A 905,659-nucleotide genomic window follows, 5' to 3' on the forward strand; every position below is an offset into this window, starting at 1 on the left:
ACTAGGTCCAGATGAGGCACAGGTGAGGACCAGAGTTACCAGGTACACGTGATTCCCCGGCGGGGATCAGAGGCAACAGGTCCATGTGAGGACAGCTTGGGGACAATGGTCAACAGGTCTACTTTAGGCCCAGGTGTGGAACACAGTAAGCAGGTCCAGGTGAGTCCCCGGTGGTGACAAGGGTCACCACGTCCAGGTGAGGCCCAGGTGGGGAACAGGATCACCAGATACCGTGGAGGCCCTTGAAAGAGCCAGAGTCAACATTTCGAGGTCAGGCGCAGGTGGCAACCAGGGTCAGCAGGTCCAAGTCAGGCCAAAGTGGGGTTCACAGTCACTAGGGCACGGTGAGACCCAGAGGGGGACCACAGTCACCTGGTCCAAGTGAGGTCCAGTTGTGGAACACAGTCACCGCGTCCCAATTTTGCCCAGTTGAGTGCCATGATCAACAGGGCCAGGTGAGGCCCAGGTGGGGACCGGAGACCACAAATCCAGGTGAATCCCAGGTGGCGACCACAGTCACCAGATCCAGGTTAGTCTCTGGTGCAGACCAGAATCACCAGGTCCAGGTGAGGTACAGGTGGCAACCACACACACCAGGTCCCGGTGAGGCCCTGGTGGGGACCAGAGTCATGAGGTACATGAGAAGCTAGAAACACTACAGCCACCAGGTCCACATGATGTCCATGTGGGAACGAGAATCACCAGTTACAGGTGAGGACCACGTGGGGATCCGACTCACCATGTCCAGGTGAGACCCTGTTGGGAACCAGTGTCACCATGTCCAGCTGTGGTCCAGGTGAAGACCAGAGTTAATAGGTCCGGCTGGGTCACTGTTAGTGAACAGTGTAACGATATCCTGATGCTACCCAGGTGGGTACCAGAGACACCAGGGCCTGGTGAGGCCCAGGTGGGACCAGAGACATGAGGTCCAGTGAGGTCCCGATGGGAACCACAGTCACAAGGTCAGGTGAGGCCATGCTTAGGATCAGAGTCACCAGTTACAGGTGAGGCCCAGGTGAAGCCAGAGTTACCGGGTAGAGAAGTGGCCACAGTCAGGACCAGAGTTACCAGCATCAGGTCAGTCCCAGTGGGGAATAGATTAAGCATGTCCCGATGATGCCCAGGTAGAACCAGAGTCACCAGTTCAAGATGAGGCGCAGGTGGGGAGCATGTTCACTAGGTCCTGGTGAGGCTCAGTTGAGGACCAGAGTCACCAGGTCAAGTGGAGGCCTAGAGTGGTACCAGATTCACCTGGTCTAAGTGACATCCAGATGGGGACCAGAGTCACCATGTCAGGGTGAGGCCCAGAGGGGATCCAGAGTCATCATGTCCAGGTGAGGCTCAGGTGTGTAACAGAGTATCCAGGTCATAATGGTCCACAGGTAAGGACCAGAGTCACCAGATATGGATGAGGCCCAGTTATGATCAGAGTCACCAGTTCCAGCTGAGGCCAAGAAGGAGTCCACAGCAATCAGGTCCAGGAGGGGAACAAAGTCACCAGGACTGGGTGAGGCCCAGATGGGGTCCAGATTCACCAGGTCTAGGTGAGGCCCAGGTGGTGACCAGAGTTCTTGGGTCTATGAGAGGACCAGGTAAGGACCAGATTCACCAGGTCCAAGAGGCCCACGTGGGGACCTGGTTCAACAGGTATGGGTGAGGCCCAGGTGGCAACCACACTCACCTGGTCCAGGTGAGGCCAGCCTGAAGGCCTTGCAGAGGAACCGTGTCCCGATGATGCCCAGGTAGGGACCAGAGTTACCAGGTCCTGGTGAGGCCAACCTGCAGGCCATGCAGTGGAACCATATCCCGATGATGTCCAGGGAGGGCCCAGAGTCACGAGGTCGTGGTGAGTCCAACCTGCATGCCATGCTGTGGAACCATATCCCTATGATGCCAGGTAGAGACCAGAATTACCAGGTCCAGGTGAGGCCAACCTGCAGTTCATGCAGTGGAACCATGTCCCGATGATGCCCAGGTGAGGAACAGAGTCACCAGGTCCGGGGGACGCGCAGAAAATATCAGAGTCACCATTTTCAGGTGAGGCCAAAAAGAGTCCACAGCAATCAGGTCCAGGTGGGGAACAAAGTCACCAGGAATGGGTGAGGCCCAGATGGGGACCGGATTCACCAGGTCCAGGTGAGGCCCAGTTGGGGACCAGAGTCCCCGGTTCTTGGAGAGGACCAGGTAAGGATCAGATTCACCAGGTCCAAGAGGCCCAGGTGGTTACGTGGGTCACCAGGTATGGGTGAGGCCCAGGTGGCAACCCCACTCACCAAGTCCAGCTGAGGCCAACCTGCAGGCCAGAGTCACCAGATCCATTTGAGGACCTAGTGGGGACCGGAATCTCCAGGTAAATATGAGTCTACAAGAACACCACAGTCACCAGTGCCAGTGTCGTTCATGTGGGAACCAGAGTCACCAGTCCAGGTGAGATCCAGCTGGGGACCACAGTTACCAGGTCCAGATTGAGGCCTAGGTGGGGGAACCAGAGTCATCAGGACCAGTTGAGGCCAAAGTGTGGAGCCAAGTTATCATGTCCAGGTGAGGACCAGGTGGGGAACAGAGAAACCATGTCCCATTGATGCCAGGTGGGAAAAGAGTCACAAGGTCCATACGAGGCCTAAGTGAGGAGTAGATTCACCAGGTCCTTTTGATGACCAGTTGAGGACCACTGTCCCCAGCTCCGGGTGAGTCCCAGAGGGGGACAAGAGTAACCCGGTTCTGGTGATATATAGGTGGGGACCAGAGACACCACGTCATGGTGAGGCCCAGAGGGGGACGAGAATCACTAGGACCAGGTGAGGCCCCGATGTGGAAATGAGAAACCAGGTGAATGATGCCCATATGAGGACCTGAGTCACCAGGTCCAGGTGATGTCCCTGTGGGAACCAGTCACCTCGTCCTGGTAAGGCCCAGGTGGGACCACAGTCACCAGGCCCAGGTGAGGCCAAGGTACATAAGAGAGTATCATGATCCCAATGATGCCCAACTAAGGACCAGAGTCAACAGGTCCAGATGAGGCGCAGGTGGGAAGCATTTTCACTATGTTCCGGAGAGGCCAAGTTGAGGACCAGAGTCACCAGGTCTAGTTGAGGCCTAGAGGGGTTCCAGATTCACCTGGTCTAGGTGACATCCAGATGGGGACCAGAGTCACCATGTCAGGGTGAGGCCCAGAGGGGATCCAGAGTCATCATGTGCAGGTGAGGCTCAGGCGTGGAACAGAGTATCCAGGTCATAATGGTCCACAGGTGAAGACCAGAGTCACCAGATCTGGGTGACGTGCAGATAGGATCAGAGACACCAGTTCCAGGTAAGGCCAAGAAAGAGTCCACAGCAATCAGGTCCAGGTGGGGAACAAAGTCACCAGGACTGGGTGAGGCCCAGATGGAGACCAGAATCACTCACCAGGTCCAGGTGAGGCCCAGGTGGTGACCGGAGTCCCCGGGTCTAGTAGAGGACCAGGTAAGGACCAGATTGACCAGGTCCAAGAGGCACACGTGGGGACCTGAGTCACCAGGTATGGGTGTGTCCCAGGTGGTAACCCCACTCACCAGGTCCAGGTGAGGCCAACCTGCAAGCCAGAGTCACCAGATCCAGGTGAGGCCCTAGTGGGACCGGAGCCACCAGGTAAATGTGAGTCTACAAGAACACCACAGTCACCAGGTCCAGGTGTGGTTCATGTGGGAACAAGAGTCACCAGGTCCAAGAGACCCAGGTGGGGACCACAGTCACCAGGTCCAGATTGAGGCCTAGGTGGGGGGACCAGATTCATCAGGACCAGTTGAGGCCAAAGTGTGGAGCAAAGTTATCATATCCAGGTGAGGCCCAGTTGGGGAACAGAGTAACCATGTCCCATTGATGTCAGGTGGGAAAAGAGTCACAGGTCCAGACGAGGTCTAAGTGAAGAGTAGATTCACCAGGTCCTGTTGAGGCCCAGTTTAGTACCAGTGTCCCCAGCTCTGGGTGAGTCCCAGAGGGGAACCAGAGTCACCCGGTTCTGGTGATATCCAGGTGGGGACCAGAGTCACCACGTCAGGGTGACGCGCAGAGGGGGACGAGAATCACTAGGTCCAGGTGAGGCCCCTTTGTGGACCTGAGAAAGCAGGACACATGATGCCCATATGAGGACCTGAGTCACCAGGTCCAGGTGAGGTCCCTGTGGGAACCAGTCACCTCGACCAGGTGAGGCCAGGTGGGACCACAGTCACCAGGTTCAGGTGAGGCCCAGGTATATAAGAGTGTATCCAGTTCCCAATAATAACAAGGTAAGGACAGAGTAAACAGGTCCAGGAGAGGCCCAAATCTGGATCAGAGTCATTTTGTTCCAGGTGAGGCCAGAATGAGACCACGTGGGGATCCGACTCACTGGATCCACGTGGGGAACCAGGTCCAGGAGAGCCCCATATGTGAACCAGAGCCACCAGATCCAGGTGAGGTCCAGGTGGGACCACTGTCACAAGGTACAGGGGAGGCGCAGATGGCAACAGGATTCACCAAGCCCAGGTGAGGCCCAGGTGGCGACCAGTCACCACATCCATGTGCGGACCAGCTAAGGACTAGATTCACCAGGGCCAAGTGAAGCCCAAGGGGTCACCAGAGTCACCAGGTAAGGGTGAGGCCCAGAGTGGAACCAGAGTAACAGGTTTAGTTTGAGGCCCAGAATGGGACCAGACGTCACTGGTCAAAGTGAGGTCCAGGTGTGGAATAGAGTATCCAGTTCCCAATGATGCCTGGGTGAGGACCAGAGTCCCTAGGGCCATACAGGCCCAGATGGGGAACCGAATCACCAGGTCCTGGTGAGACATAGAATAAGACCACATTCAGCAGTATCAGATGAGCCCCTTGTGGGAACCAGAGCCACTCTATCCAGCTGAGTCCCAGGTCCATGTGAGGCCCACGTGAGGACAAGATTCATCAGTTTGAATAGAGGCATAGCTGGGGATAAGAGTCACCAGGTCTGGGTGCGGCCTAGTTGGGGCAAGATTCAGCAGTTCTGAGTTAGGTCAAAGTGGCGAAGAGACACCAGGTCCAGGTGAGGCCAAACTGAGGACCAGAGTCACCAGATCCAGGTGAGGTCCATGTTGGAAAGAGAGTCACCAGGTCCAGGAGAGGTCCAGGTGGGGATCAGAGTCCCCAGATACAAGTGAAGTCCAGGTGGGGACCAGAGTCACCAGATCCAGGTGAAGCCCAGGTGGGGACCAGAGTCACTAGGTGCAGATGAGGCCCAGGGAGGACCAGAGTTACCAGGTACACGTGAGGTGCCGGTAAGTATCAGAGGCAACAGGTCCATGTGAGGCAGGCTTGGGGACCATGGTCAAGAGTTCTACTTGAGGCCCAGTGTGGAACACTGTAACCAGGTCCAAGTGAATCCCCGGTGGTGACAAGAGTCACCAGGTCCAGGTGAGGCCCAGGTGGGGACCAGGATCACCAGCTACAGGGGAGGCCCTTTAAAGAACCAGTGTCAACCGTTCGAGGTTAGGCGCAGGTGGTAACCAGGGTCAGCACGTCCAAGTCAGGCCAAAGTGGGGTTCACAGTCACTAGAGCACGGTGAGACCCAGAGGGGGACCAGAGTAACCTGGTCCAGGTGAGGTCCAGGTGTGGAACACAGTCACCGGGTCCCAATTTTGCCCAGTTGTTGACCATAGTCAAAAGGGCCAGGTGAGGCCCAGATGGGAATCGGAGTCCCCAAATCCAGGTGAAGCCCAGATTGGGACCATAGTCACCAGATCCAGGGCAGTCTCAGTTGCAGACCAGAATCACCAGGTCCAGGTGAGGTGCAGGTGGCAACCACATTCACCAGGTCCCGGTGAGGCCCTGGTGGGGACCAGAGTCACGAGGGACATGAGAATCTAGAAACACTGCAGCCACCAGGTCCACATGATGTCCATGTGGGAACGAGAATCACCAGTTAGAGATGAGGACCCTGTGGGGATCCGACTCACCATGTCCAGGTGAGACCCAGGTGGGAACCAGTGTCACCATGTCCAGGTGTGGCCCAGGTGAAGACCAGAGTTAATAGGTCCGGCTGGGTCACTGTTAGTGAACAGTGTAACCATATCCTGATGCTACCAAGGTGGGTACGAGAGACACCAAGTCCTGGTGAGGCCCAGGTGAGACCAGAGACATGAGGACCAGGTGAGGTCCCATGGGCACCACAGATATAAGGTGAGGTGAGTCCATGCTTAGGATCAGATTCAACAGTTACAGGTGAGGCCCAGGTGGAGCCAGAGTCACCTGGTACAGAAGAGCCAAAAGTCAGGACCAGAGTTACCAGGATCAGGTAAGTCCCAGTGGGGAATAGAGTAACCATGACCCGATGATGCCCAGGTAGAACCAGAGTCACCAGGTCCAGATGAGGCGCAGGTGGGGAGCATATTCCCTAGGTCCCGGTGAGGCCCAGTTGAGGACCAGTGTCAGCAGCTCCATTTGAGGCCCAGAGGGGTACCAGAATCACCTGGTCAAGGTGACATCCCGATGGGGACCAGAGTCAACAGGTCAAGGTGAGGCCCAGAGAGGTTCCAGAGTCAACATGTGCAGGTGAGGCTCAGGTGTGGAACAGAGTCACCAGGTACCAATGATGCCCAGGTGAGGACCAGAGTCACCATGACTGGGTGACGCGCAGATAGGATCAGAGTCACCAGTTCCAGGTGAGGCCAAGAAACAGTCCAAAGCAATCAGGTACAAGTGGGGAACAAAGTCACATGGACTGGGTGAGGCCCAGATGGGGACCAGATCCACCAGGTCCAGGTGAGCCCAGGTGGTGACCAGAGTCCCCGGATCTGGGAGAGGAACAGGAAAGGACCAGATTCACCAGGTCCAAGAGTATCACGTGGGGATCTGAGTCACCAGGTATGGGTGAGACCCAGGTGGCAACCCCACTCACCAGGTCCAGGTGAGGCCAACCTGCAGGCCATGCAAAGGAACCATGTCCCGATGATGCCCAGATAGGGACCAGAGTCACCAGGTCCAGATGAGGCGCGGGTGGGGAGCATGTTCACTAGGTCCCGGTGAGGCCCAGTTGAGGACCAGAGTCACCAGGTCAAGTTGAGGCCTAGAGGGTTATCAGTTTCACCTGGTCTAGGTGACATCCAGATGGGGACCAGTGACACCATGTCAAGCTGAGGCCCAGAGGGGATCCAGAGTCATCATATCCAGGTGAGGCCCAGGTTGGAACAGAGTATCCATGTCATAATGGACCACAGGTGAGTACCAGAGTCACCAGTTCTGGGTGAGGCCCAGTTAGGATCAGAGTCTCCAGTACCAGGTGAGGCCAAGAAGGAGTCCACAGCAATCAGGCCCAGATGGGGAACAAAGTCATCAGGACTGGGTGAGGCCCTGATTGGGACCAGATTCACCAGGTCCAGGTGATTCCCAGGTGGTGACCAGACTTACCAGTTCCAGGTGAGGACCAGGTAAGGGTCAGATTCACCAGTTCCAAGTGATGCGCACGTGGGGACCTGTGTCACCAGGTATGGGTGAGGCACTGGTGAAAACCCCACTAACCAGGTCCAGGTGAGGCCAACTTGCAGGCCATGCAGAAGAACCATGTCCCGATGATGCCCATGTAGATAATAGACTTACCAGGTCCAGGTGAGGCCAACCTGCAGGCCATGCAGAGGAACCATGTCCCGTTGATGCCCAGGTAGGGACCAGAGTCACCAGGTCCACATGAGGCCCAGATGGAGCATATTCACTAGGTCTAGGTGAGGACCAGTTGAGGACCAGAGTCACCAGATCTGGTTGAGGCCTAGAGGGGTACCAGAATCACCTGGTCCAGGTGACATCGAGATGGGGACCAGAATCACCAGGACAGGGTGAGGCCCAGAGAGGTTCCAGAGTCATCATGTCCACGTGAGGCTCAGGTGTGGAACAAAGTCACCAGGTACCAATGATGCCCAGGTGAGGACCAGAGTCACCAGGTCTGGGTGACGGGCAGATAGGATCAGAGTCACCAGTTCCAGGTGAGGCCAAGAAAGAGTCCACAGCAATCAGGTGCAGGAGGGGAACAAAGTCAGCAGGACTGGGTGAGGCCCAGATGGGGACCAGAATCACCAGGTCCAGGTGAGGCCCAGTTGGGGACCAGAGTACCCGGTTCTGGGAGAGGAAAAGGTAAGGACCAGATTAACAGGTCCAAGAGGCCCACGTGGGGACCTGAGTCACCAGGTTTGTGTGAGGCCCAGATGGCAACCCCACTCACCAGGTCCAAGTGAGGCGAACCTGCAGGCCAGAGTCACCAGATCCAGGTGAGGCCTTAGTGGGGACCGGAGTCACCAGATCCAAGTGAGGTCCATGTTGTAAAGAGAGTCACCAGGTCCAGGAGAGGTCCAGGTGTGGACCAGAGTCACCAGATCCAGGCGAAGCCCAGTTGGGGACCAGAGTCACTAGGTCCAGTTGAGGCCCAGGTGAGGACCAGAGTTACCAGGTACACGTGAGGCACCGGTGGGGATCAGAGGCAACAGGTCCATGTGAGGCCGGCTTGGGGACCATGGTCAACAGGTCTACTTGAGGCCCAGGAGTGGAACATAGTAAGCAGGTCCAGGTGAGTCCTCCGTGGTGACAAGTGTCACCACGTCCAGGTGAGGCCTTGGTGGGGACCAGGATCACCAGGTACAGGGGAGGACCTTCAAAGAACCAGAGTCAACAGTTCGAGGTCAGGCGCAGGTGGCAACCAGGGTCAGCAGGTCCAAGTCAGGCCAAAGTGGGGTTCACAGTCATTAGGGAACGGTGAGACCCAGAGGGGGACCAGAGTCATGTGGTCCAGGTGAGGCCCAGTTGTGGAACACAGTCACCGGGTCCCAATTTTGCCCAGGTTAGGACCATGGACAACAGGGCCAGGTGAAGCCCAGATGGGGACCGGAGTCCCCAAATCCAGGTGAAGCCCAGGTGGGGACCACAGTCACCAGATCCAGGTTAGTCTCTGGTGCAGACCAGAATCACCAGGTCCAGGTGAGGCACACGTGGCAACCACACTCACCAGTTCCCGGTGATTCCCTGGTGGGGACCAGAGTCACGAGGTACATGAGAAGATAGAAACACTGCAGCTACCAGGTCCACATGATGTCCATGTGGGAACGAGAATCACCAGTTACAGGTGAGGACCAGGTGGGGATCCGACTCACCATTTCCAGGAGAGACCCAGGTGGGAACCAGTGTCAGCATGTCCAGGTGTGGCCCAGGTGAATACCAGAGTTAATAGGTCCAGGTGGGTCACTGTTAGTGAACAGTGTAAACATATCCTAAAGCTACCGAGGTGGGTACCAGAGACACCAGGTCCTGGTGAGGCCCAGGTGGGACCAGAGACATGAGGTCCGGGTGAGGTCCAGATGGGAACCACAGTCACCAGGTCAGGTGAGGCCATGCTTAGGATCAGAGTCACCAGTTACAGGTGAGGCCCAGGTGGAGCCAGAGTCACCTGGTAGTGAAGAGGCCAAAGTCAGGACCAGAGTTACCAGGTTCAGGTCAGTCCCAGTGAGGAATAGAGTAACCTTGTCCCGATGATGCCCAGGTAGAACCAGAGTCACCAAGTCCAGATGAGGCGCAGGTGGGGAGCATGTTCACTAGGTCCTGTTGAGGCCCAGTTGAGGACCAGAATCACCAGGTCAAGTTGAGGCCTAGAGGGATACCAGATTCACCTGGTCTAGGTGACATCCGGATGGGGACCAGAGTCATCATGTCAGCGTGAGGCCCTGAGGGGATCCAGAGTCATCATGTCCAGGTGAGGCTCAGGTGTGGAACAGAGTATCCAGGTCATAATGGTCCATAGGAGAGGACCAGAGTCACCAGATCTGGGTGAGGCCCACTTAGGATCAGAGTCACCAGTTCCAGGTGAGGCCAAGAAGGAGTCCACAGCAATCAGGTCCAGGTGGGGTGACAAAGTCACCAGGATTGGATGAGGACCAGATGGGGAACAAATTAACCTGGTTCAGGTGATTCCCAGGTGGTGACCCGAGTAAGGAGTTTCGGGTGAGGACCAGGTAAGGACCAGATTCACCAGGTCCAAGTGAGGCCCACGTGTGGACCTGTCTCACCAGGCATGGGTGAGGCCAAGGTGCAACGCCACTCACCAGGTCCAGGTGAGTCCAACCTGCAGGCCATGCAGAGGAACCATGTCCCGATGATGCCCAGGTAGGAACTAGAGTTACCGGGTCCAGGTGAGTCCAACCTGCAGGCCATGTGTGGAACCATGTCCCGATGATGCCCAGGTAGGGACCAGCGTTACCAAGTCCAGGTGAGGCCAACCTGCACGTCATGCAGGAAAACCATGTCCCGATGATGCCTAGGTAGTGACCAGAGTCACCAGGTGCAATTAAGGCCCAGATGGAGCATATTAACTAGGTCCAAGTGAGGCCCAGTTGAGAACCAGAGTCACCAGATCTGGTTGAGGTCTAGAGGGGTACCAGAATCACCTGGTCCAAGTGACATCCAGATGGGGACCAGAATAACCAGGTCAGGGTGAGGCCCAGAGTGGTTCCAGAGTCATCATGTCCAGGTGAGGCTCAGGTGTGGAACAGATTCACCAGGTACCAATGATGCCCAGGTGAGGACCAGAGTCACCAGGTCTGGGTGACGCGCAGATAGAATCAGAGTCACCAGTTCCAGGTGAGGCCAAGAAAGAGTCCACAGGAATCAGGTCCAGGTGGGGAACAAAGTCACCAGGACTGGGTGAGGCCTAGAAAGGGACCAGATTCACAGGTCCAGATGAGGCCCAGTTGGGGACCAGAGTCCCCGGGTATGGGATTGGACAATTAACGACCAGATTAACAGGTCCAAGGGGCACACGTGGGGAGCTGAGTCACCAGGTATGGGTTGGCAACCCCACTCACCAAGTCCAGGTGAGGACAACCTTCAGGCCAGAGTCACCAGATACACGTGAGGCCCTAGTGGAGACAGGAGTCTCCAGGTAAATGTGCGGCTACAAAAATACCACAGTCACCAGGTCCAGGTGTGGTTCATGTGGGAACGAGAGACACCAGGTCCAGGTGAGAACCATGTGTGGACCACAGTCACCAGGTCCAGATTGAGGCCTAGGTGGGGGGACCAGAGTCATAAGGACCAGTTGAGGCCAAAGTGTGGAGCAAAGTTATCATGTCCAGGTGAGGCCCAGGTGGGGAACAGAGTAACCATGTCCCATTGATGCCAGGTGTGAAAAGAGTCACAAGGTCCCGGTGAGGCGCGGGTGGCAACAGGATTCACCAAGTCCATGTGAAGCCCAGGTGGGGACCACAGTCACCAGATCCAGGGTAGTCTCAGGTGCAGACCAGAATCACCAGGTCCAGGTGTGGTGCAGGTGGCAACCAAACTCACCAGGTCCCGGTGAGGCACTGGTGGGAACCCGAGTCACGAGGTACATGAGAAGCTAGAAACACATGGGATCCTTGGGTGGCGCAGCGGTTTGGCGCCTGCCTTTGGCCCAGGGCGCGATCCTGGAGACCCGGGATCGAATCCCACGTCGGGCTCCCGGTGCATGGAGCCTGCTTCTCCCTCTGCCTGTGTCTCTGCCTCTCTCTCTCTGTGTGACTATCATAAATCAATAAAAATTAAAAAAAAAGATTCTAGAAACACTGGGGCCAACAGGTCCACATGATCTCCATGTGGAAACGAGAATCACCAGTTACAGGTGAGGACCACGTGGGGATCCGACTCACCATGTCCAGGTGAGACCCAGGTGGGAAACAGAGTCACCATGACCAGGTGTGGCCCAAGTGAAGACCAGAGTTAATAGGTCCGGCTGGGTCACTGTTAGTGAACAGTGTAACCATATCCTGATGCTACCCAGGTGGGTAGCAGAGACACCAGGTCCTGGTGAGGCCCAAGTGGGACCAGAGACATGAGGTCCAGGTGAGGTCCCGATGGGAACCACAGTCACCAGGTCAGGTGAGGCCATGCTTAGGATCAGAGTCACCAGTTACAGGTGAGGCCCAGGTGGAGCCAGAGTCACCTGGTACAGAAGAGGCCAAAGTCAGGACCAGAGTTACCAGGATCAGGTAAGTCCCAGTGTTGAATAGAGTAACCATGTCGCGATGATGCCCAGGTAGAAACAGAGTCACCAGGTACAGATGAGGCGCAGGTGGGGAGCATGTTCAGTAGGTCCCGGAGAGTCCCAGTTGAGGACCAGAGTCACCAGGTCAAGTTGAGGCCTAGAGGGGTACCAGATTCACCTGGTCTAGGTGACATCCAGATGGGGAGCAGAGTCACCATGTCAGGCTGAGGCCCAGAGGCGATTAAGAGTCATCATGTCCAGGTGAGGCTCAGTTGTGGAACAGAGTATCCAGGTCATAAAGGTCCACAGGTGAGGACCAGAGTCACCAGATCTCGGTGAGGCCCAGTTAGGATCAGAGTCACCAGTTCCAGGTGAGGCCAAGAAGGAGTCCACAGCAATCAGGTCCAGGTGGGGAACAAAGTCACCAGGACTGGATGAGGCCCAGATGGGGATCAGGTTCACCAGGTCCAGGTGATTCCCAGGTGGTGATCAGAGTTACGAGTTCCGGGTGAGGACCAGGTAAGGACCAGATTCACCAGGTCCAAGTGAGGCCCACGTGTGGACCTGTCTCACCAGGTATGGGTGAGGCCCAGGTGACAACCCCACTCACCAGTTCCAGGTGAGGAAATCCTGAACGCCATGCAGAGGAACCATGTCCCGATGATGCCCATGTAGGGACTAGAGTTACCAGGTCCAGGTGAGGTCAACCCGCAGGCTATGCAGTGGAACCATGTTCCGATGATGCCCAGGTAGGGATCGACACTCACCGGGTCCAAATGAGGCCCAGCTGGAGCATATTCACTAGGTCCAGGTGAGGCCCAGTTGAGGACCAGAGTCACCAGATCTGGTTGAGGCCTAGAAGGGTACCAGAATCACCTGTTCCAGGTGACATCCAGATGGGGACCAGAGTCACCAGGTCAGTGTGAGGCCCAGAGAGGTTCCAGAGTCATCATATCCAGGTGAGGCTCAGGTGTGGAGCAGAGTCACCAGCTACCAATGATGCTCAGGTCAGGACCAGAGTCACCAGGTCTGGGTGACGCGCAGATAGGATCAGAGTCACCAGTTCCAGGTGAGTCCAAGAAAGAGTCCACAGCAATCAGGTCCAGGTGGGGAACAAAGTCACCAGGACTGGGTGAGGCCCAGTTGGAACCAGATTCACCAGGTCCAGGTGAGGCCCAGGTGGTGACCAGAGTCCCCGGGTCTGGGAGAGGACCATTTTAGTACCAGATTCACCAGGTCCAAGAGGCCCACTTGGGGACCTGAGTCACCAGGTACGGGTGAGGCCCAGGTGGCAACCTCACTAACCAGGTCCAGGTGAGGCCAACCTGCAAGCCAGAGTCACCAGATCCAGGTGAGGCCCTAGTGGGACCGGAGCCACCAGGTAAATGTGAGTCTACAAGAACACCACAGTCACCAGGTCCAGGTGTGTTTCATGTGGGAACAAGTGTCACAAGGTACAGGTAAGACCCTGGTGGGGACCACAGTCACCAGGTCCAGATTGAGGTCTAGGTGGGGGGACCAGAGTCATCAGGACGAGTTGAGGCCAAAGTGTGGAGCAAAGTTATCATGTCCAAGCGAGGCCTAGGTGGGGAACAGAGTAACCATGTCCCATTGATGCCAGGTGGGAAAAGAGTCACAACGTCCAGACGAGGCCTAAGTGAGGAGTAGATACGCCAGGTCCTGTTGAGGCCCAGTTGAGGACTAGTGTCCCCAGCTCCGGGTGAGTCCCAGAGGTGGACCAGAGTCACCCGGTTCTGGTGATATCCAGGTGGGGACCAGAGTCACCACGTCAGGGTGAGGCCCAGAGGGGGAGGAGAATCACTAGGTCCAGGTGAGGCCCCGATGTAGAACTGAGAAACCAGGTCCCATGATGCCCATATGAGGACCTGAGTCACCAGGTCCAGGTGAGTTCCCTTGGAAGCCAGTCACCTCGTCCAGGTGAGGACTAGGTGGGACCACAGTCACCAGATCTTTAGAGACCTAGGTATATAAGAGAGTATCCAGGTCCCACTGATGCCCAGGTAAGGACCAGAGTCAACAGGTCCAGGAGAGGTCCAAATATGTATCAGAGTCATTGTGTTCCAGGTGAGGCCAGATGGAGACCACAGGAACCTGGTCCAGGAGAGACCCATATGGGAACCAGAGCCACCAGAGTCAGGTGAGGTCTAGGTGGGACCACAGTCACAAGGTCCAGGTGAGGCTCAGGTGGCAACAGGATTCACCAAGTCCAGGTGAGGCACAGGTGGCGACCAGTCACCAGATCCAGGTGAAGACCAGCTAAGGACCAGATTTACCAGGCCCAAGTGAAGCCCAGGGGGTGATCAGAGTCACCAGGTAAGGGTGAGGCCTAGAGGGGGAACCAGAGTAACCAGTTTAGTTTGAGGCCCAGAATGGGACCAGAGGTCCGTGGTCAAAGTGAGGCCCAATTGTGGAATAGAGTATCCAGGTCCGAATGATGCCTGGGTCAGGACCAGAGTCACTAGGGCCATGCAGGCGAAGATGGGGAACAGAATCACTAGGTCCTGGTGAGGCATAGAAAAGACCACAGTCACCAGTATGAGGTGAGCCCTTTGTGGGAACCAGAGCCACTCTATCCAGCTGAGTCCCAGGTCCATGTGAAGCCCACGAGAGGACCAGATTCACCAGGTCGAATTGAGGCATAGCTGGTGACAAGAGTCACCAGGTCTGGGTGCGGCCTAGGTGGGGCAAGATTCAGCAGTTCTGAGTTAGGTCAAAGTGGGGACGAGAGACAAGATGTCCAGGTGAGGCCAAACTGAGTACCAGAGTCACCAGATCCAGGTGAGGTCCAGGTTGGAAAGAGAGTCACCAGGTCCAGGAGAGGTCCAGGTGGGAAGCAGAGTCACTAGATCCAGGTGAAGTCCAGGTGGGGACCAGAGTCACCAGATCGAGGTGAAGCCCAGGTGGGGACCAGAGTCACTAGGTGCAGATGAGGCCCAGGTGAGGACCAGAGTTACCAGGTACACGTGAGGATCCGGTGGGGATCAGAGGCAACAGGTCCATGTGAGGCCGGCTTGGGGACCATGATCAACAGGTCCACTTGAGACCCAGGTGTGGAACACAGTAAGCAGGTCCAGGTGAGTCTCCCGTGGTTACAAGGGTCACCACGTCCAGGTGAGGCCCAGGTGGGACCAGGATCACCAGGTACAGGGGAGGCCCTTGAAAGAACCAGAGTCAAGAGTTCGAGTTCAGGCGCAGGTGGCAACCAGGGTCAGCAGGTCCAAGTCAAGCCAAAGTGGAATTCACAGTCACTAGGGCACGGTGAGACCCAGAGGGGGACCAGAGTCAGCTGGTCCAGGTGAGGTCCAGTTGTGGAACACAGTCACCAGGTCCCAATTTTGCACATTTGAGGACCATGGTCAACAGGGCCAGGTGAGGCCCATATGGGGACCGGAGTCCCGAAATCCAGGTGAAGCCCAGGTGGGGACCACAGTCACCAGATCCAGGGTAGTCTCAGGTGCAGACCAGAATCACCAGGTCCAGGTGTGGTGCAGGTGGCAACCAAACTCACCAGGTCCCGGTGAGGCACTGGTGGGGACCCGAGTCACGAGGTACATGAGAAGCTAGAAACACATGGGATCCCTGGGTGGCGCAGCGGTTTGGCGCCTGCCTTTGGCCCAGGGCGCGATCCTGGAGACCCGGGATCGAATCCCACGTCGGGCTCCCGGTGCATGGAGCCTGCGTCTCCCTCTGCCTGTGTCTCTGCCTCTCTCTCTCTCTGTGACTATCATAAATCAATAAAAATTAAAAAAAAAAGATGCTAGAAACACTGCGGCCAACAGGTCCACATGATCTCCAAGTGGGAACGAGAATCACCAGTTACAGGTGAGGACCAGGTGGGGATCTGACTCACCATGTCCAGGTGAGACCCACGTGGGAAATAGTGTCACCATGTCCAGGTGTGGCCAGGGTGAAGACCAGAGTTAATAGGTCCGGCTGGGTCACTGTCAGTGAACAGTGTAACCATATCCTGATGCTACCCAGGTGGGTGGCAGAGACACCAGGTCCTGGTGAGGCCCAAGTGGGACCAGAGACATGAGGTCCAGGTGAGGTCCCGATGGGAACCACAGTCACCAGGTCAGGTGAGGCCATGCTTAGGATCAGAGTCACCAGTTACAGGTGAGGCCCAGGTGGAGCCAGAGTCACGTGGTACAGAAGAGGCCAAAGTCAGGACCAGAGTTACCAGGATCAGGTCACTCCAAGTGGGAATAGATTAACCATGTCCAGATGATGCCAAGGTAGAACCAGAGTCACCAGGCCCAGATGTGGCGCAGGTGGGGAGCATGTTCACTAGGTCCCATTGAGGCCCAGTTGAGGACCAGAGTCACCAGGTCTAGGTGAGGTCTAGAGGGGTACCAGATTCACCTGGTCTGGTGACATCCAGATGGGGACCAGAGTCCCCATGTCAGGCTGAGGCCCAGAGGGGATCCAGAGTCAACATATCCAGGTGAGGCTCAGGTGTGGAACAAAGTATCCAGGTCATAATGGTCCACAGGTGAGGACCAGAGTCACCAGATCTGGGTGAGGCCCAGTTAGCATCAGAGTCAGCAGTTCCAGGTTAGCCAAGAAGGAGTCCACAGCAATCAGGTCCAGGTGGGGAAGAAAGTCAACAGGACTGGGTGAGGCCCAGATGGGGACCAGATTCACCAGGTCCAGGTGATTCCCATGTGGTGACCAGAGTTACGAGTTCCGGGTGACCACCAGGTAAGGACCAGATTCACCAGGTCCAAGTGAGGCCCACGTGGGGACCTGTGTCACTAGGCAAGGGTGAAGCCCAGGTGACAAACCCACTCACCAGTTCCAGGTGAGGCCAACCTGCAGGCCATGCAGAGGAACCAGGTCCCAAAGATGCTCAGGTAGGGACGAGAGTTACCAGGTCCAGGTGAGGCCAACCTACAGGCCATGCAGTGGAACCATGTACCGATGATTCCCAGGTAGGGACCAGAGTTACCAGGTCCAGGTGAGGCCAACCTGCAGGTCATGCAGTGGAACCATGTCCCGATGATGCCCAGGTAGGGACCAGAGTCACCAGGTCCAAATGAGGCCCAGATGGAGCATATTCACTAGGTCCAGGTGAGGCCCATTTGAGGACCAGAGTCACCAGACCTGGTTGAGGCCCAGAGGGGTACCATAAACCCCTGGTCCAGGTGACATCCATATGGGGACCAGAGTCACCAGGTCAGGTTGATAGCCAGAGAGGTTCCAGAGTTATCATGTCCAGGGGAGCCTCAGGTATGGAACAGAGTCACCAGGACCAATGATGCCCAGGTGAGGACCAGAGTTACCAGGTACACGAGAGGCCCCGGTGGGGATCAGAGGCAACAGGTCTATGTGAGGCCGGCTTGGGGACCATGGTCAACAGGTCTACTTGAGGCTCAGGTGTGGAACAGAGTAACCAGGTCTAGGTGAGTAACCGGTGGTGACAAAAGTTACCACGTCCAGGTGAGGCCCAGGTGGGGACCAGGATCACCAGGTCCAGGGGAGGCCCTTGAAAGTACCAGAGTCAACAGTACGACGTCAGTCGCAGGTGGGAACCAGGGTCAGCAGGTCCACGTCAGTCCAAAGTGGGGTTCACAGTCACTAGGGCACGGTGAGACCCAGAGGGGGACCAGAGTCGCCTGGTCCAGGTGAGGTCCAGGTGTGGAACACAGTCACCAGGTCCCAATTTTGCCCAGTTGAGTACCATGGTCAACAGGGCCAGGTGACGCCCAGATGGGGATCGGAGTCCCCAAATCCAGGTGAAGCCCAGGTGGAGACCACAGTCACCAGATCCAGGGTTGTCTCAGGTGCAGACCAGAATCACCAGGTCCAGGTGAGGTGCAGGTGGCAACCACACTCACCAGGTCCCGGTGAGGCCCTGGTGGGGACCAGAGTCACGAGGTACATGAGAAGCTAGAAAACTGCAGCCACCAGGTCCACATGATGTCCATGTGGGAACGACAATCACCAGTTACAGGTGAGGACCAGGTGGAGCCAGAGTCACCTGGTACAGAAGACGCCAAAGTCAGGACCAGAGTTACCAGGATCAGGGCAGTCCCAGTGGGGAATAGAGTAACGATGACCCAATGCTTCCCAGGTAGAACCAGAGTCGCCAGTTCCAGATGAGGCGGAGGTGGGGAGCATATTCACTAGGTCCCGGTGAGGCCCAGTTGAGGACCAGAGTCACCCGGTCAAGTTGAGGCCTAGAGGGATACCAGATTCACCTGGTCTTGGTGATATCCAGATGGGGCCCCTGTCACCATGTCAGGCTGAGGCCCAGAGGGGATCCAGAGTCATCATGTCCAGGTGAGGCTCAGGTGTGGATCAGAGTATCCAGGTCATAATGGTCCACAGGTGAGGACCAGAGTCACCAGATCTGGGTGAGGCCCAGTAAGGATCAGAGTCAGCAGTTCCAGGTGAGGCCAAGTAGGAGTCCACAGCAAACAGGTCCAGGCGGGGAGCAAAGTCACCAGGACTGGGTGAGGCCCAGATGGGGAACAGATTCACGAGGTCCAGGTGATTCCCAGGTTGTGAAAAGAGTTACCAGTTCCGGGTGAGGACCAGGATAGGACCAGATTCACCAGGTCCAAGTGAGGCCCACATGGGGCCTTTGTCACCAGGTATGAGTGAGGCCCAGGTGGCAACCCCACTCACCAGGTCCAGGTGAGGCCAACCTGCAGGCCATGCAGAGGAAATATGTCCCGATGATGCCCAGGTAGGGACTAGAGTTACCAGGTCCAGGTGAGGCCAACCTGCAGGCCATGCAGTGGAACCATATCCCGATGATACCCAGGGAGTGACCAGAGTCACTAGGTCGAAATGAGGCCAAGATGTAGCATATTCACTAGTTACAGGTGAGGCCCTGTTGAGTGCCAGAGTTACCAGATCTGGTAGAGGCACAGTAGGGTACCAGAATCACTTGGTCCAGGTGACATCCAGATGGGGACCAGAGTCACCAGATCCAGGTGACGACCAGGTGGGGACCAGACTCACTAGGTCCAGATGAGGCCCAGGTGAGGACCAGAGTTACCAGGTACACGTGAGGCTCCGGTGTGGATCAGAGGCAACAGGTCCATGTGAGGCCGGCTTGATTACCATGCTCAACAGGTCTACTTGAAGCCCAGGTGTGGAACACAGTAACCAGGTCCAGGTGAGTCCCCGGTGGTGACAAGAGTCACCACGTCCAGGTGAGGCCCAGGTGGGGACCAGTTTCACCAGGTCCAGGGGAGGCTCTTGAAAGAACCAGAGTCAACATTTCGAGGTCAGGCGCAGGTGGAAACCAGGGTCAGCAGGTCCAAGTCAGGCCAAAGTTGGGTTCACAGTCACTAGAGCACGGTGAGACCCAGAGGGGACCAGAGTCACATGGTCCAGATGAGGTCCAGTTGGGGAACACAGTCACCGGGTCCCAATTTTGCCCAGTTGAGGACCATGGTCAACAGATCCAGGTGAGGCCCATATGGGGACCAGAGTCCCCAAATCCAGGTGAAGCCCAGGTAGGGACCACAGTCACCAGATCCAGTGTAGTCTCAGGTGCAGACCAGAATCACCAGGTCCAGGTGAGGTGCAGGTGGCAACCACACTCACCAGGTCCCAGTGAGGCCCTGGTGGGGACCAGAGTCACGAGGTACATGAGAAGCTAGAAACACTGCAGCCACCAGGTCCACATGATGTCCATGTGGGAACGAGAATCACCAGTTACAGGTGAGGACCAGGTGGGGATCCGACTCACCATGTCCAGGTGACACCCAGGTGGGAACCAGTGTCACCATGTCCAGGTGTGGCCCAGGTGAAGACCAGAGTTAATAGGTCCGGCTGGGTCAATGTTAGTGAACAGTGTAACCATATCCTGAAGCTACCCAGGTGGGTACAAGAGATACAAGGTCCTGGTGAGACCCAGGGTGGGACCAGACACATGAGGTCCAGGTGAGGTCCCGATGGGAACCACAGAGACCAGGTCAGGTGAGGCCATGCTTATGATCAGAGTCACCAGGTACAGGTGAGGCCCAGATGGAGGCAGAGTCACCTGGTACAGAAGAGGCCAAAGTCAGGACCAGAGTTACCAAGATCAGGTCAGGCCCAGTGGGGAATAGAGTAACCATGTCCCGATGATGCCCAGGTAGAATCAGAGTGACCAGGTCCAGATGAGGCGCAGGTGGGGAGTATGTTCACTAGGTCCCGGTGAGGCCCAGTTGAGGACCAGAGTCACCAGGTCTAGTTGAGGTCTAGAGCGGTCCCAGATTAACCTTGACTAGGTGATATCCAGTTGGGGACCAGAGTCACCATGTCAGGCTGAGGCCCAGAGGGGATCCAGAGTCATCATGTCCAGGTGAGGCTCAGGTGTGGAACAGAGTATCCAGATCATAATGTTCCAAGGTGAGGACCAGAGTCACCAGATCTGTGTGAGGCCCAGTTAGGATCAGAGTCACCAGTTCCAGGTGAGGCCAAGAAGGAGTCCACAGCAATCAGGTCCAGGTGGGGAACAAAGTCACCAGGACTGGGTTAGGCCCAGATGGGGAGCAGATTCACCAGGCCCAGGTGATTCCCAGGTGGTGACCAGATTTACCAGTTCCTGGGAGGACCAGGTAAGGACCAGATTCACCAGGTCCAATTCAGGCCCAAGTGGGGACCTGTGTCACCAGGTATGGATGAGGCACAATTGGCAACCCCACTCACCAGATCCAGGAGAGGCCATCCATCGCGCCATGCAGTGGAACCATGTCCCGATGGTGCCCAGGGGGGGACCAGAGTCACCAGGTCCAAATGAGGCCCAGATGGAGCATATTCACTAGGTCCAGGTGAGGCCCAGTTGAGGACCAGAGTCACCAGATCTGGTTGAGGCCAGAGGGGTACTAATCACCTGGTCAAGGTGACATCCAGATGGGGACCAGAGTCACCAGGTCAGGGTGAGGCCCAGAGAGGTTCCAGAGTCATCATGTCCAGGTGAGGCTCAGGTGTGGAACAGAGTCACCAGGTACCAATGATGCCCAGATGAGGACCAGAGTCACCAGATCTGGGTGACGCGCAGATAGGATCAGAGTCACCAGTTCCAGGTGAGGCAAAGAAAGAGTCCACAACAATCGGGTCAAGGTGGGGAACAAATTAACCAGGACTGGGTGAGGCCCAGATGCGGACCAGATTCACCTTGTCTTGGTGAGGTCCAGGTGATGACCAGAGTCCCCACGTTGGGAGAGGACCAGGTAAGACCAGATTCACCAGATCTGGGTGACGCGCAGATAGGATTAGAGTCACCAGTTCCAGGTGAGGCCAAGAAAGAGTCCATAGCAATCAGGTCCAGGTGGGGAACAAGTTCACCAGGACTGGGTGAGGCCCAGATGGGGACCTGATTCACCAGGTCCAGGTGAGGCCCAGGTGGTGACCAGCGTCCCCGGTTCTGGGAGAGGAGCAGGTAAGGACCAGATTCACCAGGTCCAAGAGGCCCCCGTGGGGACCTCTGTCACTTGGTATGGGTGAGGCCAAGGTGGCACCCCACTCACCAAGTCCAGGTAAGGCAAACCTGCAGGCCAGGGTCAACAGATCCATGTGAGGCCCTTGGGGACCGGAGTCACCAGGTAAAAGTGAGTCTACAAGAACAAAACTGTCACCAGGTCCAGGTGTGGTTCATGTGGGAACGAGAGTCACCAGGTCCAGGTGAGACCCAGGTGGGGACCATAGTCACCAGGTCCAGATTGAGGCCTAGGTGGGGGGACCAGAGTCATCAGGACCCGTTGAGGCCAAAGTGTGGAGCAAAGTTATCATGTCCAGGTGAGGCCCAGGAAGGGAAGAGAGTAACAATGTCCCATTGATGCCAGGTTGAAAAGAGTCACTAGGTCCAGACGAGGCCTAAGTGAAGAGTGGATTCACCAGGTGTTGTTGAGGCCCAGTTGAGGACCAGTGTTCCCAGCTCCGGGTGAGTCCCAGAGGGTGACCAGAGTCACCGGTTCTGGTGATATCCAGTTGGGGACCAGAGTCACCACGTCAGGGTGAGGCCCAGAGGGGGACTAGAATCACGAGGTCCAGATGAGGCCCAGATGTAGAACTGAGAAACCAGATCCCATGTTGCCCATATGAGGACCTGAGTCACCAGGTCTAGGTGAGGTCCCTGTGGGAACCAGTCACCTCGTCCAGGTGAGGCCCAGGTGGGACCACAGTCACCAGGTCCAGGTGAGGCACAGGTATATAAGAGAGTATCCAGGTCCCAATGATGCCCAGGTAAGGACCAGAGTCAACAGGTCCAGGAGAGGCCCAAATATGGTTCAGAGTCATTGTGTTCCAGGTGAAGCCAGATGGAGACCACAGTAACCAGGTCCAGGAGAGCCACATATGGGAACCAGAGCCACCATATACAGGTGAGGTCCAGATGGGACCACTGTCACAAGGTCCAAGTGAGGCGCAGGTGGCAACAGGATTCACCAACTCCAGGAGAGGCCCAGGTGGCGACCAGTTACCAGATCCAGGTGAGGACGAGCTAAGGACCAGATTCACCAGGCCCAAGTGAAGCCCAAGGGGTGATCAGAGTCACCAGGTAAGCGTGAGGCCCAGAGGGGGAACCAGAGTAAGCAGTTTAGTTTGAGGCCCAGAGTGGGACCCGAGGTCCCTGGTCAAGTGAGACCCAGGTGTGGTATAGACTATCCAGGTCCCAATGATGCCTGGGTGAGGACCAGAGTCACTAGGGCCATGCAGGCCCAGATGGGGAACAGAATCACTAGGTCCTGGTGAGGCACAGAATAAGACCACAGTCAGCAGTTTCAGGTGAACCCCTTGTGGGAACCAGAGCCACTCTATCCAGCTGACTCCCAGGTCCATGTGAGGCCCACATGAGGACCAGATTCATCAGATCGTATTGAGGCATAGCTGGGTCAAGAGTCACCAGGTCTGGGTGCGGCCTAGGTGGGGCAAGATTCAGCAGTTCTGAGTTAGGTCAAAGTGGGACGAGAGACACCAGGTCCAGGTGAGGCCAAACTGAGGACCAGAGTCACCAGATCCAGGTGAGGTCCATGTTGGAAAGAGAGTCACCAGTTCCAGGAGAGGTCCATTTGGGGACCAGAGTCACCAGATCCAGGTGAAGTCCAGGTGGGGACCATTGTCACCATATCCAGGTGAAGCCCAGGTGGGGACCAGAGTCTCTAGGTCCAGTGAAGCCCAGGGGAGGACAAGAGTTACCAGGTACACGTGAGGCACCGGTGGGGATCAGAGGCAACAGGTCCATGTGAGGCCGGCTTCGGGACCATGGACAACAGGTCTACTTGAGGCCCAGTTGTGAAACACAGTAACCAGGTCCAGGTGAGTCCCCGTTGGTGACAAGAGTCACCACGTCCAGGTGAGGCCCAGGTGTGGAACAGGATCACCTGGTACAGGGGAGGCCCTTGAAAGAACCAGAGTCAATAGTTCGAGGTCACGCGCAGGTGGCAACCTGTGTCAGCAGGTCCAAGTCCGGCCAAAGTGGGGTTCACAGTCACTAGGGCACGGTGAGACCCAGAGGGGGAACAGAGTCACGTGGTCCAGGTGAGGTCCAGTGTTGGAACACAGCCACCGGGTCCCAATTTTGCCCAGTTGAGGACCATGTTCAACAGGGCCAGGTGATGCCCAGATGGAGACCTGAGTCCCCAAATCCAGGTGAACCCCAGTGGGATCCACAGTCACCAGATCCAGGGTAGTCTCAGGTGCAGACCAGAATCGCCAGGTCCAGGTGAGGTGCAGTTGGCAACCACACTCACCAGGTGGTGAGGCCCTGGTGGGGACCAGAGTCACGAGGTACATGAGAAGCTAGAAACACTGCAGCCACCAGGTCCACATGATGTCCATGTGGGAACGAGAATCACCAGTTACAGGTGAGGATCAGGTGGGGATCCGACTCACCATGTCCAGGTGAGACCCAGGTGGGAACCAGTGTCACCATGTCCAGGTGAAGACCAGAGTTAATAGGTCTGGCTGAGACACTGTTAGTGAAGAGTGTAACCATATCCTGATGCTACCCAGGTGGGTACCAGAGACACCAGGTCCTGGTGAGGCCCAGGTGGGACCAGAGACATGAGTTCCAGGTGAGGTCCCATGAGAACCACAGTCACCAGAGCAGGTGAGGCCATGCTTATGATCAGAGTCACCAGTTACAGGTGAGGCCCAGGTGGAGCCAGTGTCACCTGGTACAGAAGAGGCCATAGTCAGGACCAGAGTTACCAGGATCAGGTCAGTCCCAGTGGGGAATACAGTAACCATGTCCCGGTGATGCCCAGGTAGAACCAGAGTCACCAGGTCTAGATGAGGCGCAGGTGGGGAGCATGTTCACTAGGTCCCGGTGAGGCCCAGTTGAGGACCAGAGTCACCAGGTCAAGTTGAGGCCTAGAGGGGTACCAGATATACCTGGTCTAGGTGACATTTAGATGGGGACCAGAGTCACCAGGTCAGGCTGAGGCCCAGAGGGGATCCAGAGTCATCATGTCCAGGTGAGGCTCAGGTGTCGAACAGAGTATCCAGGTCATAATGGTCCACAGGTGAGGACCAGAGTCACCAGATCTGGGTGAGGCCCAGTGAGGAGCAGAGTCACCAGTTCCAGGTGAGGCCAAGAAGGAGTCCACAGCAATCAGGTCCAGGTGGGGAACAAAGTCACCAGGACTGGGTGAGGCCCTGATTGGGACCAGATTCACCAGGTCCAGGTGATTCCCATGTGGTGACCAGAGTTACAAGTTCCGGGTGAGGACCAGGTAAGTACCAGATTCACCAGGTCAAATGACGCACACGTGGGGACCTGTGTCACCAGGTCTGGGTGAGGCCCAGGTGGCATCCCCACTCACCAGGTCCAGGTGAGGCCAACCTGCAGGCCAGAGTCACCAGATCCAGGTGAGGCCCTAGTGGAGACCAGAGTCACCAGGTAAATGTGAGTCTACAAGACCACCACACTCACCAGGTCCAGGTGTTGTTCCTGTGGGAACGAGAGTCACCAGGTCCAGGTGAGACCCCGGTGGGGACCACAGTCATCAGGTCCAGATTGAGGCCTAGGTGGGGGGACCAGTGTCATCAGGACCAGTTGAGGCCAAAGTGTGGAGCAAAGATATCATGTCCAGGTGAGGCCCAGGTGGGGAACAGAATAAACATGTCCCATTCATGCCAGGTGGGAAAAGAGTCACAAGGTCCAGACGAGACCTAAGTGAGGAGTAGATTCACCAGGTCCTGTTGAGTCCCAGTTGAGGACAAGTGTCCGAGCTCCGGGTGACTCCCAGAGGTGGACCAGAGTCACCCGGTTCTGGTGATATCCAGGTGGGACCAGAGTCACCACGTCAGGGTGAGGCCCAGAGGGGGAGGTGAATCACTAGGTCCGGGTGAGGCCCCGATGTGGAACTGAGAAACCAGGTCCCATGATGCCCATATGAGGACCTGTGTCACCACGTCCAGGTGAGGTCCCTGTGGGAACCAGTCACCTCGTCCAGGTGAGGCCCAAGTGGGACCACAGTCACCATGTGAGGTGAGGGCCAGGTATATAAGAGAGGATCCAGGTCCCAATGATGCCCAGGTAAGGACCAGAGTCAACAGGTCCAGGAGAGGCCCAAATATGGATCAGAGTCATTGTGTTCCAGGTGAGGCCAGATGGAGACCACAGGAACCGGGTCCAGGAGAGCCCCAAATGGGAACCAGAGCCACCAGATCCAGGTGAGGTCCAGGTGGGACCACAGTCACAAGGTCCAGGTGAGGCGCAGGTGGCAACAGGATTCAGCAAGTCCAGGTGAGGCCCAGGTGTCGACAAGTCACCACATCAAGGTGCGGACCAGCTAAGGACCACATTCATCAGGCCCAAGTGAAGCCCATGGTGTGACAAGAGTCACCAGGTAAGGGTGAGGGCCAGAGGGGGAACCAGAGTAACCAGTTTAGTTTGAGGCCCAGAATAGGACCAGAGGTCCCTGGTCAAAGTGAGGCCCAGGTGTGGAATAGAGTATCCAGGTCCCAATGATGCCTGGGTGAGGACCAGACTCACTAGGGCCATGCAGGCCCAGATGGGGAACAGAATCCCTATGTCTGGTGAGGTATAGAATAAGACCCCAGTCACCAGTATCAGGTGAGCCCCTTCTTGGACCCAGAGCCACTCTATCCAGCTGAGTCCCAGGTCCATGTGAGGCCCACGTGAGGACCAGATTCATCAGGTCGAATTGAGGCATAGCTGGGGACAAGAGTCACCAGGTCTGGGTGCGGCCTAGGTGGGGCAAGATTCAGCAGTTCTGAGTTAGGTCAAAGTGGGGACGAGAGACACCATATCCAGGTGAGGCCAAATTGAGGACCAGAATCACCAGTTCCAGGTGAGGTCCATGTTAGAAAGAGAGTCACCAGGTCCAGGAGAGGTCCAGGTGGGGGCCAGAGTCACCAGATCCAGGTGAAGTCCAGGTGGGGACCAGAGTCAATAGATCCAGGTGAAGCCCAGGTGGGGATCAGAGTCACTAGGTCCAGATGAGGCCCAGGTGTGTACCAGAGTTTCCAGGTACACGTGAGGTCCCGGCGGGGATCAGAGGAAACAAGTCCATGTGAGGCCAGCTTGGGGACCATGGTCAACAGGTCTACATGAGGCCCCGGTGTGGAACACAGTAACCAGGTCCAGGTGAGTCCCCGGTGGTGACAAGAGTCACCACGTCCAGGTGAGTCCCAAGTGGGGACCTGGATCACCAGGTACAGTGGAGGCCCTTGAAAGAACCAGAGTCAACAGTTCGAGGTCAGGCGCAGGTGGCAACCAGGGTCAGCAGGTCCAAGCCAGGCCAAAGTGGGGTTCACAGTCACTTGGGCATGTTGAGACCCAGAGGGAGACCAGAGTCACCTGGTCCAGGTGAGGTCCAGTTGTGAAACACAGTCCCTGGGTCCCAATTTTGCCCAGTTGAGGACCATGTTCAACAGGGCCAGGTGAGGCCCAGATGGGGACTGCAGTCCCCAAATCCAGGTGAAGCCAAGGTGTGGACCACAGTCATCAGCTCCAGCTTTGTCTCAGGTACAGACCAGAATCATCAGGTCCAGGTGAGGTGCAGGTAGCAACCACACTCACCAGTTCCCGGTGAGGCCCTGGTGGGGACCAGAGTAACGAGGTACATGAGAAGCTAGAAACACTGCAGCCACCAGGTCCACATGATGTCCATGTGGGAACGAGAATCACCAGTTACAGGTGAGGCCCAGGTGGGGATCCGACTCACCATGTCCAGGTGAGACCCTGGTGGGAACCAGTGTCACTATGTCCAGGAGTGCCCCAGGTGAAGACCAGAGTTGATAGGTCCGGCTGGGTCACTGTTAGTGTACAGTGTAACCCTATCCTGATGCTACCCAGGTGGGTACCAGAGACACCAGGTCCTGGTGAGGCCCAGGTGAGACCAGAGACATGAGGTCCAGGTGAGGTCCCGATGGGAACCACAGTCACCAGGTCAGGTGAGTCAATGCTTAGGATCAGAGTCACCAGTTACAGGTGTGACCCAGGTGGAGCCAGAGTCACTTGGTACAGAAGAGGCCAAAGTCCGGACCAGAGTTACCAGGATCAGGTCAGTCTGAGTGGGGCATAGAGTAACCATGTCCCGATGATGCCCAGAAGAACCAGAGTCACCAGGTCCAGATGTGGCACAGGTGGGGAGCATGATCACAAGGTCCCAGTGAGGCCCAGTTGAGGACCAGAGTCACCAGATCTGGTTGAGGCCTAGAGGGGTACCAGAAACACCTGGTCCAGGTGACATCCAGATGGGGACCAGAGTCACCATGTCAGGATGAGGCCCAGAATGGTTCCAGAGTCATCATGTCCAGGTGAGGCTCAGGTGTGGAACAGAGTCACCAGGTACCAATGATGCCCAGGTGAGGACCAGAGTCACCAGAACTGGGTGTGGCCCTGTTAGGATCAGAGTCACCAGTTCCAGGTGAGGCCAAGAAGGAGTCCACAGCAATCAGGTCCAGGTGGGGAACAAATTCACCAAGACTGGGTGAGGCCCAGATGGGGACCAGATTCACCAGGTCCAGGTGATTCCCAGGTGGTGACCAGAGTTACCAGTTCCGGGTAAGGACCAGGTAAGGACCAGATTCACCAGACCCAAGTGAGGCCCACGTGGGGACCTGTGTCACCAGGTATGGGTCAGGCCCATGTGGCAACCCCACTCACCTGGTCCAGGTGAGGCCAACCTGCAGTCCATGCAGAGGAACGGTGTCCCGATGATGCCCAGGTAGGGACCAGAATTACCAAGTCCAGGTGAGGTCAACCTGCAGGCCATGCAGTGGAACCATGTCCCGATGATGCCCAGGTAGAGACCAGAGTCACCAGTATCAGGTGAGCCCCTTGTGGGAACTAGAGCCACTCTATCCAGCTGAGTCCCAGATCCATGTGAGACCCACGTGAGGCCCAGATTCATCAGGTCGAATTGAAGCATAGCTGGGGACAAGAGTCACCAGGTCTGGGTGCGGCCTAGGTGGGGCAAGATTCAGCAGTTCTGAGTTAGATCAAAGTGGTGACAAGAGTCAACAGGTCCAGGTTAGGCCAAACTGAGGGCCAGAGTCACCAGGTCCAGGTGAGGTCAAGGTGGGGACCAGAGTCACTAGGTCCAGATGAGGCCCAGATGAGGACCAGAGTTACCAGGTACACGTGAGGCCCCGGTGGGGATCAGAGGCAACAGGTCCATGTGAGGCCGGCTTGGGGACCATGGTCAACTGTCTCCTTGAGGCCCAGGTGTGGAACACAATAAGCAGGTCCAGGTGAGTCCCCGGTGGTGACAAGAGTCACCACGTCCAGGTGAGGCCCAGGTGGGGACCAGGATCACCAGGTACAGGGGAGGCCCTTGAAAGAACCAGAGTCAAAAGTTCGAGGTCAGGCGCAGGTGGCAACCAGGGTCAGCAGATCCAAGTCAGGCCAAAGTGGGGTTCACAGTCACTAGGGCATGGTGAGACCCAGAGTGGGACCAGAGTCACCTCTTCCAGGTGAGGTCCAGGTGTGGAACATGGTCACCGGGTCCCAATTTTGCCCAGTTGAGGACCATGGTCAACAGGGCCAGGTGAGGCCCAGATGGGGACCGGAGTCCCCAAATCCAAGTGAAGACCAGGTGGGGACTGCAGTCACCAGATCCAGGGTAGTCTCAGGTGCAGAGCAGAATCACCAGTTCCAGGTGAGGTGCAGGTGGCAACCATACAGACCATGTCCCGGTGAGGCCCTGGTGGGGACCAGAGTCACGAGGTACATGAGAAGCTAGAAACACTGCAGCCACCAGGTCCACATGACGTCCATGTGGGAACGAGAATCACCAGTTACAGGTGAGGACCCGGTGGGGATACGACTCACCATGTCCAGGTAAAACCCAGGTAGGAACCAGTGTCATCATGTCCAGGTGTGGCCCAGATGAAGACCAGAGTTAATAGGTCCGGCTGGGTCACTGTTAGTGAACAGTGTAACCATATCCTGATGCTACCCAGGTGGGTACCAGAGACACCAGGTCCTGGTGAGGCCCAAGTGGGACCAGAGACATGAGGTCCATGTGAGGTCCCGATGGGAACCACAGTCACCAGGTCAGGTGAGGCCATGCTTAGGATCAGAGTCACCAGTTACAGGTGAGGCCCAGGTGGAGCCAGAGTCACCTGGTACAGAAGAGGCCAAAGTCAGGACCAGAGTTACCAGGATCAGGTCAGTCCCAGTGGGGAATAGAGTAACCATATCCCGATGATTCCCAGGTAGAACCAGAGTCACCAGGTCCAAGTGAGGCCCACTTGGGGACCTGTGTCACCAGGTATGGGTGAGGCCCATGTGGCCACCCCACTCATCAGGTCCAGGTGAGGCCAACCTGAAGGCCATGCAGAGGAACTGTGTCCAGATGATGCCCAGGTAGGGACCAGAGTTACCAGGTCCAGTTGAGGCCAACATGCAGGCCATGCATTGGAACCATGTCCTGATGATGCCCAGGTAGGGACCAGAGTCACCAGGTCCAAATGAGGCCCAGTTGGAGCATATTCACTAGGTCCAGGTGAGGCCCAGTTGAGGACCATGGTCACCAGATCTGATTGAGTCCTAGAGGGGTACCAGAATCACCTGGTCCAGGTGACATCCAGATGGAGACCCGAGTCACGAGGTCAGGGTGAGTCACAGAGTGTTTCCAGAGTCATAATGTCCAGGTGAGCCTCAGGTGTGGAACAGAGTAACCAGGTACCAATAATGCCCAGGTGAGGACCAGAGTCACCAGATCTGGGTGACGCACAGATAGAATCAGAGTCACCAGTTCCAGGTGAGGCCAAGAAAGAGTCCACAGCAATCAGGTCCAGGTGGGGAACAAAGTCACCAGGACTGGGTGAGGCCCAGTTGGGGACCAGATTCACCATATCCAGGTGAGACCCAGGTGGTCACCAGAGACCCGGGTCTGTGAGAGGACCAGGTAAAGACCAGATTCACCAGGTCCAAGAGGCGCACGTGGGGACCTGAGTCACCAGGTATGGGTGAGGCCCAGGTGGCAACCGCACTCACCAGGTCCAGGTGAGGCCAACCTGCAGGCCAGAGTCACCAGTTCCAGGTGAGGCCATGAAGGAGTCCACAGCAATCAGATCCAGGTGGGGAACAAAGTCACCAGTACCGGGTGAGGACCAGGTAAGGACCAGATTCACCAGGTCCACGTGAGGCCCACGTGGGGACCGGTGTCACCATGCATGGGTGAGGCCCAGGTGACAACCCCACTCACCAGGTCCAGGTGAGGCCACCTGCAGGCCATGCAGAGGAACATTGTTTCGATGATGCCCATTTAGGGACTAGAGTATCAGGTCCAGGAGAGGCCAACCTGCAGGCCATGCAGAGGAACCATGTCCCGATGATGACCTGGTAGGGACCAGAGTTACCAGGTCCAAGTGAGACTCAGGTGGGGACCACAGTCAACAGGTCCAGGTGAGGTCCATGTTGGAAAGAGAGTCACCAGGTCCAGGAGAGGTCCAGGTGGGGACCAGAGTCACCAGATCCAGGTGAAGTCCAGGTGGGGACCAGAGTCACCAGATCCAGGTGAAGCCCAGGTGGGGACCAGAGTCACTAGGTCGAGATGAGGCCCAGGTGAGGACCAGAGTTACCAGGTACACATGAGGCCCCGGTGGGGATCAGAGGCAACAGGTCCATGTGAGGCCGGCTTGGGGACCATGGTCAACAGGTCTACTTGAGGTCCAGGTGTGGAACACAGTAAGCAGGTTCAGGTGAGTCCACGGTGGTGACAAGAGTCACCACGTCCAGGTGAGGCCCAGGTGGGGACCAGGGTCACCAGGTTCAGGGGAGTCCCTTGAAAGAACCAGAGTCAACAGTACGAGGTCAGGCGCAGGTGGCAACCAGGGTCCGCAGGTCCAAGTCAGGCCAAAGTGGGGTTCACAGTCACTAGGGCACGTGAGAGCCAGAAGGGGACCAGAGTCACCTGGTCTAGGTTAGGTCCAGTTGTGGAACACAGTCACCGGGTCCCAATTTTGCCCATTTGAGGACCATGGTCAACAGGGCCAAGTGAGGCCCAGATGGGGACCACAGTCACCAGATCCAGGGTAGTCTCAGGTGCAGACCAGAATCACCAGGTCCAGGTGAGGTGCAGGTGGCAACCACACTCACTAGGTCCCGGTGAGGGCGTGGTGGGACCAGAGTCACGAGGTACATGAGAAGCTAGAAACACTGCAGCTACCAGGTCCACATGATGTCCATGTGGGAACGAGAATCACCAGTTACAGGTGAGGACCCGGTGGGGAATCCGACTCACCATGTCCAGGTGAGACCCATGTGGGCACCAGTGTCACCATGTCCAGGTGTGGCCCAGGTGAAGACCAGAGTTAATAGGTCCAGCTGGGTCACTGTCAGTGAACAGTGTAACCATATCCTGATGCTACCCAGGTGGGTACCAGAGACACCAGGTCCTGGTGAGGCCCAGGGGGGACCAGAGACATGAGGTCCAGGTGAGGTCCCAATAGGAACCACAGTCACCAGGTCAGGTGAGGCCTTGCTTAGCATCAGAGTCACCAGTTACAGGTGAGGCCCAGGTGGAGCCAGAGTCATCTGGTACAGAAGAGGCCATAGTCAGGACCAGAGTTACCAGGATCAGGTCAGTCCCAGTGGGGAATAGAATAACCATGTCCCGATGATCCCAGGTAGAACCAGAGTGACCAGATCCAGATGAGACGCAGGTGGGGAGCATGTTCACTAGGTCCCGATGAGGCCCAGTTGAGGACCAGAGTCACCAGGTCTAGTTGAGTCCTAGAGGGGTACCAGATTCACCTGGTCTAGGTGACATCCAGATGGGGACCAGACTCACCATGTCAGGGTGAGGCCCAGAGGGGATCCAGAGTCATCATGTCCGGGTGAGGCTCAGGTGTGGAACAGACTATCCAGGTCATAATGGTCCACAGCTGAGGACCAGAGTCACCAGATCTGGGTGAGGCCCAGTTAGGATCAGAGTCACCAGTTCCAGGTGAGGCCAAGAAGGAGTCCACAGCAATCATGTCCAGGTGGGGAACAAAGTCACCAGGATTGGATGAGGCCCAGATGGGGACCAGATTCACCAGGTCCAGGTGATTCCCAGGTGGTGACCAGAGTTACCAGTTCCGGGTGAGGACCATGTAAGGACCAGATTCACCAGGTCCAAGTGAGGCCCACGTGGGGACCTGTGTCACCAGGTATGGTTGAGGCCCAGGTGGCAACCCCACTCACCAGGTCCAGGTGAGGCCAACCTGCAGGCCATGCAGAGGAACCATGTCCCGATGATGCCCATGTAGGGACCAGAGTTACCAGGTGTACCAGGTGCAGGTGAGGCCAACATGCAGGCCAGAGTCACCAGATCCAGGTGAGGCCCTAGTGGGGACCGGAGTCACCAGGTAAATATGAGTCTACAAGAACACCACAGTCACCAGGTCCTGGTGTGGTTCATGTGGGAACGAGAATCACCAGGTCCAGGTGAGACCCAGGTGGGGACCACAGTCACCAGGTCCAGATTGAGGCCTAGGTGGGGGGACCAGAGTCATCAGGACCAGTTGAGGCCAAAGTGTGGAGCAAAGATATCATGTCCAGGTGAGGCCCTGGTGGGGAACAGAGTAACCATGTCCCATTGATGCCAGGTGGGAAAAGAGTCACAACGTCCAGACGAGGCCTAAGTGAGGAGTAGATTCACCAGGTCCTGTTGAGGCCCAGTTGAGGACCAGTGTTCCCAGCTCCGGGTGAGTCCCAGAGGGGGACAAGAGTCACCCGGTTCTGGTGATATCCAGGTGGGGACCAGAGTCACCACGTCAGGGTGAGGCTCAGAGGGGGACGAGAATCACTAGGTCCAGGTGAGGCTCCGATGTGGAACTGAGAAACCAGGTCCCATGATGCCCATATGAGGACCTGAGTCACCAGGTCCAGGTGAGATCCCTGTGGGAACCAGTCAGCTCGTCCCGGTGAGGCCCAGGTGGGACCACAGTCACCAGGTCCAGGTGAGGCCCAGGTATATAAGAGAGTATCCATGTCCCAATGATGCCCAGGGAAGGACCAGAGTCAAGAGGTCCAGGAGAGGCCCAAATATGGATCAGAGTCATTGTGTTCCAGTGAGGCCAGATGGAGACCACAGGAATCAGGTCCAGGGGAGCCCCATATGGGAACCAGAGCCACCAGATGCAGGTGAGGTCCAGGTGGAACCACAGTCACAAGGTCCAGGTGAGGCGCAGGTGGCAACAGGATTCACCAAGTCCAGGTGAGGCCCAGGTGGCGACCAGTCACCAGATCCAGGTGCGGACCAGCTAAGGACCAGATTCACCAGGCCCAAGTGAAGCCCAAGGGGTGACCAGAGTCACCAGGTAAGGGTGAGGCCCAGAGGGGGAACCAGAGTAACCAGTTTAGTTTGAGGCCCAAAATGGGACCAGTGGTCCCTGGTCAAAGTGAGGCCCAGGTGTGAAATAGAGTATCCAGGTCCCAATGATGCCTGGGTGAGGACCAGAGTCACTAGGGTCATGCAGGCCCAGATGGGGAACAGAATCACTAGGTCCTGGTGATGCATAGAATAAGACCAGAGTCACCAGTATCAGGTGAGCCCCTTGTGGGAAGCAGAGCCACTCTATCCAGCTGAGTCCCAGGTCCATGTGAGGCCCACGTGGGGACCAGATTCATCAGGTCGAATTGAGGCATAGCTGGGGACAAGAGTCACCAGGTCTGGGTGCGGCCTAGGTGGGGCAAGATTCAGCAGTTCTGAGTTAGGTCAAAGTGGGGACGAGAGACACCATATCCAGGTGAGGCCAAATTGAGGACCAGAGTCACCAGATCCAGGTGAGGTCCATGTTAGAAAGAGAGTCACCAGGTCCAGGAGAGGTCCAGGTGGGGGCCAGAGTCACCAGATCCAGGTGAAGTCCAGGTGGGGACCAGAGTCAATAGATCCAGGTGAAGCCCAGGTGGGGATCAGAGTCACTAGGTCCAGATGAGGCCCAGGTGTGTACCAGAGTTTCCAGGTACACGTGAGGTCCCGGCGGGGATCAGAGGATACAAGTCCATGTGAGGCCAGCTTGGGGACCATGGTCAACAGGTCTACATGAGGCCCCGGTGTGGAACACAGTAACCAGGTCCAGGTGAGTCACCACGTCCAGGTGAGTCCCAAGTGGGGACCTGGATCACCAGGTACAGTGGAGGCCCTTGAAAGAACCAGAGTCAACAGTTCGAGGTCAGGCGCAGGTGGCAACCAGGGTCAGCAGGTCCAAGTCAGGCCAAAGTGGGGTTCACAGTCACTTGGGCATGTTGAGACCCAGAGGGGGACCAGAGTCACCTGGTCCAGGTGAGGTCCAGTTGTGGAACACTGTCCCTGGGTCCCAATTTTGCCCAGTTGAGGACCATGTTCAACAGGGCCAGGTGAGGCCCAGATGGGGACTGCAGTCCCCAAATCCAGTTGAAGCCAAGGTGTGGACCACAGTCATCAGCTCCAGGTTTGTCTCAGGTACAGACCAGAATCATCAGGTCCAGGTGAGGTGCAGGTAGCAACCACACTCACCAGTTCCCGGTGAGGCCCTGGTGGGGACCAGAGTAACGAGGTACATGAGAAGCTAGAAACACTGCAGCCACCAGGTCCACATGATGTCCATGTGGGAACGAGAATCACCAGTTACAGGTGAGGCCCAGGTGGGGATCCGACTCACCATGTCCAGGTGAGACCCTGGTGGGAACCAGTGTCACTATATCCAGGAGTGCCCCAGGTGAAGACCAGAGTTGATAGGTCCGGCTGGGTCACTGTTAGTGTACAGTGTAACCCTATCCTGATGCTACCCAGGTGGGTACCAGAGACACCAGGTCCTGGTGAGGCCCAGGTGAGACCAGAGACATGAGGTCCAGGTGAGGTCCCGATGGGAACCACAGTCACCAGGTCAGGTGAGTCAATGCTTAGGATCAGAGTCACCAGTTACAGGTGTGACCCAGGTGGAGCCAGAGTCACTTGGTACAGAAGAGGCCAAAGTCCGGACCAGAGTTACCAGGATCAGGTCAGTCTGAGTGGGGCATAGAGTAACCATGTCCCGATGATGCCCAGAAGAACCAGAGTCACCAGGTCCAGATGTGGCACAGGTGGGGAGCATGATCACTAGGTCCCAGTGAGGCCCAGTTGAGGACCAGAGTCACCAGATCTGGTTGAGGCCTAGAGGGGTACCAGAAACACCTGGTCCAGGTGACATCCAGATGGGGACCAGAGTCATCATGTCAGGGTGAGGCCCAGAATGGTTCCAGAGTCATCATGTCCAGGTGAGGCTCAGGTGTGGAACAGAGTCACCAGGTACCAATGATGCCCAGGTGAGGACCAGAGTCACCAGAACTGGGTGTGGCCCTGTTAGGATCAGAGTCACCAGTTCCAGGTGAGGCCAAGAAGGAGTCCACAGCAATCAGGTCCAGGTGGGGAACAAATTCACCAGGACTGGGTGAGGCCCAGATGGGGACCAGATTCACCAGGTCCAGGTGATTCCCAGGTGGTGACCAGAGTTACCAGTTCCGGGTGAGGACCAGGTAAGGACCAGATTCACCAGACCCAAGTAAGGCCCACGTGGGGACCTGTGTCACCAGGTATGGGTCAGTCCCATGTGGCAACCCCACTCACCTGGTCCAGGTGAGGCCAACCTGCAGTCCATGCAGAGGAACGGTGTCCCGATGATGCCCAGGTAGGGACCAGAATTACCAAGTCCAGGTGAGGTCAACCTGCAGGCCATGCAGTGGAACCATGTCCCGATGATGCCCAGGTAGAGACCAGAGTCACCAGTATCAGGTGAGCCCCTTGTGGGAACTAGAGCCACTCTATCCAGCTGAGTCCCAGATCCATGTGAGGCCCACGTGAGGACCAGATTCATCAGGTCGAATTGAGGCATAGCTGGGGACAAGAATCACCAGGTCTGGGTGCGGCCTAGGTGGGGCAAGATTCAGCAGTTCTGAGTTAGGTCAAAGTGGGGACGAGAGACACCAGATCCAGGTGAGGCCCACGTGGGGCCTGTGTCACCAGGTATCGGTGATACCAGGTGGCAACCGCACTCACCAGGTCCAGGTGAGGCCAATCTGCAGGCCATGCAGAGTAACCGTGTCCCGATGATGCCCAGGTGGGACCAGAGTTACCAGGTCCAGGTGAAGCCAACCTGCATGCCATGCAGTGGAACCATGTCCCGATGATGCCGAGGTAGGGACTAGAGTCACCAGGTCCAAATGAGGCCCAGATGGAGCATATTCACTAGGTCCAGGTGAGGTCCAGTTGAGGACCAGAGTCACCAGATCTGGTTGAGGCCTAGAGGGGTACCAGAATCACCTGGTCCAGGTGACATCTAGATGGGGACCAGAGTCACCAGGTAAGGGTGAGGCCCAGTGTGGTTCCAAGTCATCATGTCCAGGTGAGGCTCTTTTTTTTTATGATAGTCACAGAGAGAGAGAGAGAGGCAGAGACACAGGCAGAGGGAGAAACAGGCTCCATGCACCGGGACCTCGATGTGGGATTCGATCCCGGGTCTCCAGGATCGCGCCCTGGGCCAAAGGCAGGCGCTAAACCGCTGCGCCACCCAGGGATCCCTCAATTTGATTCTTTTTTATTCGAATCTATTCGATTCTTTTTCATTCGATTTGATTCTATTCGATTTTTTTCGATTTGATTCTATTAGTTCCTTTTCGATTCAATTCGATTCGATTCTTTTTGATTCAATTCAATTCATTTCTTTTTGATTCGATTCGATTCTTTTCGATTCGATTTTTTTTGATTCGAATCGAGTACATTCTTTTCATTTTGATTTGTTTAATTTCGATTCGATTCTTTTCGATTCGAATGTTTTCGAACCAATTCGATTCTTTTTTATTCGATTCGATTCTCTTCGTGTCGATTTGATTCTTTTCGATTCGATTCTTTTCTATTTGAATCGATTCTTTTCATTTCGATTCGATTTGATTCAATTCGATTCTTTTCGATCAATTCAATTTGATTGTTTTCGATTTGATTCGATTCGATTCTTTTCTATTCTATTTAGTTCGATTATTTTCCATTCGATGATACAATTGGATTCTTTTCGATTCGATTCGATATGATTCGATTCTTTTTGATTAGATACAATTCGACTCTTTTCGATTCGATTTGATTCTTTTCGATTCGATTCGACTCGATTTAATTCTTTTTGATTCGATTCGATTAGAATTTAATCGACTGATTCAATTTGATTCTTTTCTTTTCGGTTTGATTCTTTTCTATTCGATTTTTTTCTATTCAGTTCGATTCTTTCAATTCAATTCGATTCGATTCTTTTCGTTTCAAATTGATTCGTTTCAATTCGAGTCTTTTCAATTCGATTCTTTTCGATTCGATTCGATTTTTTTAATTCGATTCGCGTCTTTTCTATTCGATTCGATTCTTTTCATTTCAATTCGATTATTTTCGATTCGATTCTTTTTGATTCGATTCATTTCGATTCGATTCGATTCTTTTCAAATCATTTGATTCTTTTCCATTTGATCTGATTTGTTTCATTTCAATTCTTTTCGATTCAATTCGATTGTTTTCGATTCCATTAAATTTGATTCGATTCTTTTCGATTTGATTCCATTCAGTTCGATTCTTTTCGATTCGATTGGATTCTTTTCGATTTGATTCAATTCTTTCGATTCGATTTGATTTGATTCTTTTCAGTTCGATTCAATACGATTCTTTTCATTTCGATTCTAATCGATTCTCTGATTCAATTCGTTTCGATTCTTTTCGATTCTATTCGTTTTTTTCGATTCTATTCTATTCGATTCATTTTGTATCATTTCGATTTGATTCTGTTCGAGTGGTTTCTATTAGATTCTTTTCGATTTGATTCAATTCTATTCGAGTCTTTTCGATTCGAGTCTTTTCGACTCGATTCAATTCAATACGATTCTTTTAGATTCGATTCGATTCGATTGTTTTCATTTCGATTCGACTTTTTTGATTCGATTCTTTTCGATTCGATTCTTTTCAATTCGATTGATTCGATTCTTTTCAATTCTATGCTATTCAAAGCGATTCTTTTGTATTTGGTTCGATTCGATTGTTTTCTTTTCGATTCGGTTCAATTTGTTTCTTTTTGATTCGATTCGATTCTTTTCGATTCAATTCATTTCTATTAGATTCGATTCTTTTCGATTCGATTCTTTTAGATTCTTTTCAATTCGATTCGATTCGGTTCTTTTTGATTCGAATCTATTCTATTCTTTTTGATTTAAATCTTTTCGATTCTTTTGATTCGATTCGATTCGAATCTTTTTATTTCAAATCCATTCGTTTCGATTCGATTCTTTTCGATTCGATTCTTTTCGATTCGATTGTCTTCGATTCAATTTGATTCGATTCTTTTCGATTTGATTCCAATCGATTCTTTTCGATTTGATTCGATTCGACTTTTTTTTGTTTCAATTTGATTCTTTTCGATTCGATTATTTTTGATTCGATTTGATTTGAGTCTTTTCGATTTGATTCGATTCAATTATTTTCGATTGATTCGATTCTTTTTTCTCATTTCGATTCGATTCTTTTCGATTCGATTTGATTCTTTTTTATTCTATTCTATTCTATTCTTTTCTATTCTATTCGAAATGATTCGTTTTGATTCGATTCTTATCGATTCGATTCGATTTTATTCGATTTGATTTTATTTGATTCTTTTCGATTGGTTTCGATTCGATTCTTTTCGATTTGATTCAATTCGATTCTTTTCGATTTGATTCAATTCGATTATTTTCATTTAGATTCGATTCTTATCGATTCGATTTTTTTTATTCAAGTCAATTCAATTCGATTTTTTCATTTAGATTCGATTTGATTCGATTCTTTTTGATTCGATTCGATTCTTTTCATTTAGATTCGATTCTTTTCAATTCGATTCTTTTCGATTCGATTCGATTGTTTTCGTTTGAACTCGATTCTTTTCGATTCGATGCTTTTCAATTCGATTCGACTCGATTCTTTTTGTTTCGATTCGATTCTCTTGGATTCGTTTCGATTCTTTTCATTTCAATTCGATTCTTTTTGATTCGATTCGATTGTTTTCGATTCAATTCAATTCCTTTCTTTTCTATTTTATTCTATTCGATTCTTTTCGATTCGATTCCATACAATTTGATTCTTTCCGATTCAATTCCATAAGATTCGATTCTTTTCGATTTGATACGATTCGATTCTTTTAGATTCGATTCGATTGTTTTCGATTTGAATGTTTTTGATTTGATTCGATTAGAATTTGTTCGACTGATTCGATCGATTCTTTTCATTTCTGTTAGATTCTTTTCTATTCGATACTTTTCAATTTGATTAGATTCTTTTCATTCAATTCTATTCGATTCATTCGATTCTTTTCGTTTCAAATCGACTCGAATTGATTCGACTCGATTTTTTTCGATTTGATTTGATTCTTTTCGATTCGATTCGATTCTTTTCATTTCGATTAGAATCTTTTCGAATTGATACGATTCGATGCTTTTCATTTCGATTCGATTCTTTTCGATTTGATTCTTTTCCATTCGATCTGATTGGATTTGTTTTGATTCTCTTCGATTTGACTCTTTTTTATTCAATTCGATTCGATTCGATTCTTTTCCATTCCATTAAATTTGATTCGATTCTTTTCAATTCGATTCGATTCTGTTTGATTCAATTCCATTCAAGTCGACTCTTTTCTATTCGATTCAATTCGATTGTTTTCGATTCGATTTGATTCAATTCTTTTCGATTCGATTTGATGCTTTTCATTTTGTTTCGATACGACTTTTTCATTTCGATTAGAATCGATTCTAGTTGATTCGATTCATTTCGATTCTTTTCGATTCTATTCGATTCTATTCGATTATTTCGATTCAATTCAATTCGATTCTTTTCGATTCTATTTGATTCGATTGTTTTCGTTTCAATTCGATTCTTTTCAATTCTATTCTATTCGATTCGATTCTTTTCGATTCGATACTTTTCTATTTGATTCATTACGATTCTTTCAATTCGATTCTTTTTGATTCGAATCATTCGATTCTTTTTGATTCGATTTGATTCTATTCGATTTTTTTCGATTAGATTTGATTTGTTTCTTTTCGATTCGATTCGATCCTTTTGGATTTGATTCTTTTCGATTCGGTTCGATTCCATTCGATTCTTTGTTTCGATTCAATTCTTTTGATTCGATTCTTTTCGATTCGAATCGATTAGATTCTTTTCATTTCGATTCAATTCATTTCGATTCGATTCTTATCGATTTTTTCGGTTCGATTCGATTCTTTTCGTGTCGATTCAATTCTTTTCGATGATTCTTTTCGGTTCGAATCGATTCGAATCTTTTCATTTCAATTCGATTCATTTCAATTCGATTCTTTTTGATTGGATTCAATTCGATTCTTTTCGTGTCGATTCAATTCTTTTCGATGATTCTTTTCGGTTCGAATCGATTCGAATCTTTTCATTTCAATTCGATTCATTTCAATTCGATTCTTTTTGATTGGATTCAATTCGATTCTTTTCGAGTCGATTCAATTCGATTGTTTTCGATTTGATTCGATTCGATTCTTTTCTATTCTATTCAATTTGATTCTTTTGCATTCGATTCGATACGATTGGATTCTTTTCGAGTCGATTCGATACGATTGGATTCTTTTCGATTTGATTCTAATCTTTTCGATTTGATTCGATTCTTTTCCATTGGGTCTGATTTGATTCATTTCGATTCTTTTCGATTCGATTCTTTTGGATTCAATATGGTTTGATTCGATTCTTTTCGATTCCATTAAATTTGATTCGGTTCTTTTCATTTCTATTAGATTCTTTTCTATTCGATTCCATTCAATTCGATTCTTTTCGATTCGATTTAATTGCTTTCAATTCGATTCAATTCTTTCGATTCGATTCGATTTGATTATTTTCGATTCGATTCGATACGATTCTTTTCATTTCGACTCGAATCGATTCTCTTCATTTGATTCGCTTAGATTCTTTTCGATTGTATTCAATTCTTTTCGATTCGATGCGATTCAATTCTTTTCAATTCGATTCTTTTCCATTCGACCTGTTTGGATTCGTTTCGATTCTTTTCAATTCGTTTCTTTTCAATTCAATTTGATTCAATTCAAACCTTTCGATTCCATTACTTTTGATTCGATTTTTTTTTATTCGATTATATTCTTTTTGGTTCGATTGCATTCAATTCATTCTTTTCGATTCGATTCGATTGTTTTCGATTTGATTTGAATCAATTATTTTCGATTCGATTCAATTTGATTCTTTTCGTTTCGATTTAATACGATTTTTCATTTCAATTCATTTTGAATCGATTCGTTTTGATTCTTTTCAATTCTATTCGATTCTATATGATTTTTTCGATTCGATTCAATTCGATTATTTTCGATTCGATTCGATCAGATTCTTTTCGATTTGAATCTATTCGATTCTTTTTAAATCGATTCGATTCTAATCGATTTTTAAAATTCGATTCTTTTCGAATCGATTCGATTTGATTCGTTTCTTTTCGTTTTGATTCTTTTTGATTCAGTTTGATTCTATTCGATTCGATTCTTTTCGATTCGATTTGATTCTTTTCAATTCGATTCAATTCTTTTCCATTCAATTCGATTGGATTCATTTCGATTCTTTTCTATTCTATTCTTTTCGATTCAATTCGATTCTTTTCGAATTGATTCCATTCAATTCGATTCTTTTCAATTCGATTCAATTTGATTCTTTTCGATTCGATTCAATTTGATTCTTTTCAATTCTATTTAATTTGATTCTTTTCGATTCGATTCAACTCGATTCTTTTTATTTGATTCGATTCTTTTAGATTCTTTTCATTTCGATTCGTTCTTTTCAATTCGATTCGATTCGACTCAATTCGAATTTTTTTATTCGATTCTTTTCTGTTCAATTTGATTCTTTTCGATTCAATTCGATACGATTATATTTTTTCGATTCAATTCGTTACGATTCGATTCTTTTCGATTCGATTCAATTGGATTCTTTTTGATTCTATTCGATTCTTTTTGTTTCGGTTTGATTCTATAGATACGATTCTATTCTTTTCATTCATTTAGATTTGATTCGATTCTTTTAGTTTCGATTCTTTTCGGTTCGATTCGATTCTTTTTGTTTCAATTCAATTCTATTCGATTCGATTCTTTTAGATTCGATCCAATTCTATTCTTTTCAATTCTATTCGATTCGATTCACTTCTTTTCGATTCGATGCCATTCTTTTCGATTCATTTCGATTCTATTCTTTATGATCATTTCGATTCGATTAGATTCGATTCCTTTGTTTTGATTCGATTCTTTTTGATTCTATTCTATTCGATTCAACTCGATTCGAATCTTTTCGTTTTGATTCGATTCTTTTTCATTCCATTATTTTCGATTTGATTCAATTCAATTATTTTCGATTCGATTCATTTCGATTCTTTTTTATTCTATTTGATTTGATTCTTTTTTATTCAATTCGAAACGATTTTATTCTTTTCGATTCGATTCGATTCTTTTTGTTTAGAGTTGATTTTTTTCAATTCGATTCTTTTTGATTCGATTCGATTCAATAAAATTCTTTTTGACTGATTCGATTCGATTCTTTTAATTTCGTATCGATTCTTTTCGATTCGATTCTTTTGTTTCGTTTCGATTCTTTTCGTTCTGATTCTTTTTGATTCGATTCAATTTAATTCTTTTGATTTCGATTCGATTTTTTCGTTTCGATTCTTTTAGATTCTATTCAATCCGATTCTTTTCAATTCGATTCGACTCGATTTGATTCTTTTTGATTCAATTCGATTAGAATTTATTCGACTGATTCGATTCGATTCTTTTCGTTTCGGTTTGATTCTTTTCTATTCGATACTTTTCGATTCGATTCGATTCTTTTCTTTTAATTCGATTTGATTAATTCGATTCTTTTCATTTCAAATCGATTCATTTTAATTAGATTCTTTTCGATTTGATGTGATTCTCTTCGATTCGATTCGATTTGATTCTTTTCAATTCGATTCGATTCTTTTCAATTCGATTCAATTCGATTCTTACCGTTTCAATTGGATTCTTTTCAATTCTTTTCGATTCGATTTTATTCGATTCTTTTCATTTAATTCGATTCTATTAATTCGCTTCTTTTTGTTTCACATCGATTCATTTTGATTAGATTCTTTTCTATTTGATTTGATTCTCTTCGATTCGATTCGATTCTTTTCGATTCGATTCAATTCTTTCCATTCGATTCAATTCAATTCTTATCGTTTCAATTCGATTCTTTTCGATTCAATTCTTTTTGATTCGATTTAATTCGATTCTTTTCATTTCGATTTGATGATTCGATTCTTTTCGATTCGATTCGATTCTTTTCCATTCGATCTTATTGAATTTGTTTCGATTCTTTTCGATTTGATTCTTTTCGATTCCATTCGATTCGATTCTTTTGGATTTGATTAGATTCTTTTCGATTCGATTCCATTCAATCGATTCTTTTTGATTCGATTGTTTTCTATTCGATTCAATTCTTTTGATTTGATTCGATTTGATTCTTTTCGATTCGATTCGATACGATTCTTTTCATTTTGTTTCGAATCGATTCCTTACGATTCTTTTCATTTTGTTTTGAATCGATTCTCTTTGATTCGATTCATTTCTATTCTTTTGATTCTATTTGATTCTATTCGATTTTTTTCTATTCTATTCGATTTCATTCTTTTCGATTCTATTTGATTTGATTCTTTTCCATTCGTTTCAATTCGATTCTTTTCGATTCTATTCAATTCAATTATTTTCTATTTGATTCATTTCGATTCTTTTTTATTCTCTTTGATTTGATTCTTTTCAATTCGATTCGATTCTTTTTGTTTAGATTCAATTCTTTTCAATTCGATTCTTTTCGATTCGATTCGATTCTTTTCAATTCAATCGATTCGATTCTTTTCTATTCTATTCTATTCAAATCGATTCTTTTCTATTTGATTCGATTTGATTGTTTTTGATTCGATTTGTTACGATTCTTTTCAATGCGATTCGATTTGATTCTTTTCGATTCGAATGTATTCGATTCTTTTCCATTCAATTCGATTCTTTTCAATTCAATTCGATTCTTTTCCATTCAATCTGATTTGATTTGTTTCGATTCTTTTTGATTCAATTCTTTTCGATTCCATTAAATTTGATTCGATTCTATTTGATTCGATTAGATTCTTTCAATTCGATTCCATTCAAATTCGAATCTTTTTGAATTGATTTAATTGTTTTCGATTCGATTAAATTCTTTCGATTCGATTCGATTTGATTTTTTTCTATTCGATTTGATACGATTCTTTTCCTTTCGATTCTCTTCGATTCTCTTCGATTCGATTCATTTTGATTCTTTTCAGTTCTATTCGATTCTATTAGATTTTTTTCGATTCTATTCAATTCGATTCTTTTCTATTCTATTCAATTCGATTCTTTTTGATTCAATTCGTTTCTTTTCGATTCGATTCAATTGGATCCTTCTTGTTCCGATTTGATTCATTCGATTCTTTTCGATTTGATTCGATTCTTTTTGATTAGATTCGATTCGATTGATTTCGATTCGATTCGATTCGATATTGATTCAATTCGATTCGGTCTGACTCTATTCGTTTTGATTTGATTCTTTTCGTTTTGATTCGATTAGAATCTTTTTGATTCCATTCGTTTCGATTCCATTCTTTTTTATTCAATTCGATTCTATTCGTTTTTTTCGATTCGATTCGATTCGATTCGATTTGATTCTTTTTGATTCGATTCAATTCTATTTGTTCCCATTCTTTTGTTTCGATTCGATTCTTTTCTATTTTATTTTATTTGATTCTTCTTTTCGATTCAATTCATTCCTATTCGATACTTTTCGATTTGATTTGATTCGATTCAATTCTTTACGATTTGATTCGAATTGATTTGATTCTTTTTGATTCGATTCGATTAGAATTTATGCGACTGATTCGATCGAGTGTTTTCATTTATGTTCGAATCTTTTCTATTCGATTTTTTCGATTCGAATCGATTCTTTTCATTCTATTTGATTCGATTATTCGATTCTTTTAGTTTCAAATAGATTCATTTCGATTCAATTCTTTTCGATTTGATACGATTCTTTTCGATTTGATTCAATTTTTTTATTCAATTCTTTTCGATTCGATTCGATTCTTTTCATTCAATTCGATTCAATTCGATTCTTTTCATTTCAATTCGATTCGTTTCAATTCGATTCTTTCGATTCGATTCGATTCTTTTCGATACGATCGATTTCAATTCAATTTGATACGATTTTTTTCATTTCGATTCGAATCGATTCTCTTTGATTCGATTCGTTTTGATTCTTTTTGAATCTATTCAATTCTCTTCGATTTTTTCTATTCGATTCGTTTCGATTCATTTCTGTTCTATTTGATTTGATTCTTTTCGATTCATTTCAATTCGTTTCTTTTCGATTCCATTAAATTTGATTCGATTCTTTTCGGTTCGATTAGATTCTTTTCGATTCCATTCGATCGGTTTCGATTCTTTTCGATTCCATTAAATTTGATTTGATCTTTTTGATTCGAATAGAATCTTTCGATTCGATTCCATTCAATTCGATTCTTTTTGATTCGATTGGATTCAATTTTTTTCGATTGGATTCATTTCTTTGGATTCGATTTGATTTGATTCTTTTCGATTCGGTACGATTCTTTTCATTTCGATTCGAATTGATTCTCTTCAATTCGTTTCGATTCTTTTGATTCTATTCGATTCTATTTGATTTTTTTATTTGATTCGATTCTTTTTGATTTGATACTTTTCCATTCATTTCGATTCGATTCTCTTCGATTCGTTTCGATTCGATTCTTTTTGATTTGATTCGATTCGATTCTTTTGTTTCGATTTAATTCTTTACGATTCGATTTTTTTCGTGACATTCGATTCGATTCTTCGAATCTAATTGAATATAATTGAAAAGAATCAAATCGAAAAGAATCGAATCCAATTGAAAAAAATCAAATCGAATCGAATCGAATCGAATATAATCGAATTGAATCGAGTGGAATAGAAAAGAATCAATTTGAATTGAATCGAAAAGAATCGAATCGAATCGAATTGAAAAGAATCGAATCTAATTGAATTGAAATGAATCGAATCTAATCTATTCGAAAAGAATTGAATCGAAGAGAATCGAAAGAATCGAATCGAATCAAAATAATTGAATCTAATTGAATCATAAAGAATCGAATTGAATTGAAAAGAATCGAATCAAACTGAATAAGAAAGAATCGAATTGAATCAAAAAGATCGAATCGAATAGAATTGAATAGAATCGAATCTAATTGAAACAAAAATATCAAATCAAATCGAATCGAAAGAAACGAATCGAATTGAATCAAAAAGAATCGAATCGAAAAGAATGGAATTGAATCGAAACGAATCGAATCGAATCGAATAGAATGGAATCACATCAAAAAGAATCTTTTTGAATCGAATAGATTCGAATCGAAAAGAATCAAATCAAATCAAAAAGAATCGAATCGAATTGAATCGAAAAGAATCGAATCTAATCGATCGAAAGAATCGAATCTAATCGAATCGAAAAGAACCGAATCGAAATGAAAATAATTGAATCTAATCGAATAAAATCGAAAGAATCGAATTGAATTGAATCAAAAAGAATCAAATCGAATCGAAAAGAATCGAATCAAATCGAATAGAATAAAAAAGAATCGAATCGAAAAAAATAGAATCCAATCGAATAAAAAAAATCGAATCCAAATGAATCGAGTCGAAAGGAGTGAAATCAAAAAGAATCGAATCTTTTCGAAAAAAACGAATCGAATTGAATCGAATCGAATCAAAATAATCGAATCGAATCGAATTGAAAAGCAAAAAAGAATCGAATCGAATTGAAAAGAATCTAATCGAAAAGAATCAAATCAATCAAAAAGAATCGAATCGAATTGAATCAAAAAGAATTGAATCTAATCAATCAAAAGAATCGAGTCTAATCTAATAAAAAAGAAGCGAATCGAAAAAATCGAAAAGAATCGAATCGAATCGAAATGAAAATAATCGAATCGAGTCGAATCAAATCGAAAGAATCGAATTGAATTGAATCAAAAAATCAAATCGAAATGAAAAGAATCGAAACGAATCGAATAGAATCAAAAGGAATCGAATCGAATTGAATGGATTCAAATCGAAAAAAATCGAATTGAATCGAAAAATTCGAATCGAATCGAATCAAATAGTAAAGAATCCAATCGATACGAATCGAATCGAATTGAAAAGAATCATATCGAAAAAAACAAAACGAATCGCATCGAATCAAAAGAATCGAAACGAATGTAAGCCAAAAGGATCGAATGAATCGAATCCAATCAAAAAGAATCGAATCGAATCAAATCGAATTGAAAAAATCGAATCGAAACAATTCAAAAAGAAAGGAATCGAATCGAAAAGAATGAGTCGAAAAGAATCAAATCGAATTGAATAGAAAAGTATTGAATCGAATCGAATGGAATCGAAAAGAATAAAATTGAATCGAATCGAAAAAAATCGAATCAAATCACACCGAATCAAAAGAATTGAATCGAATGCAAGTGAAAAGAATCGAATCCAATCGAATCAAATCGAATCGAATCAGAGTCGATTCAAATCTAATCGAATTGATTCGAAAAAAATGGAATTCGAATCGAAAGAAAATAATCGATAAGAAATGAATCAAAAACTATCGAATCGAAATGAAAATAATCGAATCGAAACGAATTGAAAAAATCGAATCGAATCAAATCAAAATAATCGAATCAAAAAGAATCGAAACGAATCAAAAGGAAAAAATCGAATCCAATTGAAACGAAAATAATCAAATCAAATCGAATCGAAAAAAATCGAATCGAATTGAATCAAAAAGAATCAAATCGAAACAAAAAGAATCGAATCGAATAGAATTGAAAAGAATCGAATTGAATCGAATGGTATCGAATCGAACAGAATCGAATTGAATTGAATAGAATCGATTCGAAAAGAATCGAATCGAAAATATCATATCGAATCGAATAAAATAGAAAGAATCTAATCGATTCGAATCGAATCATATCAAAAAGAATCGAATCGAGAAAAATCGAATCTAATCTCATCGAATCAAAAGAATTGAATCGAATGGAAGCGAAAAGAATTAAATCTTATCGAATTGAAAAAAATTGATTCGAATCGAATTGAAAAGAATCGAATCAAATCGAATCGGAAAGAATCGAATCTAATCGAATATGAAAGAATCGAATCGAATCGAAAAGAATCGAATCAAAAAGAATCGAAAAGAATCGAATCAAATCGAAACGAAAAAATCGAGTCGAATCTAATCGAAAAAAATCGAATCGAATTGAATCAAAAAGAATCGAATTGAATCGAATCGAATCGAAAAGAATCGAATCGATTCGAAAAGAATCAAATTGACTCAAATCGATTCGAAAAGAAAGGAATTCAAATCGAAAAGGAAAGTATACAAAAGAAATGGATAAAAACTATCGAATCGAAACGAATCGAAACGAAAATAGTCAAATCGAAACGAATCTAAAAAATCGAATCGAATCGAATTGAATCGGAAAGAATCGAATCAAAAAGGATCAAATCAAATCAAATCAAAATGAAAAGAATCGAATCGAAACGAAAATAATCAAATCAAATTGAATCGAAAAGAATCGAATCGAATTGAATTGAAAAGAATCAAAAAGCACCAAATCTAAGCAAATCGAAAAGACTCGAATCAAAGAGAATCGAAAAGTATTGAATCGAAATGAAAGGCAAATAATCGATTCGAATCGTATTGAAATAGTCGAATCGAATTGAATAAAAAATTATCAAATCGAAAACAATCGAATCGAAATGAATAGAATCAAACCGAATCAAATCAAATCGAAAAGAATCGAATCCAGTCGCATCAAAAAGAACCGAATTGAATCGAATCGAATCGAAAATAATCAAATTGAAAAGAATCAAATAAAATCGAACTACATCGAAAAGAATTGAATCGAATCGAATCTAAAAGAATCGACTCGAATTGAAAAGAATTATATCGAATCAAATCGAAAAGAATCAAATCGAATTGAATCGAATCGAATCGAAAAGAATCAAATCAATTCTAATCGATAGAATAGAATCAAATCGATTCGAAACGAACTGAATCGAAAAGAATCAAATCGAAAAGAATCTAATCAAATCAAATTGAAAAGAAGCGAATTGAATTGAAGAGAATCGAATCGAATCGAAAAGAATCATATCGATTCAAATCGAATCGAAAGAATCGAATCGAATGGAATAGAAAAGAAGCGAATTGAAATGAAAAGAATCGAATCGAAGCGAAAAGAATCGAATCGAATTGAAAGAATCGAATCGAATCGAATCAAATTGAATCGAAAAGAAGCAAAAGGAATCGAATCGAATCAAATAGAAAAGAATCAAATAGAAAAGAATCAAATCGAAACGAATAGAATCAAAATGTATCGATCAAATAGAAAAGAATTGAATCAAATAGAATTGAAATGAATCGAATCGAATTGAATCGAAAAGAATCGAATCGAATCGAATTGAAAAGAATCGAATCGAATCGAAGAGTGATAATGAAACGAAAAGAATCGAATCGAAATGAAAGAATCACATCGAATCGAAAAGTATCGATTCAAATCAAAAGAATCGAATCAAAAAGAATCGAATCGAAACGAAAGAATCAAATCGAATCGAAAAGAATCGAATCGAATCATATCAAAAAGAATCAAATAAAAAAACGAATAGAATCTAATCGAATCAAAATGAATCGAATCGAATCAAAAAGAATCGAATTGAATCGAATAAAAAAGAATCGTATTGAGGGATCCCTGGGTGGCGCAGTGGTTTAGCGCCTGCCTTTGGCCCAGGGCGCGATCCTGGAGACCCGGGATCGAATCCCACATCAGGGTCCCAGTACATGGAGCCTGCTTCTCCCTCTGCCTATGTCTCTGCCTCTCTCTCTCTCTCTGTGACTATCATAAATAAATAAAAAAATTAAAAACAAAGAATCGTATTGAATCGAATCGAAAAGAATTGAATTGAATCGAATAGAAAAGAATCGAATGGAATGGATTCCTAAAAATTGTGTTTGAATCGAATCGAATAGAAAAGAATCGAATGGAATGGATTCCTAAAAATTGTGTTTGAATCGAATAGAATTGAAAAGAATCGAATGGAATCGAATCCAAAAGAGTCGAATCGAATCAAATAGAATCGAATCGAAACAAAAGAATCGAATCGAATCAAAAAGAAATGAATCGAATCGAAAACAATTGAATCGAAAAAAATCGAATCGAATTGAATATAAAAGAATCGAATCGAATCGAATCGAAAAAATCAAATCAGATTTAATGGAATTGGAAAGAATCGAATCCAATCAAACTGAATAGAAAAAATCGAGTCGAAATGAATCGAAACGAATCGAAATCAGATCGAATGGAAAAGAATCAAATCAAAAAATATCGAATAGAATCGAAAAGAATCAAATGGAATCGAATAGAAAAGGATCAATTCGAATCGAAATGAAAGAATCGTATCGAATCAAATCGAAAAGAATCGAATCGAATCGAATGGAAAAGAATCGAATAGAATAAAATCGAATAGAATTGAAATGAATGGAATGGAATAAAAAATAATTGAATCGAATGGAATCGAAAAGAATCTATTCAAATCGACATGAAAAGAATCGTATCAAATCGAATCGAATCGAAAAGAATCGAATCAAATCGAACCGAATCGAATCGAATCGAATTGAAAAGAATCGAATCAAATTTAATGGAATCGAAAGAATCAAATCGAATCGAATCGATAAGAATCGAAAAAACCGAATCAGATCGAATTAAAAAATCGATTTGAATCGAAACGAATCGAATCGAAAAGAATGGAATTGAAAAGAATCAAATCGAAAAGAATCGAATAGAAACGAAAAGAATCGAATCGAATTGAATGAAAAGAATTGAATCGAATCGAAAAGAATCGAATCGAAAAGAATCGAATCGAAAAGAATAGAACCGAAATGAAAAGAATCGAATCGAATCGGTCGAATATATACTAATCGAATCGAATCAAAAAGAATGAAATCGATTCGAATCGGATCAAAAATAATCGAATCGAATTGAAAAGAATCGAATTGAATCGATCGAAAACAATCGAATTGTATCGAATTGAATTGAAAAGAATCTAATAGTATCGAATCAAATCAAAAAAATCGAATTGAATAGAATAGAAAAGAATCGAATCGAATTGAATCAAAAAGAATCGAATCCAAACAAATCGAAAAGAATCGAATCAAATAGAATCAAATAGAAGTGAATCGAATCGAATTTAAAAGAATCGAATTGAATCGAATCGAAAATAATCGAATAGAATGGAATAGAATCGAAATGAATCAAAACGAAAAAAATCTAATAGAATGGAATAGATTTGAAATGAATCAAAACTAATCGAATTGAAAAGAATCGATTCGAGTCGACATGAAAAGAATCGTATCGAATCGAAACGAAAAGAATCAAATCGAATCGAATAGAAAAGAATCGAATCGAACCGAAATGAATCGAAAAGAATCGAATCGAATAGAAAAGAATCGAATCAAATTTAATGGAATCAAAAAGAATCGAATCGAATCGAATACACTTGAATCCAATAGAATCGAAAAGAATTGAAAAAATCGAATCAGATCGAATGGAAAAGAATCGATTCAAATCGAAAAGAAATGAATCAAATCGAATCGAATCGAAACGAATTGAATCCAATCGAAAAGAATCGAATAGAAAAGAATCAAATAGAAAAGAATTGAATCGAAACGAAAAGAATCGAATCGAATTGAATGAAAAGAATCGAATCGAATCAAAAAGAATCGAATCGTAAATAATCAAACCGAAACAAAAAGAATCAAATTGAATTATATATAATCGAACCAAAAAGAATCAAATCGAAAATATCGAATCGAATCGAAAAGGATCTAATCGAATCAAATCGAATCGAAAAGAATTGAATCGAATCGAAAAGAATCGAATTGAATCGAATCAAAAATAATAGAATTGTATCTAATTGAATTGAAAAGAATCTAATCGTATCGAATCAATTGAAAAAAATCAAATTGAATAGAATAGAAAAGAATCGAATCGAATTGAATCAAAAAGAATCGAATCCAATCAAATAAAAAGAATCGAATCAAAACGAAAAGAATCGAATCGAAAAGAATCAAAAAGAGTCGAAAAGAATCGAATCGAATCGAATCGAAAAGAATCAAATAGAAATGAAAAGAATCGAATCGAATCAAAAATAATCGAGTCGAAAAGAATCGAATCGAAACCAAAAGAATCGAATCGAAAAGAATCGAATCGTATCAGAAAGAATCGAATAGAAAAAAACGAATCGAATCGAATCAAAAAGAATCGAATTGAATCGGGGATCCCTGGGTGGCGCAGCGGTTTGGCGCCTGCCTTTGGCCCAGGGCGCGATCCTGGAGACCCGGGATCGAATCCCACATCGGGCTCCCGGTGCATGGAGCCTGCTTCTCCCTCTGCCTGTGTCGCTGCCTCTCTCTCTCTCTCTCTGTGACTATCATGAATAAATAAATAAAATCTTTAAAAAAAAAGAATCGAATTGAATCGAATCGAAAAGAATCGAATCGATTCGAATAGAAAAGAATCGTATCAAATTGAATAAAAAAGAATCGAATCTAATCGAATAGAATCGAATCGAAAAGAATCTAATTGAATCAAAGAGAATTGAAAAGAGTAGAATTCAATCGAATCTAAAAGAATCGAATTGAATCGAATCAAAAGAATCGAATCGAAAAGAATCGAATCGTATCGAAAAGAATCGAATCGAATCGAAAAGAATCGTATTGAATTGAATCGAAAAAATTGAATAGAATCCAATAGAATAAAAAAATATCTAATCGAACCGAATCGAAAAGAATCGATTCGAATCAAAATAAAAAGAATCCTATTGAATAGAATCGAAAATAATCAAATCGAAAAGAATCGAATCGAATTGAAAAGAATCCAATTGAATAGAATCGAATTGAAAAGAATGGAATCGAATTGAAAAGAATCGAAAGGATTGAATTGAGAAGAATCAAAAAAGAATCGAATCTAATCAAATTGAAAAGAATAGAATCTAATCAAATCACAAAGAATCGAATCGAAGAGAATCGAAAAGAATCAAAAAGAATCAAAATAAAAAAACGAATTAAATCAAATCAATAAGAATCAAATCGAATTGAATCAAATAGAATCAAATTGAATAGAAAAGAATCGAATTGAATCGAAAAGAATCGAATCGAATAGAATGGAAACAAATCGAAAAGAATCAAATTGAATTGAATAAAATCGAACCAAAAAGAATCGAATCGAAAATATCGAATCGAATTGAAAAGGATCGAATCGAATCAAATTGAATCGAAAAGAATCGAATCGACTCGAATCAATTAGGAAAGAAAGGAATAGGTATCGAATAGAAACGAAACAAAAACTATCGTATTGAAACAAAAATAATAAAATCAAATCGAAAAGAATTGAATGAAATGGAATCAAATAGAAATAATCTAATCGATTCGAATCAAATCGAATCGAGAAGAATCGAATCAAAAAAAATCAAATGTAATCGCATCGAATCGAAATAATCGAATCGAATGGAAGTGAAAAGAATCGAATAGAATCAAATCAAATCAAATTAAATCGATCGAAAAGAATCGAATCGAAGAGAATCGAAAAGTATTAAATTGAAATGAAAAGAAAATAATCGAATCAAATCAAATTGAATTGAAAATAATTGAATCGAATTGAATCAAAAATTATCAAATCGAAAACAATCGAATAGAAAAGAATAGAATCAAACCGAATCGAATCTAATCGAAAATAATCGAATCGAATCTCATCGAAATGAACTGAATCGAATCCAACCGAATCGAAAAGAATCGAATCGAATCGAATCAAATCGAAAAGAATGAAATCGATTCTAATCTATAGAAAAGATTTGAATCAATTCGAATCAAACTGAATCGAAAAGAAACTAATCGAATCAAATCGAAAAGAAGCGAATTGAAATGAAAAGAATCGAATCGATTCGAATCGAATCGAATCGAAAGAATCGAATAGAATTGAATCGAATCGAATTGAAAAGAATCAAAAAGAATCAAATCTAATCAAATAGAAAAGAATCAAATGGAAAAGAATCGAATCGAAACGAATAGAATCAAACTGAATCGAATCAAATAGAAAAGAATAGAAACAAATCGAATCAGATCGAATGGAAAAGAATCAAATCGAATCAAAAATAATAGAATCGAATAGAATGGAATTGAATCGAAAAGAATCGAAACGAAAAGAATCGAAACGAAAAGAATCGAATCTAAAAGAAACGAATCGAATAGAAAAGAATCAAATCAAATCGAATCGAAAAGAATCGAATTGAAAAAATCGATTAGAATCGAATCGATTCGAAAAGAATCAAATCGAATCGAATTGGAAAGAATCGTAACGGATCGAAAAAAATCGAATCGAATAGAAAAGAATCGATTCGAATAGTGTAGAATTGAAAAGAATCGAATCGATCGAACTGAAAAGAATCAAATCAAATGAAAAGAATTGAATCGAAATGAAAACAATCGAATCGAATATAAAAGAATCGAATTGAAACGAATCGAAAAGAATCGAATTGAATCGAACCGAAAAAAATAGAATAGAATCGAAAAGAATCGAATAGAAAAGAATCAAATTGAATCGAATCGAAAAGAATCGAAACGAAAAGAATCTAAATGAAACGAAAAGAATCAAATCGAATGTAATGAAAGAATCGAGTCGAAAAGAATCGAATCGAAACAAAAGAATCGAATCGAATCAAATTGAAAAGAATCAAATCAAAACGAATCGAAAAGAATCGAATCGAAACGAATCGAAAAGAATCAAATCAAATAGAATCGAAAAGAATCCAATCGAATCGAATCGAAAAAAATCGAATAGAATTGAATAGAATAGGGTAGCCCTGGTGGCGCAGCGGTTTAGCGCCGCCTGCGGCTCAGGGCGTGATCCTGGAATCCCTGGATCGAGTCCCACTTTGGGCTCCCTGCATGGAGCCTGCTCCTCCCTCTGCCTGTGTCTCTGCCTCTCTCTCTCTAGCTGTGTCTCTATGAATAAATAAAATCTTAAAAAAAAAGAATCGAATAGAATAAAAAAATCGAAACGAATCGAATCGAAGAGAATCGATTCGAATTGAAATGAAAAGAATTTTATCGAATCGAATCGAAAAGAATCAAATCGAATCGAAAGAATTGAATCGAATCGAAAACAATCGAATCGAATCGAATCAAAAAGAATCGAATTGAATGGAATCGAATTGAAAAGAATCTAATCGAATCGAAAAGAATCGAATCAAATTTAATGGAATCGAAAAGAATTGATCGAATCGAAAAGAATCGAATCAGATCGAATGGAAAAGAATCGAATTGAATGGAAAAGAATCGAATTGAATTGAATAGAAAAGAATCGAATCGTATCGAATCGAAAAGAATCGAACCAAATCGAAATGGATCGAATCGAATCCAATCGAAACGAAAAGAATCGAATCGAATAGAACCGAAAAGAATCAAATTGAAACAAATCGATTTGAAATGAAAAGAATCGAATCGAATCGAAACGAATTGAATGAAAAGAATCAAATCGAAAAAATCGAATAGAAAAGAATCGAACAGAAACGAAAAGACTCAAAAAAAAAGAAACGAAAAGAATCGAATCAAATCAGTCGAATAAATTCTAATCTAATCGAATCAAAAAGAATCAAATTGAGTCGAATTGAATCGAAAAGATTCGAATCGAAACAACAAGAATCGAATTGTATCAAATCGAAAAGAATCGAATCGTATCGAATCGAATCGAAACGAATCCAATCGTATCGAATCGAATCGAATAGAAAAGAAACGAATCGAAAAGAATCGAATTGAAACAAAAAGAATCGAATCGAATCGAAAAGAATCGAATCAATTCTAAAAGAATCGAAATGAATCGAACCGAAAAGAATCTAAATGAAATGAATCAAATCGAAATGAAAAGAATCAAATCGAATCGAATAAAAAGAATCAAATAGAAAAGAATCGAATTGAATCAAATCAAATCGAAAAGAATCAATTTGAATCGAATTGAAAAGAATTGAATCTAAACAAAAGAATCGAATCGAATTGAATTGAAAAGAATCAAATTGATTCAAATTGAATCGAAAAGAATCAAAGAAAATAGAATCGAAAAGAATCGAAATGATTCGAAATGAAAAGAATCGAATTGAATCAAAATGAAAAGAATCAAATCGAAAAGAATCGAATTGAAATGAAAAGAATCGAAATGAAAGTAACGAAAAAAATCGAATCAAAAAGAATCGAATCGAATCAAATCAAATCGAAAAGAATCAATTCAAAACGAATTGAAAAGAATCGAATTGAAACAAAACAATCGAATCAAATCGAAAAGAATCAAATCGAATCGAATCAAATCGAAAAGAATCGATTCAAAAAATCGAATAGAACCAAATCGAAGAAAAAAGAATCGAATCGAATCGAAAAGAATCGAATCGAATCGAAAAGAATCGAATCAAAACGAATCGATTTGAAACGAAAAGAATCGAATTAATCAAATCGAATTGAATGAAAAGAATCGAATTGAATCGAAATGTATCGAATAGAAAAGAATCGAACATAAACGAAAACACTCGATCGAATCAGTCGAATAAATTCTAATCGAATCGAATCAAAAAGAATCAAAAAGATTTGAATTGAATTGAAAAGATTCGAATTGTATCGAATCTAAAAGAATCAAATCAAATCGAATCAAATAGAAAAGAATCAAATCGAAAAAATCGAATAGAATCGAATCAAAGCGAAAAGAATCGAAATGTATTGAATCGAATCGAAAAGAATCTAATCGTATCAAATCAAATAGAAAAGAATCAAATTGAATAGAATAGAAAAGAATCAAATCAAATTGAATCGAAAAGAATCAAATTGAAAGAATCGAATTGAATTGAAAAGAATTGTATTGAAAAGAGACAAATCTAAACAAAAATAATCGAATTGAATCGAATCGAAAAGAATCGAATCGAATCGAACTGAAAAGAATTGAATCGAATCTAATCGAAAAAATCTAATAGAATCGAATAGAATGGAAAAGAATCCAATCGATTCGAATCAAAATGTAAAGAATCGTATCGAATTGAATCGAAAAGAATGGAATTGAATCAAAAAGAAACGAATTGAAAGAAATGCATCTAAACAAAAAGAATCGAATTGAATCGAATCGAAAAGAATCAAATCAAATAGAATAAAAAAGAATCGAATCGAATCGAAAAATATCGAAATGAATTGAATTGAAAAAACCGAATAGAATAAAAAAGAATCGATTCAAATCGAAATGAAAAGAATCGTATCGAATCTAAGCAAAAAGAATCAAATTGAATGGAATCGAAAAGAATCGAATTGAATCGAAAAGAATCGAATTGCATGGAATCTAATCGAAAAGAATCGATTCGAATCGAAAAGAATCGAATCAAATTTAATGGAATCGAAAGAATTGAATTGAATCCAATCGAAAAAATTTGAATCGAAAAGAATTGAAACGAATCGAATCAGGTCGAATGGAAAAGAATCGAATCGGATCGAAAAGAATCGAGTTGAATCGAATCGAAAGAATCGAATTGAATCGAAAAGAATCGAATCAAAAAGAGTGGAATCGAAATGAAAAGAATGAATCGAATCGAGAAGAATCGAATCGAATCGAAAAGAATCGTAACGAATCGAATTGAATTGAATTGAATCGAATAGAAAAGAATTGAATCGAATAAAATTGATAAGAATTGAATCAAATCGAATCGAATTGAAAAGAATCGAATCAAATCGAATTGAAAAGAATCGAATCGAATCGAAAAGAATCGAATTGAAACGAAAAGAATCGAATCAAATCGAATTAAAAAAATCGAATCGAATCGTATTGAAAAGAATTAAGTCAAATAGAATTGAAAAGAATCGAATCGAATAAAATCAAATCGAAATGAATGAAATTGAATTGAATCGAAAAAATCGAATAGAATCGAATAGAATAAAAAAGAATCGAATCGAATCGAATCGAAAAGAATCGATTTGAATCAAAATGAAAAGAATCATATTGAATCAAATAGAAAAGAATCGAAAAGAATCTAATCGAATAGAGTCGAAAAGAATCAAATGAAATAGAATTGAAAAGAATCGAATCGAATTAAATCGAATCGAAAAGAATGGAATTGAATCAAATCGAAAAAATCGAATAGAATCGAAAAGAAGCGAATTGAATCGAATCGTAAAGAATCAATTCGAATCGAAATGAAAAGAATCATATTGAATCAAATCGAAAAGAATCGAAAAAATCGAATTGAATCGAAAAGAATCGAAGCGAATCGAAAAGAATCGAATAGAAACGAAAAGAATCGAATCGAATTGAAAAGAATCGAATCGAAATGAAAGAATCGAAAAAAAATAAAAAAAAAGAAATGAAAGAATCGAATCGAATCGAATCGAAAAGAATAGAATAGAATCGATTCGAATCGAAAAGAATTGAATCGAAGAAAATCGAATAGAATAGAATCGAATCAAAAAGAATCGAATCGAATCAAATAGAGAGGAATCAAATCAATTCGAATTGAAAGTGTTAAATCGAATCGAAAGAATCTAATCGAATCGAATCAAAAAGAATCAAATCGAATCGAATCGAAAAGAATCGAATTGAATCGAAAGAATTGAAAAGAATCGAATTGAATAGAACCAAAAAGAATCGAATCGAATCGAAAAAAATCGAATCGATTTGAATCAAATCGAATAAAAAAGAATCAAATCGAATAAAATCGAAAAGAATCGAATCGATTCAAAAAGAATCGCATTGAATAAAATCGAAAAGAATCGAATCGAATCTAAAGAATCGATTCAAATCGAAATGAACTGAATCGTATTGAATCGAATAAAAAGGAACCAAATCGAATTGAAGAGAAAAGAATCGAAGAGAAAAGAAATGGATAAAAAAGAATCGAATTGAATGGAATCAAATGGAAAAGAAATGAATCGATTCGAATCAAATCGAATCAAAAAGAAATCAAACCGAATCGAAAAGATTCGACTAATATAATCAGATCGAATGGAAATGAATCGAATTGAATTAAAAACAATCAAACCGAATCGAACTGAATCGAAAAGAATCAAATAGAATCAAATCGAATCGAATAGAAAAGAATCAAATTGAAAAGAATCGAATAGAAAGGAATAAAATCAAACCGAAACGAATCGAATCGAAAAGAATCAAATCGAATCGAAAAGAATCAAAATAAGATCGAATTAAATCGAAAAGATTCGAATCAAATCGAATCGAAAAGAATCAAAATGAATCGAATCGAAAGGATTTGAATCGAATCGAATCGAAAAGAATCGAATCGAATAGAAAAGAATCGAATCGAATCGGAAAGAATCAAATCGAATTGAAAAGATTCGAATCAAATTTAATGGAAATGAAAAGATTCCAATCAAATCGAAAAGAATCGTATCGAATTGAAAAGAATCGAATTGAAACAAAAAGAATCAATTGCATCGAATTGAAAAGAATCGAATCGAATAGAATCGAAAAGACTTGAATCAAATCGAAAAGAATCGAATCGAATCGAATCAAGGGAATCAAAAAGAATCGAATTGAAATGATAAGATTCGAATCGAATCGAATTGAATCGAATTGAAAAAATCGAATCGATAGGAATCGTACCGAAATGAAAAGAATAGAATAGAATCGAAAAGAATCGAATTGAATCGAATCGAATCGAATTGTATCGAAAAGAATCGAATCTAAACAAAAATAATCAAATTGAATCGTATCGAAAAGAATCGAATCGAATCGAACTGAAAACAATTGAATCAAATCAATAAGAATCGAACTGAATCGAATCGAAAAAATCAAATAGAATCGAATAGAATGGAAAAGAATCGAATCGCATCGAATCAATAAAAATCGATTTGAATCAAAATGAAAAGAATCGTATCGAATTGAAAGGAAGCGAATCTAAACGAAAAGAATCGAACTGAATCTAATCGAAAAGAATCAAATCAAATAGAATAAAAAAGAATCGAATCAAATCGAACCGAAAAATATCGAATTGAATCGAATCGAAAAAAATGAAGAGAATCGAAAAGACTCGAAACGAATCGAATTGAAAAGAATCGATTCGAATCGAAATGAAAAGAATCGTATCGAATCAAACAGAAAAGAATCAAATCAAATCGAACAGAAAAGGATCGTATCGAATCAAATTGAAATGAATCAAAACGAATCGAAAAGATTCGAATTGTATGGAATTGAATCTAAAAGAATCGAATCGAATCGAATCGAAAATAATCAAATGAAATTTAATGGAATCCAAAGAATCGAATCGAAAAAAATCAAATCGAAAAGAATCGAAACAAATCGAATCAAGTCGAATGTAAAACAATCGAATCGAAAAGAATTGAGTTGAATCGTATCGAAAAGAATCCAATTGAATTGAAAAGAATCGAATCAAAAAGAATGGAATCGAAATGAAAAGAATGAATGGAGTCGAAAAGAACCATAATGAATCGAATCGAATGGAATTGAATTGAATATAAAAGAATCGAGTCGAATAAAATCGATGAGTCGAATCAAATCGAATAGAATTGAAGAATCGAATCGAATAAAATCGAATCGAAAAGAATGGAATTTAATTGAATAGAAAAAAATCAAATAAAATCGAATAGAATCGAAAAGAAGCGAATCGAATCGAAAAGAATCGATTCGAATAGAAATGAAAAGAATCATATTGAATCAAATTGAAAAGAATCAAATTGTATGGAAAAGAATCAAATCGAATAGAAAAGAATCAAATAGAAACGAAAAGAATCAAATCTAAAAGAATAGAAAAGAATCGAATCAAAACGAAAGAATCGAATCGAATTGAAAAGAATAGAGTAGAATCAATTTGAATCGAAAAGAACTGAATCGAAGAAAATCAAATAGAATCGAATCAAAACGAATCGAATCGAATCAAAAAGAATCGAATCGATTCGAATTGAAAAGAGTTAAATCGAATCGAAAAGAATCAAAAAGAATCAAATCGAATCGAACTGAAAAGAATCAAATTGAATCGAATAGAAAGAATTGAAAACAATCGAATTGAATTGAATCAAAAAGAATCGAATCAAAAAGAATCGAATGGAAACGAAAGAATTGAATTGAATCAAAAACAATTGAATCAAATTTAATGGAATCCAAAGAATCGAATTGAATCGAATCAAAAAAAATCGAATCGAAAAGAATTCAAACGAATCGAATCAGGTCGAATGGAAAAGAATCGAATCTAATCGAAAAGAATCAAGGTGAATCGAATCGAAAAGAATCGAATTGAATCGAAAAGAATCGAATCAAAAAGAATGGAATCGAAATGAAAATAATGAATCGAATCGAAAAGAATCGAAACGAATTGAAAAGAATCATAACGAATCGAATCGAATTGATACGAAAAGAATCGAATCCAAAACAATCGAATCGAAACAAAATAATTGAATCGTATCGAATCGAATCGAAAGGAATCGAATTGAATCGAATCGAAAAGATTGATTCGAAACGAAAAGAATCGAATCGAATCGAATCAAAAAAATTGAATCGAATCGAAAAGGATCGAATTGAATGGAATCCAATCAAAAAGAATCTAATCGAATCGAAAAGAATCCAATCAAACTTAATGGAATCGAAAAGAATCGAATCGAATCGAATTTAATCGAAAAGAATCGAATCGAAAAGAATCGAAACAAATTGAATCAGATCGAATGGAAAAGAATCGAATATAACCGAAAAGATTCGAATCGAATCGAAAAGAAATGAATCGGATTGAAAAGAATCGAATCGAAAAGAATCAAATCGAAAAAAATCGAATCGAAATTAAAAGAATCGAATCGAATCAAAGCAAAAAGAATCGAATCGAATCAAAAAGAATCGAATTGAATCGAATAGAGAAGAATCTAATGGTAAGGATTCGAATCGAAAAGAATCCAATTGTATCGAATCAAAAAGAATCGAATTGAATAGAATACAAAATAAAGGAATCGAATTGAATCGAAAAGAATCTAATCGAAAAGAATCGAATCGAAACGAAGAGAATCAAATCGGATCGAATCAAAAAGAGTCGAATCGAAATGAAAAGAATCGAATTGAATCGAAAAGAATTGAATAGAATCGAAAAGAATTGAATAGAAATGAATCAATCGAAATGAAAAGAATTGAATCGAATCGAATCGAAAACAATCGAATCAAAAAAATCGAATTGAAACGAAAGAATCGAATCGTATTGAATCAAATCAAAAAAATCTAATTGAATAGAATCGAAAAGAATCGATTTGAAAAGAAAAGAATCTAATCGAATTGATAGAAAATTGAATCAAATCGAAATCAATCAAATCAAATCGAATCGAAAAGAATCGAATTGAATGGAAATGAATCGAAAAGAATCTAATTGAGTCGAAAAGAATCAAATCAAATTTAATGGAATCGAAAAGAACCGAATAGAATCAAATTGAACCAAAAAGAATCGAATCAAAAAGAATCGAAACGAAACGAATCGAAAATCATTGAATCGAATCGAATCGAAAAGAATCGAATGGTATCAAATCGAAAAGAATCGAATCGATATGAAAAGAATTGAATCGAATTGAATCGAAAAGAATCGAATCGAAAAGAATCAAATTGAAACGAAAAGAATCGAATCGAATAGAAAAGAATCAAATCGAAATGAATCGATTTGAAACGAAAAGAATAGAATCGAATTGAATGAAATATTCGAATCGAATCGAAAAGAACTGAATCGAATGAAATCCAAAAGAATCAAATTGAAATGAATAGAATCAAACCAAATCGAATTGAATCGAAGAGTCGATTCGAATCAAATCGGAACGAAAAGAATTGAATCGAATCGAATAGAATCGAATCAAAAACAAGCGAATTGAATAGAATAGAAAAGAATAGAATCGAATCGAAAAGAATCCAATTGACTCGAAAGGAATCGAATCGAAAAGAATCAAATCGAAACGAAAAAAAGCGAATCGAATCAATCAAAAAGAATAGAATCGAATCAAATAGAAAAGACTCGAATCGAATGGAAAAGAATAGAATCAAAAATAATCGAATTGAAGCAAAAAGAAATGAATTGAATTGAATCAAATGGAATTGAATCAAAAAGAATTGAATCGAAGAAAATCGAATCGAATCGAACTGAATTGAAGAGAATCGAATCGAATCGAAAAGAATCATATTGAATCGAATCGAATCGAAAAGAATCGAATCGAATCGATTCAAATTGAATCGAAAATAATCAAATCAAATAGAATAAAAAAGAATCGAAAAAAAAGAATCGAAATAAATCGAATCGAAAAGAATCGAACTGAATCGAAATGAAAAGAATCGAATCGAAAAGAATCGAATTGAAACGAAAAGAATCGAATCTAATGTAACGAAAAAAATCGAAACGAAAAGAATCGAATCAAAACAAAAGAATCGAATTGAATCGAATCAAATTGAAAAGAATCAATTCGAAAGAAACTGAAAAGAATTGAAGCGAAACAAACTGAAAAGAATCAAATAAAATCGAATCGAATCGAAAAGATTCGAATTGAATCAAATCGAATGGAAAAGAAATAAAATAGATTAGAAAAGAATCGAATTGCATCGAAAAGAATCGAATTGAATCGAATGGAAAAAAATCGAATAGAACCGAATAGAATCGAAAAGAATCGAAACAAATCAAATCGAAGAGAATCGATTCAAATAGAAATGAAAAAATCGTATCGAATCGAAACGAAAAGAATCAAATTGAATCAAATCGAAAAGAATTGAATCAAATCGAATCGAAAACAACTGATTCGAATCGAATTGAAAAGAATCGAATTGAATCGAATCGAATCGAATCGAACAGAATATAATCGAATCGAAAAGAATCGAATCAAATTTAATGGAATCGAAAAGGATCGAATCGAATCAAATTGAATAAAAAAGTCCAATCGAAGAGAATCGAAACGAATCCAATCAGATCGAATTTAAAAGAATCAAATCGAAAAGAATCGAATGGTATCGAATCGAAATGAAAAGAATTGAATTGAATAGAATCAAAAAGATTCGAATAGAAAAGTATCGTATTAAGCGATAAGAATCAATTTGAATCAAAAAGAATCGTATCGAATCGAAAAGAATCGAATTGATTCGAAAATAATCAAATTGAATCGAATCTAAAAGAATCAAATCGTATGCAATCGAATAGATAAGAATCGATCGTATGGAATCGAATCGAAAAGAATCGAATTGAATAAAATAGAAAAGAAAGGAATCGAATTGAATCGAAAAGAATCGAATCGAATCAAAAAGAACAGAATCGAAATGAAAAGAATCGAAGAGAATCGAATCGAATCAAAAAGAATCGAGTCGAATCGAATCGAAAAGCATCAAATCGAAAAAAATCGAATTCAAATGAAAACGAATCGAATCGAATCGAAAAGAATCAAATTGAACGAATCGAATAGAAAAGAATCGAATCTAAACGAAAAGAATCAAATCGAATGGAATTGAAAAGAATCGAATCGATTCGAAACGAATCGAAAAGAAACAAATCAAATAGAATTGTAAAGAATCGAAATAAATCGAAAAGAATCAAATCAGATCGAATCGAAAAGAATCAAATCAAAAAGAATCGAATCGAAACCAAAGAATCGAATCGAATCGAAGCAAAAAGAATAGTATTGAATCGAATCGAATTGATAAGAATCGAATCGAATAGAATCGAATCGAATTAAAAAGAATCAAATCGAATCTAAACGAAAATAATCAAATTGAATCGAATCGCATCGATAAGAAAAGAATCGAAAAAATTGCATAGAATTGAGTCAAATCCAAAAGAATTGAATTGAATTGAAAGAAATCGAATTGAATCGAATCGAATAAAAAATCGAATCGAATCTAAACGAGAATAATCGAATTGAATCGACTCGAATCGATAAAAATCGAATCGAAAAGAATCGAATCCAAATGAAAATATTCGAATTGAATCGAATCAAAAGGCTCGAATTGAGTCAAATCGAAAAGAATCGAATCCAATCGAAAAGAATCGAATTGAATCGAATCAAAAAAATCGAATCTAATCGAAAAGAATCGAATTGAATCGAATCGAAAATAAATGAATCGAATTGAAAAGAACCGAATAGAAAATAATTGAATCGAATCAAATTGAAAAGAATCGAAAAGTATCAAATCGAATTGAAAAGAATTGAATCAAATCAAAAAGAATCGTATCAAATCGAATCAAAAAGAATCGAATTGAATCAAATTGAAAAGAATCGAATCGAAAAGAATCATATAGAATCAATAGAATCGAATCAAAAATAATTGAATCAAATTGAAAAAATTGAATCGAATTGAGTCGAAAAGAAATGAATCAATAAGAATCGAATCGAATCTAAAAGAATTGAACCGAATCAAATAGAAAAGAATCGAATCAAATAGAAAAGATTTGAATTGAATCGAATAAAAAATAATCGAATTGAAACGAATCAAAACGAATCCAAAGGATAGAATTGAAAAGAATCCAATCGAAAAGAATTGAAACGAATAGAATCAAGTAGAATCTCAAAGAATCGAATATAATCAAATCGAAAAGAATCGAATCGAATTGAAAAGAATCGATTTGAATTGAATCGAACCGAATGAAATCGAATCCCATTGAAAAGAATTGAATCAAATCGAAAGAATCAAATTGAATCAAAGAATCGAATCGAATCAAATCGAAAAGAATCGAATCGAATCGAAGGGGTCGATTGAAAAGAATTGAATTGATTCGTAAAAAACGAATCGAATCGAATTGAATCGAATTGAAAAGAATCGAAAAATTGAATCGAATTGAAAGGAATCGAAAAGAATCTAGAAGAATCGAATCGAATCGAATTGAAAAGAATCAAATTGAATCGAATCGAATTGAAAAGAATCAAATTGAATCGAATCGAATTGAAAAGAATCGAATCGAATCGAAAAGAATCGAATCGAGTTGAAAAAATCGAATCGAATCGAATCGAAAAGAATCGAATCGAAACAAATCGAAAGAATCGAATCTATTCTAAAAGAATCAAATCGAAAAGAATCGAATCAAAATGAATCGAAAAGAATCGAATCGAATCAAAAAGAATCGAATACAAAAGAATCGAATCGACGAATCGAAAAGAATCTAATCGCAAGGATTCGAATCAAATAGAATAGAATCGAAAATAATCGAAGCGAATAGAATCAAAACGAATCGAATTGAAAATAATCAAATCGAATCAAATCGAAAATAATCGAATTGAATCGAATCGAATTGAAAATAATCAAATCAAATTGAATCAAAACATATCAGCCGAAAATAATCGAATGAAATCGAATCAAAATTAATCTAATCGAATTGAATCGAAACGAATTGAATCGAAACGAATCCAATCGAAAATAATTGAATCAGGGATCCCTGGGTGGCGCAGTGGTTTAGCGCCTGCCTTTGGCCCAGGGCGCGATCCTGGAGACCCGGGATCGAATCCCACATCAGGCTCCCGGTGCATGGAGCCTGCTTCTCCCTCTGCCTGTGTCTCTGCCTTTCTCTCTCTCTCTCTGTGACTATCATAAATAAATAAAAAATTAAAAAAAAAAAAAAAGAAAATAATTGAATCAAAATGAATCGAATCGAAAATAAATGAATCGAATCAAATCAAAAATAATCGAATCGAAGTGAATTGAATCGAAAATAATCAAATCGAATCGAATCAAAAATAATCGAATCGAATCGAATTGAAGCGAATCAAATCGAAAATAATCGAATCGAAGTGAATTGAATCGAAAATAAAGGAATCGGGAATTCCTGGGTGGCGCAGCGGTTTAGCGCCTGCCTTTGGCCCAGGGCGCAATCCTACAGACCTGGCATCGAATCCCACGTCAGGCTCCCGGTGCATGGAGCCTGCATCTCCTTCTGACGGTTCTCTGCCTCTCTCTCTCTCTGAATGATATCATAAATTAAAAAAAGAAAAGAAAAGAAAGGAATCGAATCAAAATGAACCGAATCGAATCGAACCTAATCGAAACGAATCGAATCGAAAATATTTGAATTGAATTGAATCGAATCAAAACTAATCGAATCGTATAGAATCGAAATGAATTGAATAGAAAATAATCAAATCGAAATGAATAGAACCAAAAATAATTGATTGAATCGAATCAAAACGGATCGAATCGAAACGAATGGAATCGAAAATAATCGAATCGAATCAAAAATAATCGAATCGAAACGAATCGAAACAAATAGAATGAAAAATAATCGAATCGAAACAAATAGACTCGAAAATAATAGAATCAAATTGAATCGAATCAAACTAATCGAATTGTATTGAATCGAAACGAATCGAATCGAAAATAATCGAATCAAAACGAAAAGACTTGAAAATAATTGAATTGAATCGAAACGAATCGAATCGAAAATAATTGAAATGAAACGAATCGAATCTAAAAAAATTGAATCAAATCAAATCGATAGAAATTAATTGAATCGAATTGAATCGAAAAGAATCGAATCAAAATTAAATAAAAAAGAATTGAAAAGAATCGAATCGATTCGAAAAGAATCAAATCGAATCGAAAAAGATCGAATCGAATCGAAAAGAATCAAATCGAATCGAAAAAGATCGAATCGAATCGAATCAAAAAGAATTGATTCGAAATGAATTGAATCAAATTGAAACGAAAAGAATCTAAACGAATCAAATAAAGAAGAATCGAATCGAAAAAAATCGAATCGAATCGAATTGAATTAAAAAGAATCGAATCAAAAAGAATCGAATCGAATCGAATCAAAAATAATCGAATCGAATAGAATCGAAATGAATCGAATCGAAATGAATCGAATCGAAATGAATCGACTCAAAAATAATTGAATCGAATCAAAAAGAATAGAATCGAAAAGAATAGAATCAAAACTAATCGAATCAAAAATAATTAAATCGAATTGAATCGAATTGAGTCGAAAATAATTGAATGAAAATGAATCGAATAGAAAAAAATCGAATCGAATAGAATCGAATCATAAATAATCAAATCTAATTGAAATGAATCAAATCGTAAATAATTGAATCGAAACGAATCGACTCGAAAATAATTGAATGGAAAGAAAACGAATTGAATCGAAAATAATTGAATCGAAATGAATCGAATCGAAAATAATTGAATCGAATAGAATCGAATTAAATAGAAATTAATCAAATCGAACTGAATCGAAATGAATTGAATTGAAAATAATCGAATCGAAATGAATCGAATCGAAAATCATCGAATTGAATCGAACCGAAACGAATCGAATCGAAAATAATAAAATCGAAACGAATCAAATCGAAATGAATCGAATCGAAAATAATAGAATCGAAACTAATTGAATCGAAAAAATATAATCAAATCGAATCAAATCGAATCGAAAAGAATCGAATCAAATTGAATAAAAAAGATTCGAAAAGAATCAAATCGAATAGAATTGAAAAGAAACGAATCAAAAACTTTCGAATTGAAATGAAAAATATCAAATTGAATCGAATCCAAGAAATCGAATCGAATTGAATCGAAAAGAATAGAATCAATTGAAAAAGATCAAATCGAATCGATCGAGTCAAAAAGAATCGAATAGATTCAAAAGAATCTAATTAAGTCGAATCGAATAGAATCAAAACATATCAAATAAAGAAGAATCGAATCGAATTAAAAAGAATCTAATCAAAATGAATCGAAAAGAATCGAATCCAAAGGAATCGAATCGAATCGAAAATAGTCGAATCGAAAAGAATTTAATCAAATAGATTTGAATTGAATCGAATCGAATGAAAAGAATCGAATCGAATTGAAAATAATCCATTTGAATCTAATCGAATTGAATTGAATATAATCGAATCGAATCGATCGAATCGAATTGAATCGAATGAAAAAATTGAATCGAATTGAAACGAATCGAATCGAAATTAATCAAATCGAATCGAATTGAAATTAATCGAATCGAATTGAATCTAATCGAAACGAATCGAATAAAAAATATTTGAATCGAATCAAATCGAATAAAAAATAATCGAATCGAAATGAATCGAATAGAAAATAATCAATAGAATCGAATAGAAAATAATCAGTTTGAATCGATTCAAAACGAATAGAATCGAAAATAATCAAATCGAATCAAATAGAAAATAATCGAATCGAATCGAAATGAATCGAATCGAAGATTATCGAATTGATTCAAAACTAATCAAATCAAAAATAATTGAATTGAAAGAAATCGAATCGAAAATAATTGAATCGAATCGATTCGAATAGAAATTATTCGAATCGAATTGAATCGAAACGAATCGAAACAAAAATAATCGAATAGATTCAAAAAGAAAGAAATTCGAATCGAAAAGACTCGAATCGATAAGAATCAAATCGAATCGAATCGAAAAAATCGAATCGAATCACACCGAATCAAAAGAATCGAATCGAATTGAATTGAATAGAAACAAAAATAATCGAATCGAATCGAATTGAAACGAAATGAATCGAAAAAAATCGAATCAAAATGAATCGAATCGAATCGAAATTAATCGAATCGAATTGAATCTAATTGAAACGAATCGAGTTGAAAATAATCGAATCAATTCGAATCGAATCGAATAAAAAATAATCGAATCGAATCGAATCGAACGAAATCAAATCGAATATAATCGAATCGAAATTAATCGAATCGAAATGAATCGAATCAAATCGAAAAAAATCGAATCGAACAAATCGAATCGAAGATAATCTAATCGAATCGAAAATGAATCGAATCGAATCGAATCGAAACTAATCGAATCGAAATGAATTGAAATGAATCAAATCGAAAATAATCGAACCGAATCAAATCAAATCGAATAGAAATTAAACGAATCGAATCGAAATGAAACGAATCGATTAGAATCGAATTGAAAATAATCAAAACGAAATGAATTGAATAGAAAATAATCGAATCGAATCGAAATGAATCAAATTGAAAATATTCGAATCGAAATTATTCGAATTGAATCGAATCTAATCGAAGCGAATCGAATCGAAAATAATCGAATCGAATCGAATCGAAAATAATTGAAGCAATTCGAATTGAATCGAAAATAATCGAAACGAATCGAATTGAAACGAATAGAATAGAAAATAATCGAATCGATATGAATCGAATCGAAACGAATCGAATCGAAACGAATCGAATCGAAAATATTCGAATCGAAAATAATCGAATCGAATCAAATCCAAAAGAATCGAATTGAATTGAATCGAAGAGAAAAGAATCAAATTGAATCAAATCGAAAAGAATCGAATCCAGACGAAAAAATCGAATCGAGTTGAAAATATCGAATCAAATCAAATCGAAGTGTCAAATCGAATCGGAAAGAATCGAATCGGAAAGAATCGAGTCGAAAAGAATCAAATTGAAAAGAATCGTTCGAATCAAAAAGGATCAAATAGAGGAGAACCGAATCAACGAATCGAAAAGAATCGAATCGAAAGTAATCGAATCAAATGAATTGAATCGAAAATAATCAAATCGAATAGAATCGAATCGAATCGAAAATAATCGAATCGATATGAATCGAATCGAATAAATCGAATCGAAATGAATCGAATCGAAAATATTCGAATCGAAAATAATCGAATCAAATCAAATCCAAAGAATCGAATTGAATTGAGTCGAAGAGAAAAGAATCGAATTGAATCAAATCAAAAAGAATCGAATCGAGATGAAAAACTCGAATCGAGTTGAAAATATCGAATCGAATCGAAGTGTCAAATCGAATCGAAAAGAATCGAATTGAAAAGAATCGAATCAGAAAGAATCGAGTCGAAAAGAATCAAATCAAAAAGAATCGTTTGAATCAAAAAGAATCAAAAAGAAAAGAACCGAATCAACGAATCGAAAAGAATAGAATCGAAAAGAATCGAATCGAAAGTAATCGAATCGAATGAATTGAATCAAAAATAATCAAATCGAATCGAATCGAAATGAATCGAATTGAAAATAGTCGAATCGAAACTAATTGAATCGAAAATAATCGAATCGATTCGAATTGAATCGAAATGAATCGAATCGAATCGAAACAATTTGAAATGAATCAAATCAAAAATAATCCAATCGAAACAGATCGAATCGAAAATAATTGAATCGAATTGAATCGAAATTAATCGAATTGAATCGAATCTAATAGAAAATAATCGAATCGAAAATATTCGAATAGAATTGAATCGAATCAAAAATAATCGAATTGAATCGAATTGAAACAAATAAAATCGAAAAGAATTGAATCAAAACAAATCTAATAGAAAATAATCGACTCGAATCAAATAGAAAATAATCGATTCGAATCTATTCGAAACGAAGAGAATCGAAATAAACGAATCGATTCGAATCGAATCGAATCAAATTGAAAATAATTGAATCGAATCAAGTCGAAACGATTCGAATCGAATATAATTGAATCGAATCGAATCGAAAAGAATCGAATCGAATCGAATCAAAAAGAATCGAATCGAAAAGAATCGAATCGAAACGAAAAGAATCGAATTGAAAAGAATTGAAAGGAATAGATTCGAATCGAAAAGAATCAAATTGATAAGAATCGAATCGAATCGAAAAGAATCAAATGGAAAAGGATCGAATCGACGAATCGAAAAGAATAGAATCGAATGGAATCGAATCAAAAACAATAGAATCGAATCGAAACTAATCAAATCCAAATGAATCGAATCGAAAAGACTCGATCGAAAAGTATTGAATCGAATTGGATCAAATCGAATCGAAAATATTTGAATCAAATCGAATTGAATTGAATAGAATCGAAAAGAATAGAATCGAATTGAAAATAATTGAATCGAATCAAAAAGAATCAAATCAAATCAAATCGAAAAGAAGCGAATAAAATTGAATCGAAAAGAATTGAATTGAATCAAGTAGAATGGAATCGAAAAGAATCGTATCGAATTGAAAAAATCGTATCGAATTGAATCGAAAAGAATTGAATCGATAAGAATCGAATTGAATCGAAAAGAATCGAACCAAATCAAATAGAAAAGAATCGAATCGAAAAGATTCGAATCAAATCGAATCGAATAAAAAATAATCGAATCGAAACAAATCGAATCGAATCGAAAGAATCAAATCGAAAAGAATCCACTCAAAAAGAATTGAAACGAATAGAATCAAGTTGAATCGAAAAGAATCAAATGTAATTGAATCGAAAAGAATCGAATCGAATCGAAACAAAAAGAATCGAATAGTATTGATCAAAAAGAATCAAATCAAATCGAAAACAATTGATTTGAATCGAATCTAATTGTAATGAGTCGAACTGAAAGGAATCGAATCCAATCGAAAAGAATCGAATCGAATCAAATCAATTCTAATCGAAAAGAATCGAATCGAATCCAATCAAAAAGAATCGAATCGAATAGAAAAGAATCAATTCAATCGAATCGAAAAGAATTGAAACAAATCGAATCAAAGGAATTGAATCGAATCAAAAAATCCAATTGAATCTAATCGAAAAGAATCGAATCGAATCGAAAAGAATCGAATTGAAATGAATCTAATCGAATAGATTCAAATCGAATCGAATTGAATCGAAAAGAATCGAATCAAATCGAATCGAAAAGAATCGAATTGAATCAAATCGAATGGAATCAAATAGATTTGATTTAAATCGAATGAAAAGAATCGAATTGAATCGTAAAGAATTCAATCGAATCGAAAAGAATCAAATTGAATTGAGAAGAATCGAATTGAAAAATATCGAATCGAATCGAAAAGAAATGAATCGAAAAGGATTGAACTGAATTGAAAAGAAAGGAATCGAAAAGTATCGAATGGAATCGAAACAAAAACAATTGAATCCAATCGAAAAGAATCGAATCGAAAGGAATCGAATTGAATCGAATCTAAACAAATCGAATCCAAATGAATCGAATCGAAGAGTCTATCAGAAAGTCGAATCGATTCGAAAAAATGAATCGAATAGAATTGAATCGAATTCAAAATAATTGAATCGAATTGAATGGAAATGAAAAGAATCGAATTGAATAGAAAAGAATCGAATCGAAACAAATCAAATCGAAAAAAATCGAATCAAATTGAATCGAAGAGAATCGAATCGAATCGAAAGGACTCGAATCGATACAAATCGAAAAGAATCGAATCGAATGGAATCAAAAAGATTCGAATCGAAAATATCGAATTTAATCGAATCGATTCTAAAAAAAGGAATTCGAATCGAAAAGATTTGAATCAAATCAAATCGAAACAAAAGGAATCGAATCAAATAGAATCGAAAAGAATTGAATCGAATACAGAAGGATGAAAATGAATCGAATCAAAAAGAATTGAATCAAATCGAATGGAAAAGAATCGAATCAAAATAATCGAATCGAAAAGAATTGAATCGAAAAGTTTCGAATCGAATCGAATTGAATCGAAAAGAATCTAATCGAATCGGAAAGAATCGAATCGAATCGGAAAAAATAAAATTGAATCAAATCAAATAGAAAAGAATCGAATCGAATTGAAAAGAATCCAATCATATCGAATTGAATTGAAAATAATAGAATCGAAACGAATCGAATCAAATGGAAAGAATCGAATTGAAAAGAATGCAAACGAAAGGAATCGAATTGAATCAATGAGAATCAAAACGAAGAGAATCTAGTATCGAAAAGAATCGAATGTAATGGAATCGAAAAAAATCGAATAGAAGACAATCGAAAAGAATCGAATGGAATTGAAATGAAAAGAATTGAATGGAATTGAATAAAAAAGTATCGAATCGAAAAAAATCGAATCGAATTGAATCAAATTGAAATGAATAGAACTGAATGGAATAGAATCCAATCGAAAAGAATCGAATCTAATCAAATCGAAAATAATCGAATCGAAAAGAATTGAATCGAATGGTTTCGAATCAAATCGAATTGAATCGAAAAGAATTGAATCGAATCGAATCAAATCGAATCAAAAAGAATCGAATTGAAAAGAATCGAATCGAATCAAAAAGAATCGAATTGAAAAGAATCGAATCGAAAACAATTGAATCGAATAGTTTTGAATCGATTCGAAACAAATACAAAAGAATCGAATTGAATCGTATCAAATCGAATTAAAAGAATCGAATTGATAGAATCAAAAAGAATCAAATCTATTTGAATCGAATCGAAAGGTATCGAATCAAATCGAATCGAAAAGATTCGAATGGAATCAACAAGAAACGAATTGAAAAGAATCGAATCTAATCGAAAAGAATCAAATATAATTGAATCGAAAAGAATCGAATCGAATCGAACAAAATCGATTTGAATCGAATCAAATTGAAATGAATCGAACCGAATGGAATCGAATCCAAACGAAAAGAATCGAATCGAATCGAAAAGAATCGAATCGATTCGAATCAAAAGTATTGAATTGAACCAATTCGAAACGAATCTAATTGAATCAAAAAAATCGAATTGAATTGAAAAGAATAGAATCGAATCGAAAAGAATCAAATTGAACCGGGATCCCTGAGTGGCACAGCAGTTTGGCGCCTGCCTTTGGCCTGGGGCGCGATACTGGAGACCCGGGATGGAATCCCACATCAGGCTCCCGGTGCATGGAGCCTGCTTCCCCCTCTGCCTGTGTCTCTGCCTCTCTCTCTCTCTGTGAATATCATAAATAAATAAAAATTTAAAAAAAGAATCGAATCGCACCAAATCGAAAAGAACTGAATCAAATCAAATCAAAAAGAATCGAATTGAAAAGAATCGAATCGAATAGATTTAAATCGAATAGAATCATATCGAATCGAATCAAATTGAATTGAATCGAATCGAATCGAAAAAATCGAATAAAATCGAAAAGAATCGAATAAAAAAGAATCGAATCGAATTGAATCAAATTGAATTGAAAAAAACCGAATTAAATCGAAAAGAATCGATTCGAATAGAAAAGATCGAATCGAATCGAAAAGAATCGAATTGAATTGAAAAAAGTCGAATCGAATCAAATCTAAAAGAATAGAATAGAATCGAAAAGATTCAAATCCAAAATAATCGAACTGAACAGTCGAATCGGAAAGAAACAAATCGATTCGAGTCAGGTGAGGCTCAGGTGTGGAACAAGTAACCAGGTCCCAATAATGCGAGGTGAGGACCAGAGTCACCAGATCTGGGTGAGGCCCAGATAGAATCAGAGACACCAGTCCAGGTGAGGCCAAGAAGGAGTCCACAGCAATCAGGTCCAGGTGGGGAAAAAGGTCACCAGGACTGGGTGAGGCCCAGATGGGGACCAGATTCACCAGGTCCAGGTGAGGCCCAGGTAGTAACCAGAGTCACCAGGTCCGGGTGAGGACCAGGTAAGGACCAGATACACCAGGTCCAAGTGAGGCATATGTGGGGACCTGAGTCACCAGGTATGGGTGAGACCCAGGTGGCAACCCCACTCACCAGGTCCAGGTGAGGCCAACCTGCAGGCCTGAGTCACCAGATCCAGGTGAGGCCCTAGTGGGGACCGGAGTCACCAGGTAAATGTGAGGCTAGAAGTACACCACAGTCACCAGGTCCAGATTGAGGCCTAGGTGGGGGGCCCAGAGTCATCAGGGCCAGGTGAGGCGAAAGTGTAGAGCAAAGTTATCAGGGCCAGGTGAGTCCCAGGTGGGGAACAGAGTAACCATGTCCCATTGATGCCCAAGTGGGACCAGAGTCACAAGGTCCAGACGAGGCCTAAGTGAGGAGTAGATTCACCAGGTCCTGTTGAGGCCCAGTTGAGGACCAGAGGCCCCAGCTCCAGATGAGGCCCAGAGGGGGACCAGAGTGACCCGGTCCAGGTGATATCCAGGTGGGGACGAGAGTCACCACGTCAGGGTGAGGCTCAGAGGGGGATGAGAGTCACTAGGTCCAGGTGAGGCCCCAATGTGGAACTGAGTAACCAGGTCCCATGATGCCCATGTGAGGACCAGATTCACCAGGTCCAGGTAAGGCCCCTGTGGGAAGCAGTGACCTCCTCCAGGTGAGGCCCAGGTGGGACCACAGTCACCAGTCAGGGTGAGGTCCAGAGGGTGACCCGAGTCACCAGGTCCAGGTGAGGCCCAGGTAGAGAAGAGAGTAACCAGGTCCCAATGATCCCCAGCTAAGGACCAGAGTCACCATGTCCACGTGAGGTCCAAATATGGATCAGAGTCGTTTTGTTCCAGGTGAGGCCAGAAGGAGACCATAGGAACCAGGTCCAGGAGAGCCCCATATGGGAACCAGGCCACCAGATCCAGATGAGGGCCAGGTGGGGACCACAGTCACAAAGTCCAGGTGAGGCCCAGGTGGCAACAAGATTCACCAAGTCCAGGTGAGACCCAGGTGGTGACCAGAGTCACCAAGTCCAGATGAGGACCAGGTAAGGACCAGATTCACCAGGTCCAAGTGAAGCCCAGGGGGGGACCAGAGTCACCAGGTAAGGGGGAGGCTCAGAGGGGGAACCAGAGTAACCAGTTTAGTTTGAGGCCCAGAGTGGGACCAGAGGTGCCGGGTGAAAGTGAGGCCCAGGTGTGGAATATCATATCCAGGTCCCAATGATGCCTAGGTGAGGACCAGAGTCACTAGGGCCATGCAAGGCCCAGATGGGGATCAGAATCACCAGGTCCTGGTGAGGCATAGAAGGACACCAGTGTCACCAGTATCAGGTTAGCCCCATGTGGGAACCAGGGCCACTATATCCAGCTGAGTCCCAGGTCCATGGGAAGCCCAGGTGAGGATCAGATTAATCAGGTCGAATTGAGGCTTAACTGGGGACAAGTGTCACCAGGTCTGGGTGAGGCCTAGGTGGGGACAAGATTCACCAGGTCTGAGTTAGGTCAAAGTGGGGATGAGAGTCACCAGGTTGAGGTGAGGCCAAACTGAGGACCAGAGCCACCAGATCCAGGTGAGGTCCATGTTGGAAAGAGAGTCACAAGGTCCAGGAGAGGTCCAGGTGGGGACCAGAGTCACCAGATCCAGGTGTAGCCCAGGTGGGTCCAGAGTCACTAGGTCCAGATGAGGCCCAGGTTAGGATAAGAGTTACCAGGTACACTTGTCCCAGGTGGGGACCAGAGGCAACAGGTCCATGTGAGGCCGGCTGAAGACCATGGTCAACATGTCTACGTGAGGCCCAGGTGTGGAACACAGTCACCACGTCCAGGTGAGGCCCAGGTGGTGACCCAGATCACCAGGTACAGGGGAGGCCCTTGAAAAAACCACAGTCAACAGTTCGAGTTGAGGCGCAGGTGGCAACCAGAGTCAGAAGGTCCAAGTCAGGCCATAGGGGGGTTGACAGTCTCCAGGTCATGGTGAGACCCAGAGGGGGACCAGAGTCACCTGGTACAGGTGAGTTCCAGTTGTGGAACACAGTAACCGGGTCCCAATTATGCCCATTTGCGGACCATCGTCAACAGGGCCAGGTGAGGCCCAGATGGAGATCAGAGTCACCAGGTCCAAGTGAGGCCCAGGTGGGGACCACAGTCACTAGATCCAGGGTAGTCTCAGGTGCAGACCAGAGTCACCAGGTCCAGGTGAGGTGCAGGTGGCAACTACACTCACCAGGTCCCGGTGAGGCCCTGATGGGTACCAGAGACAAAAGGTACATGAGAGGTTAGAAACACTGCAGCCACCAGGTCCACATGAGGTCCATGTGGGAACGAGAATCACCATTTACAGGTGAGGCCCAGGTGGGTATCCGACTGACCAGGTCTAGGTGAGACCCAGGTGGGAACCAGTGTCACCATGTCCAGGAGTGGCCCAGGTGAAGACCAGAGTTAACAGGTCCAGGTGAGTCCCTGTTAGGGAACAGTGTAACCATGTCCTGATGCTACCCAGGTGGGTACCAGAGACACCTGGTCCAGGTGAGACCCAGGTGGGGACCAGAGACATGAGGTCCAGGTGAGGTCCCGGTGGGAACCACAGTCACCAGGTCAGGTGAGGCCATGCTTAGGATCCGAGTCACCAGTTCCAGGTGAGGCCCAGGTGGGGCCAGAGTCACCTGGTACAGAAGAGGCCAAAGTCAGGACCAGACTTACCAGGTCTAGGTGAGTCCCAGTGGGGAATAGAGTAACCATGTCCCGATGATGCCCAGGTAGGGACCAGAGTCACCAGGTCCAGATGAAGCCCAGGTGGGGAGTATATTCACTAGGTCCAGGTGAGGTCCAGTTGAGGACCAGAGTCTCCAGGTCTGGCTGAGACCTAGAGGGGTACCAGTCTCACCTGGTCCAGGTGACATTCAGATGGGGATGAGAGTCACCAGCTCAGGGTGAGACCCAGATGGGTTCCAGAGGCATCATGTCCAGGTGAGGCTCAGGTGTGGAACAGAGTATCCAGGTCATAATGATGCCCATGTGAGGACCAGATTCACCAAATCTGGGTGAGGCCCAGATAGGATCAGAGGCACAATTTCCAGGTGAAGCCAAGAAGTAGTCCACAGCAATCAGGTCCAGGTGGGGAACAAAGTCACCAGGACTGGGTGAGGCCCAGATGGGGACCAGATTCAGCAGGTCCAGGTGAGGACCAGGTGGTGACCAGAGTCACCAATTCCAGGTGAGGACCAGGTAAGGACCAGATTCACCAGGTCCAAGTGAGGCCCACGTGGGGACCTGAGTTACTGAGTTACCTGGTATGGGTGAGCGATTCCTTTTGATTCGACTCGATTCTATTCGATTGGATTCGATTCTTTTTACTTGGATTCGATTCAATTCTTTTGATTCGGTGTGATTCGATTTGATTTTTTTGATTCGATTCGATTCAATTTTATTCTTTTCAATTCACTTCGATTCGATTCAATACTTTTCTATTCAATTCGATTTGATTCTTTTCGATTCATTCTTTCGATTCGATTCCTTTCTTTTCGAATTGTTTCGATTCGATTTTTTTCAATTCGATTTGATTCGATTCAATTCTTTTTGATTGGATTCGATTCATTCGATCCTTTTGGCTTACATTCGTTTCGATTCTGTTGATTCAATGCGATTCGTTTTGTTTTTTTCGATATGATTCTTTTCGATTCGATTCGATTCGTATCGATTGGATTCTTTACTATTTGATTCGATTCGATTCGAATTTTTCGATTCGATTCGATTTTTTTTCGATTTGAATTCTTTTTGATTCAATTCCATTCAATTCGATTCGATTCCTTTTGATTCTATTCGATTCGATTATTTTCATTTCGATTTGATTTTTTGATTCAATTCAATTCGATTCTTTCGATTTGATTCGACTCGATTCGATTATTTTCATTTCGATTCGATTCGATTCTTTTCGATTTTTTCGATTCGATTCTTTTTTATTAGATTCGATTCGATTCTTTTGATTGATTAGATTCAATTCTTTTCGATCAATTCGATTCGATTCTTTTCGATTCGATTTGATTCTTTTCGATTATATTCTTTTCGATTCGATTCGATTCTTTTTTTGATTTTCAATTCGATTCGATTATTTTTGATTCGATTCGAATCAATTCGATTCGTTTTTTTCGAAAAGATTCGATTCTTTTCGATTTCACTCCTTTCGACTCGATTCATTTGGATTCGATTTTTTTATTCGATTGGATTCTATTCTTTTCGATTCGATTAGATTCGATTCTTTTTTATTCTATTCGATTTGATTCGATTCTTTTCGATTCGATTTGATTCTTTTTGATTCAATTCGATTCGATTCTTTCGATTTGATTCGATTAGATTCAATTATTTTCATTTCGATTCGGTTCTTTTCGATTCGATTAGATTCGATTCTTTCGATCGATTAGATTCGATTCTTTTCGATTCGATTCGATTCTTTTTTTTTAATTTTTATTTATTTATGATAGTCACACACAGAGAGAGAGAGAGGCAGAGACACAGGCAGAGGGAGAAGCAGGCTCCATGCACCGGGAGCCCGATGTGGGATTCGATCCCGGGTCTCCAGGATCGCGCCCTGGGCCAAAGGCAGGCGCTAAACCGCAGCGCCACCCAGGGATCCCTATTTTTTATTCGATTTGATTCTTTTCGATTCGAATCTATTCGATTCAAAAAGATTCTTTTTGATGTGATTCCATTCTATTCGATTCGATTCTTTTTTATTCGATTCGATTCATTTCAATTCCATTCTTTTCGATTCGATTCTTTTTGATTCAATTTGATTCGTTTCTTTCGATTCGATTCGATTTGATATTTTCGTTTCAATTAGATTCAATTCTGTTTGATTCTATTCGATTCGATCTTTTTGATTCAATTCGATTCTTTCTTATTCAGTTTGATTCGATTCTTTTCAATTCAATTCGATTCTTTATGATTCAATTAGATTCAATTATTTTGATTCGATTCGATTCTTTCGATTCTCTTCGATTCAATTCTTTTCGAATAGATTAGATTTGATTCATTTCAATTCAATTAGATTCGATTCTTTTCAATTCGATTCGATTCGATTCGATTCTTTTCGATTCAATTCAAATCGATTCTTTTCTATTCCACTCGATTCAATTCGATTATATTCGATTCGATTCGATTCGATTTGATTTTTTCAATTGGATTCGATTCTTTTCGATTCGATTCTTTTCAATTATATTTAATTAGATTCGAAGAATCGAATCGAATGTCACGAAAAAAATCGAATCGTAAAGAATTAAATCGAAACAAAAGAATCGAATCAAATCAAATCAAAAAGAATCGAATCAAAATGAATCGAAGAGAATCGAATCGAAATGAATGGAAAAGTATCAAATCGAAAAGAATCGAATCAAATAAAAAAATCAAATAGAATCGAATAGAATCAAAAGAATCGAAACGAATTGAAGAGAATCAATTTGAATCGAAATGAAAAGAATCGTACTGAATCGAAAAGAATCAAATCAAATCGAATCAAAAGAATTGAATCCAATCGAAAAAAATTGAATCCAATCGAATAAAAAAGAATCGAATTGAATGGAATCGAATCGAAAGATTCTATTCGAATCAAAAAGATCGAATCAAATTTAATGGAATCGAAAAGAATCAAAACCGATCGAATGGAATCGAAAAGAATCTAATCGAATCGAAAAGAATCGAATCAAATTTAATGGAATCGAAAAGAAACGAATCGAAATGAATCGAAAAGAATCAAATCAAATAGAACAGAAATGAATCGAAACGAATCGAATAGAAAAAATCGAAGAGAATTGAATAGATTCAAAAAGAATCAAAACGAATCGAATCAAAGAGAATCGATTCGAATCGAAATGAAAAAAATCGTATCAAATTGAATAGAAATCGAGCGTATCGAAAAGAATCGAATCAAATCGAAAGAATCGAATTGAAACGAATCGAATTGAAACGAAAAGAATCGAATTGAATGAAAAGAATCGAATCGAATCGAAAAGAATCGAATAAAAAAATTGAATCAAATCGAAAAGAATCGTATCAAATCGAAAAGAATTGAATCGAAACGAATCGATTTGAAACTAAAAGAATCGAATTAATCGAATCAAATAGAATGAAAAGAATCGATTCGAATCGAAAAAATCGAATAGAAAAGATTCGAACATAAATGAAAACACTCGATCGAATCAGTCGCATAAATTCTAATCAAATCGAATCAAAAATAATCAAATCAATTCGAATCAAATCGTAAAGAATTGAATCGAATCAAATCAAATCGAAAAGTATCGAATAGAAATGAATTGAATCGAAAAGAAGAATCAAATAAAATCAAATAGAAAAGAATCGAATCGAAACAAAAGAATGGGAACAAATAGAATCGAATTGAAAAGAATCAAATCGAATTGAATCGAATCGAAAAGAATCGAATCGAAAAAAAACGAATAGAATCGAATTGAATAAAAAAATGGAATCGAAACGAAAGGAATCAAAAAGATTCGAAACGAATCAGAACGAAAAGAATCAAATCAAAACGAATAGAGTCAGACCGAATCGAATTGAATCAATATCGAATCGAATCGAATCGAAATCAATCGAATCGAATCGAATCAAAAAGAATCGAATCAAATCGAAAAGAATTGAATCGAATCAAATCGGAACGAGAAGGATCCAATTGAATCGAATCGAAAAGAAACGAATTGAATCAAAAAGAATCGAATCGAATAGAATAGAAAAGAATCGAATTGAATCGAATCGAAAAAATCGAATAGAATCGAATAGAACTGAAAAGAATCGAAATGAATCGAATTGAAGAGTATCAAAGAGAATCGAAATGAAAAGAATCGTATCAAATCGAATAGAAAAAAATCAAATCGAATCGAATCGAAAGAATTTAATTGAATCGAAAACAATTAAATCAATTCGAAAAGATTCGAATTTGAATGGAATCGAATTGAAAGAATCTAATCGAATCAAATAGAATCGAATCAAATTTAATGGAATCGAAAAGAATTGAATCGAAAAGAATCGAAACAAATCAAATCAGATTGAATGGAAAAGAATCGAATTGAATTGAAAAGAATCGAATTGAATGGAAAAGAATCGAATACATTCGAATCGAAAAGAATCGAATCGAATCGCATTGAAAAGAATCGTAACAAATCGAATCAAAAAGAATCAAATCGAATCAAATAGAAAAGAATCGATTCGAATAGATTAGAATAGAAAAGAATCGAATCGATTGAATTGAAAAGAATCGAATCGAATCGAAAAGAATCGAATTGAAAAGAATTGAATCTAAACAAAAAGAATCGAATCGAATTGAAAAGACTCAAATCAAAGAGAATCAAAAAGAATCGAAATGAATCAAATAGAAAATAATTGAATAGAATTGAAAAGAATCGAATTGAAACTAATGGAAAAGAATCAAATCAAATAGAATTGAAAAGAATGAAATCGAATAGAATCGAAAAAATCGAATAGAATCGAATAGAATCAAAAGAATCGAAATGAATCGAATCAAAGAGAATCGATTAGAAACAAAATGAAAAGAATCGTAGAGAATCGTTTCGAAACAAAATGAAAAGAATCGTATCGAATCGAATCGAAAAGAATCAAATCGAATCAAATCAAAAGAATTGAATCGAATAGAAAACAATCGAATACAATCGAATCAAAAAGAATCAATTGAATGAAATCGAATCGAAAAGAATCTAATCGAATCCAAAAGAATCGAATCGAATGGAATCGAAAATAATCGAATTGAAAAGAATCGAAACAAATTCAATAAGATCGAATGGAAAAGAATCGAATCGAATCGAAAAGAATCGAATCATATCAAATCGAAATGAAAAGAATCGAATTAAATCGAATCAAAAAGAATTGAATCGAAAAGAATCGAATTGAAACGATAAGAATTGAATTGAATCGAATGGAAAGAATCGAATGGAATCGAAAAGAATCAAATCGAATCGAATCGAAGAGAATCAAATCAAATCGAAAAGAATCTAATCAAAACGAATCGATTTGAAACAAAAAGAAGCGAATTAATAGAATCGAATTAAATGAAAAGAATCGAATAAAATCGAATCGAAAAGAATCGAAAAGAATCGAATTGAAACGGTAAGAATCGAATTGAATCGAATTGAAAAGAATCGAATCGAATTGAAAAGAATCAAATCGAATCGAATCGAAGAGAATCACATCAAATCGAAAAGAATCTAATTAAAATGAATCGATTTGAAATGAAAAGAATCTAATTAATCAAATCGAATTAAATGAAAAGAATCGAATCGAATCGAAAAGTATCGAATAGAAAAGAACCGAAACGAAAAGAATCGAATCAAATCAGTCGAATAAATTCTAATCGAATTGAATCAAAAAGAATCAAATCGAGTCGAATCGAATTGAAAAGAATCAAATCGATTTGAAAAGAATCGAATTGAATCGAATCGAAAAGAATCGAAACGAAAAAAATCGAATCGAAATCAAAAGAATTAAATTGAATCGAATCAAAAAGAATCAAAACGAAAAGAATCGAAACGAAACAAAAGAATCGAATCGAAAAGAATCGATATGAAATTAAAAGAATCGAATCGAATCAGTCAAAAAGAATTTTATTGAATCGAATAGAATCAAAAAGAATCGAAATGAATCGAATCGAAAATAATTGAATTGAATCAAATCGAAAAGAATCGAATCAATACGAAAAGATTCGAATCGCGTTGAATCGAATAGAATAGAATCAAAAAGAATCGAATCAAAACAAAGGAATCGAATTTAATCGAATCCAAACGATCATAAAGAATAGAATCGAAATGAATCGAAAAGAATGGCATCGAATTGAATCGAAGAGAATCGAATCGAAGAGAAGGAATCGAATACAATAGAATTGTAAAGAATAGAATCGGATCGAATTGAAAAGAATCGAATCGAATAGAATCAAATTGAAACAAAAAGAATCGAATTGAATCGAAAAGAATCGATAGGAATCGAACCGAAAAGAATCAAATCGATTCGAATCGAAACGAATTGATTTGAAACTAAAAGAATCTAATCAAATCTAAATGAATGAAAAGAATAGAATCGTATCTATAGAATCGAACCGAAACAAAAAGAATCGAATAGAATCGAAAGAATCCAATCGAATCGAATTGAAAAGAATCGAATTGAAAGATTCGAATCGAATCAAATCAAAAAGAAACGAATCGAAAACTATCGAATCAAATCGATAAAAATTGAATTGAATCGAATCGCATCGAAAAAAATGCAATCGAATCGAATCAAAAAGAATCTAATCGAATCAAATCGAAAAGAATCGAATCAAATAGTTTGGAAAAGAAAGTAATTCAAATCGAAAAGACTCGAATCGTAAGATTCGAATTGAATCGAATCAAAAAGAAACGAGTCATAAACTATCTAATCGAAACGAAAAAAATTGAATCGAATCGAATCGAAAAGAATCAAATCGAATCGAAAAGGATCAAATTGAACCGTATCAAATAGAAAAGAATCAAATCAAATTGAATAGAATCTAATCGAATTGCATCAAAAAGAATAAAAAAATCTAATACAAAAGAATCGAATTGAATCGAAAATATTGAATCGAATGGAAAAGAATATAATCGAATCCAAAAGAATTGAGTGGAAAAGAATCGAATCGAATTGAATTGAAAGGAATCAAATCAAATCGAAAATAATCAAATCGAAAAGAATCGAATCGAACTGATTCGAAAAAAATCGAATTGAAAAGATTCGAATCTAAAGGAATCGAAAAGAATAGAAAACTATCGATTCGAATCGAAAAGAATCGACTCGAATCGAATTGAAACAAAAATCAAATTGAACCTTAAAGAATCAAATCGAATAAAAAAGAATCTAATCGAATCGAAAAAATTGAATCGAATCGAATCTAAAAGAATTGAATCGAAAAAATCGATTCGAATGGAATCAAAAAGAATCGAATCGAATCAAATCGATTCGAAAAGAAAGGAATTCGAATCAAAAAGAATCAAATAGATTCGAATCGAATCGAATCGAAAAAATTCTAAACGAATCTAATCAGATCGAATGGAAAAGAATCGAATCGAAAAGATTTGAATCGAAACAAAACGAATCGAAAATAATCGAAGAGATCGAATGAAAAAGAATCAAATCAATTTGAAATGAAAGGAGTAGAATCGAATCGAAGCGAAGTGAAAAGATTCTAATCGAATCGAAAAGAATCAAAACGAATCGAATTGAATCCAAAAGAATTAAATCGAATTGAACAGTATCAAATCGAATCCAAAGAATCGAATCAAATCGAAAAGAATCGAATCGAAAAGAATCAAACCAAAATGAAAAGAATCCGATTGTATCGAATCAAATCGTAAAAAACCAAATCGAATCAAATCGAAAAGAATCAAATTGAATCGAATCGAAAAGAATCGAATGGTATTGAATTGAATCGAAAAGAATCATATCTAATTGAATTGAAAAGAATCAAATCAAATCAAACCAAAAAAACCTAATCTAATCTAATCGAAAAGAATCAAATTGTATTGAATCGAATCAAAAAGAATCGAATCGAATAGCATCGAAAAGAATCGAATCGAAAAGAATCGAATCAAATAGAAAAGTATTGAATCGAATTGAATGGAATCGAAAAGAATCGAATCGAATCGAGTCGAATTGAATCAAAAAGAATTGAATTGAATCGAATTGAATCGAAAAGAATCGAATAGATTCGAAACGAATCAAAAAAATTCGAAACGAATCTAATCTTATCGAATGGAAAATAATCTAATCGAATCGAAAAGAATTGAATCGAATCGAACCGAATCAAAAATAATCAAATAGATCGAATCAAAATCGATCGATTTGAAATGAATGGAGTAGAATCTAATCGAAGCGAAGCAAAAAGATTTGAATCGAATTGAAAAGAATCGAAAGGAATCGAATTGAATCCAAAAGAATTAAATCGAATTGAACAGTATCGAATCCAAAGAATCGAATTGAATCAAATCGAATCGAATCGAATCGAAAAGAATCGAATCGAAACAAAAAGAATCCAATTGTATCGAATCAAATAGTAAACAATCAAATCGAATCAAATCGAAAAGAATCGAATCGAAAAGAATCGAATGGTATCGAATTGAATCGAAATGAATCGAATCATATCTAATTGAATTGAAAAGAATCAAATCGAATAGAACCGAAAAGAATCTAATCAAATCGAAAAGAATCGAATCGTATCGAATCGAATCGAAAAGAATCGAATCGAATAGCATCGAAAAGAATCGAAATGAATAGAAAAGAATTGAATCGAATCGAAAAAAATCAAATTGAATAGCATCGAAACGAATCGAAACGAAAAGAATCAAATCTAAAAGAATCGAATCGTATTGAATCGAAAAGAATCAAATTGAATCGAATCGAAAAGAATAGAATTGTATTGAAAAGAATCGAATCGAAAAGAATCGATTCAAATTGAATCGAAAAGAATCGAATCGAATCGAATTGAAAAGAATCGAATCGAATTGATTGAATCGAATTGAATCAAATCGCATTGAATCGAATCGCATTGAATCAAAAATAATTGAATCGAATTGAATAAAAAATAATCGAAACGAATCGAGAATAATTGGAATTGAATTGAATCGATAATCGAATCGAATCAAATCGAGTCGAATCGAAAATAATTGAATCAAATCAAACCTATTCAAAAAAAATTGAATCAAATTGCATTTTATCAAAAGTAATTGAATCGAATCATATTGAATCGATTCGAATCGAAAATTATTGAACCAAATCAAATCGATTCGAAAAAATTGAATCAAATTGCATCGAATCAAAAGTAATCAAATCAAATCAAATTGAATCGATTCGAATTGAAAAGAATTGAATCAAATTGAATCGAATCGAAAAGAATCAAATCGAATCGAATCAAAAAGAATCGAATCTAAACGAAAAGAATCGAATCGAATCGAATAGAAAAGAATCAAATCGAATCGAAAAGAATTGAATCGAAAAGAATCGAATCGAATCAAATAGATTGAAAAGATCGAATCAAAAAAATCAAAGAGAATCGAAACGAATCAAAAGGAATCAAATCGAATAGAATTGAAAAGAATCGTATCGAATCAAATCTAAAAGCATCGAATCGAATCGAATCAAAAAGAATCGAATCGAATTGATTCGCATCGAAAATAATCGAATCGAATCATATCTAATCGAAAAGAATCGAATCGAATGGAATTGAATCGAATCGAATTGAATCAAAAAGAATCGAATCGAATCTAATTGAATGGAAAAGAATCGAATAGATTCTAAATGAAACGAATCGAAAAAAATCAAAATGAATCGAATCAGATCGAGTGGAAAAGAATCGAATCAAATTGAAAAGAATCGAATCGAATCGAACTGATCCAAAAGAATCAAATAGATCGAATCAAAAAGAATCTAATTGATTTGAAATGAATCGAGTAGAATCGAATCAAAGCGAAAAGAATCTAATCGAATCGAAAAGGATCGAATCGAATCGATCAAAAAGATCGAATTGAAAAGAATCGAATTGAATCGAATCAATTCAAAAAGAATCGAATAGAATCGTATCGAATCAAAAAGAATCGAATCGAATTGAAAAGAATAGAATCGTAATTAATTGAATCAAAAAGAATCTAATCGAATTGAATCGAAAAGAATCGAATCAAAACGAATTGAATCGAAATGAAAAGGATCGTATCGAATCGAATTGAATCGAAAAGAATCCAATTGAACATAATCGAATCAGATTGAAAAGAATCGAATCGAAATGAAAAAAAAGGAATCGAATCGAATAGAAAAGAATCGAACGGTATCATTGAATCGAAAACTATCGAATCATATCGAATTGAATTGAAAAGAATCAAATCGAATAGAACCGAAAAGAATCGAATCGAATCGAATCGAAAAGAATCGAATCATATCGAATCGAATCAAAAAGAATCGAATTGAATACATCGAAAAGATTTGAAACGAATCGAAAAGAATCTAATCGAATTGAATAGAAAAGTATCGAATCGAATCGAATCGAAAAGAATCGAATCGAATCGAAAAGAATTGAATTGAATAGCATAGAAAAGAATCGAATCAAAATGAAAAGAATCGAATCGAATCGAAAGGAATCGAATCATATCGAATGGAATCGAAAAGAATCGAATCATATCGAATTGAATCGAAAAGAATCGAATCGAACACAATCGAAAAGAATCGTATCGAATCGAATAGAATTGAATCGAAAAGAATCGATTCCAATCGAATTGAATCGAAAAGAATCGAATCGAACAGTATCGAATCAAATTGAAAAGAATCGAATCAAATAAAATCGAAAAGAATCTAATTGAAACGAAAATAATTGAATCAAATCGAATCGAATTGAAATTAAAAGAATCAAATTGAAAATAATCGAATCGAATTGAAAAGAATCGAATCGAAAAGAATCGAGTTGAGTTGAATCAAATCGAAAAGAATCGAATCGAATCGTATCGAATCGAAAAGAATCGAATGAAATCGAAAAGAATCGAATCGAATGGAATCAAATCGAATGGAAATGAATCGAAAAGAATCAATCGAATCGAATTGAATCGAAAAGAATCGAATAGATTCTAATCGAAACGAATCGAAAAAAATCGAAACGAATCGAATCATAACGAATGGAAAAGAATCGAATCGAAAAGAATGGAATCGAACTGAATTGAAAAGAATCGAATCGAACAGAATCGAAATGAATCGAATCAAAATGTAACAAATCGAATCCAAATGATCGAATCAAATTAAATCGAAAAGAATCGAATAGAAAAGAATCGAATCGAAATGAAAAGAATCGAATAGAATCAAATTGAAAAGAATCAAATCGAATAGAATAGAATCGAACAGAATTGAATCGAACAAAAAGAATCTTATCGAATCGATTCAAAGTGAATCGAATCGAATCGAATGGAGAAGAATCGAATCGAAAAGAATTGAATCGAAGAGAATCTAATCAAAACGAAAAGAATCAAATCGAATCGAAAAGAATTGAATTGAAACGAAAAGAGTCGAATTGAATCGAATCGAAAAGAATCGAATAGAAAAAATCAAATCGAAGGGAATTGAATTGAAAAGAATAGAATCGAAAAATTCGAATTGAATCGAATCGAATCAAATCCATTGAAAAGATCGAATCAAAAACATCAAAGAGAATGGAAACGAATTGAAACGAATCAAATCAAATCGAATGGAAAAGAATCGTATCAAATCAAATCTAAAAGAATCGAATCTAATCGAATCAAAAAGAATGGAATCTAATTGATTCACATCGAAAAGAATCGATCGAATCGTATTGAATCGAAAAGAATCGAAAAAAATAGAATCGAATGGAACCGAATCGAATCGAATTTAATCGAAAAGAATCGAATCGAATTGAATCGAAAAGAATTGAATCGAACAGAATCGAATCGAATTGAAAAGAATTGAATCAAATCGAAAAGAATCGAATCGAATCGAATTCGAAAGAATCGAATTGAATTGAAATGAGAAGAATCGAATTGCATCGAATCAAAAATAATTGAATCGAATTGAATAAAAAATAATTGAATTGAATAGAATAGAAAATAATTGGAATTGAATTGAATCGATAATTGAATCTAATTGAATCAAAACGAGTCGAATCGAAAATAATTGAATCGAATCAAATAGATTCAAAAACAATCGAATCGAAAAGAATCGAATTGAATCAAAAAGAACCAAACCAAATCGAAAAGAATTGAATCAAAAAGAATCGAAATGAATCGAATCAAGTAGAATCGAATTGAAGCTAGGGGAAAAGAATTGAATCGAATCAAAAATTATCTAAACGAATCCAATTGGAGCCAAAAGAATTGAATCAAATCGAATCGAAAAGAATCTAATTGAAATGTAACAAATCGAATCCAAATGATCGAATCGAATCAAATCGAAAAGAATTGAATCGAAGAGAATATAATCGAAATGAAAAGAATCGAATCGAATCGAATCAAAAAGAATCGAATCGAAACAACAAGAGTCAGGGATCCCTGGGTGGCGCAGCAGTTTGGCGCCTGCCTTTGGCCCAGGGCGTGATCCTGGAGACCCGGGATCGAGTCCCACATCGGGCTCCCGGTGCATGGAGCCTGCTTCTCCCTCTGCCTGTGTCTCTGCGCCTCTCTCTCTCTCTCTCTCTCTCTGTGACTATCATAAAAAAAAAAGAAACGACAAGAGTCGAATCGAATCGAATTGAAAAGAAACAAATTGAAAAGAATTGAATAGAATTGAAAAGAATCAAATCGAATCAAAAAGAATCGAATCAAAGAGAATCTACTCGAAACAAAAAGAATCGAATCGAATAGAATCAAAAAGAATCGAATCGGAACGACAAGAGTCGAATCGAATAGAATCAAACTGAAAAGAATAAAATCGAATTGAAAAGAATCTAATCGAAAAAATCGAATCAAAAAGAATCGAATTGAATTGAATCGAATCGAAAAGAATCGAATCGAATCGAAAAGAATCGAATCGAATGGAATCGAATCGAATTGAATCGAAAAGAATCGAATAGATTCGAATCGAAACGAATCGAAAAAAATCAAAACGAATCGAATCATATCGAATCGAAAAGAATCGAATCGAATCGAAAAGAATCGAATTGAACTGAATCGAAAAGAATCGAACAGAACCGAAAAGAATCGAATCGAAAAGAATCGTATCAAATCGAATTGAATTGAATCAAAAAGAATCGAATCGATTCCAATCAAATAGAATCGAAAGAATCGAATCCAACAGTATTGAATCTAATTGAAATGAATCGAATCAAATAAAATAGAAAAGAATAAAATCGAAACAAAAAGAATCGAATCGAATTGAATTGAAAAGAATCGAATTGAATCGAATCGAAAAGCAATGAATCGAAAAGAATCGAATCGAAACGGAAAGAATCAAATCGAATCTAAAAGATCGAATTGAAAAGAATCGAATTGAATCGAATTGAATCAAAAAGAATTGAATCATATCGAATCGAAAAGAATCAAATCGAATCGAATTGAAAAGAATAGAATTGTATTGAAAAGAATTGAATCGAATCAAAAAGAATCAAATCGAATAGAAAAGAATTGAATCGAATGCAATCAAATCGAAAAGCATCTAATCGAATCGAATTGAAAATAATCAAATCAAATTGATTGAATCGAAAAGAATCGAATCGAATCGAATCGCATCGAATCGAAAATAATTGAATCGAATTGAATAAAAATAATCAAATCGAATCGAATCGAGAATAATTGGAATTAAACGGAATTGATAATTGAATCGAATCAAGTCGAGTCGAATCGAAAATAATGGATCAAATTGCATCAAATCAAAAGTAATCGAATCGAATCGTATTGAATCGATTCGAATTGAAAAGAATTTAATCGAATTGAATCGAATTGAAAAGAATCACATCAAAAAAAAAATAAAAAAAAATAAAAAAAAAGAAAAGAATCACATCGAATCGAATCAAAAAGAATCGAATCCAAAGAATCGAATTGTAGAGAATCTAATCGAAACGAAAAGATTCAAATCGAAAAGAATTGAAGGGAAAAGAATCAAATCGAATTGAAAAGAATTGAATCGAATCAAATTTATTGAAAAGATCGAATCAAAAAATCAAAGAGAATCGAAATGAATCAAAACGAATTGAATCGAATCAAATTGAAAAGAATCATATTGGATCAAATCTAAAAGAATCGAATCGAATCAAAAAGAATCGAATCGAACTGATTCGAATCGAAAAGAATTGAATCGAATTGAATCAAATTGAAAAGAATCGAATCGAATGGAATTGAATCGAATCGAATTGAATCAAAAAGAATCAAATTGAATCGAATTGAATCAAAATGAATCGAATAGATTTGAATTGAAACGAATCGAAAAATATCAAAACAAATCGAATCAGATCGAGTGGAAAAGAAGTGAATCATATCAAAAAGAATCGAATCGAATCAAACTGAATCGAAAAGAATCGAATAGATCAAATCAAAAAGAATCAAATCGATTCGAAATGAATCGAGTAGAATTGAATCGAAGTGAATAGAATCGAATTGAAAAGAATCGAATCAGGGATCCCTGGGTGGCGCAGCGGTTTGGCGCCTGCCTTTGGCCCAGGGCGCGATCCTGGAGACCCAAGATCGAATCCCACGTCGGGCTCCCGGTGCATGGAGCCTGCTTCTCCCTCTGCCTGTGTCTCTGCCTCTCTCTCTCTCTCTCTCTCTCTGTGACTATCATAAATAAATAAAATAAAATAAAATAAAATGAAAAGAATCGAATCGAATCGATCGAAAAGATCGAATTGAAAAGAATCGAATTGAATCGAATCAAATCGAAAACAATCGAATTGAATTGTATAGAATCAAAAACAATCAAATCGAATCAAATTGAAAAGAATAGAATCGTATTTAATTGAATCGAAAAGAATCGAATCTAATTGAAAAGAATCGAATCAGCACGAATCGAATCAAATCGAAAAGATTCGTATCGAATCAAATTGAATGGAAAAGAATCCAATCGAACATAATCGAATCGAATTGAAAAGAACTGAATCGAAAAGAATCGAATCGAAACGAAAAGAAAGGAATCGAATTGAATCGAAAAGAATCGAATGGTATCATTGAATCGAAAAGAATCGAATCATATTGAATTGAATTGAAAAGAATCACATCGAATAGAACTGAAAAGAATCGAATCGAATCGAAAAGAATCGAATCGTATCGAATCAAATCGAAAAGAATCGAATCGAATACATCGAAAAGAATCGAATCGAATCGAAAAGAATCGAAACGAATTGAAAAGAATTGAATCGAATTGAAAAGATTCGAATCGAATTGAATCGAATGTAATCGAATTGAAAATAATCAATTCGCATCGAATCGAATCGGAAATAATCGAATTGAATTGAAAAGATTCGAATCGAATCGAAAATAATCTAAACTAATCCAATCGAATCAAAACGAAAATAATCGAACCGAATCGAACCGAATTGAATCTAAAATAATCGAATCGAATCGAACCGAATTGAATAAAAAATAATCGAATCGAATCGAACCGAATTGATTCGAAAGTAATCGAATCGAATCGAATCGAAAATAATCGAATCGAATCGAAAATATTTGAATCGAATCGAATCGAAAATAATCGAACCGAAACAAATCAAATTGAATCGAAAATAATCGATTTGAATCGAACCGAATTGAATCGAAAATAATCGAATCGAATCGAATTGAATCAAAAATAATTGAATTGAAACAAAAATAATCAAATCGAATGCAATCAAATCGAATCAAAAATAATCAAATTAATTTGAATTGAATCGAAAATAATTGCATCGAATCGAATTGAAACAAAAATAATCGATTCGCTTCGAATCAAATCGAAAATAATCCAATCGAATTGAATCGAAAATAATCGAATCGAATCGAAAATAATCAAATAGAATCGAAAATAATCGGATCGAAAAGAATCGAATTGATTCGAATTGAAAATAACCGAATCAAATCGAAAAGAACCGAATCGAATCAAATCGAATCAAAAATAATCGAATCGAAGCAAATCGAATTGAAAATAATCGATTCTCATCGAATCGATTCGAATAGAAAATAATCGAATTGAACCGAAATGAATCGAATCAAATAAAAAATAATCGAATCGGTTTGAATAAAAAATAATCGAATCTCATGCAATCAAATCGAATCGAAAATACTCGAATAGAATCAAATTGAATCAAAAATAATCGAATCGAATCGATAAGAATCGAATTAAATCGAATCGAAAAGAATCGAATCAAACCATCGAATTGAGTCGAATCAAAAAAAATTGAATCGAATCGAAAAGAATCAAATTGAATCGAATCGAATCGAAAAGAATCGATCAAATCGAAAAGAATCGAATCGAATTGAAAAGAATCGAATTGAATCGAATCGAATTGAATTGAATTGAATCGAATTGAATCGAAAACAATCGAATCGAATCGAAAAGAATCGAATCGAATCGAACAGAATAGAATTGATTCGAAAAGATTCTAATCTAATTGAATCAAATCGAAAAGAATCGAATCAAATCGAAAAAAATCTAATAGAATCGAAAAGAATCGAATTGAAACGAAAGATTTGAATCGAATTGAATCGAATCGAAAGGAATCGAATTGAATGAAAAAAATCAAATTGAATCGAAAAGAATAGAATCGAATCGAAGAGAATCGATTCGAAAAGAATAGAATCGAATCGTATTGAAAAGAATCGAATCAAATTGAATGGAAAAGAATTTAATTGAATAGAAAAAAATCGCGTCGAATTGAAAAGAATCGAATCATAAAGAATCGAATTGAATCGCATCGAAAAGATTTGAATCGAATCGAACTGAAAAGAATCGAATTGAAACGAATTGAATCAAAAAGACTCGAATCGAATCGAAAAGAAGTGAATCAAATCAAATTGAATCAAATAGAAAAGAATCTATCTAATCGAAAAGAATCGAATCGATAAGAAACGAATTGAAAGAATTGAATCGAATCGAATCGAAAAATAATTGAATCAAATCGAATCGAATCGAAAAGAATCGAATCGAATCAAATCCCTAACCCTAACCCCTAACCCCTAAGCCCTAACACTAAACCTATCCTAACCCTAACCCTTAACCCTAACCCTAACCCTAACCCCTAACACTAACTCTAACCCTACCCCGAACACTAACCCTAAACTTAACCCGTACCCTAACCAAACCCATACCCTAACCCTAACAGGTACACTAACACTAACCTGTACCACAACGCTAACCCATAACCTAACCCTTACCCTAAACCGTACCCTAACCCTAAGCCTGTAACCTAACCCGTACACTAACCCATCCCCTAACCCTAACCCTAACAGGTACTCTAACACTAACCCGTACCCTAACCCGTAACCTAACCCGTATCCTAACCCTAACCCTAACACGTACCTAACCATAACCCTAACCCTAACCCCTAACCCTAACCCTAAACCTAACACCTAACCCTAACCCTAACCCCTAACCCTAACTCTAGACCAAAACCTAACCTAACCCTAACCCCTAACCCTAACCTTAACCCCTACCCCTAACCTGAACCCCAAACCACTAACACTAAACCTAACCCTAACCCTTAACCCAAAACCTTAACTCTAACCCTAACCCTAACCCTAACCCTAATCTTAACACTAAATCAAACGCAAACCTAAACCCTAACCCTAACCTTAACCCCTAACCTTAACCCTAACACTAACACTAACCCTAACACCTAACCCCTAACCCTAGCCCTACCCCCTAACCGCTAACCCCTAACCCTACCCCTAAACCTAACCATTAACCCTAACCCTACCCCTAACCCCTAACCTCTAACCCTAACCCTCTCCCTAACCCTTAAACCTAACCCTTAACCCTAACCCTAAACCTAACCCTAACCCCTAACCCTAACCCTAACCCTGCACCCTAACCTTAACCCTAACATTAACCCTAACCCCTAACTCTAAACCTAACCCTAAACCTAATCTGAAACGTAACCCATAAACTAACACGTACCCTAACCCTAACACTCACCCATAACCTAAACCTAACCCTAACCTGTACCCTAACTCTAACCCGTACCCTGAACCTAACGCTAACCCTAAACCATACCCTAACCGTACCCTAACCCTAACCCTATCCCGTACAGTAACCCTACCCCTAACCCTTACACTAACCCTAACCTGTACCCTAACCCTAAACCATGCCCTATCCCTAACCCGTATCCTAACCCTAAACCATACCCTAAACCCAACTCTAACCCGTACACTAACCCAAACCCGTATCCTAACCCTAACCCGTACCCTAACCCTAACACGTAACCTAAATCTAACCCTGACCCTAACCCAAACAATACCCTAACCCTAATCCTAACCCGTGCCCTAACCCTTACGCTAACCCCAACCTTAATGCTAACCCATACACTAACCCTAAATGGTACCCTAACTCTAACCCTAACCCGTACCCTAATCCTAACCCTAAAACTAACCCTAACCTGTACCCTAACCCTATACCATACCCTACCTTAACCCGAACCATAAACCGTACCCTAACACTAAAACTACCCCTAAACCTAACCCTAACTCTAATCATAACCCTAACCCTATCTCTAAACCTAACCCTAACTCTAACCTAACCGTAACCCTAACCCTAACCGTATCCCTAAAACGTAAACTAACCCTAACCCTAACACTAAGCCTAACCCATAAACTAAACCTAACCCTGACCCTAACCCTAAACAGAACCCTAACCCTAACACTAACGTGTACCTTAACCCAAACCCTAACCCTAAACCTAACCCTAAGCCATACCCTAACCCTAACCCAAACCCTAACCCTAACCCCTAACCCCTAACCCTAACCCTAACCCCTAACCCCTAACACGAACCTGAACCCCTACCCCTACCCCTAACCCTAACCCTTAACCCTAACCCTTAACCCTAACCCTAATCCTAACCCTAACCCTAACCGAAACCCTAACCCTAACTCCTAACCCTAACCCTAACACTAACCCTAACCCACCCTAACCCTAAACCATACCCTACCCTAACCCTAACCATAACCCGTACCTTCACACTAAAACTGGCCTAACCTAACCCTAACACTAATCATAACCCTAACGCTATCTCTAACCTAACCCTAACCCTAACCTAAACCTAAACCTCACCCTAACCCTATCCCTAACACGTAAACTAACCCTAACCCTAACACTAACCCGTAAACTAAACCTAACCCTAACCCTAACCCTAACCCGTAAACTAAACCTAACCCTAACCCTAACCCTAAACAGTACCCTAACCCTAACCCTAATGTGTACCTTAACCCTAACCTTAACCCTAAACCTAACCCTAAGCCGTACCCTAACCCTAACCCTAACCAAAACCCATACCCTAACTCTAACTCTCCCGGACCCTAATCCTAACCGTACCCTAATCCTAACCCTAATCCGTACCCTAACCAGTACCATGACCCTAAACCTAACCCAAACCCTAACACTAACCCGTACACTAACCCGTAACCGTACCCGTACCCTAAACCATAAACAAACCCATACCCTACCCCTAACCCTAACCTGAACCCGTACCCTAAGCCTAACCCTATCCCCAACCCTAACCCTAACCCGTTCCCTAACCCTAACCCTAAACGTATCCCATACCCTAACCTGAACCCTAACCCTAACCCTAACCCATAACCTAACCCTAACCCTATCCCTATCCCATAACCTAAACCTAACACTATACCTAACCCTAAACAGTACCCTAACCCTAGCCCTAACCCTAAACCCTAACCCTACCCCTAACCCTAACACTAACCGAAACCTAACCCTAACACTAACCCTAACCGTAACCTACCCTAACCCTAACCCGTACCCTAACCCGTACCCTAACCCAAACCCTAACACTAACCCTAAACCTAACCCTATCCTGTACCCTAACCCTAACCCTAAACCTAACCCTAACTCGTACCCTAAACCTAACCCAAACCCTAACCGTTACCAGTACCCTAACCCATACCTTAACCCGTACCGTAATCCATACCATAGCTCTAAACCGTACCCTAACCCTAATCTGTACCCCAAACCTAAGCCTAAACCGAACCCTAATTATAACCCTAACACTAACCCTAACCCGTAGCCTAACCCTAACCAGAAGCCTAAACATAACCCGAACTCTAACTCTAACCCTAACCCGTACTCTAACCCTAACCGTAACCCTAACCTGTAACCTAACCCTAACCCTAACCCTAACCCTAAGGCTAAACAGTACCCTAAACCTAACCCTATCCCATACACTAACCCTAAACCTAACCCTAAACCTAACCTTAACCCGTACCCTAATCCTAACACGTACCCTAACGCTTACCCTAACCCTCACCCGTACCCTAACCCAAACTCTAACCAGTACCCTAACCCTAACCTTACCCCAACCCTAAACCTAACGAAACCCAGTCCCTAATCCTAACCCTAACCCTAACCTAATCCTAACCTTAACCTTTACCCTATCCCTAACCCTAACCCATAACCTAACCCTAACCATAACCCTAAACAGTACCCTAAATTTAACCCTAACCCGTACCCTAACCCTAACCCTAACCATAAACCTAAACCGAACCCTAACCCGTACCCTAACACTAACACTAACACTAACCCATACCCTAATCCGTAACCTAACCCGTAACCTAACCTGTAACCAAACCCTAACCCTAACTCTAATCCTAACCCATAGCCTACCCCTTACCCTGAAACGACACCTAACCCGAACCTGAACCCTAACCCTAACCATAACCATAAAACTAACCCTAAGCTTAAACAGGACCCTAACCCTAACCCTAACCCGTAACCTAACTCAAACTTTACAGCATTGGAAGTCAGGTCGTTCCATGAATAAAGCTCTACTGCACCTTGAGACACAACCTTGAAGCCTACAGCTTGCCCCTTGCGTCCCATGAGCTTCTGACAAACATGTCTAGTGAGGACGTTCGGAACTCCATCGGCAGGCAGTGTGGAACTGGGAAGGACCGCGTGTCAGCTCACCTCGCAGAAGGAAGTTCCCCAGAGAGACAGCTTTCAACTAGGTACTCAGGTTTGGAAGTTAGTATGTAGCTCCCTTCTGAGGGAGGAATTACTCAGAAGTCGTTGGATTGGGCTGGGAGACACTTGCCTCTCACAAAACTTGTGTCCCGTATCGAACGACGTCCTTTCGAAGTGAAAGGTACAGGCGGTCAGCATGTGGGAGGAACAAGCCATAAGCTCATCCAAAGGAGTGTGCATCACTTGGAGGCAGGTGTCCGGTAGTCGCGAAATTGACAATGCAGACTCTTGGTTCTCACTCCGCTACTGTCCCGCATAGAACGGAATGCTGTGGAAGCGATCCGTACAGGCCGTCAGATTGTGGGAGGTACAGGCCATAAGCTCAACTCTGAGAAGCCTGTATGCTTTGCAGGCAGATGTCTGCTAGCCACTCTTTTATGGGAGTTAGAACCAGCTACACTTCAATTGAATAAGGCTGTTGGAAATCGCTGTATTGAACTCAGTTACATGTGACTACAAGCCTGAAACGTCTAAATGCTATTCACAACCTCTTCCAGCACCTAACATAAGGATGTTAGGACCTATGTCTACAGGCAGTCAGGTTACGCGAGGGTCCTGCCCTCACCTCAACTCTCACAAGGAAGCATGTCTAGAAGCCAGCTTTCAACTAGCTGCATTCTTCTGGCCCTGAGAACGCAGCAGTATTCTAACTCAGGAGGTTCCAAGTATACCACTCTACTTCACCTGGAGACACCTTCCAGGCCTGCATTATTCCACTTGCGTCTCACAAGCTTCTGACAAGCGTCTCTGGTGAAGACGTTGGAAAGACATTCTGCAGGCAGTGTGGAACTGTGAGGGACTGCGTGTGAGCCCAACTCTCGGATGTAAGTTGCCGTTGGATGCAGGGTTCAATTAGCTAGTATGGAACTTAGTATGTAGCACCAGTCTAAGACAGGAATTACTAGGAAATCGCAGGATTGAGCTTGGAGGCACTACTCTTGTGGGCCTCACCTGGACGAGGTGACTGGTTCTCACCTGGGAATCACTTGGACCTGATAACTTGACTCCACACTTTGGCCTCACCTGGCCCTGATGACACTGAGCCACACCTAGGCCTCAATCTGGACCTGGAGACTGTGGTCCCCACCTGGGGATCACTAGGACCTGGTGACTCTTGTTCCCACATGAACCACACCTGGAAGTGGTGACTGTGGTGTCCTTCTAGCCTCACATTTACCTGGTGACTCCGATCACCACCAGGGCCTCCCCTGGATCTGGTGACTCTGTTCTGCAGGTTGGCCTCACCTGGACCAGGTGAGGGTGGTTGCCACCTGGGCCTTACACATACGTGGTGGCTCAGGTCCCCACGTGGGCCTCACATGGACCTGGTGAATCTGGTCCTTACCTGGTCCTCGCATGGACCTAGCGATTCTGGTCACCACCTGGGCCTCACCTGGTCCTGGTGAATCTGGTCCCCATCTGGGCCTCACCCAGTCCTGGTTACTTTGTTCCCCACCTGGACCTGATTGCTGTGGACTCCTTCTTGGCCTCACCTGGAACTGTTGACTCTGATCCTATCTGGGCCTCACCCAGATCTGGTGACTCTGGTCCTCACTTGGCATCATCGGGACATGGTTCCTCTGCATGGCCTGCAGGTTGGCCTCACCTGTACCTGGTAACTCTTGTCCTCACTTTGGCCTCTTCTGTACCAGTTGACTCTGGCCCCACCTGGGCCTCACCTGGAACGGGAGACTCTGATCCACAGCAGCATGCCTTGAAATCACCTTTCCACTAGCTGCATTCGTATAGCCGTGAGAATGTAGCTACATTGTAAGTCAGGAGGTTCCATGTATACCGCTCTACTGCACCTAGAGACACAAGCATTGAAGTCTGCAGCTAGCTCCTTTTGTCCTATGAGCTTCTGACCAACACGTCTAGTGAGGATGTTCGAAATTTCATCTAAAGGACATGAGGAACTGTAGGGACTGGGGGTGAGCTCAAGTCTCAGAAGAAAGTACCCTTTGGACACTGTGTTCCACTAGCTTCTCATGTATGGAACTTACTATGTAGCACCAATCGTAGAGAGCAGTTCCTCACATATCTCTGGATTGGGCTTGAGACACTAGTCGTGTGGGCCGACACCTTACAATAACCTCTCACAACCCTTCTGTCACGATTCAAGCCTAGGCCTGATAGGAGTGAAGTGTACCTGCAGTCAGCATGTGGAAGGTACAGGGCATAAGTTCAACTCTCAGACGTGTGTATGCTTTACAGGCAGATGTCTGCTAGACACTTATTGATGGGAGCTAGAATCGAGGTACACTCTAATTAAATAAGGACATTGGCAATCGCTGCATCGAACTCAGATACACGTGAGTTCAGGCCTGTCGCTTCCACATGCTTTTCACAAAACCTCTTCCAGCATCTAACATAAAGATGCTAGGACCTAAGTCTACAGGCAGTCAGGATGCGGGACGGTCCTGTCCTGACCTCAGCTCTTACAAGGAAGCATGCCTAGAAGTCAGCTTTCAACGAGCTGCGTTCTTATGGCACTGAGAATGTAGCAGTATTCTAATTCAGGAGGTCCAAGATTACCACTCTATTGCACCTGGAGACACCTTCCAGACCTGCATTATTCCACTTGCGTCTCACAAGCTTCTGACAAACGTCTCTGGTGAAGATGTTCAAAACTCAGTCTGCAGGCAGTGTGGAACTGTGAGGGACTGGGTGTGAGCTCAACTCTCAGAAGAGAGATGCTTTTGGACTCGGGGTTCAGCTAGCTTCTCACGTATGGAACTTAGTATGTAGCACCTGTCTAAGACAGGAATTACTAGGAAATCACTGGATTGAGCATGGAGGCACTAGTCTTGTGTGCCGGGACTTTCCACTTACCTCTCACAACACTTCAGTCACGCATCAGGCCTAGGCCTGTTAGCAGCGAAGTGTACCTGCAGGCAGGATGTGGGAAGAACAGGCCATAAGCTCAACTCTCAAAAGTGTGTACGCCTGAGAGGCAGATGTCTGCTACCCACTCGTACATGGGAGTCAGAAACTAGTTACACTCTTTGAAGAAGGCTGTTTGAAATCACTGTATTCAACTCAGATAATCATGAGTAGAAGCCTGACACTTCCACATGCATTTTGCCGCCCTCTCCCAGCACCTAACATAAGGATATTAGCAGTTACGTCTACGGGCAGGCAGGATGTGGGAGGGTCCTGCCATGAGCTCAGCTCTCAGAAGGAAGCATGCCTTGAAGCCAGCTTTCTACTAGCTTCTTCTGATGACTGTGAGAACGTAGCAGCATTGTAAGGGGGGATGTTCCATGAATACCGCTCCACTGCACCTGGAGACACAACCATTGAAGCCTGGAGCTGGCCCTTGCGTCCCATGAGCTTCTGACAAACATGTCTAGTGAGGATGTTCGTAACTGCATCTGCAGGCAGTGTGAACTGGGAAGGACCGCGTGTCAGCTCATCTCGCAAAAGAAATTCGCCAGAGAGATAGCTTTCAGCTAGGTACTCAGGTTTGTAGCTCCCATCTGAGGGAGGAATTCCTAGAAAGTCGCTGGATAGAAGTAAGGGACACTTGCCTCTCGCAAAACTTGCGTCCCGTATCGAACGAAATCGTTTGGAAGTGAAGCATACAGGCAGTCAGTATGTGGGAGGTACAAGCCAAAAGCTCAATCCAAAGGAGTGTGCATACCTTGGAGGCAGCTGTCCGATAGGTGCGAAATTGACAATGGAGAGACTCGGTTTTCACTCCGCTACTGTCCCGCATAAAACGAAATGCGGTGGAAGAGGAATGTACAGTCAGGATGGGGGAGGTACAGGCCACAAGCTCAACTCTCAGAAGTGTGTATGCTTTACAGGCCGATGTCTGCTAGACACTTATCAAGGCGAGGTATACCCGAGCTACACTCTAATTGAACAAGGACGTTGGCAATCGCTCTATTGAATTCAGATACACGTGAGTACAGTCCTGACACTTCCACTTGCATTTCTCCAAACTCTCCCAGCACCTAACATAAGGATGTTAGCAGCTACAACTACGGGCAGGCAGGATGCGGGAGGGTCCTGCCCTGAGCTCAGCTTTCAAAAGGAGGCATGCCTCGAAGCCAGCTATCTACTAACTACGTTCTGATGGCCAAGAGAACGTGGAAGCATTGTAATTCAGGATGTTCCATGAATACCGCTTTACTGCACCCGGACACACAACCTTGAAGCCTGCAGTTTGCCCCTTGCGTCCCATAAGCTTCTGAAAAACATGTCTAGTGAGGATGTTCGTAACTGTATCTGCAGGCAGTGTGGTAATGGGATGGACCATGTTTCAGCTCATCTCCGAGAGGGAAGTTCCCCTGAGAGAGCGCTTTCAGCTACGTACTCAGGTTTGGAAGTTAGTATGTAGCTCCCATCAGAGGGAGGAATTCCTCAGAAGTTGCTGGATTGAACTCAGACACATTTGCCGCTCGCAAATCTTCCTTCCCGTATCGAAAGAAATCCTTTGGAAGCAAAGCATACAGGCAATCAGCATGTGGGAGGTTCAAGTCCAAAGCTCAATCCAAAGGAGAGTGCATGCCTTTGAGGCAGCTGTCCGCTAGTCGCGAAATTGACATGGCAGACACTTGGTTCTCACTCCGCTACTCTCCCGCATACAACGAAATGCTGTGGAAGCAGAACATACAGGCAGTCAAGATGGGGGAGGAACACGCCATAAGCTCACCTCTCAGAAGTGTGTATGTTTTGTAGGCCGATGTCTGCTAGATACTTATCGAGGCGAGGTATACCCGAGCTACACTCTAATTGAACAAGGACGTTGGCAATCGCTGTGTTGAACTCAGATACACGTGAGTACAGTCCTGACACTTCCACTCGCATTTCCCAACCTCTCCCAGCACCTAACATAAGGATGTTAGCAGCTATGACTTGGGGCACGCAGGATGCGGGAGGGTCCTGCCCTGAGCTCAGCTTTCAAAAGGAGGCATGCCTCGAAGCCAGCTTTCTCTTAACTGCGTTCTGATGGCCATGAGAACGTGGCAGCATTGTTATTCAGGATGTTCCATGAATACCGCTTTAATGCACCCGGACACACAACCTTGAAGCCTGCAGCTTGCCCCTTGTGTCCCATGAGCTTCTGACAAACATGTCTAGAGAGGATGTTCGTAACTCTATCTGCAGGCAGTGTGGAACTGGGAAGGACCATGTTTCAGCTCATCTCTGAGAGGGAAGTTCCCCAGGTTAGAGCTTTCAGCAAGGTACTCAGGTTTGGAAGTTAGTATGTAGCTCCCATCTGAGGAAGGAATTCCTCAGAAGTTGCTGGATTGAACTAAGACACATTTGCCTCTCAAAAAACTTAATCCCATATCGAACGAAATCCTTTGGAAGCAAAGTGTACAGGCGGTAAGCTTGTGGGAGGTTCAAGTCCTACACTCAATCCAAAGGAGTGTGCATGCCTTGGAGGCAGCTGTCCGCTAGGCACGAAATTGACAAGGCACACTTGGTTCTCACTCCGCTACTCTCACGTAATCAATGAAATGCTGTGGAAGCGGAACGTACAGGGAGTCAGGATGGGGGAGGGTCAGGCCATAAGCTCACCTCTCAGAAGTGTGTATGCTTTGCAGGCCGATGTCTGCTAGACACTTATCGAGGCGAGGTATACCCGAGCTACACTCTAATTAAACAAGGACGTTGGCAATCGCTGTATTGAACTCAGATACACGTGAGTATAGTCCTAACACTTCCACTTGCATTTCTCCATCCTCTCCCAGCACCTCACGTAAGGATGTTAGCAGCTATGACTATGGGCAGGCAGGATGCGGGAGGGTCCTGCCCTGAGCTCAGCTCTCACAAGAGACCATGCCTAGAAGCCAGCTTTCAACTAGCTGCGTTCTAATGGCCGTGAGACCATAGCAGTCTTCTAACTCAGGAGGTTCGAAGAATACCACTCCACTGCACCGGGAGGCACCTTGCAGGCCTGCATTATTCCACTTGCATCTCACAAGCTTCTGACAAATGTCTCTGGTGAAGATGTTCAAAACTCATTCTACAGGCAATGTGGAAATGTGAGAGATTGGGTGTGAGCTCAACTCTCAGAAGAGTGATGCTTTTGGACTCGGTGTTCAGCTAGCTCTCACGTATGGAACTTAGTCTGTAGCACCTAAGACAGGAATTACTAGGAAATCGCTGGATTAAGCTTGGAGGCACTAGTCTTGTGTGCCGGGACTTTCCATTTACCTCTCACAACACTTCAGTCACGCATCGAGCCTAGGCCTGTTAGCAGCGAAGTGTACCTGGAGGAGGATGTGGGAAGTACAGGCCATAAGCTCAACTTTCAAGAGTGTGTATGCCTGGGAGGCAGATGTCTGCTACCCACTCGTAAATGGGAGTTAGAAACTAGCTACACTCTTTGAAGAAGGCGATTTGAAATCGGTATATTCAACTCAGATAATCGTGAGTACTGGCCTGACACTTCCACATGCAAATCGAATCGAAAGAAAAAGAATCCCATCGAATAGAATCGAAGAGAACGATTCGGAAACTATCGTATCGAAACGAAAAAAATTGAATTGAATCCAATCGAATCGACAAGGTTCAAATCGCATCGAATTGAAAAGAATCGAATCGAATCGAATTGAAATAAATTGAAACAAATCAAATAAAAAAGAATCAAATAGAAAAAAATCGAATAAAAAAATGAATCGAATCGTATCGAAAAGAATCTAATCGAATCGAAAGGAATCGAATCGAAAAGAATTGAATCGAAAAGTTTCGAATCGAATCAAATTGAATCAAAAAGAATCTAATCGAACCGAAAAGATTTGAATGAAATAAAAAGGAAACGAATTAAAAAGAATCAAATCAAATCAAATCAAAAAGAATCAAATCTATTCAATTCGAAAACAATCGAATCTAAATGAATCGAGTCGAAAGGAGTGGAATTGAAAAGAATCGAACCGTTTAGAAAAAAACGAATCGAATTGAATCGAATCAAATAGAAAATAATCGAATCGAATTGAAAAGAATAGGAAAGAACCGAATCGAATCAAATCGAAAAGAATCATATCGAATCATAAAAATTCGAATCGAATTAAATCGAAAAGAATCAAATCGAATCGAAAAGAATCGAATCGAATCGAAAAGAATCAAATCCAAAATAATCGAATCAAAGAGTCGAATCGAATAAAATCAAATCGATTCAAAAAAACCAAATCGAAGAGACTCGAAAAGAATCGAGTTGAATTGAATCAAAAAGAATCGAATCGAATCAAAAAGAATCGAATCGAAAAGAATCGATTCAAATCAATTTGAAAAGAAAGACATTCGAATAGAAAAGACTCGAATCGAAAAGAATCGAATTGAATCGAACCTAAAAGAATTGAATTGAAAAAAATCGATTCGAATGGAATCAAAAACAATAGAATCTAATCAAATCGATTCAAAAAGAAAGCAATTCGAATCGAACAAACTCGAATCGAAAAGAATCGAATCGAATAGAAAAAAATCGAATCAAATCGCACCGAATCAAAAGAATCAAATCGAATGGAATTGAAAAGTATCGAATAGAAGAGAATCGATTTGAAAAGAATCGAATCAAATCAAATTGATAGAAAAGAATAGAATCGAATTGAATCGAAAAGAATCGAATCGAATCGAATCGGAAAGAATCGAATCGAATCAAAAAGAATCAAATCGAATCGAATCGAAAAGAACTGAATCGCATCAAATCGAAAAGAATCGAATTGAAAAGAATCGAATAGAATAGATTCAAATTGAATTGAATCGAATCGTAATAACTGAATTGAATCGAAAAGGATGAATCGAATCAAATCGAAAAGAATCGAATCGAATCGAAATCAAATCGAATCAAATTGAAAAGTACCGAATCTAATAGATTCGAATCGAATCAAATAAAAAAGAATCGAATCGAATCGAAAAGAATTGAATTGAATCAATTCGAATCAAAAAGAATCAAAAGGAATCAAATCGAAAAGAATTGAATCAAATCCAATAAAAAGTATCGAAACAAATCGAATGAAAAAGAATCTAATCAAATCACAAAAATCGAATTGAACTGAAAAGAAAAGAATCGAATCGAATCGAAAAGAACCGAATCGAATCAAATCGAAAAAAATCGAATTGAAAGGAATCTAATCAAATAGATTCATATCGAATCGAATCGAAAAGAATTGAATCGAATCTAAAAGAATCAAATCGAATCGAATCAAAAAGTATCAAATTGAATTGAAAAAAAGAATCGAATCTAATCTAAAAGAATCGAATCGAATCGAAACAAATTGAAAAGATCGTATGGAATCGAATAGAAAAGAATCAAATCAAATAGAATCAAATCCATTCGAAAAGAAAGGAATTCGAAATGAAAAGACTCGAATCGAAAAGAATCGAATCGACGCAATTCGAAAAAAATCGAATCGAATCGCATGGAATAAAAGAATCAAATCGAATGGAAGTGTAAAGAATCGAAAATAATCGAATCGAATCGAAAAGAATTCAATCGAATCGAAATGAAAGATTCAAATCGAATCAAATCGAAAAGAAACAAATTGAAAACTATCGAATCAAATCGAAAAAAATTGAATCGAATCGAATCGCATTGAAAAATATCCAATGGAATCGAATTGAAAAGAATTGAATCGAATCAAATCGAAAAGAATCGAATCGAATCGTTTGGAAATGAAAGGAATTCAAATCGAAAAGACTCGAATCGTAAGATTCGAATCGAATTGAATCAAAAAGAAACGAATCAAAAACTATCAAATCGAAACAAAAAAAATTGAATCGAATCGAATCGAAAAGAATCAAATCAAATCGAAAAGGATCAAATTGAATCGTATCGAATAGAAAAGAATCAAATCAAATTGAAAAGAATCGAATCGAATTGAATCGAAAAGAATCGAAAAAATCTAATAGAAAAGAATCGAATCGAATCAAAAATATCGAATCGAATGGAAAAGAATCGAATCGAATCGAAGAGAATTGAGTGGAAAAGAATCGAATCGAATTGAATCGAAAGGAATCGAATCGAATCGAAAAGAATCGATCGAAAAGAATCGAATCGAATAAAAAAATCGAATCGAAAAGAATCGAATGGAATCGAAAAGAATAGAAAACTATCGATTCGAATCAAAAAGAATCAACTCGAATCGAATCGAAAAGAATCGAATCGAATCAAAAAGAACCAAATCGAATCAAATCGAAAAGAATCGAATTGAAAAGAATCTAATCAAATAGATTCAAATCGAATTGAATGGAATCGAATAGAATCGAATCAAATCGAAAAGAATCGAATCGAATTGAAAAAAATTGAATTGAATCCAATCTAAAAGAATTGAATCGAAAAAATCGATTCTAATGGAATCAAAAAGAATCGGATCGAATCAAATCGATTCAAAAAGAAAGGAATTCAAATCGAATTGAATTGAAAAGAATCGAATAGATTCGAATCGAATCGAATCGAAAAAATTCGAAATGAATCTAATCAGATTGAATGGAAAAGAATCGAATCGAATCAAAAAGAATTGAATCGAATCGAACCGAATCGAAAATAATCGAATAGATCAAATCAAAAAGAATTGATCGATTTGAAATGAATAGAGTAGAATCGAATCAAAGCGAAGTGAAAAGATTCGAATCGAATTGAAAAGAATCGAAATGAATCGAATTGAATCCAAAAGATTGAATCGAATCGAATCCAAAGAATCGAATCAAATTGAAAAGAATCAAATCGAAAAGAATCGAATCGAAACGAAAAGAATCCAATTGTATCGAATCAAATCGTAAAGAATCAAATCGAATTGAATCGAAAAGAATCAAATTGAATCGAATCGAAAAGAATCGAATAGTATCGAATTGAATCGAAAAGAATCGAATCATATCTAATTGAATTGAAAAGATTCAAATAGAATAAAACCGAAAAGAATTGAATCGTATTGAATCGAATCAAAAAGAATCGAATCGAATAGCATCAAAAAGAATCGAATCGAATCGAAAAGTATTGAATCGAACTGAATCGAAAAGAATCGAATAGATTCGAATCGAATCAAATTGAAAAAATTCAAAACGAATCTAATCAGATCAAATGGAAAAGAATCGAATCGAATCGAAAAGAATTGAATCGAATCGAACCAAATCAAAAATAATCGAATAGATCGAATCAAAAAGAATCGATCGATTTGAAATGAATAGAGTAGAATCTAATCGAACGAAGCGAAAAGATTTTAATCGAATTGAAAAGAATCAAATAAAATAAAATCGAAAAGAATCTAATTGAAACGAAAAGAATCGAATCAAATGGAATCTAATTGAAAAGAATTGAATCGAATCGAAACAAAAAGAATCAAATCGAAGAGAATAGAATCGAATAGAAAAGAATCAAATCGAAAAAATCAAATAAAAAAGAAGAGAGTTGAGTTGAATCGAATTGAAAAGAATCGAGTAGAATCGTATCGAATAGAAAAGAATCGAATTGAATAGAAAAGAATTGAATCGAATGGAATAGAATAGAAAGGAATCAAAAAGAATCAATTGAATCGAATTGAATCGAAAAGAATCAAATAGATTCGAATCAAAACGAATTGAAAAAATCGAAACGAATCGAATCGTATCGAATGGAAAAGAATCGAACCGAATGGAAAAGAATCGAATCGAACTGAATCGAAAAGAATTGAATCGAACAGATCCAAAAAGAATCGAATCGAATTGAATAGAAAAAAGTCATATCGAATCGAATCGAATTGAATCAGAAAGAATCGAATCGATTCCAATTGAATTGAATCGAGAAGAATCGAATCGAATAGTATCGAATCTAATTGAAATGAATCGAATCAAATAAAATAGAAAAGAATCAAATCGAAACAAAAAGAATCGAATCAAATAAAATTGAAAAGAATCGAATCAAATAAAATCGAAAAGAATCGAATCGAAACAAAAAGAATCGAATCGAAAAGATCGAATTGAAAAGAATCGAATCGAATCAAAAAGAATCGAATTGAAAAGTATCGAATCGAAACGAAAAGAATCAAATCAAATCGGAAAGATTGAATCGAATTGAATCAAAAAGAATTGAATCGAATCGAAAAGAATCGAATCTAATCAAATTGAATCGACAAGAATCGAATCGAATTGAAAAGAATAGAATAGTATAGAATCTAATTGAAAAGAACCGAATCGTATTGAATTGAATCAAAAAGAATCGAATCGAATTGAATCGAAAAAAATCGAATCGAATTGAAACGAAAAGAATCGAAACGAATCAAATCCTAAAGAATGGAATCGAAAAGAATCGCATCGAAACGAAAGGAATTGAATCAAATCGAATCGAAAAGAATCAAATCGAATAAATAAGAATCGAATCAAATCGAATCAAAATGAATCGAAATGAATGAAATTGATTCGAAAAGAATTGAATCGATTCGAATTGAAAAGATTCAAATCGAATTGAATTGAAACGAAAAGAATCGAACCGAATCGAAAAGAATCAAATAGAATCGAATCAAAAAGAATCAAAAAGAATCGAATCGAGTAGAATCGAATCGAAGGTAGGCGAAAAGAATCGAATAGAATCAAAAATTATCTAAACGAATCCAATTGAATCCAAAAGAATCGAACCGAATCGAATGGAAAAGAATTGAATCGAATCGAATAGAATAGAATCGAACAGAAATGATTCGAACGAAAAGAATCTTATCGAATCGAATCAAAAAGAATCGAATTGAATCGAATCGAAAAGAATCAAATCGAATCGAATCGAAAAGAATCGAATCAAAGAGAATCTAATCGAAACGAAAAGAATCAAATCCAATCGAATCGAAAAGAATCAAATCGAATCGAAAAGATCGAATTGAAAAGAATCGAATTGAATCGAGTCGAATCGAAAACAATCGACTCGAATCATATTGAATCGAAAAGAATAAAATCGAATTGAAAAGAATAGAATTGGGATCCCTGGGTGGCGCAGTGGTTTGGCACCTGCCTTTGGCCCAGGGTGCGATCCTGGAGACCCGGGATCGAATCCCACGTTGGGCTCCCGGTGCATGGAGCCTGCTTCTCCCTCTGCCTATGTCTCTCTCTCTCTCTCTCTGTGACTATCATAAATAAATAAAAATTAAAAAAAAAGAAAAAAGAAAAGAATAGAATTGTATTGAAAAGAATCGAATCAAATCGAAAAAATCGAATTGAATCGAATGCAATCAAATCAAAAAGAATCGAATCAAATTGAAAAGAATCAAATCGAATTTATTGAATCGAAAAGAATCGAATCGAATCGAATCGCATCGAATCGAAAATAATTGAATCGAATTGAATAAAAAATAATCGAATTGAATCGAATCAAAAATAGTTGGAATTGAATTGAATCGATAATCGAATCGAATCAAATCAAGTCGAATAGAAAATAATCGAATCGAATCAAATCGATTCGAAAAAATCGAATCACATTACATCGAATCAAAAATAATCGAATCGAATCATATTGAATTGATTCGAATTGAAAAGAATCTAATCGAATTGAATTGAAGTGAAAAGAATCGAATAAAATCGAAAAGAATAAAAAAGAATCGAATAGAAATGAAAAGAATCGAATTGAATCGAAAAGATCGAATTGAATCAAATCGAAAAGAATCGAATTGAATCGAATCGAATCGAAAAGGGTCAAATTGAATCGACTCAAAAGGAATCAAATCGAATCAAAAATTATCGAAAAGAATCCAATTGAATACAAAAGAATTGAATCGAATCGAATTGAATAGAAAAGAATCTAATGGTACATTATCGAATCGAATCCAAAAGAATGGAATCGAGTCAAATCATAAAGACTTGAATCGAATAGAATCAAATCAAAAAGAATCGAATCGAATGAAAAGAATCTTATCGAATCGAATCGAAAAGAAAAGAATCGAAAAGAATCGAATCGAAGAGAATATAATCGAAACGAAAAGAATCGAATCGAATCGAATCAAAAAGAATCGAATCGAAACAAGATTCGAATCGAATAAAATTGAAAAGAATCGAATTGAATTGAAAAGAATCGAATCAAAAAAATCGAATCAAAAAGAATCGAATCGAATCGTATAGAATCGAAAAGAATCTAATCGAATTGAATCAAAAAGAATCGAATCGAATCGAATGGAATCGAATCAAATCGAATTGAATCAAAAAGAATCAATCGAATCCAATTGAATCGAAAAGAATCGATAGATTCGAATCGACACAAATCGAAAAAATCGAAACGAATCGAATCATATCGAATGGAAAATATCAAATCGAACTGAAAAGAATCGAATCGAACTGAATCAAAAAGAATCATATTGAATCGAATTGAATCGAAAAGAATCGAATTGATTCCAATCGAATTGAATCGAAAAGAATCGAATCGAAGAGTATCGAATCTAATTGAAATGAATCGAATCAAATAATATCGAAAAGAATCGAAACAAAAAAATCGAATTGAATCGAATTGGAAAGAATCGAATCGAATCGAAAAGAATTGAATCGAAAAGTATAGAATCGAAGCGAAAAGAATCAAATCGAATCGGAAGGATCGAATCGAATCGAATCAAAAAGAATCGAATCGAATCGAATCGAAAAGAATCGAATCTAATCAAATCGAATCGAAAATAATCGAATCGAATCGAAAAGAATAGAATTGTATAGAATCTAATTGAAAAGAACCGAATCCTTTTGAATTGAATAAAAAAGAATCGAATCAAATTGAATCGAAAAGAATCGAATCGAATCAAAAAGAATGGAATTGAATCGAAAAGAATCGAAACGAATCGATTCAAAAAGAATCGAATAGAATGAAATCGAATCGAAAAGATTTGAATCGATTCGAAATGAAAAGAATCAAATCGAATTGAATTGAAACGAAAAGAATTGAATCGAATTGCATCGAATCGAAAATAATTGAATCGAATTGAATAAAAATAATCGAATCGAATCGAATCGAAAATCATTGGAATTGAATCGAATCGATAATCGAATCAAATCAAATCAAGTCGAGTCGAATCGAAAATAATCGAATCGAATCAAATAGATTCAAAAACAATCGAATCAAATCGAATCAAATTAAAAATAATCGAATCAAATCATATCGAATCAAATCGAAAAGAATCGAATTGAAAAGAATCGGACCGAATCAAAAAGAATCGAATTGAATCGAATCAAAAAGAATCGAAACGTATCGAATCAAGTAGAATCAATTCGAAGCTAGGTGAAAAGAATCGAATCGAATCAAAAATTATCTAAACGAATCCAATAGAATCCAAAAGAATTTAATCGAATCGAATCGAAAAGAATCGAATTGAAATGTAACAAATCGAATCCAAATGATCGAATCGAATCAAATCAAAAAGAATCGAATCGAAACGAAAAGAATCGAATAGAATCGAATTGAAAACAATCGAGTCGAATCGAATAGAATAGAATCGAACAGAAAAGAATCAAAAGAAAAGAATCTTATCAAATCGAGTAGAAAAGATTCGAATCGAATCGAAAAGAATCAAATCGAATCGAATCAAAAAGAATTGAATCGAAGAGAATCTAATCGAAACGAAAAGAAACAAATCGAATCGGATTGAAAAGAATCAAAATGAAAAGAAACGAATTGAATTGAATTGAAAAGAATCGAATTGAATCGAATCAAAAAGCATCGAATTGAAAAGAATCAAATCGAAGCGAAAAGAATCGAATTGAATCGGAAAGATCGAATTGAATCGAATCGAATCAAATTGACTCGACAGGAATCGAATCGAATAAAAAATTATCGGAAATAATCCAACTGAATCCAAAAGAATTGGATCGAATCGAAATGGATAGAAAAGAATCGAATGGAACATTATCGAATCGAATCCAAAAGAATCGAATCGAGTCAAATCATAAAGACTCGAATCGAATAGAATCGAATCGAAAAGAATCGAATCGAAGAGAATCTAATCGAAACAAAAAGAATCGAATCGAATCAAATCAAAAAGAATCGAATTGAAAAGACAAGAGTCGAATCGAATCGAATCGAAAAGAATCAAATTGAAAAGAATCCAATCGAATTGAAAAGAATCGAATCGAATTGAATCGAATCGAATCGAAAATAATCGAATCGAATCGAATTAAAAAGAATAGAAAAAAATCGAATCGAATCGAAAAGAATCGAATCGAATCGAAACGAAAAGAATCAAATCGAATCGAAAAGAATCGAGTCGAATTGAATCGAAAAGAATCGAATCGCATTGAAAAGGATCGAATCGAAAAGAATTGAATCGAATCGAAAAGAATAGAATCGAAGAGTCGAATCGAAAAGAATCGAATCGATTTGAAAAAAAACCGAATTGATTCGAATCGAATCGACTCAAAAAGAATCAAATCGAATCGAATCAAATCGAAAAGAATCGAATCAAATTGATTCAAAAAGAAAGAAATTCGAATCGAAGAGACTCGAATCAAAAAGAATCAAATCGAATCGAATCAAAAAGAATCAAATTGAATCGAATTGAATCGAAGAGAATTTAATCATAATGAAAAGAATCAAATCGAATGGAATTGAAAAGAATCGAATCAAATCAAATCAAATCAAAAAGAATTGAATCAAATCGATTTGAAAAGAAACTCGAATTGAAGAGACTCGAATCGAATCAAATCAAAAAGAATTGAATCTAAGAGTTTCGAATCGATTCGAATTGAATTGAAAAGAATCTAATCGAATCGAAAAGATTCGAATAGAATCGAAAAGAAACGAATCAAAAAGAATCGAATCGAATCGAATCAAAAAGAATAGAATCTAATCGAATCGAAAAGAATTGAATCCAAATAAATCGAGTTGAAAGGAGTGGAATCGAAAAGAATCGAATCGATTAGAAAAAATGAATCGAATTGAATCGAATCTAATCGAATATAATCAAATCGAATCGAATTGAAAAGAATAGAAAAGAATCGAATCAAATTGAATCGAAAAGAATCAAATCGAACCGAAAAGAATCAAATCGAATCGAAAAGAATCGAATCGAATTGAATTGTAATGAAAAGAATCGAATCGAATCGAAAAGAATCGAATTGAATCGAAAAGCACTGAATTGAATGCAATCAAATCAAAAAGAATCGAATCGAATTGAAAAGAATCAAATCGAATTGATTGAATCGAAAAGAATCGAATGGAATCGAATCACATCAAATCGAAAATAATTGAATTGAAGTGAATAAAAAATAATCGAATCGAATCAAATCAAATCGAGAATAATTGGAATTGAACTGAATCGATAATCTAATCGAATCAAATCGAGTCGAATCAAAAATAATCGAATCAAATCAAATCGATTCGAAAAAAATCAAATCAAATTGCATCGAATCAAAAGTAATCGAATCGAATCATATTGAATCGATTCGAATCGAATCGAATCAAAAAGAATCAAATCGAATCGAAAAGAATCGAATCAAAAAGAATCAAATCGAAAAAAAAGAAAAGAATCAAATCAAATCGAAAAGAATTGAATCGAAAAGAATCGAATCGAATCAAATCGATTGAAAAGATCGAATCAAAAAAATCAAGGAGAATCGAAATGAATCAAAACGAATCGAATCTAATCGAATTGAAAAGAATTGCATCAAATCAAATCTAAAAGAATCGAATCGAATCAAATCAAATCAAAAAGAATCGAATCGAATAGATTCGCATCGAAAAGAATCGAATCGAATCGTATCGAATCGAAAAGAATCGAATCGAATGGAATTGAATTGAATTGAATCAAAAAGAATCAAATCGAATCGAATTGAATCGAAAAGAATTGAATAGATTTGAATTGAAATGAATCGAAAAAAATCAAAACGAATCCAATCAGATCAAGTGGAAAAGAAGTGAATCAAATCAAAAAGAATTGAATCAAATCGAACTGAATCGAAAAGAATCGAATAGTTCGAATCAAAAAGAATCGAATCGATTCGAAATGAATCGAGTAGAATCGAATCGAACCAAAAAGAATCGAATTGAAAAGAATCGATTCAGGGATCCCTGGGTGGCGCAGCGGTTTGGTGCCTGCCTTTGGCCCAGGGCGCGATCCTGGAGACCCGGGATCGAATCCCACATCGGGCTTCTGGTGCATGGAGCCTGCTTCTTCCTCTGCCTGTATCTCTGCCTCTCTCTCTCTCTCTGTGACTATCATTAAAAAATAAATAAATAAATAAATAAATAAATAAATAAAAATAAATAAATAAAAAATAAAAAAAGAAAAGAATCGATTCGAATCGAAATGTAAAGAATCAAATCGAATCGAAAAGAATCGAATCGAAACAAGAATCAAATTGAATCGATCGAAAAGATCGAATTGAAAAGAATCGAATTGAATCGAATCAAATAGAAAAGAATCGAATCAAATCATATCGAACAAAAAGAATCAAATCGAATCGAATTGAAAAGAATAGAATCGTATTTAATTGAATCGAAAAGAACGGAATCTAATTGAATCGAAAAAAATCTAATCAAATCAAAACTAATTGAATGGAATCGAAAAGAATCGAATCGAATTGAATCGAAAAAAATCCAATTGAACATAATCCAATTGAATTGAAAAGAATCGAATCGAAAAGAATCAAATCGAAACGAAAAGGAATGGAATCGAATCGAAAAGAATTGAATGGTATCACTGAATCGAAAAGAATCGAATCATATCGAATTGAATTGAAAAGAATCAAATCTAATAGAACCGAAAAGAATCAAATCGAATCGTATCGAATCGAATCGAAAAGAATCGAATTGAATACACTGAAAAGAATCGAAACGAATCGAAAAGAATCGAATCGAATCGAAAAGTATTGAATCAAATCGAATCGAAAAGAATCGAATCGAATCAAAAAGAATCGAATTGAGTAGCATCGAAATGAATCGAATTGAATAGCATCGAAACGAATCGAATCAAAATGAAAAGAATCGAATCGAATCAAATTGAAAAGAATCGAATCCTATCGAATGGAATCGAAAAGAATCGAATCATATCGAATTGAATCGAAAAGAATCTAATCGAATAGAACCGAAAAGAATCGATTCGAATACAATTGCAAACAATCATATCGAATCGAATTGAATTGAATTGAAAAGAATCGAATCGAATGTTATATACTCGAATCAAAAAGAATCGAGTCGATTCGAATCGAAAATATCAAACCGAATCGAAAAGAATCGAATCGAAAAAAATTGATTCAAATCGAAAATAATCGAATTGAATCAAAACGATTCAAATCGATACGAAATGAATCGAATTGAAAATAATAGAATCGAATCAAACCGAATCGAAATGAAAATAATCAAATTGAATCGAATTGAAAATAATCGAATCAAATGAAATCGAAAATAATTCAATCGAATCTAATCGAAAATAATCAATTCACATTGAATCAAATCGAAAATAATCGAATTGAATTGAATTGAAAATAATGAAATCGAATCAAAAATAATCGAATTGAAAGTGATCTTATCGAATCCAAAATAATCGAATCGAATCGAATCAAATCAAAAATAATTGAACTGAATAAATCGAATTGAATTGAAAATAATCGAATCGAATCGAATCGAATTGAATAAAAAATAATCGAATCGAATCAAATCGAAAATAATTGAATTGAATCAAAAAGAATCGATCAAATCAAAAATAATCGGATCGAATCAAAAATAATCGAATTGAATCCAATCAAATCAAATCAAAAATAATCGAATTGAATCGAAAATAATCGAATCAAATCGAAATTAATCAAATCGAATCAAATCGAATCGAATTGAAAATAATCAAATCGAATTGAAAATAATCGCATCGAATCGAATTGAATCGAAATCGATTCGCATCGAATCGAATCGAAAATAATCCAATCGAATTGAATCGAAAATAATGCAATCGAATCTAAAATAATCCAATCGAATCGAAAATAATCCAATTGAAAAGAATAGAATCGATTCGAATCGAAAATAATCAAATCGAATCGAATCGAATCGAAAATAATCGATTCACATCTAATCGAATCGAATCGAAAATAATTGAATCGAACTGAATCGAAAATAATCGAATCGAATTGAAAATAATTGAATCGAATCAAAAATAATCGATTCGCATCAAATCGAATCGAATTGAAAATAATCGAATCAAAATGAATCGAAAACAATCGAATCGAATCGAAAATAATCGAATCGAATCAAAAAGAATCGAATCGGAAAGAATCGAATTGATTTGAATTGAAAATAATCGAATCGAACCGAAATGAATCAAATCAAATAAAAAATAATTGAATCGAATTGAATCAAAAATAATCGAATCTGGGATCCCTGGGTGGCTCAGCGGTTTAGCACCTGCCTTTGGCCCAGGGCGCGATCCTGGAGACCCGGGATCGAATCCCACGTCAGGCTTCTGGTGCATGGAGCCTGCTTCTCCCTCCTCCTGTGTCTCTGCCTCTTTCTCTCTCTCTATGTCTATCATGAATAAATAAATAAATCTTTAAAAAAAATAATCGAATCTAATGCAATCGAATTGAATCGAAAATATTCGAATAGAATCAAATTAAATCGAAAATAATCGAATCGAATCGAAACAAAAAGAATCGAATCAAATCGAATCGAAAATAATCGAATCAAACCATCGAATTGAGTTGAATCAAAAATAATCGAATCGAATCGAAAAGAAATAGAATCAAATCGAATCGAATTGAAAAGAATCGATCAAATCGAAAATTGAATCGAATCGATAAGAATCGAATCGAAAAGTATCAAATTGAATTGAATCAAATCGAATCCAACAGAATTGAATCGAATCGAATTGAAAAGAATCGAATAGAATCGAAAAGAATCAAATCGAATCGAAAAGAATCGAATCGAAAAGAATAGAATTGATTTGAAAAGATTCGAATCGAATTGAATCAAATCGAAAAGAATTGAATCTAATTGAAAAAAATCGAATCGAATTGAAAAGAATCGAATCGAAACGAAAGATTTGAATCGAATTGAATCAAATCGAATCGAAAAAATCGAATCGAATCGAAAAGAATAGAATGGAATCGAATCAAAGGGAATCGAATCGAAGGGAATAGAATCGAATCGTATCGAAAAGAATCAAATCAAATCGAATGGAAAAGAATTGAATCGAATCGAAAAAAATGGAGTCAAATTGAAAAGAATCGAATCGAATTGTAAAGAATCAAATTGAATTGCATCGAAAAGATTTGAATCGAATCGAACTGAAAAGAATCGAATCGAAACGAATCGAATCAAAAAGACTCGAATCAAATCGAATCGAAAAGAATCGAATCAAATCAAATTTAATTGAATAGAAAAGAATCTATCGAATTGAAAAGAATCGAATCGATAAGAAACGAATTGAAAGAATTGAATCGAATCGATTTGAATCGAAAAGAATTGAATCGAATTGAATCGAATCAAATCGCTAACCCTAACCCCTAACCCCTAAACCCTAACACTAAACCTATCCTAACCCTAACCCTTAACCCTAACCCTAACCCTAACCGAAACCCTAACCCTAACCCTTACCCAAACACTAAGCCTAAACTTAACCCATACCCTAACCCTAAGAGGTACCCTAACACTAACCTGTACCCCAACCCTAAACTGTACCCTAACCCTAACACTATCCTGTACAGTAACCTAACCCTAACCCTTACACTAACCGTAACCCATACCCTAACTCTAACCCGTACCCATACCCTAACCCGTACCCTAACCCTAAACCATACCCTAACCCTAAGCCGTACCCTAACCCTAACCCATACCCTAAACCTAACCCTAATCTAACCCATACCCGTACTCTAACCCTAACCCTATCCTGTACCCTAAACCTAACCCGTACCCTAACCCTAACCCGTACCCTAACCCTAAAACTAACCCTAACCCGTACCCTAACCTGTACCCTAACCCTAACCCGTACCCTAACCCTAAACCGTACCCGAACCCTAACACATAACCTAAATCTAACCCTGACCCTAACCCAAACAATACCGTAACACTAATCCTAACCCGAGCCCTAACCCTTACGCTAACCCCAACCCTAACACTAACCCGTACACTAACCCTAAATGGTACCCTAACACTAACCCTAACCAGTACCCTAATCCTAACCCTACAACTAACCCGAACCCGTACCCTAACCCTATACCGTACCCTACACTAACCCTAACCATAACCCGTACCCTAACACTAAAACTACCCCTAAACCTAACCCTAACTCTAATCATAACCCTAACCCTATCTCTAAACCTAACCCTAACCCGAACCTAACCATAACTCTCACCCTAACCGTATCCTAACACGTAAACTAACCCTAACCCTAACCCTAGCCCATAAACTAAACCTAACCCTAACCCTAACCCTAAACAGTACCCTAACCCTAACGTGTACCTTAACACTAACCCTAACCCTAAACCTAACCCTAGGGCGTACCCTAACCCTAACCCTAACCCAAACCCTAAACCTAAATCCTAACCCTAACCGTAACCCTAACCCTAACCCCTAACCCTAACACTAACCACTAACCCTAACCTGAACCCGAACCCCTAACCCCTAACCCTAACATTAATCCTTAACCCTAACCCTTAAACCTAACCCTAACCCTAGCCCTAACCCAAACCCTAACTCCTAACCCTAACACTACCCCTAACCCGTACCCTAACCCAAAACCGTACCCTACCCTAACCCTAACCATAACCAGTACCCTCACACTAAAACTACCCCTAACCTAACCCTAACACTAATCACAACCCTAACCCTATCTCTAAATCTAACCCTAACCCTAACCTAACCCTAAACCTCACCATAACCCTATCCCTAACACGTAAACTAACTCTAACCCTAACCCTAATCCGTAAACTAAACCTAACCCTATCCCTAAATAGTACCCTAACCCTAACCCTAACGAGTACCTTAACCCTAACACTAACCCTAAACCTAACCCTAAGCCATACCCTAACCCTAACCCAAACCCATACCCTAACTCTAACTCTCCTGTACCCTAGCCCTAACCCATACCCTAACCCTAATCCGTACCCTAAGCCATACCATAACCCTAAACCTAACCCGTACCCTAACCCTAACCCTAACCCCAACCCTAACCTGAACCCTAACTCTAACCCATACCCTAACCCTAAACTGTAACCTAACCTGTACCCTAACCTGTACCCAAACCCTAATCCTATCCCGTTCCCTAACCCGAACTCTAACACTAACCCTAAACCTAACCCTATCCTGTACCCTAACCCAAACCCTAAACCTAACCCTAACCCGTACCCTAAACCTACTCCAAACCCTAACCGTTACCAGTACCCTAACACATACCTTAACCCGTACCGTAATCCATACCATATCTCTAAACCATACCCTAACCCTAACCCTAACCCGTACCCTAACCCTAATCTGTACCCTAAACCTAAGCCTAAACCGAACCCTAATCATAACCCTAACACTAACCCTAACCCGTAGCCTAACCCTAAACCGAACCCTAAACATAACCCAAACTCTAACTCTAACCCTAACCCGTACTCTAACCCTAACCGTAACGCTAACCTGTAACCTAACCCTAACCCTAACCCTAAGGCTAAACAGTACCCTAAACCTAAACCTATCCCATACCCTAACCCTAAACCTAACCCTAAACCTAACTCTAAACCTAACCTTAACCCGTACCCTAATCCTAACCCGTACCCTAACGCTTACCCTAACCCTCACCCGTACCCTAACCCAAACTCTAAACCGTACCCTAACCCTAACCTTACCCCAACCCTAAACCTAACGAAACCCAATCCCTAATCCTAACCATAAGCCTAACCCTAACCTAATCCTAAACTTAACCCTTACCCTATCCCTAACCCTAACCCGTAACCTAACCCTAACCCTAACCCTAAACAGTACCCTAACTTTAACCCTAACCCGTACCCTAACCCTAACTAACACTAACCCGTACCCTAAACTGTAACCTAACCCGTAACCTAACCCTAACCTTAACCCTAATCCTAAACCGTAGCCTACCCCTAACGCTGAAAAAACCCCTAACCCTAACCTGAACCCTAACCCTAACCCTAACCCTAAGCTTAAACAGGACCCTAACCCTAACCCGTAACCTAACCCAAACTTTACAGCATTGGAAGTCAGGTCGTTCCATGAATAAAGCTCTACTGCACCTGGAGACACAACCGTTGAAGCCTGCAGCTTGCCCCTTGCGTCCCATGAGCTTCTGACAAACCTGTCTAGTGAGGATGTTCGTAACTGTATCTGCAGGCAGCGTGGAACTGGGAAGGACCGCGTGTCAGCTCACCTCGCAGAAGGAAGTTCCCCAGAGAGACAGCTTTCAACTAGGTACTCAGGTTTGGAAGTTAGTATGTAGCTCCCTTCTGAGGGAGGAATTACTCAGAAGTCATTGGATTGGGCTGGGAGACACTTGCCTCTCACAAAACTTGTGTCCCATATGGAACGACGTCCTTTTGAAGTGAAAGGTACAGGCGGTCAGCATGTGGGAGGAACAAGCCATAAGCTCATCCAAAGGAGTGTGCATCACTTGGAGGCAGGTGTCCGGTAGTCGCGAAATTGACAATGCAGACTCTTGGTTCTCACTCCGCTACTGTCCCGCATAGAACGGAATGCTGTGGAAGCGATCCGTACAGGCCGTCAGATTGTGGGAGGTACAGCCCATAAGCTCAACTCTGAGAAGCGTGTATGCTTTGCAGGCAGATGTCTGCTAGCCACTCTTTTATGGGAGTTAGAACCCAGCTACACTTCAATTGAACAAGGCTGTTGGAAATCGCTGTATTGAACTCAGTTACACGTGACTACAAGCCTGAAACGTCTACATGCTTTTCACAACCTCTTCCAGCACCTAACATGGTTAGGACCTATGTCTACAGGCAGTCAGGTTGCGGGAGGGTTCGATTATTTTCGATTCGACTCGATTTGATTTGATTCCATTCGATTATTGATTCAATTCCAATTATTTTCGATTCGATTCAATTATTTTTTATTCAATTCGATTCAATTATTTTCTATTCGATGCAATTCGATTCGATTCTTCTCGTTTCAATTCAATTCGATTCTTTCGAATTCGATTCGATTTGATTCTTTTCGTTTCGAATCGATTCTTTTCAATTTGATTTAATTCTTTTCAATTCGATTTGATAATGTTCGATTCAATTGTTTTTAATTCAATTCGATTCGATTCTTTTCGATTCAATTCGATTCCATTCGATTCGATTCTTTTTTTTAAATTTTTTTAAATTTTTATTTATTTATGATAGTCACAGAGAGAGAGAGAGGCAGAGACACAGGCAGAGGGAGAAGCAGGCTCCATGCACCGGGAGCCTGACGTGGGATTCGATCCCGGGTCTCCAGGATCGCGCCCTGGGCCAAAGGCAGGCGCTAAACCACTGCGCCACCCAGGGATCCCGATTCGATTCTTTTTGATTCGATTCCATTCTTTTCGATTCAATACGATTCAATCGATTCTTTTGATGCGAATCAATTCAATTCCATTCTTTTTGATTTGATTCGATTCAATTCTTTTAGATTTGATTTGATACGATTTTTTTCCATTAGATTCGATTTGTTTCGATTCATATCGATTCTCTTTGATGTTTTTTGATTCGATCTTTTCAATCTATTTGAATCGATTCGATTCATTTCGATTCGATTCGATTCAAATTTTTCAATTGTATTCTTTTCAATTCGATTCTTTTCGATTCAATTTGATTCTTTTCGTTTCGATTAGATTCTCTTCGATTCGATTCTTTTTGATTCGATTCGATTTGATTCTTCTCCATTCGATTCGATTCGATTGACTTCGAATCGATTCGATAAGATTCTTTTCGTTCGATTCAATTCTGTTCGATTCTATTCGATTCGATTCTTTTCAATTCGATTCTATTTGATTCTTTCGTTACGATTCGATTCTTTTCGATTTGATTCGATTCGATCATTTGGATTCATTTTGTTACATTTCGATTCGATTCTTTTCGATTCGATTCTTTTCGATTCAATTCGATTCCATTCGATTCGATTCTTTTTTTTAAATTTTTTTAAATTTTTATTTATTTATGATAGTCACAGAGAGAGAGAGAGAGAGGCAGAGACACAGGCAGAGGGAGAAGCAGGCTCCATGCACCGGGAGCCTGACGTGGGATTCGATCCCGGGTCTCCAGGATCGCGCCCTGGGCCAAAGGCAGGCGCTAAACCACTGCGCCACCCAGGGATCCCGATTCGATTCTTTTTGATTCGATTCCATTCTTTTCGATTCAATACGATTCAATCGATTCTTTTGATGCGAATCAATTCAATTCCATTCTTTTTGATTTGATTCGATTCAATTCTTTTAGATTTGATTTGATACGATTTTTTTCCATTAGATTCGATTTGTTTCGATTCATATCGATTCTCTTTGATGTTTTTTGATTCGATCTTTTCAATCTATTTGAATCGATTCGATTCATTTCGATTCGATTCGATTCAAATTTTTCAATTGTATTCTTTTCAATTCGATTCTTTTCGATTCAATTTGATTCTTTTCGTTTCGATTAGATTCTCTTCGATTCGATTCTTTTTGATTCAATTCTTTTTGATTCGATTCGATTTGATTCTTCTCCATTCGATTCGATTCGATTGACTTCGAATCGATTCGATAAGATTCTTTTCGTTCGATTCAATTCTGTTCGATTCTATTCGATTCGATTCTTTTCAATTCGATTCTATTTGATTCTTTCGTTACGATTCGATTCTTTTCGATTTGATTCGATTCGATCATTTGGATTCATTTTGTTACATTTCGATTCGATTCTTTTTGATTCGATTCTTTTCGATTCAGTTCAATTCGATTCTTTTCGATTTGATTCGATTCTTTTCCATTCGATATGATTCGATTCGTTTCAATTTTTTTCGATTCGTTTCGATTCGAATCTATTCGATTCTTTTTGATTCAATTCGATTCGATTGATTCTTTTTGATTCAATTCGATTCGATTCCATTCGATTCGATTCTTTTCGATTCAATTTGATTTTTTTCGATTCGATATGATTCATTCAATTCTTTTCTATTCAATTCAACTCAACTCGATTCTTTTCGATTCGATTTTTCGATTCGATTCTTTTCATTTCAATTCAATTCTTTCCGATTTGATTCTTTTCGTTTCAATTAGATTCGATTCTTTTCAATTCGATTCGATTCGATTCTTTTCGTTTCAATTAGATTCTTTTCGATTTTATTTGATTCGATTCTTTTCAATTCGATTCGGTACTGTTCGATTCGATTCTTTTCGATTCAATTCGATTGGAATCGAGTCTTTTCTATTCAATTCTACTCGATTCGATACAATTCTTTTCTATTGTATTCGATTCGATTCTTTTCGGTTCTATTCGATTTGATTCTTTTCGATTCAACTCGATATGATTAGGTTCTTTTCGATTCCATTTGATACGATTTGATTCTTTTCGATTCGATTCAATTCGATTCTTTTCATTTTGATTCGATTCGTTTCGATGCTATTCAATTCGATTCTTTTTGATTCGATTTGATTCGTTTCCATGCTATTCAATTCGATTCTTTTCGATTCGATTCGATTCTTTTCGATTCAATTCGATACTTTTCGATTTGATTCGATTCGATTCTTTTCGATTCGTTTTGAATCTTTTCGATGTATTCGATTCGATTCTTTTCGATTCGATTTGATACAATTCGATTCTTTTTGATTCAATTTGATTCGATTCTTTTTGGTTCTATTCAATTTGATTCTTTTCAGTCAGTTCGATATGATTCGATTCTTTTCGATTCAATGATACCATTCGATTCTTATTGATTCGATTCCTTTTCGTTTCGATTCTTTTCAATTCAATTCGATTATGTTCGAATGGATCCTTTTCGATTCAATTCGTTTCGATACGATTCTTTTTTATTCGATTTGATTCGTTTTGATTCGATTCGATTCTTTTTGATTCAATTCAATTCGATTATTTTCGATTCAATTAAATACGATTCTATTCTTTTCAATTTGATTTTATTCTTTTTGATTCAATACGATTCAATTCGATTCTTTTCGATTTGATTCGATTCAATTCGATTCTTTTCAATTCGATCTTTTCGATCGATTCGATTCGATTCTTTTCGTTTAGATTCGATTCTTTTCAATTCGATTCGATTCTACTCGATTCATTTCAAATCGATTCGATTCTTTTTGATTCGATCTATTCGATTTTTTTCGATTCAGTTCGATTCGATTCAATGCTTTTCGATTTGATTCAATTCTTTTCCACTCGATCTGATTCGATTCGTTTTGATTTTTTAGATTCATTTCAATTAGAATCTATTCAATTCTTTTCGATTCGATTCTTTTTTATTCAATTCGATTCGATTCAATTCCATTCGATTTGATTCTTATTGCTTCGATTCGATTCTTTTCAATTCGATACGATTCGATTCGATTCTTTTCGATGTGAATCAATTCGATTCGATTCTTTTTGATTCGAATCGATTTCCTTTTAGATTTGATTCAATACGATTCTTTTCAATTCGATTCGATTCGATTCATTTTGATTCGTTTTGATTCTCTTTGAATTTTTGATTCGATCTTTTCAATTGATTTGATTCGATTGGATTCCTTTCGATTCAATTCTTTTCGATTCGATTTGATTCTTTTCTATTCGATTCTTTTCTATTTGATTTGATTCTTTTCGATTTGATTCGATTCTTTTTGTTTAGATTCGATTCTTTTCGATTCGATTCGAATCTTTTTGTTTCGATTAGATTCTCTACAATTCGATTCTTTGGATTCGATTCTTTTTTATTCGATTCGATTTGATTCTTTTTGATTCGATTCTTTTCAATTCGAATCGATTCAATACGATTCGATTTGATTACTTTTGATTCGATGCAATTTGATTCGATTTTTTCGAATCAATTTGATTCGATTCGATTATTTTCGATTCGACTCGATTTGATTCAATTCGATTATCGATTCCATTCAATTCCAATTATTCTCGATTCGATTCGATTTGTTTTGATTATTTTTTATTCAATTCAATTCAATTATTTTCGATTCGATGAGATTCGATTCGATTCTTTTCGATTCAATCAATACAATTTGATTCTTTTCTATTCGATTCGATTCTTTTCGATTTTATTGCATTCGATTCAATTCTTTTCTATTCGATTTGATTCTTTTTGATTCGATTCGATTCTTTTCAATACAATTCAATTCTTTTCGATTCGATTCGATTTGATTCTTTTAGATTTGATACGATTCGATTCTTTTCGATTCTATTCGATTCAATTCGATTCTTTTCAATTCGATCTTTTCGATTTGATTCGATTCTTTCCATTTCGATTCGACTCTTTTCGATTCGTTGCTTTTCGATTCGATTCAATTCGATTCTTTTCAATTCAATTCAATTCGATTCCTTTCGTTTCAATTTGATTCTTTTCTATTTTATTTGATTCGATTCATTTCAATTAGATTCGATACTGTTCGATTCGATTCTTTACGATTCAATTCAATTCGAATCGATTCAATTCTTTTCGATCCAATTCGATTCTATTCGATACGATTCTTTTCGATTCGATTCTTTTTGGTTCTGTTCGATTCGATTCTTTTCGATTCAGTTCGATTCAATTCTTTTTGATTCGATTAGATTCTTTTCGATTCGATATGACTCGATTCCTTTTGATTATTTTCGATTCGTTTCTATTCGAATCTATTCGATTCTTTTCTATTCAATTCGATTCCATTGATTCTTTTCGATTCGATTCGATTCCATTCGATTCGATTCTTTTAGATTCGATTTGATTCTTTCTGATTCGATTCGATTCTTTTAGATTTGATTTGATGCAATTCTTTTCAATTTGATTCAATTCGACTCGTTTTGATTTGTTTCGATTCTCTTTGATTTTTTTGATTCGATCTTTTCAATCGATTTGATTCGATTCGATTCTTTTCGGTTCAATTCTTTTCGATTTGATTTGATTCTTTTCTTTTTTTCGATTTGATTCTTTTTGATTCGATTCTTTTCGATTCGATTTGATTCTTTTTGATTCGATTCGATTCGAATCGATTCAATATGATTCGATTCGATTACTTTTGATTCGATGCAATTTGATTTGATTTTTTTCGAATCGATTTGATTTGATTCGATTATTTTTGATTCGACTCGATTTGATTCGATTAGATTATCGATTCAGTTCAATTCCAATTATTCTCGATTTGATTTGATTCGATTCGATTATTTTTTATTCACTTCAATTCAATTATTTTCGATTTGATGTGATTCGATTCCATTCGATTCTTTTCGATTCAATCAATTCGATTTGATTCTTTTCAATTCGATTCGATTCTTTTTGATTTGATTGCATTCAATTCAGTGCTTTTCGATTCAATTCGATTCTTTTCGATTCGATTCGATTCTTTTCATTACAATTCAATTCGATTCGATTCTTTTCGATTCGATTTGATTCTTTTCGGTTCGATTTGATTCTTTTCGATTCAATTTGATTCGATTCTTTTCTATTCTTTTCAATTCGATTCGATTTGATTATATTCGATTAGATTCGATTCAATTCGATTCATTTTTTCTAATCGATTCGATTCTTTTCGATTCCACTCCTTTCAACTCGATTTATTTGGATTCAATTCTTTTCGATTCGATTAGATTCTATTCTTTTTGATTCGATTCGATTCGATTCTTTTTGATTCGTTTCTTTTCGATTCTATTCGAATCTTTTCGATTCGATTAGATTCTTTTCAATTCAATTCGAATCGATTCGAAACTCTTAGATTCAATTCTTTTTGATTTGATTCGATTCGATTCTTTTCGATTCGAGTCTCTTCAATTCGAGTTTCTTTTCAAATCGATTTGATTCAATTCTTTTTGATTTGATTTGATTTGATTCGATTCTTTTCAATTCCATTCGATTTGATTCTTTTCGTTATGATTAAATTCTCTTCGATTCAATTCGATTCAATTTGATTCTTTTTGATTCGATTCGATTTGATTCTTTTTGATTCGAGTCTCTTCGATTCGAATTTCTTTCTTTTTGAATCAATTTGATTCGATTCTTTTCGATTTGATTCGATTCGATTTGATTCTTTTTGAGTCGATTCGATTCGAATCAATTCGGTTTTTTTCAAATCGATTCGATTCTTTTCGATTCGACTCTTCGATTCTATTCTTTTCGATTCGATTCAATTCTTTTCGATTCGATCCTTTTCAATGCGATTCGATTCTTTTCGATTCAATTCGACTCGATTCTTTTCGATTCGATTTGATTCTTTTCGTTTCGATTCGATTCGATTCTTTTCGATTCGATTCGATTTTTTTCTATTCTTTTTAATTCGATTCGATTCGATTATTTTCGATTCGATTCGATTCAATTCGATTCGATTCTTTTCAATTCGATTGGATTCTTTTCAATTTGATTCTTTTCGATTCGATTCGATTCGACTCTTGTCTTTTCAATTCGATTCTTTTTGATTTGATTCGATTCGATTCTTTTTGTTTCGATTAGATTCTCTTCGATTCGATTCTTTTCGATTCGATTCTATTCGATTCGAGTCTTTATGATTTGACTCGATTCGATTCTTTTGGATTCGATTCGATAATGTTCCATTCGATTCTTTTCTATCCATTTCGATTCGATCCAATTCTTTTGGATTCAGTTGGATTATTTCCGATAATTTTTTATTCGATTCGATTCCTGTCGAGTCAATTCGATTCGATTCGATTCAATTCGATCTTTCCGATTCAATTCGATTCTTTTCGCTTCGATTTGATTCTTTTCAATTCGATGCTTTTTGATTCGATTCAATTCGATTCTTTTCAATTCAATTCGTTTCTTTTCATTTTGATTCTTTTCAATCCGATTCGATTTGTTTCTTTTCGTTTCGATTAGATTCTCTTCGATTCAATTCTTTTTGATTCGATTCGATTTGATTCTTTTCGATTCGATTCGAATCTTTTCTACTCGATTTGATAAGATTCTTTTCTTTTGATTCTTTTCTGTTCGATTCTATTCTATTCGATTCGACTCGATTGTTTTCAATTCGATTCTATTCGATTCTTTTCGTTTCGATTCGATTCTTTTTGATTTGATTCGATTCGATCATTTGGATTCGATTTGTTACATTTCAATTCGATTCTTTTCGATTCGATTCGATTAAATTCTTTTGGATTCTATTGGATTCGTTTAGATAATTTTTGATTCGATTCGATTCTTTTCACCTAGCTTCGAATTGATTCTACTTGATTCGATACGTTTCGATTCTTTTTGATTCGATTCAATTCGATTCTTTTTGATTCGGTCCGATTCTTTTCAATTCGATTCTTTTCGATTTGATTCGATATGATTTGATTCGATTATTTTTAATTTGATTCGATTTGATTCGATTGTTTTTGAATCTATTTGATTCGATTCGATTATTTTCGATTCGACTCGACTTGATTTGATTTGATTCGATTATCGATTCGATTCAATTCCAATGATTTTCGATTCGATTCGATTCGATTATTTTTATTCAATTCGATTCAATTATTTTCGATTCGATGCAATTCGATTCAATTCTTTTCGTTTCAATTCAATTCGATTTGATTCTTTTCATTTCGAATCGATTCAAATCTTTTCGATTCGATTTCATTCTATTCGATTCTTTTTGAATCGATTCGTTTCGATTCTTTTCGATTCAATTCCATTCTTTTTGATTCGATTCGATTCTTTTCGATTCAATTTGATTCGATTCTTTTTTATTCAATTCAAAAGGATTCGGTTCTTTTCAATTAGATTCTATACAATTCTATTCTTTTCGATTCGATTCGATTATTTTCGATTCGATTTGATTAGATTCGATTCTTTTCGATTCGATTCGATTCGATTCTTTTTGATTCGATTCGATTCGATCCTTCCGATTCGATTTGATTCTTTTCGCTTCGATTCTATACTTTTCGATTCAATTCTTTTCGATTCGATTCGATTCTTTCCAATTCGATTCAATTCGATTTTTTTGTTTCGATTCTTTTCGATATTATTTGATTCGATTCATTTCAATTAGATTCGATACTCTTCGATTCGATTCTTTTCGATTCAATTCGATTGGAATCAATTCGATTCTTTTCGATTCAATTCGATTCAATATGATTCTTTTTGATTCAGTTCGATTCGATTCTTTTCAGTTCGATTTGATATTTTCCATTCGATATGATTCGATTCGTTTCGATTTTTTCGATTTGTGTCGATTCGAATCTATCGATTCTTTTCGATTCAATTGGATTCGATTGATTCTTTTTGATTCAATTCGATTTGATTCGATTCCATTCGATTCGATTCGATTCTTTTTGATTCAATTCGATTAGATTCTTTTCGATTCTATACGATTCGATTCGATTCTTTTTGATTCGATTTTTTTGATTCGATTCTTTTCAATTCAATTCGATTCTTTTCAATTTTATTCGATTCGAATCTTGTTTCGATTCGATTCTTTTTGATTCGATTCGATTCGATTCTTTTCGTTTCGATTATATTCTCTTCGATTCGATTCTTTTCGATTCTTTTCTTTTCGATTCGATTCGATAAGATTCTTTTCATTCGATTCGATTCTTTTTGATTTGATTCTATTCGATTCAAGTCTTTATGATTTGACTCGATTCCATTCTTTTGGATTCGATTCGATAATGTACCATTAGATTCTTTTCTATTCAATTCGATTCGATTCAATTCTTTTGTATTCAATTGGATTCTTTTCGATAATTTTTGATTCGATTTGATTCCTTTTGAGTCGATTCAATTTGACCCTTTTCGATTCGATTCGATTCAATTCGATTCTTTTCGATTTGATTCAATTCGATCTTTTCAATTCAATTCGATTCTTTTCATTTCTATTCGATTCTTTTTTATTCTTTTCGATTTTATTCGATTCTTTTCACTTCAATTCAATTCGATTAGATTCTTTTCAATTCGAATCAATTCAATATGATTCGATTCGATTATTTTTGATTCGATGTAATGTGATTCGATTTTTTCGAATCGATTTGATTCGATTCGATTATTTTCTATTCGACTTGATTTGATTCGATTCGATTATCGATTCAATTCAATTCCAACTATTTTTGATTCGATTCAATTCGATTATTTTTTATTCAATTCGATTCAATTATTTTCGATTCGATGCGATTCGATTCGATTCGATTCTTTTCGATTCAATAAATTCGATTTGATTCTTTTCAATTTGATTCGATTCTTTTTGATTTGATTGCATTCGATTCAATTCGATTTTTTCGATTTGATTCGATTCTTTTCAATACAATTCTATTCTTTTCTTTTTTCTTTTTTTTTAATTTTTATTTATTTATGATAGTCACAGAGAGAGAGAGAGAGAGACATAGGCAGAGGGAGAAGCAGGCTCCATGCACCGGGAGCCCAACGTGGGATTCGATCCCGGGTCTCCAGGATCGCACCCTGGGCCAAAGGCAGGTGCCAAACCACTGCGCCACCCAGGGATCCCAATTCTATTCTTTTCAATTCGATTTTATTCTTTTCGATTCAATATGATTCGAGTCGATTGTTTTCGATTCGACTCGATTCAATTCGATTCTTTTCAATTCGATCTTTTCGATTCGATTTGATTCTTTTCGATTCGATTGGATTTGATTCTTTTCGTTTCGATTAGATTCTCTTTGATTCGATTCTTTTCGATTCGATTCGATTTGATTCTTTTCGATTCGATTCAATTCGATTCTTTTTGATTCGATTCGATAAGATTCTTTTCGTTCGAATCATTTCTGTTCGATTCTATTCTATTCGATTCGATTCAATTCTTTTCCATTCGATTCGGTTCGATTCTTTTGGATTCAATTGGATTCGTTTAGATAATTTTTGATTCTATTCGATTCTTTTCGCCTACCTTCGATTCGATTCTACTCGATTCGATTCTTTTTGATTCTTTTTGATTCGATTCTATTTGATTCTTTTCGATTCGGTTCGATTCTTTTCGTTTCAATTCAATTCGATTTGAATCTTTTCAATTCGAATCGATTCAATTCTTTTCGAATCAATTTCATTCATTTCGATTCATTTTGATTCGATTTGATTCGATTCTTATTTATTCGATTTGATTCTTTTCGATTCGATTTGATTCAATTCCTTTCGTTTCGATGCGATTCTTTTCGATTCCATTCTTTAGGATTTGATTCGTTTCGATTCTTTTCGTTTCAATTCGATTCGATTTTTTTCGATTCAATTCGATTCGATTCTTTTTGATTCAATTCAATACGATTCGGTTCTTTTCAATTAGATTCTATACTATTCTATTCTTTTCAATTCGATTCGATTCTTGTCGATTCAATTTGATTAGATTCGATTCTTTTCGATTCGATTCAATTCTTTTTGATTCAATTCGATTCAATCTTTCCGATTTGATTTGATTCTTTTCGTTTCGATTCGATACTTTTCAATTCGATTCTTTTTGATTCGATTCGATTCTTTTCAATTCGATCTTTTCGATTCGATTCTTTTTGTTTCGATTCGATTCTTTTCGATTTTATTTGATTCGATTCTTTTCAATTTTATTTGATTCGATTCTTTTTGTTTCGATTTGATTCTTTTCTATTTTATTTGATTCGATTCATTTCAATTAGATTCGATACTATTCGATTCGATTCTTCTCGATTCAATTCAATTGGAATCGATTCGATTCTTTCTGATTCAATTCGATTCGATTCGATATGACTTTTTTCTATTCAATTCGATTCGATTCTTTTTGGATCTGTTCGATTCAATTCTTTTCGATTCAGTTCGATTCGATTCTTTTCCATTCGGTTCGATTCTTTTCCATTCGATACGATTCGATTCGTTTCGATTTTTTCAATTCGTTTTGATTCGAATCTATTTGATTCTTTTCGATTCAATTCGATTCAATTGATTCTTTTTGATTCCTTTCTATTCTATTCCATTCGATTCAATTCTTTTCTATTCAATTCGATTCTTTTCTATTCGATACGATTCTACTCGATTCTTTTCAATTCGATTCAACTCAACTCTCTTCTTTTTTATTTGATTTTTTCGATTTGATTCTTTTCTATTCGATTCTATTCTCTTCGATTTGATTCTTTTTGTTTCGATTCGATTCAATTCTTTTCAATTAGATTCCATTTGATTCGATTCTTTTCGTTTCAATTAGATTCTTTTCGATTTTATTTTATTTGATTCTTTTCAATTCGATTAAAATCTTTTCGCTTCGTTCGATTAGATTCTACTCTATTCATTTCAAATCGATCGATTCTTTTTGATTCGATCTATTCGATTATTTTTGATTTGGTTCGATTCGATTCAATTCTTTTCGATTCGATTCGATTCTTTTCCATTTGATCTGATTAGATTCGTTTTGAATTTTTTCAATTTGATTCGATTCGAATCTATTCGATTCTTTTCGATTCAGTTCGATTCAATACTTTTCGATTCGATTCGATTCTTTTTGATGCTATTCGATTCGATTCTTTTTGATTCGATTCAATACGATTCAATTCTTTTCGGTTTTATTCTATTTGAATCTTTTCAATTCAATTAGATATGATTCGATTCTTTTCGATTCAATTCGATACTATTCGATTCTTTTCGATTCGATTCAATTTGATTCTTTTCGATTCAATTCGATTTGATTCTTTACGATTTGATTCGATACAATTGGATTCTTTTCGTTTCGATTCGATTCTTTTCGATTTGATTCTTTTCAATTTGATTCGATTCTTTGGATTCGATTCGATTCAATCTTTTGGATTCAATTCGATTCATTTCGATTCTTTTCAATTCGATTCGAATCTTTTCACTTCGCTTTGATTCGATTCTACTCTATTCATTTCAAATCGATCAATTCTTTTTGATTTGATCTATTCGATTATTTTCGATTCGGTTCGATTCGATTCAATTCTTTTTGATTCGATTCGATTCTTTTCCATTCAATCTGATTAGATTCATTTCGATTTTTTTCGATTCGATTCGATTCGAATCTATTCGATTCTTTTCAATTCAATTCGATTTGAATTCCTTTCTTTTTGAATCGATTTGATTCGATCCGATTCTTTTTGATTCCATTAGAATCGATTTTTTCGATTCAATTCTTTTAGATTGGATTCAATTCAATTTTTTTCAATTCGATTCGATTCTTTTCGATTTGATTCGATTCTATTCGATTCCATTCAATTCGATTTGAATCTATTTGATTAGATTCTTTTCAATTCGATTCTTTTCGATTTGATTCGATTTGGTTCTTTTTGATTCGATTCGATTCTTTTCGATTCGATTCGAGTTGATTCTTTTTGATTCGAATCGATAGTTTTCTATTCTTTTCGATTCCATTCGATTCTTTTCGATTCGATTTTTTTATTCGATTCGATTCTTTTCGATCGATTCTTTTCGATTCGATTCGATTCCTTTCGATTCAATTCGATTCGATTCTTTTCCACTCAATTCTCTTCGATTCGATTCGATTCTTTTCCATTCGATTCGATATTTTTGATTCGATTCGATTCTTTTCTATTAGATTTTTTCGATTCTTTTCGATTCAATTCGATTCGATTCTTTTCAATTTGATTTGATTCTTTTCTATTCGATACGATTCAATTTGATCCTTTTCTATTTGATTTGATTCTTTTCGATTCGATTCGATTCAATTTTTTTTGTTTCGATTTGATAGTTTTTGATTCGTTTCTTTTTGATTCAATTCGATTCGAATCTTACGATTCGAGTCTTTTCGATTTGAATTCCTTTCATTTCCAAACGATTCGATTCGATTCTTTTCGATTTGATTCGATTCAATTCTTTTCAATTCGATTCCATTGGATATTTTTCAATGCGATTCGATTCGATTCAATTTTTTTCGATTTGATTCGATAGTTTTCAATTTGTTTCTTTTCGATTTGATTCGATTTGAATCTTTCATTTCGATTCGATTGAATTCTTTTCGATTCGATTCGATTATTTTCGATTCTTTACACTTCCATTCGATTTGATTCTTTTATTCCATGCGATTCGATTCGATTTTTTTCGAATTGCGTCGATTCGATTCTTTTCGATTCGAGTCTTTTCATTTCGAATTCCTTTCTTTTCGAATGGATTTGATTCTATTTGATTTGATTCTTTTCTATTCGATTCCATACGATCTTTTCAATTTGTTTCGATTCGATTCGATTCTTTTAGATTAGATTCGATTCTTTTTTTCAATTCAATTTGATACTTTTTGATTCGATTCGATTTGATTCTTTTAGATTCGATTCAATTCTTTTCGATTCGATTCGATATGAATCTATTTGATTAGATTCCTTTCAATTCGATTTTTTTCGATTTGATTCGATTCGGTTCTTTTCGATTCGATTCGATTCTTTTCTTTTCAGTTCAATTCGATTTTTGTGATTTGATTAGATTCTTTTTCATTCGATTTGTTTCGATACTTTTTATTGGATTTGATTCAATTCTTTTCGATTTGATTCCTTTTGATTCTTTTTGATTCGAATTGATTCAATTCAATTCTTTTCGATTCGATTCGATTCTTTTTTATTTGATTCGATTAGAATCTATTAGATTCGGTACTTTTCAATTTGATTCGATTTGATTTCGATTCGATTCGATTCTTTTCGATTTGATTCGATTCATCCTTTTCGATTCAATTCAGTTATTACGATTCGATTCAATTCAATTTGAATCTATTCTATTCGATTCTTTTCAATTCGATTCTTTTCGATTTGATGCGATTCAGTTCTTTTCGATTCGATTCGATTTGATTCTTTTTGATTCGATTCGATTCTTTCCGATTCGATTCGATTCGATTCTTTTCGATTCAATTCGATTCTATTCTTTTCTATCAATTTGATTTGATTCGATTCTTTTCAAATCGATTCTCTTCTATTCGATACTTTTCAATTCCATTCGATTTGATTCTTTTGATTCGGTGCGATTTGATTCGATTTTTTTCTATTCGATTCGATTCTTTTCGATTCGAGTTTGTTCGATTCGAATTGCTTTCTTTTTGAATCGATTTGATTAGATTCTATTGTTTTTGATTCCATTCGAATCGATTTTTTTCAATTCAATTCTTTTAGGTTCGATTCAATTCGATTCTTTTCGATTCGAGTCTTTTCTATTCGAATGTCTTTCTTTTCAAATTGATTTGAATCGATTCTTTTCGATTCGATTCTTTTTGATTCGATTCGATTCTTTTTGATTCAATTCAACTCGATTCTTTTCGAGTCTCTTCGATTTGGTTTTTTTGAATCGATTTGATTTTATTCGATTCGACTCTTTGATTCGATTATTTTGGATTTGATTCTTTTCGATTCGATTCGATTCTTTTCGATTCGATTTGATTCTTTTCGATTTAATTCGATTCGAATTTTTATGATTCGATATGATTCTTTTCGATTTGATTCGATTCGGTTCTTTCCTATTCTTTTCAATTCGATTCGATTATTTTCTATTTGATTCGATTCAATTCGATTCGTTTTTTTCTAAACGGTTCGATTCTTTTCAATTCCACTCCTTTCGACTCGATTCATTTAGATTCGATTGTTTTCGAATTGAATAGATTTGATTCTTTTTGATTTGATTTGATTTGATTCTTTTTAATTCGTTTCCTTTTTATTTCATTCAAATCTTTTCGGTTCGATTAGATTCTTTTTGATTCAATTTGATTCGATTCGAAACTTTTCGATTCAATTCTTTTCGATTCGATTCCTTTCGATTCGATTAGATTCTTTTCGATACGATTCGATTCATTTTTTTATTCGATTTTTTTCTATTTGATTCTTTTTTATTTGATTTGTTTCAATTTATTTCAATTCGATTCGATTCGATTCTTTTCAATTCGATGCGATTTGAACCTTGTCGATTCGATTGGATTCAATTCAATTTTTTTCGTTTCGATACGATAGTTTCCGAATCGTTCTCTTCGATTCTATTCGATGGGATTCTTTTTCTTTCGATTCGATTTGCATGTGGAAGTGTCAGGCCAGTACTCACGATTATCTGAGTTGAATATACCGATTTCAAATCGCCTTCTTCAAAGAGTGTAGCTAGTTTCTAACTCCCATTTACGAGTGGGTAGCAGACATCTGCCTCCCAGGCATACACACTCTTGAAAGTTGAGCTTATGGCCTGTACTTCCCACATCCTCCTCCAGGTACACTTCGCTGCTAACAGGCCTAGGCTCGATGCGTGACTGAAGTGTTGTGAGAGGTAAATGGAAAGTCCCGGCACACAAGACTAGTGCCTCCAAGCTTAATCCAGCGATTTCCTAGTAATTCCTGTCTTAGGTGCTACAGACTAAGTTCCATACGTGAGAGCTAGCTGAACACCGAGTCCAAAAGCATCACTCTTCTGAGAGTTGAGCTCACACCCAATCTCTCACATTTCCACATTGCCTGTAGAATGAGTTTTGAACATCTTCACCAGAGACATTTGTCAGAAGCTTGTGAGATGCAAGTGGAATAATGCAGGCCTGCAAGGTGCCTCCCGGTGCAGTGGAGTGGTATTCTTCGAACCTCCTGAGTTAGAAGACTGCTATGGTCTCACGGCCATTAGAACGCAGCTAGTTGAAAGCTGGCTTCTAGGCATGGTCTCTTGTGAGAGCTGAGCTCAGGGCAGGACCCTCCCGCATCCTGCCTGCCCATAGTCATAGCTGCTAACATCCTTACGTGAGGTGCTGGGAGAGGATGGAGAAATGCAAGTGGAAGTGTTAGGACTATACTCACGTGTATCTGAGTTCAATACAGCGATTGCCAACGTCCTTGTTTAATTAGAGTGTAGCTCGGGTATACCTCGCCTCGATAAGTGTCTAGCAGACATCGGCCTGCAAAGCATACACACTTCTGAGAGGTGAGCTTATGGCCTGACCCTCCCCCATCCTGACTCCCTGTACGTTCCGCTTCCACAGCATTTCATTGATTACGTGAGAGTAGCGGAGTGAGAACCAAGTGTGCCTTGTCAATTTCGTGCCTAGCGGACAGCTGCCTCCAAGGCATGCACACTCCTTTGGATTGAGTGTAGGACTTGAACCTCCCACAAGCTTACCGCCTGTACACTTTGCTTCCAAAGGATTTCGTTCGATATGGGATTAAGTTTTTTGAGAGGCAAATGTGTCTTAGTTCAATCCAGCAACTTCTGAGGAATTCCTTCCTCAGATGGGAGCTACATACTAACTTCCAAACCTGAGTACCTTGCTGAAAGCTCTAACCTGGGGAACTTCCCTCTCAGAGATGAGCTGAAACATGGTCCTTCCCAGTTCCACACTGCCTGCAGATAGAGTTACGAACATCCTCTCTAGACATGTTTGTCAGAAGCTCATGGGACACAAGGGGCAAGCTGCAGGCTTCAAGGTTGTGTGTCCGGGTGCATTAAAGCGGTATTCATGGAACATCCTGAATAACAATGCTGCCACGTTCTCATGGCCATCAGAACGCAGTTAAGAGAAAGCTGGCTTCGAGGCATGCCTCCTTTTGAAAGCTGAGCTCAGGGCAGGACCCTCCCGCATCCTGCGTGCCCCAAGTCATAGCTGCTAACATCCTTATGTTAGGTGCTGGGAGAGGTTGGGAAATGCGAGTGGAAGTGTCAGGACTGTACTCACGTGTATCTGAGTTCAACACAGCGATTGCCAACGTCCTTGTTCAATTAGAGTGTAGCTCGGGTATACCTCGCCTCGATAAGTATCTAGCAGACATCGGCCTACAAAACATACACACTTCTGAGAGGTGAGCTTATGGCGTGTTCCTCCCCCATCTTGACTGCCTGTATGTTCTGCTTCCACAGCATTTCGTTGTATGCGGGAGAGTAGCGGAGTGAGAACCAAGTGTCTGCCATGTCAATTTCGCGACTAGCGGACAGCTGCCTCAAAGGCATGCACTCTCCTTTGGATTGAGCTTTGGACTTGAACCTCCCACATGCTGATTGCCTGTATGCTTTGCTTCCAAAGGATTTCTTTCGATACGGGAAGGAAGATTTGCGAGCGGCAAATGTGTCTGAGTTCAATCCAGCAACTTCTGAGGAATTCCTCCCTCTGATGGGAGCTACATACTAACTTCCAAACCTGAGTACGTAGCTGAAAGCGCTCTCTCAGGGGAACTTCCCTCTCGGAGATGAGCTGAAACATGGTCCATCCCATTACCACACTGCCTGCAGATACAGTTACGAACATCCTCACTAGACATGTTTTTCAGAAGCTTATGGGACGCAAGGGGCAAACTGCAGGCTTCAAGGTTGTGTGTCCGGGTGCAGTAAAGCGGTATTCATGGAACATCCTGAATTACAATGCTTCCACGTTCTCTTGGCCATCAGAACGTAGTTAGTAGATAGCTGGCTTCGAGGCATGCCTCCTTTTGAAAGCTGAGCTCAGGGCAGGACCCTCCCGCATCCTGCCTGCCCGTAGTTGTAGCTGCTAACATCCTTATGTTAGGTGCTGGGAGAGTTTGGAGAAATGCAAGTGGAAGTGTCAGGACTGTACTCACGTGTATCTGAATTCAATAGAGCGATTGCCAACGTCCTTGTTCAATTAGAGTGTAGCTCGGGTATACCTCGCCTTGATAAGTGTCTAGCAGACATCGGCCTGTAAAGCATACACACTTCTGAGAGTTGAGCTTGTGGCCTGTACCTCCCCCATCCTGACTGTACATTCCTCTTCCACCGCATTTCGTTTTATGCGGGACAGTAGCGGAGTGAAAACCGAGTCTCTCCATTGTCAATTTCGCACCTATCGGACAGCTGCCTCCAAGGTATGCACACTCCTTTGGATTGAGCTTTTGGCTTGTACCTCCCACATACTGACTGCCTGTATGCTTCACTTCCAAACGATTTCGTTCGATACGGGACGCAAGTTTTGCGAGAGGCAAGTGTCCCTTACTTCTATCCAGCGACTTTCTAGGAATTCCTCCCTCAGATGGGAGCTACAAACCTGAGTACCTAGCTGAAAGCTATCTCTCTGGCGAATTTCTTTTGCGAGATGAGCTGACACGCGGTCCTTCCCAGTTCACACTGCCTGCAGATGCAGTTACGAACATCCTCACTAGACATGTTTGTCAGAAGCTCATGGGACGCAAGGGCCAGCTCCAGGCTTCAATGGTTGTGTCTCCAGGTGCAGTGGAGCGGTATTCATGGAACATCCCCCCTTACAATGCTGCTACGTTCTCACAGTCATCAGAAGAAGCTAGTAGAAAGCTGGCTTCAAGGCATGCTTCCTTCTGAGAGCTGAGCTCATGGCAGGACCCTCCCACATCCTGCCTGCCCGTAGACGTAACTGCTAATATCCTTATGTTAGGTGCTGGGAGAGGGCGGCAAAATGCATGTGGAAGTGTCAGGCTTCTACTCATGATTATCTGAGTTGAATACAGTGATTTCAAACAGCCTTCTTCAAAGAGTGTAACTAGTTTCTGACTCCCATGTACGAGTGGGTAGCAGACATCTGCCTCTCAGGCGTACACACTTTTGAGAGTTGAGCTTATGGCCTGTTCTTCCCACATCCTGCCTGCAGGTACACTTCGCTGCTAACAGGCCTAGGCCTGATGCGTGACTGAAGTGTTGTGAGAGGTAAGTGGAAAGTCCCGGCACACAAGACTAGTGCCTCCACGCTCAATCCAGTGATTTCCTAGTAATTCCTGTCTTAGACAGGTGCTACATACTAAGTTCCATACGTGAGAAGCTAGCTGAACCCCGAGTCCAAAAGCATCTCTCTTCTGAGAGTTGAGCTCACACCCAGTCCCTCACAGTTCCACACTGCCTGCAGACTGAGTTTTGAACATCTTCACCAGAGACGTTTGTCAGAAGCTTGTGAGACGCAAGTGGAATAATGCAGGTCTGGAAGGTGTCTCCAGGTGCAATAGAGTGGTAATCTTGGACCTCCTGAATTAGAATACTGCTACATTCTCAGTGCCATAAGAACGCAGCTCGTTGAAAGCTGACTTCTAGGCATGCTTCCTTGTAAGAGCTGAGGTCAGGACAGGACCGTCCCGCATCCTGACTGCCTGTAGACTTAGGTCCTAGCATCTTTATGTTAGATGCTGGAAGAGGTTTTGTGAAAAGCATGTGGAAGCGACAGGCCTGAACTCACGTGTATCTGAGTTCGATGCAGCGATTGCCAATGTCCTTATTTAATTAGAGTGTACCTCGATTCTAGCTCCCATCAATAAGTGTCTAGCAGACATCTGCCTGTAAAGCATACACACGTCTGAGAGTTGAACTTATGCCCTGTACCTTCCACATGCTGACTGCAGGTACACTTCACTCCTATCAGGCCTAGGCTTGAATCGTGACAGAAGGGTTGTGAGAGGTTATTGTAAGGTGTCGGCCCACACGACTAGTGTCTCAAGCCCAATCCAGAGATATGTGAGGAACTGCTCTCTACGATTGGTGCTACATAGTAAGTTCCATACATGAGAAGCTAGTGGAACACAGTGTCCAAAGGGTACTTTCTTCTGAGACTTGAGCTCACCCCCAGTCCCTACAGTTCCTCATGTCCTTTAGATGAAATTTCGAACATCCTCACTAGACGTGTTGGTCAGAAGCTCATAGGACAAAAGGAGCTAGCTGCAGACTTCAATGCTTGTGTCTCTAGGTGCAGTAGAGCGGTATACATGGAACCTCCTGACTTACAATGTAGCTACATTCTCACGGCTATACGAATGCAGCTAGTGGAAAGGTGATTTCAAGGCATGCTGCTGTGGATCAGAGTCTCCCGTTCCAGGTGAGGCCCAGGTGGGGCCAGAGTCAACTGGTACAGAAGAGGCCAAAGTGAGGACAAGAGTTACCAGGTACAGGTGAGGCCAACCTGCAGGCCATGCAGAGGAACCATGTCCCGATGATGCCAAGTGAGGACCAGAGTCACCAGATCTGGGTGAGGCCCAGATAGGATCAGAGTCAACAGTTCCAGGTGAGGCCAAGAAGGAGTCCACAGCAATCAGGTCCAGGTGGGGAACAAAGTAACCAGGACTGGGTGAGGCCCAGATGGGGACCAGATTCACCAGGACCAGGTGAGGCCCAGGTGGTGACCAGAATCGCTAGGTCCATGCGAGGACCAGGTAAGGACCAGATTCACCAGGTCCATGTGAGGCCCACGTGGGGACCTGAGCCACCACGTATGTGTAAGGCCCAGGTGGCAACCACCCTCACCTGGTCCAGGTGAGGCCAACCTGCAGAACAGAGTCACCAGATCCAGGGGAGGCCCTGGTGGTGATCGGAGTCACCAGGTAAATGTGAGGCTAGAAGGACACCACAGTCACCACTTCCAGGTGTGGTTCATGTGGGAACAAGAGTCACCAGGTCCTAGTGATCCCCAGGTGGGGACCACAGTCTCCAGGTCCAGATTGAGGCCTAGGTGTGGCTCAGTGTCATCAGGGCCAGGTGAGGCCAAAGTGTGGAGTCAAGTTATCAGGTCCAAGTGATTCCCAGGTGAGAACCAGTCACCTCGTCCAGGTGAGGCCCACAAGAGTAGTGCCTCCAAGCTCAATCCTGCGATTTCCTAGTAATTCCTGTCTTAGACTGGTGCTACATACTAAGTTCCATACTAGCTAATTGAACCCTGCATCCAACGGCAACTTACATCCGAGAGTTGGGCTCACACGCAGTCCCTCACAGTTCCACACTGCCTGCAGAATGTCTTTCCAACGTCTTCACCAGAGACGCTTGTCAGAAGCTTGTGAGACGCAAGTGGAATAATGCAGGCCTGGAAGGTGTCTCCAGGTGAAGTAGAGTGGTATACTTGGAACCTCCTGAGTTAGAATACTGCTGCGTTCTCAGGGCCAGAAGAATGCAGCTAGTTGAAAGCTGGCTTCTAGACATGCTTCCTTGTGAGAGTTGAGGTGAGGGCAGGACCCTCGCGTAACCTGACTGCCTGTAGACATAGGTCCTAACATCCTTATGTTAGGTGCTGGAAGAGGTTGTGAATAGCATTTAGACGTTTCAGGCTTGTAGTCACATGTAACTGAGTTCAATACAGCGATTTCCAACAGCCTTATTCAATTGAAGTGTAGCTGGTTCTAACTCCCATAAAAGAGTGGCTAGCAGACATCTGCCTGCAAAGCATACAGGCTTCTCAGAGTTGAGCTTATGGCCTGTACCTCCCACAATCTGACGGCCTGTACGGATCGCTTCCACAGCATTCCGTTCTATGCGGGACAGTAGCGGAGTGAGAACCAAGAGTCTGCATTGTCAATTTCGCGACTACCGGACACCTGCCTCCAAGTGATGCACACTCCTTTGGATGAGCTTATGGCTTGTTCCTCCCACATGCTGACCGCCTGTACCTTTCACTTCGAAAGGACGTCGTTCGATACGGGACACAAGTTTTGTGAGAGGCAAGTGTCTCCCAGCCCAATCCAACGACTTCTGAGTAATTCCTCCCTCAGAAGGGAGCTACATACTAACTTCCAAACCTGAGTACCTAGTTGAAAGCTGTCTCTCTGGGGAACTTCCTTCTGCGAGGTGAGCTGACACGCGGTCCTTCCCAGTTCCACACTGCCTGCCGATGGAGTTCCGAACGTCCTCACTAGACATGTTTGTCAGAAGCTCATGGGACGCAAGGGGCAAGCTGTAGGCTTCAAGGTTGTGTCTCAAGGTGCAGTAGAGCTTTATTCATGGAACGACCTGACTTCCAATGCTGTAAAGTTTGAGTTAGGTTACGGGTTAGGGTTAGGGTTAGGGTCCTGTTTAAGCTTAGGGTTAGTTTTATGGTTATGGTTAGGGTTAGGGTTCAGGTTCGGGTTAGGTGTCGTTTCAGGGTAAGGGGTAGGCTATGGGTTAGGATTAGAGTTAGGGTTAGGGTTTGGTTACAGGTTAGGTTACGGGTTAGGTTACGGATTAGGGTATGGGTTAGTGTTAGTGTTAGTGTTAGGGTACGGGTTAGGGTTCGGTTTAGGTTTATGGTTAGGGTTAGGGTTAGGGTACGGGTTAGGGTTAAATTTAGGGTACTGTTTAGGGTTATGGTTAGGGTTAGGTTATGGGTTAGGGTTAGGGATAGGGTAAAGGTTAAGGTTAGGATTAGGTTAGGGTTAGGGTTAGGATTAGGGACTGGGTTTCGTTAGGTTTAGGGTTGGGGTAAGGTTAGGGTTAGGGTACTGGTTAGAGTTTGGGTTAGGGTACGGGTGAGGGTTAGGGTAAGCGTTAGGGTACGTGTTAGGATTAGGGTACGGGTTAAGGTTAGGTTTAGGGTTAGGTTTAGGGTTAGTGTATGGGATAGGGTTAGGTTTAGGGTACTGTTTAGCCTTAGGGTTAGGGTTAGGGTTAGGGTTAGGTTACAGGTTAGGGTTACGGTTAGGGTTAGAGTACGGGTTAGGGTTAGAGTTAGAGTTCGGGTTATGTTTAGGCTTCTGGTTAGGGTTAGGCTACGGGTTAGGGTTAGTGTTAGGGTTATAATTAGGGTTCGGTTTAGGCTTAGGTTTGGGGTACAGATTAGGGTTAGGGTACGGTTTAGAGCTATGGTATGGATTACGGTACGGGTTAAGGTATGGGTTAGGGTACTGGTAACGGTTAGGGTTTGGGTTAGGTTTAGGGTACGAGTTAGGGTTAGGTTTAGGGTTAGGGTTAGGGTACAGGATAGGGTTAGGTTTAGGGTTAGTGTTAGGGTTTGGGTTAGGGTACGGGTTAGGGTACGGGTTAGGGTTAGGGTAGGTTACGGTTAGGGTTAGTGTTAGGGTTAGGTTTCGGTTAGTGTTAGGGTTAGGGGTAGGGTTAGGGTTTAGGGTTAGGGCTAGGGTTAGGGTACTGTTTAGGGTTAGGTATAGTGTTAGGTTTAGGTTATGGGATAGGGATAGGGTTAGGGTTAGGTTATGGGTTAGGGTTAGGGTTAGGGTTCAGGTTAGGGTATGGGATACGTTTAGGGTTAGGGTTAGGGAACGGGTTAGGGTTAGGGTTGGGGATAGGGTTAGGCTTAGGGTACGGGTTCAGGTTAGGGTTAGGGGTAGGGTATGGGTTTGTTTATGGTTTAGGGTACGGGTACGGTTACGGGTTAGTGTACGGGTTAGTGTTAGGGTTTGGGTTAGGTTTAGGGTCATGGTACTGGTTAGGGTACGGATTAGGGTTAGGATTAGGGTACGGTTAGGATTAGGGTCCGGGAGAGTTAGAGTTAGGGTATGGGTTTTGGTTAGGGTTAGGGTTAGGGTACGGCTTAGGGTTAGGTTTAGGGTTAAGGTTAGGGTTAAGGTACACATTAGGGTTAGGGTTAGGGTACTGTTTAGGGTTAGGGTTAGGGTTAGGTTTAGTTTACGGGTTAGGGTTAGGGTTAGGGTTAGGTTTAGTTTACGGGTTAGTGTTAGGGTTAGGGTTAGTTTACGTGTTAGGGATAGGGTTAGGGTGAGGTTTAGGTTTAGGTTAGGGTTAGGGTTAGGTTAGAGATAGCGTTAGGGTTATGATTAGTGTTAGGGTTAGGTTAGGCCAGTTTTAGTGTGAAGGTACGGGTTATGGTTAGGGTTAGGGTAGGGTATGGTTTAGGGTTAGGGTGGGTTAGGGTTAGTGTTAGGGTTAGGGTTAGGAGTTAGGGTTAGGGTTTCGGTTAGGGTTAGGGTTAGGATTAGGGTTAGGGTTAAGGGTTAGGGTTAAGGGTTAGGGTTAGGGGTAGGGGTAGGGGTTCAGGTTCGTGTTAGGGGTTAGGGGTTAGGGTTAGGGTTAGGGGTTAGGGGTTAGGGTTAGGGTTTGGGTTAGGGTTAGGGTATGGCTTAGGGTTAGGTTTAGGGTTAGGGTTTGGGTTAAGGTACACGTTAGTGTTAGGGTTAGGGTTCTGTTTAGGGTTAGGGTCAGGGTTAGGTTTAGTTTATGGGTTAGGCTTAGTGTTAGGGTTAGGGTTAGTTTACGTTTTAGGGATACGGTTAGGGTTAGGGTTACGGTTAGGTTAGAGTTAGGGTTAGGTTTAGAGATAGGGTTAGGGTTATGATTAGAGTTAGGGTTAGGTTTAGGGGTAGTTTTAGTGTTAGGGTACGGTTTATGGTTCGGGTTAAGGTAGGGTATGGTATAGGGTTAGGGTACAGGTTAGGGTTAGTTTTAGGGTTAGGATTAGGGTACGGGTTAGGGTTAGAGTTAGGGTACCATTTAGGGTTAGTGTATGGGTTAGCATTAAGGTTGGGGTTAGCGTAAGGGTTAGGGCACGGGTTAGGATTAGGGTTAGGGTATTGTTTGGGTTAGGGTCAGGGTTAGATTTAGGTTACGTGTTAGGGTTAGGGTACGGGTTAGGGTTAGGATACGGGTTTGGGTTAGTGTACGGGTTAGAGTTGGGTTTAGGGTATGGTTTAGGGTTAGGATACGGGTTAGGGATAGGGCATGGTTTAGGGTTAGGGTACAGGTTAGGGTTAGTGTAAGGGTTAGGGGTAGGGTTACTGTACGGGATAGGGTTAGGGTTAGGGTACGGTTAGGGTATGGTTTAGGGTTAGCGTTAGGTTCAGGGTACGGGTTAGAGTTAGGGTACAGGTTAGGGTTAGGTTTAGGTTATGGGTGAGTGTTAGGGTTAGGGTACGTGTTAGTTTATGGGTTACGTTTCAGATTAGGTTTAGGGTTAGGTTTAGAGTTAGGGGTTAGGGTTAATGTTAGGGTTAAGGTTAGGGTGCAGGGTTAGGGTTAGGGTTAGGGGTTAGGGTTAGGTTTAGGGTTAGGGTTAAGGGTTAGGTTTAAGGGTTAGGGAGAGGGTTAGGGTTAGAGGTTAGGGGTTAGGGGTAGGGTTAGGGTTAATGGTTAGGTTTAGGGGTAGGGTTAGGGGTTAGCGGTTAGGGGGTAGGGCTAGGGTTAGGGGTTAGGTGTTAGGGTTAGTGTTAGTGTTAGGGTTAAGGTTAGGGGTTAAGGTTAGGGTTAGGGTTTAGGTTTGCGTTTGATTTAGTGTTAAGATTAGGGTTAGGGTTAGGGTTAGGGTTAGAGTTAAGGTTTTGGGTTAAGGGTTAGGGTTAGGTTTAGTGTTAGTGGTTTGGGGTTCAGGTTAGGGGTAGGGGTTAAGGTTAGGGTTAGGGGTTAGGGTTAGGTTAGGTTTTGGTCTAGAGTTAGGGTTAGGGGTTAGGGTTAGGGTTAGGTGTTAGGTTTAGGGTTAGGGTTAGGGGTTAGGGTTAGGGTTATGGTTAGGTACGTGTTAGGGTTAGGGTTAGGATACGGGTTAGGTTACGGGTTAGGGTACGGGTTAGTGTTAGAGTACCTGTTAGGGTTAGGGTTAGGGGATGGGTTAGTGTACGGGTTAGGTTACAGGCTTAGGGTTAGGGTACGGTTTAGGGTAAGGGTTAGGTTATGGGTTAGCGTTGTGGTACAGGTTAGTGTTAGTGTACCTGTTAGGGTTAGGGTATGGGTTTGGTTAGGGTACGGGTTAAGTTTAGGGTTAGTGTTCGGGGTAGGGTTAGAGTTAGTGTTAGGGGTTAGGGTTAGGGTTAGGGTTAAGGGTTAGGGTTAGGATAGGTTTAGTGTTAGGGCTTAGGGGTTAGGGGTTAGGGTTAGGGATTTGATTCGATTCGATTCTTTTCGATTCGATTCGATTTGATTCAATTATTTTTCGATTCGATTCGATTCAATTCTTTCAATTCGTTTCTTATCGATTCGATTCTTTTCGATTAGATAGATTCTTTTCTATTTGATTCAATTTGATTTGATTCACTTCTTTTCGATTCGATTCGAGTCTTTTTGATTCAATTCGTTTCAATTCGATTCTTTTCAGTTCGATTCGATTCAAATCTTTTCGATGCGATTCAATTCGATTCTTTATGATTCGATTCTTTTCAATTCGACGCGATTTTTTTCTATTCAATTAAATTCTTTTCCATTCAATTTGATTCGATTCTTTTCAATACGATTCGATTCTATTCTTTTCGATTCGATTCTCTTCGATTCGATTCTATTCTTTTCGATTCAATTTGATTTTTTTCATTCAATTCGATTCCTTTCGATTCGATTCAATTCGATTCAAATCTTTCGTTTCAATTCGATTCTTTTCGATTCTATTAGATTTTTTTCGATTTGATTCGATTCTTTTCGATTTGATTCAATTAGATTAGAATCTTTTCGAATCAATTCTATTCTGTTCGATTCGATTCGATTCTTTTCGATTCGATTCGATTGTTTTCGATTCAATTCGATTCAATTCAATTCAATTCGATTCGATTCAATTCGATTCTTTTCAATTCGATTCGATTCTTTTCGATTTGATCGATTCTTTTCGATTCGATTCGATTCAATTTGATTCTTTTCGATTCGATTCAATTTTTTTTGATTCGACTCAATTCGATGGTTTGATTCGATTCTTTTCGATTCGATTTAATTCGATTCTTATCGATTCGATTCGATTATTTTTGATTCAATTTGATTCTATTCGAGTATTTTCGATTCGATTTGATTGCATGAGATTCGATTATTTTTTATTCAAACCGATTCGATTATTTTTTATTTGATTCGATTCATTTCGGTTCAATTCGATTATTTTCTATTCGAATCGATTCGATGAGAATCGATTATTTTCAATTCGATTTGCTTCGATTCGATTATTTTTGATTCGATTTGATTCGATTCGGTTCTTTTCGATTTGATTCGGTTATTTTCAATTCGAATCAATTCGATTCTTTTCGATCCGATTATTTTCGATTCTATTTGATTATTTTCGATTCGATTCGATTATTTTCGATTCAATTCGATTGGATTATTTTCGATTTGATTCGAAGCGAATCGATTATTTTTGTTTCAATTCGATTCGATGCAATTATTTTCGATTCAATTCAAATTAATTTGATTATTTTTGATTCGATTTGATTGCATTCGATTTGATTATTTTTGTTTCAATTCAATTATTTTTGATTCAATTCGATTCGATTCGATTATTTTCGATTCAATTCGGTTCGATTCAAATCGATTATTTTCGATTCAATTTGATTTGTTTCGGTTCGATTATTTTCGATTCGATTCGATTCAAATATTTTCGATTCGATTCGATTATTTTCGATTCGATTCGATTCGATTACTTTCGAATCAATTCGGTTCGATTCGATTCGATTATTTTTTATTCAATTCGGTTCGATTCGATTCGATTATTTTAGATTCAATTCGGTTCGATTCGGTTCGATTATTTTCGTTTTGATTCGATTGGATTAGTTTAGATTATTTTCGATTCGATTCGAATCTTTTCAATTCAATTCGATTATTTCCGATTCGATTCGATGCGAATTGATTATTTTCAATTCGATTACATTCGATTCAATTCGATTCGAATCTTTTCAATTCGATTCAATTCTTTTCAATTCGTTTCGATTCTTTTCGATTCGATTCGATTCTTTTCGATGTATTCGATTCGATTCTTTTCGATTTGATTCGATACGATTCGATTCTTTTCGATTCGATTCGATTCTTTTCAGTTCTATTCGATGTGATTCTTTTCAATTCAATTCAATATGATTCGATTCTTTTCGATTCAATGATACCATTCGATTCTTTTCGATTCAATTCGATTCCTTTCTTTTCGTTTCGATTCGATTCTTTTCGATTCAGTTCTTTTCAATTCGATTCGATTATGTTCGATTGGATTCTTTTCCATTCAATTTGATTCGATACGAATCTTTTCGATTTGATTCGATTCGTGCTGATTCGATTCTTTTCAATTAGATTCGATTCTTTTCGATTCAATTAAATACGATTCTATTCTTTTCAATTTGATTCGATTTGATTGTTTTTGATTCTATACAATTCAATTCGATTGTTTTCGATTTGATTCGATTCAATTCGATTCTTTTCAATTCGATCTTTTCGATCGATTCGATTCGATTCTTTTCATTTTATTTTATTTTATTTTATTTATTTATGATAGTCACAGAGAGAGAGAGAGAGAGAGAGAGAGGCAGAGACACAGGCAGAGGGAGAAGCAGGCTCCATGCACCGGGAGCCCGACGTGGGATTCGATCTTGGGTCTCCAGGATCGCGCCCTGGGCCAAAGGCAGGCGCCAAACCGCTGCGCCACCCAGGGATCCCTGATTCGATTCTTTTCAATTCGATTCTATTCACTTCGATTCAATTCTACTCGATTCATTTCGAATCGATTTGATTCTTTTTGATTTGATCTATTCGATTCTTTTCGATTCAGTTTGATTCGATTCGATTCTTTTTGATATGATTCACTTCTTTTCCACTCGATCTGATTCGATTTGTTTTGATATTTTTCGATTCGTTTCAATTCAAATCTATTCGATTCATTTTGATTCAATTCGATTCAATTTGATTCTTTTTGATTCAATTCGATTCGATTCAATTCCATTCGATTCGATTCTTTTCAATTTGATTCAATTCGATTCAATTCTTTTCGATTCGAATCAGTTCGATTCGATTCTTTTTGATTCGATTCGATTCTTTTAGATTTGATCCAATATGATTCTTTTCAATTTGATTCGATTCAATTCGTTTTGATTCATTTCGATTCTCTTTGATTTTTTGATTCGATCTTTTCAATAAATTTGATTCGATTCAATTCTTTTCAATTCGATTTGATTCTTTTCCCTTCAATTCTTTTCGATTTGAATCTTTTCGTTTCGATTAGATTCTCTACAATTCGATTCTTTGGATTCGATTCTTTTTGATTCGATTCGATGTGATTCTTTTCTTTTTTTTTATTTTTTTTTATTTTTTTTTTGATGTGATTCTTTTCAATTCGATTCAATTCGATTAAATTCTTTTCAATTCGAATCGATTCAATACGATTCGATTCGATTACTTTTGATTTGATGCAATTTGATCCATTATTTTCGATTCGACTCGACTTGATTCGATTCAATTATCAATTCCGTTTAATTCCAATTATTCTCGATTCGATTCGATTTGATTATTTTTATTCAATTCGATTCAATTATTTTCGATTCGATGCGATTCGATTCGATTCGATTCTTTTCGATTCAATCAATTTGATTTGATTATTTTCAATTCGATTCGATTAGATGCTTTTCGATTTGATTGCATTCGATTCAATTCTTTTCTATTCGATTTGATTCTTTTTGATTCGATTCAATTCTTTTCAATACAATTCTATTCTTTTCAATTCGATTCGATTTGATTCTTTTCGATTCGATATGATTCAATTCTTTTTGATTCAATTCGATTCAATTCGATTCTTTTCAATTCGATCTTTTAGATTCGATTTGATTCTTTCCGTTTCGATTCGATTCTTTTCGATTCATTGCTTTTCGATTCGATTCAATTCGATTCTTTTCAATTCAATTCGATTCGATTCTTTTTGTTTCGATTTTATTCTTTTCTATTTTATTTGATTCGATTCATTTCAATTAGATTCAATACTGTTGGATTCGATTCTTTCGATTCTATTTGATTGGAATCGATTCGATTCTTTTTGATTCAATTCAATTCGATTTGATACGATTCTTTTCGATTCGATTCTTTTCGGTTCTGTTCGATTCTTTTCGATTCAGTTCAATTCGATTCTTTTCGATTCGATTCGATTCTTTTCGATTCGATATGATTCGATTCGTTTTGATTTTTTTCGATTCGTTTCGATTCGAATCTATTCGATTCTTTTCGATTCAATTCGATTCGATTCCATTCGATTCGATTCTTTTCGATTCGATTCGATTCTTTTCGATTCGATTCAATTCAATTCGATTCTTTTTGATTCGATTTTTTCGATTAGATTCTTTTCAATTCGATTTTATTCTTTTCAGTTTGATTCTATTCGATTCGACTCTTGTCGTTCCGATTCGATTCTTTTTGATTCTATTCGATTCGATTCTTTTTGTTTCGAGTAGATTCTCTTTGATTCGATTCTTTTTGATTCGATTTGATTCTTTTCAATTCTATTCAATTCTTTTCAATTTGTTTCTTTTCAATTCGATTCGATTCGACTCTTGTCGTTTCTTTTTTTTTATGATAGTCACAGAGAGAGAGAGAGAGAGAGGCGCAGAGACACAGGCAGAGGGAGAAGCAGGCTCCATGCACCGGGAGCCCGATGTGGGACTCGATCCCGGGTCTCCAGGATCACGCCCTGGGCCAAAGGCAGGTGCCAAACTGCTGCGCCACCCAGGGATCCCTGACTCTTGTTGTTTCGATTCGATTCTTTTTGATTCGATTCGATTCGATTCTTTTCATTTCGATTATATTCTCTTCGATTCAATTCTTTTCGATTTGATTCGATTCGATCATTTGGATTCGATTTGTTACATTTCAATTAGATTCTTTTCGATTCGATTTGATTCAATTCTTTTGGCTCCAATTGGATTCGTTTAGATAATTTTTGATTCGATTCAATTCTTTTCCCCTAGCTTCAATTCGATTCTACTTGATTCGATTCATTTCGATTCTTTTTGATTCAATTCTTTTCGATTTGGTTTGGTTCTTTTTGATTCAATTCGATTCTTTTCGATTCGATTGTTTTTGAATCTATTTGATTCGATTCAATTATTTTCGATTCGACTCGTTTTGATTCAATTAGATTCAATTATCGATTCAATTCAATTCCAATTATTTTCTATTCTATTCAATTCAATTATTTTTTATTCAATTCGATTCAATTATTTTTGATTCGATGCAATTCGATTCTTCTCATTTCAATTCAATTCGATTCTTTCGAATTCGATTCGATTCGATTCTTTTCGATTTGATTCAATTCTTTTCAATTCGATTCGATTCTGTTCGATTCAATTCTTTTCGATTCAATTCGATTCGATTCTTTTCGATTAAATTCGATTCGATTCGGTTCCATTCGATTCTATTTTTTTCGATTCTTTTCGATTCAATACGATTCGATCGATTCTTTTCGATGTGAATCAATTAGATTCCATTCTTTTTGATTCGATTAGATTCGATTCTTTTAGATTTGATTTGATACGATTCTTTTCCATTCGATTTGATTTGATTCGTTTCAATTCGTTTCCATTCTCTTTGATGTTTTTTGATTCGATCTTTTCAATGGATTTGATTCGATTCGATTCAATTCGAATTTTTCGATTCTATTCTTTTCAATTCAATTCCCTTCGATTTGATTCGATTTGATTTTTTCTATTCGATTCTTTTCGATTCGATTCAATTCGACTCTTTTCGTTTCAATTCAATTCTTTTCGATTCGATTTGATTCTTTTCGTTTTGATTAGATTCTCTTCGATTCAATTCTTTTCGATTCGATTCTTCTCCATTCGATTCGATTCACTTTGAATCGATTCGATAAGATTCTTTTTGTTCGATTCAATTCTGTTCGATTCTATTCTATTCGATTTGATTCTTTTCAATTTGATTCTATTCGATTCTTTTCATTTCGATTCGATTCTTTTCTATTCGATTCTTTTCGATTTAATTTGATTCGATCATTTGGATTCGATTTGTTACATTTTGATTCGATTCATTTCGATTCTGTTCGATTCGATTCTTTTCAATTCAGTTCGATTCCATTCTTTTCGATTCGATTCTTTTCCATTCGTTATGATTCGATTCGTTTCGATTTTTTTCGATTCGTTTCGATTAGAATCTATTCGATTCTTTTCGATTCAATTCGATTCGATTGATTCTTTTCGATTCATTTCCATTTGATTTGATTCCATTCGATTCGATTCTTTTCGATTTCATTCGATTCTTTTCGATTCGATACGATTCGATTCGATTCTTTTCGATTTGATTCAACTCAACTCGATTCTTTTCGATTCGATTCTTTTCAATTCGATTCGATTATTTTCAATTTGATTCTTTTAATTTCAATTCGATTCGATTTGATTCAATTATTTTCGTTTCAATTAGATTCTTTTCGATTTTATTTGATTCGATTCTTTTCAATTTGATTCGATACTGTTCGATTCGATTCTTTTCGATTCAATTCGATTGGAATCGATTCTTTTCGATTCAATTCTATTCGATTCGATACGATTCTTTTCGATTGTGTTCGATTCGATTCTTTTCGATTCAATTCGATATGATTCGATTCTTTTCGATTCCATTCGATATGATTCGATTCCTTTCGATTCGATTCGATTCTTTTCATTTTGATTCGATTCTTTTCTATGCTATTCAATTCAATTCTTTTCGATTCGATTCGATTCTTTTCGATTCGATTCGATTCGATACTTTTCTATTCAATTCGATTAGATTCTTTTCGATTCGTTTCAAATCTTTTCGATGTATTCAATTCGATTCTTTTTGATTCGATTCGATATGATTCGATTCTTTTCGATTCGATTCGATTCGATTCTTTTCGGTTCTATTCGATTTGATTCTTTTCAATTCAATTCGATATGATTCGATAGTTTTCGATTCAATGATACCGTTCGATTCTTTTCTATTCGATTCGATTCCTTTTTTTTCATTTCGATTCGATTCTTTTCAATCTGATTCGATTATGTTCAATTGGATTCTTTTCAATTCAATTCGATTCGATACGATCCTTTTCATTTCGATTCAATTCGTTTTGATTCGATTCTTTTTGATTCAATTCGATTAGATTCTTTTTGATTCAATTAATTACGATTCTATTCTTTTCAATTCGATTCGATTCTTTTTGATTCGATACGATTCTATTCGATTCTTTTCGAATTGATTCGATTCAATTCGATTCTTTTCAATTCGATCTTTTTGATCGATTCGATTCGATCCTTTTCGATTCGATTAGATTCTTTTCGCTTTGATTCGATTCTACTCGATTCATTTCAAATCAATTAGATTCTTTTTGATTCGATCTATTTGATTCTTTTGGATCAGTTCGATTCGATTCGATTCTTTTCAATTTGATTCGATTCTTTTCCACTCGATCTGATTCGATTCATTTTGATTTTTTTCGATTCGTTTCATTTAGAATCTATTCGATTCTTTTCCATTCAATTAGATTCGATTCGATTCTTTTTGATTCAATTCGATTCAATTCAATTCCATTCGATTCGATTCTTTTCGATTAGATATGATTCGATTCGATTATTTTCGATGCGAATCAATTCGATTCGATTCTTTTTGATTCGATTCGATTCGATTCTTTTAGATTTGATTCGATACGATTCTTTTCAATTCTATTCGATTTGATTCCTTTTGATTCGTTTCGATTCTCTTTGATTTTTTTGATTCGATCTTTTCAATCTATTTGATTCGATTCGATTCTTTTCGATTCAATTCTTTTCGATTCGATTTGATTCTTTTCTATTCGATTCGATTCGATTCTTTTCGTTTAGATTCGATTCTTTTTGATTCGATTCGATTTGATTCTTTTCGATTCGATTCAATTTGATTCAATTCTTTTCAATTCGAATCGATTCAATTTGATTTGATTTGATTACTTTTGATTCGATGCAATTTGATTCAATTTTTTCGAATCGATTTGATTTGGTTCAATAATTTTCGATTCGAATCGATTCAATATGATTCGATTCAATTACTTTTGATAAAATGCAATTTGATTCAATTTTTTTTGAATAGGTTTGATTTGATTCAATTATTTTCGATTCGACTCGATTTGATTCGATTCGATTATCGATTCAATTCAATTCCAATTATTCTCGATTCGTTTCGATTATTTTTTATTCAATTCGATTCAATTATTTTTGATTCAATGCGATTCGATTCAATGCGATTTGATTCAATTCGATTCAATCAATTCGATTCGATTCTTTTCAATTCGATTCGATTCGATTCTTTTCGATTCAATTTGAATCGATTCTTTTCGATTCGATTCTTTTCAATACAATTCTATTCTTTTCGATTCGATTCAATTTGATTCTTTTCGATTCAATACGATTCGATTCTTTTAGATTTGATTCTTTTCGTTTCGATTCGTTTCGATGCTATTCAATTTGATTTTTTTCGATTCGATTCAATTCTTTTCTATTCATTTCGATTCTTTTCGATGCTATTCGATTCGATTCTTTTCGATTCGATTCGATACGATTCGATTCTTTTCGATTTGATTAGATTCTTTTCGGTTCTATTCGATTTGATTCTTTTCAATTCAATTAGATATGATTCGATTCATTTCGATTCAATTCGATACCATTCGATTCTTTTCAATTCGATTCTTTTCGATTTGATTCGATTTGATTGTTTACTATTTGATTCGATACAATTGGATTCTTTTTGTTTCAATTCGATTCTTTTCGATTCGATTCGATTCGATTTGATTCAATTCGATTCTTTGGATTCGATACTGTTCAATTCGATTTAATTCTTTTGGATTCAATTCGATTCCTTTCGATTCTTTTCAATTCGATTCAAATCTTTTTGCTTCGCTTCGATTAGATTCTACTCCATTCATTTCAAATCGATCGATTTTGATTCGATCTATTTGATTATTTTTGATTCGGTTCGATTCGATTCAATTCTTTTCGATTCGATTAGATTATTTTCCATTCGATAAGATTAGATTCGTTTCGAATTTTTTTGATTCGTTTCGAATCTATTCGATTCTTTTCGATTCAATTCGATTCAATTCAATTCTTTTTGATTCAATTCGACTCGATTCGATTCGATTCTTTTCGATTCCATTCAATTCGATTCAATACTTTTCTATTTGATTCGATTCTTTTCGATTCGATTCTTTTCGATGCTATTCGATTCGATTCTTTTTGATTCGATTCAATACAATTTGATTCTTTTCGATTAGATTAGATTAGGTTTTTTCGGTTTGATTTGATTTGATTCTTTTCAATTCAATTAGATATGATTCTTTTCGATTCAATTCAATACCATTCGATTCTTTTCGATTCGATTCAATTTGATTCTTTTCGATTTGATTCGATTTGGTTTTTTACGATTTGATTCGATACAATCGGATTCTTTTCATTTTGGTTTGATTCTTTTCGATTCGATTCTTTTCGATTTGATTCGATTCTTTGGATTCGATTTGATACTGTTCAATTCGATTTAATTCTTTTGGATTCAATTCGATTCGTTTTGATTCTTTTCGATTCGATTAGAATCTTTTCACTTCGCTTCGATTCGATTCTACTCCTTTCATTTCAAATTGATTTGATTCTTTTTCATTCGATCTCTTCGATTATTTTCGATTCGTTTTGTTTCGATTCAAATCTTTTCGATTCGATTCTTTTCCATTCGATCTGATTAGATTCGTTTAGAATTTTTTCGATTCGATTCGATTCGAATCTATTTGATTCTTTTTGATTCGAATTCCTTTCTTTTCGAATCGATTTGATTCGATTCGATTCTTTTTGATTCCATTCGAATCGATTTTTTCGATTCAATTCTTTTAGATTCGATTCGATTCAATTTTTTCGATTCGATTAGATTCTTTTTTATTCGATTTGATTCTTTAAGGTTCAATTTGATTTTTGTTTCAATTCGATTCGAGTCGATTCTTTTCGATTCGAATCGATAGTTTTCTATTCTTTTCGATTCCTTTAGATTCGAATCTTTTCAATTCGATTTTTTTCGAATCAGTTCGATTCGATTCTTTTCGATTTGATTATTTTCGATTTGATTTGATTCCTTTCAATTCAATTCGATTCGATTCTTTTCCACTCAATTCTTTTGGATTCGATTATATTCTTTTCCATTCGATTCAATATTTTCGATTCAATTCGATTCTTTTGTATTAGATTTTTTTATTCTTTTTGATGCAATTCGATTAGATTCTATTCAATTTGATTTGATTCTTTTCTATTTGATACGGTTCAATTTGATCCTTTTCGATTCGATTTGATTCTTTTCGATTCGATTCGATTCAATTTTTTTCGTTTCGATTAGATAGTTTATGACTCGTTTCTTTTTGATTCGATTCAATTCGAATCTTACGATTCGAGTCTTTTCGATTTGAATTACTTTCTTTTCCAAACTATTTGATTCGATTCTTTTCGATTTGATTCGATTAGATTCTTTTTGATTCGATTCGATTGCATTTTTTTCGATGCGATTCGATTCAATTCAATTTTTATCGATTTGATTCGATAGTTTTCGATTCGTTTCTTTTTGATTTGATTCGATTCGAATCTTTCAATTCGATTCTTTTCAATTCGATTCGATTGGATTCTTTCGATTCTATTCGATTCTTTTTGTTTCGGTTCGATTCTATAGATACGATTCTATTCTTTTCATTCATTTAGATTTGATTAGATTCTTTTAGTTTCAAATCAATTCGTTTCGATTCGAATCGATTTGATTCTTTTCGGTTCGATTCCTATCGATTCTTTTCGATTCAATTCGATTCTTTTTGTTTCAATTTGATTCTATTCGATTCGATTCTTTTCAATTCGATCCGATTCTATTCTTTACAATTCTATTGTATTCGATTCCTTCTCTTCGATTCGATTCTCTTCGATTCAATTCGATGCCATTCTTTTCGATTCATTTCGATTCTATTCTTTATGATCGTTTGGATTCGATTAAATTCGATTCCTTTGTTTTGATTCGATTCTTTTTGATTCTATTCTATTCGATTCAACGCGATTCGAATCTTTTCGTATTGATTCGATTCTTTTCGATTTGATTCAATTCAATTATTTTCGATTCGATTCATTTCGATTCTTTTTGATTCTATTCGATTCAATAAAATTCTTTTTGACTGATTCGATTCGATTCTTTTAATTTCATATCGATTCTTTTCGATTCGATTCTTTTGTTTCGTTTCGATTCTTTTCGTTTTGATTCTTTTTGATTCGATTCAATTTAATTCTTTTGATTTCGATTCGATTTTTTTCGTTTCGATTCTTTTCGATTCGATTCAATTCGATTCTTTTCAAATCGATTTGATTCTTTTCAATTCGATTCGACTCGATTTGATTCTTTTTGATTCAATTCGATTAGAATTTATTCGACTGATTTGATTCGATTCTTTTCGTTTCGGTTCTTTTCTATTCGATACTTTTCGATTCGATTCGATTCTTTTCATTTAATTCGATTTGATTAATTAGATTCTTTTCATTTCAAATCGATTCATTTTAATTAGATTCTTTTCGATTTGATGTGATTCTCTTCGATTCGATTCGATTTGATTCTTTTCAATTCGATTCGATTCTTTTCAATTCGATTCAATTCGATTCTTACCGTTTCAATTCGATTCTTTTCGATTCTTTTCGATTCGATTTTATTCGATTCTTTTCATTTAATTCGATTCTATTAATTCGCTTCTTTTTGTTTCAAATCGATTCGTTTTGATTAGATTCTTTTCGATTTGATTTGATTCTCTTCGATTCGATTCGATTTGATTCTTTTCGATTCCATTCGATTCTTTCCATTCGATTCAATTCAATTCTTATCGTTTCAATTCGATTCTTTTCGATTCAATTCTTTTTGATTCGATTTAATTCGATTCTTTTCATTTCGATTTGATATGATTCGATTCTTTTCGATTCGATTCGATTCTTTTCCATTCGATCTTATTGAATTTGTTTCGATTCTTTTCAATTCGATTATTTTCGATTCCATTCGATTCGATTCTTTTGGATTCGATTAGATTCTTTTCGATTCGATTTCATTCAATTGATTCTTTTTGATTCGATTGTATTCGATTGTTTTCTATTCGATTCAATTCTTTTGATTTGATTCGATTTGATTCTTTTCGATTCGATTCGATACGATTCTTTTCATTTTGTTTCGAATCGATTCTCTACGATTCTTTTCATTTTGTTTCTAATCGATTCTCTTTGATTCGATTCATTTCGATTCTTTTGATTCTATTCGATTCTATTCGATTTTTTCGATTCTATTCGATTTCATTCTTTTCAATTCTATTTGATTTGATTCTTTTCCATTAGTTTCAATTCGATTCTTTTCAATTCTATTCAATTATTTTCTATTTGATTCATTTCGATTCTTTTTGATTCTCTTTGATTTGAGTCTTTTCAATTCGATTCGATTCTTTTTGTTTAGATTCAATTCTTTTCAATTCGATTCTTTTCGATTCGATTCGATTCTTTTCAATTCAATCGATTCGATTCTTTTCTATTCTAATCTATTCGAATCGATTCTTTTCTATTTGATTCGATTTGATTCTTTTTGATTCGATTTGTTACGATTCTTTTCAATGCGATTCGATTCGATTCTTTTCGATTCGAATGTATTCGATTCTTTTCCATTCAATTCGATTCTTTTCAATTCAATTCGATTCTTTTCCATTCAATCTGATTTGATTTGTTTCGATTCTTTTCGATTCAATTCTTTTCGATTCCATTAAATTTGATTCGATTCTATTTGATTCGATTAGATTCTTTCAATTCGATTCCATTCAAATTCGAATCTTTTCGAATTGATTTAATTGTTTTCGATTCAATTAAATTCTTTCGATTCGATTCGATTTGATTTTTTTCTATTCGATTTGATACGATTCTTTTCATTTCGATTCTCTTTGATACTCTTCAATTCGATTCATTTCGATTCTTTTCAGTTCTATTCGATTCTATTCGATTTTTTCGATTCGATTCAATTCGATTCTTTTCTATTCTATTCGATTCGATTCTTTTTGATTCAATTCGTTTCTTTTCGATTCGATTCAATTGGATCCTTCTCGTTCCGATTTGATTCGATTCAATTCTTTTCGATTTGATTCGATTCTTTTTGATTCGATTCGATTCGATTGATTTCGATTCGATTCGATTCGATATTGATTCAATTCGATTCGGTCTGACTCTATTCGTTTTGATTTGATTCTTTTCGTTCTGATTCGTTTCGAATCTTTTTGATTCCTTTCGTTTCGATTCCATTTTTTTATTCAATTCGATTCTATTCGTTTTTTTTCGATTCGATTCTTTTCGATTCGATTCAATTCGATTTGATTCTTTTCAATTCGATTCTATTTGTTCCCATTCTTTTGTTTCGATTCGATTCTTTTCTATTTGATTTTATTTGATTCTTCTTTTCGATTCAATTCATTTCTATTCGATACTTTTCGATTTGATTTGATTCGATTCAATTCTTTACGATTTGATTCGAATTGATTTGATTATTTTTGATTCGATTTGATTAGAATTTATGCGACTGATTCGATCGAGTGTTTTCATTTATGTTCGAATCTTTTCTATTCGATTTTTTCGATTCGAATCGATTCTTTTCATTCTATTTGATTCGATTAATTCGATTCTTTTAGTTTCAAATCGATTCGTTTCGATTCAATTCTTTTCGATTTGATACGATTCTTTTCGATTTGATTCAATTTTTTTATTCGATTCTTTTCGATTCGATTCGATTCTTTTCATTCAATTCGATTCTTTTCGTTTCAATTCGATTCGTTTCAATTCGATTCTTTCGATTTGATTCGATTCTTTTCGATACGCTCGATTTCTATTCAATTTGATACGATTTTTTTCATTTCGATTCGAATCGATTCTCTTTGATTCGATTCGTTTTGATTCTTTTTGAATCTATTCAATTCTCTTCGATTTTTTCTATTCGATTCGTTTCGATTCATTTCTGTTCTATTTGATTTGATTCTTTTCGATTCATTTCGATTCGTTTCTTTTCGATTCCATTAAATTTGATTCGATTCTTTTCGATTCGATTAGATTCTTTTCGATTCCATTCGATCGGTTTTGATTCTTTTCGATTCCATTAAATTTGATTCGATCTTTTTGATTCGAATAGAATCTTTCGATTCGATTCCATTCAATTCGATTCTTTTTTATTCGATTGGATTCAATTTTTTTCGATTGGATTCAATTCTTTTGATTCGATTTGATTTGATTCTTTTCGATTCGGTACGATTCTTTTCATTTCGATTCAAATTGATTCTCTTCAATTCGTTTCGATTCTTTTGATTCTATTCGATTCTATTTGATTTTTTTATTTGATTCGATTCTTTTCGATTTGATACTTTTCCATTCATTTCGATTCGATTCTCTTCGATTCATTTTGATTCGATTCTTTTTGATTTGATTTGATTCGATTCTTTTGTTTCGATTTAATTCTTTACGATTCGATTTTTTCGTGACATTCGATTCGATTCTTCGAATCTAATTGAATATAATTGAAAAGAATCGAATCGAAAAGAATCGAATCCAATTGAAAAAAATCAAATCGAATCGAATCGAATCGAATATAATCAAATTGAATCGAGTGGAATAGAAAAGAATCGATTTGAATTGAATCGAAAAGAATCGAATCGAATCGAATCGAATTGAAAAGAATCGAATCTAATTGAATTGAAATGAATCGAATCTAATCTATTCGAAAAGAATTGAATCGAAGAGAATCGAAAGAATCGAATCGAATCAAAATAATTGAATCTAATTGAATCATAAAGAATCGAATTGAATTGAAAAGAATCGAATCAAACTGAATAAGAAAGAATCGAATTGAATCAAAAAGATCGAATCGAATAGAATCAAACAGAATTGAATCTAATTGAAACGAAAATATCAAATCGAATCGAATCGAAAGAAACGAATCAAATTGAATCAAAAAGAATCGAATCGAAAAGAATGGAATTGAATCGAAATGAATCGAATCGAATAAAAAAGAATCGAATCGAATAGAATGGAATCACATCAAAAAGAATCTTTTTGAATCGAATAGATTCGAATCGAAAAGAATCAAATCGAATAAAAAATAGGGATCCCTGGGTGGCACTGCGGTTTAGCGCCTGCCTTTGGCCCAGGGCGCGATCCTGGAGACCCGGGATCGAATCCCACATCGGGCTCCCGGTGCATGGAGCCTGCTTCTCCCTCTGCCTGTGTCTCTGCCTCTCTCTCTCTCTCTGTGTGACTATCATAAATAAATAAAAATTAAAAAAAAGAATCGAATCGAATCGAAAAGAATCGAATCTAATCGATCGAAAGAATCGAATCTAATCGAATCGAAAAGAACCGAATCGAAATGAAAATAATTGAATCTAATCGAATCAAATCGAAAGAATCGAATCGAATTGAATCAAAAAGAATCAAATCGAATCGAAAAGAATCGAATCAAATCGAATAGAATAAAAAAGAATCGAATCTAATCGAATCGAAAAGAATAGAATCCAATCGAATAAAAAAATCGAATCCAAATGAATCGAGTCGAAAGGAGTGAAATCGAAAAGAATCGAATCTTTTCGAAAAAAACGAATCGAATTGATTCGAATCGAATCAAAAATAATCGAATCAAATTGAAAATCAAAAAAAGAATCGAATCGAATCGAAAAGAATATAATCGAAAAGAATCAAATCGAATCGAAAAGAATCGAATCGAATTGATCGAAAAGAATTGAATCTAATCAATCAAAAGAATCGAATCGAATCTAATAAAAAAGAATCGAATCGAAAAAATCGAAAAGAATCGAATCGAATCGAAATGAAAATAATCGAATCGAGTCGAATCAAATCGAAAGAATCGAATTGAATTGAATCAAAAAATCAAATCGAAATGAAAATAATCGAATCGAATAGAATCAAAAGGAATCGAATCGAATTGAATGGAATTGAATCGAAAAGAATTCAAATCGAAAAAAAATCGAATCGAATCGAAAAATTCGAATCGAATCGAATCAAATAGTAAAGAATCCAATCGATACGAATCGAATCGAATCGAAAAGAATCATATCGAAAAAAACAAAACGAATCGCATCGAATCAAAAGAATCGAAACGAATGTAAGCCAAAAGGATCGAATGAATCGAATCCAATCAAAAAGAATTGAATCGAATCAAATCGAATTGAAAAAAATCGAATCGAAACAATTCGAAAAGAAAGGAATCGAATCGAAAGAATGAATCGAAAAGAATCAAATCGAATTGAATAGAAAAGTATTGAATCGAATCGAAGTGAATTGAAAAGAATAAAATTGAATCGAATCGAATCAAAAAAATCAAATCGAATCACACCGAATCAAAAGAATTGAATCGAATTCAAGTAAAAAGAATCGAATCCAATCGAATAGAATCGAATCGAATCAAAAGGAATCGATTCAAATCTAATCGAATCGATTCGAAAAGAATGGAATTCGAATCGAAAGAAAATAATCGATAAGAAATGAATCAAAAACTATCGAAGCGAAATGAAAATAATCGAATCGAAACGAATTGAAAAAATCGAATCGAATCAAATCAAAATAGTCGAATCAAAAAGAATCGAAACGAATCAAATCAAAAGGAAAAAAATCGAATCCAATTGAAATGAAAATAATCAAATCAAATCGAATCGAAAAAAATCGAATCGAATTGAATCAAAAAGAATCAAATCGAAACAAAAAGAATTGAATCGAATAGAAGTGAATAGAATCGAAAAGAATCGAATTGAATCAATTGGTATCAAATCGAACAGAATCGAATTGAATTGAATAGAATCGATTCGAAAAGAATCGGATCGAAAATATTGTATCAAATCGAATAAAATAGAAAGGATCTAATCGATTCGAATCGAATCATATCGAAAAGAATCGAATCGAGAAATATCGAATCTAATCTCATCGAATCAAAAGAATTGAATCGAATGGAAGCAAAAAGAATTAAATCTAATCAAATTGAAAAAAATTGATTCGAATCGAATTGAAAAGAATCGAATCAAATCGAATCGGAAAGAATCGAATCTAATCAAATATGAAAGAATCGAATCGAATCGAAAAGAATCAAATCAAAGAAAATCGAAAAGAATCGAATCGAATCAAAACGAAAAAATCGAGTCAAATCGAATCGAAAAAAATCGAATTGAATTGAATCAAAAAGAATCGAATTGAATCGAATCGAATCGAAAAGAATCGAATCGATTCGAAAAGAATCAAATTGACTCAAATCGATTCGAAAAGAAAGGAATTCAAATCGAAAAGGAAAGTATACAAAAGAAATGGATAAAATCTATCAAATCGAAACGAAAATAATCGAATCGAAACAAATCGAAAAAATCGAATCGAATCAAAAAGGATCGAATTGATTCAAATCAAAAGGAAAAGAATCGAAACAAAAAAATCGAATCAATAAGAATCGAAACAAATCAAATAAAAAAGAATTGAATTGAATCAAATCAAATGGAATGGAAAAGAATCGAATCCAAATGAATCTAATCAAAAAGAGTCAAATCGAATCGAAAAGAATCGAATTGAATCGAATCAAATACAAAAGAATCTAATCGATTCGAATCGAATCGGAAGTTTTGAATCAAAAAAATCAAATCTAATCACATCGAATCAAAAGAATGAAATCGAAGGTAAGCGAAAAGAATCGAATGAATCGAATCAAATCTAATCTAATCTAAAAGAATCGAATCGAATCGAATCAAATCGATTCAAAAAGAATTGGAAAGAATCAAATCTGGTTCCACACCAGGCCTCACGTAGACCTGTTGACCATGGTCCTCAGCCAGCCTCACATGCACCTGTTGCATCTGGTTCCCCCTGAGCCTCGCGTTTACCTGGTATCTCTGGTCCACACCTGGGCTCCACCTGGATCTGGTGACTCTGGTCCCCACCTGGAACTCTCCTGGACCTGCTGACTCTCTTTCCAACATGGACCTCCCCTGGATCTGGTGACTCTGGTCCTCAGTTTGGCCTCACTGGACCTGGTGACTCTCGTCCCGACTTTGACCTAACTCCTCAGACCTGGTGAATCTTGTCCCCACCTAGGCCTCACCCAGACGTGTTGACTCTTGTCCCCAGCTATGCCTCAATTCGACTGATGAATCTGGTCCTCATGTGGGCCTCTCATGGACCTGGGACTCAGCTGGATAGAGTGGCTCTGGTTCGCACAAGAGGTTCACCTGATACTGGTGACTGTGGTCTTATCCTATGCCTCACCAGGACCTAGTGATTCTGTTCCCCATCTGGGCCTGCATGGCCCTAGTGACTCTGGTCCCCACCTAGGCATCATTGCGACCTGGATACTCTATTCCACACCTGGGCCTCACTTTCACTGGAGACCTCTGGTCCCACTCTGTGCCCCAATAGAAACTGGTTACTCTGGTTAGCCCTCTGGGCCTCACCCTTACCTGGTGACTCTGGTCCCCCCCTGGGCTTCACTTGGACCTGGTGAATCTGGTCCTTACCTGGTCCTCATCTGGATTTGGTGACTCTGGTCACCACCTGGGTCTCACCTGGACTTGGTGAATCTTGTTGCCACCTGGGCCTCACCTGGAACTTGTGACTGTGGTCCCACGTGGACCTCACCTGGTTCTGGTGGCTCTGGTTCCCATATGGGGCTCTCCTGGACCCGGTTCCTGTGGTCTCCTTCTGGCCTCACCTGGAACCAAAAGACTATGATCCATATTTGGGCCTCACCTGGACCTGGTGACTCTGGTCCTTACCTGGGAATCATTGGTTTCTGGTACTGGTTACTGGTTACTATCTTCTATACCTGGACCTCACCTGGACCTGGTGACTCTGGTCACCCTCCGAACCTCACCCTGTCTTGGTGACTGTGGTCCCACCTGGTCCTCACCTGGATGAGGTGACTGGTTCCCACAGGGACCTCACCTGGACCTGGTGAATCTGGTCCTCACATGGGCATCATGAAACCTGGTTACTCAGTTCCACTTCGGGGCCTCACCTGGACCTAGTAACTCTCATCCCCCTCTGGGCCTCACCCTGACATGGTGACTCTGGTCCCCACCTGGATATAACCTGCACCGGGTGACTCTGGTCCCCCTTTGGGCCTCACCCGGACCTGGGGACTCTGGTCCTCAACTGGGTCTCAACAGGACCTGGTAAATATAATCCTCACTTAGGCCTCGTCTGGACCAAGTGACTCTGCTCCTACCTGGGCAAAATTGGACATGGTATTCTGTTTCCCACCTGGGACTCACCTGGACCTGATAACTTTGATCTTAACTTTGGCCTCACATGGCCCTGATGACTCTGGGCCCCCCACCTAGGCCTCAATCTGGACCTGGTGACTGTGGTCCCCACCTGGGTCTCATCTGGACATGGTGACTCTTGTTACCACATGAGCCACACCTGGACCTGGGGCCTGTGGTGTCCTTCTAGCCTCACATTTACCTGGTGACTCCGGTCCCCACCAGGGCCTCACCTGGATCTGGTGATTCTGGCCTGCAAGTTGGCCTCACCTGGACCTGGTGAGTGGGGTTGCCACCTGGGTCTCACCCATACCAGGTAACTCAGGTCCCCACGTGGGCCTCACTTGGACCTGGTGAATCTGGTCCTTACCTGGTCCTCACCTGGAATTGGTGACTCTGGTCACCACCTGGTCCTCACCTGGACCTGCTGAATCTGGTCCCCATCTGGGCCTCACCCAGTCCTGGTGACTTTGTTCCCCACCTGGACCTGATTGCTGTGGACTACTTCTTGGCTTCACCTGGAAATTGTGCCTCTGATCCTATCTGGGCCTCACCCAGATTTGGTGAATCTGGTCCTCACATGGGCATCATTATGACCTGGATACTCTGTTCCACACCTGAGCCTCACCTGGACATGATGCCTCTGGAACCCATCTGGGTCTCACCCTGAGCTGGTGACTCTCATCCCCATCTGAATGTCACCTGGACCAGGTGAGACTGGTACCCCTCTAGGTCTCAGCCAGACCTGGAGACTCTGGTCCTCAACTGGACCTCACCTGGACCTAGTGAATATACTCCCCACCTGGGCTTCATCTGGACCTGGTGACTCTGGTCCCTACCTGGGCATCATCGGGACATGGTTACTCTATTCCCCACTGGGACTCACCTAGACCTGGTAAGTCTGGTCCTGACTTTGGCCTCTTCTGTACCAGGTGACTCTGGCCCCACCTGGGCCTCACCTGGAACTGGTGACTCTGATCCTAAGCATGGCCTCACCTGACCTGGTGACTGTGGTTCCCACCGGGACCTCACCTGGACCTCATGTCTCTGGTCCCCACCTGGGTCTCACCTGGACCAGGTGTCTCTGGTACCCACCTGGGTAGCATCAGGACATGGTTACACTGTTCCCTAACAGGGACTCACCTGGACCTGTTAACTCTGGTCTTCACCTGGGCCACTCCTGGACATGGTGACACTGGTTCCCACCTGGGTCTCACCTAGACCTGGTCAGTCGGATACCCACCTGGGCCTCACCTGTAAATGGTGATTCTCGTTCCCACATGGACCTCATGTGGACCTGGTGGCTGCAGTGTTTCTAACCTCTCATGTACCTTTTGTCTCTGGTACCCATCAGGGCCTCACCGGGACCTGGTGAGTGTAGTTGCCACCTGCACCTCACCTGGACCTGGTGACTCTGGTCTGCACCTGAGACTACCCTGGATCTAGTGACTGTGGTCCCCACCTGGGCCTCACTTGGACCTGGTGACTCTGATCTCCATCTGGGCCTCACCTGGCCCTGTTGACGATGGTCCGCAAATGGGCATAATTGGGACCCGGTTACTGTGTTCCACAACTGGAACTCACCTGTACCAGGTGACTCTGGTCCCCCTCTGGGTCTCACCATGACCTGGAGACTGTCAACCCCCCTATGGCCTGACTTGGACCTTCTGACTCTGGTTGCCACCTGCGCCTCAACTCGAACTGTTGACTGTGGTTTTTTCAAGGGCCTCCCCTGTACCTGGTGATCTGGGTCACCACCTGGGCCTCACCTGGACGTGGTGACTGTGTTCCACACCTGGGCCTCACGTAGACATGTTGACCATGGTCTTCAGCCGGCCTCACATGGACCTGTTGCCTCTGGTCCCCACCTGGGACAAGTGTACCTGGTAACTCTTATCCTAACCTGGGCCTCATCTGGACCTAGTGACTCTGGACCCACCTGGGCTACACCTGGATCTGGTGACTCTGGTCCCCACCTGGACCTCTCCTGGACCTTGTGACTCTCTTTCCAACATGGACCTCACCTGGATCTGGTGGCTCTGGTCCTCAGTTTGGCCTCACCTCAACCTGGTGACTCTCATCCCCACTTTGACCTAACTCAGACCTGGTGAATCTTGTCCCCACCTAGGCCTCACCCAGACCTGGTGACTCTTATCCTCAGTTGTGCCTCAATTCGACCTGATGTATCTAGTCCTCACGTGGGCCTCACATGGACCTGGGACTCAGCTGGATAGAGTGGCTCTGGTTCCGACATGGGGCCCACCTGATACTGGTGACTGTGGTCTCCTTCTATGCCTCACCAGGACCTGGTGATTCTGATCCTCATCTGGGAATTGCATGGCCCTAGTGACTCTGGTCCTCACCTAGGCATCATTGGGACCTGGATACTCTATTTGACACCTGGGCCTCACTTTGATCGGGGACCTCTGGTCCCACTCTGGGTCTCAAACTAAACTGGTTACTCTGGTTCCCTTTCTAGAACTCACCCTTACCTGGTGACTCTGGTCCCCCCCTGGGCTTCACTTGGACCTGGTGAATCTGGTTATTACCGGGTCCTCACCTGTACCTGGTGACTCTGCTCACCACCTGGGACTCACCTGGACTTGGTGAATCTTGTTGCCACCTGGGCCTCACCTGGATCTTTTGACTGTGGTCCCCATCTGGACCTCACCTGGATCTTGTGGCTCTGGTTCCCATATGGGGCTCTCCTGGACCTGGTTCCTGTGGTCTCCTTCTGGCCTCACCTGGAACAACACGACTCTGATCCATATTTGGGTCTCGCCTCTACCTGGTGACTCTGGTCCTTACATGGGCATCACTGGGACCTGGTTACTCTCTTCTATACCGGGGCCTCACCTGGACCTGGTGACTCTGGTCACCCTCTGAACCTCACCCTGACCTGGTGACTGTGGTCCCACCTGGGCCTCACCTGGATGAGGTGACTGGTTCCCACAGAAACCTCACCTGGACCTGGTGAATCTGGTCCTCACATGGGCATCATGGGACCTGGTTACTCAGTTCCACATCGGGGCCTCACCTGGACCTAGTGATTCTCGTCCCCCTCTGGGCCTCACCCTGACGTGGTGACTCTGGTCCCCACCTGGATATCACCTGGACTGGGTGACTCTTGTCCTCCTCTGGGCCTCACCCGGAGCTGGGGACTCTGGTCCTCAACTGGGCCTCAACAGGATCTGGTGAATCTACTCCTCACTTAGGCCTCATCTGGACCTTGTGACTCCGGTCCCAACTCAAAAACAATGGGATATGGTTACTCTGTTCCCCACCTGGGACTCACCTGGACCTGATAACTTTGCTCTACACTTTGGCCGCACCTGGCCCTGATGACTCTGGGCCACCCACCTAGGCCTCAATCTGGACCTTGTGACTGTGGTCCCCACCTGGGTCTCACTTGGACCTGGTGACTCTCGTTCCCACATGAACCACACCTGGACCTGGTGACTGTGGTGTCCTTCTAGCCTCACATTTACCTGGTGACTCAGGTCCCCACCAGGGCCTCACCTAGATCTGGTGACTATGGCCTGCATGTTGGCCGCACCTGGACCTGGTGAGTGGAGTTGCCACCTGGGCCTCACCCATACCTGGTGACTCAGGTCCCCACATGGGACTCACTTGGACCTGGTAATTCTGGTCCTTACCTGGTCCTCACCCGACCTGGTGACTCTGGTCACCACCTGGGCCTCACCTGGACCTGCTGAATCTGGTCCCCATCTGGGCCTCACCCAGTCCTGTGACTTTGTTCCCCACCTGGACCTGATTGCTGTAGACTCCTTCCTGGCCTCACCTGGAACTGGTGACTCTGATTTTATCTGCGCCTCACCCAGATCTGGCGACTCTGGTCCTCACCTGGGCACCATTGCGACCTCGTTACTCTGTTCCACACCTGAGTCTCACCTGGACATGATGACTCTGCAACCCCTCTGGGCCTCACCCTGACCTGGTGACTCTGGTCCCCATTTGGATGTCACCTGGACCAGGTGATTCTGGTACCCCTCTAGGTCTCAACCAGACCTGGTGACTCTGGTCCTCAACTGCGCCTCACCTGGACTTAGTGAATATGCTCCCCACCTGGGCCTCATTTGGACCTGGTGACTCTGGTCCCTACCTGAGCATCATCAGGACATGGTTACTCTATTCCCCACTGGGACTCACCTGGAACTGTTAACTCTGGTCCTCACTTTGGCCTCTTCTCTACCAGGTGACTCTGGCCTCACCTGGGCCCCACCTGGAACTGGTGACTCTGATCCTCAGCATGGCCTCACCTGACCTGGTGACTGTGGTTCCCACCGGGACCTCAACTGGACTTCATGTCTCTGGTCCCCACCTGGGCCTCACCTGAACCTGGTTTCTCTGGTACCCACCTGGGTAGCATCAGGACAGGGTTACACTGTTCCTTAACAGGGACCCATCTGGACCTGTTACCTCTGGTCTTCACCTGGGCCACAGCTGGATGGTGACACTGGTTCCCACCTGGGTCTCACATGTACCTGGTGAGACTGATCCCCACCTGAGCCTCACCTGTAACTGTTGACCCTCGTTCCCACATGGACCTCATGTGGACCTGGTGGCTGCAGTGTTTCTAGCTTTTCATGTACCTGGTAACTCTTGTCTCATCCAGGGCCTCACCAGGACCTGGTGAGTGTGGTTGACACCTGCAACTCACGTGGACCTGGTGATTCTGGTCTGCACCTGAGACTACCCTGGATCTGGTGACTGTGGTCCCCACCTGGGCCTCACTTGGACCTGGTGACTCTGATCCCCATCTGGGCCTCACCTGGCCCTGTTGACCATGGTTCTCAACTGGGCATAATTGGGACCCGGTTACTGTGTTCGAAAACTGGACCTCACCTGGACCAGGTGACTCTGGTCCCCCTCTGGATCTCATCCTGACCTGGTAACTGTGAACCCCACTATGTTCTGACTTGGACCTGCTGACTCTGGTTGCCACCTGTGACTCACCTTGAACAGTTGACTCTAGTTCTTTCAAGTGCCTCCCCTGTACCTGGTGATCCTGGTCACCCCTGGGCATCACTTGAACCTGGTGAATCTGATCCCCATCTGGGACACACTTGGCCCTATGGACCATGATTCTCAATTGGGCATAATTGAGACCCGGTTACTGTGTTCCACAACTGGACCTCACCTGTGCCAAGTGACTCTGGTCTCCCTCTGGGTCTCACCCTGTCATGGTGACTGTGAACTCCGCTTTGGCCTGACTTGGACCTGCTGACTCTGGTTGCCACCTGCACCTCACCTTGAACTGTTGACTCTGGTTCTTTCAAGAGCCTCCCCTGTACCTGGTGATCCTGGTCCCCACCCGGGCCTCACCTGGACGTGGTGACTGTTGTCACCAACTGGGACTCACCTGGACCTGGTTACTGTGTTCCACACCTGGGCCTCACGTAGACCTGTTGACCATGTTCCACAGCCAGTCTCACATGGACCTGTTGCCTCTGATCCCCACCTGGGCCTCACGTGTACCTGGTAGTTCTGGTCCTCACCAGGCCCTCATCTGGATCTGGTGACTCTGGTCCCCACCTGGACCTCTCCTGGACCTGGTGACTCTCTTTCCAACATGGACCTCACCTGGATCTGGTGACTCGGGTCCTCAGTTTGGCCTCACCTGGACCTGGTGACTCTCGTCCCCACTGTGACCTAACTCGGACCTGGTGACTCTCGTCCCCATTGTGACCTAACTCAGACCTGGTAAATCTTGTCCCCACCTAGGCCTCACCCAGACCTGGTGACCCTTGTCCCCAGCTATGACTCAATTCGACCTGATGAATCTGGTCCTCACTTGGGCCTCACATGGACCTGGGACTCAGCTGGATAGAGTGGCTCTGGTTCCCACATGGGGCCCACCTGATACTGGTGACTGTGGTCTTCTTCTATGCCTCACCAGGACCGGGTGATTCTGATCCCCATCTGGGCCCTGCATGGGCCTAGTGACTCTGGTCCTCACCTAGGTATTATTGGGACCTGGATACTCTATTCCACACCTGGGCCTCACTTTGATCGGGGACCTCTGGTCCAACTCTGGGCCTCAAACTTAACTGGTTACTCGGCTTCCCCCTCTGGGCCTCACCCTTTCTTGGTGACTCTGGTCTCCCCCTGGGCTTCACTTTTATCTGGTGAATCTGGTCCTTACCTGGACCTCACCTGGACCTGGTGACTCTGGTCACCACCTGGGTCTCACCTGGACTTGGTGAATCTTGTTGCCACCTGGGCATCACCTGGACCTTGTGACTGTTGTCCCCACCTGGATCTCACCTAGATCTGGTGGTTCTGGTTCACATATGGGGCTCTCCTGGACCTCGTTCCTGTGGTCTCCTTTGGCCTCACCTGGAACAACACGACCCTGATCCATATTTGGGCCTCACCTGGACCTGGTGATTCTGGTCCTTACCTGGGCATCATTGGGACCTGGTTACTCTCTTCTATACCTGGGCCTCCCCTGGACCTGGTGTCTCTGGTCACCCTCTGAACCTCACCCTGACCTGGTGACTGTGGTCCCACCTGGGCCTCACCTGGAAGAGGTGACTGGTTCCCACAGGGAACTCACCTGGACCTGGTGAATCTGCTGCTCACATGGGCATCATGGGACCTGGTTACTCAGTTCCACATCGGGGCCTTATCTGGACCTAGGGACTCTCGTCCCCCTCTTGGCCTCACCCTGACGTGGTACTCTGGTCCCCACCTGGATATCACCTGGACCGGGTGACTCTGGTCCTCCTCTGGGCCTCACCCGGAGCTGGGGACTCTGATCCTCAACTGGGCCTCAACAGGACCTGGTGAATCTACTCCTCACTCAGGCCTCGTCTGGAGCTTGTGACTCTGTTCCCACCTGGGCATCAATGGGACATGGTTACTCTGTTCCCCACCAGGGATTCACCTGGACCCAATAACTTTGCTCCACACTTTGGCCTCACCTAGCACTGATGACTCTGGGCCCCCCACTTAGTCCTCAATCTGGACCTGGTGACTGTGGTCCCCACCTGGGGCTCACCTGGACCTGGTGACTCTCGTTCCCACATGAGCCACACCTGGACCTGGTGACTGTGGTGTCCTTCTAGCCTCACATTTACCAGGTGACTCCAGTCCCCACCAGGGCCTCACCTGGATCTGGTGAGTCTGGCCTGCAGGTTGGCCTCACCTGGACCTGGTGAGTGGGGTTGCCACCTGGGCCTCACCCATACCTGGTGACTCAGGTCCCCACATGGGCCTCTTGGACCTGGTGAATCTGGTCCTTACCTGGTCCTCACCCGGACCTGGTGACTCTGGTCACCACCCGGGCCTCACCTGGACCTGGTGAATGTGGTCCCCAACTGGGCCTCAACCTGTCCTGGTGACTTTGTTCCCCACCTGGACCTGATTGCTGTGGCCTCCTTCTTGGCCTCACCTGGAACTGGTGACTCTGACCCTATCTGGGCCTCACCCAGATCTGGTGACTCTGGTCCTCACCTCGGCATCATTGGTACCCAGTTACTCTGTTCCACACCTGAGCCTCACCTGGACATGATGACTCTGGAATCCCTCTGGGCCTCACCCTGACCTGGTGACTCTGGTCCCCATCTGGATGTCACCTGGACCAGGTAATTCTAGTACCTCTCTGGGCCTCAACCAGACCTGGTGACTCTGGTCCTCAACTGGGCCTCACCTGGACCTAGTGAATATGCTCCCCACCTGGGCCTCATCTGGACCTGGTGACTCTGGTCCCTACCTGGGCATCATCAGGACATGGTTCCTCTATTCCCTACTGGGCCTCAATTGGAACGGGTGACTCTGATCCTCAGCAGCATGCCTCAAATGCACCTTTCCACTAGCTGCGTTCTTATGGCCGTGAGAATGTAGCTACATTGTAAGTCAGGAGGTTCAATGTATTCCACTCTACTGCACCTAGAGACACAAGTATTGAAGCCTGCAGCTAGCTCCTTTTGTCCTATGAGCTTCTGACCAACACGTCTAGTGATGATGTTCGAAATTTCATCTGAAGGCCGTGTGGAACTGTGAGGGACTGGGGGTGAGCTCAAGTCTCAGAAGAAAGTACCCTTTGGACACTTCGTTCCACTAGCTTCCCATGTATGGAACTTAGTGTGTAGCACCAATCCTAGAGAGCAGTTCCTCACATATCTCTGGATTGGGCTTGGAGACACTAGTCGTGTGGGCCGGCACCTTCCACTAACCTCTCACAACCCTTCAGTCACGATTCAAGCCTAGGCCTGATAGGAGTGAAGTGTACCTGCAGTCAGCATGTGGGAGGTACAGGGAATAAGTTCAAGTCTCAGAAGTGTGTATGCTTTACGGGCAGATGTATGCTAGACAGTTATTGATGGGAGCTAGAACTGAGGTATACTCTAATTGAACAAGGACATTGGCAATCGCTGTATTGAACTCAGATACACGTGAGTACAGGCCTGTCACTTCCACATGCTTTTTACACAACCTCTTCCAGCACCTAACATAAAGGTGCTAGGACCTAAGTCTACAGGCAGTCAAGATGTGGGACGGTCCTGCCCTGACCTCAGCTCTTACAAGGAAGCATGCCTAGAAGTCAGCTTTCAACTAGCTGCGTTCTTATGGCAGTGAGAATGTAGCAGTATTCTAATTCAGGAGGTTCCAAGACTACCACTCTACTGCACCTGGAGATACCTTCCAGGTCTGCATTGTTCCACTTGCGTCTCATAACCTTCTGACAAAAGTCTATGGTGAAGATGTTTGATACTCATTCTGCAGGCTGTATCAGACCGTGAGGGACTGAGTGCGAGCTCAACTCTCAAAACTAAGTTGCTTTTGGAAAAGGCGTTCAGCTAGCTTCTCACCTATGGAACTTAGTATGTAGCACCAGTCTAAAACAGGAATTACTAGGAAATCGCTGGATTGACCTTGGTGGCACTAGTCTTGTGTGACGGGACATTCCACTTACCTCTCACCACACTTCCGTCACGCATCGAGTCTAGGCCTTTTAGAAGCGAAGTGTACCTGAAGGCAGGATGTTGAGGTACAGATCATAAGCTCAACTCTCAGTAGTGTGTATGCCTGGGAGGCAGATTTCTGCTAACCGCTCGTACATGGGAGTTAGAACATAACTACACTCTGATTGAAGAAGTCCGTTGGATATCGCTGTATTCAACTCAGATACACGTGAGTTCAAGCCCGACGCTTCCACATGCTTTTCTCACAACCTCTCCTAGCACCTAACACAAGGATGTTAGCAGCTACGTCTACAGTCAGGCAGGATGCGGGAGGGTCCTGCCCTGAGACAGCTCTCAAAAGGAAGCATGCCTCAAAGCCAGCTTTCTACTAGCTGCGTTGTTATGGCCTTCAGAACGTAGCACCACTGTAAGTCAGGACGGTCCATGTATACCGCGCTACTGCACCTGGAGAGACAAGCATTGAAGCCAGCAGCTAGCTCCTTGTGTCCTATGAGCTTCTGACAAACATGTCTAGTGAGGATGTTCGAAATTCCATCTGAAGGCTGAGTGGAACTGTGAGGGACTGGATGTGAGCTCAAGTCTCAGAGGCAAGTACCCTTTGGACACCGTGTTCAACTAGCTTCTCATGTATGGAACTTAGTATGTAGCACCAATCTAAGAGAGCAGTTCCTCACATATCTCTGGATTGGGCATGGAGACACTAGTCGTGTGGGCCGGCACCTTCCACTAACCTCTGACAAACTTCTGTCACGCATCGAGCCTAAGCCTGACAGGAGCGAAGTGTATCTGCAGTCAGCATGTGCGAGGTACAAGGCATAAATTCAAGTCTCAGAAGTGTGTATGCTTTGCAGGCCGATGTTTGCTAGACATCGAGGGGAGGTATACACAAGCTACACTCTAATTAAACAAGGACGTTGGCAATCGCTGTATTGAACTCAGATTCACATAAGTACTGCCCTGAAACTTCCACTTGCATTTCTCCAACCTCTCCCAACACCTAAAATAAGGATGTTAGCAGCTACGACTACAGGCAGGCAGGATGTGGGATGGTCCTTCCCTGAGCTCAGCTTTCAAAAGGAGCATGACTTGAAGCCAGCTTTCTCTTAACTGCATTCTGATGGCCATGAGAACATGGCAGCATTGTAATTCAGGATGTTCCATGAATACCGCTTTACTGCACCTGGAGACACAACCTTGAAGTCTGAAGCTTGCCCTTTGCATCCCATGAGCTTCTGACAAACATGTCTAGTGAGGATGTTTGTAACTGTATCTGCAGGCAGTGTGGAACTGGGAAGGACCACGTTTCAGCTCATCTCCGAGAAGGAAGTTCCCCAGAGAGAGAGCTTTCAGCTAGGTACTCAGTTTTGGAAGTTAGTATGTAGCTCCCATCTGAGGGAGGAATTCCTCAGAAGTTGCTGGATTGAACTAAGACACATTTGCCTCTCGCAAAACTTGCTTCCCGTATCGAACGAAGTTCTTTGTAAGTGAAGCGTACAGGCGGTCAGCATGTGGGCTTTACAAGCCATAAGGTCAACCAAAGGAGTGTGCATGCCTTGGAGGCAGCTGTCCGCTAGGCGTGAAATTGAACAGGCAGACACTTGATTCTCACTCCGCGATTCTCCCGCATACAACGAAATGCTGTGGAAGCAGAACGTACAGGCAGTCAGGATGGGGGAGGTACAGGCCATAAGCTCAACTTGCAGAAGTGTGTATGCTTTGCAGGCCGATGTCTGCTAGACACTTATCGAGGCGAGGTATACCCGAGCTACACTCTAATTGAACATAGACGTTGGCAATCGCTGTATTGAACTGAGATACACGTGAGTACAGTCCTGACACTTCCACTCGCATTTCTCCAATCTCTTCCAGCACTTCACCTAAGGATGTTAGCAACTATGAGGCTGGGCAGGCAGGATGCGGGAGGGTCCTGCCCTGAGCTCACCTCTCACAAGAGAGCTTGCCTAGAAGTCAGCTTTCAACTCGCTGCATTCTAATGGCCGTGAGACCATAGCAGTTTTCTAACTCAGGAGGTTCGAAGAATACCACTCTACTGCACCTGGAGACACCTTCCAGGCCTGCATTATTCCACTTGCGTGTCACAAGCTTCTGACAAACGTCTCTGGTGAAGATGACCTAACCCTCGCCCTAACCCTAAACCTAGCCCTAACTTTAACTCTAACCGCTAACACTAACCCCTAACCCTAAATCACACCCTAACCCCTAACCCTAACTACAAACCTAGCCGAACCCTAACTCTAACCATAACCCAAACCCCAACTCCTAACCTCCTGCCATAATCCCTAAAGTCTAAACCCTAACCCTAACTCTAACTCCTGTCCCTAACCCAAACCCCCATCCTAACTCCTAACCACTGACCCTTACCCTTATCCCTCACCCTAACCTCTAATCTGTAACCATAAGCATAATCACTAACCCCTAACATCTAACCTAAGCCTAACCACCAACCACCTCCCCTCCCCTGACCCTACCATTCATTCTACCCATTCACTTACCCTATGGTTCTGAGGAGTCCCTTCTGACATGGACGTGGCCCCCAACGGCGCCTCCAGAGTCCTCCAGGGGGTCCTGAGGAAGCCGGGCTCCTGTGAATGCGGACGTGGCCCCACGTGTTCCAGAGTCATAGTCAGTGGGTCCTGAGTACTCCGGGTATCCTCTCAACGTGGAGTATGTCTCCTCTGGAAGGAGGAGGAACATCCTTCTGGATGCCTCACATCCTCTGGAAGCCTCACAGCAGGTTCTCAGGAGGCCAGGGGTTCCTGTCAGCCTGGACATGGCCCCATGTCCCCTGAAAACTCACCGCGGTACTGAGGAGGCTGTGGGTTCCTGTCAGCCTAGACGCAGCCTCATGTGTCCCGAAGACAAAGTGCAGGTCCTGAGGAGAACGCGGGTCCTCTCAGTCTTGACGTGGCCCCACATTTTCCTCAGCCTCACCATAAGACCTGAGGAGGCCGGGGGCTCTTGTCAGAATGGACGTGGCCCCAAATCATCCGAATCATTCACAGTGTGTCCTGAGGAGGCCGGAGAATTCTGTCAGTGTGGATTCGGCATCCACATTTTTCTTAGGCTTCACCACAGGTTCTGACAAGGCTGGGGTCTTCTGTCCGCATGGACGCATCCCCATATTTCCCGAAGTCTACACCGGGGGTCCTGAGGACATCAGCGTCTGGTTGTGTGGACATGGCCCCACGTCCTCCCAAAGCAACACCGCAGGTTCTGAGGTGGCCGAGGCTCCTGTCACTGTGGATGCTGCCCCCAGCTTCCAGAAGACTCAACTTATGTCCTGAGGGGCCAGTTAGCTCCTGCCAGAGTGGACGCGGTGCACCATCTTTCAGAAGCTTCCCCACATGTTCTGAGGCGGCCCAGGGGCTCCTGTGAGCGTGGATGGGGGTCCACAACTCCCTGAAGCCTCACCGCAGGTCCTGAAGCGGCCCAAGGGCTCCTGTCAGGGTGGATGTGGGCCCACATCTTCCTGAAGCTTCACCGTGTGTCCTGAGGAGACCGGGGCTCCTGTCAGCGTGAACGCTGTGCAATATCCCCCTGAAGACTCCCCGCACATTCTGAGGAGGCTGTGGCTCATCAGCATGGACATGTCCCCACGTCTTCCTCAGGCCTCCCCAGCACAGGCTGGCTCATGTTAGTGCAGGCAGACGAGGCCTACTGCACATGCGTGCCCCTTGGGCGGTGCCTGGGCTTGGGCGCCCCCTGCGGGATCCTCAGGCACTACAGGAGGCTGTGAAGGAGGCACGTGCCCATCCCGGGGCCCACCTCTGCCTCCTTCCAGGCTCCATCTGTGGCCTGTTAGATTCGGAAATGTCTGACTGAAAAGGAGCCCAACACACAGCTTCCCCAAAAATACTTAAGGAGAAAGAATTGGAGCCCAAAGGACGCAAAATGAAATGTGGACCAGACTTTTACCACATCCTGTAAAACTCACTCAACCCTCTTCCACTGTGGGCGGGACCGTGGGCTGGTGCAGACACCATGGAAACAGTGTGGAGGCTCCTCCGGAAGTTACAAATAGAGCCGACCTGCAACCCGCATGTGTAAAGCCTGGAGCTCACTCCGAAGATACAGATGCAGTGAGATGTGGGACAACTGCACCACAATGTCCACAGCAGCCAGGTCCACAGTAGCCACAATATGGGAGGACCCTCGGTGCCCTCTGGCAGATGATGGATAAAGAGGATGTGAGATAGATGATGGCCATAGAGAGCGGAATGGTACTCACCTATCAAAGAGCAGGAAATCTTTCCATTTGCAATGACGTGGATAGAAGTAGAGGGATCATCTTAAGTGAAATAGGTCATTCGGAAAAGAGAATGACCGTGAGGTGTCATTCATAGGTGGAATTAAAGAAGCAAAGCAGATGAACATCTGTGAAGGGAAGGAAAAACAAATAAGATGAAAACAGATGCAGGAAATACAGACTCTTAATTGTAGGAAACAAACTGAGTGTTGCTGCAAGGGAGGGGACAAGGGAGAGGATAACAGGGGACTGGCATGAAGGAGGGCACGTGGTGTCACGAGCACTGCAGTTTTCTCCAACTGGTGAATCTCTGAATTCTTCCTCTGAAAGTATAATACACTATACGTTAATTAATTGGGTTTAAATTAAATTAAGTTAAAAAATCAGTTGTATCAGAGCACGTTTCCTTCTGGACTCTCGGTTCTGCTCCTTCAGCTTATGCTGGGACCAACCCTCGTGGGTCTGGTTTGTTTAAGTAGGCATCAGGCCTCGTCCATGGACCAGCCCAGGGCTAGAAATAACGACCCCGAGATCAGGACCAGAGGTGAGGTCAGGAGTCGGATGCTTAACCGACGGAGCCAGGAGGGTCCCGAGGACAACACTGCTTTATCCTGTGTCTCTGTGACATCGTTTGAAATAGGAAAGTGCTGCGTCCCACTCTGTCCTGCTTCTCCAATACTGATTTCCTCTCCGGGGTCATTTGTGGGGGCGGATGGAAGTTATGGGGTTTTTTTCCTATTTATAGGATCTGCCACCATGATTTGACAGGAATGACATTGAAATAGTGGCTTCAGGAACTGCGGACATTTTCACAAGATGAGGCTCCCAAACCACGAGCCCAAGATGGCCTCTCAGAGCCTGGTATGGCTCAGTGCACAAGTCTTGTGCTCCTTTGGTTCAGTCTCATTATTTATTCTCTGTGATGCTCCTGAGAAGGGAGTCACATCCGTCATTTCCTTCCTGAGTGCTCATTGTCAGGACACAGCAAGCCCCACAATAGAATAAAAACTGAGCCCAGGCCAAGGGCAGGAAGCCCCTATTAGAACAGATCTCAATGCCCTTGAAGGCCCCATATCAAAATGTAAACAGAACTTGAGGAATTGCTCCAGCCCTTCGGGAGTTCCCTGAGACCAGCCCTTAAAACTAAGCTAAAACCCACCTCGGGGTCCAAGTCCCTGCTCCACTGTGTCGGGTATACATGGACACAAGCTCGAGCTTGTAAATAAACCCTCGTGTGTTTGCATCAGTGTCAGCTTCTCGGTGGTTTCTCGGATTCACAATCTTGGGCACAACAGTCTGAGATACAAAAACAAAACCAAAAGAAGCTCGGACGCAGGTAGAGTGAACGTAGGGTTCTGAGAGAAGCGGCGGAGACCCGGGGACTTGGGAGCTCTTCTGTGGAGGTCCCAGCAGACTGGGGGGCAGGATGCTCAGCCCCAGAGCCAGAGGACCTAGAGACCCCACCCATATCCCGCCCATCAGGGCCTGGTCTCAGGGAGCAGCACAGCGCCACCTGCTGGAGCCCAGAGGCGCTGACGCCCACCCCGCCTCTGACCCCCACAGGTGCAAATCCCAGGCAGATGTGCACCTGACAATCAGCGCCAAGGCCCATGCCCAGACCCCACAGAGACCATTTGATGCCACCAAGTTGTCAGACCAGAGAGGCTGCAGAGCTTCAGCTCTGCCTCGAAAGTAGAGTCTAGATTCCTTTGTAGTTTGTGCTCTTTTTTCATTTATTTTCTTTGATTCTATTTTATTAATTGCCTTATTTTAACTTTTATGTATGTACCTTATATATTTCTTATTTTTACTTTCATGGTACTTTAATTGTGTTTCTTATTTTGGGATTTAGAATCTTTTAATGAGCAGGCCAAAATAATCTGGGTTTTTTTTTGGTGTGGAGGGCAGTTGTTATTGTTTGTCTTGGTTTTTCTTTTTCTTCCTTCTTTCTTTTCTGGAATAAATAATGAGATGGAGAAATTCTCCTCCATAAAATAACATGAGGTAGTACTCACAGGCAGGAAGTTCATCAATACACATATATGATGTCTAACTACAGTTTAAAACAATGATTATAAAGATAGCAGCTGGGCTGGAAAAAGAGCACAGAAGAAAACTAGAGAATCCCTTACTGTAGAAATAAAATAACTAAAATCTAGTCAGGCCAACGTTAAAAATGCTATAACTGAGATGCAGTCCCAAGTAGAAGCCTTAAAAACAAGAAACGTTATGGACCATAGAGGCAGATTTTGGGAACTCAGCCACTTATTAAAACAATAACATTCATATAATAGGAGACTCAGAAGATGAAGAGAGAGAAAAGGTGGGCCTTGCTCAGCCATTAGAAACGACAAATACCCACCATTTGCTTCAAGGTGGATGGAACTGGAAGGTATTATACTGAGTGACGTAAGTCAATCGGAGAAGGACAAACATTGTATGTTCTCATTCATTTGGGGAATATAGATAATAGTGAAAGGGAATATAAGGGAAGGGAGAAGAAATGAGTGGGAAATATCAGAAAGGGAGACAGAACATAAAGACTCCTAACTCTGGGAAAAGAACTAGGGGTGATTGAAGGGGAAGTGGGCGGTGGGTGGGTGTGAATGGGTGACGGGCACTGAGGGGGGCACTTGACGGGATGAGCACTGGGTGTTATTCTGTATGCTGGCAAATAGAACACTAAGAAAAAGTCAATTTATTATTTAAAAAAAAGAAAGAAACAAAGAGTGGCACCTGGGTTGCTCAGTCAGTTAAGCTTCTGTCTTAGGCTTGGATCATGATCCAGGTCCCAAGGTAGGCTCCCTGTTCAGCTGGGAACCTACTTCTCTCTCTCCCTCTGTCCCACTCGCTCATGCTTTTTCTCTCCTCACTCTCTCAAATAAATAAATAACATCTTTGAAAAAAAAATCAAACAAACCTAGAGGGAAGAGAAATCTCCCATGTAGAAGAATTTCAAACAATTTGTGCAGACATTCCACCGTCAAGTTCATGAGCATAGCTTCCCACTCTTATGTGTGCAATACACATAGTAACTTCCTTCTACAAAATATATTATGAAAAGCTTAAAATAATAATGATAAAATAATAATAATAATAATAATAATAATAAATAATCAGTTTACTACGGAGAAAGCTGACAAACCCTACTTCAGCAAGATGACCAGAACGATGCCAAGACTGATAAATCATGTAGATAGTATCTATTCTTTGTATGATATAATGAAAATGGCAGTATATCTCTGTATATAATCTACAGAAATATTTCAATCATGATATAAACAACAGACATGTCTCAACTGAGGGAAATTTTACAAAATAATCTACTTCTCAAAGTGTTCCAGTTCAACAAATCAAGGAAAGGCTGAAAGACTGTCACAATCCAGAGGAGCCTAAGAAAATAAGAGGACAAATAGAATGTCATATGAGGGGTGGTAACTTAGCAAAAACTAAGGAAATCTGAATAAAGTATGGTCTTTGGTGAATGCGAATATTTTAATATTGATTCATTAGCTAATATTTGTACCATACTAATATAAGATATCAATAATTGGAGAAATTGAGTGCAAGTGCATGTGAATGCTCTGTACTATCTTCTCAATTTTCCTATAAATCTTTGTTTTTTTCCTAATAAATAAGATTTATTTTGAAAATTGACTAAAATGAATCAGGCTCCAAGTGTGAAGACATTTTAAGAATCGTTGAATTAATTTTGCCTTATTCTTTTTTTTTTTTTAATTTTGCCTTATTCTTAAAGAGTTCCTTCCATGGGAACAAAGTAAGAATTTTAGATCATAAGGAAAGAAAAAACACTTAGGAACAGGTATAATGCCTCCTCAACCTGAAAAGCAGGAACGGATAATAAATAGCAAAAATCAGATAAAAATAATTCTAGTATAATAGACACCATATTGCAAGTGCGTTTAAAATTAGCAATGTATAACATTTATTTCCCTGACATTTGTCTTCCAGAGAGTTCACAGTGTTTCAGTGTCAGTTGAAAAAGGGGAAGAATCTCAGGGAAGAATCCTTCACATAATAATAGGACCATTGGTAATAATGTCTCTCAGTTCTTTCCAAATCCATAAAGATGCATTTCCTGATGAGTGACTGAGCTGTGAAGAAAGAGAAGACATTCCCTCATCCCTCTGATTTACTTGTGTCAGAATATTTTAAGCATAGTACTACAGATAGTAGTAAATTATCCTTATTAACAGGAAATACGTCTCAGATTGGAATCTGAGCAATCAGAAGTGCAGAGAAAAAACACTTTGACTTGCTCTTCATCTTATAAAGACAAAGGACAGCTTTTCTATGTACAAAGTCAGTTGTCAAGATAGCCTCAGGGAGTAAGAGTCTGCAGCATCGAATCCCGCTGCAGAACTGGGACGCCCAGGAGCCAGGTCTTCCTGATACCAAATCCCAGGGCCTGTCCCCCAACACACGCTGCCAGTTGAGGTCATTTGCAATTGCTCTCTTAGGAGCTCCTGGGAAGGGGGTAGGAGCTAGCTAGGATGGGAATGGATGCAAGGAGGCCGAGAAAATGAAGGCCTTTCCACTTTAAGTTCAGCGTTCGAAAACGTCAAGCCATCCCAGGACTCTGTGAAGAAGAGCTGAAATTTACATTACTTCAGTTGCAGGAAAAAAACAAAAGTTTACAGCTTATTGCCCTGGAAAGCCCCACAATAGAATAAGAACTGAGCCCACGCCAAGAGCTGGAAGCACCTATTAGAATGAGAACAGAGCTCAATGCCCTTGAAAGCCCCATATCAAAATGTAAACAGAACTTGAGGAATTGTTCCAGCCCTTCTGGAGGTCTGTGAGACAAGCCCTTAAAACTAAGCTAAAACCGGGATCCCTGGGTGGCGCAGCGGTTTGGCGCCTGCCTTTGGCCCAGGGCGTGATCCTGGAGACCTGGGATCGAATCCCACGTCGGGCTCCCGGTGCATGGAGACTGCTTCTCCCTCTGCCTGTGTCTCTGCCTCTCTCTCTCTCTGTGACTATCATAAATAAATAAAAATTAAAAAAAAAAAACTAAGCTAAAACCCAACTCGGGGTCCAGGTCCCTGCTCTGCTGTGTTGGATTCGGGTGTACTTGAACACAAGCTCGAGTTTGGAAATCAACCCTCATTTGTTTGCATTGGTGTCAACTACGTAGTGGTTTCTCAGATTCGCAATCTTGGGCACAACATCCCATGTCCCCTCCCACCTGAGCTGAACCCCTATGCCCTCCAACCCAGGCTGTCCCTCAGTCACCTCCCCGCCCACTACAGCTGGGCACAGGCCCTCACGCAGTTCCACGGGCACGGTGGGCACCCTGCCATCCCCAGCCTCCCAGAGGAAGGAAGGAGGTTTCTGCAGGACACACTCCCATGGTTGCCCCAGGGCTCCCTGACCAGCAAAGCAGCTCGTGACAGGTCAGGGTCTGTATCACTGATGCCTGCTCCTCCTCCCCGGTTTTCCCACAGGAAATGAAGGAGGAGGCCTTGGTCTCCTCCTAGGACATCACGCAGGTAGACCTGGACGTCAACAGGACATTCAGCAGTCACATCATGTTTTTGTACTACTACAGGGTAGGGTGAGGCTGAGGGGCCAGGGGGGATCGGCTCCGGGGGAGGACCAGGGGCTTCTGGGTCGGGAACACAGGGCTTCCAGGCCGGGAGAAGAACAGCACCAGCAACACACAGCTGCATGGTAAGGTGCTGGGGATGTACCCCGTGCCCCCTCCCCCGGGTTCTCAGGGATGAGGAGGCCACTAGGATGGGGCCTCCAGGGGTTGCCATGTGAGCTGAACCCCAAAGGTGTGAGGGACGGCCCTCTGAAAAGCAGGGGGCGGGGTTGCGGGCCATGGGGGGCAGTAAGGGGACCTGGGGGCTGGGTGTATGGCTGTGACTGGAGGAGGACACACATCGATCCGATGAGGGTAGGACGGGTCAGGGTGACACCCCCTCTCGGTGCTTTATATATTTCTAAATTCTATGCATTTAATTTGAGACAATTTGCAATTTGTAAACATACATAGTATGATGACCCGAGATATTGCCCCCAGTCCAGCCAGGGCCCTGCACTGACCACACGGGGACCCAGGAGCAGGTGTCACAGCAAACCCCAGACTGGGGTCGCCTTTATCTGTAGACGTCTCCCCGTGCATCTTAGAGAAAGGGTTTGCCATGTGTCTGCCAGCCCCACACCCCATCCCCCCATTTCCCAGAAACACATCATCCCCCTACATCATCATCCCCCATGGCCTTGCCCCTACACCATCCCCCTCACACACACAAAGCCCCACACAATCCCCACCCACACTATACCTCAACACTATCCCCCCTACACCAGCCCCCAACTCCACCACCATCATACGCATGCCCCCACACCATCCACCCGCACACCATCGGCCCTGAGCAAAGACCTGGTGCAGCTGCCCCCTGTGGGACATGCTCAGCCTCCCCGGGGTTCTTTGGATACCCTGCTCCCATCAGAAGCCTGGGTGTCCCATAAAGTACCCAGGGGTTGCAGGGAGGAGGGAAGACAGGGAGCCCCCGACACGGTGTGTGCAGGTGAGTGGTGCAGAGGACCCACTGTGCCCTGCCTCCGCCCACTGTCCCTCCTGGAGCGTGGCACACCCTGCACAGGACACCAGCCTCTAACCTAGAGGGACCTGGGCTGACTGGGCACCAGGCTCTGGGGAGCTGGGTTGATTTGAGCCCCCAACAGGCCCAACACAAAGACTAATGGGATCCAGCCCCCCCATGGCCGTCGCCAGCCCTGGATTCTGGCCCCGGGCTGAGCGAGCCTTCTCACAGTTGAATGTGGCCTCCTGGGCACTGGGTGAGCCCCACAGATACAGGTCGCTGAACTAGGGCAGACTGGGGGATCCCGGTACCCCCCAGGGTGGGGAGAGCAGTGGTAGGCCGGTGGGCCCCACCCATACCCACACCAGGAGGCAGACTCCTATAGGTGTTGGGGCCCCAGGGGTCCCAAGGCCAGGGTCCAGCTGCCCTGCAGGGACCCAGCACAGGAGCCCATGAGCTGCAGTTCCAGGTCAGCTCTGCTGTCCTCAGAACCGTCACTCAGGCTGAAGCCTCAGGACACACGCCCCCAACCAGAGTCCACACATGCTTCCAGGTGGGGGACTCCAGCACTCACCCCCCCACCCCGTGTGATCCTTGCCCTCCCCTAAAGACTAAAAGGTCTCCTTCCCTAGGGGAAGGCGCGCACCTTCTGCTCTGAGCCCATTTGCTGTACAAATTCAATAAAGTGTTGTGGTGTGAAAATGCACAGCCAGCCTGTTTCTGTGTCTCCCAGAACTCTGAGTATAGGGCGTGGAGAGACCCCCAGAGAGGAGGAGGGTGTACCACCGGGGCCCCAACCAGCTCATGCAGGGGCGCCGCTAGGCACACACAGCTGACGTCCCACGTGCCATCCAGGGGTGGCCGGACGCCAGGGTCAGGCCTCACAGACTTTACTGGGACTCAGCCTGTGCCCTGTGCGCCAGAATGGGCGGGACAGAGTGACAGCCAGGGAGCCTCAGGTCACCAGGGTCTGTGCAAAGTGACCTGAGAGGTCACTGCTCCCTCTGTCCAGGAGGCCGGGCCTGGCCGGGTTCCGGGGAACTTCCTCCCCTCCCCGCATCTCCGTGCCTGGGTGCCTTGGGCACAGAGGGCCTGCGGGGCGGTCAGCGTGGCCGTGGAAGTGATATCAGGACAGCAGGCCCTTGTGCTGTGCCAAGATTGCGAATCCGAGAAACCACCAAGGAGCTGACACCGATGAAACTCCTGAGGGTCTCTTTACAAGCTGGAGCTTGGGTCCAAGTGCACCAGACACATTGGAGCAGGGACTTGGACCCTGAGACTAAGAGGCGAGGCAGCTCGTGGACCAGTGGACCATGGGATATGCAGAAAGTTGCACAGTCATGTCGGTCCACATGTAGTTGGCCGACTGAATTACACCTTACCCTATAGTATCCACTTGAGCTGGTCTATTACTTTGGTCAGAATTGGTGCATGATTTTGGCGGGGACAAAGCAGGGTTACATTGTTATGAGCCGATTTCCAATTAGGGTGTGCCCAGTGGCCTGACTAGGGTGGGGCAGCGCCTTAAGCCATAAGTAGGCCATTTGGGGGTCATAGGGGAGGTGGCGGAGGTAGCACAACATGGAATGAGCCCTGCTCTGTTTGTCCAGGGGTAAGGGATTTTTGTTAACTTTCCTGGGTCCCACACTTACAGCTCATGCACCTGGGCCACCCTCACCAGGTGGACCCAGCATGCACACCTTGTGGTGCTGGATCTCTCATACCAACGTGTGGAGGGCACCCTCCTTGCCCGAGTGAGTAGGGGGTGGGTGAGCATGGGGCTCGGCCTGAAGGCCAGTCAGGACAGGGGACCGACAACCCCAGCCCCATCCGCACCCTGACTCCCACATACAGGCAGCCACATGGCTCCCCGCCATGGGCAGCCAGCTCCTCAGGAGCTCCCCCCAAGGGTGGCCCGAATGTCTGGCTCCCTGCTGGAGAGGCATTGGGGAGAAGAGAAGCAGCAAGCGCTTGGCAGGACCCACTGCCGGACATGGGAATGTGGCCGAGCCGGACCTTCCAGCTCAGCTGACCCTCCAGCGGAAAGACACTGCATGAGCGAGCCCCGGGGTGGACAGGAGAGCCCAGCTAGCCACCCAGTGCCAGCACCAGAAATGAGGTTTTGCCAACCATTTCGGGGTTTTGGGTTACCCAGCCATAGGATCCAATAGCTGCACGTGATAGCTGCATGTCATAGAGACACACTCATCCCAAAACCAACAAAAGTCGGAATGCCCCCAATGTTGTCAAACAGCAGCCAGATGGTTACATACAAGTCGCTGTGATCCCCAATAGGATACATGGAAGACGCTATAAACCATGACTGCAGACGTGCTGGAGGCACGGAGATGTGCCTGCTGGGTTCCAACAAGGAGCACAGAGGGGAAGGAAGCATCCTACGGACAGGGGGCACCTCCTAGGAAAGGACACCAGGTCCCTGTGAAGGCTACAGAGGGTGAAATCTCTCCTCTTCTCTTTGTGCTTCTGGTTTTCCTCCTACATGCCATTGTCCTCAATCATATTAGAAAGAAGTTATTTTATGTTTTTAATTTTCTTTTTATTGGAGTCCAATTTGTATGAATTCTTTCTTCAGCAAGGGTGTCATTCAGGAGAGAAGGAGAGAGAAAGATTTTCCTAGACAGGCAACATAAAAAGGAGTTCATGACCACTTAACCAGTCCAGTAAGGAATTTTAAGAGGGACTCTTCTAGTGGGGGAAAAAAGAGACGAAAAGAAACAAAGACTAGAAAGAACCAGAGAACATCACCAGAAACACCAACTCTTCCGGAAACACAAAGGCACAAAGTTCATATCTTTGAATAATCACTCTGAATGCTGATAGACTAAATGCTCCAATCAAAAGATATAGGGTATCAGAGTGGCTTAAAAAACAGGATCCGGGATGCCTCGGTGGCTCAGGGGTTGAGCCTCTACCTTTGACTCAGGGTGTGATCCTGGAGTCAGGGATCGAGTCACATATTCTGCTCCTGGTGGGGAGCCTGCTTCTCTCTCTGCCTAATTTTCTGCCTGCCTCTCTCTCTCTCTGTCTCTCTCTCTCTCTCATAAATAAAATCATTATTTAAAAAACAAGATCCATCTGTATGCTGCCTACAAGATGCTCACATTAGACTTATAGACACCAGGAGATTGAAAGTCAGGGGATGGAAAGTCATCTATCACGCTAGTGGATATCAAAAGAAAGCTGGAGGACCCATACTTATATCAGACAAAGGAGATTTGAAACCTAACCCTGGGGGACACCTGTTGACTCAGTGGTTGAGCATCTGCCTTTGGCTCAGGGGTGATCCTGGGATCCCAGTACCGAGTCTCACATCGGCCTCCCTTTGTGGAGCCTGCCTTTCCCTATGCCTATGTTTTGCCTCTGCTTCTCTGTGTATCTTTCATGAATAAATAAATAAAATATTTAATTTTTTTTTATTTTTTTAATTTTTTTTTATGATAGTCACACAGAGAGAGAGAGAGAGAGAGGCAGAGACACAGGCAGAGGAAGAAGCAGGCTCCATGCACCGGGAGCCCGATGTGGGATTCGATCCCGGGTCTCCAGGATCGCGCCCTGGGCCAAAGGAAGGCACCAAACCGCTGCACCACCCAGGGATCCCTAAATAAAATATTTAAATTTCAAAAAAGAAAGAACAAATAGTATAAGAGGGATGAAGAAGGGCATTATTTCATAATTCAAAAGACTCTCTATCAAGATCAAACAACTAAATATTTATGCTGCCAACATGGGAGTACCTAAATATAGAAACCAATTAACAGCAAACGTACAGGAACTCACTGATAATAATACAGTGACAGGGGATTTTAACACCCACTTATGGCAATGGACCGATCGTCTATACAGAAAATCAACAGGGGAACAATAGCCTTGACACACTGGACCACAGAGACTCAACAGATATAGTCTGAACATTTCATCCTAAAGCAGAATACACATTCCTTCCTTTTATTATTATTTATGATAGTCACAGAGAGAGAGGGGGGGGCAGAGACATTGGCAGAAGGAGAAGCAGGCTCCATTCACCGGGAGGCCGATGGGGGATTCGATCCCGGGTCTCCAGGATCACAACATGGGCCAAAGGCAGGCGCTAAACTGCTGCGCCACCCAGGGATCCCTACACATTCCTTTCAACTGCACATGGGACATTCTCCAGAACAGATCATATCATGGCCCACAAATCAGCCCTGAACAGGTACAACAGGTACAAGAAGGCTGATATCACACCCTGTACATTTTTGGACCACAACGCTATTAAACTTGAAGTCGACAGTAAGAAAAAAAATTGGACAGACCAAAAATACGTGGAGATTATGAACATCCTACTAGAGAATGAATGGAGCAACCAAGAAATTAAATAGGAAATTTAAAACAAATGAAAATGAAAACATGTTTCTCAAAACATCTGGGATGTAGCAAAGGCAGTCCTAAGAGGGAAGTACATAGCAATACAGGCCTACCTCAAGAAACAAGAAGTCTCCAATACACAACCTAACCCTACACCTAAAGGAGCTGGAAAAGGAATAGCAAACATAGCCTGAAGCCTACAGAAGAAGGGAAAAAATAAAGATGAGAGAAGAAATAAACAATGCAGAAACAACAAAACAGAATGGAATAATGAAACTAAGAGCTGGTTCTTCAAAATAATTAATAAAATAGACAAAGCCCCAGCCAGCCTTATCAACGAGAAAAGAGAAAAGACCTATATAAATAAAGTCACAAATGAGAGAAGAGAGATCACAATCAACACCAGAAAAATAAGACAATTATAAGGGAATACTATGAAATATGCTAACAAACTGGGAGACCAGGAAGAATTGGAGAGATCCCTAGAAATGTGCAAACAATCAAAACAGAAATAGGAAGAAATGGAAATGTGAACAGACCCATAACTAGCAAAGGAATTGAATCAGCAAGGCACTCGGGTGCCTTTGGCTCAGGTCACAATCCCAGGATCCTGGGGCATCAAGTCCCACATCAGGCTGTCCACATGGAGCCCCATTTTCCTTCTGCCTATACCTCTGCCTCTCTGCATCTCCCATGAATACATAAATAAAATGTTTAAAAAAGAAAAAGATATAAAGATGAGAAAGGACCCAAATAAAATCACAAATGAGAAAAGAGAAATAACAACCAACACTAGAAATACAAACTTTTATAAGAGAACATTATGAAAAATTATATGCCAGCAACCTAGAACCTGGAAGAAATAGATCAATTCCTAGAAATATATAACATAGCAAAAATGAAAAAGGAAGAAATAAGAAACTTGAACACACAGATAACCAGCAGAGAAATTGAATCAGCAATCAAGAATCTCCCAACAGGAGACGCTTATATCAATAGAATAGAATGGAAAGCCGAAACAAGATACAAACCTGTAACTCTATGATCCATTAATCGACAACAAGGCAGGAAGGAATATCCAATGGCACAAAGACAGTCTCTTCAACAAACCCTAACCCTGACCCCAGGATAAGAACAAATGGTGTTGGGAAAACCAGGCAGCCAAATGCAGAAGGAAACTGGACAACTTTCTTACACCATATATATAAAAAATAAATTAAAAATGGGTGAAAGACCTAAATGTGAGACCTGAAACCATACAAAGAAGAAAAGATAGGCAGCAACATCTTTGACATTGGCCATTGGATCTTCTTTCCAAATATGCATCTGAGGCGAGTGAAACAAAAGCAAAAATCCTATTGAGAGTTCATCAAATTGAAAAGCTTCTGCAAAGTGAAGGAAACAAGCAACACTAAAATGCAACATAAAAAATGAGAGGAGATATTTGTAAGCAACACATCCAATAAAGAGTTAGTATGCAAAATACATAAACCAAATATAAATCTCAGCATCCTAAACACAGATTATCCAACTGCAGATGGGCAGAAGACATGAATGGACTTTGTCTCTGTCAAGACATCCAGATGGCCACCAGACACATGGACAGACACTCAGCGTCACCCATCATCAGGGAAATGCAAACCAAAACCACAATGAGATGTCACCTGACAGCCGACAGAATGGCTAAAATTAACAACACAAGAAACAACAGGTGTCGGTGAGGCTATGGAGAAGGGGGAGCCCCCTTACACTCCTCGTGGTCATGTGAACAGTGCAGCTACTGTGGAAAACAGTGTGGAGGGTCCTCAAGAAGTTAAAAGTACAAGTACCCTATGATTCCAAAATTGCACAGCTAGGTATTTATCCCGAGGATATAAAAGTAGTCTCTTAGATTCAAAGAGGGACACGCAGCCTAGAGTTTGTAGCGGCGTTATCAACAATAGGCAAACTGTGGATATAACCCAGATGTCCATCGACAGATGAATGGGCAGAGACGATGTGGTAAATATACACACTGCGACATCACTCGGTCATCACAAGGGATGAAATGAAGCCATTTACAATGACGTGGGAGAATTGTAAAGGACTTATGCTCAATGAACTCAGAGAAAGACAGATACCAAATACCATACAATTGCATTCACATGTGAATTTTAAGAAACCAAACAAACTGGCAAGGGGATCGATGGGGTGGGATGAGAGAAGCAAACCAAGAAACTCACTCTTAACCACAGAGAATAAAATAATAGATACCAGAGGAAGGTGGGGGGGATGGGGAATCAGGCGATGGGGATAGTGGAAGGCACCTGTGACCAGTACCAGGCGTTGCATCCAAGGGTTGAATCAGTATGTGGCAAACCTGAAAATATATCATACTGTGTTTACAAACAGGAATTCAATAAAAGTTTAAAATAATAAATGTTAGTATCTAAGAAACATGTGCACACAAGAGATAAAATCAGAAAGGCAACTGAAAATCCAAATAAAGAGTATTTAGAGCCACAAATCCCCTCCTTAGCTCAGCTCAGGAGAAGCCTGCCATGTCTTTTCTGACCCCAGCAGAAGCCTGTATTTTGATTCTCTGGGGAGGCCACTGACTTGGTGGAGTCAGGCTATCTTTGAACCCAAAACCTAAATAGAGTGCATAAAACTAAACTGCCCAAGATACTAGGAGTCCCAGTGCACGCACAGGCCAAGACCCAAACTCTAACCATACACAGACATATCCGTAACCCTCCACTTAAGCCTAATGTTAACCTAACCCTTAAACAAGACCTATCACTAATCAAAAACCAAACACAAACCCCAAGACCGAAACACATTCACTGAACCTACCTGCCAAGCCTCACCCTAACTCCTAAACTTATTCTTAGGTTTCCTTAACCCTAACCCCTACCTTAAATCTAACCCTAACCCTAAACTCTAACCCTAACCTTAACTTAATGTATTCAAATCCTCTTCTTAACCTTATCCTGTACCCTAATCGTAACCCTCTAATACTAACCCTATCTCATACCCCAAACTATACCCTAACCCGTACCCTAAAACTAACCCCTAACCCACTGCCTAACCCTATCTCTTCCCCTTTTCCAAAACCGTACACTGACCCTACCCTGACCCTGACCTGACCATTACCCCTAACCAAACACTAACCCTAATCCTAACCCCTATCCTAACCCTCCCGCTCACCCTAACTCTAAACCTAGCCCTAACTTTAACCCTAAACCCTAACCCTAACAACTAACCCTAACTCATGTCCTAACACCTAACCCTAACTGCAAACCTAATCACAACCCTAACCATAACCCTAACCCCAACTCCTAACATCCTGCCCTAATCCCTAAGCCTAAACCCTAATCCTAACTCTAAATCCTGTCCCTAACACTAACCCTAACCCCTTTCATTAATCCCTAACCCCATCCAACTCCTAACCACTCACCCTTACCCTTATCCCTCAAGCTATCCTCTAATCCGTAACCATAAGCATAATCACTAAACCCTAACATCTAACCTAACTTAACCACCAACTGCCTCCCCTCCCCTGACCCTACCATTCATTCTACCAATTCACTTACCCTGTGGTTCTGAGGAGTCCCTTCTGATGTGGACATGGCCCCCAATGGCGCCTCCAGAGTCCTCCAGGGGGTCCTGCGGAAGCCAGGATCCTGTGAGTGTGGACGTGGCCCCACGTGTTCCTGAGTCATAGTCAGCAGGTCCTGAGGATGCCGGGTCTCCTGTCACTGTGGACTATGCCTCACATCCTCTGGAAGCCTCACAGCAGGTCCTCAGGAGGCCGAGGGCTCCTGTAAGCCTGGACATGGCCCCATAGCCCCCAGAAAACTCACCGCGGGTCCTGAGGGGGCTGTGGGCTCCTGTCAACATAAACACAGCCCCATATATCCCGAAGCCAAAGGGCAGGTCCTCAGGAGGCCAGAGACTCCTGTCAGTGTGGATTCGGCACCCACATCTTTCTTACGCCTCACCACAGACCCTGACAAGGCTGGGGTCTTCTGTCTGCATGGAAGCATCCCCATATTTCCCGAAGTCTACACCGGGGGTTCTGAAGACGTCAGCGTTGTGGTGTGGGCGTGGCCCCATGTCCTCCCATAACGTCACTGCGGGTTCTGAGGAGGCCAGGGCTCCTGACACCGTGGATGCGGCCCCCACCTTCCAGAAGCCTCAACTTATGTCCTGAGCGGCCCGGGAGCTCCTGCCAGAGTGGACGTGGCACCACAGCTTCCTGAAGCCTCCCTGCAGGTCCTGAAGCGGCCCAGGTGTTCCTGCAGGGTGGATGCGGGCCCACATCTTCCTGAAGCCTCACCGTGGTTCCTGAGGAGACCGGGGCTCATCAGCGTGGATGCGTCCCCATGTCCTCCTCAGGCCTCCCCAGCATATGTGGGCTCCTGTTAGTGCAGGTGGACGAGGCCTACTGAGCCTTCCCGGCCCTTAAGCAAGGCCTGGGCTTGGGCGCCTCCTGCAGGATGCTCAGGCACTGCAGGAGGCCATGCAAGAGGCAGCGTCCCCGTACACAGGGCCACACCTGCCTCCTTCCAGGCTACAGCTGAGGCCTATGAGCTTCGGAAACGACTCACTGAAACGGAGCCCAATACCCGGCTTCCCCAGAAATACTTAAGGACAATGATTAGAGCCCACAGGACACAAAAGGAAATGTGTACCAGACTTTAACCACGTCCTGCAAAACTCACTCAACCCTCTTCCTCTGTGGGCGGGACCGCAGGCTGGTGCAGCCACCCTGGAAACAGTGTGGAGGCTCCTCAGGAAGTTACAAATAGTGCCGCCTTGTGACCAGCAGGTGCACGGCCTGAGCTCACCCCGAAGATACAGATGCATGAGACTCGGGGACACCTGCACCCCAATGTCCACAGCAGCCGGGTCCACAGTAGCCACACTGTGGGAGGAGCCTTGGTGCCCTCAGGCAGATGATGGATAAAGAAGATGGAAGATAGATGATGGTCATAGATGATAGATAGTTAGATGATAGGAATGGTACTCAGCTATCAAAGAGAAGAAAATATTGCCATTTGCAATGACGTGGATAGAACTAGAGGGATCATGTTAAGTGAAAAAAGTCAGTCAGGAAAGAAAATTACTGTATCGTTGCATTCATAGGTGAAATTAAAGAAGCAAAGCAGATGGGCATCTGTGAAGGGAAGGAAAAACAAATAAGATGAAAACAGACATGGAGGAAAAAGACTCAATCACAGGAAACAAACTGAGGGTTGCTGGAGGAGAGGGGAGTGGAGGGACAGGGTAACTGGTAGACGGGCATTAAGGAGGGCACGTGATGTCATGAGCCCTGGTGTTATCTCCAACTGGTGAATCCCTGAATTCTACCTCTGAAAGTATAGTACACTATACTCTTAATGAATTGGGTTTAAATTAAATTAAGTTTAAAAAATCAGTTGACGGTATCGGAGTGCATTTTCTTCCAGGCTCTCTATTCTGCACCTTCAGCTTATGCCAGAACCACACCCCTGTGGGTTTGGTTTGTTTAGGCTCCATGCCTCGTCCACAGTTCAGCACGGGGCTAGAATTCATGACCCCGAGATCAAGACCAAGGGTGAAGTCAGGAATCGGATGCTTAACCAACGGAGCCAGCCGGGGCCCGAGAACCACACTGCTTTATCCTGTGTCTCTGTGACATTGTTTGAAATAGGAAAGTGGAGGGAGGGACAAGATGGCGGAAGAGGAGGGTCCCCAAATCACCTGTCCCCACCAAATTACCTAGATAATATTCATCATCCTGAAAATCTCTCTCTTTAAAAAGAGAGACCAGCTGGAATGCTACAGTGAGAAGAGTTCACAATTCTATCAAGGTAGGAAGAGGGGGAAAAAGAAATAAAGAAACAAAAGGCATCCAAGGGGGAGGGGCCCCACGAGGTGCCAGGCTAAGGCCGAGGCGAGTGCCCCCAGGACAGGAAAGCTCTGTCCCGGAGAAGCAGGAGCTTCACCAATCTTCCTGGGTGGAAAGGCACCCGCAGGGAGTTGGAGCAGGATGCCAGGATGGTGGGGATGCACTCAGGCTCCCGGGAACACTAACAGACACCTGCGCACCCAGGAGACTGCACCATACCCCGCGGCCGAGCTCCCTAAAAGACTGCAGGGCCCACGGCTGGACTCAGAGTAGCTCGGAGGGGCTCAGGCGGCGGCTCCGCATGGAGGGGGCTGTGAGGCCAGGAGCAGCTCGGAGGGGGCTCTGGCAGAAGAAGAGGATCCCTGTGGAGAGGGCTGTGGGGCTCTGGGACCAGCTCAGAGGGGCTCGGGTGGCGGCGCCGCGGAGGCGGCTGTGTGGCCGGGAGGGGGAATCCAACAGTGCAGGCACTGGAGCACAGGTTGCCAGGACACAGCCCAGGATCTGGCCTCCCCCTGGGACAGGCAGACCCCTGGATGGCCCACGACAGCTAGGACACTTCTGCCCAGAGCTGAGCAGATCAGCGTCCCCGCCTTGGCACCTCCAGGCCCTGAAGAGGGAGAGCTCCATAGTTAATGTGGGAGCTGAATCCAGGGCTCCAGACTGCCGGCGTCACTGGGAAGGTAACTCCTGGGGCCTCACGGGTTAAACAACCGCCACTGAGCCTTGCACCAGGCAGAGGGCAGAGCAGCTCCCCCAAGAGCTAACACCTGAAAATAAGCACAACAGGCCCCTCCCCCAGAAGACGAGCTAGACGGACAAGTTCCAGGGGAAGTCAACGGACGTAAAGTATACAGAATCAGAAGATATTCCCCCGTGGTTTTTCTTTTCTTTTCTTTTTTCTTTTCTTTTCTCTTCTCTTCTTTTCTTTTCTTTTCTTCTTTCTTTTTTATTTGTTTGCATCCCCCACCCTTTATTCCTTTCTTTCTCTTTCTCTTTTTCTTTTTTCTTTTTTTTCTTCCTTTTCTCTTTTTCTCTTTTCTTTCTTTCTTTCTCTCTCTTTTTCTCCTTTTCCCAATACAATTTTTTTTGGCCACTCTGCACTGAGCAAAATGACTAGAAGGAAAACCTCACCTCAAAAGAAAGAAACAGTCCTCTCTCCTAAGAGTTACAAAATACGGATTACAATTCAATGTCAGAAAGCCAATTCAGAAGCACTTATACAGCTACTGGTGGCTCTAGAAAAAAGCATAAAGGACTCAAGAGACTTCATGACTGCAGAATTTAGATCCAATCAGGCAGAAATTAAAAATCAATTGAATGAGATGCAATCCAAACTAGAAGTCTTAACGACGAGGGTTAAGGAGGTGGAAGAACGAGTGAGTGACATAGAAGACAAGTTGATGGCAAAGAGGGAAACTCAGCAAAAAGAGACAGACAATTAAAAGACCAGGAAGACAGATTAAGGGAAATAAACGACAGCCTGAGGAAGAAAAACCTACTTGTAATTGGGGTTCCCGAGGGCGCCGAAAGGGCCAGAGGGCCAGAATATGTCTTTGAACAAATCCTAGCTGAAAACATTCCTAATCTGGGAAGGGAAACAGGCATTCAGATCCAGGAAATAGAGAGATCCTCCCCCCCTAAAATCAATAAAAACCGTCCAACACCTCGACATTTAATAGTAAAGCTTGCAAATTCCAAAGATAAAGAGAAGATCCTTAAAGCAGCAAGAGACAAGAAATCTCTGACCTTTATGGGGAGGAGCATAAGGTAACAGCAGACCACTCCACAGAGAACTGGCAGTCCAGAAAGGGCTGGCAGGATATATTCAGGGTCCTCAATGAGAAGAACATGCAACCAAGAATACTTTATCCAGCAAGGCTCTCATTCAGAATGGAAGGAGAGATAAAGAGCTTCCAAGACAGGCAGCAACTGAAAGAATATGTGACCTCCAAACCAGCTCTGCAGGGAATTTTAAGGGGGACTCTTAAAATTCCCCTTTTAGAAGAAGTTCAGTGGAACAATCCACAAAACAAGGACTGAAGAGATATCATGATGACACTAAACTCATATCTGTTGATTAGTAACTCTGAATGTGAACGGGCTTAATGACCCCACCAAAAGGCGAAGGGTTTCAGACTCAATAAAAAAACAGGACCCATCTATTTGCTGTATACAAGAGACTCATTTTAGACAGAAGGACACCTACGGCCTGAAAATAAAAGGTTGGAGAACCATTTACCATTTAAATGGTCCTCAAAAGAAAGCAGGGGTAGCCATCCTTATATCAGATAAACTAAAATTTACCCCGAAGACTGTAGTGAGAGATGAAGAGTGACACTACATCATACTTAAAGGATCTATCCAACAAGAGGACATAACAATCCTCTACATATATGCCCCGAATGTGGGAGCTCCCAAATATTTAAATCAATTAATAACCAAAGTGAAGAAATACTTAGATAATAATACACTTATACTTGGTGACTTCAGTCTAGCCTTTTCTATACTCGATAGGTCTTCTAAGCACAACATCTCCATAGAAATGAGAGCTTTAAATGATACACTGGACCAGATGGATTTCACAGATATCTATAGAACTTTACATCCAAACTCAACTGAATACACATTCTTCTCAAATGCACATGGAACTTTCTCCAGAATAGACCACATACTGGGTCACAAATCGGGTCTGAACCGATACCAAAAAATTGGGATTGTCCCCTGCATATTCTCAGACCATAATGCCTTAAAATTAGAACTAAATCACAACAAGAAGTTTGGAAGGACCTCAAACACGTAGAGGTGAAGGACCATCCTGCTAAAAGATGAAAGTGTCAACCAGGAAATTAAGGAAGAATTAAAAAGATTTATGGAAACTAATGAGAATGAACATACAACCGTTCAAAATCTTTGGGACGCAGCAAAAGCAGTTCTAAGGGGGAAATACATCGAAATACAAGCATCCATTCAAAAACTGGAAAGAACTCAAATACAAAAGCTAACCTTACACATAAAGGAGCTAGAGAAAAAACAGCAAATAGATCCTACACCCAGCAGAAGAAGGGAGTTAATAAAGATTCGAGCAGAACTCAACAAAATCGAGAACAGAACTGTGGAACAGATCAACAGAACCAGGAGTTGGTTCTTTGAAAGAATTAGTAAGATAGATAAACCATTAGCCAGCCTTATTAAAAAGAAGAGAGAGAAGACTCAAATTAATAAAATCATGAATGAGAAAGGAGAGATCACTACCAACACCAAGGAAATACAAACGATTCTAAAAACATATTATGAACAGCTATACGCCAATAAATTAGGCAATCTAGAAGAAATGGACGCATTCCTGGAAAGCCACAAACTACCAAAACTGGAACAGGAAGAAATAGAAAACCTTAACAGGCCAATAACCAGGGAGGAAATTGAAGCAGTCATCAAAAACCTCCCAAGACACAAGAGTCCAGGGCCAGATGGCTTCCCAGGGGAATTTTATCAAACGTTTAAAGAAGAAACCATACCTATTCTCCTAAAGCTGTTTGGAAAGATAGAAAGAGATGGAGTACTTCCAAATTCATTCTATGAGGCCAGCATCACCTTAATTCCAAAACCAGACAAAGACCCCACCAAAAAGGAGAATTACAGACCAATATCCCTGATGAACATGGATGCAAAAATTCTCAACAAGATATTGGCCAATAGGATCCAATAGTACATTAAGAAAATTATTCAAACTCAAAATGGATGAAAGATCTAAATGTGAGACAAGATTCCATCAAAATCCTAGAGGAGAACACAGGCAACACCCTTTTTGAACTCGGCCACAGTAACTTCTTGCAAGATACATCCACGAAGGCAAAAGAAACAAAAGCAAAAATGAACAATTGGGACTTCATCAAGATAAGAAGCTTTTGCACAGCAAAGGATACAGTCAACAAAACTAAAAGACAACCTACAGAATGGGAGAAGATATTTGCAAATGACATATCAGATAAAGGGCTAGTTTCCAAGATCTATAAAGAACTTATTAAACTCAACACCAAAGAAACAAACAATCCAATCATGAAATGGGCAAAAGACATGAAGAGAAATCTCACAGAGGAAGACATAGACATGGCCAACATGCATATGAGAAAATGCTCTGCATCACTTGCCATCAGGGAAATACAAATCAAAACCACAATGAGATACTACCTTACACCGATGAGAATGGGGCAAATTAACAAGGCAGGAAACAACAAATGTTGGAGGGGATGCGGAGAAAAGGGAACCCTCTTACACTGTTGGTGGGTATGTGAACTGGTGCAGCCACTCTGGAAAACTGTGTGGAGGTTCCTCAAAGAGTTAAAAATAGACCTGCCCTACGACCCAGCAATTGCACTGTTGGGGATTTACCCCAAAGATACAGATGCAGTGAAACACCGGGACACCTGCACCCCGATGTTTCTAGCAGCAATGGCCACGATAGCCAAACTGGAAGGAGCCTCGGTGTCCATCGAAAGATAAATGGATAAAGAAGATGTGGTTTATGTATACAATGGAATATTACTCAGCTATTAGAAATGACAAATACCCACCATCTGCTTCAACATGGATGGAACTGGAGGGTATTATGCTGAGTGAAGTTATCAGTCGGAGAAGGACAAACATTATATGTTCTCATTCATTTGGGGAATATAAATAATAGTGAAAGGGAATATAAGGGAAGGGAGAAGAAATTGTGGGAAATATCAGAAAGGGAGACAGAACGTAAAGACTGCTAACTCTGGAAAACGAACTAGGGGTGGTAGAAGGGGAGGAAGGCGGGGGGTGGGAGTGAATGGGTGACGGGCACTGGGGGTTATTATGTATGTTAGTAAATTGAACACCAATAAAAAATAAATTAAAAAAAATAAAAAAATAAAGATGAAAGGGTCATGGAAATTAAGGAAAAATTAAAAAGATTCATGGAAACTAATGAGCATGAAGATACAACCGTTCAAAATCTTTGGAATGCAGCAAAAGCAAGCCTCAGAGGGAAAAACATCGCAATACAAGCATCCATTCAAAAACTGGAAAGAACTAAACACAAAAGCTAACCTTACTCATAAAGGAGCTAGAGAAACACAGCAGATAGATCCTACACCCAACAGAAGAAGAGAGTTAATTAAAATTTGAGCAGAAATCAAGGAAATCGAGACCTGAAGAAATGTGGAACAGATCAACAGAACCAGGAGTTGGTTCTTTGAAAGAATTAATAAGATACCTAAAGCATTAGCCAGTCTTATTAAAAAGAAGAGAGAGAAGACTCAAATTAATAAAATCATGAATGAGAAAGGAGAGATCACTCCCAACACCAAGGAAATACAAGGAAATACAAACGATTTTAAAAACATATTATGAACAGCTATACGCCAATAAATTAGGCAATCTAGAAGAAATGAACGCTTTCCTGGAAAGTCAGAAACTACCAAAACTGGAACAGGAAGAAATAGAAAACCTGAACAGACCAATAACCAGGGAGGAAATTGAATCAGTCCTCCAAAACCTCCCAAGACAGAAAAGTCCAGGGCCATATGGCTTCCCAGGGGAATTCTATCAAACTTTTAAAGAAGAAACCATACCTATCCTACTAAAGCTGTTTGGAAAGATAGAAAGAGATGGAGTACTTCCAAATTCATTCTATGAAGCCAGAATCACCTTAATTCCAAAACCAGACAAAGACCCCACCAAAAAGGAGAATTACAGACCAATATCCCTGATGAACATGAATGCAAAAATTCTCAACAAGATCCTAGCCAATAGGATCCAATAATACATTAAGAAAATTATTCACCATGACAAAGTAGGATTTATCCCCGGGACACAAGTCTGCTTCAACACTCGTAAAACAATCGATGTGATTCATCATATCAGCAAGAGAAAAACCAAGAACCATATGATCCTCTCATTAGATGCAGAGAAAGCATTTGACAAAATACAGCATCCATTCCTGATCAAAACACTTCAGAGCGTAGGGATAGAGGGAACGTTCCTCGACATCTTAAAAGCCATCTATGAAAAGCCCACAGCAAGTATCATTCTCAATGTGGAAGCACTGGGAGCATTTCCCCTAAGATCAGGAACAAGACAGGGATGTCCACTCTCACCACTGCTATTGAACATAGTACTGGAAGTCCTAGCCTCAGCAATCAGACAACAAAAAGAAATAAAGGCATTCAAATTGGCAAAGAAGAAGTCAAACTCTCCCGCTTCACCGATGACATGATACTCTACCTAGAAAACCCAAAACCCTCCCCCACAAGATTGCTACAACTCATACAGCAATTTGGTAGCGTGGCAGGATACAAAATCAATGCCCAGAAATCAATGGCCTTTCTATACACTAACAATGAGGCTGAAGAAAGAGAAATTGAGGAGGCAATCTCATTTACAATTGCACACAAAAGCATATGATACCTAGGAATAAACCTAACCAAGAAGCTAAAGGATCTCAACCATAAACACTATAGAATGCTTCTGAAACTAACTGAGGAAGACACAAAGAGATGGAAAAATATTCCATGCTCATGGATTGGCAGAATTAATATTGTGAAAAAGTCAATGTTAAGGGCAATATACACGTTTAATGCAATCCCTATCAAAATACCATGGACTTTCTTCAGAGAGTTAGAACAAACTATTTTAATATTTGTTTGGAATCAGGAAAGACCCCGAATAGCCAGAGGAATTTTAAAAAAGAAAACCATATCTGGGGGCATCACAATGCCAGATTTCAGGTTGTACCACAAAGCTGTGGTCATCAAGACAGTGTGGTACTGGCACAAAAACAGACTCATAGATCAATGGAACAGAATAGAGACCCAGAAGTGGACCCTGAACTTCATGGTCAACTGATATTCAATAAAGTAGGAAAGACTATCCATTGGAAGAAAGACAGTCTCTACAATATATCGTGCAGGGAAAATGGACATCCACAGTCAGAAGAATGAAACTAGACCACTCTCTTTCACCATACACAAAGATAAACTCAAAATGGATGAAAGATCTAAATGTGATACAAGAGTCCATCAAAATCCTAGAGGAGAACACAGGCAACACCCTTTTTGAACTTGGCCAAAGTAACTTCTTGCAAGATAAATCTATGAAGGCAAAAGAAACAGAAGCAAAAATGAACTATTGGGACTTCATCAAGATAAGAAGCTTTTGCATAGCAAAGGATACAGTCAACAGAACTAAAAGACAACCTAAAGAATGGAGAAGATATATGCAAAAGACGTATCAGATAAAGGGCTAGTTTCCAAGATCTATAAAGAACGTTTTAAAGTCAAACCCAAGGAAACAATCCAATCATGAAATGGGCAAAAGACATGAATAGAAATCTCACAGAGGAAGACATTGACATGGCCAACATGCACATGAAAAAATGCTCTGCATCACTTGCCATCAGGAAAATACAAATCAAAACCACAATGAGATACCACCTCACACCAGTGAGCATGGGGAAAATTAACAAGGCAGGAAACCACAAATGTTGGAGAGGATGCGGAGAAAAGGGTAGACTCTTACACTGTTGGTGGGAATGTGATCTGGTGCAGCCACTCTGGAAAACTGAGTGGAGGTTCCTCAAAGAGATAAAAATTGACTTGCCCGACGACCCAGCAATTGCACCTTTGGGTATTTACCCCAAAGACTCAGATGCAAGGAAATGCCAGGACTCCGGCACCCTGGTGTTTATAGCAGAATGTCCACAATAGCTAAACTATGGAAGGAGTCTTGGTGTCCATTGAAAGATGAATGTGTAAAGAAGACAAGGTTTATGTATAAAATGGAATATTGTTTAGGCATTAGAAACGACAAATACCCACCATGTGCTTCAACATGGATGAAACTGGAGGGTATTATGCTGAGTAAAGTAAGTCAATCGGAGAAGTACAAACAGTGTATGTTCTCATTCATTTGGAGAATATAAATAATAGTGAAAGGGAATATAAGGGAATGGAGAAGAAACGTGTGGGAAATATCAGAAAGGGAGACAGAACATAAATACTCCTAACTCTGAGAAAGGAACTAGGGATGCTTTAAGGGGAGGAGGGTGGGGGGTGCGGGTGAATGGGTGAATGGCACTGAGTGGGGCCCTTGCCGGGATGAGCACTGAGTGTTATTCTGTTTGTTGGTTAATTGAACACCATAAAAAATAAATTTATTTTTAAATAAAGTTCAAACAACTAAAAATTTATGCTGCCAACGTGGGAGTACCTAAATATAGAAACCAATTAACAACAAACGTACAAGAACTCACTGATAATAATACAATGACAGGGGATTTTAACACCCACTTATGGCAATGGACCGATCATCTACACATAAAATCAACAAGGGAAAAATAGCCTTGACACACTGGACCACAGGGACTCAAGAGATATAGTCTGAACATTTCAACCTAAAGCAGAATACACATTCCTTTCAGGTGTACATGGGACATTCTCCAGAACAGATCATATCATGACCCACAAATCAGCCCTCAACAGGTACCACAGGTACAAGAAGGTTGAAGTCACACCATGTACATTTTTGGACCAGGACGCTATGAAACTCAAAGTTGACAGTAAGAAAAAATTTGGACAGACCAAAAATACGTGGAGATTATGAACATCCTACTAGAGAATGAATGGAGCAACCTGGAAATTAAAGAGGAAATTTAAAACAAATGAAAATGAAAACATGTTTCTCCAAACCTCTGGGATGTAGCAAAGGCAGTCCAAAGAGGGAAGTACATAGCAATACAGGCCTACCTCAAGAAAGAAGAAGTCTCCAATACACAGCCTAACCCTACATCTTAAGGAGCTGGAAAAGGAATAGCAAACAAAGCCTAAAGCCAATAGAAGAGGGGGAAAATAAAGATGAGAGGAGAAATAAACAATACAGAAACAACAAAGCAGTAGAATAGAATAACGAAACAAAAAGATGGTTCTTCAAAATAATTAAGAAAATGGATCAAGCCCTAGCCAGCCTTATCAATGAGAAAAGAGAAAAGACCTAAATAAATAAAATCACAAATGAGAGAATAGAGATCACAATGAACACCAGAAAAATAAGACAATTATAAGGGAATAGTATGAAAGATTATATGCTAACATACTGGGAGACCTGGAAGAAATGGACAAATCCCCAGAAATGTGCAAATGAGCAACTGAAATAGAAAGAAATAGAAAATGTGAACAGACCCATAACTAGCAAAGGAATTGAATCAGCAGGGCACCTGGGTGCCTCAGTGGTTGAGCATGTGCTTTGGCTCAGGTCATGATCCCGGGGTCCTGGGGAATCAAGTCCCACATCAGGCTCCCCGCATGGAGCTTCAACTTCCCTGTGTCTATACCTCTGCCTCTCTGTGTCTCTCATGAATCCATAAATAAATCTTTAAAAAATGCAAAAAGATAAAAAGATGAGAAAGGACCCAAATACAATCACAAATGAGAAAACAGATATAACAACCAACACTAGAGAAATACAAACGATTATAAGAGAACGTTATGAAAAATTATATGCCAGCAACCTAGAACCTGGAAGAAATAGATCAATTCCTAGAAATATATAACATAGCAAAAATGAAAAAGGAAGAAATGAGAAACTTGAACAGACAGATAACCAGAAAAGAAATTGAATCAGTAATCAAGAATCTCCCAACAGGAGACGCTTAAATCAATAGAACAGAATGGAAAGCCGAAACAAGATACGAACCTGTAACTCTATGATCCATTAATCGACAATGAGGCAGGAAGGAATATCCAAAGCACAAAGACAGTCTCTTCAACAAACCCTAACCCTGAGCCCAGGATAAGAACAAATGTTGTTGGGAAAACCAGGCAGCCACATGCAAAAGAATGAAACTGGACCACTTTCTTACACCATATATATATAAAATAAATTCAAAATGGATGAAAGACCTAAATGTGAGACCTGAAACCATACAAAGAAGAAAAGATAGGCAGCAACATCTTTGACATTTGCCACTGGATCTTCTTTCTAGATATGCCTCTGAGGTGAGGGAAACAAAAGCAAAAATACTATTGGGACTTCATCAAATTGAAAAGCTTCCGCAAAGTGAAGGAAACAACCAAACCTAAAAGGCAACATACAAAATGAAAGGAGATATTTGTAAACAACACATCCAATAAAGATTTAGTATCCAAAATACATAAAGGAAAAATAAATCTCAGCATCCTAAACACAAATTATCCAACTGCAGATGGGCAGAAGACATGAATGGACTTTGTCTCTGACAACACATCCAGATGGCCATGGGACACACGGAAAGACACTAAGTGTCACCCATCAGCAGGGAAATGCAAACCAAAACCACAATGAGATGTCACCTGACAGCCATCATAATGGCTAATATTAAGAACAGAAGAAACAACAGGTGTCATTGAGGCTATGGAGAAGAGGGAGGCCCCTTACACTCCTGGTGGGCAGGCGAACAGGTGCAGCCACTGTGGAAAACACTGTGGAGGGTCCTCGAGAAGTTGAAAATAGGGGATCCCTGGGTGGCTCAGCGGTTTGGCACCTGCCTTTGGCCCATGTCGTGATCCTGGAGACCCGGGATCGAATCCCACGTCAGACTCACAGTGCATGGAGCCTGCTTCTCCCTCTGCCTGTGTCTCTGCCTCTCTCTCTGTGACTATCATAAATAAATTTAAAAAAAGGAAGTTAAAAATAGAGCGACACTACGATTCCAAAATTGCACAGCTAGGTATTTACCCCAAGGATACAGAAGTTGTTTAGTAGATTCGAAGAGGGACACGCAGCCCAGTGTTTGTAGCAGCATTATCAACAAGAGCCAAACTGTGGATACAGATCAGATGTCCATCGACAGATGAATGGGCAGAGACGATGTGGTAAATATACACACTGCGACATCACTCGGTCATCACAAGAGATGAAATGAAGCCATTTACAATGACGTGGGAGAAGTGGAAAGGACTTATGCTAAACGAACTCAGTCAGAGGAAGACATATACCAACTACCATACAATTGCATTCACATGTGAATTTTAAGAAACCAAACAAACTGGCAAAGGGGCAGAGGGGGGGATGAGAGAAGCAAATAAAAAAAACATATTATTAACTCCAGAGAATAAACTAATAAATACCAGAGGAAGGTGGGGGGGGTGGAGAATCAGGCGATGGGGATAGTGGAGAGCACCTGTGACCAGTACCAGGCATTGTATCAAGGGTTGAATCAGTATGTGGTAAACCTGAAACTATATCATACTGTGTTTACAAAGAGGAATTCAAGTAAAACTTTAAAATAATAATTGATAGTATTGATGAAACATGTGCGCACAAGAGATAAAATCAGAAAGGCAAATGAAAATCCAAATAATGAGTCTTTAGAGTCACAAATCCCCTCCTTAGCTCAGCTCGGGAGAAGCCTGCCAAGTCTTTTCTGACCCCAGCAGAAGCCTGTATTTTGATTCTCTGGGGAGGCCACTGACTTGGTGGAGTCAGGCTATCTTTGAACCCAAAACCTAAATAGAGTGCATAAAACTAAACTGCCCAAGATACTAGGAGTCCCAGTGCACGCACAGGCCAAGACCCAAACTCTAACCATACACAGACATAAGCCTAACCCTCCACTTAAGCCTAATGTTAACCTAACCCTTAAACAAGTACTATCACTAATCAAAAACCAAACACAAACCCCAAGACCAAAACACATTCACTGAACCTTCCTGCCATCCCTCACCCTAACTCCTAAACCTATTCTAAACCCTTAACCCTGACCCTTACCTTAAATCTAACCCTAACCCTAACCTCTAAACCTAAACTTAACTTAATGTACTCAAATCCTATTCCAGACCTTAACCTGTACCCTAACCCTAACCCTCTAATACTAATCCTATCTCATACCCCAAACTGTACCCTAATCCGTACCCTAAAACTAACCCCTAACCCACTCCCTAAATGTATCTCTTACCCTCTTCCAAAACCGTACCCTGACCATGACATGTCCCTAACCCTAACCCCTAACCAAACAATAACCCTAACTCTAGTCCTAACCCCTATCCTAACCCTAACCCTCGCCCTAATTCTAAACCTAGCCCTAACTATAACCCTAACCCTCACCCTAAACCCTAACCCTAACTCACACCCTAACCCCTAACCCTAACTGCAAACCTAAGCCCAACCCTAACTCTAACCATAACCCTAATCCCAACTCCTAACCTCCTGCCCTAATCCCTAGAGCCTAAACCCTAACCCTAACACTAAATCCTGTCCCTTACCCTAACCCCCATCCTAACTCTTAACTACTGACCATTACACTTATGCCTCACCTAATCTCTAATCCGTAACCATAAGCATAATCACTAACACCTAACATATAACCTAAGGCTAACCACCAACTGCCTCCCCTCCCTTAACCTTACCATTCATTCTACCCTTTCACTTACCACGTGGTTCTGAGGAGTCCCTTCTGATGTAGACGTGGCCCCCAACGGCTCCTCCAGAGTCCTCCAGGGGGTCCAAGCAAGCCGGGCTCCTGTGAGTGTGGACATGGCCCAACATGTTCCTGAGTCATAGTCAGCGGGTCCTGAGGACGCCAGGTCTCCTGTCACTATGGACTATTTCTCATATCCTCTGGAAGCCTCACAGCAGGTCCTCAGGAAGCTGGGGGCTCCTGTCAGCATGGACATGGCCCCACGTCCCCCAGAAAACTCACCATGGGTCCTGAGGGGGCTGTGGGCTCCTGTCAGCATAGACGCAGCCCCATATGTCCTGAAGCCAAAGTGCTGGTCCTGAGGAGGACGGGGTTCCTGTCAGGGTTGACGTGGCCCCTCATTTTCCTCAAGCCTCACCATAAGACCTGAGGAGGCTGGGGGCTCCTGTCAGCATGGATGTGGCCCATAACCTTCCCAAACCTTAACAGTGTGTTCTGAGGAGGCTGGAGACACCTGTCAGTGTGGATGCGGCACCCACAGTTTTCTTAGGCCTCACCACAGGCCCTGACAAGGCTGGGGTCTTCTGTCCGCATGGACGCATCCCCATATTTCCCCAAGTCTACACCGGGGGTCCTGAGGAAGTCAGGGTCTTGTTGTGTCCATGTGGCCCCAAGTCCTCCCGAAGCGTCACCGAGGGTTCTGAGGAGGCTGGGGCTCCTGTAACCATGAATGCTCCCCCCAGCTTCCAGAAGCCTGAACTTATGTCCTGAGGGGCCTGGGAGCTCCTGCCAGAGTGGACGTGGCACCACATCTTCCTGAAGCCTCCCCGTGGGTCCTGAGGCTGCTCAGGGGTTCCTGTCAGCGTGGATGCAGGCCCACAATTTCCTGAAACCTCCCCGCGGGTCCTGAGGTGGCTCAGGGCTCCTGTCAGTGTGGATGTGGACCCACATCTTCCTGAAGACTCCCCGCGGGTCCTGAGGAGACCGGGGCTCCTGTCAGCATGAACGCGACCCAATTTCCCCCTGAAGACTTCCCGCGGGTCCTGTGGAGGCTTCAGCTCATCTCGTAGATGTGTCCCCACGTCCCCCTCAGGCCTCCCCAGCACAGGCTGGCACCTGTTAGTGCAGGCAGAGGAGGCCTACTGCACAAGCGCGCACCATGGGAGGGGCCTGGGCGCGAGCGCCCCCTGCGGGACACTCAGGCGCTGCAGGAGGCTGTGCAGGAGGCAGCGGGTGCTCCATGGGCCCCACCTGCCTCCTTTCAGGCTCCACCTGGGGCCTGGTAGCTTCGGAAACATCTCACTGAAAAGGAGCCCAACACCCGGCTTCCCCAGAAATACTTAAGGACAAGGAATTGGAGCCCACAGGATGCGAAATGAAATGTGGACCAGACTTTTACCACGTCCTTCAAAACTCACTCAACCCTCTTCCACTGTGGGCGGGACCGCGGGTTGGTGCAGCCGCCCTGGAAACAGTGTGGAGGCCCCTCAGGAAGTTACAAATAGAACCGCCCTGCGACAAGCAGGTGAACGGCCTGGAGCTTACTCCGAAGATACAGATGCAGTGAGACGTGGGACAACTGCACCCCAATGTCCACAGCAGCCGGGTCCACAGTAGCCACACTGTGGGAGGAGCCTCCGTGCCCTGTGGCAGATGATGGATAAAGAGGATGGGAGGTAGATGATGGTCATAGAGAGAGGAATGGTACTCAGCTATCAAAGAGAAGGAAATCTTGCCATTTGCAATGATGTGGATAGAACTAAAGGGATCATGTTAAGTGAAGTAAGTCACTCGGGGAAGAGAATGACCATGTGGTGTCATTCATAGGTGGAATTCAAGAAGCAAAGCAGATGAACTACTGTGAAGGGAAGGAAAAACAAATAAGATCAAAACATATGCAGGAAATACAGACTCTTAACGATAGGAAATGAACTGAGGGTCGCTGGAGGGGTGGGGCATAACAGGGGAAATAGGAAAGTGCTGCGTCTCACTCTGTCCTGCTTCTCAAATACTGATTTGCTGTCCGGGGTTATTTGTTGAGGAGGATGGATGTTATGGTTTTTTTTTTCCTATTTCTAAGTTCTGCCACCATGATTTTGACAGAAATGACATTGAAACTGAGGGTGGCTTCAGTAACTGCGGACATTTTCACAAGATGAGGCTCCCTCCCCACGAGCTCAGGACGGCCTCCCAGAGCCTGGTATGGCTCAGTGCACAAGTCTTGTGCTCTTTTGGTTCAGTCTCATTATTTCTCCTTGATGCTCCTGAGAAGGCCTTCACGTCCTTCCTTTCCTTCCCGAGTGCTCATTGTCGGGACACAGCAAGGCTACACTGCTCTGTAGGGTCAGTTTGTGTCCCGTGACTTTACTGAACTCACTCCTTAGTTCTAAAGGTTTTGGGGGAGGCTCTGGGGTTTCCTGTTTCTAGTTCCGCATCTTCAGCATATAGGGACAGTGTGACGTCCCCCTTCCAGGTGTGGAACCTTTGCTGTTTACAGCTTAATGTCCTAGAAAGCCCCACAATTGAATCAAAACTGAGCCCAGGCCAAGGGCAGGAAGCCCCTATTAGAATGAGAACAGAGCTCAATGCCCTTGAAGGCCCCATATCAAAATGTAAACAGAACTTGAGGAATTGCTCCAGCCCTTCTCGAGGTCCCTGAGACCAACCCTTAAAACTAAGCTAAAACCCACCTCAGGGTCCAAGTCCCTGCTCCACTCTGTCGGGTATACATGGACACAAGCTCGAGGTGGTAAATAAACCCTCGTGTGTTTGCATCAGTGTCGGCTTCTCGGAGGTTTCTCGGATTCGCAATCTTGGGCACAACATTCTGAGATAAAAAAAGAAAACCAAAAGAAGCTCGGACGCAGGTAGAGTGAACGCAGGATTCTGAGAGAAGTGACGGAGACCTGGGGGTTTGGGGGCTCTTCCGTGGAGGCCCCTGCAGATTGGGGGGCAGGATGCTCAGCCCCAGAGCCAGAGGACCCAGAGACCCCACCCATATCCCACCCATCTGGGCCGGGTCTGAGGGAGCAGCACAGCGCCACCTGCTGGAGGCCAGACGCGCTGACGCCCAACCCGCCTCTGACCCCGCAGATGCATCTCCCAGGCAGATGTGCACCTGACAATCAGCGCCATGGCCAATCCCCAGACCCCGCACAGACCACTCGCTGCCACCAAGGTGTCGGACCACAGAGGCTGCAGAGCTTCAGCTCTGCTTGGAAAGTAGCTCTAGCTTCCTTTGTACTTTGTGCTTTATTTTCATTTATTTTCTTTGATTCTATTTTATAAATTGCCTTATTTTAATTTTTATGTATGTACCTTATATATTTCTCATTTTTAGTTTCATGGTACTTATATTTGTTTCTTATTTTGGGATTTAGAATCTTTTAACAACCAGGCAAAAATAATCTGGTGGTTTTTTTGGGAGGGCAGTTGTTATTGTTTTTCTTGGTTTTTCTTTTTCTTCCTTCTTTCTTTTCTGGAAAAAAAATAATGAGATGGAGAAATTCACCTCCATAAAATAACATGAGGTAGTACTCACAGCCAGGAAGTCCATCAATATAAATATATGATGTCTAACTACAGTTTAAAACAATGATTATTAAAGGGGCCAGTGGCCCATGGGATACACAGAAAGTTGCACAGTCGTGTCAGTCCACACACAGGTGGCCGATTGAATTACACCTTACCCTATAGGATCCACTTGACCTGGCCTATTACTTTGGTAAGAATCGGTGTGCAGTTTTGGCGGGCACAAAGCAGGGTTACATTGTTATGAGCTGATTTCCAATTAGGGTGTGCCCAGCGGCTTGACTGGGTTGGGGCAGCGCCTTAAGACATAAGCAGGTTATGTGGGGGTCATAGGGGAGGTGGCGGGTGTAGCACAAAATGGAATCAGTCCTGCTCTGCTTGTCCAGGGGTAAGGGATTTTTGTTAAATTTCCTGGGTCCCACACTTGCAGCTCATGCACCTGGGCCACCCTCACCAGGTGGACTCAGTGTGCACACCTTGTGGTGCTAGATCTCTCACACCAGCATGTAGATGGCACCCTCCTCGCCCTAGTGAGTAGGGGCTGGGTGAGCATGGGGCTCGGCATGAAGGCCAGGCAGCACAGGGGACCGAGGAACCCCAGCCCCATCACCACCCCTACTCCCACACACAGGCTGCCCCATGGCTCCCCGTAATGGGCACCTGGCACCTCTGGAGATCCCCCCAGGGTGGCGCCGAGGTCCGGCTCCCTGCTGGAGAGGCATCGGGGAGAAGAGAAGCAGCTGGCGCTCAGCGTGAACCACTGCCAGACATGGGAATGTGGCTGAGCCAGACCTTCCAACTCACCTGACCTTCCAGTGGAAAGTCACTGCACGAGCCAGCCCCAGGTCGGCCAGGAGAGTCCAGCTAGCTGCCCAGCGCCAGCACCAGAAATGATGTTCTGCCAACCATTTCGGTGTTTGGGTGACCCAGCCAGAGGATCCAATAGATGCACGTGATAGCTGCATGTGATAGACACACACACACCCCAAAACCAACAAAAGTCGGAATCCCCCAATGTTGTCAAACAGCAGTCGAATGGTTACATACACGACGCTATGGTCCCCAGTAGGATACATGGAAGATGCTATAAATCACGACTGCAGAGGTGCTGGAGGCACGGAGATGTGCCTGCTGGGTTCCAACAAGGAGAGCAGGGGGAAGGAAGCATACTTCAATGGGGGGGCCCCTCTTAGGAAAGGACACCAGGTCCCTGTGAAGGCTACGGATTGTGAAATCTTTCCTCCTCTCCTTCAGCTTCTGGATTTCCTCCTCCATTGTTCTTCCTAATTCTAGTTTACCCTCCACCCTGCATCCAAACCAATGACCAAAGAGGCTTCTTCATGATACCCTGTCCTAAAAGGAGGCTGAGCTCTGGCTACAGGGTTCAGAAACAATCATTTTCTAGGTGTATGCTGATCCCCCGAACTCGTGCCTTCATGGCTCCTCTCTCCCTACAGAACGAGGGGAACCACAGGTCTTAACAATGAAAGACGCCCACTTCCACTCGGGCGGGACTGTCCCTTGTGGAGGACGTCATCTGGGCCACGTAGTGCAAGTGGGGTGATCAAGAATAGGTCGCAGGTGAGACATAAGCAAGCACTTACCTTTGATATCAAGCTTTATTTGGTCATCCATTTATTATTTGTTAAATATTTTAATTTTATGTCCTGTCTATACCCAACACGGTGTTCAAACTCATAACCCTGAGTTCAAGATACCCCAACCAGGCCAGCCAGGCACCCCAGTGCAATGTTTCATAACTCTTTGCTTCCTTGCCTATCTCTGCATCGAACTGGAACATTGAGTCCTTGACGGGGAGCTTTAGTAACCTCCGAATCCTAGAACGATCTCACTGTATCCCAATCCTAGATTGACATTTACCATTGAATAGCACTTTAAATAAATAGTAAGATAACTACTACAGAAAAGGAAATTATCAAATTTTCATGTATGTGGTCCTTGCTCCCTGGGCTCCCAGGGAAGCTATGGTTTCTTTAACATTGATCAAGGTCCAAATGACTCCACCACACCTCAAAGCGTGAGCTCAGTTTCTGCCCTGACACATGGAACACCCCTGCTTCAATTAACATGTATCAATCAATCAAAGGGAACCTAACTTGCTCAGTGTGGTTCGTAAGAACATGGGACTCTTGTTCTTGGGGTAGCATGTTCAAGCCCAATGTTGGCTGTAGAGATTACAGAAAAATAAAATCTTAAAAAATATCAATCAGTTTATCTTGGGGAGACATTGCCCCAGATCCCACAAGGGCAGGGAGCCAGCTGATGGTTCTACGCACAGTATTATATGCAGCAGAGCACAAAATGTGAACTTTCAGAAGTCTCCTAGAGTGGGGGACACACCAGCCTTAAGGTGTTCAGGTGGAGAAGTCAGGGACAGTCCCTGGAGCGACATGGTGGGCTCAGGATCCCATGGGACCCAAGGATGGTGGTACCAACTGTTCCCAGGCACAGGAGTGGGAATGCGGCTGAGAGCAGCGGGACTCGGGCCAGCTGTCTGCCCTGTGTGGCCATAAGCTGCAAACCCCTGTGCAGTCATGGGGACGCATTCCTGGGAAGGCCAGCAAAGGCCAAGAGTGTGAGGACACCCTCCCGGGCAGGAAGAGCACAGATCTCCACCAGGGCAGCCCCTAAAATTTGGAGATTTAAACTTCAGTAACTTGTCTGTGTGGAGGCTGACAAAATTGAGGCGGTTCCACTTTAAGTTCACTGTTAGCACAAGTACTGGCATCCCAGGCCCCTGTGAATAAGAGCTAAAATTTACATTACTTCAGTTACAGGAAAAAAAGAAAAAAAACAGCTTACAGCTTAAGGTCCCAGAAAGCCCCATATTAGACTGAGAACAGAGCTCAATGCCCTTGAAGGCCCCATATCAAAATGTAAAAAGAACTTGAGGAATTGCTCCAGCCCTTCTGGAGGTCCCCAAGACCAGCCCTTAAAACTAAGCTAAAACCCACTTCGGGGTCCAAGTCCATGCTCCGCTGTGTCGGGTGTACTTGGACGCAAGCTCGAGTTTGGAAATCAACCATTGTGTGTTTGCATCAGTGTCGGCTCCTCAGTGGTTTCTCAGATTTGCAATCTTGGGCACAACACCTCCATGTCCCCTCCCCACCTGGGCTGACCCCCTGTCCCCTCCCACCCAGGCTGACCCTCAGTCTCCTCCCCGCCCACAACAGCTTGGAACAGGCCCTCACACAGGTCCCATGGGCTCGGTGGGCACTCCCGCCATCCCCGGCCTCCCAGGGCAAGGCAGGAGGTTTCAGCAGACCCACTCCCATGGTGGCCCCAGGGTTCCCTGCCCAGCATGGCAGCTCGTGACAGGTCGGGGTCTGTGTCCCTGACGCGGGCTCCTGCTCCCCGGTTTTCCCACAGGAAATGAAGGAGGAGGCCCTGGTCTCCTACAGGGACATCACGCAGGTAGACCTGGACGTCAACAGGACGTTCGGCAGCCACACTGTTTTGGGCCTGCTAGGGGGTCAGGTGAGGCTGCTGGGCCAGGGGGCTTAGGGGCCCCAGGGGAGGCCTGGGGGCTTCTGGGTAGGGAAAACGGGGCTTCTGAAGCCTGGGGGAGCAACAGCAGCCAAGAACACACCGCTCCATGGTAGGGTGATGGGGATGACCCACATGCCCCCAACCCCGGGGACTCTGGGATGAGGAGGCCAATTGGATGAGGCCTCCAGTGGTTGCCATGGGAACTGAACCCCAAAGGGGAGAGTGATGGCGCCCTGAGAAGCAGGGGATGCGGTGGGGGACGTTGGGGGGCAGGAACCAGACCTGGGGACCAGGAGGCATGGCCGCGGCTGGAGCAGGACACACATCAATCCCATGAGGGTCGGACAGGTCAGAGTGACACCCACTCTCGGTGCTTTATATATTTCTAAATTCTATGCATTTCATTTGACACAATTTGCAATTTGAAAACATACATAGATTGATGACCCCCAGAAAATGACCCCAGTCCAGCCAGGGCCCAGCATTGACCACACTGCGCCACAGGGGCAGGTGTCACAGCAAACAACAGACTGGGGTCGCCTTTAACTGTAGATGTCTCCTTGTGCATCTTAGAGGAAGTGGATGCCCTGTGTCCACAGGCCCCCCACGCCATCCTGCTCATTCCCCACCCCCACATCATCCCCCTACATCATCATCCCCAATGGCATTCCACATAACACCATCCTCCTCACAGCCACACAGCCCCACACAATCCTAACCCACACTACACCCCAATACCATCCCCACTACACCATCCCCCACACTCCAACACCATCATGCCCCTGGTCCCACACCAATTACCCCACACCATCGGCCCCCAGCAAACCCGGTGCAGATGCCCCCTGTGGGACATGCTCAGCCTCCCTGGGGTTCTCTGGATACACTGCTCCCATCAGAAGACCGGGTGTCCAATAGAGCACACAGGGGTTGCAGGGAGGAGGGAAGGCACGGAGTCCCCAACAGAGTGGGTGGTGCAAAGGACCCACTGTGCCCTGCCTCTGCCCACTCTCCCTCCTGGAGGGCGACACACCCTGCACAGGACAACAGCCCCTAACCCAGTGGGACCTGGGCTGCCCTGGCACCAGGATCTGTGGAGGCTGGGTTGATTTGGGGCCCCCCCCAGGCCCAACACAAAGACTAATGGGTTCCAGCCCCCCATGGCCCTGGGCAGCCCTGGATTCTGGCCCCACGCTGAGCAAGCCCTCTCACAGCTGGATGTGGCCTCCTGGGCCCTGGGCGTGACCCACAGATCCAGGTCGTTGACCTAGGGCAGCCCTGAGGATCCCGGTACAACCCAGGGTGGGGAGAGCAGGGGTAGGCCAGTGGGCCCCACCCACACCCACACCAGGAGGCAAGCTCCTCCAGATACTGGGGCCCCAGGGGGCCCGAGGCTGTGGTCCAGCTGCCCTGCGGGAACCCAGCGCAGGAGCCCATGAGCTACAGGTCCAGTTCAGCTCTGCTGTCCTCAGAACTGTCTCTCAGGTTGAAAACTCAGGACACACGCCCCCACCCGGACTCCACACATGCTCCCAGGTGGGGGACTCCAGCACTCGACCCCCAACCCATGTGATTCTTGTCCTCCCGTAAAGGACAGAAAGGTCTCCCTCCCCAGGTGAAGGCGTGCACCCACGGCTCTGAGCCCGTTTACTGTAGAAAGTCAATAAAGTATTGTGGTGTAAAAATGCACAGCCAGCCCTTTTCTGTGTCTCCCAGAACTCGGTGCACGGGGCGTGGAGAGACCCCCAGAGAGGAGGAGGGGGCATCATCCAGGCCCCAAACAGCCCCTGCAGGGGCACCGCAAGGCACACACAGCTGACGTCCCCACATGCTTTCCAGGGGCGGCCAGACGCCAGGGTCATGACCCCACAGACTATACTGGGACTCTTCCTGTGCCCCGCGGGCCAGAATGGGCTAGGACAGAGTGACAGCCAGGGAACCTCAGGTCACCAGGGTCTGTGCAAAGTGACCTGGGAGGTCTGTGCTCCCTCTGTCCAGGAGGCCGGGGCTGGCCCGGTTCCGGGGTACGTACTACCCTCCCCGCATCCCCATGCCAGTGTGCCTGGGGCACAGAGGGCCTGTGGGGCGGTCAGCGTGGCCCTGGAAGGGATGTCAGGACAGCAGGCCCTTGTGTTGTGCCCAAGACTGCGAATCTGAGAAACCACCAAGGAGCCGACACCGGTGGAAACTCCCAAGGGTTTCTCTACAAGCTGGAGCTTGGGTCCAAGTGCACCCGACACAGCGGAGCAGGGACTTGGACCCCGAGACTAAGAGGCATAGCAGCTTTATAGGGTCAGTGGACCGTGGGAGATGCAGAAATTTGCACAGTCATGTCAGTCCACACGCAGGTGGCTGATTGTATTATAACTTACACTATAGTATCCACTTGAGCTGACCTATTACTTTGGTCAGAATCGGTGCGCAGTTTTGGGGGACACAAAGTAGGGTTACATTGTTATGAGCTGATTTCCGATTAGGGTGTGCGCAGCAGCTTGACTTGGGTGGGGCAGCGCCTTAAGCCATAAGCTGGTCATGTGGGGGTCATAGGGGAGGTGGCGGGTGTAGCACAAAATGGAATCAGTCCTGCTCTGCTTGTCCAGGGGTAGGGGATTTTTGTTAAATTTCCTGTGTCCCAACTTGCAGCTCGCGCACCTGGGCAACGATCACAAGGTGGACTCAGCGTGCGCACCTTGAGGTGTTGGATCTATCACAGCAGCGTGTGGAGGACACCCTCCTCGCCCTAGTGAGTAGGGGCTGGGTGAGCATGGGGCTCGGCCTGAAAGCCAGGCAGCACAGGGTCTGAGGAACCCCAGCCCCGTCCCCACCCTGACCTCCATGCACAGGCAGCCTCAGAGCTCCCCGCCATGGGCACTTGGGTCCTCAGGAGCTCCCTCCACGGCGGCCCCGAGGTCGGAATCCCTTCTGGAGAGGCATCGGGGAGAAGAGAAGCAGCCAGCGCTCGGCAAGACCCACTGCCGGACATGGGAATATGGCCGAGCCAGACCTTCCAACTCAGCTGACCCTCCGGCTGAAATTCACTACAGGAGCGAGCCCCGGATCAGCCAGGAGAGCCCAGCTAGCCACCCAGCATCAGCACCAGAAATGATGTTGTACCAACCATTTCGGCGTTTGGGTTACCCAGCCAGAGGATCCGATAGATGCACGTGATAGATTCATGTGATAGACACACACACACCCCACAACCAACAAAAGTCAGAATCCCCCCATGTTGTCAAACAGCAGCTGGATGGTTACATACATGACGCCGTGGTTCCCAATAGGATACCTGGAAGACGCTATAAACCATGAATGCAGAGGTGCTGGAGGCACAGAGATGTGCCTCCTGTGTTCCAGAAAGGAGCGCAGAGGGGCAGGAAGCATCCTACGGAGGCGGGGGGCCCTCCTAGGAAAGGACACCAGGTCCCTGTGAAGGCTACGGAGGGTGAAATCTTTCCTTCTCTCTTTCAGCTTCTGCTTTTCCTCCTAAATGCCATTTTCCTCAATCATAATAACAAAAATTTATTTTATGTTTTTAAATTTCTTTTTATTGGAGTCCAATTTGTATGAATTCTTTCTTCAGCAAGGGTGTCATTCAGGATAGAGAGAAAGATTTTCCCAGAAAGGAAAAGTATAAAGGAGTTCATGACCGTTAAACCAGTCCAGTAAGGAATTTTAAGAGGGACTATTCTAGTGGAGGAAAAAAGAGACCAAAAGAAACAAAGACTATTAAGGACCAGAGAACGTCACCAGAAACACCAACTCTACCGGTAACACAAAGGCACAAAGTTCATATCTTTGAATAAGCACTCTGAATACTGATACTAAATGCTCCAAACAAGAGATAGAGGGTATCAGAGTGCCTTAAAAAACAGGATCTGGGATGCCTGGGTGGCTCAGGGGTTGAGCCTCTGCCTTTGACTCAGGGTGTGATCCCAGAGTCTGGGATCGAGTCCCATTTTGGGCTCCTGGTGGGGAGCCTGCTTCTCTCTTGGCCTAATTTTCTGTCTCTCTCTCTCTCTCTCTCTCTCTCTCTGTCTCTCTCTCTCTCTCTCTCTCTCTCTCATGCTCTCAAAAATAAAATTGTTATTAAAATAACAAGGTCCGTTGGTATGCTGCCTACTAGATGCTCACCTTATACCTATAGACAACAGCAGATTGAAAGTCAGGGGATGGAAAATCATCTATCACGCTAATGGATATGAAAAGAAAGCTGGAGGACCAATACTTATATTAGACAAACTAGATTTGAAACCAAACCCTGGGGGTCCCCTGGAGGCTCAGTGGTTGAGCATCTGCCTTCGGCTCAAGGTGTGTTCCTGGGATCCCAGGATTGAGTCCCACATCGGCATCCATTTGGGGAACCTCTCTCCCTCTGCCTATGTTTCTGCCTCTGCTTCTCTGTGTATCTCTCATGAATAAATAAATAAAATATTTAATCTCAAAAAAGAAAGAACAAATACTGTAAGAAGTCATGAAGAAAGGCATTATTTCATAGTTAAAAAGACTCTCTATCAGGATCAAACAACTAAATATTTATGCTGCCAACATGGGAGTACCTAAACATAGAAACCAATTACCAATAAACGTACTGGAACTCACTGATAATAATACAATGACAGGGGATTTTAACACCTACCCACTTATGGCAATGGACCGATCATCTATGCAGAAAATCAATAGGGGAACAATAGCATTGACGCACTGGACCACAGGGACTCAACAGATATAGTCTGAACATTTATTCCTAAATCAAAATACACATTCCTTTCAAGTGCACATGGGACATTCTCCAGAACAGTTCTTATCATGGGCCACAAATCAGCCCTCAACAGGTACAACAGGTACAAGAAGGTTGATATCACACACTGTACATTTTCAAACACGACGCTATGAAACACGAAGTCGACAGTAAGAAAAAATTTGGACAGACCAAAAATACGTGGAGATTATGAACATCCTACTAGAGAAAGAATGGAGCAACCAGGAAATTAAAGAGGAAACTTAAAACAAATGAAAATGAAAACATGTTTCTCCAAACCTCTGGGATGTAGCAAAGGCAGTCCAAAGAGGGAAGTACATAGCAATACAGGCCTATCTCAGGAAACAATAAGTCTCTAATACACAACCTAACCTTACACCTAAATGAGCTGGAAAAGGAATAGGAAACAAAGCCTAACTCCTACAGAAGAAGGGAAAAAATAAAGATGAGAGCAGAAATAAACAATACAGAAATTAAAAAAAAAACAGTAGAATGGAAAAACAAAACTAAGAGCTGGTTCTTCAAAATAATTAATAAAATGGATCAAGCCCCAGCCAGCCTTATCAACGAGAAAAGAGAAAAGACCTAAATAAATAAAATCACAAATGAGAGAAGAGTGATCACAATCAACAGCAGAAAAATAAGACAATCATAGGGAATACTATGAAAGATTATATGCTAACAAACTGGGAGACCTGGAAAAAATGGACAAATCCCTAGAAATGTGCAAACAAGCAAAACTGATAAAGGAAAAAATAGAAAATGTGAACAGACCCATAACTAGCAAAGGAATTGAATCAGAAAGGCACCTGGGTGCCTCAGTGGTTGAACATGTGCTTTGGCTCAGGTCATGATCCCGGGGTCCTGGGGAATCAAGTCCCACATCAGGCTCCCCGCATGGAGCCTCATTTTCCCTGTGCCTATACCTATGCATCTCTGTGTCTCTCATGAATACATAAATAAAATCTTTAAAAAAGAAAAAAGATAAAAAGATGAGAAAAGACCCAAATAAAATCACATCTGAGAAAAGAGAAATAACAACCAACACTAGAGAAATACAAACAATTATAAGAGAATATGATGAAAAATTACAGGGGATCCCTGGGTGGCGCAGCGGTTTGGCGCCTGCCTTTGGCCCAGGGCGCGATCCTGGAGACCCGGGATCGAATCCCACATCGGGCTCCCAGTGCATGGAGCCTGCTTCTCCCTCTGCCTGTGTCTCTGCGCCTCTCTCTCTCTCTCTGTGTGACTATCATAAATAAATAAAAATTTTAAAAAATTAAAAAAAAGAAAAATTACATGACAGCAACCTAGAACCTGGAAGAAATAGATCAATTCCTATAAATATATAACATAGCAAAAATGAAAAATGAAGAAATAAGAAATTTGAACAGACAGTTAACCAGCAAAGAAATTGAATCAGAAATCAGGGTTATCCCAACAGGAGACGCTTAGATCAATAGAACAGAATGGAAAGCCAAAACAAGATACAAACATGTATCTATGACCCATAATGGACAACAAGGCAGGAAGGAATATCCAATGGCACAAAGACTGTCTCTTCAACAAACCCTAACCCTGACCCCAGGATAAGAACAAATGGTGTTGGGAAAACCAGGCAGCCAAATGCAGAAGAATGAAACTGGACCACTTTCTTACACCATATATATAAAAAATAAATTCAAAATGAATGAAAGTCCCTAATGTGAGAACTGAAACCATACAAAGAAGAAAAGATAGGCAGCAACGTCTTTGACATTGGCCACTGGATCTTCTTTCTAGATATGCCTCTGAGGTGAGGGAAACAAAAGCAAAAATACTATTGGGACTTCATCAAATTGAAAAGTTTCTGCAAAGTGAAGGAAACAACCAAAGCTAAAAGACAACATACAGGAGGAGGGGCAATATGGCGGAAGAGTAGGGTCCCCAAGTCACCTGTCCCCACCAAATTACCTAGATAACCTTCACATCATCCTGAAAATCTAGGAATTCGGCCTGAGATTTAAACAGAGAACAGATCGAATGCTACAGTGAGAAAAGTTCACCCTTCTATCAAGGTAGGAAAACGGGGAAAAAGAAATAAAGAAACAAAAGGCATCCAAGGGGGAGGGGCACCATGAGGAGCCAGGCTAAGGCCAGGCCAAGTGCCACATGGTCAGGAGAGTTCTGTCCCAGAGAATCAGGATCTGCACCAATCTTCCTGGGCGGAATGGCGCTTGCAGGGATTCAGAGCAGGACCCCAGGAGGGTAGCGATACCCACGGGCTCCCTGGTACACTAACAGACACCTGCACTCCCAGGAGAGTGCACCAAGCTCCCTAAGGGCTGCTGGGCACATGCACTGACTTGGGAGCAGCTCAGAGGGGCTCAGGCAGGTCTCTGCGTGGAGGGGGTTGCATGCCCCGGGAGCAGCTTGGCGGTGGTGCCTCTGGCAGAGGAAGGGGCTCCGTGCAGAGGGGGCTGCGTGGCTCCAGGAGCAACTGGGAGGTGCTCAGGCGGTGGCTCCCTGAGGGGGCTGCGCGACCAGGAGCAGCTCAGAGGGGCTAGGCGGCAGCTCTGGGGAGAGAGAGCTGTGCGGCCAGGAGCACGAATCCAACAGCGCAGGCCCCAAAGCACAGGGCGCCAGGACACAACCCAGGATTTGGCCTCCCCTGGGACAGGCAGAGGCCCGGAGGGCCCAGGACAACAAGGATGCTCTGGCCCAGAGCTGAGCAGATCAGCGGCCCCAACCCAGAGCCTCCAAGCCCTGCAGATGGACTGCTCTGGAGTTACTGTGGGGCTGAATACAGGTTTCCAGAGCAGGCTGCTGTCACTGAGGTTGTTCCTCCTAGGGCCTCACAGGGTAAACTACCCTCACAGAGCCCTGCACCAGGCAGGGGACAGAGCAGCTCCCCCAAGTGCTAACACCTGTAAATCAGCACAACAGGCCCCTCCCCTAGAAGACCAGCTAGACGGACAAGTTCCAGGGAAAGTCAAGGGATTTTAAGTATACAGAATCAGAAGATATTCCCCCATGTTTTTTTTATTTCTGATTGCTTCCCCCACCCTTTTCCCCCATTTCTTTCTATTTCTTTCTCCTTTTATTCCCTTTTTTCTTCTTTCTTCCTTTATACTTTTTTCTATTTATCTTTTCTTTCCTTCTTTCTCTCCTCTCTTTTTCTCCTTTTCCCAATACAATTTGTTTTTGGCCACTCTGCACTGAGCAAAATGACTAGAAGGAAAACCTCACCTCAAAAGAAAGTATAAGAAACAGTCCTCTCTCCCACAGAGTTACAAAACTTGGATTACAATTCAATGTCAGAAAGCAATTCAGAAGCACGATTATACAGCTACTGGTGGCTCTAGAAAAAAGCATAAAGGACTAAAAAGACTTCATGACTGCAGAATTTAGATCCAATCAGGCCGAAATTAAAAATCAATTGAATGAGATGCAATCCAAACTAGAAGTCCTAATGATGAGGGTTAACGAGGTGGAAGAACGAGTGAGTGATGTAGAAGACAAGTTGATGGCAAAGAGAGAAACTGAGGTAAAAAGAGACAGACAATTAAAAGACCAGGAAGACAGATTAAGGGAAATAAACGACAGCCTGAGGAAGAAAAACCTACGTGTAATTCGGGTTCCAGAGCGCACCAAAATGGACAGAGGGACAGAATAAGCATTTGAACAAATCATACCTGAAAACTTTCCTCATCTGGAAAGGGAAACAGGCATTCAGATCCAGGAAATAGAGAGATTCCCCCCTGAAATCAATAAAAACCGTCCAACACTTCAACATTTAATAGTGAAGCTTGCAAATTCCAAAGATAAAGAGAAGATCCTTAAAGCAGCAAGAGACAAGAAATCCCTGACCTTTATGGGGAGGAGCATTAGGGTAACAGCAGACCACTCCACAGAGAACTGGCAGTCCAGAAAGGGCTGGCAGGATATATTCAGGGTCCTCAATGAGAAGAACATGCAACCAAGAATACTTTATCCAACAAGGCTCTCATTCAAAATGGAAGGAGAGATAAAGAGCTTCCAAGACAGGCAGCAACTGAAAGAATATGTGACCTCCAAACCAGCTCTGCAGGGAATTTTAAGGGGGACTCTTAAAATTCCCCTTTAAGAAGAAGTTCAGTGGAACAATCCACAAAAACAAGGACTGAATAGATATCATGATGACACTAAACTCATGTCTATCCATAGTAACTCTGAACATGAACGGGCTTAATGACCGCATCAAAAGGCGCAGGGTTTCAGACTGGACAAAAAAGCAGTACCCATCTATTTGCTGTCTACAAGAGACTCATATTAGAGAGAAGGACACGTACAATCTGAAAATAAAAGGTTGGAGATCCATTTACCATTTAAAAGGTCCTCATAGGAAAGCAGGGGTAGCCATCCTTATATCAGGTAAACTAAAATTTACCCCGATAACTGTAGTGAGAGATGAAGACGGACACTTAAAGGATCTATCCAACAAGAGGACTTAACAATCCTCAATATATATGCCCCGAATGTGGGAGCTGCCAAATATTTAAACCAATTAATCACGATGGTGAAGAAATACTTAGATAATTATTATCTTATACTTGGTGACTTCAATCTAGGTCTTTCTATCCTCGATAGGTCTTCTAAGCACAACATCACCAAAGAAAGGAGAGCTTTAATTGATACACTGGAGCAAATAAATTTCACAGATATCTACAGAACTTTACATCCAAACTGAACTGAATAAACATTCTTCTCAAGTGCACATGGAACTTTCTCCAGAATAGACCATATACTGGGTCACAAATCGCATCTGAACTGATAACAAAAGATTCAGATCGTCCCCTGCATAGTCTCAGACCATAATGCCTTAAAATTAGAACTAAATCACAACAAGAAGTTTGGAAGGACTTCAAACACGTGGAGGTTAAGGACCATCCTGCTAAAAGATGAAAGGGTCAACCAGGAAATTGAGGAAGAATTCAAAAGATTCATGGAAACTAATGAGAATGAAGACACAAACGTTCAAAATCTTTGGCATGCAGTAAAAGCAGTCCTAAGGGGGAAATACATCACAATAGAAGCATCCATTCAAAAACTGGAAAGACCTCAAATACAAAAGCTAACCTTACTCATAAAGGAGCTAGAGAAAAAAAAAGCAGCTAGATCCTACACCCAACAGAATAAGAGAGTTAATTAAAATTCGAGCAGACCTCAAGGAAATCGAGACCAGAAGAAATGTGGAACAGATCAACAAAACCAGGAGTTGGTTCTTTGAAAGAATTAATAACATACATAAACCGTTAGCCAGTATTATTAAAAAGAAGAGAGAGAAGACTCAAATTAATAAAATCATGAACGAGAAAGGAGAGATCACTACCAACACCAAGGAAATACAAACGATTTTAAAAACATATGAACAGCTATACGCCAATAAATTAGGCAATCTAGAAGAAATGGACGCATTCCTGGAAAGCCACAAACTACCAAAACTGGAACAGGAAGAAATAGAAAACCTAAACAGGCCAATACCCAGGGAGGAAATTGAAGCAGTCATCAAAAACTTCCCAAGACAGAAAAGTCCAGGGCCAGATGGCTTCCCATGGGAATTCTATCAAACATTTAAAGAAGACACCAGGGATCCCTGGGTGGCGCAGCGGTTTGGCGCCTGCCTTTGGCCCAGGGCGCGATCCTGGAGATCCGGGATCGAATCCCACGTCGGGCTCCCGGTGCGTGGAGCCTGCTTCTCCCTCTGCCTGTGTCTCTGCCTCTCTCTCTCTCTCTCTCTCTGTGTGACTATCATAAATAAATAAAGAAAAAAATATTTTAAAATAAATAAATAAATAAATAAAGAAGACACCATACCTCTCCTACTAAAGCTGTTTGGAAAGATAGAAAGAGATGAAGTACTTCCAAATTCGTTCTATGAAGCCAGCATCAAATTAATTCCAAAAACAGACAAAGACCCCACCAAAAAGAATTACAGACCAATATCCCAGATGAACATGGATGCAAAATTTCTCAACAACATACTAGCCAATAGGATCCAACAATACATTAAGAAAATTGGGATCCCTGGGTGGCGCAGCGGTTTGGCGCCTGCCTTTGGCCCAGGGCGTGATCCTGGAGACCCGGGATTGAATCCCACATCGGGCTCCCAGTGCATGGAGCCTGCTTCTCCCTCTGCCTGTGTCTCTGCCTCTCTCTCTCTCTCTGTAACTATCATAAATAAATTAAAAAAATTAAAAAAAAAGAGAAAATTATTCACCATGACAAAGAAGGATTTATCCCCGGGACACAAGGCTGGTTCAACACTCTTAAAACAATCAATGTGATTCATCAAATCAGCAAGAGAAAAACCAAGAACCATATGATCCTCTCATTAGATGCAGAGAAAGCAGTTGACAAAATAGAGCATCCATTGCTGATCAAAACACTTCAGAGCGTAAGGATAGAGGGAACATTCCTCGACATCTTAAAAGCCATCTACGAAAATCCCACAACAAATATCATTCTAAATGGGGCAGCAGTGGGAGCCTTTCCCCTAAGATCAGCAACAAGAGAGGGATGTCCACTCTCACCACTGCTATTCAATGTAGTATTGGAAGTCCTAGCCTCAGCAATCAGACAACAAAAAGACATTAAAGGCATTCAAATTGGCAAAGAAGTCAAACTCTCCCTCTTCACCAATGACATGATACTCTACCTAGAAAACTCAAACCCCTCCCCCCCCAAGATTGCTAGAACTCATACAGCAATTTGGTAGCGTTGCAGGATACAAAATCACTGCCCAGAAATCTATGGCATTTCTATACACTAACAATGAAACTGAAGAAAGAAAAATTAAGGAGTCAATCTCATTTACAATTGCACCCAAAAGCATAAGATACCTAGGAATAAACCTAACCAAGGAGGTAAATGATATATACCCTAAAAACTATAGAAAACTTCTGAAAGAAATTGAGGAAGACACAAAGAGATGGAAAAATATTCCATGCTCATGGATTGGCAGAATTAATGTTGTGAAAATGTCAATGTTACCCAGGCAATTTACACGTTTAATGCAAACCATATCAAAATATCATGGACTTTCTTCAGAGAGTAAGAACAAATTATTTTAAGATTTGTGTGGAATCAGAAAAGACCCCAAATAGCCAGGGGGATTTTAAAAAAGAAAACCATATCTAGAGGCATCACAATGCCAGATTTCAGGTTGTACTACAAAGCTGTGGTCATCAAGACAGTGTGGTACTGGCACAAAAACACACATAGATCAATGGAACAGAATAGAGAACCGAGAAGTGGACCTTGAACTTTATGGTCAACTAATATTCGATAAAGGAGGAAAGACTATCCATTGGAAGAAAGACAGTCTCTTCAATAGTTGGTCCTGGGAAAATTGGATATCCAACTTCAGAAGAATGAAACTAGACCACTCTCTTTCACCATAAACAAAGATAAACTCAAAATGGATGAAAGATCTAAATGTGAGACAAGAGTCCATCAAAATCCTAGACGAGAACACAGGCAACACCCGTTTTGAACATGGCCACAGCAAGTTTTTGCAAGGTACATCCATGAAGACAAAAGAAACAAAAGCAAAAATGAACTATTGTGACTTTATCAAGATAAGAAGCTTTTGCACAGCAAAGAATACAGTCAACAAAACTAAAAACAACCTTCAGCATGGGAAAAGATATATGCAAAAGACATATCAGATAAAGGGCTAGTTTCCAAGATCTATAAAGAACTTCTTAAATTCAACACCAAAGAGACAAACAATCCAATCATGAAATGGGCAAAAGACATGAAGAGAAATCTCACAGAGGAAGACATTGACATGGCCAACATGCACATGAGGGGGGGAGGAGCAAGATGGCGGAAGAGTAGGGTCTCCAAATCACCTGTCTCCACCGAATTACCTAGAAAACCTTCCAATCATCCTGAAAATCTATGAATTCGGCCTGAGAATTAAAGAGAGAACACCTGGAATGCAACAGTGAGAAGAGTTCGCGCTTCTATCAAGGTAGGAAGACGGGGAAAAAGAAGTAAAGAAACAAAGGCCTCCAAGGGGGAGGGGCCCCGCGAGGAGCCGGGATGAGGCCACGGCGAGTGTCCCCAGGACAGGAGAGCCCCGTCCCGGAGGAGCAGGAGCTGCACCAACCTTCCCGGGCGGAAAGGGGCTCGCAGGGAGTTGGAGCAGGACCCAGGAGGGCGGGGGTGCCCTCCGGCTCCCTGGGACAGTAACAGAGCAACTGCGCGCCCAGGAGAGTGCGCCGAGCTCCCTAAGGGCTGCAGCGTGCACGGCGGGACCCGGCGGGGACCCGAAGCAGCCAGGAGGGGCTCGGGCGGCGGCCCCGGGAGCAGCTCGGAGGGGCTCGGGCCGAGGAAGAGGCTCCGTACAGAGAGGCCTGCGCGGTTCCAGGAGCAGCTCGTAGGGGCTCGGGCGGCAGCTCCGCGGAGGGGGTTGCGCGGCCCGGGAGCGCGAATCCAACAGCGCAGGCTCCGGAGCACAGGGCGCCGGGACACAGCCCAGGATCCCGCCTCCCCCCGGGACAGGCAGAGGCCGGGAGGGCCCAGGACAGCAAGGACGCTCCTGCCCCAGCTGAGCAGATCAGCGGCCCCGCCCCGGAGCCTCCAGGCCCTGCAGACCGAGAGCTCCGGAGTTCCTGCCGGAGTAGAATCCAGGTTTCCAGAGCTGCCCCGTCACTGGGGCTGTTCCTCCTGCCGCCTCACGGGGTAAACAACCCCCACTGAGCCCTGCACCAGGCAGGGGCACAGCAGCTCCCCCAACTGCTAACACCTGAAAATCAGCACAACAGGCCCCTCCCCCAGAACACCAGCTAGACTGACAACTTCCAGGAGAAGCCAAGGGACTTAAAGTACACAGAATCAGAAGATACTCCCCCGTGGTTCTTTTTTTGTTTTGCTTTGTTTTGTTTTGTTTTGTTTTGCTTTTTGATTTGTTTCCTTCCCCCACCCCCTTTTTTTTCTCCTTTCTTTTTCTTTCTCTTTTTCCCGTTTTTTTTCTTCCCTTTTTTTTCTCTTTCTCTTTTCTTTCCTTCTTTCTCTCCTCTCTTTTTCTCTTTTTCCCAATACAACTTGCTTTTGGCCACTCTGCACTGAGCAAAATGACTAGAAGGAAAACCTCACCTCAAAAGAAAGAATCAGAAACAGTCCTCTCTCCCACAGAGTTACAAAATCTGGATTACAATTCAATGTCAGAAAGCCAATTCAGAAGCACTATTATACAGCTACTGGTGGCTCTAGAAAAAAGTATAAAGGACTCAAGAGACTTCATGACTGCAGAATTTAGAGCAACATGCACATGAAAAAATGCTCTGCATCACTTGCCATTAGGAAAATACAAATCAAAACAACAATGAGATACCACGTCACATCAGTGAGAATGGAGAAAATTAACAAGGCAGGAAACTGCAAATGTTGGAGAGGATGCGGAAAAAAGGGAACCCTCTTACACTGTTGGTGGGAATGTGAACTGGTGCAGCCACTGTGGAAAACTGTGTGGAGGTTCCTCAAAGAGTTAAAAATAGACCTTCCCTATGACCCAGCAAATGCAGTGTTGGGGATTTACCCCGAATATTCAGATGCAATTCAAAGCTGGGACACCTGCACCCTGATGTTTATAGCAGAAGGTCCACAATACCCAAACTGCAGACGGAGCCATGGAGTCCATCGAAAGATGAATAGATAAAGAAGATGTGTTTTATGTATACAATGGAATATTACTCAGCCATTAGAAACGACAAATACCCAACATTTGCTTCAAAGTGGATGGAACTGGAGGGTATTATCCTGAGTGCAGTAAGTCAATCAGAGAAGGACAAACAGTGTATGTTCTCATTCCTTTGGGGAATATAAATAATAGTGAAAGGGAATATAAGGGAATGGAGAAGAAACGAGTGGGAAATATCAGAAAGGGAGACAGATCATAAAAACTACTAACTCTGGGAAATGAACTAGGGGTGCTGGAAGGGGAGGAGTGTGGGGGGTGGGGGTGAATGGGTGACGGGCACTGAGGGGGACACTTGACGGGATGAGCAATGGGTGTTATTCTGTATGTTGGTCAATTGAACACCAATAAAAAATAAATTTGGGATCCCTGGGTGGTGCAGCAGTTTGGCGCCTGCCTTTGGCCCAGGGTGTGATCCTGGATACCCGGGATTGAGTCCCACGTCGGGCTCCTGGTGCATGGAGCCCGCTTCTCCCTCTCCCTCTGTCTGTGTCTCTGCCTCGCTCTATCTCTCTCTCTCTCTCACTGTGTGCCTATCATAAATAAATAAAAAAATAAAAATAAAAATAAATTTATTTTTAAAAAAAGATCAAACAACTAAATATTTATGCTGCCAACATGGGTGTACCGAAATATAGAAACCAATTAACAACAAACGTACAGGAACTCACTAATAATAATACAATGATAGGGGATTTTAACACCCACTTATGTCATGGACCGATCTTCTATGCAGAAAATCAACAGGGGAACAATAGCCTTGACACACTGGACCACAGGGACTCAACAGATATAGTCTGAACATTTATTCCTAAAGCAGAATACACATTCCTTTCAAGTGCACATGGGACATTCTCCAGAATAGATCATAACATGGGCCACAAATCAGCCCTCAACAGGTACAACAGGTACAAGAAGGTTGGTATCACACCATGTACATTTTCAGACCACGAGGCTATGAAACACGAAGTCGACAGTAAGAAAAAATTTGGACAGACCAAAAATACGTGGAGACTATGACTTTTCTACTAGAGAATGAATGGAGCAACCAGGAAATTAAAGAGGAAATTTAAAACAAATGAAAATGAAAACATGTTTCTTCAAAACTCTAGGATGTAACAAAGGCAGTCCATAGAGGGAAGTAGATAGCAATACAGGCCTACCTCAAGAAACAAGAAGTCTCCAATACACAACCCAACCCTACACCTAAAGGAGCTGGAAAAGGAATAGGAAACAAAGCCTAAAGTCTACAGAAGAAGGGAAAAATTAAGATGAGAGCAGAAAGAAACAATACAGAAACAACAAAACAATAGAATGGAATAATTAAACTAAGAACTGGTTCTTCAAAATAACTACAAAAATGGATCAAGCCCTAGTCAGTCTTATCAATGAGAAAAGAGAAAACAACTAAATAAATAAAATCACAAAAGAGAGAAGAGAGATCACACTCAACACCAGAAAATAAGATAATTATAAGGGAATACTATGAAAGATTATACGCTAACAAACTGGGAAACCAGGAAGAATTGGGAAATCCCTAGAAATGTGCAAATGAGCAAAACTGAAAGAGGAAGAAATAGAAAATGTGAACAGACCCATAACTACCATAGGAATTGAATCAGCAAGGCACCTGGGTGCCTCAGTGGTTGAGCATCTGCTTTGGCTCAGGTCTTGACCCTGGGGTCTTGGGGGATCAAATCCCACTTCAGGCTCCCCACATGGAGCCTCATTTTCTCTCTGCCTATACCTCTGCCTCTCTGTGTCTCGCATGAATCCATAAATAAAATCTTTAAAAAAGAAAAAAGATAAAAAGATGAGAAAGGACCCAAATAAAATCACAAATGAGAAAAGAGAAATAACAACCAACACTAGAGAAATACAAATGATTATAAGAGAACCTTATGAAAAATTATATGCCAGCAACCTAGAACCTGGAAGAAACAGATCAATTCCTGGAAATATATAACAGAAAAAATGAAAAAGGAAGAAATAAGAAACTTGAACAGATAACCAGCAAAGAAATTGAATCAGCAACCAAGAATCTCCCAACAGGAGACCCTAAGATCAACAGAACAGAATGGAAAGCCGAAACAAGATACAAACCTGTAACTCTATGATCCATTAATCGACAACGAGGCAGGAAGGAATATCCAAAGGCACAAAGACAGTCTCTTCAACAAACCCTAACCCTGACCCCAGGATAAGAACAAATGGTGTTGGGAAAACCAGGCAGCCGCATGCAGAAGAATGAAACTGGACCACTTTCTTATACCATATATATAAAAAATAAATTCAAAATGGATGAAACACAGAAATGTGAGACCTGAAACAATACAAAGTAGAAAAGATAGGCAGCAATGTCTTTGACATTGGCCATTGGATCTTCTTTCTAGATATGCCTCTGAGGTGAGGGAAACAAAAGCAAAAATACTATTGGGACTTCATCAAATTGAAAAGCTTTAGCAAAGTGAGGGAAACAACCAATCTAAAAGGCAACAAACAGGGGGAGGGGCAAGATGGCGGAAGAGTAGGGTCCCCAAGTCACCTGTCACCTCCAAATTACCTAGATAACCTTCAAATCATCCTGAAAATCTTCGAATTCTGCCTGTGATTTAAAGAGAGACCAGCTGGAATGCTACAGTGAGAAAAGTTCGCGCTTCTATCAAGGTAGGAAGACGGGAAAAAGAAATAAAGAAACAAAAGGCATCCAAGGGGGAGGGGCCCCGTGAGGAGCCGGGCTAAGGCTGGGGCGAGTGTCCCCAGGACAGGAGAGCTCTGTCTCGGAGAAGCAGGATCTGCACCAATCTTCCTGGGTAGAATGGTGCCCGCAGGGAGTCAGAGCAGAATCCCAGGAGGGCGGGGATGTCCTCGAGCTCCCTGGGACACTAAGAGACACCTGCACTCCCAGGAGAGTGCTCCAAACTCCCTAAGGGCTGCAGGGCACATGCACTGACTTGGGAGCAGCTCAGAGGGGCTCGGGCAGCGGCTCTGCACAGAGGGTGCTGCACGCCCCGGGAGCAGCTTGGCAGCGGTGCCTCCAGCAGAGGAAGAGGCTCCATATGGAGGGGGCTTTGCGGCTCCGGGAGCAACTCGGAGGTGCTCAGGCGGTGGATCCCTGAGGGGGCTGCGAGGCCGGGAGCAGCTCTGAGGGGCTGGGTGGCAGCTCCAGGGAGAGGCAGCCTCATGGCCAGGAGCGCGAATCCAATAGCGCAGGCCCTGGAACACAGGGCCTGGACACAGCCCAGGATTCGGCCTCCCCTGGGACAGGCAGAGGCCGGGAGGGCCCAGGACAGCAAAGACGCTCCTGCCCAGAGCTGAGCAGATCAGAAACCAGCCCCAGAGCCTCCAGACCCTGCAGACTGTCTGCTCAGGAGTTACTGCAGGGGCTGAATCCAGGTTTCCAGAGCTGGCCGCTATCACTGGGGTTGTACCTCCTGGGGCCTCACGGGGTAAACAACCCCCACTGAGCCCTGCACCAGGAAGGGGACAGAGCAGCTCCCCCAAGTGCTAACACCTGAAAATCAGCACAACAGGCCCCTCACCCAGGAGACCAGCTAGACGGACAAGTTCCAGGGGAAGTCAAGGGACTTAAAGTATACAGAATCAGAATATACTCCCCCTTGTTCTTTTTTTTATTTCTGATTGCTTCCCCCAGACTTTGCCCCCCTTTCTTTATTTTTCTTTCTCTATTTATTCTCTTTCTTTCTTTTTTTCTTCCTTTTTTCTTTTCCTCTTTTCTTTCATTCTTTCTCTCCTCTCTTTTTCTCCTTTTCCCAATTCAACTTGTTTTTGGCCACTCTACACTGAGCAAAATAACTAGAAGGAAACCTCACCTCAAAAGAAAGAATCAGAAACAATCCTCTCTCCCACAGAGTTACAAAATCTGGATTACAATTCAATGTCAGAAAGCAATTCAGAAGCACGATTATACAGCTACTGGTGGCTCTAGAAAAAAAACATAAAGGACTCAAGAGACTTCATGACTGCAGAATTTAGATCCAATCAGGCAGAAATTAAAAATAAATTGAATGAGAAGCAATCCATACTAGAAGTCCTAATGAAGAGGGTTAAGGAGGTGGAAGAACGAGTGGGTGACATAGAGGACAAGTTGATGGCAAAGAGGGAAATTCAGCAAAAAGAGACAGACAATTAAAAGACCAGGAAGACAGATTAAGGGAAATAAACGACAGCCTGAGGAAGAAAAACCTACTTGTAATTGGGGTTCCCGAGGGCGCCAAAAGGGCCAGAGGGCCAGATATGTATTTGAACAAATCCTAGCTGAAAACATTCCTAATGTGGGAGGGGAAACAGGCATTCAGATCCAGGAAATAGAGAGATCCCCCCCCCCTAAAATCAATAAAAACCATCCAACACCTTGACATTTAATACTGAAGCTTGCAAATTCCAAAGATAAAGAGAAGATCCTTAAAGCAGCAAGAGACAAGAAATCCCTGACCTTTATGGGGAGGAGCATTAGGGTAACAGCAGACCACTCCACAGAGACCTGGCAGCCCAGAAAGGGCTGGAAGGATATATTCAGGGTCCTCCATGAGAAGAACATGCAACCAAGAATACTTTATCCAGCAAGGCTCTCATTCAAAATGGAAGGAGAGATAAAGAGCTTCCAAGACAGGCAGCAACTGAAAGAATATGTGACCTCCAAACCAGCTCTCCAAGAAATTTTAGGGGGGACTCTTAAAATTCCCCTTTAAGAAGAAGTTCAGTGGAACAATCCACAAACACAAGGACTGAATAGATATCATGATGACACTGAACTCATGTCTGTCCATAGTAACTCTGAACGTGAACGGGCTTAATGACCCAATAAAAAGGCGCAGGGTTTCAGACTGGATAAAAAAGCAGTACCCATCTATTTGCTGTCTACAAGAGACTCATTTTAGACAGAAGGACACCTACAGCCTGAAAATAAAAGTTTGGAGAACCATTTACCATTCAAATGGTCCTCAAAAGAAAGCAGGGGTAGCCATCCTTCTATCAGATAAACTAAAGTTTACCCCGAAGACTGTAAGAGAGATGAAGAGCGACACATCATACTTAAAGGATCTATCCAAAAGGAGGATTTAACGATCCTCAATATATATGCCCCAAACGTGGGAGCTGCCAAATATTTAAACCAATTAATAACCAACGTGAAGAAATACTTAGATAATACTTACCATATACTTGGTGACTTCTATCTAGCCCATTGTATACTTGATAGTTATTCTAAGAATAACATCTCCAAAGAAATGAGATGTTTAAATGATACACTGACCAGATGGATTTCACAGAAAACTACAGAACTTTACATCCAAACTCAACTGAATACATATTCTTCTCAAGTGCACCTGGAACTTTCTCCAGAATCGACCACATACTGGGACACAAATCAGGTCTGAACCGATACCAATAGACTGGGATCATCCACTGCATACTCTCAGAGCATAATGCCTTGAAAATAGAACTAAATCACAACAATAAGTTTGGCAGGACCTCAAACACGTAGAGGTGAAGGATCATCCTGCTAAAAGATGAAAGGGTCAACCAGGAAATTAAGGAAGAAATAAAAAGATTCATGGAAACTAATGAGAATGAACATACAACCGTTCAAAATATTTGGGATGCAGCAAAAGCAGTCCTAAGGGGGAAATACATCGCAATACAAGCATCCATTCAAAAACTGGAAAGAACTCAAATGCAATAGCTAACCTTACACATAAAGGAGCTAGGGAAAAAACAGCAAATAGATCCTATACCCAGCAGAAGAAGAGAGTTAATAAAGATTCGAGCAGAACTCAACGAAATCGAGACCAGAAGAACTGTGGAACAGATCAACAGAACCAGGAGTTGGTTCTTTGAACAAATTAATAAGATAGATAAACCATTAGCCAACCAGATTAAAAAGAAGATAGAGAAGACTCAAATTAATAAAATCATGAATGATAAAGGAGAGATCACTACCAACACCAAGGAAATACAAACGATTCTAAAAACATATTATGAACAGCTATACGCCAATAAATTAGGCAATCTAGAAGAAATGGACGCAATCCTAGAAAGCCACAAACTACCAACTGGAACAGGAAGAAATAGAAAACCTAAACAGGCCAATAACCAGGGAGGTAATTGAGCGGCCATCCAAAACCTCCCATGACACAAAAGTCCAGGGCCAGATGGCTTCCCAGGGGAATTCTATCAAACGTTTAAAGAAGAAACCATACCTGTCCTACTAAAGATGTTTGGAAAGATAGAAAGAGATAGAGTACTTCAAATTCGTTCCATGAGGCCAGCATCACCTTAATTCCAAAACCAGACAAAGACCCCACCAAAAAGGAGAATTACAGACCAATATCCCTGATGAACATGGATGCAAAGATTCTCAACAAGATACTAGCCAATAGGATCCAACAGTACATTAAGAAAATTAATCACCATGACCAAGTAGGATTTATCCCCGGGACACAAGGCTGGTTCAACACTCGTAAAACAATCAATGTGATTCATCATATCAGCAAGAGAAAAACCAAAAACCATATGATCCTCTCATTAGATGCAGAGAAAGCATTTGACAAAATACAGCATCTATTCCTGATCAAAACACTTCAGAGCATAGGGATAGAGGGAACGTTCCTCGACATCTTAAAAGCCATCTACGAAAATCCCACAGCAAATATCATTCTCAATGGGGAAGCACTGGGAGCCTTTCCACTAAGATCAGGAACAAGACAGGGATGTCCACTCTCACCACTGCTATTCAACATAGTACTGGAAGTCCTAGCCTCAGCAATCAGACAACAAAAAGACATTAAAGACATTCAAATTGGCAAAGAAGAAGTCAAACTCTCCCTCTTCACTGATGACATGATTTCTACCTAGAAAACCCAAAATCCTACACCCCAAGATTGCTAGAACACATACAGCAATTGGTAGCATTGCCAGATACAAAATCAATGCCCAGAAATCAATGGCATTTCTATACACTAACAATGATACTGAAGAAAGAGAAATTAAGGAGTCAATCTCATTTACAATTGCACCCAAAAGCATAAGATACCGAGGAGTAAACCTAACCAAGGTGGTAAAGGATCTATACTTTAAAAACTATAGAACACTTCTGAAAGAAATTGAGGAAGACACAAAGAGATGGAAAAATATCCATGCTCATGGATTGGCAGAATTAACATTGTGAAAATGTCAATGTTACCCAGGCAATGTACACTTTTAATGCAAACCCTACCAAAATACCATGGACTTTCGTCAGAGAGTTAGAACAAATTATTTTAAGATGTGTGGAATCGTGATCCCTGGGTGGCACAGTGGTTTGGTGCATGCCTTTGGCCCAGGGCGCAATCCTGGAGACCAAGGATCAAATCCCATGTCAGGCGCCCAGTGCATGGAGCCTGCTTCTCCCTCTGCCTGTGTCTCTGCCTCTCTCTCTCTCTCTCTCTGAATGTGAGTATCATTAAAAAGAAAGATTTGTCTGGGATCAGAAAAGACCCCGAATACCAGGGGAATTTAAAAAAAAGACAAACATATCTGGGGGCATCACAATGCCAGATATCAGGTTGTACTACAAAGCTGTGGTCATCAAGACAGTGTCGTACTGGCACAAAAACACACATAGATCAATGGAACAGAATAGAGAACCGAGAAGTGGACCCTAACTTTATGGTCAACCAATATTCGATAAAGGAGGAAAGACTATCCATTGGAAGAAAGACAGTATCTTCAATAGATGGTGCTGGGAAAATTGGACATGCACATGCAGAATAATGAAACTACACCACTCACTTTCACCATAAACAAAGATAAACTTAAAATGGATGAAAGATCTAAATGTGAGACAAGAGTCCATCAAAATCCTAGAGGAGAACAAAGGCAATACACTTTGTGAACTCAGCCACAGTAACTTTTTGCAAGATTCATCCACAAATGGAAAAGAAACAAAAGCAAAAATGAATTATTGTGACTTCATCAAGATAAGAAGCTTTTGCACAGCAAAGGATACAGTGAACAAAACTAAATGACAACCTACAGCATGGGAGAAGATATTCACAAAAGACGTATCAGATAAAGGGCTAGTTTCCAAGATCTATAAAGAACATCTTAAACTCAACACCAAAGAAACAAACAATCCAATCATGAAATGGGCAAAACACATGAAGAGAAATCTCACAGATGAAGACATAGACATGGCCAACATGCACATGAGAAAATGCTCTGCATCACTTGCCATCAGGGAAATACAAATCAAAACCACAATGAGATACCACCTCACACCAGTGAGGGAAAATTAACAGGGCAGGAAACCGCAAATTTTGGAGAGGATGTGGAGAAAAGGGAACCATCTTACACTGCGGTGGGAATGTGAACTGATAAAGCCACTCTGGAAAACTGTGTGGAGGTTCCTTAAGGAGATAAAAATAGACCTGCCCTACGACCCAGCAATTGTAATGTTGGGGATTTACCTCAAAGATTCAGATTCAATGAAACGCTGGGACACCTGAACCCTGATGTTTATAGCAGGAATGTCCACAATAGCAAAACTGTGGAACGAGTTTTTGTGTCCATTGAAAGATGGATGGATAAAGAAGATGTGGTTTATGTATACAATGGAATATTACTCAGCCGTTAGAAACGACAAATACCAACCATTTCCTTCAACGTGGATGGTACTGGAGGGTATTATGCTGAGTGAAGTAAGTCAATCGGAGAAGGACAAACAATGTATGTTCTCATTCATTTGGGGAAAATAAATAATAGTGAAAGGGAATATAAGGGAATGGAGTAGAAACGTGTGGGAAATATCAGAAAGGGAGACAGAACATAAATACTCCTAACTCTGGGAAATGAACTAGGGGTGGTGGAAGGGGAGGGGGATGGGGGTGTGGGTGAATATTTGATGGGTACCGAGGGGGACACTTGACGGGATGAGCACTAGGTGTTATTCTGTACGTTGGACAATTGAACACCAATAAAAAATAAATTTATTAAAAAAAAAGTTCCAACAACTAAATATTTATGCTGCCAACATGGTAGTACCTAAATATAGAAACCAATTAACAACAAACGTACAGGAACTCACTGATAATAATACAATGACAGGGGATTTTAACAACCACTTATGTTAATGAACTGATCATCTATGCAGAAAATATACAGGGGAACAATAGCCTTGACACACTGGACCACAGGGACTCAACAGATATAGTCTGAATTTCTTCATAAAGCAGAATACACATTCCTTTCAAGTGCACATGGGACATTCTCCAGAACAGATCATATCATGGCCCACAAATCAGCCCTCAACAGGTACAACAGGTACAAGAAGGTTGAAATCACACCATGTACATTTTCGGAACACGAGGCTATGAAATGCAAAGTCAACAGTAAGAAAAAATTTGGACAGACCAAAAATACGTGGAGATTATGAATATCCTACTAGAGAATGAATGGAGCAACCAGGAAATTAAAGAGGAAATTTAAAATAAATGAAAATGAAAACATGTTTCTCCAAACCTCTAGGATGTAGCAAAGGCAGTCCTACGAGGGAAGTATATAACAATACAGGCCTACCTCAAGAAACAAGATGTCTCAAATACACAACCTAACCCTACACCTAAAGAGGCTGGAAAAGGAAAAGCATACAAAGCCTAAAGCCTGCAGAAGAAGGGAAAAAATAAAGATGAGTGCAGAAATAATACAGAAACAACAAAACAGTAGAAGGGAATAATGAAACTAAGAGCTGATTCTTCAAAATAATTAATAAAATGGATCAAGCCCTAGCCAGCCTTATCAACGAGAAAAGAGAAAAGAACTAAATAAATAAAATCACAAATGAGAGAAGAGAGATCACAATCAACACCAGAAAAGTAAGACAATTATAAGGGAATACTATGAAAGATTATACATTAACAAACCGGAAGACCTGGAAGTAATGGACAAATCCCTAGAAATGCGCAGATGAGCAAAACTGAAATAGGAAGAAATAGGAAATGTGAACAGACCCATAACTAGCAAAGGAATTGAATCAGCAAGGCACCTGGGTGCCTCAGTGGTTGAGCATCTGCTTTGGCTCAGGTCATGATCCCGGGGTCCTGGGGGAGCAAGTCCAACATCAGGCTCCCTGCATGGAGCCTCAGTTTTCCCCTGCCTATACCTCTGCCTCTCTGTGTCTCTCATGAATACATAAATAAAATCTTTAAAAAAGAAAAAAGATAAAAAGATGAGAAAGGACCCAAATAAAATCACAAATGAGAAAAGAGAAATAACAACCAACACTAGAGAAATACAAATGTTTACAAGAGAACATTATGAAAAATTATATGCCAGCAACCTAGAACCTGGAAGAAATAGATCAATTCCTGGAAATATATAACATAGCAAAAATGAAAAAGGAAGAAATAAGAAACTTGAACAGACAGATAACCAGCAAAGAAATTGAATCAGCCCTCAAGAATCTCCCAACAGGAGACGCTTAGATGAATAGAACAGAATGGAAATCTTAAACAAGATACAAACCTGTAACTCTATGATCCATTAATCGACAACAAGGCAGGAAGGAATATCCAATGGCACAAAGACAGTCTCTTCAACAAACCCTAACCCTGACCCCAGGATAAGAACAAATGGTGTTGGGAAACCAGGCAGCCACATGCAGAAGAATGAAACTGGACCACTTTCTTACACGATATTTATAAAAAATAAATTCAAAATGGATGAAAGGCCTAAATGTGAGACCTGAAACCATACAAAGAAGAAAAGATAGGCAGCAACATCTTTGACATTGGCCATTGGATCTTCTTTCTAGATATGCCTCTGAGTTGAGGGAAACAAGAGCAAAAATACTATTGGGACTTCATCAAATTGAAAGCTTCTGCAAAGTGAAAGAAACAACCAAAGCTAAAAGGCAACATACAAAATGAAAGGAGATATTTGTAAACAACACATGCAATAAAGAGTTAGTATGCAAAATACGTAAAGCAAATATAAATCTCAGCATCCTAAACACAAATTATCCAACTGCAGATGGGCAGAAGACATGAATGGACTTTGTCTCTGTCAAGACATCCAATGGCCACCAGACACAGGGAAAGACACTCAGCGTCACCCATCATCAGGGAAATGCAAATGAAAACCACAATAAGATGTCACCTGACAGCCGTCAGAATGGCTAAAATTAACAACAGAAGAAACAATAGGTGTTGTTGAGGCTATGGAGAAGAGGGAGCCCCTTACACTCCTGGTGTGCAGGCAAACAGGCGCAGCCACTGTGGAAAACACTGTGGAGGGTCCTCGAGAAGTTAAAAATAGGGGATCCCTGGGTGGTCCATTGGTTTGGCACCTGCCTTTGGCCCATGTCGTGATCCTGGAGACCTGGGATCGAATCCCACGCTGGACTCTCAGTCCATGGAGCCTGCTTCTCCCTCTGCCTGTGTCTCTGCCTCTCTCTCTGTGACTATCATAAAAAAAATTTTAAAAAGAAGTTAAAAATAGAGCTACCCTATGATTCCAAAATTGCAGAGCTAGGTATTTACCCCGAGAATACAAAACTCGTTTAGTAGATTCCAAGTAGGACACGCAGACCAGTGTTTGTAGCAGCATTATCAACAAGAGCCAAACTGTGGATACAGGCCACATGTCCATCGACTGATGAATGGGCAGAGACGATGTGGTAAATATACACACTGCGACATCACTGGGTCAACAGAAGCGATGAAATGAAGCCATTTACAATGACGTGGGAGAAGTGGAAAGGACTTATGCTAAATGAACTCAGTCAGTCAGAGAAAGACAGATACCAACTACCATACAATTGCATTCACATGTGAATTTTAAGAAACCAAACAAACTGGCAAAGGGGCAGAGGGGGGGATGAGAGGATCAAACAAAAAAACACACTCTTAACCACAGAGAATAAACTAATAAATACCAGAGGAAGGTGGGGGGGATGGAGAATCAGGCGATGGGGATAGTGGAGAGCACCTGTGACCAGTACCAGGCATTGTATCAAGGGTTGAATCAGTATGTGGTAAACCTGAAACTATATCATACTGTGTTTACAAAGAGGAATTCAAGTAAATCTTTAAAATAATAATTGGTAGTATTGATGAAACATGTGCGCACTAGGGCCTGTTAGCATCGGAAATATCTCATTGAAACGGAGCCCAACACCCTGCTTCCTCAGAAATACTTAAGGACAAGGAATTGGAGCCCACAGACCGCAAAATGAAATGTGGACTGGATTTTAGCAAGTCCTGAAAAACTCACTCAACCCTCTTCCACTGTAGGCGGGACCGCGGGCTGGTGCAGCCGCCCTGGAAACAGTGTGGAGGCTCCTCAGGAAGTTACAAATAGAGCCGCCCTGCGACCAGTAGGTGAACGGCCTGGAGCTGACTCTGAAGATATAGATGCAGTAAGACTCGGGACACCTGCACCCCAATGTCCACAACAGCCGGGTCCACAGTAGCCACACTGTGTGAAGTATCTCGGTGCCCTCAGGCAGATGATGGATAAAGAGGATGGGAGATGGATGATGGTCATAGAGAGAGGAATGGTACTCAGCTATCAAAGAGAAGGAAATCTTGCCATTTGCAATGACATAGATAGAACTAGAGAAATCATGTTAAGTGAAACAAGTCAGTCGGAAAAGAGAATGACCGTGTGGTGTCATTCATAGGTGGAATTAAAGAAGCAAAGCAGATGAACATCTGTGAAGGAAGGAAATCAAATAACATGAAAACAGATGCAGGAAATACAGACACTTAATGATAGGAAACAAACTGAGGGTCGCTGGAGGGTAGGGGACAGGTGAGGGGATCACAGGGGACCGGCATGAAGGAGGGCACGTGATGTCACGTGCACTGCTGTTATCTGCAACTGGTGAATCCCTGAATTCTTCCTCTGAAAGTATAATACACTACACGTTAATTAATTGGGTTTAAATTAAATTAAGTTAAAAAAATCAGTTGTATCAGGCACAATTCCTTCTGGACTCTCTGTTCTGCTCCTTCAGCTTATGTCGGGACCACCACCCTTGAGTCTGGTTTGTTTAAGGAGGCTCCACGCCTTGTCCATGGCCCAGCCCAGGGCTATAACTCACAATCCCGAGATCAGGACTGGAGGTGAGGTCAGGTGTCGAATGCTTATCTGACAGAGCCAGCCGGGGCCCAAGAACAACACTGCTATATCCTGTGTCTCTGTGACATCGTTTGAAATAGGAAAGTGTGGGATCCCTGGGTGGCGCAGCGGTTTGGCGCCTGCCTTTGGCCCAGGGCGCGATCCTGGAGACCCGGGATCGAGTCCCACATCGGGCTCCTGGTGCATGGAGCCTGCTTCTCCCTCTGCCTGTGTCTCTGCCTCTCTCTCTCTCTCTCTCTCTGTAACTATCATAAATAAATAAAAATTAAAAATATATATAAAAAAAAAGAAATAGGAAAGTGCCGTGTCCTGCTCTGTCCTGCTTCTCCAATACTAATTTGCTGTCCGGGGTCATTTGTGGGGGCGGATGGATGTTATGGGTTTTTCTTTTCCTATTTCTAAGATCTGCCACCATGATTTTGATATGAATGACATTGAAACTGAGGGTGGCTTCCGGAACTGCGGACATTTTCACAAGATGAGGCTCCCACCCCACGAGCCCAGGAAGGCCTCCCAGAGCCTGGTATGGCTCAGTGCACAAGTCTTGTGCTCCTTTGTTTCTGTCTCATTAATTATTCTCTGTGATGCTCCTGAGAAGGGAGTCACGTCCTTCATTTCCTTCCTGAGTGCTCATTGCCAGGACACAGCAAGGCTACTCTGCTCTGTAGGGTCAGTTTGTGTCCCGTGACTTTACTGAACTCACTCCTTAGTTCTAACAGGCTTGGTGGAGGCTCTCGAGTTTCCTGTTTCTAGTACCACGTCTTCAGCATATAGGGACAGTGTGAGTTCCCCTTCCAGTTGTGGAACCTTTGCTGTTTACAGCTTAATGTCCTAGAAAGCCCCACAATAGAATAAAAACTGAGTCCAGGCAAAGGGCAGGAAGCCCCTATTAGAATGAGAACAGAGCTCAATGCCCTAGAAGGCCCCATATCAAAATGTAAAGAGAACTTGAGGAATTGCTCCAGCCCTCCTGGAGGTCCCGAGACCAGCACTTAAAACTAAGCTAAAACCCACCTCAGGGTCCAAGTCCCTGCTCCGCTATGTCGGGTGTACTTGGAAACAAGCTCGAGCTTGTAAATATATCCTCGTGTGTTTGCATCGGTGTCGGCTTCTCGGTGGTTTCTTGGATTCCCAATCTTGGGCACAACAGTCTGAGATAAAAAAACAAAACCAAAAGAAGCTCGGACGCACCCAGAGTAAAAGCAGGGTTCTGAGAGAAGCAGCGGAGACCCGGGGGGTTAGCGGCTCTTCTATCGAGGCCCCTGCAGACGGGGGTGCGGGATGCTCAGCCCCAGAGCCAGAGGACCCAGCATCCCCACCGGCATCCCGCCCATCAGCAAGGAGTCTAAGGGTGCAGCACAGCGCCGCTCACTGGAGGCCAGAGGCGCTGACGCCCACCGAGCCTCTGACACCGCAGGTGCATCTCCCATGCAGATGTGCACCTGAGAATCAGCGCCAAGGCCCATCCCGAGACCCTGCACAGACCACTCACTGCCAACAAGTTGTCAGACCACAGAGGCAGCAGAGCTTCAGCTCTGCCTCGAAAGTAGGGTGTAGCTTCCTTTGTACTTTGTGCTTTATTTTCATTGATTCTTTTTTATTAATTGCCTTATTTTAATTTTTATGTATGTACCTTATATATTTCTTATTTTTACTATCATGGTACTTTAATTGTGTTTCTTATTTTGGGATTTAGAATCTTTAACAAGGAGGCCAAAATAATCTAGTGTTTTTTTGGGGGAGGGTAGTTGTTATTGTTTCTCTTGGTTTTCCTTTTTCTTCCTTCTTTCTTTTCTGGAAAAAATAATGAGATGGAGAAATTCACCTCCAAAAAATAACATGAGGTAGTACTCACAGCCAGGAAGTTCATCAGTACACATATATGATGTCTAACTACAGTTTAAAACAATGATTATAAAGATAGCAGCTGGGCTGGAAAAAAAGCACAGAAGAAAACTAGAGAATCCCTTACAGTAGAAATAAAAGAGCTAAAATCTAGTCAGGCCAATGTTAAAAATGCTATAACTGAGATGCAATCCCAAGTGGAAGCCTTCAAAACAAGAAAGGTTATGGACCACAGAGGCAGACATAGGGAACTCAGCCACTTATTAAAACAATAACATTCATATCATAGGAGACTCAGAAGATGAAGAGAGAGAAAAGGTGGGCCTTGCTCAGCCATTAGAAATGACAAATACCCACCATTTGATTCAACAGGATGGAACTGGAAGGTATTATGCTGAGTGAAGTAAGTCAATCGGAGAAGGACAAACATTGTATGTTCTCATTCACTTGGTGAATATAAATAAGAGTGAAAGGGAATATAAGGGAACGGAGAAGAAATGTTTGGGAAATATCAGAAATGGAGACAGAACATAAAGACTCCTAACTCTGGGAAATGAACTAGAGGTGATGGAAGGGGAGGAGGGTGGGGGTCGGGGTGAATGGGTGACGTGTACTGAGGGGGGCACTTGACGGGATGAGCACTGGGTGTTATTCTGTATGTGGGCAAATTGAACACCAATAAAAAGTAAATTTATTATTAAAAAAAAAGAAAGAAAGAAAAAGTGGCATCTGGTTGGCTCAGTCAGTTAAGCTTCAGCCTTAGGCTCAGATCATGATCCAGGTCCCAAGGCAGGCTCCCTGTTCAGCAGGGAACCTGTTTATCTTTCTCCATCTGCCCCACTCGCTCATGGTTTTTCTCTCCTATCTCTCTCTCAAATAAATAAATAACATCCTGAAAAAGAACAAACAAACCCAGAAGGAAGAGAAATCTCCCATGTAGAAGAATTTCAAAGAAGTTGTGCAGACATTCCACCCTCAAGTTGATTAGCATAGCTTCCCACTCTTATGTGTGTAATACACATAGTTACTTACTTCTACAAAATATGAAAATCTTAATATAAAAATGATAATAATAATAATAATAAAAAGAATCACTTTACTACGGAGAAGGCTGACAAACACTACCTCAGCAAGATGATCAGATCAATACCAAGACTGATAAATCATGTTGATAATATCTATCCTTTATATGATATAATAAAAATGCCATTATATCTCTGTATATAATCCACAAAAACAGTTCAATCATGAGATAAACAACAGACATTTCCCAACTGAGGTAAATTTTACAAAATACTCTACTTCTCAAAGTGTTCCAGTTCAACGACAACAAGAAAAGGCTGAAAGACTGTCACAATCCAGAGGAGCCTAAGAAAACATGAGTACAAATGGATTGTGATATGAGGGATGGTAACTTAGCAAAAACTAAGGAATTCTGAATAAAGTGTGGTCTTTGGTTAATGTGACTATTTTAAAATTGATTCATTAGCTAATATTTGTACCGGACTAATATACCACCACAATCATATCCCTGCCCCACACCATCCACCCCGACACCATCGGCCCCCAGCAAGGGCCCAGTGCAGCTGCCCCCTGTGGGACATGCTCAGCCTCCCCGGGGTTCTCTGGATACCCTGCTCCCATCAGAAGCCCGATTGTCCCATAGAGAACCTAGGGGTTGCAGGGAGGAGGGAAGGCAAGGATCCCCGAAATGGTGGGTGCAGTTGAGTGGTGCAGAGGACACATTAGGCCCTGCATCTGCCCACTGTCCCTCCTGGAAGGCGGCACACCCTGCACAGGACACCAGCCCCTAACCCAAAGGGACCTGGGCTGACCTGGCCCCGGGCTCTGTGGGGGCTCAGGTGATTTGAACCCCACCCAGGCCCAACACAAAGACTAATGGGATCCAGGCCCCCATGGTCCTGGCTAGCCCTGGATTCTGGCCCCAGGCTGAGTGAGCCCTCTCACAGCTGGATGTGGCCTCCTGGGCCCTGGGTGTGCCCCACAGATCCGGGTCGCTGACCTAGGGCAGCCCTGGGGATCCCGGGACACCCCAGGGTGGGGAGAGCAGGGGTAGGCTGGTGGGCCCCACCAACACCCACAGCAGGAGGCAGGCTCCTCCAGGTGCTGGGGCCCCAGGGGGTCCGAGACCGGGGTCCAGCTGCCCTGCGGGGACCCAGCGCAGGAGCCCATGAGCTGAAGGTCCAGGTCAGCTCTGCTGTCCTCAGAACCATCTCTCTGGCTGAAACCTCAGGACACACGCCCCCCACATGGAGTCCACACATGCTCCCAGGTGGGGGACTCCAGCACCTGCCCCCCCACCCCGTGTGATTCTTGCCCTCCCCTAAAGGACAGAAAGGTCATGCTCCCCAGGAGAAGGCGTGCAATAAGCTCTGAGCCCGTTTGCTGTAGAAAGTCAATAAAGTGTTGTGGTGTGAAAATGCACAGCCAGGCCATTTCTGTGTCTCCCAGAACTCTGCATGGGGCGTGGAGAGACACCCAGAGAGGAGGAGGGGGCACCATCCAGGCCCCAAACACCCCCTGCAGGGGGGCCACCATGTACACACAGCTGACGTCCCCATGCGCCTTACAGGGGCGGCCAGACGCCAGGGTCAGGACCCACAGACTTTACTGGGACTCAGGCTCTGCCCACTGGGCCAGGATGGGCTGGGACAGAGTGGCAGCCAGGGAGCTTCAGGTCACCAGGGTCTGTGCACAGCGACGTGGGAGGTCTGTGTTCCCTCTGTCCAGAGGGCCGCAGATGGCTGAGTGACGGGGCACTTCCTCCCCTCCCCGCATCCCGGTGCCTGTGTGCCTGGGGCACAGAGGGCCTGTGGGGCGGTCAGCGTGGCCCTGGAAGGGATGTCAGGACACCAGGCCCTGGTGTTGTGTCCAAGATTGTAAATCAGGGAAACCACCAAGGAGCCCACACTGATGGAAACTCCCGAGGGTTTCTTTACAAGCTGGAGCTTGGGTCTAATTGCACCGGACACAGCGGAGCAGGGACGTGGATCCCGAGACTAAGAGGCATAGCAGCTTTATAGGGGCCCGTGGCACATGGGATACACAGAAAGTTGCACGATCATGCCAGTCCACACGCTGGTGGCCGATTAAATTACACCTTACCCTATAGTATCCACTTGAGCTGGCCTACTACTTTGGTCAGAATCGTCCCACAGTTTTGGGGGACACAAAGCAGGGTTACATTGTTATGAGCCGATGTCCGAATAGGGTGTGCCCAGCGGCCTGACTAGGGTGGGGCAGCGCCTTAAGCAATAAGCAGGTCATGTGGGGGTCATAGGGGAGGTGGCGGGTGGAGCACAAAATGGAATCAGTCCTGCTCTGCTTGTCCAGGGGTAAGGGATTTTTGTTAAATTTACTGGGTCCCTCACTGCAGCTCACGCACGTGGGCCCACCCTCACAAGGTGTACTCAGCGTGCACACCTTGTGGTGCTAGATCTCTGACACCAGCATGTGGAGGGCACCCTCCTCACCTTAGTGAATAGGGGCTGGGTGAGCATGGGGCTTGGCCTGAAGGCCAGGCAGCACAGGGGACCGAGGAACACCAGCCCCGTCCCAAACCAGACTCCCAAACACAGGCAGCCCCAGCGCTCTCCCCCCCATGGGCAGCTGGCTCCTCAGGAGCTCCCGCCAGGATGGCCTCAAGGTCTGGCTCCCTGCTGGAGAGGCATCAGGGAGAAGATAATCAGGCAGCACATGGCAGGACCCACTGCCACACATGGGAATATGGCCAAGCCGGACCTTCCAGCTCAGCTGACCCTCCAGCAGAAAGTCACTGCATGAGCGAGCCCCAGGTCTGCCAGGAGAGCCCTGCTAACCGCCCAGCACCAGCACCAGAAATGATGTTGTGCCAACCATTTTGGCATTTGCGTGACCCAGCCAGAGGATCCGCTAGCTGCACGTGATAGCTACATGTGATAGACACACACACACCCCAAAACCAACAAAAGTCGGAATCCCCCAATGTTGTCTAACTGCAGCTGGATGGTTACACACACGACGCTGTGGTCCCCAAGAGGATACATGAAAGACGCAATAAACCACGACAGCAGAGGTGCTGGGGGCACAGAGATGTGCCTCCTGGGTTCCAACAAGGAGCACAGAGGGGCAGGATGCATCCTACAGAGGGGAGGCCCCTCCTTGGAAAGGGCATCATGTCCCGGTGAAGGCTACAGATGGTGAAATCTGTCCTCCTCTCTTTCAGCTTCTGGTTTTCCTCCTAAATGCCATTTTCCTCAATCATAAGACCAAAAATTTATTTTATGTCTTTAAATTTCTTTTTATTGGAGTCCAATTTGTATGAATTCTTGCTTCAGCAAGGGTGTCATTCAGGAGAGGAGGAGAGAGAAAGATTTTCCCAGACAGGCAAAATATAAAGGAGTTCATGACCACTTAACCAGTCCAGTAAGGAATTTTAAGAGGGACTCTTCTAGTGGGGGAAAAAAAGAGACCAAAAGCAACAAAGACTAGAAAGGCCCAGAAAACGTCACCAGAAACACCAACTCTTCCGGTAACACAATGGCACAAAGTTCATATCTTTGAATAATCACTCTGAATGCTGATAGACTAAATGCTCCAATCAAAAGATATAGGGTATCAGAGTGGCTTAAAACACAGGATCCGGGATGCCTGGGTGGCTCAAGGGGTTAAGCCTCTGGCTTTGACTCAGGGTGTGATCCTGGAGTCTGGGATCAAGTCCCATATTAGGCTCCTGGTGGAGAGTCTGCTTCTATCTCTCCCTAATTTTCTGCCCCTCTCTCTCTCTCATAAATAAAATCGTTATTAAAAAAACAAGATCCATCTGTATGCTGCCTACAAGATGCTCACATTAGACCTATAGACACCAGCAGACTGATAATCAGGGGAGGGAAAATCATCTACCACGCTAATGGATATCAAAAGAAAGCTGGAGGACCCATACTTATATCAGACAAACGAGATTTGAAACCAAACCCTGGGGGACACCTGGTGACTCAGTGGTTGAGCATCTCCCTTCGGCTCAGGGTGTGATCCTGGGATCCCAGTATTGAGTCCCACATCAGCCTCCCTTAGGGGAGCCTGCCTCTCCCTCTGCCTATGTTTCTGCCTCTGCTTCTCTGTGTATCTCTCATGAAAAAATAAATAAAATATTTAAATCTCAAAAAGAAAGAGGAAAAACCAAAAAGAAAGAACAAATACTGTAAGAAGAGATGAAGAAGAACATTATTTCATTATTAAAAAGACTCTCTATCAAGATCAAAGAACTAAATATTTATGCTGCCAACATGGGAGTACCTAAATATAGAAACCAATTAACAACAAACGTACAGGGACTCACTGATAATAAGACACTGACAGGGGATTTCAACACCCACTTATGGCAATGGACCGATCGTCTAGCAGAAAATCAACAAGGGAACAATAGCCTTGACACACTGGACCACAGGGACTCAACAGATGTAGTCACAAAATTAGATCCGAAAGCAGAATACACATTCCATTCAATTGCATATGGGACATTCTCCAGAACAGATCATATCAGGGCCCACAAATCAGCCCTCAACAGGTACAATGGGTACAAGAAGGTTGATATCACACCATGTACATTTTTGGACCACGGCGCTATGAAACTGGAAGTCGACAGTAAGAAAAAATTTGGACAGACCAAAAATATGTTGAGTTTATGATCATCCTACTAGAGAATGAATGGAGCAACCAGGAAATTAAAGAGGAAATTTAAAACAAATGAAAATGAAAACATGTTTCTCCAAACCTCTGGGATGTAGCAAAGGCACTCCTAAGAGGGAAGTACATAACAATACAGGCCTACCTCAAGAAACAAGAAGTCTCCAATACACATCCTCACCCTACACCTGAAGGAGCTGAATAAGGAATAGCAAACAAAGCCTAAAGCCTACAGAAGAAGGGAAAAAATAAAGATGAGTGCAGAAATAATACAGAAACAACAAAACAGTAGAATGGAATAACAAAACTAAGAGCTGGTTCTTTAAAATTATTAATAAAATTATTAATAAAATGGATCAACCCTAGCCAGGCTTATCAAAGAGAAAAGAGAAAAGACCTAAATAAATAAAATCACAAATGAGAGAAGAGAGATCACAATCAACACCAGAAAAATAAGACAAAATTAAGGGAATACTATGAAAGATTATACGCTAACAAACTGGGAGACCTGGAGGAAATGGACAAATCCCTAGAAATATGCAAATGAGCTAAACTGAAATAGGAATAAATAGATAATGTGAACAGACCCATAACTAGCAAAGGAATTGAATCAGCAAGGCATCTGTGTGCCTCAGTGGTTGAGCATCTGCTTTGGCTCAGGTCATGATCCCGGGTTCCTGGGGGATCAAGTCCCATATTAGGCTCCCCGCATAAGCCTCATTTTCCCTCTGCCTATATCTCTGCATCTCTGTGTCTTGCATGAATACATAAATAAAATCTTTAATAAAGAAAACAGGTACAAAGATGTGATGGACCCAAATAAAATCACAAATGAGAAAAGAGACATAACAACCAACACTAGGGAAATACAAATGATTATAAAAGAAAATTATGAAAAATTATATGCCAGCAACCTAGAACCTGGAAGAAATAGATCAATTCCTAGAAATATATAACATAGCAAAATTGATAAAGGAAGAAATAAGAAACTTGAACACACAGATAACAGGCAGAGAAATTGAATCAGCAATCAAGAATCTCCCAACAGGAGACGCTTAGATCAATAGAACAGAATGGAAAGCCAAAACAAGATACAAACCTGTAACTCTATGATCCATTAATCGACAACAAGGCAGGAAGGAATATACAATGGCACAAAGACACTCTCTTCAACAAACCCTAACCCTGAGCCCAGGATAAGAACAAATGGTGTTGGGAAAACCAGGCAGCCACATGCAGAAGAATGAAACTGGACCACTTTCTTACACCATATATATAAAAAATAAATTCAAAATGGATGAAAGACCTAAATGTGAGACCTGAAACCAATCAAAGAAGAAAAGATAGGCAGCAACGTCTTTGACATTGGCCACTGGATTTTCTTTCTATATATTCCTCTGAGGTGAGGGAACAAAAGCAAAAATACTATTGGGACTTCATCAAATTGAAAAGCTTCCGCAAAGTGAAGGAAACAACCAAAGCTAAAAGGCAACATACAAAATGAAAGGAGACATTGGTAAACAACACATCCAATGAAGAGTTAGTATGCAAAACACATAAAGGAAATATAAATCTCAAGATCCTAAAAACAAATTATGCAACTGGAAATGGGCAGAAAAAATGAATGGACTTTGTCTCTGACAAGACAGCAAGATGGCCACCAGACACACGGAAAGACAATAAGCATCACCCATCATCAGGGAAATGCAAATCAAAACCACAAGGATATGTCACCTGACAGCCGTCATAATGGCTAAAATTAACAACTCAAGAAACAACAGGTGTTGGTGATGCTATGGAGAAGGGGTAGCCCCCTTACACTCCTGGTGGGCATGCGAACAGATATAGCCACTGTGGAAAACAGTGTGAGGGGTCCTCGATAAGTTAAAAAAAGTGGATCCCTGGGTGGTGAAGTGGTTTAGTGCTTGTCTTTGGCCCAGGGCGCGATCCTGGAGACCTGGGATCGAATCCCACATCGGGCTCCTGGTGCATGGAGCCTGCTTCTCCCTCTGCCTGTGTCTCTGCCTCTCTCTCTGTGACATTCATAAAAAATTTTTTAAAAAAGAAGTTAAAAATAGAGCTAACATATGATTCCAAAATAGCAGAGTTGGGTATTTACCCCGAGGATACAAAAGTACTTTAGAAGATTCGAGGAGGGACACGCAGCCCAGTGTTTGTAGCAGCGTTATCAACAACAGCCAAACTGTGGATACAGGCGTATGTCCATCGGCAGATGAATGGGCAGAGATAATGTGGTAAATATACACACTGCGACATCACTCAGTCATCAGAAGGGATGAAATGAAGCCATTTACAATGACGTGGAAGGAGTGGAAAGGATTTATGCTAAATGAACTCAGTCAGAGGAAGATAGACACCAAATACCATACAATTGCATTCACATGTGAATTTTAAGAAACCAAACAAACTGGCAAAGGTGCGCAGGGAGCTGAGAGAAGCAAACCAAGATACCCACTCTTAACCACAGAGAATAAACTAATAAATATCAGAGGAAGGTGGGGGGATGGGGAATCAGGGGATAGGGACAGTGGAGGGCACCTGTGACCAGTACCAGGTGTTGTATCCAAGGGTTGAATCACTAAGTGGCAAACCTGAAACTATATCATACTGTGTTTACAAACTGGAATTGAAGTAAAACTTTAAAATAATAATTGGTAGTATTGATGAAACATGTGCGCACTAGAGATAAAATCCGAAAGGCAACTAAAAATCCAAAGAAAGAGTCTTTAGAGCCACAAATCCCCTCCTTAGCTCAGCTCGGGTGAAGCCTGCCATGTCTATTCTCACCCCAGCAGAAGCCTGGATTTTGATTCTCTGGGGAAGTCACTGACTTGGTGGAGTCAGGCTATCTGTGAACCCAAAACCTAAATAGAGTGCATAAAACTAAACTGCCCAAGATAGTAGGAGTCCCAGCGTAGGCACATTCCAAGACCCAAACTCTAACCATACACAGACATAACCCTACCCTACACTTAATCCTAATGTTAACCTAAACCTTAAAGAAGTCCCATCACTAATCGACAACCAAACACAAACCCCAAGACCAAAACACATTCACTGAACCTTCCTGCCAACCCTCACCTTAACTCCTAAACCTATTCTAAACCCTTATCCCTGACCTCTATCTTAAATCTAACCCTAACCTCTAACCCTAACCTTAACTTAATGTACTCAAATCCTATTCCTAACCTTAACCTGTACCCTAACCTTAACCCTCTAATACTAATCCTATCTCATACCCCAAATGGTACTCTAACCTGTACCCTAAAACTAACTCCTAAACCACTCCCTAAACCTGTCTCTTACCCTTTTCCAAAACCGTGACCTGACCCTGACCTGACCCTAATCCCTAACTAAACACTAACCCTAACCCTAGCCCTAACCCCTATCCTAAACCTAACCCTCGCCCTATCCCTAAACCTAGCCCTTTTACCCTAACCCCTAACACTTACCCCTAACCCTAACTCACACCCTAACCCCTAACTCTAACTGCAAACCTAAGCCCAACCCTAACTGTAACCATAACCCTAACCCCACCTCCAAACCCTAAACCTAACTCTAAATCCTGTTGCTAACCCTAACCCCGTTCCCTAATCCTTAACCCCCATCCTAACTCCTAACCACTGACCCTTACCCTTATCCCTCACCCTAACCTGTAATCTGTAACCATAAGCTTAATCACAAACACCTAACATCTAACCTAAGCCTAACCACCAACTGCCTCCCCTCCCCTGACCCTACCATTCATTCTACTCATTCAGTTACCCTGTGGTTCTGACAAGTCCCTTCTGATGTGGACGTGGCCCCCAACGGCGACTCCAGAGTCCTCCGGGGGTCCTGAGGAAGCAGGGCTCCTGTGAGTGCGGACGTGGCCCCACATCTTCCTGAGTCATAGTCAGCAGGTCCTGGGGACGCTGGGTCCCCTGTCACTGTGGACTATGCCTCACATCATCTGGAAGCCTCCTAGCAGGTCTTCAGGTGGCCGGGGGCTCCTGTCAGCCTGGACATGGCCCCAAGTCCCCCAGAAAACTCACCGTGCGTCCTGAGGAGCTGTGGGCTCCTGTCAGCATAGACGCAGCCCTATATTTCCCAAAGCCAAAGTGCAGGGCCTGAGGAGGACGGGGTTCCTGTCAGTGTTGAGGTGGTCCCACATTTTCTTCAAACCTCACCATAAGACCTGAGGATGCTGGGGGCTCCTGTCAGCATACATGTGGCCCCAAATCTTCCCAAACCTTCACAGTGGGTCCTGAGGAGGCTGGAGACTCCTGTCAGTGTGGATGCGGCACCCACATTTTTCTTAGGCCTCACCACAGGCCCTGACAAGGCTGGGGTCTTCTGTCTGCATGGACGCATCCCATATTTCCCCAAGTCAACACCGGGGGTACTAAGGAGTCAGCATCCTGTTGTGTCGATGTGACACAACATCCTCCCGAAGCGTCACCGAGGGTTCTGAGGAGGCCGGGGCTCCTGTCACCGTGAATGCGGCCCCCAGCTTCCAGAAGCCTCAATTTATGTCCTGAGGTGACCCAGAAGCTCCTGTCAGCGTGGATACGGGACCACATCTTCCTGAAGCCTCCCCTTGGGTCCTGAGGAGGCCCAGGGGCTCCTTTCAGTGTGGATGCGAGCCCACAATTTCCTGAAGCTGTGGCTTATCAGGGTGCACACGTCCCCACGTTCTCCTCAGGCCTCCCCAGCACAGGCTGGCTCCTGATAGTGCAGGCAGAGGAGGCCTACTGCACATTCATGCCCGCTGGGTTGACCTGGGCTCGGGCGCCCCCTGTGGGATGCTCAGGCGCTGCAGGATGCTGTGCAGGAGGCAGTGGGTGCTCCAGGGGACGCACCTTCCTCCTTCCAGGCTCCAGCTGTGGCCTGTTAGCTTCGGAAATGTCTCACTGAAACGGAGCCCAACACCCGGCTTCCTCAGAAATACTTAAGGACAAGGAATTGGAGCCCACAGGATGTGAAATGAAATGTGGGCCAGACTTTTTCCATGTCCCACAAAACTCATTCAACCCTCTTCCACTGTGGGCGGGACTGCGGGCTGGTGCAGCCACCCTGGAAACAGTGTGGAAGCTCCTCAGTAAGTTACAAATAGAGCCGCCCTGCGACCAGCAGGTGAACGGCCTGAGCTCACTTCAAAGATACAGATACAGTGAGACTCGGGACACCTGCACCCCAATGTCCACAGCGGCCGGGTCCACAGTAGCCACACTGTGGCAGGAGCCTTGGTGCCCTGTGGCAGATGATGGATAAAAAGGATGGGAGATAGATGATGGTCACAGACAGAGGAATGGCACTCAGCTATCAAAGAGAATGAATCTTGCTATTTGCAATGACATGGATAGAACTAGAGGGATCATGTTAAATGAAATAAGTCAGTCGGGAAAGAGAATGACCGTGTGGTGTCACTCATAGGTGGAATTAAAGAAGCAAAGCAGATAACAACTGTGAAGGGAAGGAACAACAAATAAGATGAAAACTGATGCAGGAAATACAGACTCTTAATGATAGGAAAAAAACTGATGGTCGTTGGAGGCGGGGGGGTTAACAGGGGACTGGCATGAAGGAGGGCACGTGATGTCACGAGCACTGCTGTTATCTCCAACTGGTGAATCCCTGAATTCTTCCTCTGAAAGTATAATACACTATCCATAATTAATTTGGTTTAAATTAAATTAAATTAAATTAAAAAAATCAGTTGTATCAGAGCACATTTCCTTCTGGACTCTCTGTTTTGCTCCTTCAGCTTATGCTGGGACCATCCCCCGTGGGACTGGTTTGCCTAAGTAGGCTCCACGCCTCGTCCATAGCCCAGCCCAGGGCCAGAACTCACGACACCTGAGATCAGGACCGGAGGTGAGGTCAGGAGTCAGACGCTTAACCAACGGAGCCAGCTGGGGGCCCGAGAACCACAATGCTTTATCCTGTGTCTCTGTGACATTGTTTGAAATAGGGAAGTGCTGCGTCCCGCTCTCTCCTGCTCCTCCAGTACTGATTTGCTGTCCGGGGTCATTTGTGGGGGCGGATGGATGTTATGGGTTTTTCTTTTCCTATTTCTAACATCTGCCACCATGATTTTGATAGGAATGACATTGAAACTGAGGGTGGCTTCAGGAACTGCGGACATTTTCACAAGATGAGGCTCCCACCCCACGAGCCCAGGATGGCCTCCCAGAGACTGGTATGGCTCAGTGCACAAGTCTTGTGCTCCTTTGGTTCAGTCTCATTATTTATTCTCCTTGATGCTCCTGAGAAGGGAGTCACGTCCTTCCTTTCCTTCCTGAGTGCTCATTGTTGAGACACAGCAAGGCTACACTGCTCTGTAGGGTCAGTTTGTGTCCCGTGACTTTACTGAACTCACTCCTTAGTTCTAACAGGTTTTGGTGGAGGCTCCAAGGTTTCATGTTTCCAGTACCGCATCTTCAGCATATAGGGACAGTGTGACGTCCCCCTTCCAGGTGTGGAACCTTTGCTGTTTACAGTTTAATGTCCTAGAAAGCCCCACAATAGAATCAAAACTGAGCCCAGGCTAAGGGCAGGAAGCCCCTATTAGAACGAGAACAGAGCTCAATGCCCTTGAAGGCTCCATATCAAAATGTAAAGAGAACTTGAGGAATTGCTCTAGCCCTTCTGGAGGTCCCTGAGACCAGCCCTTAAAACTAAGCAAAAACCCACCTCAGGGTCCAAGTCCCTGCTCCGCTGTGTCGAGCATACTTGGACACAAGCTCAAGCTTGTAAATAAACCCTCATGTGTTTGCATCGGTGTGGGCTTCTCCGTGCTTTCTCAGATTTGCAATCTTGGGCACAACAGTCTGAGATAAAAAAACAAAACCAAAAGCAGGTCGGACACGGGCAAAGTGAAAGCAGGGTTCTGAGAGATGCGCTTGGGGGCTAGTCTGTGGAGGGCCTGCAGACTGGGGGGCGAAAATAATGGAATCAAATCGAATCGAAAATAATCGAATTGAATAGAATCGAAACGAATCGAATAGAAATTAATCGAATTGAATGAATAGAAAATAATCAAATCGAATCGAATCGAAATTAATCGAATCGAATCGAATCGAAAATAATCAAATCGAATCGAATCGAATCGAAATTAATCTAATCGACTTCAAAACAATTGAATCGAATCAAATCGAAACCAATCGAAAATAATCGAATCGAAACGAATCAAAATGCATCGAATCGAAATTAATCGAATTGAAATTAATCGAATCAAATCAAATCGAATCCATTCGAAAATAATAGAATAGAATCGAATCAAAATGAATCGAATCGAATCGAATGGAAATTAATCGAATTGAATCGAATCGAAAATAATCAAATCGAATCGAATTGAAATTAATCGATTTGAATCGAATCGAATCGAAATTAATCAAATCGAATCGAATCGAAAATAATCGAATCAAATCAAATCAAATCGAAATTAATCGAATCGAATCGAAACGAATAAAAAATAATCGAATCGAATCGAAAATAATCGAATCCAATCAAATCGAAACAAATCGAATCGAAAATAATCGAATCGAAACGAATTGAATCGAAAGTCAAATCAAAACAAATCGAATAAAAAATAATGGAATTGAATCGAATCGAAAATACTCGAATCGAATCGAATCGAAACGAATCGAAACGAATCGAATCGAAATTAATCGAATTGAATGGAATCGAAAATAATCAAATCGAATCGAATTGAAATTAATCGAATCGAATCGAATTGAAACTAATCCAATCGAATCGAATCGAAAATAATCGAATCAAATCAAATCGAATCGAAATTAATCGAATCGAATTCAAAATAATTGAATCGAATCAAATCGAAACCAATCGAAATAATCGAATCGAAACGAATCAAAATGCATCGAATTGAAATTAATCGAATCGAATCGAATCCATTCGAAAATAATAGAATCGAATCGAATCGAAATGAATCAAATCGAATCGAATCAAAATTAATCGAATCGAATCGAATCGAATCAAAATTAATTGAATTATATCAAATGGAATCGATCGAATCGAATCGAAATTAATCGAATCAAATCGAATCGAATCAAAATTAATCGAATCGAATCAAAAATATTCGAATCGAATTGAATCTAATCGAAACGAATCGAATCGAAAATAATCGAATTGGAACGAATCGAATCGGAAATAATCGAATCGAATTGAATCGAAACGATTTGAATCGACAATAATCCAATCGAATCGAATTGAAACGAATTGATTCGAAATTAATCGAATCGAAAATAATCGAATCGAATCGAATCGAATCGAAAATAATCGAAACGAATCGAATCGAATCGAAACTAATCGAATCAATATGAATCGAATCGAAAATAATCGAATCGAATCAAATCGAATCGAATCAAATCGAAAATAATCGAATCGAAATGAATCGAATCGAAAATAATCGATTCGTATCGAATAGACTCGAAAATAATCGAATCGAATCGAATCAAACGAATCGAATCAAAAATAATCCAATCGAAACAAATCGAATCGAAATAATCGAATCGAATCGAAACAAAACGAATCAAATCAAAATTAATCGAATCGAATTGAATCGAATCGAATGAATTGAATCAAATTGAAACAAATCGAATCGAAACAAATCAAATCGAAAATAATCTAATCGAATCGAATAGAAAAGAATCGAATCGAATTGAATTGAGTAGAAAACAATAGAATAGAATAGAAAAGAATCGAATCGAAAAGAATAGAATCGAAAAGAATCGAATCGAATAGAAAAGAATAGAATCAAATAGAATAGAATAGAAAAAATCGAATTGATTCAAAACGAATTGAATAGAAAGAATAGAATCAAATGGAATTGAATCGAATCGAATAGAAAAGAATCGAATCGAATAGAATGGAATAGAAAAGATTCGAATCGAATTGAGTCGAATCAAATAGAATAGAATCAAATCAAATCGAATCGAATCGAACAGAAAAGAATCGAATCGAATTGAATTGAATAGAAAAGAAACGAATTGAATCGCAAAGAATTGAATCGAATCGAATCGAATTGAATGGAATAGAAAAGAATCGAAACGAATCGAAGAGAATAGAATGGAAAGAATCGAATCGATTCAAATAGAAAATAATCGAATCGAATTGAAAAGAATCGAATCAAATCGAATTGAATAGAAAAGAATCTAATCGAATCGAATAGAAGAGAATAAAATAGAATCAAATCGAATCGAATTGAATAGAAAAGAATCGAATCGAATAGAATAGAAAAGAATCGAATTGAATAGAATAGAAAAGAATCGAATCGAATTGAATCGAATTGAATAGAATAGAAAAGGATCGAATCAAATCGAATCGAATAGAAAAGATTCGAATCGAATCGAATCGAATCGAATAAAATAGAAAATAAACCTATCTAATCAAATTGAATCGAATAGAAAAGATTCGAATCGAATCGAATCGAATAATATAGAAAATAAACCTATCTAATCAAATTGAATCTAATCAAATTGAATAGGAAAGAATCGAATCGAATTGAATAGAAAAGAATCGAATCGAATAGAATAGAATAGAAAAAAATCTACTGAATCCAATCAATCGAATCGAATAGAGAAGAATCGAATCGAAACGAATCGAATAGAATAGAATAGAAAAAAATCAAATTGAATCAAATCGAAAAGAATCGAATCGAATAGAATAGAAAAGACTGGAATCGAATCGAATCGAAAGAATCGAATCGAATGGAATCAATTTGAATCAAATAGAATACAAAAGAATCGAATCAAATTGAATCAAATAGAATAGAAGAGGGATCCCTGGGTGGCGCAGCGGTTTGGCGCCTGCCTTTGGCCCAGGGCGTGATCCTGGAGACCCGGGATCGAATCCCACATCGGGCTCCCGGTGCATGGAGCCTGCTTCTCCTTCTGCCTGTGTCTCTGCCTCTCTGTCTCTCTCTGTGTGACTATCATGAATAAATAAATAAAATCTTTAAAAAAAAAAAAAGAATAGAAGAAAGAATCGAATCGAATCAAATCGAATAGAAAACAATCGAATCGAATCGAATAGAAATGAAACTAATCAAATCGAATCGAATCAAATAGAAAAGAATCGAATCGAATTGAATGAAAAGAATCGAATTGAATCGAATAGAATAGAATAGAAAAGAATCGAATCGAATAGAATAGAATAGAAAAAAATCGAATCGAATTGAATCGAATCGAATAGAACAGGAAAGAATCGAATTGAATAGAAAAGAATCTAATCGAATCGAATCAAATAGAATAGAAAAGAATCGAATAGAATAGAATAGAATAGAAAAAAATTGAATCGAATAGAAAAGAATTGAATCGAATCGAATACAATAGCATCGAATAGAAAAGAATCAAATTGAATCGAGTCGAATTGAATAGAAAATAATCGAATCGAATCGAATAGAAAAGAATTGAATCGAATGAAATCGAATAGAATAGAATAGAATAGAAAAAAATCGAATCAAATCGAATAGAATAGGAAAGAATCAAATCGAATCGAATTGAATAGAAAAGAATCGAATCGAATAGAAAAGAATTGAATAGAATAGTATAGAAAGAAATCGAATCGAATAGAAAAGAATTGAATCGAATCAAATCAAATCGAATAGAAAAGAATCGAATAGAAAATCGAATCGAATAGAATCGAATAGAATCAAATTGAATCGAGTCGAATTGAATAGAAAGTAATCGAATCAAATCGAATAGAAAAGAATTGAATCGAATCGAATAGAAAAGAATTGAATCGAATTGAATAGAAAATCAAATCAAATTGAATAGAATAGAAAAGGATCGAATCAAATTGTTCGAATCAAATAGAATAGAAAATAATCGAATCGAATCGAATAGAAAAGAATCGAATAAAATTGAATAGAATAGAAAAGGATTAAATCGAATTGAATCGAATAGAAAAGATTCAAATCGTTTCGAATTGTATCGAATCGAATAGATTAGTAGAGAATCGAATCGAATCGAATTGAATCGAATCAAATAGAATAGAAAAGAATCGAATCGAATCGAATAGAATAGAATAGAATAGAAAAGAAAATCAAATTTACTGAAATTTACATTACTTCAGTTACAGGAAAAAAAAACAGTTTACAACTTAACATCCTAGAAAGCCCCATATTAGAATGAGAACAGAGCCCAAGCCAGGGGCAGGAAGCCCCATATTAGAATAAAAACAGAGCCCAAGCCAGTGGCAGGAACCCCCATATACGAATGAGAACAGAGCTCAATGCCCTTGAAAGCCCCATATCGGAATGTAAACAGAACTTGAGAAATTCCTCCACCCCTCCTGGAGGTCCCCTAGACCAGCCCATAAAACTAATCTGAAACCCACCTCGGGGCCCAAGTCTCTGCTCTGCTGTGTCTGGTATACTTGGACCCAAGCTCGACCTTGTAAATAAACCCTCGTGTGTTTGCATCCCTGTCGGCTCCTTGGTGGTTTCTTGGATACGTAATCTTGGGCACAACAGGAGTCAGGATACGGGGGCGACAGTTTATGAGCTTAACTCTCAGAAGTAAGTATGCCTTGAAACCAGCTTACAACTAGACTAGCTACTATGGCAGTTGGTGGCTAACTCCGCTCCATGGTAGGAATTTCCTTGGCAAAAGCTGTTTTGAGGAGGAGGGGCAAGATGGCAAAACAGTAGGGTCCCCAAGTCACCTGTCCCCACCAAATTACCTAGATAACCTTCCAATCATCCTGAAAATCTATGAATTCGGCCTGAGAATTAAAGAGAGAACACCTGGAATTCTACAGTGAGAAGAGTTCGCGCTTCTATCAAGGTAGAAAGATGGGAAAAAAGAAATAAAGAAACAAAAGGCATCCAAGGGGGAGGGGCCCCGCGAAGAGCCGGGCTGAGGCCGGGGCGAGTGTCCCCAGGACAGGAGAGCCCCGTCCCGGAGAAGCAGGAGCTGCACCAACCTTCCCGGGTGGAAAGGCGCCCTCAGGGAGTTGGAGCAGGACCCAGGAGGGCGGGGATGCCCTCGGGCTCCCGGGGACACTAACAGACACCTGCGCCCCGGGAGAGTGCGCCGAGCTCCCTAAGGGCTGCAGCGCACACTGCGGGACCCGGAGCAGCTCGGAGGGGCTCGGGCGGCGGCTCCGCGGAGGGGACTGCGGGGCGGGAGCCCGAATCCAACAGCGCAGGCCCCAGAAGCACAGGGCGCCGGGACACAGCCCAGGATCCGGCCTCCCCCGGGACAGGCAGAGGCCGGGAGGGCCCAGGACAGCGAGGACGCTCCTGCCCCGAGCTGAGCAGATCAGCGGCCCCGCCCCAGAGCCTCCAGGCCCTGCAGAGGGAGAGCTCCGGAGCCACTGCGGGAGCTGACTCCAGGGCTCCAGACCTGCCTCCGCCACAGGGGTTGTTCCTCCTGGGGCCTCACAGGGTAAACTACCCCCAATGAGCCCTGCACCAGGCAGGGGGCAGAGCAGCTCCCCCAAGAGCTAACACCTGAAAATCAGCACAACAGGCCCCTTCCCCAGAAGACCAGCTAAACGGAGAAGTTCCAGGGGAAGTCAAGGGACTTAAAGTATTCAGAATCAGAAGATACTCCACCGTGTTGGTTTTTTGTTGTTGTTGTTGTTGTTGTTGTTGTTTGTTCTTTTTTTGTTTGTTTTTGCTTTTTGATTTCTGTTTGCTTCCCCCACCCTTTTTTCTTTCTATTTTTCTTCTCTTTTTTTTTCTTTTTTTCTTCCTTTTTTCTTTTTCTTTTTCTTTCCTCTCTTTCTCTCTCTTTTTCGCCTTTTCCCAATACATCTTGTTTTTGGCCACTCTGCACTGAGCAAAATGACTAGAAGGAAAACCTCACCTCAAAAGAAAGAATCAGAAACAGTCCTCTCTCCCACAGAGTTACAAAACTTGGATTACAATTCAATGTCAGAAAGCCAATTCAGAAGCACTATTATAAAGTTACTGGTGGCTCTAGAAAAAAGCATAAAGGACTCAAGAGACTTCAAGACTGCATAATTTAGATCTAATCAGGCAAAAATTAAAAATCAATTGAATGAATTGCAATCCAAACTAGAAATGCTAATGACAAGGGTTAACGAGGTGGAAGAACGAGTGAGTGACATAGAAGACAAGTTGTTGGCAAAGAGGGAAATTGAGGAAAAAAGAGACAAACAATTAAAGGACCATGAGGATAGATTAAGGGAAGTAAATGACAGCCTGAGGAAGAAAAACCTACGTTTAATTGGGTTCCTGAGGGCGCCAAAAAGGACAGAGGGCCAGAATATGTATTTGAACAAATCATAGCTGAAAACTTTCCTAATCTGGGAAGAGAAACAGGCATTCAGATCCAGGAAACAGAGAGATCCCCCCTAAGATCAATGAAAACCGTTCAACACCTCGACATCTAATAGTGAAGCTTGCAAATTCCAAAGATGAAGAGAAGATCCTTAAAGAAGCAAGAGACAAGAAATCCCTGACTTTTATGGGGAGGAGTATTAGGGTAACAGCAGACCTCTCCACAGAGACCTGGCAGGCCAGAAAGGGCTGGCAGGATATATTCAGGGTCCTAAATGAGAAAAACATGCAACCAAGAATACTTTATCCAACAAGGCTCTCATTCAGAAAGGAAGGAGAGATAAAGAGCTTCCAAGACAGGCAGGAACTAAAAGGATATGTGACCTCCAAACCAGCTCTGCAAGAAATTTTAAGGGAGACTGTTAAAATTCCCCTTTAAGAAGAAGTTCAGTGGAACAATCCACAAAAACAAAGACTGAATAGATATCATGATGACACTAAACTCATATCTGTCAATAGTAACTCTGAATGTGAATGGGCTTAATGACCCCATCAAAAGGCGCAGGGTTTCAGACTGGATAAAAAAGCAGGACCCATCTATTTGCTGTCTACAAGAGATTCATTTTAGACAGAAGGACACCTACAAGCCTGAAAATAAAAGGTTGGAGAACCATTTACCATACGAATGGTCCTCAAAAGAAAGCAGGGGTAGCCATCCTTATATCAGATAAACTAAAATTTACCCCGAAGACTGTAGTGAGAGATGAAGAGGGACACTATATCATACTTAAAGAATCTATCCAACAAGAGGACTTAACAATCCTCAATATATATGCCCCGAATGTGGGAGCTGCCAAATATTTAAACCAATTACTAACCAAAGTGAAGAAATACTTAGATAATAATACACTTATACTTGGTGACTTCAGTCTAGCTCTTTCTACCCTCGATAGGTCTTCTGAACACAACATCTCCAAAGAAACGAGAGCTTTAAATGATACACTGGACCAGATGGATTTCACAGATATCTATAGAACTTTACATCCAAACTCAACTGAATACACATTCTTCTCAAGTGCACATGGAACTTTCTCCAGAATAGACCACATACTGGGTCACAAATCGGGTCTGAACCGGTACCAAAAAATTGGGATAGTCCCCTGCATATTCTCAGACCATAATGCCTTGAAATTAGAACTAAATCACAACAAGAAGTTTGGCAGGACCTCAAACACGTAGAGGTGAAGGACCATCCTGCTAAAAGATGAAAGGGTCAACCAGGAAATTAAGGAAGAATTAAAAAGATTCATGGAAACTAATGAGAATGATGACACAACTGTTCAAAATCTTTGGGATGCAGCAAAAGCAGTCCTAAGGGGGAAATACATCGCAATACAAGCATCCATTCAAAAACTGGAAAGAACTCAAATACAAAAGCTAACCTTACACATAAAGGAGCTAGAGAAAAAACAGCAAATAGATCCTACACCCTGCAGAAGAAGAGAGTTAATAAAGATTCGAGCAGAACTCAACAAAATCGAGACCAGAAGAACTGTGGAACAGATCAACGAAACCAGGAGTTGGTTCTTTGAAAGAATTAATAAGATAGATAAACCATTAGCCAGCCTTATTAAAAAGAAGAGAGAGAAGAATCAAATTATTAAAATCATGAATGAGAAAGGAGAGATCACTACCAACACCAAGGAAATACAAACGATTTTAAAAACATACTATAAGCAGCTATACGCCAATAAATTAGGCAATCTAGAAAAAATGGACGCATTCCTGGAAAGCCACAAACTACCAAAACTGGAACAGGAAGAAATAGAAAACCTGAACAGACCAATAACCAGGGAGGAAATTGAAGCAGTCATCAAAAACCTCCCAAGACACAAGAGTCCAGGGCCAGATGGCCTCCCAGGGGAATTCTATCAAACGTTTAAAGAAGAAACCATACCTATTCTCCTAAAGCTGTTTGGAAAGATAGAGATGGAGTACTTCCAAATTCGTTCTATGAGGCCAGCATCACCTTAATTCCAAAACCAGACCCCACCAAAAAGGAGAATTATAGACCAATATCCCTGATGAACATGGATGCAAAAATTCTCAACAAGATACTAGCCAATAGGATCCAACAGTACATTAAGAAAATTATTCACCATGACCAAGTAGGATTTATCCCCGGGACACAAGGCTGGTTCAACACCTGTAAAACAATCAATGTGATTCATCATATCAGCAAGAGAAAAACCAAGAACCATATGATCCTCTCATTAGATGCAGAGAAAGCATTTGACAAAATACAGCATCCATTCCTGATCAAAACACTTCAGAGTGTAGGGATAGAGGGAACATTCCTCAACATCTTAAAAGCCATCTACGAAAAGCCCACAGCAAATATCATTCTCAATGGGGAAGCACTGGGAGCCTTTCCCCTAAGATCAGGAACAAGACAGGGATGTCCACTCTCACCACTGCTGTTCAACATAGTACTGGAAGTCCTAGCCTCAGCAATCAGACAACAAAAAGACATTAAAGGCATTCAAATTGGCAAAGAAGAAGTCAAACTCTCCCTCTTCGCCGATGACATGATACTCTACATAGAAAACCCAAAAGCCTCCACCCCAAGATTGCTAGAACTCATACACCAATTTGGTAGCATGGCAGGATACAAAATCAATGCCCAGAAATCAGTGGCATTTCTATACACTAACAATGAGACTGAAGAAAGAGAAATTAAGGAGTCAATCCTATTTACAATTGCACCCAAAAGCATAAGATACCTAGAAATAAACCTAACCAAAGATGTAAAGGATCTATACCCTCAAAACTATAGAACGCTTCTGAAAGAAATTGAGGAAGACACAGAGAGATGGAAAGAGAGTCCATGCTCCTGGATTGGCAGAATTAATATTGTGAAAATGTCAATGTTACCCAGGGCAATATACACGTTTAATGCAATCCCTATCAAAATACCATGGACTTTCTTCAGAGAGTTAGAACAAATTATTTTAAGATTTGTGTGGAATCAGAAAAGACCCCGAATAGCCAGGGGAATTTTAAAAAAGAAAACCATATCTGGGGGCATCACAATGCCAGATTTCAGGTTGTACTACAAAGCTGTGGTCATCAAGACAGTGTGGTACTGGCACAAAAACAGACACATAGATCAGTGGAACAGAATAGAGAACCCAGAAGTGGACCCTGAACTTTATGGTCAACTAATATTCGACAAAGGAGGAAAGACTATCCATTGGAAGAAAGACAGTCTCTTCAATAAATGGTGCTGGGAAAATTGGACATCCACATGCAGAAGAATGAAACTAGACCACTCTCTTGCACCATACACAAAGATAAACTCAAAATGGATGAAAGATCTAAATGTGAGACAAGATTCCATCAAAATCCTAGAGGAGAACACAGGCAACACCCTTTTTGAACTCGGCCACAGTAACTTCTTGCAAGATACATCCACGGAGGCAAAAGAAACAAAAGCAAAAATGAACTATTGGGACTTCATCAAGATAAGAAGCTTTTGCACAGCAAAGGATACAGTCAACAAAACTCAAAGACAACCTACAGAATGGGAGAAGATATTTGCAAATGACATATCAGATAAAGGGCTAGTTTCCAAGATCTATAAAGAACTTATTAAACTCAACACCAAGGAAGCAAACAATCCAATCATGAAATGGGAAAAAGACATGAACAGAAATCTCACAGAGGAAGACATAGACATGGCCAACATGCATATGAGAAAATGCTCTGCACCACTTGCCATCAGGGAAATACAAATCAAAACCACAATGAGATACCACCTCACACCAGTGAGAATGGGGAAAATTAACAAGGCAGGAAATAACAAATGTTGGAGAGGATGCGGAGAAAAGGGAACCCTCTTACACTTTTGGTGGGAATGTGAACTGGTGCAGCCACTCTGGAAAACTGTGTGGAGGTTCCTCAAAGAGTTAAAAATAGACCTGCCCTACGACCCAGCAATTGCACTGTTGGGGATTTACCCCAAAGATACAAATGCAATGAAACGCCGGGACACCTGCACCCCGATGTTTATAGCAGCAATGTCCACAATAGCCAAACTGTGGAAGGAGCCTCGGTGTCCATCGACAGATGAATGGATAAAGAAGCTGTGGTTTATGTATACAATGGAATATTACTTAGCTATTAGAAATGACAAATTCCCACCATTTGCTTCAACGTGGATGGAACTGGAGGGTATTATGCTGAGTGAAGTAATCAGTCGGAGAAGGACAAACATTATATGTTCTCATTCATATGTGGAATATAAATAATAGATAAGGGAATATAAAGGAATGGAGAAGAAATGTGTGGGAAATATCAGAAAGGGAGACATAACGTAAAGACTGCTAACTGGGAAACGAACTAGGGGTGGTAGAAGGGGAGGAGGAGGGCGGGGGGTGGGAGTGATTGGGTGACGGGCACTGCGGGTTATTCTGTATGTTGGTAAGTTGAACACCAATAAAAAATAATAATAATAATAAAATAAAAATTTAAATAATAATAATTATAAAAATAAAATAAAATAAAACAAGCCATTAGACATTACTGGGTTCCTCTTTGTATTCAAGAAAAATACATTCAGTCCTTCAAGGTAGTGATATTAATTAATTTAGTATAGAATTGGTAAGATTAAAAACTAAATACTGAACTTAAATTCGAGGCAAAGAATAATTGGTTATACACTGTTTTCAGTGAGATAATATTGAACAGCTTCTCTCTTTTAATAGTTATTGACCAATACAGAGGGTTTGTAGTTAAGCATCACTTGAGTAGTTTTAACATTTGGTTCTATCTAATACCTAAATATTCTTGTATTAGTAATTCTTTTATATTACATATGTTTAACTTACATTTAATTTTCTTTATTTTATGGTGAGATGGTGTTAGTGGGAATAGTGGAGGCCAGAACTCCAAAAATCTGCTCTTCCACAAATGCTATGAGAACATAGCAAAAACTGTCAAAGATTGACATTTTCAGAACTCTTGAAATTAACCAAATGTTTGCAACAATCTCAAAAGTGTTTATTCAATAAAAGCCATTCACTCTTGTTAAAAACAGTGAACTTTGTAGTACTTTAACATGTTTCATTTCCTTTCCCCTCTCCACAAATCTGGAATAATTTGAAAACCAATAGCTTCACAATCATGGTGACCAACTGTGGCCTAGCAGTCTCTGGAGGGGATAGAAGGAATATGGAGCTCACTAGAAGTATTCTTCTGAGAGAATTGTGATTATTTGACTTTTCTGACAGTTTCTTGGAAATTTATCCTGAGTCAGACTTTACTTAGTACAAATAGCCTTTCTTGCCTGTCTGACCATTGAAGGTATGACAGAACATGCACACAGAATTATTTAGAAAATCTGGGAGAACTATCAGTTCCAGGCATTTAAGTTAATCTCTGTACAATCATATGTTGACCAATAAGCTGAGAAGAGACTTTAGTTTCCACATGCAAATAAGTAAATACATACATACACACACACATACATACATATATACACAATCTTTACAGAATTAGTTTAGAAAAGTCACTAAAATCTAAAAACAAAAAGCAGCAGAGCAACAAGTATCGTGACCAAAAAACCCTAAGGAGAGAAAAAGAATCTGATTTTCAGAGCTGCTAAATTATATTAATTAAAGTGTCCAGTTTTCAACCAAAACCTATGAAACATGCAATACAACATGAAAGTGTGGATCATACATGAGCAAAACAAAACCAAACAAAACCCAGTAAATGGAAACTGTCTATATAAAGGAGTACAGATGTTAGACTTACTAAAAAAAAAAAAAAAAGACTTTAAATTGAATATCTTAAATGTGTTAAAGGAAATAAAGGAAACACTATGTATCCATTTTCTAGGGATGCCAATAACAAAATACTACCATTTGGGTTGCATGAAGTATGTACATTTATTTTTTAATTTTATTTAAATTCAATTAATTAACATATAAATTATTATTTGTTTCAGAGGTAGAGATGAGTAAGTCATCAGTCTTATATAATACCCTATAATACCCCATCATGTGCCCTCCTTAATGCCCATCACCCAGTTACCCCATCCCTCTACTGCTGCCCCTCCAGCACCCCTCAGTTTGTTTCCTATGAATAAGGGTCTCTGATGGTTTGTCTCCTCTGATTTCATCTTATTTTTTTCCTTCTCTTCCCCTATGATCCTCTGTTTTGTTTCTTAAATTCCACATATGAGTGAGGTCATATGATAATTGTCTTTATCTGATTGACTTATTTCCCTTAGCATAATATCCTTTAGTTCCATCCACGTTGTTACATATGTCAATATTTCATTTTTTTGAAGACTGAGTAGCCTTCGAACTGTGTTATCTATACTGTATCTTCTTTTTTTAAAAGATTTTATTTATTATTTATTCATGAGAGAGAGAGAAAGAGAGAGAGACGGGCAGAAGGAGAAGCAGGCTCCATGCAGGGAGCCCGACGTGGGACTCGATCCCGGGACTCCAGGATTGCGCCCTGGGCTGAAGGCAGGCACCAAAGCGCTGAGCCACCCAGGGATCCCCTATACTGTATCTTCTTTATCCAACCATCTGTCAATGGACATCTGGGCTCTTACCATAGTTTGGCTATTGTTAACATTGCTGCTATATAAACATTGGGGTGTAGGTGCCTTTCAGATCACTACATCCATATCTTTGGGGAAAATCTCCAGTAGCGCAACTACTGGGTGGTGGGGTAGCTCTATTTTCAACTTTCTGAGGAACTTCCATACTATTTTCCAGAGTGGCTGCACCAGCTTGGATTCCCACCAACAGGATAAGAAGGCTCTCCTTTCCCCAACATCTGTCATTTTCTGATTTGTTAATTTTAGCCATTCTGACTGTTATGAGGTGGTATCTCATTGTGGTTTTGAATTGTATTTTCCTGATGCCAAGTGATGTGGAGCATTTTTTCATGTGTCTGTTGGCCATTTACAACATAAATTTATTTTCTCCCAGTCTGAAAGCTGAATTTCCAAGATCAAGGCACCAGTAGGGTTGGCTTCAGATGATACCTTTCTCCTCAGCTTGAAGACAGCACTTTCTTATCATGTCCCTTACCTGGCCTTTCTCTGGAGAGAGTTAGGGGAAGGGGAAGAGAAGGGGGCCTCTGGTATTTCTCACTTTTTTATAAGGGTATCAATCCTATCACTTTAGGATCCCATCCTTATGATGTCATTTGACCTTAACCTCCTCCTTAAAGGTCCTGTCTCCAAATAAAATCACATTGGGAGTTAGGGTTTCAACATATAAATTTTGAGATAAAATATTTCAGTGTATAACATTATATGTAGTGAACTAAAAGAACATGTGAGGATAACATCTCACTGAATCGACTATATTTTATTAATATAAATTATGAGACCAAATTAAAATTCAAGGCTTGAAAATGATAGTGATTGATGAAAACCTCACTGGAATTAATATAAGGGTAAATCTGAGCTCGCAAGAGAAAAAAATACTGAATTTTAAAAGAGGTCAGTTTTGAGGTTATCCAACCTGAAAAGCAGGAAAAAAAGTGATGAAAAATAAACAAACCCTAGAAACCTGTAGGAAACTATCAAGCACACCAACATCCACATAAGGAATCATAGGAGGAGAAGAGAGTGGTATAGATTTAGTATTTTAAAAAGTGGCCTAAAATTTACCAAATTTGATGATCAACATTAATCTACAGAGCCAAGAATTTCAATACCAATTTTGATAAGCACAAAGAAATTAATACCTCAGCATATCAAAATAAATCTGTTGACATATAAAGGAAAAAAGATTAAAAACAACCAGAGAGATGATTTATCACATTTGTTCTGAATTGAATTGTGTGTGCCCAAATCAAATTCTTCTGTTGAAGCCCTAATTCTTACTATGACTGATTTTAGAAATAAGTCCTTTAAGAAGGTAATTCAGGTTAAATGAGGTATAATGGTAGAACCCTAACATAAGAGGACTGATGTCATTTTAATCAGAGGAAGAGACACTGGAATTCATAATTACAGAAGAAAGATCAGTGAGAACCAAAGGAGAATGCCTCCAAATGCAAGTGAGGGAGAAAAACTTCAGGAGAAATCCATCCTGCTGACACCTCAATCTTGAACTCTTAGCTTCCAGTATTATGAAAAATCTTTCTGTTCTCTCAGCCACATGATCTGTGGTATTTTGCTACAGCAGCCCTAATAAGATAACAGGACATAGAATTCTTAATATGACAAACAGCTGAATTTTCATCAGAAACCATGGATGTCAGAAATCGGTGAGGATACCTCAACAAAGAAGGTATAAAGATGGTAAATAAGCATATGAAGACATGCTCAATGCCACTGGCCATTGGGGAGTAGTAAATTAAGTAGGAGATAACATTATATTCTGTTAGAATAGCTGATTTTATTTAAAAAAAAACCTGACAACGTCAAATGCTGGTGAGGATGTAGAGAAGGAAGACCTTTCTTTGCTGGTAGAAATTGAAAACGCTACAGCAAATTTGGAAGGCCACTTGACAGTTCCTTATGAAGCTAAGCATAGGCTTACCAGATGCTCCAGCAATCACATTGATGGATATCTATCTTACACATTGGAAAACTTATGCTCATACAAAAATCTGCATGCAAATTCTGATAGAAGTTTTTTTCATGATCTCCAAAACTAGAAGAAATTACACTGTCTTTCATAAGTGAACAAGTAAAAATATGGTGGTAAATCCATACAATGATATCCTATTGAACAATAAAAAGAACTAGCTGCCAAGCCATGCAAAAACATGTATGAATGAATCTTAAATTCTTATGGCTACATCATGAAGGCCAATATAAAAAGGCCATATGTGGCCTGAGGCTTGTATATGATCTTCTTCAAAAGGTTAAACTATAGAGATTGTAAAATAGTTCAGTGGCTATCTGGAGTTTGTGTGTTATGGGAAAAATGTTAACCAGAGAAAGGATGAGGGACATTTTATGGTTATAAAACTGTCCCGTGTGATAGTTTAGTGGTAGTACATGACACTTGACAATACATTTGACATAGAGGTTTATAGTACAAAGTGTTCACATATCAATATATATGTATATTTAAATATATTTCTAAATATGTTATATATGTAGGAGGTTAAGGATTATAGGATGCAATGCAGAATGTATACTGTAAATGAACAATAAAGTAAAAGAACAGCATATTATGAGATGTGGGGTGTCAATTTTCTCACTGTTGGATGGGGAAGTTATAGATCAACAAGAAAAGAAAAAGGCAGGATTAGATTACCAAATTAGGATTATAGGTGGAGACATTAGTATAAAGTTGTTTAGCTTACTATTGACACATATGGTTACATATAGAAATATTTGCAGATATGTGCATATACACAGGTCAGTATACCCACGTGTCCTTGCTCTGTCAGCTGAGAGGACCTATAAGCAACAATAATACCTCAGTAGCAACAGACACATCTAGTTCCTAAACGTTGGTTCTAATACTATTCTCTGATCAAAAGAACATAGACTCCTTAATAAAATGGTGGATGCTAGTATTAAACTGGAAACATAGATGAGCCTTGAAGTATTTTGTGGTGTCAAAAAGTAAACACACACACACACACACACACACACACACACACAGTATGTCAACAAGAGCCAACACGAAGTATTTCCAGTGGTCCAAACTGGAACAATTTGAGTAACAAAGATATATCAGATTATAACTCAAAGTATAAAATATTTATAAGTCTACAGTGATATAAATAAATGATTAAATATGTAAATAAGACAAAGAGAATGGACAAATCTTAAGGGTAGAATAATACCAAATATGCAGGTTCTCTGTAGGTGGCATGGAGATTTTGTCACTCTGCTCAGCTCCTTAATTGTGAACTGTGCATAGTGATTTCTTTTATAATTTGTGGCAGTATCCAAAAGTACATTATAGTGCCATGATTAAGTGTGACATACACAATATATAAAACAGAAACCTAATAAAAAAAAACGTGTTCCAGGACTCTACTAGCACAAGTTATACTGATTCACTGTTTTTGTTTAATATCAACTTATTGCTTTCAGCCATTGTACACAGAGACATTCCAATAACCTAAAATTGGTAGGAATTCTTTATTTTTAGAGAAGAAAAGAGGTACTCTACCAGAAGATAGAATACCATTTACCGAGAACACTTTAAACTAGAATTCAGATGGAACAAAGATTGAAAATCTACAATATGTTTCATTAAAAGAAGAACAACTTTTCATTACAATGAGCAACTTCCAAGAATATTTGTATTATCTTCTATGGTAAAATGACAAGCACAGTCTTCAAAATAATCCCTAAGGCACAGTGAGAAAAGGAACATGAAAGTAAAATTAAGTAACCTGCTAATTTGGTATTGCTTTTATAAATGGCTTTATAGTCTTTACTTTTAATTAAAATACCAGGCTATGTACAGCTCAGAGCTAATCTCAAATTCTCTTTTTTAAATGTTAAAGTACAGAATATGCTTATTCCCCACAGTCGTTTTAATGACAAACGCTTATAATTATGATTTCCTGCCATCAGGGTGAAGCAGCATTCTATTCTTGCCAGCATACTGTGAATTATTTGTGTTTTCTGCAGGCTCAGGGCAAAGAAAAGGGTTTCATAAAAGCGCTTAATAAAGTTTTAGGTACATGAATACAGCATGGCTTGAAAGGCCAGAAAACATGAGCTAAGACACATGTGTGGTAGAGTCTTTCCCCTGTATCTTCAAGCATGGTACAAATAGACACCATTCCACTCCAAGTCACTTCTATAAGTTTCTGGAAAATGTTTGAATAGAAAGTAAAAGGTATATATGTGAATACTGGGTAACAGATTTGAAAAAGTTCATCCAATCTATATGTCATCTTGGAAAAGAAAAAAGATTTTATTTATTTGAGAGGGAGCGAGCATGAGCAAGGGGAGGGGCAAAGGGAGAAGGAGAAGTAAACTCCCAGCTGGGCAAGGGGCCTGATATGGAGCTCTACCCCAGAACCTCCCCTGCCCCCTCTGGACTCAGTCCCAGGACCCAGGAACCATGACCTGAGCTGAAGGCAGACATTTAACTGACTGAACCACCCAGGCGCTCTTCCATTGTGTCTATCTTTTAAAACATACATCCCTGAAGGGTGCCCAATTAGCTCAGTTGGTTAAGCACCTGCCTTTGGCTCAGGTCCAGATTCTGGGGTGCTGGGATGGAGCCTGGCAGGGAGGGGCAAGGGAATCAAGCTCTCTGTTGGGCGGGGAGCCTGCTTCCTCTCCCCACTGCTCATGCTTTCTCTTTCCCTCGCTCTCTCTCTCTCTCTCTCAAATACATAAATAACATCTTTAAAATATACACCCCTGAGAAGTTTAGGACAGCACAGGATATTCTAGGCAAAATTCACATGGGGAGGGATGGATTTTTCAATAATACCTAACATTCTAATCCTATTACAATAATTGATTCCTGATAATTTTCAGCCACAGAAATTTCATCATAGAATGATTGGCTAATTAGCTAATTGCTAGATATCTAATGTGCCAAACAGTGGGCCAGACATTGAGACTACAAAGGAGAGTAATGGTGTATTTAAGATACCATATTACAAACTATTGCTTACTTTAAAGAATTTATTTATTTTAGAAAGACAGATGGAGAGAGAGAGAGAGAGCAGAGGGAGGGGCAGAGGCTGAAGGAGAGAGAGAATCCAAGCCAACTCCTCACTGAGCAGGGCTCGATCTCACAACCCTGAGATCATGACCTAAGCTGAAATCAAGACTTGGGGCCTAACCAACTGAGCCCCCAGGCCAACTCTTAAGTATACTTTAAAAACCAAATAACTAGGGGTTTCCGGCAGCTCCGGCTAGTTTAAGGCACGCGTGGTGCGGCCGGCCTGGCCCTCGGCCTCTGCTCCCCGCCACGGACCTCGCCGGCATGGTTCCCCGGCCAGCCCGCTGCTGTCCGCTGCACTCCTGCTGCTCTCCGGCTTCGGCGCCGCGCACCACGACACGCCTGCCAACTGCACCCACCCTGAGCTGCTGGGCACGTGGGTCTTCCAGGTGGGCCCCGCGGGGTCCCGCAGCGTCAACTGCTTGGTGATGGGACCACCAGAAAAAAAAGTAGTGGTGCATCTTGAGAAGTTGGACACGGCATATGATAATTTTGGCAATACGGGCGATTTTACCATCATTTACAATCAAGGCTTTGAGATTGTGTTGAATGACTACAAGTGGTTTGCCTTTTTTAAGTATAAAGAAGAGGGTCACAGGGTCACCAGTTACTGCAACGAGACCATGACCGGATGGGTGCACGATGTGCTGGGCCGGAACTGGGCTTGTTTCACTGGAACCAAGATGGGAACTACCTCTGAAAAAGCGAAGGTGAACACAAAACACATTGAGAGGCTCCAGGAAAACAATTCTAATAGGCTCTACAAATACAACTATGAGTTTGTGAAAGCGATCAATACCATTCAGAAGTCTTGGACTGCAACCAGATACATAGAATATGAGACTCTCACCTTGAGAGACATGATGAGGAGAGCTGGTGGCCGGAAAATCCCAAGGCCTAAACCCACACCACTGACTGCTGAAATACATGAAGAGATTTCACGTTTGCCAACATCATGGGACTGGAGAAATGTTCGTGGTACCAATTTTGTTAGTCCTGTTCGAAACCAAGCATCTTGTGGAAGCTGCTACGCATTTGCATCTACAGCTATGTTGGAAGCAAGAATCCGTATACTAACCAACAATACTCAGACTCCAATTTTGAGTCCTCAGGAGATTGTCTCTTGCAGCCAGTATGCTCAAGGCTGTGAAGGTGGCTTCCCGTACCTCATCGCAGGAAAATATGCCCAAGATTTTGGGTTGGTGGATGAGGCCTGCTTCTCCTACGCAGGCTCTGATTCTCCATGCAAACCAAATGACTGCTTCCATTACTACTCCTCTGAGTACCACTATGTGGGAGGTTTCTATGGGGCCTGCAATGAAGCCCTGATGAAGCTTGAGCTGGTCCGTCACGGGCCCATGGCAGTTGCTTTTGAAGTCTATGATGACTTCTTCCACTACCAGAAGGGAATCTATTACCACACTGGCCTGAGAGACCCTATCAACCCCTTTGAACTCACTAATCATGCTGTTTTGCTGGTGGGCTATGGTACTGACTCAGCCTCTGGGATGGATTACTGGATTGTGAAAAACAGCTGGGGCTCTAGGTGGGGTGAAGATGGTTACTTCCAGATCTGCAGAGGAACAGATGAATGTGCAATTGAAAGCATAGCAGTGGCAGCCACACCAATTCCTAAATTGTAGGATATGGGTCCTGGCATTTCCTGTTGACCACCATTAGTCACGAAAGGGGGTCAATTTATTCAGACCGAAAACTTTTATAGCAGCAATTTCAGATTACAGATAGATTCCTATGAAGATTTTTGCCTTTAAAATTAAAATTGCCTTTGATTTAAATATACCTTTCCATTAACCACTGGCCTACTTTATAGCTACGTAGTAATAAAATGCAGGATTCTGTTCATTATTTTGATTCAAATATAGTATATTTTTTAAAGTCTTTGGGAGAACAGACATTTTTAAAATATAAAAGTCACAAGAAAAATGGCAAAAAAAAAACCCAAATAACTATGTGGTGAGAAAAATAGTTAAAATTTATCCTATTTTCTTCCCATAAACAAATAAAATATCATATGCTTACCATAGGGTACATGGCTTCCATATGAACTAGTTTTTCAGAGAAATGGCTGGCGATTTCTTAGCCTGATAGCACCTTACTTTAGTCTCTTTCACAATTTGGGAAATGCAATGTACAGTCTATTCTTAACTTTTATTCAAAGTAAAATAGGTTTGTTTGCATTTATATTTATAAATGAAAGTGTTTTTTTAAAAATTCTTTAATTTTATTTTGGAATCATGTTTGAAACAAAGAAACACAAAATTTAAGTAACAGAGCCAATAGATTGGCTGCATGCTGTGTTAAGCATTTTTATATGATTCTCAACATCTTTCTGAAGTATTTTTTTGAAGTATTATATTTAAGGCTAAATGGCTAGTAATTGGTTAATCCAGAAGTGAAATCAGAGCATTACTCTCATTTAGGGAAAAAAAAAAACAAAAAAAAAATGATTTCTACAAATCTGGAAATTTTAATTTTGCTACAAAGTAGAGTCTCTTGGAAAGATATTTTTTATAAATATTCAAAACTAAATCAGTGACTTATCTGAAAGATGTAAGAGGAGAGTATTTAGAATATTTACTTATTTATTTGTAATTTTAATTTTTTAAAAGATTTTATTTATTCATTCATTCATGAGAGACAACCGAGGAGAAGCAGAGGGAGAAGCAGGCCCCCTGCCAGGAGCCTGATGCAGGACTCGATCCCCAAACCTGGATGGTGACCTGACCTAAAGGCAGATGCTCAACCACTAAGCCACCCAGGTGCCCTGTAATTTTAATTTTTAAAAAATATTTTATTTATTTATTTGAGACACAGAGAGCACAAGTGAGAAGGGTGGCAGAGAGAGAGATTGGGAGGGAGAAGAAGACTCCCCACTGAGCAGGGAACCCAATGTGGACTTCAGTTCCAGGACCCCAGGATCAAGAGCTGAGCTGAAGGCAGATACTTAACAGACTGAACCACCCAGATGTTCCTGGAATATTTATTTATTGTTATTGTTCCTGAACAACTATTTAAAAGGATATAGCTGAAACTAAGAAAGCATTGTTGCTATTTTAGACTTAAGATCTTAGGGTGTTAGATACAATTACAGAGTGAAAATGGATTTTTTTAACCATCCCATTTACGGCATGATGGCAAAAGAAAAAGTTCAGTGGAGCTAGGGATTTAGAGTGAAAACACCTTACCTCTTACCCTCATGGGAAACACTCTGGAATTTGAAAACAAGGTGTCACAAATAGTTCTACAATCTACATTTTTCTAGCCTCAAATGGTTTGGCATCTTGAGGGTTACTATTGCCTGTGTAGATTATGTTGCCGCTGTGTCTCAAAACTGCTAATGTATTATTAAAGAACGTCACGGCTATAAGGTTTAGTAGACAGAAGATTGAAACTAGACAGGAGACACAAAGATAAACTCAAAATGGATGAAAGATCTAAATGTGAGAAAAGATTCCATCAAAATCCTAGAGGAGAACACAGGCAACACATTTTGAACTTGGCCACAGCAACTTCTTGCAAGGTACATCCATGAAGGCAAGAGAAACAAAAGCAAAAATGAACTATTGGGACTTCATCAAGATAAGAAGCTTTTGCACAGCAAAAGAAACAGTCAAAAAACTAAAAGACAAAATGGGAGAAGATATTTGCAAAAGACGTATCAGATAAAGGGCTAGTATCCAAGATCTAGAAAGAACTTGTTAAACTCAACAGCAAAGAAACAAACAATCCAATCATGAAATGGGCAGAAGACATGAACAGAAATCTCACAGAGGAAGACATAGACATGGCCAACATGCATATGAGAAAATGCTCTGCATCACTTGCCATCAGGGAAATACAAATCAAAACCACAATGAGATACCACCTCACACCAGTGAGAATGGGGAAAATTAACAAGGCAGGAAACAACAAATGTTGGAGAAGATGTGGAAAAAAGGGAACCCTCTTGCACTGTTGGTGGGAATGTGAACTGGTGCAGCCACTCTGGAAAACTGTGTGGAGGCTCCTCAAAGAGTTAAAAATAGACCTGCCCTACGACCCAGCAATTGCACTGCTGGGGATTTACCCCAAAGATATAGATGCAGAGAAACGCCGGAACAGCTGCACCCTGTGTTTCTAGCAGCAATATCCACAATAGCCAAACTGTGGAAGGAGCCTTGGTGTCCATCAAAAGATGAATGGATAAAGAAGCTGTGGTCTATGTATACAATGGAATATTCCTCAGCCATTAGAAATGACAAATACCCACCCATTGCTCCGACCTGGATGGAACTGGAGGGTATTATGCTGAGTGAAATAAGTCAATCGGAGAAGGACAAACATTATAGGGTCTCATTCATTTGGGGAATATAAAAAATACTGAAAGGGAATAAAGGGGAAAGGAGAAATAATAAGTGGGAAATATCAGAAAAGGAGACAGAACATGAAAGACTCTTAACTCTGGGAAACGAACTGGGGGTGGTGGAAGGGGAGGAGGGCGGGGGGTGGGGGTGACTGGGTGATGGGCACTGAGGTGGGCACTTGATGGATGAGCTCTGGGTGTTATTCTATATGTTGACAAATTGAACACCAATAAAAAAATAAATTTATTTTTAAAAATAAATAATAAAAAATAAAAGGCAGAGGAAAAAAGGGAGGTGGGCAGGGGGTGGCGGTGACTGGGTGACGGGCACTGAGGGGGGCAGTTGATGGGATGGGCACTGGGTGTTATTCTATATGTTGGCAAATTGAACACCAATAAAAAAAAAAACTAATGAGAATGAAGATACAACCTTTCAAAATCTTTGGGATACAGCAAAGCAGTCCTGAGGGGAAAATACATCACAGTACAAGCATCCATCCAAAAACGGAAAAGAACTCAAATACAAAAGCTAACCTTACACATAAAGGAGTTGGAGAAAAAACAGCAAATAGATCCTACACCCAGCAGAAGAAGAGAGTTAATGAATATTTTAGCAGAACTCAACGAAATTGAGACCAGAAGAACTGTGGAACAGATCAACGAAACCAGGAGTTGGTTCTTTGAAAGAATTAATAAGATAGATAAACCATTAGCCAGCCTTATTAAAAAGAAGAGAGAAAAGAGTCTAATAAAATCATGAATGAGAAAGGAGAGATCACCACCAATACCAAGGAAATACAAACGATTTTAAGAACGTATTATGAGCAGCTATACGCCAATAAATTAGGCAATCTAGAAGAAATGGACGCATTCCTGGAAAACCACAAACTACCAAAACTGGAACAGGAAGAAATAGAAAACCTGAACAGGCCAATAACCAGGGAGGAAATTGAAGCAGTCATCAAAAACCTCCCAAGACACAAGAGTCCAGGGCCAGATGGCCTCCCAGGGGAATTCTATCAAACGTTTAAAGAAGAAACCATACCTATTCTACTAAAGCTGTTTGGAAAGATAGAAAGAGATGGAATACTTCCAAATTCGTTCTATGAGGCCAGCATCCCCTTAATTCCAAAACCAAAGACCCCACCAAAAAGGAGAATTACAGACCAATATCCTTGATGAACATGGATGCAAAAATTCTCAACAAGATACTAGCCAATAGGATCCAACAATACATTAAGAAAATTATTCACCATGACAAGTAGGATTTATCCCCGGGACACAAGGCTGGTTCAACACTCGTAAAACAATCAATGTGATTCATCATATCAGCAAGAGAAAAACCAAGAACCATATGATCCTCTCATTAGATGCAGAGAAAGCATTTGACAAAATACAGCATCCATTCCTGATCAAAACACTTCAGAGTGTAGGGAGAGAGGGAACATTCCTCGACATCTTAAAAGCCCTCTACGAAAAGCCCACAGCAAATATCATTCTCAATGGGGAAGCACTGGGAGCCTTTCCCCTAAGATCAGGAACAAGACAGGGATGTCCACTCTCACCACTGCTATTCAACATAGTACTGGAAGTCCTAGCCTCAGCAATCAGACAACAAAAAGATATTAAAGGCATTCAAATTGGCAAAGAAGTCAAACTCTCCCTCTTCGCCGATGACATGATACTCTACATAGAAAACCCAAAAGCCTCCACCCCAAGATTGCTAGAACTCATACAACAATTTGGCAGCGTGGCAGGATACAAAATCAATGCCCAGAAATAATTGGCATTTCTATACACTAACAATGAGACTGAAGAAAGAGAAATTAAGGAGTCAATCCCATTTACAATTGCACCCAAAAGCATAAGATACCTAGAAATAAACCTCACCAAAGAGGTAAAGGATCTATACCCTCAAAACTATAGAACGCTTCTGAAAGAAATTGAGGAAGACACAAAGAAATGGAAAAATCTTCCATGCTCATGGATTGGCAGAATTAATATTGTGAAAACGTCAATGCTACCCAGGGTAATGTACACATTCAATGCAATCCCTATCAAAATCCATGGACTTTCTTCAGAGAGTTGGAACAAATCATCTTAAGATTTGTGTGGAATCAGAAAAGACCCCGATAGCAAGGGAAATTTTAAAAAAGAAAACCATACCTGGGGCATCACAATGCCAGATTTCAGGTTGTACTACAAAGCTGTGGTCATCAAGACAGTGTGGTACTGGCACAAAAACAGACACATAGATCAATGGAACAGAATAGAGAACCCAGAAGTGGACCCTCAACTTTATGGTCAACTAATATTCGATAAAGGAGGAAAGACTATCCATTGGAAAAAGACAGTCTCTTCAATAAATGGTGCTGGGAAAATTGGACATCCACATGCAGAAGAATGAAACTAGACCACTCTCTTGCACCATACACAAAGATAAACTCAAAATGGATGAAAGATCTAAATGTGAGACAAGATTCCATCAAAATCCTAGAGGAGAACACAGGCAACACCCTTTTTGAACTCGGCCACAGTAACTTCTTGCAAGATACATCCACGGAGGCAAAAGAAACAAAAGCAAAAATGAACTATTGGGACTTCATCAAGATAAGAAGCTTTTGCACAGCAAAAGATACAGTCAACAAAACCAAAAGACAACCTACAGAATGGGAGAAGATATTTGCAAATGACGTATCAGATAAAGGGCTAGTTTCCAAGATCTATAAAGAACTTATTCAACTCAACAACAAAGAAACAAACAATCCAATCATGAAATGAGCAAAAGACATGAAGAGAAATCTCACAGAGGAAGACATAGACATGGCCAACATGCACATGAGAAAATGCTCTGCATCACTTGCCATCAGGGAAATACAAATCAAAACCACAATGAGATACCACCTCACACCAGTGAGAATGGGGAAAATTAACAAGGCAGGAAATAACAAATGTTGGAGAGGATGTGGAGAAAAGGGAACCCTCTTACACTGTTGGTGGGAATGTGAACTGGTGCAGCCACTCTGGAAAACTGTGTGGAGGCTCCTCAAAGAGTTAAAAATAGACCTGCCCTACGACCCAGCAATTGCACTGTTGGGGATTTACCCCCAAAGATTCAGATGCAATGAAACGCCGGGACACCTGCACCCCGATGTTTCTAGCAGCAATGTCCACAATAGCCAAACTGTGGAAGGAGCCTTGGTGTCCATCGAAAGATGAATGGATAAAGAAGATGTGGTCTATGTATACAATGGAATATTACTCAGCCATTAGAAACGACGAATACCCACCATTTGCTTCGATGTGGATGGAACTGGAGGGTATTATGCTGAGTGAAATAAGTCAATCGGAGAAGAACAAACAGTATATGTTCTCATTCATTTGGGGAATATAAATAATAGTGAAAGGGAATATAAGGGAAGGGAGAAGAAATGTGCGGGAAATATCAGAAAGGGAGACAGAACATGAAGACTCCTAATTCTGGGAAACGAACTAGGGGTGGTGGGAGGGGAGGAGGGCGGGGGGTGGGGGTGATTGGGTGACGGGCACTGAGGGGGACACTTGACGGGATGAGCACTGGGTGTTATTCTGTATGTTGGTAAAGTGAACACCAATAAAAATTATTTTATTAAGAAGTAAAAAAAAAGTGCTGCTTGAATGCAGGTTTCTACTAGCCTCTCACTTTAGGGTGTTGGGCTCTATCTACACAGTACATGTGGAGGTGCAATGGAAATGAGATATACTTAACTCTGAGAAATAAGCGGTGCTTGATTGCGGGTTTCAACTAGCTCTTCACTTTAGGGTGTTAGGTCCTCTCTACATAGTACATGTGGTGGTGTACTGGAAATCAATATACTAAACTCTGAGAAACAAGCGGTGTTGAATCCAGCTTTCAAGTCACTTCTCACATAAGTGGCTGAGAACCTATCTGAAAAGTTGGTATGGAGGTGCAATCTAAATGCGATATATTGTACTCTAAGATGCAAGCGTTCCTTGAATGCGTCTTTCACCTAGCATTTCACATAAGGCTTAGAACCTATCTCAACAGTAATTGTAAAGGTGCAAGGGATATGCCATATATTTAAATGTGAGAAACAAGCTTTCCTTGAATGCAGCAGTCAACTAGCTTCCCACATAAGGAGTTACAACCTACCTCAACAGAATTATTGGAGGCCCAGTGGAAATGTAATATAGTTAATACTCAGAAACAACCATTCCTTGAATGCAACTTACAAATAGACTGTCACACAATGGAGTTGTATGAGAAACAACCATTGTTGATGGCAGCCTTCCAATAGCCTCTGATTTAAGGAAGTTAGAACATCTCTCAAAAGTATGTATGGAGGCACATTGGAAATGCACTGTACTTCACTGTGAGAAACAAGCATTCCTTGATTTCAGCTTTCAACAAGCCTCTCAAATAAGGGAGTTAAAACCTACCTCAAAAGTAGGTTGTGAGGTGCAATGGATATGCAATATACCTCACTCTAAGAAACAAGGTATTCCTGAATGCACTTTTCAACTAGCCTTTCACACAAGGCAGTTAGAACATCACTCAAAGTAGGTATGGAGGCACATAGGATATGCATTGTACTTTGCTGTGAGAGACAAGCTTTGGGGAATGTAGCTTTCAACAAACCTCACATAAGTGAGGTAGAACCTATCTCAACAGAATGTGTGGAGGCACAGTGGAAATGCGATATACTTAGAACTGAGACACAAGTGTTCCTTGATGCACCTTTCAACTAGCATCTCACAGAAGGGCCTAGAACCTACCTCAACAATAGTTATGGAGGTACAAGGACATGCCCTGTACTCAACTGTAAGAAACCAGCTTTCCTTGAATGCAGAGCTTTCAACGAGCTTCCCACATAAGAGAGTTAGAACATCTCTGAAGGGAGGCTCATTGGAAATGTGACTGTCCTGATGAATGGAAAAAGATGTGGTCTATATATACAATGGAATATTACTCAGCCATCAGAAAGAATGAATATCCACTATTTGCTTTGACATGGTTGGAACTGGAGGGTATTATGCAGAGTGAAGTAAGTCAACTGGAGAAGGACAATTATCATATGTTTTCATTCATACAGGGAATATAAGAAATAATGAAAGGGATTATGCACTGTACTTAACTGTGAAAAACAAGCATTCCTTGAATGCAGCTTACAACTAGCCTCTCACATAGGCCATTAGAACCTATCTCAAAAGTCAGTGTGGAGTTGCAATGGAAATGCAATATACTTAACTCTGTGAAACAGATTTTTATCCACTTATAAAACAGGCCAGGAGGTCTGTCTGGCATCTGTTTTGTCTTTTTGTTGTTGTTGTTGAAGTAGGCTTCACACCCAGCACTGAGTCCAAGGTAGGCATCGACCTGGGTCTAGATCAAGAGTCTGACACTTCACCACCTGAGCACCACCACCCCCCCGCCCCGTGAGCCATGTTGTTTTAAATGACATTTTTACTCTCAAATCAGTTCCTTCTTCCATTCACTTCTTCAGTTCCTTCGGCCATGTTTTGTAAGTTACTTGATACTGTGCCCTACCTTCTGCTGAACGTGGGGATTCTATGCCTTTCACACACATTTCAGATGCGCTTCATACACACAGAGAACCTCCTTTTCATTGTGTTCTAAGTAGTCACAGGCTTTTTAAATATATATATATATATATACTTTATTGGAGCTCGATTTGCCTACATATAGTGTAATACCTAGTGCTCATCCCGTCAAATGTCCCCCTCAGTGCCCATCACCCAGTCACCCCATCCCCCTGCCCACCTCCCCTTCCACTACCCCTCGTTCGTTTCCCAGAGTTAGGAGTCTCTCATGGTTTGTCAAAGACATTTATTTCTATGTATGCCTACAAGTAAGACTCCTTAGAGGTTTACATTTCTGAAAATACTTTGGGTCTTCCAAGTGGGAGTACTTGCAAAGTAATGCTTACTAAGAGAGAAAAAGAAAATAATCAAACGTTACTTTAACACCAAAAAGAAGAGACAGCTGGGAAGTCTATTTGAGTCTGATGCATATGCAGCACTAGTATGAGAGTTAGAGCAGTAAAGGCAGGAGACAGAGCACCTAAAGGCCATTCTCAGGGAGACCTTCAGGAAGCAGACCATGGATACAGAGGTGAGACAGCACCTTGGTGCGAGGGGTAGAGCAGGAGGGAAAACACAGCCTATTAAATAAAAAAGCACATAAAAACCCACAAAAGATGTTTCCTCTGACAGAGGTGTTAAGACTCATGTGGACTGAAGTTTTTACCTGGTAACCCTACACCCAGAAGGAACTAAATAATGAAAGGATACAAAGATAATGTCTGAAAACTTAGCATCATATCTTACTTAACTCAATAACAAACATCTAATACAAGTGTCAATGGCTCTACCAGGAAAGTAGAGTCAATCCTCTTCAGTGCATCGAAGGCATTTTAGGATATGCCATATTCTAAAGACAAGGAACTGCAAACACTTAGATCAAATCCCACCTAGGTTAGGATCACAAGTGAGAAACGACATCCTGGCCTCTAGTCGCCCACTGTGATCATCACTGGTCCCGACGTGAGTGCCATCAGTACGTGCAGAAGGAGCTAAGCAAGTGAGGGGAGGAGGCAGGAGAGGTCCTGAAGAAGCAGTGTTCATTACAGGGATTCCAGGGAACTCCGCATAGGGAAAGTCGTTCAGATTTAAATGTGCCTTAAATAAGCACAAAGGCATAAGTCATGCCTGCTTAGGATAGAGATCATCTTTCTGCCAAGATTATAGGGTCCAAAAATCTCTGAGCTCTGGCAATAAGCTCTGGGAATTAAAGTAAACACACTGTAGTTACCACTGCTTTCTCTTCTTCTAGAACCTTATATCACTTCAGAGACCCCCTCTAAATAGATATCCTGCATCCACTTCAGTCTCAATGCAATTTCTATTCTGGTGCTGCCACCCGACCAGCCCATGACCAGGAATGATTCATGGAATCAAGATTCTAGGCAACTGACGTTGCATGTCACAACAAAGAAACGTTATTCTATAAAGTCGGCCAATCTTTTCTATTTCCCGAAGTCCTGTTTCTTTGAAAGCTTTGCCTCTCTGATGCTGTGATCCCACTAAGCCTGAGTGACAGTCTGAGAGCAGAGTCCAAGAAAGCCTGGGGTCAGAAAGCCACTTAAACACATACTTTCAAACTTCTATCATTGTGGTGGTAAAGGCCACAATTTCTGCACACTCAAACAATACCACAGGCAGGAACAAGAAAAAAGTATGCATGTAAACAATTAAGTTGCCCAGAAGTCCAGTTCAAGTTCACAAAGATCAGAACATTTTCAAAATGCAAAGACAGATGGTCATGACTATTCTTCAATTCAATAGTAGGTATGGACCATCAAACTCAGCGTACACCCTGGAGGACAGAGACTCCCATGCCTTGTGCTGAAACGTTTTAAGTGTGCTTTGGAAAATGCATAAGAATAAACAGTAAGCATTTCCTATTATTGTACAGTTGCAAATACTAAAATGAAGCCTCAAAGCCAATAAGAAGCCATTATTATTAATTTGGCTTCTCAGTACCTCCTTATTCGAAGCACCATTACATTTCACAGTGAAAAACATAAAGCCTCTTCAACACATTCACACACGTTCGGAGAACTTGATTCAAACACTCTGAAGAATAAACACCTCCCAAAATGTGGTGAATATTACTGATGAGGTAATGGGAAAATACTAATGTAACAGTCTGCATAGTTTTGTGTGTCCTCTGAATTTTCTCAAAAAAAAATTTATTTTTAAGTATAAAGCAAAACTTACATTTTCAAAAAAAGGTTTGCCACTCCCCAAAAACACTTAATAGCTTATTAACCATACTATTGAGCCAAGTAGAGGTTTTAATTATTATAAAATAAAGCTTGGGTCCCTCAGGGTGATACTACCTTCACAAATGTTGATACAGCACTAGAGTGATGTCTGGTCCCTGAAAACAATGGACACAGCCCACACCCCCTGTGGATAACACAGCCCTAACCACATGCAACCAGGCCTCTGGGCAGCAATCATTCACCACCAGGAACACCCTCCTCCCTCAGACTTCCTGAACCAAATCACAGGCAGATGCCACTCAGCCACACTTGCGTACTTAGGTTTAGTACATGTTTCTGCTTCATCTTACTGATGAAAAATCTCAGACACTTCACTGTGTTACTCATCCTCTGGCAGGAACACGAATTTGGCAGTGGAAGTACCCTCAAAACCATCCCATGAAAAGGGCACAAGAAGACTGAGATCCAGCTCACCACCTCCTGAACTCAGAGCAGTGCCTTAAGTCACCCAGCCTTGGCTTCCTCCCCCAAAAAACCAGGTGGATCTCAGCACTGTTCTGACTATAAAGCAGGCACGTCTATGAAATGGAAAATCACTAGGAGCCCAATGCTAGAACTCAACTACGAGCAGTGCTCACCTGGCTGACAGTGCACCACCTGCAGGAAGCACCAGGGACTTCAGGCACCTGTCACATTCTCAGAGTCAGGAATTCAGGTGCCATCACATGCCTCCTGCAGCTCTTTCTCTAGCCTTCAAATAACTCCTTTTTGGACCCAGTTTTTAATTTTCTATGAGACAATCTGCTTAGAATAACTTTAATTAACAGGTAAATCCACACCATCACTCAACAAGACTGTCAGAGGATGTTATGAGTGTGCCATTAACAGACTGCATCCCAGAGTTATGCCACGTAAGCTGAATTGCATAGGAAGGGCACTGAAGAGACCCATTACCACCAAAACAAAAAACTCTATCTTAAGAAAAAACTGAGAGCCAGTTTACAATTAAAGAGAATTTGATTTTGAGACATAAAGAACAGATTCCTCTCCAAAATGAGTCTCCTCTGATACAAATGATTTGCTTTATGGAGAAGATGTACCTTGTACCTTCCAAAAGTGCTCTGAAGGCCCCCACTGAAAGTTATTGCATTAAAGATGAGGGAAAACACTTGGTTAACTCTTATTATCAAAAATTGTCTTCAGAACAGCCCAGTCCAGCTTGGCTCATAGGGCCCAAGAGTTCCCATGGGTCATTGTAAGAGACCTGGAGTCCCAAGGCCTGAGCCAAGGAGTTGGCTGTGCACCTTGGCCACGTTGCCAGGCTGTCCAGGCACGCATCTCACAGACTCGTCTCCTCGCACACTCTCACAGGGATGTTGTAGTGCCGATCATCTTCAGCAATCAACGTCACCACAGGCCAGTCCATGGGCGGATCAGTGGGGTAGACCGTGATGAATTCTTCAGTGCTGTACTTGGAGAGCCGGTACACCTGAATGGTATGGCGCACAGCATACGCAAGAAGGAACATTTCAACCTGGGGAAAAGAGCAAACAGGTATGCAGAGGTGCTCCAGGCAGGGCACAGCACAGCTATGCTGCAACGTCTCTTTCACCTCATGGGCCCAGTCCCCAGACTTTTCTAGTGGATGCTACAAATAAGCAGATCATCCAAAATATACTGTCTGATAAGGGACTTGTATCCAGAATACATAAAGAACTTTTATAACGATTTTTAAAAAAATGACCAGTTTAAAAATTGGGCAAAGGATCTAAATACAACAGACATTAATCCAAAAAAGATATGCAAATGGACAATAAGCACATGAAAGTCATCAGAGGAACACAAGCCAAAACTACAATGAGATTCCCCTTCAGACCCACCAGAACAGTTATAATCAAACAGATAATAAATGAAGCATAACTACTTAACAGGCACCAAGTTTTATTTTGGGGTGATGAAAATATTTTGGAACTCAGTAAATGTACTAAGAACCAATGAGTCATATACTTTAAAATGGTTAATTTTATGTTATGTGAACTTCAATTAAAGAAAAAAGAAGTATATCCCAGGTATATACCCACGAGAAATGAAAACATGTGCCCACACAAAAAAAAAAACCTGTACATAAATGTTCATAATAGAATTATTCACAATAGCTAAAAAAGCAGAAAGACCCCAAATGTCCATCAACCAATGAATGCATGTGGTATATCTATATGATGGAATATTGTTTGTGACATGTCTTACAATATGAATGAGTCTTGAAAACACTATGCTGAGTGAAAGATGCGAGTCACAAAAGACCACATATTATATGATTCCACTTCTAGGAAATGCCCCAAATAGGCAAATCTACCGAAACAGAAAAGCAGACTAGTGGCTGCCTGGGGCTAGGGGAGGGGGAATTAGTACTAACGAGTACAGGGTATCCTTTAGTGGTGATAAAATAGTCTAAAATTAGACTACAGTGACAACCACAAAACTCTATAAACACTCTAAAAACCACTAAGTTGCACACTTCAAAGGGATAAACTTTATGGCATGTAAATTGTATCTCAATACAGTTGTTATGTTTTCAAAAATGGACTCGCCATTACAGTACACTTTGTGAGGACTCCAAAAGAACTAACTTTGGTCTAATATGCAAACCATGCTGCACCATGCAAACCTCACTGAGGTTTGGGAGGCATAAGGAACCTACACTCTGAGTTCAGGTACGTGGGTTAAGCAGTCACTTTCAATTCTGCCTGGCCCAGCAGTGACCATCAGCCTTGGCCCTTTGCTACACACCAGGAAAAGGCAAGCAGGAGAGTCAGCTGCCTAAGTACAAAGGTGGCACTTTGGATGGAAAACCTTAAATGCTACTTTAGTAGCTGGCTATTCCACTAAAAAAGACTTTATAAACTTTTTAAGATAATATAATGAGGACACTAAAGATAGACAATTGTGTGGTAAGTCATGGGACAGTACTGCATTGGGTCTCTGTGCAGAACTCTAAACTTAGCATATTTGTAAAAGATCCAAGAGCAGGCTGGTCTCTACTGGGTAAGGTGACCCTATTTCTATTTTTAAAGGACGCTATCTAATATGCCTACGGCTGCCAAGATTAAATAATAAAACTCTTTGCTTCATCTATTTGTAAACTGCCAGGCACAGGGTACTGATCCCATCCAGTATCCCACAAAAGCAAGCCCAGGCTGAAATTAATCTGGTGGTTACAAAACAGCCCCACAATTCTTTTGCACTCCTCACTTGAAAAGCTGGATGGAATGCTTTTCAATGTTCTCCATTGAGTTTGGGATGGATTTAGTGACTTGTTCTTAATAAATAGACTGGTGTAAACAACAGTGTATAACTTCCAAGATGAGGTCATCAAACACACTGTGGCTTCCTCCTTGCTCTATTCTTGGATCACTTCATATGTTGAGAGAAGTCAGCCATCCTGTCCCAAGGCCACTCAAGCAACACTATGGAAGGGCCCACATGTCAAGAAACTAAAGAAGAAACTAAAACCCTCCTTCTAACTACCGATCAGGCCTCTGCCAACAACCAGGTAGTTGCACCATGTGGGAAGTGGACCCTCCAGCCCAGTTGGGCCCACAGACAACTGTAGCCCTGAACAACACAGGACTGCAGCCATCCTTGAGACCCCAAGCAGAACCACACAACCAAGCTGCTCCAGAATTTTTGGCCTACAGAAGCTGTGAAATAATGCTTGATGATTAAAGCTGCTGTTTTGGAATAATACATATCCAAAAGCACAACTCACCTGTTCAAGGCCTCCAGTGTGTCCCACCTGGTTTAGATGGTTCCTCAGCAGCTGTCCAGGATCATTCGATGTGTCCCGAGCAAACAGAAGCACAGAGAAAAATGGTACTTCCTTTCCATTCTCTTTATCATCATATAGTTCAATGGCTCTGTTTAGCATTAGAAATTTTATAGCTTCGTAGAGGCTATATTCTTCTTCCTCATTCATGAACAGTTCATCACAAGCTACCTGCCTTGCTTCAGCAGTTCGCATCTCTGCCAAGCCTGCCCACTACAACAAGAAAGTTACATAACAATGAAATGTTTGCTCTAAAACCTGGTATACTTCCATACTATGAACACAAAATTATTTTCAAAAATAGGAGGCCATGGGTCACATGCCAATCCTCACAACATTCAAGTTTCTAGCTCAAACAATGGTACACTCTATAGACCACACAAATCCCTTATTTCCCATTAATTTAAAACAAAAGTACAATGCACTGAGAAGTAGTGATACCATGGAATGGAATTTTCAAGTCCCCTAACCTCCTAGACAATGAAACTGAACCAGTCACTCAGAAATACTTAATGGAGGAGCAAATATGGTGTGTATGTGTGAAGCTGTGAGGGGTAGCTAAAATTATACCTTCCCTTCAGGGGCTAATGGGAGCACTTACCACCCAGAAACACCAAGCCAACTTGCAAAAATGAAGATGGGCAAGGAAGATTGTGAGGTCGCTTGAATGTTACTTTACTAAACCCACCCCTCTAACTTCCTTAAAATATACATGGAGTTTCAAATGAATACATCTACTCAGGAAATTTTTACTGACTTCCAATTAAGAATAAAGCAGAGCACTAGGTATTCAAATAACATGGACAAACTCTCTAAGTGAATGAGAAAACTCTAAAATATATGCGCTTTTTAGTTAAAGTGAATGAGGACAAGAGATTCCAAAGTGAACTAGTCCTTATGAATAAACCAGTAACAACTGTTGCTTTCAAAAACCATTAAAATTCTAAATTCAATAGTAAATTTTAATGGTAATGACTGTACCAAAGGATTCTCTTCAATATGTAGTTGAAGTATCTCTTATTTTCCAGAAGTAGACCTAGGTGACAATCAAGAGCATGGCTCTAGAGTCAGGAGAGTCAGGATGGAATGAAAGCCTTGCTACCAAGCAGGTGGTGACTTTTTGCTGGGCATTAAAGGACTTCCAGATTTTAGTTTCCTCATCTTTAAAATGGGGATAACAGCAACAACACCTTGGTAGTTATGAGAATTAAACTACACATGAAACATTTAGGACACAGTCTGGCACACAGAAAGTACTAGTAATGCTGGCTCAGATTATTAAGGAATAATTTTAATGTTATTATAAATTGGGAACACTTAAACATTCATCAAAATGAGGATCTGGTTACAGTACACATACTTAATACAGCAAAAATTGCAATTTTACAAAACCTTAAAAAGGATGAAAAGGAAATTGTCACCAGTGGCTGAGCTGAAGAGCCTTCCCATTCACTCATGTAGCCAGAGTCCTACTCTCAGGCCTCACCTAACCTAGATCCTGGGGTCCCTGGCCCCCACAAACCTTGTGCTCCACGCCAAGTGACAACAAGAACAGAATCTCTATTTCCTTCTCTTGTCACAATCTCTCAATCCCTAAACTTGCTTTGACAGTGTACTTTTGATGAAACACTTCTTACATTTGTAAATAAAAACTAGGTTCCAGGAGGTCAAGGCCTTCAGTTCATTCACTAAACAATGTATTTACCAAATGCCTATTATGTGTCAGGCTTGGTGCTGGATACTGGGTGAAAAGGAATGAGCAAGACAGACTCTCGTAGAGCTGAAAGTCTAACTGGCTGGCAGATCATACCGGAGGAAACAGAGCAACACCAGGGGAAAGTGCTAAAGGACTCCTGAAAGCCGTCCCCCGACATCTACAAAGCCTGGAGCAATCAGCAGGCCCTGAACTCAGGGTTCCTGGTAAGAACTTCAAACTCTTCCAAGGCAAGCAACCTAGTGGTCTATGTGAGGCAGTATCTAAGGAGGACCTCCAAAACCCATGGAATACTCCAGAAAGGGATACATTATAATAACCAAATCACTGGGAATCAGCCAACCAAGTTCTCCCTATGATTGTTTCAGAGAAACCCTCATGACAGTCTTCAAAAGAAAAGTTACTGGGGTGCCTAAGTGGCACACTCGGTTAAGCATCTGACTCTTGGTTTCAGCTCCAGTCACGAATCTCAGGAGCATGAGATAGGGCCTACCCATTTTGGGCTCTATGCTCAATGAGGGAGTCTGCTTGGGATTCATTCATTCTCTCTCTCTCTCTCTCCCCACTCCCTACACTTCTCACTCTCGCGCACGCTTTCTTCTCTCTCCCAAATAAATAAATAAATCTTCAAAAAAAAGATAAAAGTTACTAAACCTACTCACTGGACAATCATTCAGATGAAAACAAGTCTAATAAGGACAGTTTTTAGAAACTTAAAACACAAACATAATTGCAAAGAACTTAATAAATACACATCCATATCATTGCTACTACTCTAGGAAATAGAAACTACAGATTATCCCTGAAACTTGTCAATATGACATGGAACAAAGATCACGTTTAAGGTTTCCTTTTAAGAAAGATAAACATTTCAGTGAACATAATAAATGATGTTGCTATTTCTACACTTTACCAAAGACTTAACAGGAAGAGTTTGTGTTCATTTAAATTAAATTGTCTAAATACCAGCCATAGGCATGTGGTCTGCTGGGGCAATCAGGAGTGAGAGTTTTACACTTATCATAGGAAAAACACTACAGATTCCGAACCTTCTTCCTTAGTAATGTGAGTGACTCCTTAATTTTATCAACCAGGTCCTCGTTCTTCCCCTTAAATTTCAGTCCAAGTTTCCACTGCTTAATCCAGTTGTATTTGCTTATGAGTTTTTCTGGTAACTGGATTATCAAGAAAGAGAGAGAAAGAGGTGTTAACATTTCAAGAAATCCATCACAGGATCCTGTAGAAACCACAAAGCCTACAATACAAAACCTACCTTTGTTTCCAGAACTGATTCCCGCACATTTGTCCACTGGAGGGAAATGGATGGTGGTTCTGGCTGAGATACAAAGGCACAATCTACCTTGCTCAGCAATGACCACACCCAGAAAATTCTACAGCACTTTGTGAGGGGACCTCAAGGCAGTGTTCACACCATGTCTTCACAAACCACCCAGGTAGCTCCTGGATTACTGGCAGCCTCCCTGCCACTCCCTAATGCCCAACCTGGAAAGGCACTTTGGCCATGCAAGATGGTCCAGGATAAAGTAAAAACCTGACTCTTTCCTGATGAGAAAAATAAAGCCTAATTTCCAATATTACCACATATCCTCAAAAGCTTTAATATTCACAAAAACAATGTGTATCTAGTTTAACTGCCTAAACAATGTTGTAAGATAAAAAAATAAAAAAGCAATGGAGAAGCAGCAGCAGAGGTCAACAGCTACAGTGGCCCAGCTCATTAAAGAGGAGACAGCTGCTGAGCTACACTTTGCCAGTTCCTTTTTTTCCTGGAATGTGTTTTATTTTGTTTTCCCCTAATCATCCACAGACTCTGGAGTCTGCAAGGCAAGCTGGGACACAACATGATGGATGACAGCATGGGAATTCCAACACTCCCGACAGTCTTGGATGTGTCAGGAGAAAATTCTTCATTAGGCCAGGCTCACGCATGTCACTTCACTGCTATAAAAACCAGAAAGGAAAAGAAAGTCCACCAAGTCAAAAGATATTGAAGAATTAGTTCCCACAGCATCCTATGTTGAACTCAAGCTTGTTTAACAATCATAAATAGTTTTAAATGAGGCCACATGTTCAGTTCCCTGGGAATCTAAGACTCTAAAGACCCTTTCAATCACACATGGTGATTCCAGTTTTACCTTCTCAATCTACAGCCATCATATGAAACAGGTGGTTTCATTTCTGCAAAAAACAAACCACACAGGGATGTACAATCCTCCTCAGGTGTAGTTACCACGAGGACCATGATCCACAATCACTCACTAAGCAGAGGAGGAGCTGTGTTCTCCCCATCTTATTGCGACGACCCCACCAAGGGCAGCCTAGCTCCATACCCACTGCTCAGCATTTTGGCAACATGTGGGTAGTTCGGCTACAAACTTTAAATTCAGGTTCTCAGATTTCTCACCAGAACCTAAAATACCTCAAGTGGCAATCAGCTGAAATCACAGCTGGACACAAAGAAGTGCACAACACAGGAAACAGGGGAACTTAAGCTACAGGGTAGAGAGAAGCCTGGAAGACCATCTGAGCCTCCCGCGACATGGTGCACATCCCTGGGCAAGAGTCACAATACAAAACTGAGTCCCTCGGAAGACCCTGAAGTCTAACGACAAATGGGCAAACCATTAGATAAAAGCCCGTTTCCTCATTCCTTCCATGTGCTGGGCAAACCGTGGCTAGCATAATGACCTAGCTGAGGTTTGCAGGCCTCTCAGAAGATGTGGAGATCCTGGAGAAAGTCCAAAAAATGAGGTGTGAAGAAGCAACGAGGAAAGAAGAATTCATGTGAAACACTTTCTTCAGAAGAAAAAATAGATCTAACTTTAGATCTTTAGATCCAAAGTTTTCCAGAGTGGCTGCACCAGTTCACATTCCCACCAACAGTGTAAGAGAGTTCCCTTTTCTCCGCATCCTCTCCAACATTTGTGGTTTCCTGCCTTGTTAATTTTCCCCATTCTCACTGGTGTGAGGTGGGATCTCACTGTGGTTTTGATTTGTATTTCCCTGATGGACAGTGATGCAGAGCATTTTCTCATGTGCTTATTTGACATGTCTATGTCTTCCTCTCTGAGACTTCTGTTCATGTCTTTTGCCCATTTCATGATTGGATTGTTTGTGTCTTTGCTGTTGAGTTGAATAAGTTCTTTATAGATCTTGGAAACTAGCCCTTTATCTGATACGTCATTTGCAAATATCTTCCCATTTGGTTGTCTTTTAGTTTTGTTGACTGTATCCTTTGCTGTGCAAAAGCTTCTTATCTGGATGAAGTCCCAATAGTTCATTTTTGCTTTTGTTTCTTTTGCCTTCGGGGATGTATCTTGCAAGAAGTTACCGTGGCCGAATTCAAAAAGGGTGTTGCCTGTGTTCTCTCTAGGATTTTGATGGAATCTTGTCTCACATTTAGATCTTTCATCCATTTTGAGTTTAATCTTTGTGTACGGTGCAAGAGAGTGGTCTAGTTTCATTCTTCTGCATGTGGATGTCCAATTTTCCCAGCACCATTTATTGAAGAGACTGTCTTTCTTCCAATGGATAGTCTTTCCTCCTTTGTCGAATATTAGTTGACCATAAAGTTGAGAGTCCACTTCTGGGTTCTCTATTCTGTTCCATTGATCTATGTGTCTGTTTTTGTGCCAGTACCACACTGTCTTGATGACCACAGCTTTGTAGTACAACCTGAAATCTGGCATTGTGATGCCCCCAGATATGGTTTTCTTTTTTAAAATTCCCCTAGCTATTCGGGGTCTTTTCCGATTCCACACAAATCTTAAAATAATTTGTTCTAACTCTCTGAAGAAAGTCCATGTATTTTGATAGGGATTGCATTAAACATGTAAATTGCCCTGGGTAACACTGACATTTTCACAATATTAATGCTGCCAATCCATGAGCATGGAAGATTTTTCCATCTCTTTGTGTCTTCCTCAATTTCTTTCCGAAGTGTTCTATAGTTTTGAGGGTATAGATCCTTTGCCTCTTTGGTTAGGTTTATCCCTAGGTATCTTATGCTTTTGGGTGCAATTGTAAATGGGATTAACTCCTTAATTTCTCTGTCTTCAGTCTCATTGTTAGCATATAGAAATGCCACTGACTTCTGGGCATTGATTTTGTATCCTGCCACGCTGCCAAATTGTTGTATGAGTTCTAGCAATCTTCGGGTGGAGGCTTTTGGGTTTTCTATGTAGAGTATCATGTCATTGGCGAAGAGGGAGAGTTTGATTCTTCTTGGCCAATTTGAATGCCTTTTATTTCTTTTTGTTGTCTAATTGCTGAGGCTAGGACTTCCAGTACTATGTTGAATAGCAGTGGTGAGAGTGGACATCCCTGTCTTGTTCCTGATCTTAGGGGAAAGGCTCCCAGTGCTTCCCCACTGAGAATGATATATGCTGTGGGCTTTTCGTAGATGGCTTTTAAGATGTCAAGGAAAGTTCCCTCTCTCCCTACACTCTGAAGTGTTTTGATCAGGAATGGATGCTGTATTTTGTCAAATGCTTTCTCTGCATCTAATGAGAGGATCATATGGTTCTTGGTTTTTCTCTTGCTGATATGATGAATCACATTGATTGTTTTACGAGTGTTGAACCAGCCTTGTGTCCCGGGAATAAATCCTACTTGGTCATGGTGAATAATTTTCTTAATATACTGTTGGATCCTATTGGCCAGTATCTTGTTGAGAATTTTTGTATCCATGTTAATCAGGGATATTGGTCTATAATTCTCCTTTTTGGTGGGGTCTGGTTTTGGAATTAAGGGGATGCTGGCCTCATAGAACGAATTTGGAAGTACTCCATCTCTATCTTTCCAAACAGCTTTAGTAGAATAGGTATGGTTTCTTCTTTAAACGTTTGATAGAATTCCCCTGGGAGGCCATCTGTCCCTGGACTCTTGTGTCTTGGGAGGTTTTTGATGACTGCTTCAATTTCCTCCCTGGTTATTGGCCTGTTCAGGTTTTCTATTTCTTCCTGTTCCAGTTTTGGTAGTTTGTGGTTTTCCAGGAATGTGTCCATTTTTTCTAGATTGCCTAATTTATTTCTGTATAGCTGTTCATAATATGTTTTTTAAATCGTTTGTATTTCCTTGGTGTTGGTAGTGATCTCTCCTTTCTCATTCATGTTTTTATTAATTTGAGTCTCCTCTCTCTTCTTTTTAATAAGGCTGGCTAATGGTTTATCTATCTTACTAATTCTTTCAAAGAACCAACTCCTGGTTTCGTTGATCTGTTCCACAGTTCTTCTGGTCTCGATTTCGTTGAGTTCTGCTCAAATCTTCATTAACTCTCTTCTTCTGCTGGGTGTAAGATCTATTTGCTGTTTTTTCTCTAGCTCCTTTAGGTGTAAGGTTAGCTTTTGTATTTGAGTTCTTTCCAGTTTTTGAATGGATGCTTGTATTGCGATGTATTTCCCCCTTAGGACTGCTTGTGCTGCATCCCAAAGATTTTGAAAGGTTGTATCTTCATTCTCATTAGTTTCCATGAATCTTTTTAATTCTTCCTTAATTTCCTGGTTGACCCTTTCATCTTTTAGCAGGATGGTCCTTAACCTCCACGTGTTTGAAGTCCTTCCAAACTTCTTGTTGTGATTTAGTTCTAATTTCAAGGCATTATGGTCTGAGAATATGCAGGGGACGATCCCAATTTTTTGGTACCGGTTCAGACCCGATTTGTGACCCAGTATGTGGTCTATTCTGGAGAAAGTTCCATGTGCACTTGAGAAGAATGTGTATTCAGTTGAGTTTGGATGTAAAGTTCTGTAGATATCTGTGAAATCCATCAGGTCCAGTGTATCATTTAAAGCTCTCGTTTCTTTGGAGATGTTGTGCTCAGAAGACCTATCGAGGGTAGAAAGAGCTAGACTGAAGTCACCAAGTATAAGTGTATTATTATCTAAGTATTTCTTCACTTTGGTTAGTAATTGGTTTAAATATTTGGCAGCTCCCACATTTGGGCCATATATATTGAGGATTGTTAAGTCCTCTTGTTGGATAGATCCTTTAAGTATGATATAGTGTCCCTCTTCATCTCTCACTACAGTGTTCGGGGTAAATTTTAGTTTATCTGATATAAGGATGGCTACCCCTCTTTCTTTTGAGGACCATTCGAATGGTACATGGTTCTCCAACCTTTTATTTTCAGGCTTGTAGGTGTCCTTCGGTCTAAAATGAATCTCTTGTAGACAGCAAATAGATGGGTCCTGCTTTTTCATCCAGTCTGAAACCCTGTGCCTTTTGATGGGGTCATTAAGCCTGTTCACGTTCAGAGTTACTATTGAGAGATATCAGTTTAGTGTCATCATGATATCTATTCAGTCCTTGTTTTTGTGGATTGTTCCACTGGACTTCTTAAAGGGGAATTTTAAGAGTCCCCCTTAAAATTTCTTGCAGACCTGGTTTGGAGGTCACATATCCTTTCAGTTCCTGCCTGTCTTGGAAGCTCTTTATCTCTCCTTCCATTTTGAATGAGAGCCTTGCTGGATAAAGTATTCTTGGTTGCATGTTCTTCTCATTGAGGACCCTGAATATATCCTGCCAGCCCTTTCTGGCATGCCAGGTCTCTGTGGAGAGGTCTGCTGTTACCCTAATACTCCTCCGCATAAAAGTCAGGGATTTTTGTCTCTTGTTGCTTTAAGGATCTTCTCTTTATCTTTGGAATTTGCAAGCTTAACTATTAAATGTCGAGGTGTTGAACGGCTTTTATTGATTTTGGGGGGGGGGGGGATCTCTCTATTTCCTGAATCTGAATGCCTGTTTCCCTTCCCAGATTAGGAAAGTTTTCAGCTATGATTTGTTCAAATACATATTCTGGACCTCTGTCCCTTTCGGCACCCTCGGGAACCCCAATTAAACGTAGGTTTTTCTTCCTCAGGCTGTCATTTATTTCCCTTAATCTATCCTCATGGTCTTTTGTCTCTTTTTTCCTCAGTTTCCCTCTTTGCCATCAACTTGTCTTCTATGTCACTCACTCATTTTTCCACCTCGTTAACCCTTGTCGTTAGGACTTCTAGTTTGGATTGCATCTCATTCAATTGATTTTTAACTTCTGCCTGATTAGATAAATTCTGCAGTCATGAAGTCTCTTAAGTCCTTTATGCTTTTTTCTAGAGCCACCAGTAGCTGTATGATAGTGCTTCTGAATTGCTTTCTGACATTGAATTGTAATCCAGATTTTGTAACTCTGTGGGAGAGAGGACTGTTTCTGATTCTTTCTTTTGAGGTGAGGTTTTCCTTCTAGTCATTTTGCTCAGTGCAGAGTAGCCAAAAACAAGTTGTATTGGGAAAAGGAGAAAAAGGAGAGAAAGAAGGAAAGAAAAGTGAAAAAAGAAAAAAAAGGAAGAAAAAAGAAAAAAAGAGAAGAAAAAATAAAGAGAAAAAAGGGTGGGGGAAGCAAACAGAAAAAAAAAAAAAAACACAGGGGAGTATCTTCTGATTCTGTATACTTTAAGTCCCTTGACTTCCACTGGAACTTGTCCATCTAGCTGGTCTTCTGGGGGAGTGGCCTGTTGTGCTGATTTTCAGGTGTTAGCACTTGGGGGAGCTGCTCTGCCCCCTGCCTGGTGCAGGGCTCAGTGGGGGTTGTTTACCCCGTGAGGCCCCAGGAGGAACAACCACAGTGGCAGTGGCCAGCTCTGGAAACCTGGATTCAGCTCCCGCAGTAACTACAGAGCTCTCCGTCTGCAGGGGTCTGGATGCTCCGGGGCGGGGCCGCTGACCTGCTCAGTTTGGGGCAGGAGCGTCCTTGCTGTCCTGGGCCCTCCTAGTCTCTGCCTGTCCGGGTGGAGGTCGGATCCTGAGCTGTGTCCCTGCGCCCTGTGCTCCTGGGCCTGTGCTGTTGGATTCGCGCTCCTGGCCGTGCAGCCCCCTCTCCGCGGAGCCGCCCCCGAGCCCCTCCGAGCTGCTCCAGGGTCAAGCCGTGGGCGCGCTGCAGCCCTTTAGGGAGCTCGGCGCAGTCTCCCGGGAGCGAGCGCAGTTGTCTGTTACTGTCCCAGGGAACCTGAGGGCATCCCCGCCCTCCTGGGGTCTTGCTCTCACTCCCTGCGAGCCCCTTTCTGCCCGGGAAGGTTGGTGCAGCTCCTGCTTCTGCGGGACGGGGCTCTCCTGTCCTGGGGACACTCACCCCAGCCTTAGCCCGGCTCCTCACGGGGCCCCTCCCCCTTGGAGGCCTTTTGTTTCTTTATTTCTTTTTTCCCCGTCTTCCTACCTTGATAGAAGCATGAACTCTTCTCATTGTAGCATTCCAGCTGTTCTCTCTTTAAATCTCAGGCCGAATTCCTAGATTTTCAGGATGATTTGAAGGTTATCTAGGTAATTTGGTGGGGACAGGTGACCCTACTCTTCCGCCATATTGCCCCTCCCTCTCCTCAAGTAACAAGATTTAAATAAGAAACCATGATTGGAAGTATTTCAAAATAAGGTAGGTAATTAGCTCAGATGGAATTTCACTTGAGCCCGTACTGTAAAAGTACCTGTTTTTTCTAGCAAGTGTCTACAGTTCTTGACATCACCACCATGACTAAAAGGATTGTGGGATAACAAACATGAGTTCCCACAAATAACTCATAAAAAAGAGCTTCCACATTCTGTCACAGGTCCCACCTGTTCACAGACAGTCTAAAACTTAGTGAACTTGGAAACCAAAGGATCTCTGCCTGAAAGACACCTCGCAGGGGCCAAGGAGCTGCTCCCAAGTTTAAGAACAGTTGGACCAAGCCAGGGTCAGGGTCAGATGATCGACTCCAGTCAAATAGAAAGACTGGGATCTGGAGACAGGGAACCCAAACAGGGCAGGACGAGAGGGGCAGCAGGGCAAAGCTCAGCCTCCCAGGCTGAAAATGAGGCAAGGCTTGAGGAGGTGAGTGTGGGCACAAACCGGTCTCTCCCAGCGAGCTCAGTTAAGGGGAAGGTCTCTCAGCCTCGCTCTCCTCTTTCCCTTTAATGTTCTGAAACCAACTATGATCTGAGAAAGAGGGAAAGTGGCAAAATGCTACAGAGAACATATTTCAACCTGCAAACAGAAGCAGATCAGCCAGCTGAAGGGTGCCTGTCCCTTGGTGACAAAATACGGCTTCTCAGGGCTTGCCTGAAATCTCGATGAGGTCAGAGATGCTCAGCAGTGCACGGCCTATAGGCCACAGGCTGACACTGGTTCTGAGTGTCAGCACAAGCTTAGGTGTCCTGGCACCTCTTTGACCCTGAACTGTGTGGGTTAGCCAAGAGCCCACACAGTTCAGGAGGCCCTAAAAATGCAAAACTACATTCCCTTCACAGCTTACCTGCTGACAGCTGCTTCTTTGTGTCTCCAGGAGTGGTCAGTGCTCCCACAATTCTAAAAGCCCCATGGACACACAATAACCACAGCTCTTTGGCCGTGAACCAACCCAGACTGTCACTGTCACCGGGCACAGGGTGTGATCAGAAGAGGCCCCAGGCATTTCAGAAAGATCAAGCATCAGGGTAAATGGAGACAGATCCAACACTGGCTCTGCTCCAAGTGTTTACAATGGCATGCCTATGCCACCTTTAACACAAAAAAATTTAGACTAAGCTCTAATGGCAACAGGATTTTACTTAATATGACAGGATACACCTTATTCTGATATATCAGGAAGATGAGTAAGAAAAGACTTTCATATTACAATTACTGTATGACTGTCTTGTTCTGTAGCAATAAAGTATCAGTTGATGTGTTTGTCTTGAGCAAGTATGTTACCAAATAGGTATTTTATAGTAAACAAGTTACTAACTAGAATAAACACCAGTAGTACTAGAAGACAGAGACCCCACTCTCGAGGAGAGTTGGTCCCGCACCGTTCCAGCATCAGGCACACTGCCAGCCTCTGTAAACCACTCCATCCCTCCACCTGCACACCTGGTTCTGCCCCAATGTCTTCCAGTCACACTGTGCCACCGCTTGCTCATTTGAAAGGCCCTTGTCAGAGTGGACTTTCTGAGGGAAGACCACGGGAAGGACCAACTGAGAACAGGAGTGTAATGACCTGCACTGGTTGTGCTGAGGACAGGTGAAACTCCATATAGCTCATCTCTAGCTTGGCTTTGTTCCAGGCAAATACCTCAGCTCCTTCAACAGTTCTTGGACAACATGAATCATCTTCATCACACTCCAATCTGTACCAAGGATACAGGCACAAGGCGACAACCCTCAAGACGGGATCTAAGCAGCTCAGTTCAACATGGGACTGTCACTGCCTGTGGTGTAGGAGGGTTCAAGACAACGCTTCACTCCCACTGCCAATCACATATCATGTGGGCTCTGACTGAGCTTGGAATCAATTAATCTTGATGATCTTTAGAAGCTGCCAATTAATCCTGATGACCTTTGGAAGCTGCCAATCAATTAATCCTGACAAATTTTGGAAGCTGCCATTAAGGTAGAACTTTCACAGCGTGCACTCTTCGGTTTTCTTAGTGTTTGTGTTTTTTTATTTGGGGGGGGGGTTAAAATATTTTTAAATTATTTTTTTATTGGAGTGGAATTTGCTAACATATAGCAAGCATATCACCCACCTCATCCCATCAAGTGCCCCCCCTCAGTGCCATCATCCAGTCACCCCCACCCCCACCCACCTCCCCTTCCACTACCCCTTGTTTGTTTCCTAGAGTTAGGAGTCTCTCATGTTCTGTCTCCCTCTTTGATATTTCCCACTCATTTTCTCTCCTTTCCCCTTTATTCCCTTTCACTAATTTTTATATTCCCCAAAGGAATAAGACCATATAATGTCTGTCCTTCTCTGATTGACTTATTTCACTCAGCATAATACCCTCCAGTTCCATCCACGTCGAAGCAAATGGTGGGTATTTGTCGTTTCTAATGGCTGAGTAATATTCCATTGTATACATAAACCACAGCTTCTTTATCCATTCATCTTTTGATGGACACCGAGGCTCCTTCCACAGTTTGACTATTGTGGACATTGCTGCTAGAAACATTGGGGTGCAGGTGTCTTGGTCTTTCACTGCATCTGTATCTCTGGGGTAAATCCCCAGCAGTGCAATTGCTGGGTCGTAGGGCAGGTCTATTTTTAACCCTTTGAGGAACCTCCACACAGTTTTCCAGAGTGGCTGCACCAGTTCACATTCCCACCAACAGTGCAAGAGGGTTCCCCTTTCTCCGCATCCTCTCCAACATTTGTAGTTTCCTGCCTTGTTAATTTGCCCCATTCTCACTGGTGTGAGGTGGTATCTCATTATGGTTTTGATTTGTATTTCCCTGATGGCAAGTGATGCAGAGCATTTTCTCATGTGCATGTTGGCCATGTCTATATCTTCCTCTGTGAGATTTCTGTTCATGTCTTTTGCCCATTTCATGATTGGATTGTTTGTTTCTTTGCTGTTGAGTTTAGTAAGTTATTTATAGATCTTGGAAACTAGCCCTTTATTTGAATGTCATTTGCAAATATCTTCTCCAATTCTGTAGGTTGTCTTTTAGTTTTGTTGACTGTTTCTTGGGCTGTTCAGAAGATTTTTATCTTGATGAAGTACCAATAGTTCAGTTTTGCTTTTGTTTCCCTTGCCTTCATAGATGTATCTTGCAAGAAGTTCCTGTGGCCAAGTTCAAAAAGGGTGTTGCCTGTGTTCTCCTCTAGGATTTTGATGGAATCTTGTCTCACATTTAGATCTTTCATCCATTTTGAGTTTATCTTTGTGTATGGTGTAAGACAATGGTCTACTGTCACTCTTCTGCATGTAGATGTCCAATTTTCCCAGCACCATTTATTGAAGAGACTGTCTTTCTTCCAGTGGATAGTCTTTCCTCCTTTATCGAATATTAGTTGACAACAGAGTTGAGGGCCCATTTCTGGGTTCTCTATTCTGTTCCATTGATCTATGTGTCTTTTTGTGCCAGTACCACACTGTCTTGATGATCACAGCTTTGTAGTACAACCTGAAATCCCACATTGTGACGCCCCAGCTCTTTTTCAATATTCCCCTATTTGGGGTCTTTTCTGATTCCACACAAATCTTAAGATGATTTGTTCTAACTCTCTGAAGAAAGTCCATGGTATTTTGATAGGGATTGCACTGAATGTGTACATTGCCCTGGGTAACATTGACGTTTTCACAATATTAATTCTTCCAATCCATGAGCATGGAATATTTTCCACCTCTTTGTGCCTTTCTCAATTTCTTTCAGAAGTGTTCTGTAGTTTTTAGGGTAAAAATCCTTTATCTTATTGGTTAGGTTTATTCTTAGGTAACTTATGCTCTTGGGTGCAATTGTAAATAGGATTGGCCCCTTCATTTCTTTTTCTTCAGTCTCATTGTTAAGTGTATAGCAATGCCGCTGATTTCTGGGCATTGGTTTTCTATCCTGCCACACTGCTGAATTGCTTTCTGAGTTCTAGCAATCGTGGGGTGGAGACTTTTGGGTTTTCTAAGTAGTATCATGTCATCTGCAAAGAGGGAGAGTTTGAATTCTTCTTTACCAATTTGAATGCCTTTTATTTCTTTTTGTTGTCTGACTGCTGAGGCAAGGACTTCTAGTACTATGTTGAATAGCAGTGGTGAGAGAGGACATCCCTGTCTTGTTCCTGATCTTAGGGGAAAGGCTCCCAGTGCCTCCCCATTGAGAATGATATTTGCTGTGGGCTTTTCATAGATGGCTTTTAAGATGTTGAGGAATGTTCCCTCTATCCCTACACTCTGAAGAGTTTGGATCAGGAATGGATGCTGTATTTTGTCAAATCCTTTCTCTGCACCTATTGAGTGGATCATATGGTTCTTGTTTCTTCTCTTGTTGATATGATAAATCACATTGATTGCTTTATGAGTGTGAACCAGCCTTGCAACCCAGGGATAAATCCCACTTGGTCATGGTGGATAATCTTCTTAATATATTTTTGGATCCTATTGGCTAGAATCTTGAGAATTTTTTGCCTCTGTGTTCATCATGGATATTGGTCAATAATTCTCCTTTTTGGTGGGGTCTTTGCCTGGTTTTGGAATCAAAGTGATGCTGGCCTCATAAAACGAGTTTAGAAGTATTCCATCCCTTTCTATCTTTTGGAACAGCTTTAGTAGAATAGGTATTGTCTCCTCTTTAAACATTTGATAGAATTCCCCTGGGGAAGCCATCTGGCCCTGGACTTTTGTGTCTTGGGAGGTTTTTGATGACTGCTTCAATTTCCTCCCTGGTTATCAGCCTGTTCAGGTTTTCGATTTCTTCCTGTTTCAGTTTTGGTAGTTTGTGGTTTTCCAGGAATGCGTCCATTTCTTCTAGATTGCCTAATTTATTGGCGTATAGCTGCTCATAATACGTTTTTAAAATCGTTTGCATTTCATTGGTATTGGTGGGGATCTCTCCTGTTTCTTTCATGATTTTATTAACTAGAGTCCTTTCTCTTTTGTTTTTAATAAGGCTGGCTAGGGGTTTATCTATATTATTAATTCTTTCAAAGAATCAACTCCTGGTTTTGTTGGTCTGTTGTTCCACAGTTCTTCTGGTCTATTTCATTGAGTTCTGGTCGAATCTTTATTAACTCTCTTCTTCTGCTGGGTGTAGGTTTTATTTGCTCTATTTTATCCAATTCCTTTACGTGGGAGGTTAGCTTGTGTATTTGAGTTTTTCCAGTTTTCTAAGAGATGCTTGTATTGCGATGTATTTCCCTCTCGGGAAAGCTTTTGCTGTATCCCATAGAATTTGAACAGTTGTATCTTCATTCTCATTAGTTTCCATGAATCTTTTTAATTCTTCTCTAATTTCCTGGTTGACCCTTTCATCTTTTAGCAGGATGGTCCTTAACCTCCACGTGTTTGAATTTCTTCCAAATTTCTTCTTGTGACTGAGTTCTAGTTTCAAAGCATTATGGTCTGAAAATATGCAGGGTACAATCCCAATCTTTTGGTATTGGTTAAGACCCAGTATGTGGTCTATTTTGGAGAATGTGCACTGGAGAAGAATGTGTATTCAGTTGCATTTGGATGTAAAGTTCTGTAAATATCTGTGAAATCCATCTGGTCCAGTGTATCATTTAAAGCCCTTGTTTATTTGGAGATATTGTGCTTATATCTGTCATTTACAAAAGTGCCGTGTTGAAGTCTCCCAGTATAAGTGTATTATTATCTAAGTATGTCTTAACTTTGTTATTAATTGATATACTTGGCAGCTCCCACATTAGGGGCGTAAATATTCATGATTGTTAGGTCCTCTTGTTGGATAGATCCTTTAAGTGTGATATAGTGTCCCTCTTCATCTCTTACAACAATCTTTGGGATAAACTTTAATTTATCTGATATGAGGATGGCTACCTCTGCTTTCTTTTGAGGATCATTTGAATGGTAAATGGTTCTCCAACCTTTCATTTCCAGGCTATAGGTGTCCTTGGGTCTAAAATGAGTCTCTTGTAGACAGCAAATAGATGGGTCTCCCTTTTTTATCCAGTCTGAAACCCTGCGTCTTTTGATGGGATCATTAAGCCCATTCACATTCAGAGTTACTACTCAAAGATATTAATTTAGTGTCATCATACCTATTCAGTCTGTTTTCGTGGGTTGTTTCCTTGGACTTCCTCTTTCTTTTACAGTCCCCCTTAATATTTCTTGAAGAGCTTGGTTTGTTTGGTGGTCACATATTCTTTCAGTTTCTGCCTATCTTGGAAGCTCTTTATCTCTCCTTGTATTCTGATAAGAGCCTTGCTTGATAGAGTATTCTTAGCTGCATGTTCTTCTCATTTAGGATCTGGGAATATATCCTGCCAACCCTTACTAACTGCCAGGTCTCTGTGGAGAGGTCTGCTATTAATCTGATATTTCTCCCCATATAAGTTAGGGATCTCTTGTCTCTTGCTGCTTTAAGGATCTTCTCTTTATCTTTGGAATTTGCAAGTTTCACTATTAAATGTCGGGGTGTTGAATGGTTTTTATTGATTTTAGGGGGGGACCTCTCTATCTCCTGGATCTGAATGCCTGTCCCCCCCCCCCCCCAAGTTAGGGAAGTTCTCAGCTATGATTTGTTCAAATACACTTTCTGGCCCTCTGGCCCTTTTGGCGCCCTCTGGAACTCCAATTAAACATAGATTCTTCCTTCTGAAGCTGTCATTTATTTCCCTTAGCCTTTCCTCTTGGTCTTTTAATTTTTTTCCCTTTTTTTCTCAGCTTCTTTCCTTGCCATTAACTTGTTTTCTATGTCACTCCCTCATTCTTCTACCTCATTAACCCTCGTCGTTAGGACCTCCAGTTTGGGGCAGCCCCGGTGGTGCAGCGGTTTAGCGCCGCCTGCAGCCAGGGGCATGATCCTGGAGACCCGGGATCGAGTCCCAACGTCAGACTCCCAGAGTGGAGCCTGCTTCTCCTTCTGCCTGTGTCTTTGCCTCGCTCTCTCTGTGTCTCAATAAATAAAAAAAAAAAAAAAAAAAAAAAAAAAAAAAAGGACCTCCAGTTTGGATTGCATCTCAGTGAATTTTTTATTTCAGCCTGATTAGATCTCAGTTCTGCAGTCATGAAATCTCTTGATTCCTTTATGCTTTTTTCCAGAGCCACCAGTAGCTTTGTAATTGTGCTTCTGAATTGGCTTTCTAACATCAAATTATAATCCAAATTTTTAACTCTGTGGGAGAGAGTACTGTTTCTGATTCTTTCTTTTGTGGTGAGTTCTTTCTAGTCATTTTGCTCAGTGCAGAGTGGCTAACAACAAGTTGTACTTGTTAGAAGCACGAACTCTTCTCTCTGTAGCATTCCAGCTGTTCGCTCTTTAAATCTCAGGCCGAGGGGAATCTCTGGATGGCTCAGCGGTTTGGCGCCTGCCTTCAGCCCAGGGCGTGATCCTGGAGACCTGGGATTGAGTCTATGTCAGGCTCCTTGCATGGAGCCTGCTTCTCCCTCTGCCTGTGTCTCTGCATCCCTCTCTCTCTGTGTGTGTCTCATGAATAAATAAAATCTTTAAAAATCAATCAATCTATCTATCTCAGGCCGAATTCATAGGTTTTCAGGATGATTTGAAAGTTATCTAGGTAAGTTGGTGGGGACAGGTCACTTGGGGACCCTACTCTTCAGCCATCTTGCCCCACCCTGTTTGTGTTCTTTTGGCTTCTTTTTAAGCACAAGGCTTCCAATTTTCTTCCAATTAATATCTTATTATCAGTTCTGCCCAATCATTCCTGCCCACCAAACTCTTTTTGAGATATTCTATCATCCAATGTATCATGTGACCTCATCTGATATAGGTCATAGATACAAGTCACACTGGCATGACATTCTAGGTTGTCACTACCACACTGAAGATTTAAAACAAGGCTAGGCACAGACACATCCCCTGACCCTCATCTCCCAGGGTGACATGAGCCTCCTACTACAGCAATCCTCTTAACAAAATGCAGAAAGTGCCCAGTTCTTGAATTTGAGCTAAAACCACAGGGTGTGCATTCTAAAACCCTGACAGGTTTTCATATGGTACAACACACAGCCCACTTACTACAGACCCCAACACTGAGGTCAAAATACTAGTAAGTACCTTTTACAAAATATAAACACCAGCTCTCTAATTCAGCTGAACTGAATATTTAAATAAATTTTTCCACTTTTCTCTTCTGGGAAATAGCAATTATTCTTGGTCACTCTATTATGCAACACCATCCTGCCACACAAAACTGAACAAACCCACATGCTGATGTCACGCTGCTGACAGTACTGGCATACAGTGCAGGCTGTAAAGAGAGTTCCTTCTCACAAAAACAACTGGAAACATTGCGGACTCAAACCTGCAGCAGCAGCGTACCAGCGTGAGCTCGGGGTCCTGCAGCCAGGAGGGCAGCGCTGCCGGCTGGCTCATCGCCTGGAACAGTGTGGCCCTCAGCGCACAGTAATTATCTCCACGGACTCGCCTTATGGAGGTGAACTTCTGAGACACCTCCTCATAGCCCTGGGTAAAAGCATCAGAGAAATCAAAATGGTCATTACTGACTCCAGACAGTAGGGAAAGTTTTATTCCTATGGAAAAAAAAAGGTGCCTCTGATCACTGAAAGAAAGAAAATAAGGCTGGCTGAGTCCTTCATATAAGCTGTTCTAATCCCTTCCTTTATTAATCAAAAGAAATAAACAAATATTAATACTATATAAAACATTAGCTTATGTAACAGATACAACATTAAAAACACATAAATGAGGGGCCGCCAGGTGGCTCAGCAGTTTAGTGCAGCCTTCAGCCCAGGGCGTGGACCTGGGGACCCAGGATCGAGTCCCACATCAGGCTCCCTGCATGGGGCCTGCTTCTCCCTCTCCCTGTGTCTCTGCATCTGCCTCTCTCTCTCTCTGTGTCTCTCTCCCTGTCTCTCTCTCTCTCATGAATAAATAAATAAAATATTTTTTTTAGAAAACCATAAATGATAAACCAAATAACATGAAAACACTAGCCACCCCCCAGGGTGAGAGTTAGCTGTCCTGTTCTAAACAACTGTTGTTTAACACTCACTAATAACCAACATTCTGAGGGGGTTAATCTGTGTTGAAAGTGACCCAAACTCTAATGAAGAGATAGGAAAGAACAGAGAGGTGTACTAAGTTTATACCTTCGTATTTAAAAATAAAATAAAAATCCCAAGTTTTCACAGTATATTATAAAAAAAAAAGTCTACATGCTAGGAGACATCTGGATAAATCTATCAGATTCTTTAAAAAGTGGATTTAAGTGTCATTCTTACTTGGTCTGGAAGTGAAATGAGGAAATGAAAATGTTCAGTGACATACATGCTGTCACCCAGAAACAGCCATCCAAATGGAGCATTTGGAAGCATACTCCAAAAACAGCCACCATATAATGGTCCACAGGTACGCAGACAAGCTGATTTCTCCAGCAGAAAGATGCTTGAGCATCAGAATCAACTTTGCTGCCTCCTGCACCTCACTAGCTTCCTCCCATGGGGCCTACTGCTCCTTTTGCTCATCAGTACCAGTCCCTTGAATCTCTGCTTCCTTCCCTGCACTTAAACAAAGAAAGGAGCATTGCCCTCATCATGGGGTCCATGGGGTGGGGCACCATGCAGACTCTGCTCCAGCACTGGACCCTTGTTATTAGTTGTTTTCAAGGCTCAAGTCATAGAATGATGTTCTCAGTGGGTGTGAGCAGCGTTTTCATTCAGTGCTCCAATCGCTTCAACATACTGAGGGCTGGTCAAGCACCATTTCCCTTTAGCGGACTCCCAGTTACCCTGTATACTCGCCACGGCTGACTCAACCATAATTGCATCTTTTCAAATGCATAAATTACTCAGGTTATTTCAGAGATGAATCAAGCTTCTAAAATTAAATTTGGGTTTATACACACTTACTTTCAAAAGAATATCCAAAACAAAAATAAACCGTAAGACCAATAAGGACAAAAAGAGAATTAAGATCCAAACTGTCATTGGGCCACTGAGATGCTCTCCTTACTGCCACAGGTCCCAAGTGACACTTGTCTAACTGATGTGCCTTTTTTTATGTGGTCACTAAAAGAGTCCAACTACATGGTCAAATCTTTCATTCAAACTAAAATCACAGAGAAAGGGTTATTTATTTATTTATTTATTTATTTATTTTGAGAAAGGGTTTTAGCAGGAGTTCCAAAATATGGAATATTTGGATAATTTAATAGATACTTTCGAATTAGGGATCTTGAGGTGTCAACTGTTAAAACAGATCATTTAAAGAGTCTGAGGTTGTAAGATAAAATTGCAAGTCAGGGAAACGATTTCTAGGGAAGGTGAGAAAACATATGTTAGGTAACCTGGTTATCGAGTCTGGTACAGGGCTGGAGTCTGAAAAACCTATAAGTGGCCAATATACACATTCAGCAGCTGGCTTCACAAATGTCAGCATTCATAGTCCCAGGCATTTCATGATCAACCTCTCTACCAAGTGCCTGAGACACAAAGAGATTGGCAGGGAGCAAAGCTAAGACTGGCTCTCAGAGCTTTAAGGAGCAGCTACAATCTGAGGAAGGTCAGCCCATTTCAGGGCAGGTGTGAGAGCTGAAATGTGTGTTAAAGAGGCATAATGTTTTCTATAAAAACGAGCTTGGAGGAAAAGAACAGATATATACAAGATGTTTAAAAATGTTAAACCCTACTCCTAACTCTGGGAGATGGGCTGGGGGTGGTGGAGGGGGAGGTGGGTGGGGGGTGGGGATGGCTGGGTGGCGGGCACTGGGGGGGGTGGCGCTTGATGGGATGAGCACTGGGTGTTATTCTATATGTTGGTAAATTGAACAACACCAATAAAAAATAAATTTATATAAAAATAAATAAATAATAAATAAATAAAAATGTTAAACCCTGAACAATACAGATCTAAACAATAGAACAGATATTCCTATCAAATAGGACAGGTCAGTATCTCTAATATAGCAAGTATGTTCAAATTCGTAACATAAATAATCCTAAGAGAAAAATGAGCAAAGGATAAACCCAGAGGTTACAGAAGGTGATGGAAGTTTTAGGTTGAAACTGGCATTTTGTAGCTCAGAAATGGTCAAAGGGTAGCAATTTCACATCATTCAACCCACTAAGGAATGCTGGGTACAGGAGACATTCGAGGGAAGAACCAACAGGGTTCTTGTGCTTGACCAGTGTGCAATGGGTATGGGCCAGCGGTCTGACTTGGACAATGACCCAGCCCAGTCACAGCAGGACCATATGTCATGGGAATCCCCAATGTCCCACAGCCTTGGACACTCCATAAGGGTCGTCAGTCTATGTGATGGGACCAGGAGGGGCAGCTCCAGGGACACCCTAACAAAGGGAGTAGTTTCCCTGCACAGGGAGCGTGGGAGAGCCTAGACCCCTCGGACAGGAGGGCAGACCAAACCGAGAGAGACCTCAGTTTGGCATCTGCTAGTCCCATCCCTAAAGCTTTTACCAAACAAGGCCAGAAGGACATTCCCAAATGACCCCAAGAGGACAACCAATGATTGGCCCAACTCTGAATAGCACAGCATCATTTAGATGCATTTTTCAAAGAAACTAATGCTGGCCCTATATTAATACTGTGACTCGAAACCAGTCCCTTACATTTGAAGTCTGTCTTCTCATCTCTAAAATTCGACCACCAATATTTATGTAGTCTAGGAACAGTTGTAACTACGTCTAAAAATATAAAAGGACATATTATATATATATTTTTTATTTTTTATTGGTGTTCAACTTGCCAACATATAGAATAACACCCAGTACTCGTCCCATCAAGTGCCCCCCCTTAGTGCCCGTCACCCAGTCACCCCCACCCCTGCCCACCTCCCTTTCTACCACCCCTTGTTCATTTCCCAGATTTAGGAGTTTCTCATGTTCTGTCTCCCTTTCTGATATTTCCCACTCATTTTTTCTCCTTTCCCTTTTATTCCCTTTCACTATTTTTTATACTCCCCAAATGAATGAGACCATATAATGTTTGAAGGACATATTATATAATTACTTATGACAGACTATTGGAAAGACTTGAGGGGATTCCTGGGTGGCTCAGAGGTTTAGTGTCTGCCTTCGTCCCAGGGCGTGATCCTGGAGTCCCAGGATTGAGTCCCACATCGGGCTCCCTGTGAGGAGTCTGCTTCTCCCTTGCCTGTATCTCCGCCTCTCTCTCTTGCTCGCTCTCTCTCGCTCTTGCTCTCTTTCTCTGTCTCTCATGAATAAATAAATAAAATCTTTAAAATAAAAGGAAACACTTGAAACCTTCTTGTATCTAGGGATCATACCTTTTTCATACATGTGGCTTTTTGTGTATTGCCCCTCCATTCTTTTTTGCAGTAGTCCATGATGTCCATTTCAGGAGCCACACTTAATCTAGCTTCTGCTGAAGAATCAGAAAGGAAGGTGGGTGGATAATGAAAGAAAGCATAATCAAAATAACAGCACTGCTTTACTCAGGTTAATTTTTCTATAACTTCATTCCAAAAAGATCCAGAACCCCGCCACTACCTACAACCATCCCCTCGCTCCTAGAAACCCAGAGATCTACCAGCCAGAGTGATGCATTTAAAACCGAAGTCAGACAATTATCATCACTCCTGGGTTCTGAGAGCTCCAGAACCTCCCACTGGAGTGGAATCAATGTCCTTACTTCCTACAAGGGCCCCTGTCCTGGCCTCCCACTGCCTCTGGCCTCAGCTCTCCAAACTTGGACTGCTCTGGCCGGATCAGCAGCCTCCCTGTACTTCCACACACTGTGGGGCTCCAGCACTCCCTACAGGTCTCTGCTCAAATGTCACCCAACACTCATATGTCACAATGTCACACACACACCTTCACTCTATTCCCCTTTTACTGTTTTGTTTTTCTTCTAGGCACTCATCAACACCTGACATATTTCTTTTTCTGCATTTCTCCCTAAACCCCCACTCATGAATACAGTAAAACATAAGTTCCTTGAGCCCAAGGACTTATTTTGTGTCTCAGCTGTGTCCTGAGCACTTGGAACTTCACTGACATAAGGTGTCCAAAAATATTAATCAAACTAATTGTGCAACAGTCAGAGCTATGAAAAAATACATCTAATGGTTTTTAATTAGTTTTATATAACCATTATACAAAGAGATAAGACCTACCATAACAGAAATTATATGTCTTTATTTATTTATACTCTGCCCTCATCCCAAAAGGCTATAAACTATTGATAGGAAGCCAGAAACTAATGAAGCTCTCAATGTTAGCTGAGCTACAGACCTCACATTGGATTCTAGTAATACATTAAAAATATAATTTCCAATCAGACAAATTATATAATAAAAAAATGGGCTTTAGATTTTCCTTGTTTAACATATGGGCTCTGGGGTCTGATTTTGTGGTAAACATGTACGCACGCACATGGGTATGTGTGTTTTAGGAAGATAACTCTCAGGCAAATCTTGACTTCCTTTTTTAAATTATTAAAGAAGTAAAGGTTAGCAAGGAAATTAAGACATAAACACAGAAGTACCTTATAATGTATTTACTCCTGAGGAAAGATGTAAACTAAAAACACATTCAGCTTGATTCAACAGGTATTTACTGAATGTCTGCTATATGGCAGGCATTGAGCTAGAAACTGAGCTTACTGAGCCAGTTTACAGATGACTAAAGAAAAGACTACAAGTGCTGACAAGCCAGGGTGTGACAGATGCAGGGATGAGGCAGCACAAAGTCTTTGCAGCTTACAGACAACTCTATGGCCTAAGTTAGGACTGGCTTTACAAGTGTAACACACCACTGAAAGAGTAATACCCAGAGACCACAAATACCAATGCTGCACAGCCAATGCTAAAGAGAGACCCATCAGTGTTTTAATTCAAGAAACATTTTTTGAACATGTACTTAGTGGAGGGAAGAACTCCTTGTACCTGCCTTCTCACTCACTTCCCCACAAAGTAGAAGGAATGGCAAACATCTGGAGTTGAGGACACTAATAAGGCCCTGTTTTCCCACCAGGCAACGTGAGGAGCCTCAACAGACAACACACTTCCAGCTCAGGAAGGCCCTCCACAAAGTGGAGCCTCCCTGCTCTCCTGGCTGCAATCCTCACTGCAGTCCCTAGTCCTGCCCACAACGAGATAAGCCCAGCCTGTGAGCCCGGCTGGCAGGTCCACTGCCCCCAAACTGAGAGGACACAGCAGGGGACCTCACCGGGTCAGTCAAGAGGCCAAGCCACATGTCATAGCCCTATGCTGAGAGGCCTCAGGGGACAGTGAGGGCGGGGAAGTGGAGGACCCACACAGCTGCCAGCACCAAAATGTTACCTGAAGTTCCATCCTGCTGCTGTTGTTGGGGAGGAGGGCTCCAGCAGCCAATGCATGCCCTCCTTTAGGACAGGAGGTGGGGGCACAGGACAAGGCTAGCCCTGACCTCAAGCTGCTTAGGGTCACCACAGTTCCTTTCTTTGTTGAAATACAAACTACACAGACTCTGTTACTGCTTCCAAGAAAGAACACTACTAATGTCAAAAAATCAAAACCAAAACAAAACAAAGGAGAAGCTGAAAACCAGAGTGGTAAACAGGAGCTCAAGTAACCAACAGGTCTGGTCCTTAAGCACCATATGGTAATAAAGATCTGAAGAAACTGCCCAGAGTGGAACAGAGGCTATAAGATAAAAGTCTATGAAGGGGCATGTCATGAAGGGCTTTGGATGGCTGAGGGAGGCAAGCAAAATTTCCTTCCAGTTCTGGAAGAGTAAGTAGAGAGAATAAGAAAAGGACAATATTCCAGAAAATAACGGCTGAGAATTCTTCCAAACTAATGAAAACTAGGCTTCCAGGAATCCAAAAAGAAGACTTCAAGCAGTAGGTTTTTAAAAGTCCACACTTAGCAGACATCAGAAAGAAAGTGCAGGATACCAAAGACAAAGACAGAAAAAACTGACATTATCCACCAAGGATTAGTCTGACTGCAGTACTGTCAACAACCTCATCTGCAAAAGGATTAAACAACTACTCATCTGGAGTTCTTAAAAAAGAGGTTGAGATACATTTTCAAGCAAACAGAGCTTTCCACTGACAGACCCGTACAAAGGCCTTCCAAAAAGCCTCATTTCAGGAAGGCCAATGAACCTAGAAGGACTGATATGCAAGGAGTATACAGGGACCCACTTTAACCTCGGACAAAAGCTGGAAATGACACAGCTCCCTGAAAAGCTAAAACACTTGCACAGGGAGGGCTGCCCCTGCAGACAGGGGAAACCCACGGCAGAGCACCTGCAGAGCCACAGGAAAGCAGGAGGTCCCCGCAGACGCAGCAGTGACCCGGGATGACGGAAGAAGCACTTTCTCCTGAGGAATACGACTAACAAGGACTCCACGCCCGAAGTGAATGGTGTCCAATGGCAGCAGCAGAAACAGAGCATCCTCTCAAGTGTCATGGAGGACCAACACAGATGGCACAGGGACACACCTGACTGAACAATTACAGAGACGCTCATCTCTACCACAGTAAAAATTTCCACCAGTTCCTTGTGAGGACAACTCAAGAAAAACCTGGAAATGATCAAAAACCCCACTGTGTGTCATTTGTTCCTAATTACACATATGGCAATATTTTTCTTAACCATAAACTAAACACAAACTAGTTCTCAAAACCAACCAGCAGAACATGTACATGCAAAGGTAATGAGAGAGGAAATGCCACCTGGGAATCACTAGTGGCATATCCTGCAAGTGCAACATCCCCACTTGGCTCCTGCACAAGCTAGTAGGGAAGTTCTTCTCTGAAGACAGCCCTGCTGGCCATTCCCCACAGCAGAGGACGCCAGGGGTCGGGCCTCACCCTAGCAGCAACAGCCCATAGGTATGAAGGTCTGGGAAGGATGAATGAGAAGAGCAGGCATAACTAAGAAGAAACATGGACAAAAGGTCATGAAACAATGAGACAATTCCTGCTACTGATCCCATAATCATCCTTTAAGTCAATCAAGTGCACATGGCCATTTTCATAAAAGACACATGGAGCCAGCTTCTTGAGAAGTCCTCCCATTTGAAATGAAAAGTGCATTTCAAATCCAAACTCTCCCTCTAAGAATACAAAGGAAATCACAAACTGAGAGAGGGTGGTGTCAAGGGTACACAAATACGCACATGTGCAAAAATGACATGAACATAAAGGATGCAGAGAGAATATCTGCATTACAATTTTAAAACCTCAGGAAACAGTATTCCTCAAACATACTCAGCAAAATGAATAATAGATGCAGCTAAGACCATATGCATAAGAATGTTTCCTAGGAAGGACATCTCAGCATTTTATGAAAATGGATATATTCACTTACTGCATTTCCTACTATAAATAGTAAGAACTCACAAATAAACAATTCCAAACATACCTGATAACTCTCTTTCATGTGTAAGTAATTCTTTCTCCTTTTCTATTTCATCCGCGTCACGATACATATCCTCCTCACTGAAATCACACCAAATTAAGACATTTCAAAAATTGGTTGCACTGACATTTTCCCTCCTGTTACATTATGCACGTGCTTAAAAAATTTATTAGACACTAAAAGTCTAACTTTCTCATGTTACATGATGATGATCTGATAAAATATGAATCTTAAATCTTGGATGTTCATATTTTTATCATTCCACTTCAGGGTTTCTTAATTTCAATGAGATACTTAAACATCACTTTAGTGGCTACATAGCTCTGAGGTCATTTGAACTGTAACATTTATTAATATGGGCCCTCAACTATATTCATAAGCATCTCAGCATGTGTCTTATCATTGAAGCCATGTCATGATCCTATCAAGTTCCATGAATGAAGAGAATACTAATAAAAGTATTTACACAGGAATGCAGGCCAATTGTATTATGTCACAAGCACATTTTACAATCACTAATTTAAAAACAAGGATAGGAGAACAGCAATTATTATAAGCTCAACAAAACTAAAAAACAAAAACAAAACAAAAAAACCTTCCAAGGCTCCTTCTGCTCCCTGACCCCCACATTCAAGCAGCCAGTCACATGAAAAATTAGAGAGGTTGACAATCCATGAAAGACTCCTAACTCTGGGAAACGAACAAGGGGTGGTGGAAGGGGAGGTGGGTGGGGGGATGCGGTGAGTGGGTGACAGGCACTGAGGGGGGCACTTGACGAGATGAACACTGGATGTTATACTATATGTAGGCAAACTGAGCTACAATACAAAACAAAAAATAAATTTTAAAAAAGAATATATCTCTACTGTCCCACATACCTGAAGTGCTGCCACTCTGACCAACTTATATAATAGGTTTCTAAAATATCTAGTCTCATTTAGCAAGTGATCAAGAACCTACTATGTACTAGAAAGGGAAAAAAAAACCCATTGGGTGCTAGACAAGGATTGAAAAAGGGTATTTCCTTTAACCCCTCAAGATAAGCCACAATTTGATAATGATGAGAAACCGAAATACCAACTATCTTTGCTAAAACCACAAGACATGTGAAAGCCCAAATAGCTTCAAGGGAGATGAAGAAACAGTAAATGACAGAGGACAGGGAAGCTTCCATGCCTCCATGCCAGAAAAGGAACATCTGCTGGATGGTAAGACAGTAAACCTGCAGAACCCTCAGAAGCACTTAGGAACTGGAAGTGTCAAGTACTTTTCAGGGTACAGGAGGCACCCAGAGCGGAAAACAAGGAAACTGACTGATGTACACATAAAGTGTAATCAGACCTCCAAGTCCCTAGGTTTCCTCCCCATGACGGCACATCTCCAATCTTCACACAAGACAGAGGCTCCAGGTATGATGACACACAGGAAGTAGTTAATAACAAATAAGGACCTGAGTGAAGGACCTGAGATACTCCTGTCCCCAATTCCCTCAGCACCCCAGCTCCTAGTACATGGCCCAGCATAGCAGGGGGAAAGAAAGAAGAGATGAGCAGGAGCAAGAGACAGATGAAGAAGGGATAGTGAGAGAAGCAGATGAAGTGGAGAATCTAACATAGCCACCTTCCCCACCTCACTGAAACCCTGTAATGGCTCCCAAATAAGCAGGGAAGTCTGTATGTAGACCTAGCCTGTATTCCACAATTCCTCTACACATACCCACACTTCAGTCCAAATACTTGACCAACACTAGCCTACGCTTTTACATCTGTGCTTGGCTCAATCCATTCCCTTTGCTAGAATGGCTCACTGCCTAACATAGTAGGACACATGTGATATGGGTGATCCCGCTGTAGAGTGCCATGGTTAGAGTGAGGACCCGAAAGTTACAAGGTCTCATTAGCCCTGTGTGTGTGTGACTATGGAGATAAAGCAACTATACCTCTTGGTGCTTAAATTTAACCACTTAAACTTAACCACTGTAAAAAGGACAGTAAGAGAACTCATCTCTAAAGATTGTTGTGAAAATGGACACATGTAAAATACCAGCTTTCCAAAAAGTTCTTCTTATTCTCATACTACACCACTGGTGTGGAATACTAATAAACAATTCACCCACTGGTCATTTATTGTTCCTTTTTTCCTCTCTAAATAAAAGTAATGTGTATGGGCCTATTTTTTTTTAAGATTTATTTATTTATTTATTCATGATAGACAGAGAGAGAGAGAGAGAAGCAGAGACACAGGCAGAGGGAGAAGCAGGCTCCATGCCGGGAGCCTGATGCGGGACTCAATCCCGGGTCTCCAGGATCGCGCCCGGAGCCAAAGGCAGGCGCCAAACCACTGGGCCACCCAGGGATCCCCGGGCCTACTTTTAAAAATAGTGTGGGGCTGAAGGGACATATTAGGAAAAGATACTTTCCATGTTCTCCCACCCCCTGTGAGATTCCAAGTAAAAGGTATGGTGTCACCCAGGGAGCCTACACTAGAGGTAAAAGCAAACAGAAACCAGATTCACAGGGACTATACATCAAAAGCCTAAAATAAAAAGTGACTAAATGTGTTAGTTCTTCTTTTAATAATTTCATTATATCTTTTGGCCTCCATTCTAATCTTATCAAATAAGAGAGAAATTCTGATCCTATAAAATAAGCATTTAAGTGAACCACTTTCTTGACGTCATCAGAAGCATGCCTTTGGGCAAGCCACTTTCCTAATCTTGGCCTTGGTTTTTCTCATCTTCAAAGTGAGAAGAGCAGATAAGATCTGTACAATCTACATGGTTCCTCTTCCAGGGCTTAAGTTCTAACAAACTATGAACCTATGCATTGTTAAAAATTGTGCTTCAAGAGAATTCTGTGGCTATGCTGCAGGCACATGTGGCTCCACTTTTGTCCTCTTCCTTTTAATTTGCAAAATAACCCAAGTGCAATTGCAACACCAGTGCCCAGAGGAAGTTCTCTAAACAAGCATCTCTTAGTACAGCTACACATACAAATTTCCACAAAGGGCAATAGGACTGGAACGAAAAGAAATCAACATGAGAACTAAATGTGAAAGGAAGACAGAGTAGAAAGGAAGATTATTGGAAATAAAAAAGCACTTATTCAAGATATACAAATGCAGTAAAGTAGAAATGGGTGAATGGGAGGCCAGAGTACATTCAAATTACTTAAACCACAACCAGATTTCATTCAGATCCTGTGCATAAATGTTTGCTAACTTCCCTGGCCACCAAGGACAAGTATCCAAGGACGTTTGCTGACTTTACAAGGCCACAAGGAAACCGTATAATATGGCCTTTAAAGGCCACTTTTAAAATGATACTAAAGCTGTAATTCCTTGGAGAGAGAATAAATTTTAAGCAATAAGTTCAATTAGTATGGTCAGAAAAGATATTTAATAGCCAAAATGAAATAAGTCATCCAACATAAGGGCAATCAACTGAAGAGATAGAGATGTGTAAGGACAAGAAAAATAAAAATATTATTTAATAGTTCACTCAATAATCTTTTGCTTTAACCTTTTTAAATATCAAAATATTAAAGCTGAAAATAGCAACAAAATATTTATATATTTATATTTTGTATTTATATAATTTATGCTTATCATACATTATATTTAAACTAGAGGTTTGAGTTTTTATGAGAAGGGAAGGTAGTGAAATAATGAAAAGAAAAAGGATATCACATTGTAAGATAAAATCGTCACGACTGGTTTCAGAAATTTGGTAAACTTTTGTGTTTACATGTCAAGTTGGGGTGGGGAGTGTCTACCATTTGACACAGAAGAGGCCACTGAAGCTCAAACTCTCAAATGATCACCATGGCCAAAGGTTTCCTTCTAGAAAACATAAAAGATAGGTAGAAAAGTAAAACGAAGTCTTAAATGTGACTTGATATCTTGGGGACCATTGCATGTGAGTCATGGTCAATAACACAAGTGAGTTAAATTTTAAAACCAAAATCCTAGTAAGTCCTACTTAAAAAAGTCTTTTTTTTAAAAGGGATTTGTTTATTCATAAGAGATAGAGAGAGAGAGGCACAGACATAGGCAGAAAGAGGGACTTGACCCCAGGATCCCAGGACCATGACCAGAGCCAAAGGCCCAACCAAAGGCCCAACCACTGAGCCACCCTGGTGCCCCTACTTAGAAAATTAAAATTCTTAGTTTAGTATATTGTTATTTCAAAGTATGTATTTTCTTTTTTAAAATTTTTTATTTATTTATTTGACAGAGACAGAGAGAGAGCACGCGCACCCACACATGTGCACACAAGCAGGGGGAGGGGCAGAGGGAGAGGAAGCAGACTCCCTGCTAAGCAGGGAGCCTGATGTAGGCTAGAACCAAGGACCCCGGGATCATGACTTGAGCCACCCTGGCGCCCCTAAAATGTGTATTTTCAAGCTCCCATTCTCTTAAGCTAGAGATGAAATATCTTATTCTTAACATCGAAGCAATATACATGATTGAGTCAACTACATGATTTTGCATACCAAATTATAACCCTTCTTGATCTGTTCAAAGACCTGCATAAGAATAAATGTTTAAAAATTTAATTTAAAAATGGTTACCACATACAAACAAAATTATACTGTTGCCAGGAACAAAAGCTATCAACTAAAGTCATAGAGCTCAGTGAAGCAAGGCGTTTCTGTAAAGCCAATTTTTCAAGTTCTGATAAAAGTAAACACGTAATATGAAAAAAGCCAATTCTAATGTATATGCAAAACTAACAAGAGAGCATTGTAATCACTCACCATTTTGAACATTTGCATTAAGTTCCCCTTAGTTGTCTAAAAAAGCTAAGCTGAGTATGGCTTTATTCAGCTTTCTAAACTTGAACGCTGCAGTTCACGCTTAACTTAGCCTATCCTAGAAGACCAATGGCCCAGGCAGTGTTGGTAAGACAGTGTCAACCGCTGTGACACCAATGTACCTTCCCACAAATGCACAGGAAAAGCAAAGACCACTCAACCCAGCCTTTCTCCACCACTTAGCAGTTTTAGAGATAGGTGAACAACACATCAAATGCAGGAAAGTACTGACACCCAAGCCAACATTCCACCTCCCTTCCGCAAGTGGACTTTCCATGACTGGCTCATGCTACTCCACGTGACTTCCAGAGGTGTCTGGGGACAACCCAGATATCCTCAACGATGAGGTTTGAAACAGTCTTTACTTCCAGGTGGGAGAAGGGATAGGAGGGAGTAGCTGTTACCTCATCAAACATAGTCCCACAGGAGCTAAGGAGTGAGGTAAGTGGGACAACACATTCACACGACAACATATTTAGCAACATCCAAGAACAATGGTTTAATGACTTATTCACAGCCCTTTTGAAGATCCAAAGCTTTCATTAGAACCTTGGCCCAGAAAAACAAATATACATAAAATTTTACCTTCAATTTCAGAGGGGTTCACAAACATGTTCCCCACCACACACTGCCAACCTATGGACCCCAGATTCAAACCATGTCCCGTCATTAGGCAGACAAAGATGGGCCTTGCCATAATCTTGCTTCTCAATTCCCTAAGCATGTCTAGCCTGGCCACCAACCATGTCCCAGGACCATCTTTGTCTTTAAGGATGGTAGTTTACTTTAGCTAAGGGCAAGAAGTAGACACAGTCTCAGCCTCAAATGCGGGGGGGGGGGGGGGGGGCAGGAGGAAAGAGCACAGAAGACATGCTCACAGGAAGAGTGAGGCAGCTTCAAGGAAGTCAACTGAATCTGGTGTGACCTAAGACTTCTTCAAACCAGATCGTTAAGTCATCTGTAAGCCATCCTTAAGGCTTGTCCAGGGGATGCCAGCCAACACCAGCTCTCAAATGAGCTAGAGGAGGAAAGGGGAAGGTCATTATAAATCATGCTCCTCTGCCTGGTTTTGCTGAGAAAGCCAGAAAAAGATGGAGGTAGGTTCCCACCGAGGCATCAGGAAACTTGGCCCTGAAACCTACTCCCTGTCTCCCTGGCCAAGAAGCACTTCTGTTATCTGCAACTCAGTTTCCTAATGTGTAAAATGGCAAACCTAGGCTGGGTGGTTTTGTTTTGTTTTTTTTATTCCTTTCAGACTAAGTCTGTAAATCTATTGACAGCAGTAAGAAGTATGCCTCAAAACCTTTTCATCAGCAAAGAGCCCTCCTTCCTACCGTGGCCTAATTCCCCAGGTTCTGACTCTGGAAACCACATACAACAGAAAAACTTGCCAAATAACTATGCATACTTTTAGGAACATGGTTCTGGATTCAAAGTTTCTCCATCTCAAAGGGGCATGAGAATGCTAAGGTGCAGCTTCTGAGGGGAAGGGTCTCTAACCGGGGAGTCATAGCTCCGACCACCAGGGCAAGAGCAAGGCTGCAACAGTTAGAAACCAGGATGGGCTGTGGAGGGGCAGAAGCAGAAGACACTCCCTCTCTCTCCCGGCAGCCCAGCCTGCTCTACTCTCTGCAGAGTCAGAGGTGCTTCTCTAACCCTGAAGCGAGAGACCACATTAGCTCACACATGGGCCTACACGGTGGTTTCAATTAAAAAGTAAAATGATACTACTTAAAAATCAGGATATTTCATTAAAAAGTCAGGATACCCGGATGCTTTGAATACAGAAAATCCAGGAAGCAGAGGGTAGAACCTAGTGGCCTCTGACCCCAACAGTGATGGACACAGCTCTCCAGAAACCCATGGTCCACACCTGGCCTCACTCACTCAGGTCACCTGCATAGCTCCCGGGGTTTGAGACTGCCTTCGCCAAATCTTTCCCAGTAGCCATAAACACATTGAAAGTGGATAATAATACCATCCCAAGAGGGTTTGGGTGCTCAATAAATGAGAAAGTCAATGCCCATGGTAAAGAACCATACACATGAAAGTTATTATAATACACTAGCTGCACAGGCCTGCCAAAGATTGCTTTATAGGAAATGCCAAAAAAAAAAAAAAAAAGGAAGTCACATTTGAACGCACCTAATAATTCAACTTGCCAGCCAATAAGCTACCTGTCAAAATAGTTATCTGAGTGCTTTCATCAATTTTGGAATTCAAAGGCATTTATATGTGCCTAGAACCTGAATGTGTAGAAAAAGTTTCTACGCTTCAAGTCTATATTCGGCTTCCACCTCACTCCCACACCCTTGCTGAAATCATCAACGCTTCCGATTTATGCTGCCTTCTTTACAATTCACTAAACAGTTGATCTAACCAGCACTGCCCTTCGTATTTAAAAATAAAGGGGGAGGGGGATAGCTAGTGAAGCCGTTAATGGGCAGAGAGCATTGGGTCAGACTCCGTCCAAAGTCTGCTCCACAGGTGGGGAGCTCATCCAGCAGCGACCTGCCTTCCGAGAACAAACTTGTCGCAGGGCTCAGTTTTCCCTCGGCTCCGACAAAAGCAACCTCACTTTCTTCCCCAACCAAGTCGGAGGAAAGACGCACTGGGAGTTAGTCAACACTACGCTGTTCCGGCTGGTGTCCCAAGTTCCCGGCGCTTTAACTTTAGAGCCTTGCAGAAATAAGAATAGAGGGCGCTGGGGGCCGGACCCGGGAGAGCGCGGGCTCTGAGCGCCAACGGCCGAGAGCTCCTCTCCGTCGCCCACCACCCGCCCGGGCCCGGGGAGCGACGGGCTCTCCGCCCGCGCCTCCGCAGCCCCGCCCGCCCCCGCCGCACCCCCCGACTCACTGCTCGGCCGGGCACCGCGCCGCGGTCCGGGGCTGCCCGCCGGCCGCCGCCTTCCCGCCCTCCCGCGGCGCGGCTCCCGCTTCCCGCGCCGACTTCTCGGCGCAGCCCGCGCCCGGCCACGCTCCGGGCTGGGGCATGGCGCCCCGACTCATGCGGCCGCCTCCGAACGACCCGGAGCCCCTCCCGTCCGGGCGCCCGGCCGCAGCCGCCGCCGCCGCCGCCGCCGCTCCCAGCCCGCCGGCTTCCGAGGCTGCGCAGAACACTTCCGCACGCGTCCCAGCCGCCCGCCCCGCGGCCTCTGACCCGCGGCGGGGGCGTGGCCTCCGGGACCCGGTGGCCGCGGAGCCCTTCCGCGCCGCGTCGGTCACGCGGCTGCGCAGGCTCAGCCCCGGACGACCAGGGCCGCCCGCCGGGGGCGCGCACTGCGCATGCTCCACGCGGCGGGCCCGCGCCGGAGTGTCCCCGGACGTTGCGGCCCGGCCGAGGCGTGACGAGCAAAGCCTGCGCGGCGGAGGGACGCGGCCTTGGGGCCGGGGAGGCGGAGGAAGGCCGCTCGCCGTGTGCTCGGGGGCCGTATTCTTTACAGTGAAATTCGATGTTAGGAGAATATGAGCAAAGGGAAAATGTTAGGAGACCTCAAAGATCGGGAGAAGGCGAAGTGTTTCTTCCCCGGGGAGAGAGCAGAGACCCCTCCGAAGCGGAGCAGCAGCCCGCGCGGGGCAGTACCGGCGAGCGCAGCCCCGCGGCTCGGAGGGAGGCGGCCCGTGTGCCGGGGACGGCTCGGCGAGGAGGCGAGTAGCCGGGGTTCTGCCGAGGGACGCTGCTGGAAGAGGGGGCCACGGACCCGAGCGGGAAAGGCTTCCCGAGGCTGGGGAGGCAGCTTGTGCTTCATCCTCGCTGAAACATCGGAAACTGGTGACTAGTTGTTTGTTTACGTAGATACCAAGAAGTCTTCTTTTTCTACTTTTTGTTTCTTTGATATTTTATTTGAATTCGATTTGCCAACATATAGTTTGACACCCAGTGCTCACCCCATCGCGTACCCCCCTCAGTGCCTGTCACCCGGCCACCCCGTCCCCCGCCCGCCTCTCCTTCCGCAACCCTTTGTGTCCCGGGGTCAGGAGTCTCTCTTGATTTGCCTTCCTCTCTAATTTTCCCCCACTCCGTTCCCCTCCTTTCCCTTATAATCTCTTTCGTTATCTCTTATACTCTGCTTATGAATGAAACCTTATGTTTGTCCTTCTCCTACTGACTTACTTGACTCAGCATAATACCCTCCAGTTGCAAACCCGTGGAAGCAAATGGTGGGTATGCATCCTTCCTGATGGCTGAGTAATATTCCACTGTGTATATAGACCACATGATCTTTAACCATATTCATCTGTCGATGGACATCAGGCTCCTTCCACAGTTTGGCCACCGTGGACGTTGCTGCTGTGAACATTGGGGTGCAGGTGTCCCTTGTGGGGGAGGGAGGTGGTGACTATTTTAAAAGACCACTTTGTTAGAGAAAAGGTTGGAAAGGGATGAGGCTGGAAGTCCAGTTTTGGGGAGACTGGAGAGTAGTGGGCATCAAAGGGAGAAACTGGATGGAAAAGAGACTATTTCCTCCTCCAAGAATATTGGAGGAAAGTAGTCAAAAGGCACAAACTTCCAGTTACAAGATTATTTATCTAAATTATTTATCTAAATAATTAGTAGGGATGTAATGTACGACATGATGACTATGTCTAATGCTGCTATATGGTACCTAGGAAAGCTTTTAAGAGTAGATCCCAGGGATCCCTGGGTGGCGCAGTGGTTTGGCGCCTGCCTTTGGCCCAGGGCGTGATCCCGGAGACCCGGGATCGAATCCCACATCGGGCTCCCGGTGCATGGAGCCTGCTTCTCCCTCTGCCTGTGTCTCTGCCTCCCTCTCTCTTTCTCTGTAACTATCATAAAAAAAAAAAAAAAAAAAAAGAGGAGATCCCAGGAATCCCTTGGCGGCCCAGCAGTTTAGCGCCTTCAGCCCAAGGCCTGATCCTGGAGACCCGGGATCGAGTCCCACGTCAGGCTCCCTGCATGGAGCCTGCTTCTCCCTCTGCCTGTGTCCCTGCCTCTGTGTGTGTGTGTCTCTCTCATGAATAAATAAATAAAATCTTTAAAACAAACAAAAAAAGAATAGATCTCAGGAATTCTAATAACAAGGAGAATTTTTCTTGTATCTCTCTGATAGTTGTTAACTAAGCCAATTACAGTAATCATTTCACAATATATGTAAACCAAGCATCTTGCTATACACCTTAAATTCATACAGTGATGTGTACCAGTTTTTTCTCAATAAAACTGGAAAAAATGATAAAAAATACTTGTATTTTGAGGAAAGAACCATGGGATGGATTTTTTCCTTTAATTCGAAAAAGTAATAAATGCATGTGCTAAAAATATTCAGAGCATACAAAAGAATATAGGAGTTATATTTCCAATGGCTATTAAGGAAGTGGGATTATAGTGGGTTGAATAATGTCTCCCAAAATTCATGTCCACTTGGAACCTCAGTGAGACCTATTTGGAAATTGGGACTTTGTAGTTGTAATCAGTTAAGATGAGGTCATAATGGGTTAGACTGGGCCAGAAATCCAATGACTAGTATCCTTAGGAAAGGATGCTGAAATACATAGTGACAGGAAGTACGGACATGTGAAGATAAAGGCAGAGATTGGAGTGTTGTGAGTATATATGGAGAAATGCTGGGAGCCACTAGTAGCTAGGAAAAGGCAAGGAAAGATAATTCCAAAGAGCCTTCAGAAGAAGCGTGGCCCTGCTGATAACTTGATCTCAGGCATCTATCCTCCAGAACTATGAGAAAATACATTTTTAATTTTTTAAGCCCTCAGTTTGTGGTACTTTGTTGTAGCAGTTCTAGGAAAGTAACAGATGAAGACTTATAAAATTCTATCAGGCTGAATTTATTAATAAGGGCCCACCAAGCAGATATTCTAGATACAACATGTTACCTCCAGGGATTAGAAAGCTAACAATTTGTTTGAATGGTTACTGAGTATGTCTTTTTCTATTATGCATGTGAATCTGGGAAAATAATCATAAGATGGGTTTAGGGACCCACTGAGCCCACTATAAGAAGGACCTGAGTGAAATCCTATTGATCACTTGACTTCCATCCACCCCAAAGTGCTTACACTAAATGAGATGCCAGAACTGCCTAGGAGACTATTGAGGAAGGTATCCTAAGCCTTGGAGGTAAGTGGGGTTGACACGTTAGAATGGATTTATCATGTAAGACTTGCTCACCCACCCCTGGAGTGTCCAAAGGACACTACCCTTCACCATGACTATGAGAAGTAAATATACGAGGGAAGCCCCAGCATCTTTGAAGATACGCAATTGCTCTTCTCTGTAGTCAGATACATCTTACAGTGGAAACTACCACCATCAAACTCAGATTCCTAAATGCAGTGGGGATAAGGGAATCTAGGAATGCAGGAACCAAGAGGCAGCACTTAATTGTCAAAAACTAGAAAGGTGTGGTTACTGTAATGGACAGCTGAACCAAAAGAGTAATCAGAATTGTCTGACTTGCAGAGACCTATGACATTGGCCATTTGATCATAGTGTCCCTAGGGAAAAAAAGAAATGGACAATCTACTAAATTCATACTTGGTATGAGCAGAAGAGTTCTAGGTCTAGCAAACAGAAGTCCTAACTTGCACCACCAGAACAGTGTGTCACATCCCCTCCACTATTTTTCATACTTGAGCCAGGTTATACCCTCAGAACTCTTTGAATGAAGGAGAGACCAACAAGTCCTTTTGGGGAAGGACCTTGTTCCACTGCCAAAAATGTATATTACTAATTTGTTCCCAGCCTTCCCCAAAGGGTCCTATGGCCATCTATCAGGGTGATTGCTCACTGGGGAAAAGGAAATAATCAGACTTTTGAGAGATTAGTAGACAATGGGTCTACTTTGACACTGATTCATAGAAACCCAGAACATCATTGTATCTACCAATCAGAGTGTAGTGGCTTATGATTAATGGAGTTTTAGCTCCGGTTCATCTCACATTATGCCCGGTGGGTCTCTGAACACATCCTATGGTTACTTCCCCAGTTCCAGAATGTGCAATTAAAATAGACTTGCTCAGCAACGAGCAGAATCCTCACATTGTTCCCCTGAGTTGTAAAGTGAAGGTTGTTATGGTAGAAAAGGTCAAATGGGAACCACTAAAACTGTTTCTGCCTATAAAAATGTAAACCAAAAGCAATACCACATTCTTGGAGGGATTGCAAAGATTAGTACTACCATCAGGGACTTGAGAGTTAGAGATGTGATAGCCACTACATTCCTTTCAAGAATTTGTCTATTTGACATGTACGGAAGATAGATGGCTCATGGAGAATGACAGTGGATTTTCATAAATTGAATTCTGTGGTGATTCTAGTTGAACTGCTATTCCAGATGTGGTTTCATTGCTTGGGCAAATCAGCCTGTTTCCTAGTACTTGGTATGTAGGCATTGACCTGGCAAATGCTTTTTCCCCTCTACACCTGTTGAAAGTCTACCAGAAGGGATTAACTTTCAACTGACAAGGCCAGTGATTCACTTTCACTGTCTTACCACAGGATACATCAACTCTTCAGCCCTATGTAATGATTTAATCTACAAAGACCTCCTTTCCCTTCCTCAGAAAATCATACTAGCCCATTACATTGAAGATGATAGTACTGATTAGTCCTGGTAGGCAGGAAGTAGCGATTACTGTACACATATTGGTAAGATATTTGCACATTAGAGAATGGAAAATAAATCCTCCAGGATTCAATGGCCTTCTTCCATGGTGAAATTACCAGGGATCCAGTGGTACGGGGAATATCAAAATAACACTTCTAAGGGGAAGAATAAGTCATTACTAAAGGAAGAGGAAGGAGAAGTTGGCCACAGGTCCAGTCTATTGTGCAAGTTGCTCTGCCATTTGGGTCATAAGATCCAGTAGATCAATGGAGCTTGAAGTGGAAGTGGCAGATAGAGATGCTACTTGTAGTCTTTAGCAAGCATTTTTAAGTGAATCACAAGGCAAACCTCTAGGATTTGGAACTAAAGCCCTGCTATCCTTCGTGGAAATTACTCTCCTTTTGAGAAACACCTCTCGGACTGTTACTGGACCTTACTAGATAAAGAATGCCTATCCATGAGTCACAAGTTACCATGTGACCTGAGCTCAGCAATAAATCATGTCAGTGGATTGTAACCTTGATAGATGTGATCTGATGAAAATGGCTCTGCACTCATGTGATCTTCCAAAATCCCATAACCCCAGTCTAATCATGAGAAAAACATTGGACAAATTACAAATTCCATGAGAGGAGCATCCTACAAAATACTTGACTAGTATTTTTCAAAACTGTCAAGGTGATCAAAAACAAGAAAAATCTGAGAAACTATCATAGTGAAGAGGAGCCTAAGGAGATAGACTGACAACTAAGTGTAATGTGTCCTGGATGGGATCCTGGAACAAAACAACAAAACAAAATCCTCCTTCCTTAAAAGAAGTGGAGTAAACTATCACCTTTGTTAATAATAATGTATTGGGGCATCAGAGTGTCTCATCAGTTAAGCATCCAACTCTTGATTTCTGCTCAGGTCATGACCTCAGGGTCCTGGGATTGAGCCCTGCATCAGGCTCTGCACTTAGCCTGCTTGAAACTCTTTCTCTCTCCTTCTTCCTCTCACCATTTTTGTGCACACACACTCTCTCTATAAAATAAATATTCCAAAAAAATTAATGTAGCAATATTGGTTCATTAACTGTAGTAAATGTACCATACTAATGTAAGATGTTATCAGCAGGGAAAATTGGGTGCAGGGTATATAGAAACTCTCTTCTCCATTTTTCTGTAAATATGAACTATTCAAAAAAATAAAGCCTATTATACAGAAAAAATCAAATCACATCACAAACTGTTAAACAAAGACTTTCCTAAATAATGAAGAGTATCTAGTCACATTGTTCTTATTTTGCACTTCAATAGAAAATTTTCAATGTTAACGTTTCATCTTTAACCTTTTTAAACTTCCTATTGTGTATCTTTTATCATAAACATAATAAACACAGAGGAACACATACATTTTTAATATATATGTGCACATTGGAGATACACTGAATTTTTTCTGACATCACAGAACTAAATTATTAGAGGGCAAGTATGTTAGACTTAATTAAAAAATTAGAGTTTCTTAAGTCAAAAATTAGAGGAAATTGTAAAAAGTAAACCTATGAACTGTGATATAATTACAACTAGTCTAGTCTTATGTCAAGATGAATAAATAATAACAAAAAACTATAAGCCTATACAGTGACATTGCTAGAACAAACCCAGTTAGTTTCTGGCTTCCCCTTTGATTCTTTCCTAATTTGATAACTAAAAATGATATGGTGTTGGGGATCCCTGGGTGGCTCAGTGGTTTGGCACCTGCCTTCGGCCCAGGGTGTGATTCTGGAATCCCGGGATCGAGTCCCACGTCAGTCTCCCTGCATGGAGACTGCTTCTCCCTCTGCCTGTGTCTCTGTCTCTCATGAATAAATTAATTAATTAATTAATTAATTAATTAATGTAATAAAAATTATATGATGACATTATAATCTGTAAGTCCTTACACTTGGTAACTTACATTTTTTAATCACCTTGAATTGATATAATTACCTCTTCAGCTGCCTTGCCTAAAATAGTTAATTCGTGAAAGACTCCAAGTTCCTTTACTTTGAAAACACCAGCCCTTATTTGTAATAACTTCCCAAGGAACAGGGCCAAACCATTAGAGTGGTTTTTTTCTTAGTTTGATTAATTCTCTGAAAGGAACTTAATTGGATGCATATCCCCCCATTCAATACCACAAACTTACATTTTACAGCAAAGTCAAATTTTGCTCCCATTTTTACTCTATGGAATTTCCCGATGTCACAGCAATAAAAAAATAGATTTCAACTATTCTGTACATCAATTTCAAAAGTATTAACAGGAAAGGTACTTTTTAGTTTATTCTAGTTTCATAGGTTATATACTTCTCAAGCTTGAAAGGAAATATTGTTAGTTTTGCTTAAAAATTAACTACTCTAGGAATAGCCAAAATTTGACAGGCCTTTTTCCAGCCCACCCCCGGATTGTGGGATGCTCATCACTTTAAACAGGATTTGGCAGGGGGAGATACCTACTGTGTCTTGGCAGTTCTGAAACTAGAAGAAATAACTTTAAATAGAAAAAAATAGGGGAAATAGTTCATTAGAAAAAATATCTTTCAGCAGTATTAATTTACCTGGAAAGCCCCAAAACTGTCCCCAAGAGTTTTCCTGGGAGAAGTATGGGTCATAATGAAATTTATCATGAAAATAAGACTTTCTTTTTTTTTTTTTTTCGATTTGATAAATTTATTTTTTATTGGTGTTCAATTTATCAACATACAGAATAACACCCAGTGCTCATCCCGTCAAGTGCCCACCTCAGTGCCCGTCACCCAGTCACCCCCACCCCCGCCTACCTCCATTTCTACCACCCTTAGTTCGTTTCTCAGAGTTAGGAGTCTCTCATGTTCTGTCTCCCTCTCTGATATTTCCCACTTATTTTTTCTCCCTTCCCCTTTATTCCCTTTCACTATTTTTTATATTCCCCAAATGAATGAGACCATACACTGTTTGTCCTTCTCCGATTGACTTACTTCACTCAGCATAATACCCTCCAGTTCCATCCACGTCGAAGCAAATGGTGGGTATTTGTCGTTTCTAATGGCTGAGTAATATTCCATTGTATACATAGACCACATCTTCTTTATCCATTCATCTTTCGATGGACACCGAGGCTCCTTCCACAGTTTGGCTATTGTGGACATTGCTGCTAGAAACATCGGGGTGCAGGTGTCCCGGCGTTTCACTGCATCCAGATCTTTGGGGTAAATCCCCAGCAGTGCAATTGCTGGGTCGTAGGGCAGATCTATTTTTAACTCTTTGAGGAACCTCCACACAGTTTTCCAGAGTGGCTGCACCAGTTCACATTCCCACCAACAGTGCAGGAGGGTTCCCTTTTCTCCACATCCTCTCCAACATTTGTGGTTTCCTGCCTTGTTAATTTTCCCCATTCTCACTGGTGTGAGGTGGGATCTCATTGTGGTTTTGATTTGTATTTCCCTGATGGCAAGTGATGCAGAGCATTTTTTCATGTGCATGTTGGCCATGTCTATGTCTTCCTCTGTGAAGTTTCTGTTCATGTCTTTTGCCCATTTCATGATTGGATTGTTTGTTTCTTTGATGTTCAGTTTAATAAGTTCTTTATAGATCTTGGAAACTAGCCCTTTATCTGATACGTCATTTGCAAATATCTTCTCCCATTCTGTAGGTTGTCTTAGTTTTGTTGACTGTTTCTTTTTTTTTTTTTTTTAATTTTATTTATGATAGTCGCACAGAGAGAGAGAGAGAGAGAGGCAGAGACACAGGCAGAGAGAGAAGCAGGCTCCATGCACCGGGAGCCTGACGTGGGATTCAATCCCGGGTCTCCAGGATTGCGCCCTGGGCCAAAGGCAGGCGCTAAACCGCTGCGCCACCCAGGGATCCCAGTTTTGTTGACTGTTTCTTTTGCTGTGCAAAAGCTTCTTATCTGGATGAAATCCCAATAGTTCATTTTTGCTTTTGTTTCTCTTGCCTTCGTGGATGTATCTTGCAAGAAGTTACTGTGGCCGAGTTCAAAAAGGGTGCTGCCTGTGTTCTCCTCTAGGATTTTGATGGACTCTTGTCTCACATTTAGATCTTTCATCCATTTTGAGTTTATCTTTGTGTATGGTGTAAGAGAGTGGTCTAATTTCATTCTTCTGCATGTGGATGTCCAATTTTCCCAGCACCATTTATTGAAGAGACTGTCTTTTTTCCAGTGGATAGTCTTTCCTCCTTTGTCGAATATTAGTTCACCATAAAGTTGAGGGTCCACTTCTGGGTTCTCTATTCTGTTCCATTGATCTATCATACATAAGGAGATGACAGAATGATGTTATTCAAAGACTTGGGATTCTGAAAATGTTAAACTCGTCATTGGCCTCCAGATAAATAGAATTTCATACTAAATAAATCATCCAGATAGATAATAATCTTAATTTATTTACAGAGCTTCTGAAATAGAATATCATACTCTTACATACCTCAACATCTGCTATGGACTGAAATATACCCCCCCCCACACAAATTCATATGTTGAAGCCCTAACTGCCAAAGTGACTATATTTGTGTCACAGCTTAAACATTTGTGCCCCCCATCCATATGGTTGAAATACCATATGGTATTAGGAGGCAGTTCTTTGGGAGGTAATTAAGATTAATTAAATGAGGTCAGGAGCCTGGAGCTTTCCTGAATGAGATTAGTACCTGTTTTAAGGGGACGGGCTCTCATGACTGAATAATAGACTCTTCAGTAATCCAGATGGTTTCTAAGTCTTTTTTGTTGTTGTTTTTTGTTTGTTTGCTTTATTGGAGTTCGATTTGGCAACATATAACACCCAGTGGTCATCCTGTCAGGTGCCCCCCTCAGTGCCCAGTCACCCCATCCCCCCACCCACCTCCCCTTCCACCATCCCTCATTCGTTTCCCAGAGTTAGGTGTCTCTCATATTCTGTTTCCCTCACTGATATTTCCCACTCATTTTCTCTCCTTTCCCCTTTATTCCCTTTCACTATTTTTTACATTCCCCAAATGAATGAGACCATATAATGTTTGTCCTTCTCTGATTGTAACTCCTTGTTTTGAATAGATTTGAAGAATCTAAAAAGTAAAATATTTTTTAAAATAAATCTTTAAAAATAAGATATTCCATGCTATGAATAGATTTGAAGAATCTAAAAAGTAAAATATTTTTTAAAATAAAACAAATCTTTAATAATAAGATATTCCATGCTCATGGAATATTTAACAACAACAAAAAAATGTCTATGCTACCCAGAGCAATCTACACATTCAATCCAATCTCTATCAAAATACCATCAACATTTTCAAAGTGCTGGAACAAATAATCCTAAAATTTGTATGGAACCAGAAAAGACCCCAAATAGCCAGAGGAATGTTGAAGAGAAAACCAAAACTGGGGGCATCACAATCCCAGACTTCAAGCTATACTACAAAACTGTGATCATCAAGACAGTGTGGTACCGGCACAAAAACAGACACATAGATCAGTGGAACCGAATAGAGAACCCAGAAATGGACACTGAACTCTCTAGTCAACTAATCTTTGACAAAGCAGGAAAAAAATATCCAATGGATAAAAAGACAGTCTTCTTTTTTATTTATTTATTTATTTTTATTTTTTTATTGGTGTTCAATTTGCCAACATATAGAATAACACCCAGTGCTCATCCCATCAAGTGCCCCTCTCAGTGCCCATCACCCAGTCACCCCCACCCCCCTCCGCCCACCTCCCTTTCAACCACCCCTTGTTGGTTTCCCAGAATTAGGAGAACAAATGGTGTTGGGGAAATTGGACAGCCACATGCAGAAAAATGAAACTGGACCATTTTCTTATACTATACACAAAAATAAACTCCAAATGGATGAAAGACCTAAATGTGAGACAAAAATCCATCAAAATCCTAGAGAACAACACAGGCAGCAACCTCTTTGACCTCAGCCATAGTAACTTCTTGCTAGACATGTCTCCAAAGGCAAGGAAAACAAAAGCAAAAATGAACTATTGGGACTTCATCAAGATTAAAAACCTTTTGCACAGCAAAGGAAATGGTCAACAAAGCCAAAGGCAACCTACAGAATGGGAGAAGATACTTCCAAATGTCTCATCAGATAAAGGGCTAGTATCCAAAAATCTATAAAGAACTTATCAAACTCAACACCCAAAAAACAATCCAATCAAGTCAAGAAATGGGCAGAAGACATGACAAGTCTATGTCTGGCTGGGTGTTTCTCTAAAGAAGACAGACAAATGGCCAACAGACACATGAAAAATGCTCAACATTACTCAGCATCAGGGAAATAAAAATCAAAACCACAATGGATACCATCTCACACCAGTCAGAATGGCTAAAATGAACAAGTTAGGAAATGAGAGATGTTGGCAAGGATGTGGAGAACCCAAAGGGGTTCCCTTTTGCACTGTTGGTGGGAATGCAAGCTGGTGTAGCCACTCTGGAAAACAGTATGGAGGGTCCTCAAAAAATTAAAAATAGAGCTACCTTATGACTCAGCAAATGCAATACTAAGGTATTTACCCAAAGAATACAAACATAGTGATCAGAAGGAGGGTCTGCACCCCATCATTTATAGCAGCAATGACCACAATAGCCAAAATATGGAAAGAGTCCAGATGTCCTGATGGACAGTGATGAATGGTTACAGAATACGTGGTATATGTATACAACGGAATATTACTCAGCCATAAAATGAATGAAATCTTTCCACTTACAACAATGTAAATGGAACTAGAGAGTACTATGCTAAGCAAAATAAGTAAATCAGAGAAAAACAATTGTCATATGATTTTGCTCAGTGGTTTAGCATCTGCCTTTGGCTCAGGTTGTGATCCCAGGGTCCTGGGATGGAGTCCCACATCAGGCTCTCCATAGGGAGCCTGCTTCTCCCTTTACCTATGTCTCTGCCTCTCTCTGCGTGTCTCTCATGAATAAATAAATAAAATCTTGAAAAAAACAAAAAGAAACAAAATAGGATTATAGGGGAAGGGAGGGAAAAATAAAATAAAATGAAATCAGAGACAGAGACAAACCATAAGAGACTTAAATTGAGGGTTGCTTGAGGGGAGGTGGTTGGGGGGATTGGGGAATTGGGTGATGGACATTAAAGAGGGCACTTGATGTAATGAACACTGGGTATTATATGCAATTGATGAATCACTAAGCTCTACTTCTGAAACGAATAATACACAATATGTTAATTAATTGAATTTAAATAAATAAAATACTTAATGAGAGATTGCTGATACTTTTGGCATGCAATTGAGAAGCTGAAAGAATTTAATGATTTTGTTATGACAGAAATCCATTTTCATCTATCTATGAAAACAGTGTTTCTCAGTGCTTATATCTGTAAAACCTGAAACTAGGAATAGAACTGAGATTAAATCCTGTCTCTTCCTAACAATAAATAACATTCACTGATAGATTTTGAAAGGGCTATATCAATAGAATCTTACTAAGGATGTGTAATAATTATCAAACTTCACAATGTATTGTAATCAAATTTTTACTATTAATAATTATAAGTATAGTTAAAACTTTCAAGTAATTTTTTTAATTTTAAGATTTAAAAAATCTTAAAAGATTTTATTTATTCATTCATGAGAGACACAGAGAGAGGGAGAAAGGCAGAGACACAGGCAGAGGGAGAAGCAAGCTCCATGCAGGGAGCCCGATGTGGGACTCAATCCCAGGACTCCAGGATTACGCTCTGTGCAGAAGGCAGACACTTAACCTCTGAGCCACCCAGGTGTCCCTCAAGTAATTTTATTTATTTATTTTTTTAAGGTAATTTTAAATAATAAAAGGCTTTCAAACATAAAAATATGCTGCGTTAAAGTTCTGGGAAAGGAGAATGGAAATGAGATTCCAGTAGGAAAAGGGAATGATGTAAAATCACAGTATTTTTTAATAAATGAGAGTGAATTTCTAATAAATATATTACTTAGATTCCATTGCAAACTTGAGTTATGTGATGATCTTATTATAAAATATCAGTAATCAGGGACACCTGATTATCAGTAATAATTTATAATACAGTGGAAATTATATCCTTTAAATTTCTAATGGGAAATTTTAAATGTCAATTTTCAAATGTGGAAATGGTTTCAGACTTTTTCCAAAACTCTTTTACAGGGGTAGGTGGGCAAAAATATTCAGATGGATGCCTTAGATGGCAACTAGTGAAAACCCCTTCATTTAATATATGTGGCAACTGAGGACCAGAAGTTCTTGTCTTGAACCAGAACCCAAGACCACATTCATCACTGGCTCCATCTCCCATGCAGAGAAGGCCCATGGGGTTCTGTGAGAAAGTCACGTTTCTCAGTGATGAGGGACCTCAAAGCAAGAGGTCATCCTTCTGAAATGTATTTGTCTCAGAGTACATCTGCAGTACCCTGTCAGTGCTAGTCCCACCCATTGTCAGGATCCCTTTAAAGCAATTACTTACTAGTATGAGCTAGTCATACATCTATCCTAGCAACTTGGATCGTGTTTTATCTAATTACTGATTTCCCTAACCAAGCTTGAAGCACCTTGAGGGAAGTAGGTATTGTCTTACTTAGCTTGGGCTGGGCTCCCTTAAAAACTAACAAACAGGGGCGCCTGGATGGCTCAGTTTCGGCTCAGGTCATGATCTGAGGGTTGTGAGATTGAGCCCTGTGTTGGACTTTGCAAGGTCATAATTTCTGTGTTGTGGAATGAAGTAGTTCACTGAACTGGTCTAGTCCTCAGGGTAATTAAGAAACCAGGTTAAGAAATCTACCTGGTAGGGAGAGAGAAATATTAGGTGTTTTAATAGCTATTTTCTTGCAAAATTAATTAATTACTTGCAGTTTCCTTAAATGAATTATTTTTCAGAATATTTATAGCCTCGGGACACATGGCTGGCTCAATCAGTAGAGCATGCATATGACTTTTAATTTCGGGGAGGTGAGGTAAGCCCCACATAGGGGATGGGCATGCTTAAAAATATGTATGTGTGTATTTATAGTCAAAGCTTTGTGGGAAGTCCATTCACGGACACTAGGTGGCACTATAAGAACCGCTGTTGGACCAGTTCCTGACCATCCAACAGTTGGTCCCCGCCATTTATTTACAGCCTGGACACTTTTAGCAAAGAATTGGATGAAAAAAAAACATAGAGAAATGTTCTTCGTTTTCTAGGTAGAGTCTATACGTTTTCTTTCTAAGGGATTGAACTCCTACCATAACTAGTATGTAGAGAAACAAGGTTCTCACAGAAAACTACAGCTAGCATGGATCAGGTCAGGATACAATCTGAATCCCGGTGCTGATGCTTAACAGCTGGTTTTCCGGGAGAAAGTCTATTTCCTGCCCTGTGTGCCTCCCATGGGACTGCTAGGAGGACCATATGAGAATGGCCACGCTCTACAATTAAAAACCAAAGTTCTTTCTGGGGAGGCTCCTGCCTTGCATCAGCTCTGGGTCTTTCCTCCTCTGACCCCTTGCAGATTCTTCATCAACTCCAAGATCACTCTCAAACATTTATGAAGGACTTCAACGTCAGATACCTTCATTTCAACATTCCCTTGGAAAAATGACTAAAACTCGCAGCTCAGAGTGGCCGCCCCACCGATGGTGGCCAACTTCTCTTCAGCAACTTTGTCCAATGGCTACACCCTAGACCTTGTCATCATCTGGAAGTAAAGCCCATTAGACTTGTCAACCTCACACTCCACTCTCTGGCAGAAGTCACCCCCTGCTCATTAATGTCACTGGGACTTCCAGCTCCTTCATTCCCCTCCTCCTCTCCTGTTTATCAGTTTCCCTTTCTCTATCCACAGAACCCCTTTCTCTTCTTGCCTCTGTGTTTGCAGTGAGAAGCTACTCACTCATCAACTCCTACAACTGCCCCCCACCACTTCTCCGGGTCCCCCACCTGGACCATTGTGGTTCTTCCAGGCAATGCAGAGCACCTAGGGGAGTGAGCACAGACAAAGAATTAAATTACTACTGACAAAGAGCTGTGTAGCTCTGAGCACATTATTAATCCCTCTGAGCACCAGACTTGGGTATATTAAAGGGATGAGAACATCTATTCATAGAATTAAGAGAGGTAACAGGTGAAACAAGATTTTTTTTGAAATATATTTTCATGCTTTTATCTTTAGCACTTTTTATATCTGTGCTCTTTCCCTGCATCCAGAGGTACCTACCCAGAGGGCATGTGGATGAACGGGTGGACCAGGATTATTAGAGTGCAAATGGCTGCGCAGTGTAGTTTACTTCTAAAATAGGTAACTGAGATGCAAAATCAAAAGCCCCAAGAAAGTGGGACTTAGAGATTATGCCAAAACATAGCTTGAAAAGACAATAGGAAAGAGCTGGGTGTACCTGCACCTTATTCACCCACCATCCATGAAGAGGAGCCTGAGCAGGACCAGCCCTCAGAGAAAATGGGTGAGGACAGGAGAGGAGCTGGGTTTGTTGCTTTTCAAGAGCCCAACACTCACCCAAGCAGAAAACCATGAAAGCTATCTGGGGCTGGGGACCTGGAAGGAAAATCCATAGAGTAGATTAAGTCCTTTAAGTCCTTAACTCAGCTCTGCAAAACCATTATTACCCACATTAAAACATCACCACAAGAGTATTATCGGCCCGTTTCACAGAACAGGAAAGTAAACAACAGAGTCAAGATTCTAACCCAGGTCAGCTAGCCTCAAAGCCCATGCCCTCAACCATCATACCACATGGCCTTTCAAAACACGTCAGTTCCCTACACTCACCCAATCCCTAGTCTGCTAAATGTCAGGTCTAAGAAGCCCTGTTAGAAAAGTACTATGGGTTTCACGCTATTACTAGTTAACATCTAAACTCAGCTGGGCCTCAGTTCTGTTCTGCCACTTGTTTGTTCTCAGTCCACTTCCTTCCCCAAATCCTGCAGTGGCCCCTAAGCATCCCTTTCCTCCCCACACCCTCCCCATGTTTAGCAATGAGCTGGCCTGTGACTCACAGAGAAAACCAGTGTCATTCAAGAAAGACTCCATGATGGGCAGCCCAGGTGGCTCAGTGGTTTAGCGCCACCTTCAGCCCAGGGTGTGATCCTGGAGACCGAGGATCAAGTCCCACCTCAGGCTCCTTGCAGGCAGCCTGCTTCTCCCTCTGCCTGTCTCTGCCTCTCTCTCTGTGTCTTTCATGAATAAATAAATAAAATCTTTTAAAAAAAAAGAAAGAAAGACTCTCCAGGTGCCTGGGTGGCACAGTCAATTGAGCATCTGACTCTTGATTTCTGCTCAGGTCTGATCTCAAGGGTCGTGAGATCGAGACCTGTGTTGGGCTCCATGCTCAGTGGAGAGTCTGGTTGGATTCTTTCTTCCCCTGTCCCCTCCCCAATCTCTCTCAAATTAAAAAAACAAACAAACAAACAAACAAACAAAAAAAACAGACACACTCAGCTTCTCTCCTTCCCTCGACTAAATTAACCATCAACTTCACCTTCTCATCCTCCTTTCCAGCCAATTTCTGAGGCAGATATGTCTGTCTCACACCATTCCCTCCCTTGTCCTTGCAACTCCTCCAGGATTTCCACTGAGGGTCTCTTTCCAATGCCTCCAACCTCTTCTCTCTGCCAGTTCTTTCTCTCAGCCAATAACAAAGTAGGGTCTTTCCTTCCCTTCATGTCTTCCCCATCTTTAATGTCGACATCAGGAACTTCCAAATCCAGGCCTGCAACTCCAAGAAGTGATGAAATTTCACTAATTCATGAAGAAAAAAGAGAGAATGAGAAACAAGGATAAAAAGGATTTTCTCAGTAAATTGAAGTAATTAAATTTAAGCAATTTTCTTTTATTCTGACATTTTAGCCTTTTTTTTGGTGTTCAATTATTCTTTGTGTGGTGCCTTTTTTTTTAAAGATTTTATTTATTTATTCATGATAGTCACACAGAGAGAGAGAGGCAGAGACACAGGCAGAGGGAGAAGCAGGCTCCATGCAGGGAGCCCAACGTGGGATTCAATCCGGGTCTCCAGGATCGCACCCTGGGCCAAAGGCAGGCGCCAAACCGCTGCGCCACCCAAGGATCCCTGTGTGGTGCCTTTTACTTATTTTTAAGATTTTATTTATTTATTCATAAAGATACAGAGAGAGAGAGAAACAGAGACATAGGCAGAAGAAGAAGCAGGCTCCATGCAGGGAGCTGGATGCAGACCTCGATTCTAGGACCCTGGGATCATAACCTAAGCCAAAGGCAGATGCTCAGCCACTGAGCCACTCAGGTTCCTACTACGGTGTCTTTTAAAAGTGTGAAGACTGCATGCTCAAGAAAAAAAATCCCCCTTAATATTTCTTGCAGAGCTAGTTTAGTGGTCACATATTCTTCCGTTTCTGCCTTTATCTCTCCTATTCTGATGAGAGCCTTGCTTGATAGAGTATTCTTGGCTGCATGTTCTTCTCATTTAGGACCCTGAATATATCCTGCCAGCCCTTTCTGGCCTGCTAGGTCTCTGTGGAGAGGTCTGCTGTTAATCTAATACTTCTCCCCATATAAATTAGGGATCTCTTGTCTCTTGCTGTTTTAAGGATCTTCTCTTTATCTTTGGAATTTGCAAGTTTCACTATTAAATGTTGGGGTGTTGAATGGTTTTTATTGATTTTAGGGGGGACCTCTCTATCTCCTGGATCTGAATGCCTGCTTCCCTCCTCAAGTTAGGGAAGTTCTCAGCTATGATTAGTTCAAATACACTTTCTGGCCCTTTGTCCTTCTCAGTGTTTTCTGGAACCCCAATTAAATGCAGATTCTTCCTTCTGAGGCTGTCATTTATTTCCCTTAACCTTTCCTCTTGGTCTTTTTTTTTTTTTTTTTAATTTCCATCTCCCTCATTTGATTTTTTTAAAAAGATTTATTTATTTATTCATGAGAATACACACAGAGAGAGAGAAAGAGAGAGAGGCAGAGACACAGGCAGAGGGAGAAGCAGGCTCCATGAAGGGACCCCGAGGTGGAACTTGATCCCTGGTCTCCAGGATCACACTCTTGGCTGAAGGTGGCACTAAACCCCTGAGCCCCCCGGGCTGCCCTCCTCTTGGTCTTTTAATTGTTTTTCTCTTTTTTCCTCAGCTTCCTTCCTTGCCATCAACTTGTCTTGTATGTCACTCACTCGCTCTTCTACCTTATTAACCCTCATTATTAGGACCTCCAGTTTGGATTGCATCTCATTTAATTGATTTTTAATTTCGGCCTGATTAGATCTCAATTCTTCAGTAACAATGTCTTTAAAGTCCTTTATGCTTTTATCCAGAGCCACCAGTAGCTTTGTAATTTTGCTTCTGAATTGGCTTTCTGACATTGAATTGTAATTCATATTCTGTAACTGTGCGGCAGAGAGTACTGTTTCTGATTCTTTCTTTTGGAGAACTTTCCATCTGAACACGACTGAATACACATTCTTCTCAGTGCACATGGAACTTTTTCCAGAATAGACTGCATACTGGGTCACAAATCAGGTCTCAACAGATACCAAAAGATTGGAATTGTCCCCTGTATATTTTCAGACCACAATACTTTGAAACTAGAACTCAAAAACAAGAAGAAATTGGGAAGACACTCAAACACATGGAGGTTAAAGGGCATCCTACTAAAAAAAGATGAATGTGTCAACCAGGAAATTAGAGAAGAATTAAAAAGATCTATGGAAACTAATGAGAATAAAGATACAACCGTTCAAAATCTTTGGGATACAGCAAAAGCAGTCCTAAGAGGGAAATACATCGCAATACAAGCATCTCTCCAAAAGTTGGAAAAAACTCAAATACACTAGCTAAAGGAATTGGAGAAAGAAAAGCAAGTAAAACCTACACCAAGCAGAAGAAGAGAGTTAATAAAGATTCGAGCAGAACTCAATGAAATAGAGACCAGAAGAACTGCAGAACAGATCAACAAAACCAGGAGTTGGTTCTTTGAAAGAATTAATAAGATAGATAAAGCCCTAGCCAGCCTTATTAAAAACAAAAGAAAAAAGACTCAAATTAATAAAATCATCAATGAAAGAGGAGAGATCACAACCAATACCAAGGAAATACAAACGATTTTTAAAAACATATTTTGAGCAGCTATATGCCAACAAATTAGGCAATTTAGAAGAAATAGATGCATTTCTGGAAAACCACAAATTACTAAAAAGGGAACAGGAAGAAATAGAAAATCTGAATAGGTCATAACCAGTGAGGAAATTGAAGCAGTCATCAAAAACCTCCCAAGACACAAAAGTCCAGGGCCAGATGGCTTCCCAGGGGAATTCTATCAAACCTTTAAAGAAGAAATAATACCTATTCTACTAAAGCTGTTCCACAGGATAGAAAGGGATGGAATACTTCCAAACTCGTTTTATGAGGCCAGCATCACTTTGATTCCAAAACCAGGCAAAGACCCCACCAAAAAGGAGAATTATAGACCAATATCCCTGATGAACACAAAAATTCTCAATAAGATACTAGCCAATAGGATCCAACAGTACATTAAGAAGATTATTCACTATGACCAAGTGGGATGTATCCCTGGGATGCAAGGCTGGTTCAACACTCATAAAGCAATAGATGTGATAGATCATATCAACAAGAGAAAACACAAGAACCATATGATCCTCTCAATAGATGCAGAGAAAGCATTTTAAAAAAAAAAGATTTTATTTATTTATTCATGAGAGACAGAGAGAAAGAGGCAGAGACACAGGCAGAGGGAGAAGCAGGCTCCCTGCAGGGAGCCTGACTCAGGACTCAATCCTGGGTCTCCAGGGTCACACCCTGGGCTAAAGGCGGCACTAAACTGCTGAGCCACCCAGGCTGCCCCAGAGAAAACATTTGACAAAATACAGCATCCATTCCTGATCCAAACTCTTCAGAGTGTAGGGAGAGAGGGAACATTCTTCAGCATCTTAAAAGCCATCTACAAAAAGCCCACAGCAAATATCATTCTCAATGGGGAAACACTGGGAGCCTTTCCCCTAAGATCAGGAACAAAACAGGGATGTCCACTCTCACCACTGCTATTCAACATTCAACTTCTAGGCTAGAAGTCCTAGCCTCAACAATCAGGCAACAAAAAGAAATAAAAGGCATTCAATTGGCAAAGAAGAATTCAAACTCTCCCTCTTCCTAGATGACATGATACTGTACATAGAAAACCCAAAAGACTCCACCCCAAGATTGCTAGAACTCATACAGCAATTCGGCAGTGCGGCAGGATACAAAACCAATGCCCAGAAGTCAGTGGAATTCTATACACTAACAATAAGACTGAAGAATGAGAAATTAAGGAGTCAATCCCATTTACAATTGCACTCAATACCATAAGATACCTAGGAATAAACCAAACCAATGAGGTAAAGGATGTATACCCTAAAAACTACAGAACACTCCCAAAAGAAATTGAGGAAGACACAAAGAGATGGAAAAATATTCCATGCTCATAGATTGGAAGAATTAATATTGTGAAGATGTCAATGCTACCCAGGGCAATGTACACATTCAATGCAATCCCTATCAAAATACCATGGGCTTTCTTCAGAGAGTTGGAACAAATCATCTTAAGATTTGTGTGGAATCAGAAAAGACCCCAAATAGCCAGGGGAATACTGAAAAAGAAAACCAGAGCCGGGGGCGTCACAATGTGGGATTTCAAGTTGTACTACAAAGCTCTGATCATCAAGACAGTGTGGTACTGGCACAAAAACAGACACATAGATCAATGGAACAGAATAGAGAATCCAGAAATGAGCCTTCAACTCCATGGTCAACTAATATTCGACAAAGCAGGAAAGACTATCCACTGGAAAAAAGACAGTCTCTTCAATAAATGGTGCTGGGAAAATTGGACATCCACGTGCAGAAGCATGAAACTAGACCATTCTCTTACAGCCGACACAAAGATAAACTCAAAATGGATGAAAGATCTAAATGTGAGACAAGAATCCATCAAAATCCTAGAGGAGAACACAGGGAACACCCTTTTTAACTTGGCCACAGCAACTTCTTGCAAGATATATCTATGAAGGCAAGGGAAACAAAAGCAAAAATGAATTATTGGTACTTCATCAAGATAAAAAGCTTCTGCACAGCCCAAGAAACAGTCAACAAAATTAAAAGACAACCTACAGAATGGGAGAAGATATTTGCAAATGACCTAACAGATAAAGGGCTAGTATCCAAGATCTATAAAGAACTTATTAAACTCAACACCAAAGAAACAAACAATCCAATCATGAAATGGGCAAAAGATTTGGACAAAAATCTCACAGAGGAAGACACAGACATGGCCAACAAGCACATGATAAAATGCTCTGTATCACTTGCCATCAGGGAAATACAAATCAAAACCACAATGATACCACCTCACACCAGTGAGAATGGGGAAAATTAACAAGATAGAAAACCACAAGTGTTGGAGAGGATGCAGAGAAAGGGGAACCCTCTTGCACTGTTGGTGGGAATGTGAACTGGTACAGCCACTCTGGAAAACTGTGGAGGTTCCTCAAAGAGTTAAAAATAGATCTGCCCTACGACCCAACAATTGCACTGCTGGGGATTTATCTTTATACAGATGCAGTGAAAGACCAAGACACCTGCACCCCAATGTTTATAGCAGCAATGTCCACAATAGCCAAACTGTGGAAGGAGACTCGGTGTCCATCGACAGATGAATGGATAAAGAAGATGTGGCCTATATATACAATGGGATAGTACTCAGCCATCAGAAAGGATGAATACCCACCATTTGCTTCGATGGGTTTGGAACTGGAGGGTATTATGCTGAGTGAAGTAAGTCAATCGGAGAAGGACTGTCATCATATGGTTTTACTCATATGAGGAATATAAGAAGTAATGAAAGGAATTATAGGGGAAAGGAGGGGAACTGAGTGGGAAAAATTAGAGGAAGACAAACCATCAGAGACTCCTATCTCTGGGAAACAAACAAGGGGTAGTGGAAGGGGAGGTGGGCCGGGGGATAGGGTAACTGGGTGATGGGCACTGAGGGGGGCACTTGATGGGATGAGCACTGGGTATTATTCTCTATGTTGGCAAATTGAACTCCAATTAAAAAAATATATAAAGAATAATTTTAAAAAGGGAAAAATCCCATTTGCTGTGTTGAGATAGTGAGCCTGGGTGGGGGGGGAGGGGGAGGAGTTATTCTTACTCATTATCTATCCCCGTTGTACTCAAACTTTTTATCTTTGAACATCTCTATAGTCTTTACACTCTTAAAGACAATCAAGAACATCATTTCAGGTGTACAATATAATGATCCACACTTGTATACCTTACTCAGTGCTCGAGATGAGTGTTCTAATCTTTATCTGTTTCTCCCCTCCTCCATCTGCCTCCCATGTACAACCACCAGTTTGTTTTCTGTGTTCTTGACCCTCTGGCGTCTAGGACCTTGCATGCCCAGGCTAGGTAATCTCTAGAGATAACAAGCTACTCCCCTGTGAGCTCACCTTTCACATGCAAACTAAGCAATCCAAAATCTATACCATGCCCCCACCTTTATCAGGCTTTCACAGGGTTCTTACATTTGGACTAATATTCCCTTGTCCTAATCCCCCCAGGGCCAGATACTAGACCACACAGGATGGTCCCTCCACCCCTAGAGGTTACTGAATTTATTCAAACTAACCAACCCAACACCTGTTTACCCTGACTCACCTGTTCCAAAGGAACACAGTAAAGGCTCTCACCTATGCTTTCCCCTCCCTCCTGTCTCCTGACTCTGGTGCTTCTCCTGTGGCCTCATATGCCAAGGCATGCCTCCCACTCTTGGGAACAAACCATCCCTTCAATGACAGTCATCTTCTGATCTGTTGGCCTGACTATACCCAAATGATGATTAAACCTACATTTAAAAAGAGGACCTCAAAAAAAAAAAAAAAAAAAAAAAAAAAAAATAAATAAATAAATAAATAATAAATAAATAAAATAAAATAAAATAAAATAAAATAAAAAGAGGACCTCAATGAGCTTTTGGTTATGTAGCTTCTATATACTGATATTTATTGTTTTAGATATTAAAATTGATAGATTTTGAAAATATGTACTATTCTTTTGAAAAATAAATGTATTATACATCAGCATAACATCTTAATGAAGAATAACTCTATTTTCAATGAAATATGATGAGAAGAGTAACATTGGTTTAATGTCTGCAAATCTCTTTAATGTCTGGCTTAATAGAATGGAACTTCTGGTTTCAAACAGCTACAATACCATACTCTGGAAAACTTTATAATACACCAATGAGGAATTGAGAACGAAAAAGGCAAAAGACATTTTGGTACTTAAAAACTGATCTTGAAATTGGTTTTGACCTCATAGACCCATTGAAAGGGTCCCCAGGCCACATTTTGAGAATGCTAATCTAAATGATCTTCATTAATACAGACAAGTGTTTGAGCTTCTGAAATTTGCACATTAAAGGGGTATTTACTGATTAAAAGTTTAAAGTAAAATTGTCCTCTACGTTAATTATGGTCATAGTCTTTTTTTCATACTTTTTTTTAAAAGATTTTATTTATTTATTCATGAGACACAGAGAGAGAGAGAGAGAGAGAGAGAGAGAGAGAGGCAGAGACACAGGCAGAGGGAGAAGCAGGCTCCATGCAGGGAACCCGATGTGGGACTGGATCCTGGGACTCCAGGATCACACCCTGGGCTGAAGACAGGCGCTAAACCGCTGAGTAACCCGGGCTGCCCTTTTATATGGTTTTTAAAAAAATATTTAGGATTTAGTTATTTATTTTAGAGAAAGAGTGTAAGCACAATTGGGGAAGGGCAGAAGCAAAGAATCTTCAAGCAGACTCCCTGCTGAGTGTGGAGCCTAACACAGAGGTTTGATCTCATGACCCTGAGCCAAAACCAAGAATTGCATGCTTAACCAACTGAGCCACCCAGCCACCCCTTTTATGGTTATAGTCTTTTCTTTTTTTTTCTTTTAAATATTTAGTTTTAGTTAGTTAGTTAGTTAGTTAGTTTTAGTTAGTTGAGAGAGAGTACAGGGGAGGAGGGGCAGAAGGAGAGGGAGAGACTTAAGCAGACTCCATGCTGAGCCTGGTGCCTGTCCTGAACCTTGATCTCAGACCCTGTGATCACAACCTGAGCCAAAACTAAGAGTCAGGTGCTTAACTGATTGAGCCACCCAGGCACCCATATGGTCACAGCCTTAATGTAGGTCTTCAGAACCTTATACTTGGTTTAGGAGTTGTGTTAGGAGTTGTATTAGTCTGCTAGGCTGCCATAGCAAAATACCACAGGCTGGGTAGCTCGAACAATAGAAATTTATTTTCTTACAATGAGACTAAAATCCAATATCAAGGCACTGTCAGGGTTGATTTCTGGTGATATAGCATGTTAGACATCAAGCCTAGGCCTTCAAGTCAGACTTCAGCCATCCTTACCCATGCAACAAAAGTGCTGGATGGAGCACAGTCTAGGAGGTGAGCAGTGCCTTCCAAGGGAAGGAGGCAGTTGAGGCAATCAGAGGATATCTGATAGAGTAATCATTTGACATTTGTAAAGGGTTCAGAACTACTTTTGCTCTAAGTATAGACATGACTATCCTAAAGTGACATTTCCTGAAAGGAGCATAACACACAGAGGTCACTGGGAAAGTATATTTTGATAGTCATATAAACAATAATCCCATGGTATTTGAAATTTAATGAAAATATTTAATAACTGAACACTATAACCCATCTAATTTGTACCTCAGCAGATGAGTCTTAACTTTAAACAGCCTTAGCCTATAATAAATGTTTGATATTCACTGTATCCAACTCCCAGTGAGATTTAATACACTGTATGATTGTGATTTGCTTAAAAGCCAGTGGAGTGAATTATACTGTATTTTTCTAATGAAACATGTGAAGCCTATCAAATCACTGTGAGAAGCATGAGAGCTCAAGATGCATACATAACGGCAGTCAAATTGAGAGTTATCTTATCACATCCAGGTAATTGTTAACTGAAAGTGACATTGGGAAATACCTTGAGAAGAGAGTAGGCATAGGTTATGCTTACTACCAAACCATTATGCCCTTGTTATTTTAAAGAACAAAACCATGTGAGGTCTAGTTGACACTGGATAACAAGGAATGTCATGGCTGCCTGCTAAAGTGTCTTAAATATTGAACTGTGGAACATCTTTATTTCCATGAAATCTTTGAGTTTTCAAATTACTTATTCCTATTGGTATTCATTGTTAGTTTCAAGGTTTATCACATGATTCGCCATGGACATGTGTGTGTATGTGTTTTACGTTTAGGGATTAGTTATTTCACGTGATTTATGGAAAAACAGACACAGTCAGCAAACAATATTAAAACTCTCCAAAGGACTGAAAACATACATATATTGTCACCTCTGAAATAAACTAGAGTTAATCCCAGAATAGACAGGGATAGCTGGGCAGCTGTGTATTAGGCATGGCCACAGGAACAGCATTCCCAATGGCCTTAACAGCTGTCAAGCATTATCTTCAAATCCTGTGTAGTGAGGTAGATGTTCTGGTGGCCAGAAGTCACACAAAACTCTGAGATCCACACCAAATATATCATATCTCCTTAATTAGAAATTTGTTATTTTACTGATACCTAAGCACCCATGACTTCCAAATGTCAATCTCCAGCCCCATCTTCTCTACTAAGCTCTAGACCATATATATTCACTGTGACAACTCAAAATCTTCATGTTTTAAACTGAATCTATTGCAAACTTACCTTTGTTTCTATATTTCCTATCTTAGTCGATATTGAAGTCCACTTATTAAGTTAGCCACTTCATTCATCCCATGTCACATCTTTCAGGGTAGGCACTAGGAATACAACAGTTAATATAGTGATTTTCCTTTCCTTGTGAATCTTATATTGTACTAGCGAAATGAACAATAGCTAATACTTTTGTGTGTGGGGATGTGTGGGTGTGTGTTAGTGGCAAGTTCTATGGAGGGGGGAAAGCAGAGTAAAGTAGACATGAGTTATAAGATATACCATTTTACATAGGTTATCAGAAAAGGCCTCATTATATTAAATTCCTCTCTTCTTGCCTCCTATCTTCAGTCAGTCCTCTCACCTGTCTCGCTGTCTCTGAGTCTCTCCTCCATCTCATTCCATTTTTGACAAATGAGAGAGTGGAGGTTGACAAAGCCCATGCTTCTGGAAAGCTCCCATCTCTCTGATACTATGTACAAGGGTAGTGACCCAAGTGGTGACTTGGCTGAGGCAACTCTTCAGTCAGGGCTTTTGTTGTTGACTATGAATTCCCCATAACCCATAGTTGACAGTGATAAAAAACAAACAAACCAAAACAAAAAACCCAATGCAAAACAAAAAGCTCTTGCTGTACTATAATTCTGGTGACACCACTAGATAAAGGTTCAAAGCCAATTTTACTTAACCATTCATGCAGCATCCTCAAAAGATGTAAAATTAAAGCAGTGGTTCATTGTCTTCTAGAGATCACAGTGACATCAAAAAAGAACTCGGGGTGTGGGTGGGGGGGTGTGCCTGGCTCGCTCAGAAAGTGGAGCCTGCAAGTCTAGATCTTGAGGTTGTAAGTTCAAGCTCCACATTGGGTGTAGAGATTACTTAAAAAAAAATTAAATCCTAAAAACAGAACTCAGGTCTTCTGACTTCCGCTGTTTTTATTTTAAAAAGCAAATCTACACAAGAATTATTTGGATAAAATATAAATTACCCTAACTTTTATGACTTTGAGATACTAGGGTGAAAACTATATAAATTAAGTGGGAATTTCAGATATTTGTATACAAAACTACTATATCAGTCTTATTTCTGTCCAAAAAAATGAGCATTTAAAATAAATATTAATAAATATAATTACCCTATGAACCCTAAACTTTAATGTTAGAATGATGCTTCAATTAGTTGATAGCAACTATTGATTTTAGCAGAAGGAAGAATCTCTTAATTTAAGCCCATGGTGGAGAGCTGCCAATAGAAGGGAGATATGTTTTTGGCTCAGAGCTATGAGGGTTAGAAGATGTTTTTTCAATTTAATGTAGGTGTTGGATAAATGCTGCATTTAGAACCTTACAAGGGAATAAAATTGACCTCAGTTAACTTACTAGATTATTTTTCTTATTCTACTTTCCACAAGGGAGGAAAAAACTCTTGCAGAAGGTAATATTTTCCAATTAAGAAATAATTTAATCTCTCTCTGATTGTGTAAAAGAAATGTATTTCCTTGCCAAAGAATTTGAAAATAAGAGCTTAATACTTGTTAGGGTAGAAAACAGTTATATGTTTCCATTTACTTTTTTTTTCTTGGCAACATTTTCAAGCAGAGTGTGTATTGTTAAGAGGAGAGTAGGCTCAGTATAATGAGAAAAGTACAGCATTTGAAGCACGCCTCTTCTCCTGCAAGGAACATATGTCATATATTCTGCATCATCCAGTTTTACAAACAAGTCTTTTACCAAAGAACCACTAAAAACATTCTTTCATATGATAGTTCCCAACAACTGTATTGTAAATGAGTTCCCTCCTTCATAATGTGCCACTAAGAGCGCATTCTTACTACATTCTATTAACAAACACTTGTAGAATTGCAGAGGAAAGGTTTGGGAAGAACCACAGAGAGGGATCACTGTGTTTAAAATAGTCCTTTACAACATCAAGAAAGTGATAAGGCAATCCATAGAGTGAGAGAAAATATTTGCAAATGATATATTTGATAAAGGATTCATACCCAGAATGTGTAAAGAACTCTTTCACTTACACAATAAAAAAATCACCCAAGTTTTTAAAAATGGGCAAAAGATTTGAATAGACATTTTTCCAAAGAGGATAACAAATGACCAGTAAGTACATAAAGAGATATTCAACATCATTAGTCACTAGGGAAATATGAGAACAAGTAAAAAACCACAATGAGATACAATTTCACACCTATTATGATGACTAAAATCAAGAAAGACAACAACAAATGTTTGCAAGGATGTGAAGAAATTGGAATCTTCACACATAGCTGGTGAGAATGTAAAATAGTGCATTTGCTTTGAAAAAGCATCTGGTAGTTCCTCAAGATATTGAAAAGATCATATAACCCAGCAATTCTACTCCTAGGTACATATGTAAGAGAACTGAAACCACGTTCACACAAAAAAACTTGGAAGTGTATGTTCATAGCAGCATAGTTAAAAAGTAGAAACAATTTAAACGTTCATTGAGAAATAGATGAATAAAATGTAGTATATCCATACAATGGATTATTGTCAATAAAAAGTAACAAAGTTCTGATACATATTAAAAAATAGATAATCCTTGAAAACATGGTATTACATGAAAGAAGCTAGTCATGAGAGGATTCAGTATATAATTCCTTTTATATGAAAAGTCTGGAATAGGCAAATCTATAGAGACAGGAAGTAGATTCCTGGTTGCTAGAGGCTGAGAGGATGAATTTCCTTTTGTGGTAATAAAATGTTCTAACATTAGATAGTGAGGATAATTTTACAACTTTGTGAATATACTAGGATATGCTGATTGTACACTTTAAAATGTAAATTTAATGTGTACATAACTCAACAAGGTTGTAACCTAAGTAATAGTCTTTAAAACGTTCAAAATGGGCATCCTGGGTGGCTCAGAGGTTTAGAGCCACCTTCAGCCCAGGCTGTGATCCTAGAGACCAGGGATCGAGTCCCACATTGGGCTCCCTGCATGTAGCCTGCTTCTCCCTCTGCCTATGTCTCTGCCTCTCTCTCTCTGTGTGTCTCTCATGAATAAATAAATAATAAAATGTTTTAAAAAAATAAAGTGTTCAAAATTGGAAATCGTTTATAAATATAAATTTTATTCTTAGTATTGTCATTGGTAATAGGAGCCCAGAAAAAAATATGTACAAAAATTGGTGAAGGTCACTTTGACCTATTTGCTTTAAGGTAGGTTCAGCACCAGGGACAGCTCCCCTGCATTGGCTAAACTGTCAAAGGTACCATTCAAAAGGCTACCCAGATCCCACAGAAGTTTTCTAAGAGTGACAATTTCTCCTGTGCTTTTCTTCTTTTTAACACTGTCATATATTATGGCAGACAGGATTGCGTTTATATATACATTTCATGAGCATTCAACCAGGAAACAAAAGATATCCTACACTACTACTTCATTAGCCCAGTTAGCAAAATATATTGATTGTGACGTGCTGGTTCTCAGTCAGCATGAGCTCTTAGATAAGTCACTTGCCTCTATTAACTTCATTTCCTTATTCAAAACTTGTCAATAATTACACATGTGATAAGTTAAGCCAAAATTGTGGAATACAGCTTGTATTCATGAAAGATATTTTTATTACTGAATTCTTTAAAAAGTCATCTCATCATGCTATAAAGCAATTTATTTTCTTCTGGGAGCACATTGTCTCCCATGACATTAGAAGCCCAGACTACTGCCATGAATATACTCAGGCTATTCTGTCAACAGCCTTCGTGGCAAGAACTATCTTATTAAGCATATTTCAGATGGGCACAAATTTCTAAGATATAACCTTGGACCTGGCCTGGAAATGGGCCCATTTCTAAGGATGAGGTGTAGATGAAGAGTTATGCATCTAATTCTCTACCTTTCTAAATTTAATTCAAAGATGAACCTCAACACATAGTTGCAGATGGATGTCCACTACACATATTTCTATATGATCAGTCCTGTCATAACAGAATTTATCTGTAGGGTGAACATGAATTTGAGCCCCATATAAAACTGTTATAAAGGAATTTTGTAAGATTTCGTATTTCCAAATAAGAAATTATATGGAAAATTTCCACAAATGTTTGAACAGCAAAATTGTGTCAGACCATATAAAATCATGCTTTCGTCTGTATGATTACAGTGGAGTAGGTCGATGAAATGCTCTACAAAAAATCTAACTGAATGCGTATGGTTCCATTTCACTGTTTTTCATTCTCACTCAAAGATTCAATTTTAGTTGCCATTTACCAATCTTACTCATATTTAGATATCAAAATAACAAGCACAGGAATTTAACTCTGTCAAATTCCATGAAGTCATATGCAGCTTCCCTTAAAAAGAAAAAAAATTTTTCAGAGATTTTATTTTTTTAAGAGGAGAGAGAGCATGAGAGAAAGCACAGGAGAAGGGACAGAGGGAGAAGCAGACGTCCCACTGAGCAGGGGGCCCACCACAGGGCTCAATCCCAGGACCCTGGGATCATGAACTGAGCTGAAGACAGATGCTTAACCCATTGAGCCACCCAGACACCCCTATTATTATCCCCAAAGGGAACAGAGTGGAAGGCAACCATTTGATCTCTCAATGTCCACTATTTCCTCTGTTCTGGCTTAAGTAAACATGTTGTGTAAGAGGTCAGAGTCCATTTCCATAGGAGCCCTGGGGTTCATTAACACAAAAGTTGTAAATGACACTTCTCTTACTGAGGAAAGAAAGTGCATCAGTTTGAGTACGCACCAACAGGAGCCCCTAACACTCTAAAAAGTTGGGAGCTGGATCTTGAGTCCAAATGGTTCAAAAAGCAAAAGCTTCCCATTTCTATTCCATAAGGATTCTTTAATCCTTACCTATTCCTTCAGTGATTATTGCTTTCTTCAGCTATAAGAAAGATAGCTGTTCCTCTTTTGTGTGCACAGCATCTCAACAGTCTGCTACTTTTCCTTAACAACTTCCCCAACTTGCCTGTCTGTCCTTTGCTATTAGTTCTCTAGTCATTCAATCTGTTCTCTGTTCATTTCCCCGCCCCTCCCCATTTCCTGCTCTTGGTTTATTAGTTATATGTCTACATTTTAGTTTTAGTGGTTGTACTAATGTTTATATCTCCTTAGCTTACCAAGTCTACTTAAATATTTGAATGTTATGTACTAACCTTAAGCAGTATACTTCCATTTCCGCCTACTATCCTTTGTGCTATTGTCATACATTTTGCTTCTGTGTAAACTATGAAACCCACGACATGTGAGGTGTTGTTGTTTTTTGTTGTTGTTGTTTTTTTTTGCTTTATGTAGTTGAATTTTTTAAATGAAAACAAAATACTTTCATATTTATCATATTTACCATTTCTTTTGTTCTTTTTTTTTTTTTAATTTTTATTTATTCATGATAGTCACAGAGAGAGAGCGAGAGAGAGGCAGAGACACAGGAAGAGGGAGAAGCAGGCTCCATGCACTGGGAGCCCGACGTGGGACTCGATCCCCGGTCTCCAGGATCGCGCCCCGGGCCAAAGGCAGGCGCTAAACCGCTGCGCCACCCAGGGATCCCCCATTTCTTTTGTTCTTCATTCCCTGTGTAGATCCATGTTTTTATCTGGCCTTGTTTTCCACCTAAAGAATTCCCTTTAATATTATTGCAGTGATATTCAATTACAAAGTCTCTCAGCTTCTATGTGTCTTTAGAAGCCTTTATTTCACCTTAAGTTGAACACTTTATTTCATTGTATTTTAAAGTTTTATTTATTTAAATAATCTCTACATCTCATGTGGAACTTACATGATCAAGAGTTACATGCTCTTCTGACTGAGCCAGCCATGTACCCCTTTTGAACATTTTTTTTCAAGATTTTATTTATTTATTCATGAGAAACACAGAAAGAGAAGCAGAGACACAGGCAGAGGGAGGAGAAGCAGGTTACATGCAAGGAGCTGTGGGACTCGATCCCAGGAATACAAGATCACTCCCTGATGCTCAACCACTGAGCCACCCAGGCATCCCAGTTGAACATCTTAAAGGAGATTTTTGCTGGATGTATAACCCCATGTTGACCATATTTTATTTTTTCATTCTGCAATTTAAAGATGCCATACCATTGTCTCCTGACTTGCATCATTTCTGAGAAGAAATCTGCTCTCACTCTTATCTTTGTTCTTCTGTCCAAGTGCCTTTTTTCTCTGGCTGATTTTAAGATTTTCTCCTTGTCACTGTTATTCAGCAATTTAATTATAATGTGCTTTGGTGTGATTTTCTGTGTATTTATCCTCCTTGGGACTCATTAATGTTTATAGATAGATATGTGGGTTCATAGTTTTTACTAAATTTGGAATTTTTTCATTGTTTCTTCGGATATTTTCCTGTCTCCCTCTTCTCCCTTCTCACTAAATCAGTTTTCTGGGATTCCAATTATACATACAATTAACCATTTGATATTATCCCTGGGTCACTGAAGCCTTATTTATTTTCTTCCATCTTTTTTTCTATGTTTCAGGTTGAACTGTTTGTATTGCTACATCTTCAAGTTTCCTGGTCTTTTATTTTTCTATGACTCAGTCCCATCCAGTGTATTATTTTTTTTTTCCATTTCAGCCATTTAAATTTTTATCTCTAGAAATTCCATTTGGTTCTTTTTATATCTTCATTCTCTCTCCATTCTATTTATATTAAAGATTCTTAAATATATTCTTTTTCTAATAGATATTTCAAAGTTTTGTGTACTAATTCCACCATCTCTGTCATTGCTGAATCTTTTTCTATTGGCTATTTACTCTTTTTCTTTTTCCTCTTGGGTTATGGGGTAACCTTTTCCTGATTCTTAGTATGTCTAAGAATTTTTATTGGACACTGAGTATTGAGTTATTAGGTTATTGAGTATCTGAACTTTGCTATCTTTCTTTAAAGAGCATTAGCTTTGTTCTGGAAAAAGTTAAGCTACTGGAAGACCAGATGGGTTTGATCTTTTCATGGCTTTTAGAAAACTGTTTAAGAATAGGTCTGCAGCAGCTTCTATTTTGAGCTAGTTTAGCCCTACTACTAAGGTATGACCCTCTGGGTTTCTTAAATAGTCAATTTGGAAGGTGATTCTCTTGAAAGTATAATGTTGGATGATCTCTAGCTTGACCTTGGGAAGAGATTCACAAAATTCTCTCTCTGCTATGGTAAAGTTTGAGACCAAAGAGTTTGGGGGAGGGAACAGGGACTGTGAGGTTGGCCGCAGGTGCATTGAAGGACCAAACATATGGCTGGATGCTGTGAGACAGTTAGAATGCTCTTGTAAAAAATTAAATAAATAAAAATTAAAATTAAAAGTGGCTATCAGTCAGTCATTAATCACAAGGTCAGTCATTCAGTGTGAAAATTGATTCTCTCTGTATACAAGAATTTAATGGCTTTCTGGCCTGCCACATATATGATGCTGAACTTCCTGGTCTCTTTGTATACAATGGTACTAAAGGTGTGTTACTATAACTGTGCATCTCCTTAGGACCATCAATTTACAAATAGGAATATGGAGACGGTAATACAATTTTGAAGGGGTTGTCCTTCATCATGTGTCTTTGCTAACATTCCTAAACTTTATAAGCCTCTTGAAATGGTTTTAGGCAGAGAGATTCTTTTCCAGTTATATTTGAAGAATGTATTTTGCTTCATTCATTTGCAAATGCCTTTAGTTACAGCTTTTATCACTGTCTCTCATTCAACATAAAAACTGATGTTGAAAGCCTTGGGCAGCCCTGATGGCTCAGCGGTTTAGCACTGTTATTGGCCCAGAACGTGATCCTGGAGACCAGGGCAAGTCCCATGTCAGTCTCCCTGCATGGAGCCTACTTCTCCCTCTGCCTCTCTCTCTCTCTCTCTCTGTGTCTCTCATGAATTAAAAAAAAAAAAAGCCTCATTATCTGGAGGAAGTTTAGGAGTACAGTAAAGAAGATGGTTTGGGACCATTTGAAACTATTTCACCATATTTATTTATTTACTTATATTTCCTAAGGTGAAGTAAGGAACTCTGGGTAAACCAGTAAGTTTGGGTACAGTACCAGTACCGGTAATAACATCCATTTTATATGGTACTTTTCTTCCCACATGGATATTCAATTTGGTGCCTGAGGTCATTGGAATAAAGCTTTAAGTCTGACTTTTTATTATTGTGATTTTCTTAGCATTGTTCAGCATATTTACATATTTCATTAGGTCTTTTTTTTAATTTTTTTTAGTTTTTATTTATTTATGATAGTCACAGAGAGAGAGAGAGAGAGAGGCAGAGACACAGGCAGAGGGAGAAGCAGGCTCCATGCACCGGGAGCGCGATGTGGGATTCGATCCCGGGTCTCCAGGATCGCGCCCTGGGCCAAAGGCAGGCGCCAAACCACTGCGCCACCCAGGGATCCCTCATTAGGTCTTAATGATCATTAACTTGTAAGAAATATTTTCTCTTCTCTATATTTATTTTAGCTTTTTTTTTTAAGAAGAGTTTATTTATTCATTCATGAGAGACACACAGAGAGAAGCAGAGACACAGGCAGAGGGAGAAGCAGGCTCCCTGCAGGGAGCCCAGTGTGGGACTCAATCATGGCACCACGGGATCACACCCTGAGCCAAAGGCAGACGCTCAACCGCTGAGACATCCAGATGTTCCCATTTATTTTAGCTTTTATTATTGAAGTATAGTTGACATACAATGTTATATTAGTTTCATGTATACAACATAGTGATTCAACAATTCTACACATCACCCAGTGTTCACCACAGTAAGTATAGTTACCATCAGTCACCATACAACATTATTACAATATAATTAAATATATAAAAATATGGAATATGTCAGGAATTTGCACATCATCCTCATGCAGAGGCCACTCTAATCCTCTCTGTTTTGTTCCAATTTTAATATATGTGCTTATAGAAGCACATGCTCTTTTTAAGCCAAAATAGCTCTTGGTTTAGTTTGGCTGTATTAACCTTTGAAATGCAGATAAGTTTAATGTCTCCAACACAGATTAGTCCAGAAGTAAATTTAGCAGATTACTCATCTACAATACCAAACTATCTTTTCTGATATCTACCATGAGGTCCTCCAAAGATTTCCCATGGTTTTTATTTACTTAACATCTAAAAAACCACAAACACAATCTGACCAATGAGAACCACCACCAGGTTTATGCTTCTAAGGGCCTGGGTGCTCTGCTCCCTGGCCCAGACTGTGTCTTAAACATAATATCCTGTAGAAGTCATAATAGGCATAGGGAAAACAATATTTCATTACAGTAAACATAAAACTAACTTTTGATAGACCTGTTGGGAATTCTGTGCATGAGGTTCCAGACAATCAGATTTGACCTTCACACTTATGCTTAAGAGTGGAGAAGCCAGTTTCCACTACCTTGGAAACTTACTGTAGCACAAAGAGAACAAATTAAGGAAGTCATCATGGAACCTGGAGAAAGTAGACAATGCCAAATACAAACTTTGCAACAAGAAGTTTAAGTATTAAGCCCGAATGCTTTACAGAGCGAACCCCCTGCAGGCTAAAAGGGTTGCTGAAAATGCACCCAGGATAGGTTTAGAGGATCCATAATCCACTTCAAGTCAAAACACTGCAGGAAAGCTCACAGGACTTTGGCCTACATTTATTTGTTTGTTTGTTTGTTTGTTTGAGAGAGAGACACAGAGATAAAGGGAGAGAGTGAGCAGGAGGAGGGGCAGAGGGAGAGGCAGAGAATCTCAAGCAGACTCTACGCTGAGCACAGAGCCCCACCCAGGGCTGAATCAGAGGACCAGAGATCATGACCTGAGCCAAAATCAAATCAGGAGGCCCAACTGACTGAGCCACTCAGATGCCCCTGGTCTGCACTTTGAAAATACCACATGTATCTTCTCAGCTATTTAAATAAATCAACAGCAACAAATCTGCACACAAGGTTAATTACTCTGGGCACCTGCAACTTTTTCCTCTTTTTACCTTCCACTTTGACTACTGAGAAAACAACCTCAGGTGGGCAACCCTGTGTGATGGTTACCCTGCCCTTTTGGGGCCCTTGGAGATTTGTGCTTCTCTCCAGTGAATTCATTAACATTTTTATCAGTGATGATGCTCACTGATAAGATTACTAACCTCAATTACATGGTGATCTGAACTAGATTCTTCTTCCATCGCTGTAAGATCACTCATGTGAGTTGTAAAAATCTCCACGTATGATAGATGTGGTTCAAGGCACACTGTGCTCACACCCACTTCCCAGAAATTTTGAATCTGTGCTGTAAGGCCAGACACTAGCCACAGATGATTGGATAGAGTATGACATTTGGTTGCAAGGCCATGGGTGGGCCCTTCCTTACTGTAGAAATTTACCCTGTGGCTCCTCTTTCGCCCACCATATAGGAGTCCTGCGAAGACCAAGCAGCAGATGGTCGTCTTTGGGACTTCAAAGACCGTCAGGAACCAAGGTATAATGGGTGTATCTGGTTAACAGAGTCTGGTGGAAAAGCCTGTTACTTAAGCCCCTCCCATCTCACTTGCCACTAAGAGTGTTGTCCTCTGTATTGGTAATAAGTTTCTAGGACTTCATTTTTCTGATTTCAGTTGTGCACCTTGGGTGTGTCCTTCTGCTTCTGACTTTGATAAAGATCTGAGATACACTCAAGTGTTCCTGCCATGGATTTGCAAGTTCAGGCTGCCCATGACCTTGCTTCTTGCTAGCTACACCAGCCTGACCCCGCATTGTTGTCTCCAACCTGGGACCTGCTTGGCATAGTCCAGGCCCAGGTCAGGCCTCGTCCACAGGCACAGAACAAAGCACAAGTGTTCTATTCATTTTTAGAAATCCATGACCCTACTTAATAACATTCTTTCACAGGCCATAATTTATTTAAAAATCTGTTTCTGGGGACACCTGGGTGGCTCAGTGGTTGAGTGGCTGCCTTTGTTTGGCTCAGGGTGTTTCCCGGGGTCCTGGGATTGAGTCCTGCATCCGGCTCCCTGCGTGGAGCCTGCTTCTCCCTCTGCCTGTGTCTCTGCCTGTGTGTGTGTCACTCATGAATAAATAAAATCTTTTAAAAAAAAGTAAATAAAAAATAAAAATCTGTTTCTGGGTGAAGTCAGTATCCTTGATTAATTTTAACCTCATTAGAGCTACAATGTTAGCAAAACTTGGTTTGATCTCTAATGTCTACTGTGGCCATTCCATAGGTCATACTGACTTGATGAGTATGTGGAAGTATCATTAACTTCAGAAAGCGTATCTTCCTAGGATGCCTAAAAACTTACTCGCACTCCTAACTCTGGGAAACGAACTAGGGGTGGTAGAAAGGGAGGTGGGTGGGGGGTGGGGGTGACTGGGTGATGGGCACTGAGGGGGGCACTTGATGGGATGAGCACTGAGTGTTATTCAATATGTTGGCAAATTAAACACCAATAAAAAATAAATTTATAAAATAAATAAATAAATACATAAAATAAAATAAAAACTTGTTCTCTTTAAATTCTGGATCAAAGGCATTTCAGGGAAGATACCCACACTATTAGGTTCTTTGCTTCTTTAAGTATTAACAGCTGTGCTTGGTTCTCATCACCTTGCAATTTGGAATTCATCTGATATTTGTCTGAACACTGTTCTCCTCAGAATGATATAGGACCCACCTCCCCTACCACAGGAGCTTGAAATCCAGCAAAGAAATAAAGTGTAATGTGTTGTGTCCAAGATTAAGAATCCGAGAAACCACCAGGGAGCTGACACCAATGCAAGCACACGAGGGTTTATTAGCAAGCTCGAGCTTGGGTCCAAGTATACCCGACATAGCGGAGCAGGGACTTGGACCCCAAAATGGGTTACAGCTGGGTTTTTTATAGGCTGGTCTAGGGGATTTTCAGAAGGGCTGGAGCAATTCCTCAAGTTCTGTTTACATTTTGATATGGGGCTTTCCAGGGCATTGAGCTCTGTTCTCATTCTAATATGGGACTTTCTACCACAGGTGTGGGCTCTGTTGTCTTTCTGATATGGGATTACCTGCCGAGGACATTGAGGACATTCTGCAGTTTTTCCTATAAAGTTCAGCTCTTATTCACAGGGGCCTAAGATGGCTGTACTTGTGCTAATGCTAAACTTGAGGTGGAGTGGCCTTGATTTTTCTCGGCCTCCACATAATGAAGATTTTTGTTAGCACAAAGAACCAAAATCAAAATGAGTTTCTTGCTACTTTCTGCTAAGAGACTATAGAAACCTATGAAAGCCTGGAGGGGAGATCCCAGCTGCATTCACCTCCTCAGTCAGGTGCCCCGAGCGAGGCACACAGTGCATGACTATATACTGTGTCTTGACTGGATCGGTAACAGCAATAACCCCACAAAACAACAACAACAAAAACGCATTGCCCTAAATCTGGGCAAAATCCCAAACTCCCAGATAAATTGCATCAGAATCTATTGATTCTGGCCTGAAACTCCTATTTCAGTGCTGTTAAAGTGGGCTCTCCAGACCACCATCACATCATGAACCCTTTGTTGCCAGTCTGCTAACATATACAGAAATTGAGAAAAAAATGTTTAGAAACTTTTATAGGAACTTGATCTTGGTGTAACATTTTTAAAAAAGCTTTTATTTATTCATGAGAGACACACAGAGAGAGGCAGAGACACAGGCAGAGGGAGAAGCAGGTTCCTCACGGGTGGCCTGATGTGGGACTCGATCCCAGGCCCCAGGGGTCACATCCTGAGCCAAAGGCAGAAGCTCAACCCCTGAGTCACCCAGGTGCCCCTTGGTGTAGTATTTTTATTGTATTTTATGAAAGTGCCAGTCTGCAAAGCATTAGGAAGTTTAAAAACTTGTCCCTCACCATGAATAGTTTTAAGAGTACTGCTCTGCCACAATTTTCAAAGGGAAAAAGCCACTTTCCTCCTTGCTCTAAAAAGAGAATCATGCAGTGTTTCCTTTTCTTGTACAGTATATAGATTATCTTTACATTCCCCTGTACTTGTCAAGATCTACAGGAGGGACAGCCAAAAATGCAACTGCTAAATATAATTGGTCTCACAAGCAGATTCAAGTGTCCATTATTACCTTGTGAAATATAAACCAAGTGGAAACATTAATTTCTTATTTACCTATTGCTGGCTGACGCATTAAATGTAGATCACACATCCACCGGGGCTGTTTTTCTTTTAATCTATCCAGCATGTTAAATTACAGCCAAAAGGTCACCTCTGATAAGGTGGTGACCTTCTCCTATTTACCTTCTCCTATTTACCTACAAGGATATGAATATTTTATAACAAACATCACTTTCACCATCCATTAGCTCATCTCTATTCCTTTGTTATTGAAGGGAGTCATAAATGTGTCTACTTGGAATCACATACTGAAAGTTCTAGAACATTCAAGCAACTTTCCAGTTGTTGGTCAGTTTACACCAGCTGCTTCTCTTCACCAGGCCCTGAGGTCCTTTCCATGAAGCTCAGTCCAACAGAGAAGCCAGCACCCAAAGGAAATTCGTGCACGTGCTGCCAGCTATGTGAAGCAGTTCCCATGTTGTTTCCCAGATTTTGTCCTTAGGGATGGCAGTGATAACAAGAAATAGGGCCAGGAAAAAAGTCTCAGACTTTGCTGTTTGTCCTGATAAATTTGTTTATCTATGGTTAGGTGCAACAGAGTAAAGCTATACAGTGTCCATGAAGCATTTTAGCATTGCTGGCTTGACCCTCATTCCACCTTTTTAAACTTGAGGATGAACAAAAGTGTAAAATGCTATAGTCATACATAACATACATTTTAAAACTAGACATGGTCATACATGATCATACATTTTAAAACTAGGATTTTAACCGCCAACCTCCTCTGTTTGGTTCCATCTAAATATTTCATGTGAGGCTTTATAAGTTAGGAACAACAACAAAATTCTTTATTTACAAATAAGCTATTTCAATGGAAAAAATGTTTCTGTACTTAGCAATGCTTCTCAGAACACATTCCTGGTTTAAATAAGCTGCCTATGCAGATGGTTTTTATAGCCCATCCAGACTAAGCTGGAAATACTTTTTTTTTTAATTTTAGGAAATCCTCTTGACTAAGCTTTCCAAGAATCATCGCAAACAAGTGACGCTGATGGAAGCAAAATGACTGAAAGAACAACCCATGATCCGATGACAATGGCTGTGTGGACCAATAGATCAATTGTGTATGGAAAGTTGGGTTGGTTTATTTATTATTATTAGTCTATCTATCTATTTATTTATGAGAAATTTAGCAATTTCTATGCCTAATGTAGGGTTTTGAATTCACAACCGTGAGATTGAGAGTCACATGCTGTCCCTACTGAGCCTGCCCGGGACACTTCCCCGCCCCCCTGGAAAGCTGGTTTTTAAACAGAGAACAATATTTCTCCAGAGACACCAGCCAAGAATAAACTTTAAATCCCACATGTTGCTTATGCACCAGAGCTGGCTTTGCACCACACATGTTCCAACAGAGCTCTTGATTCTGCACACAGTCTGTGGCCTTCAAGTGCAGACACACTGCACACACCTCTGGCTGTTCTGCAGAGAACTGGGGTTCAGGGGCTGTCAGCTATGAGAATGAGTGGTTTTCCATTACTTACAAACCATGTTGATATTAAACATAAACGTAATCCAGATAAACTTTCATTTTCTCAGGTTACAGGATAGGAAGGGATTAAAACAAAAGTGAATTAATGCAAGACCCACCTATTTTGAGCAAATAACATAAAAGTGATTGCACAATTTGGAACCACTTAATTTTGTTTGACAGTAAAACGATCTTTGTGATGAAAATAGGACTTGAAGGAAACAATGTCTATAGAGAAAAGTGGACCTAAATACGGTCAATACTAAGGTAATGAAACAATAGTAAACCTAATAACAAGTCACCTAATAGACTGTTACAGTCTTAGATCCATGAAAATATAGATTGTTATTTTTATGTTTTACCCAATAACTAGTCTTAAGCAGTATGAAGCACATTCTTGTGAAAATAGACCAACTGAGGAACTTGCTGACATTAATTCTAAATTAGTCATTTCTGTATTCATATTTGTAAAGGCTTTCACATATCAGCTTAGTTATCAATTCAAAAATGTATCTTCTTTAATGTGGAATTTCCAATATTTCCAGAGTACCCAGAAGTTAGACTTTTTTCCTCAAGATTAGCTTGGACAGAATTAAAATGTTCTTTCTTGGGGATCCCTGGGTGGCACAGCGGTTTGGCGCTTGCCTTTGGCCCAGGGCGCAATCCTGGAGACCAGGGATCAAATCCCATGTTGGGCTCCTGGTGCATGGAGCCTGCTTCTCCCTCTGCCTATGTCTCTGCCTCTCTCTCTCTGTGACTATCATAAATAAATAAAAAAATAAAGTTCTTTCTTTGATCTCACTAAAATATGAGAAAGTCATCTGATACAGAACAATAATTATTTTCATGCAGAATTCATTTGCAAGGAAGTCCCTGGAAAATCAACATGAATGCCCCCTGATTCCGGTGGCTCTTTCCTTCTGGTTCAAGACTGGGAAGGCCCACATCCAAGACTTTCGAGTCACCATGATGGTCCTGAATCAAATGATAGTATTCCTAGGATGAAACCAAATGCCACCTGTGATCATTTTTTTACTTTGGAGATGAAGGAGGACAGGATCCGCCTGACCCATCAGGTCACCTAAACCCCCCTTACATTTGACTTCTGCATGTAAGCCTGGAGAAAATACTGAGATGAGAAGGCCATGATATAAAGACGGGAGAAGTAAAAAAAAAGTCGATGTGCCAGGCAGGGGGAATTAAATTTGGCCCTTTATAAAAAAGGTCCGTCTTGAAGATAAAAACAATTTCTGAGGATGGATCATGGTGATGGTAGCACAAGAGTGTGGATGTCCTTAATGTCACTCAACTGTACATTTTGCCACAATAAGAAAGTCAGTCTCATACTGGTATTCATACAACCCCTCGGTATGGACACATGCAGCCAAAATTTAAGAGAGAAATATATTCTGAAATCAGAAGGAGACAAGGGTGCATGGGTGGTTCAGTTGGTTAAGTCTCCAACTCTTGATCTTAGCTTGGGTTTTGATCTCAGGATTGTGGGTTTGAGCCCTGCATTGGGCTTAAATAAAATTTTTTAAAAATCAGAAAGGAACAAGGACATATGTTTGCATTTTTGCTATAATTTTCTCATCATTTAAAACACGTAAGGTTAGGAAAACATTAACTGTTGGCGCCACACAGGAAATTCACCTCCAAATTACTGTTGGCATTTAAAAGTGGTATTGAATGTATATACACTTCCTTTTAATTATTCATTACACAGCGAATTAAAAACAAAACAAGACCAAAAACACCCAGTACCTCCTCCCTTAAAATCTTGTTTTGATACGTTCCCAAAACATAGTGAATATTTAAAGGTCTTTATTCTTTTACTTTCCTTGTAGCAAAATGTCCCCACCCTGCCGTGCCCCCTAACACACAGTTTAGGATAAAGATAATTGGTTAATATGTCACAGAGTTACAGGCTGCCAATCCCTAGAGAAAAGTTCTTCCTTTCAATCCTGGACCTATGTGAAAACCATTACATTGGGTAAGAAGATACAAGGTGAGTGGTAATGTACAAATGCCAAGTAGTGCCTGGAGAGCTCAACTGGGGTCATGAGTCTAGAAGAGACATTCCATGAATATCACTGCTGTGGTCATCATCGTGTCTGTTTGTGAACACAAAGGGTGGAGTTCATTTTTTCTTGGTCCCAGTAATAGATCATGGGGATAACTTTCAACAGGGCCAATTGAATGACAGGAGTTATGCAGAATCATAGATGCTTCCAAGCAGGAATGCACTATAAGCATCAATTAAGAACTCTTATTTAAAAAACAAAAAACATAAAACCTCTTGTTTTGTGTGGCTAACAAGATTGTGTTCAAAGGCCCTTGGTCTGAGCAGATTGCTTTCTGACTCTTCAACCAGAAAACGAAATGACAGCAAGCACAGCACAATGTACTACTGGACATCTGGCTTAAGTACTATGCACAAGTGATTATCCTCAGTACAAAAGAATCGGGATGTTATTTTCTTTTTTTAAAGAATTTATTTATTTGACTGGGAGAGAGAGAGAGAGAACAAGCAGGGGAGTGAGTGGCAGGCAGAAGGAGAGGGAGAAGCAGGCTCAGGGAACCCAACGTGGGACTCGATCCCAGGGTCCCAGGATCATGACCTGAGCTGAAAGCAGACGCATCACCACTTAACCACCACCCAGGTTCCCCTGGATGTTATTTTCAAAGACCATAGTATTTAACATCCCTTAATTTATTTATACTGTAGTGGAAACAGTATGAAAATGGGAGAAAACATTAGCATAAAAAATGTTAGTAAGTCACTCTTAGAACGGATTTGTACATTTGAAGTAGTATATCATTGGCCAAGATCCTTTAAAAGTTGTTTTGTATTTACTGAAACTCACAACAGACTAGCAAAGTACCTTCAAAATAAAGATTAACAAAATTAACTAGAAAAGTATTTCCAAAATAAAGATGACCAAAAATTATTAGCTTGAGTATATTAGTTATCAATTGTTGCTCTTACACATTATCAGAAATTTTGTGACTTAAACAACACAAATATATTATCTTACAGTTCTGTAGGTGAGAGATCTGACATGGGTTCCACTGGGCTAAAATCAAGGTGTTGGCAAGGCCACGTTTCTTTCTGGAGGAGGCTCTAGGGAAGATTCTTCTCTTGCCCTTTCTGGCTTTCAGAGGCAACCCCCATTCCTTAGGTCATGGCTCCTTCTTCCATCTTCAAAGCCAAGTGTTGTATCTCTCTCTGTTCTGTATTTCACATTTCCTTTGACTCTGACATTCTTCCAATTCCCTCTTCCCAGGACCCTTGGGATTATACTGGGCCCACTTGAAGAACCCAAAATAACCTATTTCCAGGTCAGATTAGTACCTTAATTCCACCTGCACCCTTATTCTTCTTTGCCCAACATATTCACGGATTCAGAAGATTAGGACATTGACATGGTGGGGTGTGGGGGCGGCATGATTCCACCTACCACACATTAAATACATGTGTCAATACACATTAAATACACCACAGTTTAATGTTTTGTATATAATAGTTCTATAACTGTCATCATTAAGTTACCTTAATCTACAGAATTAATCATTTTTATCCATATAAAACAGAGTGGACTGGCCAGATGCAACAGTAACAAAAAAATGTAAAGCAATATAAAACAAATTGTACAACATTACAAAGTAGTGATTATGAGTATGTATTCATATATGTAGCATTAAACTATACAATGTATACACATGTGCATATGTCTGTACACACACACACACACACACACACACACACACACACATGATTTTTACAGTTAATCAAGTGGTTCTAGAAAATCAATACACCATAATGATTCCGGGGAAGGTAATGCTTCTGAAACAATGCCATGCTTATGAAGATCCAAAATCAACGATGAGGCTCCTAATGAGAATGTCAAGGTTAGGGACAAATTCTTTCCTGGTTAGTCCTTTTCCTCTTTTTCTCTCAAATTTTTTCCTGTACATTGTTGTACTGCCCAAATTTACCATACTTGTGCCCTTAAAGGCCTGCCACATGTGAAATGACCAGAGCCCATATGAACAAAGTAAAACCATCAACTGGCAAATATATCAGTGAGGCTGGTTTTTCGCTGGAAAACACTGGAACACCTCTGGGTCCAGTGCACCTGCCATTCCAGAGAAGAAGGTCCTCATCCTTTCAATGGCCACAACACTAGCTTTAGTTTTCCAGCTGGACTTTACTTGAAAGTGTAACCACTGTCATTGGTGAGAGCTGGTGCCTAGCCCACACCAGACTTAAAAGACAGGAATGTGATAGTGGCGGTCATTCTCCGTCAGCAGGGAGATCTCTGGCCACTCCCTGGGTGCCAAGTCTGGGTAGCAGACCTCGAAGTCTCTGGAGTTAAACTTGAACAACCTGAACACTTTTATCTTTATTTCAAGGGAGTGTCCAAGAATAAACATATCGATCTGGAGAAGAGATAAAAAGAAGTCACAAACACACACTTCCAAATCCCTGTCCCCCACCAGAGGAGGAGGGAGTGTGTTCTCCTGCAGCTTATGGAGCATGTGTTTATTCACAGACCTACACATGAACCACTGAGCGGCCACAATCAGGAACAAATGCTCACTATGTGAAAGGCAGGGTAAGGGAGAGGAACATCTTTGTAGACTAGCCTGATAATATTACAAGAAAAAGCTGTTTGGAAAAACAAACAAACTAATAAAAAATAAAGGAGTGCTTGCAAAAATAAAAATCACACTGCTTTCCAACTAGTTTTTTAATCAACTTTTATAAAAATTATTGTGCATTGCCAAAGAGAGCAAAGCAAAACAAAATCTCTTTTCTATGGGGATAAAAAAAGTATTATCTGGATCTGAAAAATTTTTTTAAAGATTTTATTCACTTATTTGAGAGAGAGAGAGCATGTGCACAAACAGAGGGAGGAGCAGAGGGAGAAGCCGACTCCATGCTGAGCGCAGAGCCACACGGGGCTCAATTTCACAACCCTCAAATCATGACCTGAGCTGAAATCAAGAGTCAGATACACTGAGCCACCCAGGCGCCCCTGGTTTTAAAATTCTTCAATAATTTATTTTAATGATTTTATTTATATATTCATGAGAAACAGAGAGAGAGACAGAGACACAGGCAGAGGGAGAAACAGGCTCCCCACAGGAGCCTGATGTAGGACTCGATCCCAGGACCCCGGGATCACGACCTGAGCCAAAGGCAGATGCTCAACTGCTGAGCCACCCAGGTGCACCTCAATAATTTTTAAGTAAGAGTTCATTTATTGTTTTTAGTAATCTCTACCCCCAATGTGTAGCATGAACTCATGACCCAAAGATCAAGATTGCACACTCTTTCAATTGAGCCAGCCACACACCCCTAAAAATTTTCAATAATTTCATTTAGGGGTGCCTGGGTGCCTCAGTTGGTGAAGTGTCTGCCTTAGGCTCAGGTCATGATCCCGGGGTCCTGGGGTGGAGCCCCGCTGCTAAGCAGGGAGCCTACTTCTCTGTCTCCCTCTGCTGTTCCCCTGCTCCTGTTCTCTTGCTCTCTCTGTTAAATAAATAAATACATAATCTTTAAAAAAATACTTTCTATTTATCTGCAATAAGTAACCAAATGATTTCCCAAACTTCATGTCATTTTCTAACTGGACTTTCTCTTGGTTAAACTCTGTTGCGGGAGAACCTGCCACCATCTAAGCAGCACAATAAAGGTTAGAAATGGTTCCAGCACTGGTGCTCCCTGTTTGCGTGGCTGGAAGACACACAGCAAACAGCATGGAGCAGTGAAATCTATTCTTTTCCTCCTTTAATAAGGAGCAATAGTATCAACCCACTACCTTTAAAAAAAAAAAAAAAAGATTTATTTGACAGAGAGAGAGAGTACAAGCAGGGGGAGTGGCAGAGGGAGAAGCAGACTCCTCACTGGGCAGGAACCCGATGTGGGGCTCAATCTCAGGACCCTGGGATCATACCCTGAGTCAAAGGCAGATGCCTAACTGACCAAGCTCCCCAGGCGCCCCCTCCCACTACCTCTTTGCAGTGGGTTTTATCACCACTGAAAGTAAACTCTAAGTGCCTGTGTTCAAGTACTGCCAGTATCGTCCTGAATCAAACACACAGGATTCTTCAGCCCCAATTACCTGCTCTAGTCCACATGTGTCGCCCACAGAATTCAGGTGGTTTATCATGAAGCTTAAAGGGTCAGAGGATGTTTCCCGGGAAAACAGGAGTTGAAAAAGATTGGGAATGACTTTGTTAGTCTTCATTTGTTCATAAACTTCAGTGACTTGATATAGCATGATAAACTTTAAAGCTTCATACAGTTTATATTCCAGAAGAGGATCAGAAAAAAGGATGTTGCACATACTTCCTCTCTTGTGATAATCTTTAATTCCATTAAATTCAGTCCACTAAAAATAGATATAAAAGTGAAATTTACAGGGTAAAGGCGAATTCCTTCCTACACCCATGGCACAATTCTTAAAGTACTTATAAAAATAAACCAAAGATTAATATAGGGGAACTTTTTAACTTTTCATTTTATATCTTTTTCACCTTGATTTTTTTAAATCACAAGTATATATTACCTTTACAATAACAAACTAGTTTAAATGAAATATTTTTTCAAAAAAGCACCACCAAGTAGGTAAAATATCAAGCAAGTTAGTTTCCTAAGACAGCTTAACATAGTTTGGTTACACAGAAGATATTCCAGAGACCATAGTACTAACTAGTATTCTTTACCACTCACCGGGTGCCAAGCAGAGATTAAAGCACTCCACATGTATTAACTCACTGAATCCTCACATCACTGTGCAGAGGACATGCCATTCATATATAAGTTTTACAGATCAGGAAACTACAGCACAGAAATGTTATGGTATTTACCAGGGTGGATTTATTTCAACAATTCAAAATCTGTGTTGATTAAAAGGCAGGACAAATTTAGTTCAAATCACAGCAAATGTGCTGTGCCCAAGCTATTCATAGGTCACATTCTAGAAGTGCATTTCTGAGTGCCCTCTCTGGACCCTGCACCCCATCTTTCAGAGGGAAATAGGTGAATGACTGTTAAGCTTTCCTGGCCAGCCCACAAAGCCCTCCTTAATTCATAACCGGTCTAATCATCATGTACGACATTGCTCATTCATTATTTGGAAGGTGAAAAGAACAGGAAAGCCAATCGTAAGTTCCTAGAAGAGGTGCTCCTGGCCACATGTCTCCTTATGTGGCATCGAGTGACATGCCTACCAGAGAAGAGTCGCTATATCTGTGGTGTGTGCTTTCATTCCTAGTCTTTTCTTCTCCCAAATGCTCACCTGTGTTTTCAATAAATCCACGCATTTACGCAATTTTCCAAACACATTGGAACCTGTATACTTCTCAGGACCAAAACTGTATTGCTGGATCCAATTACAACCTTGTGAAAAGAGCAGTTTTTCAGGAAGCTTGAAAAGGAAGTAGATTCCAACCATGATTAGTACCTCAACATTTGTGACACACGATTTAGAACACGTCACAGTGCATGATTTTATCTCACTTAGCAGTCTTCATTTAAAAACACTATAACAACAGTTGAATAAAAATATATAATTCCTTCTTTCAGATCTGTGGATTAAGTAATTTGGATTGTATTCTTAATTTACAGTTTTACAACTGGTAAAAACCCACATAAAGATTATGTCTATGAAAACCATCTTTCTGCATAAAACCCTTCCCAAAATGCCTAGGTATATACCTTTAGAAATTATTTTTACCTAGACCATACTAGAGTACCTTCGCATACCAGGGAGCATGTGGATTTTAGAATGAGGGGGTCCCAACCTCACTCTGACTCACTAGCTGAGAGACAGCTCAACCAGGGCAGATTATTTACCCTCTTAGCCTCACCCTCCACCATAAATCAAGAATAAGACTACCCACTTTACAGGACTCTTTTTGGGATTAAATAAGAGTACATAAGTACATATGTACATTTCAGAGTACATAAGACTCTGATCCAGTGAAGGGATCTAATTCATTTTCCTGCCCAGTTGAGCTTGGGGAGCGCAAAGACTTGGTCATATTCTGTATCCTCAGCAACTAGCAGCCGACCTAGCACACCATGCACAAGCACTTGCTAGATAAAATGAAGCTAATAAAAAACAAATATAATTTAAAAAATGGTAAGGAAATAGAGCACATATAGCTACATATATGTATATAGTTTATGTTTCTTTGTTCCTCTATCCTTAAATGTACATCCTAGATTAAACATCCTACATTCAAAATAAAAATTCATGTTGTTCATAAAGAACATTCTGCCTTAGGGGGAAAAAAAGAATATACTGCCTTACACTGTTAAAATGAAAAGAAAAAAAAAGAAGGCACAGACTGGGAGAACATATTGGCAAATAACATATCTGATAAATCATTGTACTCAGAATATATAAAGAACTTCCCGAGTTCAGTCAATAATAAAGTAAAAAGTAGAAATAATTTTTAAAAATGAATAGAAAACTTAAAAAATAAAAATTGACAAAAGACTTGAACAGATACTTCTCTAAGAAGATAATATAGATGGCAAATAAGTACACGGAAAGACAGTCATCCTTCCATACTAGGAAAATGCCAACTAAAAGCACAGTGATACCAACGTACATAGTGGCTAAAAAAAAAATCCCAAATTAATCCTGGTTAGAATGTGGAACAACTGGAACTCTTACACATTCCTGGTGAAAATGCAAATTGGCAGAGCCACACTGGAAAATGGAACTTAGACCACATGACCCAAGAATCACTCCCAGGCATTTGTCTAAAAGGACAAAATCCTGTATGGGAATATTTATAAGAGCTTTGTTCATAGTCGTCAAAAACTGGAAATAATCCAGATGTCCTTCAAGTGACGAAGGGATAAACTGTGTCGTACTCATGTCAAGAATACCAGTCAACAATAAAAAGGAATGAACTACAAATTCACCGATCACAGATGAATGTCAATGCATTTTGCTAAGTGAAAGAAGTCAGATTCAAAAGGCTCCCTGCTGGATAGTTCCAGTTAAAGGATATTCTGGAAAAGGCAAAACTACTACAGGGACATAAGACCAATCAATGGTAGCCCCAGGCAAGGGGTGAGAAGGGTTGATTATAAAGGAATAAGGGGGAATGTCTGGAGCGCTCTTATGTATTTGTTGAAACTGAATAATATGCATAGAGTAAAAAAGTGAATTTTAGTAGACCACCTTGCTTATGGACAACAGATGCCCTTCTTGAGAAAAGATGGCATTAAAAACCAACGAGACTAAGTATGATGGCCTCTCTGAGATGGACAGGGTACGGCCTTTGAAGTGTCCTTCAGTCTCAGGACACAGAGCTGCCCATGGAAGACCTGCCATGCGCACTGCAGTCCCTGTCAGTATGACATTCCCCCACGCTCCCGTGTGCGGACGTACCTTCACGATGTCCTTCTCTTTCATCCATGATGGAAAGGAGAGGCCTTGGCTGAATATCTGAAACAGCACTGACCTCAGAGCAGCATAATTATCTCTCTTTACTTGCCGGACACATTTAATGTGATGCCGCCAAAACAGCTCCTCACAAGCCTGTCCGCACAAAAGAAAAAGTTGGTTTTCGACTCCTCTGGATAAGAGAATAAACAAAATGAATTCATCATATTGTCAGTGAGGCATTACTCCCAAATAAAGTGGGCAACAGAAATGAAAACAATTCTAAATTATGAATGTAGACCACATATCATTTTAAAGTGACTTTTGTGTGGACTAAGTCCACATCCTGCTCTTTCTGTTGATAAACTCCTGGAAGCCCAGGGCCAGGAAATGTCATTCTGGGGAGATGATGGCTACAACTTGACCACGGTGGAAAAGGAAAAAACCCATATACATTAAGAACATGCTAAAAAGTACCTGAAACTTTCTTGCTGCTGACAAGGTTAGAGCACACTGCTGGGAATATATACCAAGACTGGTCCAACAGGCAATTCAAAAAATCCTCAAAATCTTTTACAACCAGGTGCCTAATCCCTCCAAGGACAGAAGTCTCCCCTGTATGTGGAGATGGGCCATAGGCCTGGCAGGGGAAGCTGAAAAGAGTGCCACCCTCAGATTTCCTGAAATTACAGCCTAAATATTTTATGTCCTCATCCAAGTCCTCAAAGGCTCTAGTTGACAGCCTGAAGCCACTGTGTGGCAGCTGCTTGGCTCTATCATTAGAGCCACGATTGTTTCTTGTGTAACATCTGGTGCTAGTTGATCTTTGGGCTTCATAAAGCAAAATGGAACGTTTGTTTCCTGACCTTACACACATATTCTGCATCGTCCGTGACCTAGACCCACAGACACACCTTCCGCATCATCTTGGCACGTGGCGTCTCTCCTTTCCACTCTCTCACACAGAAACTCAGTAGGTCGACCTCCGCCTCCACACTGAGGTTCCCTGGACCAAATCAAATATATAAGGTAGTTAATCTTCCCTTTCCACACCCTTCTCGAACCTTCTCTGCACTTTAGAAATAGGAAAACATGAAAATATTTACTTTTGAATTTTCTCTGCAGATATCCAATCCACCTAAAAGATAAAGGGAACAACGGTATCAAAAATCTACTTTGAACAGCAAGGGCTTATTTGTTAAATGATGATATGACTACCCACCATTTCAGCCAGTGCCCTAAATCATAATGCATCCTCCTGAAGTAGCAGAGGGCAGGCACCAGAAATGAAGCTGCCAGCATCACTGACCCCTTTGCTATTCTCCACACGGTCCCTAAAGCTTGGCTGGTGACTAGCATCCAGGAGTAAACTTGGTCACTTCCTACAAAAAATAATTAATAATTAAAAAAAAAAAGGCACATCACAATTACACAAGTCTGTTTTGTTTAAACGGGAAAAAATATATTGGCTAATTTTACCTGCAAAATGTCTACCACTTATTACATAAAGGTTTTTTTTAATGAATATTTTATTTATTTATTCATGAGAGACACCGAGAGAGAGGCAGAGACATAGGCAGAGGGAAAAGCAGGCTCCCCGCAGGGAGCCCAATGTGGGGACTTGATCTCAGGACTCCTGGATCATAACCTGAGCCGAAGGCAGGCGCTCAACCACTGAGCCACCCAGGTGTCCCGATTATATAAACAATTTTTAAAGCATTCAAAAATTCAACCTGAAAAGTAAAACAATACCTGGTTCTCCTATAATCAGTGTTCTATGTAGGAATATCTTTGTTCCACAGAATTTACAAGAAATAACCATAAAGAATATCGATTTCAGAATCCTTCGAACCAAAACCTGCCTCTCCTACTGCCCTGGCTGCGTGACTGCAGGAAACCTAACTTCTCTAACTCTGAATTGTCTTGGCTGCACTATTGGGGAAAATACTGACTCACCGGGGCAAGATGGGATGAAATTATTTAAGAACCAACACAGTGTGTCTGTGCACTGTGCTGCATTACCTGTTGAATCCAAGAATGGTTCCAGGAATTCTGCTGGACACCAGGGGACCCCCATGATACCACGACCATATGGTTCTGCCCACTTGTATATTCTTAAATCATTATGAAACATAACAGATGGCATCATCTTCACACATAATGTGTGACTCAAATGGTGGGCTGGACATCATTTTCAGGAAGTGGACCCCTTAGAACAGCAGTGAAGTGGGGACAGATGTGCGGCTTATGATATACGCTTCCATTCCTGATTTGACCAGGTCAACTGTGTACTTACAATATTTTCCCATGTGCAGCTGATTCCCAATTGTATTATGCTTGAGCATGTATAATGCTGAAGTATAAATGAGGAACGCAACTTTTGAACAGTGGCCAAACCTCCCAGGTTCATTGTGAAATAGTTCCCTCCCTGGCACAAGGTTTAGTAAAATTCCAGTAATTAACTATAGTAAAAGTCTCAGCAATTCAGGATCTACAATTTTAGTTTTTTTTTTTTTTTAAGTGAGTTCTACACCTAATATGGGGCTTGAACTCATGACCCTGAGATCACATGTTCCACCGACTGAGCCAGCCAGATGCCCCAATTTTAGCATTTTTGATCATATAGATATTTGATATACATTTAAACTCTCACAAGGAAAGAATTTACCAGCAAATTAAGAAATAAAGTCACCAAAACAGAAATAAAGTTACTAGTAAATAAGAAGAGACATACTTAAACTACTTAAAAGGACATTTTCAAAAACAGGTACTATCTGTCTAGAATAATTCATTAGCTGTTCATTATATATTTACTACTGCCTAGATATTTAGTGCAACTTTTTGAGTTGTTTTAAAATGTAAAGCTATACTGCCTTTACATCTGTAATTTAGATTTTTATTAGTTCAAGTGATTTTCTGACTGTAAAAATTCTGACAGATGCAAATACTGTTAGTAAAGCCTTAAACTCAGGAAGAACTAGAATTTTGTCTAGGTGATACATAACTTCTTTTAATGTATTTATAAACATTTTCTAGAAAAGTAGAATATTATACATGATTTTACAGTTTATCTCTTCAAAGTAGACATCTTTTCACATCACTATATATAGATCTACATTTTTCTTTTTAAAGAATGCATAATATTTCTTTCTTTTTAATGATTTTATTTATTCATGAGAGACACACAGAGAGAGGCAGAGACACAGGCAGAGGGAGAAGCAGGCTCCCCACAGGGATCCCAATACGGGACTTGATCCTGGGACCCCGGGGGGTCACGCCCTGAGCTGGAGGCAGAGGCTCAACCACTGAGCCCACCAGGCGTCCCAAGAATACATAATATTTCAGTATAAAGACAGACCATCATATATGGTTTATTTTCCATTTTTCACTCTTACAAACATTGCTGAGACAGACATTATCCTCCAACGGTCCTTGTGGACTCACAGTAGCTTTTAGGATAATTTCAAGAAGAGAAGTCTCTGGGTCAAGGTGTGTGTACATTTTTAGTTTTGACAGATATTGCCAAAGTGCCTTCCAAACCAAACCGTCAGTTAACACCCTCATCACATGTGTGAATGCCTGCACTTCCCTCAATCCCAGTCCTGTTGTGATTTCACTGTCTGCATTTCTGTAGGAACACATTCACATTGCTGCTTCTTCTAGGAAGAGCCTTCTAGAGCATCTGCCTCCCACTACTGGTGCTCATCTTTGTGCAGACTTGGAGGGCTTGAAGTCACTGAGGCGGGGTCTGGCTGCTGCCTCCTCCACAGGGCATGCTGCTCTCGTTTGTCACAGACTCTAACCAACCGCTGGCATCCTTTGAGTTACTGTCAGGGCCTTTACTTGATTTGAGAGCCCCTAAACTGGAGCTTTCTCCTGAGCTTGAGCCTCTCTGGTAGCTGCCCAGGGCCTCCACGGGATCCAATACAGATTATAGCTCTTCTGACTCCTACACACACACACACACACCACTTTCCTGGCCTCCTGCCCTCATCCTGAAACTACACCCCGCCTCCAACCCAAGACAGCGAGATACAATCAACTTAACAGAAAAACAAACAAACATGTGAGGGCTCAGTAAGCCTTTCCCACACAAACCTAGAATACAAGCTTGAGTTCCTGGCGTCCCTCTACCTAACTGGCATGGTTTTTGGTCAAGTGACTTAAACCAAGAAGGGCCAGGGAGCATAATCATGGGGGCTGGTGTGGGTGCCAGGGAGCAGGTGGGGCGGAAACCCTGAAGTCCCATGTGAGTGGCTGCAGCTTATAGGCAATACTGATGTGTTCATACAATGTATGACAATATTATGAGGAGCAGGGCTTCCTCATCTAAGGAGGGGAAGGGCAATGTTTTAGTAGGAGAATATATGGCTTCACAGGTAATTAAAATAGCTATAGTCTGAGTTTTGCTATATGCCAGAGCCATCGTATGTGCTTTGCAAGAATTCCCGCCCTGTTCCTAAAGATGCTACCCCATCCTGTTCCTCTCCCAGCCCTGCTCATGCCCCAGGGGCTTCACCTCCCTAAGCTTCCATGTCAGCCTGGGGTAGAAACAGGCGCGACAGGGCCTGGCCCCCAGGGAGTCCTGCATGCCACTAGCCCTTGCTGTCCTTCCTGCAGCGTGAGGAGCACCGTGGCCTCTGGAGCTGTTGGGAGCATCCCTGTAAATGCTTCGGAGGCATGCTGAGGGCCACAGGGCAGACCCCGAGTCCCCAGTCCATGCTCATCATTTGATTGTGATTACTCCAACCACCCTTATTTTGCAGATGAGGAAGCTGCAAGGGAGAGAGAAAGACTGAATACATAAGCCATAAAGCTGGGATTCAAAGGCAGGGCAGCGTGGCCATCCCTGGGCCATCCAGCCGCTGGCTGACACATCACCATCCATCTTCAAAGTAGCTTTGCTATAGCAAGTGGAATTGAGACCCTCTAAAATGATCATGAAAAGCCACATCCTCCCGCCCCCGACGCGTGTCAGTCAGTAACTGGATTACAACTCCCAAGCCACAGCCATGGACAAGAGCACCGCAAATGAGGTGCCTCTCGAATACTGTTGCCATCACAACTTTGATGACCTCAAGAGGCAAATCTCACTTCCCCAAATACAGTGGAGGGGGAAAAGTTGCTCATGTCAGGCCCTTCACTAGGGTGCCTCCACCCAGCACCCAGCAGGGAGAGTTCAGCAGGGATATCCCAACCCCCAGCCTCCCCTCCCCTGCTCCAGAGGACCCGGGCTTGGGTGATGCTTACCTTGACAGCCTAGAAAGAGACCTACCCGCCCCCACCCCGGGAATGGGTCGTTGAACATAGTCCAAAGAGGGCTGAGGGCTAGACACAAAATGCAGGAGGGGGCAGGTTCTGGCAATGAAGCATCTCTGGGAAGTGAGACCTCAAGGAGGGCAGAGAGCAGAGGCTCTGTCACAATCATGGCTTTGGTCCTCTTTCACGGTCATCAAGAGACACAGAAGGAAATGTTGTTTTAGTACTTTTGGAATGGACCACTTGGGTGGTGGCTGAAAAGAGGCCACCGTGCCCTGTGGTCTTATTGGAAAGTGCACTAACGGGGTCTCCTGGGCCGCCTGGGTCAGCAGGACCACGTGGGGGAGACCCAGCGCACAGAGCCAGCCACAATACCCCAAGGAATGGCACCAGGGCCTCCCGCAGTCAACACGGCGGCTGTGGGACAACAAGGCCTCCCCTGCCACCACTCAGCCTACATGTGGCAGGTGAGACCACGTCTAGAACCAAAAACAAAACATAACAGAGAGCCACCTTTTTGTGGTATAATTCTACTTAGAATTTTTCCATTCCCTAAAATGTACCAGAGCTGAAGTAATTCAAATATTCAAACAGGAAACCAAAAAGAAAAAAAACCCTGAAAATAAAACCAAAAGACACTGAAGGGCCGGAAACTGATCTGATGGCAGTTCTACCGGGGGGTGGGGGTGGGGGTTGGGGGGAGTGGCGGGGGCTCCTGAGGGAAACTCTGCAGGGGCTCCCTGGCCCCCAAAACTCCCGGTGGTGTCCCCGGCCCAGACAGCCCATCCTTTCCCACCTCCGCTCCTCCCAATCTGCTCATGGGACAGCGGCCTCGGCCCCTTCTCCCCACACAGAGCATCAGGCTGCTGACGCTCCTGAAGCCCATCGGGGTGAGCCAGGGGGCCAGGGCGGGGAGCTGGGCCTGGCCCCAGACCCGGAAAGGCGACTGAATCCAGATGTCCAAGAGCAGCAGGATAGAAGAAACACACACATTAACATCATCTTGTTAAAGAACTTTAAGACCAAAGATACGGATTTAATGTCCGGACTACAACCGCTCTCCCCGCTACTTCAGCAGCCTGGTCTGGCCCACTGGCAGGAGCTGGGACACTCCTAAACAGACGGATCTGGAAGCCAAGGGGCTGGTGGGAAGGCCCCCGCACCGCACACTCCCCAGGACAAGGGGGTCCAAGGGCCAGAGAGGCTGTGACAAAGTGAGGCACAGGCATTTCACAGGTGTTGGTAAGCTTTCCATACTTCTCAGAGCTGAGTGCAGGAACACTGCCCCCTTTTGAAAACGTGAACGTGGCTTTCAGGTTTTCCTAATCAAGGGCAGGAAGTGCTGCAGGGAGGGAGGTGCCCAAATCTTACAGGGGACACAGGAGGGCCTCTGGGAAGGCCTCCCTTGCACCCGCCGGGCCCTCCTCACTGATACTTCTTCCCCCACCCTGGCCTGACAGGCAGTGAACTGACAAGACAAATGCTCTGTCCTCAAGGAGCTCGTGCTCCAGTGGAACGATGCCCTCCTGTCAGCAATGGCTGCTGGTTGGCTCGGGCACAGCCTGCACTCCCTGGGATCAGCACACCCTGGCTTCGGGGGTCTCTCTGCAGGGACGCGGACTAACACAAGGCCCAGGGCGCCTGGGTGGCTCACTAGGTTAAGCATCTCCTCCAGCCCAGGGCATGATCCCGGGGTGCTGGGATCGAGTCCCACGTCGGGCTCCCTGCATGGAGCCTGCTGCTCCCTCTGCCTCTGTCTCTGCCTCTCCCTGTGTGTCTCTCATGAATAAATAAATAAAATCTTAAAAAAATAAAAATAATAAAAAATAAATGAATAAAATCTTAAAAAACAAAAAAGTAAAACAGAAGGTCCTCTGAGCCGGATGCCCACGTAGCAGACAGACTTCCATCTCCCTGGAGGTCAGCTCTCACAGGTCAGTTCTGAGAACCCAGAGGCTCAAGAACAAAGCAAAGTAATATACATTAGCCTAAACTAAACAAAACACTGGTATGCAACCAGAATGATAAACGTGTAGAACAAATCCTATGAGGCCAGCAAGGTTTCTAAGTCATGGGGAGCATCCAGGAGAGTACTAGAGAATTTTTAAAAATCTGCACAGCAGTGTGAAGGACTGGATTTAAATGGCCTTGGTTCCTGAAAATTCATAGGTTAGCTGTGTATTTTCATATCACTTATGGAGGAAATATTCTGGGAAAAAGTCCTCTTAACCAATCTTTGAACTGTAAGGTTCAAAGTCTTTTACATTTCAGTTCTCCTCAATTAAGAAATGACAGCCTTCCACTTAGTAAAGTACTATAAGCAAAAAGTGCAAGATCAGTATCCCTGAGGAAGAGAGCCACCAAGTGAAGGGTTTTTATTTTGAAAGTCATGACCAGTAACACATCCAGCTGTAGCCCTGTTGTGCAACCCACTTGGGCTGCTAGCACAGCCCCACGGGACCCGGCATATGGTACGCAAGGCTCCTGTTCGATGGACTGTCCGGGAGGACGGCAGGAAACTGCTCCTTGCCAAATGCTGACAGGAGTGTGCATGTGTGCACACGTGTGTACATGCGTAATAATGTCATAGCTCAGAGGTTTTGTTTTGTTTTTTGTTTTTTTTTCCACTGGGGACAAGTTGAGGGGTGTAACTGCAACCCTTCACTTTAAAAGATAAGTTTAATTTTCTAATCGTGTGTAGGGGATTTTGAAACCTTCAAACTCTAAAAACACAACAGCTGCAGGTGGGATAGGGGTTGGAAGGTGTTCTCTGGGGAACCCCAGCACTCCAGACCACCTTATCCACCAACTTGGGAAATGAGCTCAACTGCCATATTCCAGCTGCAGGACCTCAGACAAGGCACTTAGCTTCAAGGATCCAAAACATCTCCCCACCTGAGAAGACCATCAGTGATAACAGAGGGTCAGAATGACGTTAAACACAAGTCATGGATGGGTACCGCCGAGGCCTTCTGCAAATGGGACGCGCCGCCTGAGCCTGTGCTACAACCTCCCCTCCACCTCTGGGGGTGGGGATGCCCTCCCATTGGTGGCAGACCATTTCCTTTTCTGGAATAGTTCTCTTTATTGACCAAAGTCTATCACTATTCTAGGAATATAGATTAAGCTCCTCCTGTGGGCTGGGCACTGGGCCAAGAGCTGATGGTACAATTGTGAACACGAGGCTGGCCTGTCCTCCTGGGTCTGGGGTGCCACCAAGACAAAGCTCCAAAGAAACACGGTTCCCCAGCAGAGGCAACATAGGTACCTGACCTAGCAGGGCCTGAGGCCTGAGGCGGAGACCCCGGGGGGTTCACAAGGAGGAACAAGGGTAGAGCAGCAGGGCCTTAAGATCCTGTTGGAGAAGCTGATATGACATGAAGATCCGGGAAAGCTCCTGAGCAAGAGGCCACTGTGGTCAGATCTGTAACCACAGCCGGGAAGGTTATCGCTTGGAGTCACAAGGAACACACCGCATTGCTCTTCTACATGACAACCTCAAGTCTTTCACAGAATCTCAGGAGGTTGTGGGGGAAGGACCTGGAGTTACCCTTGTTCTCCAGGGGCTGAGTTCAACAGCCCCGCATAGAGCGAAATCCACCCCCAGGTGTTCCCTCTGCCCTCCACCCCCCCAACTGGTGCTCCCTCTGCCCTCCACCTCCACCTGGTGCTCCCTCTGCACTCCACCCACTCCCACCCGGTGCTCCCTCTGCTGCTCCCTCTGCACTCCACCTTCTCCTGGTGCTCCTTCTGCACTCCACCCCCTCTCGGTGCTCCCTCTGCCTTCCACCCCCTCCCAGTGCTCCCTCTGCACTCCACCCCCCGACCTGGTGCTCCCTCTGCACTCCACTCCCACCCAGTGCTCCCTCTGCAATCCAGCCAAGCTTCAGGTTAGTTAGACATACTCATGACTGTGTTCTCCCACTGGCCTGAAAAGACCTCTCAGGGGAAAGCTGAATCTTAATTCACTGTGGACCTGGTCATGTGATGGGCTGTCGCCTCACACTCTTCACGTCTGAAGTGAAGACGCTGGAGCCCAGAGAATGTGAGTAGAAGTCTGAACTTGAACGACATGTTCTAACTGAAGGTCAGTGCCCTCTGAATTAACCTCAAACCTGCCTTCCTGGAGCAATTCTCTTCCAAGAATTCAAAACAATCAACAAGCCTGGACATAAGGCAGGATCATTTGCACTGTGCCGGCTTCTGCTCTACGTTAAACATCCTCAACTAGTCCTCATACGACACAGTCTGGGGTGTGTGGTGGGGGTCTCTTCATCATCCAGGTCACTCCCCTCTGAACCCATTCCATACTTACAGTGAGGCCACAAGACAGAACACAACGTCCTGAGTGTGACCTACCCAGGAGACAACATAAAACCCTGACCATTCCTTCATTCTAGCTCAGGGGTGAGAAAGTTTTCTGTATAGGGTCAAAGAGTATTTAAGAGTAAGGCTTGCCAGGCATCTGGCCTCTGTCCCAAGTACTCAAATGAGCCCTGACAATTAGAGTAACTATTAGACAGTAAACAGCAGGGCTGTGTTCCAAGAAAACTTATTTACAAACACTGAAGTCCAAATTTCATATAAGTTTCACATGTTAGGAAATTGAATTTATGTTTTTTTTCCAACCATTAAAAAATGTCAAAACCATTCCTAGGTCACAGGCCATCAAAAAACTGAGTGGCACCAGATTCGGTCCAGGGACAGTGCTTTGCCAAACCCTGTTCTAGATGATTCACTCAAAGGATACATATGCAGCCTAAGACTATATTAGTTAGTATTGTACAGCCCAGAAAGAAAAAGCCATCAACTCACAATTAGTCTGCCATCAACTTAAAGCCCTTTAGACCTGTTGCTGGAGGAAGTCTCCCTAACCTCTGAAGGGAGAGACAGGGGATGGGCACCTTCATCCCACCCTTCTCAGATTTCCAGCAGGAAGGCTTTCCTGGAGACCTAGCTCTCGCCCTGGGCCCAGCCCTCTCTCACTTGACTCCTTCCCGAGGGAAAGCGCCTGGTCTGAGGGTAGGTTTGGGGAACCCCTTCAGGTTGGCCCCTCCTCCTTTGCTGGCAGAGAGGTGCCCTTGGGCCTGACCTTTAGGAGTAAGCTGAGCTCAGGGCATTGCTCAGCAACCCCACCTGGCCACACAAGTAGGACGTGTGGGTTTTATTATTGAGTTGACATTTTAAGTCTCTGACTGTGGGGCGCCTGGGTGGTGCCGTCGGTTGAGTATCCAACTCTGGATTTCAGCTCCGGTCACCATCTCAGGACTGTGAGATGGAGCCCTGCATTGGGGCTCTGTGCTGGGCGTAGTATCTGCTGGAGATTCTCTCCCTCTCCCTCTGCCCCTCCTGCTCATGTTCTCTCTCGCTCTCTTTCTTTCAAATAAATAAATAAAGTCTCTGACTCCTGTGGCTACCTTTCAGTTCATTCTGAACATGGGAAGGGAAGCAAGGGGTCACCATGCATGCAGGCTCTGTGCTTTCCACCTAGGAGTTGACTGAAGTCCCCGCTAACCTTCATGTTCCTGGACCTGGTTCACTGCCTCAAACTGCCAGGGTTTGGTGGCACACTCTTAAGTCTTAGACCTTTAAAGATTAAGCCTGTCTTCCACCTCTAATGCAAATCACTTACAAAATGTGACTGAGAAAGAACAAAGAGTACACTCAGATGAACCGTTCTTCATTTTTGCCCTGGGGTGATTTTTCCATTAATCAGACACATTTGGGCTCTGTCACTAATGGTTATCTTTCTAATTGGCTTCCCTTCCCCAAACCTTTTTCTACCCTGTAGCCAGTGATGTTTTTTGTTTGGTTGTTTTGGGGTTTTGTTGCTTTTTTGCATTCAATGGGTATGTCAACTCCTATTTAAAAATATTTCTGGCTTTTCTTATTATTATTATTTCTGGTTTTCTTACCTGTAGGAAAGACATGAATCCCAGCAGCCAGTGAAGTGAGCTGGAAAGGCCTCTAAACAAGGTGTGAGAGAGGTAATGATACATCATTAACTGTCTCCCTATCCTAGCCAGAAGCTACAGGGAGCCGGTTCTTCTGGAACCAGGAACCAGACGCATCATACAACCCACAAGCTCTAGGAACCAACTAACTAGGAAGTCGAGATGGGCCCACCCCTGATGGCACCAAGTGGAGCATCCCTATCCTTCTGAGCCTTCCTCCTCATTCCGTTCACCAACCCAAGCACCTTTCCGTGGTCTTTCAGGTCTCCCCAGGAAAAGAAACCAGTGGCATCAAAACAAACTCCTCAAACACTGCAGACACTATACTGGAGGTCTCAGGGCCAGCAATATCACTACCACCCAGGGCTCTTAGAAATGTAGATCCCCGGGCCATGGAAGCAGCATCTGTGTTCTGCAAGATCCCCAGCGATCCGCTCGCATGCCCACGCCTGAGGGCCACCAGGATGGAGCCCTTGCCCTGGGTCCACCTGCACATTTTCTGATTTCCTGGGCTGGGGCTCCATCTTTTGTTAAGTTCCCAGGTGACTGCAATGTACTGGCAGCACTGAGAAATGCCACCATGGAGTACGGGCTTCCTCGATCCTGGGCTGTTTTGCTATCTCAAATAATATACTATCACATGCCAATGAATTTTCTAAAATTCCTCTTAGAACAATTCATGCCAGGCAGTCTCACTGGTCATGCGATCCAACCACAAAGAGTGTGGCTGGTGTTTGTACCAACAGGAGGGGCAACTTTGACTAGCCAGTTGTGGCTGAGAGCAATGCCCATCTAATGAGGGATTTGGCTGAAATTAATATTTAAGGAACCCAAGTATTCCTGCAGCCTCCAGCAAGGGTGACCAATAAATCCTGGCCCGCCTGGGACTCTCCCAGTTTTAGCACTCAAAGTTCCATGTCCCAGGACAATCTCGTGTCAGGCAAGTCGATGGTGGTCACCCTCCTTGCAGGGCCCCATGAGGCCTGACCCTGATTCTTTCCCCTTCTCTCCCAGCTGCCTCTTGCTCAAGAGGGCTGGCCGGCAGTTCCTCCCTGAGCGCTGCTCCTGCCTCCTTTCGCCTGTGCTCTTTCTTCTGCCTGCAACACCCTCCACCCTACTCATTCTCCAGCTGTCAGCTCCTATGTCACTTCCTGGGGCAAAGCCTCTGACCCATTCCCACCCCAGGGCTTGCTCAAGCCCCTGTTACTCGTTACTCCCTCAGTACACAGAGTCCCTTCCCCTTGAGGCACTTAGCACGGTTTACACAACTGTGCCTGTGTTTGATCAGGGTCTGTCTGTCTCCCTATTTAGGTAAACGTCTTAAGGACTGGGATTGTGTCTGTTTTCTCTCTGCTTTCTTAGTGCCTAGGCACGGGATAGATGGTTAATAAATATTTGTTGAAGAAGTAAAATGAATCCATGTAATCAGGATCCAATCCATGGGGTTCCATGGCAGACACTGGCAGCTTCCCTCATATCCGTTCTCTCTCATTCCATAGAAATGGACTCCTGACTTGTAGCTGGATACATGGCTAACTTGAATAAAGGCTATGTTCCATCCCCCCAGGTCCTGGGTGTTGCTGTGTGAGTGAATTCTAAGAAGCATTATATACAATCTCCAGAAGTTCTGTTAAGAGAGATGTATTCCCTGTCCTTCTTCCTCCCTCCTAGCTAGAATGTAAGTGTGGCAACTGATGTTTGACAGACAGACTGGACCATGAAGGAGCTACTCATGGAAGCCATACACAGTGGAGATGAAGTGGGAAGAGTCCATCCCAGTCCCAGAGAGCTACCTCTGAGCTCTGACATGAGGGAAATAAACTTGATTCACTTATTTGGGGTTGCTCCGTTATTACATCATACGTAATCTTAACAGCCTCTGTCTTGGTGCTCCCTTCTAACTTGGGATACGTATGTCAGAGACAGGGAGCCACCAGTGTTTTCTCTTCCCTTACACTCATGTAAATACAAAGGAGGAAATGAGAATGTGAAGTGGTCGCCCTAGTGGGATGGCTTCAAGGTAGAGAAATGTGCCAGCACCAGGGAATCAGGAACCCACAGTCTGGTCCTAGAGAGCTGAGCGACTCTGGACCTCAGCTTCCTATGAACAAACATGAGACCAGGCCCCTTCATCCACCAAAGGCCTCTTTATGTTCATTTGTTTCAGAGTTGTGTTGGAGGGGGAGTCACACTGGGGCACTGAGGCACAGAATTTTAAGTAGTTGTGAAACAACTGAAGTTCAACTACACTTAAAACATTACGCAAAACTTGCACCACAGGAAAGATGCTCTGAACACATACAGAAGTTACATGAGACCATCACGAATGCCAGCAACTACTCCAATCCTCCAAAGTAAGTACATGCCTGAGTCTACAGATCTATCCCAGCAGGGCTTTCCTGGAGGAGACCAGTTTCTAAAATCAGCAAGAATTTTTTTTTTTTTTTTTTAATTTAGGAGGAGCCTGGGAAGGAGGGAGAAGGAGAATTGTAACTTTGGAGGTTACAGGCTCCACATTTTAAACAAATCAATCGATGAGGCATAAATAGGAGAATACATTGGAATATTAAAACATGAAGAACAAGATAGCACCAGTCACCAAGCACTGGCTGTACAAGTCCCATATCATAACAGCCATTGAGCTTAACAAAAGTGAGTTTAGTAAATATTTAAAAACCAAAGACACTGTGGATAAAATTGATCTCATAAACTCTCTTTTGGTTCAAATGATTTTTCTCTCTAATTCAGATTGCAGGGGAAGGAATTGATCTGCCCAAGTCTTAATACCGATTCAGGCGCTAAACCGAGGGACCCAGCGTTTATAATTCCATTGGCTACAACTGCTTTTCAAGGTAAGTGGACAACTTCGTCCTTAGCTAGAACTCCAAGTTCATTTTTAAAATGCCAAGTAACATGCCAAAGAGCTGAACCATCTGCTGGCATCAGTGCCATCCTGCCCTTTATATCTAGATGGTGAGTGATTGTATGCAGCCCACGCCAGTGCTGGCTTCCCACCTCTTCCATTTCCCTTTCCTGTCAGCTGACCTGGTTCCTCCAAGGCATTTCAATCTGTCCTAATGACCTGGGACACATGACTTGGAGACACAAAGCCCTCAGTTTTCCTGTCACTGTAGACCTCGCGGGAAAGGTGAGGTCTTCCCGTCACAAGTCCACAAATATGCCCACGATGTACCATGCAAGAAGGAATTTATTCACTTCTCCTGAATTTGGGGGACTGAAGGCTCTGGCAACTCTCTGCCCTGGCTTAGGGGAGAGACACAAGCTGTTCAAAGACTACTACCTGAAGAGCTCCCACCCCGAGCAACCCCCCCACCCCAATCCATGAGGCCTGCACCCCCTGTGGCTAGCTGTCCCCAGCCCCGAGAGAGCAGGGAGCTGGACAGGAACACGAGAGGCCAGTATGCCCCTCTCTCTCTCTCTCTTTTATAAAAGGCTTTTATTTATTTATTTGAGAGAAAGAGAGAGAGGAGAAAGCACAAGCAATGGGGTAGGGGTGAGGAAGAGAGACAAGAGGACTCCCCACTGAGCAGGGAGCCCAATGCAGGGGGTTGGGGGCTCGATCCCAGCACCCCAGGGTCACGACCTGAGCCAAAAGCAGAGGCTCAACCACTGAGCCACCCAGGCGCCCCTGCTTCTCTTTTTTCCACGGTTAACCCTTGATGTTGAATGAGATCCCACTTCTCTAAATTGAAGGGGAGGGAGTCTCTTGAGAAACTAACTTCCAACTACATTACTTTTCCCTCTGCTAGAAGACTAACCCTAATGTTCATAAAAGCCAATTACAGAGCAAGCAGAGAGAGAGCTAATACAGTATTTTAAATCACTATATAGCTACCATCCAACAATCCCACAGACTCAAAGTCATTGATACATGGTTGAATCAACAATAAAACCTATGAAATTCTTAATTCAGAGATTCACGGCATGGCATTTTATGTGCGAGAGTTTCTGAGATTTTTGTTTATTACTTGAGAATCCCAGCAATGGAACTAAGAGACAATAGTCCTTAGTCTCCTGGAAATGCACATAAGCATTTTATCATCCTCTTATTTTAAACATGATGCCACCTGCCTCTTCTGGCTCCAATTAAATGAGAAAGTCATAAAATGGGGTATGACCAGAACAAAAGATTACTGGCGAAACCAGTGCATAAACAAAAAGTTTTCTCTGTTGATTCATTGTGAAATAACATTTACTTGTCTTCCACTAAGTTAATTACAAATCAATAAATGTGTATGAAACCTCCATTCTGAGAGCAAGTTTTTTTTTTAGATAACTGAACATTTACCAGGGGATTCAAGTGGACAAGAGGCAAAGGTCAAATACTCAGGCGCTATCACTCACTCACTCCTCTCCAGAAGACACAGGGGCTTTCATAGCTACAAAAAAGCAACCACGTATATTGGAAATTTTGGCTCAATCCTGATCATTTTTTCATAATCTCACTTCTTCTGTACCCCAGACCTGTGAGTTATGTGGAGCAACACTAGGGTATTAAAATGATAACCCAACTTTAACTGAGAAGAGCTGAAACGGAGGGAGGGAACCAGGAGACTAGAGTGCTCTCAATTATAACCCTGAACCGTGTTTCAGGAGACAAAAGAGGTGGATGATGAAGAGTCAGTTTTAGGTGGAGCCATGCTGCAGAGTTTGAATCCTGGCCACCACTTACTAGCTTGAAACTCTGAGCAAAATCCATAACCACTCGGAGCATCAGCGTGGTGGTTGTAAAGAGGACATAAGACTCTCCATGGGCAGTCTCCGTGGCCAACACCACGAGAAGAACCCAAATGCCCAGTTTCCGTCGCAAGGACGACAGTGGTGCTACAGGCCCAGGAGACAGCACCCACCCGCTCCAGGAAGCCAGGTGAAAGGTCATTTTCGAGTTCATAACTATGTCAATCAAGGATTTCTACTTGGCCAAAGCACCTGGTACCAACATTTACATTTCGTTTGGCATCGAATCTATCTCACAGAAACGTAAAAGTATCAAAGTGGGCCAAACAGGCTGGCAAAAAATACCAGCTATGGACCACTTGGTTTTAAACATTGTGTTGTGCTTTTAATTGAAGCGTTTGGGTTTTGCTTGTTTTTGTTCCTAAGCTCTCAAACTATCTTTTAAAGCTGGAAAATACTTCTCTTTAAGGTTACAACCAACACACAAAGAACCTCAGCTACTCACTCCTCTCCTCTTTGGGATGCATTGACCACTGCCAGCACCCCTCTCACCCATTGATCAGTTCCTTGAGGGCAGAGTCTCTGAAGGCACTGGTTCTAGAATGAGATCACAATTCATAGCACCCCTTTGCAGTCTGTGTTGAGGAGGAAATGTATGAGTCCCCACAATCCCCATCACTCTTCTTGCCATGGACCAGCTGCCTGGTTCTTAGCTGTCCTGATTTGCCCACTCTCCCTTTAAACACAGAAGTGCTCACCAGGTAAACTCACCTGTCAACCCATACCAAGTGTGGTACCTAGGATTGCCCAAGGGAATGGGGCAAAGACTGCATTGGGTGGACCAGAAACATCTGCTCTGTACATAAAGTCACCCTTGAACAGCTTTGGAATAATGTATTCCATAATATTGAGGAACACATCTTTTAATTAGTAAAAAAGTCTACATGGAAAGTGGGAAATCTTGCACAAGTTGTATGTGACTTGTTATCAACAAAATAGAGATAAAAATAACAATGAACTCATGATGAGTGCTTACTGTGGGCCAGGTATAGTTCTAAGCCCTTTCTATGGAATAGACAACAGAAAATTTAAAAAATACCGGGCAGGGCAACCCTGGTGGCGCAGCGGTTTGATGCCGCCTGCAGCCTGGGGTGTGATCCTGGAGACCCGGGATCGAGTCCCACATCGGGCTCCCTGCATGGAGCCTGCTTCTCCCTCTCCCTCTGCCTGTGTCTCTGCCTCTCTCTCTGTGTCTATGAATAAATAAATAAAATCTTAAAAAAAAAATAAAAAAATAAAAATAAAAATAAAATACTGGCCATTACCATTATTTCTAAACTTTCTGTTTAGCATTAGGCTCTTTTCCAAACAAAACTTTACTCAGACCAGGGGGATCCCTGGGTGGCTCAGCAGTTTAGCGCCTGCCTTCAGCATAGGGCATGATCCTGGAGTCCCGGGATCAAGTCCCACATCGGGCTCCCTGCATGGAGCCTGCTTCTCCCTCTGTCTCTGTCTCTCTCATGAATGAATTAAAAACAAACAAACAAACAAACAAACAAAAAAAAACTTTACTCAGAACAGTATGTAAAACAAGGAAGGCAAGGGGGTAAAAACAACACAAAACAAACAAACAAACAAAAAAAGCAGAGATGCTTTATATATAGTGGGAGGGAGGGGATGTGGCTGATGGGTCCCCCAGTCCACACTGGGCATTCCTGCCACCCCAGGCTAGCCCCTAGGGATAGCTACCCTGGCATCTTGGAGTTCCCCAGGGCATGGCTACAAACTTGCAGTCTTTTTGGTGAAGAAGCACAGCAGTCTGAACTAATCATAACAGTTAATGACTTAGAGGCTTGGCCAGAGGCAAAACAGGCCAAGAAAAATATGGGGCACACATGCCCTCCTCAAATGCCTGACTGCCAAAGGTATGTTGGGGATTTTGAGCTGCTCCTCCGGTGGGTGAGTCTTCCCGCTTCCTCTTTCTTCCCCAGTCTTGGGGCCTTGGAGCATTGCACCAAAGATCTTGGGTGCCACTTCCCTGCCTAATATTGCAATTCTGGCAGTCTTTCCCCTAATACTGTGCACAGATGTTTAGGTCATGATTCTCAATATCCAAACACTTAAAAAGAGTAGAAATGGATACCAGAAAATTCTTTCCATCCCTACCTGTTCTGTGGGCTGCTGTCCATTTGGTTTTTATTGTCAAGTGTGACTTGTTAGCACTTGCTATTTCCTCAGAAGTGAATCTTGCTTGGTCTCTCTTATCAAAAGAGGCATGGGTAAAAATAATTTGCTCCCACCCTAGTTTTGGCAAATGCTTTAAAACCTTTTCCCCCGAAACACTACCTGTAAAGAAGGGAAACTATGCTAAGTCCTCAGAGGTTACAGGTTATGTTTAAAAAAAAACAAAACAAAAACCAAAGTTTTCCATAACGTGATCCTTGAATCACATGTTTCCAGTGCTGCACACCAAGTGTGGTCCCCATAGGCTGGAGCTGAGGAAAGAATTCTCTCTGGGCTCACCCGTGTTGGCACACTTTGACTTAATGCATTGGAAAGAAAAATTCCTGGCCATTACATTAAGCTCCACCCTTCTGCCTCCCAACCACTTTCTGCTGCTGAGCCCCACCTCCACTTCCAGGTGGCTTTCCCTCCCCAAATAAGGCCAGGAGAGGAAAGAAAATCACATCATAGAAAGTTCAAATGAATACATCCAGACGAAATATTTAGCTAAGTCTATCATCATTCAAGGTGCAGAAAGGTTGAAAAATGAGTTCACCTTCCAAAGTTTTGAGGTCAATCATAGAATTCGAGGCTGGGAGGGGCCTTACAGATCAGATCCCCAAGGTCCTTATCCATGAGGATAGTGGCCGCGGCTTCTAGGCGCCCAGTGCCGGGCAGGGCGAGGTCTAGAACTCGCGTCCTGACTCCCAGAGCCGCCCTGTTTCCACCACACCCAACAGCTCAGGTGTGAAGCAAGAGTTCCTGCCGGGACCGAGAACCCCAATCAATAAGCAGCCCTGGCCCCTGCCAACTTCCCATAAACGCGGCAGGACCTTGGGCCCCAACTCTGCGTGTGAGCAGGCCCGCCGCCCGCACTCCGCAGCAGGCCCCTCCGCGGGGCGGGCACGTGCTCCACGCTGGGCAGCCGCTTCCTTCTCCTGCCCGGGGCCTGCGGCGGCGCGCGGGAGCCGGGGAGGGACGCGGGCGCCCGCCACGGCCACGGCCACGGCCACGGCCACCGCCACGGCCACCGCCACCGCCACGGCCCTCGAGCGCCGCCGCCCCGCTCCCCGCTCCCCGCTGACGTCTTCGCTCAAAAGTCCGTTTTCTCGGCCGGTCGGCAAGTCCTGCCCGCTGCGGAGGCGAGGGCCACCTCCTCCGCCAGCGAGCGCGAGACGCGTCAGCTGCCCCGCGCCCCGCGCCCCGCGCCCCGCCGACCGCAGCCCGGGCCCCACGAGGGCCGCCTCGGCCCCTCGGCCCTCGGCCCTCGGCCCTCGGCGGCAGGCCCGCCCCAGCGGCTGCCTCGTCCCCGCGCGCCCCGCCGCAGCGCGGCTCCCTGCCCGGGAAGCAGCCCCGACCCAAGCAGCTCTGCCCCGACCGCACGGCTCCTATTCGGAGGCGACGCGACGCGAGGCGAGGCGAGGCGAGGCGGGGCGGGGCGACACCCCCCAACCCGCACACCCCGGCCCGCGGGCCGCGCCGACTCCCGGGCGGAGGACAGCCCGCCCCGCCCCGCCCCGGCCCGGCCCGGCCCGCCCCCGGCCCGGGGCCCACCTGCGGCGGGGCCGCGAGGACCCTCTCGCTCCCGCGCCCGCGCCCGCGCCCGCGCCCGCGGGGGGCTTCTCCGCGCCGCCATGCAGGCCGCGCGCTGCGGACGGGCGCGGAGCCTCCCCGTCGGTCAGTCAGACACCGCGGCCGCCCGCCGGCGCCAGGAACCGCTTCCCCACGGCGGGGAGGCTCGGGAGGCGGGGAGCGGACGCCACGGGCCGCGCGGCGACCCCGGAGACCGCCGACTGACGCGCCGGGCAGCCAATGGGAGGCCGCGACGGGGAGGGGCGGGGCCGGGGGCGGGGCCTCGCGGGGCGGGGCCGGGCGGGGGCGGGGGCGGGGCCGGGGCGGGCGGGGCCTCGCGGGGCGGGGCCGGGGTCCGCAGGCTTCCGCGCGCTCTGCGGGGCGGGGGGCGGGGGCCGGGCTGCTGAGCTCCACGCCCGCTGCGCCGGGGACGGGCCGGGACTCCCACCCGGACGCTGCCCGTCAGCTCCCTGGCACTCTACGTCGGAAGCCCATCGAGTGGGAAGCAATAAACCTGGTGGGCGGGATGACCGGGGAGAAGGACCGGTCTCCATGGCGCGGGCTCAGAAGGATGCCCAGCCCCGGCCGGGACACTACGCCGCTGGTGGATCCGGACCGGGACTGTGGGAAGAAAGACTGTATCCAGATGTACCTGCCGGCCCAGGGCCTCCTTCTTCCAGGAGATTGGACAAGTTCTTTGATCTTGATTTTTCCCTGGGTCAACAGAACGGGGTTATACTTAGAAGTCATAGTTTACTTTAGGAGCTGGAATCTTTGCGTTATTGACAAAATTAACCCCCTGATAAAATTGTTGATCAAAAGGAAAAAATAAACAGCCCAACAATAAAAAGGCGCTGACAACAAGGTTCTTTTGCCCCTGATTTTCTATTCAGAAGAAAAAGGAAGAAAATGAAAGTCCTGGTGAACACTTCCTTCTTCTCCACCATATACTATTCCAGACTTGCATGCAACATGCTTGGACACCTCATAAAACAAATTCCAGACTAAAGAGGGATATGGAAAACACTGGAAGTTTAGGTGGCCCCGGTATAGTTAGGGTAATATCAAAGAATGGAATCACCTCTTTTTATGAATCTCGGAGCACAGGATCACAGGTCTTTGGCAACTCCGTAAAATTCCAAGAGCAACAGCAATTAATTTAATGCTAGGCATTTACTGACAGCTGACATCAGGCCAGGCACTTTGAGAATTCCTTTATGTATTACATTACATGTTATTTCACTTAATCCTCACACCTGCCCATGATGTAGGTAGGCACTGTCACTATCTCAGGTTTATAGGGAAAGTAAGGCTCAGTAAATGCTAATGCAGAAGTTGAAACAAGATCTGACTCTCCATCACCCCACCACTCTGCAACAACCCATGATTCACAAAATAAAAATGTTCCTAAACTCTGCTGCATGTTTAGAAAAAAATCCCTTTTATCCAAATCAAATTTGAATATAAGCGGGTAGTTTTCTGCAGCCATAAACCATGACTTGCGTGTAGTGAGTCATGTTACTCACACAAAGTAAATGGCATAAAATTGCTGTGCCTAATTAAACCTAAACAAGGTTATAAGCAATGATGAGTAAAATTGCCTATTCTAGAAGCTGAACATTTCTTGTGGTATAATAAAATGTACTGAAGTCCTTTAACCGCAAAACAAATTAGCCAGTACCTTGCACTCCTCCAACAAGATAATATTTATGAACACAGCTGTTTGGACTCAGCCTAAAATCCTTTCAAATAATTCATGGTCAGGATTTTGTGGTTTGCTGTAATGTTCATTGTTACTCCAAAAGTTGAGAGGGTGGCCTCTTAAAATAGTACTGTACTTACAGACGTAGACCTTGAAGCCAAACTGCCTGGCCTGGCTGCATACTAGTCACATGCCTCAGTTTCCTTAAGTATCAAATGGAGCTTCTAGGAGTACCTTCCCCATGGGGTTGTCATGGGGATGAAGTGATTAAATATGTCCAAAACCCTTAGATAAATGCTTGGCACATTGTAAACACTATATAAATATTAGCCAAAGGATGTGACTACACATAGAGTTTTGGGCTTTCTGGTCTACCTATGTGTAATTTACTGCATATATTAACAAAGCAAACCAAAAACTCCCCACAAATATTAAAACGTAACTCCCCATTCTTCCCCTTTCCTCGTCTCCAGCCCCTAACAACCATCACTCTACATTCTTTGACTACTTTCTGAATTTGACTACACTAGCTACCTCATGTAAGTGGAATCATAGAGTATTTTTCATTTAGTATAATACTATCTTTATGATTCATCCATGTTGTAGCACATGACAGAATTTTCTTCTTTTCAAGGCTGAATTATATTCCATTTTGTGTGTATATATCTCTGTATATATGTGTTTATGTGTATAGAGATATACACACATATACATATCTCACACTTTGTTTTTCCATTCGTTCATCAATGGACACTTGGGTTGCCCCATATTTTGGCTATTGTAAATAATGCTGCTATGAACATAGGTGTCCAAATAACTATTTCTGAGTTTCTACTTTCAATTCTTTTTGGGCATAAACCTAGAAGTAGAATTGCTGGATTATATGGTAACTCTGTGTTTAACTTTTTGAAGAACAGTCACATTATTTTTCATAGCAGAAAACACTCCCACCAACAGTGCATAGGATTCTAATTTCTCCATATCTTTGCCAACACGTCGTTTTCTATTTTTTTTAGTAACAGCCTTCCTAATGACTACGAGGTGATTAGGGATGTTGAGTATCTTTTTATGTGCTTGTTAGACATTTGTATATCTTCTTTGGAGAAATGTCATTTAAGTTCCTTGACTATTCATTGTCGTTGCAAACCTTATGCCATCATTGTTGATATCCACAAACATTAACATCTGAGAAACCCTTTATCTCTTTCTGCTTCCCTTTTGCATTGTATCTGAGCATATGCTTCTTCTTATTTACACAAAATCCCTGAATTACTATAAACATTTTTATTTCAAAATTAATAGGGTCAGTTTTCTTAACAGAGGAACTATGCAGAGGTTAGTAGGTGGTGGTGATGATGATGATGATGATGATGATGGCAGATCTTAATTGAGCACTCATGAAGTGCTCTGTTCAGTGTTTTTTATATATTAATTAATTCAACCCCTTATTTGAGATATATACTATTATTATTCCCATTGTACATATAAAGGAACTGAGTCACAGAGGGTTTAAAGTATCTAGCACTAAATCATTCAGCTAGTAAATGGCATTTGGCCTGGCATTTGAACCCAGCTTCCAGGGCCATATGGAAAGTATCCACTAAAAATAAAATCACTTCTCTGGAACTCAGTGATTTTCTGAAAGCCATATCTGATCTCCTTCCTGAATGAGCTGAGCCTCAGAGAACCACAGTCTATCCTGGGACATGCTACACCAGGTGAGATGCTCCATGTCCCCCATCACAGCATGAAAGTGAGTAAATGCTGTGAGGACAGACACTAGTGTGAGCCAAGGTCCAAGCTGTCTTTCATTGCATGAACCATGCTGAGAAATCCAGAGGGTGAAGGCAGTAATGGGGAAGCCAAGGTATGACGCTTAACCCAGGCAGAGAAGCCAAGAGAGTCCTGGAGGAAGGTGCCAACATGCAGGAGCAGAAGCAGAACTAAAGAGCCCTGAAGCTGTCCAGAGGGCACTGGCAGTGATCCTGTCATTCCCCCACTGGGGCCTTTAAGCTGTCCAAGCTGCGGCCTCCTCCTGTTAGTTTGCAAACTGACCCCCTACACAGAAGACAAAGAGAGAACAAGGAGAGAGAAGGAAGGAAGAAAGAATGAAGTGCTGCTCCAGCTTGGTAGGTGGCACTTTTAATAGGGCAAGGGAACTCACTTGTGAGGCTTGGGCAGCTACAAGATAATTAGATCTCCACACCCACCTGCCAAATCTTAAAAAATTTATAAAGAAACCTTAATTGGATTTAGTCATGAACATGGCCAGATGGCATCAACAACACCTTCCTCTCTCCAGTCTATGTCTTTGGAACAGCTCCCACTGTGGGACTGGTAGTTAGAAGGCATATTCCTAGGACTGGGGGTGGAGGGTGGGGGTTAGGAGCCTCCTCTTGCCCAGGTCAACCAGCAGTTATATTCTATTGATGACCTCCTCCAACAAATGATAAATTCAAAATGTGTCCTTTGGTCTGGGATTTTGTCCGCTGTGAAAATAATATCAATCAGCTAAATTACAATACTACCCCTATCAGTCATTTACACCTTAGTATCAATAAGCCTTGGATCTTTCTAAGAGTAAATATTGATAAGCAGAGTACCAAGAGAGCCTAAAAGCTGGCTAACGGGAATAAAGGAGGTCAGCTGAGAGCTGTAAAGGGAACTGAAAGACAAGAGAGTGGTGTGCGTGGAAAAGAACTTCACAATTCTGTGTAGGTCCAGACCAGAACTTAGCATTTCCTTATTTTTTTTTATTTTTAGCGAATTAGATGGCTTCACTTTTCTCCAAATATCTGGCACCTGTCCTGTTGCAGTCTCTATAGAGCCATGTTTGCTTACCACCTCTGGCCTTTTACCTAGGTAGTTGTACTACCTGGGTGGGCTTTCCCTCTTCCTCCCCCTGGCTGACTGGAGTGGTCTTTCCCAGCCCCGTTCAAGCCCGCTCTCCTAAGGGAAGCAATTCCAGACCACCCACGAAGAGTTAGCAACCCGGCTCCACCCTCCCGTGCATTCCTGCTGTTCCCACAGCACCCAGTGTGCTGGAAGCTACTTGTCGGAGTCCTCATCTCCCTCCATGCTTGGCTGTGAGTTTCCAAGGCCAGTGATGTTGATCCATGTCCTCTGAGTCTTCTGCTCAATGTCTGGTGGCCACTGAATAAGTGCTTGCAGAATACAGCGTACTGAAATCATGCCTATCTTCAAGGGCTCACCATCCAGTCGCCACTTCATCACCAGGCTCACAGAGTCTGCAGATACATTCCTTCTCTTTCTTCTCTTTCTCTACAAATAGGCTCTGAGAGCTCAGATGTCTTTGTTGATGAATTTGCCTTCTGAAAATGAGTGGGAAATATCAGAGAGGGAGACAGGAGAGACTCCTAACTCTGGGAAACGAACAAGGAATGGTGGAAAGGGAGGTGGGCGGGGGGGGGGGGGTGTGTGTGACTGGGTGATGGACACTGAGGGGGGCACTTGATGGGATGAGCACTGGGTGTTATGCTATATGTTGGCAAATTGAACTCCAATAATAATAATAAAAAAAAGAATTTGCCTTCTGATGATGCCACTTCCTCCTTCATGCCTTCTATGCTTGTTAAGATTGCAGGGACAACAGGAGCCTTGCCACATGAAAATACAAATGAAAAAAAATTCTCTGTATAATTTGAAGATTAAGCAAAAATATATGGAGAGCCACAATCTCTTATATGGAGAGCCACAGTCTCTCAGATTTTTTGGATACCTCACTGGGCTTACAGCTCTGATTAACCAACAAAGCATATTATTTTTTATATTTAGTTAAAGAGGAACAAACAAACTGTAGCCTTTGTGGCTTTTCTACCCCAACCCTATCCCATTTTTAGAAGTAAATCGAGGAGTAAGGAAGAGAATCAGACTGCTCTTTTGTTTTGACTCATTTATTTTTTCAGGATACCTGGGCAGACCACTCTGTTAGTTAACTGTGTTTCTAGCTTCAAATTTTGCTTCAGGGGTGACATCTAAGAAAGAACAGCTGGTGGAAGAGAGTAAATCTTAGAACCATCAAGATCAGGCTCCTCAGCATTGATCACTTGAACGATAATGGGAAATCACTTATCCTTTCTGCATCTCTGTTTTTTTTTTTTTTTTACTCTAAAAGGAATCGAATGTACTGGATGATTTCTCAGACTCCAACTAATCCTATAATTATGATTCTGAGATGAGCATTTCCTCCAACAGTTTGGTTTAAAAACCTGTGGTGTGGGGTGCCAGGGTGGCTCAGTCAGTTGGGTGTCTGCTTTCTGCTCAGGTCATGTTCCCAGGGATCATGATCCCAGGGTCATGGGATCAAGCTGCACATCAGGCTCCCTGCTGGGTGGGGATCCCTCTTCTCCCTCTTCCTCTGCCTGCTGCTCCCCCTGCTTGTGCTCTGTCAAATGGGTAAATAAAATCTTTAAAATATATACATACATACATAAAACGTGTGGTGCATCTAAATGATTATATATCAGACAGCAAAGAAAACTCATGGTGTCAAAAATATTGAATGACACTAGAAAGGCTTATTTGTTTCTTTTGGGCAAAGAAATGCTCTTTCCTCCTGGAGGGAATTGCTGTTTTGTGGATTAGAATTACAATGGGAACTCCTGCAGCCTTTATGTCACTATGAAGAAAAAGCCCTCCTGATACTGAGAAGAATACGGAGGAAGTAGAAATAAGAGATGGAGCTAGTACATTAAACTCTGCATTAAGACATACCCAAAGCAGTAATACTCCTGTGAGCCAAGAAACTCCCCTTCTTCCCCCTCACCCAAAGTTTTTAGTTTAAGCCTATTTAAGATAAGTTTCCCATCAGTTGCAAGTGAAATAATACTAAGATAGTGTACGCAGCCAAGTTTTGTAGAAAAAAATACTTACAGAAAAATATTGGAATAAACCCCAAAATACTAATAGTTGCTATCATGAGTAATAAGATTAGAGACTATTTTTATTTTCTTTTATATCCTTTTCAGTATTTTCTAAATTTTCCAAAATTATATATTACTGGTATAATTGTTAAATGGTATTTTAACACATGATCCCCTGAGAAACTGAGGAGATTTCTCTGTCATAAAGAATCTTGTTTCTTGTTTTGACCCTTTTTTCTGAGGTTGAGGTTTGGTACATTATTGATGTTTCTTTTTTTAAAAAAAGATTTTATTTATTTATTCATGAGAGACACACAGAGAGAGAGAAAGACAGAGACACAGGATGAGGGAGAAGCAGGCTCCATGCAGGGAGCCTGATGTGAGACTTGATCCCGGATCTCAAGATCACGCCCTGGGCTGAAGGCAGGTGCTCAACCACTGAGCCACCCAGGCATCCCTGATGTTTCTTATGTAATAGGTCATTGCTCAGGCCCTCAATTCTGTAACAGGTTGGGCAAACTTTCTGTAAAGGGCCAAATAGTAAATATTTGAGGCTTTGTGAGCTACAGACTCTTCATGGCAACCACTCAACTCTGCCATTGTGTCATGGGGGCAGCCCCAGACAACTCATAAATGAACCAGCATGGCTGTGTTCCAATAAAACTTTATTTGGGAACACTGAAACTCACATGTTATATAATGTTCACAGGTCACAAAATACGACACTGCTTTTTATTACTTTTCAACTTTTTTTTGAGAGAGAAAGAGAGAATGGGCACATGTGAGCAGGGGCATGGGGGAGGGCAGAGCAAGAGGGAGAGAGAATCTCAAGCAGACGTCCTGCTGAGGGTGGAACCCCACACAGGGCTCCAATTCACAACCCTAAGATCATGACCTGAGCCAGAATCAAGAGTTGGAGGCTTAACCCACTGAGCCACTCAGGAACCCCATTTTCAACCATTTATAAATGTAAGAACCACTCTCAACTCACAGACCTTACAAGGGCATGTGCCAGGCCACATCTCGTCTGTGGGATGTAGCTTGCTGATTCCCTGCTCTATAATATTGGTATTTCTGTCATCTCACGACTTTTGCTGCAATTTGAGTTTCTGTGACCTTCCAGATTGTGTTTCCATTAGAAATGATAACCCTGCAATGTCTGGCATAGTTTTTCAGCAAGCCTCATGGGCTTGGGAATTGATAATGATGTCTGTGTCTCAGTGGCCATTTATGTTCTTCCCTTTTACTGAGATGCTTAGCGGAGTCTTCTTGCTTTCTCATCCTATGCTAGGGGCAGCACTCCCTCTCCTCTGCTCATGAAAGCAGCCATGTGGTAGTTTTGGAGTTGTCAAGCCCTATTTTGGAATCTGAGCTTGAAGCTGACAGAACTTTAAAGGATCCTTTTGCTGCCAGATTGGCTTTCTACCCCACAAAAATCCCTAAGTTTATGTCAAAAATATTAAGTAATGACCAGCCAATGGCAATTTAAATTTTTAAAAGAATATTCCACTTTGTGAACATTTATTAAGTTTCATTTTAAGAAGGAAAGGAAAAGTAAATGGGTTTATGTTGATTGCTATCTTGGTGTGTCAGTTAAGAATATTTCCAGTGATGACTAACAAGACACTTAAGTTACAGTAGATAAAATGAGTAAGAGTGTCAGGTCACAGGAAGTCCAGAGGCAGGCATTGTTGTGTTGGTTCCGATTCTCAATGCTATGACTCTTGTGGTCCTTCTAACATGAAAGGTATTGAAGCCCTGAGCCTTGTTCAAATTCAGGGAAAGAGGAAGGGGAAGAGGCAGCACCAGCTAGGTGTATCCTGCCCAGAGGCCCCCAGCAGACAACTGCTTAAGTGACATTGTATAAAATGTTGTCAAACAACCACTCTGACTTCTGGGGAAGCTGGAAAAGTATGATTTAGCTTTTCCAGTTTCTATACTATGGTGGGCTGGGGGGTAAGGGGGAAGACGGCATAAGAGATGGCAGTTAGGAAGAGCATAACATATATGTTATGTTGACATGTGTTAAGATGGCATCATATATATACGGTGCTGAAAATAATTCCCAGTGGCAGGCAAAGCTATTTCACCCTACACCAGTGGCACAGGCCACTCAAGGAAGCATGGTCTTCAAGTGTCCCATGCATTGTTCTCCCCTGCACCTAGCACAGTCCAATCACTCAACGAGTATTAGTAGAATGAATGAATGGAGGAGCCAATGATAAGAGTTCTTGGAAACTCATCGTTGGTTTAATCTATCCTCTTTTGGACAACACACCAACAAAGAATCCTTCCGTTCACTCATGCCCTGCAATCTTCAGCCATGGTTCAAAGCTGCGCCATATGACAGAAGGCCCTTACGCACAGCTCTGCCAGCTGTCTCTGCCCACAATTCAAACCCGGATGAAAGTCTACCTGTTCATGGACAAAGTGGGAGGAGCGCACAGCTTCTACCCTCTTGCCTGGTTCAAAATGGAACTTATTCACGGCTACGTAGAGCCAGAAATCACGGGACGTATTAAGATAAAGAACATAAGGATGGCGGCGAGGCGGCACAGAGGTGGCACTGCAAACCTTTATTCAACTCTTCTTCCTATGTTCCAGACACTGTGCTGGGGATTTTACATGATTATTCACACTTCACTGATGAGTGAGAGGAAACCCGCACAATTAAGTGCAAGCCTTTTGAGAAACATCAAAAAATGAGATTTTAAAAAAAGAAAAAATTAGATTACCAAAAGCCAAAAACTGGTAGACAGTGGTTAACACTTCTACTCTAAAGTCACCAGAAGAATTAAAAAAGAATGACACAGAAAATCAAAGCAGAAATACCAGTAGGCAAAAAGTTGCTTCACACTTTTGGAGGAGAGAAGCTGGCTGGAGAAGGGATAACTAAACAGAGAAGGGTTCCTCCTAAATGCCCGCTATAGAGAAAACCAACAAGAATAGCTAATAATAATCTTATTAGTGTGTATCAACTGGTTATTATATTTCTGTCACTTCCTAATTCTTTATGTGTATCATTTCATTTAATCATCACCAAAACCTCACAAAGTGGGTGAGATTATTATTCTACTTTTACAGATGAGGAAGCTAAGTCACAGAGCTATAACAAGATGCTTTGGAATTGGAACAATCAGGGACACCTGGGTGGCTTAGCAGTTGAGCATCTGCCTTTGGCTCAGGGCGTGATCCCAGGGTCCTGGGATCGAGTCCCACATTGGGCTCCCTGCATGGAGCTTGCTTCTCCCTCTGCCTATATCTCTGCCTCTCTCTCTCTCTCTCTCTCTCTGTCATGAATAGATAAATAAAATCTTAAAAAAAAAAGAAATGTGCGAAATTGGAACAATCAAGAGAAATAAGAAAGAATTCTCAGAAATTAGAAATGTGATAATCCATATAAAATACTCAACGAAGCCTGGCCCATAGTAAACATCTAATGAATGATTATTTTGGACCATTTACTTTCTGGTTCTACTTTGCTTTTCCATTATTGTTTTGTGATCTATACCTAGTTCATGCCAGAACACCATTTTATAATATAAGCTCTTATTGGATAGAAGGTGAGATTTCAGAACCTTGGATTATATCACAAACTCTAATCTGGATCCCTCCTTTGAAGGGATGGACACTGAAGTGAAGAGAGGCAAATCAATTTTCCTTAGGTCATACACTTATGTATGGAGCTCTGGTCCTCTGGCTCCCAAGTTGATGGTCCTCCATCTGTTTTTAATTGGTTCAGCATTACAGTGGACACTGGGGCAGGTAGGCTGAGCTCCTTCTTTCAGGAATGCCCACCTGTTTTAAACAGGACACCCATCGCAAGGCCATTAGAGCTCTGTCATCTCTTCTGCTCAAGAAGGGGCCAGTGACCAACACGAAGCCGACTGAAGCTTTCCCTAGGTTTGGAATATGGACATTAGAATAAATAAGACACTTTTCACTAGGGCTAGTATACAAAAGGGGAAAAATTTTTTTCCTTCACTCACGTTCTCTGGCTGGGGTCCTGTAAATTAGGCAAAAGGCACATTTACATGAGAGAAACAAACATATTTGTTCACATATGCATTGCAAACACACATGGGAGCACCCAGTGATGAGTAACCCAAGGAGGTGGGAGAATTTGGGCTCATATACCATCTGAGGGTAAACGAAGGGGAAGGAGCTTGGGACTTCTGGGCAAAGGAGGCAGTTATGGAAAGGTGACTAGGAAAAGTATGGCCAAAAAAAGGTGGTTTAATAAGGTTTGTTATTCAGATTTAAGTTGGCACCTTCTTCACTGTGTTGTTAAGATCCACCTCCTCCTGGTACAGGAGAGGGCTACATCTTGACAAATAGAAATTTCCTTTATAAATGTAAATTTCCTTTACAAAAGGATAAGTTGTACCCTGTTTTTAGAGCTTTTCCTGTAGCTGCTGACTCTCAATGATCTCTAACTCAAAACAATCCATATGCCAAAGAGGCATATTTTGGGGTGGCATATTCTGGTACCTTCATTTGTTAGGATCTGTGACAAGGGTCGACTTATATAACCAGCTTTCTATTTTTAAAAGTAGGCCCGGGGATCTCTGGGTGGCTCAGTCGTTGAGCATCTGCCTTTGGCTCAGGGCGTGATCCCAGGGTTCCAGGATGGAGTCCCACATCGGGCTCCCCGAGGGAGTCTGCTTCTCCCTCTGCCTGTGTCTCTGCCTCTCTCTTTCTCTCTCTCTGTGTCTCTCATGAATAAAATCTATAATAAATAAATAAACAAATAAATAAATCCATACATACTTACTGTTAATATACATAGTAAATGGCATAGTACAATATATACATAGTGAATACATACATAGTGTTAAAAAGAATCATAGACCCAAAATAGAGTCACTTGTGTTAGGCCATGTTATGAAACTGGGGCTTAATACCTAATTACAGTTTCAACCTCCCCCAGAAATAGTTTTCACTGGTCAGCCAGGAATTTTCTGGCCAGCACCAATAAGCTAACCTGTCACATGGGCCCTTTCTATCCCCCAAAGGAAGATGAGGTAATCCATGTAATAAGACCCTTTGTCCCCAAAGGAAGGTGACCTCACCCAAAATAATCCTTTTTCTGTTTATGACTTCCTTGTTCTGACTTTTCCTTTCTGCAGCTCTCTGGGGTTCCCTGTTACCTGCTAGATAAGATGGTGCCTGATTCACAGGATGAACATAAAATCATTAGATCTCCAAATTTACTTAGTTAAATTTGTTTTTTTAACAACAGAAAAAAATGTATATGTATATACAACCATATGTACTACTATTTTATATATGTAGGGAATATGTAAATTTCGGGGGCACCTGGCTGGCTCAGTTGGTAGAGCACTTGACTCTTGATCTCAGGGTCATGAGTTCAAGCCCCATGCTGGGTGTGGAGTGGAGCCTACTTAAAACAACAACAACAACAACAACAACAGGGATGTCTGGAGGGTTCAACAGTTGAGCACCTGTCTTGGCTCAGGGCATGATCCTGGGGTCCGGGGTCAAGTCTCACAATGGGCTCATACGAGGAGCCTGCTTCTCCCTCTGCCTATGTCTCTGCCTCTCTCTCTGTGTCTCTCATGAATAAATAAGTAAAAAAAATTCTTTAAAGAAAAAACAAACCCATATATATGTTATTTGTGTGTGTGCACACACACACAGACATATATATGCATCTCAAAAATTATGTATTTTGGAAAAATAAAACATAACATAGTCCCTAAGAAACCAGAAGTGTGAGTTGTATCCGGACCTTCAAAATAAATCAATTATCTTATTGCATTAAAAGGAGTAGCACATAAACACAAGAAACAAAGTATGTATGCCTCCTTCAAACACAAGTCTCCGTGAATACAGAGAAAGTCCATGCTATGGCAGGAAGAAAAGCAAGAAAAAAGAGTTTTTATTAAAAGCAGTCTCTCTGCAACAGTACAATGCAAGGGGAGGTCTTTACCATGATAGTGAGGCTAATGGGGTGGCAGGCCATGAGCTGGCAAGACCCAGGTTCTGGCCCCAAGCCCTTTAGCACATCATGTTCAAGGGTAGGGCTGAGATCTCAGTACATAAAATTTTAAGCATCTTAAAAATAATAGCCATGAATATGTGTGCATGAATTTGTGCCAGAGAAAAATAAAGAGTTTCCATTTTTCAGGAACTTGATATTCTCAGGCCTTCTTTTCTTGCTGCATGCAGTCTTGGGACTGACTCCCTAACACTTTCTCTCTGATCTTGGCCCTCCAAAGTCTTGCCGATAATGCATGGGATAATTGTCATGCTATCAATTCTGCCAGAAGGCCAAGAGAATATTCTTGAGTTCGGTGAACCACCAGAAAGGATTGCTGCTTGCCTTGCTGCCCAGGCTGAACTTCAGAACCATGAGGGGGATAATTTGGGAACCCTCTGGTCTAGATCACCATCTCTAACCACACAGGAGGAGCTCTATGCCCAGGAGACCATATGAAGAGGACAAAAAGACCTGAACAAGAAATGAGGACCCACAGCATGCATTATTGCCTGTACTCTAATATGTAAGTGAGGACCTCATGGTTGTGGGTGAGAGAATCCCAATCAGAACTCGCGTGTGTTAAAAAAGGGAATTTATTCCCTCTATCAACGAGGAAGCCTGCCCGAGGGATAGCTCTGGATCCAAGCATAACTATTTCCCAACATTTGGACAATCTTGTGTCATTATTCTTTGTCTCTGTCTCTCCACATCTGGCCTCATGTGGTCTTTAGCACACACAGTCTCCAAAGAAGGGTCTTTTTTTCCCAGCAGCCATGAAAATCCTAGGGAATGGGTTGTGGGTCCACAGGAGACACCCCCCACACCCACCCACATACGCACACACACTCTCCTGAGACAATCACTGCATGCATCACTGCATGGGGCGATCCTGGATCCCCAGCGCAGGGGAGGGATGGTGGGGGCTGTGGATTTATCAACCTCACCAGGTTGGAGATTCAATAGTTCCCAGCTGGATAGGCCCACCTGTTTACCAAAGAAGGAGCAAGGAATCATGGACAGGCAAAAACTACAAAAATATATGTTCCTAAAATATATCTATATAACTTAAGCTTAATGATGACTTAACCATAATTACATATTGAGCAGAGTGTCATGCTTGTATTAAGTAATTATCACTGCTTACCGGGGAGTCTGAAATCCGTTGCCAGGAACAAGCCTTTATCCTGAGCTCTTCACATTTTCCCCTTTTGTCATTCTAATCCTGCAGGCTTTGCTAGTGCCTGGTTCATTCTCCCGAAAGCATAATCCAGGCCATTCACTGAGCTCTCTACTACTAATGCTGAGGCCTGATATTTCTCGGTCCCTCTGCCTGCAGTTGCTTAAAGTACCTAGTGGAGTTTCATTAACTGCATTCCCCTAGGTCTTGCTCTATTCTCGTGAGCTTTCACAGAGAAACCAGCAGATGCTGGGATACGGGAAAGTTGGCTTTTCTTCAAAGATTTTATTTTTATTTATTCATTTATTTTTGGGATTGAGGTCACTGCTTTTCTTCTAAGGCAAGTCAATCTTGTGATTTCTCCTTTTTGTTCTTGGATCCATTATGGCAGATTTCCAGTGGTGGCCGCAGAGGGCCTCCGCTCCCAGGGCCATTCCTCAATGCCACCTCACCACCCTCTGCCGAAGGTCCGAGGGTCTTAGCTCTCTTCTTGAATCTGAGTGGCTTGTGACTTTGTTGACAACACAGTGCTGTGGAAGTGACACTGTATGACTTGCTAGGCTGTCAAAAAAGGTGATGTGGCTTGCCTCTTTCTCTGGAATATTTGTGCCTGGATAGCTGAGCCACCCTGTACGCGGTATGAGCAGCTGTGCTCCACGCCAGGAGGAAGTCCTGGCACATGTAGAGGCTGCCCTGTGAGCATTCTGGTCTGTAGGCCTCAGGTCTGTGCTGCTCCCAGCCTGTGCCACGTGTCACAATGAACGTGCCTGGAGTTGATGTCAGTCCCAACTGTCAAGCTACCTCCACCTGTGAACCTTTTCGACTGAGGCCTCCATACATCTTGGAGGGGAGAAAGATCCCTGCTGTGCTCTTTCTAAATTCCTGGCTCACGAAATCCATGCACATAATGAAATGGTGGAGCGTTAAATCACCCAGTTTGGGGGAAGTATGTTAGGCAGGAGTGGTAATTGTACCACCAGACAAACCCTCTAAGGGCAGACTAAGAACTTAATAGCACCCTAGAATTGTTCCATGGCTCTGCCACATCCCAAAGGAATCCTTGTGGAGAAGGGACATGGATTGGGAGTGTGTGGGACACCGCATCTCGGGGCTCTGAATGTCATCTCATTCTACATGCAAAGGAACAGGCAGTGACCTTTGAAGCTAAGTCCAGAAGAACTAGTTAAAGGTGTGCTGCCAACACTGACAGCCTTAAAAAAAGACAAACTTTTGAGATATGAATCACTTTTTATAAAAATGATGAATATAAACAATATAGGTGAGAGTGTGTGTGTCTTTTGCAGTGTAGTAGCCCAGATGACAATAGTCCTTTCTTTAGGGCGCATAGTGTAGCCTAGTGATCTAAATAAGATGTCAGCCCAGGTGGGCTGGAATAGCGTCAAGTAGAGGCAGGTGCATTTCACTAAAGCCTTCATCAAAGGACAACTAGAAAGCTCATGAAGCACCTTTGTCCATGCTTCCATTTCAATATGTTCAAGAGCCACTTTTAGGTAACCCTTTAGGCCTGAAGCTGCCTGGGCCAGAGTCACAAGTTTGCTCTTTATGCAGGCTGTTCGAGTTCCTGGGGCCCAAGGTGAGAAATAAAACTCATGCACCACAGGTTGACTGTCTCTGAAATGCATGTATCAGCTCATGAAACAGGCTGATCAGGAAGGCCTTGATGCACGGGAACCACATTAGCTTCATTGATAGGTCCCGAGACCCTGTTTTCATCCTGGACTCTCTCTGCCACTGGGGCAAACCACTTAGCCTTCCTGAGTCCCAAGGTTTCATCTGGAACAGAGGGATCCCTGTAACACTGGTCTTGCTAGCGTGCTAGCAGGATGGAGTGAGGTGCTGCATGTAAGGGATTGAAAGGTGCCCTGGCGCATGGCAAGCATTCAGTGATGTGGCTATAATCCCAGGAGGTGACGTGCCGACCGTATGGCCGAGATACCCATGTCCTCATACCAATTGCGGGAACGTCATGGAAAAGAGAGGTAGGATCCATAGCATTTGGGTATCATTAGTAGCTAGGAGAACTTGGACACTTACCCTCTTTATTGCCTCGGTTTCTAACTCTGCAAAATGGGGATGACAGCAGTAGCTACCCATGGCGTTGCTGGGGGTTAGCTTAAGGAAAGCCTGAAGCCCACGCCAGGCGTGTAACCATCACCCAGTGTTAGCTGTTTTTACTATGACCAGTCTGATGTTTTACATTTTGAAGATTTTCCTGACTGTTCATAGTTCAGATTTTGCTGTTCAATCTAAAGGAACTGGCTTACATTTAAGACCATAGATAAGGGTCAGGAGGGTGTGGCTCCAGCTTCCATCCTATACGGGTTTGAGGTTACAAGGCTCCAGAAACACTGCGTGTTCTCCCAGATGCTGTCTCTAAAACCTGTATGCACCTGTTCTGGATTCCACAGGCAGCAAGTTTGCCTTTATTTGCCTCACAGCTCGTGAAGCTATGGCCCTGGTCCCAAACAGCTGCCCTTTGCTACCAGAGCAGCTTGGGCAAACAGAAGAGGTGGGTGGGTGGGTTAGGAAAGGGCCCTAATTACCCCCCATTAAACACAGGGTGCCGATGAAGGGCCTGGAGCCAGGTTTACAGCCGAGGGAGGAGTGCCTGTCGCTGGAGTCTGCCTAGGCAGGGCCCACAGGAAACCAGGGAGGAGCTGGGTTTACCACACCAGGCACACCATTGGCTCTAACTGGTTTGCTCTGAAGCAAAGTCTCAGAAAACATTTCAGCAAAGAGAAGAAAGGCATGCATCGTAGAATATGTCTGTCCCCTTGCTGGGTATCCTTAACGGTTAAGCATGAAGACTTTTCTTTCCTTTTCATCCTTCAAAAAAAATAATGGGCAGCTGTCAGTTGAAGTACTCTCTTTGGGGTTGATTCACTCTCCTTGGAGGTAAACACTAAGGTGATCTGAAGTTCTAGTCTCCACAGGGCTGTTTCTTCTAGGAGGTTCTTTTTCTTTCTCTCTTTCAAGTGGCGGGTTTGAGGAAGCTACAGGTGACCAACGGGTACCACTTTGTCCATGTTGTCCCGTGTCCCCTCTGCAGGGTGGGTGGCTTAATGCTGGCTAGCTTAATGCCTTCATGTCTAGACCTGCCCGGTGTTTGGAGTGGTCCTGGTGTGCAATGCCCATGGTCCTGGTCCCTGCCTCTTGCCCTGCATTTTGGGGCCTCCTGTCCTGCTTGCTTGCTGGCCCACTGCTGCTCTGCTCAGCCCCTGTGTCCTCCCTCGTGACAAGCAGGAATGCCTATGGTGACATCTGGTTTGTGGCACTGCTGGAGACCCTACATCTTCCACCCTCCTAGCACCGCCCTTTCTGTTCCATGTTGAATGTGGCATGAAGTGGGGCACTGGCCTAGGTGGGTCTGGCTTCCCCTCAACCAGACCTGCAGGAGTGGGGATGTGCAGCCACACCTCAGCCTGGCGAGGCACCGAGCTCAGCCATTCCTAATTTGGCCAGATGGATATTGGCTGTGGCCTGACGGCCCCCTCCCCCTGGCTTCCCCTCTGAGAGGTGGTCAGGCTGCGCCTGTGGAAGCCGGGCCCTTCCTCCGGGCCCTTCCTCCAGCATTCTGCTCAAGGATTTCCTGCTCTGCTTTTCTTTCCTGCCTTGATGTTTCTCCTTGTCCTCAAGCCCATTGGATTCTGATCCTCAGAAGCAGTGAAGTCCCCCCCAGTCTGTTGAGACTCCCATTTGGGCCTCAGGGATGTTTTTTCCTCTAGGAGGAAAGGCTGCCAGAAAGAGGGGGAGAAGGTGGAGGCTGGGGTGGGGGTGAGGGGAGGAGGACACGGAGAAACAACCCAGGGGACTGAGAGGAAAATTCTTCAGTAGGCATTTCCCAAATAGCTTTCTTGTTACATCACAATGATGGAAACTTATCTGGTTTTCCAGTTGCTGAGGGAGATGTCAGCAAGCAAGGAGTGACAGGAGCCCTGAGCTGCTTCTGGGTCTTTCTCTCCTCGAGTGCCCAGAAAAGCTGGGTGGGCGGCTCAGGCAGGGAGATGAGGCCACCTGCCATTCCGACCTCCCCCAGATAACTATGGGGTTCCTACGGCCCCCCCAGGCCTCACACCTGGTAGGCTTAGCCTCTGGGACCCCTTGGTAACCTGCTCCCAGAGGGAGGAGTGGAATTCCAACCAGGCCATTGTGTGCCTAAATAAGGAGAGGAAAGACATTTAATCCAGATCTTTCCCTTTCAGCCAGTGATCAAAAGTAGCTTTTGTGTGAAGCTTCAAAAATTGCAGATAGTAAAGAACTATCACTCTGTCCTCATCTTGATCTGTACCACTGCCTGTCCCCCTTCCCTGCAAGCTTCTGGTTTCTTCCTGTGGTCAGGACATGCTGTCTCTCCAGAATTTCTAGGACATTCCCCGCCTTCCCCAGCCTTCTGGCAAGTGACCCACCAGAAGAAAATTGGTAAGTAATTATGTAATGTCTGTTGAATTTCCTCTTTGAGGGGCTGCCTTTTGGTAAGCAGTTACAATACCAGGAGGGGCTCCCTGGCATTGTTCAGAGCTTTTCAAGTGTCCCGACCTAACTAGAAAAGCTGAGCAGAATTGTGTTGGTTGGTATTGTCCAAATTGGCATTGCTATTATGTCCTAGATGTATGTAGAAGAGGGAAGAACATACTACTCCTAGCTATGAGAAAGCATCCCTGGGATGTTCATCTATAATTCAAATGTGGCCCAAGGATTCATTTCTGATGGGCAAAATGCATTTGTAATTTTGTATAATATTGTAGCTCATAAAACACTAGGCGTGTGGCAATGAATGTTGACATCCTTGGCCATGCCCTGTGCCCCCACTACCGAGAGGATGTCCTAGGTGTTACCTAGGATATGACACAGAACCACCCAATTTCCATACAAGTGTTAAGGGGGGAAGAGGTCCTGCAAACCCAGGGAGTCTGGAGCATAGAGAAGAAAGGATAGGATGGAGTCTACATTTTCAGGGCACACTGGTCACCATCAACCTCCAGTTTGATTTATGATGAAATTCACTGAATAATTTGTGCAAGTTATTATGTATGCAGGAAATATTCAGGACTCTTGCAATTATGAAGGGACAGGGATGTAACTCTGCCATAAACAGAAAAGGGGATTCACGGGTTAGGTTACTAATGTCCCTAACATGCCTGGAGGGCCTCCAGCTTTAGACATGGCTGGATCTGGCATTTCAACCATACCAATATCATCCTTTATCTTTCCCTGTAAGTCTCTCTTTCTCTCTGTTTCTCATCTCTACATGTGTCTCTACTTGGCATCAGGTTTCAAACAGTTAAGAGCTCTCCCTGTGAGTGCTCCAGACTTAGTTCTTCCTGGCTGACAACTGCATAGAAAGACACAGTTGTCCCTTATACAGAAGTCCCAGGAAGATGCAAGGCTGGCTTACTTTACATGCTCATTTTGTGGTTCAAGGATGGGATATTCTTGTTGGTTTAGGATTGGTTATCTGCCCACCACTGTCATCCAGGTGGAGGAGAAGGCTGGGCCAGTTCTGTGGAGTGGGTTACCCATAGGAATGAAGAGTTCTCTTGCCAACATAGGCAGACAAAACAAGAGATCTCCACTACAAACGTTACAGAAAAATGTACCTATTTCTACGTTTAGCTTCTGGGTTCAGATGTTCTCAACCAACCGTTTTTTGCGTGTGTGTATTCTTCATAAAGAACCCATTGAAAAATTATTATGAAGAAATGTCAGATCCTGCCTACACAAGAGAGTCAGGATTTTAGAAGTGGATGGAGCTGGATGTTAGAGGATATTATACTGGACATTCCAGTGGAGAAGCTCAGATAAATAAACATCAGATACCAAAGTGAATGTAATGATATCAAGATGCAGATTTTCTAAGGAAATCTCTGAAAACTAGTTTATGATTCTTGGATCCCATGGCATAATATAAAATATGTATATTGGTCTCTGCCCCTGGTTCTGGGCACAGGGCTCCTGAAGCCCTTGTAATTTCCTAAGTGATAAGAGAGCATTTGGAACATCTTTCGTTCTAATGTTTGGCCTTTGTACCTGGTTCTTGACACAGGGTACCAAGTCCTTCAGAATTTCCTGGGTGGTAGGAGTGTCTTTTGTTCTAATGGCATGACTCTGGATACCAGGGCCAGGTGGGTTCCTGGACAGCTCCTGGATCTGGTCACCAGAAAGACCATGATTAGAAGCTTGCAATTTTCAGCCCCGTGCTCCATTCTCTAGAAGGAAGAGAGGGGCTGGAAATGGTGTTAATATTGATCATGCCTATGTGAGGAAGCCTCCATAAGAATACCAATAATCTGAGGCTTGGGGGGCTTCCAGTTTGATGAACACATCCACACTGGGAGGATGAGGCACCCCAACTCCACAGGGACGGAAGCTGCTGTGCCCAGGACTCTCCCAGACCTCACCCTCCACATTTCTTCATCTGGCTGCTATATCCTTTATCACATCCTTTCATAAACTGGTAAACACAAGTGCTTCCTTGAGTTCTGTGAGCTGTCCTAGCAAATAATCAAATCCAAGGAGGAGGCCATGGGAGCTTCTGATTTACTGCCAAGATTGACAGAAGTTGTGGGTAACCTGGAGACCTACTTTTGTGATTGGCATCTGAAGTAGGGAGTCTTGTGGGACTGAGCCCTTAACCTGTGGGATATGATGCCATGTCAAGGGAGACAGCGTCAATCTATGGGACACCCAGTTGGTGTCACAGAGTTGCAGAGTGTGGAGAAAACCCACACTTCTGGTGTCAGAGGTGCTGTCAATGTGGTGGTCATGTGAGAGTAAAAAAGAAACATATCCACACTTAAATAAATCCACACTCAGGGGAGAATCATAGTGGGGGTGTTGGGGACTTTGTGAGGATTTCCTTGGAGTCTGATTCTCATCCATGAGAGTTCTAATCTAAGAGGAGGGGGTGGAGGGGAATGCACAGGGTGTGGCTTACACTCTAGAGTTCACCAGGACAAAGTTACTTTGGTATCCATTGGGGCCAGATGTGAGCGGTACAGGAAAAAGAACCAAGATGGAGCAATTTTCAAAAAATAAACTTTTTAATTAAAATATCACATTCATTCTAAAAAAAAAGCATGAATCTTAAGTATACAACTTAATAAATTATTACAATAATAATAATGAGCTGGGCACCTGGGTGGCTCAGTCAGTTAAGCTTCCGACTCTTGATTTCAGCTCAGGTCATGATCTCCAGGTCCTGTGATCAAGACCCAGGTCAGGCTCAGCAGAAAGTTCGCTTAAAAGAATTCTTCCTCTCTCACTCTTTCCCTCTGCCCCTACCCTCACTCATTCCCCGCCCCCTCTCTAATAAATAAATCTTTTATTGTTAAAGGCTTCCTCAAGCCTTAAAAAATTAATAATAATGAGCTCATCCATGAAACCACCTCCCAATCCAGAAACAGAACATCACCATAATCAAGAAGTACCCTCATGCTCTTTCCAAATCTCCACCACCATTTCCCAAAAAGTACTTCTATCTTGTCTTCTGACAACAGATTCATTTGACTTGTCTTAAAGCCTTCATACAGTAGACTCTTCTTTGAGTGCCTGGCTTCTTTCCTTTGCATAATGTTGTTTTTTTACAAAGTAACTTCCACGCCCAATGTGGGGCTCAAACTCAGGACCCTGAGATCAAGAGGTACACGCTCTGTCAACTGAGCCAGCCAGGTGCCCTTGCATAAATGGTTTGCAGTTGTCATGCCATTGCACATGTCGATGGTTTGTTCTTTTTTATTGCTGAGGAGTATTCCAGTGTAGAAATAAACCACAATTTATCCGTTCTACTGTTGAATGGCACATGGATTGTTTCTAGCTTTTGGTAATTATATATACAGTTTTTGTGGATATCCTTTTTTTAGAGCTTCCTTATTTTTATTTTTTTAAAGAATTTATTTATTCATTTGAGACAGTGAGAGAGAGAGAGAGAGAGAGAGAGAGCATGAGTAGGAGGGAAGAGGCAGAGGGAGAGGGAGAAGCAGACTCCCCACCGAGCAGGAAGCCTGACTTGGGGCTTGATCCCAGGACCCTGAGATCATGACTGGAGCTGAAGGCTGAAGTAAATACTAACAGTTCTCCAAAATTGTTTGTAAAATATAATAAAGAGAAGAGATCAGTAACATTGAGGACAGAAAAAAATCATTAGCTAGAAGTCAATGAAATCAGCACCTACATCTTTGTTTCCAAATATGATTCTTTAATAAAAGGCACCAGTATGCAATGGAGGAATGGCTGATTCTAGGGCTGGGGTGGGGAAGCTACAGCTGAGCCTGAAGTATCAGAAAGTAAGGAAAACCAAAAAAAAAAAAAAAAAAAAAAAAAAAGTTAGGGTGCTTGGCTGGCTCAGAGGAGCAAGTGATTTGATCTTGGCGTCATGAGTTTGAGCCCCATGCTGGGTTTGGGCATTACTAAAAAAAAAAATAAACTTAAAAAAAAGAGAGGGGTATGTCAAAGGGACACAGAAGCCAACCAGCAAGAGCTCCCAATGACCAAAGCAGGGAGAATTTGAGCAATCAATTAAGGCAGGTTCAATAGACAATACAACATGCAGTCACTATATTCGTAAATATTAACATTTTAAAGCACGTGGAAACAGCTTACACCAAGAGAAAATAACAGAATATCAAACTGTAAATCTATCTGTATAAAAAATGCATATGGTAACTAGTGAAAGGTCAGAAATACCCAAAATGTCAAGGGTGGTCATGCTGGTGACAGACTCCTTTCTTAGTTTCCGCACTAGTATATCACTCTGACGTAATTTTATGAAGATTAAACTCTTAATGCAACTAATCTCTGTCTAGTTTTTATGAAGCTAAACATTTTCCTGTCTGAGGTCGGCTTGAGGCTGTGTTTATCAAGAATCTCTCCGCGCTGCAGACTCTGCAGCTTATGTCGTGTCTGGGCCGCTGAAGCTGCAGCCTGGCCACCAGGGCCCCTGCACCGCCCTCGCTGAGCCCTGGGGTGCAGGGTTGGGGGGCGGTGCTGAGGAGCTGTGTGAGTGCCGGCCTGGCCCGGGGGGTGGGGGGGACCCACGGGAGGCAGGAGAGGTGCCCCAGAGACTGCGGGCTGGGTCACCACGAGGGCCCTCCCCTGGTACCCCTGACAGCTCCAGCCCCAGGCTTCCCTTGTATGTCAAATGTCGAGAAATAAAGACCACACGGAACATCTTGTTGACATTAGTACGGAGGGGAAGCCAAGTTCAGTGCCTTACGGCAGTGGGAAATCCCCGTGAACAACACACAACCTATGAACTTTGGGGTTCGGCCTGCCCAAGCCTCTCCCCGCCCTGTGGTCACTAGGGAAGCCTGCGTGCCAACCACCAGTGCGCCACAGGAAATGCACACAAACGTTTAAAAAATCCAGTGGGACCGGGGAGATTCCCAGCCTACAAACTTACTGAAGCGGGCCTCTGCCCCCCCAGCACATTTTACTGGAGAAATAATGTTGTGAGCAGCAGGGGGTCCCAGGCTGCCCATAGAAGTCTCCCCTGCCCACACCCCTGGGGAGCTGAGCCAGGCCAGGGCGGCCCAGGACCATCCCCTTGGCTTCCCCTCTAGAATTCACACATTTGAAGACCAGTGCGTTGAATTAATGCGGGAGGGAGTCAGTGGTTTCCTTCTCTCGGTTACAGCTCTGAGGAGAACCTGCCGCCCTGCAAGGCCCTGCAAGGACTTAGTGATGGAACACTGATTCTTTGCACTGAAGGGGTGTGTGTGTGAGTGTGTGAGTGGCTTGCACCAAGGAGGTCAAGGATTTCCTCATAAGGCTGGCAGGTCCTACTTCCAGGGTAAGGTAGCCAGCTCCAGCAGAGGCGGAGGGCTGACGGGATGTGCTAGGTTCCTTGACAGGCATTTCCCGTACAAGCAGGCTGACTTAGCTTTGTGACACGGGCTGGAGCCCAGGAGCAGCCTCTGCTTTGTGGGCCCTACACACACACTAACTTTATTAGGCATCAACCACATTCCATCTTCCTTGGGAACTTCACTGGGGGAAATGTCAGGAGAACGAGGCACTTACAGGTGGGAATAGAAACTTTTTTTAAAGATTTTATTTATTCATGAGAGACACAGAGAGAGAGGCAGAGACACAGGCAGAGGGAGAAGCAGGCTCGATGAAGGGAGCCCGACGTGGGACCTGATCCCCGGGCCCCGGGATCACACCCTGAGCCAAAGGCAGGGGCCAAACCACTGAGCCACCCAGGCATCCTGGAATAGAAACTTCTAAAGCCAGCCTGGAAGGTCGAGGTGGTCTGACTCTACGTGTGCAGCCAAGAGTGTGCAGGCACAATGGATAGAGAAAACCACCCAAGCAAGGCCCCTCAATGAGCCTGTCCTGCCTGGTGAGACAGGCTCCAGGCAATCCAGGCTCCTGACAGAGGGGCCAGATAGCAGTGTGGCTGCTGGTCTTCCTGGAGAGCCTGGTGACCGTGGTGTGGAAGGATGGACCCTTCCTGCTTGCACCCCTGTGACGTTGGGCTTAGGCCTGGCCATGGTGGTTACAGGTGTCCTGAGTCTTGGCAGGAGGAGCCATGCTGCTTTCCATTCTGTGATATGCCCTATATTTGCTTCTGGATAAAAGAGTAGGGGTGGGAACCGCAGGCTGTGCTGATGGCGGAGCCCCAGGGTCCAGCTTTGAATTCCAAGCAGCTCCCAGCTGCAGTGTCTGTGTGGTGTAGTCTGCGATGCTGCAGCTCATAAGAGGTATCTATTTGGTCTTCCTGCTGCTGCTGGCACAGAGCTCCTAAAAACCTTGGAATTTTCAAGGAGAGGAGAACCATAAAAGCATCTTTTGTTATGTTAGTGATGTGACTTTTGGAAAGCCCCTAGGGCACCTAAGGAGGGGAACTGGTTACCAGTGGAGACAACCTTTCTTGTGATTTGTGTAGGACCTTCCACTGCCACCTCTCCTTCCCTCTGGGGGTGAGGAGGGGCCAGAGGTTGAATCAGTCACCAGTGGCCCAAGAGTTAATCACCAGGCCTCCACAGAATGAAATCACAAAATTCCTAAAGCACAGTTAGGACAACTATGGGTCGGTGAACAACATGGAAGTCCTAGGACAGGGGAGATCAAAGCTCTGGGCCCTTTCCCCACACCTAGCCCTGTCTTCTCATCCATCTGGCTGTTCCTGAATTATATCCTTTCATAATAAATTGGTGATCTAGGAGGTAAGAAGTTTATTTGGATTTTGTGAGCCTCTCCAGAAAATTAATGGAACCCAGGAGGGGGCTGTGGAACCCCCAATCCATAGCCAGTCCATCAGCACAGTTGACAACCTGGTCTTATGACTGGAGTCTGAAGTGGGGGGTCCGAGGGATGTAGGGGGGCCATCTTGTAAGACTGAGCCCTCGACCAGTGGGATCTGATATCATTTCCAGGTAGATAGGGGAGCTGAAGTGTAGGACATCAGCTGGAGTCCAAGAATCGCTTGGTGGTATGGGAAAAGCCCCCCCACATAGGAACTGGGTACAGGATTTTAGGTCTATCCCATGACTGCTAAGGTACCCGAGTCCAGGTGGTTTAGATCCCCAGGCAGGTGCACGGAGTCCCTGCTTGGAGTCTCTTTTCCTTGCATCCCGGGGCGTGCGGCTTGCACAAGGCTACTTGGGTGCCTTTGCTCAGACTGGGAGGGACCTCGGTTGTGCCGAGCTGCCAGCTGGCGAGCAGCGTGGCCCTCGGCATGAGCTTACTCTGTTTCTTGGTGGCAGGTCTCATGCTGACCTGGCGAATCCCACCTGCAGCACAGGGGACTGATGTTTTAGGTTTTGTCTCGGTTTTACTGTGGTGTGAAGAGGAAGAATTAAATCCAAACTAAAATAGGGCACAAGGGAAATGTTCCAGGGTTCTCCTTAATTAAAAACAGGAAGCATTTCCAAGCATTTCCCAAGGATTTTAAAGCCTTCTCCAAATAAAAGCCTGGCTTTAAAAATACCACCTTTTGGGCAGCCCCGGTGGCGCAGCGGTTTAGCACTGCCTTCAGCCCAGGGCGTGATCCTGGAGACCCTGGATCGAGTCCCATGTCGGGCTCCCTGCATGGAGCCTGCTTCTCCCTCTGCCTCTCTCTGCCTCTCATTCTCTCTGTGTTTTTCATGAATAAATAAATAAAATCTTAAAAAAAAATACCACCTTTGTTGGCAGTCCTTACATCAAGGACTAGTGGGCCTCTGCTTGGAAGTGACACCCCTGCTCTTTCCTCCTCCCAGGCACACTCCGGAGGGCACAGCCCCTGACTCCCCAGGGCCTCTGGACCGCCATTGGGTGCCAGCACCCCTGCCCAGGCTGTTCTGTGCACAGCCCAGGTCTTCCAGATTTACACATCGTTAAGGGGACTAGTTGTCCTGGTTTGTCCTGGACTGAAAGGTTCCCCAGGGTCTAAAACTAGGAAGGTCCCAGAAAACTGGGATATACTGGTCACCCTAATTTGAAACTGGGGCAGAAATGACTCTCCCCTGTGTGCACCTGTTCATCCCATCCCTGGATCCGCCTACACGAACCCCTGGAACACGAATGCCCTTTTTGACAGACTGATCTCTCAATGCTTTGGCTGACTCCACCCTAACCAGCAGTCTGGGATCCTCCTACACCGTATTTCCCCTGCTGTTTGGAGGATTTCTGGCCTAATAAGAACATAAAGTTCAAATTCTAATTTTACCTTGTTTAAAATAACTTTTTTTTTTTAATTACAACTCAAACGGAGGAATGAAATATTCAAGTCTTACATGTTTTAATTTATTAGGCTCCAGGCTTTCACTATCAGGCGTTTAACTGCCTTTTTATCACAAATCAACAGAGAAGGTACACAGAAGAGAGGAGCTGGCCGGCCTTCGCTGGGTTCCAGGATGTGAATGCACCTCATGTGTTGCTCCCAAGGCTTTGCTGTCCTGCGTGTTCTGGAATGTGTAGCTTGAGAGTCTTGTCTCTCTATTTCCTTCCAAGCTGTTGCTGTAATTTATGGATTAAAGGTTTTTCCTCTTGCAGGACATTGTTTGGTGTGCTGTGTACAAGTGCTCTGCTTGGTTTATGGTGCAAGACTAACAAAGCCTGGCCTGTTTAGCTCACTTGAGGAAACGTGGCTGCGCAAGACACAGTGCAAAGGGAGGGAGACTCGAAGGCCGGCCTGACTCACAGCTGCTTCCACAAACTCGGACTTTGTTCTCTTCCTAACTCCTCCTCCAGAAAGCCCCAATTACTTATCTCAGGGTGAACAGATGCCAGGAGTGCCTTGTGTCCTGCCCCTGTACCCTGACTTTCCATCCCTTACCTCTGTCATTTTAAAGAATCTGCATTGATGGGGATCCCTGGGTGGCTCAGCAGTTTAGCGCCTGCATTCAGATCAGGTCATGATCCTGGGGTCCTGGGATCGGGTCCCACATCAGGCTCCCTGCATAGAGCCTGCTCCTCCTTCTGCCTGTATCTCAGTCTCTCTTTCTCTCTGTGTCTCTTAAAAAAAAAAAAAATCTTAAAAAAAAAAAAAAAAGACTGTGCATTGATGAGTGAGAAGTGAGATATCATATCTGCCTGTGTTGTTGACGATAATGCTCTGACCTTGGAGTCTTCTAGATGACTTTCACCAAAACTGGGCCCTTCTCAGGGGAGGAGCAGATGCAGCCCAGGGGAATCTTGCTAAAATTCAGATTTTAGGTTGGTGGGGGTGGGCAGGGAGGCTGACATTCTTCATTTCTTTTTTTTTCATGCTGAAATATATTTTATTTAATTCCTTATTCATTGTAGATGTGCATGGACAGAACAGAAAGTCTAGGCCATGAAGGAAGTAACGAGAAGTCACAAGGTAATGAGAAGACTTAAGGTTAGTCTTCTTATTCTCTATAGGTTTCTCTGGTTATTTCTATGTCCATAGGTTTGCATGCTTTCATGTGCCAATGCAATCACAGGTCTTGAGCACAACTGCAATCCTAAATTCGTTTTCACCACATGGATCTTTAGATTGACCACTAAATTTTACATGTGCATCACACACGTTAAAAACAACATGGGGCTCATTACTTTTGGCTGAAAGGAGGAAAGAGTGGTTGAGTCGACAATCCAGGTAGGAAAGGACATTCTGCATTTCTTTTTTTTTTTTTTAATTTATTTTTTATTGGTGTTCAATTGACCAACATACAGAATAACCCCCAGTGCCCGTCACCCATTCACTCCCACCCCCCGCCCTCCTCCCCTTCTACCACCCCTAGTTCGTTTCCCAGAGTTAGCAGTCTTTACGTTCTGTCTCCCTTTCTGATATTTCCCACACATTTCTTCTCCCTTCCCTTATATTCCCTTTCACTATTATTTATATTCCCCAAATGAATGAGAACATACACTGTTTGTCCTTCTCCGATTGACTTACTTCACTCAGCATAATACCCTCCAGTTCCATCCACGTTGAAGCAAATGGTGGGTATTTGTCGTTTCTAATGGCTGAGGAATATTCCATTGTATACATAAGCCACATCTTCTTTATCCATTCATCTTTCAATGGACACTGAGGCTCCTTCCACAGTTTGGCTATCGTGGCCATTGCTGCTAGAAACATCGGGGTGCAGGTGTCCCGGCGTTTCATTGCATTTGTATCTTTGGGGTAAATCCCCAACAGTGCAATTGCTGGGTCGTAGGGCAGGTATATTTTTAACTGTTTGAGGAACCTCCCAATCATGAAATGGGCAAAAGACATGAGGAGAAATCTCACAGAGGAAGACATAGACATGGCCAACATGCACATGAGAAAATGCTCTGCATCACTTGCCATCAGGGAAATACAAATGAAAACCACAATGAGATCCCACCTCACACCAGTGAGAATGGGGAAAATTAACAAGGCAGGAAACAACAAATGTTGGAGAGGATGCGGAGAAAAGGGAACCCTCCTGCACTGTTGGTGGGAATGTGAACTGGTGCAGACATTCTGCATTTCTAACCAGCAGCCCAGTGATGCTGATTCTGACCGCCCAGGGGCCACATCTCGGCAGTGATGGAGTCCGGATGACAGATACCCAGGACCAAGGGGCCAGAATGAGGTTAGTCATCAAATTCTTCATAAGATGCCAGTAGAATGAAACACCCGTAACCATTCTTTAGACCACAGATTCTACACCTTGTGAACTTCTGTAATAGGATTAATTATACATGGTTATGAGGATTGAATAAAAATAATATTTGATTCCTTCCCCACATTCAGGGGTCCACACACACTTTGTGTGTGTGTGTGTTTAAATTATTTTAATAATTTATTTTTTTCTGAATCCATGCAGAGATGACCTTATTGATTTAATAAAGTAATAGTACTTACTTGTATGAATGCACCTTAGTTTATTCAACTGATCCTTTTGTTTGGTTTAGATTTATCTTAAGAGGGTTTCAGAATGCCTGGAATATTAGTATTATTAATGCCCAAAAAAGTGACAGGCCATTTGTGCGTATCTGGCAGCCTATGGAACATTTGAGTGTTGGCCTAGTTCACAAATCAACACTAATCTAGTCAGTTGGCCTAAACCATATATATCCCAAGAGGAAGTTAATGAAAAGGGAATTTAGAAAAAAAATGTTCTTAAAGTAACAGTGGTATCATTTTCTGAATAATCAATTGATCGCTTCAGCACTTTTTTTTAAAGGTTTTATTTACTTATTCATGAGAGACAGAGAGAGGCAGAGACGCAGGCAGAGGGAGAAGCAGGCTCCCTGGGGGGAGCCCTATGCGGGGACTGGATCCCCGACTCGGGGTCACGCCCTGAGCGGAGGCAAGCACTCAACCACTTAGCCTCCCAGGTGCCCCCTGCAGCCCTGTGTCTTCTTCACACACCCAGCACACTGGCTTCTTTTCTTAGCAAGAAAGCTTAAGTACCTCTGGCGTCAATGTTCTGGTGATGCTCTGACCTGGAGGTCCAGCCCAGGCTTTGCTCTTGAGTACCAGCCATTTAATTCCAGGATCTTCTCCCAGGCAATCATGGTTTCTGAACTCTGGCACAACCTGGATACACCAAAGACAACTTAGGCTGCCCCATGTGTTGCTTGTGCTTACGTCAATTCCACAGAGTCCTGATTCCTGGAATTTTATAGTATGTCTTGTTATTTGGTCTAGCTTTGTTGTTGTTCTTCAGGATTGCTTCAGCTTCTCATGGTCCTTTGCATTTCTACATGAATTTTAAAATCAGCTTGCCTATTTCCATAGAAAGCCCTTCTATGGGGCAGTCCAGGTGGCTCAGCGGTTTAGTGCTACCTTTGGCCCAGGTTGTGGTCCTGGAGGCCCAGGATCAAGTCCCACGTTGGGCTCCCTGCATGGAGCCTGCCTCTCCCTCTGCCTGTGTCTCTGACTCTCTCTTTCTCTCTTTCTCTTTCTCCATGTCTCTCATGAATAAATAAATAAAATCTTAAAAAACAAAAAAAGCCCTTCTATATGGCTTTATTTAAGGTTGCATTAAATCTATAGATGAATTTAAGGAGAACTACATCTTTACAATACTGAGCTACCCTGTCTATGAGCATGGTATCTCCCTCCACTGTTTAGTACTTTTTAAATTTCTCAACAATATTTTGTAGTTTGTAGTGAAGAGGTTTTGCCCAACATGTGTCAGATTTTTCCTAGGTATTTTATTTTTTTAAATATCATTTGAAATAAGCCGGTTTTCTTTTATAAAGTGCCTTGGCTTCTACCCCTAAAAGCCTTGCTGTCGTGGTGTATTTATACTTACTTTTTAAAAAAGTTTTGACTCAAACTAAGCAATAGCTCCCTGTTTTAGGCATCTTCACCTGCCCAGGGGATAACACTGACAGAGAAGATGTCACGATAATAGACAATTCATTAGATGGACAATTAGAGTTGAATTAGGAATCAAAGTGCCTAAAGCGGGGGAAAAGTCACATAATCATGGGACAAGAAAACCCACTTGTGGAAGACAAAGCCAGGACATGAAGGTTATGATCAGGCTAATGGACATGCACAATGGTCAAGTCACCCCGGTCCCCTCAGCTTCTCAAATTTCTTAGAAGTTATTCTAGAGGAAAACATTCTTAGATTTGCCTGCTGTCCAAACTTGGAAGCACTTTAGAATGTGAGGTGCCAATGGGTAATCAGTAGTGTGGAACTGGAAATTCTTGTCTAGAGCTAGGACTTAATTTTTTTTTAAAGAGTTTATTTTTAAAGTTATCCCTGCACCCCATGTGGGGCTTGAACTTATGACTGCAAGATCAAGAGTCACATGCTCTACCCACTGAGCCGGCCTGGTGCTCCTGGAGCTAGTGTTTTAATAGCACTTTGCTCTACATCCAGCTCAGAACCCACTAGTTTCAATCACAAAGCAGAACCGATAGTAATTTTTGTTAGGTGAAGTGATAAAGACACCCACCTGCAGTGAGATCAGGCTAAGTGAGGAGCAGGTGCCGCCAAACTTCTCAACTGTGGAACCTCTTCCCAGGTCTCTGATTTAAAGATGAAAGCCATTGGGTTGAGCTCTTTTTCTTGTAATTACTTAGCTTATCTTTCAGCTCTTTAAATGAAAGGGGAAGACTGCTATGCTCCCCAGCGAAGGACCAAATGCCATCTGTAGCCAATACTTGAACTTTTTTTTTTAATGTCATTTAAAAGTGAAGGGCATGGTTTCATGTTAAAATGGTGTATGGGGGATCCCTGGGTGGCGCAGCGGTTTAGCGCCTGTCTTTGGCCCAGGGCGTGATCCTGGAGACCCGGGATCGAGTCCCACGTCGGGCTCCCGGTGCATGGAGCCTGCTTCTCCCTCTGCCTGTGTCTCTGCCCCTCTCTCTCTCTCTCTGTGACTATCATAAATAAAAAAAGAAAAAAAAATGGTGTATGGGACCTACTGCAAGGGATGGTATTTTCCATTTAGTGTTACAGATATTATCTTTTGTTTTAAAATCAATAAACCTATGCTTTCATTTTTCTGGCACCTGTGAAATGCCCTATAGCTCTATGAAAGTCTTCATTCAAACATGGCAGCATTGTAAGCAAGGATTTAAGAAGTGCAGCTTAATTGTCGAAGCAAGCAGTCTTGTCAACACAAATACACACTTTGAAGTTGGCACCATCATTAGAAACAACCTGTGCGGCAACGGTGCCCAGAATCAACATGCAAGAAGCAGCGGAAGCCCCCTGACATTTGGCAGTTTAAGGAGGTTTGCTCATGGGGTTTGTGTTAGGATGAGGACGGCCTGTGCACGTCCACCTCGGCAGAACGCAGCAGGTCCCAACTTCTTAGCTGGATGGTGGCTCCGAAGGAAACAGGGGTCATGAATAAAATTTCCTATACAAGTATGGGCGTGGAGGTAGCGGTGAGATTTCCAGGGTGCCCTGGGCCACAGAAACACCAAAGGCCCTAGAGTTCCCTTTCCAAGTAGCCGGAGGGAGGCCATACCCTTGCCAACCAAGTTTGAACTCGGCCCAAGGGAGCTGGCTTCTCTTCCCACCGAGAGAGTTCCTCCTGGTTTCGTGGCCCTGGGACAGGGCTGGGCTCCGGCCTGGGGCGGGGGTGGGTAGGGGTGCCCCGCAGGCCCTGAGGACCGAGCCCACCCGGGCTCCCTCTGCTGGAGGTGGCCAGGGCAGAGGTGGGCAGGGGCCCTGCAGGGAGCACCCCGGGTGGGGCGGCCTCCGGCTACGGAGCGGGGAGGGGAGAGTATTCCTGGGGCCCTGAGCCTGGCAGCTTGGACTTTCAGGTGTTCCCCAGGCCTGGGAAGCCTATCCTGGGGGCGCCTAGGCAGGTGGGGATGCTCCTGCCCAAACAGGAGGGCCAGGCCGGCTCTGCGGCTCTGCGCTGGCTGCCTGCGAGAAGGTCAAGGCTTTTTTGGTTTTTTGTTTTTTGGCTTTGGATTTGAAATAATTATAAATTCACAGAAAGTTGCAAAGATAGTGCTGGGAAGTCCCTTCTACCCTTCAGCTAGATTGGTCACATTTTAAGTAACTGTAGTGTGAGAGCAAACCCAGCAAACTGATTTGGTACAACGCAAGCGTTCAGTTCTCCGCTTCGGAGTCTGGCTTTTCCTCCCCCAGCGTCACTCCCTGGAGATCCTTCCAGACTGCCGCGCGGATCCATAGCTTGTTACTTGTGATTATTATGTCCGCGGCGCCGTGTGGACACACCAGTTGGCTCCGCCGCTCACCTGCGGGCCTGTGGCAGGACGAGGTAGTTGTTTCCAGTTTGGGGTCATTACAAATACAGGCGCTATGAACAACTGTGCTCAGGTTTACGTGTGGATGTCAGTTTTCGTTTCTCTGGAGTAAATGCCCAGGCGTATGGTTGCGGACTTAAATGGTAAGTTTCTTAAACTGTCCACCTGTTTTACAGAGTAACTATCATTTTATGTTCAAACGGCTACATATGAGTGATCCAGTTTCTCCTCCTCCTTGCCAGCATTTGGTGTTGATGTCATTTTTAGTTTTGGCTAACGGAAAGGGGGTCAGTGACATCTCCCTAGGGTCTCAAGTCTCAATTTGCTTTTCTCCAACAGCTAATGATGGGACACATCTTTCACATGATATTTTTCATCCATGAACCCTCTTTGGCTTTGGATTGTCGCACCATTTCTGGGAGCCAATGCCCTCAGGTTTGCATTAAAAAATAAAAATAAAAACAAACAAAAACAAAAACAAAAATCAAACAAAACCCACCCCCCCAAACAGAAAGAAAATCCTTATTTTTAAAAAGCAGTCTTAGGGGCAGCCCGGGTGGCTCAGCCGTTTAACACCACCTTCGGCCCAGGACCTGATCCTGGAGACCCAGGATCAAGTCCCAAGTCGGGCTCCCTGCATGGAGCCTGCTTCTCCCTCTGCCTGTGTCTCTGCCTCTCTATCACACACTCTCTCTCTCTGTGTCATGAATAAATAAAATCTAAAAAAAAAAGAGTCTCTTTAAACAAGATTAAAAAAAAAAGCAGTCTTAGGCTCACAGCAAAATCGAGTATATAGTACAGAGATTTCTCATATACCCAAGCATGCACAGCCTCTCCACTGTTAATACCCACACCCCACTCCCCACCCCCCCCCCGTGGTGGTGCATTTGTTACAATTAATGAGCCCACAGTGACACATCGTAATCATCCAAGGTCCATAGTCTGCATTACGGTTCGCACTTGGTGTTGTGCATTCTCTGGGTTTGGGCAAATGCATGATGACGTGTACCCCCAGTCACAATATCATACCTGGTACAGTTGACCTTTGAAGAGTGTGGGGTGCTGACACCTCCACAGTTGAAAACCCACGTGTAACTTTTGATTCCTCCAAAACTTATTAACAGCCTACTGCTAACCAGAGCCTTGCCAATAACAGGATCAACTAACACATATTTTGTGTGTTATATGAATGATATACCATATTCTTTTTTTTTTTAATTTTTATTTATTTATGATAGTCACACAGAGAGAGGAGAGAGGCTGAGACACAGGCAGAGGGAGAAGCAGGCTCCATGCACCGGGAGCCCGACGTGGGATTCGATCCCGGGTCTCCAGGATCGCGCCCTGGGCCAAAGGCAGGCGCTAAACCACTGCGCCACCCAGGGATCCCAATATACCATATTCTTAAAATAAAGCTAACGTTAAGAAAATCATAAGACAAAATATATTCACAGTCCTGTGCTGCACTTATTGAAAAGAAACCTGCATATAAGTGGACTCACGCAGTTCAAACCTGTGCTATTCAGGATCAGATGCATTCCCACCGCCCTGTAAATCCTCAGCTCTGCTTCTTCATCCCTGTCTCTCCTTTAGCCCCCAGCAAGTCACTGGCCTTTTTACTGGCTCCCAGAATTTTGCCTTTTCCAGAGCGTCATGGAGTTAGAATCATACGGTATGAGGTAAGCCTTTTCGTACCCACACCTCTCATTTAGTAATATGCATTTACCTTTCCTCCGTGTCTTGCCTAGCACTCAGTAACCTTCCGTGGACTGGATGCAACGCAGCTGATGTGTCCCCTACCTACCGAAGGACATCTTGGCTGCTTCCAAGTTTTGCCAATTACGAATGAAGCTGCTCTAAAAATCTGCACGCAGGCTTTTGTGTGGACATGTTTTCAACTCCTTTGGGTAAATACTAAGGAACATGATTGCTGGATTTTATAGTGAGAATACGTTTAGTTTTGTGAGAACCTGCTAGATTGTCTTCCAGAGTGGCTGTTCAGCTTTGCAGTGCCACCAGCAATGAACATGAACTCCCACAGCTCCACAGCCTGTCCAGGACTTGCTGCTGTGGTAGACTCTAAGACGTGTGTCGTACTCGCATGTTGCCTCCTCTTCCCTCTCTCTGTGGCCTCTGAGGCACCCCTGCTCCAGAGGCTGGAATCTGTGTCCTCTGGCTTTTGGTGGGAATCAGCTTGAGAGCACCAGCAGGAAGCAGAGGGAGGAAGGATGACGAAGTACACCCCCCTGCTCCCTGCCTTGCTGTGGCACTGCCTCAGGGTGGCTGTTTCCATCCAAAAGGGGCCTCTACTCCTGTGAAGGATGCCCTCTCCACGGGAGGCACCAGTCCTCTTCTTGCCTGCTTCCTTTTTAATCCATCAACTTCTCCACCTTGAGTGACTTCTGTTCCCAAAAAGACCCTGATTGATGTATTTCCCCATCCCTTAACCCCAAGAATGTTATTTTATTTTTCTTACTATTCACTTGCTTGGCCAGCTGATGCATTCCTGTACATGCTCATTTCTAACTGTGGAATTCATTCATTTGTTCATCCAAAAAATGTGGAATGAATGTATTTCCTTAAGCAGCAGACATGTTGAGGCTTATGCGTATGAGGAACTAGATGCACTGAGTGGAGCAGACAGTGCTATTTTGAGGAATGAGGAAGCAGTTTCTTCTGCCCCCCAACCCCCAATCTTCCCTAGCTCTGTTGAGTTCCCTATGACCCCTCCAATGCCTGCCCCTCTGAGGCAATCCTGGCCTCCAGAAAGTCTCCCCTTCCCCGTCCTCTGTCCTCAAGACCTGGTGCCATCTTTCTGGGTGGCTGGCCTGAGGGTCTGCTGATTTCTGAGCAATTCTGTTTCTCCAACAGGATTATCAATCTCTGTCCTTCCATCCCATCTAGGTCAGAACCTCTTCCTCTTGCAGGCTACCTCCATGCAACCAAACTCTTGTTTGCTTATGGAGATTCTCATGTCCATGGATCACAGCCAGGGCCATGCCCAGGCGAAGAGAGTTTGGGGCCTTTCTCCCCACACCATGGACCCCCCTCTCCCTTAAGCTTCTCAGTCACCACTGTTCTGACACTTCATGAAGCCACCCTGTGGCTCTGTAGGATCCTTCTGAGTTTACCTGGGACAGTTTCCCATTGCAAGGTGTCTCCAGCTATGCTGTCCAATATAGGAACTATTGACATCTAAAATAACTAATATTAAACAAAAGTAAAATTCACCTCCTTAGTTGCATTAGCCACATTTCAAGTGCTCAGTAGCCATGCATGGTTAGTGGCTACTATCCTGGACAGTACAGATACAGAACATTTTCCATCATGGCAGAAAGCTCTTTTGGATTACCCTGATCTGGATAAAACTTGGTTGGGGCCTGTAGAGCCTACCGGATTGTTAGAAAGAAATGAACAGAGGATCCTTGGGTGGCTCAGTGGTTTAGCACCTGCCTTCAGCCCAGGGCATGATCCTGGAGTCCCAGGATCAAGTCCCGCGTCAGGCTTCCTGCATGGAGCCTACTTATGTCTCTGCTTCTCTTTCTCTGTATCTCTCATGAAATATTTTTTAAAAAAAGAAAGAAAGAAATGAACACTGACCATCTGTACAGGCTTCCTGCATCGACTCATTGAGCAGTTGGGAGTGTACAACACTGCAACTGACCAGGGCTGGCAAACACACGGTGCCCACACTTCACAATAAAAATGCAGAATCCTTTGCATGGGCTTTAAGGACATGGATTAAAGAAAAAAAACCTTCAGAGAACTCATAAATCTTGAACCCTGGACTTCTAAAGGCTGTTCCTTGGTTTTTCACCCTTCCAGTCTGTCAGGTACAAGCCCCACAGGAAGCAGAGGTTGTCCCAGAAGGGTTTGTAGGACACGCCTTGGCATTATGAGAGGGGATTACTTACTGCAAATAGACCGAGCATTCGGAAACAGTGATGGAGACAGGTCAGCTCCTTGCCCTCACAGAGCTGACCATCTGGAGTGAAACAAAGAAACAAAGCTTATCAGTTCAGGCAGGGAAGTGCAATGTGGGAAAGAACAGGGCCTAAGAGATTGAGAAGAGGCCATTCCTTGGTGTCAGGAAGGCTTGTCCCCAAAGGATACCTAACTCGACATTAGAGGATGCAGAAGCAGTCACAACAAGATGGGGTGTCAGTGTGGGGGTGCAGAGGGCCCAGGCAGGGGCAGGATGGGTTAAAGAATAGAATTGTAAATAAGAAATGGCCAATGGAAGGAGAGACACTGGAGGAGGCAGATGTTTGGTCATTTCAAATTCCATCAGAATCGCACCCTCCTCTTGGCCTGCCTGCCCTTGTGGGAGTGATCCGAGGCCGCTGCCTGGAAACCCTGCTCCCCTTCCAAGGCCCAGGACATAGCTCTCTGCTGTTTCCTCACAACATGGAGCAGTTGGCTGCACTCCACCTTTGGGTCAGTTCTTGTCCCTTCTCTCCCCCAGATGCCTGAGGCTGGAGCAGCCGCACCCCTGCACGCCTGATGCCCCTGCAGAGCTCTGCCCCTGGGCCCCTGCAGAGCTCTGCCCACCTCAGTTCTCTCTCCCCAAAGCCCACCAGTCCCCTGCACCTCTTGTCACATCTCCTCCCCTGGATATTCTGGACCAGGAGCAGGAGGCTCTTGTTGGTAGTTAAGTAAGACCTGAACCAGAAACAAGTCGGCAGAAAAGGCACTAGGCTGTGAAACGTGCCGACAGTCGGTGGTTGTGCAGTTCTTCCTTCGAAAGCTGGTAACATCAGTCACCTCTGAAAATAAGATAAAGCAGTTGTATCTGCTCAGGAGACCAGTGTCACATAATCCCAACACTGACAAATAAGGAGAGAAGCATGGACACTCCACTTCCGCTGCTGGGAGGCAATGGTGTAGAGACCTTTGCTCTGGTCTCCCAACCAAGTCCAACAGAGCCCCCCAGAGGCCGTGCGCAAGAACCTGAGAAGGCCGCAAGAGGCGGATGAAACAGCCCTGCTGGGGCCTCGGGCTGAGGAAGCACAGGTGGTGGGTTCTCTGGGATTTCTTTTTGCCTCATACATCCCAGTCTTAGCGCTGAAGCAGCCAGCAACCTGGATATGTCAACAGATGCAAACAGTGGAAGTCTGGACAAGACCCTGCTCTCCATAGACAAAAAGTCAGCTCTGAAGATGGAAAACTTTTGTGGACAGTAGCTTCTCTCCTCTAGCCAGATAAGGTAGAAAACACCGGGGCCTCCACCCCGGCCCTACCCCAACGAAGACTGACGGGGCGGGGGAGCCTAGACTTTTGTCACTGCTGGGTGCTAACAAGAAGCCCTACTCCTTCGGCTAGCAGCAAGGATTATGTGGGGAGCCCACACTTCCACTCCACCCCTACCGAGCGATAACAAGGTCCCTGCCCTTCCCCGCTGGGGGTGTCTGAGGAGGCCTCATGCAGAGTCAGGACTTTTATCATCCTTGTAGCATCTGGGGAAGCCAGTGGAATTCAGACTCCTTACCTCCATTAATGAGGCAGCCCAGCACCCAGCCTTCTTCCTCTGCTGGGATGATGGCAGCGGAAGCTAGCTAGATCAGAAGGCTTCAGTGAGATCCAGAGTGTTATAACCTCATGCCTAAAACGCCCCCATTTCAGATGAAAGTCATTCATCATACCAACCAGGAAAATCTCAGCTGGCATGAGAAAAGAATAAGCAATAGAAATCAGCAATAAGATGGACGACAGGGATGTTAGAATTATCTGACAAAATTTAAAGCAGCAATGATAAAAACCCTTTGAAGAATAATTGTAAACATCCTTGAAATCATTTCTATGAGAAGATCAAACACCTCAGCAAACAAATAGAAGATATAAAGAAAAACCAAATAAAATTTTAGAACTCAGAAATCTGCAACTGAAACAAACTCAGTGTATGTGTTCCAGCAGCTGGAGTGGACAGAGGAAAGACTGTGTGTCTGTGCATACAGAACAGGAGTGGCCCAATCTCTGCATAAAGAAAGTAGCTTAGGGCCAGGGTCAGGGTCTGCTGGGGATTCTGTGATGAGGAAACGGCGGCGATGGGACACCCCGCACCCTGACTGTATCAGTGTCAATATCCTGCGTGTGATAGGATGAGTTCCCTCAAAAACTTAGGGAACCAGAACAAAAATGTCACTAATGTCTTTGAAGAAGGAAAAAGAAGGCCTCTAAAACTACCTGATAAAATGACTGGAAACAAATTTGGCAAGGGACCTAAACATACAGATTTAAGAAACTGAGTGAGTCTCAGACAGAATAAACACAAATAAATGCAATGCGAAGACATTCTTAGTCAAACTTCTGAAAACTAAAGCAAAGAAAAAATCTTGAAAGTAAGAGAAAAACATCTTACAAGGAGACATTTTTAAAACAGATTTATTTATTTGAGAGAGACCATGTGCAAGCAGGAGGAGGGGCAGAGGGAGAGGGAGAGAATCTTAAGCAGATTCCCCCCTGAGCACAGAGCCTGATGTGGGGCTCAATCCCATGACCCTGTGATCATGACCTGAGCTGAAATCAAGTTGGAAGTTTAACCAGCTCAGCCACCCAGGCACCCCATAGGGGAAAAATTTGAATGACTAGAGATTTCTCATCAGAAACCATGAAGGTCTAAAGAAAGTGGCACAATGGTTTTCAAGTGCTGAAAGAAAAGAAGTGTCAACTCAGAATTCTAATCCAGGGAAAAATATCAGGAATGGCAAATTAAGGCATCTAAATTATGTTTGATGGGGGTGCCTGGGTGCTCAGTTGTTTAAGTGTCCCACTCTTGGTTTCAGCTCCGGTCATGATCTCAGGGTCATGAGATCGAGCCCTACATGGGGTTCTGCACTCAGAGTAGGCTTGAGGTTCTTGCCCTCCCCCACTTAGGCTGTCCCTAAAATAAGTAAATAAAATCTTTTAAAAAATAAATTACAGGGCAGCCCAGGTGGCTCAGCAGTTTAGTGCTGCCTTTGGCCCAGGGCATGATCCTGGAGACTTGGGATGGAGTCCCATGTCAGGCTCCCTGCATGGAGCCTGCTTCTTCCTCTGCCTGTGTCTCTGCCTCCCTGTGTCTCTCATGAATAAATAAAAAAAATAAAATCTTTTAAAAAGAATTATGTTTGATGGTTGAAGCAAAAATCACAATATTGTATGATGTGATTCTAAATTTCAGAAGAGGAATATTTAAAACAATTGTAAACTAGAGAAGGTAACAAGACGTAAAGAGAAGTAAGGTGTTGGTATTTTACTCAAATTGGTAAAATGATGACACCAGCAGACTGTGAGGAGTTTACACACACACGCACTGTAATATCTAAAGCAACCACTAAAGTCAGACAAAGAGAGATGTTTAAAATCAGTACAGATCAAAATGGGATTCTAAAAGTGTTCAAGCAACCCACAGGAAGGCAAGTAAAAGAAAACAGAAATGAAAACCAGAGAGGGGAACAGTAAACCAAAAAATGAACAGGCTAGGCCTTAACTTTATGAATACATTAAATCTAAATGATATAAATGCACTAAAGATAGAGATGGTGGGCACAGTGGATTAAAAAATATTACTCAACTGTATGCTATCGACAAAAAATCTACTTACCTATAAAGGTGTAAGTGTATTGACAGTTAAAGGATGGAAAAAGACATATGCAAACATTAATTAGAAAAAAAGAGTGGGGGGAACTACATTAATATCAGATAAAGTAGATGCCAGGGTAAAGAAAATTACTAGAGAGAATGGGATTAAAAAAATAAACCTTCAGGCCTGGTGGCGCAGCAGTTTAGTGCCGCCTGCAGCCCAGGGTGTGATCCTGGAGATCCTGGATCGAGTCCCACGTCAGGCTCTCTGCATGGTGCCTGCTTTTCCCTCTGCCTGTGTCTCTGCCTCTCTCTCTCTCTGCGTCTCTATGAATAAATAAATAAATAATCTTAAAAAAATAAAAAAAAACCTTCAAAAATCAGTTTCAATTTCTATATAATAGCAATAAAATCATGGGCATCAAAATTAAAAGTATGATGCAATTTATAATCGCTTTAAAAAAGAAGAAATACTTGGGTATAATTCTAGCCACCATATATAAGAACTTGTAAAACTACAAAATGCTGATGAAAGAAATGAGATTTAAATAAATGGAGAACCATATTATATTGATTGGAGACTCAACAGAAGGTACAAATTCTCCCCAAATTGATAAACAAGCTTAATGCAACTCTTATAAAAATCTGAGTTAAGATATATTTAGATGTAGACAAGACTATTCTAAAATTTATATGGAAAGGCAAATGAACTAGAATAGCTAAAAATTTTTGAAAAAGAAAAATAAGGTGAGAGGAGCAGTGCCGTCTACCTGACTTCAAGACCTTGTGTACAGCTACGGTAATCAAGACAGTAGGATTGCTGGAGAAAGAGAATTAGATCACAGGGTAGAAAAACCCAGAAACAGAACCCAGAAATAGGGTTCTGTTTGGGTTCAGTTGGGCCTTCCATAAATAGGCCCAACTGATTTTTGACACAAGAGTAGCCTTTCCAACAAATGGCACTGAAAACACACACACACACACACACACACACACACACACACAAACTGGTCTTCTATCTGCAATATGTGAACAAAAACAAGAAGACAAAAAATGTCCTCAAAACCTTCAACCTAAATTTTATACCTTATACAAAAATTAACTTAAAATGGATCATGAAATTAAATGTAAAATATAAAGCTTAAAAATGTTTAGAAAAAAAAAAAAAAAAAACAACCTTAGGTTAAAAAAGCTTCACTCTGGGGCTAGGTGAAAAAAAAAATGTTCTTAGAATTGACACCAAAAAGCTTGATCCACAGAGAATGAATAAATTGGACCTCATCAAAATTAAAATATCTTTCTCTGTGAAAGATCCCGTTAAGATGAAATGGGAGACGATGTTTGCAAGCCACATCTCTGACAAAGGACTAGTATCTGGAATGTATAAAGAACTCTTAAAACTTAATAAAAAACTCATCTAATGAGAAAATGAACAAAAGACATGAAGGGACATTTCATGGAACAGGATACAGATGGCAAATACGTACATGGAAAGATGAGCAAGATCATTAACCATGAGGGAAATAAACTTAAAACCACAATAACTTATGACTCTGCACTTGTTAGAATTGCTAAATTAAAAAAAAATAGTGACAACAGCAAACGTTGGCTGATGTGAAGAAACTGGATTACTCAGATGCTGGTGGGAATGTAAAATGGGAGTCTGGAGAAGTTTGGCTACCCCTTAAACCAAATTTGTAACTGCCATGTGATCATTAAATTGTCTGGCATTTATTTCAAAGAAACAGAGACTTAGGTTCATACAAAAATCTGCACACAAATGTTCTTAGAAGCTTTATTTGTAACAGCTAAAAGCCAGAAAAAATCCAGACGTCCTTCCATGGGTGAACAGTTAAGCTATGGTACATCCATACCATGGAATACTCCTCAGGAATAAAAAGGAAAACTAATTTTTTTTTTTTTAAGATTGTGTTTATTTATCCATGAGAGACACACAGAAAGAGGCAGAGACACAGGGAGAGGGAGAAGCAGGCTCCTTGTGGGGAGCCTGATGTGGGACTGGGTTCCAGGACCCCGGGATCACGCCCTGAGCCCAAGGCAGATGCTTGACCACTGAGCCTCCCAGGCACCCGAAAGGAGAACTATGCACATATACAACAACCTGGATGAATTTCCGAGAACGATGCTCAGCTGAAAAATCCATCTCAAAAATACACATACTGTAAGATTCCATGTATTTAATGTTCTCAAAGTGACAAAATTACCGACATGGAGCACAGATTAGTGGTTGACAGATTAAGGGAGGGTTAGGGGTGGGGGCTACAGAAGGGCTGTGGGGATCCCAGCGGCAATGGGACGCCCTGTACCTTGATTGTATCACAGTCACTATCCTGTGTGTGACAGGATATGCTTTCAAGACATTATCACATGGGAAAACAGAGTAAAGGGGACATTTCATACAACCGCACATACATCTACTGTGATCGCACAATAACGTTTAGCTTGATTTTAAGAAGTACATTCTGTAGGATTCCACTTACATGAATTCAAAGGTAAACTGACCTAAGAATGATAGAAGTCAGAACAGTGGTCACCCCTGGCAGGGAAGGGGCATGAGGAATCTGGGGGATAATAGAACTATTGTGCTAAGTGCCTAAGTCACCTTTCACACCTGTCCAAATGCCCAGGACCCCGTGGCTCCCGTGTGGCTGTCCCTCAGCAGCCACTGGAAGGTCTCTGCAGGTGCAGCAACGTGGGTCTGCTCGTAACACTGATGCCTGAACCCAAGTGCTTCACGTTCTTGGGTCCGTCTGGACGTTAAGCTTGCTTATCTGTGGCCGGGAGGCAACAGCTGCTCCCTTTGCTCCATGAGCTGCTGAAATGTGGTCTGTGCACCAGTGTCTTCGGAGTCTGGGTTCTGGGAACCAATCTGCAGGCACCTGACCAGCTCCCATTTCTGGCCACGTACAGCAGTTTTCCAGTCCGGAACATTCTCCCCTCCGACTCCCCGCCCAACCTAGGAGAGGCCAGTCTTCAATCTCCCTCGGTGAGGTCTCTCTTTTGGATTCTATAGTGACCAAATAAAAGGCCTAACACAAAAATCAGGCAAATATGTTTAATTTTTTAAAATAACTGATGGCAAAATAAAATATTTACATCACATCATACTGTGTAAACATGTAAGGTCTCTGTACAAAGAAATATACATGCAAAATAATGTAAAAATTTAACTGAAATAATAAAAGAAATACACAAATAAACGTGAGGTTACGAATACACATCCAGTTTTGAATCCAATTTCTTTTAAAAAGTTTCTGTACAATTTTACAAGAAACAAAAATCCAACAAAAGAATAAATAAAATACATTGGAAACGGCAAAGCTTAACTACGCCAGTTTATGGCTCAAGACCCGGGTGTCTGGCTGGCTGGGGAAGCAGGCTGGTCTCTCTTTTAGTGTATTTCACACAATGAAGGTAAAAAGACATCCAGAAAAAAGTCAAGCGTGCCCAGAAACCCCACGGCTTGTTCAAAGGCCTCCCCGCGCAGCGTGAATTCGGCCACAGTGACACAGACTTCGGACGCCAGCCTCAAGGCGGCTAGTGCTTTATTGGCTTTTATTTCTTACCAAAAGCTCAAAATCCAGCCAATTTTTGTACAGAAAGTTGAACATCAAAAAGTCTAAAAAGTAGTCAATGTCCAGACTGATTTTGGAAAAAAAAAAAATACTTTGGCATTCTGAATAATAGCATAATAAATTTTAAAACATTACCCTATTATCCAGTTTTATATTCAGAGTATGAAATCACTTTTTACAGTCCTCAAAATGACAAATTTCACGAAGAGTTAAATCTCCTTGAACTGATGGCACAGGTCTACGACCCTCTACCCCCCGCCCCACCCCCGACACACACACAAAACCATAAAGTTCACTGTACGAAGTATGTGCTTTTTCTATATATTTATTACAGGTACAACAGAGGTCTTCATAAATAGTTGCATAAAATGTTAAAGCCACAACATTGCACATGATATGAAATAAAACCAAAAAAACCCAAACCCCCAATGAGTGCATTTACAGTATCTTCATCCGACTGTATACTGCTCAACAATCTGATTGACGGCTTGAGGGTGGGGGACATGGGGTGGCGACCACTGGGGTGTGTGTGGGGGAAACCGACCTGCTGTCCTGGGCAGATGGGCAGAGCCCTGTGACCTCCCCCAGGGGAAGCCCCCGGGCAGCAGGTGGGGAGTCAGAGGGAAGGCTGGAGGGGGAAGGACAGATGGGAGGCAGGACCAGGCTTATATACAAGTAAGGCCTACATTTCATCAGAGCAGAACGACTCATTCTATTTTTATGCAAAAGTCTGAGGTTGAACGTACATTTCAGGAGCCCCGTCTGGCGTCCCAGTGAGACGCACACGCTGACCTGGCGGCTGGAGAAGCTCAGAGCCAGGTGGACCCTGAGCTCTGGACGAGGCCATGCGGACCGGCCACTGCGAGGGTGAGTCCTCCCCAGAGGGGTCCAGTACCTCTGTTTTGTTCGTTAACACCAGTGGTTGAACAGAGGCATTTCGTTTCCTTGAATAAATCTTGGAAAAGGTTAAATTTGCAAAATTCTATTCATGTTCGTTTAAAAAAGTTTCTTTTTATTTTTTTTTGCAGAAACCTGAATAAAAGACTGTGATACAGCAATGCTGTCTCCGCTCATGAAGAGTGTACGAAAAGGTCCTCCACCCCAGCACAGCGTGCTCCGGGGTCCCGCACGCCGCCGAGCACAGCTCACCCGGAGCGCGACGTCACACGATGAACAAACGGCAGCTGATCAGTTCTGTTGGTTTGTTTCTCTTCAAGGTTCAAATTAACAGCTGATTGGCAGGTGAAAGAGAATGAGAAAGAACTCCAAGACAGGTCAAACTCTAGGCAAAAGCCTGCTCTGTAAGAAGTTTTTAACGCTACGGATAGGTCGAACATCGTTCTGGTGTTTGCGCCGCTCAATGAAGGAAGTCAGTCTGGACGTGTCGAGGACGCCCGCGCCTTTGCCACCGCCGTGGCCCGCCTGCAGCCACTGCTCCTGCAGGGCCAGCGCAGCCGAGGGACGCCTGGCAGGGTCCTCCTGGAGAAGGAAACACACGAACTCCTTGGCCTTCTGGCTCACACCTTTAAAGCAGTCCTCCGGGAAACTAAAGTCTAGTCGGCAAATGTTCAGGCAGGTCTCCTCCACACTGTCGTCGAGGAAGGGGGACACGCCGCTGAGAAGCACGTAAGCGAGCACTCCGACACTCCACGTATCCGAGGTCAGGGAGATGGGGTTCCCAAGGATGATTTCGGGGGCTGCAAACTCGGGGTTCCCCAGTAACTGATGGATGTAGTAGGTCGTGTTGAGTTGGACAGCATCTCCAAAATCGGCCAGTTTGATCGTGGGCTTGGCCAGACTCTGATCCACCAGAATGTTTTCAGGCTGGAAGACAGGAAGATAACCGTCATTTCCACGGTCCCGATCTCAAGCTCACGGTGCGGCTCACCAGGAATCTAACGAGGTCAACTGAAGAAACTGCGTGCAGGGCAGGATGAAATTCTTGGCATGCAGGCCGCTGCGGAGGAAGCAGCCCCGGCCGAAGCAGCCCCGGCCGGGAGGGAGTGCTGCCCCTGCTCGGCAGACAGCGCCCCTGCCAGGTTGGCATGAAGCAGCCGTGTGGCAAAGTGCGGCCCAGGAAGCTGGGTGATTGTTCCACTCTTACCACTAACGGTGACATCTACCTTCCTTTCCCAGCCACCACAGAACCAGCCCCACACCAGCCTCGCAAACCTCACAGAACTCATGAACTGTGTGAAGACCTCGAATGTTTTACCTAGTACTCTACTGTTCATACCATTGCCCACCTCCTCCTACTTGTCCCCTGTGTGCAGTCAGACAGGCTGGCCTCGGCCCAGGAACCCCACTAACCTTTAGGTCCAGGTGTGCTATCCTGCAGTTGTGAAGGTATTGGACGGCTTCCAGAACCTCCCCCAGATACGCCCTGATCTTCCCTTCAGTGAGGTCTCCCCATCGCACCACACAGTCCAGGAGACGCCCCTGGTCAGCCCTGTGGAGGCAGGAACGTGTGCAATAGTCGTCACGGCGCTGGGTCACTGTAGAGACCTCTCCAGTGTAACAGGAAACACAGCTGTGTCTGCTTCCTAACATTCCTCACAGTTAATGTCCTATGAGCCTGGCGCGTCAGGATCCTGCCTCCACCTAAGGGCACAGCTCTAGCCAGAGGGGGATTTCTTTTCAGCCTCACTATGGATATAAGTGGGGACAAGGCCGCTCAGCCCTCAGAGGGAGTGGGAAAGGGGAAAGGAAGGCGAACTCCGGCCTCCTCGATGTGGAGGGCATGGCCTGGGCAAGCCGACAGCCACGCCAGGAGCGCCACAGACGCTCTGCAAGCATTTGCTGTAGGATGCAGTGGGGCCTTCGTTTTGTCACCCATAAGACGGGCAATGCAAAGGCCACATGAGATACTGGGAGTAAGGAGGCAGGCGTCAAGGACGTGATGAGAAGACAACCCTGGGAGGTGCTGCTGGGGTGTTCCCCAGCACACCCGCTGCCCCCGAGTCTGGCTTCACACCAGTTCCTCACTCTGAGGGGAGTGGGGAGGACTTGCTGTGGTGACTGACCCCTGCCAGCCACCTTATAGGTAAGAGGTGCTGCCTCTGCTCACTCGTGGCCTGGGCTGGAGGACCGCTCCCCCCCCCGCCCTAGCTCCCTGCCCCCAGTCCCGCAGGCTGTGAAGTCCTAAGCCTTGCAACCAAGCACACCAATACCCAGCCTTCAGTTAGAATGACCCCAGTGCTCCCCTTCACCAAACGGAGAGCTGGGGGGCTGAGGGAACACCTGTTAACCGCGGCCTCTGATCTCATGCTGGACTCAGGAGGCTTCCTACTGTGAATTCCTGTCAATAGTTAAAAACCACTGAGAAGGCGCTGCCAGCGGGTCAGGGACTCCTGCCCAAGGTCCTCCAGCTGGGCTCAAGTGAAGGCCACAGCTGCAGTGAGGCTCTCTGAACGTCTGGCTACCTGCTTGCTCTGTCTGCGAAACAGAAACTCAAATGAAAACCAGCCACTTGTCTGCTAACGAGGAGGAACAGAGGAGAATTTGGTAGCAAATTCTAGTAACAGTCCAGTGAGGCTTAACCATTCAGTTTTCCACTAAAAAGAAGGGACAGCTGAACACACTTAAATTTTAAGCCAGAAACAGAAGCTGTGGATTTTTAAGGACTTTAGGATTTCTTGTTAAAAACCCCCAGATGAGTAGTTGTTAGACAGCAGCATCTTTCTCCCAGATATTGAGAGGCCAGGTCTCCGCCTGGACATCTTGACCCCACAAGAACCCTCTCTATGGCAAGACTAAAGAATGCCAGGGGTGAGAAAGGAGCCCCAGGCCACGGAGCCACTGAAAGACACAGCATGGACTGAAGCCAGCCTGGGATGTGCCCAGGCCCCAAGTCCACCAATCTGCCCTTTGCCCATGATGCACAGTTTAGGCGGCAGCCTCCGGGGAGCCTGCCCTACTCCCTCTGCCATCTGATAGGTTTGCTATTCCAGATGGAGGGGGTGGAACAGGCCCATGACGTTGTGGCAGGAGCTGTTGGCAGTGCAGCCCTGGGTGCAGGTGCCCCTGAAACATGCCTGTCCCAACCTTGCCCCTTGAAGGCACTTCTAAGTTAAGAAAAAGAATACATCTAACAGAAAATCAGACACAGGGCCCTGATGGAGTCTGTGCGAGGAGGCCCCTGAAACCCGAGCCCGTTGTCACGTCATGGGGAAGGTGCCCCTAGAGGTGTGGGGGTGCTCCTCCCGCCTGTCCCACCCTTTCCATTTGAGAATGCATCAGGCACTACAACATGACACATGTTTGCTTTTGCCAGTGGAAAAGGAGTTGTAAATCCGGGAAAATATATGAAAGGACTCCCTGCTACAAAAGAAGGAACAGAGTTTAAACACAGCTAAATGCTAAGATATTTCCTAGAGGCCCGAATGTTCTAGGGTGGGCTTCCCAACCCTGGTACTGCTAGCACTTTGGGACAGGTAACTCTGTGTGCAGGGCCATCCCAGGTCCTGCAGGATGCTGAGCAACATCCCTGGGCTTTCCCCTCTAGATGCTGGTGGCACCCCTCAACCCAAGTTGTGATTAGCAAAATAGTCTCCAGACATGGCCAGATGTCCCCTGGGGGGCAAAACTACGCTCAAAGGAGGACCACTGCTCTTTCTTTAGGAGATCAAGCCATTTACTCAGGTATATGCAGAGCTCACTAAGCACCAAAGGGCCTGGGGGGCTGCTCTGGCTGAAGGCCCAGCCCTCTCCCAAGGACGTTCTCTGGGCAGGGTGTGTCTTCTCCTCCTCTCTGACCATCCTGCAGTGGGCTGGAGCTCTGAGGGGCAGGACTGGACATGAGCAAGGCCTCAAGGTCTCAGGGAGCCCACTCTGAGCACCCACAAGGTTCCCCTGGCTCCTCCGGGATCCTGAGAACCACGTGGCATCTTCAGGTTGGCCGAGACCCAGAAGCTACCAGGGTGGTGCTGAGGTGTTGTGATGTTAGGCTCGTTGCTCCCTCATTTGGACACGTGTGCTGAAGACTATACTTCTTTCTATTATTACCGGAATGCTCTAGAACTGTGGTCTCTGACAATAGGCACATATATATGTATTTTACGAGTTCTATGGATTCTGAAATCCTGATTTCTGTCCTTAGAGAACAAACAACAATAAAATCACTGAAAGTTGAGCCTGAGGCTTACAAACTGGGGAAGGAAATGGGTGTGTACACACATTTCTAACACCAGGACGTAGCTGGTGGGGGTCTCGAAGGTATCAAGGAGACCAATAAGCAGCGGGTGCTGGAGGTTCTGCAGGATTCCAAGTTCATGGGTGACCTGGTCACGCTTCATCAACTTCTTGTTCACAAATTTAGTGGCCACTGCTCGTTTGGTTCCTTTCTGATCACATTTCTTAACGACAGAGAATCTGCCCCTAGAAAATAGGTTGAGAAGATAATTTTCAGAGGACTCTGAGTACATCACAGAGAAAAGACTCTGGTAAGTCTTATGGGGCTGGAGGCAGGGTACCCCTGCTAGCTGGTGACCCAAGCCTTTCCACAGGCCTGGCTCTCCCTGGCCACTCATGGAGGAGGGGCGGCCCTCATGACCCCGAGGAAGCCTAACAGTATCTGGTTCTCTCAGCCATGCGGCTGTCTCCTCTCCTTCCTAGAGGCATGCCCCATTTCCTCACCCTGCATCTGGGCAGGCCACGTGACTTCCTGGCCTCTGAATAGGCAGAGGTGACGTTGTAGGACTCACCAGGCAGCTTCCACCTCTGCTTTCCTGGAAAATCTTCTTGACCAGGTCAAGAAGCTTGAGCTGTACCTGGTGGCTGTGGTCACCCGCACTCCCTTCTACTGAGGAGAAGGGTCGGCTGGCATCGCCATGCCTGCAGCCTGCCTCTGTGGGATGCATGTATGGGGCGGGTCACCCACCTGCAGCCCACAGCTTCTGAGGCTGTACCCAGTGAACCGCACCTTAGCAAGCCTCAGCAGCACGCTGACCTGACCTGGAGGCTCTTGGACCTCTCATCTGAGCCTGCTACTGTGTGATGGGAGGAGAGCACTGGGGAACATGAGGGATAGAAATAAACCTGCGAGGGCTGACATGGCCACACTACTTTGCTCCTCCTCCTCCACAGAGGTTTGTTTAGTCTATCTCCCCAGCCTTCAATCTTGCCTGGCCGGTGGGATTTCGGGCCCACAATGCACAGGAAGCATGGCTCTTGATTTCTGAGGCTGGGCCCTAAGAGGCCTTGCAGCTTCTGCTTTTGCATCTTGACATGCTTCTGCCATGACGTGAGGAAGCCCAGGGTGAAAGTCTATGTGGACAGAGGCCCAGCGTCCCAGCCACCTGAGCCCAGGAGAAACCAATAGAAGGCCTGCCTGATTATTCACATGTTGCCAGAAGTGACAGCGAGTGGTGTGCATCAGGCAGCAAGGGGTAAGTGATGGACCCATCAGCCCGATCCATACAAGTATGCGAAGCTGAGCCACATGACCCAGTCGGGCCGCTGGATGGTAGGAGGCTGCTGCTGGCTGGGGGGGCTTCTTGGCAAGTCTCTTAAAAAGGGGACAATTGTGCTCAGCTGCTGTGCTCCTGACCTCCTCCTCGCCACATGGGTCATGACCCGAGAAGTGGAGAAGTGCTGTGTGGACAGGCAGCACAGCCAAGTCAGAGGAGCCTGCCTGGGGGCCTCGGGGCGCCGCTGAGCCACTGCCCCAGGCCTGGCTGCCCCTGTCTCTTTTTGGGCAGGAGTACCCCGCCGCTCCACATTCCCAACCTCAAGGACACATTCAGCCTCTCTCAGCTGGGACTCCACAGGAGAATGAAGTCCCACAGAGAAGGGTCTGAGTGACTTCCCTGTGACTTCTCAAGGATGGGACACAGCTGGTACGGTCCTAGATGCACAGCAGAGGACTTAAGTCTTTCCATTAATGGATGGCTTATAGTATTAGACCTTAACTCTCTCTTGGAACTCAAGCTGAAAACATCCTCTTTACTCCTTCAATGTTTAATACCAAAAGGCAATGACAGGTTATGTTTTAAACATAACTCAAATAACTCCCAACTATGGCAAAATACACTGCTTAATTTTACCAACCTGCTCTTATGGAGAGTTAGGTCATACACTCTGCTTTCTTGGAGGGGCTCTGGGTTTTATACTGTACCTGCCAAGCTCAGCCACTTCGCTGTAGAAGGAGTCAAAGTTGTCTTTCCAGGTCACCATGATCCCATCACTCCCTGGACCTGCAAGAAAAGCACCATCTCCCCTGAACTTGGTTTACATGGCACATCTTGGGGAAGAAGTCTAGAGGCCTGCACTGTCCAATATGGCAGCCACACATGGCTACTGAGCATCTCGACTGTGGCTCATCGGAATGAAGTCGTGCTAGAAGGGAAAATACATGCTGCAGATTGGGACTTAGGACAAAAAGAGATGGATTTACGTGAAAGAAATAAACATACACTTCCTTTTCCATGATTTTCTCACTCGCATCTCCAAGGTGGAATCTTCTATCTCCTTAAGCTCCTTTAGCTTTGCTGTTGATTTATTATCAAGCAAAAATCACCTGTGTGGTTTCTGGGACATCTCTTACAAATTAGAACGCTGGAGATTCTTCACTTTTAAATTCAAGATTTTCTTTCTTCCTTGTGTCATGATCCAAGAATCAGATCATTTTCTTTCTCTGGCTTAAGGAGGTTAAAATATCTGGGATGAAGATATATATAATAAAAATGCGAAGATAATTCTTTCATTGTCTACACACAGGGCGCTCCTGGACTCAGTTCACTTTTGTTCAGATTCTTATTTTTGCTCTTGGAAACAGTTTCCTAGACCCTGTGCCGCTGAAGGATGCACAAGAAATGTCAGCAGCTGGGTACAGCACAGTTGGCCTTCTGAGAAGCTGTAGCTGCAAATCAACTGGTACATGTTGCCTACTGAGCATCTCTATGTGTCCAATGCAGCCAGAGGAAACGTAAAAGGGCCTACGATGTGGCTTCTGCCTCCAGTAGCTCACAGTCTGGCCAAGGGGAGAACAAGGACTTGCTGGGCTATGGAGAGAGCAAGGGCTTCAGACCAGAGTGACTTGGGCCCTACCGTGGCTGCCCTGCGCTCATGGAGGGACGCTGTTAGGGTGTCAGGGAAGCACAGAGCCTGCACAGGCCTCAACCACACTGCTTCCTTTCCCCTCCAGTCCATGCAAGACCAACTTCGAGAAGATTCTCTCAGAGCCAAAGTGTCAAATTAAATACGAGGATGTGCTTTGAGCACAGGGAACACAGAACATCCTATGTTCTGACTCGGAGGCTGGCACCGGACACTCAGCTGCCCATGAACCTCTCCGAAGACCTGAGAGGTGCAAGAGGTCACTTGCCCCGGGATGCCCTAGACACCACGGTCTGCCACTCGAAGCTCTGGTTGGAAAGGCCCCACACGTGACTCAGTGCCCAGCATCTTAGACCACGGTGAGCTTGTCCGTGCGGGATGGGGTCCCCGGACCTGAGAGTCCCGGGAGAGGTGTGCCACCGGCTCAGGGATGCAGCTTACCCAACACCCTCAGACTGGCCGAAGACGAGGCTGAACCCATGTCGTTCACAGCGATGCATGTGTAGATGCCATCATCTTCTGTGGTCACGCCGACGATCTTCAAAGCGGCCTCTCCCAAGTCACTGCCACACAGATGACAACACACTGTGGGTCATGAATGCGCAGCTCCCCCAGTGACTGCCCCCACCCCATCTCCTTGGGGTCACAGAAAATCCCAGAGGAATTACTGGCAAGGAATTTCAAGTGGAATTTTAATTTTTATTGCACATCTTGGTATGAAATGCTCCCTTGTGGGCAGGTGTCAGGGTGCCCAGGGTAACCATGGGGTTGACTGTGTCGGTCACAGTGGGCAGTTTCTCTGCCAGTGAGCCTCATCCTCACCTGTAGGAGATGCTGTAGTGACCATCGTTGTTCAGGGTGTTGTGCTCAGGGCCCTTCCAGGTGATTGAGGCCTTGGGGCGGCCACAAACCCGACATCTAAAAACAACGGTCTCCCCTGTCTCACACGTGACCTCACTCAAGGGAATGACGAATTCTGGGGGAACTGCAGGAAAAAGGAGTGACACTGGTCATCCCTGGCTCCCCTCCTACACCCGCCAACCCTAACACGCAAATGAGACTGTCGCCCACACCCAGAGCTCCATAGAAAACCCGCTCCCCAGGTCACACCCCAATGTTCTACAGCAGGCCCCGGAGACCTGACACTGTGAGACTGAAGGAACAAGGTGACGCAACTCACCGTCATATATGTAGTTGGGATTGAGAAGCTGGAACGGAAAAAGCACACAGGTGTTACCCAGAAACATGAACTGTTTTGAAGTATACGACTTTTTTTCCCAAGACACAATTACCTCTGAGAGATGAAGAGAAATAACTTGGCTTTTATAGGTCTCAAAACAGCGTGTTTTCATTGCCTTTAAATGTACTCAAAAAGCCTCATGTCAGGCAGCCCAGGTGGCTCAGCGGTTTAGCGCCGCCTTCAGCCCAGAGCGTGATCCTGGAGACCCTGGATCGAGTCCCACGTTGGGCTCCCTGCATGGAGCCTGCTCCTCCCTCCCTCCCTCTCCCTCTCTCTCTCCCCCCATCTCTAATAAATAAATAAAACCTTAAAAAAAAAAAAAAGCCTCACGTCATACGAATTTTGGTGAATTTTAGTCTTCCTACCCACAAACGCAGAAGAGCCTCTTGAACTCAGAAATACCCATTTTTCTCATCAAACAGGCTGGATCCAGCTGGTCCCCAAACCCCTTACTTCTGAAGGAGGGCCAGTGCCCTGGCTCAGAGCCCTTTAGAGGGTATTTTAGTGGTGCTGCAGGCAACCACTCCCGGGAGCCCCCGAAGCAATCCCAGGCCCCTCAGTGGTCCCCGGGGTCTGAGGCGGGCACAGAGGAAGTCTGCACCATACTGGCAGAGCAGCGCCAGCGCTCCTTGCCGGCTACCTGTGTGCCCGGTCAGGGTCAGGGTCAGGGTCAGGGGCCGCAGTACCGGTGCCCTGGAATGTGCATGTGCGCCTGCGGGCGCCCAGCCAAGCCCTGTGGGGTTGGCACATTGGGAGGCGGATGGCAGCCCCCGGAGCCGCTCCACGTACCTTCACAGATACCTTGTTGCTGAGCCCCTCCCGTGACTTCCGATAACCATTCTCTAACTTGCCTTCCCGCTTGCCGTCTTTATCTTTTTTCTCAGATTTTTTCCTTAAACGGAGTGCTGTGTGCCAAGATGTTGACTTCCTAGGGGGAACATAACACAGTGGTAGTGTTACATCTTTCCAGTGTTCAGCAAGTGATTCCTGAAAGCCTTAGAGAAAAGCTGAGCAGCCCGCTTACATGATCTGGGGTGACTAGGGCTCCCCGGCACCAGTGAGCTCTGCTGATGGAAACCCTGGTCTCAACCACCAGAGGGGAAACCAAGAAGCTCTTCAATTTTGAGGATTAAAATACAAAAGTGCTCGTAATGGTCAATTTTATGTATCAACTTAACTGGGCTGCTAGGTGCCCAGAAATGTGATCAAACATTCTGGGTGCTTCTGAATGAGATTAACATTTAAGTAAGACACACTGCCCTCCACAACCTGGTAGGCCCCCTGCAATCAACTCAAGGCCTACGTAGAACAGAAAGACTGGCTTCCCTGAAGAGGGAGCACTCTAGGGGAAATGGGTCCCCCGCCTGCTCACCCACACCACACACTTGGACTTCCAAGTCTCCAGGACTCTGGGAGCCACTTCCTTACATTACTGGCCTCTTCCCTAGAACACACACACACTCCTTCCTACTGGTTCTATGATGCCTAAGATACTCTTCTATAAAACAGAATACAAAATAGGGTTTTCGAACAATGTACTAAAATAAAATATTTCTACATATCAAGGAGAAACAGGACAAGGGGACGATCATAGAGGAGAGGCTCTCTATAGCTTGAATGCAAGCTCAGTTTCCCTGGGGGGCTGCAGGCTCCAAGCCTAGAGCTGTGGGTTGGTGCTGGGATGCTGGCCAGCTGGTGCTGCGAACCCAGCCAAGGTCCTCCATCCTTGGAGGAGCACGACCACTGTTGCTGCCTTTGGAGGCTTCAGAAATTACAAAGTCTTACAATGCTTCCACTCTCAGAAGCCAGTGGGCTGATCTCTACCACAGCCAAATAGATTCAGGGAAGGGTGGAGTTTTAAACTAGTACCTGAATTCAGCTAAAAAAAAGAATACAGTAAAACTGATAATTTCTTAACTGAATTAACCTTCTAGTATATGTGAAGTGTGGTGGTAATGGCATCACACAGATGTTCATGTGCGGCTCACAGGGTGAGCATCTGCCTGGATGGACCCCCAGCACAGCCTACTAAGGAGTCCTTGGAGAGTCCTCACCTCCCACGAGAGATCTTTGGGGACTGTAATATCGTTGTGAATAACCTAGAGAACCTGTCAGGACAAGTCTGAGAGACAAAGGGCCACCCTATCTTTACTTTGGGGTTCCACACTGTGCTCAGAGATGTGCTCATGATGCTGCTCTGTCTCCCCGGGCCTTCTCCTCCCAGGGCCTCTAAGCCTCACTCACACTCAGGTCCTTCTCCCCCTTGCCTGGCCCACCGGGCACTCACTTGAGAGTCCCATCGGGGTTCTCCATGATGACTGCACTGGTATGCCCCAGGACGAAGCCTGGAATCCAGCCCTCGGCTGCGGGGCACTGGTCAGTGGCGGCTCGGAACACCAGAAACATGTTCTGTTGATTGCTGGCCAGAATTTGAACGACCTCTCCTTGATAGACGTTTATCTCATCCTCCTTCACTGCCGTGTAATCGTGTGTCACCAACATGGTGGAGATGTTGCTACTGCTGCTACTTTCACTCTGGAGCAGGAAAGATGGGGGAAAAAAAGGCAGAGGGGAACTGAAACGAGATCTGATGCGAGGAACTCACTTGTTGACGTGCGTCGCAGGGTGACAACCCAGAGCAGGGCTCACCAGACAGACACGGAGGCACCTGCATTCATTTGCCACTCTCTTTGGCTAACTTTGTGCTTCTTGTTGGATAATCAAAAATCAGGATTTCTCTAGAATGCAATGCAAGCAACAATCTAAAATAAATCACCACAATGATGACACTTCGCTTTTGGGAGCATGATTATTATTTTAATTCCATCTTCCTTGTACCCTCAAAGGAATGGCTCGGTCCTCCCATTGATGCCATGCTGCACCGTATCTACGTCACAGTGATATCACCGTGATGACATGCTCATTTGAAAAGGTATTATCAAATTAAAAAGCTACAGAGAGTAGCTCTTCAGCTCACAGGACACATTAGGTCAGGGGGTGGCCCCACAACTGCTAAGGAAAATGTTCACTAGAACGCATGTTCCAAGGATCATGACATGCTGCTGACATGCCTAAGCCTTTTCACCTCTTTTTCCTTTTAAAAGAATGAGGAAACCTGAAAGTCAATCAACTACTGTTCCGCTCTCATGAACTGTTACTCTGCCTCCCCTACGCAACCCTTAGTGGCCCTCTTGGGAGCCAGTGTAATTCAAGTGTCCCCAAGGTGCTGTTGCCACGGGAACACACAGCTTACCCAACATTGCAGAGCAGCTGTGGACACTACTGGTTCCACGATTCAAGCTCTGGGAACAGACCTTGGCACGAGAAAGCCTATTCTCCTCTTACCCTGGAGTCCTACTGGGACCCAGTGTCTTTGTTCACTGCGTGTACCTAATGTCCACCACAGTGACTGATGTGTAGCAGACATTCAATACATATTCAGGAACTCAATGAGGCAAGATTGCAAGAATAAAACAGAGATCGTTTCTTAAGGCCACCTACCTAAGCCCACAAGCTGAGTGGTGTTAGCTGCAGAGTAGAAGAAACACAAATGGCAGTATTTGTCCCAAGCCGTCATTTACCAAGTGACCCTTTTGTTCCAGGGGAGGAGGATGAGGAAGCTGACACCACTGCCAGATCCTGAGCTACATCTTGCTCAATCCCCTCTATCAACAGGTGGGATGTGGGAAGAGGTGTCAGGCACCCTGCTCCTGGTGGCTTGTTCTCAGAGGCTTCCACCAACGATGTTGTTCACAGATCCCCTGGACTCCGATGACACTAGCCTCTGCTGGGCTCTTGGGTGCCCAGGGCAGGTCCCGGGTGGTGTAGTTGCAACCGTCGGACAACCCTGCCACATGCCTGTCAGCCCTGGGCTACTGAGCTGGTGTTGGGTTACACTGAAGTGGATGGCTGGTTGCTGTTAACAAGCCAGTGTGCTGAGAATTCCGGGGTGCAGGGCTGGGACTCTCGACCCGCGCAGTGGGTATTTAAATTAAACACAGAGGAGTGCCAAACTTTGGTCCTATCTCAGCTGAGAGTCTGTTGTAGATTCCTGCCTCTTGCGGATCCCCATGCTGTCCATGTCATGTTCATTTATGCCATTTTATTCTTTTAGCATGTATTTTAGCATTCTTATATAACACACCCAATAATTTTGAGATTACGAAACCAAATTTGCTAGAAAATGCAAACAAAAAGCAACTTATGTGGCATAGCTGTTTTTGGCAATAGAGCATCCCAAGCTTGTCTTATAATTCTGCCACAATAATAATAGCTTTAGTGTTTTCCGAACACCCCCTCTGCACCAGGCTAACTACCAGGCATTTAAAATCCATCTCATTTAGCGTTCGAAACTGCCTTCCCAGCTGGCACAATCATTACCCCCTTCCAGAGTGGGGGTTAGGGATGTGTACGGGCCACCCGGCCTCTGAGAATAAGGCAGGGTTGCTCTTCTATTGCTGCCAGGTGCAGAGAGATTGTACGTCCACATTTGGGGGCTGGTGCAGTCACTGTCTGGGTTGGTCCACATCCACTCCACTCCTGCTCTCAGAACTTTCCAGAAGGTGCCCATTAAAAGAGGAAGAAGGACCCAGGCCATGGGTTAGGCACAGCTGCTTGGCTGTGACTGCAGACAGCTCCGTGGAAGTAGTCAAGGAGGAAGGTGGCCACTGCTGACCTACCCGGAGGATTAGACGGCCCAAATGGGTAGAATGGGGCAGGGCGATGGTTCCTTTTAACCCAAATACTTAAGAATCTTACAGGATGTTTTCACATCCCTGTTTAAGCCTCTAGTGGTCTTCCCAGGCTTCCAGGGCATTTCTGTAAGGCACTTTGACTCATCTAAAAAACACTGGCAATTTCCCTTTCCAGGTTATCTACCACCTAAGAAAAAGTGAAAGGCGACTTTTGTAGCCTAAAGCTGGAACATATATGGCACATGTGACTCTGCCTTTGTCTCAGAACATCCTGGGAGGGAGCCAGGTGGTGCCTGTATTTGCATGCACATGTGGGCGGCCTGGAGACCAGCATGGGTTCCCGTATTGGAGCAGCTGAGGTTCATCCTGTTGCACGGACTCTGAGCGCTCCTTGGTTGCTTACGGGGAGTGTCCATGTGAGGATGAGCTCGACAGCTGCTCCCTGGCCCAATTCGTAGGGGTCTCAGCTGTAAGGCTGCGCCAGCATCCTGAGTATTCACCCAGATGTGGGCAGGTATGGCATCCCTGTGACCTCTGCCTCTTTTGCTCTAGTTGGAGCTACTCACCCAGATTCCTAGTATTTCAGACCCAACAGGGGACCAGACTACTCTGCAGGACACTGTAAGGCACCCACAACGAGGAGAGCTGGTCATAGCCACTGCAGGATACCTGCCCCGACCACTTATTTTTTCGAATAAGAGTCAAGGGCAAATAAATGTACCAAGACCCATTTCCTAATTTCTTCCTCAATTAAATATAAAGATTGAGTTTTAACAAAATATGTAACAAATAGGAAGAAAAGGGAAGGCCACATTGACCCAAAGAAGGCATTAACAGAAGTCCAGAGAAGAGAGGAGAGACATGCAAAAGCCAGATTTGTTTTCATAAAGAGAGACACAGACCCTTTTAGGGAAATGTATTTAAAAATTTATAAAGCGATCAAACATACACTTGTTAGAACAGTTCTATTCCCTCACGCATGCCTTTAGGAAAGTGTTAAAGGTCAGGCCATCTGCTGTGTAGGAAAACAGCTGGGTAGGACAGTGAGGAAGCCACAAAATGGGGGAGAAACGCACCACAGCAACCTTTCTGCTTGAGGACACAACATAGGTGACAGGCAAGAGGAGGGCGAGGAAGCCCGAGCGCCCGCAGACGCTCCCAGCCGCTGGCAGGAGCCCGAGCTCCAGAGGCCCTACAGCAAGCAGTCTCTTCCAGAGTGACACTTGGGGGAAGCAAGTATTTCCACTGGAGAGATTCCTTTCCCCAAATTTTGTCTGCTTAATTTGCTGTGAGTTGCTGTTGGAAGTTTTCTTGAGGGATTTTTTTTTCAGCAGATGAGTCAAAAATGCTGCAAAGATCATTTAAGGCATAAAAGAGCACAACCAAGCGATGAGCAAAAAGCTTAAAGTATACAATTTAAATAGGAGGCAAACAGCAGGGACACTGACCCCTCTAAAAAAACCATGTGTGAGGAAGGCAGGGGTAAAAAGAAGTTCCACGGTATCTTGCTGGTCGGGGGGTGACAGGTGCACAGGCGCGGACGCTGAAGGGTATGATCTGGCTTCCCGGATTAAGGAGACACACACAGAGCAAGGAGCGAGTTAGTAGAGACGAGAGCAGAGGCAGCAGCGCCCGTCCTGGCAGGAGGGGTTAGAAGGCGCCACCGTGGAGAGCTGACCGACCGCAGGCGGCGGGCAGGCGGCGGGCCGAGCGAGTTAGTAGGGGCAGGCGGCCGCGGGCTTAGAAGAGCTGGCGGGACAGAGGCAGCGGGGCGGGCGGGCGCAGGCCGCCGGGCGTTCTTACCCCGTTGCTCTGGGTGGACTGTACCGACTGCTCGCTGGCCGACGAGCAGGTGCTCATGCGGTCTGTGTCCTTGCTGGGGGCCGCGTGGCGCTGGGCCTGCCGCTGGAGGGAGTCACTGTCCCCCGGGAAGGTGAAGGAGCCCGGCCGGCTGGCGGGGGAGGCGGGGATGGAGCTCCAGAAGGAGCCCCCCTTCTGCAGGGGGCTGCTGGGGGCACAGGGCTCCTTGCCGATTGGAGGAGGTAATGCGGCGGCCACGGGAGAGTTCAGAGGCGAGGTGGCCCCAGGCCTGGGCTTTGCCAGGGGCAGCGAGCCCGGGCTGCTCCGCGAGCGGCTGTCCTCCGGGGGGGCCCGCGCCTCCTTGGTGTCCGCATCGGGGCCGGCGCCCGCCGCGCCCCCCGAGCACCTCCGGGGGCTCTCAATCACCTTCATCCTGGGGATGAGCTCGGCTTCTCGCTCGGGGCCTCCGGGCTCGGGGGCGCGCCTGCCAGGCTGGCTGGGGCCGGGCTCCGGGGCGGGGCTGCTGCCGGGAGGGGCCAGTGCAGGGCCGGGAGTGGACGTACCTGACATCTTGTCTGCCTCTGCCTGGCCCGAGGCTGCAGAGGAGACCAGCACGGGGGAGTGGTGTCTGACAGGCTGGGGGATCCGGGAGGGTCGGCTTCTGCTCGAGCTGGGGAGGCCGCTGCAGCTGCCAGGGCCGCCGCTGGGGTTGCTGCCTCCGCCGCCGGGGGCCCCGCTGCCAGCCCCGCCGCCGCTGCCTCCGCTGCCTCCGCTGCCGCCGCCCCCGCCACTGCCCCCGCCGCCGCCCCCACTGTGGTTCCTCTGATACTCGATTGGTGATGTCAAGGCTGCAAAACAAGGGAGACGCAGGGGACAGACTGTCAGGGCACGGAGAAAATAAAAAGGATGCGCTGGGCCTCAGTACCCCCCAACAGAGGGGGCTCACCCACGTGACTTCTAACCATCATGACCGGTAAGCTGCCACCCATGCTAGGAGCAGCAGAGCGACACCATCCGCCCGTAAAGGAATAGGCAAAGATCTTAAATGCTCCTCTCCTACTGAACTTACATGGACCCCATCATGGGAGATGTGTCCGTGTGAGTGGCTGGAGGCCATGGAAGCACATGGTGCGGGCTTTAATGGCCTGGGAGCAGCAAGCAAAGCCTCTGCATCCCTGCCAAGTGAAAGAGGCCGACTGCCCATGTGCGAGAACCCCAGACAGCAGCTGGCTCCCAGGAGTGGGAAAGTTCAGTCCAGCTGCCACAAAGGTCCTCTTTAAACCAGAGAGCAGTCAGGCAAAGAAGAACCTGGCTGGGAGTTAAGGAATCCCTAGGTTACCCTGCACACAGGAAGGTAGTGTTAGGCACCAGCTCTGCTTTGCAGATTTGGCACAAGAGACAAAGGAAGGTAAAGAGCTCTGCAAAGACCCTCCTCGTGGGTCAAGCAGCTGTCCCCTCTATTGACCTCCGTGATATAGTTTGTTATGTAACCATCTGCAGGAAGCCGAAGGAAACATGCCAAGTAAGATACAGGGAAACATGAACACAAATTTTTAAAGTGTTTTAAAACCTTTGAGAAATACAACAATTAGGCAGAGTCCCTTCTTGCCTGGGAGGTGTCAAGGCAGGTGTGAACAAGCATTCTGGAACCAAATGACATTTTACTAAGCCTGTCTTGGTCACGGCCTCTTCCTAGAACAAGGGGTGAGAGGGAAGGGTGCCACGTGCCCAGAGCTCTCACACCATTCCCGATGTGCTCAATCCTCTGGAAGAGGTCCTTTATGTAGACTTATGTAATGTAAAGTGTATCTAGTAAGGCTTCACAGCACAGCCTCTTCAGACTTCTAGTTTGGGAGGTGAACGTTTACAGAGATTTCCCAACAGTTCCATGCTATGGATGGGCACTTAACGCATCACTTAAGAGCAGCACATTTAGAGAGGCCTGCACTGGCTCACTGTAATGGGAGCGAAACTTTTTCTTACATGTACAGGGACTGCTCCCCAACCCCATTAAGCCTCACGTATCCAATTCTAACTGCAGATGTAAACACTGATCAGTCTTGCTTGACACCCAGGCAGCTACCACTTGGTTCCAAATGCTTTGACCTTGACCTTTCACTCCATGCCTGGGTTCCTGGCTCTTGAATGTCATGTAAGATGTGAAGGTGTTTTATGGTGATAAAGAAATGACAACACTGTGTTGGACTGGGCCAGAGACAGAGAACACGGATCAGGAGAAAAGGATAAAGAGGAGGTATTAAATGAGTTATCTGACCTCTGGCTGAATTCTAGGAGCTCTTCAATGATCACCAAATTAGAACCCAATTAGAATTGCCATCACAAAGGGAAGCAAGTAGTTTTAGGTCACTGATATAAGTCAAAAGAATGATCTAAAATGTAAGTCAGTATGGTCATTCTCCTTGTGGAGAAGAAATGTCCCTAAACGTGCTTTGCAGCTCCCTGTAATCACTCATGTCATGGAAGCTGGGAAGGAAAAATATAGGTCTTATTTTCTAATGGAGGTGGGAGGCATGGATGAGCAATGCAAGTGAACACAAATTTCCAAGTTGCACTGAAGAATGTCTCTAACATCTTTGGCCACTTCCGTCTGCTGCCTCAGTTTTCCCTCAAGCATTCCCTTCCCAGGACAGGGCTCTAGGGCACAAATGGTGCAAGAGACCATGAGGGACACGTGCCTAGGGCCAGATCCTGACTCTGCCACAAAGAATTTGTGGGACTTGGCATAACTTACTTATCTACCCTGTGCCTGAGCTTCCTCATCTGTAAAATGGGATGGTAGTGGTACTTGCCACCAGGATTCGTTGTGAGAAGGAAATGAAGTAATATACAAGTGCTTACTAGAACAGGGCCTGCAACATAGACTCTGCTAAGGAAGTCTTGTCAGTATGAGCAGTATGCAATAGGAGAGAGAAGAGAAACAGAAATGTGTACTTCAGGCAAAGAAAATACACACCCAGTAACAGAACATACATTACCATTTAAAAAATTGCGCTGGTTTTCTAAAATTTGGTTGATTTCATGGATCCATGTTTGCCGGACACTTGGACTGGATGAATGCAAAATGAAGGTCTCCACCACACCACCCGTCCTCGACGTCAAAGCAAATTTACATGGATCATTTTCCACATTTTCCTCCAGGCAAAGGCAACTCACCTTAAAAAAATGAAAGCATTATTCACAATGACCCAAAAGTGAAAGCAACCCAAGTGTCCATTGGTCATTGGTTTTGATGGATGGATAAACAAAATGTGGTCTGTGGAATGAGTAAATGGAATATTCCTCAACCTTAAAAAGGAAGGACAGGCTGACATATGCCCCAACACGGAATGACCATGAGGATATCATGCTAAGTGAAACAAGCCAGTCACAAGAAGACAGATACTGTCATGATTTCATGTAGATGAAAGAAGTACCCTGAGCGGTCATACTCACCGAGCCAGACAGTGGAATGGTGGGTGCTGGGGGCTGGCGGGGGGTGGAGGTGGGTGGGGTAAGGTGGGGTGGGTGGGGGATGCGGAGTGGTTGTTTCAAGAGCATAGAATTTTGGTTCTGCAAGATAAGGAGAGTCCTAGGTGGATGGGTGGTGATGGCTGCATGACAATGTGCATGTACTTAATGCTGCTGAGCTATACACAGAAAAATAGTCAAGATGGTTAATTTATGTGTATTTTACTATAACAAAAAACAATTAAAGCACATTCATTCCTCCTGGTCAGGTGCAATGTAAATGAAACTTTTCAATGACTTTTTAAACTCCAGGACAAGGGGATTACCAGGAATTGAACTAATAACTTGAATATTAACTAGAAACATGGGCCTGGGAATTAGCCAATTTTGAACTCCTTATGATCAGCCAGTGTTGTATATCCCTTACTTCCCTGCTCCAGGAATAAAATGACACTGTTTAAAAACCTTGACTATTAATATAGCACATGTGTTATGAAGTTACACCCGAGATCTCATTTTTACAGAAGCAGGATATGTGAAAGAACAGAGAGAATTTTTATGCTACTGGAATGTAGTGGATAAGTCTGTCAGGAGACTTCTGGAAGAACAGGTAAGATACCTCTGGATAGAAGGTGGTGGGTGCACAGTGACAACTGGAGGGGGAGGGGGATCTCCACCGGCTTGAGCAGGAGGGCTGGAGAATGGTGGAAGACAGGAGAGGCCCGAAGCTTCATGCAGCCCAGCTTAGACACCTTCTGAGGTCCTGCTGGGCTGAAGAGCCTCCCCCAGGCCAGAGCAGGAGGAGGCAGGAAGGCTGCTGCGGGTGGCCAACGGAAGGCTGATGGGGAGCAGGAGGGTGTGGTGTCCCACCTGTGTGCTGAGACCTTAGGGCTCAGAGGGTCCCTGTCCCTGACAGGAGCCTAGCAGTCCAGGGTAGGGGCCCTAACACAGGGAAGCACATCTCCCTTCTGAGCTCAGGGCCTACACAGCTGCAGAGGTGGGATGAGCAGAGGTGGAGAGGGGGGTGGGCAGGCTGCCTCTCCCAGGGCCCGTCTGCTAGGACCTCCAGCCCCGCCTCTGCTTTTTTTCTATCTGGCCCTTGGTTTGTCCCAGTTACAGGACTGAGGCCATTGGCAATTATTTTGTCTGTTTACTTGTTTCTCTTCTATCAGAGAACAAGCTCTTCCAGGGAATGGACTGCCTGCCTTGTGTGCCTCCACGGCCCACACCTAGCACTGAGCACTCAGCATGGCCTCAGAGATTGGGGAGAAGAATAAGACACAGGGGAAGCTTTCTGCTCTGGTCTCAGAATGATGCTCCAAATCTGTGTCTGTCAACCTCAGCTGTACGTGTTTCCTAGGGAAGGTGGCATACGACATCTAGCCACGACAGTCTTCTCATCACAGTCAGGATGGCTATGGTCACGCAGAGATGTGTGCCAGACCTCAGCCACTTCAGGATGCCGAGAGTAGAGGGATGGAGTGAACTTTTAAAAGTTCTAAGATGTCTTAAGACCTTTTTAAAATATTTCATAAACAAAGGGTCAGGACACATCATCCTGAAAAGGAAACAGTTTATGAGCATGATGGGTACATTACCTTGATACTGTTCTTAAACAGGAATCCTGGCATCGAGAAGCCCTTTTTTTTATCAAGTGGTTCACTGAAAATGACGATTTGCTCAAAGAGGAAAACTCGCCTCTCTTTACAGCGAGGCAGAAGTCCCGAGTCCTGGTCTGTGACCAAGAATGTGTCCTGCAAGAGTAGCTTGCCCTGGGCAACAATTTTACCCTAAAAAGGAGGGGCAAAGGAAAAGGAGAGAACATTTCATTCTAAGTCAAGATATCTGAAGTTCTGTTTTCTTTTTTGTTCCCACAAAATGTGTTTTTCTTCTATTAATTTACAGAGCTTAAAAATTTGTTTGTAATGAGTTCTTAGCTTTGAATGGAATAATCATCTAGATGACATTCTAGCCAAACTCTGTGTAAGTCTCTGGCCTCGGCTACAATCAAAGACAAAGTGGGTTGAAAGTGGACAGCTCACACCGGAACAGGTTCTCCAGGTGTGGCTCCTGGGGCCCAGCAGCATGGGCACCCTGGCAGGACCCACTAGAAATCCACAGGGGCCTGTGTCCTCAGGAACCCTCCAGGAGAGTCTGTATGTGCTTTCTTGAGAACCACAGCACCAGAACTTTACATCCTAATTCTCTAGAAAAACAGAAGGCAAGGAAAGCAAAACTTTGTCCCCTTTCGTTACTCGGTAGTTGAATTTGGAAATATTCTGAGTATCTTTAAGACGCTAAGAGGTCGTGCTCGCTTCAGCAGCACGTATACTAAGATGCTAAGATGCAATGTGTAGTATGAAGAGCCTGGCAACTCACAGAAAAGTTTGTTAGACTAATAATGAACACAGTGTGCCTGCAGCCAGGCTCCCAGGGATGATGGAGATGGGCGAGGCCCCTTGCTTTCCACCACTTGCCAGGGAAGGAAACTGCCGTTGCAGCAGCAGAGGGCCCACAAGACAAAGCAGAATCCTGCCTACTTCAGCCATCAGGCGCTGGGCTGAGAGCAGAGGAAGGTCCTCAAAGAGCAAATCAAATGCACCAAAAAAAGTTGAAAGTATCAATCAGGTTCAAGTACAGTGAGAGGAGACAGAAAAACAGGCAAAAGGGATCAACTTTCTACGTGTGGAGATAAATAATCTAAGACCAAATGAAATGATAGAAGCCAGAGGAGCGAGTGTAAAGAGCAGCCGCATTACATCAAATCCTTGCAGCCGCCCCACGTTCATCATGTCGTTGCACCGCTTGGGGACTATGCACATGACTTCCACAGCTCTCTGCGGGTGGGAGAGAAAGCAGAGCCAGCGGTCAGCTCCCCCTCAGCTTCACCCCCAAGTCCGGTTCCCTCCTTCCTGCCCCCCAGGAAGCAGAGGGCACATCCAGGAAGGAGAGACCCTTCCCAGGGACAGGCTCCTCCAGGGGGCAGGCTGCTCAGGACATGCTGGAGACACAGGGGGTTTAAGTGAGGGGCCAGGGGAGAACAGGGCAGGTCCAGTGGGGGGATGTACCTCTAATTCTGATGTATCCAGGCTAGCTTTTTTGGAATACTTGAGGAAGTCCTGCAAGGAGCATTGAGAGGACATGGTAAGGGTGATGATCACAACAGCCGCTAACCTTATTGTTCATTCTTGATGTGCCAGGCACCAGGCCAAGCATCTTAGCTGCATGTTCTCATTGCTTTCTCCCAGTAACATGAAAAAAATATACCCTTATGAGGATTTTGAGCTGTAGCAGAGCAACGTTACCAAATCTAAGCAGGTATTGGCTCCTCTTTGACTCCAAGACAGCTCTGGTCTCTGTGCATACTCAGCTTTTTAATTTTATAACTGAAGCAATCTCTCTATATATCTACATTCACTTTCATCATGGAAAACTGTGTGGCTTTGCCTTTAATTGTGCTTTGGAATTTAAACCAATTGAGGGCTTCTGAGCTCTGTCAGCAGGGCCAACAAAAAGCAACAGGCAGGGACTGAAATTTTAATTTTACCCAGGGCCCTAGGAAGATGAGAAAACTTACAAGGTCAACAGAGCCGAGGAAAAATCATTAGCTTTCAAAGATCTGTGGTGGGGCAAAAAGCTCACTTCAAGTGACATTTTGATTCAGAACTTGATGCAAATGAAAAAAATCAAGGGAACTGTGTAAGATGCCTTATTAGGTTTTAAGAAATTTACTCTGAAATATTTAAAATCAGCAGTGAGAAGACTGTTTTTGATTTTTTTAAAGGAAAGAGTCCAGTCACCTGCCCAACCCATCCTTCCCCTCCTCTTTTGGGTCTTCCCACTGAACTCCCAAAGCCAGAGTGCACCCACCACAGCCTCACCTTCAGGAGCAGCTGGTACTTCATAATCCGCTGCACTGGTTTGATCAACAGATCTGTGAGCTGCAACCTGTGGCCCAGACGCTGCTTTAAGTCCTATGGGTTTAAAGGAGGAAAAAAAAAAAAAAAAAAGATCCTAGGTGCGGTCTTTCAAAGGACCATTGCTTCCTTCCTGTAACTGTCAGAACGTCTAACTATGGGGATTCCTGTGTGGCTCAGTGGTTCAGCACCTGTCTTCAGCCCAGGGTGTGATCCTGGAGTCCTGGGATCGAGTCCCATGTCAGGCTCCCTGCATGGAGCCTGCTTCTCCCTCTGCCTGTGTCTCTGCCTCTCTCTCTCTCTCTCTGTGTGTGTCTATCATGAATAAATAAAATCTTTAAGATAAAAAAAAAAAAAAAAAAAAAAAAGAAAGGCTAACTACCTTGCAGGAAAGGTGTGGGGGTGGGGAGAGAGGCCTTGCTGCACAATAACCAGCCAGGGATCCCCAATTTCTCAGAATGGCCTCTTCAACCCTTTGGGGCAGTTTTCAAAATAGCCTTTTTTTTTTTTTTTTTTTTTTTTTGCTTGTTTAAAGACTCTTTCAATTGCTTTCTTTTATTCATCTAAACACATGCTTTATTTTTAGGCTGAGAGTTTAGATCATGAGTTGTTCTGAATCTGTAAAGAACCTTGAGTTCAAAACTGTTTGAATAAAAAGCCCTTATTTTAACAATGACTCCAGTCTTCTGAAAGTTAAGGGATACACAATCATAGATTGAATTCATACTCATTTCTCTGATTTATAGGAAAGGATTGCTTAGTTCCTGGGAAACATGTTATTTTAATTTTTGGACATGGACTGTAACAAAAGATTCAGAAATACTTTGTTTCTATTTTGGGTCTTACCTCAAAAAAGGTATCAATGTATTCTGAGACAATGTGCTCAGACTTTGGTTTATTTTGACAATAAACTACGTACATGTGCAACCTTCTTTCCTAGGAACAGAAAAGGCAAACAGATTAAAACAATCAGAAGTAAAATGAATGCTTTTAGTGAAACAATGCTTCTAGTGAAACAATATAAGAGCACATGCACATTTCAGCACATTCATGAAGGAAATTTTCTTAGAACAAAATTGTGGTTTAGGCCTGTGGGAGCACATTCCAGATGCATGACTAGGTCAGAATGCTGCTCTGTAGCTCCAAAAGCAGTCCTTCCTCCTCACCCCCTCAGGTCTTTCAAAGGCCTCACTTCACCCGGCCAACACCAGGGGTAGTGAGAGGACATGGTTCTTCGAATTAAACGGAGAATTACTGCCATCCCTGCAAATGTCCCAGTGGTCTAGGAAGCCCAGCTGCTTTTAGTAGGGAAGAAAAAGCTCTTTAAGCTCAAATGCTGAAGGTAGGGGAAGGAGTACACAGTGAGCCACCTCTTAATCCTGTTGATCCTCAAAGTGTGGTGTGCACACCCCTGAGGGGGTCCCCATGGCCTTTGATCCAGTTGGTCAAAACTATTTTCAAACTAATACTAAGATCTAATTTGCCCCTTTCTTTGTGCTACCATCTCAAAGATGTGAAAAATAGCTGGCACCTGGGCAAATATTCACCCCTGCACACCTGCAGAAGACTTGCCAGCTTCACCTCAGAATGTCCTGGATGTAGTAATAAAAATCCATCTTACTAACATTCAACCAGGAGTATAGATCTTTTTTAATATTCTTGTGACAAAAACAGAGGTCCTCCTAACACTCCTGTTGCATATGATCTTTGTTTCGAGCAGAAGCACTCAGTGAGGCTGAGCTGTGGGCTAAACCAACTGCTGGTTGTTGCAGACTACTGTTTTTACTTGAAAGAAGGATAGACACAAATTGCAATTACTTATACTTGGGTATCTGACAGACATCTTCTTGAATATGAACAATGTCTGTCATTTCAAGGTAAACTGGCAACAACTGTTAATTATGAAACTCTGAGTTTCAAGGCAAAGATTAGAATTTTGGAAAACATGTTATCTGTCACTGTGAACTTGACAATACCTAAAGACTGGTCTAAAGATATTAACAAATCTGACTTTTTGACACTGTATAACAAAACACCTCCATATCTGGAAGATCTAAATTGGTGAACCAGTATTTTCAACTGACCGATGCACGATTTCACAGCTGGTGCATGGGTGAAAGTCTGGAGGTGAGAAGCACTTCAATACTTCTAGTGAAACAGCAAGGCTTAGAAGCCCACTAAGGGTTTTCCAGATTCCATGTGGCAGCTAACTTTTAAGATATTATCATGTGGTTGAATTTTGGTGTGGTATCTCAGAAAACTACCCATAATTATCTGAAAAGAGTATTAAAATATTGATCCTTGCCAACTCTATATCTGTAAGAGGATGCAAATTTTTAAAAAATATATATTTTAACCAAAACAACATTCCACAGTAGAATGAGTGCAGAAGCAGATATAATCCATCTGTCTTCTATTAAGGCAGACATTAAAGAGATTTGCAAAAATACAAGAACTCTCATCACTAGTCTTTTAAAAATATGGAAATTCTCCCCCCCCCAAAAAAAAACCTTTAATGTTAACACATTTATTTCAGATATACACACGTATTTGGCTACTATGTTAAACCTATTGCATGCTGAGGTACACATCACCATTTTCACTAAACATTTGTTTGCCCACAGATATTTCCAAATGTTCCTGCTTCAAATCTGCCTCTGGTCTCCTTCTGACCACTCTGTACTGCGCTGAGCTCGACAGCTGGGTGGGGCTAGGTGACCAGGAAAGCAATCATTCATGTGCAAGAGTGGGGTTTAATTCCAATTCGCTGACTGCATGGTTTGGTTTGATTCATAACACAAGTGCTTTTGTAAACTACCAGTGAGTTCTCCTTTAATCTGAAAGACTAGTCACTAAACATGACAATATCAGAACAGAATATAAATAACGTTATTGTACTGACGTGTTTAACAAAAAGGGATCCTAGTTTTTCTGGATCTTCAAGGCACTTCTCCAACTCTCCTAAAAAAAAGCTGAAATGAGAAGAGAAATATTAGAGCTATTTCCAATTTGGCCTTACTGATTTTAGTAAAAATAATCTGTTGTGACATGAGCAATTGGAAAGTGTCAAGTATATAATTAACAAATACGATGTGCACAGAAAACATTTTGTTAGGACAGGGACCAAGAGAGATACACAGGTGAAAAAGACAAGGTGGATGAGAGCAGCCCTTGAATGGCCGCAACCTTTCCTTCTCTCCGGCAATTAACCCTTTTTGTCTCATCTTTCTTTCTTTCTTTCTTTCTTTCTTTCTTTCTTTCTTTCTTTCTTTCTTTCTTTCTTTCTCTCTCTCTCTCTCTCTCTCTCTCTTTCTTTCTTTCTTTCTTTCTTTCTTTCTTTCTTTTTTTTTTGTCTCATCTTTCTTAGGGATGAAAGCAATAACAAACATATCATGGCTGAATACAGAAAAAAAAAGAAAAGTTTCAATAAGATTGATCATTTTTATTTCTGGAAACTTGAGTTTCATGTATACTTTATGATAATTTTTAAGAGCCTCAAATTGGATAATAATTGATATAAAATACTGAATATGTTACCTGTGCTATTTTTATAACATTTTCCCAACTATTATCCAAGGTAACCTCTAGGTTATGCATATCAGCTCCCATTGAGACAGAAATCGGGTATAACCACAGCAACACAAGGGCTGCGGGCTCAAAGATGCATGCCTGCCTTAGCTATCACTTACCTATGCTGATCTCTACGTTAGTTGGGCTAGCTTTTGTTCAAAGTGGTGTCTGGTATTTTGTTAACCCACAAACCAGCATATCCATTAATGCTATGTTGAATTTTCTAGCACTTGGGGTTTTATTACAGCTCTGCACACACTGTGGCGGGCCCCACCCCCAGGCACACCTTCTCTGTCTGGCCATCCGAGGAGCACTGTGTTTTCTCTTTCCCACTACGGCATCACCAGCAGACTCAGGGGTGGCAGGACTATATAGCAGCACCAAATACCCCTTTCTAAAACTAGGTTCACTGTAGATTCTTGGGAAGCCTACAGGCAATAGAACTATCAGTTATGCTGTGTCTGAAGTTGACTACTCATTTATCTACGAGTCCAACTGAATTAGACATTAAGGAGGATAAGAATGTGATGACCCTGTACCTGGGTTCAAGAGTTTTATGTTCTATCAGGACGGATAAATTTAGAAATAATAAAAAAACACTACCTGATGTGCACACCATGAAAACCCTACCGTATATCTGCACAGTATTTTATAGTTTCAAAACCATGTTTACGTATGCTATCTGCGAGGAGGGAGCACATCTGATTGGAGTGACGAGGTCTAATGGGGAGTGATCATTTGACCTGGGCTTTGAAGGTGATAGGAGCACGCTCTTGGCCAAGGGACAGTGATGCACATAAAGACAGGAAAGCAGGCAGCCCATCCAGATCAGGGCAGCAGAACAGTGCAGCTGAACACTCCACAATGCTATCAATGGCTGGCACTAATCAATCCGCAGATGATTATGGATTTTTACAATTAGGAGTAATGTGACCTGAAGGGGCAGATGTGCTGTAGCACCAGCACCAGTGACGTGGATCTCCTCCGGTTAGGATGGGTGTGACAAGGTGCTGGGATCAAATTTGATTTTCATGTGTAGTCATGGCTACTTTCTCCACTAAAATTGTTAGAAAAAACAGTATCTTCAAAACTCTGTAATAGTAATTTGTATTTACTCAAGAGGTGGCTGCAATTCTAATTAGAAACATTTATTGAGGCTTACTTTACATAGACGATGTTCTAAGTGCTTTGGATGAATCAACTCAGTCTCTCTTCACTAAAACCACATGAGGTGGGTGGCTAAAACTCTGACCCATGTTGTATAGATGGACAATGGAGAGACAGGGGAGGGAAGCAAGGGGATCAAGGCCAGGACTGGGTCTGAACCCAGGCAGTCAGGCTTGCCACCTCCATGGGGGCTTCCTGGATGCACCAGCAGGCAGAAGGGACTTTTCCCTCTGCCGTGATATGCTACCACAAAACTCCTTGGCGTATCAAAATTTACCTCTTTTCTCTAAAGATTTATTTATTTTAGGGAGAGCACATGAGTGGGGTGAGTGGGGTGAGGGGGGCAGGGGGAGAGAGAGAATCTTGAGCAGAGCCTCCCCCCACCCCCGCTGAATGCAGAGCCCAACATGGGGCTTGATCCCATGACCCTGAGATCATGACCTGAGCTGGGATCAAGAGTTGTACACTTAACCAACTGTGTCACCTGGGCGCACCCTCAATACTTCCTCAGTGGCTACCTCCAGGACACTACAGAGGTAATAAAAGGAGATGAACCACTGCATATCCTTTACCATTTGCCTGACATGATGCAGTTTAGCGAGTGATAATGCTGTGTACACCATTAAGCACCGCATATATTGTACGTACTCTCTGTGCCAGTCATAAATCTGATGGATGTTGCCAAATACAATTTTGTCCTTTCCTTTCATGTCATCAGGAACACCATCTTCTTTCATGAGAGCCATGTAGCCCTATAATTGAATATTTAAAAATAAGTTTGCTTCACTGAACATATCTGGATTGAATAATGATATATGCATTAACAGTCATAAAGAACACATATAGGCACTGCCTCATAACCCATTGTTTATTCAAAAACAAATAACCCTGTATGAGAATTGTCTTGCCCTGGCACTTGAAATGTACTGACACACACACACTGCTGTGATTTTCTCTCCCTGAACTGTGTAGCATCACAGACCCAAAGACATTCAAACGTAAAGGGTTTCATAAGACAAATCATCTTATCAGCTTTTGTAAGCATTAAATATTTGGCTAAAATTATATTTTCTCTGTTCCTAGCATAATATAAACAAATTTCCTTTTTGTTTTTGGATTATTTACATAATCTCCTAAATAAGAATTTAAGAATATTCTTTTCATAAATTGATTTTTTATCAATAGTTGATTAAATATGTTGTTAAAATGTCATTTGTGACTTCTACTGAACTTGAGTAGGATTCAGCATGTACATATATCTCTCAAGTAATTGAAATTACTTAAATTGGCACTGGGTGTTATAGTATATGCTGGCAAATCGAATTCCGATAAAAAAATATACAAAAGAAAAAAAAAACAAAAAAACAAATTACTTAAATTGCAGATGCATCAAGCATGAGAAATCATTTGTTACACAATTAGCTGTAAAAGCTGTTACTTTTAGGGGAACGAATACCCCACAAGTATTGGCCTAGATAAATCTGTGATGCCAAAAGGATAAGTGGTAAAACCCCATACTATGAAAATAACTTTTTGATGAGTTGAGTTTATAAATAGGATCATGCCCTGAAGTTTAATGCCAGGGACACGCCTGGAGATGGCCCCTGGTGCGGTATGAAACGCAGTGGTTCTGTTTTGGCTACACTGCGTGTAACGACTTCCGGACCATGAAATTGGTGATGTACCTGCTCTGTGAAAAATATAAGCCAATGGTCTGCTGTAGCCACAGACAGAGTCTGCACTCAGGAGGATTCAGGTTGGGACTGAAGCCATAGCTGGCTATACTGACTTTTTCAACCAATGATGTTCTCATTTCCGTGATGATATTCAACATGTGTAAACAATCAAAGGCAAGATTCTCATGTAATAAATACAATGGTTGGATATAATAATTTAAAAATGTAACTGTAAAAAAAAAGTGATTATGTTAAAGATGTACTATGTGAAAAAGCATTTAAAAGTGAACATGGATGAAGATAATTGGCTAAATTTTATTTTCTGAAACTTAGCTTTCTTTTCTTTTGGTGGTGGTAGGGGGAGGTGTCAAAAATTTTTTAAAGCTTTTGAGAAGGCATCAGTGTTAAACTGTCAAACATGATACTCCCTTGACAACTCTTCGGGCTGATATGTTATTAAATCTCTGAAAACATATACCTCAACTACATAGCCGAGGTCTCGCACATAGTCACGTTCTGTCTCCACTAGTTCTTGCAAAACATAGCTGAAAGAGAGAGAAAAACAAGTGTTTACAATCCAAACTCTCTTCATTTTCTAAAAGAATACTTTAGCACTTTGCTATTGTCAGGTCAGATTCCCACTGGGACTGTATTGTATTATATCAAACTTGCACAGTTGGGACTCCCAACTCCTGGGTGTCCCAAATCCCTTACAGGTTCATGTAGGTAACCCACAAGAGCTGTGGACTCTGATTACATATGGACAATCAAGAGCAGCTTAGACAGAACTTTGCTATAAAGGCACGACATTAAAGGAACCAAGTTTTTTTTTTTTTTTTTTTTTTTTTAAATGAGCTTTGCGCAGTGGCAGTATCATAGCCAATGAGGTTTATCCGAGGCGCGATTATTGCTAATTGAAAACTTTTTTTTTTTTAATGATTACGTCATTTAAGCTTCACTGGATATAGAAGAAATTTTAACTCAGATATTTAAAGCTTTTGGTCTGATCACTCATCCAAAAGTGTTTCTGAAGGCTCATAACTGTTTGCAAGGCCTCTCTCATAATATAATTAGCTGATGAGAAGAGCAAACCACCTCAGCTGGCCTGAATAGGTCTGTTCATCCGTTCCATCAACCAGCACCGACTGGGCATCTCCTGTGAGCCTGCCACCACTCTAGGGTCCAGAGTGCTGGGAGACAGTAAGCAATAAAACCGAGTCGCTGCCCTCATGCAGCATTTCCTCTTCTCCAAAGGCAAGTATAAACCTGTAATATTTTTCAGGACTCTCTTTTTCACTCTAAGTGGCTTTACTGGAACTGAGAAACACTACCACTAAGATATATTCAAAAAATATTCATGTTTTTGGGCCTGTATTTGATTTTATGTTGCTTTCTTTCCTTCACAAGTATGTATACAACAGAAAGCACAAGGATTTCTCACTGGAAGGGACAGAAGATACTCTTGTATCATTTTTATTTATAGATAAAGTATAACATACAAATAACAAAAACTGCAGCTATGAAGGGGCATGTGGCTGGTTCAGGGCAGCAGGCAACTCTTGATCTTGGGGTTAGGAGTTTCAGCCCCACGTTGGGCGCTGACCTTATTAAAAAAACATCAATAATATAATGTTTTCCAAACTCTTAAAAAAGAAAACCCTGCAGCTATGGCTTCCTGCACCTTATGAGGCTCTGAGAGATTCTCACACACACAGACAAGTACTCCAGGAGTGACCCTGGACCTCCACGTTGCATGGATCCACAGATAGGTCCCAGTCACATTTGTGAAGGTGACAGAGACAGGAGCAAAGCTGACTAACACTGACATAGACACATCTCTTACTGCCGTCTCTTTAAAGAGCTGGATTTCCTTTCTTCCATCTCGTCAATGGGCGAGGAGGAGGACAGGAGGGAGTTGTCTGAAGGGTTGAAGGAGGGGCTGCTGCTGTCTCCCTGGTCAACAAGGAGTGAGCTGGGACGGTCCTCCAAGGCCTGAAAGAAAACCAGACCACCAGTCATGTTCCCCCCCTTCCAGTCCAAGAGGCTGGATTAGGATTACGAAATGTCATGAAGTCCGAAAAGACAGAGCCCTGACTATAAAATCCAAAGATTTATGTTTGTGAGATTACACGGTATTTCGTATCAAAAACTCCCACTATTAACACAAATAATGAGCAAGAGAAGCTGGATAAAAGAGCTAAGTTAGAACAAAAAGGACAGTGAATTTATATGCATTAATATATTCTATTTCTGGTTACCACATAATTAGAAGTAACTGGCTTCTTTACATTCCAGCACTGCACCCATTTCTGGATGTATCGGGTGGGCCACATGTAGCCATTTTTCAGTTATAGTACTGCCAAATGACAAGACGATTCCAGAAGCATGTGGCACCTCCTCTCTCAAGCTGACCATCACTGTCCCTTGCTGGTGGGCTACACAGACATTTTGGCATGGAGACTGTTTCTTGATTATCCATGAAGCCCTGACTTGTCTTTCTGTGCACACAGCCTGTCCAGCTGAATGGGCCTCTATATCTGGATACTTGTGACGTCCTTCCTCTCTTCCATAGGAAGCAGCTGTCCTGCTGCCCCAGTGGCGTATCCTGACCTCTCTCTCCCCCACTGGATTTCAGGGTCCATGAATGACTGTTTCCAGTGTTGTGGTCCTTGTAGAACCTTGAATGAAGCCCTGCAGGTGTTCAAAGCATCTGGGTTGAATATCGACTTCTGTCCCTGGACTAATGTGACAAGGATTTGTGCTGATTACTTTCTAGTTGGTACATATTAACTGTGTTTCTTAACCTGAATTCCCGAAGCTCCAAGAGGTGTGGGTGATAGCTCCTTCAAAATTTCCAGGGCAGCCCGGGTGGCTCAGCGGTTTAGTGCCGCCTTCAGCCCAGGACCTGATCCTGGAGACCCGGGATCGAGTCCCACATCAGGCTCCTGCATGGGGCCTGCTTCTCCCTCTGCCTGTGTCTCTGCCTCTCTCTCTTCATCTCTGTGTCTCAAATAAATAAATAAATAAATAGATAGATAGATAGATAGATAGATAGATATCTTAAAAAAAAATTTCCAAAGCAGCCAGCTGGATATATGGAGGTGATCCTGAAGTATTTATCTACCGAACTGGGAAAATGTGTTTTAACTTACCTTCAAACAAAAAGGTCAATACAATCTGTAGGAACACTTAATATTTCCCATCAAATCAAAACTTCTAATGCTTGTCCAGTTTTGCCCCTTAAGAGAAACAGATCAATGCTGACAGCTCTGAGGACACAAAGCCTGTGCATGTACTTCTGTTCACCAAACCCAGGGAGCTGTGGAAGTATACCAACTACTGCACTTATCTGTGAGAAAAGAGTCAGGGAACGGGGTTTGATGAGAAAATAGCACCCTTACTTTGAAATAAATAACTATTGACCTTTACTGGAAGCAAGCACTTTGCAGGAAGCCACAGGGCTTGCGTTTGTGCTCGCTGATCGAGGAGCTCTGCGACGGGAGACGGGGTCTGAAGGAGGGGACTACTCTGCATTGTCTGCTGTCTCGATTTGCAAGGAAACGGCTGATGTTCATTAGAGTCAGTTCTGTCCATTTCGGTGGTGAAAAAGAAGAAAAAAAATAAAGAGGACGTCTGCAGATGTTCCCTTCACACAGAACAGTGAGTGAGAAGGCCAAGCAGTAGATTTCACTGGTGTGAGTGAAGCCCTGGTCTTCGGCTGGTGGGATGGCTGTTCACACCACACAGGGCAGATGTGCGAGGCACGGATCCAGCCAGGCAGCTGCAGAGGGTGCAGGCGGTGCAAGTGTGGAAAGCCTTCTACCGGACAAGGCCACACGGAACCGAATTCCTGGGACCTCATAGATTCGGGTGAATTACTTGTGAAGCTCTCTGGGTTTGGTGGTGTTCTGTGGGCAGGTTTTTGTCAACTTTCTATTCCTTGGATGAGGATAGGCATGCACAGATAATATATCTCTTCTAAGGTTAGTTATTGGTCAATTATATTTTCTTAGGAAACTGCTCATTTCATCCAGGCTCTCCAATTTACTTTCAAAGGGCTCAACAAAAGGTGTTATAATTATTGTAATTTCCTTAGTTTGCCTCTCCAATATAATTCGTTGTGAATTTGTGCTTCCTATTTCCTTGAGAAGGTTACCTGATGTTTATTACTTCATCAAAGTACACATTTTTCATTTTATTATTCCGTTTTTCTGTTTCCCAATTCATTAATTTCTGTTTTTTCTAGTATCTTGAGGTAAATGTGTATTTCATTTATTTTTATTTTCTCACATCTCCCTTTATATGCAGATCAATGAAGAAGGGAAAATCCCAATGAAAGTTTAAATGGTCCCTGTGGCTGTGGGCTGCTACTGCCCTACTACCAGTGCTGGGAAAGATGCATTATGTTTCCCATACTGGTTGGACTGGGATGTGGAGGTAAGGGGGAGGAGTGAACCCCAGGAAAGAGTTTCTGGGGTGGCTGTATTTTTCACATGGACTCTGCAGGTTTTAGGGTGAGGAGATTCAGTTCCCTGAGTATCATACTACGTAATAGCTGACCAACTTCTTCCCAGGCCAGTAAGTTAGTACGTGGCTTCTGAAGTACAACTATGTCCGGAGTTTGAATTCTATCATGAAGGCCCTATAGCCCAAGAGGTCACCTACAAGAAAATGAATGTGGGTGACCAGGGATCTACAGCACACGACAAATGTGCAGAGTAACTCAGGGTCACATGTCAAGGACAGGTGAAAGGATATTAAAATGATTCAGAGTTTTCACTGACGAAAAGCAGTTCTCCTCTGACATCAGAGGATTAGTGACAGGAAATCAACACGGAGCAATGTTTCTCTTGAGCCAGAAAAAGCAGAATCTAGATTATATTCTGCAGAGAATGAAGATGTGATGGGTCCATTGTGAATAGAATGTGGTCCCCCAACACTGAAGACAGGCATTAAGGACTGCCCACATGTAAAGAACCTCACTGGGAGCTAAGCAAACAGCATGGAAACTGAGTTTACGGCTGAAAAACAAGAGCTTTGGAGAGGCTGAGCCTGAGCCTAAGCAGCAGCGATTGAATATGTGTCTATCTGACTCTGAAACCTATGCTTTTTCCACGATGCTAAGAGCACCTCATAACCTTGCTTGGGAAAACTATTTCAATTATTAGACAAGAATAATTTAATGATCATACAATTGAGGAATATAAATAATTGCTTTAAAAATGTTTAAGGATGTTTGAAAGCTCACAGGGTACAAGTTAAGAACCCTTTATTTAGACTATCAATCTAGTTGTCTCAAGGAGACTGCCAGGATGTGGTCTAGCTCAGTTCAAACTGAAAGGATCTCAAACTCTCCACCACTGGAATCAAGTTCTTAGGTTTTCTACTAAGTACTAGCAACCTTCCTGTCTAAATTCCAAGCCCATCGTGTCACTTCCAGAACATGTCTATCTGGGAAGAAATTCCAGTTATGGCAGAGTGAAACAGTCTAAATTTTTCCTGATACAATTTCCATGTGACTGAGTCAATCATAGTTTCATTAGTTTCATAGCAAATGTGGTCAATGCCAATTTGTCTGGTGCACTCAGCATCAATACTACTCATAGGCAGGCTGTCCGTTTCTCTTGCAGTCTCTGATGGTTAGAATGATCAGACGATTAAAAAAAAAAGGATCAGATAATTGATTAGAACCTGTCTAGGGGTAGAAAAAATGGAATGATATAATGTTGCCCAGTTAATACCCACTGGAAGGAAGATAAGTGTCCAACTTTAATAAGTATGCTCTTTGACCTGGCAACTCCAGTGCTGGCAATTTACCCTATAGGTAGGTTTACAATAGTGCAAAACTGAAAACAACTTTATACACACACATGCACATATATATTATTATTAGGAATTTGTTTAAATAAATTGTATAGTATACTCAAGTCTCTGCTCCTTACTGGCTGGTTAAGTTTTTATACTCTATGGCTTCATTTCTGTCACCTGTAAAAATAAAATGATGGTAATGTGCATTTACCTCATTGGGCTCCAAATAAGTTAGCATATATGCTTAGAATAGTGCCTGGTTTGGTTTCGAGTAAGCCCTCAGTAAATCACTGCATCCATGCAATGCGATATTGTGCAGCTATTACAAAGAATGAGGTAAACCTTATATACTGATGTGAGAAGCTCCTATTAAGTCTTAGAATCTTAAAAACCGAATGAATCCATTTTGAAAAACAGAGCATGCACCAGCACCCTCTCCCTCTCCATATATGTTTGCACCTGCAGAGAAAACGTCTGGAGGCAAGCATATCAAACTGATCAGAGTGGTTACTTATGGAAGACGGACTGGTGAGAGAGGCTGGGGGACTTTATTTTCAGAAGGGTGACTTTTCAAAGATGTTAAGCAACTTTATGGAGTTGTAGAGTATACCGATGTAAAGGTTGTTACCATTAATGGTTGTTACATCTCATAGTTAGGAAAACTGAAGAAACACAGAAATTAATTGATTTGAATCAGTTAGAAGCAATGCACACCTATCTAACTTCAAATCAATATTCTGATTTTGGGGCTTTATTTAAATGAATCCATGCTGACCAAATGGAAATACAGAGGTCACTAAGAAAATACAGCCCTTATATAACAATGCAAGCTCTTCTGTCTTAAACATTGTGAATCCAAATGAAAGATCTCAGAGACAGCAAAAGGAACTATCAACCTATGTTTGTGTGCTACTGGCCGCATTGACCACACTTGCTATGACGGTGCTTGTCCTATATTTAGTGTAAGTGCAGGGGACTGATTAACCTTGGAAGGTACCTCTAATCCCCTGGGATGCTCTGCCTTATAGGAATGTCTTTTTACCCAGGGGCTGTGGGCTAAGAGAGATGGTCTATGCCAATAGTGAGACTCCTGGAGCAGGGGCAGGGGGGTACCCTCTGGGCCACGTGCTATCTTGATTTCTGGAGGGGCCATAAACAAGGGTGGGGGAACCATGCCAGTGGTCAATCTTGTGTATGTGCCTGAGCTCAAATAAAAACTCTGAATACCAGGCTCAGGTTAGTGTCCCTGGTTGGCCAGGCTCTATATATGTGCTGCACTGTGGTGTCACACATCATTGTCAGCAGAAGTCAGTGCTCTGCATGACTACACGTCCTGGGAGAGGACAACTGGAAGCGTGGACCTGGAACCCTCCTGTGCCCCGTCCCATGCACCTCTTCCCTGGCTGATTTTCATCTGTCCTTTCACAGCATAAACCACAACTAGAGGTGTAATGCCTTTTCTGAGTTCTGTGGTCCTTCAGGCACATGTGAGCCTGAGGGGTGATGCTGGGTACCCCCAAATGTGCAGCTGGTCAGCAGTGCAGGTGGTCTCGGGGACTCCACCTGTGTCACCTGCCACAAGCACATTCTGCAGACTAGAGCACATCCATCTGTAAGCAGCCCTCGGGGTGGCTCCCGAACCTCAAGACTTTCTCTGCAAAGCCTTACCATCTTGCTTTTCACGAGTTCTTCAATTGCACTCACGAGCTCGGCTGCGCTTGGCGTTTCAGAGCTGGTGGGGCGAACTAATAGCCGAGAAGACGCCTGTGGAAGCAGTGGAGAGAGAGATAAGGGGGAGAGGAAGGCCTCATGTTAGTCATTGGATAGACCACACATTCTCCTGCAAGCTCAATCTCTTTTTCAAAGTAATTCCAGACAAGACCACAAGTTTGTATTTGTTTGCATTTATTTAAAGTCATCCTTTTAAATTTACAATATTCTGACATTAATTACTAAATAAAACCTGTCTGGGGTACATGTAGAAAGCAGACAAAGTCTGTATTTAATCCTCGGTCATGTAACATAATCATGTTTTTCAGAGAGGTGACTGGGCGCGGGAAGATGCTAACTGTAACTTTTGCAACTGCCGGCTAGGCTAGTGGCTAAGGAGAGAAAGTACAGAATCTGATCAATGGGAGAACAAAAGGCTTAGGATCTAAGGAGTGAATCCCTAAATAATCAGGAAACAAAACAGGATACTAAAAATGGCTCTCCTGTGTTTATGAGGTTAAAAGAAAGAAACTAGAAAGAAAAGGAAAGGAACCGGGGGTGCACTGACCAGACAGGGAAGAGGGGGGACAAGCTCACCATTTTCTGTGCCATCCACTTCCCCAATGATTAGTGCAGAGTACAGGAGATCTGTGGCCTCACAAGCTATGAGATGCCATTTACGGCTAGAATCAGGGTGTACAGGGGTTGACAGGAAAGGCATTTAAGGGAAGGGCTGCTGAATTCAAGTTTCAGTAATTAGCAAACACAGTGTTTGCAGATTACTTGTGCCATCAATTAACTGGAAACTAGAAGAGGGGCATAATATGAACCTTGCGTCATATTAGGGACAGCAGAGATGCATGCGACACACAGCTAGCTGTCCTAACGATGCATTTCTCACAGTAGACAGATACAGATTTATACATTCACAACAAGGCTTTTACACGTGTGGATCCATGTATGTGATTTGCAAAACCAATGTTGGTTTGGTCTAATGAAATCTGGAGTATGGGGTGAAGAAAACAAAGTAAAAAATTCAAATGGAGAGGTAAGGAAACTGAGCCAAAACAGACACAGAACACAAATCAACATAATGCTGCAGTGAAAGTTTACAAAAAGAGAAAACAGAACAAAACAAAATATTAGTCACAAGATAATATACTCTGTGGGAATATCACTACAGATTTTTTGTAAATGAAGAACTGCTACTGATAATACCCAATGAGGTAACACGATAACCAAATAACCAATAAATGATTTCAACACACCAAAGTACAGAGCGCAATCTACTCCTTAAATGGAGAAAAATACTCTTACTGGGGGAATAAGTCAACCAGGCCCAGTACCTCACTCTGCCTAATTATCCAGATTTAAGAAGCTTCAATTTTCTGCTTTCAAGGAAGGTACAGCTTGGAATGCCACAAAACAGTTTAGAAACTGTCTGAGAAAGGACACATGCCCATTTCTTGGCAAGTCTGCTCTGCGCGGGGGGTGAGGTCCTCTGTTCCCGCATCTCAGCTCCCACAGCACGTGGCCTGCACCTCAGATGCCCCCAAACTCCAGAGTCCAAGCCAAGCCACGTCTTTCAGGCGAGCCGAGCCCTGCAATGCCCTGACTGCCCTCGGCGCCACAAAGGGGCAAGGGGCAGCTTCCCAGGAGGCAGGATGTGGCTGCCCATGTTAAGAGTAATGCGTGGTTTGCCTCGGCCTCCCAGAAGCCAGTCACTGGGCCAGGGCAGAGTCCAGACCTTGAAACACAGGTAGTCCAGCAAATGCACAGGTAATCCTGAGCACCGAGGAGGGGCTCAGGGAAAGAAAAAGAGGAAGAATGGGCAAAAACGATGAAAATATCTTTTATTCAGAAAGCTTAGTTACTGCCAGAAACAAACAAAAAAAACCCTCTAGTAATGACTTCATAGCACGGTTTTCAACACCTGCCAGTTTTGAGGAGTACACTGGGCCAGACGGCAAGAGGATGTGCAAGCCAGTTAGCATGTTTCTTTACGACAGTTGAGGGTTCTACAACTGGGATGCACAAAATAGTTTTAGAGATTAGGTAAAACTAAACACAAAAAACCAAGCTGATCACACCCTAGTTGATCCTAAGCGCTAATGTCAGGCAGGATGGACAGAGGGACGTCCCATCTGAAAACAGCGCCATGTGCCAAAACATCCAGCAGAGAGCAAGGTGGCCCAATGTCTACGCAAGGGTGCAATCACCAAGACTGTGTGTGATTCTCGGACTCTTCTCTCAGGGACCCCGGGTGGTACAGTAAACGGAAAATAAAATTACTTTAAAAGTAGCAGTTACTGAAGCATTATTAAAAATGCACTGAACGTATTTACACAAGTGTACATGTATGAGAAACTACACATGTTGGCCTACTGCCTGGTCTGAACTGACTTTGTTATTCATACTTTTGGGTGAAAACAGGCAGCACATTTTCCAGGTGCCTGCTCACAGCCCCGGAGCCACCAGCTGCTGCCGTGAGGCTGGGGTGCAGTGGCCCGGGCCCCTCACCTTGTCGTCCTGTGAATCCGGCTGGAGGAGGCTGTGCTGCTGGATGGCCATGGGCGGGGGGAGAGGCACGGCGTCGGCCCCCTCCTCCCCTTCTTCCTCTCCACAGCTTTGCATGCCCGACGATGACGACTTCGAGAGTGTGCCACTGCTCAGGCCTTCATTCCGGCCTCTCTGAAATCAAACCAATGTTTGCTTGTTATATTCCAGGCTCCATGGTCAAGGTGAGATCACAGGAAGGAACCCTAAGCGGCTGCCTGGGAAAGTATAGCCGGGACAGGAGGAGATGGAGATGACAAAAACCAGGAGCAAGCTCTTTCCACCCCTGATGGTAACTGCGACCTGCTCCCTTGTTGCCGCCTCGGATGACAAGGGCCACAGTGCATGTCCTCCTAAGAGGCCTGCTAACATGACCCGTCAGGCTTTGAACATGTCTCAACTTCAACTGCACCCCCGCCCCCTGATCAGTTGAAAGCTCTGATACATCAATAATTCTCATGTCTATTCAGTTCCTCTGGTCTACTTTCATTTCATTTTGGTACCTTCCTAAAATAAATTCACTGGAATTATAACGGCATAAAGAGTAATACAATTTTAAATGCATTGGGAGGCTCTGAATTTAGTCTCATCAGTTTTACTCTGCTTTTACTCTTAGAAAAATTGTCAGTTTTATTTCTACTAAGAGGACACAGATGTAGCAAACAGACGAGGATGTCATAAACCATATGCTCTAATGAAAACCCAGGGCAAAGCACGCCCAGGAAAAAAGCAGCAGAAAACCCATGTCTGCAAAATAAATTAAACAATACAAATCTTATCCTGTCTGCCTTTTTCTTTTCGAGGGGGCTGGTCTTAGTTAGAAACTCTGTGGGTCCCTCACTGACACCACCAGCCCAACAGGACAGCCCGTTCCTTGTCTTGCCAGAGCGCGCCCCCACCCCACACAAGAGGGGGAACTCCTGGCTGACGGCTACACTAAAGGACATGGAAACAATCGGGCGCGTGTTGGTCTGAGAAGTGCCCTCCCCGGGGACTGGTCCTGAGGACAGACTAGTGCGTGGTGGGGAGGCAGCGCGAGGCCGCGTCCCTCTGGGCCGTGGCACATGGAGCTGCGGCCGTACAGGTCGTCACCGCCGGCGGCCAGCCCCAGGGACGTCCGGGAAACACGGAACTGGGGTCTGCGGTACCATCCCTCGGACCCGGGAGACGGGCGGCCCCGGGGCGGGGGGCGGGGGGCGCGCTAGGCGGCTCGAGCCCCGCCCGGCCTCACCTCCTCGACAGTCTCGTCCTGCGGGGTGGCCGCGCTGTCGTCCGAGTCCTTCTGCGAGCCCGCGTCGGCGCTCTTGCGGACCTCCCTGCTCTTCTTGTGCTTGTGCGCCAGCTTCTTCACGTGCCCGTCCGCCTTCCCGCTGCTCAGCCGCCGCACCGGGCTCGTCAGCCACTTGCGCAGAGTGTTCCCTGGGCGCTTGGGGCCTGGCGAGCTCTGGGCCCCCATCAGGTGGGGCTGGAGGGAGGCCACGGACGCCGGCGGGCTGGCGTCGTTACTGGAGACGGACAGCGAGTCTGCAGGACGAGAGACAGCGGGCTGACCGAAAGGCCTACGGAGGAATCCCCCGCGTCCTGCCGCTGCCAGCCGGCGGCGCGCGGGGGGCGCGCGGGGGGCGCGCGGAGGGCGGGGGGGCCCTGGGCTGCGCTCGGCCACCCGCGGGGGCTCTGCCGGAAGGGAAGGCCCAGCCTCCCGGGCCCACGCCCCTCGGAGCTTTGCCAGGCTGGCCTGTTCCCAGGACGACTCTTCTCCCCCCCGAGGCGCCCCCCTGAAGTATCGTTACCACACAGACAGAAAATGTCCTCATCACTTAAAATACCCCAGGGGTCAGAAGACAGAATTTTTAAAATGTTTCATCCATTTTCTTGATAGACAAAAGCAATGCAAGATTTTAAAGGAAATTAAAAACCAGTCCTGTGAACACAGGTACAACCCCGTAGGCCAACACGTGTGTGTGCAGCCCAGTCAGCATGGGTGGGAGTCGGTCGGGCCCTGGGGCAGGTGACGCCCATCCAGGATGCTGTGTCAGAGCACAGGCAGTGGCTGTGAAAGGGCTGGCTGGTTTGGGGGGACCCAGCCTGTGGCCAGACGCTGGGTCTACACTGTGGGGGAGGTCTTTGCTCTTAGCCTGAAGGGACTCTACGTCCAAGTAAATATCACCAGGAATGAACAAAAACAACACATTTTTAAAAGAAATGTGAGGGGAAGCCTTCCTCAAGTAACCAAAATGCTTCACAGAAAATATATCCTAATGAATCTTCTTACTCACTGGATCTCAAAAATATAGTCAACCCCAAATTAATGATTTTTCAGGAGAAAACAAGAGATAAAAAAGCTTAGGAAACAGTGACTCTAGCCAAATCCATGCAGTTATGAGGCATTACTTTACAAAGTGAAAATCGGTGACCTTGGACACTGCTTGGCCCTTTCCTGCACACTGGACTCTAGGGTGTCACCACAGTGGAATGGAGTAAATGCTTTATGCTTTAAAAAATGGAATGAGGGAGAAGATCACTGATTATGCTTGTTATTTTCCCAAATCTTTTGAAGCCTTGAAAATATAGGGATCCCTGGGTGGCACAGCGGTTTGGCGCCTGCCTTTGGCCCAGGGCGCGATCCTGGAGACCCGGGATCGAATCCCACATCGGGCTCCCGGTGCATGGAGCCTGCTTCTCCCTCTGCCTGTGTCTCTGCGCCTCTCTCTCTCTGTGACTATCATAAATAAATAAAAATTAAAAAAAAAAAAGAAAATATATTAAAATTCACCTGTGAGAAGATCCTACTATACAGACACCTGTATTCACTTTATTTACCTCTGAGGCACTGCAGACATTTGGGCTGCAGTTACAAAGCTGGAGCACTAATCCCTCCCAATCCTGTGATTAGGTGCCAGAGAGTCCACAGCAGTTTCCCACTCATGCTCCAGACACTGGGACGAGACAGTGGATCCCTGTCTAGTTGCCATCCTGCTCCTGCCCTGGGCTATGCCTTGTACAGGCACAAGGGATAATCTTCCATAAACAGATGACACATTTGAAACAGGATCACTCATTCTTAAAAAGCTAGATTTTCCCAGAGCTAGACTTGGTTCAGAACTAATCAATACATAAATGTGTATATATGTATTCATTCATTTATTTTTAACTGTATTTAAAAATGAGAGTCACTACAACGCTTCCACATCATACCCTGTTTCCTCAGGTACCAACTGGAGAGAAAGAAGAGCAAGAAACCATTAAGGTGGCAAATGTGCCCTGGAACTACTATCCTAGCAACCTTCTTAGGTGCTGATTTAGGAGAAAGGGCAAACAGGGAAACAGTGCCAAGCCTCAGGAACTCTGGCGGAGGGACAAGACAGACAGAAGCAAGAGAAGGTCTGGAGAATCTACATGCCAAATGAAAATTTATTCAACTTAGTTTTTTTTTTTTTTTTTTTGGTACGTCTGGGTGGCTCAGGGGTTGGAGTGTCTGCCTTCGGCCCAGGGCATGATCCTGGAAACCTGGGATCGAGTCCCATATCGGGCTCCCTGTAGGAGCCTGCTTCTCCCTCTGCCTGTGTCTCTGTCTCTCTGTGTGTGTCTCTCATGAGTGAATAAATAAAATCTTAAAAAAAAAAAAAAGGAATTGCTTTAAAATTTTTATTTTTTTTAAGTTCCAACTATTAGCATGAATCTGTGCTACCCATAGCAGGTGATATTTTTCAGTCATTTACTGTTCTGAGACTTGGAGCTAAGCCCTGTACCTGACCCTGGACAGAGAGGAATAAAATCTTCCTTCACCCACAGGATCCACCATGTAGTACTTTCTAGGACCACATGGCTCTTAGGGCAGAATATGACACCTGCTTTAAGCAAGTACAAATCCTATTGGGAGGTTGAGAAGAAGGGGAATCAAGCGGAAGGATCATGGAAGGCCTCACAAAGGAGGCAGCACTGAAGCTGACCTTTGAATGCACTAGGCTTGAATAACTCATGTAACCAGATCACAAAGATGTCCACTCCATGAAGGTCTCACCTACTCTTGGTACCTGAGGTACTCGCAGAGCCCGCCCTGATGCTTAGCACACAGTAGGCACGTATTATGTATAGAATGGAAACATCAGAAATCTCCAGCCTCAAGAGGCAGAGCAAGTTGAATCATAGCCCACATATGAAGGACAATCACGTCTTTGACGTGTGTCCACTCAGCTGGATGAGTGTAGCAGACAAAGGCCTGTGGAGGTAGCACGTGGGGAGGCCGGATGTACGCGGGGCTGGCCAGCCTCTGATGAGCTGTCTCTGACGGAGCCCCCTGCATTTGTGTGAACTGAGGGAGGCAGGAAGACTGAGGCCCATATACGTTAGTAAAAACAGATCTTCATGTTCATAAGTGGAATACTCATGCATTATGAGTGATGGGGAGCACCAGCGAAGCCAACAAAGGAGCCTCACATATGTTCTTGTGCCTACAGATGAGAACTGGAGGGAACGTGGCACAAGAGTGGTGGGGCATATAACGTGAGTCGAAAGTGAAAGGAGGATGCCCGCTGGCATTCGGGACAGTCCTTGTCTAGCAGCTTGCAGGTCACGGAGAAGTGGGAGAACGGTGGATGGGCGGGAGCCTGGGGCCTCCTCTGAGCACGAGGACCTCTCCTCCAGGCAGCAGAGCCAGCAGCAGGAGGGCATGAACTGCAGCCCCTCCCAGACGCTTTGTGGGCCCCAATTCCCAGGGCATTCTAGCCTTACTTGGAGAGGAGATGGTGGCTGTAGAAGGGGTTCCGAAGGAACAACTGGAGACTCATTCTCCAGCTTCTCTCTGTAGGCTCAACTGCACAGGGTTTGGTTCTTTGTACTTTGGGAAGTAAATTCAAAAGAGAGTTCCTCCTCAGCTGGCAGCTCAAACATTACAACCGTGGTGGTGGCCTGGACATCCCCTCCTGGGCCCTGGGAGGAGGCAGAGCTGCCAGAGGCTACAGCTCACCTGTATGAACTGCTTGCTGTTCAGTGCCCTCCCTGAGCCGCTGCTTATCAAATCACTTAATGACACTGTTTCACTTCCCTGGAATATTTAGGACTTAGAAAAATCTTGCAGCAATTACAAACTAAGGAAAAAAATTTTATTGAACCTTAAGTAGCCTCTACACCCTCCTGACCCTGTGAGCGAGAGTTGCCTGCTCTCAGACAGCCTGCTACCTCTCTACAGTGTTGATGAATTTTAAATTTTACCTCAAAAAACAATTTCATTTCAGAAGTCTGAAAAGGTAGAGGGAAAATTTCTTCACCTGTCTCTAGGATTAGCAGTTATTTTATGTAGTGCAGGTCTGATAATTAATTCTGGTGATGAGTGATAAAAAAAAAATAACCAAAACCAAAAGCAAAGTAGACGAATGCCTTCGTTTTCCACTTTGTCTTTAATAGTAATGCTCAATTCATCTTTTTGACACTGTAAAAAACAGTAATTTGTTTTTTATAATACACAAATTTCTTTTGCCCAAATCAGTGGACTGTAACAGTTCATGTTCTGCTCTTCACTGGAATGTGACATAATGCATAAATCAGGAATTTACAAACTTAAAAATTATTTTAAAAAACTTATTAGTAAAATGAAATAAAGAGCCTATTTATTTAGTTAAGTGAAGAAAAGACTCTAACCAGTAGACCAACTGCTCTGTTACAAAACCTGAAATTAAACATGCCCTAATGGTACCTAGTGGAACTAAAGTCTCTAATGTTATTGGGCACGAGGTGGTGCAAATCACAAAACACACGGAGCTTGGACTATCTCTTTGGGAAGACCTTAAATCACTGGTCAGCACACAGGTGCCTTTCCCACAAGAGTTCCTGGTGGCGGTGATGTGGGGGGTCTGAAGTGTCCTGCCCAGGTATAAATACTGCTTGGGAAGGCCCCCTTCCCCTAAACCCCCCCTCTTCTGCTCTGGACTAGACGGGAGTACGGAAGTACTGCCAGGCGGAGTGAGCTATGGCCCCGCCTCCAAGTAACTATTTCATGTCGGTAATTTCCCAGCTGGGTAACTGTCAGGACAGGAAGCCAACTGTGACCTTAGGCTCCAGACTTCATGTGGGCGGGCGCTGGGTCTGGTTTGCTTACAACTACACGCCCAGCTGCCGGCAGGATGTATGGCACATCCCTGGAGCTTAGTAAGTATACACTGAATAAATGACAAACAGGGAGTGAACAAGTCTATTACCAGCTACAGGCCACCCCCTGTCTGAGCGCATTGCCGGATAACCGAAGGGGACCACGGTGAAGGGCAATGCCCTGATTGGTGGTATAGCCTCATCAGTTGTGAGAGGAGCTACAAGGAACAGCTAACTTTAGCCACGATCCTGAGTTTATAAGGTACTTCCAAGATGGTTATTCAAGGTGGACTGAGGCTATTCTTGCAATGACCTGCCTTAGGCGATGCTTTCTTGCAAGGGAGAGGCAGGCCCAGGAGCCCTGAGTGAGGGTGGAGTCACGCCTGCTGGGGGCCCGGGGACAGAAAGAGGATTGGGGGCCGAAATGATGTGAGAAATATGATGGAAACTCATCTGTTCAACTCAAAGAAACTGTATTTGTTCCTGTTTCCCATCTTCACTTACTGTCTCTTGCCTTCCCCTCAACTCCTAACTTCTGGGAAGAAAAAGACTCAACACTCAGTACTACTGCTTTCTCACCCCAAGAACAGCTGCAGACAACCACGTGTTGTTTGGGAATGTGCTTGGGGAAACCCCAGGGATTCAAGGTCCAGATGGAGATCAATTATGTGTGACAAAGAAAGCCTGGACTTGTCAAAGGGTCTCAGCCTGAGCCTGGTTCTCCCACTCAACTGCCATGGCCCCCGGCTGACATTCTGACATCTGGATTTCCTCCTCTCACAGGGCTACCATGGGATTGCATGAAATCACGGGATGAAAGAACTGTGAAGTGCCATCTACAAATGCAGGATGGCTGAGGCGAGCTTCTCCAGGACGCCTTGGTCGTACCCGACTTCCTGCTACACTGTATTTATGCAACCGTGAGCACCCAGAAGACGGGGACTCGGGATAACCATCTTGGTATTCACAAGCCTCGTGTGGTGAGAAGGACATCCTCAAAATCATTTTGAGAAGAAGGATGAATGAAGGAACCCAGAGAGTTACTTCATTTCTTTCCATTTTTAAATGACGCGTCCCTTATTAAGAAGAGAAGCAGCAAGGTGATGCTATCAGTCCATCACAGTCGAGGCGCCCGAGTGTGGACATGAGAAAGCCATCTGTGGCCTACCTGAAGCCTGCAGAGAGGAAATCAGCTCAGGTTTATCTCCTCTTGTTTTGAGGGAACCCAGCCCCATGGACGGCTTCTTTGCCAAAGTCAGAGTTCACACAAAGTCCACACTAGATTTCTTAAAAAAAAGGGGGTGGGGGTGGGGAGAGAAGCTCAAGAAAGGAGGGAAAGCAGGAGTCCTGACCCCTGGCCCCTTGCAGGAAGGAGTTTCACTGTGTGAGTGCACAACATCGAGACTGCCCGGGGAGGGGAGATCACCCGCTTGGCCCAGTCACTGTGTGTGAGACATCTGTGATTAATAAAGCACTTTTTTTTTTTTAACGTAAGAAAAAAAAGGAGAAAGGACCATATCCTGCTAGTTGCAGGCTAAGAAGGATCACATTTCATTTCAACCCTCTCCCCAAGTCACAATGGCAGAGAGTCTCAGGATGTTTCTAAGTGCGGGAGAGCACAACTGCAGTATGTGCGCCCAGATGCAGAGTGGAGAACTCCAGCCCAACGTGGAAAACGGTTCACCAAAACCCCTGCATTCCCTCCAGGCACTTCTGCGGCCTTTCCTCCTTTTCTGCCTCCACAGCACAGGGATCCAGGAGGGCAGAGCTGTCTGCTGCTTTGTTCACATTGTTTCTACAGAGTTGATTTTATTTATTTATTTATTTATTCAAGAGAGACACGGGGGTGGGGAGTGGGGGGGTGGCAGAGACCCAGGCAGAGAGAGAAGCAGGCTCTCTGTGGGGAGCCCCATGCGGGACTTGATCCTGATCCCCGGACCCCGGGGTCACGCCCTGGGCCGAAGGCCGGCGATCCCCCACTGAGCCAGCTGGGCGCCCCTCTCCAGAATTTAAAGCCTGCTTTACCTTCAAGTGAGCCCTTTACAGACTACTAGTCACTCAGATGCAAGGGGCTGGGCTCTAGCCCCATCCCACCCTCCCACTGGGTCCTGGGGGCCGTGCGGGTGCTTCAGTTTCCTGATCGTGGAGTGACAGTGAGTCCTCACCCGGCTGATGGCAGGAAAGGAACACACACGGTCTTTGTAAAATCAGAGTGTGACTCGAACAAGCGCAGAGGACGTGCAGCAGCCCCAGGCCAGGGACAGCAGGTGGGGCGGCGAGGGTGGCAGCGGCGGCTCCCCAGGTGGCCCGAGCTGCAGCGCCTCACCACGCGCTGCCCGGTGTCCCCACACCGTCCCTGGGCCGTGCCCGGCCGCACCTGCAGGGCTAGTGCGGACCCCGCGGCGCCTGATGAGGCACAGCCGCCACACAGCTGCCACACTCAAGGCTGGGAGGCTTTCGGCACGCGGCTCACTCCTGCTCAAATGCTCCTGCCGTCTCCCAGAAGGCCTCGGCTAGCTCGGAAGGAACCCGCTCTCTGCCCACTGCACATGCTCAACGTCGCGGGGTCCCGATGCGCGCTACCCCAGAGCAGCCCAGTTCGGCTGGCGGGCGCCCAGAGCAAACTGCTAACATAGAATTTCGGGCATAAGGACGGGAAGCAATGTTTACATCGCGGTTACTCCTAGAGAAAGATTATGCACTGAAGAAAGATAATCCAAGGACACTTGGGGCAGCTGCTTCTAATGTCTGAAAATAATTCATCAGATTATTTTAGAACAGACCGGTCAGGCTTTAATCAGGTGCACCTGGTCTTCGGCAGTTTCTCAAACCTCTTGTCAAGAATTCAATGCAGCAAATCACATTTTAATTTAGGAAATTCTCCTATCATACCAGGAAAATCACAATCTACAGAAAATCAGATCTAAAAATTACTTAATGGAGCAAAGAACAAGTTGCTAGCTTATGGCTTCTGACTGTGTTGGTTCAATATTCCAGAGAAAAATTTTCTGAGTAAATGACTATCCTCTCTATACTTTTCAACCTGGCTTTTAATTTCCTGCTTTTGGAATCAAGGTAACATCTTTTTGGAAGGGAGAAAAGGGCCATAATGCACTAGAAATCCTTGAAGATCACATAAAAAGTGAGCTAATCAGTGAATTATTCTCCCAGATGCATTTCTAGGGATCATATCTTCTTTTTGCATTACACAGAGATTACAATGCTCTCCACAGACTAAGCATATTAATTTATGGCAATGACTAGGGAGACGAAGCTGGGTGTCACCGGGGGGATCTTTACGTGATGAAGAGGAAACTGACCTGCCCAATGATACAGTTATACTTTTGGCATTCAGAATACTGCAGCAAGTATTTTTATATTTTCCAAACTTAAGTCTATATTCTATTTGTGAATAAGCATCTGAAAACTTTTCTTGATTGACTTTTCATTCCAGTTACCCTACACTTATATGTTCCACTCATCTTGTATGTGAATCAGCGATTCTTAATTTGTCCCTCAGCATTAATACAGGTGCATCAGGGGTTGAAACACAGACTCAGAGTGGACATACATCCCCAGCCAGCTATCTGCTTCCCTGCACAGACCTCTGCTCAAGTGTCCTGCGGTTCCAGGCTTCACTCTGACTGAAACTGTCACACAAATTCACATTAACACAGGAAATAATCTTTTTACAAAGTTAGAGACTGTATAGGAGTGAGCACTAGAATTTGTGGAATGGTAATAGACTGAAAAATGTGGCAAGTGCATTAGAAGCAAACTTGAAAGGTGAGTCCTTAACACAAAAATGTGAGCTCTATGTTTGCTTTCAAGTATGAAGTAAACACAGAAAACATGAAGAGAATGACTGAACTCCCGAGTTGTGTATGTTTTTTTACAATAATCCTTAGATTCAACCAAAGGTCCAGCATAGCCTGGCCATGGTTTGTGCTATAATGAAGAACACATGGTCTTTGCTGCCTGAGAAAATGCACATAAATGACCAGCACACTCACTGTTCCCTGTGCAACCCCCTTCCACGCATTCACACTAGTGTTCACCAGCAGCCCACCTCAAGAGACCCCTGAGTAGAAGAACACAATGTCATCACTGGAATCAATTAAAACAGACTCAACCAGAAACAAATGGACTCAAATATAAACAATCTCTCTAACCTTTCTGTTGGTGGAGGTTGAAAGCAAGGGTGTGTGTGCTCAGAAAGAGCAGCTTCCCTGTTTTGTGCTTAGGGAGCCATGCCATGAAAAGAATGGCTCCTTGCCACCACATAGCACGAGGAGCAGTAGAGACACAAGGGTTGTAACCTCTATCTAACTAGACAAACACGAAAACAGAAGTTGCATGTGCAAACTTTGCTCTTTTGACTCTTCGAGAAATCGCTAAGTGCTATTTGTTCTTAGCGTGGTTTCTGAAAACACTTAAAACATTACCTAATCTTTGGAAAAGGTGGCTATGTCAATAAATGCAGAGCTGCAAGCATCATATTCCCTCTTGAATTCATTCTTGGAAGGGGAATGCTAACCTGTCAGAATTTCTAGTCAGTAAAGCATCTCCTCTTAAAGATCTTTCTCCACGTGAATTTCAACACTTGGATTTCCAATAAGGAAAGTTGAAGAAACTAAATTAAAATGAAAGCAGATGGCATAATCCTTTGTGTGGCTAATCAGAGGAACAGAATATCACATATTGCTAAAGTGGAAATTTGAAAATGCCTCAGAAATGAAATAATAGGAGAGCCATTTTTGATAGTGGATAACAGAAAGGATGGGGGAGTCCGGATCAATGTAAGGAATTTAATACAAATCTAGAGAATGGAGTTATCTGTGCCCTGAACAAAACAGGCCCTGGCTCATTTGCTGGATCAGGAATGCTCTGGTACAAGTAGATCTGCAGCTGGTGACAGGTCATCACCAGACTGTTGGCTTTTAGGAAAAGGTACGTGTGGCAGCTGTCCTCTGTTGAGATCAGGACACTGCAAGAGGACAGCATAGTGAGGAACGGTAGAGACCAGCCCCTGCTCAAGGGGCAGTGGCTGTGGTGGGCCTTGCTGACCTGACACTCCCAGGGTGTTGGGGGAGAACCTGACATCCACACTCTGAAAACCACGCCGCTATAAAACACAACTATGGGGATGCCTGGGTGGCTCAGTGGTTAAGTGCCTGCCTTCGCCCAGGGCGTGATCCTGGAGTCCTGGATGGAGTCCCACATTGGGCTCCCTGCGTGGAGCCTGCTTCTCCCTCTGCCAGTGTCTCTGCCTCTCTTTCTGTGTCTCTCATGAATAAATAAAATCTTAAAAAAAAAAAAAACACTAAAACCAAAAAAACAAACCCACAACTATGTTGTCAGAGTTCTTGTTTTCTTTTTAAACCCTGCTTTTATGTTGGGGCCTACTTCTTAATGTGAACCTCCTCTGCCCGGGACAAACACTGGCTTTGTCTGAGGAGAGCTTCTGGCCTATGTTCCTGTTTTCTCTGGATAACAGGGACATTTTCTTTGCCTTTAACATGAGTTAGCCCTTGAAATATATTTCTGGGCAGAGATGAACAGCAGGCTTTTCTGCAACCAAAAGCCTAAGCTGTCACAGAGGGAAAAGAAATCCCCAAGAAGCTATCTTACCAGTGATGACAGGGAGGGGATTTGGGCCCACTCCTGACTTTTACACAGGACAAAAGCAGATGTTCAAAAATATTCTTGCTCGATGGAAGAAAGACATTTTTAAAAAAAAACTGCATAAAACCCAAAAAAACACACACAAATCCTGCAAGCTGCAGACATTTATGTCTATTAGTTTTCTGATACCCTGCAGCCTAGCCCCCACACTCCAAACACATGAACTCCATGGTTCTCCGGCACATGCTGGCTGGGAAATGAGAAGGAGAGGCAATGTGGCATCAGCACTCAGATGAAAAGTTCTCTAGCCATTGAGGGGCCCCACCGTGCCACTTTGTGTGAAGTCGTGGGCAGCAGAGGTGACCCATGCTTGTGTGGTACCCATGGACAGCAGAGGCCAAGGGGCAGAGGGCCTTTGGCCTCTTACCTGGTTCTACTACTCTCTCCTCCATGAACGAACAGAAGCTGTGGCCCCAAGCCAGGCTGCTCCCAGGCAGGCTCTGCAGGAGAGTGCCCTGCACGTGAGTGAGGAGCCCCTGGGCACCACCACATGGCGACGGCGACACCCCGCAGCAGGCCACTCTCAGCCCTACTCTACTGACAGCTCAGGAGCAGGGAAACTCTGAATACTCCTCTATTTGTTTGGCTTTTTCGGAAGCTAAGAACCTCTGTGTTTCCCAAAAGTCAAAAGGTTGTTCTTTTCACAAGCTTACTTAGGAGGAGTATCACTGCCACAAAGAAAGATTATCATAAAAACAAATCCTGTGTGTTTACTAGATTACTTAGTACTTGGTATACCTCTGACCATATCCATTATGGATAATGATGTTCTTCTCTGCAATAAAATAATGGGTTCTTGATTCTTAATTTCTTCCTTTGGGAAGCTATTCCCAGGGCAATACAGCATTTATTATTACCCTGAATAGATAATCATCACTCAAGGGAACAGAAAGCTACTTTGGGGGGAAATAAGTAATCCTGTGATGCTCGCATAACATTCCCTTCGTGTGATTCCGCCTTTCAGAGATTCAAAGACTAAGAAATGTGAATGTTTAACCCACGGGCATAACCGTTCCTGATATTAAACACAAATTGTTAGCGGTGAAAGATCCAACAGCATCTGAAGGAGGCTTACATTTGAACTATAGTCTTCATGATGAATATTTATGCTTTTGGTTAATGTATTATCACTTGTCAGAAAAAAAAAAATGAAATAAATCAAGCTACCTTCTTACAGAAGAAACCAAAGATTTTCTTAGGGGGCAACCTGTAGATTTCCTTAAAGTTGAAATGGTCTCTAAATGAAGCAGGACATACACAAAGACACTCCCATGCAAAATGGTTAAAAAGAACATTCTGTAGTTAGTGGTTTGAACTGCATGACTGACTTGTTTCAGGTACTGACAGATGCCTCATTTATGTACAAATTTATCATATTTAATTAAGACTGGATCCAGAATGCCAGCAAGCAAAAGCCTTTTTCTGACACTCTAGCAAATGCATGAATCGCCTAAGAACACATCTAACTGAAATATGCTATCAACCATGCAATCTCCTGTTTTCATAGAGCCACATAACTCATTTCATATAACCATATACTAATTTTTACATAGCATTAAGAAGAAAAAAAAAACCGGCCCCGGAATGTTCTGCAGTGAGCCTGCCAAGCGGTTATCACTCTTCATGTCCTCTGCACAGCAGGTTAGCTGAAGCTCCGGTCTCAGGGGGTTGCAGGGTAAGTTTGGAAAGAGTTACAGCCCAGGTGAAGGAGGAAATGGATGGTTTCCCCCCACAAACCACAAAGCAATATCCAGTACATTTTATCTTAGGGTTGCTGGTTGTTTGGTTCAAAAATAAAGAAAAAAAAAAAAAAGCCCTAACCAGTTAGGAATCCCTTTCACAATTATATTTTAATAATACCTCTACCAAAGGGAAAACATTGCTCTAACTTACAAAGCTAAGCACTTGAGAACTGGAATGAAAACAGTAAACAAAGTTCAGACAAAAAGCCCAAGGTGTGCATGTGCGGTCCCCACAGCTACAGCCCCCTTCATCTACACGAGGGGTGGAGGGGACACAAACCTCAACTTTTTGTTTGATTTTAAACACACCCCACCCCGCCCCACCCCCCCAAGAACACTGAATGGCACTGAATTTTAGTTTTCACAGGACCATTCTGCAATTTCTTGAAAACTGCCCACTCCTATCCTAGGATAGCACATAACAAGACAGTGACAAAAGCCAAAAAAACACAAAGAAAAGACGGTCCGGGCAACTGTATTTGGAATTGTTCGTGTATCCAACACTGGGGGCGATCTCTGTGCCGCTGGGCCCCCGAAGGAGCCCCGGAGCCCAGGCTGGGGCGAGCAGCTTGCTACGAGCCCCCTGTGCCCCGCGGCCACGGCCACGGCCCGCTCTCCAGGCAGCTGGGCACCACAGGGGAAGGGAGGCCTGGCATTGCTCCAGGAGGGAACAGACACAGGCTCAGAGACCAAGGGAAGGAAGGGAACACCTCTGCCACGAAGGCCAGCTAGTGGTGCAGACTGCGTCCTTGGCTTCCACTGGTGCCCCTGTGGCAGGACGGCGGTGCCCCCGGCCAGGAAGGAAGCAAGAGCAGGAGGTGCGCAACCAGTCTCAGTGTTGGGCTCGGCCTCCGTGTGGGCTCGGCCTCCATGTGGGCTCAGCCTCCGTGTGGGCTCCGTGTGGGCCCCGTGTGGGCTTGGCCTCGTGTGGGCTCAGCCCCGGGTGGGCTTGGAGGCAGAGGCCAGCTGTGCTGTGCACTGTGTGCGGGCTCTCTCTGGGGCTGGGGCAATGAGGGGGGGACGCTCAGTTTTCAGTTCTAGGTCCCGATCACGACAGGCACATCCCCTTCTTGTCACCAAAAACTCCCTTGTTTACACACTTCTGGGCCCCTGGGCCACGTCTTAGGAGATCCTGGCAACTTTAAGAGATGAAAATGGGAGAGGGGTCACCTTCGAGTTTCACACTTGGTCCCCCGGGGCAGGTTTCCGTGGCTGCGACCCCGGACAGAAGGGTAACTCTAGTCTTTCCATCTTGCAAGACTGCAAGGTGGAAGTCCATCTTCAGGACTGTGTGGCTTGTTCTTAATTTTAACAAGAGGTAACAAGAGAAACTTTCCTCAACTACGCATTTGAGAAAATGGACAATGGCTAAGACTAGGACAGTTTCTTAGAGTTGAATTTTCAAAGTGTGAGTAAAATATACATCATTTCACACAGAAAAAGCCTAGAAAAAAATGGAAATGTGTCCACACATCATCTGTTTGTATTTTTTCCTTCTGCTTCTCCTTCTGTAAATTCTTTTTTTTTTTTAACCGTTAGTGTACAGTTTCACAGAAATGATATGTTTTGGGGCGATGCTGTGCTTCTGTGTACAGTTTGATGTGAGGACTGTAAAAGCTGACTGGGAGCATGTGGGCTGTGGCTCCTCTCTCATGTCCCCAGCCAGTCCTCAGGGAGTCTCCATGGGCTAATTCCCAGCCTCATTACCCCCACACCCCTAGGCAACCTACCCTGGGTTTATGGACTTGCTTGCTCACCAACAAGGCCAACTTCGAGCACCTGCAGGAAATTCTTTGGAATAAAAAGCCATAAATTTGTGTTCATCCTGAAGTCTGGCTGAAGAAATATGCTTAGAAAGAGTACATACCAAACACAGATCACAGCTGAAGAGCAGGGGGCCTGCTCCTTATCTAGAGGAAGAAAGGATTCCAGAGCCAGAAAGGTCATTTCTACTGAAGGCTCATAACCTGGGACTTGGAGGGACCTTTTTAGTCTATTTTTAATATTAACTTCAAAATCTGAAAACTTTAAAACTTCATGTTTACTCTAAGTAAGGCTAAATAAGTTTACCTTTCTTTGCCTTTTGGCTGGACATAGATACAAATCCAGTGTGTTCACTGTTTTGATTTTTGTCTCCCAAAACTGTCACCTGAAGTTCAGAATGACAAATACATCTCTGATTAGTGAAAAGTGAGAAAACAAAATTATTTTAAAACTGCAGTTTGCTCACAAGGAAAAAATAACCTTTAATGTAGTTTTCAGAGAACACAACCGCAGCAGGACCGTGTGTGTGTGTGTGTGTGTGTGCATGTGTTGAGTATGCACACATGCGTGCAGGTGAAGAACCTGCAGTTGAGTGTGATTCACAAGGATTTACCCGAGGTCACATCCGCAGGGGTCAGTGAAGACGGAGACACTGGTGGCCGGACCTCTACAGTAACAACACTATTCCCATTACACTAGCATGCACAGCCTGTCTTTAACTACTTTAAAAACACATAAAGAGCAAAAAAGGTATGAGATAGAATTTAGTTTGCACAGTAACTCATGTGAAAGGCTTTCAGAGCTGAAACAATACAGTGTTGTGCTAAGCACTTTGGTTCAGGTTTCCCTGAACACACAGGAAATGGAGTGTCCTGAGCACGGGGCATCCCTGAGCAGCGGTGGGCAGGGCTGTGAACCCACATGCATACTTTTAGAACAGGTGTGCACTGGAGATTTCAGCAGAGACATCTTCCCTACATTTAGTCTTTCAAATGTTTTCCTTTAATTTATAAAAACAAAAACTGCATTGGTGAGAATCCACATTCTTCAAGAAAGAAACAGGAGATTTGAAGAGGGTTCAGGAGAATGATAAGGCACACAGTTGGCTTTGCATGTGCATCTGCTTATTGTTAGGAGGGTCACTGCATTATGCTTTTCCTTAGGAGAATATGTACAGCACTGGAATTGATTCCATGTGTCCTATAAAAGAGTACACTTATTTCAGAATGCTAACAAATTCAACAGTTCCACTATCTTATCAGAGTAACTGGGCTCTCCCACAGGAACCGTCTTAAAAGATAATTTATAGTTCTTGACCTTACCTAAAACTTGAGTTCTTTTCCTAACAATTGCTTCATAGTAAAACTCTCCGGGCTTATGGCTGTGCAAGTTATTGGTAATGGCAAGGTCTGCACATAAAACGGGCTTTCAGGAAAATTATTCCAAGCAGGAGTAATTCACATTTGAAGCAGAATGCTTCAATGAATATGTCAGAAAAGCAGAAAAACAGCCTTTCCCCAAGGTACTCCAAAAAAATGAACCCCCAGATTGTCTAAAGAACGGTTCTGCAATCACTCTCTATGATTTGATTTGCTGCGTATTCTAAAGTTATTTTGGGATTTATTTCTTGGGTTACTCAAAATCATTTTTCTTTTTCAAACTGATGTACATCTATTTCCCCATAATCAATTTAATAAGTAGAATCACATGTATTAAAATACCATTCTGATATAATGTGGAATCTTGGAAACTGCCTTGGAATTGCGATGAAAGTTTGGGAAGAGATGGACAGTCGTATTTTTCCAGGAAAAAAAAAAATTAGAGTTTTGCTTTCTCTTATCTATCCTTTACTGTGAAGAGATTAGATTTTTTTCCCATGAAAATTCCAGTGGGTATCAATTTCTTTCCAAATTTGTGTTAGCTTAAAAATTTTGTGGTGACGGCTTGAATAACATCACTTGGACTTTCCGTTAAAATCTGAGAACTGCCAGAATGAGAGTATAGCTAGGGGAAATGAACAATATGATAGTGTAACTATCCTCTAGTATTTAAAAAGTTAAATAATGTCCCTTCAGAAGAATTTCTACAGAACTAAAATAACACTAGGATTCAAATTCTCTCTATAAAAATGCTATGAGAAAAAAAAGAGAATGGCATGTCTTCTAAAATTCATTATCTCTTGGCCAAATTGCTCATTAAAATATTTTGGTCTAAGCTTTGGGGATGTTTATACGACACTGGGAGTGGTGCTTGAATGTTACTCCCATTTTGCAGACAAAGAAATGAGGTTCAGAGACATACGGAGATTTTCTCAAGACCCCAAGCTACTGAGTGGCTTAGACTTTTAATGAGACTTTCTTAAAACTGTTCTTTATCTTTCACAGACGTTCTTATTATTTTCAGTGAAGAGATCTTATGGATCATCCACTTTCACCCACTTGGTACAGAATAATGCCTAGTGTGTGGTGTCACTGATGGACCTGCCCAGCCTGGACACCTCCAGAAGGAAGGCCGTTCTCAAACGATGAAACTACCATGTATATGATAAAAGTTACGGTCGATGACTCAGAAACGTTTTGATAGCTTTGTGAACAAAAATTACACAGAGTATTTATAAAAATAATGTTTACACCAACAAATTTGATATTCACGCAGCCAACACTTATCTCTCCCAGGGCCAAATAATTTCCTTGTCCTCTTCTAGTATTTCATGAACAAACACATGTGTAAACAGTGCCATGTCCCCCTCAGCCCCTTCTTGATGGGTCCCTCCACCTCATCTCTCCTCTCTTGAGCTCACCATAAACTGGAAGCGCCCAGAAGGTCTCACCAGATCTCCTCAGTGTCCCTCCTGCTGCCTGCTTCTGGAGCACAGATGTGAACAGCGGCTGGTCAGAGTGAGGGCAAGCCTCAGAAGTGCACCAGGGCCAGGCCCGAGATCCTGGCAGGAGTCATCCCCACTTGTAGACCAGAGGCAGCCTACTGAGAAACTCATTTATGGCCACGCAGTCTGGACAGATGTTGAAAGTGGCTGCTGAAAAGCCAGCCTCCTCTGGAGTGCTGCAGGGCAGCTGTTCCGTGGAGACCCACAGACCTCGTTTCTCCCCTCACTTCATTCTTTTGTATCCTGCTGCTTTTCCTCAACATGGACCTTACTGACTTCTCAAATGACCTTTACAGGAATCACATTTTCTTAACTCAGCTCTGTGTGTAAAGCCAAAGCCTGACACACTCACTCCCCTGAATATACACGGGGTGTTGCCGGAGCAAAACTTTACATTATCTTATTAGATGCCTGCAGTTCCTAAGAGGAGGGACCAGAGAATCTAAATATAAATGCAGGAAACTGCCATTTTTCTGGAATAGTCTGAGCTGCCTCCCTGCAATTAAACCTAAAACATACCTAAGACCAACTAAAATCATAAGTAGGCAATTTGTGGCAAAGATCAGACGGTTTACATGCCATTTACAAGAAAGAAAGGATAATCAAAAGCAGGCCCCAGATATTAAGAATGCCTTCCAGCCGAGCAATCAATCAGCTCCTCGACCGCTCCGAGAGCCCGCCAACAGCACAGCCCCACGCAGCCCCTTTCCCGGCTGGCAGCAGATACCACGCTTCGGCGTTAAAGCACAAACATTTCTGTTTCAAAGCATGCAGTGACCACGCCAGCGGCCACTCTGAGGATGGCGGACGCGTGTACCTAGGTCGAGGATCCAGTACTTGCAGGTGCCAGGCTGCGCGCCGCCACGGTGTGCTGAGCCGCCCCGGGACAGCTGGGTTCCGTTGGGCATGGTGGGGGCTGCTGCCCCGTCCGGCCTGGGAGCAGCCCAGGCTCCCGTCTGCAGCCGAGCAGGAAAGCAGGCTCCTGGCTCCTGGCTCCCGGGCTCCCGGGCGGCTGCTGGCGCTGTTCTCCAGCTGCCTCTCCGAGCGGGCTGGTGGGCGCCCGGATTACATCCTACCGCACTGACTCTAATTGGAGCTCACGGAAATTCTGAGGGCGCGCCGAGAGCCAGATGTTTCTCTTCTACACTGGCCAAAGCTGCGATTTCCTTACTCGCTCAAGTGTCAAGTGACGGATGCCCTCCCCACGCCGGGCTTTCTGACTTGGGCTTTGTGTAGGTTTGCGTGGGGGTCTTCCCTGAGACATACAACAAATAGTGCCTCCTGATGTGACTTGATAACAGAAAGAAACGCAACGCAATTCGGTCGACAGCCAACTGGTTACATCACTGTGCTAAAATGCCACTCCTCACTTATTAGAAACATCTTCCTCCTTTCTTACAAGCAGCAGCCATGCAAGTGAAAATAAAAATCTTTACTTGTGATTTGTAAAGGCGTTTTTACTAAAGCATCTTAAAAGCTCATTTTTGTCCATTTCAGAAATTGAAGATTTTCTCTAGCCTACAGTAACACTTACTCTTTCCTTGAAAGTTTCCATGTGTTCTCTTCCTTGTCTCACACAGCACAATGACTTCATAGGCGATATTCCACTATTCAACAATCACGAAATCTGACTTCTCCACTTCTAGGTAAGTGTGTGCACTCTCCTGTTTCTCATTAATTTGAGAAGCATTCACAGTGCTCTCCACACTGTACTGTGATGGCCCATCTCCTGCTCTAAGGCAGTCACCTGGAATGTTCTTCACATGTCTAAAACTGTAACGTGGCCCTCAGTTACTTAAACGTTTCCTAAAGGGGTGTTATTGGTTGAAGCTTGTACTTAACAAAATCACACACTGGCTTCCCAAGTTCTGAGTAGCAATTCTTCTATCTCTGTTTTATTTAACCTAAGAGCATAAGCGATTTTGAGTGCTTTTATTGTTTGCTAAGAAAAAATGTTGTCTTTTTAGTTCCTTAAAAGTTAAACTTGTGTTCTCCCTCCCCAACGCCCATGTTAATTGCAAAGAAAAATTTAAAAATTCTCAAATTAAAAAAAAAAAAGTGAAAATAGCAAAGACTTCTGGTTTCTTTCTCAGTTTCATACAATCCACAACTACAAAAAAAAAAAAAAAAAAAAACCACAAAGAAATCCAAAGCACCCAAAGAAACCTGTCTTGAGCACCTGTAACAGTTCCCTAAAACAAACTGCGACAAAGTAGGATATGTCTCATATTCTTCTCAAAAGACCAAAAAGCAAAGCTAAGGTTGTTTTTCCCCTGAGATAGATCCAGATGGCGTACTCCTGCCAGGACCAAGTAAGAGGCGGCATTCTGCACAGAGCACTTTTTATGCAAGAAAACTTTATTACTGAATAAATGCCCATCTCTCTTATTGGCAAAACAAAACAAAAACACAAGGTAGTAAAATTATGTCCTAAAGGAAATCAAGGTAACTGACATTCTAAGGCTTCATTTGCTATAATCTTTATTAAGTATTTTACTTCATCCCTTTCCAAAAATACAGACTGCCAAACAAGGGCTATTAATTAAAAACAAAAAAACGAACTATCTGGGAAATTAATTACTTTATGGGCAATGTATGTTCTTTACTACAGAACAAGGGACTGATGCTTAAAAAAGAATACAATTCTGGCTAAGATACCTGTGAAATTTCCCTAGTAACTGCCTTATTCAAGCGTCGAGTTCACACCTGTGAGAGAAATTTAACACAGAAGGAATACGGGAATAAAGGAAGGCAGGCTTCTATTTGTGCAAGTGTGAGGTTACTATACAGCGTTTACTACGTAATGTGGTCCATTATAAAGTGTGTAAAGATAAATTATGTTAGGTAAAGGCATTGCATGAGTGCTACCTGTGAGGAGTGATAATCTAACCCACCTGACTGACAGGCATGGAACCAGCCCATGAGCCGGTGTCAGTAAGTGGAAGGCGCCGAGGCAAAGTCGGTAGAAAACCCAAATCACGGGGCAGAAGCTTCCCTGAAGTAGGTTCATGACCTCTAAGGCTGACTTCTACTTTGGTGGTATGACCAGAATTCACTGCAAGAGTCTGCACCAAGTTCAGGCAAGAGAGACCCAGGGTGACTTTGGGAGCCCGCGGACAGAAAAGCTGGGTGGGCACTGTAGCCACAGCCGGGGAAGGGGAAGGCAGGGAGGGCAGCGGCTGGGACCTCAGTTTCCTGGAAGCGGCTGTGAAGAGGTGAATTCCTTGTGCCGGCAAGGAATTCAGAAGCAATGGAGAAGTTTGAGAATGGGTGTGATGGGGTCAAAGTTCTGAGCACAGAGTGTGCCAACCTGCAGTGCGAGAACTTATCAGGTGGGAAAAGAAAGGTCTCAGTATGATGAAGTCCTGTTTCTTTACATAGGTGCAAACACTTCAGAGACAGAGAGACCGGGATCCCTGGGTGGCGCAGCGGTTTGGCGCCTGCCTTTGGCCCAGGGCGCAATCCTGGAGACCCGGAATCGAATCCCACGTTAGGCTCCCAGTGCATGGAGCCTGCTTCTCCCTCTGCCTGTGTCTCTGCCTCTCTCTCTTTCTCTCTCTCTGTGTGACTATCATAAATAAAAATTAAAAAACAAAAAACAGAGAGAGACCATGAATTCAGACTTGTGTGTACACAGGAAAGTATGAATATGTGTCCACTGAGAAGACATAAAGGTCATGATAACACACAGCAATGAGCACACCTAGCACCCAGATCTTAGCTTTTCATTTCATTCTCCAATAAAAAGGAATGAGGGCTTCTTGGAGAAATGGCTGATCTAGGACTGCAGCAAGAAAAACCCAAGATGAGTTGGGAAAATCCTGTGGTGTGAGAAAGCAAGGAAGCACACAAAAAATGATGGGGTATGTCCAAATCCAAAACGCCAACCTAAAGGAGCTCTTAATGGCCAAAGCTGGAATAATTTCAGTAACAGAATAAATAATGATAGTATTGGATTATGATCCAGAGAATAAAATAAATACCCACGATTCCACACTGATGCAAAATAACTGAGGGAGAGGCAGGGCCAGATGGCAGAAGAGTGGGTCCTCACCTCACCTGGCCCCACCAACTCACCTGGATAACTTGCAAACCATCCTGAACACCTGTGAACTCGACCTGAGACTTAAAGAGAGGACAGCCAGACGCTACAGAGAGAAAGGTTTTCGCTTCTAGCAAGGTAGGAAGGTGGGAAAAAATAAAGAACCAAGTGGGGGAGGGGCCTGCAAGAAGCTGGGTTAAAGGGGGCAGGGAGACTCGGGAACTTTAAAAATCTGCACTGGATTCTTCCCAGATGAAAAAGTGCTCAGCAGGGAACTCGGGCAGTATCCCAGAAGGGGCAGGGATGCCTCCATTCCTGGGGTCGCTAGGAGAAGGAGGGGCGTCCGGGGTAAGTGCACCTACACCACAGCCAGTCTCGTAAAGGGCTGGAGCGTGCCAGTGGGGCCTCAGGGAGAAGCCGGTGGGTCAGGAGGGGGCTCCGGGAGGGGGTTGGGGGCACTGAGCCCCCTGGAGTGCGGGTCCAGCAGCATAGGCCCTGGATCCCAGGGCGCTGGGGACACAGCCCCACATCCTACGCTCCCCCGGGGAGGGGCGGGGGTGGAGAGGGCTCAAGACAGTGAGGATGCTCCCCCCCTGCTGCCGGGTGCCCCCAGCTGTGCAGGTCAGCGCCCCCCGCCCTGGGAGCACCTAGGCCAGTGCAGACTGGGAGCTGCAGTGGTTACTGGGGAGCTGACTCCAGGGCTGGGGAGCTGGCCACCACCAGTAGTGGTGTTCCTCCTGGTGTCAACCTATGCCTGGGGGATCAGGCCCCCAGGGGACAGAGAACTCAGAGTCAGCTTCCACTGAGCCGGCACCAGCACTGGCGGGGTGGAGGGAGGGTGCGGGCAGCTCCCACAGGTACATATACCTGAGAGTCAGCACAGCAGGCCCCTCCCCCAGAGACCAGCTGGAAGGACACGGTAAGAGCAAGTTCTGGACCGAGCAGCACTGGAAAGCTCCAGGACCAAAGGAAAATCAAGGGAAAATAATATATACAATTAGAGGGTCCCTTCTGTAAATTTCTTTTTCCTTTTTCAATTAAACTCATTTTTATGTCAGACTAAAAATTTTCAATATTTTTTCTCTTTTCCCACCTTAACTACAATATTTTACCACCTCTTCATGTTTAAGTTTCTTCCTTTTTGACTTTCATATTTCTACAATTATATATCTTAAATATATTTTCCACCCCTAGATTCCCTTCAACGTATTCAAGTCAATTTTGGGAGATATACGTGATACGGGTTTTTGTTTTTTTGCTTTTCTCTGCCTCATTTTGCTTTACAATGTTGGAAGTTAGTACCTTCTAACACATGACCAGCATGCACCCAGAACCAAGTGGCACACCGGGCTGGTTCATTCTGAGATTATATTCTCTCTTCATTCCCTATCTGCCCCCTCTTTATCTCATTTATGTTTTGGTGGTCAGGGTTGGGGCTCTCTACAAATATTGCTGGTGTATATAGATTTGGGACTGAGCATCTTCTAACATACAGAACAAAATACACTCAGAACCAAAAGGATCACCCTCTAGGACCCTCAGGTAGAGTACTTCTCCTTCCACTACCACTTCCTCACCACCATCATCTCCCAGTCCCCCTCTTTTTTCTTATTTACTTCTTTTCCTTTTTTTTCTTCTTCTTCTTTGGGGTTCTTGGCCTTTTATTTTTTACTACTTTGTTTTAAAATTTGTCTTTCACTTTAGTGGTCCTTTTGTTTTATTCTGTTCTGATCTTCATTTTCATTTTCTGGTCTCTGACCTCACTGGAATCATCTAGGGTGGATTTTACTTAGGTTGTGGTTCATATTCTTGACTCAGCCCACTCATAAAGCCACTCTGCACTGAACAAAATGACTAAAAGGAAGAATTCACCACAAAAGAAAGAACCAGAAACAGTACTCTGCCATAGAGTTATGGAAAGTGGATTTCAATACAATGTCAGAAACCCAATTCAAAAGCACAATTATACAGCTACTGGTGGCTCTGGAAAAAAGCATAAAGGACTCTAGAGACACTTACTGCAGAACTGAGATCTAATCAGGCCAAAATTAAAAATCAATTAAATGAGATGCAATCCAAACTGGAGATCCTAATGACCAGGGTAAATGAGGTGGAGGAGAGAGTGACAACACAGAAGACAAGCTGATGGCAAGGAAGGAAGCTGAGGATAAAAGAGAAAAACAATTAAGAGCCCATGAGGAAAGGGTTAGGGAAATAAATGATAGCTTGAGAAGGAAGAATCTACATATAATTGGGGTTCCAGAAGAGACTGAGAGAGGGAGAGGGGACCACAAAGTATATCTGAACAAATCATAGCTGAGAACTTTCCTAACTTGGGGAGGGAAACAGGCATTCAGATCCAGGACAGAGAGAGCCCCCCCCCCAAAAAAAAAAACGTTCAACACACCTCGACATTTAATAGTGAAACTTGCAAATTCCAAAAGATAAAGAGAAAATCCTTAAAGCATCAAGAGACAAGAGATCCCTAACTTAGATGGGGAGAAATATCAGATTAACAGCAGACCTCTCCACAGAGACCTGGAAGGCCAGAAACAGCTGGCAGGATATATTCAGGGTCCTAAATGAGAAGAACATGCAACCATAGAGAATACTCTATCCAGCAAGGCTCTCATTCAGAATAGAAGGAGAGATAAAGAGCTTCCAAGATAAGTAGAAACTGAAAGAATATGAGACCACCAAACCAGCTCTGCAAGAAACATTAAGGGGGACCCTGTAAAAGAAAGAGGAAGTCCAAAGAAACAATCCACAAAAACAGGGACTGAATAGGTGATATGATGACACTAAATTTGTATCTTTCAGTAGTAACTCTGAACATGAATGGACTGAATGATCCCATCAAAAAATGCAGGGTTTCAGACTGGATAAAAAAGCAAGACCTACCTATTTGCTGTCTACAAGAGACTCATTTTAGACCTAAGGACACCTACAGCCTAAAAATGAAGGGGTATAGAACCATTTACCATTCAAATGGTCCTCAAAAGAAAGCTGGGGTAGCCATCCTCATATTAGATAAATTAAAGTTTATCCCAAAGACTGTTGTAAGAGACGAAGAGGGACACTATATCATATTTAAAGGTTCTATCCAACAAGAAGATCTAACAATCATGAATATTTATGCCACCTAATGTGGGAGCTGTCAAGTGTGTTAATCAATTAATAACCAAAGTAAAGACATACTTAGATAACAATACACTAACACTGGGAGACTTCTACATGGCGATTTCTACAAATGACACATCTTCTAAGCACAACATCAACAATGAAACAAGGGCTTTAAATGATACACTGGACCAGATGGATTTCACAGATATATACAGAACCTTGCATCCAAACGCAACTGAATATACATTTTACTCAAATGCACATGGAACTTTCTCCAGAACAGACCACATAGTGGGTCACAAATCAAGTCTTAACCAATACCAAAAGATTGGGATCATCCCCTACATATTTTCAGACCACAATGCTTTGAAACTAGAACTTGATCACAAGAAGAAATTGGGAAGAAATTCAAACACATGAAGGTTAAAAAGCATCCTACCAAAAGATGAATGTGTCAACCAGGAAAATAGAGAAGAATTAAAAAGATTCACGGAAACTAATGAAATGAAGATACAACCATTCAAAATTTTTGGGACACGGCAAAAGCAGTCCTAAGAGGGAAATACATCACCACACAAGCCTCCCTCAAAAAAATTGGAAACAACTCAAATACACAAGCTAACCTCCTACCTAAAGGAACTGGAGAAAGAACAGCAAATAAAACCTACGCCCAGCAGAAGAAGAGAGTTAATAAAGATCCGAGCAGAACTCACTGAACTAGAGACCAGAAGAACTGTGGAACAGATCAACAAAACCGGGAGTTGGCTCTTTGAAAGAATTAATAAGATAGATAAACCATTAGTCAGCCTTATTAAAAAAAAAGACTCAAATTAATAAAATCATCAATGAAAGAGGAGAGATCGCAACCAATACCAAGGAAATATAAACGATTTTAAAAACATGTCATGAGCACCTATATGCCAATAAATTAGGCAATCTAGAAGAAATGGACGCACTACTGGAAAACCACAAACTACCAAAACTGGAACAGGAAGAAATAGAAAACCTGAACAGGCCAATAACCAGGGAGGAAATTGAAGCAGTCATCAAAAACCTCCCAAGACACAAGAGTCCAGGGCCAGATGGCTTCCCGGGGGAATTCTATCAAATGTTTAAAGAAACAATACCTATTCTTCTAAAGCTGTTGTGAAGGATAGAAGGGAACAGAATACTTCCAAACTTGTTTTATGAGGCCAGCATCACCTTGATCCCAAAACCAGACAAAGACCTCATCAAAAAAGAGAATTATAGACCAATATCCCTGATGAACACAAGAGGCAAAAATTCTCAACAGGACACTAGCCAATAGGATCCAACAGTACATTAAGAAGATTATTCACCATGACCAAGTGGGATTTATCCCCGGGATGCAAGGCTGGTTCAACACTCGTAAAACAATCAACGTGATAGATCATATCAACGAGAAAAAACAAGAACCATAGGATCCTCTCAATAGATGCAGAGAAAGCATTTGAAAAAATACAGCATCCATTCCTGATCAAAACTCTTCAGAGTGTAGGGATAGAGGGAACATTCCTCGACATCTTAAAAGCCACGTATGAAAAGCCCACAGCAAATATCATTCTCAATGGGGAAACACTAGGAGGCTTTCCCCTAAGATCAGGAACAAGACAGGGATGTCCACTCTCACCACTGCTATTCAACATAGTACTGGAAGTCCTAGCCTCAGCAATCAGACAACAAAAAGAAATAAAAGGCATTCAAATTGGCAAAGAAGAAGTCAAACTCTCCCTCTTTGCCGATGACATGATACTCTACATAGAAAACCCAAAAGACTCCACCCCAACATTGTTAGAACTCATACAGCAATTTGGTAGCGTGGCAGGATACAAAATCAATGCCCAGAAGTCAGTGGCATTTCTATAAACTAACAATGAGACTGAAGAAAGAGAAATTAAAGAGTCAATCCCATTTACAATTGCACCCAAAAGCATAAGATACCTAGGAAATAAACCTAACCAAAGAGGTAAAGGATCTATACCCTAAAAACTATAGAACACTTCTGAAAGAAATTGAGGAAGACACAAAGAGATGGAAAAATATTCCATGCTCATGGATTGGTAGAATTAATATTGTGAAAATGTCAATGTTACCCAGGGCAATATACACGTTTAATATAATCCCTATCAAAATACCACGATGGACTTTCTTCAGAGAGTTGGAACAAATTATTTTAAGCTTTGTGTGGAATCAGAAAAGACCCCGAATAGCTAGGGGAATTTTAAAAAAGAAAACCATATCTGGGGGCATCACAATGCCAGATTTCAGGTTGTACTACAAAGCTGTGGTCATCAAGACAGTGTGGTACTGGCACAAAAACAGACACATAGATCAATGGAACAGAATAGAGAATCCAGAAGTGGAACCTCAACTTTATGGTCAACTAATATTCGATAAAGGAGGAAAGACTCTCCACTGGAAGAAAGACAGTCTCTTCAATAAATGGTGCTGGGAAAATTGGACATCCACATGCAGAAGAATGAAACTAGACCACTCTCTTGCACCATACACAAAGATAAACTCAAAATGGATGAAAGATCTAAATGTGAGACAAGATTCCATCAAAATCCTAGAGGAGAACACAGGCAACACCCTTTTTGAACTTGGCTGCAGTAACTTCTTGCAAGATACATCCATGAAGGCAAGAGAAACAAAAGCAAAAATGAACTATTGGGATTTCATCAAGATAAGAAGCTTCTGCACAGCAAAAGAAACAGTTAACAAAACTAAAAGACAACGAAGATATTTGCAAATGACGTATCAGATAAAGGGCTAGTTTCCAAGATCTATAAAGAACTTATTAAACTCAACACCAAAGAAACAAACAATCCAATCATGAAATGGGCAAAAGACATGAACAGAAATCTCACAGAGGAAGACATAGACATGGCAACAAGCACATGAGAAAATGCTCTGCATCACTTGCCATCAGGGAAATACAAATCAAAACCACAATGAGATCCCACCTCACACCAGTGAGAATGGGGAAAATTAACAAGGCAGGAAACCACAAATGTTGGAGAGGATGCGGAGAAAGGGGAACCCTCTTGCACTGTTGGTGGGAATGTGAACTGGTGCAGCCACTCTGGAAAACTGTGTGGAGGTTCCTCAAAGAGTTAAAAATAAACTACTGTACGACCCAGCAATTGCACTGCTGGGGATGTACCCCAAAGATACAGATGCAGTGAAGTGGAAGGACACCTGCACCCCAAAGTTTATAGCAGCAATGTCTATGGTGGCCAAACTGTGGAAGGAGCCTCGGTGTCCATCGAAAGATGAATGGATAAAGAAGCTGTGGTCTATGTACGCAGTAGAGTATTACTCAGCCATTAGAAACGACAAATACTCATCATTTGCTTCAAGGTGGATGGAACTGGAGGGTATTATGCTGAGTGAAGTAAGTCAATCAGAGGAGGACAATCATCATATGGTTTTACTCATATGGAGAATAGAAGAAATAGTGAAAGGGATTATAATGGAAAGGAGCGGAACTGAGTAGGAAAAATCAGAGAGGGAGACAAACCATGAGAGAGTCCTAACTCTGGGAAACAAACAAGGGGTGATGGAAGGGGCAGTGGGCGGGGGGATGGGATGACTGGTTGATGGGCACGGAGTGGGGCACTTGACGGGATGAGCACTGGGTGTTATATTATATGTAAGCAAATCAAACTCCAATAAAAAATATATATGAGTGAGGCAGAGGCACAGCTCTTTCTTTCAGAACTCTAATAAGTTTAAAATAAATGAGATGGGAATCACCAGTAGGCAAACAGTACAGTAACAATGGCTGTGGGCAAGAGCCACTGATGTTAAAATGAGGGGGAAAAGCAGGATGTGAAACAATATTTGCATTGTTTCAAAATATCTCCTACATGGTATTTTATATATTAATTGGAAAGAGAAAAACAGTCACTTTACAGTGGAGAAACAGTGCAGTAACTACCATAACCATGCGATCAAGGTCACCACCACCACCAGCAATGAGGCGTGTTGGGATCCTCTGGAGTCCCTGATTTGCACAGAGACGGACATAATGTCAGCTTGTGGTGTTCTTCCCAAAGATGCAGGAGCCCCATTTAGTCATGAGAAAACATCAGAGAAACCCAATTTGAGGGACTACTTATTAACAAAATAAAGGACTGGTAATATCTCAAAAGTGTCAAGGTCATTTAAAAAAAGCTTTCAAGGGCAGCGCCAGGGGCCCAGCGGTTTAGCCCAGGGTATGATCCTGGAGCCCCGGGATCTAGTCCCACGTCGGGCTCCCTGCATGGAGCCTGCTTTTCCCTCTGCCCATCTCTCTCTCTCTCTCTCTCTCTCTCTGTCATGAATAAATAAATAAAATCTTAAATAAATAAACAAATAAATAAATAAATAAAAAAGCTTTCAAAGTCTTGAAAGCAAAAAAGGTAGAGGAGCTACCATAGATTGGAAAAGACCAAATATGACATGGGCCCTAGACTGGATCCTGAGCCAGGAAACAAGATATTAAAGCAAAACCTGATAAAAGGCTGTGGCACAGTTAACAGAACTGCATCAGGTTCCTCTGGGTTGTGACCATGGAACCAGGGTCATGTGACATGTGGGGGAAGGGTGGCGGGGGGGGGGGGGGGGGGGGAGGGGAATGACACTAGGTAAAGGGGATCCAGGAAGTCCTTGTACTATTTCTGCAGTTTTTCTGTAAGTCTAAAATTACTTCAAAATGAGAATTTTTTAAAAAATAAATTGAGAGTTATGGGTACATAAATACAAATAGCTACAGAAATTGAGTGTAAAAAAAGAAAAATGGGCAAATTCAGAGATGAAATTTTCTGCAAAAGAAACATATTAGGCAAACTAATGACTTGTAAACAAAGGGATCTATGGTTTACTGGAAAAAAAATAGATGGAAGGAATATAAAATCATCGTTTGCCTGCATATATGTGGGGTAAAACTAATAATCTCATTCTCATGAAAATAAAGGTATTTGTATTTAAACCGGTTGAAAAGAAAAATTGTTTTGGTCAAAACAGTCCCCCCCAAAAATCACTTTTCATGTAATCTTCTCCTGTAATAGTCATTCCTCAAATATTTAAAATTAGAATTCCAATGTTCAAGTGCCTAATATTAATTGATCCAAAAAAAAAAATGTAGGAAAGTCATTTTTGCCAAAGACGGTCTTAAGAAAAAAAAAAACCAGGACCAAAAAAAAAAAAAAAAAAAAAAAAGGTTCATATACAAACGGTGTTATTAAAACCAGGACTAAAAATAAACTTAATAGAAAGCTCTTTGTAAAACTAGAACTCAGATAAGCCAAAGGGCCTAAAGTCTTTCTAGTCTGAAGAGGAAACAAGCATTAATAACTAGGGAGCTAATACAGGATGAAAAGGTCTCCCCAATCTTCAATGCAACAGCAGCTATGTTTTGATGTTGAGACTCCAATGACATAACTCTGAGGAACAGTACCTACAATTTCCTCTAAAAATTACTAGTATCTTCCTGAGCCTTGAAACATTCTTCATGACCCTGCGGGGCTTCCAGTAGCCTGCCTCCAGCCAATCCTGAACCCCCAACTAACAGGAGCCCCAGGGGGGGCCCCCCCGCCTGCCCCAGCTCTGCATCCCTGGCGGTTCCCCACTGTGGGCAAGTCCTAGGGCTGGACTGGGTGCAGCTGTACCACCAGGGTCGAGCTTCTCAGGTTCCAGGCACAAAGATACTCCTGTTTAGGGGTCGTTTTGTCCTGCTCGGTAGCCCACAGATAACACCTCCTGCTCTGGAGGGAGCGGGTGGGATGACTCAATCCTGCTTCTTAGGGCTCCATTCAGCACATTATTTCCTGCTGCTTTCGAGCACAGTTGCCAATCCACAAAAGCACCTTTATTGAGGCATTCAAACACTCCGTTTGGGTGCCAAAAATTTGATAGGCTCCTTTTCATTGCTTTCCTTATTATCTTTTCACAAACTATGTGAGTTTTTCTCTTACATTAACAAAACACACATTCAAGCACTCCTTTTTTACATTTCACTTTAACTCACTGTGTGACATTCTCTGTTTGCACCAGCACTGGGGGTTATTTGCAGAATGGCAACATGAGAGGGGAACCTCACAAAAGTGTTCCCTAAAAAATAACAAAAAACAGCAGTGTTCAAAAAATTAGAGCGATGTCACCAAACCGATAGCCAATACATTCTCTGATGTCCCAATTCTGCTCAACTCGAGAGTGGGATGCTGGCCACAAAATCACTGGGGGAGAAAGACTGGGAAGACCCGACAGGAAGCTTACTTCCCCAGATTTGTCAAGAAAAACCACCAAGCGCCAGATTTTGATTGTTCTGGGGTGGAGGGGAGGAGGGAGAAAATGTTTACTCAGGGGAATGGTTTTTCCATTCATTTACTCACAGAAAGCTCATGGAGGATAAAACTATTTTCTTTCTTTCTAAGATTTTATTTATTTATTCATGAAAGACACAGAGAGAGACAGAGGCAGAGGGAGAAACGGGCTCACTAAGGGGAGCCCCATGTGGGACTTGATCCCAAGACCCCGGGATCACTCCCTGAGCTGAAGGCTGACACTCAACCACTGAGCCACCGGAGTGTCCCAAAGCTAGAGGAGGAGGAAAAGGAGAGAAGTGGCCCAAAGGAAAGAAAACAAGACAGATTCCCACAAAGAGGACTTCTTTGGGTGATGGAAGGCAACTGGAATTACCATAATTCAAATGAGAAAGTTAAAATGGAACCTTCTCAGACAAAGGGATTGCTGGAGGGGCTGTGGCCTCTTGGGAGGGTACAACATAGCTCCAGGAAGGCACATAGTCTCAGTCATAGTGGGCTTTGGAGGCCAGCTTCTGGGATAGCTCCTCCACAAACAATGGCTGGTCTGAGCAACGGAGTTTGTCTCAAGAGGCTATAGCCTGTCCCCTGGACCAAAGGCGCCTTCCAGCTTGTGTGGAAGCAGCACACACGGTGGGGAAGAGAGCTGTGGGGTCTGACTGCTGTTCTCAAATTTCCAGTTTCCAACACTAAGCGCGGTCAAATTAATTTCTCTGTGCCTCTATCTTCTCTTCCTACAATAGGAATGATATGGCATATAGTGCCCTTCGGTCCCTGAAGACTAAATGTAGAGACAAGAGGCGCAGTGCCAGGCAGCCCCGGTGGCTCAGTGGTTTAGTGCCATCTTCAGCCCAGGGCATGATCCTGGAGACCCAGGATCGAATCCCACATCAGGCTCCCTGCATGGAGCCTGCTTCTCCCTCTGCCTGTGTCTCTGCCTCTCTCTCTGTGTGTGTCTCTCATGAATAAATAAATAAAATCTTAAAAAAAAAAAAAAAAAAAACGCAGCGCAGTGCCAGGCACACTGCAAGCCATCACACATCCCATCTGCTATTACTGTGGGGGTTTTTTTTGGAGAGAGAGAGCACGCATGTGCAAGCACGTATGCAAGAGCATGGGGTGGGGGCAGAGGGAGAGAGAGAATCTCAAGCAAATGCGATGCTCAGCATGGAGCCTGACGCAGGGCTCGATCCCACGACCCTGCAATCATGACCCACCGAAATCAAATCAGATGCTCAACTGACTGAGCCCCCCAAGGGGACCCTACTGTTAGTTGTTAAGGCTCCAACAGTACCCTTTGCTACAGGCTGGCGGTCCACCACCTCCAAATTTGTATGTTGAAGTCCTAAGTCACAGAAGGTCGGAACACCACCACAGCTGGAGATGGGGTCTTTAGTGAGGTCACTAGGTTAAAATGTCAGAGGCTTAAGAAGCAACCAACTCTGCTGATGCCTTGATCTTGGACTTGTAGCTTCCAGAACTAGGAAAAAATAAACTGCTGTTGTTGAAGCCATGAAGTCTGTGGTATTTTGGTAGCCAGAGCTGACTAATATGCTCCTCCTCCCTTGTCTGGTAACAATCTGCTCCATAACCCAGGACTGGAATGGTCTAATTACTTTTGAGACAGGACGAAACTAATCTCTAAGAACAGAACTTCAATGTTCTCTCCTTCTAGTAAATTCAAAGCTCTGCAGACTCACGAAAAGGGGTGGGAAGAGAAAAGATGCAGTTGAACACACAGGGCTACATTCCAATTAGAAATAATACAGAATCCCACAGCTGCCTCGCAATGTGGCCAAGGCAAAGGAGCCTGTTAATAATTCTCTTCAATGTATGCAAGGGCCCTTCAAATAATAAACACGTCGGGTCCCCTGTCCTGAGCTTGGCTAGGATAGTTTTGGGAAAATGACGACTTCCTTGAATTGTGAGCTTTGTGAAATGACTGAGCTGTCCAAAGCATCCCTATCACTGCTGGTCAGACCACAGTGAACCGCCCCTCGACGGCTCAGACACTAACACATCTTGGAAGATTCCAGGGTGACCCTGCTCTGGTCCACAGAGGATGCCACGAAGGGGAGCAGGAACCTCCTTCTGGATGGAGCTGGCTCTGGGGATGATAGCTCAAAGGTCAGCCACTTGACCCTCTCACTACATCCAGCCCCACAAACCCTTCTTCTAGGCTAAGACCCTTCTGTGGTGTCAGTCAAGAAGGAAGGAGATTAGACTGGGGGCAGTGGTATATAAAAACAGTATTTCTCAAAGTTCATTGTGAAGTTTCAGTGATAAACCGAATGCTTCAGAAAGTATGGAGGCTTCAGAGCCCATCTGAAATCCGTGGACAGCACTAGCTCATGAACATGACTCTTTGAGGTGAAGGTGCGACGGGGGGTTCATAAACAGCTCTGCAGAAATGGAAGGCAACAATGGCACTGCAGAATGTGGTTTATTCTCTGGATACTACTGCCCCTTAACATTGAGTGGCAAACTTCTAATTTGCAACCTTTTGGCTGAATTTCACAGAAACTGGTAAAGTGTCATTCACATTAATATTCCACTGTATGCTCCTGCACGGAGTTCTGTGGGAAAACATCCATCAAAGTCTCACCTCCTTGGAGTCAGATGGAAACTCGTGATTTAATTTATCTGAATGATTTTAAGAGTGACCTTATTCAAAGGGCACAGTTTAGTTTTCTAAGTGGGTAAAATGATATTAGAGAACTCAGGGTTTGGTAAAGATCACATGATCACGACTCCTACTAAAATTTAAAAAACAGATCAAAGCAAATGTCATAAAGCATGTTTACGAATTTTTCTGCTGTAGCTAATTTATGATTCGGGTGATTCTTCTTCAAAAATTTGCTTTCCAGAAATGCATGTGCCCTTCAACCCATCAACTGGAGTGTGAGCATTCCATTTCACAGCTAGACCTGCACAGCTGGGATGGCAGTGGGCTGCTAGCACTGCGGCGTGGCTCACACGTGCACCATCAGGGACCCTAGCTGTGTGCACAGGGATGTGAGCATGCCCATCAGAGGCCGAGGCATGTCTCTATCTCCTGGTCTGGAGTCACTTCTACGAGGCCTGGCCAAGTGAAAAAAGCCAAACTATGTTATCTTTTATTTAAGAACATGGGGGCAGGAGTAATTATGTGTTTGTATTTGCCTAAGAAAACACCAGAAGTTAGAAACAAATAAACATGGTTAGTCATACATAGCAAAGGGGATTGTGGCACGAAGACGTCTCAGCTTACACCTTTCCACGATTTAACTTTTGATGTGAAATGCAACATGTTTTAAAGTAAGTTTTAAAATCTGGAAATCGAGAAAAAATCGAGAAAATTTGCTTCTCTTTTTTAGAAAAAGTTCTGAACATGGGGTTGCTGGAATTGTGTGCAAATGTTTTGCCGCCCTGTTTTTCTGGGAACCGGTACCAAAGCCTTCATCACATGTTTGTGCTTCCACAGATCCCAGGGCCTGCTGTGCTCCACAACCAGCCGGGAGAGCCGATGGATCTTCCCATGGCCCCGTAGTGGCAGCTTGGCTCTCAGGATCTAAGTCAAATGACCCAAATCTTCATTTATGGGAAGGCTAGCTCTGGAAACGTGATCACAAAATTGTCTCATGCTTCTCTGAGCACAGGAAGGAGCACGGAGGCAAAAGCCACACACCCCCTGGCTGGCGTGGCATTCACCTCTTAGGTGCAACCATACCAGGAGTTCTCAGAGCCGCGATCTGCTACATGAACCGTGAGGACCCGTGCAAACTCAGTCTGCCCGGGATCCGCTGTCGTTTCCCACCTTGGGACAGCATTTCTTCATGGTCAAAACATGTAATGGAAACCAGCACATGATTTTTAAAATGTTTTTCACCAAACATAACAGCTCTGTAATTTTTCCCGGCTTCTGCAGGCCCTAATTAGAGTGAATACATAGATTTTTTAAATTTATTTTTTTAGAAGATTTTATTTATTTGAGAGAGAGGGAGTAAGTGAGAGAGAGCACCAGCAGGGAGAGGGGCAGAGGGAGCGGGAGAAGCAGACTCCTCAGGGATCAGGAAGCCCGACGTGGGGCTCCATCCTAGGGCCCTGGGATCATGACCTGACCTGAAGGCAGATGATTCACCGAATGGGCCACCCTGGTGCCCCAGAGTGAATACATTTAAAAGAGCAACCCCAGTTTGTCAAATAAATTGCCAAGTCGGCCATGTACCAATGTCAGACAGGAGGCAGCTGGCAAAGTCGAGGACACGGAGAAGCAGGATGTGGGATGCCTCTGTTGTCTACCTGCAGCCACCCCCTGCCCGGCCCATGAGTCATGGTGAGCAGAGCCCGTCTTCCCTTATACTTCTTTCCCTAAACACTGTGTCATGGCCATTTAAAAGCAAATGTGGGAAGATGGGTTTTCTCATTTGTTGTTTATGACTTTGCTACATATATAATTTTGTGATCATCTAGTATGGACAATCTTAATACCTGCTCATGGTTTTTTCCTGTTTTAATAAACACTTTAATGTAAAGTTGGAACATGAAAATACCTCCAACATGAAGCATTCACGGAGTAATGGCTCACTTGTGCGGCTCCGTAATTACATGCTGCACAGCAAATGATCCTTAATCACAGGTCTTGAATCCATCCCCGCATCTTGGCTACACAGTGCTCAGAAGGACCATGTCTTTGTACCCCGTGTGGCTGTGTTCCTCAGTCTGTCTCCCCAGGGATTTACATTAGCAGCTGTTTTCATAGGCTAAAAACTGCTCTTTTCCAAGCTAATTTTTTGAAAAAGTACACAGGTCTTCCATTATATATATATATTTTAAGGAATATGTGGGCTGATATGAGTTTGAAGGGTCTATACCTGGGGTGTGTTTTCTGATTAACAGTGGCAATCTGGCATTAAGTAAGTGTCTAAATATACCAGAGTCACAATATATTCAACTACAATTTTTCATGTCACTAAAGCCTTTTTAATTAATGCCCTACATCTTCCGAGAACTTATTAGGTCATTTAAAAGTCATAAGCAGTTATAAGAGGTATGAGATTTTGATTCACTCACCTTCAGCGCAGAGTGTTTCATGATCTGGGAAAGAGGATATGAGAGTTGAACAAATTTAAACTCAATCATCCCCAATATACTTGAGGAAATGAAAGAGGCCTTGGAGGGAAGCTGTGTTTTTGGTTGTAGAGATTTCCAGAGAAATCTCTAGACCTTACTTAGTCTATACAGAGCTGCTGTTTTTCTGGGTGGCAGTTGTGGGGGTGGAGAGCACAGGGCAAGGCCATGACTCCCGTCGGTAGAGGACAAGACATCTCTCTGTCAGGTGCACTGTGTAGGCTGATGCGGTCCTGGGAGTTGGGGAAGCAGTTTGGACGGGGGTGAGGAATCTTAGTGCCTGCTTGTATTCTGAGGAGGGACATGGCTTTGACATGTCCTCTGAGCTGGGGGCCACCTGACGATGGGCACAGGCTGGGAATGCAGGCGGTGGGGTTGGGGCGCCTGGGAGAGGACACACCTGGTGGCCTGTGGAGTCTGTCCTTCCCACGACAGTAAACCTCTGCGAAGGTCCTTCACCTGGTCTCATTTCCACAAAATGGAGACCGAGAGACATGGAAGCTGAGAGCATGGGGAAGACCTGGCCTCCTCCTGAAGCCAGGAAGTGGGTGGTGGGGCGGCCACCCACCAACAGGCAGAGCCACCAGCTCATAGCACCCAGGTGCTGAGGCAGGCAGGCAGAGGACAGGGGCTCAGATGCACTGCATTTTGGGCCTGAAGGGAAGCGTGGCCCAATTTTACACATAGTGGTTGCGGCCAGCAGTTCCCTGAGAATCAGATGTGGAGCTTTGACATCCAGGCATGGGCTCTGGGCACATTCACTCATTCATTTTAAGAAATTACCTGTGATTCTGAGGAGCAACTCCTGTTATACAAAGTAGGTCCATTTCTCTGAACTTTAAGAAATGGCCCCACAGAATGAATCTATCCTGGTAAAGTGCGTATCTTTAAAGTAAAAGTCATAAGGCAGAACTGGACACAGTGAATCACACTGACCTGCTGCAGAGAGAACCTCCCAGTGGAGCCCCTGCCCCCATGCGCACTACTCCCTGGGCCCTGCTCTCTGTTCTCCCTTCCTCTTGGGGCTGTGAAAAGGCTCTCTGCTGCCTCCCGCGTCAGTCCCGTTCTTTAGAACCTGTGCTGTGTGTACTTCCTCCAATGCATCTGTAAGTTTAGCACCTTATCTGCACCCGCCGCTCGTGCTGAAATGTTTTAAAGTACCCTCGGTGAGTTCCTCTGCACTTCCTCGTGGATCTCTGGTCCCTGACTACTTCTCATGGGGACTTCCTCAGGTTACCTTCAGGTCAGCCTTTGTGTTGAAATCCTCTATTAACCGTATCATGATTTATTTCCCTCCCCCCACCTCCACAGACTCAGGGGATACATTTATTGTTTTTCTCTTTAGGGCTTTTCATTTATATGGTAAAAAGGGACAGATGGTGTCAGGTAGAGAGTAAGACAACCCCCACCCATTATCTGATGTATCACACCAAGAAGAGGGTGTGTGTGCACCTGGGTGTGTGTGTGTGTGTGTGCGTGTGCACATGTGCACACGCGTGTGAGGCCCAACACCCTGGAGGACATGTCAGGAGACTGGGATTTTATTCCCTGAGCAACAACAAGTCCCTGAAGAACTCTGAGGGGTGCAGCATGATGGATCTGTGTTTCAGTGGCAGTGAGAGGAATGAATGGGGCGGGCCAGTGGCAAGGGTGGCAGAGGAGAAAAGAGAGTATGTTTGAAATATGTTATTTAGATCAAGGTCACCCAATGTGGTGGGCATGCTCAGAAAATTTTTAAAAAATTACTATAGGAGTTGGCAATTTCACTCCTGGGTACACTCCCCAAAGCAGTGACAGCAGGGATCTGAGTCATCTGAACGCTCCTGGGCACAGCAGCATTAAAGCTGGATGTAACCCTAATGTCTGCACACACAAGGGAGTATTACTCAGCCTTAGGACACGCTGAGCTGCCACAAACGGGTGAGAGGGCATCGTGTGAGGTGAGATAAGCCGGTCACAAAAGGAGAAATGCAGCATGAGGACCCAGGAGGAGTCAAACTCCAAGACACGGGAAGCAGGATGGTGGCTGCTGGTGGCTGGGGGAGGGAAACGGGGCATAGTGTCCACCGGGGACAGGGCTTCGGTTTGGGAAGAGGAGTGCCGTGGATGGATGGCGGTGATGGAACACGATGTGAAGGGATTTCATGCTCCTGAAGTGAACGCTTAAAAATGGTTAGGATGGTCAGTTTTATGCTCTGTGGATTTTACCACATAGAAAAATCTTGTGGTGTCACCACCAGCCCTGGGTTTCAGCATCCACCCCTGCTCACCCCCCCGCAGGTGCACCAGCTGCAGGCACCACCAGGCCGCGGGGAGAAACCCTCCAGCGCCACCACATACGGCCGCTTGGGTGGTGAAGAGAGAGAAAAGCTGAATCGCTCAGCTGGAGGAGCACAGGAAGGGAGAGGTTTTGCACTGGCCTCATCACGACAGTGAACACCACTGACATTCTTGTTTACTTTCTGTGACCTAGACTAAGCAAATGAACAGAGAAAAGTAACAAGTTTTGCAAGTTGAGATAGCAGGGAAGAAAAGCCCCTTGGATTTACAGAGAGCTTAAAGATGATTACGTGCTCTCTGTTTCAGCAGCAAAGCAGGTGATGTGTACTTGTCAGCCCGGGCTGTGCGTCCCACTTGCCGGCCGCAGGCACAGTCTCCATGCTTTGGATGTGACACGGACGGTACAAACTGCAAACACAGAGACTGCATGAGCAAGAGGATTGCTGAATCCTTACTCTGCCTTTTTGTGCTCCGTGTCCGTGCAACCTGTGCCGGAGATGCCATGAAGGTAGGACGGCAGCCAGAGCAAGACAGGAGTGAAACATCAGAAGCCCCTGCCGCCAGGCTACAAACACTGACCCACAAGCAACCTGCCTTGTTGGGCCCTTCCCCCAAAATGGAAAGAATTTTTCAACAGAATAATGTTCACGCTGGAAGCCAGGGTCAGACACAACACTAGCTCCTTGGAAAGCAAATTGAGCAATTACATTTCCTGTTCATTTTAAATAAGTCATATTTTTAACCTCTCCCTATATTCCTTCAGTTCACAGAAAGTAAGAGAGACCTAGTGCTCACAGATTCCAAGTATTCTCACTGTGCAATGGATTTCCAATGCTAGCAGTGCTGAAAAACTACCACAGGAATCTGGGCAGTGCTCACAGGGAGTACCGGGCCCTCCTTGGAAGGTGTATTGATACCACAGTCATAGCGCCATTTTTAAGATACCATTCACAACCAAATGGACATTTGACCTTAATAGGCATGATCTTTATATTTGAAATTTATGGAAATTTAAGTTGCTTGGACTGGGGAGTCATGAAAAATCACTGAAGCAATAAAGCTAAAAAAAAAAAAAAATGAAGCAATAAAACTGAGAAAATTTTGGAATCAGAAATCAGTAAACGTGCCTCCTGTCTGGGAAGTCAGAGCAGTAAGGATCCAAGGCTTTTAGGAAACTATCTAGTGACTAGGGACAGATAAGTAATAACAACCCCCTACCTTTCATGAGTCTGGAAATATGTGAAAGAGGCAAGATGACCCACTTTCTGGGATAGTCAAGAGGAGACGCACCAGGGACGGGCAGCAAGTTCTGAGAGAAGAGGCCACATGGAACTCCTCACTGCAGTATCCTTCAAGTCCAGCCCGGGGCCCAAGATGACATGTTGGATAGCAAAAGCAGGTGCATGGGCACAGCAGGCGCCAACAGCCCTGCACATACCAATGTGTGAGCAATATAGTGGCACGCACTCCTTTCCACATAAGAGCAAGAAGAAGGGTTGTGGGTTGTGCTGGGCCAAATCCAGATCTCCTGCTTCCCAACGTGGCAGTGGCCTCTTGCTCCCCAAGTCTCTGTGTGTTTTTCTTGGACTTCATTCCCAGATCCTCATCCTAGTTGATAAAGGCCTGTTCTCCCCAGTGGAGCCCTGGTCACTGCTGCCTGATTTCCTGGACTTGAACATGGGCAGGACACCAGCAGAGGCCTATCTCACAGAGCCCAAAGGAAGAGGTTCCCTCCCCTAATCTAAAGCCCAGGTCCTAACACTGCAAGCAAACAGACAATCTTAGGAGTTTCTCTGCATTATTGGAAAAACAAAAATTCAGGAAACAAGTTAAAAATGGAGGAGGCTTCTGAGCCCTCACATACTGACTAGCTGTTGGTTTACATCAGGTTTTACTGAATGAAGACACACCTTCTCATTAAAGAAAGAGCATGAAAGGGCTTCTCAGAGGCAAGGGGTAACTTCTCAGGTGCTAAAGTGTCACCGAATAGCAGAGACAAAAGGCCCAGGGAACAAATTGGTACTTAACTTAAAACCCAACCTCCCTAAGAACTTTTTAGGACAAAGTGTGATAAATACATAGTTCTTTCCTCTTGGCTAGCCTGTAATTGTGAACACCAGGAAGCAAAGAACACACCATGGGAGAGGCACATATAAAAAAGAAATCTTTCAGAACAAGTGTTGTTTGTAGCATGCTTAAGCTCACCAGGGCTCCTGTGTGAGAAACTCAAGGGGAAAAGTTGTACTTAATTTTCAACTCAAATTTAAGGACTTAAATATATTATGTAACTTTGCAAGTACTCGGGCAGTGGGCTGGCCCAGCACAGACCCCTCCTGGGGCTGAAGGGTCAGGGCAGGGGGAATCCAATGCTGCTCCAAAATTCATGGACTGCCTCGTCAGGAACAAAAGCGGACACCTCAGCTTTGGGCCAAAATCAGAAGATTCTCTTTCTGGAAAAATGATCGCCGAATTCTTCTAGTTTCTTCCTCAAGTGACAATCAGGTCACATTTAGGCCCTGAGGAATCTGGACCCTGACTGTGCCTGTAATTAGTGCAGCGAGCTAACCAGTAACTATCCTGTGCAGCCACACTGAGTGTAATGCACCTCCGCAGCCAGCATATGGGCCCGGAGACAGGTCATGAGGAAAGCAAAGAGGACACAGAGGACACGTGGGGGAAGCGACCAGAATATTCCAAAATCAAGAGAAAAGAACTGGAATAAGGCAGAGTATGGTGATCTGCTCTCAGGAAAGCAAACTGCATCCCCCAGGTCTGGAAGTCCGCCACCTGCCAGCAGTACAGAGACATGAAGGCCACAACACAATACAGTTCAAAGCAGATAAAGTCTACACATTCCACACTTTTCCAGAAGCTACACATGACCAATGTTTCTCAAAAGGGCTTAAAGTCTCAAATTTGCTTTTCACTATGATGAAACCAGCACCGTCTAATAGAAATGTAGTGCAAGCTGCATATGCAATTTACAATTTTCTAGTAGCCAGTTTAAAAAAGTAAAGGGGATCAGGAAATGAAGACATTAATTAATTATAATAATGCATTTTATTTAACTCTACAAAATACATTATCGTTTCAACCTATATTGACTCTAAAAGAATTACGCACTGTTTTTTTCATGATAGGTCTTAAAATCTAGCATGTATTTTTACACCTGCAGAAGATCTCGGTTCAGACTGGCCATGTCTGAAGTGCTCAGTGGCTGCAGTTGTCAAGCAGCTCCCACGCTAGACATCGTGGACAAACACGCTTTCATACCCTCACCAGGAGCCCATTTCTGACCCATGTAGACACACGTGAAAAGTAGTCTTGTCACAGTTACCTTTAAATAAAAGAATCACCAAGGAATGCCAAATGCGGTTTGTTTGGTTCAAATGCCCTGTCATTTCAGGGGAAAAGTGTTTCTTTCAAAAGTGCTTCTGGTCAGAGCCCTGCCCAACCTGCCACCCTCTCCCTCAAGGCCAGCTCCATTCCATTGCTGCGTGGGGAGCCTGGGCACAGGGGCATGTTCTGAGATACCTTATGTGGCAGAAAGGAGGTGTGGCTAAACTCAGGGCCTGCAGGCTTGATTTCCCAGGATTTAACACTAACCAAATAAAGAATCCACAATGTGAAAACCTCATTAAGGAGATGCTGAATATGATCCCACCTCCTCTACGTGCTTTCATCCCAGAGAGGAGAATGGTACCTTCTTTGTGTTCTCAACATATGAATAACACTGGCCCAAAGAGAGCAGCCTCCTTCTCGTTCTCTAAACCGGTATCATTTTGGGAAACAAGGCAATCATTATTTCTGAGCAACACATGAAATCCTCATTTCCATTCCAGCTCTTGAAGAGTTACAAAGGCTCAGAGGCAGAGTGATAACGGCCTGAAGCACGAGTGACAAGGAGGGATCATACCTATCATCAGACTGCAGAGAAACAGGGACAGAAGCACCAGGTTCATTTCCAGTGGGCACTAGCCAGCTGTGCCTCGTGATTCCTACCTTTGTGGTTGAAGATACCCTCCATTTCCATGCTACTTCTCGAGTGGGCGATACAGAGAGAGCCACAGGGAACCAGGCCTTCTGCAGCAGGGGACCGGTCGGTGGTCCGCACCAGACACCAGTCAGGCTTGTCGTGGGGCCGCTCCAAAACCTCCACGGTCTGGCCACGGCGGATGGTCAGCTCTGTGCTGTTGCAGGCGGTAAAGTCGTGGATCACCACTGTCAGCTCGCAGCCGCCAGAGAGCTGGGGAGGGAGAGGGACACGTCAGCGAGCCCCAGCCACTGCACCTGCCGCGGGTGAGGCTGACCTGGATCAGCTGCGTCCTGGGGCTGGGGCAGTGACTTGCCACCACCTGAATGAGGGGCTCTCCAGTTTGGTGGCTTCTTCATTTCTCTTTGGAATTACATGGGCAGTTATTGAGTTTTTTGTGTGTTTTAATGTGTGATTATGATTTTTGAGGGTTTCACTGTCAGAATTGGATACGATTCTTCAGATGAGTGTCCATATCATTTTGTGTCAGAGATAGTATTCTCTCCCTGCTCAAAATGTGCTACAATAATCATTTTTAAACATAGGGCAAACTAGTAAAACCCTTGTTGTAAGGCCATTTGGGAGATCATCACACCATATGGAGATAATGTGATAGATTATTTTATTCAAAAATTTTAGTTCCTACTTGGCGTTTGAGCATCCACACTGTTAGTGTGCAGACTCTCTGGCACCACTGGGGTCCGACGCGGAGCCCCACAGCAGGGAGGCCAAAGAGGCCGTAGATCCCTATGTGTGTGTAGAGCGTGCCTTATTCTCTCTTCAAAACCCTCCAGGAGGGATCCCTGGGTGGCGCAGCGGTTTGCCGCCTGCCTTTGGCCCAGGGCGCGATCCTGGAGACCCGGGATCAAATCCCACATCGGGCTCCCGGTGCATGGAGCCTGCTTCTCCCTCTGCCTGTGTCTCTGCCTCTCTCTCTCTCTCTCTCTCTCTCTGTGACTATCATAAATAAATAAAAATTAAAAAAAAAAACCAAAAAAAACAACAACAAAAAAACAAACAAAAAACCCTCCAGGATACCTCCTAGTGGGCACTCTCACTCCCCATCCTTTCCAGGCCACCTGCCCATGCCGTGGTTTTCAGCACACCATTCCATATACTCTGTGGATGCTCGCTCTTTCCCATATGCTGTGTGCTCTCTGGCCTGAAACTCTCTTCCCTCCTTCTCTCCTCTCATTAAGCTCACTCCCATTTTCTGTCCATTAAAATTATACTAATGCTTAGGCCCTTTGGAGCATACCCATACACTCTAGAATGGACATCAATGCCATGATCTCTGCTTATAAAACAGGTGTGTGGCCTTCTTGCGGCCACCTGCTTGCTGTGGCCTGTGCCTCGTATGTCTGCCCTTCAGACTTTTCACACCTGGGGGCAGCTCATATATACACGTGCTCATTAACATCCCTCTTACATGAGAATGTCATGAACCAGCTCCCTGTCTTTGGACTGGCCCCTCTGGCCTCTCAATCCAGGTAGCCCCAGGTAGTTCCAGCTCCACTGCCTGTCCACTGTGCCCCAACGTAGCTCTGTAAGCACATCCCCTGTGCTGATTACTTACTCCCCAAGCAGACATCCCAGATAACAGCCAGAGACCGTTTTCTGAGGACATTTCCCTCCAAAGCAGTGAGTCTAGGATAGGACTCATTAACCGCTTCCCCATTTTGTTTCTCTCCACTGGTGCCTTTTGGATAATGGTATCACCATCAAATCACCCACACTAAAAACTCGTGCTCTCCAAATGCTGTCAAATAGATCTAAGGCATCTCTTGTATCATTTCCTTCCTCTACCCAGCTATGCCACATTTCATCTGGATTTTGTGGTGTCCTCCCTGCCACATTCCAGGCTCACCTTCCAAGCCATGTGAGCACTTTGGCAGTTGCCTTTTTGAAACGTCAAGCCTCCCATTCAAGCACCTGAGACCCAAATTCCCGAGCATGGGATGAAAAGCCCCGACGGCCAGGTCCCAGCCCACCCTGCCAGGTCTGTTCTGTGGCTCCTCCTCAGGTGATTCCCAGCCCTGAGGGGAGTCCTGCCTGCACTGAGCCCATGAGATCCTGTCTGCTCAGAGCCCCCATGTCCTCGCTTTGTCCATTCCCCCATCAAAAGCCCTTGGAGAAGGTGCTCTTGCATTTATCTTAGCACTTAGCTTTTAAATAAATTGTGTCTTAATTCTGAAATGAGCCATATCTTGGGTTAATTCTGAAACGAGCCATATCTTGGGTTATGCATGTGTGTGGATGCCATCAGCACCAGCAAGGAGGTCTGTTATTTTCCTGTGAACTTTCCATGCCTGGCCGTGAGGGGAGAGAGGGGGGCCTGTCTGAGTCCCCGCTGAGCCCCAGTGTCAACAATGGCAGGTACAGGGTTGTACAGGGTTGTACAGGATGCACAGCTCATCCAATGCTTTGTATCCAGCAGCAATCATTTGCAGAAGTGAAAAAGGCAAAACAGGCTTGCTCTAAAAATGGAAGGCACTGCATTCGAAAAACCAAAATAAATCATGGGCTTTTCTTCTGTGACTTCAGGTGCTGACTCCACCTGTGTTCCATGGGCCACATGCCCGGGGTTCTGTTCCCCTGCAGGGCAGTGGCAAAGGACAAGAGTAGGTGGGTTGGGCTATGGCTGGTGGGTGGAAGGATGGGCCTCCCTCTGGGAAACAGCCTGGCTCCAGAGGCCTCACGGCTCCCATGGACTCAGAGGGAACTGGGAATCCGTGCCTCTTACACGGGCTCATGGCCGGCCAGCGCCCTGGCATGCCCCATGCCCCATGCTATTCATCATCCTCCTGTTCTAACAGCTGATCTTTTGAGAGAAAGTTTAGATATTCACAATCAGAAACACATGTCCACAAGACAACCACAGAAAGCAAAACAGAACAAAACAAAACCCTTCCATAACAAAGTACAAATATCAACAAAATGAAAGGTCTCTGCTAGGCCACAAATGAGATTTCTCACAAAAGTTTAATGCCCTTCTAAAATTTATAAATTCCTTGGTGGGAAACCCATGCTCACCCTTAAATGCTTCTCTGTGAACAAAGATGATACCGTTAAAAAGTTAAAGGTAGAGGCCCAGGCAGGAGAATTTTCCTCATAAAACCCCACATTCTGGAAGTGGTTAATCCCTGTAACAACCAGGAGGAGGGGATCCCTGGTTGGCTCAGTGGTTTGGCGCCTGCCTTTGGCCCAGGGCGCGATCCTGGAGTCCCACGTCGGGCTCCTGGCATGGAGCCTGCTTCTCCCTCCTCCTGTGTCTCTGCCTCTCTCTCTCTCTCTCTATCATAAATAATAAATAAATATTAAAAAAAAAAACAGGAGGAATGTTTCCTGTCCCAGGGAAGGCATGACGAGTGAAGAGGCCTCAATATGGAGTCCAGTGTGCTAAGGCCCCGTGGGGCCTATATTTCCTGTGGCCCCCTTCAGGTCTGCTGGAGCTCTCCCATGCCACCGGTGACCTGCCTGTGCCTGTGTGTGCACAGCGTGGTGCCCCCTACCCGGGGCCCCATGCTGTAAGCCCCTCACACCACCTGGACATGTCTCCACCCCCGGCCCCGGGAAGCACAACTTTAAGACACATTCTCATCATCAGTCCTCTGCTAGCTTTATTCTTGGGCGTTTTATTAATTTTTCAGACTGCTCAAAGCCATGTGGTGCATTGTGAGGGTGGGGGAAGGGTGGGAAGGGGAGAAGAGGGCTGCCTAAAGAGGAGTGTTAAGCTTGACTCTATTTCTGGCACCGACTCCTTAGCCCCTTACAGAGTCATCAAAAACTATTGGAAACATCTGTGGACTTGACCGAGCCTAAGAAAAATCAAGCTTATTCTGACAAAGAATCTCATATGGAGTTAAAATTCATTTTCAGTGACTTTGGAGAACTTACCAACAAAATCTAGTACAGGAATCTATTTTCAACAGTGCTAAAAATTATCGTCAGAAAACACTGTACCTGCTTGGCTTTTCCATAAGAATCTCCTGTACAAATCTTTATTTTTTTTAAAAAAATTTTTTTGTTTTTTTTTTCTGTACAAATCTTTAAATGGGAGGACTAATAGGATGTTCTCTAGGGCCCAGAAATCCTATGCATTGGTCTCAATGTTCTCATCTGAATATTTTAAACTTACTACAAAGCCAGTCTTCAAAACCAGTGTGCTAATTAAAAAAAATTTTTTTTAAAAGTAAAAGTCTTAAGGTAACTACTTTGAGGAAGCAATGCAAATCATGATGGCCTTTTAAGAATTAATTTCCTAAGTAGAAAAGGTTCTGATAATAAACATCTTAAGTACAACTGAGAAAGTACCTGTTTTCAATGCTACTTCTACACCAGTGACCCAAATGCATTACTATGCTGAATTACCATTCCATTTATCTAGTTTAAAAACTCACTTTTCCCTTCCAACTGTACTTTGAGAACATTTTCACAGTATTTTGTTCACTTCTGTGTATATTATGGACTTCTATCGGAGGCTCCTTACCACATGCATTGAGTTTAGGATCGCAATTTATGAAAGTCTGTTTCCATAACTGACATTAAATCTTGTGAAATTCATAGAAGACAGTCGTCCGTCCCCCACCCCCCACCGCCGCCATCTTTCTGTTTTTCTCCTTGAAAAAAACCACCGTGGTGACTAAAAAGCATGGCAGTGAACAGGACTTAGCACACGGACCATGGAAACCAGCCTGGAAACGTATCCTGCAGGACCACCTCATGTCCTTCAATGAGGGCTCCCGGGAGAATGCCAATGACCCAGACCCACAGACAATCGGCAGAATCAAATCAGGGTCTCTCTGCCTAAATTCTTTCCAGAAAGACTGGAAGTGAACATTAGCTGTGGGCTTTCACCCAGAAGAATGAAACACTCATCTCTGGTCACTGGCATGTGAATCTTCAACAATCACCACACAGAACAGAACTTTACTGTTTAGGTGTTCTAGAGAAACTACGTTCTATTGTTGCTTTGCCTGAACCCAGCTGACAAAAGTAACTAAAACAGATCCAGGGCTGGGGACTTCTCAGCCCACCACCTCAGTGCATCCCTGCCCTGGGGCACAAAAATGAGGCAGTCTCGCACAGAGGTCTGCAGAGATAACAGCAAACGCCTAGTTTGCATGATGAGCTCCAAGGTGAGTTCGGGGCAGGTTCTGTGGGAGGAAGAGCAGGCTCTTCACCACTGGCCTTGGACGATAGAGCCCTTGCTGCAAATCATTCCACTTCAAGAGCCTAAGATCAACTGCAGGTGGGTGTCTGGCCAATTTTCTGAGAGCAATCCAAAAGGAAAGCAGCACTGTGGTCTAATAAAAGCCATTTTCCCCCGAAGAACAGTGTGTTTCAACTCTGTGAACAGTCACAGCCTACAGCTCAGGACAGTTCGGTAACTCAGGAACCTCACAAGAGTCTTGTGGTTTTGTGGAGGTTTCACATGGAGCAAACTAAGGACTGGTTGCTTGGTTAAAGGGGACTAGAGAGTACAGCTCCCTTATTGGCAATGCTTACAAGAGACAGGCAGCCCCTAGCAGCCCTAAGGGTTCCCCAAGGAAATGCATCACCCCTCCAGGCCTACCCACCTGGGCTTCTCATGGGCTTTGGGCTGATTAATGACAGGCTACATGACATAAGCAGCAGGCCCCACACTCACCCTAACCCCGAAACCAAGTCCACAGGAGAAACCTTCACTAAAATGTGCTGATGAGTTTCAGGGAGGACCTCTGTCATGGGCTCCCACACATAGAGAAAGAAAGCTGTACAGAAAGAAATCTGTAGGAACTGAAAAAATGATCAATAGGGTAAATTTTCTATGTTTTTTACAACACAGACACACAAAGAAATTGGTAAGAAAAAAGTTTTTTTTTTTTTTTTCCCAAAAGCAGCAGCTTACCATATGAAACGTGTCATCCAGAAAAGAAACCCCAAGTGTGGTATTCAGGGATACTAATTCTTTACTGACATGATCACACATTGGTTTTCTGACACCAAAATAATTTTTGGAACCAAGGCCTCCTTGACCTTGTGATATACTTGACGTACAATGGAAAATTAGATGTTAAAAAAAAAAAAAACAAAAACCAATTTAAAAGCCACAAGTGAGAAGGCAAGCATTAAATGTAAAAAGGCAGGCCAACTGGAGACAGGGCAGCGATTATATATCAGGCTTGAAAACTTCACAGAAGATGACCTGTAAATGTCAACTTTCCCGGGATCCCTGGGTGGCGCAGCGGTTTGGCGCCTGCCTTTGGCCCAGGGCGCGATCCTGGAGACCCGGGATCGAATCCCACGTCGGGCTCTCGGTGCATGGAGCCTGCTTCTCCCTCTGCCTGTGTCTCTGCCTCTCTCTCTCTCTGTGACTATCATAAATAAATAAAAATTTTAAAAGAAAAAAAAAATGTCAACTTTCCCCTTGCTCCACATACTAGAACGGGAGATGAATGGACCCTGGGGGTGTGTGGTGGCAAATTAATGAGAACCTTAGTTAGTTAACACAGAAAAAGGCCTAAGAGCCAGAAAGTAGACAGCCGACCACCACCTGCACTAACCCAAGTCATCTCTGTAAAACACTTTAGCCCAAAGAAACCTATCTACTGAGTAAGCAAAACCATCCTTCATCCAGAAAAGCTACTGTGAAATGACTCTTTTTGTCTTTGATGGAGAGTTAGCCAGCTGACTGGGCTTCTCACCAAAAGGAAGAGTGACTAGAATAAACCTCCAGCCTCAAGGCTGAATCCAAACACCTTCAATAGTAACTCTGATCCTTACTGTAAAATTTACGTTAAAAAGCACTTTTCAATGCAACACTTTTTGTAAACACTGTTGTTACATTTCTAGCCAAACTTTGTATTTAAAAAAACAAAACAAAACTGCCTTTTCTTAGAACTGAAGCTTTCTGGGGCACCTGGATGGTTCAATCAGCTTAGCATCTGACTCTGGATCCCAGCTCAGGGTCTTAATCTCAGGGTTGTGAGTCCAGGCCCTGAGTTGGGCTCTATGCTAGGCATGGAGCCTACTAAAAAACAGTAAGAAGGACAAGGAAAGAATAAAGAACTGAGGCTTTCTACTTCAGTGTGGGCGATTTTGTTTTTCTGATTAACTAAAATTATCAAAAACTACATTCCACTTTGTGGTTTTATGAGAACACTTAAAAAAGTGTTAAAAATTATAAAACCAAACCAGGGATCCCTGGGTGGCGCAGCGGTTTAGCGCCTGCCTTTGGCCCAGGGCGCGATCCTGGAGACCCGGGATCAAGTCCCACGTCGGGCTCCCAGTGCATGAAGCCTGCTTCTCCCTCTGCCTGTGTCTCTGCCTCTCTCTCTCTCTCTCTGTGTGTGTGACTATCATAAATAAATAAAAAAAATTATAAAACCAAACCAAACCAGAGTCACTTAGGAAAACAGAAAATCGAGATTAGCAAAAGGAAGCAAGAGATGCCAGGTGCACTGTCACACAGGCTGCTGGTGTGTGTGTGTGTGTGTGTGTGTGTGTGTGTGTCTGTGTCTCCCTGTGCATTTCTGCACCGAAGCACCTGTCCCATGAGTGTGTGTGTCTGTGTGTGTGTCTCCCTGTGCATTACTGCACCGACGCACCTGTCCCGGGCCGGCAGCCCACGGTGGGCGATCCAGGTGTACCTGTCAATAGCTCGCAGTCATTTTATATGCACACAGCATGGCCACAGTGCAGCTAATCCCGAGGGTCAAAGTTGAGTGAGGCGGGGGGTGGGGGGGTGGGGGGAAGATGTTTTGAGGGAGAGTCCCCCTCTTCAAGTCAGCCCATTTGCTATGCAGTAATTTACTGCTGAGACACCACAATGCTTAACTCCAGGCACGAACACCGAGCAATTAATTCTTAGGGCAGCTTCCAGCTCCTAACAAACACAGCTCCAAATCCACTGCAATCAGGAGCGGGCAAATACAGAGACAGGGTGGCCAACACAGATAGCAATAACCTGCAACAGCTGGCAGTGAAGACCAACAGTCCCAGAAGGAGGGAGAGGCAGCATTTGTAACGATGAAGACACAGCCAGAGCTAATATTCATTACGTGCACAGTACAGGCGAGGCACAGCCCTATGGGGGAGGGGAAGTGCTGTTCCCAGTTACAGATGAGGGGCCCGAGGCATAGACAGGTGAGCTCGTTCCCCAAGGCTGCTGAAGAGCAGGGCCCAGAGGTCTGGCTGGCAGGCACCTCCTTGTTCTTAACCACCTGCTATTCCATGTAGCTGCTCGGCCACACTCTGAGCAGAGTCCAGAGTTTTCTGTCTGGGGGTACTAAAACTCCTGAAGAGAGGCTTCCGAGTGAAAGGACTAAGGTCACATCCACACAGGGGCAGACCTACGTGAGGTCCCGGGTGACTGAGAGCTCTGGCAAGGCTGGCAGCCTGAGCTCTCCCCCGAGCCATGGTGCCCTCCTGCTTCCAGCACTTTCAGCCAGGGGGAGAACCAGGCGCAAGCTGTGGGAGCTCAAAGGCAGCGCTCACCTGGCTCCTGAGAGGGCCGCTCTGTGCCAGGTATGCAAGGGAGGCGGGCCAGAAGGAAGCAGGTGGCATTTCTTGAGGAGGCTCAATGCAAGTTTCCTTTCTCAGGTGAATTCCGCCACATTTTAAAGCATACACTGTGATTTACATAAATCCCACCAAGTTCCTATCATTAGAACATCATTTCATAGAGAAAGTTGGGTGACTTTTAAAGTACATAAAATCTCATCTCCCCAACATAGAGCCATGCAGAACTTCATTAAGAGTAATTGAAACCATTTACTCTTTTAAATATGTGTCTCATATATTCATATTCTAACCTCAGGGCAATTCATGCCAAGTATCAGTATCAACTGAATTTCTCATTCATTAAAAATAAGAACTGCGTTACCTTCAACAATGTGAAAGTGCACACTGACCCCTGAAGGCCTGGGTCAGCTTTTCCACAGGCTCCCTCATCTGCCTTGGTGATAAATCTTGACCTCAGGATGCTTGTTCTACAGAAGCCTATATTTGAATCCCGTATTTTCTATTTTCCTTATAAATTTTTGTTATATAAAATAAACCACAGACTAATAAGGCAAATGGAAGGAAAAAAGGTTAAAAATGCTTCTTTAATACACTAAAAATATTTAGCTCCATATCCAGTGCTAATGTGAAATAATAAGTTCTAGACACTAGCAGGTAATTAAATCCACATTTCGTTCCTGGCTCTAGCTCTCTGCTGCTGGGTGGCCCTGTGAGGGTCATCCGATCTCCCTCATCTCCTAAGTGTCCTGAAGGCTGGCTCAGCATTCTCCTCCCTGCCTGAGGGGAGACAAACTCAGGATATATGAGATAAGAATCTGGCAACCATTTGATTTCTTTGGAATCCAAATTATATTTTCATAAGATCCTTTTATCTGTGCAAGTACCATGAGTATGGGCAAGAATCACTGCTAAGCTTACTTTTGGAACAAGGAGATGGCATATTTTAAAGCTGATGTTTTCAAAGAAAGAAATGTGCTCATGGGGCATGTGGTTTGTATCTGTGACTTGCCTACTCAAGCTCTGGGAACAGTGCTCCCTGGAAAGAGGGCGTCTTCAGGAGCCACTCCTTACAGACTCTTCCAAAACACATCCTGTGTGCCTCATCTGAGAATTACTACAGCACTGGGCTGATCGTGTTCCCTTACAAATTCTCCAAGAGGCCAAGTCAAAAGCATCTCCCCCACCAGTTTCTGAAATGGAACCAAAGCCCATGATAACAACTAACTCATAACAGACATCATAAATTAAGTCCAACAGAAAGAATATGGTTAAGTAGTTTCCCTCCCCAGATCTATCTGCCTGTGTCATCAGAGGCTGCTTAAACTTGAAATATGCAGGGTGGAAGGAACCCCGAGACAAGAAAAGTTACTGCCATCGGAGAGAGGGGGGGTTTTTGGCTAAGCCCAGTTCAAACAGTGCATTTTACAAGCTGACTCGATACAGTCTCCTAATTTTCAGAGTGTATTTTCCTGACTCCTCTACTGACCCTGAAGCATCTACCAGAAGTTTAAGATGGGGAGAGAGTAATAAGAAAACCCTCCGGAAGTAGAGAACACACAAATGCCGGCATTTGTGTGGTAGCAAACACATTCCTTCTTTCTCCTGTGGCTGAATGGGAATGTCCTCTCCAAACTCCAGATTTTGAGTTATCATCATGAAGTCTCACATGCTATTTACTCTCATCCCAGATACAGACCCTAAGAATTGAAGAAAGTAACTCGCTACAGTTCTATGGTCTTAGGAAGATAGTTCATCCCTTCCTTTTTGGTACTTCGGAACCTATCAAGGACCTATGGTCTCAGTGAGGGGTATAAAAGGAAGTACATGCCAGGTCCACTTAAGAAACTAGTTCTGGAGTCTCATTACTTCCAGAGGTTAGGAATCACGAGGACGTTAGGCTGTGAGCTGCTGAGTGGGAGGCTGTTGCCATGGCTTCTCCAGGAGCACCAGGGAGAGCCTCTGCAATGCTCAGGCGGAGGGGCGGTGGCTGTATGAGCACAAGTGGTCCTTGGGGAGTTTGGAGCCACACCATGAAGTCTGAAGACAATGCATCAGATGAGGGAAGCAGAAAATGGTGAATTACCTCCACAGGGAGGAGATTTAATAGATTATTTAAAAAGCCTAACACCCTGATAGACTGCGAGGGTAAAATGGTTAATTCCTACAAACCCGTACTTTTCTGGTAGTGATTCATTCCCCTTCTCTCATTGGGCACAAACAGAATTTGCTGTCCTACTAGCAACAGCCTTAGGACAATGCCTCATTTTTCTGTAGGACTTGTATAGGCCTGAGTACAAGTTCACATAAGCCCTATTATACTGCAAAGGATCTGAAGCACAACTAGTTACACTCTTCCTAACCACAGGATAGAGCTTATTTTCTGTGACTGCAGTCAGCCACACAACAGAGCACCAGAGCTACAACGGAGGGCTAGCACAGGAATATTCTCCACAGGCCAGAAAGCACAGCATGCAGTGGACCAACTCCATCTCAGAGTGGGAATGGGAGCCAGAGCCCCTTGCCAGACACGAGGGGGGCATTTCCAAACTACCACTGCCATCCACCCATTTACACATATACCACCTGAAAAAAGTCACCCTTTCCAAACATGGACCAACCTCTGGAAAAGTCTTACCAAAAGTTTTTCCATTTATTGATCTCTTTGGCAATTTCATTCAAATACCTTATTCCTACAAAGTAACTTTAAAACTAATTTCTAGAGTAAACCCAGACCAGATCCATGAGAATCTATTTGGTAAGAATGTGAACTTGGGGTCTGAGGGCAGATCGATGGCTGGGGTGCTGATGTTTACCACGGCAAGTCTGGGAGCAGTCTGAATGAAGGTGAATGTTCCCCTCCACTTGAGCTACTGTTCTTTCCAACATTATTTATTATTTCCTTCAGGTGGAAGTCTTGTGTAAACAGACAAGTTAGAGAACTCAGTCACCTCAACTTTTTTAAAGAAAATAATCAGAATTATTCTAATGAAAGGTTTCCAAGTTCAAACTTTATTTTAACTAATTGGCTATGGAGTAGAGCCGCAGGAAATGAGCTATTACACACCAGATGCATGATGTGTCATTTATCTTCTTTCTCATTACCCAACACTGGCAAGACAAACTTGCCACTTGTCTCTAAGCAAAATAAACGGAGACTGTTTTTCTTCTCCATCCTATTACTCTCATCATTCTAGGTTCTAGGACTTAGAATTTAGTGAACTCAAAAAGTAGAATAGAAAAAAACAAATGACTCAAACCAGAAGGATCTTGAAAAAGAAATCATTGTAGGAGAGCAGTACTTTTAAACCCACTTACTTCCCTCCAGGAAAGTCATTACATACCATGAATCCACTGCAAAATCGAGTGAGACAAGCCCATTACCGGGGCCTCTGAGACTTGCCATCTAAAACAGTCCCTGATACTGGACCCTCTCCTATGTCAGCACTTGTTTCCAACGGACAGTGAAGTCAGGACACTTCCTGGCTACAAACAAGGGGCTGTGCAGGCACCAGGCACAGAACAGACTCCCACGTCCCCCCAGTTGGGACAAATGTCTCAATAAGAAAGTACAGCTTGCACCAGTAGTGGGAAACACAGGAATCCTGAACTGGTGGTGCATTAAATAAAACCCCTATTTACTGTCAACCTTTTTGGAGAAATTGGTCTAGCAATTTAGAAACAGAACACGTGCTCATCTCAGTGGGAACAGAAGACTTATTTAGCAGACATGAATGTTGTTCCCCCCCACCCTGCCACTGGCTTTTACAGAGGACTCTGGTTAACTGTGCCTCAAGTCAGCCTGGATTCCAAATTCTCCTGTCGATTTATTTTGTTAGTTTGGGGATTGTATCAGGACAGACCATGAGACAGTTACTCTACACTCCTTTCGTAGAAGGCAGAGCTACACGGACGTTCCCTGATAGCGATCAGATCGTCTTCCTAATGGGTGGCACTGGTGCAGGCTCCTTCCAGGGCACATTTCCTGCGTTCTGTGGCACCTGTGTTCTGACAAGGAGCGTCAGGGCCAACCTGAGGATACCGGCACCCCTGCTTTAATCAGAGCAGTTCCACTTTTATCATCAGGGCTCTGCGTAGCATTTAAACGTAAAATAATAGGTCCTTCTGCATAATGTAAAATTATAAAGCTTAGACACCTGCCCTAGAACACTCTGATAGAAAAACCATGTAAGGACACTGGGAAGGGCAGGCAATTTTTCCTGAACCCTCAGACTTTACCCCTGACACTCCAACTTTGTGCCCCTGCTTCTGTGCCTGGCACCACTTAGCTCATAGTGACTGTTTGAAAATGTTGGTGATGAACTATCATATGTACAGAGAAACAGGCTGCTTCCTATCAGATTCAAGACTAGCTACCCCTCCCTCCATACCTGCCCCCTGCCCCACAAAGAAAGTGCTGGTTACAGCTCACCTTATCACTATCCAGTGTGTTCTGAGACGTCCTCGAGGCGATAGAGATTGTGTCAGGCTGGCTGCTCCCATCGCCCTGGCTATCCAGATCCTCTCCATCCCTGAAGAAGCAAACAAACTTTTCATTACTGACACTGCTGGACTTCTCCAGTGTGGTGTGAGTGAAGCCAGGCTGCTCTTGGCTGTGCAGCTTTGTGCTGTGCACCAGGCCAAGTGTCCCGCACATGTCCTCTGTGTAATGCGCGCAACGGTAAGATGCGGTTGTGGGAATTTCCATCACAGAAGCGAGAAACACAAACATCTGAGACATGACAGAGCTTATCTGGGTCCCATGCATCCAGATTCACACGTGCAGTGGGAAAGGGGCGCACAGGCATCTGCATACAGCCCTTCATTCACTTTAAGCTGAAGGAGGCTCTTGTCTTGACAAAGCAATTTCATTGTGAAGAGTGATGTGATACATACACTGTATTTAAAAAAATATTCCTCAAATATTTAAGAAAAATCATCTTTGAAAAAGAGTAAGTTAACATTGCCTTGCTCCCTCCCTACTAGAAAGACAAATGCACCCCAAATCGCCAGCACTGACCTCCTGCCCTTCTGTCTGGTGGCCGGCGCCGTTTTGGGAATGTGAATGGGCTCCTTCAGGGCTCCTTTCAGGTGAATGGTCCTTTCCTGTATGACCTCGCGGATGTGCTTTATCCAGTCCTGCTTGTTTTCTATACTGGAAGCCTTCGGAGGTGTGAGAGGCAGTCAGGATACAGAGTGGACCTTTCCAGAACCCATGCTAACTGCACTCCGGTCTCCCACATTCCTTGTTTCCCACTTTCAAGAAAACTTTATGGAAGAACAGCAACTACATCCCATGTTTAATTTGCCATTTGGAATATTTTCCAGTCAAAACCATTTTTCTTTTATTTTTATTTTTATTTTTTTGAACCATTTTTCTTTTATAGCAGAGATCTTACTCCAGATCTCTGAATACTTTAAGAATCAATCATTCTCCAGCCCCAAAACCTTCTAAGCAGCTCTGGGTAAATATGAAAGTGCAGCCAACCCCAAAGCAAAGTGTCTCTGAAGCTATTTAGGCAAAGGTCGGTAGTTCACAGCCACAAGCGCTGGTGCCCACATGTCTTGCTGCCTCATCCTCTGTACTCACTAACAACAGCTGCAGATGCCCACCTGCACTGGGTCACTCCCACAGCCCCCTATGGAGCCAGGGTACAGGCACGTCAGAAATGTGCCCAGGGTCACACTGCCAGCAGATGAGGAAGCGGGATTCTCAGGCTCGCTCTGGATGGATGGCACCATGGATGACAGAGCCTGTGCCCCCAAGCTGTGCCTTCTCCTGCCTCTAGTTAGAGTAGTAGCATGAACCAGTTAAACTACTACCAATTACAGATGGTGCATTTACCTCAACCCCATTACAACTTTTAAGAAATATTTTCTGAAAATGACACGCAGTAGATACTCCATAAGCATTTGTTGAATGAACACATATGGCAGCACTCTTCCCAGATTTTTTTCCTTTAACTTAGTCTCAAGAGTCTTTTTTTTTTTTTCTTTTTGCATGTTCTGGGCCTTAGTAACAGTTTTTAATTTCCTTGTGGAAAACATCAACTTCCTATGACATAAGCATAATTCCCTGTAAATGACTGAAACAGTCGTCAGAGGGATTATAGTTGAGATCCTGACTGAGAGGGAGTCTTTTCTCACGGCATACCTTGTCTTCAAAAACAGAAAGTCAAAGCCCATGTTGGGAAAGGAACTTAAAATTGAGAATCTTTTTCCTACATAAAACCTCTTAACTGGAGGATATGTCTTTAAAGTCACTTGGACTTAGAAAAGGGAACTAAATGAAGGATCACAGGAGGAGCCTCTTGCCCCCATTCCCAGACTTAAGACTGGGACAGTAGTAACCCATGTTCTTCTGGGGCCAGAGGCAGGGTGACCAGGGACTATGGGAGTCTGTGCAGGAAACAGAGGTGTCTCAGGGGGCAAAACTCTGAGAACTACAGATCTACTGGCATTTAAATGTCCAATACAAACTTCAGGTTAAACCAAGAGAAGCACCTAAGAAAGAACATTTGGCAGAGATTAGAGAAAACTGAAGGAAACTGTTACTATGGTTCAGAAATAAATGAAACGCTTATGATTTAACAGAGTCAAATGATCATTACACTTATGGAGAGGAATTCTCCTGACCTGAAAAAATTAAACAAGGAAAACAGGTGCCAATTTTTCAGAAATAGTAAAAGAAAGGCAAGTCAGCTAAATACTAAATAAAAGTTCCCACTTGTCTAAGAGATGAGAATAGTTTGTTTCAGACTCTTGGTGGGTAGTCTCCATCTGTTTAAGGAAGGATTAAGAAACAAGGTTCTCCTTTCCAGAGGACGACATAAATAAGACCACAGTTTTGTTTTACAATACCAGGCCATCACTATCATTGTCATTACCACCAGTACCTCCTCCACTGCCACCATCAGCTCCAGAAGCACCGTTCTCTCTCCCACCACGATCACTTCCACCACCATCTCCATCTCAATCACCTCCACCACCACTACCCCCAACTCAACCACCCCCCAACCTCCATGTCAACCATCTCTACCGCCACTTCCAATACCACCACCTCTACCACCATCATCATCTCAACCAGCATCGCTTTCTCCTCCACCGCCTCTGTTACCACCTTCCACTGACATCTCCATCTCAACCATCTCCATCTCAACCACACCCCTACTTCCATGTCAACCATCTCCACCACCATCACTCTTCCACCACCACCTCTGTTACCACCTCCATCATCATCTCCATCATATCCCCTCCATTTCCACCACCTCAGTCACCACCTGCATCATCATCTCCATCTTAGCTGGCACCTCCAGCTCCATTTCCATCACCACCACCACCTTGTCCTCCATCATCACATCAATCTCCTCCTCCTCTACCGCCACTTCCATCTCTCTACCACCTCTGTCTCCACCACCACCTCCATCACAAAGCAATCTCTAAAATGAATGAAGACATCATTTCTTTTAGTCTCTCCTTGGAAGGCAGAGAAATATTGCCCAAAATTCCCCTAAGAAAGCTTTTGTCTGATAAAGCCTGTAGGAAGTCTTATTCTTCCATTGTATCATGAGTATTTTATTATGTCCTAAATGAAAGTAGTCCATATCTGGCTAAAATATCTGGCACTATTTTTCAGATGCACTCTTTCACATCTTTCACTGTAGCTAATCTGGATAAATACTATGAGTTGGAAATTTTATGGTTTTGAGTATACTTTAAAATTTTACGGCTTAGAAAAGTTCAGTTATCTAATATTTAGCTATCAGTGCAATTTATGTTTTATAGGGCTTTATGCCAATACTAACAAGAACACACTGGCTTGGTAATCATATACTTGCTGCAAAACAATCCATCATTTCCATGGGAATAAAGACCTTAGAAACGCAATGGCTTTCACTAAAGCACAAATTCTGTAAGAGCAAGTTATCGATGAGTAACTCATAGTTGCTGGAAATACTGGTGAGAGATTAAAAGGAATATACGAGACAGCGTCATTGGCATGCAAGTTCATACACCAGAGTCACATTAAATTTTTGGCTCATCTCCCAATATTCTACAAATCTTCAGCAACATCTTCCACAAAACATCCTGAAATTACTTATGGCCTTTCCAGACAGCTAAAAAAGACAATTCCATCTGTATTTCCTCAAACACAGAAGGAGGGAGTGCTCAAGACACCCTGAAAGCTCTGTCTTTCCTAGGAGAGAGACTGGTATAACAAAAGTAGAGCTCAAATCAAATACCCAAACCCCTGCCTCTATATAGGTGGGGGTTTACGTATCTGTCTATCCATCTATCTAATCTCCAAAAAGCATCCTTAGTGGTTTTGAACACTTAAATCCTAACATTACCAACTCCTGTAACTGATCACATTATCCCCCTTTTCTCTCTGCCTCCTAACCAGAAAGCCAAAGAGTCTGGGACCCCATAAAGACCCCATAAAGACTCTTCGCCCATTCAGCCCTGAAACTGCCTAGGGCTTCCACAAGTCCATCAGGTGCCTGTTGCCCTGTGGAAAAGGTGACATGTGTGGTGAGAGCTGCTGATCCACATCTCCTTCCTCCTGTACCTCAACTTCCTCCATCTCTGATTGAATTAACTAATTCTTCTTCAGACAGCAAGAATGGGACAGTTTAAAGAGATCTCTTTGCATCTGACCTTTAATAGACAAGCAAAAGTTTAGCTCAAGGCATTTTACCACCAAAATGCCACACTGAGTTTATTCTACGATTCTTTTTGTGGTAATCCCCAATCCCAACAAAAGACAGAGTAAATAAAATGATATGAAAACCAGTATGTTTCAATAACAGGAAAAAGAAGAGCACACACAGCCACGATAAACTTGTCCCACAGCACATTCCCAAGCTTCAAATGAACATACCTTAAGGACGATTTTATTATCTGAGGTTGGTGTCCTCCCCACCCACAGTGCAAATTTGCAAGGATCTCCTTCAACGTGTTCTGTGACACCCAACTCTGAGGTCTGGATAAAAAGGTAATTACATAATTAGATGACAGTAAAATGCCAGCAGGAGACAGAATAAAGGCCAAGAAAATGGGTTTTGGTGACCTGTAGTCATGCCAGGTTATAATATAGTTTACATTGACGGTAATCCTCAGATCTTATTTTAGGTAAAATGAGAAAATTTTATTCTTAGGCTGCCATGATTGGTTGCATCCCTTTTACTTCATCTGTGCACCCCTACTGGACATCCTGATGAGGGTCAACCAGCAAATCCAGAGGAAGGAAATCAAAGTATTTAAAAATCCTGTTATCTGGAAAATCAAGAGTGGAGTATTTTCAGCTCATAAACAACAAAATGAATCTGTCCTAGTTGCAAAGGAGCTGCCATTATGCATTTTTAGCATGAGCGAAGTAGCTTCGCAGAAGGCAAATGTCTTCATGGTTCAGTTATTTTCCAACTTGTTCATCAAGAGCATTAACTTTGATCTCACCAAAAATTTTAAGGGCTAAGAGACAAAATTTCTCTCTGTCCCTGCCCCACGGTCAAGTGTACCCCTAGCATGTCCTCCCCTCTCCAGCAAAGGAAGTGATTCATAATTGTGGCCTCTGAGGGAAACTTAACTTTTTTAAAAGATAAATTAAATGAAGATGTATCAGCTTCTAAAACAGACTAGCTTGGTCTCTGAGGATAGATTAAAGCCAGCTAGTGAAATTACTAGCCAGCAATGCTGCATTTTTTCTTTCCAGTTACAATATGATCTAAAATGATGTAAGGTAGGCTGTGAGCCAAAAGACAATCTCAAACAGGATATAAGCCAAAGAAAATAGTATGAAAATTGTTAGTTTGAACTTGCCAATTCCAGATTACTATTAAGATGATTTCTACAATGGTAGTATTCTATTACTTTGGGAACTTGATTAATATGTGGATACCCAAAAATACATAATGTAGATGTCCAAATTCTAAATATCTACCAATATTTATAAGTGATCCATCATACCTTGTGTAAAGAAGAAACCAAGTTAGATTGCATTTTCTATTCTTTCTCTGATGGTGATTTTTAATTAGTTTTGCCCAATCCTCCCCCTACCTGACCCTGCCAAGCAGCTCTGTGTTGACAAGCCCTGAGATATTCCCACTAAGGGAACACAGAAATACAGCAGACCCAGAGGACAACACATGCTTGAGACTTCCCTGAGAGTCAACATGGGGTTTTATAAAGAGACTCTTTGGATTTGCTACTTGTGGGGGAAAAAGGTATCAGGTATGTTCTTTTGCCAGAAAGTACACTCACAAGTTAAAAAAGAATTCGAATGCAATACAGTATCCACACAGCACTCAAGGATAGTGAGTGCTTTTTCTACAGATGGGATTGTGGATCTTTAAAATCTGCTTATATATATTTTCTCTAATAACCATGTTTTGTTATTGTAAAAAACCATAAATTTAGTTATTTTTCACACATTCATCTTTATTGAAAAAATATCACACCTCATCATTAAGAACCCATAGCAAGCCACCCAGGAAGGCTGCTTAATGTATATTCCAATGTTGGTGAAAGAAAAATTAATTAGAATGTTATGAGAACTGGATCATAGTCTCATATGATCAAGTTATTTGTAAAGTTAGGACACACAAGAGATAAATTTAAATTCACTTAAAAAGTGTTTTTTCAACTTCAGAGTCAATGGAATTTAGAAAAAGCAGGTTTCCTATCTAGTGAAGCTAAAACCTATGAGCTCCCTCTAGTGGACTCAAGACCATCAGAGAATTTCTCTGTGGAAGATGAAAACCTCACAGTTCCAGAGCTCCACATTTCAGGACAGTCTGGGAGGTCAACCTGGAAGCAAGAGTAATTTTTTTCTACCTGCAAGAAGATGGCAAAGTGTGTTACCTTTACATTTACAATTCTGAACGTCTATACTTACAAACAATTTGCTTTTATAAAGGTACTTGCTTCTGCCACTGGAATCTTTCACTTCTTTACTAAATACTAAGGACATTTCAAAAAGGAAGAGATGCCGTTCTCGACCCTTTCGAATTAAGGTTTTTGGGTCCCACACTTGGAAGGATTCTTGTAGAATGAGTTCTCCCTGAGACTCAATATTTTCATCAAACCCTACAACATAAAAACAAGGAGGCATAATTAATTTGAAGGAAAATTTAAAAAGATGCACAGGACAGCACTGTGATGGTGTGAACATTTGTTTGATGCCCATCCATTGAATCTCAGATTAGAGGTTCCTGTTTGGGTCCCCACTCTAGACTCCCAGCACCGACCCCATCTGACAAAGGATAATTCTTCCTACAACATGACTGCATATATTTTCCCTTGTTCAAAAAAAAAAAAACAAAACAAAAAAAAAAAGGGCAGCGATTCCTCATGTCTTTACTCTTTAAATTCTATCTCCCTAGGGGTGACATTCACACCATTTGAGATTGATTGAACTCTATTTCTCCTTGGCCTTCCATGACACAGACCTCCTCTCCTGTCCAGAATGGTCCACGGACCTTCCCCCCAGGCCACTGCCTACTCCTAGCCCGCACCCTAGCCCTCCGCCTCTTTGGCCTAACACCATTCCTAGACATTCCACCACAATCCCAGCCCTTCCTCAAGGCTCTGGTCTGGCCTTCCTCAGTGAGTTCTCCCATCCTTGCAAAATTCTTCACATGAATCAGTCACACTGTGGCCATGGGGTGGCTTTCGGTCTGCTCATCTCTTCATGGAAGTGGCCCATGGTATGGACTTGTAGCTACCAGGACTTCACAGAGCAGTCTGATGCCTGGGACGGGGGCTGCTAGCTCTCTCTCTCTCAACTACCTCTCCCCTTCTTCTGTAGACAGAAACCCCTCTATAGTCAGGACAGCCGTGCACCCAAGCTCAGGCACATGGGGAGGCCTCGTACAACTTCCAGTTTCTGCCCTTATAGCAACTGTTCTTCCCCCTCGGTTTCCCTACTTTCTTCCTGCGAGATGTAATGTCAACATGGTCTTGACACACCCTCAACCTAGCCACAACCAGACAACATTGGAGCTGTGGAGGGAAAGTAGACAGAACAGAGCCTGAGTCCCTGAGGATGCCCCAAGGGGCTGCCACCCCAGCTCAGGGGTTCCTTCAGAGTAAGAGACCCTCTGATTTTTGGGGTCTCTACTACAAACAGCAGCACCTCTATCCCAACTAGATAAACAGGGGCTAGAAAAAGCATTTGGGGCAGGATTATTTCTTGTAAATAACTGTGTACCCTCATTCTAACAGTTAAGTTCTGTAACACAGGAATAGCCTTTGTAAACACAAGCTACACGGAAATTTCACTTGCAACCATAATTTTTATTTCTCTGACTCTCTCTTCTCCATATTACATGCTGCTGTGTTACATACTGCCGTGTTCAACACTCTTGCAAGTGATACAATGGATATAGACGTGAGGAAACAGCAAGCATTTTAAAGGATTCTATAATTACAGGGGACTGATGGTGCCTGCCTGCCTGCCTTCCTTCCATCTAACTCGGACACCACATTGCCTAAAGCAAGTGACACAGGTGTTACTGGTGTTCTGAGTGTGGACAGCCATTCTCCAGTTAGTGGACAAGGACATGCTCTTAATGAGGTTGAAGTACTTTATGCGATTCTTAGGGGAAGCAATGAAACCAGTTCTTTTAAAAAAGAAGATACTTGGACTGTCTGAATGGCACAGCTGGTTAAGCATCTGACTCTTAATTTCAACTCAAGTTGTGATCTCAGAGTGGTAAGATCCAGTCCTGCACTGGGCTCCACACTCAGCAGGGAATCTGCTTGAGGATTCTCTCTCTCTCTCTCTCTCTCTCTGTCTCCCCCCCTCCCTCCCTCCCTCTCTCCCTCCACCACACCTGTGTGCACTCACACTTCTGAGTGCACTCACACATATTTCTAAAATAAATAAATCTGCAAAAAATAAGAAAGAAGGTCTTCACATCTAAACTCTTAATTCCTAACAAAACACAGAGGAATGAGGCCAAGTGTTTCGGGGCACAGGAAATCCACTCATAAACAGTGTGGGTAGAAAGGGTACAGATGCTTGTTAGGGACCTGCAGAGCCCATTACCTTCCAGCATGCTGAGGTGCATGGCATCATTGGCTCGTTTTGGCACACTGAGCATCACCTCCAGGCCATCTTTTATCTCTCCCTTTCCTTCCTCACAGCAAGTAAGTAGTTCCTGCAAGAGACCAACACCATGAACTAGCCAAAGATCAAAAGCTCTGCCAGCAAGAACTTTGCAGAAGAGAAGTCTATGAAGAATCCATGGTTTTCAAGATAACAACAGACTGCAGTCAACTGGTTACATATTCTCACAGAAAAGGGATTACTGTCTCTTTATGCAATAGATGGAAGGGTGTGTCCTGCTTAAATCAGGATGCTTCCTCAGATCAGAGCAAGCCAGATGCAGTCACAGTTTAAGATGAAATCAGTATACACATTAACTGCCAAGCCTCAAAAATGACAAATAAAAATACTTCATTAGCACAGCAAAACATAGTTAGCCATTGGTTTTATCTGAAGGTCCCAGCAGAGTCAGCGAGTACTGCTGCGGTTCCTGAGCAGCCCAGTGTGATTTCGAACTCTCTGGGGCAGTTAATGCCATGCCCCCTCTAACCTGGAACACCCAGGTCACGAGCAGGAGCAGCACCACTGAACCAGGACCTATAGTTAAATGCTGGGCCTTTCGTGTGCAGGATGTTTGGCAAGGCACTAATGACCTTAAGCACACCTCCCTCAGTGTGATTACATTTCAGGTCTACTTGGAGGAACATCTGCTATTAAATTAAAGGTAACAGAGACAATAAATGCACTTTCTGGCAGGGTCAGAGATATTTTATCACCTGCGTATGAATGGTTATAGTCAGTGAGTAACAGTAACCACAGCTTTCTGTGTCCTTATGGTCCACAAGAGGGCCAAGGCACCGCAGTCAGCTCTGATCTCCTACTGGACACTGGTACAGCAACTTGGCACCAAACAAGCACCTTCACTTATGTCCAGATGGTTTTTACCTATTATTCTAAGCAGCTTGGCAAAACGTGCTTAAAAATGCTCTGTACAGAAATTAACTTCACTGGCAGAATCCTTCCTCATTGGGGATCTCAACAAAGCTTATTACTATTCTGTTGAAGAACCGCTGGGCAGAATAATGCGAGGTTTATAAATAAAGCCCGGCTTTAACAACGATTGACTAGATGTGAGGTCACTGACAAAGAGAGCTTTTGTGGAAACACATGCTAAAAACAAAATTCTTAAATCTTGAGGACACCAAGAGGTACACTGGCTTTGCAGAAGTAAAAAGCAAAGGGCTAACGTGAAAATAAATAACTTAACCTCCTGACTTCTATTTCGTGTTTGTGGCAACCTCATACTCCTATAGTGAGGGTCATCTAAGAACTTAATTGGATTTTGATACGAAAGTGCAGGAGAGCTTTCCCAACAGAATTGTCCCATGATGGTATCACTTTCACAAAAGAATATCACCATGTTTCTAGAGTTTTTTCAGTAAAAAAAAAGATAAAGAAGAGTCTCAGGATTTCGTAACTCCACCTCTGAACTTCTTTTCTATCTGGAAAAATTACATCCTCATCTCCTACTGCTGTGCTTGGGCAGCACCGGAGACAGATTCAAAAAATACTATTCCCAGGAGGTGTGGGCAGTTGGTACATTCTGATGCTTAATAACATTCTTCAGCCAAGGAAACAGTAGGGTAAACATCATTAGGTGGAGGTTGTAGATTAGGATTCTTTTAGTCAAGAAAATGTACATCAATTATTACGATGCATTCTGTGACAACCATCACAATGTCTAACTTTTCTTTGAATTTCTATACCACTGTTAAGTCCCTAGATTATTACAAATGTGTTTTTTGAGGTATAATTGACATACCATTATGTTACTTTCAAGGATTCATTATTTGTATATATTGCAAAATGATCACAGTAAGTCTAGTTAACATCTGCCACCAAACATAGTTACAAGATGATTTTAATTGTAATCTTTCATTACCAAGAAAGAGTAGAGGTCAGTTTGACTCAAATTCTTGGGATGTGCATGAACAACATGTTCCATAAATATGTGTGTGACACGTGACCAGACATAACAGGAATTTGCCTGAGGGTGAATTACCTGAGCACCAGCCCCACTTAGGTTTAGAGCTGAGCCCAGGTAACAGAAACCCAGAGATGACTGTGGACACAGCCCGCACCCTCATGGGCTCGCTTCCAGACCTGCAGACCAGCACTGTTAGAAGCTGGACTTAAATGCATGCAAAGCATATAGACAGTGCCTGTCCCATAGTCAGCAAGCCATCCTGGCACACAGGTACTAAGTGACCCAGATTTGACAATCTCTCTTTCCTTTCTCAGTTTATGTTATGTTAGGGACCAGGGTCAGTCAGCAAAGTTCAGGTGCATAATCAAGGAATACTCCCTTGTTTACCTGCTGTGCTGAGAAACTGCTGTGCTGAGGGTAACAAACACCAATGAATTAAAAAAAAATTAATTGTCTAGATATTAAAAATTCAGGGTAATTTACATAAACAGAAGTGTCAAAACCGTAATGCACAGTTCATAAAATTTTGCAGGCACAAGATGCTTCATACATACTTTTAAAAGAAGTTGATACTTCGTTATTCGCTGAACTGGCTTAATAAGGTAGGAAGAGATGGAATTGGCTAATCCATGCCGTTGTTGTATTTCCTGAATTAAGAAAAAAATATATATATACTGATGAACATTAAAAATTAGATAGCATGTACTAAAAATGGACATTTTTTACCTCTAAAAGGAATATACACATATCACTATTGTCCTAGAAATAAAAGTAGAAATCACTACTTATTCTTTTAATATGCTAAACATAAAAATGAGTTACCAGTTTGAACCAGAAGGTAGCAGTGCTTTCATGTGTAGACGGCAAACAGGCACAGCCAATGGCTCCCAGCTCCTGGGCCTGCCCTGGTCTGGCAAACCCCCGGTGCCAGCCCTGGTCCCACTCAGACACAGGACCCTGAGCCACAGACTGGACACACCGTCTCTCCCCCAGTGCGGCCGGCTCCTGAAGCTTCGGCCATGGGCGCCCCCTCCCCCGGCCTGACTCCCCCTAACAGGGCCCCTCCCTCACGAACACACCCACGAACTGTGCAGGCAGTCCACCTGCCCTCACAATTCAACCACTTTCTAGCCCAGACTTGCCACACCAACCAGCTGTGCTTGCTCGATCTTGGCTCTTACCACTCTTCTCAAAAAAAAAATAAAAAGGGGGGGTGTGTTATCTTCTAATATTCTATGCTTCAAATGAAATTTAAAAACCATCACATGTTTGTATTCTCAATCTGTTTGCCATTCTGATTAAGCTCGTCAGGAGCCCCGCACTGCACCGTGATTCACGGGGCAGCTCTCTCTACAGCGTGCCGGCTGCAGAAATCACCAAATGGCTCATCACCTACACACCAAGCAGATTAGATTAAAACTCAACAATTCTTCCTCTGCCTTCCAGATTACCAATATAGTCTTAAGTTTCTCTTCAACTGCAGTTGTTTAAAAAAATGTGAGATTTATGATTTAATGATTACAATACACACATTCATAATTCCACATCTAACAGGTTTCTTTTTCATATACAGTATAATGCACAGACCCTGGGTATGGGGCACTGAGTTCTGACAAATGTCAACACACTTGCAACTGACTTCCAAAGCAAGGTACAGAATATTTCCAACAAAACAGAAAGTCCTCAGACCCCTTTCTAATCAATCCCCTTACCCACAACCCCATCACCACCAAGAGACAACCTGTTCTGGTTTCTATCATCAGATGAGTTTTTAGGTCTAGAATGCCACATAAAAGGAATCCTACAGAATGTATTTTTTCGTATCTAGCTGCTCTCAGCCCAGTTTTGGAGATTAATCTTTGCTACTTATGTATCAAGCATTTATCCCTTTATACAGCTGATAAGTATTCCATTTCATGCATATCTCATAAACCATTTGAGTCTTTTTAATATCTTGTTTTAATAACATCCAGAAATGCAACTCTGATATTTCTAAACACCAGTTTCACTATTTCTGTTGACATTTTTAATACCTTACCATAGGATTATACTATTCAAAAATGACAAGAGACAAATGAATATCCAATGGAAAAAAAGTCTATTTAGCAAATGGCATTGAGAAAACTGGACAGCGACATGTGGAAGAATAAAATTAGACATTTTTTCACCATACACAAAAGTAAATTCAAAATGGATTAAAGGCACAAATGTTAAGACCTGAAATCATAAAAATCCCTGAAGAGAGCACAGGCAGTACTTTCTATGACATCTATGCCATGGCAATGTTTTTCTAGATATGTCTACCAAGGCAACAAAAATAAAAGCAAAAATAAACTACTGGAACATCATCAAAATAGAAAGCTTCTGCACAATAAAGAAAATAATCAACAAAACTAAGAGGCAACCTACTGAATGGGAGAAGGTATTTGCAAATGACATATGATACAGGATTAGTATAATAAAAATGGGAAAAATAAATGATTGAAAAAGATTCAAAGATTATTTTTGCATCATAGAGCATAAAAGAAGCTTAACAGTCTACACCTTTGCACATTACATTTAAAAATTGAGGATTATATATAAATAGTAAGTCATGTGACATATATATGTACATGTTAAAATCTTTGAAGGATCTTTTAAAAACAGAAAATAGAAAAACATCCCACCATACATGTGACAGATAAAAATAAATATACTGTACCACCCATTAGATGAAAGCTATCAGTAGAGTTGCATTTTTTTGTTTACCAAACACAATGTAAAAGATTCAACCACTTTACCTGGAATCTCTTACTTACATCAAAGTAGGATCCTGCATGCTCTAATATCAGCTGAGTAGAATCAGGCTTATTTTTGCAATATGTGACATACATCTGAAACTTGTCTGCCTATAAACAAGAAAAAATCAGAATATCTCTTTCAAATGGCAAGAAGTCAAAATACAATAGACTTTTATGTAGAAAAGAAGCTATGGGGATAAAGGAAATTTAAACTCCACATAAAAGAAACCCTATCGTATACAGAAAGTGCTTAAAAATAAGAAATATCCTACTGATACATGCGTCCAGAAGCTGCCCCTGGCCCAGTAAGTCAGGGCTGGGCACACCCTCCCTGTTCACACAGTGGCCAGTGCAAACCTGGGCATCATCTGTAGATGGCAGGGCACTGCCCCCAGGTGACTGTCTCTTCTCCTCCCTCCACCCCCCAGGCATGGCTGGGCACCTGTGTACCCATGAATCCCCAGGGCCACACACGGGCCCAGCACACTAAATGTTCCATTTCGAACTATCACTACTACCAATAAAAAACTCATTCCACGTGAATAACTAGTTGGAGAATGTCATTCTTAGAGGCAAAATCTACTTCTCTATAAGCAGACACCATAGAAGATGGTGACATAAAAGATATGAACCATATTCCTTTTAACCTCCTGCAAAGCCACCAAACAACTGTGAGAACAAGTAGCTAAGGTGTCATTACCCAAGTAACAAAGCAATGTCCAACATCTTCTGGCAACTGCTCATATTTTTCCAGCTCTTTTAGGAATATGCTGCAAAGAGTAATAAAAATGGTATCGGATTATTAAGAGGTTTTAAAACACTGTACTAGTGAGATATGCCAGAAATCAGACCAAACATGCCAAGCATACCATTTCCATCAGGTGCAGTGAAACACTTGTGCCCTCTAGATTTTAACAAAATGTGTAGCTGTTAACTACTTAACTAGGCAACTTAAATGTTTTCTAATGCAAAGTTTAACCTAGCAGCTTACTTCTGGGCGAGTGTTTTGTTCAGGAGCTAAGGATGTTACTTAGGGATACAAATAAACAATCAGAGGAAGCCATTTCAGATTTCAGGGTGTTTTGCTGGGGTGGGGGCCGGGGAGTGAGGAAGACTCTGGCAGTCCTGCCCCAGCAATATCTTTTCACAGGCTACTGCGCAGCACACATTCTATCTAAAGGAACTTCTGCTTCTTAAAAAAAAAAAAAAAAAAAAAAAAAAACCAAAAACCTTAAAAATAAAACCATGTGCCTCTTGTGGCCAATGGACAGTACGTTTTGCATTGGTCAGAGTACACATCTGTTCTATTCTCAGTTCTTTCTTCCCTCTTTTTTTTTTTTTTAAAGATTTTATTTTTTTTAATTTTTATTTATTTATGATAGTCACACACAGAGAGAGAGAGAGAGAGAGAGGCAGAGACACAGGCAGAGGGAGAAGCAGGCTCCATGCACCGGGAGCCCGACGTGGGATTCGATCCCGGGTCTCCAGGATCGCGCCCTGGGCCAAAGGCAGGCGCTAAACCGCTGCGCCACCCAGGGATCCCTCTTCCCTCTTGTTGGAAAAGACCACACATCAGCCAGCAGCCACGGAGACCTCTTCCTTCTTTTTAACTCTAAGAAGTAATTGATGTAGCAGCTGGTGACATAGTAGCTTGAAAGAAGTCAGGCTTCCTTCAAAAAAGAGTTTTCACACTTTCCCTAATCTTATTTCTGTGGCAGGAAAGTACAGAAAAAAAGTTGAGTCTCTATTAAAATAGTCTCTACTACGTCAGTTTTTTTGATGAAAGCCTGACAGGTGTCATTCAAATTTCAACAGAATCACTGAAATGGATGCTTAATTCATTTTGAAGCCTTCATTTCTTATTATGAAACTTCAGCATGGTATCTAGGTTTCGAGAGTAACCAGCTCCCCAAAGATAAAGCCACTCACTTATTATGAAACTCATAGATTTCCTGCATGTTCCCGAAGATAACAAGCTCTCTGTTTACGATGCCGGCCGGGATCTCCTCCACTCCGCTGGTCATTTCCCACAGGTATGTCTGACCAGAGGGAAGAAGAGGGATTACATAAAAACCAAGAGCACATGTCCAAGGAAGTATTCCTGACATCTGGAATACATACCCAGACTTCCCGAACCACTGAAAAATACATCTGAAGAATGCAACCTTTTACAAAACAACATCAAAGACTTTTTCCCAAAAAAGCCACCCCAGTTGCTATGAGCACTTGAGAGGTAGGTCCTATTCGTTCCAGCTCAAAACCTTCTATTCCTGGCTTTGAGTTTTCTTGTTAACCTACACTACAAGGTATGACACATATTCTTTAAATGCCTGAGTATGAGTTGCCAATCATAATTAGTAGGCACATTTCTCTGAAGCTGCTGTAAAATTCTCTACAAAGAGAATGTCAGCCAGGCTGTCATGTGATGAACAGAATGAGAGGATTAATGCTGTATCATCCCTGCAATGAGCAAAACACAAGCCTGGAACCCCACAGAAGGGCAAAAACAAGACACAGCCTGCTTAAGCATGCTTAAAATCTCGAAAACAACAACAAAAAGTGTGACTATTTTAAGAAGTACCCACAGGTAGGGGTGAATAGCACACTTAGATTGAATCTAAATAAATAAGCAAAAAAACTTACTTACATCCATACACTCTCGGAGGTCTCTCACGTAAGCCTTTTCAGTCTGAATCAGCTCAGCCATTATGAACCTTCAACGGAGGAAGACAGCCAGGGGCTCAGTTTACAATCAGGACACATGCTCATTTTAACTACTACTTTCATGGTTTATGAAATAATAAGCGGGATTTTAAAACCAATAGTCAATGTTCCGGGGAATTAAATCAAGAACAGATAGAACAATAATAGTACTCAGCCACTGATTCAAAGGAAAAAACATCTTGGAGGAAAAAACATTTTGTTGAGGTGCCCGCAGGTCAGGGATTCTCCATCAGCACCACCAACTCATGGGGGTGGATAACACTTTGCTGGAGGCTGTCCTGTGTAGTGGAGGGACCACCAGCAGCTTCGGTGTCCACACACTGGATGCCAGCAGCATTCCCCCCTCCCTACTGCATGACAGCCAAAAATGTCTGCACACGTTGCAGAATATCCCCTGGGGGACAGAACTGCCTCTGGCTGAGAACCCCTGGCTCAGGACAATCTCGTCTTCATGAACGTCTAGTACAGTTTACTAACTGGCAATTTTGAAACCCCTCCATGTATGCTGTTTTTCTTGTTAGTACAACTACTTACTCATGACCTACTGATGGCAATGGCACTAAAACAATTTGTCAGCCATGGAGGAGATGGAGGCACAGGAACAGAAACAAGACACGGTTTCTGAACCAGATGACAAGGGGACAGTGGTATCTGTGCTGCAAAAACCAAGCGTATTCGGAGCATCACAAAGCATTAATGCCATTTGGTTTCAAAGCACACACAGAAGCATGTTGGTCCAAGTGACATTTTCTTCAATTTTTCAGTGAATCCCAGCAGGTTCTTAAAGACTGGCTTACTCTTTTCTGCGGGCCGACTTCCGTTTCTCTTCATTAAGTTCATGAGCAGCATCACGAAGCTTCACCTCTGACCCAGGGACACTGGCAGGGATTATGTCTAGCTGAAGACTTTTGCTCTGTGGAGGAAGACGGCCAATTAACTTCCGTTAATTACGTCCAGGGAGGACATGAGGAAGAACATGATTTATTCTGTTTGCACAAAGCAATTTACCGATTTGTTGGAATCTGAAGAAATCCCCAGGGCTTTCTCCAAAGAGGTCCTGTACTTCTCCATCCGCAGAGAGAAATCTCTGTACCTCTTATCTACTGCAGTGACACATTTTTTTATCTCTGCTGCATGGGCATGCCCTTTTTCACAAAAGCCATCAGCCAGCTGTATCAATAGCTTCACTCTCTCTTTGGTTTGCTGCAAAAACACAACAGGAAAGTATTGTGAGGCAAATGAACTCAACTGCCAGAAACCAGAAACACAGTGGCAACTTGCCTACAACTCTGAGCCTGAACAGGGAAAAATCGCTGGTGACAGAAACTTACACCAGAGCTCCAAGTCCAGGTGAATTCCTCCCTGATCCTAGTCGAGCTCCCTCCCCTCAGCTTTCCAAAAGAATGGCAGGTTTAGGACTGAGAAAACCACCAAACAAAAATCTAGACTTTCTTTCAACCATGTCTTCATCTGGTAGATGCTCAGGAGAAATGTGCAGAGGGAATAAGGAATGCTCAAGCAGGCTGTTCTCTCTGCAGCTCTGTGATTCTACACCATGGAATGCTAGCACGAACTGGCTACAAAGACACCATCCTGCTTCCTGCAGGTTTGTTCCCTATGCCCATTTAGGGCAGCAGTCATCTGAGATTCTGGCTCTCCTGCAGTATGTGGCAAAGGATCTCCCCAAGGCAGACACTCAACAAAATCCTTGAAGCAACTCCACGTTCGCACGTTCATTTCTTCAATTCTCAGTAGAAATGGAGGAAAAACTGCTCGTCAGGAAATTATCTTCAGAGAGGTGTTAAAAATGCCCTTCCCTGTTTTAGAACTCCCTCTCAAAAAAATTATTTACTTTGCATATGTACTTAGAAAAGACATTTAAAGTAAGTTAAACATAACTTCCTTATTTTTCGTAAAGTTAAGGATAACCATAGAACACTGGTTTACGCTGCATGGTAGTGACTTCGTTCAACTCTGATTTTTCAGCACATCCTTCACTATATCCTTCTCCTGTGTCACAATGACAAGGCTTCCTTCAGTGATCCCACTGGCATGTCCGATGAATACAGTTGCTCCTGTGGCAGGGAACCTGATTTTCTTCACTAACTTTCATCTAGAAAATCTTCATGCCTAACATTCAGGGAGCTGACTATAAAAATCCCAACAGGTGTACGTGAGAGCAGGGGCCTCAAAAAAAAAAAAAAAAAAAAGGTCCCCAAAAGGATAAAGGTCAGAGCTCACAATTGGATAAATTATTTTAATTTGGGGATGCCTGGGTGGCTCAGTGGTTGAGCATCTGCCTTCGGCCCAAGGCGTGATCGAGTCCCACGTCAGGCTCCCTGCATGGAGCCTGCTCCTCCCTCTACTTGTCTCTGCCTCTCTCTGCCTCTCTCTCTCTCTCTCTCTCTCTCTCTCTCTATATATATATATATATATATATATATATATATATATATATCAGGAATAAATAAAATCTTTTAAAAAAATTATCTTAATTTGTATAGTAAGTTTGAGGCAGAATTCACTAGGCAACCTGTAAGACCAGCTGTAAAAATCCTCAGGTTCTGCACAAACACCCTGGTGACCTCGCTGTCACTGGGTGCCCGAATGAACACAGCTCCCAGCATGTGTGCTCCACACATGCACCCTGCCTCTGTTTCTTTGCATCAGTGGCTCTCCTGCCTGGAATGCTATTCCCCCAGATGTCTCCATGGCTCCTTTATGTCTTTGCTCAACTGAAGGCCACTTTCAACAGGTGCCCCCTGACTCCATTAGAATTGCAACTCCCCTTCCTGCCCCAGCTATCCTGACTAACCCTGTGTGCTCTACTATTTCCCATGGCATGGATCACCTTCCAACAAGGATGTGCTTTACCTATTACCATTACTGCCTGCCTCTTGTTTGAATGTAACCACTATGGGCCAGGGATATTTGTTTGTTTTGCCTACTAATATCTCATTCACCTTCCATATGCTTGGCTTGTAGTGGACATTTACCAAATATTTACTAAGAAAATAAATCAACATTAGGTTCTTTGTGCAAGTATGTATATGCCTATAACTTTAATAGGCACGGTAGTTACTCTTAACAGGCGTTAATATCATACTTTCTGAAAAGCAAATGAAAACAGAACTCAGATACAATTATCTCTGGAAAAAAATGATGATTGCAGACTCTATACAAGCTATTTATTGGAAAAAGCAAAACTTAAAACACACTGAAGTTTATGGGGGCTTTCATCTGGTGTGGAAATGAACTCAGGTTGAGTGACCTGAAAGGAAAAGATCGGTCGACCAAATCTTTTTTTTTTTTTTTAAAGAGAGGTAGAGATGGAAAGGGGCAGAGGAGGGGGGGGGGGGGGAGAGAGAGAATCTTAGACAGACTCCACGCCCAGCACAGAGCCCAATGCAGAGCTTGATCTCACAACCCTGAGATCATGACCTGAGCCAAAATCAAGGGATGCCTGACTAAGCCACCCAGACATCCCTCATCCAAATCTTTTCACTTATCAACATGACACCTTTCTGGACATATAATTAGACAAGATTAATTATAAATCAATGAAATAAGAAGTCAAAGTTTCAGACTTGGAAGCAGAAATTCCAAAAGGGACTTAACTTAGAACCATTATTAAATTTTAATATCAAAGAGAAATAACAGGAGTAAGGCAGGATTGCTAAAAAATTGGGTTGCCTAAGTAAGGTTACATTGCTGTGTGGCCAGATACTAACATGCTGAAAAGCACAAAGAAAGTTCTGTTGTGCCACCGTATGAGCACTTCTTCTCTTCCCCTGTGTCACGGTGCCATCAGCAAAGGGTACTGCAAATTATGTGTATCTTTAACAAGTCAAGATCCCAGTTTCATGTTTTAAGCTCTGGGGTCACAAAAGTGAAGATAAAAAAGACAATGCAGCTTGTTTACCTTCAAAGAGAAAAACACAAAGAAAGGCCAGGGAGATTTCTGCATAACACACATCACAAAATAGATGCAGCAGAAGATGACCTAGAGGCATATAGCCTAGTGACTGGCAGGTAACTTTCATTTACACAAAAGACAGTGGAGGCTTCAACAAGAGGTGTGGCCGAGCCCCTCCCTCGGGGACATTCTCAGTCTCTTCCTTCTCCTCCCTCCCAGGTGGCTGTCTGCTCTCTTATTACTTTGCACGCAAAGGTATACATATCTATCCATCCATCTTGCTATTGCCTGTTTCTCTAGCTGGAAGCTAGAGCCATGAGCCCAGAACCCAGAGTATTTCTGTTAATAATGACTAAATGAATAAACAGTGTGATAAAAATTAAATATGATGCCTCTGCTCATTCATGAACCTTTTGTACCTCGATACATTTTTATTTTAGTTGGTATTTTTCAAATGCATGCATAGAATTCAAGATTCAAAAGGTAAAAAAGGATACAAAGTGGAAAGTCTTTCCTTGCCCTGCCTTCCCACAACCTGTCCCAGGGGTCAGCTCCCTGTTATCATTTCCTAAGTGTTTTATTATAGTGCGGAGTGCATGTGTATTTTTCTCTCTCTTGTTTTGTACCCAAGTGCTTGCACACAATAAACCCTGCTCTGCATCTAGTACTTTACGTTTAACAGCTCGGTTATCCTTCACCATCAAAACAAACATTGCATCCTTGTTTTATGCTGAGAGCTGCATAATGCGCTGCCACTAATGGGCCTTCATGCTGCTCCTGCTCTTTTCCCAGGACAAGCACCAGGCAGGAGAAAATGCACAGGTCTGGGCATGTGCAGTGAGTCCACAATTCGAGATGTGGGACAGCTGGGGCACAGTAAGTGCATCTGTGATGCTGAGCAGTAATACCTCCATTCACCCCGAACACACACACGCACACCTAAGACACAGTCTCAAGCTTTTTGATCTCTGTCAAGCTCTTGGGTGAAAACAGAACACACTTGTAGTTCTGATGTATAATTTTATTTTAAACATCTTTTGTCCAATCTCTTATTTTGTCATATTGACTTATAAAAGCTCTTTACAATTGAGAAACTGACCCTTTGCCATATGAACTATGTATATACCTTTTCTGGTTTTTGTCCTTTAGTTACAATGGGCTGCCCTTTAGAAATTTTCACATTTTCTTTTTTTTTAATTTATAAATTTATTTTTTATTGGTGTTCAATTTGCCAACATATAGAATAACACCCAGTGCTCATCCCATCAAGTGCCCCCCTCAGTGCCCGTCACCCAGTCACCCCCACTCCCCGCCTACCTCCCTTTCTACCACCCTTAGTTCGTTTCCCAGAGTTAGGAGTCTCTCCTGTTCTGTCTCCCTCTCTGATATTTCCCACTCATTTTTTCTCCCTTCCCCTTTATTCCCTTTCACTATTTTTTATATTCCCCAAACGAATGAGAACATACACTGTCCTTCTCCGATTGACTTATTTCACTCAGCATAATACCCTCCAGTTCCATCCATGTCGAAGCAAATGGTGGGTATTTGTCATTTCTAATGGCTGAGTAATATTCCATTGTATACATAAACCACATCTTCTCTGTCCATTCATCTTTCGATGGACACCGAGGCTCCTTCCACAGTTTGGCTATTGTGGACATTGCTGCTGTGAACATTGGGGTGCAGGTGTCCCGGCATTTCACTGCATCTGTATCTTTGCGGTAAATCCCCAGCAGTGCAATTGCTGGGTCGAAGGGCAGGTCTATTTTTAACTCTTTGAGGAACCTCCACGCAGTTTTCCAGAGTGGCTGCACCAGTTCACATTCCCACCAACAGTGCAAGAGGGTTCCCTTTTCTCCGCATCCTCTCCAACATTTGTGGTTTCCTGCCTTGTTAATTTTCCCCATTCTCACTGGTGTGAGGTGGGATCTCATTGTGGTTTTGATTTGTATTTCCCTGATGGCAAGTGATGCAGAGCATTTTCTCATGTGCATGTTGGCCATGTCTATGTCTTCCTCTGTGAGATTTCTGTTCATGTCTTTTGCCCAGTTCATGATTGGATTGTTTGTTTCTTTGATGTTCAGTTTAATAAGTTCTTTATAGATCTTGGAAACTAGCCCTTTATCTGATACGTCATTTGCAAATATCTTCTCCCATTCTGTAGGTTGTCTTTTAGTTTTGTCGACTGTTTCTTTTGCTGTGCAAAAGCTTCTTATCTTGATGAAATCCCAATAGTTCATTTTTTGCTTTTGTTTCTCTTGCCTTCGTGGATGTATCTTGCAAGAAGTTACTGTGGCCGAGTTCAAAAAGGGTGTTGCCTGTGTTCTCCTCTAGGATTTTGATGGAATCTTGTCTCACATTTAGATCTTTCATCCATTTTGAGTTTATCTTTGTGTATGGTGAAAGAGAGTGGTCTAGTTTCATTCTTCTGCATGTGGATGTCCAATTTTCCCAGCACCATTTATTGAAGAGACTGTCTTTCTTCCAGTGGATAGTCTTTCCTCCTTTGTCGAATAGTAGTTGACCATAAAGTTGAGGGAAATTTTCACATTTTCTGTGCATGTGATTTGTGTATGTGTGTGTGTAGGTGGTTTTTATCATTCTTTTATGGGCTTGGGTTTTGTGTCCTATTATTTCTTCTAGTTGTATCAGGTTTTCATTGCTGATACTTCAGTTTTTTTCTGACAGTTACCTTGGTATCTAGGGGGGATATGAATCCAACTCAGTTTTTTTTCCAGAAGGCTACTCAACACTATGAAAAAAACTTCCTACATCTTTTAAAATGAAGTATTATAAAGGGTTTTGTCCTTAGTGTTATTTCTAGAGATTATTACAAAACTAGATTTCTATTCTAAAAGTAGACAAATGTTACAATTTGAATGACCTCATCAGGAGCACAGCTGGGCTTGTAGAGAAATGAAAGCAAACTGACCTCCCAAGGTCCACGTGCTCAGAGGGTCTTAACTTCCCACGTTTGAGGCATCCAGAGGTCCATACAGGACACACACTCAATGGTCCCATGACACATTCTGGGGAATTAAGGCACTTGGTGGTGGGGACACTGGTGATCAAGAATGCAGGAAGTGTGTAGGAAGGAGGAGGCAGGGCTCTGTGGAGTCTCGGGCAGTGGGTTGCTGACTTCAGGGCATTTATGTAAACGTCACCTGGGAGCTTGTTTAAAAACGCTCATCTTCAGGCCTCACTCCAAAACAGTCTAAGTCTCAGGAAGTCTCGAGTAAGGACAAAACCTGGCTTTGAAGTAAACACTCATGACCTGACCTGGATGCAGAAGGTGCCTGCAAAGCACTTTGAGAAATTACTCCATTGAATTGCAAAGGAATGCAGTTGAGTCACGGGTCAGACAGTGACCGCAAGGCCTATTTCCATTTCACTAAATATGTTACAACAGTAGCCGCTCTAACAACTGAACTAGAAGACTGTCCTGTCACAGCCAAAGATTCTCCACATAACAGAAGAAAAACAGATTCTTAGAACAAACTAAGATGGGGGACAGAAGGCGAGCAACAAGATCTCCAAGCACCAGAGCAGGGGCTGTTTGATTACACAGAGGCAGCCAGGAGCCACGGGGGAAAATGCTAAGAAAAAAAGTGAGAGGTGATCTTTTTCAAAATCTACCAGTTCCTCTTGGCAGAACTGATTCAATATATTTGATGAATGAAAGAGCTCTGTATATCTGGGAAAGAGCAAGGTCAGATATTACCTATGATATTTAGATGCTTATTTTTATAAAATGCAAGGACAAAAACATGCCCGTTACTACTCATTCTTTAATAACGGCACCCCAAATCTGAGAAGGGAAATTCAGGAATAAAAAACATCCTTTTGTGTATACCCCACAGGTGGAACACAGCTGCCATGCTACTGCCCTGCAGACAGCGACATTTGTGTCCCATTCTGTAGGATGTGCCCCCTGGGGTTGAGCAGTAACCGGGCCGCCTGGCTGTGCGTCGTGACCTGCAGAGTGTGGCCTTCAAAGAGATTCAAGTTAGCGAAAAGGAACAAATCTTAAATCTACTTCTGAGTGGTATCTTAGGCATTTTCTCAATAGCTTTAGAATCGAAGGCTATTCAAAGAAACAAATCTAGATCACATAATGCACACAACCGTAATTTATTATCTCACTATTAACAAACACTAGAATTCCATAGCCAGAGGGGTACTGCATCTAGGAAGCAGAAGGTATGATGCTTACCTGCAGAGGCAGACAGGTCAGCTCTCCTCACATGAGCAGGGGGTACCCTTGTCTGGGTGCTCACGGCTCCCCCTAGAGTGACTGTCATTGCCTGACGGCCAGAGCCCTGTCCTCCCCCACGTGCTCAGGGTGCTGGCCCGCCCCACCAGCTCTCACCGAGCCCTATGGTGGCCAGTCTGTCTGCAGCCTGTGTGCTCTTCCAGAGCTCAGACCAGAGGTTCCCAGGGCCCAGCACCCCAAGCATGAAGGGAAGAAAATAAACCAGCATCTTGTGGGCAGGCAGGAGCAGAGGGCAGTGCAGAATAGCAGGAGTCCGAAATGGTTACAGAAAACATAAAGTACAGATAAACACAATACAAAGCAGCTGTTGCCACTTTAGATGATTTAAAAATTTCCCACTGATGGTTTTCAAAGGTGCCTTAAGGGCTACACAAGAAGATCAGATTTTTTTTTTTAACTTTGTACTAATACTTAGTTTTAACCAAATACACTATCCATCTTGATCATTTATTTCTACTATTAAATTTGAATTTCCAGTTTTAAGAGAAAACCCTCAAATCTATCATCAAAAACAGAGGCACTTCTGAAAATCTTACAAAGAATGTACAAACACTTTGAAAAACAAAAACAAAAACACCACAGTTTGAGAAGGGAACTCTAAAAATCTCAAAGTTATTTTGAGGTAAAAGAATTTGCCTCCACAGGTATACGCTTTAAAGATTCACAGCAACATGCAGAGCCTTATGTATTTGCTTGAATATTCTTATTTACATATGCTACATATGCCACGTATGTAAGTCTATTTTGCTTTTTGGGAAGAAAGTGAAGGTAACTCCAGTTGTGTAAGCCTCCGAACAACTACTGCAAGAGAACGCGGAGTAAACTCTGTCAGCTGAGTCCCACAGCGCCTCACGGCTGGGCCGGGTGGCGTTGGCAGGGCTACGGTATCAAGTGTGATGGCCTGCAGTTGAGGCAAGAAAACATCCACAGAACACACCCAAGCCACATTGGTAACACCAAACAGTGTTTCCAAAAAATAGCAAGTGCTCAGAAATGAGCTCAAAAAAGAAAACAGAAAAAAACAAAAAACAAACAAAAAAACCACCCGAATAATGAAATGGACAAAAGAGAAAACAAATGTATTTGCTGAAATCAGAGGACCCAAAGGAAACCACACATAAAGGAGGGACAGCTGAGGGAAGCACGAAAGGCAGACAGAAGTGTCACCTACGTTAATGTACAACGACCCACTAGGGTCCTCTGTTTCTCCAATTTGGGATAGATGTTTAAGTGAGTTTTTTCAGAACTGCCTTATTTACGTAATGTATCCTGTTCTAGGTTATTCTGGGAAAAACTGCCGTGTGTACTGGCACCTGAACAGATGCCTGGCACCAACCAGGACCTACCTTTGCCGTGATCTGAAACTCCTCGTGCTCTTTCAGTAGCTCCTGGGTGTGCTGTATACTGGAGCCCGTGGACGTGTGTGTGGAGAGGTAGAACTCGCCATTGTCATGGATCCATTCCAAAGCCTAGACAGTGAAGGAATGAAGATGTTCACGGCCGAGCACTGGTAAAGGAAGCCCCACTCCCCGCACTCAGATGTGAAATCACAAGCCAAGGCTGGCACACATCTAGAAGTCCTCCCTCAAGGAGACATGAGCTTCCGAAGTAAGTATCACAGTTCCAAAATTAAAAGAAAGAATACTGACATTCTAGAATGTTGTAACCACGTCACTTACATAGTAATGATTAAACAGTTCAAGAGGTTCTTATAGCCATGAAATAAAGTCACAAAAAAAGAAGCCATAACAGGGGATCCCTGGGTGGCTCAGTGGTTGAGCATCTGCCTTCGGCCCAGGGTGTGATCCTGGAGACCCCGGATCTAGTCCCGCATCAGGCTCCCTGCAAGGAGCCTGCTTCTCCTTCTGCCTATGTCTCTGCCTCTCTCTCCCAATCTCTCTCTCTCTCTCTGTCTCTCATGAATAAATAAATAAAACCTTAAAAAAAAAAAAAAAAGCCACAACTAAGATGCCTTTCCAAGACGCTGAGAAGGTGGGAAGGTAGGGATGGTTTGAGCCCCTTGCATTGCTAAGTGCTTAGGCCTTTCTTCCTATTCCTCCTCTTAACGAGTACCACATGTGATCCACCACCCTTGCTTTTATGCGGCTTCTGTCCCACGACACACAAATGGGCCACCGGTGAGATGCCAGCAGAAGACGTGCCTTCACCCCTGGGGTTGCAGGGGACAGATGAGGGCCTGTGAAGGTAGGCAGCCAGCGAGGTTCAGACAGCAATGACATGCCTATAACTCACATGCTGTCTCACACCCTTTGATGAAAGCGGTTTCATTTCTTCTATTTCCATGTAACTGAAGTAAAATCAGAGCTACTCAAACATATGCATCTAAAAACACAACTCTATGGGAAGGAAGCATAAAAATGTAGTTGCTTTCATTATTTGCCGTTTGTAACGTCTGGATCATCCACTGTGATTTGCTGGTATTAGAGCAGAAACATCACTGTGTCTGTTAGATACATCAGAGCATTTGAGAAGAAAACGTGTGAAGGAAACCGGGACCCATACATGTTACAGAGCACGCAGCTAACTGTGAGGCTCCGAAGCCACTGCACCCGAGCAAGGATGGCTGTGCCATCCCGGGACAAAGTAAACGGTGAGGCCAAATGGGGCAGAAAGAGATGTTTGCCCATTCACTGCAAAGGTCCCTGGGTTTCCCTGGTTTGCGGCACACCATCCCAGAGGTTCTGCTGCAGAGTCAGGTGCTACCTGAGTGCTGGGGAGTGGGAGACGCTTCAGCCCTGCTCCTGTAGACTGTGCAGATGAATAAAGAGGCACAAAGACCAATGAGAGCAGGGACACAAGGCTTAGAACAGGTCAGCAGAGGAGGTGTCTAGGAGAGCCCCGCTTGAAGCGATGGGCTCAGAAGAATGGGGAGAAGCTCGGCAGGCAGAGGGGCAGGGAGAGGCTGGAGGCAAGACTGGGGAGGGCAGGAGGGCCCTGGAGCTCACAGCCAGAGCTTGCACTTTTCTATGAAAGCTAACGGGGCTGCTGTGTGGAAAAGGAACCGCAGTGCACAGAAGGTGGAAGAAGCTACACTGGTCAGCAAACTGGTTCAAAGATCCAGGCAGGACATAGCTGGGCTTCCCAGAGCACGGTGGCTCTGGACCCCAAGGGGGAGGGCAGAGCTGAACACGCAGGAGGTCGGCACCTGCAGGACTCACGAGGGAGTGAAGGCAGGAAACTGGGGAAAGACAGAAGCAGGAGCTATACACCCTGTAAAGTGAGGGTGCACAGGGGACACAACCCATAAGAGGAGGGGGCCTGGGGGACTCCGTGTGGGATGAGGAGGGGGCCCAGGGGACACCTGTATGAGATGAGAAGGGGGTACAGGGCTTCCTGAGTCCAGTCTGTTCTCAGTAAGGTCAAAGTGGAGACAGCCAGGAGGCAGCTGGGATTTCTGAGTCTAGAGACCTGAAGTGGAGATCAGGGCTGAGAGGCACCAGCAGAGGAGGTAGGAAGGTAGGAAAGAGAAACGAGAGCCAGCCCCATGCTGAGCCCGGGGAATGCCAAGGTTCAGCCACTGCAAGCCTGGGAAGAGCGTCCAGGAGGCCTGAGGCTGGAACCATCGCTCTGCCTTCCTGCCAAGTTCAGGGTGCCGTCCTGGGAACCGCACATCAGGACAGGTGTTACAAACCACCCACATTGCTGCAGGATGGTGAGCACTGGACAACACAGAACCCACAGCATTGCAATGCCCACGTTTTCTCACTTCATTTCTGACAAATGAGCTGACTTTAGGAAAAAACAACAACACATTCTGTTGTTATTCTCCATTAATTATTTACAATTTTGTTCTCTGTATCTGAATGACTGCTTGTCTTCCAACAGAGAAACAATAAAGATATATGACAAAAGATTATGAAACAATTCCTAATTAGAAACAAAAATCAGGCCCCCATGAATCTGAAATATGGTTGAACTATCATTAAATAAAATGTTAAGAAAATGTAATTTTTACACTAAAAACACTGCTCACCACTTCTTTTTTTTAATATATTTTTTAAAGATTTTATTTATTTATTCATAGAGATGCAGAGAGAGAGAGAAAGAGAGGCAGAGACACAGGCAGAGGGAGAAGCAAGCTCCATGCAGAGAGCCTGATGTGGGCCTTGATCCAGGGTCTCCAGATCATGCCCTGGGCTGCAGGCGGCGCTAAACCACTGCGCCACAGGGGCTGCCCTGCTCACCACTTCTCCTGGGAATATGGTAACTACCTCTGGTAACATCAGCCAAGATGAAGGATGGCTGGCCAAGTTAGGGTGCCAGGTCCGCGGACCAGGAATTCCAGCTTATCAACCTCTGGGGAGCCGAGCCATTCTGAGCACCTGGCTGCCCACTCAAAACCAACTTTGACCAAATCAAAAGAAAATAATGCTCCCTAAGTGGGAAACTGTGCTGAGGAAAATTGATTGAACTGGATGCATCCTCTGGTAGGCTCAGGTGAAGTTAGCAAGACTGTCCATGTGTGATGTGGTCACCAGGGACCCACAGTGCTGAAGAGGTCCCAATGCCCCCCTGAAATGGAGGACACAAGAGGGCTCATGCAGACATTCTGGGAACGAGCCTCTTGTTCTCCGTGTCCTCTAGAGTCTTCAAATTCTGAACAAATAGCCTATGGGTTCCTATACTACTGTTAAGGCCAGAGAGAAGTGACAGGAATGTTAGTTCAAGTGAAAGGGTCAGACAGACTACCCTAAAACGATCCTCCATGACTAACCGTACTGAAAGCGTTTATTCCAAAATGACTTCAAAAGAAAGAAACTCTAAACGTATCCTTTTATTTAATTATTTTTTAAAGTAGGCTTCGTATCCAATGTGGGGCCTGAACTCACGACCCTGAGATGAGGAGTTCCATGCTCTACTGAGTCAATCCAGTGCCCCCTAAGCATACTCTCTTAACGTCTCTGCAGTAACCAACTGCATGAACTTTTTTTACACTGAATTCTTAGAAATTCTGTCACACTTCTTACTTAATTTTAGCTCAATTTATCTGAAGAACAAAATTTTATCTTGAAAACATAGTTATAACAAAATTAAAAAACCTCACCCACTGTAGTATTATAAAGTACAGAACCTAGACTCCGCGATGATTTCTTAAATCATTGTCATAATTAGGATTTGTAGCTGGTGGCCTTAAACACGAGGTAATGGCAGCAGAGGCAGGCCGCATGGCACACTTGCTGAATCACACTTTCACGGGGCATGGATTTTCTTTTCACAACAAATTGATTTAAAAGACAGGACTGTTTTGATTATTTGAAAGTAGTTTTCAAAATGGCTAAAATGTCAAAAGCTGCCCAGTGGAGGATGGAGGTCTAAATTAGAAGGTGGAGAGCACAGGGGAGCACAGTGTAATAACCAACCTGCTTGGCACTTCGTTCAAAGACCACGTACTGCTGGCACTGGTCTAGTCGTCTCTTTCTCATGGTCCAATAATGCAGTACCCTGTTCTCCCGCTGGAAAAGTTCATTCAAGATATCTAAGAGAATAAAGAGAAAGATGTATGTTGGTGCTTGCAATCAGTGAAAACACTTGCAAAATCCCATACATTTTTATTTAAAAGCTTTATGCAAATGTCAATGCAAGACAGAGTATCAAATCAAGAGCCACATGGCTTGGTCGCCCAGTGTTCTCAGTGAGCATGTCCACCAGACCTCTCATTCTCTTACCCCAATCTGTTATCTTATGGTTGAGGTCACTGGAAACTTAAGCCTGGCCTCCAATATCTCCGTTAGCTGGATGAGTGGGATAAGCTATTGCATCCCCTGCTGGGGCAATTTGACAATTTGACAAAACTTTATTAAGTAATTTGTTCAACAACATTAAAACCTTCCTGTAGAAGGAATTTAGTATAAAGGATTTATGTCAAAATGGTGGAGTACTAGAAGAAAACACACTTTTGTGCTTTCTTCTTTCTTTTTTTTTTTTTTTTACAAAAACAAAAACAAAAACATAAACCATTATTAGGAGAACCAGGGACATGAAGTAGAGAAGCATGGAGCCAGAAAGGCCAAAAACCCTGATTATATAAAAACTGTAAATGTTATAACCAAATAAAAACCACCATAAAAATACAGCACCAATAAAAAACTAGTTAAAGTTACTGGGAAAATATAAGACACAGACCTAATGTACCTGCTAAGTCAACAGAAAAAAGATTAATGGTCCATTAGAAAAATGAACAAAGCATATAAAGATTTATTTATTTGAGAGAGAGTGTGTGCATACAAGAGCGAAGGGAAGGGGCAGAGGGAGATGGAGAAACACACTCCCCAGTGAGCAGGGAGCCAGATGCAGGGCTGATCCCGAGATCATGACCTGAGCCAAAGGCAAACGCTTAACCAACTAAGCCACCCAGGCACTCTGAGCAAAGCATACAGACATGACATTCATGATTTCTAAACACACAGAATAAAATACACACAATACTAAATACAGAGAAACATGTTTAACCTCAAACAATGAGACTAGCTTTCACCCTTTTCCTGGCAAGCAATGGTGCTATCCAGTGCTGATAGGGAGAAGAAACAGGCACAGGTGACCCCATATTATCAAAGGCAAAACAGACCCTAACTCCTGCAGCGGACACTTTGGCAAGAGGTAATGACATTAGAAATATGCATACCTTTGAACCAGGAATTTATCTTTCAGATATATGGTGCTTACACAAGTGATACGTACACAATTTGTGCTCAGGGAGGCGAATGCTAACGCACTGTTTGTAAAAATCGGCAGCAACAATGGAACCCAACTGGGGGACAGATTAAGTCAACTATAAAGTCATTATACTAGACACCTGGTGGCTCAGTGTTGAGTGGCTGCCTTTGGCTCAGGTCGCGACCCCGGGGTCCTAGGATCAAGACCCACGTTGGGCTCCCTGCATGGACCTGCTTCTCCCTCTGCCTGTGTCTCTGCTCCTCTCTCTGTGTCTCTCATGAATAAACAAAATAAAATCTTAAAAAAAAAATAAAATCATTATACTGAAATTTAAAACGATAGAGCAGATCTTTAAATTCTGATATAGAAAGAGAAAATATATATATCTATATAGATATATAGATATGTATATATGTATTTTTTTTTTAAGTAAGCTCAATACCCAGCATTGGAGCCCAACATGGGGCTTGAACTCACCACTCTGAGATCAAGACCTGAACTGAGATGAAGAGTCAGATGCTTAACTGAGCCACCCAGATGCTCCAAAAGAGGACTAAGATATATTATTAAGGAAAAGCAGCAAATTGCAACAAAATACAGTCCCATTTTGGTTAAAAAAAAAGTGAGATGGGTAAGTGGAGTAGGAATCCATGTGTGTTTTTCTATATATATTTATGTTTACATTCATAGACAGATGCATAAAAAAGTCTTGACAATGGTGACCAATGGCAAAAGAATTAGGTAGTTTTTTTTAAGATTTTATTTTATTTATTTATCCATGAGAGACACAGAGAGAGATGCAGAGACGGGGAGCCTGATGTGGGACTCGATCCCAGGACCCCAGGGTCACAACCTGACCCAAAAGCAGACATTCAACCACTGAGTCATCCAGGTGCCCCAGAATTAGGTAATTAATATACATCTGTATACTTAAAAAAATTTTTTTACAGTAAGTCTGTTTTAGTTTAGAAGTTTATAACACAAGAAAGTTGGAAGATGATTCTGGAGACTGAAACTGCAAATTAAATAAATGGTACTTAGATTATAACTTCATTAATACTGGGAATCCTAAAAAAATACTAAGGTTTCCAGAAATATTTACTGGGGTCCTGGTAGGCTGAGAAACACAAACCTGTGAGCAGCATTTAGGTAGCAGCTCAGTGGTCATGCTATGTCATCTTTACCGAAAAGGTAACTAATGTAGTGACACCAATCAAGACTTTGAAATTTGAGGCCAGTCAAAACAATAAGCTACCATGAATGAAAATATCATATGTGAAAATTAACATGAGCCAGTGGGTCTTTTCCGGTCTTTTCTTTCTACAGTCCTTGCCTGGGTCCTGACTGATGTGGGGTGAGTAAGCAGCCAGGACTGGGACGGGAAACCACCAGGGCTTCCTCACACCTGAAGGACTGCCTGGGGTCATGCTGTCTCTTCTGGCATCATCACCCTTACATGGATTTACTGCACTGTCCCACACATCAATCTTTCATCCCCAACTACTCAATGAGAGAAATAAGACATTTTGTTTTTAAGTCTTCATAGCCTCCAAAACAATGATAAACAGCACCAAGTGCACAGTGACTGTCGAGTAAGTGTGTACATGGAAAACACTCTCCCCTCACACACGCACACACCCATCGAACTGGTATAACCTAGTAAGGATCATACCACCTTTGATTAGAGAAAGCAGAGTACAACCAACAACCAAAGGCAATACTGAAGGATGAGAGAAAAGCAGTGATTTTTATATGAAATGAGCCAAATAAACTGATTACCAATGCGAGTAACTTGTTGGCAATGAAGACTTGCTCTTGCTGAGAAATGGTGTATTAGTCACTCATTTTCTCAAGAGAGAAGCCCACCAAGTAATAAATACAAATCTCATCTGTGGAGAGTAGAGGACTACCAGTGTGGGAGAGAATTTTCCTGTGACACCTCTAACAGATGAATCTAGATGAACAGGGAGTAGAATGTAATGTACGTACAAAGTCTCTGCCAATCATAAGGGTTTCAAGAGTGAGACAAATCACCTGTTAATGGATTATGGCAACTTCTTCCCTCTGAAACCCAACTGAGAGTGGAGCCTGTGGGGCCCCAAGCTCCTCATCTGTTTATCACCGGCCTCTGAAGCTCATGGTGAGGATAGCAGGTGCCTCAGTGTCAAGACTGTTTCAAACTCTTCATTTTCTGAGGATCTATTTCCATATCATTTTAATTGAATTTGTAAAAAACAAAACAAAACAAAACAAAAAAACAAAAACAAAAACCTATGATTATATCTAAGGCTTAAGTGAGAGAACACCTGAATGTATTTTCACTGTAAAGTTTCAATCAGAATTATAGAGTAATTCCATCAGTCCCCTCACTTCTATATACACTAATCCTATTAACAGTATAACATTTTCCGGGATGAGTTTCTATGTATTTACATTATATAGATGTACCTGTAAAAACATGGTTTTACAGATTTTTACACTCAAATGACCCAAAATGTATGATATTTGGCAATGCTTTTTTTTTTTTTAAGGGTTTTTATAGGTACTCATTTGACAGAGAGAGAGCAAGCGTGCATGCGTAGGAAAGCACGAGCAGAGGGGAGGGTCAGAGGGAGAGGGAGCAGCAGATTCCCTGCTGAGCAGGAGACCCGATGCAGGGCTCGATCCCAGGACCCTGAGATCATGACCTGAGCTAAAGGCAGACACTTAACCAAATGAGCCACCCACTCAAGGCTCCCCATGGCAATTTGCTTTCATTAGTGCTTTAAGTCTATAAAATTGGTAACACTTTCCAGCAATGATATTGGTGTATAATTTCTTGATTGAACTTTTAAAAATATTTTGATTCTAGACAAATTTTGGTTTTTCCTTTTTTTCCCCAATTTACAATATTTTTACTTATTTTAACCGAATAGTCCATGCTAATAAATATCAATGCTGCATTTTCTCCCTGCTTATCCTCTTCAACTTTATTCAACAAATAATCAATCTACATTTGTTTTATGTTCTATTATTAAACAAAGATAATTAATGAGAACTTTAATAATAATATGAGATGGACATTTAAAATGAAGCCCTAGACTTCAGGACTTTGGAACACATCTTGCCACACTCCCTGTATTGCTGGCCAGTAAAATGACTCCTAGCTGTACTCACTTTTCACTTGTTGTTCAGGGGCTTTGATATGTGTCACCATTCCCGGCATGTTCACACTATTCCTGTGCAGGTATTTCAGGAAGACATCTGCATTCCTTCTAGCAAGCGTGCAAGCCTAAGAGATACGTGGAGGGCAACGTGTTGTTAATTTGCCTTAGATAAACATGTATTTTGAGTACATATAGGTGACAACATCCTATGTCTCTAACATACGTCTTTACCTAAAACACTCATTGGGCCAACTTGTAGTTTGGAAAATAGAGAGTTTACATCCTATTTCAATTAAAAAAGAAAATCTGTCTTGGAGCTCTTGCTCAGATGAAGCCAGCTGCTGTGCTGAGCGCTGCCCTATGAGAGGCACGCAGGGCAGGGGAGTGAGAGAGGTGGCCAGCCTGCAGTGAGAGGAGGTGGAGCCCTCTTCCTGCTGAGCCTCAAGCTGACCACATTCCTCAGTCAACACCTTGACTGCGGCCTTGGGAGAAACCTCAAGTCTGAGCACCTGGCTAAGCTGTGCCCGATTTCTGGAAAGGGCAGACAGTATTTTCAGCTTTCCAAGTCATATAGTCTCCAACTTCCTGTGGTGAGCACTGTACCCAACCTTTTTCCTGTGGAGGAAAGCAGCCACTTGCAACATGCAGATGAGGGAGAGTGGATGGATTCAGCTCTTGAGTGCTTAGGTTGCCAACCCCTGGTTTGAGCTGCTGAGGTTTGGGGTGGTTTGTTTTGTGGTGCTATTGTGGTAATAGATAACTGATGGATTCCATGCTTATAAACCAAACCAGCAATTTCACTAATGTATTTAAAAAACAAAAGTAAAACTATCCTTAATTATATTTGGGTTAGAAATATCTTACACATTTCCTGTCTCAGCTCTGGAATTAATCTTTCTTCCAGGAGCCCTATCTCCTTCTTATGGTACTTGGTATTTAGACCACAATTTGGACAGATACAAGGGAGCTCATTATTACTGGTTGGTCACTGTTTCCAGGTCTTTTCAGTAGATAGAGCTAGGACACCTTTTAATTAAGAGAAGAATGTATCAAGTGTCTCCACAGATAAGCCTGAAATAGGCTGCATTCCAAACAGCAAGGAAGCAGCTACAAACAACTGGGGTTGTGTCAGGAAGTCAGAACCAACACAACTGGAAAGAGCTTCCTCAAATGGGACAAGTTGAGTATAAAAAGATAAATGACTGCAATTGATCAAAACACACCAAATATATTAAAATCCATGAGTATAGTAAAAAAAAATTGTTCCTATGTAGAGGTTGCTATGGCAACAGCTCATTATTCTGAAAATGATAAGCAAATGGAAAGACTCAAGCCCCTACCTGCCTTTTTTGGACAAACTCTATTTGAGAGTAACCAAATAGCTAAGGAGGGAATAATTCTAGTTAATCAAGACAGAAGGAATGACAGAATATCACCATTTTGCAACTCCAATGAAGGATTATCACCACAGGATACTAAACCCATTAAGTAAAAGGCAGACAGAGAAGCACATAATGGATGAACTAGACTCACCATGTCTGAAGCACTAGTAAAATTCCTCGTATCACACAGACAAAAAGAGACACAGACCTCATCTGGCCATGTAATGCCAGGGGAAGTACACAGCACCACCTACCAGGTATGCTGACTGCATACACACACACTCACGCTCACACCTGAACCCAGCTGAGGTTCTCAACATAACACACATTTAAGGAATCCAGGATGGTGCAAAGTGACTCCACAGGATGTAACTATGGAAATCCAGAGTGACAGTAACCCCAGAGTATGAGCAACTTATTTCTTCAGCTAATAAATAGTAATAAACGGAGGATGGTGTTTAGATTGAAAGAGATTCAAAAGACATATCAATAAAAATGTGTAGACCTTGTTTGAATCCTGATTAAAACCAAGACAATATGGGTCAATCAGAGAAATCTGAACACTGCTGGATTTTGTACAAAATAAGAGATACTGTTAATTTTCAGGCTCTGATAATGGTCTTGCAGTTATGTTTTAAAAGGGCAGAATTTAATGTTTAGATATGTACTGAAGTATTTACAAATAAAATGATGTAACATCTAGAATTTAAAGTAACTCAGTGAAGGTGGGCATATGCCCATGTGCTGATAATTACTGATGCTGCTAAGAGGTACATAGGAGTTCATCATCTCTTTTTTCGCATGCATCTTTAAACTCCCATAATCAAAAGTTTAAAGATATCCAGTATACAAACACTGCTGAATCCTAGTTGAATGAAGGAATCTGAACAGGTTGATGATTATTTTTGTTTTATAATTTTATCTAAGTATCTGTCTTAATTATACTAAGTAGTATTCAATTTTGCTTTATTCTAAATGGATTACAGAGAGAAAGAGAGCAAAATTATGCTGATTCCAATGGAAACATCCTCACAGTGGTGGGCATTTCATAAAAGTAACTAGCAATGACAAGTAGGGCCAGGGCTTTCAGGTCCTGTTTGAAATAGTTCAACTGGAGTCTGAAGAAGCCACCGTTTTCCCACCCTGATTTGCTAAAAAGAAAGTCATGTGATAAGCTACCAGATATAATTTTCAAAGAGTCACAAGACTCCTTGACTAAACAATAACTGTCAGGACAGACATCACCTTCAGAATGGAAACAAATTATTAAATGTAATAGGAAACGGTGTCAGAGGGGTCAGAATGCCAATGCAAAACTCAATAAAGTGACCACGAAAAGCAAACACCATGCCTATTTTTAACAGGTCTGAGTGGCAAAAGGCAGAGCCTTGGGAGATCTTTCTCAAGAGTGAAAGAAACAGGGAAATGTTGCCAAACATTTTGAGCACTTGTAGACCTTTTGGGTGATTTATATATGAATATACACACATACATACACAAACACACAACAAAGGCGGCTAGAGAAATTCCTCATTAAATCTTCTCAGAGTTCAAACTTCCAACTTGGCCTAAACGGGATTAAGTTTCTTCTGCAGGAAACACTTCCGGAGCAAGTGTGAGTAACTATCCTGAAACCACAAGCAGTGTCCTGCTTTGTGTCTGCTCTGCACTGGGTTCAGTCTTTCTACCTAAAAAGGCTTAATTTCCAAAAGATTATTTTAAGCTATAGGCATTTTTGTCTCACCAAATCAATCTCTTTCTCTGCTCAGAATCATTTGGAGTTATGACTTCCACCCATGATTTATTCACACAGGTTTCCAGCTCTTTGTGAAAACTAGAGAGTGTATGTAAATCACAAGTGAAAGATTTTAAGACTTTGTCTGACCAAGTAACCCAGCACTGATGCAATGTCACCACACTCCCTTTCCACACAAGGGAAGAGCTGTAGGCGTCAGGGGCCAGCCTGGCAAGCCAAGGTGGCTACATATGCCTGGCACACTGCAACATCTGTGGTTTTCTGACAGTCTAGACCTAGCCATCTTCAGGTGAACCCTCTTCATGTGCCCTGTTCAGGGAGGCCCCAGCACCCAAAGGGCCAGCTCCGTACCTTCAGGAATGCTTCTTTCTGCTCCAGATGCTTGCTGATCATTGGGGTGACATGGTCCGTCTCTGAGTTGGGCCCCAGTTTGTCGGCTCCTCCACACCAGTCCTCTTCTCTCTTGTACTCCTGCTCCAGGCTCTCGAGGACACTGCAGACCTGTGAGTGGAGAAGTGGTCAGTCATGCTCTGGGGATGAAAGTGCTGGCCTGGGGCTGGGGCCCAAGAGCATCAGAAAGAGCCCTGGGCTCCATCGTACTCAGGCAGGTCTTTCAGAACAAGAACCCAATACAAACTGAATTGCCCGTCTCTCTCTGGTTGTGGTTCAGGCTACATATTTAAATGAGAGGAAAACAGAGGTCCTCTCAGCTACTTTCCAACCTATTACTCTTTGGTTCCTAAGGTAAGCAATAATCCTTCTGCTTCTAGAATGCTTTTCTCTGCTTGACTTTGAACTGACTGGCTCAGTAATGACTGAAGAATTAAGGACTGAGTTGTCCAAGAAAATGGGAGTCCAAAGTAAAAGTTTGGCCAGGAGCCGAAGGAGCAGAACCTCCCTCCCTCACCTGCTCTGAGGTTTTGTAGAAGGCCACAGATGCATTCACAAGCTTGAGGCGGTCTTCCATCTTGAGCATGAGCTGCTGCCAGTGAGAGGCCACTTTCTCGGCGCAGTCCCTGATCATGTCCATGTCATAGTGATTGGCCTGCAGCATGGCTTCTGCCTTCTGCTGCACCTGCAAGGCGCTTTGATGTGTTTTCTAAGTAAGAGAAGGGAAGGGAATGCTTATTGAACAGGGGTGTCATGCGCTTACTGGAAAACTGGGAAGGCTGCCATTGTTCCACTCCACTTGCTTTTATAGAAACAACTTCATTTAAAATACTCACTAGGACACTTCTACAAACACAGCAGACAGTTCAGTTAAAAAAAAAAAAAAGTTTTCATGCCTAGCAAGAACTGTGTTTATATTTAAATTACTTGATGAAGAATGCAATGCATTAAGGCATTCCAGAATGGGTCTCAGTTGTGGGGTTCTTAGCTTGAGAAATAGCAGGGAAATACCTTAATAGCCAATATTCTGAAAAAGCTGTTGAAATGTTCCAAGTTCATTTTTCCTATTGATTCTCCTTGTAATAACCACTAGAGGCAAATGAACACATGTAGGAAAAGGTGCTACAGTGAATGCCTTTTTCACTTATATGTTAAAATTTAGACTTGACTGAAAAGTTTTCAAGCACTATTGACTTTAAAAGAGAGAGAGAGAAACATAATTAAAAGCTAAGAATGAGGGACGCCTGAATGACTCAGTGGTTGAGCATCTGCCTTCAGCTCAGGGTGTGATCCCAGGGTCCCGGGATCGAGTCTTGCATCGGGCTCCCCACAGGGAGCCTGCTTCTCCCTCTGCCTCTCTCTGTATCTCTCATGAATAAATAAATAAAATCTTAAAAAAAAAAAAAAAAAAAAAAAGCTAAGAATGAGCCAACTGTGTTCTCTGGAGGTTCATGCCATATTAAAATATCAAAATAATATCAGAAATCCAGTGGGAATTCTTGCTCATGAATGTTCACTAGAAGATTCCACAAGGGGCTGACAGGTTGGCTCTCTCCATGAAGAACACCAGACATCACAGCAGTTAGGGGAGTACATGGGTCTCTGTGGACACAGATACACAGATTTTTTTCTTTTTTCTTTTTTTTTAACCATAGCAAAATTTTGCATTTCACCTGAAAAGGCACTAAATGACCCCATAAAGACTATACACAATATAATCAACCCTGTCCTTAACCCAAACACACTGACATGTATTAGCAATTTAATCATTAGAAATCACTAGGCACAGTGTACAATTTTCAAGAGCCCAGAGTCTGGGCTTCAGGAAGAAGTGTTAATATGTGTCTGTTGGCACCAAATAGTTGAAAACATGTCAATCTTGAGAATAAAGCAACAGTATTCCATGGCTTTCTTCTCCACCTATGTATGTAACTACAGCAGGAAATAAGTTTTCTGTAATCAAATGCTTCTTCCCTCGAATGTACCAAGACTACCTACCATCATTAACTCCCCTCTCCCCACAAAAATTCTAAGAATAACTAATTCATATGCTGTGAAAGTGAATCTGAGTGGACTTGGAACTGGCGCAAGCCATTCTGCTTAAGTCCTACTCTGGCACTGACACCCACCCAAGGTGAGGAACGTGGCTTTTAACCACGGCTGGGGAAGTTCTGTGGAGAGTGCTGTTTATTGGTGATTTGCACCTGGTCTGGCTGAGCCGCCCATGGTGCTCTGCTTTGTCCAGGAAAGCATAAAACCCCTGAGCCCAGACTCCAACTCAAATTCTCTGGCACCAGGTGTTCCTGACAGTGGTGGTACATCCTGCCAGGGCTCTTAAGGCAGGAGGACAGCAGGAGCCACCTGGCCTCCAGAGCAGCACTGTGAAGTCCCCAGACTGGCACATACACACCCTCTCCTCACTGCAGTCACCAGCCTGTTTCTTCCCCTGAAATAAACTGTACATGTATAAGTGTCGTCACTTTGGGTCCTGCTGAACCCCCTCAGCTCAGGGTCAGTCCCACATGAGGGGGCTTAGCAGACATGTCCTGAGGTGGGAGGCAGGCCAGTGTCCCTACCTCGATGGCGTGCTGGAACTGCTCGTGCTCCCTCTGCAGCTGCTCCGCCTCCTGTAATGAGCTGGCCGTGATGAGTCCAGCATTCAGCATTGACTCTCCATTGCGGATCCAGCCCAGCACCTGAAACATGACACATGGACCTCCAAGCATCGGCCCTCCCCAGGGGGCCACTGTGGGCCAGGGGGACACGAGCCATGTGGGCAAGGTTGTCAAGCTGCTCCCATCATCTGTGAAGCATAGGTTTCCTATGATCCCACTGCCAAAAGCATAGGTTTCCTATGATCCCACTCCCATCATCTGTGAAGCATAGGTTTCCTATGATCCCACATGGCATGTGATCATAAGTGTTGCACTTTAAAATTAATTCACTTATCTTATAGCATCAAATAGGTGCTGATAAGGTAGGGAGTCCAGAGGATTGTTATTAGTCCACAGGTCAAAACAGATTAAGAATCGCCCATTAGAATACCTATTGCCATAAATAATTCCCTGGTAATCATGAAAAGTATTTTTCATTCCTTTTAGTCTTAATGAATACACAAAATTAGCAAGCTGCTTGGTAAGGGAACTATTTTATTTCCCCACCGTATTTTCCAGTGTAATGTCAGTGTTAAATGGCACGCTAACCAAAGAACGGATTCAGCAGTGCTCCAACGCTCAGGGTCACATCCCGAGATTCTTAGCAGCACACACAAACAGAGCACTGCAACTGTGGAAGCCACAGAGGTTGTCGAAGGTCATCGTGGGTAGTTATTTATGGCACAGACTGCTGGTTACCTACCTAATACCTACTTTTCCTTATCTCATTTACTCAGAAAACCTCGATTTTGCAGGGGGATGGAGGGGCACTTAAAACCACTTCACGGCCCCCATGTCACAGCTTCACTACCGTCAGGACACTCTCTCCAGCTACTGTGATCCACACCGTAGCCTTGGGGTGGCTGTGTGAACACATGTCTTTTCTGATATAAGTACTGCTTCTTCCTGGTTATGTTTTTCCCTGCCTGCTGCCTGGGAAGTGGAGGGCAGCTGAGGCTATAAGAGCCACCTGACACCCATTCCCCACCTATCTGTCAGACCCATCACATGGCTGCTGAGCAAACACCAGCAACCTACCACATCCTGATGTGTAACGTACAGAAAGTAATTTCTGAGCACCATTTCTGGACTCTTACAGGCAATGCAATTCCTATTCTATTGTCTTGTTTTTAGCAAGAAGGAATATGTTAACAACTGCTCTGTAAAAGGCAGATCATAATACTTCATCTCATTACATTCAAGGCTCACAGGTACCCTTTAAAGGTTTCCAAATGGACAGTATATCTGTTTCAACGTGACTGCCACCCACTTACGCACCATATCTTATTCACACTACAGAGGTACCTCATCCCTCTGCTCAACCTACCACATGTTCTTCTGTACTTCCACCAGAATCCCAGAAAGATTCCCTTGCATCGAGGTGGTATCAAGAGTGGCTCATGATATAAAATGTCATGCACATGCTGAATATACGCATGGAATTCCACTGGCCATGAGATGAAAGCAGTCTCTTTCAAATATTCCATTTTTATTCTGCCATGCTATCTGAGGGCAGTAGAGCATGCTGAAGAAAACCCCAACCCTCTATAGCCTGTGACACCATCCAGACTGATAACAGCCTATTTGGCAGAAAAATCAGTTATTTAGCCTGAGAATCAAAGTACTCAGAGCTTCAAGCAAGAGACCACCAGTAACAAAACAAGCCAAATGAATGTTACTGTCAAGTGATACACCTAAAGGCTTTTCCACTACAGAGTAAACACACAGCTGTCTGGGCAAAGGCTCCCTCCTTACACCAAGCTACGGGGGTATGCATGTCACATCACAGATCACAACAGCTGTGACAATCTGCCCCAGCGCTTATATCCCAAATGACCAAGAGGTCACCCATCGAGCGCCACTTTGGTGTGGCTCTACATCCAGCAGCTTGTTTACCTGCTTCACTTCAGCCTGCAGATGGCGAAGCTGCACACACTGCTCCAAGTGCTTCCGATGCTGTTCTGCTGCTAAATCCAGTTCCTGCTGCTTTTCATGAAGGAACTCCAGGAGGTCCTGGACCCGAGTGGCCATGTCGACATCTCTATCGCAAAGCAGCTCCACACCTGCGGACATTGAAGGGAGAGCCCAGAGTTCAACTGGCATGTTGACCCGTTTCTTCAGCCGCACATGACACACACTGTGCTTTTGTGAATAATCTGGCGAGCTTGGCCAGGCCATTACCTTGGAGGCCAAATTCAAGGCAGGTGTAGCCAGCAGAGTGTTTACATGTGCTTCTGAGCATGCCCAGGGGATCTCCAAGAATATATCTAATATGTTCCAAAGCAAAATATGATGTATAGCTAATCAAACCAAACCCATCTCCTGTCGCTCTATTTCTACAGTGATAACTGGTGACATGTGCCTTGCCTTTATAAATGAGTGAACTTTGGCTTGTTTTACTGCACATCCGTGTGCCCAGCGTACTCTTCAGGAAGCATTTAATTTGATTTGTATACCAGGAGTAATGTAGTATGCAATTTGCTGCTAAGTTTTAAACACTATCAACTTCCTTTTACATTTTTGGACCTACAGTGACATCTGCTGGTAAAATATAAACTAAGAAAAATATTTTAAATGTGAAAAATTCCTTTGAGATTTACATTTCATTCATAGATATACAATTAAGAGTTCATGCTACGTGAAATGACATGTAAGAATATTAAGGATTAAGTACACTACATACTGTTAAATGTGATCATGGTATGTGAAAATCAAACAGCAAAATGTTTCTTTTGAAGAGCAGGTACCTAGAACACCTATGTCACATGAGCTAACAAATTGTCACACACACAAACATCACACAGACAGGATGAATTCCTGTGTGACCTGAAGACCCACAGCTGACGTAGAACGCAATGCACTCCTTACCAGAGGCCTGCACTTCATTGACATACTGCAAGAGGTCCTGCCCTTGGTGGATGACATCAAAGGTCAAGTTGTTCATGGTTAAAGCTTTGTCTGCATGGTGCTGGAGGCGCTGTTCTGCTATTGTGAGATCTTCTGTGTCAAAGTCGTTCATTTGCTGAGAAAGCTCATCGTTCCAAGACTCAAGGTCTGAGATGATCTGATAGAGGAGAGTATCTTCTTAGGACAGAGACTTACAAAATAAATACCTGCTGCGACATTTCACTGTGCCAAGTAAGGAAGGAAGGAACTAATGTGACTGTGTCTGAAGGACATGGAACCCAGCTGGAGGAGTTCCCACAGGCCAAAGAGGGAAGAGTTAGACACAAAAAACCTACCACAATTGAATAAAATGTACAAAATACATAAAAATACCTTAATTCCTAATGTTTTTTTAAAAAAGAACCTTAAAAAACTAAAATTAAATGGAAAAACTCTTCTGATTAAATGTTGACAAGAAACCAACCTTTACCTTGAAATTGGTAATTAAAAGACACAATTATTTAAGCCTAGAACAACGATGGAAGGTTCCCCTTTATAAATAAATCTAGTTAATAAATGTACATATAATAAGATTAGAAAGCTTTTTTTCTAATTTTGTTTTGAAATTCTAGTGAAATAACTCTTCAGGGAATGATCATCGACATGCAGTAAACTCTAATGGAAAGGACAGGGGATTTAATGGGAGGGTCAGACTGCCACCTCCTAATCCCACAGGCCAACCTCAGATCCCTAAAAAAGTGGAACCAGACAGGACCAGCCTTCCGACAGGAGAAGCTGTGGCCCCTGGGGAATATCTGGCACAGAAACTTAATTAGGAGCCCAAATCTTAATCAGGTCTTTACATTGAACTTCCAAGTTCACCGGAAATATGAGGAAAAGAAAAACAGAAAATCACTAAGTGAATTCAGAATGTGGGACCTGGTTTTCTTCCACTGATGTAGTCATTCCAGAAAGTCACAGCAGGAAAAGAAGGGTGGATGAAGAGACCATCCTGGATGGAAAGACTATCAATATCACCCTGTGAGCGGCGCCCACGGGCACCCTCTGCTGCCCGGGGCAGCTGCAGAGGTTCCAGCAGCAGCTGAGTGTTGGTGAGGGGTAGCAGACTGTGGTTACGAGGAGAAAGGCCTGATTTTGTAGACATGCATAAGGAAGTCTTTAGGAGGGAAATGATAAGCTGGCAAAGCTCTACTCTAACATACTACAGCAGAACGATTAACAAAAGAAGGGGTATTGGCAGGGAGAAGGCACACTCTTGCTACATTCGGGAGACAGGCATGTGGACTCTCACTGTACCATCCTTGCTACTTTGGCACTAGTTTGAAAACTTCTGTAATCTATATATATGTTTTTTTAATTAAGGCTAAAAACAACAAAATCCAGAAAGGAGGAAAAACACTTTTAGTGAAAAAACACTGTATTCTCTACACTTAAGTAGAATAACCTTTCCCATGTGTCCTGATTTACTTTATGCAGATAAGCAATAACTACCTGAGTCTGAAAATCTGACAATGTGAGAGTTCACACAGAACCCAACCAGGAGATGAGAAGTAATAAAAACGGAAGGCTTCCCCAAACTCCTCCGGCACAAATCTTCCGGGTTTATTCTTTCATTATTGGGGTCTGCATACAGTGTGTGTATTTACAATAACTTAGTAAATTGGGCTAATTAATAAATTTAAACAATGTTAAATTACACAGAAGCCGAAGACACACTGAGGGAAAATATTTTTAAAAAGGAAAAGAGAAAAAGCTTACCATAGCTTTAATCTTTATCTCTACTCTAAGGGTCATTTTCTCTCCTAACGTTCATTTCTGACACTAAAGCAGGAGAGGGTCAGGTGTACTAGTGAGACAAAGACTCACAAATAATGTCTCCTGGAGACACCGTCAGGCTCAGACAACACTCAAGAGTGGATAATAAAAGATGAACATTCTAGAACCAGTAGGATTCAAAAATACTCGCCAAGCTGAAAGAAACTCTGGCAATGGGCATGATCAAAGGACCATCAGGAAAAATCCTGCTCCAGGTTCACTATCACAGCATGTTACACACACAAGTGAAAACAAGAAATCAGTGGCAATAACAAAGTTGGTGAAAGTGGAAGTCATTTTTGAACGGGAATTCTTTGGAGAAGTAACTCTGAAACAATGATTTTTATTTTTATTTTTTTAAACTTTTGTTTTTTAAGATTTTATTTATTTATTCATAGACACACACAGAGAGAGAGAGGCAGAGACACAGACACAGAGAGAAGCAGGCTCCATGCAGGGAGCCCAACATGGGACTCGATCCAGGGTCTCCAGGATCATACCCCGGGCTGAAGGCAGCACTAAACCGCTGCGCCACCGGGGCTGCCCTGAAACAATGATTTTTAAAACATATCCCAGAATGTTTAGAAATTCTGTAAGTTCCTCTTCCTAAACACATATGTATCTGTTCCATAAGTAACTGTCACAGGATGCTACAGTAATGATTTTGTTGTTTTCAGATCAATAGAGCAGATTTTACCTGGAATATCAAGAGGCTGAAATTGCAATATTCTAAGCCATAGAAAACCTAGATCCACTTTTGAGAGATGGAAAGGCTATAAAATACAAGAAATATGAGGGATTTTTAAAAATTGGCCAGGGAACAGAGAAGTTTCTCCCATAAAGTTAATTCCATGCCTCTACGGGCAGTCGAATGGAGAATTTTCCCAGATAAGGGATAAAATCCCAGCTGAAGCCTCAACTGCTCAGGTTTTCATGTTTCAGGATTATTCTAGAGAAAAGAGGTTCTGGGCTATGACCTTTTAAAAGCTTTTAAACTGCATTTTTAAAATGGCCTGTGACTGAACTGCAGGTCTAACTTCCTTAGTTCAGGAAAGCACTTACCCCTGGCCTGGCACACTGGCTTTATTAAGGCCACCTGGAATTTTGTGGCTTTGGTGTGGGGAAAATGAGTATTTCCAGTTCCTGAGCTACATTTTAAAACACTAGTTTACTGAAAATGGAAATACAATTAAATTTTTTCCTTTAAAAAAGCAGCAATACAAATGAAGCTAAGACATTTTTTTAAAGTATCAAAATGTTCTGATGAAAAACTTGAAATAATGCCTGATTGCTCTATTTACTAATTGAAACTACTCAAAAAGCTAAGTTTATAAAAGCAATTCATGTGAAGTAGAGGTCAGAGAGGAAAACAGGCGTGCTGTTCATAAGATGTGCACACTGGAACCAGCAAACCACACCCAGGCAGGTCCTCAATGAGCTGAGTACAGTGTGCCTTGCTCTACATGGCTTCATATGGCTCTAAACGTCAAGACACCAAGAGCAGATTTTACTAGACAACATGCATGGCATCTAACTCCTTTCTTGTCATGAACCAATGATGAAAACGAAAACAGCCAAGAAGGCCTTTCTTTAAAGAAAGGAAATGAAAACATCAATGGATGTTCAGACAGGTGGCTGATCACAAAGATCCCCACGAAACGTCTTGCACAGGGCTGGCCTGGACCCTGTACCACACATCGAGCCTACCACTTGGACATGGGCCTACACACAGGCCCAAAAGAAGGAAGCAAAGGTCCACTTCTGGCAGAGGGTCCTCCCCTCAGCTGAGAAGTGATTGCCAGCCCTGCACAGCCTCGAGGCACTAGCCTGGGGAGGGCACGGCCTACAGACTCTGCTCCGCTGGCACAGGACCAATGGGTGGGCTCACAGGTACCCGGACAGGCACTCTGTCCCCCCACCAGCTGTATGAAATGGACAGGCACCAGGAAACTGGCCTCCCCCCCAGCTGAAGTGAGCTTTGGTCCCTTTCATCCTGTTCCACAGACAAGTTCAGCATCATCCAATTACACTCACTTCTGCTTGTACTTCATCAAGTCCAAAAATAAGATCTTCCCTGGCACAAAATTAAGAACCACCCTTTTGTTGAAGAAAAAGAAAAAAAACCTCACATTGAAGGTGTAATTTTTAGGTAAGAATGAAAGATCATTGGAGCACACTTCGGTGGAGGAAAAAAACTGGATTTCATACTCTCAAAAAAGCTACCAGCATAGGCTAGGCTTATTCTCACTGTCTGGGGAGGGGGCTGCAGAGGGGGAAAGGCAGGCAGCGGGGCAAGGAGGGGAAAGACAGAAGGAAGAAGAGAGGATAGTGGCTCCAGGGTGTGATTCTGCCCCACAGACCACCCCACAGGTCGGGGAGTGCTGCATGGACCTAGTGAGGGCTACGCTGCGAGGCAGCTGTACTTGTATGTGGCAGCTCTGCTTGGCTCTACCTGCCGTGCAGTGTGCCTTCCAGCACAATCCCCCCAGCTCCAGGGCAAGGCGCTGTCCTTCCTCCCTCTGACTGTCCTGACCAGGGCCAGGAGAGGAGGCAGGAACCCACGGGGCAGAGGCGGGGCAGAGGCGGGGACAGAGGAGGGACTGACACTCACATCGATGGCATCCCTCTCGAATATGCGCAGCTGCAGGAAGAGCTCCAGCTTGATTTTGCGCTCCTGGAAGAGCTCCTCCATCTGGGCCTGGGCCTCGTCCAGCTGCTGAAGCACCGTCTCGATGTGACTGATGGAGCTGTTGTGGGGGGTCTTGTTGCTGGAGATGGCTGAGTCCCTGCGGAAGGCAGAGGGGGATGGACCGGCGGCATGAGAACGTCTTCCATTGTCAGAGACCAGATCCGGCCGGGTGGACTTCAGGGGGCAGGAGGCTGACAGGAAGCAGGGCTGCTGGTCTCAGAAAATGGAAACAGCGGCCCCTCCCGCCACACAATGCTGTACACAAAGCTTCCTCCTCCGAGGGAGCTGCCAGGTTTGAGGCCACCCTGAAGACTCCTCTGCACCACCCACCCCCGCTCTCAAAAAAGCCTGTTACAGAAAGGCACTTCAGCCACCCGTCTCCTTGAGGAGAGAGAACAGAATAGGCGATATGACATCTGTTTGCTACAAATGATAGAGTCGTATCGGCAACAAGGGGTTAAACTAATGCGATCAATTCAGCCTTTATTAGGTCACTTTTGCCTGACTCCGGGCAAAGTGAGCATCACGTGAAATAACCAGTAATGATTCAAAAGCTGTCCTCTCAGTGATCTGTAAAATGAATCTGCTTCCAGGCCCCCAGCAGGGCCTCCTGCCTTCCTGCATGGAGGAGCACCTGAGGGACAGGTGACGCTCCCCACTAGGCCTGGCCTCCCTGAGCCTCCCTGTCCCTCCGAGGACAGGGAGGCCCAGCATCCTCTAGAGAGGCAGGTCAGTCAGGGCCTGAAGGACGCAGTCAGAGGAGCTTTAAATCAATCCAGTTCACAAAGACATTTCAGTAATTATTAGGTAGGTGTTAACAGGAAAGCAATAAAAGCTGAGTTCTGGGAAAGTTTATTAGTCAGTGCTGTAATGAGGGAAATCACCAAGTCAAAAAGACGGTCATAGTGGGGGAAAAAAAAAGAAAGGAATGTTACTCTCCTTTGTATGCAGAAATGTTATTTGTTCTCTACCTAGTTGGACAGAGAATCACAGCTAATTGTTCAAAAGTGGGAGCCCAGGGAAGGGGACATTCCTGGAAGGATTTCAAAGCATCTGCACTCCGGTGGGAGGGCAGGGATGGGCCCACCTCAGCTGCTGTATGAGGTCCTCCCCTTCCTTGATCACGTTGACCGTCACTTGCAGGGTCGTCTGCTGCTGTTGGCCAAAGCGCTTGATGAGGTCCTGCACGGCCTCCACCGACTCGGCGTACACATCGTCCAGCAGCTCCTTCTGCAGCTCCTCCAGCCATGTCCACAGCTGGGGAAGGACAGAGTGCAGTGAGGCCGGGCCCCCTGCCCCCCGGGAAGCCTGGTGTTGGACACTGAGAGCCCACACCGCCAGCCTGGGAGCCCAGCCCAAAGCCCACTGGCAGCAGCCTCTCCCGGAGATGGGAGGGAAGGGGGGAGCACCCAGAACAGGCACCAGTGTACAACCCCAGCGTGGGGCAGCACAAACAGAAGAGAGCCCAAGGGGACGGCCACAGAGAAAAGAGGGAAGGGAAGGGAAGGGAAGGGAAGTCACTCTTTTGGACTCTTCCTAGGCTCAATCATGGTGCAAGAGAGGTAAGAAAGGCCCCTTCTGCCTACAGCACATCTGCTAAGCATAAGTTAAGCGTTCTTTTACACATCCTCTGACTCTTGTTTAGCAGATGGATGGTCTTATTTTATTTTTAGCAAGAGCACTACAACCCATTATTAATTATTAAGCTGCTGCTCAGATGTGGCTGCTTTACATCGCTCAGAAAAGGAGGCAGCATGTGATGCGGCGAAGAATCCACAGGCAGCAGCAGCGTTTGGGACCCTGGCCCGGCCCGGCCGCCGCTCTCCCACACAGGTGGAAGGAGCGTGCGTGCTGAAGACACCTGCGACGCCACTGTACACCACTCACAATGGGTCAGGGGATGAGGCCACGTAAAGACAATCTGGAACAGCAGTGGCAAGAGGTAGTCCAGGCCTGGCGAGAGGAGCCCATGGTCCCTCCCCCACCCCCCACACCTGTGGGGGGCACTCGGTAGACAGGAGGAGACGGCCACTTATACCACACAGGCTCTGGCAGCTTAGAAGTGGTTTGTGTGAGGAGAAAATGCTTCCTGCTTCCTGGGGGATGTGAGAAGCAACCCCCCAACACTATCTTCCAAGCGCCCACTACAGCCAGGCCCTGTGGCTCCCACGGTGAGACCATGCTTGCCAGAGCAAATGCTTATTGGGTCTTTTGCTTCTGAGCTCATCTCCTTTGAAAACTGCTTTACTGAGCTATAAGTGACATGCAATAAACTGCACGAATTTCAGGATACAGTTTGCGAAGTTCTTAGCATGTGGTCAAGCCCATGAAAGGACCCCTGCTGTCCACAGGGAACAGCTCTGTCACCCTGTGCCCTCTGGAATCTCTCTGTTCCCCTCTGCCCTCCCTCCCCAGGCAACCACCCAGCTGCTGTCACTAGAGATTAGCTGGAGTTTTCTTGAAAAAGCCTAGAAAAGGAACCATATAGTATGAACTCTATTTCTGGTCTGCTTTCTTTCCTCCAACATAATTATTTCGAGCTCCATCCATACTACCGTGGGTACCTTTTCTACTGTGAAACAGGATTCCAGCCTATGTATATGGCCCAGTTTAGCCCCTCACCTGGTGAGGACATCTGAGCTGTTTCCACTTTTTGGCCATTACAAACATTGCTCCTATGAACTTCTGTGCACGGTCTCTGCATGTACCTATGTTAATCCCCACCTTACTTTTTAATGATGAATAGTGGTGTAGAATGCTGGATCATATATAGGTCTATGTTTAAATTTTTTTACAAATCACCAAACTGCTCTTCCCAAGGGGCTGTACCAGGCACATTTCTGCAAGCAGCCTTTGAAAGTTCTAATTCTTCTTCATCCTCAACAATACCTGATATGGTCGGTCTTTTTAATTTTAGTCATTCCAGATGAGTTCCGTCTATCTTATATGGTTTTAATTAGTTAATTCCCTACTTACTAATGATGGCAAACCCAAGCTAACCTTCTAAGAATTCTTTAGTTGTTAAACGTAGCTTTAGTTAGAAATAAAATATCCATATGGCTCCCGTCAGGTCAGTAAGTATGTTCAATACAGCAGGTGAATTTAAAAACAAGGAAAGTGATGGCAAAGGACTTATTTTTCAGTTAAGCTACCTGGGACCCTAGGAGTTGATTTTACTAAAAATGTTCAATAAAACACCTGTTAACTTTTTTTTTTTTTTTTACTATCCACCCATTTTTGTGTATTAAGTTACCAAACTGCATCCAATTCCAGAATTTTAATTTAAAGGAGTTTAAGAGGTAGGCTTGGGATCCCTGGGTGGCCCAGCGGTGTGGCGCCTGCCTTTGGCCCAGGGCGCGATCCTGGAGACCCGGGATCGAATCCCACGTCGGGCTTTCGGCGCATGGAGCCTGCTTCTCCCTCTGCCTATGTCTCTGCCTCTCTCTCTCTCTCTGTGTGACTATCATAAATAAATTAAAAAAAAAAAAAAGAGGTAGGCTGGTTCACCTCTTTGATCTTATAGATTAAGGAAAAGTAGCCTAGGTTATGTAGTCACCTTCATGACATGGACAAAATCAACTGCTGGTGCCGAGCTATTGAGAAAGCCGGTATTGGAGAAGCGCCCTCTAGCTCCAGTCACACTTTGCACTGATACTGTAGGTCAACATCAAAAGTACCATTCTTTGAATCACCATATAAATATGGACTAATGCTCTGTACAATCTATAAAGGGCCCATAATCAAGAACATACTCTTTAGGGTTTGTTGTCTGCTTTCCTCTAAATTCTCATGAACACTGCTGCATTTGTAAATACCATCATGATCATTAGCATCTCCCAATCTGCTCCAATATTTCCTATGAAAAACCTCCCAAGTTCTACAGGTCATATTATACAGCAGGACTACTGTGGATTTAAGAGATGCTTTAAGAAAGTGCTGCTCATGTCCACAATAGCCAAACTGTGGAAGGAGCCTCGGTGTCCATTGAAAGATGAATGGATAAAGAAAATGTGGTCTATGTATACAATGGAATATTCCTCAGCCATTAGAAACGACAAATACCCACCATTTGCTTCAATGTGGATGGAACTGGAGGGTATTATGCTGAGTGAAGTAAGTCAATCGGAGAAGGACAAACAGTGTGTTCTCATTTATTTGGGGAATATAAATAATAGTAAAAGGGAATATAAGGGAATGGAGAAGAAATGTGTGAGAAATATCAGAAAGGGAGACAGAACATAAAGACTCCTAACTCTGGGAAATGAATTAGGGGTGGTGGAAGGGGAGGAGGGCGGGGGGCGGAGGTGAATGGGTGACGGGCACTGAGGGGGGCAGTTGATGGGATGAGCACTGGGTGTTATTCTCTATGTTGGCAAATTGAACACCAATAAAAAATAAATTTATTATTAAAAAATAACTTAAAAATAAATAAAAAAAAAAAAAAAGAAAAGAAAAAGAAAGCACTGCTCTGTGACCTAAGAGATCACTGAATTTCTCTGAGACGCGGTTCGCTACAGCAGGGACCCTCAGACCAATACTGGCCTCAGGAAGTCACTACGAGGGCCAGAAGACAGCGCAGGAGAGCACTGAGTGATCAGCAGTACTCTGTACAAATTTAATTCCCAAAGCATAATGACCCACCCAAATTAACTCAAGAGGCAAGATTCACTAAAAGAAACCAAGAATGTGCCAGTGAGCAAAAAATTTTACCAAGACATTTTATTGAGTCAAAAACATTCAGGATATGTTATCTAATAGGTAGGCTTTTCCAGCTGAAATGGTTTCATCAACCTCCTCCCACTTGCTCCCTGTAGAGGAAAAAAAACCCTCAACCACACAAGGCCACAGCAGCCTTCCCACCCTGGGGACACTTGACTGAAAACAAACACTATGAAAAGGTCGACCCATTCAATTACACGGACTCCACCGTAAAAGAAAATTTTAAAAAACCACTTCAGTCCCTTTCTCTCAAAATCCCAACTATTATCTTCCACCTTACCATACACACTGCAGTGAAGCTGCTCGTGTCTGTGTAAGGGAACCCAGGAAGGGGGGGTGTCCTTTGAAGTACACTTGCCTGTGAGTCAGCCCTGGTTAACTAACAGGTGGCTAACGAATGGGTGGAAAGTGGAGAACACATAAGGAATGGATAGAGAGGCACTGCACTAATTATACTACTGGTTCTTTAGAAAGGGTAGCACTCATTCAGTGGCGTTCGGTGTACAAGCAAATGTACATCCAAAAAAGACTGCTCTATTACACTGTAATCTAAACAGAAGCAGCACTGATGAGAAGGTAAAGGAGCCAAGTCTACCCCAAATGTAGACTTGGCATCACGGAAGAGGGTGTGGGACTCATCAGAGAACAATCTGGCCCATGGAGAGTGAGAACCAATGGGGGCCTCCAATTTTAGTTGCACTACACTTTTAAGAGCTAGGTTCTCTTAACACTAGTAGAGACTAATATCTCTTTTTAAAATTTGTGGAGAAAACAGAAACACATTTTTTTTTCAAAGCCCACTCGAAAAAACACTACAATATCAGCAAAATACAACAACATGAATGAAGACAGCTGGTAGAGGATCTGCATGTACTAGATATGACACATCCAGCATCCAGGTGGCCCAACCCTCCTTCCCACCCTTGTTCACACAGACGGGTCAGGCCTCCCCAGGGACATCAGCTGGCTAGGCCCCTCCAGGAGCCCTGGCTCAGCATCTTTCTTGCACCAGTGCCCTAGATGCCACATTGGACCCAAGAGGTGTCTATCTGGTGCTCCTCCCTGACTCAGCTGTGAGGCCTAACTCACGACTCTGCTTGTGGTGAAGGATGGATGACAGGGTACAAAACTCTTCTTCTCTGGCAAACACTGCAAAAAATACATATATAATTAGGTTATGAAACCATGTTAATGAGCCTTGCTTCTAGACACTGTGAGGAGGAGGAGACCAAAACCAATGCTTGGAAGTGGCCTGAGGCACAATATGTAAGTGCTTCTACAGAACCTCATGGCCAGGGCCACAAATGATAGTTCAAACACTTCTCCTAAGAGGTAATGCAGAGTAACAATTAAGAGTGTAGCCTCTGAAGCTAGATTGCTTGACACCCTATCCTCCTAACATAACATCCTAGGCCATGGCCTCGAGCAAGGTACCTAGCAGAGTCCGGGCCTCCAGCTTCTCCTCTATAAAATGGGCCTGGTAACAGTACCTACAACTCAGGGAGCTGCTGGGAAGGGTAAACGGGATGGGAGGATACATGCAGAGTGAAGAAATAAGTAACTATTACCAGTTTTTGTTCTTCTGGAAAAAAATTTTCTAGTAAGAACCACAAAGTTTTAAAAGTCGTCTTTCTCTAGATATTTTTCAAAACATATCCAGGTTCCTACCCATTGTTCAAAATATGTCACTCAGTCTGGTAGACTTAACACCATCCCACGTTTCAATCTTTTTACATCTAAAAATAGTATGAGGAAAAGGTGCTAGAATTAGTGCACTGGAGTCCATAGAAATACTTCCCCTTGGTTGCAGGGGAAGTGCCACGAGGATCTGTGGGTCAAACCTCTTCCTTTCCTCAACATCGTGGACACTCGGATACGCAACCACAGTGGGACATGCTGGCCCAGCCCGGCCAGCCGTGGAACCAGTGAAGGGCCATGGATACCAGGGAAACCACAGACATGGATCTTGGGCCCGGGCAGTTGAAGAGGGAACAACAGTAAATGAGGTAGAAGGAGCAAGGTTATATTTAAACCCATAATGTCAAAAGGCCCCCAAATCCTTTGCCCCTTTGGATTTTCTTTTCTTCTGCTTCTACAGAAAATATTCTCTATTTGGAGAAAAAAAGGATTCTCAGATAAAGGTCATTTCTTTTCTTTTTTTTTTTCAAATATTTTATTTATTTATTCATGAGAGACACAGAGAGAGAGAGTCAGAGACACAGGCAGAGGGAGAAGCAGGCTCTACGCAGGGAGCCCGACATGGGACTCGATCCAGGGATTCCAGGATCATGCCCTGGGCCAAAGGCAGGCGCCAAACCATTGAACCACCCAGGGATCCCCAGATAAAGGTCATTTCTGATGTCAGTTGGTGACAAACTGATACATAGCATAATGCAGTATGATTCCAATAAAGCCTATTTTTAAGCTTTTAAGTTATATGATGCCTAAAATACTTGAATAAAAGAATGAGAAAAAGTCTCTAAGATACCTGTGAAACTTTCTACCATAAATTTCCTGAGCGTGACAAAACCCTGAACTTCTGTCCATGCTGTTAATTTACAGTAAAGAGATACATCTCTGCCGACAGCAGGAGAGGAGCTGAACTTCATCTGGGTTCTCAGCACCTTGGATTTCACTAGGAGAACCGTGGCCCATGGCCAGAGCTGGGCAATGCTGCCCCCCTTAGAGGCCCTCTGAGCCATGGCCAGCAGCACTCCAAGGAAGAGGGCTTGAACCCAACCCACCACCAGGATGCAGCTGTATACAGACCTGGTTCACGGACCAGGATCCATCCACAGAGAAGGCTGGGAGACACACGAGCTTCTAGGGACAGAGGTCCTGTGACAAAGATGTGAGAGCTCTGGTCCTGGATCCAGCAGAGTCAGGCTGGGTGTGACCCAGGTGAACTTGCACTTGGGCCCCTCCCCCTTGTAAAGGAGCCTAAAGGAGGAAACTGCAGCAAGGGAGACTTTGCCAGAGAGCTCCCAGAGGAACTTGCTGGCCTGCAAGAATCCCAGGAAGGACTGAGCTCCCAGCCCTATTCTGCAGGTAGTAGGATGGTTAGCTCGGGTGGTGGGGGAATGCTGAGATCTGGGGATTGTTTTAGCTGCAACCTCTTTCAGATGTGAAGTCTGAGTGCAGTCCACCAGCCCGCGCCATCTGAAGGAGAAGCACAACTCCTCAGATGTTGGCCCCTATTTGCATGTGGCCTTGGGAAAATCCTTGGCACTCTCTACCCTCGGATTTCTCATCCATGAAATGGGATCATTTTGTCTGTACGTCTTCCCTCACTGGCAAAGCCAGTCTGAAAATCAAATGAAGTGACCACAGGCCTGTGAAAGAAATAAACAGAAGCTACTACCACTGGGGTCTGCTTTCCTACTGTTATTTATGACAAGGACAATCATTTGGGTACCAATGGGGATGAGCAAGTGGTCAGGCCAGCCCTGGATGCATAAAAGCCAAACCCCCAGCGAAGCTGCAAGCCAGGTACAGGAATAGGTAGGTTTGGTGGCAGCTTATAGGCAGGACTTCAGAGGGCACCCGCTGGGCACACAGATCCTGATTCAGTTTCAGCTACAAGCAGTGCGGCTCAAAGAGGAACTGTTCCTGCCATGTGCAGCACCTCCTTCAGCCTGAAATGGTGCACATGCCTGGTGCCCGGATCAGCAAGGAGTAAGGGCTTGAGAAGTAACTCGTTATTCTGGGGTGGGTGATAAAATATGCCTTAATGTGACAAAAGGGAGTTGCTGAAGGATGTACTGGACAAGGCCTGGGGGGGGGGGGGGGGCACAGAAATCAAAGTATCATGAAATAATATGTCTGCAAGTATGTGTAAGAGAGCAGACAGAAGGAGAAGCAAGCAGAAGCGTGTCAGGGTAGCCCCCAGTCAGGAGGCAATGCCACATGGGTAGGCAATCAAGGACAAGGTGAGGTATAGGTGATGGCTGGGTGGAGGGACCACACAGAGGCCACGGTCAGAGTGGGAACTTCAAGCATTCAGGTGCTTACATGAAGTCAACTTTGTGAAAAACAGATTTTGAGATGAGAGATTTTTTTTCTTTTTATTCCCCAATATTGCCAAAGCATAAAACACTCTCCCCTGAGGTTTCAAATTTGGGAAGAGCTCCTCCACCCCCACGTCATTTTGACAGCAACTGTTTTCCCCCCTGAGTCACAATGTAATTCCTCCTTCACTCTACAAGTCTCTTGAGCATTGGTTCTCCAGATCCCAAGGATAGATAACACTTCATTCCTTGGGCTCTACCAGCGTGGCAGATTCTGAAACTCCTTCCACACCAGCTCACTCTTCTCTGAACACTCCCCCCTTGGAAAGTGGGGACTGGTGAGCAAAGGCAACACCACGTGTGATCCAACCAGCAGTGCACAGCAAGATGATTGCCTCCCAGTTGTGATTTTTTCTCATCCAGCCACAGGGCAGGACACTACTGTGTACTCTGTTCATGAACATGTGTATGGCTGTTGTTTTAACAAGTGTTGTGGCCATCTATGTGACCCTTACTCTACAACCTGCCTAGATGAGCATCTCTGATTCAAAAGGCTCATATTAAAACCCATGAATGCAATTTCTGTGATGGATGTTTTGACTTATTCCTGCTGACATGTTTTGGGATCCTACGTATTCTACAGACCCTGGCCTAGACTCTAATAAGCATGCCTCCCATGCCAATCCACCCACCCACAGGCTTTCTACATGGGGACGGATATGTATTGGGGAAACACCAACCCCAGCCTCACTGAGGTCATCCACTAACAATCTCAGTGATGACAGTCTCACTGGCAAGGCTTTTAAGGTCACCACAATTATTTCTGCTGCATCAAGTCTGCCCTTGCTTTGTGGCAATCTGCCCATTTTCAAGATAAACAGCTCTCCACACAACAAAGATGAGTTTTCAGGGTGCCAGCGTTCCAATGAGTAATGTTTCCAGGTGTTACATTGGGACATAAGAGTTCTGCTACATTAGCAGAGTCACTTCAAAGACATGACCACTGCACAGGCTGCCCTCCTACAGAAGGGGACACCAGGGATGAAACCCACCCATCTCCTAGGCCTCAGGTCCAACTGAGGTGAATGACCTACCATTTCCCATTGCCACCACTATCAGCAAGTCTGGTCCAACCATGGGTCTGGACTAGAAACTACTTCTTTACTCAACAAACTGATGAGTAATATCTTACTATCAGAAGCACTTTCTGGCTGGTACCTTCCACTTGGGGAGCAGCATGGTAAGGTAAGGACAGGGCTGGTCTTGTGATAATGGACTCCCTCAGTTGACAGTTTTTTCCCAGCCATTCAGCAGTTTGATTCTAGTGACTGTACTAAGGGATTACTCATACTTTCCTATTTTGTCTACAAATTAAATGTCAAATGCTCACTAATTCCACTGCAGGCCTTTCATCAAACCAGAAACCCAGTAAAGAATAAATTAACAGGCTATAACTTGTTCACATCTTTCTCTACTGGTGGTTTATAAACTGCCTCTTCTAGAACTCTGCCTAGGGCTGACCTTGCCTGAGTGCTGTGTGACCTCTGCCTTCTGCATCTCCAGCCTCCTGGCTTTTCTCCTGTCACACTTCCATAAAGGTCAACAGACCCAATCATCAAGTTCTCTCACCACCCAGGGGTCTAATTTGTTTTGCAATAGAGACTTGAACTCACTTAGAAGAAATAAGTCCTTTCTTCTAAAATCTTCACTCATTTTGATCTTTTACTTCTTCTAAGGCAGTCTGAAAAGCAGCCTCCTTGAGGTGAACAAAAAAGCAAAGTGAAAGTGGATGAAGTCTACTTTCTACTTGCATCCATTGACTTCACTAGTGCCAGGCAGAAAGCCCAGCCCTTCCTTGATCTTGGGGTTCTGAATTTTGGGCTTCAAAGAAAGGAAAACAAACAACAAAACAAGAAGCTTTTTCTTATCTAGAGCTTTTAAGCTTTCCTGACAAAACCCTCATATGTTGCTGGCAATCAATGTACCACTTAATCAATAACAACAATAATCAGTAACAAACAATACATGCCAGAAATGCATATGGATGATGTACTTTTCGCAATTAACTGAAGATCTAACCCATTTAGTTTAGGAAGCCAAGTATCAAAATAAAAAATTAAGAATATTAAAAATGCTCTATTAAGTAACAGTCTAATAAGTAAACCAGATCACATATACATCCATTTTCAGGTGGGCATTTTAAGACCTATCATATTGCACTGGTTTGACATTCTGTTAAAGTGCCTCCCTCCTTTTTATTACATTAATTGAGGCCAATCTACAAACAACTTAAAGCAGACACTTCCAACTCTCCATCAAGGGCTGACACTTCAACAAGAAATTGTAAAATTCAGAATTGGTGCAGTTTAGATTTTCAATTCCTGCTGTAATACTGAATTACAAATAAAAATAATATACATTACTTATTAATTCATTTACTTAAAATCATCTAAGCAACCATTATGTGTCAGGTATGTTAGAGTTTCCTGTAATTCTCCACACTACCATCTAATTTCTCTGTTGACATAAAAATTTTCTCTACCTGAAAATATTGGACCAATATTAAGTGATAGAAAATTCATGAATTTAAACCAGTTTTAAACTACTCTACAGATAAAAAACTTGTTTTACATGAAATTATTTGGATAAACGGGACTTCCTTTTAGATAGTAACATCCCTCTGTCCCCCACAGGCTAACAAAAATATTTTATTTTTTTAAAGATTTTATTTATTTTTTCATGAGAGACACAGAGAGAGGCAGAGACACAGGCTCCCTGCAGGGAGCCCGATGTGGGATTCGATCCCAGGACACCAGGATCATGATCTGAGCTGAAGGCAGATGCTCAACCAACCACTGAGCCACCCAGGCATCCCATAAAAATGTTTCATATGTATTTATTTGGTGGGGGGGGGGGGGTCACTTATTCTGTAGCTCTGGCTGGTAATAAAAGTATTTAGTGACGCGTACAAAGTAACACATGTCAGTATGGAATGACTCATGAGTAAAGATTCTTTATAAAAGAGCTGACCCTGTGCTGATAGAGTGGGGCTAGACATGGAGCTTCTAAGTCTAGAAGGATTTCAACCTTTGATCCTAAAGAACAGGACTAGAGCACGGTGCTTTTCAGACAGAGGGCACCAAAGTAGATCATACAGTTTTGGTTAAGCAAAGATAAGCCAGGAAAAGATCAGATTATACCTAGGTATTTATACCTTTGCATTTCACATTTAAATCTGCCTCATCCTGCGTTCAACAATTATAGACGGGTGAGGAGGCAAAAAGGATGCCCTGTACTGGCAGCTGCTACAAGACAGGCACTAGGGTAAGCTACTACATCTGGAGCTTTACTCAGCTGTTCCTCGCACCCCAGAGTTTTAGTATTCCTATTCTGGAGTTGCGAAAGCCAAGGTTCTCCGAAGCAATTTGTCTCAGATCACTCAGCCAGTTCAGGGGATATGTTACACTTTAATATACTTTGTGAGTTATTTTAATAAAGATGGTATTTTTACAGAAAAAAAGCTTGAATGACAAGATGTTTTTTTAAAATATATACGTATACTTCTACCTATGGGAAAATGACCTCTTTAAAAAAAAAAAAAAAGATTTATTAAAAAAAAGAGATGTATTTATTTATTTATTCATGAGAGACACAGAGAGAAACAAAGAGGCAGAGACACAGGCAGAGGGAGAAGCAGGCTCCACACAGGGAGCCTGATGTGGGACTTGATCCCGGGTCTCCAGGATCATGCCCTGGGCTGAAGGCAGTCGCTAAACCACTGAGCCACCCAGGGGTCCCTTTTTTTTTTTTTTTTAAATACCAGACACTGTGGGACCCAGGAAATTTAACAAAATGCCCTACCCCTGGACAAGCAGAGCAGGTCTGACTCTATTTTGGGCTGCACCCGCCTTGTGCTGACCTTCTTATTACTTAGGGCACTGCCCCACTGCCCAGCGCACAGAGCTAACCACACGAGTGCACACCTGCCCAGGGCACACCCTAATCGGAAATCAGGCTCAGTGATAGGCCAGTTCAAATGGATACTTTAGGGTAAAATATAATTCTTTAGGGTAAAATGTAATTCAATCGGCCACCTGCGAGTGGACCAGCATGACTGTGCAACTTTCTGCATATCCCATTGGCCACTGGCCCCTATAAAGCTGCTGCGCCTCTTAGTGTCGGGGTCCAAGTCCCTGCTCCGCTGTGTCGGGTGCACTTGGACCCAGGCTCCAGCTTGTAAATAAACCCTCGTGTGTTTGCATCAGTGTCAGCTCCTTGGCGGTTTCTCGGATTCGTGATCTTGGGCACAACACCACCACAGAATATATGAAGACAAAGTGCTAAACCTGTTGATGGCAATCGAATGCCCAAAGCCAAATGTAACGTTCAGTCAGGCAAGGGCTGATGACACAGTAAATGGTCCTAAGCCCTTAGCTTCCCTTGTTTTCTCTGGCCTGGGGCTGCTTAATTGCTAATTTGTATCTACATCAGATTAGTAAATCAAAGGGATCAAATGCTTAAAAATGGAAGGAGAGAGCTATTAGGGAACTGAATATTAAGCATAAATTATTGAGATTTCATCATTTAAAGTAAACATCCTAAGATACTATGCATTGGCGCTTAACCTTTCCCACTGACAAATGTATCAAAGCGATCCTGGACTTTTGAGAAGTTACAAAGCTAGAGCTCACTCCCCCATTGTTAATGGGGATGTACATGCCATTCTGAAAAACAGTTTTTTGTTCTTTTGGAACAACAGGGGCTTATCAGAGGGCCCAGCAGTGACACTCTTCGGGCATTTACCCCAGAGAAATGAAAACTTCAGGCCACGTGTAAACCTGTGCATGATGGTCTGGTGTCTCCTTCTGTAATAGCCAAAGACTGAAAATAACCAAGCTGTCCTTTAATGTAATAACCAAAGACTGAAAATAACCAAAACTGCCAATAGTTAACACACGACATATCCATACCATGAAACACTACTCAGTAACGAAGAGGAAAGAACTACTGATGGATCTCAAGGGAATTAATTACTGTGGAGTAAAAAGCTTACATGATATTTGATCTTGTGGTTGCCAGGGGTGAGAGATGCAGTCGAGGTTGGGCATGAACAGGAGGTATACCAATTCTGTAGGATTTTGCATGTCGAAAATGGTGGTAGTTACATGAATCTGCACATGGTAACAGCGCACAGAGCTAACCACACGAGTGCACACCTGCAACACCGGCATAAGCTCCACGGGGCATAGCAAAGTCACCTCAGTGCCTTCCTAGTGAACTGCTGTTAGACAAGGCGTGACACTGGGGGAGGCTGGGAGAAGGGGGCATGCACCTCCTTGTCCATTTCTTTTTTGCCCAACTTCCCACAAGCCTACAATTATTTCAGATTGAAAGCTAAACAAGAAACACAGGAATATGTCTGCAGTTATCACATACGTCCCTGGAGGCATAGAGGTAGGGGTAAAATAGCAAAGGAGGAATGAGTAATCATCTTAGACAATGCAGACACAGGAGTCATCAGCAAAAGTGCAGCTGAGAAGGCCAAAATGAAAGGCTTGAAAGTTGGGGATCAGCCTGTAGAGGACTTAGCATAGGACGGGGTCGGGGAGCTGGAGGACTCAGAGAGCTGACCTGCCCCTCACTGGGGACTGTCCCCGCCCAGGGAATTGAAAGGGCGGGGGGCGGGGACAGAGACAGGCCCTCTCTGGGAGGCCAGGCGGAGGGAGGGAATGGGCTCTGCACTGTGACTGCCAATGATGCCAAGAGTCCAATCAGAGGGCAGCTGGGCTCCACAAGGAACAGCCACAGCATGTGACCACCAACCCTCTTCCAGGTGGGATTCTTAAGAATTCCCGAGCTAGCACTGAACCGAAATCACCTTGACCCAGCATCTTTAAAGATACTTGTTAGTGAGATCACCTTTGAATACGTGCTCATTTCCTGCAAAAAGGAAAGTGTAACTGCCGTGCTTCAGAAAGGGAGAAACAAGCACCGCTCAACACCTGGAATGAGCAGGCGAACGTGCGCACCGCCACCGCCACTGCCACTGCTGGGAGAGCCTTTGTAAGTGAACTTCCAGAAAGCTTCATGATTTGCCTAACTGAAAAAGACAAACTACTTTTTCTTTCTTCCTTATGTAATTTTAAATTGCATGATCTGCTTGAGAAAAATTAACTCGGATAGCAGAGATCTTTCAGCAATTTTCTATTCCTCTGATATGTTAAACTATTTAGTAACTTCATGCAAACATGTATTTAATTAGCATGGCTTCCTCTCCTTGGCCCTTCTGTCACTTTCAATCTTGTTTTCAACTAATTAAATTTATTCTAAATGAATCTAAGTTTTCTTTCAATAACAGTTTGAAACAGTTTCAGTTTCAAAACACAATGACTGAAGAAATCATTCCTTCCTACATAGAATCTACCAAATAGCCCTGTGGGCATGGTCTTGGGGCATGGCATGGCACAGAGGAAGCAGACAAAGGAAAATTCTGGAGCTGGTCAGTAAACAAATGAATGTACTCAGAAAGCGGTTGGGGCTCAAAACGATGTCCAAGCAAATCGCAGGGAAGAATCAGGCGGCACTCAGAGCCTGTATGTGGCCGGCTTCCCGGCGTCTGCACACCCAGCTGCCCGGGCCTGCCAGGGCCCCCTGCAACTGGCCACCAGAGGCATCCTTCCCTGGCCTCGGGTCACTGTAGGGACACACACTGAAGAAACAAGTCAGGAAAAACGTGCCAGTTTCTCTGCCACTGTGAAAGTTTCTCATAGACAAACGGAAGAATGAATGTGCTGAAAACTCTTGAACCACCTTTAAACCAGATTTAAGGTCTCCTTAGTCTATCCACTTCATAAATTCTGGTGGTTCCCATAGTGTTAGTCAATGAAAACAAAAGTGTTTTCACTTTTAAATCCATTTCCAGGTCTGGTGACAAGACAGGCCCCACCGTTGGCTAACTAGAACATTTATGTTCTAAGATATTTTTTTTTTCTTAAAAATGCTACCAATGTTGTAATAACCAATGAACACCAACTGAGTCTCTGGGGAGACAGCTTTTGTAAAACTAACTTCCTTGAGTGTCTGCTTTTTGAAAACCGTAACGAAGTTGAAAAGGTGACATAAACCATAAGTACTGCTTCATATAAAAGGTCCTCTCTGTCCTAAAAGCAAGCTTAATCTTTACAAATCCTGAAGATTATTTCTAGGCATGTCACAGAGATGAGTATCAGATGGCCACCACATGGCTCCAGACCCCTCTCCAACAGCACAGGCCAGCCCAGGCCACGGCAGCCCCCACCCCAGCTGCCACACCCTGTGCTTCTCTCCAAGCTCCTCGCTGCTGCTTGCCTGTCTGCCCAGCTTAGTGAGCAAAGGTGTCATCTGCTTTTTCCACACAGACCATCTTCTCCCCCTCAGCTTGGGTGTTCAAATGCATAAGATAAGGAGAAGCTAACATATCAATACTGAGGAGAAAGAAAGAAATGCCCAACTGTACTGCAACTCAGACAAGTGCTATAAGAGGTGCATGTAAAGTGCCAGGGAAATGAAGGGGAGCAGTGTGTCCAAGTTTCAGGGGTGTCAGAGTGCCACAGGTTTGGGGACACTGTCCTGAGTGTGAGGGGCTAGAGGAAAAGTAGAGACCAGGCCATGAGGCCGCTGCGAGCTTTCATGACAGTGCCCCACATATTCAGAGACTGAGGGTTCAAAACCAAGGCTACAGCCTGGTCAAATTTCTATTTCTGGCAGCAGTGCAGCAGGAGGCTGGAGCCAGAGCTGCCAGAGGCAGGGAGACTAGTTGGTGGTTACGGCTTGAGTGGAGCTGAGTGAATGCAGAGCCCGCTACCCCAGTAACTAGAAACTGCTGTGGACAAGTGTAGCATTTGTAGGTCTCCTCACAATGACCATGTATCTTCAGAAAAAAAAACAGTTTCTTTGTAAATGTTGCAAAGTCTTTTTCAGTGATGGCATTATTAAGAGCAGACAAAGCAGCTAGTGGTGTTGGGTTCTATTCGGATGGCATTCCCAGGCTCACAAAGTTCCAGCTCTCTCAGAAAGGGCTATTCAGCAGACGGCAGTGCCTACCGCCAGCCTGGGTGAGGTGAAGCACAAGGCCATGGAGACTCCAGCTGGCACACGGGCTCATGGAGTTTCAGAGTAAGAGGGAAATGTGGTTTTCCCAGACCCAAGCTTAAGTTACAAATGGCGTGGTTGAGGACTGACTGACTGCCCAAGATCCTAGAATTGGCAGTGAAGTTCTTTCCCCGTGAACATGTCTATTGGTTCCGAATCTCTGATGCCTCTCCCGTGTTTCTCTCCAGCAGCTTTACTCTTTCTAGATCCTTCCTAGCCTGTGGCCTATAAGCTTTCACATGTTCAATTCCAAATTATCTGGAAGGGCTCATTTCAAATTTATAAAGAGCCATGAAGTAGAATTTTTTCCTTAGAAGATACAGTAAAAGTTGAAACACTTACTGAATTTATAAGTCTTTTTTTCCTCAAAAGCTCCAGGAGTTTAATTGTAATTTTATAGGGTTTCTACTAAGAATAATACATATACAAAGTACAATTAGTACCAACTTATTTTCCATATACCAAATAACATTATCTCTACAATGAGGCCAGTGTATTAACAAGGGCATACCTACAACATCAGCATTAATATTATTATGGCTACGTTGGCTTTAGTACATTTAAATTTAATATTACATAAAATTCACTTTGATTGGAATCTGCACGCAATTACACAGTCTGATAAAATCAGAAGTCAACCATGATGTTGGCCACATGACAGACTAACACAGAAAGGAAACCCAGCTCTGACCACAATGTACATGCAGGCTGTTTACTGAGGCTGAAGTGGACATGCTCCAGCCTCTCTCCAATGTAAAAGCAGCCCCTTTGGCCCTACATTTCCCCACTCACCTACAGCCCCACACCTCTCCTTAGCCAGCCCAGCCCTCTCGGATCCACCCCTGCAGACACACTGGCTTCCACCACCCCCGGCAGAGGCACACCTATACTTGTGATGCTGGAGACTAGGAAGACCAGCAAGAAGCCCAGCACGGCCCTGTCCACGCCAAGCTGCTCAGTGCAAACAGGCCTGGTCTGCTTTCTCACACCACAAGCGGTCCACACTCTCCCCAAGGGGTTCTCAGAGCCTCTCAGACCCAGGCTCCTTTGTGCATCCTGACACCTTACCTCCTTGACGTGGCTATGAAACGACACTGACATGTCCAGCAGGATCTTGCGCTGCTCTACGCGCCGAACAAAATCTTGTATCCGGTCTTCAAGCTGATGCGCAGCCTGATAAATCTCTTCTGGGTCACATTCCCCGGTCTGAGCCAGCTGTTCTGCTGCTTCTAGTAACTTATCTGCGTTGGTATATGTGTTCTGCACGAAAGAAAATCCAGAGAAACAGAAGGTGAATTTTTTTTTTTTTTTAAACCCCAGCTGGTCATCATAACAGACTGCAACTGAGTCAGTTTGGGACATTCCTGATCATTTCGGTAAATTCAATAGGAAAAAAAATGATGGGAAGAGATAATTCTAGGAGCTCAAATCAGCAGCTTTTCCCATTACTGCTCTAGACGGTTAAACTCTGAGCCCTCTGGCAAAGCCCTTCCATCTACAGCAATGGTGGGGTATCTGTAGGCAGCTTCTGGCTGTCCCATGACTCATAGAGGGCCTTCAGTTCCTTGCTGCTCCATGTCCAGAAGACAGCACAGAACACAAATGCCCACTTCACTTTCTCTTCCAGTTTTGTGACTGAGTGCAGAGTTCCAATTTTGTCTCTCAGTATGATGTACGATTTTATAATTCCCCAAGTGCAAGTGGAAAGGTTAGGTTGCAAATACAAGCTACTATCTTCTTACCATGTTTCTACTTATTGGTAATTCTGTGCTTATCTTTTTTCTACTTAAGAGCACATATTTTTTTGAGATAAAGAAAATAATCATAATGGTTTATATAAAGTAGCTGAAAGCAATGTGTAAATAGGTGTCAAAAATACTTTGAAAATTACTCCATTTTAATTCATGATACATGAAAGGCTGCAAATGGATTCCACGAATCAAGATGTCTGCTGGAGACCTGACTGTTCACGGAACTGCGGAAGAGAGAGCTGGCCGGCAGGGCCCGGGGCAGCTGAGACAGGAGGCAGGGCTTCGGTGCAGTGTGGGAACAGGGGGAAGGCCTTCTGGGAAGGCCGCAGAGCAGGCTGCGGGCCCTCTGAGAATGAGGGTGAGTCCTTCATCCTTCTCCAGCATGGCAGCCCTCGAGCTGAGCAGGGTGGGTGCCTCAGGAGTGGCCCAGAGTGTGGGGCGGTGTCCCCGCTGAGCACCTGAGGCTGAGGAAGGACCAGGGTACCCCTGAGTGGGCAGCTTCCCACTGGGCAGACTGGTGACAACCAGGGACATTCATCTACTAAGCAACAGGTTAAGGATAATAAGACACAGGGTCCTTACTTCAGAGAAGCGACTTAAAAATATGGAAAAGGAGAAGAGCTGAGCTAACCCTATGGCACTGGGCTCAAATGAGAGGTATGGGTATGAATATGTGGTTTTCACAGATGAATGAATATGCGTGTTTGTATACACGCACTCACACATCCTCTCTCCCTCTGTCCCCTGCGAAGACCCAGGAGCAGCAGCGGCCCCACAGCAATAAACCACGCTTAGCACCCAGATTTCCACCTGTAATCAGCCTTCTCCTCTTGCAGGCACCAGGGCTCCTGGAGATACAGCTGAGTCAAGGAGTAGGGGGTTGGAGTCTGAAACACCTTAGTGTATCCAAAAACACCTTAGTGTATCCAAAGTAAGAACAACATGGGTAGGTCAGGACACAGAAGACAGCTTGAAGAGGCTCCCATGGCCAAATCAGGACAAAGTGAGAGCAAACAATGATGGTAACAGAGTATAACCCACCAGATACAACTCGTGGAAACCACGAGCCCATACGAGTCCATACAGATGTAATACATAAAATTGGATGAGGAATGGGCTCTTTATAGAATTTCAAAGTAGCTCCCCATGAAGTGCTTACTAATTACAAAAGGAAGGAGGAGACTCATCATACAATGAAGAAATCTGGCAGAAACCACTTTAACCCAGAGATCAAAGTGATACCACAGGTAACAGGACGAATTAAGATCAGGTGCCGATCGGGGCAGGGGGGGAAGATACAAGACAGACATAGCAACACACACCCTTAATATGCCAGAGCAAAGATGTACGTGTAACCGAATTTGTTCATGATGAAACGTCAGACAAACCCAGAGTGAGGAGCGTTCTCCAAAATAACAGGCTTGCCATCTTCCCAAGTGTCAGGTCATCAAAGCTGAGGAACAACCAAGGAGGTGCTACAGACTCCAGGACCCGGGAGGCAGGACAAGCCAGTGCCACAGGTGACTAAGCACTGGGGTCCGAGGGCTAGCGGGTAAGCCTGCTGCCGTGTTCATTTCCTGATCACGTAGCAGCATCATGAGCATGCAGCAGAATGCCCTGTCCTGGTAGGAAACACGTGCTAAAGTCAGTGGCTCCGGGGAGAGGTCAGATTTCTTTGCACTGTACTTCCAACTTGCCTGCAAGTTTAAAAAAAATAAAACAAAACACCAACTTCTAAACAAGTGTAAATACAGCATGATAGGCACGAGATGGCCTCAGTGAGGATGAACATGATGCACATTAGCAGCAGTGGGCAGCCCAGGCATCAGCACGGGGCAGAGGCAGTCCATCCCCCAGCTCCCTATAAGCGGGGGTACCGTATCTGCAGGGGATTGAAAGTGTCAATAAAAACCAACAAAGAGTCCGTCTATGGTTTTATCATCACCCTGCTCTCTGTGTGTCACAGCCATGAGCACTGCCTGGGCCTTGGGTCTAATCCTAACCCAAGGATTAGGTGCAAGGATTAGGTGGCACTTCCTTCCACAGGTGAGGAAACGGAGACATGGATGCTCAGAGGAGGGACTCACCCAGGTCTGAATGCAGAGCCTGTGCCTTTGACAACCCCCCAGATTGCTCAGCTCCGGGGGCTCCTGCAAACGGGCTTTCAGACACTGGTCCACACGATAGTCTCCTTGCCAACCTCAAAAACCACTTCCAGGGGACTTTCCTTCTTGGTATTCTGCACTATTAACATAGGATCTTTCAGAAGTCTTTTAGAAACGAGTGAAGAGATGTCAAACAATCGCTTGAAATATTCTAACTATGGCCAGACTTGGAAAATGCACACATGTACATTTTACAGTCTTTGGGAACAATTACCTGAAATGATCTGGAAGTGCAGTTTCCAATCTGACTGCAGGACTTAACAGCGCAGTTAAAGAGCTGTCCGTATACTCGATGGGACATATTTGAAAGCTAAGTTATCACAATTCCTGCATGGACCAGAGACAGAGAATTGGCCCACTTCAGAAGAGTTTTGTGGCAACAGAAGTACGTTTGACACAAACGTCCACTCTTCATCCTTTGCAACTCCGGACCTCCACATCGCCTAGGCACAGCCTGGCAACCTACCAGGGAGGACGGGGACACCAAGGAGCCCTCCACACACGGGTATCAAACCACTCGGAGATTCCAGATGCTGGGCCCGAGTTCCAATACCAGTCACATCACTGACTTGGTACACCACCTCTGAGCTGCAGGCTGGAGAGCATCACCGCGTTATGGACAAATGATGGGGGAGTGAAGTACGAATGAGAAGTGTCCTGATGAGGGAAACAATTAGGATGCTATCAACACCAATAAAAATACATCAGTATCAGCTAACACACCCTAACAGTAATTGTAGGGGGAGCAGGGGGCGAGCTATGGGAACTCTCAGTATCATCTTAACAATTTTTCTGTAAATCTAAAACTTATCTAAAAAATAAAGTTGAAAAGTGTATGTGTTCAGGGGTGCCTGGGTGGTGGCTCAGTTAGTTAGGTGGCCAACTCTTGATGTGGGCTGAGGTCATGATCTCAGGGTCCTGGGCTCAGCAGGGAGTCTACTTGAGGATTTCTCTCCTCCTTCTGCCTCCCCCCACCCCCACCGCAACTTGCACTCGCTCTCTGTCTCTAATGAACGGACAAATCTTTTTTTAAAAAGTGTATATGCTTATACAGTTGACCCTTGAACATGTTGTAACTGTACAGTCCATATATATGTGGATTTTTTGATGATTATAGTATTGCAAATATACTTTCCTTATGATTTTATTAATATTTTTTCTCTAGCTTACTCTACTGTAAGAATACAGTACATTTTACACACACACACACACACACACACACACACACACACACACACACGGAATACGTTAATTGGCTACTTACGTGATCAGTAAGGCTTCCAGTCAGCAGTAGGCTATTAGATAAGCTTTGGGGGGAGTCAAAAGTTCAACATGGATTTCTGAAACTCCTGGCTGGCTCAATTGGTAGAACATGAGACTCTTGATCTTGTGGTTTTGGGTCTGGGCCGCAGGTTGGGTGTAGAGATCAATTTAAAAATCTTAAAAAAAAAATCTTTAAAAAAAATCATATGTGGACTTTCCACTGCATGGGGGCAGGGGAGGGAGGTCAGTCAGTCTCCCTAATCCCCATGTTGTTCAAGGGTCAGCTATATGTGTGTGTGTATATAATACACATACATATAGCAGACTAAAAAAGAACAAAAAACAATAGACAACTTTCACCTGTGGATAATCCTTGGGCATTCCCACAATTCTCTCATCTAGACCTTCCCTCCAATGAGGCTGGCTTCTGGGCCCCTCGGTAAAGCCCCCACAGGCACAGAGAAAGCTCTCCTTGTGAAGCTCAGCTATTAGCATCAGGCTCCGGCCATGAAGGTTCTGCATACTTTGCCTACAAAGGATCTCTGACTCTCAGAGGCTCAATTTGGGGTGACTCTTCTGGGGGTGATGGCTTTATGGAGACCTGGCCTTCCCAACCCTACAGAGCCTCCCCGAGGAAGCATGCTCTGTATCTCTGGGGAGCACGATGGGGCCTCGGTGCTAAAAGAAGCTAACAGAGCATCACACTTTATGCTGCGCGCACACACATTTTCTTAAGAGCTAGATCCTTCTTTCTTATTGTCACCACAGCCATAAAGTCGCTTACCTCTCATATTTGATCAGTGGATCGATAGGTTACACTGCCTCCCAGCACTAAGCATTTTGTTTCTGAAAGCTTTTCTACCTCTTTATCAACAGATAAGGCTGAGACAATAATCGTCCCAAATGACAAGTGCATTTTTTTTAATTTTCAGAGACACTACACAACATAAACTTAGCCCCATTGCTCATTTTATACTTGGAGAAAATGAGCCCACATGACAATTCTTGGGCTTTCCCTGTGCCCCAAGGCTGGGCTGGTGGAGCCAGGGTCAGCATGCAGTGTTTCTGTAAACAGAGCCCATCCCGAATCCTTCTGCCACAGAAGATAATAGATTTCCATGTGCTAGTAAGCATACTGGTCATAAAAGCAGACTTTGGAGTCCCTGGCCTGTGCCCAGCAGCAGCCCTATCACAAGGATGGTGGGGAAAGAAGGCGCAAAGGGGAAGTGACTTGCCCGAGTCAGTCAGGAGAGCTGGGATTGTTCAAACCGCAAATGTCCAGGCCAGGGTTCCTCTTGCAAGGGGAAATGTAGTCCTTAAATTTCTACTCAAGGGGAGGTGGTGTCAGGAAACTGTTTCAGAGCCTGAAGAAAGCAGACTTCTGCCTTCAGCTGGCCTGCCACCCTATCCCCCAAAGACATCTCTCTTTGGCCCAGTTCCTCCTCTGAGAGGTGGGCCCAAATTCCTGTGAGGAAGATTAAAGGAGACACTAGAAGGGCTGGACCAGGACCAGAGTGGGGGTGGGGTGGTTTCCTCCTTTCTGGAGAAGTAAATTAAAGTTGCATAAGTGCTAGGATTCAGGAAATACTGCAGGGCAGATCAAACCTTCCTTTCTCTACAGATCCTTAGCTGCTAGGGTCTGGGACCAACAGAAGATGGTCAAAGGCTATATTTAGATAGAATCCAGGGGAAAAGATGGGTTTTCTTGATCTCAGAAAATACAGGAGAGGAGAAGAACCAAGTATTTCAAGGAATGATTACTTCTATTCTATTTGTTTTGTTTAAAAAAACAACAGACTGGGGATCCCTGGGTGGCGCAGCGGTTTGGCGCCTGCCTTTGGCCCAGGGCGCGATCCTGGAGACCCGGGATCGAATCCCACGTCGGGCTCCCGGTGCGTGGAGCCTGCTTCTCCCTCTGCCTGTGTCTCTGCCTCTCTCTCTCTCTCTCTCTGTGACTATCATAAATAAATAAATAAAAATTAAAAAAAAAAAAAAACAGACTGGAAGTCTGCATATAGAAAACTTTCAAGGTATTTTATACTAATGTAACAAAAAAAGAATGATGGGCCAGTACATCTACAATCTGTATTAAAATCCCTAGCATCCTGGGGCGCCTGGATGGCTCAGTCAGTTAAACATCTGCCTTTGGCTCAGGTCATGATCCCGGGGTCCTGGGATGACCCTCAAGTCAGGCTCCCTGCTCAGCGGGGAGTCTGCTTCTCCCTCTGCTGCTCCCCCTGCCCCCACTACTGCTCATGCTCTCTCAATTTTCAAATAAATAAATAAAATCCTTAATGGAAAAAAACAAAACAAACAAGTGTCCTGAATCATTTAAAAGGCCCACAAGTTCCCAGTGATCATCTTTTCATCCACAAAGGGAAAGCACAGGACACAAGCCTGTCACCCCGCTCCCTAAAACACACACAGGTGAGACAGAGCTGAAATACGCTACAACATGATAAAACTCACAACACTAAGAGCAGAAGTGGAAAAGTCTGTACAGCACATATCTCAGTACAGTGGAATAGGGACTACTGACTGCTATCTGTGTGCGTTAGCATTTTACCAAAGAAATAATCCTGGGGAAGGAGAAGAGGGGAAGGTTCCAGGCAGGGAGTCTGCATATGAGCACCCGCTGGGAGCCAGGCAATTGTCTACATGGTGTCATCACAGCTACCTGGGGAAGGCAGGCGTTAGGTATCATTTTATAGCTAGAGACACTGAGACTTGCGGAGAAGGAGGAACCTGCCCATAATCAGAAAAGCAGTGAAGGCATTAGTAAATTTAAGAAGTGTCTATAATAAGAGCAATTTGATATCTTGTAAGCACACGTCAACCTAAAGGAAATCTTTGATAGTAAACATCAGGCCAAAATTGTCCACTACTAATTTATGTACAAAGACAAAACACCACACCTTGTATCAAAATAATGAACCTATTGTGAAATGGCAGCCTGTGGTATAGAAGCGAGGATCTATTAACTGCGGCAAATCAGAAATTTTGGGCACGCTAAAAATATGGAAGCATTCTGTATGTTCACATGCTGCACAGAGAGTATTCATAAAAGAAGACAATGAGTTTGGTAGGGACCAGGGAACCAGAGAAAAGGCCTGATTATCTTCTGCAAATCTTGCCCCAATGGAAAGTCTCCTGCTTTCCTAAATGCCACCCTTCTTTATCCTGGAAGACAAGATAATTGCATGGCACATATAAAAAGCTGTTGACAGAAACGGCTTCATGGAGAAGACTGTCACAATACATCACATCTTTAGAAGGTGATTTGAATCTTAGAGAATAGGCAGACAGAAAAGAAGGCAGTCTAAGCACTCACAGGATACCTGCCCATGGGAAGATGCTATGCCACAGATTTACTAATCACATTCAAGAAATCTGTGCTCTCGAAATGGCTTCTTCCTTGAACCACAGTTTTCTGGGCTTTACTTTTACCAGCTACTGTAATCATAGTTTTTTAAAATCTAAAAAGGAACGTTAACTTGAATATCTACTTATAAGGTAAAAGAGAAAATGCCATCAAAGAGCATCTCCCTTTCCAACAGTTGTGTGCAGAAAGCTTCAAGGGGAAAGCTCGAATTTCTTCTCTAAAGCCCCTGCATGAAAATGCAACACGGTTGCCAATGCCACACCCTATAGATTCACCAGCACCTGCTCATGCAATAGGAAATAGCTACTCACAATCACTGTACAAAATAAAGTAGGGTTAGGTCTTCAGATTAGTAGAGAAGAGGTTCTCAGCTCTGCAACACTGCATGCAAAACTGATCCGAGTGCTTCCTGATGTAGCTACAGCAGCGCTGGAGATAAAGCCCCACACCAGCGGCTCCTGCAATGAAGTCTCGCATCCTGCAGAAGCTAGGCCAGGCTGCCCAACTGGCTCACACCAAAGTTAACCCGACTTGTTCTCAGGTTCCTCCTTCCCAGAACACCACAATTGTTCTACATAATAAATCTATATTTAGTACATTTTAAATGAATTCAACCATAAGACTTTCACCACTTCCTTCTTGTATCTGTTATTTCATCATATGCCACAACTCATTGTTTTGAAGAGACTATAAGAAAAGTATATCAAATAAATTGCTAATTCTAGATCTCAAATTTAGAACTGATTTTAGAAAGGACCCTTCAAATTGCAACCCTAAGAAACAAACTAACCAACTTTAAAGAACGGCGAAAAGCAATTTTCTTCTCCTTCAACCCCCAAATGTGTTTTACTTTTGTGAATATGTTTCAGAAAATGGAACAAGGCTCTTATGTACCTCTGCTCCCATACTTAAGAGGCCTCCAAAGGCCATCCTGTCCAAAAAATAACATAAATTTAAAATAGAAACTTAGATCTCTGCCATAAGCACTCCTATTGTGATTCATTTTGACAGACAGCAGTCAAGGACAGGGAAAAGGTAGGGAAGGTCACTGCCTCATTCACCTGTGCTGAAGCCACAGGGAGGCTGTGTTCCTTTCCAAGAGCCAAAGCACTCCCACAAAGGAAGCTACAAACAGGAGGCGCAATCTTGCATCGATACCAGGGCCATTTGTCCAGACCAAAGGTGCTGCACAAGATCTTAATAAAGCCAGACTCCTTATGGAGCTGTCTTGTGGCCAAGACCTCTTCTGGCTTAACATACAAGTAAAACGGTGCTGCTCAGCCTTTTTGGCTAACATCAAGTGTAAAATATGAGTGAAACACAACCTTTATGAAACGAGGCAGAGGGCCCAGGAGAAGTCCACCCTATGTCTTCAGGTCTTATGCACCCTCCCATCACTGTATTAGTGGCTGGTTTTCCTCCCACAGGGGGTCCGTCTATCTTCGCAACCTGATGGTGTACTCTGAGGCAGAGCTAAGTGCATCTAGAACGAGCTTGATGTGGTTCATGGGGCGTTCTCTGCATCTGTAATGTCTCCATGCACACAGGCGAGAGCTCCCCTACCAACTCCTTGGAGCCTAGCACCTAATAGGTGGTCACTACATATTTGTGGACGGGAAAGATGAGAGATTTTTCACTCCACAATGAGGGGATTATGGAATTGGCCGGATGACAGTCCACGGTCAACTACAACAGACTGCTGAACACCTCCTCTGAGCCATGGCAGGTGTGGCACTTGCTGTGTGCCAAGTGACTGGAGACGAGGAAAGCTGTACTGTGGGAGGCAGCGGGCCATGAGAGGCACTTTATGTGGCACAACAGCCTTCTGCAGCCAACAGGTAGCTCAGAAACAGAAGAATCAGATGACATTCTTCAAGAGAGGGGAAGGCCTATATATACGTAGGGATGGAAAGAAAAGAACTAAGAGAGGGAGAAACTGAAGATGCCAGGAATAGAGGTCATAACTGGAGGACCAAGGGAGGGCCAGGGGGTGGAGACACATGTGGGGGTGTGGCCACATTTAGGGCGGAGCTTGGTAGCCTCCAGCCTCACAGGCCACTTGTGGTCTGATGCCCCCCATGACGGCTTCTAAGATCTTCCTGTCACCAAGGGGAATTTTACTAACCGCTGGCCTTTGCTGAGACATCAACAGCTGCCAGGGAAAGCCCTCTAACAGATGGCTATGCTTACTCAGAAGGACTCGGTCTGGCCTACTGCCTGCCCATCCTGTGTCATCTACCCTCCCAGGGCCCATCAGAATGCATCAGCACGTGGCTGGTATCCGAAAACCAGAGAGAGGGAAAGTGGGTGCAGATGTTTGCAAAGTGAACAAAGTGTTTTGTATTCAAGGCTTCTTTTGATGCACAGCTCAGATCTGGGGTTAAGCACTTTGGGTATAAGGGGAAAAGGGCTGAGCACCCCTTAGAGAATCCTAGAGTCAAAAAGCAGAGGTAAGAAAGGACTGGGACTCAGCTGGATAGGTAGAGGCAGGAGCAAACAAGCATCTGCCTTTCTCTGAACCAGGGGTGAAGAGCAGACCACACACAGATCAGGGTGCTGCATTAACCCACAGGTTGCCCTAGAAACCTGTGAGCAGAAATGTTTCCTGCAAAGAAAGTCTTCCCACTCTTGCTGCCCTCTGGGAACCTGTGTTGACAGCTTTGATGGCTGGCTTAGACCAGAGAAAATAAGATTACCATGAAAAGATAGGGCATTAGCCATAAAAGAGATTTCCTTAATTCAGAAGGGAAGGAACCATAGGAACTAGAGGGAGACAGGTTGATGGGGTGCTGGACACAAGAGGACACTCAGTAGACCATTCTCCTCCCTATTGGAGCAAGCTCAGGAAGGCGTGGGAAGGGGTGAGGGGCAGCCCAGCCTATGTCATGGCTGACCATGCTACTCGAGGGGGCAACCTCTATCTCCAGAGCCTGATTGTTTGCAGCTCTGCCTCCTACTTTATTTGGAGCCTGAAGTCTTTGCTCATATGACACAAATTTCATATCCATCCCCAAACCGCATCGGCCACAGCAGTAGCTTATCACATGGAAAAACTGACGGTCAGATAAGAGCACCTTTTTCACATTGTTTCTATGAAAGAAAGACAAAATTATTTTCCAACAGGCATGAAGTAGGGACACCACACATAACACAGGCAAGAAAAATGCTCCAAAGATGCATTGGGATAAGGGTTGGGATAAGGCTGCTGAACACACAATCTTTTCCTGCTCCTTGAGAGCAAGAAAGCAGAAAGTCCGGGATTGTGAGTTTTCCTTTGTATGTGAAGACATGTAGAGAAGATATTTTCACTGAATAAGACTGAATAAGATTTAAATGCAGGCTGTTTTGTCATTCCCTAACTCTGTCCCAGATTCGATTTCCCAAACCTGTGTGCACCGGAACCCTCTGTTGTGCAAAACCCACCACATACACCTACAGTTTAGTCCTGCCTATGTTGACTTACAGATAAGAACCACATTGGTGGATATGTACTGACACTCCCCCTTTTATAAGGGAAGAACCTCTTGATTTCTAATGTTTTATATTTTCCAGCTTATTTGCTTAATGTTAATATTCCTAAATCAGTTTTATTTTTGTTAGTATCTGCCTGGTGGATCTTAATCTAGTAAGCCATATAGTTTCACCCTTCCTGGGTATTTATGTTTTAATTGTGCCCTCTGAAAGTAATAGCATGATTTTTAAGAGATAATCAGAGAATCTTTAGTCTCTTCACCAGTAAAATCTATTTTGCATTTACTGTAATTACTGATACTTACAAGCAAATTACTACACCTTATTCTGTGATTTCTGTCATTATTTTTGTTTTTCTTGTTTCTCTTGCTTCTACTAACAATTCCACGATTTGTTACTTGCCCAGTTTTCTGTATTTCTTTTCCTGCTATGCTTACAAGGAAGCGACACTTCTATCCCTAGACTGTAAGTGGTCACTCTAAAGTGTTAAGGTGCACCTGAGTTTACAAGTGTCAGGTAAGCATACCTCCTCCTCCTCAGAACCCACTTCCATCTCCCATGGACTTTAGTGTCATCCTGTTTTTACCTCCAAATCCACTGCCTATGGTTTAAATGGTTAATCCTTGAATTTACAGATATATTTACCAATTTCTGTGCTCTTTCTTGATCCCAGTCCTTTCTTCTCATACTTGCCTTTTTATTAACCAATTTTTATTAACTAATTCAAATGAATTAGTTTATCAAATGATAAATATCAGCTCATCACTTAAATATGCCAGGCACTGTTCTAGGTGTCAGTGATAGAGAAGCAAAAAAAAAAAAAAAGAAAGAAAAGAAAAAAAAAAACATGTCACTGTGCTTGCAGCATTCATATTACAGGGGGGGGCTTCCGTTCATCTTACTTCTTGCTTTGGGGCACCTGGTGCAGTCGGTGGAGTGTCCTACTCTTGTTTTCAGCTAAGGTCATGATCTCAGGGTCACAAGCCTGACCTGTAGGGCTCCACGCTTAGTAGGGAGTCTGCTTGGGATTCTTCTCCCTCTGCCCCTTCCCCAACTCACATGCACGTGCACTTTCTCTTTCTCTGAAATCTTTTAAAAAAATAAACTACATGCTTTAGTTCTTCTGGTAAGTATCTGAGTAGTAAACTCTGTCTCGATCTACATTTTATCCTCATCACTGAACAACAGTTCAGCTGGAGCTGCAATTCCAGGTTCAGAGGTAATTTACCTTCAGATTACTCTACCAGCTTCCAGAATTTGGTTCCTGGTGGGCTGTCTTTTTTTTTTTTTCATCCCTAAAGGTTTATTTTTTTATTTGCGAGAGAGAGAGAGAGAGAGAGAGACAGAGGCAGGGAAGGGCAGAGGGAGAGAGTGAGTCCCAAGCAGACTCGCCACTGAGCTCATAGCCCGACGTGGGGGTCGACCTCATGACCCAAGATCAGGACCTGAGCTGAAACCAAGAGTCTGATGCTCAACTGACTACACCACTCCAGTGCCCCAAGAAGTCAGCTGTCTTTCTAATAGGCCTTCTCATGGGTTGTTTTGTCATTTCTCTTCTTGTTTTTAGGACTTTGTCTTTTGATGGTCCTCAGGTTTTACCACAATGTATTTGGATGCATCCTAACCAGACAACTTGTTTTTAAAGTAACTTTTCCCCTACCTTCCTTATAATTTCCACATACTATGGAATAGATACATGCACACACAACACTGTGTTACTGTAATTTCTCCCTGCTTCACTCCACTTTCTTTCAAAACACAAAACAAAAAGCACATTTACCAAATAATATGTTTAGAAAAGACCTGGTCTGATCATTACATGGGTGCTTTATATGATGCTGCCACATACTTACCTGAGTTCCTCTCTATAAGAATTTACTGTGCCTACTTTCCAGATAAGAAAGTTAATCTTAGAAATGACAAGACTTTTCCAAATGACACAGCTAGTGAACATTATAGCCAATGCACCAACTCCACAACTCCCGTGCCCTAAACACACTATGCACCCTGCATCCTGTTTCTAAGCACACACATTTAAAAGAACTAGAAAGGGACAAGAGAGGCTGGCCCATCATTACAGAAATGCAAGAAGAACCATTATTGTCTGATTATAAGTTGAAATCTCACAAATTAGTCAACAGGCATGGGTATAGTAAATAAGGCAAAACATCCAGGGCAATTTTTTTTTTTTTTTTTTTTTTTGGTATCAAGAACACCTTATTTTATGACACAGCCAACAGAAGAAATCATCTGTCTGCGCAAGCAAGGACAACCTCACTCTCAAATCTGAGCATTACCTCCTCTGAATCACCTTTAAACACATCTAGCCAAGGATCACTCATCTCAGATGTGGTTAAAATTAATTCAAAACCAACCACATGGGTATTGATGGGAGAAAATAGTGAAAGCCACGGTTTTACCTGTGCTACTTCTTCAAAATCTTCATGACGTTTCTGCAAAGCTCTGGCCCGGTGAAGAGATTTCCCCACACCTGTATGTTTGCTCAGAAATGCTTCTCCATGGTTCTCAATCCAGTCCAGCACCTACAATAAAATATGGGTTTATGTGTCATAAAAACATTGTTCTTCCTTGTTGAAAGGCTAGGGCTGCCCACTGATACATTTTGTTGTCAAAACTGTAACAAACAAGAAGGAAAGAAAAAAACTGGAAGCAACTGGACACTAATCTACACATCTGATCAGCCTCCCCAGTGTGCGTTTCAAGAGCTCCTACTGGAAAAGTGTTAAGTCTCTCTCTGTATAAACATTACCTGCAATAATGATTAAGTCTCACCTCACTTTATGAACAACAGAGCATCCAAAACTGAGTGGGTTTTGGATAAGATAGTGGTTACCAAGCCACAGACAACCCATTAACTAAACATTTTTATAAAGCTCAAAACTTCACAACTCAAGCAATTCCAGTTTAACTAAGAGTTAATGCTTTTGTCTCCTCTTTAGAACAAGCTGAAAACATAAATAAAACCTAAGAAAACAAAACATTTAAATGCCTCTGTCCTGGTCTTTGAGGATAATTTATTCTGCAAACTATGATGCTGTTGTGAAAGCTAAACATTCTATGAATTTAATTACTTAAAAGTTCTCATAAGTTGACATCCACCACATAAAAAAAGGGAGTAAAAACTAGTCAGTGTGGTCTATTGTTTCTAAGTTCAGAGTTGATACCAAATAGTTCACTGGCTCTCATACTTGAGAAACCACAAAAAACCGAAAACATCCAGCAAAATGTTTACACGACCATCAAATGTATACTTTGCCTCTTTCTGATGGGGAAAAGATAACCAGCAAAAAAGTCAGTGATATCTTTCTCTAAAAACTAAAACTTTAGGTACAAAGTATTTAAATATTTGAATACATTTGTTAATGTACTGCTGAAGGCCACCTCTCATGTTTAGCATTTAGTAACTATGGTAACCGTGCTTATGGATTGAAAAAATCTTGGAGGGAAGAACCAACTAGGGCACTAGAGCAAGGACAGCCAGGCAGGACAAGAGTCTAGAGGAAAACCTGGAAGCAGACTCCTCACAGCAGTCCACTAATGGCAAAATTAAAGGGGCCTTAACTTGGGATTCATTGCTATGAAAAGGATCCCTTGCCCACTGTTACCTGCACTAGAGACAGATCAGCTGTGGAAAAAGAGAAAAAGAGAAAAAGAGAAAAAGAGAAAGAGAAAGAGAAAGAGAAAGAGAAAGAGAAAGAGAGAGAGAGAGAGAAAGAAAGAAGAAAGAAGAAAGAAAGAGAAAGAAAAAAGAAAAAAGAAAAACAGAAAAACAGAAAGAAAAAGAAAAAGGAGAAAGAAGAAAATAAGAAAAAAGAGAAAGAGAAGAAGAAAAAGGAAAAAAAAAAAGAAAAAGAAGAAAAAGAAAAAGAGGCAGCTGTTAAGAGCCAGTTGTCCAGGGACAGCTAGACTTGTCATCCATTGCTCCAAACCAGTGACCTTCAGAAGCTAAAGGTCTGACCGAGGACCCTTTCTGCAGAGGGTTTAGTAGTAAATGTAAATAAAATAGCTTGCAAACCTGAATAAATTGCTGGTGGTCCTCTTACAGACCCTGCAGAATTAGCAGAAGTTCGGGAGGGGCAGGGGCACAGAGATTAAGCCTTGCAGCAGGTGCTCAACCAGAGTCACACATCCACCTTATTACTAGAACTTATTTCTGAACCTCCTTTGCCAACACCACCAATCCATGAGTCATTTCACTCCCAGTCCTCCTGAAGGCTCTCGTGTCCACCCTCCATCCCTAGCCCCTGCTATATACCCAGGGTCTAGCTGCGTATTCCTGGACGAGTTCTTCATCCCTCCTGGACTGCACCTTCCTAGGTGCTCAGTGATTGTGACGGTTATGAGATCTATGCTAAACCCGTTAATACCAGCATGATGGATATACAATGTGTGTACCGTCCCCATCCATAAATCATAGCCTGTGCCAGACTTCCATCTAATTTTGAGCTCTTTGGTGGCACAAGCTATAATTATCCATTGCTTTTCAGTTTAATTTTCTTAAGTACTCTATACACCCAACGTGGAGCTCAAACTCATGACCCCAGGATCAAGAATCACACGTTCCTCTGACTGAGCCAGCCAGGTGCCCCATTCATTGCTTTTTAATTAATGTGCTTAGTATATTATTCCCTTTATTGAGATGGGGGGTGGGGTGGGAAATGTGTTTTCACTACCATTAGTAAATAGTGCTACATTCATGCCAGACGTCAAGGCACACATAAAGCTGCTGAGTTGTTTACATGAGTCTCTTAATTCATATTATAAAACACAGATCCTGTTCCACTCCTAAGAAATGTCCACTGACAACTTCAAGAAGTTGCAACCTCAAAAGATGGATACAGTTAAATGGAATGTGCCTCTGGGCGTGAGGCCAATACCATAGGAGACAAGGATCAACCATTTTACACTTGAAAAGAACTTGAAAAGACTCTATGCTACAGTCTACCTGCCTATCAGATCTCTATGAATAGCTAAGTGGCTTTTCTTTTTAACTATAATGTATTCTGTATTTCCTCAACTTTACTGTTAAAGGAAAAATTGGTAAGCAGCAAACCTAGTAATCACTGTTAATTCAAAACAGACTTGAAATAAGGACACAATTTCAAAAAGTAAAAGGTGAACAAACATTATTTGGTAGAAAGGGCTGAGGAAACAAAATACACTATTTTTAAAATAATAAAAATTTGGTTTTTAAGCCTAAGAAAAAGTCAAGAAGCATACGTTGAGGGCAGCCCCTGTGGAGCAGCAGTTTAGCGCCACCTGCAGCCCAGGGCGTGATTCTGGAGACCCAGGATCCAGTCCCGCATCGGGCTCCCTGCATGGGGCCTGCTTCTCCCTCTGCCTGTGTCTCTGCCTGCCTCTCTCTCTCTCTCTCTCTCTGAATGAATAAATAAATAAATCTTAAAAAAAAAAAAGAAGCATATGTTGGAAATTAAAGCTATTATGAGCCAACAACTCAGAGTTACAATTTTTCTTTTATTAGTGGTTCCTTTGGACAGAATTGTAAATACCAAGTGAGAATAAATTTCTAGCAACCGTGAAATTAATTCAAAGAAAATGTACAAACTGCAAAGTGCTTTAAAAAAAATGTACATTTTTAAATTCAAATTCAAATTCAATTCAAAGAAAATGTACAAACTCCAAGCGCTTTAAAAAAAAAAACAGTGGTAGACAATTATGAAATCCAGCTCATATTTAAAACCAAATTCCCCATGAGGCTTTTGCTTCTTTTACAAGTCTGTGAACACTTCCCAGATTGCCAAGGAATCCTGAATCAATGTAGGTGTCCAAAGAGCATTTCAAAGACAGCTTGGGGGGGGTGGGGGGGTCGGACCTTGCACCTCGCCCTCGCCCTCGAGCTGCAGGGCGCACCCCTGGAGAATCTTTTCCATTTAAAACATAAAAATGCTTGCAAATGAGAGGCTTCATCAACCTAACCCAGCCAGTGGCTTCCCCAACCTCAGCTGTAGCCAGCAGCTGTCATTTGTCTTGTGACCTCCCAACCCCAGAAACAAGGCTGGCACGGGATTTGCTGCTCTGCTGCCAACTGGGGGTAAAAGACAAAAGGCCACCTGGTTCCTGGGCAGAAGAGCCAAGCGGTGGGGGCCCAATGCCACCTCTCTCTCTGTGCAGAGGATGTGAGAGCTCCTTCCTCTGTAAATCAGTGCCCCCTAATGTCCGGACACAGCAACAGCCCCAAGAACAAGTCACTCCAAAGCAAACTACCTGTTGGTGGCACAGCACAGATACCATCTCAGCATCTAAGTCAAAATGTCAGATGTGCAGGAAACCTCACATATTGTTTAGCTTAACTCCCTATTTGCAATTACAAAATAGATCATGAGGATGCTAAGTATGATTATGCTCATTTCTTACCTAATAATCCTACTGTTGTCTGAGAACCTGCTGTTGCACCAAGTACTAACCTGGCTATGTGTTCCCTGAGCCATCCATCCTCACAATGAGCTGGGATAGGGGAGGCACAGCATATTCCCACTTCTCAGATGAACACACAGGACCAAGGCCCCTCAACTTCCATGTGGAAGAGCCATACTGAGGACAAAGACCTAGAAAGTCTGGTCAGAGGGTACATTCTTTTAACCTCTGGTCTACCTGCCTCTTGAGCTGGCTCAGGTGCCATGCAGGTGACACAATGAGGCCTGGAAGGAAAGAGCTGTTATTGTTTGCAAACAGCTGGGGGCTCCTGGGCAAACAAACTCTGATGAAGTGACTATGTTACAATGAACAGTAAACACTACAAACTCTCTCAGTTAAAGGCCGTGGAAACCAGCTGGTGGTGTCTTTCCCCCAACTCACATGAGAGAGCTCTGGCCATCTTGTATGACCTGTGTAATCAGTGACAAACCCCTACAATCTAACACTCACTGTTTCTAGTAATGGCTTCTTTAAGAATTTGTGAATAAATACTACACCTCCATCAGAGGAAATGAATTCTCACAAACCTGGGTCTCAACAATAGACTATTTGAAGACCTATGTGAAGACATTTTTCCTTCAAAACTGCCTGGAATAGCCTTCTAACATCATCACGTATCACGTCACTGCAGGCAGCATCATCTATTGAAAGATTACTCCATGCTATGCTTGGGACGGCAACACACACAGGTCCATAATCTCTTATCCACAAGAAAGCTGAAACAGTTCTGAAATTCTAAGTATTTTTTTCAAAACTTGGTCCCCAAAATTCATTGGCAAGAAGATCTGACTCCCTTAGTATAGTGTAGAGTCCTTGTGCATTTGGCTGCAGAAAGCTCCATGTTTTCCTTTAGAGTGTGGCCGACGGCCCAGGCCCCACTAGAGCGTCCTGTATCACACAGCATATGCACTCTGTCATCTTCCTAAAGTTTGAAAAACCCTTAACCCCTCAACACACCCATCCCCAAGGGCTACAAAAGAGAAAGTGAACTCTGATTACTGTCCCTATTTGACAAGAAATGGAGGCTCCGGGAAGAGAAGTGATTTGCCCAAGAAAGAAGATCAAGAAAAGAGATTCAGGGATCCCTGGGTGGCGCAGCAGTTTGGCACCTGCCTTTGGCCCAGGGCGCGATCCTGGAGACCCGGGATCGAATCCCACGTCGGGCTCCCAGCATGGAGCCTGCTTCTCCCTCTGCCTGTGTCTCTGCCTCTCTCTCTCTCTCTGTGACTATCATGAATAAAAATTAAAAAGAAAAAAAAAAAAAAAAAGAGATTCATGTGCAGGTCTTCCCAGCCCTAAACCCACACTCTAGCTCATCATTACATTACATCATGGCTTGTAGATATTATACGCATGCTGTAAAAATATTTCTAAAATTAGAGTCCCAGCTCTAGGTTGGCTATTTGTACAAACTAGATAAGATCTCAGACTTAAACAGCTGAGAACACACAAAACCAGTTTGGTTTTACTGGGAACTCCAGATTCAAAGAGTATCTGGGAAAAGTATCCAAATACCTGTGAATTCCAGGTACCATTTTAAAGACACATAGTCAGTGAATAAATGTTTTTTGTCATAATGGGAACTCCTTCTAAGTTACATTTTTTCAGTTGATAAAACACAAACACACCAAGCGAGAAAAAACCAAGGTAATGCTAAAACATTCTAACTAGGTTTTTTTTTTAATATAAAATCAGATTTTTCCAGTGGCAAAAATTAATTTCCTCCCTGCCCATTCTACATTCCCTATAAAACCAAAATGAATCCAGTTTCACTGAGTTACTTCCTTGTTTGACCTTGTTTGGCATACTGTGTTTCCAGGGCTGTCTTTTTCATTTTTTTCCCCAGTGCCATTTTTAAATAGGTGCTCTTGAAACAATCATTTAGATCAGAGGTTTCTTATCAAATCAATGGTATTTTAACGAATATAATAAAGAATGAGTGATTAAGCAACATCATTAGTTTAACGAATATAACAAAGAATGAGCAATTAAGCAACATCAGCAAACAAATCCGGTTTCCTTTAGATTCTTCTCATTCACATTTCATTCTTTTTTTCAAAACCTCTTACTTATCTGTGTGACCCTCAGAGATACCGAGGTAACTGTGTTATATACATATCCTTTTCTCGAGGAACTGTAATCTTGTAAAAGCAGATCATTTGATAGTCTAATAAATGGTATAATATGCTCAGATTTAGTGTTTAATGTCTTTGGGTTATTGTCAGGTATAATTTTGCCAGGGCATGAATGTGAGTCATGTCTATGAAGGTGTTAGCTGGACTGAAGGAGTAAGTATAGCCAGCCACTCTCATCCTTGTCATCTGCCTACCTTGCACATGCGTTTTTAAGGGTGATTACACTATCTGTGCTCTAATGATTTGTGCAAATGCAGGGGTTACATAAAGCTTTGTCTGTATCAATCTCAAATATCAATGGTCTGGTATACAGGGAAAATGAAGAGTCCTGTAATAGAGGCAGAAATAACAATTGCCAGGGTGCCATGGACATCTTCACGGGAGTGGTAGGGCTTGAGCTGATTTTGAAGGATGGGTAGAAAGTCGGTAGATAAAGGACTGGGCCACAGGTACTGCAGTGATGAGCTCAAGACACAGAAGGGCAGGTGGTGGAGAGGTGACCTTGTGATGAAAGCTTGCGACTTGGTTCTGTAAGCTATGGGATGCCACTGAAGAGACACGATGGACCTTGACTGAGTGCTGTAAATTGGTGCCAGGGCCTGGAGCAACCTGTGAGTGGCTGTGAGGCTTAAGTGAGGAACACATGTGTGGCACCTGGCTCAGTTCACTGCCTTGTGAGCTTTCTAACATGAATGTTTCTTTGCTCTCTTACCTTCACAGCCAACCTGTTGAGCTCATGCTTTCCCCCACCTCACTATGGCGTTCATGCCATGCACTGCCTGTGTGGTGTGCATTTTGCCTTAATGGGCAGTGAGGCAGTGAGGGGTGGATGGCGTGATCCTACATGTGTTAGGAAGCTTGCCCTGGTGGCAGTGCTGAGTGAACTGGAGGGAGTGAAACTCCAGTTGAGGAGACCGGGAAAGTCCTACTGTGGATGCCTGTGCATGTCAAGGGGGAGTCTTGGAGAGCAGAAGTGTGAGGACCATGGGGCAGCAATCTGCATTTTAGTCACTGGTGTTTCCCAAGTGTCTGGGACTCAGTTCAGTATTTGTTGAATGAGTGAATGGACGAGTAGATGAAGAAATTTAAGGAATGACCCAATTTGGCACCTGGGTGGCTCAGTGGTTGAGCATCTGCCTTTGGCTCAGAGCATGATCCTGGAGTCCCAGGATCATGTCCCTTATTGGGCTCCCTGTGGAGAGCTGCTTCTCCCTCTGCCTCTCTCTCAGTGTCTCTCATGAATAAATAAATGAAATCTTTAAAAAAAGAAAAGAAAAAAGAAATGACCCAATTTTGCTTATTAAAGATTCTTTTGGGTTACATGTATCTTCATTTATGCTGGAGTGGAGGCGAGTTGGCCTCATTGGAAACAAGTGATCTAACTGGGAAATCTGCTCAAAAGGACAGAAGCTTTGCTTGATGTTGGAGAATTAGGAGTGGCTGAGGAAGGAAGGGATTATTTCAGTGCTTGGGGATTTTGCAGATGTGGTAAGGTCTCTAGTAAAGATTTTTGCCACTTGAATGTAAAATGAGAGTCTGAAATGCAGCAGGGTTCTGAAGTCAGGATCTACCAGAAGGCAAAGGAACAGGTGTCAGGTGCATAGAAAAGCTATTTTATAGGTTTGCCTTGGGTCCTAGGCTGCTGTCCTTATGCTACTAAAAGCCATCTCATCGTAATGCTTGACTCAGGAGTTCTTGGTTGGCATCACTTACAGTAGACCTAGCATTTAAATGAAGGTTTCTCAACCTGATTGTCCTTTGCTCATTAATTTCAGTTAGGAGGGTTGATTTTTCTAGTCCCAATCACCAGAATCCTTATAGAGCTCTAGCTATTTAGCATTCTCTTCTGTTTACATTACCATGCTTGCAGTTTTGGTTGTGGCTGGTGATAAGAATGGTTAGAGGATTGCCATCTTTTCTGGGAGCTTCTCCGTTGGGATTAGGGAGTACTGGAGGGTAAAGTAAGTGTTTGGTTAGGGATCAGGAAACTGGGGGCCGATGGAGGCTGGTGCTCATCTTCCTGGTAGGTTAGAGCCAGCTTTATTAACCTTTTGTGAACATAGGGAGAGACTGGACGGTGAGGGTTATCTTAGTAACCAGGCTCAGAAGGAGCTGAAAGCCAACAGTGGGAGTTAGAAGGGTGGGAAATGGATGAATCTCTTCCCCCAAAGCAGATGGAATACAAGACTGCAGGACATGTGAGCTGGCAGGACAGGAAGCTGGAGCCCAGGGGCCTCCAGCCCTTGAGGACTCCTATGCTTCTTTGGGGAGGGCAGCCTACTTCAGGAAAGCAGCGTTCTGGGGTCCTTCCACCTTGGCCGACGTGTTGGAGTTAACTAAATGGTACCAATTTGAGAAGCAGGCAGACTGAACCAGTGAGTAGGAAATGGAGTTTGAGATCAAAGCACTATGGGCTACTTCCACAAGTATCACTCCACCTGAACAAGTGCAGCAGAAGTGATGTTGTTAGAGCAAACTTAAGCTTGCTCTAAGCTGAAGACTACTGCTCAGCAGTAACACAACCAAACATCCACTGAGGGTTGCTCTAACAGTGAACATAAGGTAATGGGAGTATGTCTATTACTAGATCATCAAGAAATGTGGTATTATTTTATTTTTCAGCTAATAATGACAAAGGTCTCTGCTCGCTAGCAGGTAGCACACACATCTGAGTAAGTCATTTCACCACACTCCTCCAGCCTTGGATTTGGACAAGAAGTAAGGGGCCATGCAATGGTAGCACCTGCCTCTCCACCTTGGCAGCTGGGTATCTGAAACACCCTCGGTATAGAAACTACAAAATTCCCTTTGCTTGTTTAAAAAAAAAAAAAATCAAACACTAAACTGAAATCATTCATGTTTCAAAGATCAAACTCCTCATGCCACCCTCCCACTGTCCCCTGCCCTTCCTTGAGAACATGCTGCTGATACTCTGGCTTCTATTCTTTCAAAGATTTTTCCACAGACAAGTATGTACTTTTTTGCAGGGTTGTTTCCATAAAAAATGTCATCATTCCACACCTATTGTGCAGGTGGTTGCTTTTCTTTTTTTCCAGCGGTATTTACAGACGCTTTCTCATCACTCAAAACAATCAAGCAAAAACCACTTAACCACTTGTGGTATCTAGTTGACTTATATTTTTGTGGATTTTGTGTTCATCTTACAAATTTACCATCTGCTAACAATGTTTTCTAAAGGACTACTATTTTTTTCCCATTTATTCTCAGTTTACCTCTCCTTGTCTATACTAAATACAGCAAAAATTTCCACGTGTTATAATTGCTTGAGTTTCAGAAACATGTTTTTGGTTCTGACATCCGACGGACTCCTTCGAGGTAAAGTGCTTGCTTTGCTTAATCTTAACAACTTCACTTCTTGCTCTACAAGTCTACACAGCAATTTCCTGTTTGCATAACAAGCCAGACCATTCCAGATCATTTAATCAAAAGAACGTTTCCCATAAAGAGCAATTATCTATTTTCTATGGAATGCTAATAGGACCATATATGCATTATGTGTATTGCAAGACACTTTCTCCTGCTCACATCCAACCCAACCTACTGATGCTTGAGGGGGGGAAAAATCTAGCTTAAAGAACTGGGGTCATAATTATCATAATTATCTTTCTACATACAAAATCTAATGTTTATTGTTTTCAAACTCAAGGGTATTAAGTACTTGGTGCCAAATTAGATGGCTAGACTCCTCCACCTATCCCAAAAGGTGCCTCCCCCTGCCATAAACTGTCTGGTGGATTATTCTCATGTGCTTGGTGCCCCATGGAGCCATCAGAGCTGGGGTGATGGTGTTAAGAAGAGGCTTTGCTGCTGCTTTAGACACAAGTCCATGGATGTGTGATGAATACTTGATCCAAAGGACAGAGAGGTGAGCGGGAAAATTCTTTAATAATTACATTGAAACTTAAGATTTTATGGTTTGTGAAAGTTTTTAGACAATTAGGAGAAGCTAATATTCATGCTTTCAACTATGGCACCTCATTTCTCACAAATAACTCCCTGACATTGACTCCTGCCCTGTTCACTCCCTGCTCTATGTTCTTTCCCTGGCAATTATCCTCTTTGATTAAAATAGCATTGCAAAGAGGCATGAATAATATCAAAATGATCATTTCTGAGGCAACTGGTCTATGCAATCTTTAGAGAACTCAAAACCTGTAAGTACAACCAAAGTATTTTATGTGAAAATTAAAAATTATAGAGCAATTTAAAGTATTCTGAACTCACTAGACTCATGTGAAGAATGATCGTCAATAAAGTAGAGAATCTATGTGTTCATGAGAACACAGCACAGCTTTCTACTATCTCAGCCCCCTGAGCAGGAAAGCCCATTAGCCTTTGGTTGACACTTGGGGGTAGTGAAATCTGAACCTGTACATGTCTGAGCAACACTCTGGGGCTCTCAGGTGCTCAGGGAAGGACAGAGGTTTTCTTCCAGACCTACGCTGTGACAGCACGCCAACTCCTTTGGATGCCACAGACTTCTTGCATACAGACCCCAGAATCCCCTCAGCCCCAGTGTCCACACTTCGTCCACACCCTTGTTTCCCTCCACTTTGGGGCAAGGACACAACTATTATCTTGACTATCACTAAAGCTATATCATGTTTTATATGCTACCTCAGCCTTAGTCCTCCAAACCCTGGCAGCAGGCTGATCATTTTTACTCCATAATAGGGGCATAAACAGCATGGAAACTAGGCTTACTCTTATTTCTAACAATAATAACAAAAAAAGATGAAAACTGCTTAGAAATTAACAGTCATGAAACTGCACTTTTGTTAACTAGACTAATAACTGCTAAGCACCAGGGACGGTACTATCTACTCACGGCTGGTTGACTGCTTCAGTCAGCAGAGGACATGCAAATGCTAAATTGTAGACAAGGGGTAGAAGCACCTCCTGCATCAGTCTCATGGGTATAGGTAACTGGGGATGACCTGTTTCAAGAACACACGTCAGAGCCTCCAGCTGAGGCCCTCCCTGCACCGCCTCACCAGCTCTGCGGACGTGAGCTGGGCCGATGGTGCCTGAGTGCACATTCTCAACACCACAGTCACTCACGAAAAGCAAAGCAGCTGTGTGTGCGGTGTCCTTCCATCTCCCCTGGCCTCCTCAGCTACTCGACCTGTGAGCACCAACACCCCCAAGCCCATCCCCCGCGGGAAAGCGGGCCCCAACACCGACCTGCTGAACGTCTTGCTGGAACACACACAGCTGCAGCCGCTGGTGGAGCCGGACCTTGCGGTGCTGCCAGATGTTCTCAAGCTGTCGCTGGTGGTGCAGCACCTCATGGATGACATCAAGGACATGGTGCACAGCCTTGGAGTAGTTGGCAGAGGCCGTGAGGGAGTCGGAGCTGCCAGGAGTCAAAGGCCGCTGGAGCTTGTCGAGGAGTGACTTCCCATCCTGGCTCACCTTCCGATAAGACAGAGGGTACAGAGGGTCGGTTACCCAGGGTCCGCAGCTTCGCCCCGGCTGCGATCCCAGCTCCATGCCCGGGTGCATGTGTGACACACTCACACACACTTAACGCCACACAGGAACTGTAGTTTTACTCAATGTTTTATCAAGAACAAAATAAAATTTAAAACAAAGCCACACGACCAAACGTGGTAAAACACAGGAGTTAAAATGAAAGGATGTTCATTTTCACACATTATAGTAGAGGCCGTTCCTAATGCATAAAGATAGTATTTTGCCGTAAGCGGCATATGTCAGTTGATATAACTGCATTGCTGGGGCATCTGCAAATTAAAATTTAAATGTAATAATTTTCTCTTGAGACATTATGTTAGAATTAAATAATCACAGTGGAACAAAATTTTAACGTTGAATCTTGAAACCTCAGTTAAATAAATAATCAATATGTAGCCCTTGGCAAAGAATATATCCTTAAACTTTCTGATGTACCTGGAAAGCATTTCTACTTCCAATAATAAAAAATTTTAAAGTGCTGTTTTACTTGATTCATGAACTTAAAGAAATTTTAATTAAAGTGCCATCATTTTTTAAGAGACTTCAATATTATTTCTATACTATGGCAGCTAACTACCAAATTATAATGAAATGAAAGCATTCAGACCAGCTAAATAAGTAAGCAAAGGTAAGAGTGGAATATGGAAAGAAAAACATTGTGTATTTTTCAAATGTAAGTGAATCTTAAGATTTATAAATGACTCTGCCGGATGCAGTAGGAAAAAATACTACCACATCAGACAATAAAGGTAGCGAGTCTTCGGAATAAGTCCTCAGCGCCATGATCTCTGTGCTCAGATACTTCTGAATCTGAAAGCCTCACAGGTATTCTACTGAAAGGAGAAGCAACTGAGAGTCTTGAGAACAGAACAAGGCAAACCCACAGGAGAGAGAGAAAGAGAAAGAAGAAAAAAAAAGAGAGAGAGAGAGAGAGAGGTGAATGGGACAGACCCATGCAGAAAGCCCCTGCAGGCAGAAGCCTGTGGAATTTCCTTCCATGCTCTCACAACTTTAAAGTTGTGCTGGAATGGAACATATTTGATTAAAACTGATCCAACACGTCAAATTAGCAAAACTTCAGCAGAAACCACCAAGGACGGCAGGTGACAAAGAGCCAACTAACCCACTTAGCATCAGAAAGATATAAAAACAAAAATGGTGAAAACCTAAGTCTTGTAAAGCAGGGAGTCACCCCCAGGAGCCACTGAATCTCAGGTGGCATTTTCAACACAATGACTTTGGAAAGGGAGGCTCTGTAATGGATTTGGGCAGGAACTCATTGAGGAGGATCCAGAAAGGTAGGAGAGACCTCAAAATGACCACCTATCCTGCTCAATCATCTGAGCTAGGCTCTAACATACAGATGAAGGTTCTTCTTTTTTTTTTTTTTGCCTACTTTAACATACACCAATTTTTCCAGGAATGAATTTACCATGTTGATCAAAGCAAAACAGTGCCTGGTTTCCTTTGGAATTTTATAAGAGCTGCTTAGCATTTCAAAGCAACAGCACAATACTAACATTCTCTGTATTGGTGTCCCAATAGAACACATGTCTAGTCTGCATTTGCTGTATTCACAATACTTTTTTACCTATGGCCAACACAGATAAAAATCTGAATATCTAATTTTTTTTCATCTATTTGCACTTACTTAGGCATTTATAGGAACATATTTTATTATAAATCACCTTCGTCTCTAACCTATATAGTAGTATATGATTTACATACATGCACACATATAAATTTCTGTGAAGATAGATCATTCATACATTTTATTCTAGTACGCATCACAGAAAATGTTTTGTTAATCATTGGGGGTGCAGCTTCCCGACTGAAAATCAGTGCCCCAAGCCATACATTCCACATTCTACAGAACTTAGCAAGAATTCTTATAAATATCTTTTTTTTTTTTTAAAGATTTTATTTATTTATTAGACAGAGAGAGAGAGAGAGAGAGAGAGAGAGAGAGGCAGAGACACAGGCAGAGGGAGAAGCAGGCTCCATGCCAGGAGCCGGATGTGGGACTTGATCCCAGGTCTCCAGGATCATACCCTGGGCTGCAGGTGGCGCTAAACCACTGAGCCACACGGGCTGCCCTTTATAAATATCTTCTCTAAGTTTTACTCCTTATAATAAACAGAAGTCGAGAAATGTAGAGAGCATGTGATTTAGTGAATATGTGTTAGAAGGCTAGAGATCAGAGTATGGCAGAAACTGATAGTTACCTCCTCGGTGTCCTCTGGCCCCTCTTTGACAGCCAAACCCCAACAGCCAGCAGTGGCAATTCCCTGGTTATAAAACTGCATTTTCCAACCTCACTTCCAAAAGGAGTGGCCAATGTACAGAAGCAAAAAAATGTTGAGGGGGCTTCCAGGAAAGACGTTTAGGAAGTAGAATATATCATCTCCTGCCCCCCTTGCTTCTTTCTCTTCCCTGCTGCCAAGAACTTGGTGGAGATGGCTGGAGCTTTGGCAACTAATACTAACCTTGAGGCAGCCTTAAGGATGGCAGCCTACCTCCTAAAAGAGGCAAAAGACAAAAGGATCCAGAGATCTCTTACTAACAGAGCTACTGCACCAGCCCTGCACTGCCAGCCTTGGGACTTCTACACTGACAGAAAGCAAATTTTGTCAGTGGAAGACACTGTGGCAACAGAAGTGGTGGGGAAGATTCCAGGCAAGAGAACATCTCTTACAGCCACGGAGACCAGACAGCACATTCTCGTTTTGGAAACAATTCTATTTCAGTGCAGCTTTTATTTTAATTTTTTAATAAGATTTTGTTTATTTGAGAGGGAAAGAGCAAGTGCATGCAAGACAGAACACTGGGGTGGGCAGAGGCAAGGAGGGAGAAGAAGACTCCCCGCTGGGCTGGGAGCCTCACACAGGGCTCCATCCCAGGATCCTGGGATCATGACCTGGGCAGACGCTTAACCAATTGAGCCACCCAGGTGCCCCTCAGTGTAGCTTTTGTAGATTTATCAATTTAAAAGACGAGATATTCAAGCACATAAAGAATATCATTTCTATTTCAGTGACTTTCAGCAAAATGACTGTCTTCATAAGTAGAGTATTAAGTAGAAAAAAAATATATTCTACAAATTTATGAAGGCTACCATTCTATTGCATAGAAATAAAAATTTTTAAATGGTATAGAATAACCATAAGAGAAATAATGAGAGACACTTAAAAGTATAGAGCTGCCCAAATATTACTATATAGTTTACTGAAACAAATAGCCTATGTTTACAGTATGTGATGTAGTTTCTTAACCACAGAACCAGATGAATTTATTGAAGTTATGCGTTTTGTCTAAAAAAAATTTTTTTTTTTAGCTCTCAGGCAGTCAAATCTTGTCCCACAAAGGGACAATAGTTGCAAAAAAGAAAATCAGCCTGTATTATCAAAAAGCAGGACTTCTGTAATTTTTGAAAAAAATCGAACTGGCTCATTTTTTTCAGGTTCTGCTCTTTGTTTTTCTTGGAATACAGTGCTCAGGGTCTTCACAGAGCAAATTACATTTTACAAAGACTAATGTTCCATAAATGTATTAACTAATAATATGTTCTAATAACTAAATCAGTTAGGAAAAATGAAAAAAAATTTTTTTAAGATTTTATTTATTTATTCATGAGAGACAGAGAGAGAGAGAGAGGCAGAGACACAGGCAGAGGGAGAAGCAGGCCCCATGCAGGAGCCTGACATGGGACTCAATCCTGGGACTTCAGGATCACTCCCTGGGCTGAAGGCAGTGCTAAACCACTAAGCCACCCAGGGATCCCCTGAAAATTCTTAACTGTTAAAAATCTAGAATAACGATCTGGTTCTTGAATATTTACTTTTTTTATTATTTTATTTATTTATTCGAGAGAGAGAAAGAGCAAGCATGAGTGAGGGGTGGGGCGGAGGGAGCCGCACAAGCACACTCTCTTGTGAGCTTGCTCACAAGCTGAGCAAGGAACCTGACATGGGGCTTGATCCCATAATCCTGAGAAATCGTGATTTGAGCCAAAGGCAGATGCTTAACCAACTGAGCCACCACCGGATTCCCTGAATATTTACTTTTAATCAAACTGGACATAAGATTTATAAGACTGGTAAGATCTGGATTCCTGTGTTCTCTACCACAGCTCACAGAGACTTCCCTATTCTTATTTCTGATACTTGCACTCTACATTTCCCATAAATCAGGTTAGACCTAACCTGATTCCATCAGGAATCTTCTTCATGTACACAAAGAAGGTTCCTCTGATCTAAGGAAAGGGAACAATAGCTGGAGATTATTGCTTGTGGCTGCAAAAATCACCACAACCCAAAGACCACACGTGACCTACAATATGTCAATTAAGTCCAAATGTGGTGGTGTAGATCTCAAAGTGCTATGAAATGTTATTTTCCAGATATAACCCAAACAAGCAAAGTAGAGAAGATATATAAAGGCATGACCAGAAATGATGACACTTAGCACATAGTGAAGAAAAGCATCAGCTCAAACCAACACAATTTGTTTTGATTTTTTTTTGCAGGGCTTGGAGCTTGCCACGGCCTGCTGAGCACGCACCTTCAGGTTAAGCCTGGGAATGGCTTCACAGCCACCACTATCCTTTCCAACTCCTGATGAAATGATTCTGAAGTCAAAGTTCTAATAAAGCAGGAAAGAGTGACAATGGGTCCGCATGTCCTGTCATTCTGGTCAATGGTCCTTGTCCAAACAGGTACACTTCCTCCCTGAACCAAGAGGTTAAACCTGTAAGATGACTACGCTAAGAAGCTCCTACCAATAACAGAGGCGAATGACCTGAAAGTCCTGTACTGGCAGAAGCATTTACCCATGTTTCAGGGAGGCGCCTGAGAGAGAAAAGGCAACGTTCTTGCCTTCAGATTTTTTGGCTCCCTGCTGATGATGGTGGTTCTTTCCCCAGGCAAAGTTCTTAGGATGGTCCTCTAAAGGCAGGTTTCTAGGGCTTTCAGCTATCAGGCTTCTTACTCAAAACCAGATCAATCTAACCACGTTTGACTCTCTGATACCTCTACAGAGGATCATCAGAAAGGAAGAACCAAAATAAGATGAAAACAGGAAGTTTTCAGATCTAAGTGAACTAAGTCAGATCTATGAGAACTAAGTCAGATCTATGAGAGAACGTGGATGTTCTGCAGATTCCAGTTGGACTTGACATTCTGTACTGCTTTATACTTTAAGCCATTGCAAGGCTTCAAGTCCTGAGGGCAGGGAGAGACTGCTCCAGGATCTGTCACCTCAGATGCTGTGCCAAACACCCACTCCACACCCTGCCTATCAACAGCAATGCTGCGATACTTAACGAGGCTTTGGAACAACCGTCTTACAGAAGCTCCTCTAGAGCAAGGTCTCAGAGCTTCCCCATATACCAAAGATGCAGGATTTTATAAGTTTACGATCAACGTGACTCATTCAGCTGTTTTTCTCATATGCTGTTAACACTAATCATGCCATCACCCACATATATAGTCCCTTAAAAAAGGAAGCCAATCGGCCTCACAGGCAGCAAACCGATAATTTCCATGAGGCCCCATTGAAGTGTGCATTATGTCAGCACATTTGCTTAATGGAGAAACTATTACAGAAATGAAACCTTGGTATCACAGCAAATCAGAGCAGCCAAAGCCAACGTGCCATCTCCCTTCCTCCTGCCCCAAGAAGGGCTACTCATGCGAAGACTTCAGCAGGTGCATGGATGCTCACTGCACAATTCATTCAGTGTTTAGGTTTGCATAACATCATGGGCATGCTGAGATAAAAGTCATCTGTATGAATTTAGTTTGTGGAGAAGTAGTTGATGAGTTTGCTTACTTAAAAATAAAATGTAAAAATGAGTATGCTACATGCTGTTTCTTAAAGTATAGCTTACCCCAGACATGTCTATTGCTTCACTGTCCTCTGATCAACTACAACAGACAATATAAGCCCCAAATGTGGCAAGCTTCAGCAAGTGTGTGTTTACAAGGCACATGTATGCTCCTGCTGCTAAATCACAAATAGAAACACCACAGGATGGGTCTAATTAAAACACTGAAAAGCAGGTGTTTGTGTCTTGGAAAAAAAATGCTAGAAGATTTTCCACAGCAAATTTGTGTCATCAGAGACAAGAAACTGCAGGCACTGTTTAAAGAAAAAATGTATGCGAAGAAGAAGGGAAAATGAGAAAGGATGAACAAGTCCCATTCTCACATGTCCCTATTCCTCATGGACCCCGTGCCCCAGCAGTGGTTCACAGCCCTGGGAGGAGTGCCTCCTAGGCAGATCACAACCCTTTCAAACAGGGTAAGGACTAGCTCCCAGTATGTGCTCGGTGAAGCCTCTGCAGCAGAGTCATCAGATCAGTAAGTACGTCCATTAAAATGGATAGAGATTCTCGATCTCTAGGATAGAGCATGAGCAGCTGCTCTAACCAGCACACCAAAGTTAGAAAACCACTAATTCAGGAAAGGAAAAATCACTTTGAAATCAAAAGCAGGCCTTCCCTTCCCATCTTCCTTCCCCGCCCCTCCTGGCAAAGAGGAAACGGTGCCTAGGGTCTGAGGCAGTGAGGGTGGGGGCGCCAGCACAGGTGTCCCCTGATGGGCTTTCTAAGGATCCGGGGAGTGGGGGAGAGAAGCATACAGAGAAGCCAAAGTGGCTAGGAGACTCAGCAGATTGAGAAAATTCACTCACTGAACAGTTAATAGATCTGAGGATAAGAGGAGCCAGGCTTCTTGTCATCTGAGAAGGATTTGTAAATACAGAAAGGGAAAAGCTGGAAAGAGCCCTAATTGGATTAGAACTGGAAGCACCAGTACGGACATGTGGATGTTTAAAACAGACACAGGGTGACACAGCAGCAGTTTCAGGTGGGTGTGTATGCGTGCATGGGTAGGTGGGTGGGTGGACAGGTACACAGCCGCCTACAAAGGTTTCCTGACTGTCTGCCTTGAGGGCCTAGAAGCACTGACACCCCACAAGCAAACAAGCACTCTTATGCGCCCCCATCTTAGTGTCTAAATACCACACCACAGAAGTAACTGAACTCTTCGGTGAGATGGCTGATCCCAGGGATGAGGCAGGAAAAGTACAAAATGTGCCTGGGAACATTACACAAGAAAGTAAGGAGTGCTCAGATAATGATAAGGACATTAAAACAAAAATAAAAACAAACAAACAAAAGAAAACCACACACAAAAAGGGGCTTCTGCTGGCTAACTATGGACAGTTTAAGCATCAAAATAGAGTATTGGAGTTGAATATACCATAAATACATACTGAAATAATGAAAAGATAGGAAAGAGAGAAAATAAAGTTCTTCCTCACAGTAGCAAACCACGTAATAAATAGAGCAGGATTACTGGCCACAAGCCAGCCATCACAACAAGGGTAGCTGATTGGGGCAAGAACCATCTCCCACAAAATGCTCAAAACCAAATTTTTTTAATGGTGACTTTTCACTGGAGAAACCTTGCAGACACCAACTTCACCAAGTTGGCAGGAGGGGTCAGCATCCTGCGACCCTGCTGTGACACTCAGTTTTTAACAGCACAGGAGGAAAATTGGCTGGATGGGCAGGGATTGAGGGTCATCCTAGAGAATGAGCTATATTCTCTCTCACTGTCATGAAGACTAAAGAATGTTCCACTGTGAAGGAAGCTGAAGAGATGTGTCCACTGAGTGTAACACATGCTGTTGGACAGGGCCCCGGGCCAGGCATAGTGAGATCCATGGGAATTGGGGCTGGGTCTGGGGGCAGGATGGCTGTGCTGTAGCACAGCTGGTTCACTAACTGCAGAGACAGGGGGTGGGGAGAGCAAATGTGGAAAAATGTGGAAGAGAAGTCTATAGTTTCTATATATGGTTCTATAAATGGTTTCTATAGTCTGAAACCATTTCAAACTTTAATTAAAAAGGAAAAAAAGTTTGTTCTGTTCTATTGAAAGTCTTTCCTGTTCATTTCACTGTTAGGCTACTGTTTTCCTTAAGTTTATAGCTCAGTCACAACATGTTTTTAGGCTAAAAATTGTGGTTTAAGCCCTTAGCCTGAAAAGCAGTTTACTTGCCATCAAACTATTTAAGACTTTAATAGCAATATAAAATTTAATGAAACTGCACCACAGGTTAAGTTTCCATGTCAAGATGCCCCATTTCTACAGATTCTGTACTTGACTAGAAGTTCAAAGGCAAGAGGCAGACTGAACTGGTCATTGTAGCAGAGGATGCCACTGGTCAGGTCAGGCTGACTCGGACAAAAGTTGTGTCAGCAAAGGCTGTGGCCAAGCTGCTGCTGATCACCTTGTGAGTGAGCTATTCAACCCTAAAGAGGTCTGGAACCTATCCGGTAACCAAAATGCAGCTCCCAAGAAAATCATTAGTAAGTAGATGAGTGAAGGCCTACTTACACGGTAGACGATATCACTCACTTTCTTTATTACAGGTCAAAGTCAGACAATGCCTAGAGATGGTACTCTAGGGAGAAAGGACTTAATATTTTTTGGAACTCACAATAATCCTCATGAACTAATGTGATGAAAAAATTACAGATCTGTTCAACTTTCACTTTTACTATTAAAAAGGCTATCACTAGGCACCTGGCTGGCTTGGTCGGGTGAGCATCCAACCCTTGATTTCAGCTCGCGTCATGACCTCAGGGAGGTGAGATCAGCCCCACATGCAGCTCAACGCTGGGCGTGAAGCCTCCTTCAGATTTTTGTTCTCCCTTCTCTCTCCCAACCCCCTCTAAAAATTAAATAATAAACAAATTAAAAACACTGTCACTAATACTTATATAGGTCCTAAATGAACCAGATAACCAAATTAGCTAAAAATATATTGGGTGCAAAATTAAGAATACAAAGTGGACTTTTGTAACACTCCATGGACAAAATAAAACAGTGCTGAAAAAAAAAGGGGGAGGGGGATCTTGTTGGATAAAAAGGTGTCCAGAGAACAATCATGTAGATTTCAACCTTCAGGGCAGGAGGTGTGACCAGATTCTGAAGTAAATATCGAGGCCTTGCGCACATCCACATATCCCTTCCATTCGCCCAAAGACACCAAAGGATCTGGAGGCCCGGGCCCAAGGACAGGAGAGTGGTAGCTGCTTGGTGAAGCAGGAAGTGCCAGACTGAAAAGCAAGCCACCAATTTCTTCCCTTTGACTCTGACAAGTGTTTTTGTAGTTCCAATCAAGGAAGATGTGGATATACTGAGCATCCACTCTGTGCCCTGCCCTCTGCCAGGGGTTTTGTACTATTTCTTACTCCAGTCTCTGGTGATCTTTCATCACCACATACACAACTGTAGACGCCAACAATGAAAGGAGAGTGGGGGAAACCTTGCTGAAAACAGGCATGCACCCCCACCCCCCTCTGGGAATTTAACCAGTATCACAAAGGCAGACTGGCCTGATGACCACGACGTGGATGAGGGAGACACAGCTCAAGCTCTCTGCACTCACTACATGTGAGAGCACCCAGAGGCAGCAGGATGGTGGCTGAGAGCATGCAACCTGCTTGCCTGGGTTCACGTCTCTGCTCCATCTCCTCCAGTGGCTGACCTGGCACAAGTCATCTCATCTCGGAGCCTTGGTCTCCTCATTTTAACAGCACAACCAACAAAGACATGTGCCCCAGAGTTGTGAACATTAAGTAAGTGATCACATAAAGTCCTCAAAAAAGGCCTGTGCCAAGGGCACTTGGGTGGCTCAGTCCATTAAGCATCCAACACTTGATTTAGGCTCAGGTCATGATCTCAGGGTGGTGGGATGGAGCCTACTTAAGATTCTCTCCCTCCCTCTCATGCACATGAGCGTGTGTGTCTGTCTCTCCCTCTAATAATAATAAATGAAATTTTAAAAATGTGGCCCAGAAAAAGGGGGCAATAAATAAGACAGAGATATAATAAATAAATAATTTACCTTAAAGTAATAAGGAAAATACAATACTTGGATTTCTAAAACAGCCAGTAGCTTCAAACAGTGTGTGTTTTTGTGCACCTGAGTGGCTCAGTCAGTTGAGCATCTGACTCTTGGTTTCGGCTCAGGTCATGATCTCAGGGTTGTGAGACTGAACCGCACATGGGCCCCACACTCAGTGGGAAGTCTGCTTGAGATTCTCTCCTCTTTTTCTGCCCCTCCCACTTGTATGCTCTCTCTCAAATAAATACATAAATCTTAAAAACAAAATAGTGCATGCTTTTTGATCCAAAACATGAGGCAGTATCAAGTTTCCCTCCTTTCTAGAAAGCTTCATTCAGGAAAATTAAATTGAGTTCAGCTAGACTGAATAGCATGCAAAAATATGTATTTCCTAAGTACTTGCAAGATCAGAATGTTGAAATTTCACTTATTCTAGCAGATGAAAAAACATAAGCACTCTGGAGGAGATCCACAGAGGGCCAGGAGATTCGCTCAAGGCTCACCACCCTGTATTACACAAGCCCCACCCCCCACCCTAGCACACATACTTTAAAAGTCACAACAAAATTGCAGTGTAACAGGAAGTCTACGACTTTCTCTTTGCATCTAGAGTGAAGTGCCCACTCACCTCGGAATAAGCAAGGGTGATGTGCTCATATATTCCCTGGTGGTGGTGAATGGCATCCTCCAGATCCTGCAGCTCCGAGGGAAGGTCTACCTCACCACAGGCTTTACACCACGAATCCACGTTGCTCATATACTTGGAAGATTAAAAAAAAAAGGGGGATAATTTCTATCAATGGCAATTTGTACTGAGAAGTAGATTATTTTTTTAACGTGGTTTTGCAATTACAGTAGTTGAGAGAGAGCCTAAGAACGCAGTGGGGCTGAGTGTCGTGTCCACCTCAGACGGCACTACGTGAGCCCTCACACTAACGCGAGCCACTGCTGGATTCCATCTGAGCTCAAGTCCTCGCAGAAGTCTGGATGACGGCCCCTGGTGACAGGCTCACGGCTAGCAGTCTGTGTGCAGCAGCCGTCTGGCATTCCGGTTTGGGCCTCCCAGTTCACTCCGCAGCCCTCCTCCGAACCGCTGGGTGCAAGCGTGCTGCGCCCAGGCCTCAGCCAGATGGCTGCTCCAGCCTTCCTGCTTTCTTCTAACACAGACGTGCTGATGGAAGCCCTAGTGTCTGAAATCCTTTACCTGAACACAGGAAGAGTAGCAGGCCCATTTTCCCAAAAAGACCAAATGAAGGCCACCCAAACTCTTCAGCTGTGCCCACTAAGCCTCCGGGAAGGCCGAGGGAGGTGGCACACTCACTCAGAGGTCTTTTTCACTTTGCATGCAGACAAAAAGGGAAGAGTCTCAGCTGTAGTCTGGGCTGAGAACTGCCATCCAACCTCCCCTCAGTTTTCTCCACTGCCACCCCCGCAGCCCCAGGATCCATCAATAGCAGAGAAATCACTGGCAGGCCTCCTAGGGAGATCCTATCAGCATTCATCACAAAGAAGTGTCAGAAGCCCAATTAAAGACACTAATTCAATTAAGCCAAATAGGCATGGACACATTTCCCGGACTTTACTTCTTCTACTCTAATTGCCTGGCATCTTTCTACATTTACCAGGGGATGCAAAGGGTGACTATTTAAAATTGGGTGACCTGCCAAACAGGAAACATGCTATGAGTCTCTAAAAATATATAGGAGAATGGCCTCCCAGTTACTTATGACATTTTTAGAAACTTAAAATAAGCAAGTCACCCAAGTAATAATGTTCATAAAAATCCTTTTATTATTAACATATTGGCTCAGAAAAATATCTGTATGCAAACCTTGGGGCTTGAAAGCAATTTGTAGGGCATTAATGTGTCATATGATAGCATCTGATGGCTTTAACTGACACCAATGCAGGGAACATCCTCTTGTAACGCATTCCTAACACCAACAGGGCAACAGAAGTAGTAATAAAGTTACTTTACACCTCTCCCCTCCACATGTGTACATGTGTGACTACACACACATATTTCTAAGGATTTCTTGTGTGGAGTGTTCTATAAATGTCAAATAGGTCAGGCTGAATGATTCTAAGTATTCTTGATCTCGATTTTACTTTTTCCACTAATACATTTAACACTAATCACTGTAAACCTTTCTCAAATATGAATTGACTCAGGTTAACCATCATTCATAAATCATCAGGTCAAATCATCAGTTAATTGCTCCTGCATGATGGCCACTGTGGCACACCCAGAGTCACCATATATTCTTTAGAAGAGGCTAAAATGCTTCTGTTATAACAAGGTGGAAACAAGTTTCACTTATCAATACCACACAATAAACAGAAGTGTTGGGCTAATATATCACTGTACCAAAATGACTATTGAAATATATTCAACTCCAATTTCTGAAGCAACCAGTAAAGAGAAACTTTCAAGATGTTTTATATACACCTGTAGTAAGTTACAATTTTTTCAAGTCTATGGAAAGGGTATTGATTACACTTACTTGAAAAATATAGCCAGGTCCTAAATACAGAGGATGGCCTGCCATGTGGAAATCTCGTGGAGAAGGGATTCTGCACATCTAAATTCACTGGGTTAAGGTATGCCAGACAGAAATAAACCTGGCCATGGTTTCACAGGATTTTGTACAAGTGTAATTTGTCTTTTGTTTATGAGATGGCAACCCTAGACCCCAAAGGGCAAGCTCTAAGCCCTTAATGCTTTCTGAAATACCCACTGCCACCAGGGTAGCAATCTCCAATCAGAAAGTCAAAAAAGAGGGCACTAATAGGTTTTCCCCCAAGGAAAAGGCATTCTAGTGACAAAGTTCAACAGGTACCTATATGGAAGAGAACCTCTCAGAGCCTTTTAATATGATAACATGCATTACAGATGGGCAATGGGGGCAGCCTGGTATGTACATTCCCGAACTTTTCTGACCATTCTTATGCATTCCACCCCCTCCAAACCACTCCCCCACAACATGTATCACCATCTTGAGAAACACGGTTTGGGATTACAACACCACGGGAATCTGTCTGGAACAGAGCCTGACCACCCTGTAAAGGACAATGCAGAAGGTGGCTACCATACTCTTGTGAGATCAGAGCAGCCTGTTTATAGTCTCTGACGCTTTAGATGCCCATTAGATCAAAACACGAAAACACATGGTATCCAGCTAGGCTGAGGGTAAAGACAGGAGAGGGAGAGAGAAACATTTCTCCATGAATTCAAATCAGGAGCTGCCTATAGAACTGGGACTTGTGATGCTCAGCAGAATGATGACTTTGTTAAAATGTAGCTGAATGCAGGATGATGGGTCTGGCTCAGCCAGTTTGCAAAACTGAGGCAAGCAGATGAGGGCAGAGTAATACCTACAGCTTTAACAGGAGAGCTTAATTAATTAATTAGATTTGTTTTCATAAACATTTATTCCACTACCCTCCATATGCTGAGAGGATGGAGGTTTCCAACTTGGGAGCTGCTCAGCTGTCTGGCTTGCTCTGCCTGCTGCCACTCGGACCTGGTGCCTTTCTCTGGCGCCTACCTCCCTCCACATGGGGACTCCCGACAGGGCACAGCTGAGCACAGGTGGTTAGCCCATTTAGGAAACAGAAACTGCCTAGAACAGGAATTTTTCAAATATTTCATTGACAAAATTAAAACCAGTTTAAAATGTCTATACACACACATACATATATAGTATACATAGGAACTCAACAACTCTTAATTTCATTTATGTTTTCATTTTTAGAAAGTATTACCCTAAAAGTTTTACATTTGCCTGTCATTTTTATATTTGCCTACTTCACCATTTTTCTTCATGAGTATTATTCAGCATGCACTCTTTCTGGTTCCTACAAGGAAGATGGGCTCCCTTCTCTCCCTGTGGAAAGCAGAGGAGGGGGGAGTTGGTTTCGTGTGCAAAGCTCTGACACCAGCACCACAGTAACTCAGAGGAGACAGGCTCAGTTTGAACCACAATATGCCAGTGATCATGTATCATGTACCTTAAACCTGTTCTCTTTAATAACTTTTTCTTTTTATGCATATTTATTCCAGTTTCTTTCTATTCCATGAGAATCTTGTTTTTGTCCACAAGCCAAGAATTAGGCCTATGCTTTTAATAAAGTAAAACATCATTAAAATGGGAATAATTACATGTGTATTATTTGCCTTAAAAAATCAAAAAGGAATAGTGAAGTATTATTTTCCTCTGAGTTCCAACCCAGACTTACGATAAAATAATCTGGATAACTATGGTAAGTCATGTTTACCATAAATGTTATTTCTAAAACTTTTTATGGAAACTGAAGTTTTATAAGGATTTTAATCTAAGTGCTTTGTTGGTGAAAACAGTGTTCTATTATGTCAGGAACTAAAAGACTGTCACAGACCTCAATGGAAGTCCCAACAAAACCAAATCACTCCCCAAATACAGTATAAGGACAATAATACCACCAGCCCCCTGTACGTCACTGGGCTGATTTAAGGATACAATGACATTTTGTGTTAGAGAGCTCTGTAAATTCTAAAGAACTATACAAGTACTGGCACTTTATTGTTGGCTATTACCAAATTGTAGAGGTTCTCATACTCTTAGAGAAGATGCAGTAATCAGATTGATGGCTCATGGTAAAGGTAAATCTTTATCAGTATTAACAGAACTTTCTGCAGTGATAGAAATGCAGACCCGTGCTGTCTGGTATAGCAGCCAGTGGCCATGATGTGGACACTGTATGGAATTTTAATTTACTTTTACATTACCGGGGATCCCTGGGTGGCGCAGCGGTTTGGCGCCTGCCTTTGGCCCAGGGCGCGATCCTGGAGACCCGGGATCGAATCCCACATCGGGCTCCCGGTGCATGCAGCCTGCTTCTCCCTCTGCCTGCGTCTCTGCCTCTCTCTCTCTATGTGTGACTATCATAAATAAATAAAAAAAAAAAAAAAAAGAAAGGAAATAATACTTTTACATTACCTTATTAATAAACTTTAAGTAATTTCAGTAAGTGCATATGGTGACTGGCGACCATATTGGACAGCACAGCTCTAGACTTTTTTTTTTTTTTTTTTCTTAAAGAAAGTCAGGCTGCCACAAGCAGCACCTCATTTGGATGTATTGGAAGTTTGACTACCCTCCTTTCCACAAATGGACCCTGAAGGTTTGTGGGAGGGGTTCTAGCAGGAGAGCACAGGTACCGCCATGCTCCTGACCAAAGAACATCCTCCTCTTTCGGGAAAAGTCACCATCCTGGGTGCAGTATGCAGCTCTGGGAGGGACACATGTGGAGTGGGGATGGAGGAGGGGGACACCCGCCTGGCCAGTCAGATCAACCCTGGCAATCGGTGGGGTGACAGATGTCACAGCCCGATCACCTTCACACTCTAGATCATTCTTTTTTAATAGTAAAAACTGGAGATGGAAAGGTGAAATAAAATCAATCACTTTCTTTTGTTTTACAAAAATGTAATTCTAGTAACATTTGCTAGGAAAGCTTCCTAGTGTGAAGAGACTATCCAGTGGATATGCCACATGACCAAAAGACATGAAGGCTGGAGCCTCCGGACACCGTGTACTAGTAACACTGCTGGCCTTGTGGTCCTGTCTCCCTGCTTGCAAACGGAGATTCTGGTTCACACACAGCCTCCCTAGAGGTGAGGACATGAGAGTGAATGGATGGCTGAGATGTCTTCAGAATACATGCTGTCTATCCAGTGTTCTCATCTAGTCTACTTCTCAAGATTTAGGTTTGCAAAATCACCAGCAAACACCAACATAAAAACTACCCACCAAGATGGCAGAGGAGCATGGCGGGGCAGTGCCGGGCCCATGTTTCCCCCGGCTGGGAGCTGTAATCCTTACAGGGAAGGCTGCTTCCCTGGGTAAAACCATCAACAATGGGGTCAGGCCTCCCCAATCAGATTTAATTTCTTATAGATACATCTGGAAGGGTTCAGAGGTAGCTAAGCTGGAAACCTAATTTATGACATCCAAGTTTCTGGTCCTCTTCTAGGGGGGCTTATGCAAACAGCATACATGTAACTGGAAGACAAAGCACTCTAGAAAAGGACCAAAGCTGAGCTGTTTCTCTCCTGGAAAGAGGAAAAGTACTTAGTAGATGTGATCTCCCTTCACACATCAGAATTTCAAGGATGTTACTCTTTGTTCAGTGAAGGGGAAGATTCCCAATATGTTTCTACTTGAGAGTAGAGACACACTCTGAAGACGTTCTCATGTCTCATCTGCACATTTCAGTCGTGTGCGGGGCTCTGCCAAGATGCCAGGCCCTTTCTTCACCAGGCTTCTTCTCTGGCTACTCTATACTCACAGAGACCTCAAGCACTGTTACAGTTTACACAAGATCCCACAAAACTATGTTCAATAATGTATTCATCTAGTTTAGTTTCCTTCAAATCCATAAATTACAGTCATTCATCTTATCCAAGTGAAAACACCCCAGGCTCTCATGATGCTGCATATTTGAAATATGTGATAAAGTTTTTAGAGGAAAAATGTCCCATAGCACCCACATTTCTAGATTATTTTCAAGCAGGTCAGAACAGCAATGAACTTTGGGGTTTATTTATAATTCTGAATCCTACCATGTTTATGAAAGAGATTTTCCTGTGTGTTACTATGCTTCAGACCATCTGCTATTCACCCATGTAGCTTGTCCCATCTCACATTTATTCATATTATCTTCATGGAACTTTCTGAGAGCTCACTATCAGTTTATACACTTCTAGTTACAAGGGGTTGCTGTATCCCATAATATGTTACCACTCCAGATGACATATGTACAGGGACCATACATATGGCATACATCCTCCCATCCATAGTAAGGTAAAGGGCACAATACACCCCTACTCTCTGGGCAATGATAGGGACCAAGGGTGAACATGGTGCTGTTTTCTACTGAAACAGCAGAAAAAGTAATGGGTTCCCATTACTTTTTTAAAAACCTCTTTTGTGTGTGTGGGCTTTTGTTTATTCTTTATTATAAAGATAATTAAATGCATAAGTTTAGGAAGGTGATAAATCTTACTATTGGAATCTGGAAGTCTCTGTTCACAGCTTTCACGTGAAGCTACTAAGACTTTTTTCTCTTTATATTCCATTTAGTTTCCTCTCTTGCTTCATACTTGAAAGGTTTCTACAGTCAAGATCACTACTAATTAGGGTCTTGTGCAACATTCTCGCTGCCTTGCCAAAACCCTGGGCAAGCTGGGACCTCTATCTTACCTATACTGACTTCACTCCTCAACCGGGACTGTTTCTAGATTACAAAGAGATACTATTTTCCTTCTTAGCAGCATCAGTACAAATCCCTATGAATGTAGTCTCCCCTCAACGTCAAAAGATTACCCCTATCAATATTTCTCCCTGAAAATAAGGCTTCTTTCCCATGTGTCTTCCTAGTGGCTAAAAGTTCCTGTGTTCTTTCTCTACAACTTGAGAAGGTATCTCCCTGCCCAGCACACTTTCCACTACTAAAGTCTGAGTCACAAGCAAAGCACTTCCTTTGTGCTACTTTCAGAGTGTCTGCTTAAGCAAGCTCACTGGAGGAGGATTGTAGAGGTGTGGTGAGTGGTACGCATATTTATGTGTTACCTTTTTAAGTATTTTGACCAGCACATCTGCAAATGAAGCCAATGTGGAGCCTGGATCCATACACATGATTTCATAAATGTGAAAGAACTGTCAACTGCCTAGCCAAAAGCCACTTTTGAACCCTAGCCCTTGCTGGCAGAGCCTGCCTACTGCTGTGTAAGCTACAAAGCCACGTTCACCTTTTCCCACTCTCCCCTGTAGCTAGGGTAGGGCCTGCACCCTGCTCTTGGTCAATGGAAATGGAGGCGAGGTATTTTGGGATGGAGGAGCCTTCTGAAAATAAAGTTTCCCTGATAAAAGTGACAGGCTCCACAAAACCAGACTATAATGGGCACTGTGGTTGAGGCGCAGGAGCTGTGGCATCATCTCTGTGGTCAGGACAGGAAGGCCAAGGCAACCTAAGAGGAGCAGACCCCAGGCCTGCCATTGCTGTATAGCTAGAACTCCCTATACTTTACAACTTCCTGCTTTGTGTGAAAAGCAAACCCCTGATATTTAAACATAATAATCAGGCATTGTTACTTGCTGCCAAAGCATCCTAATTAGGGTTTGTGGGAGGAGTTCTAGCAGGACAGCACAGGTACCGGCATAATTAAAATATTAAAGTGATAGTAAGGGAAAAAGAGCAGTGGCTACCACTTATTAGTACTTACTGTATCCAGGTACTCTATGGGTTGCCTAATATGAATTATCTCATTTATATGATAAAATACTCCCCCTAAGTAGATACTTTTATTTCCACTTTACAGATGAGAAAACCAAGGAACAGAAGGTGAAGTAACTTGCTAAAGACTGCACAGCACAGGGTAAGAGAGCTAGGGTTTTAACTCACAGCTGCCTGACCTTAGAGCTCATGTTCTTAAGCACTAGACATGCCATACAAAAGTCCTCCAAGGATCTGGCCGCAGGTTGGGAGGGTACTGGGGGAGGAAGTGTTCCAGCCACCACCTTGTGGGCTGTGGGTCCCAGGCACTGACCTTTTCAGCCTTCTGGTGGAAAATGGAGGACATGTCCAGCAAGGTACTCCGCTCATCCAGGGCTGCCGCAAATGCCTTCCACTCCTGCTCCAGCTGATTCGCAATCTGCTTAATCTGCTGAGAGGCGTAGTGGCCAGACTCTACCAAGCGATTTGCCACTGACATTATGCGATTTATATTAACATACACGTTCTGCAAAAGAGGGAGAGAAAGAGGGCTTGTCAGAGGAAGGCAAACAAGAGGCTTCCTTGTAAGAACCATGGATGATAGCACTTTGTGAAACACCACCCACTAACTTCAATTTTATTTGTCACAGCAGAATCACCTGGTATATAACAGTGTACATATTTGCTATCTGATTTCCATAAACTCTAAATATTGGTTTCAATTGCTATTTTTAAAACTGCAAAATTACAAATCAACTAGCTGAGAGGCAGCCTGGTAGGCACAAAGCAATTGAGTACACAAGTGGGTGCACACAAATACACTCTTACTCACTCGTTGGCTTCGAATCCTGAAAAGGGTCCAGATGGCAAGCCTACTGATAAGTAGTCACCCAGAACTGAGAAAATCCAACACTGCAGGTTTTAATTAGAGCCCAGGAACCACATGCTACCCACTGAGCGACCACAGGCTGCTCTCTGTAGAAACAAGCTCTCTTGTCTACACAATGAGCCCGAGTTGTCTGTGTGGGGCCAACAGAGAATCTTCTATAAACCGACCCACTTTCGCTACGGAAGGGGAATTGAGGCACAAAAGGAAGGAACAACACTATATGCAAACTTTTGATCAAGTGTTCTACTCTGTGGAAATGCCCATCTTTGAGCCTACCAGTCTACTGCAAAAATAATGGCATGAGGCTGAAAAACAGGACAACTTTGTCCCCCAAACCCATTCTCACTCTGCTATGCTCCTTTCCACCTTCAGTTGCCTTTGAGGTTCCTAGTCCAGCAGAGGCAGTGGTAGGAAACACACACTTTCAACAAACCCCAGGTGGTTGTTCTTCATTGCAACAGCATTCCTCTTGATGGGTCCCCCAACATCATAGACACCTTGTCAGCCTCTCCCAGTTTTGCCACTAAACCTAATTACCCAACCTGTCCAAATCTCTATTTTTCCTGCTTCCTCCCCACTTTGGCTGTGGTCCCTAGGGCCCCTCTCACAGGGACACACACCCCACACAGCCTACTCGTGGTCACCTCGTCTGCAGCCCACCCAGGAAGCCCCATGAAGAATGTGCTTATCCATCCATTCTTTGTACCATCCTCTCTACTCATTCTTTCCCTCCATTCTGACCCAAATCTAAACGAGGTGGAGTCACTCCAGGATTAGAGTCACAGCCTCTGAGTTCCTCTTCTGGGTGCATCTGCAGCCTGGAGTCAGCTAGTAGATGTCCGGTGTCTAAAGCAGCAGGAAGAGAGGGCATGTGTGAAGTTGTGATAGGCAATCAAGGCCACAGTCAGTGGGAAACAGACCTCATTGGCTCTTGTGGCAATAATGCTCTAACTAGTAGCCTTTAGTCAAAAATAATCCCTCCCCTGCCCAGATGTGTTCTCTCCCTCTAGTTGTAGGTGCCTAGAATACTAATTTTTATAATGTTTGTATCATTAAAGAAGAAAACCAACTCCAAGGGTCTTCTGGGAAGAGCATAAGCAGATGCCCTCTGTTAGAATCCAGAGCAGAGCCCTGCATTCAAGAAGGCTCCACCATGGGAACCACTGAGGCAGTCACTCCCACTGAAGTTGTTACGGTGTCCTGCATCACTTTCAGATCCTCAAACAGATTCCACTATGCGTAGAGGGTCTGTGGATTAGATCTTTCCCATCACTCCATCACTGCCTACACAGATAAAGGAACGTGGTGGCATGCAACCCAACAAACCACCTGTACACCAATATGGCAATATAGGATTCCTTTTGTTAAAGTACCTACCTCTAGTTTTTATTGTTACAGCTTTTAAAAGTATCTGTGACAATGAGCAGAATTGTTGGCATCCCTTAACATGCTTTAGAGACTGTCAACTTTTCATAGTGATGTTTAGCATTTTCATTTTGCCAAAAAAGTTGAAAACACTGTAGGAAGCACAGGAAAGGGCTGAAGGTTAATAGGCCCTTGCTCTGCATAAAGCAATGTCCTAGATAGACACCTAGCTCTCATGGACGTTCAGCAGACTAGGGGTGGAAGCTCTTCTAGCAGCTGCCACCCACCATGGCATAGGGTTACCCCACTCTTTGGTTACCCCACTCTTTCATTCAAACTTCTAACTTAAAAAAATAATAGAAGTTTATTGCAAAGAATCAGAAAACAGACTTAAACCTTAAAAAAGGGGGAGACATCACCCATATTTTTAAGAATTTTAACAATGTTTTTAGTTGGTGATATCATGACTGCTAATACATTACCAAGCCTATGTGTTCAGCATTATCTTAGTGCTTTACATGTGCAGGGGAAAGACAATTATGGAATTCTATGGGAGACAGATATAACCCTCACTTTACAGATTAGGAAACTGAGGCTGGCAGAGACTGAACGGACTGCCCAAAGTCACATGGAAACTGGAAGGCTCAGATTAGAAACCTCTGCATTCCTAACCCATTTTCTGAATCTACTAATAATGCTGGGGCAGGGAAGGTATTTTCTGTTCTAGATTTTCTAAAATGTATTTTAGTGTTTCCTGTTTCTATAGTATGTGATATAATGCACTGAACATCTTCCACCACTAGCTGCAGTTTCAGAGTAGCTTGATAAACTGAAAAAATTTCTCAGGAAAAAATTCTAAGAAGATTCCTCCAAAGGTAACATTTTGGCTCTTCTCATCTATGCCCAGGTTTGAACATTTAAACCAGAAATTCCCTTATCTCAAATTCCAGAGTAGATTACCAAACTTTTTTGATGGAGTCTATTACAAAAAATTTATTGTTAAATGTTACCTTTAAACTACCTAAACTGGAGCACTTAGTTGGCCAAACTTTATGAAATGACATCTTATTGAATTAATTTAAACAAAGACCCTGTCTTCGTACTACTTTGATGCTCTGTAACAAATGTTATAAGGCCCAAGGGTGGTTAATTCTCATAAGACTAGCTTAAAGTCCAAACCAAAACTCCTTGTCCCCAAAAAGGATATTTCTAGAAGGTTAACTGTCTACAGAAATAACATGTGTCCTGTAGAACAACACAGAGTTTTATTTTAGTTATATTAACTCCAAAAATGTAACAAAAGTACTATTCAGAATTCATTTTTTTTTTTGGGGGGGGGTCATTTTGTTTAGTAGTCCTAAAACAACCCACCATTGGTCACAACAGGTCGAGGGAGTCAACCTCTACTGGAGCCAGGGAATTCCAGGCATGGCCAATGTCCAGACCCTAATAATACTTCAGTTCAACCTGGAGGGAAATCTCATGTTTTAGGAGAATTGGAGTATGCCCTTGAGGCAGATAGCAGGCAGGCTGGCTTACTTCTTCCTCATGAAGGGCAGCCCAACAAACTGACAGCAGCCCTGCTCAGGTCACTCACCTGGCCACTGAGCAGTTTTTCTGGGGCCCTAACAGGCTCCTAAAAGGTACAGCACAGGACATGGCATCAAAATCATCCATGTCGAACTGGCCAAGTAATTGATTCAAGTTTCACTGGTGTGTTTGCTTGTTTTCACATTTTTGTTTGTGTAAAACTTAAAAGAAGCTGTAGATACTGCTACCAACCAAGAAGTGCACACACTTGGAGGTCAGCACCTACTACCACATCAGTAACTCTCCTGGCCCCGTGTGGCCTCCTGGCAGAGTGCTGGGACACCATCTGTGTAAATACCTCCCGTCTGCTGCAATACTCTCACATACAAGATACCTCTGTTCTGACAGTATCTTACCATACAGTTCATGGCAAAGTGATTGTGCTGTGTCTGGAGTTCCATTGCATGAGGATGGCTGGTCCCAATTTCAGTGTAGCTGTTCAGAAACAGGCCCTTGTTATGTGTGATCCAGTCAAACATCTACCAGAATGAAAAAAAGACAACCTGAAATCACTCCAGAAAAAGAAATGACAGGCATAGAAGCAGGGCCAAACCAATCAAGGGCATGGTCCTTGCTCTGACAGCCTCTCGGAAGATTCTTGAATTTTAAGTAAGCAGTTCTGAACTTGCATGACCTCCAAGAAAATCTTATCTAATGTGTCCCTTTGACTGATCAGGAATTAGGAAGCAGACAGGCAAAGAGAGGTATTCAAATCCCCCAGGCTAATTAAAACTAACCTTTTGACTCTCAACCCAGCCTCCCTGCTCTACTAAACTGCCTAATGGCCACACTGCTCTTTAACAAGAGGCCTGTTAGGTGAGATGAGGGACGTACAAATATCTGGATGGGTTCTGTTATGCTCACAATGGCTGAGGGTAAGTCCAATGACTATAAGATCATACATGCTTTTTTGCATGTGCAAACAGTATTTTAAAACTGTGTAAATGCAAACAATAAAATTTACTATCAAAAAATAGAAAGGACTGAGGAAAAAAATTTTAACAATGATATATCCTTCTCAAGGTTCAATACAGATGCTACCCAGAAAAAGAGGTCAATTATGTTGCTCATAAAGAAAACGTTTAAGCAAAAAGAAATAACTATCATTATTAGGACTGGTATCATGACTTGAACCATTATTCCAGAGATAGTCACCTGTTTTTTGAGTAATTGAAAGGAAGATTTTCCCAGTGTCTTTGATAAGGCACTTCTTTAAACATAAGTACACTGACAGGTCAAAAGCTTGCCAAACAACAGTAGGGACTATCACTGTTTGAAACGTCCTTTTGTATCAAAGATTTGTGGTGTAGTTTTTTTTACTTTAGAGAATATTCTCTTGTCGGTGACAAGAATTCAATGAGCTCAAATTAAGAGTGATTAATTCACCCATGTTCATGGCTTGCAACACAGTCCTATGAATAAATGTCCTGTTCCCACCCTGCTAAGATAGTTAGCTGGAAACACAAGCATCCACTTGGACCAGCTCTTCTGTATGAAGCATGAGACCATCAGTAATCACTGCCCATATTTCCCAGAAACTATTCTTTGTAACACCTTATTCATCTTTTATTTTAAAAATATGGTCAATAATGATCTGAATGCTGTTCTGTCACTGGCTTTATAGGAATGGAGCAGCTAGGAGCAAAACACACACATACATAACGACTGCTTTTGATCCTATAATTCCATAAAACTTTCACTCTTTTAACTCAAGATATCCTCATCTCTCTTATCGGCATTCTAAACCAAACTGTCAGTAACCAATAACTGAAAGTTCCCCAAATGGCATTGGCTTGCACCCAGAGAAACTGGAAGGCAGATTTAGAGCAGATCTCTGGAGGGAACCAACGAGAGGGCATGGCTGGCTCTTCCTCGATCCTTCCTCCTGACCAAAGCTGGCCCCCCGGCTGCTGGGACCCAACGGTCCAGGGAGCCTTCTGTGTCTCATTTCAGCTCCCCTCTCCCTGCTCCTTTACCTTTTCAGCGTCCTGTTCAAACAGCCTTAGCTGAAAGCACTGGTCCAGCTTCAGTTTTCGTACATGCCACATCTGATGCAGATGCTGCCGTGTTGAGTGCAGCCTGTCCAACATGGCGGACACCTTGGGTAGGAGGCTCTGCAGGTCCGCATTGCCTGACCCAGAGTTCTTTTTGGGAAAGCTGTCACTGCTCTGAATCCTCTGGAGCAGCTTCTGTCCCTCTAAATCTAAGTCTTCTATAGGGGCCTTAATCACCTTCTTCTTTAGCTGGGAATGTTCCTCAATCATATTCCGAGCCCCCTCTAAATCCTGAGGCAATTCTTTCTTGGCTAGGATGTCCTGAAGTTCCTCCAGCCGAGAGAGCATGTGGGTTGCATTGCTAATGTAGTCTTCAAAAGCAACTCTGATTTCAATCCATTCTTCATGGTTGTATTCCAAGCAGCCATCAAACTCGGGAGTTAGCTGAGAAGGATCAACTACTTTGGTAAGGCCTTCTAAAGAGACCATATTTGTCTTAAGGGGGAAAAAAAATCATGTATGAGAAGATGAACCAATTTTCTGTGGTCTTATCATAATGCAATTTACAATACTTACTTACAGATTTTCAAACGTAAAGCAAGTACTCTCTATAGAAAACATGCCTTGTTCTGGCCCCAAAAAACAAATGTCGATGAAAGAAACATTACCAGTAGTCGGTGAAAGAGAAGTCCATTAGAGCAAAACGTTAGTTAGAATACCTAAAATTATAGGACATTGTATCTCATGAGAGCTAAAGAAATGAGATTTCTTTCCAAGAATGTGGAAACTAACCTGCTCTCTTAGGCACATTAGCTGGGAAATGTCTTAAATTGCAATACAGAGCAGCTGACTTAGAAATTTTACTTTCACCAATGTATTCTTTCTCGTCCGCACCACTCTAGCATCTCACAACAGAAAACCCTATGGAAGCCTCCTACTCTCTACAATCAATCCAATATCTTGTCTTACTCATGGGTTTCCAAAACCCTATGAAGTACCACCTCCCTCTAAGGACATGTGTTTGTAAGCTGTTTATTAAGTGATAAACACTTAGTAAGAACAATCAGAACACAAATCAGAACACTTAATAGGAACGATCAGAACACTCTCACGGCTCATCTTGTCCTACCCTACACCTCCACCTCCCCTCAAGTTGATGATAGGTTATGAACAACTTTTTAAAACTTTCTAAAATATACAAAAATTAGCCAGAAAGGGAGGCAGAAGCTTTTGTTATAAAGCTAAAGACAGAGGGTATGTTTCATGCATTGCAATCATCTGCCACAATTCTGAGCAGTACAAGTGTTATACATTTCAGTTTGCACTACATTCCAACCTACCAGTTACGGAGTTTTAGTCCTTTATAATCTAAGCAAAAAATCTCAAACCTCACCCTAACTGTACCATGCGTTACAGGGTTACAATCCATACTGGTGCCTCAAGGAAAACACAGGGGGTGGGAGAGGGGTCATTAAATGCAAAGATGAAGTTTTTTTTTTTTTTTTTTTTTTTTTTTTTTTAAAAGGGGACATGACCCTTTTTTTTTTTTAAATTTTTATTTATTTATGATAGTCCCAGAGAGAGAAAGAGAGGCAGAGACACAGGCAGAGGGAGAAGCAGGCTCCATGCACCAGGAGCCCGATGTGGGATTCGATCCCGGGTCTCCAGGATCACGCCCTGAGCCAAAGGCAGGCGCCAAACCGCTGCGCCACCCAGGGATCCCGCAAAGATGAAGTTAAAGGAAAAAGATTTATAGCCTAAGGACCAAAATATAAACAGAGAAAGGCTGGTATAGCCCCACCTCTGTCACCTCCAGCCTTAGAGTAACCTAGAATTGCATCACTCCACGCTGGCTGGCATGAGAACCTACGAAAAGCAACAAAGCTAGAAACAGAGGCTGTTCCTAGTCCTTGCATTTCTATTTGCAAGGTCGCTGTAGGTTCATTCCTACTCCATCTGTCCAAACTTTTAATAACCTCCATGGAACTAATCATTTCACAGAGAGAGGCTGGTGACAATGTAGAGACAGTAAGTTCAATAGAAAAAGCTGGTAAATTTAAAGGCCCAGAGGGAGGGATCAAAATTAGACTAGCAAAACCTTATGTGCATTGTATTACATAAACCACTTATTTCTGCTAAAAACATGTATAATTAAAAGCAACACACTTTAAATTCTCCATCAAAAAAAATAGTAAGACCCCCCCACCCAAAAAAAAAAATAGTAAGACCCAATAAATTACCCTCCAAACTCACTGCTTAGCTGTGACTTACTGATTTCATCTTTTACCTAAATCTCTTGAACACAGTTTCAAATTCAAATTAAAACGAAATTCAGATTTCAGATTGAAAATCAGTACCATGGAAAGAGATTTTAAAATATAAGTAAACAGACATGTAAAAACACTCTGAAATATAAACATGGAACATAAAACTTAAGAATTAAATATTGTGTGATGTGCTTATTACAACTGGTCTTGTTCCCCTCAACACACATGAATCCACTCCCTGAATCCTACTGTGTACGCAAACTTGCTAGAAGCAGCACAATTTATTCAACCAAAACTTAGGAGATCTTTTTAGAGAACACTCTATTCCAGAACATGGCATGAATCAGGTTTCAAGCTGGCCAGAATACTTTCTTCCCATCATCATCTCATTATACTAACTGTATCAAAACCTGGCCAGAGCCTTGGTAGCTGAAGGAAGGTGACACTGGAAAAGGAAGTAAGTGAGGAGGTTGAGGCTGGTTTCATACAATGTCTGAGAAACAGCGACGTTACATGCTGCAGAACTCAGAACTCTATAGTTTTTAAAGGAGTATCTCCTTTTTCATAAACGAGATAATTGATGCATAAATACACAATAGATCATTCTCTCCATTACCAAAGAACAAGGTGAAAATGTTCACAGACCAGACACGTAAAGTTGGGTATCTCTCCCTAACTTTCCCTTATTTCCAAGGCTGAGGCAATGATAATAAATCTGAAGCCACATCAAGCCATCTGAGGGAACCTCCTTCTGTGGTACACATGTGCCTTACACCTCAGCAGCCCACCCTACAAAACCAAGAGATCTGAAACCTAAATCGCTCTGGGGTGAAATAATCCAGGAGGAAAATATAATCAAAGAACCTAGTTTTGTTATGAATTAGCTACTGCATAACTAATTTTACTTGCCATAGGTATATAAGATGTACAGTTCCCATTTAATATGTGGTTTTAAAAATCTATTATCTAAAATGAGGAGGAAAAAGTCAACTTTTAATAAACCACACCTATTGGTTTAACTGGTCTAGCTACACATGGAAGTTACCTCAAATTCAAACTTAGAACTGCCAAAATTAGTCCTCTGTTTCTGCCAAAAGTTGTCTGGCTTGATTATCAGTGCAACATGAATGCAGCAGGGAAAGGACTCTTGCAATATCTTCAGCAGAGGCTTAATGGAGTCCCACTTGGACCCACGCATGTCCACGATCACCGTGAATCCTCGCTTGCAGACCTCTTCACTAGAGAAAAAGAAAAAAAAACAAAAAACAAAACAGGTTTAAACCTTGCAACTCTTTCTCTGGCCAGAGTCCCACTAGGTGAGACTGACTACGTCCCTCACTCTGATGCCTTGGAGGGGCAGGGGGTTTTCTCGTCTTCTGTGTATGAAATGATCACACACATTGTCTAGTAACTATTACAGTGAAGGTCCTTGGTGAGGACTGACAGGGACAGATTCCTCACCATGTGCGCAGAGCCCAGGTGGAGAGGGTCACAGACCAAGGAACAGCAGTCACAGGAGCCTCCTGGATCACAGGCGCTGTAACCACCTGCACCAGTGCCCTGGTGATGGCGGGAGCTTTTTGATGTTCCATTTTGTCCCCTTTTACAGGTTGAGGCCCCTGAGCTACCTCAGAGGTTCTGCAAGTGTGGTCCACTGATCCCTGGGGTCCTTGGCGCCCTTCTGGCAGGCTCTTTGGGGTAAAGAGATTTTCACAGTAATACTGAGACTTATTTGCCTTTTCAGCCTGGTTGCACTGGTTGATGCAAAGACCATGTGGAAGATGAGGCTAGCCCTCAGCACTGGCCAAGGCAGTACTAGAGCCTCTGTGTTCTCCCCCTCCATGTCCTGACAAATTTAAACAAACAAAAAAAAGCCAGTTTCTCTTAACAATGACCCTGATAAAGCAATAAAAATTATTAGTTTTATTAAATCTCAACCCCTGAGTACATAGGAAATATATGTAATGCACTTCTGCAATAAAGAAAGTCAAGAGTCAAGGTGTCCCTAAGCATAGTTTTAAGTTCAGTGTTCATATGGAAGCTCTGAGGAAGGCTTTGCACAACCTTACACTTAGGAACCAACCATGATCCTTTTTGTGCTGGACTCACAGTGCATGCAGGCTGCTGATTCCAGTGCCAGACATGAGCCAGGTCACAACTGTGTGCGAGATACATGGAAACACACCTAAGACCCCAAGTGCATAACGACAAGTTCAGATTTTCACCCCAGGTGAATGTGCTGCACCTAGAGGAAAAACACCGAATATTTTTCTGCCCCAAGGAATCACTTGGGAAACTAAAAACTATTTATAGTTATAAATTCAGAGTTATAGTTTATAAATTAAAAACTCTGAAAATTAATTATCATTAGTAATGTTAAAAAGCCAAAATAAATTAAGTCCAAATTAAAACCAATTTCATGCTCTCTTGCATAAGCTCACTCCTTCACCCTTCCCTCCCCGTCCCCACGTGAACGCCATTCTCTTCCTCAATGCATACCGTCACAGTAACAGTCGCTCCAACTTTCACACATGTAAAGTTCCTATCACAGCTACATCCATGTAAGAGGCAGGTCACCAAAAAATTACAAAAAAAGGTCTGTAGGGATAGAACCTGAGTACTTGACAGCACAGGTGCTAGGAACATGGTGTGGAAAGCCACCAAGAGAACACAGACTGGTCAGCAGCCTAGCTTCTCACTCAAAGGCAGAAACTGCTAGGAATGGTTTGATGAACTTCTCTCTGGAACCCTTGTATGAATATGAACTTCAGATGGGTGAACACTTGGCTCACACATCCTTTGGGATATCACTTTTCTCTGTCTCCAGCAGGTCCTGGGCCATGAACAGCACAGCACAGACCTCCTTCACACGTCCTAGAAACAAACAAAGCTTTCAGAAAGGTCTCCTAAGATCTCCCAAGTCACTGAAATGAAGGATTCCGGGTCTCTTCAGGCTCTGATTGGGTTTCCAATCTGGCAAGACCAGCCACAGCAAAGGGAGCCTGCCCCAGCCGAGACATTCTACTCCGGATGCTCTACCTGGGGCCACACACACCCAAAGGCAGGAGACCGTACACTGCCGCGAGGCCCAACTGCCTTAGTGGGTGCTGTCTGCTGGACTGCATGTCAGACATCAGCCTTCACCAGATCAGGGTAAATTGTCAGGCAGCCTGTGTCTCTCCTCGCAAAGCCCTACACAGCCCCTCCACCTGAAAGGAGCTAAAATGAATCCTGAATAACTCCAGGCTCGACAATAGGAACAAGTTACATAATGCCACAACCAGAAGGTGCCTGAGCTTGCCAGTTTACAGCAGGCCTCACTATCCACCCTCCTCCACAATTGAACCCACCACCCAGTGACTTCTAGTTAAGGAAAGTCACAAGTGAACTGGGCTGGGAGTGCATATCCTTTTCAATCAGTCTTTACCCAGTTAAAAGCCAGTCCTTGTTAAGAAAGCAGTGACTTGCAAAGATTCCCAAACTCAGTTCCATTCATGAGCAGCCAATGATCGTGGACAGCTCTCTGCAGAAGGGATCCATGTCACTCCTCTACCTGAAAGATACTGCTCATTGGAACAAGGGATTATCAAGCAGGTATTTCAGCAATTTTACCTAAAAATCTCATTTTATCTGTGAGGTAAAAAAAAATTTTAGGGGTGCCTGGATGGCTCGGTTGGTTAAGCATCTGCCTTCAGCTCAGGACATGACCTCAGAGTCCTAAGATAGAGCCACACATCAGACTCCATGCTCAACGGAGTCTTGCTTCTCCCTTTCCCTCTGTGATCTAAGCCCTCATTCTCAAATAAATAAATAAACAGAATCTTTAAAAAAAAAAAAAAAAAAGAACCAATCAATTGCATGCCTCACATTATTTCACTAGTGACAAAAGAGAATTGAGGAGGTCTATCCACGTAGCTACTATAAATCATTCTAAAGAAAGCAAAATGCTCTAAAACATAATTAGTTTAAGTGTAATTCAAACACTAAGAGCGGGCAGCCCCAGTGGCGCAGCGGTTTAGCGCCGCCTGCAGCCCAGGGCGTGATCCTGGAGACCCTGGATCGAGTCCCACGTCAGGCTCTCTATATGATGCCTGCTTTTTCCTCTGCCTGTGTCTCTGCCTCTCCCTCTCTCTGTCTCTATGAATAAATAAATAAAATCTTAAAAAAAAAAAAAGAAACAGTAAGAGCAATAAACACCTAGAGATGTACCAAGACTGATGTTATTTTCATCACTGTGTGGGAATCCCAACTATAGCAGCAAGTTCTACAATCACTTGCTTCTCCTACACATAGTTAATGGAAAGTTTCCTTGCAAATTAATTCTATGAACATCCTTCTATTACTCCAAATGCTTTTTAATTTTTTTTTAAGGAGGGAGTAAGGGAAGGGAAGGTGACCCAAGTAATAATACTCAAACTACTCACCACTGCTCAGATCACACTTATGCTTACCTCTGAGGGCCACATTTTGAGAGGCAGACTAGAGGCCATGCAAAAGAAAAACCAGATAACCGGCTTCTCGAGCACATGTCAAAAGGAAAAGTAAAAGAAGGAAAGCAGAAGAGCAAATAGGAAAGATGGAAATTACCATACTTAGAGAAAGCTACTATATGCATCAGGCACCACTAGGCACGTACATAAGAAATGATCCCAACAAGTACACATTACTATCATATTTCGTAGATCAGAAAACTAATAAAAACAGCTAAGTAACTGGTGGCAGGTCACAGCCAGTTTGATTCTGCTGCCTGTGCTTTCTGGATGGGGTGCTTCTCCACATCTGGGAATGCGGGAACTGCAACTGTACAGCTGAGGGGCGGCAAAAGGCTACCTTCGCATCACAGATATTGTCAGGAGTAATGGACAGGAAAAGGAATCTCTCGACCCCCAGGATGATCTTTACCACAGCAATAAAACGTCAGACTTAAATGCAAGCAAACCCACAAGTCAAAAAAAAAAAATTTACACACCATTAATTTGCTAACGATTTTCTTGACCATACTGTTCAGCTGTAACAAAACAATGTTCCTGCCACAAGCACACAGTGGGGCAGAGCAGCTCCTGTGTGGTCAGGGCAGACCCAGGAATTCTGTTGCCACTTCTCTCCATTCAGACCACTGTGAAATTTCCCCCATTATCACTTGAGAAACATATCATTTACACACTAAATGATTAAGAAATCTCATTTCTCTTATCGTTAACCCAGGACAAGCAAAGTGACATCTCTTCTCACTTGGAATTATAAATACAAAAGCAAATCTAGGAGATGAAATGAAGCAGCTGTGGGGGGGTCACCAGCACAACAGCAGAGGGGGGGGTCACCCCACACGCCTAAGTATTAATAAATGATAGGAGGCTTGAGATTTTTTTTTTTTATGGGGGAAAATTCAGAGAAAAACAAGACTGGCAAAATCTGGTCATCACTAAAGCTGGATGACAGGTATGTGGATGTTTGCTACGCTAGTCTCACTACTTTTGTGGATGCCCATCATAACGAAGTTTTGTGAGTTTAAGTGGGTCATCCAGATGATCCAAAATATACCTGCGTCAATTTCTTTTTACCATATCAATGAAACAAAAGAAATTTTTAACAGTTACAATCAACACAATTTATTTATTTATTTATTTATTTTTATGATAGTCACACAGAGAGAGAGAGGCAGAGACACAGGCAGAGGGAGAAGCAGGCTCCATGCACCGGGAGCCCGACGTGGGATTCGATCCCGGGTCTCCAGGATCGCGCCCTGGGCCAAAGGCAGGCGCCAAACCGCTGCGCCACCCAGGGATCCCCAACACAAATTTTTAAACCAGAAAGCCAGTCGCCAAAATCATAGAGAATCATTCCATTATTCCACTACACAACACATATCACTTTGATTGGCAGATTTATTTTTTTACATTGTCCTCTGTATTTCTGTTTCTTCTTCCATCATTAGTACAGTACCTAATACACAGTAAGAACTCCATAAGTGGTTATTTATAAATATGCTATTATTTATAAATGATAGAGTAATCTAGAATTTCTAAAGCCCTTTCTAATTCTACAATTTCAACAGTTCAACAGCCCAAAAAATACCTAAGTAAGAGGAAAGAGTAAACTTTTCCATACATGTATGTAAGACTCTAGTGCTCTGTCACTGATGATGCAAAGTGATGGTTTTCTCATAAAAGATGCCCAAACAGGAAAACCCACTAACTTGCTCAGCTGGTTAGGCAGTCAAAAGCCAGAGCTGACTCTCCTCAGTCAAAGAAAGGATAGGTTACCAACGGGCACTGCTGTCTTCCCTGGTTGGTGCCAACTGAAGTAGGTCAGCAGTATCCCAACTCATGTGCTGTTGCAGACATTATCACACTCACCTCAACCTCTGAGAAGCCATTACCACTGCTACTTGACCATCTTTTATTATTTTCTTGCATAACATGTTCATTAATGTTACTGTCTATACCAGCCTAGTATATAATGACCAGGTTTTCTTCTATACGTTCTAGTTTGAACAATGTGCTAGAGCAAGGATGTTGCTTGCGCTAGCACATCAATTATGCCTTTAGTACGTGCCTTTCCTTTTCACCACAGGAAAGCACCCCTCCAGCCCAAACGCATACAATTTCTTATCGCAGGCATGTTTAAGTCCTTGGATTATATCACAGCAGTACACTCTTTTCCAAAAAATAATCCAGAAAATAAAGCCTTGCCTATTCTTGGCGTTCTTCAGCATCCACACTAAAGATCCCACTATCACTAATGGGGTCTCAGACTGAATGGGCGTTCCCGAACTTAGCATCTTAGCTAATAATGATTTTTAACGTCTCACAAACTTCATGCCACAAATCAAGAGGATGCTTTTCAGAAACCGAAGATCAGCATGAAGACAGAATTGGCATTCCATTGGTGGTCTTGCAGGGCATGACATCTTGGTATCATTCACAAGGACAGTGCACCTGAGGTAACACATCCTGATCCCAGCCCCACCGTCACCACACAAAGCTCTTTAAGCAAGACTCGTACCTTCTCATCCCCACACCCAGAAGTGTTGTAAACATCATACATTAGAGCTAAGTACAGGGATTATGATTTTAGTTCTGCCCTGTTTGGTTTGCTTAGAATTCCAGCCACTTGCAGCTGCTTCTAGAGAGCACAGGGCCCATTTTTTGGAACAGTCAAAAGAGCGACAAACCACAAACCACACAAAACTCACCTAGGGATACAGGCTAGATAGGAAATGAGTCTCCTGAGGTCCTCCTGTCGTATTCTATCATGATTGCTGCGAGCAGGAAATGTTAAAATGGGACCTCCACGTTTATCTCTGCCACCTGAAAAACAAGCATTTGGAGCATACTTAGACACAAACAAGAGAGGACAGGACTCTGCATGCCACTGGAGGTCACCCAGCCACTCATGTGATGCTAAACCTCCACCAACTGCATGGCCAGGAAGGACCGTGCAAACAGCAAGGGTCCCTGTTTCAGGGGAGGTGCAGCTGGGCTACTTCATCCCCTCCCCAGGACTCTGAAGAACGAGTCTGAGTGGAAGCCATTGGAGAAGGCCTCGTCTTTTGAACCTCCTATGTGTTTCCTCCTACTTCAGTTTCAGGTTTGGAAAATGTTTCCATGTATATGGGCATCATTGCCCTTAAATCACAGCCTCCTCATGTCTCCCCAGGCCCTCTTGTACTCCTCCACACTGGCCCCTCCTTCCACCCCAGCATTCTAAACTCTCTCTTTGCTATCAACCAAACTAAGTTGTAAGTCTTGAAGGCAAAGAGACAAGAATGGTCTCCACACTTGATGCTGATGAAGACTCTATTACCTGAGACCCAGGGCATCTTCCTCTCTCGAGGGCAGCACCTGACCCCAACAGTCAAGCCTCATCCATCTCTCACACAAAGCCACACATAAAAATAAAGAAAGTGGCACTTAAGAATTTTAAGACAGAATAAAATTAGCTTGAATTTAGGAAAATTACATTACATACTAAGTACAAATCTCAAGTGATTGTCTTGTCATAGGCATGATGTGACCCTCATGAACATACATAAAATCCCAGTGAGGTCTGTTGTATCACTGAACACTTTTAGTGAAATTTCCAGATATATGTTATCACTTCCATCAATGTTTTCTGAAAACAAAACAGAGAAGGAAAATCTAGCCTTCCCAAGTGAATCCTTCCTTAGCTTTACAGTTCTGGTCATCTAAGCAGTTCGACCTCAAAATTCAAGTCACAACATGAAGCTCTTCATTATGTTCTCATCTTATTTACTTCATCAACAGAGGTAAAATTAAAAAGCAAGCAAACATTAACAACAGAAAACCAGATTCTTTCCTTTTAGAAAAGCCAAAAAAGGATTCAGCACCAGATGTTGGGATTTTAAAACACATTTCACTACATACAGATTTTCACAATTTCCAAGAATGATTAATAGTCCCTCTGAACAATAATTTCAATTTTGATTCTGAACACTTAAAATGATCCACATGTACTTGAGGTCATGTAATCTAGAAAAGTGTCGAATTATTTATAAATCCAGTAATTCACATATTACATGGGAACACTAAATCATAGCCACTAAAAAATACTAGGTATAGTATCAAGTTTTTTGTTTTTTTCTTACATCTGTTCTGATTTCAACAGCACAATGACATTGTTTAGAGGTTTTATCATTCCGGCTTTATAATTAAAGACACTAATGCTCAAAGAGCTTAAATAAAGACGGGGAGGGGGTGGGGGTGTGTGGGGGGCTGGCTCAGAAGAGCATGCAACTCTTGATCTCAGGGTCATGAGTTAGAGTCCTATATTGAGTATAAAGATTACTTAAAATAAATGATATTACAAAAAAAGAAAAAAAAAGGCAAAAGAACATAAGCTTCGCCCTGACAAAAACTTACAAAATTTAAAGCCACTAATGACTTTAAATCTCTCTAAAGTAGTAAAAATGTCAGAAGGACAACTGAATGACGGTTCCTAAACTTTTTAATGAATGAAAGGTACTGTTATAAATGCCATCACCAAATGATATTCTGAAATATTAGAAAGAATTTTTAGAGTAAAATCAATGGTCCTAGTTCTGGGGAATACCTCTTATCCCAAAGATAAGACAGGCAACAATTCAGAATTTTAAAAAATCTCCCCAACATCTTTGATACTTTCCCAAAAAGAACCCATCTCCTTGATCAACAACATTGCAGTTCAGGGCGCCTGGGTGGTTCAGTCAATTAAGCGTCCACCTTTGGCTCAGGTCATGATCTCCAGGTCCTGGGTTCGAGCTCCATGTGAGGCTCCCTGCTCAGCGGGGTGTCTGCTTCTCCCTTTGCCTGCTCGTGCTCTTTCTCTCTCTTTCTCAAATAAAATCTTATAAATATACTGCAGATCAACATATATTACAGAAATTTGAGTTCTTACAAATAAAGTATGATATTTGGGTTAAAACATTCACCCCACTTTTGATAAACAGAATAACCTCTAACATTTTCCTGGACCACCATTCTGAATTTAAAATGCAACATAACATTTGATTCAGTAGGGAGACTGGATAACAATGACCCATGTTTGACTCTCCTCCCTCTGGGGTCATTGGATCTCCTCAAGCAAGAAAGCTTGCTCCACCATGGGTGCGAAAAGTAAAATCCAAAGCCTGCCCATCAAAGACACTCACGTGGGCAATACACAGGTGTGTACACTGCATGCAGCCATCTGCTGACATAGAATTCAAGTGTGTACACAGGTCCTAAATGCCTATTGTACTGCTTCACCTTTTAACTAGAAATTTTCCCCAAGCTAGCACCAATGAGCAGAGCCCTGAGAGCTGCCAGCAAGCTCATCCACCAAATGGGCTCACTTATGTCCCCAAAAAACTTACTTAAACCCAAACTTGCCTTTTAAGAGGAAAAAAATTTTTCACTTTCTTTTTCCTTTTCCCAGAACAGAGCTTCAAAAAACGCACTAGTTTTAAAACTTCATCAAAAATCATTTATGAAGAATTGTGTATTCTCTATTTAAATAATTTAAAAATTTGCTTTCGCTTGCTAACCTCCGTGCATCAGGGTACATCGTCCCATCTGGGGTGTGTTGTACTCAGTGAGTGACAGGCAGGTGCCCATCATCTATCCGCTGACCCCTCCCACTGCAGTTTAAAAAAAAAAACAACCTGAGAATCAATGAAATATAGCATTTGTTCAGAGAATCATGGCCTCTGAACCTCGAGAAGCCTAAAGTCAATGCCACAGATGCATGTTTGGATTGTGTTCTCCAAGATTTAACATAGTGTCAATGTCACAAAACCCAGAAAGCACACAAATGAGAACACTGTCTGGTTATGAAGCAGGAAAGTTACAACTTTAAAGTTCTTCTTCCTGAACTAGTAACAAGAATGATACTTCAGCTCATCAAAGCTTCACCTGTTGGATATGTGGATGTAATGTCAACCTGCAGCCTCAGGGTGAGGCAGGTGGGACACACAGCAGTCCGATTTTATAGAGGAGAAATCCAGTGCCTTAGTTTCTACAATGAAAAGGGCAGGAAATCCATTTCCTGCATATATCATGTCCAATATGTCTAAGTATGAGAGGACTCACATGACTGCTCCATGTCTGTAATCAACACTAGCAGCTCCTTAAGGAGTATCTGCCTGTCCAATGCTGTTTCAGTCAAACAAATGAAAGTATAGTTTTTGTTCATAATACCACTTTTATTTTTAATTCTTACCATTGTCCCCATATCCCGTTATATTTCTGTAAGATACCTTTCACCTTCTAATAAATTATATGATTTACACAGTCTTTTTCTTTCTCTGTCTTGCCTGCTAAATGGAAGCTCTATGGAGACAGGCACGTCTGCTCTTTCACTGACATCAGAATATACCTCCAAGGCCTAGTATGAAACTGGAACAAAAAGCATGCTCAGTATTTGCTGAATGAATGGATTCCTCATCTATACTCTACACAAAGTTAATTAAAAATACCTACTATCAGCATCAGGAAGTTAAAAACAGGCATGCCTAACAAACATTTGTATAGAAACATAGATGTAGGGGTGCCTGAGTGGCTAAATTGGTTAAAGCATTTGACTTGATTTTGGCTAGGTCCTGATCTCAGCGTGGAATGGAGGCCCAGGTCAAGAACTGTGCTTAGCGTGGAGCCTACTTGAGATTCTTCCTCCATCTCCCTCTGTCCCTTCTTCTCTCCCCCCGCCCCCCGCTAAAATAAATCAATCTTTACACAAAACAAACACAAATGCTAAAAAGACTGAGGTTCTTGTCACCATGAGAAAGCAAGCTGAGAAAGTCTTGCATTATAGCTGTAGCTGTCTGTGTGACCCTTCCTTGAACCTAGTGATGCTTATTTTCTCTTCTAAAAGTTGAAAGTCCAGGAGACATGAGCTCTGGAGCATGGCCAAGAATGACCACAGAAACAGCTAGAATCAGAGTTGCCCCCTTTTCTTTAAATCAATTAAGAACTCCCCTTTCATCCATCTCTTCTAAGGAAGGCATACTTGCTTTGAGGAGTATAATATAAATCTCTGTGAACCAACTGTATTTTTCTTGTATGGCCCTTATTTGAATTTCTAGATTACAATACCAGTGAAAATGATTCTTTATGCCCCACTCCCCCAAGGAGCAGTCTAACTCAATGACCATGAAAAGCAGACTTTTACAAAGGAAGCTCTGAAGAAGGTATGGCTCGTAAAAGAGAAATTACAGCTATAGTCTATTAAGTCCGCTGTCAACTAAGATAACGGTTATAAAGGTGTCCAGTGGGCCCTGGAGTTCTAGGGGTAGCCAAGGCCAGCAGCTCCACAGCCCTGTACCCTCCTCACACGCTCGCCTCCTGCAGCATGGTCCTGAGAATGAGAAACCGGTTTGCAGAGCATTTTGAATGAAAACTCTAAGGGGTTCTTTGATGGGGCACTTGGAAAGCCTCTGGCGATACCTGGCCTTCCAGTCTGTCACTATGGCCTCAGACTGTGCCGGAGGCTAACAAGAATATCTCAGATGGATGGGAGGTGCCCCCTCCCTTTCCAGAAAATGTAGAACTCTGTAAAACTGGAATAAGAAGAACTATGGTCAGTAGCCCCAGTACAGCAAACCTCTGGGCAATCACACACTCCCAACAATATCCCCCTTGAAAAGGTGAATGATGTCCACATTGCTCTGCCCCAAAAACTCCTTCTAAAAAAAGCAACCCAAATGTCTAGCAATAGGCAACTGACTGAACCAACTATGGTACATACAGTTGAGTTTAAACAACTGTAAAAGGAATGTGGAATCTCTGTAAGTACTAATATTCTGTGCTCCAGAATACCGTTAAAATGAAATAGCAAGCAGAGGAAACAGTCCATGAATACATTACTGTTTACCTCAGGGAGCAGGGAGAGAGGAAGAGATGGACAGAGAGCACTCCTATTTTACAAGTAAAAGAAAAAAAAAACTAAAGAGGGATCCCTGGGTGGCGCAGGGGTTTGGCGCCTGCCTTTGGCCCAGGGCGCGATCCTGGAGACCCGGGATCGAATCCCACGTCGGGCTCCCGGTGCATGGAGCCTGCTTCTCCCTCTGCCTGTGTCTCTGCCTCTCTCTCTTTCTCTCTCTGTGACTATCATAAATAAATAAACATTTAAAAAAAAAAATTAAAGAAAACAAAAACAAAAAGTTTCCTTTGGTGGAAGAAAGGTACATGGTAGAAGACGCAGGGAAAAAGAACTACATTTCTTTGTACTTTTTTTTTTTTAAAGTCTTTAACCCTGGAATGATGTACACATTTTACTTAATATTGAACCAAGATTAGGTGGTTGGTCTTCTTTTTTTTTTTTTAAGATTTTATTTATTTATTCATGAGAGACATAGAGAGAGAGGCACAGACACAGGCAGAGGGAGAAGCAGGCTCCCTAAAGGGAGCCCGACATGAGACTCAATCCCCAGTCTCCAGGATGGCACCCTGGGCTGAAGGTGGCGATAAACCACTGGGCCACCCGGGCTGCCGATAAGCTATAAAACAAAATGAAACACATTATCTGGAGTTTCATGTTGGCAGGAATTTGGCCCACACTGAGAGGAGCTATTCTATATGATTTTTAAAACACAGTAACCAGGGCAGCCTGGGTGGCTCAGCAGTTTAGCGCCGCCTTCGGCCCAGGGTATGATCCTGGAGACCCAGGATCGAGTCCCACGTCGGGCTCCCTGCATGGAGCCTGCTTGTGTCTCTGCCTCTCTCTCTGTCTCTCTCATGAATAAATAAATTAAATATTAAATAAATAAATAAATAAATAACCACCAACCAAACAAACAAACAAACCACAGTAACAGGACTGTATGCTCCTAGGGGAATATATCCTTCAGATGACAGAAGTATTAGCTTACATTAGTCACAGTGTGGCAATAACATCAGTGTTACAATGTAATAAGCAATATATTGATGAACTTAGATTTTTAGTATAAGGAAAAAAAGATACAAATATACAATCAAAGAAAAAATCTGTAAGCCTAAATCTGAATTAAAAACTTTAGTAAAAAGTCATGCATCTTATTTTTTTATTTATTTTTTAAGATTTCATTTATTCATGAGAGACAGAGAGAGACACACACACAAACACACACACACACACACACACACACACACAGAGGCAGAGACACAGGCAGAGGGAGAAGCAGGCTCCATCCAGGGAGCCCGATGTGGGACTCGATCCCAGGACTCCGGGATCACGCCCTGAGCGGAAGGCAGACGTTTAACCGCTGAGCCACCCAGGCGTGTCACATCTTATTTTTTAAAAAAATATCATACACGTATTTCCCAGATGTGTTCCCTGAAGAAACTGCTAGGAACAGCCAGCTTCTCTAGCACCCTGCACCTTTCTCCCATGCAAAGGAACCAGCACACTTTGAAGAAACAGCTGGTTCCAGATGAGGACAGGGACAGACAAAGCTGGGTATGAAACACCTTGTCTCATTAGCAAAAAGAGAAGCTGTAGGATTGCAGTGCATGGATTCAGGAGCCAATCTGAAGACACTCCCATTTGGTCAAAGGTGAGAAAATTTTAACTTCTTAAGATAATAAAAAAAAAATTCTGCAACTAATTGTAACACATCAAACATTAAAAAGCAAAGTTGTTTTGGTTTTTTCTAAGATTTTATTCATTTATTCATGAGAGAGAGAGAGAGGCAGAGACACAGGCAGAGGGAGAAGCCCGACATGGGACTTGATCCTGGGACTCCAGGACCACACCCTGGCCTTCAAAGGCAGGCGCCAAACCAGAACCACCTAGGGATCCCATTGTGGTTGGCTGGTTGGTTGGTTGGTTGATTGATTGATTGATTGATTGATTGATTTATCAGTCTGAAATAGTCATTTCAGGGTCATTTTTTGTTAGTCTGAAAACTGATAAAGGACAAGAATCAATCATTTATCCTTTTCTTGAAGTAATGGTGTTCTCGGGACCACCAAGAAACCGATGAGAGGACACTTCTTTTTATACAATATCCAAGCTAATAAAGAAGAAAGGATATAATTAGAATGTCACCATTTTGTAACTGTGATAAAATACTAGATCTAAATCATGATCATCGATGAATGCTTGACACCATAAAAAAAAGAGAGAGCCAGACTCCCCCCAACAAAACTCCCAAGTAGAACTACCCACCACCACCCATTTTTTTTTGCCTTCTTCCTGCAAAATATAAGCTGGTCTGATCAAGCCTCATATGCAGCTCCTAGTTTACAGGAAACACAGGGGAAGGAGAACATACTAAATGGACACTCCTGGGTACAATCAGCAAAAGCTAAAATGTAGGGAAATCTGCAGCAAAACAGTTTCCTCACCTAATGACATAAGCAGATGAGATAAAAAGGAGGAGAAGGAGTTAAGAACCCACAGATTGAGAAATAGAGAGATCGACCAATTGCCACATATATCCTATGAAACAAATTATCAGACAAACAGGGAAGTTTGAATATTGATTGGCACTTTTATGTTAAAGAATTACTACTCATGTTTTAGGTCTGTTAATGGTATTGAAGTTTTTTTCCTAAAGCTTTTAAAGGAATACAGATGACAGAATTATTGAAGTGAAATTCACGGTTCATGGAAATTCACTGTACTATTCACTCTCCTTATGCTGAAATGTTTCATGATAAAAAGTTAAAGAGAAAAGAGTGTTCTTAATTCTGATGGTAGTCTGTGAGTTCTTTTGAGGGCCAAATTTTAGCCCCTAGTGGCAAAGGGTTGATATTATATACATACATACATACAAACATACATACATACGTGATATCCACACTAGGACTATATACATAACATATCAACATACACATTAAATGTCAAATATAAACTATAAAACATTTCTTTTACTGCTCCTCCTTCTGACCTGAAGCATGAAGTCAGGCTTGTCACCTCATTTAATTCACCTCCTGCAGGAGTTAGTAAATACTTTGCTGTCTTACCTACATGCGGTAAGGAATGCCTTCTACAGTACCTGGAGATGAGACTGAGGATCAGAAATATTCAACTTCAAAGAATCCCCACTGGGTTTTTAGAGTTTTTGACCTATAAGTATCTCATGGAATCACTGATCTTCTGGCCTGCATTTTCAAAGCCCTAGTTATTCCGCTTAGATTTACTAAAAGCTACTCACATGGAGAGTTTTTACAAATGTACCACAATAAATATCCCCTAATAGTCTTTAAAAAATGGGGTCAGAGCAGAAAAGTAGATTAGCAGTTGCCAGAGCCTGGCAGTAGAGGAAATGAGCATTGGGCATGGGGTTCATTTAGAGGTAATCAAAGTGCTCCGGGATTAGACCATGGTGATGTTTACACAACCTTGTGAAAACCCTAAAATTCACCAAATAACACACTTTTAAAGGGCAGATTTTATGGTATATAGATTATATCTCAATAAAACAGATTTTAAAAAACAGGATCAGAGGTATATAAATTTTTCAAAAGTTTATTCCTTCATTGTAAACCTTTTGCAAACAAAGAAATCACTATGCAAGTAACGAATTTGTTTTTAATTTAGTGGGTTTTTCTTTTTCCTTCCTAAACAATATAACAGCAAGCCTAAGAAAATCAGCAAATGGTATCATGCTAACAAAACTTGCCAATTCTGGTTAGAAAGTAGGAAATACTATAAAGCCTTGGTGGCACCTACCAACTTCATTAACTAAGCCAGTTGGCGAAAGTCCTACCATCTCTAATATTTAAAAATGGTTCTGGGTCTCCAGGCCGTGCAGCTGCCGCTACCACCGACCGTCCGCCTGTTGGCCCGCTCATCCACCCGCAGCATGAGTGGCCTGCGCGTCTACGAGCACGTCGGTCACCGGCTCCTGTGAGATCAAGTCCTAGCAGAGCGAGGTGACCCGCATCCTAGATGGGAAGCGCATCCAGTACCAGCTAGTGGACATCTCCCAGGACAACGCCCTGCGGGATGAGATGCAAGCCTTGGCGGGCAACCCCAAGGCCACCCCACCCCAGATTGTCAACGGGGACTAGTACTGTGGGGACTACGAGCTCTTCGTGGAGGCTGTGGAACAAAACACACTGCAGGAGTTCCTGAAATTGGCCTGAGCCCACTGGGCTCCATCACCACATCCCCCAGCCACCGCCCGGCCATGAAGGACCTTATAACTCCCTGTTGTTCCTAGCCTTCTGACCTTGGAACCTCTCCCCTCAACCCAAGCCCCTTCTCCTCCTCTCTCCTCCATTCAAAGGTGACATTCCTTTCCCACTAGTCTCAGAAATTGTCTTAAGCAACAGCCCAAGTGCTGGCTGCCCTCAGCCAGGCCCTAAGGCTGCCACCCTGCCTGGCACTGGCTGATGGGCACCTTTGTTGGTTCCATTAACCAGGGCTCTGCCAAAGGCCCCACATTCCCCATCCTGGGAACACCCTAGAGACAATTAAATGTCCCATTCCATTGAAAAAAAAAAAAAAATGGTTCTGGACTAGTTTGGGGCAGTGCAGAACTTCTCTCCCGACTAAAGAGACTCAACTTTAATTAACCCTGCAGAATTTAGGGTTTGAGTAAAAAGTCATGATGCGCTCCGAAAGACAAATGATTTTATTTCTTCAATTAGTTAAAAGGGAAATAGTTAAATAGTTTTAGTTCGGATGGTAACTTAGACAAAAATGACATCAAATGAGATACGCTGTATTAAATGCCTGATAAAGAATGAATACAAATAAAAATCATCAACCTTAGCTTTCCCCTGCTCTTGACATGTGTCTCCAGGAGCTTAACCAAGGCAGCAAGTGTTCTCACTACAGACCCACACTTGAAACATAAAAATTGAAGAACATGTGAAATTGGCTTTTAGCCCTTCCACTGCTACCTCTATTGTTTATAAGCAGAGTCTTTTCATCATATTAACTTTAAAATCCATCTGTAAACTACGAAATCAGGAGCTGATAAAAAGCAGCACGAGTCTACCTTATGGAGTTTGTCACTAAGTGCTTAGGAAAGAAAAGAGCAAGGATACTTTTAAAACTTGGCCTACTTAAAAGACATGAGGAGAAATCTCGCAGAGGAAGACATAGACATGGCCAACATGCACATGAGAAAATGCTCCGCATCACTTGCCTCAGGGAAATACAAATCAAAACCACAATGAGATACCACCTCACACCAGTGAGAATGGGGAACATTAACAAGACAGGAAACTACAAATGTTGGAGAGGATGCAGGGAAAGGGGAACCCTCTTGCACTGTTGGTGGGAATGTGAACTGGTGCAGCCACTCTGGAAAACTGTGTGGAGGCTCCTCAAAGAGTTAAAAATAGACCTGCCCTACGACCCAGCAATTGCACTGCTGGGGATTTACCCCAAAGATACAGATGCAATGAAACGCCGGGACACCTGCACCCCGATGTTTCTAGCAGCAATGTCCACAATAGCCAAACTGTGGAAGGAGCCTCGGTGTCCATCGAAAGATGAATGGATAAAGAAGATGTGGTCTATGTATACAATGGAATATTACTCAGCCATTAGAAACGACAAATACCCACCATATGCTTCGACGTGGATGGAACTGGAGGGTATTATGCTGAGTGAAGTAAGTCAATCGGAGAAGGACAAACACTGTATGTTCTCATTCATTTGGGGAATATAAATAATAGTGAAAGGGAATATAAGGGAAGGGAGAAGAAATGTGTGGGAAATATCAGAAAGGGAGACAGAACATAAAGACTCCTAACTCTGGGAAACGAACTAGGGGTGGTGGAAGGGGTGGGGGGTGGGGGTGAATGGGTGACGGGCACTGAGGGGGGCACTTGACGGGATGAGCACTGGGTGTTATTCTGTATGTTGGTAAATTGAACACCAATAAAAAATTAATTTATTAAAAAAATAAAAATAAAAAAAAATAAAACTTGGCCTACTTGTAAGCAGGAGGGGCATTTTTTAAAACACGTATTCCCAACTATCTAAAGCATTTCTTCTTCTCATGAACTTCTATTAGCATTTCAAATGAGTTTTGAATTAGATTCACTTGAGCCAAATCATCAAACAACGTTTCCAAGGGGTGCCAGGAAATACCACTGGCCATGGAGGTGAGAGTAGAAAAGCACCACAGGGAGTTGTACCCTAATATAGCCCCGTTCCACATGCCAAAAAGACACACCCAACATACAAAAGCAGCTGGCGGTGTTACACATTCAAAATAAAATGTGTTCAAAAAGAGACATCAGATCAGCATATTATGCCTGTTTGAGAAAGATAAAAAAATTCTCAAGGGAAACACATCCAGGAAGACTGTCTAAAAGCACATGACAGTCCACACATTTACTTCCTGCTACAACAGAGCAGAAAAATCTGCAAACCTTTGTTTTATAAAAAGTGAACTAGTGCCAAAAAGGTAAAATACCCAAAGGCTCTTCTGTTCATGGGGGCAGGAACCCCCAAAGAAACAGCCCCAAAAGCCCTAAAGCTGACCCTCTAATGTGCAGAAAAGAGGTCAAGTGCCCCAAAGCCTGAGAGGCTGGTCTAGACTGTCACCAACCTGCAGGAGGCCAGGCATTCCCCAGCACCAGGCTGTATAGGTAAGTGGAGGACCCAGTTGGTGGAGATCACTGGGGCTTTCATAGTCCATAACATGGGTTCTAGGAACTCCAAGATCAGGGAACAAGAAACCAAGGTAAAAAATTCAGGACTCATCCAAGTCAGGTCAATTCCCATCACTTTCAAAAGACGATGGACTTTTAAACAATCATTTGTTTTACTTCACTGAATACGGAAAAACACCAAATGTTTGTTGAATGACAGATACAAACCTATTTTTACTCACCAGTGCTATCTGACTTATGATGTGCCTACTCGCTAGAAGAAAACGCACTGAGCACTAATTTCTCAGGAGAATGCTACAAGAATAAGGCAATTAAAAATCCACTGAAACACCAGTGCTTTTCTATGTGTGACAGGTGAGTTAGTTTAGTATTTCAGACTCTAACACTGTATCAGAAGCAATCAGAAGAAGTAGTACCACAGATTAGAAAAGTTTAACTTTACCTGAAAGGTATGCAACTTTTTCCTTTAAAATTGGCAAAACATCCATAGCTTTCATTTCATCGTTTTTTCGAAACCCTGAAATATATAAAGAAAAATTCAAATTACTAGGTTACTTGAGTGACATTTAACTTCTTACCCACCATATCCAATGCCAATAGAGTACCTTTACTCACACCCATTAAACCAGTTTTAGAAATATCATTTCAAATCATGTGAATTCTATGAAGAAAAGACTGTGATCACAGAATTATCTTCTATTTTTAATGTCAATGATTTGCACACAGACCCAAAGGCTCCTGTACTAAGCAGGCTCAAGGCCATTTGTAGCAATAAAAATCTGCTCCCAAAAACACAGGACATGAAACCAGTCCAGATCATTTCAAACATCTTCATCTGAATCCTGTAGATGAATGCAAACAAAGCAGCAATATCAGGTTTTTAAACACGGTGATTGGTGGCACACTGAAGCCCCTAGGGGGAGCTCCAAGCCTCCTCCTTGGGAGTCCAGAGTGGTTAAAAATAAACAGTGGCAGTGAGGAGAACAGGAATTATAAATAGCTGGGGACCGGCCACAGCTCCCTTCATGCCCTAACCTTCCAGGCTTTCTGGGTCATGCCCCCCTAGAAGAATGTCCCTAGTTAGTGGGTAAGATGTCCCAGTGCCACCTGATTCAGAAGGCGGCTGAGTGCATCTTCTCACTGTGAACCAACTCTCCCCACGTCCAATACCGTCAAACGCAAGTGGAGAGATCATGGAAAAGAAGCATGAAGCAAGCAATTCAGGGCAAGCCGATATCCATCTTGCAGCCTAAACGCGTGTGGCCCAGCTCACCAGGGCGAATGCCCACAGGGGAGTCTGGGGCCCCGAATGTTCATGCTCATAACAATTCTTCAGGGGCAGTCCCGGTGGCGCAGCAGTTTAGCGCCGCCTGCAGCCCAGGGCGTGATCCTGAAGACCCTGGATGAGTCCCATGTCAGGCTCTCTGCATGGGGCCTGCTTCTCTCTCTGCCTGTGTCTCTGCTACTCTCTCTCTGCATCTCTACAAATAAATAAATAAAATCTTAAAAAAAAAAAAATTTCCTCGGGATAGTTCTCCTGGAGGAAATTTTGGTCCAGGATACTGGTTATCCTCATCAAAACTAGAAACTATCATTATTGGCTCAACAATCTCTAGGAAAAATAAAACACCACTGCCCCATCACTTATTTCCTGTTTGTCTTTGCCCAAAACCATACCAAGAACGCTCCAGAATGGTAGCTCGGTAACACAATAGTGCAAGATGCAGATCTGGATTTAGAGAGCAAGGAAAGCACTCTCTCACTGACCTGGGGCTTCCACTTGTGACAGGTCTGAGTAGCCCCTGGGGGACTAGCCCTGCCACAGAAAAAGCCTACAAAAACAAAAAACAAAGAACTGTCTCAAGGCTGCAGAGTAACCCAAAGCAGGGAGACACGACTTGGAAAAAAGGGACTGTCACTGGGAACACGGAGACTGGGGCTGTCGCCTGAGGACAGGATGCCAGCGGAGCAGGACAGGGCGCCAGCGGAGCCACGTGGAGCTGTCAACACAAGAACCAGCCACATCTGGGGGCAACCTCAGTAGCAGACGAGAGAAGGGAAGGAGCCGGGAGCTCCAGGTTCTGTGTATAATCTTGGCTCCAGTCTCCGGCTCTACCCTGAGCCTCACTGGTACAAGGCAAGCTCCAAGCTAAAGACAAAGTATCTGACCAAGATTCCTGTTGCAGCCCAGGGCAGAGGAGCTGAGAGTCATAGCTTGAGTCCAGCCACGTTAGCACCCTGCCAAAGCAAGCAAGCAACAAACATCAGCACTTTGGGGAGGAATAGAACAGAACCCAGCCTCCTCAATATATCATTCATAGAGGCAAAGAATGACTAAATTACTGGTATGATTTGATTAATTAAGTCTCTCCTGCCCGCAGAATACTTCTATATATATCAAGAACCCTGTTTAACAGGATTAACCATGATATTGACAGTCACTAGAGACCCTGCCCAAGGACAGCAGCAAATGCATCCTGAGGAGGACCCCAAGGTCCAGGAGATGCAGCAGCATTACCTCTCTGGGCCGTGAAAGGGCTCAACACGGAACCCACACTTCTACATCATCAGACCATTTTGCTTTTCAGTGTACCAACCTCTGTGCTGGCAACCCACCAAGCTTTTAAAAACAGTAGCTATTTATAAAAGGCAAAACAAGAGCCAAGAGTTCTGCAATTTCATCCTTAAGGTTCCTTCAAAACTCTTGAATGGATGCAATCTCGTTTGAGCAATTCATTGCCAGTCATTAGGTAATTCACTGGACACATCTAAAAAGAAAAAGATTCCACCTCAATTCCATCTGTGGTGGACAGACACATCAGTAGGGCCAACATCAAGGGGAACCAGGCAGCACAGGGGCCCTCAGGAAGACAAGGTTATAAATACCTATGGCCAGGCACCGTGTGAAAAGTTCCACCAGCAGCACAGAGTGCTAGGGAACCCAGACAAATGGGGAGGCAAATCGAATGACAGACAGGTACAGTAGGAAGGAGTGAGAGTTAGCTGTGGGTCCCAATCTACAGGGATTTGAAAAGATGATCCCCCTTCTATTGCTACCAGGTAAGAAAACACATGCTTCTACCACCGGCACATCGCCTCTGCCCCAACAGATGCCCTGGCCAGACAGAGGAGAGCCCTCAAAAGGACCACCACTGGCTGCAGTCCTGGATCCCCACACAACAGAAGACAGAAACAAGGGCCCCCACTGGAGGGCCAGCCTGCCTCACACAACCCTCAACAAGTAGAATGTCCTAATCCCGGTGCTGGCATCTCACAAGAGGACTACGTGACTTACATGAGCATTCCAAAGCATTCTTAACAATTCCTGCTGACTCTCTGCAGCAACCTATTTATTACTACCCTTTCGGGAGTGGCCAATGGAAGTGAGAGCTGCCGTGTTCCAGCCCACCCCACAGGAAGAACAGCACACTGACAGGAAAACAAGGTGGGAAGTAAACAAAACTTTACGACAAAAAAAATCTCGATTTCCTATGCCACTGGAAGCCAGAGACTCACTTCCTCTCGTGTTTTAGTTTCCAGGAACTATACTTTAAGTTTATTGGTTCCTGAAGTTCTCCCCTAAGTTAGGTTAAGACTCACCATCTCGTCAGAAGAGAAAAGGGGCATGAATCCAGGACTAAGCTGATGTTGAAGTATGTTACACTTCGATTGTGATACACATACATGTACAATATAAATTCTTCACACTTTCACTACAGTATTTTTGTTAAATATGTCACAGGAAAAGATGTGAATTTCGTGAAAATAGTCAATTAAAATTTTTAAAATAAAAAATTCTTAAAAGCAGAAATATAAAACTAACCACAAAGAAACTGAGTTGGTGTGACTAATATGGCAATCACCTAAGTATTACCTTAATCTCATTTCCATTTTAAAAAACACACCCAATAAGCAAAAGGTTAAGGAAGCATGTATACTTACCATAAAGCTAGATTAAATACATCATATAAATTTTAATAAAAAGCAGGAAGAACTCAGCCATGAAACATCTTTAGATCAAAAAGGCAGATTCTGATCCATGCCCTGAAGAGCTATTTATGAAAAGAGTGTGCAACTATTAAAAAAAAATTCCAAATACATGGCTTCTGTGCTATTCCACTGATTCTACATTACACCGCAGATAAAACAACTCCTACTGTGTTCCTTCCTTGTGCATTAAAGGAGCTAGCTGTGGTTTCTAAACTTTTGGATCAAAAGGATATGCTCCGTGACTATCTCTATAACACACAGCTCCCCCGCCCCCCATGCTCATGGGGAGAGAAAGGGATAGCAAATACCATCTTGGAGTGATGCTTCTGAGATCTCAGGACACATCTTTGTGTCACAAACCACGAGTCAGCAGTGCTTTTACTTCTAAGTGCCACCAAGAGAGTTTGAAAATGCCACTAATAGGTGGAGGAAGGGGGTGCCAAAGACTTGTAGTAAAATTAGATGAAAAGAAAAGCAGCCTGAAAAGTAGTAACACCGGGTCAAAGTCAGAGGACATTTAGTTATACCCATTTCTTAAAATAGATACTTTTTAAATTACACAGAGCCTAACTGAACAGTGCAGAAAGACAATATTCTTGATACAATTTAAAGTAAGCTTCCCCATCTGAGAAAAAGAAGCCAATGTGAATTAAATCAAATGCTAGCTTCAGGAGACAGTGACCATAGCATAAGGATGCAGTCTGCCCAGGCTCATTTGTAGGTAGAGAGAGTGTTTCCCAAGGGGAGCCCAAAAACGCATGCAACAACCACTCTTTTTTTTTTTTTTTTTTTTTTTTTAACAACCACTCTTTTGAATCAAGTCTAGAAGGAACCTGATTGGAATGTTCACGTGGTAACACCTGTCATTACACTAAGATCTTAATATTAATATTTGTTGAATGATACTGAGGAGAAAGGAGTGTGGGTTAAAAATCAGATGTTACCATTGTTGAACATGCAGTTAGTGCTCTTTTCTGGTTCAACACAAATAATACCTAAAACAATAAAATCTGAATATTTAGAGGGTTTAATATATTCATTTAAAAACATCTCAACCCCAAGGTTCACATATTACTTGCTAAAACTGATGGTTATCACCTTGTATTTTACAAAAGATTTTACTTATTTATTTCTATCTATCTGAGAGAGACAGACAGACAGAGACAGCCAGAGTAGAAGGGGTAGAGGAAGGAGAAAGAAAATCCCAAGTAGACTCCACGATGAGCATGGAGCCCAATGTAGGGCTTGATCCCCAGGACCCTGAAATCATGACTTAAGCTGAAATCAAGAGTCTGATGCTTAACCCAGATGCCCCTCTGTTATCACCTTTTAAATTGCTATTTGGTTCAAGAGCATGTCAATCTGAGGTACATTTTACACCCCTGCTTCCAAACTGCTCATATTTCTTAAAATTATAAGCATTATGTTGCTCATCAAGAGATTAGTTTTTCTCTCTATTCCTCTAAATTGGCCTGCTAGCTAGAAGACGGATTTCTTTTGTTTCCTGCTATATACCAGATGCCTAAGACAGGACCAGGCACAGGGTGGTCAACAAACACATGATGGATTGATGGCTGAATGAATGAGTGAATGAATGAATGAATGAACAAACATACTTCTCCAGCTTCTTGACCCCGAGTTCCTACTCAAGCACTTTAATGTTCCTTAGTACTTTGCATTTTAAGTTTACGAAATATAAGCTCAGTGTTTTCAAATGGCCACTCCTATTCTATGTGTTATATTTATAACAAGGAAATTAAACACATTGCCCTGAGAGGAAATATTCCACAAGTTAGCATTTAACAATGGAAAATCTTTTACTTGAATCAATGGTCTGAAACTTCAACTATCTAATACTCCACTGGCCAAATCAATGTCTCATTTTTCACCCTGAGTCTCTGTGAGTAGGTGCTGTATTGTTGTTATCAAATGCCTTTTGGAGTGAGTCACTGCTGACCACCATGTTTACTCATTTGGTCTCTTCTCAGTATTAGATTTTTTAAAACAACAACAAACAGAAAAGGAATGACAACCCACAAGTTCTCTTACTTTAAGAAGAAAAAGCACCACAGAAATATTTTTACAATGAGCAAGAAGCACATTATTCCAACAGTATTTTTAATATAAGGGTCAAAAAAAAAATAAGATGAAATAAACCAAATGAGGTCAAACGTAAATAAAATTTAAACTTTTAAAGCCAGGATACAGGGTGATTTCTTTTTTAAATCCCTATTTCTCCTAGGCCTACTGGCAGATATTAGTAATTTCAGATTTTATGTCATCTTCAAATTAAACAAGTCGGTTTTTTTGTTTGTTTTTGAAGTAAAAACAGAGTTAGAAAAACACCAGAGCTACCTCTTGATCATCCGGCTGAAGGAAATGAACTGCTGCCGTGTTCCTAACCATCTGCCTCACCTCCTGCCCTTGGTCTTTCAAAGACCATCCACCGGGGCTCCCTGGGTGGCTCCGCGGTCTAGCGCCTGCCTTTGGCCCCGGCGCGATCCGATCCGGGACTGCGGGGCTGCGGGGCTGCGGGGCTGCGGGATCCAGGGCGGGATCCAGTCCTCGGGCTCCCTGCAGGGGGCCCGCTTCCCCCCCTCGGGTCCCTGCCTCTCTCTGTGAGCATCATGAATAAATAAATCTTAAAAAAAATTAAAATAATAAAAGCCAACCCACAAGACAAACTGTGCTCTTCATCCATTTCCAAAGGCCTCATTTGCCGGTCGGTCGTACTACTTTAGTACTCGATGGGGAGGCCACAAGTGGGAGTGGCTGAAAAAATCCTACACCCTCAGAGACACAGGTCTGTGCGCAGAATTAAGAACGTGCTCATAAATAAAGCAGCATCTTGAGACAACAGCGGAAAGGAACACTAACCAGGAAGCTGGAGGGCTACTCTCAGCACCAAGCCTCGGCGGTAATTACCTAGTTTTACTCATTAGTTCACTCAGGGGCGTGGCGCACGCGCACCTGGAGCACAAGGAGCCGGAGGAGGAATCCGCAGCGGCCGCCGGCGGAGGTGACGTCACCCGGGCAGCCGGCCGCAGCCCCGACCCCGACCCCGACCCCGACCCCGCAGCATCGCTCACAGGCACGGGGCGGCGGTGCGGGGCCCACCGTGGGTGTGCTCTCAGGGGCTTTAACCACGCACGCAGTGAGGCTACTGGTGTGTAGGAAGGAAGCATTTCTAACTAGCCTGGATCCTCTATGAAAATGTTGAGGGGGAAAGGTGGCCATAAAATCAAATTATATAAATGTCATTTTTACTAAGGCATAAAGACATCAAAATATAATGTACTGCTTATATTTTTATGTAAATATATAACTACCATTCAAACACATAAAATGCATGTCAAGTGAATTAAATACCAAGAATATGGGCATGCTCACAGACCACCACACGGAATACAGATGGGGTTTCATAGTGCAGTACTGTAATTTTTACCTAAACCTTTATGGCTATAATAACTGTCAGACTGGTTAATTTATCCCTTCACATAATTTTAGAAGCAAGAGCCCGTAATGTAACATCATACTCTTAAGGAAGAAAAAGCAGCATAAGTTTGATTGATCCAAGGAAGTAAAGGGCATTTCAACTTAAAATAGCTCTGGCTTTTTAATGTCCTGAGCACAAAACACAGAGGACAAACCAAAATAACCAAAAGACCATTAACAAAAAATATTTTTAAACTATTACATATATTTTAATGTAAATGAAATAATGAATTTTTAATTTTGATGATCTTAAGTATGTCTTAGCTACGTATTCAAGTTTAATTAAAAACTATAACAGACCAATGGAAGGGAATATTCTAATAGTCAAAAAAGTAGTATTATTATTAAAGGGGATTTTACTGTCCTACAATCTCATACACCAAAAAGAACCATGTACCAGATGTGCTGTTCATCTTTGTACCCCCAAGGACCGGCCATGGCTAAGCATAGAGAAACTTCATCCTCATGTTGGCCTAACACCAAAAGAAAGAACACATACATCTGTGCCTCTAAGAGTATCAGGAGATGCCTGTGGGGAAAGCGTCCACACTGTACTCTGGGACTCCAGTCACCCATCCTAAGCCACATGTATACACACAGATATAGACATGTGCCTACTTATTCTGTGATACCTACTCCAAGGAAGGCTTGCTGTATGTAAAGAAGCAGCCTCTCTGAAAAGCTAGTTAGAAACTTAGTTTGTATCAAATGATCCACAGAGATACAACTGATAGAAATTGATCACTGTCAAATGAAATGATTTAGATCAAATCATCCAAGATTGACTGCTAAAAGAAACCACGTTTAATCATTACAACATTTCATACATGGTAGACCCTTGCCCTCTACCAAAATAGAAAAGAAAAAAATCCTTAGGCCTTCATATTTTTTTTAGTTTTTATTTATTTATGATAGTCACAGAGAGAGAGAGAGAGAGAGAGAGGCAGAGACACAGGCAGAGGGAGAAGCAGGCTCCATGCACCAGGAGCCTGATGTGGGATTCGATCCCGGGTCTCCAGGATCGCACCCTGGGCCAAAGGCAGGCGCCAAACCGCTGCACCACCCAGGGATCCCCATATTTTTTTCATGCAGATCAAAAGCATTCTTACAGATCCCCATATTTTTTTCATGCAGATCAAAAGCATTCTTACAAAAGGCTTTGAAAAATAAAGCTATATGTAATTCTCCTTTTCCTTTATGTAGAGATCTTTTTGATTATTGTAAGCAATTACAGAGATGTCATATAAATTAGTGATATTAAAACTCTGTTCAGTGGACACTGATTTGGGGGGACAGGGAGGGACTTGTAGACTCAGTGTGTTTGCAAAAGCAACACAGGAGTGTTCAGACACTTGGTATGGAAAAACCAGGGCCAGAGGGATCACAATAGGAGAAGACATCCTGTAAGATGTAGGATATATGGGGTGGAGGTGATTACGGTGGGTCTTGATGACCAAGCAGAAGACTCCCAGCACTGGCACAAAAAAAGTGTCAAGAAAAATGGGGCTCCTGCATGCCTATGGTACAACCATCTCCACCTGTGCTCATCATGGTCTCCACAAACCTGTTCCCTGCTATTGGGTCCCAGCACAGTACCTGGCCCCATGAACCATCTATCTATCCAACAGCCAAACCAGGAACCCGGGCTTCCCCCTGCCCCCCACCCTTTCATGCACTCTTGTAGGCTCTATGCTTAAATGGAGCACTGCGTCTCCCTGCCCCACTGGCCAGTAGTCTCCTAAAGGAGGTGCAGGATTCCCTTTGATCCACTCTTCCACTCTCCCCAAACCCCTATCTCATCATTTTCCTCCCTAAAATTCATCAGTGGCTCCTCAGAGCCCTCAGATAAAACCCAAACTCCTGGGCATGCCCCCAAAGTCCTTCACAATCCAAGCCTGCTGACATTTGCAGCCTCACAACCCCATTCATTACCCTCTCCCTCACCTACCCCTGCAGGTACCACAGATCCCTGCTTTCCAATGAGCTCCCACACAGCCTCAAGCACTCCCTCCCCTCCCCATGCACAAGCCCACACATCCTTCACATTCCTGAACACTCAGACCAGAACCACTCCTTCCGTACAGTCTTGCCGTGTGTCCCCACTGCTGGATCTGATCCCCCATCCGGCATTCTAACTGCACCCAAAACCTCATCATGTTGCATGGTAATTATCTAAAGAAATACCTGTTGGGGGCCCTGCCCCAACCCCCATTAGAAGGCAGGCCATTGCCTGTCATCTCCCAGCCTGGCTTCACTGCAGCAGAGTGCCACAGGACATGTAAGAGCCTCATGCCTAGCTGGTTCGACCCTGGGATTCATACCACTTCGAGCAGCTAGACATTTTAAGGGGCAGTCCACAATCTGGAGTTCTGAGCAAGGTATCCATGTTATCACATAAAGCAACGAGTCCAAAGCAGTCAACTTGCCACACACACTCAATTTTGAGAAGGCTTAGGTGACTGCGTTACTTCTTTGTCTAGTATATTCAGTGACTAATACATAAAATCACATTTGTATATTTTTGGTCTACATTTTAAAGTAGGGAAAGTTTTACTTTGGAATTGTTTACAATGTACTTAAAAAGGTATTTTCTGCCCTAACCACCAAAATTGTAACCGATTATAAAAAGCTTCTCTGGTGGGAAGACCAGGCTGTGATTTGAGAAAAGATCACTCAGTGGCTTTTCATTCTACCTCCTCAACAACCAACAGAATGCAGGCCTTCAGGGAAGTGGTTTCCAAGCAGAAGACACAGGCCTCAGGGCCCTGCCTTTGCGGTGGGTTGAGTGGGTTCTGGTCGCGGTCACATCTTCACCCAAGAATTCCAAGTTACCCGGAAGTGCTCTCATCATGAGAGTCTGTAAACAAAATAAGCATAAGGGAACCAGCAAGGCAAATATATGCCTGGCAACTCAAAACTGAACACCTTTTTCTTTCGTACTGTTGTTATGACAACAGGTCCCTCTGCACTAGGCCAAGTACTCAGATGGCAATGTCTTTTGCCACATTACTTAAACACAAGCTAACCCTCTGTAAGTGTTATGTATCACAAATAGTAACATCCCAGAACACCTGCATTGTGCCACTGACATCTTCCCTTGTTACTGACCACGAATATGAAGGAACAGAAACCGCATCAAGCAAACAGGCAGAGCCAAACCTTTCTAGCTAGTCTATAAATTTAAGATAAAGGGATATAATTCTATCAATGAATCAAGATTTGGGTTTAAAATTTGGTTTCAGCTTCTCTCCAAATCAGTATTCCCCAAGCCAGCCTTCCTTCTGTCCACCCTACGATGCTAAGGTTCTCCTTTGGAATATCTCCCCTTGCCCAGATAGCTAAAGAAAGGCTGTAAGCCTGGGGTAAGCACTGAGAGCACATTACTCACCCAGAGGTCCTCCTCCAGGGTCATCAGCAAATGCCTATCAATCCTGTCTACCTTCAAGATATTTGTTGATAAGTTTTCCATTCATGGAGAAAAAATAAACCAAGGTTGAGTGTCTTAATCTAGCAATTAACTTCATTGAGCAGTGATTACATTCAAATGGAAATACTGTATTAAGGGACATTAAATTACATACACACATATACGAAATATCAAAATGTCTCCTAAAGTTAAGTAGTCAGCAAAGTTATTGTATGTACAATTCTGTTTCAAAACCCTTCAGTTAATTAATTTACCCTTGTATTAATGTATCATGCAAGGCAAATGCCACAAAGAAACAATTTTTAATATAAGGACTGAAAAGTAAAAAAAAAAAAAAAAAAAAAAGGACTGAAAAGTTACTTCCATTTGGGTTTAATTTCAACATAAACTCACTAGAAAGATATAGCTTTAATAACACAAAGAATTTGGCAGAACTTTCTACCAGCCAGGCCTTTGATGAAGCTTAGCATTGTGTTTTTTAATCCCTCGGCATTCATATTTACACACAGTGCTCTCTTAAGTCCTAGAGATTTTCCCCCTAAATGGTATGTTCTGATTTTAAGAAGCTTATAATCTAAAACAAAATAAAACGCACATTTAGAATAACAGTGGCCTTAACAATGTGTACGTGACACATTGATGGAGACAAATGTCTTGCAGATACACGTAACTGTTATTTCTAAGAGAGATGTAGATACTGTTGTGATTAGACTAACCCACCTAGAAGTATTACTTCTGTCACTGAAATTTTGTATCAATCACAAGCACTAAAAACTAGGTCCCTGACATAAAAAATGGTGTTCCGGACCATTCTGAAAGGGTCAGAAACCCTCGCTCCAGGGACAAAACCACAGCATCGGAGTGAATAATACAGATAACATGTTCAAAGATTAACACGGTGATGGTTTAATCATTAGAAACCCACTCAACAGTTAACACGTGGCTACTCTGCCTAAGGTGTTCAGCTACCCTACTCTGCTTTGATAACGGTTTTCATCTTTTTCTGAACATATCTGAACATTGTGCTACATCTGGTACTTGAGAAGACAAATCGGAACAAGTTAAGTCCTGATATTCAGATGTCTACTGACCAACAAACAGTACAAGAACCCTAGAGAAGCAACTCTTGTCATCACTAAGTAAGGACAACTCAAAAAAGCAAAACAACAACAAAAACCCCAATGCTTTGTAACTTGTTTTCGGGCTGAATTTGGAGTACAACCTAAAGTTTGGATTTTTCTTCCCGATCCTTCTGTTTGCCATAATGAGATTTGATGCCTTGACAAGTATGCTAGCTCTGAGGACACGTGGAGAGAAGGACCAGGCCAACACTGGGCACAGACCTGCTTTACACCTAGACCACAGAGGGCAAGTTCAGCCTTTAGGACTCACCAGCTCTTAAGATTATAAAGTGCCTTCTCATTCAGGTTCTGGTGTCCTTACTCGCCCTCGTTTCCAAGCAGAGGGAAAAAAACCATTCCAGTGAAAAGGTTCCTACCATTTACCTCCCTGTTAGATTCCTAACAAGAAATTGAAGAAATTACCGGAATTGAGAAAAGAAATGCCATCTGTGAATGTAAAAAGAAAACGCAAAGTGAAAGTCACTTCCGCCCTCTAACAAACTACCTCTCCTCCCACCTTCTCCAGCTCAAATCCCCTTTGCATATCCATACAAAGGGAGGTTTTCTAAAATTCTGGTTTTAAAATGTGTTTAATTAAATCAAATTATTTAGATATACAGATAAGAAAACAAATTTTGACATAAAAATGTATTTAATGTGAACTGGCTCATCTCCACTTACATTTTTATGCATATTCACTGAGGAGGAGAAGAAGGTATAAATTCACAAGGTAGAGGGACAGAAGTGTCCAAGGGGCATGACCCCTCACGGAATGGGTACAGGGCAGCTTGCTGGAAGGAGTCACTGTCAGGCACTCACCACATTTCAGGTTACCAGCTCATGCTTAGTGGTGCCTCCTCTGATTCACTGGAAGACGAGATGGGAATTCAGCAAGCAGAAGCCAAGCACAGACTCAGGGGAATGTGCCACCACCACTCCAGCAGGACTACAACCCACACAAAAGGTGAAGAAGCTCCACCTATGTGCGGGTAACTCACATCCTACCTGGGCTCCTGTTGAAGCGCTACAGGAAAAACTGACAGGTATCACCTGGGCCTGTGCCACAGGGCACCCTCCTCCTGCCTGCCAAAGGGTCCCACAGTCCAGAATGGGGCGGGGGGGTGGGGCGCAACCTCATGGCGGGTTTTATTTCCTTACACCCTTATCCTGCAGTACCCAACCTGAGTGGGGTAAAACACAAAGGTGTATGCCTTGTAGGCTGGGGAACCTGCTGTTCCTTTTCCAATTCCCTAATTGCTACGTTCCCACAGAGAAACAATATGTATCTGCCAAGGAGCATTTTTTCCCAAATGAACTCAGGATAGAAATGCAAATAGCAATGCAATAAGGACATTTAAAATGAGATGTGTAGTACTCATTCTCCAGCTCATGCACCGCAAGACCTCTGCAGTGCTCTGCACAGAGAGCTACGTGACACCTACTGCCCAGGTGCCCGTGACCGAGGACAGGACAGCACAGGGTTACAAACAACTTCCTTCCAAGGGAAAATGACAGGCACGAAGGTGTGTGGAAGAGATTATACTGCTCACTTCTGTTAGCAGCACATTTTGTGGACATCACCTGAAAGCAACAGTGCCACAACTCAAAAGAAAACTGTCAAGGTACTAGTAACGTCTAGTACAGACCCAGGGCTGGACCCTGGCTGCCTGGTCTGCCAACTCCCAGGAGGAATCCAGTGGACGCATGGCTCAGTCCCTCTGCACCTTGGTTTCCATATCTGTGAAATGAGATCCCAATTAACACACCACATCACAGAACAAACAGTGCCAACAACATTAACTATGATTACCACTGACATTTGAGAAAGCCACTTATTCTTAGGTGTATACATTTGGTAAGTGCTTTAAGTAAATGGATTTGAGGAAATGCCTGCCGTTTCTGCATTCTATAAGGAGGTGCATCTTACTCAAAAAAAAAAAAAAAAAGTAAGACTGAGATGTCCGGTTACTGTCAAAAGTCAGCAAAAAGAAACCACTTACTTTTAAAAATCAACAGCCATGACAGATGAACATTGGCAATGTCCTCCTCCTGAACTGACTGTAAAGAACTGGAAGGTGATTCAAAAGTCAGAACGCTCTCTGATCTAAGAGCTTTCAGCAGTTCATGCCGACCCTCATTCCCCCCACACAGCAACACCCACCGGCACCTGAGTGTTCTCAGGATCCTGCTGATTAGCCTGTTCCCATTGTGGGAAGGGCAAATCAGAGTACAAATGAAATGAAAGCAGATGAGCCAGTAAAGTCACTTGAAGGGAAAAAATTTTTAAACGATCACCTCCTCTCACTAAAATAGTGGCAACAAAAACTTAAATAACCCACAAAGTGCTCCCCCGTTCCAACACCTCCTCACTTCACGCCCCTCTACAGCCAAAGACCTGTCCATTGTTGCAATGATTCCTTTCCTTCTGCTTTGAAAGTGGGAAAGGCAGGGATTACAGCAAGAGCTCTTACCTCTGGCCTTGCCAGCTGGGGCCCTGAGCTTGCTAGTGACCATTGGAGCCGCAGGGATGCCAGGCGGCAGGGCTCTGGCTCCCACATCCAGGCCCTCTACCTGCACTGGCCCGCCTCTGGGACATCAGTAACCAATAGGAGGTCACTCTCTCACGCTACAGGGCTACTTGAGGCCAGAAGGCATAGACAGACCATACTTTCCCCTCCATCCTCATCTTCCACCTTTCTTTTTTATTTATAATTTTACTGAAATTCAATTTGCCAACATATAGTAACACACCCAGCGCTCATCCCATCATATGCCCTCCTTAATGCCTGTCACCCAGCTACCCCATCGCCCCCGCCACCCACCTCCTCTCCAGCAACCCTTTGTTTGTTTTCCAGAGTTAAGAGTCTCTCATTGTTTGTCTCCCTCTTATTTCTTCCATTCAATTTCCCTCCTTCACTTATGGTCTTTTGCACTATTTTTTATATTCCACGTATGAGTGAAACCATACGATGACTGTCTTTCCCTGACTTATTTCATTCAGCACATGGATGGAACTGGAGGGTATCCTGCTCTGTTTTTAATAGACGATCAAGAACAAACAGGGTTTTCCCATTCTGCCTAGAACTGTGGGTAACAGTGCAATGAACAGCTGGCTGTGCACACAGAAAAATGCTGGCCTTTGTACACATACTGTCTGTGGCTGCCACACCCTCAGCCCATTCTGGTGAAGACAGAACTCATTCAAAATTAAGGTTTTAAAGTGATGAGAAACCACTCTAAGCTCTCCTCCTCTGTTCCTTGCAGAAACCACCCCAGGTGGATGCTGCCAGCACGACATCAGCCAACTCTGCAATGGTATCACCTCAAAACAGGAGCAGGACGGTAGGTGGTATTATAGTAAATAAAATCTAAGAGCCCCGATGCCTTTAAATATTCAATTACTCACTTTATGGTAAAGCAAAAAGGCTTTCAAATCAATTTTTCTAATTCTTTCAGCTACTAAAATGAAAGCCTAGGCAACACAGGCCCCACTTAGAAGACAGTACCAGTCTGGTGTGCACAAAGGTGTGTGTATGTTTGAAACCGCCATCCTGTTTAAGAACCAGGACATGAAGAAAAAAAAAAAGAACCAGGACATGCCAAGACCTTAGAAGGCTCCCTGCCCCGGCCTGAGGATACCCACCTCCTGATAACCACTGTGCTGACATTTCGGGTAACCATGCCCTTGCTCTTCTTGATAGCCTTCACATTATTAATCTATTGCTACATGATATATTGCTTCATTTCCTTGTTTTTGAGCTTTGTGTAAATGCAATCATACTATATGAATCCTCCTGTGATTTGCCTTTGGTTTGTATGGTTAATCTACATTGATGTGCACACAGAGCTTTATTTAATGCTCTGTTCTATGACTATACCACAAATTTACTTATGCAATCTTATTAATGGACATTTGCTCTGTCTCCCATGTGTACCATTATAAATGATGCTGCCATGAATGGCCTTGTCCATATATCCCAGAACACACTTCCACACTTCTTCCGCTAGGCCTAGCGGGGAAACTGCTAAGAACTGACATGCCCATCCTTTAAGAGGGGATGCCTAATTGCTTTCCCAAACAGCTGTGTATCACATCTTCTCTAAAGCCTGCATGGTCTGTCAGATGAATCTATGTATTTTTTTAAGGATGCCACCATTTGATACTTTCTACCAAAATGAGTTGAAGGAAAAAAAAAAAGCACATTGACAAGAAATCAGTTTGAAACTAATTTGGGGTTCTAATCGCCCTATACCAATAGAACAATAAACTAGATTTTTCACATTTCATCCTGCAAGTCTGAGACTGAAAGAACAGGATACTCCAGATGTTTCCCTTTCTGTTTCCATCTCAACTGAATTCCTCTAATAGTTCCTCCCATTTAAGAGTTCTTCAGAGTAACTGCCAAAAAGGAACTGCTGTGGAGACCTGCACAGAAACTCAGTCTCTAACCTCCAAATGGCCTGTGTTCCAAAACTTTGTCAAGTCCACCAATACTCGATTACAGGAATGGATTTTTCCCACAGAAATAATGCTATGGATTGGTCTTAGGGCCTCAGGGGCTCCCATAAAAGCCTATTTCATACACAATAACACATCTAAGCTGCGGCATAGATTACAGCAGGCACAGGATGTGTGGGCATCGGGCAAAGGGAAAAAGATGGCCCTGGCCTTCACAACGCCCCCACCCCCTACCCACCTGCTGAGTGATCCTCCCCAGACTCCTATGCTGCCATCCTCCTACACCACAGTACCTGGACCAGTCCACCAGACCTCCACCACAGCAAGCAGTGCCTCAAAGGCTTTGGTCTCAAGGCCTCTTTGTGTGCTTAAAAACTACTGAGGATGCCAAAAAGCTTTGGTTTATGTGGGGCTTCTTGTCATCTATTCCATCCAGAGAATATCTAGATACCTGGTTATCTAAGTATGGATACTTACCATGTTAAAAATTAAAACTGAGAAAAAGTTTTAAAAGGTCTTTAAGAAACCACCACAGGTTAACATAAATAATACTTTCTATTACACTATCTGTATTTAAAAAAAGAAATAAGAAGGCTGGCATTGAAGAAATAAGAAGGCATACTTTTGAGCCTGGCTTAGTTGAACACATCTAGATTCTCATACCTGCTTCTGCCTCTGACTTGTGATGTTACACCCCATGCAGACCCTAGAAAACATCACTATACACTTTGGAAAGAATGAGTGTGAAAAATATCTTAGACTATAATTTGCCTATTGTGAAAACACCTTTTACAGATCCCCTGAAAAGTTTGTGGAAAGCCCAAGGGACCCTAAAACCACACTCTGAGAACCACTGCCCTAAAGCAATGCTCTTCAAATCTTTTGCTCAAGAATCCTATCACCAGAGAATTTTACCATCTGCCCTCAATTTTAAGTTATAAATGTTGTACTAGTATATTAGATACCCACAAATAGATGTCTGAGATAAGCTTTAAATAAATATCTTTAAGAGGCTTTTGATATTTTCTTCCCACACTCAGGAAATCCCAGGGCACTTCCCCTCTCGGCAAACATGGAGCTCCTGTGCTCCTTGGAACCAGCATTTCCTTTTCTTCAGCAAAGCTCCTCTGAATTACCACTGGATGTGACAAGGTTCATCTACATCAGTGACTAACTGCAGTGCTGACATAGAGGGTGTTTCCTTGATCAAATGCATGGCTGCTCATCATCTGAGCAGCAGCCTCCTCCAGGGACAGAAAATGATGTCAGCGTGCACAGCTGAACCCCGAGTCCAAGAGCCCTGAGAGTGCGGGCCAGTTCTTGCTGGGAGTCTGTCTATGGCTCAGCTCCCCTCTGATGTACCTGTCCCCTCACCCCACCATGAGCTTCGCCGAAGCTTGTCTTGCACACTTGTCTAGGCGGCAGAACCTTGTCCCTCTGCTCCTCTGGCTATGAATTGCAGGGACCATGCCCTCTAGTTTCCAAACAAAGCAAAAATCAACACTGGTTCATACACAGGCAACCTAGCCCAAGGGAAGTAATTCAGACATGGAAAGTGCAGTTTTAAAGAAATATTCAAGGAATGGTTTGTGTCTCTGACTCTCCTGCCATCTTTTGTTCTTTCTACCGGAAGTGGCAACAGAAACCAGAGGGTGCCCCCTTGAAAGCTGGCCTTACAACAAGCTCCCCACACATCAAGATAGATGGGAGACCCTCAGTGACACAGATGAGGCCACCTGAAGAATTCAAGTTCAGCCCTGCAGAGGATTCCTGACACCCTGTGTGGGCTAATGATGGGACCTGGTCCTCAGCAGGTACAAAACAACAAATACATTTAAGTCAATGAGAAGAGGTTGCCTGGGGCAGGCAGGCTAGCAAGGTGGCCAGGTTAGGCTGCAGCAGAACAGTGTCTAACAAAGGACTAGAAGTACAATGATCACGAATGGAAAAAGAATTGAATCTGTCAAAAGACATGATGAGGGAACAACGGACCTAACATGCTGTGTCTCTGCCCTTCTCTCTCTCTCTCTCTGTGTCTCTCTCATAAATAAATAAAATATATTTTTTAAACAGTCTCCAAAGGGGGATCCCTGGGTGGTGCAGCAGTTTGGCGCCTGCCTTTGGCCCAGGGCGCGATCCTGGAGACCTGGGATCGAATCCCACGCCGGGCTCCCGGTGCATGGAGTCTGCTTCTCCCTCTGCCTGTGTCTCTGCCTCTCTCTCTCTCTGTGACTATCAAAAAATAAGTAAAAATTTTTAAAAAAAAGTCTCCAAAAGGTCTTGCACAAGATACTTCTTTTGTAATGAGAGAAAAATCTTAAACAAGACAAAAAAAAAAGTCACAACTAAGTATACAGTAACAAAGTGAACTTTTCCTTCATCAAACAGATATAACAAAGACAAACTTGTATTTTTATTTCAACCTCTGATTGTACAGGATCTGGTTAAAGATACCATAAGCCAGGGAGGGACTTGTGTTAAAGGCTGTCCTCTTATAGGTTGGCCAAGCAGGGTCAACTACCTGGATCCACCATCCTCGTGAATAAAAATCCCCACACCTGATGAACAGATAGTCACCACAGACCCAGGGCGCCTGGACTGCTGTGCTGTGCTGCTCTTCTCACTCCCTGGTCTCAAGTCCTCGACCTCAACTCACCCATTCCCCTGGTATCACTCCTTATTTCACCAAGTAAAGCAAGATTTTAAAATACTAACTAACTTGATACTCCTCCCTTCTGATTTTTGACTCTATCTTTTCACGGACCTCTTCCTCCGATCCATGGCTTCTGTTGGCACTTGCTTGGTCTATCAATTCGGCCACTCCCCCCACCCCCCCCTTGCCCCTGGCAGACAGACTCCAGGCCTCAGCCATCCTCTGCAGGGAGCTGACACCTCCTCGTGCACTGCACTGCAAAGATTCAATGAGGTGATACATGTAAAGCACCAAAAGTGGCTCGGCATTGGTGCTCTGTGTCAGCTCTAGAAACAGACACCACACCTCTTGTCTGCCACCACCCAGGCCTGAGCCTCCACCATCAAGCGAGGCATTTTCCAACGGCCATCTCAGCCTGAGGTGCGGCCAACAGAACAGCCGCAGAGAGGGAGAAGACAAGCCTGCGTCGCAGGCATGAGCCCTGGCACAGGCTCCTGTCTCCCATCCACTCCATCTCCAAATTCTCCAGATAATATGGCACTTTCAGAACTGGGATTACAGTGCAACAATTTTTAATTATACAGGAGTTATGCTCCATCATCTTATGTATAGACCAAAAATGCTGATCAAAATTAATGCTCACACGGTGTAACAATAAGGTCCCCAAGGCATCAGGCCCCCAAGTTGAGGAAATGCCCTAATTCCTTAAACATCACAGGTCCCACTGCACTAACATCACCCATATAACCAGGCCCATCAGTGTAAATCTGGCCTGGTGTAATTAACATTCAGTGGCTGGGGGCTCACACACCCAGAGGGTTCTTCATAACTGGCAAGAGAACACTAAGGTCACTTGAGGAGAAGGAAGATTCCAAACCTAATCTTTCATTTACAGAAAAAAAAAATCACGAGTATTAAATGCAAAGTGCTGGGCAGGCCCGGTGGCTCAGCGGTTTAGCGCCGCCTACAGCTCAGGGTGTGATCCTGGAGACCCAGAATCGAGTCCCACATCAGGCTCCCTGCATGGAGCCTGCTTCTCCCTCTGCCTGTGTCTCTGCCTCTCTCCTCTGTGTATTCTCATGAATAAATAAATAATCTTTAAAAAAAATAAATAAATGCAAAGTGCTCCCCTTGCCCAACTCAGTCTGTGCAGCAAAGCATCCCACCTCCCCCAGCTGCAGTTCCTCCCCTGCCGTCCTGAGCGTCAGAAGCTGGAGGCAGACGTGAATGAGCAAATATGCAGGGGAGCGTTTAACCCAGAGCAAAATAAATAAGGGCACACTCTGCAGCAGCAAGGACGTAGCTGTAATTGCCCTAAATCAACAGGATGGTGTGATGACCACAGAGGAAGGACAACTAAAAGGCAGGGCGTGCAGTAGGATTCATTCAATTGGAAAGGCCGTGCCTCTCTGTCCACGCAGCTGAACACAGGAGTCTTCCGGTTCACCCCTCTCAAGTGCACAGACGCAGGGGAGCTACTGTCGAAACTCACGAAAAAAGAGTGGAAGAAAGAGGAAAAGCCTGAGCTCTGAGCATTTCACCCCCTAATAAATAGGCAAGTGGTTGCTAATGGCAACACAGCATCCCTTCCAATTTTACATCTGCGCACCCACATGGCCTCTATGGCTCCCTACCACACACTACTCTGGTCAGCTTCTGCAGAAAGTCACCCATGCTATCCAAAAGCACAAAGGCGCGCGCAAGGACACACAACTGAAGGACAGCCTTGGCAGGACGGCAAGGCCCTGGGAGAGGAATGCAGTTGAATTCCAAAGGCACAGTCCTTCCGAGCTGATGAAGCGCTGGCAGCGCAGAGGTAACCGTGTGAAGACAGTGGCGGCATGCTGGCCACGTGGCTGACAGTGAAAAAGATTACATCATCTCCTTTGTGCAAAGCTGAACTGCGGGAGAAGCAAATGCTCGCTAGTTTCAGCACCACACAGAGCTGTGCTACAGACGGCTACAGATTTTTTAAGGTGAAAACCAGCCTTATTTCTACTCTGTGTCAAAAATAAAATATGCCCCCAAAGACAATAAAATCAAGCAGTGTGGATTCTCTAAAAAAAAAAAAAAAATCACACTCATCATTTCCCTGTGCCTTCTCAAGCATGCAGTTTCACAGGTTAATTCCTAAAACTACAAAGAAAAGAAAACATACAGGTCTTTTCATACAGAAAATTCCCAGAATATTCATTCTTACTCCAGATCTACTTCAGCTTTCCATTCCATGCAAGGCGGCGCATGTACCGATTTACACCTGGAGCCCATGTTCTCTCCCACCAGAAGACAAAGCAGCTCTGGGCAGCACGGAGCCAAGCCCAGAATGTACTTAACCAAGCCCTGGGGCAGGGCTGTCCCTGGACTGAACACTGCTCTGCTCATTTCAAATGATTCTATTAAACAGGCAAGTCAGGAGTCAGCTCGGAATGACGTTATTACCAAGAACCCTGCTCACAAAATGTGTCCTGCAAGCAAGCACACCTGTCCCTCAGTTCCCACTAGACCTCACCCTCCAGCCTTGGCAACACAGTAGCCGTGCTGAGGGTCTGTCCAGCTGCTGGACCAGGACACATGCAAATGCAACTAACACAAAGGAACAAATGAAGCCTGAACCACATGGACACATTTCCCATCAGTAACTCCCTCCTCAAAAGCCCGGAAAGTTCAGCTGTTTTTCAAGCCAAAGTTCTAAAGAGGTGTCTGCCTCAGCGTGAGTGACAGGCAGCCAGCAAATGGGTAAGCCTAGCCAAGGGCTGTCATCAGCTTCATAATGACATCTCTCACCCCAGTTGCAAAATGGCCTTGAAACCCAGAAATCAACTAAATCAGTAACTGTCAACTATTCCAGATCCTCTGTACCAGCAAGGTTCCATTTCTACTTTACTAGTACATTTCCACTGCTTCAACAGAGGAACAACATGTCCACCTCAGAGAAATCACAAGTCAAGCCTGTGCTCTGTGGCCCTCAAGGTTAGCAGTTCCAAGATTCCCCACGTGTCTATTTTCCCAGCCCGTGAGCACCTCAGACCAGGAACTGGGTCTCACGCACCTTGGTCCACCTGCGTTGAACCAGAGGTTCAGTAGTTTTTTGAGGGGGTTTAGAATAGTGGGGAAAATCATCACTATCAGACAGTCAGGCTTGGAATCAAACCTCAGAAGCATCATCTCCATGTTGGTCAACTCCTCAAAGCATCAGAGTTGTATACTAACTGGGAGCAAAAATTTATGTGCAGACTTGCTCTGAGGATTTAAAGGAAAATTCTGGAAGCACCGAGCACAGTGCCTGGAACCCCAAAAGCGTCCAACAAATGTCAACTCTAGTGAGGCTTATTTGTTCCAAATGAGAGCCCAATAGAGCGGTTCCTGGCCACTACAGAAGATGGACAAGAGATGTACCCAGTGGCCTGGGCAGCCATTCTGGACAGGGGCAGTGCTAACTAGGGGCTTACCTCTCAGGGGGGGACTGACTTTAACCACGGAGTGGCCCCCTTATTTCAGGCAGGACTTAGGGGTTCCTCTGTTCTCCTCACCTAAGGCACTGGGTACACAAGGACACAGCCTGGGGCCCTGGCCCCAACATTTCTGTGTGTATGTATTCTATCCAGTTAACATAAAACTACCATTTAGGTAATTAACAGTTCAAATCAATGTATTTTGCTTTCCTAATCTACTCAATGTCACTTTGAATTGGCAGTGGATAGTTACTAAATGCATTCAACACATTTTTCAACAGTAACTGTTTTAACAAAAGGGTACAACATGGGCTTTGTTACCTAATACCTAAGGTTTGACATTCTATTTCTTTCCAAAAATTTTTTTAAAGATTTTATTTATTCATGAGAGACACACAGAGAGAGGCAGAGACACAGGCAGAGGGAGAAGTAGGTTCCATGCAGGGAGCCCGATGTGGGACTCGATCCCAGGACTCCACGATCATGCCCTGAACCGAAGGCAGATGCTTAACTGCTGAGCCACCCAGGCATCCCTCCAAATTTTTTTTTTAAATGTTGGAGGCCGTAACATAAGGGTGCCTGAATGGCTCAGTGGGTTAAGTGTCTGACTTCGGCTCAGGTCATGATCCCAGGGTCCTGGGATGGAGCCCCATCCTTGGTGGGCTCCCCACTCAGTAAGGAGTCTGCTTGTCCCTCTGCTTCTCTATTCCCCTCCCCTCCCCCCAGCTCATATTGTCTCTCTCAAATAAAATCTTTTTTTAAAAAAGGCTAAAACATAATTTTATGATTCCTTAAAAAGCTATTCTGATCATTTTAACTTCATATATTACCAATTTCTATGATTTCCTAATTCACCATGAAGTACAGATCTATTTAGATTTCCCACACTCGTAAGCTAAAAAAGCAAAAAACAAAAGCAAAAAAGCAGTAGTCTTTTTTATTAACATGTCACAAATTCTAACTTGTGAACTTCATTGTCAAAACGGTGTGCTAGCTCAATATGAACTGTAAAGTCTTAAAACAAAATTAAGATGTATTTTAATTTCCATAATGGAAACTCATATACAAATCAAGACTGAATATATATGTGCATGTGTGTGTACTGTAAGAAATCTATAAAATTCAGTGAATTTTCCAAAATGAGGTTCAAATGATCAAGAATTCCTTTGATATATAACTTCAATTTCTGAATTAACCTGTAAGAATAGATTCCTTAGAAGACTTATTTTTTTATAAGATACAAGAATACAAGTGTTCACATAAGGGTATATCTAGCTGTACTTGAAAATATGCTAGCTGCACATTAAAAATTTTCATAATTCAGACTGATCTTCCCTATATTCTGAGGTTTACATCCATAAGTTAAAACAGGAGATTACAGCAGCGAAGTCCAAATCCCCAATTGTGACAGGAGCAGTCCTGTTGTCTTGAACTTGGCACGGGCAGGAAGCCAAGGGAAGAAGGGGCAGTGCCCAGGCACTCTAACGGCAGGCCTCAGGCCCATCCTTCCGGAGCTCCCTAGGGGGCACTTAGCCTAGCAGCCCCTGGTGCCGCCCCTGGCTCTGGGGGCTGAGGAGGAGAGAGGCACTGGAGGGCAGCTATACAAGGTTACCTAGAGCTTCACCAAGGCCTGGGAACATGCCAAGAGCGAATGTCTCTGAAGAACTGAGAGACGGATGCAGAGACAGGGCAGCAAAGCACAAGAGAATGGAAGACAACAGCCCAGGTCCAAAGAGGTATCCTTTCCTGGGTCTCCTGCCCTGCACCACCTGGAGGGGCTAAGAGAAGGCGGGGGAGGGTGATGAGTGGAGGAGAGAGAGCTGAAGAATAAACGGACAGGGCCCCCTCCCTGTGGCTGCCCCACGGAGGGCACAGACCCGAACTGGAGAAGAAAGGGCTCTGAGTTGGCTAAGAGAAGAATGTTTGGGTTTAACGCCCAGAGCAAGAAAGATCTTTCTAACACCCTGAAGAGAACTGACAGCTCTAGGGCCTACCTCAGAAGCTACCAAGATGTGGAGACCAGTGGGGCAAAGCCAGCCCAGCCCTGTCCTGCCTTCCCACAGTCTCACAGTTCAGTAAACTAGTGATGTGACTTCACAGGCAGACTTGCTATTTTAAAATACTGGCAAAGATATTAGGTCCCAGGAGCACATGAACCTCCCAGCCCTGAATGAGACTGCACCTGAGAACTGCCACTGAGTTTAACGCCTAGTAAATCAAGTTTCAAACACAGAGAAATGAGGAGTTGAAACTTTAATACCACTGATCCTGTAATTAAGTTGTTTTATTTTTCTATCCTTAAAAAGGGATTGTTTATGTTGAACTTTCACCTTCTGATTTAAATGGTTTCAAAGGGTACAGTGAAAAAATGTTTATAACGGCTTATCAGATAAAAAAGAAATGGTTTGGGGGGGGTGGAGTAAAACTTGCAGGGATTTCAGTAAATTCAGGGGCGGGAGGAGTGTTTTCTCATTAATCATTAAGAGTTACTCTGCAGAACACTCAGGCGGTATTTAATACGCATTCTATCCCTAAGTACTGACAATCTTTTCCTGCTTGAAACGGATACTAAATACATTTAGTACTCAAAATAGCTAATTCCATAGCATGCATCACTTAACTGGAATGGGAATCATCTGGCGAACTAGGCTCAGAAGGCCAACCCTGGCCTAGCAGTGCTGACAACAAACCACAGGCCACCAGTTACCCTGGATTCTGAAGTTGGGCCAAAATATCAACCCCTTGGCACATTCTTCACCCACTTGTTCTTCCCAGTGACCTCTGTGAGCACAGGCGGACACAGCCCAACAACCAGCTCCAGGTACAGAAAGGGTCTGTAGCAAAGGCCACTGATCTGCAGAGAGAAGCGCTTCCATGCTGAGGCATCACCATTCATGGTGGTACAATTGTCACCAGCTTAGTCAGACATACACTATCCTTAAGCAATGACAAGCGCTGCCCTTAAGAAAACAAGATTTTTGTTAGCAGCTGCCTCAAAAATAATCTAAGCCTTTCTGTTCTTAATCCCACTAGTGGAGGAGGGGAGCAAAAGCAGTGAAGCACCCCCTGAATAAGAAACTTTGTTCCCGAGAAAGGCTGAACCATCTGAAAGCTGTACACTGATCCTATCACACACATTCAACAAGAATGTTCCAGTTGAAACAAGAATCTTCAGTGAAAGAACGGCTCAGATTTCTGGGGTTTACTAATGTAGAAATTATGCCAGCATTTTCAACAGGTGCAAACGAGCTCTCACAATAACCTAATTTAAATACCACGGACAAATAGATACTTCGCACAACGGGAGTGCGTGTTACAAGCTGAAAAGTGAAAAAATAAAAAAATAAAAATAAGCTGAAAAGTGTTACAGCTCAGGGGAAGGGAGTTCGAGATGCTTAACACAACAAAACTATCTCTTCTCTGACCCAAAAGGTTCACCACCTGTTTCAAACTTCATGTCCTAATATGTCAGTGCTTGCTGGAGAGAATTCTGTACATGTAAGCCCCCAAAGTGCACACCAAAACTCTAAATCTCATTCTGAAGCCAACAGGAGCCCGCCGCACCCCAAGTGATGACAAGGCACAGAGCGTGCAGTTCCCTGGCGGCTGCCAACTGTGCTGCCTCCTGCTACCTGCCCTTCGCTTGGACACACGTGTGGTCTCACTGGCTCATCAGAACTTCAGACCTATTTTGGTGATTACTGTTTATTTTCTCTAATATTCTTAATACTATAGTTCAGCAAATTACAAAGTAGGTCTATTTCTTGGGCCTGGCCTGAGAGCTTAGCCCCTAGCAGCAATTCTACAGGAAAACACATTCAAGAATGTAGATAACTAACTCAGAAAAGCTGGCCTTAAGTTATTTGTAAGTATTCTAGATCTAACTGTGAAAACCCAGTGTTGCTGATGCCTTTAGAGCAGCTGCAAGTTACCTTCTCTACAACTTCAGGGAGGTAGTTCAGCCTTTTCTGTGATGTTCGCCCCACTTATGCAGACGTGTCCGAACCATCAATCAGAAAGCGTATGCATTTCTACACTGAATGCTGTAAATTAAAAAGGAAATCAGAAATTCAAAGTGCCTTCCCAAAAATGGCAACTTCTGATAGAAAACAGCCATCTTCGTGGAAAGTAGGCTATATTTCCTAACATTTCAGTATCTCTCACATGAAAAGAAAATCGACCCCTAGGTTAAAGTATTCTATCCAAAGACCTTAAAATTCTGCCATTTTTTATCTCCTGCCTTTACCTAATGAAACTAAAGGACAGAATGCTAAATCGCCGTCCCTCTGTTAGGCAGTGGCTGAGGTACGGCCAGGCGGGCCCCGGGCAGGATCTGAGGACACTTCCCCCTAGGTGCCCACGGCACATGGCAAGCTCGGTGTACGAATTACTGGCTGGACAGCATGTGGAAAGCATGGACCTGGCCTTTAAGATTTTCCTAGCAAATATTCTCTAATGAATTAGGAAGCTCTAGGCTACTGGCATGCCTATACTGAAAACTGATCATACAAGACAAAAACTAATGAAAAATGTACATGATTAAGAGGGGAAAACTACCAGCATATATGGTCTTTTAATGCACCTACTTCTTTTCCTTACAAATGTATGAGAAAAGCAAATGCTGGAGAAAGCCCTAGTTTGGCTTAGCTACTCCTGAAGACATTTTTTTAAACCCAGAACACTACCATCCATTATAAGACACACTATTTTGTCATTATCAACTCTGTTTGCAATGTATCTTTTTAAAAGCCATTTTCTAATTCATGGCACGCATTAAAGTGGTCATGCTAACACGTACATGGAAACTTTAACCAAGCCCCACAAAACATAAAGAAAAACAAAAGGGTGGGGGGACAAAGTTAACTCATTAAGGAATATCATCTCAAATCAAACTTCTTAAAAACCCACCTGATTTCTAAGGTATGGGCTGAGCATTAAGGGAAGAGGGGTAAAAGTAAATGAGGGGAGAGAGCAGTAGAGGAGGGACAAACACACCCACACCTAAAACCCAGTAGGAAACACTGAGAGAAGCTGGAAGCAGAGCAAAGACCAAGGTGCGGTGGCCAAGTGCTCTGAAGTCTTTGCTCCCAGAGCTCATTCTGAGCTGCTCACCAGGACTGAAAAGACCCTCTTGGCCCAACACCCGCCCACTGGCTGATGTGGCCCAGGGGCCCACCACAGGGCCCACATGGCTGTTCTGGAGTCCCCTCTACTGGAACTCACTGACTGCCCAGGCATTGGGAGGTTCACCCATCATTTACCTTCTCCTCCCACCCCCCAGTGCGGATGGAGTTTACAGACAGTGGGGACAGTGTTTCTCATTTCTATTCATTCTCTAACAATGCAGACTACGGCAGGAATTTAAGGACTGTCTGACTTTAAGCAAGCAAAGAGTAGATTTAAAAAAAAAAAAAAAGCTCCCATGTTATTATCTTTTCCTTATAACATTCACTTGTGAAAGTGTGAAGTAGAAACTTCCCTATGCTGGCAGAAAACATTTATTTTCTTCTAGTGAGAATTCCTCAAGGGAAAAACCGCATTAACTTCAATAATAGTCATGAAAACGGACCAGACTTCACACTTGTACTGGTTTGGTCTCTGTGTTCTATGTTAACAAGCTTTACTCTATGAACAGATGAGCAGGTTGAGAAAAGATAAAGATTTAGCATATCTTCATTATACACATAGAGATATTAACATGGCTTTAGAATCTTAATACACATAAGAGAGAAAAGAACTTTCTATGAGTCAGCTAAGAACATCAAGTAGAACGGTAGCATGTGACGAAGAGCACAGGAGCAGGAGGATCGTTGCTTGAGTTCCAAGTGTGGCTTTGCCACTTAGGAGTTGTGTGGTCTTGATAAGACACTTCACTTCTCTGTTTCTTAATTTCCACACCTGTAAAACAGTACGTCCATCTGGTAGCGCTGTAGTGAAGTCAAGAGTTAAAGACTCTACACCACTGCCTGGCACAGGGTAAGTATCATAAGTGACTCTGGTTCTCATCATCATCACAATCAAGAAGCTGCTGAATATAACCTACTTGTAATTTTAGTAAAAATTGTAGCACTCAAATGTACTGAACTGCCACAAAAAGTATTCCAAGCTTCACATGGAATATAATTTATCCCACATTTGGCATTTGAGAGGCTCTGCTACTGATATAAATGGCATACCCTAATAAGTAAAACTAGAGGGAAATACAATCACAGAAAGTGTCTGGGGCAAAAGAAAGCAAACGAGAACATAAAATGAGCAAATACACACTTCAGTTCTTAACTGCTTTGCCTTCTCCAAATTATGCTACTTAAAATGATGAAATAAAATACAAAGAATGCTAAAATCAGAGATTTAGAGCTGAAAATTTCTCTGGATCCACAATATAAAAATCAGCTTCTAATATGAATCAAGTTTCAATCCAAAAAAAAAACTTTAATTAAAAACTTTTTTAAAGTACATAGTCTTAAGTAGGGATCAACAGCTGATTCTGTCTGCTTCCTCTCAACCTGCTCCCATGGCATCAGAAAACCCTGAGTACCTTTCTGCTATGTACAGAGTTTTATGATCATACTGAATGACTACTAAAAGATTTTAAAAATTGTCTACCAACTCCATAATTTCCACCTGGTTTCCCCTAAGTCAGTATTATTTAATTCCCAATTATGATACAAGGCAAATTTATGACGTTCAAAGAATAACTATCTACTATGGATCTGAATACATGTAACAGGCCCAAAACAAGGCCTATTATATTTCAATTAATATAATAGAAAGGTATTTAGAAAATATTCTTTGAATAAACCCTTAAACTCTTTTGGCAGTCTTCACCAAAAACAAGCTGGAGTGGGAGGGGGAGCCTTCATTCTAACACTAATAAAGAAAGAGAATCCAAGGGACATTTTTGTTTCTTTCAATCTGAAATGCACTGCTTTGTTCCTAAAAAATTATAACCAGTACTTGAATCACATACTCTAGAAATCCAAGAACTACTCTTAAAAACTTGTTCCACAATTCATGATAACATAATGTAAATTTCAAACTTTTATATTACATTCTAAAATGGGTTTTGCCAATAGCTTTGATGAAGAAATCCCATCTTGATTGTAAAAGAAAAAAATAGGAAAAATTTACATTTAATATCCTTTTAAATTTAAACCAATTAGATTTACAGAATCTTATCAGATATTGATAACAGGAGGCTTGTTTTCCACAACTTCAGTGAAAAGTTAGCATTCTCTCTTGTCTGAAAGTCTAAACAGGAAAGGCCACCCCACACATGCACACCCTGGAATGCATGCATGTCCGAAGCACACAGCATGCAGCTGAAAGAGTTTTGGAAAATGTCTGGTTGGTTAACAGATGCTTGGCTTGGATTTCCTCCCAAATATGTTTTTAATGCTGATAATGCTTAAATGCAACTGTTCAGAGCAAGGGAAGGAGTGAGGAGAATGGAAATCTGCTGTCACGTAAAAAGGGATGAGGGATAGCCTCATATTAACAGCTTAGCTAAAATTTTACAGTGATTTTTGCACAAATACATCAGCTGTTCCCAATCTTCTTGCCACCAAGAACACTTTTTTCTTCATTTATCCCCAATGCAAAGCTCATGATTAGAGTCTCCCTACCGAACTGCATTTAGTAGGTAATAACTGATCCCATTTTCAGAAATCATTTATCTGTTAGAATAAACCAATGTAACCACACTGCATTCATAAGAGCAAACAAACCTCAAGCTTCACTTAGTTTCTAAAGCCTTATTCCAGAAATTTGTATGATTCCTAATTAACTGTTTTATCATTTTAAAACTTATTACTCACAGACCAAAGAAAAATCCTGAAAAACAGCAAAATTTAGGTTTCGAAGAAATGCAAAGAGTTTGCAAAGGAACTGCTGAAGAGGGGAAAACCTTGGTAACATTCTAACTGGAATGATGGAATACTGTCAACTTACAAATTACGTTAATTACTTAAAAATCGAGAAAAAATTCCTTCTGTCCTATCACTCTCCCCTCTCCCCAAAAGCATCCTTCTTCAAAGGCCAGTCTCAAACTTTATGAAGCTTTTTCTAATGATCTTGGGGGCGGGGGATGCTCTCACAGGGCACCCTATGCAGTACTCTACCCACTGCATCTGTTGAACTGAATTTGGTACTCTGGTTATGAATTTCGTAGTCATTTATCTTCCCGTATTATCCCCTCCACAAAACAGGAAGGCAGACCAATGGTGGAAAGAAGGTGGATTTTTTTAGTTTGCTCAACCTAATCAGAATTCTTTTCTGCAACTGGTGGCCTTGGGTCTCTGAGCCCCATATGTGAAATGGGATGGAGCATCTGATAAGGTCAGTGAGGATTAAATAAGGAAATCAGTTCCCAATCAAGCACCTAGGATTCAAAAAGAAGTCAGTTATGCGCTTATTCACCGCAGGAAAGAGGTCTCCACATCTCCCAAGCATTTGGGAGAATCAGATAGGAACCAGCTCCCACATTGCTGTTCTTGATTGATCTTTTCAGGAAGGAGACCAACAACTCAAACTTTTGGATGCATAAAAGCTGTCACTGCAGACCAATTTACTGCATAGAATTCTTATTCTGTACATTTCAACTAAGTATCGGAGGAGGAAAACCAGCTGCATATTAAAGAACACTCACAAGCACCCAGAAAGGCCTGGGGTGGGGGGTAGAGATGGGAAGAGGTCTGTATCACTAACCAGAACATTACAAAACTGCTAGGTTTTCTATCTAAAACAAACATATAAAGTGTCAGAATACCATTTATATACCGATGACCCTAAAACAACACAGGAGTTAGGGATACCGATTCTTGCACAGTCAAAAGCTCATGTATAGTAACTTTTGGTTCTCCAAAAATGTACTAATAACCTACTGTTGACTGGAAACTAAGAACACAAACAGGTGATTAACGCTTATTTTATATATGTATCATATACTATATTCTTACAATAAAGCTACAGAAAAAAAAATCATGAGGAACAGAAAATACACTTACAGTACTGTGCTGTATTTATTGGGGGGAAAAAGCCTGCATATAAGTGGATCTGCACAGTTCAAACCCATGTTGCTCAAGAGTTAACTGTATACTGGAATTATTCCTGGCAGTTTAATATTTGGATTTTCAGTATTTTTACTCTATTGACTATATAAAACATCCTGGACATTATGCACACTATCTTCTCTATGGCCAACAATTTCAGATGATGCATAACCTACCACCATCCTATGTGAAAATACAGCCAACCACAAAACATCATTATCATCAGCATCATGAGCTGGTAACTCTACTGATCCCACAAAGTGCTTGTTTTTATACCTACCTTCCACTTGCAGATGGAGATTTACAGGGTTAAATTCACTTGCAAAGGTGCCCAAGAGCTAGGACCTAAAACCAGAGAACTAGGACTTCTCAATTCTCCACAACACCGTTTAATCAAGACCAAGCAGAAAACACTGCAGTTGCACTCCTTGGCACTTTATAAACTACACTGTGAGATTTTAACATAAAGGACCACATTCATAAAGTGGTCTATAAATCAAAGAGGAGCAGAAAAAGTTACATTAAATAGGATGGGGCAGTACAGGGGTGGCTCAGCGGTTTAGCGCCACCTTCAGCCTGGGGCGTGATCCTGGGACCCAGAATCAAGTCTCACTCAGGCTCCCTGCATAGAGCCTGCTTCTCCTTCTGCCTGTGTCTCTGCCTCTGTGTGTGTCATGAATAAATAAATTAAAAATCTTTTATAAATAAATAAATAAATAGGATGAATGCTGAATTCTCTTGACTATAGTCCTGAATTACATGCACAGGGGACATAAAGGGAAAAGAGTCTCAACCACAGCAAGAGACAGTGCACCTCTCTCTCCTGCCCCACAAGGGGCTGTGGGAGGCAACACGCCCACACTCGAGCCCACGTGGGGTGACAGTGGGAGGACGTAAACAATGGGAATCAGGGTCACAAACATGGTATGACACATACCTGGCTTTGAGTGTACCTACCACTGCATCATGCAATAGGGACGAGACTGTGTCACTGCCATTATTATAAATGTTTTAAAATAAAGAGCAAATTAATGAAAAATTCTGAATTTTTCTAATTACCTTTTTACAAAAAGTTCTCCCCAGGACGCAGGTAATCAGTTCACCTCCAGCACTGGCCATACTCCTCCATTAACAGCATCACTATGCATTTTTCTAATTTTTACTCCTATTAAAATCTACTACATGCTCACTATGGAAAGAAATCTGACCCAAACTCTACTTTCCCACATGGAAATATCATTCTGTATCTGACTTCATCTGAACATTATGATCAACTTTAAAAGTTCACCAAAGATAAAAAGGAAAACATCTTGTTAGCCTTTCCCAAATGTTCAGTTGATCACAGTGAGACGGGACCAGGTTAGCAGCTATTAACAACTCACAGCAACAGTTTAAAAGGCAATTTTGTTCAATAAATACTAATAGCACTAATGCTAAGAAAGGAGAAAAATCACTGGCCCATAAATTCTACTTCAAAGAGTAGCCACCTCTATGTTCAAACTAGGCAAACAAGTTTTGGCTCAACTTATTACCAGTCTCCCTTTTTAATACCTAGCTATCAAGACCTGGCCGGTACTATACTGGCCAAGCCATATCTCTCAATCAACAGGTCTACTGAGATGAAATGAGGTTGCTAAGTTGAAACATCGGGCATTTTCAGCAGCACGCTGGTCAGTGGAGTTGGTGACTGTACAGAGGGTTTTATGTCTTGTGCTTAAATGTGTCAGGTTCAACATCCATCTGTGTCAAGACTACAACAGCTGATTTCCACTCAACTGCTGGTAGCAGCAGGTGCATGTGTGCACCATGTGTGCATTCACATCTCCAGCATACTGCGTCCACCTGCCTCCACAGATTCTGAGTCTCTGGATGTTCAAAGCAACATGCTAGCCTTCCCCTACCAACCCCACGTCATACCACATTACAATAGCACCATAGCATCACTGAGCCTAGTCCTTCTTAAACCACTGTATCAACAACCACATTAGTAGGAAAGGAAAGGGAGCTAACTCCCAGATACTATCGGAGGAGAAAATGAGTGTAATGTTGACAAGCAGGCTGGTAGGAGGCCCCATTCCTCTCCCAGATGTTTATAAAAGATACACGAAATTACCACATAGGGCAAAAAAGCAGACAGGCCTAGAAAGAGTGTGAATATTTTTCTCAAATTATGAAAACAGGTTGTTTTATAGGCAAATCTGTAGAGGAAAAAAAATAGCTCAGGACTGGATAAAATGAGAAGTTTGGAAGGATGAAGGTTAAGGGGTGTGGGGTTCTTACTAGTGTTGAAGACATTCTAAAACTGGCTGTACTACTTTCTGAACGTACTAACAAGCCACTGAATCATACGCTACAAATGGGTGATTTTTACACTCTATTCATCATTATACTTCAATAAAGCTGACCCCCAAAAAAGGTGTTGAGAAATGTTTCAAAAACATTCTACATAAAACATGCCATTAACTGTTCATTAAAAATATTTATATGGAATGGAGGAGAGGTCATTTTGGATAGAGGAGGTATGATCATTTCTTCTCTCCTAAACGGACACAAGGTTTGGGTGTATTCAGTAATTTTAATAGTACTAATGTTTAATACCTTTATCAAATACTCCTCTGAGAAATAAATGCATACATTCTAAGTTAATCCATTCCTGATCCCAACAGTTTGGTCTGGTGTACAGAACAGAGAGAGAGCTAAGTATTCATCACCTCTGTTTCAGCAAACAGCTTACTATAAGACTAAGGCTTGAAGAATAAACACACAGATTTTATAATTAAGACAAAAATATTTGTTCACAAAAAGTCTTTTGTCATTGTATAAAAAATGCAAGCACTTTAAGATTTTGAATATAATTAAAGAAAATACCTTCAGTCACCATAAGTTTTTAGTTTGGGGGACTTTTGATGCTCTGGGGAATAAAAGCTGTATTAAACTGCCTTGTGAAGGACCAAACCACCATAATTTCATATCACTGGGCCTTCTACCCTGAGGTATCAACAATTCAATAAAAGCAGGTTGGTCCCTCTCATAAGTAAATAACCTGTTAAATAGGTCATCCATCTAACCAACCAGGTCAGCTGCGTGAAAATACAGTTGTAAGTTTTAGGTTTCATTAAAAATGCATAGTTTTATCAGTAAGAAGCACAAAAAAATTTACATCTCTACACAAAAGCTGTTGATGCCTTGCCAGTGAACTCATTCTACAAATACATGTTTACTGATTAGAATGAATATACATAAGAGCTAAATTTCACTCATAGTTTTTACATTTTGGCTTTGGAAAAAAAGCTTTCATTGTTTTAGATTTCCAGTTTACACATATTAAACCACCTGTGGACCTAGCAGAACCATCACTGGGCCAACATCTCACCTTTAAACTGTTAAAACTATTGACATTTTATATTATTCTTTACAGTTTTCAAAGCATTTTCTAAACCTAATTAGTTTACCCAATGACTAAACACAGCCTGTTAAGATAGATACATTTATTTTTTATACATTTATTGCCTATACTTTAGAAACTAGGGACCCCGGGTCAAGATATGAAATTCCTATTTACTCGAGATAATACAGCCAGGAAACCATAATCAAATCCAGGTCTGTGGTTTGGGAGCATTTTTTGTTTCTTTTTTGCTGTACTCAACTCAGAGCCTGATTTTTTTGTTTTTTATGTCTGTATTTCTAGAATGTGTTAGCTTGTACAAATGAATTAGACTCTTTTCAAGATGCTTAAAATATACTTTTAAAGTGTCAAAAAAATTATCTGAAATGTTTTACAACTAGCAAACACACATTCTAGGTCTCCTTTATATTCTTTATATTCTGAACATATTATGTAAGAATGGATAATATTTTGTCTCGGTTTTTCAGAGATACCATTTTTCCCCTTTATTCTTTAATAGATTAGTTTCCTCAGAAAGAAATGTTTTTAAAGTCTTCATTGATATGTTACTCAGAGCAAATCTTCCAAATATATAATTTAGACCAAAGTCAAATCCCTTTTTATACTTATTAAAATAATTTTTAAAAAGAAAAACAGTGCATTTTAACCTAAAACAAATCTTTTATTATCAACATTCAGCATCACAAACATTCCTTGGAAACCATCTAGCTTTGTATATTAGATCAAAAAAATTTTAGTCATTTCATTTCTTTTTACAAATCAAGCACTTTTTTAAATGCCCCACACCTCTATTAAATGACCACGTGACAATTTATACTTCCCTCTTAACAGACTGAGGGATGTTCATATCTGCTTCTATGAAATAGGCTAAAATGCTTTCTGCATCATCATAATCTGCAATCATACAACAAAACCCCTTTTACTTATAGATACATGTCACAGTTACGAACAGAAACAATTTTCACTATCTCACCTCCTACCGTACAGCAAACATGATTTTTAAATATCGATTCTCTATGTACAGATCTCGTAACATTTTCTGTCTACTCAATTGTGGTGTAAACTCTCCTCCAGACAGACAGACAGACAGACAGACACTGAGATTACAGAGCTGGCTCCTGGGGGCCATCTGCCCCGACAAGCTATTCCCCAGCATCCCTGGCAGTCTTAAGCAGACAGAATGTGAAACCTGCCAACGCAGCTACCTACCACCCTACCCAGATTAGCAAAAGAATAAGCATCTCCCATCCACTGGTCTGGCCACCAGCTTCAAAGGTCACATCTGCCCGGACCCCTATCACCCAGCGCATCTGTAGAATTGTACTACTTTATCCTCTGTCATTCATTCTGCCTCTGAAACCACCAGTATTTCTCAATGAGTGTAAAGTAGTCCATGCCATCATGCTGTCTGTACATTCTTCATATAGGAACCTCATCAATATTTTCAGTGATAATGACAGAGTAAATCTTTAGGTGCATGTGGTGCAGAGGGGGAAAAAATAAACCAAGAGCTTAAGAAGGGATAGAATAAATGGTACATTATGTCTACTACATTCAGAGATAAGAAAGAGGAGGAAGTTTACTAAAGCTTGAGAGGGGCCAGTTACCCACTTCTTCCAGAACTCAATAAGCTGTCATTTCCAATAGTTACGTCTTAACACACTGATCATCAGACCATAATCCTAGGCAAGCCTCAGTCTTTCCAATGAATTTTATTTTCCATGTTCCCCCATAGTCCTGTAGCATCACACTTCATGCTCAACTGCTTGCCATTGCCCCCTGAGCCCAGCACTTCCCACTCAAGACCACACACTCTGATCAGTCCATGAGCTAATCCCACCAGGTACTGAGGCTTACTTAATGGCTGCTTACCACCACAAAGTGTCCCCGCTGCCCTCAGCTGTAAATGCTAGGGTAGGTCCCCTACACCAGGTGATCCTTTGTATACAGAAAAAAATATACTAGAAACTCCAGGTTTTTAAAACTTTTTCATCCTTTCTTTTTAAAGTTCCAATTTTATGACTTTTTATAATACACAGTATTAACACACATGTTGAAAATATTTAATCCATTTTTTTTAGGATTTTATTTATTCATTTGACAGAGAAAACACAAGCAGGGGAGCAAGCAGGCAGAGGGAGTTAGAGAATCAGGCTCCCCGCTGAGCAGGTAGCCCAATGTGGGGCTTGATCCCAAGATCATGACCTGGGACCCTGGGATCATGACCTGAGCTGAAGGCAGGCGTTTAAATGACTGAGCCTTACTCAATTTTTAAAACTGATTTAGTATGCTAAAAAAAAAAAAAAAAAGTCTGTTTCCCACAAAAGACGCAGAGTTGGGATGCCTGGGTGAGCATCTGCCTTCAGCCCAGGGCATGATCCTGGGGTCCCGGGATCCAGTCCCACCATCAGGCTCCCTGCAGGGAGCCTGCTTCTTTCTTGGCCTGTGTCTCTGCTCCTCTCTCTCTCTCTTATGAATAAATAAATAAAATCTTTTAAAAAAATAAAAGATGCAGAGTCTCTCACAGCATCTCTCACTTTCTACTCTTTGTGGTATATAGTGAACAAAAGTTTGTATATCCATTTAATAAATATTTCTTGGGTATCCACCATGTCTCATGCCATGCTAGGCAATGACGACAGACATTTCCTGCCTTTATGGAGCTAAGAATGGACCTGTTCATGGAGCTAAGTATATTGCAAGAGTCCATAAAATCAAAACCATAAATGCAATCAAGTGTGAAGCTGAGGCTACAGGAAGCTAAGGGGCCAGACTGCAAAAAGGGGTGGGGTTGGTGTAGGGAGCAGGAACTGTCTGTAGGTAGGCTGTATGGAGGTGGGGGTTAGGAAGAACACAGTCACTGAAGCCAGGAACCAGTGGGCATGTCTCACTCAAGGAACTGACAGCAGCCTCGTAGGGCAGAAACATCCAGTGGAGAAGAACGGTGGCAGCAGACACACATCCCTGGCCCTACTAGCCATGTGACTCTGACAACCACTTAGCATCTGTCATCTTTAGCCTCTACCACTACCACATATGAATAACAAGATCTACTGCAGCAGGACTGTCAGGAGGATTGGAGGAGGTAACTCATGCAGTGCTCATCACAGGAACTGGTAGTTGCTGCTGCCACTGCTGTTATAAGTCCTTATGTTCTCAACTAGACTTGAACACCCCTAACACCAGAATCTTTACCTGAACGAACTTTTACATGTAGATTCTCAACAGGTATTTGCTTCCTCCCAATTCCTTCAATGACCTATGTCAGCATAAGAAAATACAGTGGCCCCCCCTCAGCTGCAGTGTCAGTTACCCACAGTCATCCATGGTCCAGAATCCAAAGATGCTCCTCTGACACACTGCCAGGTTAACAGTAGCCAGGGCTCTATCACAGCATCTGCGTCACTCACCTCACGTTGCAGCCCCGTGCAGGCATTACACCATCTCACAGCAAGGAGGCTGGGCACAGCACAGGGAGGTATTTTGAGAGAGACTACATTCACGTAACTTGTATTACAAGATATTGTTTTAATTGTTCTACTCTAGTATTAATCTTTTACTGTGCCTAATTTATGAATTAAACTTCATCATAGGTATATGTGTACAGGAAAAATACAGTATATATAAAAACATACAATATATATAGGGAGTTCAGTCCTATCCATGGTTTCCAGTCAATAAAGGTCTTGCTTGTTGTATTCCTTGCAGATTAGGGGGGACTACTGTTATAAAAAAAAAAAATGAGAGGCTCCTGGGTGGCTCAGTTGGTTAAGTGTCAGCTGATTTCAGCTCAGATCATGATCTCAGGGTTTTGAGATGGAGTTGTGCGCTGGGGGCATGGACTCTGCTTGGGAGTTGTCAGTCTGTCTCTCTCCCTCCCTCCCTCCCCTTCTCTTAAAAAAGAAATTGGTCACTATTTTATGTCTGTAAATGGAATTCAAGTCCTCAAGATCAGAAAAGATCCTAGTATGACTCTACAATATAGAACTTCTATAACTTTGCATAATACAAGTTCTAAATAACTGATCATAACAGATTTTGTTCTTGCATATTTTATGTTCTAACCATATAATTATATTAAACTCATAAGAGCAGAGAATGATGCTGGTATATAGCTCTCTCTGTCCTGCAGAAAGGACAGGAAGAAGAAGCATTTAGAAAGAGATCTGCTCTGGAGAGTAAGGTAAGGTCCAGGAACAGGCATTAAGAGACTTTCAACTTAACCTCAAGGAAGGTTTTCTCTCCCTAACTTACAGCCTGGAGGGTCTAAGAACAAAATGCATCTACTCTCTGGTTTGAGAAAATTAAATAATGATTATGACTCATTACCGCTCAACTGTGAATTTTTAAAAATCAACTGAAAATAGTCAAAGTTGGTTCACAAGTTATAATCTTAACTCTTTCTTAGTTCAGACATAACACTATTAATAGCAGTCCTTCCAATATGTGCTTTCTGGCACCCACAGGTCATCCAAGGGTTCCCCCCCACCCCTGCCACAGATGGGGGGATGGGAAGGACAGGGGTCCATCACTGAAAAATGGGCCTGTTAAGCTTGTTGGATCCAAGTGTACTGGTATCAAAAAGTGAGAGACAGAGAACAAATTTGCTATTGGTGCGTAGCAAATTTCTGCACTTTGGACTGTTAAAATACCACACAACAGTAAACGTGACAAACTTGTTCTTCTCTTCTTTGTAACATCCTCCACTAAACGCATTTGATGGGCATTGGCAAGTAACTTGAAAGTGAGGTCTTGCAAATTTAATCCTCAAGCAACCTCACATGAAAGTACTGATTAGACCATTTGTAGAATTATGATATCCGTGGGCCTTACCTTTACCATTTTCTCTCTAGCCCCAGGAGAAAACAAAAAACAGCCAAATGATATTAGAAAAAGCATACTGCAAATTTCAGTGTTTTAATTATTATGGTAATAGAGGATTCTCACAACACATTATAAGTGATTATGACTCAGTAGTTTGTTGGAACATCAAGATAAGAAACTACCCTAGAGAATCATACCAAGAGAAATTACCAAATAAGAGAGGGAGTAGGGGGTAAGGAAAAGATAGAAAAGGAGAATGTAAGAAATAAAGAAGAGAGTCAAGAAAAACCACTCAGAAGTTTTGAGAAAGCTGAGGTGGACAATGAAACTGCTTCGATCACCCCCTGCAGGCCATCTGCATGATCAGAGTACAGCCAAGTGTTGATCTGCACATTCTACCATGTGTGTAACACTTTCCACGGATCCTCACTTCCATACTCCTTTGTTCTATTTTATATTTGGAAATCTGTGGGGGCATTTGTAATTGTCACAATGATTGGAGGGAACATTACTGGCATTCGAAGGATGAGAGCCAGGAATGCTGGACAGACCTCACATGTGACCAGCCCTAACACACACGTTTAATTAAACATCTTGCCTGACTTTCCGATGTCTTGCCAGATATTCAAAGAATTCAAACTCCTGTGCTTCTTAGAACCTAACTCCATTTTATGCATAAACAGAAACAAATTTTTGGCACAGTTTTCATACATTACATTTTCCAGGAGAGAAACTATCTTGTAAGTGGAGGAAATCCCTACTTTGCCTCGGAAATATACCAAGAACTGTTCACTTGAGAAAAATCTCATCACCAGCAGCAATTTGGCTCACGGCATCTGTGTCACCAACACAACACCCTGGTAGCAGTCAGCCTCCATGGACATTCTGTCCATAGAGATGCTACATCTTCTAGAGTGATACTGCTGAAGTGTGATCCAAGTCCACAAGTTCATGAGCACCTCTCTGCACTTAGACAAGGAGGTCATACATCTTCTGCTGACCCATCTTTTCCACAGCAAGACGTCAATGAAGGAAGTTACCAGGTGATGGACAGATTTACACTCTCAAAGCAGATCAGCACTTCCAGTACCATCATTCTAGTATATAGTCAAACTTCAGCATTACATACTTAAACGTTTGTTTGTAGACTTTCTTGTTAAAGCACTATTTTGATTTCACTGGTGTTGATTACATTTTAGGGATAGTATAAGGAGCATTAGATATTTTATACAGTGGAGCACCGGCTGGTGGAGTTAAGAACCACTGCTGTAAAAAAGAGAAGAACCACCTAAATCCAGCTTTGAATGGGTTCCTAAATGTACAGGGAAAGATCAAAAGGGGGCATGATTATCCGGGCTGTTGCAAAGTGGTCAAAACTATGTCACTCCCCAAACCTTAATTAAACTCCTAAAACAGGTTCTAGAGATGGTCTGCAGATGTTTTACAGTTTCACTTTATTCAAATAGTAGAGAAAACAGACCGCCTCTCCTCCCACGCCTTAAACAATGCTGCAGGAAGGGCCTGACCAACAGCGCCTGCAGGCCAAATCCAAGCAGCCCTCAGCTACTTTTGCAAGTACTGTCTCACCGGAATGCAGACAACCAAGCCCATTCTCTACAAATGCTGCCTCATGTTCCAGCTGCAGGGCTGAGGAGCCGCATGGGAGACCCAGCGTGAGCCCACAAAGCCTAACATACTTACTATCTGGCCATTCATTTTTTTAAAAAGTGCCAATTCATGTTTAAGATCAAATGTACCTTGATAGGTTTTATTTTTTGAAAATATGTATTTGAAATATATAAAAATCTATACATCCTTGATATTACAAATTTAAATATTACAGAGAATATCTGAGATCAACAGGATGCTCTGTACTCCCTCCAATACATTTTAATTTTATGCTTTCATTTTATCAACATATATCTAAAGTTTCCTGTCCAGATTTTGGTTGGTCACAGCCTACAAGTAGAATGGTTTGAACCACCTATTATAATTGGTATGTTCAAACAACCTTAACAGAACTTTTCTAATCAAATAAATTCCTCTAAAGTCAAACAGTTCTAGGACTATGAGTGATGATAAGGTAGATATAAATCTCATCCTAAGTTTATCCAAAATGATGTGACTTCTACCCATGCAGATCACCTATACTTAAAATCCACAAGCAACCTCCTGAAAGCTCCCGTGATTGTAAGAAACGAGCTGGGATACACGTGGGTCCTTTTTTGTCTCCACCAGTGTTGGAGGCAGGCTGTCCATGCTGCTGTAGAGACATGATATACTTGCTGACATTCCTGGGCCATACGTCTGGTTCCCATACACACATTGACACTCCTGACACACTGTCAATCACAGGCTCCCACGTTCACAGCAGCAGATCACCTGTCTACTTCAAAGCCAGCTTCAGCTCATCAATGCCATATGGACTACAGGAAAACCAAGCAGAAAATAAAGGCTCAAGCTGTGGGCAGGGCTCTCCTCCTAACAGCTATCAAGAAGGGATTTCTATCCCTGACCTGCCCACACAAAACACCTCAGAACTAAAGATCCAGGTGCAGAAAACCTGCATTAAAACACATAAACAAGGCAGCCTGGGTGCCTTCGCGGTTTAGCGCCGCCTTCAGCCCAGGGCATGATCCTGGAGACCCGAGATCGAGTCCCACGTCGGGTTCCCTGCAGGGAGCCTGCTTCTCCCTCTGCCTGTGTCTCTGCCTCTCTCTCTCTCTCTCTCATGAATAAATAAATAAAATCTTTTTTTAAAAATTAAAAAAAAAAAACACATAAACATGATTTTCCCCCCAAACCTAACCAGAAAGTAATGAAAGCAAATCTGTTTTTCCTTTTTCCTTCACTGGAGGTGGACATGGAGGATGGGGTTCATCCACTGGGAAAATGGCCGTCAGAAACCCTGAGAGCACCAAGCTCTCCCTGGCCCTACATACCAGCCCTGACACCTCCCCTCTGAACTCAGAGAGAGCTCAGGTATCAACCCTCAGTGGTTGTGGGGTTTTTTTAAAAGCGATTTTATTTATCATTATTTAAACCACTACCAGGGCTGCCCACTAACTTTACTCTTATACTGTAACCTCTTCGTTGAGATTGAAGAACAAAGCTAAGTGTATCTCTAAATTTCATACCAGAGGTAAACAATTTAAGTGTTGGAATCCTTACCTTAGTCCGTAAAACAAGCCCTCCCGATACAACTTCAGCATATTCAGTGTAGCATAATTCGCTTACTTGTATTTGGTGGAAAACCATGCAGGGCTCTAGGTCCCTCTTGCACACAGGTCACCCTTCCCAACCCCATTCCTCAGCGGCTCCTACTTTCCACCTGCTATTTCCTCCAGAGCTTGAAGGGACACAGTCCTGAGAACACAAGGTTCCTGATAAAGTGCTCCCTGACAGACTGCATTAAACATGAAAGCCCAAGCTTGGTAAAATAAATCTTCCACTGGAGAACTGTGACCTACTTGAGGATTTAGTTTCAATGGCACACAAGGATGAACACCCCTGTCCTGTATCACACAGGTCCAAAGTGTGCTGTTTCTGTGCTGTCTTCTCTGGCCAAGATTTATTTTTAAAAATCCTCATTTTAACCCTCCAAGTGGCCATCTGGGTCAGCTCCGTTCACTTTCATGACACAGCAGGAGCTGCTGACAGCAACACAGTTCCTGAAGGTCCTAAAGCAGTTGACCAAAATGCCTGAAATTCCTCCCAGCCTGAGGGCTGGGAACAAAACACACCTGGCCTGTAAGCTGAGTGCTTAAAACAGTACTTATTTCCGCCTGTTTTCCCCAAAGTGCTCTCATGTGCCTCAACTCCTGACATCACAGAGCTATGGGTTTACTACAAGTTCCACATTCTGGGGACACCTAGCCTTCCTTGCTAGTGCTCCTCCTGACACACACCCTTAAGCATGGAGCTAAGGAAATGCAAGGGAGGAGCTCAGAGGACCACTTTCTTCCACGTCAGCTTGACTTCCCAGCCACGGACTCACTCTGCTTGCTCCTGGGGAAGATCTGGAAACACTCCCCACGGAGCCTTTACTGCGAGTGAAGGCCTTTCAAAATACTGGATTACCCAGGCAACTGACTAAACAGGTTGTTTAAATGAAGACAAGGACGGGTCTTTCGGGGACTGTGATGCTAGACCGAGGATGTCGGAGCTTCCTGCCCTCCTCCCCTCCCACCTTTACCCTGAAGTCCCGCAATAAAATGGTTTGATCCAAAAAAAAAAAAAAAAAAGAAGAAGACAACAAGGACGTCAGCTTGTGCCAAGCTTCAGGGACAACGTGAACCTATAAGGTTCATGATTATCAGAAATTCCTCCATATGTTACATACATTTTCTCTTATAAATACATAATCCGGAATAAAATAATATTACAAAAAAGAAAACTACTTCTGTAGACCTTTCCATCTGGATACACTCGGCCTCAGAAATAATGTCCTGGTTTACAGTAAAATTCTACTCACCCACCCTGAGCCACCCAGGTGAATCTTATCATGACAAGAAAGCTGCATGCAGCTGGCACTAGCCTCATTCCCAAACTCCGCAAGTTCTTTTTTTTTTTTTTTTTAAGATGTTATTCATTTATTAATGAGAGAGACAGAGAGAGAGAGAGGCAGAGACACAGGCAGAGGGAGAAGCAGGCTCCACGCAGGGAGCCCGATGTGGGACTCGATCCCAGGACCTCCCCCCGCATCACACCCCAGGCCAAAGGCAGATGCTCAACCACTGAGCCACCCAGGCGTCCCCCACAAGGTCTTCTTAAAACATAACTAGGGACACCTGGGTGGCTCAGTAGGTTAGCGTACAACTCTTGACCTCAGCGCAGTGTTTGATCTCAAGGTTGTGAGTTCAGGCTCTGTGTTGGGCTCTGTGCTGGGTGTGGAGTGTACTTAAAAAAACAAAACAGAACACCACCCTGTATCAGCATGCTGGAAAGGCTGGGAGTTTACAGGCAAAAGGACCAATCCGAAAAAATCCTCACTATCATCAAATAACCTGGGGACCACAAGGACTAGCCTTTGGAACTTCCCATGCTGGTTCCCACTGAAGACCCTCCCAGCAGGAGGAGTCCTCTCCAATCTGCACCACATCTGCCTGAAGTCCAAGGCTCATTCCCTTCCTGCAGGCTTCTGGAGTCGCCCCGGGACTGCCTCACCTTCCCTCTGATGGCTGGGTTCCCATTCACTCACACGCCGCTGGCCCAGCCATGCAGGAACTCAAAGTTGACTTTTCCCTTCCTTAATCTCCTTTTCTTTCTTTCTTTCTTTCTTTCTTTCTTTCTTTCTTTCTTTCTTTCTTTCTTTCTTTCTTTCTTTCTTTCTTTTTCTTCCCTTCTTCCCTTCTTCCCTTCTTCCCTTCTTCCCTTCTTCCCTTCCCTTCCCTTCCCTTCCCTTCCCTTCCTTTCCTTCCTTCCAGCTGTTGGTCCGGCCACTATTTCTTGAGCACTGTGGTAGGCACAACCTGAGATGCCCCACGGCATCACCTGGTAGATGCCCCTCACAAAATCCCCTTCGGAGTGTTGAGTGTGTGTCAAGTGTCAGGGGAGCAACTGCACATGACAGGGTAGTAGGACCCCTGCCAACAGGCTACCAAAGAGCTGGTTCTCAGCTAACCAATCAGAGGAGACCCGTAGAAGAAGGTAAAACATCCAAGAGGTTGTCCTGCTGGCCTCAACAGAGCAGAATGCCACTGGGTGTAGAGGGCACCGACCTGAGAGCGACCCCCGCAGGGCACCGACCTGAGAGCGACCCCCATCAGCCAACAACCAGCAAGGAAACGGGGGCCTCGATCCTTCAAGCAGCATGAAGTGTATCCTGCCAACAGCCTGCATGAACACGAAAAGGACCCTGAGTTTCGGGGGAGATGGCAGCCCAGCCCTGAGCTCACCCAAGAGACACTGAGCAGAGAACTCAGCCACCCTGTGGCCAGGTGCCTGGCCTATCCAGAGTGGGAGAGAACAAGTGCTGAGTTTGTGGTGACCTGCTAACACGGCAACAGACATACAGGCACCTAAGTTAGTTCTGGGTTCCACAGACCTAATTCCACCTGCTTTTTATTCTTTTCTCAGAGAAGTGTGCCCAATCTCCTCCCTCCCATCTGCCCAACCAATCTCACCCCATCCACACAATAGCCAGCTAAATGTTTTTGATGAGTCGACAACTCCACACCAATTCTGTACAATTCACGTAAAACTTAAGGAAACACTCCATGCTTTCAGTAACCTGTGGCTTTTACAAATAATGAAAACTGCTTCATACCTCTATGTTCGATATGATGATAGAGCACAAGCCCTTAACTCTTAGAAATGAGGACACAGGCTCAGAGTTTAAAGACCAATTTTTAATTCACAGACTTTAGTTTTTACACATATCAAAAATACACATTTATACTTAACATAATGTTACAAATCTTAACCTATATACATGCTTAACATTCTGGTATTCTATTTTCTCTTTCATTTAAAAATTGATGGCAAGTCCTATTTCCTGAGTCTTTATTATTCTTCCACAGTTACCACTTCCATATCTGGATGCATTATGGTCAAGCCCCCAGAAAATAGCTCAAAGGCAATCAGTTTTGTCTGCTGAGATGTATTTTACTTATGGATTCCTTCCATTCTGTTTTTTCTATAAATCTCACTTATTTTTTGTTTGGTATTGCCTGCCAGTGACTTGTAGCTCATCCATAAAAGCATGCAGCCAGCCATCCTTCAAAGGTACCCTCTATCCTTTAAAAATAGGATAAAAGCAAACTTTTAGGATGGTGCTAACATTATAGACATCATCTTCAGCATCGCTTTTAGCATGTACTTCACTTTATTCTGTCTTCACCAAAAGATCAGAGGTTAACATAGCTGTACCTCCTGTTACTCCAGGAGCAGCCTAAGTTCTGAAGCAGCTTGTAACTCATCAGCTCTGCTCCATTATAAATTCTATAAGAAAGACAAATGAAAAAAAATAATAAAAATAAATAACTAAATAAATAAATAAATAAAAAAGAAAGAAAGACAAATGCTGGAATTTCTACTTAAAATAAGCAATGGTGATATGGTTAACCTGAGGTTGAAATAGGATACTGGCCTCACATACTTTCTGAAAATCAATATATGATAATTACTGTTTCTTCTTGCATAAAAAAAAAATCAAGAAGTAGACAAACATTAACATTAAACATGTAAATTTTCAAAGCAAAAATGTGATTTAGTGGGAAATCAAAGAATATGGCTGCAAGGTATGCCTGAAAAACATTTACCTTTGTAAATACGATGTTCAGGCCAAATGCGGGTTCCGTCTCTCTTACTCTCCAGGATAGCAAATGTAATCACTTGCAGATCCAAGTCAAGGGTTTGGGTATATTAAGCACTGAATGATTGTAAAGTTGTATTTTAGGAGGATATGTATCTCTATAATTCAACTTAGATTAAGACTAAAATTATTTGAGAATTTGAGCATAAAATGTCACACATTTAAAAAGAGAAGGAAGTCCATATGCCAGAGACAGTGAGGGAAATGATAACCTTCAAGTTAAAAATAAAGCGCCTTTTTAGGGCTACAAAATGCACAGCCACACAGTACCAGCCCTGCTTCCTGGAAACGTGACCATTTCCCTGGTTCTCACAAAGCCAAGTGGAGAGAACTTCCCACTCACACCCTATCAGAAGCAGCTGCCTCCTCTTGAAAGATAACCATCCTCCCTCTCTTTACATAAGGGGATGAAGTTGCAGCTGTGCGGTGCTAGAGGGTGCAGCCTTGAGCCGAGCACCGGTGCAGCGCTGGCATGATGGACAGGAGACCAAGGGCGGGCTGTAAGGCGGTGGAGCCTCGCACCGTGAAGCAGAGCCGTCCCCCAGGAGGGGCTGCCCCGGGAGGGGGCCGCCGGGAGGGGGCCGCCAGGAGGGGCTTCCCGGGGAGAGGCTCCGCTAGGAGGGGTCCGCCAGGAAGGTCCACCAGGAGGGGCTTCCCGGGGAGGGGGTCCGCCGGGAGGGGCTCCCTCGGGAGGGGCTCGCTGTGTCTCACAGCCGGAACTGAACTGGGCGTCAGTTTTCCAGTGGGTGACTCCCCGCGGGGCTCAGAACACTTCTTCACATTTTGTTTAGCCACGCAGTATCTCTGGCAGGGTAGGAGACAGGAAATAATACCTTTCCAAAGATAAAGCCACAGGACTTGCAATCTGGAAGCACGCTCAGGCATGGATGCTGTCCTACAACCCTCCGGTTTTATGAAGGAAGCAGAGAGCCCAAAAAGCGAAGCCACCACCTAAGAGCCCAGAGCTGGCGCTCTCCTGCAGGGGCGTCCTGCACCACCGGGACGGCCCACCCATCTGTGCTCTGGCCTCTCCTAGCCTGGGTCCACTCACAGAAGACAGGGGTCTACAAGCTGCCCTGGAAGCAGCAGTAACAAGATCTCCTTCCAAGACAAAATGCTTCATGCCCACTCTTCTTTCTAAAACTGTCAATAAATAAATAAATAAATAAATAAATAAATAAATAAATAAATAAATAAAATAAAATAAAATAAAATAAAAAACTGTCATTATTTTAAACAGCTTTTATCCCATAAGATCAATCCCCCAATTACATCTCATGCCACTTGATTCCCTCCAAAAAGGGAGGGCTGACCTGGGCCCTTAGCATCTCTGGGACATCATGCAAATCACCATATCAAATCAATGTGGCTGCAATGTCCTTATCTGTAAAAAAAAAAAAAGGGGGGGGGGCACCTCACAGATTTGTTACAAGGTTTAAAACATAACACATAAAGTGCCTGCACAGGCCCATCCATACTTCTTAAACGGTGGTTCCAGTTCCACAGACACCAGCCTCAGAATCATATGGGACACACTTAACTTAAAATGCAGAATCCTACGCCCTGCCTCATAGATTCTGAGACAGAAGGTCTGGAACAGTGGCTGCATTTTACTCATTTCCCTAGGATATTCAAATGTGCACTGAAATTTGAGACCCACTGCCAAGGATGGATTAAAAGCTTCTTCCCCACATCTTTTATTTTTGATGTTCCTCACAAAGTAGCTCATTTCCTGGCTGTGGCATAGACAACCGGCTGCAAACAATACAGAAGGATGCTGGGAGGAGTGGGAACCCAGAGCCAACATCTACTCTACTGGCTTTCAAACTTCACTGACCTTGACCCACAGTAAAAAAAAATACATTCTACAATGTAACCAAACTGGAGCACATGTCATACATACAGATTTTTCAGTCTCACAAAATAACCCTGGGTATGTGCAATGAACTTTGATATTTCCTGTACTATTTTATTTTAATCTACTCTTATTTTTTTTTTAGAAATGTCAGTAACAATCTGCTGAAAAAATACCAGTCTATTTTATTTCCTCCAGAAGTGGTTCTTCAGTATTAGTTTGGTTTTCACACAGAGATCCCAGCACACGGCAGAGTCCTGAGCCCCAACCCAAAGATTCTGTGGGCTTCGGATGCTGCTCATGTCTATGATCCATCACTGCAGGCTCGCAGCCACCCCAGGGTACTCTGCAGGACAGTACCACCCAAGGATGGTGAAGAGACTTGCAGAATCAGAATCCTCAAACCAGGAGGGTCTGCTCCTATCGACCAAAACTGTGCCAGAAGCATCCAAACCTAAGGGGACAGCACACCCACGGGCACTGGTGGGGATGGGGTGGAAACAAGCAAATCTCTTCCAGGCCCTGAAAAGGACAGAAGACCCCCAGCAGAACATTCTGAATAACAAAGCACTAGCTCACAGAAGCCAAAGCAAGGCTCCAGAAGGAGCTTTCCTACTCTCTGGGGCACTGTGGCCTGCCAAACAGCTCCCACCCCAACAGTGCCAGTCCTTCTTGTAGGATTCTACTCATCTCCGAAAGTTCATCAGCTTTTGAAATCACCATTTCCCATGGCTCGCCAGCACTCACGATGCCCAGGGCGAGGCCCAGGAAAAGGACAGTAGCTCAGGCTGGAGCCCCGGCTGGGTGCTGCGCTAGACGTGGCCTCCATTCGGCAGGCTGTGAAGACCACTGGGCCCAAGCCAGCAGGGGCCGCCAGGAGGCTGCAGCCGCTGGGAGCACCTTCAGCACAGCCCTGGCCACAGGACACTCCCCACACTTCAAGGTGGGCAGAGACGTTATTTTCCCCTACCAACTCTCTGCTCAGTTTCTGTATTTCACCATCACTTCTGTGGTATACCTGATTCTCAGAGAGTCGGTCAGCTCAGGTCCTTGGGTGCCAATCACTGAAAAGGTTATTTTTCTTTTTCAAATTAAATAATGTCACAGCATTGGAACATTTCTTTTAGGGTCTTAATATCAACCTTCTTATGTGTGTCACTGTGGTTTTATAATAAAATAATGAACATTACTTTAGCAATAATTGGACACTTACCAGGCACCGACCGTCCTAACTTCTTTACATGACAACTTCATCAAATCATCCCAATTATCTATCGCAGTGGGTCAGTGACACAAGGAAGGGCAAGCGCTCCCCAGAGACCACACAGCAGGAGGCTGAAAGCACAGGGCCAGACCCATGCTCCACATACTGAACACCAGGAGGGGGTGCACATCTTTACTTACATAATCTATTAAGGAAGAAGATACCAAATACTCTTTATTAAAACAGTAAGCTTGTGTTCCACGTAATTTCCTACCGAAGCTAGTGACTGAATGTGATAAACTGAAAACATGTCCCCATGGATGACTCTTATTTACTTTTCAAGTTAGATTTAAAAATCCGACCTGTTTGGAGAAGGTAAATGAGAATCTTCCTCTTCCCCCAAGAGACACAGATAATAGTTATATTAAGAATCAACAGATTGGATCCCTGGGTGGCTCAGCGGTTTAGCACCTGCCTTTGGCCCACCTGGATCGAGTCCCACATAGGGTTCCCTGCATGGAGCCTGCTTCTCCCTCTGCCTGCCTCTCTCTCTCTCTCTCTCAGTGTGTGTGTGTGTGTCTTTCATGAATAAATAAAATCTTTAAAAAAATTAAAATAAAATAAAAATCAACAGATTAAAAATACCTTTGTTCATTTAAGAAATACCTTTGTTCGGAATAAGAACTGTTCTTGTTCCTAGAAGTTACTGAATGTTTTAGGAATGTTTGATTTCAAATTCATAAATGTCATTCATTCATTTCATATTTTCCCAAACCTGAGACTATCTCACATTATTAGCATTAGTAATACAGAAAAAGAAGCTATTTTTAGACTGCCTTTCACAATAGGAGATTCTCAATGAGAAAGGGACCTGTTGTGACCACGTATCCTGTGGACATGCCCTGCTGGGGCTGTGGCCACCATGGGCCCCAGAACTTCTGAAATGTTACTCATATTTGAAATAGCTGCACATGGTTTACCTTTACCATGTTCTAATGAATGTGGTCAAGTATGCCCTTGTCATCTTTGAGAGAAGACAATTTTCCTATAAATCAGAAATCTAGGGCAGTCCGGGTGGCTCAGCGGTTTGGCGTTGCCTTCAGCCCAGGGCATGATCCTGGAGACCTGGGATCGAGCCCCACGTCAGGCTCCCTGTATGGAGCCTGCTTCTCCTCTGCCTGTGTCTCTGCCTCTCTCTCTCTCTCCCTCTCTCTCTTGCTCTGTGTCTCTCATGAATAAATAAATAAAATCTTTAAACAAAAAAAAGAAATCTAATTTGAACAACTGAGCGCATCTATGGCTAAGCAAACTACATTTGAGGTCAGGTGGCTGAAGAAAGCAATGCACTGGAACCCTAATTCCCAACCTGTGCACACTGTACACCTGGGGATGTGTGTGCTGGGGAGAGACAATAATGATGATATGTGTATATGTAAATAAAACACTCTCACCCCTCCTAAGAAGGAGAGAGAGAAGGGTGGTGGGAAGGGTCATGACTGATGGTAAGAGAGGGACCCACAGAGATTACAAATGAGGGATCATCTTTCCTACCCGTGAACCCTTCTGGCAGTCATGTAACAAGACAGAGTTAGGATGTCTGAAAGAGTGGACACTGAATGGCCAGGGTTTAACCACTGCACACCCGATACTGGCAGGCATCTAGGGTTCTGTTTTGTTTTTTTAATTCCTGGCAATCTTAATAATGAACATCCTTAAGTCAAAAATAAGAGGAATGATGTATGTAAAATACACCAAAACAGAGGCACCATGAAGACCCTATATGTCTATCCCATTTAACACCCTGGTGTCCAATACTGGAAAAAGGATGCACAATCTGGTCCTCTAGCCAAATGTCCAAGGCAGTTCACCCCACTGGCCCCATGAACCCAGGTGGCCCCAACAATCCTCTGCATCCCACAGGGGATTTCTGATTGCTTCCGCCATCTCAAGAGAGGTGGCCCAACAGGTAAGAGCCTGGCTCCAGGTCACGATGCTTGACTGGAATGCTACTTCACCTCTCCAGCCATGGGACCTGGGGCAAGACTACCCCAGGATTTGTGTAAGTAAGACAAATGGGCCCATGATGAGAAGAGAGGAGAAACAAATGTACTAACCCATTTAGGGCACGTTCAGGTAGTTTCCGGCAATTCACTGAATCATGTTAAAAGATAAACATGCTGGGAGTGCCTGTTTGGCTCAGTTGGTAGAGCATGCAACTCTTGGTCTCAGGGTTGTGAGTTCGAATCTCACATTGGGCACAGAGATTACTTAAAAAATAAAATCTTAAAAGAAAAGCAAACCTTTATACTGTTCCTGTACTAGTACATGCCAAATGGAATTACACAATTAACCGTATGCCATACAATATACAGGGTCTTTAAAATCAAGCGGTATGGCTAACGCCCACCTTACAGAAGTTCACGGGATGCACTGGAAGAAAAGCCCATTCGTGAAAAAGATACCTCGGTGTTGGCAATATGATAATCTGGGTCACGAGTTATTTCTAAGAGATCATCCACACTCCAATGCCCATTCAGCTCTGAGTGAGCTGGGTGGCTCAGCTGGTTAAGCATCTGCCTTCAGCTCAGGTCATGATCCTGGGGTCCTGAGATCGAGCCCCGCATTGGGCTCCCTGCTCAACAGGGAGCCTGCTTTTCCCTCTTCCCCCTGCTCGTGCTCTATTCTCTCTCTCAAATGAGTAAAATCTTAAAAAAAAGAAAGAAAGAAAATCTTGTTTGAAATATCACCTCTTTTCAAATAACCATACAAATAAGTGAGCGGGCAAAACTAATAATGATTAGCCAAGTGTGAATCTATGGATGGCCCTGGACAGGCTCAGTCTAGGGTGTCACGACCATCTGTAACTGGAGAACAGCATCTGCAGTATTTCCACCATCAAACCAGAACATGGGGCAAGGTGCAGAGGGCAGGCTGAGAGAACTCTGACAAACTCATGGAAGGAAAAGCTGCATGCTGCCCACAACCACGACAAAGAGAAAGTCACTGTCATAACCCGAAGAGCCAACCTTTGTGATGCTGCTGCTACAAGCCAAGCTCTGCATGGCTTCTCTCGCTGAGTCCTCATTAACACCAAGAAGCAGATACAATTGCTGCTCCTGGTTCAGTGAAGAAAAGGAAAGTTACATGCCTCCAATCAAACAGCTATAGACCAGAGGGGATGGGATTAAAAGCTGACCCCAGAACACAAGTTCTTAATCACTAAATTACAAATTAAGAAAATAACCAAATCAGCATAAATCAATGACCAGTTCTCAAAACTATCTTCTATCAAAACTCCATTGCCGGGGTACCTGAGTGGCTCATTTGGTTAAGCGTTAACTCTTGATATAGGCTCAGGTTTTAATCTCAGGGTCATGAGTTCAAGCCCCACGTTGGGCTCTGCATTGGATGTGCAGCCTACTCAAAAAAATTAAAAAAAAAAAAAAAAAAAAAAAACTCCGTTGCCTATTTAGAAGGAACAAGACAGGGACACCTGGGTGGCTCAGTGGTTAAGTGCCTGCCTTCGACCCAGGGCATGATCCCATGTCCCGGGATCCAGTCCCACGTCAGGCTCCCTGCATGGAGCCTGCTGCTCCCTCTGCCTGTGTCTCTTGCCTCTCTCTCTCTCTCTGTCTCTCATGAATAAATAAATAAAATCTTTAATTAAAAAAAAGATATAATTAAGATCTGGGATCCCCAAATTAAAAGCTAGTAAGACAAACTCCAAGTCATCTTTTTTAATGTATACATGCAGAAAATCTAGGCTATTATGTAAATTAATTTCTCCATTCTGAGCATTGTAGCTTCCTTTTCAAATTATACATGGTAAAAACCAAATATATAAGATTAATTCTCATCAAAAATAAATGTCTCATCATTTTACTTTCTTCCTCCCAAGGTTTTAAAATCACTATAAATAATGTATTTTTTTAATGTAAAAGGGAAAAAAATCACCATACTGCTGACTTGAAATCAGTGAGTAAGGCATAATGATTTGACATAGGATATGTCTCATTACCTCCTTCACTTTGGTCAGAAACAAATAGGATACACCCTTGACTATACACTAGCACTGGCTGATGATATAGACAAATCAGTGAGGCCCTCAACCAAACTGAAACATACCCCTCAGTTTAATCCATCTATTAAAAAATAACCAGGGGATCCCTGGGTGGCGCAGCGGTTTGGCGCCTGCCTTTGGCCCAGGGCGCGATCCTGGAGACCCGGGATCGAATCCCACATCAGGCTCCCGGTGCATGGAGCCTGCTTCTCCCTCTGCCTATGTCTCTGCCTCTCTCTCTCTCTCTGTGACTATCATAAATAAATAAAAAATTAAAAAAAAATAAAAATAAAAAATAACCAGGTAAAATAAGGGGACAAGAAGATTGATTTCTGGTTTTTAGCACAGCCAAACACACCTGTAAGACTTGGACAAACAGCCTCAGTTTCCCCACCCATGAAAGGACCACACAATCTCTAGTCATTCTTCTTAGGTAACCAATGGAATCCTTTTTGATTAGGCCTGGAAATTCATGTGGTCATGAACACCTGAAGCTTACTGGTCTGCCGTTAGCCAGAGGACAAGTGACACTAACAAGTCATTTTCAGCCTTCATGATGGCCAGTCCACCCAGTCCTCCTCTAGTTCTCTACGTGTGTGATTCAAGCAGGGAAACGGACGGCCTTCTAACAGGAGCTCACTGCTGATGCTCCCCACACCATGAGAGTCTCCATCAGGGGCAGAAGCCCTCTTTTCTCAATAAATCACTAGTCTTTGGTCAGCTGATTTTTAAACGAAGTCAGTTAAAGCAGAAAGCCTTTAAAAAGATGCAAGTTAAGTCTCTAAATGCAAGTTAAGTCTCTGTTTCTTTCCTCCTCCTGTTCAATAGGGACACTTTACCCACTATACCAGGTCCACTCAGAGGGCACTGCCTCCTGCAGTCATCTTCAGACCTGGGCTAAGGTCTTTCCTTTGAGTATGAATCTCAAAAGGATGGGATGTTCTTACTATCTCACCAGCACACACTCTCATATGCCAATTCTAGTATTCACGCTGAAATGGTGTTAAACTACAGAGACCCCCTAAGGAAATGTTAACGGTGGAATGCTTATATTTATAGTGGTCTCTTCCACACTTGACAGTTTATTTTAAATGGACTGCCTTTATCAATCTTCCCAAATCATTCAAATTAGATTTTACAGCAATATTTTCTTTTCCCACTCATGTCTGAAACACTCAGATAACATTTAATTGCGTTATATGCAGACTGTAAAAAGCACACCCGGAATAAACCAGTTTGAAAGAAACGCAACTAACTTTTGTAAGTGAATTATTCAAGTGGGGAGAACACAGCGCCCAAGCCTGCTAGGATAGTATGCTCTCCTCTGCTAGCAGATAGAGTTCGTTATAAGGTTAATGTTTATTTTTAAAAGGGAGGGAGGAAGAGGAAGGAGGGAAAAAGAGGAGGGAGGAAGGAACAGGAGAGAGAAAGGAGGGGAAAAGTGCATCTTCCTTCCTCTTCATTCCACTCACAGGAATCCTTCTGCCTCAATTTAAAGTACGATATTCACAAGAACAAAGCCAACTGGTTTCCCTCGCATCCGTACCAGTGCTTGTTGGGTTATTTGCACAAAACACACAACCTCCAGGAGGAAGAACTTCTCCCCTGCTCTGAATTCCCCTAACACACACCGTTACCACTGCTCAGTAGCATGCAAACCTTTCTTGGGTTGGAAGCAAGGGATTCTAAATGAGAAGATCAGGCTGTTAGGCTAAACTGTGTCACTAAACTAATCGAGCACTGAAAATACAGCTCGCCTATTTGGTATTTGGTTGCTAGAAAATAAATGAATGAGTACTGCACACATAAAAGTCATCAGAATCACCTTCTCAAAACATCTGACCCAAATCAACATTAAATACAATCTGTAAATTTAAAAATGAAGCAAACCCCATCTTCCCAGCTACAGTCAACAGATGCAGTGTACCCTGCTCGTGAGGCATTTGCTATGTCTCTCAGGAGTTCAGGGAGAATGAGCTTTCTTTTTTCTTCAGTAATGCCAACAATTCTTACCTGCCTGCTCCAGCCCTTCCACTGGCACCCCTGCTATTCAGCTTGCATTTAAACTTCAGAAAGGCTTTGTATAACACCCCCCCACCCAGTGCCTGACACATGAATTCATGGACAGCAGCACATGTGTGTATCTGAGTGTGTGTATGTGTCTGAACATGTGTGCACGTATCTGAGAGCGTTCACACCTCTAAGCATGTGTGTGCGTGCACATCTGAGCGTGTGTCTGAGCATGTGTGTGCGCATGTCTGAGTGTGTGCACATCTGTGCGCATGCCTAAGCGGTGAGCGTGTCTGCATGTATGAGTGCATGTGTGCACTTGTGTGAGCGTGCCTGTGTCTGAGCGTTTGCACGTGTCTGTGCATGTGTGTGCACTCGTCTGGGTGGGAAAGGAAGTTGCCATGCCAGGGCCTTCTGAGAGTCAGTGTTGAATGTCTTCAGAGACTAACGACTATGACATAAGCTCTCACAAAGAGCAGTCGCTTTCCTTTCAAGATGAAGGTAGGAGGCGGCCAAACCAAGAAACAAGATTAAGATTTTTTTAATAGTAATTTTAAGAACAGATGTCACTTTTACATTTGTATTTAAAGTGGTATTATGAGCAAATGAAGAGTACACGCAGCAAAACATCGTTTAAAACAAACCATTCAAACTGATGGTTTAAAATACTTAAAACTTGAGTATCAATCTTTTACCTAAAAAAAAAAAAAAAATCAGGTCATTCCTCTCCTATATACTGATTTCTGTACAGTCCACATTCAAATAATGGATGTCAGAGAGAATACATCCAAAGAATAAAGATTGTAGCCAATTAGGGGAGAAGTGGGGGTTTGGTTTTTCCTTTGTTTTCCATTTTTCCTGGTCACAGATTAAGGACTATACTAATAATATCAAGCTGCTTCTTTAGTACATTATTAATAATCCTTTTGACAGCAGAGAATAAAATATCAAAAGCACCTTCTTGTGTTTCATGAGAATTCTATCCCGTCACAAGGAATCACCAAGTAGGCTTCTCTGCACACGTCACTCCCTCACACCACATACTGAGCATTCAACAGATACATGTACTGACCGAGAGCCTTTTATATAAGAAAGACATCTAAGGATACAGTCAGTACTTGCACCCTCTATTCAGTCCATCAGGCACAGTGAGGCTGGTCCGCTGTGCCCCCTGGGACTCCACACAACAGGGGCCTGGGCCCATCCGATGGGCAGAGAGGCCTTCCTGGCCCCCAGAACCCTGCCAGTTCCATCTGCCCATGTTAACTATTTCTGATTTTTTTTTTTTTTTTTAATTGGGAGAGAGAGAAGAGTGCATGCATAAGCAGGAGGGGCAAAGAGAGGAAGAGAATCTCAGGCAGGCTGTGTGCTCAGCACAGAGTCTGACTAGGGGCTGGATATCACACCCTGAGATCACAACCTGAGCTGAAACCAAGAGTTGAATGCCTAACTGTGCCACCCAGGTGCCCTAACTATTTCTGATTCTTCCATTCTGAGAACTCCACATGAGCATAACCAATCCACTTAAACCACTATTTTACCTTCAGCTGTTATATTTCTCCTTATACCTTTTATCCCATTGGGAAAAATTTGCCCTTACAGTACTGATTTGATCAGAAAATTAAAAAAAAAAAAAAAAGATTTTCACATCGTTCCTTAAACATCTATCTATTAAAAAAATCTGTTTAAAATCACATCTGCATTCCAATTTAGCCAAGGGCAGACATATGTCACAAAAAGATTGTTCTTACCAGATGCTAAAGAGCATATCTTAAATTTGCATAATAAAAATGAATATAAGAGGCTCTGCACAGGAAAGTCCTATATATGCTTCACGTGGAAAATGCTGGTTCTAGTATACTGAATACCTTCAGACAGGGCAAAATATTCCACTGTTTCACATTTTATTATTTTTAAAAGATTTTTAAGTAATCCCTACACCCAATGTGGGGCTCGAACTTACAACCTGAAGATCAAGTGTAGCATTCTCTGTGGACTGAGCCAGGCAAGCGCACGTTTCACGGTTTAGATTCATGTATGAGTGAGTACATTCTACCACAGGTGAGTTCACAGCAGGAGCAAGTCCACAATAATCACAACTGCTTATGTTGTTGGTACATTTAAAGTCAGTAATAGTCAACCTTTTCAGACCATGTGCTTCAAGCCAGGTAGGTTTACAGATAGTCCTAGAGTACTCACAATTCACATTAAGCATTTTGTAGGTCCTTTAGCATTACCCGTTCATCTTTACATACAGCCAATCTTTGAGATGATGGTTCTTTCTGAGACAGTAAACATCCATCTCCTGGATTCTTCCCAGGGATCATTCTGAGGAAATGATTCTCATAGCTGTTACAACTATCAGGCACTGGTCTAATCACAACCAATAGTTCTCATTGGAAAGTCAAAGGAAAATGAAGTCAAAAAATCAGAAAATTAGTTAACATGAATTTTTTCTTCGGGCACAGAGAATCCTCAAAAGCTCTGATTCCCTTAGTGGTATGGCTACCAGTGGCCACCATCCCCAAAATGTCAAGGGAACAGACCCCAGCTTTGGCCTGAGAGCTCATGACAGAGTCCTAGGCAGGACTGCGGAGAGCAGCCAGAAAGGAAAGCACTGATGAGCGGCAGGCAAAGGGTTAGGAGCACAGAACACAGCGACAAGTAGAGAGCACTCCTGGATATCCACTTCATGTTTGCTGACTTCAATTTTTAATTATAATCTAATTCAGAACTACTGGACCACAAACAAAGCTGAAGAGAGTCGGCTGGCACTTTAGAATTATACTGTTATAATTGAAGAAAAAATAAGGGTGATAATATATATGATTCATGTTGAAATAAAAATTTGGCTATTTCCTTCTTCTTCCATGGTTTTCCCCTCAAATAATTACAAAGCAAGAAAGCACTGTTTCCAAAATGCTTGAAAGAGATTTAGAAGAAACAAATACTGCAAAAAGACCTCTCAATGGTCTCAACAGGTCTGGGAAAACGAGACCAGCAGTGGCCCTGATAAACGTGTGCTAAGTTAAAGGAGTCCAGACAGCAGTGTCAGAGGCTAAGTACAGGTGGCCAAACAACAGGCTCCAAATGGGGTCAATGAGGAGGCCTACAACGGGGGTGGGGGTGGGGAACGCATGGGGACAGCAGGACACACATACCACCATCTGGTAGGAGTTCACTCAACAATGACCTATGTGGCCTCAGAGGAGCCACGGCCTCGCTAGACTCAGTTTCTCCTTACACTCAAGAAGTTACACAAAATACCTTACTCAGAATGGAGATGTGGTTTCTTTAAACAATCTTGCCCATTTCATGCTTCCAACCTTCTACACAGAGCCCACCCCATCACCTAACCTGCAATCTTCCTGCAACACTCAACCAGAGGGTCCTCCAGCTGCTCCTCCCTTGGGTGCCCTGTCAGGGCCTGAGATCACCTGCCCCTTCGCCCCTCCAGGCTCCTCCCCACCTGGGGCTCGCAGGCCCAATGCTCCCCTGGCACCGCCCACGCAGGGTGTCCCACCAGGGGAAGATAGGCTAAGCAGCACCCTAGGGCCCCGGTCTCTGGGGGCACCGCAAGGCTCCTCTCTACCCAGGTCCCTCTCACCAAAGAGCAGAGACTGAGTGGGTTTCCTGACAACTGAAGAACTAACAACTGCCAAGGTATTCTTTCATAAAGACCTTCAGTACAAAACTTACGGCTTTGTTCATAAGCCAATCACAAATGTGACCAAAAAAGGTGTGTGTGTGTGTGGGGGGGAATGAACACCAATAATAATAATAATAATAATAATAATAATAATAATAATAATACCTTTGTTTCCAAACAAAAGCAAGTGAACCAGTTGGGCTATTTCACTATGTCCTGAAACAAGCAAAACTACCTAAGGCCTACTTTTACTGTGAATCTTGTTAACATTTTAAGTCAGAGTATACTTTAAAGCACTAAACAAAAAAGGGTTCTTGGGTACCTCCAGCAGGAGTCATTGAGTTCAACAGCTAGATGGCTGCTCTGAGAACAGACACAAAGATTTACCCCACGGGGTGTCTGCGCAGCATCCTTTACCAAAGCAGTGTGCAGGAATCACCCCAAATGTCCAACAATCAAACACCAGTTTAACGTCTTACTGTACAAGCAATGGAATGGTAGGTCATCGCGTCCAAATAAGGATACTAAAGTGTCTATGGGAGAAGAGACGATGACTGGGGCCTGCTTCCACATAATCCAGGCAGTAAGAAACAGACGCACCAAGACAGGCCAAGGGATGATCACAGAAGCCAAGTGCTGAGCGCTGGGTGGTCACGACCAATTCTATTTTTATGAATGTCTCAATGTTCCAATTTTAAGAAATGATGGCAAATAAAGTTCCATGCATAGAAAGATATTCATGATATGTTCTTTAAAATGTGTCATGAGGCATTTTCATGAAGAAAAAATTTACATACCATAAAATTCACTCATTTTATCAGATGGGGCACTATGGTCCGAAGGCTGGGATGTGGTCACCTAGTCTGCCAGTTATTGGCTCTGAAACCCGAAAATCATTTACCATCACTGGTGCTTGATGTCCTCTTCTGGAAAACAGGTACATCATCTACCTCGTAGAATCAAATGAAACAAATAGCAAAGGGCTTTTGTAAACTGCAATTTGTTAAATTTTGATTTCGCTATTTTTTAAAATAGTCACCCATTTTAAGTGAACTGTTCGGTGAGTCTTAGTCAATTGATAGGTGTGCAGTCACCACCACAATCAGTTCTTGAATACTTGTATCACTCCATATTTCATATAAATGGAATCAAACATTATTGATATTTTGTGTTTGGATTGACTTGTTGAGGTTCAACCTTTTTTGTGTTAAATAACAAAACAAATGTCAGAAGTTTTTTCCGTATTGCTGAATCTCACTGTATGGATAGGATCTATCACATCCTGTTGGACTTTTAGACTTTCATTTTTGGCTATCAAGAGTAATGTGGCTGGATATGAAAGCCTGTGCGGGACCGTATGTTTTTACTTCTCTTGAGGCAGATATCTAGGAGTGGAAGAGCTGGTTCATACAGGCACATAAATTAAAGAAACTACAAAGTTTTTTCCAAAGTGGCTGCACAATTTAATATTCCTACCAGCAATTCATGAGGGCTCTAGGTCCTCCATAGCTTCATCCACACCTGGTGCATCCACCTTTTCCGTTACAGCATTCTAGTAGGCCAGTGGTCAGGGTGGTTCAAATTTGCACTTTCCTAGTGATTAATGATACTGAACATGTGCCTATGTGTTTATTCGCCCCTCCTCTATCTTCTTTGTTGAAGTATCTATTGAAATCTTGTGCTAATTTTTTTTTATTGGTTGTTTGTCTTCTTGAGCCGTAAAAGTTCTTATAATCAGGTCCTTTATGGGATACATGATTTACGTGTATTTTGTCCTGGCCTGTGGCTTGTATTTTCATTTCTTAATGGCATATTTTAAAAGGCAAAATTTGTAATTTGCATTCATCAAATTTTTATTGTGTTGTTCACACTTTTTGTATATTACCTAAGACATCTTTTATTAACCCAAAATCATAAAGATGGTCTCTTATGCTTCCTTCTAGAAGTTTTATAGTTTTACATTTAGTTTTGTGATCTATTTCCATAATTTGTCCCTTGCTGGAGAAAACCAGTGATAAAACTGTACTGCAAAATAACCCCTTTACAATATATGTAAAATATGATTATATATGCTTCTATGTAATTACACACAAACATACAAACATAAATAGAAAGAGAGAAGTCTAAACGGATATATACCAAAACAGCAGATAGGTACTTCTATTTTAGAGAGCTTTATTTTCTTCTTTTTTGGTGGTACTCAGTAATAACATATAATAAACTGGTTTCAAAATGCTACACTCCAAATCGTAGCCTCCAGACGAGAAGCAGCAGCCGGAGACATCCTGGAGGTTAGGACAGGAGGGAAGGGGGGCCCCTGGGACTCCGGAGAGCCTGAGGGTTAGACAAAGAGTTGATGGAGCTCAGCTTCTGACGATGAGGAACATCTGGAGAGCCTGGCCACAAGCTCAGTGCACAGAATGCAAAGTACTCAGGGCTGCAGCCAGAATCTGGATGAAGCGAACAACATGTTTAAGTTTTTAGAAAGTGCCTTCTTCTGCAGAGTACATTTTAAAAGGAAAAACTGGTATGTTCTAGAACACCAGGAATTCTCAGATGCTGTGCTTTTAACAACACAGTGTTCAGATAATAAAAATTAATGGGTTACAGAGTGTGGTACACGGTTCCTTGTAAATTAGATTTAATTACAACTACCACTGAAGTCTCCTATTTTTGCCAGAAGCTTTTATCCTTCTATCCTTGGCCAATGAACTTCAGATACAAGATAGATCTTCATATTGAACCAACTGTAACAAACAGCATATTTAATTGTAAGGTTACTTCAAATGCTGAGGAACTGGGCTCTACTGCTGTGAGCACCTCCAAATGAAACCATTAGCTGCTTCATTATGCTGGTGAATTTCTAATTCTTGTTTCTCTTGTTTCTCACACGTTCTATTTTCCAAAGAATTTCCAATCCACAAAAGAAACAGCAAAGGAGGCATGTGATGGATGTTCAGTCCACTCCACCTACTCAGAGCTCAGACCCCCAAGCAGACACTTCCTGCAGCTGCAGCTTACAAAGGATGCTCTTTGGATTTTTCTGGCAATAGCTGGTAGTTTAAGAGAACAAAATCCTGTACCCTCCTTAATCCACAGGCACTTCCCTTTACACCACAAATACTGACATTTGTCTCTCCTACAGTCATGTGATAATATAGAGAGCAGGAAAAAAAGCTTGGAAATGAACATTTTAAGGACAGGCAAAACCGTGTCCACTATGCTTCTAACAAGTGTGATGAATACTCCTGACGAATGTCATTAATAAGACATACACTGCATTTAGGTGGCATCACAGCTTGATCTAGGCACTACATGATACTAAGTGAATTAATCACTTAGAAATCTGAGTGGGTACTACGATTATCCCCACTGTGGGGTGGGGGAACTGAGGCAGGGTGAGGTGAAATAAGTTGCCACGTCAGGGTCACTACTCTACACACTGCTCCCTGAGAATCACTCGAAGGCTAACCTGCACCCGTTGGCTTACCTCTGCTCTCACACATCCAAAAGGCATTCTGAGGGAAGACAGGGCTCATCACAACAGTCTTCATTCAGACATCCTCTTCCACAAATCTCATTTGAAAGGATGCTCCATTTCTCCAAATCTCTACCTCATTAGACGTGTTTCACTGTCCTTGAGACATTCCCATACAACACGCCACCCTACACTGACCTTATGATGGCCATCTTCATACAGTAGCCCAGAGGCATCAGGACGTTGCTCACGCCTAAGGTGTCAGCAATCATAAAGACAGAGGAAGGGGACACACTGCTGTGCCCCTCAACAGAGAGCAGCTCCTCTTCCTCTTGTGCACCCCACATGCTAGCAAACCAGAACTCCATCCCCGCCCTCCTTCACAATTGGCTCCAAACCACCCAGTGCAGTAAAAAATTAGCCTGGAACCTTCAAAACTAGGATTTTATTGTGTGAGATCAAGACAAAATCTAGTAGTAGCACAATCACAGATGACACTTTTTTGGCTCCAAACAAGACATAAAATTCCAAACAAGCATTTCCTGAGGAATAAAAAGCATAATCAGCTTTTAGAGTCTATAGCTATTGGCAGGTTCTGGTACTTTCACCAAGGTCTAAAAACATTCAAGGCATCCATAAAGACCCTAGAAAAAGAGCTGCAGTTCTTTTACTTAAAGCACCAGATTGATTTCTGAGGCACATCTAATGTAACACTAATGAAATAACAAAAAGGAAAAAATTGACAGTTTTAGTGTACAGTCAACTAGAATGCACTGTCCTCCTTCAACTGTGTTTCCTGTCCTTGTGCTTCCCCAACAGCCAGCAGCCTGCACCCTCCCCACCACCACCAGCGTCAGCCCAGTGCAGAGCTGGCACCTGTGTCCAGGAAGACCGACGTTCCCTGGCCCAGAGCCCCAGGCACACAGAGGACAGGGCCATGCTGCTCCTGCACCTGGCTCTCTTAGAGAGGGTGGGTCACAACATCCCAACATGACTCATCCACGTTCTTGAGAATTTGGAGAGCCATACCAGATGGTTAACAAAATTTTTAACAAGATTGTTTCTTAGAATTTATTACTTGTTATACTAAGAACATAAAAAGGTAATTTTAATATAAGACCTTGTCCTCATATCGTTCCATTATTAAGTACAAAGCCAGAAATATCTGACCAGGAAACATGTTCTGAAAAATGTCACCTCCGTGAACTGATTCTGAAGAATGCTGTCAGAATTAAGATAATGTCTGCAAAGCTTTTGCAGTCCTTGGAAGGGAAATGTTTCTGGAAATAAGGATGGAGCTTGTTCTTTTCCTTTTATTTTTATTTTTAACAAAGATCACAAAATGAAGACTTTAGCATGGTTACCTTCTAAGTAATCACCTTGGAAGCTACAGACTTATTCCAACACATGCTACAGAAATGCTGCCAGTGCCCAAAGCCATCTGGAAGCCCTTTCTTCAAATTGCCTATTATAGCCTATGGCACATTCTCTAATGTAGTAAACTGTTATTCTTTCAAAACCTATTAGAATTTGGGAAATACGTAAATTATTCTCTGCCAAGTATAGGTGAACAGAGTAAGGAAACTTGGTTACTCTGTTCAAAAAAAAAGTTACAAATGTACTTGGTATATCAGATATCAAATTATTGTGTAATAAACCATCCCAAAACTTAGAGACTCAAAACAATGACTTTTTATTTCTTATGACCCTGTGGGTTGACTAGGTAGTTCCTAAAAATTACAAATAAAATCATTAATAAAAATTATAAAATGACCAGAATGGAAAACATATTCACAACACTAGCCATGGTATTTTAAATTACTTCAGCTTGGTATAGGGCTTTCAAATTGCCTGGAAATGTTGGGCTGGCCATGTGCTACTTTTCACAAGATGATTAACCGGGCTTTTATTTTTGTCTTTTTTTTTCCTGAAAATTTGAGGGCCAGGTAGGTCCTCTGGGTCCAGACCTCCAATCACTTCTGTGTTTTTTCTTTTATTAGTGTAGATCTTGTGATTTGCAGACAATCTATATTTTAAGAAAATGAGCTATTCCGAGTTAACAAATGAACAGGACTAATTCATTAATATTTTCAAGGCAGGGATCCCTGGGTGGCGCAGCGGTTGGGCGCCTGCCTTTGGCCCAGGGCGCGATCCCGGAGACCCGGGATCGAGTCCCACATCGGGCTCCCGGTGCATGGAGCCTGCTTCTCCCTCTGCCTGTGTCTCTGCCTCTCTCTCTCTCTGTGACTATCATAAATAAATAAATAATTAAAAAGAAAAGAAAAGAAAGCTTTAAAAAATATATATATTTTCAAGGTAAATCTAAGTGAAGCAATGAAAATGGACCTCTCCCTTTCTCCAAGGCATCACCTCAGACCACAGCTCCTCTTACCCTCCAGGAAAAGGTTCTGTTATCAGAGTAGTAATGCTTAATCCTCAAAGATAACAAATAATGCAGCCAAACACAGCAGTCTAAAGACTACAGGACATGACCTGAGCAAAGTATGACACTCAAAATGCAATGTATTTCTTTGTAATCAACTCAGTATTAAAATTCCTATTTGAAAACAGGTTTTAATCTTTAAAAACTGCTACAGCTTAGGTACAGTTTCAACTTTTACTATACTTTTGTGGTGTGGTAAATAGAAGCAAAATCTTAAGTTTCTCTAAAATAAACGGCAGATCAGAAGTAAGTTTTCCTTCTTGATACAGTTATCCCTGAAAGAATACGGATTTTTAAAACATCCTTTAAATGTAGAAAATGAGTTTTCAGCTAACTTTGAAAAAGCCAAACCTCAGTCACTTAACAATAAAGAGGAAAACTTAACTCAGTAAACGGGGGATTTGTTCAGCCGCCTTAACTGAATGTGTAACCTGCCATCAGGAACCACAGCAGAGCAGAAACTGAGAGGAATGCCCTTAAAGGACCATAGCTTGGGATCCCTGGGTGGCGCAGCGGTTTGGCGCCTGCCTTTGGCCCAGGGCGCGATCCTGGAGACCCGGGATCGAATCCCACGTCGGGCTCCCGGTGCATGGAGCCTGCTTCTCCCTCTGCCTGTGTCTCTGCCTCTCTCCCTCTCTCTCTCTCTCTGTGTGTGTGTGTGTGTGTGACTATCATAAATAAATAAAAATTTTTAAAAAAGGACCATAGCTTTATTCCGTGTCCTGAACCCCAAAACCCAGTAGCTTTCAGTCACGGCCTCTGCTGACTGCACTTATGTCTGCCTCCCCCACAACTCCACAGTTGGAAGCTTCTTCAACCTCTACTTGCAGATCCTGTCCACCAAATCCGAGGTCGACCCACGATGCTCAGTCCTCAGACAGGCACTGGGCGCTTACAGTGTGCCATCATGTCTCAGGCCCCAGGAGTCTAGACCTGAAGAATGATGCATACCCCCTGACCGGCATCTGCACCCACAGGGGAGCCGGAAACTAAAACACAGACCGGACACGGCAGGTATTGAATTCAAGTGAGAAGTGCAATGAAAGACTAAGGTCCTGTCAAGCGGTCAGAGAAACCCCTCAGCAAGTGACTCTCAAGCTGAGAGGGCCAAGGGTGGGAAGGAATGCACCAGAGGAGCAGGGTCCTGACCGAGGCAGGAGCGTCCTCGGAACACAGTGAGGAATCGTGAGGGCAGGGACACCTGGCACAATGACACAATACACACTGCCCCTAGGACACCGTATCTGGCTCCCAGAAGACACTATGCCATGGCTACTTCTCCTGCCCTATGGTAGGACGGGGTGGGGACAGAAGCCAGATTTCTGAGTCAATAGCTAGTGGCCGCGGTGCTGCTTTTATGACAGACCCTGCTCTAGTCAGTCAGCGGAGAACTGAGCTCTCACCCCTGGGCAACGCTACCTCAGGCGACCTCTCAATCACAGCCATTTACTTTGGGAACCTCAATGCTGGCCCTGTTCTCTCCTTCCAGGAGGTCTGGACTTGACCCCAAGCCCTTCTCTACAACTCCCTGTCTGGACAATAGTACAGCATGACATCTAACTTAAGAAACCAAAACGTAGCAAGGGAAGTGATCGGACCAGAGGTAAAATATGCTTCAAGATGCCAAATGGCAAGAGGTTCTATTCAAGGCCAGCACAGCCCTGGGAGTGAATTGGCCATCACTGCACAAATCTCTGGCTCTCAGATACAGGGAAGGGGGCAGTGGCAGAAATAAAGAGATGGTGATGAGAATAATGCCACAGCCTCAGCAAGCTTCTCAAACATCCTCTCCATAAAGTCCAGCCAATAGAATGACATCAAGAGCAAAAATAATCCTTAGTAGCAATAGCCTCTTCTTAGTGAAAGAAGTTGGAACTTGTTCTACTGTTTGAAGGCAACACATCATTATAATTTTCCAAGAACTAATAGGATTAAACCATTCAACAAAAAATATTTTTTGAAAGAAGATAAGATGGCTTTGTGCCTTTCAAAAGACACCATTCAAAGACTATTTAGCAATTCCACCTTAATAATCTAAAATCTAATTGTATGAATTATTTTAATCATGGGAAATTTATTTAACTAACTTAACTGTTTTTAATGGAACCTAGAAATAATGAATATTTAATACCTCGAGTAATCGTTTCGGAGGGTACTTTTCAAGAAAAGATTTTTCCACAGTTTTTAATAAATTTAAAAAAAGTACATGTCTGGGAATGAACTATCTTGCCACTATTCACAAAGACTTGAGTTTGATTGGAAGCCTAACCCGTTTGGGCAAACACATCCAAGGTTCTGTGCCACTTAGTCCCACAATGACCCATCTGATTCCAGAGGGGTTCTGAGCTTAGAGGTATTAGCAAAAGTGGGTTTTGGAGTTCAGTCCATAGTAGTCGGCTGTGGGCTTGACTGAGCAAGATGAAGAGGGTCAAGAGGTTCTAAGTACAGAACCTAGTTAGCCTAATGCAAAGGTGTTCTTACGGTACAATATCAAGAGTAGAATCACCCAAGCAATTCAGCTAATCCACACTTGTTACAGTGCCCCAAACTCCCACCATTATAGTTCTATATTAAAGTTGTGCTGTGGCTTCCAGAAGGTCTCAAGAGTAGAATCACCCAAGCAATTCAGCTAATCCACACTTGTTACAGTGCCCCAAACTCCCACCATTATAGTTCTATATTAAAGTTGTGCTGTGGCTTCCAGAAGGTCTCAGTGAAACGTTAAATTAAATGAGAGTTAACACCTTAAATGAAAGGATTGGAACAAATGACCTTGAAATCTCTTTAAATCTCTAAAACTCTGATTCTATACATACAATTAAGTGCTAGGCAGAGAGTAGGGTCTAAAGGACCAGAAGATCAGGCAAAGATGAATCTAGGCAGCCAGGAGAGGGAAATGGGCATAATAGAGTGTTAGCTAAAAAATCAAGTCAGAATGTATTAACTTTTATGAAATACATGCCATATACAAACATCCATATTTATGGAGATAAAACACTAAAGGTATGTATTTCAAAACTTTAACCATTATCTTAAAATGGCAGGATTGCAGGGATTTTTTTTTTCATTTCTTTTCTAAATTTCCACAATGCATATTGCTGGTAGACCCCCTAGTAGAGACCTAGTAGAGGTCTCTTGCAATTCTATACGTCATGTAAGCAGAGACACGATCTTTGCTCCAAACTATCATTACAAGGGTATTTTTACAGCAAATATATTTGGAAGGGAGAAACAGTGTTTCCTCCAGACCAAAGAGCAGGTTTGCTTATGATCCTGGAAGGCAATGAGCGTCTCTCTTCAGAGCCAAGAACAGCCATGCTTACAATCCAGTACAAAAGACTCAGACACCCTAAACTCAGGGTTCCTCTCCTGTAACACAATCCCTGTGTATACAAGTGTCAGTTGGCCTTCCTTGTGTCACCCTGTGGGAATCAAGTCTTAGAGTACTAGTGCAAAAAAATGCTGATATCATGACAACTAGTACTACCATGAATAATAAACGTCCTTTGTCTCTGACCCAGAAGTTTCACATCTGTCAAACTGTGTCAGACCAATCTTTTAGCTTGCAAGTAGGGTAAAAAAGCTCAGATCCTTCAAAACTCTTGACAAATATTATACTGTTGTTACCATCTGAGATGCTCAGAATTAGTGAGACAGTTTCTACTGCTTGCAACCAAAAGCCATACAAATGCTTTAAGAATCAGGTCTTTACATGTTCAGGTAGGAAGGAAAGGAGGGAGGGAAGGAAGATGGGAGGAAGGGAAGAAGAAAAGAGAAAGCAAGGAAGGCAGGCAGGGAGTCGAGAGAAGAAAAAAGAAAGGGAGAAGGATCCAGAAGACCCTCACCTCTACAAGATAGCACTAGACAGGGAAAAGGACATTCTCATTTTTACTGCACCCCTGCTGTGTGAAAGGTGCTATGCCTGGAGCTAAGGACAGAGATGGGGACAAGACAGACAGGAAGTATCGCAACACATACATGTGTGTGCCTACCACCACAGTAACTGAATGAACCCAAACAAGGTACTTTGAGAGGGTAGGAGAGTGGAGTCAGAGCAAGTCTGAGTCGGGGTAGGGAAGGCATTCTTGACATTCTATAGGTGTCATTTAACAGTGTACAAGGAGACTTTTTCTCCTGGTAGGCCCGTCTTCATCCCAGAGAAATTTTACAAATTTAAATAATCACAAATATACCAGCCCTCCATTCTTTCAATCCAATTATGTTTTTGTAATATACAAAATAACAGTATAATTACAAGATTAGTGCCAAGCAGTAGACTGATAAGCATTTCATGACTATGGTCTAACATGAAGCCAATTCAGAGTCACTTAAAGTTGTTAATCATTAACCACAGCCAAATGGACTTTGATAACCTTTGCATATAAAGTGTTTAGATTACCCAATGAATGACACATGCAAGTTTAAGCTTAAGGCACTTCATATGGTACCCTGCAGCTAGAAGGTGGTTAAAAAATGAAAACAATAATTAGGATTATCTAAAAATACTGGACTCAGCAAGAATGTTTGTTCTCAATTCACTCTCTGTGACTTGGGCAAGTCACTTAACCTCCCAGGCACCAAATGCCTCATGTATCATAAGAAAGGATTATACCTTATAGGTTATCACCTCTTCTAAAGGTAGAAAAATTATTTCAACTCACTAATCCAGCATTTAGTGGCAATGTTCCATTTTACATATAATGTATCCTGAAAAACATGAATGTTCTAAAAAAAAGGTATAAAATGCACAATAATTTCAGCGACATTCAGAAGTACATGATTTCCAATCATAACTAATTTTTGCTATTAAAAAAGGCCTTTCCCCCCAATGAAAGTAATATTTACATGCAAAACGGCCATTTTTGGTGAGGAGGAAGAAAATACTGTAATCCCATAACCCAAAGGTAACCATCACTAACATTTAAATAAGGCTCAGAGTTTTTAAAATTTATGTAAACACAAATACATAGATAAATTTAGGTAAAATCCAGTAAATTCCACATCCACACACACCACCACCAACTAAAATAGAATAAACAAAAAAAGGAAGTGCTCAGAAAAACCTAGGGAATGCTCAATGAGTGCTCAGGAGGAGTCAAAACTTGAACAGGCTCCCACTGGCTAACCTGGAAACCATCTGAATGTAAACAATAATGATAATAAGCAATAAAAATAACATAGAATCCATGTGCCTATTCTGAAACAAATAAATAAATAAATAAATAAATAAATAAATAAATAAATAAATAAGAGGGCTCTTACAGTAGGATTCCAACTAATAAAAGTAAAATAAGTGAAGGAATTAGAACATTATCATTTGGCAAACACCAGAGTAATATTTTACACAAAAATCATCAAAAGGTGGGATCCCTGGGTGGCGCAGCGGTTTGGCGCCTGCCTTTGGCCCAGGGCGCGATCCTGGAGACCCGGGATCGAGTCCCACATCAGGCTCCCGGTGCATGGAGCCTGCTTCTCTCTCTGCCTCTCTCTCTCGCTCTCTCTCTGTGACTATCATAAATGAATAAAAAATTAAAAAAAAAATCATCAAAAGGTATAAAATTAATGAGTGAAAGTACAATGAGAAATGAGACGGAGAGATTTATAGTTTCAAAGAACATCCCCACAAGATCCTCATTCGTTATAAAAAGAAACATTATTACTTCTAAAAAGAAGATAGTAGGAACCATTCTAAGTGATGACCTGACAGAGCTTGTGCCTCCTGATAAACTGCACAGAAAAGAACAAAGCTTCACTTCCACAGCATTCCCTTTTTTTTTTAAGATTTTTATTTATTTATTTATTCATGATAGACACAGAGAGAGGGTGGAGGGGCAGAGACACAGGCAGAGGGAGAAGCAGGCTCCATGCCGGGAGCCGGACGCGGGACTCGATCCCAGGACTCCAGGATCGCGCCCTGGGCCAAAGGCAGGTGCCAAACCACTGAGCCACCCAGGGATCCCTTCCACAGCATTCCTAGTAGAAATGAATACTGTTCACTAGATGTGACTAACACATCTAGTCATGGGGAAAGAGCACACGAATCCGAATTGAGGAACCTTCAATCAATTAGCTAGAATGAATTAGGCTTGAATCTTTCAGGACTGTCAAGGTCCTGACAGATAAGGAAAAACCAAGCAACTCTTCGAGATTAAAGACTGAAGAGCTATGCAACAAAACTCTTATGTGACCGGGGAATGAACCCTGCACCAGGTAAAGCACTTTACAGAGACAACTGACAAGATGTGCACGAGGTGTGGAAATTAGATAATACACTGCATCAATACAATTTCCCTGATTCTGATCATTGTACTGTGGTATGTAAGAGAATGTCCTTGGTTTTAGGAAATATACACTGAGGTATCTGGAGGTAAAAAAGGCACTGTGTACAACTTAATCACATATGTGTCAGGAAAACAAATTTAGATGATAATAGATATAAAATATAGAAGGAAGGGGACATGAATAACTAGTACAGTAAATATTAACTGAATAAGTAAAGTAAGTGTAGTAAACTAAATAAGTAAAATGAGTAAACTAAGTAAAATAAGTGTAGTAAAATATTAACATTTGGGAAATCTGGGTGAAAGGTGTATGGGATTTTTTGTACAATTTTTCCAACTTTTTTGGATATCTAACATTATTTTTTTTAAGATTTTATTTATTTATTCATTAGAATACACAGAGAGGAGAAAGAGAGAGAGGCAGAGACACAGGCAGAGGGAGAAGCAAGCCCCATGCAGGGAGCCTGACGTGGGACTCGATCCTGGGTCTCCAGGCTCATGCCCTGGGCTGAAGGCGGCGCTAAATCGCTGAGCCACCAGGGCTGCCCTCTAACATTATTTAAATATATTTTCCATACATATGCATATATGCACTTAGTGGTGAAGATCTTTTTGTAAAAAACAGATACATCTCGGGACGCCTGGGTGGCTCAGTGGTCAAGCACCTGCCTTCGGCCCAGAGCGTGGTCCTAGAGTCCCGAGATCGAGTCCCACAATGGGGGACTGCAGGGAGCCTGCTTCTCCCTCTGCATGTGTCTCTGCCTCTCTCTCATGAATAAATAAATAAAATCTTAAAAAAAAAAAAGATACCTCTCTAAATCATTGTCTGTAGAGGCTATACAGTATTTCCCTGTTGAATATACCAGAAGTTATTTAACACTGCCAACTCTGCCACCGGCAATGCCTAAATATTCCAGCATATGCCCGTGCGTACTGTTTACCACAGCAGAATTCCCAGAATAAAATAAGTCTCTTGAAACAGGGATTTTACTTGAATTTGAATCAAGTTACTATCAAGATATCTAGAGATAGCAGACAACCTAAAAGGTAAGTTAAAAATAAATCAAGTCTTTAAATGTCTCACCCTTACCCACCTGTCCAGCTGTGGGGCACCAATAGAACAATGAAGAAAATGATGATTATAAACCTTTAGATTGCCACCGAGACATCACACATGTGCCTTATTTACTTTACTTCCATTTACAGACCTTAAAGAGAAAACGAAGGGCGCCTAGTTGGCTCAGTCGGTAGAGCACACAATTCTGGATCTCAGGGTTGTGAGTTCAAGCCCCAAGTAAGGCTTAGAGATTACTTTAAAAAACAGAGAGATCTTTTAAAAAGAAGAAAATGAAAGTGAGAGCAGAAAAACAAAGGGAAAATAAACTACCCCCTCCTGCTTATACAGAGACAAGCAAATTGAATGACAGAAACGACAGAAGTCATGTTTATTTATAAAATCACACACATGCCATGAAGTAAAAAAGGCAAGTACTGTTTCAAGGAACTTCAGAGGGAAGGGGTGAAAAGGATAATGTATGCAATAATGCAGGGATGCTCCACACTTGAGTGGACAGAGCCATAGCACCTGAACCTGCAGATGGCTTACTGGGCCTGGGGCAAGCCACAACTGCCCATGGAACAAATGTTCTTGTTTGGTAATACCAAGAAAGCACAGGGAAGGTAAGACAGGCCGGTCAGAGAGGGTGAGGCTCTGGGCATGGAGTCTATACAAGTGCATCAAAGAACACACAGTTGGAGTGTCTGGGTGGCTCAGTCAGTTAAGCGGCCAGCTCTTGATTTTGGCTCCATCCCATGACCGTGGGATAGAGCCCCCGGTCACGCTTCTCGCTTAGCAGGGAGTCTGCTCAGGATTTTTCCTCTCTCTCTCTCTTCCTCTGCCTCCCACCCCCACTCACTTTGTGTGTGTGAACACACACGCGTGCACGTGCTCTCTCTCTCTCAAAAGTCTTTTTATAAAAAGAAGCACCCAGTCAATGGTCACTATGACTTCCCAAGTTCAGCATCCTCCTCTGCGTTACCATTAAGTGTAGTATTGGTGGAGCCTCTAAGAATGTAGGTATAGTCTTATTCCCCAGTTTCACATACATTAGCCACACAGATGTACATGGAAATAATAAAAAAGAAGCCCTTGTCAGATAAGATGCTCTGAAGGCTGAGGTTAGAAAACCTGAAGGTCAATGATGTGCCATCAGTATTACACTTGCCAAGCACATGACTGCCTAACCGGCTACAGAGCATTTTTGAATGACATATAGTAACATCTCTTGTTTTAGACCATGAAAATGAGATAACAGTGAATGAGTCCATCATCTGAAAATACTGTCTTAAACATGAAAGAGCTAAAGCAGCCTCAGAAGTCCACCACTTTTATAAAAGGAAATGGGTTTTTTTTAATGTTTTCATATTTTCAAAGTATATATAAACAGAAAATCTGGCCAATTTATCATCAGTTAGAAGTAAATTTAAATTCCACTAACCCTCAAATAAGCAGTTAAATTTAGTAATTTATCCTTGCACTTTTTAATCTGTGTATGTGTGCCCACTGTATACTTTATCCTAAAACAAAAATGGAAGCAAATAATACTGTTTTGTTGCTCAGTGAACTTTATAGTGAACTGTGTCATGATTATTACAGTATTTATTTTAATGACTGTATAAAATATTTTTAATAAAAAATGTGCCAATCAATATTAATTCAAAATCGTTATTCCAATAGAAGCTGCACAGAAACGCAACTTACACAAAATCTCCAAGTCTGCACTCTTGTAATTAGAGCAACTACTGACAAAGATTTCTGAGTTATTTCCCAGCATTTCATTCCTATCACCAGTGGAAAACTTTCTAAAATACCCAGAATTCTCCAAATCTCATAAGCTGCTAGGAATGATGACATACATGGCATCTGTCCTTAACCAGGATCACTCTTTTACCTTTGGAATAAACTATGCTTTGCAAACCATTCATACACTGAAAGGGTGTAAAGCAAAGAAGCAATTACCATCTTGTAAAAGCCAAAATCCTCTTCAGATTTCTTAGTGAAAACTGGTACTAAAGCAAGTCTTTCATAAAAAAAAAAAACACGTGGTGTGACGCGAACTTTCTGAGGAAAAGGGAAAGCTGTGTCAAGAACCTCAAGAATTCTCTACTAGTAAATGTCCTTTCCAGACTACAACTTCCCTGACGTGGCTGACTTCTCTAAGTCCTGAGTTTGGTCTACTTCATCAGAATGGACTTCTCTGCTCATTCCATGATTTACTCATTTCTGAGAATATTGTAAATTATACTCTATGTGTTAATGATGAAAATAAGTGGACAATTTGCTAGGCCCATTTTCAAAATGGTGGCAGAAGAATTCCAAGTGCACACCACCGGGCCAGAAAGTGGTTTGTGGACAATTACTTCTAATTTCTAGAAAAGTCATTTTAAAGTCTGTGGATGCCAGTGCAACATACATATTTGCCAATTAGCTCAAATTGGCAATAAAGGATATGACAACTTTAATATATGGACCCTGCCCCATGGGGTTGGACCCAGATGCAGACACGCATGATGAGACTGAGGGTCAATGCAGCATCATGGTCAACACACCATGGAAGCAGCGCTTCCCAGGTCCTGCACCTTTCTTGAGGCAGGGGAGCAGTCCTGCAGAAGCTGGGGTATTCTCTCTGCCACAACCCACCTTTCCAGGAGAGCTGACTGGCCTAGTTCATTATAGATGTGTCAATCTCAGGAAAGCGGCATTGTTACCTAATTCACCAGGGAAATCCTAGAAGCACTTGTGTGGATACAAACTGATTGAATTACTATGCAGTGTTATCTGGCTTTCTTTCTAAAAGCCATAGGTGTCAAATGGAGAGGTGTATATGTAAGTTTGTCCTGAGATACTTCAGAGCAGACCAGGCCAACCATTCACTTTTATTTGAGGAGGATTTTTTTAAAATTTAGTCAGTTCTTCCAAGACAGGGGAACTAGGTATTCATAAAAGATCGGAAGTTCCATAAATCATTGCCCCAGGCATCTGGGTGGGTCTTCAAATGAATAAAGAAGGGACAGAGAAGGCAAATTAAAGAAATGTTTACGCTGAAATTTCATGTGCCCGAAACATTTAAACAGACAGGACCTGAGTAAATGCAAATACCCCACCCTACAAAAAGCATGTGTGTCTATAGGAAGGCGCCAAGAATGAAGCTTCAAGGGAGGGATCACCAAGCTCTCCTCTGGCTTGAATCTCCTTTAGGAACAGACATTCTGCACACACTTTTTAAAAATAATCTCTTAAAAACAAAGATATACACCAATTTTTCAAATATTTGTGTAATTGCTGACTTTATTTTTTTCATTTCAGATTGCCTAAACTTGATATTGTGTCTGTCACTAGGCTTCCTTACACAACTGAGTGGGTTTTCCCACTGGCTGGATGGGCCTGCCTAGTGCACTCCCCACTCTTACCAAGTAACCCATCAGGGCCATGTGTTAGCAAAGACCCCTGGAGATAAAGGAAGGAATCTCTTTAAATAGATCATCCTCCCTCTAATTCAAAATTAGCAGCCTATATTAGATCGAACCCGTAACTTTCCTTTTCATAGATTCATTCACTAACTACTATGTAAACTAGCTTCTGTTGACCAAAAAAGGCCAATCGTCTGTGCCAGATATGAACTTCTGAACATAGTCAGAATGGCAGCACCTCAGCTCTCTGCAATCCCAAATGAACTACAGACCTCTTAAAAGCCTAGGATGGCAGAAAAAGCACCAAATACATTCCTGAGAGCATGAAAACGAACAGTACTCACACGTAAGTCTACCCAGTGCCTTGGTCACGTGTCAAGCAAAGACGGGAATTATCCAACATTGTCCAAGATCACATACCTTACTTAGGATAAAAAGGAACTGCTATTCTGGGATTTTTCGGGATTAACCCTTTAGCAGTCCTCTCCAATCCAATTCGACAGAAATACCGGATGCTTGGGAACAGATAAAAATTTCAACTACATTCCACTCGCAGTTGGGCTAGTGATTTTAGTCCAGATTTGATCATAAAGATAACACTGAATATTAGGCACTTCATTAAACTGTAGGAGAAGTCCCAATCTTTTAGATGATGGTCAAATGTAGACAAAGACTGTAAGTCATAGGCCAATATACTCACTAGAGAATAACTTCACAGAGACACATTTTTACAGTACTACTGCGATAGAGAAAAATACTAAAAATAGAAATAAAAATAATTCAAAAGTAATGTGATTCCATAACTCTCACACCAAACTGGCAATTTGTATGAGTTTTTCAAAGGGAGAAACAGAGCCAATCTTGTAACATCTGTAGTAAAAGCCCAAGACCAACATTAAAGAATTATTCATGGAAAAACATTTTCACTACAATGAGCCAAAGCTCAACTGCTAAAAATACATGTAATGTGCACACAAGTGCATGGGTGTGCTAAAGTATTCATTTCACAGTATTTCAGCTTGAGCTACATCACTGGATTCTCCCCACTCAAACATTCCAGGCTAAAAAGCAACATAGGATTGAATCCACAAGACAGACCTGTTACTGGTGAGGAATTGCAGCAGAAAGGCTGAAAAGCACTGATAGGTGGAGGTGGAGCTAGAAGTAGTTACTGATGGGACAGCCTCCTTCCTCTTCTTCACAAACTCTATTTATGGGCTATCAGCTACAGTGCACCGGAAAAGGATAAAAATGAAGGCAGAAAGAGCATTCAAAAATAGGAAACACGTTTCAAAACATTATAGTCTGAGTAAGGAATGGAAAATAAATAAATCATATTAACTTATATCTACTGAATTGTTTAATTGAAAAGTTCCAGCTGAGCAGGGGCACCTGGGTGACTCAGTCGGTGAAGCCTCCAAATCTCAATTTCAGCTCAGATCATGATCTCGGGATCATGAGGTCAAGCCCTAATATGGGGTTCCATGCTGAGTTCCTAATATGGGCCTGCTTGAGATCCTCTCCCCCTCTGCCCCTACCCTCACACAGGTGCTCTCTCTCACACACACACATACAAATTTTAAAATATATATTTAAAGTTTTGGCTGAGCAGTTACGAGCAGGGACCAGGAACTAGGTTCAAATCACCCCACCCTTAACCAATTCTCACCTTGGGGTTCTTAATGACTCTGTGCCTCAGTTTCCTCATCTGTGGAGTGAGATAATAGTACACTTATTAAATAAGTGATAGAGACAAGGAGAACAGCAGGTAGCACAACATCCTCGGCCATGAAGGTTAAGCTGGTACCCTGATGGCTCTAAAACGACCAGAAACTGCATCACAAAGATTTACTAAACACCAACAAGTGCACACTTTGTCCTCTTAACAAAAATGTTTTTTAAACTTTTTATTTTGGATCAGCTAGCAGAAGCCAGGAATAAAGCATTTTTTAAGTAAAATTTGTATTTACATCTCAGAAATTATAGTCCATCCTGATGTTTCAGTCTAACTTCTCAGCTGGTGAGGAGAAAAGTGAGGCTATAATTATGAAAAAAGCAAAGATGGATTCAAGCTTCCCAGCACCAAACTAAAAGGACGGGGTCTGCTCCCAGCCCAACCAGGATCCCGCTCAGCAGCAGAATAAAAATTTCAATGACAAAATGCACTTATCCCCATAAGAAAGGCAATGCCTCTTTTTACTATTTTAATTATTCCTCCCTCCTCCCCTTCCCCTATGTCTCTTTCTCTCATTGTTTCACAAGAAAATACATCATTTTAATAATCAGGAAACCCCACAAAATGTAACACATTTCTAAATAACAATAATTCCTTGAAGTATTCCTTATAAAGCATTCATATCCCCTTTTACTCAATCGGAATTCTATGTGGAATCTATTTTAAATAAAAATTCAAATGCAAATCCTAATGCCCATTTTTTTCTTCATAAATTCAAAAATTCTAACAACGAAAGAAACACAATTTGCTTGGATTAAATAGCATTGACTGTGCTATATACACTCTTGGGTACAATGTTTTTAAAAACAGATTCAAAGGTACACCACAACCAAGAGCCAGTTACATGCCAGATATAGTGCCAAGGACTGCAGGCAATAAAAGTGAATTAAACAAAGTTCATGACACAAATATTTACAATCTCACAGTAACACAGCAAGAATGGCAATTCTCTTTGCACCTAGGGCCTCAACCACCAACAAAAACCACCTGGTAACTTTTACTTTTTCTTAAAACTCCTTCCTGCTCCTACTAATTGTTGGACAGCATGTCTGCAGTCCTTGCTAAATACTATACACTGCATTTTGAAATGGTGGGGTAGAAACAGGGGTATAATACATTCCGGGACTTACCAACTTCTTGTATTTTGACATTGTAATTAGACACATAAGAAAGACCAAAACTGGCATCCCATAAAATACTATGGAGTTCCCATTCATCAAGTTAGGTTGCTCTGGCCAAGTAACTTTCATCTCATGACTTCCCCACATCTTGGTAGACATCTTGCTACTACCAAGCACTCATGCTCCAATTTGCTCAAATATTATTAAACATTCATGTACAACTTTAACCATAGATTTTACCCAGCATGAAAGCAGTATTGGCTCACACTGGCATAACAAAGCTGGGAGTCTCTAGGTCCAAGAGTCTCAGACAGCGGACGCTGGTTACTGACATACAGATGATAGGCCACCACTTTATAACTAAATGCAAGTAAACCCAAGTGCCTCCGTCCAGGTGAGGGTGACCCTGCCCGCTACACGGCAATACAGAGAACCACCAACCAGAATGTTCCACCAGGACACCAAGGATACAACCTTTTACTTCAATTTCAAAGGAGTCCAAATTTAGACTGTGCTCTGGAACAACATGAAAAACTTATCTTGAAGCATGTTTTTAGAGTTCTCTAATATCCACTGGATGACTCACCATTATGTATCATAGAGGCCAGGTACTTTTATTTCTAAAAAAGGAATATGTTTGAGTGTTGAGGGGGCCAGCCTGGTGCTCTAAAGCTTGGTGACTAGGCAAGAAAAACAAGAGAGAAGCTGGTTCATCTCCAGCTCAGGAAAAGTGATTTTTAAGGACCAAAGGCGTATTTAAAATGTCACACTTAACTCAAGTTTGCAATTTATTTTCCAGCATAGTCTCATGAATCTAGTCAACATTTAAACCCTACTCAGTAGTGCTAATTGGTTCTACCTCTTAAAAATCTGTTTAACAAGCTATTCAACACTCCCTGGTCCCAAGCTGCCTAAAAAAATATTTTGAAAGCATTTACTAGGGCACAACTAGGAATCAGTTTTTCCAGCAGTTCTTCCCAGGCTGAAATACCCTGAACAGCAAAACAGTCTCCTCTGATTGAAAGAAGAAAAAATTCACACTCCCCATGTCTACCACCTAATAAGGGGTCTATTCATCAGTGAAGGTTACAGAAGTTTCAAGGAATCACCAAGGAAGTAACCGTTGTCTAACTTTATAAATGACAGAAATGAACCCATTTGTAAGAGGAACAAGACAGATCTGCATGTTGCAGTCAGATTATCTACAGATGTATACTCAAGACTATGAAATTACTCCCCAACTATCCATAATTTCGTTTAATCCTGTCAAAGCATTCCAAATACAATATGTCAAATATAAGGGAAACACCAATGTACCCTTCACTAACTCAAATCACCAGTAGGAAAAAAACAATTTAAAGAACTATGAACAGGGCAGCCCTGAGCAATGTGGCTCAGCGGTTTACCGCCGCCTTCGGCCCAGGACGTGATCCTGGGGACCCGGGATCAAGTCCCATGTCGGGCTCCCTGCACAGAGCCTGCTTCTCCCTCTGCCTGTCTCTCTCTCCCTCTCTCTCTCTGTCTCTCATGAATAAATAAATAAAATCTTAAAAAAAAAAAAAAAGAACTATGAACAATCCTTATAAGCCATCAAATAAACACTGGAGACAATTATATCTCCTGTTAAAAATTCTATTACTAGCCATAAAGTGCTTAATATACATTCATAATTTTAGACAAGGCAACATAAAATGTTAGTGATATTAAAAGCAAGGATTAAAAAAAAAAAAAAAAAAGCAAGGATTAAAAACTTACCTGGCAAAAGTTAAGGCTACATCTTATTTGCAACTGGCCATAAGAAAATGCTTCATTTAAATTTGTTATGAAAATAACATGTCATGAATTAGCAAATTCAGGCAAGTTTACTTCTAATGAAATCATCTTTCAAATATTTTTTAAAATTTCCCCATAATAAATTAAATAAAAAAAATAAAAAATAAATAAAATTTCCCCATGGAGCTTAGAGGTCACCTTCCCATCAGTTTGGTCCTTCCCCCCATGTTCTCCCAATCATTATTTCCATGTATCTCTTAGCACCTCTTCACCCTTTCCTAGGCGCTTCAGAACAGTAATACCAAATCCTTTCGGCTCCTCAGTCTGGAGGCTGTCTCTGCAGCCATGAGCTCAGCAGGCAAGTAGGCATGGGGGCAGGTGCATGTGTCAGGGGGTATGCACAGGGGCAGGTGTGCAAGGGAGTCAGGAGCAGCAAGTACACACAGGAGGGGGCCGGCACACACGAGGGGAGGTGCACATGCAAGGCAAGTATGCACCTGGACAGGTGCACATGAGGGGGACGTAAGGCACAGGGTGGAAGGCAGGTGCCCATGGAAGGCAGGTAGCACAGAGCCAGGTGTGCACAGTACTCCACCAGGGTGTGGTGGCCCATCTGGGCCGATGAGCTTGCTCAGAGCCCAGCACACCTGTTCTCACTGCATGTTTAGTAATTTTATACTGACCATGTCTTTCAGTTGTTCACAAGAGCTGGTCCGCCAAGAACAGAACATCTATCCCACTTAGGACTTGGAAGGGCGTGCACTGTCAATGTTTTTATGTAATTATTTTTCAGTTGATGTCATTAGTCTTCAGGATTCAATTTGGAAGGAAACAACAGGATCAAGCTCTCCCATAATCCTCCATAACTTTGTTTTGCTTTGGCTTAAAGTTTGAGAACACTCATTATTATTAGTCCTTTTAGGGGGAAGGACAGAGAGAAAAGGATGGATAAGATGGCAGAGAGAGGAGAGCCCTTATTTTATGGGGAAAAGGCGGGAAGATCCATGTGCTCTGAATGCAGTCTCTCAAAATGACTACCATGCCCCTTTGAGATCTGGCAGTCCACTTGTACTCTAGGAAATCCAGTCACCCCAGTTACCCATACAAACACACACAGTCCCTCCACTCCAGGGTCTACTGATCATCTGCCTGAGAATCATCTCCAGGGCTGGGTTACACAGATTGCTTCATTCTTCTTTCCAGCACAATCATTTCAACAAATCAATTTTTTATCTCTTTGACTAAGAATGCTATAGAATGTAGGACACACTAAATCTTTAATAATAGCTTTTTATTGGGAGAGAAGAGAATACTAATGCATTAGATAAACATCTCTATTGAAAGATACAAAGATTTCAGTTACGGTACACAGCTACTCATCATCACCTCAGATATGGATACAGATAGATACTGGGCAGATAAAAGCATTGATAAATGTTTACAATAAGTTTTATAAACATTGGAATTCACAACAATGACCCAATGATTAGAGCCATGAAAGTTTCAACTATAGGAATCGAAAGTGAAAAAACCCTATGTACTGAAACACTGGTAAGATCTTTTAAGTATATGGGCCAAAAGCAGCTCATAATTTTTAAATCATGATGAAAATCACCACAACTTCTACAAATAATTATCACTACTGGCTTTAAACAAATGATCTTTCCCTCTTCCAAGTCTGTATTTGTCATTTCACTAAAGCTCATCAACATCTATGACCCCTTAGGTGTTTTTGCAATCATACACTCAAAACCCAAGACCCAACAGTCAGAAAAAAAATTACAATATTTTAAATTCCAAAGAAGCCTTATGAAATAAAAATGCTGAACATAGGCTACAGGGTACACTGCCACAAACAGATTGTAATGCACATTACTCAGTACTGGGGTCCATGTCTGTGAGCCACTGGGGGCTGGAATGGATCCTGCACATGGAGGCACCAGCAAACCCCGCCACCCAGGTCCGGTGCAGGTGCCACACTTAATAGGCTGCCCAATGAAAGCAGGCTACTCACAGGATGAGTCTGATCTTTGGTCAGGAGTCAGAACAGCAAAAGTGATTAATAACCAGGAAGATGACAAGTGATGCAGAAAAACCTAGAAATCACAGGTACAGCACAGTACTGCTTGAAAAGTGTCAAAATGCAGGATGAAAACTGACCCACAAAGTGTCCACTGTCACTCCCACTAACCGAACTTAAGTATTTTCCTGAAACACCAAGAAACTTTCCACATACAACAGGGACTGAAAAGAACCATGAGAGGATGTGTTTTACAACAGAAGTTTATTTCAGGAGTATTTACGCGATACTAAGATGGAATCTTCCTCTAACACCCATGTGTTAATCGTAGGAGGACATAAACAGCAAGGGAAGGAAGACTCCTCCAAAGCAATGAATTCCTGAATAATAGAGAGCTAATATTAAGCAAATTAAAACATGTTTCAGGACACTGATACATAACAGTTTTCTCAACGTGACAAAAATCATAAGTTCAAAGCCTCAACAACAAGCGCCTTGAGATCAGACGACAGTGAAAAGCACCTTGCAGCATCGAAGCTCTGTGATCCAAAGACTGGACAGAGGCCATGGAGCAGGGGACAGCCTCACAGCCATAGGGCACAGCATCTCCAGTAGCTGCTAGTTGTCTTTCTGCTGAGGGGACAGTGTGCAGTATTCTTTTCAACTCCCCAAACACTGTTACTGCTGCTAAGGTGAGCAGCAAAGCTCTTTTAACAAAAACATCTCAAAATTCCCAAAGGATGAAGTCTGTGAAGCATTCAGTTAGCAACTGGCTGGATTTTTAGTATACCTGGAACCCAGCTACCCGAATGAACGGTATGCTCTGGGACGACCGCCCGTCTGGCTTAAGGACTCTGAAGTCAAGGTCAATGAGCAGTCCTCACTAACAAACCACAGAGCACACAGAAAGCTGGATGAAGAACTGTGTATTTTTTAATTTGGGGGCTCCATCTTTCCGTTACAAGCCATATCCTCTTGGGTAGTATTTTTTTTAAAACAAATGTATTCAAAGTGAAACAGCCACCGTTTGTCTAAGATGAAGTTGCAGCGTCCCCAAGGACCCGGTTCTCCAACAACCCTCCAAAGACACTGAACGGTGCAGCCGGGAGTGGCCACAGTTATAACTGTGTGTCCTGGTGGTGCCATCAGCAAACGAGAAGGGGAGTTCTGCTCCACCAAGTTTGAAACTGATGCCATTGTGGAGGGAAAAAAGAGGGAAAAAAAGACTAGTAGTTAAGTAGATGTGATGAATTGAGGTTTTTTTTTTTTTTCTCTTTTTAATTATTTAGGGTCAGGGTTGGGGAGTTTTATTCAAATAAAGGAATATTTAATCATAGAGAAAAGGACATAAAGTTTAATATTTAATACTGTCCTTTCTAATTGGTGCTATTTTCTCACAAACCAAGCTCCTACATGTAAATTTCTCACTAATTTTTATACTTCAATCTTTATCAGAATTAAGGCAAAGAATTTATACTACCATTTAATCATATCCTATTACAAGGGAGCTTTTTATTAGCCCTCCCTAGGGGCAAGTGAGAAGGAACTGCATTGTACCTGACACACCAATCACCTCTAGAACAATGACTGTCTCCTCACTTTGAAAATTTCACTATTCCATCCAAGCTCTACAAGGTTTTCTATCAGATATAAATTTGCCCCAAAGCTAAAAGCATCTCCATCAGGCAATCTCAGGACTGATAACAAGATCCACAGGATCAAAATCCTGTTTTGGTCAAAGATGGTACGGCAGGAGTCAAAGGGGTCAGCTGATGGATGTCCCACTGCTCACAGACCCTGATGCAGGGAGAGAGAACAGCAAACAGCAGGTGCCTATACATGTCACGGACGGCCCCTCTGGGGCTCTCTCCCTGGAACATGCTGGCAGTGACAGATATCAAGATAGAAGAGTCCCAGTTCTCAGGGAAATCACAGCTCCATCGGGCAAAAAAAAAAATACTATCCAATGATCTGTACAGGAATAACTGAAAGAAGATGAAATTCAATGATATGTGCGAAGTTACATTTACATTCAAGATACATATTTCTTACATACAAAGTCAGGAAGGACCTGGGTGGAAAAGAAGGAAATGTAGAGACAGAAAACACTGGGCATTCTGGAGAGTTCCATGAGCCAGAGCTCCGACAGGAACTAATGGGAGCAGTCCGACCTGGGATCCTGTGACCCACCTCGGTGCAAAGTGTGGGAGCTTCTGGGATACAGTGCAGGACAGTGTGGGTGTTTACACAAAGAGCATGAGGCCAGGACCTGCTCACTATCTTCACACGCTTCAAAGGCTCAGCAAAAGAGCTCTCACGGCTCCAAACCCTTGGGTATCACTGGCCAGAACTAGAATCAAGAGAAGTTGTGGAGAAAGAGATTCCAACTTCCAATGAGTGTTGAGTTGGAGGGACAAGGGAACTGAAAAGAAAAGGTTATGCTTCTGTTTAGGGGTGTCTTCCCTTGCAAGCTGGAAGGCATCTCTCTGGTCTGCGGCGGGAATTCTGAGTACTGAGCTCCAGACCTTGGGTCCACAGAAAGGATGAGGCAGCCCCACGTCATGGGGGTGCTCCCTGCTTGGGGATCAAGAAACCTGCTCCACATACTGCACTTTACCAACTCTGAGTCCAGCACTTCTATTCACTGTCTCCATTGCCCCACGCCACAAGAAACCTCTCAAGGCCCCTTTCCATGAAAATTCAGCTCACGTGTTAATCTTTAAACTGCATGACCATCATGCACCCTTGAAAACCATTAAAAATACAACCGAAAAGAGAAAACCAGATTTTTTTAAAACGAAGCCAAAACTGGATAACTTTCCCTAAAAGGCTGTAATTATAAAAATGCACACACAGTCCAGAGTTCAAGAACCAAAAGACATTTCTGGCAAAACTAGACACCCCTGATATATATCATGAATAAGGTAAATCCCCAAAAAGAATTTCCCCTTCCATGTTCTTCTCCTGTGCTGTGGAGTGTCCCAAATGTGCTCTGTGACGCTGGCTGTCAGTTCCCTCTGCTTCCCCTCACCGTGAGCACCACGCTATGCCTGTGTCCCCACCTGGCACACACCTGCCTCCAGCGATCACACCTGCCAGCCAGTCCCCGCCAGGAAGGATGTTCAGCTCCAGGGCCAGGTGCTGGTGAAGTAAAGTCACGGGGGGGGAGGGATCTGCCTTGCTAGGCCCGCTTCCACTCCCCAGCCCCGAACCACTGCTCCCTTCAACCCCATCTGCTCTACACTCAGAATCTTCTCCTCTCTGCACCACCTTACCCAGGCTGGAAACTCCAGGTATGTATCCTTTACCCATAAACTTTGGTTGAACCTCTTCACACACATCCCACAATCAATAGGTTAGCAGGAAGAAAACACTAAGATTTGAGGAAGGCAACACAGTACCAGAAAAAGAACACAGTAAAGCTTCTGGAGTCAGACTGAGCCAGTTCTAGATCCCAACATGTCCACACTTCCTTGCGTCACGGCCTTTGGCAAATTCAGCATGTTAATGTCTCTGAGCCTTGCGTTATACGACTTCTTAACAATAAAATGAAGAGAATGACAGTATCCATACAGGAGAGGAAGATGGGAGGCACGAATGACATAATGTACATAAAAGGCTCATCAGGGGCTCCACACAGATGTGAAACACAGCCGCAGAACCTGGTCCCTCACCCTACACAGAGCACGTGCTCGGGAAACAGCAGTGACCATGCCAATATGCCTGGTCCCACAGAGCCAGAACACAACAGCCTCTCTTCCCACTCCCTGTTCTTGCCCTGTGCCCACCTACTACGCCTGCTATCTATCCACTCAGACTCACGGCTAAAATCCTCTAACTTGTCTTTACTCCCAACATTGGTCTAAAGCAAAGTAAGGAAGAGGGAGCCGAAGTGTTTCTAGTGTGCTGAAATGGCCCTCAAGAGGGGATTTCTGGCAACTATTGATCTGTGCCCCATGGGAGCGGTCCTATGCTCCATCTCAAGGACCACCTGGCCCAGAAACTCTCCACGCCTGATCACAGGCCTGCCCACAGCCCTTCACAAGTTCATCTGAGATGCTCAGGCTGGACTGATCACAGGATGAATGTGGTGTGCTAAGGCCAGTACCAGGATCCCTGGGAGCTAAGGACAGTAAACGGGGACGGCTAATGAGCTCCCAGGCTCGCACGACACATCTCATTGTCCCGCAGGGTCCATAAAGCCTGGAGTGGCGCTCCACACCTTCAGTTTCAACAAATGCCTAAACCAACCTTTAGGGAAGCACTAACACAATCTCACCTGGGCCAGTGTCTGAGAGGCTGTCTCCTTTCCAGTCCTCTCACACTTTTCAAGGCATCTAAGAATAAACTGGTATCTACAGAAATATCAACATTCATTCTATGCCTTTATTACTCAGGAAAAGGCTGTAATGTTAGCTGCACATCCTACAAACAGAAAGAGACTGAGACATGATAGAAGAATCTAACTAAAATATGCATTGTAAGGTTCCACTATCAATTTTTTTCCATAATTCATATAATGGAACCAAGGAAGATTCTAAAAGAGAGTGCATATCAATGCTATTTTCTTGCATTTTTTTTACACCTTAGTTTTTTTTTCTGAATATTTCACTGGACAAAAGTATTTATTTTAGCATAGGCAGAAAGATTAGCCAACTCAATAGATTTTAGAAGAAAATGAAAACTATCTGGATTCTTACATTTAAAGATCAGACAGGTCCAACATGTCCTACCTCTGAGATTTTTCTTTAAGCTAAAAATGAGATTCTTAACAAAGTCCAATTTAGGGATTTTTTTGTTTTTTTAAAGCAAACAAGCCTTATTTAGGTAAAAGTACTAACGGATTTCATGTAACTGAATACTCTTAGCACAGTTAAAGAAAACAGAGTGGCAAACTCAAGTTATCTTCTTTGCCCCATTCCTTTCAAAATAATCTTTTTTAATCCAATGAGAATAGAAAGCTCCAGGCAGTATGTAATGATCAGTTTGGAAATTCAGGCCACACAGACTGAAAATATCAGCATGTAACTAGCTTTTTATCTAGGTTATTTCAAGAGGCTGCACCAGAAAACCAGGGACTATACAGGCTTGACTACAACTATATTACAGTTAATGGTTATTTTAACATTAATATACCTCCCAAAATCAAGTGCAAAATTCCAGATTTTAAGAAGATATGTTTTAACACATATTACTACTTCTGATTTACATAAGTGCTTATATTAGAGCACAGAAAAAGTAGAAAGAATATATTTTTATTTTAAGGCGGTTAAAAAGGCATTTAACCTAACATTACAGAACTTAAAATTAAGATCCAGTACAGAGCAAGTGCTCTAACGTTCAGTGAAGCAGTTGTGGGGGGTTCTACTCAGGGAATCTAGCTGCTGAAGAGGATTTTCCCCTCATCCTGGGACACCAGAGTCACTTGGGGGGGGGGGATCTCGAGGGCCGCTGGCCAGGAGGGGGCTCTCTGCCTCTGACAAGAATAACTTCACTCATTCAAAACAAGAATGCAATCAAAAAGCCTTTTTCACCACCCTTCTGTGATTAGGGAGAGAGAGGGTAGCACAAAGACCCCCTTCTGAGTTCATGTAAAGAAGGGTAGGATGCATGCCAGGTCCTGAGTGTTGACAAATCCTGATTCACTGCTCAAGTCACATTTAGCTCACATATAAAATGGGCAATTCAACCACTCGAGCTGGGGGCTGGGGCGTGGCAGGGGGCGGAGGGAGGATCTCAGAATGTACTCTACGTCTGTTTAAAAACAGACCACCATTGACAGGAGTTCTGACTCAGCATCATCTCTTCTGACTATTCTGCTTGGCCAATTGTCAATGCCTTTATGTGTCCAATACTGAATCAAATATCATTTTATCTAAGTTAGGAATGAGCCACGAAACACTTATCATTGGGAGTCATGACTATCTTAACAAGACTCTTAGCCTCTGTATACAGAAATTACAAAACTGTGGTCACTAAGTGAGCATATATTCTGGTTCTACAGGGATAGTTCCAGTTGACACCTATTGTTCCAAAATAATTATCAGTAACACCCTTATTCAGTCTCAGAAGCATCTCTATTTAGACCATAAGGTCAACCTACCAAATAAAAAATGTCGAGCTAAGAAAGCATCAACATTTGATGACAACACCTGTCCCCTTTTAAACATCAAGCAGGACCATGGGATCTTAACCACACCACAGAGCACAAGGTGATCACCTTAGGGTTTCTAAAGTTGAATCTTAGCAATAACATTAGTCAATATGAATATTATTCATTTTCTCTATACTTTTAAGTGGCAGCATTGTTGTGCCGACAAGTATCACCTGTAATGACCTACCTCCCTTTCGATCTCTGGCAGCACAAGAAAGCCTTCGCTGTGTGGTCTTAGCACCACCACACATACAACTCACTGCTCCTGTTGGCAAATATAGAGCAATAAAGGACAGATTAAATCTCTGCCCTAAAAGCAGCAGTTTCAGGGAACAATGGTTTAGAAAAAGTAGGGAAATGAAGAATTCCTTCATGTACTAGGAAAATCAAAGGGTAGGAGTGTTTGTAAAAAATGAAAATAAAAACAAGCCACACACAGTAAGAGGCAATCTACAATATTACATGTATATTAAATACTATAAACAGAATGGAAAAAAGAAGACAACATTGATAAAATCCTCACAGTGGGTTAGAAACAGAGCCAAGCCATGGTACAGCCAGGGCTGATTTGAGTTTTCACTTTTAATCTGCAATAATGGGCCTGTGGAAACTCCAGGGAAAGACTTACATTTACATACAGATGCAAAGCAGCTCCTCCTTCATGCCGCCAAAATACTCAAGAGGTAATAAAGTGCAATCAAGAGGAAGAAAAACTCCTACGTGCCCAACCCCAGTGACTTGAGTCATAGGAGGGCTCTCAGTGGAGACAGGAGCAATTCTGTTCTCCAGGGAGTGGCGGGTCCCAGCCAAGAGAGGGAAGCCAGTTAGTCCCGCAATATTCACCTTCTTTCTCTTCTTTTTTCCTATCTCTTCCTCTCCTGCTCCATTAGCTGTATTCCACTTTTTAATTTTCCTTTTGCTAGTAAACCAGAGGTAGTAGCATGCTGAAAAATGTCAGAATCCTAGGATGTTCAAATCTCCAGGTTCTAGGCAGCAGCTCGTAAGGAAGGTGCAATGCTAGTGTTTGCATATTTCAGGGCAGTCAAATACCAAGAATTAACATGAAATTCACACAAATACCTGAAATGCATGGCATTAAAAAGATCTATGTTTTTCATAATAAAAATGTTTTTATTCCAGTTACTAACAAAAAAATTAAAATGTAGTGACCACACTTTCCATGGTAAGTACCGAGTAATGTACAAAATTAAGTCAGTATATCATACATATAAAACTGATATAACATTGTACGTCTACTTCAATTAAAAAATGACATTTACCAAAAAATTAAAATGTGACCTTTAAACTTTGAGACCTTTGAACTTGTAAAGTATAAGCCACTGAAAACAAAATGTAAACATGGCAATTTATTGATAAAAGTTGTTTCATCATGCAAATGAGTTCCAGAATAAATTATCTGCCTCACAGATCTCTCCAATCTCAGGGCACAGTCATGGTACAGAAAGTGGTACACAGAAACAAAGCACCCTGAATGGGCTGGTTGTGCCTATCTAAAAATACTCTTATGAAAACTAAACTTTTTTAAAAAGATTTTATTTTTAAATAATCTCTGCACTCAACGTGGGGCTCAGACTCACAACCCTGAAATCAAAAATCCTATACTCCAGAGACTGACCAAGCCGGGCACCCTTGTGAAAACTACATTTATTTTTTTTTTTTAAGATTTTATTTATTTAATGAGAGACACAGAGAGAGAGAGAGGCAAAGGCACAGGAAGAGGGAGAAGCAGGCTCCATGCAGGGAGCCCCATGTTGTACTGGATCCCGGGACTTCAGGATCAGGCCCTGGTCTGAAGGCGGTGCTAAACCGCTGAGCCACCTGGGCTGCCCCAAAAACTAAATTTAATGGTCAGTGTCTCAGGTAACCACTGCATTCATAAAGTGAATATATCTAATATCAACCCTGTAAAAATGGGCATAAACTGTCCAATCGCCATAAAGATGAGACTTAAAACTTAAATTTCAAGTGACTATACTTTTTTTTGAGAGTGAGAGCAAGAGCAGTGGCAGGGAGAGGATCAGGCTCCTTTCTCAGCCCAGGGCCAGACTCAAGCCTCGATCTTAAGACCCTGAGACCATGATCCGAGCCAAAATCAAGATTTGGCCACCTAACTGACTGAGCCACCCTGGCACCCCATCAAGTGATTACACTTTAAAGAAGAATTAAATGTTTTGGCTCTCTCTGCTTACTTGGCACTAAGTAAAAAATGTTATTTTTGAAAGGTTCAACATCACTAAACCTTAAAACCATCTCTAAAAGCATGAAGGGGAACTTTTAATCCGTATTTTATAACAAGTTATATTTCTAAGTAAGAACTATGCTTGATATTTATTATCCTAAAATGCATGAACCTCCAGAGAGTCTTCACAATCAGTATTTTTTTTAAGATTTTATTTATTTATTCATGAAAGACACAGAGAGAGAAAGGCAGAGACCTAGGCAGAGGGAGAAGCAGGCTCCAGGCAGGGAGGCCTGATGTGGGATTCGATCCTGAGACAAGGGATCACACCCTGAGCCAGGGGCAGCTGCTCAACCACTGAGCCACCCAGGCGTCCCACAATCAGTATTTCTGATGCAAAAAGAGACTTTTACCATAACGTGACATTCTGTGAACTTTTCCTTCATGAGCTTTTTCTCCCCCAATCTAGCACACTGTTAGACCACTAAGTATCCTCTATATTATCATGACTCTAAATTATGCTAAGCTCATGCTAAAAGGATTGATAGCACACTACATGACAGACAGGCTACATTATCCTTAGGGGGGAGTTTTTTAAATATTCATGTACTTTTCATTGTGATAAAATTAGTTTTATTTAAAATGCCTGGAACAAAAAAATAAAATAATAAATAAAATAAATAAAATAAAATAAAATAAATAAATAAAATAAATAAATAAAATAAAATAAAATAAAATAAAATAAAATACCTGGAACAGTTAAGTAAACTCTCTTCATCATACCTAATCTTGAGACACACAGGCTTGTAAAACAGATCTTGCCACAATACCGTGAGGTAGTGTTCCAAGATCTAGTTTTATCCTGGTCTATCTCTGAACTTTATTAATCCAAGGCACCTGGCTGGCTCAGTGGAGCATGTAGCTCTTGATCGTGGTGAGTTCAAGCCCTGTGTGGACATGGAGCCTACTAAATAAAGTTAAATAAAATGTTTAGAAAGAAATACTGGGGATGCCCGGGTGGCTCAGTGTTTGAGTGTCTGCCTTTGGCTCAGGGCATGATCCTGAAGTCCCAGGATGAAGTCCCGCATCAGGCTCCCTGCATGGAGCCCGCTTCTCTCTCTGCCTATCTCTGACTCTCTCTCTCTGTCTCTCATGAATAAATAAAATCTTAAAAAAAAAAAAGGAAAAAGAAATACTGTAATTTTCTAGAATCCTCAGCTCCAAAGAATATACAACTTCTGCAAAGGACAAACAAGAAATGTAATCTATTACTAGATCTTAAAAGATCAAAGGAACTAATAAGAATTGTGAAAAGGGAAAAAGGACTCTTAAGAACAGGGAAAATTGGAAAGAAATTGGAGAACTCTTTCTAGAAAACACCTGAATCTTTTTTTTTTAATAATAAATTTATTTTTTATTGGTGTTCAATTAAACATCTGAATCTTGACAGCCATCAGAAGAACACTGTAGTCTCAATTACAGCTAGCAATTTTTTAGGAGTACCGTATTTCTAACTAGTGGCAGCTGGAGAAACTTAATGGACCTCTTCTCAGAATATTCTTTTTAAATGCATAAAGAAACACAGAAAAACCATTTTTTAAAGTTATCAAAAAGATTTTAAAGTATTTGTTTCTTTACATTAAGTAAAAAGACCTAGCAGTCTAGTAACTACTATTAATTTTGAAGTAGTGATGAGCATAACAATACTTTGAAATATGCAGTATCTAGAACAGAATTTGAAAACATCCATGATATCCACTGGAGACATGTCACAGGTACTGCCAGAAGTACCACATTACATTCATTATGGAAGAAAATATGCTGTATTTAGTTGGAGAGCTTTGAAAATAGAGATGGGATGAATTTTTTTCCCCAACCAAGTTCATGGGTCTGCAGCCTACTCTTACTCTAAGCACTCTGTTACTTATTTGGCTTTCCGATCTCCCCGTTTGGAGGGTATCTTTAGAAAGTCACCTACAAACAAGCTCTTAATGAGGGGACGCTATGCTTCACAGCAGAACCTTCTCTTGGGCACGGGCTCAGGTGGCAGCCCCCTGTACGCCCCTGACCATAGCTACCAACTGCTTCGAGCTGCTAGTCCAGCTCCTTCCACAGAGTGACGGTGAAGTCGGCTGGGTGGACAGAGAAAGCAGGAAGAAACAGGAAGCAGACAAACTCAGAGTAGCTATTCCAGTTTCCACTGCCAGCTCCTCCTGAGGAGGGCGAAGCCACTGCCTCCACCAGCTTGACTGAGGGGCTCCCATACGATAAACTCCCCATGTTGCTCCAGCAACCAAATGAGCCTTAACCACATCAGGCCCTGAATATACATGCCAAGCTGTACATGTAACTGCTCATATGCAACCCACTAAACCCACGGCCACCAGGGTATTAGGTCAAGATTGACCAAGAACAACAGGACCTGATTTTCCCATAAATCAGCAGCATCATAAAATGCATCTTTCCTTTTTTTTTTTTAATTTTTATTTATTTATGATAGTCACAGAGAGAGAGAGAGAGAGAGAGGCAGAGACACAGGCAGAGGGAGAAGCAGGCTCCATGCACCGGGAGCCCGATGTGGGATTCGATCCCGTGTCTCCAGGATCGCGCCCTGGGCCAAAGGCAGGCGCTAAACCGCTGCGCCACCCAGGGATCCCAAAGTGCATCTTTCTAAAAAGTACATGATATTATCTATACCTTAGTGATGCTGGAGTTATTAGCAGAAACACTTCTTTGTTTCACTTTCCTGCAGGGACCCTACCTAAGCTTTATCAGAGCTACTGGTGTTTGCTGCTGGTTATATTGGCAGCATTATACTGTATTCTCAGAAGACAGCCAAAATGTACAGATAGTTTTTGGCTTTCTATTTACGCTGACCACCAGAGAAGGGCAGGAGTCACAGAGACACACACTTCTCATTTATATGTGGAAAACAAAGCAAAACTAAACTAAAACCCTGTGCTTTGATATTCGGTATTTTCCCTTTTAATTAGCAACATGCTAATTTCTTTCCTGTTTTTCTAATCTTTAAAGGAGGGAAGAAGTCTCAGACTAAGGAATATCCAGGAACAGCAATTAACTAGACCTTAAACCTCAATCAGGTTTGAGACACACTGAAGGTCTACTTAAAGTGTTTTCTAGGGGCACCTGGATGGCTCTTGGTTTTGGCTCAGGTCTGATCTTAGGGTTGTGAGACTGAGCCTCCATCAGGCCCCACGCTCAGCACACAGTCTGCTTGGGATTCTCTCTCTCTCTCTCTCTCTCTCTCTCTCTCTCTCTCTCCCCCCCCCACCCCTCCCACTCATGCTCGCTCTCTCTTGCCCTAACAATAAACAAATAAATCTTTTTAAAAATTATTCTGGAAAAAAATTATTGGAGCGTGGGGCACCTGACAGGCTCAATCAGTAGAGCCTGAGACTCTTGATCTCAGGGTTATGAGTTCCAGCCCCTCACTGGATATAAAGATTATTTAAATAAATAAATAAATAAAATTTTTAAAAACAAAATATTCTGGAGCAACCTATCTGTACCTTTGTGGGTGACTGCAATATGTCCTCAACCAAGTGATAAGACAGACTTCAGAACAGCTACTGCCTTTGTCTTCTGTTATCCTAAATAATTTAGATAGATGTCTAATTTTGACCTCAGGCTTCTTGGCTTATGGTCTACATTCAAATGTTACAAAGTCTAGCTAGCCAGCATTACCTTAAATGGTGCAATCTTAGTCTTTCAAATACTGAAAACTTTAGATTAGCATTCCAATAGTTTTACTCAAAAGTATGATTACTTACAGTGACCAATGAGAGGCTTAGCCAACGGCCTTTTCTTATAATGGCATTATATTTCTGGCAAACTATTATAAAATATTTTGTTTCTTTTAGAAGGGTATAATTTGCTGAGTGTAGTTTTTGCTGAATGCCAGTCAGTTCTTTCTTTGTGGTCATACAAACTGAAGCAGTAACAAACCAAATGTTTCATTTACTTATTTTCTTCAACAAGTCAGGCTTGGTTGGTTCTGGACAGTCTTTGTAGCTTTAATACTCTACGACTCTAAGAATTTCCAACTCTTCTCCAAAATATCTTCATGATTTTGATTTTAGGATAACACTGGATACAATCTAATAATTAGAATGCTGAAATAGGGTCAAGTTCCAATAATTCTTCATTACTATAAACTACTAATATTTCATCTCCCATTTCATCAAATGTTGAAATTGTATGTCAAGCTGAAACAGATATGTAAATATTTAGTATTTTTAATGCAAAGGGTTAGAAAGTGACAAAATATATTTCTACATATATAGTATTCTCTTTCTAGAACTTTATATCAACTCCAAGAAAAATTTTAGTTTTAATGACTGCATGCCATAGGAGCTCAATAAATGTCTGATGCATGAATGAACAAGCAAACATTAAAGACTGTATCAAATAATGGTTAAGGTAAAGGGTGGAGTTAGCAACCAGCTAAAGATTACCAAAAGCACATCTCAAATTTTTAAATAAAACCAAAACTTCAAAACTTTCTAACCACAGTATATACGAACTACCACACTCTCTGCACTGAATGTAGTTTAATTTTTAAAAGTTCATAAATTTATATACTTCATAAAGCTATCACAACTTTTCTATTATCACCTCCCTTGTATATGGCTCATATGAAACTTAAACTTCCAAGCATGTTACAACAACAGGAATCTCTGGTTTGGGTAAAATACAGAAAACGCAGCCAATAGTGTAAATGAATTCTATAAAATATTTCCTCAAGTCCCTAACACATGGCCTGATTTCCCTTCCTACTTCCTTCTCTCCCTCTCCTCAATTTCATCTGCTTTTCTCAACTGTTTTTTCTTTTGCCCATAAAAACTTGCTACCATTTGCTTTTAATAAGCCCTTTCTAAAATGCTTTGTCTAATTACCAAATCATTCTACAGCTGGTGATAACACAATTGTATGATCCAAGCACTATCAACTTACAGATATGTCCAAGCTAATCCTACAATACCAGTAAATACTTTTCACTTTTAATTTTTCAAAAGTAGATTTGAATCTACTAATGGGCAATCCTTTTTTTAAGAACTCATTGCAAAATCCAACATGAAAAATCATAATTAAGTTTAGATAACAATTTTATTACCACCACAGAATAAACACAAAGTTACAATGCATTTTGCTGATATTAATTTTATGATAGTACCTCAAGCACTCCAGTTGGATAAAATAAGAACATCACACACTTGATAATTACCCACAACAGAAGCCAATGTACAAATAATTTATTAAACAAGTAAGGTTATTTCCTGGGAGTTAGTGGTAAAGCCAGAGCAGTAACCCAAAACTTCCACCTTTGAAACAAAACCTCTCATTTGAATCACTATTAATACCTATAATCAAAAGGGAAATATTCAAACATACCAAATAGTGATCATCAAAAATGACATTTTCCTACAAAAGTAAAGAAAATGGAAATGTAAAAAAAAAAAAAAGAAAATGGAAATGCGTTAACACTTTATTAAAAATATTACTGTTGTAATGTCAAATAAAACTGTGTAAGGGAAGAACATGATGTAAAAATTAAAATGGGGACCTTCCCAACTATAAAAGAAAAAAAGAATGAAAGAAGGCAGTCTTGATACCCATTAACAATGTTAACAGAGGTGATGAACAAAAGCAGACCAGGATTTCTTCAATTTCCCTTTAATTGTGTCCTACACAAAGAACAAGAAACTTAATCCATACATTCACCTCAACTTAAGTCTCACCGTCTATGTAGTGGGTCTGAAGACACTGACTGCAGAGGTCACCTAGTGACCACCAGCACTGGCTGTCAGATCTGGATGGGAAAGCTGGCAAAGCCTCCCTGCCAAGACTCTTTCCACCCCACAGCCCAAGGGTGAATGGGGGAGCAAGGCCTGACCCAGTAAAGAAACACCAGATGGACTCAACTCTTAGTGACACTTCCAATGATAAATTTGCATTTCAACACGTTATTCCAAAAATCAGCCTTAAGGGTAGATCAGTAATTAAAATGAAAAAGATGGAAATAGAGGAACATGAACCTAAATATGTCTACAGCAAATGGTAGCATGAACTCAAAAGCCCTGGCATCCACCAACAAGTCAAAAAAGCCCAATAAATCAGACAAACTGAAGGCTAGTTCAAAGGGCAGCATTGCAAATCTGAAGGATGAGACAATGTACACACACACACACACACACACACACACTTGGAGAGCTAGAGAACAGTACCCAAAACAACACAAAAGTTTTTCTACTATGGGGAAACAATAAATTGGAAACTAACCCTCTTCAAAATCAACTACAAGGGAAAAATGAACAGACTCATACCAGGCTGAATAAGCCACATTGTTGCCAAATAATTCATCAGATTCAATGGAGAGTTTCCTATTTTATTTTATTAAAGATTTTATTAAGAGCACAAGCAGACAGAGCAGCAGGCAGAAGAGGGAGCCCAATGTGGGGCTCGATCCCAGGACCCTGAGATCATGACCTGAGCTGAAGGCAGCCACCTAACTGAGTCATCCAGGTGCCCCGGAGAGTCTTTTTTTTTTTTTTTTTTTTTTTTTTTTGAGAGTCTCTTATTTTAAAAATACGATAAAAATGTATTTGTGGAGGGTCTCTACTTATTCACCTATGTAGGATTTCCCTATTCAGGGGGCTTTATGTAAACTTAAAGCGAATGTCTTACATTAGGCTATGTTAACAGTACAGAAAACTTGGTCATGAATTAAACACATGGCACTCTTCATGGACGATCAAGCCCATGAAATCAGTGATGAAGCATCTCACTGACTCGGGATGGCATGCTTGGGTGCGATGCTGTCAGTGTTTACACCTGTACAGAGCCAGTTTTCACAGCTATTCAGGGTTCATTCCAATTTTACAAACCTAAGAGAGTCCTAGAAACTTCTCCAAGGATCTTGCCAAACATAATTACTATTACTGAAGGATATCTACTCTCAGATAAATGTGAAGAACCATCTTGCAAATACCTCCATAGTTTTTCCTTTCCTGATTTGCTATGCTTTCCAGCATCACACAATTAGTAGTAGATTCTGATACGTAGGCAAAAAGCACGATCATCAATAAAAAGAACTTACAGGAGAGATTTAACTCATTCTCTATAAGCAAGAAATGAATGTTTGGTAATTACGTAAAGCAAGAGTACTCATCTGACTGGAAAAAAAAAAAAGGTCTCTGTTACCCTCCTAGGGCAGAAGGCTGCCTCCTGCCAGTGGCTCCTCACAGCACACACTCAGCACCCAGCTGCTTCTCAAGGACCTGGAGCTCCTTACAGGTCTGCACCTGGCTTTCTCTCTCACACCACACCTGGCCCCCAGTAGCCGCACCCTCAACAATGTCTGTGGCACCTGGCAGTTCATCCAAGGTAGGTTCCTGAAATCAGCATCCTCTAGTGCTACAATCCTGAGCCCTGTCCCCCAACCACTAAGTTTGAACACTGATACCCTATCTTTAAGGGATAGAGTATTTCTGAATCCCTTACTTTGTAGAAACATGTTGACCTATTTATGAAGAACTGGGTTGGCCTCATATTTTGTGTATAATTTTAAAAGGCCCTGCGGCCTTTCAGATTCATGTAAATAAAGCCTTAAAGGGCTTGGGGGCAGAGTCCCAGAAATGGAAGTGAAGTATGGAAAAGGGAAGAAACACCCTTACCAGGCTTATGGAAAGCTCACCTATAAAAACAATCCCAAGAGAAAATCTTACCCATGCACTTTCCCCAATGTAACCTTTCCACAACGCACTCAGCAAGAAACCAACTCATCAAAGTTGAAAACATCAGAGGCGAATGGATATTAAATCTCAAGGGAAACCTGATAAAAGATGTCCCTTCACCCTCCACTGTGACTGGTCAAGCCCAGAAATCATCCAGCAGATACCGATGAGGACTCGCAGTGAGTGCAGTCTGGACACAGGGATGCCAAAGGAGGACTAGTCCAGGCGCGAGGACCCTGGGTCCTGAGGATGAGCTAGTTCCTAGCGGTCAACAGCGGGGAGCAAACCAACCTGAGATCAGCACCAGGAACACGGCTGCCTCCGTGGCTGCCTGTGGCCACACTCCGCCAGCACACAAGCACACCCCAACTGCAGGAACACGTGGGCTCTCTTCCTCCTCTCCCCTCCCCTCACCCCAAGATTTTCTCCCGGAGAGGATGCTATACCCTAAGAATGCCTCTAGCTCATGTTTGCTGACTTAAGAGTTACCACTTCACAGCAGCCTCCTGCCACTGGATATGAGGATGCAGCATTCACCTCGTTCATTCAGCAAACATTTAGTAAGCACTGACTGTGTGCTGGGTACTGGGGATTCACATCTCAGTGAGATTCAGCCTCAATGTAAATTACAGTTTAGAAATAAAATCTCAAGAGGAAATTATATGAAGCTGGAGCCACTGTAATTCAATGGAATTCTGAGGAATGAGATACCCCAGTTTAGGGAAAGGAATTAAATCACACCAAAATAAGAACCATCAGGTTTATCTGCTAAAGTAAGTTTATTAGAATCACCATAAAATGCAAATTCTCCATTAGATAAAATTGCGGCACAGAAGCAGACAGGATGGGACCTGTGCCTGGGGGCAGAGGAGGAAAGGAGGTCCCCAGGGCAACACTCTCCTCCCAGCTTCAGACTGAATTTAGGTGCCAGTGCATAATCCTGACTCTCCACAGGCAGCATCCTGCCCCAGAAATCAAACTCTTCTCTCAGGGTGCCTCCAGCCTCCACCCTAGCAACGGCCGTGAGTGGCACTGTTACCTCTCAAGTGGTCAGAGAAGAGAAAGGAGAGAAATGCAAGATAAAAGAAATGAGAAAAAGAGAGATGAAAAAAAGACAAGGAGCCCACCTAGTAAAGAAAGGCATTTTTTCATTTAACAAGTCCGGAACCTGCATGTGCCCCTCGCAGCCACCAACCATCCTGCTCCAGCTGACTTTACCAGCTCTGGAGGCTAGAAAACCAGAGACTCATGAGGAGAGTTCACACAATCTGAACGAGGGCATCTGACAGCTATTTATAGGATCCAGGGGCCTTTGTGGAAAAGCTCACTTCTGGGCAGGTGGGGCTGTGTCTGGGAATGGCTGAGGCTGAAGAATGACCTCTGGGTGAATCACTTGGAAAGAGAGGAAAGTCCCTGAGAAGGGCACTCAGAGACACACAGCCTCAGAAAGAAAGATGGATGGTCAACAGGAAGAATAAAAAACAAATACAGTTCCTGGGAAGTTTAGGAGCTCACTTTTCTTGAGTGGTCCTTCCCACGCTGAGAGATGGCTCGCTCCGCAAACACTCCACATCCCAGCACCAACTGAAAAGGCCCAATCTCTTCCACTGCCCATGTGCCCTTAGTGCATTTAATAAAGCAACTCCACAGGCAAAATGACAGTGACACTTTAGGGCATGGGTCCTACGTGTGAAAAGCTGAGTCTGACTTAACCATGCAGACACTCCAATAAGGAAATACCTCCTGCAGAGGCAACAGACAAGGGAATAATTTTAGAAGATGATTAAGAGGAAAAAGACAATCACACCAACACCAGTGGACTAGGTGAGACAAAACAAGATTTATTCCAACTCTGATCAAAGACAAGTAGATCCCCTACTAATGAGAAATAGGTTCATGGAGAGCCACCCATTGACTCTCCAAATCCAGCTGGCTTCGAGGTCATGGTCCAAACCCTCTGAAGCTATCTCAGGAAAACAAGATCCCGGGCTTTGACCCAGGAGCCTTTCTGCTCTTGAGGCAAATTGTATCCCTGGCAGATTCTACTGTCAGTCTTGTCTCACCACGTGGCAGGTGGTTTTACAGAGCCAATCACCTCCCCTTAAGCCACACATTGTGATAACTGGGTAATTTCATCCCAATTGACTCAAGCCAGTGCCAAGAGACAGTGTTGCAGGATACTTCCCAGGAGGCTGAGCCAACCTTGCTGCATGGTGTGCTGTGGTTTTCAAGGAAAGTCAGGCTTCATCCCATATTTTTTTCCTCACTCCAACAAAAGCCCTGAGTCCTCTGATAAGACAGTATTTCTGATGTTTTTGATATAATTACCAGGCACTTGTTTTTGTGTTGTTGTTTTTTCTTAACTCTCTAGTACTGACTTGGCAGTGGTCAAAGGACTTAAGTAAGTCATCTGATGATTCATCCTAAAGGGGGGCACCTGGGTGGCTCAGTGGTTGAGCATCTGTCTTCGGTTCATGTGGTGATCTCAGGGTCCTAGGATCAAGTCCCGTGTCAGGGTCCCTGTTCAGCAGGGAGTCTGCTTCTCCCTTTCCCTCTGCCCCTCCACCCTGGTTGTTACTTAAGAGAGAGAGACAGCATTTATTTTCTCTTAAATAAAGAAGAAGGATCCCTGGGTGGCTCAGCAGTTTAGTGCCTGCCTTCAGCCCAGGGTGTGATCCTGGAGTCCCGGGATCAAGTCCCACATCAGGCTCCCTGCACAGAGCCTGCTTCTCCCTCTGCCTATGTCTCTGCCTCTCTCCGTCTGTTGTCTCTCATGGATAAATAAATAAAATCTTTAAAAAAGAAGGGCAGCCCCGGTGGCGCAGCAGTTTGGCGCCGCCTGCAGCCCAGGGGTGTGATGCTGGAGACCTGGGATGGAGTCCCACATCGGGCTCCCTGCATGGAGCCTGCCTCTCTCTGTGTGTCTATGAATAAATAAAATCTTTTAAAAAAATAAAACCTCTAGATTTAAAAAATAAATAAATAAATAAAAAAGAAGAAGAAGAAGAAATTACTGCATCTAGTGGGGAGTCAGGTTAACAAGTGGCCTATGTGTCCCACTGTCGGGTGGCATCACAAACTGCCATCAATACGAACTTCAGACGCTGGTGAAAAGTGCACTCAGAGGAAAAGTCAAAGAAGTGCCCTGTACTACTCACATCTGGACTCAGTGTAAAACACAATTTACACACAAAGCAAGTCAGGAATTGTCTGGAAGCTGGAAAACTTGTTAATTTCCTTTGCAAGTTACTATTAATGTATGGCACATAAAAAATGAGACTCATGAAAATGTATGTAGGGACAGACTGTTAAGATTCCTGAATACTTTAAGAATGTGAGAATAAAGAAATGTAAAAATTATGTTAGCATATGTATAACTACAAGAACCTAAAAAACGAGGTTAAGTTTTACTGAATCTTTAAACTACCCTAATAGGTTTATCATTCAATTAATTTGAAGTAGTTTAGGTATATATATCCACTCCAGCCACTTACACAATGTAAACGATAGGCAACTGTGTATGCATGTGTGTGCACACACACACATGTATAATGACAAAACGCCGGTCTGGCTGCAGTTTCCCCCAAGAGACAAAGAGTAATTGTCCTTAATGAGGGATACAGTCTTAAGAGTTGCACATCAATCCACAGACTAAAGCAGGAAAAGAAACAAATTTCAAAAAAAAAAAAATGTCTTACAGAAAATACCCTTTATGCGATCATACATAAAACATCTTGGAAGTCAATATGGTTCTGAACCTACATGATCTTGTAATATCCCTTTGTGAGCAAAGCTCTGAAACCACAGCTCAATTACCATCAACCCAGGAGATAAAAATTATCCCTGACTGGTACTATCAAAATAATAAGGCAGAGTATGAAATCTATAACTGGAACTGAAAAAAACAGCAAATTACACATGGGTTCTAAAAGCAGAGGTAGAGAGGCCAGTCCTACAATGCTTTAAATATTCTCCCCACCGTCCATCACTGCCATCGTGTCCTGCGTGTGTGTGACATATATAACACCCATTTTAAATCTTGGTATGAAGTCTGCCATTTTTACAGAGTAAAAGTAAGAACTGATATTTTTAAATGTTCTCAAGTGTCAGTACAAAGAATATGGGCTAGAAGAGTGTTAGATTACAAGCCATCTGTTCTGATAATTTACGAGGGGATTTCTCTAATCTCCTTCAACACTACACAACATCTCTATGGCAACACAGTAACTTCAAATTCAAGTTTGGAGGGCTAATTGTGCCTTTAGTCTGTTCACATAGCAGAAAGGCAGACTGGTTGGCAAGCTCCTCAATGAACCAGGATCCTCTCCCTCAGGAAGGATGTCCTAGTCATAAACGAGCTATGCTCACTCTGTTACCTCCAGATACATAAATGAGATGATTCTGCAAACTGCACAGATCATATCTTACACAAAACTCACCATGGCCCAATAACCTACAACCAATACATGTGCCTTGGCATAGCTGAGTGGTTCCTACATCAATTATGCACCTGAATTACCAGGAGGACTTTTTCCAAGTATGGATTCCAGGGACCTATTCTAGAACTACTAAATCAGAATCTCCAGGGATTCTGGAATTCAAAAAAAACTTTCTAGGTGGGGCACCTAGCTGGTTCAGTAGGAAGAGCATGGGACTCTTGATCTCAGAGTTGTGAGTTCAAGCCCCATGCTGGGTGTAGAGATTACTAAAAATAAAAAAATTAAAAGCTTAAAAAAAAAGTTTTCCAGACGATTCTGATATAGTCCAGGTTGAAGAACCACAGGTGTAAATCAAAAGCATTTGCCATGCCTCTACTTGGGGCCCGCCCTGACAGCCCAGCAGTTCACACTCACAAGGAATAATCACAACCCAAAGACACCCGAACCAGAACACAGTTTGCACAATGTGCCAGCCAACGCTGACAGCCACTGAGGCCGGGAGAGGTGGGACAAGGGCAGTTTCCCAAAGAAGTGACCCTTGAGCTGGGCCAGTTAAGACAGCGGAAAAGAAAGGGGCACACCCAACACAGAAGCAGGCACAAGAGCACGGACACGGAATGGAGGGCAATGGGGACCAGAGAGGGGCTGACAGGGGCAAGACATCCCAAAGCTTCCTTTGAGGCTGGCCCAGCTAGCCTGGATGGACTGACAGGGTCTGTGACTCACGCGTAGCCTTGGTTACAGAGTGAAGAAAAAGAGAAGCGTGGGTCATGGAGAATCGAGAATGTTTCTGCCCTAGTCTACCAAATCCTCACCTGTCACACAGGGAAGAAAACACCCGGTACGTCAATAAATGAGAGCTAGTATGCTGTCTTTTTAAGAGCATCTCAAATTTCATTTTCACCTTGAGAGCAATTCCAATTATGTAGACTTGAGCTAGTTGATCACCTCTTAGAATTTTAATTTCTACATTATTCCCCAGCACATTTTTAAAAGAGGCCAAAAAAGAGAATGTGCCTAATCATCTTGCCTCTTTGGAATATAAACTCCCACTGGCCAGAATATTATTTTTGTCTCCTCCAGCTGTATGGCACCTGGCATGTTGATGCTGCTCAAAGGATAAGCAGCTCATTCATGACACAGTGCCACGTATATTGGATAATGCCCATAAAGTCCTTTGAAGATGAAAGCCACTTCAAGTGCTAAGTAATTCTGAGCAAGGCATTTGAGACCGGGAAACAAAGATGACAGAGCAAACACCAAAAAAAGGTCACCACCCAGCAGGAAGGCCCTTGCTGGGCCAGACCTCTGGTCCCTCTGCAGGCATGCCACCCAGCAACCCAAACCCCAACCTGCTCTACATGTTCTTACTGCGTATAGTCAGGGGGAAACGCCTCAAAATGCTAAAAGGAACACAAGTCTGCAGTGGTTCGGGGTGGAAGGCTATTTTCTAATCCCTTTATACATTTGGAACAGTGACAACAAATGAGCTCTCTTCAAAGTCTTCAGGGGTTTCTTTCTTTCAGTGAACATCCCCTCAAGAAATTTCAAAGCCCCACAAATTCTTCTTTCTGAGAAGTCTCCTTTTAAGTGAAGCTAAAATACTCTGGATGAAGCATCAACTCAGTTCTAAAACAGGCACAATGAAAATTGCAGCAGAGCATATGTGATTTTATGCAAATTCATAGTTTCTGTCTTGGAGTCTAACACGAACTCCGTGTCTCAGCCGTGCACGCAAGTGAGCAGAGCGGACGCCAGTGTTCATAAATACAGAACACACACTAGCAAGAGCACCTGACTGCAAGTTTTAATGTGAAAATCATTTTTAATAGCACAGGAGAAGGTTGCCTCTCCCTTCAACATCCCCAGAATGTTTATTTGAAAGACTGAAGTACTACCAGCTTGAACTATGTCTGGTGTGCCCTCTGCTATCCCAAAATACACCACCCATGAGGAAGCAAAAGATGCCCTTTCCTTTTTGACTGAAACTCCCCTAAAACTTTCATCCTGAAAATTACCAAATATACCATCAAACCACAATGGAAGTCCAATTAAATCTTATCCACAATGCTCTCTTTCAAAAGTGACTTACTTGTTTTCCCTTCCTGACACCAAATCCACCCCCTCCCAAAACAAAAATATGAAGTAGAAAGGTCCCTAACGGGGGGAGGGGAGGTGGACATCAGCAGGCCAACCCTGTGTTCACCCAGATGCCCACTTTGGAAAGAACGTCACTCTGCACTCTGCATCCTCCTGCCTGTCCCTAAGAGCTACTTGATCTGCATGCAGCAAGTTAAAGAACCTCTCTGAGCTCCCTTCCTCAGGGATCAAATGGATATCACTGTCTACCCTGCAGGGGGCTAGGAAAATTAAATAGCTGGTGCATAGTAAGCACCCCATAAATGGAGCTGTTTAAGGATATGATATGTATTACCAGTTTAGCAATAAACTTTTTTCTTTTCTTATTGATATACGATGTGCATACTATAAAATTCACCATTTAAAGTATACCAGTCAGTGGTTTTAATATATTCACGATGCTGTACAAACCATCACTACCCCCTAATTCTAGAATGTCTTCATCACCCCAGGACTTTCCCCAGAATGCCTGACCCATTAGCTGTCATTCCCACTCTCCCTTGGTATGACCTTTTATTCTCCAAATTTTGAATATCAAAAGCCTTTCCTCCTTAAAATATTAATAAGCAAATTATGATTCTACTTTCATGCTAAAATGTCTAGTTGTAGGGCTTCTAGAAGTACAGCGGCCAAATTTCCCAGAACATGATCAAACAAGCATGAAGACATTTATAGGAAATACAGAACTCGAGACTATGTCCCAAAATAAGGGCCTATGTTCTGTCATCATTTAATGGAGAAAAACACCAAGCAGCAAATACTTTGCCTGTAACATAAGATCTGCACCCGCCATTCTGAGATTTCTAGAACTGAGTACACACAGACCCACTTCCCAGAAACCCACACCAAAGCAGAAACCATGCAGCCACATTCCATTTGCTGCAGGTGGTTTCTGGGAAGAAACATTTGGTCAATGAAGGGCAGCAAGCAACAGTCTCCCAAGTCATGACTCATGACTCATTGCAGCACAGGGACTCCGCTCCTCCCCCTACTCACAGAGTATGCTGGATTCTGAAGATCCCACCCACCTTGGCCTCTCACCCTCTCTCGCTCCCACTCCCCCTCTTACGGCTCAACATTCATTCTTTTCATCTCAGCATGCTTTCCTTTCTCTTTCTCTGTTCCGTCAATTAGTACATAGAGATGAAGATTATAAACTGTCTTTCCCACAACAGGTGTCATCTTCACAAACTGTGCTTATCAGAAATTAATCTCCCTTTCTTTTTTGGCAACTCCTTATTTTTCAATTTTGTGCTCACCATCACCAGAAAGTGAGCCGTTGATGGAGTGTGGCAGCCCTTTCCTTAAACACACCTCTGGGGAGTTCCAGCGTGTGACTTCATCTGTTTTCTTTGGATGATTAACTGACAAATCTCTGAGCTGAAAAGCTGACCACTAACTGCCGATTTGAACAGTTTGAAATTGAAGATGTAGATTCGCTTATCACAGTGATGTGGGTTAGCATCTGAAACTACTTTCTGCATATCCTTGGACTGGGTGAATCAGTAAAGACAGTGAGGATTGGGTGAGCCTTCACTGTCAGAGAAGGGAATTATGAATTTGGAAAAGGGAAGACTTGGGGCACTGGATGGCTCGGTGGTTGAGCGTCAGCCTTCGGCCCAGGGCCTGATCCCAGGGTCCCGGGATCAAGTCCCCATCGGGGTCAAGTTCCCCCAGAGGGAGCCTGCTTCTCCCTCTACCTGTGTCTCTGCCTCTCTCTGTATCTCTAGTGAATAAAGAAAGGAAGGAAGGGAAGGAAGGAAAGGAAGGAAGGGAAGGAAGGAAAGGAAAGAAAGGAAAGAAAGAAAAGGGAAGACTTAAATGCACCCTGGAGCTGTGGGCTAGAGTTGAAAGCATGAGTACAAAGCCATGGTTCTTGTTTTAGATCAGTGCAGAAAGAGCAATAGGTGTACGTACGTGACATATGCGTGTGAACATGTACGCTTGTATACACACACTTTCTTGCTCTGTCCAAAGGTTCTAGAAGCAATGACAGCCTGTAACAATGAACACACAGAGGCCCAGTCTGTGTTTCTAAATACCATTTCTCAGGCAGCCCCGGTGGCGCAGCGGTTTAGCGCCGCCTGCAGCTCAGGGCGTGATCCTGGAGACTCTGGATGAGTCCCACGTCGGGCTCCCAGCATGGAGCCTGCTCCTCCCTCTGCCTGTGTCTCTGCCTCTCTCTCTCTAGCTGTGTCTCTATGAATAAATAAATAAAATCTTTGAAAAAATAAATAAATAAATACCATTTCTCTGCTAAAATGAGAAACGGAGTAAAAATCTTAAAAAAAGAAGAAAAGGGGGGGCACCTGAGTGGCTCAGCGGTTGAGTGTCTGCCTTCAGCCCAGAGCATGATCCCAGGGTCCTGGGATTGAGTCCTACATCGGGCCCCCCACAGGGAGCCTGCTTCTCCCTCTGCCTGTGTCTCTGCCTCTCTCTGTGTCTCTCTCATGAATAAAAATATTTTTAAAAAATAAAAATAAATGAGAAATGCCTGGTCACACAACTACAGTAAGAAAAGTCAAACATAAGCCTGGAACATCTTACTGTGTCAGAAAATAACAAAGTGCTAGGGACAAATCACAAAAGATAAAGGAGCCAGTTTGATAGGACTGCCACTGGCCAAATCCTGGAAAATTTGAGCAAACAAAATAATGATAGCCAAGGATTATAACCCATTGAATAAAACAGGAATCCATGAGGACACAGTTACATAAATGAGTAAAGTAGGGCAGAACAGAGAGCTCTTCCTTACGGTAGAAAGCCAGGGACACACAAGAGGAATAAGGAAGTTAGACAAATCACCCATTTCATAACAGAGTAATCACTGATTCCAGCAAAAATATCAACAGACGCTACAACCAGCAAATGAAAGTCAAGAAAGAAACAGGATTTTAAATGGTCTCGAATTATCTCCAAACAAAACACTAATTATAAGGAAAAAATACAGGGGAGAAACCTGGTAGTCTCCACCTGAACCAAATGACCCATGTGGGGTCACCAACAGCTGCGTCCCTGAGGGGGCGCTCCGGGAGCTTCTGCCAGAAATACACGCCTTGGATCTAGTCACAAGGAACCCTACAACCCACACTGAGGGATGGCCACCTGAACAACTGACTAGAATCTTCAAAATACCAAGGTAACAAGAGAGACTGGGGCAATGTTCCAAATTAAAGAAAACCTACGAGACGCAACAACTAAATGCAATCTGTGGTCCTAGATGAAGCGCCAGACCAGCAACATCTTTTAGTAGCCAAAAAGGACATCTCTGGAACAACTGGCAAAATTTTACTAAAATCAGTAGATTTACATAATAAAATTGTATTAAAAATAATTTCCTGATTTGGATCATCATGTAGGACAACACTCACTGCTCTTAGAAAATACATAGCAAACCACATATAGAGGTAAAGGCATCATCACCTGTGCAAGGTCCTCTCAATTGGTTTGGAAACAAAACACCACGTAAGTTGTATATGCACAGAACACGCACACGAAGGGCAGGTTAGCCTGAGCATGCACGCACTTGTGGGCAAGCAGTAACAGCAGGGGAATCTGAGTCTGAGTGCCTGCTCTGTGGAAAGCAGTTCAAAAATGAAACAGACTTACCTGCCTCCCCCAAAAAGACCAACAAACTTTAAATGTAATCAACAATGAAGACAGGAACCAACTAAATAGCCAAAAATAATACAGCGAAACCCCAATTTAAGTTGATAATGGATTTGAGTTTGGTACCTCTCCTGTTGGTTTAAAAATCAAAGATAAACTATAACAGCCTGTCAAAAGTAACCCACAATCTCACAGTAAACAGCAAACCAATCCTATTTTTTAATTCTAGAATTTTTAAAGACAAGGATTAAATATGGGTACCTGGTGGCTCAGGGCATGATGGGGGGGGGGCGGTCTGGGCTCCACGTGCCCCCCTCCCCCCAGCTTAGCGGGGAGTTTGCTTCTAACCTCTCCCTCTGCCCCTTACCCTGCTCATGGGCACTCTATCCTCAAATAAATTATCTTTAAAAAAAAGAAAAAAACACAAGGCTTTGGGGCCCCTGGGGGCTCAGTCAGTTAAGCGTCTGCCTGCCGTGGGCTCAGGTCGCGATCCTGGGGTCCTGGGATGTCCCCCCATCCCTCCCCATCGGCTCCCTGCTCAACGGGGAGTTCGCTTTCTCTCCCTCTCACCCTGCCCCTCCCCCACCTCGTGCAGGCTCTGTCTCAAATAAATAAAATCTTTAAAAAAAAAAAAAGAAATAAAAATGAACAAACTTATAACTTTTAGAAACTCTGAGCAAACCAGGAGGAAATGAAGTGTAGATTTTCAGAGTGCAACACACTTTCTGGTTATATAATGTCTACACGCAAGACACCAGTGTTTTAATCACCCCCGGCTGAACTATTAAAAAATCTAAGGGAGGGCAGCCCAGGTGGCTCGGCAGTTTACCGCTGCCTTCAGTCCAGGGCATGAACCTGGAGACCCAGGATCGAGTCCCAGTATGGAGCCTGCTTCTCCCTCTGCCTGTGTCTCTGCCTCTCATGAGTAAATAAATAAAATCTCTTTAAAAAAAAAAAAATCTAAGGGAGACATGGAGTTACTGAGACACACACAAAAACAGAACGTGCTGTGTGGAAATGATGCTGGGAGTTCCCTGTGGGGATAAACCTGACCACACATCCCGTATGCTCGGGCTACAGTGGGGAGGGGGCCAGACTCTTCTATTCCCCAGGACCACAACACATCAATATCTACAGGCACATTTCCACAAATAGCAGCAAACGAGTAAGAGGCTGCAAAACAAATAGCTACACAAAGGGAACCCAGGGGTCACCACACCCACCTTATGAAACTGTCCCCAAAAGAGCAGCTGAGCAGCTTCTGGATCCTCTCCACTTCTCCACCCCAGTTCCCTTCCTCAGACAGAAAGGAAGCCCCAGTCATCTTTATAATGTGTCAGACACAGCAACCGGCTGACAAACTCCCCCTCCCTGGCCAGCCTCTGCGCACCCTTCCCACACTTCCCTCTGCCAACCCTAACAGCCACAGAGGAGATTTCCCACCCAGACCTCAGTCCAAGTCCACACAGCCAGGGAACAGAGGACCAGCATTTCTAACAGGATTCCTCCCAAGACTGAGACAGGTGAGAGCCAGTGAAACTCATAGAGCCAACACGCCTCAAATGAAAAGCTAGGTTACTAGGATTATTTATGTAAAAAGAAACAGCACTTTTAATTAGGTGAGAAGAGGAACGGCATAGAAACCAAATCATAGGGCCCAGAACAACATGAAAAAAAAAATGCTTCCTATATCCTAAAATCTTTCTCTCAACTTCGCTTGATGTGTGACTTGTAAATTATAGCTTCGATCATCAACACACAAGGACATACATATTCAATGTTAAAGATTTGCAAATTACAACATAAGACCCTAGGGAAGGTGTAACTGGGTGAGGGTCATTTCACTCTCTCCCTCCATGAGGGAGAGCAAGGGCATGCAGGGGAGGGGGGCGGGTTGTGGTCTGGCAGCCCAGGGCTTAAAGTCCAGCTCAGGCCCTTACACTCTGCACAAACTGAGGCAGGTCATTCAACCTCATCAGAGGCTGAAATCCTGACCCTAACACAGAAGCATCCACCTGCTGGAAGTGGGGGGTTTGGAGGGAGGCAAGAGGATGTGATTTTATTTTTTAATATTTTATTTATTTATTAATGAGAGACACGCAGAGAGAGAAGGGGGCAGAGACACAGGCAGAGGGAGAAGCAGGCTCCACGCAGGGAGCCCGACATGGGACTCGATCCCAGATCTCCAGGATCAGGCCCCGGGCCGAAGGCAGCGCTAAACCGCTGAGCCACCCGGGCTGCCCAAGGATGTGATTTTAAACAAGAAAACACTTTGCATGGTATCTAGAATTAGACACTCAGATGGCAGTCAGTGCTAGCAGTAATAGAGATAACAGAAAGACTTTACCAGGTTTTCTTAAAGGACAGGATTGGCACTAACAGTATTTGGAGAAAAAAATAAACATGATATTTAAAATATCATCCTCTGACCTTACAAGCAAGTTACTGCTTTCGGAATGCACTTATTTTACTATCTCATGAAGCATAATTCTAAAGGTGCTATCTGACCCCCTGATGACCAGGGGTCCTGGCCCTCAACCCACTATGGCAACTGCTGCTAAAGAATCACATTACGGCAAAAGCAAGGAGAGCACAAAGAGGCAGGGGACAATTTCAGGTCTGCCATCTTCCCAGTTTCCAAACAATGGCCCCAAGTGCACAAGAAAGCTGTCACAGGACATTTACAGTGATCCCGCCTCAATCCTGCGTAGGGCTTCCAGTCAAAGGGTCCCAGCAATCTGGCTCAAGAGACAGGTGCCATCGTGCAACGGGGCTGATTCCTTCTGTGAATTCGGCAACCAGGAGAGTTCACAGGCACTGCCATGAGCAAGGAGAGAAATGCCTAACGACGAATCCTGCAAAGTTTGAATCTCAAGCACTGTAGTTAAACATTGGGAAACAGACAAATTGTGCAATGCTGAAAAAAAAAATTTTTTAAGACTTTGTTTATTCATGAGAGACACAGACAGAAAGAGAGGCAGAGACACAGGCAGAGAGAGAAGCAGGCTCCACACAGGGAGCCCAATGTGGGACTCGATCCTGGGACCCCAGGATCACGCCCTGAGCCAAGGCAGACGCTCAACCGCTGAGCCCCCCAGGCATCCCCAAAATGCTGAAATTTAATGACTCTGCCATGAAGCCTCTTTCATGAGGAGCTGCTCTCACACAGACAACCTACCAGGAGCCATGTACACTCAAATGTCATATGAAGAAAATGTTTAGCCTGGAAACCATCAAATTAAATTAGCACCAGTTCTCATGGCTCCTGAACCCAAGATATAGTAGGACGGGCAACAACATTTAGATGGAGGTGAAATAACTCTAAAATAAATGTGTAGGGATCCCTGGGTGGCTCAGCGGTTTGGCACCTGCCTTCAGTCCAGGGCATGATCCTGGAGACCCAGGATCAAGTCCTGCATCGGACTCCCTGCATGGAGCCTGCTTCTCCCTCTGCCTGTGTGTGTCACATGAATAAATGGGTGAAATCTTTTAAAAATATATTTTTTTTATTTTAAAATAAATACATAATGTGTGAACTATATCCTGCCCCCGTGCACTCCGATTTTGCAGTTAGTCACAGTCCCAAGCAGGCTACCTATCATCACCGTGGTACTGCAAGGGCAGCAAGGGCTGGAAATAATTTCTCAAAATCAAAGAGAGGTAAAAAAGCTACCTACAAACAAGGAACACCTGTATGTTTAGTACTGGGCTAATGAGGAATTTATTCCAGTTATCTGGATGCCAAAATATTAAATAATTTAAACTTAGAGATTTTGCTACGTGACCCTAGTTAAAAATATTTATAATAACATTCTAGTCAAAGTATTGTTTCCCAATATCTGTGTGTGCCTTCAGTATAAATAACAGAATTGTACTTTGGGGCTCTTACTAAAGCAATAAAGTTATCCAAAAACTAATAAAATGTATATTTTATTCCTGCAGATCCTAGCACATCTGTTATGCATAACAAGAATTAAGTAAAAGTAAATGCAACTAAGAAAATGTAACACTAAGAATTCCAATGAACCAGGAGTACCCACAGGTTTGCAGAAATGGTGTTCAAAACATGGGCTATAAAGAATGAAACTTTGAAATGTGGATCAATGTCAGAACAGGAAGTAAAAGGAATTACAGTGGAAGACAACCTCTTACAAATGTTTCCTATACATAATTTGCAAATTAAAATTAAAAAACTTTGTCCTAGCAGCACCTGGGTGGCTCACTAGGTTAAGCGTCTCCTTCAGCTCAGGTCATGATCCCGGGGTCGTGGGATGGAGCCCCACATCCAGGCTCTCTGCTAAGCAGGGAGTCTGCTTCTCCCTCTTCTTCTGCCCCTCCCCCTGCTTGTGCTCTCTCCATCTCTCTCAAATAAATAAAATCTCTAAATAAATAAATAAAACACTTTGCCCTAAAGCATACATGTCATTTATACATGTCACTTTGTATATACTAAGGGATATGGCTTCTTTAAAACAGATTTCAAATATCAGTCTCTGATGTATTCATTCATATCTTCTTTTTGCATTGAAACCCCCAATTCCACAGAATTCCAAAGTGAGGTGTTCTGTAACTTTTCCAAGACCCATACTCACACACATGAAAGAAAAAGACACCAAGAAGCCCTACCTAAAGTATTCAAGGATTATGCTTTCAAATTTGAATTGTGTTTTTCTTAAGTTCAAGAATAGCTTTATTTTGTGGTTATGAATCTTATATGTGGGGACTACCACTTTAAAAATTACTAAATTGGGGCAGCCCCGGTGGCTTAGCGGTTTAGTGCCGCCTTCAGCCCAGGGTGTGATCCTAGAGACCGCGGACCGGGGATCGAGTCCCATGTCAGGCTACCAGCATGGAGCCTGTTTCTCTCTCTCTCTCTCTCTCTCTATATATATATATATATATATATATCTCTAATAAATGAATATATATATTTTTTTTAATTACTACATTGGTGGCAGCCCGGGAGGGCTCAGCAGTTTAGCGCCGCCTTCAGCCCACAGCCTGATCCTGGAGACGGGGAATTGAGTCCCATGTCGGGCTCCCTGCATGGAGCCTGCTTCTCCCTCTGCCTGTGTCTCTGCCTCTCTCTCTCTCTCTTATGAATAAATAACTTTTTTAAAAAAAATTACTTCATTAACCATCAATACCACAAAATCAGTAGCTGCAAATTCAATTAGAGACATGAAGGCCTGAGAACAGAGGGCAAATGACCTCAGGCAGATACAAACATGGGAACACCACTGTGTCCCCCAAGTGAAACATCCCTAGAAATTCCTTCTTCAACACCAGGGTTGTTGAGACAGTACAGACCATCCCACATGTACTACACTTCTATTTGGACAGCAACAAAACCTCACCAGAGTGGGAAATTTTGCAGAAAAATGGTGATTGTTCATATCTAAAGATAGGGTTCCCTTAAGTCAGCAGACTTTGACTTACATGCCATATGGATTCCTCAAGTTAACACTTCTTACAGAACCCAAGGAAAGGATCTTTATTTCCCCACAACTCTCTTTTAAGTTACCCTAGACTACCCCTAGAAATTGCCAGAAGCTTGGTCCACCCATTGGCAGTCAGTGACTATTGTTCTCTCTCAAATCAATAGAAAATCTTTCCAAAATAACTCAGTTTTGTTCTAGTTTACCCAGAAATTATATTGGATTTGAGTTTTGTTTCATAACTATTTACATATCCTTGATTACTAGTGGAGCTGGCATTTATTTGTTGTGCTTCTTAGAGTTACCTGTTTGTCTATTTTCCTATGGATTATCTTACTGATCTGAGGAAGCCCTTTTTTCCTCACATGTATAGAATTCTTTGATTTGTAATAAATGTTCACTCTCAGTTTGCTGTTGGCCTTTTTTAAGTGCTATGTTTTAAATTAATATACAGTGAAGCTGGGATCCCTGGGTGGCGCAGCGGTTTGGCGCCTGCCTTTGGCCCAGGGCGCGATCCTGGAGACCCGGGATCGAATCCCACGTCGGGCTCCCGGTGCATGGAGCCTGCTTCTCCCTCTGCCTGTGTCTCGGCCTCTCTCCTCTCTCTGTGTGACTATCATAAATAAATAAAAATTAAAAAAAAATTAAAAAAAATATATATATATACAGTGAAGCTGACTGGGGGGTGCTGTTCTATGAAACGTAATACATATAATCAGCACCAAAGCCAAAATACAAAACAGTTCCATCATCCTCATACTGTCTGTAGTCATACCCTCCCAAACCCTAATTTCTGGCAACCAACCAGTCTGTTCCCTGTCACTGTTCTATCTTTCCTAGAATGTCACATAAGTGGCATCATGCAGTGTGCAGCCTTTTGAGACTGCCTTCCTTTACTCAGCATTAGCTGCATGGACCATTTTATCTGTTCACAACTACACTGTTTTAATGCTAACAGTCAATCCAATTGCCAAGGGCCTACAGCCCTTCCCAGCAGCAGGACAATAACAAAGCAGCATACCATATATTTCTTTTCTGGACCTGCAGAGAAGAGGAAAGGGCTCACAGAACTCACAGGATTCTGTAGAAACCCTTCCTAAAGAAAAACCAAGTGCAATTCGTCACTGTCCATACCAAGACTACAGATGGTAAGAAAATAAGCCTGATTAACTCACATGAACACCACTAACCCAAAGTACTCTAGACCTAGAATCTATTCTTCACTTCAACTAATGTCTTCATTAAAGCTTTCTCTGTCAGTATAACCACTAAAAGGTACTAATATATGACAAAGCCCAAATAGAGTAATGCTTACAAAATACAAGATTTGCTCTACAGATTTCTCCACACTCCTCACCAACCAGACAAAAGTAGACATGTGGCTAATTATAATAGTCGGTAATCTAAAAGTCAAGTATATTATCACAAACGAAGTTCTTTATTTCCACAGTACATCTGGCATTAGACCAAATATTACAAAGTCACACTGAAAAAAACCCCAGAAGCTACACACTTTCTCCAGCTCAACAATCTATGGCTCATACTTGGAAAGTCTGCACACACTTGCTCTCCCGCCCCGGTCATATCACCTTTCCCAAGAAGACAGGTGGCTAATAATTTGTTTTGAGGGGCTTCCTCACATGGAAAGGAACAAAAACAGAGGAAATTAAAGTAACAACTATTCAGTTAGCAAACCAAATGTCCCCATGAGTGAATGAGAAATAAAAATGAGTACTTAACACACTTGCCAACCATTGAACAGGAGAGCAAGAATTTCCCATAAACAAGAAGGTCTGCAAGCAAGGCTCAATGAGGTCAAAAAATTGGGAGACAACAGTAGAAATTCTAGCCAGAGGCCTCCTTTTCCTCTTAAATAAATTGGCAAAGGTGGAGTGAAATCAGGGCCCTGCAGGGGCTGGGCTGAGTGTGGAGGCAAAGGTCCCAAGAGCAAAAGCCTCCACTATAGGCAAGCAGGCCCAGACATGGTGGGGAGAGGGCAGATGGGAAGGCGGCAGCAAACCAATGCCGCACAGGCCTGGTCTCAGTCTCTAGCTTCTTTTCCTGTTTAGCCCTTTCCCCTCAGTTAAGAGGTACTGCGACAGGAATCCCGAGGGTGGCTCCAGCTGAATGACGCATCAGCCAGAAATCCTAAGTGCCAGGGTCACTGAGCAGACTCTGCATCCATGCTCATTTCCTTGCATGCCACTCTGCTAAACAGCTCATCAGCAGAATCTGCAGCAGGACGAGAGAGAGAACTCTGTCTAGCTATCCAATCCCTCCTACCTCTCTCCAACTGTGGGCCCATCCAGATCACTGCCTGCAATCAGCTTCAACGGGGCTGAGAAGCAAAGAGAAGATATAAGAGACCACATTCTTCATCCACAAGGCAAATAACACAGTCACCCCTGGTAGCTCACCCAAGTCCACTCAGCTCAACACTTGGGGGAGGAAGGAGTGAGAAAGGACATCAGAGCAAGCCACCACCTTCCACCAGAATGCACTGGGATTCTCCCCCAAATCCATTTCTTCATGGACCAGGAAGCAGCCACTCACTGTTCCTGCCAGTGGCACTACTCAAATCTGTCAAGACAATGCACTTAAGGAAATAAAACCAATTCATTATAAAATTGAGGAAGAATGAAGGGGGTTGTTAAGACTGCTTTGTATAGTAAACTCATCCCTACCAACAGAAGTGATTTTTATTTAGGCAGTGAAGTGTGACTATTGATTAAGAATTTGACTTTTCTCTGGAAATATGCCATGGATAGGAGATGAAATTTTATTTTCTCAGTAGAGGAATCAAGTAAATAAACTTACAGACCTCAGATACAGCTGATTTACATTATGACAGCTTCAAATACATCTTGAACTTTCAGTTAGAAACAAATCCCAAATTTATCATAACATTTAAAAGGTCTAGAAAGACCAACCTAAACACTTATTTTTAATATACATTTGAGAAACATATTTAAACACACAGGCTTCGTTTTGAACAGAACCACTTGTGTCTCTTAATCTTGGTTAATCGTTTAAGTCATTAAATGGCTTCATTTAAATCCTCATTTGAATTTCAGATAAACTGCAAAGGGAAAAATACAATATCCCTCATCAATAAGTCAATTTACAAGGTCTCAATGAAAAGTTTCTTTCAATGATTGTTTTACTGCTCTTTGACTTCTTGAAAGTCACTTACAGGATCATTTTTATCTCTTTACTTTCTTCTGAAACTGAGCTTCACTGCCGCAGAAAAAGGAGAAACTGACATTCACTCTCAAATTACATTTTTTTCAATTCCCTTTTTCAAAATATTGAGGGTAACAAGGACCAAATTCATAAAACAGTAATTATTACTGGTGCTCACAAAGACCAAAGCTGCCAGATTTCTAAACACACAGATGTAGCATGGAAAACTCACAGGCCAGCTTTGGGCCTCCACTTAGGTTTTGTCAGAAGCATATATACCAAGAAAAGCTTCCCTCAGTGCCCCATGAGGAAATCATCATATCCAAACACAAAAAGACATGCACACTGCTCTGTCACTAAGTAACAGACTCAATTTTCTTCACATATTCCATAGGAAGAAAGTCTATAGCCAGGAGCCCAGAATAAGATCTAATAATGAAAGAAACCCAACACAATGGGCCATGACGCTTCAGAATAACCACAAACCTTTATCCTCTGCACATTCATCTAATGCCAATGTAAAACATGCCAGGCAGGTTAAAAATAATGCATTTATGTAAGTAACGACCACCACCACCACACACCCCCCCCCTACACACACACACACTCTTGCAAGGTTAAATAGAGAGCTCTGAAAGAATGATTTACTGCCATAAGAATAGAACCCCAAAATAGATTGGCAATAAAAGTGATTGGTCCCAGTGGGGTTGAGAACTAATGTAAGCAAAGTCCTGGCCATGAGAGGCCTCCAGGAAGAGTACAGGAGTTGGGGGTGGGGGAGGGGTGGACTTCCTGACCCTGACCCCACCTCTACCAGAGTTCCACTCTGAGCAAGGCACCCAACCTCCTTAGAAGCCTGATTCCTTTTTTGTAAAATAAAAAAGTAAAAAATAAAAAAACTAAACTGGCTCATATCTGTGATTCTCCACCCCCTTCTTTTTTCCTGTTGAAATCTGCTTTATCTTTTCTGGAGCTGAGGTCTGTACAAAGGGGAAAAGTAAAGCTGGAACTTCACAAACGCAGAAAAATCTTAGTTCCCCTTTAAAACGCCATCACCATGTATTTCTCTTCAATCCACTTTGACACTAATTGACCTGCCTGCTGGAGCCAGGTTTGTAACAGGGAGAATCAGGACTGTCAAAAATGGATAGGTAGTTTTCCATACCAAGGACCTGAGTGGGGAATGGAATGACAACACACCAGCTAAGTCCTTGGGTGAGGTGGATGCTGGGTGCTACCAAGCCGAGGGAAAGGGGGATCACTGCTCTGGAGCCATGAACTACCCAAAGAAAAGTGGAGAGTAACCGTTAGGTGCTGGGGGCTCAGGGGAAGCCACAGAATCTGAGCCGTTTCCCCACTGACCCCTCTCGAAATGCAAGTCCTAACCCCAGCACCCAATTCAACTCTGGCAGGTGGCAGCGCCCCTGCTTGAGCACTTCCAGTAATGGAAAAATCACATGGCAGCCCATTCTATTCCTGAACTGCTCTAATTGTTTAAAAAGCCCTAATAGGCTGAAGACTTTCTCTTTCTTTCATCCAACCATGGGTACCAGTTTTCAATCCAGGACTACAAAGTTAAAATTTAATGCAGGACTAAGAAGGAATAAAAAGAAGGAAAGAAAATAAGGTAGCCAAGCAAACAGTCCCAGGGTTGAGAAATGAAAGGCAACCAACAGAAATGCTTTATCTAGGGCACCTTGATAATCTTGTACCAGGCTCTTTTTGAAAAATGTTCATAGCCTAATCTGTCCAATGTGCACAATGAGAATCTTTTTTTTTCCTGTGTTTCTACGCCTTAGAAAAGAATAGCAGATTTTACTGATGGACTTGGCCTCTCCTTTCAGCCATCCATACTCAATCAAAGTCAGGTGGAGGCTGCCTCCCCTGCCTGAGCCACTCTACCAGGTGAGAACCCTACCCACACTCCTGCTTCATCTGTCCGGTCCAAACCCCCCACCCAACCCCCACGAAACCAACTGAATGGTCCCCCCTCTACCCTCTGCTAGACATCACTGTCCTAGATGCTGCAGCCAAGATCTAGGTCAGGGATTCAGAGCTGCCCAAAGGAGGGAAACACTTTAAAAAGATGTTCCAGACTGCCCTTGGGATGGGACAGGGCAACTGCTACTACTTAAAATCTGTTCTGGCTCCTGATTCCAAATGAAACAACTAAAAGTATGGCTCATCAAATCATTTTAGGGGGTGAAAGAAAGGAACAAACCAGTGAGAGCACTGCCTGGTTTTGCCCAAGACTGAGCCTGACCAGGAGCTGGGGCGTGGAAGCAAGCGCAGGCATAGGGGTTAGGCATGGCCACCAACAGACTTCTCTCCTCAGATAAATCCTGGTTAGGGCTCCAGTGACAGGGAGCAAGTTTTCTGTGGGCATCCAGTCCGACCTGATGTCTTTTGGGCTCTTCTGAGCCAAAGAAGTAAGTTCTCTACTGTTCATAATAAAGATGTAAGAAAGTCCGGTCTCAAAAGCACCAAAAATTCCATCTCCAGGGCACAGGAGGCTTTCTAACAAGAGAGGAGCTGAATTCTGCACAGAATCTATTATTCTGTGACAGGTGGTAGAGACCGAGAAAAGACAGGCTGGACTAGCTTCAGGGCATGAAGGGAAGACGTCCCAGCTCTGCTATTAAGAGGTAAGACGATACACCCCACCCTCTCCCCCCAAAAAAGCTTTCCTTTCGAGGAGTTCATGATTTCCGAAACCTTTGCTTTCTGCAAGGACCTCACGCAGGGAGGGAGCACTGGGAAGTATATTAACCCGCAGTGACGCTGTATCGTCATTCCCAGCCACATCCAATCTGTTAAAATGACTCAAAAATATCCCCGCTTGGCAAAGATCGAGCCAGCCAGGGGAAGACAATACTCAAGCAGGATCTCCCGGCGCTGCCAACTCGCGTGTGTGACCACCGGCCTCCGGCAGCAAGCGGCTCCTGCTGACCCGGATCACCGGATCCCAGAGGCCCCGAGCGCACGCGCCCCCCGCCCGCCCCCTCCGCCCCCTCCGCCCCGCAGCGCCGCGGCTGCGTCCTCCGGCCCGGGCCCCGCATCCGCCGCCGCCCGCACGCGCGAGCCGAGCCGAGCCGAGCCGAGCCGAGCCGAGCCGGGCCGGCTGGGCGGGGGGCGGGGGACCGGCGCGGGCGCGGACCGCGGGGGCCCGGGGACGCCCGGGGACGCCCCGTCCCGTCCCGTCCCGCCCCGCCCCGCCCGACCCGGGCCGCCCAGGCCGCGCCCCGCGGGAGCTCGCGGCGCGCAGTCCGCGGGGGCCGCCCCCGGAGACAATGGCTCCCGCGCCTCCCGGCCCGCCGCGCTTCACCTCCCCGGGCGGCGGCTGCCGGGGCTGCGCCGCTTCCCAGAAGCCGACAGAGGCCGGGGGGGCGGGCGGGACTCCGGGGTCGAGCCGCCGTCCCGGCCGACGCCGCCCCCCCGAGCCGCGGCCTCCGCCCTCGCCGTCCCCGCAGCCCTTCCGCGGCCCCCCCGCAGCCGAGACAAAGAGCCGGCGCCCCCCCCGCGGAGCGGTGGCCGCCGGGGCCGGGCGGGGCGGGGCCGGGCCGGGGTCCGGGCCGGGGCCGGGGCCGGGGCCGGGGCCGGGGTCGGGGTCGGGGCCGAGGCCCGGCCGGGGTGCAGCGGCCCCGGGCGGGCGGGCGGGCGGGGGGCGCCGGCGCCGCAGTCGCACTCACCGGAGCGGAAGAAGGCCGCTATGTCGGCCAGGTCCTTGGCCGCCTCCTCGGCCCCCTCGCCCGCGCCGCCCCCGCAGCCCGAGCCCCCCGCGCTGGCCGTGGCGGCGGGGCCGGACGACGCGGCGGGGGCGGCGGCGCCACCGCCGCTGCCGCTCATGGCTGCGGCCGCGCCCGGCTCGGGCCCCGCGCCCCTAGCGCCGCGTGCCGCCCGCTCCCCGCGGGGCCTGGCGGCGCCGAGCGCCCAGCTGCCCGCACCCGGCGCGCGGACGCGGAGCTCCGGGGCGGCGGCGGGCGGCGGCGGCGGCGGCGGCGGCGGCGGCTCGGCCGGGGGAGCGCGCCCACATAGACCGGGACGCCGCCCGGGAGCCGCGAGCCGGCCGCGGGGCGGGGACGCGGAGCCACGGCCTCGGCGGCGCGGGCCGAGCGCGGGACACGCAGTCGCAAGGGCGGGGGCCCGCGGCCGGCAGGAGCTCCGGGATCACGGGCGCCGGCGGCAGCCGCGAGCCTCCATCTTGATTTCAAACGGGGAAGGAAGGAGGGGGCGGGGGGAAATCACGGCCGAGGGAACCCGGGTGAAAGGAAAAGGGAGAGCGGGGAAAGGAGCCGGAGGAGAAAAAATAAAAAGAGAGGGGCTTCGGGAATTTCCGGTGAACATCGTCAGGGCCCGAGCGTGGGCTCGGCGTGGGGCGGGGCCGCGCGGGGGGCGGGGGCGGGGCCGCGCGGGGGGCGGGGGCGGGGCCTGGCGGGGGCGGGGCCTGGCGGGCGGGGGCGGGGGCGGGGCCGCGCAGGGAACCCGGGCGCTCCGAGCCGTCCGCCGCGGCGGCTGCAGGCCCTGCCGGAGCTGGAGCGCGCGCGGCCGCCGGGGCGAGTCCTTCCCGCGGCGAGCTCGCCCTCCCCGCCCGCGGGACCGCGTGCCTCGGCTCGGGCCGCACTGGCCGAGAGGCGGCCTCCATGGGAGTCGCTGAGGGAACCCAGGGCCCGTGCACAGCCGGGGGCGAGCGCGGCGGGCCTGCAGCTCCCGGGGACGCGAGGCTCTCTCTGTCCCTAATCCGCCGAAACGCTGAGAACGGGGAAGGCGCTGGTTGCCGGGAAAACCGAAGGGAATGGGGAATGGGTGGCACCCGGCCTTATGGACGTTCCGCGTCGAACCAGAACTGGACGAACACTCAAGTGCAGAACGTTTCTGTCGTGGCTGCAAGAGGAGTGAACGCAAGGGATGGGTGCGAGGGGCTCAAGGAGCCAATGCTCGGGAAAACAGGAGAGACAGAAACAAGACTGATTAAACCACCGCAGTGGTAACCGGAAAGAAACCACTAAATAAAGGAAGGGTGGACGGGGAGACCAGGTTTATCACGGTGGGACATGAACAGGAAGAGGGCCCTCGCATGAGCCCTGGGGCCCTGGGTTAGCTTGGAGACGCCGGTATGAACCCACGACGAGCTGGATACAAGCGGACGTGGGGGGAGAAAAGCGTCACAGAGACGCGTATGCACGCGAGCTTCCTTGCTGTGTCCGCTTAGTAGACTTGGGAGCGACGCTCCGGGATCCAGGAGGAGGCCCGGCGCTGACGCCATTCTCCCGTAGACGGGGGTCTCCTGGGGGAAGTAGGCTGCAGTACAGGAATATACAAGACGCGCCTGGAGCATCTTCTTGTGCCAGAAGGTAAGGAAGCGGTCAAAAAAATTTTTTGGATCGAAAATAACAAAGAAAGAGTCTGTCAAAGGGACAAAGGAGCCGGTTGAAAAAGCTCCCAATGGCCAAAGTTGGAAAAATTTGAGCAACAAATAAAACAATACTTGATTATAACCCAAAGTTACAAGATAAACATCCATGAGTCCCTACTGTCATAAATGAATGATTAAGTAAGGAAATAAATGGAGAAGACAACTCTCCTGTGAAGAATTTCAACCCATTTATGTATATACTCCGCCCTCAATGAAATTAGTAATAGAACTCTCCTGTCCTTACCTATGGGCTCCAAAGAGTGACTTCCTTCCCAAGAGTAAAACGTGGAGGGGGGGGATCCCTGGGTGGCGCAGTGGTTTGGCGCCTGCCTTTGGCCCAGGGCGCGATCCTGGAGTCCCGGGCTCGAGTCCCACATCAGGCTTCTTGTGAGGAGCCTGCTTCTCCCTCTGTCTATGTCTCTGCCTCTCTCTGTGTCTCTCATGAATAAATAAATAAATAAAATCTTAAAAAATATATATATATAGTAAGAAACCATGTGGATGGTAGTATGTATTACCCTTGAAATGCTGTGAAGAAAATGGCCCTTTTACCTCTGTGGTCTAACTTTCAAGAATACATAATCCAAGTCTAGTCATGAGAAAAACACCAAAGAAATCCGATTTTTTTTTAAGATTTTATATTATTTTATTTATTTTTTGTTTATTTATGATAGGCACACAGTGAGAGAGAGAGAGAGAGAGAGAGAGAGAGGCAGAGACACAGGCAGAGGGAAAAGCAGGCTCCATGCACCGGGAGCCCGACGCGGGACTTGATCCCGGGTCTCCAGGATCGCGCCCTGGGCCAAAGGCAGGCGCCAAACCGCTGCGCCACCCAGGGATCCCTAAAGATTTTATTTATTCATTCATGAGAGACACAGAGAGCGAGGCAGAGACACAGGCAGAGGGAGAAGCAGGCTCCACTCAGGGACCCCGACACGGGACTCAATCCCGGGTCTCCAGGATCACACCCCGAGCTGAAGGCAGGCGCTAAACCGCTGAGCCACCCAGGGATCCCCAACAAATCCGAATTAAGGAACATTCTACAAACTGGCTGACCAGTACTTGCCCAAACTGTCAAGGTCATCAAAAATAAGAGAAAAACCATCACAGTAAAGAGGAGCCCAAGGAAACATGACAACTAACTCTAATATAGTATTCATGATGGGATCCTGGAGCTGAAAAAAAGAAGAAAGAAAGAAAGAAAGAAAGAAAGAAAGAAAGAAAGAAAGAAAGAAAGAAAGAAAGAAAGAAAGAAAGAAAGAAAGAAAGAAAGAGAGAGAGAGAGAGAGAGAAAGAAAGAAAGAAAGAAAGAAAGAAAGAAAGAAAGAAAGAAAGAAAATTAGGTAAAAAATAAGAAAATTTTAATAACAAATAATATATGAACTTTAGGTAATAATAGCAAGTCAATACTGATTTATTAATATAGGAAAACTCAGTGTCGGGTATAGGGAAACTCTACTATACTTACAACTTTTCCGTAAATTTAAATCTACTTTAAAGTAAAAGCTTATTTCTCAAAAATTTAATTATCTGTACAGTATCTCAAAAAGAAAAAATGCAATAGGTCCAAATTTCACAGGCCATCATGTCAGGTGTGATGACAATGTTTCTTTTCCACATTTTTCTGTGGGGTAATTTCTGTCTCCATCTACTACTCCTCATGGCAGAAGCTTAATCTTACTTCAAGTAAAACTCAGATCTCTGGAAATATTCCCTGTCAGTTGAGTGCTTTCTCCTGAAGGCCATAGCCAAGCACCCAGAGTTCTTGGTGCTAGCACAGGGTGGAGATAGGGAGGTTGCACCTGGTCCTTGGTCATCATGGGTTCATAGTGGCACCAGGGCAGAAGCATGTCCCATTTCTGTCCCTCTCTTTGACACTCGTGCCCAGATTGCTGGCCATTGCTATGACCTTGCTGCCTTCTGCTGTTGTATTCTCCTCACCTAACCATGGGGCCTCTCAAGGTTTGCTGGCAATCGGTGCCCTCCTGAGCTACTGCCAACAACTCAGGAAAACATTCAGGTGCTCACTGGGGAGCTCAGGCCCACCACTATCACCCACCCTGCCCCAGAAAATGAGGCCAAGTTCTCTCTGTTCCCAGGTCCCTCAAACCCCCCTGAGCACAGACTTCCTTTCCCAGAGACATCAGGATTTAATGCTATCCATCTCCTTTACCCTAAACTGCAGAATCATTTTCTCTGAAGGAGTAAATCTCACTCCAGTTTCATCATGTTTTCTTCCAAATCTATTGTTTTTGGCATAACCTTTGTGTTCTTAAGGAAACTCAGTTTTGGGACGCCTGGGTGGCTCAGCAGTTGAGCATCTGCCTTTGGCTCAGAGAGTGATGCTGGGATCCAGAATCAAGTTCCATATCAGGCTTCTTGCACGGAGCCTGCTTCTCCCTCTGCCTGTGTCTCTGCCTCTCTCTGTCTCTATGAATAAATAAATAAGATCTTAAATAAATAAATAAATAAATAAATACGACCTTTAAAATAAAAAAAAAAAAGGAAACTCAGTTTCCTTTCTTTTATTTGAGAAAGAAAGAGAGAGAGAGAGCATGAGCAGATGAGCAGGATGAGGGGCAGAGGAAGAAGGAATCTCCACTGAGCAGGGAGCCTGATGTGGAATTCCAGGATCATGACCTAAACTGAAGGCAGACACCCAACCAACTGAGCCACCCAGGTGCCTGGAAACTCAGTTTTAGTATTCAAAAACCCTTTACCTCCAATTATTCCTCCCGTCATGGGTTCCAGAAGTATATCTAGAAATTCAGAAGTCAAATGCTGATTTATTTCTTTTTTTTTTCTTTGCCTCCCACTCATAGTAACCCTACCCACCCAAGGTAGTGAATACAGAGCCACCACTCCTCTAATTCCCGCCTAAATGGTGGAAAAAGGTCAAAAATTGAAAAAAAAAAAAAAAAACACCACTGGGGTAGGGAGCCGGGGGGCCGGGGGATGCATTAGAAATCTCGCAGCCACAGAAAGGTCAGCAATACCTCAGTGCTGGTACCTGGAAAGGGACATCTGGAAAAGGCTAATTCTGTTGGAGGGTTCTTGGGTGGAGTCAAGCAATGGATGTTGGGAGTTGGCCTAACAGGAAATGTGCCTACATGGCAATGACTGCTACGGGTGTAGGGGATCAGGGTGGAAAGAGAATGTATTTGGCCAAGACGTATGTGTTTGGGCAAAAAGATCTCTCTAGGGTTGAACTCCAGGTATTGACCAATTCCACCTCAGGTAGAGACATTTCCAAGAGAATGATACAGAAGACCTGTGACTAAGTATTGGACATGTATGAAGCCTCACCCAGACTGCAATTAGAAAAAGAGACTGCGCACAGGTTTTTCCCTTCTGCCATCTGAGTGTGTGTAGGGGGATCTAAACAGGGTTTCGTGACAGCTGCTGTTGATCCTACCCAACCTTCAAAATTCAACTCAAATTTTACCTCCTTTCACGAAGCTCCTACATCACTCAAATTCCTCTCTCCCTTCTCCGTATCCTGTGGCACCAATCATCCTGGCATTTGATCACGAGCTGCATTATATTATTTACATGTTCGTGTTTAATGTCTTGCCTACACTTGGAGAGATCCTTTGCCATCAGCATGCAAGTGTCAGCGTGTCTCCTGTGTACCTAGAACTGAGGCACAAGGGTATGAAGCAGAAGAAATGGAGAAAGCCAGCTGGGGAGACCTTGCAAGTTGTCTACTCACCGTCCTTTCTCTCTTTCTTACCAGAACCCATGGCCTGCTGAGAAACCTCACTTCCCAGCTGTGGTTATTATGTGACATTGGGCTCCCTGCATGGAGCCTGCTTCTCCCTCTGCCTGTGTCTCTGCCTTCTCTCTGTGTCTCTCATGAATAAATAAATAAAATCTTTTTTTAAAAAATAGCCATATGAGGACATATGGGGAGGATGGCACATGGAGACAGAAGACAAGAATGGTGCATCTATGAGCCAGGGAACGCCAAAGATCACCAGCAAACCACCAGTAGCTAAGAGAAAGGCAAGTAAGGATTTCCCTACCAGTTTCAGAAGGAGCAGGGCCCCAATGGCATCCAGAGTTCAGACTTTTAACCTCCAGAACTCAGGTAATACATTTCTATTTTTTTAAGACACCCCGTTTGTGAGACTTAAAGTTTTGGTGGCCCTAGGAAACACACAAACTAATCGAGTCCTCCAAATGTGCTAATCAAGTCCTCCAAATGTTTGAGTGAAGTTCTGGAGAGAAATTTATACTTTTTTTTTTAAGATTTTATTTATCTATTCATGAGAGAGGCAGAGACATAGGCAGAGGGAAAAGCAGGCTCCATACAGGGAGCCCGATGTGGGATTCGATCCCAGGACTCCAGGATCATGCCCTGGGCCAAAGGCAGACACCCAACCGCTGAGCAACCCAGGTGTCCCTATACATTGATCTTATAGATAATGTTTGATAGATGCTTAAGATAAAGGAAAAGAATCCAGAGAGATGTGGAGAGTTTCAGCTTGATTAGCTATGGGGGTAAATTCATGTTAATGAGGACATACTATGGAAATATCCAGATGATAACTCAAGGTACAATGCCCGACCTCTGGCCAGAGTTGGAACTTGAACTCTAAATTTGAGCTATCAAATTTGAGCTAAAGAGCATAAATTTACCTAGAGTCTGCAGTTTGTTCTGAGGCAGATTAAGAAACATATAGAAGGGGAAAGCAGATTCACCAGAGTCAGGGCATCTAATTTAGCCCAGGCTGTGCTAAGTTGTCTCACAAATGATTGCAGATGAACTCAGCTTCTTGGATTTCTTTGATTTGGAGTGACCTCCACTAAGCCAGAAAGGTCCAAGCCAGAGCCTGCTTTGAACTCATATTCACAGGCATGGGGCTCCAGGAACTGCTAAGTGACCTTGAAGATTGATTGGTAAGAGTCTCTTGAGCCCCTTCACTCCAGTATTTTTTCCAGTCATTGAGATAGCTCTGAGTAGCCAGTGGGAGGTGGAAGAGGAAATTCAATGGAATGAGCCTGAAAAAGAAACAAAATAGAATTTGGGAAGATTTGAGGTAGATAGGGGGCAAAAGGTGTGTGTGTGTGTGTGTGTGTGTGTGCGCGCGCGCGCGCATGTGTGCGTGCACATCTGTGTGTACATACATGCCTTTGCCTGCCTGTGTTTGGGATAGATGTTGATGAAGATGTTGGTCCTGCTAGCAAGGAAGCCCGATAATACAGGAAGGAAAGTTAAAGGAAGATTCAACTTTGAGAAGAGCCGAGGGTTGAGAGTTGCAAGGTTTTCGTATTACTGACCCATAAAGGAGAAGGGTGCATAGAATAACTGGTAATGACTCTATTGCTGCCTTGGCTTCAAGCTGATCAACATTACGAGCTCATTCCTTAGGGACTGCTGTCTTTCTGTTCCCGGCCACTAACTCCAGGAGTTCTAAATTGAACCCCCTGCCCAAAATATACAGAATCAGAAATTCTACAGGTGAGATTCAGCCGATTCTGATCCCAGTCAACTTCTGAAGATTTCTCTTTAAAGTGTTAGTACTCCTGGGAGTACTAACACCTTAAACCTTTATCACCTAATGCCTTATAGAGAGGATTAGTGGATTAGCCGAGGGTTGTCCCAGAATAATGAGGGATAAAAGAAGAAAAACAGCAATGGAAGGCACCAGAAGGGGCACCTTGCTGGCCCAGTAGGAAGACCATGCGACTCTTGATCTCAGGGTCATGAGTTTGAGCCCCACATTAGGTGCAGCGGTTACTAAAAAAAAAATAAACTTTTTTTTAAAAGAAGGCACCAATAAAAGAGCAAGTACTTTGCTTTTTCCTAGAGCTAGTCTTTTTGTTTCTGTCTAGTGTAGACCCTGAGAAAATTCTAGCCTTGTTCATTTTTGTAGAGGTTGTGAAGATCTAGATTTTAGGGTCATCAGTATTCACAGAAGGCCTCCCATTGCACACAGGAAGCAATACATGTAAAAATTTCGTTTCTAGTTTGGCACTTTTCTAGAAGTCTCAATTTACTCATGCGGTAAATACTTATTGAGCCCCTAAGAGATGGCAGACAATAGTGGTCCAATGACAAGAAGCACAATGGAGAGGAGTTAGATAGGAAATGGGGAGAAGGTTGGGGCAAGAGACAGTGAGCCATATTAGATGTGACATTTGAGCAAAGAATCAGAACAAGGGAATGAATTGAGTGGATATCTGGGGGATGGCGATCTAAAGGAGAGGCAAGAGCAAGGGCAAAGGCCCTGAGGCAACCCAGTATTCTCTGCTTCATGAGGCATACAGGGGAGGGCACTGTAGTCAAGTGTGGGGGAAAGTAGGAGACCTAGTCAGTGAAGTATGAGAGCCTCATCATGTAAAATCTCATAGGGGCTTTGTAAGGACTCTGCTTCCTAATCAATGAGATAACATGGGGAGAATTATTGTATGAGAACATTCTGTAATGTCAGGTTGAAAGTGGGAGATTCTTTGAACTCATCAGAAGGTTTGAAATAAAGTAGAAGTTTATAAAACACTTTATAGAAGACAGTGGTGGACAGAACCTAGGAACCAGAGACTGTCATCTCCCAGGGAGAAGGCTCCAGAAGATGCACAAGTGTGTGGGACCCCCACCAAGCACAAAGATGTCCAGAAAGGGAAAGTGGGGGACCCTTGGGTGACAGGCCTTAGCTGGCGCTGATCCCTATGTTCTGGAGCCACCATTAGAGAAATTTTTTCCCTCACAAGCCAAGGGGTCTGCGTGCACTTCCCTCCTTCTCCCACCCACTCACCTGCTCTTAGGGACCTAGTGATGAGAAGAGACACAAGGGAACCATTTCTTAGAACCTTGGGCCTCTTTTTCCTTCCTGTTCTTTTTCTCTGGCCTCAGAGTAAAACCAAGGGCATCACAAAGCAACAAGGGACCCCAATTAGCAGATTGGGTTTCTTTTCAAAACCAGTAGAGCTGAATAACTTCTGTAGTAGACGTCATCATAGAGGGAAAGGATCACCAGCAGGAACTGGTTTTCAGTGGCAGCTCCAACACCCACAAGCTGTGTGATCCTGGGCAACTGAAATGGAGAAAGAAATACTGTCTGCTTGGCCTTCAGGAGCTGCTCTTCCCCAGGAAGACCCCATATGTAGTCATTGCTTATACCAGGTAGCTGTTTGCTCCCTCCTCCATCCCTACCTCTCTTCATCAGAGGGGTAAGAAAACATCTGGTGACAAGCCAAACTGAACTCATTCCTACTGCAGTTAGAAAACATGGAGACAGGAGATGAGGAATGGCATCTGGGCAGCAGGGGAAGTGCAGGGAGTGATAGGGGAGGGTCAGGCCCAGAGCGCTGCCTTATTCTGGCCTAGGTGCCTGTCCCCTTCCCTGAGCTCCTACAATAAACCCTTTTCCTGCGATCACCTGGTGGGTCTCTAGCTAGAAGCACCTCTTTGTAGTGAGACATGGCATTTACAAGCCATGTTTTTCATCCACTTCCCTACTTCCCAGTTCCCACATCTCCTGGGGTCCCTGGTCTTCTCGCATTCCTGTCTCTTCCACTCTCTCTCTGATATTATCTGATTGGTGCCCCCATATCTTTACTTTTCCTGAGACAGAATGAAGGAGAAGCCAATGATAAGGTGAAGACAAGAGTATATTGAATTATAGAGAAGCAATAAGTCACATATCCTTGGACCTCCCCAGTGCAGAACTCCAAACCACTCTAGACAATATGTCCAGATAATTTTACCCTAGAGTCCTATAGAAATAAAAAAGATTCAACATGACGGGCTCTGCCTTTATTGGGACTCATCTGCATTTGAAGATGCTAGCCTTATGTTATTTAATTTTCCTTTAATAAATAAAGACCCATGTGTTAGCTGTTTTAGGATTTGGTAGTAGGAAAGTTTGTCTCTGCTGACAGATGGTTGTGCTTCCTTTTATGAGCTAATGCAAACTATGGAGCTCACTGTGTTTCTTTTTATTCCTTGGAAATCAAGATGCTCAAAATTAAGTGACATGCTTATTTGCATCAGTTTTACAATAATCTCCTTGTTAGGTGGCTTTTATTCTCTCATCTTTTTAAAGTTTTTACTTCTCTATTTCTTCAAGTTCTTTTCTGAAGAAGGTTGGATGGATGGATGGATGGATGGATGGTTAGATAAGTAGGTGGTTAGATGATGTATAGTTAGATAGATAGACAAACCAATCAGACTGAATTGTGAGTAAGACACAGACTCCAGAACAGTTCCTCTCCTTCCTGATCTTCCTTTATGCCATGGGCCTACCTTCTCTCTCAAGATTCCAGTGCTTTCTATATTTATCAAAACCTTCTTGAGAGGCTGTGTAGCATGGTAACTAAGAGTATGTTTCTATGATCAGAGTTAGTTTCATTTTTTTTTAATTTTTTTTTATTTATCTATGATAGTCACAGAGAGAGAAAGAGAGAGAGGCAGAGACATAGGCAGAGGGAGAAGCAGGCTCCATGCACTGGGAGCCCGACGTGGGATTCGATCCCGGGTCTCCAGGATCACGCCCTGGGCCAAAGGCAGGCGCCAAACCGCTGCGCCACCCAGGGATCCCCAGAGTTAGTTTCAAATTCCAAATTAGCTGCTGTATTTGTGTAAATATAAGAAACTTACCTTCAGTTTTCTCAGCTATAAAATGGGGATAATAGCATTTCCTACATCATTGCAGGTGTTCAGAGGTTTCAATTAGATAATACATGTAAATTGCTGAATATGGTCTAGCTAGCACATTGTAAAGACTCAGTGAATTTTGGTCATTGTTATCATTATTATTAGTCATTACTATTATTATTCAATTATGTGACCTCCTTGTCATCTTCAACGATTCTCTTTCCATGCATTCATCACCGTATGTTCAGACTATTGCAGTAGCCTTCTAACATAACTTAAAATTAAGAATCTTACAGCCAAAAAGGATTACCTAAACCAACACCCCCATTTTACAAATATAAACTAAAGAGGTTTGACAGGAGAAATGTTGTGTCCATGTGACATAGTCACATGACATGGATTTCGGCAGATAGGGGTGCTTAGCCATGTCTAGGTATAACTGGTGAACCTTTGGGAATCATATTTCTAAAGAACCACCTGCAGGGCAGCCCCGGTGGCGCAGCGGTTTAGCGCCGCCTGCAGCCCAGGGTGTGATCCTGGAGACCGGCGATCGAGTCCCACGTCAGGCTCCCTGCATGGAGCCTGCTTCTCCCTCTGCCTGTGTCTCTGCCCCTCTCTCTCTCTGTGTCTCTCATGAATAAATAAATAAAATCTTAAAAAAAAAAAAAAAGAACCGCCTGCAAAGGGAGCTAGCCATACCCACAGCTTGAGTATCTCTACATGCAGGTGGAGTGGTCCATTGGTAGAGTTTGTCTAAGGAGCCTCTGGTGCCAGAACTCATCTACAGGGGAGAAGGATCCAGGCGTGAGGAGCTTGAACCAGGAGCAAAACTGTGGGCAGAGAGTGAAAATCCAAAGAAGAGAATGGGCTTTGGTCCAGCCTCCTGGATGCAAGTCTGGGTCACAAGTCTGGCCAGAAGGGAAAACTGAAAGTGCTTGTAACCAAATCTATTACATAGTAGAGTTCAAGGCATAGGTAGCTACAAGACCCCTTCATGCCAGAGAACCATGGCTGTCTCTTTTCATTCGCCTGCAACCCACATTCTGTCTTTGGCCTCCCAAGGCTCCGGCTGGTCATTTCAGAGGTGGAGCTTCAGGAGGGATCATGGCAGCCAGTGGGGTATACGGGGGAGAGCCAGGACCTGCTGAACCCAGTCGAGGGGACATACATCTGTGAGATGTCCTGGAACTCCTCCAAGTGCTTAGGGCAGGGAGCTTTGCTGCTTTGTAAGACCTTGAGACTCTGTATTATAGTGGTGAGTTTAGCAAGCCAGTGAAAGTTGAACATACACAATAATGGAACATGATTTGTCTCTCTAAGTGCTTAAGGCTAGGGAAAGGCGGGGCACGTCACAAAGGGGTACAGTGCCTTGGGGGGGAAAGAAGGCATCTATCTCTGTGACAGGCCCTTCCCCTGGACCTCCCCACACTTCAGTGTTGTCCCCAACTATTGCTCCTTTGACCAAAATCCCAGTGAGCTTTCTCAAAAACCTTTGATTCATTCTCTGCCTTTTAGAACACTCTTCAGACTCTTTGCATGACACTAAAGATCCACCCTGTTAGTGTCTGAATCTCCTGGAGCCTTTATTTCAAACTCACATTTTTGGGAGCCTGCTCCAAGAAGAAGGTCTGAGGGTGTCTCAGGGACCCTACAGTTCCAAGATCCTGATACCCATACCTGGTGTAGGGTCTGGGCAGGAAGCCCCCTTAGAGTGCTGTGACTCAGACCAGACCTCAGTCACTTAACTATACAGATCTAGAGGAGTACATCCAGAGAGCACCCACCATTCCAGAGTCTTCCACTAAACCTTCACTCACCGCAGGGCCTTTGCTCTTGATGCTCTGATGTGAGCATCTCTCACCAACTCTATGAGCACCTCTCACCAACTCTATATTAACTTCTTCATCATTCTATCTATAGTCACTTCTCCTTATAATCCAATGAGACATCTTTTTTCCAATGAGGCATTTAAATGTCTATCTTTCCCACTAGCTCCTCGAGCTCAGAGCAGTCCATTTGTTCTTTGCACCCTTCACCATATCTGATACACCCTTCACAGATTCAGTAAATGTTCAAAAAATGCCTGTTGAAATAATGAATTGCAAAATCTAATTTTTGTCACTTACTTTTTAAGCAGGAATCTTAGAAAAGCTCTTGCCTCCCACAAGACCATTTAAACCTTTTCTCCAATTATGCAATTGAATGTTTCAAAGAGGTTCCCCACATTAGCAGGCCCTGAGGTTTTAGGAGTCCTACAGGCCCTCTCCAGGACCACAGGAGCCACACCAGTGTGGATAAGCATCCCCTGGAAGCCATATCCCCTTGGAAAATAAAGGAAAGAGCAAAGTAAAATCTACCAAAGCAAGGTTGTTTTAGTGGCTAGTTTTCACCCAGCCCAACCACTCTGCTTTCTAAGCTTCTCTCTTTACCTCGCCCTTGATTATGGCCTCCAAACCAGCAGCCAAAAATATAGGGTGTGGGGGCAACTTGAGTAAGAGAGCAAAACCAGAATGTTTTCAGCATTTGAGGGGAAAGCCTTTGGTTGTTGCTAGTGTTTTCTGTATCTCTTCAACTTCAAAATTTAGCAGGCACTCACTGAATTGATCCATAGATATTTATTGAGCCCCACTCTGCTAGGTATTGTGCCACTAATGATTTTATGCCATGGATCATGATTTCCATTTCAGTGGTATTTATTTCTTTAATTTAAACATTTATGCCTTTCCTCAAGGTTACTGAGGAAGCCCTGTATTTATGTGAGGTTCTCATTCTGTGAGGTATGAGGTTCTCATTCTGTGAGGTATGTGAGGTTCTCATTCTGTGAGGTATGTGAGGTTCTCATTCTGTGAGGTATGTGCTGGAGCTCCCCAGTATCCATTTTTCTCTGCTTCAAGGGCCTAGAGACTATAATTCCCAGACTCCTTTGCTGTTAGATGGGGCCATATGACTATATTCTGTCCAGTGAGATAAGGACACTCCCGTTTGTGAATTTCTATTGTCCATTCCCTATTCACATCAGTGCTGTGGGCCACATGTCCTAGATGGTGAGGAGACAGATGGAGAGAGCTACCTAACCCGTGCTGGAACAGGCAGGACATGAGAGGGTCATACTTGTACTTTTGTTGAGCCCACTGAAGATTGAAGATCTATTTAGGAACACAAGTTTTCGAGTAATATATATTCTTAATTGAGTTCAGTGGTGCTTTTCTGGTTTGTCTGGTTGGTTTAAATTCTTTCTGAAAAAGGGGCACCTGGCTGGCTAGGTTGGTAGAACATGTAACTCTTGATCTCAGTGTTGAGTTCAAGCCCCATGTTGGATGTAGAGATTATTTTTTAAAAAACATCTTTTAGGGGCAGCCCGGATGGCTCAGTGGTTTAGCGCTGCCTTCAGTTCAGGGCGTGATCCTGGGGTCCCGGAATAGAGTCCCTCGTCGGGCTCCCTGCATGAAGCCTGCTTCTCCCTCTGCCTGTGTCTCTGCCTCTTTCTCTCTCTCTCTGTGTCTCTCATGAATAAATAAATAAAATCTTAAAAAAAAAATCTTTTAGTGGCATCTGGGTGGCTCAGTCAGTTAAGCATCTGCCTTTGGCCCAGATCATGATCCCGGGTCCTGGGATCAAGTCCTGCATCAGGCTCCCTGCTCCTCGGGGAATCTGCTTCTTACTCCGACCCTCCTCTCTGTCTCTCATGAATAAATAAATAAAATCTTAACAAAAATCTTTTTTAAAAATGACTTTCGAAAAGCTCTGTATCCTTTTTCTCCATTTTGTGACTCTGGCTCAGTGAATAATCTTGAGAAAAAAGGCACATACCCTGGACACCAACGATTTTTCCCAGCTTTTCATTGGCTTTCCATGATCTTGACCTGGTAGTCTCCTTGTTCATCTATTGGTTAGAAACTTCACAAAACATATTTCATGGCTTTATTTCTTGTATCTTTCCCTAGGAAGTTAATTAAGACCTTTTTTTAAAAAACATCTTTTAGGGGCAGCCCAGCTCCTCAAACTTGGGTTATCCTAAAATACACTAATGCAATGAAACTAAACTCTGTCAACACTAGCCCTACCCTATAGGAGTAGCCATTGTAACAAAACTTGAGTCACATAGGGCACCTAGGTGGCTCAGTTGGTTAAGCAACTGCCTTTGGCTCAGGTCATGATCCCAGAGTCCTTGGATCAAGTCCTGCTCAGCAAGAAGCCTGCTTCTCCCTCTCCCTCTGCCTGCTGCTCCCCCTTCTTGTGCACACACTCTCTGTCAAATAAATAAATAAAATCTTAAAAAAAAAAAAAAACAGTCATGTAGTCTGGTTGTCATCTTCCTCACCTGCTGTTCCACCCTAGCCTACTGCAGTTTGCTTTTCTTCCCCACACCCCACAGAGCCCACTGTCACCAGTATAACTCAATGGATATTTTCCTATCCTCAACTGTGTGGGTGTGAATGGGAGGAGCACAGGGATATTTGTTCACAATCCCAGTGTTTCCTTCCATGTGGGTGGACCTACCTGACAGGTGACTTTGAGAAGGGATCTGGGCAGGTCCAGTCCTGCTGCTCTCTGTTTTTCTCGGGAGCAGTTGCTGCCAGAGGCCAGCATGGCGCCCTGTTCCTTGTCCATGCCTGTGTGAGGAGGCCTACGGGGGTTCAGTACTGCTGGGCCTGGGCCAGTTAGGGGTCCAAGTTTCAGTTCTCGGTAGTTCATTACTGCCATACACCAAGGCCACGGTGCTGGTTGTCAGCTTGATCCATAAGGAAGGGGGTAGTCTTCAAGTTCCTACTTCCTTATTTATCTTATCAGCTCAGAATGCATTTAGGGAAAACTAGACACATTTGTTGAGCACCCCGTTATAGTTTACCAATCTTCCTTTATTATCCCTCGCTCCTCTTGGTTTGTGTTGCCCCATATTTTCTTGGTTTCCCTGCTAACATTTCAAGTCTTCTAGGCTCTTCTGTGAGGCATGTCTCCATACAATCATTCCTTAGACTTCAATGGGGCTTGTGGTTCTGCTAAGTCCAGGCTCCTGTCTCTTCTCACATAAATCTGCAGGAGGCTCCATCTGCTCCTAGAAACTCTCTTTTCCATAGATGAACAGATGACTCCTCTTTTGTGCATTTTTAGTGCAGTGGTCACTCCTGAGCCTTAGACCCACATGGCAGCACTTGGTGGATGTCTCCTCCTGGACATCAACTCAATATGTCCAGAACTAAAGCCATCATGCTTCCCTATTTCTTTCCCCAAAACCTACTCCATCTCAGTAAGTGCCATGGTCATCCGTCCAGGAATCTGGTCATCACCCTGACTTGTTTCTTCATCTACACTTCCTACTTCCAGTTCATCATCTGATTCTTCTGATTTTGCCACCTGAATATCTCTTGAGTCTGTGCACATCTTTCCATCTCCAGCAGTCACTATCTTCTCTTACCTGGGTGACTACAACATTCAACATTGTTAGGCTTCCCCTAGAGCTCTAGGCTTCCCCCTTCCACTTTATTCACCATCATGCATCTATCACAATCTGTTGAAATGCACTTCTTTCTAATCACACCACTGCCTTGCTGAGAATCCTTCCATGGCTCCCTACTGCTATTCTTAATCTTCTTCGATAAGGTCAATGAAATCTGGCCCATATTTCTCCTTTATCCTTATCTTTCCTCGTCACCCTCAGCTATTTGTACTCTGGTTCTTTACATGTGTGCTTCCCTCTTCTTATGTCACTGCAGCCATCACACCTGTCACAGCTCAGCATCATGAGATTTTCCCCCAGAGGAGCTTCTGTCATCCCCAAACATGTACAATGTCAATTAGATGCCCACAGAGGCCCTATAGCTGACCTTATGCCATTCCCATCACAGTGCATTATGATTTCCTATGTATTTGTGAGTATCTCTTGATTCGATGGTGTATTTGTGGTGCGCTCTATGTGGGCCATCCAGATCCCCTTCAATGACAGATTGGTTGCCTCAGCTGCTGGGAATAGTGTCAGCAGGTGGCCTTCAGCTGTCACCCTCTTCAGAGGGTGTCTCCATTGCCAGAAGCAGTCATGCCCCCTTCCTGGGAAGCCTGCATCCATGTTGATTCAGGGGTACAAGGGCCTGGCCATTAGAGTTAAGACAACTCTTAGGGACAACTTCTTGAAGTTGGCTCAGACTGTCATGGGGCCTGCCTTGCAGCTGGCAAGTAGGACAATGTTTCATGTAACTAGTAGATGCACAGGGTAATTCACTCACATGTAAAAGGTCATTCTGTCTGGATGTAAGATATGAAGGTAGAGGGGCACCTAGCTGGCTCTGTCAGTAGAGCATGTGACTCTTGATCTTGGGGTCCTGAGTTCCAGCTCCACATTAGGCATAAAGCTTACATAGTTTTAAAAAATGTTTTTTTAAAAAAAGAAGGCACATCAGGGAGATACAAATCAAAACCACAATGAGATAGCACCTCACCCCAGTGAGAATTGTGAGAATTAGCAAGACAGGAAACAACAAATGTTGAAGAGGATGTGGAGAAAGGGGAACCCTCTTGCACTGTTTGTGGGAATGTGAACTGGTGCAGCCACTCTGGAAAACTGTGTGGAGGTTCCTCAAAGAGTTAAAAATAGATCTGCCCTACCACCCAGCAATTGCACGGCTGGGGATTTACCCCAAAGATATAGATGCAAAGAAACGCCGGAACAGCTGCACCCCGTGTTCCTAGCAGCAATGTCCACAATAGCCAAACTGTGGAAGGAGCCTCGGTGTCCATCGAAAGATGAATGGATAAAGGAGATGTGGTCTATGTATACAATGGAATATTCCTCAGCCATTAGAAACGACAAATACCCACCATTTGCTTTAACGTGGATGGAGCTGGAGGGGATTATGCTGAGTGAAGTAAATCAATTGGAGAAGGACAAACATATGGTCTCATCCATTTGGGGAATATAAAAAAATAGTGAAAGGGAATAAAGGGGAAAGGAGAGAAAATGAGTGGAAAATATCAGTGAGGGAGACAGAACATGAGAGACACCTAACTCTGGGAAACGAACAAGGGGTGGTGGAAAGGGAGGAGGGAGGGGAATTGGGGTGACTGGGTAATGGGCACTGAGGGTGGCATTTGACGAGATGAGCACTGGGTGATATGCTCTATGTTGGCAAATTGAACTCCAATAAATAAATAAATAAATAAATAAATAAATGGCATGACAGGTGTCTGGGTGGCTCATTTGGTTAAGCGTCGGAATCTTGGGTTTGGCTGGGGTCATGATCTCAGGGTTGTGAGATCAAGCCCTGCATCAGACTGCTCAGCATGAGGTCTTCTCATGATTCTCTCTCTCTCTCTCTCTCCTTCCTGCCCTGTGCTCCTCCCCCTGCTCACATGCACTCTCTCTCTTAAATAAATAAATATCTCCTTTTTAAAAAAAGGCATGAAGGTAGAAATGAATAAACTACTGTTGCAATAACCATCATATAATTCTCAAATTAGGTAAAATTAACTCTGCATTAAGTAATGCTCTTATGAAATAAAACATATCTGTTCTCCTATCTTGTAGCAAGCTAGTTTCAAGGTAAGAGTGTCTGCTCTGAGTTCTATATTTTGACATGTGTCTCTGTGACTGGTGTAGGGCCAACTAACATCCATTTGACCTAAATATTGTAAGTGATTTGGTAAACTTTATTTTTCAAATATCCATGGGTGAGGACTGTGTGCAGAGGGACTCACTTAATGAAGTAGTAGATGTTGCCATATTAAGAGTGATCATTTGAGGGAGGGAAGCAAATCATGAGACTCTTTTTTAAAAGATTTACTTACTGGGCAGCCCTGGTGGCACAGCGGTTTAGCGCCGCCTGCAGCCCAGGGCATGATCCTGGAGATCCTGGATCAAGTCCCACGTCAGGCTCTCTGCATAGAGCCTGCTTCTCCCTCTGCCTGTGTCTCTGCCTCTCATTCTCTCTCTGTGTTTCTATGAATAAATAAATAAAATCTTAAAAAAAAAAGATTTACTTATTTTATTTTTAAAAAAGATTTATTTATTCATTCATTCATGAGACAAAAAGAGATAGAGAGGCAGAGACACAGGCAGAGGGAGAAGCAGGCTCTACAGGGAGCCCGATGAGGGACTCAATCCCAGGACTCCAGGATCACGCCCTGGGCTGAAGGCAGACCCCCAACCACTGAGCCACCCGGGAGTCCCATACTTACTTATTTTAGAGAGAGAGAGAGAGAGAGAGAGAGAGAGCAGGGGGAAGGGCAGAGAGAGAGGGAAAGAGAGAATCTCTAGCAAACTCCCCATGGAGTACAGAGCCCTAAGGGGGCCTGATTCTACACCCGAGGTCATGATCTGAGCTGAAGCAAAGAGACAGAGGCTTAATTGATGGAGCCACCCAGGCGCCCCACACCCTGAGACTCCTAACAATAGAGAACAAACTGAAGGCTGATGGAGGGATGACGGTGGTGGGATGGTCTAAACGGGTGATGGGAATTAAGGAGGGCACTTGTGGGGAGCACTGGGTGTTGTGTGTAAGTGATGAGTCACTAAATTCTACTCCTGAAACTAATATTACACTATATGTTAACTAACTAGAATTTAAATAAGAATTTGAGGAGGGAAAAAAGTGATCATTTGATTTGAATTTGGTCCTTCTTAAAGAAGTTCTGGGGGACTCTGGTGGCTCAGTCGTTAATGGTCCCACTCTTGGTTTTCAGCTCAGGCCAGGATATTGAGCCCCCATGGAGCTCCTTGCTCAGCACAGAGCCTGCTTGAGATTCTTTCTCCTCCCCCTCTCCCTCCCCTCTACTCCTCTCCCACCACTCCTGTTCTCACACATTTGTACACACACTCTCTCTCTCAAATAAATAAATAAATAAAACCTCAAAAAAGAAATAAAGACATATTCTGAGAACTTGGTATCTGAGGTAAATACTTCAGGTGGCAGTATATCTGATTATGTCAGAAGAACACAAATAATGATGGAAATGCAGGACTTTCAAGAAAGGCTCATCACAATCTGATGCGGTGTGTAGAGGCCCATCTAGGTCTTACCGATCACCATCACTTGGTGATGTAGGGTGTAAAGTGGGGCCTGCTTTACGAAAAGTCAGCATAGAATCAGAAAGATACTCCTTCCAGGTTAGGCTTCCAAATAAAATTTGGCCAGGGCTTTTCTCTGGCTGTAACCATGTCTTATGTGTCTACGTGTGTTGTTTTCTTAGCTACATCCCTACTTGCACTACCTTTTTATGTGAATCCCTGCAGGCCAAGAACCAGTTCTGCATCCCCACACTCATGTACTCCTCCATCCAACTGCTTTTTTGGCATCTCCTGTGTTGTGCTGGGTGCAACTTGCATAGCATGCCAGAGGGAAAGAGAAGGTCATCTCCCACACTCATTCATTCATTCAGCTGATATGAATGTTGTGTGAAACATGGATGGGATGTGCAGAAAAAAAGGAAAGAGATTATTCAAGAATTCTGATTTGAATGAGGTTAGTGTCTAGCAGAGGAAAAATACCTAAGTACATAGCAGTAATTGTCTATACAGAGAAAGTGATGTTTGACAAGCAGCTTAGAGGAGATGGAGTCTGCTTGGCCAGTGGAGATGACACCTCTTCTGAGGCAGGTGAATGGGGTGTGGCCAGATGGCACCTGAAAAAGGAGCCTCCCTGAAGCTTGTGGACACCTATTTCTCTCTGGAGGCTAATAGCTGACTTCCTCCTCAAAGCTCATGCTCTTTTTGACATCACACTTCTCACAAGCTTTTTTTTTTCCTTTTTCAAACCTAATAACTATGTAACCTCGTGATACAGGAATAGCATGAGCAAATACTATATGCTAGTCATTGAAGAGACAGTAGTAGGTGGACAGTGGTTCAGATGGGGCTTTTCAATGACACAGACCTGGCTTCCAAATTTATGTTTGCCACCTTCCAGCTTCTAGGACTCTGAGTAAATGAGTTAATTTTTCTAAGCCTCAGTTTCCCTGGACTCTTCTTAGGATTTGTTTTTTTCTCTTTTTCTTTCTTTTCCTCCCTCCCTCCCTCCCTCCCTTTTTCTTTCTTTCTTTCTTTCTTTCTTTCTTTCTTTCTTTCTTTCTTTCTTTCTTTCTTTCTTTCTTCTTTCTTTCTTTCTTTCTTTCTTTCTTTCTTTCTTTCTTTCCTTCCTTCCTTCCTTCCTTCCTTCCTTCCTTCCTTCCTTCCTTCCTTTCTTTCTTTCTTTCTTTCTTTCTTTCTTTTTCTTTCTTTCTTTCTTTTCTTTCTTTCTTTCTTAACCTTCCCCTCCCCCAGCCCTGAGTGAAATAAAAAGCATCAGGCTGAGCCCATGCAGCGTGAAGTCATTCCCCGGTTCAATGCTGGCGAGCGCTAACTGGACGTCTGTCCGTGCCACCATCTAGGCCTGACCCTTCGCCCCCAGTGGCCCACTTCAGGGACCGGACCACCTGTCGTGCGCCTGTCAGGTGCAGGTTTCTGATGAGCGGCGGAAACTGTTAGGAGAAAGCTGCAGGCGGCTGCGGCTGCTGCGTGGGAGGAGCGTCCAGGCGCGGCTGCCCCCGGTCTCCTGGGCCGAGCGGCCGAGCGCTCGCGGGGCGTCTCCCACCCGCCCAGGCAGTGACAGGGCGCTGGGCCAGGAAAGCGCGCACCCGTTTTTTTTTTTTTTTAACAAGTTTATTTATTTTTTTTTTAAGATTTTATTTATTTATTCATAGAGACACAGAGAGAGAGAGAGGCAGAGGGAGAAGCAGGCTCCATGCCGGGAGCCCAATGTGGGACTCGATCCCTGGTCTCCAGGATCACGCCCTGGGCTGCAGGCGGCGCTAAACCGCTGCGCCACCGGGGCTGCCCCGCACCCGGTTTTAAACAGTTCATATACTTTAATTTTTTGATTTTTATTTTGTAAAGGATTTTATTTACTCATGAGAGACCCTGAGACAGGCCGAGATCCAGGCAGAGGGAGAGGCAGGCTCCCCGCTGGGAGCCCGACGCGGGACTTGATCCCCGGGCCCGGGGTCACGCCCTGGGCCCAAGGCAGATGCTCACCGGCTGAGCACCGCCCCCCCGGGGGCCCCAAGTCATGTACTTGGAATCTCCTTCTCTGGGCCTTGCAGCGTGGTGATGGGGGTGGCGATGGATAAAAACAGCCAGACTTTGCGCTTGCTCATCCAGCCGGGGACCGCGTGCGTGTGCGGTGGCTGCTGCAGCCCTCCCCGCGCTTTCCTGGTCGCCGCGGGGTGAACGCGACCCTGGGGGGAGGAGCTGCCGCAGCGAGCGCCGCCGTCACGCCTGCCGCGGCCGCCTGCGGCCCACCCCCTCCCGGACAGAGCCCCGGCCAGGCCCCCCCGGCAGCAGGCCCGCTGCTCCCCGCGCTGCTCCCCCCGCTGCTCCCCGCGCTGCTCCCCCCGCTGCTCCCCGCGCTGCTCCCCGCGCTGCTCCCCCCGCTGCTCCCCGCGCTGCTCCCCGCGCTGCTCCCCGCGCTGCTCCCCCCGCTGCTCCCCGCGCTGCTCCCCCCGCTGCTCCCCGCTCCCTCGGCCCGGCAGCCCCCCGCGGGGACAAGGCCTTCTGTGTGCCTCCCCCAGAGCTCCGCCACGGGCCCAGACCGAGCCCCATCAGCAGCGTGAGCCCTTTGTCCCGAACAGTGGCCAACTCTGGCTCTCGGAGGACCCGGAGGCAGCTCCTTTCGCAGTGGGCTTTCCTTCCTTGTGGGCTTTCCCAGCTGTCCTTGCCTCCGGTGGTGTCTAACAGATGTCTGCGGCCTTGAAGGGCTTCTGAAAAGCCAGTAGCAACCAGACCTGGGGCCTCTCCGGGGCGCGCGGAACGGCAGGGCGCGGCCGCAGCCCGGTCCCGGTCCCCCGAGCCGCGGAGCGCCCGCCCGCCCGCCCGCCCGAGACGGAGGACGAAGGCTGTGGGCCGGTCGGACGGAGGTGAAGATCAAATTCCGAGAATTCTTCCTCTGGAGGCCTCCTGTAAATGTATTCAGGGCTCCTCAAGTATGTGGAATACGAAACTGCGGGGGGTGATGACTTTTTTTAACCAACGTGATAAACCTCTTACATTCAAATCCTAGGGATCCTCAGAAGCGCTCCCTGGGAATCCCAGAACTCGTGTCACACATAGTTGAAACTACCCTTTTGGAACTGCTTTTCAAATTAATTGACTCAATACTTAGGAGTGGAAGCAATGCAAACAACCCAAAGAGCTAATAACGGGAATGAAAAGGTAAAGAGTAGCACGTTATATGGTCATTAAAATACTGTTTATATAGACTGTGGGACTGCGCTTATGGTAAAGTATGAAATAAGAGAGGAATATAGGAGTATATACTGGTAATTACAAGTTCATAAAAAAGTGAAGTAGGGTTGGCTGTCTCAGTCGGGAGAACATGCGACTCTTGATCTCAGCGTCATGAATTCGAGCCCCACACTGGGGATAAAGTTTACTTAAAAAAAAAAAAAAAAAGAGGACACAAAGAAAAGACAGAAAGAAAATCCCCCCCCCCCAAATGCTCACAGTAGTTCTATGAAGCCAGTAGAATTATAGATGTGTGATCAATTTACTTTTTTCTATTTTTCTAAGTTTTTGGCTGCACAATTATGTTCCTATGTAATAAAAAATGCATAACTTTTAAAAGTCCTATGAAAATTATTGTCTAGGGATGCCTCAGTGGCCCGGTTAGGCATCTGCCTTTGGCTCAGGTCATGATCCCAGGGTCCTGGAATCAAATTCTGCATTGGCCTCCCTGCTCACTGGGGAGTCTGCTTTGGCCTCTTCCTCTGCCTCTCTCCCTGCTCGTGTGCTCTCTCTCTCTGTGTCAAATAAATAAAATAAAATCTTAAAAAAATATATTATTTGCAAAAGATTAGTACAGACTTAGGAGAAAAATCTATATTGTTAATTTAAAATTGTAACTTACTTGAGGTAAAAATTGCTATCATTGCATCTTTTCTGACTTTTGGTTATTTCTAAAAATCAGATTTACTTTAAGAAACGGTACCATTTGCTACCACTGGATAATTCCTTGGATTTTTGCCGATTTTGTTCAGTAATGTATTCCCAGGTCCTTGCCCGGTGCTTGGCGTATAGCGGGGCTTAGTAAGTGTTTGATGAATGAATTAACAGGCTGTAGTTTGTGGAAGGAGCTAGAATGAGAAAGAGCTAGAATGAAAGAAAGGGAATGGGGATTGTAGAATGAGAAGACCAATAAAGAGAAGGGTGACAGGAAATGTCTTGCAAAGGACAAGTGTGGCGCACACTGCAGGACTCACCCAGCTCCCCCACAGGACCCTCCAGACTCCTGCTTGCTCCCCACAGTCCCCTGTGCTCCCAGTTTCTCAAGGCCCACACCTGCTGCTCTTCTTGGAGGGCTGCCCTTGGGCTGCTGATTTGCCTGACAATGAAGAGAGCCCGCAGTGCCAGGGAATTCTTCCCCCAGGAAGCCCAGTGCCTACGCTCCCAATTCCTCTGCAGGATGAGGCTGAAGCTGCCCTCCTCACAACTTTGCCTGAAATCCGATCCTTCCTTGTCCCAGAGTCTCCTTCTGAGATGTGTGTGACCCAAGGTAACAATGATTCAACAAAGAAAGCTTAACTTTTACGGGATGCTTATTCTGTACTCGGCACAGTGCATGATCTCGTTGAAATAGAGATTATTCTCCCCATTTTCACTTGAGGAAAGGGATATACTGAGTGGCTAAAGAACTCACTTTTGTGCATTTGAAGACTCAGTCCCACCTTGAAATGGATGTTTCTGTTTTCAGGGAGGGCTTGGCAGTCCTTTTGCTGTCCTTTCTCCTGGTGTAAACACTGACCTGCAAGAAAGCTGAAACTAACATGGGGAGTGGGGCAGGTTAGGAGCATGGGGAGCTAGACAGGGCGCCCTAACCCCCGGGTGGATGAATCAGGAAGGGTCAGCAATGAAGCGTCCACATCTGTGAACATGATCAGAAGAGGTAACGTTGGAGAGCCAGTGCCAGGTGTAGCTGCTGAGGACATGCTGGCAAGATGATGGAAAGCAGGGTCCTCCTGCAGAAGCTACACTCAGGTCTTCTTGGACAGTCCTTGGTCTAGCTCCAAGACACATCTCTTTTGGTCTTCAGGGAGCTGAAATTGGGGCAAATGTGTGACATGCGATGCTGGCTTTCTTTGGTAAGATAATTTTGCTTATGGACGTGGGGTGATTTATTATTAATCCAGAGTTATGTTAAAACATTATTTTGTTTTAGCATGGGGACTATACCCAGTCAATATTTGTCGGATTAATGAATGGTTGAATGAATGGATATGCCTAAACACATTTCCCTGAAGGCAGGTAGGCCCTTTTAGAGGCCTAGGCCATTAGAGACAATGACAGTCTAATGAAAATGACATTCCTGGAGATTCAATCTGATTTGACACATGTCAACACAGGAACACCTGTGAAGTGTTTGTGCTGAGTTGTGCAGGGAATGGATGCAAAGGTAAGGGGAGGGAAGTAGACAAGCCCAAACAGGACTGTGATTCCAAGGAGACAGGGCAAGAGTCAGGGAGGTTCAAAGAGGAGCAGGGTTACACACAATTGGCAGGGAAATTAGGAAAGCCATGCTAAAGGAAGTGGCACTTGGGCAGCCCCGGTGGCGCAGTGGTTTGGCGCGCCTGCAGCCTGGGGTGTGATACTGGAGACCTGGGATCGAGTCCCGCATCGGGCTCCCTGCATGGAGCCTGCTTCTCCCTCTGCCTGTGTCTCTGCGCCTCTCTCTCTCTCTCTCTCTGTCTCTATGAATAAATAAATAAATAATCTTAAAAACAAAACAAAACAAAACAAAAAACAAAAGGCTGATGTAGAAGTGAATCAACTTCTTAAAAAAAAATAAATAAAGGAAGTGGCACTTGAATTTGCCATGAAAGAAGTCATGTTTCAGTAAATGGGGATATGGAAGTGGTATCTGAGCTGGGGTGGGAGGAAACAGGAGTGGAGAAGCAGAATAGACCAGACTGAGAAGCATAAGATGACAAGTCTAGTTTGATTGGAACATGGGTGGTGGTGGCAAATATTGGAAAATAAGATTTGAAAGACAAGTCGATGGTGAACTTAATAAAAAAAGAGTTTTATTATTGTGATGGATTTGAACTCGTGTAATTGACATGTTCTTGCCTAGTCCTCCTTGAGAGGCTGGGGACACATACATACACGGGACTACTGCAAACATAAATCAAACAGTGGTGGCTTCCTCCATGCCCTGGACCCCTTGAGTACTCTTATCATTGGGCCTAAATATGTGTTTGAATTAGACTTGCTTTAGGAGGTATAAAAGGATACAAACTCTTAATAGCTAAGCACCCCCCCCCCAAAATAGCTAAGGCCCAAAACCTAACCTTGGCAACAGTTAAAAAAATAAATTGGATATTACTCTGTGCCCAATTAAACACAGAAGCACAGTGTGGAAATGGAAATTTATCTGTAGCTGGATAGCTTCGTTGCAGGTAAGTGACAAAGCTGAGTGTAGTGGATCATATTTTCCAAAAATGGCTGCAACAACATCTCCCATTCCACATGCTTTTCAGCAATGTGACCTTCCCGCTCCCCAGGAGGAGGGGCACTTTATTTCTCCACACCCTGGAATCTGGGTGAGCCCCACTGTTGCTTTCATCAATACTGTGGAAATAGTCACAGTTCTGAGCAAAGCCCTTCTACTGATCCAGCAGTGAAGCTTCAGTTTCCTACCCTCTGAAACGCTCACTCCTGGAATGCTCCTCTGGAAACCCAGGCACCATGCTGTGAGAAGCTCAAGTCACAAAGAGAGGCTCACACAGGTCAACAGCCCCAACCAGGCCATCATGGCTGTGGGCCCTTGTGCGCCATGACAGGACCTTCCTTACATGATGGCCAGCTCAGTTGAGTTTCCAGGTGACTGCAGCTGCCATGATATCAGGCTGGAGGCTTTGAGCAAGAACCACTTGGCTGAGCCCAAACTCACAGAATCACAAGGGATAATAATAGATTGTTATTTAAGCTGTTGTATTTTGGAGTAGTTTATTACTCAACAATAGATACCCCAAACACCAAGGTTAGGGACGATACCGTGGGCCAAGGATAGCAGTAGATTCAGGAATGTAAGTGGTCAGGGAACATCTGACCTCACAAAGGGCAAGACACCCCAGGGTAAATGCCTGTGATGGGTGTGAGTGAGAGGACAGGAGAGGATTCTGGGTCTTACCTTAAGCCTAAGCTTTGTCACCTAAGTGGAAACAAATCCTACAGGGTGTTAGGATTAAACAAAAAGGCGTAAATGAAGGTATTATACACTCTATGAGCCTTCCCCAGAAGGTACCATTACAATTTCCTACAGATGGTTGGATGCTAACGACTTGCTAGTATCTGAAGGTGGAACATCCCACATGGCTCTATCGTGAATGGGTTTCTTCTTGGAATGGTCTGCTCATAGCAACCCCAAGAAGCAATTCTTAAATCATAATCATACACCCCCCCAGGGGTCTGTCACATTCTCCACATTCATTCAGTCATTCCTTCCTTCGTTTACCAATGAGGGCCATACCATGTTGGGGCACTGGGCATAGAGCAGTGAGCAAAACAAAACACCCGATCCCTGGGGGAGCCTGCTGTCTAGCATCAGTGTTTATGGTGATGCGGTGCCAACAGTTTTACATGACTGGGGGCAGTACGGTGTGGTACTTAATTGTATGTGTTCGGCGGACAGATGGAACTGGGTTCATGTCCTGATTCCACCACTTACCAATTGTGAGACTTTGGGCAACTCCCTTCAGCTTTCTGTGCCTCAGTCTCTTCATCTGTAAAGTAAACGTGATGATGCTGATGCTGATGACTACTTCACAGGATCAGATGAGTAAATGTATGTAAAGGATGTGGACCAGTGACTGACACAGTGAGCTGGGTTGCAATAAATGATATTCATTATTAGCATCACTTTTTTTTTCTGTTGGAAAATAGTTTTCCTATTGCTCTTATTGTTTTATGATCAATAGTACGCTCTTTTTTTCCATTCCACATGGCAATCCTTCCTTCCTTTCCATGTCTGCTGTGGAAAGGATGATAGATGGTTCATGATATCATTTGCCTCTCAAAGTCATACACAGCTTTCAAGTTTGAGAGCTATGATTTAAATTAGTCCCTCATAAGATTATAGAGCCACTAATTGCATTAATAATTGTTTGGTTAATATTTGAATCCAAAATCAACTTTTACTTATCTCCCTGAGGATATAACCCTAAAAAGATAAAGAGGGAAGCAAGAAATGTTTTCTCTTTTCATTTTTAAATTTTTAAAAAAGGGATCCCTGGTGGCTTAGCGGTTTAGCGCCACCTTCAGCCCAGGGCCTGATCCTGGAGACCTGGGATCGAGTCCCACGTCAGGCTCCCTGCCTGGAGCCTGCTTCTCCCTCTGCCTGTGTCTCTGCCTCTCTCTCTCTGTGCCTCTCATGAATAAATAAATAAATAAAATAAAAAAGATTAAAATAAATAAATAAATAATACATAAAATAAAATAAGATAATAAAATAAAAAATAATAAGTAATAAATAAAAAATAAAATAAAAATTTTTTAAAGATTTTATTTATTTATTTATTGTATCTCACTGGCCATTTTAGCATGGAGTCCTTATCCCTCAGGGGTCCTGCTCTATTGAGGACTGCTGAGCCGTCTCTGAGGAGGCTGAATGTTCTGGGGGCTGCAGTGAAAGCCCTGTGTTGGCTGAGACCTTACTCTCAAAGTTCCTTTGAAGTCAAAACCTACCAGATACAACAGAAAATATCTGAAGTACTTAATTTTCATGACACTTTAAGTTTTGAAAATAGGGAAGCTTTCTCTGATTTCAAATAAAAATCATAAATATTTAAACAGTCTTTGTCTGCTTCTCCTCCTTCCTAATACCCTCCTACCCATCCTCCACTTCATCCCCAAAGCTGAATTCCTGGATTAATTTTTTATAATGATCATTGAGGGAAGAATTTTCTGTAGTTTTTTTCTAAGTTACTATATAGTTCTTCATGCATTTCACCCCTGGAATTTCAGATGATGCTTTATGAGGGTTTCTGGTCTGAATTTTGTATCACAAAGCCAGAAAAGTTAGTGTTTCCTCTGAATGAGCACAGGACTTTCAAGTTCTGACCCAAATGAAATCAATCACTTTATTTATTGAATTAGAACTTATATGAACTTATTCCTGATAGGCCTGTAGATAATTTGCTAAGTTAGGCATAATTAAAAATAAAAGTTAGCACTAAAACGAAAACAGATTTTAAAAGGCAATTACCTTTGTTTTCTCTGAATTGTAAAAAGGAAATTACATGATGCTTCTTCAGCATAATACTGTGTTGAAATGTAATGAATATTTGCCAAGTGCTTTGAGATCCACTCTGAAAGGTGTTATAAGCTTCAAGTGCCATTATTATAAAGCACCATCATTTTTACACAGCTGTTAGCATTTAGATCCTACCTCTGATGTCACGAGCTGTAGGCATCATCTTTAGATTCAAAGGACAAATAACTTCCTAATAACACATCCTGGCTCTTCCCTGACCTGATAAATAATTACAGGAAAAATGAATAGAATGTGCTCTGGCACATGCAATAGCCACCACGGATGGGCTTTGCTTTCTTCCTTCATGATCCCCTCATAAGCACTTTTTAAAGGTGCCAGTGTGACAGCCTCAAGAAGCCCAAAGGCTGGCCAGCTCCTTAGACAGGCATTATTCAAGCCAACCTGGTGTTTGCATTGCCTTTTTAGCCTATCTCTAGAGGACCTGGATCCTTTTAAGATATCATCTCTTGCTGACAGTGCAAGAAGAGCAGTAAATGGTGTTTATAGATGAGCAGCATCCTAGAGGAAACAGGTCCAAAGGTTTGGAGTTTAGTCTCTTTTTTCACCAGCTGGCTGTGGTCTCTTGAAAAACTTACTGTGATCTTAATGTTCTCATCTATGAAATACAATGATCTCTTCCAGCTTTATTAATTTATGCACTTTTCAAACACTGAACTATGTTAATTCTCTGAGAGATCCATCTGCCCCAGTGTGAGAATGGGTGAGGCAAGCTTCTCCCTTTGATGTGTCAGGGTTTGTGTATTCCATGACTGTTCATTTCTGGTTTGTGATCAGTGCGAATCAGTGATTAATGCTTGAGTCAAGCTGAATCCTGTGGTATCTTAAATCAAATACTTAAAAAATAACTGCCATTTGGTAAGCAGTTACAAAACTTTTTTTTTTTTTTTATGCTAAAAGAAGGGAAGAAGTGGGTGGAGATGGGAAAAAAGTGGGCAGGACAGATTTTACTTTTCTCATTTTTACTAATGCAGCGTTAACTTAGGAAAGGCAAGGCCTTGCATGTGCATTCCTGGCTGCTGCTGCAACAACACAGATTCGACGCTCAATCTGTGAGTCACTCATACCGCTTTTTTAAAAATGAGGGTGCAAATGGAATGAGGTCCTTCAGATGAAACCTTTATAATGAACTGGCGGGCCGCCTGGGGGCTCAGCGGTGGAGCACCTGCCTTCAGCTCAGGCTGTGACCCCGGGGTCTTGGGATGGAGTCCTGCATCGGGCTCCCCGCCTGGAGCCTGCGTCTCCCTCTGCCTGTGTCTCTGTCTCTCAATGTGTCTCTTATGAATGAATAAATAAAATCTTTAAAAATTAATAAAAATGAATTGGTTGGTTGTGTTTTAAGCCCAAGAGATTAAACATGGTTGAGTGGTTTTGTCTTTCTTATTAGAGCCTACTTTCCTGTGCTTTGGTCAGTGGGAGTTTTACTCCGAGTAAGTGAGTGATCTGCAGAAAGACAGGTGAACTGTTTATATTTCTTGATCCATGTGAGGCCTCCGTAAACACATCGCTCCTTTAAAAGTCTCCAGGGCTGCGGAGGATGCCCTGGACCCAGCGGAGCGCACGGGCACACGCCCGCCCTGGCCCGGCCGCATTGGCCCACTTGCTTGGCGGCGGGGCTGCGGGCGCCGGCGGGCCCCCCTGGGAGCAAGCCCTGGATTCCCGAGAGTCCAGCAGAAGTGCGCGGGCGCCGCTCGCTCGGGCCAGGCCGCGCCCGGGTCGCGGGGTCGCGGGGTCGAGTCTGGGTCTGCCGCTGGGAACTGGCTGCTCAGTCAGAGGGGAGCAACGGACTTCCCATCTGGGGTCGTGAGTTTCAGCCCCGTACTGTGTGTAGAGATTACTAATAAACAAGCTGAAAAACCCTTAGGAGATGGTAAGGCATAGACCTTACTATGGTCAGCAGGGTACTTAACTTGTAATTGGTCATCTCTAAACTGTGTTAATTGGGAATTGGCATGTAATGTAATAAAGTAAATGAACTCGTTTTAATAAAGAATTGTGCCTGTATTCAAAACAAAACAAAAAGAGACATGGTGGCAGGAATCATTCTCACACATTCCCTGATGGGGTAAATAGAAGGGAGTAAAGAGAATATTCAGAGAAATGATGATTAGAAAAATTTCCCAAACTGGTGAAAGACATGAATCTAAAGAAAGCATGGCATACACCGAGTATGGATAAGTGAAAATGCTCATCTCCGCTCATAGATTTAATCTACCCCAGGAAAAGAAGGATTTTAGTGGAAATAAAAATAAAAACTGACAAAATCTGAGGGATGGAGACCACAGAGTAATAATAAGGAGGTATATAAAGGCTGATCATTTCTCCAGTCAAACCTTTCAAATGCTTCCTACATCTGCCCAATTTTTCATTATTCTTGCTACTTTTATTTGAAAACCAAAGTCAAATCTTCTCTGGTCTCTAAAAAAGTCACTTTTTCAAATGATGCTCGAAAAAGGACTATGAAATTGTAAAGGGAGTTACCACGGGTCTGAAGAGCAGTTTGATTTGCCATTTCATTGAAAGTTGAAAGAAAATTCCTTTGAAAGGCAAAATTTCCCATAAAATCTTGCTTATAGAAATGAGTATAGCAAAATTTTTTCCCCTTCTGTATTCAGGCAAGCTTCCTATAAACTAGGAAAAATTTTGTAAAAATGAAATTGAGAGAAAAGACCACAAGTAGACTTGAAGCTGCTTAAAAATTGAATTCAGAGCCTTGTCATGGTTAGTGGTAATGGAAATCATTTACTCTGGCCATCTGATTTTATTATTCTATAATCATTTACATAACTATTTGCTTAAGCCATGCATTTGTACATGTTCCTCTCACGCATTTAGACCTAAGGAATAATTTTGTTTTCTATAAATAGAAAAGAAGGGTGAGGAGACAGATGAAAAAAGGTAGCAGTGAATTCAGGCACAGGGTACCTTCCCTCAGCCCTGCCTGTGTCCATAGCCCTGTCCTTATTTATCCCGCCGTTGGCAGAGAGCCCAGAGACCACAGGTTTGGTTATTAAGCAAATTCCTTACCGATGACTCTAAGAAGGGATTTGGGTTATGTCTAATCTGGAAGAAATGTGGTAATTTCCATTCATCTGTTCAAAAGCTCTACGGAGGTTCGTGCCTATCAAGGTTATTCAGCATTCTAAAAAAGGAGTCACTTGCCCCCTTTTCTCTAAAACGATTAAGCTTCAGGGCACTTCCTGCCTTTGAACAGATTGATCTTTCCATAAAAGTGGATGAGGATCATTTCTCTTTCCTGAAAATTGGATCATGTTCCCAGACATGTGATGTGAGCCAAATGGAGAAGTTTTGAATCCTATGTGAATTAGCTCACATAGCCGCAGTTCCATCGCAGATCTTGAGTCAGTTTTATTTCCTTCCTATTCAAGAATTCCTCTTTCATTACTCATGAGTCCGTGCGGGCGTTGTGAGAAATTTACATAATTCTATTATCCCCCTGTTGGCGAGAAAGAAGCGAATAAACAGTTGATTCTCCTCTTGAGAATAAACCCTTACAAAACTGTACTTTTCTTACTACTGTACAAAGATCTCTGCAGGTATTGATACTTTGGACCAACTTTTTAGAGAGCATTTTGTCGTTTTTCACTTTTTTAGTGTTTGGGTTGTCCAGTGCACATTTGCATTAGTGACTATCTTTTTTTACACATTAAGTGAATTGCTCTTTAGTATAATATTTTAATTTCTTTAGTGATTTTTTTCACTATATTTCTTGAGACTTTTTGGGTAGTTTCTCCAGAGTTTGCCTTATGCATCTTAATTTAGAATCAATCAGATTTATACTAACTTCATTCCAGTTAGGTATGGAAATGTTACTCTTAAAGAGCTCTATTCCCAATTACTTCTTTTTGGGGCTGTTACTGACATATATATATGATGTATATATATATATATATATGATATTTATATTATGTGTACTATATTAAGTAAATGTATGTATGTATGTATTTTACATAATTTTATGTCTTTTAAAGAAACAAAGAGAAGGAAGGCAGCATATATTTATAGCCTTCGTTATATTTACCTTGGGTTTTTTTTAAAGATTTTATTTATTTCTTCATTCATGAGAGACACAGAGAGAGAGAGGCAGAGACACAGGCAGCGGGAGAAGCAGGCTCCATGCATGGAGCCTGATGTGGGACTCCATCCCGGGGCTCCAGGATCACGCCCTGGGCCGAATGCAGCACTAAACTGCTGAGCCACCCGGGCTGCCCTATATTTACCTTCTTTATCATTTATGGTTCTCTTCAGTTTTTCCCAAGTGTTCTTTTTTTCTTTTAAGATTTTATTTATTTATTCATGAGAGACACACAGAGAGAGGCAGAGACACAGGCAAAAGGAGAAGCAGGCTTCCCACAGGGAGTCTGATGTGGGACTTGATCCCAGGACCCCAGGATCACTACCTGAGCCAAAGGCAGACACAACCACTGAGCCACCCAGGTGCCCCGGGGGTTCACATTATCATCAAGTGTAATTTCTTTTCTCCAGTAAAACTTTGCTCCCACCCACTTCCTTTGTGTTATTATTGTCACAAATATTACATTCCTATATGTTATAACCCAACAATGCAATTATATAATTGTTTTTTATTGTAAGTAATAAGGAGATGAAATATGCATTTATACAATTTTTTATTACTGTTACCTATATTATGTGTATGTGTGCATGTGCATGTGTTGGAATTACCATCAGGAGTCACTTGCTTTTAACCCGAAGAATTTCCTTTAGTATTTCTTGTAAGGTGCTTCTACTATCAACAGATTCTTTCAGTTTCTGTTTGTCTTTATTTTGCTTTCATTTTTGTGAGATGGTTTTGCTGAATATTACATATTTGGTTGACAGATTTTTTTGTGCAGCAGTTTGAATACATCACCATCTAGATTCCCTTGTTTCTAATAAGAAATCAGTTATTATTGAGGTTCTTGTACATGGTAAGTTGTTTTTCAACCAGTACTTTCAAGATTTTTCTCTTTACCTTGAACATTTTCTCTTTCAAAAAAAGACTTCTAGAGCACCTGGGTGGCTCGGTCAGTTAAGCATCTGTGTTAGGCTCAGGTCATGATCCCAGGGTCCTGGAATCCAACCCCACATTGGGCTCCCTGCACAGCAAGGAGCCTGCTTCTCTCTCTCTCTCTCTCTCTGCCCCAGCCCCCCTGCTTGTGTTTGCTCTATCTCTTTGTGTCAAATAAATAAGTAAAATCTTTTTTAAAAAAGTCTTCTAACATTTTTACTACTATCTCTTCTGTGTATCCGACTTAAAGTTGGTTGAACTTCTTGGATGTGTAGGTTAATGTTTTTTTTTAATTAAAAATTAAAATTAAATTAAAATTAAAAATTAAAAATATGGGAAGTTTTCAGTCATTATTTCTTCATGTATTTTTTCTGCTTCTCTTTTTTCTTCCCATCTGATTCTCCAGTTATATGTGTGTTGGTGTCCCACATTTCCTGAGATTCTGTTAGTTTTATAATCATTCTTTTTTCTCTCTGTTCTTCAGATTGTACAATCTCTATTGATTTATCTCCAAATTCATAGACTTTTTTTCTTATGCCAGTTCAAAACTGCTGTAATAAATTTTTTGTTTAAGTTATTGTGCTTTTTAACTCCAGAATCTGGATGTTTCTTTTCTTGTGATTTCTCCTTATTTTCTCTATTTGTCAAACATTGTCATCATACCATCCTTTACTATTTTTTTTAAAGATTTTTTTTTAGGGCAGCCAGGGTTGCTCAGCGGTTTAGCGCTGCCTTCAGCCCGGGGCATGATCCTGGAGATCTGGGATTGAGTCCTACATCAGGCTCCCTGCATGGAGCCTGCTTCTCCCTCTGCTTGTGTCTCTACTCTCTCTCTCTATGTCTCTCATGAATAAAAAAATAAAATCTTAAAAAAAATTTTTTTTAAAGAAAGTAATGTCTATACCCAACATGGGGCTCAAATTCACAACCCTGAGATTATGAGTCCGTACTCTACCAACTGAGCCAGGCAGGTCCCCCTCTCCCTCACTTTACTTCTTTCAGCACAGTTTTCTTTATCTTCTTAAGGATATTTGTAATGACTGTTTCGAAGTCTCTGTTATGTGTAACATCCAGGCAGTTTCCATCGCCTGCTTTTTTTCTTGCGTATGGGTCACTTTTTGTTTCTTTGCATGTTTCAAATTTCTGGTTAAAACCTGGAAATTTTAGTTAATGTTTCGCAGCAACTCTGGATATTGGTTTCCCCCACACCCAGGGCATCTTGTTGTTTGCAAGTTTATTTGTTTAGTGTCTTGGCTGGACTTTTTTAGTGAAATCTACTTTCTCTGCAGTATGAAGCCTCTGATGTCAGAGAGTACAGCCTTAGGTATGTACACAGTCACGTTGGCATGGTGGTAGTTTTATCAGAGCTCTTTTTTTTTAATTTTTATTTATTTATGATAGTCACACAGAGAGAGAGAGAGAGAGAGAGAGAGAGAGAGAGAGGCAGACACACAGGCAGAGGGAGAAGCAGGCTCCATGCACCGGGAGCCCGACGTGGGATTCGATCCCGGGTCTCCAGGATCGCGCCCTGGGCCAAAGGCAGGTGCTAAGCCGCTGCGCCACCCAGGGATCCCTATCAGAGCTCTTTTAGACTTTTTTCTCCCTAATATCAGTTAAGCTGTCTGCTCCTGTTGGTATCACACCCAGCTGTTAGATTATACTAATTGCCAGACTAAGTGCTCTTTTGTTTTTGACAATGTCTTGGGGGGCATAAATTGCCTTATGGTCTGAAAATTCAGTCCTCTTTCCAGGGAAAGTTTTTGAGGCCAGTCTTAGAAATTTGTTCCAACTCCAGGAGTGCTCTATTAACTGTATCTTTCCCTGGTTTTCCCAGGGAAACTAGAGTCTGTGATGTAGGTTTATGTCTCATGAAGCTATCTATCAACCTCCTCTTAATTGCTTACCACCAAAACTCTCTATTTTTTTCCAGGATGCTCTTATGCTTTTACTTTCCCACATTCTGTTTCAAATAAAGTCAGTTCTTTGGGGAGAACTTCAGAGCTCTATTTTATAACCTGCATCTGTTCCTTGGCAAAATTTCTGAGCTATGGCTTCAGAGCTGAAGACAGGGACAGTGTCATGCTTCTCTCCGAAGGACACCTGCTTTAGGAGCTGGAGGTTGGGTGGGGGAAGGATCCTCTGATTTTCTCAGTTTACGTTTCTTGATGTAGAACCTCTGACCCATGAATGAAGTGGGATGAGGGCAGTCAGAGCTCCTATAATCTCAGTCTGTCACCCTTGAGGTAGATCCTTTGCCCTACGAGTGGAGCCTTGATAGAGGAAGGAAGCATCTGACTTTTCAGCTATGCTTGCCTGGAATTTGGCCTCTCTAATATAGACATGGTGCTGGAATGAGAGCCGCTTGTTGCCAGCCCCTCCCAGAGAGATACTGTAGTCATTGATCGGGAGCTGGAGGGAGATGGCCTCATTTTCTTGATCACATTCACTTGGGATAGAGCTTCCATCATGCCACACTGGATGGGATGGGGGAGGAGCAGATTATAGCTTAAATCCCCTAGAGTTTTGCTGTTCTTACCAAGATTTAGTATAATTTCTTGATACATGTTTCCTAATTTCTTTAGTACATTTCCTTAGGAGAATTTCTTGAGACTTTAAATGGTTGTTTTGTTTTTCTTTTTTTTTTTTTAAAGGTTTTATTTATTCATGAGAGAGAGAGAGAGAGAGGCAGAGACACAGGCAGAGGGAGAAGCAGGCTCCATGCAGGGAGCCTGACATGGGACTTGATCCCAGGTTTCCAGGATCACATCCTGGGCTGAAGGCGACACTAAACTGCTGAGCCACCCCGGCTGCCCCCGCCCCCCTTTTTAAAAAATATTTTATTTGTGGTTGTTTGGTTTTTCAAAAACATTTTTTACCACTTATGGTTGTGGCACTGATGAGTGGGTACATGGAGATTACATCACTATTCTGCAAGTGGATTGCCCAATTGTCTTTTTAGCACAAAATTTGAATAAAAAAACCCAACAGTTACATCTGCCTCTGTGCATTAGTTCTTTTTTTTTTTTTTTTTGTGGCATTAGTTCTATCACAAAATAAGATTTGAGATTGTCTCAATATTTCATAGCTAAATTTTGCATTGATATAGGTCAAATTGTATTGCTTAGAGCAATTATACATATATAAAGAATTAGATCACAATTATGAGACAAGTGTAAATCCCACTCTTACAGATTTATAAAGAGATTCCATTATGGCATTAACAGTTGTAGATATTTTCACACATTTCCTGGCTTCTATTAAGATAAACAATTTAAAGAAGAGCAATGGTATTTTTTTCAGAATTATTAAGATGCCTGCTTTTCATGGTTTATTTCTTGTTCACTTCTAAAATAATTTATAAAATTTTCTTAAATGATGACTATTAAGATATTGTTCAGGGATCCCTGCCTTTGGCCCAGGGCACAATCCTGGAGACCAGGGATCGAGTCCCACATCGGGCTCCCTGCAGGGAGCCTGCTTCTCCCTCTGCCTGTGTCTCTGCCTCTCTCTCTCTCTCTCTGTCTATCATGAATAAATAAATAAAACTTAAATAAAAGATATTGTTCAAATTTTCATAAAGAATTAGATGAAACCAATTAAGAGCTGGCTTCTGATTGTTAGTTTGAGCCCAAGCTAACAAAGTTATAAAATACTAAGATATTTCGAAGCAGAGCTGCTTGATTTCATCTTCTGTATGAAAATGGGTCTGTGATTATAGAAGTTTTCATGTGAGAATTAAGAAACATAGAATGTAGAATTTTATGAACACTAATCTAGGCCTTAGAGGATGCCTGTTAAAATTTTTGACAGTTGCTCCTTAGGAGCACCTTTGCTTCCTAACAAAGGCCGACCAATACTCTGATCCATTTCATGAAGGTCATTTCTCCTATTAAGCACAATGCTCCTTTCCTTTGCCCTCGCTGACCATTGGTAAGCCCAACTTCAGAAAAAAATCTAGGTCAGTTTTGTCTCATCATTTAAACAAGAACACTGATGTAGAACTGATAATGTAATTTTGTGCAAAATCACAAATAAGCTCACTTAAGATAAAATCTATCAATCAGCAGGCTTGAAGTCACATTTAACAGCATATCTGACAGAATGTAGTTTAAACAAATAGGGCTTGTAAACAAATTTTATGAGAACTCTGGAGATATGTAGTTCCAGAGATGGTTAACTGAGCAGCTCTGAGGCAGCTTCTCTGTCTGTCTCATGATTGTGCACCACATGTGTCATTTCCTTACTAACTAAAATCAGAAAGCAGGGAATGGGGAGATCTTGGCTTTCATCCAGGACTTTTTTTTTCTTTTAAGATTTTATTTATTTATTCATGAGAGACACAGAAAGAGAGAAAGAGGCAGGGACAGAGGCAGAGGGAGAAGCAGGCTCCATCCAGGGAGCCTGATGTGGGACTCAATCCCAGGTCTCCAGGACCAGGCCCTGGGCTGAAGGTGGCGCTAAACTGCTGAGCCACCCGGGCTGCCGTCATCCAGGACTTTTTATTCCATTAAGACTCTTAGCAGAAGATTCCCATTTTATGTCAACAGCCAGGGCTGGGTCACTTGCTGCCTTTGAATCAATCACTGTCACTGGTGAATAGGATCCCATGACTGACTAGGAGTTATGTCAGTCAATAATACTACTCACCTGGGGGAGGCACATTGCTGCCTCTGACTTGGATCAAATTGGGATTCAACCCCCAGAAACAAGAATGGTTGTTGGGTAGTCAACTCAGTGTCTACAAAAGTATCTTAACCCAAACTTGAAAATTAAACCCTATGATAGGGTGATATGTTTTTTTTCCTTAATAGATCCTATGCCACAGCACATTTCAAAAAATTATTTATTTATTTATTTATTTATTTATTTATTTATTTATTCATTCATTCATTCATTCATTTATTCATGAGAGACACAGAGAGAAAGAGAGAGAGGCAGAGACACAGGCAGAGGGAGAAGCAGGGTCTATGCAGGGAGCCCGATGTGGGACTCGATCCTGGGACCCTGGGATCACACCGTGAGCCAAAGGCAGATGCTCAACTGCTGAGCCACCCAGGCATCCCCCAAAACACATTTTTTTTTTTAAGATTTGAGATGTATTTGACACATCATAAAATTCACCCACTTAAAGTGTACAATGGTTTTCAGTATATTCACAGGTGTGCAACAATCTCAATTTTATAACATTTTCCTCACCCTAAAAAGAAACCCCATACATATTAGCAGCAATTCTCTACTCTTTCTTTCCTGCCTTAGATCTGGGCACCCCCTATCTCTTTTCTGTCTCTATGGATTTGTCAATTTTGGATATTTCATATAACAGGAATCATATAATTTGTGATCATTGGTAACAGGCTTTTTGCATTTAGCATAATGTTTTCAAGGTCCATTCATATTGTAACATGTATCAGTACTTCATCCTTTTTTATTGCCAAATAATATTCCATTTTATTTTATTTTATTTTTTTAAAGATTTTATTTATTTATTCACGAGAGAGAGAGAGAGAGAGAGAGAGAGAGGCAGAGACACAGGCAGAGGGAGAAGCAGGCTCCCTGCAGGGAGCCCGATGTGGGACTCAATCCCATAACTCCAGGATCACACCCTAGGCTGAAGGCAGGTGCTCAACCACTGAGCCACCCAGGTGTCCCAATAATACTCCATTTTAAACAAATGTACTTTTTTTTTTTTTTTTTTTTTTTTTTTTAGTAATCTCTACATCCAATGTGGTGCTCAAACTTACAACCTAAGATCAAGAGATCAAGAGTTTCATGCTTATAGACTGATCCAGTCAGGTGCCCCCAAACTTACATTTTTTATCCATTCATCAGTAGAAGGTCATTTATAACCACTTTTTGGCTATTATGAATAATCCTGATATAAGCATTTGTGTATACATTTGTGTGAAGATGTTTTCAATGCCCTTGAGTATATACGTAGGAAGGAAATTGCTGAATCATATGGTAACTCTATATTTAGCATTTTGAGGGATCGCCAAACTATTTTCCAAGGCAGCTGCACCATTTTACATTCCTACCAGCAATGAATGAGGGTTCCAATTTTTCCACAGATTCATGAACACTTGTTATTCTCATCTTTTTTTTTTTAATTTTAGCCATCCCAGTGGGTACGGCACGTATCTCATTGTGGTGTGTTTGTAGTGCTCATATATCTAATGACATTGGGCACCTTTTTGTGTACTTGTTGGCCATTTGTATCTTTTCTCTAAAGAAATGCCTATTCAAATCTTTGCCCATTTTTAAATTGATTTATATGTCTGTTTATCATTAATTTGTAAGAGTCCTTTATGTATTCTGGATAGAAATCCCTGGTCAGATATATGATTTCCAAATATTTTTTCCCATTCTGTAGGTTGCCTTTACACTTTCCTGATGATGTCCATTGAAGCACAAAAATTTTTAATTTTCATGCAGTACAATTTGTCTATATTTTCTTTAAGTGCTTGTGCTTTGGGTTTGTATTTAAGAAATCATGTTTAGGGATCCCTGGGTGGCGCAGCGGTTTGGCGCCTGCCTTTGGCCCAGGGTGCAATCCTGGAGACCCGGGATTGAATCCCACATTGGGCTCCCAGTGCATGGAGCCTGCTTCTCCCTCTGCCTGTGTCTCTGCCTCTCTCTCTCTCTCTCTCTCTCTCTCTCTGTGACTATCATAAATCAATAAAAATAAAAAAAAATTTAAAAAAAAGAAATCATGTTTAATCCAAGGTCACAGAGATTTATTTCTATATTTTATTTTAGGAGTTTCATAGTTTGAGCTCTTACATTTAGGTAAAGATTAGTTTTGATTTAATATTTGTGTGTAGTGTGAGATGGAGTACGACTTAATTTTTTTTTATATGTGAATATCCAGTTGTCTCAGAACCATTTGTTGAATAAATTCTTTTCCTGTTGAATTGTCTTGGCATCCTTGTTGAAAACCACTTGAGCATAAATGTAAGATTTTATTACTGGACTTCATTTCTGTTTCATTGAGTCATAAGCCAATCCTTTTGTCAGCACCACAGTGTCTTAATTACTGTAACTTTGTTGTAAGTCTTCAACAACTTGTATACCCTTCAACTTTGTTCTTCTTTTTCAGAATTGTTTGTCTATTCTGAATCCCTTGCATTTCCATATGAATTTTATAATTAGTTTGTCAATATCTGAAAAAACCTGGGATTTTGACAGGGGTTGTATTAAATCTGTAGATCAATTGGGGAAATATTGCCGTCTTAACTGTATTAAGTCTTCTTGGTTCATGAACGTAGAATGACTTTCCATTATTTAGATCTTGTAAAATGTATTTCAACAATGTATTGTAGTTTTCTAAGTGCAAGTTTTGCACATCTTTTGTTAAATTTATTCCTAAATATTCTTTATACTATTGTAAATAGAATTGTTTTCTTTATTTTGGGGTTATTCCTTGTTAGTGTACGAAGATACAGTTGATTTTTGTGTACTGATTTTGTATACTGACACTTTGCTGAACTAGTTTATTCATTGGTTTTAATCAGTTTTAGTGGATTCTTTTGGACTTTGCACAGACAAGATCATACCACCTGTAAATAGAAATTGTTTTACTTCTTCCTTTCTGATCTTTTCTTTTTCTCACCTGAGTGCTCTGAGTAGGACCTCTACTACAATGAAATGGAAATGGTGAGGTTGGGGATCTTTGTCTCATTCTTGGCCTTAAGGGGAAAGCTTTTAGTTTGTCTCCATTAAACATGATGCTAGCTGTGGTTTTTCATAGATTTCCTTTTTCAGCTGGAGGAAATTCCCTTTTATCACTTTCTAGCTTGGTTGTCAAAGTACTATTTAACTACCCTTTATAAAGGAAAGAAGTAAAATCAGTTTCCATTTTCAAAAATTTCTCTTTGTCCCTTATCCTCTTCCATTTTTTCATTTATTCAGAAAATGCTTATTGGGCCTATATTGAGTAATAGAGTAATTTTAAAGAAGTTACTCAAGAAACTAATTATCTAATGGAATATTCTCTTTCCCTATCCTCTTGAGGCACTAGAATTTCTCTCTCCTTTTCCTTCTTCCTCAGGATAAGCTGCTAATTTACCTACTGTGGAGCTAAATGACGTAGCATTGACAAGGGAGATTGCATTCGAAAGCCTTTGTCTAATTGATACATGAAAGGTATTTTCCAGGTAAGGAACCTCAGGCATCAGTCATGGTCATGGGGGCCGCCACGTGAACTGGTACTCGATACGAAGTCATCTTTAGCAAAATGGGAATACAGAAGCTCTTTCAGAGTGGCGGAGAGTAACTTAGTTACATCAATCTGACATTCTGTTCCTGATCTGTTCATGTCAGCTAGTTTTTGAAACTAACCTCTTGAACTCTGAGTTTGGGTGATGTTCAGTCTGGTAATGAAGTAGATAGTGGCATGAATGAGATGGGCACACCAGCTCTGCTGCCTAAGACAAGAACTTTATTTATTCACATCCAACCCTTTTTCAGAAAGGATTAATGCCACTTAAGTGATGAAGGAATTGGGAGGCTGGGAAGTGAGAACAGAAAGGTCTGTTTGGGGTTTGAACCCTGCCTCGCCTCCTGGAAAACGCTGCCCCTTCCAGAAATAGCTTCTCCTACCCTTCTACCAGAGTTGTAGCAGGTGATAGAGCATCCCCTCTTCCACTGGCCCAGATGAAGTGAAGCCGTTAGAACCTCTTGGCACAGTGACAGTGGCTTCTCTCCTAAGTCCTACACATGAGTGAGAGCTAGCAGACACACCACTCCAGAACCCCCAGGAGGAAAGACATGAAATAGAAGACCAATACAGCCCGTCCTCCAGTCCTGTTCCTCCTCCCTCACCCCAGGCATCTATTAGTATCTTAGGGTACAGATATAATGAGAGACTTCAAAGTCACTATCAGCTAGAGTCAACAAGAGTAAGGGAGACCCTAGGGGGGTAAAGCAGTGAAATCACTTTCCAAATATGTGTTTGGGCAGTTTAGTGAACTCATTCACTTATGAAGTAAGGTTACTGAGTTCAGATCCTGGTGCTACCTGCATAGACTGAGTCTATGCTCAGGAAGCAGCACCTGTTCTTGGAATGGAGATGGCCTCTTTAAAGAAGTAAAGTGTAATGTTTCAGCACTTTAAATCCTAACTCAAAAGGAAAATAAACCAGAAAAATGTTAAGGATAGATCCTTAACCTACATATATCACTAGTATATAGTAAATGTAACATAACTGCAGTGCTAAAATGTCTACCAACTGGTATTTCATGTACACTTTTTTCCAGATTAACTACATTTTAGCATAATGAGAGTATGATATATGGAGGTCTGGGTTCTGTATTACATATGTGACTACTATTTCATATTTTATTATTTATCAACCATAACAGATTATTCTTAATAAAAAGATTAATCCATGCTACCAACTGGTTTGGAGCTAGAAATATGAATTCCAGATGGCATAATGAATTCTTCCCCTTAGACATGTTTTTATGACTTCTTTGATGTCAATGGACACTGCCATTATTATATATATAACACTATGGGGGATCCCTGGGTGGCTCAGAGGTTTAGCGCCTGCCTTTGGCCCAGGGCGCAATCCTGGAGTCCCGGCATTGAGTCTCTTGTCAGGCTCCTGGCATGGAGCCTGCTTCTCCCTCCTCCTGTGTCTCTGCCTCTCTCTCTCTCTCTCTTTCTATGTCTATCATAAATAAATAAATAAATAAATAAATAAATAAATAAATAAATCTTAAATATATATATATATCACTATGTTTGTTGATGCATTTCTTTCTAATACATTTTACATAATTGTGGGATAACATGTATTTTCTGAGGTTTTTTTTTTTTAAAGATTTTATTTATTTATTAATGAGAGAGAGAGGGACAGAGAGAGAGAGGCTGGCTCCATGCAGGGGAGCCTGATGTGGGACTCGATCCCGGGTCTCCAGGATTAGGCCCTGGGCTGAAGGCGGTGCTAAACTGCTGAGCCACCCCCAGGCTGCCCTGAAGTTTTTTATTTTAGTTATTTATTTTTAAAGATTTTTTTTTATTTACTCCTGAGACAGAGAGAGAAGAGAGAGAGAGAGAGAGAGAGGCAGAGACACAGGCAGAGGGAGAAGCAGGCTCCCTGTGGGGAGCCCGATACGGGACTGGACCCTCGGACTCCAGGATCATGCCCTGGGCCGAAGGCAGACTCGCAACCTCTGAGCCACCCAGGCGTCCCTATATTCTGAGTTTTTAGTGAGACTCCCATCTTGCTTCATGAAACAGTCTACAGATGCACATTTGCTGCCTCGCCACTTCTGATATGGCTTACATCTCATTTAAAGTTTCAACTTTTATTAAACACCATTCTACTGCAAAGGTTGTAAAATGAAGTGCTCACTTCCTTTCTTACTAAACTGAAACTAAAACTAAAAATAACCTTGTGTCTTACTAGAAAAAAACTAGAAGACATCAAATAGGGTCAGAGCTTTGTTATTAAGTCAAAATTGCCATTATTCCTGTTTGTTTCTTATCTAAGAGGCTTCTTGCACATGCTGCATGGACAGATTAAGGAGAAGCAGTGGAACCCCCTGCCTCTTTGGAGTTTCTTCAGACCTTTTGTGAGCAGTGGTTTGGCTTCAATCTTTCAAGCATAGGGTCCCTTTCGCCAGCGAAGATGGCAGAAGTACAAGGACTTTTCATGAGAATCTAAGAGGAGACAAGGCCATCTACCCCCTAAAAAGAAATGACATCTATTTACTCACTTACTGAAGCTCCATTCTTGGGAAATTAGCTCAGATTTTTAAAAAAAGATTTTATTTATTTATTCATGAGAGACACAGAGAGAGAGAGAGAGAGAGAGGCAGAGACCCAGGCAGAGGGAGAAGCAGGCTCCATGCAGGGAGCCCGATGTGGGACTCCATCCCGGGACCTCTGGATCATAACCTGAGCTGAAGGCAGACGGCCAACCACTGAGCCATCCAGGCGTTCCCCCCCCTTTTTTCCTTAAAGATTTTATGAAATTAGCTCAAATTTTGATCTGACTTTTGATGCCAGTGGGAGAGTTCTTTACATTTTGTTCTAGAGAGTTTGTTCTCGCTATTTCACACCGCCTTTGCTTCTCTTGTTAACCAGAACAGGAAACAAAAAAGAGCATTTTTCAGCTTCGTGTACAGTGTTACCAAAGCTATTCTAAACTACAGTTTCTGCAAATAATCTGCCTTTTTTTTTTTTTGGTACAGGAGGGAGAAAAGTCAATCTTTCATATTAAAAAATAAAGTTGTGCTTTAGGGAGTTCATCTTTGTGTGCGTTTACTAGAGCTTCTGGAGGAGACAAAACTCCAGTTCTCACATCATTCTTATATTTCCCACACCATGCATGTTTGGAATAGAGTATGAGTGAGCATTAACTTTACAGTTTTCTTCTTTCTACTTTTCTTCCTCCCCCTCCTTCCTTTCCCTCTCCCCTCCCCCCTTCCTCTTCATCTCATTTGAATGGATGCTGACAGCATTGTCCCAGAAGAATTAGCAGTGGCTATTTCTTTCACCAGAAATGTATGATTCTGCTTACCTCAGAGTCAATTCGCTGGAAGACTCTGTGGCAAAAACGTAGGAATATTTTTAGTAATTCAGGAAAACTAACAAATCCAGCATATCTTTAGATTTAAGTGGGAAATTTACTTTGGATCCAAAATTTAAGAACAGGTGTAATTTTGCATCTTGCATTCTGAGGAACACTAAAACCAGAGAAAGAAAAGCATCTAAAGAAATCTATTCTCTTCTGATTTAGGACAAAAAAATGAGTAAAACACCTTTGCAAGAAAATTCACTCCAGTTTTTACAGAATTGATTTTTCCATCTGGCATTAGAGACTAGTGATTATTCAACTTCATAGCACTTGAAATCTATGTTTATTGAATATTTCTGATGGTTATTAAAGTTGAAAAATGGTAGCACCATTTAGCCAAGCTGGTAAACAGGAAGGTTAATTAAATATGCCATGATCATCAATTAGTAAAACATGAAGATAAAACAGCCTTGCAGTTTTTGCTATAATCATTTTTTATTTTATGATTCAGAAAGTACCTTACTTAGGAGTTTCCAGGTCATGAATTATCATTATGAATAACAAGGCTATTCCTATTTGGAAATGCTCTTTTTAAAAATTTTTATATTTTTTAAGAGAGAACATGAGTTGAGGGGTGGGGGAGAGAGAAGGAGAGAGACACAATCTAAGCAGGCTCCATCCTGAGGTTCAATCCCAGGACCCTGAAATCATGACCTGAGCTGAAATCAAGAGTTGGACGCTCCCCCAACTGAGCCACCCGGGCACCCCTGGAAGTGCTCTTGGGTAAAGGAGTAGTGTTAGATACCACAATACTACCAAGTATTGAGCACCTTGGCTCCAACTTTTATTATATGTGTGTTATGTGACAGATGACCATAAACCCCAGTCACATCTAATAACAGGCGTCCATAGGTTTGTTGGTATTGGCTGACCTAGTCTGGGCTCAGCTGGGCTTGTCTTCAATCTGTGAGCTAGGTTCGGGCCAGCAACACCTACCCAAGACTCGTTTTTCCCCTAGTGAGGGCAGAAGCCTGGAAGTGCAGCTCAATCATGCAGTTCTCATTTTAAGCTTCTACCCATGTCTTATCTACGAAAATCCCTTTCCCAGAATAAGTCCCATGGTGCTAGCCCAACAAATATGGGATGGGGAAAGTATGCTTTCCTCATGGCAGTTGGGTGTATATGTGTGAATTTTCACTGAGTCATGTAACCTAACATATCATTTCAGCTTTCTAAAACTTCATTTTCCTCATCAGTAAAATTGGGACAATGTAAGCACCTCTGGATTGTGATGAAAATTCCATGAGGCATTTTAATGTAGAGAGCAGAGAGGATGACCACTAGAATTTTCTAGGATGCAACTGTCGTCACCATGGAAAGGTATATTATAGACTCACAGAACCACACGACAGGAGGAGATGTTCAAGCACCATTTAATAACTTCAAATATACAGAAGACTTGCAAAAATACTAGAAAGATTTTTTTTTTAAGAGAGAGAATGAGTTGGTAGAGGAACAGAGAGAGAAGGGGAGAGAAGCTCAAGCAAAGTACAGCAGAAGCTCTGCCCAGTGCAGAGCCCAGTGGAGGGTTAGATCCCAGGACCCTGAGATCATGACCTGAGCCAAAATCAAGAGATGGACGCTTAACCCACTGAGCCACCCAGGAAGTCTAATACAAAGAACTTCTGTCCTTCACCCAGATTCACAATTGTTCACATCTTGCCACATTTGCTGTTCCTGAGCCATTTGAGACTTAGTTGCAGACATCACGGCCTTTGATCCCTAACCGCTGCCAGTGTCTATTTCCTCAGAGCAAACCAGTCTGTTATAGCAGCAGCACAAATATCAAATGCAGACAATTTAACACTGATTCAACATTATTATCTACCATATGTCCATATTCAGATGTCACCAGTTGTTTCGGTGATATTCCCTCTTCCCCCACCTTCCTTTCTGCAATCCACAGCCTTCTCCAAAATCACATCCTGTGTTTAGTCTTCAAGGTTTTTGTACTTGCCTTTAAACCTGAAACAGTAATTCAACTTCTCTCTCACCCACGTCATCACTTTTAAAAAGGTCAATTATTTGGTAGACTGTTCCTCGGTTTGCTTTTGTTATGCTGTTTTTTCGTGATTATTACAGTAGGTTATGCAGTCGGGGCAAAATACATCATGAGTGGTATCGTGTGCCTCCAGCACATCTCATCATCAGGAGACATTGTCCCATTATTGGAGATATTAGCTTTGATCCTGACTGAGGTGCTGTCTGTCAGGTGTCTTCACTGGAAATCACTATTTTCCTTTGTAATTTACGAGAAATCTTTTGTAAAATGCTTTGGGACTGGGACACCTGGGTGGCTCAGTGGTTGAGCATCTGCCTTTGGCTCAGGTCGTGATCCCAGGGACCCGGGATCAAGTCCCACGTCGGGCTCCCTGCAGGGAGCCTGTTTCTCCCTCTGCCTGTGTCTGTGCCTCTCTCTGTGTGTCTCTCATGGATAAATAAATAAAATGGAAAAAAAAATGCTTTGGGACTATGTACATATCCTTTTTTAAGTATTTTTTTTTAAATTTTTATTTATTTACTTATGATAGTCAGAGAGAGAGAGAGAGAGAGGCAGAGACACAGGCAGAGGGAGAAGCAGGCTCCATGCATCGGGAGCCCGATATGGGATTCGATCCCGGGTCTCCAGGATCACGCCCTGGGCCAAAGGCAGGCGCCAAACCGCTGCGCCACCCAGGGATCCCTTATCCTATTGTTCTTCATACATTCCCCTACTTTTCGCAGCCATTGATAATTCTTCCCTGAATCTGTTATTACTCTGACAGTTTTGAAAGGGTGATTTTCTTACTCCATTGTCTCTTCTACTTTTATTAATTTGCATTTTGCTAGGAGGAATCACTGTCCTTTCATCTTCATTTATTTATTTAATCAGTATGGACTTGTGGATTTTTAGACAATTCCATGGCTTATAAGATATAATACACAGCTTTTATTATATTTTGGTGTTCAAATTGTCCCATATTTGGCCAGTTTGAGCTGGCTCCCATGTCCTTTTGATTACATCCTTATTTATTGGCATAAAAGTCATTCCGGCGCTCATGTTGTACTTTTTTTTTTCTCTCCAGTTCTGGAATTAGACATTTCTCCAAGGAACCCTAGTTTAATATGTTCTTTTGCCTTTAGGCTGAGTCATATTAATTCAGATGAAAACTCAAACCATAAGCTCAGTAACACAGGTTTAATAACATGGTCATGAGCACTCCGAGGAACTGCACACTCAAACACGTTTTACTGACTTTTACAGAACTGCAAGTTTATTATATTATAAAAATATTAGAATTTGGCAAATTGACTAATGCACAAGAATTGCATTTTTCATTAGTTGGCCACACCAAGTACATTAAAAAATTATTATTGTTGTTGTGTGTGTGTGTTTTAAGATTTTATTTATTTATTTGAGAAAGTGAGAGAGAATAAGTAGTGGGGAGGGGCAGAGGGAGAGGGAGAAGCAGATGCCCTGCTGCGCAGGAAGCCTGACAGCTGGACAGGGCTCCTGACACGAGATCATGACCTGAGCATAAGGCAGATGCTTCACTGACTGAGCCATCCAGGCGCCCCAATGCGTGTGTGTGTGTGTGTGTGTGTGTGTGTGTGTGTGTGTTTAATTGAAGTCCTTTACTGGCCCTGCTTCCATGAGTGGCCCCCTCAGGGGCACAGAGGAGGGAGTCAGGCAGCTCAAAGAGAAATTGTCTTCACAACATTCCATTTATACACAGAACTAAATAGACAAGCACAGAGTCGCTATTATGGTTAGAAGTCAGCAGCATGGGAAAAAAGAAGAACAGGTGGGGAATTGGGGTGTCATTAAAAAAATACAGCCCCCCCTCCAAGAGATGCCTGGGGGGAACTTGGTCTGCTTCAATTCAAGAGGAATCATAAGATCAAAGTGGTTTGGGAAAGCTAGAACCCTGAGGGATGGAGGGAGGAGGAAGATCAGAGGGAGAATGGGAATGCCCAGCATGGGGCTCCATCTCATGACCCTGAAATCATGACCTGTAGCTGAAATCAGGAGCTGGAAACTCAACCGACTGAGCCACCCAAGTGTCCCATCTGTTCTCTTTTTATAAGTTTATTTGTTTACTTTTTATTAATCTCTACACCCAACATGGGACTCAGACTCACTATCCAAGATCAAGAGTTCCATGCTCCTCTGACTGAGCCAGCAGATGCCCCTCTTTCCTTTCTTAAAAATCACAGTCAAATGCAATGAAGAATCTGGACATTGTCTTGACTGTTGGAAGAGAAAGACGTCATCTGTCTGAATGTAACACGGAAACTTTAGTGTCCATATTAGCAGCAATAATTCATACGATGGCATTAACGGGGAACTCAGTGGGCATGCCTATTTTTTAAACCTTCCTACTAACCAAACAGCCTTTTTTGTCATGAAATCCATACAACCTGGTGGGTTACTCATTTACGAATTGATTCTTTTCTGCTCCTACTACTTGTCCTCCTTTCCAATTTTCCATTTATATTCCCATGGATGTCAAACACAGCACCCTCTCTTCGTCTCACATTCCTGAGGATGCCGAATTGTCTAAGAGGTTGGGTTTCCTTCAGCCTCTGCAAGGAGCAAAACACTTCGGGTAGCAACCTGTACCCTCTCATGTGACTCTAGAGCTACCCAGAAAGTACAAGTGTTTGGACGGAGCCAGGAGCAGAAGCAGAGAATTCCAGGTCTGGCCCAGCTGAGGGGCGACCTGCTGGCATCATTCTACCAGCCTCCAGTGAGGGTGAGGGTGGCGACTTGAACCTGCCCTCAGGCTGGGCAGTGTGAAGAGGGTGAGAGAGAGTGCACAGGGCCCACAGAAGTCTCTACAACACCATCTCTTAGTGGAAAACTGCATGAGACTTCTCCTTACTGGCGAATCCTAGGCACATTTTTAGTGCTTTGTCTGCAATTGACATAATATGGTTAATCTAATTTGTATTATTGGTATGTGTGTGTTTATCTGTCTGCTTCCCAAATTTTTATGCAAGCACCTTGAGATCAGGGACGTCTCTAGCTGATCTTCACACACTTCATACAGTTGGTAAACAATGAAAATGCTCAATAACTGTTGGTTGACCTGAAATTTGATGATCTCCTCTATTCTCAATATCCAACTATACAATATATTCACCTGCAGGGTTACCCCCCAATTATTTCCCCTTAAACAGGCAACAACACTTAGACCAACACTTTGGCAACATTCAGGTCCAACTTGGACCCTCATCACTTATGACAAATCACATTGTTTAAAATCAGCTATCAGGGTGGAGTTTGTTTTAATAAGGGAGCACATCCAGACTCAAGAGGGTATGATGGTGTCAGGGTGCTCTGCTGTGCAGGTCTGAGCCACCATTCACTATTCATCATCTGTTTTGTGGGAGTGGGAAGGGTCCACAGAGGTCCACAAACAAACATCACCGTTCAGAATTAACTGTCTCGTTTGTGGTTCTAGAATAATAGCATATTTATTTCAATCTGTTTGATTAACTTCCCTAAATCTTTAATCTCCAAAGCATAAGTGTTTAACATGTTTAATCATTTACATGAATGATTAAAATAAGAATTGGGGCTTTTCTCTTTTCCTTAAAGATTTATTTATTTAATTAAAAAATCTTTTATTTATTTATTCATGAGAGACGCAGAGAGAGGCAGAGACACAGGCAGAGGGAGAAGCAGGCTCCATGCAGGGAGCCCAATGTGGGACTCGATCTTGGGACTCCAGGATCAGGCCCTGGGCCGAAGGCAGATGCTTAACCACTGAACCATCCAGGGGTCCCCCTTATTTATTTGTTTTAGACAGGTGGAGGAGGGGCAGAGAGAGAAGAGAAGCAGACTTCCTGGTGGGCAGGGACTCTGATGTGGGGCTCAAACCTATGATCCTGAGATCATGACTTGAGGCAAAATCAAGAGTAGGTTGCTTAACTGACAGAGCCACCCAAGTGTTCCAAGAATTGGACCTTTTCTTAAAAAAGAAATAATAATTGACTATAAACAAGGAATATGAACTCTGTTCTCTCACCTCATCATCCTTGAATCTGGGCCAGCTCAAGTACCAGGCTCTGGAGACTGACCACCCTGCTGGGACTCTCAGGTCTGCTGCTACCTTCTGATTGTGCCATTTGGATGAGTTCCTGAACCTTTCTGTGCTTCTATTTCCTCATCTTAAAAATGAGCATTATAACTGTTCATCTAATCCTAACAACATTGTTGTGAGACTTAAGTAAGTCAACCTGTATTAAAAGCTCCCCATGGACCCTGGCACGTGGTGCACCAGTGACTGTGAGCCATTTGGTGAGACTACAAGGTATCCAGTGAGCATACATGCCCAGCTCTTTCAGGGGCACTCGGCCCTTTGGAGCCCATTGTCATTCTTCCCCTAGTACTAAAAACAGCTGAAAGCTTTGTGGATTGCTGAGGGAGGGCTACATTAGCTTTTTTGGGGGCTTGGAAGTATTTCTGGGCTGAGATTATCAGTTTATGGAATGGAGTTCCCTCCCCGAGAGTCCCTAAGACCCTGGGTTTCTTGGAGGATCCAGCTGCTACCCCATCAGTGGGGAAGCTGCCTTCTGAAAGGACACAGAAGTGAGGGCAGCCAGGGGCCCAGGGATATTTGGATCAAGGGACTCATGAAGAAGAAAGCCACTGGGAGGACAGTAAGGAGGAAGGAAGACCAAGGTACCAAATGTCAGGCTTTCAGCGGAAGTAGAAAGATGCTGTCGACAATATCTTACAGGAGTCAGAGCTTGTAAAGACTTACTCACCAGGCTTAAGTGTGCATTAAGCAGCTGCAGGGTTACTCTGCAAGAACAGTGAGTCTCGAGGATGCCGTAAGAGCTCCTTTATGGGGCCTCCCTGCCCACTAATATTCTGTAGTCTCTCTTTAGAAAGCCTCGTGACATCTTACCCTGTACTTTCTAAATGTGGGTTTGCCCAACTGTTGCTCAGCAGATCTTGGGCAGCCAGGGACAAAATTAAACCCAGTGTTCACGAAAGGGATTATGGCACATGGAATGGTTGGTGGTGGCCTTCTGGTTTCTCCTGTGTATTTCTATGGGATGCTTTGCAATCGATAGTCGGCCTAAGGAGCCACTCCTGGGGTATTGGGGCCCCAGATACTTGAAGAAACCTGAAAGCAGGTTTTGATGTTTAGGCAGTTCTGCAATGAGTGAGTGGCACAGGGTCTGTTTGGTTATTTATTGTAGTTTCATTTCCGTGTTCATATTTGTTTGCTTCTAATTGACCTGTTATGTTTCAATGTATTTTGTTTTAGTTACTTGGCTGCCTTGATCTACATCCAACATCTCCAACACTGGAGAAGTAATTAAAATCAAATATTGTCTCTCTTCTGTGAGAAAATGGATACACACATTTTTTCTTTGCTGAGCAAATGGCTAGCACATTTACCTTGGCGCTGCCTGCATTTTAGAACACGTATTTCCTTCACCTCCCATAATGGGAAGAAAATGAACACTTTGAATTCTACAGTGGATTTGTGGAAAGGTTTGTAATTCCACAATGCTGAATTGTTAAAATGGTGTGGGCTATGAATGATCTCATGTCACTAATACAAAATGAAAATCCCTGCAGGCGATTGCTTTTCCTAATTCTGTTTGATTTTCTGAGAGCAGACACCATTATTCAAAGCACACATGAAATCATGCACCTGGGCATTTAAATTTGGGATTGAATCTCCTACAGACCTGAGCTTGAAGAAGGCCTTCAGGGAAGTAGCATTTTCCCAGCAGCAGATTTAATAACCCCGGGAGAGGGTTTGTGAACCCTACTGTCCATTATGGACCTCAGTTATTTTAAAGTGCCATACAAGGGAAATAGATTTTATTAAGAAGATTTCTATTCCACCGACAAGGTATTTGAAGATTGTAATAGACATAAAAAAACAACCATGTATTATGAGATGATTTGTCAGGTTTCTGTTAAGTTTCTTCTTCTTCTTTTTTTTTTTTCTGGTTTATGCTATTTGGTACTGCAAATAAGCAGTGCTAAAAAAATGCCTTAGATAGCAGCTTGCTTTGGAAAAATGAAATCCGATCTGTGTGAAATCTAGAAAGGAAAGCTCCTTTCTACATTACTATGCTTTTTTCTTATGCATCACTCATTCATTCATTCCTCATTTGGGTTTCACTGCTGCTTTCCATGTTAAGTGCAGAATTCATGGTGCTTGATGGCTTTGTGAGAATCTGAAGATGGGGCTATCCCGGTGGCTTAGCAGTTTGGTGCCGCCTTTGGCCCAGGGCGTGAACCTGGGGACCCGGGATCAAGTCCCTTGTCAGGCTCCCTGCATGGAGCCTGCTTCTCCCTCTGCCTGTGTCTCTGCCTCTCTCTCTCTCTCTGTATCGCTCATGAATAAATAAATAAAAAATCTTTAAAAAAAAAAAAAGAATCTGGAAGAGGATGGATGGAAAGTCTTTCTCTGGCACTTCCTTGGCTTTCTTATTCTAGGATCATGTGTCCATGTGTTTATGTATCTGTAGGACCTGCATCTTGTAGGGGAAACAGAATCTGTAGCATGCTGGGGGCCCGGGCGGGGCAGTGCTAAGGGAGGCAAAGGGGGCTGCTGCTGAACCATGGCACTTTGCCAGCCAGCTGTGACGCCACACAGGATGGGTCTGTGACTCCTTCAGGCTACTTTGACTCAATCTTCTGATAGTAAGGAGGAATAATCAGGAGAGCTCTTGGATTTTCTAGAATGACTGTTGCAGTTCCTTGCTTCGCCACTGGAAATTTTAGCTGTGCACATTTTATGTGCTTTTATATATATAAACACCTCTCTATTCACACAAGTATTTGTTGAGTATCTACTATGTGCCAAGCATGTTCTTGATGCTGGAGATATAATAGTGGAGAAAAATCACAGACATGGTCCTCATCCTTCTGCTAATAGAGATGCTGGTTTAGTGGAAAGGATGACATTAAATGAAGAATAATATGTGGGGGGGTTGGTGAAACAGATGAAGGGGATTCAGAGTACACTTATCATGATGAGGACTGAATAATGCATAGAATTGCTGAATCACTCTACTGTATACCTGTCACTAATATAACACTGTATGTTAAGTATATTGAAATTTAAACAATAAAGAATTTTTTAAAAAGAAGAAACAAAAAAATCCCCTATAATCTTAATATATCATATGTTGTTGAAATCCTTCCAGCCATTGTTCTATGCATATACGTTACAATAAATAAAATGGATTTATTTTAAACAATTAAAAAAGAACAACGCAAATATTTAATTACAGACCGGGCAGGGGGCGGCTTTCAGAAGAAAAACTCTGTGCATTGAGTGACTCTGGGAGGGGAACCTGTCCAAGTGGTGGGGACCAGAGCAGCCCTCTGAGAAGTAAATTTAAGCAAAGACCTGAAGGATGAGGGGGCATTGGCCAGGCAAAATGTTGAGCAGAAGAAGGTTCCAGGCAGAAAGAAGAGCCTGTGGGAAGATGCTGTATTCAAGCAAAGGCAGGCTAGTAGGGTGGGAGAATGGTGAAGGTAGTAGACGCTGCTGGTGGCCCCTCTGTCCTCTCGTGGATTCCCCGATTGAGAGTATGTTCTGGCTCCCTCCAGCAAGGTTCTGGGACTCTCCATCTGAGGGCAGCTCTGGCATGCTCATCCTGAGCAGTTCAGGGCAGCTGGGAGGTACTGGAGTGGGGGTCCTTCCTAGTAGCCATTAGCCAGAGTCAGAGGTTAAATGCCCCTGCTTCCTCATCCCTCCCACTGGAGAACTCAGAGGCAAGTCCTACTCCACTTCCTAACAGATCCCAGCAGCACTGAGCTCCAGTTGTCTGCAGGGGTGACAACTCATGCACACACCATCACTGCTTTCTTTCTTCTGGCCACTCTCCCAAGTCCTTCCTGATACCTCTTGGGGTCACCTCACAAACAAGCTACTTGTCTCTTGGTTCGCTCCTGGGAAAACTAATGAGGGAGGAGGAGGCTGAAAGGAAGGCAGAAGTCCGGGTGTAGAAGACTTGGGTTCTCAAAGCATGGTTCCTGGGACCCCAGTGTTGCCTGAGACCTTATCAGGGAATATGAAAGTCAAATCAATTTTTTACAATAGTGCTAAGAAGGTATTTACCTTTTCTGCCATTGTGATATTTTACTGTTAAAGTGTAAATCAAGGGTAGGTAAAACCAATGGAGCTTTAGTGCAGTTGTACTATGATTCATAGTCTTCACTACATGTGTTTACAAAAATAATTCGTAAGTTTTTCTTAAAAATGTCCTGATGAAGCTGTAAAAATGATTACTTCTTATTAAGTCTCTTCTCTTGAGTATAATTTTAAAAAATTCTGTGTAATAGAATGGGAAATATGCATAAAGCACTCTGTGAACACCACTCCAATGGCTTTTTTTGAGGAAAAGCACTTGAGTTGTGAGTTAAACAACCTCATGCTTCATGGAGCACTATTTTTGGTTGAAGGAATGACTGGTGGATGATCAAACTATGATTATTCACACTTGGATATTTGCCAGATACTTTCTCAAAAATGAACAAAGTGACATTATTTGTTGCCAATAATAAAATATGAGCTTCCAAGTGAAAACCAGAATTTTGGAAAACTTGTGTTTCTCATGGATAGGTTGATGTCATGGTTAGGTTGATAGTTTCTTAACACTTAAAGACTTTTCTGAGGAGATGGTTTGATGTTAACAGATGTGATGTTTTTGATACTGTGTAAATGTACTATGGTAACATTTTGGAAGGTCTGCCTGACTCAGTGAACCAATATTTTCCAAATGACCAAACTATGATGGTTCAAAATCACTATGGGTAATGAGCACCTGGCTGGCTTAGTTGGTAGCACATATGACTCTTGATCTCAGGGTCATGAGTTTGAGCCTCATTTTGAGTGTAGAAATTACTTTAAAAACATCATGTATGGGTGAAAGATCTCTCCTTCTGCCCCTCCTCCCACTCAAGGTCCCTCTCTCTAAATAAATAAATTCTTAAAAAAATGAATACCACAATGATCTGAAATGCCTATTAAACAGCCCATTTTCCAACTACATATCTGTATGAGGCCAGCTTGTCTTCAGTTTATCAACATGATATATAGCAGCAAATTGAATGTAGATGTGAGAATCCAGTTGTTTTCTTTCTTTCTTTCCTTCTTTTTTTTTTTAAGATTTTATTTATTTATTCATGACAGGCAGAGAGAGAGAGAGAGAGAGAGAAAGAGAGAGAGGCAGAGACACAGGCAGAGGGAGAATCTGGCTCCATGCAGGGAGTCCGACGTGGGACTCCATCCGGGGACCCCAGGATCACGCCCTGGGCCAAAGGCGGCGCTAAACCACTGAGCCACCCAGGCTGCCCTGGGTGTTTTCTATTAAGTCAGGAACTTAAGAGATTTGCAAAAATAGGGGCACTTGCGTGGCTCATCATGATGTTAGGGTCCTAGGATTGAGCCCCAGGTAGGGCTCCCTGATCAGTGGGGAGTCTGCTTGTTCCTCTCCCTCAGCCCCTCCCCCTGCTCTCTCTTTAAAAAAAAAAAAAACAGATCTGCAAAAATGAGAAACAATGGTACCCTTTTCACTGAACATGGTTTGCTTTGGAAAATACAGTTTGTCTTCATAAACTTATTATTTGTGTAAATCATGTCGTTTATATTAATTATATTAATATGCAATGGTGTTACTTAAAAATACATTCATAATTAAAAACAACCTTTTCTTGGGACGGCTGGGGGGCTCAGTGGTTGAGTGTCTGCCTTCAGCTCAGGGTGTGATCCCGGGGTCCTGGGATCGAGTCCCACATTGATCTCCCACGGGGAGCCTGCTTCTCCCTCTGCTTGTGTCTCTGCCTCTCTCATGAATAAATAAACAAATCTTAAAAAAAAAAAACCCAAACTTTTCTCAATTTAATTTTCTAATATGGTAAATGTTGATAGATATAACCCACATACGTAAAAATTCTTTGAAGTCCTCAATATATTTTACAAGTGTAAAGGGTTTCTGAGATCAAGAAGTTTGAGAACTTCTACTGTGGAACCTTGCCCTGAGGAGTTTCAAGCAGGGAAGTTTCAAGTTGAGGCAGATTTTTAAAAATCCTTAGCCTTGCATGTGTGTTTGTGTGTGTGATTATGGTCTGTTGACAACTTCTGCAGCTACGGAAGGCCAACAGATCCTAATGGGGCGCCTACAATCTCTCCCACCCATCCCTGCCGAGAGAGACACCTCAGCCCCACCCGCGGGCAGGTGCACACAGGGATCGGCTCCCCGGTCGCGAGGCTTCATTTCTGGGTCTTCCAGAGCCCTGCAAGTCACCTGAGGCATGTGCAACGTGCCGGGCGGTGTCTAAGCTGGTGGCAGCGTCCCTGAAAAAGGGAAGACTGAGTCTTCACCCTTGGAAGGTCTGAGGCTCAGGAGGCAGGCAGTCCCTTCTGCAGGGGAACCTCAGCGCCCTTCCCTCGGCCTGTCCCGACCCTCGGAAGCCGTGACCTCCTGGACGCCTCCTGCCCTTGCTGTGCGCTCCGCGGGCTGTGGTCGGCTTGAGCAAGGAGGGCAAGAGGGAGAGTTTAAGTGGGGGAAGCGGGCAGGAAAAAGACCAAAGAACGGGACAAAGGCCTGCGGGCGGAGCGGCATCGTCAGGTGTAAGAGCACAGGCCGGAGAGCCCGCCTTCCCGAGCCCAGGGGCCCTCGTCAGGCCAGAGGGACGTGCCGGGGCTTGGCACGGTTGGGGGACCCCGGCCGCCGGCCCGGAAGGGGGCCTCGCCTCACCTCCTTCCACCCGCCCAGGCGGCTCCTCTTCAAAAATCCGTCCCTGCCAGCACCATTTCCAAAATCCTTTCAGGGATAAATAAGAGGTTGCTTCTTTCTGAGTGGGCAGCAGAATGGGAAGCAAGTAAGTGTCCCAGAGTGGAAGCATGAAGCCTCCGGTGTAGTTTTCCTGAATCCCATCCTCTCTCTGGACGTCCTCCTTTGCAGAAGGGACACAGTCCCAGAAGAGACGATTCTGACTTGAGTTTGCGCCTTCCTCTCCTTTCTGGCCTTCATTATGTGAAAAGACTTCACACAGAGGCAGTCTCGACAAAATGATCTGGTTTTAGAGATCTTGCCTTGTGAAACTTTGCAAAGTCTTCAGAAGACGTTCTCCAAATAAAAATGTATTCTTGTAATGCCACAATGTGAAGCAATTATAAGTCAGAAAAATAATTCCCTTTCCTTCTCCTTCTGGCTAGTGGTCTGATGCTACCCTGGAAAATCTCATCAAATGCTTTCCCTCCTCTCTCTTACTAATACAGCCCTGTTGTGCGTCTTTAACATCTGCACTCTGGATTTCTACAGCGTCCCCAGCGATCTTCTAGAGTCCTGAATTGCTTTTGTCTACTCCACTCTGAACCACCAGCTGGCCCTGCCCGCTCCCAGCCTGTTGCTTCCCATTGGCTGAGCAATAAAGGCTCTTCTCCTGAAGACAGAACGAAGAGAGAATGTCACAGCTGGTACTACTGATGCTTGTCAAGTAGCCACATGCTCCTGCACATTTCCCAGCCTCCCTTGCAGTTAGGCTGGGCCCATGTGACCAGGTTTGGGCCAGGGGGAGATGTATGAAAGTAACCTCTCAGCTCCCAGACCGGGCCCTTAAACACTTCCCGTGGTACCTCTAGCTGTCTTGTCCTGCTGCGGTGTCCTTGTAGTCATGTGTGTGTTCCCGGTTGAATTGCATAATCGAGTTGTGGAGGATGAAGTCATTAGGGTGGGCCCTAATCTCATCTGATTGATATGCTTCTAAGAAGAGGGAAATTTGGACACAGAGAGATTGGGACTGCGATTATGAAACCATGAACCCAGGAATCCTTGAGACTATCAGAAGCTGGAAGAAGCAAGGAAGGATCCTTCTCTAGAGGCTAAGGAAGGTGCATTGGCCTGCTGATACCTTGGCTTCAGACTTCTGGCCTCCAGGTGGTGAGACGGGCACTTCTGTGGTTTTGAGCCCCCCACCCTCGTTTGTGACGACACTTTGTTAAGGCCGCCTTGGGCCTCAGTACACAGTGAACTACACTGAGTGGTTCCTGGACAGAGAAGCTGCCTGGCCTGCCTCAGACTTTTTGTGAATGAGATCGATCTAAACCCTTCCTGTGGTAAGCCGTGGCAATTGAAGAAAGTAGTTGTTGCCGCAGCACATCCTGGCTTATCCTGATGCATGCAGTACCTGAGCACTTCGGCCATCCTGTTGGGATTTGGTGTGTGTGTACAACTTCCTGGAAAGTGACTTCCCTGAGGCCAAAGAGAATACCTTTGATGTTTGTATCATATTTCTGGCATATCATTTAGTTCATAGTGCTGAGTTAAACGCATTAGTGGAATTAATTCTCAGAGAAGCTTCTGCTAGCCTGGTTCTGGGAAGGTCAAGGGGTCCCTGTTGCTGGAGGTCTGAGATCTGATTTTGTGATTTGCCAGCAGTGATATCTCGGCCTCCCCAAGGAGGGTGAGTCACAAAGGCGGGCAGTCTAGGCTTTGTAAACACCATGCAGGAAGGCCTGGTGGGTCTCTGAGGTCTTAGGTTCAGACTGTAATTACCTAAGCTCACCATGTGACTGAAGGATCCAAAGCCCTGTCACTCCGGGTGTGATGTGTGTGCATAGTTGTGTGTGTGTGAGATTGTTGGCAAAGAGGATGAGGGTCTCCTGGGGATTCTGAGGGCCAGAGGTCTATGTTACTGCTTTTCCTTCTTTTCTTTCTTTCTTTCTTTCTTTCTTTCTTTCTTTCTTTCTTTCTTTCTTTCTTTCTTTCTAATTTATGTTGAATTTTATGCCATTTTTAAAAGTTTAGATAATTGACATATAACATGTAAATTTAAGGTATACGGTGCATTGATCTGAAATATTTACATATTACAATATGGTTGGCACTGTGACAATCATGTTCCATTATTAGGATTTCTTTCTTGTGGTTGTGTTACTGTTTTTTCTAGGGTACCAGCCAGACAATAGGTCAGAGTTCAGATCAGATTCTTCTCTTATTCCTTAACACTTTTTGAAGAGTTAAAAACATTCAGAAAAATACACATCAAAAACAACACGTGTAGAGTTCAGAATTAATAAATATTAACATTGTTGATCTTACTTTAAAAAAATCTTATTTATATATTTATTTATTTTAGAGAGAGAGTGTGTGTGGGCACAAATGGGGGGAGGAGCAGAGGGAGAGGAACAAGCATCCTCTGCCCTGAGCCTAGAGCCTGATGTAGCCCTTGATCCCATGACCCTGAGATCATGACTTGAGCCAAAATCAAGAGTGAGACGCCTGTCTGAGCCACCCTGGAGCCCCTTTACTTTGTATTCTTTAAAAATAAGAGGTATTTCAGACAATGTTGAGCTTTAATTTGCTCCCCTCCACATATCTCCTGGATGGTCCCACATCCTTGTCACCATTTTTATAAATTTAATGTGTGTTCTTACAGTTCATACTTTGTACTTTACAAAGGACCCACAAGTCCTTTGTAAAGGTAAAACAAGTAGTTTTACCTTGTATTTAAAATTAAATAAGTGGTATATTGCTATGTGTACCCTCCTAAAATGTGTTTAAAAACATGGTCAGGGCAGCTGGGTGGCTCAGTAGGTTAGGAGTCTTGATTTCAGCTCAGGGTGTGATATCAGCATCCTGGGATCCAGCCCCGCATCCGGCTCCACATTCAGCAGAGAGTCTGCTTCTCTCTCTCCCTCTTCCCCTCCACATGCTCCTGTTCCCTCTCTCTCTGTCAAATAAATAAATAAATAAATAAATAAATAAGATCTTTAAGAGAAACATTGTTATATTTGAGATCTACACACATCAATGCATGTACATGTAGTCTGATCATTGTAACTGTGTAAAGTATTACATCTCTGGAAAGTATCACAATCAGTTTATCCATTTTCCTACTGATGAGCTTTCTAGGCTGTTTTCCCTTTTACTGTCACTGCTGCTGTGTACACCCTAGCACATGCCCCCTCCTTGTGCACAGGCTAGAATGTTTCTTGAAGGCATATACCTAGATGTTGAATTGCTGGGTAATTGAAATGTTTCTCTCCTTTTTTTTTTTTTTTTAAAGTAAACTCCAGGGGATCCCTGAGTGGCTCAGCGGTTTAGCACCTGCCATTGGCTTAGGGCGTGATCCTGGAGTCCTGGGATCAAGTCCTGCATCAAGCTCCCTGCAGGGAGTCTGCTTCTCCCCCTGCCTGTGTCTCTACCTCTCTCTCTCTCTCTCTCTCTCATGAATAAATAAATAAATAAAATCTTTAAAAAAAAATAAGGTAAGCTCCATGCCCAATGTACAGCTTGAACTCATATCCCCAAGATTAAGAGTTGCATGCTCTACCAACCGAGCCAGCCTGGTGCCCCTGAAATGTCCATTTCCAACTTACTAGACAGAAGCCTCATTTCCCCAGGCGCTGGGCTCACAGCTCTCAGTCAGAAGGATGCACCTATCTAAGGTTATGCCCTCTTCCTGGAGGTGGCCTGTATCTGTAGGGGGAGGACAAGGGGTGCCCAAGGCCTGGCCCTTTTGTTTCAGTGGAGTCAACCCCAAAGGGTAAGTGCAACTCTGTAGCTCCATGGGGTTGGCTGAAATCTATGCTAACACTTGTATGGCAGCTCAGCTATTCCTTCTGCCCTCCTGCTTCCTCACACCTTTTAGATGCTGTGCCCACCCTCACCCCCCAATACTCTCCAGTCTACTTCCTGTGTGCCAGGCTGCAGCTCAGAGCCTGTGTCTGGGGAAATGCCATGGGGCACTAGATGGTGCCAACCTGTTTTCCAAAGTACCTGTGCTGGTTTACACACACCAGAAATTCCTCCTTCCCTAAACCTGTACCTAGACTTTGCATTGTTATGCTTTTCCTTTTTGCCAATCTAATGGATGTGAAACCGAACTGTATTGTGGTTTACATCTGCATTTGCCATAATCACAGACCATGTCCTTAATAATGAAAACACAACATGCTAGCGAATGCAAGTTTGTTCTGTGGTCCTAGCCTTGCCCTAAGGAGGTGGCTGTTGGACTTCCTCTAGCCACTGACTCTCCCATTCTCTGGTTGCATCTCCTTGGTGCTGCTGAGGCCCCGGGCTGGTCAGACCAAGATGAGCTCCCTTCCAGTGTGTCCAGGCCAGCAGCGTCACCCCCAACAGTACTTCAGTTTCTCGTATTCAAGTTTTACATATTTTTCTTTTGAAGTCATAGGCAGCAAGGCATAGACTAGACTGCATAGGCAGTCATAGGCATGGGTGAGAATTTTCCTGACAAATGATTCTAACCTGCAGGCCTGATCATATTGTGGGTGAGTGGTTGCCAGTGGCTGGGTGGGGGTGGGTGGGGAGATGTTGGTCAAAGGGTCCAAACTTCCGGCCATAAGACAAGGTCTGGGGATCTTTTTTTTTTTTTTTTAAGATTTTATTTATTCATGAGGGACACACACAGAGAGAGGCAGAGAAAGAGGCAGGCTCCATGCAGAGAGCCCGACGTGGGACTCGATCCCAGGACTCCAGGATCACAGCCTGGGCCCAAGCCAGGCACTCAACTGCTGAGCCACCCGGGGTCCCATGTTCTGGGGATCTAACGTACCGGATGGTCACTGTAGTCACTAATTCTGCATTGTATATTTGAAAGTTGCCGAGAATAGATTTTTTTTAAAAAAGATTTTATTTATTTGAAAGAGAGAGAGAGAGAGAGAGAGAGAGAGCGCGCACAAGCGGGGGAGCCGCGGAGGGCGAGGGCGAGGGCGCCCACACGGCTCGGTCCCGGGACGCCGGGGTCACGCGCGGCCGTGGGCGGAGGCCGCTCATCCTCCGAGCCGCCAGGTGCGCCCCGCCCCGCCGGGCCCGGGGTCGCGGGTGTCCCAGGTGTCCTCGCCCGCGCAGCAGCGGGAGGAGCGGGTGCGCGCGCGAAGCCCCGGCGTCGGGGCACGGCCCCTGCTCTGCTGGCCCCGGGACAGACTCACTCTTCCTTGGACCGTCACGGCTCAGCGAAGCCGGCGGGAGCGTGGGGCGCCGCGCCCGGCCTGCCTCCGCCCCCTTTCCCGAGCCGCGCGGGGACCTTCCTTCCCTGCCTGGACACCTCGTTCGGTCCCGCCGAGGCCGCGGCCAGCACAGGTGCTTGGGGACCTCGGCTCAGGCGTGACGAGACCGGCCCGAGCCCTCCTGCGGTCGGCGCGGCCCCTGCGTCCCGGCGCTGGGCTGCCCGAGCGGTTCTCCCCCCGGAATCCCCCCGGCGCTCTCGGGGAATTCCTGTTTTGCTCAATCCCAGATCCCGAGGAGAAGCTCGGCCAGGAAACGGGGGAGCGGACAGGGACTCTGGGGCGAGATCCGCTTAGCCGTCCGCCTGCGGGCCCTGCTGGTGGGAATCCAGGACCCCGCGTGGGAGGAGGAGCAGGACGCAGAGGCACGCGGGCTCGAGGTCGGTGGCGGCTTCTCCAGGGGTCGGAGAACTCAGGACACGCGGTCACGGTCCACGCGTCTTCACGAGGAGTCGCTGCGCGTGCGTGTCCACAGCGACCGGCTCCTGCCGGGGACAGCTGGTCGCTGCGAGTAAAACAAATGCCGGCGAGTTGGGGCGGGCTGTGCTCTGTCCAGGCGCTCCGAGCTGGGGTGCGAGGAACTCCCTGGAACGGCGACTCGTCAAGCGAGCACGGCGCTGCCAACCTTGCTGGGAGATCCAGGGCTTATGAGATTCGAACACCATCCTACAGTGTTTGCTGGTGCCTTCCAGTGTTTGCTATAGGTTTCAGTTCCTTGTGAAATTGACGGTATTTTCATTGTTTAAGAAAGGGAATAAGCTTATGTTTCACTGCTTTTTATGTCAACAAAATGTTGTGAAAAAATATATAATAGCTTCTAAGTTTAGGAATTCCTGAGAATTCTTATTTCTCACTCCTGAATCCCAAAGATTCATATCTGCTGAGAGTTTGGGAACACTGAAGAAGCTTTGTCGGTTAATGTGGAGACCCTTTGTTGTTGGAAAACAAGTCAGGAAAAAAAAAAGGAAATATGCTTGAGCAGAGCCAGAGAATGGTAATTATGTCACAGGAAGCGGAGTCAAAGGCATGGTGATAGAAGGAGCTGATGGTCTTCCCATGGTTTAGGCTGGGAAGTTGTCAGAAGAAAACCAGCTTTTGTGCTGGCAAGTTATGTTTGCCCACAGGTGCTTGCGGGGAAATCTGCCCCCAGCACTGCCGGGGAAGAGCAGAGGTAGATGGAAGAGGAGAGACAGAGCTAGACAGAGTGGCACTATTGGGGTTCCCCCATCCTAGGTAACCCAGGGACCAGGCCATGCCTTCCCTCTGCACAGCCAGAGGAGCTAGCACTTAATGAAGTCTCCCAGGGTTTGTGAGACACACAAAGAGGCTGGAAGGAAGGGCTTTCTCCTTCAGTGAGAAGTGGTGTCCTGAGAAGGGGGCGTGCCGAGTTGAGGGGGCTTGAAGGAGAATATGGTGACATAGAGTACTGGGACAGCCATGGTCTCTGGAAGTGTAGGCAGTGAAAACTCCTGTTGATTTTTTTGGGTTCAAGGGAGTGAGCTGCACCAGGCTGTCCTGCTGTAGATTACATGGCAAACTCAAGCCCCCACCAGGCTGGAATCAGAATTTGAGTATTTGATAGCAATGGGGACTGCCCTGGGATTACTTTTTTTTTTTTTTTTTTTTTTTTTTGTGAGAGATACAGAGAGAGCTAATGAGCAGGGGGAGACAGGCAGTGGGAGAGGGAGAAAAAGAGAATCTTAAGCAGGCTCCACACCCAATGCAGAGCCTGATGCAGGTTCTGAGATCATGACCTGAACTGAAATCAAGAGTCAGATGCTTCACTGACTGAGCCATCCAGGTACCCCTGGGGTTACATTTTATTCACCACTTAACTTGGCTGAGATGCCAAGATCCAGTATTTGGTGAAATATGGCACCTTTTTCAGAGAAATGCCTCTGGGGAGACCCCTCACTCAAACCTCTATGCCATTCTCAGATTTCTAGATAAGTTGAAGGACAGAAACACTGTGATCTCAAAGAAGATGTAATGCTACTACCACTGGAGGGTGGAGGAATTGGATTCAGAGTCAGATAATGGCCTATTCAAAGAGGCCAGATAGAAATAGGTCAGGTCTGGCTTTGCTCATTAACCCAAAATTCTCATAAAGACTCAAACCCTCTCCTGTGTACCAAAAATTGCAGCTGCTACCATAGAGCCTGGCTCTCAAGAAGAAGACAGTGTGATGTAGAGCTGAGAGCCTGCTGTTTGAGCAAGAATGAATGCCAGCTCTGCTATTCACTGTATCCCATGGCAGAGCCGTCTTCTCATCTTAGAACGTCCACTCCACGGTGGCTGTGAGGGTGCGCTGAGCTAACCGGTCCTCAGTGCAGGTTCTGCATCCTAGTTCCTACGGAACACCTGGTCACCTTTATGTTTACATGAAGGATGGCTTTCAAGGTTTAATTCCTCCTTCAAAGGAGTGACCCACATCAGTGGGTCGCCTTGCTGTGCACACATCCCAAAGAATGGCGCCTGGTTGGAGATCGGACATAGGTTGTCAAGTAGGAAAGCAGTTGATGAGCTCCCAGTGATAACTTGTCTGGAAAACTCAACCAGTAACAAGCTGCAACTGGGTCACTTTCTTCTAATCTTTGTCCTAGGACCTGATGAGTCTCTGTCTCTCTGAGCTTTTCTTCTCTGTCTCCTTTGTTCTCTTTCCCAACCCTTTCCCCCTTTCTCTTATTCTTTTCCCCTTCCCTCACTGCTACCAATAAAAATGATTTATTTATTTACTATGAGAGAGAGAGAGAGTGCACGGGAGCAGGGGGAGGTGCAGAGGGAGAGGGAGATTCTCAAGCAGACTCCCTGCTGGGCACAAGGCTCCATCTCATGATCCTGAGATCATGACCTGAGCCAAAACCAAGAGTTGGACACTTAATGGATTGAGGGACCCAGGTGCCCTTCACTTGTGCTGTGTTTTACTATTACCCCCTCTTTTTTCCTTCTTCTTTAACTTGGCCTCTGATCAGGTGTCCATGGTTTTCAGAATGTCCATATCTTCTGTTCTGCATCCTCTCCCTTGACCAGACATAGTCAGATGTCACAGTGGTGGCTGTAGTGCTTTGGCTTCTGTTTCCCACTAGGGTAACCCTTGGGGTAGAGCACAGGAGAAACAACTCACTAGAGGCTGTGCACATTTTTCACATTCTTCAGAGTTCACTCATAGCCTGAATGAAAGGAATTGCCCACTACCACAAGCCATGGAACTGGCTCTTGGCCAGACAGGAAGTGAGTTACATTTGTGTGTGCTTCTGGCACTCCAGTGACCCTGAGTGAGGTCCTCTGTCTTCTTCAAGGCCCTCATCAGTTCCTTGCTATATGTTAGCTCCATTCGGGCTTCTGTGCCTAGGAATCTCCCTTACTTTTTCTGTCATATCCCCAGATGCCTCCTGGCTACTCAACAATTGGTTCATCTATATTCCATCCTTTTACCCAGAGAGCCTTGATGCCGACCGGGCTTCCATCCTGCTTCTTCAAAACTTTGTTCTGTGTCCCTCAAGGAGTCTGATAACCTGCTAAACTGGATGGGCCTCTTAGAAGCAGAACATTGGCTCTCCGGTGCCAATTCACCTGCCTTCTTGGGGTATGGCAGCAGCCCTGAGGGGTGAGTCCCATTGAGAAACACCTCTGCTCAAGGGTCTGCCCTCAGCCAGCCTAGCTGCCATGTTACACAGACTGGAAATTCATTTGTGTCTATAAATTTTCTTTTAAAATGAAATGCCTGAGGAGGATGGATGCTACGCGTTGTTATTACTCTTGTATTTACGATTATTATGATGTGGTCATTGGTCAGAAATGAAACTCCCAACTACAACATTGCTATTATGGGAAAGTTCTGTCTTTGACATTCTTCATATATGGTTTCTGGAAAAATGTTGTTGGGAAAAGGAAGGATTATTGTTTCTCAAAAATAATCTTCACTTCTCTCAATGACCTATCCTGGACCCATTATCCCTGAATTACAAAGTCCTGCTAATCCTATGTGTTTTTGTTTATCTTGTATTATCACCAGTATGTAAAATATTTTCTTATCCAAATGCTGGTTTCTGACTTGACCATTTTGGCAAGGGATATAATTTGGGGGCATTCTGGGTGTAAGTTAACTTTGATCGGGGCGGGGAGGTATACACAGTATGATTTGAGAGGCAACCCAGAAGTGCCTTCTAAATCACACTCCTCCACCGACCCTACATGTATCACTGAAATAGCTAGAGAGTTCATTCATTGGCTCAGGCCTTGGAGAAACCTGAAGGGGCTTCAGTGGTCATCTATCTCCAAGTCTTCGTTTTTATGGAAGGAAAATCTGAGGTTCTCTGAAGTCAGTGTCTCAGCTAAGTTCACACTGATGTAGTGGTGAATCTAGAACTCCAATCTCCCAACTAGAGAATGGTACATTTTCCATCCTGTAACACCTTTAATAAGGATTGTGCACTATCAATGGCCATGGACACCAGGAAAATACCATGTGGGAGGAGTAATACCTGAAACAGTTATTACTCACCCTTTGGCAGCACGACGTCAGTGTAGGAAGAGAAAAGGAAAGTCTAGGAGAACCACTACTAGGAACGAGTCATTGGATCTAGAGAAGCACTGTCCAATAGAAATAGAATGCAAGCCACGTGTTTTTTATTTTATTTTAAAAAGCTTTTATTTATTTATTTTAGAGAAAGCATGAGTGGGAGGAGGGGCAGAGGGAGAGAGAGAGAGCAAATCCCAAGCAGGCTCCAGATTGAGCTCGGAGCCCAACGTAGGGGCTTGATCTCATGACTCTGAGATCATGGCCTGAGCTGAAATCAAGAGTTGGATGCTTAACTGACCGAGCCACCCAGGTGCCCTCTGACACATGTCTTAAATTTTCTAGCAACCATATTTAAAAAGTGAAGTAATTTAAATAATATATCTTAATTCAAATTATACTTTAATTGCTTAATTTCAGCAAATATGTTTTATTTAACTTGACACACTCCAAATATAATTTCAATTTAAAAATTATTAATGAGGGATCCCTGGGTGGCGCAGCGGTTTGGCGCCTGCCTTTGGCCCCGGGGCGCGATCCTGAAGACTCGGGATCGAGTCCCGCGTCGGGCTCCCTGCGTGGAGCCTGCTTCTCCCTCTGCCTGTGTCTCTGCCTCTCTGTCTCTCTCTGTGTGACTATCATGAATAAATAAATAAAATCTTTAAAAAAATAAAAATAAAAATTATTAATGAGATATTTTACATTCTTTTTTGTATTAAGCCTTCAAAATCTGGAGTATATCTTACACTTTCAGCAGAACTGAATGTGTGATCCTGGAGTCCTGGGATCAAGTCCCGCGTCGGGCTCCCTGAATGGAGCCCACTTCTCCCTCTGCCTGTGCCTCTGCCTCTCTCTCTCTGTCTCTCATGAATAAACAAATAAAATCTTTAAAAAAAAAAGAGCTCAATTTGGACATGCCCCATATCAAGTGCTCAATAGCACATGTGGCTGGCTATTGGCCACCACATTGGACAGCAGTCTAGAGTACTCTGTGCTGAGTCTCTGTATGTAATCTCTGTTTGCTGTAGGGGGCCCTGGAAACCGGGAGGCTCAGGGAAATCACCCTGATGCTTCATATTCTATAAATAAGAGAATCGTAGAACTTACTAAGCAAACCAAGACATTGTTGAGGGTGAAAGGAAGCAGGCCCTCTTAGAATTATGCCGGACAGCTGGCATACACCAGCACTGAACCAGCAGACCAGGACATGTAGTCTCTCTAACTATGAAGAGTGGCCCCGGATGCCAAGCTTGTCGTAGGAGTCTGCAGGTAGCCCTGGCTGGTCAGTGGGCAGCGTGAGAGATGGAAGAAGCCTGAGAAAAGACAGTGAAGAGGCATCAAGGGGCACCTGGGCAAAGTACTTGCAACTCAGAATGACAGAAGCTCTAGTCACCTGTGGAAGTACAAAAAAAAAAAAAAAAAGGAAACAGAGGCACCTGGGTAGCTCAATTAGGCAAATGACTCTTGGTTTTGGCTTGGGTTATGATCTCATGAGTGATGGGATAGAGCCCTGTGTTGGGCTCTGTGCTCAGTGTGGAGTCTGCTTGAAGAGTCTTTCTCTCTGCCCCTCCCCGCAACCCCCTTCTCTCAAATAAATAATTTTTTTTTTAAGGGGAAACAAGTCTGAACTGTACAATGTAACCTTTATGTCAGACTTGAGAAGAGTCCCCTGGTGAGAAGGCATTTCTGACACTGGTGATGCTAGTGCCTTCTAGGGAAAGCAGCACGCATTCATTTCATCCTAGGCCAAGACCTACCTGTTGCAGGGAAGGAAGATAAATTAGGAGACATCTGACCCCTTCCAACTTTAGATCCTAAGATAAGATGAAACTATTGGTTGTAGGAGATATTCCAAAGATGAAAACAAAAGTTTTAGGCAGATGAAAATTTGTTGTAAACATTTGTTAAAAGGTAAAGCATAAACCTTGAAGAAAATAAGAAAAAAGTAAACTTACATTTTCGTAGTGTAGAAAAAAATGATTACCATATTTTATTTTTGTGGGGTTTAAGAATTACCATGAGAATCTTTCCCAGCAGGTTTTTCTCACCGATGTTGTTTAAAAAACAACAAAACAACCACACAACAATTTGTCTTGAGTATGTATCTAAAGGAGATGGTGCTATTTCATGTGTTAAATTAAATCAAATATTTTCAGTTATAAGTTAATTGCTACTATAAAATAATACCAAAGCAAGCATGTTCATTATATATCACTTTATTTTACAGACATCTATTTTCCTGGATTTTCTCTTTAAATTAGCTAAGGTTTTCATCATTTTACAACAAATTTTGAGTATTCAGCTGATATTCATCAAAATGCATAAGATAATTTCTGCCAATTAACAGCAGCTGGTGAGTGAAAGATGACCTGGCTGATAGGAGATTAGGATTCCAGTTCTAATTCTGATTACACTAACAATGTAATATGGAGCAAATTGCTTAACCACTTAGAGTCTCAGGGCTAAAGTTGCAGGATCTTTTCCTGCTTGATTCAAGTCAGTGCAGGTGGTAGAAACAGGAATCAAGATGGTTTAAGCAATAAGGACATCTGGCATCTCAAATAGGAGGAAAGCTGGAGACACAGTGGCTCTGGAGGGCGGGGGGTGTTCAGAGTCACCAAGTCCAGGTTCTCTCTGTCTCTCAGCTCTGCCATCCTTTGTCATTGTCATTCTTAGGCTGGTAATGGAATAATAGCAAGGCTGTGGCAGTTTCAGATGTTCCATTCACTCATGGTAACATCCAGTGGAGCAAGAAGAGATCCTTTCTCCTTGTAGCTTTTCTTGGATCATGCTTAAGATGTTTCTTCACATCTGATTGGCTAGATTGGGTCACATGCCCAGTCATGAATCACTTACTGGCCTGGGGAAATGGGGTTACTATGATGAACTCAGACAAATCATCTGGGTTGGGAATCAATGATGTAGAGTGAACAATGGTGTCCAATCAATGGTGATATCATATGGTGGTTGGGAAGCCCACTAGGGGATGGACATTTCATAAATGGTAGTAAAATCTAAAAATGCTACGTGTAATTTTTACTTAAATATCCTTAGTGCAATTGTAATTCATCTAAAAATCCCATAATAATACAAGAGAATGCATTAGAATGTCTAATATGTATCCATTAGAAGAACATAAGGTTCTAGATTTCCTTTCCCTGGAAATTTTCAGGAGAGGACCATACTTTGTGATGGTAACACCATAGAGACATTGAAACAGGGTCCTCTATCACCCATCACACCTCAGGATTGAATAGAGGGACATCACACCTTATGCTCTGGTCTTGAATATGATGAGGTTCAGATTCCCAGTATAAGGTTCTAGTCGTTTACAGTAATCAGTTCAGAGGCACGTAGTCAAGAGTGGCATAGTAAAGGCAGTGATCTGCTTGGGTAGATGGAAATCTAAATCCCAGTCTTTCCATTTGGTAATCCCAGATTTTCACACAGATCTATTTACTTAACCTCTCTGAGCCTCTGTCGCCTGGTCTGTATAATGAAACTAATAATATTTATTTCGTAGAGTTGGGGGATTTCATGAAATAAAGCTGAAAAGCATTAATCACAGTGTCTATCAGAAGGGAATGCTTACTAAATGCTAGTCATTTGGAGGTATTTTCAAATTATTATTTAGTAGTAATGATATCTCAGAAAACAAGTCTCAACAAATTCAATAAATTCAAGTCAGTGTCCCCACTGACCCTGGGTGGCGCAGTGGTTTAGCGCCTGCCTTTGGCCCAGGGCGCAATCCTGGAGACCCGGGATCGAATCCCACGTCAGGCTCCCGGTGCATGGAGCCTGCTTCTCCCTCTGCCTGTGTCTCTGCCTCTCTCTCTCTCTCTCTCTCTCTCTCTCTGTGTAACTATCATAAATTAAAAAAAAATTAAAAAAAATTCAAGTCAGTGAATATTCAGTAAGCCTCTACTGTGTGAAAGGTATTATGTGCCTTGATACCACATCCTCAACTGATGATGGTGGTTCATGCCTACAAATGCCTGCTTATGGCTTCCTCCACACTCTTTAATCTGGATTCCCAGTATCTCTGGATATATGAAATGATGAAAGTGTCTTTGATTGGTAGGAGTAGAGGAGTGGAGGGGGAAGAAGGGAAGTGAAGATGGAGTCTAAGAGTCAATTAGTGAGGGAGGCCAATAACAAAACGACTAAATGTAGTTCTATGATTCTATGGACAGAGTGAGTGTGTGTATATGTGGGTACGTATGTCAGTGCACATGACATGTATTTTCATATGCAGAATAGAGATGTTTCGCATCTATTTATTTTTGAGAGACAAACAGCAGGGGACAGGCAGAGAGGGAGAGAGAGAAAATCTTTTTAAAAAATCTTTTAGTTATTTATTCATGAGAGACATACAGAGAGGCAGAGGGAGAGGCAGGCTCCCTGCGGGGAGCCCGACGTGGGACTTGATCCTGGGATCAAGCCCTGGGCTGGACGCAGGCGCTAAACCGCTAAGCCACCCAGGCGTCCCAAGAGAGAGAATCTTAAACATACTTAGCATGGAGCCTGACCTGGGGCTCGTCGAGCCCACAACCCTGAGATCACGACCTCAGCTGAAATTGAGTCAGATGCTCAACCGACTTAGCCACCTGGGCGCCCCTGTTAGGTATTTCTTTTAGATTAGAAGCATGAAAGAAATGACTGAGACAATAGTTATAACACCTTCTAGGCTCATCCACGTGTCACTGTACCATTCCTTTGTATTGCTGAGTATTTGAATGTAACACAATATCTCTGGAGAAAATCACTCTGGACATTCACATACAAATCTTTTGAGTACGTATGTTTTCATTTTTCTTGGTAAAAATCTAAAGCAGGATTTTTGGGTCACATGTCAAGTGTATGTTTAATTTTTTTGAGAAACTGCCAAACTATTTTCCCAGGCACAATTTTACACTCCCAGTTGCTCCACTTTCTCGCCAGTCTTTTTAATTTTAGCTGTTCCAGTGGGTGTAGGGTGTTAACTCATTGTGCTTTTAATTTGCATTTTCCCAATGACTAATGATGTTGAGAATCTTTTCATGTGCATATTGGCCATGTGTGTATCTCTTATGTGAAGGCAGTTGCAATCTTTTTTGCCCATTTTAAAAAAAATGGCTAGTTTGACTTCTGATTGAGTCGTAAAGATTTATATGTTCTTAAGTCCACCGTGTCCCCTGATCTGCAGTTTGCCTTTTCATTGTCTTAACAGAATCTTTCGCGGACGCCTGGTTGGCTCAGTTAGTAGAGCGTGTGACTCTTGATCTCGGGGTTGTGAGTTTGAGCCATGTGTTGGGTATAGAGGTTACTTAAAAATAAAATCTCTAGGGGCACCTGGTGGCTCAGCGATTGAACATCTGTCTTCAACTCAGGTCGTGACCCTGGGGTCCTGGGATACAGTCCCACATCGGGCTCCCCTCAGGGAGCCTGCTTCTCCCTCTGCCTGTGTCTCTGCCTCTCTCTCTGTGTCTCACATGAATAAATAAACTTAAAAAAAAAAATAAAATCTTTAAAAGAAAGTGCAAACCAAAAAACCCAGTATCTTCCAAGGAACAAAAGCTTTTAATTTTGATGAAGTCTATTTAATCAATATTTTCTTTTATAATTTGTGCCTTTCTGTGTACTAAGAACTTTTTGTCTACTCCAAAATCACATTTTCTCCTTTTTTTAAAGAGATATTTTACAGTTTGAGCTTTTACTTTAGGTTTGTGATCCATATGCATTTGTTCTTGTGTAACCTGTAAGGTAAGGCTGGAGGTTCATTTTCTTCGTTGCGGATATCTGGTTGTTTGGAGCAGCATTTATACGGAGAAAGACTATCCTTTCCCCATTGAATTACCTTGGCATCTTTGTTAAATATTAATTGACCATATAGATGTCAGTCTGCCTCTGCAATCTCTCTTCTTTTCCATTCATCTTGTAATTATCCTTTGCCAAGACCACACTATTGATTACTGGAGCTTTATAGGAGCCTTGAAATCTAAGGAATTTAAGTTCTTCAGATTTGTTCTTTTTCAAAAAGTTTTGGCTAAATTATAAGTTCTTTGCATTTTTATATAAACTGTAGAATCAACATGACATTTTTACAGAGAAGGCTGCTGGTATTGATATAATCTTTGTAGAGCATGAATGAGGCCATCTGGCCAACTCATGGTGTTTGCTAGCCTCAGGAGTGATAAAAAATAGAGTAAGAGGTATTAATGGTATTAACCAAAGATAGGCAGAGATTAGAAGGACAATGATAAAGTTGGAAGGCAGTGTTGTGAGGGAGAAAAAACCCATAGCTATGGGAGTCTAACTGTCCTGGATTCATGTCCTGTTTTCCTCACTTCCTTACAGTGTGACATTAGGGCTAGTGGACCACAAGATGGATTTTACAATCCACCATAAGGATTAGACAAGATCTCTCCAGCTGCCTCCTGGGGAAGCACAGGCACCTCACAACCACTGAATCCAAAACTGAACCCCCTGTTTTCCCTCTAAACCAATTCTTCCACTGGTGTTTTCCATCTTAGTGACCAAACCTTAACACCCCACCAGCTGCTTCAGCAGGTATGTGCTTTTCATACCAGCCCAGAATCTTTAGAACCCGTTCTTCACATTTTGATTTTCCCCAACATAAAATCCAAATGTAAAAATGAAACCCAACATTTCCCAGTCCTGCAGCTAGGACCAGACGGGTGACTTAGGGTCCACCAATCAGTTGCATCAACAGGGACTTTGTTTCCCAGGGTTGCTGCGTGAGGGAAGAGACAGGCAAGGGCATTTCCATCTGGCACAGGCGATTTCCCTCCAGGGCTTCCTTGCTGCCTTCCCCAGACGGTTGTTCCTTGCAACTCAGCCTAGAACTTGATCCATTCTTCCTTCCAAAGATTCTCTTAGGCATCTAATACCCCATCATAATCCTCTCCCGTTCTAAACTAGCTAGAGTAGATTCTCTTGCTATAATTCAATCTCCAGAGAAGCACCCTATAAACAATACACCCTAAGGGGCTAAAGCCACCTGCCCTACCTTGAGCCCTTTCTCTCTCTCTCTTTCTCTACCATAGCCCGTCAGTTACTAACTCTTCCTCATTCTGCCTGCCACTCCACACATCTGAATCCGTCTGCTTCTCTCCTGCTCCACTCTCCTAGCCCTACTCAAGCTACCGCTATCTCTCCTCTGGACCTTGACGATGGCCTCAACTGGGTCTCGCTTTCTACTCTTAGTCCCTACCTTCTAGGCTCAACCTTACACTGTATCCAGATTCATCCCTGATAAAAGGCAACTCTAATATCATGTTTTTGCTTAAGACCTGTTCTTTGTATAAAGTTGAAAATCTTTAGTTTACCCAGCCCTGCCTCCTGTGTCTGCTGCTTCTCACATCAGACCCGTCAGGCACCACTTCCTCTTCCCTCTGTCTCCAGCCACACTGGCTTTCTTTCTTTCTTCTTTTCTTTTTAAAGATTTTATTTATTTATCTGAGAAAGAGAGAGAGAGAGAGAGAGAGAGCACACAGGAAAGTCCTCTTGTGGGCATGAAGAGGGGAAGGAGCAGAGGGAGAGGGAGAAGCAGACTCCTTGCAGAGTAGGGAGCCTGACTTGGGGCTCCATCCCAGGACCCTGGGATCATGACCTGGGCTGAAGGCAGATGCTTAATTGACTGAGCCACCCAGGTGCTCCCACACTGCCTTTCTTTCCGTGCCTTCAATAAACCAGCTTTTTCTCATCTCAAGGCCTTTTCCCATTCACTGTTGCTTAGAGCTGGAATATGATCCAGTTCTAACAGCCAACCCCTCTTTCAGATCCCAGTCTCAGCTTTACCCTTCAGTGAAGCGCTACAGGCTCTACTTCTTCACAGCACTTCTTAAATTTGTGATTAAATCATCCCATGGTTTTATAGCAGACTGTACTATAGATCTGGGTTCTTCGTTTCGTATATGTGTGACTTTGGACAAGTTACTTTGTCTTATTGTGCCTCAGTTTCCTTATCTGAAAAATGGGCATGATAGCAGCACTGTACTTATATCCAAGATCTGTTGTGCTTAGAACAGGACTTGGCATATTTTCCTATAAAGGGCCAGCTAGTAAATGTTGTTCAGGTTGCATGGTCTCTGTATCACTCAACTTTGCTGCTGTAGTGTGAAAGCAGCCATAGACAACAATCCATAAGTGAGGGGGCTGTGGCTGTATTCAAATAAAACTTTATTTACAAAAACAGAGGGTAGGCCAGATTTGGCTTACAGACTGCAGTTTGCCAACCCTGGCTTTGAATAGGTTTGATACAAAGCACATCCTCAGCAAGTGTTTGCTATAATTATTGTTTAATTTCTTTCTTTCCTGTCAGAATATAAGCTTCATGAGGGCAGGAACTTTTGTCTCTCTTGTTTGGTGCTATGTTCTCAGTGCTCAGCTTGAGCACTGAGAGTAGTATGTAGTAAAGGCTCAGTAAATGCCTACTTAGTGAATAAGTGAGTATGTCAAGAATTTAACTAACCCAGAACCAGGGTTGGTGCTCAAATATTGTTGGTTTTCTTCACCTCCTTCATGTTTAAGAACAGTACTATTAACTCATTCTTAACAGAGCATATGTTTTGAGGGTTTTTTTTTTTTTAATTAGAAATGGGGGCACTTGATTTCCTTGGCACAGGTTTTTCAAGAGCAGAATTTTCTAGTTAAATAACATGATTTTTATGGCTCTTGATACATGATAATAACATCTTACATTATAATAACAAAATCTAGAACCTACAGGAAGCCTACCAGAGGCCAGATGTTTTAATATAAACCTATGGTCTTCACCAGAACCCTAGGAAGCAGATGTTCCCCATTTATAGATGAAGAAACAAATTTGGAAGGTTAACCACGTGGCCAACAACTAGTCATCAGACCTGGAACTGGACCCATATACATTGGCTTCAAGTTCTATTCTCTTTCTGCAAAGCTGTGCTGCTCCTCATATTACCAGGTTGCTTTTCACAGGGGCTAATAACAACAATGCTCCCTTACTAACCTGAAGTGTCACCCTTTGAAGAACACTGCTTCCTAATTCATTTGGCAAAAATCCCTAACAGTGAAAAAACAGTGCAGCTGCTATGGAAAACAGTTTGGCCATTCCTTGGTGGGTTAAACATAGAATTACTCTATGACCCAGCAATTCCATTCCATTTGGGATAGTTACCCAAAAGAAGTGAAAACAAGCATTCAAACAGAAAACATGTAGAAAATGTTCATGGCAACATCATTCACAATAGCCACAAAGTGGAAACAACCCAAATGCCCATTATCAAATGGTTGGAAAAACAGAAATGAGGCATAGCCACACAATGGAATATTATTCAGCCTTAAAAAGGAAAGGAGTTCTGATAGATGGTACAGCATGAGCGAACCTGGAGGACATGCCTGGGAAGATGCCAGACACATCAGGTCACATATTGTGTGATCCCCTATGTACAAAATATCCAGAATAGGCAAAACCATAGCAACAGAGTAATTTGTGGTAGCTGGGAGGAGGGGGAAGTGTGGAGTGGCTGCTACCAGGGTGTCTTTCTTTTTTTTTTTAAAGATTTTATTTATTTATTTATAGAGACACAGAGAGAGAGAGAAAGACACAGAGACAGAGGCAGAGGGAGAAGCAGGCTCCAGGCAGGGAGCCCGACGTGGGACCCGATCCCGGGTCTCCAGGATCACGCCCTGGGCTGCAGGCGGCGCCAAACCGCTGCGCCACCGGGGCTGCCCCAGGGTGTCTTTTCGAGGTGATGAACACATTCTGGAATTAGTGGTGATGGTCGCACAACAGTCTGGGTGCAATCATGCCACTGAAGTAGGCACTTTAACCGGTAAGTTTTGTGTTCTGTGTATTTCACCACAATGGAAAAAGCCCATCACGAATATGGACTAGAAGAGGGAAATAATTTTCCAGAAATGTCAACTTCTAGATGGTTTCTTACCTCGGCTCCCCACCATTCCTTTTTGCCCTGGAGGAATGCTTAGCGCCCTCCTCCTTCGCGGCCTGGGCTTCCAAACGGCCTGTCACACCCCCGAGGGGGCTGCTCCCGAGCACGTCTGCCTGCTGGGACCTGGCCCCGCGGGTCCTCGCGCACGTCCCTGCCCAGCAGGCCGCCCTCACCCCGTGTGCAGGTGAGCAGGTGCACGGGCCTACCGCGCCGGCCGCCTCGGCGCTTCCTCAAACGAGGTGCGGGGCCTGCGGTTCCGGGAAGGCCCACGGGCCGCGGCGAGGTGCGCGCACGCCCGGGTCTCCCAGGGCCCACGGGGAGCGCGCTGCAGCCCGACAGGCGGGGTCGGGGTCCGGGCTCGGGGCTCGGGGCGGGGGGAGCAGGGCCAAAAGGCCGCCGCCTGCGTGGACCCTGGGCATGACCCCTGAGCTCGGAAGCTGGCGCTGGCTGCGGCGGGGGAGGGTGTCTGCGCGCGCCTGCCCAGCCTTCTGCGTCGGACCAGGGTTTCTCAGCCCTGACCCTGCGGACGGTCGGGCCACGTACCTTTTTGCTGCGAGGGGCATCGCGTGCTGCTGAGCGGGGCCCTGGCGCCACCCACGGATGCCCGAAGTAGCATCTCCCCACTTGTGATGATGAAATGTCTAGGGCCAGAGCCAGATGCAGCCCTTTCCTTTCAGTGGGAACAATCTCCACAATAATCTTACTCCATTTCCACTCAGAAGAGCAACCTCACGATGCAGAGGAACTCGGTATTTTCTGGTTAAAAGCAAAAGTCTCTTTTGGGTGAATTTCTCTTTCACCTCAGAGTTCACAGTTCCTATCAGGTCTTTCCCACATACATGACTTCTCCTTTCACCTTCCTCCTCCCGGAGAAGTCCTTGCAGGCAGGGAGAAGCTTCTGGAACATCAGGACACCCATGGCAGGCAGCTAGGTCTTCTCTTGAGAATGGAGAGGTCTCTCTCCTGAGGAGGAAAGGTGTGGCTTCCTGACTGGTCCCTGGGTGAGGCCCTGTCTTATTTTCTGTACACATTGATTGCTCCTGGGAGCTCAGCACCCTCCCCCTGCTGCCTGGGCACCCAGCCATGGCCTTCTGCTGCCTGGCTCTGGCGGTCACTCCTGACCTTCTACATTCCTTGCGCCAGTCCAGATGACCCTGAAACAGGCCTCAGATGGAATTCTCAGTTACTACTTGGCCACTCCAGCGCTATGGGAATGTCCCTGGAATCTCCATCGTGCTGGGTAGGGTGGCTCTCAGGCCATCCTTTCTTCAGATCTACCCTGCGACCATTCCTTCATGCAGTCTGTTCTCTTCCCACCTCCCACCTGCATGTTCTCAGGCTGCCTGCTGCCTGGGTTCCAGGACAGAAGTGTGGCACAGTTCATCCTGCCTTCAGAGCTTCAACCTTACAATTATGATCCTGGAGAAAAATGGAAAAACAGCTATTTTAACTTTTTTTTTTTTAAGATTTTATTTACTTATTCATGAGAGATACAGGGAGAGAGAGAGAGAGAGAGAGGGAGGGAGGCAGAGACACAGGCAGAGGGAGAAGCAGGCTCCATGCAGGGAACTCAATGTGAGACTCAATCCCGGGACTCCAGGATCACGCCCTGGACCGAAGGCAGGCACTAAACCGCTGAGCCACCCAGGGGTCCTGCTATTTTAGTATTTATCTTGCATAATGCTGTTTAGAATCCACTTCGTAATTCACTCTAGTGCCCCATTCCAACAATCCTTCAAGACCATGAGGGCCACAATCCACTGAACTTACCACCAGTAATTTATCTCATCTCTCTTGGGCCTTCACCTTCCTCCTATCCAGCTGAAAGTCCACCCTCTGTCCAAGTTTTCCAGAGAAACAGAACCATCAGGATGTGTATACATACATTTATGTTAAGGAATTGATTCACATGATTACAGAGGCTGGCAAGTCCAAAATCTGCAGGATGGCCTGGCTAGTATTTCAGTTCAAGTACAAAGGCCATTTGTTGAAGAATTATTTCTTGCTTAGCAAAGGTCAGTCTTCGCCCTGGAAAGCCATCAACGGATCAGGTGAGGCCTACTCACCTTATGGAGGGTAATCTGCCTTACTGAAGTCTGCGGATTTAAATGTAAATCTCATCCAAAAAGCACTCTCACAAAAACATCTAGAATAGCATGACCAAATAATTGAGCCAAATATCTAGGCACTGGAGCTCAGCTATGTTGACCTGAAGTTCAGCGTCACTGTTGGCTAAAGCACAACCCAGGGAAACCACGTGCTACCGTCTCTGAGCCTGTCCTCATGGAGTTAGGGGCAGAGGGGGCATGATGCTCACCAGGTTTCTTTAGAAATGAAGAATCAGTTCAGTATCCGTGCCTGCAGGGAAGCGGTTGTGGCGCGTTCCCTGGGCCAATTACACCCTCTCCTAGACGACTCTTTCAAACCTCTTCTGCAACCGGCACCCTTGGTGGATGACCTTGCTCCCTGTGTCTCAGAGACCGGCTTCGGATCCTCACCAAGGACCTGCCCAGCGACAGACAGGCCAAATCTGGGCTCATGTGCTGACCCTTCTCCCCACTTACTGGCTGACGGGATCTTACCGCTCTCATCTGCTCAGGGTCCTTCTCCAGCAACTCCTTCCTCCCTCCCCTGACTCGATTTTGTCTTCACTTGTTCATTCCCATCACTGCACACTTTTCATGACCTTGCTTGGTGCTCCTGCTCTCTTTCTCTCCTGTTTACAGGACGACTGCCATTTTTGCCTCTCTAACCTCTCCCTTCCCATTCACTTAAACATTTTTGTGTGTGTGATAAAATGCACACAACATAAAATTTACCAGATCATTTTAAAGTGTATACTTCAGTGGTGTTAAGTGCATGCATAGTGTTGTGCAGCCTTTACTGCTGCCTGTTTTCGGGACTTTTTTCTTCTCTCCAAGTGGAAACCGTGTACCCATCAAGTACTTCCTTCCCATTCCCCTCTCCTCCCAGGCACCCCCAGTCTCTGGCAACCACTAATATGCTTGGATAGTTCTTATAATTGGCATGATACAATATTTGGTTCTTTGTGACTGGCTTCTTTCACTTGCTACAATGTTTTTAAGACTCATGATGTTGTAGCATGTATTAGTACTTCATTCCCTTTTATGGCTAAATAACATGTATTACTATATATATAGTACAGTATATATGTACTATACACACACACACACACACACACACACATACTGGGGAGAGAGAGAGAGAGAGAGAATGAGGAGCAGGGGTGAGGGGCACGGGGAGAGAAAGAATCTCAAAGAGTCTCTATGCTCAGCATGGAGCTTAACACGGGGCTTGACCTCATGACCCTGACATCATGACCTGAGCTGAAATCAAGAGTTGGATGCTTAACTGACTGATCCACCCAGGTGCCCTGACTGTATATATATTTTAAAGGAATCTCTACATCCAACCTGGGCCTTGAACTCAGGACTCTGAGATGAAGAGTCAGATGCTTTACTGACTGAGCCATCCAGGTGCCCCATAGAGCACATTTTTTAAATCCATTCATCTTTTGATGGATGCATATGTTGCTTCCTCTCATTCTCTTTAAAGACCTTCCAACCAGGCTCTCATTTGGCCAGTCTACCAAAACTGCTCTTGTCCAGACCACCAATGGCCTCCACGTTACTAATTCTCAGGGTTGCTTCTCAGTTGTCTCCTGACTTGAACTACTGGCAGTGCCCAGCCAGTAACTCTCTTCTCCAAGCAATTCTTCACTAGATTTGTAGCACATGCATTTTCCTCCCTGAAACATTCTTCTCTGTCTCCTCTGCTGGTCCCTCCTTTTCTCTGAATTCTTTTTTTTTTCCTCTGAATTCTTAATGTTAGAGTGTGATCCTTGCACCTCTTTCCTATCTACTGTCCCTCCTCTGGTGATATCGGCCAGTCCCCCCCACCCAGTACCATCTGTATATTGACAACTGCCAAATTTCTATTTCCAGCCTCAATATCTCTCCTCTGCTCCCGACTTACATGTCCTCCTGCCTGCTCACTATCTCCACAGGGACACCTAAATATAAAAATTGGCCTCAAATCTCAAAATTGTTGAGATTTTGCAGTCATTCTTAATTTCACGTTCTCTCTCCTGCTCTATCTAATCCTTCAGCAAATATCATCCATTCTATCTTCATATATATTTAAAATCCAACCACTTGTCCCCCGCCTTCTCTGGCTGCTACCCCTGCCCAGTGCACCAAAATCTCTTACCTGATCACTGCGTAGTCTTCCTCCTGGGCTCCCTCCTTCTGCTTGTTTCTTCCAGTCTAGTCCCAACACAGCAGCTGAGTGTTTCTGTTAGCACATAAATCAGGCCATGTCTCTCTGCTACTCTAGACCCTTCCTATCTTACTCAGAGTAAAGGCCACATCTTCATCATGACACCTCCCAAGTCTAGGCCAAGACACTGCTTCTTGGTCATCATCCTGGGCCAAAAAGCAAGAGTTTTTTCTTAGACCACCCCAGGGGCCTCAGTTCCAAACCTCTACCTGGGACAGACCCAAGGCCTCTTCTGTCCCTGTGTGGCAATTAAAACATGAATTCCTGGGGTGACTGGCTGGCTCAGTTGTCGGAGCCCATGACTCTTGATCTTGGGTTGTGAGTTTGAGCTCCATGTGGGATGTAGAGATTTCATTAAAAAAAGTAAACTCTCAACAACAATAACAAAAAAGAATTTCAAGATGGCAACAGCAGAGCATTAAACGAAGCTCAGGGCCCTTCTAAGTTTGGGACCTTATGTGACAGCATAGGTTAAAGGACTTGAAGTCAGATGTTACCAACCCCATTTTTCATCTGAGGGTACCCAGTATAAAGAGACTATGTCTTGCTCATGGTCAAACATCTCGGACGCTGAAAACAGAAGACAGGGTGCGATGGCCGTTGTACCAACCCTCATCCAACCTAGGATCAATGCTCAGTGAGCATTATAGGACAGAAAATCAAGACAAGTCAGCAAGTACTAAGGAGTGCCTAGAGATTTTGTAGGTATTCTTGAGAACACAAGATAGCATGCGCTAAAATCTAACATAATACATTAATTGTTCGTGGTAGTAAATTCCTATAAATATATAGGAGACGCTCCTCCTGACTCCCCCACCAGATTTTGTGGGGCTGGTTTAATTCCTCTGGGAGGGTAATGTGACCCTTCTAACTTGTGAAGATTTCTCATTAAACAACTATTTGCCTAATTGGGGTAAATCAAACTAAATGCTAATTAGTGTCTTCCAAAGAGTAAAAAATAGGTCTTGAATCACTCACGTTATTGAGGAGAACAGAGAGCAGCAGGTGTTTCCAGAACTCCGTCTTATCTAACGCTTTATAGATGTCATGCCCAAACCCCACCTGTCAGTGGCATGGCCATCGCTGACACGCAGCTGAGATGCTTGAGCGTGGTTGATTTCCAGAGGCTGTTATCATGAAAAACTCAGTTGTTAGTGGCTTTCATTATTCTTGAGCAACCCTGACAAGGAATTTCCTCCACAATCATGTGGCCAGAGTTGTTATGTCAGCGAAATTCAAGTAACAGCTGAAGACAAGATGGAATGAGAATGGCCAAAGGTATGACGAATAGTTAAACTTTCCACATATTGTGACTTGAGGAATGGCTTTGGCAGATGATCACACATTAGGACTTCTGTGTCCTCCTGCAGGATTCCAGTGAGATGCTTCTGTGACAGCTGACACTTCCAGCTGACCTTTTATCTGAGACTCCTGGCTTCGCTGGTCTGAAACTAAAACCCTTCTTTTGCCTATTTCTGGCATCGATGTCCTAGAACATCCTAAGGGGGTGGGGGAACAGCCCACTTAGGATGCTCCAATGAGAGTGGCCTAAACTGTGGAATGGGGGTCTATCTTCTCCTTCCAACAAGAATGAAGGGAGAGGGCCAGGTTGGATTGGGTATCTTGGAGATGTCACCAAGGGCCCCCAGCTCTTTCTGTGTTTCTACTTTGACATCCTCAGCATGCTGGCTTTCTCTTAAGCTTTGTTCTCTCAAAGTGCAAGACATGAAACTTTATAAAAACTTTGTAAAACCATGTCCAGGTACAGGGAGGTATCTTCTTTTGGGCTCTCTAACCATTTAGTTAGGACTGATTCAGGAAAGCAGAGGTGAGGAACTGGGGATATGAGACAGGGAAGGAAGAAGAGCCGAAGGAGCATCAGCGAGCCACTGCCGTGGGTATGTGGGGCTAAGTTCTGCGGGATCTCCTGGAAGGTACACAGAGCATGGGCAGGACTGTCCACCGAGCAGACAAGGCTCCTGGAGTTCCACCACTGCTCCTGTTCCCCAGGGGCTGGGAGAAGCCACGTAGGAGAAGACTCAAAGGCGTAAATGTTAGGAGGCTCAGTGTGTGGGATGCTGTCAGCTGCACATGAGCTTGAGCTTGCTAAATGCCCGCCAGTGTGGTGGAGGAGCTGAAATTAAAGCTCAGGGCTATGTGCTGGCTCAGTATCTGGAACTGAGGGCAAGTCTCCCTCTACTGATTCTGCTTTCTTGTGTGAGTTCTCCTAGCCAGGACCAGGCACTGCTCCGGCTCATCCCTGAGTACTGGATTTAGTTTCCCACCAGACCACAGAGTTATTCAAACAAGCTCATATTCTCTGTTGGGAAGCAGGGGACACCTCACCCTCCTGATACCACAGACCTGCCTCCTACAGCATGCTTGTTTGCTCTGTTCCTGAGGGCAGCCCCTGCATGCCTTCTTCCTTTGGCATGCATATATGTAGCTAATAAACTGCTGCCAATCTCATCTGTCCAGGACCAGGCCTCATGTGTTCAGCCATCCTTATAACCCTGGGACCATTGTCCCTCCCTCATCAATAGAGTGAGAAGGAGGCACTCAAACAGCCACAGCTAAGGATGGCCATGTGGCTGTGGTCGAAAATCAACATGGGTTGAGGGATGAGAGGCCAGGAGCCAGATGTGTCTGCTACCAAAGGGGCAGTGTTTCCTTTCTTGCTTTTTTTTTTTTTTTTTTAAGTCGGCTCTGCACCCAGTGTGGAGCCCAACTCATGGCTTGAACTCACAACCCTAAGATCAAGACCTGAGCTAAGATCAACTAACTGAGCCAGCTAGGCACCCCATCTGTCTTTTTAATCAGGGTTGAGAATCTTTCCCAGAAGCCCCCGGCAGGTGCCCCTTATATCTCACTGGAAATAACTGGGTCATGTGTCTACCTCTAAACCAATCACCAGCAAATGGCAGTGGTATTATGGTAACTGACTGGGGACTGGTCACATGTGGTCTGCTGTGGCAGGAGTAGGGCCCACTTTACATAAGCACATTTTCACTCAATACCTACATGGAATCAGAGTTTTATTCGAGCGAAATAAGGGAGGACTGGCTGTAGGGTAGGCTGCCAGTAGCCTATTCTTTACATAATAGAGAAACCATTCAGGAGCCTTAGTGCCAGAAGTAATGTCATCTCTCCCATGTTTTAACTCTGGTGACAGTACAAAAAAGAGAAGAGGGGGCAAGAAATTGGGAAGGCCAACCAATGAAGGGGCAACTGCCTGAACTTAGGGCAGTGATCGTAGCAAACAGCCAATAGTGTAGGATGTTCACTGTAACCAAGGAGGAAAAAAATCCCAGTGGCCGCCATCACCTTCATACTTAAACTTCAGTGTTCGCAGCAATGACCTAGGCCCCTTTCCCAAGTTCTGGGTGGAGGTCCAAGGATGGGCAGTTTTAGCTCACATCCCTAGGTGATTCTGAAGCAGGTGGTTGGTGTCCACATGTTGAGTATCACTCCCCTAGGGAGTTAAGCATCTCAGACAGAATTACTGCAAACACAGTGGCACTCTTGTGGGGGTGAGAACGTTCCTCAAGTTTGTCCAGCCCTGACTGCAGAATCCAATGCCACAGATCAGGGCCCCATGACCCTGAGATCCGGAGATCTCCACCAGCACAGGCTCTGTGGTCACAATGACAAATCTCCTAGTCAGGCTGGAGCACTCTTCATGCTGTGTACAAGCTCCCTGTGTAGCCAGTGACCTTTATCCCTTGGTCTACCTGATGTTCAGACCTGACTTTCATCTACTACATTGCTACTGTTGTGCCTTCCTATTGAACTACTTATTGGCTGACTTGGCCAGAGCCAAAGTCATCCTACTCACAAGCCACCTCATGCCTTCATCCTACAAGTATTTATTGAGTATCCACATGCCAGGCATTGTTTTAGGCCATGAGGGTCCAGCATGGAAACAAATGGATGGAGTCCCTACTCATGACACTACATGACATGAGTCATGCAGTAAACAAATAGATGCAGAGTCTAATGGTTTGATGTGTGTCCCCCTCATGTCTAAGTCCTACCCCCTGGCAAGATGAGTATGATCTTATTTAGAAATAAGATCTTTGCAGATGTAATTAAATTACATATCTCAAGGTGAGACCTTCCTGAATTTAAGATGAGCCCTAAATCCAATGACTGATGTCTTTATAAGAGTGAGGAGAGGGAGGCTTGAGACATAGAAACAGATGGAACAAGGTGAGGTGAAGACAGAGGGGCTCCAGCTACAAGTCAAGGAAACAGCTGGATCCACCAGGGGCTGGGAGGACACAGTGTCCCCTGGAGCCTTGGGAGGGAGTGTGGCCCCACTGACACCTTGATTTAGGACTTTTGGCCTTCAGAATGCAAGAGAATACATTTCTATTGTGTAAGACACACAGTTTGCCGACTTTGCTACTACAGCCCTAGGAAACTAATACATGCAGATCATGATGAGAACAGAGAAAGAAACTAAAGCAGGGGAAAAGGAAGAGGCCTTAGCATGGGTCACAAGGGTGGAGGAGATGCTTCTCTTGGCGCAGTGACCAGGTACATACTGGGCCTTGCTTCTTGTGTCTGCTTTCCCTGAGCCCAGCCTCCTGGTCTCTTCACATTTGTCTTGCCCCTGTGCATTCTCAGAACTTGATCTATGATCGATCTTACCTCACACTCATCTGAAGACTTCAGTTCATGAGGACTCTATTCTTTGCAGACAGTAAGTGACTTCCTTTCCGGTAGGTACAGGGGTGGTAAATTCCAATGAGGGCCTAGGTGGAGGGCAATGTGGAGGACAGGTGTCCTGTTCTCACCCAGTGGCTGCTGCTCTGCATCTACTGATTGTCACCACATGGGCATAAAGCTAGCACTGCCAGATCTTCCAGTTTCTTAAGAGAAGCCAAAAATCCGATAGAAGGCTCCAAAGTCTGGATTTACTTAAGAAAATTGAGGTGAAATCGACATAGCATAAAATCAGACCATTTTAAAGTGGACAATTCAGTGGCATTTAGTCCATTCCCAGCATTGTGTGACCACCACCTCTATCTAGTTCCAAAGCATTTTCATCATCCAAAAAGGAAATCCCACACTCATTAAGTAGTCACCCCCAACCCGTGGTTGCCACCAGTCTGTGTTCCATATCTATGGATTTACCTATTCTGGGCCCTTCATTATAAATGGAGTCCTACACTTAATTTCAAATGTCTACAACAATCAATAACAAAAGATGTGACATGAACCAAACAAACTAGCCCTCAGTTTCTGACCTCTGGCTTGACCGTTGACATATCAAAGTGAGAGAGTCATTTGGAAGCTGTCTCTGTGGCCAGTTAGGATGCTGACAATGCCAGGCTGGGTGGGGAGTGACTGGGAAGGCCTGCCCTGGGCAAGTGGTTTTGGTGACTGTGTTCTGATTCTAATGTCCTCAAGAGCAATCACAGCTGTGACCACTAGGGAATAGAATGGATGCTCCCCTCTCCTTCATGGTCTAGTCTTTTTTTTTTTTTTTTAAGATTTTATTTATTTATTCATGAGAGACAGACACAGAGAGAGAGGCAGAGACACAGGCAGAGGGAGAAGCAGGCTCCCTGTGGGGAGCCCGATGTGGGACTCGATCCCAGGACTCCGGGATCATGCCCTGAGCCAAAAGCAGACGCTCAACCACTGAGCCACCCACACACCCCTAGTCTTAATGTGCTACTCAGTGAGAGAGAGAGCTCTCAAATGGCATCCAAATAGCAGTAGAGTAGAAGGAACATGGTGCCTACAAGGGATTCAGATCTTGTAGGCACATAGTCCATGTGTTCAAGAATTTCCCTTTAAGAATATAAATAATAGTGAAAGGGAATAGAAGGGAAGGGAGAAGAAATGGGTAGGAAATATCAGAAAGGGAGACAGAACATGAAGACTCCTAACTCTGGGAAACGAACTAGGGGTGGTGGAAGGGGAGGAGGGCAGGGGTGGGGGTGAATGGGTGACGGGCACTGAGGGAGGCACTTGATGGGATGAGCACTGGGTGTTATTCTGTATGTTGGCAAATATAACACCAATAAAAATAAATTTATTATTAAAAAAAAGAATTTAAAATAGCCTAGAAAAAAATAGCCTAGAATTCTGCTTAAAAAAAAAAAAATAGCCTAGATTTCTGCTTTGGAGAGCAAAATGTGTACTGGTTGGTTGTTTTCCCGCAGGGGAGGTGAGGTCATACTCTTCCTTTCAGTTTAAAGAGAGGAAAAAATTAGACGTTAGTGTTGGAAGGCTGTGTTCATTCTCTCCCAGAGTGGTTCATTCCTTTAATGAGTGGTTTTTGAGCACCTGCCAGGTATCCAGTGGGATGAAGATACATTGCCTGTTATCCCACAGATTTATTACAGGGTGACAGATAATTAAAAAAAAAAGTGTTGCCAAGTGTCAGCAAGAAATAATGGGAGTGAAAGTAGAAGATTCAGATTCCACCAGGAAGAGGGGGCAGGGAAGCATCCATGGTTCATTCACTTCTTCTCAGGTCCAGAACCGTGGGCCGGAGTGAGTGGGGACTGGACCCATCTGCTCAGCTCATGCAGCTTGGCACACAGACTCGGGGCAGCTTCTGCCCTAAGGGGTGCTTTTTCCTAATTCCTTTGCCCTAAGAGGCCACCCTATAATTTGCACAAAGCTCTGGATTACCTGGGCTCCTGGCTTTGCATAGCTCGAGGCTTCAGCTTGTACTTTGGGCTTCAATTTTGGACCATCTTTGTTGTTGCTTCGGGAATAGAGATATTTGTAGAAATAGGATTTATTATTGTAAATAATCCTTCTCCGGCAGCTTATTAAAAATGATTCCTCCTTTCTGGCTGGAGTGGGCTAGGTGTGGTGCTGTCTAAGGCGGTGAAGGACACAATGACTCACTGAGCTGCTTTTCCAACTCCTGATTCAATGAGTTAGGTTTTCTTTGAGCCCATGAGTCATTTTCCCTGCTCGGTGACTTGCATGACAGGGTGGTGAGATAACCAAGAACTCAGGGAGCCAACTGGTAGGTTTTATAAAAGCTTGTAAAGAAAAGATGATTTTCAAAGACTAGAGGGAAATCCAGAAGTGTGGAAAACGCAGTCATCTAAGAAAACAGTTCCCGAAACAGGGAAAAACAGCTTCCAACAGTCATGTAATTTGTCACTTTCTCACATCTCACTTTTGTTTAAGAACGAGATCTGACATCACCAGCAGGATTTGCCGGGTCAGAAATGCTGTGGGTGCCTTTGCCCGCAGCTGTAGCCTGTGCGCTCGGCCAGTTGCACCGTACGGGTAACTGTGTTGTTCACTGAGGTTCCAGCCAGCCCCCACCTGCCCCCTAGCGACTCGGAATTCCTGGCCGGCGCTGTAAGTGTAAGCTGACCTATAGATAGTGCCATTTGCATCTTAGCATCATCAGAAGGTAATGACACATCATGTGAGAAATTACGTGTGCGACAAGAACTTGGGTTGGGCATCTGAGTGTTATTAAATGCGTGTCAGGACAGTGGAGAAAACAGATGTTATCTCTTGTTTCCTTTTCAGCTTTGAGTTGAACAGTGAAAAAGCTGTTGGGTGTCAAAAATGGGAGCGGTGCAATTACCATAGAATGTCAGTCCTCCGTGTCGGGCTGTGCTCTCACAGACATTGCCTTCATTGCCTTTTTATCAGCGTTTGGCAACTCTCAAAGGTAGAATTGTTTTATGGGTGACATTCCAGTTAGGTCTATTGCAGAGCTATTTGCCTGAAATACAAACATGCGGGCACCTTTGTGTGGGGGACCGGGGGGCTGTCATGTCAGAGACTGGAGAGATTGTTTATTTGATTAGGACTGTTGATGACCCTGGCCCTGGGCTGTGTGTTTGGCATCATGAAGAGAAGGAAATGACAGAATGAGTCTGTGGTATGCTCTAGTTATCCTTTGCTGTGTACCAAAGTACACAACACACACTGGCTCAAATGGCAGCCCTTTTCATTATGCCTTGTGATTTTGTGGGTGAAGAATTTGGGCAGAGCTCATCTGTGCCCTTGTTCTATGTGGTGGCAGTCAGGTGGTCAGTGGGCTGAGCTGGAAGGTCCAAGGCAACTTTACTCATGAGTCTGGTACCTCAGTGGGGACAGCTGGCGGACGGGGCTCAGTTGGGACTGTGGACTGGAGTGCCAAAACGTGACCCTCCAGCATGGTGGCTTGGTGCCCCCAGAGACCCAGGTGCAAATATCAAGCTTCCTGGAGCCTGCCTACTTTTGGAAGTCAAACAGCATCGCTTTCCATGTGTTCCAGTGTCCGGTGCAATTACAGGCCAGCCAGATTCAAGGGAAATAGATACCTGATCTCAATGGAAGGAGGGCCAAAAATATTTGGCCATCTTTAATCCACCACATGGTATAAGAGTCTATTTTTCAGCCAGGCTCTCAGTAATATTTGAAAATTCTTACCCAGATTGGATCCTTCCATAACCGCAAAGCATCTGCTTGAAACATTTTCTACTTCCTTTGCTTAAGTATTTAGCCTAACGCCTCCTGACTAGAAGATGTCTTTATTCCTACTTTCCTGATAAAATGTGAACCCTTAGGCATAAACTAAATGAAGTGGGAAAAAGCGCTTGGCTCAAGAACCCACATTCAAAAATCATTGTTCAGACCCTTAGTTGCATTGTCTGCGGAAAGGAGATAATACCTTTATAATCACTGGGGTGTCACAGATGATATGTGTCTAAAAAAATGCTTTTTACAAACTTGGTAGTATAATTTCAAATGTAGTTGACTTTGTTCTTTTTTTAATATTTTCTTTATTTATTTATTCATAAGAGACACAGAGAGAGAGGCAGAGGGAGAAGCAGGCTCCCTGTAGGGAGCCTGATGCGGGACTTGATCCCAGGACCCGGGATCATGACATGAACCAAAGGCAGATGCTCAACCACTGAGCCACCCAGGCATCCCATGTAGTTGACTTTGAGCCCCATTCTGTCCAAACCTGTCTTGACATGAGCTATTTTTCCTGACACTTACATTTATTAGAATAAATCACTAAAACTGAGAATATTAATTTTAATTATTTACAGTGTTGAAGAGATGATTCCATAAAATGTTGCCCATGAAATCCTCTGTAGCTGTCAAGTGATTATAATGATAAATAACATATCAACAGTATCAGCCTCACAATTGACTCATAGTTTTATAGGCTGCATGACCAGAAGTGATCACCCATTTCTCTGCCCAGCGCTTATTGTCATGGAGAGACTAATGTTGGAGATACTATAGAATGAGGAAGAGAGGAAAAAAAACTTCTGCAAGGGTGGAAACAGACAACCAGTTACATCTACAATAATTTATGAAGTCTAAACATAAGTGCATAATTCATATTATAATGAAATAAAAGTGAACCAAGTTCATCTGACACATCTAATGATATACATAATCCTTGCTTTTACTGCATGGTAATTAGGCATAAAAGCAAGATTTCACATAAATAACTGTAATTAGTATCACTTGGATGCTACCAAAGCAAATTTTTAATCTACTCTATCTCTTGGTAATTTTTTTTCTAGGATCCTTAATTAGCAACAATGCAAATAGTTTTCTCTGATAACCTATACTGTTTGGTTCTTTTCATTCATTCATCAAATATTGATTGGGTGCCCACTGTATGCCAGGCACAGTTTTAGGCTATAGATACATACACAATGAGGACAATGACAAGACAAAGGGATTATTTCATTTTTTTTTTTTTTTTTTATTTAAAGGGATTATTTCAATACAGTGTTAACTCTCCTGCAGTAGGATGGTTCAGCACTAGAAGAACCCAAAGAGGGCACATCATCCCATTTTGAGATTCCAATGAAGACTCCCAGGATGAGGAGGTGAATTCTTAAATAATTTAACCAGAACAAGGAATCCAGTGAGGGAAGAGAAGCAAGTGAGCACAAAATGGTGCTTAGAGGTCAAGAAGTGCGGTCAGGGAGGAGTTCTGAGGGGCCAGATCAGGAAACCCCTCGCTGGCTAAGTTTAGTGTTGTGATCCTAGGAGTGGAAAAATGAAGGAGGTAGACCTAGGGGCTCACTACATGTGGGGGCCAAGGGGAGCCAGGGAGGACCCCCATGATCCTAGGTTGTGAAAGAGGCATCTTTTCTGAGCACTTGTTGCGATGAGCACTGGGTGATGTACGGAAGGGTGGAATGACTATGTTGTACACCTGCAACTCCTATTACACTGTATGTTAACTATAAGAGAATTAAAGAAAAGAAACTCAGGCTGCTGAGAGGTCAAGTAGGAAGAGGGCTGAAAGAACCCTACAGGGTTTGGCAACAAAGGAGCTGGTGTCAAAGACTTCCAGCAGAGTGAAGGGGCAGAGGTCAGACTGGGCTGGACAGTGGATGTGGAAGTGGAGACAGCTATGTTGGCAATGAAAGAGAAAATATGGGCAGCTCCAGTGGCTCAGCGGTTTAGCACCTGCCTTCACGCCCAGGGCGTGATCCTGAAGACCCGGAATCGAGTCCCACGTCGGGCTCCCTGCATGGACCCTGCTTCTCCCTCTGCCTGTGTCTCTGCCTCTCTCTTTAAAAAAAAAGAGAGAAAATGCATATTTAAGGCCTGCAGGCCAATGACAAGGCTTAGTCACAGGATGTGGTATCGAGAGGGGAGGTGAGGAAGTATGGGACCGGAATACTTAGTGTTGTTGTGCTCCAAGTTGGCACTCACAGAAGAGAGCTGACTTCTTAGGATCTTCCTGGATGAGGACTGGAGCTGGAACCGGGCTGCCCTGGGTGCTGCTGCTTGTCACCCCTATGGACCCTAACATATGACTTCTCTTCACCACATCTGCTGTATTATCCCACCTCTAACATCCTAGTCAGGCTTCTCTGCTCATGTGTCCTTTTTGCTCCCTCAAACTCTGAGTGTATGTGACTCCAATATGTCACTTCTCGCCTGGCCCAGGGACCACATCTCTCCCTCATGGCATCTGCATGATGATGCTACTACTGGTTGCCCCTTGCTCCATGCACTCTAGGGACACGGGTCTTTCTCACGGGCTCTACCTGGAAAGATTCCCTTGCTTAGCATAGTAGACATTCGACAAGTATTTATTAAATCAATTACTTAAGGAGTGACAAATTTTGATTTATCCTTCCCTGCCCTCCCCAGCATTTTATTATAAACCATTTCAAGCATACAGCAAAGCTGAAAGATTTTGACATTGAATACCCACATACTACCATTAAGTGTTCCTGAATAGCTCACCACAGTTGTTTTATCTCATATTTATTCTTCTGTGTATTCATCTACCCGCTGTCAATCTGTCTTATTTTCTTGATTGAACCACTCTCTTGGATATTTCTTCATGTGGGTATGTGTATCAGTCTTTCAATTTCCCAATTCCATATTCCTGAAAGAAGACTGGCCATCCAGGTCCAAGGTCACATGGAAAGCCCATTCATCCTCTGTTCCCTTTAGCTTTGGTAGCCACCTCCTTGGTGTGATCAGTGTGATGGGCTAAAAGGAATCCTCCAGTTCAAATTACCCATTGCCTCATTAGCAGGGCTGTGAGTGTGGTCATCTCCCTTTGGTGGTGGCATAAGTAGAATGGACACCATGATGTTGCTGGCTTAAGCTGCCGACAGGTACAGGGACTAGGGGAGGATCAATTCAGAGAGATGATAGGAATTTCAGTCTTGTACTTGTTGGATTATAGCCATCTGGGGAATATCGATGGGCACTGGCTGTCAGGAACTTGGAAATGCTATGTCTGAGGCTGAAAGTAGAGGTGGGGGTGGGTGTAGAGACTGGGAGTCATTTGCACATGGTGGCAGGTCCAGTGTAGCTGTAAAGGAGAGGCAGCAATTTGGCTGAAAGTAGGGCAAGGCAAGGGTGCCATATTTGCATAGCTCCTTACATAAGTTGAAAAAAATGTCAATCCCCTGTGAATGGAGGAGAGCTGATGTGTATTGTCCCAGACATAATTATATTTAGAGATGACGGCTAATGCTGTAAAAGTGGAGGAAATCCCTATAGATTTGTTGTGACATTTGTTGTCCAAGCATGAGACATTTCTGTGACTGAAAATGGGGCAATAGACATCGACTGGACTATCCCAACAACACTAGACTGAAAGGCCACAAGACTCATAGAGGAAGAGCAGAGAAGAATGAGGATGGTGGCCAGGTATAGAGCAGCCCCTGCATTTTAGGGTTGGCTGAAATAACGAAGTTGGTAAGAGAGCAGTATGCTTAGAGTGGTGGGGAGGAGAATAATGCCCTGTGGGTTAATGTAGAAGGGAGTTTTAGGGAGGCAATAATGAACATAGCAGAGTCTGTGGGGTCAAGTAAGAAGAGAGCCAAGACAAGGTCCATTTGTTTACACTTTGGAAGCTTCTCCAAGAAACATATCCTTCATAGAAGCATGGGGGTGGGGGCCAGATTATAGGGCAAAGAGAGATCATAAGGCAGGAGGAAGGGGTTGGCCTACAGATCACTTTGGAAGGAGTTGATGGTGAAGAGTGAGGGATGGAGAAGACTGATAGTACAGCAGTGCAAGAGAATACTATTCTAGGGAACTGTTAGCAGGTGCTCCTCAGATAATAGAATTTGGGCATCACCTATGGGACATTGCCATTTTGAAGATTCACAAATAATAATGAGTTATTATTGATGTTAATACACATTAGTAATTGCTACAATATACAAAATATAATTCACATTAATACTAATACACAATGATAATAATAGTGAACATTATAGAGAGCTTATGTGCCAACACTATCTTAAATTTTTTACCCAGATTAATTAGAATGGATTAAATCCTTACACTTGCCCTCTAAGGTAAGTCCTCTTGTTAGCCCACTTGAGAGATGATAGAACTGAACCACAGAGGGGTTGGTTCACCCCCGCTCGAGGCTGAAAAGCTGGTAAGAGGCAGTCCCAGAATTTGAATCTCCATCTCTGCATAACTTATTTATTTGATAAGGGGAGCTGAGCCCCGGTGATGTTCAGGATTCTTCCTTGAGAGAGACCAGGAGGAGAAAAGGTGACCCAAGACCGAGCAGAGGAAGGAATTTGGAGCTAAAGGAAGGGATGCTGGTGGAGTTCACAGCACATAGATCTCTTTTTCACTGAAGGTGAAACCCCCTGTGAGGAGGGAAGGGGCTGGGGTGGAGGTGGGGAGCGGAGAGAAATGAAGGTTTGTAACAGCGGCAGAGAAGACTGGAAAGAAAATCATGTCATGATTAGGGAAATGATTGTCAAGAAGCATTCAGAGCCCAGCTGTGAGATGGAAAACATAAATGTGTAGTGGGACCACTCAGCTCATTGGAATTTTTGCCATCAGCAGTTAGACAGCCACAAAGCAGAAGTTGTTGTCCTGACCCCAACTCCTTTCTCTGCTGTGCTCTGGGTGGTGTCAGGTATTATAGTCCAATAGGGCCTCTGACTCTGTTCTCCTTCCCCTTCCTTCTGACTAATATGATTGGATCGTGCTCTGCTCCCATCTCAAAGACTTGTGGCAAAATTCGGGATGTGAATTCCCTACTTAGGACTTCATCACCTGGGGAGACTGAGGCCATAGCGGTTCTGGAGAACCAAAAGTCCAGAAAGAATGTCAGCAGGAAGAAACAGGGCGGAAGGAAGGATAAAAAGGAATGTACAGCAGCCCGTTGTCCCCTCTATCACTGGTGCCAGGGCAACCCAAACAATTATCATCTGGGGTTAACCTCTGTGTTAGTGTCTTTTCAGGGACATCCAGAAAAAGATCACAGTTGCTGATTCTGAGGAAGGTTGAGCTATCACTCTTCATGCCCAAAGTAAAGGCTTTACAGGCTTCAGAACAAGGTGGAATGCCTGAGTGCTGTGCCTAGCTGAGGTCCAGTAAGAGTGCAGAACATAAACCCACAGAGAAACTGAAGCTATTTTGGGGTCAGTAAGACATTATCGGTAGGTCCTTTGTGGGTTCACATTGTTTTAGGCACACTGCTGATCAAGTCCTGGAGGACAAATGAAGTTAGAGCTGTGAATGAGAGGTTTCTGCAAATAATAGGGGCTCTAAAACAAGAAAGGGACATCTGAGGACTGATCAGATCGAGACAGGAGTGTTATGGGATGCACAGAGACACCCACCAGAACCCTCATAAATTGGAATAATGAAAAATCTGCCTGGACCAACATAGAAACTATTTTCTTGCCCTCATGTAGTTCCAACTGGGGAAGTCAGAAATTACTAACTCTGAGTTGGTTTCCTCCTGCTCTATATCATTATCTTTTGGGATGTATAATTATGCTTAAGTCAACTATATTGTAAACTACATTTAGTTTTCATTCCATGGTGTGAATTCAGTCATTCTTACCAAAACCATAAGTATTGTTACAGATAATTCTCTGACTGGGGGGCTCCCTCCTAGCTATTACTTTAAGATTCTAATTCCTAGAATGGACCAAACAAGGAAATCTGTTGCCATTAGAAAAATGTTGCTCTCGGGGCACCTGGTTGGCTTAGTAGGTTGAGCATCTGACTCTTGATCTTAGCTCAGGTTATGATCACAGGGTTGTGAAGTCAAGCCCCATATCAGACTGTGAGCTCAGTGAGGAGTGTGCTTGTCCGGCTTCCCCTGCTCCTCCCCTGACTTGCTTGCGTGTGCACACAAGTGTGCTCTCTCATAAATAAATAAATAAATAAATAAATAAATAAATAAATAAATAAATAACAAATAAATAAACAAATTATTTTTTTAAAGATTTTATTTATTTATTCATTCATGAGAGACACACAGACAGAGAGAAAGGCAGAGACACAGGCAGAGGGAGAAGCAGGCCCCATGCAGGGAGCCCAACATGGGATTCAATCCCGGGTCTCCAGGATCACACCCTGGACTGCAGGCGGCACTAAACCGCTGCACCACCCGGGCTGCCCAATACATTCTTTAGAAAAAGAGAAAATGCTGTTCTTATGAGGCTTATTTCTACTGAGAGTATTATTCATTATGTTAGTATTTACATTCAAGAAGGTGTCTAACTAACTTGACCTTAAAGCACATGAAGCATTTCCTTCTCTCATTTTTATGACTTTATTGATATTTATTTTTCACATACCATGAAATTCACCCATTTAAAGTATACAGTTCAGTAATTTTTAGCATATTCACAACACTGTGCAGCCATCATCACAATCTAACTGTAGAATATTTTCAACACTTCAAAAAGAACACTCTTTCCGTCAGGAATCATTCTCCATTTCCCTTATCCTCCTCCCCAGCTCCAGGCAGCTACTAATATACTTTCTGTCTCTGGATTTGCCTATTTTGGATGTTTCACATAAATGGAATCATATAATATGTGGTCTTCTATGACTGGCTTCTTGCACTTAGCATTATACTTTTAGGATTCATCCATGTTCCACTGAGCATCAGTGCTTTACTCCTTTTTGTCACCAAATAATATTTCATTCTGTGAATATCCCACATTTTTTCACTCATCAGTTGGCTAGATAATGCAGTATTTCCATATAGCAATATATTATTCAACAATTTGTGTCATTTCCACATTTGGCTATTATGGTTTTGTTTGAACATAGATTTTCATTCCCTTGGGTCTTTACTTGAGAATAGAATGGCTGCGAGGGGGAGGCGCCTGGGTGGTGAGCTAGTGAAGTGCCCGACTCTTGATTTTGGCTGAGGTGATGATCTCAGGGTTGTGAGACTGAGCCCAGTGTTGGGCTCTGCACTGGATGTGGAGCCTGCTTAAGATCTCTTTCTCTCTCTCTGCCTGTCCCCATCCCCTCTAAAAAAAAAAAAAAAAAAAAAGAGTAGAATAGCTGGGTTTGGGGGAACTATCGGAATGTCAACCAAAGTGGCTGTATCATTTGGCACTCCCACCAGGGCAATGAATTTCTCCACAATCTTACCAACACTTACTATTGTCTTTTTTATCTTAGCCATCTTGGTGTGAAGTGCTATGTCAGTGTGGTTTTGATTACCAATACAGTAATAATGAATGATACTGAGCATCTTTTCATGCGCTCTCTTAGTCTCTTTATCTTCCCCCTTCTATCCATATTTCTGAAGAGACTTCAAAGCATAAAGCATGAGGTGACAAAATATCATGTTCTCCATGATTTTACAGTCTTATCAAGAACATAAGAAGGTGGCCAAATGAGACTCTCAAGCATTAAGGGATTTAGAAGTTCAGAAATAGTGGTGACACATAAGAACCCAAAGGCTGGAAAAAGATGATGGGTATGCAAGTCCAAAGGACAGGGAGGATCTGGACAGGCAGAGAATGAAATGATTCCACTAATTTTGCTTCAGGTGAAGTAGTTCATGGTTATCTTTAGATGCCACCAGGAACTAAAATCTCCATGCCTGGATCATCAAAGAATAACTTGTTTGTTTATTTATTCCATAGTTACTTAATGCCATGTGATTTCAGGTCATTGTAAGAAGTAATTGAGTTAGAGAAAATTAGACCCACAGATTTAGTTACATACAGCGTGTACCCACCTACACTAATGTACAGTCCCCTTCCCAACAGACACACGTTTAAACATCTTTACCTACAGTTACATAGATGCGTTCAGAACTAACTTACCACTTGCAAATGTTCTTATTTCCTTGATCCCTATACTTTGCACATCCGTACTCTCATTATTTAAGAGTTTCACTCTTTTATATTTATTAGTTGCCCATGGGTTCCTAGTCTGTGTCATACATGTCTAAAAAATTCTGAACTATATCAGGAGCCAGGGATCACAGACACAGACATTATTCTGATTAGAAGTTAAGAGAGAATTAATACCTTCTTTTAAAAGACACCTCCTAGGACCTGGGAAATAAGGAAGAATTTTGATGGTGAATTCTCTTGCTTACATTTTTTTTTTTAATTTTTATTTATTTATGATAGTCACACAGAGAGAGGGAGAGAGAGGCAGAGACACAGGCAGAGGGAGAAGCAGGCTCCATGCACCGGGAGCCCGACGTGGGATTCGATCCCGGGTCTCCAGGATCGTGCCCTGGGCCAAAGGCAGGCGCCAAACCGCTGCGCCACCCAGGGATCCCTCTTGCTTACATTTATAGGCTCACAACCATACCCACAGACTGATGTGCAGTTCCAAGGTTCTCCTGTGTAGATATACAAAGCCCAGGTCTGAAATGCCAAGTGCCTGAAGGAGCAAGAGAGGATTCTGGTCTTAACTGGGAGCAGAGCCTGCACAAAACAAGAGAAGGCAGGGACACCAAGTTGGCTCAGTCACTAAAGCATACAACTCTTGATCTCAGAGTCATGAGTTCAAGCCCCAGGTTGGGAGTAGAGCTTACTTTAAAAAAAAAAAATAAATAAATAAACAAGATAAGGCACTCAATGGAGCAGAGAAAAAGACCAGTGTTTAGAATAAGAGTCAAGTCTGAGCAGGGCCTAGGCCTGGTCTGGGACTCCTTATGGATCTTCTAGTGATGTCAAAGTTCAGAAAGGGCTGAATCTGCGGATGGGCTGTATGCATAGGCATTGAGTGTAACAGGCAAGACATAGAAAACAGGTGGAATGTGTAGAAAGGAGAGGCGGTACCAGGCAACCCACTTGCAAAGAGCTGGCTATGGCTCCAATAGTTGACCATATTGTCAGACCTGAAATGTAGAATGGACTGTTGATTCTGACTTTAATTCCAGTGTGTGGGTTTTTCCCCCACTCCAAGCAATTCTCAGATTTCAGCTAGGTGTCCTGCAATTTAGTTCAATTATGACTTTCTCCCTGGAGGTGGCGTGAGATCTCACAGGTTAAGGGCTCAGTCCCTCAAGACTTTCCCTCTCCACCCTCCTTTTCTTCTCATGTTAATCACACAAATACAGGTTGTGGCCTGTGTTTCTGATCAACTGGCTGGCTGTAGTTCAGAGGCTCTGATGACCCCCTTATTGGATTTGATTAATTGCTAGAATGGCTCACAGAACTCAGAGAAACATTTTACTTACTAGATCATCAGTTTATTATGAAAGGATACAACTCAGGAATAACCAGAGTTGCATAGGAATAATTGCCACTCTCTCTGCATCTCTAGGTGTTCACCAAATTGGAAGCTCTCCAAATCTGTCCTTTTGGTTTGTTGTGGAGGCTTCATTGCATGGGTTGATTGATTAATCATTGGCCAGTGATAGCACTCAATCTCCAGCCCCTCTTTCCTCCCTGGAGGTCAGGGGTGTGAGGGGGGTGGGATTGAAAATTCCAATCCTCTAATCACATGGCTGGTTCTTCTGGCCACCAGCACCCCTCCTTAGGTGTTTTCCAAAAGTCATCACATTAACATAACAAAAGGCACCTTTATCCTTCTCACCACAGGAAATTTTAAGAGTTTTAGGAAGGAAGAAGGAAAATATGTTTCTTATTATAAACCACAGTATCACAAAGGGTCCTGGAAAGATCCTCTAGAATGAGTGATGAGATGCTACTGAACTTCTATCCCTCTATATACTATTAAATTCTGCCAAAAGGAGCAAAGAAAGTGGAGAGAATGAGTCTTTCATAAAATAGGTTAATGTGTTGTTGAACTGTAATGTCATCAGCCATTAACTTCTTGTTGCAAAAAAACATGAAACAACAATATAGTGGATGCTAATCCAAATAGTATTTGATGTTTGTAATTGAGCTAAGCACTCATATGTGATCTTTCATCCATCACAATTCTTACACTTGATCAACCGTCTGTGCTTCTCAGGATTTTAAATCACATCTTGTTAAAATATGCACAAAGTAGCTTGAACATTAACCCTCTTCTTCACATCCCCCATTGTGTGTGGTGCAGCCTTTTAAGCAAACAAAAATAAAGCTCTAGTAAATTGAGGACTCAGTATACACATTCTAGTACCTTCAGCCTGTGGAATTTGGGAAATAGATCTTGCTACATTTCAAGGCATATGTACCATTTGGTATTAATGAAATTGTTACTGGTGGACACATGTTTCTTAGAACTAAAAATTCTTTGAAAATCCATTTCCTGAAAGCTATTTTTGAAAATAGTGATATAATCATTGCATTTCTACAATGAATGTAAGAATGGAGGATCCTGGGACGCCTGGGTGACTCAGCCATTTAGCGTCTGCCTTTGGCTGAGGGCGTGATGGGGGGTCCTGGGGTGGAGTCCCACATCAGGATCCCTGTAGGGAGCCTGCTTCTCCCTCTGCCTGTGTCTCTGCCTCTCTGTGTGTCTCTCATGAATAAATAAATAAAATTTTAAGAAAGAAAAATTGGAGGAAACTTGGGGCATCTGACTGGCATGCAACTCTTGATCTCCGGATCCTGAGTTCGAGCCCCACCTTGGGCATAGAGCCTATTTAAAACAAATAAAAAAAAAAATGAGAATGGTGGATCCCTTATTTAACTTGAACCAGGTCTACAACTTTCTAGGATTTTGACCCTGTTTATTATACACATTGTAAAATATACACAATCACCTCTGCATTGATTTAGAGGAAAACAAATGTACATTTTGGAAGACTGAGGACCAAAAAGAGCATTGTATGCTCTGCCATTGTATGGCAGAGGATTTCCCCAAATGTTGGCTTCATTCAATAAATTATTTTTTAAAGAAATTTTAAAGGGAGGTATATTTGTTTATGACACCAAGGAATAAAAAAAAATAGAATAGATTTTTTTAAAAAGGAAGACATTTAGCTGCCCTTCTTCAAACACTGCCAAGATGTGGTTGAGGTGAAACTAGAATGGATCTTAGTATCAGTGCTTTACTGATACTTAGTAAGCTCAGTGTTTACCTGACCTGTTTGTCTTCAGCTGCTTAAACCGGATGCCATCTGCATTATTAAACCTCATAGAAGCTGAAAGGAGATCTTGATTGCTTGAATTTAACCTTCTCAAACTTGCCCTAAAGGTAAGATAGGAGTTAACAGGACGGAAGAATTTCATTCCTTTTGGGTGATTCTGTCATTGAAAAAATTTCTCTTAGAACATTCATTCATTTTGATTGCTTTTTGATATCTTCACTCTTTTATATTTATTAGTTGCCCATGGGTTCCTAGTCTGTGTCATACATGTCTAAAAAATTCTGAACTATATCAGGAGCCAGGGATCACAGACACAGACATTATTCTGATTAGAAGTTAAGAGAGAATTAATACCTTCTTTTAAAAGACACTTCCTAGGACCTGGGAAATAAGGAAGAATTTTGATGGTGAATTCTCTTGCTTACATTTATAGGCTCACAACCATACCCACAGACTGATGTGCAGTTCCAAGGTTCTCCTTTTAAAATGGCCAAGAGCTCCCTGAGTGCTCAGGAAGACAAGCTGTGACAGCCTTGGGTGTTCCAGGGCAGTTTCTCCCAGAGCCTCCTCAAACTCAACACCCTTCCCTGCTCTGCTCTGCATCCAGTGCCCTCATCTTTCTGGAAAGATGGATCAAGCTCAGTCTGGATCAAGACTTCCTTAGGACTGATTAACTCTAACTTTGCCTCTGTGGCTTTTCAGAAGTCAGCTTTTCTGCACTTTTGTGTTCCGCCCCTCCCTTGATTTGGGGGTCCCTGGGCACCCCAAGCCTAGAGCATCTCACCCCAGCTCCTGCCCTGGTCAGCTGAGTACCCCATTCTCACTCCTGCCAAACTACTGTGGAGAGAGAGGAGGGCAATTGAAATAAGGAAAACCGAGTGGAATTTCCAAATATTTACAAACATAAAAAAGCACACATCTGTAATTTTCACTAAGTCAGACCAATGAGTGAACTTCAGCATGTCACAAAAAAAAGAAAAAGAAAAAGAAAAAAGAGATAACAGTATTTTTTACTTTTAAATACACAACAGCAGTTAGGCCCAGGATAGCAAAAGCATTGCCTAGCAGGAGTCCTGAGGGAATCAGATTTGATGAATATATAAGGATGCTTCCCAATTAATGTATCAATGATTTATGAATATGTGGTTCTCTGTGGTACTTACAAATATTTGAAAACCATTATTACAGAAGGGTTCAACAGGCTAATTTTTTCCCCCTCAGATAAGTTTTGTATACACCATTTACTCAGTAAATGCCTTCTTTACAAACAATGAAAGACATGCTGGAGCCCAGCTTTTGTTTATATTACCCCAAATGTCCAGCTTGTGGAACTGAATCATGAGACTTTGTACATCTACAGCCTTGAGGTTGGGTCTATCCCCAAGTTTATCTACACACATGGGATTGGTAGAGTCATTTTGGAAGAAACAGCATTTCCCCAAGATCTTATCATATATTCTTGTCCTGGTGAGCCAAACCCAAGAGACTGAATGGTGATAGTGGTACTAATGACGAATGGTACTAATGACGGTACTAATGACGAATGGCCTGAAATGAGATTCATTTAAGTTTTAAATTACATTAAAGTAAAATATTAATTTTATTTAAGTCTTTATTTACTGCTTAAGTCTCTTAAAGTCCAACTTTGTAATTACATTACTTTAAAAAACCATTTGCCTGTCCAGATTGACCTTGATTATCTTAATTTAAGAGCACTAGGACATAGAAAATGCTGGCAGCCCTATTGTTGATTGTCTGCAGGGGCCACATACATGCTCCATGGATCAAATAAAGAACTGGTTTGAGAGAAAAATCTGAAGTTTTAGTATGTTCGGCCATACTTATTCCTTGATTTTAAAAATGTCTTTATTTGTTCAAGGAATCCAGTGGACTTTACAAATGCTCCCTTACTGACAGTTAAAAATGGTGGGGGTTCCTTCTTATTCATCTCCCCTCCTCACCCACTATAGCCCCTGGCACATGCCCAGTGCAGGCTATGTGTTTGACGAATACATGAATGAATGGATGAAAAGATAAGATGGAATGTTTTGGTGTGAGATGGAGTTTGAAAGACTGAGAAGAGAGCCATCCTTACAGACGTCCTTCTTGGACTGTAGTAGATACCTACTGGGTGTCTGCTCGTTCCATGCCTGTCCTCCCTCCACTGGGGATGGGTCCCTAGGTCTTGTTGGATCTACTGGCCAGAGCTATTTGGACCATGGTAAATGCTGGAGCTAGGATTTTCTCTCTAGGAATTGGAGTTAAGACAAGCTTGTCAGTCTGCTGAGTGTAAGGACCCATAAACTGGGGTATCATAGAGCAGCAACCTGCTGTATGCATGAAGAGGCAAAGTGATGTAGGGAAAGCCACTCAGAGAGAGGTAGAAGCTAGGGACTGATCAGCTTGCACTGTAGAGACACAGGTGAGCTTGCCACCTGCTTCCATCCTGCCTCCATGCTACACCTCCTGCCTTTGGTTCCTGAGATACTCCTATAGCCTCCCTGCCCCTCATCCTCCCTGCTGAAGTCCATTTGCATGGGCTTTCGTTACTTTTCATCCAAGCAGCTTGACAAAGATAAGACATCTTGAAAGTCATTTTCTCTTTTTTGGCTTGAGCTTTCAGAAAGGACAGTAAAGACAATGAAGCATGTCAGAGGCATGTGACAAAGTCTCCACTTGATCGGCAGGAGAATTTTTTAAGTGCCCAATTCTAGGAATTCATTAGCATATACTCTTCCTGATATCCTCCTCCAGTATCATCCCATGAAAGAGTGTAATTCTATGGTTATTTCTGTCAATTGATGGTAGAGGGTATACACAGCATTTTCCCAATTCAAAATGGCAACTGAGAAAGAAAACTGTCTCAAACAAGATCTGTTACAATTTTTACAGGCATAATTTATACTCCTTCTGAGAAATAATCAGCATTCTTGAGCAATTTAAAGATTTGTTTTTTAAAAGATTTTATTTGTTTACTTGAGAGAGTGAGAGAGCAAGAGCAGAGGAGGGAAGCAGAGGGAGAAGCAGACTTCCTGCCGAGCAGGGAGCCTCACAGTAAGGCTCCCAGGACGCTGGGATCATGACCTGAGCCAAAGGCAGCCGCTTAGGTGACTGAGCCACCCAGGTGGCCCTCTTGAGCAATTTTCTGATAGATTTTAAGGAGCATTAGAAATCCTTCTGAAAAGTTATGTGCCTACCTACTCACTCTCTTGACCATCTGGTTTTTGAGGAGTCTGATGTCATCAAGGCATATTTTGCATTGTAGCATATCAATGTATAATTTTTAAAAATCTCAAAATGTGATTCTTATATAAATGCAAGACAGCATGTATCAAAGATTTATTTAACTAAATAATGATAGATTCAGCTAGTTCAGAAAATCATGGGAAATATTGAATGTCATCAGTGGAAGCATGCCTAATTAAGAATGCAGAGTTAGATACAAAATTGGTTAATGTCCTATGGGACAATAAAATGGTAGCTTTTGTGATGATCTTTTCTCGCAGACAGAAGCCATTTTCATTTTTATTGGACAGAAAACTGCAAGTTAACTTGTACCTTCAGAGTCTATACCATAATCAATGGTAAATGATAATTCAAGTGAGGTGCATTTCCCCCCAAATTAAAAAAAATCCATGAGCAGATCAGTTATTTATTTATTTTTTTACCCTTTTTTAAAAAAATTTATTGAGAGGCAGGCAGAGAGGCAGAGACACAGGCAGAGGGAGAAGCAGGCTCCATGCCGGGAGCCCAATGTGGGACTCAATCCCCGGTTTCCAGGATCACACCCCGGGTTGCAGGCAGTGCTAAACCGCTGCGCCACCGGGGCTGCCGGAGCAGATCAGTTATTAAACAATACTCTAACACAGGACTGAAAAATCATGCAAGCTTCTTTCTTATTCCCAAGTGTTGGAAAATTTTCTTTCTTTTTTTTTTTTTTTTGAAAAATTTTCTTAACCACCATTTCTTTTGCTCCATAAACATCTCTCATATTCTCTTGTGGAATATTTGTTTTTTGTTTTTTTAAAGACTTATTTAATTAATCATGAGACACACAGAGAGAGGCAGAGACACAGGCAGAGGGAGAAGCAGGCTCCACGCAGGGAGCCCAGGTCTCCAGGATCATGCCCTGGGCGCGCTAAACCGCTGAGCCACCCAGGGATCCCTGAAAGCTTTATTGTTTTATTAGAACATTGCACCTTGGCAAAAAAATAAATGTAATTTTATTTATTTATTTTAAAGATTTTATTTATTCATTCATGAGAGACACACAGAGAGAGGCAGAGACACAGGCAGAGGGAGAAGCAGGCTCCATGCAGGGAGCCTGACATGGAACTCGATCCCTGGTCTCCAGGATCACATCCTGGTGCTAAACCCTGAGCCACCCAGGCTGCCCTAAATGTAATTTTATTATACATGTTTCATGCTAGCATTTAACACTTACAGTAATTGCATTACTCAAGTTACGCGTAACATTTCATTATTAGGTACTGATCAGTCTGTACACTGATTTGGTGGGTAATACTTTCCCCATTTTTGGACAGAAATATTTTGGCAAACCTTGATTCTACAAATATTAAATACGATGGAAAAGTCTTTTCTGTTTCTTATTTAATGGGTACCTTTTTAGTTTAATCCTTCTGTGTCAGTTTTATATTTTCTCAGACGGATTAAAAAAAAGTGTTCATCCTGTGTGCTTAACTTTTTAATTTTATCAGATTTTACTTTTGGTGGAAGCTAAAGTCTTAATTATAAAAGTATTTGTATCACTAAAATTTTGCAAATAATGCCACTTCAAAATATATCTCTCTTGTGTTTGTTTTATATCAGATTGCTGTTGAGCAACAGGTTAATTGTTGAAAGGCCTTAAGAGTAGAGCTGTGCTTCCCCTGGGAAGGAAGAACTTCTGCCTGGGGGCTGTGGCTTCTGCTCCTATCAGGTGTTTTCAGCCTCACCTTGCTGAATGTCTGCCCCCACCGGGATTTCGGGCCTGCCAGCCCCCATAAAAGCCAATTCTTTGAAATAGACCTATTTAATATATATAATATATGTAGTTTGCATATATATGTGTGTGGGTGCACATAGCACAGATATGTGCGCATATATATGTATCCTACTGGTTCTGTTTCTCTGGTAAAACTGATTGCTACATCTTTTTTTTTTTTTAATAAAAACATTTTTTTTGCTGCACCTTTAAAATTGGTAAACAAGGCTAGGAATTAGCAAATTGCCTCATTTTCCCTACAAGGAAACTCTCCTTAGAAGAGTTTAACTTTTTATTTTACTTTTATTATTTATTTTTTGAAAGAGAGACAGAAAGAGAGCAAAAGCTAGGGGTAGGGAAGGGGCAGAGGGAGAGGGATAGAGAGAATCTCAGGCAGGCTTCATGCTCAGCGCAGAGCCCCACATGGGGCTCGATCTCACCACCCTGAGATCATAACCTGAGCTGAAATCAAGAGTCAGACGCTTAACGGACTGAGCAACCCAGGCGCCCCAAGAGTTTAACTTTTTAAAATTTGCTCCCCCAAACTTGAGGTTATATTTACTAAGCTACTTTAAAATCTCTCCTTCCAGGCAGCCTGGGTGGCTCAGCGGTTTAGCGCTGCCTTCAGCCCAGGGTGTGATCCTAGAGACCCGGGATCGAGTTCCATGTCAGGCTCCCTGCATGGAGCCTTCTTCTCCGTCTGCCTGTGTCTCTGCCTCTCTGTCTCTCTGTCTCTCATGAATAAGTAAGTAAAATCTTTAATATATATATATATTAAATATATATATTAAAAAACCTCTCCTTCCTTACTTCTGTAATTCCTCTGTTCACTAGTATTTCCACACTTTAATAAAGTATAGCACACATACACAATAGCCCCATGTTAATGCTGCTAAGGGAATTACAGGATGGGCAGTCCCAAATATGTGGCTGTCTCAATCAGGGTTCTTAATTTCAAGCAACATGAACATACACCTATGACAGCTGGTTGAAGCAAAAAAAAAAAAAAAAAAAAAAAGGAAAAACATATTGAGAAGATATTGGGGAGCTCAGAATAGGTGAGAAACTTGGATAGTAAGGTTTGGAAAGTGGCCAGGAAGATCTATCAGTAGGAGCCAGGAGCGGGTCAGAGATGGTTTTGAGGCAGCATCTCTGTTGAGGATACATATTACTACCACCCCAACTGACTGCTGGGTACACAGTGCAGGAGGCCACCTGCCATAACTGCCTCAGAAACTCAGTGCAGTGTTCTTGCTGCCACCCTCTGCCAGAACATATTCCCTATTGTCCTGTGTTTTGGGGTCATCAGGTCCTGGTTCAAGTCCAAATTTGGTGCAATTGATTGGTTATACCTAGGTGACCTACTGATATCCTGGCAATAAGGGGATCTGAAAGAGTATTTTGGTGCTTCTGGGGAAGGACGCTCTGCTTGGTGGGAAATTCTCCAAATATAGGAAAGGAATCAGGATGGTGCCTCCTAGCACCCACCCCTGTGAAAGCCAGCATGACTGTAGCAGCCTAGACTCCATGGGGCAGTCATGCTGGAGTACCTGGCTGTTGCCAGTGGGGAAGCAGCACTGAGTAATGCAGAAGTGCAGGCCGAGGAGGCAAGTGGCTGGAGGGCACCTGGGGATGGTGTCCTTGGGCCTTGTGGACCATGGAGGACCAGAGGGAAAAAGGGGCACATACAGAGTGATCCTCTGAAGGATGCCTGTGCAGAGGAGCCATGTCTGCAGCTCTTCTCCCTACCATCAGACAAAAGCATCCCAAGGATGGCTGGCTGCCAGGCATCTGCTCATCTTCCAGCTGGACTGGCACCCACTTGAGCCAGGAGGCTTTGTTCAGTTCATCTTACCTACATGGAGTAGACATCCCTACAACAGCTTCCAAGCCTCGTAGAAGCCTAATCTTCTACCTTCAAAGAGTGAGAGAGTGAGATTCTGGTCACTCAGGAAGACAGTGGCAGTCATGGAGTAGACATGATGCCACCCACCCAACCCCTGTACTTGGGTGGATCTCCGCAAAACCTACTGGAGATTTTATTCACAGATTGTTTGACCCCTGCCACCTCCCCTCAGGTAGGGACAGTGGTCAAAGTTACTTCTACTTTGTGACTGTCCAATTTATAACTCTTATATTTATAAAATAAAATCAACCCACAAAAAATCTAAAGATTGGCAGTTGCCCTATCATATAGGAATGTTTTCAGTAGCAGGGAACAGAAAACACAAAGATTTAAGCAAATGGGGGTTTGAGTTCCCGTATAACAAGTGGGTCTGGGGGTGGCAGTTACTACTGTCAGTTCAGAGACTCGAAGACATAAAACCAACAGTTTTGTAATTCAAGGGGCTTTTCCCTCATAGTCATTGCAATGGACTGAATATTTGTGCCACCCTCTGCCAATTTCATGCAGTAAAACCCTAATCCCAATGTGATGATATTCAAAGGTGGGGCCTTTGGGAGCAATTAGGTAATGAGAAGGGAGCCTTAGTAAATGGTATTCATGTCCTCACAAGGAAAAGGCCAGAGACTTAGCTAGCTGTCTTTCTGCTGTATGAGGATACAATGGGAAGTAGGCAGTCTGTACTTGGAAGAGAGCTCACCAGAACCAGACCATACCGGCACCCTGATCCTGGACTTCAGCTTCCAGAACTATGAGAAATAAATTTCTGTTGTTCGTAAGTCACCTCCTCTATGGGACCTTGTTACAGCAACCCAAACTGACTAGGTATTCCTAACATGGCTGATGGCAACAGCTCCCGCATCACAGTTGCATTCCAGCTGGAAGAAAATATCAAAGGGACAACTACATTTGTGTCCTTTGTGAGGAAAGCAAGTGTCCGCAGGAGTCCTAATAGATTGTCATTTAAATAATGTTCATCAAAAAATAAAAAATAAAAAAATAAATAATGTTCATCAGCCACACCATGTCACATGGTCACCTACAACTGCAAGAGAGCCTGGGAGATAGTACCATTTCCTGCATAGGTAGGAGAGGTAGGCAAAGAAGAAAACAATTGAAATGTGGGGGGGTTAGCCAACCAAGAGTAACTTCTCTCATTGCTGAGTCTTATAATTTGCACTCATATTGATTTGTGAACTGCTAATTCCTTCACTGTCTATTGATGCTTGCTAGCCCAAAAGTAAGGACAGGAACAAAAATTTTCCCCCAAAATAGGGAAGTAAAACAGTTATGAAAATTCTATCCAGGGATGCCTGGGTGGCTCAGTGGTTGAGTGCCTGCCTTTGGCCCAAGGCGTGATCCTGGAGATGTGGGATCGAGTTCCACATCGGGCTCCCACAAATAAATTTTTTTTTTAAAGAAAATTCTATCCAGTTATCTGTTTTTAAAAAATAAAATTAGAGGGGCACTTTGGTGGCTCAGTCGGGTAAGCGTCTGCCTTTGGCACAGGTTACCATCCCAGGGTCCTGGGATCAGCTCTGCATTGGGCTCCCTGCTCAGCGGGGGGCCTGCTTCTCCCTCTCCCTCTGCCTGCCACTCACCTTGCTTATGTGAGCTCTCTCTCTCTCTCAAATAAATAAATTAATTAAATAAGAGAGGCACCTGGTTGACTCAGTTGGAAGAGCATGCAACTCTTTATCTAGGGATCATGAGTTCAAGCTCCACATTGGGTGGAGAGATTACTAAAAAAAAAAAAAAACTTAAAAAAAAAAGAATAGGGGGATCCCTGAGTGGCTCAGCGGTTTGGCGCCTGCCTTCGGCCCAGGGCGTGATCCTGGAGACCCTTGATCGAGTCCCACATCGGGCTCCCTGCATGGAGCCTGCTTCTCCTTCTGCCTGTGTCTCTGCCTCTCTCTCTCTCTGTCTCTCATGAATAAATAAATAAAATCTTAAAAAAAAAAAAGAAAAAAAAATAATAAAGTTAGAGTAAGTTATTAGTATATGATTTTTTTTTTAGTATATGATTTTTGTGACAGACCAATAAAATCAATTTCATAGGATGTTACACTGCTGACAGAGCACTGTAAAGCAGTGTGATTTTGAAAATCAGACCCAGAAAAGAAATGCATGATTTTTAAGTTTTTTTTTTAAAGATTTTATTTATTTATTCATGAGAGACACAGAGAAAGAGAGAGAGGCAGAGACGCAGGCAGAGAGAGAGAAGCACGCTCCATGCAGGGAGCCCGACGTGGGACTTGATCCCGGGACTCCAGAATCATGCCCTGGGCCAAAGGCAGCACTTAACCTCTGAGCCACCCAGGGATCCCTGATTTTTAAGTTTTTAAATATATTGTAAAACACAGTACAGAAAAAAAACTTGGTTTCATGTCCTGTCTCAGTCTATACATAGCTATATGGCTTCTGGCAAGTCAGTTTTTTTTCCCAATAAAATCATAATCTTTTCTATAAAATGAAATCATAATTGACACTTGGTTGTTGTCAGATTTGAATTTTACAATTCTATGTAATTAGTC

General features: G+C 43.1%; 4 protein-coding genes, 6 long non-coding RNA genes, 2 other non-coding genes and 2 pseudogenes across 36 annotated transcripts; 6 read left to right on the forward strand and 8 right to left on the reverse strand.

The window, feature by feature from the left end:
• Positions 1–177,822: 177,822 nt before the first annotated feature.
• On the reverse strand, positions 177,823–181,001 carry LOC144302138 (uncharacterized). The gene is made up of 2 exons (XR_013369010.1): positions 179,501–181,001; positions 177,823–178,625 (listed from the first exon to the last, which is right to left on the reverse strand). It is a non-coding gene; the product is annotated as an uncharacterized LOC144302138 (long non-coding RNA).
• Positions 181,002–273,385: 92,384 nt separating this feature from the next.
• Positions 273,386–279,504, forward strand: LOC144302759 (dipeptidyl peptidase 1 pseudogene; annotated as a pseudogene).
• OTULIN (OTU deubiquitinase with linear linkage specificity) lies at positions 276,433–327,968 on the reverse strand. 6 transcript variants are annotated; one of them, XM_077879539.1, is made up of 7 exons: positions 327,794–327,968; positions 320,127–320,203; positions 316,037–316,131; positions 312,091–312,234; positions 296,399–296,524; positions 293,579–293,848; positions 276,433–291,343 (listed from the first exon to the last, which is right to left on the reverse strand). In XM_077879539.1, exons 1-7 carry the CDS (start codon positions 327,943–327,945, stop codon positions 291,149–291,151), a joined length of 1,059 nt encoding a protein of 352 aa, XP_077735665.1. In that variant the 5' UTR covers positions 327,946–327,968; the 3' UTR covers positions 276,433–291,148. The 6 variants fall into 6 exon arrangements, 5 of the variants coding, with proteins under 5 accessions (XP_077735665.1, XP_077735664.1, XP_077735669.1 ...); XM_077879538.1 differs by having other exon boundaries at positions 316,037–316,134; XM_077879543.1 differs by lacking the exon at positions 312,091–312,234.
• Positions 327,969–328,163: 195 nt separating this feature from the next.
• Positions 328,164–394,377, forward strand: LOC144302276 (uncharacterized). Of its 11 annotated transcripts, none has more exons than XR_013369118.1 (6): positions 328,211–328,708; positions 367,274–367,411; positions 388,401–388,466; positions 390,601–390,787; positions 391,182–391,285; positions 393,048–394,377. XR_013369118.1 is itself a non-coding variant. In XM_077879547.1 (3 exons), the coding sequence occupies exons 1-3, from the start codon at positions 328,402–328,404 to the stop codon at positions 367,284–367,286; spliced, it is 261 nt and encodes an 86-aa protein (XP_077735673.1). In that variant the 5' UTR covers positions 328,217–328,401; the 3' UTR covers positions 367,287–368,611. The 11 variants fall into 11 exon arrangements, 2 of the variants coding, with proteins under 2 accessions (XP_077735673.1, XP_077735672.1); XR_013369111.1 differs by adding an exon at positions 363,610–363,674 and having other exon boundaries at positions 328,217–328,708; positions 367,274–367,397; positions 391,182–394,377; XR_013369114.1 differs by adding an exon at positions 363,610–363,674 and having other exon boundaries at positions 328,217–328,584; positions 367,274–367,397; positions 391,182–394,377.
• Positions 362,036–362,139, reverse strand: LOC144302777 (U6 spliceosomal RNA). The gene has a single exon (XR_013369833.1). It is a non-coding gene; the product is annotated as a U6 spliceosomal RNA (small nuclear RNA).
• On the reverse strand, positions 370,502–397,060 carry OTULINL (OTU deubiquitinase with linear linkage specificity like). Of its 2 annotated transcripts, none has more exons than XM_077879544.1 (8): positions 396,909–397,060; positions 378,443–378,602; positions 378,327–378,358; positions 378,135–378,226; positions 377,227–377,376; positions 375,115–375,243; positions 373,936–374,205; positions 370,502–372,247 (listed from the first exon to the last, which is right to left on the reverse strand). In XM_077879544.1, the coding sequence occupies exons 1-8, from the start codon at positions 396,988–396,990 to the stop codon at positions 372,074–372,076; spliced, it is 1,089 nt and encodes a 362-aa protein (XP_077735670.1). In that variant the 5' UTR covers positions 396,991–397,060; the 3' UTR covers positions 370,502–372,073. The 2 variants fall into 2 exon arrangements, with proteins under 2 accessions (XP_077735670.1, XP_077735671.1); XM_077879545.1 differs by lacking the exon at positions 396,909–397,060 and adding an exon at positions 395,911–396,221.
• Positions 397,061–401,370: 4,310 nt separating this feature from the next.
• On the reverse strand, positions 401,371–414,509 carry LOC144302280 (uncharacterized). Its single transcript, XR_013369124.1, has 4 exons — positions 410,660–414,509; positions 407,310–407,410; positions 402,179–402,245; positions 401,371–401,960 (listed from the first exon to the last, which is right to left on the reverse strand). It is a non-coding gene; the product is annotated as an uncharacterized LOC144302280 (long non-coding RNA).
• An 89-nt stretch (positions 414,510–414,598) lies between these two features.
• Positions 414,599–445,156, forward strand: LOC144302278 (uncharacterized). 4 transcript variants are annotated; one of them, XR_013369121.1, is made up of 7 exons: positions 414,599–415,132; positions 424,442–424,499; positions 425,632–425,724; positions 428,627–428,833; positions 430,163–430,258; positions 431,572–431,730; positions 440,032–445,156. It is a non-coding gene; the product is annotated as an uncharacterized LOC144302278 (long non-coding RNA). The 4 variants fall into 4 exon arrangements; XR_013369120.1 differs by having other exon boundaries at positions 414,601–415,132; positions 441,733–445,156; XR_013369123.1 differs by lacking the exons at positions 430,163–430,258; positions 431,572–431,730; positions 440,032–445,156 and having other exon boundaries at positions 414,601–414,791; positions 414,916–415,132; positions 428,627–428,972.
• Positions 440,446–794,703, reverse strand: TRIO (trio Rho guanine nucleotide exchange factor). Of its 6 annotated transcripts, XM_077879549.1 has the most exons (57): positions 794,547–794,703; positions 673,093–673,167; positions 660,809–660,923; positions 654,659–654,851; positions 651,329–651,841; positions 649,709–649,831; positions 645,843–646,034; positions 637,881–638,012; positions 627,044–627,274; positions 615,668–615,790; positions 602,284–602,475; positions 585,447–585,616; positions 584,282–584,456; positions 579,817–580,012; positions 578,845–579,011; positions 576,871–576,990; positions 574,812–575,003; positions 574,256–574,405; positions 570,777–570,891; positions 566,327–566,442; positions 562,292–562,414; positions 553,765–553,959; positions 553,554–553,669; positions 552,680–552,746; positions 551,962–552,071; positions 550,733–550,802; positions 550,051–550,140; positions 547,807–547,899; positions 545,266–545,377; positions 543,112–543,302; positions 541,099–541,200; positions 537,238–537,380; positions 536,650–536,749; positions 523,685–523,928; positions 481,872–482,164; positions 480,605–480,775; positions 478,043–478,138; positions 472,410–472,558; positions 471,045–471,111; positions 469,539–469,642; positions 467,056–467,125; positions 465,000–465,089; positions 464,118–464,210; positions 463,305–463,355; positions 462,996–463,073; positions 461,835–462,026; positions 459,765–459,942; positions 456,772–457,616; positions 452,562–452,809; positions 451,064–451,202; positions 450,215–450,242; positions 449,857–450,019; positions 449,476–449,597; positions 448,094–448,172; positions 446,155–446,355; positions 443,290–443,428; positions 440,446–442,803 (listed from the first exon to the last, which is right to left on the reverse strand). In XM_077879549.1, the coding sequence occupies exons 1-57, from the start codon at positions 794,701–794,703 to the stop codon at positions 442,255–442,257; spliced, it is 9,348 nt and encodes a 3,115-aa protein (XP_077735675.1). In that variant the 3' UTR covers positions 440,446–442,254. The 6 variants fall into 6 exon arrangements, with proteins under 6 accessions (XP_077735675.1, XP_077735678.1, XP_077735676.1 ...); XM_077879552.1 differs by lacking the exons at positions 440,446–442,803; positions 443,290–443,428; positions 446,155–446,355; ... (3 more) ...; positions 450,215–450,242; positions 451,064–451,202 and having other exon boundaries at positions 452,672–452,809; positions 457,332–457,616; positions 794,547–794,670; XM_077879550.1 differs by lacking the exons at positions 440,446–442,803; positions 443,290–443,428; positions 446,155–446,355; ... (4 more) ...; positions 451,064–451,202; positions 452,562–452,809 and adding an exon at positions 453,776–454,450 and having other exon boundaries at positions 794,547–794,670.
• Positions 471,420–471,559, forward strand: LOC144302766 (U4 spliceosomal RNA). The gene has a single exon (XR_013369822.1). It is a non-coding gene; the product is annotated as a U4 spliceosomal RNA (small nuclear RNA).
• Positions 669,863–670,525, forward strand: LOC144302279 (SH3 domain-binding glutamic acid-rich-like protein 3 pseudogene; annotated as a pseudogene).
• Positions 679,403–688,418, forward strand: LOC144302139 (uncharacterized). The gene is made up of 3 exons (XR_013369011.1): positions 679,403–679,557; positions 687,948–688,025; positions 688,140–688,418. It is a non-coding gene; the product is annotated as an uncharacterized LOC144302139 (long non-coding RNA).
• On the reverse strand, positions 718,863–730,814 carry LOC144302281 (uncharacterized). The gene is made up of 2 exons (XR_013369125.1): positions 719,790–730,814; positions 718,863–719,469 (listed from the first exon to the last, which is right to left on the reverse strand). It is a non-coding gene; the product is annotated as an uncharacterized LOC144302281 (long non-coding RNA).
• Positions 734,779–765,467, reverse strand: LOC144302282 (uncharacterized). Its single transcript, XR_013369126.1, has 4 exons — positions 762,283–765,467; positions 750,962–751,000; positions 750,391–750,517; positions 734,779–735,070 (listed from the first exon to the last, which is right to left on the reverse strand). It is a non-coding gene; the product is annotated as an uncharacterized LOC144302282 (long non-coding RNA).
• Positions 794,704–905,659: the final 110,956 nt, after the last annotated feature.

The sequence above is a fragment of the Canis aureus genome, chromosome 31 (assembly GCF_053574225.1).
Source record: "Canis aureus isolate CA01 chromosome 31, VMU_Caureus_v.1.0, whole genome shotgun sequence".
Lineage (NCBI taxonomy): Eukaryota > Metazoa > Chordata > Mammalia > Carnivora > Canidae > Canis > Canis aureus.

Excerpts from the sequence above, each read along its gene's own strand:
- LOC144302276 (XM_077879546.1), top strand. The coding sequence starts at position 328,402 with ATGAGCAAAGGGAAAATGTTAGGAGACCTCAAAGATCGGGAGAAGGCG. Across the intron at positions 328,709-363,609 it reads CGCTGAAACATCGGAAACTG|GAGTCCTGCGAAGACCAAGC; the intron begins GTGACTAGTTGT and ends CCCACCATATAG. Across the intron at positions 363,675-367,273 it reads AAAGACCGTCAGGAACCAAG|GAAATCCTCTTGACTAAGCT; the intron begins GTATAATGGGTG and ends TTTTAATTTTAG.
- OTULIN (XM_077879538.1), bottom strand. The coding sequence starts at position 327,945 with ATGAGTCGGGGCGCCATGCCCCAGCCCGGAGCGTGGCCGGGCGCGGGC. Across the intron at positions 312,235-316,036 it reads AAGCCACATGTATGAAAAAG|GGCTATGAGGAGGTGTCTCA; the intron begins GTATGATCCCTA and ends GCTTTTACCCAG. Across the intron at positions 291,344-293,578 it reads ACACTGGAGGCCTTGAACAG|GTTGAAATGTTCCTTCTTGC; the intron begins GTGAGTTGTGCT and ends TCTTTTCCCCAG.
- TRIO (XM_077879549.1), bottom strand. The coding sequence starts at position 794,703 with ATGAGCGGCAGCGGCGGTGGCGCCGCCGCCCCCGCCGCGTCGTCCGGC. Across the intron at positions 541,201-543,111 it reads TTTATAAAAGCAAATTGTTT|ACCTCAGAGTTGGGTGTCAC; the intron begins GTAAGTATAGAC and ends CTTTTTATCCAG. Across the intron at positions 446,356-448,093 it reads GAAGTGGCTGAGCTTGGCAG|GGGCAGATTCTCTGTCGTTA; the intron begins GTACAGTATAAA and ends CCTATTTTCTAG.
- OTULINL (XM_077879544.1), bottom strand. The coding sequence starts at position 396,990 with ATGGCGGCGCGGAGAAGCCCCCCGCGGGCGCGGGCGCGGGCGCGGGCG. Across the intron at positions 378,227-378,326 it reads TCTGCAGAGAAAATTCAAAA|GGAACCTCAGTGTGGAGGCG; the intron begins GTAAATATTTTC and ends GATTTGGTCCAG. Across the intron at positions 372,248-373,935 it reads ACACATGTGGACTAGAGCAG|ATCGATATGTTTATTCTTGG; the intron begins GTAATTGGGGCT and ends TCTCTTCTCCAG.